The 1,153,433-nt window shown below is 44.2% G+C and overlaps 7 protein-coding genes, 1 long non-coding RNA gene and 1 other non-coding gene across 28 annotated transcripts in view; 3 read left to right on the top strand and 6 right to left on the bottom strand.

Annotated features, from left to right (window-relative positions):
- Positions 1–9,415: 9,415 nt before the first annotated feature.
- CCDC60 (coiled-coil domain containing 60) lies at positions 9,416–167,200 on the bottom strand. The gene is made up of 14 exons (XM_045886468.1): positions 167,111–167,200; positions 94,605–94,684; positions 62,456–62,626; positions 53,239–53,343; positions 45,778–45,885; positions 34,931–35,021; positions 29,962–30,196; positions 22,098–22,182; positions 19,016–19,087; positions 15,768–15,830; positions 14,974–15,096; positions 13,221–13,352; positions 11,376–11,565; positions 9,416–9,517 (listed from the first exon to the last, which is right to left on the bottom strand). Exons 1-14 carry the CDS (start codon positions 167,198–167,200, stop codon positions 9,416–9,418), a joined length of 1,647 nt encoding a protein of 548 aa, XP_045742424.1.
- Positions 167,201–185,698: 18,498 nt separating this feature from the next.
- Positions 185,699–227,349, top strand: LOC135362572 (uncharacterized). The gene is made up of 4 exons (XR_010407428.1): positions 185,699–185,791; positions 190,449–190,503; positions 225,149–225,284; positions 226,493–227,349. It is a non-coding gene; the product is annotated as an uncharacterized LOC135362572 (long non-coding RNA).
- Positions 213,357–281,284, bottom strand: HSPB8 (heat shock protein family B (small) member 8). 10 transcript variants are annotated; one of them, XM_054510495.2, is made up of 4 exons: positions 280,447–281,283; positions 274,391–274,454; positions 225,714–225,794; positions 213,357–214,433 (listed from the first exon to the last, which is right to left on the bottom strand). In XM_054510495.2, exons 1-4 carry the CDS (start codon positions 280,811–280,813, stop codon positions 214,184–214,186), a joined length of 762 nt encoding a protein of 253 aa, XP_054366470.1. In that variant the 5' UTR covers positions 280,814–281,283; the 3' UTR covers positions 213,357–214,183. The 10 variants fall into 10 exon arrangements, with proteins under 10 accessions (XP_054366470.1, XP_045743489.1, XP_054366471.1 ...); XM_054510496.2 differs by lacking the exon at positions 213,357–214,433 and adding an exon at positions 223,390–223,429 and having other exon boundaries at positions 280,447–281,274; XM_054510497.2 differs by lacking the exon at positions 213,357–214,433 and adding an exon at positions 224,084–224,120 and having other exon boundaries at positions 280,447–281,274.
- Positions 281,285–293,263: 11,979 nt separating this feature from the next.
- On the bottom strand, positions 293,264–735,448 carry SRRM4 (serine/arginine repetitive matrix 4). Its single transcript, XM_064577691.1, has 15 exons — positions 735,359–735,448; positions 556,463–556,561; positions 494,755–494,876; positions 337,684–337,830; positions 333,764–333,841; positions 331,622–331,693; positions 328,971–328,997; positions 326,972–327,022; positions 323,726–323,824; positions 320,741–320,897; positions 307,180–307,484; positions 303,040–303,243; positions 302,190–302,300; positions 301,449–301,589; positions 293,264–299,705 (listed from the first exon to the last, which is right to left on the bottom strand). Exons 1-15 carry the CDS (start codon positions 735,446–735,448, stop codon positions 299,423–299,425), a joined length of 1,986 nt encoding a protein of 661 aa, XP_064433761.1. The 3' UTR covers positions 293,264–299,422.
- Positions 735,449–736,713: 1,265 nt separating this feature from the next.
- Positions 736,714–897,338, bottom strand: SUDS3 (SDS3 homolog, SIN3A corepressor complex component). Of its 5 annotated transcripts, XR_010407427.1 has the most exons (16): positions 897,023–897,336; positions 895,095–895,164; positions 892,853–892,908; positions 890,842–890,913; positions 887,948–887,967; positions 886,523–886,679; positions 879,254–879,349; positions 878,022–878,083; positions 877,850–877,871; positions 876,646–876,751; positions 870,350–870,434; positions 867,065–867,150; positions 823,524–823,591; positions 819,735–819,874; positions 747,766–747,830; positions 736,714–736,766 (listed from the first exon to the last, which is right to left on the bottom strand). XR_010407427.1 is itself a non-coding variant. In XM_064578469.1 (14 exons), the coding sequence occupies exons 1-14, from the start codon at positions 897,162–897,164 to the stop codon at positions 740,097–740,099; spliced, it is 1,059 nt and encodes a 352-aa protein (XP_064434539.1). In that variant the 5' UTR covers positions 897,165–897,337; the 3' UTR covers positions 738,713–740,096. The 5 variants fall into 5 exon arrangements, 3 of the variants coding, with proteins under 3 accessions (XP_064434539.1, XP_054366473.1, XP_045743495.1); XR_010407426.1 differs by lacking the exons at positions 819,735–819,874; positions 823,524–823,591 and adding an exon at positions 743,490–743,969 and having other exon boundaries at positions 897,023–897,337; XM_064578469.1 differs by lacking the exons at positions 736,714–736,766; positions 819,735–819,874; positions 823,524–823,591 and adding an exon at positions 738,713–740,116 and having other exon boundaries at positions 897,023–897,337.
- Positions 897,339–901,432: 4,094 nt separating this feature from the next.
- On the top strand, positions 901,433–1,093,501 carry TAOK3 (TAO kinase 3). 4 transcript variants are annotated; one of them, XR_008507082.2, is made up of 22 exons: positions 901,433–901,710; positions 979,297–979,399; positions 994,453–994,662; positions 1,002,383–1,002,454; positions 1,002,854–1,002,955; positions 1,006,644–1,006,689; positions 1,007,574–1,007,670; positions 1,010,278–1,010,391; positions 1,011,580–1,011,671; positions 1,027,227–1,027,320; positions 1,028,343–1,028,424; positions 1,035,047–1,035,214; positions 1,039,241–1,039,447; positions 1,052,632–1,052,766; positions 1,060,744–1,060,980; positions 1,062,658–1,062,786; positions 1,066,961–1,067,164; positions 1,075,357–1,075,596; positions 1,077,057–1,077,269; positions 1,083,126–1,083,308; positions 1,084,360–1,085,849; positions 1,088,005–1,093,501. XR_008507082.2 is itself a non-coding variant. In XM_045887540.3 (21 exons), the coding sequence occupies exons 3-21, from the start codon at positions 994,543–994,545 to the stop codon at positions 1,084,519–1,084,521; spliced, it is 2,697 nt and encodes an 898-aa protein (XP_045743496.1). In that variant the 5' UTR covers positions 901,433–901,710; positions 979,297–979,399; positions 994,453–994,542; the 3' UTR covers positions 1,084,522–1,093,501. The 4 variants fall into 4 exon arrangements, 1 of the variants encoding a protein (XP_045743496.1); XR_010407425.1 differs by having other exon boundaries at positions 1,084,360–1,086,821; XR_010407424.1 differs by having other exon boundaries at positions 1,084,360–1,088,294; positions 1,092,030–1,093,501.
- LOC123853379 (U6 spliceosomal RNA) lies at positions 1,048,498–1,048,604 on the bottom strand. Its single transcript, XR_006793137.1, has one exon. It is a non-coding gene; the product is annotated as a U6 spliceosomal RNA (small nuclear RNA).
- Positions 1,092,956–1,098,352, bottom strand: PEBP1 (phosphatidylethanolamine binding protein 1). Its single transcript, XM_054510500.1, has 4 exons — positions 1,098,091–1,098,352; positions 1,096,454–1,096,567; positions 1,095,635–1,095,731; positions 1,092,956–1,093,952 (listed from the first exon to the last, which is right to left on the bottom strand). Exons 1-4 carry the CDS (start codon positions 1,098,223–1,098,225, stop codon positions 1,093,735–1,093,737), a joined length of 564 nt encoding a protein of 187 aa, XP_054366475.1. The 5' UTR covers positions 1,098,226–1,098,352; the 3' UTR covers positions 1,092,956–1,093,734.
- A 23,429-nt stretch (positions 1,098,353–1,121,781) lies between these two features.
- The window catches only part of VSIG10 (V-set and immunoglobulin domain containing 10), a 32,946-nt gene continuing 1,294 nt past the window's right edge, over positions 1,121,782–1,153,433 (top strand). Inside the window, exons 1-9 of one of the 4 annotated variants that reach the window (XM_064578461.1) lie at positions 1,121,782–1,122,166; positions 1,129,457–1,129,738; positions 1,138,358–1,138,660; positions 1,140,819–1,141,079; positions 1,145,644–1,145,937; positions 1,148,506–1,148,616; positions 1,148,904–1,148,919; positions 1,150,603–1,150,820; positions 1,151,815–1,153,433. The exon at positions 1,151,815–1,153,433 is cut by the window's right edge and continues 1,294 nt beyond it. In XM_064578461.1, coding sequence (XP_064434531.1) covers positions 1,121,797–1,122,166; positions 1,129,457–1,129,738; positions 1,138,358–1,138,660; positions 1,140,819–1,141,079; positions 1,145,644–1,145,937; positions 1,148,506–1,148,616; positions 1,148,904–1,148,919; positions 1,150,603–1,150,820; positions 1,151,815–1,151,870 — 1,911 coding nt within the window. In that variant the 5' untranslated portion in view covers positions 1,121,782–1,121,796 and the 3' untranslated portion in view covers positions 1,151,871–1,153,433. The other 3 variants (XM_045887544.3, XM_064578463.1, XM_064578462.1) reach the window with 3 other exon arrangements.

Genomic DNA, 1,153,433 nt, shown 5'->3' with positions numbered 1-1,153,433 from the left:
CCCGCAGAGCAGGGAGCCCGATGCGGGGCTCGATCCCAGGACTCTGGGATCATGACCTGAGCCGAAGGCAGACACTTGACGACTGAGCCACCCAGGCGCCACCTATGATTTGGTAGTTCTAATAGCCCCTCAGATGCAGCAATTTACTAGAACAACTCCTAGAACTCAGAAAAGAGTGATAATTATGTTCAGTTTTATTATAGAGGGTACAAATCAAGACCTTCTAAATTAAGAGTTTCATAGGATGAGGTCTGAGAGGGTCCCAATTGTGAAGCTTCCACGTCCTCAAGAACGATTATCCTTTTGGCACATCAGTGTATGATTACCAACAAGGGAAGCTCCCTGGAGCTCTAGGCACTCAGAGTTTTTATTGGGGTTTACCATGTAGGCATGGCTGATTGAATCGTTGGTCCTGTGGCTGAACTGATCTCCAGCCCCTGAGCCTCAGGAGGACAGACTGATATCATAGGACTCAAAGCCCCAATCCTCAAATCACATGGTTGGTCTCTCTGGTATGGCCAAAACCCAGTCTAAAACTATCTAGGGGCCCACTGTGGGATACTTCATTTGCATAAACTCAGGTGTGGTCCAAGGGGCTCCCCATGAAAAATAAAGATACTTCTATCATCTGGGAACTTCCAAGGGTTTAGAGGCTCCCTCCTGGGAACTGGAGATAAAGACCAGATAATTTCTTTATTATGTAATGCTCTTCTATGCTGGATCCCAACTTCTTCCCAGGCTTGGAGATTAACAACTGTCCACTATTCTCTTCTGCTGCCACCACTTCTAGACTCAATGTCAACTTCCAGCTGGGACTTAACAGCATTTTCCTCCCACAGCCCTATGAGAAGTCTCCCCTGGGGTCTCCCCCTGAACCCTACTTCTCCCGATTCCCAGTCCTACTCTCTTCCTCCCAAAGCCTGTGGCCTTGGAAAAGTCCACCCCTGTCTCTCATTTTCTTCATTGGTAAAATACAAATTGTGGGTTGGTTTCAACTCAGCTGAGATAGTACTTATTCCAGGAAGCTTTCTCTAGAAGACACTTTGGCTTTTTTCTGGGGCTAGCATCTCCTCTTTTTTTTTTTTTTTAATCTTGCACTTTATGAGATGATTCTTCCTCCTATTATAAAAGATGAAAAGTCCAAACTTGCTTTCTCAGCCTTTCTGGCAGCTTCGATGTGATCATGTGAGCTAGGCTTTGGCATCAGAACATAAAGTTCTCGGAGGCAGCGATGTAAAGATTCAGAATTAAATTAGCCAGAATCAGATTTTATTGCTTATGTCTAAAGAACAGTGACTGATACACCTTTCTTTACATTGATGCACCTTCCTTGACTTGCCTGATTGGATTGGGGAGGCAGCTTCTGTGTGCTCCATCTGCACCATATTCTCTGTTACCATCACTGTTGTTATAGCTAAAGTGTATTGAGTTCTTACTGTGAGCCTTATTGATTCCTTAGTGGTATAGCCATTTTACAGAAATGTACATAGAAGTGAAGATACCTCCTGAGGTCATACAGCTAGTGAGAGCACAATTCAGATCTGAACTTTCTCAGTTTGACACCAGGATCTTCTCTCTTAAGCATCATGCTATAGGACCATCATTTAACCCTTCTGCACTTAAGCCTTCTGCATCTAACCCTGGAGGATAGGGTCTAAGGGGTCTCTATATTTTTATACTTCTGGCATCTCTCACATGGCCTGGCACAGATAGGTGTTCAATGAATACTTGAGCTCAAGTAGATGACAAGATCTCACCTGGTTCAAACACTTCATGAACATCACTGAGCCGCCCACCCACCTCCCACCCACCCAATTGCTGCTTTCCCTCCCTTAGCTCCTTTCTTCCAGTTGTAATCTCCAGGACTTGTTTTTCAATTAATTTGAATCATTCTCTACCTTCACATACCTGTTCCCATGAACACCTTCAAATCAATATGAAGTTGAAAATGTGCCCCAGTTTCCAGTTTTTCTTTTTCACCTCTGTTCCTAGATTTTTGGGACTCTGGGAATGAACGTGCCTCATAGAGCACCTTATATGGTATCATGTCCTCCAATCTCCAGTTCTTTGGTGAGAAGAATTTCAATTTTTGGTAAGAGTTTAAATCTTCAGAAAAGGTTCTGGCATAGGTAATTTCTCTATTTGGAAGACATGTTGCCTTTTTGTGGAACTTCAAATAACAAATCTGGATTCTCTCTGGCATGATGACACCTTGCTTAAAAGAGTCAAAGACTTTCTCTAAAATTTGTGAAGGAGGGCATTGTCATTCAGATAGCCACCAAAAGGGCAGACGTTGGTTAGGTGAGAAGAATGATAATACTAATATGCCTAGTTCTTGTAACTGAGTGCTTTCAGCTGTAAGTAACAGAAAACCCAGACTCAACTACCTAGAACAATGAGAGGCTGTATCATCTCACATTGCAAAAAGTCCAAACAATGTAATTCTCTTGGCTCTGCCCCCTATTGACAGCAAGATGCCTGAACAGTTTGGACCTATGTGATAACTTCCAGGGGAGGAAAGACTGTTTACCCCTGTGTCTGTATTTAAGGAGAAAGAAACCTTTTTCAGAAGCTTCCTTTTGCATCTCATTGGTAAAACTCATGGGTCACATGATCGTTTATAAATCAGTCCTGGCATGGGGAATGGGATTACCAGTATGGATTTAGACCAGTCATGATTTACCCTGGTTCACATGGGGAGGAGAAGTAGACACCTGTACAAAATCAGGACTCCTTTAGCAAAGGAAGAATGGGAAGTGGCTGTTGGGTAGCATTAATAGTCCCGAAGGGCAAGTGGGGAAGACTTTTTATAGGAACACGTGAAATAGATTGGGAAAAGAATGGATGGAGGGTACTTGCTGACTTGGGGTAAGTGATGGGAGAGCCTAAATCTCTACTGTTTAATAGTAATCCTGTCCCAAGCTCTGAAAGTAGGTTTTTGTCACTTTTAAAAGTCTGAGGTAATTGGAATGCCTCAGCTCTACTTTCATCAACCTGATGGGTCATGGTAATAGAAGTGTTTGTGCTGGTTTTGCCTCAGTACACTTAGCTTTTTGTTTATTTCTATATACCCATTAGTCCCCAGCTTTGTCAGGATGGATAGTCTTGCATATCTGCCCCCTTGTGGACATCCATATTTCCCAGAAGACAGCAGATACCTGAGGAACCCTGATGATGGCTTCTCTCACAGTCATCCAGCCAGCCAGCCAGCCAGCCATCTATCTATCTATCTACTCAACCATCCATCCATCCATCCATCCATCCATCATTCCTTCATACATCCACCCAACCATCCACCACCTATGTATCTACTCATCCATCCATTCAACCATCCATCTATCCACCCAGCCATCCATCTACCTATCCTTCCTTCCTTCCTTCCTCCCTCCCTCCCTCCCTCCACCCAACCATCCATCTACCTGTCTGTGTACCCAACCATCCATCTATCTATCCATCCATCTCTCCAGTTGATGCCAGGAGTCCTATGATAGGTGTTGGGAATGTATTGATGAATAAAGCAGATTCAATCCTTGTCCTCACAGACCTAAATCTAATTGGAGAGACAGATAATAAACGAGTAAACAAACAAACTTTTGGGAGCTATTCTGAGACTAGAACTGAAAGGACTTTGTCCCCCCAATGTGAGCTAATGTGTTTCCTGTGCTCAGTCTCCCAGGCTAGTGAGGTACGGAAAGCTTGAGGGTCAGAGAGGCAGGTCTAAGTTTCAAGACTTGGGTTTCATGACTGGGTATGTCATGTCTTTGAAACTCGAGTAAGATCTGCTTTGCACATCTCAGAGGATTGCTTTGAAAATCATATAGTATTAATGGATGTGAACGTCCTTTGACAGATGTAAATGGTTTTTAAAATTTATTATCACTAAAGCTGCGGCTCTCACCCCCATCAAAAGATGACCAATTTGAATCCCAACACAAAAGCCTCCATGTAAGTAGAGAGACAGTGTAATATAGTTGAAAGAATATTGCAAAATCTCAAGACAACCAGAATTTGAACTCTGGATCCATTGATTGAAGGTATGTGACTTGGGCAAGCCACTCTACCTTGTTGAACCTCAGCTTTTTTCCTCTGTAAAATGAGAATAAACACAATAATGCCAACCTCAAAAAATGATTACAAGGATTCAGCCAAGAATGTATGTGAATGAATGACATAGTACCTGGCGTAAGTCACTCAGAAAATTATCACTTCTATTACATTTTTATTCTACCTCATCTGTATATGGCTTCCCCTGGCTAACCTCTGGGACCCCAGACAGGGGAGGACACTCAACTTCAGCCATGGAGAATGAGGCTCAGGGGCTGAAATGAGTGGTTTGGATAAAGAGGGAAGTGTTACGGGGGTGGTTTTAAAGTTAGCTTGGGCTTTTATTCCACTCTTTACAGTTGGTCATAGCTTTTGGTCCAGGTCCTTCCTGATCTGGGACCCATGAAAAGAAATGTCAGGACCGGGGGTGATGACAGTGCAGCTGTTGGTTTCCATGGTATGAAACTCCAGGCACTTTCTTCCTTCATATAAAGTAGGAATATACGAAGTGAAATCACCACCAACATAAATGAATGCACAAGTTTGTATACCAGGCTCACTATTTCTGTTAAAAAGAAAAAACGATATCCACCCAAATTCTGTAGCTTTGGGCAAGTTCCTCAGCTTTTCTGCACCCTGGTTTCCTCTACTATTAATATCAGAGTCATACTGGCCCATAGAGCTGCTCTCCGGATAAACTAAGATTAACATGCAAGGCGCTTAGAACAATACCTGGCATAGAGTAAGTACACAGTAAATGCTCCATTTTAATTTGCTTATTTGTTTTTGGCTTGTCTATGCAGAGTAACTCTGGAAGATACACAGGCTACTAGGAACAATGAAGTTGCCCCTCTAGATGGGAGTCGGGTCTGAGGTTTGGAGGGGAAAGAAATATTATTTAGCAAATGTCCTTTTGCAGTGTTACAATTTTTAACATGTGCCATACATTCCCTTTCCCCATTTCCTAAAGGAAATATAATAGTCCCTCACTATTATGAATGGTGGAAAAAAAAAAAAAGAACAACTTTGTCTACATATTTACCATATTATTTTCACCAGCCCTTCTTGTCTCAGGTTTTGGGGAAGAAAATTCCCTTTCTTCCTTCAGTTGACACTCTAGCAAGGGTCAGTAAATTATAGCCTATGGCCCAAATTTGGGCATAATTTGTTTTATATGGCCTCCAGTATAAGAATGGCTTTTACGGGGCGCCTGGGTGGCTCAGTCGTTAAGCGTCTGCCTTCAGCTCAGGTCATGATCCCAGGGTCCTGGGATCGAGCCCCGCATCGGGCGCCCTGCTCAGCGGGAGGCCTGCTTCTCCCTCTCCCACTCCTCCTGCTTGTGTTCCCTTTCTCACTGTGTCTCTCTCTGTCAAATAAATAAATAAAATCTTAAAAAAAAAAAAAAGAATGGCTTTTACATTTTTAAAGGGCTACATATATAAAAAGAATATGCAACAGATATTTACTCTCTGCTCCTTTACAGAGAAAGCTTCTGTAGGGTACATGTGGTTTTAAAAACTGTCATGACAGCCATGCAGGTGGCTTGGTCTGAGCAGCAGGACCATGGATCCTGGTCATCTGGCACAGACTTGGCACACAGGTAGGTGCTTAATTGTGATTCTGAGAAAGATGCTCACAGCACAACTATTTCTCCCTGTGGCTCTTCTTTGAGCCTGGGAGCTGGGAGGTGATGTAGTCCTTCCTCCGAGTCCCCAGTCTATCTTAGCAGTAAAATATCTTGAGTAAATACTCCTGTCTAAGCAGAGTAGGTCTTGTTGCTGCTATTAAAACTTGACTTCTTCCAAAGTAGAAGGTTCTACTTTGCTGATGGGCATGATGGGAACGCAGTGCTAATATTGACCACTAGATGGAGCTACAGCTCTGAGAACTAGGCTTAGAAAGGGGCCAGAGGGAGGGCCCGGTGTCTTGTGATTTTAGCATCTCCCTGCCCAAGATGGACCCGTTCTGAACGTGGCTCTGCCACTTACCAGCTGTGCGACTGTTGGGAAGTGACCTTAAGTTTTGATATCCTTACGGTCCTTACTTGTAAAATGTGAATTAGAACAATGTCCACCCAAGAGGGATGCTGTGAGCATCAAATAAGCTATTACAGGAGTATTATCCTATTTGCAAACTGTGCAAATGTAAGTAAATACAATGCCAGGGAGCCCTGCCGTTAGAGCTGTTCCTTGGATGTGATTCCAAAAGCAAGATAACTTTCATGACCTCCTGGTCTCATACAATGAGGACTGGGGTCAGAGAGGGGCAGCCGTGGAGGGAGGGAGGGAGTTCAGAGTCAGCTGGATATGAGTGCAGGACACTTTTTTGAGCCTCTGTTTCATCGTCTGTAAAGCCGGTGAACCTGGCCTTGTAGGATCATGAAGATGAAATGATTAGAACCCATTTCTCGTCAAGCATTTCCTGTGTGTCTGAAACAAAGCAGTCCCTCAGTTAGGGCTGGATTGTGAATGGGCTGCTGGATGCTTTTGTCATTCTGTCCTCAAGGCCACTCTCCCAGCCTCTCCTTAACCATCATGGCCCATGCGATGTGGATGACCTGTTTCTACCTCTGTCCTCCCTCCTGAGTTTCAGATTCTTCCACATGACTGTCCCATCGATGTGCTCAAAACAACATTCAGAACTTTCTTTTCTTCCTTTCCTCCTGGTACATTAAAGGCACCATCCTCCACCCAGAGATCCAAGCTGGAAGATCAGACATGGTTGCTGATACTCTCTGCCTTCTGCCCACTTGTAACCCACCACACCAAGTTCTGTTGATTCTTTTCAAGAGACTTTCGGTCCCTACTGCCATTGCTCTCCCCACAATCACTGTGACAGCCTTATCTTAGCTCCCTGCCTCCCGCCTTGCACTTACATAGTAGCCTTTTCTTTTTTTCCGGAACACAAGTCTGATTAAGCTCCTGCTCAGAATCCTTCCATGGCTCCATATTGCCAGTAAGTTGGTCTTGACCTCATAACATGGCCTAGAAAGCATCTCCAAATTTGTCTCTACCTCCCTCCTCCGTTTCCCTGTCCTGCTAACAACCTGGCCTTATAGTTTAGCCAGACCTTGTTATTTTAGTTCCTTGAGTGACATCAAGTTTCTTTTTGCCTCTAGGCCATTGCACACACTCTTCTTCGTACCTGGAACATTCTTCCCTCCCTCCTTGTCTGGCTTACCTTTCTCTCCCTGGTTCCTACTCATCTTACAGCTATCATCACCCTCTCTAGCAAGCCTTTCCAGACATCTCAAGTATGAGTTGAGACCCACCCCCTCCTGCCATCCTCAGCCCTATGTCCCCTGGGATGTTCTTGTACCTGCTTTAATTTGGCACCATTGCACTGATTCTCTAGTGTAATTAAATGTCACCTGACATTTGAGAGATGTAGGAGATATATATCAATTTAGCAGAGTCCCATCCTGTCTAGTGGGAAGCCAAATGTGCATTCCAGATTTCTATAGGGGCGCCTGGGTGGCTCAGTTGATTAAGCGTCTGCCTTTGATTCAGAATATGATTCCAGGGTCCTGGGATCAAGCCCCATGTCTTCGGATTCGCTGCTGCTCAGCGGGGAGCCTGTTTCTCCCTCTCCCTCTGCCTGCCACTCCCCCTGCTTGTGCTCTCAATCTCTCTGTCAAATAAATAAATAAATCTTAAAACAAAGATTTTTGTAAATCTAGAGAACTTATGGAATAGCAGTCTGTCTTGGAGTTCCTGCTCCTACTAAATTCTTTATTGTGTTCCGTTCTGACTCCCTTAAGCCCTTTCTTTGCCCCTAGGCCGACCCAGATGTAGAACATAGCTTCTTCTCATGTTTCCTCAAAACATCACCCCCAGAGGACACTTGAGTATATGACAGAAATTACTAAAGATCCAAGGTGATATAGTGGAGGGGGTTGGTTTGGCTTGTAGTTCTTGGAGATCCCCTAGCCAGCCCCACCTCGGGAACTTTCCCCTGGTTGGTTTTCCCCCAAGTTTCCTTCTCAGGCCCCTTTCCTTCTTCCTCTTTTTTTTCCTCCCTTGGCCCTCCTCCTTTATTCTCACCTCCCCCTTACCCAAATTCCTGTTTAATACAGAGAGGTGTGGGGTCTCTTAACTTTGCAGACTTCTTGTAGGCAGTGTCTCACCTTTGCACCTCAAATGGCTTGTCTAGGTATCATGCTAAACAAAGGACATCAGTGTGAAGAGATGTATGATGCTGTGCAATCCCTCTTCCCACCCCATTGCCTTTTGTTGACTTGTCTATCTCCATGTAACCTCCAAGAGAGCAGGAACCATGTCTGCTTTAGTCATGGCTGTATCTTCAGAACCTAGAACTTGGTTGATGCATAGTGAGCTCTCAGTAAACATCCACTGAATGAATGTGTAAATGACTTGAGTAGGTGAATGGAGGAGTGAGCTGTTGCTTCAACTAAAAAGGAGTGCCAGTTCAGCTCTCCTCCCTCCCTTCTGGATTATCATGAAGAGATGTGGAGCGCCAGCCTATATGAGTGCTCTGATAATCTGGGAATAGGAGCAAATCAAGTCCATTTGTTTAATCATTAAGTCAGCTGGGCCATCAACGAGAGTTAAAATGACTACCTGTTTTATACCTTGGTGAGCATGTAGGTAAGCATAAGACTAAAATGAGAAAAGAGGTAAAATGGCAATGAGTCCATACACATTTTGAGATGATAGGAAGTTAAGCCTCCTTGTGCAACCAAGACCACCAGAAAATATATGAGCACTGTTAAGGCTGAAATTCTCTTGCATACCGTTTGCCTTATTTGGGAATGCCTCATCCATCCATCCATCTATCCATCCACCCATCCATTCATCTACCCACCTACCCAGCTATCCATCCATGGCCTATACATAATGTTTAGAAATAAGCTATAGCTCCATTGGTGTGAAATGGGGACCGTATCATCATTCCCTACTTAATTAACCAAGTTATTGTGAGATTAAATGATATTAGCAGGCAATATAATTTCACCCAGTACTGGGCCTATTGCATAACAAAAGCTTAATAAATAGTACCGTGGTTACTATTAGGATCTGAATACCATACCCAAATTCCACAGTTCCAACTCTTTCCCAGCCAGACATCAAACACTCAGCTCCATTTTATTAACCAGAATTTGAGGAAGGCATCTGGAGAGGGAGTGGGTAGAGTCAGGCTGGACCAATGAGGAACAGAGACTGGGAGTTTGAGGCTGGGGTATGAAGTTGAGGGGAGTTTCCACCTGGGAGTATCTTCCTCTAGAATGTTGCCAGAAGTCAGACCCTCCTATATCCTAGTGGATAGGCAGGAAGTAGGAACACAGATAGGAAGCAGGAATACAGTAGTTTAGCCCTCCTCCACTGGGACAGCTGGTTGACCCAGGGCCAGGCTATGCCCGGAGACTTTGGGATCGGATGGGGATATTGATCCGGTTCTGCAGCCAGGTGATATAATCCTCTTGAGACATATGGATGATGTGTTCACGGACAAACTGCAGGGCAAATACAATAGCAACTTCAGATTTGGTCTGAAAGCTAGACTCCCTTTGCTGCCCCCCTCCAAGATCTTGGAAGATGTGTGATTGAGGCTGGTGGCCACAGGCTGCCTCTAAACATTCAGGCATTCATAATGCCTTGGAGCATCATGATGGGGATTTTGTTCTCTCAAGAAAAGAACCCCTTTCCAGCTTCCTAGTTCAGAAGACTAATTTTAAGCCTCTTTTTGTTACTGTTGACTCAGAGAAATTTGGGGGGAGCAGAAAAACCCAGCTGTCTGCATTTTTCTTTCTGTCCTAATCCTTAATATCTTTTTTAAAATGTCATTTGTCCTTCAACATTTTTTCATTTGTAGATCTCTTTGAGAATTGATGATAACTATGAGCTCACTTCCAAAAAAGCCTTTTAAGACACAAAATGTGGTTTCGTACATGGTCTAGATAAAGAGACCCCCACATCCTGGTTATCAGGCATTCTTTGATGTTCTCACTGGGAGAGGAGCATGCTAAGTTTTACTAGGTGGGATGGTGAACTCACCTCAGAGCCTCCATACTGCCTTCCTCTTACCCACTTGGAGATTGCCTCTTCTACAACCCCGTAAATGGAAGGTGGAAGGTGGACCCCATAACTGGCGAGTGGGGAGTGGAGAGTTGCCCTTGAGTGAGTTTTGGACTAGTCTACCAGTCTTTCCTGAAGGAGCCTCACAGGATGCGGTGAGTGCAGTCTGGACCTGTGAATTTGTCCACAGGGTCATCCCCCTTCCCCTACTCCTGACCTTGCACCACATATATACACTCAGGTCAGCCTGTGGGAGCGCGAGCCTGGCATGAAAACACCCAGAGGACTGAGAATTCCACCATTTGAGTCCCATCTTTATCTTGAGACATTGAAAGCCCTATTAAAATGTACGTATACCATCTGGGGCACCTGGGTGGCTCAGTCGGTTAAGCGTCCGACTCTTGAATCTCAGCTTGGGTCTTGATCTCATGCTTGTGCGTTCAAGTCCTGCGTTGGGCTTCACGCTGGACATGGAGCCAACTTAAAAAAAATGTACGTAGGCCATCTGATGAAATTAAGAAAGTGATTCTCCCCCATCCGTTGATACCATTTGATGCCCTAGGAACATCTAGAGTGGGTGGTGATGATAAACTACCATTAAAAACCATTCAGTGGCTTCCCCACAGGCTCAAGGTAAAGACCTAAATCCTTAACCTGACTTTCAACAGTCTGCACAGACTGACCTCTCCAATCCCCTTGCAATCTAGCCCCTCCTTTCTTGCTTCCTTCTCAACCCATTGACTGCCAATGAGTCCCTCCCATAAGTCAAGTTCAGTTTCAGCTTAAAAGTCACCTTCCCCAGACGCCCTAGTTAAGATAGATCCCCTCTACATTTACCTTAAATCAGTGCTCTTAAACTTTATTGTGCATAAAAATCACCTGGGACCTCATTTAAATGTAGATTCTGAGTTGATAGCTACGGTTTGAAGCCTGAGATTCAGCATTTCTAACAAACACCCAGGTGAGGTCTATGCTTGCTGGTCCACGGGCCACATTTAGAGTGCTCTTTATTATGATTGCTAGTTATTTTATTCACTTGTCCATTTATTTATGTGCCTCTAAAGCCTCCAAGTTTCCCCAGGGGGCACCGTTTACCTAGAATATAATGTCCCCGGGAGTTGAACCACCAAGGTCACGTGGTAATCCCTCGCCTGTTTGATGATGAGCTCCGTGAAGGCAGAGACCTTATGTCTTTTTAATTGGGTTTGCAGTACTTAACCAGTGCCTGGACTTTGAGAGATGACTATATAAGGGCACCGGAGGCCTAGTGAGGAGCGGACAGAACACAGTAGTTACCTCGATAGCCACAGCAATGTCCGGAGAGCACAGCTCCCAGATCCTCAGGTCCTGTAGCACCTTCAGGAGGACATGGGGCCGGATCCTGAGGTCCAGGTTTTCCCCAAACTTCTGCAGTTTTGCCAGGATCTTTTTGGCGGGGTGGAAATTCTTCAGATCCTCAGGGAGTTTGGATAGCAGATCAAAGTACCTTTAATTCCCAATCCCAAGAAGAGAGGGCCAGTTAGGAAGCTGCTGGGGGGTGGGTCTGGGTATCTCAGGTCCTCCCTCCCCACTCTCTCTTTCTACCACTCATGTGATGTCTCCAGGGCAGCATTGTCCTTATCTGGGAGAACTGCCTCCATTCCTGAATGTAAAGGGCCCACAGATCGGGCAGATTTGTTTTTTCAGGGGTAGTAAAAGCTGGAGCATGATTTGCATCTCATTAAAAAAACAAATTAAGGGCATGCTTTAAAGCATTTATGGTTTTTCTAATCACGCAGACAGTGTGAAAAGCCACAAGAAAGGAAGGGGCACTGAGATTCTGAAGCTTCTGTTTTGAGAGTTAATCAGGCCAGGGAGGACGCGGACATACCTGTGGAATCTCTGCCAGGATGCAAGCGGCTCTCATGCCCAAGATGGAGGAGGAGGACGAGGAAGGGGAAACTGTGTGTGTATTTTCTATGTCCCTGTTAGTGAGTAAGCTTGGGCCACAGCTTTGTGTGTTTCAGTGGGTTTTGAGAACCTTTCTGAGTGCTGCAACAGAGTCTGAGGGTAGTTTGGTAATCCATTCTTGAGATGGTAGACATAAGGTAGATTCCAACCTGGAGGTGGTTCAGGTATGACCAGGGTTTAAGGCAGGGGATGGAACCTCTTTAAAAAAGAAAAAAGGACACGTACTGCATGGAGCACTGGGTGTTATACAAAAACAATGGATCGTGGATCAGCACGTCAAAAACTAATGATGTATGGTGACTAACATAACATAATAAAATAAAAAAAGGATCCCCCCCCAATAGAGATGAATCAATTGTAGAGGAATTTGAAGAAGAAATTGATCATCTAACTTTGGGCTATGTGCACTGCTTTGTATTTTATATTTTGTGGTATATATTTATTCCTGTCTCCTTGTAAACTCCCATTCCACATTATTAAAATCATGGAAGGGATTCTGGGTACATTTTTAGATGTTCTCATCTTGCTCTTAGATCTTGATTTACTCACCGTGCCGTGATAGGGTTCATGGCAGACTCCAATTCTATATTGCAGATGAGCATAGAGACTGGTGTCAGACAGGAGTTTAAATCTTGAGGTTTCCTTGTTTACAAAGTGGGGATTCATATGTAACTTTCAGGATTTTTGTGGGGAATAAAATGGATAATTTAGGAAAATTTCCTAGGGTCATGTCTGCCACCCAGTAATCACTCAATCCGTGTTGCTTTTTGTTGTAATTCTTTTATCATCCCCGTGCTGGGTCACAGTGTTCCTAGGATATGCCTGCCTTGTTTTATATCCTTAAGGGGTCAAATTATTTGGGGGAATATAGGGATTGCCTCATAGACCTCACAATTTGTAGAAATTTTTAGGTGGTTTGCCTCATCTGCCTCTTGCAAGGGGCTGGCAAATTAGTCCTTATTTGCAAGTCTGAATCAAACAAGAGAAATATGAAGCATACAGTTGTTGGATTATCTGTGGTTCAGGAACTGAGGGATTCTTGCCTGACTGCCTGTTTGGGATGGGGGGGGCGCTGTTGGTGGCCAAGAACAGTCTTGAAGGATAATGGGATCAAATGTAATTGTGTAATAACAGCCCCTTCTTCCTCCCCCCACATCAAAGACCATCTTATCTGGCTCTCAGGATCTTTACCAGTGGTCTGCAATTTCTTCTGCATCTCCTTTTACCATGGAGACTTGATGCCTCATTTTTGCTATATCCTTCTTAAAATTCGAGGCAATGACAAAAGAATGGAACTTCTGGAGGCCTCTCTCTTCTTGGCGCCTGCATCACATATTTTATGAAAAAGATGAAGAAGATCATACCCCCTTCTTTATCCATCCTAGTTGTCCTGTGAGATCTGACTTAAACACTGTTTTCTTCATGAAATCCTTAGCCCTCTCAGATGCTCTTCACTTATGTGGCTCACGCCACAAGATGACACGATTCTCTTCAAGGTCCTGAAATGCGCCTTTCTTGCTAAATCCTGTCACTTTTTTACCAGCCTTCATTCTCTCTCTACTACTTTTGATTGTACTGACACAGCTTTCTAACTGTCAAATGGAGAGTAATAATGGTTCTGGCTCTTGGAGGTGAGGATTAAATGATACAAGGTGTGTGTAAAGTGTTGAGCTTAGTGCCAGATGCACAGTAGGTGTTTGACTCAAGTTGGTTCCTCTCTTCCCCACTCCCCTTATCATTTGGGGCATATGTTCTAGCTCTCTAAGGAGCCTTTACAGTATAAACATAACATGTCATTCACCTGTGTACAACTTTCAGTGGCTTTCCATTTTACTCGGAATAAGGTCTCTTGAGTAACTTGCCCTCCAAGGCTGTGGATTATTCTACAGCATTTTCCAGCTTGGCATTTTATACTTTGGCTCATGAACAAAGTTCCGAGGTAAAGTTCAACCTCCACAGCTGGGCTTGGAAGACCTTTTATGATCTGGTCTCTGTCTGTCTCTCTGATTACCATGAAAGCAACTGAAGCCCCAGCCACACCTGACTACTGGCAGTTCCTGGTGTTCTGTGACCCTTCTGGCCTCCAAGACTTTGCTGTTACTTTCCGCTGGAACTCCCGCCCCTCCTTCCCTCTTCCTATGTGACTCTCTGGGTTTGAATTCCACCTTGACTACCTTTGAGAAGAGACATCTCTGAGCCCACTTTTCTTATCTATAAGATGGGTCCCAGAAGGTGGGGGCAAGTCATCTCCCAATGAGCAGTTGGAACAGCTAACCTGTCCATGCTCAAAGGGTGAGAGACAAAAGGGTCACAATATAACACAGTAATGGAATGGATGAATTTCATTGGGGTGAATGGTCACCGCAGTCAAGGGGTAGCCTGGGAAGGGAGACAGTTATTGGGTTGTCAGAGTAGGAAAGGAAATCTTCCAATAGCCCACCAGTACTCTTAAAACCAGGTTCCAGGTCTCAAGTGTGACATTCCACGGCTGTGCATAATGCAGCTCTCACCCCCTCCTTCTCCCTTCTCTTTAAATTTTCCATGTCCCTTAATGCCTTGGGGGCTTTGTATGTCCTTTTCCTGCTGCCTGAAATGTCCTTCCACCTTCTTACCACATCACCAGCTCCTCCTCATCTGTCAGGGCTCAGCCTAAAGTCACCGTAGAGAAGTCCTCCTGGATTACCCAACCTAAATTAGGTCCTCATGGTTGCTTTCTCTAATAGCACCCTGTTCTCTTCCTGTATAGCAATGACTATAATTTGTGCCTATATATTTATCAACTCAGTTATTTGTTTCTGCCCATATTTTCCAGGAGACTATAAGCTCTCCGAGGGCAGGAAATATGTCCTTATTCCTTGCTAAGCCCCAGCACCTGACATCAGTGGGCACATACTGGGTACTAGATGAATGTCCTTTGGATGAATGGATGTTTGTGTGCCCTTACTTCATGAGGATTTCCATCTTGTCTTGAAGACAGAAGCCGGCTTCCTGGGCCACGCTGTAAAACTTGGCCCTCATGGAACTGCACACACCAGTCTTGCAGTGGATGATGTCACGGTTGGTGCGGCTGTCGACACAAATACAAAGGGCTTAGGAGATGGAGTCCCAGGATCAGACCCATGAGGCTGGACTCCCTGGGCCCCAAGGTGCCCTGCTATGGAGATTCTCTGTACACCCTGATTCTCTACCCTCACCTGGATCTGCCCTTCGCATTCCCCTGGATGTAGGAAGGACAGATCTTCCCAACAGCATCAGGTTGGTGGTTCAGGCTTTATTAAATAAGCCCACAGAGAGACATCCAGTCACTTGAGCCCGGCAAATGTTAAGGACTGTGAGATGAAAATGGGATTTGGAGCTGGGAGACTCAGGTTCGGACTTCAGTACCACCATTTCTTAGCTGTGTGGCCTCAGGCAAGACATCTCACCTGGCCAGGTCTCAGTTTGCTCCTCCCTAGAATGGGATAATGCTCCCGCCTCATAGGATTGGTTTTGGGGAATAAGCAAGATAATATAAAATGTTTCACCCAGCGTCTGGCACAGGGGAGGAATTTATTGCCATTGCCTGCATTGGCATCTTGGCTGTGAGCCCCTTGCCCTGGGCATCCCTTGTCTTTAAGCAGTGTGTATGACTTCAGGGAGTCTGGTATGCACTGAGTTATTTCCATACCCCTGGGGAGACAGACAGTGTGGTTGCCACAGTGCCTTTGCCCAGCATGTTCTGTTGCCCATCTGGCGTACCTTTTAGACTTCTTCTGGATGACTTGGGTATGGCTTTCCCCACTTGAACTGCTGGATCGGTCACTGAAACACAAAGGATGGTTTCAGGTTGTGTGGAGCCTGCTTTTCGCAAAAAGCGTGTCTTCAGGGCTCCCATGACACCTGCTAGCCTCCAGGATTCAGGGAAGGGAGGTGGCGCTAATCAAGGGACCAGTCATAGGACTGAGTGTATATTTTTCCCACCTCTTGGTCCTTGCTTCTACCCATATCCCCTGCCTGGAGGGTCCTTCTTGTTTCTTCTCCACCTGCTCAAATCCAACACTGTTTCATGGTCTACAGCAAGTTCTGCCTGCTCTGACTCTTCTAGTCTGACTTTGACCTTCTGTCTCTGTGTATTGTCAGAATGATGTATCTTCTGGATCCCAGTTTCATTTGTACAAAATTGATCTTTCCCTCTGGAGGACAAGTTCACTTGGGGCCCTTCCATTCTCCTCTCTATACTGATTAACATGTAACCTCCCAGGCTGAGTGCAGTGAAGGGATGGTCAAGTCCTTCTAGTCATGATGTTGATGTTCCCAACCCCAGACTGCTTCTTCATTCAAGGATTCTCTTCTCTGAACTGGACCCTGAGCTGACCACTCACTTCGCTTTACTTTGGAGGCAGACAGAGCTGACTCCAGAGCCCAACCCGGGCACCAACACCTCCCAGTCTTTGGGCAAGCACCTCAGCTCTGGATCGTCAATCTCCTCATCTGTGATCAGTCAACTCTTCATGACATTGAACCCTTTCTAGGTGTGGGCTTGATTGAATTTCTTGAGTGGCCACTCCCTCCTGTGACTTGGATGGTCGGAGTTCCTAGAAGGGGGTGAAGCCCCTTTGCTCATGCTCATCCCTCCCAAGTGCCTTCTCCTGGGTCCTTCAGCACCAGTGTCTCACACCTTCTCTCTTGCTCTGTCTCTCTTTTTACCAAATGCTTGGAAAACTTACTTGACTGTCTTCTCTGTCTGGTTCTAGAGGATGAGCCTGTTTTTCGTATCCTTGTGATGTGCAGCTGACCCTTCCCTACTGGCCCTGTAGCACCTGGAACTTCCTTCGGTAGGCTGGCCACTTCCCAGAGCCCTCTCCATAAGAAAGGTCCTGACCCTTTGCTGCTTTTCCCAGAGGCTCAAGGGACTGGATGTAGATGTCTTAGCTCTGGCAGGTGATGGCTGGAGCCCTTATCCCATCTCGCTGACATGTAGGGCCCCAGGAATAGTACCCAGAGGTCCTTGTGTTTGGATTCCAACCAGCTGCCCCAACCCATGCAGATGAATTCTTTGGGAGACTGTGTTGGCTTTGACCTCCCTCCTGTAGACGGCTCTCTTCTTTTCTAGCACTGACAGTGTGACTCAGGGAGGAGGTGGGGGATGAGGGAAGTAGTGGTATTAGCTGTGATAAAAGAACAAACAGAAATAAACAACAAAGGACCCTTTACCCACTTCTGTCTTCCTTTTCCTTGGCTCTCCCTGAGTTTCAGCCATACTGATTTCTGCTCAGTGCCTCAAAGCTTCCTCCTGTCTCAGGCCCTTTGCACAGGCTGTTCCTTTTGCTTGGAACGCTATTCCCACCTATCCCCACCTATCCCCACCATAGGCTAGCTAAATCTTCTTTTCTTCAGGTCTCAGCTTAAATGTCAAACTCAGTCTTAGGCCCCTAGTGCTCACCTTTCACCCAGTCCTCCTTACTTTTCCTTCAGTACACTTTCCATAGTCATGATTATATGGCTCACTCTGTGGGATTATTATTTTTTTTTTAAAGATTTTATTTATTTATTTGAGAGAGAATGAGATAGAGAGAGAGCACATGAGAGGGGGGAGGGTCAGAGGGAGAAGCAGACTCCCCGCCGAGCAGGGAGCCCGATGCGGGACTCGATCCTGGGACTCCAGGATCATGACCTGAGCCGAAGGCAGTCGCTTAACCAACTGAGCCACCCAGGCGCCCCTCACTCTGTGGGATTATTTAATAAATTCATGGCTCTCCCATTAGACCAGTGATTCTTTTTTTTTTTTTTTTTTTAGATTTTATTTATTTATTTGACAGAGAGATACAGTGAGAGAGGGAACACAAGCAGGGGGAGTGGGAAGAGGGAGAAGCAAGCTTCCCGCGGAGCAGGGAGCCTGTTGCAGGGCTCGATCCCAGGACCCTGGGATCATGACCTGAGCAGAAGACAGATGCTTAACGACTGAGCCACCCAGGCGCTTCTAGACCACCCAGGCACCTCTAGGCGCCTCTAATGGGCAGGATTCAAGGCATCCATGAATGCAGATGGAAAAAAGGTTATGTCTTTATTTCAACTAACCTTTAGCAGAAATGGAAATTGGATGTACTTGCACAACATGTTGCAATTGTGGCAGGTACTTTGAAAGATCATTTACACTCAATACTAATCTAAGGGGCACCTGGGTGGCTCAGTTGGTTAAGCGACTGCCTTCGGCTCAGGTCATGATCCTGGAGTCTCGGGATCGAGTCCCACATCGGACTCCCTGCTCAGCAGGGAGTCTGCTTCTCCCTCTGATCCTCCCCCCTCTCACGTTCTCTCTCTCTGTCTCATTCTCTCTCTCAAATAAATAAATAAAATCTTTTAAAAAAAATACTAATCTAAAATTACGGTAGTTATTAGTCTGCTGCTAAGTCTTGTTATATAGCTCATTGTGAAAGAAGCCCATAGATGACTATATCCCAAATTTGGTTGTAATATCATAATCTATAGTACTCTAGATTTCGTTGCAAACCTTTGTGATTTACAGTATGCATTTAAAAGCATTTTTCTGAAAGAGCCCATAGCACACAAAAAAGCTATGACCCCACCCAGTCCAGATAGTGGTATCTGTGAGGGCAGACTACATATGTCCTATTTGCTGTTGAATCCCTCCAAACCTAGCACAGTTCCTGGCACAGGGGGGTACTGATGAGTATAGTCAGGATGAGTAAATGAAATGTGGGTGGACCTCCTTTTGCTCATTAAAGGCCACCCAAGTAAAGAGGGAAAGGGCAGTTGTGTAGGGGACTCCATACCCTCCCTGCTTCATATCTCTCCATGACTGGAGGATTTTAACTTTATACCGTTTGAGTGGGGGGAGAGACACCTAGATACTCACCCCCCAGCCCTAGAAATTAAGGGGCTTATTTCTAGTGAAGAAGGAAAAAGTCCCCCCTCCCTGCCCCACTTCCCACGGGCTGCTGAGGGGCATCTCTGCATCTCCCTGTAACTGCGGGGTGCCATCCTACCTTGATTTGCGGGTGGTCTGCATGTCTTTATAGGCAGAATCACTCTTGTTTTGTCTGAGCATTGACAAGATACTGCAAAGCAAGATGAGTCTCTTAATAAGGCACAGAACATACGGTGCCCCTGAGGCAGGAAGTATCTGTGGGAGGGTGGAGAATTCTCTTTCTAGAGCTGGGATCTTTAGACTTTACTGGGCACAGGAATCACCTGGAGAGAGATTGCTACTAATACAGATTCCTCCCAGGGATTTAGATACATCAGGCCTGGAGTGAGGCCCCAGAAGCTGCATTTAAAACCACACACACACCCCTGATACAGGTGTGCAGAGAGCCTATTTTGAGACCTTAGAATTTCTCAGCACCCTGTGAAATTGTGCCCACTTGAAGTGCTTGTTAAAAAATACAGTTTCCTCTGGAGGTTCTGATTCAGTGGGTCTGGGATGAAGACTACAAATTTGTATTTCTAATAAGCATCCCAGCTAATTCTGATCCTCAGAGACATTTAGAAAATACTGGTAGAAGATTTTAAGAAAAGGTCACCTTCCTAGGTGATGTTATGGTCTGAATGTTTGCGCCCCCCCCCTCACGCCCCCACAATGCATATGTTGAAATCCTAATCCCCAAGGTGAGGGTATTAGATGGTGGCGGCCTTTGGGAGGTGATCAGCTCATGAGGTCAGAACCCTCATCATTGGGATTAGTGCCTTTATAAAAGAAACTCTAGGGAGCTCCCTTCCTCCATGTAATGTTATAGTGAGAAGACAATCATCTATGGGGACGGCCCTCTCCAGACACCGAATCTGCTGGAACCTTGATTTAGGACTTCCCAGCCTCCAGAACAGTGAGAAATAAGTATCTGTTGTCTATAAACCACCCAGTCCGGGGTATTTTTGTCACAGCAGCCCAAAGAGACTAAGACGACCAGAAGGCAGTCTGGCCTTGAGGCTGGGGCTGCTCCAGTTGATTTCTAGGGGTTCTGAAAAACCCCAGATTTCTAAGTCAGCCCCGAGGGGAACAGATGTGGGGCCTAAATTGAAAAAGGAATCCAGATTCTAAAGTGAGGAGGGCAAAAGAAAATGTGCCGCTTTTCCTCTCTGTCTGTCGGCCGCTCTATGGAGATGCCTCCAATATCTGCTGCCTCAGGGAGAGATTAGGGAGATTTTCTCCCAGAGAAATTGAGGAGGATGGGAAATTTCCACAGGTTCTTGCTCTGTCACCATGGTTATTGTATCACTGAAGTGAATGCAGAGGCCACGCGATGAGTTTTGTATTCTCGTGGGGTTTTGTCTTTTGAGGACCTTCTGCAAGTCACTCGTTGCCCTTCTCCATCCATGTGGTGGGGCGTTGGCATCGGGTAGTTGTTAATAAACCTGCGTCAGCAACATGCTGTGAAGATTGGGTGCAATGCTATGTGTGAAATATGAGTACCACCACCGCCATGTATCGGGTGCTTGTAATACGTTAGGTCCATGCTAATACGTTAAATGCATTGTTTCACCTAAATTCTTAAAATGACTCATTGAAATAGGTACTGTTCCCACAACAATAATAATGCTTTACGGAGATAATATTATTGCTAATAAGCCTCATTTTACAGAATTGGAATCAGGCTCAGAGAGGTGAGGCAACTTGCTCGACATCACACAGCAGTTGAATGACGGGGGTGGAGGTCCATCCACCCTCGCCTACTTGGTTCCAAGGCCAGTGCTTTGAGGCTGCACAATCTCATTTTATAGACAAGAAAACTGAGGTTTAGAGAAAGGCTAAGTCGGCCTCTTCTAGCTTTCGGATGTGTGTCAGTCTGACTCCAATGCTGGTGCTCGTGCCGTGGGTTCTTACAAAGGAGGGTCTCGAGACTCATGGAGCTGATGCTTCATCCTTAGCGTCGGTCTCCGACGCTGGTAAACCAGGAAGAGCACCCAGGGCCTGGAGGGCCAACACTGTCTCGGGATGCCTCCACGTGCCACCCTCCGAGCCCCTGATGCAAGTCAAGGCAGCAGCAGAAGAAATTTGTCATTAGCAAGCAGCAGCGGGTGTGATGCATGTGCAGGGGCTTGGTGAACTGTAATTATGGCAATAACAATAACCAATAAGTCAGAGCCAGCATCCCAGTAGGCTGAAAGCAATGAAGAACCTCTTCCGGTGCATCATTTATTTTCACGAAGTAATTTGCTTACTCGGAGGGATCTGTACTTGGGAAGGAAACTCCAGCTCTATAGAGCCTGTGTGGTCTCTGAGGCTGTTCGAGGTCAGAAGTCCTGTGGACAAGGCTTCCCGCCCGAAGGAGGACACTTTCAGGTTCAAGTCTGATGCCATGAGCTGATCACCTTGGTCGCCGGCTTGACACTTCTGAGCATCTTTATTGTTCTTAGGAAGGAAACCAGAATCCTTGAGGTGGCCTCCAAGGTCCCCGGACAGACGTATGCCTCTCTTCATCCCATTCTGGCTGCATTTTGGTTCCTTGAAGGTGCCGTGGTCCCCTCTGAGCATGTTTGCACAGACGCTGCCTGAAATGTTCACCTGTCCCTAGTGTTGGCTGGGGAGCTCTTTTTTTCGCCTCACCCACAATCTCTTATAGTTTCTTCCTTGGAGGAAACTTCTCTGATTCCCATCCCCATCCCAGACTAGATGAGATTCCCCTATTATTCAGCCTTTTAGGTCTGAGCTTTCCTTTTATAATGCTTCCTGCAATAATTAGCACCTAGGACATACATATTCATAACTATTCAGTAAAAGAGCGGACAAATAACCTTACAATTCCTGGGAAGCAGTGCAGCATAGTGGTTAAGAGGATGCTTTTTGGAATTAGAGGGATCTGCGTTCAAGTTGTGCCTTTACCGTTCATTAGCTGGATGACCTTGAACAAATTACTTAGCCTCTCTGAGCCTCATTTTCTCATTTGTAAAATAAAGATAATGGTATCTTCCTCAGAGGGTTGTTGAAAGAACCCAGGGAGGTGATACACATGAACAAAGTACATGGCTCAGTGCACAGAGAAAATGCTCAATAATTTGGAACTGCTATGGCTAATGTTATCACTATTACTCTGACATCCTTTATCTGCCCTAGGGGTCAAGAGAACGTACCTGGGTACTTTTCTTTGCATCCCATTTTCCAACATGACTGTCCTTCGGGCATCTTCCCGAACCATCTCCAGCAGCTTCTGCAAATCTGATGGGAACATGAGAGGTCATTGTCTAGAGGGCAGGCGGGGCTGATATCCCCTCTGCTTCTGTGTGTGGTGAGCTGGAGAGGGATAGATCAGGGTGTAGGCAGCCCGTAGCTGTTGGGCAGGTTGTACACCAGATGTCACCGATCTGCTTAAAACCAATGACTTGTCATTTTCCCTTTGGAGAACACTTACATTCCTCCATGTGGCATCTGAGGCTTTGCAGGATCTGGCTGCTTGTTTTCTCTCCTGTCTCATCTCACTTCCCTCCCCGACCTTACACTCTGGTGTAGCCGGAGAGGACAGTTTCCAATTCTGAGAAAAAATCATCTTGTTCGGGAAACCCTTCCTCATCCCATGGACCTGAAGTTCTAACCTGGTGATCCACAGGCTGAATCTAGTTCACACATATTTTGTTTGATTTGACGTAGATCCTAACCTTTTAAAACTGGAAGGTTTCCTGTAAAAATCCAGACCTTCTGCTTTCCCGGAAAAGACTCTGAGGTGGGGCTCATTCTTGCTGCACGCAGATGGTGGCCTTTGGGCAGGCGCGCATGCTCCAGCCCCCTGCCCCCCAGCACTCTCACCACTCCTCCTTGCACTGGATGACTTCTCCTTGCATACTTAATGTTGTTGCTTTTTACATAGTGCAGAAATACATCTTTGTGCCTGACTGTTATGGGTCGGAGTATGTCTTCCCGAAAGATATGTGGATGTCCTAATCCCCCACTATTTCAAAACCTGAATTATTCACATTCTTGTTTGGAAATGGAGACATTGCAGATGTGGTTATTAAGTTAAGAGGAGGTCATATAGCTGTGGAGTGGGGCCTTAATCCAATACGACTGGTGTCCTTATAACACGAGGGGACAGACAGGGAGAGGATGACCTGTGATGACAGAGGCAGATGGATTGACGATGCATCTAGAGCCAAGTGCTGAGGGTTGCCAGTTACTACCAGAAGCTAGAAGAGGCAAGGAAGGATTCCCCACTCCAGGCTCCAGAGGAAGCACAGCCCTGCAACACCTTGATTTTGGATTCCAGCCTCAAAAACTGTGTGAGACAATCGATCCCTGTTGTTTTCAGCCTCCCAGTTCCTGGAACTTCATTACGGCAGCCCCAGGAAGCTAATACACTGACTCGAAAGTTGGAAAATGAAATATACTTAGAGTAAGCTGTATGCTTCAAGGAAAGTGGGCCCGTGGAAGTCCTACATGTTTTATGTGGATACAGATTTGCAAGTACTTGGCACTGGGCTTGTCATAGAGCAGTCCCAGTAAACATTTGCTGGATACATAAGTGAATGGCTAAGGAGAAAACAAAAAGAGGGAAGGATTTGGGATAACTTGAGCTAGATTTGGGCTATCAGTGAAGGAGGACAGTGCCAGTGGGGCTTTGCACCCTTTCGTAGGGGCCTGTCGTCAACACAGGTGCAGGTCTTAAAAGCCATACCTGCAGGGGTGAAGCCCAGGGCTTCCCACTGCCATTTGCACCCAGCCTTGTTTATGAATGCAGTCATGTGTGCTAGGGCAAGGGCGTTCCCCCTTAATGATCTTGGAACCATCTCGGCTGTGATGAACACCAACATTCAGCCATTTTCCACTCCACCTTCCTCATTCCCAAGTAATGTATCTTCCTGGTAATTTGTGGGCATGATTCCAGTTGACCTGAATCCGATCTTCATTGTTGTCTCATCATGCCCGCCTCCCCTACTGTGGTACATCCCAGAATCCTTGCGGAGTGTCTAGAAGCTTATTAGTAAAGGGGCTGTGACTGGTTCCTCCACTTTCTTCCCATCTCCTGGGAACCAAGGAGCAACATCTGACTGCTCCCCCACTCCTTCCCCCACCCATATGCAAACCAGCCAGGGGGTGGGTGGATACCAGCAAATGACCCTGGTGACCTGGCACGTTGGGCAGCTCTCCTAGAGAATCATGAGGAAGGCTCCACACTCACTTAATGCACCAAAGATTTTTTTTTTCCTGTTTGCCAATAACACCATAATAATATGGTGTCCAGCAATATCAAGCTCCATCCATTATGTAGCTGAGGTTGGATACCTATGAACTCAAATAAAGCCTGGGGACTCCAGAGGTCTACATCTACTCCTCAAGGCTACCTGGGAGCAGACATTTGTTTACAAGGGGTGCAGATGTCATAAAATTGGGTTTCTGTGAGGAATAGGGCCCTGTAATGGAGGCCCACACTCAGAGGAACCTGCTTGGTCCTCAGTTCCCAGAGCTAGGGGGATGACATTATCCATTGTTTACAGACAATGGCATCTTGTGTTTTCAAATGCCAGATCATACACTGAAGGAAAAAATTCTGACTTCCCTCCTCCATCTCCCATCCACAGCCTGTCCACAAATCTCACTCTTGAGTGACCAAACTCGTTTCTTCCTCTTTGAGGGAAAACAGAGAAGGTCTTTTTGTTGTATGGGGTTGTGTTGTGGAAGGAACGTTAGCCACCATAGGATCCATCTTTCTGAGTTGCTATTGAAATGAGTTTCTCCTCTAACAGTTCCAAGACTGGCAGGAAGAACGGCCTGGGCTTTGGTTTCTTGTGAATCCCCTTGCCATTGATTTGGGGAGGGGCTCAGTCCACAGAGAGGCCATAACCTGCTGTCCCCAGTGATTTGCCTCCACAAAGACTTCATTATGCAGCCAGCCTGGAAATTAGACCTTGGTCAAATGGTGTGTCTCTCAGAATAGGATTCATGAATTCAGAATAAATTTGAGGAGGTTTTAGAAGGCAGTGAAAGTCTGGGAAATTAATCTACTTTTGTCAAGGCTATGACAAATGAGAGGGAGGTTAAGGTATAAGTAGAGGGGAAGGATGAAGAGTTGGATGTAGGAAGACTTTCTCTCTGGAACGTGGGTCTCTGGTGGATGCTTCTCCCAGTCATTGTTGTGCACCCACTGCGTGCAGGGCTGAGGGTGAATAAGACACCATTGTTCCACACCAGCAGTGAGCTCATGTTCCTCTCCCCTGTCTTCCTTAGTAATAGAAATATGTGCACAAGTGTGTGTGTGTATGTGTGTGCATCTCTGTGTGTGGTGTGTTCTTTTGTGTGTGTGTGAGGGTAAGCATTTACTAGACCAGTTGTCCAACATCTTTGCAGCTAGATGTGCCCCTGGGATGAAATTCTGGACAATGAGAGTTTAGTAGAAATGTTTTTATGGGGCTTTTGAGAAGCCTGCTTCCACTCAGCGGGGAGTGAGCACTTTTTTCCGTCACCTACTTCCTTCTACTTCCAGCCTAGCAGGCAGCCATCCCAGCCATTTTGATCATAAAATGATGCTGAGCATGGTGGCAAAGAAAGACAGAAGGAAGCAGGGTTCCTGATGACCTTTGGTAGCCATACCAGCCATGAACTGGCCTTCTTTAATCTGTAAGAAAAATAAACTTTTATCTGTTTTAAGCCACCAATTTTCAGATTTTTGTATCCAGCCCGAAGGACTTCCTACTTGATACACTGAGATACGGTTGTGAATTAAAATTTGCGTGCTCAATAAAAGCAAACACAAAGTACTAAGAGAATTGAGAGGAGGGAACCCAGGAACGTCATGGAAGACTTCACAGTGGAGGGAATATTTGAGCGGGGTCTTTAAGGTTGAGTAGGAGTCCACCAAACTAAAGGGTCACAGGTGAGAGGGCATTGCAAACAGGATGACATGAAAGAATGTGCGTTGTTTAAGAAGAGGAAAGCATTTTGGTGAGGTGAGGTTGGAGTGCCTGATGTAAGGTTTGAAATGGTAAGAGCTGAGCCTATTATAACAGCCTGGGACAAGATCAGATGCAACGTCTTAGAGGCAAAGGGGAATCTTGAAAGATGTTAAGCTGGGGAGCACTATATCAGATTTTTAAAAAAGATTGTATGTATTTATATACTTATGTATTTATTTATTTGGGGGGGGGAGGGCCAGAAGGAGATGGAGAGACAGAATCCCAAGCAGACTCCCTGCTGAGCACGGAGCCCAACAAGGGGCTCCATCTCACGAACCTGAGATCGTGACCTGAGCTGAAATCAAGAGTCGGATGCTTAACCAATTGAGCCACCCAGGTGCCCCCCACTCCTTTTTTTAAGAGATGAGGGGAAGGGAAGAAGGAGAGGGAGAGAGAGAATCTTAAGCAGGCTCCATGCCCAGTGCAGAGCCCAATGCGGGGCTCGATCTCACAACCCTGAGATCATGACCTGAGCCGAAATCAAGAGTCAGATGCTTAATTGACTGAGCCACCCTGGTGCTCCTATATCAGATTTTTAATTCAGAAAGTTCCTTCTGGCTCAACATGGAGAAAAATCCATGGGGAAGTGAGGGCAAGACAGGAAGCAGGGAGATTAGGAGGCTGTTGCTATCATGTGGGTGAGGAGAAAGGAGAATGTGGATGGGGGGGGAAGGGAAGTGTTCCAAACTCACGTACCTACAGGGGTCAGGTACCAGATGAGTGACATGAGGTAGTGTAAGAAAAATCAAGTTTCTCTCTTGGTCTTTCATTTCCCACTTTTTCTAGAGACTTGGGTAAAGCATAGAGATTAATTGTGACATAAGGGCCAGATTGCCTGGGTTCAGATTTTGACCTCATCTCTTACTAGATGTGTGACTTTGGGCAAATAATGTAATCTCTCTGTGCCCCAATTTTCTCATCTACAAAATAGGCATAAAACTGTTGTGAAGATTCATTTGAATTTATATGCAAATATATACATTTATGTATATATATGTGAATTTATATATATATATATAGTATGTTTATATTAGAAGCTAGAATAGTGCCTGATACATAAAAGTCTTCTTAAGCATTAACTATTGTACTATCATCATCATGATCATTATCATCCTTATTCTGAGGAAAACAGTAGGGCAAATGAGACAATAAATGGCCATGCACTTGGCCAATTGGGAGCAATGACTGGGGGTAATAGGGGCTGGTGGGGACTGGGGAAGACTAGCCAGCACATGTCCTACCTAAGAGGAGCAGCTCCAGTTGAATGTTGTACAGGCTTGTGGGTCCACTCTTGTCACAGTGTTGTTGTTGTTGTTGTTCTAATCAAAATTTTTATGTAAAATCTCTCAAATCTTAAAATATCATTCCCACTGGGGCGCCTGGGTGGCTCAGTCGTTGAGTATCTGCCTTCAGCGCAGGTCATGATCTCAGGGTCCTGGGATCGAGCCCCACATCGGGCTCCTTGCTCTGCGGGAGGCCTGCTTCTCCCCCTCCCACTCCCTCTGCTTGTGTTCCCTCTCTCGCTGTCTCTCTCTCTGTCAAATAAATAAATAAAATCTTAAAAAAAAAAAGTATCATTCCCACTTTTTTTTTTTTTTAAACAAAGCCTTGTGTATGAAACTAAACATAAGTGTCAGGATCTAGCCTATGTGCCCCAGTTTTCTAAGATGAAGTAATGGAAGTGAAGAGAGAAGGTTCAAAAGAGTTTTAGGAGATAGGACTGATGGGAGCAGTCAGCTGGTTAGATGTGAGAGGGAGACAGCCATTGGGGACAGGTCTGCGGTGTCTTGGGTGCTTGGAGAGATGGCACCGTTCACCCCTCTGCTCATCACAGCTTCCTTCCCCCTCTGCTCCCTCCTTCCTTCCGCATTCTCGAGCCTGTTCTTGAAGCTGGGGACACTTCTTAACTTGCAGGGCTTTCGGGGTTAAAAAACACACAGCATGATGCGACACTAATAACAGACACCTTTGAAAAGAAAACCAGATCCTGTTACTCCTATACCGAAAGCCTTCCAGAGACTTCCTGTTGCACTCGGAATCACTGTGAAGTCCTTACCTTACCCTACAAAGGCGAGGCCCGGACTCCTGCCTCCCTCCCCAGCTTCATATCCTCAGATCTCAGCCTAAATGTCAGCGCTGAGAGAGGCGTGTCTTGACCACTCTGGCTAAACTAGCCCCATTCCCACCACCAGTCTCTCTCTGGCCCTCGTCTTGTCTTATGATCTTCTGATCACATATTACCTGCCACCGCCCTGCTATTTGTAGCTTTCTTGTTTGTGGTCTGCTTCTTCCTTCTACAATGTAAGCTTGGGGAGGGCAGGAACTGTAATTCTCAGTTCCAGGCACTTAGTAGCTGATCAGGAGACACGTGTTGAAATGAAAGAAGGTTCAATATATCCGTAAGAGTCACATGTCTACGGATGGTTGATCTTAGTTCCTCTCTTTCTGAGATAATCTGTTCAGCAAACAGCTTTTCAGGGCTTGGAGCCTTTCATGGTTGCCTGTTAACAAGGGTGGGATTTTTTTCTCATTGGTAGTCATTGCTCGGAGTCCTGACCACTTACTGGATTTTTGCCCTTTTGCCCATTTTTGGTTTTGATGATTAGGGTCTCAATCAGGCTTTCTGTCTACCTTCGCCTCTCGTTCAGCCTCCTTGAATCTATACCACACCCCGTCCTTTTCAGCTCAGCCCAGTTGCGATGGGCATTCTAGGTAGTGAGAAAGCACTGGCTAAGAAGGCAGGCCTCAGCTTGGGTGCAACTGAGGGGACACAGGAGATGTGGCAGGAGGAGGTCCCAGGCACCAGAGGCAATAATTTTGCACTGGCCAGCCTCTTTTATGTCCCTTTCTTTTTCTCCCTTCTACCTACTCTTTCTGCATAAATCCCTTCTTTTCCTCTCTCCTTCTATTATACCTGCTCAGGCCAGAAAATTTTGAGAATAATTTTTTTTACATGACTTACGGAATCTAGCTACGATTATTGTTATTTTTTTAAAGATGTATTTATTTGAGAGAGAGAGAGAGCATGAGAGAGAGCGAGCACTAGCAGGGGGTAAGGGCAAAGGGAGAGGGAGAAGCAGACTCCCCGGTGAGCAGGGAACCCCATGTGGGGCTTGATCCCAGGACCTTGGGATCATGACCTGAGCCGAAGGCAAATGCTTAATGGACTGAGCCACCCAGGCACCCCCTAGTTATAATTCTGTCTGCGGAAGTCTATAGGCTCGTACTAAAACACCATGAAAAACTGTGCATATGTGTGTGTATAAATTTTCTTCTGGGGAGAGGACCGATACCTTTTAACGGATTTTCTGAAGAACCTGTGTCCCACAAATTGTGAACCACTGAAAAAGCTTGTTCCAGACCGGGGGTTCGGGGGTGGGAGTGGGGGGTGGTGTCACAGAATGATAAAACTTCCATATATAAAATACTAGGAAAAGACAAATCCCTAGAGACAGGAAGTAGATTTACCATTGCCTGGGGTCAGGGGGTGGCAAAGGAGAGGGACTGCCAATAGATACGAGGTTTTCATTTGGCTTGATTGAAATGTCCTAAAATTAGATTGTGGTGAGAGTTACACAACTGTGCAAATTGACTAATAGTCATTGAATTGTATCCTTAAAAAGAGTGAATTTTATGGTATGCAAATTATACTTCCATAAAGTTGTTTTAAAAAGTCAATACCGAATTTCAAAAACTTAGTATGAAAAAGACATGAAATACCTCATTAATAATTTTGTATTGATTACATGTTGAAATGACAATATTTTATATGAGTTGGGCTGAATAAAATATATTATTAAAATTTTAAAGAGAGCAATTGATCACCATGAGCTGTCTCTCACAGAGAAATTGCTCAGAATAATCCCAAGTTATAGAGTATATTTCCAATCTTCACTGGGGCAAAGGAAAAGGGACCGAAGAAATTGAGCAGCGCTAGGGGACCCCTGTGTCTCCTTTAACTGAGCGGGGGTGGAGGTCAAACAGGAGGGGTTCTTGATGTCTGGCTTCGAGGCAAAGAGCAAGGCGGATTGGTCAGCTCTCAGGTGGGACTTACTGATATGGAGAGGTTCTTCCTCAGGCTTGGTTGAAGATGATTCATTGTCCTCAATGTCCTTGCTGCCTGTCCCCTGGGTGATCACACTCGGGGGCTCATCTGAGCCGGGGTTCATGGAGACCATGCTGCTCTGGGGGGATGATCCTCCGCTGGTCCGAGACAGACTGAGTGTGGAGCCTCGCCGGCTTGGTTTGCGGCTGGTGACGCGGAGTACAGGAATTTTGAATTTCTTGGTCTGAAGGAAAGAGAGAAGAAAGAGGAATCTCAGAAAGAAGGGAGGGAGGACAGAATGATGGAAGGAAGGAGAGAAGGAGGAATGAGGGTGAATAGAAGGGAAAGAGAGAGGAAGGGAGAGAGAAGAAAAAAGGGAGGAGGGAAGAAAGGAGGGAAGGAAGGAGAGAAGGAGGAATGAGAGTGAATAGAAGGGAAAGAGAGAGGAAGGGAGAGAGAAGAAAAAAGGGAGGAGGGAAGAAAAGAGGGAAGGAAGGAAAGTAGGAAAGAAAAAAAAGTGAAAACCTGGCTCTGAATGTGAATTTCTTTTGGCCCTTCCCAAACACCATGACACATATCCTGGGTCTGGGGTGACCTTCTGTCACAAATCAAGATAATTTAAAGTGTGTATCATCTGAAGCAAACATGATAGGACTGATTCTATTCAGTGAGCACCATGGTTGCCCAAGTAGTCACCACAGGAGGCCAATCACATATGCCAGTGACGTTACCAGGGACCAGAGGAGTTTTGGACTTTTGTAATGATCATCAGAGTTGATTTTTTAAACTGGGGGGGGATGGGTCTCATGTCTTTAGCTACCTCTTGGTTTGACCCCAAATTGCATGGATCAACCTCTTGTTCACCACGTTGACACCAGGCCCTCAAAGAATGAAGATTTGTGTTTACTGGGGGTCTTCTGAAGTGTACAAGATGGAGAAAATTCTAGACCTGACATTTAGGGAAGCAGATGTGTCTGATAGGATAGCATTCTTTGGGGGCAGGGAGAGGAGCCATGGTTGTGGTGGATGGAAGGGTCTAGATGACAAGGCCTAGAAGGTAGTAAGGGGTAGGGAGAGAAAGTCTTGTAAGGAGAATGTGGACTTTTGGGAGGAAAGGAGTCAGGATGGGTGTGTGTGTGTGTGTGTGTTTGTGTTGTGTGTGTGTGTGTGTGTATTCACACCACCCTCTTGCATGATTGATATCACTTCAGAATGTACTGTGCCAGGTCATGCCTTCATTTAACTCATGATCCAAGTCTTCTAGAGGGTTCTAATATGCCCAAGGTCACATAGCTAGCAAGTGGCAGAGCCAGGATTCCAGTCCAGGTCAGGCTAACACCAACACTAATTATTATGCCTTGCTTAAAAATACATTCAGCAATGCCCTTTTCAGGGGCATTGAAAATGCCCTTGATCCCATGCTGCTGATTCTTTTAAAATGCCAGGTTTACAGTGGGGCCGAGTAGGTCCTCAGCTGCTCCAGAGTGAGAGTTCAGTGGTGCCCTGGGCTGTGGTTTACACTCAGTTAACAGAAACGATTCTATCTGAGGACATTTAAAAGGAAAGCGCTTGCAGAGCAGACTGAGGTCACCTTTCTTTTTTTTTAAAAGATTTTATTTATTCATTTATTTGAGAGAGTGAGAGAGAGAGCACATGAGAGGGGGAAGGTCAGAGGGAGAAGCAGACTCCCTGCCGAGCAGGGAGCCCGATGCGGGACTCGATCCCGGGACTCCAGGATCATGACCTGAGCCGAAGGCAGTCGCTTAACCAACTGAGCCACCCAGGCGCCCTGAGGTCACCTTTCAATCATAGTGTTTTGATACCCTCGGAAGGCAGATAGGGAGAAGAGGCAGTGCCAGAGGCCACACCAACATCTCATAAGTATCTAACAGGGTGGAGAGAATTGTCTCCAGCAGGATTCATTTCATGGAGTCCACTGCATGTGGCCAGAAGTAGGGTTTTTTTTTTGTTTGTTTTAAAAATATTTTTATTTTTTATTTTATTTGCGCGCATGTGCGCGAGAGTGAGCACAAGCAGGGAGAGGGGCAGAGGGAGAGAGACAAGTAGACTCCCCGCTGAGCTCAAGGTGGGGCTCGATCCCAGGACCCTGAGATCATGACCTGAGCCCAAGTCAGATGCTTAACCAACTGAGCCACCCAGGCGCTCCCAGAAGTATATGGAAATCTCCTCATCTGGTCTCCTCTGGCACCATATGAATCCCTGACTCTGGAAACCATACTCTAGCTCCATGTCGCGTTTTGAAGGCTGAACACATTGTGTCCCAGGGACAGCCTAGAGTCTTGCAATGAGCACTGGACTCAGAGCCAGGGGACCTCAGGGGGCCCTTGAACAAGTCACTGTCTTGCCTCAGTTTCCTGATCTATAAGACAAAGAGGATGGACTGGGATGGTCTCAGAAGAGCTTTCTACATCCAGAGCTCCGTGTGGATCTTCCTTGGGCTAGGATTTCATTTTGTGCTCCTAAAGTTGCCATTAATTAAAATTCAATTAACAACCTCAGCCAGGAAATCCAAAATGAAGGGCTGACACTTCTGATTAATTGAGAGTGGCAGAAAAATAAAATGTGGGGGGATGATGTGACAGGCAGTTTTAGCTTCTCGCTTGCCCTTTATTGAACTGACTCGGTCTGAATTGACTTAAATCCCCAAATGCTGCTTCTCTAGTTTTTATATTTCACTCAGGAGCAGTGTTAACTAGCTGCTGTGTTCTACCTCGGTAGGGACTGCTTTTGGGCAACAAAGGAAAAGATTTCCCTGAGTGATTCCTTACATTTTCTTAGAAGCAGTGGCTTCCAACTGGTGGCCCATGGGGAGACGTGATTGACTGCCCAGAATTTTACGAATTGGGGAGATTTTTATGTAACAACTTAGGTTATTGGTCTCTCTTGAAAACGATAAGCCCTGGACTCCCATTCTCAAATGGCAAAATGGCTAGAGCTGGGCAGAAGTGCAGGCCATTTGCCACAGACCTCACCACTCCCTATTGCATTAGACCTAACCTGATTTTTTTTCATTTACTCCATTTGCCGGGCTCTCACGAACGCTGTCTTGGCCCTGACAAGCTCTAAACGTACAGAAGAATATCAGTTGCTGTGCGGAGTTGATTGGAGCCTCTCTTTCAAAGTCCTCATTTTGTAGGTGCAGAAACTGAAGTCCAGGGAGAGAGAAAAGGACTTGTCCGAAGCCACACAGTGAACTGGGTCACAGTGGCTAAGCTAGGTCTCCTGACTCCTAATCGAGTGCTCCCCCATCATCAGAGTGGACCACCCTTCAGCTCTGAGTTTGACCTATAAGCTTCCTGGGGAATTCAATTTTTTGGAGAGTTCCAGTGTGGTTATTCACTGCCCCCTCTGTAGATTTTTGTTAGGAATATTCCTGGAGGACATTTTTTTTTTAAGGTTTGTGGCTCCTAATGCTTTTTCTGTGCATCTCTGGAGACAGATGTACACAGTGTCTCCATAGCAACTTTCTGTGACAAAAACAAAAGCTTTTCCTTCTCAGATCTAGGCACATCCTGGTGAAAGAGCAAGGAAATAGTGAAACTCTTCATGAGAGCAATTGTAATTGTGACACCATGGAAAACATGCATTTGATGAGCTCAGTGTTTAATAAACAGCGTTTCGTGAACAGGCCCAGGATTCACTCTTGGCTCTGCCATGACCCAGCTGTGTGACCTCATGCAAATCACTTAACCTCTCTGAGCCCCAACTTCCTCCTCTCCCAACTGGTGATTAGAATAGTGCCTCCTGGGGTTTGTAAGAAGGCAGAGCCAGCTAATAGACCCCAAAGCACTTCTTTAGCATAGAACCTGGCCCATCACAATTATGTTAAAAAGTGGCTTCTAAAAATTATAAGCAATAATGCTTAGCATTTTAACATTTTTAGAGTGAGTTTGCATGTTGTTTCCTGAGGTTCTTTACTAGTGTCGTGAAGTAGGCAAGGCCAAGCATTATATGCACGTTGTGGGTAAAAGCACAGATGCAGGGCGCCTGGGTGGCTCAGTTGGTTAAGCGACTGCTTTCGGCTCAGGTCATGATCCCGGAGTCCCGGGATCAAGTCCCGCATCCGGGTCCCTGCTCAGCAGGGAGTCTGCTTCTCCCTCTGACCCTCCCCGCTCTCATGTGCTCTCTCTCAAATAAATAAATAAAGTCTTTAAAAAAAAAAAAAAGAGGGCGCCTGGGTGGCTCAGTTGATTAAGCGACTGCCTTCGGCTCAGGTCATGATCCTGGAGTCCCAGGATCGAGTCCCGCATCGGGCTCCCTGCTCAGCGGGGAGTCTGCTTCTCCCTCTGACCCTCCCCCCTCTCATGTGCTCTCTCTCTCTCTCTCTCATTCTCTCTCTCAAATAAATAAATAAAATCTTTAAAAAAAAAAAAAGCACAGGTACAATAAACTGCCCTTTCAACTACCTTTGCCTATCTACACATGACCTCTTATCATTATTATTTTATGGTGCTTGTTTGTTGGGTAGATGAATTTGGGAAGTGTGGGGTTAGGAATAGTTTCAAGCGGAAAGAATAGACCTCTTGATGTTCTCTTAGTGGTGAGTGCGCATTCTAGTTTGTAGAAAACCCTATCTGTTGAATCGCCCCCTTCTTATTTTCTGGCTGAGTTAAAAAGAGAGAGTGAGCTCGAGAGAGAAATGACTGTTATTGATTAAAAACGTGGAGGGAGGTGAGTCCGTTTCCTTCTGGTGACATCTTATTGAGCAGCTCCTCAGCCACCCCTCCCCTTCCCCACGAAGTGGTGTCCAGCCAAATGTCATTTCTCCTATAATCCCCCAGATAACCATTTTAATTAAAATTTACAAAAACCATCCAACAGCATGCGGTTCTGACTTCTCCTCACTCAGAGAACCAACTAGAAAAAAAAATTCCCATCGGAGAAAAGACCAGCAGAAACGCCTCCGGCCCAAGTTGGGGCCAGTAGCCAGACTGCAGCGTCGGGTGCTGATAGTTACCTTCGGCGCGGTGACGAAGTGCTCCCACCTCTGTCCCATGGACTTGTCCTTATTGATTTTCTTTATTGTGCTCTTGCTTCCACCCGGGTCCCTGAGTGAGAAACAGCTTAATGAGTTTTCCGTTCCCGGAGCCTCGGTTTACTACAAGTTCTTTTAGGAAATGCAATAAATAGATGGATGGCGGCTGTTCTCTTGTGATGGTTTTTTCCCCACCCCCTGTGTGTGTGAAGAAGTGAGCGGGACAGTTCTCCATAGCTAGGTCTTGTCAGTGAAAATTGAGGTTAGGAGAGACCACTGCTTACAAGGTGTGGGGGGGAGGCAGGCGGAGTGTATTTGTATGCGTTCTGCATCTATCTGCCTTTTAGACTTGGGTCCTCTCTTAGACTCCAGGGCAGTTACTCCCGGGAGTAAGCTGAAAGGCATGTTCATTTCTGAATCTCTGCCTGCTCTGGTTCCTACCAATCCCACCATGAGGGACGCTCCCGAGTAACACAGAAAGAGGATTACTTTGCGGGGGGGGGCGGGTACTGGGGAGAGCCTGTGGGGCAGGTTGCACAATGAAAATCACTGGTTTGGAGTATATGGAGCAAAAGTCTATACAATGCTACATGCAAGATGATTTCGTGCATTCTCACTGAATCATTTCAATAAAACCTTGTGATATTGTCATCCCATTTTACAGATGAGAAAACAAACTGGGCGGGGGGTGGGCTCAAATCACTCATCCAGGTACAGATTTATAGTGAAACTAATGACCCTCACTTGAATGGGGTCTTCTGGGGCCCTGTACCTAATTTTCTGTTGTAATTTTATATTCTTTTTCTTAAAGCACCTATCTCCCCCAGTTTAATTAAACTTTAGATACCCTAATTCCTGGATCCTCCCCTCATGGGTTTAGGAACTTTCTTGGTATGAGACTGAACCTCCAGCAGGTTTTGTTGGTGACATGCCTGTAATCCCTCATCTGAAACCCATGGGACCAGATGTGTTGCCCTGTTGGAATTTTGGGAAGGATATATGATGCGTGTACCATACGTTAACATGATCCTTCCAGTGGGGTCAGGGGACAGCATCCTGTAACCAAACACATTGATATATATGAATATTTACACTAGGTGGGATAAGGACTGTAAACAGCTTCAGGTCAAATTATGCTACCAGATCAGTTTGGTTCATGTCAAGTTTTGCTGCCAAATGAGTTATGGAAAAACTGAGTTTTCAGAGCCCTTTGGATTTTGGACTTGGGGCTACAGGGCAGTGGATCTCTGTTGATAAGCAAGCGGGAAGACTCAGGTTGTGCTCTTTCAATTGATCCATCCATCCATCTACCCCTTTCTTTTTCTCCTTTTTTCTCTGCAGAAAAGATTTTGGATGGCTGGGATCCTTAAAATCATTTGGCTGGCTGTCACTTAGCACAGAGCAGGGGCTTGAGGGAATGAGATGGCCAGACCAGACTCATGAGGGGAGGCATTGACAGGAGGCATTGACAGGGGTCTAGACTTATCAGGGGCTGCTGAGTGCTGGTGAGGGGGTGGGAGATGCTCAGATATAGGAGGTAAAAGGTGATCAAGCTCAAACTTGCCTAAGACTGGCTTCTCATGGCTCAGGGCTCTAGGTAGCAGAATCAGAGGCTTTGGCCAGCCCAGCTGTGGAACGGGTGTGCACTCTTGGATGGCAGGACTTTGCTGAGCATCTACCAGCCCACACACAACACAAGCAGCTGCACACAGGGGCCAAGGTGCAAGTCGGGCTGGGGAGGGCGGGGTGAGAATGTGCCTCCCAGCTTTTTGTAAGACTTTATGTTTGATTACACAATAAAAAGCTCTCTGAATAATTAACAGTGAAGCTCATTTAACATTGGTTCTGCCTGCTTCTCCCCTGAGTAATCAAATTAGGGAATATTTAAAATCCAGCCAGAGGAAGGAACAGCAATACACCAGTCCCATAAACAATATTTAAACTAGCGGCGCTTTTGAAGTCTGATTTAAGGCTCACCAACTGGAAGCTTTAGTGGTTCTGCTTTGGAGCATTTCTTTCAAGACCACAGGGCTTTTCGGCTTCTTCCCTTTGCTCACACAGCTCCTGCTGTGCCTCTAGCCTCCTTCTTGAAGTTCAAAAGCAACCCCCTTCCCCTTTTAAAATTAAATCGGGCCCCAGCCAAGCTTTCAAAGGCTTAAATATTCAAGCCTGATCGGGAAGATAGAGGTTTTCTGTTAACACTGACTTCCTAGATGACCCGAAATCTATTGCGGACTTGAGGCAGCAGGTAAATGAGCTAAAAATACAGCAAGGCTCCCCGAGATCTTAAAAACGCCCTGCACCCTTGCTCATGCAAAGCCACTGAGAAAGAAAGGGCCTGGTTAGACAGAATCGGTCTCTGTGATGTTTCATTCTCGGGAGCAAATAAACCAAAAAGGAAGCTCAGATAGGGGTAGGAAAAGAAAGGAACCACCTGAGTTTCTTTGTTCACAGGGGGCTGAGTGCACCTTGTCCGAGATGGACACGGCAAGGGGACACTCCTCCCCAGGGCTTGGTGGGATAGTCGTTAGTGCTGTTTACCGAGTAGTCCTGGGTCTTTCGGGCTCCTTTTCTGTCAGGGGTAGCCCTGTGAGTTGCTTTGTTTAAAAATGCATGACTGATGGGGTGCCTGGGGTGGCTCAGTCGTTAAGCGTCTGCTCGTCTTGGGTCGTGATTCCGGGGTCCTGGGATCAAGCCCTGCATCGGATTCCCTGCTCCGCGGGAAGCCTGCTTCTCCCTCTCCCACTCCCCCCTACTTGTGCTCCCTCTCTCGCTGTGTCTCTCTCTCTGTCAAATAAATAAATAAAATCTTCAGAAAAAAACCTAAAATGCATGAGTAAAAATGACATGTGGCATTGAGGGTGGCACCTTAAAGGGCCAGCCCTCAAGGCAGGTTCCCTTCTCTGTGCTGTTGATGGTGGAAGCTTGCGTTGAGACAGAGCTCCTCTCAGCCTGGGTCCTCGAATGACTGTAATGAGCACAGCGCCATGTTGATGACCGGTAGGGTGAGCAGGAAATGAACTTGGGTTGTGTTAAGCTGCTGAGATTTTCGGGTTGTTCATTTCGGCAGCTTAGTTTACCTAATTGATGTCCCTGATGCACTGTTTGTGTGACTTCAGGCAAGTCTCTCTGAGCAGGAGAACCAGGAAAGTAGTGTATGTTGGTGGTGAACAGTGGGTTTAAAAATCAGGTGGACCCCGGGGCGCCTGGGTGGCTCAGTCGGTAATGCGTCTGCCTTCGGCTCAGGCCATGATCCTGGGGTCCTGGGATCGAGCCCCTTATCAGGCTCCCTGCTCTGCGGGGAGTCTGCTTCTCCTTCTCCCTCTGCCGCTCCCCCTGCTCACAAGCTCTCTCTCTCTCTGACAAATAAATAAATAAAATCTTAAAAAAAAAAAAAAGAATCAGGTGGACTGGATGTTCGAGTCCTGTGCCCATCCTGCTATTTCCTGGGTGTGTGTCTGTGTAAGCTGCTTTGCCTCTCGGAGCCTCAGTGTTCTCATCTGTAAAATGGAGGGAATAATATTAGCTACGTCAGAAGCTTGGTGTGAGGATGGGGCGGGGCTTGTTAAGGGTTTGGCGGGATGCCTCGTACAGAGAACTGAACACAATTGAACTATTAACAACGTGCTTTTTTTGACAGCTTAGGGTGGCTTGGAGAAGGGGCTGATGGAACAAGGCAGTAGGACAGATCCATGGGGGAGAAGTGGCTATGATTTTCAGACCATAATTTTACCCCTGCTGAAGCTTTTGCGGGGGGGGGGGGGGGTCCTGGTTGCTAGAAATCAAGGGATGAAAGCGTTGAGCACCATCGCATCTCATTTAACTGTACCTGCCAAGCACATTTTGTTCCTGGCAAGTCACTTGAAATGTCTCTCCACAGTAGCAATCAGAGTTGTTTTCTCCAATACTTCCCTCTCTCTCTTTGCGAACCCTCATTTGGGGTTAAACACCTGCTTCTCAGAGTGGAAAGTCTGTTGGCTGGTTTAGAATGCATTCCTGTGTCCATGACCGAGTTTGGAGGACAGAGGCAGCCGCTGATGGTGCATTAGGGAGGGGACAGAGACCAGAGCTCCCAGGATCTCCCAGGGCGGGTGCCTCCCTTGTGACAGGTGCTCCGATCATCCTGCCACAGTCCCCTACTCCTGCAGAGATGTCCTCTTGAGTAAAGCAGTGGAGGCACGATGCAATTAAATCAGTGCAGAGAGGAGAGCAGGCGGAATCAGAGATTTCACTCAAATGTCACCTCCTGAGTGAGTCTTTCCCGGACGACCCAATTTAAAAGTCACCCCCCACCTGCCAGTGTCGCATCACCCCATCAATTTCTTCATGACGCTCGATGCTACCTCAAAGCATTTTGTTGATTGCATATTTATTATCTGCTGCTCTCCCCACGTCCCCTAGAACAGAAGCTCCAGAGAATAGGGATGTTGTCTGTCCCTTCACTGCTCTATCCCCAGTAGTGCCTGAAAAAAGCAGGTTTGAGGGAAATGAGCATTTCCGAGGTGGGGGGCACATGTGACGGAGAAAAAAAAACCTTCAATATAATAGTTGCTATTTTGCGTGTTGTTCAGAATGATGCTGCATTTTTCCCCCCACAGGATTGGCAATCTGGCAAATTAAAGTTCTTACAGGAATTGGTTAAATATGGTGAGAAATTCCGCAGTCATTGAAAGAGGTTTCAAAATGGAGACTTGGTTCCCATATATTAAGTTAAATACCAAAGCCCTAAGTGCAGAGTGGCCTTTTTTTGTTGCTTTTTACAAGAAAATTGTATATGCACATATTGTATTATCTTGGTAAGTTGCAGTCCCTTTTGTATCCTGAGGTCGCCTGGCAAATAGTACTTTGTGATGAGTTATTCTTTTCATTTTTGGACACCACATGGTACCCTAAATTAATTGAAGACCTCTGGGCTTTCGCTGGGGACAGAGGAAACCATCATTTAGTGGTTAAGCACATACGCTTTGCAGCTGGGCTACCTGAATTCCAATCCTGACTTAGCTTTTACAAGCTATGCAATTTTGAGCAAGTTACTTAAGTTTTCTGTGCCTCAGGTTCCTCTTCTGTTAGAATGAGGCTCAACTGAAGTAATATACTCAGAGCAGTGCTTGACATGGGAAGCATTCACAGGCCAGCTATTTTCATCCTAATACAGTAGTTAGATTTAGGTGTCTGTGTCTTATGTGGAATGTTGGAGTGTGGTTGCCTTTTAGCCATACATGTTTTTCTAAAGGAATAGCAGGTTCTTTGTGCCTGGACAGCCCGGCCCTTGGGTGTCTGGACTCCCTTAATGAAAGCCAGGATTATACCCACCTGGACTCCCCAATTAAGAGTGGGTGCGGTGATGTCTCTCTGGGACAGCCCTAGGCAATAGGACATAGATGATTGTGCTGCCCAGGGGACAACTCCTCACACCTTTGCCCCGTGGTGTATGCTGTTCCTTGCCTGGAAGGTAAATCAGGAGCTCCTTACTCTCCTGCCTAGCCAGGGGTCTGCCCGGTTCTTTCCCATGGGAACTAGGGAAGGTGACGGCAGGGCTGGGGGTAAGTGGAATTGGGGTGGAGAGGTGCTTGCTTACACCTCATCTTGTCTGCTTCTCTTGTCATTCATTTCTAGTCATTCCTTGGAAAGTTAATCTCTAAAAAAAACCCCAATACCAATATAAGTTCATAACCCCTTATCCAATTCTAAAATCCAAAGGGTATTGAAAAACCAGAAAAAGTTTAATAACTGATTTGGCAGCAAAACATGACCTGAACTGATGGGAGGCTACCAATGACTTTTATTTATCTTTTTTATGCGCTTAGTGTAAATATTCATTTTTTTTCCCTGCGGAAATACTGTGTTGGATGATAGTCTGCTGCCCCAGTCCCCTCTGGGGGTGTGATGTTTTCTATGGCGTATGCTCCATATTTCCTTTTTAAAATGCCAAGAAAGAAAGAAAGAAAGAAAAAAGCAATTCTGAAACTCAGGTGGCCCCAAAGTTTCGGATAAAGACTTAGGTACCTTTATATAGAAAATAAGTCTTACTTTGCTGAAACAGAGGTTTGCATCTCTCAGAGAAGGGCAATTAGCATACTTGTTATTGAAAGCTCAGTTTCTGCTCTCTCGTGGACCCAATCATCTTGTCCATTGAAATAAATTCTCCTTGCTAGCCATGGGATTAATAAGAATGCTGGGAAATGATAATGTGTTTGGATTGCCATGTGGTGAATTTGAGAAGGCCTTTTATCCACCCCAAATAAAGCACAGACTCAGATGAAACTCATAATGACATCCTAAAATCTGTCATCTGCCCATTCACCCAGCCATCCACCAGTACTAGCTAAATATGGGATCTTCCTGCAATTAACAAAGATCACCTTCTGCATGTGGCACACTAGCCGTCAGTTAGTAAAATTTGGCTGCCTGTAGAAAGCCCGTGCTGAGATATTGAACCACCCCACCTTCTTGCTATAAAATCCATAAGGGGGCGGGGTTGGATCTGCAGCCATCATCATGCCTAATAGAAGAGAAACCTCTGGGATCTACAGGCCCCCGATGATGGATGTTTCCTTTTGGAAAATGCATGGTGGGTGTTGGGGCTCAGGGTTTGTGTTTCAGATGCTTGAATAGCAAGAGATGCTGGCTTCTTGATGGTGGAAACTCAGAAAAGCAAAACTGGAAGTTTGGTATTTCTCTGTCAGGGTCATTCCCTGGATTGCTTACCTTTGCAACCAGATTTTGGTTGACCTTGCTTAGCTTTTTTCCTGTCTGTATGTTTGTTCTTTCTCCCAGTGAATATGGATCTCATCTGTTGGTAAAACTCTGCTCAGAATTTTCTTTCTTTCCTTGCCTTAAGTCTCAATGGTATTGATAATCAAAGAGCCAACTGCTCTTTGAAATGGGGATTTTAATCTTAAATAGCTATCGTTCAGTGAGCCCTCACAGTGCTCTCAGTCACTGGGCTAAATGCTCTATGTTCTTTATCTTCTTGATGCTTACAATAACTCTTCTGAGGCAGGAGCCCATTTGATAGATGAAGAAACAGAGGCCCAGAGATGTTAAGTGACCAAGGTCACATAGCTATCAAGTGGCTGAGCCTGGACTCATCCAGGTCCATCTGATGCTAGAGCCCTTGCTCTTACTCACTCTCAATGCCTCTGGGCTTTAAAAAATGCATTTGAGGATTTAGAGACATTTGAATTATGGTATCAGAATGAAACATCATAAACAGGGATTAGGCATTAAAGACAAGACATCCTTCTCCTTTCTTGCTAAATAAAAAGATGTTTTCCGGCACTTTCTAGGAAACCTAAGCCCCTGCCCAACCCCCACCCTCAGATTTATATATTTAAAAAAAAAATCAATCCCCCAGAATGATGTGCTGGAATTGGCTTATGCCGGCTCACAAGAACTGAACGTGTGGGGGCGCCTGGGTGGCTCAGTCGTTGAGCGTCTGCCTTCGGCTCAGGTCATGATCCCGGGGTCCTGGGATCGAGTCCCGCATCGGGCTCCCTGCTCCGCGGGAGGCCTGCTTCTCCCTCTCCCACTCCCCCTGCTTGTGCTCCTTCTCTCACTGTTGTCTCTGTCAAATAAATAAATAAAATCTTAAAAAAAAAAAAAAAAAGAACTGAACGTGTGCATCTGTCCCCAGCCCCAGGTTCATGTTGGTAAGCCTGAAATCAGCCATGGCTGGATTATGTCCACCATGGAAATTGGCATTGTTTTATGTCATGGCTTTTCCTTCTTGGAGAACTGTTCTGTTTATTAAACATTTATTAAACATCTACCAGCATACCACCAAACTAAAATCACCATCAGGAGCACATGGATCACTAGAAAAAATAAGCCCCAGCAAATACTCTTGACTTCCCATGGGAATCTTTCTGGATGCATTTTTCTGTCAGGCTGAGGTTCCGGTTCATGTTCTGCTCTGAGGAGCTGGATATCCGTGGATCCCTGATGGAATTCTGCCTGGCAAGTCATAGGTAGAACCCCCGCTACTCCCAATGTGACCACGTGTCTTTTTTTTTTTTTACCACAGGTAACAATTTTTGGTCACATTCTGGGCACATTTCTAAAACCAACCTAAAGAAATAAAGATGCTTCTTTTTATCTTCTCAATCCAAATCCTACATTATATGCTTGCCTCAGTTTGGGAGAATGGATGCCGGATGTTGGAGGCAAAGTGTTGCTGCTGGGAGCTCGGGGAGATGAAATGCTATTAGAAGTCCACTGGCTGAGGGACTTTTTTCTTAGAATCTAAGCAATCAACTGTGAAAAAAATTAGATGTTGCCCTGACCTAAAAATTCCATTTCTCAGAATCTGGCCAACAGAGATATTTTCAACTGGGTACAAAATGTATGTACAAGGATGTTCTGTGCAGACTACTTGAAATGGCAAACACTTGGGAACAACCTTAGTGTCCCCCAGTAGAGAAATGGTTATCTAAATTATGGTCCAGGGGCGCCTGTGGCTCAATTGGTTAAGCGACTGCCTTCAGCTCAGGTCATGATCTCGGGGTCCTGGGATGGAGCCCCACATCGGGCTCCGTGCTTGGCGGGAAGCCTGCTTCTCCCTCTCCCACTCCCCCAGCTTGTGTTAACCCTCTTGCTGTCTCTGTTAATTAAATAAATAAAATCTTTTAAAAATAAATAAATAAATAAAAATTAAAAATAAATTATGGTCCACCCCTACCATAGACCATGGATAACCATTTCTTTCTGAGGGAATGTATTCTGTTAAAGGATGGTGGAAACTGTCAAAAGAATGTAGAAACTTCGTATGTACCATCATGGAAAGATGTCCGTAAGATATTTTATCTTATTTTTAAAGATTTATTTATTTATTTGAGAGAGAGAGAGAGAGAATGGGAGGAGGAACAGAGGGAGAGAGAGAATCTTAAGCAGACTCCCTGTTGAGTGTGGAGCCCTTTGTGGGGCTCAGTCTCACAACCCTGAGATCATGACCTGAACCAAAATCAAGAGTCAGACGCTTAACTGACTGAGCTACCCAGGTGCCCCCATAAGATATTTTTAAAGGGGGGAAAGTAGAAAAATGTACAGAACAATATTCAGAATATGATCCCAATTCTGTTAAAAAAAAAAAAAAGCGGGGGGAGTATGTCTATATATATTCATAAGGGGAAGGCATTAGGTCTGGAAGGAGGAAGGTCATACCTCAGACCTTTAAAAGGGGCTTCCTCTAAGAAGAATTAAGTAATGTATGGGAAACGTCTTAAGGCTGTGGTTTTCAAACAAATTCTGTGAACCACAGAGATATTTTGGAAATAACTGGGGTGCCTTGCCTTGGTGGGGATGGGAGAGAGTTGGAGGTGCCCCAGGTTCTCCAGGCCTCCCAACTTCCTGCTTTGTGTAGAAGCTACATTTTAACAAATTTGTTTTACATTATTGGGGTTTACATTAAAAAAAAGGATTTCTGCTGCTTAGAAAAAAAATAAAGGTTATAAACCAGAGCACCAAGGGAAACTACAATTTTCAGTTCATCCCAACCCAAAACATGAAATCAGTTGGAGTTACTAGTCTGTCAGTAGATGCAGGATTTATATTTCTGGTTGCATTTGATGTTAGTTTATCTGGGCTCTGGTGCAAGGGATGAATTAGAGCAGGGGGTAGGGTGGGGGTTTGGGAGGTGGGTGGTAAACACCGTCAGAAAGAAGGAATTAATTAAGATTCAGGAAGAGAAGGAAGACTGAATTCACCTGGGGGGTGGGTGGGGCTGTGAGAAAGAGGCCCTATCAGTTTACTGCGGAGGGAGTTGGGCGGTTTCCCACTTATGGGAGAAGGGGAACTATTTTACTTCATTCAGCGTGGGATTTTCACAGAGCAACTCCCAATTCCTCAGGTCAGGGTCCCTTCCCCTTTAGCACCATTCTTGGGGGCAGCATGACTCTCCATAAAGAACCAAGGCCTTGAGGTGCCTGGGTGGCTCATTTGTTAAGCGTCTGCCTTCAGCTCTGGTCATGATCTCAGGGTCCTGGGATCGAGCCCCACATGGGGCTCCCTGCTCAGCGGGAAGCCTGCTTCTCCCTCTCCCACTCCCCCTGCTTGTGTTCCCTCTCTTGCTGTCTCTCTCTGTCAAATAAATAAATAAAATCTTTAAAAAAAAAAAAAAACCAAGGCCTTCTATGCCTGCGTGTTCTTCATTCCGCCTATGTGTGGGCAATGCAGTTCCTGCAACAGTGGCCTCAGGGCTTTTGCATGAACCCTCCCCTCTGGTGAGGACACACCTAACACTTTTCTTGGCCTAGACAACATGCACTAGAGCTTGGCCCGGCTGCTCCAGGGACCTGAGCACTGAGTCCTCTCTTGGGTACAAGTGGAGAAATAGCCACCAGTATATGTTCAAACAAACAAATAAACCTTGGGGAAAAGAAGAAAAGCAAGAACAAAATGAAAGAGAAGAGGACAAGGAAGTGGGAGGAGGAAAAGGAAGAGGAGCAAATAAAGAATAGTGTTGGGGAGACGTGGTCCAAGAAGGGAGCTGGGGAGAAACCTCGCTGGGTATCCAGCGGCGTGCTGGTCTACCTGGCCAGTCCCTGTGGTGTCAATACTCCCATCATGGCTGGTTGATTTGGACGTCAGTGGATGTGGAGCTGGGGAGAGTTGCTGGGAGGAGATGCACACCGTTGGCTCTCATGAGCCTCTATGACCTGTATGCCCTGGCTCTGAGCTCCCCCCTGTCTGGATCCCACAGAGCACATCAGGGAACTCCTAAAGCAACCCACCCACCAAAAACAGCAAAAGGAGGGGAAGAACAGATAAGAGGCCCTCCCCTATGGCAGAGTGTGCTGCTAGTTACAGCAGGTTGAAGGGCTCAGACCTACTTTGGATTCCAGCAGGTGATCACAGGCTTCATGGTGTGGTGGGTGTGGTCGATAGTCAGGGCCTCCAAAAGCCAGTGGAGGGCACAGAGCTGGCGGAAGAGGGGCTCCCTGCAAAGACAGAGGCGGGAGGGGGGAGCACAGTGGGATCCTGTTGGAACTACATCCTTCACAATAATAGCCACGGAGATAGTTGTGCTGGCTTGCAGTTAGAGAGCTGTTGCCATGCTCCAGGCATGGTATTTCCTATTCCTCATCTCTTCGAGTCTTTGCAATGTACCCATGAGGTATTCATGGGCCTATGTTACCCATGAGGAATCTGAGGCTCAGGGGAGTGAAGGAACGTGGGCCAGGTTGCTGACCTAGCAGGTGGCAGAGCCATGATTTGATGCAAGACCACTCTATGCTGGTCATGGGGTGGGGGGGGAGGTTTCTGTGTAGGAGAGGAGAAACAATGGAGGGGTCCCCCAGCTAGAGTTCTTGACTTAGGCAAAATGAGTGGGTTGAAGGACATTCATATCCTGCAGGTACCTACCTGTTCACCTGATAAAAGTACCATAAATACATTAAGAGTGTCAAAGAAGCCTGGACACACAAGGAAACTGGATTTATTATAATCTTCCTCCTACCCCAGACCAACAGTTGGATCCATTGTTTTAAATTTATAGGTCCTTTGCCTGCAAATATAGCTGGATGTTGAAGAAAACCACATTGAACCTATTATTTGAAAATGTAACTAAAACACTGTATAAAAGCATATCTAACCTGTATTTTCTGATTTGGGGTGGCATCTTGTATTACAGGGAGCCAGACATTGAGTAGGGCACCTTACACATTTTATGTAATTCTCCCAACAACCTGCAGGGGTATGAATCATTGTCCACATTTTAAAGAAGAGGAAACTTAAGGCTCAGAGAGATACTGTTACTTTGCAGTAGGTCACACAGCTTGTTGGTGATGGAGGTAGGATCTGAATATCTCATTCAATGCTCCCAACAACCCTATAGGAAGGGTACTGTTATTATGCCCTCTTTGTGGGCGAGGGACTTAGGTAGGGAAGTTGCTCAAGGTCACATTCCTAGGATTGGTGAGGATCTGAAGCCCTGTTTAACCCCAGAAGCTGTGCTTTCATGGGCCCCAGCTCTGTCTGAGGTGCTGATGAAGGCGATGCAGTGGTCACCTGGGGCGTGGGGCCAGGAGAGGGTTAACCTGCTGCCTGCATTTTTCCTGGAAACAAGGTGGAGTCCTGACCGGCCACCCCCTCCCTGCATAATCTCTCCTCTTACACTAATGGGTGAAATGCCTCCATTATGAACCTGTGTAATTGCTCTTCTCTGAAGGTGGAGCCCAAGTGTGGAGCTGACCCCAGGGTTGTCCCAGTGAATCCCTTGAGAGGCGTCCCTTTTTCTCAGCTTGAAGCAGAGCTTCCCCTACTACCCCACCCCTCACTCCCTCCAGGCTGGCCATGCCCATTGGGTCTTAGGAAAACCGGGGTCATCAGCTCTCTCTTTCTTCTGTGCTGGAGCCCTTCCTTCCTCCTTTCTTTCCACACATTATTTACTAACACCTACTCTTCCCTCATTTCTAATTTAAAGGTACTGCAAGCCCATAGCCCTTCCCATTCTGGTCCGCCTTCCCCCTTAGCACCACCTCGGTCGTTACAGGTGCATTTCAGCAGCTCTGAGCACTGGGCCATGTCCAGCATTTCGCCAAGAGCAACAGCTAGTTCCTGCCATGTGCCTGGCACCCCACGTTACCCTCACCATAACCCAGGACATTGCAAAAGTCCCAGGGATGTGTCCCCTCTTCTGGTCACCATGGAGAGCCCCTGTCAGCCTGCGCTGTGGGTTGTGTGGGGTGGAGGCTGGGAGGAAGGGATGAGCAAAGAGGGTTAATTGGTGAGGTGGGGTCTGCTTGGTCATGGCGGGGATGGGGATGTGGGGCATGTGAGCATCAGATTCATTTCTACAGGTGACAAGCACAGGCATAAACCTGACTCTATCCCTCCCTTGCTTAAAATCTTCAAACTCTCCACACCATCTGTTTTGGACTACATTGTGTCCCCCTCAAAATTCAGATGTTGAACTCCTAACCCCCCAGGACCTCAGAATGAACCCATATTTGGAGATAAGGGCTTTGAAGTGGTGATTGTATTAAAATGAGGCCCTAATTAGGGTGGGCCCTAATCTGGTCTGACTGGTGTTCCTTTTGAGAAGAGGAAATTTGGACACACAGAGAGACACCAGTGATGCACGTGCTGGAAGGAAGGACCATGTGAGGACGCAGGGAGAAGGAGGCCTCAGAAGAAACCAACCCTGCTGACATCTTGATCTTGGACTTCCAGCCTCAGGAACAATGAGAAAATGTATTTCTCCTGTTGAAGCATTTTGATATGGCAGCCCTGTCACCTGTGAGAGTCCTATCCACCTCACCATCCTTGAATCTCCCCACGGCCCCTCTTCTGCCTTCTGCAGCCTGGGCAAGTTCTACTCGGTTGCTCAGGCTCACCCCACTCTCACTTTGCACTGCCTGAGTTAAAATCCAAGCTTTGCCACCTACTAGGTATGTGCTCTTGGCTAAATTACTTAACTTCCCTGAGCCTCACTTTCCTCATCTATAAAATGGCAGGAATTGTTAGAGTGAGGGTGAGAAGAGGTGGTTGGGACTGTTCTCTGCTCTGATATATATATTCCTCTTCCTCCTCCTTCTCTGCCTCTCAGCTGAGATGTCACCTCCACCAGGAAGCCTTCCTTGATTTCTCCAGGTCTGGGTTAGGATCTCTTTCAGCATCCTAAAGCATCCCATCTTTATAGCATATCTCTTTGCCCCTACATTCCCAGTTCCCGCTCTGTTGTAAATACCTGTTTACTTGTCTCTCTAGCCCATGAGCCTGCAAGCTACAGAGTCTTGTCCACTGCAGGTTACTGCTGGGCACAGAGTAGGCTCAGTATATTACTGGCTCCTGAATGGAAGGTGGTGGTAGTGAACTGGTTCAAATCTGACATTTTCTGATGTAAACTATGGACTTTGGCTGATGATGTTGTCAATGTAGATTCACTGGACAAAATTCTCATTTGTAGCACCACTGAGATAATGAAGACTAGTTGACAACAACAAAATAATAATAGCAAACACGTCCCACGGAGCATTTACACTGTGCCAGCAGACACCATGTTAGGTGCTCTACATATGTTGGCTAAGGTCATCCCTGTGAGGAAAGTATCTCCATTTTGCAGGTAAGGAAACTGAGGCCATGTAACGTGTCCAAATTCAAAAGAGCCAGCAAATGGCAGAGCTTGAATCTTAGCCCAGGCAGTCTGGTTTCTGAATCTGTGCTTTATCTGTGATATTGAAGTTGTCTCTTGTTACCAGGAAGAGCCCTCCCTTTGCACTAGAATAGGGTTTTGTCCAATGGGTCTGGACTTTATTCTCTATTTATAAGAAATGCCTCACAAAAACCTGCACAAGGTATTTATGTATAGCAGCTTTATTCATAATTGCCAAAACTTGGAAATAGCCAAGATGTCCTTTAGTAGGTGGAGGGATAAATAATCTGTGGTACATACACCCAGACAATAGAATATTCAGTGCTAACAAGAAATGAGCTATCAGGCCATGAAAGGACATGGAGGAACCCGAAATGCATATGACTAAGTGAAAGAAGCCAACCTGAAAAGGCTACATAATGTGTGATTCTGACTGCGACATTCTTAAAAAGACAAAACTATGGAGATGGTAAAAAGATCAGTGGTTGCTAAGGTCGTGTGGGGAGGGAGGGATGAACAGGCGGAGCATAGACAGTTTTTAGGGCTGTGAGAATACTCTGTATCGCACTATGATGGTGGATGCATGCCCTTATACATCTGTCCAAACCAACAAAACGCACAGCTCCGAGTGAGTCCTGATGTAAACTATGGACTTCGGCTGATGATGTTGTCAATGTAGATTCATTGGTTGTAACAACCACACCCCTCTGGTGGGGATGTTGATTAATGGGGGAGGCTGAGCACGGACGGGGCAGGGGTTGTAATGGGAATTTCTGTATCTTCTACACACTTTTGCTCTGAACCCAAGACTGTTCTAAAAAAAAAAAAAGTCTTAATGAAAAAAAAAAAGTGCCTCAAACTTGACAGTTGTTCATTTAATGTGAGGTAAAATAAACTGGAGGGGAGAAAAAAAAAAAAAAGGAAAGAAAATCCCTGGAGACATGCTTGACAGAAATCAGTACTTTCTCATAATGATTGTATGTCAGGTCATAGCACAGTATTTTGGATTTTACCAAGTTAAAAAAAGAGAGGGCATTTATCCTTGCGTCCAGAACTCCAGGTGAGCACACCTGGATAGCCCACACTATTGAAACTGCCATACCAGCCAGAATATGAGTGGCCGAAAAATTCCCCGAGAAGAAAATGTTTTGTGCTTTTACAAAGAGAAGTTGGAAAATGCCTACAAAGCCATTTCAAGCACCCCATGCCAACTGCCAAGGACAGCCCTGGACAGGTTGCAGGCATTGCTCTTGCTGTTGCGTTGCTTAGGGAAGGCTGGGAGGGGCAGCCTGTCATCTCAGAGAGGAAAGGAGAAGCTGTTTCGCATGTCTAGAGACCATTCCCCGCACCTTTTTCTAGATAAAGATCAAGTCTCCCTTGACATGATTGAATTGATCCCCATATGGTCAATCCAGAATATTCAGCCAGTTTGGGGCTCAGTTACCTTGGAGTGAAGGGACCAACCAGGCTCTGATCCACATGGGCTGATGTGATAACTGAGGATTTGATAACTGATCAGGCGTGCCCTGCCCTGATGCCTTTTGGTAGACTGATTACAAAAATGTCCTTCCCTGCATCCATATACTTTGTAATGTGACTTTGCATCTTCCCCATCATGAGGTGGAAACTTTTCCCCATTCCTTGTATCTGGGCTGGCTTGATGCTTTGGCCAGTAGAATGTGGTGGAAGCGTCATTTTGTCCATTCTGAGCCTAAGCCTCAAGAGACTTTGGTGCTCGGGCTTTTGTTCATGGAACCCTTCCCGACTGCCCGGGCTAGCCTGCTGCATGATGAGAAACACGGGACCCTGTCACTCTTGTCATCCTAGCAACCAGTCAACCAACAGACCTGTAAGTGATGCCACCCTAGATAGCTGGCCTCATGCATACCCATCATCTGGGCACACATACATGCACCAACCCAGCCAGGATTAGCCAAGCCAACCCAGACCAGCAGAACCACCCAGCTGACCTGTAGACTTGTGAGCAGCAAAAAATGGTTATTGTTTTAAGCAACTCCATTTTGAGGTATTCAGTAATACAGCAATAAATGACTGATACACTCACCAAATGCAGCCAGAGCCTTTTAACAGCCAAGGAGAAGAAAGGGCAGTGTTAGCAAACTATAGCCAGTGGGGGCTACTGTCTGTTTGCAAATAAAACTTTATTGGAACACAGCCACATCCATTCATTACAGCTTTCGTGCTGCAACGGCAAAGTTAAGTAGTTGCAAGAGAGGCCATCTGGTCTGCAAAGTCTGAAATATTTACTGTCTGTCCCTTTAGGAAAAAGTCTGCTGACCCCTGGTCTAAGGTATAACAGAAACCAAAAACAACCACTGTGATCATCGTCGTCGTCATCATCATCATCATCCTGGCCTACCTCACAAACCTGGTGTAAAGATCTGATTTAGGAGCGAGGAAGTCAGAGTTGCTGTCGGAAGAATTTTGGCAGGTTCTGCCCCACTCTGGGCTTCAGTTCCCTTATCTGGCATTGAAGGTAGATGAGTAAGGAACTGTCCCAATTACTTCTGAGGTTGATTAAGCCTCACCTTGTTCAGACCAAATGAATAGAGGGTGGGGCCCAGGAATAAGCATTTTCCAGGCATCATCCCCACTTCCGTCCTCGGAGGATTCACATGCAAGTGAAAGCTTAAGAACCACTGATCTACACCATTTGGTTTCAGAAGGTTTGTCCACAGGAAAGACAGGCAGAAGCGCAAGTGTTTCCAAGGGACATGATGAGAAGTTGCAAAGCCTATTTTTGCAAGGAGATGTTTTAAGAACATCAAGTTTAGGTTGCCAGTTAGAATGTCCCTGAACAAATGAATCAGATTTCTCTATCAAGAGATCAGGCGATCTCTATCAAGAATCCAATCATAATGTCAATCAAAGGGAAGTAGGAGGAAAATAGGGAGTTGGCTCATCAAAAGCTGGAATATTAGGGAGGGATATTGATGATGATGGTGATGCATTGTTTTACTCTTCAAGTACATGAGACTTGGCTCTCCAAATATATCATGAGCTCCTCAAAGGCAAGGCTTTGGGATATGCTTTCTGTGTAGTGCATGGTGATGAGCATTTGGGCTGTGAAATCAGACAGACTTGGCTTAAAACCCCAGCGCAGCCACATGCTGAGCTCCGTGACCTTGGGCAGAGGGGCACACCTCTCTGATTGCTGCTTTCTCATCTGCAGAGGTGGGTAATAATACATCTACATAATAGGGCTGCTGAGAGAACTGAAGGGGATATGCCTACAGAGAAGTCAGTAATGCCATTATTATTGTGCATACTATAGACACCTAATAAATATTGGACAGATCAGCAGACAGAGAAGTCTACAATCCATTGCACCATTTTCATTGCCCTAAAGCAGTGGGTCTTAACATGAGGTGGGGGGAAGAGGGTGGGCATGATTTTGCCCCCAGGGGCCATTTGTCAACATTTGGAGACATTTTTGGTTGTCACAACTTGGGGGTGGGAAGCTACTGGTATCTAGTGGGTAGAGGCCAGGGATCTTCCAAACACCTGACAATACACAAGACAGTCCTTCACAACAAAAAATTTATTCATCCCCAAATGTCAGTAGGGTTGAGGTTGAGAAACCCTGCCCTAAAGTCAAAAGCTTCTCTGTCTTTGCGCCTGAAATCTTCCAGTCGAAAAGTGCTGTAACTAGCACAAAAGAAAACATTGGGTTTGGAATTCTTTGGAATAGACACAAGGGGAACAAGATGCCAAGGTTTTAGAAAGCCAGGGTGTTCTTTGGAGGCTTGATTAGCCCCTGTTACACCATGCCATGATGAGTTCATGCCTCGGGTCAGGAGACAACAGGTGCTTCTCTGGGAAATAGCTCCTTGAGTTTTGGGGACATGTTTTCCCCAAAACATGCCCATGCCCAGTGAGGGCTGCAGACAGATTTTATCAGGTTTTGCAAACTATTTGACATTAGAGCGTCTGGCTGGGTAAGGAACAGAATGACTCAGTCCCAGCTGATTTGCCACTTAGCTCTAAAGCACCATGTCTGCTTTCTGTTATTTTTATATGCCAAATAGCGTTGCCAGCTCCAGGCTCTATGTCCCTTTCAGGAGGACAAAGGAACAGCTCAGTAGTTCCCAATGCATTGTTAGCTCCTTGAGTCATTTCACCTTGGCTTCAGTTGATAAGCTAGCAAGGCAGACGAGCCAGAGAAGGGACTACTTACACGTGAGCCTCAGGTAGTGAGGGCAAGATGATGCAGCTGTGCACGGGGGTGAACGGGCGAATGACTCCAGCGCCCATCTTCTTAACCTTCTCGTCATCGTATGTGCTGGAGGAGAAGCAGAAAGAGAAACAGCGTGAGCAAGGAGCAGCAGGTTTTTTTTTTTTAATTTAATTTATTTATTTGAGAGAGAGAGCGCGCGCATGCGAGCACACGAGCCAGGGGAGGAGCAGAGGGAGAGGGAGAAGCAGATTCCCCGCTGAGCAGGGAGCCTGATGCTGCGGGTCTCAATCCCAGGACCCTGGGATCATGACCTGAGCTGAAGGCAGATGCTTAACCGACTGAGCCACCCAGGCACCCCAAGGAGCAGCAGTTTCAAATACCTTCTTCTCTTGCCAGGGTTTATTTGGAAGATATGATTGGGCACCTACTATGTGCCAGGCAATAATTCTGGCTCAAGGGATGAGGAGGCTTCTAGATGCAGCCAATGGACACATCATATAAAAACCTCTGCTCTCCTGGAGCGCATATTCTAGTGGAGGAACAAAGAGAATTAACAAGATAAACCGGGAAATGCTGTGGTGTATTAACAAAGATTAGGGCTGGGGTATATTTTCTGAAAGGGCCAGACAAACATTTATGACTGTGTCGGACATGCAGTCTATGCTGCAACTACTTAGTAGAATGAAAGCAGCCAGGGACATATGGAAACAATAGGTAAATGTCGGTGTTCCAATAAAACTTTATTTATAAAACCAGCCTAGGGGCTGGATATGGCCCATGGGCTGGAGTTTGCTAACCCTGCTGTACTAAATAGTGAGACATGCTCTGGGGAATAAAAAACAGAGTTCGGAAGGGCTGGAAGGGCTGGGAGTTGCAATTTTAAATAGGGTGATGAGGGGTGGTATCACTGAAAAGGTGACATTTGATAAAAAATCTGCAGAGTATAAGGGAGTGAGGCACACAGATATCTTGGGGCAGCGCATTCTGGATAGAGGGAACAGCAGGTACAAATGTCCTGAGGTGGAGCTGTGTTTCAGAGACAGCAGGGAGGTGAGGGGGAGGAGGGAAGGGAGAGAACAGGGGCCTTGCAGACCACCACGGGGACTTGGGCCTTTTCTCTAAATGAGAGTAAAGGATTTTGAGCTGAGAGAAGATGCATCTGACTCGCATTCAGAAAGGATCCTTCTGGCCACTGTTTTGAAAATGGTCTGTGGTGGGGGTAGAGGGCAAGGACAGAGGCAAGGAGACCTGTTAGGGGTATTGCAATAATTCCAGCCTGAGAGAGGAAGGTGGCTTCGGCCTGGCCATGGGGTCCTGGTCATGGGGACAGTGAAAAGTAGCAATGAAGGTATGAGCCAAAGCCAAGGAACTGCCTGGAGTTTGTGGTTCCTGTTTCTCCACCATCATGAAGCAAGTCATTTCAGTTATAGAAAATAGTTTCTTTTTTTTCTTTCTAGCAGGCCTAAGTCATAGGATATATATTGTTTTGCCCATGACCAAATCTAGCCTGCAGACACATTTTAAGAAGCCTACTGTGTATGTAATTGGATCAATTGTGTTTTAAAACTGGGAGATTTCACATAAAAAAGGAGAGGTTTTGGCTCTGAAAACTTGAAAACTATTGCCACTCTGGGCCTGTGTTCTGGCTGGCTAGAGTCAGGTGGGGCCCAAGATCAAGGTCGTTGCCCACTTTACACGTGGTGTGGGCTTCTCGGGGTTGCCTGAGACTCATGCACCCCTGGCTTCTCACTCCTCATCAGCCTTATTACTTCTTGCTACATGTGAATTCCCTTAGGGCCTTTTGGTTTCTGAGCCTCAGTCTAAGTACCTTCATTGATTGAATCATTGACAGGTTCCCTGGTTCATTCATTTCTGCCTGGATTTATTGAACATCTCTGGATGGCGAGAGGCCGTGGACATAGCAATGAATGAGACAGACCCAGCCTCTCCCCTCTGAAGCTTAGAGTCTAGGGGCAGAAACGGGCATAACCAAACATGCAGTTGTGATGAGGCTGAGTGGAAGAGTGTATGGTTCTTCAATAGCACAAAATAGGGAGTTTGGCTGAAATGGGGCCAGGGAGTACTTCTTGGAGGAAGTTGTGGCAATGTAGAACCACATGCCCCAAGTTCTTTGACTCTCTTCCAAGGAAGAGATGGCCATATGTGCCCTTCCCCTGGAATCTTGGTTTTGTGAGTTGCTAAGCTATTAGAATGTGTTAATCAAAAGAAATTGATGTGATGCCTGTTTCTGGGCGTAGGCTCCACGAACTGGCAGCTTCTCCTTCTCATGTCTCGGGGTGCTCACTGTTAGCACCCAGCCATGGCCATGCTGTGAGGAAGCTGGCAGCCTATGAAAAAGCCCATGGGAGAAGAACCATGGCTGCTGGGTCTCAGCTCTGGCTGAGCTCACAAGCTGACAGCCAACTCCAGGTGGCCACCCATGTGGATGCACCATGTTGGAAATGGACCCTTCGAGCTGCCCCAGCTAGTAGTGCTGGAGACAGTCTGCCCCACTTGCCCAGCTCAAGCTGCAGATTTGTGAGCGAAATAAATGTTTGCTGTCTTGAGTTCTTAAGTTTTGGAGTGGTTGTTCATAGCAGCAGTAACTGGAACAAACACTGAGCTAAAATCTGTAGGTTTGAATGGGAATTAAGTAGGTGAATGGGATGGGGAAAAGCCCTCGGCGGCGGGGCGGCAGAGGGGGGCGCATATCATGAGTGCAGAAGTAGGGGAATGTGTGCGGCTGGGGCAGAGGGAGAAGGAGAGGACTAGCTCAGCCAGAGTCTTGTGGCCCCTGCTCAGACTTTGGTCTTTATCCTGTGAGGAATGGCAGCCATCCAGGGTTTTAAGCTGAAAGCAATTTATGTGTCGAGAAGATCACTCTGGTTTTGTGTGGGGAATGAGGCCGAGGGGGGCAGAGGAGGCGGAGTGGGGACACACATTAGGAATTTACCTTTCTCGGGCGCCTGGGTGGCTCAGATGGTTAAGCGTCTGCCTTCGGCTCAGGTCATGATCCTGGAGTCCCGGGATGGAGTCCCGCATTGGGCTCCCTGCTTGGCGGGGAGTCTGCTTCTCCCTCTGACCCTCCTCCCTCTCCTGCTCTCTGTCTCTCGTTCTCTCTCTCTCAAATAAATAAATAAAATCTTAAAAAAAAAAAAAAGGAATTTACCTTTCTCCTGAGAATTCGAGGACAATCCTGCGGTTATAGAGTTAACTAAAAAATAGGACCAGAATCTAGGCCCCCTGATTTCCATTTCCACGAGCTCTTTATTCAGCCCTAGAGCTCGGGGAGTCACAAGCAAATACATGGGCTTGCCTGGTTGTACTGGCCCAACTGTGTCCCCCAGTGTGGTTTAGATTACATAGAAATTAACCCAACTGTTCCAGTCCTTAATCTCTCGTTTTCTGTCCTCCCTCAGCCAGATAACAAGAAAAATTCTACCCCTTGTTTTTTTCACCTTTTCAGCTAAATCTGCAACTGAAAAACGAGGTCATTGAGCACAGTGGGAAAGACTGCTTGCAGGCAGAAATCTTTCGGGACATGCTTGATTTTCTTTTTCCCTTTGCCTACTTTGTCAGACTTAAAACTTTTGTCTGAAAGAATTTATCCTATGGTCTTGGAGCCAGTGGGGGGCGGGGTGGGGAATAATCCCTCTTGCTTTTTATAATGCGCAAGATCAAATACCTTGTTAAAAAAGTATTTTAAATTAACACTTGTCTTTTTGATACTTCTGTGATTGGAATGATATTTATAGCACGTGGCTCTTAGGTGAAATATGTTTTCGAGCCTGCCTGGAAATGAAGATTTTTAGCCATAAATCTGAGGATTTTAGGTAATTGAGGCCCAGAGAGATCAAATTCACCTTATTGCATAAAAATAGCTAATAGTTACTGAGGGCTTCTTGTTTAGTATGCCAGGCTCTGCACTAAGCATTGTTTCATTGGATCCTCATAACAAACCTGGGAGTTCGGTGCCACTCATGGGTGAAGGAGGCTCAGAGAGATAGGGTGACTGGCCCAAAGTTAAACAGTTGTTTGGGGGAAGTCAGGACTCGAACCCAAGTCCTGTGCTCTTAACCACTACTCTGTGCTGGTATGGAGAATCTCCCATTGCTATTTTATAACTCCTGCTTCCCCACCTGCATTTGATGGCTACACCGCAGTCATGGCCTCCACTTTTATTTTAATAGCCAGACTTGTGCAGCTCCTAGAATCCACCAGGTAAGACACAAGGAGACCAATGTCTATGAGAAGAACAATCCCATGCATATTTAAGCTTATTAAACTTTAAATAATCCATGTCTCGCACATTGAAACATGGACGGGAGAAGAGAGAATCGTGTTCTATGACCACAGATTAAAACACCATCCAAACAAGGGAGACGTGGCAACAGAACTATTGAAAAAGTTGTAGGAGAATCTTTAACAGACTTCTCTCCCCCTTCCCCAGCCCCTGTCCATTTGCCCAGTAATCTGAGCACAGCTCCTGCAAGAAAGAGCCCCAAGTTCATTCCTTCTCTTTGTATCATGGAAAGCCTGTCAGTTGGCTAGTGTCACTAGGAGTCCCGGGCTCTAAGCACCACCAGGCTCAGGGAAGGCAGACTTTGCACTAAGCTCTTGAAACCCTCATGGAATGAGTAAGAACCGCCTTACTCATCGAGTGGCCTTCTCTCTATCATGTGCCTTTATCCCATGAGCAGACTTCATTGGTGGCCCATTGAGTGGCAAGATGCAGGTGGGTCAGGTCATGACTTGCCTGCTTTCTTTTCACTCTGAAAATCATGTTTCCAAAAGATGACACCATCAACGCCCTCCTCTTTTAGCTCTGGCCTTCCTAACCAGAAATGCTGGCCACAGGAATTTCTACTGGGCTGATACTGATACCACGCCCTTTTCTGTTCAGCATTAAAAATCCTGCTCAAACGTCACACTTCTGGGGATTCTATCCAGACTCTCTTTTTGCCCCCTAACATTGAGGGGATGGGGATTAGTGAAATAATAGAAAAGGTATCTACTGTTCTCTGCCCCTGGCTTCTGGCAAAGAGCTCCTGAAACCCTTGTAGTCTCCTAAGTGGTAATAGCACTAGGAACATCTTTTGTTCTAATATTTGGTCTTAGACTGGTTCTTGACACAGAACTCCTAAATCCTTTGGAATTTCCTGCGTGGTAGGAACGTCTTTTGCTCTAAGGAGGCAACTCTTGGGTGGGCTCCTGGATAGCTTCAGGATGGGGGCTGGCCACCAGAAAGACCACACCATCTTTAGAAGCCTGGAGCTTAAAGCCCCACATGCCATCCTGTAGGAAAGGGGAGAGGGGCTGGCGATTGAGTTAATGTTAGATCATGCCTATGCGGAGAAGCCGCCATAAAAATCCCCAAAGTATGGGATTCAGAGAGCTTCTGGGCTTGGTAAATATATCCACGTAGCAGGAGGGTGGCACTCCCCAACTCCATGGGGACAGAAGCTCTTGACCTCACCCTATTTACCTCTTCATCTGGCTGTTCATCTGTGTCCTTTATTATATAATTAACTGGCAAATGTAAGTTAGTGTTTCCCTGGGTTCTGTGCACCACTCTAGAAAATGATTAAACCCAAGGAGTGGGTCAGGGGAACCCTGATTTATAGCCAGTCAATCAGAAGTACAGGTGACAACCTGGGTGTTGTGGTTGGCATCTGATGTGGGGGGCAGTCTCGTGGGACTGAGCCCTTAACCTGTGGGATCTGATGCTATCTCCAGGTCGACAGAGTCAGAATTGAGTTGGATGATAGGATGCCTCACCGGTGTCTCAGAGAATTGCTTGGTGTGGGAGAAAACCTCACACATCTGGTGTCAGAAGTGTGAGTGTGGTCATGGTGTCAGAGTAAAGGAGAAACACACGGCAGGAGTGTGTTTCCTTTACAGGCACATTTATGGCCACTTCAGTGGGCACCCTCGGGTTGCTTTATTTGTGCTTATACTGTATGTGGTGGGGACTGTCCTGTAATCCTTTTCATATCTCAGTTATCCCAGAGGGCCTACACATAGTAGGTCTTCAATAAATAATGGTTGGTTGTGCAGTGAGAAGGGGCCTGGAGCAACATAGCCTCCTCACCCCCAAACTTACTTTGCAACTGGCTAAGATGAAGGTCCAAGACTGTATTACACTAAGGGGCCATTGATATCTCACTGAAGATCTTGTGGGGAAACAGAGAAATGGATTTACGCCTCACGCTATGAGGTAGAACCTCATAAAAATCCCCATTAGATGTCTCTGTTCTCTCCCAGTGCTGGCTGCTCTCTTTCTCTCTTCTCTCCCCCAAAGGGTCCCTCTGCTCACACTCTTGGCCAGTCTTCTGGAGGTCTCCATTCTGCCTCTTATGTAAAGCACTTCTGCTCTTTCTCTGTATCTACATATTCCCTTGAATACCCCAGCTTTCCAAAACAGGCTTCTCCTTGGGATACCGACACCTGAAAAAGCATGGAGTGGGGATGGTAAATCACAGATATTTTCTCTCATCTTAGAATGGATAAATGAGTTAATAAATGAATGCACAAATGACAGCCCAGCTTATTTAGCTGGACCCTTAGGGTAAAATAATCACAAACATTGGACAAAATAGAAAAAATAAAAATAAAAAAGCAAAGAGTTGATACAAAGTGGGAATCTCCAGACAACATGAAACCACATTTCTGAACCTCCAGACCACAGAGGTAAGCTAGCATGGGGGCTGCCCTGGTCTTAAGGACATTTGCCCATTTAGAAAAAGTTAACTTTCCTTCTAAAATAGCACACAGGGCAAGAGGGACAGAAACCATAGCCAAGGGTCTGCACAAATGAGATGTCAAAGAGAAGACCCTTCTTATAACAAGCTGGGATTCCCAAGGGCCACACTTTCTGGGAGGAGTAACTAGAAATGTACCAGCCCCTCATGGTCTTGCACTTGGCGTTTGCAAACATCACCTGGAACCTTGAGCTTTAAGGAGATCCCCAACCATTAGCGTCCAGCCCCCTGACCCTCACCCCAGGACCTCACAGAGCAGAACACCCCCCCTTTTTCAAATTAAGGTGGAAATTCACATAACATAAAATTAACTGTTTTAAAGTGTGCGATTCAATGGCATTTGAATTGATGGTTGTGCAACCATCAACTCAGTGTGGTCCCAAAATATTTTCATCATGCCCAAGGGAGGCCCCCTACCCATTAAGCACTCACTCCCCACTCCCCCACTCCCTTGACCCCTGGCAACCACCAGTCTGCTTTCTGTCTGGAATAAACCTCAAAAACATTCTGGTAAGTGAAAGAAGCCAGATGCAGAAAGGTCACACATTATAGGATTTCACTGATAGGACCCTTGTTTTTAAGAAGCACATATTGAGGGCGCCTGGATGGCTCAGTTGGTTGAGCGACTGCCTTCGGCTCAGGTCATGATCCTGGAGTCCTGGGATCGAGTCCCGCATCGGGCTCCCTGCTCGGCAGGGAGTCTGCTTCTCCCTCTGACCCTCCCCCCCTCTCATGTGCTTGCTCTCTCTCATTCTCTCTGTCTCAAATAAATAAATAAAATCTTTAAAAAAAAGAAGCACATATTGAGGTGTGCCTGGGTGGCACAGCCGGTTAAGCGTCCAACTCTTGGTTTCAGCTCAGGTCATGATCTAAGGTCCTGGGATCGAGGCCCACATCAGGCTCCATGCTCAGCACAGGGTCTGCTTGAGATTCTCTCTCCCTCTCCCTTTGCCCCTCCTGCTCATGCTCTCTCTCTCCCTAAAATAAATAAATAAATCTTTAAAAAAAAAAAAAAACGAAAGAAGCACATATCGATACTTCTCTATATTAACACTGTGAAGAACAGAATTTGGGACATATTGCAGAGGAAAGGGGGTAGCTGCTGTTGGTTCCTTTCCTCTGTAGCTGGCAACCTGGCAGTTTGGGTCCCTGAAGCCCTAGCAGAGTGATTCTCAACCTTGGCTCCACATTGGAATCGTTGTGGGAGCTTTAAAACATACTCGGTCCAGGGAACACCCCCAGAGAATCTGATGTAGTTGACCTGGGAAGTACCCTGGGCATTAATATTTTGTGTTATTTAGTTGTATCTGTGGGATGAGGTGAGCTTTGGGTCCTCCTACTCTGCCATCTTCCCCTGGGCATTGGTATTTTAAAAACTGCCCAGGCGATTCTCATGTGTAGCCAGGGTTGAGACCACTGCTGTAAGAGGACAATGGCTATAGGGGTAGGCCATTTCTACCATCCATCCTCTCCACCTGCCTCATTCAACTCTAAAGTATCCTAGGAGTCTCTCCATGCAGAATGGTGCAGCCTAGGACTTTTGGTGTCACTCAGATTGGGACTCGGGGAATGCTTTCTAACTTATGACCTTAGTCACAAGGGAATTATGTGAGCATTTCTAAACTTCATTGCTAATCTCTAAAAAGGGGGTGGGTAATAACAGTACCAATCTAAGGAATGTTTTGAAATTTAGATGAAAAGATGTGCATAAAGCACATAGTAGACACTCAATTTAATTATTGTTGTGGTTGTTACTATCATAGTCCCTATTGCTATTGTTACGTGAATGGACATTTCATAATGGACCCATCTGTTGGTGGTCTTCTTCCAACCAGAGGAAAGACCTTTAGAGAAAGAGGGGGGCTACTTTATTCAACAAACCAACAAACATTTCTTGTGCACCTGCTTTGGGTGGACCCTGAGCTAGGATTCGGGGATGCAGCTGAAGGTCTAGAAGAGAGATACTAATGTGGGTTATAGTAAACCAGCACACAAACACATTACAGGAACCCTCAGTCTGAATGGGTTTTGGAGGGGCTTGATCTGAAGTCCAGGAAGTATCAGGAGAGGGCAGCATTCACCCTGGGCTTTAGTTGGAAGAGGATGTGGGGAAGGGTATTTAAGGCCCAAGGAACAGCGTGAGGAGAGGCCTAGGGGTAGGGGCAAGCCTGGTAAAGAGAGGGAAAGAGGCACATTTGGGGACCAGCAAGAGTTCTTGGATATAGCTCTTGGCATCAGACATGAGGACAGACATCTGTTGTAGAAGACACTCCACTGAGTGCCAAGAGGTGAGGCTGACAAGGTAGGTTGGAGCAGACTAAAAGAAATGGTCAGACGCCAGCCCGAGAGGGGGCTTCCGGTCAGAGACAGCCACCATCTCCCAGCCCAGCCGGGCGGCTACACTCTGCATGGCCCTTCCCCAGACTGTCGGCACTGCAGATGCCACATCTACTTACGTCAAAAGAATTTCGCCATAATGGATTTCTGACATCTTTTTGGCTGGCTGGAATTTATGTCTTTCTTCCTCTTTGAGTTTCTGAAGTTGCTGTAGCTTCTTTTTCAAGGCACTCTCCTCTCGCAGCATGCTGAAGTATCCACGGCCTATCTTCACCGACCGAGTCAACACGCTGGAGGTGGGGGGGTGGGGAGAGAGGGAGGGAGAGAGCAACAAAGCTGAGCCGACCATTAAGACAATGCCATATTGTCCTGGGACTGCTCATCTCTGAAGGGCACCCTCATACCTGCAGGGCAGGAACCTTCTTGCCTTTGGAACTCCAGAGTCAGATGGACCTGACCTTGAATATTTAACCTCTCTGGTCTCAGTTCCTTCCTCACTCCGTTATTCAACAAATCTTTATTGAGCACCTACTATATGCAGACACTCTGTTGGGTGCTATGAAATGAGCATAATGATGATCCACACCCCCACAGGATGAGACACATTTATGCATGGAAGGGGGCTCGTCCATGATAATCAGTAGCAGATCAGTACTGTAGGGCCCGGGCTCCTGGCCAAGGCTGCCTCCTCTGATTCCCCTAAATGCTTACATTTGCTTCACGCGCTTCACAGTGGCTGCAGAAGTGGAGTTAGTAAGGTGTATAGGTGCTTGCTCTGTCACGTAACCTAAGTTGAGACTTTGTGATTCTTTTCTTGCTGACTCCACCACTGTCCTCGTCAGACATCTTGATGCCAAGACATTCTGTGCCTGATGGTCTATACACCTCCCCCACTTTGCCATTTCTCACCTTGGGGTTAGAGTTTGGCAGCACTCTGTTGGAGAAGGGGTAAACACATCTCTCTGTCTGTCCACCTATTTGACTCTCTGGGAAGTTGTGGGAAATAAATTGCTGTTGTTTGCAAGCTGCACGGTCTGTGGTACCTCATTGTACCAGCTGGAACTGACTAGGACAGGTGAGTCCGAAGATGGCCCGTTCACAAAACTCCAAGTGTCTTTAAAAAGCTGGAGCACAGAAGGAATATGGGAGAGTGGCCAGAGCTAACGCTGGCAACTGGCCGGGAACAGGTGGTCTAGGGCTTTGGAGTATGGATTGAAGCGAGCCCCCATCTGGGAGTTGCTAGAAATAGAACTTGTACAAATGCTTCAGGAATCTGCAAATGTTTGATTTTTCATGAACAATTTTTCAAGCTAATAACAATGCAAAACCACAAAACATCCTGTTTTACACCAGATCGATTCGTCTTGTACAAGCTTTTCCTGCCATTTCTATTGTGTTGACCAATTCTGCAATGCACATTTTTTCCACATCTTAACACGTTTGAGACGAGGGTGTCTTATAGTCACTGCCAGCCAGGTGGCAGTTGTATTGTGTTTGTCATCATCTACACAGTCAAACTTGATTGTGACTCCGGACAGCCTGACCACACAAAAGCCCCCCTTGATGTTTTAGACCACAAAACCACTGGATCATGAGCTGGGGTCTGAAACCCCCCCCTTTTGTTTTTGAAACATATTCTTCTAAAATCAAGACAGTGCCAATATCAAAATTTTTTTTTTTTAAGATTTTATTTATTTGCGAGAGAGACAATGAGAGAGAGACAGAGAGCATGAGAGGGAGGAGGGTCAGAGGGAGAAGCAGACTCCCCGCTGAGCGGGGAGCCCGATGCGGGACTCGATCCTGGGACTCCAGGATCATGACCTGAGCCGAAGGCAGTCGCTTAACCAACTGAGCCACCCAGGCGCCCGTCTACACCATCTGTCACATGTCCAACCCAGCCAGCCCGTTGCAGGCAAGGATCAGGCATTATCCCAGTTCATATTCTCGTCACAGCAAAATAATCTCTCAGTTTCCTCTTGGACAAAATTGTGCAAAAATAAATGAATGTGTAACCTAAGGTAAAACAGTGAAACCATATTACAGATAACTTTGGCCCTTAATTGTCAGTTCTAGGTGCTTTTGCCTGGCTTTTATTTTTAGGCTTAGGAATGCAAGCAGTTGATATGATGTGGAATTCGTGTTTGAAACAACAGTGTGCTTCTATTTTGCTTTCAGGCTTCTGAATCCACTAATCAAAAGAGTGTCCTGAAGTTGCAAGATAACCTGATAAAAAAGAAAACTGTTACCATTGGCAACCCCTTAATTTCACAAATGAGGGTTTTCTTGCTGTAGCGCAAACAAAGCGATTACAGAGCCACCCTGGGGGCTGGGGCTGATGTGACAGCAACCTTTGTTGTGTTACTTCACTGAGACCTCTTACTCAAAATTTGGTTCAGAGGTTGAAACTGACACCACAGATGCACTAAAAATGTGTGAAGTGACTTAATACTTACAAAATGAGGCTTTCTGGGCGGAGCAGGGAAGGCTCCTAAGCAGGTCTGAAATCAGCCTGCAAGAGCAGGGAGGGGTGACTGGCTTAGGGTTTTATCGTGGTCAGGGAGTGGGGTTGGGGTGAGCAGTCCCTTGTCTGTGGGTTGAGCTTCCCTCCAGCACCAAAAGAAGCAGTAGCTGGACTTTCTTGTTAGCTTGCCCAGGTGTGGGCAGAAGGGGAAGAGGCAGTGAGGGGAGCTTGAAAGCTGCCAACAGTCACACATCAAAAATGGAGTCAGATTCTTTATTGCATTAATTCACGCCCAACTTGATATTTGTCTGTTTGCTTGAATAGCTGCATCATTATCGACCATCCAACAAAAAATTGTTGAATGCTTACTGTGTGCCAGGCACTATTCTGGGTGCTGAGATACAGCAGCAAACAAAACAGCCACAGAATTCCTGCACTTGTGAAGTTCAGGTGGAGACAGACAAAAACAAAGAGTAAACTGTAGACAATATATGAAGTGCTGTGGAGGAACATAAAATGGGGACATGGGGAGAGTGACTGCCAGGGGTGGAGGGTTGTGTGCAATTTTAGAAAGAAGATCAGCTGAATGGATAAAGAAGATGTGATACACACACACACACACACACACACACAGGAATATTACTCAGCCATCAAAAAAAGAAATTTTGCCATTTGCTACAATGTGGATGGAACTAGAGGGTATTATGCTAAGCAAAATAAGTCAATCAGAGAGAGATAATTACCTTATGATTTCACTTGTGTGCAATTTAAGAAACAAAACAGAGTAGCATAGGGGAAGAGAGGGAAAAATAAAACAAGATGAAATCAGAGAGGGAAACTAAGAGATTCCTAACTATAGGAAACAAAATGAGTGTTGCTGGAGGAGAGGGGGGTGGGGGGATGGGGTAACTGGGTAATGGGCATTAAGGAAGACACATGATGTAATGAGTACTGGATGTTATATAGAACTGATGAATCACTGACCTCTGCCTCTGAAACTAGTAATACACTATATGTTAATTAACTGAATGTAAATGAAATTAAATTAAATTAAAAAAATAAATAGATCAACAAAAGGTCTTGCTGAGAAGGTGTCATGCAGGTTTCTGGGGGAAGAGTGTTTCAAGTAAAGGGAACAGCATATGCAAAGGCCCTGGGCAAGTACAGTTCTAGATTAAGAAAGTTTAGTTTTCATGGAGTCAAATCTGATATTGCACAATACATTTGTGCTACTAATACATTGTATTTGCTTTAGATATTGGTGTTCTATTTAAGACTTGTAGTAGAAAGGTCCTGCTCTAAAAAAGGAAGGAAGGAAAGAAGGGGGAAAGGAAGGAGGGCAGGGAGGAAGGAAGGAAGGGGGGGAGGGAGAGAGAAAGGGAGAAAGGGAAAGAAGTGCTGGGTCCCAGATGGGAAAATGTAGGGAAATACCAGGGGACACTGCTGCTCTGGGCACCTGCTGCTTCCCCACAGCCTTGCACCAGGGTGCTACTCCAGGAAGCAGTAGATTTTTTTTTTTTTTAAAGATTTTATTTATTTATTTCCGAGAGAGAGAATGAGAGACAGCACAAGAGGGAGGAGGGTCAGAGGGAGAAGCAGACTCCCTGCCGAGCAGGGAGCCCGATGCGGGACTCGATCCTGGGACTCCAGGATCATGACCTGAGCCGAAGGCAGTCGCTTAACTGACTGAGCCACCCAGGCGCCCCAGGAAGCAGTAGATTTTACCATTTTAATTAAGAAGCTCATTGCTAATAACTCAATCTAACATCCTCTTGTGCAGGACCCCAGTAACAGAACTGTAGAGGCCTCTCTGCTGCAGGATGTCAGTAAGACTTAAGCGCTTCCAGTGTGCTCTTGAGATGTAATAAATCATGCAGGTAAGAGGCCTTTGTAGTGAACTAGGCAATGATGAGATTTCACATCTGTGGTAGAACTTAGCCCTACCTTCCACTATGTCTGTGCCCCACTCTCCCAACCCCCTCACTCCTAGATGCATGGATTAACTTATTTGTCCTCACAACAGCTCCATGTTGTATGTAGATGCTGCCATTACCACTGGGTCTGAACCCAGGTAGTGGATTCAACTGTGGAGTCCAGCTGTCCGTTGTGCTTGTTTATAGAATGTCGGGATGTTGCCGCTGGAAAGTCTCGTCTGCCTACCCTGGAAATGCCTTCCATTGACTTTAGAGATTCCATGGGCCACTGGGTCCTTGGCTAACTTGGGTGGCTGGCTTGGCAATGACTGGCAGGTGTCAGAGCTTTCCTTTAGCTGTGAAATCTCCCTTGGTGTCGCCCAGATTCTCTTAGGGAGTGAAAGGTCGTCAGCGAAAGGTGTCCGTCCTAGGACAGACCACAGTCTTCAGGGACAGAGAGTGGGGGCAGGTGTGGAGAAGACTCATCGTGTGTGATATTGTGCACAGCAATGGCAGGGGTCCCACAGACATGGAACAGACCTGGCCAGTTTGGTGGGCTTTGGGCTCAGATTTCAGTGTCTGATTTCAAAGCCTCTGTCTTCCCCTGAAGAACCTGTAACCAACTAGATCCTGAAAGGTGTGTATTATGGATTGAACTGTGTCCCGCCACAATTCAGAGGTTGAAGCCTTAACTCCCAGTATCTCCCAGTATCCCGCCACAATTCAGAGGTTGAAGCCTTAACTCCCAGTATCTCAAAATCAGGTAAGACAGGTGTCAGAAATTGCTGATGCAATTTGTTAAGATGAGGTCGTGGCTGGAGTAGGGTGGGCCCCTCGTCCAATATGACTGGTGTCCTTATCAAAAGGGGAAATTTGGACCAAGGTGTGCACACAGGGAGAATGCCATATGAAGATGAAGGCAGAGATGCGGGTGATGCTTCCACAGGCCAATGGGGAACACGAGAGATGGCCTGCAAATCATGAGAAGCTAGGTGGAGGCATGGAACAGTCTCCCTCATGGGCCTCCAAAGGAACCAACCTCCTGACACACTGATCTTGGACTTCCAGCCTCCAGAAGTATGAGACAATACATTTCTGTTGCTGAGCCACCTGGTATGTGGTGCTTTGTTCTGACAGCCCTAGCAAACTATTACAGTGTGATCAGATATCTAGGTCTACGCTCATGGAACCACTTAACTGTTTATATTGTCTTTGGCTATAAGGGTTAACCACATCCTCATTAAATTAATTTATAAAAAGTGACAGGTCCATGTCACAGCAAATAAAAAGGGCTTGACTGTTATGTGCCATGCCTTAGGCCAGACATCTGTTAGGTGTCGGACTCTGTGTTAAGTTCTGTTCGGGGTGCTGGCATTTCAAAGGTGAACACATCCTCGAAGAATTCACAGCCTTTACCTCTGCAATCTTAGTGATCTATCTTTTTATTGTAATTAAGAGGTCGGTGAGAGATTTATTTGACTCATTTATGTTCTTCTTCCAAAAAGTATTGGAAAAATTTTTAAAAAGTGATACAGGCAGGGAAAACAAGAGGCCAAAATCAGGTAAGACAGGTGTCAAAACCTGCACCACGTGATCGAGTGTGCCAGTTTGGCCCTGAGCCATCCTAGTGGCTAACGCAAGGAAGGAAGCACAATCCCTCATGTGATTCCTAATGTCCATAAAATTTTTAAAGAACTGTTCAGGAGATGCCTGCTTATTCCTGGTGTTGAAATTGGGAAGAGATTTCGCTCAAGGATCTGTACAGGGAGGACACCGTGTAAAGCCACTTCTGTAACAAAACCCTAAATGCCAATAGTGACGAATGCCTCTGTAACTCACAGAAAGGGGTAGGGGAACCCAGCTTGAGGAATCTAGCCAGTAAGTGTTCTGTTGGAATTACCACCCCTTTTCAACCAAGGCAGCCAGACTCCCAGCTGCTAGATCTTCTGGAAAGAGCTGGGTGAGAGATAAGCAGCATTGCGGGGGGGAGGGTCTGGGCCCTCATGTCAGACACACCAGTCTATTCTGGGAACTTCAGGCTACAAGATGTTCATTCAGTGAGCTGAGAAGTGCTCCCACGGTACCGTAGAGGCCCATTTAAAAATACTTAATATTTTAGCAAATTCCCATCTAATTCCCTTGTATGTTCCCTACATTTTCTCCATCATTATTGCTGATTACCAGGCTATTTGTGTGAAGGGAGCTATTTGCAGGGAAGAGCAGTTTTCGCCTTTAAATCCACTCACCCGGGGCCTCCTGTTCACCGCTTTCCACGCTGTAAAACTCTCCTGGCTCACATCGGAAGAGGAACGATGGGGAGTAAAATAATTAACTGCATCAGGCAAGCGGAGGAAGAAGCCGATTATAAAATGGAAAGTTTCCTCTACCCAGTGCCACTTATTCTTAACCAGTGCATGGGGGTGGGTTTTTATTTTTAAGGGACATATGTTCTCTATACTGGAGTCTGCATGTGATCCCATGAATGGAGATTGCTCACTTTGGCAACAGGAGTATTCTTAGCAGGGCTTAGCTGAGACAGACCAAAGGCACAGAAGTAAGGAAGCCCAGGTTTTTCTCCCAAGCACCTTCAGAATTGAGGAGCAGTAAATACATGGTGAGGCTTGCAGGGGACATCCTCTGCATGGGACCTTTACTTTGCCTCTCTTTTAGGCAGGTTTTAAACCTCTCTGAACTACGGGGGCACCTGGGTGGCTCACTTGGTTAAGCGTCTGCCTTCAGCTCAGGTCATGATCCTGAGGTCCTGGAATAGAGTCCCACATCGGGTTCCCTGCCCAGTGGGGAACCTGCTTCTCCCTTTCCTTCTGCCCCTCCTCCCACTCGTGCTCTCTCTCTCTCAAATAAATAAATAAAATCTTTAAAACACACACACACACACACACAAAACCTCTCTGAACTACAGCCTCATCATCTTCGAATGGGAAAAATCTTAGTTCTTGCCTTTGGGAGGATTAAATGAGATGATGGACATAAAGAGCTTAGTACGGTGCCTAGTACATAGGACTCAATGATTGGGAGCTATAATTGTTATTGCCAACTCAATAACAGTCCCAAGGGTTCGGTGTGATTTACAGGTGAGAAAACAGGGCAAGGGGTAGGTAAATGGTGAGGGTCCATAACAGCTGGAAAGTGGCAAAGCAGGGATTGGAAGCCAGGAGGGCTGGGTCCAGAATTTTCCTCTTTCCACCTGCATGCTGCAAAGTCAAGCACATTCAGCAGGAAGCTTTAAAGCTTTGACTTTGTGTATCTCCAGGTTATATGTTGCATGCAGAGTTCATCTCTAGGCCTATAGAATAGAAACTGGTGGCTTACCTTTTCCCCCTTTAGACCATGTGTTACCCAATCCAAGATACCACCTATGGCAGATTAAAGTCATTATTCACATTCTCCCATTCCCTGCATTCCAGTGTGGAATATATTCCCAGCACCCTGACTTTTGGCTTTCTCGTGACTTCCTTGGCCTATGGATGCTAGCAGATATGACTTGAACAGAGGCTTGAAATAAGCTTGCTCAGTTGGGCCCATGACAATAACAAAACCCACTATTTTGCTGAACCCAGAAGAATGAGAAAGGCATGAGGAACAGAACTGAACCCACCTAATCTCAGCCAAGATTGGCCAGACCCCAGTTAACCTACAGACACACCAGCAAAGGAAGAAATACTTACTGAAAGTCGCTGGGTTTGGGGCAGCTTGTTACATAGCGTTATGGTGAAAATAGCTGACCAATACATTATCTATTATAAGATGCACTTTTATTTTTGACCCACAAAGAAGGAAAAATCCATGCCAGTTAAATTAAGAAATAATTTTACATTACATCCCCAGTTCAGAGATGTTAAAATGTGGGGGGTGGGGTGGGGGAATGTCCCTCTTAGATATGATAAAATATGATATTAAGAAAGAAATTGCCTCAGACCTGAGAAAAGATGGTCCAGAACAGAACTTAGATCATAAAGTAATTAACAACTCATTCTGAGAAGTATCTGGAATACTTAATAAAATATTTGTGCAAATTTCTGATATCTTCTGATGAGATAAAGAGCCCTTTCGGGGTTTTAGATTTACCCACACAGCTGGATCACCAGACTTGTAACAAGCCTCTTTTTTTTTTTTTTTAAAGATTTTTTTTTTTTTTTTTTTTTTATTTGAGAGAGAGAGAATGAGAGACAGAGAGCATGAGAGGCAGGAGGGTCAGAGGGAGAAGCAGACTCCCTGCTGAGCAGGGAGCCCGATGCAGGACTCGATCCCGGGACTCCAGGATCATGACCTGGGCCGAAGGCAGTCGCTCAACCAACTGAGCCTCCCGGGACTCCAGGATCATGACCTGGGCCGAAGGCAGTCGCTCAACCAACTGAGCCACCCAGGCGCCCTTGTAACAAGCCTCTTAACCTTTAACTAACCATTCCTCCCTTGAGCGGGGCTATCTAGCTCCTTGCTGCTCAAAGTCTGGTACTCTTTGTACTGGCATCATGAGCATCACCTAGGAGCTTGTTAGAAAGGCAGAATCTTGGGTCCCCCTCGGACCTTCTGAATGAGAATCTGCATCTTAACAGGACCCCCCAGTTGATTCATATACACATTGAAGTCTGAGATGCATTTGTCTAGCTGCCCCCTTTCCCCTATTAAAAACAAAAACCAACAAAACAAAAACAATTCTCCAGAAAGAAATCCTTGAACTGGCTCTATTAGAAGCCTGCTTCCCTCGCTACAGGATTTGAAATAAAACTTTAACACACGCTAGCAGTCACTTCATCACAGAAAGTTCTTTAAAGCAAGTCTGTAGCGGACATTGTCACCCTTTGAGGGCACTCTGCTGGCAATGAGTCTCCCGTTACCTGAATCCGCCTCCATCCCCAGGGCCCTAGAGGAAATTAGGACTGAACAGCATCAAAAGCAGCCCCAGCTCCCTTCACAGGGGCCTTTTGAGAAGCTGTGGAGTTCTGCGGAGCTGGGGGTACAGTAGCAAAGGGAACTCGTGTTCACCCTTTCTATTAGGGGGGGCATGGGATTAACCACCGCAAATCACTTTGTTAAAAACCAACAGCCCAGATGTACTTTAAAAAAACAAACAAAACAAAACCTAACTTTTAATGGTATTAGGGCTCTGCATCCAGCTGATTTTCACTCACATTTTCCGTCTCTGCCTGCAAGAAGTATGAGGCTATAAAGCCAGGAGTGGTTCAACGGAGGAAGGCAGAATGACATTAAAATGAACAAACACTCCTGGCAATCCGATTTCGGAGATGTCCTGCTCTTGAAGACAGGAATTGCCTACACGGGAAATTTTCACTTAACAAATTTTACTGTTTTCAAATAATAGCAAATAAATCAGTTTCTTTTCAGTTTGTGGAGGCTGGAGACTTGGAGAGCCCTTTTCATCTGGCTGGCTCATGCCTCGCTTTGTCAGCCCACCAGACATATTGATTTCGGAGGGGGACAGAGCCAACCCGGTGGAAAGAAGGGATCTGAAATGCCATCCTTTAATTCTTGAATTTTCAGGCAACCCATACAGGCAAATTAATAAACGCAGCCCCAGTTCAAAGGCACCCAGCAAATATTTTGCATTTAAATTCCCGCATTAGAATGCCCTGTTTATACAATAACTTAATAAATCTAGCCTGGCTGCCAAATTGACAAGAAGGTGAGAATCATTCATTAAAATGCAAATGCAATTGAGATGAAATTTGGAATACATTTATTACAGCAATTGAACTTCAGTCAACTGTAGTCACAACACAGATTTTGAACTGCCTTTCAGACAAAAGGACGTGTTGTAGTATTCCCCCCAACACCACCCAAGTTAATATCTTTGCCAGCATGCAAATTAAAGCCATTTCCTGAGTGTTAATGATTTGCAATGGAGGATTTCACTCTTCTTTATAGGACAAGATTGCCAGAGATAAAGGTCAACTGCATACACAAAAGATTGCACTAGGAGCATATTGTGTATACGGCAAATTGATGGCAAGCATATTCTGAGTGCTTATTGCAACCGCATTCTTATGAAATCACATCTGAACATCTCTTTACCATCCCCGGGTCATTTGCTAATTGTACTGCCCAGCAGTGGGAGATATGCCCAGTCAGGATTTCACGTCTCCGATCAAAAGTTTCAGATGGATCTTGGTCCTTCCTGAATGACTCAGCCCCCCAAAGAGGTCCCGTTCGTTCGTGGGTTCCTTTTAATCATAAAGCAGATGGAAGAAAGACATGGCTGGGACTCGATCCTCAATGGAGACGTCACTGTTTACCTGCTTCAGTTTTATTCTCTCTGGCTCCTTTGCACAAGTCCGGTGCCATTTGTGAGGTGTGGGCACCCCGCACATGCACCTAGCAAACACCATCTGGGGTGGAAGAAGGCACAACGTAGAGCGTTTCTTTGGCCACAAGTAAGTGTGTTGTTGAGGAGTCGCTCTAGGGTGGCAAAAAGCGGTGTGTTTCACCTGTCAAACGGGGAGATTACTTCTGTTCCCTTGACCGGCTTCATGTCCACTCACTGATCAGGAAGTGATGCTAACTCTCATTTTAAATATGATCTGACTGCCTTCCTTCCAGTTGCTGCCATCTGAGCCAGAAACCATCATTCGTTGCCTCTGTTATTCTAAGTAGCTTCCTGGTCTTTTTCCTTTTCCCAACCTGTGTCTACCTGGCTGCCCCAGGGCGCTTTCTAAAATGCACACCTCATCATTTCCATCAGAGCACGCCAAACCCTTCCACGGCTTTCCACTGTTCTCAGGACAAAGTCCAGAATCTTCCATGACAGTAAGGCCCTCTAAGATATGGGCTTTATCTTGAAGGGAAATAGAATATGCCATCCCCAAATATGCCTCTGTGGCTATTGATTGTTTTGAATTAAAGTTATTTAAGATACAGCCAGTACAAGGAGGACACTCTGACCCTCCTTTGTCCCCCTGAGAGCAGGAATTAAATCTCTCTTGTGAAAGGAACCCTCCCTGTACCAGGAGGAAGAGAGGCATCCTTATTGATGTGGGAAACAAAGGCAGAAGAAAAATTACTACCTAGAGCCCATTGACAAGTCCTTGAGACAGGCAGAGTGACATTCCTCTAGGGACTCAACTGCTTCAATGTTAATACTTTGCTAAAGGCAAAAGGCAATCTTAGCCCAACCCCCAGGATCCTGTAAGTCTACTTTAACATATAAAAATTCCTTTGGAAACTTCCCTTATCTCTACACCCCCAAGACATGTTGGCGATCAACCCTCAAGCATATGACCTGCCGATATACATCTGAAGGATCTTGTGACTCAGGTTTTACTAGACAACAAGAGCTAACCCCCTCAAGGTCCTGGAAACCTTGCTTCCAAATTCCTTCCAGACTTAAACTATCCCTAATCCCGTCCCAACTTGAAAGTATATAATGGGTCTCTGACCCCGATGCAGCTCTTTCTGCCCAAGGGTCCTGCCCCTGTGCTTTAATAAAACCACCTTTTTGCACCAAAGACACCTCAAGAATTCTTTCTTGGCCGTTGGCTTCAAACCCTAACATCTTTCCTACATCCCTTATTATGGGAGAGGGAATTCAGGGCCCAGAAGGCTGTGTGAAAAACCCTTCTTGCTTCTCCACTAATTTGTGACCCCCAGGCCCAAACCCCTTGCTCTTGTCAGTTCTTCACTAACGTGTTGTTTTTGGTCCAGAAGGTATAAAAGATGCCTGCTTTGGGTACTTCTGAGTCTCATATTTCTATGAACACCTGTATATACAAAATTACCTTTTTTTTTTTTTTTTGTGGCTCCTATTAATCTGTCTCCTGTCAATTTAATTATTAGACTAGCCAAAGAACCTAGGAGGGAAGAAAAGTTTTCCTGCCTAACAATCTAAAACCACTTATCCAGCCGTTTCTTTGCGAATCTCTACCCCTTAAAATTGCACATGATTTTCCTTCTTCCTGCAGTACCTTCTGCGGCTTCTTCACTTGGCTGATTGCTATTTGTCCTTCAAGGCTTGGGAAAAATTGTCAACTGTGGACCATTCAAAATCACACTCCCCTCCCCACCCCTAACTCCTGGCTAGTTAAGTACCTCCTCTGGGCACTCCCCCTGCAACTCCTTCCTTATGTGCTCCCTGTCATTGCACTCATCATCCTACATGGTGATGGCCTATTTTTTAGTCTGCTTCTCCTACTAGACCGTGGGCTCCTTAAAGACAGTGCCTGGCAGAGAGAGCGTAGGTGATCTACACTTGCTGATTTTCCTCCTCTGCCTCCTTTCCTTCCTTCTGATGGCAGAAAGTGCCGGTTACCTGCCAAATATCCATTTCCCCAGCTTCCTTGGTAACAAACCACATTATCTTGGGCATCCAAATGCCTAGATAAAAAAAAAAATTAAAACAAAACAACACGCAAACCATATTTTCCAGTTACTCTTGCAGATGGGACAGGCCAGTGAGGTATGAGTGAAAGTCATTGGGAGGGGCTTCTGGGAAAATGCTTTGAAGGAAGTAATACAGCTGGGGGCATATGCCCTTTGACCTTTTCCCCCTTCTTCCTTCCTGTTGCCTGAGACTTAGCTGTAATGGTTGCAGCCCCAGCAGCTATTGTGTGAGCATGAGGAAACTCTGCAGTTGGAGGCTAGTACTAAGGATAATGGATAGAAAGACAGATGGAAGCTGGGTCCTACATGACCATGAAGCCACCGTATTCATACTTCCTCCAGAAGGTGAACCTCTTTTATGTGAGGGAGGTAAGCCTTTACCTTGGTTAAGTCCTGGTAGTTTCCAGCTCTGTTCGCTATGCAGCAGAATGTAGTCCCAGCTGAGTCTCTCTCTTTGTCTCTTTTTACCCTGACTAAACTGTCATGATTCTCACCTTTATTTGTATTTATTTTTTAAAGATTTATTTTATTTGAGAGAGAGAGCACACACAAGTGAGCGTGTGCATGAGTGTGGAGGGGAAGCAGACTCCCCCCTAAGCAGGGAGACCAAGGTGGGGCTTGATCCCAGGACCCCGAGATCATGACCTGAGCCGAAGGCAGATACTTCACCGACTGAGCCGCCCAGGTGCCCCATGGTTCTCACCTTTAAAATGCCATCATCCTTGGCTAAATCGATGGCCACGGACCAGGGAAAGAGGTTGGGGTAGGTTAAGTTTGGATAGTGGGAGACAGGCAAGGAAACTTAGAAGCCTGAAACTCTGCCAAGAGAAGTAGGTCTCGGAGAGTCTCCCTTGATGATGGCAGGGCAGTGAGGAAACCGATGTAGGAGGGTGTGAGCCTGTAAGAGTGAGGGCTGGGAGGCAGGGCAAGTGGCTGAAGCTGAAGAAGCTACTGCTGTTGGGGGAGGAGGAAGAATGTGCACAGTAAGGGCCCGAGCAAGGTGCTGAGCGAGGGACTGCAATATGCATTATCTCCTTGAATCCTCACAACAGCCCCAGGAAGTAGGGGGTTATACCCATTTTGCTGAGGAGCAAACTTAGGCTCGGAAAGGTCAAGTAGTCTAACCAGAGGTTCTTAAGTGTTGGAGCTGGAATTTAAACCCAGGTGGTTTGATCCAAAGTGTTGCATGAGGAAAATGCCCCGGTTTTGGAAATGGTCTGTTCTAGTTTTAGCTGGTTATTGTTTCCTTATCTCTTGGTGTCTGTGACTTTGGGTGGGTCATTATCTCCTTTCTTCCAGAGGAACTTTTCCTCAGCTGTAGAACTGGGATAAGTGAATACCCAGCCTAGGACATTGTTGAAACCGTACATGAAAGGCAGTTAGCGTGGGGCCTGGAACCTTGGAGATATTCAGTAAATGGTAGCAATCATGATTTTCATCACCATCATCATCATCAAAGCCATGAATGGTTGCTGCTACAACCCTCTTGCTGTGCACACAGCTGGCCAGGCATGGGGGTTGGGGGTTTGGCTCTAAGCCATGCAAGGCTTCTGGGAAATGGCACTTGGTTCAAGTGGCAAGCTTAGGAGGTTCTGTGCTTGGAGGGTGGTGGCAAAAACAGTGTAATTAGACCGCAATTATTTGGGGATTTGGTAAATTGCATTATGCAGTAATTCATGAAAAGGTCCGTGAATCGGCTGCCCATAGTGGTGGTGGGAAAAACACTTGGTTATCATGTAAGTAATGAAATTTATTAAGCTAAAGGGCCAGGGAATTAACCTCTGCTCTGCTGAATAAGAAATTACATGCAGAAACCTTCTAATTATTTTAAGTGATTTTCTTTTCTGGGTTCTTTATTTAATCTCTATCTCAGATCTTCAGTAATAGAAAAAAAAATGAAGGAAGAGGAAGGGGAAGAGGAGAAAAAGGAGGAGCAGGAGGAAAAACATGGAAAGAAGCATCTAAGGAACCCATATCACAGCCTGTGTGGATGTTTCAGGGGGAGATTGCTGATAACAATGGATTCAAATCAGACCTATGGGTTTAGGCGAAAGTGGGATGTACATCAATGTCAGTTAAAAAGCAAGGTTCTGGGGCTCCTGGGTGGCTCAGTCGGTTGAGGGACCAACTCTTGGTTTTGGGTCAGGTCATGATCTTGTGGGTTGTGAGATGGAACCCTGCATCAGGCTCTGCGCTCAGTGGGGAGTCTGCTTGAGATTCTCTCTCTCCCTCTCTGCCCCTCCCCTGCTCCTTCTCTCTCTCTCTCAAATAAATAAAAAAAATCTTAAAAAAAAAAAAAAAGGCTAGGTTCTAATTCTCACTCTACCAGCAACTGGCTGTGCGATTTCGGCAGAACAATTAACCACTCTGTTCCATTAGCTCGGGAGAACCATCCCCCCCACGACTACCGCCCCCACCATAACTATCATCACCACAGCTAGAACATGGATAATAACTATGTGCCAGGAACAGAAAAAAAAGCCTTTCCAGAGGCCCTAGGCTCTTGAACTTCTTTAACCCATCCTGCGAGGCAAGTATGTGGAGCGGTAGGAGGCTCATTTCATCGTAAGAAATCTGAAGGACAGAGAGGTTCAGGGACTTCGAGTAAGGTTCACGCAGATGGCGCGGAGTGGAGGCCTGCACCTGTCCTCCTCCCCTGTTCTCTGAGATCCTATTGTCTTATCTGACTTGTTATGAAAGCGGAGAAGTGAAGAATAGACATGAAGGCATTTAAAGACGAGATCATGCAAACACTGATTGCAGTTGGAAATTGGAGACTCAGAATGACTTTGTGAAGAGGGAGGATTGGTCCTTCCCACCTAATCACGGTATTGCTAATTGTCAAGGGCCCCAGTTGGAAAAGTGAGCCCTCTCATCAGTGTAGGACGCGTGTGTGCGTGTGCGCACACACACAGACACAGACGAGGAGATGAGGAGTGAAATTGAGCTGCGAAGAAGCTGCATCTCCATGCAAAAACGGTTTCAGAGTTTGGGCAGGACTCACCTCTAGAAATGAAACTGCTTGGAGGCATTCACCAGCTCACACTTTCCACGTCTCCTCTACCCCTTCCCATTCTTTGGCACATGGTAAGAATATAATATTATTTTTGATCACCAATATTAAAAATGGCTAGTTGACTCAGTGAGTTTAAGAAAAAAAGAAGAAGAAGGACTGTGTGGATTATTTGATTCCTGTTGGAGGTCAGTTCTCTTCTTCTCTGTCTCTAGAATTAGAGGCTGGCATTTTCAGGCAACATTTCTCATGACTCCCAAATTGGCTGTCAGTGAGTATTTACCTAATCTAAATCTCTTCACTGCTTGCCAATCCCATTTTTATGTATGCTGCCTACTTTTGAATACAATTCATTCAATTCCTTCCTTCTTGACATCCTTATTGGACATGGAAGGTATGCAAGGTGTGATGTGAAGCTGAGGAAGGATGCCAAAATCAAACGATTTGGCCTTTGCCTTCAAAGAACTTGTATTCTAGTTGGTGTCTGGGGTCCAGAGCACCACCTTCCCCCCCCCAACTACTGGTGTCTACAGCTTGGCCTTGGGAATCGTTCTTCTGCCCTGAGTCAGAAGCTAGCTGAGCATTTTGGAGGTGAGAAGGCCTTGAGGAAAGATCCAAACCCTCGTTTTGCAAATGAGGAAACAGGCCCAGAGAGGAGAGGTTATTACATGCAAGTCAGAGGCAGAGCCAAGACGATAATGGGGTCTCTGGATTCCCAGTCCAATGTACTGTGTCTAAACCCTCTGCCACCTCAGGCACTACTCAAAGAGCTGAAAAGCAGGACCTGTTTAGCTGGGGTCTTGATGTTTGAAAAGCTCGGTGTGACCAACATGTTTTTGCTTCTTAGCTCTGCTCCTTTGCTATTCTGGTCCTCCATGGTGCACAGAGCCGTCTTCGTCAATGTGAGGATGTACATCTTGTGAAAGTGCACTGCTCTGCTGTTTTAAGTCCTCCAGTGACTCCTTTCTGTCCTTCCTCACTGTTTTGTCTCAGGGCTCTACCCCTTTGGGGGCTGAGTACGAGAGTCTTCCTTCCCGGTCGCCATGCTCTAAAATCAGGCTGCCATCATGTCTCCTCTGGATATCTGCCCCTCCCTCTTCACTGGCCTCCCTGCCTCGGACCTCCTTTCCCCCTCTGCCCTTCCCAATATTGCATGTCATCTCCAGACTTCCCAGGGTAGCCCCCTGGGGCTCTGCATGAGCTGGATTTGGCCCATCTCCTTGGTCTCTTCCTTGTCAAGTGACGCTCTAGCAATACCAAGCTGCAAGACCATGCTGTTCCTCATCTCAGTGCCTTTGCTCATATGCTCCCCTGCCTGGAATGCTCTTTCCTCCTCCTTCTTCTTCTTCACCTGGCTAACTTTTACTTTATCCTTCAGAACTTGCTCAGGTGACCCCACCCCACCCCAGAAGTCACCTCTGCTTTTCCCAGGCTGTATTAGGCCCCCCTGAGCTGCTGACTGACCTGTCCACCCGTGCACTTCCTTCTCCCACCCCACCAACCAGACTGAGCTCCCTGAGGGGAGGGCCAATTTCTAAATCTTTTCTCTCTCCCAAGAACTAGCACAAAGGAAATCCTCATAAAATATTGATTGCATGAATAACTAAATCACTTGAAATTCTTGCGTTTCAGAACCCAATTAAATACATGCCCGCTTTCTGGCACATAACACCACCACCACCCTAGTCTGATGGGGTCCATTCACATTTCCCTTGGATGCAGCAGGCGTTTGGAACAGTCTGTGAAGAAGCTGAATCATCCAAACAGGAAAGAGATAAATGGATGCCTTTGAAATATATATATATTTTCCAACTGGGAGCTAGAATATAGCTGTGTTCTAAGAAGTGATCAAATGAAACAGGTTCCCCCTGTGCCTCTCAGGAAAGTTATTTCTTTAGCTTGTAATGCGGTCTCTGACCTACCTGGGCCAAATGACTACAAGTGGTGTTCAAACCTGCAAAAGGAAGGCACCGCCAGCATCTAAGATTAGGTTACACAGCATGCACATGTCATCCTTTGATTGAATTTCCTGGACTTGGCAAGTTTTCTGTGACCTTGTTGCTCACGCACACATATACACGAGCCCTTGTCCGCACACCGTCCGGCCCCCAGGAGTCGCCTCCGACCTTGTGCACATCCTGACAGGCAAACGTGGTGATGGTGACCTGGGCTGGCCATTTCATCAGAGGACGTGGACCAAGGCTGCCAACCCCAACTGGCTTCTATGTGGTTAAAAGGTGCCTTGGCCAAGGGCTACTCTTTAATGAATGTGAGTCAGCATTTGTAGGAGAGGACTGCATCTCTTCTGGAAGAAGAAGAAGAAGAAAAACCTGCCAAGTGTCAACAAACAGTTCTACATGCATCCCAATTCGGGTGATTACTGGAAGGGAGCAGAAGCCCACCACCACCCCATTTCTAGGCAACTGCTAATAGGAGTTTTGGAGGGGGAGGGCAGAAGAAGCTAAATATCCTTGAGGGCCGAAACTTTGGGGGGGACTAAGGCTTGGAAAATCACCCGAATGCTAGCGGTTACTTACAGAGCCCTTTCTGTGTGTCGGGCTGGGTCCTCGTGCCTAACCCATGTTAGCTCATCGATCCCTCCAATCGCCCTGCGAGGCAGGCACTATAATTTCGAAGGTGGGGAAACTGAGGCTCACAGATACGGAAGCCACTGGCCTCAAGTCACCCGACGAGAAGGTGGCAATGTCAGGATCTGCACTCTGGTCTGTCTAGACCGCTGCGTTCTCCAGCCACCCTGTCGGCACACAGGCGCCGAGAAGACAGAAGCTTGGCCCGGCCTCTGGAGGGAGTTCGGTGGGGGCTTTCAGTTCTGAGATAAACTGGTTGACTTTCTTTTTTTTTTTCCCCCCAAGGAATGCAAACCCCACTCTACAATACACATTATTACCTATTGTGCTTAATGACTAAATGGAATGGGAGGATGGTTCTTCACGGACCTGCCAACGTGGACATAAAAAATGCATTAGCAGGGAGAGAGGCTTTTTCTAGAACACACCAGCAATCTCCAGAGCACTCCTGGTGTATAATTCGAGACAGACCCCAGACAATGGAATAAGGCACAAGATCACCCACCTGCGATCTTTAGACCCACGTTCTCCTGCCTGATGGATGGCGGGGCTGACTCGCTGGAGACAGGGAGCACTCCTCAGGAATTCACAATGGCTCTTTTCACTAAGCATCAGGACAAGGGCAGGCGTCTGAGGCGTGGTGCAGTGGGGGTGTGTGTGTGCGTGTGTGTTGGGGTGGTGGTCAAAGGCTCCCCTTCTGGACTTACAACTTGGGTCTTGCCTGTCACTCTAAGAAGCAGCTTCTGATGGCCTCCTAGATGTAGGATGGTTGTCAGCTGCTGCTTGTCCTTGTCACAGTACATTCAGAGGAACCCCAGACGATGCAAAACCTCTGCCCAGGACCACGGACCAGCTCTCTCCCACTCGCTCAGGGTCCGCTGAGCTGCATCAGCCTGAAAGCTGTTCCCATCACTCTTCGGTCCCCAGGGCTAAGCTGTCATCTCTCATCTTCCCCTCACCTTTGAGACGACCTGACATCAGGTCCTAGCCCGGTGCCTGACACAGAGCAGGAACTTGGTAAAGGATGTCTGTAGTCACCCAGCCTTCCAGGTCCTGTCCTGACTGTGACCATGTGCATAATATTTTCTCTGCCTGGGATACCTTCTCCTACTCCCTCTATATGTTTTACCTGGTCTTTTCCTACTCACTTTTCTAGGACAAACACTTCCAGTAAGTCCAAACTCAAAAGACCTCCATGGGTATTGCAGGTAAATGTACCTGAGCCCGAACACATGCCTTTTAAGGTTGTATCTAGTCTGCGAACCACCAGAGACACTCCTACCAATAATCTGGTCTGTGATTCATTCTCTCTTTCAATCCATACACACACTTCCTCCCCCAAGCCCTGAGAGCTCTTTAAGCTCTTATTTTTATCTTTCCATGACTACCAATAAAGGGCTGCTTAGTTGCACAACCCCAGGGGCATTATTAACATTGTATTCTACAAATGGCATTTTGGGGACACCATTCCCCCTGGAGCACACATTGTGAATGGTGGTGCCCCTGGAATTGTGCAAGAGGGCAGACCTGCTCTGATCATATACTGCTTCCCTGCGAGTCCTTGTGCTTCCCTCAAGCAGACCTTCAGGAAAAGTTCACAGGATCAAAGGCTGCTTTGTAGCTCCCCGTCACTTTGGGCTGTCTCAGGGCAGGGATGGGGATTCAGATTCCCTCTTTAAGTGGTTGTTTGGATCTTGCTTTATCGACTAGATTCCTGAAAAAGCTCTTCTGATTTAAAGAATTATCTTGCAGGGGGTGCCTGGGTGGTTCAGTCGGTTAAGCACCCGACTCTTGATTTTCGACTCAGGTCATGATCTCAGTCAGGGTCATGAGACTGAGCCCTGATTTGGGCTCCATGCTGAGCGTGCAGCCTGCTTAAGATTCTTCTCTCCCTCTGCCCCTCCCCTGCTCGTGCTCTCTCATTCTCTCTCTAAAAAAAGAGGGGGAGAGGATTTATCTTGCAAAATAATATTCTGATTGATTTCTTTAACTTTGCATTCACATGCTGCCGGGAAACTCTTGCTGGGAGCTAATCTGACCCAGAATGATTCCTAAAGCTAAACACACAGATGTGTTGAAGGGCCAGGCCATTAAATGGCACCCATGGGACTGACAGAGCAGCACTAAGACATTCAGAAATTCCTGACCCTCAAACTTTGTCTGCCTCAGACTAACCCTAAGAGAACTTGCTGAAACATCATTAGATACTTCTCAGGCTGTTCGATTTGGCTGTCCTGCATTTTTTTCAGCTCAGGGCAGAAAAGTGCTGCTGTGAGCATTCTCACTGACTTTGTTCTTGTTTTCGTGGGAAATTTGAGAGGATAAAGTCCAGGTAAGTTTCTAAGGAAACTTAGACCCTAAACACCCCTAAACACCCCTAAATCTGGTAGTGTATGGCAAGGTGTGGCTGTGGTGGGGTTTGATTTTGGGGAAATATTTCACTTCACCTCATTGCCGGTCTATTAAAATGATTTATATGACATATCTGGGCTCTTCCATAGGAAAAAAAATTGTGTTCTCCCTCTAAGTTTTTTGGGTTTTGTTTTTTGTTTTTTCAAGAAAAGGGCCAGAAAATGGTTTTGGTCAGACACTTGGGCAGCTTCCCTCAGATTAAACAGGGATAGGGCATCCTGGAGTCCCTAAAGGTAACCTCCCATGTGTAGGTAGACTGATTGTGAGAAGGCATCTGATGAAATCCAATGGGTTTTGAGAGCTATGATGATGGTCAGCGAGATGTCAGCAAAGAATGGCCAATATGGTCTGTGAGATCTTGGAGGACCCATTCTCTACAGCGACACCTTGTGGTAGCGAAAAGCAATGGCAGCAGAGGACGCAGTAAGCGCTAGCTTTCTCCTCTAGGTGTGCAAGATGACCAATAAGCCTCTTTTTATTAGACAGTCCAAAGGGGGTAAGTGAAGCTGCTAGAGGGAGACACTTGACTTCCTGAGACACTTCGTGTGATGGCTAACTGGAAAAATAAAAGAAGTGTGACTTGAGTTTGTATCCTCTTTCGTATTACAAAATAGGTGGTCCGATGGTGTAGTTGCTTATTTTGCGCTTGGTGATGGGATTTGTGGGTATGGAGGAAGGACATAGGTTGGTTCGGTAGTTATCCATCCTTTTCTCTTTCCACCGATTCAAGCTGCTTACTCCGCTTCCAATCAAAGTAATAGGAATAAGAAAAACAGTAATAATGACAAGAGCCAACAGTTACTGTGGTGACTCTATTCTAAATGCTTTCTATGTGCTAACTAACGTTATCTTAAAAACAGTGTGCGAAAGGGATCCAGCTAGCTCTTTGTCTCTCAAGGCAAAGAGCAAACCGTAGCATCCTTAGTTTCTTACAAGTTGCATGCTGTCCAGCACCTGGTTTTCCAGTCGGACAGGAATGAGACATTTCCGGGTCCCCTCACAGGTCATAAGAAAATCTCACCTAAACGGTGGTCAGGCAGTTGGGGTGAGGGATACACACCAGCCATCAGGAGTGTTGGCTTTTCTGGTTGTATTGTATATTAACACTTAGGCAATCCAAGTGCCAGACACATGCATCTTAACTCATTTTATTTATTTATTTATTATTTTATTAACTAATTAATACTAACTAATTAAAATAACATTTATTTATTTATTTATTTATTTATTTATTAACTCATTTATTTTTGTAACTGGGAAGGAGATTTCATTATTATCCTCATTTTACAGATGAGGGCAATGAGACTTGGAGATTAGGTCGCTTGCCCATATGTAAACACCTTATTGGGGGCCTAGCCAGGATTCACGCTGGTTCCAAAAGCCATGATGCGTTATACTATCTGTCAGTACATTAGATCAGGTGACAGGTGGGTTCCCGGGAAACTGGTTTTAAAGATTTTCTTGTTCTTATCCACTTGTGGAATAGAGTCATGAGGAAATTAATACCTGTTGAAATATATTTACAAGCATTAATTTTGGAACAGCAGGGTTTAAGCTGCCTGCTATTTTTTATTATTGTTATTGCGTTGTGCTCCTGTGGGTTGTGGGTTGGACAGATGACAGAGTGTCACTTTTCTCACAGTGCGCTGCCAGGTGATTTTTGGTCTAGCATCCCAAGTGTTGCTCCTGAGCACTGTTCAGGTGTTCTGAGATGAGCTTGGCGAACCTGTGAGGTTTCTGGCTTTTTAATGCAATTTTGTTTTCTTTTACTGATAAGTGAAATCATGACTGCAAAATGCCAGTGAACACTACAGAAAAGACCCGGGAAGAGATGTGGTCAAAGGCTATAGTCTGTTCGGGGGGAAAAAATGGAAGTTTTCACTTGCATTGCAAAAGGTGAATGGAATGTAGCCACTGACAATAGTCTCATCTGGACACAAACAGTCTGGCTCATCTGGTAAGAACAGTCACTTCTGAGGGGGAGTGCTGGGATTACAGGAAGTGCTAAGTAGGACAGATATTTTACGTGAAGAATCCTGGGGATGGGAAATGATCTCATTGATGCAGGCTGGCTCTGCCTGTGGCTCAGCTGGACGTTGCCAGTAAATTTAAGGGGGGGGGGTTATTTCATGAATACGTTTTCATTTTGCTTTCCATAAACTGCTTGTATTTGCTGCTGAAGACGATGCTAAAGGGAAACCGGGCAGAGTCATGTCTCAAGTATTTTCAACCTTCTCACCCTGTATTTCTTGCTTTTCTCTCATTTCTTAAGAGAAGCTCATTTTGTTTCAAACATTCCTGAATTAGCTACCTTTTAGCAACTGAAACACAGTGTAAGTGTAGAAGACTTCAGTGAAGGGTCCAGAACCCTAAAGCCGGCATGCTTTAGGAGTTTGTCCTAGGGAACTAAAGTAATAATGATCTAACTCTGAAGATGTCCATCTAAGCATTGTTTATATAATGGGAACAAATTGAAAACATCCAAGAAGCCCAGTGGTAGGAAATGGGTTAGATAAATTACACTATGTTCTTAAAATGGGAAACTATACAACCATTAAGATGGTTGTTATGCTTGAGTGGATATTTGATATTGAAGAATGATTGCTATTTTTTTTTGATGTGGTAATGTTATTGTGGTTGTGGTTTAAAAAGAGTCCTCTAGATAGTCATTTAAATATTTACAGCTAAAATAATAAATGCTTCAGAATAATGAGAGAAGATGATGTGTAAATGAAAAAAAAATTGGCTGTGAGTTGATGATCATTGAACTTAGAGGTTAATGATATTATTCTGTCTGCCTTTATGCCTATTTGAACATTTTCATACTAAAAAGCTTAAAAAATGAAGTTGTACATGTGTATGTGTTGACTTGGAAGATGCTCAAAATCTATTGCTAAATAAAAAATCAGGTTACCAAATGGTATATGCAGAATGGCTCTTTTCCCTTATAAAAAATTACATGTCCGTATAGAAAAATATTGGAAGTTGATATGCAAAAATATGAATAATCATTCTTCAGTGATGTAATTGTGTGTGTGCATGATTCTATTACTTATTTATGTCTACTGATTTGTATTTTCTAGTTTTTCAGGACTGACTTTTGAAGTTCTTTAAAATATAGGGCTTGGGATACAGGAAGTATCTTCTAAAGCTGACCACATGCCAACTCGGTGAGCCCACAATTCCACTTTTAGGTATATTCTCACCAGAAATACACATGTTCAGCAAAACACATGTGTAAGAATGTTCATGGCAGCTCTGTTCATAATACCCTCGAAGTGGAAACCACCCAAGTGTCCATCAACACTGAAATGGATATGTCATGCTGTCTTCACAGAAGGCAAATAGATAGACATAGAGAGAGAAAGAGAGCAGACTCCATCCAACTTTGTGAGACACTGTGGGTAAACCTCAGAAACATGTTGAGTGGAAACAACCAGATAGTGTGAGAATGTCAAGTGGACAATTCCATTTACGTGAAGTTCAAAACAGAATCAGCCGATCTCAGTCTTAGAAGTCAGGAGAGCGATGGGGGTGGGTGGGTAGGGTAGTGACTGGAGGGGACACGAGGAGGCTTTCTGGGGGGGCCTTGGTAATGTTCCTTTTCTTGATGTGGGTGTGGGTGACCTGGGCGTGCTTGCTTTGTGAAAGTCTGTTGAGCTGTGTGCTTAATGATTTGTGTGCTTTCCTGTATTATGTTATATTTCAATAAAAATTTCCAAAAAAGTTACAGGGCTTAATGCATGCAGCATCTGCTCTAAGTGGTGGATTAGTGCTTTATTACGTAGCCTGTGGTTACCATCCATTAGGGTAATGGCTTGTTCAACAATTCCCATAGGAAGAGATTTAAAATTAATATGGAAATCCAGTACTAACCGCTGATTTGCAGTCTCCACTTACGAACTATCCATCTTGACTCCCCCCACCCCCAATCATATTTGCTCCAGCTCTCCCTAAAACCTGACCCTCCAAGGTTCAGAACCTGGGGTTGGGTGTGACATTCCTCATCTCATGCTGAGCTCTGCCTGGAGCCCCCTGATTGGGGACCGGGTGGAATCCATGAGATCATGATCGTGTTGTAAAATAGTTACTGTCACTCAGGATACACGGATGATGTAACGTACACCGCTACCATTTATCAAGCACTTACCACGGGTCAGGCACTGTTCTAAGTGCTTCACATGTATTAACTCATTTAATCCTCCTCACAAGAGCCCTGTGAGAGGGAGAAAGTATTTATGCAATGCCCACTCTGGGGCTCAGAGAAATTGGGCAGTTTGTTCATCATGACGTGGCTTATAAGTGGTGACTCTGAATTCCCTGGTCTCATCTCTGTTCTCAGAGCATTAGAAGAGCTAAGGGAAGGGACCAAAGTGCAACAGGAGATCTGATACGTCCAATAGGAGATCTGTCTCCTTTTGTCCTCATCAAAGAAATCTCTGGAAGGCGGCGTTGATTTCATCCTACAGATAAGAAACTGAGGTTCGGGGCGGCTGGGTGGCTCAGTTGTTAAGCGTCTGCCTTCGGCTCAGGTCATGATCCCAGGGTCCTGAGATTGAGCCCCACATCGGGCTCCCTGCTCGGCAGGAAGCCTGCTTCTCCCTCTCCCACTCCCCCTGCTTGTGTTCCTGCTCTCACTGTCTCTGTCTCTATCAAATAAATAAATAAAATCTTAAAAAAAAAAAAAAAAGAAACTGAGGTTCGGGGAGGTAAAATGACCAGAGCAGGGTCACTCAGCTGATAAGGAAGAGGAGGGAGACTATTTGTCTCCAGTGTTGATGCATTTTTTTGTCTCTATTACGATGATCTCACAAAACCAGCTGAAAAACCAAGACTACATTTTATTGGTTTACTCTGACATTCCTCACCCATATCTGTTCTCAAAAATGCCAGCAACAGTGTGAAACAGATCTTGTTATCCCTGTATCACAGACCATAGGTAAAGAAACTGAGGTCTAGAGAAGTGAATTGATCTGTTCATGGCCACTTAGCTAATAACTGGTAGAGCTGGGATTTGAACCCACCGCTGACTCCAAAACCAGTGGACTTTCTGACTATATTATGTAAGCCCTCCAAGCCTAACTAGAAGACTGAGCACCTTGCCTGTCATCTGGGAAAGAATTTCAGAAAACAAGGTTTTGGGCAAACCCTTATGTAACCAAGGGTTCAAGACATTTTGATACTTAAATGAGAAAACATGGTCTTTTAGTCAAGTTCTTTTTTTAATGTGGGGTCCTCTGCAGTAGCCCTAGCCACAAGGAAAGGAATTAAAAAGATATTTACCGGTAGTGGAGAGCAGCAGAAGAAAAGCAAAGAAGAAAATTTGCCCTAGAACTATGGTTAACTAGATGTGTCAAAGACACACGAAGACATCAGTAACATAGAAAAAAAAAATGGGCAGGGCCTCTGGGTCACATTCAAGATGATAAAAATGCAATTAACTTGAGCCAGGTTCTTCCAGCCCACAGCACTGACCTACCCATTGGGCATGTGGCAGTGTTTATCAGTTCTGGGCTAAGGATGCAGGGCCAAGTGCTTGCCTTTGTGGAACATGTCGGGGACTCATTAATGTCCACCCACTGGCTGCAGGGTGTGGGGGTGATGTGACATGGGGAGGGGGAGGACTAAGGTCTTCTTTGAATGATTCATAAGATGCAATTCAGAAGGCTTAACTTTGCCTACATCCAAGACATTGACCGGCATATAAATCCATGATCTTGAATAATTCTGGGGCTTTGAGGCAAGTCTTAAGTCAGGGGGAGGGGCCAGTGGGAAGAATCAGCCTTGAACTTCTAAATGAAGAAGTTCTGAGTTCCAGGCTCAGATGTGGAGGTCCTGGGTGTTGAATGGTGAGATGCAGAAGTTACTGAGAGCCGTCAATGGACGTCTGAGGCCAACAATAATTTTTCCAACTATCCAGATTCACTGATTAAAAATCAGCCTCATTCATAAAGGGATTTGGGTGAGGTCTATTCCTCCTGCTGGTCTTTTCTGTGCCAACCCTCAAATTGAGTTAATAAGGTGTCATTATAGACACTAAAGTCTCCTTTTGAGTATTTTAGTTTAGAGATGACTAATAAATTACATCCTGGGTAGCAACTCAAGTCAGCAGGGGTGCCTGTCTGGGGTGCTGGGTTGAGAGGATTTTCGAAACCCAAGTCTGCGCTCAGATGGAAAGAGTGCTGTGATCCACTAGTGATGTCTGCCTTGGGCACAGGAGAGAGAAGTGGGGGTACGTGAGCCACATATCTATCATCCTGGGTCTAACTTTTAATTAAATTATTAGTCTCATCTCTTCTTGTTTCAAAAAAAAAAAGAAACTCACTCTACGTACCAACTCAGACACAAACCGTATCTCAAAATGAATGTCCTTTATTAAACACTGTCAACTCATAAAGAATTCATCCCATCAACACTTACTTGGGGACCATGACAGTGAACGTGGTATAGTCTAGGCTATGATCGATCTTACATCCTAGTGAGGGAGGAAGAGATAAAAGCAAGTCATTGTAAGACCTTGACCCTGCCTTTCCCTTGTCCCTCACATCCGATCCATTAGCCAGTCCTCTGGTTCCAAATAAATCCTGAATCCATCCACTTCTCTCCAGTTCACTGCTATTTCCCTGCCAGGCCATTGTCAACTCTTACAACCTTTCAACTGGGCTCTATGCAGCAAATGGAACGTTCTCTTAAAAATCAGATCGTATCCTTCTCTTGTTCAGGGCCCTCCAGTGGGTTCTCATTACACTTAGGCTAAGACTCAAGGGCTCACCATGACCTATGATGCCCGAGGCCCATTTCTCTAATGTCATTTACTGCTTCTCTCACCTTCTCTCACTCAGCTCCAGCCACACTGGACTTCTCTCTGCTCCTCCAACACTTCCAGCTTGTTCCAACCTTGGCACCCATCCCCCTATTGTCCTCTGGAATCCACGTGTTGTCTTCTTCCTCTCTTCCTCCTGCATCTTTATGTGAATGGTCCTTTCTCACCATTCAGATGTCAGGCCCAGGGCGCCCTTTACAGAACGGCCTCCTCTGACCACTCTAGCTAAAGTAGCAGCTTTCTCCCCATCGCCATGCTATGCACATCACCTTGTTTTATATTCTCGTAGTATATGGCCGACACCGCCCCCCCCCCAAATCCTGTTTAAGCACTTGCTAACTTGTTTGTTGTCTTTGCCCAATTTTAATGCACATCATTGCCCCTTATTCACCGAGGACAGGAATTTTGACTGTTGTGTTCACTGCTGTGTCTCCAATATACACAATGATGCCTGGTGTAGACCTGGAGGTACCTGATACTCAATATTTGTTGAGGAAAATGAATGAGCACAGAAAACTAAGGAGGAACCAAGAAGTGCCTAGCCTCATACCAAAAAAAAAAAAAAAAAAAAAGCTTCTTCCTTTGCCAAAATTCCACCTTTGTTATTTCTTTTTTTTTTTTTTTTTAAAGATTTTATTTATTTATTTGACAGAGACAGCGAGAGCAGGAACACAAGCAGGGGGAGTGGGAGAGGGAGAAGCCGGCTTCCCGCTGAGCAGGGAGCCCGATGTGGGACTCGATCCCAGGACTCTGGGATCATGACCTGAGCCGAAGGCAGCCGCTTAACGACTGAGCCACCCAGGCGCCCCCACCTTTGTTATTTCTAACTGCCTTGCTCCAGCTGTCTACCAAATGCAGCTAGAAAGCAACATCTCAGGCCTCAGAAACACTTTTGTAATCTGTACCCTGCTGGGGTCTGCTGGGCCTCATGGGGAGGGGGGTAATTACATCACTGTTTATTTGCAATTGCCTGTGTACCTACTAACTAAATTTTGCCATGGGCAACTCATGGCTTCAGGTCAACATTTCAGTTGTTTTGGTTGCAGAGATGTTTGTTTTGCTTAAAACACTCGCAATATAAATCACCAGCGGCTTTGGAGGAAGATACGTCATTGGCTGCGCGAGTCACCCAAGAACTGGGCGCGTGCAGGCGGATGCCCCTGATTGTCGACTTCCACTAGGAGAGATTCGGCAAGCGAATGCATAGCGTGCAGCCTAGTACCACCACACATCTGGTGGAGCAGGCGAGGAGGAAAGCAGTTAGAGTTTTATTCTTTTTAGCATCATGTTAAACTGGCCATGAGACTGGGGATGGTGCAATTGAATTATAAGAGGGCTGAACTATTAAATAAAAATCTAAGAGGTAGTCAAGGTGTTTGGTGCATGGTGGGTGGAAGTCTAATAGGAGGTGAAGCGGGTCTGAAACACAGTAAGTGGAAAAGACAACATCTCCTTTGCTAATAATTCGCCTCATTTAGTCCTGGGAGATGGGCGCGTGGGGTCTGCATCTCTCGGAGAGGTGATTTCCCCTGCAAAGCAGGGTGTTTCCTTCTGAAGGGGACGCGCGCTCTTTCCCTCAAATGTCAGTGGGATCCGGGAGTGTGGCCAGGTGGAACATTTTATTGTTGTTTCTTGTTTTCTTGCCTGTGGCTTTTCTGCCTGGCCTCTCCACATTCTCTTTCATGTCCAGCATGTGGACGGGCTAAGCCTGTCCAATGAGGATGTTCAATCTAGCGAGTCTCAGAGCCATGGTAAATGCGTCTGGCCAGAGTGACAGTCTCAGCTTGCCAACTCAAGGGTGGCAGGAAAGCCACCGTCTTTATCACCTTTTGACGAAAGCCCTATATGCTGCTGGATTAGTCGAAAGTTCAATCTCGGTCATTTTCGGGGGGGCGTGTCCCCAGGGATGTGCGGGGGATTGCTTAACAACTGATTCTCTGTTCGGGGGTCGGGGGGGACACAAGCCCTGATTTGTGGCGTTTGTGGATTTCTGTGCCATCAGTATTTCCACTGGGGCTGATTTCGAGCTACCAGGGTGATGTCTGTAAACACGGAGCTGGGAAGACATTGCAGCCGCCCCCTGTTAGGCAGCGCGCCCACCGCACAGATGCCCTAACCAAAAATAACATCAGGAGCACACATAGCCGCAAAGTGTGCAAAACCGTTAGGGGTTTTTTAGTCTTCATGACCTTTGCTTTAATATGATGTATTTAATTGTAAGCGTATATAATTTTTAACCACAGCTGTGTTTAATCACAGGCGTGCATATTTCCTGAAAATGTAGCACTCCGTTTGGGTTACAAGCTGGCTCAGCACTGCTTGTTGACCTTCTTGGCCTGGATCGAGTCTTGGTAGCTGGAACTTACATAGATCAAGCCATCTGGCGGTACCTTTAGTTATCAACTGTCTGTATACAGGATGCAGATTATTGTGGAAACTCTCATTTCTCAGGCTCTGGAGATTCTGGTATGCACTTGCAGCTGGGGCTTTGGGTTAGAATCATCTACATTAAGGCTGATCATATTCAGCTGGTAAGAACCAACCTGGTCATAATGGTGGTATGGCCAGTGTCTGCTCTGATTGATTGGTACCCAGTGACATACTGCTGGTTCTGTATTTTGAACCTCACCTCTGATCCAAATTCTGTGCAGCACCATTCCTTCTGAAGCCTGGAATATCCTGCAGTCATGACCATGGATTAGAGTCCAGATCCCTGTTCAGGTGCTCATCCTTAGCTGTGCAATCCTCTTTCTCTGCTGCCTGTCACGGATGCTGCCCCCATTCGGGTAACTCTTGACTTCCTGATGATACCTCTCACCATTCCCCAGGGCCCCAAGGTTCCCAAGGCATCAGCCCCAAAAGCCCTCTAACCTGGGTTCAAACACCATAGAGGCCAATATGTTCACAACTAACAGAGGAGTCCTTGTGGATCTCAGCCCTCAATTCTGAGACCCAAGTTCACATGCCATCCCTGAGCTCAACTCCACGTGAGAGTCTGAGACTAAGGTCCATCAGCTCTCGAGTTGGGGATATTCTCTGCAGGATTATCTCAACATTGACTATTAAATTAGTCTGCTTGGGCTGTCATCATAGAATACTACAGACTGAGTGACGTAAACAAGAGACATTTATTTTTTCCGTTTTGGAGCCTGGAAGCTCAAGATCAAGGTGCCGGTAAGGATTGGTTTCCCCTGAGGTCTCCTTCCTTGGGTTGTAGACAGTACCTTCCTAATGTCCCTTCCTCTTCTCATAAGGATACTAGTCCTGATGAATCAGGAGCCCACCTCTATGACCCCACTTAGCCTTAATCACCTCTTTAGTGGTCTTATCTCCAAATATAGTCATTGGGGGTTAGGGCTGCAACATATGAATTTGGGGGGGGATGATGACACAATTCAGTCCGTAACAACCACTGAGCACTTGAAAAGTGGGTGGTCCAAACTGACATGTGCCCGAAGTGTAAACTCAACACTCCTCATCTTGTTTCACTTTGTCACTTTTCATCATGTCTGAAAAATGGAATATAGCATTTCATGAATACTTTTGATATTGAGGACATGATGAATGAGAACACTTTGGATATCTTGGGTTAATAGAATACAGTATTAGAATTACAACAGTGTGGCTATTCAAAAACTTGAAATCACATGCACGGCTTGCATTACGTTTCTGAAGCGCCGTGGATGTCTATACGTGCCTTAATCCTTCGTGTCATTCCTTCTCCCCACCTTCCATGCCCACACTTTCCAGCCTCCTGTTGGGCTCAGCCATCCAGTCCCATCAGCTGTGCTGCTGGCCGGGGAAGGGGTGGACATGCAGGTGGGTAGTGGAGACAGCAGGGCTTCCAGGTGAGGGAGGGGAAGGAAGGGAATGTGTCGCCCTGAGTCTGTCTGTGGTCTGGCTCGGGGTGGGGGTGGGGGGACACGTAAGATAAACGGGCCGTCCACAATGCCTGTATGACGCCCTCTTCGCACATCCTTGTGAAAGTCTCCATCCCTTACTCTGCCTCGGGGTGCTTTGCCAAGAGTCCCATTTATGATCCCACCTTGGAATGTTCTAGGTGCCAGAACAGAGTTAAGGGGTGAGAGAGAGAAAAAGCTCAGTTCACCACGCAGAGATGACTGAGATATGGTCCTGGACCTCAGTTGGCTCACACTGTCAATACAGGAAGGAGTTGGAGGTGGGGGGAGGAGATGGATGGCCTTGTGTTCAAGGCTATGCAAGGGGGCACTTTATATACATTATTTCATCCGGTCCTTCTAGCGACTGCATTTTATATTCATTTTACAGGCGAGAACACAGAGACTTGGGAAGGCTAAACAAATTCTCCATTGTTACCAGCTCACAGATAGCAGGGTCAGTGTTTGAGACTGAGTCTCTCTGACTCTGGGCTACCATGTGGTGCGCCTGGAGTAGAAAGGAGAGATTTTTCTGGAGCACGTGGGAACTCTCTTGAGTTGGATTCAGGTCCAGGAAGGAAAGCAAAGGGAATTCTAGGCAGGGGCTGGCATGAGCAAGGGTGGGGAGGTAAGTCCAGTGTTGGTACTCCCCAAAAAGTCCAACCAAGGGCTACCCTTCTGCAAGTCTTCTGCCCAACATTTAGGGTTGGGGAACCTTGGGACTTGGCAAGGACTTGTAGGGACCACCCACAGCCTGCTTATCCCTGTCAGGTTGTCTATGGGTTATTCCTTGCTGGCCTCACTCACCGGCTTCGTGCAAGGTCTTTTTTGAGGTTTATTATTTCCTTGTCCATATACTTGATGTTCCTCATTGGCTTGTCTGGCACCTGATGGGAAGGCAAGAAGTGAAAGACAGAAGGGTTAGTACGACCATTACAAATGGAGCCAGGCTTCAGGAAATCCCGTGCCTTCATCTGAGATCTCTGATCAGGTTGGAGGGGTCCTGGGTGGCACGGTGACCTTCTCTATACCGAAGAGGGGCCATATATACAGTGGAACTAGCAAGGGCTTTGGAGACAGGCAGACCCGAGCTTTGACCCTGGTTCTGTCTGGTGACTGACTGTGTGATCTTGGACAAATTACTCAACCTCTCTGGGCCTCGGTTTCTTCAGCAGAGTGGAGGAATAATTTCTGCCTTGTTGTGACAAGTAAATTCATTGCCACATCCTGACTCATAGCAAGCATTTGATAAATGGAGGCTCTCATTAGCATCATACTCAAAGTAAAGCAAAGAATTAAATATTAATAATCGTTGGTCACCCCATGTGCCCTCCTTAATGCCCATCACCCAGTTACCCCATCCCCCCACCCCCCCCTTCTGTAACCCTCAGTTTGTTTCCCGGAGTCCAGAATCTCTCATGGTTTGTCTCCCTCTCTGATTTCTTCCCATTCAGTTTTCCCTCCCTTCCCCTGTGGTCCTCTGCTCTATTCCTTATGTTCCATGTGTTGTGATGAGCACTGGGTGTTATATGCAACTAATGAATCGTTGAACACTACATCAAAAACCTATGATGTACTATATGCTGGCTAAATGAACATAATAAAAAAAAAATAAAAATGTTTAACAATCAGGTAAAAAAAAAAATCGTTGTTGGTGGCCTAGGCAGCTGATCTGCAAAGCTGAATCTTGTCAATGTAAAGATGCCCAGGTACATTTCTCGCCCTTGCCGTTCACACAGCAGGATTTTAGGAGTGAATTATCCAGGTGGTGGTTCATGATTTTTTCCTCCCTTTCTAGTATTCATTTGCCTTGCCTAGCCATAAGGGAAACCTCACAAGACTTAAATTCATTGCTCAGAGGTTGATACCAGGTCAATGTAAAGAAGAGAGTTAAATTAACTGTATTCTAATATAAAAGTCACTTTTCTCAGCCCCAGCTTTGCGAAACAATAATAAGACCATTATCTGGATTACCGCGTCTTGGAATGAATTCCTGCAATACTAATTTTTTTTTAATCAAAGGAAATCTCAAGAAATTCTGGGGAAATGGGTCCTTTTAGATGAAGCTGGTGGGAGAATGCATTGCAGTGACTTTTCTGAAGGGCGATTCGTCAGTGCATACTAAGTGCCGCCAAAGTGCGCTTGCCTCCGGATCTAACGATACTTCTGCTGTCAGGCATCCTATGGGAATATCCCTGCATGGGCACGGAGATCCATCAACAAAATTGTTCACTGGGATGCTGCTTGTGAGAGCAAACTCTTGGAAACCAACCTATACATCTTCACAATGGAAGACAGGTTAAATAATTATAGTGCATCTAAACAATGGAATAGTATGCAGCAATTAAGTGTGGTGACAATATAATGATGGAAGTATATTTACTGACATACGGAGATGTCTGAGTTCTTTGAGTGGGAAGACATGTTACAATATGTATCACGCGATTCTGCTTTTGTTTTTTTTGGAAAATGATTGTGCGTGTGCACATCTCCAAAGATACAGATAGCCATGTCCCCTGCCCCCAAATGCAGGGAGTCTCTCTGGGGGTGGGATTATGGCGAATTTTATTTTACTTTTCCTTAGCTTCTGTGAAATTCCTGGTGCTCTGCAATAAATATTACTCGGCTACGTGATAAACAAAGAGAAAAGATTACAAAAAAACAGGAAGTGGCCAAGTGAAGTTTGGCAAAGGCCAACTGGTGACCCTGTGTGGAGGGTGTTTTCCCAAAGGCGGAGCAAGGACTGGTGGTATGCTCACCGACAGAAATCACAATATGGCACCGGACACATGGGGGGAGGTGTGGTGTTTCCCCAGCAGCTCTCATCACCTGCTTTCTCTGGAATTGAAATTGTGCGGTGATGTCCACTGCCCTGGGCCTTTTAGGTGGAATGTGGGAAGGGAGGAGTATAGCTGCATCCAAGGCAAATAGCGTTGTGGCAGTGTGGTGGGGGTGGAGAGTGACATCTGGAGCCAGGGGGAAGGGCCTGTCACTGGCCTGATTCCCAACCATTTTTCTCCTGGGTCACCCAGTACACGTCCTGTGTGAGGCAGCTCAGATGAAGAATGGAGAGTCTCCGGGGGCCTGGGTGGTTCAGTAGGTTAAGCGTCTGACTCTTGATTTTGGCTTAGATCGAGATCTGGGTTGTGAGATCGAGCCCCATGTCAGGCTCTGCGCTCAGCACAGAATCTGCTTGAGATTCTCTCTCTCCCACTCTCTCTCTGCCCCTCTGCCCGCTCGCTTGTGCATGCTGTCTCTCCAAATAGATAAATAAAATCTTAAAAAAAAAAAAGGAATGGAGAGTCTCTGGCAATCCCCCAGAATACTCGTCACTGCAGCGCCTTCTCACCCACTAAGTATATAGGATACAAAAAAAGCATCCAGGATAGCCTCCAATAAACTCAACTAGATATGAAACAGTGGAATCATGTATCAACTTTGTCTTTGTAGTTATTATTAACAATGAATTACAGGTAATATATCTTAATATACCCAGTTGTTTCAACCCCTTGGATGAAAATGAATGGCAAACCTGTCAGTTTTCAGCTTAAGGGATGGGTGAAGTGGGAGAGGAGACAGACCTCCACGGAGGCATGTACGGATCTCCGGGAGTACTTTCTACAACTTCTACATAACGGACATTTGCTTTCCTCACACCCTGGGATCGCTTCCCTCTCCCTCTTGCTACTAGTTCCCTCATTAGACCATTTGCCCCTCTCCCATGGGGGCACTTGCACTCTGGGAGATAGTTATGGGACCAGCAGCAGGGGTGGTCCTGAATGACTGAAGCCAAACAGCACAGCCCATCCCCCATCACAGTGACTGGTTTAGGAATGGTCATGTGATGTAGATTGGGCAGATGAGATGCAAGCAGACATTTGCCAGGGGCTTCTAGAAAGCATGATTCCTAGATCTTTTGAGGAACCACAGGCAGTGACGTCCTCTTTCCTCTTTAACTATAATTGGAGAAGCAGATATCCCTGGGAGTTGCTGGTAGCCATTTTGTGCCCATGAGGGTTGCCAGCCTCCAGTTGAAGATATGGGGGAAGGCAGAGAAGAGAGTCAAAGAAAAATTTGTTCCGTGGTGCCTTGTTGAACTGATCAAGCATCACTAGACTTTTCATGAGCATCTCCTTTATTATTTAAACCAGTTTGAATTGGATTTTCTGTTACCTGCAGCCTTAGAATTTCTATCTGAAATATGTCCTCCCTTGGGTGTGCCAAGGCAGTCAATAGATCAAGAATTATTCTAACTTGTCTTCTTTTCCCTTCCCTTCCTCTTTTGGGTGATCAACATCAGATGACATCCATTCTGGTGCATTTTGCTGTGAAAGCAATGAAATTGGCCATGTTGAGATCAAACATTTGAAGTCAAGGTTACCTCTTCCTAATCCCTCTCTTTTCCTGAGCACCTCATTAACTCTTTCTTGCAGGACCAAAGTAATTTTCTTAAAAGATATTGTGAATTAAAAATACTTATGAACAAAGAAAAAACAAACACACTCAAATTTCCCTGCCAGATAATTTGAAAATACACAATTGAAACCCTGCTTGATCTCACTGTTGTATACACATCACTCTCTTAAATGTCTCACGTTTCACCCCCTTCAGGAAGCAAATATGGATACTCTCCAAATATGACATGACAAATATCCCCCACCCCCAATCTTGCCTACTGATAGTTGCCTCTAAAAGAGAATTCACTGGGGTTGGTGCTGATCAACTTATAGCAGCAAAGCCAAGTTGTCCCCACGATTGGGCACAAAACTTGGGCAGGACAAGATCCACTCCACAATCCCTGCGATTATGTCAACATTTCAGTGGATTCTCCCATTTTCACTGTGACCATTGTTTAAGCACAATTATAATAAGCCAGTGGTAATAATCGGCATTGAATGAGGGAGTTCTGTTTGTCAGGACATTTACCAACATCATTTGATATTAGCACAATTAAAAGTCTACAAGACATCCAAGAATCACTATCTTTATAACTTTCCGGAGGGCAATTTAGTCATGTATATATGTAGCCTTCAAAGCACATAGGCTCATACCCCCAGCAATTCGACTTTTATCCAAGGAAATTTTGCAGAAAGGATTAAAAGATTTATCCACGAGGATGCCTATCACAGCAGTATGAATAGTGAAAAGCATCTAAATGTCCAGCAATGAGCATTGAGAGAATAAATCACGGTCTATCCAGATGATGGCAGATGATGCATTTGAATTTGGTGCCAGTATTTAATGTTGCTATCAATGTGTATTTGTTGGCTATGGAAAGGAATATAATTTCAAGTGAAAATGAATGTTACAAAAATATAAAGAACTTAGATCACAGAGAGTTCTAAGATTCATATTCATAGAAATCTATAGATATTTCTCAAAATATATGCATGAATACAAATTATGTTTTAAAGTAATGATATGTGGCAAGGTATATATGCAATGACATAATAAGCTGGACGTAAATATAACAAATTGTTAATAGGGTTATTATCTCAGGGTGTTTGAATTATGGGTAAGCAATTTTTAATTTGGGTCATCTTTTTCCCTTCCTTAAAAATAATTTACCTATGGGCGCCTGGGTGGCTCAGTTGGTTAAAGCGACTGCCTTCGGCTCAGGTCATGATCCTGGAGTCCTGGGCTCGAATCCCGCATCGGGCTCCCTGCTCGGCAGGGAGTGTGCTTCTCCCTCTGACCCTCCCCCCTCTCATGTGCTCTCTCTCATTCTCTCTCTCTCAAATAAATAAATAAAAAACCTTAAAAAAAATTTACCTGTATTAGTCTATAAGCTAAGTGTAAGTTTTCAGTGCTGTTTTATTTATTTATTTATTTTTAAAGACTTTTATTTATTTGAAAAAGAGTGAGAGAGAGAGCACAAGTAGGGGGAGGACCAGAGGGAGAGGGAGAAGCAGGCTCCCCACTGAGCAGGAGCCTGGGATCCTGGGAGCCTGGGATCATGACCTGAGCCGAAGGCAGATGCTTAACTGACTGAGCCACCCAGGCGCCCTCAGTGCTGTTTTAAATTGAGTCATCTGAGAGTCTGGGGTGATGTAAGTTAATAGTATATGTTAGCACACTGTATCAGGCAGGGTCTAGGCAGGAAACAGAGCTCATGGCAGGTAGTTCAATACAGGGAATTAATATAGGGAAGCAGTTATAAAGGTGTTGTAAGAACTGAAAAGCTAGATAAGGGATGGCATGACATGCTAGAGATTGGCCAAAGAAAGAAGCTTCTACCACCTCCAGGGATAGAGGGGCTAAGGGGAGAGGTAGACTTCAAAAACCCTGGAATTGGGCCACCTGGCAGAGGGTGGGCTCATGGAAGAGATGTAGTTGCAGTTGGAACGGCCGCCAGAAGCTGAGTAAAGGGATAGGGAGGAATACTCTGGCTTCTTCCTTCCTCCGACCCTCCCATTTCCTCCTCATGCCTATTGGCTGAACCTACCTGGAAGCCCGTTGGTGAGGGCACCTGGGAAATGTAGTTTGCAAGGATCAGCCCCCTATGGGGAGCAGGACATGAAAATGGAAATGAGGGCCAAAATCAAATGGCTGTAGGTTATAGTTTCTGCTCTGGGTGCTGACCAGTGATTTTTGAACCATAAATCTGGTTCTCCTATTAATAAGGACCACTTTGCAGATGGCAATGTTGGATATTCCTAATCTTTGGATCCTAAGTTTGAGGTTTTTAGAATTTTCCATGGCTTAGATGCATATCCAGAATTGGGATCATTCTCTCTCTCTCAAAATCATTATCAAGGGCGCCTGGGTGGCTCAGTTGGTTAAGCGACTGCCTTCGGCTCAGGTCATGATCCTGGAGTCCCGGGATCAAGTCCCGCATCGGGCTCCCTGCTCGGCAGGGAGTCTGCTTCTCCCTCTGACCCTCCCCCCTCTCATGTGCTCTCTCTCTCTCTCATTCTCTCTGTCTCAAATAAATAAATAAAATCTTAAAAAAAAAAATCATTATCAAAACCCAGGTTTCTAAAGTATCCAGAACCCACCTGCTTCTCCCAGTTTCTTTTCCTGGAAAGTTTGGCTGACCCTTAAACAACATGGGTTTGAACTGTGTGTGTCCACTTGGATTTTTTTTTTACAGCACAGTTCTGTAAATGTATATTCTCTTCTGTATGATTTTCTTAATAACATTTTCTTTTCTCTAGTTTAATTCATTGTAAGAATACAATTTACAATACATATAAAGATAAAATATGTGTTAATCAACTGTTTACCTTGTCAGTAAGGCTTCTAGTCAATAGTAGGCTATTAGTAGTTAAGTTTTTGTGGGGGGGGAGTCTAAAGTTATACACAGATTTTTGACTGTGTGTGTGTGTGGGAGGGGTTCGGTGCTCCTAATTCCCATGTAGTTCAAGGGCCAGCTACATTGTATATTCCAGATCCTCACAGACCACTTCCTCTTGCACCAAAATTTATATGTCCTATGTCCCATACTGATAAACAAGCTGATGCTATTTCCTCCCTGCTGACACCGATTAAAATGTCTCCCTATCCAGGTAATCTATACAATTCTACGTTTAAGATTGTATTCTGGTTATGAGACTAACTAATGAACATTGCAGAAGATCAAGAAAAGATAAAAAATTAGGAGAAAGTAAAAGCCAAGTATCACCCCATCACCATCACTTTGGATGTCCTTTGCCTTGCTTTCTGTGACAGCTTCCAGCCGGGATTCATGAAAACCATCCTGGGACAGTGGACTTCAGTTTTCTGTCCTTGCTTCCCTTGGGAGTGCCATTGGCCTTAAGAGCCTTCAGTTACTCCATTGACTTGCAGAGCATGGTGGAGGCCTCTATTCTTGGTTCCTTGGAAAACAAAGTCAAATCTCTGCCCTGTCCACGTTTTCCTTTTCTGGTTGATCTGTAAATGCGTCTTTGACAGCAGGTCTGTGAGAAACGCCACATGACATCCTGTAATGTGTCAGGTTAAAAGCTGATAAATGTGGAGGGCAGGAGTACAGCTCAAGTGGAGCCTTAGATGGGATGGTTTTTGGGCAGGTGTACTCGACATTTAATATTCATGTGCTGGGACTATTTAAAATAGTAACGTTTGGAAGCGATTTGGTTTTTTTTTTTTAAAGATTTTTTATCTGTTTATTTGACAGAGAGAGACATAGCGAGAGAGGGAACACAGGCAGGGGGAGTGGGAGAGGGAGAAGCAGGCTTCCCGTGGAGCAGGGAGCCCCATGCGGGGCTCAACCCCAGGACCCCGGGATCATGACCTGAGCCGAAGGCAGATGCTTAACGACTGAGCCACCCAGGCACCCTGAAGTGATTTGGTTTAACCTGACAGCTGAGAAGTGGGAGGTTGCAGGAGTGAATGGAAAAAGCTCTGTTGTCCAAAAGACCCAGGTTTGAGTACTGGCTCTGTCATAGAGGAGTTGAGTAACTCAGAAAACTCTCCGCGTGTTTCCCCAACTGTGAAATGGACTTAATGCTGTCCACCAATAACATTTCTATTCTGTGTGCTGTACACTGTTCTAAGTGTGTTCTTATTTGAAATACATGATTCCATTTAGACCTTGCCATATTATTATTTTCATTGTATAGGGAAGCAAGCTGAGGCTTTGAAAGGTGAACATGACATGCTATTGAGTGGCAAAGTCTGGATCTGAACTCAAGTTTAAGTGACAACAGAGCACATATTCTTAACCATGACTTCATTCTGATTCCCATTTTGCATAGTGGGGGCTAAATAAGGGATAGCAGGTTCTGGCTATTAATTTACAGATACTACCTCTAAAGCCTGCCCACTGAATTTTGTTGGATTTTGTCATAAACATTTTTATATGACGAAAACTCAGAATGCTTTGTTGGAGGTCATGACTGGAAAGCCAATCTTGAAACTTTTTTTTTTTTTAAGATTTTATTTATTTATTTGACAGAGAGAGACATAGTGAGAGCAGGAACACAAGCAGGGGGAGTGGGAGAGGGAGAAGCAGGCTTCCCGCAGAGCAGGGAGCCCGACGTGGGGCTCGATCCCAGGACGCTGGGATCATGACCTGAGCCAAAGGCAGACGCTAAATGACTGAGCCACCCAGGCGCCCCTGGAAAGCCAATCTTTTAAATATCTGTTGTTCTTTGTCTTTTTATGAAAGAATGTTCCAAACCCATCTTGGTTATTTCTTAAAATATGATCTACTTCCTAGAATCAGATTAAGATGGAAATGAATTCCTGCTAAATGTACTTGGGCTGATGCAGATATCGGGAGCAGCTGGGATGCTCTGTCAAGTGGTGAGGGGGAAGGGAGGCCATTTGAAAAGCTGAGAGCACTGAGGAGCAAGCAAGATGATTACCAAATTTCAGACTCATTATGGAGAAGCTGTAAAGAACAAAATGGGCAGAGAGTGGGTAGGATCCATGGCAAGAGCATACGCATGAGCCCAGAGATCTTTGCTTGCACACTGATACTTAAGCTTTCGGTGGGTTTATGATGGTGATCGGTACTTTCCTTTGGGGAGGATGAGGGTTTGTTTTTTTGTTTTTTGGTCATAAATATAGGTACCTACCTACAGGGATAACCCAGAACTAGTGACCTCATCCCCATGTAGACACTTCTGGCTGAAATATGCATGTGCTATTGAATTCTTTAAAGAATTTCTTCGCTGAAAGCAGGGTGCCATCCTTTAGAGTATTTTGATTCAGTTACTCTTGTTTTTCTCATCTTTCTATGGACCCAGGAGAAACGAGGTTGGGGGCCTGGGGAGTAGTGGGGTGGTGGAAAAGGGGACGGTCATCCAGGGGAGAGGAGTGAGTCCTCTGCTAAGGACAGAATAAGCAGCAAGAATCTCTGGGGGGGCGGGCAGGGAGGAAAGGGATGACAATGGTCCCTGTGAAGAGAGCTTCTGATCTCCAGCTCCTGACACAGTGTCTGGCCCGAGTTCAATCCATCATTGCTGAATGACGAGATGAATGCATCACGGTCTCAAGGTTCAACCCTATAGGTTAATTGTTAATTACAGAGGGAACAAGGTACCTGCATAATGACAAGCTCTGGAGGATACCACCTGAACTAGCGCGAGCACACTCAGCATCACCAGTGATGGGACAAACTGATGTCACGCGCCCTTGGAGCAATGCACTGGGAGGACACGGCGTCACCTACATGGTATTTCTGCCCCAAATGCCTGGTCTGAGTGTGGTCGGGAAGGAATGATGAGAAAAATAAAAAGTGAGGGTCCTTCTACAAAAATAAATGACCTGGAATCTTGGAAAAAGTCAACGCCTGTGTCAGTCGGGGCCTCTGGGAAGCAGGTACTGAGACAGGAGTACAAGAGGCTTATTGGGATAAGCTTGTGAGAGAGAAAAGAGGGAGAGAGCAGGACTGGGCGGAGACAGCTTCACACCATGATGGGGATCTGACAAAGCCTCAGCCAATGCAATAGGGAGTTCTAGAGCAAAGACTGCACACTATGGGAGTGCAAGCATAGGGCAGAAATGGCCGGCGCTCATTGGCCGGTGGTGCTGGGTTGATCCTGCCCTCTGAGGGAGATCTGAAACTACCCTGCCCTCTGAAAGTACCAATAACTAGAGTCTCTCAGCTACCTGCACTCCTTAGGGCTGAATGGCAAGTTCTTTCTTGGTGAGAGTTCCAAGAGACACACCTCTGTGGCTTCCACAGTGTCAAATCCTATAAACCACCCCACACATCTGTCACCAGCAACATCCACTCTGCGGGAGAGGGCCCCAGCTCTGTCGACAGTGTGCCTTGGGACTGGATGGGGAGTCTGGGGCTGGGGGCCTTTTTTTGCATGGTTTTATGTAATCCTCACGCCAACCTTTATGAGGTACCCGTATTCCTATGTTGCTGGAAAGGAAACCCAGGACCCTAGAGGTTAAGCTGCTTATCCAAGGGCCCGTGGGTCATCAGTGGGGGAGCTCAGTAGCTTGTACTCTTTGACACCGTTCCCCCCCGCCCCCATCCTTCCCTAGTCCAGGGGCCAGCAAACAATGGCCTGCTGTTGGCTTTTGTAAATTGGGAGTTTTTACTGGAACTTACTAGAACACATTCATACCCCTTTATTTATGACTGCAAACCGAGGGAACTCTTGTTTCCCATCTGTAAATGAGAGACAGAGATGTCAGTCTGGGGTGGCCTGCAGAATTCATTTGATCTGTGCAGTGTTTACAATCATTTGGAATTCATTTCCTACCTTTAGAAATGATGGTCTTTCACATACACACTCAGATTTCTAGCGGTGCAAGGATATAAAAGGTTGCAGAAAATGTGGAGTGTGCAGGCTTCTTTTGCGTTGAGAGTGGGGTGGGGGGGAGGGGGAGTGACTAAGCCTCATAAATGGACAAATTATTGTGGAATTGTTACACATCTCCACCGTGCTCAGCGTTTTATGCCGTCGATCCCATTTGCTTCTTCCCACGGTTATTAATAAACCCATTTCACAGGGAGAGCACAGAGGAGGTCATGCAAGGTCACACGGTTAGCATCGGAGCCAAGACTAGAACCCCAATGTAATGGCTAATTTGAGGTGTCAGCTTGCCTGGGCCACCGAGTGCTCAGATATTTTGTCAGGCACTATTCTGGGTGTTTCTCTGCGGATGTTTTTGGATGAGTTTAAACATTTGAATCAATAGACTGAGTAGGGAAGATTGCCCTTCCTAGTGTGGGTGGGCCTCATCCAATCAGCTGAAGCCAGAATAGAACAAAAGCTCATCTCCCCAGGCCCATAAGAGTTAACTCCTCTTGCCTGTCTGTCCTTGGAGCTGGGACATTAGTGTTTTCCCTGCCTCTGGAGCTGATACATCAGCTCTTCCTGGGTCTTGAGCTGGGAGGCTTTCAGACTAGAACATACACCACTGTGTCTCCAGCTTGCCAACTGCAGGTCTTCCGTCTTGTCAGCCTCCACAACTGCATGAACCAATTCCTTGTAATGAATCTCTTTGTCTACGTGCATCCTATTGGCTGTTTCTCCGGAGAACTCTAATGCATCCTGTCTTCTTGTCGTTAAAACCTGGGTCCTCAACCAGTAAGCCTCTCTGAAAATTCAAAGCCTTTTCCAATCCTTTGTGTTGGAGGGAAAGACAACATTATTCCATAATTTGTTCCTCAAATCATCCTTGTTTTTAAGGAGGGTGATTGGTTTGTTGAGAAGGGAGATGAGTGTGAAGATGGGTACTGGAGAAGCATAGAAAGAGGATGAAGGGTTCCAGTTGGTAAAAGTAGAGTGAGATATCATGGAGGGTGGGGAGAGAGCCTTGGGGTGGGGCAGAGGGCAACACACATCCAGTAAAAATGCACTAGTGTAAAGGATGGTTTTATTGATTTTTTCCTCCATGGGGCTCAAAGTAACCCTCCTCTCCATCTCTTCCGTGAACCCTCCAGTGAAATCCACATGACACACTGGAATTGTTTAGGTAGGAATTATGCTTTGAGGGGCCGGACAAGGTGTGAGCCAGGCCCCAAGGTGTGCAGGGGAGAACAGAGGTAGAGGAGTGACCGATATGGAGGGGGAATGGGATGTGGATTCAGAGTCCCAGCTCCTTGCCCCTCTAGCTGTGTGACCGAAGGTCTGTCACTCCCCTCTGTACATCAGGTCTCCCACCTGGCACCTGCCCAGTCTTCAGCCACGACGCTATGAGAAGCAGCTTGGTATATAGGCTTTGTGAACCAGACATGTCAGAGAAGGTTACTGTCATTATCACTATATCGTAAGTATGTGGAATTTTTACAAAATTGAAGCATAAATTAAAGACGAAAAGTATAACTTGAGTGAGATTACGAAAATATTCCCAAATACACTCATGAAGGACAGATGAAGACTATCAAACAACCTGGAGAGTCAGCAATGGTAGCGATGCAGTGATTTAACAGTAGGTGGCGCTAGATGCCATAGCTTTCAATCAAGCCCAGGTTTCCTTCTATCTCTTAATCCGCCACCCTCCACTCGCACTTGATTGAAATGGAAATTGGCTGCCAGCATCAGTGAGCCCCCAACAGCCCTGGGAGTGAGCTGGCAGGCCAGCAGCCAATGTGCTATAGCCACCCAGTTAAAAAAAAATTAATAAAATACTTTAATCTCCTATGCTCTTTTGAAAGACTAGATATGAGGGGCCCCCAGTCCGCGGTTGGGCAGCAGTAGCCAATGGGAATCCGTATGATGGGCTGTCATTCAAAGTCCCAGAGGAGCCTCTGGATACGGGCCCTAGGATGTAACAACCATCTTGCCAGCAGGACTTCTGTTCGATAATCATGCCTAAATTTATGCCTAAATAATTATGCCTAAAATTTTCAGGACCTCCCATGTGTCTGGAAAAGGGTTAGGGCTGGAGATGGCAAATGGGCTCCGCCTTGAGGGCCAGCTTCAATCTACATTAATAGCAGTGGCTGTCTGGAGCTCCCTGCAGTCCGATCTCATCCCAAGAATTCTGTGATTGATTAGCAATGTCTGCCATGGTTCCAGGAAGGAAAAGTAGCATCGAGACATACAACTGCCATTCCTGTGCCAGGCACTTTACCTACGTGTGTGTGGGGGGGGGGGGGGGGGTAAGTCCCACATGCGTCTTCAGTTTCTTTTCTCTCTCCCTGGAAGAAGATGAAGTCAACATCTTTACAAAATCCCAGTGAATCCCTTGAAGGTCCAAAGAAACCCAGCCTTCCATTGGTTAAACTCATTTAGCCTCATTCTCCACATGAGAAGCAGAAGCAATGGTGAAAGGGAAAAGATGGAAGGTGCAGAATTCCTGCTGGGGGCTTGAATTCCCCTGGGGATGAGCTTTCCTGTGTGTCCAGGGCTGCATTGATATGAATTCTACAATGCTGTTTTCAGAGTGCCAGCCAATGCCAAGTTACGTGCGCCTGTTAGGACACTGAGTGAGGGGCAAGAGAAGCTCAAATATTTCTTTTTTTTTTTTTTTAAAGATTTTATTTATTTATTTGAGACAGAGAGAATGAGAGAGAGAGCACATGAGAGGGGGGAGGGTCAGAGGGAAAAGCAGACTCCCCGCCGAGCAGGGAGCCCGATGCGGGACTCGATCCAGGGACTCCAGGATCATGACCTGAGCCGAAGGCAGTCGCTTAACCAACTGAGCCACCCAGGCGCCCGAGAAGCTCAAATATTTCTTAAATACCTACTATGCATTAGAAACCAGTCGGGTCTGCCCTCAAGGAGCTCACGGTCTAGTGGGGGAGACAGGTATCAAACAGGCAGTTCAGCTATAATGTGGTGATGCTCAGGCAGTGACCCCAGCTTGAGGCTGGTGAGGGGAGGTTACTGGCCGAGGTTCTGACTGAGCTGAACACAAAAAGTGGAGAGAGAATGGTTTCAGACAGAGGGACCCACGAGGAGTTGGGATGTAGGGTATGATGCGGGCGGGGGAGCCATGAAGGTTCTCCGGACGTCCCCAAGCAGGAGAAAACATGCCCAAAGCTGGTAATGCTGCTGAGAAGCCATGAGAAGCCACTTCAGCAAATAAGCTCAGAGTTGAAAGCCCTAGCTAAGGACTGAAGATGAAACCTCGAGTTTTATTTCATTTTTTTAATCGTAGTTTTTCTTTTGAATAGGCAGCATTTTCAAATGGTTCAAAAACAAATAAAAGGGTATGTAGCTAAAAAAATATTACTTACATCTTGTCCTCAAGCTATTCATTTCCCTCCCCAGAGAGGACAAGGGTTACCAAGCTCTTGTGTATCCTTCCAGAGAGATTTTATACTCTAATAAGCAAATGCACATGCGTGCGCACACACACACAGACCCGCTGTACTACCTGGATGGGGCAGTCACGCCAAGGGCGGGCAGAATACTCCCTCCATCGCCCCAGAGGCCCCCTCGGTGTCCTGCACTGGCCCCGTGGACATCGTGGTGACTGGTCTGGCACCTCTCATGCCGAGCAGATGTGTGTTCCCAGCTGCCCTCAGGGTGAGTTTTCCAGCCAGTGTGTTCTGGATCAGTGCATCCAATGCTGCAAAGGGTCCCTACTGAAGGAGCTTTATAAACACAAAACAAAACTGCAGCTACGATGCCTCTCACTGGCTCTCCATCCCTGGGGGAAGGATATAATCCCCAGTATGTAAAATCTAGTCTTCTGGCTTTGGCCTGAGGATCACTGTGGGGAAGGCAAGTGGGCCATGGTTTGAGCACCGAGACTCTACTTATATTCACAAAGTAAAAGGAAAACCAGCAGTTCTCATTTAAAATATTTGTTAGATTCAGCTTACCTCCTTAGCATGTTTCCTGTTTTTAACGTAAAAGTCAAAACCACTGATTTAAGCTGCTCTTATGCTTGTGTTGTAGACTGTGTGTTTTCCCACCCTCCTCGAAATTCTAGCCTCGTAGTGCTCGCAGGGAGTGTGACCTTGTCACATGGTGTCTTCAGTCTCTGGCACAAGGCCAAACCAGAGTGGTTTCTTGGCAGTTAGTTGTTGAGTGGGTGGATGAACCAGTGAAAATAAAGCTGTAATATACTTTGATTTTCGGCTTTTAGACTCAACTCCTAGACAAAGCCCAGAAAACTGAACCTCGGGCCCAGAACAGAATGCAGGCTGTCAATCTGGATGATGTAAATGTAGTAGTAAAAGACCCAAGGAGAGATGATGAGCTGAACTACTTATTCCTCTATCAAGTGAGGAGTCAGAGATACTCTCTGTGGTGAATGGGGACAGAAATGCAACTGTAATGTAGCTTTTTAAAAAGACTTTATTTTTATCTTATTTTCTTTTAAAATTGAGCAGAAGGTACAGAGGTTTTCCCCTATATTCCCTGCCCCCACACGTGCAGAGCCCCCACACATGCATTGTCAGCATCCCCCACCAGAGGAGTGCACTTGTTACAATTGATGAACTACATTGACATGTCATTATCACCTCAAGTTCATGGTTTACATTAGGGGTCACTCTTGGTGATGCACATTCTATGGGTTTGGATGAATGTCTAACGACATGTATCTGTCATGACAGTATCATACGGAAGAGTTTCACTGTCCTAATAACACATTTTTTAAAGTTGCAGAATTAACCGGTGACAGAACTAAAGGTAATACTATTTTGGGGAGGATGGGGCTTGGAGGTTGGGAGTGTGTAAGGATGCCAAGCGGCCAGATCCCCGTTTTTCATAGCAGGAAGTCATTAAAGTCTTAAACATATAAGCTGAGAAATTGAAGTGCAACTTGAATAATTTGGAAATGTAGATCATTGGAAGAAATAATAGGCAAGTTGTTAGAAGTGGCAGCCTGGGGAATGCCTTCAGTAGTGAAAAGTGGGCTCAGGAGAGGGACTCCTACTCTTTGGTATTTTTTTTTTTAACCAGTGTATGTTTTACATTATTTAAAAAAAAAAAAAAGTTTGAGAACGCTATTCAGAAGCAATGAAAATACAGAGCCCCCCTCTGTTCCTATGAAAACCAACAAGCACAACAAGCCCCTAATATCCATTCTCATTTCGAAGTCAAGACAAAATTAATTTAGAAAAGAAAATACAGCCGGGGAGCAGAGTTTAGCAACCTCAGGAAATTCAGGGAAATGTAATTGAGTAAGAATTATCTCCTTAATTACTTCTGACCAAATCAATAACAACGCTAGATGAGAAACCACGGTCGTCACCAACGAGTATCAAGTTACTGAGTAACGAATTGGGGTTCAGACTTGTTTGAAAGAGCAAAACACCTGCTTCTCATGGTCAACAAACATGGTTCCTGGGTGGAGGATGGGCAGAGGCAGGAGAGGACAGTGGCTGGCAGCCTGGGGTGGGCCACCTGCTTATTGCTTTCGGAGGGTGAAAGCCTGCACAGAGAGCCCTTCTCCAAAGAGTTGAAAGCATGGTTCATCTCCATGCTTTGCTGATGCTCACCAGGGGAGAAGCTAGTTAACCATGTTAGTGAGAGGGAGGTGAACCGAACACCCCAGAAGTAGTGAGTGGGAGAGCCTTTTTGTTTTCAGAGCACAAGATTCTGTGTTGGAACTACACAGATTTCTTTGAAACCATCTTGGATGTGCCTTTCTAGGGAGGTGGTGAGGACCCTTGTCCCAAAGGGGCCCTGCTGGGCACACCTTCTAGATCTTTCTGGGACATGGTTATTTGGCCTGGGTTAAAATTCTATCTAGAGCTGGAATCCAAGTGGGCACCATTTGCCTAACCTCATGCAGACCTACCTGTCTCCCTCAATATTGGGGTCTCTAGACAATTGTCTAGGGCCTTCTCACTTCCCTCTCACACTCTGTGCCTTACTCTTGGCTCCCCTGCTCCCTGGGACTTATCAGTGGGTCATCCCCACTGTCCAGGACACATTGGATATTCTTTTGTTCAAAAAAGACTTACCGAGTCCTTCTTAGGATTCCAGCTCCGTGCTAGGAAATACACATCCTTCCCAAAGCTCCCGCTCGGAGTCTTGTAGGGGGTGGGCAGACAGTTAAGCAGAGTACAATACCCTGGAGTATAGGCAGGGGTGGAAGTGGGCCTGGGGGGCTGAGACGGGGTAAAGTCTCAGGAAGGGAGAGGGAGATGCTGAGATTGTGGGGCTGTCTCTTCCTCTCAATTTGAGCTCCTTCAGGGCTAAGACTGAATCTTGTCCTCCAGTGGATCACAAGCACAGGGCATGACATGCAGCAAGCACGGGATGAACACTTGATGAAGGGAAGGATGGACAGATGGATGGATGTCATCCTTCACCTCTTGATGGTAAAAGAGTAGTTGGGTCTGGCCCCCAGACTATGGCCAAAGTAGAAGGGGAACCACATCAGGTATTGGACAGAAAGCCACTCAGGCAGCGTGACAAGTTGGAAAGACACCCAGAGCAGGCAACAGTCAGAGATGAAGGAAGTGACTCCTATGGCCAAGTGGAGACTTGAAGGACTAGGGGGATCTAAAAGAAGAACAAGGAGGATGCTGTTTCAGGCAGAGGAACAGCATGTGCGAAGATCTGGAGCTGATAGAGAACCTTCCTATTTAAGCATGGTGGCTGGGAGCCTACCCAGGCCCCTGGGATTGGAGATGGGACACCGATTTGCAGCTTGAGCTGATTAAAGCCCAAAGCCATACTCTTGGAGTTGGGGAAATCTGTGGACAGTTAGGGCTGCAGTAACCTCCTCCTAGGCACAGACCCAGCAGTCACCTTCCCAGGGGAGCTGCCTCTCCCAACCTCTATCCATGTGGCTTTAAGGACGGGCACATGACATAGCCCTGGCCAGTGAAAATATACTCGCAGCTCCCCGCCCACAGGGAGGGTTTGCCTCTTTTATGAGTCTGAGACCCAGCGGCCTAACGGCTTTCAATCCCAGGGTGCCTGCTTCAGCTGTTAGGAAAGAGCTCTCTTTCCATAGAGATTGCTGAGCTAGGAGAACGTCAGCCTGGAGCTCTTGGTTGGTCATGTTGGTCACCATTTTGGTAAAGCCTACTTGAGAATGAAGCCAACATAGGAGAAAGAAGAAATAAGATAAAGATACTGTTGGAGCACCTGGACCTAACTATTCCTGAAGTGAGATTTACCTGTGGACTTTCTGTTTACTTGAGACAATTAATTTTCTCTTTTGCTTAGGCCACTTTGAATTGAGTTTTTCCTATCATTTGTGATCAAAAGGTCTTGACGATGATTTTGCTAGCATATTGCGACTAGTCTAGATGACCCCAAACTATACCCCAGGAGAGTTATACTGCTTCCTTGTGTCTAAACCAAAACCCATGCGAGAGCACTGATTCCATATAGCTTTTCTTTTTTTTTTTTTTAAGATTTTATTTATTTGAGAGAGAGAGTATGTATGAGCAGGGGAAGGGGCAGAGGGACAGGCAGACTCCCCGCTGAGCGCCGAGTGGGGCTCGATCTCAGGACCCTGAAGCTGAAGTCAGACGCTTAACGACTGAGCCACCCAGGTGCCCGGGAGAGCACTGATTTTAAAATCATCAGAGGAGGCGTCTGGGTAGCTCAGTCAGTTAAGCATCTGCCTTCCGCTCAGGTCACGATCCCAGAGACTCGGGATCAAACCCTCCATCAGGCTTCCTGCTCAGCGGGGAGTCTGCTTCTCCCTCTGCGTCTGCTCCTCCCCCCACTTGTGCTTTCTCTCTCCCTCCCTCTCCCTCTCAAATAAGTAAGTAAAATCTTTTAAAAAATAATAATAAAGTCATCAGAGATCATCAGAGTTGAGAGATTACCCAGCACAGCCCCCTCCATCACATGACAGATATACTAAAAATGGCCACCATTTATGGAATGCTTACTAAGTGTTACAAGGAGCCGTCCTAGGTGCTTTACATCTATTAACTCATTTCACTCTTGCAATACATTTTGTGGATAGGACTGTTTTTAACTCTATCTCACGGATTAGAAAATGGACTCACAGAGACATGGAGTAAACTTACAGACTTACATGACAAGTAAGGGGCAGAGGTAGAGTAGTTGAAATTCAAGCCGTGGCTTAGTTCCAGAGTGAGTACTCTCCCTGTCCCACAGACAGATGAGCAATCCAAGACCCAGAGAGGCTGAGAATTTTCCTAAGGCCACACAGTAAAGCAGCAGAGACCCGGGACAAGAATACACAGGGCCTTGCTTCCCAACAGGCCACCCAGCAGGTACAATGAATGGAAGGGCAGCTATGAGATTTGGAGTCACATAGACTGTCCAGAGTCTTTGGCAAATGCAACAGCTCTTTGCGCTTCGGTTTTCTCGTGCACAGAGCCTACTTCATAGGGTTGTGATGGAAATTTAATGTGCTAATGTATGTCAAGTTCTCAGGACGCAGCCGGGTTTATGGGATCTCTCAATAAATGCTAGTTGTTAATGTAATTGTTATAATTAATAAGCTGTGCTGTTAATGAAGGTGTAAAATGCAGGTGTCTGCCACATGACCACAGGCAAGTCGCTGAATTACAGTGGCTGTTGGTCCCATTGGTAAAGTAGGGTTATTATCTGCCCTTTGCTCATGACACGAGAGCATTACGAGGATTAATTAGAAGTTTTATAATGTGCTGTGCACTTTGATGCTCTATAAACAGAGAAATGTGATGGTTGAATATTTATATAATCCCCATTACTGAGGATCTTGAATTGCTTTACTGATGTTTTTTTAAAAAAAAAAAAATTCCACTTTCCCAAAGGTGTATAAATCGGTCTGAGTTGAATAAAAGACTGGGCTTTTATTATCTGCCAACAGCTTAGAAACTCAGCAAGACTGGGCATCTGGGCACCAGTGGGCTGACTGCAGGGGTAAAGTCTCAGGAAGGGAGACGGAGATGCTGAGATTGTGGGTCTGTCTCTTCCTCTCAATTTGAGCTCCTTCAGGGCTAAGACTGAATCTTGTCCTCCAGTGGATCACAAGCACAGGGCATGACATGCAGCAAGCACGGGATGAACACTTGATGAAGGGAAGGATGGACAGATGGATGGATGTCATCCTTCACCTCTTGATGGTAAAAGAGTAGTTGGGTCTGGCCCCCAGACTATGGCCAAAGTAGAAGGGGAACCACATCAGGTATTGGACAGAAAGCCACTCAGGCAGCTTGACAAGTTGGAAAGACATTTGGCACCTCCCAGAACTGGTTTACCAGCTGTGTGACCTTGGCCTTGGATTGAATTTCTCTTTCTCTTCATCCGAGAGTCATAGTTTAATGTCTGTTAGGAGGCTGAAGGCAAAAGGAAACTCCACCCACCCTTGCTTAAAATATAGGGAAATGCATTACTTCATGTACCAGGGAGTCCAGAGTAGGATTTGGGGTTGGCTTCGAGGTTCTGTCATGCGGTTGAGCTGCCCACAGGGTCAGCTCCCCATAGAATCAGCTTCATCCTCAGACATCTTCCCCTTATGTTTGTAAAATGGCTGCTGGTAGCAATCGGGGTCAAGGCTTCTTTCCCAAAAGCCCTGGTGAATCTTTCATGTCTCATTAGTCCAAATGGACTTGAGTTGGTCCATCATTTGAACTCATCACTGGCTAGGTGAATAAGATTGCCATGACTAGACCCATGCTGCTCAAACTGTGGTCCATGGGCCAATATCATCAGCATCACTTGGGAGCTTATTATACCTGCAAATTCATGGGCTATATATAAGACCAGCTAAGTCAGGACCTCTCGGGGTGGGGTCCAGGAATATTCTCCATCAGGCTCTTCTGAGGATTCCTCTGCCTGCTACAGTCTGAGAACCCCCAGGGTTAGACGGTTCAGCCGGGATGGATGTTAGTGAGTCAGCTACAAAATGTGGATGATAGTGCCAACTTTAGAAGGTTGTTAGGAAAATAGAAATAACATATATGTAAAGGACTGGCACACAGTAGGTGCCTAATAACTTCCGGTTTCCTTCTCTTTCATTCTCTAGTGATGTCTAATATTTACTCGTCCCCATTAACATTTCTTTCTCCCCATCCCAAGGTGCCAAATGTCCCCATGCTGCTCTGACCTATGGAAACCAATCTGTAGACTAATTTATACTCAGGTGGGAGTGACATGAGCTATCAGTGAGCCTAGTAGCATTTTCACCCTGAAAATGGAGTGCGGGGAGTAGGCAATGCTTAACCCAATGGTATGCTTGGAAAATGGTATAATTTCAGGTATGCACCAGGTTTAGTGTGTTGGGCTACGTTTTAGGGTGAGCCATGCTGGTCCCCCTTCAGATTACACTCCATGGGTAACTGGATACTTTGGCTACACCAGGGGAGACCAGTTGGCTGATCAGGATGCCCGTTGGTAGCCATCATAGGCGAAAGCAGATGAGCACAGGAAGCTATGGGATGAGGGCAGGCTGAGGTCAGTCAGGGTGATGGTGTCATCCTCCTCCCTGTCCTTCCCCCTCTGTCTTTATAGAGCTCTGTTGGGGCATTTAGGGAAGAACATGGTCCCTCTTGATCTTTGCATCTGCAAGTTCCAGATTCCTTTTGAATAATAATAATAATAATAATAATAATAATTAGAAGGAAAAACCCTACAAGTATTAAAAAAAAAAACCCCACACACCCAAGCAGACACCAGATATCTGGGCATGACAGGCTCTGTTGGCAGTTTTCTGATTCAACAGCTGGCTCTGCATGTCAGGCTCAAAGGAAAAAAAAAAAAAAGTTGGCCACTCGTTCGAAAGAACCTTACTCCAAATAAGCTGGAGCTGAAAAGGTCCCTTAATCCCCAGACGGGATTAAGGGCAAGGGAACAGACGGGAGGGCAAGGGAAATGTTGGCAGGGAGAAGGGGATTAATTAAGTCAGAGCCCCGGCCCCTCACTTGACAGGAGGGTACCCTTCTGGGTCCTATATGCATCTCCTGGGGAGCTCCCCCACAGACTGGGGTGGGGAGGGGTGACCCCAGGTTATCATCCAGGCTTCTAGAATGGGTTCTTTATCCCAAGCTAGGGACATGGAAACTCTTTCATTTGGACCAAGATAAATTGGGGCTACTTGATCAGATTTTCATACCCCACTTCCGTAATCCTGTATATTTTTCTCAATGGTGGGTTCTTTAAAAAAAAAAAAAAAAGATTCTTTTTAGTTTAGAAAAACTGCCTTAAGCATCATGTGGCCCTGGTTGCCAGTTCAGCTTTACCCCTGTGTGACCCTGGGCAAGTTATAACCTCACCGAGCACACATTTTCTCACCTGTCAAATGAGGACATTCATAATATGGCTTTTCTTTTCAGACACAATGTGAGAATCACAGCTAATGAATTCAAGGCACCTCACATCGCACCTGGCATTTAGTGTATGCTTAATAACTGTTGGCTATTAAGACAATTATGAGCTCTGCCAATAAGTTCCTCAGCTCCTGAAGGCCTTATCTAAGCTAAACCTTACTAGACAAAGCCAGTATGCATTAAAAACAATCTTAAGAATGTAAAGGGATGCTTGAGACAGACTATCTGGTTATAAAATGCTGGTTCCACCACTTAATAGCATCTGCGACCACTTTCTTCAGTAAACAGAGAAAAAGTGGATGCTTTGATTCCTAAGATCCTTTCCAACAGGGCTCATTGGGCCATTACCTCCCCTTTCCCCTTGGGAAAAAGACCTGCATGAAAGTCCTCAGGGTGGCGATGGGCCCCTCTTCCACTTCCAGGCCCCATGCCCTCTCTGGAATTGGCTTCCTGCCTGCTCGGGGGGTCGGGGGGTTTCTCACTGACATTCTTGCCTCTTCAAGATCTGTAGTGGGTTTCATAGTGTCCTCCCCCACTCCCACATCCAATTACAGCTTCAGAATGGGACGTTATTTGGAAATAGGGTTTTTGAAGATGTCAATAGTGAAGATAAGGTCATATCCGATGAGGGTGGGCCCTAAATCTGATGACTGATGTCCTTATAAGAAAAGGAGGACCCAGAGGAGAGGCCATGTGAAGAAGGAGGCCGAGATTGGAGAGAAGCAGGTGCAAGCCTAGGGACCCCAAGGGTCAGACCAGCAAACCCCGGGAGCCAGCAGAGAGCTCACTCTCTCCAGAAGGAACCAACCCTGCTGATACTTTAATTGTGGCCTCCTGACCTCCTGAACTGTGAGAGAATAAGTCTCTGTTGTTTTAGGCCACCCAGTTAGTGGTAGTTGAGGCAATCCTGGGACACTAATATGCCATCTTTCTATAGCAAACCTTACTATCACTCTTTTCCTTGAAATCCTTCAATGGCTCCCCGTTGACCTCAAAGCAACATCCCAGTTCTTTGGGGTTTTCTGCAGAGCCTTTCACGCCTGCATCTGCTGGCTATACCTCTCCCCCCAGTACCCCGTCCTCTGCTTAATCTCTAGATGCCTTTGAAACATGTACCCTCCTGGGAACACATTATGTCTCCTGCAAGGGATGCTCCTTCTTTCCTCTCCCACTCTGAAGACTTCTACTCATCCTCTGAGACTCGATTTAAATATCACCACCTCTGAGAACCCCCTTCTTCAGTTCTCCCTCTTCTGGCCAAATTAGGCATGCTTCTCTGTTCCCACTGCATATTGACAAGCCTCTCTCCTTGGAACACTGAGCTCATGCACCAGAGCTGTTCGTGTGATGCATCTGCCCTGCTCCTGAGATCAGATGGTCTTGTCTTTGTAAGGGATCAATTAGTGTCTGTGGGTTGACCAAATGACTCTGGGGAATGTGTAATGCAAGAGGGAGGGGACTGATGTCATTTCATAGGAGCTCTAAGAACTGGAAGGGAGCAGAATATAAGCCAGGTTGAAAAGGACATGGAGGATCAAGATCATCAATCTTCCTAATCAGTCTCGGGGAGACCAGTTGCCCATGTTTTGTCACACACCATGCCTTGGTTACCCATGAGAATTACTGTTTTCTGTATAGCCAGGAGCCTGCCCACTCTGGGAGCAATTAGAGGGTGCAACTGTGCTTTTGGGGGATGCTTGGAAGCGGGCGGAAGCCTCTTCAGGCTCAGCAGGCACCAAGGAGCTGCGTCCCGGAATGGACTACCATAGGGTGGGGCGGCACTCAGCACATGGACCTTATCCCCTGCTTCCTCATGGCCGGCAGAAAGAACTAGAGCAGATGCACTTAGGAAGCTAAAGGAGAGGGCTGGAGAGCACAAGAGGCCAAGAGCACAGACTTTAATGTCAGGCACCGATTTCAAATCCTCAGTCTTCTACTTCCTGGTGGGGTCTCCTTGGACAGGTGCTTTATCCTCTCTGAGCCTCAGTGTTCTTACGCCTAAAATGGGGAAGTTGCTCATCATAATGCCTGCCTTGCAAGGTAAATATTACTTTGTGACCAGTAGAACTAGTGAGTGGATGCAGAGCGTCTGGCATGTAGCCAGCTGTTGGTAAATGGTAGCTGTCTTTTTCTTTTTGTCTAGCAAGAATATTATTAATTCGACAAATATTTTCTAGGGACCCATTAAAGGCTTGTCATTGTTCCCAGATCTTGGGACTCAAACATGTTTAAGCTCAAGATGCTTGGGGCTGTTAAACAGTCTTTGCCAGACCAAAGAAGGTGTGTGCGCTCGTTCTCTTCCTGAAGGTGCTTGTTAATGCCTGATGGCTCCATTGTAGCCCTGCTGGACCAGAAAAGGTCATCTGACCTTTTGTCATCCTGTTCACACCCCTGAGGGGAGTTCCATTAAATGAGTCCTTATTTCCTTGCCGGATTTCTTCGGATTTCTTCACTGAAAATGTCACACAGATGCAGGAAGCTACAGTGTGGTATTTCCCTCCTCTTGAAACCTGCCCCGGTATGGACACAGGGACGACTTCTAAGGCTCTGTTCTCAAACACCAGAAGAAGATTCCTCTTGCAAAATTTTTCCCGGCGACTTGCACTCTGAGGGCGAGTTGATGAATCATGTTTGTCTGTGTTTGTCCAAGGTACCTTTCAAAAGTCGTTTATTGCCAGCTACATTTTAAAAATACAAACATTCTCCTTGTTTAATGCAGGTACAAATCTCCAGGATGTGCATTTTTGAGGCTATGGTGTAGGTGGGGACTCAGACAAAATAAATATTATTTAGGAGTCATGAACACAGAACAGGAAGCATTCAGGAGAGGGAGAACGACCACAGAAACTATAAAATGAGAAATAGGCTGTGGAACTCTTATGCTGTTATGGAATGCGTTTCCTCCTTGTCAAAGAAAAACTCAGACCATATTTCCTGCACTATGAGCCTCGTCTCTGAAATGGCCCAAATCTCATTTTAACGAATACACATGATTGAGTTTGTCTAACTAGAGGTTTAACAACCTGGAAAATGTATCGTGAGCACCTGGCAACTCTCAGAACTCTTAGATAGCACCTGCACCTCACAACACGAGGCCCTGGGGTGTGGGTTGTTCAACTTGGGCTTATTTAGGTGGCAAAGTCCCGTGACTGGCAGAAACAAGCGTTTTGCACAAACGTGAGGTCCACATATTGCGATAACTGAGCACCATCAAATAGCATGACTGCAGCCGATGGCATGCTCTTGTTGACTCATTCATTCATTCATTCATCCATCCAACAAATATTTATTGAGCACCACTGTGTGTGAGGCTAGGGAGCTTGGTATTTGGAAGAACAATGATAATACCAGTAAAACTTAGTACTGAGTGCTTGCGTATGCCCTCTGTTGGACTAAGAACTTGGCATGGCTTCCTTTTACTAATTTCACCACGGTCTGACAAGGTAAATATTACGATTATCAACCACCATGTCGCAGTGGAGAAAACCAGCCAAGACAAATCAGCCTCGATTCCAGATTCCCAAGGAAGACTCTGATAGGACCAGCGTGGGTCAGGTGTCCACCTCTGTTCATGGATGAGGTGAAGAGGGGGCAACCGTGGTGCATCGTTCAAAGCTGGCTACCGTCCAGCAGAAGGCAGTTCTCAGAGGAGCATGGTCTCTGGGAGCAGCCACCGTCTTCCACGTATGTTGGTCTGCAGAGAGTGGATGTGGGGCAAGATGAAGAGACGATGTCCTAGGTTCTGGGACCATTCTTGGGAGGCTCCACTGCAGCTTCTGCCGTTGAATTACACAGGACATCCCTTGTCCTTGGATAGATTCTCCCTTTTTGATCAAACTTCTCTCCAGGGGTTTGTGTTACTTATGACCAAGAGGCCATGGGTAAGCTGCTCTTGAAATAACAGATCTGTGAGTATTTCCAAGGGCCTGCCCTGAATTCTGGCCTCTGCACTTTGCAGTAGTGTGCCCTGGAGTGGAGCAAACCGGTGAGTGTGCAAGGAGGTGTCTTGAACACTTAGTGGGGCCAAGCATCCCATAGGCACACTGCAAGACCCTGCTGCAGAGGTTTCTAGAAGAAGCCACCTGAGGCCAAGCAATTTTCCAGGGTTCAGAAGGAAGAAAAGACACCAGACCTTCTATTATCCTAATGCAGAAAGGTCCCTTCAACCTACACATCAAGATTGTCTTAGCTGTCTTCAGGGGCTATCAATAGTAATAGCAGTCTCATTCATTGACACTCGCTCTGTGCCAGACCCTGCCCCACACACTTTACACGCACTATTCTATGTGACATCTACAACAGCCCTTTCAGGTAGGGATTATTACTGCTCTCACTGTACAGAGACAGAAACCGAGGCTCAGAATGGTTAAGTAACCTGCCCGAAGTCCCACAGCTATGATGTGTGGGAGTTGGCCTTCCAGTGCTAATCAGCGTGAGACTACAGTCCAAGCTCTAGCATTTATTTCTGTGCCTAACACACCGAACCATTGTCTGGCACCCCCCCCATGGTTCAATGGCTAGTGTCCCAAGTTCTCAGAATATCTTTTATAAATCCTGAAGGCACCCCAAATGCAGAGGGCATTTAAGAGAAGATAGAATATAAAATGGTACAACCACTGTGGAAAAACAGTATGGCCGTTCCTTAAAAAAAAAAAAAGAAAGAAAGAAAACTAGAATTAGCATTTGATCCTGCAATTCCATTTCTGGATATATACTCAAAAGAAACTTCTATACCCATGAAGCTTAGACTCTGGTGGGAGAGGAAGACATTCAACAAACATCTACTTAGTTATTATGGTAAGTACCACAACGGAAAAGTCTGGTAAACACAGCAAACACAGTGTTACGGGGCGGGGGGGGGGGGGGGGGGAGGGGGGGCGGACTGCTTAGTGACCCTTGAAAGGAGGATTAGGGGAGGCTTCTTTGGGGGAAGTGATGTCTAAACTAAGACTCAAATAACGACACAAGTGCATTTACTAAGGGAGTATTCTAGCAGCAGGAGTAGCTAGTGCAAATGTCTGGAGGTAGGAAGAGGCTGGGCACATTTAAGACTACAGCCTTGTCCCCTAAATTTTGAGAGTGGTGTTATTGTAGCACTACAAGTAATGGGGGGACATTAGGAGGTCCTCCCCCCTCTCGGAGAAATGTTTGGTGACTGTTTATTCCATATGTGCACATATGCGTAGTTTCAGAGAAAACAGACGTTTCCCGGTGAAGAAAGTCCACTCTTTCACGTGGCCACTTGCTAGACAGGAGTCAGGGTCCAGGGAGAGAAATGCATCTTCATCTCTCCGTTTGCATTTTCTGTCGGTTTGCAAGTCCCCAACCACGAACGTAACATGTACCAACCTCCCCATACGAATGGCAGGCTCACTGTACGTGTGTGCATGCACGTGGGGTGTGTGTGTGTGTGTGTGTGTGTGTGTGTGCGTGCATGCGCACAGTACTTGTGGAAGTGAGGTGGCGGGGACTCTAACCCTCAAGATGCTCGTGGACCTCAGACCCATCATTGTCTGCAACCCTCTGCCTTTTTCCATTCTGCCCATTCTTCTCCAAATCTGCCCAGGACATCCCAGCTTTATGAGCACAAGGGATGTATTTGGGAGGTGATCCCAGCAAACACCAGTAAGGGAGTGGAACAAGGAAAGGAAAGTCTGCTAATGAGCACGCGGGTTACCCACTGTGGGCGACCTGAGCTCATCCCGCTGGGACCCCAAGGGATGTATAGAGTGAGGGTCAGCAATTGCGTGGAAGGGACCACACAGTAAGTATTTTAGGCTTTGCAGGGCATAGAGTCCCTGTTGTGTATGTAGCTCTATCCTTGTAGCTTGAAAGCAGCCATAGACAGTATGTACAATGTATAAACAGGTGGGCGTGGCTGTTTGCCAATAAAACCTTAGAATAACAGGTGGTGGCTGGATTTAGCTGGCGAGCTGTGGTTTGTCCACTCATGGTACAGAATGTGCCTCAGAGTTGTTTCCTCTGAAGGCAGCCAGTCCAGGTCCTTACCCACCAACATTTGTCTGCCCTTGGTGGTGGGCATTACCCTTCTGGACTGACTCAGACCACAGGCGGAGAACCGAGGATGTGCATAAGCATGGGAAGAGCCAGGCAGACACCGGCAGAGCATGGACGCATCTGCTACAGTCCCTAACAGCCCTGTGAGGTCTGTTGTACACTGAGGACAGCAAGACTCAGAGAGATGGAATGATGGGGCTGAGGTCACACAGCTAGGGAGCGGTCATGATGAGCTGGTCCCTATGGCTGTTTGTGTATTTGTGGGATTCTGAAAGACAGACATTGTATGCAGTGTTTCCAAAATGTATTGTAACATCTGGCAAGGCACTTTTGTTCTGAAGCATTCAGTTTAGAAAGCATATCATCATAACCTTTTCCACAAAATGCAGTTTCTTCCTTTGTTTCCTGAGCTGTGGTAGAAACCCTTGAGAATCCAAGGAAGGACAGAGATAGATGATTTAAGTGTTCTTTACTCTTAACAACCTTTTAAAATTTCTCGATTATGTTGTGTCCAGGATGTATATATCGAACTCAAACAAATCAATAGAAAGCACAGCAAACTATCCAATAGAAAGTAAGGCTAATGATACAAATAGGTAATTCTCAGAAGAGAAAATACAAATGAGCAATAAATATATAGATGATCATCCATCTCATTAGAAATCAAGTAAATGCAAGAAAACGAGATGCCCTCTTCGCCCATCTTATTGGCAAAAATTTAGACATCTTATTAAGAATAGGTGAATGTGAAGAAACTGGTACTCGGGTGCTGTTGGTAGCCTCTAAACAGATACGTATTTTCTGGAAGGCATATGGTTGAATAAAACCCATTTTCTCCCCCATCTTCCTCCAAGAGCCAGAGGAGGAATCATGGCGGTCCATGCCAATCAGGGTGGTTGCATGGCCCTTGCCAAGGACTGGTGTATGTGTTAGCTGGCAGTTCAGTCCAGGCTGATAGGCCTGAGGAAAGTTGAAGATACTTCTGCAGTGTCATCTAGAACATCTCTAGCGATCATGTGACCCCTGGAGGGAGACATTCCCACTTTCTGAGGGTGGCAAAACAGAAGGATGTAAAGGAAGCCTCTGTGTCTGTGATGGTGGCATGGAGCCCTCAAATTAGCCATCTTTGGAACTGACTTACATTAGACTTCTCATAAATAAAGCCCTTGTTGCTTAGCCATGTGGCCCAGAGTGTCCTAATTGTCCTAACAGTCTATCCCATATAGAAATATGGGCTCATACATCCAAGGCGGCAACATACGAGTAATTGATTGTAGCACTACTTATAATAACCAGACGTGAGGAATCGCCTGAAGTGCCTCCATAGCAACCTAGTGAAATAAACGATGGTTTATTCCGCTGTTTATTAATCTACTGAATTCCAGTCAACCATTAGAAACAAAAAGGTAAGTTTCTATGCACTGATTGCACCGTGCAAAGATCCCCGAGAGTATTCTTAAGTTTTTAAAAGTCACGAAATAATACATGTCATAGAACCCCACTCCTGAAAAACGAAATTATCCTCAAAGTAAAATATGTGTGAAGATTCACATGCATACGTTTATATCTATAGAGAAAGGGTGTGGGAAAAGCCACGTCAGACACAAAAAGTATTTACCTGCAGAGACAGGAAATGGACGGGAAGTGATACTCAAAAGAGACTTCTGTTTTTGTGTGTAGATCAGTTGCCCTTTTGGCAACACAAACGGATTTCACTTATGACTTTTGCCATTAAAAAAAACGTATAGAAAACATCCCGTGTGCTCATGATGGAAAAATGGAGCAAATTCTAGAATGTACAGATGCAACTTTTGTTCAAACAATGCAAGCCAGAGATATTTTTTCTTCTTTTTTTTTAACCACTATTTCAGGCTGGGAACAAAGGGAAGCTTCTCTTCAGACCCTCAAATGTTTTTCTTGTGTGTAGTACAATTATTTGGGCAGAGTTCAGTGTTTTTAATCAAAAGCTACTTGTCGAGTAGGCAATGTCACTTTTCCTAGCCTGCATTAAACAAAGCTTTGTGGGAACTGGGTTTGGGAAACAGAAGAGGTGTATCATTGGGATTGAAGCATGTGTGTGTGTGTGTGTGTGTGTGTGTGTGTGTGTGTATGAGAGACAGACAGGAAAAGAGAAGAAGGGAGAGAGGGAAAGAGAGGAGGTGAATAAGGTGCTCTGTATATAAATCTGGAAAATTCTCCATTGAAAGATCTGTCCTGTTGTCCCCAGTTCCCAGCTCTTTTCTTTCAACTATTTAGCACCATCTGCATTTGACCTTCCGGAGGGGAAGGGCTTCCTGCAGGGCTCAGATGGTAATGACAGAGTTGTAGGCATGGACTGTGTGATAATTGCCTTCCAGTCGTCTCCTACATTTGCCTGGCTCTGATTTCTGGGCTGGGTACCATTAGTCCCAAAGCTCCTGTCATGCTGCCATTAAATCATTGTTTTCTCTGGAGGGAGAATACTGCACAGTCCTTAGGACCCAAGAATATTGCCACCTGGTCATTATGCCCAAGAGCCCCTGCGTGGCTGCTCTGAAGACTCACGCCTTTGTTTTGACAACACAGCGTCTCCCGAGACTGCATAGCTCTGTTGGGTCTGGTATCGCTCCCACGCTTTGTCAGAGTAGAATTAACCTGGTTGAGGAAGCCCCCACCAGCGCTAATTTTAGAGAAGAGGTCTGGCAAATGGATGAAAAGAAGAATGTCAGAGGAAGTATTGTTCTGGAAATCGAAAAGGATGCTTCTCTGAGTGTAATACTTATTTTTTTTATCCCCCAGTGAGAGAGAAAAGCAACATTTTTCAGACAGGGTCCAGTTGTCATCTGAAATACATGGCTGAGAATGGGGAGTTTTGGGGTCCACTGAACACAGAAAGATGAGGTGGGAGGGACAGTCCTGGTGACCAATTTCCAGCAGCCAAGCTGCAGCTGAATAAAGAGGACGCCACCCTCCCACCCTTTGATCTTCCAGTGGTGCCTCCTCTTGGCTGAATCCAACTCGAAGCCTGAACACAAGGGAGCTCACTGAGGCGTACCATGGAGGTCATCCTCCCCAGACATGGAGCAGGGAGGAGAAGGGTGACAAGGGGACCAGGAGAGGCAGGTGGAATATTCCCAGCACCGTCACTGCCCTGATGGAGCTTATATTCTATTTGGCGGAGACGGACAATAAATAAGCCAAGGGCTCTCAAATATAATGTTGCCAGGATTTTCACGAATCCAAGCAGCACCTTTTTGCAAATTAGGAAAAGCCACCCTCTCTCCAAAGGTCGGCAGCCCTGTGCCAGAGCACGAGCTGAATGAATGCAGCTCGATATCAGCCCCCATTGGCCCTTTTGGGTGTAGGCCTTGTGTGGGACCCCTCCCACAAAACACCATATCCCTGACTGTGAAGTGGTCAGTTGTCTTACCTAAAAAGATCAGAGGACAAGGGTAGAGAATACAAGGCAAAGGGTGACAGAGGGGTTTCCACCCATGTCTGACTTCTCATTGTTCCAGGGCCCTCTGCCTTCCTGTTGGCTCTGCAGCCACCGAGGACCACCACCCTGACCCCAGGATGAGCAACTGACCCACACAAGCACCTTTTCTAGAGCTTTAGGTCTGGTCCCACCGGTGACATGATACAAACATGGCTGATGAGGGGCCCCAAGGTGGTCCAAAGCAGTTGCTCACCTACAAGCAGCCCCCGCAAGCCCCACAGGCAAGCAGAAGCCAGGGCGGGTCCCCGGCTGAAGTTAAGTCATGGGTCGGAACTGCCCAGAGCTGGCAGGAGATGGCCCGGCTCTCTCCTCCCGGCTCTCTCCTCCCGGCTCCAGCTCCCTGAACTGTAATGAGCAATTTGTCTTTTGGCCTTGATCTGCTGTCAGCGGGGCTGACACCAACTCCGAGTATTAATTTCTTCTCGAGCTGTCTTACATTTCAGCCAACAGAGGGGCGAAAAATGAACTGGGGCTCTCTGGGCGCAGAAGCCCATTGCCCGGCTGCTTTTATTAGCGGGCAAGCCACAGTGAGGGATGCAGCCCGAGCTGAGCTGCTTTCTTTTATTAAGAAGCAGAATCGGAAAAAAACAGCAGCTGCAGCAGACCCGGGACCCCTACTGAACAGCTTTCATTTTGTAGGCACTTTTGACATCTTTCTCCCTTTCTTTTCCATCGTCTAGGCACTGTCCTTGCTCGGTCTCTTTATAGGGGCCAGGCAGAGAAACCCATGGACACCCCAGATCTCGTCTGCCTACAGAACGCTCACCCCTCTCATGTCGTGCCCTCTTGATGGTTGTCTTTTTTTTTTTTTTTTTTAAGACTTGTTTTATTCAGGGATCTGTGGTTGGCAGATTCATCCAACTCAAGGTCGGGGTGGGGCGGGGTGGGAGATGGAATCCAATGGCAGGAAAGCTCAGCTACTTGCTCTGCCTCTTGCGCTCTTCAAAAAGGCACGAGTGCTCAGACTGCTGAATTTCTGCACATCTGCGTCTTTTCTTTCCCAGCTGTGGCAAAGTGCCCGCGCTGGAGTTAATTGGACATCATCTCTATCCTCTGGGGCCATCTGGAGCAGTTGTGAAGTCTAGGTTCTCAGGGAGGAGAATCTGATTGGTACGGCTGGTATCAGGTGGTTTTCTCGGGTCCAATCATCTGTGGCTTGGGGGGTGGGACTATGTCGTATGGCGACCTTCGCGCCTCAGAGACGGGGGAAGTGGGTGGAGCCAGGATGACTTCTCTAGAACTTCCAGAACGCAGATCCGCCCACTCATGTCACTGCTTCCACATCTGTGGCCTTCGATAAGTCATGTCTCTAAGACCCAGCGTCTTTGTCTGGCACATGGTGGTATGAAGGTTTGCCTCACAGTGTTTTGGGGGTGGGTTAAAGGGCTCAAGCGTGTCTCCGTGCGGGTTACCTTATCTGGCACAAGGTAGATGCCCAGTAAATGTTACTTAGTGGTACGTGCTCCATCCTCTTTGCCCTCCTCCAACCTCAGCTGCTGTGCATGGACGACCACAATGCGATTTCATGTTACAGTCGGTATAACACCAAAACTGTCCCTCTAGGGACAGTTCCTGTACATTATGGCAATGGCCCACCTCCAGCACCTGCATCTCCTCCAATCTGCCTTCGGTCTTTCTCCAAAGCCCACAAATTTGAGTTAATACCTCAGGGGCAGCCCCCACCCAATGGAGGATGGAAACAAGTACACACCCCAGCCTCCCATTCTGAGGTGGTTTCCCAGAGGGCTTGCATGCCATCTGGCCCATAAGGGTAATAGAGGCTCAATGATGCACCCTTTATTGGCTTGTCTTACTGTGCTCTCTCTCTTCCCACTCCCCCATTCCTGCTTCTTCCAAATAAACTGCATGCAAATCTTTGTCTCAGGCTCTGCTTTTGTGGGAACCAAAATTAAATAGTAAGTCAGCTGGTTCGTTGACCTTGGAGAAGGGTCAAGGGGGGGCCCCCACCCAGACTCACTCTTGCAAGTTGAGCCTCGAGAACATGGCAAATAGGCAGGCACAGAGTAGTTCCTCCATATGTAAAACTATTGGAGGAATGATTGGTTGACAGGAATGGAGAGACAGTTCCCAAGGGTCTGGGCATTTTCGGCTGCCTCATAGAACAGGGGAGAAATTAAACTTCAATAGATATCAATAGATATTGGAGGGTATCAGGGTGGGTGGGTGGGGGTAATCTTAGCTCGATGGCCCAGTATTTCTGGAGAGGCATAAATATGATCACATCATTGTTGTTTAGAGTGCTTGCATGGCTTCCCCTCAAAGTCAAGATCAAGGCCGAAATTCCTCGTAAGAGACTTCAAAGACATCATGGCTGGTCTGAGTGTACGTTCCCATCTTCATCTCCCACTGCTCCCCTCATGCCCTCTGTTCCTCCCTTCACTCACTCATTTGCTGCCACCTCATTGAAGGCCTGCTATGGGCCAGCCCCCTAGCGTGGGGCATCCGAGACCTCTTTGAGCTCCTCCTGCTTTCTCATGGCTCAGGGACCTCACAGACGTGCTTCCCCCTGCCAGGAACACTTTTCCCTCTGCCCCTGCACCAGTCAGGTGCCACCACAGCACTATGTACACTCTGTCCCCTTCCTCTGCCACACCTGTCACAGTGGTAGCTTGTTGGGATGTCCACAGAGGGCAGAAGGGATGCCCACCTCGCTTTCCTTGTACCCAAAACATGTCTGGCACACAGGACGGCACCAGGCGGTGTCTGTTGAATGGGAAAGTGTTGAAAAAAGGCTGGGAGAGACATCCTACCTCGTGGTGAAATGTGACAGACTGCGATTGAGCCCATTCACCAATTTTTTTAAAAAAAATCTTAATGACTATTGGCAAGAGGCAAAGAATTATGATTAAAGCATCTGAACATTGGCTCTCCATTTGCTGAGGGGAAAGAGAAGTATGCATCTGCCCAGGTGAGGGTCAAGTAGAGTCTCTCTTCTCTCCCTCCCTCCCCCCTCCTACAGTCACCGGTGATAAATCTGGGACGATCCCACGAAGGTGCCAGATGCCTGCAGAGAGCCAGCCTGCTTGGTGTTCTCTTATTGCACGTTCTTCTGACTTTAGAAAACAAAACCTTTCCTTCAAGGGTCTCTGGTCCTAGCACAGGCATCTCCCCTTGTCACCTGCTTCTGCTTTCCACGGCAGGTCTGAGGGTCTGAGGCCAGAAGTCCTTGTCATGAGCTAAAAGCACTGACTTGGGAGGCTCACAGGTCTGCCTAGGAGTCCAGGCTCGCCTGCTCACTGGCTGGGTGACCTTGGGTGACTTCGGGTCTTGGAGCTGCAGCTTCCTCATCTGTAGAACGGACTAGTGACAGCAGAGGATCGCGGAGCTGTGGTGAGGTGCAGGGCAGAGAATGAAAGGATGCATGTGGGGCTCTCAGCGTGGTGCCCGGTGCACAGGAGGCCCCAATGCAGAGCAGGTAACAGCCACCATTGAGTCTCAACATCAGGCCATCATGTGGGGGCGCTGGTTCGCCAAAGGGCATAGAGAGGAAGCCAGTGAGTGTAATTCTAGAGCCATGATGCTTCAAAGCCAATTATCCTGCCCCTCTCGCTCAATTCCTCCTGGAGAGGCAAAGCCGCTTTGATGGGAGAAATGTTGACACACCAAGGACAGAACTAGACCTTCAGGGACATTATGGCTGGGTTCACCAAGCCCCAAAAGTCCATGACAATGAATGGGGACTTTGAGCCCAAGACAAACCAAGAATGGAAATTAGAAAGCTTGGGGACTAAGGATTTTTGGTTCAATAGGAGACTAGTATAGGAAATACACTTAGTCTGAAAATGGTGGTGGTCTGGTGGAGAGGAAGAGACAAAGTAAACCTTTTTTGGGGGGGGGGGGGGCGCCTGGGTGGCTCAGTCGGTTAAGCGTCTGCCTTCGGCTCAGGTCATGATCCTGGAGTCCTGGGATCGAGTCCCACATCGGGCTCCCTGTTCGGCGGGAAGCCTGCTTCTCCTTCTCCCTCTCCCACTCCCCCTGCTTGTGTTCCCTCTCTCGCTGTGTCTCTCTCTGTCAAATAAATCAATAAAAATCTTAAAAAAAAAAAAAAACAACTTTTTTTTTTTTTTTTTTTTTTTTTTACAGTAGACTCCATGCCCCGTGTGGGGCTTGAACTCAGGACCCTGAGATTAAGAGTCACATGCTCTACTGACTGAGCCAGCCAGGCGCCCCAAGCCTTTTGATTTGAATGGCACATTTCACTGATTATGGTAACAGGAGGGATGCTTTGAGAAGTGGTGAGTTCCCTGTGGCTGGATATATTCAAGTGAAGCCTGCCTGACTTCGGGTACATCTATGTTCCCCACACTTGCAAACCATCTTCAGGAAATTCGTCACTTCTCAGTACTGCCTGTATTATCGATCTCTTCATAACTGTCTTTTTTTTTTTTTTTAATTTATTTATTTGAGAGAGAGAGAGAATGAGAGACAGAGAGCACGAGAGGGAAGAGGGCAGAGGGAGAAGCAGACTCGCTGCCGAGCAGGGAGCCCGATGCGGGACTCGATCCCGGGACTCCAGGATCATGACCTGAGCCGAAGGCAGTCGCTTAAGCAACTGAGCCACCCAGGCGCCCCCATAACTGTCTTTAAATTGGCTCATTTGAAAACACGGTACAAAGAAAACTTGATGCCACCACGGCAGGTAGAAAGCCATGTTGCAAATGGCAGGTAGCTATAAATGCAAATATGATAAAACAAAACAGTGTTTGCTGTCACAGCAAGGCTGGGTTTCCTGCAAGAGGCTCTGGGCTGGGGCCGGACCGCTCTTTGTTCACAGGGAGAGTTACAGGTGTTAGAGAGGCGTTAAAGACTGAACTAGCACCAAACTGAGACTCTCCTTTGCATAATAAAAACAGACAGGAGAGAATTGGAAAATGATTACCTCCTCCACAATGCGATTTCATGTTACAGTCGGTATAACCCCAAAAAATCATCTCGCTGTCCCCTAGTGGTTGCCTTGTCTCCTTGTCAGGGAAACCTCTAGGAGAATTCCAGCACTAAACCTGAGACTTAGGTAAGAGATCTAAAATCCCTTCCAAGTTGGAGATTTTATGACCCCAGGATATACTTTCTTGATAGGAATTTCCCACCCAGTAAATTCTGGTAAATGTTGAACAACCTGCTCTCCAGGGGAGAAAACAACAACAGCATCCCTGATTTGTAGTGTTTGTCCACTCCAATGGTGTCAATACACCCACCATGGCTGATTTCAAGCTATCAACATGATGTCACTGGTTGCAGAGCTGGGGAGACACGAGGACAGTGGACTCTTGGGAGACAGCATGGGCTGGCACCAGCATGGGACTGTCCCCACCCAACTGTGGTTGTCCTCCTAAGGATATAAAGTAAAACTGCACAAAAGAGATTTAGATCCAGTACTTGGAAATATCCAAAACACCTCTGAGACCCTTGACCATCTCCCAGAGCATGAGCGTGTGGGGGAATGGACTAAAAGATTCTTGCAGTGCCAGCTCCACACTCAGATTCCATCTGTGCCCATTTCAGGGACGTACCTTGTTGCCTGCATCCCCAGGCAGACAATTCAGGAACCACCAGAGCTGGGCTTGACTTTGTCCATTTTCTGCACATCTGTATTTAATTCACATCTGCATTTCACCTGCAGTAGATCCTCAACTGTTCCCTGCAAGGTGTTCAGACTCCTGCCTGCTTAACTGTGAAGCCACGACACGGGGATTATTACCCACTCCAGTAGCTTCTCTGGGTCATTCACACCCATTGCCACCTTTCAAGGTCTAGCATCTCCCACATGTCAATTCCCATCTGCATCTAGAATTTAGGTGCAGGTGAATTATTGTGCATTAATACGCAATTAAATCTTCACCTGATCTGTTTGCACGTTTCACTGCAAATACTTTCAGGGAAGAACCATGTCTAAATAACATCTCACTGAGGGCCCACTCTGGGCCACGCATTCTATGATTATTAGAGTCTCTTTCACAGAATGACAGCAAGGATTAAATAAGACGCTAACCCACTTCTGCCGCGCTGTGCCATGCTTTCTCTTTATTCCTGTGCCCTAACAAAGCCCAGAACGGTGCCATGGGTCCTCCGGGCCACCCATCAACACTCACGGAGGGCAGTGGGGCTGCCAAGAACTCCAGATGCAAGCCCTGGCCATTCTTCAGTCCAGTCTGGCCCTCGAAGTACCTGCTGCGAGGCCACAAAGCATTGGAGTGTCCTCCACCTGGAAAATCATGTTCTATATCTCATCACTTAAGCTTAATTGTGAGTGGCTTGGAGGACACCCCACATGGGACGATTTTACACAGGGCTATTATGTTGGCATATGTGTTTCATGATCTGTGGCCATCCTCAGCAACAGCTATTTTTAACTTCCTAACAAAGATTTGGCATGAGCCCCTGTCATGGTTTTTTTCCCCTCCCCTCCCCTCCCCCCACTTCATTATCAGAATTGGTCACTGCCTGGTAAGACCTCACCAGGCCGAACTGGGGGTTTCCACGATGAGTGAAGACCAGTGGGATGAAGCTGGTCATCCGACGACCATGCCCCCTGATCCCAAACTGCCAGGACGCGTTGGCTGGGCTGAGCACCAACTGTTATCAACATCTTAGGTTAGTGGCTCGCCATCATGTGCAGAGGGAGGATTCGGTCAGTGGGTCTGGCTCTCTGCACACATCCCACAGTCCCGCTGCCAGGGTCTTGACAATCCCATGATGTTATCTAGGCTTGTGTCTTGAGGAGTTTGGCAAAAGAAAGCAATTTCGGGCGCCTGGGTGGCTCAGTTGGTTAAGCGACTGCCTTTGGCTCAGGTCATGATCCTGGAGTCCCTGGATCGAGTCCCGCATCAGGCTCCCTGCTCAGCAAGGAGCCTGCTTCTCCCTCTGACCCTCCCCCCTCTCATGTGCTCTCTCTCTCATTCTGTCTCAAATAAAGGAAATCTTTAAAAAAAAAAAAAAGAAAAGAAAGAAAGAAAGCAATTTCAGCAACGCACTTGCCACTTGTTGGGAGGGAGATCAAATTTCTGTTGTGTCCTGGAAGGTAGGTGCATTGGTTGTCAAGAGCGTGGACAGACCTGGGTTCAAATCCCATCTCTGACACTCATCTCTGACAGTTACAACCTTTCTGAGCCTCAGTCTGTGCGTCAGTAAAATGGGATCAATAACACCACCCCTCACAGGGTTGTCGTAAAGGTTAAGTGAGGTACTTAGCACCATGCCTAGCATCCGGTCAGCACTTCTTTATAATTCTTGGCAAAGCATTTACGAGCCTGTGTTCACAGAGTTAGTTACGTGTGGAAGAGAAAAGGTTTAAAGGTAAAATGGAAAGACTTTGGAACTGAATTGTCCTGGGCTTGATTTCAAGTTTGCCCTTTTACTAGTTGTGCATAAAAGCGGGGGGACTGAGGAAGGAATCCCTACATAGTTAACAACACCTACTTCTGGGGTAAGAACCGGCTTGGCATGCTAATCAAAGCTTTCGGCCTTATTCGTAATATTGTAATTGTTTACAAGGTTAATGTGTTTGTGGTATTATTTGTGCATGTAAACACTGAGAATAAAAAAAACAGAACTGGTTATTCGAGTTTCCCAGATTTTTGTGGGCCACAGAGAGGAGGCTTTATGAGGGTTGGGATATACTCCCTATTCAACTTCTCTGTCTCTTGTGACTTGAATTGGAATCTGGAGGATATAGCTCCCATCCACATAATCTGGTGGCAGCCTGCTAATACTCTCTCACCCAAAGTCCTTGCCGCCACAGATGAGCCCCCCCATATTCTGAAATGGGGAAGTGACCTCCACTCCAGTTACTGACACCCCAATATCTACAGTGGGGCCCCACTGTTGGGAATATATAGGACAAATGGCTTAAAGGATAGGAATCTACGTGAGCATACAGAATGAGCGGAACAGAGCCAACATCCCGAGATGCTCCTGCCTTGCACTTAGGTCAACCCCTGAGTCATTTAAAAGCCAAGCAATGGAGCTGAGGACACTCACTGCCTGGCCAGCCTTAGCCAGCAACAGAGCACCATGAGAGTCCTAGGGCCTGGCCATTGCTGCCCCATGTGCGCTCCGCCAGTAGGCAGTCTTTGTTCTGGAACTCTCCATGGGACTGGCCAAGACCCTCTTGGAACTGCACTGCAGTTTGACGCTCTTCCTACCCCTTCTCAATACCCCTTCTCCTACCTTCTCTTCTTTCCCGGGTGTCAGATCTCATCCCAGTCTGAATGCTTTCCCTGCTCAATCCTGTTCCCTCCCCTCTTGGACTATCACATGCATTCCCCCCAACATTATCTCTTGCTCTTCTAACTCTGTCTTGGTACTTGTTTTCCAAAGGACCCGAATTGACATGAGTACCTATGTTCCTCTGGCCACAGTGAGCCAACTTCTTCCTTCTGGTTAAGTGGACACCTGTGCGTGTTTGTGGAAAGGCAGCACGGGAGGAAGCAGGTGGTGGAGGAAGAGTCTTGTGGCGTGAGGCAGTTTGCAAAACCCCAATCATCGGCTCAGAGAGGGATTCCTCCACCGCGGCTTGGGTGGAGCGGGCTGAGCTACGCGAGGGGTAGCAGCAAGTGGGTTCCTCTGAATGCGGCCACGCTTTCTTAGTTATTAATGAAGTCCAGAGAGGAAACGTCCAACACACGAAACTGCACGGGAGAGTGGATGTGCAGGCCCCCTTCCAACACAGTCCCATTTCCTGGTATAATGTGACCTTTCCGTCTGATTACCAGTCTGCTCTTTTCACCAAAGGAAAGCCAGGAGAAGAGAGATTTTTAGGGGACAATAGTCAAGTTAATTAGGCGGCGCTACATTTGTCGGGCTTTACATTAAGAGCTCCCGGGGGAGGGGCTGGACGTGGCAGGAAGGAGCCATGGACTTGATTCATTTTGGAAACGGGCTCCGGGGCCTTCGGGGAAGCCTCCCACATTAGATTTTGTGTGCACCAGAAATACATGAAATTTTAATGACATCAGAGCCACTTCCGTCTCCACAGCCTCGCGCTGTCCATTTTGCTGAAAACTGTCATTGTTGTGTGCAGGGAGCCATTCAGGGTGAGGAAGGACATTGTCCCCCCACTCGCTGACCCCACACCCCGTCATGGACTGATGCAATCAAACACCGCCTTCGGGTGAGCTACCCATGGCGAGCCAATGTGGGGCCTCGTGCCCATGTTTCATCTGCACCAGCACATTCTGTGATGTGGCCCAGGAAAGACAGCCAACAGAGTCTTTCCAGGGAAATTACTGGAAGTCAGGTGAGGACAAAAAACTGTTGTGCTGGCTTGTGAAGGTGACTTGCTGTGAGCTGACTGTGTCTCCTTCCCAACTCGGCCATCCGGGCGGTGCAGAATTGGCCACAGCAGGGTATTTATACCACGGAAATTGGCAAACACTACAGACCTAGGGTTTTTATTTGTTGTTTTTCTAGAGAACATCATTGGGGCAAACATTTCTTTCTGTAGAGAAAGAAATTCCATTCCTGAGAGGCATTTTCCCTAAACCCTATCATTTGTAGCATTTCTCATCATACTCTTTCTTTCCCAACTGTAATTATCTGTGTGTTTACTATTTCTATAATGTTTTTTTTCCTGTTTCTACCGATCACTACCTCTTACATTGGGCTAGTTACTTAATCTCTCTGTGCCTCAGTATATTTTTTTTTTAAAGATTTTTTATTTATTTATTCATGAGAGACAGAGAGAGAGAGAGAGGCAGAGGGAGAAGCAGGCTCCCAAGGAGCAGGAAGCCCGATGCGGGACTTGATCCCAGGACCCTGAGATCACAACCTGAGCCGAAGGCAGACGCTTAACCATCTGAGCCACCCAGGCACCCGCCTCAGTATTTTTTTAAGGAGGCTCCATGCCCAGCATGGATCCCTGTGCAGGGCTTGAACTCATGACCCTGAGATCAAGACCTGATCTGAAATCAAGAGTTGGGCACTTAACTGACTGAGCTCCCCAGCAGCCCCATATATGTTTAACATTTTAATACATCTAGTCTTTACAATAACCCAGTGACATAGATATTATGATCCACGTGAGCAAGGGGAAAGCCTCAAGATTCCAAGTAACTGGATGAGAGGCTCACAGGCAGAAGTGGGATTGGAACCCAGGGCTTTTGGAATGTCAAAGCCCGTGTGTCTAAACCTCCACACTGAACTCCCTCTGCAGCATATGCCTTCTCACTGGGGCAAGCCCACTCCCTACCAGGCAGCCTTGGGCAAGCCCTGGTGTTCTGCCAGGAGCAGGAAAAAAAAGATGAAGTTCTCATTTCCTTCAAAGAAACCTTTCTCGCCTCAAAGAGAGAGTGAGAAAGGAATCGGTTTAAGTTCATTTGGAATTCGGAGTTCATTATCCATGTACTTAAAGCCTGTCAAGATGGCAAATGAAATGTGAAAAATGTAGTCAATCACCCACATGTTTGGTCTCTGCGATGTCAGAACTGGTATACTTCAGAAACATCTGGATGGCTGGAAAGGGGGCCAAGCCAAGCTTCTCTTAATGAGAACTTGGGGAAATGAATGGGGACCCTCCTCCATTTTACAGATGAGGGAACCCCCCCCACCAGAGGGGAAATACCTTGCCTAAGGTAACACAGAGTTTTGGTGGCAGCGTGGGGGGGGTATAAACTCTAACTGATACGGTTTCAGACCCATCACACTGTTCAGTGTGGGATGGAATTGTTTGGCATGGTGCCAGGCACACAGTCCCACACAAATAGGCATGTAGTAAGTGGTGTGGGTAGAAAGTTCTCATGCAAGTGCCTTAACTCTGACAAGCAAGGCTGGTCTGATGAAAATCCCCATCTGCATGGGAGGGAGGGAGGCTCAGAGAGGTTGAGTACCTTGCTTAGGGTCACAAAGCTGCTAGTGGGGTGGACTGGGATTGGTGCCTCTGCGTAAGCACCAGGATAAGGACCGGGATTATGTATGGGGTGTGGATTATGTGCTAGGCATTTCATGACTGGAAAGGAATTGGAACACTCCTAGTTAGCATCGGGGAGTTAATATTGCTCTGGGGCTGGGACATGACCTGCATTTCAGGACTTAGGAAAGACTATACCATCTGTTCAGTAGCTTAAACCTAACATTTCCTCCACTGCCTGATCCCACGTTTTCCAGAATCCAGACTTTCTCCTGTAATCACCATAATCTATTGTGGTATCCACGCACCACTTTTTTTTTTTTTTAAAGATTTTATTTATTTGAGAGAGAGAGAATGAGAGAGAGAGAACACATGAGAGGGGATAGGGTCAGAGGACGAAGCAGACTCCCTGCCGAGCAGGGAGCCCGATGCGGGACTCGATCCCGGGACTCCAGGATCATGACCTGAGCCGAAGGCAGTCGCTTAACCAACTGAGCCACCCAGGCGCCCCTGCACCACTTTTACTAGTCATATTTGTCTTTACGTTAACATTGAACAACAACAACAAAAAACCCTTAAGTGTCTACTTTAGTTTTCTCGTAAGCAATAATATCCGTGATGCTATGCCTTTCAAGTGCTTGTTAGAGTTCTCCTGATGCATCATCAAAATTAACACATAATTATTAAGATTAAAATCATCTTGCTTACCGCTGGTGGCTTGCATAGCAACCTCTGGGCAAGCATGGCCTGGGTGTTGTGTGAAATCTATGTCATGCCTGCTGACAAGGTAGGTGGCCTGCCCAAGACCGAGATGTTTCTTAGCGTGGAGGTTCTTTGGTGGGTGCTGAAGACAGAAGCACTTTCAAGAAGAAGGTGAGGAACAAGGCTCCCTTGTGGGGCGTTCTTCATGGTCAATCAGACCTCTAAGATTTTGCCAGATGATGGTCTTGGTCTTGATTTTGTTGCCCTGGGACCTCAGAGTCCACAGCTGTGGGAGGATGGCTCTCAGCTACCATGCTTCTTGTGCATCAATTCTAAAGCTCACAGTCCCTTGTAAGATTCACGTTATACCCCCACTTTCCAGACGAGGACTCAGAGGCAAAGTGGCAAAGCTGGCAAGCAGGGAGGGGAGCCCAGGGTCAAGCCTGGCTCAGCCTAACTTCAACCCCCCCCTTTTTTTTTTAAGATTTATTTATTTATTTGAGGCAGGGAGGGGCAGAAGGACTGGGAGAGAGTCTTTTAAGCAGACTCTGTGACGAGCACAGAGCCCAATGCAGGGCTCGATCTCATGACCCTGAGAGACCCTGAGATCATGACCTGAGCTGAAACCAAGAGTCAGACGTTCAGCCAACTGTGCCATCCAGGCGCCCCAAAACCGGGACTCTTAAATATGCTAGCCGTCATGCTGGTCCTTGTCCTGATGTCCTCTCCCATCTGAGATCAGCAGATTTGGGAGGGTCTCTGGCTGGGACTGTCACAGGGAAATCAGAAATGCCTGTCAATAGTGGATGTAGGCTGTTACTGTTGGTACCTCCGACGGAGAGATGGGGTTCCCGGCCAGGTTCTGCAGGAGGGAGAGGGAACTTTCCAAGGCAGTGTTTTCCTCGAGGTCTGGAGGACAGCCTACTCCTGAAGAAATGAACAACCTCTGGGGTAAGAAAGCACAGCTGCTGCAGAACTGGGTGGATACTGGGCTTTGTTTGAGAAAATCTGAACAGCAACTTAGGGCACAGCTTCTGAGATTCTGACAGTGGGAAAACCGAGGCTCTGACAAGTAGTGTCTTGACCAAGATTTTACTGCACGTTAAGTGGTAAATCTGGGATTCTAACACAGTTCTTTTTTTTTTTTTTTAAGATTTTATTTATTTATTTGGGAGAGAGCATGAGCAGGGGGAGGGGCAGAGGGAGAGGGAGAAGCAGACTTCCTGCTGAGCAGGGAGCCCAACGTGGGGCTCGATCCCAGGACCCCGGGATCATGACCTGAGCCGAAGGCAGATGCTTAACTGACTGAGCCACCCAGGCGCCCCTAACCCAGTTCTGACTATAAAGGCAGTTGTATTTCCTGACACACAGGTCACTGAGTCATTCGTTCATTTCACAACTATTTATTAAGCCATTGCTCTGTCTGAGGCCTTGGGAATGTTTGAGATTGGGGCGCTGGAGACAAACACCTTGAATTTTCGGGATTTAAGTCCCCCACCCCCAGCCCCCACTGGACGCAGACATCACTTGGGGCTCTTGCATTCTTTGTTGATTATCTCAATTACCTATTTGCTGGTGTAGACACGACCTCACGATCTCGCTCTCTTATAGAAGGAATCAATTCCCCAGTGATGGTTGCTTAATGAAGAAATATGAGGCTGTTCCAAGATACCGAATCAAGTAGGGAGATCGAAAGCCCCCAACAGCTGAGGCATCTAGGTCCTAGGGCTCAAGCTGATTACCAATCTGCTCACATATTTTCAACCAAACAGCTGGAGCACAACGGTTTTTGATGAATACCCCCACCACTTCCAGGCCTCCATTCTTACCCACCCAGCATATGCATTTCAGCCTTTAAGTCCTAGGCCAGTGGGGGGATGGCAGAGACGAAGCCGACTTGGGCAGGAAGGAGCAGAATGCTTCACCCGTGCGACCCCTTCAAATAGATTTCACACCCTCAAGTGCAGGTGTAAAGAGACGTGTTGAAAAGAAGCTTCTCGGGCGCCTGGGTGGCTCAGTTGGTTGAGCGACTGCCTTCGGCTCAGGTCATGATCCTGGAGTCCCAGGATCGAGTCCCGCATCGGGCTCCCTGCTCGGCAGGGAGTCTGCTTCTCCCTCTGACCCTCCTCCCTCTCATACTCTCTGTCTCTCATTCTCTCGCTCTCAAAATAAATGGATAAAATCTTTAAAAAAAAAAAAAAGAAAGAAAGAAAGAAAAGAAGCTTCTCTCACCCATCCAACTGTGATGTGTGTTTGGGATTGTTGCCTTGTAAATGAGGTACCCCTGCGAGGTACTTCTTTTCTCAACCCAACATGATGTCCTGGATCCGTTCCCAAGCCTAAGTGAGCACGGCAATTCATTATTATGACAACTTAAGCCACAGTCCCAGACACAGACAGCAGAACCAGTGTACCAACTGCTTGACATTGGCAACTTTGCCAAGAGCTTAACAACAATGCATGATTGTGTTTGATATGCTTTCCTTAATTCATTATGGATACTGTGGGTTGGAGGAACGGAACTTTGAAAATGGATGGTGGTGTTTGGAATTGACTGAGGGCGGGGATGGGGCTGGGACTGAACCAGGCGTCGGGCAGGTTTGGACAGGTCGAGTGACCACTGTTTCTGACCCGGACTCAAGGCTGGGTCTGGCCAGGACTTCCCTAGTGTTTGAAAGAGAGATATGTGTCCTCATCTGCAAGCCTAGTTGCTCATTTTTATTTCCTGCCTAGCCTTGGGGGGTGGGGGGGAGGGCATTTAAATGTAAAATCGTTGCTTTTAGGAAGTGGATTAAGAAACAAAAGTGTGGATAACAGAGGCACTTACTGATTCCTTTGGCAGGCCTCTGGACCCCCATTTAATCACATTCATTCATTTGACAATCATTAACTGGCAGCTACTCTATGCCAGGCCCTGTGCTGGGTGCCAGGGTGGTGGCCGAGAGCGGTAATTAACACTCGGGGAGGATTACTTAACTTGCCAGACACTGCTTCAACACATGACCCATTTATCCTCAGAACAAACCCTCAGGGCAAGTATGAGTATTGTCCTCATGTTAAGGATGGGGATGCTAAGGCTCAGAGAGGTGAAGTAACTGGCTCATGGTTGCACAGCCACTGAGGCGTATTCTTAAAACATCACTGATTCTCAGGCAAGAGTGATTCCTGGGGACCTAACATTAGCTTTCAATAATTTGTCTGGCTTTAAACTCCTGCTGCTCTCTGAATGCCCACCCGCTCTGCAGATTTGAGAAACGCAATGCGATGCAAGTGGCTTTTCTTAACCCAATGCAACTGGAAAGCGTCTCCCTCCCCCTGAGGAATGCAATTTGTCAGGGCTCTGCTTGCAATCTTCACCCCTTTCTGGACTTCGAGAAAGACTGGTCAGAGATAAGCCTCGGAGCTTTGTGCATTGTAAATCTTTTTAAAACTACACGGCAAGCATCTTCCTCTCCAAATAAGTGACTTCACCAGCCTGGATTCATCGTCCGTTCCCCCAGCAGAGGCAAGGAAGGCCCCATATAAGGTCACAACGCCTGCGTTGTTTGCATCTCCTTGTACAAACCTGCCTGCCTGGCTTTTATCCCCACCCCCACCCCCCGCATCCCTAGTTCTGCAGCCCCGAGTTCTAGCAGCTGAGACATCACCATGTGCTCTGGTGTGAGATTTTCCTTTGCATGGGTTCCTCCTCTGTCGCCCAAGAGAACGGGTTTTGTCTTTCCTCCCCTTTTCTTCCTCCTCCAGAGGTATTAATTAGGAAAAGCAAGAAAGAAGAAGAAAGAGGGAAAAGAACCGCAAAGGGAGCAGGGTGACACCAGTGGAGGAGGAGAACTAATTAGCGCCTATTAAATTTGGGGTATTAAAAATAAAATGGCGAGTAAGTGGAGGTTAGCCTGAACCAAGGAGCAGCGGCGCAACCCTGGCCACGTTAATTAAGCTCGGGGAGTCTCCATGGAAACCCAAGTTGGGCACATTTATGAACCTGCGTTAATTATATGGAAATCTCTGCACTGGAAAACAGTGTTCCAAAAGGGCAGGAGATGTGCTCCAGATGCCCTGATGTATTCCTGCAAGTCAAGGCTTTGGTGCCCGCTAATGCAAACCCAATTTCTGGTGGTTTCTCCCGTGGTTGCAAACTCTAAGCTCAGAAGTCTGTAATTGTTTGCTGGTGGGCAAGGAGTGATGCTCTATGCACCGCCACCCCCCCCCCCCCGCCACCCCGGCCACCCCAGCCTGTCTCCTGCACTCCCCCCGGACACCCTCATGATCCAGCAGCCTAAGGGTTAAGGGCTGGTCCAGAGTCCTTGCTATGCTGATTGCTAAACATTTTCCTATCAGTTACCACCATCCTCCGCTATTACTAGACAGGAAAAGGGAGGCTCAGGCAACTCGCCAGAGGCTGCGCGGCTATGGAGTGGCAGATCTGGCATTTGAACCCAAGCAGTCTTGCTTCAAAGCTTCTTCTTCCTACTTTTCCTGTTCCTCTTCCTCCCCTCTTCCTCCTCTTAACCCATTTCTTCTTCTTCAACAGCTTTACTGAGGTATCATTCATGCACCATCCAATTCACCCACTCGCAGTGTACCTTTCCATGGGTTTAGGATTAATGTCCAGATCTGTGCAACCATCATGACAGTCCATTTTAGAACATTTTCATCCGCTCAAAAAGAAACTCTAGCTATCACTCCATTATCCTGCCAGTCCCCCTAGCCCCTGGAAACCACGGACATATTTTCTGTCTCTGTAGATTTTCCTTTCCTGGAATTTCATATGAACGGATCATGTGCTGAGTCCTTTTGTGTCCGGCTTCTCTCACTCAGGATCACGGCCCCAAGGCTCATCCATATTGTTGCACGTATCAGTACTTCGAATAATATTCCACCATATGGATACACCATGTCTTGTTTATCCACCCGCCAGCTGATGGACATTTGGGCGGAGCTCAAGTGTTGACCTATACGTCCATATAAGCTTAGTGAAGGTCACCGTGAGGGGCAACCCTGGGACTCAGATCCGGGTCTGCCTCCTGAGCTCCCACACATAAACACTAACATGGAGCACTCGTTCCATATTACTGAAGAAAGATGTGAAGCTCCTATACGTCAAATGCAGAGTAGGGGGGTACTCAGGGAATGCAAGATGCAGGATCACCGTGTGGGGAAGGAAAGCCATGAGCGGCCACAGAGGAATGAGGGGAAGGCTTCACTCGTCTTTCTGGAGAGGTGTGAGGCTGTTGTATAGAAGGGTGAGGGATGGAATCAATTCAGAGGGTGGGAATGTGGGCCCAAGTGACCTCGGAGAAGCCTCTTAACCTCTCTGTGCCTCAGTTTCTTCTTCTGTAAAATGAGGGGATGATAACAGTACCTACTCTTTCAGGTCCTATGGAAGCTAAATGAGTTAATCTTTGTGAAAGTAGTTAGGACAGTGCCTGGCACATAGGGAGTACAATAGAAGTGTTTGCTATTACTTCTTCTTTTTTTTTCTTTTTAAAGATTTTATTTATTTATTTGACAGAGAGAGACAGCCAGAGAGAGAACACAAGCAGGATAAGTGGGAGAGAGAGAAGCACCTTCCCGCTGAGCAGGGAGCCCGATGCGGGGCTCCATCCCAGGACCCTGGGATCATGACGTGAGCCGAAGGCAGACGCTTAACGACTGAGCCACCCAGGTGCCCCATGTTACTTCTATTCTTACCTAGGAGACGCCTTCTGGGGTGGCTCACCTTGATCCTACTGGGACACAGGGGTGGGTCCCTAAAGGCTGTATTTCTTGTGAGAAACAAACACAAGGCCCGCTGGCCTTGCTCTGGACCTCAGTTTTCCTATCCATCAAATCAGGAGAATGGGCACATGTGTTCTGGGAATTTAAGAGTCTCTCTGACTGCTTGCATTTCCTCATGGAGCATCACCTCCATCCCCAGAGCACAATTTCTCTGTCTACATGGGAGTGGGGTTTCTCAGGCCTTCTAGCAGGGACTGTCTGTTATTCTGTGCCCCACCCATGCCCTCTTTCCCCTATGGATCCAGGATAAAGCAAAGGTTTTAAATCAAGGGCTTTGGTGAAAGGCAGAAGGGGCTGCTGGCTCAATACCCTCAACCAAGTCACCGAGCATCTTTATCCTCAGTTTTCTTCTCTCTAAAATGGGGGTAATAAGATCCTCTCCCTTCTATGATTGTTTGGGGATGAAATGAATAAGTGCATGCAAAGCACCTCTGTGCAGTCTGCATGTAGCCGTTAAGCTGTCCGTGCATCTTAACTATTACTATTACTGGGAGGCCGGGATGCCAGGTGGAAGGCACAGGCCTTTTACGCATTGCAATCTTGGCCCCAGTGCCCTTCCCTTGTTAAGCAGACTGCAATTTGTGAGTTTACTGGAGAGAGACCGTCTCTGATCTCCATCGGTTGTTAGGCACCCGCCTGTGTGTTTCCCATCAAAGTCAGCCTCCGCTGGTATTCTAATCACATCCCCCAGTTAATACCACACATTTCTATGTGAAAAGGGGGACAAATTACATGGCAGACACCACCAAATATGAAAGCTCCCAGCGATGCTTTCATTGTTCAGGCAGTGTTCTCTGCTCGCCGCTTCTGGGAATATAAATTAATTGGCAGTACTCTTTATCTCACTTTGATTAACTGATAGATCTCTCTGCCCTTCAGTTTGTAAACACCTCTTGGTCTTTCTCTGATCCCACTTTCTTCTAGCTCTTGCCTCTGACCACAAAACACACACACACCCCCTACCACCACCACAACACCAAAGTCTACACTTACATAATGTGACATTGTGGGGCAGAATGGATAGGATTTGATAAACGTGGCCGTGATGTCTATTTTTATTTTTAAGCAATTAAGTAAATACAAATGAGGAAATATGCTAAGGCTTTTTTTCTTAGATATTTATTCACTTAGATATTTTTGGTTTTTGTGGGTTTTTTTCATGTTCATTGATCTTTCTCCAATGTATTCCTGTCTTTCCATCTCCCCTGTACTCAGTACAACTAGGGTTGGCCTCAAGTAAGGAGTGAAGCATGGGTGCTGGAGGCAGACAGAGCTGGATTCGAATCCTGGCTTACCACTAATGGTGTCCCCTGGGACAAGTTAGCTCATTTCCCTGAACCTCAGCCTCCGGTAAAATGGAGCTTAAATACATCCCACAGTTGTTTTGAGGATTAGATGAAATAATATTTAAAAAAAAAAAATGTCTACCACAGTGTCTCTGTCACTATGTAGATGTTCAGCGATGCACTAATTCCATCTGCCTTCCATGTCCACTGAGTTTTTTTTTTACACCCCAGACCCTGCCTCATACTTCACTGTGTTCCCTCCCTGCCATCCTTGGTTCTCATCTCAAATGCTTCTCCAGGGTGTTCTTGCTGTTTGCTCCGTGGCAGCCTGGGTTTGCTTCTGCAACACACATCATGCCTGTGATTACTTGTCCAACACAGATCTGACCTCTAGGCTGAAGCTTCCACAAGGGCCAGGACTGTGCTCTGGTCACTAGGATGTGCATCAGTTATGAAATGCACTAACAAATTACTTACAGTATTTCGGATTTTAAAAAAGGAAGAAAAACTGGAACCAACTCAAATGCCCACCAGTAAGAGAATGGATAAACTCTTGATACATTCACACAATGGAATACAACTCACCAATAACAAGGAGCAAGCTACTGGTATATCCAAGAATGGGGATGAGTCTTGGACATGTTGAATGAAAAAACAGAGACAGAAGAGTATGTGTTATAGGATTCAGCTTATAGGAAATATGAGAGCAGGCCAGAGTCATCTACGGTGATAGAAAGTAGATCAGTGGCTGCCTCGGGCTGGGGTGGGAGGAAGGGATTGACTCCAGAGGGGCAGGAGGGAACTTTTTCAGATGATGGAAGTGCTCTCTTTTTAATCGGGGCAGTGAGTGGGTATGTGGGTGCATACATTTGTCAAATCTCATTGAACTGTAGACTTAAAATGTTTGCATTTTATTGTATGTAAATTATACTCCAAAAAGTTGATTAAAAAATAAACGAGTGAAACAAAAGCACAAACAATTAAAGAAGGGAAAAAAAGAAGGAAGGAAAAAATGAACCAACAAACAAAAAACCAGGTGAAGGAAGAAGGGCAGCAAGCTTGAATTCTCCCCAGTAAGAGGCTGACTGTTCATGGCAGCAGTTAGTGAAAACCCACTGTTCTCATTGTAACAAGAAGATAAAAAGATAAATGACAAAAATAATATTTTCAAAGACACTGAAAAGCCATGGAAATAAGAGTAGATGGACTAAAATTCCAGAGAGAGAAGGGTCCTTTCCAGAAATTATAAAAGCCATCAGACAATGGAATAACATCTCAAGAGCACTAAAAAGCAAAACAAAAATCTTGCCTACCTCTAGTTCTGTAGCCAATAAAAATATCCTTCAAAAATGACAGCAAAATAAAGACATTACAGACACACAAAAGCTGAGGGGATTTGTCACCAGCAATCCTGAACCACCAGAAATACTAACGCAAGTCTCCTAGCTGAGGAAATTGTTTCCAAATGGAACTAGAGAACAGAGTCTCTTCACATTGATAGAAAATTGACTGTTTAAAGCAATATTAATAACTATGTCTTATGGCTTTATTTAAATATAGATAAAAAGCAATAACTGTAATAAAAAAGCATTGATAAATCTGACTTCATTAACAACTACTGCTCATCAGTGGGCATCATGAAAGGAATAAGAAGAGCCTGGATGAATATATACATACATGTGGCAAAAGACTCCTATCTAGGGTATATAAAGAATTCCTACAAATCAATAATAAAAAGACAACCCAATTGAAAAAAGAAACAGAAGACTCAGATACTTCACAAAAGAGGAATCCACATGGCCAATCAACATAGGAAAAGATGCTCAACATCATTACTCATCAGGGAAATGCAAATTAATGTCACAATCAGCTCTCCCTACCCATCTACCAGAATGGCTAAAATTAAAAAGGCTGTTTTGATGAGGATGGAGAGCAACTGGAACTCTCATACATGGTTGACACTTTGGAATGTTGGTGATTTCTGATAAAACTAAGCATACCCCTATTCTGTGACCCAGCAATTCCTAAAACAATTGTGCCTATGTATGTTCACACAAAAAAACATAAAAGTATGTCCCAAGCAGCTTTATTCATAATAGTCCCAAACTGGAACCACCCTGTATGTCCATCAATGGGACAGTGTATAAATAAATTATATGCAAACAATGCAACACTCCCCACCAATAAAAAAGAATGAACTGTTGATAAATTGTACAGATGTAATGGTAGCAAAAGAAGTCAGATGTAAGAGAGAACATGCTCTATGATTTCATTATATGAAGTCCAAGAATGAGCAAAACCAATCTCTGGTGAAAGAAGTTAGAAGAGCCATTACTTCTGAGTGAGGGCAGTATGGATAAGGAAAGACTTGAGAGAATCTTCTGGGATGATGGACATGTTTCCTATCTTGATTGAGGTGGTGGTTACAAAGGTATATAGATATGTAAAATTTAATTGACTTCTGAGGTGCAACTTAAGATTTAAATAGTTTACTCCATGTAATTTATACCTCAACAAATAAAATAATAAAATACACCCCCTTTTCCCCTTCTCATACTTCCTACAGTCAACCTCGAAGTCTTTTTTTTTTTTTTTAAGTGAGCTCTAGACCTAATGTGGGGCTTAAACTCACGACTCCAAGATCAAGAGTTGCTTGCTCTACCAACTGAGGCAGCCAGGCACCCAACCTCCGAGTCTTTCTTAAATAAAGACAAACATATATATATGTCTACAGATGGGTAGATAGATTACAGATATAGCTATATAGAAATTTGAATAAATATGGGGTTATAATTATGGCCACTGTTCATATATGTTTTCCCAGGGCAATCTCCAATTATGTGTGTTGTCCCAATGTAATTAATTATATCACCTCCTTTCACCCTGTTAAGTGTTCAGTTTGGACAAGAAATCACATGGTCACACTCATTAGAATGTACATATAGCAATCACCTTCCCCCTCACCAAACTATATCCATAATGGCCATCTTTCCATGTCTATACGTATGGATCTACTTTATTTATTTTAGTAGCTGCATACTATTCCATAGTATGCATGCACATGACATTATTTGACTCTCCTATTGATGGAGATTTTAGGTCGTTTCCAGTTTTAAAAATAATATTGATGCTGTTGGAGTAGACATTGTCTGTTTTTGCCTTTTCAGCGTTTGGGTTGCCTTCTTTGGATCAAAGCATCTGGATTTTCTTCTCAAGAATTTACCCTTCCCCCACCCTCAGTGTGGGTGTGGGTGACCCCAGTACTGTCGACTCCAGGGGTGGGCAATAATCCAAGTGGATAACTCAGGGATGGGACTCTTGATGATTCATTTGGGAAAGAGATGTTTCTTTTTTCCTAATGTTACTAAACCAGAAGAATTTCAGCCTGGAGCTGTTGATGGCCATTTTGACACACAATGGAGAGCTTTTACATTAGAATAAAATCAGCAGGGATGGAAATGGGGAGAGTGAATATAGGTAGGCAGATTCCTGATGACTTTATCTACGCTAGATCCTGCTACAACAGAAGCCAAATGCCCCAGAGTTTTCCTGTAATGTGAGTCTCTAACACCTCCTCACCTTTTTGTTTGCTTGTGCAAGTTTGAGGAGGATTTTGTCATTGGCAACTAAAAGATTTCTGACAAAATATAACTATGATAAGCATCCTTCCGTGTGTGTGTATACACTCAAGAACATATATGTGTATATATATATTCAACAATATATGTATATTTTGAATATATACACTTATATATTCTTGAGAACAGTACTTACAGGAACATTATTTTTTTATTTAAATTCAATTAGCCAACGTATAGAAGATCATTAGTTTCAGATGTAGAGTTCAGTAATTCATCAGTTGCTTATAACACCCGGTGCTCATCACATCACATGCCCTCCTTAATGCCCATCACCCAGTTACCCCATCCCCCCATCTATCTCCCCTCCAGCAACCCTCAGTTTCTTTCTCATAGTTAAGAGTCTTTCATGGTTTGTCTCCCTCTCTGATTTCTTCCCATTCTCTTTTTCCCTCCCACCCGCTATGATCCTCTGCACTGTTTCTTATATTCCTCATATGAGTGAAACCATATGATAATTGTCTTTCTCTGATGGACTTATTTCACTCAGCATAATACTATAGGAACATTATTGTATGATCAGTACCAAAAGTGAAATGACTGCATAAAGAATCTTTTTTTTTTTTCAAGATTTTATTTATTTATTTGAGACAGAGAGAATGAGAGAGAGAGAGCACATGAGGGGGGAGGGTCAGAGGGAGAAGAAGACTCCCCGCCGAGCAGGGAGCCCGATGCGGGACTCGATCCCGGGACTCCAGGATCATGACCTGAGCCGAAGGCAGTCGCTTAACCAACTGAGCCACCCAGGCGCCCTGCATAAAGAATCTTAATGTATTGGAAACTATGCTCCAAACACGTACAGATTTCTACCCCCACCAGCACTGTTCGAAAGTGCCAGTTTCCCCACACCTGGCAGTGGATTTTAGATGTATGTGACAATGAAAAAGTGAGCAAGAGACTTGACAGGCACTTCACAGAAGATTATATCCAAATGGCCAATAAACCTACGAAAAGATGTGAACCTCATTTGGCACTCGGGAAACGCAAATTAAAACCACAAGGTATTACCACTAAACACCCACTCAAATAACTAAAAAAAGACTGCCTTCCAGTTATAAAATAACGAAGTCACAGGGATGAAAAGTACAGCATAGGGAATACAGCCGACAACATTGTAACGATGTTGTATGGAGACAGACGGTGACTACACTCACCGTGGTGAGCCCTGAGTGATGTACAGAATTGTCGAATCACTGTGTTGCACACCTGAAACTAATATAACTATACTTCAATTAAAAAAAAGGGGGGGGTGCCTGGGTGGCTCAGTCGGTGAAGTGTCCAACTTTTAATCTCAGCTCAGGTCTTGATCTCAGGGTCGTGAGTTTAAGCCCCGTGTTGGGCTCCGCGCTGGCATGGAGCCTGCTTGGAAAAAAAAAGACACCAAGATTGTTGAGGATGTGGCATAGCTGGAACTCTAAAACACTGCTGATGTGAGGGTAAATGGCTACGGCTACTGTAGATGCCTGCGCGGTGGTATCCTCTAAAGTTGAACAGATAGGCATACCCTGTGGCCAGCGATTCCCCCCATGTGCACATACCTAACGGAAGTCTGCATATTTTTTCATTGTAAAACATGTACAAAGGTCAGCATTTTTGTAATAGTTGCATCCCCTTTTACCTCCTCCAAAAAGCAACACAACCCAAAAGTCCTTCAACAGGTAAATGGATAAATAAATTGTGGTAATTCAGAGAGTAGATACTATACAGCAATGAGAACGGACATCTGACAATTACACATGAAAACGTAAGTGAATCTCATAAACATAATGTACAAATGAAGCCAGATCCAAAAGAGTATATACTGTATGATTCCATTTCAATGATGTTTAAAAAACAGCCAAACCAGGGGTGCCTGGGTGGCCCAGTTGGTTAAGCGTTGCCTTCGGCTCAGGTCATGATCCCAGGATCCTGGGATCGAGGCCCGCTCCAGCTCCCTGCTCACTGGGGAGTCTGCTTGGCCCTCTCCCATTGCCCCTCCCCAACTTGTGCTCTCTCTCGAATAAATACATAAAATCTTAAAAAAAAAATAAAAAACAGGCAAACCGTATGATGGTGATCAAAATCAGGATGGTGATTATCACTGGGGAGAAGGGGCTTGTGTCTGGGGGGTAGCTTGCAGGGGTTTCTGGGGCTTTGGTAATACTCTACACCTTGACTTTGGTGAAGAAGTTGAATAGATTTTTTTCACTGTGTAAAATTTCATCAAGCTGTACACTTATATTTGCATATTTTTCTCTATGTTATACTTCAATAAAAAAAGTGTTTTTTGTTTTTTTTTTTTTAAAAAGCATTTGGGTGAGAATAAAATGATTTGGAAAAAATCTAATAGTGGGAAAAGACTTCAGAACACACAGGTGAATACTAGAAACTCTGAAAATCAGTCCTGACACAAGATAGTACGATGATGAGAAGTCAATTCTTCAGGCCTTTGTTACAAACCCAAAGTGAAGCATCTGATATATCTCTCATTGCATTGCCAGGAATTTAATCTCTGGACAGACACAGGAATAAAGTGAAAAATGGACCGGGAAGCAACAAAGGAGAAAAACGCTGAGAAAGCTGACCACAGCGTATGTATCTGGGGCTTGGTGTTGTATTGTGACGGGAGAGAATTCCAGTCACATTCTGCACTAGACTTGAGAGAGAGATATTCTAAAAAAAAAAAAAAATCTCATGAAATGGTTGATATAAACTCATGGCCGAAGGCTCTAGAAAGACACATGCGTTAGATGGGTGGGGACTCTGGAAAATGAAATTTTGAATGAAATGAATCAAATGGAGAAGAATGAATGAATGAATGAATGAATGAATGAATGTGAGTGAAATGCAAGGAATAAGTAAGCAAAGTTCCGATAACAAAGGAAGGGGGCAGCATTTAAGGAAACCTAGTCTTCTATAAAAGCACCAGTGGGCTGAGATAGTCAAAGAAATTTCTCCGAAGATGGCAGGAAGGGCATGTTCCCACAAGTGAACAGGCTTCTAGAATATTGCCAAAAAACCTAAAGGCAAGAATGAGTGGAAGCTTAAAAAAATATGTACCGAGAGCAATACATTTCCAATAGGATTTGTATTGTTCAGAGCAAGTACATGTACAAGGAGATAATAGGTCCACTCTTTGGGGAAGATCTTGAAATAATTTAGTCAACAAATATTTATTGTCTTCCTGGAGGCTGGCAGATAATAGATGTGCTGTAAATAGTTGTTGAATGAATCGGTGAATTCAAAGAGCATTAATGGAAGTCCCTGCTTCAGTGACCCTCTCTGTTGGTGGTGACACAAGACCCATGAGCAGGTGTGTAATAGGAATTATGACTATGGAACCCCACAGAGTTGGCAGGGAGGAGACAAGGGAAAGAGCGAGAGAAAGCTTCTGGAAGAGAAGCAGCTCCTACTTTGTCTTGTTGTAATAAGCCCTGAATATCTGTCTGGACCCCATCAGCATTTTTATCAACAAGTAGGAAGAACATATAGATCAGACTGCATCTCAGCCCTCTCTGAGACGAGGATACTCTGGTTACCTAAGTTATAAGGATCCTAATAGTAGGAACCGCCTTTATCCCCATTTTGCCAATAAGGAAACTGAGGCTTGGAGCAGGAGGCGATTTGCTAGGGTCCTACAGCCGGGAAGTAGCAGAGCAGGGCTCATCCTGTGTCAGGCCGACTCCGGAGCCCGCGATATTAGCATCCCATGCTCCTGCTTTGGGTAGACAGCTGGAGAGATGCCCTTCAAGGTTTCTCTAGGACTCTGTGGTTCCAGGTGGTGGCTCCTCATCTTCAGCATTTCTCAGAACTGGGGAATCTGTGGGTCTGGGTTGTTCTGCTTCCTGAACCTACGGAAGGAATTCTTCGGCTTGGGTTCGGTTGACCTGCAGTCTGTCTCGACGTGAAAACAAGGACGCGTCTACAGCAACGGCACGCCGGTGAATCCGCGCTTTCCACACGACCATACCATTTCGACCTTGAACCTGCTGGGCCTTTGTGGCGTCTATTCGTTTTTAAGAATTCATTTGGGGCCAATAATATGCTTTGTTGTGATCCAGGCTTTGTAAAATGCAGGAGTTAGCTGCAATGACATCGCGTGGTCTGTATTAATGAGTTGTAACTGGATATCAAGCTCATTATCACAACAACCCCCCCCCCCCCCCCGGCTCCCCGTTTGCCTGAAGCCCTGTGCTGTGTGTCTAGCTGGAAAGAAAGCTCCTTTTTCTTTATGAAAGCAGAAAAGCCAAGCTTCAGAAAATGTTGATTTATGCGGAGAGAGCCCTCCACACCCTTGAACGACACAGTATGAATTGTGGTCCCATCATTTACAGCTGGAGACACCCTCATACTCTTCTGCTTTTGGTGTAAAACATATCCTGGGCCACCCTGTTATCAATCTTACCCAACGATCTATTTACCTAAAGTACACAATTACAGAAGAGGCTCCATTACAATCCAGGGCAGATGAAAGAGCATTAATGAAACCGTGAGTCTGTGGGATTGGGTGGCTTAGCAATTGGTCTGAAATGCCGCCTGCCCCTGGTGTCCACGTGGCCAGGCTGTCTGGGGCTTTCTTTTTTGTCTTTTTAAACACGTGAAATTGTTACAAGAATTAACAAAGCTAAAAGGAAGCATAGGAAGAGCTAACAAATATTGTTTAAGCATTAGGATACAAAGGCGAGGGAGGGAGGGAGGAGGAGATGGGGAGAGAGAGAACAGAGAGAGAGACGCACAGCTTCCAAACCTGCGGTGAAATACAAACTGCTTTCTGGGGAGTGGCAGGTTTTGATTTTCCCCGAATTGGGGCTGGCTGCTTCAGGGGGCTGTCTGACCTCTGACCAACCTCCCCGCCCCTTCATTAAGGGCCCTACCCTTGCATTAAATTCCGGTCCTTTAGGTGCCAGAAGTAGCTGTCATCCTTCACAGGCAGACCAGGAACAATAGAGTCTGGCTTCCTTTCAAGTCAATTTGCAGTAGGACCATGTTCTAATATCAAAAAGGAAGAAAAGGGACACTTTGTTTTGTGAGTAACCATGAGACGGCTGCATTTGATGTGACTTCTGTGGACAGTGTGACACTCTCCCCCAGGGTGCTCCTGTAACTTCTGATGAGCTCAGGAAGGCTTTGGTGACAAGAAGGTGGAGGCTGTAGCAGGGTGGTCTGGAACTGAATCTGGAGGCTTGAGGGTGAAGCCGGGTCCCCATCCCAGCGAACAGGAACAGCTCTGGGCATGCGGCGGAGAGGACAAAACGGGACTGGTTTTGAGTCTTGACTTCTCTTATCACCCAAGTCACCTTTTGGGGGTCTGAGCCTCGTTTTTCTTACCTGTAAAATGGAGGTGGTAACACCTCCCTCACGGGGTTGTTGAAAGACCTCAAGGTAACACTTGTAAATCACCTGGCGCGTCGTGAACGCTCAGTAGGTGGCAGGATAGCAGGATGGACTAACAGGTAGGATGGTAGAGACTGAGGAGCTAAGATGCCAGAGGCATCACAATCCAAACGAAAGGAAAGACCACCTTGAAGGAATCTTCGAGGTAGCTGTAGGAGAATGGGTCCCTGGATCCTTATCCACTTTGAGAACATAAAAACAGAGAGTGAAAAGGGAGACAGGGATTTCTGGAGGGATTTCTTCCACAACACCTGTTGGGATGCTTTGAATCCGGGTCCCAAGGGGAGGAGGATGCTTCATCGTTCACTTCAAACAGAATGACAGAGAGGCTTTGGTGGACTGCTCAAGAGTTTAAAGTGTGATCCCAGCAGCTGGGGGACTGCTGAGCTGGTCCCTGACCCTCTCCTGGCAAATCCAGAGGGCAGAGGCAGGCTACGGGGTGCTCCTGGGGCTGGTGCTGGGTTAGGAAGTGGTGCTTGTCTTTGACAGTGTGTCAAGCATGCATAAAACCTGGGCACCAGATGGGACACCCCAGGCAGGAATATTAACCTGGGGTTTTGCCCATAGTAGCTCCCACCCAAAGCCCCGGAGACTCCAAAGTCAGGAGTCTGGGTGGAGCAGACTACTGGTAAACCAGAATCTGAGGGACATGTGTCTGATAGACAATGTGTAGAGAGCTGGAATCATTTGGAAGCCTGCAATAGAGAACTTCCAAAGGGCCAACAGAAGTGCCTACAGGAGAAAAGAGCCAGGTTTGGACATCTGCAAGGCCCTACAAGAATACAGACCTCTTATGGCAGTACCAGTGAGAACTTTCCTGTGCTCCCTATTTTCCCTTCCAGCCAACACAGAAAGCTAAGGGGAGCAGGGGCATCTCTGTGGGTAAAGGAAAGGGCATGCCCCACACTGCCTTCCCTCGTAGCAGGTGGCCTGCAGGGAGCCATCCTAAGCTGTCCTTAATAGGTAGGAGAGGAAGCACACTCTTCTCCTTGAACGAAAGTTGAAGTGTTGCTTAATATATTAATACCTAGAATCAATGCTTTTAATTTCTGAATCGTGACAGTGTCTTGTGACTTGGAGAGACCGCGAGGCTGGCTACCACCCAAGGGCAAGCAGAAAAGGCACTGGATACATCGTCTTCATGTTAGGGCTGGAGAAAAGCTTCCCCTGCTGAAAACTGTTCAAGGGAGCAGGGGAGGCAAAAAAAAAAAAAAAAAATCTTGTTTTGATTAGATCCCAGGCTTCATTCAATGGACAGGTTGCTTTTGTAATGCTGGTATTATAAAAGATGGGGTGGAGGCTTCGTGAGGTTTTGGGCAGTGGGCTGGAGAGAAATGAGAGTCCTGTGCAATGCTTGTCAGCTGCTGACTCCAGGGACTTCTGGGGCGACTGGAGTATCCTTGAAACACTCCCCTGAACTTTGACCTTGGCCAGTGAGGACAAGCTAGAAGTGAATAGCCTATGAGATGCAGTCAGTATTTCTTCTACTTCCCCCAAGCCCCTCCAAGTAGGTGGTTTTCCTTCTTTATGTTCTTCATTTGAGAGTGGGGGCATATTTGCCCTCGACCCATGCGCCCCTGTAAATGGTCAGGCTTAACTTCGCAAAGTAATACATAATGGTTAAGAATGGGGACTTTGCAGTCTGACCCAACTTGGGTTCAAATGGCAGACGGGCCACTAACTAGCTGTGGGACTCTGGTCAAGTTATTTAACTTCTCTCAGCCTCAGTTTGCTCACCAGCAAAGTGGGTAAACAGGGCCCACCTCTTAGCACTGTTGAGTAAATGGTATTGGATAATTCACATAAGAACTTGGCATGGCACGTGGCACGTAGGAAGTACTCAACCAATAATATCAGTTATTTTTAGTATCATCATCACAACTATATAATGTGCCACTTACTTAATTTTAAAACATCATGTCATTTTTAGCCCCATGAGGATACAAAAGCATACTTCATTTTGCTCTCCCCAGGACAACCTTGAAAAAATGATGATTCATGAGGATATAGATTTCTTTCTTTTTTCTTTGACAGAAAAACACAAAAAACCAAAAAAACCTAAACTGGCATTATACCAAAAAATTGGCATTACACACAACAGAACATGGGGGCAGTTGGGATGTACATAAAGCACCAAAAGGTGATGGTATTCATCATAAATCAATCTCGGTCATCATTCTGGACCCAGGCTTTATGGACATTGTCTTGAATCTTCACAAGATTTAACCACATTTGAGAAAATGCAGCAGCAGAGAGGTGAAGCCGATAGCCTAAGGTCACAGAGCAGGCAAACAGCAGCAGAACCAGGACTCAAAAGCCTGGATGATTCGTGGCCCCGGTTCTAAGGCAGTCATGCTAAGATGTGAGTTTGTCTGGTCGGACAAGGAAACTCAAAAATTGCCCTTTACTGAGATAATTTAAATCACAAACCCTGGAGCTACAGAAAAGGGGGACAAGGAGGGTGATTTGTTGGTTTGAGGCAGGGAGGGAAAAGGTGAGGAGAGCTAGTTAAGGCTACAGAAGCATCTGGGCTGCCTACGATAGTTCCCATGGACCCTGAAGAGAATGCTCCCCATGTCCGCCATTCTTCCATTCCATTTCCATCCCTACGAGGATGACAGATTCATAGCTCAAATTCCTTGGTAGCTGTCAACAAACTTGGCTTCCTGAGTTTTGAAAGGCCTCTTTTAAAAGGTCTAAAAATATCAAAGAAGCAATTTGATTAGCAGAGGATGGGATCAGCTAATAAGCAATAACAACACAGGCAAGTTATGTGCTAATTGCCTTTTGGGCATTTTCTTCAAGGGCTCTCGGAAATGCAACATTTTCGTCCTGTTACTCTTTTGGCTGCCTTTTCCTGAATGCATAAAAATGATCAGAATGAGAGTCATTGTCTTTGGAAATGTCAGTATTTAAATGTTTTAATGCTTGATATTTGGGAGCCCATGGCTTTGATTCCTAAGCGGGAATATGAAAAGATAGTATTTAATGAGCACTTACTACATAGGAAAGGGGCTTAGTCATAGCCAGGGGCTTTTCTGTGCATCATCCCATTGATGCTTCCAACCCTACAAAACAGGGATTTTTATAATTTCCATATGCGAGACAGGGAAACTGAGGCACTGGAGCATAACTTGTCCAAGGTCACACAGATAGCAAACACTAGGATGGTATCCATGTTTATGGAGCACCTCAGCACATACTGGGGATTACCTGTGAATAAAACATTTGTGGGCCTGGTCCAGATGGATTTACAGTTACCTGAGGGATGTACCTGGTACCTGGGATTATCCTTGATCCTGAGAACAGATGCTAAAGAATGTTGAACTTCTACCCATTGCCAGGCATTGCACTAGTTTCTAGGGATAGAATTGTGAGCTAGGCACGGTCCTTTCCCTCAAAAAGCTCCAAATCTAGTGGTAGGGTTGAACAAATAAACAGGCAATTATGATGCAGAGTATTTTTTTGGTAGAAAACAAAAAATTCAGTGGGTCAGAGCTTGGATTCCATTGAACTAGATACTTGCCCAAATGATTCAACCCAATTAAGCTGCTTACGATTATCAACAGCTCAGCCACATACACACCAGAACCTCATTCCTCATTAGCTGGGCCTGTCTTCCATTCTATCTAGCAGGTCTTGGCAGCATATTGACCCAGGATCAAAATATGCCTTTCTTAGAAATGTGACTTTAATTAGAAGTGGCTTATAAATTTTCATTGAAATGAGCATTATTTAGAAAGATGAGTCTGAGCTACATTCAGGGTTCCCCCCACTCTGTCCTTAGCCGTGTTTCTCTTCCAGAAAAGCTCACTAGCATATTTTAGCAAGAGCTCAAGAAAATGCAAATGTCCTTGTCTGGGGTCGCAGGCACAGTCCCATTCTTGTTTGCATTGCCTCCAGCTAAAACTGGCACTTTCCTTTCTCCTGCCAGGTATTTCTGAATATACGCTTTAAAAATCGAACCGACAGATGCCCCTTTTGGAGAGATACTTGTCTACTTACTGCCCGTTGTTACTGCAGTCAACAGGCTTATCTTAAAGGCACAGGGTCTGGCCAGTGAATCAGTCCTGGGTTCAAATCCTACCTCCACCACCTACTTATCTGGGCGTCTCGGGGGAAGTTACAAAACCTCTCCACACCTCAGTTTCTTTATCTCTGCAAATAGGGGTAATTACTGCACCTGCCCATGGCATGAGGGGTTATTTTAATAGTGTAAGCAAAGCGCCTGATGCACAACAGATGCTCAGTAAGTTAAGGCCATTATTTGCTCTCTAGAGTCACATGGTGAGGAGGGAACCCCAAAACTGTGAGGTTCGATTTCTTGGTTCTGCAGATGAACATGAAGAAACCAGAGAGGCTAAGTGATTTGACTAGGTAGCGGGAGAGCTGGGATTGGAAGCCGGCCATGCCCGTCCCACCACTGTCCAGAGCTCCGGAAACATCTTGCCATGGAAACCCAGAGGAACAAGGGCAGGGGATGTTTCAGGAGGAGGAAGAAGACAGAGAGCACGACATATTCAAAAACCACTTTGGCTTCCGAGTAGGGGCGAAGTAATGAGAGATGAGGCAGGCAAAGTTGGCAAGGACAGAGCCTTTTAAACTTCATTAAAGATATTAATCTTCATTTTGAGGGCAATGGAGGGCCATTTAATTGTCCTATTCAGGGGAATGACAATATCCTACTTGCATTGGAAGAGAACGGGTTGGAAGGTCAAATTGAAGGTAATGAGGCCCAGTTAGGGGGCCTGGAAACAGACAGTGGTAGCCTGGACCAGATAGCGACCTTGGGGAAGGAGGCAGGGTCGGGCAGAACACCTGCCCTGAGGCAGTTGGTTGGAGCTAAGGGTTGATGGGGAGGGAGGGGTCAAAGAGGAAGTTTGGGTTTCTGCCAGAACAATTGGGTGCACAAGGGCATCATTTATTGTAAGAGGAAAAGTCTCACCATCAGATAAGCATTCAACTGGGGCAAGGTGTTGAGGACTGTAGGAGTCCTCCACCACCGTGGTTCTCTACCCAGGATAAACTTGTCCCCTAGGGGACACTCGTCAAGATCTGAACGCAGGCTTGATTGACACAGGCTTGATTGTCACAACCTGGGGAGGGGGCTGCTACTGATGTCTAATGGACAGAGGCCAGGGATGCTGCTCAACATTCTCCAAAGCCCAGGACAGCTTATTGGCCCAAAATGTTAATAGTGCCAAGATCGAGAAACCCTACTCTGCCGAAATTCAAAGCCTTGAAAGAAATAACACACTGGACCTTTCTGATGATTGAAAGCTTTAATGAGAACCCATGGAGCGAAATCCTCTCTAACTTGACAGCCCCCTGGGATGGAAACTTGGGTAACTTTGTGTATGAAGAGGGATAGTGTGGAACGGTTTATCTACTGGAGCTCTGTGGGGCAGCATTTTGTCAGACAGCGTTCCAGGAAAGAAAGAACGTGCTCCCTGGAGGAGCATGGTAGTCCTCTGCCCTGCCCCTTCCCCTATTAGAAAGTAAATGCTAGCTTTGGTTCAGTGTCTCGTACCACCTCAACCTCCATCTAGCCAATGTTGAGGATTCAGCCCTGAAGGCTTCACTGTGCATGTCTTCCCATGATAGAACTTATTTTTACCTCCAAGCTCCTATATGGTTGTTTTTTTAAGTTTTTTTTTTAATTATTTATTCATTTGAGACACAGAGAGAGAGAGCATGAGCAGGGGGAGAGGCAGAGGGAGAAGCAGGCTCCCTGCTGAGCCAGGAGCCCAACGTGGGGCCCCATCCCAGGACCCTGGGATCACAACCTGAGCCAAAGGCAGACGCCTAACCAATCTGAGCCACCCACCCGTCCCTACTTTTCTTTTTGGTACTTCTTTTTTTTTTTTAAGATTTTATTTATTTATTTGAGAGAGAATGAGATAGAGAGAGAGAGCATGAGAGGGGGGAGGGTCAGAGGGAGAAGCAGACTCCCCGCTGAGCAAGGAGCCCGATGCGGGACTCGATCCTGGGACTCCAGGATCATGACCTGAGCCGAAGGCAGTCGCTTAACCAACTGAGCCACCCAGGCGCCCTCTTTTTGGTACTTCTTATTTGCTGTCTTGATTCATGGATATTTATGAATTTGTTCTCCCAATGGAATTGTGGGTTCCTTGAGAGAAGACTCCCCGCCAAAAAATCTGTCATGATAGGTGTTAAACATATACCGTAGAAGGTGACTCTGCCCCTGTCCCAGGCCACTATGGGGCATTAGTCCCTGTCTTTTCTACCACTGAGCTACAGCCCACCGTGGACCCTTTGAAGCCCCAACAATGCTGAACCCATCCCAGAAACCATCCCAGCAGTATAATCTCATTTTGTGAAACCCAGAAACCCCGAGGCATTTCCAGGTTTGCAAGCCGGTCGCCAGACATAGCTAATTTTTGAGTTATTAAATAAAACTACCGATTGCATAAATTCCAATTTAGGCAGAAAGGCATTCGATCAAAATTGAGCCCTGCAAGAAATTTTCTCAGTAGAGTTTGAACACAGGAATTTAGAAGGGAAAAATGCCACCATCTCATGATAGAAGGTATCCCATTACCAACCATTATGATTTTGAAGTTAGCTGCTGTCAGAAAGATCTTCGAGAAAAATATGTTGGTTTATTCAGTCCAAGAAAGGTTTAATTGGCTTCTGTCAGATTTTCTGCAAGTGCTTACTTGCCACTGAACCCCACATAGATTCTGCAGCTTCTAAATTTCACAGCTCACAGCTGAGTATTTGGAGGCTGTGGGATTGCTGAAAGGGGGTCGAGGACAGGGCTCATTCCACAGTCATGCAGAGGCTTGTCTAACCCGAGTTTCTTCAAGCACCCCCTGCAACGGTGGAACTAGATGGGGGCTCATAGGAATAAAGATGGCGCACATTCCACTGTCTCAGCTCTCTCTCTTCCTGTTATCCCTCTCTATTTTTTTTCAGTTTCCAGAAGGGTGTCTCATGTGATTGCCTTTTTTCACTTCTGTATCCCCAACATTAGCATCATGGTTGGCATATACAAATATTCGTTAAAGGACTGAATGCTTCCATTGAGGGCCTCTACCCTTCCCCTGGCCCCAGAGCCCCCCAGTCACCGGGTTGCTTGGGACACCCAGTATCTGAGTTTTTGGGAAATCATTTGTGATTCACAGTCACTGCTGATTACTCCATCTAATACCTATCTCCCATACTTTCGTCTCTCCTTTGCCCTTGCTTTCCACACTCATGCTAGATACACACTATCCCAGGTGTTCTTGCAGTTAGAAAAGGCAGGCAACACTATTCTGGCAAATGAAACATAAGAGTAAATAGCAAAGTTCCTGGAAGGCCTTCATAAAAGGGACAAACATAGCTCACACTCTCCACTTTCTCCTCTTTGTGCTGGGATATGAATATGATGCCTGGAGCTGGGGCAGCCATTCTATGACCATGAGGGGAAAAGACCTGTCCGTTCCTATACTGGTGAGCTTCTGAACCAATACCATCAGGCATTCACCTCCAGATTTCTTGTATGAGGAAAATAAATTCATATTTGTTTATGTCACTGCTTTTCGGTTTTTCTCTTACTTGTAACCAAAAATGATCCTAATTGATACATAGAGTTTTCCTTTTTTTCTCATTTCCTTCTGGTTCTTCATGGGATTCAAACATGAATGATGGGACTGGCCCGAGAGAGTTAAATCCAAGAAACTCAGAATAGGGGCACCCCCTTTTTTACAACTAGGGTTTTTAACTGGGTTAAGCATTTGTTACCCAAATGAACTTTCTCCTGCAGGGCACCCCACCCTTCATGCACATCTACTCTCAGGCCAGTTCTAAAAAAATATCCTTCGACCCACTTCTTCCCTTCTGCCCTTAAGCCGGGACTTGGCCTCACTGTGGGACTTTGCAGTTAACACACAGCCTCCTCCAGACTTCATATCTGGGCTGACACGTCTTCAAAGCGGTGAGTGACACTCCTGTCCAGTCTAAGAACGAGGAGCACTGGTAATGATTACCGCCATCACTTACGGGGGTGGGGGTGGGGGTAACTGTGTCCCAATATTGTGCTCAGTATTTCACATGTGTGATTTTATTGAATCCTTCCAAAACGTCGATGCAGTAGACCCGATTATAATTCGACCCATTTCACAGAACGTCCTACTAGAGACTGTCAAAGAGGGGATTTGAACCCACCTTTGTTTGACCTCAAAGGCAGAGCTCCTCCCTAGTCACTGAGTTTATATCACATCTGTTAGATTCTTTGATGTGTTTCTTCTACTGCGCCCACCCCCCGCCCCCCATGGGGAGCAGCTGCCTCTTTGCAGCCCAGACAAAGAGCTTGCTTCATTTGGTCCAGCATAAAGAAAGTGCCTATCGCTCTTCCCATGTCAGAAGGTAATGAACGTGCACCTTCCCCACAATTTATCATGGAGGGGAGCTCACTATCACATGGACCTGCAATTAGACACAGCAAGATTCACCAAGGCAGGCATTACCAGCCCAAAGCATCAGGGCAGAAAGAAAAACAACAAAACAAAGCAACTTGAATTCTGCAATCATCTCATGCAGTTGACAATGGAGCCAGAAGAATCCCTTGGAGAGAGAAAAGGACTGGTTGCTATTTCCCTGGCCTAAGTCATGAGTCGTATAAAAATGAAGGTGCGTGCAGCCTTTGGGATTCTTCAGAATTGAATCTCAAGTGGTCCGGAGAGTTTTTATTCTTTCTTTCTTTTTTTTTCCCCAGCGTAATCAGTGATTCGGGGCAGGGGGCGTGGTCTCTGTGATTAGAGGCCAGAGAAATCAACCAGCGCTGAGGCCACTTCCAACAAAGACGGGCGATGACTCACCACTTACCTCTTCAGGCCACAATTTCTCCTATCTGGACAAGAAGGAAAATCATTTCATGTTTGCGGCTAGGAATGACTTATGATGAGACTCCAGGTTTCTCTTGTTGGGGGATCGCTTTCTAAAATACCTTCGTTCTCCTTTTCTGATTCCAGGCAGCCCAACTGGGTGTATAACTGGGCTGGACTCCTGAGACCTTCTCTGGGCATTTCTGTTCTCATACAGGGGTAGGGGTCAGGCACAGGGGTGGAGGCTGGAGGGCGGGGCGGGGGGCAGAGATGCTCAGGCCAAGGTCTTCTCTATGCCTGGGATTCTGCTTAATTTGCTCCCTTCTCCCCTCTTGGCAGAGAACTAGACCTGGGACCTCTTCCAGCCTCAGTCTACCCAGGTGCTAAAGGGGTTAATAAGAACACCTCTATCACAGAGCCGATAGAGAATTAAACAAAGCCATATTGACTAACAGTTCATAGTATTTACTCTGAGCCAGGCTCTGTTCTAAGAGCTTTACCCATATCAGCTCATCTAATCCCCACAACACCCTACGACAAGGGAGCACTTTTAGCTGTTTCATCTATTCTAAGATGCACGTTTTCTTTCCACATTTAGCATCTCTGAAACTGGGGCATATCTTATAATTGAAAGTAGGTTATAGTTTAATCAGTAGAGTTTTCTTTCTTAGTGGCGCAAAAAGATTATGACGCATCTTGAAATGGAAGATGTCTTAAATTAGATAAAATGCGATGTGCCCGTTATCACAGATGTGGAAACTGAGGCTCAGGTAACTCATTTGCTCAAGGCCACACAACCTGGTAAGTGGCAAAGTTGGGGTTTGAACTCACGTTGTTTGCTGAAGAATCTTTTTAACACTAAGCTAGGATATGAACAGAGCGCCAAGTATGAATCCTGGCTGTCAGGATCTGCCCAAATTAGGGTTGCTTCTTTTCTCTCTGGGTGTTTAATGACAGCATGGTAGAAACTTCAGGCACCGAGAGACAGAGCGTGTCTAAAGGATTCCACAGCTTTATAGTTTTTGCCAAATGCCATTTCTGCATTTCCATTCTAGAACTTGGGGGTGGTGTGTGCTAAGTGCCTCTCTTTTTTTAGCCCCTTTCAAGGGAGAAAATGTGTTCCTGGTAATCTGTACACACCCTGATCCCCTCCCTTCCCCATGGCTAATCCCATTAGTCTTCTCTTTTGCTTCCTTGGGAAACAAAGGGAAAAGGAACTCCCTCAAAGATTAGGGAGCCCAACATGGGAGGGGGGGCTGCAAGGTTTCCTCAACAAAAGACACTCCAGCAGAGGATTTGCGTCTTATTCATGTTTTTAAAAACGACATGAAGACTGTGCAAGGCAGGATGCCACTGGAACATTAGTTACCATGTAGCACCTTCCATCCTGTAAGAAGGAAAATGCCTCGCTTCAGAGGGCTTCAGGATCCTTTCGGGGTTGGGGGGGTTCCCCCACGTGTCATTACACTAGGGCATGGGGGACCCGTAGTCGGTGGTATTACCGTGCAGCCCAGTGTGGCCTCACCCTTCTCCTCTGAGAAACCAGCTCCTTCCTCAAGCACTCCTCAGTGGATGCTTACCAGGCTGCCTGGCATTTGTCATCCTCTATGTGGCACCCCTCTGCCCCCCAATAAACCTGAAAGCGATTTGAAGCCGATGACCACACTTACACCTTCTTTTTCTATCCCCCTGTGGTGCATGCTAACCTCTCTCTCACTGCTTGATTAGCATGGGCAGGCAGGGAGTGCTTCAACCCTGGAGACAGATCCAAGTTCAAATCTGTTCCCTGCTGGCCAGTGTCCTTGGATAAGGGATCTGTTCTCCCTGGTTCTCCATGTTGCCATCCCTCTTGTGAGGAGGTAACAGCTCACCTTGAAGTGTTGCAGATGGTTCTGAAAGATCTAGCTCAGAATCCGGCAGGTGGTAAATACTCCAGACGTGCCAACTGTTCCCACTGTTATTAACATTGCTGCAATTATTATTGGTTTGATTTGGTTTGACACCAGAAGTTGATCCTAATCCGTACACATTTTCTTGTGGTTTGTCACTTTCTTTCTTTTTTTTTTTTTTTAAAGATTTTTTATTTATTTATTTGAGACAGAGAGAATGAGAGACAGAGAGCATGAGAGGGAGGAGGGTCAGAGGGAGAAACAGACTCCCTGCCGAGCAGGGAGCCCGATGCGGGACTCGATCCCGGGATTCCAGGATCATGACCTGAGCCGAAGGCAGTCGCTTAACCAACTGAGCCACCCAGGCGCCCGGTTTGTCACTTTCTAGTTAGCTTCGTTTAGGTTAACCAATGCTTTACAGTAGCTCTAAGAAGTTGCAATTTCTAAAAGCATGCTAATTCAGCTGTGAGCCTGTGACACCCTAGGGTCTTCATTATTTCCTTGAAAGTGGGGCAGGGGCAGTGGGATTTCAAGGAAGCTTTTGTGCCTGAAGTCTTAGTTTATCCAACAGTTCCCTGGAAACCGCCTTCCCTTTTCTTGACCTTCCTGAGTTCCACCAACCCTCTTCCCAAGAAAGACATGACCATTCCAACCTCTGTACCTTCCTCTACTTTCTTCATCTCTCTATCCCAAGATGGAAAACTCTTTTGCATTTACTTGGGTACATGGGTTCTTCCCTCCACAAATCTGACACACACACACACACACACACACACACACACACGCAGACAAGTTAGCTGTCCTTCTCTGAATTCTCACAATACCCAACGATGCTTTTTACTCAGCATTATAATTACCTATTTCTTATCCTTCACTTCCCATCCCAAACATATACACTATAGATCATGAAATATTTAAGATCAAGTCCCATTCGTTACAAGAGCAAGTGTTTAGCAGTAACAGGGGTTCCATAAATGTTTGCTAAATGGATGAAATAACAATGTAACTAAATTCTAGGGAGTGTTCGCTATGTGTCAAGAGAAGGCCCAATGAGATTCCGCCTTTGACAGATGGTAACACAGAAGCAGAGACATTCTGCAAATTGCCCAAGGACATAGGGCTGCTAAGGAGCAGATCCAGGGTTCAAACCCAGGCTGTTTGGGTCCACTGCCCAAGCTCTCACACTCCCCTCTGCTTCCTAAAAGCCCACTTCGCTCCTCATTCTCTCCCCACATTGCTAAAGAAGTTCAGTCCCAGAGGGGACTGCTCCAGATGGAACTCACTTCTGTGTAGCATTTTGAGATGAAAGGAGATACATACAGACTGCATCTTGCAGAGTGAGCTCACTAAGATTGTTGAACAATGAGGGGTGCTTACAGATGTGTTAATTCTCAGAAGGGAGAAGCTCAGAAACACTTTGGACTACCAGGGAACCAGGGGTGAATTTTAAGCTCTCCTTTGGGCACCGATTTCTCCCCAGGCCCTCCTTTCTGGGGCAGGACTCTGAGCCATAAGATACGCCACAGTGGGCTGGGGTTGCCTGTGACTCTCCTTCCCACTGTTCCCCTACCTTGGCCAATCAGTGGTGACATACAGTGTGCAGTGTGCGGATACAATAACAAAGACACACTTAACAAAGACAGAACGGGCCTACCCTCTTATGACTGATGTGGGAAACAAAGGCAGAAGAAAAATTATTAAATTTCCTTACTACCTACAGCCCATTGACAAGTCCTTGAAACAGGGAGTGACATTCCTCTAGGGATTCAACTGCCTCAATGTTAAGACTTTGCTAAGGGCAAAAGGCAGTCCTAGCCTGACCACCTCTCCCCCAACCCCCCAGGATCCTGTAAGTCTACTTTAACGTGTAAGAATTCCTTTGGAAACTTCCTTTATCTCTAAACCCTCCAAGTTACGTGTTGGCAGTCATCCCCCAAGCATATGGCCCACCGATATACATCTGAAGGGTCTCATGACTAAGGTTTTATTAGACGGTAATAAATGACCTTTTCCCAACAATAGCTAGCCCCCTCAAGGTCCTGGAAACCTTGCTTGCAAAATTCCTTAGAGACTTCCGCTATCTCTCACCCCCTCCTAACTTGAAAGTATATAATGGGCCACTCTTCATGGTCCTATCCCTGTGCTTTAATAAAACCACTTTTTTGCACCAAAGACGTCTCAAGACTTTCTTGGCCGTCGGCTTCGAACCCTAATAACATCTTTCCTACATCAGTGATCATTTGAAAACAGAAACACTTGACTGTGGTCATGAAGTACATATTAATGATTTTTCTCTGTTTTTTTTTAAATCAACAACAGAATTTTATGTCATACATACACACTATCAAGTGTTAGCATCCTGCTAACCAACTTCCATAGCTTCCTTAGTCCTAACACTGTTTCTGCCTAATTGATGTTCCTGGTCTCATTTGCAGACACGAGGAAATAAAGGCTCAGGGGTGCTAAGCAACCTGTCTTTTATCAATAGTTGGCGAGCAGCAGAGTCAAGGCTTCACAACCGAAAGTTTGACTCTGCAATCTTTCCATAAGAGAGGGGATGTGCCCGTATCTCGAGCCCAGTGGATCTCCAAAAATAATTTCTGCAATGGCAAGCCTACAATTCATCTTAATTTTTTTCTGATGTTCTACAGTGTCACTGCTGATTTATTCTATCATTTTGGAATTACTGGCTAATAGGATGGCCCAGCTCAGTGTTCTGCCTGGCGTTCTCATTCTTTACGAGAAACCAACCATTGATAGCAACAGGGATGTGTCTCGACAATTTAATTACACCAGGACTCCTCTCTTCCCCTGTCCCTTGTTGGCCTGAAGGCTAATTTCTATTTCACTTGGTCTTGAAAACATGCTTGGTTTCGGCGGAGAGGGGAGACCTACCTGTGTTTGATGCTCTGAGACATAAAAGGGCCAGAGGGCCCCCGAGTTGGGGACACTCTGCATCTTCTTGGTGGCTGGTGTCTTGGTCATCTTGGAAATCCCTCGGGCATAGCCTGGGCCCCTCAAAGGGGTTTTTCCAGAATCTTCTACTTCAGCAGCCACTGGTGTGAGAGGCTCCAGCAATTTTTTCCTGATTCCCAAAGCCAATTACACAGGCTCCAAAGAGGCTTCTGACCCAGGAGTAAGGAAAGCAAATCATCTGGGTTTCCCGCTAACAGAATAAGGAAGTACAGAGGGGGTGGAATTAGGCAAGCCCGGAATTACTCAGTTTTTAGAAAGTTAACAAACTTTCACGAGCTTTCCCCTCTTTGGAAGGGGATATCTTTCTGTACTACAAACGAAAATAAAATACGAACAACAACAAAAAAAATTAGACTCCACTGACAAAATCTGAAGGGGGCCCACAGAGGGGCCACCAGCCCCCTTCCCTAAGGTGGCCCAGGCGTGAGGCTCAGGTTTCCACTGCTAGGTAGAGAAAGCCAGCTAACTGCCAGGCAGTGGTCAACTCAGTTGCCTGGCAACGAGACGCAGTGGAGGGCTTCCTCATTGGCTGGGATTGGTGGGGGCGGAGTCGCGAACTCTACTGAGGCCACATTCTCCAAACTCCGATTTCTCCTCTTAGACTGAGGACCTTTTCTTTCCACCTAACTACAAGCAACTCCTTCCTTCCAAACTCTGCCCTGTCCTGCCACTAACCCACTAGTGATTTCTTGTGCCTTAGGTTGGGTAGCTAAATGTGTGCCTTTAGCCCCACAATTACTTTAACTTGAGATGCCTATTTCTCTCCTGTTTCCACCTGACAAACTCCTATGCATACTTCAAAGCCCCCCCACATACATGTATACATTTAATGAGTATTTAGAATGTGCTAGACATTGCTCTGAGTATTTTACATATATTGACTCACTCCTCATAGCACATCTTTAAGGAAAGTATTTTATTACCCTATTTAACAGACTAGGAAACTGAGGCACAGAGAAATTGAATCACATGCTTTAGGTTACACAGGAAGCTCCTGAGTTGGGATTCAAAACCAGACCTGTTTGGGGTTCCTGGGTAGCTCAGTCGGTTGAGCGTGGGACTTTTGATTTCTGCTCAGATCATGATCTTGGGGTGGTGGGATTGAGCCCCATGTGGAGCCCCACACACTCTGCGCTCACCGCTCAGCAGGGAGTCTGCTTGAGATTCTCTCTCTTCCTCTGCCCCTACCCCCTGCGCTCACTCTCTCTCTCCAAAATAAATAAATAAATCTTAAAAAAAAAAAGCCTTGGGGTGCCTGGGTGGCGTCTGCCCTCAGCTCAAGTTGTGATCCTGGGGTCCTGGGATCAAGTCCCACATCGGGCTCCCTGCTCCTCAGGAAGCCTGCCCCCCCCCCCTCAAGAATAAATAAAAATCTTAAAAAAAAAAAAAAAAAAGCCAGACCTGTTTGAGTCTAAAACCCAAGTTCTTAACCATTTAGCTTCATGACCCAGCATAAGATGCCTAACTTTGCTGAGCCTTGGCTTCCATATCTTTAGAAAGGGGGAAATAAGTTTTCCACAGGTTGTCAAGGATTAAAACAGATAATATATGTAAAGGCTGAGCACATAAAGAATCCTAGTGGCAACTATTATTATTTCCTGACATCTCATCCCCAGAAAGAATTACTCATTTTTACATGCAGTGTTCATTTCACAGCTGATATTAATACTAATACTTATTGATCATTCGTTCCATGCCAGGTGCTCTACTAAGCACTTTCCATACATTAATTTGTTTAATTCTTCCAATAACCCTATGGGGTAGGTTCTCAGCTTGTGTAAGATAGACTGCACATGTTCCAATTTGCATCCTTTATCCTTGGCATTATTTCACACGGAATCAATCTGATTCATGTTTTATCTCTAAACCTTGAGCTGCTGAGGATTATGATGTCAACTTGGCCATGCGATGACCTCAGTTTCTCTTTAGAAGGCATCTGCTGCAAGATGGCCCTCCATCAAATACAAAATGCCCTGTCACACAGCTCCAGACGCTGATGCTTGGAAGTCATAACTTTTTTCACCATAGTCTGAAGACTCAGTCTGACCTTCCCTTTCACAGGAAGTTTTGGTCCTCCTGTTTCCTTTGTGGGCAGCATTAAGCAATCAGCAAGTGCTTTCAGAAAGATGCAGATAAACTGAGCTGTGTTCAGTAGATGGGGCTGGGGATGAGTTGGGATGAGAAAGCGAGACAGGATGGAAAATATTCAGCTCTGAACAGAAAGACAAAGGGCTGTCTTCATACAGCTTTGAGGGGCAGGCTTGGTGAAGAAGGACTCCACTAGCTCTGTATGCGTCCAGAGAATAGGAAGAGGGTTTAGGCTCAATATAAGGAAATACACAGCAGAGTACCATTTAAAAGGCATAAGTTCCGGGCACCTGGGTGGCTCAGTCAGTTGAGTCATGAGATCCATGATCTCTGGGTCATAGGATTGAGTCCTGCATCGGGCTCTGTGCCCAGGGCGGAGACTGCTCCAGATTCTCTCTCTCTCTCCCCCTCTGCCCCTCCCCCTGCTCACTCGCTCTCTCTCTAAAATAAATAGATAAAATATTTATAAATAAATAAATAAATAAATAAAAGGCATAAGCTCTGGGGCCAGACTGACTTGGCTGCTGAGCAGCCTCAGTGATAATCTTATAGGACTATGAGGAAAACCAAACAGATAATCCATGTGAAGTACCAGGCCTAGAAAAAAGGAAGAGCTCAGTAAATGTCAGCTCTTACTTCTTTTGTTATTAACACCCACCTGTCAGAGCCATGTAACATTTCCAAGTAGAAAAGGCTCTGAAATTGAAAGGACATGTGTTGAATCTTGGCTCTGCCATTTATTGGTAATGAGATCCTGGTCAAGGGATTTTACTTCTCCAAGTCTCAATTTCACCACATATGTAAATAGTGATGGTCATGCCCTCCTTATACAGGTGGGAGCACTAAGTGAAATAATGAATGTATAGAACCTAGTACCCAGTAAGGGCTCAAGGTATGCTACTTCCCTTTTCTGTTTAAGAAGGGGTATGTTCCATAGGGAGAGAATGAGCTCCCCAGCACTAGAGGTATTCAACCAAATAAGGTCACATTCTATGGTACTGGGGGTTATGAAGCTCACGCAGTGTTGGATAGATGTCGCCTTGTTTCCCTCAAATATTTAAAGTATCCTTATCCTCTCTTGTGAATGTTCTGTGGCACCCTGGGGTGCCTCGGTGCCTAGTTTGGGAACCATAGGGCCATAAGCCTGTGTTCTCTTTGAACTGAGCAGCCTGGACGTGCAAGAAGTTAACACCCACAGGGGTAGATGGAAAGTAATGACGGGCAGGAGTTTGTGGTTAATACCTCACCTGCTGGCCCCGTGGGTAGGACATCTCTGGAGTGTGGTCTGTAATCCCCCAGAGGTCTCCTTCAGGATTGACTTGCTGATAGCAGTTGCCTGTTCATGGATGACCCAGCATTGGCTTCCTCATTTTCCCTGTTTCGCTTCCCCACCCCCTTGAGGTACTGCTTGGATGGCCCCCCCCAAGGAAACCCCTTCTATCCAAACTCTTGTTCTGGGTCTGCTTCTGGAGAACCTGACATAGGTCAGTGTTGACTGGAATAACCAGGGAGGTCAGGCCCTCCCCCTCATCTAGTTACGTGGACTTGCTACCTTCCTTGATCACCTGGCCCCAAGTCACTTTCTTGCTGTTGTTCCCATTGGTATCCCAATGAGTTTCTTCATATATTCTCCACATCCCTGACGTACCGAGAGGCCAACATGTTTTCAGATATGCAAATGCATCTCCCAACAGTGAAATATTTGACAACTAAGATATGAAGTGATTGTTTAATTCTTAATTCCTGGTTGATTTATGCAAAATACAAACTGAAAGACGCGGAGCGACAGGCACTCTCTCCTCCCAATTTGCCAAAAAGAAAGGCATCTGAAGGGATTAAAAATAGACGTTATCAAGTAGAAGAAAAATTGTGGAATGTGTTGGACGCCAGCTGGGGTAGTTGAAATGAAATCTCAGAATCTGCTAAACACTTGAATTTCGGCAAGGAGTACATATGTTTGGCATTAAAAACCTATTGGAAAAGTCATCGTTTTCTGAATATCTTTAATATACTCTTCTGTGTTGCAGCTAGCACCCAGAGAACTCCTTCTGGGTGTTTCTACTGAAATGCTAGCACTGGATTTACAAATGATGGGGCCCAAGGCAAAAGGAAAACTTGGGGCTCCCCTGACACCTGGTAGCTGGCAATCTATCGATGAATTGCTGCCAGGACGAAATACCACTGGCTAATGTGTATTTGCACCATCTCTGAGGATTCCGGTACTTCGTTAGATTAAAGAAGAGTTCCTGCTGGCTGCATGGACCCTTGGGAGGTCTGTGATCCCAGAGCCCATTCCTGCCTTATCCTCCAAACTGCACCCCGAGAAGGGTGGATCTCTGTAAATGAGAAGAAGAAAATGCAATGCTTATGATTCTCTCCCTCCTCTTTCTTTCTCTGTTTTGGTATACCAGGCGCAGTCATGGGGGAGGTAGTGTGGTCTCCAAGGAATATTCCTAGTGAATTCCCCCGCACTGGATTCTAGGATGTGGCCCAAGCTTCCTCCATGAATAATGCTCTCCATTTGGACACGTTTCATCTCACAGCAACCTGGGCTGTGGGGCGAGTGGGAATTAGGGAATTCTTAGTCCCATTTTACAAAGGTAGAAATCAAAGCTTGTGGGAGTTAGCACCTTGTTAGTGGTGGAGGTTGCCTGAGATTAACCCAGGTTTGATGACTGACTCAGCGACTGACTTCAGCACTCTGTCACAGTCTGGATTTCATTTACAGAGCAGTATGTGTGTGTTCAGTTCAGCAGAACGACCTGGGGTCATAGCTGCAAGCCCTGCCAAGACAACTGGGATTTCCCAAGCCACCTGGAAGACTTAACTCTCTAGCCCTTGGGGGAAGCCTTGTTTTATTTAACATCCACGGAAGACTTCTCCAACCCCCATCCTGGGTAGGAAAACACTCCACTGCTTGGGTATTCCCATGGATTTTCAAGTCACCTACAATTTCCTGTTCACTACGTGCTTCCTACCTGTATGGATAGAATTGTGTCCCCCCTCAAAAGGTGTGTTCAGGTCCTAAACCTCAGTGCCTGTAAATGTGACCTTATTTGGAATAAGAGTCTTTGCGGGTATAATCAAGGTACGGTGAGGTCCTACTGGATTAGGGTGGGCCCTAATCCCCTGGCTGGCGTCCTTAGACGTGGAAGGAAATTTGAAGGTAGAGACAGAAGACACACAAGGCAAACGCCATGTGACAACGATTGTGGGGATGCTTCTGCATGCCAAGGAACAGCATGGATTGCCAGCAACACCCAGAAGCTAGGAGAGGGGCAAGGAAGGGTCCTCCCCTAAGCGCCTTTGGAGGAAGCATGTCCTTGCCACTGCCTTGATTCTGGACTTCTGGCTCCAGAACTTCGAGAGAATCAGTTTCTGTTGTTTTAATCCATTCATTTTGTGATAATTTGTTCCGGCAGCCCCACAAAACAAGTACATCACACATCTTCCTTTGGTTTCACTTCCCTCCTCACCCCAATTTATTTATGCCCTTAAAAGTGTGAATTTCCCAGGTCTAGGGATAGCAGGATGGCACTGAGGGTTTAGGATAATAGAGGGAGGCTCAGCAGAGCTCTGCAGAGTTAGTGACTTAAAATTAAATATTAGGCATCGCTGAATTTTTGACTAAATAAAAACAAAGTTCCCAGATGATTCTAACACACAGGTAGGGGGTAGGAACCCCTGCCACACATCCTGTTTGTAAGCTGCTGTTTTACATGAGATATAAACATTCATTTAAGCCAAGCAGAACTGAGTTTAAATCCTGATTTTCAATCCTGTATGTTAGCTTGGGTGACCCTGGGCAAGTTTCTTAACTTATATAAGCTTCTATTTCCTTATGATGAAGAATAAAAACCAAATCACTGAACTTATAGGGCCCTTAGAAGGTTAAATGACATAATTACCTATTTTTTTGCCTCTATTTTTCTGTCATCTACACATATTAGATACAAAACATATGTTAATACATATGCTAGGTAAGAAACATAACACATAATAGGTACAAAATAAATCCTGGCTAACATAATTAGCTCTTTGTCCTCTTGAAAAACTGAATTAACTTCCTTCCTTCCTTCCTCCCTCCTTCCCTCCTCCTCCCTCCCTTCCTTCCTCACTCTCCTCCACTTCCCTCTCTCCTTCCCTCCTTCCCTCCTTTCTTCCTTCTAGTTAGAATCCACTGATGGATAAAGGGCTAGCATCCAAGATCTATTAAGAACTTATCAAACTCAACACCCAAAAAACAAATAATCCAATCAAGAAATGGGCAGAAGACATGAACAGACATTTCTCCAAAGAAGATATACAAATGGCCAAAAGACACATGAAAAAATGCTCCACATTACTTGGCATCAAGGAAATACAAATCAAAACCACAATGAGATATCACATCACACCAGTCAGAATGGCTAAAATTAACAAGTCAGGAAACGACAGATGTCAGCGAGGATGTGGAGAAAGGGGAACCCTCCTACACTGTTGGTGGGAATGCAAGCTGGTGCAGCCACTCTGGAAAACAGTATGCAGCTTCCTCAAAAAGTTAAAAATAGAGCTACCCTATGATCCAGCAATTGCACTACTGGGTATTTACCCCAAAGATACAAATGTAGTGATCCGAAGGGGCACCTGCACCCCAATGTTCATAGCAGCAATGTCCACAATAGCCAAACTGTGGAAAGAGCTAACATGTCCATTGACAGATGAATGGATAAAGAAGATATGGTATGTATATATACTATGGAATATTACTCAGCCATCAAAAGGATGAATACTTACCATTTACATCGACATGGATGGAACTGGAGAGTATTATGCTGAGTGAAATAAGTCAATCAGAGGAAGACAATTATATGGTTTCACTCATATGTGGAATATAAGCAAGTGCAGAGGATCATAGGGGAAGGGAGGGAAAACTGAATGGGAAATCATCAGAGAGGGAGAAAAACCATGAGAGACGCAGAACTCTAAGAAACAAACTGAGGGTTGCTGGAGGGGAGGTGGGTGGGGGGATGGGGTAACTGGGCGATGGGCATTAAGGAGGGCACGTGATATGATGAGCACTGGATGTTATTCGCAACTGATAAATTATTGAATACTACCTCTGGAACTAATGATGTACTATATGTTTGCTAATGGAATTTAAATTAAAAAAAATAATCCACTGATGGTCTATACTGTAAGAGTGACAGTAAACAGGAAAAGGACCTTCCTTTGCAAAGACTAAAAATCAGCTTTAAATCAACTCAATCTCTGACTCGATTAAGGGTGGTCTTCCCTTTCCTAACTGCTAGCAATCAAAAGTATCCCTCTCTGAAGAGTGATATTATTCAAAGCCTCAAATTATTTACATAATTTTTTTCATAGAAGAGAGCTGTCCTGTGGGAGGAGCTATGGCCTTCTGAAGAGGGAAACGGTCAACTGCAGCAGCTTGGCAGGGAGGGGGCAGAGGGATGAATACTCAAAGCTCACTCTCCTCTTGCCTGCATATCTGTTGCAGGTACCTCTGATCTATAATTGGCCCCCCAACGGCGGGGCCCAACTGGATGCCACAGGGCAAAGGAGCCCATTGATGAGTCCATACAGGTCAGCCTCCTAAAGCACAGAACATGGTCGTGAGGCGTGGAGAATGGGCGGGGTAGAAGCTGTGCAAAGAGAAAACATCCAGCACAATCTTCAAGATTAGGCGAAGTTCAAAAAACAAGAGAGAGGAAGACAAAGTATATCATAGGCTGACTTTTAGGAGAGAGAAAGAGGAGAGAGGTCAGAGCCCAGCAGGACAGGATGGCAGAGTCAGGGGGATATGAGGCAGGATTATTTACCATGTGGCCATTTACACAAATATGGGTTTAGGGGACACAGGACAAAGTGCAGTGATCGAGGGCTAGAGTCCATGAAGCTGTGGCCATCTCTGTGGGATCAGGGGAGGGTTTGAAGGAGAGGGATCTTGTAGAGAAGGAGGCCTTGGGAGGAGTGGTGATCTGGGGTTGAGAGACACAGTCTGAAGCAAACTCACGGGAAGGATGCCCCAAACAAACCCCACTCCTTTCCTCTGATCTCCTGCCAGTGTTCCCATTGGCTCAACCCACCCAGAAGCCAGAAGGCGCAGGAGCCCATTGGGGCCAAACAGGTGGAAAGTAGATCTGGGGCTGGGGTGGCCGGGGCCAAGCAGATGTATAGCATAGAGCCTAAATTCCTTTACACGGGATGGCCTTCTGTCGTATTTGAATTTTTCCCTAACCCACATGCCCGCATCACTTTAAAGACACACAAATACAAGTAACTGTCAGTTCCTTTCCCCGTTTTGCACCCAGAAGTGAAAAACTATTAACCGCTGAAAAGAAGAGGCAAGAACCAATGGCTTCTCATTCCAGGCACAAAGCTTGGGCACAACAGCTTCTTCCCTGGAACCCAGAGCGCTGAGCATTCTAGATGAGGCTGCTCAATTGATTGTTACCAAGACGAGGTGGAAATGTCTATATTTGTGTTTCTCTGATCCCAAATGCATCTCTTCCCCAGGCTGCATTTCCCCCTGTTCTTCTGAAAAGTGACAGGTAAGAATTTCGTCTACCACTGTTGTTCCCTTTACCCCTCTCCCTCCTTGCTCTCCTCCCTCCCTCCCATGTTTTTCCCCTGTAATTTCCTTTTATGACTTATAGTTCTGAAGTCACAATTCAACTAACCATTTGGGAGGCAATTTTCCCACTCTTACCTTCTTTTGGGCGTCATTGTTTAGACAGTCTGGATGGGGTGGCCCAATTTTTCAATTTCCTGACAATATCTTCCTTGAAGAGACTCTCTCTGCCTCCCCTCTTTGGTTTTGTCCTCTGCTGCCATCTGCATCCTGGTCAAGGACAGTCTCAGAAGTACACAACTGTGTCTTGTCTGCCAGTCCCCGGACTTCTGGCACTTGGGTAGAAACTGTCTCTTTCTCGTAGCTTCCGTGACACTTCCTTCTCAATAAAATATGCTCTTTCAAACAGGTGTTGAGGAATATGACATTTGGAATGAATAATAACTGCATTTGAATATACATCTTCATCAGACAGTAGCTGAAAGAAGAAAGGGAACTCACTGATGTGGAAAATCCATTCAAAGGATTTGCATATCTTCCCACCCCGCCCCCCGCCCCCCCGCCTCCCCCCCCCTCCACTCGGCCCTACCCCTTTACTGTGTTCTGATTTTCCCAGTTTTGTCTACAAACTTCTTTCTCCCAGTGAAGAATCCTGAAATTAAGACTGACCCTTTCCCTCTTACTTTTACAGTAACACCTGTCTGTGCTGGGAACATTTAAAACAAAGAGTTAAGCAAAAACAGACAAACAAACAAAACCACTGTTAATATTTGGGTATATTTCTCTTCCAGATAGTCTTCTTGGAAGGTTTTTAGGAGTATACTTACCTTTCAAAATAAAAATAGGCTTTAAGAAATTTTTAAATTTACTGTAGGAATAAATTAAATTTACTATAGAAGTAACCTTTTTAAAAACAAGATTTAAAAGGTATACACCGGAAAATGAAAAAACACCATAATCCCCCCCTCCCCAACCTAGGGATAATAATTTAGTCTTTTGGTAGACATAATTCTGTGTATTTTCAGGTATATCCACATCTTCATCTATATCTTGTCTCTTCTGTTGTTTTCTTTGACAACAATTAGATCACAGTACATATACTAATTTTTTTTAACTAACATCTTTCACCGTCAGCAAGTACTGATTTTCTTTTTTTTGAAAAAGCTTTCATTTATTTATTTGACAGAGAGACAGCAAGAGCAGGAACACAAGCAGGGGGAGTGGGAGAGGGAGAAGCAGGCCTCCCGCTGAGCAGGGAGCCCGAAGCGGGGCTCGATTCCAGGACCCTGGGATCATGACCTGAGCCGAAGGCAGACGCCCAATGACTGAGCCACCCAAGCGCCCTTACAAGTACTGATTTTCACCATTAGCTTTCATACTTTTTGTACCACGGTTAGAAATACATTTGAAATTATGATGTAGTTCAGTGTGTGTCCAGCACCTCTCAATTTCTAATTGAAATAAAAGTTTCATGAACCACTACTCACCTCTATTATGTATGATGTACTCTGGTTGTTTTCCTATTTTATTCTTTTTCATTTAAAAAAAATCCTGGTTATGACCCAGTAAATTGATTTCAAGACCCACTAATGGGTTCTGACTTACGTTTTGAAAAACATTGTCCTAGGCCACAATTTTAATGGCTTTATTGTATTTTGAACTGCAGAGTTTTTTAAGTTGCATGGAATCGAGAGGAAGTCTTGTCCAGCCTCTTCACTGAATAGACAGGGGACTGAAAATTTTATTTTCTCAATAGCTGGTACAAGAATTCCCCTCAGGGAGGGAATTTTCTTTGTTTAGGGGAATACTTTTATAACCGCTTGTCGGGGGGAAGGGTGTTGCAGTGGGAGTAGCTATGCAAAGAATAAACAGGAATTTGGAATGGAGATCATTGAGCCTTGTGGCAGAGGTTCTTAGCAAAACAAAGAACTTCTAGAAACAAGACTATCTGATATTGAATTTATATTATTTGCATTGCTATGCTGTAAATTCATCTACCCTCTCAAGTTTTCAGTAAGGTTTAATATCAGGTGTCTTTGGGAGCAAGTGATAGATAAAAAATCAGATTGGATTAAGAAAAAATAAGCCAGGAGTGTTTATTTGCTTATGAATTGAATACACCAGGCATGGCTGGGTCCAGGGCCTTAAATAATGTTATTGACACTTGGTGTCTTTTTTTTTTTTTCTTTTTAAGATTTTATTTATTTATTTGACAGAGAGAGAGCACAAGCAGGGGGAGGGGCAGAGGGAGAAGCAGGCCCCCCGCAGAGCAGGGAGCCCAACTAGGGACTCAATCCCAGGACCCTGGGATCATGACCTGAGCTGAAGGCAGCCACTTAACCATCTGAGCCACCCAGGTGCCCCAACACTTTGTGTCTTTTTATATCTCTTTTCTTTTTTAGTTCTGTGAAAATTAAGAAAAGGAAAAGAAAAGGAAACCTCCTTTAGAATGGAGTTGGGAGGCCAGCAGGGGGAGCTCTCACGCCTGACCATGCCTTGTCAATAGCCGACCTAAAGTGGAGAGAGGGACCTTGCAGGTGGGTAGGAAAGTGGTATAGTGGTAAAAAGCTTCTTCCTCCCCCAGCAATAGCCCAGCCAATGAGAGACTGTCACAACTCAGCCAATGAGAAGCCACTATACTTCAAAACTCCCAGTTTACTCCAATGGACTTTTTGTTTATAACAGCCTTCCCAACTCCCACTGTCCTCTATAAAAGAGGGTTCCTCCCTTTTGTTCTGTGGACTTGCCTACGCTTTTGCAGTAGTTTGCTTGTCCTGTATTGTAATCCTCTCCTATTCCTCAATAAATGCATTTTTTTGCTGCTAAATTAACTGACAGTTTTATTTTTTAGGCCAACTGTTCATTCTCAGGTATTGATTCCTAGTTTTTTTTTTGTGGTGGTTTTTTTTGTTGTTGTTTTTTTCAGAACATGCCCTCTTTAATACCCATCACCAGGCTAACCCATCCTCCCACCCCCCTCCCCTCTAAAACCCTCAGTTTGTTTTTCAGAGTCCATCGTCTTTCATGTTCGTCTCCCCCTCCGATTCCCCCCTTCATTCTTCCTCTCCTGCTACCTTCTTCTTCTTCTTCTTTTTTTAACATATATTGTATTATTTGTTTCAGAGGTACAGATCTGAGATTCAACAGTCTTGCACAATTCACAGCGCTCACCATAGCACATACCCTCCCCAATGTCTATCACCCAGCCACCCCATCCCTCCCACCCCCCACTCCAGCAACCCTCAGTTTATTTCCTGAGATTAAGAACTCCTTATATGAGTGAGGTCATATGATACATGTCTTTCTCTGTTTGACTTATTTTGCTCAGTATAACACCCTCCAGTTCCATCCACGTCGTGCAAATGGCAAGATCTCATTCCTTTTGATGGCTGCATAATATTCCATTGCGTATGTATGTGTATGTGTATATATATATATATATATATACCACATCTTCTTTATCCATTCATCTGTCTGATGGACATCCTAGTTTTTATTGTTTTTTTCAAAAGGCCCAGGGCTAATTTTCATTTGAGTGACTAGGATCATATGACCATCTTTGGTTGATGATATGGCCATCTTAATCATTGTGGCCATGGCGGTGGGATGCTCTGATTGGCCAGGGCTGGATCACCTGCTCACCCTTGGAGCCAGAGATGGCCTCACATCCATATTTACTTGGTTTGAGGTGGGCGAAGAGTGGTTTCCAGAAAACTGGGTTCACATCAGGAGAATCAGAGGTAGGCATCAAAGACGCTATACAGTCTTCATGTGAGCAGTTAACTTGGTGGAGGTTGAGGAAGGAGCTGAATTCCTCATCTGCCTGCCCCCATGTCAAAGAGAGCCCATGAGTGGCACATCCAGATGATCCTTAAATAGAACTAAGAACAAAACAAAAGCATCCCTGGGAGTTCACCGAACTCTTGGGAAGGAGATCAGATATTTCTACAATTTGTACAAAGATAGCTATATCAATCTTGTCTAGATCACAAAGGAAAGAGGATCCTTGAGGATATCTGGGTTGCATAAACTGGGAAACTGAGGCCCAGAGAGGCTCAGAGACCTGCCCAAAGTCACACAGCTAATTTTTATTAGAGCCCAGATTGAGCACAGTCTCCTGCTGAGGCTCCGCAATATGTCCACCCCCGCAACATTTCCTCTTTTCCACAGCCCCCATCAAACACAGGTATGTCCCAAGGCTCTTTCCTGCAGAGCGCATGCCCTTGTGAGCCCCCCAACTCACGCCTTGGGGCCGCCTGGGAGCTCTGCATGGAACCTGAAGGAGAAGCTTATGTAGGAGTCAGGTTCCAGCCTCTTTAGGAGACTGGCAGCTCAGGTGTCTGAAAGAGAGGCTCAGGATGCAAGGCCCAAGAAGAAAAGCAAACCGAAGTGGTAGGGTCAGTGGAACAAGCAGGGGTAACCAGGAGGGGACACAGAGCTACAGAAAGGGGACTGCAGTTTATTGCACACATCCTATTTACCAGATATGTTAGTATATTATTTTATTGAATCTTCACAAAAATTTTAGTTTCAGGGAACAGAAAGTGAGGGGAATTGGTGTTGAGAATGGCAGTCAGCAGGGGCCATGCTGTGAAGGGTCTGGAATATGAATGAGTGAGTGAAATGCACGAATGGAGTCGATGCCTGTGTTAGTCAGCCCGGGCTGCTGGAACAAAGTAGCAGGAACTAGGTGGCTCAGACAACAGAAATGCATTCCCACACAGTTCTGGAGGCTAGAAAGGCAAGATCAAGGCGTCAGCAGGGTTGGTTCCTTCTCAGAGAATCTGGTCCATGCCTCTCTCCTAGCATCTGGTGGCTGGTGGGCAATCTCTGATGCAATCTCTGCTTTCTTCTTCGCATGTCTTTGTCCCTGTGTGCATGTCTGTCTGGGTCCAAATTTCCCCCCTTTATAAGGACCCAAACATACTGGATTAGGGACCCACCCTACTCGAGTCTGACCTTGTCTGATTGCACCTGCTCTGACCGTATTTCCAAATGAGGTCACATTCTGAAATACCAGGGTCGGGGGGAGGGTGTATGAAGACTTCAACATCTGAATTTTGGACACACGATTTCACCTGTGACGATAGATAAGTGGAATCTCAAGAAAAGCCAGGTTAAGCAAGATTAAACAGATGTCTTTACTTTGGGGCCTCTGTGGAGGTTTTATAACCTCGCTGCAAAATCTCTCACACCCGCCCAATTGAGAGGTGGGGTCTTCATCCCCTCCCCTGGAATCTGAGACCTACAGAGTATGGTGGAAATGACACCGTGTGACATCCGAGGCTAGATCATAAAAGGACATACCACCTCAACCTTGTTTTCTGGCATATTAGGCTACCCTGTCCTGAGGGGCACATGTAGACTCTATGGCCAGCAGTCCCAGCTGAGCCCACCCCTCCGGGCATCCTGCCAAGGTGCCAGACAGGTGAGTGCAAAGCTACCTGGGAATTGCGTCTTCTGGCTGTAGCCATTATAGTTCGAGCTATCAGAGGAGGCGCCAGAGTGGAAATCCCAGCCACAGTGGAATAAAGATGATGGTCTCTGCTGTATATATTTATACATACGTATACATATACATACATACACACTTTATATACTTTGCATATACATAAAGTATTAGTATTATAAGGTGTAAGTTATATATAAGACATATATACAAGGTATTAGTATTATATAATATCGTATATATGAGGTATTTAGTCTGGCTGGTTTAGGTAAACAGAACCAATAGGTATATATATGATGTTCAAAATCTTCAGGGCGGGCTGACAGACTGGGGACTGCAGACCTATGGAAGGGTTGATGCTGCAGCTTGAGTCCCAAGGCGGTCTGCAGGCAAAATTCCCTTACTCATGGGAGGGTGGCCTTTTTCTCTCGTAAGACCTTCAACTGATTGGGTAAGGCCCACCCATATCATGGAGGATTAATTTGCTTTACTTAAAGTCTACTGGTTTGTTTGTTTTTTTTTAAGATTTTCTTTATTTGACAGTGAGAGAGGGAAAACAAGCGGGGGGAGTGGGAGAGGGAGAAGCAGGCTTCCCGCGAAGCAGAGAGCCGATGTGGGGCTCGATCCCAGAACCCTGGGATCATGACCCGAGCCGAAGGCAGACGCTTAACGACCGAGCCACCCAGGCGCCTAAGTCTACTGGTTTAAATGTTAATCTCATCTAAGAAACACCTTCGTGGCAACATGGAGACTAGTGTTTGACCAAACACCTGGGTACTGTGGCCTAGCCAAGTTGGCACATAAAAATAACCATCAGTGGCTGTTTGCCATGCAGCAATAGATAACCAAAACAGCCTGTGCCAGCCTCCTGCTGTGTGCTGTGACTTTCCAAGTAGGTGATAATATGCCACATTGTCCAGTTTTATTTGATCAAACTTTCCAACCTCCTTCCCTCCCCCACCCCGTTTTGCATTATGTGTGTGTTTTTTAACAGAGATCTTTGGGTATGGTGTTCTGCAGAACACCCCTTAACAAGTTTGAGTGTAGCACTTAAGAGCAGAATCAGGTTCAATTCTTGACTGAGTTTCTAGCTGTGTGACCTTGAGTGATTATTTAACCTCTCTGAGCCTCAGTATCTTCATCCATAAAGTGAGATAATCATACTGGGCTCACTGCTGTTGTGAGGAGTAAATTAAATGAGCCTTGGAAAGGGCTCAGACCAGCAGCTGGACACACAGTTTTTTATTCATTCATTCATTTATTCATTCATTCATTCATTCACCTGCAGGACCCAGATTTTACCAGTCTATGGTGCTCCTCTTCCTTTTAAGTCCTTCATTGTGATGCTCAAGCTCTCATCCTACTCCATTTCTAGAAGCTTCTCTCCCTTCCAGTTTCTCTTTCTTCCTTTCTATTTTCCCTTCTATTTTCTTTTTATTTTCCTGTGTAAAATCAGATTTCTCCCCCCATCCCTGGGGGACACGTGCATGTTTCACAAACTCATCTTGTTTGTCACTCCAGCCGCCGCTGCTCTCTGGACCACTGCTTCACATTTCCCACGAGGCACTGCTCTCTCTGCTTCAGCTCCCTTCCTTCTGCCTCCGCTACTGCCTCCCTGCCCGGCCCACCTCCCCTCCAGCGCAGGATGGACCCTGCTGCCCAGGGTGGCAGCAAGAATAGGCTGCAACTTTTATGCTGACTTGACTGGATTGTTCCAGGATCGAATGTTCCACGATCGACTGTTCCACGTATCTACCGGAGGTAACATGCTCAGAGCTGTGGACGTGTACAGAGCTCCTCCTACCCTGAGAGTACCTGCAGCGCTCGTGGCATTGCCTGCCCAGGAGTCCGCGCTGCCTGCTGCCCAGCCTAAGACCCACCTGTCTGCTTCCTCGTTGCCTGACCTGGTTCCAGGATGTCTGTCAGTGGGAATTTCCACTCCTTGAAGGGGGCCCCACCATCAGGTAGATGATGGGCCCTATAGCTCTCTGCTGGACACTTTTAATACTGTTATTGTACCTTTTCTCCTAGACTGAGGTTAAGAGACCTGAGAGGTCAGGATGACATTCCCACACTCTAGCCCATGGGCACCTGCAGCACGGTGCTCCTACTATGCTCTTGAAAGGAATTTCCCCACGGTCCACTTTTCTCCTCCCATCGGATGGTTAGAGATGAATTTGTCCAAGGCAGTAGCCATAGCCTCATCTGGAATGTGGCGAGTCCAAATTAAGACATGTTGTAAATATGAAATGTACACAAGTTTCAAAGACAGTGCTAAAAAATGGGATGCCAAAATATCTCAACAGTTTTTATATTGCTTACATGCCAAAAGACAATATTTTTTTGTATATTAAGTGAAAGAAAATCTCTTACCAAAATTAATTTCACCAATTTCCCTCTTTTAAAAATGGCTCCTAGAAAAATCTAAAAATGCATTATGTAACTAGTGTAATTTGTACAGGATAACCTGGTTGCAGAAGGTACTCAGAGCAGAACCTGGGGCATACTCAACAGTTTCCAGATGGATAAGCCTCTGAATAATAAAACTAGGTAAGGAAGCTCCGGAGATCTGAGGTCACTTTCCTAATCTCATCCTGGCCCCAGGGGCTTTGTCCTCACCCTCTCAAGCATCTCCATACCTGGAATGCTCTCCCCTCCTCTCTGCCTTCTGCCTTCATATGGCTCATCCCTTTCTCTTTTCTTCTAGAGTTAGCCCCTCCCACTTTCATCTCCTCTGAGAGATATTTCCCGACACCTGAACTCCTGCTAAAGATGTCATCTTGCTAGGGACGCCTGGGTGGCTCAGTTGGTTGAGTCAGTCACCACTGACTCTTGGTTGTGATCTTGGGGTTGTGGGATCAGTCCCCACATTGGGCTCCCGCTGAGCACTGAGTCCCCTTGAGATTCTTTCTCCCGCTCCCTCTGCCCCTCCCCCCACTGCTCCTGTGCATGCGTGCTCGCTCTAAATAAATAAATAAAATCTTTAAGGGAAAAAAAGATGTCATTCTGCTAGGAATGACATCCCCAAAGTGCCCACCCAACCCTGCTATTCTCTTCACAACAGTTCCTACTGAAATTCTCTTGCTTATTTGTTTATCATGTTTTCCCAGCTAAAGTATCAGTTCCATGAGTACAAGGGTCTTGTTTATCCTGCATCTTCTCATGCTTCAGCACAATTTAGACTTCCAAAAAAAAATTTTTTTTTGATGAATGGATGAATGAATGAATGAAGAACATGAATTCTTACTGTTCACATTTGAAGCTTTGTGTGAATTTACAACTTAATTTCTTCCTTCTTACTCGGGGACTTTAGTAAAGCGTACAGACGTGTCTTGGTGAGTGGATTCTTTTTCTGGGGGGCAGGTATGGAAAAGGGCTGAGTTTCCATCAGAATCAATGCTGTATTGAGCAGAGAAAACCCACCTGGAAATCGGTACCCCAAAGGAAGAGTGACCATGGTGCCATAAGCCCCAGAAATGTGCAAGAATCTGGGTGGAGCTTAGGAGTCTCTTAGGGACCGAAAAAAAACCCCACCACAAAACAAAAAACAAAAAACAGAAACTTAATATCTCCCACTTTTGGAAGCTAGAAATTCAAGATTAAGGTGTCGTAGGATTGGTTTCTTCTGAGGGCTGTGGGGGAGAATCCATCCCACGCTTCTCTCCTTGGCTTATAGATGGTTATCTTCACATTCACATGGCATTCTCCCTGTACGTGTGTCTGCGTTCAAATTTCTCCATCTTATAAGGATACCTGTCAAATTGGATTAGGGCCCATCCTCATGACCTCATTTTAATGTGTTACCTCTATAAAGGCCGTGTCTCCAAATAAGGTCATATTCTGAGGTACTGGAGGTTACGAGGACGTCAAAATATAAACTGGGGAGGAGGGAGAGAACACAATTCAACCTATAACAGATGCTGAAGGACCACTTGCAAGCCGTCCCTGGAAGACTGGGTGTTTTATAGCCCCTATCCCACGGAACACTCTGATGGTCATCCACTGTTCTCACCTGCCCAGCATACATCTCCCTTCTTCTGGGTAGAGCACCCAGATTTTTCTTTGGGGATTCACCCACCTGACATTCTCGGTCTGTCTGCTTTTTTTTTTTTTTTAATTTTATTTATTTATTTGAGAGAGAGAGAATGAGAGAGAGCGAGCACATGAAAGGAGGAGGGTCAGAGGGAGAAGCAGACTCCCCCCTGAGCAGGGTGCCCCATGCGGGACTCGATCCCAGGACTCCAGGTTCATGAGCCACCCAGGCGCCCCGGTCTGTCTGCTTCTAACAGAATTGGCCAGAATTGGCATTGAGCATGTGACCCAGATCTAGCCAATCAGTGTATTTCTTCCTTCGGCCACAGCGATTGGCTCAAGTGTGGGCACGTGACCCAAACTGAGCCAATGGCGTTTAATTCTAGGAGCTGATAGGCTGGAAGCTTGAGCGTCCTGGGGACCTTCTTTCCCATGAGAAGGAAGATACGGAGGAAAACAGGTAAGAGGTGTCCAAAGACACTGAGCCCAGTGACATGCTTGAGGCCGTTGAATTGGGCTGTGCCTGAACTCGGCTTTATGGTCGACTTTTCAGTTACAGGAGATAATGCATTCCCTTTTTGGCTTCATGCCATTTCGATGTGAGGTTAAATGATTCGTGACCAAAAGCCAATGTAACATTGCCTCCGCCCTGCTCCTGTTTGTGTACCCTGGTCATACCAGGTAGCCTGCAATAGGAAAATTTCACCAGGAAAAGAGAATTGCTTTCAGGCTTCCTGCGTTGTCTGAAAAGAGCCTGGTTTAAAGCCCCAGCGGAGACACTTAGGATTAGCCAATGAGAGCAAGGAGCCAGGGTGGTGAATGTGTGCCAACAAATAACTCAAGCGGGCGAAACTCTTGGGGTTTTATAATTATGTGAAAAAACCCGAGATTTCTGTAAGGCAGGGGGTCAGCAAATTAAAATTCTCCCAGGAGCTAAGGGCTTCTGAATGCTTGTTTCTGATAATCTTGTTTATATCCTGGGGTAAATAAATCTGTCTTTTGTTCTGTGTTATTCAACTCTCAGCATTGTTTGTAATTAAAGGGGTGGAGGGTGGAAACATGAGTGAGTTCTTTAATTGGCTCTGTTCTGGGTGACACGGAGTAAGGCGGGGAAAAAAAGGCCCTTGTGGGCAGGAGTTGGGGGTGGCCTGATCTACCCTGGGAAATGGTGATCAAACTCTGGGCAGCTGGTGATCAAGTGGCAAAGGGGTGGAAATCCATCGTCATTAGTGTGATCGATGAGCACAGGCTGAGCCTCTGCCGGTTTGTGCCAGGATTCTTCTGAGACAGAAAGAACCTGAGTGAAGGTCTGGTTTCAGAAGTCACCCCCATGCCAAGAGGTAGAATATTACTCCAGGTGGACTTAATACTCACCCTCTACTTTCCTTCAACCATGTCCTGGGGGTTGGAAGGGATGACAGGCAATCCTAGTAAATGGTCAGATAAGCCCCACTTATGACATGATAGAAAGGGGTTAATGAGCACAAATAGTCATAACAGATACAACAGCTAACGTGTGTTGTGCACTTTCTGTGTGTCAGACATGATGTTGAGAGCAATACATACGTGTTTTTTTTTTTTTTTCTTTTGATGATTTCTTTTAATGCTCCCAAGAATTCCATGCTATTGGCACAACCGTCTGTATTTTTTGGGTGAAGACACTGAGACACAGAGAGAGGTTAAATAACTTGCTAGGGGTCACCCAGAGGGTGAAGCTGGCATTCATCTTCAAGTCAACCCGACTACAAAGCTCTGCTTACGTTGACCGCATTACCTCATGCCTTCAGGGAACTCTGCTCTGCGCTTCTATAGCTTTATTTTAAAACTCTTTAACCAAGTCTCATCCTCTCTCTGAGTCTCAGAGTCTTACCTGTAAAATGGGGATAAGAACACTTTTAGGTAGCAGGGTGCTTGGATGCAAACAGCAGACACAGACATGGGTTAATTTAAGCAAAAATGGGATGTTCTGGAAAGATACGGCAGAGTTCTCAGAGCTCTGATCTCTTTTGGTTTTGTGGAGGAAACAGGTCAAGCTTCCACCAAGAATCACCCCGTGGAGGATTTTTCTCCAACAGAAAGGGTGTTCAGAGGCTAAGTAGCCAAAATAACCCCACCCCACCCTGACTTTGTATTAGGGCTGCACGGGATGGATGTCTCTAGCATCAGGCATGACACACAGTAAATGCCCAGTGAATGGTAATTATTATTATTCTTACTAACGATAATACCCAGGAAGAAGCAGCTCAGTCTGTCTCCATGTCTGCTGTATGAATTCTGAGCCGCCTGTCCTGTGGGATGATTTAGATGTCCTTTATGAACAGAGATGTAAACCAAGCTAACATATCCTCGAGACAGAAGGATGCTGGCATGTCTTTAGATTGGTCACTAAAGCGTGTCCTAAATTGGGAAAAAATCAAAACAGATTGCATCTAATTTCTCACTGTTCCAAGCAAGAAATTACCTTTTTAAGGGAAACACCATGACTTCCAAGCTGTTTGCAAACAGTTTTTGTGAAGTGTCTTGTCTGGGGCTTGGCTTGGTTTTCTTGGTTAGATTATCCCCGTGGGGATAGCTGGGTTTGCAGAGAGAAGAGGCGCAAAGAAGCCACTTATCTCACTTCTTCCTCATGCTATTAGGAGCCTGGTGAGCCCCACGCACCCCCCCCATAGTAGCTGAGTGAGTTACCACATGGAAAGCGTGGGCTTCGGAGCCAGAGACCCGGGTTTGAATCCTAGCTCTGCTGTTTCCTGCTTTATAGCCTTGGGCAAGTCACTTTACCTCTGTGGCTTTCCATTTTCTCATCTTAAAAATGAGGTAATCATGATTCACTTCCTAGAGCTTGCCGTGGCCTGAAGTAACTGTTGTTTTCATCCAAAGCTGCTGCTTTGATATCTTTGCATAAATTAGAAAAAAAGGCATCCTTTCTTCTAGCAGATGTAGCTGGGGCCAGGGTACGTGGCTGGCTGAGCAGAGTACAGGCAGGATTTTATTTCCTACTTAGCCCCTCAGCTGCTTCTCAATCTCCCCCCTGCTCGTGCTATCACTCTCTCTCTCTGAAAATAAATAAAATCTTTAAAAATTTTTAGAGAGAGAGAGAGCACAAGCAGGGGGAGTAGCAGGCAGAGGGAGAAGCAGGTTCCCTGGCTGAGAAAGGAGCCCAATGTGGGACACCATCCCAGGACCCTGCGATCATGACCTGAGTCAAAGGCAGATGCTTAACCGACTGCGACACCCAGGCATCCCCTTATTAAGCTTTTTAAGCCTTTCTCCTATGAATAGACACAGACCCCTGGCCAAAAGGATGAGAATATAACCCAATTCTGGCCAAATCATCTAACCAGAAACAGTGATTGGTCCAAGGGATAGGCATGTGACCCAGGCAGTCTAATCAGAGTTTTTTCCTGGGACCAATATACACATGTTGGGAGAAAGTAGCATTTTATATCCACTGGGGGACATGCCAGCCATGTTCCTCTTCAGATGGACTAGGCCTGTCTATAGTAGGAGGAAATGTGATCAACAGGTAAAGACAAACAGAAGTAAAAATGAGAGAGGAAGTTTCTGGAGCCTGTTGCTGAGGCTGTTTCCTGAAACTCTTCCTGTGATTCTAAGCACACACTTGGTTCTCCTCTTAGTTACATGAGCCCAAACGGTTCTACTTTAGCTTAAGCTACCGTGAGTTGGTTGTCTGACACTTGGAGCCAAGACTGTCCTAATAATTGAGGAGTTGTTATAAGAGGTATTATATATGGAAAGAACCCTAGCTCCCAGTGGCACTCCATAAATAATAGTTGTTCTTTTTTTTTTTTTTAAAGATTTTATTTATTTATTTGAGAGAGAGAATGAGACAGAGAGAGAGAGCACGAGATGGGGGAGGATCAGAGGGAGAAGCAGACTCCTTGCCGAGCAGGGAGCCCGATGTGGGACTCGATCCCGGGACTCCAGGATCATGACCTGAGCCGAAGGCAGTCGCTTAACCAACTGAGCCACCCAGGCGCCCAATAATAGTTGTTCTTATTGTCCCACCAAACCACGTGGAATTCCCACCATTGTGCTTCTTTGGAGTGAACAGGGAAAAAAATGCTTTATTAGATTGGGGATGTCAGACATTGTCACCAGTCCTTGATCTCTTGCCCATGACAGACATCGGTAACTCATTAGTGGAAAACATGAATTGATAAGGCTGTGGTGTTTTTTGGTTGTTGTTGTTGATTTTGTTTTGTTTTGTTTTTTGCTTTGCCCGGAAATGGTCTCTGAGTCCTACTAACAGGTGCTTACAGGCATCCTCTGCTAATCATTTGGAAATGAAATAGGAGATGAAACCAAACATTTTGATTTTAGGCAATTTGTGACAAAATCCATTGCAATTCATTTTTAAAGCCTCTAACCTGTGGAAGCATGCCAATGGAGGGGAGAAAATGTTGCTTTAAATTAATGCCAGAAAATAAGGGACTCAGAATAACACCACAGAAGCCTAAATGGCTAATGAAGTTTGGCAGAAGGGTTTTGTGAACATGTGTAGGGCATCTGGGTCAACAGGCAAGCAAATTTCCAAAGACAGAAGAAAAGATTAGCTCGGCTCCCCCATTGTGTCCGAGGTAAATAAATCTCACTTCCCTGTGGTCTTTTGGGGATGGGGGAGGGGTTCCTGGTGAATTTTCCAGCCAGAGGAAGGCCTCCTGGTGGAATAGAAAAAGAACCGAATAAATTTGAACAAAACAAAACACTCCAGATTTTTCTGCCTAGCTAGAGAAGTCCAAGATCTGTCACTGACCGCTGAGTCTAGGGGAGCCAAAGGAGTCAAATTTGATACTAGATAAGGTAGATAGATATTTTATTTCACACACAGCTTACTTTCTAATGTGCTTCCCCTGTAGTGAGATGCAGAGTTTTGATTGGGTGCTTATTAAGGGTTTATTTTTCACCATATTGGTTCCTGGAGAAACACCTGCTTATGTAGAATAAACCCACAGACAAAATAACCCTCCAATAAGCCCTTAATAACTGCTTTCAATTATTGATCACTTATTGTATGCGGGGGTGTATTTTTTTCCCACAAGTTATCTTTAATCCTTACAACAAACTTGACGAAGCAGCATTTTTACCTCATTTTACAGATGGAGAAACTTGAGATTCAGAGCGGTTACTTCGTAGACAAGTCAGCATTTAAAGGCAAGTCTTTCTCACACCGACGTTCTTGGTATTTCTGCCATCATGTGCCACACAGCTTATATTTTTTCTTTAAAAAAATTACAGAAGTAACAAAAACAGTGTTGTATGTACATAAAGTAAAAAAAAAAAATAGAAAGAAAGCCCCCCCCCCCCGACCCCCCATTAACTAGCCCTTCCCATCCCTATTTCCCAGAGGTAACCTATAGTACCAGTTGGGTGTATGTCTTTCAAGATCTTAGATAATGCCACAAATAATACATGTTATTATAAGAAAGTCAGAAAATGCAGATAAGCAGAAAGTAAGATAAGGTGCCATAACTCAGAGATAACCGGGGAGAACATGCTGATGTATTTCCTTCCTGTGCCCTGTGTGTGTGTGTGTGTGTGTGTTTTCAGAAGACACATTCATTGCCTGCCTGTCATATGACCAGCCCTGTGGGAAAAACAGATAAGACCCCTCCCTGGCCTCTGGGTCCCACAGTCTTAGTGGTAACAGAAGAGTGGCCGCCTTTTCTTTGCCATTCCAAGGACTTCTGTCTTCGTTTTTTCTGTGGGGCAGTATGATGGGTTGGGAGACCCTTAAGAGGGGTGGAGTGTGGACAGTGTGCCCATTTCCTGCGGATGAGGGCCCATGTGAAGTCCTCACATTTCCTCTCTGATACAGTTCCCATTCTACAGATGAGGGGACTGAGGCTGCAGGAGGTGAAGTTGCTTTTCCCAAGGTCACACAGCTGTGGTGTGGTTGCCCCTGCCTCTCAGCCCTCACGTGCTACAGCCCTCCTAGGAGTGGTCAGTCCTTGTCCACAGAGAAGTGGGGTGAGTCCGTGACGGCAGGGCTGTGGGGGGGCTGGTGTCACCGGGAAGGTCGGAACACAGCCTTTAGAACTGGGTAGATCTGGATTTGAATCAGCCACTTCCAATCTGTGTGTCCTTGGGCAAGTGATTTCACTTCTCTGAGCCTCAGGACGTCTGTTAAATGGGGATCATTATTATCCTACTTGCCTCGTAGGGTCATTGTGACAGTAAAATGGGCTGGTATCAGGGAAGTGGGCCTATAAAATGCTCAGCACAAAGCAAATTACTCGATAAGTGTTACCCATTGTTGTTACTCTGAGTGCTTCCAGGAAGCCTTTGATTCAAGGACAGTTAGGTCTCTCCAGTAGGATGAGGGGACACCCCCTCCCTGCCAGGGGCTGTGGCTCTCCTTTTGTTTCTGATTGCCTTCGGGCACAGGCTGCTGGCACCACTGTTCCAGGCACTTTGGAAAAAAACAAAACCTTCTGTTCCTCCAGAACCCTTTGTCTGAAATCCTCTCTGTTCTCTGCTTTCCTGATACTAACCTGTCTGGTGCCTGACATGGGGCCTGACACTCAGTAAATAATTGTTGAAGATTGAATAAAAGATGGAAGCATGAAAGGCCTGGCAGATAGAAAGAGTCAGTTGGGGAATGTTGACTAATTCACTTCTCCGGGCTTGATGACCATCTCTGTATAATGAGGACAATAACTACCCACCTCACTGGATTATTGGGAGAGTTGTGTGATGCCATATATAATGTGTGGGGCCCAGCAATTGTAGCTGCAATTTCTCTCACCTCTCCTTTGCCCTTTCTTGGGGACTTCCCACACCAGAAATGCACACTTTTCCACATGGGGGTCACTTGGTTGAGTTGCACAAGGGGTAGGCACTCTTTCCTGTTCTGATCACTCCCTGATGCTTAGGGGAGAACATTCAGGCATTTCACCTGGCAGCCGGCAGCTTCACCTTCAAGGTCCTGTCCCATTTCCTTTTAGCTTTGTCCCTAACCACTCCCGCCCACCTGTGGCCGGGCCTTCCACTCCCCTAAAGCACTCTGCCTCCCCTTCCATGTTCTTTTTATACATTAGAACTCTGAAATGGTTCAACAGTGTGAAAATTAATAAAAGGAAACCTCTTTAAAATGGAGTCGGGAGGCCAATAGGGGAAAGGCTCATGCCCTATCACTTATGGTCAATTGCAAACCCAACAGGAAGAGAGACACTTTGTAAGTCATACTGTATTACCCCCGCGGGAGGAAAAGTTATCCCCGCCCCCATCAACAGCTCAGCCAATGAGAGACTGTCACAGCTCAGCCAATGAGAAGCCACTACACTTCAAACTCCCAGTTTCTTCCAATGGCCTTTTTGTTTACAACAGCCTCCCCAATTCTCCCGCCCCCCCCCCCCCCCATAAAAGAGACTTTCTCTCCTTTGTTCTGGGCGCTTGCCTATGGTTGTAGGCATAGCTTGCTTGTCCTGTAGCTTGGCTTGGGTCAGCTTCCTCATCTGAAACGTGAAGAAAAATATACCTACCTCCCAGTTTGGAGGAAACATAACCATATTTAATATACTGATTCCAGTGACAGGCCCCCAGCATATTAGTAGCTGTCATCATCATCATTATTATTTTCTATGGACATCCTCTCATTTCCTCACAGTTCTGTTCAGACCATTCCGGTTCTCTTACAGAATTTAGTGCAAAAATGGCTGGATCATTCATCCTGAATTGCGATTCTCTTGCCATTCCTGAATAAACCCATTTCTGCTGGTAAAATAACTGACAGTTTTATTTTTAAGTTTAACAACAGCAAAAACTAAATAGGCCCTGGCAGTCACACCAGATGGGATATTTGTTCAGAATTCACAAGTGTCCTAGTTGATCAGTTTTGCTGAACAGAGCAAATTGGATCCAATTCAGCCTGGACATAATGTTGGCCAACAGCCATAAGGGACTAGAACCATGGATTTCCTCCACTGACGCAGCAGGGGGTCTATGGAAACAACAGTGTGACTAACCCGAGTTCTCTAGTCACTCATCCATCTGCAGAGCAACCCTATGAGAGAGGATGTTATCACTGGTTCCATTTCACAGATGGAACAACTGAGGCTCAGATAAACTACTAAGCAGAAAACTGACTTGGAGAAAATTGGCTTGAAACAGAAGATGCATCTATTCTCTTTGACATGTGGGAAGTGTGTGAAAATGTTGGGTTTGCCCCATTGGGAACTGGGACGCTAAATCTGATTTTAGCTCTAAAGCTCAAGTGTCACGCAAGATTACTTTCCCTCAGGACCAACTGGAGGCAGAATTAGAACATGAGAAGACTGCAGAAGGAATCTTCTTATCTGATAATGAAAAAGTATTTTCAGCTCTGACAATGTCTAGGGATTTTTACCAAAAATGGAAAGCATCTTGAGTAGATGAATGATCCAGCCATTTTTGCACTAAATTCTGTAAGAGAACCGGAATTGTCTGAACAGAACTGTGAGGAAATGAGAGGATGTCCATAGAAAATAATGATGATGATGACACCTACTATTTTGCTGGGGGCCTGTCACTGGAATCAGTATATTAAATATGGTTATGTCTTCTCCAAACTGGGAGGTAGGTATTTTTTTCTTCACGTTTCAGATGAGGAAGCTGACCCTCAGAGAGGTGAAGTGACCTACCTGAGGTCACACAGATGGTCAGTGGCAGAGCTAGGATTCAAACCATGATTTGTGCGAATTTAAAGCCCACTCGGGGCACCTGGGTTGCTCAGTCGTTGGGCGTCTGCCTTCAGCTCAGGTCATGATCCCAGGGTCCTGGGATCGAGCCCCGCATCAGGCTCCCTGCTCGGCAGGAAGCCTGCTTCTCCCTCTCCCACTCCCCCCTGCTTGTGTTCCCTCTCTCGCTGTGTCTCTCTCTGTCAAATAAATAAATAAAATCTTATAAATAAATAAATAAATAAATAAATAAATAAATAAATAAATAAATAAATAAAAATAAAGCCCACTCTCTTCCTATATCCAGCCCTGGGCTAGGTCCCTGGGATTCCTATGTGAGAACAGATTCCGAAGTGAGGTAAACATTGCTAAGAGAGTCCTTCAAAATAGGGTTGGGAGGATGTGGAGGAAGCCGGTCCTCTGAACTCTCCTGTTTCAATTCTTGGAATACCAGAACTCTTGACTTTTGTCAATTGCATCTTGTCAGTTGCATCTCCACCAACTCCTAAGACACATCTTTCTACTTAGGACTGAAATAGAGATAATGTAGCATCTATTAATTAAATGGCCAATTGTTAGGTAGATGGTCAGTTTAACCCTGTCAGTACTAATCATAATTCTTTCAAAGGAACCTTGTGGCTTTTGCCTTTATAAGCCTTCACTCCCCGCTCGCAAGGTCTGTCACCTCTGCCCGGGATCTGAGCTCAGGGTAAGCAGTTTGCTGTGCTCTGAGGCAGCTGTAGGCTGCAGACCCTCCTGGCTCCTACCCCCACCGCCCTCTCCAATCCATCCTGAGGTTTAGCTTCCGGAAGAATAATGAGCAAGTCTCCTTCTACAGTTGCTGTCCAGTGGGAACAAGCAAGATGCCCTCTCAAGAACCAGCATCATGAGCACAGCAAGCATAGCCTTCCTGGGCCTGATGCCCCACAGCAGTGGCGGGGTGCGGGGGCCCCTCATGTTCTGCTTGGTGACCCAGACCCTGTTCTTTGTCACTCATTTTCTCCCACTGGGCCAGGAGCTGGTACAGCCCAGGGCTGATCAGCAAGTTCTAACATGCTGGGAGTTAACTCAGACAGTCCGAAAATTCTCGTTTAAACTTCACCTGAACAACCGGCTCATAATGACAAGAGCGGCTATTTATTGATACATTTTAGATGCTTCCCATATACAACACCTGTTGGATGCTTTCTCTAAATAATCTGTGTATTGAAAGAGCAGGACTTAAGGGATACAGTCATCGAGCTACTTCTGTTTCTCCCCCAGTTGTGCAATCACAGGACTGACCCTCTCTCTCTCTGTGAATGAATGTCGGACAGACTCTTTAGCTCATCTGCTTATTTGTGGGTTATAAAAACATCTTTGGCAGTTCAGTGATCCCTATGTCCAGTCTGGTGCAAGGGTCAAACCCCTGGGTTTTGGGGCGCCTGGGTGGCTCAGTCGTTAAGCGTCTGCCTTTGGCTCAGGTCAGGATCCCAGGGTCCTGGGATCGAGCCCCACATCGGGCTCTCTGCTCAGCGGGAAGCCTGCTTCTCCCTCTCCCACTCCCTCTGCTTGTGTTCCCTCTCTCCTGTCTCTGTCAAAAAAAACCCAAAAATAAAAAACAAACCCCTGGGTTTCATTTGCTCAGGCTTGCTGCCAGCAGAAGCTGCAATGGAAAAGGGACCATTCAGCTTCTTGAGTTGCCGTTAAGGGGGTGGTAATTCTGCCCTCCAACCCGACCCAAGCCAGGCCGCCCTGCCTCTCCGAGGTGGGCGAGGGTGCAAGGGGGGATAAGAGGAGGTTGCTCGTGACTGGACTACTATGAGCTGGGCTCTGCAGGCTAGTGCTCTCTCCTGGGCTGCGTGCATGAACTCTGAACCTCTGTCTCCACTGGCTCCAAAACAACAAAACCTTTGTGGGGATTAGAAAAAAGATCTGCCCTGCCTTCAGATGCAGCCTCTGGGTGCTCAGTTTAGCTCACGGATGCTGTCTTTTGCAGGTTAGGAAAAGCCTTCTCCTTCTCTAGGTTTTTGCAAGCCCACATTGGTGTGCATACCCTGAGAGCGGAGCGTGGCTGGATTTCTGCAACAAGCACCCTCTTGAGCCAGCCCCTTTTTCAGTGCACCGAGTGTGCATCCGTCTGCGGGGACCCTGGGCGCACATCTCTCACCTGTGGTTGTCTGGCATTAGAAATGTTCTGACTGTCCAGTAATGATGTCCCTCTGGCTTTGGTTGTTCGAGGTCTGTCTCCATGGGCTGGGGGCTCATCATTCCTCTAGAGGGCCTTATTAGGCAAAGCATCTTTCAGATATCCCTGGGTCAGCTCTCTCGCTCTCTCTCTCTCTCTGCTTCTCCTTTCCCAAGGAAAACACTTTGGTGGGAGAGCAGCTGCTTTTCAGACTGCAGCCTTCTTCTGCAGCTTCTTCTTTGCATCTCTTAGATTTCTCAGGCACAAGTCAGATTCCAGCCCATAGGGACTCCAGTCTTCAGAGGATGCAGCTCATGTTCCCATGTGTTCCCCTCTAAGCTCCTTCCACTAGGCTGCCGGTGAGGGAGGCACAGCTCTTCCTGCCCCTGTGGGGTTGGGGAGAGAACAGTGATGCTCCATCCACTCTCTCTAAAGAAATCATCCTTCCCATTCCCTACTCTCCTCGAATTTGGTGAAAGGCTAAGAGTCACGAAATAGTTTGCCAGTCCTGTTGGGGGTCTTGTACCTGTCTTTGGAACATGGGAACACTTGGTACGTACTGTTTCACTCTTGGCTTGCTTAGGGGACCCAGTCCAAACTGGGACAATGTGTCCCCCACCAGCAGAAGTTGTCAGTACCCCTTCAGGACTCCCCACGTCAGAGCAGAAAGGCCAACTTCCCTCTGCTAGTATCCGCATCTGTGTGCCTGGGGCTTTCTCTGAAGATGAGGAAGGCAGGCCTGCCCACTCCCAAGGCAGACCAAAAGTGCTAGGCAGTGAACAGCCCCCAGGAGCAGCCCTCAGCGAATGACTGATGGGAGTCAGTGTCTAAAATTCCCAGATCTCTCACTAAGCTAATACCGAGACCTGTGTTCTGTGTGGTTTCCCAGAGTCGCCCATGGGATGAGTTCTGGAGCCCACAGTGGTCGCTGGCTTGATCACAAATCCTTACTTGGCTTCTTTCTCTCCCTGCCTCATTCTCCCACTTCCCCTCCATCATCTCCCAAATAAACTGCTTGCACTCAAATCCTTATAATCCTTATCTAAAGGTTCCTTTCCGGTGGAACCCAAACCAAGACAAAGTTCTGTTACACATGACACCTCCAGTATCACTTAGCACAACCCTGAGCCTCTCCGAGTCTTGCAAGATAAATGTCTTCTTTTCTCCATCGAGGAGGCAGAAGATCCTAGGGGTGTCGTGGTTTAACCGTCAAACATGGTAAGATTGGTATTCAATCTCCAATCCGTATTTCTCCAAAAATCTGCTCTTTCTCCCATACCGCTCTGCTCCCAGCAGCTATCAGCTGTTCCCTCCAGCCAGTAAAACACGGTCCTTTAAGTGGCCTCTAGCCTCAGAGTAGATTCAATCTAGCATGCTTTTAATGTTCACAATCTTGATTCTGAACCATGTGCCCAAATGGCACTCTTCACTCCCCACTTCATCCTGCTCTTAATCTTCCCAACTTCTAGTCTTAACTTGCTGCTGGCTGCTGTCCTCCTGGTCCTTGTCTGTGGTCCACCATCAAGCCCCATTGCTTAGACTCATCTTGAGCTTTTCCCCGTGGACTGAGTCCTGAGACTCCTGGCTGTGGCACTGTCCATTATGGATGCTGTTCTGGTTGGTTCGTATCATGGCTGTCCCCGCATGTCCTCTCTCCTGTATGCCCTACCAGTCCGTAGCCTTAGCTGGAGCAAAATGAATCGTCATCCATTGCTCAGAATGAGAAAGCACATCCAGAACATCGGGCATACACACTTGCTGAGCAAACCTGAGTGCTTTTCAAGAGAAGTTGGGTACCACTGCTGGGAATCGCCTAAGTGGGAAGATTTTAATTGTTCCCAGGCTCGTCGCATCCACCTAATTTCCTCTAACGAGCACACACAAAGCAACGAGGAGAGGTGCAGGATTGGATGGCAATTCAATGCCTCATAATGCCAGATGAATTGTGGTGCCTGCTCCACAGTATTGCATTTGCCGATGTCTGGGAGACAGTCTCCATGGATGCTAATTCAATTATGCTGAAACATAGAAGGAAATTGTCAGCTCAATTGCTGCCACACTGCCAAGCTGCACCTAGCCCCTGTCCCCGGTGCTGTTTTCCTGCTGATTGAGCAGCAGACGGCCCTTGAAGTCTGAGAATGACCGGGGGCTGTGTCCTACTTGCTATGATTACTTGGTTCTTCAGGCAAACATCCCATCTTAGTCCTCCAAATAGAGGGGGAAAACATAGTGGGTTTTTTTGTTGTTGTTCGTCTTTCCCTTGCTTCCTTTCTCTCATGAAACACCTCTTGTTATTTATCCATCCATTCATTTAACAACAACGAAAACATATGACTTTAAAAGAAAATATATTACCCAACCAGTCAATCTTGACTGAGCACCAACTATGTGATAAGCACTATCCCAAACACCGAGAGCACAGCAGGTAACAAAATGGGCAAAAATCCATGTCTTCAGTAGTTTATTATTCCCTCTCACCTTCTAAGGAGGTAAGATTCTTTTCACTCTCAAGGCCTTCTTTGCTTTCTGGGATCCAGAGAACGAATGGGTGAATGGATCAAAAGAGACAGGGGGGGCAAGTTAATTATAGGAGAAAAGGCTACATCAAAAGAGAAGAGCATGAACTATGGTTTGGTTAGGTTTGGAGAGTTTAGGAAATTGACAAAGGAGAAGAATTTGGTGGAGTGAACTGTGGGAACAGCAATGGGGAGAAGAAAGTGGATTTCAAGTTTTGCCTTGTTTTCTGGAGACAATGCATCTGGGCTCTGTGGTATTTTTTGAGAGACTTCAGCAAATGCAGTTTTCAAATTATGGGGTTTTTTCTTTTAAATAAAAAGAGGGGTGCCTGGCTGGCTCAGTTAGGGGAGAATGAGACTCTTGATCTCGGGGTTGTAAGTTCGAGCCCCATGTTGGGTGTGGAGATTACTTAAATAAATAAAACCTAAAAAAAAATAAAATGAAACAATCAATCAACAAGTACTTATTGAGTACCTACCATGTTGCAGGTATGACAGATGCAGTCTTTGCCTTATTGGGCTTACGGTTTTGAGGGAAAGACAGACAAGCACGTGATGGGTACACCAGAGGGGGTGACACTTCATTTGGAAAGACAGATAAGGCTTCATCAAGCAAATTCGATTTATGCTGAACCCTGAAGGAATTGGAGTTTGTCAGGCAAAGAGAGGGGCTGGGGTGTATGGATGGTTTCAGACCCAAGTAACCACTTTTGAGAAAGCTTCATGGGGTGGAAGACTACCATTCACTTGACCATAGGTGCCCCATCGAAAGAAACAATGCTGGGAACTCCTCCAGATTCTTCCCAACCCCCAGCTTCCAGAAAGCAAAGAAAATGGAATGTTCTCAGGTAAATTTCTATAGTGGGGACATGAATCTGTTTCATTGCCCCTCTGTGGCTGATGGGGCTGGGGCAGGGGAGTTAAACTGCTCCTCAGACCGGTTGTCTGTCAGAACGGGGGTTTCTTTGCATGAGGTTCTGTGTTATGGTGACTTCAGGGCTGAAGCAGGCTAGCCAGGCTTTGTATGGGTTACATTTATTAGGCACCTACGATGTACCCAGTTCTGTGCTGAGTACTAGGAAACAAAAGTGAGGAGCAGATATGGTCCAGTTCCTGCCAACATCAGGTAGAAAGGCTTTCACAAGGAAGAGGTATGGTCAAGTAACAAGGCATTGACAGTATCTTCATGTCATAGGAGCTATGGCAGTATGAAAGCCTGCTCCCAGAGTCCCCTGGGGAGGCTGGACAGACTCGAGTTGGGGGCATCAGCTGTCTCAAGAACGGTGTGACTTGAGGCAAGGTTGTTCTCCTGTGTCTACATTTTCTCACATGTGAACGTGAGGGTTAGAACACCCAGCTTGAAGGACTCCAGTGAGCATTCGAGATAACCTGTGTGTCACCATCCCGATGAGCAAGCAGCACGTGATAAGGTACCAAAGAGGAGGTGGCCTTCTTTTCCTCCCTGTCCCTGGATGAGGCCATGGTGAGCTAGGCTTTCTCGGCCGCTGGGTAAAATCTCGAGCAACCTCCATCCCTTCACTGGTTCTTCCTGTATGATAAAACACCTTGCAGTCATCTCCACTCCCAGAATAGTTCTGTCTCGGTAATTAAAATGCCCACTCTTAAGTCATGGTTAAAAAATCTGCATCGAAGCTTTTTCCCACACAAACCAACTGTAAAAAAGACATTTCTGAAATTGGAAAAAATTGGAGAAATTTGAGCACTGACTGAATTCGTAGATGAAATTAGGGGACTCTTGTTAATGGTGTAATGGTAAATGTGGTATGTGGAGTTTGGTGTTAAATTCCTAAAGATGAAATAAGGTGATGTCTGAGATTTGCTTTTCAACAATTGGGGGCAATGGGGCAATGGGTTGGAGTGTAAGTGAAACAAGAATGACTGCTTTTATTATTTTATCTTATTATTTCCCTTACTTTTGTAAATGGTTGAAAACTTCCACAAAAAAATGTTTTAAAAATGTTAAAGCATCTCCACAAAGCAACCACATATGATTGGCAGGTTGTACAGCACCTAAGACTAGTGGCTTTGGTTCATATCGTGGACATTGTGGATCTGTGTATTTATTATGACAGACTTTTGACCAATAACAGTGGTGTGTAGTGCTAATAAAATCAGTATATGTGGTAGCTGCCTTCTGTGATGACCCCCGCAGTTATCTCCCTCAAGGTATTTACACCCTGTGTGACCTTCTACCTTTGGGGCTGGACCTAGTGACCTGCTTCTAACTAACAGAATACAGTTGAAGTCATGGGATGTCACTTCTGAGATTAGATTATAAAAGACTGACTTCTGGGGCACCTGGGTGGCCCAGTAGTTTAAGCGCCTGTCTTCGGTTCAGGTCATGATCTCAGGGTCCTGGGATCGAGCCCCACATCAGGCTCCCTACTCAGCGAGGAATCTGCTTCTCCCTCTTCCTCTCTCTCTGCCCCTAACCCCGTGCACATTCTTTCTCTCTCAAATAAATAAATACAATCTTAAAAAAAGAAGACTGATTTCCATCTGGCTGGCACTCTCCTCTTTGCTTTTTTTCTTTCTTATTCTAATGAAGCAAGCTTCCATGTTGAATTTTCCTATGGAGAGGCCCACATGGCAAAGAATGAAGAGTGCCTTTGGCCAACAGCCCTCCAACAACCATGCAAATGAGCTGGGAAGTGGATCCTTCCCTAGTTAAGCCTTCAGATGAGATCACAGCCCAGCTGATACCTTGACGGCAACCTGGTCAGAGATCCTGAGCCAGAGGATCCAGCTAAACCGTGACTTAGACTCCTGATCCATAGAGACCATGAAGTCATAAATGATGTTTTAAACCACCAACTTTTGGAAAAACTTGTTATACAGTAATAGGTAGCTATTACAATATATTAGGACAAATTTCAGGTACATGGAAGTAAAGCTTCTTGCAGGGGGCGCCTTTTTCCAGTTCAAAGGCGTAGTGTTAGTGTGGGTTAGTAGTAGTTCTGCTTTGTCCCTTTCTCAACTCAGACATTGGAGAAGGAGGTTGGATTCCCTAAGTCCCTCCCTCCTCCCTGCTTCCTAGCCAAGGGCCTGAGGGAGCAGAGGGTCAATTGGTGAGGGCGGGAAAGGGCTTCTGTGGCTAGTACTGCCTGTCATAATTTGGTGTTGGTACAGTCTGCTTGGCAGGTATTTAAAGTTCCTCTGGGTTTGGCAGGTGTTCAAAACTGAGTCTATTCCTCCAGGTGCATTGTGGATTTTGGGGGGCCCCCTCTAGTGCCTTCTGCATGGCACAGTCCCCTGACAGGGTAGAGATTTTTAGTTTCCTCCCGTCCTTGCCAGCTCCCATGCCAGGTGGGAGACATTAGTGCCCCTCTCTGCTGCTTTTGGGCAGGATACTTTTTTTTTTTTAATTCTTCTCTTCCATTTATTTATTTTTAATTTTATTATGTTATGTTAATCACCATACATTACATCATTAGTTTTTGATGTAGTGTTCCATGATTCATTGAGTATAACACCCAGTGCTCCATACAATACGTGCCCTCCTTAATACCCATCACCAGGCTAACCTATCCCCCCACCCTCTCCCCTCTAGAACCCTCAGTCTGTTTCTCAGAGTCCATAGTCTCTCATGGTTTGTCTCCCCCTCCGAATTCCCCCCCCCTTCATTTTTCCCTTCCTACTATCTTCTTTTTTTAACATATAATGTATTATTTGTTTCAGAGGTACAGGTCTGTGATTCATCATTCTTACACAATTCACAGTGCTCACCATAGCACATAATGTCCCAGTGTCCATCACCCAGCCACCCCATCCTTCCCACCCCCTACCACTCCAGCAACCCTCAGTTTGTTTCCTGAAATTAAGAATTCCTCATATCAGTGAGATCATATGATACATTTCTTTCTCTGATTGACTTATTTCGCTCAACATAATACCCTCCAGTTCCATCCATGTCATTGCAAATGGCAAGGCAGGATACTTTTAAGATGGCTTGATCCCAGCAGATACCTTTATCCAGTTGACTCCTGGGAAACTCATGCATCCTTGACACCTGCTTCCACTGCTACCCCCTCTCTCCTTCTTAAGTGGGACTGAGCCTCACTTCTCACTGGACTACTCCCTTCAAAAATTCTCTCCCTGGTTTTCAACTCAACCTTTTTATGCCTTGGAGGTGGGTGTTGGACCAAGGGTTACAAAACTATTTTCGTCTAAAATCTTTGCAAGGCCAGCATCTTGCTCTGAAATGTCAGGTATTTGAACGTTTCATTTTACTCTTGGCTTCAGGTGAAGCCAAGACCCAAAGCATCCCATTTTAACATCCTCTTATGCACAGAAAACAGGCCCAGAGTTGCTCTTCAATGATGGTGGTTGTTATTTTGTATCTTGTTGTGGGAATTTGACTGCACCGATGGACCCAATCAATGTTCTTCCTGTATCCACACTCTGCCCTGTGACTTTGTAGTCCCTCCCTTCAAGGGATGGGCTCTGTTTCCCAAACCTTAAATTTCATTTACGCTTGTTACTGCTTTGACCAACAGAACACAGCAGAAGTGTCATTATACATTTCCTATGCTTGGGATCAAGAGCCCCTGCATAATGTTGGCTTTTCTCTTGGAACCCTTCTGCTCCCCTGTCAAGAAACCTGTGGGTAGGATGAGAGATTGTGTGGAGAAATACCGAGCCAGCCCAGTTGTCTTCAACAAGTGAGACAGCCCAACCAAGATCAGCAAAGCCACGTAGCCGACCACAGGGACATGGGTGAACTCCACTGTATTCAGCTCAGATGATTGGAAATGCCCACTTGACCCACTGACATGCGGTTACAAATTTTTATGCTGTGCCACTGAGGTTTTGTGGTTCTTTGTTATGTGGCATTATGGTGGCAGTAGATAGCTGATGCAATTGTACAGGGAGAGCTAATGAGGGAGTTGTGTTCGAGAAGGGCCCTCTCAAGTACCAGGTGACAAAGCTGACTGCCGGCTGGACCTCGTCATCTGTGTACCTCTCTCCCAGAGGAAGAGTGTTTTCCTTCCTTAGATACTCAGCTTCGGCCCAGATAGATTCCTCCTGGGCTTGTCAAAACCTTCCAGAACACAGTACTGCAAACAGGGCTTACTTTGGCAGCTTGTTAGGATAATTGAAATGTGGGTGGAAGCTCATTAAGCTCCACTTCATCAACATTCTTCCTTCCAGGCCCGGGGAAGCTGTGAGTTCTGTCACATCCCATTAGCACCGTGTCTGGGTGGTTTCTACACCTTTCCAGGCAAATCAAACACACGGGGTCCACATTCAAGGGAAAAATGCATTTATTCCCGCAGAGAGGGGTGTGTTTATGGAAATTTAAAGATGGATACATCTGGCTGGGCTCGATGATGAGAAAGAGAGTGAGAATACCTAAAAAAAAATGCTTGGGAGGGGTAAGGAATGCACTTTGCTATTGTGTATGTATTAAAAAGCTGCCATCTGAAGTCTTCTCTGGACATCCCCAAGTCCCCTTCTAGTCTCATCTCCTGCTGGCCCCCTACAAAACCCTATTTTATGGAAAGGATTTTAGAACCAAAAATATGTTTGTTCACATCCTGACTGGGCCCCTTCAGTAACATTAACAGTGATGTTAACTTTTCCTGAGTATATTTTCTTTGCCAGGCTCTGTGCTTAGAGTTTTATACAAATAATCTCATTTAATCCTGGACAGGAAGCTCCCTGAGGTCAGAGATGATGCCCATTTTGTTCCCTCCAGTATATATCAAGCATGTAACACAATTCTTGACATTAGATGTCCAGTACACGTTTAGCAAACAAATGAATGAAGGACAGTCTTGTGGGCTAGCAATAATTACCCCTGTCTCTAAAAGACAAAGAGATGGAGGATCCAGAACTAACCCAAGCTCCCGTAACTAGTAAAAGAGGTGGGAGAGGCCTAAGGCAGGAAGGCTATATTTTCCAGGGTTGCTTTCCTGACAATGACATGAAGCAGAGAGGATAAACACATCAGAAATTACCTGGTACACAATAAGAGCACAAAGGTTAGGTTTCTGATGTTTGTTGTTTGTTTATTTTTGTATCTTTGTTTTCTATGAAAGTGGATGTGAAGAGAGGGGTGGTAGAGACCCAGAGGGGGCCTTGTGGCTCCACAGAACCAACACAACCTGGGTTCAGATCTTGACCCCCACTGCATAATGACCACATCATTTGGTTGATGCCATGTAAAATTCAGGTAGTCCAGTGTCCTGCATGATATTCCTGAAGCTGTGACGAGAACTCCCAGGAACATGGGGGCATGAAATTCAACACACTCATCATTAAATGCTTCCCACCAACAAACACCATATGCTCGCGCAAATCAATCAACAATTAGTTTTTTTTTTAAAAAGGAACAACATGAAACCTGCATTATACAATTGTTTTCAAGATGCAATTAAGATAATGTTCAACGATGCCTAGCACCTGGTAAGTGCTTAATAATAATAGCAAATAATAAGTAATGCTTACTGAGCACATACCATATGCCAGGGCTTTAAACGCATCATCTCGTTTAATGTTCTTATCAAATCGATGAGGTAGATACTGTTAATTGTCCCATTTTAGAGTTGAGCAAACGGAGGGACAAAGAGGTCAAATAACTTGTCCAAGGTTAAACATCTAGTAAGAGGGCTAGTTTGTCTTTGGACTGGACACATTCTCTGGAGGAGGGGTGGGAGGGCAGAGCCCAGAGTCACTCAGAGCTGGCACCAAACCCCAGTCTTTTGTAAGCCTGAGCTTGGGTGGTTTCTGGCTTGAGGAGTCTCTGGCATTCCCGGCATTTGTAAGAAGCTACTGTTGTGGTCCACTGATTAGGAGGGGTCTGAACCCCCTTGAAAGGGATACTATAATGATCTTCAGTGCAGAGGAAATGTTACTTCACCAGCATTATCCTTAAAGGGGCATTGTGTTCTAGCAACTGCAAGAAGAAAATCTCCGAGGAGGATTATTTCAAATAACTGCTCTGATCAATTAAATCTGGGATTGGCTAGGTTTCATCACACTAGTCAACCCTGTTCTGTTGGCTATAACTGGTTGGAAATCCTTATTTGAGAAGGATTTCGGCAAAGATTAATGTGTTTGATTAGTAATGTCTGCTGTGGGCAAGGGCAGGAGGATATAGGTATGTATGCCATATATTACTGACCCTGCATCATTTATATGCCTTGAAAGGGTACCCTAGGAGGGCAATCACACTTCCCTTTGTCAAAGTTTCAAGGGGTGTACGTCGTGGGTGCAATTACATATTTACACAAAGAAGTGCCGCTGTGTCATTTGAGTAGTCATTTTATGAGTTTTATTCAGACTTGTCATTGAAGCTCCATGACATGACCAAGTCTTCCTCTAGATCTTTTTCTTTTATTCTCATATTGGGTAGAAATTATTTCCAGTATCTAGAAAAGGAAACAAAGTTTCAGAGAGGTGAATGAGCTTACTCAAAGCTGTACAGCACCAAGGGCAGTTTTTGTTTTTTTTTTTAATATTTTATTTATTTGTCAGAGAGAGAGCGAGCACAAGTAAGGGGAGCGGCAGGCAGAGGGAGAAGCAGGCTCCCCGCTGAGCAGGGAGCCCGATGCAGGACTTGATCCCAGGACCCTGGGATCATGACCTGAGCCGAAGGCAGACGCTTAACTGACTGAGCCACCCAGGCGCCCCACCAAGTGCAGTTTTGACACCCAAGCAGGGAACTGATAAGTTATACGTTGATTGATCAGCTAGTAAGTGGCAAAACCATTTAGGCTGTAGGTTTTAGGCTTTGAGACTCATGCTTCTTCTTTGGCATGACAGATGCCTCTGATGGGGGCCTGGGGCTGTGCTCAGATGTCATGGTAAACACAGAAATAAGTAGCAAACTCGATGCTTAAGGAACTGCACAGTCTTACAATCTCTCTCTCCTCCCTTCCAACCCTCAGAGACAATTCCAAATCTTCTGGAAAGAGAAAGAAAGGGTCACTGCATTTTATTTGGCTACAAAGCACTAAATGGCAAATTGCCTTTCCATTTTAAATTGCTGGCACCATCAGATTCGCTATGAATACAAGTGCATCTTCTGGGGGTAATAGCCATTTTTATGCTGCTAATCTAGAAAAAGGAAATACGGCTCAGAGAGCAGGCTGATGATAAGTTGGGTAACAGTCCCGAGGCTGATGTGGTCTGGAGAAAACCATGAGGCTCTCTAGGCCTGTTTTCTCCATCAGAAATTATATTCCATCTGTGTCTTGGTAACCACAGCAGGGAAGAGTGAAAAAAACCTAATAAGGAGTCTCCCAGCAAACTTGAAGTTTCTGTGCCAAAACATAATAATGAGAACTCTGCACGAGAAAGTCCCTTTGTGTTAGCAATACGTCCCCTCAATTTGTTCAGTGCCCAAAGCTCTTTCAAAGACCTGCTTCTCACGTGATCGTCCCAATGAACCTGCAGGTTGGTGAGATGGTGGGCGGAGGGGCCCAGAGTCATGCAGGCCCAAAGGGGGGCAGAACCAAGTCTCCAGTACACAGCAAGCTGGGGGCTCGGTTGCAGCAGTGCATTACTGAGAAGGAAAGCTTGGGTTAGGAGCCCCTCCCAACAAAGTGAATGTTTGTTGAATGAATGCAAGCACTTGAGTAAGATGGTGGGTGAATGAGCCCTTGGAAGCCTTTCTGAGGGCAATTTTGCTGAGCCTTTGCGATGCCTTAAAAATATAAATTCCCTCTGGCACCATTCATTCCCCTTCTTAAGAATTTATCCCAAGGAAATAATCAGATAAGATGAAGATGTGATATGCAGACATATATCAATATTATCTATAGGAGCTGGAAAAGGGCATATGACCTAAATATCCAGCTGTAGGACATTGGTTTAAATAAATAAATCGATAAATATATAATTGATGACATGCCTGTGTTCTGGGCTTTAAAACTGTGATGAATATCTTCTTTTTTGATGAACAGAAGTAAGAGCGTGTACGGTGGCTTAGCTATAGTGATATTTATTGCAGCTTTAAAAGAGCAGAAAGAATGTAAAGTTAAATGTCCAACAACAAGGTTCTAGGTGTGCAGATACACTGGAATACTACAGAGTTTTTTTAAAGTAATGGTGCACATGGATATTTATGGACATGAAGAGAGGTTGACAATATAGAAGTTAGGTGGACAATTCAGGGCAAAGAGTAGGTACAGTATGATCTCTTTCTTACACTCTATATATCTGTAAGGGTATATGTGAAAATGTTAATAGGGGTTATCTTCGGATGATAGTGGTACACTTTAAAGCAATAATAGTTAAAGGTGCTTATGATATGATAATAATTCTCATCATCATGCTCTGACTATGAGCTCTGTGTGTGTGGCCTTGCGAAGCTCACAGAACTGACCTATTCTGAACACAGCACAGGTATTCCTGCAAGAAGGGGATAAGGACCCCAAGCACGGGGCTGGCCTAGAAGGATGAGGCAGAAGGGACAGGGAGGTGCCGAACTTTAACGCACACCCACTCTGTGCCAGGCATGACATCACCATCATCATTGATCATTTGATGATCATACATCAGTGATGATCATACATCTTCACATTGAATTTTGCGCTGATTATTCAGAGTAAATTTTACCTCCCACTCACCTCTGTAAAAATTGAAGCTCAGAGAGGTTGAATAACTTCTCCGAGATCACCCAGCTTGCAAATAGAGCCTGCCTGGCTCCAGCATACACTTACTCTCCACCTTGCTCTATTGCTCAAAATAGTTAATAGTTACTTCTCCTGAGCAACAAGGCCATGGCCAAACCCACTGACCAGCAGAGGCCGTAAGAGTTTTGTAGGGCCTGTTTCTCATTAAGTTCAGTCTTGCTGTACAGTGAAGAGGAGGAAGAGTCTGGGGTGAGACCTCAGCATGCTCGTGCCGAGCCCAGCTTCTATCCTCTGGGACAGGGGTGCATTAGCAGCTCTCGAGTCCTTGTCTTTGACTTTGCCAATGGACCCACGGCAGTCACACCAACTTTGCATAACTGTGAAAATGGACCTTACCTCTCCGCCTCATTGCGTCCCCTTGGAGTAATCACTTTACCTCTTGAAGTCTCCATCTCTTTACCTGTAAAGTGGAGTTATAATAGGGGTCATATAATAGGCTCGTCATTATAGGGGTTTTCACGAGTTCAGAAATAATATTTGCAAAACAACTGGCACAGAGTAGGCGACATGATTTACATTTTGTTCTTTCACTCATCCTAGAACTATGGGGGTGATAAAACTCGGAATATACACCTTCGTGAAACTAGCAGCATAGGCTAGGCGGACACGCATGCGCTTTGGAGCCCCAAGGAGAAGCACTCCAGACCTTCTTCGCCAAATTGAAGTCAGTTCCACCTTAAAATGTCCCTCTGCGAACGTTTGCAGAGATGGTATTTAATTGATCATAACATCCTCAGACTCTCAGGCAGGCTCTTTCCTCCTCTTGCTCATCACTGCTGATTACTTGAGATATTTTATGTAAACAGAAAATGGTTCCTGCATAATTAGACCCATCCACCCTCCCGCTTCCCCCCCACCCCCACCCCCACCCCCACCCCCATTTGCTCTGCTTCTAGCTTCCTGGGGCTGCCCAGCCACCTCTGAGGCTCATCAGTTGAAGGTCTATAGGAGCTGCTGAGCTCTGAGGATCCCAAGAGACACTCACTGGAGGGCCTGTCACCTGGGGCCACGGAGGCTGCTAATAAAGAGGCAGAACTCTGCACCCTTTGTTTCTCCCTCTTGGTTGCGTCCGGAGCAGTCACCATGCCATTGCTTCCTGGGCTCACATGCCACCTGTTGCACCCATCAGGAGAGACTGTCTTTGCAAACATAGCTGTCCTGTGTCCCCCTCCTCTGACTTTCTGTGAGGTGACTGCAAAGGGTTCATCTGAAATGAACGGATCTCAGTTTGTGGATTCCATCTAGGTGATGCGTTCTTTCCATAGTAGCTTCCTTGGGTGTACACAATATTAGAATTCCTTGTTTCCATCTTGGTCTCCCTGGCCCCCACCACCCTGCTAGACTGTTCCGTAGACCTCATGGTGTCACTGAGGACAGGGAGTAGACTGTACTGTCTCCTTCCTCTCCAGGGCTTGGTACAATTCTGGGGATTACCAGGTGCTCCGTTTGGGGACTTGCAGGAGTTAGGTCGAGAACGTGTGGTCCACAGAGGTAAGTGAGGTTGGATTGTTGAAAGGTTTGGGCTTCATCTTGAAGCTCCTGAGGAGTTTTTCTGGTTTTTTGTTTTTGTTTTTGTTTGTTTTTAGAGAGGGAGGTGTGGGGAAAGGGCAGGGAGACGGAGAGACGGAATCTTAAGCAGGCTCCAGTCAGACACTGGGCTTGGACACACTTAACTCACTGAGCCACTGAGATACCCCTTAAAGGCCCTGAGTAGTTTTAGGGGGGAGGGGTGGATACCCAAACTTGTATTTTAGGAAGATGGCGCTGGCTGCCGGGTGGAGAGTGGACAAATGGAGACATGAGGACAAGGAGGTTGTTACAGTGATCCCAGAGACTGCACCTGGATGGGGCGGTGGTCCAGGTACAAGCATCTCCTCTAAGCTTGGCAGCCTCTTGTGCTTATTCCAGGCAGATGCTGTTCGATCCACCTGTGTTCCCTAGACTTACCCCTTAGACTGTGCAGTTTCTGTGCGCTCTGATGACTTCCTGGGTCTCTCAGCCTCAGGGTGTCCTCTGGCTATGGCAGTGTGCTGGGTATCCCTCAGAGGAGGCAGGAAAAGGCAGAGGAGAGACACCTCAAGCCGTGAGGAACAGGAAGAGATGGACAAATACCCCAGCTCCCATGCCCCTCAGTGAGACAGTTGGCAGCATATTGTGCCTGCCTCCTAGAAGTCCCCAGCAGGACCGAGCCCCGACAGCCCACAGTAGGAACCAGCTCTTTCATGCGCTCCATATTGGCTGTCTTCCCTTCGCTGTCTCCTGTTCCCCCCCGCCCCCTGCCTTTCTCACCTCCTGGGATCACTCCCAAATCAACTCCTTGTACCCACATTCTCATCTCAGGGTCTCTTTTTAGAAGAACCCGAAATAAGACAATGGTATTTTATAAGGAATGGGTAAATATCGATATGCATTCATTTATTCAGTCAGTCAGTCACGCTTTACTGTGGTACCTATATCTTAACATCTGTGATTCCTCTAAGAAGAGTACATAGCTCTCTGGGACCCTAAGACCTTCTTGAACTTTCTCAGGTACAGCATCTCATCATTAACGCCACTGTCGTGAACAGACCCCAAATGCCAGGATGAGGCCCGGAAATGCCCCTGGTTTTAAATTTCGAAAGTCAAGGTGCACAGGATTTGGAGGAAATAAATACCCACTCCAGGAGGCCCCGTGGAGAAGCCAGGGGAGAGCAGGAGTGAGGACCTGCTGGAGGTGCCACCCTGTGTGCTTCCTTTGCTTGGGAGGATGTAGGTGAATGGTCTAAAGGGAGTGAACTTTATGGGGAGTTGATACTACTTCCCTTTCTTTCTTAGAAAGTATCCTAGCCTTAAAAAAAAAAATGACTTCAGTTGCCCCAATGTTAGTGGCAAAGGGATGCTCTGTAGTTCAAGTTTATTGGGGAAATTTGTAGGGCTTGGCTAAGAAAATGTCAGCCAGCCAGCCAGAGTAACCCGTGGTTCAAGGAGGGATGATTTTGCTCCCAGGGGACATTTGGCAATGTCTGGGGACATTTTTTTGAGGTCACAACCAGATGGAGGCGCTGTTGGCATCTAGCAGGGAGAGGCCAGGGACGCTGCTAATGCACGGGACAGGCTCCAAAACAAAGGATTATCCGGTACCAAATGTCAATAGTGAGAGATCCGACTTTAGAGAAACCTCTGCATCTCAGCCTCTAGTTTTCCATACAGGCCTGGGGAGGGAAGGACCCTCACAGCGACCAAAGCTTATTGTAAAAGGAAATGTGATACCATGGCCATAAATTAAAACAAAAAACAAAAAACAGAGTCACCTGTCATGATTAGAAGGTAATCACAATATGAATCCAATGAAAGTCATCAAATATTTGAACACTGGGGAGCTGAGCAGGCTGGGAATCAGAGAGCCTTGGGAGAGTCCCATTGCCATTCTGGGCTTCCATTTGCTCAGCTATAAAATGGGGTTTGGCCAGAATAGTGTTTCCTGAAAAGTGGTAAGGAGAAAACATTTTATGCAGAGGAGAGAATTTGCAGTTATACACAGAGGCAGTATTAAATAACAATGAATTGCTTGAAATTAATCCCTTTTTTCAATTTCCTTTCATCCCATCTAAACACAACAAGGAAAAAAATCTCCGCTTTGGTGCTCACATGTCTTTAGCATCTTTCAGACACTTGCTAATTTCTCCTTTCATGAAAGACAGAGGAGTAGGACTTCGGTCAAGTTACAATACTCAGAATTTATTAACATTCTATAATTTCATTGTATTTATTTTATGCTTACCTTTATTCATGTAAAGTGGTGCTGGTTTTCCATTTATAGAGGTTTATAGAAGTTTCCTTTTCAGATACATTTATTTAAGTTCTATGAGCAAATCAATTTAAAAATAGTAAAATAAAAATGAATAGATGGTATGCAAAAATGGAAAAGATTATAAAATTAGCAGATTTTGTCATCCAAGGAAGTCAGGCTGTCCTTCTAGGGATAACCTTAAAATTGCTCTATTTTTTAATTTCAAAGTTAATAATTTGCAAATAAAATGCAAACACCTGTGCTTTAAATATTATCTTAAAATTGCATAGGACTCTTGAAGTGAGCCAGATGCTATCCCTGAATGCTTTTAGCTATATTAGCCACCCATCCCTCACTGGACTCAGTCACAGTCTTTTTTGTGGGGAGTATTTTTTTCTATACCTAACACCGTATTTGACACACAGTAGATGCTTAATAGGTGCCTGTTAGGAAAAATGAATGCAACTCAGAAATCGAAAAGGAAGCTTTTGGTTACTAAGGACAGAAAATTCACCTCAATCTGGTTTAACAAAAAAAGAGAAGTGTTCAGGAGTAAGGTGGGCTGTGGCATGTTTTGGTCCAGAGGTTCAGGATGTGATCTGAACTATGACTTCATTTCTCCATAATTTTCTCAGATCTGCCATCCTTTGTGTCCTTGTCCTCAGAAAGGCTTGCCTCATTACAGCAAAATTAGCAGTTGCAGAACCAGATCTCATACCTACACAACAGAAATCCAGGGGAAGAGAGCATCTTTCCCCCAGTATTCCAAGGAAATGTTTTGAGATTCATTCCAATTGGCCAGTTGGACCATTTTGGGTCACATATCAACCCTGGAATCAATTTCTGAGGCCAGAGGGATGGAATTCACTGATTGGCTTCTCTTAGGTCACATATCCCATGCCTATAGCCAGGAAAGGTGTCATCCTCCCCAGAGAATTAAGGGCTGTGGAAAGAAGTGGGAGGAAGAGACAGATGCTGGGACAGCCTGGCCACATGATGGATGTTCACTCCATCCATGAATGGCAGAATACACCGATAGAGAGTACACTGGTTCATGAACTGTTTGTTATTTGCCATGACAAGATAAACACAGAAATCAAGGGTGAGCATTTAGAAACTTACAGAGCAATTTAACATTTTTTACAACATCCAAATGTGTGATAGTAGAGTCATCTTATTGAACAGAGTATAGACCGCAAGTGTTCTTTTTTTTTAAGATTTTATTTATTTATTTGACAGAGAGAGAATGAGAGACAGAGAGCACATGAGAGTGGGGAGGGTCAGAGGGAGAAGCAGACTCCCTGCCGAGCAGGGAGCCCGATGCAGGACTTGATCCAGGGACTCCAGGATCATGACCTGAGCCGAAGGCAGTCGCTTAACCAACTGAGCCACCCAGGCGCCCCTAGACCGCAAGTTTTGGCTTACGAAGGATTAGGAAAACTAATTAACCTTTCAGGATAACCTGAGAAGCATTGGTTTAGAAACTGTGCCTTGTGGGTTGACCACCTCTGTTAGCAGGTTGCAAAGTCTGAGCTGAAATTCCTAAGACTCATGTAATACTAATGGGTATAGGACATTGGGAAATTTGGGGTTGAATGAGCCTGATGCCAAGATGTTATGAGCATTCTGACTCATCTGGAGCTGTTTCCAGACACCAATAGGTAGGTCTTGTGGGTCACAAGATGCCAAAGACCTATAGGAAGAAAACATCAAGGAATTGAGAATGATTGGTAATGAAGTCTGGATTTTCAGGCTAGCTCCCTTTGTCTCTTCTGACAATGTCCTGACTACTTATTATGGGTTGCTATAGTGATAGGAGAGGTAAAGGGGATTGTGCAAGGTGGAATTGCAGATTAAGCTTGACAAAACTTGGTTTAACTTTCCTCGTGGGAGTTTAGATTTAAACATCTTGTCACCTGCTGCCATGATACCATAGGCTTTCCTGAGGACAGTAAAGCTCCCGAAAGTTCTGCTAGCAGGGTTTCCTTTGTCCTCATTCCTCAAAGAGCAAGACCTGGTAAGGACAGGTCTTGGTTCTGCTAAAATGAATTATTTCCTTGGGGCTAATATTCCAAAGAATGTTCCTTGGGTTGAGCCCAAAGCCATTGGTGGGGTTGGCCCACCATTATAGAAGGAGACAAAGAGCTACTTCTGAAACCAAGGGTAACTGGAGAATGACAATCCCCACAATCTTGAGTTCCAGCCAGAGAGATTCTTCCCATGTGCAAAGGCAACGTGTCAAAAAGGGCTTCCTCTTTCCAGATGAAGTGGTCTGATGTCAGGTATTTCCTTGAAAATCTTCTGGAGAGTGGACTATAGATGAAACAAAGTTGGTCAGATATGATGGATACATGGGATTTTTGATATTCTTCTTTTATGTATCTTTGAAATTTCCATAATAAAAAGTTAGAAAAGTTAGAAAATCTAACTTTTCACTAATATAAACAATACAGGAATTAATATTAGTCACTCAACAAGTAATTGTTGAGAATCAACTATGCACCAGGCCCTTTGGTGCTGATTGGGTGATACCCCCATACCGCCAACACACACACCCAGAAGATGGGACCGATTCCTATCTGGTCACCTTTTATAAAGTCCACTGGTTGAAAAATCCTGTGAACAAGAAAAAATTCCAATTGGCTTTCTAGTTTTTTTTAACTGATAAATACGTTACATGACATTACATGTCAGGACATATAATGATTGGCCAACATTTCAGAAAAATCTCTAACATGAATCATACAAAGTTAACACACAGAAATCAGAACAGAGATGACAGAGGAACAGAAAACTAAAGTAAAGTGAAAAGAAAAGAAATACATAATATCCTTTTTGAGTTCAGGGAAGCTATTACATCCATGAAACAAGAAAAGGATACTCTCAAAAGGGACAGTAAGAATTAAGAATGAGTTATTAAAATAATTTAAAAGAACATGGATGTCTTGTGATAAATCACTGAGGGTACATCTTTGTTTTGTGCACTTTTCAATATGTATATTATATTTTACAACTTGAAAAGATTAAAAATAGGATAAAACAAATTATACTGCTAAAAAAAAAAAATCAATACAGAGGGTGTGAGGAAAAGTTGAAAAAATCTACCATAAGGTGGACCAAAAGATGGAGAGTTGGAAATTAGAAAGGAATAAGTAGGGACATCAGAGATTTGGTGTAAGAGGTTCAAAAGGTAAATAAAAGAAGTTCTAGAAAGAGAATATTTTAAAAATGGAGGGAGTAAAATCATTAAATAAACAGTACAAGAAAATGCCCAAGAACCACAGGATATGAGATTTCAGATTAAGAGGGTCTTTTGAGTGATCTACATCAGGAAAGGGAAAATATATCCGCTCTAAGGCATACCACCGTGCTGTTTTAAAACAGAAGGAATAAAAGGAATATCATAAAAGCATCCAGAGGGGAAAAAAATTAAAGTACAGGTTACATGAAAGAATCTGAATGGCATCAGTCAGCTAACAGTAATATTGGAAGATGGAAATAAATGCATCAGTGCCTTAAAATATTATATATATACAAATATATATATATATATATAATGGGTTTCATCATGACAGAATTAAATTCTCATTGTTCATAATAGAACTATAATAAACCCAATAAATAGCAGTATTGGTATGTTACTTAAAATATGGAGATAAGTACCAGAAAAGACAGCCCAGAGTATTGAAGGTCCTTGCCTTGCTGGAGCGGGACACGGGAGAGATGGTGTATGAGGAAGTATAGGGAACCTCTGAAAGTTTGTCATCAATTTTATAATAAAACCGGACTTTATGTACATGCATTATTTTTGTTAAAGTAAAAATCCGTTTAATTTTTAAATATCCCCTCTAGCTGCTGTGGGGACCACGGGTTGCGGGGAGGGAAATAGAGGCAGGGCAACCAACCATCATCCAACCACTTGAACCATCCCTTTGAGTCTTTCGCTTTGCCAATAAAAACATATAATTGCTTTAGTTGTTGTTGTTATTGTTATTGTACTTTGTGGCTTTGTCACTCAACCAGGAGGTGAATTTGTTCATCTGCTTTATGAACGGGCTTGGTCCTTTGCTGCCTTGGTCAAATCTGGGATCCTGCCATTACTGAGTTTTCTTCCCTGTTACTTTTCCCTTGCATTCAGCAAAGATCCCTGCAATGTGAACAGAAGGAATTGAAATTCCAGTCGTGTCTCTCCTCAGTTCGGTCTGATTTTCAGAAATTGCAGTAAATCAGTGGCACTGAAAATTGGCCTATTTTTTTTTTCTGGGGGTGTTGGTTTGGCTTGATGAGAAAGCAAAAACAAATGGAGTTTATAAATGTAACTAATCAGGAAGTTAAAGAGAGGTTAAATCTAATGGATTAATCAAGTTTTTCTGGGAAGTGGGAAGGAAAGGTGGGAGGGCGGGGGGAAGAGAACGATGGGGCAGGGTTTTGTCCAGACTGATTGAATAAGCCCTTCACTGGATTCAGCTCTTTGAGTGTCTTGGGTTTCTCTCTCTCTCTCTCTCTCTCCATCCTTTCTTATTGGAGAATGGAGAGGCACCCAATGGTAGTGGTCTGGCGTGCTGAGTGCAGAGAACAGAGTACCACCTGCTAGGAGACTCAGCTCTGATTTCTGATTCTGCTGCTTACCAGTTGTGTGACCTTAGAGATATCCCGCCACTTTTTGAGCTCGTATTACACTTACTGTAAAATGGGGTGAGTAGTGTCATTTTCCAACATTGTCAGGCTTGTAAAGGCCAAGAGAGGTAATTCAGTAGAATGTGAGAGCTGGAGATGGAGGAGGGGGGCCGGCCAACACTCACAAGGGTCTTGGGCAGGGACGAGCGTGTCCTGGGTCTAGAGAGCAAAGGGGTAAGTGGTATGAGAGGGAACCAGTGGTTGGAGCTGGAAAATGACAAATCAGTGTAGATGACATGAAGGATTTCACCCTTGAGAGCTGGGAGAAGACCGTGAACTACTTCGAGGATGGCAAGGAAGTTAGAGGCCATCAGATTTGTTTTGAGATGATTCGTTCCACATGTCCTTTCTATCCTCGTGGCTCTCAAATCTTTAGCTCCAGTTCAAGCCTTTTCCCTCAGTTTCATGCTTGTGTTTCCAGCTATCATACAGCTCTCATGGTTATTCCCCAGGCACTGAAACTCAGCATGTCCCAAACCGAACTCTTTATTTTCCTCCCCAAATTGGACTCTTCTCCATCCCCCTCCACCTCCCGGTGTCTCTTTGTCAGTGGAACCTGTGGCAGAAACCGCTAGTTGCCTCCCAATACCCATTCTCCCTTCTTCCTTAGTAACAGAATCTTGAGCAATATGCCTAGCAACTCACTAATTACTACATTTCTCTGCCTCCCCCACAGGTAGATGTGGCCACATGATTCTATTCTATGGTGAAGGACAAGTGGAAATTCTGCTTCCAGGAAAGCTCTTTAAGCGGGCTCTGTTTTGCACTTCCACTTGTTCTTCTTCATATACTCTGAAACACAGGTGTGATGGCTGGAGCTCCTGCAGCCATTTTGGACCCTGAGGATAGAACTAATGTGATAGGATGGTGGAACAGGTAGAAAGAACCAAGTTCTCTAAATATTGCAGAGCTGCCCAAAAGCCTTGGACTGTCTATCCCCAGATGTCTTTCACCTGACAAAGATTCTTCTTTCTTAGTTAAGCCACTATAATTTTGGGTTTTCTGTGACTTGCAGCTGAACCTGATCCTAAGTGGTAGCCAGAACCCTGGGATTTCTTCCCTACATCTAATCTTATACCAGGTCCTAACTTTTGGCTCTCTCCCCAATCCATCCCCTTTTCTTCTTGTCTGAGCCACATCATATCTTACCAGGATGACTGTGACAGCTTCTTCACTGATTCCCTGTTTTAACCTCTCCTCACCGACATCCATGCCCAGAGAATTTCCACTTTTTTAATTTTTAATTTAATTTTATTTATTTATTTTTTAAAGATTTTATTTATTTATTTGACAGAGAGAGAGAGCAGGAACACAAGCAGGGGGAGTGGGAGAGGGAGAAGCAGGCTTCCCGCCGAGCAGGGAGCCCGATGCAGGGCTTGATCCCAAGACCCTGAGATCATGACCTGAGCTGAAGGCAGACGCTTAACGACTGAGCCACCCAGGTGCCCCGAATTTCCATTTTTTTTAAAGTAATCTTTCTAAAACCCAAATATGACTTCTTGGGAATCATGGAATTATGGACACTTAATATAGAGAGCTTAAAGTGCCCTTAGAGGTCATTTACTCTAGATTTCTTACTTGTTGGTTTGGCTTGATGAAAAAGGAAGAGCAAATCAAGTTTTCCATGGGCCTTCTGCAATAAAATATATACTATTCCATATATAAAGAGTAGAAGAGCATTCCTCTGGAGAAAACCCAGAATTTTCAGCAGCTTCTCACAGATGTTCACCAAAAGTTAAAAATCTCCAGTAAGTCTAACTGCCTTATTGTAGGTGGGGACACTGAGGTCTACAGAGATTAAGTGACATATCCAAGGTCACAGAGAGATTCAGTGGCAGAGCTGGAACACGGCCTTATGCTCTCTTCTTCAGACAAGCCTGCCAGTTGGCAGTCAGTGTAGATGTGGGGTCTTCATATTTCTCTCCTCAAGGATTGGGTGTCCATTTTCACGAAGAATACTCAGATTGGACTCACATCAGTAAGGGCTGGGTTGTAGTTAGTACCCATGAATAGAAGAAGTCTCAAAGAGTTATTAATTACATACATTTCTGTTTACAGGAGAATAATACTGTTAGTCCCATTAAGCACCATTATCGATGTGTGATCTAATAATTTCAACATAATGAAGCTAATATATTTCAGAGGAATGGGAGGAAATATTCCACAACTGCTGCAAATTGGATTATTCTGGGCGAAGAAGTCCTTGAGGCAGTGACAACAACTGTTCTGATTTTTGTCACATCTAATTGGTACAGTGCTTTACAGTTTACAGACCATTTTCACATGCCTTATTATCCTATTTTGTTCTTCCAGAAATTTGGGGAGGGAGTAAGGCAGAGAAAACAGTGCTCTAGTTGCGAATATTGTGGTTGCAAGCAACAGAAAATTCAACCTATACTAGCTTAAGGAAGAAAGAAATCGGGGAGGGGGCTGGGAAGACTGTTGGCTCACATAACTGAAGTGCCCTGGGATATTCTGATTCAAGAATGGTTTGATCCAGAGCTTCATGCTGTCATTAAGGCTCTGGCTTTGTTTCTGGATCGTTCTCTCTGCTGCCTCGTTGGCTTCTTTCTCAGGTTGATTCATTGCGGCCTCCAATTCTTATATCCTCACATGGCAATGCCCCAAAGGGACACAGAGGAGGTCTACTGATGTCTCCTGTAGGGCAGAGCACTTCTCTATCCCCCAAACCTCAGAAAACCTGTCCCCATGTCTTATTGGTCAGAGGCCTATCCTTGAACCAATCACAGTGGAAGACATAATATGCACTCATTGGCTTAAGCCAATCACAGCTCACCATAGAGCAGAGGGTGGGATCAATCCCACTGACAACAGCGAAACTGAAGATAGCGGGGGTGGAGTGACTCACAAAAAATGTGAATGTTCTGATGGAAAAGGGAGAAGTGGTCTGGAGAAATAACCCAAAGTATCCACTACACAGTAGCTCAGAGAAGTTAAGAGGTACATCCAAAGTCACACAGACTCCGGCTTTGGGGACTAAAATATAATTTCAGGGCTTCTGTCTCAAATCTAATGCTATAAATGCCAGGCTTCTCTCTAAGAAACCTGGAGAATTATCCAACCACCCTTCATACTTAATCTACTAGCTCTGTTCTTTAAAAAACACTGGAAAACTCCTGCCCATCGTTCTGAGCCAGGAACTTCCTGTCCATGCCCGTTCAATACAGACAGCCCAAACTTCAGATAATAAAGGAAATGATCGTGTACTTGGCATTATCTTGAGTGCGTAGGAATCCCAGTGTTGTTACAGGAAATAGCTGTATGGAAGCAAGTTTCAGCTATTTTGTTCGAGGCCCTGCACACACCCTTCTAAGTCAAGTTGACTCAGTTTAGGGTGTGCAAGTGAATTCTTGTGTCACAAATCAAATCACTGTGACTACCACTTCCCCACCCTGGCCACGCTGCCTTTTCCAGGATTCCATTTCATTTCCATAAAAATCGTTTCTGCCTCCAGCGCCTGGAACTGGCTAACAATACATCTAGCTGCCTATGAGGTAGGTCATATTAGCATTTCTATTTTATAAACAAGGGCACTCTGACCCAGGGAGCTAAAGTAGCCCCTCCAAAGTCACTGCATTAAGCAAAACCCAGTTTTTCCCTGCTGTGTCTTTCCTTTACTACTCACACAGAACAACACTTCACCTCAGACACTTGGGGTCACCAAACATGTGGAGGGTTTCCCCCACACCAAGCCGTTCTCCACGACACCGGCTGGGTGTCCTGTGATTTAACCCAATTCTGACATGATCTACCTGGAGATAGTATCAGATCCCACAGGTTAAGGGCTCAGTCCCCCAAGACTGCCCCCCACCCCACTTCAGATGCCAGCTGTAAATAGTAGGTCCCCAGGTTACCCGCAACTTCTGTCAGACTTGGCTACAGATCAAAGATTCCCATGACCTCAGGTTCTATTAATTTGCTGGAGTGGCTCACAGAACTTGGGGAAACACTTATGTTTACGGCTTGTTAGAGGATATGATAAAGGATACCAATAACAGTCAGATGAACAGGTACACAGGGTGAGGTCTGGGAGGATCCTAAACACAGGAGCTTCTGTTCCTGTGGGGTTGAGGTGCATCACCCCAGTCAGTATGTGATGTGTTCGCCAACCTGGAAGCTCCCCAAACCCCATGCTATTGGGATTTTTATGGAGGCTTCTTCTCATTGGCATGATTAATCATTAACTCCATTTCCTAGATCCTCTCCCTTTGCTAGACAATGGGAGGTTGGGGTCAAAAATTCTAAGCCTCTAAACATGGCTTGATCTTTCTGGGGACCAGCCCCCATCCAGGAGCCCATCCAGAGTCATCTTATTAGAGCAAAAGATGTTCCTCATGCTCTTAGCACTTAAAAAATTACAAGGGTTTTAGGATCCTTGTGTCAGGAACCAGGGGCAGTGGCCAATATATATATTTTCTATGATCTCATAGCCACGCAACTACTGGATGTTGAAGGCGAGATTTAAGTTCACGTGCATGGCTCTCACATGCCCTGCTCACCAGGTGCTCAGGGCAGGGACGTGTCTTGGTCTCATGTGGAAGCACACACAGTTGATTGCACAATTCTTTCCTGCCCGGCTTTGACATCAGAACTCCCTTTCCTGTTGCCCATCACTCATATCCAGGAATAAAAACTGCTTGAAAGGCTTGTCCAACAATGCAGCCTTAACAGGCCACCTATTCAGGACACAGAAAGTACAGGCAGGAAACACCTGCCCTGGAAATACTGGAGCTTCTGTTGACTGAAACGTGTGAACAGAAAAGCTGTCCTTGGGTCCAGGGACATTCTGAGCTGAGACTGGTGTTATCAGCCATATCCTGCAGAGCTGGAAGTGGGAGAACCCGGGTGGTGAGATGCATCTTCCAGGCCAACTGGGACCCTCTTGGTCATAGTGACAGTCAGTCACTGACAAATATTGTTCCGTGAAGGGGTTTGGAGGAGCCCAGGGTGTTCTGCCAAATGGGTAATTGGATTCCCATTGAACGGAGCAGTGATGGCTTGGCTCACCCCATTTTGAGCCAAGGGTGGTGGTCACTGGCTAAACCATGCAGAAAAGTCAAACCTGCAAGGCATTTTTACCCCTGTGTGTGTGTGTGTGTGTGCACTGAATCATATCATGGAAAGACTGCTCATTTCATGTAAGAATTTCTCACAAGATTCTCCAAAACCTTGACTATCCCCTGGGGTACTTTGAATAGAATTTCGGTTAGAAAATCAATTTGGGTTGAGTCACCTACAGACTGTCAGTAGTATGCATACTGGGTGGACTTCCCCCTTCTGTCCCTCATCTTTCCTCTCCCTGTCTCACTTCCTCCCTTCCTTTTATTTAACAAACTTTAGTTGAGCACCAGTTGTGGGCCAGATACTGTGCTGGGTATTAGGCAGTTGGAGATAAAGAAGACAGTCTTCACTGGGTGGGGATGGGTGGGCATCTACTGCCATGGTTTTCAAGCAGGACTGATCCCCCACCCCCCACACTGGGGAAAGTCCGGAGGCCTCTTTGGCCCTCCCAACTGGGGAGGGGGCGCTACTGACCTCTAGTGGGTGGAGGCCAGGGATGCTGCTCACCATCCTGCAATGCCCAGGACAGTCCCCCACACGAACAATCATCTGGCCTAAAATGTCAGTGGTGCTGAAGTTGAGAAATTGGATCTATGATCCAGAAGAAAGAATTGGACTGCATTGTGTTCAGCCCTGGCTCTGAATGTTGCTGGCAGAAGGCCTTGAGGGAGTCCCTTGACTTCTTTGAGTCTGTTTCCCATCTGTCAAAGGGGATGAAAATGGAATGACTGAAGGGAGTTTGGGTATGAATCATGCCCTTTGTTACCTAGTGCCCAAGAAACAATAGCCACTTGGCTTCTCTAAGCCCAGGCTTTCATGGACTAAAAGCTACCAGTGGGCCCTGGTGAAAGTGAACTCTCCAGATCTCATTTATTCCAAGAGGGTGCCCAAGGGACTGCCATGCTCTTTTCCCTTCCTGGCCTCACTGCAACCTGTAGTTATACACGGATTTGTATACCTCATGGTTTAATTCCCCTGCCTTCCAGTAGACCATAAACTCTATGAGAGCAGGGACTGTGTCTCTGTTCTTCCTTCCTGTATTCACAGCACCCAGCAGCATCTGGCCATAGGGTATGTATTCAGTAATGGAGCCAGACTGCCTCAGTTGAAATCCTGGCTTCTCCATTCATTAGCTGTGTGACCTTGGGCAAGTTATTGAACCTTTCTGTGCCTTATTTTCCTCCTCTGTAAAGTGGGACTAGTATCTCCCACCAAGGGTGTGGAGAGGGTTAAATAAGCAACTATTAACCAGTCGAGGGCCTCGCACCTGGTTAGTGCTTATGAGGGTTCATGATGACCACCATTACTTAGTGATTGTCCTAAATGTTAAGTAATAACGTGGCTCTGTTCCGCTATATGGCGACACAGCGCACAGGCACAGGCCTGCCTCTGCCTTCTGGGAGCATTTGTTTTTGTGAATCATTTGGAGAAAGATCTGAGTTTGTAGAGAGGCCGGCAGCTCACCTAAGCAGAAAAGTAGAAGCCAAAGTGATTTCTTGCTGGAGGCTCACAGGGGCCCCCTGGGTCACCAAACAGCCTTTCTCTCTCGCCTGGAAGAAATGAAAATTGATTTGAAGCTTGTCCCATCTGAAAAGGTCTGTTGGTAGCCGGCACTGGTGCATATTGTCAAGGATGCTTTGGGTTTCTGGCCCAGGGAGGAAGTGATTCACGACGATTCGCTTTCCCAGGGAGCGAGGCTGACCCAGCGGAGACACAAAATGAGGTCCCAGGGGCCTGCTGGGCTGGCTGCCTCCCTGAGTAGCAGCAAGAGAGGAAAATTGAAGGGCTGCTAGGAACTAATAAACGAGGAGAGGAGACCCATTGAGAACAAGTTCAGGGGCTGAGGGGAGCTGGGAATACTGTGCAGAGAGGATAGGATCAGAGATGGCCCAGGACAGTGGGACAACAACAATGACATTGATAATAATACTTCCCACTGAGTGCCTACCATGTGCCCACATTCACGCCCCTGATGACCCTATGAGGCCGCCTAGCCCGCGTGTGTCAGGCCTCATCGCCCCGTGGATGATAAAATAGGTCACACTTTCTGTATTCATGCATACATCCTTTATACATCCAACAAACGTTTACTGGGCACCCAGCATATGGCAGGCACTGTTCTAGGTACTGGGGACCTAGCTGAAGAGCAGACAGACCAGAAGTCCACACTCTGCATTCTTGAAGGCTATGGGTCCACGGATGCTCACAAGTAAGTCCATCTACTTTATCAGACGAGGAGTGCTGGAAGAAAGAGAAAGCCTGCGATGGGGGTGGCCACGGTGGGGGTAGGATGAGCTTGCATTGTTAAGAAGTGTGGTCAGGAAAAGCCTCCCTTGGAAAGGTGACAGTTGAGCAAAGATCTGAAAAAGGCAATTATTTGGGTTTCTGTGGCAATTCCAATATTTGTGATTGGCGGCTTCCCCACACCACCACATGACTCTCAGACACCAGGAGCGTATCTGAGAATTCAACTTAATTCTGACACTGTCTACCAGGGGTAGCATCAGATCCCTCAGGCTAAAGGTTCAGTCCTACGAGACTACAAGGAAGAGATGCATAGGGCAAGGTATTGGGGAGAAGGTGTGGAGTTTCCATGCTCTTTCCAGGCACGCTACTCTCCCCAAATCTCCATGTGTTCCCCAACCCGGAAGTTCTCTGAACCCTCTCCTTTTGGATTTTTACGGAGGCCTCCCTACATAAGCATGATTGCTCCATGTGTTGGCCATTGGCGATTGATTCAAAGTTCAGCCCCTCTCTGCTTGCAGGAGGTCATGGGTGGGACTGAATTTTCTAACCCTTTAATCACATGGTTGGTTCTCCTGGCAACCAGCCTCCATCCTTAGGTGGGGGGAGAGATGCAAAAGCCACTTCATTAACATAACAAAAGCACCTGTATCACTCTCATTACTTAGGAAATTCCAAGGGTTTTAGGAGCTCTGTGCTAGAAATGATGGAAGATCAAATATATATTTCTTATTATAAATTACAATATCACAGGCAAAAGGTGAGCCATGTGCAAATTTTGGAGAAGAGAAGAATAGCAGGTGCAAAGGCCCTGTGGTATGTCTGAAGACTAGAAAGGAGCGTAGTGAATGGGGGAGAGTAATGGTAGGTGGGAGCAGAAAAGGCACAGGTGTTGGATCATGTGGGCCTCATGGCCATTGTAAAGACTCTGGTTTTTATTCTGAATGAAATGATCCACTGCAGAATCTGGAGCTGAGAAGTCATTCTATCTGACTTAGGTTTTAACAGATTTCTGTTTGTTTTAGGTTTTAACAGATCCTGTTAATACTAACAGCCAAGGTTCACTGAGCACTTGCCGTATTCCGGGAACTACGCTAAGGGCTTTAGGAATCATTACCTCAGTAAATTCTCAAAAACAAAGTGAAATACAAAGCCCAGATGGTAAGTGCTATTACTATTTTCTATTATTATTACCATTTTAGAGAAGATGAAATTTACTTAACTCAGAAAAGTTGAGTAAATAAAGTCCAGAGTCACAGAGGTCCTAGACGGGGGAGGCTGAACCCAGGTTTGCGGGCCCTCCCTTTTGTTATACTGACGGGATGCTGACCTTGGAGTCAACTAGGTTTGGGTCAGAGCTCCAGCCCTTCTTTTTTTTTTTAAGATTTTATTTATTTATTTGACAGAGAGAGACACAGCGAGAGAGGGAACACAAGCAGGGGGAGTGGGAGAGGGAGAAGCAGGCTTCCCGCTGAGCAGGGAGCCCGATGCAGGGCTCGATCCCGGGACCCTGGGATCATGACCTGAGCCGAAGGCAGATGCGTAACGACTGAGCCACCCAGGCGCCCCTCCAGCCCTTCTTTTACTCACTGTGTGACCTTCAGCAAGTCACTTATCCTTTCTGAGCCATATTCTCTCATCTGTGGAATAAGAGTCATAAGACATCTCGAGCTGGTGAGAGATGGAAGAAGAAAATATGGAAGGTGGCTGGCATTGTGTCTGTCAACAGTGGCCACTCCAAAATACTAGATCCTTCTCAACACTTAACAAAAATTGATTGAGAGAAGGAAGATTTCCCCTTCCCAGCATGCAGAGGGTTAACTTAGAACCTCAGGCTGTTAGCATTTCTCTAATCTTGGCACTAATTATGTACAGAAATCATTTGCTTCTGCCACGTATAATGAAAACGATTGTACAGAAATGGAATTTATCATGCTATGTGTTATGAGAGGTTTAGTTTTAAAAAAAAAAATACTACCTCCATTTCCCCCACTTTTCTTCATTTCCCCCTCTCCTTGCCAGATAATCAAATACAAAAGTTATATTAACCTCCCAACCACTTCAATTAAAATGCTCATCCAAAATTTGAAAACAATTAAAAAACCCATTATCTCAGATTTAACGTTCTCTGATTCCGTGTCTATTTTCTGCCACGGCATAAACGGCAGGTAACATCACAGTAGGTGCCTTCTAGAAAGCAATGTCTCATTCTCTGCCAGTCGGTCCCGCGGCTGCTCTCCCGGCACAGACCTTATTAAAAACCCACACGCCCTGGTGTACTTTGTCATGTCCAAATGCATCAAAATAATTGATTGTTTTAATGAGCCCTCCATCTGTCTTACTTTCTTCTGTCTTTCCCTACCCGGTAGTGGGTTTCAGAGAGAAGAAAGGATAGGCTCTACTCTTGGGAGGCCATGGGCTCAAAGACCGGAGGGTCTCTGACTTGGATCTGCCCCCCTCAAGGGGTTCCGCATTCTCTGATGAAATTAGAAATGTTTTCCCACAGAAGACCTCGCCAGGAAGTGTGTTAGGGACTGGCTGGTGGCTACAAAGAATACAAGAGCCATCATCGACCGAGCTTGAGAGAAACAAGACTCTTCAATCACCCCTTGTGACTTAAGTTTGGGTCAACAAACATGGATTGAGTGCCTGCTGTATACCAAGACACCATGCCAGACAGTGGAGATACGGTGTCCAAGATCTGGTAGAATCAATCAAAATACTCCTTGGATCAGACACATTCATACACTACTGGTGGGAATATAAATTTTTGCAACCTTCCTGGAGTGCAATGTAACAATGTCTATCAAAAGATTTAAGAGATGTGCATGCCCGTTCACCCAGCAATTAGACTTCTAATCATTTATGATAAGACGATAATCACTTACGTGTTTGAAGATTTAGCTACAGCTGTGTTCTTTGCAACGTTATTTGTAAAAGCAAAGGAAAATAAAACCTTGAAAAACCTAATTGTCAATGACAAGGAATTACATAAATTAATGATGGCATATCCTTCGAATAAAATCATTTAAAAGCATATCTGAGAAGAGTATGTATTGAATGGCAAAAAGTCTATGATATATTGTTAAGTGAAAGAAACCAAATAGGATAGTAGATAGTATGATCTCAGTTTTATGGGGGGGGAAAATATATATATATAGCACCACTCTGAGGAGATGAGAATGAGGATGAGGGTTATTTTTACATTCTTTTCTGAGCTTTTTCTGTTCTGATTTTTTTTTTCTGTTCAGAAAAGAAAAAGTTATTTCCAAAAGGGATACGTGTGAATTGCAGCCAGAAATGGAATGGAAACATCCGGGCACTGAAGCCGCTTTAGGAACTAGCTGGGTTCTCTTTGGGCAAGGCTTCTTTTCTCTGGGTTCCTTCCGCTTACCCACCGTGCTGCTTCCTCAAAGCCTCTTCCTGCTCCTGGTCCATCAAAGCCTCCCTCGCCAGAGATCCACCCCACTGCTTCAGTGCCAACGTCGGACTGTTTCGGTCTCTGGATATACCTTAGTCCGCACTTCCGGGAGAGAGACTGTGAGTGGCCAGGCTCATCTCTTTCTCACCAGGCTGTGGTCTGTGTCATCAGCAGTCTATAGAGTCAGGGGGAGTGGGTCTAATCAGGTGTGGTCCAATCAGCAGTGGGCCAAGATCAAGATTGCCCGGGGCCATCTCTTAATCAGGGCATGGGGAGAGGCATTTCCCTTTCTGAGGCTCTGTGGCTGGGCAGTCAGGATGATAGACATCCTCGGCACAACGGTGCAATTGAAGAATTTGAATAATTCAGAGCTCTCGTATCCACAGGGGACCAGATCCTGTGTCTCTGTACTCTGCTTTGATCAAATAAATTAAATCATTGTTGATCCTGATGATCTTGGGACTGACATCATAGCTCACACAGTTTGGGGGAGAGGGGGTGTCATGCAAGACAAAGAAACAAAAGGCACTCAGATCAGAACAGAAGAAGCAAGCGATCTTCATTTGTAGACAACGGGATCATCTATGTAGAAAATCCTATGGAATCTACAAAAAAGCTACTATACTAGTAAGTGAGTTTAGCAATGAATTATTAATAACAACAAAGAATTATCTGGCCCAACATGTCAATAGTATGAAGGTAGAGAAACTCTGTTCTAGAAGAATACATAAGAGGGAACTTTTGTGACCTTGGTTTAAGCAAAACATTCTTAGGCATAACATCAAAAGCACAATCTATAAAAAAAAACAAATGAACAAATGAGACTTCATCAAAATTAAAATCTTCTGCTCTTAGTCTGATGGGGCTGCTATAACAAAATATTACAGACCGGGTGGCTTATAAACAACAAATTTATTTCTCACAGTTTTGGAGGCTGGAAGTCCAAGATCAAGGTGCCAACAGATTCAGTGTCTGGTGAAGACCCACTTCCTGGGTCATAGACTATACTTTCTCGTTGTGTCCTCCCATCGTGAGAGGGGAGAGGGAGCTCTCTGGGCTCTCTTATATAAGGGCACAAATCCCGTTCAGCAGGGCTCTGTTCTCCTGACTTCATCACCTCCCAAAGGCCCCACATTCTAATACCATCACCTTGGTGCTTAGGATTTCAACATATGAATTTTAAGGGGACATAAAAGTTCAGTTCATTGTACATTCTTCGAAGGCACTGTTACAAGAATGAAAAGACAAGCCACAGACTGGAAGACAATATTTGCAAATCATGTATCTGATAAAGGCTTTGTACCCAGAATATATAAAGAATGCTCAAAACTCAATAATAAGGAAACAAATATTCCAATTAAAAAATGGACAAACTATTTGAACAGACAACTCACCACAGAAGCTATGGGGATGGCAAAGAAGCACAGCAAAATATGCTCAACATCATTTGTCATTAGGAGAAAGCAAACTGAAAAACCCTGAGATACCATTACACAACTATTAGAATGACTAAAATCCCAAAGACTGACCCTACCAACCACTGACAAGGAGTGAAGGAATTGTACTCTTAAATGCTGCCTTTGCGAAGGAATATTGCACAACTATTTTGGAAATCAGTTGGGCAGTCTTAAAAAAATAAATTATACCTAGTCTATGATTCAGCTATTGTACTCCTAGGTATCTACCTGAAAGAAACGAAAGCATATGTCCATATAAAGACTTACAAATAACGCTTGTAGCAACCTTATTTGTAAGAGCCCTAAACTGGAACCAACCCAAGTGTCCATCAATAGGTGAATGGATAAACATACTGGGATATCCATATGATGGTATACTGTTTAACAGTAGAAAAGAATGAAGTGTTGATACACACAACAGAGATGAATCTCAAAATAATTGTGCTGAGTGGGAGAAGTGAGACCAAAAAAAAAAGGTATATACTATGTGATTCTTTATATAAAATTCAGGAAATGTAAAGCTTATCTTTAGTGACAGAAAGCAGATCAGTGATTGCCCAAGGCAAGGGAAGGGGGGGAAGGATTAGGAGAGGTGGAAAGAAATTTAGGGGGTGATGGATAATGTTCTTATCTTGATTGTGGTAATGATTTCACTGGTGTATACATACATTAAAATCTCAAATTGTACTCTTTAAATCTGTGCTGGTTACTGCCTATTATACCTCAATAGAGCCCTTAAATTAAAAAAAGAAAAAATGTGAATACACAGACTTGAAAAAATTGAACAGTCAAGGGAGTAATTCTGGCTCCAAGAGTGTCTGGGGAAAAAAAGACAAAGAGCTCACAAGATACCGTCTTTGTGTAATTTCCCTTTCTCTGGTTGTGTGGCCTCTCCCAGAGGGGCCCTCCTCATGTGGCCAACGGGGCTGCCACAACTCCTGGACTTTTTCCTTCTACATTCAGATCCAGAGAAAAGAAATCGGCGTGTTTTCCCCAGCGGTCTTCCTGAAACTCTGAAACTCACTTTAATTGGACCGGCTTAGGTCACATGCCTGTGAACATGCCAACCTTGCAGCCAGGGGACTGCGATGCTCAGAATGTCTCAGATCCGAGTCCTGTGAAGCGAGAGCAGAAAGGGGACGGATTTTTCTGCAGCAGTTTAGGACTGTGGTTGCAAGAAGGACAATGCAGACTGTGGTGATCGACCTCTGGCTGCAGGAAGCATGATGGATCGGGGACCTCAGTGGCTGTGCTCGGAAACCTAGCACCTTGTTGGTGCGGAGGTCATATTTCCCTGGGGCTGCTCTCAGCCAGCCCTGAGTGCAGAAGGAATACTGAGGCAGGCCCATTCCCTGGAGACACAGGTGCCTTTGGCTCAAGGACTCCCCAGGGACCCCGCTGAATGGCTTTGCATTGTAGTGTGAGATCTTCCCACACACCCTTCTTTCTTTCCTCCTCTCTACACTTCACTTGGCATCTGACCTGCATCAAGGTGATGGCTCTCCCAGCCTCTCCTGGCCTTTCTGGCCTCCCCCTCCACTTCCCCTAATAAATCTCTCGCATGTTTAACCCCATTTTAGCATCTGCTTTTTTGGAAGACCCGGATTAACACAGGTGCCAGGGAGGCAACTAACAAGTCTCTACCTTTATTTATTTTTTTAAATTTTTCAAGATTTTATTTATTTATTTGACAGGAGAGAGAGAGAGCACAAGCAGGGGGAGTGGCAGAGGGAGAGGGAGAAGCAGACTGCCCACTGAACAGGGAGCCCGATGTGGGGCTCAATCCCAGGACCCTGGGATCATGACCTGAGCTGAAGGCAGAAGCTTAACTGACTGAGCCACCCCAACAAATCTCTACCTTTAATCAAAAGTTCTAGAGTTTGCTCGGTAAGTTCTTCCCCCATATCTTATTTGACTTGTGGCTTTGCTTACAGAAACTGCTGGAGACACAAAAGCCTTGAAGTTGATATAACAATATTGACTTCTTGGCTGATAACCCTGCCTTCTATTTGCCAAGCACTCAATGATTTACAAAGCCCTTTATGGTACATAGCTTCATCTGAGCTTTACAAAAATGCAGTGAGGCAGGTGGAATTATTTGATGTTAGTCATAGGAGACTGATACTCTGAGAGGTCAAAATGAATTGTTTATAAAGTCCCATAGATTTATGTCACCGCTGTGCCTAAAAAATTTTCAATGACTCCTCGTTGCCTTCAAAACAAACACCAAGCTATTAATGTGATGCAAAACTGCCCTGTGCTTTGGCAGTAGACATACTGAGCTATGTTCAATGTTCCAAGAAGGGCACCTGGCCTTTGCACATGCTGTTCCATCTTCCTGAAATTCCTTTCCGTACCCTCTTCTGGTATCAACTAACTCTCTTCCTATAAGAAGATACTCTTTAAGACTGGATCATGTGTTCCTTTGGGTTCCCCAGCAACCTGTACTTATCCATTTCATAGCACTTGGCAAAATACATTGTAACATATACTGTAACATATACTGTAATTGACACTAAGTAGGACTGATTATCATCTGTCGCCAGAGGAAGAAACAGAATTAGGGAAGTGGAGTGTATTAGTCAGAGTTCTCCAGAAAAACAACCAGAAGGAGATAAGCAGATAGATAACATAAGGAATTGGCTTGCACAATTATGAAGGCTGAGAAGTCTTCTGCAGTTGGCAAGCTGGGGACCCAGGAGAGCCCATGTGTCATTCCAGTCTGAGTCCGAAGGCCCCAGAACCAGAAGAGCCAGTGATACATTTCTAGCCCGAAAGCCACTAGGCTTGAGATCTGAGAAAAGCTGCTGTTTCCATCCAAATTCAAAGGCTGGAAAAAGACTAACATCCAGCTCAAGCAGTCAGGCAGGGAGAAGTTTCCTCTAACGCACAGACTTTTCTTCTGTTCAGGTCTTCAGTGAGGCCCACCCACCCTGGGGAGGGCGATCTACTTAACTGAGTCTACTGATTCAAATGTTCATCTCCTCCAGAAACACCTGCACAGACACACCTGGAATAATGTCTGGCAAAAAGTCTGTGCACCCAGTGGCCCAGTCAAGTAGACCCATAAAAGGAAACATCACACAGAGGAATTACACAAGGTTGCATGACAGTCGGTGACAGGGCTGGAGCACAGAGGCCGTCTCCAAGCCTCGTTTTATGCGGACATGTTACTGTCCCTTTGGACAAGACAGGGCTGGTGATACCTGTATGATCCATCTGGAGTTCCTGGATTTCTTACGTACTAGGTGCCAGGCTGTATGCTTGGCATTTTACTTACATCCCCATGACCTTGGACTGTCATTGTCTCCAGTTGCATGGATATTTGTTGAGTGAACACATCCTGTTTGCCACTTATTAGGGGATTCAAACCCCGGACCATCTGACTCTACAACCAGTGCTTCTGACTGTTGCATTGTCCTTCTGGAAAAGGAGGGCTTGTTTTCCCAATCCCTGATTTCTTACCTCCCAGGCACATGTCCTCCTGGGGCTTGACTTTGTCTCTCCAGCCGGCTGCAGGCTGGGGAGGGCCCGTGAGCAGATGCAGGAACTTGAAATCATAGCTGCCCTGGAGCAGGCCGAGCAACGAGGCATCATCCCTTTGCCAGAGCAGATTTCCCCGGAGCTCCATGGTGCTGCTGAACAGACGCTGGGGGCAGGAGCCTGGCCACGCACCTTGCAGGTCAGCTCATATGCGCTCTGGCCCTTTCCACCCCAGATTCCTGAGATGCACAGGGGGGTGCTGGGTCTGCCATGCCAAGCGGTAGCTCTGTTGAGGGGATTTGTATTTTTCTTTTCCTTTCTCTTTTCAAATCTCAGCAGTAGCTGCTCCTCCATCCATGGCGGGTTCTGAGTGTCTCAGAGAGGCATCAGTATTGACAGAAGAGGCCCCACCGCCCAGCAGGGGATGCAGTTTCAGCAGATATGCTGAGCAAGCTCATTAGGATGGTGTCTCGGCACCCTTTGGCAGCCCCAATTACTTGGCTTTGAGCAACATGAATATGGATCAGTGAGAGGAATGGGATCATGTGGATTAGGGTGTTGTTTTTTTCTTTTCTTTTCTCTTTTTTAAACACAGAGACAGTATAGAGTAGGATTTTAAGGTCAGTACTTTTGCAGTCAGAGAGACCTGGCTTCCAATTCCATCTCTGCCCTTTACTACCCATGTGACCTTGGAAAAGGGCATTTGCCACTCTGAACCTCAGTTTCCTTATCTGTAAAATGATCCTCATGATAATGAATAATGCAAAGGCGTATTGTTAGGATCACATGACTTGATGCATTTAGCACAGGGCCTGAGCGTTCAATAAATGTAGCAGTTCCTAGTGCTCCATCTGGAAGCGGTCACATCCAAAGCAGCTGGTTTCTTTCCTACGGGTGAGGAAACCTTTTCCAAGAGTCTCCCTGCAGATTTTCCCTTATGGTTCATTGGCCAGAATTGGGTTATATGCTCACTCCTGGGCCAGTCACTTGCTAGAGGAATAGAACTTCTATTGTTGGCCTCGACCAGTGCTTGTTAGACAAAATTAGGTCACACCACCACTCCTGATTGGCATCCAGTTGAAGGTTGCCAAGCATGGCAAGAAGCAGGAAAATAACTTATAATGAGGAGAAAAATTAGTCAATTGAAATGGACGCAGAACAGACACATATGTTAGAATTAGCTAAGAAGGACCTTAAAACCGGCATTCTAACTGTATTCCATGAGTCTCAGATGTTAGGTAGAAATACAGAAGACATAAAAAGAAAAAAGTCCCAAACTGACCTTTCAGGGATGAAAACTCCCATGTGTGAGATGAAAAATATGCCAAACGCAATTAACCGCAGATGAGATGTTGCAGAAGAAAAGATTAGCGAAGTTGAAGACTTGGCAATAGAAATTATCCAAAGTGGAACCCACAGAAGGAAAAGAATTTTAAAAAAATGAACAGAGCATCAGTGAGCTGTTGGACAACTTCAAACAGCCCAAGATATGTTTAATTGGAGTCCTTGAGGGAAAGAAGAGAAATACAGGACGAAAGATGTGAAGAAAGAATGGCCGAACAGTTGCTATATTAGATGGAAAGCTTCGGCATCAAGTGTATCCTGGTTCAATGCCCCTCAGCACCCGTGTGAGCCTGGGTACATTAGTCACCTGTTCTGAGCTTTGTGGTGAGTCCAGCTTCACCGAGTAACCTCCCTCACAGGGCCACTGTGAGGCCCACAGGAGATGCAGTTCATGGAGCACTTGCCACAGAGTCTGGAACGTGGTGAGCCCCTAGTAATGCTCTGCTGTGACTTCTATTACAGCCTTTTCCAGCTCTGGTCTTCTGGGGTTCACAGAGATTCCAGTGTTGACCCTTTGACGGATTGATTGATTGGTTGATTCATTCATTCATTCATTTACTTTTTTTAGAGAGAGAGAGTATGCATGTGCACACTTGTGAGTAGGGGTGTGGGGAAGGGGGGCAGAGGGAGAGGGAGAAAGAGAGAATCCCAAGCAGGCTGCACACCCAGCACGGAGCCCGACATGGGGCTTGATCTCGCAACCCCGAGATCATGACCTGAGCTGAAATCAAGAGTTGGCCACTTAACTGGCTGAGTCACCCAGGTACCCCAACCCTTTGGTTCATTTAATAATAACTGACATTTATTGGGTGCTTATGATAGCTCAGGTTCTGTGCTAACTGCTTTATTTGTATTAACTTATGAAGTACTTAATACCAAACTCTGAGGAATGTATATTTTTACACCATGAGAAAACGGAGGCCCACAGGGTTAAGCAGCTTGCCTGAGGCCACAGCTGGTGAAGACAGTCAGCTCTGTTAACTCCTCAGAGGCTCTGATCATATCTTGGCCAACCTCTTTATTTTATAGTTCATGAAACTGAGGCCCAGAGAGGCTGAGGGGTCTTACCAGAGGCTGCACAACAAGTCTGTGGGAGGGCCAGGGCTAGAATCCAATGCCTAGCCTAGAGCTGGTTTCATTCCCTTCCAGGACCTCTCTAATAGTCTATGATTCCCAAGGCTTCTTAGTCAATGTATTTGTCAATATCTGCAACCAATTTCCTGGGTTCAGCCTGGTGCTCAGCGCAAAACCTCCTTCCTTTCCTTCACTGTTTATCTTCCAGTACAGGTGAGCAGCTCACTTAAGTCCTCTCTTCTCCCCCCAGCTTCCAGGAGGCTTGATGGAATAATTCATGCAAACATCTTACTTTCAGGGCCATTTGCATTCAAAAGCACTGCTGGGAGTGAACAATGCTTAACCTAAAGTAATGAGTTTCCGGTGGGCAGGATTGGAGGTTTTGTGACGGGCATAGAATCTCACCAGCACCCCTAAATCACACTAATCATTTATTCTCTCTTGCTTTATTCATTCAATTTTTTGGTTATCTTTCTGGGCACTTCCAAGGGCCAGGGATTTTACTTGGTATTGGGAAAACAAAAGTAAAGATGGGTAGGGCATTGTCCCTGCCTTTGGGGAAGGCAGAGAAAGGAACAGATGACTACAATTGGGATGATCATTGTTATGACCCAGGGTGGAATGCCTGTCTCACTACTTGGGCCCATCAGGGCAGGCTTCCTGGAGGAAGGGACCTGAGTTGAGTTTTGGAGGATTAATACAATGTCACCTCTTCCCACCAGAGAGAGCTCCATGAGAGTAGAGGCTAGCAGTCAGAACAATGCCCAGCATTGCAGGTGCTCAATAAGTATTTGTTGAATGAATGCCTAGAAAAATAAAGATCTGGGAAGGGATTCCAGGCAGAAGGAACAGCATGTGCAAAGGCATGAGAATGCAAAGGACACAACACATTTGGGAATGGCAGGAAACTCATGGTGGCTTTCACACAGGGTACGTGGATGGGATGGATGAGTCAAGGCTGTGAATCAGAATAAGAAGGTCCTTGAACCAGAGGCTGAGTTTGGACCTGAGTCTAGAGTTTGAAGCAGGGCAGTAACATGATCAGCTTTGTGCTACAGAAGGAGCATCCTGTTCATTGTGTGAACAAGAAAATGGGGATGAGGGAAAGATGGGAGTGTGGGGCTGGAGGTCCAGAGCAGCATCTGTTCTCGGAGTTTGCACAAGGACCCCTAGCGAGAAAGCCAAGCTTGACTGGGGGGGGGCACCGAATGGGGTGGCTATTGAGACTTGAGGGAGACTTCGTCCCAGCTACACCTTCCCCGGCGTCCTGGTGTGGTCATGCGGAAAGCCCATTACTATCCCACCAGGAGAAGCTTCCCCTTGTTAAAATTCTGGACCACGGTGTCTTGTATTAAAGCTGATATTAAGCCATAAAATGTAATACGTTATGACACCATAAAATGCAGTGTAATTGCTATAAAACCATAAAATGTAATGTAACAGACACAGTGTCTTATTACACTGCCTCACAGTCTAAAAGAGTTAGCTTCCACTCTCCTTTTGGACAAACAAACAGTTCCTATTCATGACTACCTCTGGAGAAAGGTATAGGAAAATCAACCTAGATGAGCATGAATTGTACTGTGCACGTCAAGGGAGGGGGCAGCGTGGTGTGTAGCAAAATCCTGAGGCTTTCAGTTAAACAGCGCCTAGCCTCCAACTCCGCCCAGTGATGTCTAGCTCGGGATCCCCAAAAGCAGAGCGGAAGATGGGAATTCAGACTAGATTTCTCTTGAAATCACATTTGCTTAGCTCCTTCCTCTGCCCTGATCTGCTGCTTTCATTCTCCTTCTCCTGGAAAGTGACTAGTGGGCTCTCACCTCCCCCACACCAGCCACACTTCCAGATTAGCTCATGGGAAGGTGTTCGATCATGTAGTATATATATCCCTCCCCTTCCGCTCTTAGTAGTGCAATATGCTGGTGCCTGTTGCATCATTTAGGATTTCCATGCGGCTGCGAGAAACAGAGACACAAAAATATTGGCTAGCACACGTTGAAAGATTAGCCCCTTTCACAGAAAAGAAGCCCAGAGGGGGAACAGTCCAAACCTGAAGTTCTCCAGGGGCCAGAAAGTAATGTAAACATCTAAAAGGGGCGGTGGTTACCCAGCTTCACCCAGTTGCTTCCAGGAGGCACCACATGCTCTCAATGTTGCCTGATCTTTTGAGCTTTTAAAAGGAGCTTAAATCCTGGATTTGGTATGTGTCATCTGACTCCTAAATGTGGTCTCAGAATCTCCCCCGCAAAAGGGACACAAGCTTCCAGCATCTCTGAGCAAGGCTTGCAGGTGTGAGATGTTGGCAGCCAACATTGGCAGTGGTTGGTGATGGGTGCCCCGGTAATGGGGGGGGGGGCAGGAGGGTGGTACCAAGAGCACAAACAAGCTTACAAATTTGTTGCACTGTCCATTTGGCTGAAAGACTTTCCTCTCTAAGCCTGAATTTTTCTCTGTGTAAAATGAGGCTAGTACTATCGTATTGTAAGGGGCTGTGCAAATCAAATGAGATCCTAAGGAGTCCTGTCTAGTTCCAGGCCTGTACAAAGCACCTTCATATGCAGGTATCCTCTCATAAATATATCCACATACGTGTAGTGTCCCACACATGTACTCAGGATCACATAACGCACATACTATGGGAAACACCATCCCATAGGTGTTTATAGAAGGAAGTATGCAAATAGAAATGAATACATATTTAAATATGCATATAGAAGCAATATCAGGTACATAATAAAGCTGTCCTAACAAAAGGGGTGTCTTTTTTTTTTTTAAGATTTTATTTATTTATTTGAGAGAGAGAGACAGAGAGAGCACAAGTAGGGGGAGGGGCAGAGGCAGAGGAAGAGGGACAAGCAGGCTCCCCACTCACTGGGGAGTCGGACGTGGGGCTCCATCCCAGGACCCTGAGATCATGACCTGAGCTGAAGGCAGACGCTTAACCTGCTAAACCACCCAGGCGCCCCACAAAGGAGGTGTCTTGATAAAATAACTCAAGGCAGAGGAAGAGAGAAAGACTCCTCTGGATTGCTATGCTAAGAGGGATCCAGTGTGGCTACACCAGAGGCTCAATTACCTTGTATCGGCTCCATCCTGAAGCCAAGCTAGGAGAAGCCATCTTCATGGTGGGGGGTGGGGGGGGCATTGGTATTTGCGATAGATGGGAGGTGCCTCTGTTGGTGTGTGGTGAGGGGATGGGCAGAGTACTAACATCATCAGCCTACAGGCCTGAGAGAGAGAGCTCCAAAGAGGTGATGGGGAGATCCAAGAGTCTGCAGTGAAGATCCCATGGCCATTCGGAAGTGGGGGAATGATTTAAATAGAAGTGAACAGCCACCCCATCTCCCCACCCTTCAGGGACCCTATACAGGTACAAACGCTTGACTGAAGCATAATGAAAAGGACTGTTCTGTGTGTTTGTTTGGATTCAGGGTATATGCATGATTAGCTCATGGGAAGGTGTTCGATCATGTAGTATATATATCCCTCCCCTTCTGCTCTTAGTAGTGCAATATGCTGGTGCCTGTTGCATCATTTAGGATTTCCATGCGGCTGTGAGAAACAGAGACACAAAAATATTGGCTAGCACACGTTGAAAGATTAGCCCCTTTCACAGAAAAGAAGCCCAGAGGGGGAACAGTCCAAACCTGAAGTTCTCCAGGGGCCAGAAAGTAATGTAAACATCTAAAGGGGGTGGTGGTTACCCAGCTTCACCCAGTTGCTTCCAGGAGGCACCACATGCTCTCAATGTTGCCTGATCTTTTGAGCTTTTAAAAGGAGCTTAAATCCTGGATTTGGTATGTGTCATCTGACTCCTAAATGTTAACAACTAATTAAAAATTTTGAAAGCACCAAGGACCTAGTAACACCCAGAAGTGTGACATATTTAATCCAGGGCTGCCAGTCTGTGATGGCTAATCTAGTCAGAACGATATAGAAATTCTTGTGTGTGCATACATCACTATGTGAATACATCAATATTGTGAAAGAGTCCGGAGCTTTCTTACTGAGCTATTCTCAAGCCGTGGGTGCGTGCGCTCTGAGCCCTGGGGATTCAGCAGTGAACGATTGCATTCCCCTCAAAGTTGAGAGCTGGAGTCTTGTCCCCAGAGAGGTTCCAGGCTCTGCAGCAGGTTGGAAAAGCAGACCCATGATGAGTGGTCAAAGGACTTTATTATAGAGCTAGACAGTTGGTGGGGCTGCTCATGTAAATCCATTACCCCTGCATCGGATGCTGAGCCTGAAGTCAACAGGGCTGCCAGTCAGAACATATGGACCTGAAATGGGAGACAGCAAGAGCAAAAGAGAACTCATGAAGATGGGCTGGAACCCCCATCTATCTTTCTCTGGGACCCACGTATGGCTCTTGGTGCCTCCAGACTTCAGGGATGCTGTGACCTATAGGAGGACCACATAGCTGCACCCAATCCTGGCCTGGGATTTGGAAAAGTAGAAGAGAAGATCCGGCAGGAGATGGAGGGGCCATAGGCTTGTCTGCTGCACCCAAGCCCCCAACAAGATGGGCCACCTGATCCATGACCTGGGCGGAAGTTGTGATAGCACCTGAACTTACATTGACCCTCTGACCATAAACGCAGCCAGCTTGCGCTTCATGTTGTTAAGGTTCATGAAAAAAAAAATTAAAACCAATCAATTACACAGTAATTACTAAAAGCTTACTGTGCAGTCACCAAAAAGACAGTTTGCAAACCCGGGACACTCAAACCAAAACATGGAATGAGGTTCAGAGATACATTGTTACCACGCAGCTTATATGGTGTGTAGGCGGTGAGTGTTCATTCTATACTGTGACCAGGGACAATATTTGAATGTTCTTAAATGAAAGGGAATTGGTTAGTGGTGATCTCCTATCAATCTGGGGGAACTATTTAAGTTTTGCTTCTGATTTTCGGGGGCATAAGCTAGCAGTGACCCAGGTCAAGCTAACCCCACTTGTTTTGCAAAATAAGCTGAATTAAGCTATGCTGGTGTGACTAACTGCTTTGGTCTGCTCAAGGAATTCTCAAGTGTGGCCTCTGTCTGTGTTTGACTTTAACAACGTCCACCTTTCAAAGCTCACCCAAATTTCTCTTGTGGCCAACTGGAACGCAGAACCCTACAGGGGAGGTGATTCAGGGAAAAGGTTTGCACTTAACCAAGAAGACACCATACAAAACCACTGCAGACAGGGAAGACAGAGGGTAACAAACGAAGTGGCAATTCTGTGAGAGTTCTGGAAGGGGAAGGGAGAGGGCCTGGGGGCGCTCACCCTACAGAGAGCTGAGGAGTGATGGGGAGGTAGGAGTCAGCCAGGGGAGATGTGTGCAGTGGAAGCAATTAGTGTGTGGAGGAGGGAGGAAAAGAGGGAGGGAGGGGAGGGGAGGAAGAGAGGGAAGGGAGGAAGAGAGATAGGAAAGGAGGAGGGAAGGAGGAAGAGGGGGAGAAGCAGAGTAAGAGACAAAGGGAGAAAGAAGAACAGAGACAATGAAAGAAAGAAGTGTAGAGAGAGAGAGATTGGAGAGAATTAAGGAATTTACGAAGTGCATGTATTTAGAACATAGAATGGAAGAAGAATGGTATGAAATGGGCTGGAGAAATAAGCCCGGACCAATAACACAGAAACATACACACAGAGATCAACACATGTGTCTATGTGAAAATATAACGTACACATGGATGTGTGCAAGTCAGCCAGTTAACACATAGTATGCATCCACATCTGTCCATAAGGAGACACAGAAAGATACATATAATTCCCCACTGCTTCCCCTCCGTTCCCCTCACATCCCCAGGAGCAGTGGGGTTAATTCTGGTCAGATCCTGGCCCTGTTTCTGTCATTGACTTTGCCTGTGGAGGGGTGGTGTGGACACACAGGGGACTGTAGCCATCGCCCGAGTAGTTCGCCCTGTTAGACATCTCATTTTGTTCTGGAGGTAAAGATGGCCCTTCTGACATGATAGCAAAGTCTGACTGCCAAACCGGGGCTTGGCTTCTGATTCATTTTACAACTCACTTTACAGTGTTATTAATGAATATAACAGACCATAAAAGCAGGGAGGAAATGAGAGAACAGCATGTCCCCACTGTGAATTTTGGTGAGACGCTCAAAGTGTGTCAGTGTTGTTGGGAGCTGGGGTTTGAAAGCAGAAAGGAACAGAATGGACAAACCCAGGGTCTTCCCTCACACCTTAGCTGTCTGTGTCCCCGTGAGTGCCTGAGTGTGTGTACATGAGAAAGAACCATGTGGATGCATCTCTACAGGTGCCCGTTGTGGGCATATTTGTATCTGAGTATCTGGGAGAGGGAATCTAAAACCCCAGGAGCAAACCCTAAGGTTTCTAAGAAAATACATTTTCTTCTGCGCCGCCAGCCCCCCTCCCTTCTGCTTACAGAGGGAAGGAAAACATGATTTCAAAATTTCTGCTAACGCTTAGTGTCAAGATGGAGACCCTGGGTTAGGTGCATCTTTCTTTTCTGAGGATGCACCACCAAGAATTTTGAATAATGCCACAGACGGTCCTGGAGTTGTCATTGATGGAGATCAGGAAAAATATTCATTTGCTTCACAAAATAGAATAAAATTTTGCAGATGTCCCCTGGCACAGGGAAGTTGGAGAAGGATGCAGATCCGGGGAGTGAGAAGGCATAAACAGAAAAGGTATCAGGCAGGGAACTAGGGGGAAGGACAGTCTGTGAGGCTTTAAGGAGCTTTAAAAATGGAGATGTTGAGTGTTAACATTTTAGGTTGTTTCCTGTTTCACACTGCGCTGTAATTCACTCCTGATATCACTAAACCTTCCATAAAAGTCTGAGTATTAGTTGAGGTAAAGATTAAGCTGCTGTAACAAAGAATCCCCAAATGCTGTGGATTAAAGAAGACAGAAGTTTCTTATTCGTGAAGCTGTCCTGAGGTGAGTGGTAACTGGAACGTTAGGCTTTGCTCCACACCCTCGCGCAGGGAACCAGCTTCCTTCCCTAGCATTGTCCTTATCTGCATGGTTCAGCTGCATCTGAGCACATCCCTAGGCCTTTGTATAAAGGGGAAGGAAGAAAAAGAACATGATGCACAATTTTCTTTTAAGCAAATGGAGCAATGCTAAACACATCACTTTTGCTCATGTTCCATTGGTTAAAACTTAGTCACATGGGCCATCTTGTGCCCAGGGGAGGTTGGGAAATGTAGTCCTCAGCTGAGCAGCCACATGCTCAGCTATTGCTATGGAAGAAAGGGAGAATGGAATTTGTTAGAAAACTGACAATAAACTGAGTCTTACCTGGGTTATTGTCATAGTCTCCCACCTGCACTCTGGCTCTCTTCAGTCTATTCTGAAAGCAATAGCCACAAGTCCCGGCAAAACATGTTATTCTCTGCTCAAAAATCTCCAGTGGCCTCCCATATGCTCTGAGTAAAAGCCAAAGTCCTTGGAATTGCTTACTAAGCCCTATATGATTCCCAACCCTCACCCACTTCTAACCTCATCTCCTATCACTCCCTCCAGCCAGACCACCCTCTGTCTTCGTCAAAAATGCTAGGCATGCTCCTACCTCAGGGCCTTTGCACTTGCCGAACTATCTGCCTGAAACACTCCTCCCCAAGATATCCATGTGACTCATCCCCTTACTTCCTTAAGTCTTCACTCAAATGCCACCTTCTCATCAGTCAGGCCTTCCCTGACTGACCCCACTCCATTTAAAAATGACAACTCTATCCTGATTCTCTTTAACTCCCTTCCTCTGATTTTTCTCCATAGTACTTACCATCAGAGCACATGCGTCATATATTATAAATGTGTGCATGTGTTTGTGGTCTGTGTATGATTTATTTGATTGTCCTCACCATCAGAATATAAGCCCCAGAGGGCAGGGATTTTGTTGGATTCACATGTTCATGCCTTCAGGTTATATTAGATTGGGGTGAAGAGGCTGGATCTTTATGCTCTTACAATGACCAGTCTCTATACTAGCTGTTTTGGAAAGGGAATGAGACATCGGGCAAGATGCTCGGGAAATGAGCCTGAAGGGGTATTTGATCAGTGCAGGATAGTGTCCCCTATTGGAGTCATTCTGTGGATCAGAGGGGGAAGGAGTCAGTGTAGAAGCAGAGAGATAAGCTAGAAACACCTGGTGGGGAATGACTCTCCAGGCTGGGGGTGGTGGGAGTCCCTAGTGACAAAAGGTACAGAGGTGGGACCTCACAGGGGATCTTCACAGATTGTGAAGAGCTACTGTTCCTCTCCAGTAATAATGAGAGATGCTTGCAAATGAAGGCTGGGGCTTTGCTGTTAGTTGGAAACAAGATGCCCCACCCGGGAAATGAATCTCCCTGTCCCCACACCTCGGGGCTGGCTCTTTAAGATCCAAAGGACAAAGCAAACCAACATAAGCGTTGTTGGCAAACCATGTGCCCCAAAGCCAGTCCCCAGTTTTCTGACAAGCTGTGTCACAGGACTGATGGAGTGATTACATTTGGTGCTGAACAGACTCAGGTCCTAAATAATGTCTCTGTAAGAGACCTGCTGTCTGAGATGCCAACTGCATCTGCCCTGTATTTCATTAGGGCTCCCAAGGCAAAACAGAGCCCAGGAAGTGGGGAGAGGTCACGGTCTGAGCACTTTGCATTCTGCAAGAGTTCTTTGGAGTTCGGTAAAAAGCTCATTGCATGGAGCTTCCAAAACCAAACTTCCGGGCAGGAACAGTGACTCACAGTGTGACTTTGAGCAAGACATTTCCTTCTTAGGCTTCAGTCACCCCATACACAAACCAGTGGGGAAAGGGGGACATTCATTGGTCCCTAATGGCTCTTGAATATTCATAACGTTTTCCTTTTAGGGAAGGGCTTATGATGTGCTGAGCTCTTTATAAGGGTTATCTCATTTAATCCTTACAAGAATCCTATGACGTCAGCATTACTATGAGAGGAAACCGAGGCTCAGAGAGGTTAAGTAACTTGTTCAGCTGTTAACAAGTAACAGCTACTTAGTGTCGGGTCTGGATTTGAAAGCCAGCAATGGAGCTTACGGTCTAAATCCCTCTGTTTTAGTTTTGTTAACAATAATCTTAAGGGTTCAGACTATTTTTAACCTTACAGTCTAGGGGAAGATGATTTATCCAAGGTCACCTATAGTTAGGTTTGCAACTTCCAAATGTCAGTCTGAGGCTCGGCTCTGGGCTGTCTTGCCCTTGGGCTGGAATTGTGTGTAGGACTCTGTAGAATGTACTTTGATTGGTATTGCCCAAGAGGACCAGAGTTTGGGGCGAATGTGTTGGGGAGGGCTGGACTTGACCTTGATGAGACTTTTCAACAGTTATGACAAATCTTATCCTGGCAAAAAGCCAGATCTCATCCTGCCTCGAGCTTCTTAAATTCTCTGAGCTGAAGCCTAAGGAGACAGCCAGGTCTGTTCTTGCTTCCTCCTCAAACAGCTGGTACAGCAGGCAGTAGGCAGGACGTCCCCCAGGCCCTGCCACCTACTGCAGGGAAGAAAACCAACCCAAGAAGCCGCATGGTCGCCTGTGAACCTGGTTGAAGTTCTGTGTTGGTCAGGGTTCAGGGAGAAGAGCACTCGTACTTTCTGGGGGTGGTGGAAATAGGTACCTTTCTGGAGGAAAATTTTGGCCACTTGCATTGAAACTCTTAAAAATGTGCATTCCCTTGTTGAAGATGCTCTCATTAAATATATAAATACATTCACAAGGAAACAAGACTGCAAGTTTAACCACGGAACAGTGAACAGTGGTTGTTTCCGGGTGGTGGGTTTTTAAGGATATATATTTCAAAATTAATAGACAATTTTTTGAGCAATTTTAGATTTGCTGAAAAATCGAGCAGGGAGCACAGTTTTCAGTACCCCTCCCCCCCAGCTTCCTTTATTACTAACCCCACCTTGCATTGGTCTGGTGCATTTGTTACTACTAAAGAGCCAGTATTGGTACATTATTAGTAAGTGAAGTCCACAGTTTACTTAGGGTTCCCTCTTGATGTGCATTCTATGGGTTGGACATAGCATAGTGACATGTATCTGCGATTATGGTGTCATACAGGATAGTTTCACTGCCCTAAAAATCCCCTATTCTCCACCTGCTCATCCTTCCCTTCCTCCCTCCCTCCCCCCAAACCCCTGGCAACCACTGATCTTTTTACTGTCTCCATAGTTTTGTCTTTCCCAGAATGACATACAGCTTTAATCACACAGTATGATGCCTTTTCAGGTTGGCTTCTTTACAATATACATTTAAGGTTCCTCCTTGTCTTTTCATGGCTGGATAGTTCATTTCTTTTTAGCAATGAGTAATGTTCCACTGTCTGGATGGACCACAGTTTGTTTACCAATTCACCTGTTAAAGGACATCTTGGTTGCTTCCAAGTTTTGGCAATAGTGAATAAAGCTGCTGTAAACATTCAAGTGTAGGGTTTTTTTGTTTTTCTTTTTTTGTAGAGATGAGTTTTCAGCTCATTTGAGTAAATATCAAGGAGCGCAATTGCTGGATTGTATGGTAAGAGTATGTTTAGAAACCCCCAGGACTGTCTTCCAACGTGGTTGTACCATTTTGCATTTTCACCAGCAATGAATAAGCGTTCCTATGGCTCCACATCCTCACCAGCATTTGGTGTTGTCCATGTTCTGGGTTTTAGCCATCCTAATAGGTATGTAATGGTATCTACTTATTGCTTTAACTTTCAGTCCTCCAATAAACTATGATGTTGAGCATTTTTCATATACTTAGATCCCATCTGTGTATCTTCTTTGGTGGGGTGTCTATTCAGATCTTTTGTCCATTTTTTATTTGGGTTGTTTGCTTTCATACTGTTGAGCTTTAAAAACTCTTTGTATATTCTGGATACCAGCCCTTTACCAGATATGTGCCTCACAAAGATTTTATCCCTTCTGTGGTGTATCTTCTCATTCTCTTAACAATGTCCTTCACAGAGTAGAAATTTTTAATTTTAATGGAGTCCAACTTAGCAATTTATTTCTTTTGTAGATTATGTTTTTTATATTGAATCTCAAATGCCATTGCCAACCCAAGTTCATCTAGATTTTCTCCTCTTATCTTCTAGGAGTTTTATAATTCTGCATTTTACAGTTAGGTCTATGATACATTTTGAGTGAATTTTTGTTAAAGGGATATTATCTATGTTTGGAATCTTGTGGGTTGTTCTTTTTTTCTTTTTTTCCTGTATGTGGATGTCCAGTTGTTCCAGCACCATTTGCTGAAAAGACTGGCCTTTCTCTATTGAATTGCTTTTGCTCCTTTGTCAAAGATCAGTTGACTCTATTTGTGTGAGTCTATTTCTGGCTCTCTATTCTGTTGCATTGATCTTTTGTCTATTCTTTCACCAATACCACACTGTCTTGATCATAGTTGCTTTATAGTAAGTCTTGGTGTCAGGTGATGTCTGTCCTCCAACTTTGACCTTCTCTGTCAATATTGTGTTCACTATTCTGGGTCTCTTGCCTCTCCATATAAACTTTAGAATCAGTTTCTCAAAAACCACAAAATAGCTTGCTGGGATTTTGATTGGGTTGCTGGGATTTTGAATGGGAATACTTTTCTTTTCTTTTGCTTATTCTGTATTTTCTAATATCTCTACAAAAGTATGATGATCCAGAGCATGACCTTCAGAGCCTTCAAATCTGGGTTTGGATTCTAGTTCTGGTATTTATTAATTTAACAGATTTTGTGTGTGTGTGTGTGATGTTGGCTATGAACTAGGTATTGTTTGAAGCACTTTACAAAGATGAACACAACCAATCCCTGTTACAACTTTATGAGATTGGCTTATGGAAGTAGGGTCTCCATTTTACAAGTAAGGAAACTGAGACACGGAAAGGTTGGTTTAGCAGGGAGAAGTGTAGTGAGGATGTGTGGCAGACAGCTTTAAGATGGCCTCCTTTGATCAATGATGCCACCTCCTGGTGTTCCTATCCTGTGTAATTCCTTCCCCTTGAGTGTGGGTAGGATCCATGACTTGCTGCTAACCAATGGAATATGGCAAAGGTGATTATGTTGCATAAGATCATAACGTCCGGGGCGCCTGGGTGGCTCAGTTGTTAAGCTTCTGCCTTCGGCTCAGGTCATGATCCTGGGATCCTGGGATAGAGCCCCGCATCGGGCTGCGTGCTCCACAGGAAGCCTGCTTCTCCCTCTCCCACTCTCCCTGCTTGTGTTCCCTCTCACTGTATCTATCTCTCTCTGTCAAATAAATAAATAAAATGTTTTTTAAAAAAAGATCATAACGTCCATCCCATTAGCGTACTTTGTCCCTTGCTGGCTTTGAAGAGGCAAGTTGCCATGCTGTAGAGGCTTCTATGATGAAAATAGCAAGAAACTGAGGCTATCGGTGGGACAAGCCTTGGGGAACTGAATATTGCCAACAAGCCTATGGGTTTGAAAGCAGGTCATTTACAACACTCAGGTCAGACCCCAGCCCTGGTCAACATCTTGATTGCAGCCTTATGAGAGACTCCGAAGCACAGTCTAGATAAGCCATTCTCAGACTCTGAGCCACTGTGATGTAATAAGTGTGTATTGTGTTAAGCCTCCAGGTTTGTGGTTATTTACTTTGCAGCAATAGAAAACTACTACAGGACAGAAACCAGTCATCCTCACTCCAAATCCCATTCACTCCACCTTTTTCACCTTGTTGCCTCCCTCCTTCCCAGCCGCGGGGCTTTGGGCAAGTTACTCAATCTGCCAAAGTCTCAGTTTCTTCATCTGGGCAATGAGAATAATAAAGATCCCAAATTCATAAGGTTGCTATGGGGGATGAAGAAGAAAAATCAGAGATCTTGGCAAAATGGTGGCCCTTCAATGAACGTTATCCTGCTGTTGAACCTCACAGCATCTGGAAAGGCACACAGGTATAAAAAGAACACAATCATATGTGAGGAGGCTGGTCTCGAACAAATGGGGAGTCCAGAGATTGAGGCAAAAATGGCTTTTCCATTCTATTCCTTTGAGTTCCTCTAGAATCCCACTCAGCTGTGTCTTTCCTCTGTGGCTTTTGTTCATCTTCTCTCCCCTTGCTCACATTCTCTTGCTCACATTCCCTTCCACCCCCCTCCTCTCCTCCTGTGTCCCAGCCCTATCCTGAATCAGCAGAAAAGGTGACAATCTCAAAATTCAAAAATTTAAAATTGCCCTTGAAAATCCCTTAGGAGCCATCATATTACAGAGCTACATGCTGTCTCTCACTAAATCTTCCTCCAAAATTGGAGTTGATGACTGTTTATTGGGTTTCTGTTAGGAAACATGTTGAGCTACATCTATATCTATCATCTATCTATCTATCTATCTATCTATCTATCTATCTATCTATCATCTATCTACCTACCTATGATCTATTTATCTAAGTAGGTATATTATTTGTATCTATGTATCTTTAAACTCTAGAATCACTCTCAGTGTGGCAAAGATGTCTTCACCCTGAGAGCTAAGTGAGAAATGACACCAACTGGGAATTTGATAAATTTACATTTCCCATCTCATGCCTATTCTGGGGCAGATGCTTAATGAATGGAATAAGGGAGCATTATTATCAGCACACTTGTGTTGATATTTCTCTTTTTATCTTAACTTTTGAGGCTCCCACTAGTCGTATTTCATCAGTTCTAATTCTAAGCACACTATCAGTTCTAAGCACACTTTGTCTAATTTTAACCTCTCTGAAAAGGAGATGCATTTTCCAGTCTGCTGTCAGTCAGCCAGCAGGCAGGTACGAAATTCCCCGAGTCCAAGGAAACTTGGTCATAGCCGTTCATATTGTCGTCACTTCCGCCCAATTATGCACACTGCCGGTCCTTCACGGGTTGATTTTAATTGCTGTTTAAAATGTCTTCAAAAAGATTACACTACGATATGGTTTGGCATTGAAGTGGAAAGTTTCCGTGTCCACAGAAAGGCCCCCAAGCAGGACAGTGGGGTGGAGTTTTCATATTAGTGAAGCAAATGCTTGTCTTTGGGGGAATGACTCCAGGTTTATATTTTTTGCAAAGTAACAACCAAATTTTACTGAACACCTAAAAAGTAAGAGACTAGTCGGTGAGGATGGATTGCATTTTGTCACCGAGTTTTGTGCAGAAGGATTCCTTGTCACATACCAAGCCAGGCAACAGGAGGCAAGAGAAATTGCCAAATCCCTCAGAAAAGATGAAGGGAATTTTAAATGAGGCATGGTGTGACCAATTAAGGTGTTAAAAGGACTATAAAGGCAGCGGGTGGTAACTCAATTACAAAAGTGTATTTAAAAAATTTCTTAATTTTATGAAAAATAATTGTATATTAAGATCAATGATGGGGGTGCCTGGCTGGCTCAGTTGGAAGAGCATGAGACTCTTGATCTCTGGGTTGTGAGTTTGAGCCCCACCTGGGGTGCAGAAATTACTAAAAAAAATAAAAAATATAAAAAAATGAAAAGATCAATGATGGATTTAATGAAAGACGGTTGAATTCAAGTTAGTTAAATTTCCATGATGCAATTCCAATTTCATGATCAATGAACTCTCGTGGTATAACATTGAAGTGTTATTGTATTTTTAAAAAACCTCTGAACTATTCCCTCTGTCTTTCTGAAAATGTCTCCCAACAAGAGGTAGGAAAGGGGGAAAAGAGACCCCTTTATTCTGAAATCTATATGCATGTGTTTTATGGACATGCAACAATAACAAGCAAAGCTGTGTATCTCCATGAATCCAGAAATGCGGATCCTAGGAATTTATCCCAAGAAAGAAAGCATGAGTGAGTGCAACTGTCTAGTTGCCGGGATGCTTCCCTCAGCTTTGTTTATAAGAATAAAAAATTAGAAATAATTTACGCGTGCATCAATAGGAGTGAACTTGAATTATAAGACATCCATTTAATGGAATTGTAGAGTAGGCAGACGTTAAAAACGTCTGTAAAAATAAATAAATAAATAAAAAAGAGGATACAAGCCAAGCTTGATACCATTTTTGTAAAATAGTAATCATCATAGTAGTAGTGATAAGGTCTCTATATCCAATATATGAATGTTCACGAGAAAGAAACACATGAAATATAATAGTAGTTGCCTCCTGGGACGCCTGGGTGGCTCAGTTGGTTAAGCATCTGCCTCTGCTCAGGTCATGATCTCTCCCGGGTCCTGGGACGGAGCCCCACGTTGGGCTCCCTGCTCAGTGGGGAGCCTGCTTCTCTCTCTCTCCCTCTCTCCTCCCCCCAACTTGGGCTCTCTCTCTCTCAAATAAATAAAATCATTAAAAAAAAGTAGTTGCCTCCTTCTGTGAAAGGGGGGAATGTGAGTGATTTTTATTTTCGTCTGAGTTTCTGATTCTCTTTCAAAAAATATTTTCATATAGTTAAAAATAATAAGGAGAGGGGAAAAAAAGGAATTGATGTAGATCCTAGGAGAGAAATGAAGACGAGCCACCTGCGTAGGCTTCCTCTGTGATGTCTCTTTAGACATCCATAGGCTCCTATTCCAGTAATGACTTTGCTGAAAAAAAAAAATCCTAATTATACCACTAATAAAAGCATTTCAGTGGCAAATATGTTTAGTTTCGTAAACCAAGACCACAGTAGTGGAAGCCTCCAGTGTGTGTTTGCATTTGGGTGGGAAGTCAGGGAGGGCTATGCCAAGTTTGTAAATACTCCCTGCTTGGGCAAACATTTCTTTTTTTTTTTTTTTTTAAGATTTTATTTATTTATTTATTTGAGAGAAAGAGAGAGAGAGAAACAGCATGAGAGGGGAGAGGATCTGAGGGAGAAGCAGGCTCCCCGCTGAGCCGGGAGCCCGATGTGGGACTCGATCCCAGGACTCTGGGATCATGACCTGAGCCGAAGGCAGTCGCCCAACCAACTGAGCCACCCAGGCGCCCCTGGGCAAACATTTCTTTCTTTTGTTTTTCCTCTCCATATCCTGTAGGAGGGAGGAAGCTTTTGTTTTGGCCACCAGCAATTTCTTTCTCAGTGGGTATGTGTAGAAGAATGCAACAGGGAGGTGGTGATTGCTGGAATTGGCTCTCATAGGGACTGAAGGTTTGTGTCCCCCACTCCGCCCCTCCCAACATTCATATGTTGGAGCTCTCCTCCGGGGTGGCTGTGTTTGCAGATGGGGTTTCTAAGGAAGTAATAATACTTAAATGAGGTTATAAGGGTGGGGCCCTGATCTGATAGGATTGGTGTCCTTATAAGCTCACTGTGTGTGTGTGTGTGTGCGTGCGCGCGCCTACGTGCTCGTAGCGTGCTCATGCATGCATGTACATGCACTGAGGAAGGGTCCCTGAGGGCACAGTGAGGATGCAGCCCTCTGCAAGCCCAGAAGGTGGGTCTCACCAAACATCAAATCAGCAGCACCTTGACGTTGGACTTCCTAGTCTCCAAAACTGAGCACCAGATTTCCACTGTTTAAACCACTTAGTCTATGGAATTCTAGGTAACTCTGTTCTGGCTGCCTCTCGCTGAGACACTGAGGATCTGTCCTGGTCTGAAGGCAGAGACCATCATTCCTGATCAATACCCAAGATGTTTGGACCCTCATCCCCCTTTTCACCTTGATTCTTTTTTTATTTGAGAGAGAGCGAGAGATAGAGAGCCTGTGGGAGCATGAGCAGGGGACAGGAGTGGGGAGGGACAGAGCGAGAGGAAGCAGACTCCCCACTGAGCAGGAAGCCCCATTCGGGGCTTGATCTCAGGCTGAGATCGTGACCTGAGCCAAAACCAAGAGTCGGACTCTTAACCAACTGTGTCCCCCAGGCACCCCTCACGTAGATTCTTTACTTGAGTCTCCCTCTTCATGCCAAGAGCAAAACAAGGCAGCAGTGAGAATGTTAACACTGGTCTCTTCACCCAGGGTGTCGTCCCCTGCCTGCCTCCTGCCCCCAGCCCACACAAGTCTCTCCCTGCTCTTGCCTCGTGACCATCATAAGGTGTGTGAGCCTGTATCATTCAATGGGCCCTTAAGTTGGTCTGTTCCCTACCAGGAAGTGTGTCTTGTTCCTCATTTTATCCCCCGCACCTAGAAAAGTCTGTCAGATAGGAAGCACTCATTAAATATCATTAAATATCTGTTGTAGAATAAATGAATGAAGATGAATGAGCAACATAGGAGTGCCTGGACCATAAAAATCCCAGATTCTTGGACCTTTTGAAATAATCTAATTCAGCAGTTCCCAAAGCTCTGGTTTCTGGATCCCTTGACACACTTAAAAATTATGGAGGACCCCAAAGAGAGTGTGTGTGTGATTAGACCTATCAGTAGTTACCATATTAGAAATTAAAGCTAACACATTTTTAAAATATTTATTTAGAAATTCATTTAAAAATAATAATAGGCCCATGAGATGCTCAAAGATGTTATGTCAGTTGCCCAAGATCACACAGCGGGCCAGTAGCAGAAACTGGGATTCAAACCCAGAGTTAGGTGTTTGAGTTTTGGCTTAGTTCATTATCCACATTCCTGGAGCATAACTAAATGCTTCTGAGTTGAAAAAAAATGAAGAGGATAGGCTTCTCTCAAAATGCGGGCTTCCCTTAGAGCCCAGAGAGGGTGGGAGTACCCCAGAGGGTCAAGGACAGAGCTGGAGGGTCAGGACTGGCCAAAGTTGGTTGTGAATCTTGGTGGACTTCCCTCAGACCTTATAAAAGATGCTCTGAGGCCAATCCACCAAAAATCAAATCCATGATATGTAGTTCTCTGAAAAATCAAGTTGCTAATGACCAATTGCTCAAATTAGTCAAATTTTCCAAACCTCATTTAAGGAAAAGTCCCATCAATTATAATTAATGAATATCAATATACTCCTCCTGAATATAGTCAATGACTACATTCTTCTACATGTGGTATTTTAATATGTTCCTTGGTAATACTCTATGAATTTATACTTCTTGAATATCTTACCCTCAAATTTATTCAAGATATTTTAATTATATTCAAGACTCTAAGATATTCAAGAATATATTCTTCATTAAAAGATAGTCATAAGAAAACTAAACAGCTCCCATGATATTTAGCTTTAGACAAATTGAGCTGGAAATGCTGCTGAGAATATATTCAAGACCAATTTATTGAGGACCATATTCATAGTCATTGAAAATCATCAAGAAAGCTAGTCAAGGCAGGTTTGGCAAATATAGCAAACCGGTGAGTTGGGGGTCAGTCTGTTAGCACGTGCTGGTCCAAGGTCTCTTGTGCCCATCTGGGGCCATGCATCTCTTGATTCCATGGGAGACTTGGGAGGGACAAGTCCTATTACAAGACTATGAGGTTTTTTTTTTAATTATTATATTATGTTAATCACCATACATTACATCATTAGTTTTTGATGTAGTATTCCATGATTCATTGTGCATAACACCCAGTGCTCCATGCAGAACGTGCCCTCCTTAATACCCACCACCAGGCTAACCCATTCCCCCACCCCCAAGACTATGAGTTGTATCTGGACCCTCAGAGGATAAGAAATCATTATGTCCCCAAACACCACCTTGACCCTTTGGTCACTTCTGTGAGAGGGGAAAAACATAGAAGAGAAAAAGAGAGAGAGAGGGGCTCATTTTGGCTACAACATACTGCCAAGGACTTTGTGGGCTTTATTTCTCTTAATCAACCCAAGGTTATGAAAATTATCCCTTTTACTAATGAGGACGTTGAGCCTCAGACATGGGAAGACTTGCCCAACATTATCTAGTTATTCAGGGGCAAAGTGGGGATGTGAACTCCAGCAGACTGGGGATGTGAACTCAGGCTGAGTGGAGATGTGAACTCAGGCTGAGTGGGGATGTAAACTCAGGTGGAATGAGGGTTTGGACTGAGACAGTGGGATTTCAGAACTTGAGGTCTGGGCCATTGGACCGTACATTCTCCCACAAAGACGAAAGGGAATCTGTGAACAGAAAAACAAAGGTCTGGAGGCCTGGGGCTTTGCAGTGAAGGAATCTGGGAGCCATAAGGGGATTTGGTGGCATGTCCATCTGGATGTTAGAGCAAGCAGGAGAAGGAATTATGAGTCCCATGGACAGGCTCCCTTTCTTTCTCTTTGCCATGTAGAAATGAAAATGATAGAAATTCTGATGATCTATTTATTTATTTGTCCCATAGACACTTAGAGCTCAGATCCAGCTATATTTATGTTCCTGAAACATAAAAAAAGCTAAGCACAAAGAACTGTGGTCAGAGCAATGTTAACCACTGGCTTAGAAGCTCGCTTGGCTTCCAGCAGCAACTTTAGAGAAATTTTCCAAAATACTCACTTTGTTCTTTCCAGGGGGAAAAAGCCCTTTTATTTTTGTTCTTTGTTATCCAAGTAAGACATACATTGCATGTATATTGCTGATAAACAAACAAACAAGATACATATAAGCTAAAATGATAAAAATCACCAATAAATCTTCACTCCCCTACTCCAAAAAATCATTGTTAATAATGGATATATTTTTTTCCCCAGGGCTGTTTTTATGCAATTTTCAAATGGGATCATATTGCACATGTTATTTCATAACCCGATTCCCTTAATGTATTATGATCTTATTCATAAAAGCAACTTCACATCATTTTTATTAATTGCAGATTTCTGCTTGTTGATGATCTAGTCCCCATCCCCAAAGAGGTGAGAGATGGGGAAACACTTCGGGCCTGCCTGGGGTGTTGATTTGCAGGGTCAGGGACCCTCAGAGGGGACATAAGAGGGCTTTAGTGGGTGGGTCTTTAAGGAGGGGCCACCTGCAGTCTCTCCCTGGCTAGTCAGGGCTCAGGAGACTGCTGGTGGGGAAAATCTGGGGAGCCCTTAGAATAATATTCCGCCAGCGTCATGAGGCTGTGAGCAGGTGCCCTCACCTTCTTAGGTTCCTCTGTCAAATGGGGCTGCTTTGAGAATTGTATGTAGTAAACCCGTTGGGTTCCCACACAGCGCCTACTCCTTTTCCCTCTGAGCTCCGTGGATCTAACACAAGACACTTCCATTGCCACTGGAGGGTCTGCAAGCCCCTCCCACGGACAATGGAATTGAGTAGCGTTTATTCCAAGACAATAACGTTTGTCCGGGCACAGCAGAATTTGGCAGGACAGCGTGACTGGCGCCTCTGAATGTTGGGAACTTGGCTCTGAGGCCCCCGTGCCCTGCGCCTCAGCATCCTTTCTCTCCCCACAGGGTGGGGGTGGGGCTGGCTTTCCCACCCCCCAGGTCCTCCTCTTCCGCTTCCTGCTTAGTGTCCTTTCACAGTTCCCAACTGTGTCTTTTTGCAGAGACCCAGCACCGAGAGAAGAAGCTTGATGCTGTGGATGATGGGAAGTTGGTGAAGCCCTTGGGTGGTGACCTGGTGCTGGACCGCCTTTTCCTAGACGTCATTTAACATCTGAGAATAATTGCAGAGAATAGACATCCTCCAAGTAGTCACTTTCCTATGCAAAAGAGACTCCGCAACAATAACTTACTTCTAGCCAGTTAGTGAGATAACATAAACCTAAAAAACTCACCCCAGTGCCCATAGAAAGCACGTCATATGTGCTATTACTATGCGTATGACCCCTTGGAAAGTCATAGAAAAGCATGAGGATCCTGCATCTGGGCACTGGTGGGGAGTCTGAGACAAACACCGTTCCTGCAAAGAGACCCTCTCCCACCTCCCGCCGCCCCTGCCTGGAACTAGCCCCAGGCAGGCTGCATGCTGGGGAGTATTTTCATACCCCCTCACCGCCTGAAGACAGCCAGGGTGTCACCAGGCAGATAAATGTGCTCATCCTCTCCCGCTGAAATTGCCACGTCCGGCGTGGAGCGTCGATGATTTATTTACCAGTGACAGCTCTGCTCTGGGGTGGAAGTGCCCTGGTTTGCTGAGTGGTTCATTCATTTGTCTTTGTTGGCAGTGCAAGCCCGTGGGATCCCCATCTCGGCTCCCACCAATGCCTTATTTCTTCCGTATCTTGCTGCTCACACTGAACGGGGTAGGCATGAGGGGCTCGTGGTGTGCTTTGCCTTCTCACCCGCAGAAGCATCCTTTTGGGTATGCTTTGGGTGGGGTGGTCCCGGGGGATGATGCTGGAGGTGGAGGGAGGCCTTATGTGGAATCAGAGAAACCACATCTTACAATCATGGACCTTTTTTTTTTTTTTTTTAATATTTTATTTATTTATTTGAGAGAGAGAGAAAGAAAGAGAGAGCACATGAGAGGGGGGAGGGTCAGAGGGAGAAGCAGACTCCCTGCCGAGCAGGGAGCCCGATGCGGGACTCGATCCCGGGACTCCAGGATCATGACCTGAGCCGAAGGCAGTCGCCCAACCAACTGAGCCATCCAGGCGCCCTCAATCATGGGCCTTTTTAAGATGCCACAGGAATCAGATTGCTCTGGGCTCAAATGCTGTCTCTGCTGTTTATTAGTTGTATGGCCTCAAGCGAATGGCCTGACCTCTCTGATCCTTGAGTTCCTCATCTGTTATGAGGGAATAATAACACCCATTTCCCCGCTGTCTGGTGAGGATAGAATACTTAAAGCACCTGACACGTAGTAAAGTGAGGCTGACATATGTAGGAAGTTCTTAATAAAAGGCAGCAATTATTCCTATCTTTATCCTCATTATTATTCCCCTGGGCTCAGAACAGCTCCCTGGAGAAGGAGGGAGTGTTCCCTTCAGGCTTTTGAGATACCAGAGCTGGAAGCAACTTAGAGGAAGAGCCAGACAGCTGGGTTGAAGCTCTGACTTCCTACCCTTTCTCTGTGTGAGATCTTGAGGCCAGGTACTCTGAGCCTCTGTGTTACCACCTGTCAAATGGAAAGTAGCTGGCTACAAGGGCATTCTGTGAAGATCGATTTTCTTCTCCCCTCGTTACTCGAAAAATGCTTTCCGATTTACAAAGGGTCCGGATCCTCATTATCTGATGCGTATACTCATCAGGGACACTCCAGTCCCTGATTCATGAATAGGGAAACAGAGGCTAAGGAAATGCAGCAACGGGTCTCAACTCATATTCATTCATTTAACAAATATTTATGGAGTGCCTACTGCACACCAGCTGCTGTTTTAGGTGCTTCGGATAGATTGATGAATAAGACAGGCAAAAAATATCCCTGTCCTCACAGAGCTTACATTCTAGGGGTACAACACAGGTAACAAACAATGGAAATAATAAATACAGAAATTATAGAGCATGTTAGCAAGTGATAAGTCTTATGGGAAAAATAGATCGCGACAAGGGGGCTCAGGAATGATGGATGAAGGGGGAAGCCTGCAGTTTTAAAGAGGGTGTTCAGGATGAGCCTCATTGAGAAGGTGACAGCTGAGCAAACGTTTGAAGGAGATGAGAGTGTCAGCCACACAGATGGAGGAAGAGCCTCCCAGGCAGAGACAATTGCATGTGCAAAGGACCTGAGGTGGCAGGCTGTGTGCCTGAGGTGTTCACGAACAGAAAGGGGTGCAGTGGGGAAAGTGGGAAGGGATGAGGTTGAAGGGCCACAGAGGGAATGCAGTGTGTGTACGGAGAGAATCCTTTAGGGCTTTGTAGCCATAATAAGGACAACAGCTTTTACTCTGAATGAATTAAGGAGTTATAGGAGGGTTTGAGTAAAGCCAAGCCATGGTCTGAGTAATATTTTCCCAGGATCACTCTGGCTGTTGTGGCTGAATTGACTGTGAGGTATCCATCTGCAGATGGATGTATAAACAAAATGTGGTCTATCCATACAGGAAGATATTATCCAGCCATAAAAAGGAAAGATGTTCAAACACCTGCTACGACATGGACAAACCTTAAGGACATGACGCTTAGCAAGAGAAGTCAGATACAAAAGGACAAATACTGTATGAGTCCACTTTTATGAGCTGTATAGAGTAAACACATTCACAGAGATGGAAAGTAGGTTAGAGATTCCCAGGAACCGGGGGAGGGAGGAATGGGGAGTTTTGTGCTTAATGCCTACAGAGTTCCGTTTGCAGTCATGAAAAGGTTTTGGAAATAGCAGCGATGGTTGCACAAATTGTGCATGTCATCAATGCCACCAAATCGTGCACTTGCAAACAAAGGGTTAAATCGTAAATTCTATTATATATGCTATTTACTGCCATGAACATAGTTTTTAAAAATTGACTGTGGGGGGGGCGCCTGGGTGGCTCAGTCGTTAAGCGTCTGCCTTCGGCTCAGGTCATGATCCCAGGGTCCTGGGATCGAGTCCCGCATCGGGCTCCCTGCTCTGCCGGGAGCCTGCTTCTCCCTCTCCCACTCCCCCTGCTTGTGTTCCCTCTCTCACTGTGTCTCTCTCTGTCAAATAAAAAAAAAAAAATGACTGTGGGGACAAGGGTGGAAGCGGCCTCAGCTGTAACATCCGTGGGCTCAGATCAAGGTGGAGGCAGAAGAGGCGAGAGGTGCTCAGATGCCGGCTACACTTGGGAGTTACGAATTTCCTGACAAGCTGTGGAGCCAGTGGTTCCCAAAGCCATGTTGGAACCTGGGTCTCTGGAACCTTCCCGAGAACCCCAGGATCATATAACGAGCGTTTTTTGCTCACTGCAGGTCACGCCCTTCCAGCCACCCAAGGCTTCCTGGTTCTGGTGGCCCAGCTAGGACCATGTCTTGGAGTCCTCTGGTCCTTCGGGGCACATGGTGGTAGCTACGCAGAGTGGAGGCTCTGGGCTGGAGCCCTTGGGGACGTCAGCGCCCCCCAACCACCTCCCCATCCTGGGCTGGCGCCACCTGTCCTGCCCTGGAGTCTCAGCGCCGAGTTGGCAGGTCCCCTCTGTTTGCTGCATCCCTCTGGTCGTCTAGGAGATTAGCTCCAAGGTCATGAGCCCAGATCAGGAACTGGGTGGAGTAAGGTGGAGCAGATGAGCTCATGAGCAACACTGTTGCTGTTTGCACAGGGGACCTTAGTAACTGGCCAGACAGAGTTTGGCCCAAATCTTGCTCCTCCTGAATTCGAGCACCATGGACAGGGGATCCTGGGGGACTGAGCGTGGGTTATGGGCTCTGACAGTCTGGGGTTCAGGTTCCAGCTCTGCTCTCCTACGTCCTGTGTCACTTTGGGCAGATTGCTTCCCTTCTCTGATTCCCCGTTTCCTCCCATTGGGGTGATATTACCCACAGCCGGGACTTCTAAAGGTTAAGTGGTAAGCAGATGAATGAATGTTGGAAAGTGACCACAGCTAGACAAATAGGGCTCATATGACAGAAGATGCCTGAGTATGGACAATGCCTGGTGACCGGCTGACAAGGAGGGGTATATACTGACGCCACGTTCTAAAGTGGCAGAGAAAAGGAGGGAGCAGTTTGCAAGAAGAGAGACTGAATTCTTTTTTGCACATGTGGAGCTTGAGAAGCCCCTGCATGGAGATGCCCAGGAGGCATTTGCATGCAGCTCAGGATTGCTGATCTGGGCCAGAGAGAGGGATTGGGGGTGCTAGCTTAGACAAGACGGCTAGTGGAGCTTTGGGATGTGTGTGATGATCCCAGGGAGATGCATGGGGAGCTTAGGACAGGGTTCCCAGCACCACTGCATTCATGGGATGGTTCCAGGAGACAGAGGATCAAAGGAAGAGGTGGGAAGACTTGCCCGGGGTCCCAGAAGGAGTCATTCGTTGAGCTGGACTGGATGTCCAGGTGTCACCTTACAGGTGGCAGGGGAGATGTCACTTGGCCCACCATCTGTCCCTCTCCTTCTCTCTGTCCTTCTCCCTCTCTCACTATAATAGCAGCTGGTGTTTGTCATTTTCAAGGGAAAGAAATAGACTTTACCTAAGTTATGGGAAAAGGATGTGGTATAGCTCATATAATTGAGAGGAAAGCTAAGCACTGGACCCCCAGGAAGGACAGGAATGGGGCCGCTCCAGGGATCTAGAAAGTAAGAAAAATGAACATCTCTTCAGGGTACTGTCACTGGGATGAATCAACTCAGGTACTTTCCATCCCTGAGGCTCTGCAGAAGTTTCAAATTCCCACGAGGGAGGCCCTGATGGCTGTAGCTTGGGACAGGGCCCTCTGATGGAAAAGCCCCGTGAAGCCGCACATAATGGTGAGGATACCCCAAAGACATATGCAGGGGCTGAGACGAAAGAGACCCGGATGCTGCCAGGGAGAAGCCATAGGTATGCACCCCTGGGACCTGCACAGGGCTCTCCGGGGCTCTCCAGGGCTTCCGAGATGGGGCTCAAAGGGCATCCCCGGAGGAGGCGAGACTTGAGCACAGATGATGTGATTGGGCAACCTGATTCATTCATTCATTCATCACTACCCACTTACGCCTGGCAGGATCCCAAAGGGATGCGACAGAAGGTGGGACAGGATAGCTTTAACGAGAGGAGGAAGAGCAAAGTAAGACCTTAGCCATTCAGATTAGTAATTAGGGACAGGGCGGGGTGGTTAGGGGAGGGTGTCCACACGGCCTGTCTTTTTATATGCCAGGAATTGTTTTAAGTATTTTACATATCTTAACTCATTTATTCCTCACAGCAGCTCTGCAAAGCATTCCCTCCTCACCCCTATGTTGTTGCCCGAGAGTCTGAGGCACAGAGAAGTTAAGACGTTTGCCCAGGGTCACCCAGCTAGTAAATGATGGAACAGAATTCAAAGCAGGGCAGCCCTGCTCTGCAATGTGTGCATGATTGTTTCACTCTACCACCCTGCAAATGCCCTGTGGTAGGAGAGGAAGGGAAATCTGCGTCAGGTGATCTATTCCATCAAAGTGTCTCTTAGGAGAATCAAATCCTAGATTTAACCACTCGGTTTCCTTTTTTTTTTTTTTTTGGTCTCAAAGGCAATACATTCTTTATGCAGAATATTTGGAAAACCCAGAAATGCACAAAGAAAAAAAAAAACTCGGAACACCCACCTTCTTTAGAAAAATAACAACTTTAATGCAAATTTATAACAACGGAACAACCGAAATGCAGCTGCGATTTTATATTTCTTATAAATGGGTGATCACACATACTGATTACGTGAGGCCAGCTTTTCTCTTGTACTGCTTCTGTGACATTAAATCATCTTCAGGAGCATGACAGTTAACGGCTGCATACTCTTTTCCCATTGTACGGAAGCACCATCCTTTGTCCGGCGAACCCCATACAGTCGAGCCGTTTTGTCATTTCCAATTCTGTGTGAGTATAAATGCAGCAGATGCTGGCAGCAGTCTGCTCAGATTTAACCATCTGTGCACACCCCCCCTGGCTTCTGGGTGGGTTTGTATCTGTGACTCTTCTTTGCAGAACCACCCGGGGGCTCCTAGAACCACTTTGCCCATAGGATCAGAGAGCTTGATGCCTGCATTGCCCCCTGCTTCCATCCCTAGGGCAGACCTTAGCCAGTGGGTGCCGGCATGGAAGAATGAAAGCCCAGATCCCTTGACGAGGTTGGAACACCTTCTGATCCGCTCTCCGTTCCTTTACGGGGCTGTTGACCCATAGCCTGTAGAGGAAGTGATGTAGTACCATTTTCAAGGCCAGATCACAAAAGACATGACAGACGTGCCTCCGTCTTAACGCTGTTTCTGGGATCCCTTGCTCCAAGGGAAGCTGGCTGCCATGTCACGAGGACATTCAACCAGCCCCCCTTTCCAGAAAGGCCTGCGGGGCGAGGGCCAGCGGTGTCCGTCCCACAGCCATGAGAGTGAGCTCGGAAGCAGACCCTCCAGCCCCGGTCAAACCTTCAGATGACCGTACCCCTGGCTGACATCTTGATGCCATGTAATGAGACACTCAGACCGAACCACTCCGCTGAACTCAGGTGAATTCCTGAAACTTCCAAACTGTCCAGTAGTATGTGTGGTTTCAGGTCAGTGCGTGTTAGGGTTCATTTGTGATGCAACCAGGGCTCGCAGTGACGCCTTCCCTTTGCGGGGTCACGATGCACGTGGGCAGACTAAAGAAGGATGTTTAAGTGGGTCTACCCTGGCACTTTCCAAAATTACTTGACCACAGAACCCACCCCCGCTCCCTTTTCTTCTTATGGAACTCCCTTTGGGAGCTGCCAATCTAGTGTGAAATCTTGGACATCCCCAGAGAGTCTCAATTTCTGTCACTTCCGCAAAGACATGATCTGTCCTCCAAACTGTGTCTGGGCCGGCTCAGCTCTGAGCGTCTTGCGGGCGCGTGTGTGCGCACAAGCATGCCCAGCTCTTGGCGGTGAGCTCTGTCATCCTGTCTGCTGTGGATCTTATAAGCTGTCACAGTTAGAACCAGAACAAGCCAGTCTGTCACGCAGCTCAGACAGAGCACAAACAGGCGTACGGAGAATGAAACCGTCCCGTGATAGCGGGTCACGAGGCATCGTTTCCAAGACAGCTGGCCTCGGCTCTCCTCTGCTCCCCCCGCTTTCCTGAGCTGCTGAGGTGGGGTCTTCTGCAGTTTCCAAACTTTCTGCTCCTCTTCCCAGCCACCCCTCTGGGGGACATTCAGGGTGGCAATGAATGAGTCCCACTTTAGAGATGAAGAAACAGAGGATTAAGGGCTCTGGTTTTTTGTTTTTTGTTTTTCCTAAGTCACACATCTACTTGAACCCATGCATTATTCCCTTTGCCAGAAACAATCCTTCCCACCCCACCTGCTCCCTGGCTTAGTGACACAGTGGGCCGGCACCAGTCTGCCTGAGTTTAAAACTGTCTTAGTGACTCCGCCACTTGCCAGCTGTGGGACCTTGGGAACATTTCTGGATCACTGCAGTTTGGCTACAGGTTAAATGGAACAAGGGCTGTGAAGAGCAGAGACAATAAACATTGGATAACACTATTAGTATTAATACTAGTCCTTCGGGTTTCAACTTGGACACCACTCAGGGCCTATCTGCCCTCTGGGCTCCTCCAGGGGAGCCCCTGTCCCCCTGCCCAGCCCTCCGGTGGTTCCTAACCCTGGCTGCAAATGAGAATCCCCTGGGGAGCTTTTAAAAAATAGCCCTGCCCAGGCTCCACCCCAGACCAATAACATCAGAATTTCCCGAAGTATTTCTATAATTTTTTTTTAAGATTTTATTTATTTTTCTGAGAGAGAGAGAGAGAGAGCACAAGCAGGGGGAGTGGCAGAGGGAGAGGGAGAAGAAGGGTCCCCACTGAGCAGGGAGCCCAATGCAGGGCTGGATCCCAGGACTGTGGGATCATGACCTGAACTGAAGGCAGATGCTTAACCAACTGAGCCACCCAGGCATCCCATCTTGAAGTATTTCTAGAGCATGAGCTTACCCTTACCCTTCCCTCGGGCCAGTGAGGGGTGCTGGAGGCTGGGTGTCGGGGCTCCAGCCTAGGAGAGAATCCCCACACCTCCATTGGGCACCTGATGGGGAAGAGCGTGAATCCAGCCAAGCAGCATTGCCCACCTTGCATCTGTCCCCAGTTTCCAAGTCTTCCAGGGAGGGTAATGCTATAGTCCACCGTCAGCGGGTTCTTGGCCCCCTCCCTCCCTCCCTGTTCTCTTAAAAAGAAAAAAAAATGAACCCTGTCCACGGTTTTGCAGGTGATGACAATAGCTGATATTCTGAGCACTTGCCATGCCCTAGGGACTGTGAGGACAGCTGAGGGGCTACAACCAGCCTCCTCTTTCATTAAAAATGGCATAATTCAGATTTCAAAGTTGTTTTTTCCTGGGGTACAATAACAGGTTCCTTCTTGGGCCGGGGGTGGGCCTGGCCACTAAGATTACGGAGATGTGGTGTCCCGTTACCTCTAGACCTCTGATAATGGAAAGCGAAATCCCTTCAGTGCCCCTAATTTCTTTTTTTTTTAAGTACATTTTTAAAAAAAGATTTATTTATTTATTTATTTGAGAGAGCGAGAATGAGAGAGAGAGAGAGAGAGTACATGACAGGGGGGAGGGTTAGAGGGAGAAGCAGGCTCCTCGCCGAGCAGGGAGCCCGATGCGGGACTCGATCCCGGGACTCCAGGATCATGACCTGAGCCGAAGGCAGTCGCTTAACCAACTGAGCCACCCAGGCACCCCCAGTGCCCCTAATTTCTGCCAGTCGGAGACACTGGGGACTCGGAGGCAGGTGCTGGGAAAGTGTCCATAGCACGTGCAGACTCCAGACTCTCCAGTGGCTCAGTAACCCACCATGGGTCCCTGGAAGACCCTGGACTCAGTTGTTCAGGAGGGGCTGGATTTTCTGGAGGGACCCTCCACTCCTTACTTATTTTGGACTGTATTAGCACCAATGGGTTGAGCACTTCACACACACACACACACACACACACACACACACACACACACGTTCATCCTCATCTTAGCCCCGCATCGCCATCACCCAATTTTGTGGATAAAGAAATGAACACTTGCAGAGGTCAAGTGACAAGGTCACATAGGTCACACGCAGTGGTGAGCAGCAGAGCTGGGGTCAGAACTCAGATTCCTGCTGGCCCCACTGCTTCCTGATCTCAGAGCCCATGCTCAGTCCTGCCCTGGGACCTGCTATTTTCTTCTTGCCCGTGACCCCACTACACCCACAGGGCAGATCCCCACGTCTGTCTTCTTCTCCAGGGTCTAGTGCAGTAACTGATACAGAGTAGGCTGGGCAGGGCGGGATGATATTCCAAACCTTTAACAACAGGTAGGGCCGGGGCCCTGACTATTCAGAATGGCCACGGGTCCAAAGGCACCCCCTTATTCCCAGGGGGACTGGCAGGGCAGGGGAGGTATCTATGTTTTGGAATGTAGGTTTTATTATTATTCAGTTATGGCCGGGCCGAAAGATGAGGAGAGATGACTGCCACTGAAAAAAATAGCCTGTTATACTTACAGATCCCAAGAAGAGAGGGCTCGCCACGTTGTGGGGGGGCCACATTGTGGGGGGCCACGTTGCAGGGGGGCCACGTTGCAGGGGGCCACGTGGAGAAGCACGAGAGGCAGTTAAGAGGCAAAGGGAATAGGCAGAAATGTAAGCAGGAGCTTTGACCGTGGTTTCTGCAGGAAGGAACAGGTGAGGCAGGTTAGGCAGGTTTAGGATTGGCTGGATTGAATAATTTCAGCCAGTTTTGGGGCACAGGGGCTGTCTCCCAGCGTCTGGCACCTGACCTTGGATGATCAGGGGAGGTGGATAGTAGCTCAGAGAGTTAAGAGTGTGATGAAGAAGGTGGTTGGAGTGTGGTCTCTGGATCGGTTGCTTTTCCTATGAAAAGTGTGCCTGCAGGTGAGTCCTTTACTATGTCTAGGAATTAGCCAAGCTTGGGAGGGGCGGTCCCTCCAGGGCCACTAAGCCCCCACGTGATCAAAACATCAGACTAAAAAGACATGCTTAATACAGGCAAGGACAATAGGGTCACCTTGGAGGCTCAGGCGGTGTTATATTTATCAAGTGATAAATACTGAAGTATTTCAATATTTGGACACCTGGCACCAACGTACCTGGGCATACAGTTGAATGGGGGCCGAGCCTGAAGAAAGGCACTCAAGTAAATATACCTTGCGCTGCTCGATTGGGGGGCTGGGCCTACAGTCTCCCCCCCTCCCCATGTCCCAGTTATCCTTGGAGAATGGCTACAGTGATGCTGTTGTACGTGGCCACCCTTCCCTTTCCCTCAGGAGCCTCCCAAGTAGCTCACATCTGCTTGCACCCGGGAAGCCTGGAGCTGGGGGTCAGGTGGATTGACCCTGCTGCAGACAAGGTGACTCAGCCAGCCCTCAGCAGCCAGACAGCAGCTCCCACAGCCGGCCTGGAGCCTCCCACCCCTTCTGAAAACTCCCGGGCTCAGGACAGTGGGTGGGGAGGGACCTCCCAGCAGCCCCACACCCTGCCAGTTCCAGGTGTTGGCTCATTTAAGAGACAGTATTGATTTTCACATTATGATGCACAACTCGTGATGCACCCCCAGGTGGGGGGTGGGGGGAGGGAGAAGCCAGCCGCTGATTCCCGGAATTTATTTCGAGACACATTAATTTGTTTCTTCCCTTCAAGGTCAAATCAAGGCATTTCCATACATCACCATTAGTAGCCACTGGCTGGCAGGCAGTTGGGAGGGGGCAGAGGGGGCAGCGAATAAGAAGTTCTGGGGAGCTGGGTCAAGGGAATGGGGTGGGGAAGCAGGCTCCCCGGCACTCAGTGTCCCAGCATCATCACGCAAGTGAGGGCACAGGAGCAATACTCTTGGTTGGAGATCTCCTGCGAAGGGCCGAGTCACCTATTTTGATGACAAGGCTTGTGTGTTTAAGCTGGAAGCGCTCAGAACCGCAAGGAGCCAGGTTTCTGGGATTTGAGATCGTGCCTTTGGCCTAATTTCCCAGGGTGACCCACACTCACCATTCAATCGTTCAAGGCATATTATTATTTGATGTACCAAACATTGCACTTAGCCCAGAAGACGCACAGGATGGGCTCGCCACTCTCCCCACTCGGGGGCTCACCATCCCTAAGCCCAGAAGTGGCAAACAAGGAAATCATAGCTTTGTTCTCCTCTCTCTCTCTCAGCTGACCCTCCCAGTGTAAAGACACGGATCCGACACCCAGCACAATGCTTCACACCTGGTGGATGCCCCATAAATATTTTGTTGAACAAACATCAAATGGGTAGGGATTTTCCCCCTTGAATGATTCCTCCTCTCACCCTTGAAAACAGGGCAGTCAAGGTCAGTTGGGTTTTTATGATTGTTATGATTTCTTCTGCTGCACAGATACCCAAGCTGTTACATGGTGTGCTGCATGGGGACGAGGGTGAGAGGGGGCGCTGGCCACCCTGGTGGGAATCTGAGCTGGAACCCGAAACAATGAGCCAGTGAGGAGGGTCAGAGAGTAATCGTGGAGAGAGAGAACAGCGTGTCGAAAGTTCTGGTAGCAAGAGAGGACTTGTCTGGTTGGAGGAACAGAGGGGAAGCTGGGTGGGGCTGGAGGGTGAAGGTAGGGGGTTAAGGTAGGGTGGAGAGAGACAGCCTGAGGACAGATCCCATAATGCCTTGCAAATCTCACAAAGAAGCTTGTACTCAATCCTTCCGACAGTGGGGAACCATGAAAGGATTTTAAAAGGGACATACCTTTCATCTGGGCTCCTGTGTTTTCTTCTGCCAGTGAGGCCCCTCCCCATCCCTCCCCCTACTTACTCAAGTGCTGCAACCCTGTCCATCTTCAAGTCTGAAAGGAGCGCCCCCCCTTTCTGATAAGCCATCATCCCTACCCCCACCCCTCTGCAAAGCTCCAACTTGAAATACCATCTCTCTTTTCTTCCCACAAGGTGAATGGACTCACTGACGCCACGCTTACGTTTTCTTTGTTGAGAGAAAAGCAGAACAAGGTCCTATTTCATAGTAAGTCTGGAGTCAGATTTCCTGGGCCCCTTGCTTACCAGGTGTGTGATTTGGGGCAGTGCCCTTAACCCTTCTGTGCCTCAGTTTCCTTATCTGTCAAGTGGAGGTGAGAGCTGAACATACCTCAGAGAATTGCCGAGCAATGGAACTGAGCAGACACATGAAACCCTAGCGTGGTGTCTCGTATGTGGAAGGAGGTAAGTGAGGGACAGGCCTGCCTTTATCTGCCTGTTCCTGTTATGGATCTGTGAGCTCCTATGGGCAGAAATGGTGGCTCATTGTTCACTACATCCTTGGCTTCTAGCACAGGACCCAGCAAGTAAGTGTTCAGGAAATAGTCACTGACTTCTGCTGTCAATTTGGGCGTTTAGAGATGCCCTTGCCTTTGCAGCCCAGAAGCCCCTCATGAACTCTTCCAAAAGCAAATGTCCAGGTTCAAGTTCTGCTGTTATCCTGTGACTCACCAAAGCCGCTTAGCATCAGCTTCTTCATTGTAAAATCAATGTCTACTTCTTAGGGTATCATGGGGGTTAAATGGGATTGGCTCCAGGGATAGAGCATGTGGCCCAGTTTGGTCAATGAGATAAAAGGGAAGTCTTCTAAGAGTGTCTGGAAAAGATCTTGCTCATTGATAAAAGAGAAAGCCAGATGAGAAGACTCTTTTACCCCTGCCTTCTCTTCCTGTACATTGTCATATGAAGATGGGATGACTGGAGCTGCTGCAGCCATATTGCAAACATGAGGACAGATCTTTTAGACTTGTCAGAGATGGCAGAGGAGAAAGATCTCTGGGCTCTTGGTGGCGTACAAACTGAAAAAAACTCTGAAATCGCTCATCTCTAAACTTCTTGTAAAGTTAGACAATAGATGTTTATGTCATTTAAACCACTATTTGTTGCGTATCATTATTTGTAGCTACAAGTATTCCTAATTGATATCAGCTCTCTCAGTGGTATAGCATTTAGCATTCCCCATCAAAAGAAGCACACAAGGCTAAGAACATCAGCTCTTTTATTATTATTATTATTTACTGTTATTTCCCCCCCAAACAACAGCACAATTCAAATAACAATGACACACAAGTCCCACTCATATACATAATACCACTAGCCTGCCTACCAGTCTGTCTGGCCTTTGCTTGGTTCCTGGTGGAGCTGTTTGGAGACAGCCCCCTCTGTAAAAATCCCAAATTGGACATAGGAGGCACAAGAAGCGGGGGAGGGGGAGCACTTTAGGCAGAGAATGAATGGGCTTCCAGAGTCCTCAGGGAGTGCCAACTTGGGAACATGCTATATAAACGCTTGGGTGAAGAGCAGAAGGCACTGTTTTCGTGTGGCTGTTGGATAAATCCCATATGGGGGGTAAGACCTAGCTATCCCCCTTTGTAGGCCAGCGCTGCAGAAACATAGTAGAGTGAGCTAATGGGCTCCATCCAGCAAACCATGGGGCAGGCATGGAAAGTGGGAACCCAGAACAGGAATCTGGGTGACAGGGAGGTCCCCAGAGAGAAGCAATCCTTGCATTCGCTGCAAGGGAAGACACAGTGTGAAATGTCATGTCCCCTTCTGTTCTGCAACTACAGAATGGGCAACATTTTCGTCATGAGAGAAAAGGGAAAGAAAGAAAATCTCCCAGCATTTTGGCTTCAGGCAACTGAGCATGGCCTGCCAACTGCGCCATCCTATGGAAACACCTACTACTACTACCCTATCCAGGGAGTCGGTGGTCAGGCCACCCTGCAACCCCCCCCCAACATTTTAGTCACACTAAATCTACGAATTCAGCTCAAGTCGTGTACCCAGGAATCAGAGAAGCCCTGGGGTTGGGGAGGGGAAAAAATGGGCCAAGACTGGGGTCTCAGGAACAGGTGACTTCCTGGCTGTCTTGGGGAAGCTCATTGTTGAAATTGCTCTCTCCAAATGGTGAGTAAGGGGGGACCTGGGGAGCTTCGATGATCAGCAGGCCCTCTGGGGAAAGCGAGGCAAAGACTGTCACAGGATCCACCTCTGCGGGAAGCCTAGGAGAAGCACAAGATACTATTCATGTACTATGTTTCTTTTTCTTTTTTTTTTTTTTTAAAAGATTTTATTTATTTATTTGACAGAGAGAGACACAGTGAGAGAGGGAATACAAACAGGGGGAATGGGGGAGGGAGAAGCAGGCTTCCCGCTGAGCAGGGAGCCCGATGCGGGGCTCGATCCCAGGACCCTAGGATCATGACCCGAGCCGAAGGCAGACGCTTAACGACTGAGCCACCCAGGCGCCCCTGTACTATGTTTCATATAGCTTAAACAAACTTCTGTGCATCTGGAAGGACGTAGCTTTGATACAAATTTAGGCTTTGAGGGCATAGACACTGGGTTTGAGGCCTGGCTCTGCCCCTCTCTAGCTGGGCAGTCTTGGGAAGGTCACTCAATTGCTCTGAGTTTATGCCCTCCTCTGCAAATGGAGACAGCAATATAAAACTTGTATACCATAGTATTTGAAGACAGAGTCTGAACACGCCTTGCAAATGGTAACATGGTGTTCCAACAGTTAACTTACAAGATCACTGTGGCCCAGATGTTTGGCCTTTGGTTGAGGTCTTCGCCCACATGGGACCGGCTGCTGGCAGAAATGGCCCGCACCGCCATCCCGTTATAAAATGCAGGGAAGGCGGTAACTCACAGCAGGTAACACACTTTCATCTGCCATGTGCCTGCCGCAAGGGCTTTCCTACAGGACGCGTTACTGATGAGTTTAGGATGGAACAGGCCGGCCACCGGGCAACATTCTCTCTGATGCTTAGAATAAGCCTTGGGGCACAGCTGAAGTCTCTCTTAACAGGTCGTAACTGCTTTGTTCCCCAAACACATTTATAGGAAGTGACCTGTAGAACTTTATAAAGAGCCCAGAGTGGTTCATAGGTAGGAATTAATATGCCCATTGCACAGAACATTTAGCAGAGACTTGGGGAAATCAAGTGGCAGGCTCAGTGAGTGAGAACCTCAAAGGGATTTCTGAATCCAACTCTGGTTCCAGTTCTGAAGCTATTTTTTTTTTTTTATGATTTTTTGATTGTTTTGGGTGAAAGAGACAATCTGGAACATGCTTCCTTCAACTAATTACCAGAATTGTGAGAACATGTTCATGGCCTCATTGGGATGCCATTATTAATAAAGATTATGGGGGCGCCTGGGTGGCTCAGTCGGTTGAGTGACTGCCTTCGGCTCAGGTCATGATCCCAGAGTCCTGGGATCGAGCCCCACATCAGGCTCCAGGCTCGGTGGGGAGCCTGTTTCTCCCTCTGACCTTCCCCCCTCTCATGCTGTTTCTCTCTCGCTCGCTCTCTAATAAATAAATAAATAAAATCTTTAAAAAAAAAAAAAGAAAATAAAGATTATGAAAACTATAACCTTCTGAGTACTTTCTATGTGCCAGGTAGTTCACCTGTGTGTCATCTCCTCTAGTTGTTGACAATGATCCCACCAGGCAAGTTCTGTTACTGTCTCCATTTACAGACAAGGAAATTGAGGCCAGAGAGGTGAAGTGACTTGCCCAAGGTCACACTGCTGGAAAGAAGCAGATGGGAATGGAATTGGAATCTTGGCCTCCAAAGTCAGAGCAGCTGATCATGATGTCCTATTGCCTCCCCCGGCACCAGACTTTTGAAAAAAAAGGAAGCCAGGAGGGTTGATCAGCATAGATCTTTCCACTGGTCCAGGATGGCCCTGCTTGTTAGAAATGCAGAGGTTTTGATGAAAGAACCAGGCAAGGAGGCAGACCCATTCCTGGCCAAGGCAGGATCCTTCCTGAAGGGGGTGGGGAGTTTTTGCTGTGAGTAGCAACATGTAACCACATGAGCCTCATCTACCCAGGAGACTCCTGCTAAATTAGAGCCACAGAGATTAACAAGGGACCTGCTGGGAAGGAGGGAAGAGAAAGAGGGAACTTGGGCAGTGGCCAAGTCAAACTTCTGAAGCACAGAGGAGGCCAAAAGTCTGGACCTCCCTCCCACTACCGGGGATGGGCCAACTCTGTTTAACTATTTGCATGCTAACCCATAGCACACCTGATGAAATGGGGCAGGGCCGCCGCGATCCAGAGCATGGCCTTTGCAGGCAGGCAGACCTGAGTTCGAATTCTGATTCTTCCTGACTGTGTGACTTCGGGCTAGTGAGCTAGGCTCTCTGAACCTACCTCCTTATAGGAAAAGTGGGTTAACGGTTGGTTTCTACCTCTTAAGGTAGTGCGAGAATTACACGGGATAATGAAAGCAAAAGGCTTAGCCCAGTGCCTGGGATACAGTAAGTGCTCAGTAAGTGTTAGTCGTTATGCAGTCACTGGCTGTAGGAAAACTATTCCTCTTGTATTCTCTTTCAATCCTTCCATTTGCATCCAAATGAAGGTCTCAGCTAAGTGTTAACATGACCTAAACACCTTTAGCCTCTATCCCTTGCTATTTTCTGTTTTTAACAAATAGAGAGCTGATCTAAGGCTTGGACCCTTAGGCAGACAGTGCTACCTACTCAACCGCATTTTTCTTTCATTGGATTTGTTTTATGATTACCCTCTTCAGTGAATGTTTTAGTAGGAATTTAACTTTTGCAAAAGTGACCTGATCAAAAGGAAAAGAAATCTTAAGCAAATAATAATATGGGAATATAAGCACATAAGGCAAAAAGTATTTGACGATGGTCTGTGAATGACTGCAATCTGGTCTCACCTAACCAGGTAGGAAGGCCATGGGCTTTGAAGGTGGGGAGACCTGTGTTCAAATCCCAGATCTGGCTCATTACTAGCTGTGTGACCTTTGTGGGATTCCAAAATCCCTCTGAATTTCAGTTTTCTCATGCAGAAGATGGGCTTAATAATACCCACTTCATAGGATTCTTTTAAAGGCGAAATAATATTAAACCTAACCCCCTCGTCACATGGCTCTTGACACACTGCAGATGTCAATAAAGGCAGAGCAGATACCTGGGAAGAGATGGAGCAAGGAACTAAAGTTTGCTTTGACTCTGAGCATCTTCCATTGATAATTTCCTGAGTCCCCTGCTTCCTGTCCTCCCACCCAAGTTGGGTGTGGAAAGATCCCATCTACAGTCTTGCCCTGCCCCCCAACCTGATCAGCAAATTCCAAGACCTCTTCTTCTCCCCCTCACCCAGTCAAAATGGCGCCTTTCACATGGGGATGGATGTGTTGGGAAGAATTTCCTAGCCGTGGCAAAGGCTGTAGAATCCTGCCTGGGAGGAAATCTCCAAGGATCTCAGTCTGGCTGAAGGAGCTTCCCTGTCCTCTGATGACCAGAGCTTTTCCTGGGAGAGGCAATGGAGTCTCCTGAGAGTGGGCCAGGGCCATCCTTGGTGTCTAGAGTCTGGGCAGAGCCAGGGCATCCCAGGAGGTTCCAGCTGCTCTCGTGTGACTCCAGCCTTGCAGAGTTTTTAAATAATATTAGTCCCCATGGACTGAACACTGAGTCTGGACCCCATGCTAAATGCTTTACACGCTTCCTCTCATCCCCCATCACAGCTCTGTCCATGAGGGAATGTGGGGACAGAAGCTCAGGATAGTTCAGGGAGCTGTTCCAAGTTATCCACTTTCTTTATCATGGAACCAGGACTCCCTACGTCCAGAGGAGTTTCAAAATACTTAGCAACTGGCCCAGTGGGACAATGACCCGCCAGAATGGATGGATACGTGCCACAGTGATGGAGGAGGGTGCTGGAGACCCTTTGTTTCTGGAATGTGGGGAAGCTCGGAGGGTCCTGCGGATAGGGTCAGGGTGGCCAGGCTGGCTAGGGAGGGCACTTGGGGGGCTCAGGACAATGGCTAGTCCAATATTGTAACAAGTAGCTCTGCTCAGCTGCTGGACCCCAGCTGTGCCTTGAGCAGCTTTAGGCATTTCTGTCTGGTCAAGTCACCCCAGCAAGCTGTTTCTCGGAGGCCTCGGAGATGGGGAAATCCACATTTTATAAAGATGATTAACCCCCTGACTTCTTTCCAGCTCAGTCCCTTCCCCAGCGTTGCCTTGCCTGTGACTCCATCCTGAGACCTTATTTGAGTCTCTTCCAAGAAACATCAGCTCCCCCTGCACCTTTCCCCCCACCCCCTTTCCTTTCCCCTCTCCCTCTGAGCAGCGTTTCATGTGGCTGCTATACCAGGGAGAGGTGTGGGTTTTGGGGATGGCAGGCGAGCCAGCGAGCGTGAAGAAAAACAGCCGTTTGCCTTATCAGGAAGCGTCCATGGGCTTCTAAGAACTCCAGAGGCGCTGGGCGGGTCAGGACTGGGCACATGGCAGGAGAGACAGGCCTGCCGAATCCCAAAGCTGAAAGAAGCCTCAATGCAGCCAGCACACTCTCTTCCAGCCCCGGGACATTTCTGCCAGGGCCAGGCGTGGAGTAAAGACTCAACACCACCACCAGTAATAGTCACAACAAACTGCCACTTCTGGGGACCTACTGTGCACCTCTGGAATCAACACCCACCCGATCCCTTTTACGGGTAAGGAAGGGGCATCCCTTGCTCCAGACATGAGCGTGGCACTCAGGGTTCAGGGATCGGTTGGGGGCTGTTCTAAATTCAAATCGTAAGGACTCTGGGCAGGTCTCTTCACCTCTGGGAACTCAGTTTCCCCATCATACAAGGAGGGGAATGTCTCTTCTGCCCGCAGCAGAGATTAAATGCACTGACTGGGACAAGATTTTGGGGCCAGAAGCGTACGTGGCCGAGTGCTGCCGTCTAGAGGGTGTGCGTGGGAAGAGGTGTCCCTCTTCGGCACCTTGCCGCAGGCTCCCTCCCTACGGTTGGCTTTGGTTCACTGGCCCAGCCTGGTGGTCTTCCTGGTGCTGGCATGATTCCCCCAGGCTCAGCCCTTCCCACACCCCTCAGCAAAACCTGCCCTTCACGTGTCCCAAAGTCTCAGCCTCCAAAGCCCCCCCGGGAGGAAACAGCAATGTCGGGACACCTTCCAGCTGCATGCGCTAGGGAAGGCGGCATGCTCTCCCGGTGGTGGTGGGACACTCAGAGCAAGCAACCTTCGCAAGATTCTACTGGGCATTTGGGCATCAGGGGACAGGCCCTCTTGATGGTGATGGAGATACTCCCCAGACATACCACGTGGGTCGGAGAGTGCCCCGATTTTCACGGAATCACAGGTTTGCTGTGACACCTTCTCCCCTTTAGGTGTGAGGGGTGAGCGGTGAGGGTTCAATTCCCCGCCCTGGGGCTTGTCTTGAAAGAGAGATGCCCAAGAGGGAGACACACCAGATCTCGGGTCCCAGACACTACCCACTGCTCCGCCCCCACCCTGGAAAACACACCGCCAGGGGACTTACTGGATTTTCTTTGTGAAGTTCTTGGAAACGATGCCACCTTCTTGCTGCTTCTCTTCATGTTTGCCTAGAAGGGAGCGGAATGCCACATGTAAGCATCTATGCCCCTGGACTTCAGTTAGGACTCGGGCTTGGGTTCGAATCCTGCCCCAGCCCCTGCCCCTTCCCCACCCTTTGGCTCAGGGCTCAGTCTGGAGACACCAGTTGTCTGAGCAACCTCAGCCCTTGCCCCCTAGCCAGCCCGTCAAACCCGGAGGCTAGCATCCCAGGAGGGGTGGTAGGAAAGAAGTGGGGTCACATGCTGAGGGCTGGCTTGCCACCCAGTGGGCTTTACAACGCACAGAGCCTTTCCTGGCTCTGAAGGTGGGCTTCCTTCCCCCTTGGTGACGGAGGCGGGAACTGAGGCCCAGTGATGGGTCCACAGTCACCCAGCAGGTGCACGGCAGGCCTGGGCTCTGAACCAGCTCTCCCTGAATCTACGCCAAGTGCTGGGGTCTCACGCCCCTCTTCCTGTTCCAGCTTGCAATGAGCTCTTTGAGCCACATTATCTGTACCTAAAACGGATGAATTGCCTGGAAGTAATGCTTCAATCTGCTAAAAAACAAAACAAAACAAAAACACCCAGAGTCTCCAAAGGAGGGGAGGTCTCCTTAAGAAATGACACATCAGACATCACAGATTTGAAATTCTACCTGCCCCGCCTTCCACGGGGTAGCAGGGGAGGGCAGTTCTTCTTCCTCGGGAAGGAAAAAGGTAAGATTACATGAAGGTTTGGGCCCAAACTGGCTATCACCTTGCAATTTTTATAGCAACTTCTGAGCCTCCTGGCCACTCTTCAGTCTTTTTTTTTTTTTTAATGGGGAAAGCCTCTAATTTTTCTCTCTCTCTCTTTTTTAAGATTTTGTTTATTTATTTGATATAGAGTAAGCACAAGCTGGGGGCAGGGGCAGAGGGAGAAGCAGACTCCCCGCTGAGCAGGGAGCCCGATGCGGGGCTCGATCCCAGGATCCCGGGATCATGACCTGAGCCGAAGGCAGACGCTTAACGACTGAGTCACCCCGGCGCCTCTCTAATTTCTCTTTACACACACCAGATTAGTGCCCAGTGGAGCTTTCTAGCTCCTATCTTTTATTTGTTCCTCATCTGTGGGGCCACATTTCCCGGCCAAGAACCCTCATGTGCACAGCGACACCCTTCTGAGAAGCTTTGGAATCCAGACTGTAAATAACCCTGTGGGATTTTTTTTTTTTGCAGCCCTGGTTTTTTAAAAACTGACAATTTATAGGTGATTACCTTATTAATTGCTTTTTAAAATTATTCATACTTTCTTTATTAATGACTTTGTTCTGATTGTAAGATAATACAAGGGTATCCTAGAAAATGTAGAAAATAAAGAAATAAATGATTGAAACCCCCCGACGAAACCACATTTTTGTTTAAGTTTCAGACTTTTCTTTCTATGTTACTTAGGCACGCATAAATGTTATATGGCATAGGGGTATATCATGTATTTTAGCAAATAGGATCATATTTTATGTTACGCTCAAAACTGCTATCTCTTGCTAACACATGATATTTTTCCATGTTACACCAAATATTCTTCCACCACGTGACTTTTTAATGGTTGCACAACATTCCTCTGTAGGGATACGTAAGTTCATTTAGTCACTCCCTGGCTTTTGGGCACTGAGACAGATATGTGACCTTAGAAAGAACCTATCGCACCACATTGCACCGAACACCCTTACAGCTGGATCTTTGCATCCAGCCTGATGCCTTCTTTAGGATAAATTCTAAGTTCTAGGATTTCTGAGGCTTGATCTGTATTGTTAAATGGCCCTTAGGAAAGGCTGCATCCGTTTATTCACTCACAAGGGGGGCAGAAAGTGGTACCGGATAGGAATTCGTTTTTAAACCGGAGTGTCTGGTTACCCAGAACACGCTATGCTCTGAAGGTGCTGGGAGAGTAGATTTGGACCTGCCAAGTCCATGAGTACCAACTGTCCAGCCCTAACCCAGGCCTGTGGCCAGGGGAACATTGTCTGTTCCCTGAAACCGTCCCCAGAGCCCAGGCCTCTGGAGGCCTGCTTCCCCTGGGGACCGGCCAGTGCCTCTGACTCAGCCCTTTTGCACACTTGGTGTCCTGAGAATAATAAACAATGATGATGATCAAAACAATAGCAATAACAGACTCTTACATAGCGCTTACTTGGTGTCAGCCACCCTCCCAGCCCCTGGCTACAGCTCCTTCTTTAATTTTCACAACAACCTTAGAAAGCGGGGACTTTCATTATTACCATTTTGTGGATGGGGAACGGAAGTTCAGAGAGGTTAAGTGATACGCCCAGGGTCACACAGCTTGGAAATGCTGGAGCAAAGGGATGTAGGTTTTGGACTTTCAGTCCCTGCTCTAACACTTCTTAGCACAACCCCATTCTTCTCTGAGCCTCAGTTTACTCTTCTCGAAAATGGGGATGGCAACACCTTCCTAATTATTGGGTTGCTGAGCAAATGAGAATGAGTCACAGGATTGCTTTGTAAGTTGTAAAAATGTTGTGTGAGGGTGAAGGTTTGTGGCTTATTTTGATGTCCGGGAAAGGACCGCTCCTGAAAGGCTAAGCTTGCCTGTCCACACCCTGAAAATAGGGTATTGGGGTTAGGGAGGGGAAGATCTCTGAGCAGGCACAGCTCCAAGATTTCCATAAAGAGAAGCCTGGTTGAAAATGGATGTTGCTACCGGAGGTTCATGTTGAAGCTTAATTTGCATATAATTTGAATACCTATTTATTAGGGCAGCTTAAGGATTATGAGTGATTTTTAATTTCTGATTTTGCTTTCCTATCTACATTTTCTACCGTGGAAATATTTTATTTTTGTAAACAGAAAAAAAGTAATTATGATTCTTTTTTTAAAAAAAGAACTCATCCGGAGGCCAGGGCAAGCCAGAGGCCCCTCACAGCTACTATTTTTTCAACATGCCTCAGAGAAACGTAGGTGCCAAGAAGCAGGCATCAGCACTTCGGGGAAAGGCATTGGCCCAGCTAAAGAAAGAAGGTGCTGTTTCCAGGGGAGGCGGAGGCCCTGGGATTAAGGAGAAGGGGTGGGAATAAGGCCTCTGGATTTTCCAGTTCCTTCTTGGCCAGGTCCTGGCCCAGTGGCCCATGAAGAGAATATTTCTTGGCTGGTGGCTGCAGGGTAGGAGTAGGGGTGGATAAGGCATCATGGAAAGCATCTAGTCTAGCATTTTCCAAATACTTCCCTGGAACTAGACACTCAGATGTGGTCAGATAAGACAGGGCTGCCTCCAGAGATCCACAAATTACCTAAGCAAATTCAAAGCTCTGATAAGTCCTGCAGTGAGGAGACCTGTTTATAATTTTGTTTCCTCTGGCACATCTTTAAAATTCTGGGCCACCTATCCTGCATTTCTTAGATACCTATTGATATCTTAAAATGTACCATTTGGCAAATACATACTGATTGAGTTCAACTCCTCCTAAGGAAAACTGAGGCCCAAGAGGTGGCAGGATTTGCCCAAGGCCGTATAAGCAGAACAAAATCCAGCCATCCTGACTTGGAACCATCTAAGCAGGCCTGGCTTTGAATTGCAGATATGTGCCATGGAGGACAGGGGATCTCAGGTGAGTTACTCTCTCTGAGCCTCAACTTCCTCACCTGTAAAGTGGGTATCACAAACCTACCCATATTTCCTTGAGAGTCCATGTGAGGAACCAGGGAGCCAACATACAGAGGCATTGAGCACAGTGCCCTGCACCAGGTGCTTGAGGAAGAATAGGTCTGTCATTATGTGATAACAGGAGAAAAGACTGGATCTGATTTTAAATGGAGCCCTGATATCAATCTGATTTCTTAAATCCATTTGTGAAAGTCTCTGTACGTACTCTCAGGGGATTTGGATTCTGTCAAGCTAAGGTTGCTAAATGCACACCTGGGAGGCATTTTTACAACTTTAAAAGGCTTTGTCTGCCTACTTAAGCACCCAACAACCCCATTTTACAAATATGGAAACTGAGGCTCCATGACCCGCTCAAAGCCTCATGCAGAGCCACTGGATTAGTAAGGTACTTCTCTGGGATCTCAGCCTGGAGTTGCCACAGCCCAGTTAGTAAGAAGCACCTAGAAAGGAGAATGAAGGAAACATCCTCCAGAGGTCTCCTGGAGGGGCCACAGGGCATGGGAAACCCTCCAACCTGGGGTGGAAGATTCTGGAATCCCAATTAAAACAAAGATGGGAGAGGTGTTGGTAATAATCCCCTTATTCACAGAGTGCCGGACAGACACTGTCATTCTCCCCATTTTACAGACTCTCTGCATTTATTATCATATATTGTCTGCATGTATTTTTAATCTTCCCTACAGACTTGCAGGCCCGATATTATTACACAACCCGTTCTGCAGATAAGGAAACTGAGGCTCTGAGTGGTGGGAAGACTTTCTTGTCCTTATCCATCTGGCAGTGTCGGGACTGGAACCCAGGTCTCAAAGAGCATCTACCATTTACGGTCTCCTGGGGCCTTGCTCTGTACCCAGCATTTTAATAACAGCAACATCACAGCCGTAGGAATACTGATCCCTCGTGTTCCAGGCAGCAGGTCCACACTGGACATGCATCGGCCCATGTAATACAGCGATCCTCATGCTGCGTAGCCACTGGAACCCCCATTTCCAGGTAAGGAAACAACGCACAAAGAACATAAACAATTTGCACATCCTGCTGGTCCATGGCAGAGCCAGGTTCAACTGCAGCCAAGTTGGGAAGGCCCGGCTGAACACCTCCATCCGCACGTGGCCCCAACATGCCTCGTGACACCCCCCCCCCGCCCCCCGAGCCTCTGATGTTTATAATTCTGCCCTGCGAAGCTTTGAAACTCCCCCTACACGCCGCCCTGCCCTGCCGGGCTTGTCTCTGCCCAGCCTGGCTTTGCAATGGCTTTTACTGATTTTCTGGCTGGGAGCCTGCCAGGAACACACTCCTTTTAATGCAGCCTTAATTGGGAGGGAAGACAGAGGAAGCCGTTCCCCTGCTGCCCTGCTTAATGGGGACTGAGGCTCCTGTCTCCTCTTCCTTTCGCCCAGGCTGGGAGGTGGCGCAAGCCCTGGGCCTGGAGTCCTGGGCAGGCCCAAACTCTTCCTGCTGGCTGCTGACTCATGGCGTGACCTTGGACAAGTCCTGCTTGGGCCTCAACCTCCTCAGCTGTAAAATGGGAGTAGACAGCCCCGCTTCCCAGGGCTGGAGTGAGTGAGGATTATCTGGTAGAAGGAATGTAAGAGTCTTAGCCCAGTTCTTGGTACCCAGTAGGCGCTCAATAAACCGTCAAATCGCTTCTGGCCTCCCAGTTCCCAAGACAGCCTGGGTTTGAATCCAGGCAGCTGTGGGCATGTTACTTTAAGCTTTCTGTGCCTCAGTTTCCTCCTCTGTAAAAAGAGGAGACAAACAGGCCCCACCTCTTCTAGTTGTTTTAACTGAGATGCTACCAGTAAAGCGTGTAGTATGGTGCCTAGCAGAGAGTAAGCGCTCAATCAAGGTTACCAATTAGAATTGTTATAGTGACTCTCATGCCTCAGTTTCCTTATCTGGGACAAGGGGAGGTGTTCTTCTTGAAACCTGTGCTGATTATTAGCTCTATCATGGCCCACCCTTCTAGACTGGGCTGTGTCCCTGGGGCGCCGAGAGTCCTATCTCTTGTCTTTGTATTTCTTCTATGTCTGTTGAACTCATTCTTTACATGAATTTTTTTTCTGTCAAAACATGTGCCGTGGTTTCCATTTCCCAGCCCCTATTCTGACTGATACAGCCCCCAAAGGCCCCCCCAGCTGGGTCAGGTTGAGGTGTCTCCCGGAAGCCAGGACAGGAGCGCTTTTCCAGAAAGATAACTTCTGTGGGCTCTCTGGGCTGCATTCCTCAGCCCTGAAGTCACCTGAGTCACACGCTGCTGTCACAGCTCACCCTCTAAGGGAAGAGACGGTCTCTTGACTATTCCCGGGGCTGAGGCCTACACCCCTCTCCTGGTTCTCTCTCACTCCTGCCCCTCACTCACCAGACACTTCCACGTATCCGTCTTTCGTCTTCACCATCAGCTCCTCTGGCTTAAAGCTGTGCACGTTGACGCACACTTTCCAGGGCTCCCCGGGGAAGGGTGGGGGACTTCTGCCCTCCCCAGGTCCCCCAAACCTGGCTGCAGCCGTCGGCCCCCGAGGCACCATGCCTGACCTCAGGGTCCCAGGCCACCCCGGGGAGAATCGAGGCAGGGCCCAGTTGCGCCATGAGGCCGTCAGGTCGTCGGGGAAGGGGTCCATGCCAAAGTCATCATCCAGCAGGCGCGAGGGGAGGGACGAGTCCCGGAAGGGGTCCCGGCGCAGGCGGCTTGGATAGTGGCAGGAGAAGGGCATCTGACCGTCAGCCATGGCTGCTGAGCTGGAGGGGCAACGGAGGCTCAGAGAGAGGGAGCCACCTGCCCAAGGTCACACAGCAAGGTGATGTGGGGGGGTGGGGGCGCTGGCCCTCCGAGCTTATTCTTCAGCTTCAGAAAACGCTGAACCATCCACTGCCAAGGACAGAGGGGGTACCCGGCTGGGGTCCCAGCCCCCAAAGGCACTCCAAAGGCGACCACCTGCCGGCCCAGCAGAATTCCAGAGGGCCCCTCTCCGCACTGCCTCACCGGAGATCAGCCAGTCACTGTCCTCCCAGGCTGTCCAGGCTCTCAGCCAGAGCCGCTGAGACGTCTCATGGAGGAGCGTCAGGAGCTTAATAAACCCAGGGACGCGGGCCTAGAAACTTCTTGCTTCTCCTGGGCTGAGAGCCTTCTATTTATTGCTGCCTGGGGCTGGGGGCGGGCTTTGCCAGTGCCTCCTGTCACAGGAGTATTCGGAGGCGATGAACCAGTCCCCGAGAATCAGCTGAGGGAACAGCTGGGCTCCCAGGGGGCGGGGAGGGGCCTTGGCGGCCAAGTCCAGCCAGCCAGTCCGGACACTCTCCGCCCCGGCTGGGCTCAGCTCCGCCCCCGCCCGCCGCTCCCTCCCCCGCCCGCCTCCCCAAGTCCGGTGCAAAGACCGGCTAGGCTATTAATAACCCTCCGCCTGCCAGGGCTCCGGTCACCCGTAATACCTTCCCCAGAGCCTGCTGCGTCCTGCCCGCCTTGGGGACCTGCCGAAGGAGAGAAGAGGGATGGGAGCCCAGTGGATTTGAAAGCAGGTGGCCTTGGGCAGCAATTCCCCCCGCTTACAACCCGACCTGGGAGCTTGCCTTCAGCGTCCTCTGGGAGCAGTAACATTATTCCCTGGCATCTGTGAGCCCGTCATTCTTCCCACCTGTAAAATGGACATAATAGTAGCCACCTCGTGGCTGTGTCCATGAGGACCACATGAGGTGATCATCCTTAAACATTTAGCAGACTGACACTTTTATATACTCAATTTTGAGTTCTCAATTACGTAAAGCTTGCTGTATGCTGGGCCCTGTTCTAAGTGCTTTCCAAATACTAAACTGCCTTCAACCACAGTAACAATCCTGTGAGGAAACTGCCCTAGGAAGTGATAACCAATGGTAGCCTCTATTAGTAGTAGTAGTCCTCGGATTATGACTGCTAATAATGCTAATTATCAGTAGGTGCAGTGGGTCTGGCCTGAACCCGACGCCCAGAGAGGACCTACTTGCTAGATTTCCCTGTTCCTCCCCCAGAGCTTCCGGAGAATGAACTTACAAATTGTCCTTTGACCTAACGGCCCCCTGAGCTTGGGTTCCAATCTTTGATCTGTCCCCAACAACAGGTGGGCGATTTGGGCATGCAGTTCTCCATCTGTGGGCTGCAGGGTCTCAGCCCTGCCGTCCTCACAGGGTGGGGTGGGGTGGGGTGTTAAGGAATTCAGTGAGTCACTGGCTGAGGAATCAGTTTGATGTTAGGCAGTGCGGGCATGAGGCCGTTTGCTAAAAATAATAGTATGGAGAACAACCACCACCAGCATTTACAGCCTCTTCCTACGGACCTGTCTCCATGGGGAGCCCCGGGTTGCCCCTCATGTTAAACCCTCGCAGCAACAACAACAGGGGTGTTCTCCCCACCCCCATTTTGCAGGTGAGGAAGCAGAGGCATGGCTCCAGGGTGGCAGGGCCTGGGGTTGGGGGTCACCTGGGTCCGCGCCGAGCTGACTGGTGGAGACCCCCACTCTCCCTCCCCCACTAGCCCAGATAGGGAGACTGAGGCGCCCCGCTCCCCCATCCCGAGTGAGTGACCGGGTCCCCACTTGACTCTGGTGAGATCATCGGGCTCGAAGCTCCAGGCTGACGTCATGGCCGGACACAGAAGCCTGGCTCTCCCTGTCGTTACAGCTGGGGCGGGGCCGGCTGGGTTGGAGTCCCAGGGGGGAGATTCACTGCCTGCCACGGAGAAGAAAGCCGGCCCTGCCTGGGACCTGGCCTGGGACTCCAGTTCGTTTGTGTGTGGATTTGGGTGGGTGGAGCGGTGATTGTGTTTATGCCCGGATGGGGCTGTGTTTATTTATGGGCGAGTCTGCTGATGGGTGTGAGCTGGAAGAACCTCCTTCTTCCTCTCTAGGTCTCTTTGCCACAACCCCGCAGAGCCTTCATCCACCTTCTCATTTCAAGGATGCTTGCAGCCCCGAAGCCAGCAGGAGAGGAGAGGAAGGGGTGCAGCTAGAAAGCAGAAATAGCGATCATTAGCATTTATCCAGCACTTTCCGTGTGCCGGGTTCTGTTCTAAGCCCGTTGGATTTATGTATCTTAACTCACGGAATCCCTCCTACAACCCTACAAGGAAGGGGCTTTCATTAACCCCATTGCACTGCTGAGAAAACTGAGGCTCAGTGAGATTATGTGACTCACCCCAGTCTACACACCCGGTTAAGTGGCAGAGCTGGGATTCGAACCGAGGCAGTCTGGCTCTTGGCCCCTCTGCTGCATTACCTCTTATAATCACAGGCATGGCTCACATTTATTGAGCGCTGACTGTATACCAGGCCATGTGCTCAGCACTTTATTCATGACCTCACTGGACCCTCATGGTTCAGAGAGGTGAAGCCACCTGCCAAGGGCCACACTTGGGGGTATTTGGGGGCCCCCGGGTCTCGTCCAGTCATCTTCCCACATGCTTGCTGTATGCTGTCCACCCGCCCCCAGATTCTCAGCACATTTCTGGGTCCGGCCAGCCTTCTGTTTTGGGAAGCTGAGGAAGGAGGCAGATGCTCAGCCTGCTGGCCCAGCCACCTGGAGAGGGGTCAGTAAACCCTACGGGCTGTCCTTAGCCACATGAAAACATGGGGCCAGGCCCAGGAGGAGCCAGGGAGGGAGAGGGGCCGCCAGGCTGGCTCTCCCCGGGAAGGAAAGCCCCTGTGGGATTCCTGTGCCTGTTGGGGCGGGGGTGGGGGCAATAGTAGGCCCCAGGGTCCAGAACAAGTGTTCTTTGGGCTGCTTTCCTCTTAGAGCTTTCACCTGGGAAGGACCACCGTTCATCCTCTAACAGACAGTTCAGGAGGAGGGTGACATCACCCTGCAGTTGGGAAACGGGGGCGGGGGGGGGATCCAGAGGGAATGGCAGCAGCCTGAGGTCACCCAGATAGTGACAAAGACTCCGTTGGTTGGCTGCCCACTTCTGTGCTCTTCCCTTGCACGGCAGCAAGACCCCACGTTCCCTCCTCCTCTAAGTATTTCCAGCCCCCGGCCCTGCCCAGCCTCACACCCCTTCACCTGCAGGCCCAGCCCTAACCCTGTGTGGGGTGGAGTCTTATCGGGACTGAAGGAGGAGCCTCTGTGCCTCCCTCAAGTGCATGGCTTTCGGGACCGGGACGCATTTTTGCTCACTGTTTTCTCTACAATTCTAGGGCTCCGGAGCTCTCGTTCCAGGCATGGGGCCGATCCTGGTGGCCTCCTGCATTCACTCAGGCTCCAGGTCCAGGAAGCCCCGTCTCAGAGTTCCCTCCGTGGACACCCCTGGAGCCCAACACATCTTCCAGCAAACGGGGGGTGCATATGCTCATGTCTTTTTTCCTTCCCTTTCTCAGAACCCCCAACAGACGACACTAGTGGAATTTCCAGCACATTCAGCTCCAGGAGGGCAGGACCCTTGGGTGTCTTGTTCACAGCATCATCCCCTGTGCCTAGAAGGGTGCCTGGTGCCTTATAGGAGCTCAGCAGATCTTGGCTGAGCAGATGATGTCGTGTTAGCAACCCTGGGTCTGAATCGCCTTGCCCACGTGGGACAGACCCTGCACACAGTAACAGCACTAGAATAGCAACTACAATTTCCAGGATACTTAGAAGGGACCAAGTGAAATGATTTCCAAGCGTGCTGTTTATTTATTTCTCACAACAGCCCCCTCCCAGAGGTTCATGCTCTCATCATCCCCATCTTACAGATGAAGAAACTGAGGTTCAACAGGAAGGAACTTGTCCAAGACCACCAGCTTGTGGCTTCTAAAACGCCGCTGTGTCTCAATCTCAGGCCCAGCCCCCCAGGGCTCTTTCCTCCAACAAACGCCCGTGCAAAAACAGATGATTAATAAATAAAATAAAATAAACAACCCACATGCTCCCTCCCTACACAAGTCAGTGCCCTCACAATCCCACACAGCTAATGCTTATTGATTGAGCTCTAGCTTCCTCTTACTATTATCTCCAAAGTTCTTTCCAGGGATCACTTGCTCTGACCACCTCTATAGGTAATAATAATAATAACACTTATTCACTTTCTGAAATGTAATTATCAGTATACTTTGTTCTCCTTATCACTGAGAGTAGTCTCTGAATAAAGATGAGTGAATCTTCAGCTTCCAAAAAATAATAATAATAATAATAACACTTATTTAACATTTTGTAAGAGTTGTATTTTGCATAAATCAATTTATTTAATCCTCCTCCAATTTGCTCTAAGATCAGTGTGATTATCCCTGTTCACAGATGATGATATTGAGGCACAGAGAGGCTAAAGAACTCGCTGAAGCTCAGTAGCAGAGCTGATGCTCAAATCCAGGCAGTCTGGCTCCAGAGCCTGTGCTCCTTACCACCACGTGATTCTGTGAATAACAACCACCCAAAGCACAAAACAGTAATGGTTCCCACCATTACTTGAGACCCCCTATGTGCCAAGCTCTACCAAATGGCCTGTATACCCTACCTCTCTTCATCCTCATGATAAGCCTATGAGGCAGTAGTATATTGTTAACCCCATTTTATGTTTTTTTAAAGATTTATTTATTTATTTTTAAAGATTTTATTTATTTATTTGAGAGAGAGAGAATGAGAGACAGAGAGCACAAGAGGGAAGAGGGCAGAGGGAGAAGCAGACCCCCTGCTGAGCAGGGAGCCCGATGTGGGACTCGATCCCGGGACTCCAGGATCATGACCTGAGCCGAAGGCAGTCGCCCCACCAACTGAGCCACCCAGGCGCCCTTAAAGATTTATTTATTTATTGGACAGAGAGAGAGGGAGCTCAAGCAGGGGGAGCAGGAGAGGGAGAAGCAGGCTCCCTGCACAGCAGGGCTCGATCCCAGGACCCTGGGATCATGACCTGAGCCAAAGGCAGATGCTTAACTGACTGAGCCACCCAGACGCCCCCAACCCCATTTTATGTTGAAAAGTAAAGGCACAGAGTCAGATCTGTGCTGATGGCTAAGCCTGGACTCTTCGCTGCCTAGTGGGGAGCAAGGGCTCTCCGAACCCAAAGGGACCCAACAGACCACAGCTGACCTCCAGGTCACCAGCCCACCTCTCCCTCTACCTTCTCACTGGGTCTGGAAACTTCTTTTAGCCCTTGCAGACTTTCTCAGTAGAACGCCAGGTGACGCCAGGAACCCACTGACATTGGGAGCCTGGAGGCTGCCTGGGACAAGCCATCACTGTGTTGGCCAGAGAGATCCTTACGTGTCACGAGTGTGAAAGCTGCTCAGAGCCAGGCCAGGGGCCTGGGGTTCAGCGGACTCAGTGGGAGACAGGGAGTCAGGGGTCAGTAGGGGCACTTCTTACCTGCATGTGTCTCTGGGATAAGGGAGTCAGGGGTCAGCTCATCCCACCCCCCTCTACCTATTTTCAAAGAGGGACTCCCCCGCGAAGGGCTCTCAGGGCCCCTCTACTTACTCCTGAGCTTATCACGGCTTCCGAAATCTCCTCTCAGGGCCCGGATAATTATTCTGCATCTGCCCCTGCTTGAGCTCCCTCTCTCTCTGTCCAATAAATAAAATAATATCTCAACTAACCAGGTCTTTAAAGAAGGGACAGTGTTAGCACTTACAGCTTAAGAAAGACAGTAAGGCCTGGTGGGTAAGAACTTGAACAGAGGGGCCTGTGCTGCTCTAGGTCAGTGGCCTAGTCTCTCTCAACCTCTGCCTTGTCATCTGTAAAAGGGGGACGACAATAGTCGTCCACTGGCATGGATTGTGAGGTGGGAAATGGTTGGGGAGGTGGGCATGGGCCAGATGATGTAGGTTCTTGTGGACCTCATTTAGGAGTTAGGCTTTGTCCTGAGCACTTTGAGTACCCATTGAGCTGTTTGGAGAAGGAGAATGGTGTGATGAGATCTGAGTTCTAGGAAAATCACCAGCCACTGGGTGGAGAGGGCACTGGGGGACAAAACTCCAGGGAGACCAGCAAAGTAGGGTCCAGGGAAGACGGTGGCTTGGGCTGGGCTGTTGGCTGAGGAGAGAGAAAGGGTGGACGTAATCCATGATATATTAAAGAAGCAGAAGCATTTTGACTGAGGGACTGCCCTGGAGGGGACGAGAGGGCACGTCAGATGTACTGCCCAGTGTTTAGACGTAGGCAACCGGTGGGTGGTCGTGCCAATTAATGAACACACGAGGAGGGGCAGATGCGGGGAGTGGGGAGACTCCATTCATTATTCATTCATTACATATTTATTAAGTTCTTATGTACAAAGCACTGGCCTAGGGGCTAGAGATGGGACAAAAGTCTCTGTTCTCCCATCTGTCAAACAAATAGTTGAATCAACAATTAAAATAACTTTAGAAACTGAAAAGTTTCATGAAGAACATGAAGGCTCCTGGCTACCTTTCTGATCTGATTCCCTGCTGTCATCCACCCGTTGCTCACTGTGCTTGAGTCCTGTGGTCTCCTTTCTGTCCTTCGGACTGTTCCTGTCTGAGGACTTCCCTCCTGCTCTTCGCACAGCCTGTGACACTGTTCCCCCAGATTTCCTCAAGACTGGTCTCTCACTTCATTTGTGTCTCTACTTAAATTCCACCTACTCAGAGAAACTTTCTCCAACCATGTGATCTACAGTCAGGTTCTCTTCCGTCAGCTGGTTTTTCTTCATAGCACTGGCTACCTATTCCTCTCAGTTTGGGACATTTAGATCGTGCTGTTGGAGGCACTTAGGCAGAGGGCTGGCTCAGATCTTTGGAGGGCGGGAGACCTGGAGAGTCTGTAATCTTGAGGCCCTCCTTCTCCAGCGGGAGCTGGTTCGACCAGTTGGTGTCCAAAGGCAACTGCTTTGGAAAGTTCTGTTTTGTTTTTTGTTTGTTTTGTTTTGTTTCTTACATCTGGGAATGACCTCTCCTAGGACGGTTTAGCCTGAGAGGGTTCTCATGGTTTGTGCTGGGAGGGGAGGAAGTTTGGAGGAGCTGAGGAGGATGCATAGAGATGGACGAGGAGAGCTGTAAACAAGATATCTCCTTCCGGGGACTGTCTTAGTTTCACCCTGAATATGAGTTAGGGTTAATTTTAGTCGTGAGCAACAGAGAGTCAAAATCACAGTGACTGAAAGAAAAGGGAGATTTATTTCTTCTTAATATTAAAGTCCAGAGACATTCTGTCTTGTTGCTGGCATGGTGTCCCTGCTCCGCAAAGTCCTCAGAGACTGAGACTCTTTCATCTTATTGCTCTGTTTGTATGGGTTCAATTCCCAAAGCCACCTCATGGACCACGGAGCCACCTGAATTCCGGCCATCATGTCTGCATTCCAGCCAGCAGGAAGGAAAAAGGGATGAAGAAGAAGGGGGAAAGCACATGACAAATCACTTCTATAGAAATACCTGGGGGCACCTGGGTGGCTCAGATGGTTAAGCGTCTGCCTTCAGCTCAGGTCATGATCCCAGGGTCCTGGGATCGAGCCCCACATCAGGCTCCTGGCTCAGCGAGGAGCCTGCTTCTTCCTCTCCCTCTGCCTCTCTCCCTGCTCATGCTTTCTCTCTCTCTCTCTCTCTCTGTATCTCTGTGTCTCAAATGAATTAAAAAAAAAAAAATTAAAAAAAAAGAAAAAGAAAAAGAAATACCTGGAAGCTACCGTGGAAAATTCTGCCTGTATCTCATTGGCCAAAATTAGTCACATGGCCACACCTAGCTGCAAGGATTGCTGGGAAATGCTGTCTTTATTCTGGGTGGCAATGAACCTACTTGAAATTATTACTATGGATGAAAGGGCAGTGGCTGTTGGGAGGCAACGAGAAGCTCTACCATATCCTGAGAGTGTATAGATGGATTTTGCTGAACCATCCTAAAGGCTTCAAGTTGGGCTCCTCTGGAAAACTAGTGGGGAATATGTCCTTCTCTGCATCAACATGTTGGTATTTTCATACGTAAAAACTTTGCCTGGGATTTCAAAGGATTCACAGACTCTCTGAAGCCCAAGCATGGGAGGCCATGGATTCTGAATCTAGAAATAGGGTTCAAGGTGAGGGAAACCGAAGGGAAAAAACCAAACTCTCGGTGTGTGTGAGCGTGTGTGTGTGTTTGTGTTCCAACCCCTTTCCATTTGGCAACATAAGTCTATATGATGTGGTTGGTGTTGTTTATTTTGGGTTTAGATTTGAGAGTAGATTGTCAAAGGACTATAGAACTACTTGGGTTGAAAATGTTGATGAAATATCAGGGTGGAGATATACCTGGGGAAATCGCCAAGTTCTTGGGAGACTCTAGATTCTTTGGGGTGGAGAAGATACTCATGGAGGGAGGCAGCTGGGAGTGCCTCTCTTGAGAATTTGGTATTCGAGGTGATGAAAGGTGAGAGAATATTGGACCTTTGCCGAGGTGACCTGGAACCCTCCCAGAAACTTGTTGTGATCTTACCTAGGCAACTGAACCTACCCAACTCCCACCCCCTTTTGTGTCAGTAACAATGATACTAAGTCAGGGGCTGGGCTAAGTGCTTTATGTGTATCATATCTTCGTGGCGCCCTTTTGAGATTGATACTTTTAGCATCCCCATTGGAAAGATGAGGAACCGGAGGCTCAGAGAGGTTAAGCCGCTTACACAAAGACACACAGCTAGGAAGCAGCAGTCAGGCTCAAACCCAGGTCTTGTGACTCCCAAGCCACTGCCTTTTAAAGATCACACCTGTCTCTAACCCTAGGGACTATACCCCCGAGCCTGGCACAGTGCTGGATGAATAGTAGGTGCTCACATCCGTCTGCCTCATCCCCATGCTGCGTTCTCTCACTCCCAGGGAGGGACACAGCTCCTCGTGGGTAGAATGTGTGCATGAGAGATAGGGTGCCTGCGTGGGACACGCTGTTGCTTTGCCACAGTTCTCCTAGCCATACTCCGCACCTGCAACTTAAAGTAAAAATTAACCAGTTCAAAAATGCGTGGGATTTAGAAGGAAGCAGATCTGGCAGCCCCAGGCAGATTTAATCATTTGACAGACGCAGTGCTGGGCATGGCCCTCCCTCCGGGCACACAGGGATGGGGGATGAATGAGGCAGACAAGGCTTCTGTCCTCTTGGAGACGGGCAATAAACAAGTAAACAAACAAACTAGGTGCGGACAGTAGAGCACTATGGAAGGAATGCACGGGGTAGGCGGGGGACCAAGAGCCTACTTTTGGCAGGTGGAAGTCCTTGCCCTGGTCCTCTACACACGCAGTCGCCCCTGCCTGGGATCCCCAGTCCTCCCTCCTCTTTCCTGAGCTCCCTTTCCTGGCCTGGCCCATTCTGCTCATTTCCCAGGCCAAGGGGTCAGTTTCTTCTGTGATGCCTTCCGAGGTGGTTTTAGGCGTTAGGCGTCCCTTTGGACTCCCCGCATCCTGGGGTCCAGCTGTGCCACTTATTAGCTGTGTAAGTGGGGCCACCAGTCTGTGCCTCAGTTTCTGCATCCGTAAGATCAGCATAAAAATAGTCCCTGCCTCATAAGGCTGTTGCAAGGATGAAATAACGTAATTTAGGTTAATAAATAAAGTAATTTAGGTTAATATACGTCAAGGGCTTGGAATCAGTCTTACGGGAGTGTGGAGGGTTGTTGGTCGTGCTGTCATTACTGTCGCCGTGGCTAAGAGCCCACCTACGCTCTCACACCGAGCGGCACACATTTATGGTGTCATGTAATTTAGTGGTTCCCAATCCTGGCTTCATAGCTGATGACCGAGGAAGCCTTTGAAAACCCCGCCCCCTGGCACCCACCCTCAGCAGCCCTTGTTATTGGGGATGGTGGTGGGGCACTCAAGGGTGTCTGGCTTTGTAAAGGTCACAGTTCACTCTGATGCAGAGCCAGCGTTAAGAACCACCGGCCTGACCCAACTTCTTTTCACAGGTGAAATAGCTAGGACCCAGCGGGGCTCGATTTGCTTAGGTCACAACGCAAACCAGGGCTCTCGGCCCCTGCCTCTTGCGAAGCTCGATTTTCTGATGTCCTCCTGCCTCCCCTGCTTGCCTGCCTGCCTTCACCCCGAGGAGAGGCTGTGCGTGTCCCTGGGACTGCGGAAGGTAAGGGTGCCGGCCGCAGGCTGCCTCGGCTCCATCCTTGTCCTGAAAGAGAGCCATCGCCCAAGGCCTCCCCTGTGCTGGCTGGGAGGGGGTGGGGCGCCTCTTCAGACCAAGAGCCAGAAGAACACCCGATTCCCCTAACTGGGAGCCAGAGCAGGAGGTAGAAAGGCAGAGCCCTCTTCCGTGAGTCACTGAGGGACGGCTGGCCTCACAACCTCCTGGCAGCCACATTTTCCGGAAAAAGTCCTGGGGGGCCCTTCCGAAGGGCTAGCTCTGAGTTATGGGGCTCCCACCTTCAGAGGCAAAGAGGTGCAGCAGAAACGGTCCTGGAGCCCACGGACCGAGATTCAAATACCCTCTAGCTATGTGGTCCTCCCTCTGTGACCCTCAACTTTCTCATCTGTCAGATGGGGCTAAACAGGGTTGTTACGAAAAGGAAGTAAGTTAAGCATGAAAAGGGCTTGGCACAGGATCACTGATCCATAAAAAGTTAATTTTTATTATTACTACTACTATTATTTATTGATGAAGCCTCATAAGGGGACACAGGTTGCGGCCTTACCCTAGCCTGTTGGGGAAGAAAGAAATCGTGCGTGTGGTGGTGTTGGTGGGCCCCGGTGGATAGCAATGGATTTACCCCAAGGAGGTTGTCCCATTCAAATGATTTTTTTTTTTTTAAAGATTTTATTTATTTATTTGAGACAGAGGGAATGAGAGACAGAGAGCATGAGAGGGAGGAGGGTCAGAGGGAGAAGCAGACTCCCCGCCGAGCAGGGGGAGCCCGATGTGGGACTCGATCCCGGGACTCCAGGATCATGACCTGAGCCGAAGGCAGTCGCCCAACCAACTGAGCCACCCAGGCGCCCCCATTCAAATGATTTTTAAGGGAGGTTTCCAGAGGGGCAAGATACAAGGGGATGCGACAGTGGTAACCTATTTTGTTTGCTCTTTCTCTCCTAGCTGAGAACCTAGTCAGGTATAGACAGGGCTGTGCTACAGGCCGGGGGCTGTAGCCCTGGGGATGGGGGTGGGTCAGGGCTGTCTGGGCCCTGGGATGATGTACATTATCCACACATGTGTTTGTATAACTTTTTTTGACTTGCATAATGTTTGAAAAAAAGAATGGGTGACCCACGTTTTAAAAATCAGTACATTTTATCTAAAAATTCATCCTCTTGAGAAATGGGGAGATCTGGCAACACTGAGCTGAGCTAGCTAGCTGGATGTAATGTGCTGGGCTCCCTGGGTCCCCACAGTCCTAACGCTGCCCACTTCCCTCACCTGCCTGCCCCTGTGGGTGTTTTCAACCTCTGCTCCCTGTGGCAGGAAACTCTGAAGTTGGACACTGAGGACATATCTGGGGGGCCTTCACAGGGCCTTGCAGGAACCCCACTATTCCCAGCTGGCTACTTAGGGCTGTCTCCATGAGCCCCGCTCCCACAGTTCAGTCTCGGGTGAGGGAAGAGTAGTCACGCTAACATTCACTGAGTGCTTCCCAGGCATCAGGTATTTTTAGAGCCACATTCCAGTTAGTTCCCACAGCATCCCGGGGAGAGAACTGTTGCTGCCTCCATTTTACAGATGAGAAAACTAAGCCCCAATGGGGTATCATCCTTGCTCAGCGCTACATAGCGAGTAATGGCAGGGTATATCTTAGAATCCAGGTCTTTGGACTCCCACATCTGTGCCCTACACACCGAACTTCCTCCTGCCCATGAAGGCCTGGGAGAAACACGGTCCTACCAGAGAGAACTGCGTCCTCTCTGCATCAGCTGAAGTGCTGCAAAGCAGAGCTGTGCACAGCCGGGGGTCTGCCGTCAGCCTGCATGGATCCTATCATTGACACCGCGGCCTTGGGCAAGGGACTTGGCTTTGCAGGGCCTTAGTTTCCTTCTTGGGAGGAAGGAGATTCTAATGCCTACCTCCGAGGGTTGTGGTGAAGACTAAGATAATGCACGTAAAATGCTTACAGAAAGGTTTCCCCGAGGCATTCCGTGGATGCTATGAATGTCTATGTAAAACCCAAGTGCCTACAGGCTTGTTTTGAAGACTGAAGAAAGGAGGTGAGCAATGCGACCATGTGCCCAGGGGCTCTTGCCCCCCCTCCCTACACCGTCTCCCTGCCACACCTCCCCCCCTCCCCGCTTCTGGGCACCCCACGTAGACAGAGGAGGCTGGGCCACGTTTGAGAACACCATACCATGGAACCTTTTATTAGAACAGAGAGACATGTTTCGTACAGGCTGAAAAATCGGAAACCCCAGGAAGGTTATGCTTAGCTGTGGACACCAGAAATAAACAAGCCACGGCCGCTGTGTCACTGGGTAGAGGACAGGGTCCCGGGATGCTGGAGGACACAGGAGCTTCTCCCCGCTCTGATGTGGATGCTCCAGACAGAGGCTGGCTGCTCGGGCTGAGCTGGGCTGGTGGTGGGTCCCCCGGCATGGGGTTTTCCAGATGAGAATTCTAGCCCCCCGGTGGGGAGAAATGGCCTTGGGGTGCACCGAGCCTGCCAGGCTGATAGGGTGGATGCTGCTAGGTCCTTGGCCAATGATTGCTTGAGGGAGCAGCTGAGAATTGGGAGAGAAAAGACCCTGCACAAAGTCCTCACAGCAGGGGCCTGGCGAGAAAGAGCTACCGAGAGAGTGGGGCGTGGAGCCAGGAGGGTCTGAGCTCAAGGGAGTTACGGCAAACCAGATCCCCCCTTCCCGGGCCTCAGTTTTCTCATCCGACAAATGGCAGCATGACCTAGGTCACTGGCTTGTTCGAACAACTGTACAAAATGTGGTCTGACATGATGAACAGTGGTGAACTCCAGAGAACAGCAAAGCCTTCTTGGTCTCTCCTTTGATAACAGCTGGGCTTGGAGAGAAGGTCAAGCTCATATAGAAGGCTTCTTTGACCCAGGCTACAAGAGTCACCACTCAGGTGGCAGCATCTGGAGGCCTCCCATTTTTGACTGCAGGACTCAACTATTACCACCTTACCCTGCAAATGAGGTCCATGCCCTGGTTTTTTATTTCCTTCCTTAGGAGACATCCTTCGACCTACAGTTGGCAGAAGACACCAGGGACCGTATACCTGACAGTTTGGCGCTCACAGCATCAGAGGTGCAACCCCCGCCCTCTCCCCTGCCAAGAACACTTAGGCCAAGCCCCATTTTACAGATGATAACACTGAGGCCCGAGACCCACTCCATTTCATCCAGACACACACACACACAGGCCAGAGAATCACAAAGGAATGTTGTTCCAGTCTCTTTGGCTCAACTTGTTAGAAGATGAGGCATATCTTTTCTTGGCCAGAGAAAAGGAATTACAATTTTGTCTCTCTCTCTCTCTCTCTCTCTTTTTTCTTTCAAGGAGTTGTGACTTTTTAATAGAAGTTGGTTTGTGCACAGGCATTTTATTCTGCAATTAATTTCCATCAAAATGAGGTTTTCCCGGAGATAACCAGTGTTTTAGTTCCATTTGAGCTTAATTTGTATGACTGAAGACTCCGTTTCTGCCAATTCCAATTTGCGGGGTGATTCTAGCACTCATTACCTGGGTGATCATGCCCCTTGCTGCAGACGGCCGCACCCAGAGCTGGGAGATCACCAATTTCCAATAGCAATTCAGGGAAAGAGGTGGTCCCTCTCCTCTCCCGATACCACTCAATAAATAGGCAATAAATTATTAAATAAGCCATGTTCTGATGAGGGGCCCCCCCATCATGGTATTTACAATGCAAAACAACCCTCCCCCCCAAAAAAAACCCTCAATAAAGAAAAAAAAGTCCAAAACAGCAGCCACAGACAGAGGGGAGATGCCAAGTCTATCCGTATCACTGGGTCATTGGTGCAGAAGTGAGGAGGAAGAGGTTGCGATAAGCGATAAAGCATTGCTTGATGACACTGGATCTAGCATGAGCTCCTCAGCTGGAGGCAGCTGGCTAACGGAGGAGGGAGCGGTTGGAGGAATTCTGTTTGTTTTTTAATCAAACTTTTCTATTTAGCTGGAGAGTGAAGCAAGGCAAGACACATGCTTGTGTGACTATTTTGAATATTCGTGGAAAAGAATAGAGCAGAAGAAATTATGGGAGTGGGACTTAAAAAAAAAGTGCTTGGGAACCTTTGGGAGCACCGAATGCTGGCCCTTTTCAAGCAAAGCCTTTGGGAAAGAGGATGGTTCTGAGCTCATGGATGATGGGGGCTCTCTGAGACCAAGACCCTCGTGTCTTTCAAACATCTTAAATGTTGTTTGGCTTCTGAAAGATTGCCTTTCCTTCAAGAAGGGAAGAAACAGAGATAGGAAGGCAGTCGAACCTTGAGGAACTAGAATATTCCTGGATGGGGGCTTTGAGGGAGTTAGCTTTGAGGGAATTAGAATTCACATATTGCTTTAAGTTCTACTCTAATGATTGAGAACCTCCTAAAAAGATTTGAGGCTGTTTTCCTTTTTCTTCTCAATCCTGGTGAACTCACCCTGTCTTTGGACAATTTCCCAGGCCTCTGGTCAACATTCTGGATTATATCTCAAAAACTCCGCCACTTCTCAAAGGGGTAATTTTTGGCTTGGAAAAATGGAGTGATCTGTCCAGGTTCATTCATCCAGGAAGGCTGCATGTTTGCTGGGCCACGTGCCACACCCCCCAATGCTGGCTTTTAAAATAAGTGCATACCACACGCAGGTTTCAGGCAATTTGTCTCATTCTCTGGAAACAGAAGGTAATGTGGGCGAAGTAGGCAGAGGAATGCTGATGCCAGGAACTGGGGGCTCTGGTTAAGCAAGGTTACCAGCACCCCAACAAGCGTTTTATTTTTGGATGCATAAGAAAGAAAATGTAAGGGAAATTAGAGAAGCATATCCGGCAAGAGGGAGGGACAGAGATTCCCTCCCTCACCCCCCACCCCCGGGAAGCATTTAAGCAGCCTTCTTGCAAACTTTCCCCTGGCTGGGGGTTAGAGCTGGGTAAAATCACATTGCCAGGGAAACAACCAGGGATGTTGCAGAAATCTCTCCAAACTCAAAGCTGGACCCAGAGGAGCTGGCGATTTCAAGGCAGTGAATGGTGACTTTGGAAAGGGTGGGGCCCTCTCTGGGAAGCAGCAAGAAGACCCTGCAGTTAGTCAGAGGCAGGACTGGTAAAGGCCTCTAGATCCGGGCTCGATGGGCCCCGAAATGACCTTCTTGGGGGGACCTCTGGCTGCTCCTTTCATCTTGTCTTTTTCCCCCCCCTTTCCCTAATTTCTGAAATAGCTTTGTGCTCTCCTCTGATGGAAAGCAAAAGATCACAGTAAAAGGCTTTTTGCTTGGAGTCTGTGTATCTCTCTTAGGATGGTGGACACTGCTCCGGAAAGCAGTGTGTGTCTACTGCAGAAGGAAGAGAGCAGCCTGGAAAAACCTCAGGGGATGGGGAGAAATGGGCTACAGGGGAGGCAGAAGCATGTATAATTTACATGGAACCAACCAGGCATGCTCAGAAAAGCTAGTGAGGGATCCTGCCCACTACCGTATGCCCTGGAATAAGGGTGAGAGACCACAGGTGCATCTTCTCTCCCCTCAGTCAGCTTAATTCTTGCCATACTCTCTCCTTGTCACCTCGAAGTTCAATCCCACTGCTAAACCAGACATTGCTTCAACCACCATGGCTGCCCAAACCCAAGGCGGCTACTTCAATAAGTACTGCACAAAGCCTCCTCAGTGGGCCAGAGACAGTATAGCTGTCTCCCAGCAGGTGCCTCCCTAAAGCTCTCACACCGAGATCTCGGGCTCTGCAAATTTTGCCTTAGTTAGGTTATGCTAACTTTAGACTCCAACCCCCACGTGAGCTGTGACTCCACTGTACCATTTCGGGGCCTTAGCTCACAAGCCTCGTGGCTGTTCTTCAGCTTTCTGATGCCTCAGTGCAGCTGGTGGGCAGGGAGCTGGGGCGCAAGCCTGAACCTCACTGACGTAACGACGAACCTTGGGTCTGAAGCGCTCCCCCCACCCTCTCAGGCCAACTCCAGGATGTTTGGACTTAGAGCTCTGTGGGTCTCCCCTGCAGGGACAAAGCCAACATCCCTACTCAACACCCGACCTCTCAGATTCCACCCACAAAGACATGAGGGAAAAAAGATGCGCAAAAATAATTTAGAAGCCCCCCCACCCCGAAACACACACACACACACACACATACACACACCTCTCCATGTAAATAAATAGTTGAATACTGCTAATGGCAACTAGAGAGAGAGAGAGAGAGAGAGAGAGAGAGAGAGAAATCATCACATAAATAAATAAATAAACATAAATAAATAAAATAAATAATAGGTTTGCTAGGAGCCCCAGGCAAAATGGTCCCCTAGAGTTGTCTGAAGGCAGTCTGATGGGAGGCTCTCGGGCCTCGCTCACTGCTGTCCCGCTAATGAGGTTCCGTGGCTCCATGATGGGAGACTGGAGCCCAGTTTGCGTTCCTGGGCAGGGAAGAGGGTTATTTACAGTTGCTGTACATGCCCTCCCAGGGCACCTGCCCCTGTCCCAGGCACCTGCCATCCGGCCTTCTGCAGTGACGGCATCGGCATCTGTCAGTCTGGGCAGGTGGGGCCCAGGGCTGGGCCAGAGGGCATCATGGGAAGGCCAGGTCGTCCAGTGCTGTCTGGGGCGCCTCGCTTTCGGCTCTCCTGATGGAGGAAGGACTTGTGGGTGGTTGCAGGGCAGTTTCTGGCCCACGGGCTGATGTAATGGGAAAGATGGGGGGTGGGGGGGGACAGGTCACGGCTTTCAAGAAAAAGGATTTTTTTGTGCCAATGTTTTCCCTGGGGTGGGAGGGATAGTGTTTGGTCCCTGCTTCCCCATAGCTGGCCCCAGTATCCAGAGCCAGGAACTGTCCCCCCTCACTGTCTCCCTCCATGCCCTGTCCCGCTGCCCTTGCTACCGCAAACCTGAAACTCGCCCACAAGGCTCCGGAAAGCCAGTCAGCTGGTGAGGGGGATGCCCAAGGGTTTATTTTAAGGATCCTCTCCCTCACACCCCTGTTCTCAGTGCCTGCTGCGGATGAAGCAACTGGTGGTATTTGTGTGTTGGAGATCAGCTTACCCCTGCTGCCCAGCCCTGGGCAGAGGGAAGATAGGGGGAGGGCAGAGATGAAGGTGGGGCTTGAGCTGATAGAGAAGCCTCAGAAGCCAGGAGAATCCCAGGCTATGGAGTATCCAAGCCCCTGTCCCCTCACACTCTCTGGATTTGGGTCTTTCCTCCCAAAATCTGAGCTGCTGTGCCCCATCCTGGCAAAATTCCTGAGAGGCAAAGGGGTTGGCTGGGGCTGAGGGCGGGTGAGCCGATGCTCGGCTGTTTTGGGTGGGCTCCAGGGTGTGGCCGTCTGGGCGGTGGGGGAGGGGGCAGGCAGGCACCGACGGGAGGGTAAGGCCAGACTGGCCGGCGCTGGGGACTGGCAGCTGGCCATGGCACTGGGGGACGTTCAGCAGATGGTCTCGTGGAATTAAGCTGGTGCCAGCTAGTGGGAGCTGAGGCAAATCTGGGCTGTGGGGCTGTGGACCAAGCTGTCCTGTCCACTGTGTCCTTTCTCAGGGAGGTTCAGGGGCCCTGTGAACAGCCAAGAGGCTGTCTAAGCCATGTGGGGGCCTCTCCATTGCTAGAACCTACTGGACCGCTTTTCCTGACCAGGCCAAGATAATGGGGGGGGGGGGGGTGGGCAGCAGAATGACCCCTGCCCTTTTGCGTCTATACTCACAACCAGAGAACCCATTTCCTCTCTCCTGACACTTCCTCCCCACTGAAACCTCCACGATCCCTACTCAGATCCCTTCTCTCCCCCTTCCGATTGCCTTCTAGCCTTTGCTCCGTTCGGGGATGGGTGGGCGGTGAAAGGCCTGACCCCCTCTCCCGGGCCTAACTGCCCTTGATTTCCTCTCGTCTCCTCCCACCCCACGAGGGTTCACACACCCGCCCAGGAGGCCGAATGAGGGGAGAAGGAGGGCAGGTGTGATGCTAGCCTTCCATATGCATCCTAGGAGCAGTGGGTGAGCAGAACTCTGTTTTCCTGGCCAGGCCCAAGCGTTGGAGTCACGGACCCGTTGCTTCTCACAGAACCTTGAGGTTTTTTGTGCCAACAGAGGGTGGTTCTCTCCATACGCCCAGGCCCGAGTCGAGCCCCGGGGTGGTGCTGGTGGAGGCTCCTGGCGGTTTGACATAGAGGCTGAAGGCCCCGTACCCCCTTTTCCTCCTCCCCAGGAGAGCAGGAAGGACAGGGTCCAGGAGCCCGCAAGGTCCGTCCCCAGGGAGCAGGCAGGGGGGGCAGGGGAGGGGGGGTAGGCTGGCAGAGTGAGAGGGGCCCCCCTGCAGGCAGCCGGCTCAAGGGAGGGCTCGGGCTTAGCGCCTCGTGCTGGAGTAGCTGTCTGCTGAGCTGTAGCTCCGGCTCCGGCTCCGGCTCCGGGAGCCCAGGCTGGGGCTGCGCGAGCTGGAGCCGCTGCTTGCGCGGGTCCGGCTGCGGCTGCGGCTGCGGCTGCGGCTGCGGCTGCGGGAAGAGCTGCGGCTGCGGGAAGAGCTGCGGCTGGCCGAGCGGCTGCTGCTGCTGTACCAGGAGGAGGCGCTGCTGAGGCTGCCGGAGGAGGAGGGGCTGGGCCGGTAGTAGGGGATGGGGCGTTTCCGGGCACTGCGGAGAGCAGACGGAGCGGCTTGAGGACCAGACTCCGCCCACCCCGGCCCCGGGGCGCCTGCCGGCGGGGGGCGGGGCAGAGCAGGAACTTCCACCTCCCAGGCCCCTGGGAGGCCCTCCGCCTACGCTCCTCGTGCTGTCCCGAGAACGTCCAGGGGAGGGTCTCAGCCTAGTGCTGGGGTCTTGAGAAGTCACCGATCTCACTTTTTAATAAAGCAAGCCCGGGGCTCGGATCCTCCAACTGGCAATAGGATCTACACCTAGACTTTAATTGCAGTTTTGTTGTGCTTTTACTTTTACTAGGACCTTCTATTTACGGTAAGAGAGGCTGGTTGTCCATTTACTATAGCATACTGTGGTGTATTCCTTTTGAATTAAATGTATGGACCTCTAAGAAAGGGCGTATCTATTTAAAGAAAATTAAGTAAGCTACAGTAAGTACACTTACTAAACAGACAAGTCAAAAGTGCTCAGATGCTCTGGGTGACTGAAGTTTGGGAAACACTGAATGGGTTCATCAAGATGGACTATTTGAGGTTGACTAAGGAAACAAGAGGGCCTTTTAGAAATGCCACTTTGTTTAGCTCAGCCGTCCTCCAAGTCAACCTCAAGGACACCTCTGGTCAACGCGGTGGGTGTAGGACTTCCTGTGTACCAGGGTGTCCCGGGGGGTATCTGAGAAGGTGATGCTTTATCCCCATCTTATTGTTTGGGGCACAAGTGCTTTTTCCTCCTCCAGGTCATCTCTAGGGAGGAGGCACTAGGCAGCCAGGAGGACACCCCAGCCCCAGTCCCGTGAGTCTGTGGATGGAGTGGCTGACCCTTGGAGGGCCAGGAGGAAGAGCCCAACTGATTGTCAGCAGCCAATTTTAGGGCAAGACTCAGCCATTCTTACTGCTTTCAAGGCTTAAGAAATACTTGTCCACTCAGACCTCAGGCTTCTTTTCTAGGGCTTTTCTCATCTAAGACCTTAGCTGTTACGGGAAACCTTATCCACCTAGTCTGACCATTCAATCCGAAACAACGGCACACTGAGGGTTCTAGTGTTCTGCATTTCAGTTTACAAAGTGGGTTCCCATCTCTTTGCCCCCTTGCATTTCATCCTCATGATATTCCTGGGAGTTATTTCCTTCCATCCTTCACGGGTGAGGACTGAAGACCTCGGGTGAGGTCTGTCTGACTCCTTCTCTGGAGGTGAAGAGACTTTCCCAGCTTACCTGAAAAGTGGCACAGCCGGGATTCCACTCCAGAGCCCCTCACCGACCTCTCCCCCTCACCCACCAGGGCTCCCTCTAAGTTCCTTTGGCACCTAAATGATCCTTCTTGCCCTCTCCACACTTGGTGCAGGGTGTGATCAGGGCCTATTAAAGCCTGGTTTGTGCGTCTGAGCGTGATCTGTCTCCACTGGCCGGCTCCACCCCCCAGGCAAAGGCCCTGCCCTACTGCTTTGGCCCCCGTTTCCTCGACGCGACCTCCCAGCCCCCTCCGCAGACCCCGGCCACACCCCTTGGGCCACCCCCCCCCGGATTCCTCAGGCTGATCCCACCCCTGTTCCAGGCACCCATCCTAGCCCCGCCCCGGAGGCCCTGCCCCCTCCCAGCCGAGCCCGCAAAGTGTGTCTGAGCTCCCACAATCCTGAAATCCAGCTCCAAGGGGGCACGGGGAGAACCCGGGGCCCTAGCGGGTGGGAGGGGTGGGAGTGAGGGTGAAGGTGGGCACCCCCGGCCCTCCTGGCCTTACCTGGTTATCCTCCGCGCCTCCAGGTGGCTCGGGGAGTCTCTCCGGCGCTTCCGCATGGGCGAGTAGGACCGCCGTCTCCGACGCGCTCGCTCGCGCTCCCGCTGCTGGGAGTCCTTCTCATTGTACTTGGGGTCCCGCTCCCTGAAGGGATGCGGGGATTACTGGGGAGCTGGGAGATCCGCATGAGCCAGGGGCACTCACTTCCTCTCACCTGCCCCTGCACCCCGCTGGGGCAGGGGATGGTTTCTCCCGGGGCCTCAGGGAATGCGGGAGGGAAAAGGACAGGGCTGTGGTTCAATACTGTGGGGGGAGGCCGGGCGTGTGCCCGGGTGCTCAGCCTTCGAGGGTGGGCATTACAGGGGCGCGGGCGCTGCGGGGGTGAGAATGTGGACGTCAAGAGGGCCCTGGTGCATGCGTAAGAACCGGGGGCTCTGAATATGGGGATGAAGGGTAGTATTAGGTGTGTGAAGAGGTTGAGGGCCGGGATGTGAGTTCTGGGGTGTGGCTGGCTGTATATTACGGGGGTACGTTAGGACTCAAGGATATGTTTGGGGGCCCAAACATATCCACTCCAGCGGAGACGAAGAAAACTACAAGGATGCTGGGTCGTCTCCCCATCCCTACTCCTGCAATGCTAGACGAGGAGGGAGCAGGGGCGGGGCTTGGGTGAAGCTCCCCAGAGAGGTGGGTGGAGGAGGAGGCCGGGGAGGCGGGGCCTGTGCTTGGGGGCGGGGCCTGTACCTGTTGGGGCTGTAACGGGAGTAGCTGGGGCTGCGGCGCGATCGGGAGCTTCTGCTGGGTGGGCTCCTCTTGCCCGACTTGGAGGAATAGCTGGAAGAGCGCGAGTAGGACCTGCGGGAGAGTAAACAGTCCCCGAGGGGCCTGCTGGGCTTCGACGGGGTCGTCCCGGATGTGTAGGGCTTTATTCAGCTGGTCCCCTGAGGGAGACCTTCTTCTTTCTGGACGCCAGGCCGAGGAATCTGGCCCTTTCCTGAGAATGAAATTCCCTCTCTTCTGGCCGATTAATAATAATGACAACTTCTTCTTGAATTCTTACCATTTAAGGCCACTTATTAGCTGTATGACCTTGAACAGGTGATTTCACTTCTCTGGGCCTCTGTTTTCTCATCTATAAAATGGGGATAAATAATCGTACTTACCCTATAGAGTTGTAAATTAAATGAGTAAATTAGGGTCAATCACATACCTCATATAGACAGCACACAGGAAATGTTAGCTATGATTGTTGTGTATTTTATTACGTGTCAGACACTGAACTAATGCTTTGTGTGCATTCTCTCATTGAATCCTCAACACATCCTAGCATTAGGTACTATTATCAATCCCATTCCACAGATGGGAAAACCGAGGCACAGAGAGGTGAATGTTTTCACTTTGCAGATAAGGAAACTGAGGCTCGGAGAGGTTATTTGAGGCCCAGGGCCACCAGCTAGGAATGGATATAGTGGGCATTCAAAACTCAAGTCTGTCTGACTCCTTCTCCGCCGAGGGCCAAAGGCCATCTCCGGTTACCATAACTAGCTCCCTAAGGAGGAAAGCGCTGCAGAACAGAGGTCAAAGCGGCACTCACCTTTTTCCAGAGGAGGTGGATCGGCTTCGGGTGTACCTGGGGGAGGCCCTGGGGTTTGGGGATCGGGAGGAGTGGCTGGAAGAACGGGTGCTGGCATAGGAGGGGCTGCGGGAGCACCCTCTCATGGGGGAGCTCCGGGCTGTGGATGGGACCAAACTGGACTTCTTCACTTCTGCACATTCCAGACATGGCGACCGAAATCCTCTGCAGATGTGGGGAGAACGCCTGTTAGCAATGGCCTGCCCGCTGGTCTGCAGGCATCTGGAGCTGATACTCCTCTCCCTACCTGCGCCTAGGCTGTGGTACTCTCAGAAACCCCTTTCCACCTATTCCCATCTTACTGCCTCGCGGAAACTTTCCAGGCCACAGATGTCAGAGGAATAGGGACAGAGGGGGACACATTCCACAGGGGGCACTTCGGAGCATTTCAGGTCAGTGGGCATGGGCATAATGGTAAATAACACCAATCACATAGAGATTTATTCCCTTTTGAGTCTTTTCCAGTCCTTCTGATTACATTAATGAGAAACTCCGGGTTGGGTACTAGTGGGTTCAACACTGTAGTCTCCCAGATCTGGTGCCTTGGGCAGGCAACTGTTGCTAACTAGAATTAAATACACCGTCTTTATGTATTTTCATATATAAATCATGTATTTTGCAGGTGCTTTCTATTTAGGACGAGTGCTATAAAATTTCTAGGTAAGATAGTGGTGTAAGTTTCCTTATATAAAAAAGTGAGTTTATTAAAGTCAAAGTACCAGTACTACAGGGATATGGTGAAAATCAACAAAGGGCCATATAGGTGGTTTAAATTTGGGAAACTTTGATGTAGCCCATTTTGCAGATGGGGGAACTGAGACCCAAAGAAGAGTGAAGGCTTGTTCAAAATCACCCAATGACAGGGTCCTGTCTTCTGTGTTCCCACCCTGCCTGGAGCCATGTGAAGCTCCTGTTGGGTTCTCAGTAAGGGCATGTTCATTTGTTTGGGCCAGGAGTCAAGTTCCAATCCTGTTAATATATGGTTTCCATGCTCATCATGATCCGGCCCCTGTACACCCCTCCAATCTCAGCTCTTGGCACTTTCCTCTCTTGACTCCAGCCATAATGGACTACTTGTTCCTCCTGTAATATCCCTGTTCCTTCCCTGTCTCCAGGCCTTAGAACATGCCCACTGCCTGGAACCCTCTTCCCTCCCCTCCTCACCTGACAATAACTACTCATGGTTCAGGCTTTAGTTTGACCTCACCTTTTCTGGGAGGCCTTTTTTTGACATCTCCCTGAGTCTAGTTGGGTGACCCTCAATGTGTTACCACGGCCCCCGGCCTCTATGCACCCCCTGTCCCTAGAAGGACTCACTTGGTCTTACAATTGTCTCTTCCTCCCCGAGCATTGAACTCCTTGGGGAGAGGACTCATGTCTCTGGAAACTGTATCCCAGCACCTCGGACAGAGCCTGATACATCTGTCGTAGGTCATGAATAAATAGTTGTGAAATAAACACTTGAGCCTCTTAGTATCCTGGGTGCTCCACCAGCATCAGCCACCTAGGGTTGTCCTCCCAACAACCCTAGGAAACTGGCACTATTCTCCCCGATTTACAGGGAAGACTCAGAACGGTTAGTTACTTCCTCAAGGCCACCCAGAGTCTCAAACCCTGATCTGTCCAGCTTCAAAGCCTATGCCCGTCACCCCACCAGTCCCCTATCTTCACTGTTGAAGGTTCCTTAAATTTAGAGCTGATGATGTCTCTTCCTCTCAGCTCTCTGCTCATTGCTGACATGACATAAATAGCCATGAATTTAGAGATCATTTATATTTCAAAATGAAAGGCTGGGTCTAAATGATTTAATTTGGCTGTCCATAGAGATCAAATGAAGCAGGAAACTGCTAGATGCCACTCAGGCTTTAGCTTCAGGGCTATGACACATCTGTGTGTGAATCCTGGTGCTGGCCCTTATGATCCTAAGTTTCTTAACTACTCTGAGTCTCAGTTTCCCCACCAGCTAAAAAAGATCTCTGATAATACTTATCCCATAAAGGTTCTATGAGGAGTGAAGGAAGATGATCCACGGCAAGCACTTGGCATGGCACCTAGCGTATAATCAGGGCTCAACACATATTAGTAGTCATTATTATTATCAGTTGTTATTACTATTACTATTCTGGGTTTTTTTTTTTTTTTTTTTTTTTTTGCCCTGCCGTATGTAAGTAGACACCTGTCCTCCCTATCTCATCTGGGAATTTCACTGCCTGTTCTCGGAGATACTGACATTTGTTCTGACCCAGCCCTGGCTCCCTGGCAGGCTTGGGTGTGAACTGAGGCCAGGGATGTCCCAGGGCAGGCAAACCAGAGGCTCTGTGGAGATGCCAAGCTGTTTGTCCAGAACTGAAGTGGGCTATGTGTTGGGGACAAAGGGCGCTCTGTCCTTGAAGAAACCATTAACTGCTTCACTGCTAAGGCTTTGCTTATCATTCTGACATCTTGGCCACTTTGAGCAAAAGCAGACTCCAACCCCCAGAAGAAAGAAGACCCCACTGTTAGCATGAGAATGTAACCAGCAAATCTCTTCCACCCCTCCTGCATCTGCCTCATTATATGCTGCTGAGGAAAAGGACCGTGCCATTTTCCTTTCTCCAGCACCAAGCTGAGTGGCTGGCTTCTAGGAGGTGCCTGATGACCAGGAGACGGATAAGTAGCTGAATGAATGATAGAGAGTCAATGATCAGCGATTTCTACTAGCTGTAATTGTGACATTATCCTCAGTGATTAGCATTTTGCTGTGATTTCTTGAATGAGAGGGTAAGGGGGTAATGAAGTAGAGTTTACACCTGGCTCATAAGCCGCTGCATGCAAGGTTCTCTGCAGGAAAACTGCATCTAGCAAGGTGTGAAGATACACACACTCACACACAGGCACACATGTACACACTGTATGGGAACCCTCTGTACTCTCCACATCTCACATAAGAGCGATACATTTGTTACCACCAGTGAACCTCCACTGACACGTCATCACCCTGGAGTCCACGGTTTCCATTAGCGTTCACTCTTGTGAACCCAATGGGTTTTGATAAATGTAAACTATGGATCTGTGCTCCACCTGTTCATCTCTCTCTAACCCCTGCCCTCTCTACATCTCTCTACCCACTGATCTGCTTACTGTCTCCTTAGTTTTGCCTTTTCCAGAATGTCATAGAGTTGGAATTGTACCATAGGTAGCCTTCAGACTGGTTTCTTTCACTCATTTAAATTTCCTCCACGTCTCTTCATGGCTTGATAGCTCATTTCTTTTTAGTGCTGAATAATATTCCCTTGTCTGGATGTACTACAGTTTATTCACCTACTGAAGAACGTCTTAGGTGTTTCCAAGTTTGGGCAATTATGAATAAAGCTGCTACAAACATCCAGGAGCAGGTTTTTGTGTTGACACAAGGTTTCAGTGCATTTAAATGTTTTAACATGACCGCAACTTTAAATGAACTTAATGTTAGACCTTCTCCTGAGATTACTGGTAAAACTGGTATTTGTTTTTTCCTGCCCATCTCCATCCTTCCTGATATCAGTACCCTGACGTTTCCTTCAGACAACTGGACCTCCCCCAACTTTTGTGTATGTGGGAAGACTACTCACTAACCCTGATGGTAGCATGTGACATATTCTTGCCAAGAGCACAGCATCTCCTGGGCCAGAGTGACTGGTCTAAGGGTGGGCAAATGACCCAAGATGGGCCAAGCAGAAACAATGAGAATCTGCCCTGGTATTTTGCTGAAATTTTTGGGAAAGAGCATTCTCCTTCCATTGGCTGGCTAAACAGATAGAATGGTTAGCATATGTGAAGGCTGTTGGCATATGTGCCATGCTTTGGGAGGGTCTGCTTGAGCATGAAGCCAATAGAGAGGGAAGCAGAGATGAGAGATGTAATGGGGAAGGCAGCCCTGTACCCATGCACTTCCCACCCATAATCCAGGAGGCTTTGATTTGCAAGAGAGAGAAAACTCAAACTGACATAATTTGGGCGGGGGCGGGGGCCCAAATTATGGGTGGGAAGTGCATGGGTACAGGGCTAAGGTGAGAGACTGAGATGGTAGAGCTAAGGCAGAAACCCCTCCCCCCACCCCTCCTCCAGCCCAGGTGCACTGACCTTGACTCTCTGCCCCTGCTGGTGGGGGAGAGATTCTCCAAAGTGGCTCCCTTGTTCTGGGGTGAGGAGGTGGTGAAGGAGTTCCCTGAATCGGAGGTGTTGCCACAGTTGAGCTCTTGGCTCTTGGTGAGGCCCTCACTGGGGCTCCCCTTCTCTTGACCCCGTGACCTGGCTGAGCTGATTTGCGTGGAGGGTGGTGAAGAGGTGTCATTGCCTGAGTCATACTCCTGGGAGCGTCCTCTGGAGGTGGTGAGCGGGCTGGCTGTTTTGGTAAAGAGGTCAGCTGCAGACCCCGACCCAGTGATCTGAAAGCAAAAACACCCGTTGGACACTGCTGATCGCTGGGCCTGTGCACTGTGTCTAAATAACCAAGAAATGTTTACCGTCATGATGCACTGTAACGAAAGGAAAGAGAGAGAGAGAGAGAGAGAGAGAAGAGGAAAGAGAGACGCCAAAAAAAAACCAAAAGCACAAATTCCTGAAAGAATTCCACAGAAAGGAGATATTTTTTTACCCCCTGTTAGAATAACTGGAAGATTTAAGTATCATGCAGAGAAAAAGCATGCGATCCAGATTAAACCAAAGAAAAAGGAAATTATACAAAATTTAATTTCTAATGAATTAACTCAAACAAAAGAGACAACTCAATCGAAAGGGGTGTGTGTCACACCCTTCACCTAAAACAATAATAAAAATGAAGGAAGGGGAAGGGGAAAAGAAATGGGACAATGGGCATGAAAAACATATATCTTTTAACTTAAAAAAAAAAGAGAGATAAAGCCAAAATTTTAAACTTCAACCAAATCCTCAACGAATTTGACTTTTTTTTTTTTTTTAAAGAAAAAGTTCCCTGAATAGAACCCTAAACAAATATCGCATGGGGAAAAGAAATGAAATAAAGAGAGTTTTTTTTTTTTTTAAATATAAAGTCAAGGTCACAAAATGACATTTTAGTAGTTTTCAACTAAAGGGGAAAAGAAAGGGGGGCAAAAAAAATGGAAGTCAAATAGTCTGGCTGAAAACAAACGAAAAAAAAGCTCTCTACGGATATTTGTGTGTGTCCTTTTCCCCCTGGAGAAGGTAGCTAAGGCTCTCGAGTGGCTTCTAATAAATTCTCTCATGTCTTTGCGGATTATATCCACTTACCAAGCAAGAGCTCCTCCTTTAGTAGGTAGGTAAGGTGTAAGAGAAAGGGAAGAGCGGGCAACGTGAGTCCATCATTAGAGTCGAAAATGACAAGAAAAAACACACACCTTTCTGCACACCCTCACACTTGGCCCTGAGCTTTGAGTTTTGGTTTTTCAGTGTTCCTACTAGGTGAGGCATCAGTTCTGTTTGGTTTTCTCAGCAAGGGGACCTCAAGCCATCAACACTAACCTCGTCAGTCCCTTGGTGCCCAAGTTGGATCAAGAAACTCTTGCTGAAAATGCAGTGGGGGCTAGAGCTTGCCTCTGTGGAGGTGTCAAGATCTCGAGGATGTGCTTGGGACAAAGGGCGTTGGGAGGGGCTTGGACATTTGGCCTTGGGGTGAGTGGGAATGGGGAGGTCTTCCCAGAGTCCTGTGGGGGTCTGATCTGGGACAGATGAAGGAGGAACGGAGGTTGAGCCAGCTCTTGGGAAGGCAGTGGTGTATTCAGAAGCACAGTGCATGGTTTTCTTTAAACGTTCAGACCAGTGTCACAGCTGTGATGATGCCGTGGTCCCTGCCAACAGTACCATGCTTATTTAGCTGTGGGCAAGAGGGACTCCTGCCCTGGGCCTCCTCAGGTGATAACCATCCTCAGGCAGCAAGAAATCTGTGGGGCCGGGAGGACACTACCTGGAAACTACTTTCCCTGAGAGCACCTTATGGGTCTCTGAGATCCCAGAATTCTCTGTTTAAATGGCCTCTGAGCCCCCTTCCAGGGTCTCTGCAGGCTCATCCGTGGATCTCTTCTACTGGGGACACACCATGCTTCAGATGTGCACGCTCTCAGGTCCAAGGGTGGCCATTTGGACAGAGCTTTGATGTCCAGGCTGAGGTGTCCACGTGCACGTGTGGGAGGCCCATGGTGTTGGTTGGTGCAAGCGGTAGGAGGAGAAAGGGAGGGGCCAGGGCCTTGAGGCAGGGTCCCCAACCCCCGCCCCCCCACCACACTGCCATGTTGTGGCTGGCCACTCCGAGGGGTGTGAGATTCTAAAATCAAACCTGACTTTCCAGATCCATTTTCAAGGTACGTTTGCCAAGACAGGAGAACATATTATGTTTATGTTTGCTGGCTTGATTTATAAACATTGAGATGTAGAGTGTGTGGGACTCCTTCTCTACTCTTGCCCTGGGCCCCATGCATATTAGCAAGGCCTCACCATCAAGAGTCTGCTTCCCTCCCACCCCTCATTCCTTGTACCTTGGGCCTAAAGGAATGGGACTTTGGGGCTTTCTTAGAGAACCATGTCTGCCTTCTCAGCAATTGGTCATGAGGGTGAGACACAGAGACACCAGGGCTGTGAGGGTAACAGCGAACTCTGGCAGCTCAGGATGTCAGCTTCTGGACGGGGGAGGCGGAACTTCCTTTGTGCATTCTCCCATGAGGCTTTGCACACAGACAAGGTGATGGTCCAGCTTTACCAAGTTCTACCCAGCACAGCTACTGCTTTATCTGCCTGGTGACCTGGCGAGCTTTGCTTTGGGACAAGGGACCTCAAAAGGATATTGCTCAACTGGAGTTTTGTTAAGTGAGACTTCTTTTAAAAATAATGTAAAGGCCCTGTTCCCATTCAGCTCCTCCTTTTTGTCTTCCCATCTGCAGTACGGATGCTGTATCTTGCCCCCCTCTGGGCGTTCAGTGGCAACATGTGTATTTCTACCACCTCCGTCAGGAATGAGAAAGCATCATGGGGTCTGATGGGCTCTCGGACTGGGCCTTGGTCCAAGGATGGGTACAGATAATCTTTGCCTCAGAGATGGTGAATGTTTGGTGGCCAGTGAATCAGGCAAGCCCTTTTGGAGGGGGCCAGGCTGGAAGATCTCTAATGAAGGGGCCTGTGAGTATGACGGCTTCCATTATCTATCCATTATAACTGACTCGATACCTGGGGGCATCCAGGCTGGCCTTCCTCTCCCCAAGTCCTTGTTCCCAGCCCTGACTACCAATTTCAAAGCAGCTGTCCTGGTGCATCATGGGCCCCCATGGGCAAGGATTTCCTGAGTGTGAGCCCCCTCTAGGCTAGTGGATACAGAAGGGAACTCTGCCCTGTTCACCTTCTCATCCCTACACCCTGAGATCACAGACACACTTTCAGCACATCTCCACCTGACCATGACCATATCCACATGTAACTTGTGTAATTAGAACTGAGAACTATATCAAGCATCATGCTTTTCCATCCTTTCCAGAAAACAGATAAAGGTCGTCTGCAATGTTCTCATTGGGTTGACCCTGGTGCCTGAAAATACCAACATCTCCTGTTTGTTTAAAAGTCCCATTTCTTTGGATGAGTATAAATTCTTCGACATGGATGACAATATAATTTACAACACAACCTGGAGTATTTCACAAGCCTCATCTCTTCCAAATACCCCCACTGTGGCCCCCATAACCTAAGCCGATCAGTTAGAATTTTCTTGGTTCTGTCACCACATCTCGCTCTCCCAACCCCAGGCCATTTGCACATGCCATTTCCGCTGCCATTTCCCCTGCCACTCTTCCCCATTACTTCATTTCATATGGCTAAATTTCTACATCCTCCAGGTTACATACCACCTCCTCTAGAAAGCCTTCTCTAACCTCCCAGGTCAGGATGGCACAACACTCCATTGTTCATTCATTTGATCTTTCATTCATTTTACTCTTCCAAAAATGAGTGGCTTCTGTATGCCACAGCACTATTACTCAGTGGCGTAATTGCTTGTTTTATTGCCTGTCTCTCCATCTGAGTGGGAGTCTGTTGAAGGCAGAGGCCATGCATGACCAGTTCAGTACTGTGCCCAAGTAACCAGCAGTGCCTGGCACAGAGTAAGTGCTCACTAAATCTGGCTAAATGAACAAAGCTGCTCCATAGCCCTTTACAAGCCTGAGCTCGGAAGCCGGGGCCCATCCTAACTTGATTCAGTGGTTAAGATGGCTGAGTGATCAGGCCCTGGTGAGGTCCAACTGGGTAACTGCCAACTTCGGCAACTTGATGGCTTTTTAAAGGAGGGACTGGCGCCCATCATATTCAAAGTTGTTCTAAAAAACTAGGTGGATTCTTGGCTGAAGGCTGGTGTCTTGAGACCAGCTCAGGGCTGGCTGTGTGATCAAGAGATAAACTTTAGAACTGAGTTCCAGGTGCAGGCCTGTGGCAGAGAGAAGGAATACCCTCTGTTCTTCCTCTCCTTCCTGGCCCCGCCTCAGATCCAGCATCCTTAGAGAAAGCCCCCAGAGGCTCTGTCTACACATTCTCAACAGCCTAAGTTCCAGGCTGAGGTGGGAAGCCCCAGATCGAGAAGACTTCCAGATGAGACAAGCTATGATTGGTCTCCTTAATTCCCTTCCACGGTCTACTACCCTGGGAAGTCAGCTTAAAAAAACGGGCTGGGGCTGGCCATTTGCACATAACAGGGCTGTTAGCCTGTACTTTGTTCAGATTATAAAAAGGTGCTCCTTCTGGGTCAGGAGTGAGAAAAAGATGTTCCCTCTGGCCAGACAAATCTGGATAGTTTAATGGCCTCTTTGTTTCAGACTCCACCTTCTCCAGAGCTCTCTATTCACTCTACGCAAAGAGGAGGAAAGATATCAAGGGGAGCCAAAGACAGAATGTGTGTGTGTGTGTTTGGGGGGTGTGTTTGTGTGACAGCCATGATAATGCAAAGGAGACCTTCATGACAGGCCCACAACAGAGGCCTCTGTGTTCTTGTCTCTGCTCCTTCCTAGACAAGTACTCACTCACATAAGACGCCAACAGTTGTCTACTCGTTGACATGACAACATGGCTCCTACTTGCTCCTCATTTACATAACAGCCCTCTCAAAATTCATCTTTGAAGAGTTCTTCATCTGTTGGGAATTTCTCTTCTAAGTATTAACTGACCTTTGCCCTTGTCCTCCCAGCTAGGCTGCAAAACACTGCTCAAGACACTTGCTAGGAGGAGTCATTCTAGACCCACCATTGTCCAGTAACAATGCCTTCATGGTACCTGGGGCCCCTGTTTAAGACCTGGAACCCTCATACCAGGAAACTCTTCTCTGGTCTACTCTGGCCCCTTCCTCCATATCAGCCTTGTTCTTCTTTCCCTATCTTCACAAAGGCCTACCTGTGGGGCCTGGCCTAAAAACTCAGCCCCTGTAAGATCTGCTTAATTACCAAGTGAAAACCAAACCAAAACAAAACATCTGTCTTAATATGGATTATCCCTAAAATCAAGACAGGAATTTGAATGCTAGTAGGTGATCTGAGAGGACAAGGAACTTCTATAGGGGAGTGGGAAAATGAGATGAGGGAGAAGAAGCACCAATGAAAGATGGGTTATCAAACCGGCCACCATGGAGGGCAGCTGGACGACACTCTGGGAGCCAGTGAGGAACTGACCCAACCGAGGAGGGAGCTGGGGTATTTATACACCCATGCCCCATCACTCATAGTTTGAAGGCTGCACCCAGTGGGTGTCAATTCTCTAGGGTGTCCATACTGCCACACGGCCAAGCAAAGCAGTCTTTGGCGGCCAGAGGGAATCTTCCGGAAGCTGGAGGTTGGCCGTGTGCCCTGAAGCAGAGAGGGTGAAGGGATATAAATGAACAGCGTCTGCTTCAACCCCCCAAATCACCATTAGAAAACTGATAGGCCAAGTTATGTTTTGTTTCAGCTACGTTTTCTTTAGCCCACTTAGTACATATGTACTTGGATACATAGCCTGCTTGACAGTAACTCTGAATTAACTGCCAACATTGTAGAATGGGGCAGTTTCACAATACAGCTCTATTTCTAGTTTATGCTGAAGAGTAAGATCTGACAATGCTGGGTCCACACCCTTGCTCGCTAATAATCAGCTCGAGAGAATTGCAGCTGTCCGTTTGAGGCTTTTCTGGTGCCCAGCCCCACGAGATCCCAGTGGCTTCTATCTGTTAACTGCCTGGCCCCTAAGACATCTGAGTCTGTAACCCTCAGTGTTTGCTGCCACCCTGACCACGCCAAAGTCACCACAAACACAGTGCTTCCTGTATGCTCCATCTTTCCCTTCCAGAACTATGAGAATGGATTGCTCCATCTTCCCCAGCTTGATCCTTTTCATCCCTCTTGGGCTTTTGCCAGTGGAAGGAACCAGGAGACCAGAGCCATTAAGCCATATCCAGACTCTGGAGCTATGACAAGCTCTTCCCTTCTGGATCAGGATGACCAATCTCGGATTTTCTACCCCCCCTAAGGACATACTGTATTTCACAAACTAATGGCCACTGGAAGAAAGCAAACAGCGTTTCCCCTTTACTCCCTTGGCCCCCTCCAATGTGAAGCTCCGACTCTTTTTTTTTCTCTCTTGAAATCATAAGCTTGACTCATCTCCTTGTTCCTTAATATACTCCATGTTAACACTTGGGTTTTTCTAATAAGTAATTAACTCCCCCCACCACAAACTCCGGCTCCTGGCATTTCACTGAGAGTCTCTCTCAGCCCTCCAGGGAGGCTGGCACTGTTATTTATTGTTTTTGTTTCAAATCATTATTTAATCAAGAACGGGGAAAAAAAGGCAACCTCTCACTTACACTTCAAAATTTAATTTCAGCTGAATTCTGAGATCAAGAGGCAGCACGGCCTAATAGGTTACAAAAATACAATCAAGAAGAGAATTCCAATTAAACTGAACAAGTCCATTTACTGAACTTCAAATGGCCCCATGGAGAGAAATGGCTATAAATTTTTTCCCCCCTCCCTGCCATATGGGGGACTGGGAATTCTCATGTGAATATAGAGCTGCATGGAGAGCTTTTAGCTCAAGGGTTCTGGTTATTCCTTAAAGAAAAAAAAATCCTTTTGTTCCACAAAGACATTAAGTTTATTTTCCTTGCTGTTGTTCATCTTCCTTTGTACACTAATTAGGAAGACAGAAAAAGAATGGGTTCGTTGACCTTTGGGAGTCTGTGTGAGAGGAGGCGGAATGTGGGGACGGCAAGGAGATAACAGAGTCCTTCAGGGCTGGGGCGATCCTACAGGGCAGCGCACTGCAATTGACCTTGGGCCACAGGACATGGCCTGGCCACCTCTGTCTGTGCGTCTCCCCACCCTGGGCAGGAAGTTGAGGGGAAAGGGCAGCTTCGGGGGCCCCCCGCCCACCGGTTCTCAAAAATCTCAATATGGATCCAGTCAGACAAATTCTGTACCAGCCCAAATTGAAATGGAGAACAGTTAAGTTCAATGTAATGAGTTTTTCATCCAGCTAAATGCATTTGATTTAAGGGCTTATCCTTTCTTCGGAGGCCATGTCGGTACTATCTTTTCTGGTGGTAAGACGTCACTTTGTGATAGAAAATGGCGGTTTTCTTTTATTCTGAATGGACGTGGTAGAAGTAAAAGTTGACAATACTATGCCCACTTTCCATTTTAAAAAAAACCCAACAACCACAACAGGTCCCACAAAGTCCCCATCTCATACTGCCCTTCCTCCGCATTCTGGTCCCTCTCTTCTCGAAACTGCAGTGAATGGTGTGGCACGTTTGAGTCTCTTGGCTGAGTGAGAGCCTGAAGGTTTTTGCAGAATGTGTGAGAGCCTGGGTCAGGGGTCTGAAGGCCAGGGCCACCATATGCTTTCCCCTTAGCCTCCTTGTTCTGAAATTCACCTCAGATTGTGGATATGATTAAGCTTTTTGAACCCAGAGATACTTCAAAAACATCACATCTGGGTTTATTAGGAGCAAGCTTAATAAAACCACTGAGATGACAAATAATAATGCCAGCAACAATTGCATATTGAGTGTTAGTTATGTCCCAAGCATTGGGCTAAGTTTCTCACACAGAACTGAAACTGCATGAGGGTAGGATCCTTGTCTGTCTTGCTCACTGCTGTTCCTCCAGTGCCTGGAACAGTGCCTGGAACACAGTAGGTGCTGAATACATATTTCTCAAATGAACGGATACCCCAACTCGCTCCATCCTCACAACCTATGAAGTAGGTTGAGCTAAAAGCTCTCCACGCAGCTCTAATAATCATATTAGCCCCAAGTATAGATGAGGACACTGAGGTCCAGGGAAGTGAAATGACACAAGGGAAGTCATGTCATTAAGCACCTGGACTCTGGGGGCAGAATTTCTGGGTTTGGATCCTAACTTCTCCATTTCATTTAGCTGCTCTTCACTGAATTGTTCTAGGCCACAGAACATGGCCGTCATTTTCTAGGTGCCCACTAAAATGGGCGTATTAGTGGAAACTCCCTTGAAGGGCTATTATAAGAAATAGATGAGATGGTACATGTAAAGAGTTCAGTCTAGCACCTGGCACACAGTAGGTGCTCAGTTGGCATTGGTTTTTGTTGCTACCCAGGGTCACCCGGAGTCGCCCAGGGAGACAAGATCAAGAACCCCAGAGTCTACAGATCTGCCCCAAAGCCCATGACTTCATCACTGCGCTCTGCTGACTCCTCCTGTTGACAGATTTCATGAGGCCCTCTTTTATGGACCCCAGGTTCTTTCTGTTCTCCTTCTTGTTCTTGTTCCTCTCCTTCTTCTTCCTCTTCTCTTTTACCTTCCTCTTCCTTTTCTTCCTCTTCTCTTTATCCTTCCTCTTCTTTCTCTTCTTCCTCCACTTCTCCTCTCCTCTTTCTTCTTCCTCTTCTTTCTCTTCTACTTCTTCCCTTTCTCCTCCTCCTCCTTCCTCTTCTTGTCATGGCATCTGCAGGTTTTGGTTGGCAAAGAATACATGGCAACTATTGGCTCAAGCTGGAGGCAGAAGGAGGAGAAAGGAGCCTGTGCTTCTCCTTGGTCTAGCTTCCATTGTGATCAGCCCTCTTCCAGATTCCCTCTCCAGTGAGGGCAGACTTGACAGAGAGCCCCATGCCAACAGCGAAAATGCTCGGCCAAACCTTGGTGCCACCAACCTCTCTGTCATCCAATCGGTACTCTGGCTATCAGAGTAAGCTTCTGAGACACAAGCCACGATTCATACCAGCTCCCCTTCCCCCCAACTGGGCCACCTACCGAAGTCACTTCAGCTCTGTGAGCCTGTTTTTCTGTCTGAAAAATGGTGATAATAATTGCATCTATCTCAAAGAACTGCTTTGTGGATCAAATGCAATAACAACAACAACTGGGTAGAGTATGGGATAGTTTCTAATGCTGCTTTACTTTTGTTCTAACGAAAGTGCCTGGTACATAGAGGTATCTCCCCCTCCCTTTATTCATCAGTCATCTCAATTTGGTGAACCCATCCTTTAAAGCCCAGCTCAAATGTTCCCTTATTTGTAAAGCCCTCTCAGGCACCAAGACAGCACTGTCTTGTCCTTTCCCTGTGGTCTTTCTCGACATTGTACTTACTTCCATCACCACCAGGGTTGATAGTCTGGATATTCAGCAACTGGTGGGGTGTGGACATTGCCTCATCAGAAGGTAGCTGGCCTTGGTGCTGACAGCTGTCAGGTATGGCAGTTGCTGAGCTGTGAGGAGGTCCCGAGGTACAGGGGAGGGAGGCGGTGGCTTTGGTGACTCAGGGGGATAGGGTGGTGACAGGGTCTATTAACCAACTAGGGTGCAAGTTTTTGAATATTCGACAACTGAGGAGGAAATGGTGCTCACTGACTCAATCTCAGCCCTAATTACAATCCTTATCTCACTGTAGTGCAGTCTTCTGTTGACTACCAGACTGAGCCCTGGAGTTCAGGAAGAGTGTTTCATTCATCTCTGTCTCCCTGATGCCTTGAACAGAGATGGTTGAGTGGAGATAAAGAACATGAATGAGGCTGTGAAGGGTCCCTAAATCATCTCCTTGGGACCCTCCATTTGGATTTGGGCTCTGACTGAGCAAGAGGGCTTCAGGTTATCTTTAGCTCACCAACTAGGATTTCAATAAGACACAACCCTGAATTTGCATATTCACATATGCAGATATGCCCCTTGATGTAATGTGCCTATCCTTGATTTTTTAAAGAGCCGTGTATTGGAAATACCTGCAGTGGAGTGTGGCAGGAGCCAGGGCATAGAAGACCCTCCACACTCAGGCTCCTGCTTATCCCCAGAACCCCAACTCTTGCCCTGGAATTCTGCTTCCATCCCCGACTCCAGTCTTTGTTTCCCGCTTCCTTTGGCTGATTCTTGCTCACCACTAGTTTCTCAGTCGTTGCCTTCTCTGCCCCAACCTAATGCTAACCCTAGTATCCCTTCCCTGCCTGCCACCTCCCACCCCATCTCAGCATCTCTGCATTAATTGTTGTGTGTTGTCTTTTACATTTTTTACCTTGTCTGTCTCACTTCTCTTAAGAAGGCACAGACTGTTCTATATTCACCGGATCCTGAGAGCCATGGCGGAGCTGACCCTTGATAGATGTTTTGGGAGATAATTGGTAGATTTGAATGAGTGATTGGATGGATTCTTCAGGGGCAAGGACTCTGCTGTTCTCTTTAACAGGGAGCTCAGGAAAATCCTGGGCCGGGACTCTCAGAAAACCTGGGGTCCAAACTGGCACCTTTGTCCATCTCTGCCTTTTGCAGGAGAGAGGAGGAGAAAGGGTCTAGCGTGGAGGGCACTCAGAGGGCTAGACTTGGGGGTATCTGATGCCCCCAGAAGTCAGGCAACCAGGAATGGGGTGGGGTGAGCCATTAGGGCTGCAGCTGCTATTTGGGACAGAGGGAGCTGAGAGCAGAGGAAGCTGGCGGGCGGGGGCGGGGGCCTGGCTCTGGTCCCAAGTCATGCACGGACTAGCCTGGACCTGGAACTGTACTATTATTACTACGACTACTCCTACTATTACCAGTGCTAACTATTGTCGCTACCCCATTGTTATACCCATGGTTACTCTCACTGCTGCCACTACTATTATTAGTAGTGAGCATGAAGTAGCATTTCCCCACTTGTCTGTTGCCATCTAAAACCTTTACTTAGGAGCGCCTGGGTGGCTCAGTCCTTAAGCGTCTGCCTTCGGCTCAGGTCATGATCCCAGGGTCCTGAGATCGAGCCCTGCATTGGGCTCCCTGCTCCGCGGGAAGCCTGCTTCTCCCTCCCCCACTCCCCCTGCTTGTGTTCCTGCTCTCGCTCTCTCTCTCTGTCAAATAAATAAATAAAAATAGTAAAAAAAAAAATAAAACCTTTACTTACATCAAGTCCCTGAATCTCCATACCATACCTCCTAGGAGGCAGGTCTCATTGTTCTGCAGATTTACAGAAAACTGAGGCACAGAAAGTTTATGGAACTTGCCCAAGGTCCCAAGGTTGGTAAGTGTAGAGGCGTGAGCACCCAGGATGCTGTAGTCGTAACACCCATGAATATTTGCTGAGTTCTTCCCCTGTGCCAAGCACTGGGATCAACCGTTTACAGTATCACTTTGCTTTTGTCCACACTGCAGGGTTTTTGAAGAAGAGACTTATTCTCTGCATTTTTTTAACAGATGAGGAGACAGGGATTCCGAAAGGTTTAAGTAACTCTCCGTATCTCAGAGCCAGGATTTGACGGCATCATCATAGCCCCGTGTTTTGAAAGACTCCAACTTGACATAGCCCACGGAAGTCATTTCTCTTCTCTGAGTCTCAGGTTCTTAGTCTCTCTTCTTGGAATCAGGGCACTGAGCTGGGTGAGCTCTTAACGCCTGTCCCTTCCAGGTATGGGTGAGCTCTCAGCTCTTCTGATAGGGGTTGGGCCCATGGGAGACACTGAGGCTTCAAGACCCAACAGCCAGGCTGGTTCCTCACCAGCTGGTGTGGGAGGACCCCACTTTTTTTTTTTTTTTAGGACCATCCAACCTTTCACAACATCTTGACAGACCTAGCCTGTTAGGGAACCATCAGGCAGGTGATCAAATAAGCCAGCTGCTCCCACTGGCTCTTTTTAGTGAGGGTCAGCGGGGGCCACCAAGTGGGCTGCCACAAATACCAGGACCAGAGAGACTGGATGATTTTGACTTGCTTCTTCTACTTCTTAGGCTTTTATTCTGAATTGATTTCTAACTTCGCAACAATTCTCCTGGGAGACAAATGAGATCATCATGCCCATTTTCCAGGTGAGGAAGTTGAAGCCGGGAGGGGTAGAAGGAATTGTCCAGCCAAGCCAAGCCTCCCACCCAGGCCTCCAGACTCTTTGCCATGCTGGGAAGACCTTTTATAGGACATCAGCGGAGGGGGAAATGCAGGTGGGCGTTTTCCATCTGCAAAATACTCAGCAACCAAAGACACCTCTACAAAGGGGGGCCCTGGGAACGCTGTGGATGCTAGGCAGAGGATTTGGGCAAAATGAGACCTTGGTGGCACAGGGTGCCTCGACTGGTAAAGAAGAGTTTCCCAGAATGCACTGCAGGTGATAACTTGCGTCAACCGGGCCCAACTAGTGTTTATCATCGCCTTCCCTTCCTTGACCTTCCTGCAAGCACCCCGAGCTTCTCCTCACTTTCATGTCACCTGAAATTTACAACTTCACCCATACCTAGAGGAGACAGGTCCCTTCCAGCGGCCAGCCGTGGTTGTAGGCTATGTCCATGTTGTGTCTCCTCCTGCTTGTGTATCTGTCCCTTTAGCATCAACAAAAGGCCTTCGTGTACTCTATCTTATTGGATGTCCTCACCAATCCCATATGAAAGTGGTATTATTGCAAGTTTACCAATGAGAACACTCAGTTTCAAAGAAGGGAAGTGACTTTCCCAAAGCCACACAACTAGGGAGTAGCAAAGCTAGGACTTGAGTTCAGCTCCAACCCTGAATCCCTTGCTCAGGAAACTTCCTGGCATCAGACTGTCTGAAGTCACATTCCGGCTCCTCCTTGTGGACCTGAGGGAGCGTCACGTGATTCCATTCAATGCTGGGCTGCTAAATCGGATTCATAACCTCTCTGAGCCTTGGTTTTTCAGTCCCATCTGTGGAAGGGACCAGGGAGAGCAGCCACGCCCTCGATGCCCTGAGACCTTGTGTGGACACATGAGAGGACACAGATCAAGCGCTAGGAGCTCTGTGAAGGAAAATTCTCATATACTTTCAAGGCCGTGTTTCTATAGGTGAAATCAAATCCCGGCCGCTAATCAATGCTGCAGGCCAGCTGGCATCAAAGATGCAGACTTCACTGGAAAGCTGGAATGCCTTGGCTACATCAAAGACCCCCCTCTCTTCCTTCCTCCCCAAAGAAACCTGCTACGGTGTCTCACACATGCATTCCTGCAGATATCACTCTGGAGACCAGCGTGTATTTTTCAATACTCCCCCAATAGAAAGCCTGGGTACTTTAGCTTTGCTTCCTCCCCCAACCGAGTGCTGCCAAAGGCTGGTGAATGACCACTTTGTTAATCAATAAGGAGGTCTGAAAGCCAGTGGGGTGTTTGCCCAAAACTCAGTTAAAATGTGCCGTACACTGCCCTGAACTTGCGCCTTCACCTTACCCCGAGGGTCACGGCCAAGACTGGCCGAGAAGGCCGTGTGGAATACTTACTACACCCCTGGCCGACAGGAGGCTGAGCATCCGGAGGGGCTGGCTGGGCGGGTGGCTGGAGCGGGCCTCGGGGCTGGCCTTGCCGAGGGTCCTGGAGTAGCGGCGGGAGTGCCTTCGGCGGGACTTCCGCCCTTCCTCGGGGGACCTGCCGCGGTGCCTGGGGGAGCGGGAGAGAGAGATGAGAGGGTCTTCGGAAGGGGAGTGTGGCAGAGAGGTGGCTGCAGGGCCCACAGGATCGGAGGGCTATAGGATGTGTCTGGGACTGCTTATATAAATGACATGTGCTTCCATCCATCTCTCCATCCACCCCCCCACCCCCGACCTGCTCATTTGTTCATTCACTCCTTCTCTCATTTGTTCATTTGACAAATGTACCTGACTCTGTTTGGGGGGTGCTGGGAAGGCAGCTGGGAAGGCAGAAGATGTCCCAGCCTGACTTGCTTTCATGTCCTGGGTGTGTGGGACTGTCTATCGGTATGTTTGTACATGACTGTGTGTATGTCTGGGTGTGTCCATCTGTGTTTGTCTATAAATATGACGGCGCCTATCTGTATGTCTTCGAGTATGTGCTTGACCATCTGTAAAATAGACGCATCCCAGTGACTGTCACCCAAAACTTTTGAAAAAAGAGTAGCTGACAAAAATAACAAGGAGGCCTTCTGTAAGCCTGTCAGACCCTGGGCTGCCCTGTCTGCTGCGGAAAGTGAAGGAATCTCTGACTCTTTAAGGGTATATTTTAGACTCTGCTGGCCTATTAGCTCTGGGCCACAGGAGTAATAAAGGTAACACCCTATTGATTTGCAATCCCCTCTTGGGGCAGTTCTCAGTCCTCTCTCCAACTTGAAGACACAACACAAACAAGGCAGGTAGTTCCCATTTTACAGATGAGGACGCTGAGGCTCAGAGCTCTTTGGGGACCCGCTGGAAGTCACACAGCTTGTGAGTGGCAGAACAGGGCCAGGGCAGGGTTTTCTGCCCCGAGAGGGACCGATGCCTCTTGGTCATGCTCTGGAATGTCCCTCTGTGCTCTGGGGCCTCCAGATCATTTTTATTGGCTGTGTGGCCCCAGAGCCGGCTCTCAGGTTGCTTCGATGCCCCCTGGAGTGTCCCTCAGCCCAACAGGCACGGGGGAGCTCAAGCAGCAACACCCCAGAAGAGGTGACTTAAGAAGGGGACAGAGGCTGGGCTCTGCAGTGGGAGCCATCTCCCTAAGCGGTAAGGCAGAGGGCAGGGCAGAGGGCAGCAAGCTGTCTGCACCATCCTCTGACCCGTCCAGTGGGGCTGAGCTGCTGAGAGCTGATTCAGCATGGGCTGGAGGTCAAGGGCTCTGTCTGAGCCAGTCGCTGCGACCTTGCTCGGATGCCTGTGCTCGCCACGATGCAGTCTTCTCAGTTGTACCACATCAGTAATGCAGCTGAGCTCAGTGAGCCGATGCCCTCCAAAGGCCAGCAGGAGCATGCCTGTGGCTGAATAAGCTTGTTTACGGCTCCTTGCAGCGAGGGAGAGCATGCGCCACAGGAAGCGGAGAATGTCTCTGTACGAGTGTTGGGAAGAGCCTATTATGGGCGGGTGGCAGGTGACTTTAAGGAGCGTTTAAGGAACTGGGGCTTTGTTCTGGATTAGATGCTAGCACTAAGTGGAGGTCAGACTCTCACTAGGTATCTTCATAAATCTTGGGCCCTAGACCAAGGCCAAAGCTCTAGCTGGTCAGGAAATAGCAGTCCCTCGTGTTAGCCAGGATAGAGAGATGCTGGGTCACTTTTGTGTTTTGGACAAAGTTCCTGTGTCATTGGGGCTCTGACCTGACTACCGAGGGATTTTGTTTTTGTCTTGATCACTCAGGATCCCAGAGCAACCTTGCCTGATGCCAACGCTCTTTACAGTTGTTGGCGTCCAGCGGGAACACCGAGGCCTATGAGTGATAGCAGCACGTGTCAGGGATGTTTTCCTCTTCTTCAAATACTTCTCGCACTTGGCTCCACACTGGCATCACGGGGGAGGATTTAAAAATCTCGCCGCCCCGGCCCCGCCTCATCTGAACAAGATCAGAACACCTCGAGGGTGGGATCCAGGAATCGGTATTTTAAAATTCTTCCAAGGTGACTGCAAAGTGCAGCCCCAGTCTAGCTCATGGTGTTCTTGGGATGATCAAGAGGGAAAATGTATTTGAAACTGTAGCACCGAGTAAGACTTCAACAAATATGCCCCCTCTCCTCCATCCCCTTCTTCCTCCAGACACCGGTTTAACTGGGATGCAGTGGGACCAGGACAGTGGCATTTTTAAACCTCAGGCGACACGAACACGTAGCCAGGTGTGTGGGATGCACTTGAGGAAGGATGAAGCAGCCTCTGACATCCGGAAGCTGGCCTTGCTGTGTCTGCTGGACAGCGCCGGTTTCAAAGATCAGCATCCACAAAGTCCCACTCTTTGTTGTTGTTCTTCTTCTCATCCACGAGAGAGCCCTCCTCCCCCTCCTCCAACCGGCACAGCCGATGTCCAAGTTAGGAGAAACCAGACTTGGAAGGGCCTCAGAACTTGGGACTTGGGCTGTGTGGCGTTTCATAGGTTGCTCAGCCTCTCTGTGCTTAGAGCAACCCTCAGTGAGAGGGCCAAGCCCAGAGCCGGACTCCCCAGTCCAATCCTAGCTCTGTCACTTAGCAGCTACACGACTAACAAGTCCTTAACCTCCCTGTGCCTCAGTGTCCTCATCTTTACAATGGGGGAGAGCAATAGTAGCTACTTCATAGGGTAGTAGAGGGGATTGTGTGGTTGATACAGGGAGAGGGCTCACGCCCCACACGGTGGCAACGGCGGGGGGGGGCACTCGGAAGCACACGTGTGCGCACGGGCCACTGCTGTTGTCCCTAGACACGGAGGCAGCTGGTCCCCTTTTCTCTACAGGGCGGTGCTGACATGGGCAGGTAAGGGCTGCCCCCCGGGGGCAGGGGCTGGGCAGGGCGACTCCCCCAGGGAGAAGGGGTTACCTGCTCTCACAGCTTGAGGAGCGGGACTCGGAGCTCTGGGACCGGGAGGGATAATGGTGATGACGGTGACGGTGAGATTTTCGGGGCCGGCTTCGTGATCTTGGAAGGGGTGATGGGGAGCAAGTCAGAGGGGGAGAAGGGGAATGGGAGAGAGGGGAGGGTAAGAGGTAGGGAGAAAGGGAGAGAGAGATTTCGGTCTTGTGACACACATCATCCTCTTGCATCCAAGTCACTGTCCCTCGAAAGTTAGGCATCTCCTCCTACCTGCCCCCCACCCCGCATCTCCCCAGCTCTTCCCCTGGGTGTTCAGGGGCTCCAACCAGCCGTACGGAGCACGAGTGAGTGGCAAGGGTTCCTGTGGAGGAGGGGCCCAGGTGACTCAGACTCCCACCCTGCCGAGGCAGCCCTGATGGCGAGCACACGTGGACAGGAGTGTCACCTCCACTAGTCACCTCTCTCCCCCTGAAAGCAGGAGTCTCAATCTCAGTCAGCTACCCTAATGTGTGACTCAGTCAGGCGAGAGCTCAAGAAAGAAGTGGATGTGCCTCCAGAATATTGGCGTGCTGTTGGATCTTCTAACTCTTCAAATGAATGTAGAAATACAGACTTTTTTCATATAAAATATTTCTATTTTAAATGGAAGCTCTTTTTTTTTTTTTTTTTTAAAGACACTGTTTAGGGGAAAAGAAAACACATTTGCAGAGTAAATGAGGCCTTTGGCTGCCAATTTATAACCTCAGACCTGGAAAATTCAGTCCGGCTTTTTCACACGGAGTCAAAAGCCTACTTTCAGAGTTACAAACATCGCTGGCAACAAAAATTCTAACCACTTTATTACAGATTACTTCAGTTCCCCCCCTAAATGATAATAAGGACTCAGAAGTAGTAGCCACAGAGGCAGTGGTCACTGAGGATGTACAACGAATGTCAATGGTTTGGGCCAAGGCAGGAAGCCAGTGGGAGTTAGAGAGGGCTCTATCGGGAGGCAGTCTGGTTATCCCAATAAAGGACTCAGGGATTCTTGTTAATGTGATAAGCAGACCACATTCCTTCCCTGCTTAGAACCTTCCCATTGCCCTCATGTCAAATCTGCACTCTCATTTTGCACCCCAAGCACCCTGGAGGAGTCAGCCCCCATGACGCTCTCTAGCTTCCTTGTGTGACATCTTCTGCCCTGGCTGGGTGGACTTAAGCAAGTCTGAACTGCTTGTATTCTGGCTCATCTATGTCCCAGTTCATGATGTCCTTGTGATGGTGATGATGACAGGCAGCCCGTATCTAACACATACTGCCTGCCAGGCACCATAGCCTAAGTATTTTTCCTAAATGGACCCATCTCTTCCTCTCAACAGCCTATGAAGTAGGTTCTCTTATTTCCCAGATGAAGAAACTGAGGCACCGAGTTTAAACCACTTGCTTAACCTGCAGCCTAGAATGGTTACCTCCATCCTTACCCTCGATCTAGACACTCCCTCCTGTCGGACGCCCCTGCTCACCACCAAGCCCTCTCTCCAACACCAGAGCTGCCACGGTGCCCTGGGCTCCTGGTGGTCCCCGCTGTGTCGTGACCAGTCCCATGTCTCCTGTGTCCCGCTGGGAACTGTGAGCTCCTTGAGTCCAGAAGGATATTTGGCTACTCTCTGTCCTTGGGCCCAGCCCAGGGCCTGCCATGTATTAGGGCCTCACTAAGGGATGTCGAATCCAAGGAGGCTAAATCTCTCCAGTGATCGCTTGTTTAGAAGCAGCCCTGACCATGGGACTTGGCAAGAAGAACCATCCTTTATCCTAGCGGCACCTTGTTTTTCTTGCTCTTCCCTCTCCTGACCCTTGTCTTTTGGCTTGTGTAACCTAGCAATTTCTGGGACTTATCCAGCTCTTGGCACCGGGGAGGGTGGCCACGTTGTTGCCCTCAAGCAGGCAGCCCCTGCCTCAGTGATGATTCCCCCCCACCCTGCCCCCTCCGCTTGTGCTCTCAGAGTCTGAGTCTATCCCCTGGCTCTATCTATACTGCAGTCCCAGTGGACAAGTAATGCAGAGGTCTCTGAGAATACGCACTCTATCTGCGCTTAGCGTGAATGCACACCCAATACATATGACCAATAATTGTCTTTTGACTCAAATTGAACAAGCTTGATGATCGGGAAGTTGTTCCCTGAGCTAATTCAAAGTCTACTGCTTCCTTCTAAAGCGTTCCCCAGGCCCCCTGTGGGGATGGCTCAAATGTCCTCCTTTGCACTGACCTTGGATGAAGTGACCCTTCGGGCACCAAAACGGGGTGCCCTCCCTCTGCATCCCTGCCTCCTCTTTTCCCTCCCCAACAGCCAACCACCTTTCATCCTATTGCCTTTGATCCTCACTTTAGAAGCTTCTTGGCGGGAGATAAAATATTAGTTGATTGGAAAACACATGCACTAACATTTGCAGGGTATAAAGTAGGTGGGTTGTAACCACATTTACTTTTAATTTGTCTGGGAACTGAACTCTGCAGGCAGTGCTAGCTGATTTGAATTTCGACTACCAGCCATAAACCATGAACCAGCTGGGGCCCCAAGACCAGGGGTAGGAGCTTCACTGCCATCAGCCAAGGCTCGGACTCACATGCACGCTCACGCCTGTGCTCACACGTGATCATGCCCCCATCACCACTCACGCACACATGGCACACCTGTGTGCACGGGGAAAAGCCACCCCGCACCCACCCTCCCTATGCGTAACACAGGTAAGTAAGCAGCGCGCACGCAGCGTGCAGAAAATCAGCACCTCCGTGCACACTGTCTGTCTTCATGCTCACACAAGCGGGAGCCTAGAGAATGCATTCGTGTGAACACAAGTACATACCACACCCACACTACCCCCACGGCATACATTCGTACCCACAGTCACACAAATGTTTGCAGGAGGGAAAGATGTACAGAGGTCTACAAACAAGGTGTACCCTACACATAGACATCCTTCAGAAAAATATATACGTGGTGCCCGCCAGGCACACAGATGTACCGCAATCACTTTCATGCTCACACAAATGCATGCACACATGCATCGTATACACAGCCTTGTGCACTCACACATACCCAGACCCACAACTGCCGTTCATCTTGGTTCTGCCTCTTCCTGCCTCTGTTCCTCTCACCCACCCCCTTCTCCCTCTCCCTGTTTATTTGGCAACTCCAACACTCCAGCTGTTACGAGGCCAGGTTCCCCTCCTCCCCCAAACTGGAGAGAATTTTCCAGGTGGTCTCTACTTACTGTTTTTTGTGCCTCTTCTCATCCCTCCTTTTGCTTTTTGGGCTGGAGGAGCTAAAGGAGAAATGGCCAATTAATTGAAAGATGCAAAATTCCAGTTACAGTTAAAAAGAAACAAGTAGTTAAAATGCTTAACACACAGTGGCCACCAGATCCGGGCAGTTTGGGAACAGACACTAATCATTTCCAAGACCAGGGCAGTCACCGACGCTGACTTTTTCACCCAGCAGGTGCAGCTACAAACGGGGACCCGCACACGGACTGAGAATGGGGTGCGTCGGGGGCCATGGCAAGCTTTGGCAGCTTAATAAAAACAGTGGTAAATAAAGGTGATACCTGTCATTTTTCGAGGACTTCTTATAAGTGAATACTCTGCTAAATACTTTTTGTCAGCAATCTTATTTTATTCTCCCTGCAACCCATGGGAAGAGGCACGTTTAACGCGTACTTATTTTACAGATGGGGAAACTGAGCCTCAGCTAGGCTAAGAAACTTGGCCAGGATCATACAGGGGAGCTGGGATGTGGCCCCAGACCGTGGATCCCCAGAGCCATGCTGTTGACTGATGTTCAATCAATTTGTAAGAGAGAAGAATGGTATATGCAGGGATACTCTGAAGCTTCATGAAGCTTGGCAGATTCAGAAATGTTCTGCTCATCCATTTTTGTTTTTATTTTTAAATTTATTTATTAGAGAGAGAGAGAGCGAAAGAGAGAGCGCAAGAGGGGGTAGGGTTAGAGGGAGAAGCAGACTCCCCGCCGAGCAGGGAGCCCGATGCAGGACTCGATCCCGGGACTCCGGGATCATGACCTGAGCCGAAGGCAGTCGCTTATCCAACTGAGCCACCCAGGCGCCCTCGTTTTTGTTTTTTAAGTCAGAGGGCTGGGGTATGGGTCCAATGGACAGTGATGAGTCGGGGTCCCAGCATTATCAGCTAGAGGCCCCAGAGGGTGAATGCTATTTGGTAATATTGGCTTCAGAGGGTCACCAAGAATGGACGATGGGCCCCGGTCCTGGAGAGGGGGAAACCTCATCCAACTGAAATGGCACCTCGGCGTTAGCTGTGCGATTTCTCTCCACTCTTGAGACTCAGCCTGGGCCATGGAAGAGCCCAGGACCTCACTGAAAGATCCAGGCTCACGCCCCAGCTCTGCCGCTCAGTCGCTGCGTGACCTGAGGCAAGTTACCTGTCCTCTGGAAGACCTGGTTTCCTTGACCGTGAAGTGGGGCCATTGCTCAGGCTGCTGGGCTGAGGGGATGGATGACACTGGTAATCGCTCTCTACCTGTTAACTGGATAAACAGAAGGACTCTGCACTCTGACAATTGCTGCAGATTTGGCTGTTACTCAAGATACCAAGGTAGGGAGTCCTGATCCCCTGTCTGACAGATCTGGGCTTGCCACCTGACTGTGTCTGTGGACACACCTGTCACACCTCCTGCCTGAATCTCAGTTTCTTCATCTGTAAAATGGGAATAATAAACATATCCACTGTACCAGGTTATGAGGGAGATCAGCGGAGATTCAATGGGCACACACACAGAGCAGGGGCTCAGTGCAGGATCCAATTTATAGCGAGGACCCTGTCGGCGACAGCTCTATTTATGCTTACTTAGTGTTTCCAGTACAGTTGGACTTGGCTTCTGTCCCTTGGCTAGGATCTGGGGAGGCTTTGGCGGGATCGGGGTGCTGAGGTTTCCCGACATGCCCCAATCCGGGATTTCAACGAGTGCCAAAACGAACGAACTCTGACCAGGGTAGTGAGACTTTCCAGGGAGGGGCAGGGGTAGGGGCTGGTCGAGGAGCAGCCATCTGGCCTCACCGAAGTCAAAAGCTGGCTGGGAACTCTCAGGGAAACCAACCCAAGGCTTTCATCTTGGAGGAAACTGAGGCCCAGGAAGATGAAGGGGGCGTGACCAAGAGCACACCCCAGAAGCTCCCTAAAACCTTCTTAGGAAAGCAGGAAAGAGAAGCAAGCAGCCAGAGGTGAAAAGATTCTTACCTGTGCCTTCTCTTCTTGGAGAATGACCTGATTAAAGGAATTAAAAGGAAGAGAGAGAGGGAGGGAGGGAGGGGAGCGAGGAGGAAGGAAGAAAGGGATGGAGGGAGGATGAGAAGGAGAGAAGACAATAAACATAGGTGAGCTGAGGTTTTTTTTCCTGGGACAAATGTTATCAGTGCGTTTGTGATCATGCTACATGGAGGTCGGTCGGGACCCCCTCAGATTTCAAAGACCATATGGGAGACACTGGTTTGCATTTTGAATTTCCAGTCTAAACGACCAGTGCTTCAATCCTCACCCCAAATTGTCTGTGAGCCTGTCTCGGATGGGGGTGGATGTGGGGGATATACGGGAGTCCTCTGCCTCCTCCTCGAAACCCAGTCTCACCTTCACCTTTCTCTCCCTAGTGGTGGATTCTTCATCACCATCTTCCTCATTGTCAGGGACAACCAGCTCCCATATGTGGAACTCTCACTGTGTGCCAGGCTTTGTGCTAAGTGTCTCTCACACACAATCCCACTTAGTCTTTACCCAAACCCTGCGAAGTTCTACTAACAACCATTTTACAGACACTGAAGCTCAGAGAAGTTGAAGTTGCCCAAGGTCACACAGCTCCGTGTAACTCCTGTGGATTCTTCAGAGTTCCATTCAGATATCCCCTCCTTGTAGCTTTTTCTGATCCCCTCAGGCTGGTCGGTGCCAACTTTCTGCTCCCACAAGCTTGGGTGAGCTCTGAGCTTAGCCTTATAGTACACACCTCTGCCTATTAACATTATCCATCTCCCCGACTAGAATGTGAGCAACTCAAGGGCAAGGGCTGGATTTTGGTCACTGCTCTGTTCCCGGGGCCCAGATTCCTCATTCATGACACATATTAGGTATTCAATAAATAGATGTGAAAAATAGGATTTTTTTTTTTTTTTTTTTTAGCCCTGAAGCCATGCTAATTGAGGGGAAAAAAAGAAAAATCTCTATGCATCCCCCACCCCTGCTCCTATCTCCAAAACAGTCAACTATCATTAACCCAATATCTCAAGAGCTTGGAGAAGCTGGGCCAGAAGGAGGGTAGTGCTCAGCAGGTGCTTTGGAAAGGATCAGCAACAGTATCTCTTCCTCCTAATCTCCCATTGATGGGCCTCCTTCCCTCTCCACCTCCACCTCCTGGGCTGGCTGTGCCTGGCAGAAAAAGCCTGTTTCTAACCTTCTGGCACAGTCTCTTTTTCATGAGGAGAAACCCTTGAGTGAGAAGCCACTTGAATTCCACAATCCCGATACGGAGAAGTCCCCCAAACCGGGACCGATTGGTCAGCACAGGAAGGTGACAGGATGGCAGTCCCACTCAGGGGCAGGCCACTGGGAAAGGCTTCTAACACCAAATTAACAACCTTTTGCTCATCGGCTTGCCCACATCTTGTGTTAAGCACAGACTCAGCATCAGTCGAAATGTCTGGGACAGTGGACATAGCTGGTGAAACCAAACTGAGTTGAGACCATTCTGGCAACAAGGGCTGCGATGTGACCACGGCCCTGGCTTGGAAAAAGCCACTTTGGGGGAACTCTGAACCAGGGGTGAGAAGCAGGGGGAAAACCCAAATGAACCCTTACCTTTTGTTCCACTGTGACTGTCTAAGGGCAGAAGTAATCTACTGCTGATGTAGGGAGATTGGAAGATAGGGCTGAGCAAAGAGAGGACACACACCACTCTTCCCGTCATCCACAGCCAAACACAGCAAACAACTTATGTGCGGAATTTCACACTCCCTGCCCCCAGGGGCCCAGAGGGCTTCCTCAGTGAGGGGGGGCTCAGTGGGCTCAGACCTGTGCCCCTCTACGTGTAGGCTCAGACCTACGCTCTGTCTACATGCACAGCAACCCCTTAGCTTCGCTGATGGCTTCCTATGGGAAAATTAGTCCAGTGAAGACAGCTGCTGCTTTTTACAGAGGAACTGGAAAGCCTGATTTTTTTCATTGCACAATTTCCCAATTATAAAATGCTGAGTTGGCCCATGGACCACAGATATGAGTCCTCTGGTGTACATCCTTCCAGTCCTTTCTTCCCCATATATGTGTGTGTGTATGTGTGTGTAGGAGGCCCCTTTTGGAATGTGTGTCCAGTTCACAATGCCCCCAAGGGTGGACAATCCCAGAAGCCACATTTTACATGATCCCATCCTCAAGGACAAGTTGGTCCAACCACAGAGTTGGACCTTGGGAATTTGGAATGAGGAACAAATAAGACAGAGAGCTTCAGTGTCTTCTTGAGGCTGGGCCAGCCACACAGAGGGATGGGCGCAGGGTGCAGCCGGGTCTCCCCACGTGGACCAGGGACTGTGTATCCTGCCTGGGTGCTACCAGCTCTCCACTCCTTGGTTCTAGATCCTCACTGAGGCCTGGCTGGTCCCTGAGACATTCCTGTCTCCTTATCGTCAAACAAACCCCTTTCTGGCCAGAGTTAGCTTTAGGGGGCCTTGGTTCCTTGCACCCAGAGTTCCAAGTTATACAAGGAAAAGGAAATACCAACACACAGGTGAGTATCTTATGTAAGTGAAATGATAAACTTATCACCAGTGAACTTCTGGCGCCCCCCACTCTCACCCCAAACCCCCAGCCCACCTGGGGTGGACCTGATTGCCGAGGCAGAAGAACAATACCTGTGTCGCTTATGTTTTTTGGAGCCTTTCTTCTTCTTTTTCTTGACAGGCGATGGACTATATGACGGGGACCTGCGGGGGAAGAAGACACCTTCAGTGGGAGTTCCTTAAGGACCAGGGTTGGCTTCAGAGACCCTTCTCTAGCCCCCACACAGGATCTCACACACAAGAATCATACCAATCCTGATATTATCAGTACTTGCATTTACTGATTTGCTATAATCAGATTTGCATTTTTTTTCAACATCGCCCTGTGTTTTATATGCATTATCTCACTTCATCTTTCCACACGCTTCTTAGGCAGGCAGGATGGTTACCTTCTTTTTACAGACAAGGAAAGGAGGTTCAGACAGGTAAAGTGACTTGCCCAAAGAAAGACACACATCTAGGAAGTGGATGGGCCGAGACTCAAACCAATGACAGGGGCCTTGCTCTCAATCCCTTTATCATCCCTCCTCGTCAGGTCAAACACTTTGTGTCTGCTCTTCTCCACCACCCCCCACCCCCCCAGCTATGCCCCTCCTCTCAGATAGTTTAGGCCTCTTTTCTGCCTTACCCTGGCCCCCTGGTAAGATCGAGCCCCTGGAGAAGACCTCATCAGGCTGTGGTCAGCATGGTGCTATCAGGGGTTCCCCAAGAAACAGAGCCACCCCGGAACCATGATTATGACTATGATTCAAGACTGAGTTTCAAGTGACCTGAGTTCCAACCTTGACTGTACCCCCAATTCATGAAGTCACCTTGGGCCATGTCACCACCCATCTCTGGGTCTCTTATTTCCCCAGTGAGTGACAAAATACTGAGGTTGAAACAGGTGAGGATGCCAACAAGGGCCTCTCAGAGAGCAGGCTGGGTGCGAGACAATAGGGAGCAGTGGGGACCATGGTGAACCAGAGAGCATCTGCTTCTCAGATCAGCTGAAGGTCTTGTGTGGGAATGCAGCCCTGGGCTTCTGGAACACCTGCCTTTTCAACAGAGGTCACCAGAAAAACATAACTTCATGTGAAATCCCCTGGTTTTTAAATGCTGGCCACCAATTAAAAAGACAAAAGAACATCTTGTAGGTCAAAGAGAACAAATCTACAGGGGGAAACGCAGGGTTGAGAACAACCTGACTCTTAGGGACCCACAACACCTGTCGCCAAGCACATCAGTGAAGCCTGACTTCCTTCTTTCAAATGTTCTGCCCACCCCTAAAATCAGGAGCTTCAAGCCACTTGCCCCAATTCCTCCCTTCACCCTACAACATAGGGTCTTCATTCACATTCCCTTCTGGGTCTTCTTTGGGCCTGTCCTCTTCCAACCAGGCTGTGGAGGTGGCAAGAACCCGGAAAACTGGAGGTGGGGCCAGAGTCATCCAGACTCTACTCTCTGCTGCCCCCTGCAGGCTCCTTCAAACAGGAGGAGCCTCCCAGGTTCCGTGTGATTTTCAACCTACCCCTCTGGGTCTGGAACACTGGACATGATTTTAATCTAGCGGGTGGCAGCGTGGAAGAAAACCTGGAAATATTTTTAAACTTAAAAAAATTAAAAGGAATTGTACATAGAAAAAAATCCATGGGGTACATAAGAGTCTGTCGCCGGCAAAAAATATAAAGTCCGTTTGTTATCGTTGGCATTCGCCTGCTAGGCGGGAGTAGCAGAAGCAACTGAGGAGCCTGGGATCCCTGTAAATTCTGTCACCCCCTCCCTGTGCCTTTCTTTTCTCATCTCTGAAATGGGGACAATAGTGTTTGGTAAATCGTGGTCAAAGGTGAAAGACATCATGGAGATCACAATGCTTATAGCATAGCCCTCTACACAGAAGAAGTTCTCAAAAAAAAAAATCAATATTCATGGTCTTGAATATGCTGATTACACTGGTCATTTACTATGTGCCAGACACTGTGACAGTTCCTTCCACATCCATTTTTCTCCATCTGATTCTCACAAAACGCCAAGAGGTAGGTACTATCACTATTTTATACAAGTGGAAACAGGCACAGAGAGGTGAAGGTACTTGCTTAAGGTCACACAGCTACTGAAGAGGCAGAGCGGGGATTCGAACCCAGGGGGAGTCACTGTTTGACTCTGAAACCCATCTGACCCCTATTTGGTCCTTTCTCCCATCTTCAAGGTTTCATGCCCCTTTAGGACGCTCACCTCCTTCTCTTCTTCCGGGTGGATTTCTTCTTTTTCTTCTTCCCCCTTGGTGGCGTCAAGTCTTTGTCTCGGGAGGCACTGTGGGGAGCACAGAGTTGGGTTTTAGAGGACCCAGCATGCCCCAAGCCCCCCAACCAGGCTGTTGCAGCCAGGGAAGAAGGACCCAGTTCCTTGGAGGCTGAAGGACCCATGGTGAATACCTAATTACCACCTCGTGGCTGATTTGGTCATACTTCAGATTAAGTGCCTCAAATAAGGTGTTAATGCCGACCTAATGAGACAGACGCTCCCCTGTTACCCAAACACCAATTGATTATTTAAAACAGAGTTATAGAGGTTAACTGCTCCTTAATAGATTTATTATTGAATTTGCAAATGGCTCACCTTGGTAAATAAATCACTTTTTAAATAATTAATCGGCAGTTCAGCCCCCTCTTTTCCCAATACTTCATGTCCATAGTTCCTGCTGGAAATGTAATAGGAGGAGGAAGTTATTATGTTAAGTAGGAGCTGATTATTAAAAGTATACTTGCCGAGGTCTAATGTAATGAGATACGTATCTTATATCGCTTCACAGAACCTCAAAAACCTCTGCTCTTCAGGAAAAATTATTTCCCACTCAATTAAATTCAAATGCTCGGGCTGCAGTTAAATGAAGTCAACTTATCTCCTTTTATAATTGGGGCAGGCTCCAGGGCTTTTTTAAAAACACTATCCCATGGCGAAAGGAGATGGGTTTGGGATAAAAAATTGCTTGGGAATTGAAACATGCCCACCCAGTTGAACTTGACTGGGAAAATGTAATATTAATAAGAATACCATTGCCATTTTTTAAAATTAATTTATTTATTTTTATTTTTTATTTTTTTAAAGATTTTATTTATTTACTTGAGAGAGAGAGAATGAGAGGGGGGATAGGGTCAGAGGATGAAGCAGACTCCCCGCCGAGCAGGGAGCCCGATGCGGGACTCGATCCCGGGACTCCAGGATCATGACCTGAGCCGAAGGCAGTCGCCTAACCAACTGAGCCACCCAGGCGCCCACCATTGCCATTTTTAATGATAACACCACTACCATCTATTCGCTTATTATGTGCCAAGCGTTTGACATTACCTTTATACTCACAAAAACACTTGGAGGGTGGTATGATTTTTAGGGTCTCATTTTACAGGTGAAGAACATAAGGCGCAGAATCCTGAACTGGCTTGCCCATAGCTGCACAGTTAGGAAGCATCTGAGCCGGGATTTGAGTGAAGGCCTGTGTGAGTCCTATCCCGAGGGCTTTCCCACACAGCCAACTGCCTTCCCAACCCTGGTTATGTGGACATTCTTTTGGAAACCGCCCAGCTCTTTCAAGACCATCATGCAACGCGGCCATACTGAATTCCATTCTAAGAATCTGGATCATTATGGTTAGTGGGAAAAAATCCCCAAGTGACTAGACTGTATGGGAAGGTCTCTGCATTGCCAATGAATGAAAATCATCTAGCTGTACGTAGAATATTTTTAAGGGAGTCACTTTAAGCAGGTTAAGATAAAATACCACAGGGATTAAGCACCTAGCTCCTTAACTACACTCACACATTATAAAGCATAAAGCACAGCACACACATCCAGGAAGCAAACAGGTTGCTTGTATAAATATGGTAGACCGCATCCGAATGTCTCCAGCACCAAGTGCTCGACACAGAGTAAGAGCCTACTAAATATTTGTTGGGTGACCAAATGAGGGATGAATGGATGAAACAATTTAGCCTCTTGTTAAATTTTCTTGTTTCATATAAACACTGCCCAGGGTAACTGTTGCCGGGAATTTGAGAGGAAAAAAAAAAATTTAAGGGAGAAATACTTAAGGGAAAAAAAAGACCCTTAAAACTGTGTCTTATAAAATAGAGAGAGATCTCATTTTTTTCAGACAATTATTCTCACTGCTTTCTGGAATGCCAGGGTCAGGGAAGCAGGCTTGGGAACCATTATCTTACACTCCTACGTGAGTGATGGAATAAAATGGAGAAAGACCTTGAATGTGGATCGATTTGAGGTCTGTGAGAAGGGGAAAATTAACCCCTTACATAGATCCCAAACACCTTTATAGAGGTAGGTCTGCATTTCCTCTACCTTTTTCTTCCTCCTGTACCTGTGTGCCTAGGTGTACTGTCCCAGCAGGGCTGGAGGGGCCGGGATAGTGGTTAAGTAAATAGACCGCAGTTACACAAGCAGCAGGGAAATAGGCAGCCATTAAGTATGCAGTGATGACCTAGAGTGGTTCAGTCCACGGTGGTCAAAAATAGAGTATGCAACAGTAAAGAATGCTGGTTCTAGAAGCTGCCACACCTGGATTTACATTCCTGCTCCATTACCTCCTAGCTCAGCAACCTCTCTGAGTCTCATTTTCATCATTTGGAAGATGGGAATAAAACGTGATACCTGTGTCCTAAGTTTAGTCATAAGAAATGAGGACCTCACTCATGCAACATGCCCTGGGTCTGGCACGGAGCAAGTTCATATAAATGTCCTTTCTATTATTGTAATTATGCATAGTAACACAATTACCATTTATTCACTGATTATATGCCAAGTGACTTTTATGATCACTTTTAACATTATTGCCATTATGGTGTTTTTTATCATGTCAGAGAGTAGGTCTTCTTCAGAATTCAGGTTCTCAACTAGACAGCCTTGTTCATGGGCCTCAGAGGTCTAGGAATCCTCAAGTGGTAGATGGAATTTGGGGAATATTCCTGGAGCATATACACTTGCCCTGGGCACAGCACTTCTAGCTTCCATGTAATTCTCAAATGGAATTTGAGAACCTCTGCCCTAGGAAACCAAGAACTCTAGGACATAAGGAGAGAATCTGGGCCAGATCAGGGGTCCTCAGGCTCATCTTGATCCTACCACATACTGTCCTCAGTTTCCACATCTGTAACATGGCTTTGACACCCTCTGATTCAACAGGGAGAGACAGGGATTGTATCTGGGGCACACTGCTGGCAAGGACACTAAATTCATTTCCCACCTGTCACTGAGCGGGTAGATACAAGCCCAGGGCAGCGAGAGAGTGGTGAGTTAGTTTGAGGAGTAGGAATAAAGCTTTCAACCGGCTGGTGAAGCCAGATGATAAAGATGGTGTTGTTAACAAAATCGATTCTTCAGAGGCCAAAGACAGACTAGGCTTTTTATGTGCACAGTGCAAAATTTAAAAATAGAAGTTAGGGGATAGACTGGTTTCTTCATTAGCATCAAAGTAAAATGTGTAGGTGTTCATCTAGGATTTAAGATCAGAGACCATAGTTCAAAACTTCACTCTGCCACTTACTGGCTGCCATATTTTGGGTAAGTCATGTTACCTCTCTGAGCCTCAGTAAAATGTTGTGTCTTTAGATACCAGCACAGTGCCTGTCACTAGCAGGTGCTCAAGCAATCCTGGTTGAATATCTGAATTTAAGGAATGAATGCAAAGATCCGAATCTCAGGAGACAGATGTAGGCTGAAGTCATGACTTGGAAATCAGTGGCTTATAGAGTCATAAAAATGGACAGGAACTAGCTCTATCATTTAAGGCAGGGGCAACAAATTGTGGCCCCTGGGCCGAATCCAGCCGGTCTCCTATTTTTATAAATAAAGTTTTATTGAAACACATCTATGCCCATTTGTTCACATATGGACTGTGGCCGTTTTGGTGCTACAATGGCAGGATTGAGGAGCGTGGCAGAGACCATCTGGCCCTCACACCTAAAAGCTATCTGTACTCTATAGAAAAAAATTTGCTGACTTTTGATTGGATTTAAGGGTCTGAAAGAGGAACTTGCAAAAGAGAGGTGCGTGGGAAGAGTGGCCAGGAAGACAAACTTCATTTCTGCATCCTCCACTTGAACTTCCTCACTGGACCAAAAGAGAGGGTGGGGGCCGTGTCTCACCTGCGTGCTCTGGCAGGACTGAGCTCCTGGCAGGCCTTGTCTCTCTCCAGGCTGTTGGTGCCCAAGGCCTCAGTGGCCAGATGCTGGCTCAGCTTCTCCGAGGGTCCATCCTGAGCTGGAACCAGAGGGCTGCTCTGGGGTTCTGTCCTACAGGGGAACAAATAAGGAGACAGAAACTGTTAGGATGTGACAGATTCTTTTCTTTTTTTAAGGAAGAGAATGTGCACCTGAATGGGGGTGGGGAGGGGCAGGAGAGGGAGAAAGAGAATCTTATAACTCAGGGCTCCATCTCACAACCCTAAGATCATGACCTGAGCTCAAATCAAGAGCTGGATGCTGAACCAACTACCCAGGTGCCCCAGGATAGGACAGATTCTTAACGTTAATCAAACATTCACACACCTCCTGATATTTCCCACCTTTCCTTGCAGTTAGGTTGGGACAATGAGAGATTATCTTGGCCACTGGTCTCTGGGTGGGAGTGACATGTGTCACTTCTGGCTTGAGGCAATAAGGTCTGTGTACCTTCCCCAGCTCTCTCTCCCTCTATTGCAGTGATGTTGGAGGCCACATACCCTGAAAGGTGAAGCTACTTGGTGGAGGAGAGATGCCTGAGCCGCATCAGACTTTGTATGTTAGAAATAAGCCTTAGTTGGGTTAAGCCATTGAAATTTAGGGGCTTATTTGTTACTGCGGCATTGCTGGGCCTACCCTGACTGAACCACAGGGAGGGTCTGGAAACCAGTGTTTCACTTCCTTGCTCAAAACATAAGTGGAGGCTGAAGCATGATAGGATTAGTTCCAATTCCCCTTTACCTGTTCTGTCCCATTTCCCTGCCTTATCTCTGTATGGAATGGATATCCCTGGATTCAAAACACTGTTCTCCCTTTAGTAGATAGAGGACTCAGTTTCTCTGTCGTGCATCCTCACTGATTAAGATAGAGAATAACATTAGTCCTTACATTGTTGAGTTGTTATGAAAATAAAATGAGATACCATAAAGCAAACAGAAAGGCTGTTCCATTTCCCTTTACTTCCTTGTGAACCAAACCTCCACTCTGGCGTCCCTAGCAGGTGGAAGGCTACCTAGTTGGGACGCAATCCCCATGAAGGCCTCAAGTTCCCTCCTCTGCCTCTGAGAAGAGCCCCAGGCAACTCTAGGAAGTTACCTGAGTCCCACCTCCTTCTTTGAGTCCCGAAAAGGGGTTAGGAAGTTGCCTAGGTACTCAGTCTTTGAAAACACCATCACTCACACCTCCGAGCCCCCAAACAAGAGGAGTCAGGAGTTGGAGAGGCAAAGGTGGATTTGGCACCATCCAGCAAACTCCCCTCCCTCCTCATCCTGCCCGCAGAGTCCAGATCAAGCACTGATCAAAGACATTAGTATTTCTCCTGTACCAAGCACCTGTAGTCAGTGCACCAAGACTGGTTTTATGACTCAGGGTGAATGCAGCTGATAAGCCCCCTGCTCCTTAGGGCTGCCCAGAGAGCAGGCCAAACCCAGTCAATATTGAAGGAAGGGCAGCCAAACACATCCATCTCTGTCAGCTGCTTATCAGGGCATCTTTAGAAGCAGAGCTGAGAGAGGCTGCAAGCCCAGGAGGGATGGAGAGTCTTGTCAGGGCTGTCCAGCCCTCCTCACTGCCACCTCTGGGCTTCCAGAACTCCAGGGTTCCCTATACCTCCTGCCCTGCTTCTCCTACTATGAGGGGTCCGTTCCCATGCCTCCAGTCTACTCATGTGTAATGCTGTCCTGACTCTTCTCAAACGACTATGAGCTTGCCATGTCTGCCCAGCCCCCAGCAAGGCTTGCCTCTTCCCATGCTTGACCTGGCCTGGCCTAACCTGCGTTCCAGGCCAGTTCTAAGTGTGGGGCTGCAGCAAATAAGAGGGAGATGTCCTCTGTGATAATGGAGTTTACATTCTAGATGAGGAAGCAGGCATAAGCATATATGCAAGTAATAATATGACTTACTGGATGGTAATAAATTATGGAGAGAATAAGCCAGTGGAATGGGAGGGGGTGACTGTTCTTTTGTTCAGGGTATCGGGCAGGCCACTCTGAGGATGTCATGGAATGGAGGCTTAAAGGATTAGGGACTAACCTTGCAGTTTGTGGTGGTTTTAAAATGTGTTCACAGATTCTTTGACAGCTCTGCCATCAAAAGATGAAACCAATTTCCCTCCCCTTGAATACTGGCTGGGCTTAGTGATTCACTTTTAATGACCAGAAGGTAGTAGAAGCGATAATGTGTGATTTCCAAGACTAGGTCACAGAGGCAGCTTCTGCCTCGCTCCCTTTGGATTGATCACTTGAGGGAAGCTGCCGGCATGGTGTGAGGACACTCAGGCAGCTCTGTGGAGAAGCCCTTGTGAAGAACAGCTGAGGCTTCCTGCCAAAAGCCAAGCACCCACCAGCCATGTGGGCACGCCACCTTGGAATTGGATCCTCGAGCCCCAGGCAAGCCTCAGATGACACTGCGGCCCTGGCTGACATCGGACTGCAGTCCCATGTGAGATGGTCAGCCAGAGTCGCCCAGCCAAATTCTTGACTCGCAGAAACTGTGTGACGTTGTTTGTTGCTGTTCTAAGCCACAAAGATGTGACGGGATAATCTGTGGCCCGGTAACAGACAAGTTCTACACAGGTCATCTGCGGGAAGTGGGAAATGCACTCTAGGCAGAAGGAATGGCAGGTTCTTTATATACATGTAAAGAATGGCAAGCAGGGCTAGAGTGAACAGAGGGGGAGACCAGAGATTGGGTCTTGTAGGTCATGAGACTCTGTGGCTGAGATGGAACGCCTTTTGAACAGGGGAGTGACCTGGTCCGGCTTAATTTTACAAGGATCGCTCATCAGTTGCTGAAGACACTGGACAGAGGGAGGAGCAACAGAGATGGGGAGACTAAGGCAACTGTCCAGGCTCTGATCAGTGGGTCAGGGATGAAGGTGATGAGATGTGGTCAGGTTCTGAGACTTGAAAGCAGAACTCGCATCATTTGCTGCTGGTTAAACATGGGATGGGAGAGAATAAGGGAAAGGGAGAGGTCAAGGACGATTCCAGGGTTTTGAGCCCGAGCAACAGGCAGGACAGAGTCCCCACTGATGAGGTGGAGATGCTGATGTTGGGAGCAGACTTCTGGGGCGATCTAAGCCCTGTTCTAGGATATGAGTCCCTTTGCTACTATGACTACAGCTCCAAATAGGCACTATGGACGTCTGATTGTCTTCTCTCACACTAGACTATGAGCTCCCTGGGAGGGGGACCGTGTCTCACCACCCCAGGGCCCGCCGTGTGGTAAACACTCAACATTTGCTCAGTGAATAAATGAAAGAGCACATTGGCTAAAAAGAACAGGCATTTGTTTCAAAAAGTTAGAAAGGGCTTCTGAGATGGCCTGAGCGAATCCCTTCATGTTACAGTTGGTGGAGATAAACCAGCCACTGCCTCGGTCAACTCAGACAGCTCAGTCGATGCATTTTCTACTCTACCCCATATTTCTCTTAGAAAAGTGATCAGTGAACTTATCAATGTATGAGTGTATTGCCCAGGAGGGCCTTAAGCTGGATGCACACAAGAACGGAATTTTGGACTCTCGGGCATTATAGGAAACCATTACACAAATCTGTATCAGAGACAAGCCCCAGATAGGAAAAAAAACAAAAAACCAAAAAAACAACAAACTGATGTGAGCAATTTGGCAGAGAATTAATCCATGATGAGTATAAGTGCTGGCATTGTGTGGAAGGTCTCAGTGACTTCCGCTAATGGGGGGAGGAGGCGTGGGTTATCTGCAGTGCAGGGACAAGTGGGGAATGCTCCTGCCAGGCACTGGGGGACAGGGCTTAGGGTGAGGATGACGCCTCATCCATCACTGCTGGCATCAGGGATGGGCAAATCATGATGGTTTGATGAGGAAAGGTACGATGGAGTTGCTGCATTTATAATCTGACACTCCCTGACATGGTGGATGGCTCTCATTTTCTTTCTCTCTTTCTTTCTCTCTTTCTTTCTCTCTCTCTTTTCTTTCTTTCTTTCTTTCTTTCTTTCTTTCTTTCTTTCTTTCTTTCTTTCTTCCTTTCTCTCTCTCTCTCTCTCTCTCTCTCTCTTTCTTTCTTTTTTTAAGATTTTATTTATTTATTTGAGAGAGAGAGAGCACAAGCAGGCCAAGAGGCAGAGGGAGAGGGAGAAGCAGGCTCTCCGCTGAGCAGGGAGGCCGATGTGGAGCTCGATCCTGAGCATGATCCTGAGATCATGACCTGAGCCAAAGGCAGATGCTTAACTGACTGAGCCACCCAGGCGCCCCTAGTTCTTATTTTCTATAGCATTTCTGTAGCACCTTCCTTGCAGTAGGTACCCATTCTGGGATCTTGCAATAAAACAAACAAAAAACAAACAAAACCAGAATTAATTCTTCTACCTGGCAGACAGGGAGTTGTGAGGGATGGAAGAAAGGAAAACTCCACAATATCATAGAACTTTTAAGATGCTTTTTAAAGATGTTCTGACACGTTGCTTCTCTGCTTTCTTAAAACTGGAAGAGACTCAGAGAGCATGTAGTCCCAGGTTTCTAAAACCTTGCACATCTTCAGAGGCTCCCAAGAAGCTGGTAAAAATACAGACGTCTCAGTCCCATCCCAGCCATAATAAATACAAGTCTCAAAGGGGTGAAGCCAGGAAATATGCATCTTAAAGAAACATCCCTGGTAATATATCCTCCTCTGGATTAAGAGGAAGTCCTAACCGATTACCAGAACTAAAAGGCTCTGCCTGACCTGGCTTCTGCTCCCACTCTAGACCCCATCTGCTATCCTCCTCTCTGTCCCTTACTCTGCTCGAGCCACATGGCTTCCTGGCTGTCCCTCACATGGAACAGGGCCTTTGCTCAGAGCCTCTGCCTTTCTGTTCCCTCCACCTGGCATGCTGTTCCTGCAGTTCTTTGCAAGGCCGCTTCCTTCCTTTCATCCAAATGTCAGCTCCTTGGAGAGGCCCTCTCTGACCCGCTCTTTGATTGTGCCCCTCTGTTCATCACTGCCTCCAGCACAGGAGTCTGCTCTGCCTTCCTCCAGGACATTTGTTACTATTTGAAATGACCATTTTATATGTTTATTTGCTAACCATTTGTCTTCTGGATGCCAACGTGAGCTTCATGAGAGTGGGAACTCGCCTCTTTTCTCACCACTGAATCCCCAGGGATATAGTGCCTGGCACAGTGTGCTTTTTGGCTCAATAAACATTTGTTGAATGAATGACTGGATGGATGGATGGATACATGATGACTGATCCTGTGTGGGAACCTCTCCTATGTATAAAGAAGCAGTGGTCCAAGGAGAGGGGCCCGTCTGAGGTCACCCAGCATTTCAGCGGACTCAGACCTCAGCCATGGTGCCCCCTCTTCCCCACGGCACCCCCACCCCTCTTCCTTCCCTGCCTCCCGCTCTGCATCTTTGAAGGGCTTTTAAGAAAAATTCCGTGTTTTCTCTTGGCTGAGGAGTCCCGGCAGCTGCCTCGTTTTTACCACATGGCCCTTCGATGTTGCATAAAAAAAAAAAGCACTTAAAAGGAGGCGAGATCTTCAGGGGACAGCTAAAACAGTGCGGTCAAGGGCCTGCACACTCCACTTCACAGAGGGAGGGAGGGGGCTGCACTTGCTGAATTCCTCAAGGCCTTCCCACTCGTTCCTGCTAATCAGCGACCTGGAGCTTAGATGCTGCTCTCCGTAGTCATGGCAACCAGCAGATTCCCAGCCTCTGATAAAAGTCAGGCCTGAACTTTCTACAAAACTCTCCAAGATGCGCGGCTCCCTAGCTGCTTCCCTGCTTCTTGCATCAAAGCGCCCTGCTCCCAGCCAAGTGCTCAGCCGGCCCTGAGTTGGGTACAGGTCCTCCTCGTGCCCCAAGCCCCAGATTTAGTTAAACACCGACTGGGGAATCAGAGACAAACAGCGGTGGAGGGGAGCAGAAAGGGACCCCCCCCCAGCCCTGGCGCTCCTCTGTACAGAGTGGGGGAAACTAAGGCCCCAAGTGCAAGGGGACTTGGCCAAGGCCACACAATGAGTGACTCACGTCTGAGCTGTGGCTGGAACTGTGGCCTTTTGTCCCTGAGTCCAGTGCTCTTTCCACGTCACCTAATCATAGTGGCAACCAACATTTACCACGCACCTGTGCCATGCCAGACACCAGGACCACACACCATCTCCGTTAAGCTTCCACAGAAAGCTAGGAACAGGCGTGGGCATCCCTACTGAGAACCGGGGATAGTGAAGCAGCAAGAACACTAGCTGGCCTGCCTGTTGATAGGAATCAATAGAGGAAAAGGGAGAGAAATCTGGAAAACACTTTGAACGTGTAAGGAAGTAGTAAGTGGGAATAGAGGGTGAATCCTGGTAATTTCATTGCGAGACAGGGACTTGCTTTATATGTTTGGAGAAGGGGCTGTATCTCAAGTTTGGCTTGAATGTTATATTCCACAAAGAGGAATGGTGTTTGCTCATTGGATTGGGGACACTTTTTGCCTCCGTCCCATCCCACTAATAGCTTCTCCTGGGTGTAGAGCACTAATCGAGTGTCTCAGCTGATGTTGATGACCCTCTGTAAGGTACACAGTTTAGCAAACTTCTCCCCATTTCACAGGTGAAGGCACTGAGACCTGGAGAGGCAAAGGGTCTTGCTTTCCATCCAAGGCTCATGCCCCAGGTTCTTGTTCTGCACTTGCATTCAGGCCTATGAATGGTCCATCCTTGTCCCCGCACTTAGCCAGCACCTACAGTCTGCCTGTTTCAGTAGAGAATGAGGGCCCACACTCTCAGCTCATGAGTCCACCAGAAAGCTCAAGGCTTATCATGGGGCGGACCCAGCCCACAGACAAGATGCATCTGGCTAATTTATGCCTTGGTTCCTGGGGCTTCAGTCCTGGCCTGAGGTCTTGGTACCAAGGCCTTTCAAGGTTAATTAAGCTTGGTGAGGGGTCACCTAGAGAAGCTGTGACTCTTTGAGCTTTGCAGTCATGGCTAGGAAGAGTATCAGAGCTTGGGGGACTGGGGATTCCCAAGAGCCACTGAGGGAGACATCAGGGAGTTAGTAATGCTCATCCTGGTAGGAACTGAATGAGAAATGAGAAGTGTTAAGAAGCTGGCATCTCCCTCATTATTTCATTCCTTTATGCAAAGGTTGTTTGCTGAACACCTACTTGGTGTCAGATTTCAAGGACCGAAAAGTAACTAAGACTTGCTCTGCCCTCTGCCTGGAAGGGGAAGACAGATCCCTCAACTGGGAATTACAGTCCGGCATAGTAATCTCAGAGGGCCATGGAACCACAGAGAGAGCACCTAGTCCAGCCTTGGCATGTGGGCAGGTGGCCATGGAAGGCTTCCTAGAAGATGTATGGAAACTGCTCAGGAGACTGGAGTGCAAAGGACATGGCAGTGAACTTTGAGTAACTGCAGAGGAGGCGGATGTGAACCGGATGAGACAGAGGGGTGGGAGGGTAGAAAGCAAGAGGGGAGACCGGTTTATTTCACTGAGCAAAATGCCCTTGAGGTCCATCCACGTTGCCACAAACGGCAGGGTCTCCTTCTTTTTCACGACTGAATAGTATTCCATCGTGTAGACATAACACATTCTCTTTATCCACTCACCCACTGATGGACACTGACAGTGCTTCCATGTCTTGGCTACTGTCAATAACACTGCAGTGGACATGGGGTGCGGGGGAAAAAGAAGCTGAGACTTGGGAGGAGGCCAGGGGCTGGGTCCTTCAGGGTCAGGTGGGGGACAGACAGGTGCTTCTCACACCTTCCCGTGCACGTGAAGCCCCTCGAGATTGTGTTGGGATGGAGGGACTGACTCAGCAGGTCTGGGTTAGAGCCCGAGCTTCTGTCCTTCTAACCAATGCCCAGGGGCTGCTGCAGCTCCTGCAACCACTTTGAATAACCAGACTGTAGATTTTACAAAGGATTCGGACCCGACCCTGAGGACTGGCCAACACAGACAAGCACAGCCCTCTAGCACACTCCCTCTTCTGGCAGGATGACAATGGTTTAGTTCAGCTCTCAGGGCTGAGAGCATGTGAGTGTGTGAGCGTGAGTATGTGTGCGCGGTAAACACTCTTGTATATCAAAAACTGTCCAGTTCCCAAGTTCAGGTCAAAGGACAAAAGAACCATATGGAGAAAAATCAGCTCAGCATTTCTTACCAGCTCAGCCAAGCAGGTCAGACCCCCAACATGCCTGGGTTGTGGACTCTCAACACTGAACACATCCATCCTCTGCCCTCCCATCAACCCCAAATTCAGCCAGTCATTTCTCCCTCCTCAGGCTGGCCTGTCGATGGCCTATTTGCCTAGGGAGAGAGGGCAAATGGTGGAGAGGGGGACTGCATTTGATTCTTGGGACTGCCTGGCAGGCAGGCTGCCCCCAACTTGGGAAATGGCCGAGTTCCAAAATGCTGTGGTTTTCTACTTGAACGCAAAAAGTAATTCGGTGATGCTGAGAAAGTGCACAGGTCCTGGGGTCCTACTGACCCGGGTTCAAGCCCTGAACCCGCCCAGCTGTGTCACCACAAGCAAGAATAACATCTCTGGCTCCAGCCCAGGGCACCCTCAGGACTTTCTACCAGCTGGAATTGCAGACAGGTTTAGATTTCGTCAAGGAGCGTGAGTGGCTGACTGTATTTTCTTGCCAGGGGAGGGACTGTGCTAGGTGAGTCCCTTTGGGCATCATTACAGCCACTGCTGGAGGAGGTACCAGGCAAGCAAGATCTGCTGGGAACAGGACAGAAGTCTCCAGCCCAGGGTAGGAGGAGCCTCGATTCAAGAGCCAAGTAAAGACTGGTCCCAAGAAGTCCCAAGAAGTGCCACCAGGCACTTATTCAGTTATTCTTCATTCAGTCACTGATTCAACAAATATTTACTGAGCACCTACTACGTGTAGGCCATGTTCTAGGCACTGGAGACAAAACAAAGAACAAGGCAGAAACAATCCCTATTTGGTGGAGCTTGCATTCTACTGGGATGGGCAGAGGGTAGAGGAGCAGAAAATACACATAATTAAGTGGTAAATACACAGGCTATTGGAAGATGCATAGAGGAGAAATGGAGAATAAGGAAAACTGGGAATGCTACTGGGAGAGGGTAGAATTTTAAATGGGGTGATCAGAGGAGGCTTCCTTGAGAAGGTTAACATCTGAGCAAGACTTGAAGGTGCTGAGGTAGGGAGCCTTGTGCCTGCCAGGGAGTAGAGCATGATAGGCAGAGGGCACGACCAATGCAAAGGCCCTGAGGTAGAAACACACTAGCTGCACTGTGGCTAGAGCTGAGTGAGTAAGCAGGACAAAATTTGGGGGGTGGGGTATCAGAGAAGTAATGAGGGATCAGATCATGGACAGGCTGGTGGACTACTGCAAGAACTTGACTTTTTCTCTGAGTGAGAGGAGAAGCCAGTGGATGGTTCCAAGAAGAGAAATGAAGAGATCTGACTTAGGCTTAAAGGGTCTCTGGAGGCTTGCTGAGTCTAGTGGGCCAGGGAGCTGGGACCAGTGTAGGAAGACCAGCTGGGATGGTTGCAACAACCCACCCAAGAGAAGATAGTGGCCGGGGTCCCTGTTATCATTGCTGTAGTGGGGAGAAGTGGTCAGATTCTGGACACAGACTGAAGTTGGAACCAATGGAGTTTGCTCATGGATTGGCTATATGGCAGTGTGAACGAAAGGGGTCAAGGGTAACTCCAAGGTTTTGCTCTGAGCAACTGAGGGGATGGAGCTGCTGGTTACTAAGTTGGGGATGGTTGCAGGGGAAGAAGGGTGTTTGGGATGCCAACTAGACACCCATGTGGAAGTGGTAAGTAGCAGCTCAGTACCCAAGACTGGAGTTCAAAGAAGACGTTAGCGCTGGGGAAGTGCATTTGAGAGAGGTTGGCATTTAGATGGCATTTAAGGCCATGGGATCGGATCTTCTTGGGGGTGAGATGGAGCATCTCAAAAGAGTGAGGTGGGAAGCTGAGGAAGGAAGTAAGCTCCATGCTAGTGAGGTTTTGGAATAACAAGATGGCTCAATGGGAGTGTCCCAGGCTGGTGGACTGGCTCTTAAAATACACAGTTGAGGGTGGGAGGATGGGTTAGCCTGGTGGTGGGTATTGAGGAGGGCACATTCTGCATGGAGCACTGGGTGTTATGCACAAACAATGAATCATGGAACACTTCATCTAAAACTAATGATGTAATGTATGGGGATTAACATAAGAATAAAAAAAAATTAAAAAAAAATACACAGTTGACCATTGAGCAACATAGGGGGTGGGGGGCACTGATCCCCATGCAGTTGGAAATTCATGTATCACTTTTGACTCCCCTAAAACTTAACTATTAACAGCCTGCTGTTGACCAGTTTGCCTTATCAATAACAAAAACAGTCGGTTAACACATATTTTGTATATTATATGTATTCTAGACTGTATTCTTACAATAAAGTAAGCTAGAGTAAAGAAAATAAGAACATCATAAGGAGGCGCCTGGGTGGCTCAGTCCGTTAGGGCGTCTGCCTTCGGCTCAGCTCATGATCTCAGGGTCCTGGGATCAAGCCCCGCATCAGGCTCCCTGCTCAGCGGGGAGTCTGCTTCTCCCTCTCCCTCTGCCCCTCCCTCCCCCTGCTCATGCGCTCTCTCAAATAAATAAATAAAATCTTAAGAAAAAAAGAACATCATAAGGAAAATACATCTATAGGACTATGCTGTATTTATGGAAAAGAATCCAGATAGAAGTGGATCCTGTGTGGTTGTTTGGGCTGCTCACTGGTCAGCCGTGCTCATAAAGCATCTGACTCCTCCCATTCATTCATTCCTCAGCTAGCCCTTAATTCTGGTAAGCATCATTTTACTTCTGGTGGAGGGTCATTTCAAGATGCTCCAGACGTCCTCCTTCCCCCACGGAGGCCTTCCTCAGTCCAGAGGAAGACGTGGGTCAGGTTCATGAGGAACTCTCAGGAGTGAAAGTGACCCAGGAAAGGAGAGGTCCTGAGGAGAGAGAGGGCAAGTCTGGAGGAACACGTGCACAGAGCGGGCAGGGTGACTGGTCCGGAGAGGGTGGGTAGAGCATGGTGATCAGATTCATCAAACAGACTCTGCCTGGCCACTCACCAGCTGGGTGACCTTGGGCAAATCTCCTCACCTCTCTGGTGAAACACAAATCGCATGCACCTCAGGGGGCCGTCATGAGACTAAAATGGTGTGATGCACACCCAGCGCTTACATGGCGGCACTTTAAATCCCAGCCACGCTTTCCAGGGCAGGTCACATTGTTCTCCAGCCTCACTGCTGACTCCATCCCCTTTCCCCAGACAGCCCAAGGCAAAGGATTCTGGGAAGGGGAAGGGCAGGGAGGTTGGTGTGCCCTTGAGTGTCTCAGGAGCTCCTTCCTACCGCGGGACCTTGGCTCTCCACCACCAAGCTAAGTGGCTACTTTAGAACCTAGCAATGGCCCATTCCATGCTATGTCTTGGCATCTTTCTGTCTCAATAGCCCAGGGATGAATTTGTCTCTCCCTGCTGTCCCAGGGCCACCCACTGGACTCCGTCATCAGCTAGAACTACAGTTGGGGATCATGGGGCATCTGAGAGTATGGTGCAATTAGGACTCTGTGTTCCTGCAGACACACACACACACACACACACACGCATGCACGTGCCCATGTCTCCTTCCCCGGGCTGAGGTTTGGAAGAAAATTCCTAACAAGCAGAGAGTAAGCTGCCACTGAAATCTGCAGAGAGGACAGAACAGACAAGCCACAAATCTCGATGGCAGGTGGCGAGCAGGCGGTGAGCTCCTGAGGTCTGGGCTCGTTAGTTTTAAAATAACACAGCACAGCAGTGAGATAAAGGGCTTCAGTGGGGGAAGATGTCAGACACCCTGCCTCACACTATTGGAACCACCGGAGGGGCCCCATCTCTCCTCTTGGGTTACAGAAACACAGATTGCCAGCCAGGGCACTGGCTGAGCGGCCAGATCACAGGGTTGGAGCTTGTCAGAGCGAGGCCAGGCCTTGGGGGACTTTGACCCCAGGCCTGGAGAAGCCGAGGTCCGGAGGGGTTTGTGGGGGGGTGGCAAGTGGTACACTCAAAGACACTCAGCAAATTAGGAGCTGAACAGGGACCACCACTCGGTTCCTTTGCTGCTGTGCTCTGTAAAGGCTGTGCTCTTGGCCAGATCCTAATCGGATGGGAATATTGGCTGCAAATGCCAGGTGCCCCCTTCCAGGAGGTTATGTCCACCCCTGGGTGGGGCAGGAAGGTGGTCCACAGCCGATGACTAACTGACATACAAGTACAAAAGACCTGGCCCCTTGCCTCAAAGCAGGACTAACTCTAGGGTGTCGTGCACACTCCAGAGCTCCCCCTGGGATCAGGCTGAGGCTACACTCCAGTCGAAAGTACGTTTTCCCTTTGCTTTCTGCCCCTGCCCTAACCCGCTTCCTCACTGTCTTTCTTCTGAGAGCGTACCCTCACTAGGTCATGTGACCCCAATTTCTGTCTCGGGTTTTATTTATTGTGAATTCCATCACAGTCATAGACTCAGACCAAGTTTTTCCTCTATCAAATGACTAAATGCAAAAACAGTGGTTAGTTAAGTACTGTATTTTCCAGAATCAGACAGACAGGGGTTTGAATCTCTACTTTGCTACTTGCGGGGTGTGTGACCCACAGGAAGTTAAATTTATTATCATCAAGCCTTAGTTTTCCCATCTGAGGATGGGAAATGTTAATGGAGTTAATATTACCTGCCTCATAAGGTGGTTGTAAAATGCTTAGCACATTTCCCAGATACATAAGAAATGCTCAGTATATGTTAGTTGATGATGATGACGATGATAAGGATGGAGCCAGAATGGAGAGGTTGGGCCATCAGAATTCCACCAATCAGCAGAAAGCTCTCAGAAGACTCCGCCCCTGCAGTTTCAGCACCAATCACCAGCGAGTTCTCAAACCACACCCTTTCCATCTACCCACTCCCACCCCCTCCTTGAGGCTTGTCCCAGAGGCCCCATCCTTTGCCATTACGGTTCTTTTCTGACAAAGGATTCCCTGTGGGAGGGAGGGCTCTCTGGAGGGAGCAGACGTCTGGCTTTACACAGTAGTGGCCATTTCTCAATGCCAGCCCAGGCATCCAGCTGTCCCACCTGTAGGAAATGGCTCCTCCACAGTAATTCTGATTAAGGAGTTGGTGGGAAAGGTCTGTCCCTCCACTGGGACTTTTATCTGCTTCTTAAAAGTCAAACCCATTACCGCAGGATTGCGGGTTTATTAGAGAGCTTTATCTTTATTAGGCAGTCAGTTTTGTGATTATTGGCCACCAACTCTGATAGGTTCCCCTCAGCTCCAGGAGGACTTGGGAGCAGGGGTGGGTGGTGACAGGTACACAGGACATCTCAGGAGGTGTCAGGGGATCTTGGGACAGCCCCTCCCTAGCACACAGGCAGAAGTCTTTTTAAGCTCCGAGGTTTCTCCCCAAGCTCATGGACCATGGGCAGCCACTGAACACCCAGGAGCCACCCAGAGCTTTGGAATCAGGCAGCCCTGAGCTTGGAACTAGTTCTGCCATTTTCAAGCTGTGATCTTGGACAAGTCATTTCTCTTCTGCAGAACAGGGTTAATGATAACATCCAGCTCGTAGAGATGATGCATGTAAAGTGCTTAACACCATTCCTGGTGCAGAGTAAGCACTTAATCAATGTTAGCTGTCATTGTAATTGTAATTATTCATTGTAAATAGACTTTGGGACACAGGTGCCCAACTTCTGTCTTTGCTCTAGCTGATCCCTCTGCCCACAGTGCCCCTTCTTCCTCCCTCTGTAAAAAGAAACCCACCCATTCTTCCAGGTTCAGCTCAATGATCTTACCCTCCTTTTCTGAACCTCCACTGCCCATCCCCCAGAGGGAGCACATTCTTTTTTTTTTTTATTTTTTTGAAAGATTTTATTTATTCATTTGAGAGAGTGAGTGAGCAAGAGACCACGAGTGGGGGGGGGGCAGAGGCAGAGGGAGAAGCAGACTCCCTGAGCTGGGAGCCTGGATGTCAGGTTCCATCCTGGGACTCTGGAATCATCACCTGAGTTGAAGGCAGACACTTAACCAACTGAGCCACCCAGGTGCCCCAGGAGCACATTCTTTACTCCACCATGCTCCTGAAACTCTTTGTAAATCCCTCCAAGATATTACAACATGACCTTGAGCAAGGCCTCTCCTCTATTTTGGCCTCGGTTTTCTCATTTTGACAATGGGGATAATACCTTATATATTGAGGTGGTTGTGGAAAATATATATTCATTAAACTAAGCACAATGTCAGATTATTGTAACTATAATTGCAACACTTATTTTTTTAAAAAAGATTTTATTTATTTATTTGGCAGAGAGAGACACAGGGAGAGAGGGAACACAAGCAGGGGGAGTGGGAGAGGGAGAAGCAGGCTTCCTGCCAAGTAGAGAGCCCAATGTGGGGCTTGATTCCAGGACCCTGGGATCATGACCTGAGCCGAAGACAGATGCTTAATGACTGAGCCACCTAGGCGCCCTTGCAACTCTTATTGAAAGAGTCTTGATAGCTCCAATATGAGAAAGAATTTCTGCTTTGTGAGGAGTCTTACGGCTTATCCTTTCCCCCTCTGAGGAGTGCATGGCTTCCAAGCTGCCTGGGATAGCTTGGGACCCTGAAGACCAGCCCCAATCACCTCTGAAGAACCTGTCCAATTATAAGATTTTCATAAGTCAGAGTCTTCCTTGGGTCTAAATCATTCCCAGCTTCTGACCTTTTTCTGAACACATTGGGGATGGCATAGTAGGGCTCAGAACCTAACAACATGGCCCGTGAGCCCCCAATTTAAGGATGAGAGTTGTCACCTACAAACCCATCTTCTGGGTGCACAAGCTGAAGTTTGGGCATACTGACTTCTCTAACTCACTGTGTTAAAGACACTGGACCTCACATTTATTGAGCACCTACAACGATGATTCAGGCACTTCATCATTTAAAACTCATTATTTCATATAAGTCCTACAATAAACCCTTGGGATGGGTAGAGTACGGGTTGGTTTTAGATGAGAAAACAGAGGTTCAGAGAGGTCTAGTGACTTGCCTAAGGACACACAGCAAGCAAGTGAGGGAACCCAGAGTTCTCAAGGAAATGTGGCTGGGTGTCCCTGGTCTCCAGACTAAGTACGGCTACATGGTCCAGACTGTGTTTACCCAGCTTTTGGGGTAACTGTGTCCCTTTCTCCTGCTGACCATGTCTTCACCGCTCCCATGCTGACTGGTACTCTGTCTTCTTCCTATTTCCTCACCTGCACCCGGTTCCCTGGCTGCTGTCTGCAGTCTATTGACCGACACACTCAATCAATCAGCCAGCTTGCTCCGACAGCTAAAAAACACCCCGTCAACCAATTTCCCCTCCAGCACCTTTCTGTGGACCATGAAACCTCACTAATTTGGAATTTGCAATGATTTCTGACACAGAACCTGCATTTCTCATTCCGGCAAAAAACTTTCTGAATGAAATGTCATCACACGAACCCTGGGGGTTTCTGAGCAAGGTCCTGGCAGCCAAAAGGCCCCTTTGCCACTTCCTCCTCTTTGTTTCTGGTCCCGATTTCTTCCGCCAGTGTCCATTTTTATGTTGGATCCTACCTGACAGCACCATTATAAATGCTACTAGTACTGATAATAACGGTGCCTATTCACGGAGCACCTGTCAGCTAAGTGCCAGGCGCCGTGGTAGGTGCTTTGCATTTGTTGACTCTGGCAAATCTTCCCCACAATTATTTGAGGCTGGTACAGTTACCAACCCCATTTTACCAATGAAGAAACTGAGGCAAGAGGAGAATAGGCTAATAGGTGGGAGAGAGAGGATTTGAACACAGTCTGCCTCCAGAATCCATGGTCTGAACCCTTACAGCATAGTGCCTTTGGGGCTGGGTACTGTGGGAGCCACTTGTGGACCCTGTGAACCCCAAAGCGTCTCCTGCTTTGGGCTTCTGAAAGCATCATGCAATGAGACAAGAGAGCTTTGTGTCCTACAGCTGCGAGATCGATGTCTATGCCCAGGGCTTAGTAGTCGTGGAAAAGCTGCCTCCTGACTCCATCACCATGGGCAGTCCTGAAAGACACAGAGCCTTCAAAAGAAACTGGTGGCAAGGACTTTGAGATGGATCCTTCCTAGGTTCAAAATCCTGTTTGAGGGTGTTGGCCCTTAGGGATCCACCATGACCCAAAGATCTGGTTTCTTCCTACAGATATTTTGCTATATGCTAGTGGTAGAGATGAGAAACATACAACCAGAAAGCTATATGCTGTCCCACTCATAACTTTCTTGTGCAAAGGCCCTGTGGCATCCTTTTGCATAAGTCCAGAGTGGACTTGCCTTTGTAGATTTGCAGTAGGGCATCCTCCTTTTCATAGAGGGAAACACTGGCCACTCAGATTGCTTTAGGAATATGGTTTGAGTGGGAAAGAAAGGTATCCTATTAAAAAAAAAAATCACTGAAACGGCTTGATCCTACCAATTACCCATGGGGCTGGTGGAGTATAGACAGAGCCTGGGTTCCCTGAACAAATCTCTCAGTGTCTGGTGGTGGGAGCTGAGGTCTGAGACAGGTGTGGGGGCCTGGCACACAGACTCCTCAGCCATAATGATGCTGCCTCCCTAGGAACTGCATATTCATGGTCCCCTTTTTACTTGCACCCAGCTAAGACTATTCCCAGGAACATATAAAATGTGTCCAGATGTGTGTGTGTATCAGGCAGGGTGGAGCCTGGACCCAGATGTTCTCAGTATCAAGATGTGTCATGTGGCAGGGTCAGTTCTGTCTGAGTGACCATGCAATTCATAGTCCAAACCAGGACACTGGGGATTAAAAAAGGTGCTCAGTGCCCTGGAGGTATATGGTCATCCTAGTTATCGCCTGTTTCGGACCTTGAGACTTGAAGGTCAACTGTCCCCTCCATGAAGGGCCTCTGGCACCTCAAACCTAACCTCTGCAAACCTCACTGCCCCCCCCCCACTTTCCTCCAGCTCCCCCTTCTACCTCCTCACCCAAGCGGTGGCCTGGCCATCACCCTGGATCCCCTCTGTCTCATATCTGACCCCTCTCGCTTCAGAGCACCTTGGCGCCCATCTTCTCTCCACCTCCTCTGCCACCCCCGGTCCAAGCCGGCTTTCTCTCTCGCCCAGACAGCGGTGGCAGCGTCCTCCATCCCCCCGGCCCTGTCCAGCCCACTCTCCACGCAGCAGGCAGGGGCTTCTTCCAAATGCAGGTGTGAGCATGTCACTCCCTTCGGCAGAGCCCTGAGAAGCAAGTCCCAACTTCTCCATGTGGCTCTGGTGGCCTTCAAGGTCCATGGTGGTGCTCTCCAGGTCTGTCATTCTCAGGCTTCTCAGCCATTGTGCTCAAACCACCTGCAGCCCTTGTAGGGCCTTGTTCTCTCTGTCAGAAGCAACGTAAGGGCACAGCCTGGAGCCAGACGGCAGGGTTCGAACCCTGGTCTTGCCCCTCTGTGAGCTTGGACAATCGACTTCACCTCTCCGGGCCTTACTTCTTCATCTATAAGATGTGGATAGTAATAGTACCTGCCTCATAGGGTTATTTCATGGATTAATTGTGGATCTATGTAAAGCTCTTGGAACAGTGCCTGGCACACACAGTAAATGCTCTGTGTTTACTAATTAAGAAATGACATCTCTTACGTTGCCTTCTTTGACTTGAGGACCTTTTGTCCGTTTTTCAGATTTCAACTTAGAATGTCACCTCCTCTGGGAAGCCTTCCTAGACTACTAAGTCTGTTGTGTTCCTTCTCTATGCTCACAATATCCTTCCATTGCAATTGTCTATTTAACTCTCCATCCCCCCACCCCCACCAGACTGTGAGTCATTTGAGGCAGAGTCTGAGCCTTTTGCTACATTGTATCCTCAGCACCTAGGAAAGTGCCAGGCCCATTGTGTATCTTCGATAAATATTGGTTGGATGGGAGAACTGAATGGATAAAGAGCCTAATCAAGCCAGTGGCTACAGGCAGCCTTCTTGGGACAGTTTCCGAGGCCCAGGACACTGAGATTTGTAACAGAAGTCTGTCCAAGAGAGGCAGGTACAGAAGGGCAGCCAGGCTTCCCTTGAGGACGCTGCACACAGAAATATCATGTGGCTCTCCCCCTGGTTTCCTGCTGCAGATGTCCATCTGTTCCACCTTCCAGAAAACTAGCTCCTCCGCTCAAACTGAATCCCAGAGCTTGGTGTCCAGGAGCCCCCACCCCTACTGACTCCTTCTCCTCTCCTCTGGATCTTCCCCTCAGTCAGCCTTTCTGAACCCAGAGGCCTGGGTTTGAATCCCAGCTTTGCCACATACTAGTTATAGGGCCTTGGGCAAACAAATTCATCTCTCTGTGCCTTGGTTTCCCCATTTGTAACATGGAATGTGTAATCGTGCCTACGTCACAGGGCTGTGATGAGGTGACACATTTTGTGATGTGTCCAGTACCTGGCCAGAGTGCAACAGTGCTTTTCAAGACTTTTTAAAAACAAGTTCTCCTCACTTCCGAAGCCCTCTCCCCACGTCCCTGCATGGCCAAGTCCTACTGGGTGGACTTCCTCTGTGCATCTGGACGCCCCAGCTGCTTTTATAGCCTCTAGCGAAGATCCAAGGCCATGGGAGACAGCTGACAACATCTGGGCATGTGCGCTGTCAACTTGGGTCTGTCTAAACACAGTGGGTTCGAGGCCTTTTTTGGACCAGCAAACGTCCCCGGCCAACTTGGGCACGGGACCATTCCCTTACATCCAGCCTGAGAGAGAAGGACTAAGGGGCAAGTCATTTATTTGTGATGGGATGCCAGGAAGCTCTGGTAGGGCTGTGGGGAGGAGAGATCAGGAAGGAAGGAGCCACCGACAGGGGTGTCGTCAAGCCAGTTACCGCTGCGGGCACCTGGAGCACAACCCCGCTGGGGAGGCCCAGAACCAGGAGACCACACAACTCTGTTATTCTACCTGAGGCACCTTGAGTCTCATTCTTTGACTCTTATCAGTCATGGTTGATGGCTGCTCCCAAGGGGCATTAATTCCTGCCCTGTGTCTGGGCAGAGGGGCTTGGTGGCCCGAGAGCGCCCTCGGGTGGAGACACAGGTCCTGTTAGTGGGAAGTCAGGCGGGTGTGCTCGGGAACACTGGGCACCGAGGGCAACAGCAGGGCAATACCAGCACCCCGGGGTTCAGCCGTGCCTAGCCCTGAGTGGGGCAACGCCCTGAAGAAGGCCAACCACCCGGCAAATACCTAACCTCTCTGGAACTTTCACAAGGGGGTTCCTGAATGCCAGGAAAAGGGAGACTTCACTCCCCTTGTCAGACCCTCCCTTCCTGCTTCCCTTTCTTTTCTTTTTTTTTTTTTTAAAGATTTTATTTATTTATTTGAGAGAGAGAATGAGAGACAGAGAGCATGAGAGGGGGGAGGGTCAGAGGGAGAAGCAGACTCCCGGCTGAGCAGGGAGCCCGATGCGGGACTCGATCCTGGGACTCCAGGATCATGACCTGAGCCGAAGGCAGTCGCTTAACCAACTGAGCCACCCAGGCGCCCCCCTTTCTTTTCCACTTTCCTTCTCCTTCCCCAGATATTCTCGAACTTCCGCTCTCCCAAGCATTTTTAGGGGGCAAAGATTGGACAGGATGCTCAGGTCTCCCTGCCTCAACCTTCTTCCAAAAAAGCTCAGAGGGGGGATCTGACCTGCTCCAGGGAGTGGCAGAACCCAGGTCCCCTGACACCCTGGGCTTCAGGCTACATTGATGATGCTCTTCCTGGAAACCACATCCTTGGCCAGAGAGGGCAGGGCTGGCGCAAGGCTGAGGAGGTCAGGCCAGGCTGCTGGGTGTGGGGCTGGCGGCACGCGAAGCCTTCCTCCCACCCCGGCCAGGCCTGCGTGGCTCAGCATTTCAAATGCATCCTTATGTACTGGAACAGTCTCAGGAAGAAAACAGGATTTTGCCTTTTGTTGCAATTTAAAAGGAGGAGGGAAATCACAAACACATCCTTCCCTCTCGCCAGAGAACAGCCCATTTGAGAAGATCAATCAAATGTTTTCAGCCAAAGCCTGTACAGGTCCATATTTCCCTGAATTACATCAGCTCAGTTGAAAGGAAGATGGAGGAGACAGAGGAAGGGGCCATGAGGCAGGGGTAAGGAGCCGGGTGGTGGAATTATCCACAATGGAGCGGGGAAGGGGGCTCCACTGTCTGTGGTCATACCCAACAAAGGACAGGAGGAGTGGGGGTAGAGACTGGACGGGGTATAGGGCTCCTTCTCTTTGTGGAGAGTCTTGGCTCATGTTCTGAAGAGCTGCAGAGTCCTCTAGAGACCCCCACTGGGAGTTCAGCCTGCTCTCAACACTCCTGTGGAATACGAGGCTGATCCTGAGACCCATGAACCAGAACCAGGGATGCTACCAACTCATGGGAGAAATGACTCAGCGTTTGTCAAGCCCAGCGTGACATGTGGATCCGTCACGATCAACTGTACACTCGGTCCTGGGTTTGTTACTACTGATTATGAAGGTCAAAAATTTGGGAACAGTTTCCAATTAAGACAGATGCATAAATATATGAATCTTCATCTCCGTTAATGGCAGCTCCTTTCAGGAGGTAACCTTGGAGTTGTCCTTGACTTTTCTCTCCCAAGCCCCAGGTCTGACCTATCAGCAAATCTAGATGCTACCTTCAAAATATACCCAGAATCCAATCACTTCTTTCCTCCTGGGTGGCCACCACCTGGCCCAAGCCCCCATCAACTCTCACGTGCGTTTTTGCAAGAGCCTCATAATGGATCTCCCTGCTTCCATCCTTGTCCTCCTACAATCTATCCCCCAGAAGGCAGCTGAAAGGATCCTGCTGAAACTCAAGCCAGACCAGGGTACTCCTCCTTTCAAAATCCTCTGATGGCTTCCCTAAAGCCAATCCAATTACAGGGCCCACACAGTCTGGCTTCTGTTGTCACTCTGACCTCCCTTCCTACTCTTTTCTCCAGCCCCACTGGCATCCTGGCTGTTTCTCTGACATGCCAATTATAATCCTGCCTCAGGACCTTTGCATATGCTATTCCCAGAGACATCTGACTGCCCGAAACATCCTTCCCCCAAATATCCACGTCTTCTTCCCTCACCTCCTTCAAGTCTTTGCTCAGATGTCACCTTCTCAGTGACATTTCTTCCCTGATAGCCCTATATAAACCCTATTTAAAATCACAACCCCTCCCCATTGTATTCTTATCTCTTCCTGCTTTATTTCCCCCTATAGTGCTGTACACTTTGTACTATGACATAGCCATTTACATGTTTATTTTGTTTAATGTATGTGTCACCACCCCTCTCCCCCGATCCCCACCCCCCGCCAGTAGAATCTAAGTTTCACGAAGGCAGGGATTTTTTAGTGTCTTGTGTTCATACCTGTTTCCCAGACTCTTGGATAGTGCCTGGTACACATTCAGGGCCTTGTTAATATTTGTTAAATGAATAAGTGAGTGGATTTGAGAGTCCTCCTATAATAGAATCCTTTACCCTGAGTTGTATTCTGTTATGCTTCCTTGAGCAGGAAAGAAAGGTGTGGAATTGAGTTTGTGTGCTGAGCTTATCATCATGGGATCTTGGGTTTATGCGGGTGTATGTGATGTGTAGGTGAACGTCATCTGTTATATGTCTGGACTGCTGGGGGTGGGGGAAAGGTTGAGAACAACAGGATTCATGAGCAGATTTAGGGTATGGGATAGCCCCTAACTGCTGGGTCACTTTGGAGAAGTTGCCTGCCCTCTCTGAGAGAAAGCTGAGGAACAAGGGGACCGTCATTGCACCCAGAGCACTTTGGCTTGGGTCCCAATTCTGCCACCACTAGCTGAGTGACCTTGACTAAAGAGGCTCTATAAATAGATGCTCATGTTCAACATGGGAAGAAAGAAGCCTCCCTACAGGAGAGGCAGCATACATGAGTGTCAGCTTTGGAATTGAGATGGGGATTTGAATCTTGGCTCAGCCACTCATGAGCTGTGCGCTTCCGTTTCTATGCCTTGAATGGGAATAACCCAATCCCACAGCAATATAGAGGAGTAAATGAGTAACTGGACAATGATACAGAAATAATAACAGCTAAGTAATATTTTTAGCGCTTCTATTCTAGTCATTGTTCTAAGTCTTTTATATATAACTCATTTAATCCTCGTCACAAGGCTATGAGGACATTATTCTTCCTCCTGTTTTCAAGATAAGGAAACCGAGGCACAGAGTGGTTAAATAATTCACCCAACATCACACCGTAGAGCCAGGTTTCAAGGTCTAAAACCAGCCCTTCCTCTCTCCTCCCTCGCTAGCCCTGAATAGAACCAGTTGGCTCCTGAGCATCCTGACACCTCTCACACCAGCTAACCAAGGTTGGGGGTCCTAAATCAACACCCCCATTTCCTAGGCATGGCCCTACATCTTTAAGCACCAGAGTTCTGAGCATCTGAGTGGAGAGGGGCACTGGGTAGCTGAATTCGGGTTGATTAAATCAAGGAGAAAATCAATTAAATTTAAATAAAGAAAAAAGATTGGAAATCAGGCACAATGCCTTCTTAATTACAGCACCTAATCACTGGCTGGAAAAAAAAATAACTCCAGAACGTTTCATTTCATATATGGCCTTGTGTATCTGAAATGAGAGGCTCCTAATGAAATGCACATTACCCTACTTGACTAGTAATTGACTAGGCAATCCTGACAGTTTCACGGGGGGAAATGATCAGGCCTAACAGCCAGGGCTTTTTGAGGAAGTGACAACACAGGATGCTTTGGGGTTTATTGAGGGGTAGCTGACTCCAAAGTCCCCTTTCCAAGCAGTACAACTCACAACGCTCCTGACAAAGAATGTGTCCACTGGGCAGGGCTGAGCGTGCAATGCAGCAGGCGAGCGTGATTACATGGCTTTTCTCTGTACCGTTTGGAGTTGTTGCAAACACACAGGGCTGGGGAGGATCGCCAGCAATCAGCAACCAAATGCCTCAGAGAAATTACTCTGACAAGTATCTCTGCAGTTGAGATCTTGGATTATAGCCTTCTAATTGGTCCTCCTGTCTTCCTTCTCTGCCCTTCCAATCTCTCTCCTCTGCAGCTAGGGGCATCTTTATAAAGCACATCTCATTAAGTCACTTCCTTGATTAAAATCCATCACTGGATTCTTGTTGATGGCAGAGCAGTCCGGACTCCCTACCATGGCTCAGGAGGCCAGATACGATCTGGTCCCTGACCATCATATCTCCAGTCCTTGTTCCTCTCTCCTGCATCCTTTGTTCCAAGCATACCAAGCCAGTGGAGTTTCCCCAGACCTTTCATGTGCTTATGATTTCATGCCTTTTATAAGCAGTTCCCTTTACCTGAAACATCCTTCCCTCCCTTCTCCACCGGACTAAGTTCTGACATCACGTCCTCCTGAACCACTCCCTCAGTGGCTGGCTGGGTTTGCAGCCTCTCTCTCTGATGCTCTCAGAGTAGCCATGATACTATCTCCTATGATGGCAAGCATTACCTGAAATAGTAACTGTCTGTGAGCTCAGGGAGGGCAGGGGCTTAGGTTTGTTCATTCCTTTTGTCCCCAGAACCTAGCACAGTGTCCAGCCCTGCTTAAAGATGTTGTTGAATGAGTGGGCAGAGACTTCACAATGATGGTTGCGATAATGTGGGTGCTTTGCAGCCTCCTTGCAAAGTAAAGCATCAGAACCACCATCTCTCATCCAGGATGCTTTCTTGCCTTTTTGACTATGAGTATGATAAGGCTCAATGTTTGCTTGCTCTTTTGGCCCCGTTAGGATGTGGGCAGCAGTGCCTAGAGCTGTTGGGGACATCACTGATTGAGTTATTCAGTCATTCAGTCAACTAGACCCCATTTACTCTACAACTGCAGGTGCCCAGCATTGAGCTGGGCACCTCAGTGTCAGAGAGCTGACTAAGGTGAGATTGGTGCCCTCCAATAGCTCACAGCTCATGCACGACAGGTGTGCAAATGCTCACCACACCAGGACATTAGGGATGCCCTGTAGTGGCTCCTTTTACAGAGCAGGGGACCGAGGCACAGAGATGTGCTGTGTCTTTCCCAGGGTCACAAATACGATACCTGGCAGATGTGTGAATAACATTCAGCCCACCTGCCTCCCCTCAAGATCCCTGTGTCTTCTTGAGACAGGGGGGAATCTAAAGAGCCACTGAATAAGCCAGATCCAGTAGAGTCATTCCTCAGATGGAGAAGCTTGCATTTGGGAGTGGGTGGGGATTTAGAGTGACATTAGGATTAGGGTTGTGACAGCCACAATGACTCCAAGAAGTGAGGGTCTAGAGGCCAAGAGCCCTATGCACTGAATGTCTGCTAAAGGTGCACCCTACGGTGTTGGAGAGCAGAAGTCTCTTAAAATAACTCTTGTTGTCTGTTGTTTGTGGAAGGCAAATGTTGAACCACTCACTGAATTCATCCATCCATCCATTCATTCATTCACCTAACAGTATGTGGTATCTACCACGAGCCAGGCAGTGTGCTAAGAGCTTTGCAGACATTTTCTCATTTAATACACAACCCTTGAATTAAAGCTGATTTTAAGGTATCATTATAATTATTCCCACTTTGCATATGTGGAACCTGGAGTGAGAAAGGAAAATAACTTACCCAGGTAGTTATAATTAACAATAATGATAACAGTTAACATTTGTAGATCATTTATGACATGCCTGGCAGTGTGCTAAGCTATTATGTTGAATTCAATCCTCAAAACAGAGTTACGGGGTAGGGACCATTAATACCCCATTTTACAGACGAGGTGATTGGTATTAAAAGAGGTGAAGGAACTTGCCCAGAGAGAGTCAGAATCTTATCTTAGGTCTGCTTGACTCCTCGGTCCAGTATTTCCCGATGTGGTCCCTGGACCACCTACATCAGAATCACTGGGGACGTCAGTATAAAATGCAGAATCCTGGGCCCACACAGACTTCCAGAATCGGAGGGCAAGGCCCAGGAATCAGCATTTTATACAAAGTTCCCAGGCGATTCCTACACTCACTAAAGCTTGACAATCTCGTTGCCATTCTTGAGGTAGGGACCCAGCAGCTTTCAACAGAAAAGAAAATATTCCATTTGACTTCTCACTCAGTTGATTTGGAAAAACATAATGAAAGGGGGAGAAAAAAATCAGTGAAACTCCCTGAGTCCCAGGAGGGCTGCAAGAGATATAAAATGAAGACGGCAAAGACATTTTGATGCCAATACTCCAGCAGATGTGTTTACGCAAGTTGGTTTGATTACAGGTGCTAAAAATACCCCCTTTTAAATTTAGGAGCCCAGAACATTTCCCACTGCTTTACCAAAAAAACTGTTAAAAAAAATTTTTTTTTTAAATTCATTCTTAACCCCCACCTCCTTCAACCAGTTATTAGTATTGATGCTGGAGTCCCAGAGTTTGTTATCGAGAATTATAATGGCAAATCACGGAGACATTTCCTCTGATTACACAGGTTCTCAGTGTATTTGGCTCCCACCTCCCCTCCAGCCGTTCCTCTGAATCAGCAAAGTGCCAGCTATACTCGACTTCCTTGGGTGGCTGAATACCAGACCTCAACAACTTCCCAAAATAAATCTTCCATCCAGCGGGGCCGGCCCCCACTTCCTTTCCCTAATCTCTCTTCTTCTGTTTTTGTACTTCACATCTTTGAATCATAAAGTTGTAAGACCCGAGGGGTTCAAAGACTTAATTCACACATGGGGGAAACTGAGGCACAGAGCTGGGAGAGGAGAAACTCATTTGAATTGACAAAGCACACGAGTGGCAGGGCTGGTCCCGAACTCCAGCATCCTGCCCCCCGAGTCCAGGGGTCTTCTGATCAGACCAGGCTGCTTCTCTTGCAATTCTCATCTCCACCCAGACTAGCTTACACCCTACCGTAGGTTACTAAACCTCTCTGAGTTTTCTCATCTGTAAGAAGGGGATAGTAAGAATACTACCCTAAAGGGCTATTGTAAAGATTGAATGAGTTAATCCATGCAAAGTGCTAAGAACAGTGGCTGGTACACAGTGAATCCTCAATAAATGGCAGCCTATCACCATCATCCTCATGGTCATCAGGTGGTCCAGAACACCTGCAAATGCAATGAGTGGTTATTGACATCAAAATTTTTTTGAGGGACACCTGGGTGGCTCAGTTGGTTAAGCATCTACCTTTGGCTCAGGTCATGATCCCAGGGTCGTGGGATCGAGTCTGCATGGGGCTCCTTGCTCAGCAGGGAGCCTCCTTCTCCTTCTGCCTCTACCTCTCCCCCTGCTTGTGCTCCCCCTCTCTCTGTCAAGTAAATAAATAAAATCTTTAATTTAAAAAGAAAATTTTTTCTTATCCCTTTTTTTTTTTTTTTTAAATAAGAAGAAACAATGCCTGGTAAGCAACATATACATGTAACATAAAAATGTTCCATAAAAATCGGTGGAGTGTTTTAGGAACAAATGAGAAAGACCCAAAATCACTAACCTCAAGGTTTTGACCAGCTTAACATGTATTTCAGTTGGAGATGAGGGATGATGGCCACTGGCTAACTTCACACAACTCATCGGCCCCTGTAGAAGGGACACCGGCCTCTCCATCACTGTTCCTCCTTCAAGAAAGACTCATTCAAGTCCTCCCTCCCCCTGGGATTTTCCTCCATCCCACCTTCCTCTGAGCTTCACCCACACTGCTTTTGATCTTAGAGAAAACTTTCTCTTCCATCCCATATGGCAGTTGATGGCTCCCATTCTCCCGGTGTCTGAGTTATCCTGGGGACGAGCACGGCAACTGTCCTTGTATGGGTGGGTCACACACACTGGGGGGTGTGGGGGGGGAATTCACTGGCTTATTTGTAGTCACTATAGTTCAACTAGTACCTCTCTCCTCAAGGCCTGTGGTGGCACACACGAGTCACCAGGGACGCTTTTTAAAAATGCCCTCGTCTAGGCCCATCTCCCATCAATTTAACAGAATCTCTAGGGCAGGGGCCTGGGCATTCATGTTTTTTTTAAAAGCACCCCTTTCCTCCCAGAAGTTTATTCTCATAGAGAGCCAGAGGTGATCACTACTGCTTTAGACTGTTCAAATAATTTTTATATATGATTTTCTAGCCTGCGCCTGGCTGGGCGCTTGACGGGAGTGGGTCGTATTTGTCTTTGCACCTGCAGCCTTACCAGAGGGATTAATAAACACAGTAAACATGCATGTTTTTGAATTAAGTGGTGATCATCTTTTCTACGGAACACCATGACCCTTGCTGCTTTGTGAAGATGGTGTTTCTGAGTCTCAGTTTCCCCATCGCTACATTGGGGGTGAAGATAACGTCTATTCCTCGGCGCTATTTATGGTGAGCGGCCAGTGAGAGGATGTTGGTGAAGTGGCCCAGACGGAGCCAGGAACATCAGAAATGCCCACAAAATGTGATTTGTTCTTTTCTTTTCCCTGTAGTCAGTGCCATGGAAAGCAGTCAGAGGAAAGGAAGGTGAGAAGCAGTGTTTAACCTGAGGGGGAAATGTACCCACCCCCTGACGTGGCCACACCTCACCACCATCACCATCAGCCACAGCATCGTTAATGAGACCAAACTGGGCAGGCTCTTCAAAAAGAACAAAACAAAACAAAAAAAAGCACTTTACACAGTTCCTTTAAGCCAATGACGACCCTATGAAATAGGTAGTAGGATGATGGTTTTCCGATGAGAAAAAGTCTCCAAAAGGTGGCACAGTGAAGTAGTAACCCCAGAGTCAAACCCTCTCCCGTGTTCCTCACCGCCCTTCCTATTTTTCAGGGACACACAATTCATTCTGCACACTTGCCCCCGGATTCGGTTCTTTCCTTGGAGCATATCCTTTCCTTCTTTGTGTGTCCAGCTGAAGTGACAAAGCCCTCTTGCCTCAGCTGTTCACTCGTGTCACGACAGTGGCCAAGTTGGCTGTTAGGTGTCGGTCCTACTTCATTTATCTGTTTGCTTTCGGAGGCAATAGTGATGGTGGGCACTTCTGAATCCACCTGAGTGAGATTCAGATCGGAACCTTGACTCATTCTGAGACTTTTGGGCAAGTGTCTTAAAGCAGCTGAGCCTCAGTTACTGCTTCCGTACAATGGGGCTAGGGAGAGTGGCCAGTTCGCTGGGTGGACAGTGAGGATAACGGATGCAAAGTGCCTTGAATCTAAGCAGAGGCTCAAAACAAAGCTAGTCAGTGGTGGTAATGGTAGTGATTGTTTCTCTTTGGGGAAGATGGTCTAGCTGCCCAGGGGCCGGCCACCTGCCTGTAACCGGAGCAGACTGGCTGGCGGGGGCTCGGAGATGTCCGACGTCTCCGTTCAATTACCTCCATCTGTGGGTAAACCAGCCCCTGCGTAATGGACTGATTAATCTCCTTATCACACGGAGCACAGTGTAATTACATCAGAGAATTCAGATCCCCAAGCGCGACATCAATCAACTCAGAGAGGGCAGCTTTGCCCTCCCTTCCCCAACAGCCTGGGGGAGAAAACACGTCTTCCCTCTGCCTCCCTTGTTCATGCTTCCCTCAGATGTGAGACGGAGGCCTAAGAACGCCTGGGAAGGGCTGCCTGGGGAGCAGGTAGGGAAGGAAGGGAAGAGGAGGGATCTTTCTTCAAGTCAGTTGCCTCTCTGGTTCACTCTCTCCCCCTACCCCCCTTGTAAGTTCATTTGCTACTTGAGTTTGGAGTAAGTGGGGTAGGGGAGAGGAACCCCACTTTTTTGTAAAGGATGGCCGGACAGAACAGCAATAACACCTTCTCCTAGTTGCCTTTGATCAAATTCTTACTATTGTGCCTGCAAAGACGTTACCTCCTTGTCTCACAACAATCTGATGAAGAAGGTGCTATTATTCGTCCCCATTATGCAGATGGTGAAACTGAGGTTTGGATAGTGCCCAGTCAGACCCCAGGCGAATGGTGGAAGGGTGGTCTTTGGACCAGAAAAAAAGGACAGCCTGAGTAGGAATTAAAGCAAATTCTCAGTCCACCCTGGCTCTCGTGAACCCAGGAACTGAGGCTTTTTTTGCTGGTTTGGTGACAAACTTCTTCTGCGGGATCCCTAGTCTTTTCATGTGTACACTTGATGGCCAGCTAAAATCTTCCCTCCCCACCCCCCTATAAAACAGATAAAAATAGAGCTCTCCTGTTTGAAGGAGGGGTGGTAATTTGGATACCCGACCACTCAACCTTCTCCTCAGGCTTCAAGACAAGCTCGGAGATGGTGGCACATAATGCAGTTTGGAAGCTACAGACATAAGTGGGCCCTAAGATTTCCAGCTCTAAAATATGAGACAAATCCATGGCTCAGAGGGTTATAGTCTGTCTCATTCATAACTGAATCCTCTGTGCCTACAACAGTGCCTGTCCCCCCCAACCCCCAGCCCCATAAATAGATGTTGAGAAGACAAGTGATTTCAAAGTCTGTTATTTAGTGGCCAGATGTTTTTTCTTTCTCCCCTGTGTGAAGAAGCTCCTAGAACTAATGAGCCCATGGAATGTGTTGCATAGTACTTTTCAAACATTCAAATTTCTTGCTAACATTTCCAAATCAGGCATGTTGTATACACATTTTAGTTTTAGATCATGATTGGAGACAAGGGACCTACATTCCTCTCCCGAGAGAGCCATTGGCCAGATCGAGGTAGCAGCGGCCCCCCTAACTGATCTTAGTCCCTGACTCCTATCCTCAAAGGTGCGGGGAATGCACAAAGCTGGCCACACCTGGGCCCGGCCTTGCCAAGCAGCTATAACGTAGGTGATAGTTGGTAACCTGGGGGGTGATTCCAGGCACCTTCTAAGAAATGAACTGGCCTCTGTAAGGCTGGCCCAGAAAATGGAGGCTCATCCTTTTCTCTTCCAGCCAGGAAGCAAGAGGGTGGGTGTGCATCTCATTGGCCAAGAGTGCGCCAGGAGTTGCCCACCTAGCTCAGCGCTTGCACCCTCACTTCCCTTGTCGGAGACAGACCACCAGCCATGCACTTGCTCCTCTCTCTCACAGGATTCTTTATCCCAGGTCCGAAATGCAGGCTCAGCCCCGATCAGGTTTGGAGAGCACCACGATGCTGACGCTATGGTCTCTCGTTGCTAGGATTATATTTCAATTATCAAACTCCATGGTGGCCAAATGTGTGTCCACAGCCCATGCTGATTGGGCTACTTCAGGACCATGGAAGGCGCTTTCTGTAAATGCACATTCCTGGGCCCCACCCCTGGGGAGTCTACCTATTAGGTCATGGTGGGGGAGGGGTGGACCCTAGTATCTATATTTATAGAAAGCTCTTCAGGCGGGTGATTCTAGTGCCCAGCCCAGGGGTGTGAACCATAGATAACAGGCCAAACCACTCACTTTGTTCTACCTGCTCCGCTTTCCATCTCTTTAAATGTTGACTGCACTATGTGGGGCTCTCCTGTTTCTATTTCTGCCTCACCTTGAACCTCCCTCAAGGATATCTCCCTAAGCCTGATGGCTCTCGCCCTCCTTTTCTCCCTCAGCCAGTTGAATTACATCCTTTGGGCTTAGCTCAGACCCCCAGATGCCCAGTTCCACAGTGCTACACAAGCAGGGGGAAAAAGGCACCCAGAACAGTATCTTTAAGGAGAGGCACTGCCTTACCCCCCACCCGAAGCTTGGCATGGGGATTTCTCCCCGACTCCAGCCCTTGTTCTTTCTCATCCCTGTCCTCTCCATTTCTAAGCCTTGCCTTCTTTTTAGGATCAGTTAATGGGAACAAGTGCCATTTTATCTCTGGGCTTTGGAAATCCATCAGCTGTTGCCGACACCTCCATGACAGGTAACGGGAAGGAGTCAGTTCTGAGCGAGAATGATAGAAGCTCAGTGGCGTACTGAGTGTGGATTACCGCGCCCAGGGGTCCACCGGGGCTGGGAGATAAATATCTAAAACTCCCAAAGCCATGGAAACAGCGGCTTTTGCACACACACAAAAGGAAAAGAAAGTGGAGTATAGATGAAGCCCCCACCCCCACTGCAGCGACCCTGCCTCTCTCTTTGCTGGTTAGAGGGGCCAGTTCAGGAACGGCAGGGGGGAGAAAGAGGCAGAAGAGAAGGATTTGGCTGTGGGATAAGCAGTCTGCACAAAGCCTGCTTTTTCTCCCCTTTTTGTCCTCCAGCTCCCAGGCTGGGTCACAGTAGCGATGATGGTGGTTATGATGATGATGCCAGCCAGCAGGTAATTCCGTGCTTGCCATGTGCTGGCTCAAGCCGGGCACCATTCTACGTGCCCTGTTTGCCTTGGATCCTTGCAGCAGCTCTGACCTAGGTCCTATGTTACCATTGCTGGATCACAGCTGACAAACTGAGGCCTGGGAAGCTCTGAAACTTGCCCAAGCTCCTGCAGCTGGGAGGTGGAGGAGCCAGGCACTTCCCAGTCTGAATCTGGAGGCGGACACTGAAGCGCTAGGTTATGTGGCTGTGGTTACAGGCTCAGTCCCCACTTGGGCATCCCCAGTTGATCTGCATTTCGTGAACATCTGAAGTGTAGGGTTATGCCACCACTATCTGAGGAACTTGTAATGTAGCTGGGAAAGCCCGATTTAATAAAAACGGATCGCTAGCCCTCGTCTGCCAGGCCCTGGGCTGAGAGTTTTAAGTGCACCACCTCATTTGATCTCCCCAACTACTCTATTATCCCCATTTTACAGGTAGGGAAACTGAGGTTCAAAAAGATTAAATCACATGTCCCGGTCACAGAGGGTATAGGCGGAGGAGCTAGGATTCAAATCTAGGCCTGTCAGCTTCTAGAGCCCAAGCTCCGACCCAAAAGATTCACAAAAATGTCACAAACCATACTAGGGTAGTTAGAATATGAGAGGCTGTGATGGAAAGTACAGGGTTCCCAGGTCTTGTTTGTACAAAGTATTGAGCACCTACTCTGTGTCAGGCATGGTACTAGGCTCTGGGGATATAATGTTGAGAAAAACAGATAGGATTTCTGCCCTCATGGAGATTACAGTCCTGTAGAAGATGCCAAAGGTACATAATTAAACCAAAGAACTATGAAGGGACGTGGACAGTACTGGGTGGACATGCAGGAGGGGAGGCTGGAGCAGAAGGAGGGAGAAAGAGGTGAGATAAGACTGGAAGGGCAGGCAGGAGCCAACTTTGTAGAGCCTGGTTGGCCATGGTACTGTTTGGATTTTATCCTAAGAACAGTGGGGAGCTATGGATGGTTATTGGGCAGGAGAGGGACATGGTCAGGTTCACTCTTTGGAAGACCCCCTCCGGCTTCAGTATATGTTTGATACGTATGACAAGTGGAGCATGGCCAGAGCCAGCGGTAGGAAGGCAGGCAGGAGGCCCCTGGAGGGATTCTGACGAGATGATGGAGATGATAGGTTGAGGAAAGAGGGGGCGGTTTATGTAACTTGTTCCCCAGCACGAATTCCTTCCCCAAATCCAGTTAGTGCTGCTGGTCACAGGCAACATCAGGCGAAGGGATATGGATAATTTAGTATAAATGCAGCCCTGAAATCTAAGGAAGCAACATTTCTGGGTTACAGCAGTGTTTCTCAAGCTGGAATGTGTATCAGAAACACCTGAAGGGTTTGTTCTAGCACAGATTGCTGGGGCCCCCCTCCCGGAGTCTCTTGATTTGGTAGGTCTGGGCTGGGTCCCAAGAATTTGCACTTCTAATAAGCTCCCAGGTGATGCTGCTTCTGCTGATGGGGGAACCACATTTTGAGAACCAAGAGTAGAGAGTAAAAAGCACCCACTTTGCAGCTACACTCAGAACTGAATCCAATTTCTGCCCCTGTTTAACCTGAGTGGACGTGGACAGCCCCTCCAACAATCCGTTTTATTTTTCATCTGTAAGACGGGGCCAGTTATATCAACATTGTAAGTTTGTTGTATATTTATAGTAAATCAGGTAAAAGGCTCATTACAGTACTTGGCACGTAAAGAAGGCTCAATAAATAATAGCTGTTGTTATTACCCAGGGAAAAAGCTTAAACCAGCGCTTGGCCAGTGACTCACCAGGACTGGGACTGCAATATGGTATCTTCAGTGAGCACTCAAAACCTGGGGCCAGGAAAGCTCCAGGTAGCTAATACTGGTGAATAGGAACAAAATTTGGTAACACATATTCAGAGATTACTCTTTGTCAAGCAAGACTTCAAAGGCAAACAGGAAACAAAAGTTATTTCTCCATGGCTGCTAAATCAGTTTGTCTATTTATCCCTCTATTAATTGTGAAATCCCTCATTCATTCATTCATTCACCATTTTTCTATCCATCCATCCATCATCCATCCATCCAACTATCTACCCATAGATTTTTCTAAACCCCTACTTTGGACAAACAACAACAAAAACAACCACCACCAAAAAAAAAAAAAAAACCCAAACCCAAAACTGTCCTAGTTACTAGGAAGTTCAATGGGAAAAACCCTCAGTCAGGTGGGTCTTCCATTTGTGCCCTTCTGGCATTCCATTCCAATTGGCTCATGTTTCCATGTTTCATCCAGGAGATCTGACTCACCCAGAGCAGAGTACAACCTGGAGGAGGCACGCAGGGGGCAACAAAGAGTAGTGTGTCCTCAACCAACATGAAAACCAAAACAGAGAGGTGGTTAAGAATTGAGGTTCTAGAGACAGATCCAAGGTAGATCCCTGATTCCTTATCACTTATCAGTCTAGTAGCCTTGGACATTTGTGAGCCCTAATTTTCTTCTCTAGAAAATGGGAGTGCCAATAGTACCCATCTCATGGGGGTGGCTGTGAGATAATACATAATATATATAAAGAGGTTTGCATGATTTCCTGGTGTATATTAATTAAATGCTAAACAAATCATAACTATTTTTTTAGCAGTGGAACAGGGGACATAGGGTAGATGGGGCAATTTGCTTAGATCAATGTCTTCATTATCAGCAGAAGCCAAGCTTTACTTGGGGTTTTCCCTGATACTATGTATAAACTCCCAAAGGGACAAGGAAACAGGCTCCCTTGCCCCTCTTCCACAAATTACTGCCAGAGAAATCAGTGTCTGATTTAAGGAACAAGGAAGAGAGGCACTTATCGATATAATTCTGATATTTATAAAGCACTTTCTGCATTTCCAAAGCATGTTTATATGTTGTTCTCTCATTTTATCTTGACAAAACCCCAAGTTTTAAATAAACAAAGTTTTCTTACTCTCATTTTGAAACAAGGAAACAAGCCTAGGGAGGTTAAGTGGCCTGTCTATGGTCACACAGCAAGTTAATAGCAGGGCTATGTCTAGTTTTCTTAAACATTCTTTCCACTACACCACATAACAACCTAAGTTCAATCCCTTGGTTTTCCCCCTTTTAATAAATAAGAAACCAGAGGACTTTGGCTGACTCCTCTGCTTTTTTATACTCTAATGCCATCACTGAAAAAAATATGTACATGCATGCATTTTTGGCTATTGTGAATTATTAATGACAATCTCTTTAGTGTGTCAATTCCATTTCTTTGTTCAAAACATTCCTTTTGGCATTGGCAACAGCACTGAAATAAATAGTTTATTTGCCAATAACACAGCTTGTTAAATTTTAATCAAATAGAATATTGTAAGCACGTAGTTACTGGGATATACCCCTTGGGAGTGAGAGAGATCACTTTAGAAATGAATTAATAATGGAGCCTTTGGAAGCCAAAATGAAATGGCCAATGGAGCCTTGATGTGGATTATCCCTATTTGAGCTGTTAAATCAATGGAGTTGGTCTCACCCTACCCCCATTAAAATTTCCTTGTTAATTATTTTCAGAAGAAGATAATAAGAACAACCAGATGTGGGAGTATTGTTTTGCCTCTTGTTTTCTTCTGAAATGTATGAGCTCTTTTATGATGTTTTAAGCATGTAATCTCATATCATTACATGTTAAATCCTAGGGATCTGATGTTGTGGCTTAGGAATAGAGATGGGAGGCCAGATCCATGACTTCCATTAATTTCTCTCTCTGTTTCTGTCTCTCCATCTTTCTTTTTCTCCTGTCTGCCCTCTCCTCTTCATGCTTAAGAGAACACAATGCCATATTTTGTGTGTGGTGATGCTTCTTACTCCTCACCAGAAGGATGGAACTATTGAGTTGTTTCTGGGGAGCATTTTAGATGGACTCTTTCACTCTTGCTCACAATACCCCCCTACAAGCCAATGAATAGCATTTGTGAAATGGCTGTAGTAGTTATTAGGGCTGTTAATCAGTATCTCAGTTCTTCTTTCAGGCACACAGTAGGATTGCACTTAACCTCCCCCTTGACTTTAGGTATAATGCCATGGCTTGCTTTGATTAATGAAGTGTGAAAGGAATTTAAAGGCAAGTGAGCAGTTCACCATTGTCCCTTTCCCCCTGCCCTAATAACTACAGATACTCCAGATGGTAGAGCTTCATTCAGTTTGGGCTCTTCACAGAGGACAACATGGAGCAGAAGTTCCTGTAAGCCCATGATGGACATGTAGTGTGAGCATAAAAAAAAAACCTTTGTTGTTTTAAGCCTGACATTTGGAGGTTGGTTGCTACTGCAGGACAACTAAGCCTATCCTTACCGACACATGCAGGATAAAGTCTCATGCTTACCATGGGTGTCACATGCATTTATGACCATGAGATCAAATCTGGAACTTCTGTTTCTTTGGGGAAAGAAACTGTAGCTTGCTCATCTTTGAACATCCACTGCCTAGCAGAGTGCCAACGATTGAATGGATACCAGTAATGCTTTCTGAATGGATGATTTAGAAATATGACAGCATAATCTCTGGAGTTAAATGGTGGAGATGATGATGATGATGATGGCAACCACTTTATTGATGATACCAGCATCTACTGAAGGCTTACCATGTGCCTTAGCACTATGCTAAATAAGTTGACAAGCGATACTCATTCAGTCCTTACAGTAACCCCATAAGGTAAATACAAATGTTGTCTTCATTTTGCATATGAGAAAGCAGAATCATGGCGCATAAAAGCCAATCGCCCAAGACCATTAGTAAGTGGCAGAACCAGGATTTAGATTTGATAAATCTATTCCATAGATTCTCAGTAAATGTGGGAGATTTTGCCCACAGGGGGCATTTGACAATGTCTGGAGATCCTTCTAGTTGTCACAACTGGGGAAGCACAATGGGCATGTAGGCTGCATATGCTGCAAACATCCTACAATGCACAGGACAGGTCCCCAGACAAGGAATTATCTGGGCCAAAATGCCAATAGCGACAACAAACCTTGATATATTCCTATAGTGCTCTTAAACACTAAGTTATACTGCCTCTGGACACATCTATCTTTTCAGAAATCAGGGAGATAAAGACTTCAAAACTCCTACACTATCCTCCTGGAAGACTTATTGGAAATATATAATCGTGTTTCTGAACTGATCACATTATAAAATATAGATTTACATAGAATTTTTCAGGAGCACACATTTCTCATAAAGTGAGAGACACCTGAAAGGTGATGTAACTAGTAGGTTCAATAGGTAAGGACGGCTAGAGTTGCGGCCAGGAAAGTGTTTCATGGTTGGGTGCACTGCAGCCTTAAATTGTTTAATCGAGGGCGCCTGGGTGGCTCAGATGGTTAAGCGTCTGCCTTCGGCTCAGGTCATGATCCCAGAGTCCTGGGATCGAGTCCCGCATCGGGCTCTCTGCTCCTTGGGAGCCTGCTTCTCCCTCTGCCTCTCTCTGTGTGTCTCTCATGAATAAATAAATAAAATCTTTAAAAAAAAAAATTGTTTAATTGACGACTGCTGTCCTCGGTGCTGAACCACTGTCAGGCTCTCAGGGACATGAATCAGCAAAGCCCCTGGGTTTGAGCGGAAGTTCTGCCCACATGCCAAGTGCACACACAGGGCTACACCTTTTTCCTTTTCTAGCCTCCAGTCTCAAGGACATTGTCCCCACATTTGGAACAAGTTAATTAACATGCGGGAAACATTGCTATTTTTGAGTCCATCTTGAAGAATTTTCGGTCTGGGGCTTGACAAGGTGGCAATGGTTTCCCTTCCATTATTCATTCTTTCAACCTTCAAGGACTCTTCTGCCACTGAGTACACAGCCCTACCACACATGCTGATGCACGCACACACACACACACACACACACACACACTCTCTCTCTCTCTCTCTCTCTCCACATTAAGAGGTGCAGGGAAGGAGCAGGCAACTCAGATGAGACCAGGAAGGTTGGTGTCCTGAAGGAGGAGGTGGGGGAGTGAAGTGATGGAGTATAGGGCTTCATTATTAAAGCAAACTAGCCAGTGACTAGGATTTGGTTGGCAGGTGAGGATTATGTTCCTTCCTCCCATCTCAGACTTTGAGCTAAGGTTGATAAGATGTTTGATAAGTACAGGAGTGAGCCGACCTCATCCCAGAAGCCTGTTTTTGGAAGTCATTATGCCCTTTAGGAAGTTGGAAGACTTGGAATTTGAGATATGGAGGATCCAGCATAGGGGAGTAGTTCTCCAAGGCTTAGGTGGAACGGAAAGTTGAGTGTTATGGAGCTGAAGACCCTGTCCTTATTCTTACACTCCTCTGGACCATACTTGGGAGAGATTCTTATCAAAAACATTACAAACAGCGCATGGAGGGGTCAAGTAGTTCCCAATCAGCTCAGACCTCATCTCCTTAGTCTCCACTGAAACTTGGTTGAACACTTTAGGGCCTGGGAAATCCTGCCTTGTGTAGACTCTAAAAAATACAAAAACTGATTCTGCTCTGTGTGTGTGTGTGTATGTACCAAACTCAGATACAACTGCAGAACATTTACAGAGATCTGACCCCTGTAAAGAATATTTGAGGTACTCAGGGAGTTTGGGTAAATGGATGAGGGTGTATATGAGTATGCATGTATGTGCATGCACACACATGTATTCATCCATGTCATGTATATGGGAATGTTTGCATGAACACATGTGAAAATGTCCGTGAGTGCTTAACTGTGGGATAGGAGTGTCACATCAATAGCCATTTCTCCTTTGGATCTGTGGCTCTCTTTAATTTTGTTTTTGTTTTGTTTTGCTGTTTTGTCCACCAAAGTGGTTAAAAAAAGGGGATTTTGCATCATGGACTGACATGTGAAATATTTTCAGGTCCCAGTTGTCTCAGGTATAATTTTATTCTCCTTTGATACCCATTATACTCATGGAATGCCAAAGCTGAAAGGTCCTCCAATCACTTCATTTTATAAATGGAAAAACTGAGGTCCAGAAAAGTAAGTTAAATCTACACAAAGTCACATGGCAGTCAAGGTCAGTGTCTGGACTTAGTCCACCCCACGGCTACTTCTTCTGTGCTAGTCATGTTCCTAATGGATTGCATTTGCATCAAACAGAGAACTGATTTAGGAACCAATCAGCTCAAACCCCCATCTGATGCTCCAACTGAAGGGGCCAGCCACCCTCTCCCCTTTACCCAGAGGTGCTGAGCACTTCAGTTTTGAAATCTGGACTGCTCTGGGCTACCAGGATCTGACCTGGACCTGGATAAAGATCTCCTGGGAGAAATATACAAAAGAGAGGTCAAGAACCAGGTTAGCACTGACATGAGACACACAGAAGATACAATTGCCTAAAACCTTCCATGGCTCCCCATTGCCTTTAAGGTAAGATCCTGCCCCTGTGATGCTCAGGAGGATCCAACCCCTTCTTATACTCCCCAGTTCCTTCTCTTTCAACTCCCAACTACCACCCTCTATTCTAGCCAAGGTGGCATTTCTCTAGGTGGGCCAGGCCCTTTCTCACCTCAGTCTGCACATATTGAAGTCACCTTCCACTACTTCTCTCCTCTTTCCTGGCCAAATCTTGTTCACCTCTCAAGTTTTGTCCTGTTTATATCCTAGTCATCCACTGTCCTATTTGTCCTAGTCATTACCTCCTTCAGAAGCTGTCCCTGGTTACCCAAGCCCTTGATAAATGTCCCTCTTCTATTTTGCCCAGCTATTGGGCCATCACCCAGAGAGGGTGAAACAGGTAAATTCTTATCTGGTGTCTGTATCTGGTTGGCTCAGTATTGTATCCTCAGAGTCTAGCTCAGTGCCTTTCACAATGGATGAATGAATGAATGAATGGACAAACAAACATTACTCTGAGTCTCTTCAACAGAGGAGGCAAAGGACTGAATGTGAAGTAGACGACCTGGGGACTGGGGAGGGGTGGGGGCACTTAATTGGTAGAATCAATGTTTCTTCAGCCAAGACCCACACAGTGATTTCAGGGCTGAGAAGTGCCATCGAAGCCCTGAAATGCTGCTCTGTTGTTCACAGGCCTTCTGCTTGCTGGGCACGCAGGAGGGCTGGTCGGAGGTGTCTCCAGCTAAATAGCTGCAATCCAGGGAGAGGTAATTGCAGGATCTGAAGGCAACTTTTTCCATGTCTGGCTCTGCTCAGGGGAATACGTGATCACAGACCTCTCAACTGGAGAGTCCGCCGAGCATCAGAGACAGTGGCAGGTGGGGTTGATGGTACTGAATTTGGCTGCCATGGGCAGGGACAACCAGAGAGAGAAGGTGAAGGGGGTTAAGGGGACAAGCCTCTGGAAGAAAGGGGTAGAAGGGAGCGGGGCAGGGGCAGAGGAATGGGGCTGGAGGGCATGCTCCCAGGACGACACAGTGGTTGGCTAGTCTCCAACGGCAGGGAGTATCAGAAGAGGTGGAGAGGAATTTCTCAAGCAGCTCATACTTTTCAAGAATGCGTATGCAATTATCTCTGGAAATCTTCTGTATCATGATGGACCCTCTTCCAAAGAAGAGTTACAGGAGGGGCGAGATGACCACTGGGTTATGAGCTTGGGTGTTTGATTTATGCTGCCTGGATTCCAATTCCAGCTTTTCTACCTACCTGGGTGACCTGAGAAAGTTATTTACTGTCTGTAAAATGGGCATGATGTCTGTACCAGTCTTGGAGTATATCTCATTGTTATGATGGTTAAAAAAGAGATGGTCCACATAAGGCACTTCATACAGTGTCTGCAATACAATACGGCTCAATAAAGATGAACTAGTATTATTAGTGTCTTTTGTTATTTACCTATGTATTTATTTACCTATTTACCTATGTATTTATTTACCTATGTATTTACCTATGTATTTCTTGTAATGTAAAATTATTTACCTATGTTTTTCTAATGCTCCCCCCCCAAATGTCTGCCATATAGATCTCAAGGAAATACAGCACAAAGAAATGAATGGATTTGATGAGTAAATTAAGGAAACATTTGTTATATGCTCAGTGCTTGCTATGAGACACTTATATGCCTTGCACTTCCTGTTCCCTCTGCTTGGACCACCCTCCCGTTTTCTTCTTTTTCAGTGGTCCATAAGTCAAGATATAGCTCAGTTTATTTTCTAGGAGTGGGCCTTCCTGGCATCAGTTGGGGGAAAATGATGGTTGCATAGTGAAAAAAAGCAGGGGTGTGAGGGGATTGAGAGTCTTAGGATTTGAGTTTTCACTTCTGTTCCATTCCTAGCCTTGAAAATGACCTTGGAAAATTCCTTGATACTTTGTGCCTCTATCTTGTCATCTGTTGAGTGGGGGGTGATGATGCTTATCACGTAACCTTGTTGTCAACGTATTCCTCCTTCAGGAATACTTAGGGAGCTTTTCTTATGGGTCAGGCACAGCACTGTGCTCTGGAGACAACTCAGTCGACAAGATAGGTAAGGTCTCTACTATAATGGAACTCATAATGGAAGACAGACATTAAAGAAATAAATGTTCTGAAAAAAACAGAATTATAATTTGTAATGGGAGAGACTAGGAAAGACTTGCTTGAAATTTGAATGAATGGCCATTCAAAAGAGGGCTGTGTAAGAGCATCCCAGGCAGAGATAGCAGCATGAGCAAAGGCCCTGAGGCAGGAGAGAGTGCTTAAGGGGTTTGAAGAACAGAAAAGAGGTGAGAAGTACATGAGCAAAATGAAAAGGGGGACTAGAGGAGTAAGACCAGGTCTGGAAGGCAGGGTCACCGGAATCAGGACTGGCCAAACCTTACAGGCCACAGCATGCAAATTATAAGTGAGACAGGGATGCTGGCTTTCTTAATAAATGGTAAAGCCACATGGAAATGTCACATAAGACCATGGCTATGGACCTGTAACTAGCCTCTTAGTTTCTCCATCAAGGCAGTGAGATCACATCATCTGTCCAGCCACCACCTCCATCCAGGTATAATGATGGGTGTGACATCTCCTCGCAAGTGAAACCAAGTGACATCTCTACCTGATGGCATGGCATACCTAAGCGTACTTGTGGCTGCATCAGGCACTGTGGCCCTGGTTATGCCAGCATTTAGACAGGGCTGAGCTATTATCAAAGGGGAGGAAGCATCCTGCAGGCTGTTTTGGAGCCTTGATGTATGTGGCTATTCTGGGCTTGGTGGGAGGGAGGCTGGGAGAGGGGCTGGCCGGAAGAGCAGAGTTATTTCAGGACATTGCAGCAGGCAATTGGTAGCCTGAGTATACAGAGCAAATCTAAATAGACCGGAGGGGCCAGAGACCCTGAACTGCTGGAAGCTAAAGGACATCCCCAGATGACCCCAGAAGAGATGTGCTTCTGTTGTAAGGCAGTTTGGCATAAGTCCTGGAGGCAAACAGGGCTGGAATCGGTGCCCCCTGTGTGACCTTGGGCAGGTGTCCACCAGGCGCTAGGCATGTTGCCAAGCACCTTACATTCTACAGCTTATTGTGTCCTCCCAATAACTTTATGACATAGCTTCTGTGTTGGTCCCATTTTATAGATGAGGAAACGGAAGCTCAGGCTTGCTGAGGCCCTGCTGCTATTTGAGAGGCAGATTTGAACTCATCTCTGCGGCATGATTTGTATTATTTGAACTTAGCATTACTTGAACTCAGCGCTCCTGGGTTATTCACCCTGCCTCTTATTACCCACGACGAAATCGTTGTCAGGACAACGAAAGGAGGTGGTACTTGCAAAATACTCAGCACAGCTTTTGCCATGTCGTATCTTGGCACATAGACACCTTGGTAAGATGTCACTCGATTTCACTTGTGCTCTTTGAAACTGCTTATTTCAAAGTGCATACCAAATGTTGTGGCCCTTTATTCTTGATAAAGGCAAGTCTTAAAAATCCAGCAGGGTCTGGCTCAATGGGAATCGTGAGAGGGTTATTAGCCATTTGGGAAAAAAAAAAACCAACCCCCCAAAACCTGGACTAAAGTGTGTTTTTTATAGAAACCATGGAGGAAGAAAAGCTGCAATGTTAATTACATTTATAAATAACACTATTGCATGTGCTCTTTAAAATAATCTTGCAAGGCATGATGATGAGAAATCACTGAACAACCGAAGACACAGACCCACTAGGGCTTATGGAGTTGTCCAAGGTCACAGAGCAAACCGGTGGAAGAAAAGTGATGGAACCCATCTGATCCTTCCTGATGCAGCGCCGCACCCCCCCCCCCCCCCCATGAATCTTCTCAATGAAGACCATCAGTAAGACTTTACAAGCAGCATAGTTTTCCCAGCTGAGCATCCATTTGCTGAGGTTATGATACAAGCAGCGGATTCTTCTCTGAGGGACCAGCCCTTCTTCTCCACTTTCAGTCCATTTGATGCAGGCACAGGTGTCTTTATGCCCACTCCAGGCCACAGTGATTGGCTCGTAGGTAGGCACCTATCTAAACAAGGCCAATTAGATCCTGTAAGATTCCATTCTGGGACTTTTACTAAAACCACTGGGAAGGGACCCTCTTTTGCTAGGAGTTGTTAAAAAGGATAATATGAGGGTGCCTGGGTGGCTTAGTTGGTTAAGCGACTGCCTTCAGCTCAGGTCATGATCCCGGAGTCCCGGGATCGAGTCCCGCATCGGGCTCCCTGCTCGGCGGGGAGTCTGCTTCTCCCTCTGACCCTCCCCCCTCTCATTCTCTCTCTCTCAAATAAATAAATAAAATCTTAAAAAAAAAAAAAGGATAATATGAAAGCTTAGAGCTACTGGCAGCCTTCTTGTCACCCCAAGAGGCGAGACTGCCTAAGAAATGAATAGGTGGACAACAACATTTAAGCTCCTGGATCCAGCTAGACCTGAACTGGATCTTTTCAGTTATGAGAATCAACACATCCTCTTCATTACTCGAGCTACTTGGTGTGGTTTATGTCCCTTGTAACCAAAGGACTCCTAACTAATACAATCGCTCTCATCATCAACAAAAAAATTTACTGTGTATCTACAAAATATAGGAGCTTCTGGTATCTATGAGAGTAGTTAGGAGCATGCATGCTAGAATCAGTCTGCCTGGTTTTGAGGCCTGCCTCTGCTGCCTTCTAGCTGTGGGACTTATGGTAAGTTACTTTACCTACCTATGCCTTATCTGTAAGGTGGGATACAAATATCCCCTAACCTTGCTGAATCACTGGGAACATTAAATAAGACAATACATGTCTAAGGCTTAAGACAGGGTTTGGCACAGAGTTAGTACTCAATAAATATTACTATTACTAGGATGTTGATCAGGAAGAAGTTTGTTTCCCAAACCTGGGACCTTTACAAGCACTATGTATACAAATTGATGTTAGTCACAAAATATGCATAGTAGGAGTTGCCCCCTTCTGAGCCCTTACTACGTACCATATGTGATTATTCCACATCATTCATATAAGATAGGTAATTTTCTATCCCCACTTAATTGACTATAAAACTGAGAATCAAAACCTTGTTCAAGACAACTCATTTAGTATGTGATGGAGCTGGTCCCTAACCCAGACTTGCTTTCTCCAAAGCCACGTATCCCTCAAAACATTTTCTAAACCTCAGTTGCTCACCCAAGACCAGTCATGATTTTTGTCCATTTATGCATGTGTTTCTTATACTACTTGTTTAATATTAGTCTTGAAATTGACTTGCTTTTTGACTTAATACATTTAGGTACAAAAGAAACCTCACATCACATCTGGAAATGTTCAACGAGTGTCCTGTTCAGAAACAGAAGATAGCCCTAAAAATAGATATGATGAAAAACAAGGAATGTTATTAAATCCTAGCTATCTATTGCTACCTGCCCCAGGCTTGCAGCCTGACACATGCTTCCTCTTTTGTTAAGAAAGGAAGATTAGCAAGTGTTGAGAGGTGTTAAAAACACAGTAGTCCCAAACTGAGACAACTCTTTGACAATAGGAAGGATAGAAAGAAGATTGAAAGGGCAATCGCTTTCTCACCTTGTTATTATATGTTATTTCAAGCTGTGTCCATGGGGCCACCTAAAATATCTCAGACAAAAAAATCATAGGGGTCCAAAACTCTAGAAAACACAGCACCCCAAACTCCAATTTATGTACCCTCTAAGGACCCTCCCTTTGTATACTCCACCATATCTTCTCTCTCTCTCTTTCTCTGTCTTTCATCAGTTGGGCACCTTAGAATATCTCTTTGTTGGAACTTGGTTGGAATTAAGCTAAACTTCTTTCCCAGGTGAGTCTTGCAAACATTGTATTGCATGCTGACATATACATCCACCCAACTGCCACCTGGCAGACACACTGAACTGAACAGTTCAGTTATCAGCTGAAACTCACTGCCCTAGCCCTCTTTTTGGAAGAGCCAGCACCCACCCACATCCACTGCTACATGGGAGCCATCAACATCCACACAAGAACAGCCACTGTTGCCACAGAGATGTATTTTAAACAAGGCAGGCAGGTGATGTAATTCTCCTTGGGAATGTGGCATCAGAGAGGTGCCTGGGACACACTGCATCTGATTCAGGCTCTTGAGCAGAAAGACTTCACATTGAATCAAATATACTCCCAAGAGTCAGGAAGAGGAAAATTATAAATAAATGCCTGCCAAGCTCTGAAATGTACACTCTAGTTGTGTAGCCTTGGGCAAGTCATTTAGCCCAGATCCAGACACACTAGATGACTCCCCAAACACCAAGACTTGCCTGTGGTCACACAGACAGTAATACAAGTATACACAGACCCAAGGACAGATAGATTGTTTGATAATTCATTCCATGCCTTAATGAAATGCGTTGCACAGAACACTGGCTCTGTGTTAATGGTTGCCTGCTCCCCTACATGGCATGAGGATGGGACTGTCTACTTAGATGGGATTGAGAAACACTAGGTTAAACAAAAAGAATCAGGTTTTGTTGCTACAGGACTTATCAGAGCCTGTTATGTGTTAATTGCAATATGAAAGCCCAGAAGGGAATGCGTTTATTTTTATTTTTAAAATTTTATTTTATTATGTTATGTTAATCACCATACATTACATCATTAGTTTTTGATGTAGTGTTCCATGATTCATTGTTTGCGTATAACACCCAATGCTCCATTCAATACGTGCCCTCTTTAATACCCATCACTGGGCTAACCATCCCCCCCCCTTCCCCTCTAGAACCCTCAGTTTGTTTCTCAGAGTCCATAGTCTCTCATGGTGCATTAGGGAATGCATTATTATGCAGGATTTCTCAAAAATCTGTGGCCACAGAGCCTTTGTTTTGTAATCTAGTGGGCTAATATTCCATGGAATACTTGGGGCAACACAGCACCACTGAGAAATCTCAGTCAGAATATCTTTAATGAGAGGAAACTCTTACTTGAAGAAAACTCTGATGGCTAGAAAATTCTTCCTTAACTGAGAAAACTCAACCTCCTTTTAACTTGTACTCTTGAGTTCCATTCCTGCTCCCTTCTGAGACGTAACATCTCTGAGCCTTGCTCTTTTTTCCCACAAAGTGGGAGTGATCCTAGCCCTAATTATCCCCCAGAATTGGGAGAATTACATAAGACAACTCAACTTTGTAAACTGTGGAGTGTTGTAGATATGGGAGCTGTCATCCATACAGTAGCATCTCAATCTCATGTAGATACAAACTGCTTCAGGTAGATACCCTGTGGACTAGCCTTCACAGAGACGGATAATTCAGAACAGTGTTTCATAACCTCAGTACTGCTGTATTAGGGGGCTGTCCTGTGGATATGGGTTGTTGAGCAGCATCTCTGGCCTCTATCTGCTAGATACCAGTAGCAACCCCTCAGTTGTGGCAACCAGAAACATCTCCAAATGTGGCCAAGTGTCCCCTTGGGAGACAAAATTGCTCCCGGTTGAAAACCACTGTTCTAGATCAGCAATCTTTCTGTAATGACGGAGACACTCTGTATCTTGTATCTGCACCATCTATTATGGTAACCACTAACACATGTGACTGTTAAACACTTAAAATGCAGTTAGGGTGACTGAGAAAATGGATTTTTAATTTTAATAAGAAATTTCATATTAAATAAATAATACATTTAATGATGAAACTTAATTTTATTTAATTTCTAATTTAAACATACAGAGCCACAGGTGGTGAGTGGTTACCATATTAGACAGTGCACTTTTGAGGTCCACTTACTCATTCTACAGGTATTTGTTGAGCACCTCCTGTATGCCAACCATGATGCCACATACTGGATATGTAGTGGAAAATGACAGACATAACACCTGTTCTCACCAACTAGTAGACACCAGCAAGTAAGCTGGTATACAACGTGTGCTTGAGGTTCCATTGAATTGCAAGGTCTCCAAATGAGGAAAATTTATTAGCAACCACTGATGTATCTGTTTATGTGATTAGCTACACTGAACAAATCCCTCAGAGCTTCCCGAAAGCAGAGCCCTATCTTGCTCATCATTATCATCACCAGAGCCTGGCACTGTGTCTCGCACATGTAAGTGATCAGCAAGTACTTCTTGAGAGGAGATCCAGGAACAGATCCAGAACAGTCTGTTAAATATGGTGAAGGTTCTCAAAACCGTGTCATTTCACGAACAAATGAACGACCTGACTATACTTGCTTAGTACAGTATCTCAGTACCTGGCACAGAGTATGTGCTTAATAAATATTTGTTGACTAAGGAGTGTGGGGAAGGGAGTGGGGAAAGGCTCAAAGCCTGGGTCAGTCCCTGGGAGGTATTGTTCAGATATGAAGAGTGTATGATTGGCCTCAACAAGAGAGGTCCTAAGTGGGGCATCAGGACAGTAATAATAATTTACTCTTACTTTTATTATTACTACTAGTTATGAACTCATTGTGTCTCCCCTCAAATTCATATGCCAAAGTCTTAACCCCCCAGTACCTCAGAATGCAACTGTATTTGGAGATAAGGCCTTTAAAGAGGTAGTTCAGGTAAAATGAGGTCATATGGGTGGGTCTTAATCCAGTGTGACTGGTGTCCTTTTAAGAAGCAGAGACTGGAACACGGACAACTCAGGGACTGAGGGAGGACCATGTGAGGACACAGTGAAAAGGCAACCATCTCTAAGCCACGGAGAGAGGCCTCAGAAGAAACCAAACCTGTCAACACCTTGATCTTGGCCTTCCAGGCTCCAGAACTGTGAGGAAATAAACTAGAGTTGAAGCCAACTGGTCCGTGGTATCTTGTTACAGCAGCCTGAGCCAACTTACGCGTGAGTGATGATTCAGAACGTATCGGGCTCTGTGTTAAGTGCTCCACAAGCAGTCCCTCATCAAATCCTTGCCCTGGTCCCCTCAAGTCTGTTCTCTTTCTAACAGAGGTCAGACCGTGTTCCTCCTCTTCTCAAATCCAGGCTGCCCATCTCACGCCAATACAGATAGTACAGATCAAAGTCCTTACAATCACCCGAAATCATTGTGCAAACTGGCCCTCTGTTGACTCTCCAATCTTACCATTCTCCTCTTCCCTCAAGTTCCTCCAACCATCCTGGTCAAGTACACTCCCATGTCAAGGCTCTGGCATTTGCACATCCTCTCCCTGGGATGCTTTTCCCCCCAGATGTTACCTGGACTGTTCCCATACTTCCTTCATATCTTTACTCAAATGTCACTTCATCAGTGAGGACTTCCTTAAACATGATGTAAAAGGTACCTGGGACCCCTGCCCAATTCCAGGCTTTCCCTAGCCCCCTTACCCTGATTCATCATTCCCCTTAGCACTTACCACATCCATCATGCTGTGTATTTTCTTGTACATCTGCCTATGGCCTCTTTCCTTCCACTAAAATTTAGGCTCCACGAGGGCCAAGTCTTTCTTCTATTTATGGCTACACCTCTAACATCTAGAATAGTGTCTGGCATATGGTAGGTTCTCAACAACTATTTCTTGAATGAATGAATGAATGAATGGGTCCTCACAACCTCTTTATGCAATAGCTATTGTTATCCCCATTTCACAGGTAAGGAAACTGAGGCTCAAAGAGGTCAATTCACACACCCAAGATCAAATTACAAATAAGAGCTGGAGGTAGGATGTGAACCCAGTTTTCTTTGCCTGAAGTTCCCATGCCCTTCAACACTAGGAGGCATTTGGAGAACTCTACCGTGGGAAGATAGAATAAACCCCACAGCACACAATTTATGCTTATTCCTGCTGCTGTGTCTAGCTCCTTCTCCCCTGTCACACGGATAGGCTGAATATGTCTTGATGATTTGATTCTAGAAAGAAGACGAAGGAAGGTAAGGGACACTGGGAACTATCTCATTCCATACGAGATCGTGGATCCAACCCTGATCTGGGGCTGAGGTAGAGGGACCCGGATTCAGGCCCTGCTTGACCACACTCTCCAGCTGTGTGATCTGGGGGGGTGAGCTCCATTACCACTCTGAGACCCAGTTTCCCTAACTGTAAAATGGGTGATATACTTCTTGTGTTGTGGCAAAGGTAACATACAAGAACATTTGAGAAAGGGAAACTTTGAAAACTATAAAGTGTCATGCACAAATTACTGAGTTCAAACATCTGTTGCTTGTAAGAGGTGCTAGCATTCAGTATATATTGTGCTAGATTGTATTATTATTCTCTGTTCTTCCTGCTTCCTTGTGTCTACCCCCTTTGGGACTTTGGAGTTCTTCCCAGTAGGAGTAGGTTTATTTCTCTACCCCACTGGTGTTGGGTTTGCCACATGACTTGCTTTGGCCAATGGAGTGTGAGCGGAGATGACAGTGTCAGCTCCAAATCTGGGCCATAAGGGGCACTGTGTATTTCTGCTTGTCTCTCTTGCACTACTACCATGAGAACATGTCCCGGGTAGTCACCTGACCCAAGGAAATGAATGCATGTGAAGCAGATCTAAACCCAAGCCCGGCTAGACTCAACCTAAACAAGCTGATTCCCAGTCAACCTGCAGATGCATGAATAAGAATAAACGATTCATGGTTTAATACATCCTGGGGTGATTTGTTACACAGTGCTATTGTGGTAAGAGCTAACTGATAAACATATTTGCTAAATGTTACTTGATGGACATTATCTCATGAAATATGTGATAGACTCAAGGATTATCTCCATTTTAAAGATAAGGAAATGAGAAAGTTTCAGAGGTTTGCCTAAGCCATCAGTAAGGAAATGGAATAGTCAAGCCATAAAACACTGAATTTTGTGAGTACAGAATCCCCACATTTTATATTCCAGGCTATGCTTCCTTACACTTGTGAAATAGAAGCCAAATTGTATTCAGATAATTCAGGCTGAAGCGACACCGTATCAGTGTTCTGGATATTTCAAGAGACATTGGATAAAAGAACAGCTCAGGTACCATGGTGAAATTAAACACAAACAAACGAAAGATAGTAACAACAGGTTCAAAAGAAACCTGGGTTTTGATCCCAGTTTTGTCACAAACTGTGTGTCCTTGGTCAAGTTCCCTCACTTCTCTGGGCCTTAACCGTACAACAATGAGGCTGAATTCTGAATCCTTTATGAAAATAATTATAAAATGTCCATGAAGCTCCATGATGTTTCAGAGGTTTTCTCAATTAATCCATACAATGATCCTTCTGGGTCCTGGTAGCAATCTGAGACTCAGAGAAGTTAAGTAACTTGCTAAAGGCCACACAGCAGGAGTTTAAACCCAGACCTCCAGACTTAACCCCAGGTTCAGGGTCCCTTCCAGCTCTAAGACTCCCTGGGTGAGCTTCAATGTGGATAGGAGCCAAGAGATCGCCTTGCCCTGGCTAAGGGGCCACACCTGTGCTTTCCTCCTCCCCATCCCCCAGGGGCTGTGGCTCTTTGATGAGCAGGATCTCCGCTTGCCTCTCAGGCTGTCCAGGCCAGGCTAAGAAGAGAGAAAGGGGTCCTGAAAACCAGCTTTGGGATAATTAATGGTGCCCAGAGCAGACCTCTTTTCTCCAACAATGAGTTATTGAGATTGTTAATTATTTTCTTTATAAAAATAATTAGTCCCAATCAAGACAGGAACTCTTCTGAATTACAGCTCATTCACTGCACATGCATTTTTCTGTTCCATAAAAAGTCCTATCATCCCCATTTCACAGATGAAGATGAAAATTATTGGTCCCTGGAATCAGCATTGGAGGCAAATCCAGCCATGTTTCCAGATGATTACTATCAGCCTCATTGATATAGCTTCTGTAATTATACTCGGGAATAGAGGTCTGTCTGTGGGTGTATCTGGGGGTGTATGCCTATATGTGTGTTGGGGGGTGAGGGGTGGTGACAAAGGCCTGGAAGTTCCAAAGTCTGGGTCACAACACTCTCTGCTCTCTCCCCTTCTCAAAAGGAGGTATCTGCATCAAAGATGTGGCTAAGGCCTAATTCAGAAGGAACAAGCTACACGGTGTTGGCAATGGGGAAGTGCTGGAATGGAGGATCATCACCTTTGGAAAGTGTGGCAACGTGGGGAGATTCTTGAACAGGGATTCTGGAGTCTTGGGGCATCCTAAGCCAACAGTCAGGTCTGGGTTCAAATTCCAGCTCTGCACCAACTGCATGTGACTCTGGGTGCATCCACCTTTTGGTCCTTCGTCCCCACATCCTTATAGCTGACCCCCAGTGATACGAATAATGAGAGCTAATATGTATCTAATACCTAGTAGGTATTAGATACATATTAGCTCTGTTCTAAGCATTTCCTCTGTATTACTTCTTTGATCCTAGTGAACAATCCAATGAGGTAGGAACTAGTGTCATCCCTGTTTCACAGATGAAGAAACTGAGGCACAGCAAGGTTACTAACTTGCCCAAAGTCATTCAAGAGCAGAACTGGAATCTAAACACAGTCATTCTGGTTTATAGGATTCATATTCGTAACCACAATGCCATAGAGCCCTTCTCAAGTCCTCACTAAGGAGAATCTGCCTGATCTGCTGGGTGTCTCAGTGTCCTCTTTTATTAATAATAAAAATCATAATATATCAAGTACTTTGTATGTGCCAGGCTTTTCCAGATACGTCTGATATATTTTTATCTCCCTTGGTGCCTCACAACAACCTTGAGACACAGGGAGTACCTTGATCTACGTTTTGCAGAAAGTGCATCTCAGAGAGGTAAATGGACTGGGCCAAGGCTGCACAGCTGGATCTGTCTGGGTCCAAAGCCTGTGCTCACAACCACTGCAAGACACAATCCCAACAACCTGCTGCCAGGGTTCCAGCTCCAATCTGGGAGGCAGGATGAGCAGCTTTGGAAACTTCACTTCTGACTCTGTTCTCCTCTTTGGGCCCCCATCTCCCCGTCTGTGAGAGAGACTGTGTCTTTGCAGCTCTGAGATGCTGCCAGTCTGTACCTCCCCAGCTGGACCTCCTTGTTTCCTGAGGTACCCAGAGGGAGCTGCTCATCTATGTTCTCAGCCACCATCCAGATGGACAGAGCACCAATGACAAAGAAGGGCTTCCTTTTCAGGAGACTGGAAAGTAGCCTGGAGCATGGCAGAACCCTGGTGCCATCCTCGTATCAGAAGTCCAGAGAATGTCCGGCCAACGGGTCCTCAGAAGATGCCTGGGACATAGCTGTGTGTGTTTGCAACTCATCATTCCCCTCACATGGGCATACCTCGTTTTATGGCGCTTCACTTTATTGACCTTGGCAGAGACTGTATTTTCTGCAAGTTGAAGGTTTGTGGCAACCCTGTGTCGAGCAAGTCTATGGGCACCATTTTCCCAATAGGATTTTGCTCACTTTGTGTCTCTGTGTCACATTTTTGTAATTCTCACAATATTTCAAACTTTTAAATTATTATTTTATTTGTTACGGTGATCTGTGATCAGTGACTATGACTCACTGAAAGCTGAGATGATGGTTAAAATTTCTTAACAATAAAGTATTTTTATTTTTTATTTTTTAAAACATTTATTTTTTACAGTGAAAGAGAGAACACAAGCAGGGGGAGTGGCAGGCAGAGGGAGAAGCAGGCTCACCACCAAGCAGGGAGCCTGATACGGGACTTGATTCCAGGACCCCGGGATCATGACCTGAGCCAAAGGCAGCGCCTTAACCAACTGAGCCACCCAGGCGCCCCTTAACAATAAAGTATTTTTAAATTAAGGTATGGACATTGTTTTTTATCCTTTTTTTGAGACATAATGTTATTGCACACTTAGTAGACTACAGTATAGTGTAAATAAAACTTTTATATGCACTGGGAAACCAAAAAATTCATTTGACTGGCTTTATTGTGGTGATCTGGAACCAAACCAAAATATCTCCAAGGTGTGCCTGAACTTTTTTCTTCCTTCCTGGCATCCTATATCTCTTGTTTGCCCTTTCTTTGCTTTTGCCTCTTTGTCTCTGAGCATCTATTCTCTCTAGCCTCTGACTCCCTTGGTCTCCCAGACCATCCTGAATTCCTCTTTGCTTTTTTTCTCCATCTTTCTCTTCCCTCCCACCCTGCTCCTCTTCTCCCTTCCTCCCCTTCTCTCTCCCTATCCCCTTCCCTCATCTCCATCCATCCTCCCTCTCCCCATCCCCTACTTTCCCTCTCTCCTGTCTCCCATCACCCCCCACCCCAGGTCCCTCATTTGTTGCTGCTTGTGAAGCCTGGCGTGTCCTTGGTGGGCGGTGGATCACACACATCAGAGGTTTGAATCAAATCAAACTGCAACCGAATTACACTAATAAACCAATTAAATGCCATTCAAAAAGTAATTTCTATAGCATCTCTCATATTTATTGCAAATCTTGTTTCTCTAACATGGTGCTGTCTCCTGTTTCCTCCCCATCTCCCCTCTTCCCTCCCCTTTCCCTCTTGGCTCTTCCTTTCTCCTCTACCCTCAGCCTATTTCTCGTTCCCTCTCCCACCAAGCCTGCCTGCAGCTCCCCTTTGCCCACTCACCCCCCTGCACAACTTGCTTCCCCAACCTGTGATTCAAACTACTTTACAGGCCATTGGTCAGATGGAAAGAGCACTGACCTGGAAGTCAGGAGGCTTGATTTCTGGTTTTTGGCCCTGCCACTCATTGCTTTATGTTTTCGGGGAAGTCCTAGAGTCTGAGGTTATCTGCCAGTTGAAGGCATTGGGTCATGAGATTTCCAAAGTCATTCCTAGCTCCTGTGGTCTACAGTTTCATGACCAAATTGGCTCATTAGGCCCAGATAAAACTGGATTTGAATCCCAGCTGTGCACTTATTAGCTGGGTGTCTTAGGCAAATGGTTTCATCTGTCTGTGCCTCAGTTTCCTCATTTGAATGATGGGGGTAATATGAGTACCTCTCATAGAGTAAGGATTATTATGAAGATCAAATAAGCTAATACAGGTAAGAAGCTTAATATAATACCTGGATCATAATGAACAATCAGTAGAGGGGAGCCCCTATTATTACTGTTGTTTGTATTGCCACCCATGTTGGGACAGGTGACTTTTTCCTCCTTCCCTCACATTTATGCCTTGCCCCTTAGAGGAGGTGACTTCCATCCCCCCTCTCTCCACTCTGGGAAGGTTATAAGAATTTCTGGTCTCCTCTCCTCCCCATATTCACTCCCCTCCATGTGAACGTTGTCAGTCCAATCGGTCAGAGTATGGAAATAACTAGGTCATGTTTGATCTGTGTGTGGGGTCACTGCATACAAAGGCAATGCACATGCTATACACACTGTCTCCTCTCCCTGCATCTAGGTGGGCGAGGAAAGCTTTCTCCCTCTCCAGTCCCTTCTGAAAACGTGGATGTCAAGTTTCGGAATTTTGTTCAGGTATCAAAGGCAAATGTCCTAATTCCATGTCAGACCCAGGTCACATTTTCGATTGCAGCTCTCCCAAGTTCAGCATTGATACCCATGTCTCAGTATTCTGTTTTTCATTTGATTATCATTCTGCCACACTGTTTATATATCATGTTGGTAAGATGTCCAGCCACCTTGGTTTGTCTAGGACTGAGGGGCGCTTCTGGGAGATAGGACTTTCAGTGCTAAAACCAGGAAAGTCATGAGCAAATAGGGACCAAAGGGTCACCCAGCACGTTGGTCCAAACTTTGAAGTGATGAGTAGTATGTTAAGTTCCCTAAACAAATAATATTAATGATACTAGTGCTAAAACATGAAAATTATAGAACATGTGAAACATGAAACAAAAGAAGAACAAGAAGGAGGAGGAAGAGGAGGAGGCAATTGAAGTCACCCATAGTCCCATCACTTGGGGACTACTCCAGCCAGGCCCACCAGGAGACACTCCTGTGTGCTTGAGGACACGCCCTTTACGTGGACTACAGCATAAACAGTGCCTTCTTGGCTCTGTGCATTACGTCAATGCCCACCACAGCATCAGTGGTCTTGTGTACCAAGGGGAGCACCAGAAAGCTCTACAGCAGAACATGGAATATCAGTGCTGGTTGACAATGAGAACTCATTTTATTTAACCATTAGAGTGTTCTGAAAAATAAAGGCTAAGGTGATGCCTGTTGTGTTTGAGCCAAGTCCCATCCCTGACTTCCTTAATTTCTGTGGCTTCCTGTTCAGTGCTCTTGTATTTAGACAGTATTGAGATGAAGGACTAAAGCAGATGAATCTACTCTCAGTAAGTGGTGCCAGATATCAAGAAAACAGCTGGACATCAAGAGGTCAATCCAGCTCTTTTACACCCCCTTGGATCCTGTCTTCATGGAAGGTGAGGAGCAGTGAGGGAGAATCCTAAGCTTTCCAGGAAGAGCTGATAATAACTTGGGTCTAACTGGGTAGTGGGAGTACTCAGTAGCAAGTTCCTGGGGACACCACACCCTTGTAGCATTCCATGAAGACATGGAAAAGAGGATAAAAAAAAAAGAGATGGGGAGAGCTTGAATGCAGGACACTCAACACTGTCTAATAAGGAGATAAAAGATCAGGCAGAAATAATGAGGAAAACTTTGCTGAGCTGAAGAACGACTTCTGTTGGCAAATCAAATACACTCAGCGAGTTCTGGGAGCAAATAATGAGAAAAGACAAACACCTAGAAATCTTGGTAAATGTTTCGACTTTCAAAGACAAAGAAGCAAGTCTACAAGCAAGACAGGGAAGAAAGGTTAGTTATGTGTACAGCCACTGGGCTGTGAGCATAGTGAAGACAGTGATGTGCCCACCTTGATCACAGTTGGGTCCCCAGCACCTACCAGCATAGCCCATAGTAGTTGCTCAATACATGTTTGCTGAATGAATAACTAGATGGATATAACAGAATCATTACTTTCTGCCCATTCCTATAGTATTTATGGTTAGTCACTCCTATAGTATTTCAGCCACAATCAAACCTCATTGACATGCTGGACCAGCAGGGAGTATTACTACCCCCATTTTACAGTTGAGGAAATTGAGATTCAGCTAGGTGATGCTATTGCCCATTTATGTATCCAGCAATTGTTGGCGCCTGAAGGAGAACCCAGTGTCTCAGTTGCCAGCCCTGGACTCAGGCCTTAACTGCTCAGAGGCAGCCCAGATACATTTTCATGCCTTCTCTCTCCTTATCTTTAGCAAATGTGTTACAAGGATTTTACCACGTGCTCAAGCAACACATATATAAGCCAGCTGTCCCTGTGGTGATCAGAGTCTGGGAGGCCTAATAGACACCCACAGGGTACACATATAAATAAATCAGCCATGTTGACCCATAAAGCAATTCCATGTGATAACGTGGCCCTTGGCAACAAAATCCTGATTCACACATATCTATTTTCCTTGGTAGGCCTGGGATAATTTTTCACCCTGACTGCAATGTGATGGGGAGGCACCAGACATCTATAAAAATTTCAAGAGAAGTCCAATCCTTATTCTGATGGGTGAGTGGTGCCCTGTCTCTCTTCTGGTCTCCCAGTCTCCCCTCCAGCCCCAACCACAAGGCCTGGCTCTCTGTCTTGCATTCTGAACAGGAAAGTCTGTTTTCTAGTAACGGTCTTAACTCCTAGGGCATTTTCCTCCTCGTATGGTATGGCACTTTGCAGTCTGGGTGGCATTCATTCTGAGATCTCTCTCTCTCTCTGCTTCCCTCCTTCCCTCTCCCCTTTTGCCTCTGTCCTTCCATCCCCATCTGAGCAAGAGAGGCCAAATCAGTGATCTACCCCAGAACTGGAGGAAAAGAGGCGGAGTTACCTCTTGCTTTTATCAGCAGAGGGTGTGGGCATCTGCCTTATCTTCAGAATCCCTTGTGGCTCCTGTCACAACCTATTTCTAAGACTTGTTGGAAATAAGAAAAAAATCCCTCTGGGTGCCCTCTTTACCTAGAGCAGTGGGCAGCAGAAGTGAAGAGGACTGGCAAGGAGTTCACCCAGAACAGAGCCCTTAGCAACATCAGTCTCCTCAAATACCACCAGAGGATCTGGGGCCATCCTAGGAACCCTGGACACAGTTGGCTAGAGCAGTGGGAGGTATCATAAGGCAAAAGTGGGCATCACAGACCACCTCGAAGGCTCATTCTCTTTTCTGCCCTATATCTTCTCTCTTTGCCCCTCTCTTCCTTGCCTTTCTGCACTCAACTTCTTCTTTTCCCCTTTCTTTCTACTTTAAACTTGGACAATTATTCCCTTAGACACTACTCACAATTGCTGTCAATCAAGAACTCCCCAGAGGTATCATCCAACTCACTTCCTTTGTGGTCCCCCAAATGCCATTTGAAAAGACCAACACACTATAAACATAGAGAAAAAACAGTGTTGTTCCTGTATTCAACTATGAGACTCTCTGTTTATGCTAGAAGCTGAGGAAGGGCAACTCTCACAAGCCAGAAGAACATTCAAGAATATCAGCAAGGTATAGGGTTGACAGGATGAACACAGAAGAAGGCCCAAGCTCAGCTTTAAGCCACTGTGTACTCAGAACAAAGGGCCTGGAAACAAATGGAAGAGATGCTGGCTGAACCTTATAAACACCTGGCTAAAAGCCAGGGTGGGCTATGAAGTCATCAAGTGACAATTTTGGAACCCACCAGTCTCTCTGAAAAGTGAAATGGAGCCAATAGCCACACCAAATGGAATTCACTGTGGCACTGATTCATACTTGGAGCATGAAGAAAGTCAAGGCACTTGCTGACCAAAACTGGGGCCACTTCTGGCTTCCCTACAAACAAGAAAAAGAAAATCTTTTGCACAGGCAAAGCTCCTTGCCAAAGATATCTTTGGCTCTCTTATCTCTCCAAGCAGCTGATTCTATGAAAAGGAAAAGGAAAATTACAATAAATCTAAATGTTTCCCTTTTCTCTCCATCTGGCCTGAAATATCCAACCAAAGATCTACTAAATCCCTCTTAGAACCCACACAGGCTTCCAATTTATGATAAGCTTGGACCTCACTCTGTAAGCATGGGCAAACAGAGAATAATGTTTGGCCATATGAAAAGACTCAAAGTTCAGAAAAAGGGAATAAAGAAGACTCAGTGACATAGAGGCAATACAAGGAGAAAAGTTTGGAACTTTCTTGATAAAAGAGGGCACTGCATTTATATAGCTAGAATAGATAATCAGAGAGGAGTACCTATGAAATCTAGAAAATGCAGGGAAATGAAAATCATGTTGGCTGAATTAAAAATAAAATTGTAATAGAAGCATTAAACAGTAGGTTGCATATTATGGAGCATTAAAAGAAAAATGTATAGATAAGCTCAAGAAAATCTCCCCTAATTCAGAAACATGCAAAGGAAAAAAGGAAAATAAAAGCTACAGAAAATAGGCCCACAACATCTAATTGTGGAATGAGGAGAGGCAAGAACACCAAGAAATAATAAAGAAAACTTTGCTGAGCTAAATAATTACTTTTATCTGCAGATCAAACAGACTTAGCAAGTTCCAGGATGAGAAAGACAAACACCTAGATATCTTGGTGAAATTTTTTCAATTTCAAAGATAATGAAGCAATTTTACCAGCAAAACAGGGAGAAAGGTTAATATTAAGAAACAAAAAACCAGGCAGTCCTCAAACTTCTCTTCTACACCATGAAATATAATGAACAATACAGTTTTGAGGGGAAATACCACAATCCAAGGACTACATACTTAATGAAGGTAATGTTCCAAATGAAGAGTAAAAAGTCTGCATTTTAAAAATGTAAGGATGAAATGCTATAATTTATATACTCTGAAAAAATAAAAAATATAGTGCAGCCAAGTAAGAAATTAATCAAAAGTTCATACAGTAGAAAACAGAGAATAAAGCAAATGTTAAAATAAGACATAAAATAAGATGCTATATTGGTTATGACTATAATTATAAAGGGGTTAAATTTCACTATCAAAACACCAATGCTTTCAGTTGTGCATCAAAAATTAAAATCCAAAAATTAAAATTTATGATATGCTTTTTACAAGGGACACACCTTGAAAACACCACAAAATGCTTGAAAATAAAGGTATGGCCAAAGATATATCAGACAAACCAAAGGAAACCAGGGCTGAAAATATCAACGAACACAGAATTCAAACCAAAAGAAAACAATATTCAAAGAGGGGGTTTTACATGGGCAGGAGATTCATGCCATAAGGAAGACACAATATTGTGGATATTAATGTACTGAATGGCACAACCTCTAAAGGTATTAAGTGAAAATTGTAAAAAAAAAAAAGGGGGAGGGGCAAAAAAACACAAGGAGAAACAGCCAAATCATAATTACTTTAGAATACTTTAACACTCCTCAACAAACCAAATAGATAAAAATTAGTAAGTTTGAAATATAATATGATATAATAATATAATAATATAATATAATATAATATAATATAATATAATATAATATAATATAATATAATATATATTATTAGACGTTTAGCCCACTTAAAAATAAACATGATTCTTAAATATTGGCAGATCCTTTATAAAAAATAAATCTCAAAACTTAGAAATTCTGCAACTGTAGTGGAGGCTGGGCTGTCCTACCCAGATCCACTTTCAGTAATAAAGAGTGTATTCTTCTAGCCCCTGGGAGTCCTGTCAGCAGAGAGCACTCAGCTGTCAGACACTTCAGGGACTGCCCCTACTGCAAGAGTTCAAAGCTCTGCCCCTTCCAGAGGCAGCCTGCACTCAGTGATTGACGTGGGCAATAAGATGTCCTCTCACTCCCAACTCCAGACAACTCTGAAGGGTCCCCCCAACTTCAGAGCTCTCTGTGGGGTTAACTGAGGCTTCCACTGAGACTCCTTTGCAGCTCAACTTGTCCCTCTGCCCAGTCCTACTTCCTGCCTTTCCCTTTCACAGGTCACTTGACCCCAAGATCATTTGTCATAAATCCCTTGCATGGTATTCTCCATCTCAGAACCTGCTTCCCAGGAAAAGCAACCTGTAGAAACAGACCATACTGCAATATAACTAGAATTGCTTCTAAAATATTTAAACAAGAAAGCCAGAGGGACATATATGAACATATGTATTAATTCCATATAGTTATTAGACCGAGAATCAAAATGTTAACTTGTAGCTAACTTTGAAAATTTTGGTATTGAGATTTCTACATATCAAATTATTAATATGTGCTACTAGTTCTGTACTCAAAAGCAAATTCATAGTCTTAAATGCTTTTCTTATTATATAAGAAAGAATAAAAAATCAGTTAAGAAAAATTAATCCAATAAGATGGAAAAAGAACCACAAAACATCTGAGAAAATTAGAAAAATATTTTTTAAGAGATGCATTCTGAAGTATGCAGTGATAAAATGACACGATTTCTAGGGTTTTAAAAAAATATTTCAGCAAACAAGACAAAGAAAAAAAGAAAAAGGGAAAGATGAAGCCAAGGTAGCAAAACCTCGATATTGTTGGGCGCCTAGGTGGCTCAGCTGGCTAAGCGACTGCCTTCAGCTCAGGTCATGATCCTGGAGTCCCGGGATTGAGTCCCGCATCGGGCTCCCTGCTCGGCAGGGAGTCTGCTTCTCCCTCTGACCCTCCCCACCTCATGCTTTCTCTCTCTCTCAAATAAATAAATAAAATCTTAAAAAAAAAAAATCTCGATATTGTTGTACATGGTGATAGGTATATAAGGATACCTTATACTATTAATTTTGAGTGTGCTTTAACATTTTCATAATAAAATAGCAAAAAAAGAAGAAAGGAATAAAAATAAAGATATTAATGAATTAGAAAAAAGCTAAAAGCTAATAGAATTGATATATAAATACAAAAATTAATTCTTGGAAAAATCAACAATAAAATAGATGATTCATCATATCTAATCAAGGATAAAAGAGAGAACAAATGAATATATATAATTAGAATATAATTACAGATCAAAATTTAGATTTAAATATGACAGGACTTTAATTATAACTTTTAGCTGATACGTTTAAACACCTTCAATGAATGGCCCATTTGTGGGGGAAATATAAATTACCATATTAGCACAAGAGGAAGAAAAACTGACTAGATCAGTGATGGCAGAGATGACATTGTTACTCTGTTAAGAGCCTTGGATCCAGATAACTCTAGAGAAAGATCTTTCAAACTTCCAAAAGCCAGCAATCCCATACCTTATAAGGTAACAAAACACAGAAAAAGGAGACATTTTCCCAAGTCTTTAATAAGATTAATATAACCCTAGTACCAAAATAGTAGTAGTAATAATAATAATAATAATAATAATAACCAATCACCTCACCATAAAAGTAAATGCCAAAATCCTATATCAAATATTAGCAAATGGAAACCATAAGTTCATTGAGATAAATGTGCTACAACCCATGAGATTTATCCCAACAAGTCAAATAAGAAAAAATATTGGGGTTGTTAAAATTAATGCCTTAAAAACCAATACTCATTACAGATAAATTTGAAATGTTCCTGAACTAGGAATAAGTTTGATCAAGAATATCAATTGCAAAAAGAACATCATGCTTCCTGATGAAACACTAGGAACATTCTTGACAAAGACACCTGCTACTATCTCTTTTATTTTACAATTTCCCTTGAAGGTTCTAATCAATGCAAGAAAGCAAAAAAAAAAAAAAAAAAAAAAAAAAACCCTGAAATAACAGGATCAGTGTCTCCACCCTCCATCATTCCTGTCCATGCCACTGAGAGAGACTCTAACACCCTGCTTGGGGCCCCTTGTCCCCATCCAGAAGAATTTATTTATTTATGTTGGGGGTAGACATAAAAATAAAAGAGGAAAAAACAAAGCACATGATTGTCAGATTTGACCATGTAAAATATTAAATATTTTTGTAAATTTCTTAACCAAGATTTTAAAACAAATGACAAAACCTGAAAAATATCTAAAACATGCATGACAGACAAATGGTTATTGAAACCCTTATTATATTAGAACAGCAAACAGCCCTTTAAAAAAAATGGACATGCACATGAATTGGCAATTTACAAAAGAAGAAATACAATGACCAGGTAATAAATGAAAAACAAAAAGTTATTGAAAAAATACAAATAAAAACAGGATATCAGCTTTTCCTTATCAAATTGAAAATATTTTTTAAAAAATGAAAATAGGTAGCATTGGTGAGACTGCAGATAGCTAGGTCTTTTTATTTACTGCTAGTGGGAAGACAAATTCATGCAACTATGGCAGGGGGCAATTCATCCATAAATCTCAAAACTCTAAAAATTATTCATATCATTTTACCTAGCAGTCATTTCTGGAATGTGATGGACAGACTCTAAGATGACGCCCTAGAGATCTCCACCTCCTGATGTTCACACCCTTATGTAATCCCTTCCCCTTGGGACCTGTGGCTTGCTGCTGCTGCTTCTTTTCTTTTTTTTTAAGATTTTATTTTATTTTTTTAAAGATTTTATTTATTTATTTGAGAGAATGAGAGAGAGAGATCACGAGCAGTGGGGAGGGGTAGAGGGAGAAGCAGACTCCTCGCTGAGCAGGAAGCCCAATGAGGGACTCGATCCCAGGACCCTGGGATCGTGACCTGAGCTGAAGGCAGACTCTTAACCAACTGAGCCACCCAGGCACCCTGTGACTTGCTTCCAACCAAAAGAATATGGCCAAAGTGATAGGCTGTCTCATCTGTGGTTAGGTTACATTAAGACTGTAACTTCCATCTTCCTCGCCGACTCTTTCCCTTATGGGCTTTAATGAAGACAGCTGCCATGTTGTGAGTTCTTCTATGGAGAAGCCACATGGTAAGGAACTGAAGGAGGTCTCAGGTCAGCAGCTAACTAGGAACTGAATCCTGCGCTCAACCACCTAAATGAATTTGGAAGCAAATCCTACCCCAGCTGAGCCTTCAGATGAGACCTCAGCTCTGGCCTGCCCCTAGATTTCAGCCTTGCGAGAGAGCATGAAGCAGAAGACCCAGCTAAACATAATCCATGGAAACTGAGCTAAAAATGTGTTTTTAAGCTGCTAGTCTGCATAGAGTTAATTTGTTACACAGCAATATATAACTAGTGCATAAGGACTTACCAGAAGGAAATAATCATGGATGTGTGCAAAGATCTGGACACATGAAGTTCACTGCAAATTTTTATAATTGAGAACATTTGGCAACAGTCTAAATGTCAATGAATATCAGGCTGGAGAAATCAATGATAATACCAGTGAAACATATGAAATTGTCATTTTTGTAGGTTAAAACAGGTTGAATATCACTAATTATATACATTTCAACCTGATGTATTCATACAATATAGGCATTAAAATAGTATTCATGAGAAATAGTTTTCAGTATGGGGGGAACTTCATGAAAATTTCATGATATGTTGTTAAGTGAGAAAAAAGTTTATAAAACTATGAAAATATAATTTTGATGTTGCAAAAACAGAGATGTATGCATATGTGTAGACAAAAGATTACAGGGATATCAATAAAAAGTTAACAGTATTTATCTTGAAATTATGGTATTTGGGGTGATTTTTCTTCTTTTTTTTTTTTTTTGCTGTACTTTCCCCAGTGAACATGTCTTATTTTTTATAGTCAGGAAGCAAGCTTAATTAATACAAGTCAACAATGGAATAAATTCCTAAGCCAGAACTAAACTTTCTGCTTAGAACATGGTCCCTGGTTTCTCACAAATCATTCTGCCTGATTTCCTGGGCTTATGGAATCACTAAGAGTGCATTTGTTAAGTGCCCTATGATATCATCAACAGCTCTGCCGGATTAGCTCGCTGTTTTCTGGAAATCTGTTTTTTTCTCATCCCACGGTGTACCCCAGATTCTCTGAGTTGCTCTTTACAAATCCCTTGGTTTCTGACATTTCATGATGCTGGGCAGTAGAGGGAATTCTGAGGACAACATGTGTTCTGAGAAAATGTGGAAGCTGACTGTGTATTTTTTCTCTCACGTTTCAGTTACCTCTGCCCTTCTGTCGCTGTTCAGATTCATCTGTTACCCAGCTAATAACCCTATTAGAGAGCTGAAGCGCTACCCAGATTCGTCATGAATGGCTGATGGATTTTCTCTCCGACCCCAGAAATGCCTTGGGACCGCTGTATGGGTCCCTGAGGGATGAGCCATTATCTGGGAGGTCGTCCTCATGGAGAAACACATTCCCCTATGTCGGAATGCACTCCTATCACGTTTACGTGGTGCAGCCTTCTTAATGTGTCCCTGACCATGTAATGTCTGCATTTGATCCAAGGCCCCCACTCCCTGGAGGAGAAAGGGATATGAGTGATGTGATTTTTGGCCTATTCGGCAAGTTTCATTACAATCAAAGCATGTGTTATCACTGCAGGAAGAAGCAGGGGTGTAGGACACGGGTTCATTGTGACTGTACACATTTTCTCTCACTGACAAAGGACTTAAAATACTTCAACTTCAAATCTACACCTAAGTTATAACAAGATTGGACTTAGACCAACTATGAAGACAAGAACCATTTCTCTGTGATTCACCAAGCTCTTAGGACAATTCCTGGCACATAGTGGGCTCCTAAAGGCTGGGTGGTGAATGGCTAGATGAATGGATTAATAGATGACATCAGGAATTATTAGCACATTCTTAGTTTGGAAATTCCACCTACTGGTCCAATTTCTAATCCTGATAACCACACAGAATAAACCTTCTCTATTCTGTGTAGAGTTTTTGAAATGTTTTCTCACTCTTGTGTCTTGGGGTCTTCATTGATTGTTTCCTTGAGGCTTAACAACTGCAGTGCCTTCAGTCACAGAATATTATCACTTTTCACTCAGTGACAAAGGAGAAATCACTGTCCTTGTTCTTGGCTTTGACTGAGAAAATTAGAATGGGAATAAGGGAACAGGTTCTGGTGGGTGCATATCCAAGCCATGTTCTTCATTCTCACTTGAGGGAATGAATGGGGGTGGTATAATGCCTACCAATCTTCTCTCATGAAAAAAGATACTGCAAGTTGTTCCTCACCATTGGGTATGGGGCATAGTACTTTCCCCCTGTGCCTACCTTTTAAGTGGTTTCCTTAATCAGTCCCTGCCTACCTCTGCTATTATCCTATTCCAGAGTATGTAATCTGCCTAGACCTCCCTTTTATGGAGCAATTCTGACTGCATGTCCTCACCACAATGCCTCCCACCATGTAGAAATCCCAGGCAAGAGTGTTTGCATAGCTATAATGTGACAAGACCAGTGTTTCTCTGGTCATGTCCACAGCCTGGAATGGCTAATTTAAGTTCATTTTCCTTCAAGGTCTCCTCCTCCTCCAGGAAGCCTTCCCTGAACTGCCCACAGTCTTCTCTCTTGAATTTGTGGTACATTTCTATCTCAAGGTAGCATGGTGCAGTAGACAGAACATGGATTTTGGAGCCAGGCTGAGCCTGGTTCAAATCCTGGGCCTGGCATTTACTCACTGCAAGGTAGGGGCAGATGATTTGTTTACTATAAGCCAGTTTCCCCACTTGCAAAAGGGGTAGTAATTCCTCCCTTACAGAGTTATTCTAAGTTCGTGGCTTTCACAGTGCATTCAGTATCACCTAGAAACTTGTTAGAAATGTTAACCCTAAGACTCCCCTTCTTATCTCATATCTGCTGAGTCAGAAACTGGGGATGGGGTCCAGCAATTTATGCTTTAATAAGCTTTTCAGGTGTTTCTAATGCATGCTTAAGTTTGAAAACCATTAAGGATAAGCAACAACATGTGCAAAGTACCTGCACATATGTGTTTAAGAATCTTAGCTATTATCATCCTGTATGTACAACACTTGGCTTAATGCTATCTTGCATTAATCGATTTGTTAGGAGAGCCAGTATAGCATAGTGGTTAAGACTATAGGCTCTGGAGTCAGGCTGTCCTAAATTCCATTTATACAAGTTTGGTGATCTTGGGTGACTTAGTAGCTTCTCTGTGCCTCTATATCTGTGATATGGAGACAATAATAGTAATAATAAATACTCTGTTGTCTGTTGTGAGGAATAAACTGTGATAAGATGTGTTGAATACTTATCCCATTGTCTAACACATAAAAAGTGCCCTTTAAAAATGATCTATTATTCTAGTCTCTGGTTATGTTCATTTCTACTCAGTTATATCATAAACTCTTCAAAAGCAGTGCTAATAACTAGGTCATTTATGTCCTCCACAATGAGTTGCCTCATGGAGTATACAGCAAGTGCACAATTAGGGCTTACAAATCTGACTCTCATTGCCCTGTACTTTAATATCATACAGGGCAAGAGCTCTAGCTTTATCATTACTAGTTGATTTGAGTTGACATCAAAGAGGAAAGCTGTCATTGACAAAGTTAAGTGATCTTGTAGGAAGACCTGGGATTGCGTCCCTATTCTGGCATCAATCAGCCATGTGACTTTAAGATTTCATTTCTTTATATATAAAACAGGATTATACTTTGTATGAGTTTAGAAACAGAACACTCTGGCTCAAATTGCTGCAAACCATAAGGAAGGATAGGATCTTAATTCCAAGAAGTCCAGTGGTTGGGTGGGCTACAGGGTAGGTTTACTGAGTGACTCAGTGATGTCACCGAGATCCCAGGTTCCTTCCATCTTTTTGCTCTCCCACCCCTGCTGTGAGGGCTGTGCTCTCAGGCTGCTCTGTCATGATTTCAAGTTGACTGATAGTCCCAGACATCATACGCAAGTACCAGAATGTCCAGAGAAAGAAAAAGACCATCTCTAAAGGTGACTTCTTAAGAGGGAGAGATCTTTCCAAAGAGACCCCCAGCAGACTTCTCTTTATGTCTTACTGGCATAAACTGTTTCACACACCCATTCCTAAAACAACTGCAGGTAAGAGAATGGGATGCCCAGTGTTAGCTTAGGCTGATCACAGGGCCTGGTGTGGATGGATTGGGGTGCACCAACGCTGCTATCTAGAACCCCATCTACTGGATTGTTGCGGCAATTAAATGAGATCATTGTACCACATGCTATATTTAGCACACCAATGACATGTGATGAATATTTCCCTCATTCTCTGCCTCCTCTTCTTTGAGTCCTTGATCTCATCTCTCACATACAACCACTAAGTTCTAATTATTTGTCTTTTTTTTTTTTAAATTATTTGTCTGCTTAACAGAACTTACATTTTGTCCATCTCTGCATATGACCGACCCATCACCCCCCCAAGTCCAGGTCAACATCATCTCTTCCCTGAACTCTGCAAAACACCACCCCCACAATTGTTGGTTTTTAATTCATTCTATGATTGATCTTTCCCTACCCATCCTCTCAACGGCTGCTAGAGTGATTTTTAAAAAAATAACATAAATTATTTAAAACCTTCTGTGGCTCCCCAATCTCCCTAGAATAAAATCAAACACAGATGTGGCAGTCATGAGCATGTATCTCCTAGATCTCCAACTACAGGGAGCATAATTGACCCAAGACCCCCAGTGCTGAGCTCTGACCTCTGTGGAAGGGAAAAGCATACTTCCCACTGGCTGCTTCAGGTCAGTGGCTGAGTGGTCAGGATACTAAGGCAGGGACAAACATGACTCCTCTATGGCCAACTTTGGCTTGAGGGCTCCCCAAGAGCCTTGCTGAAACTTCCACAGACTGCACAGCTGGCTAGGATGCTTCCACTCAAGCTTTCTTCCTCCCCTTTCTCCTTTGTCCAAGGTCTGATTCTCTCCCAGCCTTCCCTATCTCCCTACCCCCACTCCCATTTATCTCTCAGGCAGTTCCCCTAGTAAAATCCTTACCTGTGTAATCCTGTCTTGGCAACTGCTTCTAGGAGGCCTTAGAATCACAGAGCTAACACCTCCATGATCTGGACTCTATCTGTCTAGCCTAATCCTCACCACTTACTCCTCATACTAGATCACCACCCTGAAATACAGACAGCTTCCCTTTACTTCCTGGTTCTTGTTCATGCTGCTCCTTTGTCCCAACACCACCACACTCCTACACTCCCTGTTTGGCTAACATCTCAGTACAAGTGTCATTGCTTCTGGAGATCTTTATCTTCTGTCTATACATACACACACACACACACACACACACACACACACCAGGGTTCCATGTCTTTGCTCTGGATACCCAGAACACTCTTCCCAGACCCCCAGCAAGGGACTCTTTAGTCTATATTGTATTTTTTAAAAATTTATTTATTTATAATTTGAGAGAGAAAGAGAGAGAGCAAGCACTGATGGAGAGGGGCAGAAGGAGAAGGAGAGATAAACTCAAGCAGACTCTGCACTGAGTGCAGAGCCTGATGCAGGGCTCGAGTGACCCTGAGATCATGACCTGATCTGAAACCAAGAGTCAGATGCTCAGCACCACCCAGGTGCCCCTATGTTGTATTTATTTATTTATTTTTGATTCAGGTTCCTCCCCACATACAATGCAAGCCCTGTGTGGGGCAGAATCATGTTCTCTCATTTTTCCTATTTGCCCACTACCCAGAACAGTACCTGACACACAGTAGGTGCTTATTAACTGATGGTCACCTTCTCCTCTTACAGCCCCAATACAAGGCTGGGGAGACACACACAGTCCCTGATAGAGCCCTGAAAGACATGCATGTTATATCCCCAACACTAGTCTGGTTTGGATATAGAAGGACCAGAAAATATCCTAAGGCCCCAAGATCCAGCTTAGAGATGTGGCCAGCTTGTCTGTCCCTGTGTTTCCACAGGAGCAGGTCTCAGCCCCAGGGAGGCTCAGTTTAAAAGCACGTCAATCATTCTCTGGAGAAACCTGGATTAAAAGATCAAAGCTGAGAAGCTGCCTGTTTGAGGAGGGGGCCAGCCAGGACATACAAGGAAATGTTTGGAGTAGAATATACACAAAGCAGAGGCTTGTGAAGAGCTGGGCTTGTGTGTGTGTGCAATTGATGAGTTGCACAAAGGCATCCAGCCTACGGGGCTTGTAGGGGCTGAACCCAGCCCACATTCCCTCCACCACTGTGTGTGCCCTGCTGTCAGGCTGCATCAGCCAGAACTCAACCACCCAGAGAGGGCACCCTTTGTAACCACACAGAGATGCACCATCATCTTCCCTGAGTGAGGAGGGGCCAGACTCCGGGAAAGAACTCAGGGCTCGAAGCCAGCAGAATTGGGTTCTGGCCCTCATCAGCCCCTAATAGGCTGGATGACGCCAGACCACCCCCTTCCCAGGGCTTCAGCTACTATTTCTAAGTCCCATGATGTGCCAGGCACTGGGAATATGAGAAAGACAGAAAGATAAACAGTCCTCTTAAAATGCACAAATAGATGGAGAAAACAGATATTAAACAAATAACCACATAAATACATCAAAACAATTGTGATAAGCACAGTGAAGAAAAGTCTAGGGTTCTGTGAGAGAGAATTACAGCGAGGGTTTCATTTGCAAGAAGAGAAGGAATCATGAAGGAAGAAGCATAAATGGGAGTTAACTAGAATGTGGAGGAAGGGAGGTAAGATTTTTGGCTGGAGAACAGTCATTATCCAGGCAACAAATATTTATTAAGCACCTATTGTATGTTGGGTCTGGAGCAACGAAGAAAGGAAAAAAAGTCCAGCAAAGGGAGGAGACACAAAATGGAATGAGTTTATATGGAAGGCAGAGGCAAAAGCCAGATCATTCCGCACCTTGGAGAGTAAGGTAAGGGTTCGGAGTTTTCCTCTGGAAATAATAAAAAAGATGTTGGAAGGTCTTAAGCAGCTTTGTGACATGATCCGATCTGCATGTAAGATCCTATTGGATGCTTTTGGGAGACCAGAGCCTGGTGCACACTAAGGGCTCAGTGCCTGTGGGGTGCTGTGGGGATGATGTTGAGGACTTGTCTAGCCCTGTTCCCCCAAGACAAAACAAGTAGCCCATGGCCACGTGACCTGAGACCCATGGCCTCTTTCTTTGTCACCTGGCTCTCAAGCAGGACCAGAGGAGTTGCTATGCCTTTAGGGATCTCAGCTGTCATATCCCTCCCACCTTAGGGGAACCCCTGGTTTAGAAGGAGTGAAGGAAGACTAAAGACAACCCCCCCCGCCACAAGTGGTAAGCTGTTCACAGTGCTCATCCTTTGCAAAGTTGCTCTCCATTTTGTGATCCAGGGATGAGTCCTTGTTAACCAGAATCCTGATTCTGTTCAGGCATTTGGGCTGGGAGAAGATAGCGTGCCTCATTAGTGGGGGCTGGGCCCTCCTACAGCACCAGAGAATGAATCCTGATTGACTGAAGCCAATCATGGATGCCCATTCTCAGCAGTAACTGGCTTAGGTACAAGCATGTGATATAATTCTGGAAGGCCAGGGGAAAGGTTTTCTTTGTTCCTAAAAAGGACGTGAGAAAGGATGCCCTGTCTCATTGTCTGCACATAATGCACGGAGGTGCTGCAGCCCTCTTGTAGTGGTGAGGGGAAACATCTTTAACACCCAAGAATGGCAGAGCCAAATCTGAGGTCCAGTTGAGTTGCTGAACTAACCAACCTTGCCCCAGGGCACCCTGAGGTGTATATAATAATGGTTTACAAATTTCACAATCCCTCTCCCACTGTTGGATAGGCTATGGCTAGCAACTCAGCTATGATACATGCAATCTATGTCCAGTAAAGCTTCCCACCTTCACATCAAGGAGACATTCAGCTGAATTGCAGTCAGGAAGTTCTGTTTATCAACATGGATGGGACTGGAGGAGATTATGCTAAGCAAAATAAGTCAAGCAGAGAAAGTCAATTATCATATGGTTTCACTTATTTGTGGAACATAAGGAATAGCATGGAGGACATTAGAAGAAGGAAAGGAAAAATGAAGGGGGGGAAATCGGAGGGGGAAATGAACCATGAGAGACTATGGACTCTGAGAAACAAACTGAGGGTTTTAGAGGGGAGGGGGGTGGGGGGATGGGTTAGCCCGGTGATGGGTATTAAGGAGGGCATGTATTGCATGGAGCACTGGGTGTTATACACAAACAATCATGGAACACTACATCAAAAACTAATGATGTACTGTATGGTGACTAACATAACATCATCATCATCATAATAATAAAAAGGAAGTTCTGCTTAGCATCTGGCTTAAATTTTTACTGCTGCTTTAGGGGCTCTTTCCCTGTGAAGGAAACCCTATGGAGATCATCTCTTTGCTTTAAACAACCACCTAGAATCTTGGCCCCATGGGGGGGTCACCTTGGTTGTGGTTGGATCCCTAGCATCTAGACCAGTGTCGAGCACAGAGTAGGTGTTAGAAAAGGGTTTCTAAAATGAACACATAAACATGAAGTCTTCATCAGAGGGTGGAGTGGAGGTTTCTCTATTAGGGAAAGAAAACAAGTATTCTCCTCTTCTGACTGAGATACAAACACATCCATATTTACTAACTTCAGTTCAGGCATGGGGCCCCCGGTGGGATTGGACAAAAGCCAGAATTCTCAGCTCTACAGGAGATCTTTCTGGCCTTAGTGCTCACTGGGGGTCACCACGTTCTCTCATGGGTCTCTGGTCCTTGGAAGTTCTGGATGTTCTGGTCCACCTAGGCTCCTATCTGCCCCCCCACCCCCGATGACCCAAGGTGTCCAAAAGTCCCTCATTCTCTGATGAAAGCATATGCTTCACTACCTTCAAATCAGCTGATCTCTCCTGTCATTTTTCCTCTTTCCCATAACTCTTCCATTGTCTGCCTTGAATTCCAAGTGGTTCTTTGCCTGCAGATTCCATCTCCTCTGAGAGACTATGAACACATGGTCAGTTCTTTTTGTTTAGGTAAACTTCAAAGAAAACTGTAACAGACTTACAGAAGAGTCCCCAGATCATCAAGGTAGAGCTCAAGGAATTCCACCAGATTAAGAAACAGAATATTCCCAATGCCCAGAAGCACTCCCTCCCATGCTCACTTCTGGTCACTCTCTCATCTCTCTTCCCTGACTTTTCCAATTTCTAGATGAGTTTTGCCTGTTTTTGCACTAAATGGAAATGGAATCACACAGAAGGTCCTCCAGGGACCTGGTTTCCTGGTTCAACACTAAGTTGGTATCTGTTGCTGCCTATAAGAGTCATTCACTCATTCCCATTGTACAGATGGGGAAGTGAAGGCCAAGGAGCAAGTACAAGCAAGGTCAGCCAGACAACCAATGGCTCTTCTCCATTGCCTCGGAGTCCCTCCCCTGGTGCCCTACCGCGCCCCTCTGTGGGGCAACCAGCATCTCCTTTTCCCATCCATCCTCCAGGACCAGTTTCTCTTTGGAGAAGACCACCCTCACCCCCTTAAAAAAAAAAAAAAGCCCTTCCTCATTCTTGGTTCCAAAGTAAGATCCTCTTTATTTCCCCAGCTCTTTTCTTCCTGCACTCTCGATATAAAACCTTTCGCCAGCTCCGCAATTACCACTGAGAGAAATCTCATCTATTTTGGGCGTTTCATTTGTGCCTTCACACTGGGCCTGTCTTTAACACACCTGAACAATCCTCTTCAGGACAACACCCCCCCCTCCCCGAGTGGCACTTTTTCAATGCCACCAGCCCCGACTCACGCCCCCTCCATTCGGACTCTTATCCTTTTCATGATATCATTCCTTGCACTGTTGGAAATGGATCATTCAACCCAGACTCCACTGATAAGACGAAAAGCTCTTCCCTGCCTGGGGCCATTGGGTTTACCAACACTTCAATGTAAGCATCTTCTACAAGGATTTAATTTAGATATTTAGACAACAGATTTTTATCTGCCACACTGGTGGCTTTGCCTCAGAGTAGAGTGAGGATAATCAATTGGCTATTTAATCAGGGGGTGGGTGGGAGGGTCTGTGTATGTGGGCTGTGGGGGATAAAATAAGGACTCGGAGTCAAGACTCTCAGCCTAGGTAACTGACTCAATGTGCGACCTTGAGAAGGTCACTTCCCCACCCTGAGCCTCAAGGTTCCATCAATAAAAGGTGCACTAAACTGGAGAGGGAATGACCTAGCAGGGAGTCCACACGGGGCCACCACCCTCAGTTGTGCATATGGCTCCCTACACAGGGATACCCTGGTTCGGGGGGTAAGTGGAGGCTGAAGGAAGCCCACCCAGAGAAAAGGGGCTCCCTTCCCTAATTCACAAAGGTGTCTGTGGCTAAGCAGAAGCTGGTGCTGTGATAGGTGTGTGGTTTTTCTGGGGGAAAAATGCCTTTCCAGCTTCTCAAAGCATCCTAGTCCGAAGGATTCAAAACTGTTAGTTTATATAGTCTCTTGGACCCCTTGCTTCTCTGCCATTCTGTGAGTTTGCTCATATTTCCTTTCCATTTCAAATACCCCCTGCCCCGCACTGAAATGCTCAGTAATTGTGGAGCCCAACTCCTCGAATAAAATAGCTGGAGAGTGGATGTCTGCCTGGGATCATGCCTGCATCTCTCAGGGAGGCAGTTTGACTCCAGGGAGACTAAGGCGGGATGTCCATGCAGAGAGAAAGGGGCTTTTATGAAGCGTGGGGTGAAAAATGAATAACGTGTTATCTGGGGAGCTAACAGGGTGAAGAGGCAGCTGCTGTCAGTGAAGGCAAGAAGCTCCTGTTGTTTGGGGTTTCGGGCTGAGAGTCAAAAAAATTAAAACAAATGTAGCTGAGGTGGGTGGGTGGCGAGAAAATGCTTGGGGGAACTCAAATCCCAGGAATCTTCAGGGACTGACTGATGTCCCCATTGCACACACGCCGCCTGCAGGAAAGGAGACAGCAGCCTTGGATCTGCAGGCAGCCCCCACCTGCAGAAAGCCCGTGACTTCAGCCCAGGGATGGCTGACGTGTCTTGGATTAGGGCTCGGTTGTTCAAATTCCACGAGGGTTTTTGTGTTCAACTTTTATTTTGTTAAGCCCCTATTAAATATTTAAGGAGCTGGCCCCTAGAACATTTAAATTAGGATCTGATTTACATCAAATTGATTTGCACATCACCTTTGCCAATCAGGTCCTCTCTTTGGGGAATGTGGAGCTGGGGACAAGGAGACTCAGTCTACCAGTTGGGGGGAGCAGACCTGGAAGGTTATGGAGAGCCGAGGGCTGAATCTGGCAATCTGGAACAGTTGCGTTCTGGGGGAGTCTCTCTGTGATAAACCCCTTTTGGTTGGATTCTTGCAACCAAACCATCCTAAAAGAGATGCAAACTTCAGCCACCACTGGGGGTGATGGCAGGATGGATGCTCTAGAATCTTCAGCGGGGTCCTCATGACTCCTAGGGGGCTTGAGAGTGGGTATGCCCCATTTTAAGTAATTCCTGGATATAAAATTCCAATGTACAACAAAGCAAATTGGATAGAATAGTATTATTAAAGATGTATTTATTTATTTGGGGGGGAGGGGCAGAGGGGGGAAAGAATCTTAAGCAGGCTCCATGCCCAGCATGGAGCCCAATGCCGGGCTCGATCTCACGACCCTGAGATCGTGACCTGAGCCGAAATCAAGAGTCGGACACTTAACCAACTGAGCCACCTGGGTGCCCCTATCCAGAATTTTTAAAGAAACCCATTCATTCCAGTTCTCCTTCTTCAGGTGCCTGAACAAATGTCCCTCCCTCCCTGTCTCTCTCTCTCTGCTTCTCTTTTCCTTCTGATAATTATAGCAGCTGTCATGCTGTGAGCTCATACTATGTCCTAACGCTGTGCTAAGTCTTTTGTTGACATTATTCCATCTAACACTCACAATAGCCCGGCTAGGTTATTCTCTCCTGTGTCAGTGATGAGGAAGTTGAGGTTCACATGGGTTATGTAACTTGCTCAATGTCACACAGCTGCTAAGTGGCAGAGGCAGGACTTGAATGCAGGGCAGCCTGAGTCCAGAGGGTGGGACAGAGAGGAGCTGTCAGGTGGGAGCTTAGACTGCTGGGAGGAGTTAGACAGAGCTGAGCTTGTCCAGGGCGGGAAAGAGGGCGTTGAAGGAGAGTCTCTGCTAAAGTGGATGAGCTGGACCCCTCTCCAGAGGATGCTGGAAACCCTCACTCTGGACCTCTTTCATGCACTCTTCACCCCCTTCGATGGATGCCACTTTCCTTCTTGGCTGCTTTTAAGAATCTCCAAGTCCCCAAGATTCTAGTCTCCCAGGGTCCTCTGCATGGTCATACTCACCTACGCATGTGTCCGCCCCTGCTTCCCAAGACCCTTCCACCATTCCTGCCACCCTCACCTCCTCCTGCTTCCCTCCTGGCTTCCCCATCAGATGCCTGCCCGCTGATCTGCAGCCCAGACACCAAGGTGTCTTCTGGAGGGGAAAACTCAGAAGAAAGTACCCAGAGACAAGGCAACATCTCACCCAAGGAAACGGGGTGTTAGTGTGCCTGATTTCAGGCACAGAATCAGGAAAACTTGAGAACTGGAAGAAACCTAAAAGGTGTATCAGTTTCAGGATGAGGAGAGTGAAGTCCAGAAGGGGAGAATGACTTATCATCCATCATGCACCTAATGGGTAGAAGAACTAGCTCGGTTTCTTGCTTTCCTTCTTTCTCTCTTTCTTTCTCCTCTTTCTTTCTTTTTCTTCTTTCCTTCCTTCCGTCCTTCCTTCCTTTCCTCTCTCTCTCTTTCCTTCCTTCCATCCATCCATCCATCCAGATTTCTCTAGCAGCTATCATGTGCCAGTCATAGGACCTAGAAATACAAAATGGAATAAAACAACCTCAAGGAGCTTATAGTCCAGGCTGCAGATGGTATAGCTTCCATCTTAGGGGATGCATTATTTCATGAAAGTTGGCTATTTAACAAACATGATATTTACCATGTTCTAGCCCTCATAGTATTTACAAATATTATCTCAACCAATCCTCAACACAACCCTATAAAGTAGGTGCTATTTTATCCCCATTTTGCAGATGAGAAAACTGAGATACAGAGATGAAGGCCATCCAGCCAGTAAGTGTTAGAGCTGCGATTCAGGCTCGGGCTGCCTGGCTGCATTATGCCTCCTTGCCTTTCTAAAGCACTTCCATAGCATGATATTGTAAAAACAAACAAAAAAACAAACAACACTCCCCCAAAACAAACAAAAAACCCCACAACAATAAAAAAACCAAAACCAAAACTACCAATATGCTCTTTAAACCACAGTAAAATAGGTAAACATACAAGTAAAGAATGCAAAATCAGAATTAAGAAAAATAAATGACACTCAGAAGTCAAGGGTAATGAAAGGGAAAACAGAACAAGGATTTGTAAGGTATCCTCTCCCAGGGTCACGGGTATTCAACCACAATTGGAGTATATGAGTCTCCTGGCACACAAAGAGAAAAATTACAAAGTCTGAGTTATAGTATTTTCATAATTCTTGATTAGAAAACTAGTTCTTTTGGAGAAGTGCAACCGTCTGTTTATTTTTTCTTTAAAAAAAAATCATATATTGGGGCGCCTGGGTGGCTCAGTTGGTTAAGCGACTGCCTTCGGCTCAGGTCATGATCCTGGAGTCCTGGGATCGAGTCCCGCATCGGGCTCCCTGCTCAGCAGGGAGTCTGCTTCTCCCTCTGACCCTCCTCCCTCTCATGCTCTCAGTCTCTCATTCTCTCTGTCTCAAATAAATAAATAAAATCTTAAAAAAAAAAAAAAACTTAAAAAAAATCATATATTACAGACCCCTGTTGGGAGCAAAGACCACATCCTATGTATCTCTATAAAGGGTCCTCTGATAGAGTGATGTGGAAGGTGTTTGGGGGGCAGGGGTGATTGGGGGAGGGGTATATTAGTTTCCTAGGGCTGCCATAACAATGTGCCATGAATCGGTGGCTTAAAACAACAGACATTTATTCTGTCACAGTTTTGGAGGCCGGAAGTCCAAAATGAAGGTGTTGTCAGAACCATGCTCCCCCCAAAGACTCTGGGGGAGAGTCTTTCCTTGCCTCTTCCGGCTTCTAGTGGCCTGGGTGTTTCCTTGGCTTACGGCTGCATCACTCCAACCTCTGCCTCTGTCTTCACATGGTTCTTCCCTGTGTGTCTGTGACTCTTCTATTCTTATAAGGACATCAGTCATATTGGATTAAGGGTCCACCCTCCTCTAGGATGACCTCATCTTAAATCACAACTGCAATGACTCTATTTCCAAAAAATGTGACATTCAGAGGTTCCAGGTAGACATGAATTTGGAGGGGGGAGACATTTTTCAGCCCACTACAGATGGCCAGAGAGGGCTTCCCTGAGCAGGTGACATTTTTGTTAAGATCTAAAGAATGAGGAGGACCTGGTCATGCACAAATCTGGGGGAGGAACAGTCCAAGGTGAAGTGTGAAGGCTCTAAGTCTGCGATGAACATGGTGTGTAGGAGGGCCAGCAAGGAGACCCTGTGGATGCAGCAGCATGGGGAAGAAGGAAGTGGGGAGCAGGTGGGGGAAGGGAGGAAGGGTAGAAAGAGGCTGAGGCCATTGCCAGGAGCTTGGGATTTCATCATAGCACAGGAGTGCAGGTTTTGAGCAGAGGAGTACATGAACTGGTTTGGTTTCTAAATGATCACTCTGGTGGCCACACACAGCACGGCCTGGAGGGGAAAGCAATGTGAATAGCCACAGAGATTTGGAAGATGGTCCCTGTGAGTCCAGGTGAGAGATGATGGCGACTCTGACTAGTTCAGTAGCTGCGGGGATGGAGAAGAAGGGATTCAGGCTATACGTATAACTGATAGACTTGCTGATGAATCAATTCTATGTTGGGATACAGGGGTTGATCCTGTGGTCCTAGTTATTATACCATACATCTGTCCATCTGCAGCTGGCATTTTTCACTCAACAAACACCTTGGTCCTCTTTCCATGCCCAAACTTCAAATTTCAGCTCCAGTCCTTTTAACTGCTTCATTGCATTCCATAGTTTGGGTAGATTGCAATTTATAAATTCCCCCAACGTTGGATACTTAGGTTGTTTCTAATTTCCCACAGTTACATCAATACTACAATAAGAAACATTAATCCAATCACTCGCGTCTTCAACCAATTTCTTGAAAAGAATCTGGATACCTGTCCGAGGGTTTCTCTAGGCTAGAAGGAGTGTAGCTGGGCTGTAGAATACTCTCATTCTAATGAGATTTAGGTTTTTGCCGAAATATATTCCCATAGGTTCAGAGGCCACTGAACTCACTGAGCAGAGAAAGCCCATCCCTTCCCACCTTCTGAAGCTGAAGAGTCCCGGGGAACCCCCCACTTCCTGTGCCTTCCTAAAATTAAAAACTATGGAGTTCCTGTAGGCCATATGCTACCTTATGTCTGGTCTTTAAAAACATGGAGTGGCATTTTGGGAATGAGGACCAGACTGCCAACTGTAGCTTGGATCTGGGAAACAGTAGGATCCTCCTTGCAGACTGTTTTCCTTTCTCCTAATACATGCCCTCATTTGAACCCAGGTCCAGCAGGGGGAGAGGAGATTAAATCTTCATACCTCTTCTGGCTCATGGCTCTCCATCTGTTAAAGCAAATCATTCTTGGTAGAAAGCGAGCAAGACTGGGGAGGGAGACAGAATCCAGCTTCACTTTTTATCCTTTCTCTGAAAGCTACCTTTGATTTTGTTTTTGGTCTGTTCTGAATCTCTAGCCTCATCAGAAACAAAATAAAATTTGAGGCAACACACATTACAGATAGAAGAATAATTTCCTTAATATGCAAAGAGCTCTTACAAATTAAAAAAGAAAAAAACAACAACTCAATTCTATTAAATGAAGGACACAAAAAGGTAAAGCAATATTAGAAAATTACAAAATGGCCAATAAATATGCAAAGATATGTGTCCGTATTTGTTATTAAAGTAAGAGAACTTAGGCAGACACTACATCTAACTCTCAGAAGGGCATAGAGGAAGGAGCTTGATAATCCCCTGTCTTGCAAAGGCCCAGGAAAAAGACTCTCATACCCTTGGGAGGGGAGGGTGCAAACTTTGGGAGAGCAATTGGGCAATATCTTTTAGGAATTTCTAATAATTCCATCTCTATGAATTTATAGCATATATACACACCCCAAAGTGGACAAAAATGTACCAAAATGCTTACTGTAGTATTTTTTGTTGTAGCAAAAATTCTGAAAACAACCCTGATTGTGAGTCACAGGACACTGATAAAATAAAAAATGGCACATCTATACAATAGAATACAATGCAGCTACTACTAACAAAGAAAAGGGAAGTTCCAAATGTAGTGATATATTTTAAAACCCAAGATAGAGGGGCGCCTGGGTGGCTTAGTCGGTTAAGCGTCTGACTCTTGATTTTGGCTCAGGTTATGATCTCAGGATCGTGAGATTGAGCCCCAAGTTGGGTTCCGTGCTGAGTGTGGAGCCTGCTTGACATCCTCTCTCTCCTTCTCCCTCTACCCTTCCCCACTCATGCTCTCTCTTTCTCTCTAATGAACAAACAAAAAACCCAAGATAGAAAGTTAAAGGAGAAGAGACAAATTTCCTAGTGCAATATACAGCATTCTCAGAGCAAACATTTCTGGAAAGATATAGAAGGAAGCACAATAGTAACTGCCTCTAGCAGATAGGAGTAGTGAAAGGCCTTTCACTTTTGTATACTTCTGCAGTGCTTTTGATAAACTATTACCATGTGTTACTTTTACGATTAAAACTTGTTTTAAAAATATTTAGCAGAAAGCTGATGATTCAGTACTGTGCTTAAAATCTGGAAATCAGCACGTTTGAGCACTAACCCCAGTTTGTGTTCTTTTTACACCTGTGTTACATTGAGTTAATTGCTCAACCTCTCTGGGCCTGATTTTCTGTTTACTGAACTGAGATACTAGGAGTTGGTTGGTGGTGTTGTCATGGTTAACGTTCTTCTTTATGCTGCTGGAAGGATAAATTGGTACAGAAAAGCAAGCAGCTTAATTGCCTGATTCCAAAATTTGTTTTGTTTATTACTCATGGGCAAACATCGATCTGATATTCTGTTCTTGGATCTCACGTCACTTGGTTAAAGAAATAATAATGATGCTTCCCCACCGTGAAGGCATATCTGGAGATGTCAGAGGGTGATCCAATTTTCACCTATTCTTCTGTTAATTCCACCTGTAGTCCCAGTGTATGCTGGGAGTAAATGGCATTACCTCCCGGGTTGATGTGAAACACCTGGTGAGATTTTCCTCTCCTGCCTTCCCTAAAGTTGAGAAGGCAACTGGGTCAGACTCTGCCTTGGGTAGGAGTAAACGGAGACCTAAGAAATGTCAACAGAGAAAATCATTAAGCAGGGGAGATGTTATCAATAGGGACAGGAAAACCCGAGATGCTTAGGGAAGGGTGGGGGGTAACTGACAATAAAGGAAATGTGTAGAGTCTTTACAGAAAAATAGCAAAGAATCATGGTAAAGAGCAAAGATGGAGGCCATGTGGGGTTGAAGGAAGAAGTTGGTGGAGTCAGCAAGAGTGCAGCTGAAAAAAGAGGGAGGGCCAACCACAGCAGACAAAGACCATCTTGGGGGAGCTCACTGGTTGATTTAAAAAAGCTGAGAGGAGGGGAGTAGGGGGAGACAGACAAGTTGAAGACCAGGAAAAATAAGAGAAAACTGTATTCTTTTTTTTTTTTTTTTAAAGATTTTATTTATTTATTTATTTGACAGAGAAAGACACAGCGAGAGAGGGAACACAAGCAGGGGGAGTGGGAGAGGGAGAAGCAGACTCCCTGCCGAGCAGGAAGCCCGATGCAGGACTCGATCCAGGGACTCCAGGATCATGACCTGAGCCGGAGGCAGTCGCTTAACCAACTGAGCCACCCAGGCGCCCCGAGAAAACTGTATTCTTAAGATTGTTATCTATTTGCCCTACAATTCAAAGTGGGGAAAGGAAGACAGGTGGAAAAGGCAGGGAAGACGGGTAGCAGAGAATGGTTCACAGAAAGCTTTGTCTCCATACAGTGTTGCTAAGTCAGGGGATGTCCTCCTGGGAACCTTGATTAGAAAGATACCCAGGTGAGTCCCAGCTCAGATGCCAGGTTATAATGGAGTGTTAGAGCTCCCCACAGGCGGGACTGTGTGTGGGATTCATCTCTGTCCAAAGGAAGTGAGCACATGGTAAACTCATGCTGCACAAATGAATGAATGATGCCCATTCACTTTGAGGCAGGCATCTGGCCTTCTGGGAAGGAGCAAAAGAAACACCCTGACACCCTTCTCCATGGAAACACTACTGGCTTCTATCAGGACATTGGCTAGTGTTCAATTTACAAACATCGCCACCCACAGCATCATGGCTACCATTTACTGAGCACTCAACCATATTGAGACACTGATAAGTACTTGCAGACATTGTCTCATGCAATCCTCAAATCTAACCTCCGAGGTGGGTATCATCATCATTCCCCTTTCACAGATGAGGAAAGACTGAGGACGGTGAAGTGGCCTGCCCAAGGTTACCCAGTTGGGAACTGAAAGCAGGTATGTTGATTTCTGCCCAAGCCATTTGCATCAAGATGCCCAAGACCTACAGTGGCCCACGTGGAGGAGATGCTTGTCTCCCTGTTTTATAAATGTGAAGACGGCCACCCAGGGAGCTAAGTTCAGATGGTCAGACTCCAATCGGGCTCCTTCCACTAGGCAACTGCTTTTCCCTAATCCCACGGGGAGGCAGGAGACCACTCAGTGTGGGGTTTTGTTTTGGTTTTGGTTTTGGTTTTTGGTTTTTGGTTTTAATTTCCAAAACTTTCAGACATCTCTTGATTTATAAAAGTTGTCTTAAAGTCCTGATTGTCCAGCCATTTTGGATTTCTAGGACTGGATCAGTGAGTGTCCACCCACTGGTGGGTCCCCAGGGGACATTTGGCAATCCCTGGAGAAATTTCTGGTTGTCACACTAGGGAGCAGGGGGAGATTCTACTGACATCTAGTGGGTAGAGACCAGAGATCCTGCTAAACATCCTACAGTGCACGGGACAGTCCCCACAATAGAGAATGATCTGGCCTCAAATGTCCATAGTACCAACGTTGAAAAACCTGATTATGGAAATCCTAAGCTCCTTTATAGGACTTTTTTGTTCATTTGTTTTTTGCTCTTAATGTGTCCTCCACCTATTCTTTTTTAAAATTAATGTTTGCATGCATAACTAAGAAACATAACAGAGAAAAATCTTGTCATTTATGAAAACATTCCCATTAAATACATAAGCCACAGAGATAAAGCTAAATATCCACCCATGCCCAGCCTCCCTTCTGCAGCAGCAATATCATCATCTGTGGTCTAGTAGACATCCTTTGAGACATTTTTCTATACATATGTATTTACATACAGTAGACGATATCCTTTTGTATGTTATGCTTTTGTGTATGCATACTATATAAAATGTTATATAAAATGTTATCAGCCCACAAATTGCTTTTTCTCTCTCACAATCTCTTAGCCATCTATGTTGATATATTTAGATCTACCACATTCTTTTCAACCCCTGTTGCAGGGTATTTGGGCTATTGGAGGTCTTTCTTCCACAATGAACCCGGATGCAATAACACTCTCGAACTCACTTCCTTTTTCCTCTAGAAATGATATCAAAAGCTTGGCACAGAGTTGGCAACCTGTTCTTTAAGTTTTTTCTTTGACAAATGCCGAACTATCATGCAAGTTTATATTCCCACCAGCAATGTGCAGGTGTACCGTGCCCCACCTCGTCACCAAAATATACTATTATCACACGTTTTACTTTATGCCAATCTGAAGGGTGAAAAATGTCTAGTTTTTAATTCTAACAGAACAAAGAGAATTTTTGAAGTGGATAATCCCCTCTTGGCCTCCCAGGTAAGGGCTGGTCCTTTTCACCCCCAACCACTTAGTATACATAGGGTGTCTGTAAACATTTTCTGAGCACCTGCTATGTGCCAGGTGCTGAGCTTGAAGCTGTTTGATAGAGAGAAAATATACTCCCGTTGGCCAACAGTCATGTAACACGAGAGCATCCACTTAGAGAAGCCACACACCAGCTCAGGAACTAAGAAAGAAAGGGGAAAAAATTGGTCTGACTGACATGAGCGGAAGGGGAAGCATCTGGAAAAGTTGATTGAAGCAATTGGCTTTGGGGCCCTATTCACAATTTTTTTTTTACTAGTTGGTTTCGTTGTTCATTGTTTGCACCTCCCCCCACCCCAATCTGTCCTATGTTCTCATCTATCTCTGACCTCTAGCATAGGGCCTGGTAGACAGCAGGCAGTCCATAAACATTTGCTCTTTGAATGAATGATCTTATCTGATTCGAAAGCCCTGTGAGTAGGTATTCCTGTTTTCTCCATTTTACACAGAAGAACCCCAGGGCGCAGAGAGGTGAGGCGGTCGGCTCAAGGTCACACAGCCAGCAAGGAGCAGCTGTGAATTAGAACTCAGATGTGCCAAGTCCAAAGTCCTGCCCTTGACACCAAGCTTTGGGAGCCAGTCATATTGCCTGAGTGAGAGGAAGTCATGTAGGGCAGACAGACCCAGGAAAAGAGAGGAAACTTGCCACTTGTCCAGATCTTTTCTTCAACCCCTGGATTTGAGAAGGTCTGGCTCTTTTGAGACTGGGAGCCACGTGAATCTCCCGTCAGTCCTCTCCCTTTCTTGCCCCTGGATGGATTCTCTTATTTAAATTGTCTTTCTCTCCCCTGCCCTCCCTCTTCCCCATTCCTTCCAGTCCCCAGGGGCTGCCAAAGATGCCATTCGGTAGGATAATTAAAGTTCCCCTCCTGTTAGCATCTCGCTCCTGAGCCCTCCTTAGCAGCTGTTCCGCCAGAGCGGGCCAGGGAGAGCTGCACAAAAGCTTGCTAATAATTGTGTCTACAAGCTGCGCGTGTGTGTGTGTGTGTGTGTGTGTACGCGCACGACTGCTCGTGTACATGGCCAACATGCGCCTGGTCTCACCCCACCCCCTTGGGCGGGGGCCACAGATTCATTACAGATTTTTCTTGGTGGCTCTGAGAAGAGGGAGGGGAAGGGGACCAGATGGCAGACAGGCGGGTGGCGGTCGGCCCTGCCTCCCCCTCCTCTCACCAAGCAGATGCCCTAGGAACAAGGGCCCCCGAGGCAGAGGCAGGGGCAGGGGCAGGATTAGAAGGAATACTCCGTATCAATTAGTGTCAAAGGCCGGGGAGCTGGTGGGGGAGGGGCAGCCCCTTGGATCTGGCAGGTGGGGAAGGGGAGAAAAAGCACTGACTAGGGAGGGGAGCCAAGACCAGGCCTGCAGGGGTTAACATGCATCCTCACAGGGAGCTGGGAGTGAGAATGGAATGACCCTCAGAAATCATCAAAGGCAGCATCCTGCTTCCAGATGGGTAAACTGAGGCCAGGGGAGGCAAAGAGACTTGCTGGAAGTCTTACAGCCTCTGGACTGGGGCTAATACTACTATTAGAGCTCTAATATTATTAGATATCATATAGCATGAAATAATACTAGATATTAGAAAATGCTAATATATATTAGATAATATTAATAACATTATTATTCATATTCTTGTAAGTTTTAATACCAAAAATTCTAGCAGCAATGGAATAGTATGAGCCTCCATCTGAGGCACTATGTGCCACATACTTGGCAGACAATTTCTTATCTACTCTAATCCCCCAATGGCCTGATAAGCTAGATCTTAATAGTCTTGTTTCATGGATGAAGAAACTGAGGCTCAGAGAGGGGAGTGAGGTTGCCCAAAGTCACACAGCCAATAAAGATGGCGCTGAGAGTCTAACCGAGAGCGGAGCAAACTGAAAAATCAATAAGCAAGGCTTGTCTGGACTCCCCCTTGGAGTGAGGCTGGGTCCATACTGGCGTAGAGGAACAGCACTCTTAAACCCTCACTTCTTTCACCCTAAAAAAGAGGATTGAATTTCAAGTCCCAAGACACAAATTCAAGCTCAAGCTCTTATTTACAAGCTGTTGTGACCTTGGGCAAGTTACTAAGCCTCTCTGAATTTGTTTCCTCCTCTACCTTATGATGTTACCCAACAATGGGAGGTGGGTAAAATTACTTTGGATAAATGTCTGTAATGGAATACTGTGCAGGCATTAAAAATGATGAGGTGGATGGATATTTACTGGCATAGGAAGATACTCAGACTATATTGTTAAATTAGAAAAAAAATCTGAAGTAAAAATAAACATACCCAATATTATCACATATTGATTAAGACATAGCGAAAGTAGTAGTAAGATAAGAAAATGAGAGAGAGAAAGAATGAGAGTGAGTCAGTGAGTCCAGAAGGCTAAACTCCAAAATATTCACAGTGGTTATTCTGTGCAGTGGTATCTTCTTTTCTGTACCCTAGTATATACAAAAATTAGTAGTCATACAAGTGACAAATATTAAAAGTCTGTTCAATCATCAGTCTTGGCCACTTCTGAGTATTGTGAAGACCCAAAGAGTCTGGCTCTGCACACTGTTAAGTGCCCCATACAAGCAAGGAATGGTTTGTCTCTTGGGGTGGGGAGGGGAGTGGTAAGAGGTGGGCCAGGATCTAGTTTACAGCTCAGTTAGAGACCTGGCAACTTGTGTGGGTCAGGTCTGAGTCAAAATGAACCAGTGTCTGAGGGCCTCTGGAGAGGGAAGGGTTAATGTGCAAATCCATAAAGCTGACCCTGGGGTGGCCCACTTAGGAGACCATCTGCCAGCAGGCCAGCAGCTGCCAATCCCAGGCCAGCTCTGCCTTCTCCCAGGCTCCTCCTCCCAGCCCACACAGCTCCCAGCGGCCCAGATGCCTCTGCCCGGGCCCTGCTCTCCAGCCAGGGGATCTGGCCTGGCAGAATCATCACATCTCCCTTACCCCCAGCATTAGGACTGGCATTGCAGGCAACAGAGGTTACACACTTTCTCACTCATGGTCTCATTTGACCTCAGTGACCATAGATAATGAGGTGTTGGTTTTCCCATTGACTAGCTAAGGAATCTGAGTCTCAGAAGGGTTACGTGACTTGGCCAAGGTCACGAATGAATTCTCTTTGGGAGACAGCCCCGGCTTCTGGGGGAAGCAGCAAGCCCTCCCTGCTCTGATATTCTCCCACCGACACTACTCTGCCAAGAGAAGTCGAGGGACTAGATGAGGGCCGTGTTCCAAAGCCCATCACCAAGAGCTCAGGGCAGGACATGGGGTGGGGATGGTGGGACAGAAGAGCACCAGATGGGGGTCCGGGACAATGGGTTTGAATCCCCACTCTACCTCTCCACTCTGCCTCATCTGCTCTTCCATCTAGAAGGTCTCAGGAACCTCCCAACTCTTCCACTGGGTGAAATCCAAGATTTGGCTACTTCCTAACCCTGGGGAGAGAATAAGATGAGCACCTTTCTTCACACACCACTACCACACCCTCTGGAGTCAGATATTGGGCCTCGCAGACCAGAAGAGGGGAGAGAAAAGAGTTAACTTGAGGGGCAGATGGAGGAGGGACAGAATCCTCCCTGGAACCTGCCCAAATGTCAGACTGAGCAGTTCAGGACTGGCGGCCAAAGGAGGCAGAGAGAGACCCAAAAGCTCCCAGAACAGATGGGCCAGCCAGGGCATGAGGGGGATGAAATGGCCGTCATAATCATAATATCGCAAATTCCTCTGGTGCATTCCCGTTTCCAAAGCTCATTCAAATCCATTATCTTATTGGAATCCCGCAACTCCTCTGGACAGTAGATGGCCAGGGCCTGTGAGATCCATCTGGCAAGATGAGGCAACTAAACTCAGAGAGGTTAAGAGATCTGCCCAAGGTCACACAGCTCATTTGCTGTCAGAACAAGGGAATCAGGTCTCTTGAATTCCAATTCATCCATCAATGGACTAGCAATCCGATCCTTCATTTCCCAACATGGGGGCTTGGAATGATGAGATATATGAGTAATACAATCTCAACAATAATGACAATAATAAAACCAACAAGTGTTGATCACTTACAAGGTGATAGGCACTGCATTAAGCACTTAATGTATATTACCTCATTTAATTCCCACTTTGACCCTCTATGGGCTAGATATTACTATTAGCTCCAATTTACAGATGAAGAACACTTAGGTGCACATGAGTGAAGTCACTTGCTCAAGATCACAGTTATAAAATAGCGGAGCTAAGATTCAAATATAGATATCTCTGTTCCTTCACAACTGCATTAGCAGTTCTCAATCATCATTGCACATTAGAATCCCCTAAAGAGCCTTTAAAAAATCCTGATGCCCAGATATCACCTCGAATCAATTAAATCAGAATGTTTGGATGTGGGGCCCAGGCGTTGTATTTTTTAAAGAGCCCCAGGGGATTCCACTGGGCAGCCAGGTTTGGCAACCCCCATACTACAGTCTCCTCGGGGACTACTCCTCTCCTCTTCTCAGAAGGGAAGACACTTCTAAGTGTCTCTGTTTCTCTGTCTGTACGATGGAGCCCCTTCAGCTTTGAGAGACTAGGATCCAGCCTCTCTAGGCTCAGGCCAGGAAAGTGTTAACCCCCTCCTCACCCAGAGCTTTGTGCTGAGAGCTCCAGAAGGCAGCCGGGTCCCAGCTGTCCCTTCCCCTCTCCCCAAGAGGCAGCTAGGGTGTGGGGAGTCTGCACCCAGGACCAAGCCTGTTGTATAACTTTTATTCTGTTTCTCTCAAATTAGGCTTTTGTGCAACTGCAAACACTGGACTCTGCAACCCTCGGGGACGGTAATGCTGCTGAGCGGCGTTCTCCATCTTCTCTGAGTAAACCAGCTCAGCGCCCCCCGAAATACAGCGAAATCACAAAGGAGGGGGGAACCTGGGGTGCTGCCAACGGAACAAAGGAAAATAGCTCCTCAAGAAGAGCCTGTGGCTTGGTGGGAACCGGGACGTTCTTATTTTCCAGGCTCTGGAAATTGTCTCCACTTCTCCCCCAGCAGGAAGCAAAGAGCCTTCTCTGCGCTTGTTCTCCTTTCTGCGGAGTCTGGGGGAGCAGGGTGGGAAGGAAAGGGAGTCTCTTCCCAGGTTCGAGTCCTGGCTGTTGGCTGACTGGCCGAGCAGGCTGCCACACTCTGGCCCATTTCCTGGCCTGTAAATAAGGTGGCTGGAGCCCCTCCTGACCCTGACCTACCTAGTTCTCTCATCAGCTCTGGCAGCCGCAGGATGGAGAATAGAGAAAGCCTAATGAATGTAGAAATTCAAAGAAAAGCAGGCCTCCTGCGAGAGCTCTCTGCCTCTTTGTCCCTCCTCCATCGCGAACAGCTGCCCTTGAAACTGCAGTGCTTTGCCCAAGCCCCTGGAACTCACCGATGTCATCCACAAATATCTGGGGCACAAAGGGGAGGGGGGGAGCTTCTAGGATTGTGAAGTCTAGGAATCTGAGGTCCTAAAGACAGTGTGTCCTAGGAGGCAGGAATCACCCCATCAGCTCAGCTGATGACAAATGGTGGATCCCTGGAGCATAAAAACCACAGAATCCTATGGTTTGGGAAACCTTAGAACCAGGGGCATAACTAGGGTGTGGGACATGAAGCTTACACAGTTTGGAAGCCCCCTTTTACGAAAAAGAATATGAAATCTCAAAAGTAAAGTTAGGTCCTTAAGTGAATGTTTATTTGCAATGAGAGGACAACACGTGACAAAAATTTACAAGCCAGGAAAACCCACCAACAACCCCAGTCCAGACTGTAACACAATTTTTTATTAAATTAACATTCTGAAATATCTCTACTGTACTTTATTCCTTAGACTTTTGGACTACCTATTCTGATCGCCTCTTCATATGACAATTTTGTAATACTGTCATACACAGACTAGAAAGATAATTCAGCATTTTCTCTAGGATGGTTTGTTTAGGAGGACTTTGGGGTATGTGGTTGACAGATCCAAAGATCACACTGAGATATGGGAGGACAGGGCCCTTCCTGTGTCCCTCTGATTTTTCTACTGCCCATCAAAAGGACTTCCTTTCGGAGCTGTGCTGGGAGCAGTGTCTTAGCCACATCTAGATATCCAAGCACTGGAGATATCTCACTTTTAGTTGGTGACCTCCCCTCGTAACCTCTACCAGCTCGCCTGCTTAACAATCTCAAACCCTTGGGGGAAAGGAAGTAGGGGAAATAGGAACCGAAAATGTATATAAAATTGCCCTCATTTTTGATAGTGATCTACACAACTGCTGACTTCAATCTTTTGCAGCGAGTCCCTGAGAGCATTGGGAATGAAGGATGCCACAGAACCCTGGGGACAGGGGCTCAGGACAGCTGGAGACAAGGAGGGTATAGCACCGTGCAGTTTGAGGGTTTGATTGGATGACACGGTTCTTGGGAATAAGGGGAGGCAGGGGAGTGCAGCCTCCGTGAATGTGTTCAATCCACTTACCCCTGCTCCTTAACGAGGCTGGACCTCAAGCCAAGCAAAGCTTTCCCACATGTTTTTCCTCCCTGGGCCCCAGATAGAACTATACAGAGATAATGCTAGTGGTTATGAGCACAGGGCCTGGGGTTCAAGTCCCCACTCCATTTCTTACTAGCTGTGTGACCTTGAATGAGTGCTGTCACTTCTCTGCGCTCCAGGCTTCTCAACTGTAAAAGGAGGATGAAAATGTACCCACCTTATAAGGTGTTTGTGAGGATTAAGCAACATAGTTCATATACAATGCCTAGCACAGTGCCTGGCACTGGGGTAAACACTAAGTAAATGCCGGGTGTTTCTATTACTACTCCTGTCCAGCTTGGCCTTTCTCACCACCAGAGCCCAGTGAGAGTCCCCTCCCTTGCACTTGATCCTGGAGAAGGGCTGAGATTGGCTCTCCTAGTATCATATGCTAGCCCTGCACCAATTACAATGTCTAGGGTAACAGAGAAATAAAACTGTGTCTATTGTAGCCCTGATAGGCATGCAAGTAAGGTTCTGTCACGATCAAGGAAAGGAAAAATGTTCTGGAACGGCCTAAATAAAAAATATGACAGGGGCGCCTGGATGGCACAGTCGGTTGAGCGTCCAACTCTTGGTTTCGGCTCAGGTCATGATCTCAGGGTCCTGGGATTGTGCCCCATGCCAGGCTCTGTGCTCAGTGTGGAGTCTGCTTAAGACTGTCTCTCCCTCTCCTTCTCCCTCTGCCCCTCCCCTCTGCATTCTCTCTCTTTCTCTAAATAAATCTTAAAAAAAAAAATATGACAGTCCCTTATACCCGTCTTCTTACTTCGTTTGCCCTGTGAATGGGAAATATACCCTTCTAATCAATTGGGTTTCCATCCCATCTCACCGGCCACTGGCCCACATTTCTGACAACCGTGGTGTCCTTTCTCAGAATCTCTAGGAATCTGGGGAGAATGAATCCATCCTAACCCCCAGCTCTGCTCCCTGAGAGCCGAGACTATGTCTAGTTCATTGTACTTCCAAAGCATCCAGCACCAGGTCTGTCACATAAAACACACTCAATAAATAGGTTACTGAATGTTCAAGTGAATAGATGGGATACCAATTTGTAAAGGAAAAAGCAATCAGGGGAAATGACTTCCCAAAGATCAAAGAGGAACTTTCTGGCAGCTAAGTTCTTTTCCTGTTTTCTTCTTTGTAACCAACATTAATTAAGTGTTAATGGTGGGCCATGCCCTGGCTGATCGCTTTGTCTATCATGACGTTTAATCCTCCCTGAAACCCTTGAACGTTGCACTTCACCTAGGCAGTGTGGTCTATTGGTTAAGACCTACATTCAAATCCTAGCACCAGAAATTTCTAGCTGTGTGATCGTGAACAATTACTTCCTTTCTTTGGGGCTCTCCTTGTCTATAAAATGGGAACAACAACATATACTTGACAGAGTTAATACATTAAACATGCTAATGCATATGAAGAGTTTGGCATAGTGCCTGGACCAAAGTAAATGCTCAGTGAACAGTAATTTATTTTTCCTTCCCTCTTCCTCTCATATGAAGAAAAAACTTAACAGACAGTCCTCAGATGCTCACACTAGTATGTGATTCCAGGAATGATAGGCAATTCCAATATAGGCAGAGAGGACGGCACCAAACTCCATTTCCTTTCTACCCAGACGCTACTAGATTATACTTCCCAGCTCTCTTGGCACCTCGATGGGATCTTGTGACTAGCTTCCAGCAATGGAATGTAAATGGAAGTGTTGGATCACTTCCCGGTCGAAGCAGTTAAGACCAAATGGGACTTCTCTACCTCAGTTCATTCTCTTCATCTTTCAGCTGAATCATGCCTTATAACCCTGAAGCCATGTCATGGAGGTGGGTCCCTGTATAGCTACATGAAGCAAAACCCTTCTTCAACCCACAGAGGACTAAGACAGGAACAGGACATGACTGGATCATATTAAGCCACTGAGATCCCAGGGTTTATCTCTTATAGCTGTCATTCTTGCCTACCCTCACTACTCTTCTCTCATTTAATGGCCTTGAAACATCCAAGGCGACATCTATTCTGCTTATTCTTTGAGTCCAAATGGTATCAGCCAGTAGACATTCTCTCCTGGTCAGAGAATATGTTCCTTGGAAAAAGGAGTGCTAGGAATTGACTGCAGTGGTCTGAGGGATTCATAAGAAAGAAGGGGAGTGGGTGGAAGGAAGTCCCCATCTCTCCAGTGGCACTGCCTCCTAGGTTCCAATGGTCAAATAATCCCATGACTACAGACAGTGCTAAGGTTTCACTTAGGTTAGGCTCTGGCAAAATGCCTCCATCTCTAGCTGTTTCTTGAGAAAACTCAGAACAAGCATAATTATAGCTCAGGATAGGGCTGTGCACGGCCAGATGACTTGTAATCACAAAATCTATGTTCCAATGGTAAATACATTTTCTGTGTTCTTTTTGCCTCTACTTTTTCAGAGATGCCTCTTGCACCTAACAAAAGTTTAACCCAATGCTGGCTAAAGCTCTGGTCTGGATTTGCCCAAGTAGAAACCACCACCACCAAGGTCTTGAATACAGGACCCGTCACTGGAAATGCAGAGTCCACTGGGATTAAATAGAGTGGCGATTTCATGGCTCCTGGGTCTGAGTCCCTTTCTTTCCGATGACCAGTTGTACATGGGAGAGAAGAGGATGCTAAGAATAAACTTGGCATGACTTCTCAGTTACAGATGACCAGGCTAACTTCAGCCAGTCACCTGGTAACTGTTCATCCCCATCCTTAAAGAAAACCAGCAAGAGAAGTATTTACTCACTCCTATAAAATGGTAGACTCCAAGGTGGAACTGGGTTCTTCTTTAATGTGCCAGGTATATTAGGCTCTTTCAGTTTATCATCGCCAATGCTCACAGTAACCTTGGAAGAAAGTCATTTCCCCCATTTTAGAGATGATAAAATTGAGGCTTGGGGAAGAGAAATACAGTACAGTACTTTGCTGTACTATTCAAAGTATCATATATGTCATATGTACTGTACAAAGCACAGTACAGAGCAGAGCAGAAGCACCTTTCCAACCCCAGGCACCATTTCTGATGTGTCAAAGGACGGGAAGCAAAAAGAATACCTCTTCCACCTACCTTATTGTATGAGAGCACAGGTCAAAAGCACAAATATCCATAAAGTATTTGGAAAATGTAAAACACTATATGAATGCAAATTATTAATTAATAAGTGAGTGAGCTGGTCCAGAGGCAGGCTGTACAGCATGGAGGTTGAGGACACAGGCTCTGGAATCAGACGGGACTGGGTCTGATGGGACTGGAATCAGATGGGACTAGAATAGATGGGACTGGGTCTGATGGCACTGGAATCAGATGGGGCTGGGTCTGATGAACTTTTGACCCCTCTAAATCTCAAGTTTTCTCCTCTGCAAAACAGGGACATGAATATTCCCTGCCTCATAGGGCATCATGAAGCTTCAGTGAGTTAGCACATACGGAATAATGCTTAGCATAACATCTGACTTACACTGTTGTAATTGTGCTGCTATTATTATAAATAACTCGATTAGTCTTAGTTTTCTCATCTGCGAAACAGGAAAAAAAAATCATTCTACCCATCACACGACGCTTTCATAATTTGAAACATGCCAACTCTGCAGATCAGATAAATCACCCCCGAACTTAACAGGGGCTGGACACAGCTGGGAAGAGATGTGGCAGGAGAGGACCTGGCTCCATGAGGACACCCCTCCCCACTGCCTTCCCCCTCCTGCATGGCATTCAGGTGCTCCAGGCAAGAAGAAACTGGCATTGTCCTGACTCTGAGTAAGCCCCAGCAGCAGATCTGGCTCCTGCAGCCTTCCAGCCTCCTGCTGGTAGAACACAAAGCCAGAAATAGCTCCCTTGGTGCAGGACACCCGTTTCCTCCTCCTCGTCCTGCTTTTCAGCTCCCTGACGTGCCTGAGGAGATCGTGAAATGTGTCCACTTAGCTTGGCATCTGAGAATCAGCAGTGGGCAGGCTGGCCCTTGAGCCTGTCTTCCCTTTCATTATATGCGCAGCTGAATCTCTTTCCTCTCTGAACCGTCCCCCTGAGGGCGTCTAGCACAGGGACTGCTCACAGTTCCAAGTAAATACGCAAGGGGTGTCGGCTGTTTGCTGGGCCCTGTGCTAGGGGCTGAATGTATGGAGAAAAACAAGACAAAGCCCTCTGGCCAAGTATATACATTTCCACACTAATTACCGCGTTCTGGGATTGCCCATCTATTGAAAGTCTATTCATCGGCCTAATGGCTTACGTATTTACCAGTAGTTATCAGAGCTGGTTAGCCACTGACTAGCTTCTTTAGCCTTGGGAAACTAACTTCACCCTTCTGAGGTTCTGTTTTTCTCATTTGTAGAATGGGGGAGAGAGGGGGCCCTGCAATCCACAGTAATTGAAACAATGAATGTAGAAAGCATGGCACCAACAGCATAGTAAGTGGTCAATGGTTGGTACTTGATCTGCTCCTTCCAAGAGCTGTAGCATTCCCATCCTGGGAAGGGTAAATATATAGCATGCATACTGCCGCCTCCCTTTCCTGCACCAATGACAGACATCACTAATCGATCAGAACACTCTTTGCTACTGATCTCAGATACATCCCCAGAAGCCATCTCAACACAGGGTTTCAGGCAACTACTACCAATTAGTTGAAGTCTTTGACACTTTCTTTCTTTTTTTTTTTTTTAAGATTTTATTGATTTGACAGAGAGAGATAGTGAGAGAGGGAACACAAGCAGGGGGAGGGGGAGAGGGAGAAGCAGGCTTCCCACTGAGCAGGGAGCCAGATGCGGGGCTCCCTGAGCTTAACGACTGAGCCACCCAGGCGCCTCTCTTTGACACTTTCTATGGAACCTTTCTATGGAACCTCCTTGCCTCCTGTCCCTACTCAGGTGCAAGGGTCTATAGTTTGGCTGACACTCTAAGGAATGTCTCTTTCTTCTCTGGAACTTTATTCCGTATTCAATTGAGTATAACCTCCTTAGAGACTGAAGAGCATGAGCACAGGTCAGATGCATGCAGGGGATGCTCATTAAATGTAGGTGCACATTGTTGTGCCTGTGATCAGCCAGCTGGGTCCCATTCTGCTGACCTGCTGAATGATCTGGGGAATCCCAGATCCTCATCTCTGGACAATCTTTTTTTTGTTGTTGTTGTTAAAGATTATATTTATTTGACAGAGAGAGACACAGCAAGAGAGGGAACACAAGCAGGGGGAGTGGGAGTGGGAGAGGGAGAAGGAGAAGCAGGCCTCCCGTGGAGCAGAGAGCCCGATGCGGGGCTCGATCCCAGGACCCTGGGATCATGACCTGAGCCGAAGGCAGATGCTTAACCATCTGAGCCACCCAGGCGCCCCCATCTCTGGACAATCTTAATTTTTTTTTTTTTCTCACAGGTAGTGTATTAGTGGGACATGGTGTTTAAAATCTTGATTACTGGAGCCTTACAAGCTGGAGTTTGAATCCTGGATCTACTTTCTGGCTGTGTTACCTTGGAGAAGTCACATAATCCTCCTGAACTTCAGCTTCCTCACTTGTTGATTGGAGATCCTAATAGTACCATCTCAAAAGCTTACAGGGTTTAAGGAGAGGTGAAGTGGGATAATAGTTTGAGATACTGACCTAACCTATATGGTTTTTTTCCTCCCTGTATTTTCTCCTTTGTTTGTTTGTTTTTTTTTTTTTTAACCATTTAAGCAGAGTGGGTTCTACCCTCCTTGCCTCAGGGGAGGCATGTGTCAGGGCTGAAAACAGGAAGAATATGAGTGTTTTCAGCTTTTGCTTTTTGGAAAAGTCAAAGCCTGCAGGCAAAGGGGATTTATGGACTTAGGAGAGAGTCTTGAAGAAACACAAAGAAAGAAAGACTTCTCCAGAGTAGAAAGAGATTGCCTCCAGGCTAGGGAGAGGAGAGACAGAGTGGAGGCGGGGAGGGGACCCACAAGACCAGAATGGTGCTGTGGGGCAGGAATGCTGGATGTCTCCACGGTAATATGCATGAACTGATGGTCAATGGTCCAAGTTCTGCCAAGCTGGGCAAACTGGGACAAGTAAAATAACCTCTCTGGACCTGTGTTCTCACTTACAATATAAGGCTGTTTTTAGTCACTCCCCAGGTTAGTGCAAAGAAGTATGAAATCCTGGTGCTTACCAAATATCTATTATCCCACCCTCTTCCTCAACACCAATGATTCAGCTTGTGGTCCTTTGCACTGCCATCTCTGAGTTTAGCTCTGGTCAAGAAAACATATGGTTAACTACCAATATCGCTTGTCTCCTTGTCTTGAAGGGTTATCCCTCTTCATGGATGGTTCGATAATCCTCTTGCTGGGAAGAGCACTTCTAGCATGAAAGGCACTTCCCGCTGGCTGATTCTCCTTCTGAGTTATTGCCCATTGTGGGAGGAGACCATCAATACCCCAGGGCAAGCCCTCACCAAGCCCTGAGCCCTGTGAGGTCAGCCTCGCTGCTGGGCAGTCCCTTCTCCCCTCTGCCTGAGCCCAGTCTTGGGGCAAGCCTCCACTAGAGTGATCATCTAGAAATTTAAAAGTAGGAGAATAGCTAGCCCTCACCAGTGACATTTTTTTGCTCTGTATCATGCCTCTGGGGAAGAAAGTGTTGGGTAAGAGAAAAGTCTGGAGCAGCAAATCTGGGCTGTGATCCTAACTCTGACCCTTACACGGTGATAACCTTGGCTGAGTTGCTTAAATCCTGAGCTTCTACCACCTACAAAATGGGGACAATGGTATCTCTTGCACAGGGTTGGGGTGAGGATATAGTGAATAATATCTACAAACTGCCTAGCATAGAGCTTGGTTTATGAATAGGAGAGATCTAAAATTGCATGGCATCACAACTACCTTGTATGACCTTGGGCAGGTCACTTTATCTGTTCAGACTTTTTTAAAGATTTTATGTATTTATTTGAGAGAAGTGAGAGAGAACACAAGCAGGGGGAGTGGCAGAGGGAGAGGGAGAAGTAGGCTCCCCACTGAGCAGGGAGCCCGACATGGGGCTCGATCCCAGAATTCTGGGATCGTGACCTGAGCCAAAGGCAGACATTTAACCAAATGAGCCACCCAGGTGCCCTATCTGTTCAGAATTTGATTCACTTTTTGATGATATTAACTCCTGCGCTGCCTGCTAAATGCTGGTTATTTATAGACATGTCTCCCCTACTAAAATGTAAACAGCTTGACAGTAAGAGAAAATTGCATTCATCATTATGCTTTGCCTATAGTAGAAGTCCTGTGTTGGATGAAGGTATGAATGAACAATCAGAAGGGAGATGTAAAATACCTTTGCACAAATTAAAAAAGGGATCCTGGCAATCACGATTCTTTGTTTCTGACAGGAATGAATTTGGATCCATGCTGGGTGTGCAAGCTCTTGGGGTCAGAGATGTTGTCCCACAGTGGGAGGGAGTCAAGAGACCTGGAGTTTATTCTGGGTCTTTATAAGACCTTGAGCCTCAGTTTCCTCATCTGTGAGAGGGACACACAAGGGACACTTACTGTTGTGAGGACTGAATGAGAACAAAGATGAGGATGTAGCATGATTTCATGATGTGACTTTAGGCAAGTCATTTCACATCTCTGAGCCTCACTTGTCCTATTTGTAAAATGGGAATAAATTCGTTTTTCTGCCTTCTTCCCCAAGGAACTCTGAGCAGTGTGGTATCTTAGGACTAGGTGTCAAGTGGGCCACATTTCAGCTATCACTCTGGCATTAACTTTCTGATGCTCCATGGAGTGCCCTTTGCTCTTTCTGTGCCTCAGTCTCCCCATCAATAAAATGAAAAGGCTGAATGTGAGTTCCTCAAAGGCCTCCTCTGGCCCTCCCATCCTGGCTGCTGGCTAAATGCCACAGCAAGGTGATGCTGGTTTGTAAGGAGCTGACCAATGGAAGGTGCTGTTACAACAATGGGTTCCTGTTGGAAACATTATCCACATGGTAAACAGTGGCCCTGAGTCCATCCTGCACCACTGCCCAGACACCTACCCCTATGGGAGTGGGCTGAGCCCCAGAATCACCTGCCACCTGGCTGTGGAAGGCAGGCCAGCCAAACAAAAGCCTCCTTATCAGCTGGAAGCTCTGAAACATGATCCCAGAAACAGCCGGTGCTGCTCACCTGCTCTGCTAGGCACAGGCTGGGTACAGACGGACATCTCATCAGGATCCCCAGACCAGGCTTCGGGCAGCATATGCCACAGGAGGTCTTTATGGAGGCAGGATGCCGTATCTCCCCACAGGGGGTAGGGTGGCAAGAGAGAGCAGTGTCTGGCCACCTGATCACAGCAGGGAAATTCAAACACAAACATGACATTGGGCAAACACCACTTCACTGAACCCAGAGCTCACTCAGGCTGACTCAGGCTATGAACGTCGGGCAACCCCTCCCCCTTTGTGGGTCTCAGTCTCCCCATCTGCAAAATGGGGATCTGAACTAGAGTAGTGAGTCCTAAAGATCTTTTGATCTCATATCTCTCTCAGTAAGAAATTTTGAGAATGAAACCCCCATACACATGTGTATTATTTACGAATTATACATGAACACTGTGGTTTTTTTTTAAATGATTTTTTAAATTTTTTAAATTTTTTAAAGATTTTTATTTATTTGACAGAGAGAGAGATAGCGAGAGCAGGAACACAAGCAGGGGGAGTGGGAGAGGGAGAAGCAGGCTTCCTGCCTAGCAGGGAGCCCGATGTGGGACTCGATCCCAGGACCCTGGGATCATGACCTGAGCCGAAGGCAGACGCTTAACGACTGAGCCACCCAGGCGCCTGAACACTGTGGTTCTAATACATCATTACACATACTATAAGACATATCCCTCAGACCTCCCCATGTACAATGAAATTGGATGATCTCAAAAATCCCTTTAGCTCTAAAATTCTGATGCTGTACCTCTGTAAGTCCCCGAGTTTCCTCATCAGTACCACATGCATATTCCTGCATGCCCTCATTATTTGTTCATTCAACAAATATGTAAAGATCCCCAACCATGGACCACTGTCCTAGGTGCTGAGATACAGCAAGGAATGAGACAGACATGGTCCCCCACCCCACCCCCACGCCGCCAGCAGTTCAAATGTTTCTCTTGCAAATCAAAGGAATTAACTTTGCTGTTTTTTAATATTGGCATTTCCATATGCTTCAGACTATTAGGTGTGCCAGCGACTTGATGAGGGGAAAGTGTTATAATTCGTGCATTCAACCAACAAGTGTTTGGCCCCCTGCAGTGTATCAGGTGAAAGAGATACACCAAGGAGCACACAGACATAGTCCCCGTCCCCATGATGCTTTCAGTCTCTTAGGAGAGGTATACTTTAACATGGGTCTCACAAATCAATATAAAATCATAAGCATGTTGAGAGCCGAGAGGTACCTGCCATGATAAGAAAGTCTGTAATTCAAGGTGTGACTTAGTCTAGAGCATTATGGAAGGGATCCCCAAGGAAATGACATTTGAGCTAAGGTCTGAAAGTGCAGTAGGTATAAATTAGGCACCAGGGGAGAGGGAGAGCTTTCCTGGCATCATGTGCAAAGGCCCGGTGGCAGAAAGGGCACGGAAAATTTGAGTTACTGAAAGGAGAGGGGTGTGGCCGAACAGAGGGAGTAAGGGGCAGCATTTCAGAAACAATCTTGGGTAGGTTGGCAGACAGACGCTGGGCTGGAGAGTCTTTAGGCCTTCACAGGGGGTCAGCTCTGTATTCTGCAAACCAAAGGACAGCGATGGAGGGCTTTAGAGGGGTGGAGGGGGTGTGTATGTGCTGACTTGCCTTTCGAAAAGGTTCTTCTAGCTCGATGTGGAGAACGGGTATGGAGGGTATGGACAGAGAAAGGCAGTGTTACAGAGAGTGGGGTGAGTTGGGATTATAACAAATAGCTATTGCCTAAGCTGACTGGACATAAAACAAGATGAGCAAAATGAGACAAAAACACCCACAATCTTAAAAGCCAAACCACAGCGACAGGAGGTACAGGAGGTAGAGAAGAACTATAGTTGCCGTCAGGCAGACCTGAGTTCAGATCCCAGTTTCACCTCTTACGAACAGTGTGGCCTTGCACAAGCTATGCCTCACCACCTCCCTGGTCTCAGGTGTTCTTCCTCTGCAAAGCATACTAGACTCGACACACATCAGTCAAGAGCTCTGGCTTCTTATCCCAATTCTGCCTCTTACCAGCCAGGTGTCCTTGAGCAGGTCACTTCCAACCTCTGAGCCTCGCTTTCTCGTCTATAAAACAGCCTTTCAAACACCTCTCTCCCAGAGTTCTTGTGAAAATGGAATGAGGCAATGGATAAAACATGCTTGCTCACTGGCACAGGGCTGGGCACATAATGACAGAAGGAGCTCGGCACCCACTTTGCACCATGAGTGAGCGTGCACACCATGAAGACACACATTTCAGGCCCAGATGGCACCTCTCCCCCCAAAGGAGTGGGGACTGTCTTATAAAATTCCAGCTCACTTGCCTAAGCTTAACTTTTAATGAAGCCGGAGAACAGTGATCCACTGGTGTTTCTGCTCAGCGAAGCTGTCAGCGGGATGTAAGCCCAGGGAATCCGGCAATGGGGGGATTCTCCTGATGAGAAACATTTGCGTCCAGAGGATCTTAATATTTGTTTTGAACAGACACATGGAGACGTGAATTACTTAATGACTGTTTTAGGGTTCAGCATTGTTCTGTATTTGGTTTGGCTTTGTCTCTATGACATCTTAATTCGTGTTTTATTTCACGGAGCTCCGCACACAGGCTGTGGCATATGGGAGCTCCCTCAGCAAAATCTCCAATGAAGATGGGGGAGGGAGGGAGGGAGGGAGGGAGGGAGGGAGAGGGAGAGAGAGAGAGAGAGAGAGAGAGAGAGAGAGAGAGAGAGAGAGAGAGAGATGGAGAGTAAGCAAACTGTAGCTTCAAAGGTGCACCATGAAGGGGGGCGGCTGGGTGAGAGGGATAGTCTAGATCTGCATGCATGGATATGAGAGATAGACCAAACCCTCACCATCATGGGAACAAGATTTGCCACTGCTATTTGGAAGTCTAAACAGTGTGTTTTTCAATTTCCTAATCTGATTGATCACAATCAGAGAGATTGTAAATTTCATGCTTGTCCATAACACATGCAGGGGCCCAGCTAAGCTTCTAATACTGCTATTCAAAGTCATCCTGGCTGCCTTTGAGTCAAGGAGAGGAGCCAATAGAAGCAGATCAGACCTAGGATCCTGACTGAGAGAGCAGGAGCCCCTCCTGTGACCCCTTCCATGCTCCCAGCCTAGGAACCAAGGACCTGGGAAGTCCTTAACTGGCTTACTATGTTAATTGCTTGAAATGTTTCCTGCCTCCATCTAGGGAGTCATCCCCCGTTAGTCTTCCCCTCACTCACTCTGCTCCAGCCACACTGACTTCCTTGCTATCTTTAAATACAACAAGCATGCTTACACCTCAGGGCCCTTGCACTTGCTGTTCCCTGTCTCAAAAACCCTTTCCCCTCGGTTATCCTCATGGCTTGCTCCCTCCATTCACCCAGGTCCCTGACCACTCCATCCAACAAAGCAGCCCCATCCTCACCCTCTATCTCTTTCCCCTGCTTTATTCTTCTTTATAACACTTATTGTAACCTGACCTTCTATGATTTCTTCATTTATTACCTTGTTTCTTCATTTATCACCTTTCTCCCTCATGAGAGCAGGGGCTTGGTGTTGTTCACTGCTATATCGAGTAGGAGCTCAATAAAATTGTTCAATGAATGAAAGCATGACTTTATTTTTTAGCCACATGCGGCTTCTTCCCTTTTGTGATTCATTCCCTGTGGCTTATTTTCTCTTTGACACGTGTGGGCTCACTCCAATCCCAACACCATTGGTGGCTGCTCAAGGAATGCAGACTGGATTTTGTTTTAGCCAGAGCTAGACCACGAAGGACAAGAAACCTAATGGTCCACACCAGAGTCTTCATCCTTGAGCCAATGACAGAGGAGTTGGAAATTTTATACAATCAGGGCAGTTCCTTTCCACAATCCCCCTTCATTAGCACTTACTCTGAGCTCCCCAGCAGATGATGTCCCCTCCAGAAAGTTTAAATTGTTTTTTCTTCTGGGGAGAAAAAAAAAAAAAGTCTCTTTTGAGACTCTACTAGCAACAAAGGCCTTATTCATTCTGATCATTCCTTGCATTTGTAGGTAAAATTGATGAAATAAAAGAATCATTCCCATTTCACAGATCAGCCCACTAAGGATAGCTGTGTGACTATAAGCAAGGGACTCCATGCCTCATGGAGGGTGCCTCCCTCCTCTGGTTTTCCACAACCCTTTTTCTTTATCCCTACCCATATTACAGTACTTAGGACCGTCTGCCTCATGCCATTCCTACTGGTGCCTTGTGTCCACCTTTGCCACTAAACTTCGAGGCCCTCCCAGGGAGAGATTGCATTTCATTCATCTTTTCCTCTTTGATGGGCCTGGCATGTAGTAATAATAAAAACTATAATTTATTATTAATAGTAAGAGCTAACATTGATGGAGCCCTTCCTCTGTGCCAAACAGCACTTTCCATAAATTAGCCCATTCAGTGTTCTCAACAGCTCTTGGAGGGGGCTGCTATTATTAGCCCCATTTTATGGATGAGGAAACCAAGATTGAGAAGGTCAAGTTCCTGCCAAAAGTCTCTAGCATCTGCAAATAAATAGTAAAAGGAAACAAGTGTTTTTGATTAGCTTGCCATCAGGGTCTGTCAGATTTTTTTGAACAGCTCTACACATCTCCAGTGGCTCCTTAGGGAATGCCAAAACCACATTCAAAAACGAATACAGAGCACTGAGGTGGTCAGGTGGCGAGGCCAAGGAAGCCCCACCGTCACCACCAGGCAACTCACCCAGCCCAGGTGCAGAGGGGTGTGGCTCTCTCCCAACATCTCATTGGGGTAACTCATGTCAGGGCAACAAGAGCATTGTTGATGGAGCTCCTGGTCTGTGCCAGGCATTGTGCCATGTCCTTTACATGAATCACCTCGTCTACTCCTCACCACAACCCTGTGAGCTCAGTCTCACGCAGGTGGGCAAACTGAGGCACAGGGAAGGTGAAGTGATTAGCAGAGTCCAAAGGTAGGAAAGTAGCACAGCAAGGTTTCAGCCTGAGCAGATCTGACTTCAGAGCCCAAGTTCTTCACCATTCCCCTTTCTCCCCAGAAGTGTTCTCTCACACCTCAAAGAAAGTCTTGGTAACGAGCAATTTTAAAACTCTGGTTTTATTAAGCCCCTGAAAGTCCTTCCACCCCACAGGAAGGTAAATCCAGTCACTCTGGAAGAAAGGATATTTTTAAAAATTTATCGTGCCCCGGCGGCATGCCTGAGGTGCTCGCAAGAGCAGGAAGCGCACAATGGAGGCTTCTTTCCTCATCACAGGAGTTAGGCTTTTAGGGGTGTCCCCCCATTTTTTTCTGGTGGCCTAGAGTGGGGGTGGAGTTCATCAAGGCTCACACAGCCCTGAAAAGCACTTCCTGGTGGCATTTCGTCCAACCTCCTGTACCCACACCAGCCGACATGTCTACTCCCCCAGCCAAACAGACGTCTATATCTGACACCAGTGCGAGTCAAATCTGCAGAGTGTGTGTCTCTTAGGCGCCGTTGATCAAGAATCCCAAGCCTGTCAGGAATGGGGGTGGGCTGGGAGAGAGCAAATCTGACACTGGATTTGGACCGCGTGTACTCATTCAATTAATGCATCCAACTTTCATTCAGTATCTACTGCAGCCCGAATCTCTAAGACAGCACGGTTGCCAAGTGAAAACAGCTGTGTCAGAAATAATGCACACCCCCCCCCCAATGACCCCTGTATAACATTTAGCAAATTTCACCTTTCAGAAGGAGAAAGGTTTGACCCAAACAATAACACTCCTTTTCCAGAGAAAAACAATCATTCATCGCCAGGGCAAGCATTCTCCATGACCCTCAGTACCTTGGTTTTTAACCACAGGCTGTCAGGAAATCACCTCCCAGCTGCCCCTCACTCTGCTCCCGAGGACAGAGTCAGCACAAATTTGCTAACTGATCTCTTGGCACAAAGGGGAGTCTGGAATTAAATGGTTCAAAGGCATTTTTCCTGCCTTACAATTTGGCCATCTTTCCCTTTATGCAGTAAAATCTCCAATAGTTTGGAATTTATGATCCTTTGGACAGACCTGGGCTGAAGTCTGCTTCTGGACTATTCTGCATAGAGAGGATTTTTGAAGAAAATTAATAGCTTGCCAAAAGAATTGTAAAGGGAATTGCTTATTCCATTTAAGAGGGCTGCCTTTCTAGCCCTTTACAAACACTCCTGCATCCACAAACAATTGATATGCTAATTTCAAATGGTTTTTACATGTTCATTAGGTCCTCAGCTACTATTCCGGTGATATGATTATTACAGTTGGGTCTAGCCTCAGACACTTAAGTTTTCCACTTTGAGCATAAACTTTTTGGGTACAAACTTTTCTGGGCCAAACAATTAAAAAAGAGAATTAATTAATGCCAGGAAAAATGACTGTACTTCTTCAGTGGGGACAAAAAAGGGGTCTCTTACTCTCCACCTATCTTACTGATTCATGCTGTCTTTCAAGCTCGTATAGGGTGAGGCTTCACTTTGGCCACCCTGCATCCCGGGTGGCCTGGGGTAGTCCCCGTTACATCTTCCATTCTGGAATAACTACTCACAGCAAACCTTTCACTCTTGATATGAATAATAAATTATACAGTCACTCTAGGTTTGACGGAACTAGGGATTCAAACTAATTTTTCAGGAGTTTGAGTCTTCTTTGGACTGGCAGTACCTGGTCATCTCTACACAAGTGAAAAGAATACTCTGTGAGGATGTTATAGCAATCTATTCTGAATCTAGATAATTCTTCACCAGCCCTCCACCCCTAACTAAAGAAGTCCTATCAGAAAGCAGCTAACCTTCCCTCAGGGAAGACAATGATGGGACCACTCCCACCCCACCTCCTGTGTGTTAATTCCATCTCAATGCATGGCCTGTCAGCAGCTGAAATCCCACAATGTTCACTCTAGCATCTTTTGGGGGAGAAATGGGTAGGCATGAGGAACACAATACTGGAAGGAAATGTTGATTTCTTTTGGCCATTATAAACTGAGCGGTTTGTTTTAGAAGTGATGTCTATTAAGCAATCACTCTGGACCACACACTGTGCAAAGTGTTTTACCTGACTCAGTCCTCATAATTCAATGTCTGAGATGGCTACTATTATTTCTATTTCAAGCTGACAAAACAGGCTGAGCAAGGTAAAGCTTCTTGTCTAGGACACTCAGCTAAATGGTAGAGCTAGAAAAGAATCCAGGTTTGTCTGAAACTCAAGTCTGAGCTCTTAACCACTATGATATACTGCCTCCCACTCTGCTATACCGTTGACATTTGAGTCAGACATCTGCTTGCAATTTGATACACATAAAGCTATTGCCTCATCAAGTATGCCTCATGGAGGGGGAGAGGAAGGCAGGGCGGGGGGAACGAGGGGAGGTTTTGCTTGGAGTGTGATTGTATGATATATGCACATTGCTATGAAATCAACCAATTGAATGTAAGCTTCTATCCTGGTACTAAATTATCTTCGGAGATAGACTTAAAATATTCTGGGGAAGTTCATTCAGAGGAGGGGTAGCCCTCATCTATAAACACGTATTAAGTGTGTAACCAACAGAACTGGCTGGTGTTTCATCCAATCCCTCCCCCATCTATCTACAGATCTGCTGACTGAGTGCTGGTCTTGACTCATGGAACTAAATGACATTTCTGATGAGACCAAGTCCCTAGACTGCCTCTAGAGGAAGCCACTGGGGCTCAGCTGATGCAATGCCAGTGTCTCTGTCCCTTTCCTTCCTGAGAACCCAGCTTTGGAAACATGGTACTTTCACTGTTAAGTAAGCATACCACATTAGAAAGGATGCAGAAACTGACCTCACTGGATGTGGCTGGCTTGGACGGGGATGGGGATGATTCAGGTTTTATAGACAGTCTGTTGAAAGACGACTCAAACCCAGCCTTCCCTGAAGACTTGAATACAAATGCTCCCCACTCACTTCCCACCCCAAACCAGGAGTAACAGCTATAAAACTGGAATCTATTCTATAGAGGGGTCACACCTGTTACAGAACTATTGAAGGAGATCCTTCCACGTGACATAAATTAGGGGCTTATGACTCAGACTTTCACCCCAGCAGTGGTTTCCAGGGGTAAGGAGACCCAGGATGTTAAAAGACACCTAGAGGGAAATGACACCTGGGGGAGGAGGGTTGGCTATTGTTAGGAGTCTCAGATGCATTATGTTGGGATTTAAACAATACTACAAAAAGCATGAGGGTAAGGAGACTTCGGGCAATTCATATGATTGAGAATATGACCAATAAAGGGACATGCCAGTAACAGACAGATAGGCAAAGGGTGAAGGTACCAAGTCAGGTGGACTTAAGGCATTTTCTGTATTCAAATACCACCATGAATCTGCTCTCTTCCTGCATCCCTGAAATATATGGCAGACTCTGGACCAAATGCCACACATGTAGTTTTCAATGAAATTGTCTTTAGTTTCTTCTACAAGGGCATATTCTTTGGCCCACACAGCACCTGATTTGCCAACAGTAGGTGTACTCCAAAGGCGGAATAGATGGCTGAAACCCAGGAAGATAAAACTGCTGACGTCAAAATTCTCTACAAAGAACCTTTTTCCAAGCAGAGAAACATCAGTCTTGGACGGCATTTGGTGTTCTTATTCCCCTTCTCCAGCCTGTGTCACAAGGTGTCCCCCTCCCTCCCAGCCACAAATACTGGCTGCTGTTTGCAGCCTACCACATCCTGCTTCGAGTGTACACCCATTCCCGACATGGGGTACCCATTTCTCTAAAGACATGTGTGAGCTAGGCTCCTATCAGACTCTGAAAAGTTCTCCAGCCTGAGTTTGATTCTGTAGATAGGATTCCCCGTCACCCACCCCACACCCACTGGAAAGTTCAGATCCCGTGGTTCCAGAGCAGGCATTCTGTCTGAAGCACTTTCACAGACATGTTTTCAATCTACTCTCTAATGGAGCCTGCCAGGATTAATAAATCCTCCAAGTGGTCTCCCCTGGTTCACTTCGTTCTTTTTCTCCCACCGAACCACTCATCCAACACCAGCAAAAGATGAGTTTTCATACTGCCTTGATTTTCCCTGACAGAGGGCACAGCCTTCTTCCTTTCATTCTCAAACTCCTCTAAATTGAATGCTTTATGAAAAGAATTGGGTTTTTCTCTGTCTTGGAATGTTCTCCCCAGCCTCCTCTCCATTTCACCCCACCTCCTCTTCTCCTTCTTTCTGCCTTTCTTTCTTTTCTTCCCTTATTCTCCCCCATCCCACTGTTTTCACCATCTACGGGTCTGTTCTCATCCTTGAGTTCAAAGCAATCAGATCCTTTTTGAAAAACCAAATAAAACTCTTCCAAGATCATCTTCACGATCTTGGAAGGCTCCTCCCTGACTCTTGAGCTCAGAGTACTGGTTTTGGATGCTGGAGAAGAGAGAATTCAGCAGCAGTGGCAGCCAGAAAGGCGTGGAGGAGGGTGCTGTTTAGCGTGTATTTGAGGGAACAGCATATGGGCTTTTGTCAAAATGTTCAAAGCTTGCTAGTTTCTGAGCTGAGTATAGAAATGTGCCGTTACCTCTGAACACCACTTGAGCTGGTTCAACCCTCATCTTCTCTTCTTGTACAACATCCCCAACCACCCCAAATCCACCATTCCTTTGCCCCCCTGTCCTCTGAGCTCTGATACCAAGAAAAGTTTCTTAGTCAAGTCCTATCTCACCTACACCGCCCACCCCAAGAAAGCAAAACCTCTCAAATAGCAGCTGCCAGGTCAGCAGACCACTGAGTGTTGCTCCCCCTAAAGACTCCCTGTCCCTTCTCACCAGCTTCCACCTCACACAGGCAATTAGTTCCCATGTTACAGCGGGAGACACCGAGTAGTGATGGGAAAAGACAGGCGCCCTGGCCCAGCTGCCTGCATCCACCCCTCAGGGCTCAGGGGCACACAGGCCAGGAAAGAAGGACCATCAGGGTCTACCCTGCTAAGAAGGAGGTCATTACCTTGGCAGCGGCTTGCGGGCCGTGATACTGGCGACAATGATGCTCTCGGGACGCGGGGTGGCCACAGCTTTAAAGGTTCCTCGCCAGAACTTCTCGAAAAGCTGCTTCTCCCCTTGCTGAACGCTCGCCATAGCCAACCCAAAGGGGCCCGGGGCGCCCGGGCGCTGTCCAAAGTGCTGAAACGTGGATTCCAAATGGGGGCACACCCGGCTCCGGGCTCAGTCCTTGTGAAACCCAGAGGGGTGGGGTGGGAGAGATCGGGGGTTCAGGGCGGGGGATGGGGTGCCTCAGCCCAGGCAGGCAGGGGAGAAAGAAGGCTGATCCGCCGTCTTTCTTCGCCTTCTGTGTTGTCTCTGGGCTGAGCTCTGAGCTTGCTAAGCCTCCGCGCCCCAGGAAGGGAAGGGAGGGCTGGCTTTCTCGGCAGCGCCAGGAGAGGAGAGGCGACGGGGTCGTCTGTGTGTGCGTGCGCGTGTGAGCTCAGGCGCGCCCGGGTTTTGTCTCTCGCACAATGTGACGTTGGAAGAGGAGGCTGGTCGCGCGAGCTGCACTTTCCTCCCCCCGACTCCTCCGTCTCTCCTCCTCCCCACCAACTCCCTCCTCCTCCTCCTCCGGCACAGCCTCCTGCCGCCATCTGCATAACAAAAGCCCGCAGGTCTTGGGAGGAGAAAGGGCGGGGCATGTGCCTGTCACCAGGGCCCCGTGGCGACAGAGTTGCAGCGCTGACCCCTCAGAGAAGCAATCCCGGCACCCCGAACTGAACCACGCAGGACATCCTGCTTCCCAGCCTGTTCTCCTCCCCAGCCATAGCAGGCCTTCCCCCCTTCCCCCATCTCTTCTTGTGTGCCCTCTGGGCCCAGCCACCTCCCTTCTCAATCCCCTTCGCAAGTCTTGTGGCAGATCTTCTAGTGGGGGGGGGAAGTAAAAAAAAAAAACAAAAAACCAAACTTAACCTACCCGCCCAAGCCAACTTGACCCTCTCACTTCTGGGAGGGACTGCCTGGGCCAGCAAAGGGGGTCCCTTGCATTCGTCCTTGCGCCTGGGCGGCACAAGATCCCCACCACCCAGAAAGTGCCATTTGATGGACAATTTTTCGCCAATTCGGCTTTTCGCCATCTGCCAAGCCGGGTCCCCGCCCGCAGAGGGGCGCAGCGTTACATCTGTGCTTGCGGCACTGTAAGGAAGATTTCTTTTGTGCCTCACAGCCAGCCAGCCCAATGTCCCCGCTGCCAAACCCGCCCAAAGGAAAGAGTGCCCCCCACCCCACCCCAGCCCATCCACTCCTGGGGAATTTAGCCACAACCACAGAAAAGCGGTTAAGAAATTAACATAGCTTGTCTCAGGAAAGGAATCCCTTTTGGAAAAGTAAAGCGCTTAGGGAGAGGGATTTGAGGGGTGAAATCAGGATTACAGGGGGATAGTTACTTTTAGGTCTCTCTCCCCATCTTCTACCCCCTCCCACTTCAACCCTAATCCCAGAAAGTGAGAGCTCAGAATCACAAATAAACACTTAGAGGCACAGGGTCTGGGCAGAATTTCTCTAGTTTCACCCCCAGGGTTTTCATTAAGAAAAAGAGACAGTAGCAGGACCCCTCTGTGCATCTCTCCCTTGGAGCCCTTTAATCTCCAGAAGAGTTATTACTCCCACTCCCCAGGTTGCAAATTCCTGGAAGGAGGCCTTGCCAACTCTTAAAGGCCTCCAAGCACCTAGCACCAGGTCTGGGCCACAGCCAGAATAAACCCATGCTTCTTGCTGATGCTGATAGGGACAGAGACCAAGAGACCTGGGTACCAACGTGAACTTCAGAAGTTCTTTGAAAGGGACAGGAGGGGCATGGGGGAGAAAGGGGAGAAGTAAGGCAAAGAGAATAAGATCCGGGAGGAGAAGGAAGAAAGAGCCCTGGAGAAAAAGGGTATGGATGTATGGATCCAGAAATGTGTAGCTTTGGATATGTATGTATTTGGATATTTGTGTGCCTGCTTATCAGAGTGACTAAGAGCACTGCTCGCTCTGCAGTGACCCCTTCTGGTCGACAACGAGAGCTGCACTTGCCGGCTTCTTGAAGTGGGCTGCAGCAGCCCAAAGGTGGGGTTGGGCTGGGAGCTTGGAGGAGGAGGAAAGTAGAGAGTAGGTTCTACTTGTCTCCTGCCTACACCCCAGCCCAAATTTCCCACTCTGCTATCATTCTTGGGCCCACTGCCCACCCTGACGGTGACTGTCCTCTTAAATGCCATTGAGAACTGGCCCCTTAAGTAGCCTGGGATATTTAAAACCATCTTTAGTCATGACATTTGGGGTCTGAACTGAGTCACTTGCAGGGGAGATGTAGCTGGGATCCTACCCCCACAAGATCAATCAACATCTCTCAGCCTGTTCCAGTTCTAAGTTCCCAGAATGTTGATAAAGTTCCATTTGCATAACATTGCCTCTTCTGACCCTGGAACTGTAGCAAGAGGTAGGAGGGGTACCTGCTCTTACTCCTTTTTAAAGGTGAGGAAGGTGAAGTGTGGGATGGTCGGGTGGAAATGTGTAAAAACTACCAGATACCAATGAACCATGTATAGAGTCGTGGTGGTGAGGCTCCTAAATGGTGAATCTTGGGTGATAAATTCCAGGCATCAAAGCCAGGCTACTTGGGTTCAATCCTGGCTCTGCCCCTTCCTAACTACATGATCATGGAGGATTGACTTCATATGTCTGTGCTTAAGTTTCCATATCAGTTATATGAAGATTCTAGAGAGTAAATATCATGTGTTTAAATGTAAGGATTAGAGGACTGAATGCATGTCCGGGGCACAGAATGGTATTTGGAACACAGTTTACTAAAACGGAAGTTTTTATTGGCATTTTTAAGAGCACAGCCTCTAGAGTCAGACAGACTACGGTATGAAGCCCAGCTCTGCCACTTTTGAGCTGGATGGCCTTGGGCTAGTTACAAATCTCTGCCTCAGCTTCCCCATCTGTGAAATGGAGATATTAATGCACATTTCCTATGGTGGTGGTGAGGATTAGATGAAATATTCCCTGTAAAGGATTTAGCATGGTGTCCGGTTCATAGCAAATGCCCATTAAATGGTAGGTATTATTGCTGCTGCTGTTGAAATTGATAGCTCTTGGCATCGTAAGTCCTTATTTGGTTCAATAATCATTCATCAATGCCTCAACTTGGTTAGGTACAATCCCGGGCATGGAGGGTTCAATGATAAACAAGGCATGATCCCTTCCCTGAAGGAGTACACAGTCTAATTCACCTTCTGGGGCCCTGTTGCCTAACATCTGTCTCCTTTTCACCTTATCAAGTCTAGAATGCCGACACCAACCAATTAGTAGTGGCTACCTAAAGAATGTGTTGAGAAAGATTCTGAAGTCATGTCCCAGAAAGCCTGCTATGCTGGATTAGTGATATTTGCCACAAGCATAGCACAGAGAGAAGCAGCAATTCTGCTGCATGTGACTTAGGCTGTAGGTCTTCTCCAATATGACATAAGCCCCAGTTATTCTATCAGTTGATCAAAATATAACCATCTTGTTCTCATTCCCTCAGGGAATTGCTCTGTCCTCCCAGGTGCAAACAGTCCACCTCATAAATTGCGACCTTTCAATATGCTGGTTAGTGAATACAAGTATGTCACGCAGTTCCTGCCTGTCCTCTGTGGTCTGCTGGCGGCCAACGTCCACCAGCAGTCCACCAGTCCATTACGGCACTCTTGCTGGGACAAGACCTCAGAATCCTTCTCAACACATTCTTTAAAGAGCTACCCCTAACTGGCTGAAGTTGGCATTCCAGATAAAATCAATTTGCCATCCATGTCTAAAGGATGCTTCTTTGCTTGATTGGTATTGTTCTTTCATTAGAAAGAGGGGAGACCAGGGAGAAGTGATTCTAGGAGTTGCAAATCCAGGCACTCAGAGCATGAGCTAAAGAGATTCTTATGCATCCTTCCTCCTAGTGATCTGAGGAGGCAGCAGCTCCAGCTCAGAGAAATAGTTACCCCTCGACCTAAAGCAGTTCAAATCCCATCTCACTGATGTTACTGTGTTACTTTGGGGAAAATCCTTACTCTCTCTGTGCCCATGACTTCTCTAAGTACAATGAAACTGATCATCATCCACCAGCATCAAGGGACATCAGGGTACTTGACAGTCTGTACCCATTTCCAGATGTCCAATGAACAGTGAATGATTCAAATAATTTCTGAGATAATGGGAAATATGATAGTGAGACCAATTCATCTTTCCTTGTGCCTTTAAACTTTGTGCTAAACTATTCAAATTACAAGATTCTGTATTTCTTCATATAGACTTTTGGGGAGGAAAAAACGATTACACTATTGGGGTTTACTAATCCTCACCCCTTGAAAGTCCCACCTTGTGTCTAATCTGAATCCCACCTTTGCTGTTAATTGTCCATTTCTCTTCTAGTACATAGATATACACTGCTTCCAATGCCCCTGGGCTAACATAGATAAACCAGGAATCCTTTTTATTCCCTGGCTGCATAGTTCCCAAGAGTCTACAAGATGCATACATTCATTGCTGTCCCAGATAATAATAATAGTTGTGCTTATCATGTTTATGTCACTGTGCTTGACCTTATAATCACCACTTGTGCTAAACCTCTGATATATAATTACCTCATTTAATCCTTGCAACAACTCTATGAGCAATGAACCACCATTGTCTGAATTTTGCAGATTTGGAAACTGAGTCTTAGAGTGGTGAGAAGATTCAGTATGTGCAATGACATCAAACTGAAAAAGAGTTGAGTATACTCAAGGAAGAGGCTGAAGACCAGAGAACATAGTGATGGAAGAGTGTGCTCTATGCAATTATTCTGTCCAGTTTTAAAAGCCAATGATATTATACCATTATTTCTCAAAGTGGTGTTCCTTGGAATGCTGGTGGTACTCCCCAGAAAAGTTTTAGGTGGTACCCAGGCAGAGAGAGCATTGAATAATATTGGAGCATGGTCATATATGGTGAGAAAGTATTCCCTTTCTCAATCAATTTTCTTCCTAGCCATTAGGTTACTTCCAGAAGTAAACCTCTATACCTTGATTTTCTTGACAGGTCTTGAACACATCTCTTAGCACTTAGTTTTCAACAATGAAAAAAATGACTTCAGATTCAGAAGCTTGGACAATGAGAATTTAATAATAGCCTTGCTTTCGATGGATTTATTTTATAGTTATTTTCCACTGTGGACATGTGATACTGGTTTTTCATTTCTAAAATGTCCTCTTTGAGTAAATTTGTTAGGTAAAGAGGTGAGTCACTTTTCAAAAAACTTTTCATTATAGAAAAAACTTCAAACATATACAAAAGTAGAGGAGCTAACATAATGAGCCCCTGTATCCATTTCTAATTTCAATGATTATCAATACATAGTTGATTTTTTATCTTAGTCTGACCCACTTTCCACACTTCTAAAGCATTTTGAAGCAAATCCAAGACACTGTATTATTCCAGTTGGAAATACTACAGGATGTATCTCTAAAAGATAGGAACTGCCTTTTTTTTTTTTAGCATAACTGCAATATCATCACATTAGACAAAATTAACAATAATTCCTTAATATCCGCAAATATCCAGTCAATGTCCACTTTTCCCACAACAGTCTTTCAGTGTTTGTTTATTGGTTTGTTTGTTGGTTTTATCGTTGGTGGATGCATCCTCCCTAAGTATTCTTTCATCTGTAAACCGACCCCCCTCCCACATATTCACATTCCATCATTCTTTCTTCTTTATTTTTGATAAGAAACTTGGCTCTTTGTCTAGCAAACTTTCCCCTAATCTGTATGTTCCTGATTGCATGCCTGTAGCATTGATAACGTTTCTCTGTGCCCTCTATTTCCTGTTAAGGTGATGGTAGGACCTAGAAGTTTAATCAGATTTATGTTCAAAAGAAATTCCACCAGGTTAATACTGTGTGATTTTTTTCTTTTCTTGTCATGCTAACTGACACTAAAGATCTTTGCCTAATTTATTAATTTATTAGAGGTTGCAAAATGGTGGTGTTCTCGCCTTTATTTTTCATGTATTAGCTATAATAGTTCCATAGAGAAGTGTCCCCTCATCAACTAGTTGAGCAACTCAGGGTATCATTGTATAGAAAAGGCAGAATAAGTACTTGATCCTTTCCCTTTATTTACCAGCTCAAAAATAATAGGTTGGCATACTAACATCCTTATAAGGTATTAGTGAGTGATTATTTTTTTTAATCCTTAGGATGAACGTACAGATTTAAATAGACTTAGTATGTTTCAACAAATTGCCATTAATATCCTTAATAATGCTATAATTGTCCCACCTTTAGTCAGGAAAGTCTGAGTCCTTTGCTATGATCCTAGAAGCCTCTGATGCCTTTGTTGCTTTCTGATATATCAGAGTTCCAAGCTAAGCTGTCCAGACCTAGAATCAGCCATTTCTCCAAACAGCACTGGGTCCTTTCCGTGGATGCCAGGGTTACTCATCTTTACTGCATTAGTCAGTCATTGTTCCTAGGACTTTTTAGCATAGAGACCTAGGAAATTTGATTTTTAGATAAAAAATATATCCAGTTTCTACTGACATTTCTAGCTCAAATAAGAGCAGAAGGTTTTTCTTATAAATCATAAATCTTACATTTGTATTTCCTTGTTGACATGCCAAAAATCCAAGTTTAGCAACATCAACATAATTACTCATTTCCTTTATCCCGCAATACCACACATGCCTATTTCAGAACACCCAGACTTACACTACCACCCATAATAGGATTACTGAAATCAGTTTAAGATTCTTTTAACCTCAACTTACTGTGTATTAAAACCAATTGGAATAGAATCACATTAAGTTTTATTTATTTACTTTTACTTTTGATTTTTTAGGGATTACTTCTTAATATAACTTCATTTTTTTTAAATTATGTCAAATATTTACACGGTTCTAAAGTCAAATGTTCCAAAAAGGTATATTCGGACAAGTCTGGACGCCCTGTCCTATCTACCCCCTTCTTCTCCCTCTCCATATATAGTTTAAAAATATTTTATGCTCTATCCTTCCACTTCAGATAATATTTCTTGTTCAAAGTTATTTTTTTTTTTTTTAAGATTTTATTTATTTGTTTGACAGAGAGAGACACAGCGAGAGAGGGAACACAAGCAGGGGGAGTGGGAGAGGGAGAAGCAGGCTTCCCGCAGAGCAGGGAGCCCAATGTGGGACTCGATCCCAGGACCCTGGGATCATGACCTGAGCTGAAGGCAGACGCTTAACGACTGAGCCACCCAGGCGCCCCATTTCATGTTTTAAAAGTGCAAATCATAAGAGCACAGATGAGGCAAAGATGCTGCAGAAATCCTAAAGTTGTATTTAAATTACTAAAGTTCAGGGGCGCCTGGGTGGCTCAGTTGGATGGGCGTCTGCCTTCGGCTTGGATCGTGATCCCGGGGTCCTGGGATTGAGCCCCGCCTTGGCTCTCTGCTCAGCGGGGAGCCTGCTTCTCCCTCTGCCTCCCTCTGCCCCCTGCTTGTGCTCCTACGTTCATTCTGTCAGATAAATAAATAAAAAATCTTAAAAAAAAATAAATTACTGAAGTTCAGGGCACGCTGTATTATTTCTCTGTGCAACAGCCTGACCCTGCCTTTTCCAGGCCAGGAAAGGGGCATGGCCAGCATCAGATTCAACAGCCTTTTGTGCAGAGGTGTGTAGCCTAGCTCCTTTACTTACAAGTGACTCGTACTTGTGATGTACACACTGTGGGTATCACATCAACCACACTAAGCCACTGTAATATTTAGATTTGAATATGGACATTACAAATCCATGCTCTCCTGAACATAAAGCTGGACAGAGAACTTGCCTAAGAGAACCCAGTTTTGCATCTAAATCTAAAAGCCAGTCTTCCATCTGCCTTGGCTCACCTTACTTAGTGTGTGTGTGTGTGTGTGTGTTATTGTTTCTAGTGCCTTGCCTTCTGCTTTTATAGGCTGTAACTTCTGAACGTGGTTCACTTTGTTTTGTCTGTTACTTCTTTTCTACTGAAAGGAATACAGAATTCTCCTTGGAATGTTTTGAAGCAGAAGACAAAGGCAACTGACCTTTGGTTTGGGGGGAGAAAAAAAAAAGAGAACAAGAAAGAGAAAAGCACGTCTGCTCATACGCCCCTGCCCACTGCAGACGTGGAGGCAGAGCTGAAGCCAGGCATTTTCTGCAGCCAGGGGCTTTGGGGATCCCTCTCAGGAGCAGCACCCTCCCTCCCACTTTGCCCCTGGATGGGATGTTGCAGAAATAATTACCAAACCAATCGATAGTCAGTGTAGTGATGTGACCACGGTTCTTAATGCATCATTTTCCTCCTAGAAACTCAGTTTGCCTTATAGGCAGGCCGGATTCTACACAAGCTCCCGACAACCCAAAAGCCCAGAATAACTTCTGGACTATTGAATCTTTTCTCTCCAGACAAGCACTGTATGAACATTCTCACATTTACCTCTTGCAGTGACACTCGGAAGCGGACTGTAGGAAGCGAAGGGACTGGTCTGAGGGTACATAGCCAGAATGGCTACATTTCCCTTTTACTCTTTTTTTTTTGGCTGGGGGAGGGGAGGGAAGTTGAATGAATAGATGTGTCCTAGAATTTTGTTTTTAGAAAAGTGATAAATGCTGTTTTTTAAAAAATCCCTCCCCACTAGACTTTATGGAGAATTCCCTAGGTTTATTATTTGGGAACAGGTGTATCACTCCCAGCCCTGTCTATATCCTTCAAGGGATCTTTACATGAGGTTGGAAAAGGCAAGAGGGCTTAGAGGGCCAGGATTCCTGTCCTCACCCAACCCAAGCATCTCTATGCCTAACTCCAGCCTCAGCTTTCCCATCTGTGAAGTTTAGTGGTTGGGCCCTCAGAGGTCTTAAACTGGCAGCCCACAGAATGAACCTGGCCTACAAATGTGTTCTATTTGATATCCACAAGGTATGTAAAAATAGAGAACTGGAATAACTCAAATGCTCTCATTTTTGCCACAGACCCCACCGCTCCTAATTGCATCTCATCCAGGCTTCTTCATGCACACACATTTCCCACCGGAACCGTGTGGCAGCTCCTGGGCTTGAGTATCTCTCAGGGCCCCCCCAAGGGGGCCTTCTATAGTCTCTTTATGTTTTTCTGTGCTTAGACTATTCATAACAAGAATGTTTTTCTTAAAGATTTTATTTATTTATTAGAGAGAGAGAGCACATCAGGGGAAGCGGTAGAAGGAGAGGGAGAAGCAGGTTCTCTGCTGAGCAGGGAGCCCAACATGGGGCTTGATCTCAGGACCCCTGAGATCATGACCTGAGCTGAAGGCAGACACGTAACCGACTGAACCAGCCAGGTGTCCTGGAACAATTTTAATAATAGCAGAATTAGCATTTGTTGAGCAATTACTATCTGCTTTGCTGTGCATTAAGCATTAATTAATCAATCAATTAATTAACACATCATCTCGTTCCCTCCTCATAGCAATCCAAGAGGGAAGCTAGTATGGCAATCGACCTTTTGTGTACGAGGAAAGTAAGGCTCGGAAGGATATGCACCTTGCCCGAGCATACACAGGTGATGGTAAGGAGAAGGGCTGAGATTTAGATCCAGGTTTTTCCAATCCCAAAGCCCATGCTCTTACCCAGAGGTGATATTCCATATACTTTACTGGGACAGTGTGGAGCTGGCTAATGGGATGGATGTTAGGTACAGGGCGGTCTGGGTACCAAGGCTATGGCTCTGGTGGCCAGGACAGTGTAGACAGTGGGCCTGGAAAGGGATCCGAGGGGCAGCCATTTACTGAGGTGAATAAGAGTACTTCAATATAAAATGTCTAATGTGCTTTCTGGCTGAGTGGCAGGACTGCTTTTAACCACTCCACTCGCTAGTGTCTTGCTGAGTCAGAGGCCCTGAAGAATCTTGGGAACCTGTGTTCAAGAAACACAAAGAACACGGTGCTGACCAGACCAATGCCAGGTGATTTTGGGGGTGGACAGGATCTCCTAAGAGATGGAAAGGCGGGGGGACTCAGAAACAAAAGCCAGACTCCCTGCTTTCAGAAACCTAGAAATAAGGAAGGGAGATGGTATTGACCTGGAAAGACAGTTCTGTGAGTTTTCACACGAGCTGAAGGAAGCCAGAGTTAATATTAAATGGGCCATTTAATGTGGCTCTGGCCCCAAACCACGGATAGTGTGGCTGACTCTTAGCAAAGTGATTCAAGTCATGCGACCCTTCTCATTGTTATAACACATTTATAAAATTTATTGGGCGCAGGCTACATGCCAGAGATCGTACCAAATGCTGAGGTTTGAACAAGAAGACAATCTCTGCCTTTGACAGGCTCCCCATCCAGGGTGGGGGACAGACAAGTAAACTGCTGTGACCCTGGTGTTTTCAGTGATATTATGGACTAGACTCGGAGGGCTGAGGTTCACAGAGAAGGAGCCCTCTTCTCTGTGTTGATGCAATCCGGAAAAAACGAGACCCGAAGTTTGAGATATCCAGACCCAAGAGGCAGGGAGAGGGAAAGAACACTCCAGGCAGATAACTCTTCTGTAGGAAGACCCAGCAATCAGACAGAGCTTAGAGGATAGCAGTGGTTCTCAAAGTGAAGGGCGGACCAGCAGCATCAGCATCTCCTGGGAACTTGACGGAAATGCAGATTCTCAGGCCCCACCCTAGACTTACTGAACTGGACATTCTAAGAGGTGGGGCCCAGAGGGCTGTGTTTTGACAAGCCTTCCAGGTGAATGATTCAAGTTCACGTCTGAGAAACACTGAGAACGGGATTTTGTGCAGGAGTGATCAGAGTGTGGCTGGAGAAGAGTGGGGCCCGGTTGCAAGAAGCCTTATAGGATCAAGGTTTTATCTTGAGGGTAATAAGGAGCTTTTGAGGAACCTTAAGAAGAGTAGGACATGACTTTGACCTTCATAAGCATTCCTCCAAACTGAGCTGGTTCTGATTTCTAAGCCTTTGCATTTGCTGTTCCATTTGCCTGGAACATTCTACCCCTAGGTTTTTAAAATAACTAACTCCTTATTCAGATCTCAGTTCAAATGCTAGTTTCCTCTGACCACAGAGTAAACAGTTCTCCTCTTCTCATTTCCCCAATCAGCTTGTTTTATTTTCTTACAGCTCTTATCTCCACCTGCAATCATCTTGTTTATTACATGTTTTTTTCCCCTGTCTCCCTCTACTAAAACAGCTCCAGAAAGGAGGAAACTGGTCTGCCTTGTTCACTCCTGTGCACCCTGCCCCCCTCACCTCCACCCTGTGCAGTAGCCAGCACAAAGCGGGCGCTTTCAATAACTAAACTCAGAGAATGAAAGACGCGCGAAGCCCATGAGAACCCCCACCGTGAAATTTCCCCAATGGTCATCAAAATACACAGACACTGAGGGAGCTCAGAGGAGAGGAATGCTCCAGCAGGTGGGTTTACCTGCGACAGCTTCCAGAAAGAGGCGGGGCTTTTAATTTTCTTCAGGACCATAAGATAAGGGAAAGAGGAGAAGCCAGGAAGTAATACAGTAAGAAAACCCAGAATGAAGTCAGAAGCCAAAACAAGCCAGTTGAAGGCAAGGACCCCAGGCCGGTTAAGTGAGCCAGAAAAAAAAAGCAGAGAAGGGGAATAATGAAGAAGGTGAGTGGGAGCAGGAAGGCAGGGGTGAGGGGAGGAGGGGGTCCTCATGAACTCCAAGGCCACAGATGAGTGTCCCTTCTCAACTACTGCTAGAGGCGCCAATGAGCCATCTGTCTCTCTGTCTATCCATCCCACCCAGACTACTGCCCTCTTCTAAGTTAGAAGTGAGTATTCCTTGATGTTGGATTTCCGCAAACAAATATAACTTTTAAAATATAAATAAACAAAATAAACAGAGGTTGCCAGGGTTTTTGGGGGTTTTTTGGTCAGGTATAAGTAAGTATGATCATTTCACAAAATCAAGTATATTTATATCCAAAATGTAGGAGGGAGGAAAACATGATCTCAGAATAAAGAATTTACTCCTGAATTGATAAATCTCACTTGTTGAAAAACATACAATATTGTCCATAGTGGTTTTTTACTCCTTTTGCCACAGACTGGTGGAGAAGACCCACATCAGACCAGGATTAAGTACCTGGACACTGCCCGAGATGCTATACGGCGAGCCCCAAAAGGAGGTTGGAATGTGGATTCAATGTGTATATTTAAAATTAATAGTAAAACCAGTGGCTTCTTACCCAGCCTGAAAAGTCAAAGTTAAGTTCACAGAGTCACTAACCTTACGGATCCATCTGTCCAATCCCCTCCCTTACTTTTTTTTTGCATTTTGTATTACAATAGAATATACATAACCTAAAATTTACCATTTAACCATTTTTAGATATACAACTCAGCGGCATTAAGTACATCGACAATGTTGTATAACCAGCACCAATAGCCAGGTCCAGAACATTTTCATCATTTCAAACAGAAACTCTGTACCCATTAAACACTAACTTCCTCTCTCCCATCCCCTCAGCCCCTGATAACCTATTTTCTCCTTTCTGCCCCTATGAATTGGCCTATTTTAGGTACCTCATATAAGTGGAATCATCCACTATTTCTTTTTCTGCCAGGCTTATTTCACTTAGCATATTTTTGAAGTTCATCCATGTGGTAGCACGTGTCAGAATTCATTTCTTTTTAAGACAGAATAATATTCCATTCTGTGTATATACTACCTTTTGTTTATCCTGTCATCCATCCATGGATGCTTGGGTGAATGGTGCTATACACACATCTGCTTGAACCCCTGCTTGAATTAATTTGGGTATATGCCTAGGAACAGAGTTAGAGAGTTGCTGGGATTGCTAAGATCATATGGTAATTCTATGTTTAATTTTTTTGAGGACCTACCCCTCAAGCTGGAGCAGGTTCAGGATCCACCAAAGGCCATAGAGCATTGAGGAGGTGTTAAGAGTTGAACTCCCTACCAACCCCAAATATTGGGCATTAACCAAGGCAGGGGAAAAAAACCACAGGGCCACCATCGAGGGGAATGACAGGGGTTGAGTGTCCCCTGGGCAGTAGAGTCCAACCTTTGGCAGTCTGTTTTTCTGATCCTGGGTAAAAGGCACACACAGTCAAGAGTCTGCAACTTTAGGCCTAACAGGCTGGGTAAGCAGTATATTGTGGAAGAAGGAAGGCTGCGAAAGAAGAAAAATTAAAACAGTTTTGCTCAAGTACTCAGGGGAAAGCTCCTACCTTTGGGGGAAAAGTTAGGAAGCAGAGAGAATTGATGAGAACATCCTGGCTTTAGAACTCTGGGCTAGTTCTATAAAAGAAAGGCTCACTCCTAAATGAAAAGCCAAATTTAGGGGGGAAAGATCCCCACCCATGAGACAAACTCATACATTAGCACAGCAAGAAACAGGAAAGCTTCTTTGTTAAGTGCAAGTTAGGGATAGAGCCCAAAGACCTGGATATAAATTCCTGGCTCTTCCACTTACCAACTTTGTGACTTCTGTAAGAGATAACCCCTTTCTGAGCCTCAGTTTACACATCTGTAAAGTGGGATGACAGTAGTACCTACCTCATAGGAAACTGATATGATGACTCCTCTAACCCCAGTAAGTTGGATGCTGGCTAGACATTCAAATCACCTAAGACATTTCTTAAAATTCCTGATGCATGGGCCCCACTCCCAAAGATTCTCATTCAATTGGTCTGAGATGGTGCTCAGTACCCCCCCTTTTCTTAAGCTCCCCAGGTGATTCTAATCCAAAATTTAACAACTATGTTCCAGTACTTTTCAAGATCACCTAGGAATCGTATTAAAATTCAGATTCTGAGTCAGTAGGGCCAGAGATTCTGCATTTCTAAGCAGCCCCCAGGTGATGCCATGGATGCTGGTCTACAGACCTTTGACGAGCAAGGTTTAAAAAAAAGCCTAGTCTAGGCCTGGTCTCACCCGCAGTAAATGCTTTAGTAAATGTTAGTTCAGAAGTAATGATGGTATTTAGTGGGTTCTGGAGTCATGGGGAGTGACCCAGTGGTAGGAGTAAATCTACAGTCTCCTAGAAGAAGCAGAGGTCTTTTGCTTCAGTGTAGAGTTTATTTGAAGTGAGTAACTCTTCAGAGCGGCTTCTATTGCTCAGAGAGATGGGAGCTAGAAAGGCTGAGCGTAATAACTGAACCAGAGTCCCCTGCCTGCAAGTCAGCTGGAGTCTGTGTTTATGCATGGAGGTTCAGGTCATGCAGGAATCAGAGCTACAAGGCTAGGAAGTGAACTTTTGGGGACAAGTTAAGGCACTGTAGTAATTTATTCAGGAAATATTTACTGAGCATCTACTAAAGCACAGCACTGTACTAGGCACTGGGGTCTAACTATAAGCATAGCTCCTGCCCTCAAGAAGCTCAAAATCCAGTAGGATGGGGGCCAAACTATTAAACAGGCAACATCCAAAATTGAGAATGACTGACATTCCAATGGGGAAAGTTTTGAGAGGGGTCCTTGGCTCAGCTCGAGGGAGTTATGGAAAGATTCCTAGAGGAAGCAATGGCTGAGTCGTGAAAGATAAATAAGAGTTATCCAGGAGAGAAGGTGGGAGCGGAGAGGTTCCCAGGCAGAGGGGAGAGCCTAGGCTAAAGCAGGGGCACGGGGGAGAACAGAGCGTCTTCCCAGAAGTAGCTCAGTTTATGGGTACTGGGGCTGGGGATGCAGCCAGAGAAGAGCCTATAGCTGTAGAGAGGACTAGAATGCCAAACTAAGGTATCTGTACTTCATTTTGAAGCCAGAGGTCTGCGGGGTTAACAAAGCCCCTGAAGCTCTCTGCAAACTTTGTGTTTATGTGTCTGTGTGCATTACCCTAGGATAAAACTACTGGGTTTCCATCAGACTCTCCAACGGATTCCAGACCCCAAGATAGGTAAGAATCCTGGGAGCTGTCGATGGATCTAAGCCTCCTGTTGGTTAGCGCTTGCTCTGTGTAGGCAAGGGAATGTCACAAACCCTGGGATGGAGAATTCAGTGATAGAGGAAGAGCCTACCACCCTGTCCTTTTCTTCCCCCTTAAATCTTTCACATCAACTCTCTCTGCCTGGGACACTCTTTCTCACCCCTGCTGCCACCCACAGCTTACCTAGTTAATTCTTATTCATCCTTCAGATTTCAACTCAAAATCTCCCCTCCTTGGAGAAGACTAGCTTGACTTCCCCCATGAAGTCAGCCCCCTCCCATTATACACACTCATAACTCCTCTGAAACAGTTGCCACACGTTTAATTACGTAATGAATAATGTAATTCATCACTCAGAGCTGTCTGCATCCCTCCCATCTACCAGAATACACACTTCTGTTGGAAGATATCACCTGTTGTGTTTATAGCTAAAATGTCAACACTCTCTACAGGTCTTGGCACATAGTGGGGACTCAATAAATATTACTGAATGATGGCATAAATATCTGAATGAATGAATGAATGGAGTGCATTGACATGGCTGATCATTACTACCTGAATTCTTTCCCCTCTCAGCCCTAGCCCTATCCCCTCTCCAACTCTTCATTGTGTATTTTAAGCTCTGACCCTTGAGAACCAAATCATTGTCCATTGCGTGGTGGAAAAAAATTGCAGCAGAGAATTGACCATACCAGTCAGATTTCCGAAGCCTGCCCTAGTGGCTTCATATCGATGTTTTAATCACTTAGTGAACTGATGTAGTCTATGGGCTAGAATCCAGGGACCTTTCCAAAGTGGTCAGCAAACCCCATCATTGACCAGCACCAGCATGTCACTCACACCTGTATTTGGAAGATCCTGAAATCTGTTTCCTAATGAGCAAGTTGCCCTTATTTGGCTTATTCCTTCTGAGCTGTCAGAAAGGTGGGAAGACTATCATTTGTTCCACATCATCCCATGCGAAGAGAAGAGGAGAAGAAAAATACCTACATTACAATAGCAGCTTTGGGTTTAATATTATTAGAGTAAGGGTGAGTAATCCTGAAGGCAAAGAGCAAGGAGGGTGAGTCAACAGTCTTTCAGTGGGTGTCAGGTTGGCAGCATGAACCTCTGTGTTCTAACTCCCACCCAATGACCGTGACTCCCCAAACCTTCATCTTCCATCACCTAGCCAGAGCTTCTAGGAGCCTCAGTTTCCTTACCTGTAGTGGGCAGAATAGTATTTATCTGATAGGATGGTTGGGAGCATTAAATGAGATAATGTATGCAAAGTGTTTGCCTCTATATTGCCTTCTCCCTGTACACGAACTCACACTTCTTAGCAATCTGAAGACTAATGTAACTACCAGATCTCAAATTCTACACAGCCCTACCGAGACAGAGGGCAAAAATGTAAAGCTCTAGCTCAGAGGGTTTGCAGATGAACGGTAGAACAAAAAGGAAAGAAACTCTCTGGGACAGCATTAGGTTTCATTAGCCCGAAAGGTTTGATTATGCATCTTTAACCAACAGGGAACTTTCTCTGCCTTTTCCATGTGGTAAGCATTTTCCCTTCAAACTGTCGATTTTTTTTTTTTTTAAGCTGATGGAACAGGAAAGAAGAAGGGAAAGAAGCCACTCTTTTTTCATTTCTTCAAAGGCAACCCAAATTTGATCCCTTTAGTGAATGGCTCAAGATAAAAACTCCACTTCAGTCCGCTTTCTGTGATTAAACAACCCTCTTATTTGTCAAATAGCAGGGAGAAGAGAAGAAAGGAAAGCTCCTGTCCTTGTTAAGTGCTCTGAAAGTGTGCTCCCCTCCCAGCTCCCACCGGTTAGGTGCACCAATGCCTACAAAGAGATTCTTGAGATGGAGGCAAAAGCTGAGGTGTGGCTGCCTAGAGTAGGAAAGAAAATGAGGATGGGGTGGGAGGCCCAAAAAAGCACCCATGGGATTGTGGAATTCTCAAATTGGAAAGGTCTAGAACTCTTCTGCCCCCAGCTTTCTTTCTAGGGACATCACATCACTTGAAACCAGTCTATTCCAAATAGAGTGAACCAAATAGACTGCCAAGAAAGAAAGGTTTGTGGGCTGAAGGGGGGCTCACCTAAATCCATCTTGCTTCACCGAAATCCAATTTCAACGTGGCAATGGGAGGACTTTGAGTTTTCATGGGAGGCAAGAACTTTTTACTCAAATCACTCTTAGGATCGGGGCGAATGGGTGGCTGTCATTAAGCGTCTACCTTCAGCTCAGGTCATGATCCCACTCTCCCTGCTTGTGTTCCCTCTCTTGCTGTGTCTCTCTGTCAAATAAACAAAATCTTTAAAAAAAAAAAAAATCACTCTTAGGAGGAAATGTGTTGGTCTGTTGATAAGGTGGACAGAGGTACAAATAAAAATACAGGACGCCCAGTTGAATTTGAATTTCAAATGAACAATTAATTTTTTAAGTATAAGTATCCTCCATGTAATGTTTGGGACATACTTATACTAAAAAAAGTTTCCCTGTCTATTTGGGATTCAAATTTAACAGGGCATCTTGTATTTTATTTGGCAAGCTCACCTATTGACAAGGTAACCCCAGCATGAATTTCCTGTCTCGTTGCCTTGTAAGTAGTATCAGGAATATGGACAAGGGCAGGGAGACACAAAAGCCTTCCTGAGGTAGTTTCTGGGGTGGTTTTATCCATGGGTTTGGAGTCAGGCAGGGCTTGATTCAAACCCCATGCCTGACTCTTCCTATGTGATCTCCAGCAAGTGACTTTCCCAACTGAGCCTCCTTTCTTTCTTTCCTTTTTTTTTTTAAAAAGATTTATTTATTTATTTATTTGACAAATATAGAAAGAGAACACAAGCAGGGAGAGTGAGACGGAGGAAGGAGACTGACGTGGGGCTCAATCCCAGGACCCTGGAATTATGACCTGAGCTGAAGGCAGTGGCTTAACCAACTGAGCCACCCAGGCGCCCCAAGCCTCCTTTCTTTATGGCAAAATGAGAATCATAATATCCACCTTACAAGTTGTTGCAGAGATTAAAATGAGGTGACATTAAAGCATCTAGGCCCCTGTAGATTCCATAAAGGCAGCTCTTACCATCTTGCCCTTCTATCTCTCCACAGCAGTTCCTTCTGCGTGGAATGCCCTTCCTCCCATGGGAAGCTTGCTCCATGCTTCTCCTTGGCACACCCATAGCATTGTGTCTAAGCTTCTAGAAATGTCCCTATCATTCTGAGATATTGTATTGGAATTGGCTTCACTGTTCCCAAATGTTTTCCTCATCAAGACTGAATTTTCTGGCTCAGATGCCAAGTTTCCTTCATCTCCACAGGTCTAGCATTTAGTACAGGGCTTAATACATAGGGGGAACTTGATATTTCCTGAATGAACATGTTATGCCCTATGACTTTAGTTTCCAAATGGTAGTATAGTACATGCATGTGCACGTGCACGTGCACGCACACACACACACACACACAAAATCAGTAGAGGGTAGTTTCTCAAAAAGCTAAAATTATTCCATTTAAGGAACTACCTTTTATTTGAGTCTATCCTTTCTTCTTTGGAGAAAAAAAAAAAACAAGACCACAAATTGTCATTTATAGAATAAGTTTTAAAAGGTATTGGACAAAATAGAGAGTTAGCAACTTCCATGGTGAGATATGTTCATATCTCTGGATCTCCATCTGGATCTCCATCTCAACAAGGAAGTTTCAACACTGAAAACGCACTAGTACTTGCAATTCAAATTCTGAGAACCACCACTTTAATGAGATAAGAGAGGAAAAAGAACTCGAAGGACTGCAACTCATGACTGGTGAGCTTTGATGGGAAGAAGCGGAAAGGAAAGACTACATAGTGGGAGATGGCCAGGGAGGTGCATTTTATCTAAATAAAAACACTTAACAGAGTCTGGGGAAGGGAGAGGACAGGTGAAAAAAGCAAACAAACTTCCCCCACTTCCCTAGGACAAAACCACACCATCCCAGAGTTCAGGGTCTTAATTGACTTTGAGTCTGAGGTCCTCCCAATCATCCCTCCCCCAATTGCTCAGGTCAACAAACTCCTTCAAAGAATAACAACGCAGTACAAGGAAGGATGTCTAACCCATTGACCTCCAAGGACCCTCCTGTCTTTGGGACCCAAATCCGACCCCTCCCTCTGAATGAGACTGGCTGTGCCAGTGCCCTAGGCAAATTCTGGGAACATGCCCTTGCCTTGGCCCCAGAGCTACATTTCTATAAAGATAGTTCCTTAAATCTCTGTAGCGCCATTGACCATGATTCCAGGCATTGTTAGGTCACTCCTCAGTCCTGCCTCCCTCCAAACCTCCCCTTTTTGTCCCATCCTAGATGGGCACATCTGTCACTTTTAAGTCCCCATTGCTCATCTGTCATGCTCCACAACTAGGAAGAGAAAAGGGAAAAGGCCCAGAGGAATGTTCTGCCACTAAGAGGAAGACTTTGACATTTTTAATTCCTCCATTTCTCAGGGTAATCATGTCCCCCACACCCAACTCAGAGATAATAATAATGATAATAATTTACTAATAGCAGCAACTATTTAACTACTTGTTGAAAGCTCATCATATGACTGGCATTGTGCTAAGCACTTTATAGTGTTAGTCCATTTAAATGGAATCATGTTACAGATGAAGAAACTGAGGTTCAGAGAACTTAAGTCACTTCCCAAGGAGTGTCTCCCAGCTGGTAAATAGGCCAGTGTTTCCAGTTCCAAACTTTCTGTGCTTACCCTTACTTAATACTGCCTCGACTCACCCACCTTCAACGACTCCTAGTGGTCCACCAAACGGGACCCAAAATGCTCCTGTGGGCTCTCAGGACCCTCCAAGGCCTGGTCACCATCTGCTTCCACAACCTCCTCTCTCGCTAAGGTCCTCCTGGAATCCTCCAGGGCAGGTATTTTGGAGTTCCTTTTACTTAAGAAGTCTCCCACCTCTGAGCCTTTCCCCATAGTGTGCTGTTTCCTCTTCCCCAATCCACCATGTTGCAAGCCCACCTCCAAGGTCACCTTTCCCAGGACACCAGATCCAATGAGCTCACCTTCATCTCAATCTCTTAACACCTGGGGTCTGCTGCATCATGCAGCCCACCCCACAGATGATTCCAAGTTGCTATGTATTCATCCCTCATGTGGGTGTTTCATCTCCCCAACTTGACAGACACCCACAGGGCACAGCCCTGTGGCATCCTACTGGGAACAAGTAGATGTCCAATCAGTGTTTGATGACTGATCCCCTTCTCTCCTCTTCCTTTCTTTTCTTTCTTATTTATTCTTCCTGATCTCCTCCTCATTCTCTCCTTTTGGCATTCTCTCCTTCCCTTCCCTCCCCTCTGCTCCCCTCTGCAGTTTTAAGTGTGGTAGGCAGCTGCTGATGTGGTTCCCAAAGATCTCTGCCTCCTGATATTCACAGCCTTGTGTAATCCCCTCTCCTTGGTATGGGCTGTGTCTAAGGACTTGCTTCTAATGAATACAACACAGCAAGGGTAATGGTATGTCACTTCCATGATTAGACTACAGGGGACCGTGACTCTCTCTTGTTAGCGCTCTCTTGCTGGCACTCTTTCTTATCCTCTCTCTTGCTCACTCTGATGAAGGCAGTTCCATGTTGTGAGATGCTCTATGGAGAGGCCCATATGGCAGAGAATCAAAGAAGACCTCTAGCCAACAGCTCAGAAAGAAGTGAGGTCCAACAATCCGCAAGGAACTGAATCCTGCCAACAACGACATGAGCAGACTTGGAAGTGGATCCTTCCCAGTTGAGCCTCGAGATGACTGCAGCCCTGGGTCATACCTTGATTGCAGTCCTGTGAGAGACCCACGGCCAGAAGACCCAGCTAAACCATGCCCAGACTCCTGATCCACAGAAACTGTGAGAGAGTAAGTATGTTGTTTCAAGAGGGTGAATTATTAAGCAGCAATAAATAACAAATACACTAAATATTCATTTGCTCCAACATTTCTTGGGCCTTTAACACAGTGTTCTTGTTAAATGAGGGGACATTTTGATGACTCAGGCATGGTTCTCTGGTTTTAAAAGTCTCCAGCCTTGTTGGGAGTTGGGGAGAGAGACAAGTCATCAGAAGAGTCATATCATATCATTTTTAAGTGTTTTAACAGAGAAAGGAAGTAGAGATTTAGTAGAGATTTGTGGAGTCAGCAGCTTATTCTGCTTGAATCTGAGAAGGCTCCAAAAAGGCGAATGTTGAGCCAGGTCTTGGAGCATAAGTGGAAGGTCACCAAATTGAGGGAGTTGGGTCACGGGGAGGGAAGAGCATTCCAGGCAAAGGAACACTGTGGACAAAGATGGAGCAGCATGGGGAGGCTTGTCATGGTAAGTAAAAAAAAAAAAAAAACGAGTCCAGCATTTCCTATTCTGATTCCTCTATAACAAAAAGAAGAGTATGTTTTTATTCAGTGTTCACTCCATTAGGTTTTAACACTCAGCATCTCACTGAATTCTTGTCACATTCTATGAAATGAAAAATCTCCATTGATGTGTGGGGAAACTGAGGCTCAGAGAGTATTAGTGTCTTGCTCAAGGTCACAGAGCAAGTCAATGGCTAAGCTGGGATTTGAATATTGATGTACCTGACTCTAGCTTCCTGTGTTAACGTTTGTAACAGGCTGCTGGGTAGGACAAGTCTCTAAATGCCTGTGGACCCACACACTCTTCTCACAGCCTGGTATGCAAACAAAGAGAAAAGGCTGGGTCAGTCAGGTTCCTTGTCTGTCCTGGGGCAGAAATGGAGGGCACAGTAATGGGTAATGGGCACAGTAATGGGTAAAGGCGTAGGCCTAGGTCCAAATCCTGTCTTCCCCACCTACTAGCCGAGTGACCTTGGGCAAGGTATTGAACAACCCCTGAGCCTCAGTTTTCACATCAGTAAAATGGAGAGATGATAATAGCACCTAACTCATCAGATCAATGTGATAACCCACAGAAAGCAGAAGCAGTGAAGGAGAAAGGATGCCATGAAGTTGATGGACCTCAGTTAAGTCTATCCATGTAAAAATCCAGTAATGAGGAACATGAAAAGGAGTGTGGGAGAGACCAGGTGGCCCCATTTTCCTCAGCTTCTGATAACTCTGCAATTCTGAATATCTCATATCCTTAAAACCAATATGCCATTTTCTTCAGACAATGTGATATTATTGGGGGTGGTCAGGTGGGGTTATGGAAGAGGGAACATTTATTCCCTACTCTTCATGTTTCCCTATAGGGGGACCTCCAGTAAAGTGACACTCCTGGCTCTTGCCCCACCTGATTGGTGCATCTGGAAGAAGGAACTGAACATGCTCAGTTCAGTATTCTCTTTTGGGGTCTGCCTACCTACAGAAAATACATTCTGGGTTTAGCAGAGCAGGCTGTGTCCCATCAGTTTGTCTGACGTTGGGATTGGGGTAAGTTCAATTCAAAAGAGTATTAGCAAGCTATGTCCTCCAAAAGAGTTTTTTAAATCAGTAATAAAGCTGGCACTGACTCTTCCCTGTCTCTTGCAATTAGTCTGATACCACCTTGAAAATGTTCACTCCTCTCTCTTGATGTTGCTTATCCCAACCCTTCATTAAGTTTCCTTGTCACAATTCCAGATGGCTATCCTTTCTGCAAAGATAGCTCTTCCTTTGGCTTTCTTCTCCCTGATACTCTTGTTCCCTACCCACCCAGGTCCTGAATCATGGAGCAATTTGGCAGATTCACTTTATACCCATGCCTTCCCCTCTGCCAACCCTGCAGATGCTTCGGCGTATCCAAGTCTTTTCTAATTACTCCTTGGCTGATAACTATTCTAGCAGTTCCTTCATGTCTGGTAAATGTTTCAATTTCTCTTTGTCTTTCTAATTGAATCCTTAAAACAACAACAACAACAACAACTTGGTAACTCTGGCATTTTTGAATCATCATTAATTTCAAGCTTGTCTTCTTTTATTAGCTGTCCTACATTTGCACTGAGAACTCTTTCCTCCTTGATGCATTTGAAAGCCCCCATTTAATTTTCTTTACCATTACTGAGCAAGGACTAGTTGGGACTAACTTGCTCCAATAATGTCCTTGCAGAAGCAGCAGTAGACTTCATTGGGATGGGGGGACCAGGGGTTCCCAGCTGTAGACTGCTGGCACGGCGAGCCCTCAAAATGTCTCTTCCCAGGGCTTGCTGCTCCTCTGTCTGTTCTGAAATACTTTCCAAGAATTACTTTTTCTGAATCAATCAGAGGTAGGCAAAAGTTTCCAGAAGGACATTAATGATGTCCATGTTTATCGAGAGAAAGGTGAGCTGATGAAATAGCTTTCTCCCATTAACAAGTACAAAGTGATTTCCTTTTCTCTGTCTAGATAGGCTCTCTTGTCACCAGTGGGGATTTCCTGAAGGGGTCAGAGAAAAGAGGCAGGCCCAGAGTCTGACTGTCAATAGTGCTGTCCTGTAGAATGTTCTGCAATGATGAAAATGTTCTACATCTGTGCTCTCTGATATAGTAGCAGTCAGACACTGAAATGCGGCTCCTGTGACGAGGGAACTGAATTTTTAATTTTATCTAACTTTAATAATTTAAATATAAACAGCCACAGGGGCACCTGGGCGGCTCAGTTGGTTAAGTGTCTGCCTTCGGCTCAGGTCATGATCCTGGAGTCCTGGGATCGAGCCCCATATCAGACTCCCTGCTCCCCGGAGAGTCTGCTTCTCCCTTTCCCTCTGCTCCTCTCCCACTCATGCTCTCTCTCTCGCTCTCTCTCTCTCAAATAAATAAAGAAATAAATCTTAAAAAAATAAATATAAACAGTCATATGTGACCAGTGGCTACTGTAGTGAATGGTGCAGCTCTACAACATGTTATTTGGGGTTATCTGGACCTTCCCCATTCATACTAGCCATAGTTCTTTGAGAGTCACAGACTAATACACAAGAAGACAAAGATCCATCTGACTCAGCATCCACGGCCAATGGATGGATGTCATGATGCTCTGTGCCCATAGGGGCTACACTCTCCTGTTTCAAGCAGAGGTCAGAGGCTGGTGATCTACAGGCTAAATTCAACCTGGAGGTATATTTGACTCGCACAACAAAAAATAATTGGTTGCTGACATTTAAAAATCAAAAAACTTCACATCAAGATTTGTCTTTCCAGCTTCTCTTGAGAAATTGGAAGACCCCACCTGACAACATTCAGATGGAGACAAGTAGCAGCAGCCTCCTTTATTCGGCACAAGGCCTCTTCAATTTGCCACACTCTTCACCATTCCCTATGGTCTAAACATCCCAGGCAGGCACTTGGGTTTGTTTGTCCTTGTGTCATGGTTTTAGGCATGGGCTTTGTATGGCATCGGACAACCTGAGTTTGAATCCCATTTCTGCCTGGAACAAGCTGTGTGACCTTGAGCAAGTGACTACCTCTGCGAGCCTCGGCTTCCTCCTTAATGGAGAAGGTAATAGAATGGGCCCCAGAGTGTTGTTGCAAAGACTCGATGGAACAGTACTTGTAAGACTCCTGATATAGAGCCAGGTTTATGGTAAGTGCCCAGTAGATGGTAGCTGTTGGAAGGAAATGAGGGAAGATGGTGAAATGGAGGAAAAGGAAATGGAAGAGGGAGAGGAAAAAGAGAGGAAGGAGGAGGGGCAGGAGGGAAATAAGAGCTCCTGGTCAGTTTCCAAACACATCTAGCCTAACAATGGGGGGGGGAACCTCTTTCTTTAACCCCCTACAGCTTTTGCTTCCCTCCAACATAATACCATGACCACCCACTTTGTAAACCCATGGACACAGGGTGAGAGTTGAGAGGTTAAGAAGGGATGTGTGAATAAAAGCAAGGAGATAAATCAGTTGGCTCCGGGGACCTTTGCCCTTGGATCTGCCACCTCTGCCCTGAGAACTGGTTCTCCTGCCTCCTTCTTGGGAGCACTTGGGACCTTGTGACAGAAACACCAAAGGGTCTGGGCTTCATCACACCTGTTGGGGTTCATGTCCCTCCACCGCATCCATTAACTATAATCAGAAAAGATCTCCATGTGGCATAGTTTATACATGTCTGTCAGAAGAAAAGCAAGCCCCTTTAAGACAAATGGAGGGAAAATTAACAGCTGTCCGCAAGAAATAAAGAAAGGCAGGACACTGGACTACATTCCCAAGCGGTTATGACCCCTAGGTTCCCAATGTTTAACTTTGCCCAGTTTCTCAAAGTTGATTCAAGAACCATTGTAATTCAGAATATGCTGAAAGAGGGACGTTGAAATGCTGATTCCTGGACCTCACACCCAGACACTTGAATTCAGTTCATTTCGGGGTGGGGCTGGGGAATCTTTATTTTGTAGAGCTACAAGCTGATTTACCTTATATGATTCACTTAATCAAGGCTTATTAATGCTGAGGAAGCATAGTTTGAAGATGGTGAGAATAGCCCAACAACCTCCCACCTCTGAAGAAGCATGAAAATCATTGAAAATTTGAATGGTCAGGGAAGGCTTCTCAGAGAAAGAGAGTGGGTCTTCTGCTGGATCTTAAGATATCTAAATGGGGGTGAAGGGAGGAGATTAACTCATTTATTTATTCAGTCACCACATATTTCCTGAACACCTACCATGTGCCAGCTTTGTTCTAGGTGCCAAGAACAAAACAGTAAACTAGACGGAGAAAACCCTCTCCTCCTGGATCCAGTTGGGAGAGGCAGGCAATAAACAAAATGTGTAAGCAAAATACTTAGCTCGTAAGATGGTGGTAAGAACTGAGGAGACGAAGCAGAGACCTTTGGTAGAAACATGATTTAAATTTGGATGTAAGATGATATTATACAAGCATGAGTCCCTGTCTAGTGGTCAGGTATTGGTAGGAGGCGTCCCATGATGGTGAAGCCATCACACCCCAGATTACCCAGCCATCCACCCACCCATCATCTACCCATCCATCATCATCCATCCACCCATCCAGCTACCCATTCACTTATCCACCCATTTAGCCAACCACCTACCCATTATCCATCCATCCATCCACCCATCCATCCATCCACACATTTAGCCATCCACTTCCCCATCATCCATCTATCTACCCATCCCCCCATTCCACTATCCATCCTTCCATATATTAGTCTTTTTTTCTTTCCTTCCTTTATCCAATCTCCTTAGTTAACTGAGTGCTAGACCCTCTGTGAAGTTCTGCAGATATGAGAATGAACAAAACCAACACTGTTATGGAATGAATAATGTCTTCTTTAAAAATTCATACGTTGAAGTTCTAATCCCCAGGGCCTCAGAATGTGACTGTATTTACAGACAGGACCTTTAGAAGGGGATTAGGATAAAATGGGATCGTTAGGGCAGGCCTTAATCCAATACAACTGGTGTCCTCATAAGAAGAGGAAATTTGGACACATGCACACACAGAGAGAATGACCCCGTGACTACAAGCCAAGGAGAGAGGCCTCAGAAGGAACCAAATTTGTTGACCTTGGTCTCAGACTTCTAGCCTCCAGAACTGGGAAAAAATGTCCTGTTGTGTAAGCCACCCAGCAGCTCTGGCTAACTAGCAGAGACAGCATCACAGAAACAGGTTCTCACAATTCAGAGACAGAAGGAAAATTAAACAATTATAATACAAACATACCTCTTTGCCTTGCCTAGAAGTCTGCTGATAGAGATATATCCATCTGCATCCACCTTTGCCCTCTCATTAATCCAACAAATACTTGTTGAGTGCCTACTACACTTCTGGGGCGACACTAGGCCCTGGGGATAAAATAATAGATAAGGTAGCTGTATCTGTTGCCTCTAGAAGTTCACAGTTCCTATGCCCCTCCTGAGAGACCTAAACACTGTTCTCTACCAGTCCCAAATAAGGGAGCACACTGTTGTGTGGTAGGTACGATCACAGACTCTGGGGTCAGACAGACCTGGGTTTGGGCTCATACTCTACCACCGGTGGGCTGTGTGGCCTGGGGGCACACTACTTAACTGGTCAGAGCCTCAGTTTATCTCTAAAGGGCAATAACAATTCCCAGGTGTGATTGTTGTGAGACTTAAGAGCATGGACATAGGGCGCCTGGGTGGCTCAGTCGTTAAGCGTCTGCCTTTGGCTCAGGTCATGATCCCAGGGTCCTGGGATCGAGCCCCGCATCGGGCTCCCTGCTCGGCAGGAAGCCTGCTTCTCGCTCTCCCACTCCCCCTGCTTGTGTTCCTGCTCTCGCTATCTCTCTCTCTGTCAAATAAATAAATAAAATCTTTAAAAAAAAAAAAAAAAAGAGCATGGACATAAATCAAAGTACTCCATAGATGTTTGCTCCAGTTATCACTGCTGCCTCTGAAGCAGAGCCAATCAGATAATAATAAATATTATCACTAATATGGAGTGCTTTCTTGATACCAGAGAACTCTAAGTAATTTGTATATATTATAGTTGTGTATCTAAGAAGCATCTTCCCGACCACCCCAGCCTTTCCTAGTTTAATTTTCTGGCTTCTCTTTTGTCTACTTAGTGTTTTATCACTCCCAGGAAAGCACTTAAGACCCAAAATAGTCTGAGGGAGAGGCTTTTACCCTTTCAGGAAAGAATGGTGTCTTTCTCCCCATTCACAGCTCCCCCATCCCTGCAGTTGCCCCACCGGCCTGGGCAAACCGGAAGGGGTGTCTGGAGGTGACGGCGCCACAAGGCTCTCGGTTATAGCTGTATCCACCCACAACACATTGATTACACGTCCCCATCAAAGAGGTGCGGGATGTTTCTATAGATGTCATTCCTGGCAGGTTTTTGTATTTAAATTTCCTCCAGCACCACTGGGAGGTAAGATCCGCCTTCCCTTCTGAGGGACTGGAGACAGGAGCCAGCAAGGAGTTGTTATCATGGAAACCACGTCTCCCCCTGGGCCCCAAAGGGCACTTCTGGAAATGGTTCGGAATCTGATCACAGTCTTCAAGCATAAGAACTGTGTTTAAAAGCTGTTATTTCCTTTGTTCTGATAAACGGTTGTCGAGAAGCTGCCAGTTCTGGTTTTGCTGGGGGAGATTGGACTCGGGGAGGACGTGGGTCAGGAGAATGGGAAGAGATGACAGGATGGGGGTCCTGGAGCCTCAGACCAGCACATCACCCCAACTGAGATGACAGTTTGGAAACAGTTCTGCCTGACTCCGTGTCAAGAGTGAGACGGTCAAAGGGACACTGAGATTAGACAGCGTGAGTTGTAAGCGGCTCACCCTCTCAGGTTGGAAGGAGGTTGGGTGTTAAGTAAAGGGCTGAAACACCTGGATAGGAATCATCAACTCTAAAGGTCTTGAAAAAGAATTCCAAGTACAGGAGTTTCAAACTCAAACACCTGCAGGTACCAAGAGGAAAACACCATTAAGTAAGCTGAAATGAGCTTGGCGAGGTGTTAGGGGGACAGAAGAGCACTCTCCCCACCTAAGGGAGGTGGTGGCTACCAGCTCCAGCTACCAGCTTCCGTGTGGGTCTCCAGCCCCAACTGATGAGCCACTTCTCCAGGAAAAGCCCCCAGTCTGGAACTTGAGGTGAAATCGCCTGACATTTACATGTAAGCTACGGATGCAAACATTTTTAAATCAGGTCGCAGGTCTAATACATGTCTGAAGATCAGATCTAGTCCAGTCATCCCAGTTTGCAAACTGTGCTATGACTGTTGAAGAGAAACTTGAAATTCCAGAGGCAGAAGGGAATTTTAATATATTATCAATAACCACCAAAAAATGTAGTAAAAAGAATAGTTATGATTTGTTTAGTGCTTACTGTGTGCTTAGCAATTTGTTTATATGACTCCGCTGAGTCTTCCCCACAACCCTAGGGGTGTAGGAATTTTTACCCTAGCTTAGGAGGAAACCAAGATTCATAGAGGCTAAGTCACTTGTCCAAGGTCACACCTCATGATGCTGGAATCTCTGCAGAGAGAGTAATCATTTCCCACGCACCTCCCAAAGCACAGAATGCCCCAGACACTGCCCCAGACTTTATCCTCATCCAAAATTTTGCCTTGCTATATGTGTTAGGCTTGTTCTAATGCAATGGCTTTTAACCATGGGACAATTTTGCCCCCCACCCCAGGGGACATGTGACAATGTCTCTAGACATTTTTGGTTGTCACAACTGGTGGGGGGTGAAGGAGCTTCTGGCAGCTAATGGGTAGGAGCCAGGGATGCTCCTAAACATCCTGCAATGCACAGGACAAGCCCCTCATAACAGAGAACTACCCCAAATGTCAATAGTGCCAAAGTCGATAAACCCTTGTCTAAAAGGATTAGGGGAGGGAGAGCTGAGGGCTGGGGGGCTACTAAGGAGATAAGGAGGAGGAGGAGAAGGATACTGAAGATGCTACTTGTAAAAGCAGCTCGATTGTGAGAGAAGCTGCATGATTTACGAAGGAGTTCTCGTGACGTCACCGAAACACATTTTCTTATTGCTATTTTTCAGATAAGGAAACGGAGGCCCAGAGAAAGAAAGAGATCTTCCCTCAGGCTTCATGAATGGCATTCCACAAATACTCACTGAGTACCTGGTTGATCCTGGTTCTAGTTAAGGGATCTGCTCCTTCTGCTAACGCTTACTCAGTGTTTGCTACCCGCCAGGCACTGTCCTTAGTCAACCTAATGAAATGGGCACTCTGCGTACCTCCCTTTTTACACTTGCAAAATTGAGATTCAGAGAAGGGAAATCACTCAACTAAGGTCATCAGAATTTGAACCCAGGCATTTATGACTTTGAACACTGTGCTCTTAACCATTCCACTGCACCGCACTAAGCATCCCACGATGCTTATCCAATGAGTTCCCCATTTCGAGGGAACGGAAGCTATATAAGAGCAATTCTGGAATGCATCCTGACGTCAAGGAGCTTACATTGAGGTAGAAAGATCAAGCACATTCACCATGAACCACATGACACCGGATGAAAAGAAATCAAGCCATAAAGAAGAGTCAAAATGTTGTCACACAGCAGCGGGCAAACGATGGCTAGGGTCCAAATCCAGCCTATGGCGTACAGCCATGCCCACTTACTGACACAGTGCTGGTGGATGCTTTTGAGTTAAGCAGCTGCTATGGTCTCTACCTGGCTGGCAAAGCCAAAACTATTTACTATGCGGCCCTTTACAGAAAAAAGTTCGCTGGCCCCTGCTGTAAGAGGAAAGAAAGATAACCGATACTGAACGCTACCCGCCCTCTGTGCTTCTCTCCAGATACATCAGTGATTGATTGTTTCTCATAAACACTGGGATGATGACCCCCGGGGATGATAGTGGTAGCGATGACATTAACAAATTCCATGTACTGGGTGCTGACTCTGTGCCAGACACAGGCCTGATCCTCGCCAGTTCCCGCAACAAACCCACCAGATAGGTATCATTAATCCCTTTTATACATGATGAACATGAAGCTCAGAAAGGCCAAGAGGCAAATCCAAGTTCAATTAGCTATCAAGGGACAGAGGCAGAGTCCAAAGGTGGACATGTGCAACTCCAGTGCTTCTAGCCACCTGCATGTGAAATCACTCAGTGTTGAGTCTTGGCTCTGGTGAGTCAGGAAACTCTGGTAAGTTTTACATAAATAAAGTTTCCTTTTTTCCTTCCTTGACCAGGGCTCTGACCCTTGTGAGCCAGTGGGATACTGTGATTTTTTAAAAAGTCTTCATTTTAATTCTTTAGTTAACATACAGTGTTATATTAGTTTCAGGTGTGCTATATAGGGATACACTCACTATTCCATACATCACCCTGTGCTCATCCTGACAAGTGCCCTCCTTCATTCCCATCACCCAGTTCACCCATTCCACCCCCCCCACCTCCCCTATGGTAAGCATCTGTGTGCTCTCTATAATTGAGACTGTTTCTTGCTTTGTCTTTCTCTCTCTCTCTTGTATTTTTTCCCCTTTGCTTGCTTGTTTTTTAAACTCCTTGTATGAGTGAAATCCTATGGCATTTGTCTTTCTCTGACTGACTTATTTCACTTAGCATTTTACTCTCTAGCTCCACCCACGTCACTGCAAATGGCAAGACTTCATTCTTTTTCACAGCTGGATTAATATTCCATTGTATCTATGGACCACATCTTTTTTATCCATTCATCAGTCGATGGACACGCGGGCTGCTGCCCAATCTTGGCTATTGTAGAGAATGCTGCGATAAACGTAGGGGTGCATGCACCCCTTTGAATTAGTGTTCTTGTATTCTTTTGGTAAATACCCAGTAGTGCGATTGCTGGATCATAAGGTAGTTGTTCAGCTTTTTGAGGAACCTCCCTACTGTCTTCCAAAGTGGCTGCACCAGTTTGCATTCCCACCAGTGCAAGAGGGTTCCTTTTTCTCCACATCCTCACCAACACCTGTTGCTTCTTGTGCTGTTGATTTTAGTCATTCTGACAGGTATGAGGTGATACCTCATCCCTGATGATAAAGGATGATGAGCATGATACTGGGCTTTATAGTAAAAAATATATTTTTGGTCTTTGTCCTCATTGCTGGCACAGAGCTCGTAAAACCCTTAGAATTTCCTAAGTGATGAAAACATGATTGTGTCTTGTTATGTTAATGAGGAAACATTCTAAAAATGTTTGGAAAGCCCCTAGGACACCCAAGGATGGGGACTAGTGGCCAGAGGAGCAAACCATGTGGTTGGAGGGTTGAAACTTTCAGTCCCACCCCCATGACCTTTAGGGAGGGGACAGGGGCTGGAGATTGAGTTCAATCAGCAGTGGCGAATGAGTTAATCAATTATGTCTATGCAATGAGGCCTCCATGAAAACCCATAAGGACAGGTTCTAGGAGCTTCCAGGTTGGTGAACATGTGGATTTGGACAAGAGTGGCCTGCCTCGGCTCGGGGCGGGGGGGGGGGGGGGGCATGGAAGTTCCTCGCCTTTTTCCCACATGCATCTCTTCCATCTGGCTGTTCCTGAGTTATATCCTCTGATAATAAACTGGTGATCCAGCAAGTAAAATGTTTCTCTGAGTTCTGTGAGCTGCTCCAGCAACTTAATCGAACCCGAGAGGGGAGTCCTTGGAACTTCCCATCTATAGCCAGGCATCCAGAAGCACAGGTGACAATCTAGACTTGCTGCTGGCACCTGAGGTCAGGGGTAGGGACAATCTTGTATTACTGAGCCCTTAACCTGTGGGGTCTGATGCCATCTCCAGGTTGACAGTGCCAGAACTGAGCTGAATTCTCAGACACCCAGCTGGCGTCGGAGAGACTTGCTTGGTGTGGTGAGGGAAAAACCCGCATGTTGGAATTGGTGTCAGAATCGTAACCAGGAAGAAGCTGCTGCCAGGCCCAGAAAGGCCTGGAAGCTCTTTTCAGAACCAGCTCGTCTGTCTCAACCAGCAAGTCCCACGTTTCAGTGGGTTGCAAAACTGCCGGCTCAGCCTCACCTCCGGGAGCCGCGGCTGCTTCCAGACCGACTCAAATGCCTTCCCACCCCCAGCAGTCCAGCAGCTGATATTTACCCAGCACTTTACAGTCTCCCTTGGTTAATCCAGCGTGTTCCCCGGTCACTTCTCATTAAGGCAAGCGTAGCCTCCTTTTCACTTGTTCTGAATCAAAGTGTCACTTTTCCCAGCAAGGGGCTGCAGGTGGAAAATACAAGCACAAAGCTTGGAAGGCAAGGGAGGGAAGAGGGGACAGCCCCCAGTCACCTCCCACTCGCTTTCCTCATGCCGTGGTGATGCTCAGCACCCCCTCCCACCTGCGAGTTAAATGAAAACTAGTCCCAGGATGTTGAGGGTTTTCAAAAACTGAGGGTATTTGGCCCAGCTGGTGCAGGAAAATATCCAACGACAGCAGTTGGACTGTAAATGTCTTTCTTGGTGTTCCCGGGCTAGCCAATTATCCCAGCTGTGCAGCCAAGGCCCATCCGAAATGTTTTCGAAGGAATGAGCTCATAGCAGACACGCTGCTCTGAGTCCAGCTGTCCCCAGTCAAGGTGCCCAGTACCTCTTCCTTCTCCCCAGCCTGATCTCAGACCACGAAAGCCAACCGCCTCCCCAAAGCACTCACTGACTGACAAATTGCTGTCCAGCAATGTTGAAATGGTTACCGGTCTTCCCTAGGGCAGCAAATCCAGGAGCAGGAGAAAAAGTGGCTGAGTATTTTAATGGAAAGGATTTGGGTTGAAATCCTTCTGCTCTGTCTCTTCTCAGCTATGTGATTCTGAGCAAGTGACTTAGCATCTTGGAATCTCTGTTTCTAGATGAGCTGTCACTGGGGTTGTCTTCAAGGTGTAATTACATAACAATATTTTTTTTAATTGTAGTAAAATATATATAAGATTCACCAGAATAACCATTTTTAAGTGTATGGTTCAGTGGTATTCCATACATTCACACTGTTGTACAACCATCACACCATCCATCTCCAGAATGCTTTTCTCCTTGCATACCTGGAACTCCATCCCTATTAAACAACTCCCCACTACCCCCTAACCATGATTCTACCTTCTGTCTCTACAAATTTGACTATGTAGGCACTTCATATAAGTGGAGTCATACAGTATTTATCCTTTTGTGATAGGCTTATTTCACTCAGAATAACATCTTTAAGTTTCATCCATATTGTAGCAGGTGCCAGAATTTCCTGCCTCTTCAAGGCTGAGTAATATTCCATTGTATGTATTCACTACACATTTGTTTATCCACTCATCTGTTGATTGACAGTTAGGCTTTTTCTCCATTTTAACGATTCTGAATAATGCTGTGACCATGTACAAATAGCTCTTTGAGTCCTGCTTTCAATTCTTTGGAGTATATATCTAGGTGTAGAATTGCTGAATCACATGGTAATTTTATTTTTAATTTTTTGAGAAGAACTGCTTTACTGTTTTCATTAGCAGCTGCACCATTTTATATTCCCATCAACAGTGCACAAGGGTTCTAATTTCCCTACATCTTCATCAACACTTGTTATTTTGGTTTTCTCATAGTAGCCATCCCAATGGATGTGAAGTGGTATCTCATTTGACTTAGATTTTCCTAGTGATGAGTGATGTTGAACATCTTTTCATGCACTTGTTGGCCATCTACAACAATATTTTTGATTAGAGCCTGGAACATGTCGGGGGCGGAGACCTGATGCCCATAATTACAAACTCTGTTAAGGTACACGTCATGACTCCAGCTGAATCTTTCTTGTAGGTCTGAATGCTTGTCTGCTCCAAGGCTGAGCAATTTAGAGGGAGGAAGCTGGTGCCTTCCCCAGCTGCGGAAAGTCACTTCATCTCTCTGGGCCTCATCAAAATGCTCTGAAGACGCATAAAATAAATTCAAAACAACCTTACAGATGGTGGAAAGATCACTGTACTAGAAGTCATAGAGATCTGGGTTTGTATCCTGCTCTGCATTTATTAGCTGCGTGATTTTGGCCAAGTCATTCGTTATCTATTTAACAAACATCCATGAGCAATTTGGCAAATTTTCCACGAATATTTGTTAGATACATAAATGAACGAATGAATGGAAGAGTGACTGAATGATCTCTTTCTCATCAGCAAAATTATACCTATTCCTAGAGCATCCTATCGACTAATAGAATGGGTTTGCAGAGTGCTTTGCAGTTTTGAAAATACTTGGGATGCATTATGGCTGTTGGTTGAGAGTATATATTTGCATATTTATAAATTAACAAATCTCAGTGTGAATCCCAGATCTGCCAATACTGTCCATGTAATTTTAGACAAGTTATGCAATCTTTCCAAGCCTTGGTTGCTGTTTTTAATATGGGAATGATTAGACTCCTTGCTGTGCTAGCCAGCCTCCAAGATGGCCCCCAATCATCCTCGCTCCTGATATTCAAGTTCATATGTAGCCCCCATTGAATATTAATAGGGCTGACCCACACAACCAGTAAGACATTGCTAAGATTATGGCACATTGCTTCTGAGCCTGCCATAAAGGACATTGCAACCTCTGCCTTGGAGATTTGCTCTTTCTTGAATCAGTCAGTCTGAGGGAAGCCAGCCATCATGTCATGAGAGAGCTGTATGCAGAGAGGTCCTCATGGGAAGGTACAAGGCTTCCTGCCAGTAGTGAGCACCAACTTGCTAGGCATGTGAGTGAAACACCTTAGCTGAGGATACTCCAGCCTCAGTCAAACCTTCAGATAAGACTGTAACCTAATGGGACACCTTGAACTAGAATCACTCAGCCAAACCACTCCCAAATTCCTGACATCAGACACTATGTGTGAGGTAGTAAATGTTTATTGCTATTTTAAGATGTGAAGTTTTGGTGTGGTCTGTTACATAGCAATGGACACCTAGTACACTCACATTATAGAGGGCCACCATGAATTTGAAATGCATGTGAAGGATCTGCCTTGCATAGTGCCTGGCCCAAAATTATAGCTCAGGAAATATCACTCATTATTGCTATTTTTGGCCATAAAAAGGAATTATTTGCTCTTTGCTCTGATTCAGACTCAAGGTGGTATGTCTGTAAAAATATGCACTGGAAGATACATCAATAAATTACTTATAGCACAGATGATGCAGGGCCAAGAACATAACCTTTTGGGGTGCCTGGGAGCTCAGTTGCTTAAGCATCCAACTCTTGATTTCGGCTCAGGTAATGATCTCAGGGCTGTGGGATCGAGCCCCGTGAAGCCTGCTTGGGATTCTCTCTCTCCCTCTCCCTCTGTCCCTCCCCACCTGCTTGTGTGCTCTCTCTTTCTTAAAAAAAAAAAAAAAAAAATATATATATATATATATATATATATATATATATAACCTTTCTGTTATCCAAGCTAAACAGAGGGGAGATGAGGGAAATAAAAGTTTAAAAGGCTGAAGGTTCTTTCCAGCATTGCAAAGATTTAAGTAAGCCAATAGCAGGGGCTGTGAAACCCAGATTAAATACAAACTATGAAGACTGGAGTGTTTAGAGCACTGTATAAACAGACGTGTTATTATGGTTCCCTCAGTTTATAAAGTCTACAAAGTGCTGGAGTTACTTCTTTTCATCCTCACAATAAGCCCGTAGGATGGTTATTCTTATGCCTACTTTATGGATGGGCCAACTGAGGCTCGGAAGATGCAACCTTCCCAGGAATACAGAGTCAACTGGTGCTCGTGATGGGTTTGAGAGCCACGCCTCCAGTCATCTTGACAAGGTCTGAGACCAGTGATGGTTCTGTGCTGCCAAGCTTCAATCTTTTCTTCTCTCTGAGTCTCAATTTCATTAACTATAGAGTTTGGAGGAAACCAGGGATCACATGTTCAGAAGCGTAATGCATGAGGCAGATTATTTAAATGACAAAACCAGGTCAGTAAAGAGTGATTTTTCTACACTAAGGAAAACAAGAGCACATGTACAAAAATACAGAGCAAATGACACTGGCCATTAGAGTGGGGGAGCCAATAGGAACTGGGGAGGACTCTGGCCAGTTGAAAACCTTTCTTGAGAGAGTCTTTTTCTTAGCTCTGTCCAGGTGTTGCCATGTAGGAAATATAAGCCCAGGGCTGCCAGATCATCTACTTCTTTAAAAGAAGCCCAGACCTGTATTTTATATGAATTATCCCCACGTTTAAAAGTTGGCTCAAATGAGATAAAAGCAACACAAAACACTGTCTGAGTCAAGCACACCCATCTACAAGCCAGTTCAGCTCATGAGCCACCATTCAGTGACCCCCCAGACTAGATAATTTGCAAGGTCCCTTCCTGCTCCAAGACAGCCTGTCTCTATGCACTATTTGTTTACACGGAATGCTGGACAGCCTCATAAAAATTCCAAACTGGTTTTCATGTGTGGACGTGAGCCGTGTCCTCAAATAAATTCCAGACTCTCTGTGGGCAGGAACCAGGTCCCAGGTTTCCCGTGGGTCTCTGGTTCTGACTCTCCCCGTGGGAGGTGCAGGCCCTCGGGGTGAGGGTGCATCTGTAAGTAGCTAGGGCAGAGGCTCAAGGATTCTCCCCAGGCAGTGGCTCTGGAGAGCTGTGAGTCTCACATCACTTAGGAGCCATCACTCTGGATCTTGGGAGGGCAGCTTCCATCACTCCCAGCATTCTAAGGAAGTGAGGCAAGGGAATCAAGGTTAATGACTTGCACTTACATCATGTCTGTTAGATTTATAAAGGAGGCTTCTGTTTCCTTTGGGAATCCTGCCTGCTGCTGGGCAGATGTGACTGCTTTTGCAGAGGGAAGTGACTTCCTCCAAATCAACCCAAACGAACAAGCAGGTTCCTCTGGGTGTCCTCCCCTTAGAGTCCCCAGTCCATCAACCTCTGTGGCTTTGGAGGACATAGTACCTAAAAGCCTGGGTTCAGGAGCCACCCTTCGTGGGTTCAAATCCCAGCTCCATCACTTACAAATGAACAAAACTGGAGATGCTTCTTGATCATCTCCATGCCCACAGTGGTGAAGAATCTGTGTTTAAAAAATATAACTTATGTCCTCTGCCCTCCAGGAGCTTATAATTTAATTGAGGAGACAGAACAAAAAAAGTTACGAAGGTTTAATATAGACATGAAAAATTATGGTCTGGGGCAGTAAATGATCATCAGCAAATGAGTTGGGCACAAAGGAGTACCAGAACAGAAAGGAGGAAGAAAAGAGCACAGTGAGATTCATGCAGGATGGTTAAGCTTTAAAAACTGCTGGAGCTGGTGGAGGAGCAAGGTTTTTCTGCATGAAGCAAAGGAGCACTAATGAAAAAAGCTATGTTTGCCCCCATTGAAGAAGACAAGGTGGAATAGAGGTTAGAAGGAACACAGACTCTGGAGACAAACCTAGGTTTGAATCCAGAATTTACATAGGATTCTCTCAGTTGAAAGTGACAGAGACCAACTTCAGCCAGCTTATGCAAAAGGGGGCTTCCCTGGTTCACAGAGGATGGGTTCGTTCACAGAATAGACAGAGGTAATTAGGGCAGCTCCTGGGACCTGAGAAACCGGAGGCCAGTGGGACTGTCTGACTCTGTCCATCTCATTCCAGCTATTTTTTCTGCCCAGCAACATACTCTCCTGCAACAGACAGGTCTTGTCCATAAGGCAGAGCATAAGGCACCTAGCAGTCCCAGATAAGGACCTTCCAAGTTCCATGACCCAAGAGAATAGGCTACTTCTCCCCCAGCTCTGGGCAAGATGTCCCAGGAAAGATCTCTGATTGGCTTGGCTTGGTCACATGACTTTCACAGGTCTTTCTCAGTGACCAGACAGACAGCTGTGGTCCTATGATTGGATAGACCTGAGTCTTGGATGGAGTCCTGAGATTGACAGCTCCATCAGAACCACAGTAGCAGGGAGGGTGTGGAGAGAGACGTCCACTACTTCAAGAAGGGTAGAATATTTATCAATCCTTTGTTTTGGAAAAAGGTCTTAGAAATAATCTAGGCCAGTGTTTCCCACACCTGGATGAGCTTGCTAAAATTCATATTCCCAGGCATAGTGCAAAGTTGTTAACCTTTCTTCCAGGGACTGGAGCCCAGAAAACTGTTTTTAAACAGCTTTCCATGTGACTCCAGTGATCAGCGAGGTACGGGAACAAGTCAGTCTATCCCAAGCCTATCATTTTAGTGAGGAAGAAACTGAGGCACAGAGAGGAAAGTGATTCACCCAAATTCACAGATCCAAGAAGTGGTAAAAGAGGAATAAGACTTGAGTTCTCTGCAGCTCCCTGCTCATCCTCCTTTTATAGCTACTGCCTTTTCCAGGCTGTTTCAGTGGGTCTCCAGACCATAGAGGAGGACCCCATGAACATCTCCTCCATGACCTTTCTACAATTGGATTTCTCTACCATTGAGTCCCCTCCCAACACACACACACACACACACACACACACAGAGAGGAAGGGAGAGCTAGACACTCTCCCTCTCTCCCCAGCAGCTGTGACTTCCCAAACACAACTACGAGCTGGCAATCAGGACCCAGCGTTGGGGAGGAGAGCCTAGCAGACTGTAGACGATGGATGTGATATAACAGGCGTAGAGGAAGGCACTTCATATATATACAAAGAGGGGAAGTATCAGTGGCCTGGGATTGAAAGGACGATCAAAGGGAGACGGGTACTTGACAAGGCTGCGGTGTGATGGCAAAGGAATTTAATGCCATGTTCCTGGATAAGCAATCTGGTGGGGAAAAAGGATTCTGAGATGATGTTTACATCTGCAAGAACCCATTGAAATTCCTTTTAAAACAGAGAAGCTGTTGAATAGCTCTACCTATGTTCAATGGTCTGCCCCATAGAAATATGAATCAATTTCATTTTTGATGGCTCTATGTACTAATCAAATTCCATTATTAGAATTTTGAAAATATGGTATTGTAGAGCCAATCCGAAATGTTTTCTGTGTAACATTAGCCCTGTGATATGCATGTCCCAAAAAAGGGTTCATTGTGAGAGTCAGGAAATTCTGCCATCTCTTTCCCCTTGTGGAAAATCTCAATGATCATTCGCACATTAAAGTCTCCAAGAAGTCTCACGGGAAAGACACCCATTGAAAACTGTTGAGTTCAGGGCGCCTGGGTGGCTCAGTTGGTTAAGCGACTGCCTTCGGCTCAGGTCATGATCCTGGAGTCCCAGGATCGAGTCCGGCATCGGGCTCCCTGCTCGGCGGGGAGTCTGCTTCGTTCTCTGACCCTATCCCCTCTCATGTGTTCTCTCTCTCTCATTCTCTCTCTCTCTCAAGTAAATAAATAAAATCTTTAAAATAAAAAAAAAAAGAAAAAAGAAAACTGTTGAGTTCAGTGTTCTCAAATTCTGATCACAGAAATCCTCTTGGTTAATCTCACAAATAACCTGTGGTGATGGAGTCACTCATCCTGCATCCACCTCGGGTAATGGGGTCTTTGTGTGTTTCCAGTTCAGCCTGTCGTATAAGCCAGATAGGAAACAAAGAGACGTGGGTGCAGCTATGGGACTGCTTCTCTATTTTAAAAGCAATTTCATTTAATACCTTGCGTACTTTCTCGTGGCACAGGCATACATGGCTTCATGTACAGTTGTGCATCTGACCATTGGCAGGCAAACACTAAAACGTAATAAAGTACCATATAAAAGGAAGAAGGGGGAAACTTCCTAATTAATTGTACAAAGTGAAGAATCACTCTCATTTACCTGGCTTCTAGGATCTGCTGTTTGTCTACAGCATTTTTCCTCAATGGGTTATACTCCCCTTTCCTTTGCTAACTTCCCCGACATAGAATCCTAACATGCATCTTTTGTTTGGCCTGACCTGATCCATTTCCCTTCTTCTGGTAAGAACACCAGTAATTTCCCATGGTAATCCACCCCTCTCCAATCCTCAGGCTGTCTGATTCTGGTGGGACTGATACCCTTTGCCTTCAAAGGATGAGCACAAGACCCAAGTGTTGCCAGTCTTCTGGCCATAATGATTGGTTTAGACATGGGCACATGAGCCAGGCTGGTCCAGTGAGAGTCAGCTCTGGGTTTTTACTGGGACCATCAAGGGAAATTCATTTTCTTTCCCTTGGATTTGCTTATTTGGTGGGAGGTACACTTAGAGCAGCCATGTTGGAGAGCCCACCTGAGAAAGAAGACAACAGAGGGCAAAGAAGGGCTGAGAGATGGAAAAACTGAGTACACATCATTTCACTTGGACCTCTCAATCCAGCCATCCTTAGTTATTTTTACCTAAAATTTTTATTTCTGTGAGTTAATACATTTTTTATCCCCTCAAGCTGGTTTCAGTCATATTGATCCACGATTCATTGTTTTTGTGACTTCTATTAAAGCATTTATATGCTTTAAGAGGTCCAGATCATCTAGCAAACATTTATTGCGCAACTATTATGTGCATATGACCCTGCGCTATGAATGGAACTGGAGGAATAATACAAATAAAACACAACCTTGCCCTTAAGCTGCCCACAGTCTAGTGAAAGACAGACAAACACAAAAGTAAATAATCCAATACAATATGATGCATGCTCTAACTGGTTACATACAAGGACTCAAGGGAGCAGACAGGGTTGTAATACGATGGTGTAAGGTAGTCACGCAAGACTTTCTAGGGGAGATTGAAGATCTGAATCTGAGAATTTGATATTTAAAATGCAAGTGTATGTCACAGGTTAGTTTCTCTGGGAAGCCAACTCTGAGAGAGACATTAATGTGTAAGAGGCTTATTAGAGGTGCCTGGGGATCGACACCTAGGAAAGGAGGAAACCAAAGCAGGATTGGGTGAGGCATCCCCCAAGATGGCCACAGCTAATCCCATGGGGTGCTCTGAAGCTAGGATGGCCTTTCAGAGTTGTCCCAAGTTGGGTCAAAATGGTCAGCACCCACCAAAGACAAGAAATGCAGCTCTATCAGTTCCTGTGTTCACATCATAATCACACCCTCCATATAGCAGTGTGCAGATGGTACTGGATTTTTTTTTTTTTTTCAAAATTTCTATTTTGGACTATACCTCTATGGAACTGCAAACACTGGGCCCATTAAAAGAACACTGAGACAGGGCGCCTGGGTGGCTCAGATGGTTAAGCGTCTGCCTTTGGCTTGGGTCATGATCTCGGGGTCCTGGGATCGAGTCCCACATCGGGTTCCCTGCTCAGTGCAGAGCCTGCTTCTCCCTCTCCCTCTGCCATTCCCTCTGCTTGTGCTCTTCTGTCAAATAAATAAATAAAAAATCTCTATCTCTCTGTCAAATAAATAAATAAAAAATCTTAAAAAAAAAAAGAACACTGAGACAAATGACAATATAATGATAATAGCCCATATTTATAATCCACATGAGTGGCTTCAGCCAGGGTGTAGGGGGAAATGTGCTTGTTAAAACATGAGAAATTTCTATGACTGGATTCCTTGGTGAAAATGTAGATGTGCTAGTAGTTATCAAAAATATCCAATGCATCTAGTTAGATGATTTATTTTCAAGTCTTCAAGGATGAACATTTAGTGGTAAAGAGCTTGGGTCTCCATGGCAGGCAGAGCTGGGTTCAAATATCATCCCTTCACCTCCTGGCTTTGTCACCATGAATAAGTTACTCAACTTCTCTGAGCTTCTGCAATGTTCCTGGTACATAATAAGTGCTTGACCAATATTAGTTACCTTATTTACTAGTAGTAGTAGTGCTAATACTACTATTACTCTACGGCTAGTATTATTAAGTCAAGTGCTGCAAAGACTTCTGGGGCCAGAGAAATCTCCTAACTCAGTGTATTAGCTCTCTCCCCAGTAGGCTGACCTAAGTCACGGATCCAATCCCTGTGCACACTAATTAACTCGTTTTGCCTTACTAAATGTATGCTCTCTTAGCCTAATTAGCAAATGTTTCAGTCCTATATTTCACAAAGTATGGAAAACAGTAGGCCTACAGATATTAATATTTGTTCTTAGGAAAAGGGATCAAATAAAGCTGGGAGATACTTGGTTAAACAAAGTGAAACATTTCTTTCCTGCAGGACTTGTCAGAGTCTTTTGTGTTCCAAAAGTATTTGTGCCTTTCTAAAAGGCAGATGTAATACTGTATTAATCTTGACAGTTTGGGCTGCAAATGGTAGAGGCCCAACTGAATTTAGCTTAAGTGCAAAGAGAATTTATTGGTTCATAGAACTCTAACTCCTAGGATTCCATATACTTTAGGATAACTGGATCCAGGGGTTCAAATTATGCCACCTAATCTCTCTCTCTCTCTCCCTCTCTCTCTCTCCCTCCTTCTCTCCTTCAGTCCCTCTCTCCCTTTTTCTTTTTCCTGTATTTTCTGTTTATCTATCTGAACATCTCTTCTCTGTTTGGCTTCATTCTTTTTTTTTTAATTTCATTTTATTATGTTATGTTAGTCACCATACAATACATCACCAGTTTTTGATGCAGTGATCCACGATTCATTGTTTTCGTACAACACCCAGTGCTCCATGCAGTATATGCCCTCCTTAATACCCATCACTGGGCTAATCCATCCCCCCCCAAAACCCTCAGTTTGTTTCTCAGAGTCCATCGTCTCTCGTGGTTCATTTCTCCTTCCAATTTTCCCCCCTTCATTTTTCATTCTTAGGCTTCTGTATTTGACCGTGATACTGCTCCATGGAAGTCTCACGCTTATAGAGGAAAAAATATTTTTCCACAATCTGCCTTTTTTGGGTCATGGACCCATGTCTGATTCAATTGCTGTGGCCTGGGGTATCAAGTAGTCTGAATGGAGAAGTGGAAATAAACTAAGCATGGGAGAGGGGAAGGGAATTTATTTCCCCAAAAGAAGAGTTGCAGTGAAGACAAAGACTATCTTTCCACTCTGAATATTTAGCATTTCACCTTACTGGGCTAGTACTCTTTAAGAAATGCTGACTTCATACAAACTCAGTCTCGTCAGAGGAAAAAGAAATCACCATTTTGAGCTACTATTTTTGAGTATCAATTATGTGCCTGTTACTGTTCAGGAAATTTGGATACAAAGATGAATGAGATCCAGTTATTGTTTTCCCGAAGTTCACAGTCTGGGAAGCAAAGATCTGAGGCAGACAGTAAGCAGCTGGGCAATATTCTAGACATTATAACAGAGGTATGAATAAACTGCCACAGGAACACAGAGAGATGTCATCATCCTACCTTGGTCATGACAAAAACACTATACAGAGAAGGAGACAGGAGACGTTTGTGTTGAGTTTTGGAAGACACCAAGTTTGAGAGGTTATTCTGACACTGAGCCCTGCCTAAGAAAATTCTTCCATTTGAGAGCCCATGGCTTAATCTGGAAGCGAATGATAGCTGTGGGATTCAAAAGCAGCCTGTATGGTGAGGCAAGAGATGGAGGTGAAGAACGCTGGAGCTACAATGGACTCCTGACCCGCATGCCACCTCTTCTTTCCCAACACCTCTCCAGGGAGTTTCCAGCACAAAACAATGGACTATAAACACTGTTGCTTTGTCTCTGCCCGGGAAAGTTCCTCAACCACTTCCTCCAGGTCCGCAGGGGTTATCATATGACCCAGGCTGAGCCAATCAGGTTCTGTCTTATCCTATTCACTGTGATTGGCCTACAGGTGGTCATGTGACCCAGATACAGCCAATCAGCATCTTACCTTGCTTTTTGGAGCGATATATGTGAAGATACTTGATTTTTTTTTTTCCTACTGCAGGCAACCAGAGGAAAATATGAATCTGGGGTTGCCCCAGTATCCTTCTATGCTATATGCTTTTGTAGCTTAAATTGGATTTCTGTCCCTTGACCTCTAAAACGGTCACTTTTCTCCAACATTTACCCAAATGCTGCAAAACCTCCCTGTAGGTTCTGGAAAAGGGGAGAAAGCCTGTATCATGTGAAAGGAAGTGATACAACCAGTAGGAACAGTCTTTGGAGCAATGCTTCATAACTGTCATGCTCCTCAGGACTGTGACCATGATCAGGAGTCAGAGTCTGTCAATCTAATTCTGCTTCCTTGAATCACACCTCACCCCCTCTCCTTTCAAGACCCATCTAAGTTGCACACCTGCCTCCAAGTCTGCCTCTACCTCCCATGTACTCTTCATACCACATGGAGTACCCTGCATGGAGAAGCCCAAATCTGACAATGTCACTTGTTGCAGAACCCAAGGTGTATCACCGGAGAAAAAAGGGCTCCATTTCCCCAAGTTAGCCTAGAAGACCCTCCAAAGCTTGGCTTCTGACAATGTCCCAGTCTCATCTCTCACCATTCCTCACAATTTGCCCTCCACCAACAGTGGATGGCTTCTCTTTCTCTGAGTATACTACTTGTAGAGCCTCTTTTTCTCTTGGAAAAAATCCCACCTATCCTTTCAAATTCAACTATGATATCTCATTACTTCTATGCCAGGCACCCTAGAAGGACTTGTGTGTACCCCTGCCACACCTCTATTGGTTTTATAATCGTATGCTTGGGTGTCTGTGCAAGGGTCCTGTCTTCTTTCTCTCACACCTCCTATCCAATTCATATTCAAATACTGTCAGCTCTACCTTTAAAATATATTAATATATCCTAAATCCAACCATCTGTTATCACTACCACATACTATCTCGATCTGAACCCCCACCATTTCTCACTTACATTGTTGCATTAGCCTTCTACAGGTCTCCCTTAATTTTGTCCTGAACACTTTCTAGGTGGTTGTCCACCATCAAGACTGCAGTCACAATGAATCCTGAAAAACTGTCACTCAGTTCTTGTTGGTCCTCTGCTCAAAACCTTAAGTTGAGCTTCTCATTCACTCAGAAAAAAAAAATTAAATCCCTACAATGGCCTACAAGACCCTACATGATTTGGCCTGTGTTTCTACCTGGCATCATCTTCCATTCTTCTCCTCACAGCTCATACCACACCAGCCCCAAGTGGTCTTCGGGCAGTCCATCAAGCACACCAGGGATGCTCCTGCCTCATAGAGCATACATTTATTATTCCCTCTGCGTGGACTGTTCTTACACAAGTCTTGCTCTCTTACCCTCCTTCGGGTCTTTTCTCTGATGTCACTATCTCAGTCAGGCCTTTCCAGATACCCTGTTCAAAACATCCCCTTCTTCAACACTCTTTAGCCTCTTTTCTTATTTTCTTAATTTTGTACCATTATACCATCTATTTTACTAGCTTATTTATTTTATTTATTGTGTGTCTCCTAAGTAGTCCCCCATCCCTAAAAGATAAGCTCCTTAATGACATGGAATTTTGAGTGTTCTGTTCACCGATATATTCCCAGTGCCTAAAACAATTTGTGGCACATAATAGATGCCCAATAAATATTCATCAAATAAATGAATAAACAAATTAATGAGGAAATTATTTGAATACCAAGTACCTAGCATATAGTAGGTACTCAATATAATTTATTGAATAAATTAGTTAACTAGTGAAGGCTCCTGATAAGTCTAAATGAGCTTTTTCCTGGCATTCTCATGTTTTTCAGTCCCCTTCTCAAGATTTCCAGGTATTCTGTTTCCTAATCAATTGTCCATGGAGATTTTTGCTAGTCTCCGATGTGATTCTGTAAATGTCTTCTCCAGCAGTAAGAACAGAGTCAATCAATGAGTAGTGGACAATGAAGGGTCGTATCTCATCCGACAAAGCCCAGCTCCATTCAGGAGAATCTGTCATTCTTAGTGACACAAAGCCAGGCAATGCCACAATTCTTTATCATGAGTTTTCAAAATATTGGGCTGGCCATTCATGTGCACATAAAACTAACTAAACTCTCTGGATTCTAGGGTTCTATAAGAAGGGCTGGATGGAGAGAACTGATATTGCAATCATCAGGATAGCCCTCAAAGCACATGGGGAATATATCTGAAGACAAACAGATTTCCAAACAAATAGAGATATGCACAAAATATGTCTCCACTCAACCTCTATGAGATCCATAGAGAATTTGGCATTAAAGAGTAATAATTAGCATGAACACAGAACTTAATAGTTTGTAATAAACTTTCATGTGTATAATTTCATTTGGGCTTCCTAACTACCGTGTGAAGAAGAGAGTATTATTATCTCATTGTGGGCAGCTATATTCTGGTTCCAAATTATTTGCTGCTCTGCCTGTAAGAGGGTTATATGACCCTGCTAACCACCATGTGATTTGCTCTGCCTCTCTGTGGGAGAAGTGTAATATCCCTACCCCCATGGCAAATGGAATGTGAGCAAAAGTGAATATAGGGGAATATGAGCAAAAGCTTAAAAGACAATGCATTACTCTATACCATCACTCCTTATCCCTTAGGCACAAAACCAAGATAGGAAATGGATGATTCTTCATTTTGGAGCTCTAAATGAAGAATCTACATGGAGAAGATCCATAGTACCATAGCTGGGAGCTGACCACAACAGAAATATGAATGAGAAATAAACCTCTGTTGCTGCAGGTCACCAAGATTTGGGGGACTATTTGTTACCACAGCATAACTAACAATTGGCTAACACACCCACTTTACAGACGAAGGATCTAAGGCGTAAAAAGATCCGTGACTTTTCTGAAGGCATTCACCTAATAAGGAGCAGAGCCAGGACTAAATCTCAAGATGTCTCACCCCCCAAACCATGTCATTTTAGTACATCATTCTGGTTAAAAACAATGTGTGCTTCTGCACATCTCCTACAGTAATCTGAGAAACTGGGTAGTACCAGACTCCAAGCTGGTGTCTTTCACTGGTGAGGGCCCTTTCCTCCCTGAGCCCCTGCCAAGTCAGAAAAGGGCTCTAAATTTCACAGTTATTTAGGAAAACAGAGTTGGCTCAATATAGCTGTTTTCATAAACTGGTCTCTGGAAACCATCCCAGCCCAGGGTAAAATATGAAATTTAATCACAGTGGGAATTTATCCAGTACATCAGGCCCCATTGACTGTTCCTCTTGTTTCCTTTTAGGACTCAATTGTTTTCCAGAAGCCCATGGATGGGTCTGGAAGTGCTGTGGGGGCACAGGATCAGAATGTGAGCTTTACTTAGGCCTTTCATTCTTTTGGAATCTTGCCCGATATTCTTCTTAGGAAAGAGAGGGACATCTGTGGACCCAGGCAGGCTTACTACCAGGCTAATATTCCTAAACATGTACATTCTACACATATACAATTTGTTCCTTAGGGACACAGTTCAGTGCATAAACATTTTAATTCTCAGGAGCTAAAATCTGGGCCATAGGTATCAAGCATATAAAAAAATTGTCCATGTCACCCAGGCAACCTATCTAGCAAGGTTTCCAAGAATTCTACAAAACAAATGTCCTTGGGCACTCTTGATACAAAGTAAAGGTTGGCGGTGCCTGGAGTCTGCTCATGGGGAGGGAGGAGAGAAAGGTTTAAATGAACTTGGATGTCTCACTTCCTTACAATTAGAGCCCTAGGATCACATACAACAAAGCCCATGAGGAAATCAGCTAAGTCTGGACCTGGTTATTAGTCCAGGAGCTACGTAGGGATATGCAATGGAAATTTCATCTACTTAACAAACAAACCTTTACCTAGCATTTAGTATGGGCCAGACACTTTCCTAAGCACTTTGTAAATATTCTTATCTAATGCTGGCAACAATTCTCTAAGGTAGAAACTCTTATTATCCCTATTTTACAGATGAGGAAACTGAGGCACAAAGGGGTTAGGTGACTTGTCCAAGGTCTAGAAGCTAGACACAGAGAAGGCAGGATTTGGACCCCAGAAGTCTGCCTCCAGAGTCCATACTCTCTACCTCTACGCGGCGATGCTTCCGGGTGTCATGGAAGAAGCAGACCCTGGCACAAACCGAAATGGATTGAATGTGTCTGGCAATGGCATATTTCTCTTCCAGTTTGACTCCACTCAGAATGAGAGGGGGAGGATTCCACTTCCTGAGGTAGAGGGCGAATGCAAGGCACTTTTCCCATATTTCACGTCCCTGGGAAACTTCTAGACTGTGACCTCTCAGTATGCAGGAAGAGAGCCCCTCTTTGTAGTACTGTCTCCATAGCACCTAATGCAGGGTCTGAATCAGAGAATGCCCTTAAGTATTTGTCAGAGGGAAGGAAAGAAGTGGGGGGGGGGCGGGCAGGGAGAAAGGGAGGGAGCGTGAGAGGCAGGGAAAGAGGAAGAAGGGAGGAAGGAAGGAGCTACTTAGTTCTCAGTTACCTATCATCTTATCTCTAGTTAGAGGTTAACTGAGGAGAGCCTCAAGTGTTGCTCCTGTGACGGATGTTTAGAGATACTCTCAAAATAAGTAATTTTAGCAACTGCTCTGGCTTTTGTCCCCTCTGGCTCTTTCTTCTGCTGTATATTCCCCTGGCTTCCCAGATTCCTTAGTTACTGCTGAACAATACACACACACACACACACATGCACACACATGCACATGCACATGCATGAACACTCATACACATGCACACACACATACAAGTACAGGCATCCATGCTCAAAAGCACATACACGCACATATTTGTACGCATGCAGACACAAGTACATGCATGCACACTTGTACACATGTACACATATACTCAAGCACATGCACGCACAGATGTATACCCATACACAGGTGTACACACACTCACACATGCTCATGCTCACAAGCACATGCATCACACATGTGTGCACACACACATTAGTACATGTATGCACACGCATACACATGCGCACACACAAACACACAAGTACACGCATGCATATGTGCATAGGCGCACACATGTCCATGCATACGAGTACGTGTCTGCATACACTCACACGCATGTACATACTCAAACACACAAGTACATACGTGCATATAAGTACATGCATGCACACTCATATACATGCACACACAAGTCCATGTGTGCACACATGCGTGTACACACTACACACACACAGCACTGTTTGCCCAACTAGCTACGACACGACACCTCATATTGTTATTCTTTCTTGTCTATAAGGACCAGAGAAAGGACCCAGGAAGGGGTATCACCCTGACCTCTCCATGTTTTTGGCAGAAGGGATGCCCACAACTCCAAGCTCTTCTCTGGCCATGAGAACCTCAGCTCCTAATAGCCCTTAGCTGCAGGTGAAATGTCACAGTATCTGAGAATGCAAGGGTCTGGAAGGACCTGTTGCATCACCCTGTCCGAGAATTCTGAATCTTAATTTTGGGGAACCTGTTAGTGTGCCTCCATGGCCTGACCCTTCTCATTATACTACACTGCCTGCGTGCTCTCATGTCTTTCCCTGATACTTCTTCGGAGCAACATCTTCAAACAAGGCAATGTAGCATTTCAGTTCAGAGTGCCAGGACTGATGCTAAAGGGACTTTGGTTCAATCCTAGGCTCAGCCAGTTACGAGATGCGGAGCCTTAAGCTCATGTCTTGCCCTCTCCGAGCCTCAGCTCTGTCATATGTAAAATGGAAGTAAGAATAGAACTACACCATAGAATTTTTTTATGGAATCAATAACACATCTAAACACTTAGCACAGACTCTAGCACATAGTGAGTACTCAATAAATACCTATGATTATCTTCATTCTTCAGGCTTCGTCCGTACTCCAAACAGCAGCATCACGTTTGTGATGCCACATGATTCCAGAGTCAGGAAAAGCCCTCCCTTGTTAACCTTCATTTGGAAAGCAATTTAACTCTCTGACATTAAAAATTAAAATATAAACAGCCCAGCGCCTGATTTAATGGACAATTAAAAATTAAATTAACAGTTAGTAAGTGATGAGCTAATTTCGTTATTGTAACCACATTAGCCTCCTACCTGGAGGAATATAAAAAGGGGGAATAGACCCCTTAAAATAAAAGAATAATTACAGGCAATAAAAGATTTAAACTCATATATCACATCCTTGACAGATTCATTCTTTGAAGCCATTCGCCCCAAAACGCAGTTGTCTGATATTCACGCAAAAATGTTTAGATGACAAAGTAATGAGAATTAATGATGTGGTTGAAAGACAAAGAACACTAACATAATATTTTATTGTACTATATGGAGCAAACAGCGTAGTAAAGCAGCCTGGGTCAACTTACCCCATGATGGCTGGTGGCCTCAGGAGAGACCAAGGATTTTCTTACCTTGTCTTCAAACACGTGGATCTGCCAGAAGTGCTAATTGCAGGTCTCAGGTCCACACTCTCTGCTGGGATCCTTGCACTCAGCTTTGACAGGCTGGGAAGGTGAAAAGCAGCCCACACGACCTAGAGAGCCAACAGCAGAACATGGGTTCTGGAAGAACTGTCCCATACTCCAAAGAGCTCACCTTTTCTTCCCACACCCTCCCTGTTCTGTACCTGCTTCTCCCTCTTCCCCCAGGGCCTTATTGCTCTCAAAATCACTTATGAACTTTAATGTACCTGTTTTTCTCGCTGGTCTGTAAGGTCCATGACTTTAGTGACTGCTTCTGTCTTATTTACCATGATATGCTAGCATACAGCATCGTCTCTGGCACAAAATAGGTGCTCAGTGTTTGTTGTTTCGAACTGATTTAATGTAAATGAATGAAAAATTTGTTCAATCTCAGATGTTAAGGATTCAAGATGCTGCCCTTTTCTAGAGCCATTTGCCAGTTGAATTGGATTGGAGATAGGAATACTGAATCCAAAGAGATTGCTCAAGCACGGTGTGATTCCAGGCATCAAGAAGTGGCTGGGGGCTAAAGGGATAGTGTTGGGAGGGGAGGCTTCCAAGAACTCATCAAATCACAGCTTGGAGATGTGTATCTGCTCTGATTACATGCTGGTCTGGCTTCAGTGAACAGAAACTGTCTTAGGAGCAAAGAACACCACTCCATTCTCAATGTGTGAAGTGTCTGACAAAATACGATCTGATTCTGATAAGATGTGATCTGAATGAGGCAGCCTTATGCCCAGAGGGTCCGCCTCTCCACCATTTTTAAAGATCCCTACTGTCATAGTCTCTGCTTTGGAGTATAGCACATCTGTGGGGTTTTGGTAGCCCAGGATCTAATCCCTGTAGCTTTATTAAGATCTCCTTAGTTTCCTTTGGAAGAATTGCCTCTCACTCACTGTGTATGGTCTTAATGATACCAAAAGCCAAGGCACTTTACCTCCCACCCAAAGGTATATGGCTCAAGTGTAGCAGAGCAGCCCTTTCTGCTGTGACTTTGAATCTTGAGTAGAGAGCCATAGGGAGACAAAGTAGATGACATCACTTCTTCCACAGTGACACATTTTCAAGGATTTTGTCCACTTCATCCCACCCAGATACCAGAGCATTCCTTTCCCTTTCTGAGCTGGGTTTCCCAGCCTTCTCATTGATTCTGGGATCCAACAGCCTTCTAATACATTTGTTTTCTGCTTAAATTAGCCTGAGTCTGTTTTAACATCTTATAATACAAGATCTCTAACTAGCATTTTTGGCCTGTGGAGCAAGTGGTGAGGATAAGAGGAATCCCAGATGAGGTCTCTCACCCAGTTACACAGCTAATTTATCACATTTATTAGTTAGCTTCTCCCAAGGAAAATAAGCCTAATGAATTCAATGTCTAGTGAAAGTGAAAGAAAGGAGGAAGAGAAATAATAGGGTAGAATCATGAGGATAACAAGTCCTAGTGGTGGTAAGAAGCCAATAGGAGAAGTCTTCTAAGACAATCTTTTTTTTTTTTTTTTTTTTTTGCCTATTGTGCTTGGCTTCAACCCTAAGTAAATTAACAGATCCTAATCAATTTAGCTTCAGCGAGGGATATAGGGATTCTGGATGACTAATAGGACTCAAAAGGCTTTCCTGATACAAGTCCTCCTCAACCCCAGTTTCTCAGTCCCATTTCCCAGAGGTTCCAGGTGTCCAGCCATGGGATCCCCACCTTATCTCTACATAATGGTCCAACCTCACAGGCTTCACAGAAGGAAAACCTCAAGGACATTGTGGGGATACCACATCTGAAAACATCATAGCTTTCATGTCAGCAAACATGCTGGAGGCTTGGGAAATTGGCCTTCCACCTTTAACTGCCACCAGTCATGGGCCACACGGGAGCTATTTTACAGAATCGAGTATGAGGCAGAGTCTATACAAGGAAGGTGGAGCAAAGAGTGGGTCACATTTGGAATGTGATTCAGCGTTTGCCCCCACATCCTCCATTGCTTCCTTCTAATGACCTCCTCCCACCTGCCAGCTAATTGGGCCATGTGCACACTATGTGACCCAAGAACAATAAATCCAAAAGATAGCCAATGACTTATGACCCCCGTGACCTGGGATGAAAAGCTACAATTGGCCAATCAGACTGCTCTGAGGTGTTGAAAATTATAAAGCTGGGTAGACTGAAATGGCACAGCATCTGAGGATGAAAATACACCTTGAGATATGAAAGACAAACCATCAGTAATCCAAACTTCTGCGTGAGCAGAAAAGATGGAGTGTGAGGAAACTAGCCAACAGAGAGAAAGGAGACCAAACAAATGATTAGAGAGAAAAGAGAGAGGATGAGAGAGAGAGAGAGAGAATCAGAGAGACTAGTTTTTTTTTTTTTTAAAGATTTTATTTATTTATTTGACAGAGAGATAGAGAGAGAGCACAAGCAGGCAGAGTGGCAGGCAGAGGGAGAGGGAGAAGCAGGCTCTCTGCTGAGCAGGGAGCCAGATGTCAGGCTCGATCCCAGGACCCCAGGATCATGACCTGAGCCGAAGGCAGCCGCTTAACCGACTGAGCTACCCAGGCACCCCGAGAGATTAGTTCTTAAAGCAGCCACAGGTCCTGATAGCTTTCTGGTTCTAATTACAGTTCACAGCTATCCTAACAATACACCTCTGGTTTTGGAGGTAACTCGAAGGAGTCTGTTTCCTGCAACTGAAAGAACTAAACTGAAACAAAGGGAATCCAGTACACAAAGATCAAGGTGAAGAGCACGTGAGCCAATTCCAATTTTCTCTGGTCCTAGCTTTCTAGCCAGAAATGGATCTGTATAAAATAGTGTCTTGTGCCTGGATCATGTTATATTTCTCAGACTGTGTGCACTATTATCCCATTTGAGCCTTATGACAACTCTCTGAGATAATAATGTTGGACACACATTCATTCAACAAACATTTGTTCAGCTCCTGCTGCATATATCACCGGCGCTCTTCTGGGAGTGAACAGAGGAAGGAAAGAAAGGCCAAAGAATGAGGGGCCCTGCCCTGGAGGAGGATGCCAGCTATGGACAGAGATATCTGCATTTTACAAATGAGAAGACAGACCAAGACAGGGCACAGGTGTATTTGAGTTCACCCAGGTAGTTAGTCACGGGGATGAGATATTAGCTCAGGTCTCCTGAAATCATCATCTCTCTAGACTTCTACTGCAACAAGATCCTGCTTCTCTCCTAGCCATGACCCCACAGGGGGTTGGCAAACTTTTCCTTCAAGAGCCAGACAGTAAATATTTTGGGCTTTGCTGGCCATTTTCAGTCTCTATCATGACTACTCAACTCTACTGTTATAGCATAAGAGCAACCCTAGACACTACGCTCACAAACAGGCATGACTGTGTTCCAATAAAACTTTATTCACCAAAAAAAAAGTGGTTGACTAGGTTTGGCCTGTGTGCTTGAAGGACCCTCCCCCGCCCAGCGCTATGACCTGTTGAGAGTCCTGAGACTGTAAAGAAGACAAAGCTGTGTCAATCAAGTAACATTTAGATATATTATTAACCTTATGAAGCTTGACTGATTGGACCACAGGAGGACTCAATTTGCCATCCCTAACCCGACTTAGAAATGGGTCATTTCACATAGATAATATATTTTCTCCAAGAGCCTCTCAACATCCCAGCTGCCCATCACCATAACAACCCACACTCTATAATGAAAAAGTAGAAGCAATAAAAAATAGGGGAAGAATTCAGGCATTGACTTTTTGGATATAAGTTTTGACATTTCAAGTTATGCTACTAACAGACTAGTTATCGGTGTCTTCAAATATTCTGAATTTCTCAGATCCACACGCTACAGTAAATGTTTTTGTGTTTTCCTAAAGGCCAATAGTCACATATCAAAAATCCTAAATTATTTAGAGTATGTATACATACCACGAAGAAAACTCTGTATCAGGAGAGGCAAAAATACAGAATCAGAGATGAGAGATACACTAAAAATTAACTGAGGAAACCTCATACAGGCCGTTGTGTAAACACAGACAATTTAGCTTTATGCAAATTGCTGGTGGGGTAAAGAGAAAGCCAGAATTTATTTCACATTTTTCTGCCCTTCAGAAGAATGCATTCCAATTCTGTTTGAATATTAAGCCTTCTTGTGGAGAATGTTACGACTTTTCTATCAACAGAGTCCACAATGATGAGGGGGATGAAAGATAGACTTCTGAGTTAGACACATGTCCTCTCCACTTCTGCTGGGTCCCCAGATCATGGATATCAGCACGTGGCACCCTCATCTTCTATATAAGCAATTCCCTGATTCTGAACTGTAGGAAGGGCTGAAGGGCATAGAATGATGGCGGCTGCTTGCTCAGGACACAGCCTCCAGAAACATCCTCTGTCCTGTGGCTCCCTGAAAAAATGCGGAGGGAAGCTGCCTTTAAAAGCTCAAACAAGTTCTGCTCACAGTGCCCTGACTCTTGAGGAAAATGGTTTCCTGGAAGTGTTGTTTAGAATTCTCAAAGCTGTTCCTGTCCAACTATAATGATGGCTTAGTTTCAGACAATCCCTTCCCTCCTCGCTCTTGGGGCTTCCATGGAGATGCTATAAAGGAGGGGGAGAGGCTATCAAGGTGCATCTGCCGGCAGTCATGGGTCACCTGGGGGCTGCCATTTCAAGCTCTCCAGCAGTGGTGGCTCAGGAATGTTTTATTAAATACCCTCCTTGGGATAGTTCTTAATGAAGGCAAAGAGCTACTCTCTTTAAGGCTACTATGAGCATCTTTTAGGCTTCATGTTTATGGGACTGACCCTTTTCCTTGCTCGTGTCTGGAAGGTATCAGATAACAATAAAGATAATTATAGTTGACATTTATTAAGCCCTTACTATGTGCCATGTGCTCAGCTAAGCATTTTACATTCAGTGGTAGCATTTAATCTGGAGAACACTTCTGAAGTAGGTACAAGTATCCACGTATTATAGTGAGGCAGGAGATTACGGTGCTTAAGAGTATGAACTCCAGAGCCTGATTCCCTGAGTTCAGATTCAGGTCCTCTACTTACTAGCTGTGTAATCTTGGGCAAGTGACTTAAAATTTCTGGTTGTATTAGTCATCTATTGCTGTATAATAAATAAGCCCACAACTTAGTGGCTTAAAACAATACTCATTTATGATCTCATAGTTTGGGGCATGGCCTACCTGAGTCCTCTTATTCAGAGTTTCTCACTAGGCTGTAATCAAGGTGTCAGTCAGGGCTTTTGTCATTGGTTATGACTGGGGTAGTATCTGCCTCTGAGTTCATTCAAGCCTGGCAGGATTCAATTCCTTGAGTGCTTGTTGGACTGTTGGTCTCAGTTCTAATATGGCAGTCTGCTTCACCAAAACCTGTAAGCTGAGAAGGCAACTGAAGCAGTCTTCTAGCAAAGTGGAAGTCTCAATTTTTTGTAACCTAACCAGAGAAATGGCATCCCATCATCTTTGCCATATTCTACTAGTTAGAAGCAAGTCATTAATCTAGTCCACTCTCAGGGGGAAGGGATAATACAAAGATGTGAATTCCAGGAGATAGGGATGACTAAAGACTACCTTAGAAGTTAGCCTTCCAGACTGGGTCTCAGTATCCTCATCTGTAAAATGGGGATACTAGTGCTACCTTGGTAAGGCTGTTGTGTATATTAGATGAGTTATTATATGCAAAAGTTCTTAGATTGGAGCATGGCATATAGAAGTGTTGGCTATTATTATAAGGAATAAATATAACACTGTTTAAGTCACTTGCACAATGTCATTCAGCTAGTGAAGGTCAGAGTAAGGACTGAATCGAGACTATATTCACTAATTTTCATTTGTGTGCTTTGAGATGCAGCATTGACCAAGACAGACACAGTCCCTGCTATGGGACACCCAGTCTGGAGGAGAACAGACATCCAGGTAAGAGGGGTGTCTAACTTAAGTATTGCTTGTCAAGAAAAGTTTCCTTAAGGGGTGACAGACCAGCTGGGATTGAAAGGATACAAAGGAATTGGTTGGGTAAGAGGGGAAGGAATCATGCTCCAGAACCTGAGAACAGCCTTTGGGAAGACCCTGGGGCAGAAAACCCATAAACTTGATGACATTATTTTCAAATCTTCCTCTCTAGTCTCTTATGCACATTGCATACTTCAAATGACAGGTCAAATACCACCTCATCCATGCAGGCATCCAGTATTTTTTCTTTCCAGTATCTGGAAATATTCCAGCTATTCTCCCAAAGCATTTGTTTCCATCTTGGAAGGAACTGTTATACTGTTCTGCTTTGTCCAGTAAGTTTGCCTCTGGGGTGCCTTCCCACTACTCTGCTCACCTGGAAACTCCTTGAGGGCAAGGTCCATGGACTGCTCATCTCTTCCTCTCTGGGGGATGTTCACTGTCAAACTTTGGGACCAGGAGACAGAGGTGGAAAGGAGTTTTGCTCTGTACACCACTGCACCTTTGGATTTTGTAACATTTGCAGATATTACTTACTCCAAAAGGTAGAAGAAATTAAAATTAGTAATAACAAGGGGAGGCAATGTTGCATGGTTAGAAAAGCATACAGTTTGGAATCAGACATGTATACCTGTGCCTAGAGATTCTAGCTGTGTGATTACAGGTAGGTATCTTTACCTCTCAGAGCCTGTTTTTTTTTTTCCCCTATAAAAGGGGATTATACCACGTCTTTTGCAGGGTTGTTGTGGTACTATATGTGGTGTACCCAGTGAAATACCCAGCACACAATAGGACCTATGATCTCAATAATGCAAGCCAGTGGCGCCATTATCTTTCTTTATCCTGCTGGGATTTTAGATGGTTTAGCTCAGATTTTTCCCTCCTCTACCTGCTAGTGGCATGGGGATTTTCCAGTGCTGAGTTGTTAAGCATTTATCTTAGGTGAAGGAAGAGAACCAGGGTGTTTAAAGATGTACGAGATGGAACTCAGGCAGCCTCCCCTACAGTATTTTTCATGCATGTGAGCAAAAATGAAGCCACGTAGGGCAAAGGACGCATGTCAGGAAGCCAGGATGCCTTCCTCATGTAAGTTCCCATGTTGGGAAAGGAATGTGAGCAAACCAAGGGTTTGCGGTGGAGCAAACTTTGGTGCCAGGCAAAACCTGTATGAAACAGATTTCCCTATAGACTAAGACTCTGGAGGACAGGGTGACATCTTTTCATTCTTGAATCTCAAAAGCTACCACTAAGTGCATGTCTTATAAACAGTTACCAAATCACTGATCCGGCCAGCCAGCTATTTACCCAGCCCCCCGATTTCTCATGAGCTCTGAAATTCTTCAATTGATTTACATACACTGAATTTCCCAGTTATGGACTCAAACTTGGACCCCCACCCTCAACACACACACAACACAGGTGGGTTTTTTCACAGATCTATTCTTCAGAGGGGTGTTTGTAGGTGAGGGGCAGCTGTACATAGTGGTTAATAATTCAGGCACTGAAGTCAGACATCTCGGTGTCAAATCACAGCTGTGCCACTTCCTAGCTCTGTGACCTTGGCCAGGTCATTTCACGTCTCTGGATCTTCATTTCCCCAAGTGTACAAAGGAATAACAACAAACAGCTAATATATATTGGGTACTTACCATATGCCATGTGCTGAATGAGTCCTTTACACATATTCATTATTAATGGTACCTACTTGATACAATTGATATGCAAACTAGGTCAGTGCTCAGCATAGAGAGCAGCACAGAGTCATTGCTCAATAAATGCTACTTATTGTTGTTATTATTCTCCCGCTGGGCCTTGAAGGCTTGTTTAACTTCTACCTCTTGGTCCGCTACCAGCCTGATACCTAAGACAACTTCCCAGCCACTGCCATCTACCCTCTATAGACGATCTTTCCAGTAGAGAATAAAAGCTCAACCACAAATCATGGGCATCAGCGTTCTGCATCTGCGAGGTTCCTGATACCCACATTTTCTGGCCACAGGTGTTATTACAGCAATACTAAATACATCTACAAAAATTCCTTCTGGTCTAACGTGAGATAAACGCTGATTGTCATCCCTTTTAGCAGTGTCTGCTGCCCTTAGGGACACACATGGTAAAAGACTCACGTGCAAAAGCCATATTCTTCCTCAGGAGGAGCTTTTGCTACAGTAGCTGTTTTTAATAGCATAGCTGAATAGCATTTTCCATTGCTTATAAACACACCTGCCTCTGGCACGTGCCAGAAAGATAACTGGCGGCAGAAGCCCCTCCTTCCACTCTGGAGCCCCCTCACATCAGGTACCATCCAGCCCCCGTGCTGAACCCTACACCTGCTAAATTGCTCCTAACCCTTCTCATCTCCTACTGTGCATTACCACCTCCGCTACATTGCAGCATTAATTTGATTTATGGCCCAGACACCCCACCTGAGGCCTGAGAAGATGGCTCCCCTCCGATCGCTTCCATCAGCAGCGTAAGTGGAAAGTAATAAAAACCCATACGTGGCTCAGACTTTCAATTTCAATTGGAAATTGAAACTGCGCAATATGATTAAAGTTTAATCTGCGTCATCAATAAACATGTGCGCTAAAGCAATGAGGGTTTCTTCACCTCCTGGTCGGAGGCATGGATTTGATGACAGTGTTTGCTGTCTCTTGTCTAAACGCTGTGTTTACTGGGGTTGCGCACACCAATATACATGCATGAGCATGCAGGGAGTTGGTGCAGTTGTAAAAAAGATGAAAATAATCATACGGACGTGATGGGAGAAAAAGGTTGCTCATGCTCAGATGAAACTGGATTGAGTCAACAGCTCTACAAGGATTTGCTCAGGCGCAATGGTTTTTTAAGGAGTACCAATAATCATGTATTCATTCATCCATTCATGAAGTATTTATTGAATGCCTATGGTGTGTCAGGCCCTGTGCTGAACGCCGGGGTCATAATGGTGAGGGGGGAAAACAGGCACCATTTCTGCTTTCATGGAGCTTATAATAATGATTGAGCAGATTGTCAGTCAAAAAATTAGGCAGTTAAAAGTAAAACTGCTCCCATACTAAGTGCCTACATTAAAGAAGCTTATAATGTTTTGAGTGCTGTAAAGAGGGAGATGTGACCTATTCTGTGAGGTCAGGGAGAGCTTCCTGGAGGTGGTGATGATTGAGCTAAGGTCTAAAGAGTGAGTCATGTGGGGTTTACTAGGCTGGGGGTAGAGAGAGGGGTTGGGAGCTGGGACAGACAGAACAATGATCCAGCCACAGGAGGCCATATACACAAAGGCTGGGAGGAAGAGGAAGCATGGCAGATCTGAGGAAGGGTTGAAAGAAGACAGAGCAGCTAGAGCAGAGAGGGGAGGAGACTCAAGATGAGCCTGGAGATTTGTTTAGAGAAGTCACACAGGACTTTGTAGGATGTGGCAAAGGACCTAGAGTTCTTTTTCTGTGTGCAATGGGAAGCTATCAGTGGGCTTAAGCAGGGAGGGTATGTGATCCATTTAGAAGGCTGATGCACAAAGAAGGGAATGGGAAAACAAGAGTGGATGGGCAGAGACCAAGGAAGGCACTGTGTCTGTGGTCCAGGGGAAAGGGGAAGATAACCTGGACTCAATGAGGACAGCAGAGGTGCAAAGCAGACATACCTTCTATGGTAGAAGTGAATGCCTGCCCTTCAAACACATAATAAATCAGCTTATCTCATCTCCAGTCTCATAGCTCTTCCTCAATGTCTCCATTATCTGCATTAGCATTCCCAAACTCCAAGAAAGCAAGCCCTTCAATATGCACTTTGGCAACTCTGGCTTCCACTTCCAAACTTACCTGCATCTTTACCCCATCCTTACCTATGTCTCTTCCTCCAGTGGGTAAAAGATAGACCATGTTTGCTTTGACCTCCAGACCTTTATACACATTGTTCCTTCGTCCAAGAACACCCTGTGCCCATCCCCTTCATCCAGCTAACTTGTACTCAGTTTCCACATCTTCGAGAATTCTTCTCTGACCCTCTCTAAACAACTGGCTTGGAAACCATGTATCACAACATCCATAACTACCTGCTTAGTTGGATCTTAGCAACGAGTAGACTGGAAAAACCTCAAAGAGAAGACCAGACCTTGTTTCCCATTACATCCCTCAGGACCCTGTACAATGTCTGGCACACAAGAAGAGCTCAATAAATAGTGTCGGATGATTGAAGGGCTCTCCCTCCTTTCTAAAGCCAACCCCTCCCCTCATGCTGTTGACCCCAACTCTTGCTACTTCAGTAAGACCTTGTTTATCAATTGCCTCTTCTCTCTTGTATAAGCTCACCCTCTTAACTAGATCCTTGTTTGTAAGAAATTCCCCATCCTAAAGAGCACCTCCATTCCATCCTAGCTTCTCCCAAAGGTAGAAGCATCCCCTAAGCTTCTACTGTTCAGTCAAGCTTCTAGAAAATATAGTCTTCACGCTCTTTCTATTCCTCACACCTTACTTTACCATCTGACTTCCATTTCTGCAGTTCCACCGAGATAGGTCTAGAGAACCCTGGAGACCTCCCAATGCCAAGTTCAGTGGTCACTGTTCAGACATTGTTCTATTTGACCCCTCAGTAATATTTGACGCTGTTGACCACCTGTCTTCTGCTTGAAACTCTCTTATCCCTGATTTTCACAGTAATATTTCCTGGCTCGTCACTTACATCATTGGCTGTGATATTTCATTTATTACCCTTTAGTGAACTTTCAGGGGTTTCCATGCCACTTCACAGATTAATAAACTAAACATACAATAAGCCATGTGATTATGAACAAGTGTTTCAAAAGTCTTCATTTGTTGGAGATAGTACTTTTGAGTGCAATAATGTCACATCTTGGAACTTGCTTTACAATACTACAGATGTAGTCAAATAGTATTAGTGTAATTAAAGAGGTAAGTAAAAATAAAAAATAAAATAGTTCTATGATTCACCACCATGATTCCATCTTATGAAGATCCCTTTGGAGTCTTAAAACCAATGGTCTCGCCATATATGTAAGCATACTTTAGAAAAATAGACTTGTCCAAGGGACAATGGTCTTTCTAACCAAAAAGATCAACATACTTCAGGTGATGGTCTTGGTCTGAGCAAAGGTTCATAGTGTTCTGCCTTACATAAGGGAGACAAGGAACCAGGATGTGTATGTTATGACGGAGGAAACATGTAACATGGACATGTAACCAGGAGGCCTGAGTTCAATGTTTGACCCTGCCAGGATCCACACATGGGACCTTGAATGGCATATTTATCCATGCTGAGGGGAGTCTCGCCATATATGTAAGCATACTTTAGAAAAATAGATTTGTCCAAGGGAAATCAGTTTTGGGTCTCTCAAAGCTTAGAAATTATAACTACCAAAAAATTTGAAATGTCTTATTATTTGTAAAGAAAGGCAGTGTGGTGGGACGCCTGGGTGGCTCAGTTGGTTAAGCATCTGCCTTCGGCTCAGGTCATGATCCCAGGGTCCTGGGATCAAGTCCCACATCTGGCTCCTTGCTCAGTGGGGAGCCTGCTTCTTCCTCTGCCTGCCACTCCCCCTGCTTGTGCTTGCTTTCTCTCGCTCTGACAAATAAAAAATTAAGAAAAAAAAAAAAGAAAGGCAGTGTGGTACCACAGGGAACAACAGGGGCTCTTGAGTAAGTCAGTCCCCCGCTCCATGACTTACTAGCTAGGTGAACTTTGACGGTCACTGGGGGCTTCAGAGTCAATTTCTATATATGCCAAAATGGGATAGCAATTCCTTACCCTACAGGGTTATGGAGAAGATTAAAATGTGGAGACCCCCAGAACACAGTAGACAGCTCCAAATTCTTCCTGGGGGGTGGTGGACAAATGGGAGGCAGGGAGTACTACTGGCCCTCCGGGAGAACCTTAGATCGGTCTCTCTCCCCATTTCCTGTGCATCTCACTCACTCAGTATGATTTGCAGTTGGTGGCAAATTCAGCCCTGGGACCAGAGATCTGAGACTGGTGATAAAACCGTCAGCCAAGATTTGCTACATCTTTTTTCCACCCCCTAGTCTCCCATTAAAAATGATTTGTCGTTAGGGAGAAACACGGGAAAACAAACGTGATTAAAATTTTCCCATATTAAATACCTGCGTGGCAATGGCAGGCCTGAGTGAGCTCTCTGGAAAGGCTCTGATTCATCCATCTGGAGGGGGGATGAGCAGCTGGCAGCATCAGGAAGCAGAGCAAGAGTCTGGGTTTGTTTCTCTGCTGCCTCATACACATCCCCGCATCTTCCTTCCATCTGGTTGACTTCATCCCATTGACTTGTTAAACACAGGTGGAGCTACTTGTGTTGTAAGTGCCCCCAGGCACATGCTAGAAGCCAGTGAAAATCCCAACTGGAGAAACTGCCTTCATCATAGGCTTCAGTGAAGACCCACAAATGAATTTCCAAGGAAAATTACACACACACACACACACACACAGAGGTATAGCTAATCAAGGATTAAATGTCTGGGGGAGGGATGGGCATTATCATAGCATTGGGAAGGTGGAAGAGGTAGGGAGGGAGGATGTGCTCTACTCTCCTACTCTACCTTCTCAGAGGTGAAAAAAAATCTCTTGTAACTTGCAGAAATGTGATAGATCGTCAAAAATCCATGAGGTCAGTTACACAGGTTATAAAACTCACTTCATAGCTTTTACATCTCTCAGAAACCTTTTGCTTCCTTAAGGTCTGTGTGTGGTAGATCAATTGCAAAATCATCACAATTCTTTATCCCTCCCTGTATCCAAGCTGCTTGCAATATGACTTCGCAACTCCTGTCATTGAGAGGCAGAGATTCTTCCCAATCCTTGATATGGGATGGTCTTGTGACTTGCTTTGGCTAACTGGATGCAGCAGAAGTGAGCGTGTGCTGGTTCCAAGGTTAGGGCTCAAGAAATCTTGTATATTTCACTTTCTTTCTCATAACAAGCTTAGGTTACCCTACTGGATGATGAAAGATACATGGCCCAGGCACCACCCATCAGTTACTCCATTCAATAACTAGCTAATTTCCAGATATGTGAATGAGGCTATGCTAGACTAGCAAGCCTCAGCCAACACCTGCTCCAACTCAAAGGACTTTTGCAGAAATGCCTCTCCCAGTGGACAAACATGACTGGGATTCCATGCAAGAATAAAGGAGGGAGTGTATGGGAAGTTCTTGGACCAAAAAGAAATTCAAGTAGAATGGGTTACTGAAGACATGACACTGATGATAGGAAAGATGGAAAGGGCATCAGTGATGCAGAAGGCTTGGAGTTGTAGATAAAACTGCATTTGTTAGTATTCCCATGGAAACACTGGGCTGTAATGAGAGTGTTTGAGATAGGACTGTCTTTGACATGAAGGTATCAGTCATAAACTGATCATAAAATAGGAATTTGAACACATAAGGAGAAATGCTTGAACTGTTTCCCTAAACAGAAATCTTTTCTCCTCAAATCCATCTCTAATTCCCCAACTCTTAACATTGTCAGAATTATTATTACAAGACCCATTGTCAGAATTGTTATTACAAGGCCATTTCTCCATTTCTGGCCCCTGCTTACCCTCACCAACCCCATTTCCTAACTTTCGCCTTCTTACACCTTACCTTCCTGCCATTGTTCCACCAGGGAGAAGGCTGGGTTAATTGCGCTCTCTGGGTTTGTACAGATACATTGTCTCTATCTGGGAACTTCTTGTTCCTTCCGTCTTCTTAGATAACTCATCCTTCTCCTCATCCTTCCTAGATAACTCCTCCTCATCCTTCATGTCTCAGCTGAGATACCCTCTTCTCCTAGAACTTCTGTCAGGGGATCCTTGGATGGTCATGTTTCAGCAGGTGGAGAATTCCTGGGCATTTTCTATGTGTCATTGCTTCCTTCCCTTGAAGATACAGAACTGGATAAATTGTCACTTGGGGATCATAGTACCATAAGGCTTGGGCCATTCCATGCCCATGAGATAATTTCTATGAGTTACAACAAGGGAAGAAACAAAACCATGACCTTTAAATTCATCTTGCTTTAGGGCATAAAAAATTTTGCATGCTTACTAGTTATTTCTATCACAGTATATAGGAAGCTTGCCCCCTCGGTGCCCAAATGTAAATAAAAAATTATAATTGGATGTCATCACTGTCAATTACTCTGGTTGCAAAGTGGCGGCAGGGGGGTGGGGGGGGCAGGTCACTCCTCCTAAGGAAGGAACAGTGAAGTAGTGACCAGGCAGTGGACAAGAACGAATCTTGTTCTGTCCTCTTTCCCTAAGACTGAGGCAGAAGAGGGGAGATGGAGGTGCTTTCATTTCAGTTAGATCCTTGAAATCATTTAAGGAGGAGCCTCATGAGCAGAGAGTTGAAAAACCAATGGGGTAATATCCAATTATTTCTTTATGGTACCTTGAGTAGACAGTAAAGATGTTTCTTGGAAAAAAATAAAAAGCTGTACTGATTGATTTCTGTTTCTTGGAGTTCTGATGCTTTTCCTGACTGCTTTATAAAAAGAAGCAATTAATGAATGCTCAATTGGCAAGAAGACAGGTGTCCAACCTGTTGAGTAAGATTACCCCTAGAAGAGAATTTTTTCTAATCCTGCTGAGAATAGGTTTGGGCTTCCTCTTCTATCCCCCACAGACCTTGTGGAGGGTAGAGGCAGACCCCCTCGCACAGTCTGTTTCTATTCCCTCTCCTCATTACCAGCCTATGAGCTTCTTGAGGGCATGAGCTATGTCTTATTCACATCAGTGTTTGGAGGTCCTCAGAACTTATGGGGATGTTAACCCATGAGTCAGGCCCACACTCATGGATCAGTTCAGTATTCCTTCAGCTTCCAGAGAGGTAAACAACAAGAGAGGATCTGACCACCGGTTTGGTTCAGACCAGCATCCCCAGATCAATCAATTATCAGCTTTGGTCTCACCAATTCAACTGACTGAAGCAAATGGCCCTTGACTCTATCAGCCTGTGTACTTTCTAGTGAGCAAATGACCCACCTGGCAGTTAACCTGCCTTAGGTATCCAAGAATAGAATGGGTCTCAAATCTCAGTCCTGTAACTTACTTGGGAAAGTTACTTATCCTTTGTGTTTCAGTTTTTCATCTATAAAATGGGGATGATAATAGTACCTCCTCTACAGAGGGGTTGCAAGGAATTAAAGAGAAAAAAATATACATATATAGTCTTTAAGGTAAATGGTAGACCTATATGAGTGTTTCCATGATGATAATGATCACATTGAGGATGGCATCATCAATGATACAACGATACTTCTCCTGTTCCATTCTTGGAGAGTGTTGATTGCCTGGGAACTAGTCCAAACAAGATGAAGAATGGATATGGACCTAATATATATCTGGTACCCAATACTGACTTAAACATAATTAGCATCCTTTGGGCAGGTTGACAGGATATTTCTGTGTTCTTGTTTATGTTCCTTCCCCCTTGTCTTTTAGTATTTTTATCAGCTGGTAATTTGTTATGCACACACATTTCCTATTGACAGGAAAGTCAGAGGAAGTGCAATCTCACAGCTCAGATATTAGTTCAGTTGCTGCAAGTCTTGGTGGTGTGATTGATGGGAGTTTTACTGCAAATGTAAAAATCTGCATTCCTTTCTTCCTGTTTTGGCACATCAATGTTTTGGTCTTGCACAACACGTCCTGGAGCATTAAAGATAATAGAGCTCTAATGTGCTTGATGGCTCTGCATCAAAGCCGGTCAATGCACCACTGGCATTGACTTGGATGACAGAAATGACTGGATTCACGACACTCGGACACCCACTACCCAGTAAGGACAGAGCAAAGTCCCAGAACCACAAACAGAGAGTATATTGCAGTACAACACCAACTGCATCAACATTTACTGAGCACCTATATGGGCGGGGCTTGAGCCAGTACATCTCCTAGTGCATGAGTAGGTGTGAAATAAATTCTTGTTGGACGAATGAATGGATGGATTAATGCAAGTGTGTATACTGCAAATCACTGAGGAATCCATAATGCTTCCTTGTTTGGAAACTGAATTTTCAAAAAGCAATCAAATCTAAAGGAAATTAGCTAGAAGATATGAATATGTGGCAAAACCCCAAAGATGTTAGTCCAGCTGCTACAAACCCAGGGGGAGTAGGTAATGACTTGGCTGCTAAAGAAGGAAAATCCACAGCTTTAGCTCAATTTCAAGGAGGAAATGTTTGATCATCAGCCACAGGTATAAGTTGGTTCGTGCAGAGATGAGGTAAGGGTGGCCTTTGCTTTAGCCTGTGTGCTTTAGAAGCCTTGATGTCATTCTCAATGGTGACTGGATTACTGTTGGGGGGGTGGAGTTTAGTCTTGGGAAGAAGAGACAAAAAGAGCCTAGAGGCCCTGTTAGTCTTTCTCGCTGCTGTATATCCACCAGCTAGCACAGTGCCTGGCACATAGTAGATGCTCAAAATATAGTTGAGTGGATGAATGAAGACATCTATAAAGCATACTACCTATCTCTATTATGACATAACATGTTCCTTCATTACCATGAAAGTAATAGATAGTATTTACATGTAGCGTCTCTACATTACTTCCATGGTTCCAGAAGACAACATTTCATCTGTATTATTTAGTCTATAATCTATACGCTATATACCATAATGCAGAGGAGATAACATTGTGTGGGCAATCAGAAGAAAGAGAAATGCCTTCAGACCTGGGAAAACTAGGAAGGATATTATGGAAGAGGAAACATCTGACATGAGTCTTAAAGCAGAGGCAGAATCCAGACTGCCAGGACATTGCATAAAACAGGCCGAGGAAACAACAAGAGAAAAACTTCAGCAAAACACAAATAAAGAGTAGTGTTTCTCCAAATGTATCCTAAGGAACCATTTACACGAAACCACCTGGGAATACCATCCCTAACCTACTGGGTCAGAACCTCTGTTGGTAAGGCTGATGAATCTAGATTCTAACCGACTCCCTAAGTCAGTCTTATGAGTTACATTTTGGAAACTATTTCCCAAAGCACCAAGCTCACCATTTCATTTAATCATTTCAACTATACAAATAGGTAGGCATGATTATCCTCAACTTATGGCTAGGGATATTGAGTTTCAGGGAGGTGACGTGACTTGCCCGATGTCACTCAGCCTGTAGGTTGAAGAGCTATGATTGGAACACAGAACGTAAGACATTGAACCTTCAGTCTTAGCCACCATTAGCCACTGCCCCTTTGAATGTAAGACTACAGGACAAGGTGTGTGAGGGGGGCTAGAGGAAGTGACTTTGAAAGAGTATGTTCTGATAATAATAGTAGTAATGATCAATAAAGACAATGATACTGTTTTATATCTCTTAAAGGAAAGAAAGAACATACCCCCACCCTGGCTGCAGCTGACTTTAGCAGGAGGCTCTGATTAATGAGTAAAGCACCGGACTCTGCTTCCTAATAGATGCCTGTTCTATTACCAGGAGATTTCCATCTGGGCAACACAATGCCATAGCGTGCTCAGGCAGCCCTGCATTTGATCAGGCTCATCTCTGTTTTTAAATAAAAAGGTCAATAAGTACATGCATCCAGCAGAGTAACGCAGGGATCGGAAGATGAAGTTAAAGCAAAGGTTACATAATTATTGGAGTTCAGCTCAGCACTGGAATGTGAACGGTGTGGCTGGACATTTCATTTGCGGTCAGCTAGACAGGGAAGGTTAAAAACATCCGAGGTCAAAGGGCCAAGGTCATGGGTCCAACTGACCAAGGGAGCCAACCTTCCTTACTGTTTGAAAGCCTCACTTGCCTTCCAACCTAATCTGGCCACCAGAAAAGTCCATGGAGGGGAGACCCCGTCAGGTTTGGTGATTCAGAGGTCCAGCCTGCTCCCTCCCTTCCTCCTGTTCCCTGCTCCAGTGTCAACTCCCAAAGGACTTCTGACCACCCACTGGGAGGAGCATGGTCTCATCCCTCCTCTCTGGGCTTCTGCACCCCCTTCCTTGCCTTTCTTCATGATTCTTAGTGATACCCAATATTATACTATCTCCCTATTTGTTCTTTTGTTTATTGCCTTTCTCTCTCCGTTAGACTGTAAGCTCCATTGATCTGGGGATGTTGGTCTGAACCAAACCAGTGGTCAAACCAAACCTAATTCTCCTGCATTCCCCAATATTCAGGGCTGTGCCTGCCACATTGTAGACACTGCATAAAGTGCTGAACGAAAGAACAATGTGTTGGCACAAAAGTGTCCTCTACTCCAAGGAGCAACTTCACTCTCAGTTCTAACTGTCTTGGCTTGGTGATATCACTTAAAAATAAAACCTTGGTTTCTAGTTAAATTTCTCAAAAGCTTTTTTCTCATCATCCCTAGGATAACACATCGATGTTGTGAGGTGGTTTATCAGAGACTCTGGCTTGGGCCAAGCTCCCCCTCCGGACCATCCCGTGCTCCTTTCTGTCTTACATCTGTGCATCATACCTTCTTCCGGGTGACAGTAGTGCCCTGCTTTCCCCCACTTTCGGTTCTTTCTCTATGCACCCTCTCATCCTGAAACACCCTTCCTTCCTCCTTCCTTGCCTGGTAAGTTCTTGGGCATGCGTCCCCTGTCAGCTTGCACATTACTTCCGGGGTGGCCTTTCCTGAATTCTCAGGCTCAGCTAGCTTCCTTCCTACATTTCTCCACGGCATCCTGCCTTTCCACCTTCTGCCACATTTAAACATTTGAACATTTGTTCAGTGTTTGTTTTCCTTGGAGACTCCATTTTGTGAACTCCACCAAGGTGGGATGGTCTCTGATCCTGACATCAGAGTTCCCGGCATGTAGCACCGTGCTGGAGTCAATGCTCAATAAATATTGCCTTTATGAATGAATGCATGCACACATGAATAGCAGAGCTCCCAAGAGTTATCTCCTACTGAAATTACCTCCAAACACAAGACAAACAGACATCTCCACCCCCCGAGATGGTGTTCAAGGACACATGGGTGATTCCTAGTCTCAGTGTTGGCAGCAGAGCCTCACTCATTCCATTCTTCTCCAGGTCCAGCCCCTCAGTGAGCAAATTAAGTATTCTTCTGATCACCAAAGACCTGTGGCCTCACCCCAGGAGCTGAGGTCATTACCAAGTCTACACCCTAATTGGTGGAGATGTTAGGGACCTGGATCTTTTGCAAATGTACAATTTAAGCCTCTAAGGTGAAAAAATTGCAACTAACTCAGCATCTAGAATGCTAGCAAAATTTGAAGCACTCTAGAGAACTGCACTGCAATTGCAAGTGGGAGGCCAAGGGGAAGAGGCCAAGGGGAAGAAGCCAAGGGGAAGAGGCCATGCTAGCTTCATATCCATAGAGAACCTGGTCTGGAAACCACAGGGGAGGAAGAGAGGAGCTGAGTAGGGGAGAAAAAACACATGGAGACCTTTTATTGCTTTTGTTTAACTCCAATTACAAAAATCATAAACACGTGCAAAAATCTCCCATAATTAAACACCCAGAGATAACAACTTTTAATATTTAGCTGCATGCCCTTTTGGTACTGAAAAAGATGGGCTGGAGGCTGCACTTAGATTTAATGGCCAGCCTTCTTCACTTAGCAATGCCAACACGATTATATTCCAATGGGAGGCAGATGGCATCAGTTAAAAACATAGACTTTGTAATCAGAGAGACCTGCATTTTACTCTTGCTGAACCATATACTATTTAGTTCCTTTGGCAAAATGCTTAAACCTTAATTTCCTCATCTACAAACTGGGGGGGAGTGGGGAGTAGACTTGATCTCTGTGTCAAGAAAATTAAATGAAGTAAAATATGTAAGTTATTAACACTTGAGCCTGTTGCATAATAGATGTTTGACTTGCTATTATTATTATTGGTATAACAGCAGCAATTACTTCTACCCAACATCATTTCTGATGGACAAAGGTGTTATAGTGAATGGATTTGCTTACCCAATCCCCTACTGTTGGACATATACACTGTTGTCATTTTTCTTTTCTGTTGGATGGGGCTCTGGGATGAGCAGCCATGGCAAGGGTCCCCAAGAGAAAAGAGAGCACGAGAAGCATGGATATTTCCAGCAAATGTCCTGGTGCCAACAGTGGGCAGTGACAATGACACATAAGTTCCCAAGGAGGAAGGAAGAGGAGAAGAGGGGATGACAGTTGGGACCACTCAAAGGAGGACAAACAATGATTTTTCATTTTTATACTAACTGACCAAATTGTTTCACTGGGTTGGAGACAAGAGTCATGGACCAACCCACAGCAGCCAGAATGATATTTTAAAATGTAACTCAGACATACTTTCTCCCTTAAAACAAATCCATTCCCTTTATCCTGGCTTGCAAAGTCCAGGATAAAAAATCTGGCATCTGTCTCCCTCTCTGACTGCCTCTCCTATCACTCTCCCCCTTTGCTCACACTAGTCTGACCATGCTGGGTTCCTTGCTAGTCTTCCAATTTGCAATGCTCATGCCTGCCTCAGGATCTTTGCACTTGCTGTTCCCTCTGCCTGGAAGACTCTCCCCCAGATCTCTGCATAATACACTATTCATGAAGCAGGTCTTTGTACCTCCTCTGAAAGGTCTTCCCTGACCACCTTATCTAAAAGAGCTCCCCTCTGCACCATCACCACTCCATCACTCTATAACCCCTTAAAGGTTTTTTTTTCTTCACACCATTTACTTCTACATGGGAGTATACATGCATTTGTTTATTGTCAGTCTTCCCTACTAAAGCATAAGCTACATATGGTGGAGTGGGGGCTGCTTGTTCATTAATGTATTTCCAGTGCCTAGAACAGTGCTTGCAACATAGTTCATGCTCATTATATATCTTTAGAATGAATAAATGAATCTCTAAGCTGGCTTAAGGTGCTGGGACCAACACTGTCTATGGAGTAAAATAAGTTGACACATTTCTGGTTCTTGATATTCCATAGTAGTTAAAGGCAGAGATTGAAGCATTCATTGGTATGCTGGCTACATCACTTCCTGGATGTGGGATCTTGGGGAAGTTCTATGACCTCTGTATGCCTCCATTTCTCATATATAAAATGGGAATGACAATGACACCTATCTTATAGGATTGTTGTAAGAATCAAATGAGAATTAAGTGTAAGTAAGTTGCTTAGCAGATGTCTGGTACTTAGAAAGCCCTCAAGACAAGTTATTTTCTATTACTCATCAATTAATTCATTAAATAATTCTCCCTCTTAAGTCTTTCCATCATTTATTCATTCAGCTATTCATCCATAGAGTTAATATTATTAAAATGTCCATCTACCCAAAGCCATTTATAGATTCAATGCAACTCCTATCAAAATTCCAATAGCATTTTTCACAGATGCAGAAAAAAAAATCCTAAAATTTATATGGAACCACAGAAGACTCCAAATAGCCAAAACAATCTTGAGAAAGAACAAAGCTTCACACTTCCTGATTTCAAACTGTAATTACAAAGGTGTAGTAATCAAAACAGCATGGTACTGGCATAAAAACAGACATAGGCCAATGGAACAGAATGAAGAGCAGAAATAAATTGACACAGAAATAAACCAGCACAGTCAACTAATATTTGACAAGGGGGCCAAGAATACTCAGTGAGGAAAGGATGGTCTCTTCAGTAAATGGTGCTGGGAAAACTGCATATTCACATGCAAAAGAATGAAATTGGACCCCTATGTTACACCCCTCAACAAAAATTTACTCAAAAAGGATTAAGGACTTAAATGTAAAGGAATTAGAATCATAAAACTCCTACGAGAAGACATAAGGGAAAAGTCCCTTGACATTACTCTTGTCAAGAGGTTTTTGGATAGGACACCAAAAGCACAGCAACAGAAAGTGGGACCACATCAAACTTAAAAGATTCTCACAGCAAGAACAACAATCAACAAAATGAAAAGGCAACCTACAGAATGGGAGAAAATATTTGCAAACCATGTATCTGATAAGGAGTTAATATCAAAATCTATGAGGGACTCCTACAACTCAATGGCAAGTTGTCATCATCATCATCATCTGATTAAAATGGGACCTGAATAGACATTTTTACAAAGAAGACATACAAATGCCCAACAAGTACATGAAACTGTGCTCAACAACACTAATCATCCAGGAAAATGCAAATCAAAACTACAACCAGATGTCACTTCACACCTGTTAGAATGACTAACATAACAAATGCTGGCAAGGATTAGAGAAAAGGAACTCTCGTGCACTGTTGGTGGGAATGGAAATTGGTTCAGCCACTGGGGAAAACAATAGGGAGGTTCTTCAAAAAATTAAAAATAGCACTACCATATGATCCAGCAATCCCATTTCTAGGTATATATCTCAAGGAAATAAAATCACTATCTTGAAGAGATATCTGCACCCCTCATGTTCACTACAACATTATTCACAATAGCCAAGACATGGAAACTCCTAAAGTGTCTATTGATGGATAAATGGTTAAAGAAAATGTACGGGCACTGGGTGGCTCAGTTGGTTGAGTGTCTGACTCTTGATTTCGGCTCAGGTCATGATCTCAGGATCATGGGATTGGACCCGAGACGGGTTCCACACTGGGAATGGAGCCTGCTTGGTGTTCTCTCTCCCCCTCTGCCCCTACCCCCACTCCCCTGCTCGTAAGAAAATGCAGCAGAGATACAGAATGGAATATTATTCAGCCACCAAAAAAAAAGAAAAAAAAAGGAAATCCGGCCATTTGTAACAATGGATGGATCTTGAGGGCATTATACTAAGTGACAGAAGTTAGACAGAAAAAGACAAATACTGTATGATGTCACTTTTATGTGGAATCTAAACAAGCTGAACTCAGAAACAAAGAGTAGACTGATGGTTGCCAGGAGCTGGGGGTGGGGAAAATGGGGAGATGTTGGTCAAAGGGTACAAACTTCTGGCTATAAGGTGAGAAAGTTCTAGGTGAGAAAATCCAATGCACAGCATGCTGACTGTAATGAATAATACCATATTATATACTTGAAAGTTGCTAAGAGAGTACATCTTAAATGTTCTCATCACCACCAAAACAACCAAAAAAAAAAAAAAGGTAATAATATGAAGGGTGTGTAAACTAACCTTACTGTGATAATCATTTTAAAATATACAGGTGTATCAGATCATACTGTGCGCCTTAAACTTACACAATATTATATGTCAATTATATCTCAATAAAGGGGGAGGAAACAAATATTCATCCATTTATCCATGCATTTTTCAGTGATTTTTCTCATTCTTTCACAGTCCATGCTTCAACCATCCATTGAATCTGTCCACCCCCACATGTCCATCTCTCCATCTGTGGTTTAAACAAACCAAGCTTATTATGAAGGATGCTGGAGCAACGGTAGAAAGACTAGAAGTATGAGATTATAACACCACTGGCATGTTTAGACACCCTCCTGAACCCAGTCCACATATGCCTGGGGGCCCACCCAAGAGTGTGCCCCTGTCCCCACACCCTGAACACCCCCTCCGTCCAGCCCAGGACACAGGCCCAAGACCCAGCGTCCATTCCTCCTGCTCCCTGCAGCCTGGGGCCTCCTTCCCTCTCTCAGCCTGCACCAGTGTGTAGTTTGCAAACACAGCTAATCCCTTCTGAGCCAGGGGAGCATGCTTCGCCCCAGCCCGAAACCCTACTAAAATTGCTTCATCTACCTCACCCTGGATGGCTCAGGAATGATGCTGAAGATAATCAAAATGATGATGGTACTAAAACCAACATCCATGAATTTGGCTTCTACTATGTGCTTGGTACCAAGAGCCAGTCAGAGGGAATGCTCGCTGCAAATAACAGCGCAGCCATCCCCACTCCTGCTGGCAGACTGTCTGCCCTGTTCGGCAGATACTGCAGTGAATAAAACTCCTAAATGGCTAGCTCCTAAATATTATGGGCCCATTTCACAGATGCGGAAGTGGAGCTTTAGGAAAAAATCACTCACAGAGTACATAAGCAGATCGGGGATTTGCTGAGTCCCGAGCTTGCTTGCTTACCCCTCATTTTGTGTATTTATGGTGAACATATCAGCTTTATTGGTATATGTCTTAGCTGTGATTTTTTCCTAATTTTTTTAATTAAAAAAAATTCGTTTCTACAGTAAAGTTAAAAGAATAGTTTACTGAACACCCAAATATCCTTCACCTAGATAAATGGCTCTTGCTTTCTCTCTCCCAGAAGGCACACACACACACACCTTTCTGTTCCATTTTTTTTTTTTTAAAGATTTTATTTATTTATTTGAGACAGAGAGAATGAGAGAGAGAGAGAGAGCGCACATGCGACGGGGGAGGGTCAGAGGGAGAAGCAGACTCCCCGCTGAGCAGGGAGCCAGATGCGGGACTCGATCCAGGGACTCCAGGATCATGGCCTGAGCCGAAGGCAATCGCTCAACCAACTGAGCCACCCAGGCGCCCCTGTTCCATTTCTAAGTATGTGGCAACCACCATGATGGTTCAAGTTTACACTGGTAACCACTGCCCCACACATAAGCCTGTCCATACAGCCACAGCAGGGCGCTTCTTCCTGCCCAGCCAGAAGTGATCTCACCTGCGCTTCTCAGCATGCTCCCGACATCCGACATTCACCCACTAATGGCAGACTCCTTACCCACAGCCCTGCGTCATGGACCCTATCCCCTACCATGGGGAGCAGCGAGGGTCTCTGACTCAGAGGGACCCCAGCCATAGGCTGGCAGGAGCCTATGATCTGAGTGGGATGAGGCAATCAGATTCTCCCTCTTAGCAACTTGAACCAAGAGGGGGAAGGAGATAGTTTCTAGGGAGTTACAGGCACTAGAATTTGGAAAATCATGGTGACTGAGGGGCCACTGTGAAGACCGAAGCCAGGGGTGCCTCGGTGGCTCAGTCAGTTAAGCGTCTGCCTTTGGCTCGGGTCATGATCCCGGGGTCCTGGGATCGGGCCCCGCATCGGGCTCCCTGCTCGTGGGAAGCCTGCTTCTCCCTCTCACACGCCCCCTGCTTGTGTTCCCTCTCTGGCTGTGGCTCTCTGTCAAATAAATAAATAAAATCTTCAAAAAAAAAAAAAAAAACTGAAGCCATAAGGAAACTAAAGGAAGATGGGACAGCTGCACTAAAGTAATGTAGAAAAATACAATAATAATATATTAATAATAGTAACAATAACAAGAGCTAACATTTATTGAGCAGAGAGAATGTGCCGAATGTGGCGCATTCACAAACCCATTTAATATTTGGCACAGAAGTACATGCAGTACCACCTCCCTCTTAAGACTGAGGCACAGAGAAGTGAAGTAACTCAGCCGAGGACACACAGCAAGCGACTGGAGAAATCTGTTCGCAACCATCATCCTCTTAGTTCCCGGCATTCTCCCTGCCCTTCCTGAGGCCCACTGGGCTGCTTTCTCCCAATTCCCACGAGACCTTTCTGCAGCTCACTGCTAAGCCTCAACTGTCCTTGAGCTGGCTGGAGAGGGTTTCTGTTGACTCCAATCAAAAGGAGCCTAACTGAAGCACCTGGCCTCACCTGTGATTTAAACATGACTTTAACCAGGAGCTGGATTTCCTTAAGAACACCACTCATGCCCACCATCCTGACCAACTGCCTGGAAATTTGAAAAGGCAGGCTCACATGTTTTGCAAGGAGCTAAGGAGGATGCATGAAGATTAATTGTACCTGATCCATTATCAATAATTTAATATGCCTAACCTGTCTGTGATGGTTTATTTAGATGCCACTTTGGCTTAATTTTATGTAAAAGAAAATTTATAAGGACTCCCACACTTTCACCTGTGACCTGACACAACATAACCCAATTTCCCAGAGAACATCCTAAGCTTGAAGGGCTTGATTTTTCCCACCACTGAAATTTTCAGGGAACTAATGCTTGCTTGATGAGGGAGAGACTTTTTTTTTTTTATCCTAGGTAACCAATTTTTTGAAAATTAGCATTCTTCAAAGTACAGTTAACACAAATGACAGCAAACATAATTGAATCTCTGATGATTTAGGAGGTACTTCTGAATGTCACTCCCCTTTATTCAAGCCTGTAAAAAAAAAAAAACCTAGATAATAAAATTAAACCCTTACCTTTACTTGTTGGAGCTTTGTGGGTATTACATGGTTGCAGGACTAAGTCAAACATAAATGTCACATCTGGTTTCTTGGGCTGTTTATCAGAATCATCTGAGTCACAATGAACTATGTGAGAAGATACTCAGCTTTTTTGTCTGGGGTCAGTCTGCTGATTCCACCCCCAACACCAAACTGGTTATATGCCTAGATTGGCTCCCTTAGAAGCTGGGCATTAGCTCTGAATTCCAAAGTGGTTGGGGAAAACTATGAAGTTTTCATGTTTGGGAGATAACAATCCTCACCTAGCCAAAGCTGTTTTGAGGATTTGCAATTTATAGGTCATGTATGTAATCCAGGGTCATGTGCTTATTAGCATGTGATTAAGAAATGGTAAGTGTTAATAAGTTAATAAACACCTGAGCACTTGAATGGAGCCAAAACTCTATTCTTCAGAGTATGTCCTAAATATTTGGACTTGTATTTGTTTTCATAGCAGATGGAAAACCAATTCTACTCCGTGATGTTCCCCTTTAGGGAACAATTCAAGTCCCTTTTAGTAAAGGACTATCCAGAGAGAAGCAGGAGGGTTGAAATCACAGGCTCAAGGAAGCTTTGGTGTCATGGAAATTCATGGGATCTGAAGGCAAAGGACTTGGATTTGTGTCCCTATTCTGTGAAGCCAGAACTTCTGGACATGGCTCAACAGTGTGTAATGATTTCATGGAATACACATCTCTTTTTTAACTTCTACCTACTGGCTCATTTGTTTCTTCTTCGATTCAGCAAAGGTAACCTAGGCACCTCCCGTGAGCCTGAAGCTCTTCTTGGTGCTGAGGAAATAGCAGGAACTGAATCAAACCGGGAACTGCCTTCACAAAAGGTTCCAAAGGAGAAGGGCACAATGAGACAAAAATGCGTGATGACCTTATCCAGTCTCGGGGGTAGAGAGGAGGTTCAGAGAAGGTTTCCCAGAGAAAGTGACATTTAAGCCGAGAGCTGGAGGATGAGAAGGAGTTAACATGAATGTTTTCCCTTGAAGACCAGCAGAGAAAAAGTTCGTACTTTCCAAACATTTGAAGTCAGCTCTCTGACCTCATTTCCAATTACTTACCTATTCTCTCACCCTTCTCTGGCCACTCTGGTCCACCCTGAGGATTTCTCTTCTTCCAAAGTACCATTCTTTTCTCTTTTACCACTCTGACTGACCCACTACCAACAGGCTCCATTTGATCTAAACTCCTTAAAAGGGTGATACCCCATTAATTTCTCCTTGGCCGCTATGCTACGTGGATCAATGATGAGAACTTATACCTTGATGGCAACAGTAAGATTGGAATCTTCTTGTGTGACCAAATTAAGAATGTCTTTCTTCTCTCTGTTTATTTGGAAATGTTTCATTTGGACTCCAATGATGTGCTGACCAATGTCCCAGATGTTAGGAATTTCTGCAAATGGGATTCCCCAGGAATCAGACACCACAGCAGAGTTAGGAATGCAAACAGGTTACTGGGGAGTTACATAGGTGAAGGGGACAGGGAGGAAGCTAGATTGGGCAGGAAGAGAAATCAGATCTCAACAAAGATCTAATAAAGTCTCCATAAGCCCAACAGGGGACTTTGGAACAAAGACTAGGCAAAACAATCTTGAAAAAGAAGAACAAAGTTGGAGGCCTCTCACTTCCTGATTTCAAAACTTACTACAAGGTTACAGTGATTGAAACCCATAGAACAGTAGAAATATCTGCAAATCATCATTTGCAAATCTGATAAGGGTCTAGTATCTAAATATATAAAGAACTTCTACAACTCAACAACACTAGCAAAAACAAAGGCACCAATTTAAAAGTAACCAAAGGAATTGCTTAGACAGTTCTCCAAAGAACATATACAACTGGCCAGCAAGCACATGAAAAGATGCTCAGCATCATTAGTCATTAGGGAAATGCAAATCAAAACCAGAAGAGATACCAGTAGGATATATAAAATGGAAATTATCAAGTGTTGGAAAGGATGTGGAAAAATTGGAACCCTTATACATTGCTGACGAGAATATAAAATGGTGCAGCCATTATGGAACACAGTTTGGCTATTCTTTAAAAAGTTAAAGAACTTCCATATGACTCAGCAATTCCATTCTCAGCTTTATACCCAAGAAAACTGAAAAACATATGTTCAAACTGAAGTTTGTACACAAATGTCCATAGCAGCATTATTCATAGTTGCCTAAAATTGAAAACAACCCAAATGTCCATCAGTGGATGAGTGGATAAACAAAATGCAGTGTTTCTATACAATAGAATATTATTTGGCCATAAAAAAGAATAAAGTGCTGACACCTGCTATATGTGGACGAACCTCGAAAACATTACGGTAAATGAAAGCAGTCACAAAAGACCACATATCGTAGGATTCCATTGACATGAAATACCCAGAATCCATAGAGACAGAAAGTAGAACAGTGTTTGCCAAAGGGGAGAAGAGAATAGGGAGTGACTGCTTAATGGGCGCAGTTTCTTTCTGGGGTGATGAGAATGTTCTGGAATTGTTTATTGGAAATGGTTACACAACATTGCAAATATACTAAAAACCACTGCATTGCATACTTTAAAACGGTTCAAAGAATGAGTTTTGTGCCATGTGAATTTTATCTCAATTGAAAAAGGGGGAGGAGAAAGAAGGGGTACAGGATGTGGTGAGAACAATTTAGAGGAGGGCCTTGCCATGTCTGGGACAGTCACAGAAGGCCTGAGGAAGGATGGCTTTCTTTGATTCTTCTCGAAGCCCATCTGCTGACTTCAGGGTGCTATCTTGCCCTGACCTCTGGGGCTTTGATGACTCAGGGGTCCAGAGGTGGATGACCTAGGTGAGCGCTTCTGGCCAGGCTGTTTTATCCTCCCCAGCTGACCATCAGGACAGAATCGGGAAGGAGGAAAGGGAGGGAGCAAAGGACACACAGGCATAATCTAGGGGGAGAGGAAGCTGGAGGGGGGGGGGTGGGTGAGAAAACATTGTTTTCTTCCTTTTGTCTCCAAAGCCGGTGACAGAGAATAGAAATGGGGAATGTAGATCAAAATGTAATTTTCCCTTACAAGCTGCGATGCAGCCAGGGGCTGGGGAGGTAGCCTGCCCTGGGGAGCTGCTCAGGACGCAGTAAGTCATCGGCAGCTCTGCACAGAAGCGACACTTATTAAAGGTCAAATGGAGCCAGCGGGGGAAGGGCAGATGGAAGCAATAAAGGGGCATGAGGGGGAGGGGGCTGGTTCTGATTAAGAAGTCGTCCCAAGCGGGGCAGAGGCCAGTCTTTAGAGCCCGCAGGTGATGCTCCTGACACCCACTGGGGACCTCTGGGCTGGAAAATGCCGCCTTTGTCTTCACAGCCCGAGAATTTCCCTGGCCCCACGCAAAGATCAATGGTGAATCAATAAAACACTGGCTTGTATAAGAAACAATTATCAGCAAGCCAGAAAAAAACAGCATTGGAAGCCCTCTACTCCTGTCTACCTGCCAGTGGGGGCGAAAGGTTACTAAACTGTCAGAGATCAGGTAGCTGAAGAATGACCTAAGCTCACAGGGGCCTAAGCTGGGCCCTGGCCTCATCATCGTCAGTTACTTCTACCGTCTGCCCAACATTCTCCACAGCCCATGATCTTATCGTATCCTCTCAACAACATACACACGAGGGCTGCTACTATTCCCATTTTATAGTCAGGAACACAGAGGCTCGGAGAGGTTAAGTCGCCTGCCCGACGGCACTGACCTAGTGAAAGGCAGAGTCAGGGTGGGACCTCAGTCAGTCTGACGACACAGACCGTGCACTTAACCACGACACTTAACTAGCTCTCACAACCATATGATTATCGATGGCCCCCAAAATGCTGAGCTATCATGTTTTCACTGGTGTATACCAAGGTTTAAATTTTTTTTTAATATGAAGGGTTACTTTCATTTTATTTTTATTTTTTTTAAGTAGGCTCCATGCCCAACATGGGGGCTTGAACTCACAACCCTGAAATCAAGAGTCAGCTGCTCTACCGACTGAGCCACCCAGGCACCCTTGGGCTCTTTTATAGGCCTCACTTGGGTTGCTGGTAAGGGCTTCTTGGAAAGGTCGAGAAGCACCCACCTTGGCAGAGCACTGGGCTGCAGGGAAAAGAAAAAAAAAAACAACTTTCCTGAACAATGGAAGCAAGTAATTTAGGAGGTAAAGAGGTAGTAGAGAGTAAGAGTTGGGGAAATGTGTGTGTGTTACATAACAGGTCTTTAACATTAGAAAGCTCTAGGGCTTTTATTTATTTTGGCTTTTAAATATACCTCTAATGACATTTTAACTGTTTCCTGCTGACCCAGTAACATCTATGAGACTTGATCTCGAACCCAGTGGCTATACCAGCGACAACACATGCTTCCGGTGCCCAAGCCACAGCCCCACAGCTCATTCTTGACTGTGGCCTCAGGAGCCCAAACGCCTTACCACCACTCAGCTTCAAGCACCTGCCTAGAACCCAGAACCTTCCCTGCGTCTCTGCCCCAGTGCTTTCTCTGGTGCTGCAAGAGCCTGTTCAGCCTCAGGCAGGTGAATCCTGGAAGCGTGGGGCAGTTAACACCCTCGGGGCAACCCTCAAATGGGTGACCAGAGCCATCGGGTAAATATCTCACTCTCCTGTCCCTGCATGATTCGCGCAGAGACTTCTGGAAGGCCGCTGACGCACTTCTCAGATGCCACGGTGGAGTTGAGCCCGACTGCCTACAGGCTTTTCACCAGTTCCTGATTGCACTCTCCCTGCTTCTTCACTTCTGTTTCCTGGGATCAGCTCCCGGATAAACCACCTGCCCCCAGGTACTTACAGTGAGTTCTGCTTTGGGGGAACCCCAAATAAGACCCCAAGCCTGTATCTTTCAGGAATGTAATTGCCACGGTAGGTGGATCAGTCAGGGTTCAATCAAAAAAGCAGGCCCCCTGGGAGGTGTAGATACGTTAAAGAATTTGTCTCAGGCACGTGCCTTTCCTCAACTAGGATTGATTAAACAGTCTCTGCAAGGTTGTTGTCTTTGCATTTGATGCTCAAGTTTGCAGTCTGCAGGTGGGGCACTGCAGAAGGGCAGCCAGATGTGAAGTGGGGGGGGAGAGCAAGGACAAGCTGGAATCCATGAGCACACACTGGAACCCACAAGCACACAGACACGAACCCATGCCAGTTCTTTCTGCCTCTGACCTCGATGGTGGGTGTCTTCAAGAAGCTGGCGCCCTTCACCAAGGGACCAAACATACACCTGGCCCAGGAGTCAAAGAAGCTGCAGGAGGACCCAGGGGAGTGTAATCTCACATCAGTGATGTGAACCCAAGACCACAGGTATGAGCTTCAAAGTGCCTTACTTGCCCTACAGAACAAAACACGAAATGGTTACAGCCTCACTACCACCTTGCAAATCTCTCTACCGCCTTTCAAATCTCACAGAAATCTCACTTGTGGCTCTGGAAACATAGTGGGGAGGGGATTCTGGGAAATGCAGTTCAGCCTGGCCAAGTCGACACTTTACAAAGCCATCAAAGTAAGTGAAGGATTCCTGCATTCTAAAACACCAGAACTGGGCAAGACTGGACCTCGGGACTCCTTGTACTTGGAAATGTCTCACCACGACTTACAAACATTGTAAAAAGCAGCTTCTTCAGTCTCAGCTACTAAAGGCAGAGCCGCTGCATATAGTCACTGGGGTTGTGCACTACACAATTCTAGAGGGTGATATTCACATGGATTATGATGAGAAGGGTGCCCCACTGAGCGGGGCCCTCCATGAAAAGCAACCACACCCACCCACAAGAGCTTCAGCTGGTGACAAGGGCGGGCATATCTTAGAATAGATCCCCAGCCCCTATGAAGCATCCCATATTGACGGGGGGGGGGGGCAACCGTATCTTGGCCAACAATTAGAATGCCATTATTCTAATCGTTTGGAAGGGAGGGGCTGGTACTAAGAGGGGACAGGCAGGAGGGTCTGGTGAATAATGGTAGTATAAACAGGCAAGAGATGAAGTCCAAAGAGGTGGCTTAAGACAGGTAAGAAGAAGCACCTGGCTCTGAAAGCAGGTAGAGCCTAGAGCCTGAAGGAGCAGAGAGGCAGGTGAGAACCCCCTGAGGGTAAGCTCCAGTTTGCTCCTGCCCTTGTTCTCCGACTCAGGCCACCTGGCTCTGGGTGTACTTACCTTAACTTTATCCACCAAGGACCTCTGCAGGGGCATTTTTAAGGGTTCTGGAAATGCTGGAGTCGAGGCAGAAAAATAGAGCTGGATTTGTAACTGGTGCCCACTTGTGGTTTGTTCTTATCCATCCTCCATGCTCTCTTGATTTCTGAACATCCTAACAGTTTCCTTTGGGGAACAGCTCTGCCCCAGCCTCAGTCCATGGGCAGCCCAATTCAAGCGAAGAAAACCGGGGCTCGTGGGCAGGCGAACTAACTAGCTCAATGCTGTACAACATGGCGAAGCCCGGCTAAAACCCATCACGTCAGGATCGCAGCTGTCAATGGCTCTGCGAGTCCTCCACCAAAAGCGGTGAGCGAGCCCTAGATGGCAGGGCTGGGTCAGCTTTGGGGTGAAATTTAAACAGAAGCTGGAATCTGTTTTCTCACCTTTGTCCTCCCTCTCTTGTTCCGAGTAAACACTTGCCTAGCACAAGCCAGGCAAGAACTCGAGCTCATTAAATCGCTAATTCTCTCCCTCTGTGCCATCCCCACCTCGGCCCTGAAGTCAGCAAAACCCGTTATCTGCTTAATCTGATTTCATGCCAGGCCGCAATTTATTTTTGAAATTTTTTTCCTTGTTGGATAATGGCAACTCTGAAAAAGCTCTATTGATTTCTTGACTGCAGGTTTATCGGGGCTGAGTCAGCCCAGCCCTCCGCCAACTGGAGTCTCCATTCAGATCTTTATCTTGTCAATTCCTAGCTTGAAAGACCAAGTTTAGTTAAGGCCATGGGGATGGGTCCTGAGGGCTGCATTCATTCTCATAATGAAACAAAATTAGAAACTGCTTTAGGTCTTAACAACCACTGTATTCACCGGGCTGAATTATACACAGAGGAGGGAGGGCACAAACGGAGGTGAAGCTGGTACTTCGCACAGCTTTTGTAGATCTAACAACAGCCATATAACTTGGGGCAGGGTAAAGCAGACAGAAAATGGAAACTTTGCCCTGACATTGACATTGTGTACCAAAGTGCTCAGCATCTCCAGGTCTGTTCTTCATCCCTGAGTGGGGGAAATATCTTCTACCTTTCTTATGACATCACAGACTTATCAATAAAAGAGATAGTCCTCAGTAGAAAAATACTTAAGAATGGATGGTCATTATCTACATGCTCCCCAGACTGAGCTTGCAACCCCAAAGGGGCTCCTCACATCTTGCTGCTTCCAAGAACCTTCCCTTCATTTTGCATTTCATTTTTCATTCAGAAAACATTCATTGGGCAGATACTAAAGGTATAAATTATTTCCACCCACACTTACCCTCTCGTCTTAGACAACCTGGCCACACCTCCAATGAGCCGCTCACATCCCCCTGGCCCACCGTTTTGGCTTCAGCTGCTACTGCAGCAAATCACCTGCTCACAAGGCTATTCTGCTGGCACCCTGCTTTAGCTAGCTGCACCGTGTACCTCCTGCTTTCTGTCCAGGGCTTGAGAGCCATTCTGGTGCATGCACAAAGCTGGAGATGAGATGGAGTTAACACCCCTAGGTGCAACCCTTGACCAGTGGAGGACAGGAGCCAGTGGATAAGTCCTTCCATCTCCTGTTCTCAGGAGGGCATTTCTGAGGTGCATTCTACACAGGCCTCAGAGGATCCCTGTTGAGTATGAGCCTCACTCGCCCAAGCCAGCTCAATAACACACCTTTGTACTGGGTTTCTCTCCTCTATTTCGCTCTTCCAAGTCCTCCCTCTCCTGTTCCCGGGCATCCTAAGCTCTCCTTATTGCAAAGACATGCTCCCAATCTCTAGAGCAGCGGGCCACGTGATCCCAGCCCCCTGCTTCTGGCTCCAGTTGATTGGCCCAGGAGTGAACGCCTGACAGGAGTTAAAGCCCATCAAATTTTCTCTTCCCTGGGGATTTAGAATGGAGATGCTAGTCAAGCTCTGTGTGATGTTCAAAGTGGAAAGCTTGGGGCACCTGGGTGGCTCAGTCGGTTAAGCGTCTGCCTTCGGGCTCAGGTCATGTTCCTGGGACCCTGGGATCGAGTCCCGCATTGGGCTCCCTGTTCTGCGGGGAGCCTGCTTCTCCCTCTCCCCACTGCTCCCCCTGCTTGTGCTCTCTATCAAATAAATAAAATCGTAAAAAAAAAAAAAAAAAGTGGAAAGCTTTATAAAGCCCGGTCTGGGGACATCCATATGCCCACAAAGAAAAGAAAGCCAGTTTGCAGTGAAAAAGAAAGAGACCTCATGCCTCCTTGGGGAGACATAGAGCAAAACTGCTAGTTCCTGGTCCCTTTCTTTTTCAGGGCTCAAGTTCCTTGCTGGACCAACTTTTTTTCCCACCCTTGGGTTCTCTAGGACAATTTATCCTTCCAATAAAATCATTTTTCTGCTTATACTAGCTTGAGTGAGATTGTTATGTGCAAACAGTTTCTAAATCAGAACATCTTCACACAGCCAGGCAGTGTTAGGCTCTTAAACTACAATGATGAACAGGACACAGCCCCTGCCTTCAAAGAGCTTAGCCTCTAGTTGATTAATAAAAAAAATGAGAGAGTAGTTCACAACATTTCCTATGCTGCCAGAGAGCCAATCCTTTTCATCAAAGGCCTTGTGTATTACCCCAAATAATTTATTCATAATTGCAACATTTCCTAATCTTTGCCACATGCAAGACACTGTGCCTTAGACATGTCAGATATTTTCAATCTTTACTGAAATGGTTCATTTCTTTAATGTCAGGGATACAACAGTAAATAAGATCATTTCAAGTTGTGATAGTGCTGTGAAGGAAATCAGTCAGGTGATGTGACAAAGAGCTAACAGCCAGGGTGGATGAAAAATATTTTAGATGGAGATAGGAGAGGGTCAGAGAGAGCCCCTCTGAAGAACCACCATTTTCATGGAGGCTTACACAGTGAGAAGCAAGTAGCTGTGCAAAAACTGAAGGAAAAAACTTTCCAGGCAAAGGGAAAGGAAAGTGCAAAGGCCCTGAGGTAGGAATGAAATGAAAGACCAAATGAATGACTAGACTTAATAGGACAACTGTCCCTGACCTTGGAATCGCATCTGTCATTTCCAGGTCTCTAGCTGCACGGGGAAGTTTTTTTTTAAATATGCATGTTTAAGCTACACCCCCAGAGATTTATATTTGATTAGTCTGGGGTAGAACCCAATCGTGTGTTTGTTTTTAAGCTCACCAGCGATTCTAATGCATAGGAAGGATGGGGAACAACTTGCCCAGATGTACGTTGGTGCAGTACAATTTATATAAAAGGGAAGCAAGCATGACGGGGAAATGTGATGATCGGGTATCTCCCAAATCTTGGATCAATTCCTTGGTCCTATAGCCATAGTCTGTATCCAGACAACAGTCTCCCCAAATGCAGGTTTCTGGAGACTGGGTGAAAGGATGTAGATACAACCCAACTGGGAAGTGCTCCACTATGAGAAACTTTGTCTGTGTTGCCAGACCTTCCCCCAGGCTGGGTGAGGCTCCCACCTCTCTGCTTCTCACCCCGCATGCTTAACCCTATGTCCCTCTATATTTGCTCATCCAACAGAATTCCATGAAGGCAGGAATCGTGTCTTCTTTCCCATGGCATCTTATGTACCTCTTAGGTCCCAGTTTAGATGCCACTTCCTCCAGGAGGCCATACTTGACTTCACCCTGAGATAGTTTAGAGGCCTCCATTTATCATACCATTCATTGCCCTATATTTTCACCTTATTTCTGTATGTCTCCCTCTGTCATCTGGATACTCTTTCGAGTCTGCTACCATCTTCATTGATTCGTTCCACAAATATCTATTGATCACCTTCTATGTGACACATACTGCCGTGGACATTGGGGATACAGCAGTGAAGATAAATGGACCTGCTCTGTTGGAGCTTATGTCACCGTGGTGGGAGGACAGACAATAAGCTTGTAAAGTACACATTATGTCAGACAGTGATAAGTGCTGTCGGCGTGGTGGGGAGGCATGGGATGGTTTTAAATAGAGGAGGACAGTGGCCTCACTTTCCTTTGAAAAGCACCACGGTAGACTCTACATTAAGAAGAAGAAGTAAGGAAAGGTGCCAGAGGGCATATTATGCAGTGGCCTCAATGAACCAGGTGAGAGCTGACAGTGGTTTAGCTGAGGTGATGGTGAGAAGTGAGCTGATTCTGGATCTGCTTCCAGTGTTTTTTATTGAGCGGCAACTGGCACACAAGCAACCTCATGTACTTGAAAACACAATCTGATAAGCTGAGGAGTCTGCATATCCTTGTGAAACCATCACCACAATCAAGGTAACAAGCACACCCACCCCCCCAAAAGTCTCATGCCCCTTGGCAATCTCTCCTGCCTCCTCCCATCCTCAGGCAACCACAGATGTGCTTTCTGGCACTATAGATTAGTATGAGTTTTCTGGAATGTATATAAATGGCATCATACGGTACTATTTTACATTTGGCTTCTTTCACTTGGTGTAATTGTTTTGAAATTCATTCATGTTGCATACATCAATGGCTGTTCCTTTCTCTTCTTGAATAGTGTTCTACTGTACGGAGGTACCACAGTTTGTTTATCCATTTATCTGTTGATGGACCTTCGAATTATTTTCCAGATTCTGGATGTATTTTGAAGGTTAAGCTGAAAGACTTTGCTGGTGGAGAGGCTGTGATGTACTCCAGAAAGAGCAGAACCACAGGTAACTTAGAGCTTCCCCGCCTGAACTGAGAAGGTGGATTTGCTAATTGCTGCGATGGGAAACCCTGCAAGGCTGGGGAGGGGGAGGACTGCTAACACACCTGACACATAGTAGGAGCTTAATAAATGTTTGCTAAAGAAAGGAGGGCAGGGAGAACAAAAGAAAGCAGTGTAAATTCAGTTTGGGATGCTGGTAATACAAATCCTAAGCTTCAAGCCAAGCTACACATATTCCCTCCTTTTCCGCATCCCCTATCTCTCTACTGGGGCTCAGGCAGTCATAACCATAAAGAGAGTCCTTGGGCACAAAGGAGGTGGAAGGCAGATTCAATTAGAGCAGGATCCTTTAGTTCTTGAATGGCCTCAGGTCCAGGAAGCATTGTTTTCTCCCCAGCATGGGGCTGAATGCACGACTGTTCTCTTTGGTTTGTGAACAATAAGCTACCAAATTACTCTCTGCTTGGCAGAGCCACTTGAGATCTAGGGACACGAAGAAGTCCCTTCCCTCTCCCCCATTTAACCTGAGCTCCAACTTGGAATGTGTCTAATTGACACTTCACCAGGGCTGAACCCTAGTGTGAACGGTTACTAAAATCCACACATACCAATTTTTTTTTAAATGACAAAGGATATAAAAAAGCAATCCACAAGAGAAAAAATACAAATAGCAATAAAAGGGGGAAAAAAAGCCCCCCAAACCCATAAAGGAGGTGGGATGCCCAGTGTCACTACACTCAAAGAAATGGAAATTCCTACAATCTTGAGAAAAAAATCTTTTCTCTATCCAGTTGGCATGACTAAAACAAATGCAAATAAGCTAGCATTGGCAAGAGTGTGAGGACACAGATAGGAATGTACTTTGCTGGTAGAAGTGCAAATTGGTACAACGATTCTGGAGGAAGCCTAAAAAGGAGCTACAGTCTTTGATCCAAAAATTCTACATTTAGGAATTTGTGCTGGGCAAATTGTTATGGATGTCTGTAAAGGCATTTATCATATCATTATCTATAATAGGAAATGTCAGTAACAACCTTAACGTGTAAAGAAATCATGACACTGCCCATCAACAGAAGAACAGAAAATGCATTGCGTATATTCATACAATAAATTATGCAGCACTGAAAAATGAACAGACTTGTACTACATGCAACAACATGGATGAATCTTTCAAACATAACATTAAGTGAAAGAAGAAAAGAATACATAGAGGATGCGTCTATCATATAAAGCTCAGAAACAGGCAAACTTAAACTATATCGTTTAGGGATGCAAACACAAATGGTAAGACTCTAAGGAAAAACAATAAAGTGGTGTCAATAAAAGAGAATATAGTAGTTAACTCTAGGGAGGAGGGAGGTACATATAGGGAGCTCCTGGAGTTTGGCCATGTTTTATTTCTTGCCCTGAGTGGCAATTATGTGGGTGTTCAAATTGCTGTCATTCTTTATGCTGTATTTTCCCACCCCAGTCCTTTCACTGCTAACCAAGATGAGGAAATGAGATTCTTTCCTTCAAAGTTTATGATGGAACCACACAGGGCAAAGTTTGGCCATTTGTATCTAAAGATTCCAACAAGCTTAGCATGAATAATTTGTCTTTAAGATTTCTCCTCTTAGACCTTTAGAAGATCTAAATTGGCCCTACTTTGATAGGACTGTCCTGGAAGATAATAGGACCACCCCAATTTAAATTTGCTGAAATTAGGCATTAGCAACAGAGACACACACATACACAGAGAGAGAAGGAGGAGGAGGAGGAGGAGGAGAGGGGAGGAAGGAGGGGAATGGAGGGACAGAGAGAGAGAATGGCATGGCTGATAGAGCTTGCTAAAATTCTGCTCTTTAATTATTTAAGTAAAAATGTGGCTGAGTTGGCAGTGGTGGAGGAGAGAAAGCAAATGGCAGATAATCAGGGGGTCAGAGATCCAACCATGAAACACAGAGCTCTGCTAAGTGCTAAACACTGTGCTGGACACTGGGGTAGAATAAGAATTGGCTTTAGAAACTCATCATGCAAAGGAAAGAGGCAATACAGCAATGAAATAAGTCCATTTTGGGGAGATGAAAGTTTGGGGCCATACAAGAAAAAGTAAATTAGTGTCTGTATTCCTTCTCTGAACCATTATTTCTATTCCAGCCCAATTCAACAGGTGTTAGGAACCACCTGGTACCTAGAATGAAAGAACTGCTCCCTTCTTCCTGCTTAAGCACCTAAATCCAAGTGCATATCAGTGCATCTATAGCCTTCTGCTAGGAGGTAACAAGGCTGCCCGTCCACAGGAACAATTAGCTCTCTCTTATCAAGAGCATGTGGTAGCTCAAGCCCTCTTCATTAAAGATTTCTGCACCTAATTCAGAAGCCAAAGTGTTCATTTGTGATTATCATCAGTTAAAACAACAGCAGCGACACCAACAATGAGGATGATGATTATGAAATTTATTAAGGACTCAGAGTGTCGGATACTTAACTTGCATTACTTCATTTTCTCCCATAACAAATAGGTAGTGTTTTAAAATATTATTAACATACCCATTGCACTAATGAGCAAATGGAGGAAGGGAGAAGTGAAGCTACTTAATCAAGGTCACAGAGCTGGTTGGTAGCAAAGTTTGTGTGGGAACCAGGTCCCCTGATTCAAGCACCATGCTAAGAGGTAGCAAAGGTGCAGGTCCAACCTCCATGAGGGAAACTTAGCCATTTTGCCTTCCTCTGTTCACTCAAGAACCACTGGTTTGTGAATGAGGGGATCTCCAGGCCAAAGGGGTAGTATAGCAGGGTAGAATTGGAGGGCTGTTGAATTACTTTGGAGACTTATTCTCTGACAATGATTGTGGGGGTTAGTGGGATGACCAAACATCTTGAGTCCTAGGGACAGGCAACTGCGTTCCTGGTGTAATTGTAATTTATACAGTAATCTCCACCCTCTCCTTCCCATTGGCCAGGGTCCTGCACATTGAAATTGCTGGGGGTAGAGGGGGTGGAAGGGAAATTCTTGGGCTCCATCAAGTTGCTGGAAAAGGGATTGGATTAAGTGTAGCAATTAAGAAGGGATAAGAGAGACAGAAGATTCCATACCATGGGTTATTTCCTTCATCCCTTGTGTCAAAGTGATGGGACTTCACTGTCTCCCATCAAATCACTTTCTCCGCATGCTTTGGAGTCAGGTTATAATACTGTGGTTCATTCTGATGCTTCTGCAGTTTACCATCAGTGAGGTAGGCCTTGGAGAGGAAAACAGAACTGAGCAAAAAGATCAAGAGGATAAGCAGACTTAGGAGGATTCACAGGGAAAAGGGTAAAGTCATATAAGGATCTCAAGACTGGTTCTGATCAAGAACAACAACAACATTTGTTAAGCAATTACTAGACGCCAGCCTCAGTGTTTAATCCTTTACCTTTATTATCTCATTAAAATCTCACAAGGAACCCAAGAAGCAAGTAAAATTATTCACTCCATTTTACAGATAAAGAAGAACCTGAGGCTTAGAGCAGTAAGGTGACACTCGCATTGTACACAATCAGTAGGTTGTGGATTTGGAATCCCTGATGCATCTGTTCCCAACAGCCCATGCTCTCAGCATTACAAGAAACAGCTTCTCAACCCAGAATAGTTAGTTCTGAAATGAATATTTAGATCATGGGCAAAATTTTAGAAACAAAATAGGAGAAGAGAGGAGAAAAAAAAGAAAAAGAAATCATCAGAGTACATTATGAATCATGAAATATGAAGCAAATATCAAACAAATATGAACCTGTGTTCCTATGGTGTGTGTGCACACGTGCATCACCAGGTTTCCATGTAAAATGGTCAAAAAAGTTTTGAGAAACACTGCTTTAAGGTCCCTGGTGTCCTCACTCATTCTTTCAACAAAAAGTTCCAAATAGGTATGAGTTGCTATTCCAGGTACTATAAACATAACTATGAACACAGGCACCTTCCCTAAGGAATCCAAGTCCAACAGAGCCATGTGCAAAGAGCTAAGGGTGGAGGAAGCTCTGGAAGCTAAAGGGAAAGCATATGGAGGAGCAGTCTTGGGGAAAACTTTGCAGAGAAGGGTTCCCAAGAGCTGAGTCCTGAAGTTGTAAAAGCACATGGGTAATGAGGGTCCTGGCAGAAAAAACTGCTTTATCATCCATCTGAAAAAGGGGAACATTGAGATGGACTAGGACTCCATCCCCATGCTTGCTTCATGATAATAATATTGGATATTTATTGAGGACTTACTATGCGCCAACATAACTGACCCCATTTTACAATCCCAACAAACATACAAGGCAGGTCCAGGATTATCAACTTTAATTTACAGAAGAGGAAACTGAGCTTAGAGAGTGATTTGCTCAAAGTAGCAGAGTGTGCTAAAGGCAGGACCAGGATTAATACCTAAGCAGGAAACTTCAGTGTGCATGCTCCTAATCACTACTATATTCTCTCTCTCTAACCAAATCACTAAAGACTTTGGAGAGAAGGAAGGAAAAGCCAGAGTGAGGAATGAAGTAGAGGTCGAGTGACCTTGAGATCATCACTTTGTAGACATAATCCCAACAAGCCTGTGAGGTAGGTGTGATTATCATTCCACTTTATGGATAAGGACAGTGAGGCTCAGAGTGGTGAGGTGATGTCCTTCTCAGCAACCACATCCTCCAGTTCTGGGTCCTCACCACCCAGGTTCCTGCATCCCTGCTCCAGAAGCTCCAGAATCCCCTTCCTCTCAGGCTCTTGTGGGGAAACCTTCACTACACCTATCTGATGAGGTGTCTCGTCTCTGCCTGGGAAATGTGGAAGCCATGCACCAGTAGTCCCAAGCCCCAGAGGAAGAGAGGCCACTAATTAGATGAGTCTGTTCTGGTATCTGCTCAGACTCTAGCAGACAGATGGGGATGAGACAGGAATCCCAAATCATCCTGTTTTAGGGCCTCTGAGTGTGGTGCCCAAGTAAGATGACATTTCTGAAAAATGGCCATGGGGTCTGGGTCTGGAAAGAGAAAACAAGGAAGGGCTGCAGGAGGGAAGAAAAGCTGGGCTGTGGGTAAAGAGTTGATCGTTTCTCCCTCTCAAAGCAAAAAACCTGAGATGAGCATTTACTGACCTGGTTTTAAGTCCTGGGAAGGATTGGCATGAAGAGTTAGCTTTGTAAAGTGGGTGAAGTCCAGAGTGGAGACATAGAAGACAGGGTATGAACTCTTAGTTCCCCTATATGTATCCTCCTCTGAAAAATGGGTATAAGATTGGCCGCACCTACCATGGATACAGTATTCACTATGGGCCAGGTCTTGGTCTAAAGAAAGTGCCACTTTTCATAATTAACTAGTTTCATCCTCGAAACGGTCTCAGGAGATAGACGTGTCCACCACCATTCCCATTTTACTAAGTACATATTATACCCATGTGCTCTCAGTTAGTCCTTCTGGAATTGGGCTCACCAGCCCCATTGTACAGATGTGGGAGCACTAGGGCCTGGGGATCTGCAGTCATGTGCACATGGTCCCACAGAGGCCAGGATTCCAGCCCGGGGCAGGCTGACTCCCAAGCCCACATACATAGCTACCACACTCGTGGTTCCCCTGTCTGGAGAACCAGAAACATCACCTGGGAGAGTGCTAAACACTTGGATTTCCAAATTCCATTCTTAGAGCTGGTCTTGAGTAGGTCCCAGGAGTGTGTATGCTTGAAATACACCCAAGGTGATTCTAGTTATCAGTCACTAGCCAAAAATGTCACGTTAGAATTACATAAGGAAGGAAAGCGTTAGTAAACTTCAAAGTGCTGTGAAAATGCTATAAAGGACAATTTTAAGAGTGATCTATTTCAGTACTATTAATAGTAACAAACCATCATAAATGTTGAGGCATCAGCAAATGTGTGCCAGGTTCTATATGGCAAAATAGTGGAGAAACAGAAGACACAGTGACCGAGCTCTGGAAGCTGGCAGTCCAAGAGCTGAGATTCAGGGTGGGGTTTTTTTTTTTTTTCGGGAATGAGTTACAAAAAGGACATGTCGAGAAAGAACAAGATAATTCACACTACTGTCAGCACAGAAAGCCAGTGGGCTTTCAGTTACCCACGTGCATGAAGCCAAAGAATCCTAACATGTGTCAGAGAGTGGACAGAGGGGTTGAGAAGATTCTAACCAGCAGGGAGGAGGGGCTATGTTAGGAGCTTAGCATCTAGGCACAGGGGCGGGGGATTCTGTCAGATATGTGATGGATCTGGCAAAAGAACAGTTACAGTCTACCGGTTGTCTGACAGTGTGTGGAAATCACCCAACTGTCCTCAAGATAGAAAAGAAAAACAAACACTACAAGGTGTTTAGTATTAACTCAAATCAAACTGCATCTCCTTGGCTGGTGTTCTGCTTGCATTGATGGAAGCCACAACTCTGCATTCTTAGCAACAATACGTTTCTCTCTCTCTCCTTCCACATTCAACATATAATACATTTGGCCATGTCTCTTTCAGTCCGCTGTGATTCACTGGAAACCGAATTAAAACAAAAGATTCTGGGCACCCTGTCCGCCGACAATCCTGGCAAATGGTTTCTGAATTTCCTAGTGGTTTTTCCAGGATCCAACCACACATCTTGAACCTAAAGACCAACAGAAGGTTGGGGAAACCTGTATTTTAAATATGATTCCCCAGTGGACTTTTATATGCACCCAGGATTGAGGGACGCAGAGGACCTCAGAAAACAAATTCATTCATCCAACAATTATTTACTGAGCACCTACTATGTACCAGTGTCAGCCTTAGAGACACAGTGATGCACAAAATCGGAGAGGGTCCCAAACTACATGGAATCTAGAATCAAATAGGCTCCATGGAAATGACATACACAGTCCAAGAATGCACGTCAATTACATGTGTTGTATAAAAAGGAACTGAGAACTATGGTGGTCAGCCTAATTTAGACTGGGGATAGTAGGTGGCCATTTTTTTTTTTAAGATTTTATTTATTTATTTGAGAAAGAGAGAGAGTGAGTGAGAGAGAGCATAAGCTAGGGGGAGAGGCAGAGGGAGAGGGAGAGGGAGAAATAGACTCCCTGCTGAGCAGGGACACAGGGCTCGATCCCAGGACCCTGGGATCATGACCTGAGGCAAAGGCAGACGCTGAACCGACTGAGCCACCCAGGCACCCAGTAGGTGGCCATTTTAATGGGGACCTAAAAGATTAAGTGTAAAGCAGGAAGAAAGTGAGGTAGGGGTGAGAATTCAGGTGAGGGGAAGGGGAGAATCCAAGGCTGGAGGCAGAGAGGTCCCAAGAAACAGAACGAAGGCCAATGGGGCTGTGGCACTTTGATCCAGGTAAAAGTGTCACAAAATCAGGCTGGGGTGGAGACAAGGTCCAGGTTAGCATGTGTTAGGAGATGAAATGCTGTCTTGAGAGACAGAAAGAAGCTGCTGGAGGGTTTTAAGTGGCAAGTGACATGCTCTGAATTTACAACCTTTCAAAAACGTCATGGGGCTTCCTCCCAGCCTTGTACCATTTCAATCATGTAATGCCCATTGATAAGACTCCACTCTGCAAAAAACAAGAGTGGATTCCCTTCTAGAATCACCAGAGGAAAACCAGCTAGCAATTGGGCTCTCTAGCCTCCAGCCTCCTCCCCTGACCCTTTCCCAAAGAGAGGGCGAATGCAAGTTCCTTTTAAAACGGAGTGTGGGGTCACGGGACAGGAAGGAAAAAACGATCAACATGTGCCCTGCCTCCCCTCCTACCACCTGTTCAATTCCACACCTGCTGGAAACCAATCTCTCTGCTGTGTTCTGCAGAGAGCAAAGTTGTCAAGAGCCTATTGTGCAATAAACCCTGAAGAAGAGTCTGTGGAGGCCCCTGGGGGAACGGCCATGCTGGGCCAGAGAAGGCCAGGCCACCCCAGGAATGTGGGTGATGAGTATTTAGGATGTTGCAGTGGATGTCCTGTTGTGTCCGCCCAGTGCCTGGGCCTCCTCCTAGTTCGGGTGGGGCTGACTCCACGCTTGGCTCCGAGACTGGGGATGGCTGAGGACTGGCCAACCACGTGTTCACATCACCCTGGTGATAGCTATGGCTCAATCAGGACCAAAGGGGCTCTATTCTTTGACTTCTAGGGAAATAGGGGTAAGAGAGAGTACCCTCTTTTTTTTTTTTAAGATTTTTATTTATTTATTTGAGAGAGAGAATGAGAGACAGAGAGCACGAGAGGGAAGAGGGTCAGAGGGAGAAGCAGACCCCCCGCTGAGCAGGGAGCCTGATGTGGGACTTGATCCTGGGACTCCAGGATCATGACCTGAGCTGAAGGCAGTCGCTTAACCAACTGAGCCACCCAGGCGCCCCCCTCTTTTTTTTTTTTTTAAATGGATTTGCTGAAAGGGTGGGATATAAGCCTGATGGTGGCCTTCTTGTCATCAGAAGGGGGAACCTGCCTAAGAATGAAGGCCACATGGAGGAAGTCAGAGCTGAGATGGGGGAGAGGAAAGAGACAGAGCGAGACTCTAGAGGATGTCTTTTGAATCTGTGGATCCACCGAAACAACCAATGTTTCAGTTATATGAATAAACAAATACCACTTTTTGCCTGATTCTCTTTGAATTGTGTTTCTATGTTCTGGCACCTGGAGTCCCAACTCTTACACGTGCCTCCTCCGTCTGACCTCCAATTCCCACTGCACAGGCTCAGCAAGCTTTGGAATTGAACAAGATGGAGGCGGATCATGCCAAGGGATGTCTACACCAGCTGTCCTCCTTTAGACATGAGCAACAGGAGAGTTAGAATTCTCATGAATGGGAAAAGGAATAAGGGTACAGCATGATACCATTGGCAGAGGCATGATTTGAGCAAAACTCCTCGAAAGATTCTTTCAGCTAGAAGATTCTGTTTAAAGAGAGTATCCTTCCTGCCAACAGCCTTCCCATGATCATTCTCCTCACTCGAGTAGACAGCTCTTTCTCAATTTGGCTGTCTGCTCGATCCTAGCTAATCTCCCCCCCCCCAGAAAAAAAAAAAAGAAAGGGAAGAAGAGAGAGAAAGAGAGGAAGGGAGGAAGGAAAAAAGGGGGTGGGGGGCAGAAAGGAGAGAGAGAAAGAAGTCTCCCAAACCAGTAGTTCTCAACCCTAACTACAAACTAACAAGCTTCTGAAAAATAGTGATGCCCGGATTCTACCTCCAGAAATTCTGATTTAATTCATCTTGGGTGGGAGGAATCATTGGTATTCTTTGAGAACCACTGAGTAGTACTGGAGACTTCCTAATGAAAGTATGGTCCTCAGACCTGCAGGATCAGCATTACCTGAGAGTTTGCTAGAAATGCACCATCTCAGGCCCACTCCAGACCTGCTGAATTTGAATGTGCATTTTCACATGATCCCTAGATGATTCACGTGCACATTTGAATTCAAGAAGTACTAAGATGCAGGGACTCCCCTGGAGCCAGCTTCAGTTCTGGGCAGCATAGCTCTGTGCCCTATGGCACTCGCTTTGTTATGGCGCCGTGGTCGGCCTTGGGGAAGGGCAGGTGTGGCTCTGGAAACAGATAGGACCACCGGTGTGGCCCACGTCAAGCACAGTCTGACTTTGGCCCGGGAGACACAAGGAGCCAGTGTCCCGACCGCCTCTCTATCACCCCTGCTTTCCCAACATACCTCGCTGTGCTGTGTAATGGGCACTTAAATCACCCGCAAACAGAGCAGCCCAGCGTTCCAACTCCAGAGCAGCATCATATAATTACACCGAGGAAATCATTTTTACGTTTCATTAGTGCTCCTTAATAGAGATGATCTGCTCCCAGGTGTGACTGCCTCAGTGACAGTTTAGACTGTTGTGTACCCCTTCTACCAGCCAACGTTAATGTGAATGAGAATCATCCAGGAGATTCTGATTCAGGACATCTGGGCGGGGGAGCGGGGGAGCAGGGGTCTGCCCCTCTAACCAAGATGCTGCTGGATCCTTTGGCTCCTGAGAAGGCCTTAGACCACACAGGCATGTCCAGAAGGCCCGCTAGGAAACATTCCTGTGCCAAGAACCTTCTCTGGTGTGATCTCATTTAATCCCAACAATGCTGTAGAGTGGAATTATTTAAAAATGATTCCCACTTTCCATCTGACTCAAACTCAGTCAGCTGAATGCCCAGACCTGGCTACATGTCAGAATCACCTGGAGACCTTTTCAAAACATACTCCCTGGAAGATTTCGATCCTGAGGCAGGTTCAGGAATATGTATTCTTTTTTTTTTTTTTAAGATTTTATTTATTTATTTGAGAGAGAGAATGAGATAGAGAGAGAGAGCATGAGAGGGGGGAGGGTCAGAGGGAGAAGCAGACTCCCCGCCGAGCAGGGAGCCCGATGCGGGACTCGATCCCAGGACTCCAGGATCATGACCTGAGCCGAAGGCAGTCGCTTAACCAACTGAGCCACCCAGGCGCCCCAGGAATATGTATTCTTAAGAGGTCCTCAAGCAATTGCCATGCAACTAGTCTGTGGACTGACTGACTTGCTTTGGGAAACTACAGATGAAGACGTCACTGCCTGTCTAGAGCCGATCAGAGAATTCTTGTGCTTCCCACTTCCCCCACAGAGTAACAGCTTCTTATTTTCTTTATGTCCTTGACACCAAGCCCAATAGCTGCCAAAAAGCAAGGGCTTAATAAGAGTTATTGACTCACTAACTGAATTGAGAAATGGTTGGTGGATGGATAGATGCACGCATGCATACAGGCAGGGACGAAGAAGGGAAGGAGAGAGGAATCACGATGGGGGCTTCTAGAACTTGGCATTTACCCATAAACTTGAGTCTCTCATCTCCCACTCTCCTTCTTGATCTGCCTTTCTTTCTGCCTTATTCCCTGGGGTCTTAGAACCTCTTTTCAATGTTCTATGCTCCCCACTTCCCCCTTTCTTTAAAGGTAAATTTGGGGGGTGTCTGAGTGGCTCAGATGGTTAAGCGTCTGCCTTCGGCTCAGGTCATGATCCCAGGGTCCTGGGATTGAGTCCCACATCGGGCTCTCTGCTGAGCAGGGAGACTGCTTCTCCCTCTCCCTCTGGCCTGCCACTCCCCCTGCTTGTACTCTCTCTCTCTGTCAAAATAAATAAAATCTTTAAAACAAACAAACAAACATAAATTTGGGACCACTTTCTCATCAAGACCAATCCTGTTATCATTGGGAGCATAGATCCAGCCTTTGGTACCACCATGAATTAAATGAAAGTGGTCCTCCTATTCCCACAATCCTCCAGCCCGTGGGAACTCAAGCGATCCTTCTTTTGACCCGTCACCAAATAGCCATTTTCCCATCCAGTCCCATGGCTTTCACACACCTACGCAAGGGTGATTCTGAAATTTATATCTTCCATTTCAACTCATCCCCTGACCTCCAGGCTGGCATTTACACCTGCATGGTTTGGATTGCCACTTGGGACTCTAACAGGGATCTTCAATTTAATATATCTCAAACCAAACCTCTAACTGTCCTCCACTGTCCCCCCACGGTCCTCCCCACCTCAGCTGTGATACCACCATTTGCCCAGTTGCTCAGGCATCCCTGACCACATCCTTTCTGTTATTCTCAGAGCCAATTCTACAGCAAGTCCAGAGAGCTCAACCTTCACAATGTATCTCAAATCTGACCCCTTTTTACAGTCCCTCTGCTCCTACCACAGTCCCAGCCACCATCACTTCTCTCCTGGATAATTACAACACCCTCCAAACTGATCTTCTGACTTTTCTTCTTGCCCCCCACCATAGTCAGTCTCCATACAGAGGCCAAAGGGAGGCTTGAAAAATACTCATCAGCTTACATCACCAGTCTCCTGATGACCTTGCAAAGCTCACTACCCACCACCAGATACCCCCTGCCCCTGTGACCTTTAAGGGTCTGCATGATTTGGTCCCCAGCTACCTCTTTTTTTTTTTTTTTAAGATTTTATTCCTTTATTTGACAGAGAGAGACACAGCGAGAGAGGGAACACAAGCAGAGGGAGTGGGAGAGGGAGAAGCAGGCTCCCCACAGAGCAGGGAGCCCGATGTGGGACTCGATCCCAGGACCCTGGGATCATGACCTGAGCCACCCAGGCGCCCTGCCCAGCTACCTCTTGAACTGCATTTTCTCACATTCTCCCTGCTTACAATGCTCTCAAGTGCTTCTTTCTCCAATACTAAGCTCCTTCCTACCTCCCTGCCTTTGAACTTGCTGCTGGTCCATTTTTCACTCACATTCACATAGTTCACTCCCTACTTCAGGTCTTTGTTCAACTGTCACACCTTCAGAGGGTATTTAAAATACCGTCCCATGACTCCTACTCTCTGTATAGACCAAGCCTTGTTCTTCATACCACCTTCACTGTCTCATTATATTCTAGACACACACACACACACACACACCCCTACTCACACATGTATTTGTTGATTATCCATCCCTGAGCTTCAGGAGACCTTTTCCATCCTGATCTCAGCTATATCCCTCATGCAGTGGTCAATGCCTGGAACATAGTAGGCACTCAATCTAGTTTTTGAGCAAATAGGTGAATTGTCTGCCTCTACCTTGCTCAGCAGTATATTAATCTGGATTATAAGAACCATGCTTTATTCATCATCATATAGTTCATCATCCTGGCATCTTGCTTTTCAACAAATAAGTTCAATAAATGCTCACTATCAGAGAGCTTGTTAAATAATGATACATTCACGTCACAGAATTTTACATATTCTCATCTCAGTTTTGTTACAAATCCATAATGCTAATGGAAAAGAAGAAGAATACACCCAAAATTGAAAATGAGATCATCTTTGCCTTGTGAGATTATGGCTAGAGTTTAGTTTCCTCTCTGGCTCTTTTCCATTTTCTAATTTTTCCACAATGAAAATTTATCACTGTACAATCAAAATCTAATTTATTAAATGCAGGGCGCCTGGGTGGCTCAGTCAGTGGAGCAGCTCAGGTGGTGGTTTTGGCTCAGGTGGTGATCTCAGGGTCATGAGGTTGAGCCCCACCGCAGGTTCGGTGCCCATCATGTAGTCTGCTTCAGATTCTCTCTCCCTCTCCCTCTGCCCCTGGCACTCATGCTCTCTCTCTCTCTCAAAAAAATAAATCTTAAATTTTTTTTAATGTACTCCTATTCAGAAGTAAAGCAACTAATCATCTAAGACTCTGAGAGATATTATGTTGAGTCCTGAATTCTCACCCTCTGCTCCTTAGCTGCCCAGCCAAGTCAAAATCTCTCAGGCTCAGTTTATTCTTCTGAAAAATGGGGGCATCAACTGTTGTTCTTTTTTTTTTTTAAGATTTTATTTACTTATTTGACAGAGACACACTGAGAGAGGGAACACAAGCAGGGGGAGTGGAAGAGGGAAAAGCAGGCTTCCCGCTGAGCAGGGAGCCTGATGCGGGGCTCAATCCCAGGACCCTGGGATGGTAACCTGAGCTGAAGGCAGACACCTAATGACTGAGCCACCCAGGTGCCCCTCAACTGTTGTTCTTGATAGAGTAGTGGGATGAGGTGCAAGTGACAATGTCTACACATAAATATTTGACATACAGTAGTACGTTCTGAGGGATTATTACTGATGGCTCCTTTCTAGGGCACTGGTGAGCATTACAGAGTTTGCTCCCTTCTTGGCAAAGACATTGGCATATCCATGTTTCATCCCAAAGGGGTGATTCATGGTGGAAATTTTAGGCACTGTACGGAGACAAAGGGAGAAACCAGTTCTTCACCAGGCAGCCCTTCTGGCTCCCCTAGATTATCGTCATTAGCTAAGTGACAACCCACTGCTAACGCACAAGACCTGAGTTTCATGGCTTTCTCCTAAAATGACCCCTCCAAGGGAGGAGGGGTATAGCAGGACCTCAAAGCAGGAGATGGAATCAAGTAAAACCCTCTTCCTTTCCCTTTCCCCTTCAGGTCAGGTCCAGATTCCCAACTGCACCCCATAACCTTCCCAAACATCCCAATACATGCACACATGCATATGATTAAACAGCCTTCATTTAAGTTCTGATCATTTTCCCTTTAAAAATAAAAATGCGTCTGACAGTCTGTGATATTTCGCCCAAACTGAGCTGAGTGCTGCAGACCAAGGATGATGGCAGACTCCAAGCGGTGGCTCATTACCCTTGCCTAGTGTCTCCTACCACAGTCTCCGAAAAGAAGGCTCATTGCGCAGCCACCGAATTAGACCTCCATTAGGCTCCTTCCCCCTATAGGGGCCTCAGTTTCCCCATCTGTAAAATTAGGAGGACAGACTAGAATAGGGAAGCAGAGAGGAACATATCTCACATATATCCCATTCTCTGAAACCCAAAAGAAATTAGCCCAGACCTTTATCCCACATACAGCAAAAGATTCTGCTTCCTTCTTGGTCCAGGGATGTTTGGTCAGGGGGAGGGCTTGCATTTCTGTGTCTCTGGCTTCTCTATTTTGCTGAGTTGGTTCAGTTTATGGATCATCTATTCAGCATCCCCTGTGTTCTCTTCTCATATTATGTCATCTCCTCCTGGACACTGACCCCATTCCCCCACTCCCCCCAAATGCCGCTAACACAAGCTTCAGTACATGAAACAGACATTTATCGTCAGTTTGGGTTGACAAACTGTACATTGCAGTGAAGCAAACTACTTAAATTGGAAATGAGGTGGGGGTGCCTGGGTGACTTAGTCGGTTGAGTAGCCGACTCTTGATTTCAGCTCAGGTCATGATCTTGGAGTCATGAGACTGGGCCCCACATTGGGCTCCGTGCTCAGTACAGAGTCTGCTTGGGATTCTCTCTCTCCTCTCCCTCTGCATCCCCCCTATTCTTGCTCTCTCTCTCTCTCAAATAAATAAATAAATAAAATCTTTTTAAAAAATGGAAATGAGGTATCCTGATCTTTGAAATATTAGGCCACTCTACCATCACGATATCTCCATGTTGTCTTCTCTGGCCTTTGGGATTCGTTACCCATCATGTGGCTCAGTCTCTCCTCTTGTACAAGTTCCTTACCCCCATCTGGCTCATCTACAACCTTGAATTCATACTACTTATGCAGAACAATTTAGTTCTCTCTTTGTTCTGCTGTTTTCTTACAGCTTATATTCTTTGGGCCCCATCTTTAATACCTAAAACAGCCTATAAAAATGCATTCTAAGACAAAGACAGTTTTCCCTCGAAGAGGAGTTCTGATGCCAACTGTGTATAGCTTTTCTGACCCCTACTCACATACACCTTCCGTAAGTTCCTAATTCCATGCCTGAAACAGACATCACTAATCAATCTCACCACTCTTTGCTGCTAATTGGGTCTCCTCCCAGGAGAGGCCTGTAAGCAGACATTACCAGTCAATAATAGCTGCCCCCTTAGGCACAATCTTTTTGCAATTTGCAATCTCTGAGCCCCAGATGACCTCAAAGTTTCCTTCCAGCTTGGACTGTCCAGGGTCTGGTGAGAACAGAATATTCATTGAATGAAATCAGCTGAGGACATCATTGTCATTTGCATGAAAATATGCGAAACAATCTGAATAGGACACACCCTGCCTCAACTTCCCCCTCCCCTCAGCTCCAACAGTCTGCCACAGATCTGAAAGGAGCCCACATCTGATCAATCCTTTGGATTAAAACATGAAAGATCCTGGTTAAGTAAGAACAGCACAATCTCATTCTCTGCTCAGAATGTTCTCCCCTCATCTTTTTCCTTGACTTGATTTCCTCTTAGTCAACCTTCTGGGCTTAGCTGAAATGTCACTTTCTCCAAAAAGACATCTCTGAGATCCCCTTCTCCAAAAATCGATCATGTCCTTGATCCCTCACTATACATTCTTATAGCACCCTATACTTCTCCTCCATAACTCTTGTCATCATTTAATCGTATAATTGCTACTCAGTGTTTCTCTTCCCATCTAGGTTCCAGCTCCAGCACCAAGACATGCCTGCACATAATAGATGTTCAGTAAATATATGCCACATGATAGACTGATTATTAATATCTACGTTCTGGGTTGAATGTGAGATGTGAAGATGCACAGGGTATATAACATGTTTAGCAAAGTGCCTGGCACATAGAAAGTACCCCATAGAGGAGAGTGATGTGAACATAACTGATAGAGGGCTCTGTGTCCTCTCCCTGTGTATCATTTCATTTAATACTTGCAAAAACGTAGGCGAAGGCATTGTAATTATCCCCAGCTGATAGAGGAGGAAATTGAAGCTCTGAGAAGTGAAGGTACTTGCCCATCCCTGCAAAGTGACACGGCCAAGATGGACACCTAGGCAGCTCAGCCTCAAAGCCTCTGCCTAGGGGCTGTTCAAGAGGGATGAGGGAGGGGCACTAAGAAATGGGGGCTTAAAGCTGAGTGAGGTTTCCCCCCGAAAGGAAATGGCAAGTGCCGTGGAGCAGCTAGGGCTTGAGCCTTAGAGTCAGGTCAACCTGAGCTTCAGTCCGTCCCTAGCTGCTTCCTGGCTGGGTGGCATGCACAACTGACTTAACCTCTCTGAACCTTGTTGTTCTCCTCTATAAAATGGGAATAATAATACCTCCGCCCGAAATTACAATAGGATGGCGTAACAAGATCCTATAAGTGCAGCAGTTGTTACACTGCCTGATACATTATGTAGTGCTCATAAAAATAGAAGCCACAATTATTCTTTCCTCCTGATTCTCTCCTTTTCTCACCTCTTCCCTTCTCCTTTCCTTCCTTCCCCCCTCCCTCCCACTTATATATACCCTTGGATTCTTAGAACATCACTTTTAAGTGCGTAAAGAAGCTGCATAGATGCCTCTTTACCCACTACCCAGTGGTATATGTGTTTTGGGGAGAACTGTTTTTTTTTTCCCTAATGTCTAAAAACAAAGAGACATTATTGGGTACAATTAATTGTTCAAACTGCCAGAGATTTGAAAGTAGAGGGAATAAACAGATGTTGCTCTGAGCTCTCTGTTCATTAACTCAGAGAAAAGATTCATTTCCTATGCATGATTAACTCCCCATCGTCAGTGATTTACACAGCAGATGATCAAAAGAGAATTCATTATTCCACAGACAGAGAGTCTGGGTACTAGGCATTCAGCCTCCTTGGAACAGCTCTGTCCCCTAAATTCCTGGGGTCTCTGTGGTTAGTGCCTTGACCTAGGAAGATGCTGTTTGTTATTGGTCCAGTTTTCCTGAGGGCTCTCAAAAGAATGATGATCAAAAGCAGCATAGAGTAAGCCGCAAGACCTCCCTCTGTTCTGTGACTGGAAGGAACCCAGAATCCAGCTGCCTTTGGTCTCCATTACATCCTGCCATTGCTTAATGGAGCACCTGTACTTTGGAATACAAAGCCAAGCATGGCAGGACTCATGTTTTCTGTTAGAAAAGCTCCCAGGACCACAACAAAGAGTCAACATCACAGAGTTCAAGGGCCACAGAGATCTGTCAAGTGTTTATTTGTTGAGCACCAACTATGATATTACAAATCAAGAACATCATAGCCTCTTCTCCCTACTCTGGATGGGCAATGTCTTCCTGGAAGGCTAAATGAGTACATTCAGTGCTGAGTTAGCAGACAAAACCCCAAGCGGTTCTACATTGCCCTTGCTTTCCAGAAAGCAATTCTACTACAAGGGCTTTCTTTAACCATCCACAGGGGCCAAAGGATCAGGAGCCAAAACTATTCTGAGAGAAAGAGCAGAGTTTCTGCCCTTCATGATGTTCAATCAATTAGCCTTACATTAGTCACCATGAGCCAGGCTTTGTTGGGGATACAGTGTTGAATCAGACACATTTCCTGCCCATGAAAAACTGAGGCTAGAAGTGGTAATGAGGTAGGGATATGAAGAATTAGAAGACAAAGTTTCTAAATATCCCTCTCTAGTCCAGGGCTTATCTGTGATGAATTCTTTACTAGGACTCAGAAACAAGAGCAAAATAAAAACCATCCTTGTATGAATTTTTTATAGGACAAAATTTATTTCATTATTAAAATGATTCCTTATGTTGAAATAATGCCCTTCCTTCCTTCCTTTTTTCTCTTTTTGTGTCTATAAAGTTTCTTTTATGAAATGACAGTATTTATAAAACTTTTTGTTTCAAGATCTTTTTGGCAAAGCCAATAGTTGTCCCTCCCTTTTTAAAATGTTATTGGTTCATGAAATCTCTAAATTGGGCACTCATGGCTATAAATAAAGGCAATGCAGATAAAGCTCAATGGGAGCTCAGCGAGGAGGGCAAGGTATCTTCTCACTTGACTGAAATCAAGAAAGGCTTCAAAGGAGTTGACATCTGGTCTGAGACTTTAAAGATGGATGGGCTTTGTATACCCAGAGTTTGAGGTAGATTCAAAAGGGCATTCCAAGTGGAGGACACAGCCAGAACAGAGGCACAGGGGTGGGAACAGAATCCTAGAATGAGTCATGCTGTAGAAATAAGCAAAGACCTAGTTTAACCAGAGTACATAGTGAATTCCAACCTGTGAGCCACCACCTCCTAGAGGGCTCTAGAGGTATTGCAATGTATCTGCCAATTTTTGAGCCCATTTGCCAATGTCTCATCCCTAGCACAACTACTTTTCAAGTCTGTAGATCTTTTTATTCAAAAGCATTACTGAATTCATAGAGGCACTTGGTCAACAAATAGTTCCTCAAGCAAAATATGCTAAAATATCAACTGTTACTTTGGGAATCCATGAACATTTTTTTATTGTCAAAAGGGAACCTTATGATTCCCTATCCATACATTCAACAAGAATTTACTGAGAGCCCATTATGTGCTATGCACTATGCTAGACACAGTTTGCTCTGGTGAGCAAGACGTGAAACAGGGAGACCAGTGGGAAAGATGTTGTAACCTGGGTGAGGGTTGAGGTAGAGATTGGATAGGGATGGTAGCAAAGGAAAGGATGAAAGGTGGCCAGATTGGGGCATATTTTCAATGTAGAGTAAAGCAGACATGCTGGTGGATTTGATGGCTTGGGGTCAAGGAAAGAAAGAGAGGAATAAAAAACTACTAGGATTTCAGCCTGGACCAGTAGGTAGATGATGATACCATTGCATAAGAAAATAAGAGGTTGAAAACGATCGGACAACAGTATGAGGCTTGTGAAGGTGGGTGAGAGGGTCATTGGCAATAATCCTGGAGGCCAGCTCAAGAAGGTGTGGGAACCTTAAATGCCAAAGCAAGAAGTCTAGACATTCATAACTAAAGGCACTTTCTTTAATCACTCCAAAAAGTCAGCAGGTTAGGATCCCCAAGAACGCCTGGAGGAGATGTTCTTCAATCAACTATACTTTCTGAGTACCAACTGTATACAAAGCACCATACTTGGCACCATCAGGGATACAAAGATTTAATTTCTGTCCTGGAGGCATCATCTCCTCAGATGAGAAAAGCAAGCATCCTATCTTTGAACAGCAGCACAATTAAGATAGGTTCTGGTGTGAAGGTGGGATTCTGGAAATTGTGACCATCTCTATGAGGAATCAGTTGGAAATATCTTGGGTTACATCAGGGTCAGTCTTCCCTGCATCTTTGTGTCCAGAGGTTTGTCTTCACGTTACATAAAACCAGTCTTGATACACTCACTTTGTCCAGAGTTTTCATTCCACATCTCTCACCCTGACAACTGAAATAGAGCCCACTGGGGTACCCAACCCTGATGTCCTTCACTAGCCCAGTGCATCCATCCCCAGATGCTGTGAGTATTGGCTGCCAGGTTCATCTCTGCCCTAGGGGAGAACTGCTCTCAAACAGGAGCCACCTCACCCAGAAGCCTCACTCTGGGTACATTCCCTCCCCCAGGTCATCCTATGTCCAATGACTAACTGACCCAGTGGTCAAAAAAGGCTCACCTTGTTTTGAGGTGGGATCAATTCTGCAGCATAGTTCATACTTGAGAGCTCCCCATGGAATCAGACTGTAGCTGGTCTCCAGATAAGACCACATCCTTGCTTAGCTCCCCCTCCTGCCCTTTTCGTCTTCCCCACGTCCTTGCTTCTGAAAGCTCAATTTATCACATGCATGAGAACCCCAGTATCATATTTTGATTCTAGGGAACCCATCCTAAGGTATCAACCTTATGCCTCACTCCCTAACACAATACTGTCATTAATAATAACTAACTTTTTGAGCTCCTATGATGTGCCAGAAAACAAGGGAAGCACTTTCTATACATTGTCTTATATGATCACAAAGGTTCCATACCATGACCCCCATTTAACAGATGGGAAAACTGAAGCTCTGAGACGTTATTATGTATGGCATCCTAAACATATTTCTTCTGGCCTCATGGAAGGAACACAGATCTTCCAGGGGACTGCATCCTTCATCCTACAAAGTAATATTTTCCTCCATTTTAAATGTTCCTCTGAACTACACCTCCCCCCTCCTCCTCCCTTCTCACTTCTCAGATCCATCCCCCTCTGAAAACCGGTGGTCAATTACATTGCTCAAGATCTCCTAGGGCAGAAAATTCAATTTATTTCCATCTGTGTTAGCTTTCTCTCAGAATGCCTTTTTTAAATTGGCAATAAGCACTTGAGCCCTCCCAAGGATTGTTCACTCAACAACATGTTCCTAGCGTTTCTAATAGGTGTGTGTGCTAAGAAGAGAAAGGATGTCCCACCACCTTTTCTTCCAAGTACTCAAAATAACTGATGAGATCTAGGTCTGCTGTAGAATCACAGAGGCTTCTCTATCCCAAAGAACCAAGGCTCAGTACCAGCAGAGTCAAATGGTAAATATTCTGAAACTCCAAACCCTTCCCTGAATGAAGAGGCATTAGAGTGAGGGTGACTTATACTGGCCACTGCTAAAAAACAAACAAACAAAACCAAACAAAGGAGGTGTGGTGAGCATAGCTAGAAGCAGAGGAAAGAAAATAAGGAACAAACCTACTTGCTTTGCATAGGTTATTCCTTCTGTCTGGAATGCCTTCTCTCTTTCTCCAACTATTGAACTCTTATTCGTGCTTCAAAACCCAATTTAAATGTCATCAACTCTTAAGATTTGCATACATTTCCCCAGCCCTCCATACAGTCACTGCTTTCTGTGGACATACAGAGTAGAATCCATTCTCAGAATACAGAATGGCAGGGGTGCCTGGGTGGCCCAGTCAGTTGAGTGTCTGACTCTTGGTTTCAGCTCAGGTCCTGATCTCAGGGTCATGAGATTGAGCCCTGCATTGGGCTCTGCACTCTGCACAGATTCTGCTTGGGATTCTCTTTCCCTCCCACTCATTCTCTCTCTCCCTCTCAAATAAATAAATAAATCTTTAAACAAAGAAAAGAAAAGAATACGGAATGGCAGGTAGTTCTTAATTGTGTAAGATAACCCAGGATCAAATTCTCACTGTATCACTCACTGGCTGTGCCACCTCCTGCAAGTCATTCAACTTCTTCAAGGCTTCGTTTCCTCATCTGTAACATGCTAACGCACACAAACACTTAACACTGTGCCTGGAATGCGATGAATGCTCAATAAAATGGTAGCAAAGTTCTTCATTACCATCATTATTACCACTCCGTCCTCTGAATTCCCATAAGCATGATTTTCCTATTGTCCATTCCATTAATTTGCTACTTACCCTGATGGCCTTGTTTTGTTAATTAACATCTCCTGTGTGCATATCTTCTTTCTTTAACTACATGGCAAGGTCCCCAGGGACAGGAAATGTATCTTACACTGTTATATACAGCTTATACGCTGCAAGAACACTGCCAAACACACATAATACATGCTCAAATATTTGCTGAATAAATTCTTAAATCTCTGGCTCTCAGTATAGGTGCTTATTTTGCTTGGCAACAGAACAAATAACATTTTATATTTACATTCTTGTTTCCAAGGTTAATTGATGTGCATCTTATAATCATAAAAAGCCCCTCTAAGCTCTCCCCTAATAATGGCAAAAGCCATCGATTAAACAAACCCATTAGATGTATCAACAACCTATTAATCTGCTCTTAGTGGAGGGACACTGATTGATTTTCAGCTGTCTGGCTACACAGTGGAATTGGGTTTAACCAGAATATTCTGTTTGGTTTCTCCATCAGGCTACTTACTCTACGATATGAGGGTTAAATGATAATGTAGCTAATATAAATATGGAGATAGAGAAAGAGATGCAGACAGCATTTAACCCGGTTCCTGGTCCACTATAAATCTTTAACACACGGGGGCTCTTTAGAACTCCGGGGGGAAGTGGAGTACAAGAGTAAGAAGGAGATCCAAGCTCTGGATCTGCCATTTCGGCTCTTTGATCTTTAGTTTTCTCATTAGCAAACGAAGGTAGAAATATCTGCATTGCAGGGTTATTTTGAGAATTAAATGAGATTATATGTATGCTAGGACAGCTGTCCATAGAGGCACGGGTGATACAGTGCAGAACACAGAACAGAGGGCCTGCCCATATGAGGTTCATGGTCCAGAGGAAGATACAGACAAATAGTCAGTTAGTACGAGAGGGTGGCAGGTGGTAGTTCAGAGGACCCAGGGGACCCACGGATGGGGGGAGACCCGCCAGGACCTGCATGGTGGAGTCGCTGAAAGCTTCCCCCCTAAGAGGTGTGTGTGGCCATTCTCATCACCCACCCTTCCACCGTCCATGTGGGCTGCAACTACATCCCAACTTTGCCACCTGCATCCTCGGTAGGTTCTGCAAGATGGACAATGCCAAAGGAGACAGCAAGGCTGGAAGAGGCCACACTAGTTTTCAAGGGCTGCTGTAACAAAGTACCATGAAAGTACCATGGGTGGCTTAAACAACACAACTTATTGTCTCCCACTTCCGGTGCCTAGAAGTCCAAGATCAAAGTGTCAGCAGGGTTGGTTCCTTCTGAGGGTGGCGAAGGAAAATGTGTTCCATGCCTCTCTCCTAGCTTCTGGTGGCTTGCTGGCCATCATTGCCATTCCTTGACTTGCAGTAGGAATCTCTGCCTCCATGTTCTCATGGGCTGTGTGACTGTATCTGTGTTGAAATTTCCTCTCTTTATAAGGATATCAGTCCTATTGGATAAAGGGCCCATCCTACTTCAGTATGACCTCATCTTAACTAATTAGGTCTGCAGTTACCCTATTTCCAAATAAGGTCCCACGTTCTGAGGTCCTAAAGGCTAGGATTTCATCATATGAATGGAAGTGGGGATTCCACCCATAACAGAGGCAAGAGGGATTGTTCCTTCCATCCTTCTAGTCTATATCCCACTCATGTTGGTGCCTGTGGTTCCCCCCAAACCTGAGCAGTACCAGTTGCTAGCTCCTGTTTCCATGTGTTTTTTTTCCCTTGTACTCCTAGAAACAGCTTCACCGTGTCCCATCGGAATCACCAGAATCAGCTGGAAAGGGCCTCCCTCTCAGAAGCAATATCAGCCCCATAGGGACCTTCCTTCAAACATCTAGATTCTAAAGCCCCACCTCTTCCTTTTGTCCCTCCAGCCCTGTGGGTATTAGCTTCTTTCTGCCTGTGAGGGGCAGTCTCTGGCATTGCTCTTGATGTTCGTACCCTTGTGTGATCCCTTCCCCTGGAGTGCAGGATGGACTTACTGACTCGCTTCTACTAGAAAACAGCAGAGGTGATGGAATCTCACTTGAGAGATTAAATAATAAGACCACAGCCTCCAACATGGGTGCTCTGTCTTGCTCACCTGCTCTGATGAAGCCAGGTGCCATGCTGTGAACTGCCCTACAGAGAGGCCCATGTGGCAAGCAACTGAGGGAGGTCTCCAGCCAATAGAGATAAACTGAGGGCATCAGCCCAGCAGTCCATGAGGAACCGAATCCTGCCAACAACCACTGGAGTGAATGCGGAAGCACATCTTTCTACAGTCACGCTTTTGGATGAGACCCCAGCCTTAGCTGCCACTTTTATTGGTGTCTTGTGAGAAACTTGAGGCAGAAGATCCAGCTAAGCCATGCCCAGATTCCTGACCCACGGAAAATATGAGATCACGAATGGTTGTTTTCAGCTACTAAGTTGTGGGCTACTTTGTTATGCAGCTGTGGATAACTAATGTACTTTGGTTACTGTCTTATAAACTCAGTGTACTCTTTTTACCTTTTCCCTGTTTCAATAAGTACTTAACCAACTCCCTAATAAATTCTCTCAGTTAAATTAATGAATATAATTTCTTTTTCCTGATTAGACCCCAACTGGCACAAGGTGACATCTAAGATGTGACCTTAAAGACAAGTAGGAGTTAACTGGGCAAAGAAGATGAGGAGAGTGTTTCGGGAAGTGGAAACACACATGCAAAGGCCCGGGCACCATTAGTTCTTTAAATATATTTATTAAGCACCTACTGTGTGCTAGGCTTGCTGCCAGGTCCTAAGAATGAAATTATGAAGGAGAGAGCACGGTCCTACCCTCATGTTCAGAATAAGGCGGCAATGAGACAAACACTAGGACTAGTATATAAGGGCGAGCCCACACCCTAGGCTTCCTCACCAGAGACACATGCATCCCATTAGGATAGGAGCACTTGCCTTGGTGATCTTAATCTAGGCACGCGATGAGTAACCACCTCCCAGCTTCAACGTCGCATCTGTAAAGCAAGGATGATAATATTTCCCTCCCAGGACTGTAGCATTAATCAAATGAGGTTTGGTGGCTTAAAGCAGCTTTGTATGGGAGACAGAGCTCTACTACTGTTAAGACATAGTAGTCTTACTTTAACAACTGGTGTTCTCAATTCAGAATGATCCAAATCCTTCATCTGCCCAGTGGCCAGCAGCCCTCTGCTGGCCCAGAGCTGGCTGTAGCCAAGACCTGGTTAATAGGATTAAACAAAGAGCCTGTTTCTTCTGGCCCCAGACAGCAGGTTGCTGGTCATTGATAAAAAACACGCTGTAACACAAAGAGCAACCTCCCTGTGGCCACCCGCCCCATAAATCATCAGCTACCAAGGGCTATTGAATTACCTTTAGAAGATGGATGACACCAGAGCTGGAAGGCTGCTTGATAAGGTTTCCCTTTGAATAATTCCATGTAGAAAGCTGGGTTTGAGAAATGGGGTCTTTCTAGCAGCTCAGCTCCATCCATGCCGCCTCTGCCAGGTGCTTTCAAGATAAACATGTTTCCTTATGGGCTGCCAGAGCGTCTGTGATGAAGGAAGAAAACTTACTGCCAGGTCTCAGGGAAGTATCTACTTCTGCCCAAGGCACAAAAGGTGGTTTTGTTTTATTATTATTATTCACTGTTCATAGTACAACTCATTAATAATAGCTATCATTTGTTAAGCATAGTCCATGTGCCAGGCAATGTGCAAAGCATTTGAGCTCACTAAATCCCTAAACAGCCATATGAGACTGGTCTTATTACTCTCTCCATTTGATTGATGAAAAATGAAAACTCAGAGAAGTGACATGACTTTCTCAAGGTCACACAGCTAGTAAGTGTTAGAGCTGAGACTCAAACCCATGCTCTTAACAGGAGTCAGCAAACCTCCTGTAAAGAATTAAATAGTAAATATTCTAGGTTTTATAGGCCATACCATCTCTGTTGCAATTACTCACCTCTGTCCTGGCAGTGCAAAAGCAGCCATAGACAGTACATAAACAAATGTGCATGGCTGTGTTCCAATAAAACTTTATTTACACAAATAGGCCGAGGCCCACATTTGGTTGATGGACCATGCTATGACAACCTCCACTCTTAACACTCCTATGGCACTAACTCTCTACATCTGGACTTTGCAGTTTCCTCCACTTATCTGCTTCCACACAGAAAATGTGCTGGCTCTTCACAGAGTTATTTAATTTATTCAACTCATTTATAATTCCTTTATTGAGCTCTTGAAAGCTCTAGCTCGAAGTAAAATACAGAGATCCTGCTGGTTTAAAAAGTGAGATGTGTAAAATATTTCAGTTATTACTTGTATTGGTGAAGAAAGGACCTGTGATGCTGCACTAACATAAATCCAAGATCTCAGTGACTTAGAAAAGGGTTTCTCAATCTTGGCCCTATTGATACTTTGAGCTAGATAATTCTTAGTTATCCCATTGCATTGTAGGATGTTTAGCAGCATCTGTGGTCTCTACCCACTAGATGCCAGTAGCATTTCCCTACTGGTGACAAAAATGTCTCCAGACATTGCCAAATGTACCCTGGGGAACAAAATCACTCCTGGTTGAGAATCGCTGGATTAAGACAACAAAGTTTATTTCTCATTCATGAGAATTTGGATAGGAGTCATGAGCTCTCCCTGATAAGTCCCTCTGGTACCACAGGGACCCAAGATGTTTGCCTCTGCAACTCTGCCATCTCAAAGTTCTTTACTTCCTGCCCTGCAAATGGAAGAGATGGAGAATGGAGGTCTCTCCCATTCCTAACTTTCTCAGACCAGAAGCGACATGTTGCTTATGCTCATAGGCCATTGGCCACAGCCTAACTACAAGGAAGGAAGACTGGGAAATGTAGGAGAGTATGTAGAGTATTTGCAACCCATACTGGTCAATCACTCACTCAACAAACATTGTGTGAGTAGCTATTCTAGTCAACAGTATATTGATGCTGGGGAAATATATCTCAGTGAATAAAACAGATTTTGTCCCTGCCTAAACAATGCTTATATTCTTCCTTCAGTGTGCTCCTTTGGGTTGAAAAAAAAAAAAAAGAGCATGAGTTAGGTTTGGTAACAGAAATTATTGAAAGGATATATAAAGATGTGTGAAGTAAGATAAAATTATCTTGGCAATTATGCTGGGTCCAGAACTCCTGAAGCCTCATTAGGAACCTAATAAATGCATCAAAAGTCTGAATCTGAGTGATCTTTCTTTCCTTTGTTCACCTACCCCTCATATGTTGGAAAACAGAGACTACAAATGGATTAATTACCATCCAATAATGAGCCCTTGTTGGCCAAACTACTTCAGAGTTTTAACAGTCAGCTTTTGCCAAGCTATGCTGTCATCACAAACAAGTCCAAAATGGCAGTGGCTTACAACAACAGACATTCATTTGTTGCTGATATACATATCATCTGCAAATTGATTTTCGTTCTGCCAATATCTTCCTTATTCCAGAACCAAATGAAGGGCAGCCCCATTCTCAGTCATGAGTTAGAAGGAAAAGAGCAAGTGGAATCAATGTTGGATCTTAAAATTTCTTCTCAGGCACAACATTCACATCTGCTGAAATTCCATTGGCCAAAGAAAGTCCCATGGCCAAGTATGATATCATTTGGGGGGGGGGGCACTCATCCCACTGGAAGGGATATAAGAAAGGGATGTAGGGATGGGTCTATCAACTAGAGAAGGACTCTAGCATCTAGTGGGTAGAGGCCAGAGATACTGCTAAACATCCTACAATCCACAGGATAATAAAGAATGATATAGCCCCAAATGCTAAGCAAATATTTTGAATACTTAATATAATCTAACACCATGGCTCTCAATTTTGCTCCCCAGGGAACACTGGGCAATGCCTAGAGGCATTTTTGGCTATCACAATAGAGGAGATGCTACTGCCATTTAGTCCATGGAGGCCAAAAATGCTGCTTAACATCCTACAGTACATAGAAAAGTCCCCGACAACAAAGAATTATCCCACCCCAAATGTCAATAGTACTGAGATTGAGAAACCCTAATCTACCACAAGAGGCAACTAGGCTCATTTATTCATTCATTCATTCATCTTCATCAGAGATTTACTGAATGTCTATTGAGTGTCAGACACTGTGCTAGTCCCTGGGGATATAAAATAGAAGTAAACATAAGTACAATTCCTGCTCAAATGGATTTTATAGTTTACTTGGAGAGGCAGACATTAATCAAATAATCACACTAATGAGTATTTCATGACAAACTAAGATAAATGAAGGAATGGAACAGATTCTCCGAGAGTTTATTCTCTGAGAGAGATTAGGGGAGTCTTTTACATGAAGTGACAAGAATTCTGAAGGATGTGTAGGAAGTAACTAGATAAAGAGGACAAGGGAGTTCTAAGCGTAAACATAGAAAGGAGCATTTTTGGAGGTGGGGGGAGGAACTAAAAGGTCAGTGGAATGAACACACAGAAAGTAAGGGGTGAGTGGTGTATGATGTAGCTTAAGAGGACATCAGGGACCAGATCATCCAGGGCTTTGTATGTAGACCAGTTTAGAGAGTTTTTTTCTCTTATGAGTAGTGAGAAGCCACTAACAGGTTTTAAGCAGGGAATGAATTATCTACTTTGCTTTTTGAACAGATAATTCAAGTTGCAATGTGGAGAATGGCATAGAGGGGGTGTAGAGGTGACCCAGGGAGACCTGTAAGCTGACTGTTACCATCATCCAGGTAAGAAATGGTGGGGGCTCAGTTGGGTGGTGGTGGTGAAGACAGAGAAAACTGAATATATCTGAGAGCTAATTAGGATGTGGAATGTGAGGAGGGGAAAGGTATTCGGACTGTCTTCTAAATTTCTAGCCTATATAACCAGATGGATGGTCATGGTGTTCACTGAAATAGGAAACACTGGAGAAGGACCAGGTTTGGGGGCAGGGGAGCAGGAAGACAATACACTATAATAGAATATTAGTTTAAGTTGTCTTTGAAGCAGCCAGGTAAAAATATCAAGAAGGCAGCTGGATATACATGTCTGTGACTCAGAGGAGAGGCAAGGCTGAAGTTATTAATATAAGAATCATCAGAATACAGATACTCAACCCTGACATTGCAGCCTTTGACTTAGACCTCAATCTCTGGCTTCATCATTTGTGGCTGGTTATCCTTGACTAAATGGCAGTAACCATAACAACTCTATAAAAATAGAACCACTTGTCTGCCTCCCTCAGAATTCAATCACTCATTCAATAGTTTTAGATCTCATCATTTGTGACTGGTTATCCTTGATTCAATGGTGGTAGCCATAACAACTTTATGAAAATAAAACCACTTATCTGCTTCCCTCAGAATTCATTCATTCATTCATTCATTCATTCATTCAACAAACAGTCATGCATGTTATTGTGTACCAGCCTTTGTCCTTGGGGGCTGATGGTACAGCAGTAAATGAGAACAAACAAGGTTATGATCCTTGCAGGCATTTAATATTTTATGACTTCTTCCTTTGTGTGGATTGCTCAAAACAACTGACCCTTGTTTTTTCATGCCCAGTTTGGAGTACATCATCCCACACTGAAGGAAATGCCTGTAAAATGACCTCAAAATTTTAAGAGGGTTATAGAACTATAGTATCTCAGCCTTATTTTGGTAGTATGCATTCAGTTCACTGATGTAAAATAGATTTCTTCTCACATGCCAACTTTAATTGATAGGTAATGGCTGCGTGAAGGGGTAGGCTCAGAACGATTCAGCTGAAAAAGAGATCAGTTAGTGATGTCTGCAAAGGATTTGATATGGGAGAGTGGAATGCAACGTATTTACTGCTGAATTCTATTTGATAATATTTTGCTAAGGAATTTTGTGTCTATGTTAATGAAAGATACTGGTATATTATTTTCTTTTTTTATAATGTCCTCATCATATTTTCTTATCAGAGTTATGTTGGCCTAATGATACAAGTTGGAAACAATTCTCTTCCTTAATTTCTGAAAGGGTTTGTGTAATCTTAGCCTATTTCATCCTTAAATATTTGATAAAATGGGCCTGTAGTTGTAGAGGAGGGAAGGCAAGGAGTTTTTTTTTTTTTTTTTAAGATTTATTTATTTATTTATTAGAGAGAGAGAGCATGAGAGGGGGGAAGGGCAGAGGGAGAAGCAGACTCCCCACAGAGCAAGGAGCCCGATGCGGGACTCAATCCCGGGACTCCAGGATCATGACCTGAGCCAAAGGCAGTCACTTAACCAACTGAGCCACCCAGGCGCCCACAAGGAGAAGTTTTAAACTGTGAATTCAATTTCTTAAATAGATACAGGGCTATTTAGATTTTCTATTTCTTCTTCTGTTAATTTTGGTAAGTTATATTCTTCAAAGAACTTACACATTTCATCTGAATTGTCAAACTTAACACATTCATTTAAAAGGTGAAGAAACTGAAAGCTTAGATAGGACAATTGGCATGCCCCAGGTCTTACAGTAAATGACAGATCAAATACATGAGCCCGGGTCTTCAGAGCCTCAGTCAGTTGCTCTATCTACAACATTCAGATTTATCCTACTTCCAAAGCCACAGAGAAACTGTCCAAGGATCTTGCCAAAAATGGCATATACATGCATTTTAAATGCCCACATGCTCCAGTATTTGGCATAAGCTAGGAGAAAAAGAGCTATCTAGGGTAAAAATCACCTTCATCAGCACCAAACTGGACCCTCAGATTTGAATCAGTCTTACCCACCAAAGCCTGAGGCTTTTTGAGAAAATTCATAGATCACAAGAAAAAGAAATCTGCTCTGTTCAGGTTGCCCTGGGAAGCACCCAGTCTACCTTTCCCCTGGGTGCCCTCTGCTCAGTGCAAGAAGCCAGGCTGTCCATGCAGATTATTTCCCCCTGAGTCTGGGCCTGGTCATTAGAAGACAAAGTCCCTAGGGAGCTTCTCTGCCTGACCTGACCTACTTAGATGTGTCATGCCTAATGAGAGTAAGAGTGAAGCTAATGGGGATGGACAAGAAGGCAGGCTTGGGGTGGCCCAAGGGAGAGCACTCACAGAACTTGGCTCAAAACATTTCTGGGGGAAGGTCTCTCTAGGGGAGAAGCATCTGTTAAATCTGGCCACATCAGCATCCTGCCTGAAAATTTTCAGTGATACTCATGTATGTTCATGAAATAGTCCAAACTCCTTCACATGGCCTCCAAGGCCTTGCATGGCCTGACCACTCCATGTTTCTTTCTCCACCCTTCCCCCTGACCACTGTCTTCTTTGAGTGAAATGGACCTACTTTCAGTTTCAACATGGCAACAAGCTGCCTCATCCCTCAGGGCCTTTGCATAGGCTGTTCCCTTTGCCTAATATGTTCTCCTCCTATTTTCACTTGGCTTGTTCTACTTGATCTTTAGGTCACAGCTTAAAAATCATGTACTTCAATAGCATTGCCCAACACCACAAATCTGTGCTTCTTCTTGGGGCATCTACAGCCCACTGTACTCACCCTATGGCCACATTTACACGTTGCTTTGGAATAGACTGCCTATCTACCTACCAGTATCCCCCACTACTCTGTGAGCTACATGGCCTCTCCTGAGTCCCACAGTCCTATGACCAACTGCCTACCTGACATCTTCACTTTGATGCCTATAAACATGAAATGACATAGAGGAACCTTAAATGCATCTTACTAAGTAAAAAAAGCCAACTGGAAAAGGTTACATGCTGTATGATTCCAACTATATGACATTATGGAAAAGGCAAAACTATGGAGACAGTAAAAAGATCAGTAGTTTCCAGGGGTTGAGTGGAGGGAGGGACGAATAGGCAGAGCACAGGGGATTTTTAGGGCAGGGAAAGTGTTGTGTATGATATTGTCATGGTGGATACATGTCGTTATATGTTTGTCCAAGCTCATAGCATGTACATCATCAAGAGTGAAACCATGGACTTTGGGTTATGTGTTGAGGTAGGTTCATCAATTATAACAAATATATCACTCTGGCCAGGGATGTTGATAGTGAGGGAGGCTGCGCAGGTGTGGGGGCAGGGGCATATGGGAACTCTCTCCCTTCTGCTCCATTTTGCTATAAACCTAAAACGGCTCAAAAAAATAAAATCTATTAAACAAAACAAAAGAAACCTCCTCTTTTCTCTCGCCTTCCCACTTCAACCAGCAGAAAAGGGGCAGGGAAGTGTGGAATGCAGGGGAGAAAGCAGGCCTAAGTACAGCCAGGGCCAGGACACAGAAGGGGAAACTCTCAATGAAATCTAAGATTGAAGTTAAAAAATGGCCTGGTGGTCCAGGCTTTTTTAATAGCCCAAGGAGACTGACAAGTTATGGAATCCAATGGACTTACCAAGTAGCAGGAAGGTGGGATGTGGGTGGGAGGTGTAACAGAGACTGGCCTCAGAGTAGTTCCTCAGAAAAGTAAAACAATTTCATGTTTATTCCTCAATGAAAGGAGACTTCTCAATTAAATAGGCTCCAGTGGCAATTTCTGAGATCTCTCTACAAATCAGATCAATTCTCCCTCATGTATGCCCACGTGTGTGCACGCATGAGCACACATACCCACCCACCCACAGCACACACTGCTGGGAAAGGCCTCTGTGACTGGCAACAACCCAACACATGTTCTGGTCTTACTGACAGAACACAGGGCATTTTAACAAGACTATTCTCTGGCTCTGCTGAGAAGCAGAGTATCAGTAACAATCACAATTACAAAATCTCCCACTTCTATTCCATTTTGTTTCAGGAGGTTTAAAATGCTTGGCAGACTTTAATTTATTAGCATGTGCATACATACTCATCCCCTGTGAGAGGAACTGGAATCAGGAGGTGCTCCTGCCCAGGTCTGATATGGCGCAGTAAGATCCCAGGACACCTGTCAGACAGTCACGTGGTCCTGTCTCAATCATTCCTGAACCGTGCCGCACGACTGTTCCACAAGGGTTGAGACAACAACTCCCTTCAAGGCTTTCTAGGTCTCCAATGGCCAAAGGGCTGCCATAGTGGTTCTTTAGGCTTTATCCAAAGTGGTTTCTTCTCTTCTTGCTGACTTGGGTCTCACAGCTTCTAGAGATACATAAAAAGACTGGCCAGGCCCCCAGAGAAAAGTTTTCTAACAAAAGCAAGGGTTATTATGCTGCTGATCCCAGCTGCTATAGCAAACCTTGCCTCTTCCCCCAAAAAGCACAGCAACCCACTTAATTAAAAACTTGGCCAAGTGCTGGAAAAATGCCCTGATCCTTACCACTTTCCAGAACCAGAGAGACAGATGGAAATGGGTAACGGGGGGCCCACTCGTCTGACATGTTCCTCCCACTCCAGGGCTGTTGAAGAGCTGCTCCCTCTGGCTGGAACACACCCAGCCCCTAGTTCTCCTCCTCACTTAATTCCAACCCCTTCTTCAGATTACAGCGCCTGTCATTTCCCCAAGCACAGAGTAGATCGCTTTGTTGGACACTCTCATGGGGGCAAGTCCTGTCTTCAACATTTTGTTCGCTTTGTAGCAGTGTACCTAGTTTTGAGATTATTTGATGATGGGCTCCCTCCCTGGACTCTAACTTCCATAAATACAAGGACCGTGGCAATTCTAATCACCAACACAGCTCTAGAACGTAGCAAGCGCACAGCCTGGTATACAGTAGATACACAAAAAACATGTCACGGGTAAATCAACTAATCCAATTTTACCGAGAAATACAAATGGATTCAATAAATATTTGTTGAATAAATTCCCATATCTTTAGAAATATCAGAATATTAGTACCTACTTAATAATAGTATCTACCTCATAAAGTAATTAGGAGAATTACATTGTTAATGCAAACAAAGCTCTTAAACAGTGCCTGGCACATAATAAGCACTCAGTAAATACGAGTTAATTTTATTATTAATATGTTATCCCCCTAATAGGAAGAGATTTTGAGTTATGATCTAAAGCGGGTTTTCTCCACATTTTCTGGCACCTCAGCCCTTCTTTTGGCCTGGGCATCATTTCTACATGGAATCACAGATTCATAGGGGCCCTAAGCTGCATAGCTGGTCAATGGTAGAGCTTGGATTCCAACCCGCATCTCTCAGACTCCAAAACACTAGCATGTAACCCACTTTTTCAAGCCAACTAGCAATGATCCAGTGAACAGACGAATAGAACTTCAACTTTATTCATTTTGAAACAAGAACTTTTAAAAAATTTGTCCCCTGAAGAGAAGGTATTACTTTCCTGAGCAATCACCACCATTAGAAAAAGTGCCCAAAATGATAATAATCTCACACCTTGCTAAGAAATAAATTCTCCCTTTTTATTATAACAAAGACAATGGTGTACGATGCATTATTGGAAACAATTATCTCTATACTTGGTTTAGGCTGTAGCTCACCAGAAGCTGCTGCCTCAGCCAATATTACTTAAAGATGGTGATTTTTTTCATTTTGTTTTAGTCCTTCGAAATGTATTTTAAAAGGGAACAGGAGACCCTATTTGGAAAATCGATTACATATTTCCATTTTAATGTAAACATTTAGTGTCCAACACTCTGCTTCATCATCTCATTAGCCTTTGAATGCAAAGCACCACTGCAGACATTTATTTCAAAACCTTTTTTTCACCAGTCAGAGAAAGCGAATTGAGCAAATAGTCACCCCCGGCAGATATTTGACCAAATGCAATAATCACGAAGACGGGTGGGGGACAAACTTCCAGAAGAAATGAGAAAATATAAGGTAGCTCTAAATCCATCTTCACCAGGGAGCCGTTAAGATGTTTATTTGGATTTTAACAGAAGCTTTCAAGCTCTGCTTTGCAAATATTACACCCCAAAACAATAATAGTAAATAAAGTGGATTTTATGATGAACCATTTAGGCTCTAAATGACCAAATGCCCCCTTGCTTTATGTTGAGAAGTTACCTCCCTGAGATTACTAGAAAAGGCACTTTGCAAATCCATAAGGTCTGAAAGGAGAGTGCTGTTTGAAGCCCATGCTGGGTTTAAAACCCATTCCCCCCCTTGTGAGCTGGTGTCCTGTTTCCAAAGCCAGAGAAGGCAGCCGGGTACAATTGAGGCCATTTAAGCTGAGCACAGAGAGCTCCATTTCAGGCTGAAATCATGCCGAGGTGTCCTGACAAAAGCTACATTCAGCACCTCCAATTCCATGTTTCATTCTGCGCTTTGTCTGCCATTATTACCAGGGAATCCAAAAGCACTTGGCCACATTAACTAAGAGTCAGGAAGGACAACAACAGCAAGGAACCGCTTGAAGACGCAAAGCTGGAATCAGGAAGGGGGGAGCACCCAGACATGTCAGCGGAGCTCTGAAAACAGACGTGGCTTCCTGAGCGAGAGAGAGGCTGGGTTTCTGGATAAAGGCAGTTTCAACCTAGATCATCACACACTGCCGACGGGGGCACCTCGGTTCAGTCACTTGGGAGGGCTATTTAGTAGCACTTATTATAACCAAAAAATGCATATGTGCTAGGATACAGCTATACCTCTTCCTGGCATCTATCCTAGAGAAGAATGCAAATGGATGTAATGTGCACAAAGAGGGATACACAAAGATTTTCAGGAGAGTTGCTTATAATAACCAAAAAGTGGGAAATGATCTAATATCCATCTCCAGGGGGAAAGTCACATGGAAGGCTATGAGAGGGGCTATGCCCTAAGCGGGACAGACAACAATATCCACACTCACCTGTCCAGGAGTTGAGACGTTCTAGAAACGCTTTCAAGTGCCTTTCACACATTGAACCTTTGAATCCTTACAATAGTCCTAGCGAGGATTCTCTGATTATTCTCACAGGGCAACTAAGGTGCCGAAACCTGACCAGGATCACCCAAGTGCACAAGGCGATTAAACTCAAGCCATCTAGCTCCAAAAGTCATATTGCTTTTCAAGGTATTTTAAAAACACATTTTTTCCCTTTAGGGGCACCTGGGTGGCTCAGTCGTTAAACGTCTGTCTTCGGCTCAGGTCATGATCCCAGGGTCCTGGGATCAAGCCCCACATCGGGCTCCCTGCTCCGCGGGAAGCCTGCTTCTCCCTCTCCCACTCCCGCTGCTTGTGTTCCTGCTCTTGCTATCTCTGTCTCTGTCAAATAAATAAATAAAATCTTTAAAAACAAACAAACAAAAAACATATTTTTTCCCTTTGAATTAAAAAAAAAAAGCAAGCTGCAAAACGATACACCCAATAGGCACCCGCCAGCCAGAGGCTCAGCTTTGTGGCCCGTGGCCTCCCATTCCCTGAAGAGCATTGAATGGACTTGGCCAACAACCTGCCTCTCACTCACCCCTTCCTCTGTTTCCCAGGCTCATTGTTCCCTTCGGAGAGCACCGTATCATTACATTTAGATATGTTCATACACTGTTAGGTCTCAATCAAGTTTGCAGTCCTGGAGGCCCTTTTGTCTTTTTATGATGTGCCCTGCCCCAACCAGAAGTGGGAGGAAGAAGTACATGGAATGGCTTAGAGAGTGGATTTTGGAGTCTAAGAAATCTAGGTTTGAAAAAAGGAAGGAAGGAAGGAAGAATGGAAGGAAGGAAGGAAGGAAGGAAGGAAGGAAGGAAGGAAGGAAGGAGGAAATCTAGGTTTGAATCCATACTCCATCTGTGTGTGTTTGGGCAAGTGATTTCACCTTTGTGAGCCTTGTTTTCTTCATCTGTAAAATGGGGATGTTAACAGTTCTTGCCTCACAGGTTGTGAGGATAATGTATGGGCAATGCTTAGTATAGTTCTGGTACATTGTAAGCCTGTCTGGTCTGTGCTTTGAGGGGTGATCACATTTCCCTATTTCTTCCCTCTTGGGGAGGTCTCTCACTCCACCCAAAAGAGGAAGGGTAGCAAATTCAGTTCAACTTTAACACTGACTGACTACATCAGACCAGAGGCATTTGTCACTGGGAGCTATCTGGTATACAACATCCCCTCCTGTTGGCACACTGGTTTTCATTTTTTTTTTTCCATCAAATTCCCATTGAGAGTGGTTCTGGGATGAGTGCCCTTAGCCATTATGGAAGATGTAAGGGGAGAATGACTCAGGTCTCTCTGGTCACACGCCTTCTTGGGGCTTGGAATCTCGAGCCTGTGACTGAAGGACGTAGAGATGGTTGAAGTTATGAACTGATTTCTGCCTTTGGATGTTTGCTATAGTCTCTAGTGCTTATTCCCTTGCAAGCCTGCTCCTCTAGCCCATTATTCATTCCATGTACCCCCATATCCTTCTAATATATTCTCTTTTCGTTGAAGAAAGCAGAGGCAGGTTTCTGTCCCTTGCCACCAAGAAGGCTGGCTCCTTAAACTTGCTGTGTGCAAGACACTGTGGGTATAGAAACTAAAGATACCAGCAGTCCCTGTGCTCAAGTTGTCCACAGCCTTGCAGAAAAATCTGGAGCACTCTCATCAGGGGCTTTGTTATGTAGTGGCCTCCCTTTCCACCTCCCCCAAAAAGGCAACATCTGTTAGAACTGAGATGAGAGAGAAAAGCAGAAGAGCCATGAGTGGACCAATGGTATCTGACTTCTCTGCCTACTCCAACCCTCTTCCAGAGACCAGAGACCATACCCAAGCTTAACCTTATGGGCCTCTTTAGAAGTCTGGCTAATTAATGGCTGTAAAAGCAGTTTGGACTTTGTAAGCCTTTTATAATGTGCCTCATTTAGACATAATGGGCTCAAGATTGCCTCTGGCATCCTCAAGAAAATTAAAAATCCAGTAGGCATTGGAATTGCCTCAACGTGGTTTTCCTATTACTTCTATTTTTATTATAATTGCAAATAGCGGTATTACTAATGGTACCTTGGACAAGGAAGCCTTTCCGGGAAAGGCCTCGTTGTTTCCTACATCCACAGCATGATTTATTGGTCCTCCAGCCAGCAGCATGCTGGCTCCTTCTGCATGATGTCATTTAACTCTTGCCGAATGGAAGGGAGTTGGAGGGTTCCCCGACACATGGAGCTGTTCCTAATGCGGGGCCACTACAAACAGAGACACCATTCGTTACCCTCCAGCTTGACAATAAAAGTCCTAATTGGTATTTGTCTTCTCCTGGGCTTTGGACAAGCAGGTGTCTTGCTTTTGTGGGCTGGACAAGACTTGGTGTTCTGGAAGTCTGGGCTAGCATGCAGTGCAGAAAGATGGCAGTGTATAAACTGGACAGAGGAGGCACGACTAATAATAGTAACAATCACAAGTCTACCATTAGGACCTTTAGTTGCAAATAATCAAAGTACCTCTACTAAGTAGAGGAAGAAAAATTGTTAATAATATCAAGAAGTTCCTGGCATCCCCAATGAGGGTCAAAGAATCATGATCAAGGAGTATATTGCCAGGAATGAAACCCAATCTATATCCCTTCAGCAAAGACAATTGCTATCACCACTTGTCACAGACACCTCAGCTAATATCAGTCACTCTGGGTTTGAAACATCACCCTCTGTGACTGTTGCCCCTAAAAGGCCGGGTGTGGTGTGTCTGCCATGCTCACTCAAAGCTGGATTCCACCGGTACCTGCTGGCCAGCATCGCCTACCGCCAAACTCAATTTTTGCATAGGTGAATCAAATTGGTGGGATTAGGTCAGTGTCATGCCAAGGACAGTGGGAGTGACCTGCTTCTGATGCAAAGAGTAAAAGAGTGAGTGATTAATAGAGAATTTAAAAGCAATATAATAAAACTGACTTCAGGGCGCCTGGGTGGCTCAGTTGGTTAAGCGACTGCCTTCGGCTCAGGTCATGATCCTGGAGTCCCGGGATCGAGTCCCGCATCGGGCTCCCTGCTCGGTGAGGAGCCTGCTTCTCCCTCTGACCCTCCCCCCTCTCATGTACTCTCTCTCATTCTCGCTCTCTCAAATGAATAAATAAATCTTTTTAAAAAAAAAACTGACTTCAATCACTCCCCTTTAATTATTACCATGAGCCAGTAATTCCAAACAATGTCAAAGATACAATACACCTTCTGGATGGGGCAGACCATGCTCACCACTCCTCCCAGGTAGGCCACTGGATTTGTTCATGTTCCTATAGGTGCCCCACTTAAAAAACAGAGCGTGCGCCTGATAACAATAGAACCTACCTCGTAGGGCTATTGTGAAAAAGTACGACAATACTATAAGGATGTCATTTCTCCTCAAATCGATCCAGAGACTGTGATCCCGATCAAAATCCCAGCAAGCTTTTGTTTGGGTGGAAATTTATAAGGCAATTCTAAAATGTGCATGGAAAATCAAAGAGTCAAGATTATCACAAAGAAAAACAAAGATGATTTTCACTACTGGATATCAGGAGTTATTATAAAGCCAGAGTAATTAAGAGAGCATGCTTTGATACAAGAGAGATAGACCACTGAAATAGTATTGAGAACTCCAAAACACATCCACACATGTAAACACACTTGATTTATAACAAAGGTGCCACTGAAGAGCAATAGAGAAACAATGGCTTTTTCACTAAATGGTGCTAGGTCAATTGGCCAGCCATACGGAAAAGTCTGAATCTTTATCTCTACCTCATACTATACATAAAAATCAATTCCAGTGGATTGTAGATCTAAATGTGAAAGGAAAAATGATAAACCTTCTAGAAGATAATACAGGAGAATATCTTGAGCTTGAGGTAGGCAAAGATGTCTTAAACAAGATACAAAGGAACTCGAGTAGGTGAAGCCTCCTTGTGCAGGTGGTTCAGAATAAGAAAACCCATAAATCAAAGTCCTTGTCTAAGTTTTCTCCCTTAAAGTTTCACAGCCTTAGAACCTTTTTAAAATCTCAGAATGTGCAGGCTGAAGCATTCCAAAGGAGAGGGGAATTTCCCATCATACTCTTCATGGGAAGCATCTATGTCTAGGCTACTTTTATAGAGCGAGTAACTCTGATGTCATATATAGTGACTGTTGACTATGTGCCAGGCATTGTGCAAAACACTTTGCAATCATTTTCTTATTTACCTATATTGCAGCCAGTGATTGATGCCTGCAAGTCTGTCACCATGGAACCACAACACAAGAAAATATACCTCCCAATCTCTCTCCACTACCTCACCCTTTAATATCTAAATTCCTTAATTTACAAAATGAAGACACAAAGAGTTAATCAAGAAATGTTTAAGCGAATGTTTCCTACTGTATTGTTTTGCTCAATTTACAGTAAACCTTAATAACAATTTGATGACTTCAACTTTACAAAATATATTCCCAAGCATTTCCTTACAGAATCTCTATGAAATAGCTATAGGCTGGCTTGTAATCCCCGTTTTCCAAATGGATAAACTGAGGCACACAAAAAGCTCCCATTAGGGGCTGAAACCCATGCCAAACAATGTAAGCCACATCCAGCAGTGGAGGAGTTGCCTAGTTGGTTTTGCAGAAGCATGCTCAAGCGAAGAATGGAATAACTATATCTGGGATTTCCTCCTTAGAAGTAAGTAAGTGCAGAGGATGGGGCAGAAATGTGCTGAGCTTTCACTTCAATTAGCCTAGCTGAGAACCTGCTCACCTCATTCCTAAACCTGGTCCTCCTATCTCCAGTTTTCCCCAATTCCACACAGCTCATGGCAACACTTTCAGATTTATCTGTCTACAACAGAGCTCTGATATGTCACTTCCTTGCCCCCAAATCATCAACAGCTCTTTACTTTTTAAAAACGTATAGTGTTTGTAATCAAACTCCAACAGAAATAAATCTCGGCTCAAATTTTGACACCAGCACTTACAAATCTGGTATTTTTGGCCTACTTACTTAACTTATCTGAGTCTCAGTTTCCTTGTCTGTAAAATGGGGATAAGACTAAGGTTGATGGGGGTATGTGTAAAAAGAGATATTTTAAGTATAATGACTGAGTGCAGTGATGTGCTGGTTTTAAAAGAGAAAGGAACATTTGATTCAGTTAACAATAAAAGCTTTCTTTTTTTTTTCTTTCTCTTTTTAGTTTTTAGATCTTGCTGTGCACCAAGCTCTATGTTCACACTTTTCATGCAGGCCATTATCAAATCTGCACAACTACCCCCTGAGGTTAGAATTACTATTTTCTGCATTTTTATATACACAAGGAAACTGAAACTCAGAGCTGTCACCTAGCTGGTAAATGGTAGAATTTAGTTTTAAACTCGTATCTCACTGAGTTTCAAGCTCGTACTCTCCCCTGCTATACTTGGACCACCAACATTAAAGTCACCTGGGGGCGGGAATTGCAGAAATGCAGATCTCTGTGCTCCAGTCCAGACTGCGAGACTTCCAACAGAATCCATTCTCATCTTTCTTCTTAGTGGCTGAGAATATGGCTGCATAGCGAGAGATTCTATTTCCCTGTCCTTTTTGTAATTAGATGCAGCCCCGTGACAAGTTCTGGCCAGTGCAATGTGAGAAGAAGTAACAGGTGCCAGCTCTAAGCCAAGGTGGGTAAGAAATAGATGCATCTTCTCCAGCCACTCCCACTGATTGGAACCTGGACATGGTAGGAACTCAATCTTGACCGAGTGGATGATGACAAGTTTACAGAAGTCAGAGGAGCCTCATGATGGAAGAAACCTAAGTCTCTGTGACTATCCTAATCTTAGTCACTTCAGACAATCAGTCATTTATTGGGCACATGAAGCTACAATTTGGGCAGGGATTGATGGGGACGGCACCAGGTGGGAAGGCTCCACTGGACTAAAGGTTTCACTTCAGTATATGCCGCATGCCCATGGTGGGAAAGTTGATTCCAGCTCTCAGATGAAAGCCTAGATGGGGCTGACTGCCAGGAACCCTAGCTCTTCTCCACAAGTGCTGTTTCACAGGCTTCTGGGCTCCCAAAAGCATGGCTGCTGGGTTCCAAGAGTAAAAAGTGGAAGCCTCTAGTCTCTCAGGGGTTGTGCCCTGAAACTAACAGTGTCACTTCCACAACATTCTGTTGGTCAAAGCAGTCACTGAGACTGTGCAGATTCAAGAGGAGGGGACATCAACCTCATCTGCTGCCACATCTCATGAAAAGAGTATATCCACCAAGAAGAAACACTCACCTTGGATTGTAATGTGTGTGGGAGAAATAAGTTCTGTGTTCTCTAAGCCTTGTTATTATTGGGCCTCTTGCTATAATAGCTTTGCCTTTTGCCATGACAAATACTCCTAGTGAATCAGAATGTAGGCTGGGGGGTGGAACAAGCAACTTGATGGCTTCATGAATGCCAGAATTTAAGAGCCACTCTGATAAGCAACATGGCTACTCCATTCAGTTGGCTGACCTCCCAATGACTCTGAGATAGATAAGCTTTTCTATCTGATTGTTCATGGGGTTCACATCTTAGAATAATCTCTCCACGGGGTTAGTTTGAAGATCCACGACCTCGCTAAATCCCACTTGGAGATACTCAGAGGGGCCTTGGGAGTTCCCCTAGTGAAATCCTCCCTGGTACAGGGGCCCTAATACTCTAGGATTACAGGATGCTCACATCAATGGCAAAAATTCCAGAAGTTGAGGTAAAAGCAAGTGTTTTCTGAATGTCTTTTCTAAGATGTAACTCCAGTAGACAATTAAATAAAAGGACTGAACTATTTTAGAGGCGTGGAAAAATCAGAAACTGGAAGTCTAACAGTGTTGCTTAGCTGAATGGATCTCAAATACCACAGATATGACATTAATTAATGGTGAATCACTTTGTGGCTTACTTACATTTTACATAACAGGGAGCCGGGTTCCCATACTAACATGTTAAAATGCTCTTAAGCAAGAAAGTTGCAGGAAAGAGCAGCAGTATTTAGAGCAATTAGTGAAGACATCCAACCAACAAAATGATAGTTTTAGACAAACATATGGTTATTTAAGGCCCTTAGCACCTGGGGGAGGGAATATTTTACAAAATCAGGTCTCTGATTCAACCACTTTCTCCTCTTCTTAGTTCAGTTCTGTTTGAATATTAACCTTCCTTATGGTCAATATTGGGTCCCTGCAGACTTAATTTGGCAATCTTCCTCAAAAGAGATGATAATACTAGCCCCATGAGTTTGTTACAAAGATTAAATAAGATAATAGAGATATTCGTGGGATGAATATTAGCAATGAAGATCCAGAGAACATGGAGTACAATGTTCTGAGCGACACCGCTGCATGGTAAACTGAAGTCCCTCTCATTCCTTCTCATTTTGAGGAAATAGCTTCCAAATCAGGAATGGCAGCTGTTATGAGCTAAATGTTTGTCACCCCAAAATTCATATGCTTTGAAATCCTAACCCCCAATGTAATGGGATTAGGAGGTGAGGCCTTTGGGAGATGATTAGCTCCTGAGGATGGAGCCCCCATTAAGAGGATTACTGCCCTTATAAAAGGGACCCCAAAGAGCTCCCTCACCCCTTCAACCATGTGACAACATGGGAAGAAATCAATCATCTTTGGAACAAGAAGCTGGTCTCACCAGACACCAAATTTGCCAGCACCTTGATCTTGGACTTCCCAGCCTCCAGAACCATGACCAAAAATGTTGTTTCATCCACACAGTCTATGGTATTTTTGTTATGGCAGCTGGAATGGACTAAGCAGCACATCGAAGTTTGGCTTGCTGTATGTAGTAACTTTATTTTTTAAGTTTTAAGTTAGATTCCAACATAAAAATCAGAAGGTTTTACATGAAAATTCAGATTTCTGGTTTCTTCTAAAAGAGCAGAAGACGCTCTAGAAACACAGACCACAGCTCTAGAAACATGGCCCCTATAGGTATGAGTTTGAGAACTAGGACCTAATACTGTTCTTTCTCATCAGGTTTTGTCTCCTAGGCCTACTCTCCGGGCTCTGATTTGTCTTCTTGGTCTGGGAGAGTGAGCAGGGAGTTTGTTAAAAGCTCTGATGTCACCATGAAGTTTGAGTGGAGAGGACTGCCTTTGATTCTTGGCCAGATTCTGGGTGCGTGCAATGACAAAAGATGTGCTAACAGGAAGTGTTTCTGGAAAAGACAACGCATCTTCACTGCAGCTTCCTTAGCCACTTACCACCCAGCCAGAAAACTGCTTTCAGAATCATAGTGTTTTATTTACCTATCGACGTGGTGGAGCCCTGCTATGCTCAGGGCACCATGTTCTGTCCTACAGAACATAAAATATTGGCAAGAAAGAGATCTCATCTAGCTAACCTCTACTCACTGTTTAAGTCTTAGTGTTAAAGTCTCTTCCTCCACAAAGCCCTCTGTAATTGCTCTGATGAGGTTAGACTTCCAGACATATACTCCTGAACTTTTCCTTGATCATGTTCCACGAACTTGGTCAAAGTCTTTATCTATCCCCCTCCTCTGAGTTCCTTATGATGTCCTTTAATTTGTTGCATCCCCAGTTCCTAACACAGTACATGATACCCTGTGGGCCCTTCACAATATGCTAAAAGAAAGAAGAAATGAATGACTGCACACACAAAAAATGAATGAATGAATGACAGAAGATTTGATGTTTATGCAACTAATTGCAATAGAAGTGAGGAGTGGGGCAAATGTATTCATTGGTCAACTGATCATTTGTTAAGCATTTTAAATATCATTCCTGAATACAGAAAACTTAAATGTCCAGTGTATTAATAGCTATAAATGATTAAAAGCTATAATGATTACAAGCAGATAATTAAAGTATTTTGCATTAAAGGGGCAGTTCTCTCCCAGCAAAGGATTCTAGTATAAAGTTCCTTATATAAATTAAGCTCCTGGAATACATTAGGTACTCAATCCATGCTACAATAGTTATTATGAGAGCTGAGATTTACAGTATTATACCTGCTATCTTCACTGCTATACTCTCAGCACAGAATCTGGTATACAGTGTTTAATAAATACCAGGTAAATAAACTGTTTAATTAATGATGAATTAACAATATTAGTTCAAAGATAAAAGTTAGTCTGATCTCCTAAGCATTGTCTGGATCAGCCATAAAGCCCGTGAGAGTATTCTGGGATACTTAGGATCAGCGATAGGAAGGTCAGTTTTCAGCCCAGGGGGAAGTGGAAGGTGCTCCAAGATCCCAAAGGCCATGCTACTTATCTAGTCTTTTTGAGGGTCATGTCCAAGGCAACTGCCACAAAGGGCACCTTATCTCTAGCAGCACAGGAGACTAAGGGCCCCAGATAAGCCCTGTAGGTGAGTGGGACAGGCCCAGATGGGGCTCCTGATTAGAGTCAAACATTCTGAGGTTTGCAGGGGTCTGGGGCCTGGCCCAGGGTATTCAGACTTCTCCATAGAAGAGTCTCTCTGGCTTTCACATAAAGCTGCGGAGCTCAGAGGCTGGGAGGTGGGAGGGAGAGAAAAGAAGAAAAGGACTGTAGATGGAGAGCAAATAATGGAAGTACACACACACACACAGAGGCTCAGATGCACACAGAGGTGCACAGCGGGCAGAGAAACAAGAGACCCAGAGTCAGACCAAGAGCCAGGACAGAAAACAATCAGAGGCAGAAACTTACAGAGATGACATAGCAACAGACCCAGGAAAAGGGAGACACAGAAGAGAGGCACAGGGAGGCAGAGTCTCGGAGACATTCCTCCAAAGAGACGACACAAAATAGAGATGAGAGTGTGTCTCAGAGGCACAGACGTACACTAAAGAAGGACAAACACAGAAAGCCAGAGATACAGAGAAACACAGGAGACTGAAACAAAATAAATCACAGAGATACCAAACAAGAGGTACACAAAGCGGAGAGAGAAGGAAAGGGAAGGATGCAGAGGACTGAATGAGCAGGTAACCCTGTGGGTCAGCTCGTCTGGAACAGTTCTTTGCACTTGCCACAGATTCTGATTCCGTAGCCCTGGGGAGGGCCTGGGCACCATAAGTTTTAATAGCTTCCCAGGTGACTCTCAGACACAGCCTGGCTTGAGAACCACAGCTTCAAACAAGAGTTTTGGTTGGTAGAAGAACTGTATCAGGGTTACTTGGGCTATTGCTAAAAATCCTTGTCTCTTGGTTTCTTCCAGAGCTATGAATCAAACCTGTGAGTGTGGGGCCCAAGAACCTGTATTTTTACATGCTTCTCTGGGGATTCTGAGGCACACTTCAGTTTGAGAAATACTGTCCTAATCTGGTGACTTTAGGGAAGCCCCGCACACCCACATACACCCCTCTCAGAGTACGCTTGGTAATGGTGTCCCTAGGTGCTGGGACTGGTTTCTACAAAACTTCCCTTGCCAAATCTGTCCTTATTTGTGGAAATACAAGATTCAAGGTCAGAAAACCAGGTCACAGCTCTGTCTCCTCATGCTGAGTGGCTCTGGACATGTCACTTAACTTCTCTGAGCTTCTCATTACTCATCAATATAGTGAGGTTAATAATCTCAGCTCCACCTAGCCAATGGGCCCTTTTGGTAACCAAATGAGATACAAAATGCAAAAGTGCTTTGCGAGCTGGAAAGTACTACAGTGCTATAATTATTATCATTATTAACAGCATCACCATTATTAATAGGTGTGGTGTCTTTTTCCAACACCAACAATCAATTCTCCAATTCTGACACCACCTGGGCATCCAACAATTCAACTCTGACACTACCCAGAGTTAGTGCAGATCCCACAAATTAAGGGCTTAGCCCATAAAACTGCACCCACTTTAGACACCAGCCAATTTCAAATACTACCCACACTTCTGTCCAGCCAACTACAAATTCAAGGGCTCCCATGATTCTCTCCTCAGGTTTGATAATTTTCTAGAATGGCTCACAGAACTCAGGAAAGTGGGCTATACTTACGACCAGAGTTTATTATAAAGGATACAAATAAACATCCAGATGAAGAGGTACTTAGGGCAAGGTCCAGAAGGAGCACAGGAGCCTCTGTGTTATGGACTTGGGATGTCCCACCCTCCCAGCATGCAGATGTGTTCATCAACTTGGAAACTCTCCAAATCTTTTTCAAGAGTGTTTGTAACCTACTCTTCAGTCCTCCTCCCCTTGCCAGAGATAGGGGAAGTTGAAAGTGACCAGTCCCATCTGGAGGCTATCTAGGAGCTCCTGCTGAGTCACCTCATCATCATAAACTCAAGTGTCTAGAAAGGGGAAGAAAGTTATGAATGACAAAAGGCACTCCTATCACTCTGGAAATTCCAAGGGTTTTAGAAGCTCTGTACCAGGAACCAGGGACAAAGACCAAATATATATTTTATTATACCACAACATGTAACAGTTACTGAATGCCTGAAATCTCCTAAGTGCCCTGATAAACACTTCACATGCTTTATTTCATTGATTCATCATAATGACCTTATGGCATGAATATTTTCTTATTATTATGCCATTTTACACATGAACAAACTGAGACTCATAGAGATGTAGTATTTTGCCCAGGGTCACAAAATAAGCAAATGACAGAGCCAGGTCCCTTATCATCTTAGATCTGAAAGGAATCTCAAAGACAAGTCCATATAACAATCTCTCTATATAAGGAGAACCACTGAGATTAGATGCCTGACCAAGGTCATAGAAAAGTCACTGCTATACCCTACTGCAAACTACTTTGAACAAATTACAGTCATGACTGACAACATGTTTGTGTATATAGAAAATCCTAATGAATTCACACACACACACACATCTACTAGAATAAGTGAATTTACCAAAGTCATGAAATTCAAGTCAATATGTAATTTAAATAAGTTTCATTTCTTTTTTTAAGATTTTATTTATTTATTTGACAGAGAGTGAGAGAGAACAAGCAGGGGTAGCAGCAGGCAGAGGGAAAGGGAGAAGCAGGCTCCCCACTGAGCAAGGAGCCCAATGTGGGGCTTGATCCCAGGACCCTGGGATCATGACCTGAGCCAAAGGCAGATGCTCAACCAACAGAGCCACCCAGGTGCCCCATAAGTTTCATTTCCACTAGCAACATTAAAAACAAAAAAACAAAAAAACAAAGTTAGAAAAACAGTAGAATTTACAAAAGCATCGGCAAAGATACAATAATTAGGAATAAATTTAATGAAAAGGTACAAGATCCATATACTGAAAACCAAAGAAGAATGCTAAAAGAAATTAAAAACCTGAATGAATGGAATGATATACCATGTTCATGAATCAGAAGGCGAAATGTTGTGAAGATGCCCATTCTCCCCCAAACTGAATGCAATCCCAATCAAAATCTCAGAATGAAAAGGTTAATAAGCTAATTCTAAAATTTCAGGAAAAAGCAAAAGGCCTATGTATAGATTGCTTAGGGCTGCCATAACAAAACATCACACACTGAGTGGCTTAAACAGTAAAATTTGTCGTCTCATGGTTCTACAGTTTAGAAGTCCAAGACTGAGATGTTACTAGGGCTGGTTCCTTGTGAAAGCTGTGACAGAAAATCCGTTCCACATGTCTGCCCCTAGCTTCTGATAGTTTGCTAGCAATCTTTGATGTTCCTTGGTTTATAAAAACATCATCCTGATCTCTGCCTTTATATTCACATGCTCTCCCCATGTGTATGCTGTGTCCAAATTTCCACTTTTTAAAAGGATGCCAGTCATAGTGATTTAGGACCCAACCTACACAACTCATTTTAACTTGAAAACCGCTAAAAGGACCCTATCTCCAAATAAAGTCACATTCTAAGTTACTGCAGGTTAGGACGTCGACATACGAATTTTGAGAGAACACATGACAACCTAGGAAAGCCAAGACAATCTTAAAGAACTTACATTACCTGATTACTGTAAAATAACAGTAATCAAGATAGTGTGCTAGAGTGATATAAAAAGAGATACATGTATCACTGGGATGGAATAAAGATTCTAAAAATAGACGCACATGTCATAGTCAATTGGTTCTCTACAAAAACACAAAAGCATTTCTATGGAAAAAGAGTCTTTTCGACAAATGGTGCTAGAATAACTAGATACTCATATGAAAAGAAATGAATCTCAATCCCTAAATTATACATACCAAAAATCAATTGAAGATGACTCATAGATCTAAACATAAGAGTTAAACCTATAAAGCTTCTAGAAGGAAACATGGGAGAACATGTTGTAATAAGCAAACTTTTTTAGGACACAGAAGGCACTAACCATAAAATTTTTAAAAATTCATAAATTGGATACCATAAAAATTTAAAACTTCTGTTCATTCAAAAGACACCATTAAGGAAATTAATAGGGAAGCCAAAAACTGGAAGAAAATAGTCATAATACATGTATCTGATAAAGTACTGCTTCCAGAATATAAAAGAAATTCCTACAACTCAATAATAAAAAGAAAAATAGTCTAATAAAAATGGTCAGAAATCTTGAACAGACCCTCCACAAAGGAAGATATACAAATAACCAATTAGTACATGAAACTGTATCCAATGCTACTAGTCATCGGGGAAATGCAAATTAAAAACAGATTAAAAAAACACGTATGTCCATCAAAATGGTTTCTAAAAATCTAACCAACATAAAATGTTGGCTAAGATGTAGAATAACCAAAAGTTTCAAACATTCCAAAAGGAGATATAAAAATACACAACCATTTCGAAGAAAGAGCTAGAAGTGTTTTGTAAAATTAAACACACATCTATTCTGTAACCCAAAGAAACTAATTTTTAGCAATTTACCAAAAAAAAGTGAAAACATGTTCACACAAAGACTTGCACGTTTCATTTATAAAACCCAAAAACTGGAAACAGCCCAGGTGCCTATTAGTAGGTGAATAGGTAAATAAACTGTACATCCATACAATGGAACACGATACAGTAATAAGAAGGGACAAATTTCTGCTTCATTCAACCAAATGATGACTCTCGCTGACATAATGATGACCAAGAGAAGACAGACACAACAGAATACATACAGTACGATTCCATTTTTTATGAAGTTCAAAAATGGGCAAAATAAATGTAGTGATGGAAGTCCAAAGTAGTGATCACTTCTGAGTTGAGTATTGACTGGAAAAGAGGCATGAAGGGGCCTCCCAGGATGCTGTGAATCTTTTAAATCTTCACTGGAGAGATTATTTAAGACTTGTACATTCTAATTGTTATCCCTCAATTAAAAAAAAACATATAAAGATCATGGCAACTCTATCTCACATTTAAACAAATAAACTACCAGTACTTTAGCAGCATATAAAATAAGTATCAAAATACTGGGATGGCATATTGATCATGATTGCAACCATTATCCAGGAAGGGGACCATCCTGCAGGTAGCTGAGAATTGATAACAGTAACACTTGTGACTTTGTCACGAAAGTGCTCTGGGACCCAACCAGCTCACCAAGGTAACAGCGGTTTCCCAAATGAGAAGAACCCATCACCCTCATTAAAGGAAGTGGGACATTACTGGAGCCCACCTGTGAGAGGATTCGATATATATGCAAATGTGTCAATAGGAAATGAATGCAAAGCCACGGCAGTGAGTGATTTCCATAAAGATGGCAGAGCAGTAAAAATGAAACTATCTTTAAAAATTAAAAGGGTGCAAGTGCCAATAAAACATTTGGGTGATTACTGACTTCAGAAGGGCCTGCATTTGGGTTTACTGGTGCAAGATGAGGCTGGACGGGCCTGGTGCCTGTCTTCTTAGGAGGAAGGTGATCAGCCAGGTAGCAGGCAGATGATACTTTAAGGTGTTGTCTCAGATCTCATTTAAGGAGGAAAGCAACAATTGGTTGGGTTTGTTGATGCCTGCATTAACTAATTTTTCTTCACTGAGCACTCATTATGCACCTGGTATACACTTTAGACAATTTATCAGAACAGTTTTGGGGTCAGATTGCTTGGACTCAAATACTGGCCCTATAGCTTATTAGTATATAACCTTGGTCAAATGACTTAAAACCTCTACTTCTCAATTTTCTCAGTGTAAATGAGGCATAATAGGGTTAAGCATAATAAATGATAGATAATAGGGTAACAGTGAGGATTACATTATGAATGAATACATGTAAAGAATGCTTAGAACAGCACCTGCTACATATAAATGACAACTGTTTTTGTAACTGACTCTATTTTCATGGACTGCAGATGCACAAGCACACAGACACACATACACATGCATATACACAAAAGAAATGTCAAGGAAGTGGCCAACACAAAAACCATATGAAATTTTTTTAATATTTATTAGTTGAGTATATAGTACATGCCAACCCCCATGCTAGGAATGACTGCAGTGATGAACAGTATATGCCCTTGAGGAGGAGAGTCTAGTGGAAAAGTCACAGATGATACAAGCAATACAAGACATTCAATATGGCAGACAGTTGTAATAATAACACAATGAGAAGAATGATAAAGCCCTCTGGGGAGAGAGAAGGAAATATTAAACTGAGACTTGGAAAATGATGAGTTTTCTAGTTGGCTGGGGAAGGAGAGAATTTCAGGCAGAATGAAGCAAGGTTTAAAGTTAACCTAGAGGATTCCAATTCTAGCATGACAGTGTGAGTGGCTCTGTGGACCCACTTCCCTGGAAGATTGGTGAAAATTACTTTTTTTTTTAAAAGATTTTATTTATTTATTTGAGAGAGAGAGAATGAGAGATAGCACATGAGAGGGGGGAGGGTCAGAGGGAGAAGCAGACTCCCTGCCAAGCAGGGAGCCTGATGCAGGACTCGATCCAGGGACTCCAGGATCATGACCTGAGCCGAAGGCAGTCGCTTAACCAACTGAGCCACACAGGCGCCTGAAAATTACTCTTTAATAAAATTTAAGCCTCTGTAAATGGTCCCTACACCAAATAAAGAAATAGTTATTCAAGAAATTCTACTAACACTAAGTAAGAAAAGTGAGAGTCAGTGGTATCTGAACTTAGCCTCATGTCCTTGCTCCCTTCGTTCAGCTCAGTAAGATGAAAATTCCACTCCAGACTGCAACAGTCAAGAACACAGGCTTCCTTCTCTTCCCAGCTCCCAGTCAGAGGGCTATCCTCCTGGAAGGAACAGTACATCAGCATTTCTCATCTGGCCCCCAGATACCTGTTGCTGAGGCTAGGTTCTAGTGAAGTGCAGCTGAGAGGTGGGGGATCCCTTCTTCTGCCCAGCCCTGCTGGTGGGACAGAGGCTCCACCTTGAGCATAGCACTGCTGAGAATACTGGGGTCCTGAGCACACCTCATGTGGTGGGGGAGGGGGTTCCACAGTGGGAGAGGCAAGCCAAGGAGCCTGGGGTCCTCCAGAGCACCCCTCTCCTGAAACAGGGGTGTCACTCAGAGAGAAGTACACCAATATCTATCCCCAGTAGAATAGTTTCTAGATCAGAGATGTTATCTGGGAGAGAGAAGTAGACCAGACCAAAAAGGGCTCTTAATCTCTTCCCAAATCAACCAAGTCCATTTACAACAGAGTGTGAAGTTCAAGCCTAAGGGTGTTTTCAAAAAAAACAGTACAGGTGGTGAAGGGCTACTGGACTCCACTGGGCTATTAATGGATTCATTGGAGATACAGGCTAACCTATAGGCCAGCTAAGTTTCTAGAGAGAAAAAAGGGAAAGACAAGTGGGAGGATTTTTTCATTATAAATCTCAAATACTGACCTCAGGAAGCATCCCTTCAAAAAACCAGGTTTATGGTATCAGTGTGTGGAGCAACTTATGCCCCAGGGCATTGCTGAAGACTGCATAAATAGAACAATGACTGGAATTTAAGATTTAGTGTGGTCAAGGAAAGCAACAACGAAAAGAGCTCTGTCAAAAGCACTGTCATTCTAGTGTGACTCTGGGCTTATCCCAGGCTGCCCTCTCTGAGAATCAACATCATTCATGGCAACAGGGAGGGGAATAAACTTAATCGAAATAATCAAGCCAGTCACTCAACTGGTTAAGTGAGCAAACAACAACAACAAATAGTCTTTTCAACCAGTGGTTGAAATAGTGCTTGGATAATTGGGTAGCCATGTGCAAAAGAATGAAGTGTGAGTTACCTCACACCATACACAAAAGTGAACTCAAAATGGATCAAAGATCTACATCTAAGAGCTAATACTATAAAACTTTTAGAAGAAAACATAGGGGTAAATCTTCACGACCTTGAATTTGGCAATGGACTTTTTAGACATGATGCCAAAAGCACAAGCAACAAAAGAAAAACTAAATGAAAAAAACCTTTTGTGAAAGTGAAGAAACAAAACACAGAATGAAAAAAAATTTGCAAATCCTATATCTGAAAAAGAACCTTCATCTAAAAATATAGAGTAAACAATCCTGAAATTTGTATAGAATCACAAAAGAACCCAAAAAGGCAAAGCAATCTTGAAAAAGAAAAGCAAAGCTGGAGACATCACAATTCCAGATTTTAAGCCATATTACAAAGCTATAGTGATTAAGACAGTATGGTACTTGCTCAAAAACAGACACACAGAACAGAATAGAAAACCCAGAAATGAACCCACAACTATATGGTCAATTAATCTTCAACAAAGCGGGAAAGAACATCCAGTGGGAAAAAGACAGTTTCTTCAATAAATGGGAAAACTGGATAGCAACATGCAGAAGAAAGAAACTGGACCACTGTCTGACACCATATTCACAGATAAATTTAAAATGGATGGAAGACCTAAATGTGAGACCTGAAACCATAAAAATCCTAGAGGAGAACACAGGCAGTAATCTCTTTGACATCGGCCATAGCAACTTTTTTCTAGATAGGTCTCCTGATGCAAGAGAAACAAGAGCAAAAATAAATTATTGGGACTACCTCAAATAAAATGCTTCTGCACAGCAAAGGAAGCAATCAACACAACTAAAAGGCAACCTACGGAATGGGAGAAGATATTTGCAAATGACATATCCGATAAAGGATTAGTATCCAAAATATATAAATACAAAATATAAAAATCAACACCCAAAAGACAAGTAATCTAATTAAAAATGGGCAGAAGACATGAACAGACATTTCTCCAAAGAAGACATCCAGATGGCCAAAAGACATATGAAAAGATTATTCTTTTTATATAAAATGACCAGAATAGGCAAATCTATAGAGATAAAGAGCAGATTAGTGGTTGCTTATGGCTGGGGGGGAGGTGGGAGGTTGGGGAGGTGATAGCTACAGAGTATGAGATTTCTTGAGGTGATAAAACTATTCTAACATTGACTACAGTATGGATGCACACATCCCTGAATAGACTAAAAACTATTTAATTATACATTTTAAATGGGTGAGTTGTGTGCTGTGTGACTTCTCAACATAGCTGTTATTAAAATTTTTTGAGGGATATAAAAAAATGGAACCTAGAAGATAAAATAACCACTAATATTTCCTAAGTGTGTGTTTTGTGCTGTGCACTGTGCCATCTGGAAAAAGTTTATGAGGTACTTACTATGCACCAGGCACTTCTCTAAATGCTGCGATACACTGAACTAAACAAATTTCCTGCCCTGATGCAACTTACTTTTGAGTGGAGAGAAGTAGGCAATAAATACATCCATACTAAGTAGTGGTAAATGTCAGTAAGAAAAACAAAGCATGGAAAACACAGAAAATGGGGGGAGGCTGCCATTTAAAGGGGTTGGGCCAGGGGAAGTTTCTCTCATAATCAGAGCTGAAAGAAGCTGGGCCCAGGAAGGAGAAGCTCAGAGCAGTAGGATCAGCTGAGTGTCAAGGCTTTAAGATGGAGATACACTTGAAGCTTGACATATTACAAAGAGCAAAAAGACGGCAATGTAGCCGGGGTGAGGTGAGTGAGGAGGACAATGGTAGGAGAGCATCAGCGAGGAAGGCGGGGCTTGCAAACTGCAGTAGGATATTAAGAATACTTAGTGCTAAAAAAAGAAGAAAAAAAAAAGAATACTTAGTGCTAGGGTCTTTCTCACTCCTGTGGACAGACCTGTCCTTAACCCCCTGGCAGCACATCAAGGGCACCATCCAAGGGTCCCAACATGCGAGTTGGGCGACCACAGTCTAGTCCAACATTTTTCAAAATGTGGGCTGCATACTATTCATGGTGACATATTAATTTAGGAGGTTGAAATCAGCATTTTTTCTGGAGGGGAATTAAACAGATTGGAATAGAGTGAGGGAAAATATCCTGGTATAATTGTGTGTGTATGTGCATCTGTGCCATGCACGGATTGTGATATAAAATGTGTTTCTCCCCAAGGATCATGTCGAAATATTTGAACCTGACTCCAGCCCATTCCTGGCTCCTGGGAGCACATGCAAACCTGCACCAAAAGTCACCTTGGCTATTGATTTGTATGTAGCCTCCTATGCTGCCAACAATTTAATTGATTCAAAAGATGAACTTGCCTGCAGCTATGAAAAGAAAAAGGTCTTCTGTGTTGAGACGTTTACTTTAAGCAAGGCAGAAAACCCACTGTGTGTGTTCGCATTGTAATGAGTGTTTCCTTCCTTGCTTTGTTCAGTCACCATGATCCCGGTCTGCAGAAGAGCCCCAAGACCAAGCCAACAACATCCCTCTGGGTCTAGATACCACAGGTAGGGGAGGGGCTGGTGACTCCCTCTCAGAAAAGTGCTAGGACCCTCAAAAGTGGAGTGTTGGGTGTCAGACATGTATAAACTCCAATCCTGATGCTAACTCCCAACCATGTGACCCTGGACCCATGAAATCCCTCTCTGGAGCCTTGGTGTCTTCATCTGCAAAAAGAGATGATCATTGTACCAACCTGATAGGATTGCTGTGGGTGAATAATAATGGTGGTCTATACCCGACACAGCGCTTATGGTGACTATGGATATTAACACAGGTAATCCTCACTACAACTCTGGGAGATGAAGTATCTATTTTCCCCACTTGACAGATGAGAAAACTGAAGGTAAAATGTTCAGTAACTTGCCCAAGGTCCCCCAGTGGGTATACTATGAGGGCTGGGCTTCCAACACACTCTCTGCTCAGTTTTAACAATGGCTGTTTAATGAAAAAAAGTTCAGAGCCACTAGAGAAAATAATCTCTAAGAAGATTATGCTCATCTTTAAGGCTGCTTACCAAGGACTTTGGGTTCTCTTTCTAGGCCCATAGTAGGATTATTTTTCTCCACCCTCTTGAATTTAGATATTTGCTTGCTTTAGCTAATAAAATATGAGTGGAAGTGATATGTGCCACTTCTGGGCAGAAGGTTTAAAAGAGAGCATGCAACTCAGCATGTTTCTCTTCTTCATGTTGTGATGATCATGAACACGTATCAATGTGGACCTCCATTAACCTGTTTTTCTGAAAAGTTAGGACAAGCAAAGACCTCGAAGCCAATATGCCTTGGTCACACTAATGTGAATGGGAAATGAAGTCTGGCTAGGTTAAGACTCTGCATACTTGGGGATATCTGTTACTACAGCAACACCTAGCCCATTTTGACTGACACAGGCCCTTCCCAATCTGATGTAGCGTAGCCACCATTCATTGAGCTCTGTGTGCCCAATGAAGTGCTAACCACTTTACCTCCTACAGTTCATTTACCCCTGATCACAACGCCACACAGAATTCCTATTAGCATACCCATTCACAGATGAGGAAATCGGGACTCCGAGAGGTTAGTTAAGTGTCTTGCCCTACTTTACAAAGCTTAAAAGGGACCCGAACGTAGATCACAAATAATAATCGCCTCCACCACTCACGGGAACTGAACCAGCAGAGTACTGGAGCCAACTGGTATATTTGTCAGAGCAGGTTCTGGGCATCTCTTCCCACATTCACACCCAGCAAGGTTACACTGGTTACCCTGAAATCCACCATGGTGGGAGGATTTACACCATGGAAATTGACAAATACTACAAATCAGGGCTTTTTTTTTTTTTTTTTTTAACAGAAGAGCCAATTTACCACTATACACAGATTGGCCCCAATTATCCGAGTCGGCCATGCTGAGTTCTAATACATTAAACTGGCCCAGGGAAATTCCTAGGAGCTCCCGCAGGACGCTTTGGGATTCCCAAAAGTGTTTTTAGCTGATAACAAAGACTCTGTAGTGAGACTAGCACAAAGCAGGGGCATGGCAAGTTGAACTGTTAAGAGCAAGAAGAGAGAAGGTGCTCTACGGGGTAGCTAAAATAACAGGCTGTGAGAGCAAGAAGAAGAAAAAAACAAAACAAAACAAAACAAACAAACTCTGGTGGAGGAAAGAAAGGCCTTCCAGTCAGGAAAATAGAGTCTTTAATCTGTGGAACACACATTTTGTTAAGTCTGCATAATTCATGAAACACAAGAACATCCTGAGGACAGCTGAAGTTCAGGGCAGAAGATCAAGTTGACAAGATTGGCTTTGGGGTAAAACATGCAGGCGGAGGGCTGGGGGCTGGCTGCTGGAACTGACCTATATTTCCCTGTGTTTACACCTCAGCAGGAGCTGTCTCTGCGCATCCATCATCCCAACCAGGCTTTACTCGCAGCCTGGTTCTCCCCAGGGGCGGGGGCCCTGGGGAGCATGGAAGGAACCATAAGGATGACTATCGTGTTGGGTTCTGGTGGCTGTTGCCACATATCCAGACTACTGTATTAGTTCTTGGGACAACAGTGACAGTAAGTCTGCCACTTACAGGTGTGGGGTAGCCTTGGGCAAGTGATCTTATCTCTCTAAGCCTCAGTTTGTTCTTTTGTGAAGTGGGGCTGGTAAGAGCTCTTATTTCATAGGGCTGTCATGCACAATGCCTGGCACCTAGTAAGGGCTTAATAATGGTAGCCGTTAATGTTTATGACTACAGGAAAGAAGAAGAAGAAGAATAGGAATAATAATTATAATATTAAACAGTGCCAGATACTATTCTGAGAGCTTTGCTTAAAATAAATCCTTTAATCCTCAGAGCGAGCTTATGAGATGGGTACTATTAGGGTCTAATAGTACTAAGGCAGGAGAGGAAGCATTTGCCCAGGTTACAGTAAGTGGTGGGGCCAACCAGTTAATGAGCCCCTGCTAAGCACCAAGGCGCTTATAAACATTCTCTCTCATCCTCACCTGCACGGCTTGGACAGGTATGTTTGTTTCTATTTTAAAGATGAGAAACTGAGGCTTGAGGAGTCAAATCAGCTAACTTCAGGTCACTGAGCTAATAAGCAGCCAAGTGGGAATTCAAGACTAGGTCTGTTTATCTCTAAGTGCTGGTTCATTCAACCATCTTCATTCTCAGAAAGAAAAGCAGTCACCCTCATTAAGGCTAATTAACATGTATTTGGCATTTTAGATATGCAAGACAATAAGCTCTTCACAGGCATGCTCTTATCACAACAGCTGCAGGAGGGAGGTATTTGTCCCCACTTGACAGAGTAGACAACTGAGGCACAGAGAGGTTGGCCATGCATCCAAGGCCACACAGCTAGAAAGTGGCAGAGCTGGGATATGAACCCAACCATTCTAACTCCAGAGCCTCCTTGGCTTAAGTTCTGTTGAGCAATATAATATCTATTCAACAAATATCCTTGACCTGTGTTAAAGAAAAAACTATTCCTAATATTTGTAAAGAATGGTAAGGCAGACTTTATTTGGGGGCAGGGGGGAACTATTGTCATAGATACAGGGACCACTGCAGTGGAATTTTATAGTAGGGAAGAGAGAGGAAAAGTGGGACTTTCTAGTCAAGGAGCAGCTCAGTGGAGGGAAAACTACTAGGGGGCGGATTCTGGCTAAACCCACCGATTAGAATTCTTGCTGGACGCAGGCCACGATGATGAGACACCACCTGGGGGATGGTGGAGGATGAGGCACCCAATCAGATAGCCAGGGTGATCTGATCTGAGACCAAGGTGGCTAAACCGACAGAGCAGGGTTCTTGCTAAATGTGGAGAGGAACACAGAAGTCCAAAAGCCGGGGCCTACCTGAGAAGAGAGTTCAGAGAGTTTGAACATAGTCTGGTCAAGGAGAGAAATTTATTCTCTCACAGCTCTGAAGGCTAGAAATCTGAAATTGAGGTGTTGGGAGGGCCACACTCCCTCAAAGCTGCAAGGGAGAGTCCTCATTTGTCTCTTCTGGCTTCCGGTGCTCCAGGCATTCCTTGGCTGCCCTTGGCTGTGGCTACATCACTCCAACTTCTGCTCTGTCTTCACATGGTCTCCTTCCCTGTGTTTCTTCTCCTCTTCTTGCAAGGACACCATTCACTGGATTTAGGGCCCCACATAATCCAGTATGCTCTTATTGAACTAATTACATCTACAAAGACCCTATTTCCAAATAAGGTCACATTCGGAAGTTTCCAGGTAGACATGAATTTTGCAGGGACCAGGACTGCAGGCTTATATGATCCAGGAAAGTTTCCAAAAGAAAGTGGTCCTTGAGGTTGGCTCCTGCTTGCATAGGCAGATACTCCACTTCAGAAGACCTGCTTGAGCCAACACCCAAAGGTGGGGAGCCAGTGACCCCTTTAAAGCTTCCCTGGGGGGGTTCAAGCTTAACCTCTTTCTCAAGGCCCTCAAGACCTCTCCCATTTGCTTGCCCCACCTAAAACGATCTGGTAGCAGAAGAGAAATACTCAACACTTTTAAACAGAACCCACCAGCTAATAAAACTGAAAGCAATAATCTGTCACTTTGAAAGTATGAACCAACATGTTTCTCAAGAAGCTTTCTATTCTAGTAATAACACTGGACTAGTAAACTGCTTGCTTCTCTCTCTCTCCCTCATCTGTGCATTTCCAAATAATGAATGTCAAGTCATCTTTGGGAGTATTAAGTATCCAGGTGGCCAGTGCAATTGGAGAGCAGGTATATTATTCATTCCTAAAGGCAAGGGAAAAAATGAAACCCAAAGCAATGGAGAAGATGGAATCAGAGACCTGGGGGTTCAAGCACTGCCTTCATCACTTACTGACTTCTGCCTCTCTGACCTCTTGAGCCTCAATTTCCTCATGAGAAAAATGAGGATAATCAACACATCTCCCTCTCTGGTTCATTTTGAGATTAAGTGCCTGGCAAAGAGTGAGCACCGGTAATCTTCTTAAACATTTTTGGATAATCATAGGTTGCTCTTGTAGTTCTGAAACAATATATTTGTATTATAAAATAAAGCAAATAGGCAGCTTATTTCGTGTCATTACGAGTCAAGGTTTTCAGTTTAAAAGAAATACAAATATAAAATCAAAATAAAAAACAATGTATCCTCAGTTTGAATTAGAAGTATCAGTATGAACTCATGATGTAGTTTCTCCTAAAAGACATGCATTTCCTAACTGCTCTCTTAAAATGCATAGAAGCAGTAGCTAACCCAGGAGCAATGAGCACTTCTAGCATCTAGACTATGGTCTTAAATATCATTTTCCTATTCAAAGAAATCCAAACTCCTTAGAGAAATGGCTGATTCCTTGCCTTGGGCAGAAAATACACAAGATAAGCAAGAAAGTGTTATCATACCAAAGGGTAAAAAATGCTGTTGATATATTAGGGTCATTTCCAAAGGACTCAAGAGCCAACCTGAATAGTCTCCCACTAGCCAAAGACGAGATAATTTGAGCATCAATAATAAGGATGCAATGGAGCTAGCTAAGTTCATCAAATATGTTGAAGATCTATGAACTCATACTGGTAGAAACAACTAATTCAGTTATTTCATTTAATCCTCACTTCAATGCCTATGAAGGAAGATCTAATTAGCCTCTTTGTCACAGAGGAAACTGAGGCTAAGAGTGGTAAAGTCTCCCACCCAAAATCACACAGCTTATAAGACGGGGAGCTGGAATGCCAGCCAGTTCCATGACCTTGCAAAACTGCAGAAAGTATTCAATAAAGGAACTTTCCCTCCACCACCCCAACCACATCAAGGCTATGGGAAGGCAGAGGATGAGAACTATCAATGTTTCATCCCGCTGTCCCTGCTCACAAGCAATAGATGTTGGCCGTTGAGTGTGTAGCATGATATACATGTAAAATGATAAAGATGAACCAATTATAACCTTTCACTCTCATGAAAATCCACGACAGCTATAAAATGGTCTTTGGTTTTAGAGTGGTAGCTGGCAAGACATTTCTAAGGTACTTCCTGATTCATGTCTGTACCTTCCTGCCCCTGAGACCAAAGTGTTTTCTTAAAGAGTGGTCTGGGGACCATTTTTTACCTATCACCCAAGTTACTGTTTAAAAATGCAGATTCATGGGCCCCATGTCAGATTAAATCCATCTCTGGTGGGCAGTATTTTAGACAACTTCCCTGGGAGGGATGTCACAACATTAAAATTTGAGAGGCTGGGACGCCTGGGTGGCTCAGTCGGTTAGGCGTCTGCCTTCGGCTCAGGTCATGATCCCAGGGTCCTGGGATCGAGTCCCGCATCGGGCTCCCTGCTCCTGCGGGGAGCCTGCTTCTCCCTCTGCCTCTGTCTCTCTCTCTGTCTCTCATGAATAAATAAATAAAATCTTAAAAAAAAAAAAAAAAAAAAATTTGAGAGGCACTGCCCAGCATCCCCCTACTCTCATGGGAGATACCTTTCTTCGGGGCCTCCCTGCCTCCATCTTCCCCCATTCAATCTACTCTGCACTACAGCCAGAGAGATCTTTCTGGAAGACAAATCTGAAGTGGCAGTCCTCTTAAAACCTTCCAATGGCCTTCCAGGGTCCTCAGGATAGAGTCCAAATATTTTATCTCATTAATGCTCTCCAGTCTTGTTGGCCACTGCTCCCACCACTCCTACCACCCACTGTGCACCCCCATCTTACCCTTCTCCACATTCACTCATGCATCTCCTTCTCTTCCAGGATGCCTCTGCCTGCCACCCACTCCAATACTACCCCATCCACTTCTCCAAAATCCTACTCATCCTTCAAACACCCTTCTGGATTCACCTGCACTTGGCCTTCCTTGGTGCTTCTGGCTAAGTTAAGTCACCCCTTCTGACCCCATTATCTCTCTCTTACAGCACAGTTCAAGATACTCACTAACTGGCAGGTTATGTGCCTGTCACCAACCTCTCTGTGCATCCCTAGAAAACAGAGACTATGTTATTTTCACCACTGTGTCTCTATCACTTGGCACAGTTCCTGACACACTGTAGGCTCACAGGGCTTATTAAATAAATGAGTAAGTTAATGAATGAATGGCATCTCCCTCCTCATCCTCACTCCACCACAATACACATCTTGGCCCACCTGTCCTCTCCCATCCTCTGAACTCTTCCTATCCTCCTGCACTCCCTAATCAATACCAATTTTTTGCATGCTGCCTATTGGGTCAGGGTTGTGATCTTGGCAAAGGAGGTGAGGGGTGGGTGTTTTGCCTCAAAGATACCCCCTTTCACTTAAGTAACAACTTCCCTTTTTGTGACACTTGATAGTTTGCAAGCTCCTTCAGTAAGTATGAGCTTCCTACAACAGCCCTGGAAGGCAGGCAAGGCTGATCTTGGTATCCCCATGATGGAGGTGAGTGTGTTTATGCAGATAATTCAGGGTGCCCATTTTATCCATACCCTCTATCATGTTATATACTAGAAGCCTCCCTGCTTTTGACTAGGCCAGGGCTGTATGCTTGATTTCAGTGACCCAACCAGGTTCTCTCTTGAGAAGTTGAATCGACAAAGAAAGGATTTCCTTGAGGGTGGTTTTTCACATTTTTTAATCCTGTAAACTGAGCCAGTGTGCAGAGAAAAGCAGAGACAGATCACTAGGTGGCTTTGGAAAGAGAGAAAGAAAAAGACTAGTCAGAAGGTTTCAGATCTCTGTTCAGTGACTGAATGAAGTCTCTTGAAGAACCAGCTCTGAGAGCTGACTTTGGGTCTCAGGAGTACCTTTACTGTCCTTCCAATTAATCTCCCCTTACTAGAGTTCATTTATGTAGGTTTCTGTTCCTTGCAAACACACAAGCCTTGACCCAGATGGAGATGTAAGCAGAAGGAAGAACACTGGGCTGGGAATCAGAAGACATTAGTGGCTTGGCCACCGAGTGACCACGAGACCTCCAGCAAAGCATTTCATCCCTTCAGACCTCAGTTCCACTCCTATAAAGTGGTAGTAGTGATGATTCTTCTACCATACAGGATCAAAGGAGTAGGACGTGTAGAAGCATTTTGTAGCTACGTAATTATTAAGTGGGCCCCCTAACGGTAGGAGATTTGGGCATCATGATGGCGGACCAAAGGGAGAGCTACTAGGGAGAGCCTGAGTGTCATTCGACCAACAGTCACTTGGTACAAACAGCCTCCTGGGAATGAAGCCACCTGGGAATGAGGAGTGCAATGGCCCTATCCAGAGGTCACCAGCTTCGAAGAGACACCAGGCTGGAGAGTAAGCCCTAGCCACTCCAAGGGGGAAGGAAGCATCACCCTCTGGTTCCACTAAAGCATCCATTTCTCCCTCTGTGTCTGTGAGCTCCAAGGGTAGGATGGTATCCATCTTGCACGGGACCTGGCACATAGCAGGTGCTCATGGCTGGATGAATATCTCTGTTTTGCTCTGTCTCTACCTCTGTTTTAATGTCTCTCTCTTTCTCTGCACTGCATCTCTCTGCTTCTCCCTTCCCCACCTCACCTTCTTTCTCTCTTGTCTCTGTCTGCCTCCCCCTCTCTCTAGTCTCCCTCTGTCCTATGTGTTTGCCTCCATCTCTCCTGCATCCTCTCCTTCTCCTCCCCACCTCACCCCACACACTCACACCTGCCCCAAACCTCTCCCTCACACCGGCTCCCTTTGTCTTCATCCCTCTCCCGTTGCCTGGTAACGGCCCTCCCTGGCAGCCCCATTGAAACCATAGCAACGGGCAGCCTAAGATGAGGGTATTCGGCTCCCTTTTGTCCCCTTGCATTGCACGTGGATGCTCCAATTACAGGTACTCAGGCGGCGATGTCTTTGTCCGCGGCCCATTCTCCACGCAGCCGGCTCCCGGGCCCAGAAGCTGTTGGGTGCTACCGCACAAAGAGTCTTTGTGCATCCTCGGTGGCCCCACCGTGCTGCACTCAAGGACACGGAGATCTCCAAACTCACGGCTCTGACACCCGCATAGCGGGCTGGTGGTGGGACAGGGGAGAGGGGAGGGGAGGGGAGGGTGGGGTTCATGCACTCACAGACATACTGACCCAATAGCCATGGGCCAGACAGCCAAGGAGGGCAGTGGCCCCGGCAGCCCACTGCTGGCTGTGTGCCCCTCTGGGCTCTGACCTTCCTTCTGTCCATTCTTCCAGTGCCTACGTAGGTCATCCTCAAGCCACAGAACTGGCGCACATTCTGTTCCCTCTAGCCCAGATCTTCCTTCTCTTTGCACTCTCAACTCCTACCCCACCTTCAGATGCCAGCTCCAGCACGCCTCTGGGGTGAAGCCTTCTGCACCCCCTCCACTGGCTACCACAGCCCCCTGTGTTGTGTTGCACACGTGTGCAATTATATATATATATATATATATATATATATATATATATATATATATATATTTCTTGAGTGGCATATTAGTTTCCTAGGGCTACTGTAACACATTACTACAAACCAGGTAGCTTCAAACAACAGACATTTACTGTTCCACGGTTCTGGAGGGCAGGATTTTGAAATCAAGGTGCTGACAAGGCCATGTTCTCTAAAGGCTCTAGGGAGGATTCTTGCTTCTTCCTGGCTTCTGGTGGCTGTGAGCTCTCCTTGCCATTCCTTGGCTCCTAGACACTTGACCCTGATCTCTGTGTCCACTGTTAGATGGCAGTCTCCGTGTGTCTCTCTGTCCAAATTTCTCCCGTAAGGACAACAGTCATTGGATTAGGGACCATCCTAATCCAGAATGTCCTCATCCTATCTGCAAAGAATCTATCTCCAAATAAGGTCACATTCTGAGGTTCAAGGTGAACATGAATTTTTTTTTTTTTTTTGAGTCGGGGAGAGAGGGGGACACTATTCAAGCCAGTACAGATGATTATTTCTCCTCTGGATTTATAAGCCCTGTGACCTCGGCAAAGGCAGGTACTTTGTTCATCACTCTGGCTCCTGGGGCTCAGCACAGTGCCAGTCAGTGAAGAAATCAGTCGCTATTTCATGAGTGAATGAGCTAACAAGACTTGCTTCACCTGCACGAGCCTTAGTACTCCTTACAAAGAAAACAGGAATCATAGCATCACTTCAAAGGTTCGATGAGGAGGAATCCACACCTGACATGTAGAGAATGCTCTCAAATTGGTAACCGTGCATTTTAGTTGCCTGTGACTGTTATGACAAATTATCACAGAGATCAGAATCAAGGTGTCAGTGGGGCCATCCTCCAAAGGCTCTAGGGAAGAATCTTTCCTTGCCTCTTTCATCTTCTGGTGGCAATGGACATTCTTTGGCTGTGGCTGTTATCACTCCATCTTCACATGGACTTCTCCCCTGTTCTGTGTCTTCTAGGGACACTGGTGGTTAGATCTAGGGCCCACCCAGAAAATCCAGGATGATCTCATCTCGAGATCCTTATTTACATCTGCAAAGATCTTTTTTTTCCAAAGTCACATTCACTGGTTCCAAGAATTTGATGAGGACATATCTGTGGGGGCGGGGAGTGGCACACCATTCCACCCACTATACCATGCTTATTTTTTTCTGTAATTAAAGTCCAAGATCTGGTTGCTGACAATTTATATTCAATCAGCATTTATGAAGACCAAGTAGCTACTAGTTCTGGAATCTACTCATTTTTATTTTATTTTTACAATGACCCTGAGAAGGTAGAATGTGTTCCTCCCATTTTTAAGTTGAGGCAAAAGAGGCAGAAGGGGTGAAGTGATTATCCCCTGATGTCCAAACCTAGGAATAGGGCAGAGTCCCCAAATACACCCTAGTCTCCCTCACTGCCAGTGTGTGCATAAGCCATTATCCTGCTGACCCCTTTATTTTCCTGCCTTCACTGGCTGGGTCCACTCATCCACCAGGTTCCTTCCCCCTGGATGTCTCTTCTTCAAGAGGACTTCTCTAACCCTCAGGTTGTGTTAGGATCCCTCTTTTGGCTTCCAAGACATCCTCTGTAATTTGGTTTCTATTTTTGTCTCCTTCCTCTGAAGGATGAAGTCCTTAAGGATAAGGACTGAGCCCAGTTCAATGTTGCACCATCACAGTTTACCACGGAGCCAGTCATTTGAGCAAGAGCTCCATAAATATTTATTGAAGTGAAATTATAGGTGTAATATTATTGCCACAGACTTACTCAACTGAACCCTATTAATATGTTACATTGTTATGATCACTTGTTCAATTGAGACCTCAGTCCCATATAAATCCTGGCTTTGAGAAGGCTAGTGGATCTTTATTCCTAGGATTCAAATAATTGCAGTTTTAAGACTGGGTAACTGGTAAAATGTTAGTGCCATTAATAGAAATCCAGAGAATCAATAGGGTAGACCAATGCTTATCAAACATTCATGGGCACACAACTCACCCGGGCCTTGTTAAAAATGCACATCCTGATTCAGTTGGTCTGAATCAGTGGCAGGACTTGAGATGCTGTATCCACACGCTCTCTGATGATGCCACTGTGGCTAGCCCTGGGGCAACCTGGAGAAGCAAGGATGCAGCTCATCGGAGCAGGAGTCAAAGACAATGAGTGAGATTTGCAATGCTGAGTTTGGGTTGCTAAAGTGATTCTCAAATAAATATTTCAAAGGGGTGGTTGTAAACACAGGGCCAGGACTTGGAGAGAGAAGTGGCAGCCACACCTTCTGATACAGCATGCCACATGACATCGGTGAGCTTGTGTATGGGCCAGGAAGAAAACAAAGATCTTGGGGAAATATCCACATTTGGGAGAAGGAAAGAGAAACAGAGAAGGAGAAGGAGAGACTTGGAGGAGTTGGGGAGAGAGAGAAACCAGGACGGTGCAGAATCATAGGACAGTCAGCTGCTACAGAGGACATGGACGATGATGAGCCAAGAACCTGCTAATGGAACTTATGACCTTCACTGGTGACCTTGAAATAAAGGTGTTACTAGAGTCCAGGGGTGTGTAGCAGACGCCTGATCCCAACCCCATGTGCCCTTGGCCCACCTGAATTCATCCGCAGCTGCAGCCAATGAGTTACCCACGTATGAGCTTCCCACCTTGAGGGTCTATGTCAGTCTGTCCTCAACTTGAGGACTTCTTCCAGCAGCAGAGGACCTTGCTTGGCCTTAGGCAGACTCAACCCAAATGTGTAAGGGAGTTAAGACGCAGGGGGCAGAGGGGCAACTGTTAACCAATCCAGTGGATTAACCAATCGGAGTGGATAAATACCCCAGTTCCTTAGTTCTCTGTGGTTCGGAGGCACGGTTTCTCAGTAGAATGAAGCTCCACTGGCCCACAGCAGGAATCTCCTCAATAACACACCTCTCCTTGGCTTTTCTCCCTTCCCTATCTCACCCCTGCATTCCCTCACCTAAGTCCTTGTTTCCCTCCTCAGAGCAGAGGGAAAACTCACACTAATATGGGTTAGTAGCCATCCTATAAGGGACGAAGTGCAAATGGCAAATACAAAGACCAAGTGCATTATCGCAAGACATGGAAGGAGTTTTAAGCCAGGCTTGCAAATAGGCCCTCACATCCACTAGCCCAGGCAAGTAAAGGAACTGAGCCAGGCAAGTGCTCTTGTGATTAGATTCACTGATTTCTCATGGGAGAGGGAAAGCCTTTGGGGGCACTCCAAAGGAGCACCCCTCCCCACAGCATCAGCACCACCAACAACCCCCTTTAACACAGGAGGGCAGACACTGTCCTGGGAAATCAGCAAAGTTTGAGGAAGAGGGTAAAGTTTGCCTCGCTCAGTTCACCTCCCTGAAGAGACTCTCTAGGTGCGGCTGCGATATATAACACACAAGCACAACTGATAAAACTGATTGCAAAGCACTTTGCAGATCCAAAGTGCCACATAAATGCTAAATAAGAAAATTAATCTTCGCTACAAAGAACTCACGTTGTGAAACTGGAATGGGTTTGAGACAGTGCCAGGGGAAAGGGAGTGTGTGCCATCTCCCCTCCCATCTTTGCCTTAACTCTCCCCCTGCCCCACCACTGTATGCCTATGCACTCCTCAGCAGCATGCAGAGCTCCCACGTGCACCCCTGACACACACACACACACCCCAGTACATATACCCCCCCCAGCAACCCACATGCAGAGACAGTTTCATAGCCATGCCTCTACACTCAGATGCAACTGACACACATAACCCACACCCATACTCATCACCCCACATATGTGCACCCAGAGATGCCCTCAGAACCAAGCATACACACCTAGACACACACATATACATATACCCACAAGGGTTCACGCACATGCACTGTTTCTCACACACATCCCATCTTCTAAAGCACCCCCCCCCCGGAAACCTCTTACACAGGTAGCCACAAATTCATCCGAAGGCCCTCTCACACACGAAGCACCCCCTTTCATGCGTTACTGTCACGTGGTCTTACACATGGCCTCCATACATGTTGCAGGATCTCAAATCAGTGCGTGAAATTCTTCACACCCTCCCTGCATTAAAACCGCACATCCAAGCCCTTTGTCACATGACTTCCTCTTACTGCGGACTTAGTTTCTCTCCCCGCCCACTGATGGTGGACTTGGCCACATGATTTGCTTTGGCCCACGGAATATTAGCAGATGTGAACAGAAAGGTTTGGATGTGCTTATGAACCTTGGATTGTTCCCTTGGTCTCCAGGATCTGCCAGGAGCAGAGCGTGATGATGACGATGAACGTGTAGCGGATATGAACTTCACGTGCCCTGGTAGCTCGGCCCAGCTGGATCCACGGCCCAAAGTAGAGCTATTCCGCTGAGTCGAGTCTAGATCAGCCACATCGTAGTTGGCCCACAGACCTGTAAGACTCAGACTACACTAGAGGTTGGAACACTGTAGCCCAGGGCCAAACCGGACCTATGCCTGTTTTTGCAAATAAAGGCTTATTAGAATACAGCCATGCCGACTCCTTTATGTATTATCTATGCTGCTTTTGCCTTACAAAGGTAAAGTTGAACAGTTGCAACAGACACTGTATGGTCAACAAAGCCAAAAATATGTACCATCTGTCCCTTTACAGAAAAAGTTCTCCAATGCCTGGAATAGATGCAAGTTGTTGTAAGGCACTGAGTTTTGGCACTTAGTTTGGTCCACAGCATTACTGTGGCAGTAGCTGATTAATTCAAGTGAAAAAATATAAACACTTCAGATATCTTCTCCCACCCATTGAGTTTTGTTCCCATGTACCTATGGGCACCCATGTTTCATCTCACAAACTTACCCGTAGGCATGGTCAGACACAAACACTTCCATGATCTGCACATACACAGGTGCCCACACACACTTCCATACACAGATCCACATACAGACTTACATATTAAGTGCACACACACACACCCCTAAGATATTCCCACACAAAGGCAGACACAGAATGCTCCCACATCACTCAGGCATTGCTCCACATGCCACTCATATATCCACATGCCCACATACCTCCACATGAAAATGAACACATGGGCATTTGTATATGCTTTCTGGTCCCACTTCAGCTTTCTTGTCTGTTAAAAAAAGCTTAAACAGTCCAGTAAGTCCAGGGTCTTCCATAGAAATTCTTTGAGCTACCGGGGGCACCTCGGTGGCTCAGTCCACTAAGCATCCAACTCTTGGTTTCAGCTCAGGTCATGCTCTCAGGGTCATGGGGTGGGTCCCACGTCAGGCTCTGCACTCAGCACGAGTCTGCTTGGGATCTCTCTCTCCCTCTCCCTCTGCCCCTCCCCCTGCTCTCTCTCTAAATAAATAAAATCTTCTAAAAAACAAATTCTTTAGGCTACCAAAAAGTGTTCTTGCAAGCCTAGATCTCAAAAAACTAAGAGCCTTGGCTCTGAGGGCCATAAGAACCCTCCCCAGGAAGAAGGAAGTAGGCCATCTAAGATTTTGTACCCAATGGTAGCCATGATTCCATTTCTGATATTGTTGAGAGCAGAAAAAGACACATGATCACCAAATGGACAGAGAGACCGCCTATTTGACAGACTGACTTCACTTTCTGCCCCAAATAGCCCCTCTGTCCCCAGGTTTTCTTCCTTTGAGCACCTTCGGTTCACTCTTTATGTCCCTTGTCTGGTGTCCTCATTGCTATACTGTGGCAGCTCTTACAGTCTTACACTGCTACATAATTGCTATGGACTGAATTATGTCCCTCCAAAATTCTGGTGTTAAAGCCCTAACACCCAGTGTGATGGTATTTGGAGGTGGGGCCTGTGGGAGGTTAAGATGAGATCATGAGGGTGGGGCTCTCATGATGGGATGAATTCCCTTATAAGGAGAGACACCAGAGAGCATGTTCTGAACCCCACCCCCATGCGTACCCTGCAAGATGCTAATCATCTACAAGCCAGGAAGAGAGCCTTAGCCAGAAACCAACCTTGCTGGTACCCTAATCCTAGACTTCCAGCCTCCAGAACAGTGAGATGTCTGTTGTTTAAGCCACCCATCTATGGTACTTGTTATGGTAGCCCAAGCAGACTAAGACAGTGGTATTCCCCACGGCTATGTGCCACTTAAGAGTGAGGTCCATGAGGCAGAGATTTCTGTTTGTTTATTCCTGGAGCCCTAGCATGTAGGGTAGTGTCTGGCACATCCTAGGTGCCACAGAAAGACAGGTGAATAAATGAATGTGTGAACAAATGCAGGTATTGCTTCCATGGCAGGATTAAAAATATCTTGAGGACATGAGCTTTATCTCCTCTGTATTGCCCACTGAGCTTTTACAATTCACATAAATTGAAAGGAAAGAAAATGGCAAGAAAGGGGAAGAGTAATGGCAAAGAGAGATAGAAGGGAAGAAACTGAGAAGGACCACGGGGAGGCAATTTGAAGGAAAGAAGAGAGAAAATAGGAAGAAGAGAAGGAAATGAAGGACAAAATTTGAATTCTTCGCCAGTCTCCACCAGCTGTGTGACCTTGGATATGTTACTTAACCTCTCTGAAACTCCATTATTGTCTTCAGCAAAATGGGGGTGATAATAGTGGCTAACACGGGACTTTCTGAGGATAAAATGAGATGATATATTCAAAGCTCGCACTGCATGTAGAGTGGTAAGTGCTCCAAGAAGGCAGAGCAGCAATGCGAATGATAATGAAGATGACCCTGCCCTTGTAGGCAATCAACAAAGGGAGGGGAAGGGGAGGAGGAAGAGAAAGGATGAAGAGCTGGCTGATTTGGAACCAGCCCTTTTGGTAGGAAATTCTGTGGCACCACCCGCCTCTGTGTGGCTTCATGTGCCCCCTGTTTGTGCCATTCCCCGAGACCAGTGGTGTTCAACTCTGGCTGCCCATTAGAATTTCCTGGGGAGCTTTTAAAATTCCTGATGCCCAAGTCACACTCCGGACCACAGCACCTGCACTTGAGAGAGGCTTGATAAATACTAGCCATTGCCTGCCATGACTACCATGGGCATAGGGTCTCCCTCCTTTGAACAGCTGTTGAGGCAGAGAGGCTTCTTGCCCACAGGGCCCTCAGCACCCAATCCCCACCCCTCAGAAGTCCACTGCTCAACTCCCAGCTCTCATACTGGCTTACATAAAATATAGCCCCTGAGTCTGCCCCTACTTGTCAAGAACAAATAGAAAGTCAAACAGCAGATTTTCCATGAACAGAGAGCAGCCAGCTGAGCCCCGACTGGCATCTGGATGCCCCCTCACCAGAGGCTCTCACAAAACTCTGAGAAATCACAGCCCAGACAGGCAGGGATGCCTGGAGCCTTGATAAATCACAGCATCTGGTGGGACCTTGGCCTGGGCTGAGGAGGGACAAATTTCGGCTCCCGATCACCTTCAACGCCCAATTATCACTTGACCGCGGAGGCCAGGTGGGAGGCCTGGTGTGGGGACCAGAGCAGCAGGGCAGGTAAACACAGAGGGCTTTGGAGACAACCAGATTGAGGTTCCAACACCAGCACTGTCAATGTTTAGCTGAAAGACCCTGGGTAAGTGGCTTCACCTCGCTGAAGCTCCAGGTCCTCATCTGCAAAACTGGCATAATAAAATACCTCCCCTGTAGGATGGTTTTGAAGATGACAAGTGCTTGTCACTTAACACGAAGATGATAACTGGCCCCAATGCCTCACTGCATGAGTGTCAACATTTATGGATTTTCTTTAAATACCTGAAGGACCTGGACTTTTTCCCTGTCACATGCATTATCCTATTTTTCCCCCTGTTCCTTCTCTTTTATTATGTAACAATTCTAAAACCAAACGTTCAATTCAGCTGTTTCTCACCACTTTTGTCTTGTTGCCATATAAACATATGCAAATAAAATAAACCATTTTAAAGAAAAGAGAATTTCTTTTTTTCCTTTAAAGTTTCTTTGACAATGGAATTCCCATAAAGCTCTGAACTGTGCAAATGTATCCTATGTAATTTTTTGTGCATGAGCTATTTTTACACACACACACACACACACACACACACAAATGTTTGCTGAAAGAAAATGCTATGCACTTGGTAATGCCCTCCATTCCTTATGAGAATTTGTCATTATAATATAATATATTCATCATTATATTATTATGCCCTCCGTCCCTTGTCCTAAGAATACACGTTTAATAAGTTTTACCACACTTAACCCCCCAAACTCCTAATGAAATTGTTACCATTTGGATTGCAGAGTTTTTTTTCTTTCTAAGTATTTTATTCAAGTATAACATATATTCAGAAAAGTGCACCTATAAATGCCTAAGTCAGTGAATTTTTCCAATGTGCTCACAGCAGGTCACCTGCACCTAGATCAGAGGCCCCCACAAGTCCCTCTCCAAGGCCAACTGCTATCCTGATTAGATTAGATTAGCCAGTTTGGCACTTTATATAAATGGCATCAGACAGTATTATTATAAGCAGAATAATGACACCTTGCCCCCAAGATGCCCATGTCCTAATCCCGAGAATCTCTGAATGTGTCACCTTCTATGGCAAAAGGGACTTTGTAGACATGATTAAGTTAAGGCCTTAGAGATGGGGAGATTATCCTGGATGTGTATCCCTGTTTTAAAGATGCAGCCCAGATGGATTAAATCTAAGACCAAAGGTCCCACATTAAGCAGCAGGGCTGGGATCTGGACGGAGGCAACATTTAGAATCCGTACTTTGAACCACTGCTCCAGGTGGGAAGACTGAGGCTGTATAAGATGGCTCACTGAGCATGATCACACAGGTCAAATCTGCAGAGCTGGGATGTATATTGGACTTTGGCCTGCTGACTGATGGAGCTTCCTTGCTGAGCTGACATGCCACAGGCATTTCCTGCCTGGATCCATGATGCTGGAAGCCTCTGCTGATAACATGTTCTTCCCAGTCTGCCACTCTTGGGCCCGCTCCACGATGACAACTGCCTGAGCCACTCACCAGCCACAGGGCAGGCTCAGTTGACTCCTCAGTGTCCCTTGCTGTTCCCATACCCCTCAGGGGGAAAGGAAATGCCACCAGCTCTCTGTGGCTGTCTGAGGAAGGGTGTGGTCTCTAGGCCCCTTCACACTGGCTTCAGATAGCGATAACCAGGCAGAAGGGACTGTCAGCTGGATTTTCTGCGTGCCGTGTAGACTGTGGAATAGTTTAGCAGAGATAGGGCTCTACATTATGGCCACCTGGAAAAGTTCCTTCTGGAGCTCTTCTCCCAAGGAAACAAGGAGATTTAAGCTGACCACAGGGCTAAATGCAAAGCCAGGGTCCCCAAGGTCAGACAGGATTCATAGACTATACAGGCTGAAAGGGACATTTCACAAACTCCTTAACTCCCAAGATGAGGAAACTTAACACCTACATAATACTAGCTGGTTTTTATTGAGCACCTACTAGGCACTAGGTACTGTGCTAGGTGCTTCGGCACTGTTTTCTCTATAATCCTCACTACACTCTAGAGACACAGACCATTATTAGGCACCCTTTACTGAAAAAGGATGGAGCTCGGGAAGCCTTTCTCAGGGCTGAGTGGCCAGAATTGGGAACCAGAGCTTTCTGACCCTGGAGACAGGATGCCCACCCACTACAGTTCACACCTTCCAGAGGGAAAGTTTCTTATCATCATTAAGAGAAGTCCTCTCCTATTCCCTGGATATTATATCTAGATGTGACACCTGGAGCCACAGCAGCCATTCTGTGACTTTGAGAGGAGCCAGGCTGTGGGCAATTCCATGAGCTTAGAGATGAAAAGAATCCAGGTTAGATGACATTGTTGAAATGCTGATTAACTCACCACAGAACCAGATGTCCTCCAGGATGCCTGTTAGGGAACATTATGGAAGTCTTTCTTGCTTAAGTACATTGAGTCAAGATTTTCTATTACTTGCAACCAGAAGCATCCTCACTAATATGATGAACCCTACATTCTGGTGTCAAACTGCATGGGTTCTCCTTCCCACTCTACCACCAATTAGCCATGCGACCCTGGCCAAGTCTCCTGACCCTTCTAAGCCTTGGTTTTCCCCCTCTGTATAATGTGGTGGGTAACAGTAATCCAGAGTCATAGTGGGGGTACAACAAAAGCAAAAACGTCGAAGCACATTGCAAATAGGAAAACCTGAGGTATCGCTGTATGTTATTATTGTTGCTGATAGTATAGACTCAACAGGGCCAGAAGAAGCCTGGGGCACCCTGGGGGGCCCAGAGCCCGCCCTTGTTCCTGGCGAGGGACTCCAGGAAGGGAGCAGCTGCACAAGCTCAGATAAGGCCACATTTGCATTCCCCAGCCTCTCCCGCCCAGTGCTCTGCAGCCTGAGCCAGAGAGCAGCGCCTCCCTGGGGCATAGAGCCAGCAGCGAGCGTCTGATGGAGGGACAGATGCTGAGGGAGGGGCTGAGAAGAGGCTGCAGCCCCACTATGGGAGCCCCACCAGGGAAGATCATATGCCAGTGACGGGAGAATGTTCTCGCTATCCTATCCTGACAGTCTCCTACATGGCCGGATCCTTTGTTTTCCGCCTGTCATTCAAACTTCATAACAACTCTATGAAGTAGATTTATTCCTATTTTATGGATGAGAGAACCGAAGCTCAGAGAAGTTAACAAACATGTCCAAGTTTAACAGCCAGGAGTGGAAAGGTCAGGTCTGTCTGATGCCAAAGCCAGCTCTTAACTGCTACGCTGTAGCTAAGAAAATTAGCTGCCCCTCAAGCTGCGTGAAAACAGGAAAGTAAGAACCATTCCTAGGAAAGTTGGAACTTCCATGTTCACTGGCCTTGCCTTCATGGAGCTCACCACCCAGCCTATGGCTGGAGTTCTTCTGACATTTTGCCTTTGACATTCTGGCCTGTCGCTGAACTTTTCAATTCCTTCTGTGTCAGCCCCCTAGGTAGGGGTCCTGATCTCACGGGAGACAATGCTGCTCTGAAAAGGGCTTCAGAGGAGTGGAGACAATGCCTTTCACTAAGAGTCTGGGAAGTGACCAGGGCAACCAAGTAGGACCATGTGAAAGTGGGCTGGTTATTCTCTGCTTGTGATACACCAACCACTCCGCTCCCCCAACCAGATCCACTCTGCCATTCTCTACACTGCTCTACACCTCCAGAGGCTGACCCATAGGGATGGCTTCAGTGGGCCCCCTGACCCTCTAGCTTCCCAGTGGGTTTGGTCAAAGGGAGGCACTGGGAGAGATTAGAGAGCAAGAGACTTGGAGGTGTTTCTCCCATTGCCTCTCCCACTCGCTCCCCACCTCAGTGCTGCACTTCCAGCCAAGTTCTTCCATGACCACAGCTCCTTCTAGCCCCCTCCCCGGCTCCACCTCTTACCACTTTCTGGAAGCCCACTCCTCTCCTTGTATATTCAAGCCAAGGGTAACTGCTTCCAACTCTGGCAAGTCTCAGCATCTCTGGGTGTCTCAGTGTCTTCATCCGTCCTCTTAACCTTGCCCACTCCCCTGTGAATAGCCTTTTTTAAAATGTCCTTCAAACTCCCAGCTTTCTGTTTCCTCATGGGGCTCTGAGTATTGAGGGGATTTTTTGGGGAGGGGAAGAGGCCAGATTGTAATTTGTTCTTGAGAAGTTGGACTATCTTGGCTCAGCTACTCAGATAAATTGCCAGTGGGAGGAGCTTAAGGAATTGCCAACGGTTGGTGATGCACCGTGTGATACTGTCATAGAAAAGTGGCACTCGGTGGCCAGGGCAGTCTATTTCTGGGGTATGCAGACTGTGACAAGCCAAATTCCATCTGGCCTAGTCTGCCTGGCTCACAGCGAGCTTCAGAATGGTGAAGAGGAAACAGCCAATGGTGGTGGGATGGTACCCAGCTCCCACACATGAAAGTTCTCTCTTTTCAGCCATCCAGCACTTTCCAACGGACAAGGCATTTTCTCCTGCATTCACTCATCTGAGCCTCACCACAATCCTGTGAGGCAGACAGATAAAGGCCGCTTCCCCATTTTTACATATGAGAAAATTATAATTCAGAGGAAGGAAGGGACACATGTAAGTCACACAGTCCAGCTGGTTTCAGCCTCAGCCATGGTGATCCCAAATCTAGGGCCCTTTGCAACACAACTCACCCTTCTAGCTGATAAACCCTCTGCCTCAGTGGCTGCAGGATCACTTGGCAAACCTGAGAAAGCTGTCCTTCCCTCAGACTAAAAATAAATAAATAAATAAGAGCTAGAATTCGATCACTGAGCACTTGTTATGTACTAGGCATTGAACAAAACACTTTACACTTTATCGCTTTTAATCCTCAGTGATATTGTGAGATAGTAATGATTATCCCCCACTTAAATGTGGAGGAAGTTGGGGTTCAGAGAGGTGAAGTGATTTCCCCAAAGTCACACAGCTGGTAAGGGTGAGACCTGAAATCTGAAACGAGACCCATTTTATGCCTCTTGTGCTTAACCATGGCACTAAACTGCCTCTACTCCAAATGCTTCCAACAGAAAGACTTGACATGATGGGCAAGAGGCATGCCCTTCCCTTCTGCCAGTGCCTGGAGCTATGTTAGCAGGTGGAGTGCTGCATGTTGAAACTTGGTCATCCCGCGGGCAGCACCCTTGACAAGGCAATCCCTCTCCTGGAGGTTTGTCTTAAATTTTCTAGTCCAGTGCGATGTTACGCTGAACTTGGGAAGATGAGGGAGTCAAGTTTCCATAGATGGAATTAAATGACACCTCACATATGTTTAGCATTTCACATCTTGGGATAGGCTCTGACACCTCCTGAGCCGTTTCATCCTTACAGTAAACCTGTAGGGCACACAGGACAAATATTCCCAAACCTCTCTCTCTTAAGAGACAACTAAGGATGCAAAAGAGTAAACAGACTTACCCAAGGTCACACAGCTGGTACAGGCAGAGCCAGGATTCTGACCTACATAGCTTGGGCTCCAACGCTTATGCTTACCCCACTGTAATTTGCTGTTTGGCTTGGGATAAGAATCTGAGAAGGCAAGTGACTTGCCCAAGGTCACACAGCAAGACAGTATTGCTGGGGAGAAAGGGGAACCCTCCTACACTGTTGGTGGGAATGCAAGCTGGTGCAGCCACTCTGGAAAACTGTATGGAGGTTCCTCAAAAAGTTGAAAATAGAGCTACCATATGATCCAGCAATTGCACTACTGGGTATTTACCCCAAAGATACAAAAGTAGGGATCCGAAGGGGTACGTGCACCCCGATGTTTATAGCAGCAATGTCCACAATAGCCAAACTGTGGAAAGAGCCAAGATGTCCATCGACAGATGAATGGATAAAGAAGATGTGGTATATATATACAGTGGAATATTATGCAGCCATCAAAAGGAATGAGATCTTGCCATTTGCAACGACGTGGACGAAACTGGAGGGTATTATGTTGAGTGAAATAAGTCAAACAGAGAAAGACATGTATCATATGATCTCACTGATATGAGGAATTCTTAATTGTAGGAAACAAACTGAGGGTTGTGGAGTGGGGGGTGGGGTGGGAGGGATGGGGTGACTGGGTGATAGACACTGGGGAGGGTATGTGCTCTGGTAAGCGCTGTGAATTGTGCAAGACTGTTGAATCTCAGATCTGTACCTCTGAAACAAATAATGCAATATATGTTAAAAAAAAAAAAGAAGAAGAAGAAGGTAGCGGGAGGGGAAGAATGAAGCGGGGGAAATCGGAGGGGTAGACGAACCATGAGAGACGATGGACTCTGAAAAACAAACAGGGTTCTAGAGGGGAGAGGGGTGGGAGGACGGGTTAGCCTGGTGGTGGGTATTGAGGAGGGCACATTCTGCATGGAGCACTGGGTGTTATGCACAAACAATGAATCATGGAACACTTCATCTAAAACTAATGATGTAATGTATGGGGATTAACATAAGAATAAAAAAAAATCATAAAAAAAAAAAAGACAGTATTGCTGGGATTAAACTCAACCAAGACACCTGGCTGCATCCTGGCAGCTACCCAGACATCTTCTTCTCCATCTCCTTTTCCCTCTGGCAGTTCCCCCCACCCTTCTTGGGACTTCTCCCCCTCAAGTTCCTCTTCTAAAAGCAGCTAGAATGAAAAGATGTCTCCCACCCCATAGCCTCCTTGGACAGAAGGGGAAGAAGGAGGAGGAGAGACTAGGAAGGAGGAGGGGAAGCCACTGTGGGTCTTATTTGCATGAGCTGGTTATAGCATGGTTTCCTGAACTCTTGGCAGTATCCTCCTGCTCTCTGCCTGCAGGAAGGAGGTAGAACAGCTGTGTGCACATCTGCCGGAGGGATTCTTTTTTTTTTTTTTTTTAAAGATGTTATTTATTTATTTGACAGAGAGAGACACAGCGAGAGAGGGAACACAAGCAGGGGGAGTGGGAGAGGGAGAAGCAGGCTTCCCTCCGAGCAGGGAGCCCGATGCGGGGCTCGATCACAGGACCCTGGGATCATGACCTGAGCCAAAGGCAGACGCTTAACGACTGAGCCACCCAGGCGCCCCTGCCGGAGGGATTCTTTAAAGAGCAGAGATGATACTATTTTTCTACCAGCAGTAGCAACAGCAGGGCAAGTGCTTGAGGCTCATTTTGGGCTCGTTCCCTCTCTGTCTGAGGTTCATGTCTTTGGAACAGCTGTGCATACAGAGCAAAACAAGACTGTAAGGCAAGGAGGCCTCTGAAGCAAGCTCAGGAGCCTTCTGGTCAAATTCATGTGAACTGACTCTTCATGGAGGTTGCTCGCAAACAGAAAATAATAGCAAAGACTCACTGTGTGCCAGGTAGTCTTCTAAGCTATATTTATATGTCTTTCATTTATATATTTCATATTTATATTATATATATCAAATTAGTCTGTGCATTTGTGTATTACAAAAAAAGCTCTATGCGATTACTAATATTATTATCATCAGTGGTTCTCAAATTTTTATGTGTACATGAATCACCCAAGGCATTATTTAAAAATCAGATTCCTGGGTCCCTGCCTTCTGAGTTGAGGAGGCCTCAAGATCCCAGGAATCTGCATTTTAATAAGCTCCCTTGCTTGATTCTTATGCAGGGCATGAGGGACCACTCTTTGAGAAAGACTGACAAAGAGACGCTTTAATTCTCAAACTTTATGCCAGCATCTATGATAGGCACAGGAGAAATGAGGATAATTAATTCTAATGCTGGCTACCATTACCTGAATGATAACCATATTACAGGCATCTTGCTAAATGTCTTATATTTACTAATGCTTAATTTATCACAACAACCCCCAAGTCAGGTAATATTATTACCTCCATGTTACAGATGAGTAAACTGAAATCCACCCAGGTGAAGTAACTTGCCCAAAACCTCAATTGCCCAAAGTCTCAGAGATGACAAGCAGGGGAACTGGGATGTGAATGCAGGTCTTTCAATTCCAGACACTGTGATCTTAACCATGGCTGCACAGTCACTATCCTTGCGTAACTCCCAGAGTAGTGCAAGAGCCAAATTGCGGACCTAAACAGTCACAGAAACACCATAAAAAATAAAAAGAATCGGAGAGCAATATATTTCAGGTGTTGTAAAGGTTAGTAGAGAAGAGAGATCACTCCCTGTCAATGGACAACCCTGGTAGGCTTCCTAAGGGAGGTGATAATTATATAGAGTCTTCTTAAAAAGGGTAGGATTTGAACACAGTAGTGACGGGTGCTGGAGGGAAGAGAATTCCAGAAAGAATGAACATCATAAGCAAAAGCACTGATGTGAGAAAGAACAGAAATTTGATGGGAAATATGAGCAATACCACTTGGTTAGTGTGAAACTATAGGCAAATATGAATAGCTCACTCACTCATCTCTTTCAGGTGTTTATTCAAGGCCTTAGCGGACCACCCTATTTACAGCTGCAGTGAAAATTCTGCACCCCTCCCCCATTCCATCTGCCCACTTTATTCTTTCCCAAAGCATTTTCACCTTCCAATACAGAATTTGTCTTTTAAAAAAACCAAAAACCAAAAACCAAAAAACAAGTTCTTGTCTAACTCCACCCACTAGAACATAAGCTCCAAGAGGGCAGGTACCTTTGTCAGTTTTGGTCCTTGTTGAATCTTTGGCTCTATAACAGGACCTGGGATGTGATAGGTGCTTAATAAATATGTGTTAAAATTTGAATGAAGAAAACAAGAAGGGCATCAAGGGCAGAGTGCTTGGAGAATTCAGCACCTCGGACAGAGATCCATTGTTCCTTCTCTGGGAGCTCGCTCCCTTCCTTCTCTCCACTGCCTAATCTCTGTACAGCCAGGATTAGACATCATGTCACATCCAGCTGTGACAGCCCACACAAGCCACTCCTACTGCAGCCAACAGTAAAGTTTCCAGAATCTTGATATTCTAACCAGCCTAGTGACATAAACAATGTCCCAAGTCTGGAAGATGCAGGTGGAGTTCTCCCATTAAGGCAGGCTTAGCCCCACCTGGGGCAATTCCTAAATCAATCCCCTACCACACAACAGACTTCTGCACTTTCTCTCCACTAAAACATCTTTGACAAATCCTACTCCTCTCCCTCCTCCTTTCTGATGAGTCCTCAGACACTCCAACCAGTCTGTTCTGATTCATATTTATCAGCTTGGGGCTGTCTTCCCTTTCACCATCACCCTTGTATTCTCCCCTAAGTTAATTGGGGAAGACGGATGGATGATGGCACCCTGTGTAACCTAATTAAGATAAAAGCTTCCACTGATCTCCCTGCTGGAGAGACAAAAGATGTTGCCAGCAATAACTCCTGATGCTGACATGTCTGATATGTGCAGCCCCATGAAGGAGTTAAGGGTCTTAGTTGCCTTCAGAACCAAAGGATCCCAGTTACATAAGCCCCTGTGACCTGACCAGCTGTGAAGTGTGGGGCAAGATAAATCCTCAATCTCATGTTTGCTCAAAACTTAAGTGTCTGTATCCAGATTCTGACCACTTCTCACCACCTCCACCTGGTCCAAGACCCCCACTATGTCTTAACCTGGGTTACTGCCGTAGCCTTCTCATTGGTCTCCCTGACTCTTTACTCATCCCCCTATAGCCCATTCTCAATACAAAACCTCGTCACATTGTTGTGCTCCTTTAGAATCAAATCGACTGGAGTCACTCCTCTTTTCACAACCCTCCAGTGGTTCCTCAAATCAAAGTAACAGCCAGAGTCTCCACATGGCCCTACCTGTTTGGCTCAGCTACTGAGAGCACATCTCTTATTACTCTCCCTTTGTTTACCCTGTTCCAATCAAACTGGTCTCCTTACTGCTCCTAAAATGCTCCCAGCATACTCTGGCCATCTGCTTTGCATGGGCTGTTCTCTCTGACTGGAATGCTCTTCCTCCAGGTAGCTGCATGGCTCATTCCCTCACCTCCTACCACCTCATTTAAAATTGCAACACACACTACCAATCATTCTTACACTGATCTATTTTTTCTATAGCATTTGTCACTTTCTAATATACTGGATAACTCATTTGTCCATTACTGGACAACTAGTACATAAACACCACAGAGACAGAGACTTTGTGTGTTTTATTTCCTTCTGTTTCCATGGTCCTTTATATAATGCCTGGCACATAGTAAGCACTCAATAAACATTTACTGAATAATTATTCAACAAAAGTATAAAAATTTGCATTATGAAAAATGGCTAGAAGGAACAAAAGTAACTGTGGCAAAAAAACATAAAAACCAACATCAACCCTGAGGTATAATCATCAAGTGCTTGACAATCTACAGGTGTGCAACCTATATCAGAACTGCAGCTCATAAGTAAACCTGAGGTCACATTAAGAGCTTGGCTCTGCCACCCCCTTGCTGTGTGACTTTGGGCAAGTTACTTACCACTCTGAACTTTGCTTTCCTTATATAAATTATGAAGATATTAATAAAACCCTATAACATGAGGTTATTGTAGAATTCAATGTCTTTATACACCTAAAGGGCTTAAAATAGTACTATAAATTAGTGAGCAGTTACAACTCAGAGTCCACATGTGCTGACATAGGTCCTGAGCCATTGACTGGGGAGGGGCAGAGAGCAGAAAGCTGGGTCTCATAGTTGCTCAAAGCTACTGCCCCTGGATATATCCACTAGAGGCCACCATGAAACCCCAAGGGCCAGAGCAGCACTGAGACCTCACACATCCATGTGGAGATGGAGTTTTCCTTATGTTGCACTCCTACCTCATCCCTAAGAAGCCCTGCTTAGGTCCAGAATCTCACGTTATGTCTTGAACTTGACAGCTTTGATGTGGGTAAGGGGAGACACAGACACTTGACTCCACTTACTATTCTTCCCTCCTCAACCCTCCCTGGCTGCAAATCTCCCTTCTCCTTAACCACAAAGCAGCATCCCACATGCATGTCATGAAAACAAGCAGACTCTAGCCAAGACATTATATGTATGTTGTAGAAACTGCTAAGTTTCTGGGTTATTTGTTATGCAGTAATAGGTAATGAATACATCTGGGATGGGACCTGAAAATCTGCGTTTCTAAAAGCTCCCAGGTGATGCCCACGCTCCCATGGACTACACTCTGAATAGCCAGGCTATTAAATGATTTGCTCAAGAATACATAGCTAGTCATAAGTGGTAGAACATAACTCTGAACTTAGATCGACCTGTCCACATTCCCTTGGCATTCACTGTTCCAGCATATGTTTGAGAGTTTTCTCCTGTAAGTCTTTACCCGAGGGCTTTCTCCCTGCCCACTCAGGATGTACTAGGAGTTCTGGGAGTTAATGCCCCAATAAGGTACTTACCCAGTGATGGGTGGGAGCTGGAAGATAAAAACCCCAGCTTCTTAACTTCTTAAGTGGGATAGCTCTGATGTATGCCTTACACATCTCCCAGGAGTCCCCAATGAGTTGAGTTCCAATTGTCCACAGGGTTCACATGCTCAGTAATAAGCCTTTATTGCCCTTCCCTATGTCAGTTCCTCACTTCCCTACTAGTAGTTCTTAAAACCATCTGCCAAATAAACTACTGGCACTTAAATCCTTGTCCTGGGATACTATGTACCAGCCACTGTGCAAAGAGTGCACTCTCTTGATAAATATATATCATATTGCATCTCATTTAATCTCTACAACTGATAGTCTCATTTTATAGACACCTGAGGCACAGGGAAGGTGAATGACTTACCAAAGGTTACACAGCTAGGAATGAGCAGAGCAGGGTTTGAATGCAAGCCTCTTTGACCTGAAAGACTAGGTTCTTGTAACTCTATCCACACTTCACCCACTGCCATCTGCCCTCAGTCTAAAGCTACCCATCTCCATTCTCAGACCTCTTCCCTCCCTGCAAGAAAACTCCAGGCCCGAGGCCTCATCCCAATGTAGCCCCTCACCCTGCAAAGGAAGAGGCCAGGAAATCAGTATGAGCATCCCCAAAACTACTACTAAGTCACTAAGTAAGTAACAAGACCTCTCAAGACATGTCCCCAAAAATGTGATCCCAGCAATGAGGGATATCATCAGGTTTTAAGCATATCCAAACAGAAAAGAATCTACTGTGACAAGTGGATCCTAAGTGAATCATCACGTGTGATAATTTAATTCAGCAAACTATAGGGCTTTGCTCTGGGAGTGGGGGTAAGGAGTTTCACTTAGCACCCTCTGCCCCAACTCATTCCCACTAATGTTAAACACAATATACCCAGTGTCTAGATGATAATAGGCACTCAGTAACTACTTCTTGAATAAATGAATCAATGGATCAGTGAACCAATGAATATAGGTATACCACCCAGCTGGGCACAGAGCCCCCACTCCCAGGACATCTCCAGCCCATTTGACAAAGTAGCAAAATGCTCAACCATATGCACTAAAGAATCGTAACTCTTTGTGTGGAGTACTTCCCAAAATTTTCAAGATTATTCCCTATGTGATGTCTCATTTTATTCTCCCCTTCCCCACAACAACCTTTGAGCTTGTTGAAATAGGAATGGACAGAAGGAAAGAATTTCAGCCTTTAAGTCCAAGAAATGTTAAACTTTAGCCCTGATTTTGCCATGATTTGCCACTAACTTGTTATGTGACCTGGGGATGGTTTCTTCCCCATTCTGAGAACCAATGTCCTTGTCTTTAAAATGAAAGAGGTTAAGCTGAATTTAAGATCAAAGATTCCCTTCTGGTGCTAACCTTTTATGATTCCAATATCCATCCAGGTAGGAAGGAAGGGCCAAATCATAGATTTCCCAATGCTTCCAAATCTCACCTGTGGATCTCTGGGTATAGTTACTCCTGCCAATCATAAGGGCTATTTTGTTGTATGTTCATCATGTTCCTGGGACTCTCCATACACTATCTTATTTATTCCTCACAACAACCTGTGAGTCTGGGCTTGATGTATCATTTATAAATCTTTTCAGCTGCCAGTAAATGACTACCAACGACTTAAGCAATAAGAACATTCTTAACAAGGAAACTGGACATCCCACTGTTGATTTTGCATCTCAAGGATATTACCAAGAACGTAGGCTCTTATATCCTTCTCTTCCATCATCCTCGGAGTGCTGGTTTTTCATTCACAGGTTTGTTGCCTCATGGTCACAAGATGGCGACTATGGCAGAAAGGAAGAAAGGGAGCAGGCGTCTATTCTCAGGTACTGCTCTCTTTTTTACTGGAGAAAAATCACTCCCCAAATCCTTTATACTGACTTCCCTTTTATCTCATTGGCCAAAACTCAAGTCACATGGTCACCCTTCACTGCAAAGGAGGCTATGAAAGTATCTGGCTTTTTCAACCTCTAGAGTTGGGAGTTGGGCATAAGAAAAAAATGAAGCATGCTATTGGCTAGGGAAGCAACAGTGTCTGCCACACTACTTATCCCCGTTTGAAATTAACAAAACTGGGGCTTCGAGAGGTTAAGTAACTTGTCCACTCCCATGCAGCGAGTAAGTGGCAGAACCATAAGAAAGGTTATGCCCAACTCCAAAGCCTGTGCTCCTAACTACTGTCAACTTCCAACCTAGGCACCGGTTAGACCTTTAAAAGTCAAATGTTGGACAATTTAAAGGGAGTCACATCTTTTAAGAGGATACTGAAAGAGAACAAAAATTTCAAGTCAGGCTTGAGGATCCAATGATGAGAGAGACAGGAAATGGGTCTCCTCTATAAGGTACCAGGATGCTTCCCAGGCACCTGGCAGGCTGGTGAAAATGAGGCAGCAACATCCTAGTCCTCGGCATCCTCCACCTACCATAAGTTTGGCTTCAGAGGGCTTTGCCTTGCCCTTATCAGCATAAGCAGCTGAGTCAGAAGATGATCATCCTAGGAAGGGAGGCAGGGGCCCTGGGATGGGCTGGTCATTCCTGGGCCATATGTCAAGGGGCCCTTAATAGCATAATCACTCTCTCCTAGGAAGGCCAGTGGTGACAGGCCTTTTAATGAAGGATAATGGTATTTTCCATTTAAATATACTCAGCCACGACTCATTACTGCAGTAGCCATCAGAAAGACAAGTAAATCAGAAGGGGAGGAAGAATTTGTCAGGCTTGGAGAGAAATCAGGCCAAGATGTGGACCACCAGGGACCCTCATGACTGCTCAGCCAGCATATAGGTCCTTAGCCCCCTTGAGTAGAAAAATGGACTAGGTGGTACATTTGCATCGTCACAGGAAGTTCTCCTGGTCAGCCCTAACATGGAAGGAGGATGGAGGAGAGTTGGTTTCCTGAAGGAAAAGCAAGATGCTGGACCCAAAGAAGGGTAGACGGATGCTGGGGAAGCCAAACTGATGCCCGCTGTGAGTCATTCTTAATTTGAAAGTTACAGATAACTGGGACTGAGGGAAGCTAGGGAACTCCCTGCCATAAAAGGGAAAAAGTTGCAGACAATTTCATAAACACTGAATTCTGCTTAGAGTTTCAGGGAGGTTATAGGCTCCCTGGAGCCAAACAATGAGCAATGACCCCAGTTCAAAGTCTGGTGTTCAGGGAATTTTAGCAAGACAGTGGGTGGAGATGGCGGGGGAGGGCTGGAGGGAATAATTTTTAAAGGCTTTACTACCTTGTGCCATCTCCAGAGCTTCCTTAATTCTCCACCCCAATGCCCTTAGTCTGAGAACAAGAAGAATTTGTCTCTACTCCTAATTATCGGGTAAGACACAAACGATGCAAATATTATGCTAAATGAGGCCCCTTAAAATAGCAGAGAGCAAACCATCGCAGAAGATGCCTTGTCATTTGCAATTTACAAACGAGTTTGATGCCTTTCTTCATCCTCTCCCCACTCCCACCCCTGTTGTTGATGTTAATCTGAATTCCTGAAGGAGTCACCTTCCCCCCAAGAAAGGTGTCTCTTGAGGGGAGGAAGGGAGGCAAATGGGGGGATGGAAATGCAGCTTGATTGCCTACATCTGATTAGTAATTACAAGCCAAGAGCCTCTCTGGAGAGAAACACTGTCACCCTCTGATGAGGAACAGGCTTTGAGAGGCAGGTCTCCCAGGTGGAGGGTGGTAGGAAGGTGATGTAAAGGGGGAAAAGGTGGTGACAGATACGCAGTTGGGGGGTCTGCTGCTGTTGGGGGGCAGGCAGGCAGATTATTCCATTTTTCACCAGCATGTGTGACCTTGAGCTCTGTGTAGCTTACACTGTGTGCCTCAGTTTCCTTATCTGTAAAATGGGAATACATTTTACTTCTGCTACTTCAGCTGCTTCTTACAGCTGTTGTGAAGATTGAGTCAAGTCTTATTACAGTGCATGCATCCAAACAAGCTCTGATTTGGCCTCCAACTGACAGGACATTGTGCTTGAGATTCTGTAAGACCTCAGGAAGGTCACCTTCATCTCTGCCAATCCGGCTACAGACATCCACATCCTTAAAAAAAATGGAACACGATAATCCATACCCAACTTCCAACTACTTGCATCATCAGAAAGAATTGGTGGCTTAGGCAATCCTAGACAAAGGTTACCAAAAATAGCATACTGATTTTAGCTGTTTTCATGAACTGCCCCACCCTATGTGAAAAAATGAGAAAGGAGATCTGACTTATCCAGCATCCTCAGTTGTTCAAAATGCAGACAAGACCCTGGAAGGAAGGATTCCCATCAAGTCCCTTTCCAAGGATGGATGGATGGCACAATACCCAGTGAATGTCCCTCCTCACTCATCAAAAATGAGAACATATGACTCGGGCTACAAATTGCTGGGTGACCTTGGGCAACTGGCTTAACCTCTCCGGTGCTCAGTTTCTTCGTGACTAAAATGGAGATAATAAAACCAGGCCTCTGAACTGCCCCTACATTTCCTTTTCTTCTCCAAATGATATAGATGAGAGCCTCTCTCCTCAGCCTTTCTGAAGAGCATAAGCACCTCCCCCCAGGGCATACAGTCCTCTTCTCATCCCCCAAGAGCTGCTTGGCTTCACCATACCCTGTTTTCTGCTCTAAGAAGGAAGAGGTCCATTTTGGTATTGTGTGTTCAGTACATGGGGCTAGTGGTTAGACTTTGCATTATGATTGATTTGTACTGGTTACATTACTATCTACAATGACCCTTCCCATTGTGGGAAAAATGAGGATAAAGCAGTGGTCCTTAGGTGTGGCTGCCCTTTGCACTCAACTGTAAAGATTTTAGAGTTGATGCCCAGGTTCACCACCTGCCCTAAGATTCTGATTTAACTGGTTTGGGGTGTGGCTTAGGCATTGAGAATTAAAAACAAAAACAAAAACAGAAAACCCTAAGCAATCCTGATTTACAGTTATGTTTCACGACCACTATGCTAGAGAAACTAAGGCTAGTGAATGATCTACAGTGAGGTCTTAAATCCATCTTTTAAAATACATAATAAGGAAAATAATGATGTATTTGACCATGACTTAAAAAAAAAATGTTTTTTGCTCCCCCCAAAATCACAAGCCAAATTAAGAAGCCAAACAGCCGGGTGCCTGGGTGGCTCAGTTGGTTAAGCGACTGCCTTCGGCTCAGGTCATGATCCTGGAGTCCCAGGATCGAGTCCAGCATCGGGCTCCCTGCTCAGCAGGGAGTCTGCTTCTCCCTCTGACCCTCCCCCCTCTCATGTGCTTTCTCTCATTCTCTCTCAAATAAATAAATAAAATCTTTAAAAAAAAAAAGAAGCCAAACAGCCAACTTCTTAGAACCTATAATAAATGTAGAAGCCCCAGAGGAAAGTATACTTGCCTCCACTTACCCCCAGACAAGTTTTAAAACTTTCATATATAAAGAGTTCTTACAAATCAATAAGAAATATAAAACTGAAGCTCCAATGAAATAGAGAAAAAGATGTGAAAAACAATTCTCAGGAGAATAAATACATGTATCTAATAAGCTTATAAGGTTTTTTTTTAAACTCATCCATTTCAGTAATCAAAGAAAAGCAAGGAGAAACAAGATACTGCCTTTAAACCTATTAAATTAGGTTTAACACACACAAAAAAAGACAAAAAAGAAAAACCTATAGGCTGGCCAGAGTGAAGAAAGCACTCTCAAACACTGTTGGTGGGACTGTAAATTAGCTCAACCTTTCTGGAAAGCAATTTGGCAGGACAATCCCAATTATGTTAAAATATATGTATGTACATTTAGGCATATGAAAAAATACTGGGAGGATATAAAACAAATGTTAACAGCAATTTTCTCTCTGTAATAAGTTTAGGGTGATTTTTATTTTCTTCTTTATACTTCTCTGTATTTTCCAAATTTCCACAGTGAATATGAATTGCTTTCATAATAAGGAAAAAAGAAAAACAATGAAAAGAGACACATTTTTTAAAAACCTTGTTATGTTCTTTTGAAATGTGTTTTCTTTTTTACTGTTTCATTCCAGGATGCTTGGTTTTGCAATCCTAAGCTCTTTCTGAAGAGTTTTGTACTTCATCCTGAGAGAGTTTTCGAATAAAAGGAACTGGTTATTTCAGTAGATGTAGCAAAAAAGAAAGCACACCTGCTCTGCACTCAGCAGACGTGTGTAGGTATTCTGGCTTTGCCCTTTCTTGGCTGTGTGACCTTGGGTGTGTTATTCAAAGTCTCTGAGGTTTGAATTTCCTATCTTTAAAGGAAGACATGTAATTATTCCTATCTCACAGGATTGAATGAGAGAGCTGACGTAAAGTGTCTGGGACAATGCCAGGTGCTTAGTAGGTGCTCGATAAATGGTAACTTGAACAAACCAGATGATGGGGGAAAGGCATGAAATCCTCCTAAATGGGAAGCAGTCATCCAGAGGGGAAGTCCATCCCACTTGGAGGAAATTATCCCAATAAGTACACTTGGTGTCAGCATTCCCACTTGACAGAGGAGGCTTGGAAGGCATTCTGAAAGGTAGAATGGCTTTGCTCAAGGTGCTCCCAATTCTTCAGGATTAGGGGGTGAACAAGCAGCCAAGTACAGCTTTCTTTCCTCCGGGAGAAATGTCCCCGGGCTGTTTCCCTAGCCTAGAATCACATGTTGCCCATCTTACCACATCTCCCCAGGCCAACAGCATCTCCCACCTTCCACCAACATGACCCTCTAGTGTTCCCTGCAGCACGTTAATAATGGGAAGATTTTTAAGTTGTCTAAATGACTGTGTGCTCCCTGAGGACAAGAACCATGTCCATTTTGCAATCCCCATGTTGGGTCCCGAGTTTCTTTGTTTGAGTCAGAGTCAACCTAGCCTAGAAAGGACAGAGAAGGATTCAACTGGTCCCTGGCCCCTGGCTTATTGGCCAATCCAAACAGGTGATGTCATTCTTTCTCCAACTGCTCTCAAGCAGAACTGAGAGAGAAAGTCACTACTGGATAAACATCAGGGACAGGTCGTGGAGGGTGGGCCCCAACGACAATGTTGGCTTTTAGTTGGAGGGCAGGGATTTTTGCCCTTTTGTTCACTGATGTATCCACAATATATAAAACACTTAGGCACTCAATAGACATTTGTAAAAATAAATACTATGTGGCTAACAAAAATTCCTGCCATAGAAATATTTATGATGTATTGCTCAGTTGTTTTGTTTTTTTCTTAAAAGCAAATGACAAAAGAGTATATAAAACTAAGTGATCACAAATTGTTCACAATGGCTGGTCTGGGGTAGTGAATTTGGGCCCCATCTTTTCCCTGTTTTCCTACTGAATATTTCCGCCCTCCCCCCGTCCCGCCAAAAAAAAGAGCTTGTAATATTTGTATAAGAAAGGAGAAAAATAAATGAAGAAATTAGGAAGAAAGAAAGGAAGAAGCTGGGAAGAGGAGAGATAATTCAGGCTGTGGAATCCCCCACATTCATCCTCCATCACACACACATACACACACGCGCAAGTGCGCGCCTGAAAGCCCTCCTTCCCTTTCTCGGCCTGGCCCTTAGCTGCATTCCACACTCTCTCTGCCCTTGGCAGCAACTTCATATCCTCCCAGAGGCCAATGCCCTGCCGCCCCGGCCACAGGGGAGGCTGCATCAGATCCACAGACAAAGGCAATTAGTAAGGGCCTGATGCCTGGCTCCTCTAATTGCCCACACTCCTGAACAGAAGTAAGTGATGACTCTTTCAGAGGAGAAAAGAAACATCTGAGCCATTAAAACCACATTATACAGAGCAGACCTCCCCTAGGAAGACCCAGAAATTGCCAGAGATGGGAATCACATGAGCGGAAGGCCACTGCCCCGGGAGCGACGAGGCCAACAGACCAGAAAAAAAATGGCCTCTTGATGGGCTCTCTGGCCACCGGCCGCTAACCCACCTACTGTGAAATCAGGCCTCTTAGAAAGTTCTAGGTTCAATCCCATCTCTACCATTCACTAGCTGGGTGGCAGTGAGTAAAGCACACTGCCTCTCTGAGCCTCAACTATAAAGTGGGAGCAGAACCAGCCTCAAGGGGTCATTATGGGAGCTACGTGAGAAAGTACTCCGTAAGAGCAGCTGATCATCAGCATTTGTGAGCATACTTTTTCCTCTGTCTTGCACCCTGCCATCCCCTTCTATATCCCACTCCCTCCTGTTCATCCTCGAAGATTCGGTGCAGATGTTACCTCTCCCAGGATGTTCCCTGACCCCTTCAAACTGAATTGGGTGCCTCTGCCATGTGCACCCAGTTTACACACTACTTCTCTGTATAGGTCAGGGTTCATTGGTCGTGAGTGACAGAGACAGCCTCTGGCTAACTTAAGCAACAAGGGAGTTTATTGGAACGATGTCAGAACTCAAGAAATCAATGTGAGATTGGACTGGGCCTGCAGAATGAACTAAAGATGCTCCAGGGAGCCAAGGAGTAGAATCTGGGTGTGAATCCACTACTGGGATGGAAATAGAGCCTTGACCTTTCAGGCATCTTGTCCCTCTGCTCAGAATCAAATTCCAGGGAGCGGGTGATGGACTGGCCTTGCTAAGGACACAGGTCCACCCCTGGCCAGGGTAGAGCAGAGCCTCCATTTATGGCCCCACCCTACTGTCTCCAGTGGGGAGAGGTTACCCCAATAACAGAAGTGACCAGTGAAGTAAAGTGGGTGCTGGTCATGAACAACAGGTGTAGGAACTAACAACAGAAATCAATCTCAAATATATAGGCAGGGATTTCATCTCATTCTCCTCTGAGTCTCTAACACTTTACTCAGTGCCTTGCAAAGTTGGCTGGCTGGCTGGCTGGCTGGCTGGCTGGCTGGCTGGCTGGCTGGCTGGAGAAACCATAGCCTTCAAGGCAAGTAGTCTAAGGGCCCCAACTGAGGCACAAGGAATGACCATGGGAGGCAATGAGGGGGTAGCAGTTAGAAACAGACTCGGGAGTCAAAGTTGATTTCAAGTTCAAGCTCTACTCATTTCTGATTTTGCTATCTTTGACTTTGAGCAAATTGCTTCCTAGGCTTCGGTTTCCTTACTGTAAGAATATCTCAAGTTTGTCTTGAGGATCTGAGAAGTTTTGTGTGTAGAACTGACACAAAGCCTGGGACATGCATGCTCAATAAACCACATTGCTAATACTCTTGTTTTTCATCACTGTTATTACCACAGGAGGTGAGGGGGAAAGTAATCTGCTGACTGACTGGGTGTGAGAGCCTTATGGAGAAGGGGTCACTGGGATATGTGAGGGCTCCATGGGGGACCCCCAGATGAACAAGGTAGGGACCCTGCCCTGGAGAAGCTCAGAGTTAAGTGAGGGAAACAGATGAATTCTCACCCCAAATAAAGTATGAAAGGAACGATTTTTAAAAATGATCAAAAGTAAAAGTAGCACAGGATGAAAAATTTATGTAGCCGGAACCACATCAGAAAGAAGCAAAAGCAAATATAGTCAAGACTTACATAATTCGCTAAATTCCGAGGGTGGTAAGGAAATGCCCAAGCCCTGGGGAAGGGAGGAGGCTGCTCCAGAAGTCTTCACAAGTCGGAACTTGAGCTGAGGTTTAGAGTAAATCTGGACAGGTCCAGAAGAAGGTGGGCACTCCAGGCAGGGGGTGTGGAAGTTGGAATGTCAAGCCTTAAAAGACCTTAACTTGGGGTGTCTGCATGGCTTAGTCAGTTAAGCATCTGACTCTTGGTTTCAGCTCAGGTCATGATCTCAGGGTCATGAGATCGAACCCTACATCGGGCTCTGCACTGAGCAGGGAGTCTGCTTGGGATTCTTTCCCTTCCCTCTCCCTCTGCTCCGCCCCCACCCCCGCTCATGTGCACATGCCCCATCCTTCTCTAAAATAAATAAAATCTTAAAAAAAAAAAAAAAAGACTCTTAGCCTCCTTGGGCTGCTTTGACGAATACCGTAGGCTGGGAGGTTTCAAGAACAGACATTCATTCCTCACAGTTCTGGAGGCTGGGAAGTCTAAGACCAAGGCATCAGATTCAGTCCCCAGTGAGGCCTCTCTTTCTGGCTTACTGATGGCCTGCCTTCTTACTGGGTCCTCCTATGGCACACAGAGAATGAACTCCTGTCTCTTCCACTTCTAAGGATACAGTGATCACATTATAGAGGCCCCACCGTCAAGATCTCATCTAAGCCTAATTATCTAGCTAGGGCCACACCTCCAAATACCCCCATGTTGGGGGTTAAAGCTTCAATATATTAATTTGTGAGGGGAGGACACAAACATTTAGTCCATACCAGAGACCTAGGTAACGGGCAAGGGAGCAAAAAGGGAGACCACGGTTTTTCGGGTGGCTGCCATTTTGGATGGGTGCTGTCTTCATTCTGGACTTGTATGGCTCGAATTCTAGCTCAGTCAGGCGCCACCCAAACCCGGTCTTGCATTGGAAGTACCTGCTGCCGTCTCCTGTTACAATTCAGAAGCCCGGGCTCTGCCCCAGGTATACTAAAGCGGAATCTCCAGGGACAGAGCCTGGAAATCTGAATTTTTTTTTCATTCCCTCAAGTGATTTTTTATTGAAGTAAAATTCACATAACATGAAACTGACCACCTTAAAGTGTACAGTTCAGTGGCCCTTAATCCACAGTATTATGCAACCACCACCTCTATTTAGTGCCAAAGTGTATTCGTCACCCCAAAGGAAACTCCTTACCCATTAAAAGGAAATCCATATCCCATTTCCCCCTCCCCCCGGCACCTGGCTTTCTGACTCTATGGGTCTGCCCACTCTGGTTATTTTGAATAAATGGAACCTACGACACTCATCCTTTCAATGTCTTCTTTCACTTCACATAATGTTTTCAAGATTCATCCACGTGGTAGCACAAATCAGTGCTTCATTCCTTTTTATGACTGAGTAATATTGCACTGTGTGGACAGACCACATCTTGTTTATCCGTTCCTCAGCTGGTGGACATTCGGATTGTTCTCACCTATTGGTGATGGCGAATAGTGCTGTCCCTGGGGTACTCTGATTTCACTAATTCAAGAGGTACCATTTGGTAACTGCACTCAGGTGATAATCACTTAAAAAGACTTAGGTTCCCAAGCTTCAGCATGCCTCACTCACAATCACCTGGGGAGCCCGCTAACAAAACAGATGCCAAAGTCCCACCTCCACACGTTCGTTCGTGAGTCAGTAGATTTGGGCGGGGCCTGGAAATAACTTTTAATGAGGCCCCTGCCTCCCATCCCTAGGAATTGGGACGCAAGTGACCTCTCCACCATTCTGTAAGGAACAGTGATTTAAAAGGAGGTCACCCATGGTTGAACGACGGGTCATTTTTTTCCTATTTTTTTTAACATTTGACAATAATATCGTCAAATATTCAACAGTGAGTATGTTTTACTTTGATATTCAGAATTATTTGAAGTCTCAGTGAATAAAGAGAAAAGAACAAGGCCCCAGTGCCTCACCTTATTATTCCCAGCCTCTGCTTCTCTCCAGCACCCCTCCTCATGACTGCCCGCCTCCTATACTCCCCCAAGCCCAGGCTCTTTCTGAAAAGTACACACACACATTAAGAAAGTCAACATCTGATTTCTATGCACAGAATACTTTTGCCTCCAGCCTGTCACACAATTTGCTTACTTACTGTGCGCTTTTTGGAGCATCTGAAGAAATCAAAGCTGGGGGCTGGATCTCTGTTTTTCTACAGATAATGGTATTCTCCCACCGCCTAAGTTAATAGATTGAGGCTTGCAGGCATTTATGAGTGGTGTCTTTAATATGGTTCTGGAATATTTGCCCTATAAATTCTTAAGAACAGGCTTATAGATTGCTTATTACCAGCATTATGGGCTATTAATAAATCAGTTACAGCCACGGATTTTTTTTAATTGCATTTTCCCTTTCTGTTCACATTCTAAGCAGCTAGGAATTGGTGAGAGACGGAACACCCGTGCTGGATGAGGGCTGTGATTTCCTGGAGAGAGATGGCAGGGGAAGGGACTTGACAGCTAGGTGTGAAAAGGCCATTTCGAGCAAGAAAGAGAAGTAAAGGGACGGCACCAGCCAGGTGTTGTTGCCATGTTTTAGAGCCACAATCCATCTCCCAGTACTGAGCCCGCCACTGTCCCCGTGATTCCTTTGCTATAAATCCCCCTGGGATTTCTCTGCTCAGGCTGTTCTGTGTTAACTTTGCATGTAATGATATGCTGTGTGGTGTGGGGGGTAACCTGAGCATCACCAAGACTCTCCAGCTGGTGGGTACAAACACGGTCACCTGAGGTTCTCCAGCTCTGTAGCCCCTTCCCCTGGCAAGGGGAAGACCCTCAACCTTCTGCAAGGCTCCTGCTCCGATCTGGAAGCTGGGGAGTCCCCAGGGGATGACAGCTCATTCGTATTTGGTACTCCAGGCAGCTGCAGTCTGCCCTACCACCGCCTTGGCACTGTTTCCGGTTGAAGTACTCGGGGCCCCCTTGCCTGGCAGGAATTGCTGTGCAGAACTTACCCCAAGCCCCGCCACATGGGGGGACCCCGCGCCTGGGACGACGGCACTGTCCCACCTCACATTATTACACAGCCTTTTTCTCTCAACAGCGCCAAGTTCAGGATGACAAAAGGAAGAGTACACTTGTTTTTTGTGTGTTTTTTATTTTTTTTCCCCAGAACTACTCTTTCCTCCAACTCCCAGGACTTCGGGTTGGGACTGGGTCACTATGCCCATTGAATTTTTTCCCTACCGGCAGATTCATGGGAACAGAGACCTCTTTGTTACTTTACAGTCTCTTCTCATTGAGCCTCCTCTCCCCCACTCCACGCTATCGTGTGTGAACTCTTGCTGTGTCTGAACACCAGACACTGGGGCTGATGGAATTATTTTTTCTAGAAGCCTCCAGTGCAAATCAGTAGGTGCGAATAGAGGGGAAAGCAGTTTCTGACATGATATACCCTGTGTGAGGTAAGAAGGCATTGTTAGCTGCTCTTACAAACCAACCTAATACACTTAGTATGTATCAAGTGCTGAAAGTTGTATATTATCTTATTCAAAACCTACAACAGTCAGATGAAATTATCTTTATAACGGTCCTCAAGGCCAGGCAGTAAATGGTATAAAGGGGATTTGAGCCAAGGGAGGAGATTCTAGAGCCCTTGCTGGTAACTACTACACTAAGAAACATACGGCAAAATATTTTAAAGATCCTACTCCTATCCTCCTGATAGGACTCCCACTAGAAGTGTCTGAGCACATGGGGGGACAGGGGTGTGCAGGTAACAATTCTCCCATGTGCTAGGGGCAGGGACACCAAACGACAGACACACTACCATCCTGGGAGGCACAACCATCAGTTCACACCTTAACCCCTCCACCTGCCTGGTGCTCAGTGTGGCTGTGGCCTCTGTTCAAAGCTCCCGGCTTCTCACCCACCCTTGCACCATCCTGCCTTGGTCCCACACCGCCCTAGAGACCATTCGAGGCAATACCTCTAGTTCCACCCTATCCCCGAGGCCCCTTTTCAGATCAGCTGCCTCTTGGAGAGCAAGCCTCTACACATCCTATCCCAACCTCCCAGCCAGAAGAAGGCAACAAGTTACAGCTCACCAGGAGACAGGGGACTCTGAAAAATCCCAAGAAGATTCCCCAAATATCTCCCCCACTCCGGGCACCTGTCAGCGAATCAGAACCTTCCTTAGAAGACTAAGTCCTTGAATGGAGGAAATGTCTGCAGGAGGCCCCTGTGAAAATGCTCTTTCCGAGGAGAGCCCCTCATATGGATTTGCAAAGTTCACTTATCAAATGAGCTCATTTACTGATTCATTCAATGTCACTGATGCCCACGGGAGGTGCAAGACTGAGGCTACCCAGAGTTCCACGGGATGAGGACTCAGGACAGAAACGGATGACACTTGATCAGGTTGTAGGGCCCTAGCGTGCGGGGGGCGGAGGAGGGTCTGGGGCATTGAGGGGGCACCACAGGGCTCTGGGTATGAAAACCGGGAAGACAGAGAAGGGTTATCTAATGATTCTGCCTGAGGCCGGCACTGGCCCTGAGATGACTTTGTCCTCCAGCCTCTGTCACATCCTCTGGCCTATTTCTTTGGAGATAAGGTCTGGAGTTTAAAACCAGAGGCTTTCAATTTATGTAAACATAAAATCCTCATTGGCAAGATCGCTCGGCACCACAGAAAGGCTGGACTGGAAATCAGGAAACTGGCTCCCGCTCTCACTTGTGTCCCCGTGATGATGAGTCTATCAGCTCTCCTCCCGGGGCCTCGGTTTCCCCTATTGCCTGGATCATGGACAAAACACTTAGAAGGTGCAGGAGCAGCCATTATGCAACCATGAGGAAGAAAGACACACCATGAAATGGCAAATGGCAGAGCCGGAAGATAGACGGAGCCTGGGTCCCAGGAGACGTGCTTCCAGATAGTCTTGAGGGCCAGACAGCAAGCCTCCTGCTTCATGGACCAAATAAAACCCCTGACAGATTTGTCAGGTCTTCAGTTACTTACAGCCACACACCATGCCAACTGACCTTGAGCCAGTCATTGCTTTTCAAAATAAACATTTAGTGAGCACCTTCTCCGTGACACACATTGATTGATTTTCTCCAATTCCTCCCAACAACCCATTTCACAAATGTAAACACTGAGGATCAGAGAGGGTAATGTGCTCAAGGTGATAGATGCAGGGTGAATGTGACCTCTGGAACCTAGGTTCTTAATCACAACCCACGCTTCACCTTCCTGAGCCTCAGTTTCCCTCTCTGTAAAATGAGACAGTAGAAGGCAGTGTTGTAAGGGAGCTAAAGCTTTGAATAATTCAGACCAAGTTCGGTTAAAATCCTGCCTCCACCCCTGGTGTGTGATTTGAGCAAGTAACTAAGCCTCTCTGAGCCCCAATTTCTTCTTCAGTAACTGATGACAATGAGAGGACCTACTTCACGGGGTTGGCATAAGGATTCGACTCAGGTAAAGCTGTCAGCACAGTGCCCAGCACAGAGCAGGTGGCTCTCTGTGGCTGAGGGAGATAATCTCATCTCTCCCGTCCAGCAGAGGATTGCCAAGATATTGGTGACAGGTTGCATACCGATGCCGAATACCCGATATCTTTCCCGGAGGAAATGTGCTCCTGTGGCTTTCTAGGTACTGGAGAAACTGAATACAGAAATTTTTCATCTGAAACCAACTATTTTTAAAAACAACTGTTTACAACTTCCTTTACTCCTGGCAAGGGTTAGACCAAGGCGTCCAGCCCCTCCTTGCTGTGGGTAATGGGGGGCGGGGGAGGATCACTCTCCAGGGGCCTCCCCGGACTCCAAGCGAAGCTAAAAACTTAAAAACCTGAAAATGGGAAGGAAAGGGGGAGGCGCAGACATAAGAAGAAGCAGCTTCCAAGGAGGTTATATAAAAACAATGAAATCGTAATATTTTCCGCGACAGATTTCATCAGTGCCACCTGAGTGCATTCTACTAAACCTCATTTATTAAATTTTGAGAAACATAATTTAGATATAAGATCCCGGACAAACAGGTTGCAAAATAGCTGATTCCGGATACATCGACATCCCCCCATGCGTGGAAAACAGGCTGGTGTTTTTCATTTTGCTGGTCTCACGGGGCTCTCCTGCTACAGCTTGCGTGGGGGAAGGAGACAGTGGGATGGAGGCGGAGGGGGCTCCAGGCTCTTATTTGCAGTCTCTCTCCCCCACTCAACAGCCATTTGGAGGTATTGTGCTTCCTGTCCTGTAGCGTAAGCATCTCTGAAGTTGAACAGGCACACTTAATCGTGTTCTGGAATTTGTAGGTTGAGAGGTGTGCAGGTGCCAAGAAAGCAATGGACACACACAGCACAGATAGCTTATTTGTTTACCTAAGCGTCTCCCCTGAGCCTCCCAAGACATCCCCCACCCTCCAGAGAATCTCATTTGCTGGTATTTACAAGGCAGGAAGTGGCCAGGGTCTTCCTGGTAGTTGACTTAGATGATCTTTTTATTCTGGGATTTCCACGTCATTGGGAAGTCTCCCTGCCCACTCCCAACTTCCAGCCCCAAACACTTCCTCAGACCTGCTTTCTCATGCCCACGGGGCCCTGTGAAAGGAGTTAACAGATGCCAAAGACTGTCTGCATTAGTTCATCTACTCCTTTCCTCAGCCCACTCACGACATCAATTACTGACCCCATTTCATGGATGAGAACACTGAGGTTCAGCGAGGTGAGGCGATTTTCCCAGGATCACTCAGCGATTAAGTGGCAGAACCAGAGATTCAAGCCCAGGGAGAGTTGTAGAAGATACCGCCATTCTCTCATTGCGGGACACAACATACTGACACTTGGATAGCTGACAGGCAGAGGTCTTTGTAACTGCTCCAAATGGGAGGAAGCCGCCATTGAGGGCCACAGAAGCATTGTACCTGGGGAGCTGCTGTAGGGACAGCTTCCGTCTGGCAAGCAGAATGGGGCTATCTTGGTCTCTTGGGCTCCCTGTGGGTTGGCTAATTTGAATAATGTGTGGGTGGCTCTGGGGCATCGAGGCGGTCCCAAGTTGTCCGGTTGCACCGGCCCTGGCTAGATCAGGGCAGGTGCATGGTGACCCCGGGGGTGTGAAGCCCGATAAGGGACCTAGTTGGAGTGTGAACTTAATTATCTGCTTGAGAAGAAAAACTGGCCAGCCTCTAGCCAGGGCCTCAAAGCTGGGTCAAGACAGAATTGAGAAACAAATAAACACCAATATTACAGGTGGGTCTAATTCTACACCCCACATCCTCTTCCCCTCTCTGTGCTGAAAATGCCTCTAGACCTTGGGGGTCACCCATCCTCTCCCACATTTAGTGGGTCACAATGTCTTGTTGCCTCCACCTCTATAAAAAAGTCTTTTCAATCAGTCCCCTGCCCTAAAAAGTCATGTTCAGATCTCTTTTGTGAACTGCAAGGCCCTTCAAGGGAGCATCACTATGGTTAAGAATAAGAAAGTGAGCTCACAGGTCCACTCATCTGGGCTCAAGCCATAACAGTGCCACCTGTCGGGTGCAGGACCTCAGAAATCACCCAGTCTCCCGCTGAGCCTCACCTTCCACTTCTGCAGAATGGGAATTAAAGAATGACTTGCAGTGGGAGATGGGGAGGATTAATAGAGATTATCTACCTGAAAATCCTGGCACAGAGTGAGTCCTCGGTGAATATACTCAGCGCTACTGCTGTTATTCTGTCCACTCTGGTGCGAACCTGCATTTCAACCTCATTTCTCTGCTCTTCCCAACTCTGGCCATTGCCCACTCCCCAAACACTGCCACGCCTTCTTACCTTTCTGCTGCAGCTGGGATATTTTTCTCTGCACCTTTCTCACTTCCTAGCCCATTCTGTTCATCCCCAGACCCATGGTCACTTCCTCAGAGGAGCCCTCTGGAGCCCCTAGCCTGATTCCAGCAGCTTCCACCTCCTCCCGGAGCCCAGTGTTCCCTCCCACTCCGTCAAAGTCTGAACCAACCATCCTTGCAAGAAGGGAGGTGGGTTCCTACCTGGCTCCCCAACAGTGAGCTTCTCAAGAGAAGTGCAGAACCTTATTCACACAGCAGAGCGGTCAAGGGTGCAGATCGTGTGCTAGGCCACCAGGGTTCAAATTCTAGGCCCACTTCTGTCCCACCCACCTGTTCCTGCCTTTACAACTTCCTCCTGCCAACACCTGCATGTCTTCCTTTGAGGGCCTTGGCCTCATCACGGAGTCTGCTTTGCTACCTATAGGGCTGGCAAGAAGTGGCAGTGAACAAACAGGAGGGGGCCCTCCTGACCCCCATGCCCCCACCCAGGAGCAGCTCTCAACCAGTGCCTGCCAGAAGTGAGTACAGATTACAGAGATCCCTAATTCTCTCATCCCCCAGGTGGGAGATTTCTAACGCATGTTCTACGGGCTCCCACAGCTTCCTCAGCGGGATCAAGCCACACTTGCCCACAGGGGTCACTGGCTTGGTATATTGGCATTCCCCAGAGAAACAGAGCCAATAGGACAGATAAATCTATGTCTCCATGTCTATAAATAGATAGAGATAGAAATAGTCTATAGATACAGATATGTATCTCCATCAATCTCTGTCTATATGAGGATATTTATTATAGGAATTGGCTCATGTGATTATGGAGGCTGAAAAGTCCCACCATCTGCCATCTACAAGCTGGAGACCCAGGAGAGCCAATGGTGTAATTTAGTTTGAGACCCAAAGTCCAAGAACCAGGAGTGCCAATGTCCAAGGGCAGGAGAAACTGGATGTTCCAACTCAAGCATAGAGACTGCAAATTCGCCCTTCCTCCACTTTTTTGTACTATTCTGTACACCTTTACTCGGTCTATCGATTCAAATGCTAATCTTTTCTGGAAACACCCTCACAGACACACCCAGAAATAATGTTTTAACCTCTATCTGGGCATTCCTTAGCCCAGCCTAGTTGCCACATGAAATTAACAACTGTACTTGATAACATAACTTCAGTAGCCTTCCCCCACGCCCTCATCTTTGCTTTCCTACTTGCACTTAAATCCTTGTCGCAGGCGCCGCTCTGGGGCAATCCAAATGAAGACGCGTTACTCCTACTAGCTGCAAGAGCTTGAGCATGTTACTTAAACTCTCTGTGCCTGTTTCTTCATCTCTAAATGGGAATAATTTTATTTATGGGACTGAGGATGAGATGAGTAATGCTGTGCTTGGAGAAGTGTCTAATACACAGAAAACATGATAAATATTAGGTCTTTTCTTCTCAAGGTCTAGCAGAGGACCGGGCATACGCTAGGGCTTCAAAAAATGTTTGCTGGTTGAAGAACACTGAATCTCTAGGGATAAAGGAGGGCCGTATATTAAGCCTTTTCATTCCTCTGGTTGCCAAAACTCACTCAAGCTAACACAAGTTAAGGAAACTTGTTTCAAGGAGGTGCCTAGAGAAACAGAGACCGGCATCTCCAGGAACTCTAGAGCGACCAGCCAGGCAGACGGTACCAAAGGCAGGAGCAGAACTGGGGAATGTGGAGGTGATTCCCATTCCAAAAACCGTCCTAGCAACTGGGTTACTTGTCACCTCCCTGAACTGCAGAATGTTCTAGTATCTTCCCTCTAGAGATTTATCACTACCATAACTCATCTCTCTCCCTCTCACTCACTCTCTCTTTCTCTCTCTTGCCTCTCTTTGTCCAACTTTCTGGTTCCATTGAGGTCTCCTAGTTTCTTTCCAGTCACATCTCTTCCCCCTGAGGGCTTTGGTCCAAATGAGAAAGAGTCACAGGAATCAATGGAGGTACCAGCCTCAGAGGTGGTAAAGCTGGGCTGGAGAGCACGGCACAGACTTGTAAAGAGAGGTAGGAATTCTACTCCTTCCAACCCTCCCCCCGCCAAATCTAGACAGTGGAGGTTCCTGGAGCAGAGTATGGGCTCCCCTGCTGACCCACCCCACACCAGCTGAGCAAGAAGAGACCCTGGAGGGATGGAGAATGGGTCATTGCACTATGCCAAGAGCCTTCCAGCAGGGCAACTCTGAAACCAGAACGTGAAGCAGCTGAACAGGCCACACTGAGACCTATCCACTACTCACTCCCCACTGGGTAGAGTGAGAAAGGGAGGGGGAGAATGGGCTGAAGCCCTCCCTGGTACTTCCAAAAATAGTGGAAGTTGGTATTTTAATGGACCATGGTAGACTAGACAGGAGAGGGATGGGATTTTTTTTTTTTTTTTTCTGCAGCTCCCTGCTGACCAACTTTGCCCATGTCTCTAGTTCAAATTCCCAAGAGAAACAACCTGATTGGTGCAGGGACTCATCTTTATCTGTTTGAACAGTCTCCATAAAAAGCCAGCTCATAGGCCATTGGCCACTGGCCAGCCCACCCCTTAGTGAAACCTGAAATTACAAAACTGTTCATTTATTTGTTTATCGTCTGTCTCCATCCCCACTAGACTGTTCCTGAGAGACCAGAACCTATCTGTTATGGTCATTTTTTATCTCCAACACCTACAATAGTACATGGCTCAAAGGAGAAGCCAGATTAAGACTTACTGAATACATGACTGAATGAATGATTAATGTAATGAATAAATGAGTGAACAAGTTTATTAAGAGCCCTGTCTATGTCACTGAAGCCTCTTTCCTATCATTCAGGGAACTCAGCTCCACTAGGCAAAGTTCCACCGGGTAATGAGACCCCACTTACCCAGAAGGCAATTGAGTGAGTTTCTACTGCTATGCAGTATGCCCCCAGTCCCCATCAAAGCAACTTGGCCAGGTATTCCTTCCAACCATGTGCTGGAATCTTCCTGAGAGATGTTCTGGTCAACACAATTTTCTCCATCTTATTCTCTGTCCAGTGGTTTTAGCCCCTCTTGAAACTGGACCACTGCCCTGATTACCTGCTTCTTAATCCAACTCTGTCTGCACCAGTACCCTTGATTAACATTTTTTCCAGTACACAATGATGTCTCCCTCCAACTCACTCAACATGGCATTATTTAACAGAAGTCTAAAACCAGCATGCTAATGAAAACAGCTCTTGCAAATAATCCTTTAAAGGGATTTTTAGTACCCAGTTCCTAATAAACAGATGCAAATTAATGACCTTTAGGAAGTCACTAAAAACCCACAATGTCCCTGGCCTCACCATTCTTTTATCCAGAATAAAGTAGGGATGAGGGTAGAGATAATAGAGAGCACCAAGACAAATCAATCCCAAGTGTCATCACCCCTGAGCCTCAGACAATGTTAGAAGGGGACAGTGCCCTGGAGAGATCTGAAGAACTGGGACTTCAGCATTGCCAAGAGAGATAGCCGGGGATACCCCAAATGAAGGAACTTTGTCCCATCTTCCTCAGCATTGGTCAGAGGGTCTGGGAAGCTTAAAGGCTAAGCCTCCATTGAGCTGTAGTTAGGAATCAGTAAGACTTACACAGTCACTGTGCAGATTAGAGAGAATATGTGAAAAGTGCCAGCACACAGCAGGTGCTCAATAAATGGGAAATGTTGTTATGATGCAAATCGTACTCTGGTGCCTGTAACAGCAGAGACCTGGAGAAAGAGGCTTCCCAGCTCAGGACCAGGAGTATCTTGGCACCAAAGGACTTTCTGCTCTCAGCCAAAATGGAGGCTTTGGAACTACAACCTTTGCAGCTCTGGGCATGCCTAGAAGGGCCTCTAAGACCAAAAGGGCCAACAGAGGACGGTCCTAAGTTAGCTAACTGGTTGATACGCCAGAGCAGAGCCTCCTCTCCAGGGAGCGGATATCAGGGTGAGCCTCTCCAAGCCTGTGAGTCTACACTGGATCAGCCTTTCTTTGTATTCCTCTTCAAACTCGCAGTGCCCTCCCCCATACCCATTCACCATCCTTGTCCCCTGATTTTCAGCTTTAGGCTGACCTCCAGGAAGCCTTCCTAGGCCTTTGTAAGCTACATATTTTTTTTCTCATCTCTATATCCCCATGACACTAACAGTCTGCAGCAAACAATCTAGCCTCCTCTTTGAATATTATGCTTTACTGGTTTCTGGTCTATGAGATATTGGAGCCCCCTTGAGAGCTGACACTCTGGCTCACATGCCTCATGTAGCCCCCTAGAGATCTTGTGAAAAGGTGATTCTGATTCTGTAGGTCTTAGGTAGGGCCTGAAACTCTCCATTTCTAACAAGCTCCCAAGTGATGCTGATGCTATTTGAGGTAGCAAGGATCTAGACCATCTTTTACAACACTGTTTCTTCAAACTTTTAATGTGATGCATACATTTAACAGCTAGAGAAACAAGTTTACTCCAGGAGCAATCAGAGCCTTCAAGGGGCACTGTGACTCTCCAAGAGAGGGATATGGTATACAGGACCTCCCAAGAGAAACCTTTAAGAAACTATCCTATAGCATTTATCTCATTATCAGACGCATAGCGATCGTTAATAACAAGAGCAAATATTTATTTCCTCCTGACTGTGGGCCCAGAGTTTTACATGCACCATCTTATTTAATTATTCCACTGACCTCTATGAAGTACACACTACTGGGATTCTCATTTGAGAGGAGGAATTAGAAGGTAAGAGAAGGTAAGCCATTTGCCCAAATGCATGTGGTAGAGTCAGGAATTAGACCCCAATTTGTCTCACTCCAAGGTCCTCCTCTTCAACTCTCCACTTGACCTCTCAGCCTGGGCCCAGAGATCTTCTTTTTGCCATATGTAATGGCTGAGAGGCCAGATTTAGTGAGGACAGGCCACTGTCTCAACTGGAATCACTTTTAGTCTACATACTCTTTTACACGGCCGTGGGTTGGGGTTTTTTTTTTTTTTTAATATTCCTATGGTGAGCATTTATTAATCACATATAAGAAAGGAAAAGAGCACACTTCCATTTTAGCTCAGGATGTATCTGGCTGCAAGGAACAGTAGATAAATATGCGTTTGTTCTAACCATATTATAAGTCCAGATAGGTAGGTAGGTAGATAGTAACCTTAGTTCAGCCATCAGGAACCCTGGCTCTTTCTTTCCTTCCAGGTGTCATGGACAATAACAGAGAAAGTGCGTGTCTTGGTTGTGGGAGAAGTTAGCATAAGCACCGTTTTCATCCACACTTTGATTTGAAAGACAATTTAAGATCCTTCCATGTGCCAGCCAGTGGACTTTGGAACAAAGATGAAAAAGACAGGACCCATTCTGTGGGACAGATAAGATTATACAGATAACTAATCTCCCAATTATGATACCATATAATAATGACTATTATTCCCTTCAACCCTGGATTTCTACAGAAAAGATCTGAGGTGCTGATGTACTGTGATAAATATTATAAGAGAAGTGACCACAGGGGATGTACAAGCACAGAGAAAGGGCCTCTTGTCTCCCTAGGGGTGAAGAAAGTCAAGAGGGGTCAGGGAAGGAATGGATCTGAGTCTTGTAAGGCAAAGAGAAATTAGCTGGGCAAGAGAAGTTCAAATAGGCGTGTGAATAGTCAGGATGCTTTCACCTGCATCCTGTTTTAAAAACAGGGTGGTTGTTTCTGGGGTTTTTGTGGGTTTTTTTTTTTTTCCTCTCACAGAAAAGAAGTACAAGCACAGATGGTCTAGACTTGTTTCAGTGAATCAACCACACAAGAGTCTTGGATCAACTTGTCTGCAATCTCTTGGCCCTCCCCTTATAATTGTAAGATGGCTGCCATTGCTCCGGACATCACCAAAAGAGAGCATAAAGGTTTCATCTTTCTCTGTGGCTTCTTCTAGGCAAAGCTGCTCACTTTGCAGTGTAGCACAGTCCTTTGTGCACATGTGGTAGGGAGTTAAACTAGACAAGATTCATTGGAGACATACAAAGTTCTTAAGAGAATTATATTTGAAGAAACACTGTAATCTTGAAATGAAAGGGACAGAGAGAGTACAAAGTGAAAAGAGACATCCAGATCACCAAATTTCTACAAGCAGGTGGAAAGCTGAGAAAACTCTTCCATGCAAACACACACCACTCTTTATGTAAAATAAAGGATGACTCAGAGGGTGAACCAAGAGCCTAGAAGGTGGAGCCAAGAACCATGGAGAATTACTCCCAAGCCTTGTGTCTGAATCAAGGAACTGTTAATTTGTCCAGCTGGATTTCAGAATTTCCATGGACCAGTGATTCCTGTGTGCCTCACATTTTCCCCTTTGTGAACAAGAACATCTACAGTGCTTATTCTATGCCTGTCCCACCACTGTATCTAAAAAGATCAAATACTGGCTCTGCTGCTTTGGTACTGCGGGCACCTCCACCCATAAGCCTCAGTTTCTTCATCTGTGGAATGGGGACAATTATAGTGCCTATCTATCTCATAGGTTATGAATACTTAGTAATATTACCGTGATACGTATGTATTCGCTCCACACAGAGCCTAGCACATAGTAAGCAGTGTTCAGTAAATGCCTACCATTATTATTTTTCATTATTCTCCCCTTTATTATTTTTCATTATTCACCCTGAACATACCCGTGGCACCTGCCATTCTGTGCTGGAATTATGCCTGTCTACCCTGTTAGGCTCTGAGCATAGGGAATAGAGAAGATATCTTAGTTATATTTGTATCTTCAATAAACATAAATAGCCTGGCATATGGTAGATGCACAGAAAGTGTTGAATAATGACTGACTGACTGACTGACTGACTGAATGAATGAATGAATACTCATGATTCCACATTCCTTTTTTCTGCTGGCTTTTGGTACCTGAATAGCATGGTTTTCTCTCCTGGCTGTTGCAGTGGGAGATGATTTGAGAAAGCAGGGGTCCTTCCTGTCAGTCATGATAACTGCACAATTCTGATCACCTGTGATGGTGAACGTTCCAGAGGCAGTCCCTCAACAGGAAGTTGCTGTGGCTGGGATGAAAACCTGGGAGAATGAAGGGTTCCTCCCAATTCAGAGACATCAGAGCTCCAGAAACCCGGCTTTCTTCAAGCCACTTCCCTTGCCCAAAGCACTCTGCTAACTACCCTTCTCCCAGCTCTGTGCTGTGACAGGATCAAGTTCAGTGACTTGAGATTTCTCTTGTGGTCCCAGACGATTGAAGCCAAAATGGGATGGACACACGGAAATGGATTTATTGACTCTCCTCCAGTGCTTCAGGGTACACCACATTTGGCTAATTTAGGAAGAATATCAAAATAAGGAAACCCATCTGCATGGGGTCAATTAGGAACAAAACTCTTCCTGAAGCAGTGGGCAATGGGGGCTATGGTGACCTGTGACCTCCTTCAGAGCTAGGATCTGTAACAAGCACCAACAACAGTCCCAGCATAAATGCCAACAACAAATTCCCAGCATAAACGATGCACCTTACTCATGGCATACATCACTAACCATTTACAGCACACTTTCACCTCAGACACAGCTTCTCATCCCATTGATTGAATCCAGTCACTACTAATTGATTGGGGGTGCCATGCAAGATTAAACCCACTTTCCAACCCTGACCTAGATGTTAACACTACCTGCATAGTCTTCATGATTATAATAATCTCCTTAGCCAGTGCCTCCTTATGTCCCTAACAACATGATCTTAATAGCATCCTGTGTCATCATGGAGCAGACAACTTGCATCTTACCACATTGCCTCCTCTCTCTAGGACCCTCTTAACTTTTCTGAATTGCCCTTTGGTGGGACGTAATACTGAAGCAGTCAAATGAAACTGTATTTACTGTAAGAACATTGTTGAAGATATTGTTATTTTACATTGTGTCTTCTCTCTGAGGCTCTGGGAAGAGGGAAGAATGCCTCCCCGATCTTTGAATCAGTAATGGATGTGTCTCTCTTGAGCCACCAGATTTTCATCTGCCTAATGACCCTTGTGCATTCTGTAACTGACATATTTCCCTCTTCGCTATGGTTGCAGGAAGTTTCCAGACCAGGAAAGCACGACTTGCCTTGTAATTCATGCACTAGTCTCGTCCCTGAATCCATCTAATTTTTCTGGGTTGTTTCCCTCCTTTGTCTTATTTATCTTAATTTTCATTTATTTTATTCTGCTGCTTTTTGTGCATCCTTGTAAGCCTCCTTGAATATTTTGGGGAATAAGCTTGGTATAAATAAACAGATAGGCAACTAATATCCAGGTGAATGTGAAGCATTGTTTAGGCTCTTTAATATCTAATTCATGTGCAAATGTTGGGGATGGGGGTGCACCAGACCATGTGGATTGGGGGATGGGAGTGTGTAAGACCATTTTTCTTTTCAAATACCCACCCTTGTTTGTCTTACTCTGAGGGACCTAAGAAAGGGGTGTGTGCGTGTGTGTGTGTGTGTGTGTGTGTGTCCCCTTGCTTCTCTGCTTTGCATATGCTCTTACAGACCTGATCAGCTTGCCCAGAGGCACATAGTTGAAACTTAAATATCTGGGTATTTAAAGCACCAAGATGAAAGAACAGGAACTCTCTTCATTTCCTCTATTCACAGCTCTCTACGGCCTAAAATACTTGTCCAAACCACTTAACACATGGACTTTGAAGCCATACATACCTGTGTTAAATCCCCATACTGCCATTCAAAAATGTATTTATTTAACCTCTTTTTCTAAACCTCGGTTTCCTCTTCTGTAAAATGCCAACTTTCTGGGGTTAGAGAATGGCTTAAGTGAGATAATATACAAAAGCATTTAGCACAATGCTTGGAACATGGTGAGTGCCTGATAAACAATAGCTATTATGTTACAGCTTTTATTAACCTTGTCTCCTTTAACCTTATAAACTGAAGGCTCTACTTCACTATACCTGGTGGAGGGAGGGAAGAATTTGGTTTATTACACCCTTACTAGCATATTAGCCCACGGCAAAGCACATAGTAGGTGTTTAATACCTGGTTGCTGAGAATCTGGAAGAATGTGCCCTGGGAGACATTAGCTATCAACATATTTACCATGCAGTGCAATATTTCATTATATTATACTACTTCCTCCTTCCTAGAATGACCTCTCTTCAATTTGCACCAACTGCATTCACAGCAACCTCTGCTGTGGCAGAAGCAACAAATAACCTCCCCACGTCAGCATGAGATTTGCTCTGAAGGAAAGCAAAGGAAGAAAACATACATGTACCGAGTCCGCGCTGTGTGCTAGCCAATGTCCAGGACATGTCTATCATCTGCACATGAAACTGTGTGGTCGGTGAGTGAACAGCCTCATCAGCCCCCACCAGGTCAATTCTCCCTCTGTGTAAATTCTACAGTCTGAGCATCTAACAATCTATATTCTTTTCCAGGTCAAATGAAATGACAAGAGGATTAAAACAATGTGTCTCAGAAACCCATAGACAGAGCCCAAGAAACCAGCAACAGGGAAAGTCCTGGTTAATTTCAAGATGCCAAACAGCCAGCTTTCCATCAATTTCCAGGACCTCATTTTCCCCCCTTCATTTTCAGAATTGATGTTTATGTTTCCACCAGGATAGAGACCAATTCTCCTTGGCATCCTCCGTCAGAGAGAATCAGAAATTTTCCACCTGGGATGCTACAAATTGCATTTCTCAACACAGTTCTAGAATACGGGATATGACCAGCATAGCTAATGCTGAGTGATCAAAACTCAGGTGCTCTAACTTTATAAGAATCATCATCAGGCAGTCAGCATTTCACCAAGGGATGGAGCCTCTTGTCCTCCAAGATTCAAAGAGCAAGAGCACATCGATCTGGAAGTGGCTCCCGGGGAACATGGTAGCACAAGGGTAGGCTGGGCCAAGACTCTGCCACTTCCTCCTGTGTAACTTTAGCTGTATTGCTGTGTGGCTCTGAGCCTCAGTCTTCCCATTTTTGAAATGGGGATAAAAGCAGGACCTAATTCAGAGGACTAGCAGGAGGAGTAACAACACACGGGAAGCACTCAGCACAGTGCCTAGCTCACGGGAAGTGTGGGGTAAATCTTAGCTGGCAACTTGTCTGTTGTTGTCATCCTTCCTCTCTAAAAATACCCTTCACTCCATGTCCTTGTTAATCCTTAGAAGCCACCTTTATACCATCTGGAACCACACCCCCTCCAGAGTTACCAGCCAATGGTAGTTGGACCATGAAGGAAAGCTCGCCCAAACTGGACCAATCAGATTTTCCCTCCCAGGAACCTAGAATGGACCTAAAGGAGCTAGTCCGACTCTGCTGCTATTTCAACTGAGGACATAAATTCAGGAGCCAGGAGGATGCCCTCTTCAACCATGTGACCAAGGAAGCAGGGAAAGAGTCAGTGGAGAAAGGTCTCTCTAGGTCTGACTACTGGGAGGAGAGAATGAGAGAATTTGCTTTAGTTTTGGACCTTTTCTGGTTCATAGTTCCAGGGCCCTGGAAGGCCTGGCTGCATCTGTTCCTCCATGGGCTCCTGAGCCCTGTCACTTTCAACAAGCCCCACTTTTTCCTTAAGTTAGTCTGAGATCTCTCTTATTTGGAGTAAAGAGTTTTGAGGTAAAAGCAGAGACTTCAGGCTCAAAACTCTTTTCTTGGGAATATACTATTCCCTAGGACTTCATGAGGGATTCTATGAAGAAGGAAAGGAAAGGGACAGGAAAAAATACCATTTAATGGGTACCTATTGGGTACCAGCCACTCAGGCTGGTGCTCTCTCACATCACCATCTGGATGAGAGACATCTCAATGAGGTAGGAACAATCACCACAATTTTATACAGGGAGCACTTAAAGCTCAGAGAGGTTAACAAGGTCACACAGGTCTGTCCGAACTCATGCAAGGTTTTTCAGATATCTGGTATTAACAAATTGGGGATTAACTCTGGGTCTTTGCTGCATCATCAATAATCATCTCCACCACCACTATCAAATCACCCATCCATATCCCCATCATTCCCATCCCATCACCGTCCTCATCTTCACCATCATTATTATTATCACTATCATCAGCATCACCATCCTCATCATCATCCCCATCACCTTTTTCATCACCATCACCATCATCACCATCCTCCACATCATTACCATCACTAATGGCTCACACTTATTTAGCAATTCCATTCAGTCACTCTTTATATTGAGCACTGTATACATGTTAACACCAAAGAGGACTCTGAAGAAGGCAATGTTACCATCTTTATTTTACAGATGAGGAAGCGAGGTTTTGTGAGGTTAAGGCACGCGTCTGAAGTCACCAGGCCTACCTGAATCCAGAGCCCACCCTGAGAGACTATACTCTCCTGGTGGGCAGGGGCTGCACCTCCCACTTCTTTGGCATCTCCCATGATGCCTAGCATTGTGCTATGCATGCAGCAGTTGCTAAATAAATATCTGCTAAGTTGATGGAAAATGTGAAAAGGATTACAGAAGTGCTGAAAGAGCAAGGGTTAAACGCTCTACTCCAGGTCACCAGTAAAGACAGCTGGAAAGCCAGGCTCTGAGCGCCAATCTCTAGGCACAAAAGGGTCTCTTTCACGTTGGTAATAAAGATGCTTGTCAAAATGCCTTTTGATGTGGGGCCGAGAGGCTGACAGGAGCATGCTAATCATCTCAAAGGCTGAGGCTCACTGCTCAGTCCTTTACCTTATCTCCTGGACTGAACCAGGACATGAATCAATGCGAGGGTGGTCCTCTCTCACCCCCACTTCAAGCCAAGGAGACAATGAGAAGAAGGGAAAACCACATTTAGTGAGTGCTTATATGTGCCAAGTGCTGTGCTAAGTGCTTGGCTGGACAAAATGAGACAGGCTGAGGCTACCTGATAGTACAACTCAGTGATTAAACACACAGGCTCTAGAACCAAACTGCCTTAAATCCTGGCTCTACCACTCACTGCTTGTATGACCTTGGGCCTCAGTTTCCTCATCTGTGAAACAGGGATGATAGTATTAATAGTACCTTTTTTGAAGAGTGAGATGAACATGTGGTTAATGTTTCATAAACATTAGCACATATTAATTAATCCAATGACTCTGTGAAGTAGGTATCATCAACCCATTCTGCAGAGGAAGATGCTAAGGCTCACAGGCATGAAATGACTTATCCAATACTGTATAGCTAACAAGTGCAGAGACTAGATTGGAATCTAGGTTGTTTGCCCTCCAATCCTGAGCCCTGTACCATTCATACTGTTATATTACCAGGGGTCATGGTACCCTCAGCCTTGGGGAGGCAGGAAAGGTCAAGGCCTTTATCTTCTGTAGACCTTCCATCACTCTTCCAATGGCTTAATTTTGTCATACATACACACACACACACACACTAATATGCTGTAGGCACAGAAAAGTCAGAGGGTTTCTATTGCTTATTTTTTCATTCACCACATATTTATTGTGCCATGCAGTAAGGTGCTGAGAACACAGTGATGGGCAAGACAGACTTGGCCTCTGACCTCATGGAGCTCAGTTTAGCAAGGGATGCAGATATGAATCTACGAGTCATGCACATGTGTAATTGTGGCTATACATGTGCTTAGTAGGGGTGATGTTGGTGCTCAGAGGGCCTACACAGGAAGAATGACGCAGGAAGGAGGGCAGGGAAGGCTTCTCTGAGGAGGTGATGACTGAGCTAGGGTATGACTAATAACAGTGATTACCAACATAAAGAATAGAGGGAATGTCATTTCAAGTAGAGGCAACAGCATATATAAAGGTCCTGTGGCGGGAGGGAGCACAGAAATAGCAGGGACTGAAGGGTGACTTGTATAGCTGAAGCAGGGAGCAAGGAGGAGTGTGTTACGTGTACAGTTAGAGCAAGAAAGAGCATGTTATGGGGTACAGTTGATTCTGAAGTAGGCAGTTCTCCAAAAACACTGTTGAGAAACATTGTTCTAGAACATTGCCTGGTACATAACACATGTTCAGTGTAAGTGTGATGAATGAATAAATGAATAAATGGGAGGACTGAGTCACTGGCTGAAAACAACCGATATTATAATAAGATGAAATGTTAGAATAGCAAAGGCACATAGAAAGAACTAAGGAAGTGCATATAGGAATGCAGTTGCAGGCCCTGGAAGGTTTCCAGGAGGAGGTGACTTCTGAGCTGAACCTTGGATCCTGTGAAGACATTTTCCAGGTCGATAGAAGGGGAAGCCTCCCAGGCAGAATACACAGCATTGAAAGCAGGGCAGCTAAGGACCGGGACGCATCTCGGGGAGCTGCTGGAAATGATGCAGCAGGGGAAGCTTTCTCGGTCCAGATGACCTAACCCGAAGCAGAGTCTGTTGCTGGGCTCTATCAGGTCTTTGGTGATCCTTAACCCCAGGGAACCCCCTTTGCTTGAATCTGTGCCAGAGCCCCCTGTGAGGGGCACCAAGCTCCACCCTAGACTAGACTCACTGAAAAGGGAAATGCCACACTCAACCGCCTTCTGAATAAACAGGTATGAAATGACAGCCACTGAGCAGAACATCAGTGAAACAAGAAACTCTCTGGGAGGGAAGGGCGGGGCAGTTTCATCTGTAGGCAGATGTGGAGCTAAATCTATCACCTGACCAGGTCTAATGTCCCAGTTGGATGGACTCTACACATGGTAAGGAGACACTGGGTAGATCTGAGACGCCTAAAAAGTGGTAGAGGAAGGTGAAGGGGGCAGCCCCATCACCTGCTATGATGCCCACCACCATCACCAAGCCTTACTGTGTTGCCAAAGTCTTCTGAGGAGGTTGCATTTGAGCCAAGCTATAAATGACAAGGAAAGAGTATTCTGGGTAAAGTGAGCAGCAAGTACAAAGGCCCTGTGGCAGAAAATTCTGGTGGGTCATAGACAGTGACAGAGGCCAGAGGAACTGGTGTGTATTGAGGGAGGGAGAAAAGCAGTGAGGCCAGGGAGAACAGCAGGCCTCAGGTCTTGCAGTGCTGCGTAGAGCAAGTAAGGAGGCCAGATTTTATCCTAAGACTCACGTGAGGGTAATGAAGGGTGTTAAGCATGGGAATAACATGACCTGATTTATAAAAAAAGATGATTCTGGCTGGTATGTAGAGGATAATTCATAGGCAAGAAGTGGATGCAGAGGCCAGCTGGGAAGCTACTATAAGAGTCCAGGCAAGAGATGCTCATAGCTTAGACTAGAGTGTTCAAGGTAAAGATGGAGAGGTGTTCTGGCATACTCTGAAGGTGGAACGGTCAAGACCTGACCTCATATTTGATGCTGAGTTGAGGGAGTGGAAGGAGTTAGTGGGACTCCTGAGTTATGATCATGCCATGCTTAACGAGTTAGTCTTTTATTTTGTTTTATTTTTACAGGTGTGGTACCAGGCCTAAACCAATTATCTAAGTCACGCAGAGTAAATAACCACTCAGCTTGGACCAGTCCGACCCAGGCCTCAATCCCCAGCTCCTGCGCTCATAACCACCCCAGCAAGCTGCCACAATTACACAAGAAGCATAGGAGAGTTAGGGGACCTGGCCCAAATGCTGTTCAGCCACTCACCGTGTGATTCAGACAGACCTCTGTACATGTCTGACCCTCAGTTCCCTCAACTGTACAGTGGAAATTATAACAGCTTCACCAGGAGGGTGATGGGAGAATTATAGGAAATTTACTCATTCATCCAATAAACATTTATGAAGCATCTCCCACACGTGCTGGGCACCATCCTAGGCACGTGGAGCATACTGATGAGCAAAACAGAAGAATCCTGTCCCTGAGTTGCTTACATATCAGGAAGGAGACACAATAATTCTCATAATGAGTACATTATCTAGTATTTTAGAAGGTGAGAAATGCTATGGGAGAAACAGGAAGAGCAGGGTGGGGGGAAGACATATATAAATGTATCAAATCAACACCTTAAACTTATACAATGGCATTATGTCAGTTACATATCACTAAAATTTAAGAGAAAGAGCCATCTCAGCGATCATGATTAAATATTTGTTATGTAAATAATTGCTCTTTTTGACACATCTTTTATTTTTATGGCTTTCCTTGCTTAGGATAATAAATCCCTGCTCCCTCAGTTAACTCCAGAGGACAAAAGTTCTTCCCACCTGGAGAAATGCCTTTCATCGTTAAAAACAAAAGCAAACAAACACACAGCCCTCCCACCACAAGCACTTGATAAGTTGCAATGTAAGGTCTGGTTAAACAGTCCTGAGCCCAAAAGCACCCTTTGTCCTGAAGCAGAAGTTCTCAGTGGGAGTGGTGCTGCCCCCTAGAGAAGTATCTGGAAATGTGATGGTGGGAGACGTATGTGCTTTAGCTTGCCGCTAGGCTTGGGGTATACAACAGTATTCACATAAATGTCCTTCCTGCCAGATACTTACTCCATGAAAAAGAAACATCATCAGGTGAGCCAAACTCTAACTTCCTTGCACATGTAAACAAAAAATTATTTCCTGCGTGGTTCAAGCTGACATTGAATTTAAAAGGAATAGAACTACTGGGAAAATTGAGCAAAGGTTGTTCTTCTCTTTGCTCAGAACTTTACCAAAGTGCACCGTTTCCGGAAACTGGGTCGTGGGCGGCAGCGCTGTGTGGGGCATTTTTTTGTAGGTGACACCACACATCTGTGCAAATGTGCCTTCGTAGCTGTGACAGTCACAGTGATTATAAATAGAAGCAATTATCTGGCTACATCATTATGTTTTATGGTAGAGTCATATCTAAGCATTTACATATTGAAATATATACTATCTTATCACAGACTCCTTTCACTTTATTCTCAGTTATAAATATTGTTAGGACATTATATTGATCTCTTGAAGTTATGTGTATATATAGATTCTATTATCTGTGAAATTCATTTCTGGATAGTAAAGAGCGTGTTATAAAATTTTTTTTTTCTTTTATGAAAGGGGGCATTGAGTCTGACTGAGGAGTGATGTCATCTAAATGCTACTATTGAGCTTTAGAAAGTATGCCCTGTGGATTTTGGCACAATGACTATCTGATCTCTCCGTATTTCAAGAGCTGTATTTCATGGGGAAACCAGAGGGATACGTGCATGAGCCTCTGCAAGGTGCGCAATCAAGTGGTCATTTGTTGAACATATACTTTGTGCAGTTTTCTATACATTACACACTTCATTTCACAGGACGTCTCTCAGATAAACAGTGTCCATGTCACAGATGAAAAAACCGAGGCTTGGAAAAATGAATCGACTTGGTTCAACTCTTATTAACTATGGTAATTACTGCCAAAAGCATTTTAGTGCCCACTGTTTGCCTGAGCCCTGCTCACAGTGCATTTCAAATATTCTTTTGTCTAATCACTGCAATCACTGTGTTCGGAGGCATATATTTTTATCCCCACTTTATAGACCATGCAGCTGAGGCTCAGAGACCACCCCTTGCCCAGATAGGCCTTTCTGCTTGAAAGCACCAGAATAATCTCAGAGCGATCCCAGCCAAGTCTGGTTGATTCCAAGCTCATACAATCAACCACAATGGTGTGTTTCCTTAAAAGATAAGCAACACTAATAATGGGGGTCATTCACTTGTCATTAAAGGCATATGACAAGTGCTTTATTCACTGTGTCGACACCAGAGACTGTCAACCTTGATTACACGTTAAGAATCACTTAGATATTTTATAAAGTATTCATGAATGGGTCTCGCTTCATTGGTCTGAGATATGGTTTGGGCATCAGGATTTGTAAAAGTTCCTCCAGGTGATTCCAGGAATGGCTCATAATTCTCAGAATCAATAACAAAACCCAGAGTTGGGTGGGAATTCTTGACTTAACCTCTTGAGCCAAGTCAATTCATTTCTCCATGCCTCAGTTTTCTTGTCTGTGACATGGATACTGTTTATCTTAGAGGTTTCTGATGACATTAAGTATGACCTCTGGGTGACTCACACACTAGGTCAATGGCTTTCAGCTCTAACTTTGTACTAGAATCATCTGGGGGGTTTTCTCTCCTGGTTACGGATGCCCAGGCCTCATTTGCAAAGATTTGTTTTCAGCTGATCCATTTGTTGGATGCAGAAGAAAAAGCCTCCCAGGTGATTCTAATATGCAGCCAAGGGCTAGAACCACTGAACCAAGTATACCTAATGCCCTATTTTGCTTCTGAAGGAACTGAGGCTCACAGAGGTAAAATGACTTACTCAAGGTCACATGCCTAGCAACTTGTGCTTTTAACCACTATTCTTTGATACCCCAAAATTAAAAAAACCTCTTTCTTTGCCACTAAATATAGATTGTCAAGCCAGAGAGTAATAAGACCTCAGGTAAGTATGTCCCTTAAAGGCCACCACAGTCCAACCTACCCTCTGATGTAACCTCTGGCTCCAAGTGGTTGGCATGGTTCTACTTGGTTCCTCCGGGAACAGGCAGATCATTAGCCCTTACAGCCCGCTCCATCTTTGGGCAGTTAGGATGCTTAGAAAGAGCTGCCTTACCTACTGCACAGCTGTGGAGAATTTTGCGAGAGATCTGTTTGAATTGCTACAGATATAGCACAAAAAGCAAGTGAAAGGACTACATGGCTGGTATGATCTAATTATTATGCAAAATACAAAACCTACTCAGTGTGTATGTAATTGCATAGGAAAAATATCTGGTATCATAAGAACAAATCAATAACAACGGCTAACTTTAATAAGGAGAGGGACATTTAGAGGGACAGGTGTGTATTTTCTGAATTGTAATGATTCATACCTAAGAGACTGTTCTGAAAATAAACTGGAATAAAGGAAGTAAACTACTTGACAAGTGCTTGTCATTATAGGTACGCTGAGTAAATGTTTGCTAAATATGTTTTAGTCATAGAAAAGTTTCAAAAGGATATCAGTGGTGATTATAGATCTTTTTTCTTTTTTTTTTGCTTACCCATTTTTAAAATCTTTTTTCTAAAATGAGCATTTATTATTTGTCAACAAGAAAGATGAAGAAATCACTTCTGGGTCCGCTCAGAATGCATTTGGCTGCAAGTAACAGACAATCTTAACAGCAGCTTGGACCAAAAGAAAGGGGAGGGGGTATCTCTCAACAAGATATCCAAGTAGGTGGCTGCTGTTAGTTTATTCATCAGAGACTCAGGTCCACTGGCCATCCTCTGTGTGTCAGGGTTTATCCCTATGCTTTTCCCTTAATGGTTTCAGCATGGCGACTGCATCTGCAGATGCTGCATCCAAGCAGAAAGAGGGAGGACAGATGGTGCCAACTGTGTTTTCCCTTTTACTGGGAGATACCTTGTTCCCAGGAGCACGCACAGCAGACTTCCATCTCGATCCCATGGACCTGATCTGTATCACTTCTACCTGCAAGGGACGCTGGCAAAGTAAGGAACAGCGTGTCCATTTAATTGGCTTCAACTCATCCTGGCTCAGAGCCTAGAACTGGGTATACCCCTGCCTGCTTAACAACAAAACGTTCCACTATCCCGGAGGAAGGGGGTTTAGATATTGGGTACGCAAGTGTCTGCCACAGCTTCCGTTTATGAAGCCCAGAGCTCTCCCTCCAATATTCACCTTGATCCTAGCTGTTATTTACAAAAATACATGCATTATTAATAACTCCACTTGCAGGCTGCTTACAGTGTGACATATAACTTATTTAAAATCTCAGGGGGAACCCAGCAGGGTCAGGACTGGGATTTACAGACTTCTGCCTGTGGAGATGAGTAATGCTCAATCCCCCAAGTATTTATTTACCTCCAACTAAAATATGACCGGGGAGAGGGGGCAGCGGGGAAGAAAACTTTGAATCCTGTCATAGTTGGGATTTACACGTGTTCAAACATTGTCTGGCAGAGAAATGGACAAAGGGTAGCAGTGTCGGAAACTCGGTTCTGCAGAGGGATGGCTCAGGTCCTGAGAGAAATTTCATCACAAAGGGTAACAAAGACTGGTGCAGAGAAGACTCCCCAACAAAGTCTGAAGGGCAGAGGGAAGCGGGAGGTCTAGGGAACACACAACAACTGGAACTAAGCATAACCCAAATGATGGGACACGTGTGCATGTGCGTGTGTGTGCGCGAGCCCTGGGGAGAAAAAGAGCTTTAAGAAATCGTGATGTAAAATCTCAACTCAAATGTACAAAGGGGAATTTGTCTTCTCACTTCATGAGGAACACTACACTACCACGGCAGCGTGCGAATCAGGAGCCCAGACAGCGACATAGAAGAGGTTGAGAGCTCCAGTTCTGGAATCATCTACTACCTCTGTGGCCCTGGGCAAGATGCTTAAACTCTCATCAGTTTCGTCCTCTGAAAATAATAATGATAACATCTACCTTGAAATATTGTCATGAGCACTAATAAGCCTCTCGCTATTTGTTAGCATTTGAAATTATTGGGCAAAAGACTCAGGACCACCCACAATTACAGGCAGGGGTGTCTCAGAATGGTCAAGGCCAGCTGTTACGAGGAGCCAGATCTGACCTGTGCATACTCACAATGCTCATCAAACAGGTTCCCATGTGACCACACCTGGAGCACTACAGAATTGAAAAACACCCAGCCCAGCAAACACAAGCATGCCAGGCCAGTCCTCTTGCAACTCTTGGTCAGAAATAATGAGGATCCAATCATGATCTACTGAAACACTCCTGAAAGGACCCTTTTGTCTAACACAACAGCTTTCCCCATACCTCGTCGGCCCATTTCTCACTACCAAGGATCCCTCCACACCTCCAGAACTCCCTACCCACCACATCCCCTCTCCTCTCATAGAACTCTGCTCTCTTTTCTCTCTGACAAGCCCATCTTTTCCGAAGAAAATCCCACCATCACTTCTCCAGTTCTTCATCTACGCATGAGCGTAGTCGGCATTTGAGCCCGGGGGAGGGAGACACGGAATGATACTAATGCCAGAAATCATCCCAAGGGAATGAGGGATGGGGAGAAAAACAGCCATACATTCACAAATGTTGTTTCTGCTTTGTTACAAAAGACATCTTCCCTTTGCTAATTAGGTCACTCAACAGATATTTATTTGTGCCCAGCACAATTCTCGGCACGAATGGTAATATGCGGTCCCTGCTCTTAGGAGCTCACCCTCACCTCCTCCTACCTCAGCCACTTCCCAGGATAGAGAATGCCCCAGATTACCCTGGCCCCAAACCAGAAGTGGGTGCCCAGCCCACCACAGTTCTCCTAAGACCCCTAGCGGATGATAGGAATGCAGCTTCATGACTGTTTGCAGCCTCTCCGTAAACAGTCCAGAGAAATGAAGACACTGAGTTGACAGTGGCCTTGGCAGAGCCAGAGAGAGACCTCAACACATTTATCACGAGCTGGGGAGCTGCTGTTCAGCCTCACTGACCTGTAAAATCCACACTAAACTCAGGGCTGGCTCTTTAGCTTCTGAAGTTGATTTAGACCCCAGGAAAGGCCCCCAAGGCCTGATAGTGACAAATCGCCATTTCTCAGTACTGTTCTCCTTAATGTGGATGCTTGAAGATTGCTAGAAGCCAGTGGGGAGAGCCAAACTGTCTCACCTATGAGGCACAGGGGTGACAAGGTTCCCTACCCCCAAAGTGCCTCCTCAGTTTGGCACTTCTCCCCCAAATACTCATCACATTTGGAATATTAGACCAAAATCTGTCTCCTCTGATGGAGTATAAGCTCTGGGAGGACAGCGATCATATTGGGTTTAATCACAGATGTACCTCCAGCATCATGCCCTACATGTTGCCCATAGTAAGTGCTCAATAAATTCTACTGATTTCATCATACGTGATACTACTTTCATAACATACCTTGAAAAAAAATCCAGTCAATATTGAGTCAGTACCAAACAGGGTGCCAAGTGATTTATATTCATCTTCAATAAATAGGTCAGAGAGATAGGATTTATATCCTAACATAGCCATTTCCCAAATGCATAACTTTGGGCAAAGATTTAACCTCTCTGGGCCTCAGTTTCCTGATCGGTAAGAGGAGTACACAGTAATAACAACCAGTACATATGTGAAGGGCTTAGCATAGGAGCGATTTTTTTTTTAAAGAGCCCAGGCCCCCCGCACTTATCAAAATTTTAACTTCTCATGATCATTAATTCCCAGTAATTGTATTTCCATGAGTTTCTCCAATAGAAATGTTTGTGCACCTGTAGGACAACGCTGAAGAACGTTCACTGCAATGTGGTTTGAAATAGAGAAATCTTTTTTTTTTTTTAAAGATTTTATTTATTTATTCATGACAGACAGAGAGAGAGAGACAGCAGAGGGAGAAGCAGGCTCCCAAGGAGCAGGGAGCCCGATGCGGGACTCGATCCCAGGACCCTGAGATCATGACCTGAGCCGAAGGCAGATGCTTAACCATCTGAGCCACCCAGGCGCCCGAAACAGAGAAATCTTACAGTAACCCAAATGTCCATCAACCAGGGATGGTCACACAAATTACAGGACAGTGCATTCACTTCCCAGGGTTGCTGTAACAAATGACCACAAACTGAGTGCCTAAAAACACTGGAAATGCATTCTCTCACAGCTGGAGGCCAGAAGTCTGAGATCTAGGTGTGAGCAGGGCCAGGCTCCCCCCACAAGCTCCAGGGAGAATCCATTCCTTGCCTCCTCCAGCTTCTGGTGGCCATCAGCATTCCTTGGCTGTGGCCACATGTCTCTCTGCTTCATCTCCTATGTGCCTTTCCTGTATCTGTCTGTGCATTAAACCTCCTCCAGCCTCCCTCTTACAAGGATGCATGTGATTGCATGGAGGACCCAAGGATAATTCAGGATTATCTCCACATCACAAGATTCTTAATTTGATCACATCTACAAGACCCCTTTTTCCAAATAAGGTAACATTTACATTTGTTATGGACTGAACATACCCATATACTGAAACCCTAGCCGCCCCTCCCCACCTGCCAGTGTGTGGTGGTATTTGCAGATGGGGCCTTTGGGAGGTAATTAGCGTTAGATGAGGGTAGAGCCCTCATGATGGGATAGTGCCCTTATAAGGAGAGACACCGGAAAGCTTGCTCACACTCTCCTCCCCCCACCCCAAGTGCACACAAAGAAGAGGTCACGTGAGTACACAGCAACTAAACAGCCACCTATAACCAAGAGAAGAGCCCTCAGAATGAAACCTACCTAGCTGGCACCTTGGTTTTGTACTTCCCAGCTTTGAGAACGGTGAGAAATAAATTTCAGTGGTTTAAGCCCCCTGTCTATGGTGTTTCGTTGTGGCAGCCCAAGGAGACTAAGATAAGGTTCCAGGGATTAGGACATGTACGTATCTTTGAGCCACCATTCAGCTCACGACATCCAGTATATGAGGACTACAAGGCAGTCATCAAAAGGAATAAAGCTATTTCATTGTTCAGTGACAGATGATGACTTGTACTAGAGAGGAGAAGTGAAGACTGAACAACAGGAACACATTCTAGATGTTTCTGACGGGAGAGCTGATAAGACTTACTTATGTTTTGAATGTGGAGGATGAATATAAGAGAAGCCTCCTTCAAGTTGCTGCAACAGGAAAAAGAAACCTGGAAGGTCATACAGGATGATTTAAGGGCTAAGCCCAGATTCTGAATACATAACATACTTTTTTATTTCTTACTGGAGTATAACGTACATACAGTAAAGTACGCAAACCTCCGACATACAGCTCAATGCATTTTTACATTTGTATTCACCACCTGTGAACCATGCAGAGAAACTCCTAGGACACGTTCCGCATCCCAGAAGGGTTCGTTGTACCCACTCGAAGGCAATGCCCACACAAAGGTAACCATTTTGACTTTTATATGTTTAGATGTTCTTAGATTCTTAAAAATGCTTTTAGATTTTGACTTGTATAGGTTTTAGATATTTTTGAACCTCACACACACAGAACTCATTCACACTGAGCTTCTCTCACCTGTCCTATGTCTGCGAGGTTCATCCACATTGTTGCTGTGTAGTATGCCATTGTATCACCCTGCAACCTATGGGATTTGCTGATGGGACATGAGAGGAGAGGATCTGGGGATTTTCTTCTGAGTCACTAGAGAGTGGAGTTGCCATTCACTGGAGATGGATTACACGGGGGGAGGAGTGGCTATGAAGTGGGCGGAAGATAAAGATCAGGAGCTCGGTTTTGAACCTGGTAAATCTGAATTGCTTACAGAAATGCAAGTGTTGATGGTGAGTAGACCATCAAACTCAAGCAATGAGGGGGAGGGCCAGTGAGGGAGATAAGTACAACAAGATGGGTGGCCCGTGATGGAGAGAGAACAGGAGATCCAGAGCTTGGGCAGGGAGGAGCGGGAGAAGGACTGGGAAGTAGCATGCATGAGCAAGGAAGATGCCTACCTCCCCTCTGGGAGGACTCCAAGAGTAGGAGGCATGTGCAAGAAAAACAGCCATCACCTGAGAGGACTCTGGGGGAAGCCGTGTCCCCAGGGCAAAGCCACGTTAGAGCAAAAAGGGAGAGAGGATGTCTACAGAAGAAATACTGTGCCAGACTCACAATTTTTCCAGGAGCTTCTCAACCACTCATGAAGCAGACATCTTACACCCACCTGCACAGGCATATTAACAGCCCCACTTCTTGGGTTAAGGCTACTGCCCAGCATTAGCCATCCAATCAATCAGTTTTCCCTGCTGTTTATCTTCTTGTTATTCCTAACATCTACAAGGTAATAAACAGGATTATGATGGGATGCGCCATGACCATTCCCCATGCTCACCAAGTGAATCGGCTCCTCGGGCTTCTGCCCAACACAGAATGTAGCCTTGACCAAGTATCAGGACACCAGAGCTCCAAACCCATCTCTGCTGCTAAAGTGATGTGTCCCTTTGAGGAAGGCCCCACCCTTCTTTGACCTCAGCTCTTGCCTCTATGAAAGGGATGAGAAGAGTGTAGGAAAGAAAGTATGAGGGGTGCCTGGGTAGCTCAGTCGGTTAAGCATCTGCCTTCAGCTCAGGTCCTGATCTCAGGGGTCCTGGGATCGAGCCCTGTGTCAGGCGCAGGGAGCCTGCTTCTCCCTTTGGCCCTTCCCCTGCCCCTACTTGTGCTCTCTCTCTCGCTCTCTCCCTCTCTCTCTACAATAAATAAATAAAATCTTTTTTAAAAAAAGTTAGTATGGGCTTTGGGGTCAAGCAGACCTCATACAGTAAATGAGGTTTGGTCTCATTTGTGGTTTGGCCTGCCCAGCATTCACACCCTCTTCCAAGAACAATACCCTGATTTTCTTTAAGGAAACCCCCCTACACACGCACACACACACACACACACATACGCACGCACGCATTCTCAGCCCTTGATGTTCAGATGGAGCTGATGACTCACCTCCCAGATCCACGCCTGGCCAATCAAAATCACAGAATTTGTTTTGGGATGTGCACATGACCTAACTAATGTCAATGCACAGCAACCCTGGGACTTTGATTGCAACCACTGGGGAACAATGTTCCCTTTCACTGTACGTCTCAGCCAGCAGACTAGAAGCCTATAGCTGCTTGAGGGAATCATGCTTCTTGCAATTTGGGTCGAATCGTGAAGAGCTTTTTCTGCTCTGCTATGAAGTTGAGGGCATCTTCAATTTTTTCACCAAAGTATCTATAAACAGCAGAGAACAAATTCAGTGGTTATCCATTTAGAAGTGCTGAGCTCATGAACTCAACTGCAAGATTTCCCCAGCAACATTCATCTTAGTTTGTGCACCTGCATGTGGTATATATTTTTTTAAAGATCTTATTTATTTTTAGAGACACAGAGAGAGAGAGAGAACACGTGAGTGGGGTGAAGGGCAGAGGGAGAGAATCTCTAGCAGACTCCACACCGAGCGTGGAGCCCGACACGGGGCTCGATCCCACAACCCTGAGGTCATGACCTGAGCCAAAACCAAGAGTCGGACGCTTAACCAACTAAGCCACCCAGGCACCCCCATGCACGTATATTTTAATTATCTGTTCATACAAATACAAACAAAAATATTTGTTTAATTGGGTGTGTGTGTCTGTGTGTGTGTGTATGGCTTTCTGCCTCTCCTGGTTCACTGTCACCCATCTTCAGGGCTACTGGTGCCCCAGTTTGAGAAATACGGCTTTATTTATTTATTTTTTTAAGATTTTATTTCACAGAGAGAGCACAAGCAGAGGGAGAAGAGGCTCCCCATTGAGTAGGGAGCCCAATGCGGGACTCGATCCCAGGACTCTGGGATCATGACCTGAGCCGAAGGCAGCCACTTAACCGACTGAGCCACACAGGCATCCCAAAATATGGCTTTAAAAAGAGGCAGCCAGAGAGATTTTTGTGAAGTGGTGTAACCTGATTTTAACTGTATGTTTAGAACACAACTCTGGGCCATGATACCCTTTGTCCACTATTTCCAGGCTCAGGGTGATAGCATATGTCCCTGCAATCCCATGTGAACCTTGACAAGAAGTTAAGCCTGTGACCTCATTCTGGAATGTTCCAGGTACCTCACTCATTCGCTCATACCCAAGGCTTGGTCACACATCAAGTCGACCTTTCCCAAGGACACCAGAGTCCTCGCTGCTCCCATCAAATTTTTATTTCCCTGTGGGGCTGCACACTATGAGGAGATAGCTACATCCCTGCTAAATTGTTTTGATAAAGTTGATTATGGGCCATAGATTGCTGAGGTTTCGGGAGTTACATTAAGCCTTTGAACTAAAATCTGTCTTAGTATCAACCTAATCCTTAGGAGGATCCACCTCTGCTTTCTCGGGGTCACCCTGACATATGTGGACTCCTTACATTCTAGAGGAGTGACCCATAACTGTGTGTGGGGGGGTGGTCTCAGACCCTTTTAAGAATCTGAAGGAAAGCCCTGGGCCCCTCTAGCCAGGAGAAAATACTTTTGCACCAAATGTTAGATACAATTTTGGGAGCACGGTAGACACTCCAAAAATCCCCTTCTGAGGCTAAATTAAAACCAGGGATGAGAACATCAAGACTGGGAGAAATCTTGGAAATTACCTGGCCCAGCTGGTCCACTGAACAAGAGTAACAATAATTATCATGATTGTAAGAGCCATCATCTATTTAGGACTTACTGTGTACTAAGTCCTCTGCTGAGACCTTACATACATCATGTCATTAAATCCTCACAATAACCCAGCCTGTTAGGGACTATTCCTTCCCTACTTTACAGAAAAGGCAACTGAGGATCCCAGAGTCTAAGTCACTGGCTGTGGGTAGGGAAGAACTGAGTGCCAGATGTCAACTGACTCACGGGTCCATGCTTATAACCACCATGCATTAGCACCCTTCATTCAGAGTACTTGTCAGCTTCAACAGCAAGTAATAGGAACCTGCTGAAGCTAGCTTAAGAACAAAGCAGTGTTACAAGGAAGGATATCAGGGTGTCACAGAATGCATAGGCAAGGAATTAGCTGGATTGCAGGAATCACCAGCAACTAGATGTTGGTTTGCCATAGGAACCAAAAGGATCATCTGTCTGTTATGGATCAAATGTTTGTGTCCTCCCCAAAAATCATATGATGAAGCCCTAATCCCCAATATGACTGTATTTGGAGCTAGGGCCAGTAAGAAGATGATGAAGGTTAAGTGAGACTGTAAGGGTCAGACCCTAATTTGATAGGGCTGATGCCCTTATAAGGAGAAGAGAAGGCATCTGTCTGCTAGGCAAGAAGAGAGCCCTCACCAGGAACAAAACCCTGCCGGGACCTTGATCTCCAGCCTCCAAAACGATGAGAAAATAAATTTCTGTTGTTTAAGCCACCCAGTCTATAGTATTTTTTTTTTATGAAAGCCCAACCTGACTAAATAAAACACCATCTCCCTCCCTCTCTTTCTCCCCCTCTTCCCCTCCCCCTCTCCCAGGAAAGAAAGAAAAGGAAGGAAGGAAGGAAGGAAGGAAGGAAGGAAGGAAGGAAGGAAGGAAGGAAGGAAGGAAGGAAGGAAGGGAAGGAAGGAAAGGAAGGAAAAGAAGGAAAGGAAGGAAAAGAAGGAAAGGAAGGAAAGGATGGAAAGGACGGAAAGGAAGGAAAGGAAGGAAGAGAAAAAAAGAAAATCAGCAAAGGGAAAACTTAGGAGCTGGGTTTCTTAGCATGAAGGCTAGGTCACCAGCCAGAGTTGGCCTCTCAGAACAGCACCTACCCCAAATGAGTAAAACCCTAAAGTTGCAAAGGTCTCAAACCTAAATGCATGGAGCAGCCAGGCAGGGAACCAAAGTGAGTGAAATAGGCTAGCTGTGCATGCAAGGGAGAGGTGGGAACTGAAGGCCCCACATAAAAGACATGGACCCTTCTCAGCATCAGCCAGCCTTACCATGGAGACGTCAAGTCCAATGTTGGCACATTGTACTCTTTTGCTTCCAAAAAGAAACTCATGACCTGCAATTTCATGTGCAATCTCCAGATTTTTAAACATTGCACACTGGTACTGTCCAATAGAAACACATGCATGGAGGCAAGCTATTTCTAGAATGAAGGCAGCCAGTTTGTGGGCTACGTGTACAAAGTCCACAGAGAATCCAGTTGGGAGAGAGGGAGGGTAGCAGAACAAGGATATGCTGCTGAGACAAGGGCCTGGGTTCAAACCCTATATCCAATACTCACTTGCTGTGTTACTTAACTAGTCGCTTCACCTCTCTGATCACTCTCAGCTAGTCATCTTTTAATCCTGTTGTTTCCAACATTTTGCCAATACAAATAATGCCACTGTATATCATGTGGTACACAGGTCACTTTGCACTGGGTAGGTGTATCTGGAGGATAAATTCCTGAAGGGGAGATTGCCAGTTGTCACAGGTCGGAGTTTTTGGAAGAGACACTCTAAGATAAGAGTTTGGGTTGCAAAGCGTTTGTTAGGAACACATGTCCACACAAAAACTTATACAGGACTGTTCACAGCGGCCTTATTTATAATAGCCCAAATGTGGAAATGACCCAAATGTGCATCAAGTGATGAACTGGTGAGTAAGATGCGTCACAATCATCCAATAGAATAGTATTTGACAATGAAAAGGAATGAGCTCCTGACACATGCTATAGCATGAATAAACACTGGGAACAATATGCTAAAAAAAATAAGTCCGACATAAATGACTGAATGATTCCATGTATCTGAAGTGTCCAGAATCAGTAATTCTTTAGAAATGAAAAGTAGACTCATGCTTGCCTGGGGCTGGAAGTTTGGGGGGAAAATGATGTGTGAATGCCGGTGGGTATGAGGTTTCCTTTGGGGTGATGAAAACGTTCTAAAATTGTGATTCACAATTCTGTGAATATGCTAAAAATGAACTGTATACTTTAAATAGGTAAATTATGTGGTGTACACATGGTATTTCAATAAAGGAATCGAAAAAATATTGAAGGGAAGGAAGAAGAAGCAGCCTAAACTGCAGGGCAGCCCAACGAAGCCAGTCAACCAGGCAGAGAACGGCTGAGCCCCAACAGCCAAGCCTCCTACCCTGTCTTGCTCTGTTATGGGATGCTGACTGCTTCGGGAAGGCCGTGACCTTGGGCGAGGGAGCTCTCTACAGCTGTCAAAGGAGCGGACAGCTGGAAGCCATCTGCCGACCACACTCCCCACAACGGGGCGGCATGTCCTCCCTTGAAGGGGGATCTGAAAAGCACATCTCCACATGCACATCCCCAAGTCAAAAGGCAAACAATGAATTTTGGTAACTGTGGCCCTACCTCGCCATTGTCACTATTATCATTGACGTGGAAGAATCCCCTAACCACTGGCAAGATTTTTATATCTGGCAGGCAGAATACCATTGAACAACAGTAGGGGATACATTTTAGAAGGCCACACTGAGGAATACCCATAATGCCCCGTGAAAGACTTGTTATTTTCTCCTGGAAGAATCGGGAGCCCCGGTGAGGTTCTGTTATTTTCCAAAGAGAGCTGACATGATGTAAAGCTGTATTTTAGGATGCTCACATCAGTGACAGCATACAAGATGGATTGGAAGGAGGAGACCCGGAAGATAGGGAGACTAATTAATAGAGTGTTGGAACCACCCCACCATGGGGTGGAGGGGTGGGTGGTTGCCATAGAAAGGAAAGGAATGGACAGAAGGAGGGGGTTCTAGCACCTGTGGGGACTGATGAGACCAGCGTATAAGGGAGAAGGAAACTCTTTTTAGTTCGAGCAGAGGGGCGTCGGATGGATGACCTGGCCCTATGCTGCGATGATGCTGACCTTCTAAAAATCTCCCCCAACCACCTCCATCCCTCCATCCCCACTAACACCACCACCACCAGTTGCTTGGACAACTCTACAGCCTTCTTACTGACCTCAGAACATCCATTCTGGCTTTCTGCAATCTAGTCTCCTTAGAGCAGCCAGAGGGACCTTCTTAAGACTTAATTCAGGTCCCCTCACTCCCACATTCAAACTCCTCCCATTGCACCTCACTGTCGTTGGGACAAAGCACTATGTTTACAAGGCCCCTCATTAGCTGCCTCTGCCCACCTCTCCAGCCTCATTTCCTACCCCTCCCATTCCCTTCCTTGCTGAACTTCATTCTCTCAAAGTTCCAAGTTCCCTTTTGCCTCTGGGCCTTCACACATGCTGTTCCTCTGTGCTCCATATTCCATGGTCTGTAGCCTACTCCTACTTAAACTGTAGGTGTCCAGTTAGATACTGCCTATTCCAGGAAGCCTTCCCTGACCATCACCCCTCAATAATGGATGAGATGCCTGTGGCAGATTTTGCAAAAATGGCACCAACAATTCCTCCATCTCCATATGCGCCCACAGTGCTCCCCCACAACACGAGGCGTAATGTGTCCCCACTCTTTGAGTCAGGCTGGCTGTTGACTTGCTTTAACCAGTGGAGTGCATCAGAAGTGACTTTCTAGGGCTTCAGATTCCAGACCTTAAGAGGCAACAAAGCCTCTTCTGCTTTCAGTCAGCAAGTCCAGGAGAGAGAGAGACACCATGGGGAGGAGAACCAAGGTCCCAGACTACAAGTGAGAACCAACACCATGTGAAGAATGGCTCAGCCACCCCAGCACATCCCTGGACGGTCAAACCATCCCTCTGACATACCACACATGTGACAGGCCATCTAGGATCCTCCTGTCCCAGTCCAGATGCCCCAGCCAAGGCCACATGGAATAGCAACAAGCCATCCTACTGAGCCCTGCCTGAATTCCTAACCCATACAGTTGGGAATCACACACTATTTTTAGCCATTGTGTTTTAGAATGCTTTGTTACCCAGCAATGGATAACTGATAAGATGCCCCTCCTCTTAGTTCCCACCACACCTCCCAATTTCTTCTTTCATGGTATCTACTTTATTATCTTCATGGTTGCTCGCTTACCCCCTCCACCATCCACATAGACGTTAGCATCAGGAGGAAAAGAGCTAAATTGTGTGTTGTTTGGCACAACCTCTCCAGGACCTGGCCGATGGCAGATGTTTGTCATGTATTTGTTGATAATACAATCAAGCAAGATAGGGATACTTTAAGCAAATCTACCACTTCCCTTAATAAAGCCAAGCCATTTCTCAAGGTGGCCAGGGAAGGGTGAATTTCCGCCTGGCAAGAGGTGACTAGACCTCCATAACCAGGCTTTCTCTCCTCCCTTCTCCCATATTTACCCAATCACTGGCTCCTTTGGATAATCTGGACTTTCTTCTATGAAGGGAACTATGGATGCCCTTATCTTTCAAAAATTACAATGAACTTATGACCATTCATTCCATATTAAATATATGCCTGGAAGTGTGCCAGCCACCTGTATGAGTTTCCCGGGACTATTGTAACAAATGACCACAGATTTGGTGGCTTAGAACAATGCAAATTTATCCTCTTACAGTTCTGGAGGCCAGAAATCCAAACCTGGAGGCTGGCTGCATCCTTGGCTCTTGGCCCCTCCTTACATCATTGCAACCTCTTTCTTCCACCATAACATCCTGACTTCCTCCTCTGTACTCAGAGCTCCCTCTGCCTCCCCTTTTTAAAGCCACTTGTGATTATGATTAGATTCACCTGGATAATCCAAGATAATCTCCCCACCTCAAGATCCTAAACTCAATCACATCTGCAGAGTCCCTTTTGCCATATAAAGTGACAACCACAAGTCCTGGGGATACGGATGTGAGCATCTCCAGGGGTCATTATTCAGCATCCCATGGCATTAACTCACTCACTATTCTGAACAACACCATGAGGACATTCTTTTGTTATCGCCATTTTACAGATGAGGAATCAGACTCAGAGAGGTGAAGTGAATGCTCTACGTCACACAGCCAAGGAATGGCCAGGCCACACTGGGATCAAGTTCTGTTTGACTCCTGACCACTCTGCCGGGCTGCCCTTGTATCGTGGCTGATTACATGGGCGGACAGGGGTATTTAGGGAGAGATCCTTCAGGAGAAGGTGAAACACAGGGAATTCTGCCTACAAGGTCCAACCACCCTTCTCTCTACATATAAGGTTTGCTCATTTTCTTTGGGGCCACCATGGAGGATTAGGGTGGTGTTTCACTAAGGAAACCAATGGGAAAGGCTGCCGTCTGGGGTATTTTGAGTTGGAGGTGACACTGGTGAGCTCTTAGGACAACTGGGATTGCTTGAAACATCTGGGAAGCCAGGTCTTTACTCTTATGCCTGTAAACCATGCATATGTGGCAGAAAAATCAGTTCTTGTCTTCCTAAGGGCTTCTGGAACCCCATTCTTTTCCCAGGCCTACAGCTTAGTCATAAGGGAAAGCAAGGACAGATTTGCCCCCAGCACAAGGTGATCTGATGGTAAAGAGTTCAAGGCAGCCAGCGCCTGAAGGACAGGCCACTCCTCCCTATCCCTTGGGGAATCCTTCATCCTTGGAAGCACCACTCAGACCCTCACCAACACCCAAACCTGAAAGCCTAGAGGATCCTTAAGGGTAAGGATTACGCACATTATCCTTTCATTTCTGCACCTCAGAACCCAGCACATCTCTTGGCTCATATTCAATAATTAAGTAATTTGTATATAACCTAGAAAGAGAGGAAAGAGAATAGACTGCATATAAAATTGGGGGGGGGGCAAGAAATGGCCATTTGGTGCCAACTGTGCAGTCTTGGGCAAGTTACTTAACGTTTCAAAGCATCGTTCTTCCTCATCTGTAAAATGGGCATAATGACGTTCTGGTTGCTAACATTTACTGAATACTTACTATGTGTCAAACACAGGTCCAAATGCAATATCTCATTTAATCCTTATGGCCTACAAAGTAGCTCGCTACTCCTAGCTATCCGCACTTTGTTTTTGTTGCCTATATTTATGCCCAAAACTCACCCTAATTTTGTTTTGTTTTGATCTTTGCAGTTCAGTTATTTAAAAAAAAATTTCACAGATGAGGGGCACCAGGGTAGTTCCATCGGTGAAGCATCCAACTCTTGATATCAGCTCAGGTCATGATCTCAGGGTCCTGGGATATAGCCCCACAGGCTAGGCACTCAGCACGGAGTCTGTTTGAGTTTCTCTCCCTCTGCCCCTGCCGGCCCCTGATCGCATGTCCACAAACTCTCTCTCTCAAATAAATAAATCTTTAACAAAATATATGAACATGTGAAAACATCCTTCTTATAATCAAAGAAATATGGTAAGAACATCTTTATATGGAGTTGGCAGTATTTGAGCAAAAAAATTTGAAAAAGAAATGAAAAATAATTATTGACATATCCATACTCTATACTAAAACTAACAGCTCTTTTTCCATTTACTCCTTCTCTTCCTATTGTCTTTAACTCTAGACTGCTGAAACTTTAGTTTTGTGATATCCTGAGGTGTTTCCTTTGGAGACCTCATCCATTCAAAGAGCTTCAAAAATCTGTGCCAATCTATCTATGCCAATTACTCTTAAGACTCTGAAGAGACAACTGAGAAATTTAGATGATAAAAAGCACACTTTTCAAGGCACCTGGGTGGCTCAGTCGGTTGAGAACCTGACTCCTGATTTTAGCTCAGGTCATGATCTCAGGGTCATGAGAGATTCTCTCTCTCATTCTCTCCCTCTGTCCCTTCCTGCTTGCACTCTCTCTCAAAAAAAAAAAAAAAAAAAAAAATCACAGATGAGGAAACTAAAGCACAAAGTAATTAGGTAACTTGCCCAGGATCACACAACTTATAAATGGTTGAGTCAGGATTTGACCCCACTACTCTGCAAGCACGTGGGTGGTTATGAAGACTAAACAGGGTGATGGGTGAAGGTGCCAGTTTGTGTGGGTTGTCTTTAGGGGTAAAAGAGGGAGCCAGGGAAATGGGGACAACATCAGATCTAGTCTCCAGCCTCTCTAGTTTCCTTCTTGTGCCTGCCTCCCCTCCTCTCAGAACCCAGCACATCTCTTGGCTCATATTCAATAATTAAGTAATTTGTATATAACCTAGAAAGAGAGGAAAGAGAATAGACTGCATATAAAGGGGGGGGGGAGAAATGGCCTTCCTATCTTTCTCTTAAAAGTAACCATGATACAAAACATTGGATTAATCATCCCATTGGTTTTTTCTTTCATTTTTTTCATATATATATGCCTAACAATAAATTACTTAGCTTTGCTTGTCTTTAACTCTCTAATTTCTAGGTCTTTTAATTATAAGCTCTCCCTTCTTTGGATATAGTTGAATTTTATAAGTTCACCCAGGCCACCTTGTTGTGTGGGCTCTTCGGTGCACAAGGGCTCCCACTGAGGGTGTAGGTGGGGGCTGGAATGCAGCCTGCGGCCCCTCCGGCCTTTTTCTGATCAGCACAAAGATGCCATTCCCCTGGTGAGCCATGCAGCCGTGAGGTTGCAGCCACCTGCACCTCCGGCCACCGGCCACTGGCCGGTGCACCGGCCACCACACTGAAGGGGGCCTCTTTTTCTAATTTGAACAAAGGCACTGTCGGGGCTAACTGGGGCTCTGAGTTCACCTTCCATAGATGGTCAGCAATCCTCAGCCACTCCATGTTCAAGGTCAAGGTCAAGGTCGAGCACTTGGAGCTCAGGCACAGGAAATGACCCACGGTGACAGCCTCCGGAGACAGCTGGCTCACTGGCCTCACTCCATCTGTCCATCTCTAACCCATCAGGAGGGATTTCCTAATCAGGTTCCAGGGGCTTTTAGATTTATGTCAAGAGGCCCCGATTTATTGAATTAATGCTGCTGAGCAGAACTGTAGCTGTTAAACAGTGTGGAGATCTGGATTTTACAGCAATGTAACTAATAAGGCTATTAACACAAACGGGGCCTGCCGCTGGCATTTATAACACCATAAATCTCTCTTCCCACTGGAAGTATTTATGGGATGGCATGCACTCAGAGTCCACTGCCTTTTCTGCACTCCACTCTCAAAGCTTGGCAAGGAGGAGGTGTGGCCCAGTAATGGGACCGGTCCGGAGGAAGGAGGGAGAGAATGGAGTCTGATTCTCAGCCCCTATCCCTTCTGTCAACTGGACCTGCCAGCCATTGCCATAGGCAGACTGTTCCACGTTATTACTTACGTATTTATGGCCCATTTGTGGAGCACTGAGCACATGCCAAGCCCTTTGCAAATGTAGCGACTATGAATCCCCCAGCATCTTCTTAGGAGTAAAAACATGTTAGCTTCTGTGCTTGTGGATGTGGATATGTTCTCCCACTGGACTGAAGTTCTGTCTTAAGCCCCCCAAACTCTCTGAAGCAGAACATTTAATCTTGTCACTTCCAGCGAAACACGGTCATTTTCTTGATTTTTATTTTTCTTATTGATTTCAGGTTAAACCAAGTCAGATTTTAGATTTTCTCACTCTGTTCTTTCGCTGGGGAAGATGCCAGGTTCCAGGGGCTGTGCAAATGTCCCCAAGCCATCAGTGGGCAGGGGTGGCCGGGTCTGTATTTTTATCTGTCCATGTCCTCTAGGGTATCCATTGAGATGTAACCCACGCCACAGTATCACCCTCCACACCGGCTGACCCCTGGGATGGGACACACCTCATCTGGTCCTCACATCCTTTGCTTCAGGTACCTGTGTCCAGGCCAGGGAAAGCCTTGTACAACTCCTGTCTCATTCTCTCCCTCCCTTCCTCCTCATCTCCAAGTCCCACTTAGGGGGGCCAGGGATCATGACACTCCAAGGCCATTGGCAAGACTCTCTCTGGACTTCAAACGCCTGGCCACCATGTCTATGCGCTCTCCTGCCACCTCCATGAGACCCACCACCTCCCTTCCTTCCTTCCTCCCTCCCTCCTTTCTTTCCTTCCTTCCTTTTACAACACATTCAGCCTTTCTCAGGCATTGTTCTAAGCACTTTTCAGGATCTGCTTCATCAATCCCATCAACAGCTATGCAAGTTAGGATCCACTATTATCCGCCTATCATAGATATAGAAACTAAAGTCCAAAAGTGTAAGTCTCCTGTGTCAGATCACACAGCCATCAAGAAGTGGAGCTGGTATTTGAACCCAGACAGCCAGGCTTCACCAGGGTAATGAGACCCACAGAATCCAAAACTAAAAGTGGGGTCCTGCTCCCTAACACCCCTCTGGAGCTTCACCCTGGGGGAGGCACTGCTCAGAGTCCCACATGCTTGTTCAGTGTTTACCTCTCCTCCCTTCCTCCACTCTGGGGTTTGAGGAGTTTGGGGAAAAATGGCTCCCTAGGAAATCTTCCCAAACTTTTGTTCCTGTCAAGACCTTAGCCTTCTGGACTTCCAAAGCTACAGACGTCACTGTTTTCCTTTTTTCCCTTAGGACAGTGGAGGCTAAGGTCTGATCTAAAGAGAGTCAAGGATAAAAGGTGAGCTTGAATATTTCAGGGACCAAAAACCCCCCACAAAGGTGGAAGCTTCACTCATCCACATCCACATCATCACATTCAACCTCACAGCAGCCCCACCAAAGACACAGTCCTCCCCTTTGTACAAGGGAAAAAGGGAACTTCTTTCTTCTCCAGACAAAAAGTAAAACTGACAAGTTGCAGAATGAGAATTTGGATTCAAGTCTGTCTGAGTTTCTGGGGGATCACTAACCTCTCTTCTGGGAGCAGAAACTAGTTTTTTTTTTTTTTTTCTGTCTACCCAAATAGTGGTAAAACTGGCTCCAATACAGAGCTGTCCAGAGTTTGAGACTGTCTTCTGGGGGCTAAGCCACGCATGAGGACACATGTCACAGAGAATGCTCAGCTGGGCACCCTGCCAGGCACCTTCTATTGAAGAGGAATTCGGAAGATCCATTCTTCTGATGTTTCTTAACTTTCCTCTTTTCCCTCCATTGTTTTATTCAAAATAGTGTGAGCCCCTACTATGTATTAGTCTCTGTTCTAGAAACTGTGGCGAGAGCAAGAAGCAAGCCAGACCCCTCTCCCCCTCAAAATCTTAGTGCCTGCCTCAACATCACCAAGGTGAAGACTGTTAGTTCCCAGAGGGCAAGGTCTGTGTTTGCACACCAGGGCCCCACACTGGTCCTGGCACAGAGCAAGTTATCAGTAAGTTGACGAAGGGTTTTCAGTTCCCATCAACTACCCACCCTAGGTGTCTCAAAGATTTGGGCAGTTCTGTGCTCCCCAGACTCCCAGCAGTACAGAGACATCAAGAGTGGTCACGAACAAGCTTCAGGGATGGCTGATGTAAAGGAGACAAAGTCAGTGCGAATACACCCAGACACGGACAGGAACCCAGACATGAGCCACTGCTAGGGAAGGAGAAAGGGCCTCCTATGTTCTGAGAGCCTACTCCGTGCCAGGCCCTGGCCTAGGCACTTAACCTAGGCTTTGAATCTTACAAGAGACTAGGGGATGGGCACTCCTGCCCACCCTGCAAACCATTTCTAATCTATAAAAGAGGGTTCCATTATTGCTCAGTGTCCTGTGGACGAGGCGTGTCCACCTCCCACGGGTGTTGGATTAATCTTCACAAATCAAAGTAGGATAGAATCCCGAGCCAAAACGAATCCAGGGAATGCGGCCTCAAGCGCAGCAGGTTTGTTTCCTTCTCTCAAATATCTGTTTTGTTCAAATAATGTGCCGTTCTTCTTTCTTCTTAGTCAATACACATACATGGTGTGAAACTGAAAAAATGCAAAGAAGCGAAACACAGAAGAGACAAGCCACCCCTAATCCCATCATTAAGAAATACTCACCCTCCCTACTCTGGCATTTACTTCCCAGGTACTACACATACAATAACACACACGTATGTGTGGCACATGACACATACATGTGCGTGTATATCATATACAGAAATGCATAGCGTGAACATGTATTCACATACATATGTTAACGTTCATATTCATGTGTATCTTCTGTGTGTACATGTCATGCATATGCCATATGCATATGTGTCAAATATATGTCATGAGCATATATGTGTGTGTATCGTATACATATACATAGGCTATATATATATCACACACACATACATACCATATACACATACATATTTTTTCAATAGATAATTTCTTACATTATGATCTTGCTGTTCTAAAATTTTCTCATTTCACTCAAAAATACATCATAAAATTATTTTCTGAACATTAAATATTCTTCTAGAACATCACCTTGGAGGCTCTAACAAAAGCCATTATATGTGTATGCCACATTTTGTTTACCCAGTCCTAACTCTTGATTGTTAAACATTTAGCTAGTTCAGTATTATAAAAAATGCTGCTGTGAACATCTTTAGAGTTGTATCTTTGAGTGCGTTTGTGATCATTTCCTTAGAATAGATTCCCGTAAGTGAAATTTCACTGTTGGGGGCTTTGCCCATATATATATTATATATATATATAATATATATATGGCCTTTGATGCATTTTATCACTTTCCTTTCTATAAAATTTGTGTGAATTTACCCTCCCACATGGCTGTATAAGACTGCCCACTTCTTCACATCTGTACCTTTACTGGGTTCTGTCGTTTTTTACCTATCTTTCAATTTGAGAGATGAGGGATGACGTTTCAAGGATAGTTGAATTTGCAATTTGTATTATAAGTGAGGTTAAATCAATCACCTATTGAGTTACTGCTCTGAGATCAGCAAAGAGAAGGGGAGTTGGGAGAAGTGGTGAGTACCACCTAGAAAGTCATTTATCAATACAAGGACCATACAGCAGGAGACAGCAAGCCAAGAGGATGCATGAGTGGATGCAGAACTAAGTGCTAGAGGAGGTCAAGGTTGAGTTCAGGAGGGAAGGGCTCAGTGTCTGTCCTGGAGCTGGAAGGGAGACCTTGAGGAGGAGGAGGAGGACCAAGGAAAGGGGAGGGGGAGGGGGAACAGAAGGGAAGGGGAGGAGGAGAGGAGGGCATAGGGCAGGGGAGGGAGGGGAGAGGGGGAGTGACTGGAGCCTTGAACAACGTGGGTACCCCTCACATGCTCTGTTCAATTCCCCAAATGCTCCAAATCCTCTCACCTCCCAGCCTTTGCTGATGCTGGTTCCTCTGCTCCTGCCTTCACTATGCGGAGTTCTCCTTCTCACCTCTCAGGCTACATCTTAAGTGACTCTTGCTCAGGAGAAGCATCTCAGCCCCAAGGCAAGCTCACGTCCCCTACTGTATGCCCTCCCTGTGCCCTGTGCTTGTGCTTTAAAAATAAGTATTGCGGGCGCCTGGGTGGCTCAGTCGTTAAGCCTCTGCCTTCGGCTGAGGTCATGATCCCAGGGTCCTGGGATCGAGTCCCACATCGGGCTCCCTGTTCGGCGGGAAGCCTGCTTCTCCCTCTCCCACTCCCCCTGCTTGTGTTCCTGCTCTCGCTGTCTCTCTCTCTGTCAAATAAATAAATAAAATCTTTAAAAAAAAAAAAGTATTGTAATGGTGGGGCGCCTGGGTGACTCAGTCGGTTAGGTGTCTGCCTTCAGCTCAGGTCATGATCTTGGGGTCCTGGGATCGAGCCCCACTATGGGCTCCCTGCTCAGCAGGGAATCTTCTTGTCCCTCTCCCTCCCTCCCCCGACCCCTGCTCATGCTTGCTTGCTCTCGCTCTCTCTCTCTCAAATAAATAAATAAATCTTTTAAAAATATATATGTATTGTAATGGTAACTAACTGCATGTGTAATTATTCATGTAATGTCCCAGGACTGTAAATGATGGACTGGAAGCTCTGAGCCTGCACAGTCCGTCTTGCTCCCCTCTGGGTTCCCAAGACTTAACATGGAATCTGGTACATAACAGGTTTGCTTTTCTTCAGCTCTTGTCCCTCAGCTCTACACCCACCCTTCAGTATTCTACCCTCTGCTGCTGCTGCACCTGGAAACTACTTTTCTCCTTTGCCAGTTAGATTTCTTTATCAGTTCTATCAATGGGAAGGAGACATGAAGGCAGGAGGAGGGGGAAAGGACTGGCTCCTTCCTCTTGATGTCCTGTCCCTTTAAGCACCTCCCTAGCAGAGCAATACCTCCCAACCCCCTCACCCCACCCCACCCCACTTTGGCAAGGGTTCTAGTCTCCAGTTGCTTTCAGCACTCCCCAAATCAGCCTACAGGTGGCCTTTCACAGGTACCAGCAGCAACCAGGGATGTCCCTTTAGCAGAGGTCTAAGCCCCAGATGCATGGGCTTCTCCTCCCAGCTTCTAGGTTTTTTTTGTTGTTGGTGGTTTTTAAAATTGTTTTTAAATTCCAATTAGTTAACATACAGTGTAATATTAGGTTCAGGTGTACAATTTAGTGATCCAATGTTTACACACAACACCTGGTCCTCATCCAGCTTCTAGGGCTTTTTATTTTTATTTTTTTAAAGATTTACTTATTTATTTATTTATTTAGAGTAAGAGAGAGTGAGCAAGTGAGCAATCCAGGGGGGTGGTGGGCAGAGAGAGAATCTCAAGCAGACTCTGAGCTGAGCAGAGAGCCCAACACCGGGCTCAATCCCATGACCCTGAGATCATGACCTGAGCCAAGAGTCGGACGCTTAACCGACTGAGCCACCCAGGCGTCCCCGGCTTCTAGGTTTTAATAAGCACATACACTTGCCTTTATTCCCCCAGCAGCAGCTTCTTCCCTCGTCATTACACCTGGACTACCTCATAGTTCTGCTGTTGCTTTTTCATCCTTCACAAGCTGTCCATCTAATTCCCTATATTAAACTTTCTCTATTAAAACACCTAATGTGATTTCCATCTTCCTAATGATATAGTAGACATTCAGTTAAAATTCACTGAAGCCAAGGACCCTTCTGTGGTTAGAAAATGACATGAACAAATAAGATCAACATTGCATGATTGAGCATCTACTATGTGCCTGGTATTGTGTGGGGTCCTGGAGGCTCAGAGATGAAACGGAAACAGAAATGAACCAAAAGTGCCCAAAGCAACTGCAGCTAGAGAGTAGAACTCCCTTTCTCCCTCCCCCACACCTCCATCAGAAGCCTCTTTAAGGGGAGCAACTGAAGCTAAAAATCTCTCTTGCTCTGTACTTTGCAATGCTTTTCAGTGGGTCTCTATTAGCATATTGGGGAGAATTCTTCATTGTGCAGGACTGACTTCGCAAGAAGTTTAGCATTTTTGGCCCCCTCAACTAGATGCTAACACCCCTCCTCCAGTCACTTGGTCTGTCAGAAGTGCCCCCACACATTAACAAATGTACCTTTTGCAGTGTCCACCCTCCCTGACCACTACAAGGTCACCCACTGAGGAGATACCCCCAGGGGATGACAGATTTGCTAATTATTTCTGACATTATCAGCCCCAACAGAGAAAGCGTCAATAAATGTGGAAGATGGTGTAGTTCCGCAGGAGATCTGCAAATTAACCGAGACACGCAACAGAATGAAATCCAACAGAGGGCGTGACGGGGCGGCAGACTGGTAAGGGTGGTAGGTACAGGAAAAAGGCAGCTGGGAACCTAATTAGCCAGAACTGCTCATATCTGAGATGCTCTGCGCCCAGCTGCCTCCTGACTCGAGACATGTTGAAAACGAATTCATCAAGAAGCACTCACATCAGCCCCTTGTTAGAAATGGGTCCTGAGTAGGCTTAATTAGAAGAAGAAAAATGGGGTAGAGGTAGGGCATGGAAGAAGAAAAAGAGATGGTGGGTGGCAGTTGACTGTGGGTCACCCACATATTCAGTGCTGTCCAAGATGGGGTATTTTTGAAAGAACTGAGATTTCCTTCACTTCCTCCCACCCCCTTCCTTCTGTTCCACCCACTGGTGACTCGGAGAGCACCAGTTCCCAACAAGGTAGGTTGGCACAGTCTAATGTATAGAAACTGATAATGAAATGTGGTCAAAGTAGCCCCACCATGGTTGAAAACTATTAACAACAGTTTAAAAAATATGAAAGTCTGATGATTTTCTCCCCTTTTCTTCTATTCCTTTCTTCAATCCTTGAAAAAAAAATTAATTGAAGTAGATCCAAGTTGTCTCTCTAATAATAACATTCTCTGGCACATATATTCCAATGTCCTGTCCTGTCTAACGTGGGAGAGAAAAAATAGAGTTCCAGGTATGACATGCAACCCCAACCAGTCTCATCTTCCCAACCCAATTATAATGATATTTGTCCCAATTTACTTCCTGTATCCTTCACACCCCCTGCTACCAAAAAAAAAAAAATGTCTTGACTTTTGAGATCAACATAGCAGAGCATGATAATGGACAGTGCAGTCAGATAGAACTGAGTTCTAATCCTTTCCTGGACAGGAGTGTAGCTTTGGGATCAATAGCAAGTTACTGTCTACTCTGAGCCCCACTTTTCCTCCCCACTGGATACAGCCATTGACATATCAGCCTCTGGACCCTGGCTGCTGCTGAGAAATGAGGATCCTGCTATCCGTGCCGCCAGTCTCACGGGATTATTGTGGGGAGCTAGGGAGATGAAAGCAACAAGGGTTCTTTGTAACATTAAATCATTACATGCACAGATACTTGGTTATTTGCAAATGGCTTATGCATTCCATTGATTACCTGTGTCTGCCTCCCTGCTCTGCTTCTCAACTGACCCCACACAGGAGATCTGGCCAGGAGTGGGTGAGTGGCAGGCCCTCTTGACTGCCTACCCAACAACCACCCATCTTTTTCCTCCTGATTTTAGTCACTCTCCTAACAGCTAAGTGCTTGAAGTTGGACTGTACCCCTCTCAGATCCAAGGGAGGGGTGAGTCTTGATGGGTCAAAACCAACCATAGTAATTCCATTGCCCCTTCAGTGACTGGTTGGAGCATGGATATGTGACATGATTCCCACCAGTGGACATGATGGCAAGTCTGCTGGGGGCTCTGGGAAATGTACTCCTTGCTCTTACAAAGTCAATGCCTTTGAGAATGTTGATGTTTTGATGCTTGGAGCTGTGGCAGCCATCTCTGAGCTCAAAGGGAAAAGTATAAGGACAAAAGCTAGCCATTGAGACTTTGAGAGGGTTCAATGTCTTTGATTCTTGACATTGACTCTAAAGCTGTCCTGTCTAGAGATATCTTGATATATAGGATAATTCTGGTGATCATACAACCTTGTCTTCATCAGCTTGGGCTGATATCATAAATTGCCATAGACTGAGTGGCTTAAACAGTAACAATTCATTTATCACAGTTCTGGAGGATGGAAGTCTCAGATCAGAATGCCAACATGGTCAGGTTCTGGTGAGAAACATCTTCTGCCAGGAAGATTGACTTCTCCAGAAAACTGACTTCTTGTATCCTCACCTGGGCTAGCTAGCTCTTTGGTCTCTTCTTACAGAGGCACTAATCCCATTCATAAAGGCTCCACCATCATGACCTAATTACTTCCCCAGAGCCCTACCTCCAAACACCATGACACTGGGGATGAAATTTCAACCTACAAATTGTTTGGGTGGGGGCGGGGAGTGACACAAACACTCAGTCCATAACAATCCTGGTTTTCCGGGAACTATTCCACTTTGCATTTGTGCCAGTGGATGTCTGCTTCAGCATTTGTATGGAACAATAGTTTCCTGGCTTGAATGATAAATGATATGGTCTCCCTGCTCATAATAAATATCCTTATTACTTAAGTCACTTTGAGCCAGGTTTATTATATTCAGTCAAAACATCCTAATTAATACAGGGCTAGAGAGAGGTACAAAGGATGGGGTTGTGCCTATGTGTGCACATTTATGCATGCACACAAGCATGTGCAGGACTATACTAAAGCTCAGAATGGAGCCTTTATAGTAACCTCTACTTAAAATTTTCCATGCTTTCTCTTCTTCCCTCCTTAGTAAACACTATTATTGTGGAAACAAAAAGAACATGAGAGAGAATCTTCTCCCAAATGTGTTGTGAATCTTTAAGGCAGAGCGATGTGGGCAACCCTTCTCCCCACACCCTATATTTTCACTATTGTCTGAAACAGCAAACTCAGATCTGTCTCAATGCATGTAGCTCTTTAACTTCCCCCAAAGTGATAAATCCATTGTCAGATAATGCATCTACCGTCCTTGTTCTCTCTCTCCCCTTCATGTGTCCTTCCCCAGTTACTCCATTAAAGGCTTCAATTTGCCAGTTGGCCCTCTGCCCTTACGCTGTGATCAACAGGGTGGGGCTGACTTGGCCACTGTCACAGAGAAAGCTGAGCAGTCTGCTGATGTAGTGTGTCGAACAAGTGCCCCATTAGTTTTTCTATCATCTGGTGTGCCTCATCCATTAGTTTGGCTGGTTTGACCTGAGGTTTCAAGGTAAACCTCGCAGGCAGACACTCTACCTTAAGACAAAAGCAAGTTAGAACACTCAGTGCCTGCCCAGCCTGGCAATGGCTCTTGCAGATAATCTCTCTCTCTCTCTCTCTTTCTCTATATTCCTCACCTGATGCAAATCTAAATGTCTGAACTCAGCCTCTAACCACCCCAGGTCAGGAGCATCTGGACTTGGAGATTTGGAATCAAGAAACTTGGAAGACACTCACAGCTGTTACTATCACTCTCTCCAAATCAATGAAACAGGTACTCCTCTATTCTGACAGCAGGAATAAAAAAAGGCACAACATTTTGAGAGGGCAATATGAGAGGATAATCTGGCAATATGCATTGGAAGCCTTAAAAATGTTCACACCACTTGAAATAGTCACTAATGTTGTTCACTAATGTTTCTGGCTTTCTACCTTCCAGACATGGAGTAGAAGTGAACTTCATGGTCTTCTAGTTATCATCTACCGAGTCATGATCCATGTGACTGGTTCTGGCTAATGAATTGTAAAAACAAAAAAGTGATGAGTACCACTCCCGGGCGAGAGCACTGAACTGTCAGTGTGACACCCAGGGAACTCTTCTTCTTCCCTGGTGACCATCAATGTCTGAAACTGGTCCCAGAGTGAGAAGATGTAAGTATAACTGAGCTGGATACACAGGATGAGAGGTAAATAGGCCTTTGTTGTTGTGAGGTTTTTAGAGTTGTTTGTTACTACTGCATACTGCATATCCCAAGAACCCATGAGTTTCCCTATGCAAATTTATCTAATTCCTCCACATAAGCCATCAAGGTCCATAAAACAAGGAATATAGGGAGAAAAGGCTTTATCTATCCCAAAACATACCTGCTATGTGTTCTTCCCCTGGAGCAATGAGTCCTTACTTGCTTTGCATCTACATATCACTCTCAAGCAAAGTCTCCACCTCTACAAATAAAAGCAGCTGGTAATGTAGCAACTTCTCTCAACATTGAGGAAAATAGTTTTTAAGTTTACCAATTCATCACACCATTATTATTAGGAATTATGCTGACCATGTGGACAGTGATGAGAAATAAGGGTGAAGTAGAGAGATGTGACAGGAATTTCACCATCCTGATCAGAATTTGCCTTGGGGTCTTCAAGCAACAGATCTTTAAAATTTAATGGCCCTACTGGGTATGGGTATGCCCTCTGACCCTTAGAAGTAGTTGGTGAATAGAATAGCAGAGTGAAAGGTCCCTACAGCTCCCAAAGGGATGGTTTCTTGGCTACTAGAAGACCTTATAAAGTTGCTCATAGTGGCAATTGTGGCAGTGGTGGTAATGGGTAAACATGGTAAAACTTACTCATCAACCCAAACCTGACCTCTCAATTCACAAGGCTGAATTAATGTGACAGTGATGGGGCATTAATATTTACCAGGATTTAATATTTTATAGCCATCTTCTCACTCTAGAAATGGATTGAAAACAGAGAGGTCAGCTGTCATCAGGGAAAACAAACAACTCAAAGCAACAAGACAGAAGGGAAGCAATAGGGGAGGGGGTGGGGCAATGAGTAGAGAGCGGGGGTGGGGGTGAACAGCCAATCCCCCCGTGAGAACTGAGGATCTCGGGGCACCTGCCATCATGGACTCTGAGCCTGTGAGACAGAAACATTACCAGAACATCTGGTCAACCACTCTTCCCCTATTTATCATCTTTCTAGAACATTCTGCCTCTTTTAGTTCACCTATCTCTCCTCCCACGTGGGATACAAAAGGAAGGAAATAAATATCCCCTTTCACACCTGGAAGGCCAACAGGCAGACTTCAGGCAGAAAATCAAGTTGGGTCAAGACTAAGAACCAAATTAGTCATTGGCTGCTCTTGGGATACTGCCTCTCTGGGAATAGGTGAACCCAACTAAGGATCACAGTTTTCTCCAAAGTGTATTCAGAGACACGGTCTGCAAGCTGGCCTGGTAGCTCTGTGGGGGCAGGGACCAGGTCTATCAGTGATCACCAATGTTCCTCAAGAGCTGGAAAAGTGCCTACAATATGGTTGGAGCTCAATAATTTTGTTAGATCAACAAATGAATGGATAGTCCTATGGGATGTGGTACTTAAAAGGTTCCACAATTGAGTAATTGAGGGAAGGATGTAGATCCTAGCCTGTCCTTGGAGAATTACAATGTAATATCCAAGAAGCCTCTAACTCTGTTTATCATATAAGGTTTCAAATTTATTTGAAGATATGCTACATCCCACCTTTTTTGAAATCCCTTAACTCTATTTCTATGGGACATGCTTTGGAACATGCCGATATGTGGCACTTCAGCGTAATGGAAAGAGCATGAAATCTGGAGTCAGCCCAAACCAAGGTTCAAATCTCAACTTTACCACTCTTTCCAGCTGGGTTGCCTTGGATAAGTTGCTTCATCTCTCTGAGCCTCGGTGTCTTCACTTGTGAAATATAAAATATCACAACATCTCCTTTATGTACCTCATGGGGGTTGTTATAAGAGTCAAATGAGATACTACACATGGAAAGTAAACTGCTTGTACATCATGGTTGTTGCTGTTTCTAAAAGCAAGAATCATGTCAAGTTGACATTGCCCAAAGAAATTTCCATTTCAGCTTCAGATTCTGCTAAAAGATGTGCCAAGTCTGATCTCTGGAAGCTTCTTGGGCCTTGAAGGTAAATTTCTAGGTACAGGTGAATTTTACTATCTTAGAAAATTAATATTAGAGTTTCTTAAAGGCCACTTGAAACACTATAGTAGACACTGGTCATTCACAATATCTTTATCCCTTGCCACCTCCCACTACTTGAAGGTTAGAAAACCAAATACTAAATTTCTAGATTTATGGAGAGATATGGCCTTGAAGTTAGGAGAGATATGGCCTATGAAATATAAACAGAAATATTTAATGAGGCTTCTGGGAAAGGCTTTGATTTTCTGATTTAATACAGAGTCAGAGAAGACTAGCACAGCCATCTCCCCACTCACTCCCTTCTTGAATTGAGTGCAGATGTGAAGGCTGGAACAGCAACAGCCATCCTGTAACCCTGAGGGAAAATACAAGAAAATTACAAAGGCATCATTCTAAAATTATTGAGCCAATGCACCAGAGCTAGAAACAACCTTTCCTCAACTTCATGTTATTAAAAAAAAAAAAAAAATTAAATCACTATAGTCAGGTTTATGCTACTTGCAGCTGAATAAAATCCTGATAAAAATAGTGGGGAAAAAAGGGTTTGATTGGGACTTTATCTTTAAAATCAAACTTAACGTTATGAAAATGTTTTTATCTTATATTAAAACAACTGAAGTTGTAATTATATTGCTTTCTTCCACGTACTCATTCTTAAAACCAAGTATGTATTATTGATTTATTATTGAATTATTTGGAGCATAATTCTTCTAGCCACATTACATCCCAGCATAACATGGAGATGCTTCACCTCATGTTGGACTTTCACAGCAAGTTTGTGAAGGTGAGCGACATCAATTTTCCCAGAAATCTCTTTTAATCCTCTGCTCTTCCCTCACTCCCCTTTGCAGCTCCCATTCTGGGGTCCTCCTTGCAGGCTTTGGTCTTTTTTAATTGCCTAACTCGGCCAGGTACTCAGCTGTCAAGGGCTCTGCATGAGATGTGAGCAGCTCACCATGCATCACCGTCATCAGCTTTGTGAAATCCCACATTATATGCAAGATTTGCAGTTTTGCTTTGCAGCCAGTTTGCATTATATTTTCTTAACACCATTGGATGTTTACAACATCAGATCATTGGGGAAGAGGCTGACTGAGACACTGACTAGAGAGTGGGGACAGACTAGCGCTGAGTGAAAATTTCTGTATGGGGATCGATGTTTTAAGTAGACAAACCACTGGTGAATATTTTCATGTACTGATGGCATTCAAAAGTCTACAGTTGATGTTCACTTTGATACAGCCATAAAGGCAATAGATTGGGAGTCAGAAGATCTGTGCTCCAGTTCCACCTCTGTGTAACATTGGGTAAGTCATTTGTCCTCGCTGGGACTCCATTTCCTCTATGGTAAAATGGCAGGACTGTATACATTCCAAGATCCTTCAACTTCCAAAATGTCTATCATCCTTGAAACAACTGACAATGGTGGGGGGGCAGCAAGCTTGAGTCCAAAAGCTAAGGACCTCTGGAAAGGGTGACTGAAAACCCTGGACGAAGTCCTCTGCTAAATCTGACTCAGGCTATGCATTTTCATTTTGAGGAGGCCCTTGATCTCTTCGCAGCAGAGAAACTAATTAGATTTAATAAGAGACAAGGCTGCTAAATGAAAGTACATGAGAAATATCACATTGCTGAAGATTAACACATGTTCTGGTCTATCCTCAGAATAAAACCAGGGCCCCTATGTATCCTGGAATCTGTGACCTAGACTGAATGAGAAAAATAAGCAGCTCGTTCATGAAATAGAAGTAAAAATTTCATCCCGAAGGAAGAACAAGGAGCACAGGCGGTATTGGAACAGATGAGTGGTTAAGAGGTCAGTCATTCCCCCTCACTCCTCTACTTCCTGATGCTCACAAAAGCCCCTAATGATGGAAATTGTTCAGTGGCTTTCCACTGAACCAACATATCCATCCGGCAAGGTGTTAAAAACCAGCTGTGTGATCTGTCCCCTGCAAGTATCTCCACCCTTGTCACTTGAGAGTTCAGGGGTCTTACTCGTATTTCAACATCAAGACATTTAATATTTTAAGTGATTGGGAACATTCCATTTACACTGCACTGTTTCTCACTTCCGTGATTGTATTTCTCCTTTTCGTCTCAGAATTCTCTTTCCTGCCTTCCACCCTATCCCGCAGCCAAGCTATTTACAGTTCCCTGAGCATGTGCCTCCAGCCTCTTTAGTTTTGCAAATGCCATGCTCTCTTCCAGGGACACTTTATCATTTACTATTGGATTATGGTCAATGATGTAGTTTTGGAATATAGGTGAGGTTCAGTGGGGTGGAGTCTGGAACCGACGACCAAGAAAGAATTCTTGAGGTGTCTTTGGTGCAAAATGGTGGTTTATTAAAGCCTGGGGACAGGACCCGTGGGCAGAAAAGAGCTGCTGCTCTGGAGTTGTGAGCGGTAGCTGATTATATACTATGGGGTTGGGGGAGGTAAGGAAAAAGGGAGGTTTCGAGAAAGAACTTTCATATATTAAAGAAGATTCACAGGATACAAGAGGCCTTGCTATTGTCAAGTTAAGGTTGTTTACCTCTCTAGTAAGGCATTAACATTAAGATAGTTGGGAACTTCCTGGAGGAACATTACACTCTGCCCACTTCAAGAATCTGTCGATGGGCTGCAGGTTATAAAGACATTCTTAATTGTATTTACATTCCCTTCTGGAAGCTACTGCTAAAGCTTTTGTAAGTAAACTGAGAGATACTCATGTCTTGTAGGACTGTGATCTCTACAAGTTAACTATTTGTTTTTCCTTTAGGGCAGCCAGGAGTGCCTGGGGAATGTCACATGTATTTCATGGTGGGGGGGGGGGGTGTTTGCTGAGTGTCAGTGTCTGTTTTGTCCTCAGCTTGCCTTCTGTTCCCTCATCAGTTAACAAAATATCCAACTAAAAAGAGCTTAAACAATAAGGAACTTAAACTAGTTTGTTCAGCAGCTCAACAATCTCAAGAACATTCTTTTTCTTTCCTCCCTCCCTCCCATTCATTTTTTTTTCCCTCCCTACTCCCCAAGACGGCTGGCCCTCCATCATAGACATTCTTTCCACCTTTCTACTCCATCTTCCTGTTGAATTTTAGTCTCAGGTTTAACACTCCCTCATCTCCCCCCAGGTGGCAAAATGGCTGCCACAGCTCCAGGTGTCACAACTCACAAAACAGCATCCAAAGGTATTCAAAAGAGGACTTTATCCTCTCAACTCTCTTTTCTTGAAGGAGAAAACCCTTTCCCAGAAGGCCTTGCACCCAGAAAAATTTCCCTCAAATTTCACTGGCCAGGAAAGTTCTTAAACTTCCCAGAAGTTAAACTTAGCAAGCACTTACCATCTGTTCCATTCCTAAATGTCACCAGATCTTCCCCTAGCCTCACCTCTGATTTTGTTTATTGTAGCAGCATTCACTGAGTATTACTAAGTGCTAGGCACTCTGCTAAGCACTCCACAAACATGACCTTATTTATCCCTTAGAACAACTCTGTGCAGTAAGCATTATTATCCCCATTCTGGAGTTGAGAAAACCAAGGCCCACAAAGGTTAAGCAGTTTGCTTAAGGATGGACAGCTAGAGAGGTAGAGGCAGGATTCAAATCTGAGTATGTCCAACTCCAAAGCCAAGCTTCCAGCCCCTCTGGATCCTTCTCACTCCTGTCTCCTCTTGACATTCTTTGCCCCTCAATAGCTCTTTCTCTTTTATACAAAAGTCTCCCTGTCTAACAGACCCTTTCCCTCTGCTGAGCAACATCTTCAGATCTTCCCTATAACTGAAGAAAAATGAGAGCCATTTCCCTTCACACTGCTGTCTCCTCAATCTATCAAACTTCTCAAAAGCACCTCTTCACACTTACTGATTCCACATCCTCAGCACACATTTACTCTTTGCTTAATCTAGCATCCTCCCCCACCTCCCCACTGACAAGCTCTGCCCAAGGTTATCAGCAATAACCAATCAAACGGCTTCCCCCATCTTCCCTCCTCCTAGACCTGATTAATTAGTAGGGCAGTCAGGCAGCAGCCCAGGGCTCCCGTCTATATGGGACTCCAAAGCATTACTGGAAAGGTAACAAGATGAAGAAAATTGTGTTTACCAGAACTCCTCTTAGGGATAGTACTGTGTGCAGTTGGAAAGTAAACTTTGATAAGTTACCAGGGGAGACCTCCCCAAGAGGCATGCTTGAGAAACAACAAATGCTTTCCAACTGCCCTCCTCTGAAGGTTGATCTCTTTAACTGCAGGGCTTTTGTCTTCCTGAATATGAAATGCAAGCCTGGAGCTGAAGCTAACTGCTTGGATCAGCAGAGCAGTGGCCTTTGCCCTGCGCCAGGCTCAGGACCTCCTCCAAATTAATGCCAAGCAAATATTTAAAGAACACCAGTTTGAAGGGTGCAAAATTATTAGCCTACCCTGTGGACCCACATTTCTCAGTCCAGATCTATCTGCTGCATACAATATGACTAAGGCACTTCCTTCTCTCCTCCATGCTCTGGTCTGCTTTCTTCTGGGCCCCAGCATCCCACTAGTTTGTCCTTTCTCCCTCTCCCTCTCTCCCTCCCCCTACACTCCCTCTCCCATAAGGGAGATCATACATTCCATACGGTTAACAACTAGGGCTTGGAATTATGCAGACCCAGGTTCAAGTTCTAGTTTGGCCATTTCCCACATGTGTGACCTCAGGAAAGTTACTGAACCTTTCCAGGCTTCAATTTCCTTCTCTGTCAAAACAGTATCTACCCCGGGACTCCTGGGTGGCTCAGTCAGTTAAGCATCTACCTTAGGCTCAGGTCATGATCCCAGGGTCCTGGGATCGAGCCCCCATTAGGCTCCCTGGTCAGTGGGGAGTCTGCTTCTCCCTCTCCCACTCCCCCTGCTTGTGCTTTCTCTCTCTCTCTCTGTCAAATAAATAAATAAAATCTTAAAAAAAATAGTCTCTACTTTATGCAGCTATTTTGAGCATTGAGACAATATAAGTAATCCTCTTCACACAGGGCCTAGCATGGCAAGGTTCAAGAAAAGGGAACTTTTGATGACGACAGACGATGACAATAGTGATAATAGTGAAATCTACCCAATTCACGGCAACAATAATCACCAACATTTATGGAGAGCCACTTTGTGCCAGACACTTTTCTAAGCACTACACATGCAATAAATCACTGCATTACCACAGCAACTCTGTGAACTAGACACATTATTATGTCCATTTTATATATGAAGAAACAGAAGCGCAGAGAGGTGAAGTGACTTGATCAAAGATACAAAGCCAGCAGGGGGGCAGAAAGAGAATTTGAACTCAGGTCCACTAGCCTCAGGAACTCAATAGAATTTTAGGAGCCACCTAAACCCCGTGCTCAGGGAATCACAGTGGTGTGTGTGTGTCTGTGCATGACTATGCACGTATAGTGCGTGTGTGTGTGTGTGTGTTTGCGTGTGTGTATGACTCTGTGGGATCGTGTGTGTGGCTATACACATGTGTTAGGCTGTGTGTATGTGCTCATGCTCATACTGTATAGCGTAGAGAGAAAGAAATTTACATTCTGGGTCACAATTTGCATTCTCTTTGCATTTGGGCATGTACCTTTTGGTTGCAAAAATTCTTGCTTGTTTGTTTTCCTTAGAACTCCTCTCCTTTTTCTAAAGCATGATCCCCACTTGTTCATAGAATGATGAAAGAGCCCCCATTGGCAAAGTGGAGGCTGCCTCTTAAGGGCATATAAAAAGAACTACAAAACTCACTTAAACCTTTCCTACTGATAAATTATAGGGAGATTTCCTCAGTAAAGAAGACAAATGAATTATACAGTATTTCATTCCAATGCACTCTCCTCCTTCACTCTATATATTTCTACGACATTATTGGAAGAAGAATAGCTCTATAAGAGGCAGGCTCTACAGTCAGCCTGCCAGTGTCCCCCTCCACCATCCCCAGACTTGGTGTCTTCCTCAAAATGGCTTGACAGCTTTGTCCCCCTCCCTGACTGAGAGGTCTCCATCTGGAAACAACTGGCTCTGTCATCGGCAAAACCCACCTGCCGTGTCTCTATCTCCTTCCCTCTTCTGCGTCTCACCTTAGGATTCTCCCCTTCCCTCCTGTTTCCAACTCTTCCCCTCCTCCCCCTGTTCCTTCCTTTGTCCTTCCCGTCCTCACTCATAAAATTAAGGAGCAGAAGTAGTTAACAGGCAGGGAATTGGTGTCAGACTCAGCCCTGCCATTTACTACCTGTGTGACCAGAACAAGTGTTTAACCCCTGAGAACCTCAGGTTTTTCATCTGAAAAACGAGGGTTACAGTAAGGATTAAATGCAATGTGGAAGTAAGGGGCTTAGAACAGTGCGTGACTCAGGGTAAGCACTAAATACATATTAGAAGGACCTATGAAATTCATGATGAATCCCAAAGGGGACGAGAAAAATTTCCCCATTGAATAGTTATACATCTGTTAAGAATAGGCTTATCTCCGATCTTAGCCCTGATTCTTGTTCTCTGGTCAAGAATGAATTAGTCTGATATCAAACGAGGGTTCAAATGTGACCTCTACAACATACTGGCTTCACGACCACGGGAGAGACTAAAACTCTCCAGATACCAGCTTCCTCAGCTATCAAATGATGACAGTATTATTCCCCACCTCTCAGGGAGGTATAAGGAATTAGTTTAAAGCCCTTAGCTCAGAGTCTGGCGCAGAGCAAGTGCTCAGTAAGCAGTGATTGTTAAGAGTTGGGGTATCTGGGGCATCTGGGTGGCTCAGTCAGTTAAGCGCCTGTCTTCAGCTCAGGTCATGATTTTAGGGTCCTGGGATTGAGTCCCGCATCAGGCTTCCTGCTCAGCAGGGAGTCTGCTTCGCCCTCTGCCTCTCAAAAAATTGCTCTCTTTCTCTCTCAAATAAATAAATCTTTTTTTTTTTTTTAAAGAGTTGGGGTATCCCACCACCTCTGCAGCCAATGACCTCCCCTTGCCCATTTTCAACCCTCTTCACTCCCCATTCACATACAAAACTAGAAAAGTTCGTAAGAGTGTCTATCCAGTGCTGTATCTGCCATTTGTTGCTAACAAAATATCCCAAACCCGAGTGGCCAAAAACCACCACAATCATTTATTTTGCTCACAAATCTGCAATTTGGATAGGGCTTGGCAGAGATGATGATTCTCTGCTCCAAGCAGAATTAGGTGAGGCAGCTCAACTGGGATCTGGAAGACCTATTTTCAAGATAGCTCATTCACATGCCAGCTTGTCGGTGCTGGTTTCAGCTGGGAATCCAGCCAAAGCTATGGGCTGAAGAACTTCGCTCCCCTCCACAGGCGGCTTGGGCTTCCTCACAACATGGTGGCCATGTCCCAAAAGTGCACATCCTAAGAGAACAAGGAGGAGGAGCATAGCATTTTTGTGAACTAGCCTGTAACGTCATAGAATACCATTTCCACAATATTCTACTGCTCAAGGTGGTCACAAGGTTGTAGGGGAAATGGCAAGGACTCTTGATGGGGAGGAGCAAGGCTCTAAAAGCGCATGTGGGATTGGAGATATTGTTGTGGCCATCTGTGGAAAATACAACCTGCCATACTTAGCTATGTTATACGTCCCACCCCCCTTCAAGGAAAACTTTTGACCTTAATTGGTTATCTCCCCCTTAATCAGATTACAGCTAAAGAAAGCCAAGCCGGGAACCCTGTATTAGGACACTGAACTGTCTTCATATCCACTTTAAACTCGTTTGGATTTTCTGTGTGAATCTGCTGGTTTCGGTGGCTTTGACTGTTTTCTTCATGTGGTCATTTGCAGGAGGTTGTTCTGAGAAAGGTGGGTGGGGGCAGCACCAGAGAATACCACAAATACTGTGGTCAAGTTCAACCACTCACTCACAATTGTAAAAATTCCTTAGGCAATAAGCTTCTATGTGATGTGATGCGATGTGAGCCCACCCTTTCATGGACAGCTGACTGGCTTCGGTTTAATCACCTGACCTCAAGGCAGCCATCCCAAGTCATAGTGCATAAAGATGAGATGAACCAAACAGATTCTCTCTCACAGGAATGTGAACTAAGAAACAGGAGGAGGCATCTGTTCATGGGAATGGAAAGTGAAAGTTCATAAGGCAGAGTGGGGATGGAGCCACCTTAAAAGTCTTGTACCAGCTGGTATTTTGGTAAGCAGAAACGGAGTTACACATGAGGTAGGTCTGTGGAAAGGAGAATAGAACAGTCCCAAAGTAAAGATAGAGACCATGAGTTAGCAAAGGAAAAGAGGTCATTAGAGCTATTTTAGATTCTGGTAACTTTCCATTCTAGTTCCAGGGACTTCATGATTAAGCCCCTTTTATTCCCAGAGTTGGAATGCTGAATCATATGGTAATTCTATTTTTTATACTGTTCTTTATATTCTATTTTATTTATTTTATTCTATTTATTTATATTCTATTTTATTTATGCTGTTTTCCATAGCAGCTGTATCATTTTACATTCCCATCAATGCACAAGGGTTCTCTTTTCTCCACCTTCTCATCAACACCTGGTATCTTTTGTCTTTTTGATAGTAGCCATCCTGACGGGTGTGATATGTCATCCTGAGGTGATATGTCCTTGTGGTTTTGTTTTGCATTTCCCTGGTGATTAGTGATGCTGAGAATCTTTTAATATTCTGGTTGGCCATTTATATGTCTTCCTTGGAGAAATGTCTATTTAAGTCCTTTGCCCATCTTTCAATCAGGGTTTTTGTTTTTGTTTTGGATTTTTTGGTGTTGTGTTTTGTTTGTTTGTTTTTGCTATGGATAAAGAAAATGTGGTATATATATACAATGGAGTATTATTCAGCCTTTTAAAAGAAGGAAATCTTGCCATATGCAAGAACACAGAGAACCCAAAGGACATTATGCTAAGAAATAAGCCAGTCACAGAAGGACAAATACTGCATGATTTCACTTATATGAAGTATGAAAATAGTCTAATAGAAACAAAGAGTTGAATGGTGGTTGCCAGAGGGGGGGGGGGGCGGTGGCGGGAGAAGAAAATGAGTTGCTGTTCAATGAATATAAAGTTTCAGCTATGCAAGATGAGAACAAGCTCTAGAAATCCGCTATACAACAGTGTTCCTACAGGGAACAATACTGTAGTGTGCACGTAACACCTTAAGAGAGTGTCTTTCGTGCTAAGAGTTCTTACAATTTAACAATTTTGTTAAAGTCTCCTTTATTTACACTAGCCTGTGTTTCCTCCCAGTTCTCCCACTGCCTTGTCTCACTAAAACATGTATTCACCCATTTCAGAGATAAGGAAACTGAGACTAAGAAAGGTAGCCAACTTACCCGAGGTGACACAACCTTTGAGTGACTGACGAGCCTGGAGTGAGAGCATCTGGGACACCCAAGTCCTTTCCTTCCATATCTTTTTGAAAGGTCATCCCTCTCTGACCTGTCCCTTTCGTTAACCCTACCCTCCCCAACACTTGTTCCTTGGAGGCTGCCATGAAGATATTTCTGCAATAACCCTGCCCTTGAAAGATGACTTTGCCTTGGGATTCCATCTTCCTGATGGCATTCTTTGATTCTACCCCTTCCTCGAGCTGAGTTAATTGCCAAGACTGTGGGGAAATCTCACCAGCTCCTCAGTTCAGCCAGCAGGACCCCCATCTTAACAATGCAACTTTCTGACAAAGTATGATGGATGGCCTCAGACAAAACTTTCCTAGCAGGGGATTGGAAGAGAAAAATAATTAAAAGCAAAATGGAAGGGGGGTGCAGAGATTTCTTCCCATTGATTTCTTTGCCAATGAGAAGTCTTTAAAAATCACTTTTTAGCTGTAGCCCATAGATGTCTGAGCTGTTATGCTGAGAGGGAGAGAGAAAAAAAATCAAACTCCGAACCAGATCAAACTGTGATCTTTCATTCTCCTGAACAGGTAGCCATCTTGGTAAAGAGCGAATTAGAAATTCAAACAAAAGAAAGAGCAAATGTCTGGGGCAGGCTTGGCTTTGGGCAAAATTGGGAGTTGGCAAAGTCTGACTTCAGAACCACGCAGTGCCCACATTCTCCCTGTGATTCCCACCTGAGGCAGAATCTGCCTTGAGTTAGGTGAGCAGAGAAGGAACTTGGCTTTGTCTCCCTCTCAGCTTCCCCTTCTGCTTCCTGTAGACCTCCTGTCACTTGTCCCATCCACTCTAGGTGTGACCTCTCCCTTCAATGTTCTCCGATGCTAGTCACAGACCCCCAGGAGGGGCTGGGAGTTAAACCAACTATTAATTAGTTCATAATGAAATCTAAACTGTAGATACCTCTCCCCACCAATCCAAGGGTATTTGAGATTTGAAAAAGGGAGCTCTTCAAGACACACTCTGTGATAAAGGAATAGTAGGCAGTGTGTTGACTGAGGAATGCGGTGGATGCTGCAAGGTGCTGCCAAGATCCCCCTTCAGAAATGAAGGATGTAATAGCTCAACTCCTGAAGTGCTTTCAGGAGAGCCCTTTGCAATCAGCCCCTTTCAGGGACTGCCTCAGCCGGAGAGAGCTACCTCATCTGAGGTCATGTCCAAGGTCATGCAGACTTTCCCAGGCAGCCAGCACCAAATTACTAATTAACAGCGGGTATGTAGACTCAGCCTTCTTGCTGAGACAACTTCAGAGACAAGTTGGGAAAATCACCCCCTCTTCAGAACTCTCCCTCAGGTTGGCTGAGGTTTCTGTTAAGAGCCAATTGCAGCTCCATTTCCTCCTCTTTTCAATCCTGCTTCAGCTCCATTTCCTCCTCTTTTCAATCCTGCTTCCTTCTCACCCCCCACCCCCGGTATTGATCCCAAGAGCTCTCTGGAACAAACCCCCTGCATGCCAGTCCCCATCTCGAAGTCTGCTTCCCCAAGGAATCTGACCGATGAAGGTGCAGTAGAAAGGCCTTCCTGGAAGAGCCCACATGTTGCATAACTCCGGGGCACCACCCTTCCAATCGTACTGTTTGAAAATTGTATTCCCTAAAGTTCGGCAGCTTCCTGTTGGTGCCTCAAGTCACGCTGCCCAATCACAAGCATGAATTCACGTGCACCCAGCTAGCCACCTGACCAACCTCTACGATTGGCTCTTGCAAGTACCTGAATCTCTCACGGTGGGCTGTTTCTGCCACCTGGGGCTTTGCAGCGTGCTTTCTCTGCACCACTCCCTGACCTGCCAAGCTGTTTCCCTACATCCTGACACTTCTCCCACATCTAGGCTTCCTCAAAATGTGCATGCTTGGGGCGCCTGGGTGGCTCAGTTGGTTGAGCAACTGCCTTCGGCTCAGGTCATGATCCTGGAGTCCCGGGATTGAGTCCCGCATAGGGCTCCCTGCTCAGCGGGGAGTCTGCTTCTCCCTCTGACCCTACCCCCTCTCATGTGCTCTTTCTCTCCTCTCATCCTCTCTCTCAAATAAATAAAAAAAATCTTTAAAAAAAAAAAATGTGCATGCTCCATGTTTGCCACTATGTGGTACTAGGCAAGTATTTACCCTCTGAGCCTCCACTTCCTTGCTTTTGATGTGGCACAGACTGCCAACCGGCCCCCAATCAATATCCATTGTTCCCTTCTTCCCTTCCCAGAGCATATGGTCACCCACCTAGAAACTTCTCAGCCTGTCTTGCAGTTATGACATGTGCCCACATTCTGATCAGTGAAATGTAAGTAGGAGAAACTGCATGGTATGTGCAAGTTCCATATTGCACCCCCTAAAAGCAAGGTGTTTTCCCTCCACATTCCCTTTCTCTTTTCTGCTGGCTAAGAAGTTACAAGTGAACAGCTGCACTGAATCCAGTAATGGAAGCCAGCTTCAAACCACCAAACTCTACCAGTACGTGAGGGAGAAATAAGCTTCTTTCTTGTTTAAGCCACTCTATATAGGGTCCTCCTGGATACAGCATTTTAGCATGTAACATAACCAATACATGTGAAATGAAGATAATGACCCTTACCTCACAGACTTTGGAACATCTAGCCACCCTCAATGAGCTTTCCTCATCCTGCTTCTGTTGAATCTCATCTCTAGAATGAGGGATTTCAAAAGACTGATCTCTGGGCACCTGGGTGGCACAAGGTTAAGTGTCTGACTCTTGGTTTCAGCTCAGGTCATGATCTCAGGGTCTTGATTTCGAGCCCCGAGTTGGGCTCCAAACTCAGCGCAGAGTTGGCATGGGACTCTCTCTTCCTCTCCCTCTGCCCCTCCCCACTGTCTCTCTCTCTCAAATAAATGAATCTTTAAAAGATTGATCTCAAGAAATACAGAAAAACACAAGCAAAGATCCTGAGTTCGGGGCCCAGATAAGCCAGAGTTCACCCTACACAAACTAATACAGGGCCAAGTCCCTTATCCTCTCTGTGCTTTGTTTCTTTTACTGTAAAATGAGGATAAGAATTGTAGTTGCCTCACTGGGTTGTTGTGAAAGTCAAATGAGAAAGCGTATGTAACATGCTTACATAAATGTATGCTATATCGTAGATGCAAAAATAGACTCTCAACCAAGGACAGCTATTATTACCCGAGAGGCCACTTTGCCTAAGGAATATGAGCATGTGCTCTGGAACCAGACAGTCTGGATCTGAATCCAAGCTCCCCCACCTGCAATATTTATAAACTTAGGTGGGTTACTAAATCTCTCTGGGTCTTAATTTCCACCTCTATGAACTAGGGATTAAAATAGTATCTACCTCATAGGCTCATCACAAGGATGAAATGAATTGATAATTTTAAAGTCCTAGTAGAGGGGCACATGGGTGGCTCAGTCCGTTAAGCATCTGCCTTCAGCTCAGGTCATGATCTAGGGTCCTGAGATCGAGCCCCGAGTCAGGCTCCCTGCTCAGTGGAGAGTCTGCTTCTCCCTCTCCCTCTGCCCCTCCCCATTGCTCAGGCTCTCTCTCTCTCTCTCTGTCTCTCTCTCACTCTCTCAAATAAAAAAAAAAATCTTAAAGAAAAATAAAGTCCTAGCAGATTGCCTAGCAGGTGGTGAGTGTTCAAAAATTCTACCTATTATCATTATCAAAGACTTCTTCCAGGGCTGATATATTAGGACTCTCCTCACAAAACTGAAAAGCAACAAGAGTCTCCACCAAGGGATATTGCAAACTCCAATGCTCTATGAAAATGAAATCTGCCCTTGCTGACCTGCTGTTAGCTGAAATTCTCATTATTAGAACCACATCTTCAAATTGTGGTGTTTTCATAAAACTCCTAGCCCCAAACCAAAATATATTAACAGAAAATGAGACTACTTGGCCTGTTTTGTAATTCAGCAGAAATACACTAGTCATTTATCCATTTAAACATTTTCTAAGAAGCTATAAGCACAATTCAAGACTCTTAAGGTATAAAATCATAATAGAAATCAGTTTCCCCAGACTACTATCTCTGATTGTAAAGAAAAAGGACAATGGAAGACACCGTTCATTGCCTCAGCAATATCTATTCCCCTCTTTCTTGATAACGAAACCAAATTTCATTTGGAAAAATAAAGTGCCAACTCCAGGGAGTGGGCTGTCATTGGTCTAGGTTAATCATGACACTCCTGTTCCCTCTTCCCAGCCTCTCTTGCAGCTAAGGATGGTTATGTGACCCAGGTACAGGGAACAAAGATAAGCAAAATCTACTGAGGGAGCAGTCCTGAGAAAGCATCTGCTTTCCCATTAAGAGGAGACAGAAGCAGCTGGTGTTGTGCCCTTGCCTTTTCCCCTGCCCACCTTCTTCCTGTCTTGAACATATATGTGATGTCTGAAACAAAAGCAGCTACCACATGGTCTTAAGATAACGGACATAAAGGAAAGGCTGAAGAAAGAACAGATACACCGGTCTTGACATTCCCACGCCACTCACTGGACCAACACCAGTAACCATTGACTTCCTGACCCCTTGTTGTAAGTTACTACAGAGGAGTTTTACTTGCAGCTAAACATATTCCTACTGCACAGGTCCTTCCACAGAATATGGCACTGTAGCAGGCAGGTCCAGATAGCAGCTTCCAAGACATGGAGATGTGTTCTTGTATCCGAGTTGTGGGGATGATATGAAGGATGTGAAGAGGGTGCTAAAACTAAACCATTCCTATGTCATTACTTTATCTGTGACTATCATCTAATTCAACCCAGTCTTCGGTGAATTTCCCAGGCTCAAATACAAGTAGCTTATTGATAATCCTAAAGGGGCACAATTCACCTAACAGCATATTGAATACGTGGTCCTTGCCCTCAAATAATAGCTCTGCTCAATTTGGGCAGCCACCCTCCCCAGCCCACAGCACTGTTCCTTTCCTATCATTTTTCTTCTAGCACATGGCAATTCTGTCCCAAAGGCTTCCAGTGCCTTTTCAACTCTGTAATCAGCCAGCAGTTGGTAAGACCTATTAATATTTCAGTTCATTTTTCAATTGCAGGGCCATGATACTCATTGAACACAGACCATCTCTTCATCTACCACAAAACACACCCGAGTGTCTCAAAATGCACTTTTGGTTACAAATGAGATAGTTACAAAATACCCTTCAGGACCTCAGAGAGAACCTTTCCAGCAACCTTCCAGGTCAACACAAGGTCAATTTCTCCGGGACCCCTTCCACAATCCAAGGCATGACATTGCCTCTTCTTGGCATTATTAACCAGGAAAAATAAACACAAAACCGAACACTGGCTGAAGTAAGACAGCCATTTCTTTAACCTGAAATATGGCCATCCTCCTCACAATGACCCTCACGATGGGTAAGAAATGCAGCTAAAATATATGGAGTACAGGGGGCGCCTGGGTGGCTCAGACGGTTAAGTGTCTGCCTTTGGCTCAGGTCATGATCCAGGGGTCCTGGGATCGAGCCCCACATCGGGCTCCCTGCTGAGCAGGGAGCCTGCTTCTCCCTCTCCCTCTGCCTGCCACTACCCCTGCTTGTACTCTCTCTCTCTGTCAAATAAAAAATAAAATAGGGGCGCCTGGGTGGCTCAGTTGGTTAAGCGACTGCCTTCGGCTCGGGTCATGATCCTGGAGTCCCGGGATCGAGTCCCGCATCGGGCTCCCTGCTTGGCAGGGAGTCTGCTTCTCCCTCTGACCCTCCTCCCTCTCATTCTCTCTGTCTCAAATAAATAAATAAAATCTTTAAAAAATAAAAAAATAAAATAAAATAAAATAAAATAAAATATATGGAGTACATACTGTTTCAGGTATGGGGGTAAATGCTTTAAGTACATTATTTAATTTTATTATTTCACTGAGATCCATACAGCTAGAATGACCATATATTCTGGTTTACATGGGACCATCCTGATTCACACTTGCTATTCTGGCCTTATTATTAATAGCACCCATTTCACCCTCAAAAGAATGCTCTTTTACAATTACAAAATACATAAGTCACAGGGATGTCATGTACAGCTTGGGGAATACTGTAATAATACTGTATTAACTTTGTATGGTGATACAGTAACTAGACTTATGCTGATCAGTTGGTAACGTACAGCAAATGTCAAATCACTGTGTTGTACATATGAAACTGATAGAACATTGTATGTCAATTATACCTCAACAAAAATGCCTTTTTATAAATTGCACGGTTATCTTAGGTATGGTCAGGCCACCTGGGTTAAATTCTAATACTTCCATTAAGAGCTTTGTACTAGTTGCCTTGGTTTCATCACATAAAATGAGACTCATAATAGAAGTATCTCTCACTATCTGAATTACTTTAATCCAAATTCAAGAACATACCACATAGTAAAATATGTCAGTAGGAATTCATAGGATTGTGTGTGTGTGTGCAGGAGAGAACCATATATATTTAAAGTACATATAAGCTTAGCAGACTAATGACATTTAGCAAGTGTTCCACAATGTGGTAGCTTTTCACTTCTGTTTTTCCATCTGTAAAATGGCAACAACATCTTATGTTTCTGGAACCTATCTGGGGTTCAGTGAATGGTTAGGATTATTATCTTAATCTCGGGAAATCTAGCTCCCTCTGAGATGGAAGGCATAAAGTGGTCTAGAGATACATAGTATCATCGAGGGTTGCTTAACAGGCTTCTTCCATCCTGTCCTCTTCCCTTGAAAGGAAGCATCAATTCTGGCATTATGACATCTGTCCCATGTGAGCAATGCAGAGCCAGAAGAACGTGAGATGACTCAGGCCCACCTGCCATAGGCTGATGGATGGCAAGGCAGTGAACTGCTCAGACTGGTTTAAGCACCCATCTGCCACGTGCCAGGAAAGAAGCTGGGGTTCTAGTGCAGCCATTGACATCTGTCCAGGTATCTGATATCGTAGCTAAATTGAGATTGGCAATCAATAGAGATCTCTCCAGAGGCCTCATTTTCACACGTTCTTACTTACCTCGCCAGTGTGTCATTTTGCAGTGGTGGAACCTACATTCAGGGCTGTTGCCCCTGTTCCAAAGCAATTGTCTGAAGTTCCCCAGTTCCACCTCCACTGTCCCCACCCCATCTTAAATCACCTGCAGCAAGGAAACCATTTTATTGACGGCCACTTTCCTCAAGGTGGGCTTACAGATATCAAATTGCGCAACCATGGAAAATCTACATAGAACCGGATTGCTTTAAAAGTCTGATGCGGGGGCGCCTGGGTGGCTCAGATGGTTAAGCATCTGCCTTCGGCTCAGGTCATGATCCCGGGGTCCTGGGATCGAGTCCCACATCAGGCTCCTGACGCAGCGGGGAGTCTGCTTCTTCCTCTCCCTCTGCCTCTCCCACTGCTAATGCTCTCTCTCTCTCTCTCTGTATCTCTGTGTCTCAAATGAATAAATAAAATCTTTAAAAAAAAAAAAAGTCTGATGCGGTGGGCGCCTGGGTGGCTCAGTGGGTTAACCGTCTGCCTTCAGTGCAGGTCATGATCCTGGGATCAAGCCCCATATGAGGCTCCCTGCTCAGCGGGGAGTCTGCTTCTCCTTCTCCTTTCACCCCTCCTCCTCCTGGTGCTCTCTCTTTCTCGCTCTCGCTCTCTCAAATAAATAAAATCTTAAAAAAAAACTATAAAAGTCTGATACACTCAATTTACAGATCAAGAAACTGAGATTCAAGAAGAGAAGAGACTTGCCCAATGTAATATTCAAATTATTTTGGCATTAGAATGGGTTGGGAGCAGGACGCTGGAGTCCAACTACCTGGCTTCAGATTCTACCTCCACCACATTCAAGTTACTTTAATCTCTCTGTGCCTCAGTTTTCTCAGCTATAGAATGGGACTAATCACAGCACCTACCTCCTTTATTGTGGTGAGGATTAAATGAGACAGTGCACATAAATCCCTCAGCACAGTTTCCTAGGGCTTAGAATTCACATTAGATAATGTTGCTTTTTATTATTTTTAATATTGATGGAGCTGGTATAGGATTCCACATCTCTTAGTAAAAAAAAAACAAAACAAAACTGAACTTGTTAGAATCTGGGTGCATCCTCATAAAAAAAGGACTTTTTAAAGTTTTAGATTTTTCAGTGTTTTTCCTTTATAGCATTTAATGCTCTCATGGTTAATGAACTTGACTTGTATTTCTTTTTTTTTTAAGATTTATTTATTTATTTGAGAGAGAGAGTGTGCATGCAAGCAGGGGGAGGGGCAGAGGGAGAGGGAGAGACAGAAAGAAGCAGACTCCCCGCTGAGTGCAGAGCTGGACTGGAGGCTCCATCCCAGGACCCCAAGATCACGACCCGAGCTGAAACCAAGAATGGGATGCTTAACCAACTGAGCCACCCAGGTGCCCCTTGACCAGTATTTCTTAAACTGTATTCCTCAAAAGAGTAGTTTTCTTCAGAGCTAGGAATTCCTTGAAATCCCTAGTTTGGACATCATACAAGTTTAAGAAATACTGGACCTTCGATTTCCTCCTCCCCTGGAGATTCATAATGCACATGAACACATTAAAGATCTAAGGAGTCCTGCAGGAAAGAAGTTCAAATTATGTTATTTAAGTTGTTATTTCCCAAATATACTTGACCATAAGATCCTTTAGAATATCCCCACTGACACTGGTTACCACACAAATTCCTCAGGAATTGAGAAATTCTGAATTAGAGCAAAGCTTCTTAAAGTCTCCCACTCAAAATCAGAAGCCAAGCCCATATCACCTGACATTCCACAGCTTCCTAACCTAAAAAACAAAAAAACAAAAAAAACTTTCTAGCAAATAACATATACTTGACACCTTCTCCTGAGCCCAAGACTCCCACAGGGCACTGAGTCTTGACAATCATGTTTGTAGAACTTTGCCATCCCACCCCTAAGCCACAGCTGACTGGACCAGAGGTGGACACCTGACTGAGGATGAACCAATCAGATCCTCTCCAGAGAGAGAGTCTCGCGTGTCGGGAGGTGTCCCAGCCCTTAAGTTAAAGACCCTCAACTCCTACTGCTGGAGACCCAGCAGCTATTCTACTAATAGCTTCTTTCCCAGCTCACCTAATAGAGTGGTAAAGATGGTGATCAGCATCTCCAGCCTGCATTCTATTCCTCACTTCCCACAATTAACTGAGTCTTGTTGGCCCTGATTGGCCCCACTTGGCTCACTGACTCATCCTGAACCAATCACAAGGAACGTGGGCTTCTGACTGACTGGGCCTGAATTGCATGACCCCTTCTGGAGCTAAGACTAACAAAAACCCATCTGAATCTCACAGGACTGAGAATATAGGAGGAGTAGTTTCCTGCAGGTTCTGCGACCAGAAGACAGGGGGAATAAATGGTGAGCAGACAAAAATAAAGATGTCCACCATACCCAGGGCCACATTATGACTTTTATGGGTTTTAGGCACTTTTATGTTTACGAATCCCTTCCTCCAAAAAAATGTATAGATTTGAAATCATATTTTATGATGTGTTGGTGTAAAGACAAATATAACCCTGGCTGGATGATACTCATGTTTTTCTTCTGACTTCAAAAGAAATTAAAACATTTTTGTGGGCCCTAGGTACTGCACCTACTGTGTCAATTGATAAATCAGCCCTGACCACATCTGCTCTCAGATGAAACCCTCTTCAGCAGAAACTTGTGCCCACGGATGAGCAAGTATTCTTCCTGTATCTGCCTTCCAAACCATCCTCCAAGCTCAACCCCAGAGCTCATGAGGAGAGGCAGCCAATTTTCCCAAAGAACAAACCTGGAGAAAAGGGGAGCCAAGAAAATTATAGGCTTCTTAATCAGTATAATTTTCCTGCTAAAAGGTTTATCTGCCACAGTGCCTTAATCTGCTTCCAAAGTTCACATTCATCAACTGCCCAGTCTCAGAAAGGTGCTGATAGCCCCCTTCACAAATCTCTCACTTGCCATAACCGACATTATACTCATGGCTATTATTTTTAGGATTACATGAAGTCAGTGACCTTTTATTTTCTTCCCCCATAGTTTGAAGAGAGATGAACCAAGGGGATATTTTCATGGAGAGGAAACCAAAGAATGGAACAAGGTGGAAAGAGCCCTAAGTGCTTTGGAATCAGAAGTCCTGAAAGGGACTTTCTGAAGTTAGCTGGAATATCTTTTGTCCTTAATTAATTTACCCTAAAGTATTCTGAGCAGCATGGGGTGGTGCATGCATTACCATCTGTCATCCACTTGTTTAATGCCCGTGGGTTTTGCATATTTGTGTATTAACTGTAATATTATTAAGCTTTTGTTTAAACCAACTCACTTTTCCCCAACTTCATTCTAAATAATACCATCCAGGAGATCAAAAGTTTGATGAACCAGTTATATTTTTCCTGATACATTTAATTAAATGTTGACTATTCAAATAAAAAATATTTGTAGCTGTAACTCCTAAAACCTTCATGAGTACCCCCAATGACACGTACACTCCTGGTGGGACACCTGTCCCTAATTAGCTGTGTGCCTTTAATAAGTCACTTACCGGGGTGCCTGGTGGCTCAGCCGGTTAAGTGTCTGCCTTCCGCTCGGGTCGTGATCTCGGAGTCCCAGGATCGAGCCCCATGTCGGGCTCCCTGCTCAGCAGGGAGTCTGCTTCTCCCTCTCCCTCTGCTTGTGTTCTTGCTCGCTTACTCTCTCAAATAAATAAATAAAATCTTTAAAAAAAAAAAAACAAAAAACCAAGTCACTTACCCTCTCTGATCTTCAGTTTCCGGGCCCAGCTGACGTCTAGAGGTCTATGATTCTGCAGTTCCAGAGAGGGGTTTAGGCAGTTGAATTTTGCGTGATTGTGTTCCTCTCCGCCCCGCACCCTTGGCTTTACTAGCTTTTAATTTTTTGAATATTAATTTTTAAATGAGGAAAAGCCTATATAAGCTTTAAAAATAAAACATATCTTATTTATAAAAAATAAAATATATTCCCAATCCATTTGATTTTCTTTTCTTCAGATTTCTGTCCATCAAGGGCTTTCAAAACTTCGGAGGTTTTATACATGCTGTTCTCTCTGAGACAATGCTCTTCCTGCAAGAGTTCATATCTACTCATGCTTCATATCTCAGCTCAAATGCTCCTTGCTCAGGGAAGCCTTTCCAACCTATTATCACCATTTCCACTGTAAGTCACATCCTCCTATTAAATGCTTCCATATTATTCTGTTTCTCCAGATGTAATTTTATTTAAATTTGTGGGATCATTTCATTAATGTCTGACCTCTTCCCTAGACTATACATTTCATGAGGGCAGGAATAGCATTTGATTTCCTTGCCACTGTTGTTTCCAGAAATTTCTATAGTGCCTGGCACATGGTAGGCACCCAGTTTATTGAATGAACAACATTTCTGGGAGGGGGTGGTTTTGAAATTTCATAGAAACTAATATTTCTTTTGGTAACTTGTTCTAGGGTGTCTCAACCTTTTCAGTCCCCAAATCATCCCTAATGTGTAGCCTCAATTCCTCCTCACTTGGCAGAGAAAACATTTTACAAATAGAGTTACACCTGAATGCTGTAGTCTTTTGAGGGCCAAGGAGAAATTACAAGCAGTCTCTCTGATGGAGCCCTGGGAATTTCCTCCCACTCCCCATCCAAGGCAAAATCCAAATGTTCTTGATGCATGTTAACTGCGAATGAAGCCTACTGTTACCTGGTTCAACGCAATTATCTACAAAGCTGGTCAAAAAGGCTCAGATGGAGGTAGTTTAAGAACAAAGAGGAAGGGAGAACATTATTTGAGTAGCAAGTAGGCAAGCAAAATCCATCATGGTTAATTATTTGCTCTTAATTGTCAGGAAATGAAGGATGGATGGAAGAGGGTTTAAATGGAATAATACTAAAAGTGTTCTTCTACCCAAATGCTGTAGCCAAATTTGCAAGTGAGACTTTTCATAATCCACGGGTTGTTAATTATCTAAACACAGGTCCCTTGGAGCTGCCTGAGTGAAGATTAATTAGTTTTTGAAATAATAGCTAAATTGATGCAGGGAAGGAGTTCAGACTCCAAAATAATGGCTGAAAATTAGCCATCCTATTTCTTCATTTCTCTTTGCTGGGTTCCTAGAGGACATTTCTCTCTGTTGCTTTTGCAGAGAGGGCTCATTAATCAAACAGGCAGATGGGCCTTCCCAATTTGTGACGTGGAATGAAAAAGTAGCCCCTCAAAGTGCATAGGAAAAGAAAGGCTGATGATTTTCTGCACAAACTTCCTTCCAAACTCAGTCATGGCCAGATGGCTTCCTTGTCAATATGAGCAAGACAAGGCATAAACTCCAAAACCCGATTCTCTTCCCCTGGACTGGAAAATGGGTCTGTGGGCCGAAGGAGGTTTTCCTTCCAAAGACTGGACTTCTGACACAGAGAAGGACTTAGTTTCACATATAGAGTCTTTTTTTAAAAAATCTATATAAGTAAAATTAAGGGGTTTTTTTCTGTTTACTTACCACATTATACAACAACAACAAAAAAGCAGGGCAGGTTTTCACTAAATTTGGAAAGTACGTTTGGGGTTGATCAACTAAAAAATAGAGATTAGGGTGCCTGGTGGCTCAGTCGGTTAAGTGTCTGACTTTAGCTCAGGTCGTGATCTCGAGGTCCTGGGATTGAGCTCTGAATCAGGCTCCCCGCTTAGCGGGGAGTCTGCCTGTCCCTCTCCTCTGCCCTTCTCCCTGTTGATACTCTCAGTCTCTCGCTCTCTCAAATAAGTAAATAAAATCTTTAAAAGAAAAAAAAGAAGTCTTATGAGAAATCATGTGAAACACACCTGTAAATGGTCTCTCTGGAGGATGAGGAGGCTGGGCCAATTATTCGAAGATTTTCATGCCGCAGTAGTTGAGGTTTTCGCCTTAGGCATTAAGATCTGACACCATTCTCCCTGGTACCAGAGGAAGCCCTTGGGCAGAAAAGGGAGACGCAGGTAGAAACTGTCCCCAGCTGCAGGTTGAGTCCAGATGGACTGAGGGGGATACACGGTGGGGCATCAACAGTCACTGCAGTAGCCTTGCCCCAGCATAGGCGACACTGAGGTACAAGAAGTTGGTGACTCTCCAGATATGCTATATTACAAAGCTGTGGACAGAGAAAACACACAGTGGATTCGAAGATGAGCTCCTAAATGAAAGTTATACGGGTAGACACTACAAAATAAAGCATGATAGCTTCCCACTGGGGTAACTCTACATACTTTAGTGTATTTTAGAGAAGATACAGAGAGATTTCTTTATGTACGAATGGTTAGAGATTCCAACAACTAAGTCTAGGGGTAAATAGTTGATACAGAGTTTGTGTTGATATCCAAAGAAATATCCCCTGTCCTGAATCATTTTCTTCCAAAGCCTCTGGGCTTTCTTGTCTTTTCCCTTCTACTTTGGAACTCAGACCAAGCCAACTTTGTTTACCGCTTATTAGCAAGATCTAGTATTGTCTTGGGTTTGGTTCTCCCAGAAAAAAAGGCAGAAAGGCAATGACTCAAGGAGTCTGAGAAGTGATCCCAGGAAAGGAGGTGTCACTGGCTGAGTTCCCCAAAAAGTAGACTCTGACATGGAGTCAGCATGCAGGATGTTTATTAGAAAATGTCCTTGGAATCAACACCTATTAAGAGGAAGGGGAAGGAAGCAGGGATGGGAAGCAGGAAGAGGTGAGCCAGCATGCAGGCCCAGCAACACCTAAGCCAACCCTACAGAGAGCTCTGAAGCTCAAACGACCCTTATGAGTAGCCCAAAACTTGGCTAGGATGGCTAAGCCTTTATAACTGCACACGAATCAGTTGCTGGGTGTGGGCTTTCCCAGAACGAGGTGTGTCCCTGGGCAAGGCAGCTGTCTGCAGCTAGATGATCTCTAAAGGGACTGACAGTTGAAGGTCATCTGCCGGCAGCACTCCTGGCAGCTGGGGCAACAAGCCTTCAATGAAGGGACATCTGCATGTTGCATCACAGTGTCCAATACAGTAGGAGGGTGGAGACAATGAAAGGAAATAAGTCAATAAACAGTATGTTATTGGAGAGGTTACCACTGTGGGCAATCAGATTATCCCACCTAGGACAGCAACGGAGCTGGGGTATTTCTCTACCAACTCACATCAGTCACTGGTTGAGAGCTAATCCCATGGAGCCTGGACATAAGCTCATGGGGTTCCAGTTACCAGAGAACGCCATTAAGCAGAGTCACTGCGCAGCCCTTTGGGAGCCTTGGGCTGAGAATGCATAAAACGGTGTCACTGGCATATGGGTAGGTACCAAGAGTATCTGTAAAGCATCAAATTGTTAACCAAGAACAATCCTAAAAGGGTTTTTCTGCCATACAAGACAGCTCTGACCCGTCTTCTCAACTGCCCAATTATCACAGAACCATCCTTTTGCCAAACTGCAATTACAGTGATTTCCCTAAAGTACAACATTAAACATGTCACTCCCTCTGCTTGAAAGCCCATCCTGCTTCCCTCTGTTATAAGAAAAAGTCCAAATTTCTCACTCTGGCTTAAAAGGCCCACCTCTAAAGCATGACCTTGCCTCACTTTACCTTCTATGACCTACCCAGTTAGATTGTACTCATTTATGTCCCTCAAATTCATCATGTTCTCAAGAGGGCACGTTCTGCATGGAGCACTGGGTGTTATACGCAAACAATGAATCATGGAACACTACATCAAAAACTAATGATGTAATGTATGGTGATTAACATAACAATAATAAAAATTCATCATGTTCTCTTCCTTTCAGGCTTTTGCATGTGGTGTTTCCCTTGCTTGTAATATTCTTCACTTTTCCCCACTCCTATAGCTCCATCAGGTCTCAGTCTAGTGGTGCTTCTTCCAGGAAGGCTTCCTTCTACCACAGAGTGGGTGGATGCCCCCTCCTTAAAATCCCTCCTTATAATCCTCTCCTTACAATCCCAGCATGCTGAACTTCTCCATTGGTAGTATTTATATACTGCATTGTATTTTTTGGTTGACATATCTGTCTCCCTCACTAGACAGAACTTTGCAAGGGCAGAGACCATGACTGGCTCACCAGTATGTTGTCAGTACCCAGCACAAACGCTTGGCACAAGGTAGTTACTCAATAAATTGTGGTGGAATAAATGTGGAGCCAAATTTGCCCCAAACCCACAATGCATGATGCCCTATATCCTTCCCAATTTGGTCCAGTTCCAACAATCACTTTTTTGTTTATTTATTTATTTATTTACTTATTTTTTGAGAGAGAGCGTGAGTAGGGGAGGGGCAGAGGAAGGGAGAGAGAGAGAGAGAATCTTAAGCAGGCTCTACACTCAGCATGGAGCACAACATGGGGCTCGATCTCACAACCCTGACATTATGACCTGAGCTGAAATTAAGAGCTGAACGCTTAGCCAACTGAGCCACCCAGGTGCCCCCTGCCTCTCCATAATCATTTTGAAGCAATATAGACAACCTCTGCACCAGGGAAGTCTTTGCTGTCTGATCTACCCTTCTGCCAACGGGATCATTACTTTTCATGCCTGGGTATTATGAGAAAAGTGACATTTGGCCTAGGAAGAGGAAGGACACAATGATTCAAGTAAGGAGAGGCTTCTGCAACTTCCAATTATGGAAGTGAAGTGTGTGAAGGAATAGAAGTTCCTACAGAAGAGAATGGTTTGGTTAATCAAGGAAGAGAAGTGCAGATTTAATGAGGACTCTGCAGTGGCTGAGGTGCAGACCTCATCTTTTACAACCACCCGTGGCAAGAAAAAAGCAGATGATGAATCAGAAAGCCAGAATCATTTCCAAGCTGCAAAGATCCAGTCCCCACGCTAATTGACCTCCAGAAGTGACACTGGAGTTTTGGAATTGTACAGGGTCTAAAGGTGTCTACTAACACTGAATATACACATACACGACAACCTAAAAATCCCATTCCTAGGTATATGTTCAGTAGAAATATTCACTAAAAGACATGTATAGAAAGGTTCATCACATCACTATTCACAATGGCCCCAAACTGGAAACTACTGAGATGCCCATCAATGCTAGAATGGATAGAATGGATAAATATGTTGGGGTATGATCATACAGTGGAGTGTGGTAAATAGAATGAAGAAACTATAGGAAGCAATGTGGATGAATATGACAAATGATGAGTGAAATAAACCAGACACAAGGATACTAGTGTATAAAGTTCAAAAACAAGCAAAATAATCTATTCAGTTAGAAGATTCAAGTAAGGAGAGGCTTCTGCAACTTCCAATTATGGAAGTGAAGTGTGTGAAGGAATAGAAGTTCCTACAGGGAGTAGATACCCTTGGGGATGGCAGTGACCAAAAGGGGTGATGGTGGATATTGACAAGTATTTGCAATGATCCATCTCTTGATCTGGGTTCTGGTTACATGGATATGTTCAGATTGCAAACATTCATGGCATCGCATGTGCTTATGATTTGTGCTTTTTGCTATATTTAGGTTATATTTTTTTACTTTAATTTAAAAAATTATTCTAGCCAATGACTTGCAAACCCAAATTCCTGTGTATTTAATGTATGTGAGAGACATGGGTCAGAGGGCCAGGTATGAGGAAAATAAGGAAGAGGTAGGAACTGAGTGAAGAGGGAATCAAGCCCCTCTAAAGACATTTAAATACAGATTTTGAAAAATCTGTGCTCACCCAACCAAACATGACTGGTGTCCCAATTCAGCCCATGTGACCAATTATCAGTCTCTTCAGGTCTGCTCATACTCAACCACCCACAGTCTCTAGACACACCTGACAACATGTCCCTAAGCCTTTTCCCTCACCCTGTCTTCTGCCACCTTCTCCCATGGCAATGCCTTCCTCATCCTCTAAGATCTAGCTCACATGTTTACCAGGTGGAAAGCCTTGCCGTCCCCTCCTCTCTCAGGCACTGATAATCACTTTCTCCTTTGTGTTGCCATAAGATTGTGTCTCCCCCAGAGTATAAAGCTCCAAGAGGGCAGAGATTTGTTTTGTTCCCAGCTTCACTGCCAGCACCTTGAACATGGTAAATGCTTAATCTATATGTTGAAATACAGCTAAAGAAAAACATTTACTTTTGCACTATAACTTTGTTCTCTATCCAGAAAGGTGTAGTTATAAAGCCCATAAACAAGTATGCATAGCCCATCAATCCCCCACACCAAATCCAAAAGACTATAACAGTCCCTTATTGGGATTTGGGTGGTATATTCCAATCCCTATAGACTCCAAAGAGGATCAAGATTTTGAAATTGTTTCCTAATTCTAACACTCTGCCAATGCCTACAAGCTACTCCAGTAGGTCCAAGGATTCCCCCCCGCAAAAAAAGGAATGATACCCCATGAGGAATTACTAATTTGGAAGCCTCCTCCACTTGGACACTCGTTCTCTACTTCCCCTCCCTCCTGGACCCTTAGCTTATTCAAACCATTGCTCAATCTTCTTATCCTTAGTTTCCAGTGCAATTTTTCAGCCATTTGGATCCTCCTTTTGTTCCACTGTTGGGTTGGAGATTGTGGCATGAGGAAAGGGCCCAGATCCTTTGGGTGTACTCAGCCTGGCCTCCCTCACAGTGGATTATCAAAAAGTAATCAGATCTATCACAATGCCAAGATTAACATCCTCCACTATCTCATGCTCTAGTCATTATTATGCTCAAAGACATCTATCTCCTTGGTATATGCCACAGGAAGATGGGAGTGGAGGGAGAAAAATATGTTCCCTCCACTCCTCTGTCATAATAATCATCACACTGTGTTTTGACTAAATGTATATAATTTGCTTCCTTTAGGAGACTAAGCTCCCTGAGGGCATGAACTATGTTTTATTTTTCTATATATCTAAGTGTCCTCAGGGCACTCACAGAGGGATGGAGGTGGGTGCCATATGGTGATATGCTCTACTGGGTAGCAGTTGAAAGAAAAGCTGCTACCACTGGCGAAAAAGGAGCATTTTAAACCAAATTCATGTTTGCCCCCAACAGATTGCATCTGTCCAAAGTTCTGTACTTAGGCTACAGAAGCAAAAGGCACCAAGTGGGAGTATAGGTGACTGAAAGCTTGGACCATTCAGAATGATGGGTCTCCATATAGCTCTCTCAACTGGAAGCTTCGGGTGCCTGCCCTGCCTTCAGTGTTGAGAATACTGCATGCAGGGTAGAGGATTTAAGATGCTATAAATACATTCTCTGGATGGTAAGAGCATCCACAGGCACCACTAGGCGCCAGGACCGCACACATGGTGGACATGGTTGGGGGCAGGGGGCGGAGATGCTTGTTTAATTAAAAATAACTTTTTTCTTAATACAAGCATCATCTAGGTGAATTGTGGAAGATTTCAAAAATACAGGGAAGCATAATTTTTTAAATACATGTGATACAAGTACCTAGGAATAAACATTGTAACTCCTTCCAGGCTTTTATATACCAATCCTGGCACTGGTCACAGAGAGTGCATCGCAGAGAGTGCTTGGCTGTATCTTCATGTCAATTCAACTCTGTTACACATGGTTTCTGCCAGGTGTAATTCTCTCCTCAGTGCCTCCTCCATGCCCACTGCCATGTCCACTTCCCTCCAGCATCATGACTCTCATCTCTGGTGGACAGTATGCATTTTTTTACAGCTCATTCTCCATTCTATGTCACATGTGCAGTGATGGCATAAACTCTGTGCCCTGCTCCTCTCTTCCCTTTGGACTATCAAAAGCCTATTTTGTAAACCACCAAAAAAAGAAAAATGTGTTGGGGCGCCTGGGTAGCTCAGTTGGTTAAGCGACTGCCTTCGGCTCAGGTCATGATCCTGGAGTCCTGGAATCGAGTCCCGCATCGAGCTCCCTGCTCGGCAGGGAGTCTGCTTCTCCCTCTGACCCTCCTCCCTCTCATGCTCTCTGTCTCAAATAAATAAATAAAATCTTTAAAAAAAAATGTGTTATTATGTTCCTGCTATACCCACCCTAATTCTTGTCAAGGTGAGATAGATGCCTCTAATTAAAAAAAGCACACATACTAGGAAAAAGAGAAAATACTACAAACACACACCAACATTTCTGCATTTCATCAAATCCAAGGTGTTAGCAATTACAAGACACCATATTTAAAAATTTGATTGAAGCATAGCATACAGAGAGAAAAGTGTAGAGACGTAAACATATAGCTCAATGAGTACTCACAAAGCAAACACCTGTGTGACCGCCAGCTGGGTCAAGAAATAGAATGACGCCAGCCCTTCAGAAGCCCCCCCCAGCCCCCGCCCTGGCCCCGTTGTTATCTTCTCTCCATCCTCTCAAAGGTAACAACTGTCTTGACACCTAACCCTCTATCTCAGTTTTGCTGGTTTTTTTGAACTTTATGTAAGTAGTATTGTACGTTATATATTTTGTTTATGACTTCTATCATTCAACATTATATTTGTGAGACTCATCCTTGACTCACCACTATTTTATGTAGCCCTAAGAAAGAAGAAATGCTACCAGTTAAACTAGGGCACAAAGCTTTCTCATCTCTTACAATTTTTATTTCATACCTACTTAAAGAGCTATTTTAGATTTATTTATTCAGACTTTTATCACATATTATTCTTATGCACTCATAAAAAAAGGGAAAATATAAGCAGCAAAAGAAATTGGCAGGGCATTCCTAAAACTCCTATGTGTTCAGAATCCAGTTCTTCTGGGGGGGGGGGGCGCCTGGGTGGCTCAGTTGGTTAAGTGTCCAACTCTTGGTTTTGGCTCAGGTCATGATCTCGGGCTCCCGGGATCATGCCCTGCATCCAGCACCGTGTCAGTCTCCACACTCAGCGGGGAGTCTGCTTGAGGATTCTCTCCCTCTCCCACTGCCCCTCCCTCTGTGCTCACTCTCTCTCTCTCAAATAAATAAATAAATCTTTAAAAAAAAAAAAAGAACTGGATTCTTTTTAAAGATTCATTTATTCATTTGAGAGAGCAAGAATGAGAGAGAGTACATGAGAGGGAGGAGGGTCAGAGGGAGAAGCAGGCTCCTCGCTGAGCGGGGAGCCCAATGCGGGACTCAATCCCGGGACTCCAGGATCATGACCTGAGCCGAAGGCAGTTGCTTAACCAACTGAGCCACCCAGGCACCCACGAATCCAGTTCTTCTTAATCACTTTTGACTCACAAAGATGTCCATTTCTTTTTTCACACAATGACATTCATCATACCATTGCACTGGTGTTACAGTTTTTCTTCAGGGTGTCCCACTATTGTGTCCAGAGTTTTCCTCCAAGCTGCAGACCCCGGCCTGCAAAGTTGGATGCTGGAAGTTTCTTACCAGAAGTAGCAGTAGAAGGTTTTTAGACAACAACCAGAATTTACAGTCCTTCCTTCAATGGTTCTTAATGGTTGGGTGACTAAAGCATTCTGGAGCCAAGTGATCCATTCAGGCCATGAGGAATAAGATCCAAGTGTGCAAATACTCCAGACAATGACAACCACACACAAAAAAATGGTTGTCCGACTGGCCATGATTGTAAAATGCCACTGATCCCCAGATGCACCCCAATTTCTGAGATGACACAATGCTATTTAATGTCTATTTTAGAAACAATGAAATGCAATAATATTTTAATGTATTTATCTTGCTTTTGCATACAATAAAAAATGGTCACATGGTAGGGCTATACTTTCCCTAAGATAGGGAAAAAGCACACAACCAGGGAGGAACAATTCAGAATATCAAGAAAATATTTTGGCCAAAAAAAATTGAGAAGCTTATTCTAGTTTAAATATAAAATGAAGTATAAGGTAGATTTGGCTGAGTTTATTTATTTTCACTAAAGAAATTCTTTGATGCTATGTTTTATTTCTCTAATGATCTCATAGTAGCTGGGTTCACCATCACACAGAACACCACCACCATGTATCCACTCAACTTCCCAAGCCAGAAACTTAAGAGATATCTCCCTGGCTTGTGACCCCCACATCCAATCTGTGTCTAAGTGGCATCCCTCCACTTACTTGAAAATCTCTCTGATCTGCCTAGCCCCCTTCCCTTCACAAATATTTGAGTTCAAACCACCATGACTGCTCACTTTTTTTTTTAAGATTTTATTTATTTGAGAGACAGAATGAGAGACAGCACAAGAGGGAAGAGAGCAGAGGGAGAAGCAGACCCCCCGCTGAGCAGGGAGCCCGATGTGGGACTCGATCCCGGGACTCCAGGATCATGACCTGAGCCGAAGGCAGTTGCTTAACCAACTGAGCCACCCAGGCGCCATGACTGCTCACTTTGATGACTACAAATGTAGAGATACATTTGTAAGGTCTACCCCAGTCTCTTCTAGGCCCACTATCATCCACTTTCCACCTAGCAAAGAAAGGATCCTTCTTAAATGTAAATCTAGTCATACCACCCCATGGCTCTAACAAATAATGTCCAAACGCCTTACCATGGCTCCTAAGTTCCTGCACTTTCTGGCTGGGAAATACCATATATGGCTATCCTGAATGACATTAGGGCACCTGACTCTGATCTATTGTGCTGTGGAGCTGTGCCCTGTACAACCTGTCTGACCGTACCCAGCAGCCCGCATCTTCTCAACCTCTCCAGCCTCATCTGTACCACTTTCTCTTTGTTCCCCACATTGGACCAACATGGACCTTCTCTCAGCCCCCAAGCACACCAAACTCATCTGTCTTTTAGGCACACTTACCCTCAGTTCTGCCTTCACTTAAGTAATAATACCTACTAATCCCCCATGTCTCAGTTTGAAAGACACCTCCTCAAGAAAGCCTTCCTTGACTGTCCAGGCTTTCTGTACAACCTTTCATAGACTTGGTTAAAACTTTTAACAGATACTTTTTCATGTGCTTTATGATTTAAAAATCTGTATTCTCATCTGGCATATCAGCTGCCCAAGAGAAGAAACTATCAGTCTCCTCACTAATATATTCCCAATGCCCAACATAATGCCAGGCACAGAGACGGTGTTCGGTAAGTAGGGAATGAATGAATGGGTAGAAGGATGGATGTAGGAAGGATGGATAGATAGATAACTGAATGGATCCCTTTAAGACAAGCATTAATCCATTGGCTGCTTGGTATCCCCACATTCTTCTCTCCCTCCTCTTCCTAACCTGCTGCCTACCTAATCTGGTCTGAGAATAGAGACCCTCCAGCAGGTCCAAAATTGCCTTTAACCTAGGGTAACCACATGCAATAAATGAAACACAAGATATCCAGTTACATATGAAATTCAGATAAGCAATGAAATTTTTTAATATGTCAAAATGAACAATAACCATTTCATTTTGGCATACTTCTTCTAAAAAAAATAATATCATTGTTCATCTGAAATTCAAATTTAACTGGGAATCCTGTATTTGATCTGGCAACCATACTTCAACCTCTTCAAACCTGGACCTATTTGTCCCAGCCCCATCCCCTGCCTTTTGCTCACCTCTCTGTCACAGGTGGCTGAGACCTCTGTGGATTACAGAACCTGTTGCTGGCTGGCTTCTGGGGCTGGCCAGTGAAAGACCCAGGTAAGAGAGTGGTGGGTGACAGTAAGAGAGAAGTCTGTCTTTCCCTCCCTTCCTCTCAGCCTCAGGCAACATCTCTAGTAGCAGCTACGTCACTTTTGTAAGTCCAGCTCCTGCTAGAAGGCTCTCTGTGGTTCCAGCTTCCAAAGGGTGACCCCAGCTCCTGGTCACACCATCCTATCTGTGTCCCTCAGGCCTGGGACAGAAGCAGCTTCCTGCTATTGCCACTCTCTGAGTTGCCTCACCATTTTACTTCCTTAGACTTCCCTGCTCATTGCTCATCTGTGTAATCTATACCCTGCATTAAATTCCTTTGGTATTAAAACCTCAGAAGGTTTCTGTTCTCCTGATTTGAACCCTGACTCACACACCCCAAGTCTCTAACTCTTCGTGTAGCCCACTGACCTGGCTGCTGGGCATAACTCTTCCTCCAAGACTGTCAGCCAAGTGTAACATCCACAGTACCATCCCCACTTTCGATGCCTCCTCTGGTCTACTGCTTGGGGAAATGGTTTCATCATTATTTTTATGAGTAATAATGATAGAGCTAATATTTATTGAGTAGTTACTATATGCAAAGCACTACACCCGCTTCATCTCATTTACTTTCCAATGCAACTTTATGACTTGGTACTATTATCCTCAATTGGCAGACAAGGAACTTGAGGCTCAGAGACCAAGGTGATGCATTTAGGACAAGCAAACCCAAGCATGTGTGTCTCCATGCTCTTAATCGTCCCTCTGCCTGGGACTCCAGTCCCACCCCTCTCACATTTTCTGTAGGTCCATACTCTTGGGGCCGATGTCAGTTCTCTTGGGAGGTTTGGGTATCATTAGAAGCTGATGTGTAGGCTATTTCTGGAGGGGTCTTTTGAGTTTTTCAGCCAGCAGGCTATATCTTGAGCCTGCTTCAAATAAACCAGTCTTAGTGGTGTATGTATGCGTGTGGGGGAGGGGGGGTGGGTACCAAAGAGGGAGTGACCTTGAAATATGAAATGAAGTTACTCTGTATCAGCTGTCATGGTGGTGAGAAGCCAGCCAGACAGCTCCACAGGGGACCCAGGGAAACATGAAAGGCACACAGAGTCAGATTGAAGGAGATGATATTTATCAGGCAGAGGGACTTTTGGCACTGAGGGAGTATCTGCTCAGCAAAATACAAAGTGTCACCCAAGCAGCAGTGTGAGAAGGCCTCCTGATGTACGTTACCTGAGAAAGGCCCATTTTAGAGCAAAACTAAATAATGAAATGAGGTTGACACCCATCCCTCCAACACTTTCATGTTTCCAGGGAAACTGAAGCTAGCTAATGGAGCACTGCAGGACTCTACTTCACAATCAGAAGCCTGCAGAGGTGCCTCCGTGGGGATTCAAGTCCCAAGGGGCAACCCAAATGCTACAGACCTCAGCCCTGTTAGCCCCCAGCTGCCAGCCTCATGCAGAGCCAGCTGTCTAACATTTACAAACCAATATCTTTTTTTAACACGGCACAGGTGTCAGGGAATGGGCAGAAAGCCAGGCAGGAATGAAGTCAGCACAATCTGCTTTGACCAAGTTCTCTGATCTGGGGAGTGGTAGAGTAGAAAAGGCAAGGTATGGTCCAGTTGAGCTGGAAAGCAGACTATATGTCTGGCAGTTTCCTTTCAAAAACTCCCCACATGAAGCACCCAGTGCTCTCCAAAATCATATTCATTCATTCAGTGTTTAACACTTATTTATCAAGCGTCTACTATGCCTTGGGCATTGTGCTGGGGGCCATCCCAGACTCCCTCCATTAGGGATGAATCCTACCCACTTCACAAAGATATGATGAACCTCAGAAATAAAAAATGTAAAAATTACTAATTATATCTATAGAGACCCTATTTCTAAATAACATTATGAGGCTCTGAGTAGATAAAACCCTGGGGGGAACACTAACCCACTATAATTATACGAGGTTATCAACTAATTCATATTTTTTAAGGACTGACTCTATGTTTATGCCCCTTAATACCTAACCCATACTCTCCTTGAGATCAGGAAACATGCATAATATTTTTTTGGATCCCCATTTTCACAAACATCTAAATATCTGTTGAATGAACAAATGGACTACTGAATAATAATAAGAGATGGAAAACTCAAGGGCCAGGCTGGTAACATGAATGAGGGCAAGAGTGGGCCTGCTAGGTGCACTGGAGGGCATGTGTCCTACATGAGGGCACTGTCACTCAACTTGTACCAACTCTTGCCAGAAGCAAGCCCAGAGTTGTGTGACCTGATTTTTTTCAACAGAAGCAGAAACTGTGGCTTTTTACGTGGGATCTCCCCAAGTTTTAAATGTTGGTCATAAATTAAACTTTTAAAACACAGCACAGAATCAACAAAATACACTGATGAGCTGGATTTGGTGCAGGGACCACCAGCTTATCACTTCTACTCAAGATGCCGGGAATGACTCTGACAGTATCATTTCAGGCAGGACAGTGATACAGACATCTTTGAGGTGGCTGACCTTGCAGTTTTTCTTCTCTGCCTAGCTGTGGGGTAAGTGTTTATGGAGTCCTGCAAAGATTTACAAGTAGAGGATTCATATCTTTATCAATTCATGCATTCAAGTATTTCCTGTACCACCATTCTTTGTGATGCTTTGTGCTAAGCTGGGCACACAGGAGGCAAAAATCAAACATCACACCTGCCTTCAAGGAGTGGAAAGGGAGAGTGAAATCAAATTGATCATTATTCCAAATAACTATTTAATCACAACTATCGTGAACTGAAAACAAGACAGGGGCAAATTTTTCCTCACTCAGTTTTTTTGGTATTTTTTTGGGGGGGGTATTTTTGTTTAGTTATTTGAAGATGGAGCTATGTGAAGGGGGTCACTATTTTGGGGGGACCCGGTGTGGGGCCTGAGTATTCTCATCTAGACTCCGAGCCTAGGCGCAGCTTGGTGAGTACTTCCTGTTCTCTTCAATTACTTTCATTTCTGGGGCTTTTCAAGGAGTACGGTCTTACTGGAACACTTTCATGCCAGTTGCTCAGGCTGCAATCCTCTAGTCCGTGGCTACTCTACAGGGAGGAATAAAAGCCTGCCCTTGGCTGAAAACTAGTACCGTGGCCAGAATGGTAATAAGACTCTAGAGCACCTGAGTGGCTCAGTTGGTTGGTTGGGCCCCTGCCTTCGGCTCAGGTCATATCTCAGGGTCCTGGGATCAAGCCCTGCATTGGGCTCCCTGCTCGGCGGGAAGCCTGCTTCTCCCTCACCCTCTGCCCCTCTCCCCACACTCATGCTCTGTCTCCCTCAAATAAATAAATAAAGTCTTAAAAAAAAAAAAGATCAGAAACTTGATGCCTTTGTTTCTGTCCTTATGTCTTGGACATGGGACAGCCACCTAAGTCACTAGCACACCTGCCAATCTTAAGACTCCTGTGTAAGGTTTCCTCCTCACTGGTCTAATGTGATCCCTCCACATCTCCAGTCTAGCCACTTCTGGCTGTGAGACCTCTGCTCGGAGCCGGCTGAAACCAGTACCCGACTGAATTAAAACCCAACCGGGGACCCTTTCCTAGGGAAGTCAGCTGTAAAAGACTACACGTGTTGGAATGTCACTTACACCATGATGGATTTCTCACTTTACTATTCTTTGTCAATGTCCCCTACTAATTACTTAAATCATAACATTGAGTAATTTCCCCTTGTAAAACTTTTCTAGTGTTTCCCATGGGTTAAAAATGGCATGTTCAGCATGGCACAGTATTTCGGCCCATTCACTGGCACCCATTTGTAGTCTAGAATGCAATGGGGAAGGGGGGAGGAGAGGGGAATGCCGGCATCCCTCCTACAAGGCAAGGCGGTGTTCACGGTGTTCACGGTGATTTCATTTGAGAGATGCCTCGGATTGTTTTGACACTAGGAACTTCTGACATACCCTGTGAGGGACACCCCCCCTGTGAGTTGGGGGGGGATTTTCTTTTTTTTTTAAAGATTTTATTTATTTATTTGACAGAGAAAGACACAGCGAGAGAGGGAACACAAACGGGGAGTGGGAGAGGGAGAAGCAGACTCCCTGCCGAGCAGGGAGCCCGATGCGGGACTCGATCCCAGGACTCCAGGATCATGACCTGAGCTGAAGGCAGTTGCTTAACCAACTGAGCCACCCAGGCGCCCAGGGGGGATTTTCTTGGTAATGGACCTTCTTCTCTACTTTTCTAGGAGCATGGGATCTCCTTCTCTCAGTCCCCAAGGAATCTCCTGTGGGATGCCTTTTAACCCACTGGAAACAATTTGAATTGCAAGATTTAAGGAAAGACTGATCTTCTGTAACACTGAATAGCCTCAGTACTCCTTAAGAGTCGAGGAAAAATGGCCCATTAATGGGACATTAAGCTCCAATACGATCTATCAGTTAGATCTCTTCTGCAGGGCAAATGGATGGAGGTACCCTATGCTCAGGCCTTCATGACCTAAATCAGGACACCGACCTAAGGGCCTCTTGCAGAATGTGTTTGGCCACTAACCAGGCTAGTAAACCCCCTCCTGATATACTGGATGACAACTATCTAAACAGGCCTCTTAATAAACCCAGGTTGCTGGAGGAAACACAGGCCATCCCTGATGAAGGGGGATGCTGACTCCCTCTCACTGTTCCTCCTCCTAACAGACCCAGGTTACCTCATCATATGTGGGGGCTTCTCCTTCATTCATTTCCTGGGTTAATGGCTATGATAATTGGAGCCAATTGTCTCTGGTTAGTCTACCTCAGGACGGGGACTTTAAGGAATATTCCCAAGCAGCTGCCAAAACACCTTTTGTTTTGGGGAAGTTCCCAGTCTTCTCTGGCCCATCATGGACGGCCTATTTTCATTTGTTGGTGGAAAAAAAACATGCATCTGCTCATCTATCCAAGCTGGTGAGCTTTAGAACCGGGAGTCCTCTTTCTCTGCCCTCTGGGCTTTTGTCCACCTCCAGCCTTTCTGGTGGCATCTCATACCCCTTCTGCCTTCCCCCTGTCCCCCCTCCTGTTTCTGCACCACCTTGGGTGTGGTCTGCATAACTGGCTCCTATACCATCCTCGGTGCCTCCAGCACCATTAGCTCCTGCTCCTGTCTTATCAAGGAGCGAAGAGTCCAACCAGGAGAATAGAACTCTTTAAAAAGTGATTGGAGGGGTGCCTGGGTGGCTCAGTTGGTTAAGCATCTGACTCTTGATTTCATCTCAGGTCATGATTTCAGGGTCCTGGGATTGAGCCCTGTGTCAGGGTCCCTGCTCAGTGGGGAGTTTGCTTGTCTCCCTCTCCCTCTGCCCCTCCCCCTGCTCATGCTCTCTCTCTCTCTCTCTCAAATAAAAATAAATCTTTATTTTTATAGATTTTTTAAATAAAAAACATCTTTTTTTTAAAGAGAAGTAATTGAAAAAGTCAATAACAGCTTCCACTGAATGAGCACCTACTATGTGCCCATCACTGTGCCAGACACGGTGAATGTTTTCTTTAACTTTCAAAACAAGCCTGCAGGGTAAATATTATTTCCATTTTCTAAAGGAAAAACACTAAGGTTGATGGAGATTGAGTTGCCCAAGATCAAACAACTGGGTGAATGGCAGAGGCAAGACTTTACCCCACGTGTGTCTCATTCTACAGCTCATGGTCCTTCATCTACACAATGTTCTCTCCCAGCATGAACTACAAGTAACCACCACCAAGTGCAAACTCCCTGTCCAGACTTCCAGCCACAATAGCAAACCACACCTGAAAGTCGTCTTAGCTTAAACATAATAGAAGTTTATGTTTTTCGGGCGCCTGGGTGGCTCAGTTGGTTAAGCGACTGCCTTCGGCTCAGGTCATGATCCTGGAGTCCCTGGATCGAGTCCCGCATCGGGCTCCCTGCTCGTTGGGGAGTCTGCTTCTCCCTCTGACCCTCCTCCCTCTCATGCTCTCTGTCTCTCATTCTCTCTGTCTCAAATAAATAAATAAAATCTTTAAAAAAAAAAAAAAAAAGAAGTTTATGTTTTTCACTTGTGTGATATTCCAAAGCAGTTTCCCCAAACAGTAGGGTAGCTCTTACCAAACAGTAACTCAAAAACCCAGAACTTTCTATCTCCTGGTTTCACCATCTTCAAAAACAACATGGCCTCCAAGGTTACCAAGGTGAGAAAAGAACAAGAAGGACTGTGGGTGGGAGGTTTTTATGGGCCCTGTAGGGGGCAGCCCACATCATTTCTATTTACATTCCATTGGCTACACCTCAGTCACATGGTGATGCCTCGTGCAAGGGAGGCTGGGAAATACGGTCTGTCTGTGCCTAAAAAGAAAGGAAACGCATTTGGTGACCAGCCAGTACTCCTGCCACACTGCTTCCCAATAAATCCATTTATTCTGCTTGTATCTTTTGAGTACTTGCAAAAGTTCGCTGAAGCTTACCTTCCCTTCTGGAGCATTCAGAGGGCTTTTATTCATGTGCCTTACAGTTTTATATTTACATTGATAGCTATTTAAAGTCTGTATAACCATTTGACACTCTCATTATCTTGCATGCTTCACAGAAGTTGGAGTCTCAGGGAGAGACCTGCTTTCTTTTCCATGGATTAGAAATGAATACAGCCCCCTATGCAATCTTGCCAAGGACTAAGAAAACGATACAAAGAATGAAAAGCTTTCAAAAGGAAGATATTACTCATGTAGTCATCCAGGGCTAGGTCTGCAAAGGAGATATGAAAATACCATAAGCCAATTTCAAGCAAATGTCATCCAAGACTCTTAAGAGGTTCCCTCTTGTCAAGTTTCCCTTTATGACACATTGAAAATTTTAGGGTACATCAATAAATCATGATTTGCCATTTCCTTCCAAAGCCCTCCCTGTTGTGAAATTCCAAGTAGCTAATCCTTAGAACAGTATCTTTTAGAAGATTTTACTGGGTATGTCTGGGTTTATTTTATGTTGTGCTTTATATAGGAAAGAACTCTTGCCCTATTCCCTACCAGCAGAGGGAATGCATGATGAAATGGGGTGGTTTGGGTTTTTTTGTTTTGTTTTGTTTTTTGTTTTTTTTTTACCCATTTGGGGAATAAATTACACACAGCCTTAAATGTCTCTCCTACAAGGGGAATTACTCAAACTGTGTTTCATGGAATACTCTTCCTATGATTGTTAATGTATGTTCTGAAAGAAAATAGGAAACAAAGAGGATTCTGGAGGAAAAATAGGGTGGGACAAACTGGGTTAAAAAAGATAAAGAGGTTTCTTTACTGCAGGACTTTCAGAACCTTTTGTATGCTAATTGTGGACTGAATATGGAAGAGAGGGCACAGGTTGATTCTGAAGATGGAAACAGCTGTTATCCTTTCAAATAGACATAAGATATCCCTAAATGCTTTGCATTTACCTATATATCATTCTTCTGAGTCTGAAAAACAAAGGCCTCAGCTCTGCTCAAAATATTCCTAGATGTGATATTGGTTACATTCCCTGATCACCCACTGTTAAGTCAAGGATCTGAAAAAAAAAACTCTTAATTCTATTAAGTTAAGAACAGCAACTTTGGGGCCAAAAGACCGGGGTTCAAATCCTTGTTTTTCCACTCACCTGCTTTGCAACCTTGAGTAAATTAACTAGTCTCTCTGAGTATCACTTCTTCATGTTCCATTTCTTCACACGTGAAGTAGGGATTATAACAGTACCTACTTTATTGGGACATTGGGACAATTAAGTGAGACAAACTCTGGAAAATATTTAGCAGGGTTCCTGGCACACAAGGGTTACCTCCCCTCCAAAAATATGAGCCATTTGTCATCACTACTATAGCATGGTATATTTCCCAGATTTATATGGCACAAGAACATTTTAACACAGAATATGCATTAGCATCTCAAGGAACTCTGCAGAACCAAGTTTGAGAAATGCTAAGTAAGAGGGAAAAGTAAGCAAGGAAGGGAGTGTTGCAATTTTATTATACTGAGAATATAACATTTGAGCAAGGATCTGAAGGAGGTGAGGGAATGAGTTGGACAGGCATCTGGGGGAAGATCGCAGCTCCTGCATTTTGTTTTAAGTGTATAGAAGATAACATCCTATGATGATGACAGACCACAGGGGAGTTTGGGGACCCAGACAGGGTGCACCAAAAGCTCAACATCATGAACATGAGCTCTCTATCCACCTTTCAAAATCCAAAATAGTACATCTGGAGACGGTGCCACTTCCCGGGTCCACCTACAAAGTCCTGGTGTTGGGGACCTCCTGTTCACCAAGTTCCAATCCCACCCAGGGGTTGGATGGAACTGACTTTCCTTTGTTCAAAATGAGGATCTTCTGGCTGAACACCACATGGGACTCTCAGAGCCAATGAACCACCATTATCCACCACAGAAGTCAATGCTTCCCTGTCTCCTCCTGGAGCTTATTCTGCTCCTGGGGTGGAGGGCCCTCTTCCCCTTTGAGTCTGCTCCAGTTTGTCTACTCCAGGTTCTATGAGAGATGGACTGCCATCAAATGCAGTTATAGCAATTTGAGTTTCAATGCATGTCCATAGTAAAATCATTATAGTCACCTCACTCTTGAACACTTCTGATACGCCAGAGAGTGTACGAAGCTCCAGAAATGCACCATCTCATTTAATCGTTACAAGAACTCTATAAGGTAGGGTCTGTTATTGTGCCCATGTCACAGATAAAGAGAGAAAGGTTCTAAGAGAAAAAATGACTTATCCAAGTTCTCAGGGTAAGTTATGATCTGAACCCGGGCTAGGTCTCCTGAATTTGGTTCATCAACTTCACACCATCTCCTTTTTCTCATAGTTTCCCTCTCTCTCCTGTCTGTTCTCTGCAGTGATCTCCAAGAAAGAACTGGATGGATTTAGGCAAGCAGGGGGAATGCCAATTGGACATATTGGTTTTCAGAAAAATAGCTTTCTGCTCACTGATGTTCAACAAACTGGCTTGCTTCCAATATCAGAAATGGTACTTGGTGGGTTATTCAAGAAAACCAAAGTGAAGAATCATAAAACATAATGCATTCACAGCTTACATGTTTTAGTTTAACCTCAAACAAAGCAATGTCATTTGTTCGCCAATCTTTTGAGGTAGGAGAGAAGGTCTTGTCTTGGACCCCAGGAGCCTTAATGGAATTCCCTTCTCTTTTTTTGGCATAAATCACAACTGTAATATATTACCTTTGATATCCGATTACAATCTCTTTGGAGTGGTAGACTTTAAAGAAGGCACACATGAAGTAAACTGAGTGCTGCACGCTTCCAGATTTTCATGATTTTCCTTTTTTTTTATTTTTGCTAATCTCTTAGTTTTCATCCCCTGGTTTGACAGCATTTCTTTGCAACTCAACTTTTCAAGCCTTTTCAAAGCATTTAACATAGTGTTCATGGAAACAACCCCTCCTCTTTTAACTCTTGTATTCATCTGTGATTTGTAATACTTAATTAAACTATACACTTAGAACAAAATGCAGGAGCTGCACCTTCCCCCAGATGGCTGTCCAGCTCATTCCCTCACCTCCTTCAGATCCTTGCTCAAATGTTATATTCTCAGTATAATAAAATTGCAATACTCCCTTCCTTGTTTACTTTTCCCTCCAGCACTGATAATCATCCAAGATACACAGAACAGCTTATTTCTTGTGTTTATTGTTGTCTAACCTCATTAGAATATAAGTGCCATGAAGACAAAGATTTTAGTCTGGTTTTTATTTTTTTGCTGATGTAGGTCTAGGGCCTCGCACATAGTAGGTCTCCATAAATACATACTGAATGAACAAACGCTCCAAAATGGCACCAAGGATTAAAGCTGATACCAAAGAGATCTTGAGAACCTCCATGTTTTAAAATGAGCCACTGAACTTTGAGGTCAGACACCCACCTCAGAGGCTCACTGAGAGAAGTACAACCTGACCCCACAATCCCCCAACTCTCCCAGTCTATAAAAGACAGCCACAGCATAGTGAGCAATGACAGGTGACCCCCAACCCTCCCTATGGTGTGAGGTGATGGGGGGATTTTTTGCCCACCCTGAAGTCAAGAAAGGAAAGATTTTCTCTGTGCTTTAATTTCCTATAAATTTTCTAGAATGTGCCTCGATATTGATTTTTTTATATATATTTATCCTGCTTAGGGTCTGTAGGGCATCTTACAATGGCTTGATACCTTTCATCAGTTTGGGGGAAAGTCTTAGTCACTATCTTAGTCACTATCTCTACAAATATCTCCTTCTGCCACATTCTCTTTTTCTGTCCTTGGGACTCCAGTTAGACCTTCTCACTTTCCTTCTCTTCTCAACTCACCATCCTTTTTTTTCTCTATTCTTGATTCACAGTATTTTCTTCCGACTCATCACATGCATAGTAAACAGAGTTATTCTCAAGTCTGTCTGATAACTTCAATATTTGGAGGTTCTGAGGGTCTGTTCCATTTGCTGTTTCCGCTAGTTGTTATTTATTTTGCTCATCTCCTCATATGCCTGATTATGGTTTTATTGCATGCCAGACATTGCATTTGTAAACCTGTTTGTGGAAATAATCTGAGGCTTTAGGATGATGTTATTTTTCTCCAGGGATATTTTATATTTGCTTCTTCTGGTTCCCCATAGGAACTAGCAGTATGGGGTCACCTCAATACAAATGCAAGGACCGAGATGAGCAGCTGTTGAACTAGTCCCTCCAAGAGCCTGTCTACTTCCATTTCACCTTTACCCCTAGGGTTCAGCCCTTTGGGATTCCGACCAAAAGTAAGGAGGGTTCACCGAAGCCTTCTTCCCTGGATAAGCGCGGAATTCCAATCCTCGTGCCCTGACCCTATGAGGCTGCTGAAATTCCCACTTAGTCTCTTTGCTACTCATCGCACCTGGAATTGCCAGATACTGGTCATCTCCCCAGACCTCTAGCCTCCCAAGATTCTGGTCTATTTTTACTACATCTTAGCTCTGGAATGCCTCGAAGCAGTGTGTGTGTGTGTGTTCATACATGTGTATATGTGTGTGCATGTATATATATTATACATATATAAGTTATATATGTCTGCCTAGTGGGGGAACTGGTCCAAATTACCTTGTCTGCCATCATCAGAAGCAGAAGTGTCCTCATTACCTGTGTCAGGGCCTGGCCAGGGTGAGGCAAGTGAGGCACTAGGGTGTGACATTTGAGGATGTGCTCATTCTCAGGTCCATGAAAATGCAGGCCTGGGGCCTGAGAGTGAGCACATCCTTATCCTGTGCGCCCCAACACCTGGCTTGCCTTGCCTTCGTCCCAGTCCTATCTATATATGTTTGCAGAGGTTTAAATACCTGGGAGACACTGCCAGGTGAATTTACATCTGGAAAGTGGCCTGGGAGATACAGACTTGTTCTTTATTCACTTCTCAATTGTTTGGCTGTTCTTACAAAACCAGACATTACTGTTTACTATATGCTAAGTGCATGACATGCATTGTCTCATGCAACCCTCACTAAAACCCTGAGTAGGTACCATCTTTATCCTCAGTTTGCCTATGAGGAAACAAAAGCACACAGAGATTAAGTGACTTGTCCGTGTTCCCCAAACTGAGAGAGGATGGAGCCAGGTTTTGAACTCAGCCAGGTTCCTAAGCCTCCCTGTCTAACCACTACACACAAACAGCCACCCATTATGGATCCTGTTAAAAGCACTGAATTACTTTTGCAATTTAAAAATATGGTACAATCTAAAATTTAAAATAATATTTTAATTAATAGTACATAAATATATCTTATACATCAAAATATGTATATTAAAAGGCATTCTCATGTCCCAAAACGTGGGGCTTCCAGCCCATCCTGCAACAGGGAAAAGCAGGGGGCCACAGCCCCTCCACACTTCCCTTCCCTGACCTTTTCACGCTCCCCAGCACAGAGGAAAAATGGCCCAGGGCCTGTTCTCAGATGTGTCCAGGGCCCAGACTACTGCCCGGCCACATCGGTCTGCCTGTTGTTACCATGTCAACTCAGGCCTTTGTCCACGACACGGTGCCCAACTCCCATTACTCACTCTGTCTTTTCCTGTCCAGCTGTGCCAATAAAATGATTTATCAGCAGGAGCTCAGGACAGGCTGCCAGGTTCTGGGCAGAGGAAGGAGGCATAGGAACTGCTCTATGAAATAAAGGACTAGCACCCAAAGGACACACTTCACAATCTCAAATGCCTTTCCCACAAGTTCTGAAGTTGCATTTATCCATTCATTCATTCATTCACTCATTCATTCAAGAAGTATTTATTGAGGACCAGGAGCTGAGCTAGGCCGTGGAATAGGGTGGTCAACAAAGGAGGAGAGCTCTTTGCCCTCTTGGGAGTTCACAGACCTATGGGAAGGCAGGCAAAGAACAAGTTACAGGTATATTCAAGTAAACAGGTGGTGTTACTAAGGACAGAAGCAGGGCCTCAACTAGTCCAGGGGTAGAGAAGGCCTCTCTGAGGAGGTGATTATTCTTGAGCTGTGATCTGAAGGCAGAATAGGAGTCAACTCCACCAAGATGGAGGGAAAAGCATGCCAGGTGGAGAACATAGCACAAGAAAAGGCCCTGAGGTCAGAAGGAGCTTGGTATTCATGAGGATCTGTAAAAGGAAGTGTGGCCAGGAAGCAGAGAAGAATGTGGGAGCAGAGAGGAGGAGGCTGGGGAGACAAGCAGGGACACAACAATGCATAGCCTTGCAGGCTTTGTAAAGAAGCTGGTCTTTATGCAAAAGAGCTTGCAAAAATCACTGGAAGATTGTAGACAAAAGCATGTCAGGATCCTGCTTGCATTCTAGGAAGAACACACTGAGGGAAACAGATTAGAGGGGACCTGCATGGAATGAGAAAAGCCATTTAGGAACCCCAAACAGTACTTTGCAGATGATCTGCAGGGAACAACCACTCTCCCCCCAATCCATCATAAACCTATGCTTTTGTAAAATACAATGAAAATTCGCTTGCATGTCACAGCAATATCAAACTGTTATAAAAGTTATAAACCACTCCTGATTTCTTGACTTACTCATTGTGAACCAGTAACAGTTTTCTGACTATCACTAGTACCTAGATGACAGTTTTGAGTGGCACTGGTGTCACATGAATGAGGTTCCCCAAACAGGCTCAGTTGTCCAAGGAGAGAACAACTTTATTTTCTAGAACCTGGTTCGGTTTAACACCTGGCCTCTGTTTAACCTCATGCAGGAAACAGTCTCAGGCCTTCCGAATAAACCTACAGGTTATGAAATTTGAGTGTCTTCTCTCCTCCCTGCCTCCTCGCCCTCCTCCTCCCTGCCACATGCCAGGGAGCTCACGCACACTGCAGCCCAGGTGGTCTTGGTGGGGAAGAGGCTGCTCCATTTGATCCGATTTGCCTCTGCCCAGCACCCATTTCTCAAGTAACTTGGCACTTCTGGGCCTTGAACTCGGCTTTGGTCCTGCCGCCTCTTCTGGTCCTCAGCTGTTCAGCTCATCAGTGCATCCTCTGCTGCACAAGTCACAGCCCCCTGGGCCCAGCTCTCCTCACTCCACCCCTCCTTCCACCCTCCCCTGGGCTGACTCCTTTCCCATCCCCCTTTCCCAGGGCCACACACAACCCCCTGCTTTCAGCCAGCTTCCCCCACCCCGCCCAGCACTCCTCCCAGCCACCCCTGACCTTTGCTCTCTTGCCACTGAAGAGAACAAAGCTGCTGATTATCAAAGAAACAGCAGGCACAACCAAGACACAGGTGTCCCTTGACCCTTAGGTCCCTGTACTTAGAGTGTTATCCCAAGGATTCAACCCAAGAAGGTGGAGTGAGCACCGTTATATAAAATTCTCTCTTCTTCCTCTTCAAACTCACCCCAAGGTGGCAGGAGGGGAACTGGATCCGGCTGATGTTGATTTCCTGAATCTTTCTGTCTCACGGCTAGATCCAAATTTGGATTCAAGAGGTGATACACCATCGCCCTTATTATCAGCTCCCCTTCCGCCACCCACTCCCTGGGGTAAGGATGGGAGTGCTGCTCGCAGATACTCCCAGTTCCTCTTCTTTCATTGTTCCTCTGCTCCTGTGATTTAAATGTGGTCCTACAAGTGCCTGTGGCCTGTAAAACGTGAGCAGGAGGGACAGCCAGCACTCCTGGAGAAAGCACATGGGAGCTGCTGAGCAACTCTCCTCCTGCAGCAATCATGGAAGCACGTCTGCTTGGGTCCATATGGAAGATTCCAAAGCTCACAGCCACTGGGAGGACAGGGGCCCCAGATTGTCACCAAGACTGCAGCCAACTTTTGCATGAGTGCAAAGTAGGTTTCCATTTGGAACCCACTGGTTTTCTGTTACAGCAGCAAATCATTGCCTAACCTGGCTAACACACCACAGTTCTGGCTCAAACAGGATGGCAAAGGTGAAAAGAAAAGCAGTCCCTAGCTAATATCTCAGCAGGTTACCCATCCAGGGGTAGTCGTGGCCATTCCCCAGGCTACAAAAATAGTGGCCTGGCTGGTAAAAGTGGTGGCAGCAAAGATGGCAGAAGTGGCTAGATTGGACAAGTCTTGATGAGAGATCAGACTGAGGGCAATGAGAAGAGGGATATGTCAGGTCATGTCCTGGGTTCTGGCTTGGGAAATTGGGGGAAGTGGCAGAGCCATTAAGGGACATAATGAAACACTGAAGAATGAGCTGACCGCACGTCCCTGTCCCAGAGTCCAGAACATGGCAGGTCACAACAGTTGGGACAAATTGTTTTTATTGGGGTGCTCTCTTGATCCCAGTTTGCAAGCTTGAGGATGAGCTTTCTCAGTTATGTGGCAGACAGACGTTCAGCAGAACAGCCAATACAACTCTGCTGTAATCAGTCCCATTTATAATCATCAGGAAAATAGCAAAGTACAAGGAAGAATGCCATACTTCCAGAAACCACTGGCATTTGAGCGCCTGACAGAGCTGCCAGTGCTGAGGGTTTGATGGATGAAGAAGACCTAGAAGAATGTCTGATTTAATTGTTTATTGTATCAACTAATTACATGGTATTCATTCATCAGCACAAGATAGTGAGAGGGTCCCCTAAGCCTGAGACCCAGACACCTGGGTCTTGGTTCCAACTCTGTCATTCAGGACCCCAGGCAAGGTACTTCCCCCCCGACCCCCGGGTCTCCCTAGCCTTGTAATGCCAAGGTCCTTCACAGGGGTCCTATGCACTCCTCAGAGATTCATGAATGGGACGGAAGGAGCCCCAGAAATTATAGTCAGAAAATCATTCGCATGTGCAGATGCCTTACACACTGGAGAAGTGGGTCTGTGACCTTCATCAGATCCTCAAAGAATTCCATGGCTTGCAATATACTAAAAACCACCGAAAGTGGAAATGGACACACCAGAGGATTGTGAGGAATGAGGCAGGAGCAGACTCACTTCTAGTTCTCCTCTCCAGGTGTCTCCAGGCCAACCAAAACACCCGATACCAAAATACTCAGGAACGGAGCAAGGAGAGAATAACGGAATCATCTGTGCACTATTCATCCAGTAGGCACTTGCTGGACGCCTACTGTGTGCCGGGACCGGAAACTAGGGGTGTTGCAATAAAGAAACAATGAATGGAAGAGTGGCAGAGGCGGGTATGTATGTCTGCCTGTGTGTGTGTTCGTGTCTGTGTGTGTCTTGGTGTGGGTCTATGAATGTATGTGTGTCTGTGTGTGTGTGTGTGTGTCTCTGCGTATGTCTGTGTGTGTGTGTGTCCCCGTGTGTCTGGGGGTGTGCCGGCCCTTGTTGCAGCTTTGGGTCGGGAGCCCCACCGCGTGCTCTTCTCCACCAGAGCCTGACTCTGAAAAGCTTGGGGACACAGCACACATCACCATTAGGCACAAGTGATGCCGGACCTGCAGGGCAAAGGAGGAGACGCCAGGGCGGGAAGGTCAGGAGTGAGAAAGTCCCCGAGGTCCTAAGATGCAAAACTGGCTTACCAGGACCGGCGGTCCCACCCCCTCCTCGGGAGGCTCCTCTCTCTGCCACTGCTGGGAGCCTGAGCTGCATTACGAGGACCTGAACGCCTGCCAGGAGTGGAATTCCAACCTTGCCCCACACCTGCCTAGAAACCCTACATTATTACCTAAAGTCGGACCTGCAGGATTCCAGAGTGATGGCTACATCTATTTACCGCAAACTGAAAAGACTCTGAATACAGATCTTCCTGGAGGTATGATGGGATTACATCCTGATGAAGCCATCGTAAATTGAAAGTAATCAGAAATGCCTTTAACACACCTCACCTACTGACCACCACAGGTTAGCCTTGCCTACCTTGCACATGCTCAGAACACTGACATTAGCCTATAGCCAGGCAAAATCGTCCCACACAAACCCTGTTTCATAATCAAGTGTTGACTAGGTCATGTAATTTACTGAATGCTGTACTGAAAGTGAGAGACAGAATGGCTGTAAGTGTCATCAGTCGTTTCCCCTCGTGATCATGTGGCTGCCGGGGAGCCCAGCAGCTCGACAGTGTCGAGTACCACATATCGCCAGCCTGGGAGAACAGCCAAATTCAAAATGCAAAGTATGGTTTCAACTGAATGTGTATCGCTTTTGCACCATTGTAAAGCTGAAAACTCCTAAGTGGAACCATGGGAAGTCGGGGACTGTCCGAATTAGGGGCTTTCCCCAGTAAAAAGCCCAGGGACACTGCCTCTGTTTGAGACCTGGAAGGCTGGGGTGGCCCACACAGAGAGAAGGGCTTTGACGTCAGAATGGACAGGTCTGAACCAGTGACCGGTGTGTGCCTCAGTCCCCTCCTCTGTCAAATGGGAGTAAGGAGGGTACCCACCTCCTACGGTTGTGTAAGAATCAGATGAGTGGAAACGTATAAGGGCTTGCAGTGGTGACAGGCACATAGCACTAAATAAATACCTATTATTATCATTATTATTGTTCTTCATGAAAAATGGTTTCCTCACAGTCATTTGAAACTGTGCACTGCTGGAAGAGAGAGAGAGAGAAGGAAGGCAAGAAAATAAGATGTTACATATCTACCCGTTAATGATACCAGGCAAGAGAAGGGTGAATCAATTTTTATGACACATTAATATAAATATTTTATCATATTAAAACTAGCTTGGACTTTTTCTCAGCTGTAAGGCATTTCTTTCTTCTAAATTAACTATGCCATGTTTCACTTGGAAGGAAGAAAGAAAGGAAGGAAGGAGGGAGGGAGGGAAGGGGGAGGGGAGGGGAGGGGAGGGAGGGGAGGGGAGAGGGAATGGAGGGGAGGGAGGGAGGGAGGAAATTTTGCAGAAATCTGCTCCCCAAATAGTGACTGCTGTGTCCACGCATCATTTGTGTTGTGTCTTATAGGTTCCTGAGCATCTGCAGTTGACCAGCTTCCTCTGGCTGCCTGCAAACACCCCGTGAAGCCTGTATTCTCAACTCCATTTTCCAGATGGGGAGACCGAGGCTTAGACAGGTTGAGTGAATAGCCCACGGTTACCCTTCCCCAACCAAACCCCCCAGCTCTTCTGATCCCCTGCCCAGGAGCACTGGGCCCTCCTCCCACTGTCTCTAGAAATTCTTTACTTATCCATTCGACAAACAGTCCTCGGAGTCCTGCCCCATGCCAGGCCTTGCGCGGAGTGCTGCAGATGTCGAAATGAATGGAGGCAGCATGCAGTCCCCTTACAGGAGGCATTTCAAAGGGCTTCCTCCCAGAGTGATCTTCTGGGACATGAGGAATCCCAGAGCCATGGGGTCACGCACTCCTGTGGTCAAGTCCTGGCTTCTCCACATACTGCTGAGTGATCTTAGGCACCCAGGTGACCTCTCTGGGAGCCACTTTCCCCAGATGTCAAATGATGATAGTACACTCACAGAGCTGTGGTGAGTCCTCCACAAAGCAATTCCTGCAGAAACACTCAGCCTGATCTAGGAGAGACTCTTTCAGAGAGATCGCCTCCCTGATGGGTCTGAATATCTTGAAAGGAGATTTAGACAATAGGCAAAGAGTTGGGGGTTGAGTGTGGGGCAAGCACACAGATAACAAAGCCGAGGGGAAACGAGGCAATTAACTTGAGAGAGAAGGAAAGGTGTTGCAAAAGGGGAAAGTAATCTGAGTTGGCTGCAGAGTCAGCAACGCACCCCATTTACACTTAGGGTAATACAAACACTGAATATTGATCCAACAGAAATTACAAAGGATCTGGGGGAGGGGGAGGGTGTCACATTTAAAGGCAGATGCAGATGGGGGCGCAGAAAGGAAAGAAAGCTAAGTCTTCACTTTCTGTGGAGAGAAGCCAAGGGATAGAGTCTGGAATGGAGTCAGCAAAAAGGCACAGTACCAGCAGGCTTTTTAGAGACCTGTAGGTAAACAAAATAACCCACCCAAAGGGCAAAGGCGGTGGCTTCTGGGGAGGGAGAGGGGAGAAAGGGGCAGAGGGACTGCTATTTTGCACAGCACACTTTGCAAAACTATTTGATTCTAAACCAGGTTTTCTCCACCTCAGCACCGCTGACATGCGGGACCAGATAATGCTTTGTGTTGGGAGGTGTTTTGTGCACTGTGGGGTGTTTTATCAGCATCCCTGGCCCCCACCTACCAGGTACCATAGCAAACGTACCACCCCCACTACCAACACCCTGATCCAGGGTGACACTTCCAAATGTTTGCTTGGGGCAAACTCACCTCCCCTCTCCCACTGGGACACACTGATCTAAATTAAGTATGTGTATAACTTTAATTTTTAAAAATTCTTCTCTAAAATGCTTACACAGTGACCAGTGCATGGTTAGCACTTTAAAAATGGTAGCAAGGACTGTTACCTCCCTGACCTTGCTGGGGCTGCTTTCTCAAGCCACCCACGGATATTCCCTGCCATGCCCCAGTGAGCTCCTAGCTCTTCATATTCGAAGACAATATTACTGCTACTAATCATATTAATATTGATGTCAATAACAGTGTACCATGGCTGGGGCTGGCACAGTGGGGATCCCAGAAGAGAGTAAGCACATTCACATTTGGTCATACCTTGTTGCCAGGCTATTGTACATGATCAGCGTTAATTTCATCCTCATAAAAAACCCGATAGAGAGGAGAGAGGATTCTTCCTCTCATGTTACAGTGAAGAAACTGAGAATCAGGGAAGTTAAGCAACTTGCCTAAGGCCACACAGCTAGGAAGTGGAAAGGCCTCAGTTCCAAACTTGATTCTGTCCAATTCCAGCCCCCACCACGCTCGGGAGTCCCAACTCTTGCTGTGCATCAGAGTCAACTGAGAGATCTTTTTAAAATAATGATGCCATGGGATGCCTGGGTGGCACAGTCAGTTAAGCATCTGACTCCTGGTTTCAGCTCAGGTCATGATCTTGAGGTCGTGGGATTGAGTCCCACATTGGGCTCCATGCTCAGCATGGAGTCTGCTTCAGATTCTCTCTCCCTCCCCCTCTGTATCTCCGCATGCTCACGCTCTCTCTCTGTCTCTCTCTCTCACTCTCTCTCCTCTCAAATAAATAAAGAAAATCTTTAAAAAATATATAAAATAAATAAAATAAAATAATGATGCCCAAAGGGGATTAAGAGGTTCAAACTTCCAGGTACAAAATAAGTAACTCACAGAGATGAAAAGTACAGCACAGGGAATATAGTCAGTAAGATTGTAATAACATTATTTGGTGACAGATGGTACCTACATTTACCGTGGTGAACACTGAGTAATGTATAGAATTGTTGAATCATTATATTGTACACCTGAAACTAATATAACACTGTACGTTAATTATACTTCAATAAAAGAAAAAAAAGACTCCTATTCCTCCCACTGAGATGATACAAGTAATATCTTGTCATATGGCAAATATATGTAAGTTTTTGTACCATTTGACAGAAAGTGGCAGAATGACTACCTTATTTTCAAATAACATGTTTTTCTGACCATGTAAGTAATACATGCTCAGTACATAACTCTTGTAAAATGTAGAAAAATAAAAAGAAAATAACATGGTCCCTCTCCAAAATAAAAAAGAAAGAAAGAATAAGAAAAAAAGTTCACCCCTCCCTCCCCAGCCAAAAAGTGATACCCAGACTCTAGCCCAAACCAATGGATCAAAATCTGTGCGGGAGGGGCCCACACATCTCAATTTTTTTAAAACTCCCCCAAGGTGACACTGATGCACAGGGCATGTTGAGAAGACCTCCTGTGGATCTAGATGTGCATGTAAGGTGCACACAGACCCTCCGGGCATCTTGTTAAAATGCAGGTTCTGGTTCAGCAGGTCTGGGGAGGACCTGGGACTGCATTTCTTTCTTTCTTTTTTTTTTTTTTTTTTAAGATTTTATTTATTTATTTGAGAAAGAGAGACAGAGAAAGCGGGAGCCCAGAGGAGAGGGAGAAGCAGACTGCCCGATGAGCAGTGAGCCCGATGCGGGGCTCCATCCCAGGACCCTGAGATCATGACCTGAGCCGAAGGCAGACGCTTAACCAGCTGAGCCACCCAGGCGCCCTGGGACTGCATTTCTAAGAAGCTCCCAGTAATGCTGCTGGTACACAGACCACCCTTTAAGCACCACGATGTGAACGTGTGGCATGTCCTGTTTTGATAACCCTGCCTGCCAGATTTACCTTAGGCATTTCCTAGACTAAGAGGGAAATTGGGTTTTTTTTCCCTCCACGGAAGAGTAACAGTAACAACCCCATTTACTGAACAGCTACTATGTGCCCAAGTCTGTGCTGAATATGCTTTCAATATGAATATGCTCTTTTAAACTTCCCAATAACCCTGTGTTGTAGCAACTCCTGCTATTCTCGTGTCACGGGTGATGCAAGAGGTGCAAAAAAAATTAAGTCGCTTTTTCAAGAGCAATACGGTTAGCAAAGTAGTCAAAACGCATACCTGAGTCTCCCTTGGGACTCTCGTTCCCTGCTTATCCTGCCTACCTTAATTCAAGCCCATTCTCCACCTATGCTATACAACTTTAGGCAAGTCACTTGACCTCTCTGAGCTTCGAATTTCCCAACTGAAATCTGAGCATAAAGATCATCCCTGGACCTCACATCCGAAGAATACCTTTTGTCATCAAGTAAGACGACATCTCTGAACACACAGCACATTACAAATACCTGTTCAGAGAGTGGGGGGGGGGGGTCCTGTTTTGTTTTTAATCTTGAGCAGGTGGGTGGAATCTTGGCCCCCGGGGAACACAACTGTGGGAGGGGCTGGGAAGCAGGTAGGCACATTTGCAGGAGATAAGGTCTGCGCCACCTCCAATGACTAGAAGCTTATTATGGAGAAATGGCTAGAGAGATGCTATCTCCCCACCTGAAGTATTGGCCGGTTTATCTCTGGCAGCGACTCAGCCTGGGCAGGGGGGCAAAAGCAACAGGGCGATCACCTACAACACTTCCTGCTCTCCAGGGATGCTAGAGGCACCCCCAGCCCACGCCTGGTGGGGCTGAGCACCTGGTCAGGTATGGATGAGTAGTGCAGGCCCTGAGAGAAATGAGATGAGTTGCAGGTTCAAAGTCTTTCTCAGGGTACAATCTGCATCCAATTTGGAAAATGATGGAGGAAAGAGATGGAACCAGAGGACTTAGTCCAGCATGTTCTGGCTGTGGGAGCCTGGGCAGGTCCCTGCACCTCTCAGCCTCAGCGTCTGGCTCAGTAAAAAGGAGGCAGTCTCAGCTGATCTGTCTTCCTCCTGCGGTTGTTTGAAGGTTTTCCGAAAGGCAGTATGCATTTTGCACACAGCTGGTGGTATTAGGCACATCTAGATGGTACATGAATGGGGGCATTTTTATTCTAATAGCTATGTATTGATTTTATGTGCATCAGGAATATATATATATATATTACTTTGTTGATCTCTATCATGTTTCTCTGCTTTATTTTACCTCAAATCACATATCACCACCTGACACTGTATAAATTTATTAATCCATTGTGTGTCTCCTACCACTATGAGATCAGGGGTTTTTTTGTTTTGGTTTTGGTTTTGGTTTTTTTTTTAAAGATTTTATTTATTTATTTGAGAGAGAATGAGAGAGAGCAAGCACATGAGAGGGGGGAGGGTCAGAGGGAGAAGCAGACTCCCTGCTGAGCAGGGAGCCCGATGCGGGACTTGATCCAGGGACTCCAGGATCATGACCTGAGCCGAAGGCAGTCGCCTAACCAACTGAGCCACCCAGGCGCCCCAGGGGTTTTCTCTTTTGGTGTACCGATGTACTCCCAATGCCCCAAATAGTGCTTAGTACATAGCAGGTGTTCGATAATGTTTGTTGACTGAATATCTAACCATGAGTTCACTGATATTGTTGCTTAGGGTTGGGTCAACATTTTATGTTTTGAGCTTTGGTTTTTAAGTGGACAGATTTAAAGAATGCAAAGCCCAAAGTCTGGGGGACCAGCAGGTAATAGATGTGGAAATGCTTATCCACTGGCTAGCCCAGCCAGAGAGTATCTGAGGTCATCAACATTATTGGCAGCAGTGACAGCAGTGGGCTTGGGGGCCAGAGAGCAACTCAAGGTGAGTGCCAGGGTCCCAGATCACTCACCTGCAAAGTAAAGGAATCCCTCTTTGTCCTGTTTCCCAGGTCCTCTCTGTGAGAACCATGTGAAGTAACCAAGCAGAACTGTTTTACACATCTGCAAGAGCTATGGATAGGGTGGTAGAATTCTGTTATTATATAAACACTCTGGGTGCCACCCAACCTGACCAGAGCAATGCCACTCCCATTGCACGTGCTTTCCAGAGCAGTCTGCGAGGGCTGTGGAGTAGAGCCATACCTGGGCCCAAGTCCCAGGGCTACCACTTGGTACCTGAGTGATCTGAGCAGTCTCTGGACCTTATTTTCTGCACTCAGTAAGTTTTCACTCCATGTCTATAAAACAGGGATAGCACAGCTGCCCTGTAAATGGCAAAACAGTTGTTCTGTAAGTGACAGCTGTTAGGTCCCAGGTCTAAGCGACAACCTATGTTCCCCTCAGTCTGATGGGGAAACTGAGGCATGGGGAAGTGGGGATCATTAGGATCACACATCTTGTAAGAGGTGAAACCTTGCCTCAAACTCAGGAAGTCTGATCACCAAGCTCCAAGGCTGTCCACACTAAGCTACACCGCCTCCCTTTAAAAAAGGATCTCTGGGTCCATGGCTGATGCCTTCATTCATTTACAGAACAAATGTCATGGATGGGGCGCCAGGATGGATGGATGGATGACATGAGAGGTGCCAGGCTAGTCAACAACTTGGACAGGTTCCCTGCCCTCATGGAGAGGGAGTCAAGAATGGAAAACACTACCAAGAACAAATGGATATGGGGGCTCTTTCTGACAGTCAGGGAAGCCCTCTTGGAAGAGGAGACGTGAGTGAGAAGAATGGATCAATCTTAGGGGAAGCCTTCAGGGAGGGAATTCCAGAAAAAGGGAACATCCAGTTGCAAGGACCATGCAGGGAACGGGCGTGGCATAGTCAAGGGACAGAGAGAAGGCCAGGGTGACTGAAGCCCAGGGAGAGGAAGAGTGGTTCCAGAAAAATCAGGAATGGCAGATAGGAGCGAGATACGGTAGCATTTTTACAGGCCAGAATAAAGAGTCTGGGGGTTGTTCTAAGTGCACTGGAAGCCTTTGGAGGCTTAAGTAGTGGAGTCACACAATCTTACTTACGATCACTCTGACTGTTCTATGGAGCATAGATTAAACAGGGGGAAGAGTGGAAGCTGGGTTATTAGTAATGAGACTCCTGCAGTTGTTAATTCAAGAAATGATGGTAGACATAAGGGCTCATGTCCACCAAAAGATGTGTATAGGAATACCCATAGCAGCATTATCCATAACAGCCACAAACGGGAAACAAGCCACATGCCCATCCACAGAAGAATGCATGAACAAATGCAGGACGTTTATACGGTGGAGTACTATACAGTGATGAAAAAGGAAGACCCAGTGCTACCCAAAAGGACACACATGAATCTCCCAAACATAATGTAGGGAAGCCAGACAGAATCATACATTCTGTTGGATTTCATCTGCAGGAAGTCAATATGGGCAGAATTAACCTATAGAGAAAGGGGCTGGGGAGCAGTCACCCCTGGGGTAATAGTGACTGGGAGATAGCATGAGAGAGCCAGCTGGGGTGGGCGAAATGCTATCTACCCTGATTTATGTGGTGGTTATATAAATGTGTTGGAATGTAAAATCCATCAAGCTGTGCACTTATGATCTATGCTCCCTATTATGTATGTGTTAGACCTCAATTTTAAAAGACATTTAGGGGCAGCACCTGGGTGGCACAACCAGTTAAGTGTCTGGCTGTTGGTTTCGGCTCAGGTGATGATCTCAGGGTCGTGGGATCGAGCCCTGCATCAAGCTCAGCACGGAGTCTGCTTGGGACTCTCTCTCCCTCTCCCCCCTGCCACGTTCTCTCTCGTTCTCTCTCTCTCAAATGGATAAATAAGGTCTTAAAAAAAAAAGGTCTTTTTTTAAAAAAGAAAAAAAAAAGTTCCTCAACTAATATGAGCAGAATCCAATTCTCCTGACTCCCAGTTCCGTTCTATTCTCTCCAAGCCACAAATCCACATGAAATATTTCAGTAATGCCCAAAATTTAGCCCTAATAAATATATAAACCACACATGCACACACACACACACACGAAGAAGAAACTGATACAGTGGCTCAGGGTGGTGGCTGAGAATGAACTCAACGGGTGTTCTGGAAGTGAAACTGGTCTCCTGGGGCCCCTGACAGCTCTGTCGCATGACTTGTGAGCAGCCCTCTCTTCCTTGTCAGCCAAACGAGGGGCGGCTCTGTGGCACCCATGGCCCCAAGGGACAGGATTCCCCAAGAGTACTGGAAATGTCTGGCAAGAGGTCCAGAATGGTGAGCTCTAGCTCCCCCACCCCTGCCAGCTGAACCGGGAAGTCTCAAGCTGCTGGGGGGGAAAAAACCCTGCCTGGTTTTAAGCAACATTTGATCTCTGTCAACCACAGAACTGCCTCAGAACTATTAGAGATGGAGCTGCAGAGGTAGACTAGACTCCTTCTGCCTATTTTTAGACCAGCAGCCTGCACTGCCTTCTGTGTCACAGCAAAAGGACTGTAGGTTGGAGTCCTGCTGCTTGGGGAAGCCTCCAGAAAGAGTTCCCAGGAGCCACCGGATGATGGGCTGGGAGGTACTTTGCTTTCTTGCAGCTAGATATGTGTCTTCAATGTCTCTTTAAAAATTCTGGGAAACTTTTAAAAAGCAACAAGAAACAAATACATACATACATATATACACATACATATATATAAATTATACGCACATGCACACATGCACACACACACACAAATGGAGTCCCTTCTCAACTGCTTTTTGTTTTCACTTAATAACTGATCTTAACTATCTTCCAGTGTCATTTAATAGACTTCAAGTGCATCTGTTTTATTAGCTCCATAATAACATAATAATCGATAACACCAGAATTCATTACTGCACACCGTTCTAAGTGCTTCTCATGTTTTTGAGCCTTTCATCCTCACCTTAGAAGTAAGTTCTAGTATCATTATCCCCATTTTACACACAAGGAAACTGAAGCTTTGCCCAAGGTCAGGATACAGCCCTGGCTTCCATGCAGGTGCGCCTGACATCCAGGCCTGTCTTTTACCAGCGTGTTGGCCCGCCTTGGGATCCCACCTGACAAAGGTGCTGGAGTGTCTTGAGTCGAGGGGCCCCTCATCAAAAATCCAGACTGAGTCTGTGTTTTGCTCCTTGTTACCCAGCTGGGTTTAAGAACGTCCTTGTGCATAGCTAGCTAACTGGGGCTCAGCATGACCATTTCCTTAGGATAAATGCTTAGTTGTGAGACAGCTGGCTGGAAAGGTATGCCCCTTACCAAATTAACTGCCCTCTGGAAAGGCTGTGTCATTTACTATCCCACCAGCAGGAGATACTGTCTGCCTTTGACAACTCCTCCTGCTTTTAAAATCTCAGCCAGGAGTGACTCTCCAGCCACCTTCTCTCTACTCTTCCCTGAACACGTGGATGCGCCATTGATTGAGGGTGACCTGGGAGAGTGGGTGTGTGTGCTTTATCCTCACTTCTGGAACACAAGCTCCTGGAAAGCACAGACCACAACTTATGCATCTTTGGGACTCTCCCAGCCCCACGGGCAGCCATCTGCGCTGGGAAGAGGTCATGTCCCTGAAGTAAAGGACAGAGTCTCACCTCCTAGCCTTTGCATGTGCTGCTTCCTCTGCCCAGATCACTCCCACTCCACTCCCCTAGTTATCCTCACTCACAGGCTCGGCGCTGGCCTTGCCACCATCACCACCTCCAGGAGGCCTTCCCTGCTCCTCCGGCTGGGCCCGGGTGCACCTCCACAGCCACATCTTTACCCCTGACATAATACTGACCACACTACATTATACCAAGTTTCTTCAAATCTAAGCTACCGCCATATTGTGTGCAACCCTCAGAAAGACTCTGGCACAATGCTTTTCCCTTTTTTAAATTAGCAGCTTTACTAAGATAGAATTCACATACCATACAAGTTGCCCACTGAAAGTGTACAATTCAATGCATTTTCGTATAGTCACAGACTTGTGCAACCATCCACAGTCCATTTTAGATGGTTTTCATCACCTCTAAAGGAAACCCTGTACCCGTTAGCTAGCACCCCATTGCCCCTACTCCTTCACCCCTACCTGGTCATAAGCAACCATTCATATACTTTCTGTCTCCACAAGATTTCTCTATTCTGGATTTTTTGATGTGAGAGAAATCGTATAATATGTGAGCTTAGGTGTCTGGCTTCTCTCACTTAGCATAACACCCACATTGTAGTATATAGCAGTACTTTATTCCTTTTTATGGGTGAAATAATATTCCATTGTAGGGAGAGAGCACACTTTATTTATCCATACATCAGTGGATAGACATTTGGGTTGTTTCTGCCTTTTGGCGATTGAGAATAATGTTGCTCTAAGTATTTGTGTACATGTTTCTATGCAGACATAGTTCTCATTTCTCTTGAGTGTATGCCTAGGAGTCACAGTGCTTTCTTATCACTGAGAATGTTTATTTCTACTTATTTAAAAAGTGCTTTTAGACTTATTTAGACATCAATGTTTTATCACATATCATGCTGACGCATACTTAAAAAAACTGAAGCCAATATATTGGCTAAGGTATTCCAAAAAATGTCTTCACTACAAAGCCCAGGGCCTCTAAATCATTTTTTAAATGATGGGTGCCAGTGTCCAGGGTTTCATACAAGACGTCATCCTCTATGCCATTAAGAACATTAGAGATATAAGAATTCTTAAAAGATAAAGCCCCACTCCAGGCAAGGCTCACCTCACTCTGACTGCTGCTGGTCAATGGTGATTTTACACTGTCGATTATAAGTTCCATCCAGATCTCAGAGAGGTTAATATGGGGGGAAATGTGCATCTTAGAATTTATAAAATAAAGTCATTTCCTGCCTGCTTGCCTGTATCCCACACAAAAGATTGTAAGTATTTTGAGGACAGGAACCAAGCTTCTCCACCCTTGTATTCATTCATGCTCATAAGTCAACAGAAACATATGAAGTGCTTAACCCCCGTCCAATGCACAAATGAATGAATGCTTTGGAAAATAAAACTCACTCACCTCCAACTTGGGGACGACCATCAATTTGTTCATCGCCCTGAGCTGTTTCCCGATCTGTGAAAAGAGGGTGGGGTAGTGCTGAGATTGAAAACAAGCTCGTGAGTGCAGGGCACCTAGGAGAGTTCCTGCACTCAGTGGGCTACTTAAAAATATCTGTGGAATGAAAGAATAAGTGAGTGATAAGATAGTTACCATTGAAGCTAAAATTGACTGCACGTTTGTCTGTGGGCCAAACCTTGTTCTCTGTGCTTTACGTGTGATAACTCATTTTGCTCATCCGTCATTTAATCCTTAAAATGACCCCACAAGGTAAGAACTAACATTCTCCCCAGTTGACAAATGAGGCACAGAGGGGTGAATGAATAAATGAATGAATACAGGAATGAGTGAATGAATGAATGAATACAGGAATGAATGAATGACTGCTGACCTACGTTAAAATCCCAGACATTCAATTTCTAGAGGGTAAACCTAGTCAGTCCGTTCCCCGTCTGTAAAATGGGGAACTAATCACTTGTGTCTCACAGGTGGGTGCTGCAGAGGATGTGAATCCCTGTGTGTTAAGCACCTGACTCAGGTGCAGATGGGCAAAATGAAGGCTGACCCATCTGCCATGAAAAGCCCTTCGGGGCTTGGCCAGGTGACCTTGGGCAAGTTGCATAACTTCTCTGACCTCATTTCCTCATCTGTAAAGCACCCTACATCCCCAAGGTGGTGGTAAGGATGCTTGAAATCACCCCCACAAAGCCCCTAGCTCAGCCAGCAACTGCCTTAGAGGAAGCGTCACACTGACAAGTGGTCCTTACCCAGCCAGGTCTGCTTTCTAGGAAAGCTAAACAGCCCACACCAGCTCCTCTCTCTCAAGTTGAATCCAACATGTGCCTGAAGCGCCAACCCTTCGAGCTGTCAAGACAGGCTGGGCAGAACCCAGTAGGTGCACTCTGCTTCCCCCAAATGAATAAATCATTACAGGAGAGCGCGATGCATCCCACCAGCATCCATAAGGACCTGAATTATATATAACGAAGCAGCAAAAGCAATTTATCCCAGGCATGTGCAAGTCATAAAATGGGAGTTCTCGGGTGCTGGAGACAATTTTCAGATATTGCGGGTTTTATCAAAGCAATAAGGCCCAGCCAAGGAGCATCCTGCCCCACAGGTGTGGGGATACCTTAATCGGGTTTATTTATTATCAGAGGAGAGAACTCTCTCTCTCTCTCTCTCTCTCTCTCCCTCTCTCCCCCTCTCTCTCTCTCTCGACTCTGCCACCTCCCCCATCCACCACCCTGGTGTGGCTGCTTCTCGGCTCAGGGGTTCTGTAGTCTGGGGATGAGCTGCCAAGAATAACCGCCCTTCTAGTGGGAACCGTCTGCTGAGAAGCTGGAGGTGGGGCCAGGTGGCCTCCAAGTCCCTGGAGGAAGAGAGGAGCGGAAGAGGGGATTACAAGAGAAAATGGCACGGTAACAAAAGCTCTAAACCAGAGCACAAGGGTCCCACCTCTGCCACCGATTACCGGCAGGGAAACTGAGGCACTGAAAGGTGAGGTAACTACGTGTCCAAGCTCACACGTGGAGAGAGGAGAGGAGCTGGAATAACAAGCCAGTTGGGTTCGATGGACGTTCAGCGGCTGCTATGTGCTGGCGGTAGGGATTCACCGGAGAGCTGTCCCTGCACATGGGACTGCTTACTGCCTGCCTCTCTGTCTGCATTTCCAATGGTCGTCCTGAGCCCTGCGGTTCAGCCCACAAGCCTGCCTCGCCCATGATGCTCAAACATGCCAAGTACGTTACGTTCCCATCTCAGGGCTTCTGTACTTGCTCATCTTTCTGCCTGGAACACTGTTCCTCCAGATCCTTCCATAGCTGACCCCTCACTTCCTGGCCTCTGCTCAAATGTCGCCTTCTCAGACACGACTTCCCCAACCACCTTATCCAAATCCGCAAGCCCCTCTGTGCCATGATGCTCCATCACCTTGTCGCATGTTGGATTTTCCTAAAGCCAACACAGAGATGAAGTGTGGCGTGTAGAGGGGAAGCAAGTGTGGACAAAAGACAGAAGATACACGATGACATCAGTTCAACATAGCTTCATCCACCCTGGAGACAAGCTCCGCAAGCACGTATTGCCCACCAGCGAGTCTGGAGTCGGGCTGAAATGGCCAGGCTCTGGTATCCACCCTCACATACGCACTGGATGCAGGGTGCCCTGGGAAAGATGTAAGCTTGGGCAAGGTGGCTCTCTGCAGCTCAAGCAAACCCTGAGGAGGAACAAGTGGGGGCCATGTGCTGACCACCCTCCCCACAGCTGGACAGCAAGTCCTTCCTCAATGGAAGACATGGGTGGCACACCTCTATATCTACAACACCCCTTATCCTGCTTTATATTTTTTCCCAGCGCTTACCACCACCCAACACTGTATATAGCTACGTATCGTTGTCTCTCATGTAACTTTCCATGAGGTTTTCAAGGATAAAGGCAATGGCTGTCTTGTTCTCATTTCCTGGAACAGTACTTGGTACAGAGCAGATACCCAGTAAATATTTGCTCAATTAATTAATAAATGAATGACTGCCCTCCATCGCTCCCAATTTAATAGGAGAGACTGACAAATGAACAATTACATTTCAGTGGTGAGCACAGCTGGTATCCCAGGGCAGTGGGGGGTCTCTAAAACAGCCTGGGGTGGAGAGTGTCCAGGGAGGGCTGTCTGACTCCAAGTCCACTGCTATTCCCACTACACCAGGACAGGACACACAGGACACACTCAGCCCTTACTGCACTCGGGGCTACCCCCTCATCCTGATATGCTGCTTATGGTTCCTTAACCATTTCGTGTTTTTATATATTGCCTTTCCAGCCACGTCAGAACTTCTCTGAGCCTAGGGAGCACATCTTGCATTTCTTCTCTTTATCCCTCTCAATGCTACGATGGTGGTTTGGGCACCAGTCACTCCCTGAACCATTTCTGGGTACATGGAAAAGGACTTTAAGGATGCAGGCAGCACAGGTGTGGGTAACCAGGTTTTCTAACCTCCAGTTCAGATATAAGGTCTACAGAGATATTGTTCAGTGAGTACGTCCAGCCAGATACTGTGCCAAGCACTATGCATAAATCACACCTGTCAATTCTTATGGCAGCCTTACAAGGTAGAAGCCTGAATATTGTCTCCATTTTACAGATGAAGAAACTGAGGCTCAAAGAGGGGAAAACATCTGCCCAAGGTCATCTGGTCAGTATGTGGTAGAGCCAACAGACACACCTGAGCTTTTATGATGCTCTTAATCATTACACTGACCTTTTGAGGTTAATGAGACACATTGTTTTAACTCATGATAGAATCATAAAACCTGGGTGGTGTGCTCAACATCTCCATCAGCCTGAAGTCACCAGGGTTTCTGTATTCCTGCAGGGAGCAGAACAAATGGCCAGTCAGCCATATTCAATATCATGTCTGTAGTAATTCCAGATGTCTTTGCTCAGCCGTCTGTTGTGTCTCCACCAGAAGAAAGAACCAGCAATCTGTCTCCCAAAGAGATTCATATGATAGCATGAAGGTTAAGTGACTGCACCCAGATCCTTACAAACAATGGAAACCTGGCTCTCGCAACACACTGAGAGAGGTATCATCCCTCAGAGTTAGACTCACATTAGCCACACTTTGAGACTGATGTATAAACCAGATGACAATTTCTTTATTTGCAAAGAGAGATTACTACTGCAGAGATTGGTTCAGAAAATCTATACAACCAGTGCTTTCTCTCCTGGTAAGAAGACCAGCATGAGGAAATTAATAATAATGTGGTTTCTTGATGTGTAAAATTGGGACAAGGAAAGATGGATGCATTCATTTAATGTTAGTGGCAACAGACTGAAATGGCTGGGAACAAGCATTTTTTTTTTTTTTTCCAGATGGAATCGTAACTATCACAAGTCAACTAGCAAAAATATCTGCATCCATCTTGTGGTAGAGATTTTTGGTTGCTGCCAAAAGGCCACTATCAACCTCCTTTCTCATGGCTGCTTCACACTATAGAGATTAGATAAGCAGACATTCACTCTCCTTGGAACTACAGTTAGTCATCTCTGGCCGATGAGACATAATGGTAAGTCATCTAAGAGGCTTCTGGGAAGATATCTGGCTTCTTGGCAAAGGTACAGAGGCAAGAGAAGAACTCAGAGGTACTAACTCTTTCCCTTTCTTTTTGCTTTAAACGTGGATGTGATACTTGATGTGATACTTGGAGCTGCAGCAGCCATTTTGCAACCATGAGGAAGATGAAAAGCCAATTTGCTAAGAATTATAGAATAGAAAGGAAGAAGGAGCATGGGATCACTGATAACATTGTTGACCTACTGCTCCAGAACTGAAACTTCCTACATCCAGAATTTCCATTAGAAAAGTCCATTAAATGCCTTTATTGCTTAAGCCATTACTGTTTCAGTTATCTGTTGCACTATTCCAAATCACCCTAAAACTTAGCGGCTTAAAAAAATCCACCATTTATCACCTCTCATGATTCTGTGAGTTGACCGGGCTTAGTGGGGTGGTGATTCTGCCCCATTTGGGGTTGACTGGAACTGCAATCACCTGGAGGCTCAGGTGGGAAGAATGCTCAGAGCAGCTCACTTGCATGACTGGCAGTTGGCTGACAGCTCAACCTTTCTCCATAGACTTGGGTTTCTCACAGCATGGCAGCTGGATTCCAAAAGGGAATCTTCCAGGTATGCACGAGTAGAAGTTTCAGATCTTTAACAGCTGAGCCTTGGAAATGACACAGCCCCACTTCTATTTCATTCTGTTTTTTTGAGATAAGTCACAGGGTGAGCCTGGATTCAGGGGGAAGGGAAAGAGACCCTGCCTCTTAATGGGAGGATGGCAAGAAAGCCTCAGCACCTCTAAATGACCATAGTTATCAATCTGCTTTTCCATGGCTTGTATTGAAAGCAGTTCTCTACAACAAGCCTTGCCGATGGAACAAGAAATAGTCAAAGATCAAGACTCCCTCTTCACTGAAACAAGCTGTAGTGGCTGCAGTCAAGGTTGGCATTTACAACTCTCTGTCCTCCAGGCTTCTGTGGTAGATATGATGGATACAGCCTTTCTTTAAATATGTTAATAAGTTCCATCACATGACAAAACCGGTCTTGCAGACCTCGCCATCCTGTCTCTTTAAGGTAACTTTGCATTGCTCTGCTTTGATCTATAATGTATTGACTTCATGGTGTAACTCTCAGAAGGCAATCTTCACTCCCTATGCTTTCCAAGTGCTTGATAAAAAAAACACTGCTGTAGCTCCCTAGACCTGGCAGCAACCTTCATCAAGACCACTGCCCTGTGCATCACAAGGTTGTTGAAAGAATCCGATGAGGTGAGAGCTGGAAAAGCACCTCGAAATGGTTAAGAGAGATTATTGTCATCCTAATCAAATAAGCATGTTGTGTCAGTTATGGCTTTTTTGGTAACGAGTGACATAAAACCCGATTTGAACTAGCTTAGCCAACAGGAGCAATGCTGGCTGGGAGTCTGAGGGAGTCTTGCCAGTTTCGGGCATGGCAGGATCCAACAACTCAAACATCGTCGGCAGGCCCTATCTTCTCTCCACCTCTTGGTCCTGATCTTCTGTGGGTTGCTTCATGGGTTGCAATGGCTGCAAGCAGCTGTAGGTGCACATCCTGCTGGGTTCGCTTTCCCTAATTCTTGAAACAAAGGTCCTTCTCCTGACTGTTACTGGCCCGAGTTGAGCAATATGCCCAATTCCTTAACCATTCCTTATGGCCAAGGGCACACAATGAGCTGACTGGCCGGGCCTGGATCACATGATGACTCTAGATCTGATAGGATCGGTTCCACCCAAATTGTATGGACTGAGAATATCTGGGATGCTGTCACCAGGAGAAGGATGAACAGCTACCCACTGTAGATGACATGGTAGAAGAGCTTTGGGTAAGGACTCTGGAGCCTGAGTTATCACCTTGGTCCCACTGAATTACTTGCTCTTGCTCCCAAAGCTTGCATTTGGCCCATCATGACCTCTATGTTGTGTCGATTTACTATCAGGTCATCATGGTATCCTACTAAATCTGACTGTATTCCTTAGAGACTCCTGAGAGTGAATGTGATTAGTGCAGCTCATGTCCTTTTTATAAAGTCTAGGCCCTTGGCCAGGTTATGGAATAGCTGCCCCTGTGTCATGGGCTACCACTGGTCTAATAACCTATGGCTGGGGAGGGAAGACGCATGGTACAAAACATGGCTAACTCAGCAGGTACACCATGAGCGAGCAGGAAACACAGATATGACGACAAGCAGGGAAATGGAGCAGTCATGGCAAGAAGTAGAAGGGAAGACTGCAGGTCCGTGAGAAAAGGCAGGAGGGACTCCCCCATCCCTGCCTCCCCTAGAGGAAAATCAATCCCAGTAGAAGACATTTAGAATGACTCAGTTAATACTGAGCCCAAATTTTCAAGCAAATCATGGGGGAGAAAAGGGGTCTGACTGGAACTTCATCTTGAAAAATGAAACTGAGCTTATCATCATAACAAAATTCAGGTTACCATTTCAACTATGCATAAATTCTTATGAAGAACGAAAAATGAATTAAGTAGTGAAATTTTTTTTGGTGTAATTTTTGTGACAAAATCCTTCACTTCAGGTTTGGTTTTCACAGCATGATAGCAAAGAGGTCATTTAAAAAATATTCAAGGGCTTCACCAATTTTTCCTAAGGCCCGCTAGAATCTTTTGATATTTAAATCTTTCTCTTTTGAAGTGCTCACCGTGTGTGTCACTTTCCTTGTCATTTTTTTTCTTCAACTGTTAACTCTTTTTGCGTTGATGCGATATTCAAAATATTGAATAACCAGCATGATACAGGCACCAATCAACCAGAGCAGTGACCATAACAGCCGGTGTGGCTGACCCTGTGATGTCCAGCTGAATATTGTACTAAGGACACCTGATTCTCTTGGATTGTCTGTGATTTTTCTGTTCTTTAAGCAGGTTTCCACACCACTTTCATCAGCTTCCTGGAATCCTGCATCTTGGGCAAGATTTTCAATCGACCAATTGCTGTTGGATCACTCTGCATATGCACCAAGGTCAGACAGTTGGTGAGAGACTGATTCTCTTTGACAGGATATCTTGGTTGTTAAGAACCAGCAATCCATTCGAGGACATGTGATGGGCGTTCACAATTCAGGGTGTCCTTCGGAGAGACTGAACCACAAGGAAGTTGACACGGCAGGAAAGGATTCAAGCTAGGGCACATAATGGAATCGGTAAAAGCTTCAATAACTAAAGTTGCATAATTAATGAAAAACATTTTAATGACAAACTTTTGCTTTTCCACACGACTTCATCACGTCATGGGCTCAGATGATAAATATTCAGTAACAAAGACCCCCGAATTCTGTTTGTGAAATGGCTTGCATGGACTGACTGCCCCTTCTTGCAGCCACTGAGTCCTAACAAAGAGCAGCAGGATTTGCAAGTAGGGTCTACCAGATGGTTTCCACATAAACATCAGAGCCACTTGGAATAAAATACGATGACCATGTATCGGTCTGACGTCCTCTGAATTTGTTTCCTAATAAAACATTCCAATATCAGCCTGCATTTCAAACTAGAAATCCTATTTATAAAATTCAGGACAGATCTCTTACTTAGCTGTAGACTTCACGCCCCCCAATTCAGACAGGGCTGGCACTTGCCTGGCTAATCGTGGAACAGAACGCACTGTAAACACACAGGAGTGGAAGGAGCAGATGAACTGCAGAATTTCTCCATTGTGTCTTCTTGCTGAGGCTCTGGAGTTCTGATCCTTAGCCTCAGGAGTCAGGGTTGGTGTGCATACAGGCCCCTGAGTATTTTCCTGCCCCCAATTTTGAGGAACAACAGCAATTACTTCATGTTCTGCAATGTTAATTAATTTGAGTGGGTCAAAGGCTCGCCCCGATCGGAAATAGTTCCAAAAATGGACTCGTGATTTTGTAGACTGAATTTTCCTTAATTAACTTATAAACATACTTCCTTCCCCTGCCTCAAGTCAGAGCTTTTCAATCTTGGACTAGAAAAGCAGGAGAATCTAGCTGTCACTGGCTCTCCAAAGGGCACAGTGATAAAAAACTGAGGTTCTGCAACGAGACCGGTGTGGCTATCAATCTTGATTCTGCGACTTGCTGATTGCGTGCTTTTGGGTAAATCACTTAACCCGTGTGGGCCTCAGTTTTCTCATCTGTAAAATGAGGAAAATAATAGTACCCACCTCGTGGGGTTGTCATGTTAAGCGTTTTGATAAGGTGCTTCTAAGGCATCACAAACGTCCAAAAACTTTGATGAATCTGACCCAGTACTAGATAATCTGTCTCTTCTTTTTCCTACCAAGCGTCCGTTATTCTTTCCTGTAGTAACAGTTCCTTGGGTGTCCTTTGAGTAACCACTCCTCCTCTCTAGGGTGGTTCAAGGGGTACTGAATAATCCACCCTGATTCCAAGGCTGAACCTGTGTATTATTTTGCTAAGGCTACATAGACTGGGTGGCTTAAACAACAGAAATTTTCTCAGTTCTGGAGGCTAGAAGTCTGAGGTTGAGGCACTGGAAGGGCTCATTTCTCCTGAGGCCATTTCTCCCTGACTTGCAGATATCATTCCTCTCCCTGGGTCCTCACATGGTCTTCCCTCTGTGTGTGTCTGTGTCCTAATCTCCTCTTCTTATGAGGACTCCAATCATCCCACCCATATGACCTCATTTAACCTTAATGACCTCTATAAAGACCCTATCTCCAAATACACTCACATTATGAGGTCCTCGGGGTTAGGATTTCCACATATGAATTTGGGGGAGTCACAATTTGGCCCATAACAACCTGACCTAGATCTGGCCAAAACATTCCCCTCTCCCTAGTCAGAGTGACTGATTCAATCCTAAACATTGTTTTAAACTTAAGTACAGGGAATTTCTTCATCTGCAAGATGTGTGCTGTAAAGATAATGTGGAATGGAGCTGTTGTCATCACCATGTGGGAAAGATCAATATAGAAGAAAATATAAAAGAGAAATGGAAAGAGAAAGACTGAGTCCTGAAATCATCATCTGAGCCCCTGGATCCTGCTGGGCCTGAAGCTCCCTTTGACAGTACTCATAGAATCCATTAAAATCCCCTTTGGTGGCTTGAGCCAGTTTGGAGTTTCTGTCACTTGCAACCAAAGAAGTCTTGACGGGGATAGCCCCTACTTAATTATTAAGGAGCTTGTAGATCCCAGGGAACAGAAAGGGAGAGGATCAAGGAACAGAGCTGGGGAGTGGAAGGAATATTTACAGAACAAATCAGGCGGGTAGCCATAACCATATAATGCAGGAATCAGGGTAGATTTAGTAACAGATGTGTATTCCTTTAACCTAACCTAATGTAAGACAGTTTGACTCTGCACAATAGTGAAGACAAGGAGTTCTTCACTAAACCACAGACTTCTCAAAAGGCAGCAATACTGTTTTGTTCAGATGCAATGTAGCTCTAGTGCCCGGCATGAAATGAACACTCAAAAAATATCTGTGGACTTGAACGGGCTTACTAAGGAATCTTTTGCATTTTATGGCTCAATATAGACATCCTTTAAATAATGGATTTGCCATAGTATTATATTTGCACTCACTGTTGAAGAGTTACATTGATAATCATACAGCAGCCAAGTGTTAACTTTAACAATGTCTAATAACTCAAAAAAGAAACTTTCAAGTGTGTCCCTCACCACTGGCAGACCAGTAACTAGCCATTTCTTTGCACATCAACTGCATTATAATTCTCTGTTGCAAGGTGGAACTGCTCTGCTTGGCACCCATTACAGCCCCTTGTGAAAGGGGTTTGGATGGGAAAAGAGAAGAATGTGTATTTACGACACTGCATAAACAGCATGGAGTGAGCACGGAGCGACCTTGCTCTATGTGGATTATCGCACCACTGGAGAAGAACCCTGGACTTGGGAGACTCTGAGTTTCTACCAAGCTGCTGGTAACCTTCCTGTTCTCCCCCTGGAGAAAGAGGACTCCTTACCCTGGAAAGGAAGTACATGTCTCTGGGACATGGGGTCACCTCCAGGTTTACTGCCTCCGAATGTGAGCCAATATCCTCCAGGAAGAGAACAGAACGTCATCATCCTGGAATATCTCCAGGGGGAGAGAGGTTCTCTATCTTCACTTTGCTATTCAATCATCCCTAAACTAAGACCATATGAAAACCCAAGAAATCCAGGGAGAATGGCCTCCCAGCAAACTTATGTTGAGATGACAAATGGAAGGAACCTAGATTCCTGAGTCACCAGATGGAAGACAGCCTTTGCCAACCTGCAGGACCAAGAAATACACTTTTATGATGCTCAACCATTGAGATTTCAGGTCCCGTCTACCATGGTAGCTAGTGTTAACTATCCTAAGATGATTGTAACATGCACCGGGCAAATTATACTTGCATGAGAAATAAGAGAGCTAGACACCATGTAGTGAGTTCCAAATGATAAGGATGGGGATAAGATTTGGGAGCAGGCAGAAGATTATGAAAAGTCATCATCTTACCAGTGACAGAATAAAAGGAAACAGAATTTGAGAGACAAGCCACAGCTGTCCAGGGACACATTCCCCAGGCTCAGCACATCCAAGTGTCATCAGTACCCCCATACCCACTCTCATTCACGAACATTACACTGAGCCAAAGCTGTGAATGACTTTCACACAGTTTAGAGATTTTCAGATCATCTTAAGCTCAATTACAGCTAAACCAATAATAAACCCCAAACATCATTACTGGAAAATCACCAACCAGGCCCACTAATTGTATTTGCAGCTTCTTCATCATATTAGTAAAGTCATAAGTGCAGCATGCTTTTCCCAGGGGATAGCCATTCACAAGGCCAATTTCCTTAGTATGAGACTTTCACATCACATCAGTTTGAACTAATGCGTCTCGGGAAATAAACTGTCAGATCAATAACATTTGCAACAGAAAATATCTGGAGCAAATAGCAGAGTACAGCCTGCAGTTGAGACTTAATATGATCCTTACCTGACACTTGGAAGCTGTCATGACTCAGAACCTTTGGGGCTTTCCAAGGGGTCAATTTGGAGATACTGTGGAGACACAAAGAAGCTCCATTACAATACTCTGTGACCTTTTCCTAGGAAGCTCACCATAGCATCACCAATCTGGAAAAAGCAAACAACATTTATTAAGCTCCTTCTGTGTTCCAGGCTTGATGCCTTGATCCGTGTATGTAATGATAATCAGTCTTTATAGAAGTCCATAAAGGAGTTCAAATTCTGGATCTAAAACTTCCTAAGGCAAGTTTCTTTACTTCCCTGAGTCTCAGTTTCCAAATTTGTGTAATGAAAATAATAATAAATACTTTCCAGGGGCATTCTGGTGACTGAAGAGAAGGTATGGATTGTGCCTATTTTAGTGAATGGCACACAGTAGGTGCTCAATAAATAATAGTTATTTCTATGACTCTAGGTACCTCTTTGTAACTGAAGTTAAATTAATGTTTCCCTTTCAACTAGACCATTTGAGGGAAATAAGTTTACAGGCCAATCTAGACTGATCCACATAATCTTTCCATGGAAGTATAAAAGGCATGCCATTCTGTTTTTGAAGTAACAGAAAGAAATTGTCAGCTTCTCTTCTTTAGTTTTTCCTATATTCGCAGGAAAAGCCCTTGACATAACCTAGCATTCTAGGAGTATCAGATAAAGACTGAAAAGCCAGTAAAGAAATACAAAAAGCATGGAAGGCTGAAAAGTATTTAACAATCCAGAGCTGGGGTTCCTTTTGAACCAGTGAGGCCTGGGATTGAATTCTAGATTGGGCACTTAGTGAAGGTGTGACTTTAGAAGAATTAACAGTATTTCTCTGTGCCATGGTTTACTCTATGAAATAGCAACACTGCCTGCCTCCAGGAGGTAAGGTCAAAACTAAATAAGATGAGGGATGCCTGGGTGGCTCAGTCAGTTAAGCGTCTGCCTTCAGCTCAGGTCATGATCCCAGAGTCCTGGGATCGAATCCTGCATCGGGTTCCTTGCTTAGTGGGGAGCCTGCTTCTCCCTCTGCCTGCCACTCCCCCGCTTGTGCTCTCTCTCTAAGAAATAAAATCTTTAAAAAAATCTAAATAAGATGATAAATAGCAAAACTGTAATGAATGTTAGTTCTCCCCACCTCATTTTCATCTCCTATCATTACAAGCTTGAAATTAATTCCATAAACGTGTATTGGGCACAGTGGTGGACTCTGGTGATATTGTGTAAATGAGACTGACAAGGTCACTGTCTTCATGGCCCACACCACATCCTGGAGGGGAGAAGATAAACTATTCAGCCAATTCCACAAATCAGTGGAAAATTACATTTGTGAAGAGAGCTGCATTAACGAGAGTTCGCTAAGACCACCTGGCTGAGGCGTTAAGAAAGGCCTTTCCCTGAAGAAGATCCTTCTCTCCTGCCCATTCTGGGTGGTGAGCGTATTTCCTAATGGTGAGAGGATAGGAAGTGGCACTGAGAGAGTAAGCTGGCCCAGATCATGCTGGGCCTTGCACGGTGAACTGTGGGGCCAACATGATGCACAACCATGGGAGCCACCAATTAATTACACTGAAAACACACTTTGTGTTCCAGGACCAGCAGCCCTAGGAGGCAACATGCAGAAAACAGAAACTGCAAGGGACCAAAAGCATAAATAAAATGCAGAGTATGTCAGAGAAAGCATTCAGAAGAAGGAACAAATTATGGAACTTCCAAGTGCAGCTGTGATGGAGTCATTGTGGCAGACCAGCGTTCCCACCACGTGTAACTAGAAAAGCCGTATGGGGCACAAACACACACAAATTGTATTTGAAAGCCCTGGGGTGCCTCCAGGATTTGCAGTACAAAAATCCTAGAAAGAAGCGGAAGTTCAGTGAGATGGGCCTGACACTGTGCAGATCCCTTTTTTCCTCAGGACACTGATGACTCTTAAGCACCATGGGGTGAGAAGCTCAGAGGCAGAGCAGGGGGTAGCTGCTAAGAGGGAGAGAAGCCGGGGCGCCTGGGTGGTTCACCCGGCTAGGCATCCGACTCTTGATCTGGGCTCAGGTCATGATCTCAGGGTTGAGAGATCCAGCCCTGCCCTGGGCTCCGTGCGGGGCATGGAGTCTGCTTAATGCTGGGCATGGAGTCTGCTTAAGATTCTCATTCTCCCTCTGCCCCCGCCCCCAGCTCACGCATATTTGCTCTCTCGAAAAAAATAAAAATAAAGATAAAAATAAAAAATAAAAGGCAGAGAAGCCATCAGAGTGGTTAGGATGCTTCCTGAGGGTGGAAGACAAAAATTAGTATTTGGGGATGTCAAAACAGCTAGGAGTTGAAGGTCCAAAATAGTCCTCCCAAAGAAAGGAGGTATTGAGAAGTGATCCAAAAACACTGTACCTATTTCCCCCCATTTGTGCTGTATGAGGCAAGCAGTTTAGGATCAAAGCAACTATATGAGAGATGACCTCTCAACAGACATGACAGAAGCAAAAAGGCAATGAAAGGAGGTGATGTCTAAGTTAGAATTCTACACATACTGAAAATAACCTTCAAGGATGGAAGTAAAATAAAGATATTTTCAAACCAATTAAAACTGAGAGAATTTGTCACCAGCAGATCCAACTAAAATAAATACCAAAGGGGGTTCTATAGGCAAAAGGAAAATGATCCCAGACAGTAATGCAGGAAAGACTGAAGAGCAACAGAAAAAAAATAAACGTATGAGTAAATCTAAATGAATATTGAAAACATTAGCAATAATTTCCTATGGGGTTTAAATACATGTACATTTAAGTGAATACAATTAAAAACACAAGAGGCACAAGGAAGATAAATTAGACTGTAATAGGCCCTAGAATTGTCTGGAAACTGGTGAAAATAACTGATTTATATTAGACTCCAGTAAACAAAGGAGGAATGTCTTAATTTTCAGGGTAACTACTAAAAGAAGGCATAAGTAACAAGTTAATAAGAGAAAAGCTGGTTTAAATTTTTTTTTTTAAGATTTTATTTATTTATTTGACAGAGAGAGACACAACGAGAGAGGGAACACAAGCAGGGGGAGTGGGAGAGGGAGAAGCAGGCCTCCTGTGGAGCAGGGAGCCCGATGTGGGGCTCGATCCCAGGACCCTGAGATCATGACCTGAGCTGAAGGCAGACGCTTAACGACTGAGCCACCCAGGCGCCCCAAAGCTGGTTTAATTTAAAAGGTTTTTTTTGACTGGTCCAAATTAAGGCAGGAAAGGAGGAAGGAGGGGAATAGAACAAACAGAAAGAATAGTAATAATGTGGATATAAAACCAAACATATCAGTAATTATATTACATGTAAATAGACCAAATATTCTAATGAACAGACCCAGTTTATCAGACTATATCAGAATGAAACAGTATATGCTCGTATGAGATACACCCTAAACATAAAGACACAAAAAGGTTGAAAGTAAAAGTAAGGAAGAAAAAATAAAACACTAACCAAAAGAAAGGCAATACAGTTATACTAATATCAAACCAAGAAAACTTGAAGGCAAGACACGTAATTAGACATAAAGAGGAAAATTCCAATAAAAAGGTTAATCCACCAGGAAGATACAACAATTTCATATTCATAGGCACAAAATATCATACTTTCAAAATATACAAATCAAAAATCTAAAAAGAAAAGCAGACAAATCCGTAAGAGTAGTGGAATATTTTAACAACCTCTCTCAGGAGCTAATAAAACAAGGAGACCAAAAAAAAAAAGTGGTATAAAGATCTAAGCAACATGATTAATGAATTTGACTTGTCTGACATTGGACTCTTTAGCAAGAGATTGGACATAGCTTTAAAAAAAAAAAAGATTAATGAAATGGGGTAAGTCAGTGGAAAACATCCACTGCACCCAATGATAACAGAATACATATCCTTTCAAGTGCACATGGAACACTGACCCAAAATGATTGGAACACTGGGTCATAAAACAAATGTAAACAAATTGCAAAGATAAATATTATCCAGAATATATATTCTTACTACAGTGCAATTATGGCAAGAATCAATCATGATAACTTAAAAATCTCTTAAAACCTGCTTGGAAATTAGGGTGAAAAAAATCACAGGAGTGCCTGGGTGGCTCATTTGGTAAAGCATCTGACTCTTGATTTTAGCTCAGGTCATGATCTCAGGGTTGTGAGATCAAGCCCCAAGTTGGGCTCCGCGCTCTGCAGGGAGTCTGCTTGAGATTCTCCCTCTCCCTCGGCCCCTCCCCCTGCTCATGCTCGCTCGCTCTCTCTCTAAAAAATAAATAAATAAATATTTTTTAAAAATTACACACAAAAAAGAAAAAAATCACAAAGGAAATTAGGAGTATTTTTAACTGAATGATAATACAAATAAGACAGGAGAAAGTATGGTGAGTAGCTAACACTCTTGTTAAACAAAAACTTACAGCTTTAAATGGATATACCAGAAAAGAAATGAGGATGGAAATCAATAAAATAAATATCCATCTCAAGAAGTTAATGAAAGAACAACAAATCAAACTGAAAGAAACTAAAAGGAAGAAAGTAAGATAAAAACAAAAATCAATTAAATAAAAAGAAAACTTACATAGGGAAAAATCAACAAAACTCAAAACTGGTTCTCCGAAAGGCTAATAAAAATTGTTAAGTGCCAAGCAAGATCCTACGGGCATGGAAAAGATAGTATTATCTTACAGACTCCACAAGCAGACTCCCCACTGAGTGTGGAGCTCAAAGTGGGGGTCAATCCCAGGACCCTGAGATCATGACCTGAGCAGAAACCAAGAGTCAGCCACTTAACCACTTAACCTGGAGCTACCCAGGCGCTCCAGAATTTGACAATTTAGATGAGACTATACAATCTAAAAGAACACACCTTACCAAAATTGACACAAGGAGAAATAAAACATCTGAATACTTATGTATCTATTAAAGAAAGTGAATCTATAATTAACATTCCCACAAAGAAATCTCCAGACCCAGATACCTTCACTGGTGAATTCTTCCAAGCATTTAAAAGAGATGTAATACTGACCTCACAAAACCTCTACTAGGAAATATAAAAAGATGAAACATTTCTCGATTCATTTTTTGAGGTCAGCATGACCTTGATACAAACACCCAGACACCAAAACTTGACAAGTAAATTACAAGAAAAGAAAATTACAGTCCACTCTTTTATAGACCCAGATACAAAACTCCCAAACAAAATATTATGAAATCAAATGCAGTACTTCCATTAAAAGGGTGCTATATCATGACCAACTTTGGTTTATTCCAAGAATACAAAGTTTGTTTTGTATCTGAAATCACTAAAATTCTCCATATTAATCAAAGTACCAAAAAAAAAAAAAAAAGATTCATCTCAATAGATGAGGAAAAGCATTTGAAAAGAGTCAAATACTCAAACATGGTTAATCTTAGCACACTAAGACAGTTTTGATCAAGGGTAGCTACAAAATAATTAGAGCCATCATATATAATGGCGACATATTGAACATTGCCTCTCTCAGGTTGGGAATGAGTTAAGGATGCCCATTATCATCACTTCTACCCACCACATCAGAAGTCCTGCACACCAGCTGTTCAGCCCATGCCCTCCTCCTCCTCTCCACCCAGTAAGACCACTCCTGCAGGTCAGTTGTAGCCCACACCTTCCTGTTCACCATCACTAGTGGACTGGACATTTCTATGGCAGCCACACCTCCAAAGAGGTCTGAATCTCAGCCTTGGCAGTGAGGAGAGGGTCCTCCTAAGTTTCCAAATATCTTCACTCATTCACTGCCTTCTCCAGTTGCTCCTCTGTACCCCTTAGAGTCATGTTCTACCCTTTGAAATAGCTACCCACCTTTTTACTAGTTGTACTAGCTAACATTTTCATGTGAAATTTTCCCCATTTAAATTACTGGTCTGGTTTCTGTCTCTTCACTGAACTCTGACTGATACAAGACCTAAATAGATGCAGGAATAAACAATGTTCATGGATTGGAAGACTCAATATTGTAAAGTCATTCTCCCGAAAGTAAGGTACAGATTTAACAAAACCCCAATCAAAATCCCAACAGGTTTCTTTATTCTTTGGAATTGATATGCTAATTCTATAATTTATATGGAAATAACAAGGGCCAAGACTACCCACGACAATCTTGATGATGTCAAGATTGGAAGATTCACACTTCCAGACGTTAAGAATTATGATAGGGGTGCCTGGCCGGCTCAGTCAAAAGAGAATGTAACTCTCCATCTCCAGGTTGTGAGTTCGAGCCCCACGTTGGGTGTAGAGATAACTTAAATAAATAAAAACTTTAAAAAACAATTATGATAAAGCTACAGTAATTAAGACGGGGGATAATGGTGCAAAGTGAGACAAATGGATCAGTGGAAGAGAATACAGAGTCCAGAAACAGACCTACAATATACTGTTACTTGATTTATGACAGACACTATTGGAGTGCAGTAGGGAAAGACATTATTTTTGAAAACTGGGTCTCAGTCAATGGAAATCCACATGGGGAAAAAAAAGAATCTTGCTTCACACTATATACAAAAATAAATTCCAGGTGGATGGTAGACTTAAATGTAGATGTACAACAAAAAAGCTTCTGAAAGACAAACCTAGAACAGGCAAAGAATTTTTTCCACAGGGCCTATAAAGCACCCTCCAATTTAAATGATTCATAAATTAGACTTGGGGAGCCTGGGTGGCTCAGTCAGTTAAGCACCCAACTCTTGATTTCAGCTCAGGTCATGATCTCAGGGTCCTGGGATCCAGCCCCGCATTCAGCTCCATGCTCAGTGCGGAGTCTGCTTGTCCCTCTTCCCTCTGCTCCTTCCCCTCCACTCTCTTTCTCTCTCTCTCTCTCAAATAAATAAATAATAAAATCTTTTAAAAAATAAATAAATTAGATTTCATTAAAATTAAGAGCTTCTGGGGCGCCTGGGTGGCTCAGTCAGTTAAGCGGCTGCCTTCGGCTCAGGTCATGATCCTGGGGTCCTGGGATGGAGTCCCACATCCGGCTCCCTGCTCAGCAGAGAGCCTGCTTCTCCCTCTCCCTCTGCCTGCCACTCTGCCTACTTGTGCTCTCTCTCTATCTCTCTGTCAAATAAATAAATAAAATCTTAAAAAAAAAATTAAGAGCGTCTGTTCATTAAACACATCAATAAGATATTGAGGAACTGCCAAACTGTTTTTCACAGTGGCTGCACCATATTACCTTCCACCAGCAATGTATAAAGGTTCCAAACTTTCCACATCCTCTCCAGCACTTGTTTTTTTCCTCTCATTTTTGTTTTTCTTTCTTTTTATTATGGCCATCCAAGTGGATGTGAAGTGGTATCACCTTGTGGTTTTGATTCACATTTCCCTAATGACTCACAAAAGAATCAATATCATTAGTCATTAGGGAAATGCAAACTAAAATTTCAGTAAGACAGCACTGCACACATGCCAAAATAGCTTAATCCTTTTAAAATGACAATAAGTGTTGTTAAAGAAATGGAATGGCTAGAACTCTCATCCATTGCTAGTACAATGAAAATTGATACATTCACTTTGGAAAAGTGTTTGGTATCATCTAATATAGTTGAACATACACACACACCCTATCATCCAGCAATTCCACTCCTCAAAATAGCCCCAAACCAGAAACAACCCAATGTCCATCAGCAGCAGCATGAAGAAATAGATGGTGATATATATATATTTAAGATTTTATTTATTTATTCAACAGAGAGAGAGACAGCAAGAGAGGGAACACAAGCAGGGGGTAGTGGGAGAGGGAGAAGCAGGCTTCCCGCGGAGCAGGGAGCCCGACGCGGGGCTCGATTCCAGGACCCTGGGATCATGACCTGAGCCGAAGGCAGATGCTTAACCGACTGAGCCACCCAGGTGCCCCAATGGTGATATATTTTTAAATGGAATATTATAGAGCAATAAGAATAAACTACAGCTACATGAATAAAATTCACAAACATAATACTGGCCAAAAGAACCCAGATAAAAGAGCAAATTTTATGAGTCCATATCTATTAAGTTCAAAAACAGGTCAAAGTAGCCTATGGAGATAGAAGTAAAAACAGAAGTAAGGTTACCTGGAAGAGGGCACAAAGGCAGATGCATAACGACTGAGCCACCCAGTCCTGGTGCTCAGGATTCTAGTTCTTAACCTGGGAGGTGATTACATGGGTGTGTTCATGAATTTACCCGTCGGTATTCATATATTTGTGCACTTTCTGTTTGAATGTTATACCTTAATTAAAAAAAATTTTTTAAGTGGCTGGATAAACAATCTGTGGCACAGACATACAATTGAATCCTACTCAGCAAAAAAAGGAATGAACTGTTATCATCTGTAACAACTTGCATCAATCTAAAAGGCATTATGTTGCGTGAAATAAGCCAGTCTCAGTAGTTACCTACTACATAATTCCGTTTACATGACAGTCTCTGAAAAAAACAAACAACCATAGGATGGAGAATAGATCAGTGGTTGCCATGGGGTTAGTTTTGGTCTGCAAACTGGTCCCTGGAAACACGGGGCAAGGAAAAGCTGAAGAAAGAGGCAGGCCAGGGGCGCCTGCGTGGCTCAGTCGTTAAGCGTCTGCCTTCGGCTCAGGTCATGATCCCAGAGTCCTGGGATCGAGCCCCACATTGGGCTCCCTGCTCAGCGGGAAGCTGCTTCTCCCTCTCCTACTCCCCCTGTTTGTGTTCCCTCTCTCGCTGTGTCTCTCTCTGACAAATAAATAAAATCTTTAAAAAAAAAAAAAAAGAAAGAAAGAAACAGGCAGGCCACTCCAGATTGGTAGGTGGCAGGTTTAACAAGTGAGGGAACTTACTTAAGAGGTTTGTTTTGGGTGGCCAAAAGCCAAGTAGATCCCTACACTATGTCAAAACCATAAAAGTTTATATAGAGGTCTTCACTATAAGATTCAGTGACAGATTTGGTCTTCATAGTCTCAGCAACACCTTACTCTTCAAGGCTATGTCCTTGAAAATGGCTCCCACTGTGGAAACGGTGGGCGGGACCTACATTCCAAGGATGGAGGAAGAGTAAGGAGTCTCCAATTGCCCGGACCTAGTTCTCAGGTCAACTGGCGGTCTCATCCTCCAACAGTTAGGATGGGACACAAAAGAGTATTTTGGGTTTATGGAAGAGTTCTTTATCTGACTGTGGTGGTGGTAGTTACACAAATTTGTATGCGTTAACATTCATAGAACTGTACACCCCTCCCCAAAAAGTCAGTTCTTTGTATAATAATTTTGTTGATGAAAAGTAAAGTACAGGCTTCCTGGGTTTGAATAACATAATAGCTGTTTATCTTGTGATAGGCATCTTAATCTTCCCATTTCCCAATTTCCCCATAAGAATAATGGAGGTTATGGTGACCATCCCCCCCATAGGATTGTTGTGAATATTAAATATTAAATATGCTAAAAATTACAAGCATTTAGAACACCTGGTACATAGTAAGTGCTCAACAAATATTAGTGATCATTATTAGTACACATATACATCATGTGAGATTTTTGTTATAAAAGTGTATAATTTTTAAAAAGTATTACTTTTCAGTTACCCAAATGTTCATAAGCTCATGAGTGGATAAACAAATGTGGTATATCCACACAATGGAATATTATTCAGAAATAAAAAGGGGGTGCTTGGGTGGCTCAGTCGGTTATGCCTCCAACTCTTGATTTTGGCTTGGGTCATGATCTTGGGGTCCTGAGATCTAGCCCCACATCAGGCTCTGGGAAGAGGGTGGAGACTGCTTAAGATTCTCTCTCTCCCTTTTCCTCTGGCCCTCCCCACCCCCCCACACGGGGGCTCTCTCTGAAAAAAAGAAAAAAAAAAATACTGACCCATGCTACAACATTATGCATTATGCCAGGTGAAGAAGCCAGACACAAAAGTCACATATTGTATAGTTCCACCTATATAAAGTGTCCAGAACAGGAAAATCCAGAGAGACAGAAAGTCAACTAGTGGTTGCCAGGGCATGGAGAGAGATTAGAATTAGGATTTTCTGCTAATAGGTATGGGATTTCCTTTTTGGAGTGAAAGAAATGTTCTGGAATTTAAAATGGTAATGGTTGCATAACTCTGTAACATACTAAAAATCGCTGAATTGTATACTTTAAAAGTGTGCTTAATTAGGGGCGTCTGGCATCCAAATGGCCAAGAGACACATGAAAAAGTGCTCAACATTGTTCGGCATCAGGGAAATCCAAATCAAAACCTCAATGAGATACCACCTCACACCAGTCAGAATGGCTAAAATTAACAAGTCAGGAAACGACAGATGTTGGCGGGGATGCGGGGAAAGGGGAACCCTCCTACACTGTTGGTGGGAATGCAAGCTGGTGCAACCACTCTGGAAAACAGTATGGAGGTTCCTCAAAAAGTTGAAAACAGAGCTACCATACGATCCAGCAATTGCACTACTGGGTATTTACCCCAAAGATACAAATGTAGGGATCCGAAGGGGTACATGCACCCCGATGTTTATAGCAGCAATGTCCACAATAGCCAAACTGTGGAAAGAGCCAAGATGTCCATCGACAGATGAATGGATAAAGAAGATGTGGTATATATACACAATGGAATATTATGCAGCCATCAAAAGGAATGAGATCTTGCCATTTGCAACGATGTGGATGGAACTGGAGGGTGTTATGCTGAGCAAAATAAGTCAATCAGAGAAAGACATGTATCATATGACCTCACTGATATGAGGAATTCTTAATCTCAGGAAACAAACTGAGGGTTGCTGGAGTGGGGGTGGGTGGGAGGGATGGGGTGGCTGGGTGATAGACATTGGGGAGGTTAGGTGCTATGGTGAGCGCTGTGAATTGTGCAAGACTGTTGAATCACAGATCTGTACCTCTGAAACAAATAATGCAATATATGTTAAGAAAAAAAAAAAGAAGATAGCAGGAGGGGAAGAATGAAGGGGGGGAAATTGGAGGGGGAGACAAACCATGAGAGATGATGGACTCTGAAAAACAAACTGAGGGTTCTAGAGGGGAGGGGGGTAGGAGGATGGGTTAGCCTGGTGATGGGTATTAAAGAGGGCACGTTCTGCATGGAGCACTGGGTGTTATGCACAAACAATGAATCATGGAACACTACATCAAAAACTAATGATGTAATGTATGGTGATTAACATAACAATAAAAAATTTTAAAAAAAATTAGGGGCATCTTGGTGGCTCAGTCAGTTTGGAATCCGGCTCATGATTTCAGCTCAGGTCATGATCTCATGGGTCTAGTGCAGAGTCCGCTTAGGATTCTCTGCCTCTCCCTCTCCCTCTGTCCCTCCCACACCTCCCCCTCTCTCTCTAATAAGTAAATAAATACTTTTTTTAAAGGGTGCTCAATAAAGCTGTTATTTAAAATATACTAATACTTAAATATAAGCTCACTGCTCAGTCAACTCTGTCTACTTGCTGGTCACCTTACATTGTCTGTAGAACCTTTACATATAGTTTGGTTATTCTGCTTCTTAGTAAATTACATCTGCGCATTCTTCTATAGTAAATCAGGTTACAAATGACCACAGAGATTTTTTTTTTTTTTAAGATTTTATTTATTTATTTGACATAGAGAGACAGCGAGAGCAGGAACACAAGCAGGGGGAGTGGGAGAGGGAGAAGCAGGCTTCCCGCGGAGCAGGGAGCCCGATGTGGGACTCGATCCCAGGACCCTGGGATCATGACCTGAGCCGAAGCAGCCGCTTAATGACTGAGCCACCAAGGCACCCCTAGATTTTTTTAAAAAAACAGATCATCTTGACTTTAAAAGATTTATTTTAAGTGTCCATGGATGTGAAATGATGTTTTAAATGACTGAAAATAGTTTTAAATAGTATTAACCAAAAAGAGGTGTGATAAAACCATTTAATGGTTGTTAATCTGAATAAATAGGTTTTAAATCATAAAATGGCACTTAATTGACCTGCAATAACTGGCTTGTTAAATCTAAATTAAATCATTATCTGAGGCACTTAAAAAAAGTAGAGTTCTTAAAGATTTGCAGAAAAAAATTATTTAAGTGTGAAAAATAGCAATGCTAGTTGTATACTGAACCAATTGTTGAAGAAGCCTCTAGGTCTTTTAAATAGGGGTCCAATTCCACTGTGTGTGGAGGGAGGCACCCCCCCCCCTTCAACCACACATTCAGTAATTCAACTCAATTCTGATACTATCTGGAGATAAGAATTGGTTTCACAGGTTAAAGGTTCACTGCCCCCAACCACTTCCGACACCAGTCGCTAGCCCAGATTGTTACCTGTGCTTCCCACCCACTGGCTATAAATGAGAAGTTCAATTAATTTGCCAGAGCAGCTCAAAGAACTCAGAGAAACATTTTACTTACTGGATCACTGGCTTATTATAAAAGGATATAACTCAGGAACAGCCAGATGGAAGAGATGCATAGGGCAAGGTATGGGAAGAGGTCTCCGAGCTTCCATGCCCTCTCAAAGGGCACCATTTTCCACAAATATCCACGTGTTCACCAACCCAGAAGTTCTCTGAGCCCTGTCCTTCTGAGTCTTTAAGGAGGCTTAATTACATAAGCATGATTCATTAAATCACTGCCATTGGCAACTGATTCAACCTCCAGCCCCTCTCCTCTCCCAAGCCCAGAAGTGGGAGTAGGAAGATGGTTGGTACTGAAAGTTCTGACCCTCTAAATGACCAGATTGGCTCTCCTGGCAACAGCCCCCATCCAGAGATAGGGTCCAAATGTCGCTTATTAACATAACAAAAGATACCTTAATGGCTCTCGCTTAGGAAACCGCAAAGGTTTTAGGAGCTCAGTGCTGGGAACTGGGACTAAGACCAAATATCTATTTGTTATTATAAATCACAATATCACATCACTGCATTACTCACATGTCCAATATGGTTTAATAAAGGCCTACTGAACACTTGCTATGTCCAGGTACTGTGCTAGATGCCGGAAACACAGTGGTGAAACAAGAAGACAAGGTGTCTAGCCTTTTGGGTCTTACAATCTAGCTATTGGCACTGTCCCATAGAAAGAGAACGTGAGCCACGTCCATAACTTTAAATTTTCTACTGGCCATGTTAAAGAAGTAAAAAGAAATCGTTGGAATTCATTTTAATAATATATTTCATTTACCCCGATACATCCCAAATATAATTACATGTTACAACATAGATAAGTATAAATGAGATCTCTTACATTCTTTTTTTTTTTTTTTAAGATTTTATTTATTTATTTAACAGAGAGAGACACAGCGAGAGAGGGAACACAAGCAGGGGGAGTGGGAGAGGGAGAAGCAGGCTTCCCGCGGAGCAGGGAGCCGGATGCGGGGCTCAATCCCAGGACCCTGGGATCATGACCTGAGCCGAAGGCAGATGCTTAACGACTGAGCCACCCAGGCGCCCCGAGATCTCTTACATTCTTTTATTCATACCGTCTTTGAAACCCAGTGTGCAATTTACATTCAAGGCACATCTCCATTGAGACTAGCTGCATCTCATGTGTTCAACCGCCACAAGTGATTAGTGGCCACCGTACTGGCCAGGACAGGTCTAGCTGTACCATCATTTCATTTTTGTTTTCTTTTTCCTTTTTCATTCTTTCTTCCCTAACTTTCTCAGTATGTCATTTGGATCCTGGCTTTACTGTTAAAATTAATATGGAAAACAGAGCCTGCACATGAAAAAGTATGTATCACCATTCAAATTTTATAATAATTTATATAAGCATCGTCACACGATATATTCATTAAATTGCCCGATATTTGGCATCTTGTTCGGCTGTTGCATTTTTGGTACCAAGCACTGTAGGCATCCAAGAAATGTTTATGGAATGAGTGCTAGCCCAGTAAGTGCTGTGAATTTCCAGATGGGAGGAGTCCCTATAGCTGGAAGGGGCTGCGAAGACTTCTTGAAGGACTCATTTATTCATTCAACAAATACTTATTGAGCAACTACTCTGATGGGTTTGCAGTGGGCCTAGCACATCAATAGGACTAGAACAATGAAAGTAATATCATCTGGTTGGCTCCCCATGTTGATCTAACCATTGCTTCACAGACTTCAGTTTTTTTACCACCTTAACAATTTTCACCAAAACCACAGGCACTATTACAGTATTTCTTTAAATTGACTCACGTCTTTTTAGTAAAATTCTAACTTAAAAATTCTAGCATGTAACATAAAAAAACCCACTATTCCTTGCCATTCTTAGAAGGTAACTGCAAAAAAAATTAAAGGAATGTACCCAATGCTACTAAATTCTCCATAGGTACAGTTCCCCATTGGAGACTCTCAGGCTATGCCGTGCTTTCTTTCCTTGTTCAAAGGTAGACTAGCCAATGTTAGAGAGGTGTTAGAAACATATTAGCACTGTGCTAATACTTTCTCGCCTCTATAATCAGTAGGCAAGTCATCTGAAAGGAGAATATGTGATTCAACTGTCTGTAGTGTTCAGTGATATCTAAAGTCATCCTGTGCATAACCAGTGGTACACAGACCATACTTTGTGCAAAGAACATGAGCGGCTTCCAGAAGGAGACAAAGCAGGGGGCCTGTGTAAGTGAGCAAGAACACCACACTTGCCTCTAAGCCAGACTCTCAAAGACATGATGACCTTCGAGGCACATTCTGTTTCCAAACCAAGCACACTCTCCTTTCCTCTGTAGTTGGAGGGTACCCTAATGTTCATGCCTCAGAATGTCCATTAACTATATTCCTAATGTGAAGTCTGGCTAGAATTCGTTTTAAATGGAAGCAGTATAGTGCAATGGTTCAAAGCCCAGGCTTTGGAGTCAGACAAACCTAGATTAGCATCAGGCTCTGCCACTCTGTAGCTCTATGATGGCAGTCAAATGACTTTGCTGAACCCATTCCCTTTGCATGTAAAATGGGAATGATAGCCCTTGCTTGCAGAATTATCATGAGGATTAAATAAGACAATATACATAAAGTATTTTGCACAGTCTTGACACTTAAAAAACACTCCAAAAGTGTTTCTTGTTGTAGTTGCTGTTGTTATTCTGATGGAAATCCTTCTGTATCAACTAGGGTTCAACCAGAGAAGCAAAACCACAATGAGATGATAGATAGATAAATTTTCACATATTTAAAAAATATGCAGATATATAACATAAATTTTAAATATACATAATAATATATACTTTGCATGTGTAGATATTATATATAAATATATGCAAAACCAAAGGGATTTGTTGCAAGGAATTAGCTTCCTGCAACTGTGAGGGCTGATTAGGCAGCTGCTGTAAGGCTATTGTCTTCATATCTCATGCTGGAGTTTGAAGTCCTCAGGCAGGCAGGCAGAAAGAGAAGAGGGATCTAAGAACATGCTGGAACACCATGAAGGCAGACTGAAACCCATGAAGGTTCCTGGTGCCTCTGGTATTAGCGGTGTGAGTATCCTGAGGAAGCTGGGCCCTTAGTCATAGAGCTGAACACACACACCTGAACACACAGGAGTAGGAGACGCTGAAGGTAAAGCAGTTGCAGGCCCAGCTGCTGCTCATGACGCCCGCAGGATGATTGAGCAGATCAGCAATAACATGTATGACCTCCCCTATGCCCTCCAAATCTCCCAGGACTCTCCCTGGAGGCTCACCCAACTTTGACACAAACAAGAAAGGATTGTGGGGCATGCAGTTCATATCACCCAAGTCGATGGACAAAGCCACCACCCCATCTAAAAACAAAAGAATTCCCATGAAGGGATTTTCACACTGGAGTGCCAAGGAATGTTACTTGCCCAGCTATGGTACTGAATAACATTTTCTAAACAGTCATGCCTGACGTGAATCTTTCTCTCTCTCTCATATATCATTCACAAATCTATGCACTGATGTGGAAGGATCCCTGAGACGTCTTGTTAACTGAAAAGAGCTTGCCGTAAAGCAATATGCATAATAAAATCCCCCTGAGGTTATACACACACGTGCACACACCAAAAAAAAACAAAACTGTATAAGTGTACTTAATATATGTAAGTTCATAGAAAAATGAAAGATCCAGGGGCACCCAGCTGGCTCAGTCAGAAGAGCATGCGACTCTTGGTCTCAGGGTTGTGAGTTCAAGCCCTATGGTGGGTGCTGACATTACTTTAAAAAAAATGAAAAATGAAAGATCCAAAATGATACATACAGTGCTAACACTGTTCATTTCTGGAGAGGCGGAGAAAATTGGCATGATGGTGAAAGGGATCTTTCCCTTCAGAATCTGTACACGTCTGATTGACCCACAAAAATTTTATTTGAACTAAGGTTGTTTTTTTAATTTATATGAGTTGCCAAAATTTAGAGATCACAAGATTTCACATAAAAATCTCCAGTTCTTGGAACACCTGGGTGGCTCAGTCAGTTAAGCATCCAACTCTTGATTTCAGCTCAGGTCATGATCTCGGGGTCCTGGGATTGAGCCCTGCGTTGGGCTCCATGTATGGCAGGAAGTCTGCTTGAGGATTCTCTCCCTCTCCCTCTGCTCTCCCTCCCATCCCCCCTGCCAAAATAAATAAATAAATCCTTTTTTTTTTTTTAATTGCAAGGTCTGGCAACACTAGGCCCCCAACCTTGTGGCAACACTGGGCTTGAGCCAGTTTTAGCAGAGACCTTGGACAGAGCATAGGTGCTCCAGGTCCCCACAGTGGCCAAAACCGGCTGCCTGACCCATTGCCCTCCCATTTCTTGTTAAAAACAAGCCTGATTTTGCTCCTCTATTGAGCAGCCACATGCCCCTCCTTGGTCCTGGGTGCAGATGTAAATCTTGCTTGACCTAAGTCAGTTGTGGTGGACACATGTCCCTTTCCAGGAACTTGCTCAGGCTTAGCCATGTGACACAGGCCTGGCCAATGGGACCTAGGATGAGGCTTCTGGGAAATTGTTCCCTCCCTCACTGGATTAAAAACAGAGATTTCAATCAACAGAGGAGAACACAGCCTCAAATTCATTCACTGGAATGACAATGTGGGAATATGGGGAAAACGACTCCTTGGTGACACTGTGGGGCCTAATTAGCCACTCTGGCACCACCTCCCTCCTGACTTCTCGAGATGCAACAGAATTTTTTCCTGATAATTGAACCACTTCTGGTAGGGCTGTCTCCTACTCAAAGGCCAAAGCATCCTAACTGATATCGACTCAGTCTCAACCTGCAGGCATACAACTCACTGGTCCCCAAATGTGCCACCACATCCTCATTTTCATGTTCTTATTCTGTCCCAAGCATCCTCCCTCTGCTCCCCCATCCTTACATTCCTGGCTGGCAAATTCTTAGTTGCTCCTGAAGGTCCAGGTTATGTATCACTTTTTCTCCTATAGTTTCTTCAATCTCCAGCTCCAGGCCAACTTAATTGCTCCCTCTTCCATGTCCCCCTAAAATCTCCATTCCAGCGCTGTCTTTCCTGAACTTTGTGAGTCGATTCCACCAAGAACTGTGCTCCTAGTTTTTAGTTCCAAGATTCCTGGGAATCTTTGAATTCCCAGCAAAGGTTTGCAGAAGTAAATCAACATCTTACGCATTGTCCATGACCTCCAGCCTCACTCAGCAATTCATTCATCCCAATAAAGATTTCCTGTGCATTTAATACTCTGTGTTGGGCATTGTGCATCACACTAGGGTTATAATGGGAAATAAGACAACTGGCCAAGCCTTCATGAAACTCAACCCTTAGTGGGAAAGAGAGACAAATAAAAATATCATGTGATAAATGCTATGTACAGCTAGAGTCATACCCAGAAGTGGGACTGCTGGATCGTAAGGTAGTTCTATTTTTTATTTTTTGAGGAACCTCCATACTGTTTTCCATAGTGGCTGCCCCAATGTACATTCCATACCAATATTGTACAAAAAAGGTTCCCTTTTCTCTACATGCTCCCCAACACTTGTCATCTTTAGTCATTTTAATCATAGATATCCTAACAGGTATGAGGTGATATCTCACTGTGGTTTTGATTTGCATTTCACTAATGATTGGTGATGGTGAGCACTTTTTCATATACCTGTTGGCCATTTGTAGGTCTTCTTTTGAGAAATATCTATTCAGGTCCTCTGTCCATTTTTTAATCAGTTTACTTGGTTTTTTGCTACTGAGTTCTAGAAGTTCCTCATATATGTTGGAATATGAACCCCTTATCAGATATACGGTTTGCAAATATTTTCTACCATTCCATAGGTTGCCTTTTCATGCTGCTGACTGTTTCCTTTGCCATCCAGGTGCTTTCTATTTTTTTTTTAAAGATTTTTTTATTATTCATTTATTTGACAGAGAGAGAGATAGCGAGAGCAGGAACACAAGCAGGGGGAGTGGGAGAGGGAGAAGCAGGCTTCCTGCCAAGCAGGGAGCCCGATGCGGGACTCGATCCCAGGACCCCGGGATCATGACCTGAACCGAAGGCAGACGCTTAACGACCCAGCCACCCAGGCACCCCCAGGTGCTTTCTAGCTTGATGCAATCCCACTTGTCTATTTTGGCTTTTGTTGCCTGTGCTTTTGTTTTGTGCCTTTGTTTTGGTGTCATATCCAAAATATCTCGTGCTTAGACATTAGCTTGATTGTGGTGATTATTTCCCAACATATATGTATACCAAAACATCAAGTTGTACATCTTAAATATATAAAATTTCTATTTGTCAATGACACCTCAATAAAGCTCAGTAGGGCAACCTAGGCAGAACATGAGCACAAAGAAGAGATGCTGAACCCAAGCATGAGAAGGCAGGAAATAGCTCCTAGAGGGGTGCTATCCAAGATAATACCCAAAGGTTGAGTAAAAGGAGCATGGAGAGTATTCCAGGTAGATGGAAGAGTGTGTATAAAAGCACAGGGGTGAGAGAGAGCAAGGAAGCTTTAAAAAGTTCAGCTTAGCCAGAGTGAAAAGGGGGCCAGGAAGATAGGTGGAAGGTCATATTGCAAAGCATGTGGCAAAGCCATAGTAAAGCATTTGGTATTCATCCTAAAGCCAATGGGGAGCCATTTAAAGTTTTAGGCAGGGGAGTGGCACTCTCTAATTAGGTGTAGAGACATGGTTCGGTTGGACTGGAGGCAGGAATGCTAGTTAGGTGGAAGAGGATGGTGGTGAAGTATTTGAAGGTGAACAGAACAGAAGCACATAGCACATCCATCAGAATCTAGAACACTGCACAGCTGCAAATCACTTCCCCAACCTGGGCAGACACATACACACACACACACACACACACACACGATTCTACACACTCACACTCTGGTGTTATTCAAGGAAAGTCTGAAGAATCTTACCACATGTTGTGTGAGGTAACAACAGACAAAATTACTTGATCAAATAAGTTGGGAAATGCTAGGTTAACCAAAGTTAAAGCAGAGGTCTTTATTGCAGGCCATCTCAGAATCTTTAATATGCTACTGTGACTTTGCTAAAAAGAAAATATAATAGGTGATGTTTTTCAAATTTAGTTGACTATGGACTTCTTCAGTCTTTCCCATCTCAGGAGATAGGACCTTAATTCATTCAGGTCAAAAAGGCAGGGTCAACCTTGATTCTTCTCTCTTTTCTTCACCCAACACAATGAGTTAATCAGCAAGTCCTGTAGGCTCAACTTTTAAAATAAATGCCAAATGCAACCACTTTTAACCACCTCCATTGCTACCCCCTGGTTCAAGCCACTATCTATCGTCTTTCACCTGGATTGTTTCTGTACCTCCTAACTCCATTCCAGGCTTCCACTCCTCCCTACGGTCTGTTCCCACAACAGCATCCAGAGAGATCCTTAGGAACTGTAAGTTGGATTGTGTCACTTCCCTGCTCAAAACCACCCAATGGCTTCCTATCTCTTGCAGAGTAATATCCAAATGCCTTATCATGGCTCCAGGGCGTTGTGTGATCTGGCCCCCTGCCCACCCCATGCCTTCTCCCCTGCTTCGTCCACTCTGAGCCACATTCTGTCCTACTGTTCCTTAAATCCGCTAAGTCATTCAGATCTCAGGGTTCCACACTTACTGTTCCCTCTGCTCACCACACTATTCCTCAAGATCTACACTGGACTTGCTTTTTCTCATCATTCAGGTCACCATGGATAAAGGGACTCTACCTCATTTTATAATGTATCTCCATCAGTTAGAACAGTGCCAGGTACATGGCAGGAGCTCAAAAAGCACTGAATAAATGAATTTATATCTGAATAGTATGGCACCAAATGACTCACTATTCAGGAGCACACTGGGCTGGATGGATGTGATAAATTTCTTTCTTCTTACCACTTTCCAGATGAGAAAACAAAACAAAACCAAAAAACCCTCAAATAAACAAATAAACAGTCACCATTCTTCCCTTTGGTGTGCTAAAACTATTTTCTCACATCAGCTTCAGTTCATTTTACAGGGAGAAAAAAGTACAGCCCACCTTCTGCTGGTTAATTCAAAGCTCCAATATTGGCTGACAAATGATGGATGCTACATAACAGCCCTTGTCTGTCTTGTGTCTTCAGCACAGACCTCAAAAAATATTGGAGGAGGAGGAGGAAAGGAGGAAGAACTGATCTACCAGCTCAAAGAGTCTTGCTCCTTAATGCCTGGAAAGCCCACTCCTTGGCCCTAATTGCTGCATGACAACTCTCAATATTCTCCAGGTGCCTTTAAGAGGCCAGCACTGTGCTAAGCCTAGAGGAACAACGAAGAAGACAAGAAGATAGGATCCTCGAGGAACATACAAGCTGGCTCCTGCATAAACCAGAGGTTGAAATTGAAATTCAAATCCTGACAGAGTCTAATCCTAATCCAAGCACGCTCATGTCTCCTCTGTGGATGATCTCTTGCTAGTTTGGGGGCCTTGGGAAGATGACACACTTTTTGAGACTCAGTTGGTTCATCTATAAAGGAGGGCTATTACTAATCCCTGCCTCCAAGAGTCATTGCAAGAATTTAAAAAGACACACACACATCAATGTGCTCAGCACAGAGTCTGGTACATACTAAGTACCAAAATGGTCTGCTATGAACATTAATAATATGATGAGTGTCCCTCCCCTAATGCCCCAAGTCTCAGTTCCCACACCTTTAATGTGGTGGTCGTGGTGGGGCTGGGGGAGGGGATGGTTCATGGGTGGTGGTGGTTTTTTTTTTAATGAAGATTTAACAAGTAGTTCTGTCTTTGCAGCATCTTTAAATCCCCTGGGGAGGATTCAAAGCTACTGACAGTAAGGCTGTCCCCCCCAAAGGTTACTCTCAATTATATCATAATCCCTGAGGGTGGAAACCAGACATCAGTATTTTTTAGTTCCTCAGGTGATTCCAAAGATTAAATGAATTTATAAGCACATAGTAGATGTTCAACAAATGTCCCTTCCTTCCACCTCTCAAATGACTCGGGGAAATGAGTCCCTTGTAGGGTCTGAAATCTTTGCCACTTTTATGATTATATGAATAGAAATGACAAAGCTTTTGGAAATCAAAGAAGATACAACTTCACAGACCCAAGAGGTAATTCAAATTGTATGCAAATCATCAATTAGTTACGCAAGTGCTTTTGTGGCTCTGTAACTATTTTATAGGGCCCAGATGAGGCCCCAGGAAGACTTCAGTTGGACATACCAACATGAAATGATGGCTACAAAGAGAGAAAGTTACTGTCTCAACAACAGATGTTCCCCAAACAAGGCAGCTCACCTGAGTATGACGAAAATGGAGAGACTCTGTGAAGAGGAAAAAGGGCTTGTTTTGGCTCTAATGAAAAAGTAGCTGATCTTTACCTAGGGTTTAATTATCCCAAAACTAGGCCCTACCTCTTCTTGTTTCAAGAAACACATTTGAAAGGCCCAGTGCAGGGGGACAGTAAATTATTAATAGCAATCGCACAAAGTGTTTTTTACCTTGCTTTTATCTGTGGCTTTGGAGGCACTTTATAAATATTAGCTAATTAAGCCACCCAACAGCTTTGCAAGGAATATATTATTATTCTGATCCTTCAGATGGATGAAACCACCTTTATTAGAAGACAGTGCTAATCCATTATCCCAGGATTAGCCATAGCAGTTGTAGCTCAATCGATGACCGCATTAAGAAGGCAGGACTCCCTTGCTCTCTGAATTCATGCATTCATGTAATCATTCATTCATTCATTCATTCATGTAGTCATTCATTCAGCAGCCATTTCTTGAGGGCCTTCTATGGGCTCTGGGCTTGGTGGGGAAATGCTAGACTCTGAGGACAAAGATTTTGTCTTAGTCTTAGATGCATGCTTAGGGCCTAGAACAGTGCCTGGCACATAGTAATTGCTCACTGCACGTTGATTTTAAAATGAAACGAGAATACATGAGCTTGCTACTCAGCTGCTTCTCTTCTTGGCAAATGATCCCATATCCCAGGATCGTCCATAATAGCCCATCCTCCTATAGCCTGCCATCTTCTCTTCCAGCCAGCCTGTTCTACAGGTCTTGTTCCCACTTACCCAGTTCTGTCACCAGGACGGTCTAGGCATCAGCACCAGTTTCCCCTAAGCACATGAGGCCTTCACAATCTGCCAGGCAGCCACCCTCCTACCCAATTCACAGTGTCCATGAAAACATGAATCTGGGTTCAAAACCGAACCCCTCTACTTATTTGCTGGGGGTAATTACGACACCTATTTCTCAGGGTTGTTTCGAGGAGTAAATGTAATGCATGAACATGGCTTAGCACAGTGGTGGGCATAGAGAAGCACTCAGTGAATGTGAATTTGTAATGCCAGTCCTCAATTAGTTGTTCTAAACCAGGGTTAATTTTTCTCCCTAGGTAGGGTTGCCTGATTTGGTGGGGGGTGGAGGTAGAACAGGATTGCCCAGTATAAGCAATATTAATTTTTTTTAGAGAGGAGGGGAGGGGCAGGGAGGATGTTAAGCGGACTCCCTGCTGAGCACAGAGTGTGACAAGGGACTCGATCTCATGACCCTGAGATCACGACCTGAACCAAAATCAAGAGTCAGATCCTTAACCAACTGAGCCATCCAGGTGCCCACCAATAATAATCTTTTGATATAAGTATGTCCCATGCAATATTTGGGATATACTTATACTAAACTTTATTGTTTATCTGAAATTCATATTTAACTGGGGCCTTATGTTTTATCTTACAACCCTACCCCCAGGAAACATTAAGCAATGTCTGGAGCTACAACTGGCACCTAATGGGTAGAGGCCAAGGATGCTACTCAACATCCCACAAGGCACAGAAAAGCCCTAAAGATTTTATTTATTTAGGGCGCCTGGGTGGCTCAGATGGTTAAGTGTCCGCCTTCGGCTCAGGTCATGATCCCAGGGTCCTGGGATCGAGTCCCACATCGGGCTCCCGGCTCAGCGGGGAGCCTGCTTCTCCCTCTGACCCTCTCCCCTCTCATGCTGTTTCTCTCTCGCTCGCTCTCTAAAAAATAAATAAATAAAATTTTTAAAAAAAGATTTTATTTATTTATTTGAGACAGAGTGCAGAGCAAGAGAGAGAGAGAGCATGAGTGGGGGGGTAGAGGCAGAGGGAGAGAGAAAAGCAGACTCCCCATTGAGCAGGGAGCCTGATGTGGGACTCAATCCCAGGACACTGGGATCACGACCTGAGCTGAAGGCAGATGCTTAACCGACTGACCCACCCAGGCGCCACGCCCCCACCCCAGGGCTTTTCTAACCCAAATGTTAACAGCGCTGTGATTGAAAAGCCCTGCAATAAGCAATATCATCATACTAATATTCAAGGGGAAAGGGTTGAATGGGCAGGGCTTTACACCCCTATAATGGGTTGAATTTGGCTCCCAAAAAGATATGCCCAAGACCTTGCCCCTGATACCAGTGAATTTATTTGGAAGTAGGGTCTTTGCAGAAGTAATTGACTTAAGGATCTCCAGATAAAATCATCCTGCATCTTCAGTGAGACCTAAATCCAATGACTGGCATTCTTATAAGAGAAAGGAGAAAGGGAGCGCCTGAGTGGCTCAGTCGGTTAAGTGTCCGGCACTCTGGGTTTCAGCTCAGGTCGTGATCTCAGGGTCCTGGGATCGAGCCCCAAGTCCAGCTCCCGGGCTCAGTGGGGAGTCTGCTTGAGATTCTCTTCCTCTCCCTCTGCCCCCCGCCCTGACACGCATGTACATACGTGAGCTCTCTCACTCTTTCTCTAAAATAAATAAATAAATCTTTTTAAAAAGAGAGAGAGAAAGGAGAAGGAAATCTGAGGCATAAACAGAAGGCCAGGTGAAGGCAGAGGCAGACAGTGCAATAAGGAAGCCCCACCCCAAAGGCATGCCAAGGGTTGTCAGTGGTTATCAAGAGCTAGGAGAGAGGTACGGAACATACTCTCCCTCAGAGCCTCCAGAGAGAACAAACCCTACAGACACCTTGGTTTCAGACTTCTGGTCTTCAGATCCGTGCAAGAATAAATTCCTGTGGTTTTAAGCCACTAAGTTTTAAATAATTTGTTATGGAAGCCCCAGGAAACTAATACAATCCCGTACAAATTTAAACTCAAGCACCCCCCCCTTTTCTTTTTCTTTCTTTTTAAAAATTTTAATTATTACGGAATGCCTCAAGACTGTAAAAAAAAAAAAAAAAAGGAGAGACTAATATAATGAGCACCACAGACTCCTCACCCCTCTTGGGAAATGAAGCTTTACATATACTAATGAAGCCCCAAAGGCACCCCCAGTCCTGCCCACTCTCTCCCCCAAGAGGCAATCATTCTCCTGAATTTGGTGTTAATCATTCCCTTATGAGCTTTTATACCTTTACTACGTATGTATGAATTCCTAAATAACAAATAGAATTCTTTTGCTGGTTTCTAAACTGCATAAAAATGGTATCCAAGAACATGCGTCCTTCCTCAGCTTGTATTTTTACTGGACTTCTGGCTTTGAGATACATGCTGATGTGTGTGGTTCAAATCCACTTATTTTCATGGTTCCACTCTGTGCATATGATCACAAATGTCATGATACAGTATCCTGCGGACAGAACTTTCGGGTGGTTGTTTTTTTTTTTTCTTTTGTTTTCTTTTAGTTTTTTTTTCCAATGTTTTTTGTGGTTGTTATTAAGACAATGCATCAGCGAGCCTTCCTGTTTCCTGGTCTGCATGTGTAAGAATTTCTCTAGGGTTCTGTTTCTCAAAGTGTGGCGTGAGACCGGCTGGTGAATAATGAAATCATTTCAGTGGTGCTGCGGTCAATACCATGTTTTGTTTTTGTTTTTGACAAAATAGAAAAGACTAGGAGTGCATCATATAGCAAGGGTAAGTATTGCTTCATAAAACTTTTGTTTCAATTATAGATAAGTGCATTGTGGGTTGCCATCTAGAATTTATTTCTTACTGGCAGTCAGAGCCCAAAGAAAGTTTAGGAAACAGTTCCCTCGGGCCTTGCTAGTCAAATTGTGGTCCAAACATCACCAGGGAGCTAGCCAGAATTACAGAATCTCAGGCCCCCACAGGACCTGCTGAATCAGAATCTGCATTTTAATAAGGTCCCCAGTACTCCATCTGCCCACTGAAGTTGGAGAACAGGTTCTCTAGGGATATGCCGACAAGTGGAACTGCTGGGTCATGGAATGTACCCATGTTTATTGAGCTTTACTAAATATTGCAAAAATGCTATCCAGAGTGTTTACACTAAGGGTCTCCTTGACAGATCCACTCTCCATGTTAGAGTTCATTGTAAGATTCCATTTGACCAAAGCAGCCTGCAGCCCCAAATTTGTATTTTCATTTTTTTAAAAGAATCACAGTCTGGGGTGCCTTGGGTGGCTCAGTCAGTGAAGCGTCTGCCTTCAGCTCAGGTCATGATCTCAGGGTCCTGGGATGGAGCCTCACGTTGGGCTCCCTGCTCAGCGGGGAGTCTGCTTCCCCTCTCCCTCTGCACCCCCCTCCGCTTGTGTTCCCTCTCTCTCTCAAATAAATAAAATCTTAAAAAAAAAAAAAAAAAATCTCAGCCCTCCTTTGCTGCTTTCCCGCAACTCCCTCCTTCTCCACCCCTCCTGGCTTTCTCTGGGGAGTGAGGGAAGCCTGGTATAAACAAGGCCCCCTTCTGAGAGAACGGGGGCTTCACCCAGAGAGGGAGCAGGGACAGCTGCTCTCAGGGAACCACCTGAGATGTTGAAACACCTCGTCCTGGAGAAAGACCAACCCCAGGAGAAGGTAACAGGCTGGCTCTCTGGCAGCTCCTGGCTTTCCTCAGGCTAAAAGAGCCACAGCCCTTTTCAGTGAAGCTGACATTGTTTCCTGGCTACAGCCACCCTACTCCCGGATGCAAAGTTTAATTTGATTTTTTCACTCGAGTAACCAAAGCATTTCTGATGCATTGCTTTTCATGAGGTCCTGGCGCTACATCAGCTGAGACATTTCCTCAAGCCTCCCCTCTCTGCTCCGGGTTGAATTTTCTTTTCCTGGTGCCTGACCTACTTCCTTATGCAGTATCCACTTCCTTATGCAGAATCAATGCAATAATACGCCCCTACTTTGACAGCTACCACCTACTGAGAGTCTACCGTGGGCCTGACGCTGTGCTGAGGACTTCAGCACACCACAGATAGACACTATGATCCTCATTTTATGGCTGAGGTCATCATTCCGAGATGCACACTGTCACACTGATGAAATGGGAATAGGTCCCAGCCACAGTGATTGGTTCAGGTATTAACATAAGACCCAACTTGGTCCAATGAGATACCATTATGGTATGAACCACTGGAAAAGAGATGGGTTTTGCTGAGCTGGTGACTGGCACCCCGTCACTGCTAGAGGCCAACTTGCCATCACTGAATGGCAGAGAGCAGAGGAGCTGCCTGAGGGTGAAGCCAACATGGAAGAAGGCACAGTGGAATGATGGAAAGAGACTAGTGACATTATTTAAACTCCTGGATCCAGCTATGCCTAATTCCCCTCACTCAACTTTGCCATTTTGTGAGCCAAAAAGTCTCTTCTCCCCTCAAGCCAGATTGGCCTGGGTTTCTATTACTTGCAACCAGTATGCCAGTTCCTATGGCTATTGGATACGATGACATGAGATCATGCTGTGGGGCACTTAGCACAGACCCTGGCACATAGCAAGCACTCAATAAATGACTCTTTGTCATCCCCAGCCTGAACCACCTCATCACCGTCAAAATAATTAGCAGAGCAGTGGCCATGACCCTGAGGATGGAGCTGCTGACTTGACCTGGCACATCCACTTACTTCTTCCTCACTGCCTCTCAGCTCCCTCTGCAGAAAGCTCCAGTGCCAGATGGCTTGGGGAAGAAGGTGAGAGCTGAAAGCTGCTGCAGTGAGGGGGGTAGCTGCTCCCCATATACAGAGAGGCCTTTGGAGGGGTGAGAGGTGAGTAGGAAGGAGACAGCGAAAGGCTAAAAGCCCGAGGGTCTTCTGAACCTCCAGACCTCTGGCTGCTGGAGGTTCAGCCTTGGCATGGGCAGGTACCCCAGGCTCCCTGGGCCCGGCGACCTCATGCCAACCTCATCCATCTAGCGGGGCACTGAGACAACCCCTCTGGCTTCTCTGATGCCTGCATCCTTTGCTGAATCACATCCTCGCTCATTTCTGCACAGTGAGTTCTCGGCACATTGCTGAGGACTGGAAGGGACACTGTGAGGATGACTACTGTCAGTGACAGTGGAGCCGGGGGTGGGGGCAGGGTGCTTCTTGGTTCCTCCTGCTTGACACGGACCAGCATGAGAGACCTCTCATCTGCCCCATCTTCTCAGTTGCGCCCATTCCTTCCCTTGCCTCCCCTCCTTCACTCTTCCTTCATCTCCTTCCATTGCAGACAGCTGTGGACTGTCCTCACGATAGTGGACACCAGACCCCCTGCATCCCTTTTATACCCCCTGAGCTTCTGTGTGCATTACTGCCAAAGCCTCACACCTGTGACCTTCTTTAGAGCACTGTCCTTGAAGTACTGGAGCTGCGTCCCTGTGAATTCATACACCCAGGGAAGCCCAACTGCCAATGACTGCTTCATGGGTACATACGGCCAGTTCCCGTGTCTTGAGGTAGGACATATTCTTTCTTTTTTTAGAAGATTTTATTTATTTCGTTGAGAGGGAGAGAGCATGAGCAGGGTGAGGGGCAGAGGGAGGAGCAGGCTCTCTGCTGAGCAGGGAGCCTGATGTGGGGCTCGATCCCAGGACTCCGGGATCATGACCCAAGCCAAAGGAAGACGCTTAACCGACTGAGCCACCCAGTCACCACGAGGTAGGACATATTCTTGAGGCGTAAATCATACTCCAGAGCTCCTCACAGGATCTGACTAAGGCTAGGACTTCACCTGAAGTCACACCCTTACTATTACTAGACTCCCTCCCCTTTCCTTAGCCTGCTGTCCCCCACCCCCGCTCCCTTACCAGTTTCTTCCATATGCATCTCCTAATCAATTACTTGCACACAAATCCTCATCTCTGGTCTGCTCCTGGGAGAACCCAGCCTAAGACACCTATCTAGCACCCATTCCCTTAGAAGAACTGCCCTCTCCCATTCTTAGGCCCTGCAGTTTGTTTAAAGCTGATGATCCCACCCCCCAGCATGACCTGACCGAGGGACATGCCCCAGACCTAGACAATCGGGTTACTTTGTCCACCATAACCTCAATGATTGTTTTGGGACATGACCCAAGTTGATCCAATAGGATTCAAGACCATGGATTTTGCTATAGCTATCGGGAAAAAGATCTTGTTCCATTGGGTTTGTGAGTAGCATATAAATCTTTTTTTTTTTTTAATTTTTTATTTATTTATTTGAGAGAGAGAGAGAGAGAAACAGCATGAGAGGGGATAGGGTCAGAGGGAGAAGCAGGCTCCCCGCTGAGCCGGGAGCCCGATGCGGGACTCGATCCTAGGACCCTGGGATCATGACCTGAGCCGAAGGCAGTCGCTTAACCAACTGAGCCACCCAGGCGCCCGTAGCATATAAATCTTGAGCTACCCGGGATCAACTTGCCACCAGGAGGAGAGGAACTTCCTGGGAGCAAGGCCAACATGAACGAAAGCAGAGTTGAGAGTGTCTGGAATGGGACCAGGGCATGACATCATAAGAGCACCTGGATCCAGCTATACCTAAAGACCTAATCTATTGATTTTAAGTTTTTTGATGCTGCAGAATCTCAATCAGCACCCATCAGCATTAGTAATAACAGCTATTTACTGCACACCAATAAGTGCCAGGCACTATGCTAAATGCCTTCTACAAATCATTTCTAATCCTCATAAGAACACTGTACACATTATCATTTCCCATTTACAGAAGCAGAAACTGAAGCCCAGAGAGGTGCATCAGCTGTCGCAAAGAAACCAAGAAGCAACTGTCATGTGGCAGAGCTGGGACTTGAAGCCAATTCCCCACAGCCCCTCTACCAAGTAAGTGCTCAATCAATGCTTTTTGGTTTGAATAAACTCGGCTCTCCAACCTCCCCAAAACAGCCAGTGCGTGGCACGTGGATGTAGTAGTTTGGGCTGCCTAACAGCAGAGGTCACCGTGTTCATAAAACCATGCCCATAACATTGAACTAGGCACATCTTTCATCCCAAAAGCATCTCTCCAAACACTCCCCTCAGCACCCGCTTGTCCACCCTAGAGGTTGAGCCACTCCTTGACTCTCAAATGCTGTTGGTTCCCCACACAACCCCTATGAAATAAGAACCATTATATCCCCATTCTTCAGATGAGGACACTGGGGCTCAGGGAGATGAAGTTACTTGTTCCAGATCATGCAGGGGCTTTAGCAGAAATCAAGACCCTGGGGAAAAGAGACTCAGTGGGACTGCATCTCCTCCTATCCATGCTCAAAGAAAAGGGAACAGTAAATGCTTGCTGCATGCATGAATGAATGAGTGAGGGAGTGAATGAATGAGGATGGAAGGAGAAACAAACATGTACTTTCCTACTTTCAATATTTTTAAGAAGGTGAGAGATGGTCATGACTGATGAGAAGTAATCCTTTCAACCTATAGCTTCCTCACTTGAAGCTCTAAGGAAAGGGCCAGGGGCTGGCTTGGTGTGGGAGCCAGGAGAATTAAGATCTGACTGTGCCTTTATTTCCACAACATCCCACTTAATGATGGAATGGAAAAACCAAAAGCCTTGGAGGTAAATCTGGGGTTAAATCCATAATCTGCCAATTAGCTGTGTGACCTTGAGCAAGTCACTCGGCCTCTCTGAGCCATTTATCTCATCCATAAAAAGAGTTAATTCACAGATGCACCTCCCAGGGTTGATAAGTTGCATACAGGAGGAATTCATTAAATACCAGCGCCCCCCGCGCCCCCCCCCCCCCCAGTCCGCCGCCTTAGCATTTTCCTTACTCCCCTGAGAATTTAAGACAGCAATGACTAGGACCCTTTCCAGACAAAAAGAACGAATATTGCCAAAGCTGTTTCACGTAATAGCCTCCAGCTGCCTCCCTGGGGAACTGGCGGCTTAAATGGGACACTACCTCTGAAACGCTTTGAGGGACTTGGAAGAAAAGGGGCGAGAGATCCGGAGGGTTATTATTACACACGGAAACGAGAGAGCCAGAGCCCACACACGCCTCTCTTATAATCAAACTGACATTGAGGTTTACAGTGCATTGAACACTGCGTTCCAGTCCAGGGAGCTAAAAATGGAAATCTGTGAAAACAGCAGCTGGGTTAAAAAGAGAGCAAGTCTGGTGTGGGATGAGCGGGCTCCCCGGTGCCGAGCGGAAAGGACGCCAGGCCCTCGCCACCTGGGCTGAGGCAGCAGTGGGCCTCCTGCAGGCTGGGACACACTCTCCACCTGCCGCGGACCTCCAAGTGGGCCCGAGAGCCCACGGCCTTGCAGGACTCTTGCAAACAGCCAAGCCAGGGCTGCAGCCTCTTCTCGTGCAAGACACTTCACCTCTCTGGGCCTCAGTTTCCCCATCTTCAAAGTGGAAATATTCTGAGGACTGTTCTGAGGGTTTAATAGTTCATAAGCGAAGGTGCTTCACAGAGTGCCTCGTGTACAGTAAGCTTTACTAGATGTGAGCGTATACTGCTGTGGGCCTTGTTCGTCCTCTTAGGCCCACCTGGATCGTCCCCTCCCCCCAGTCTCACTTATTTCTTCCTCACTAAATCCTATCCATGCTATAAGCCTAAGTTCAATTCCATGTTCTGTAAAACCATACATGTGCTGGGAGAGTCATTCATTCATTCATTGGGCACCAACGATGGGCCAGAGCTGTCCCAGATCCTGAGTCTACAGCCATGAACAAAACAGACAAAAGTCCCTGCCCTCTTGAACTTCTATGTTAGTGCCTTGTTATATTCTTCTAATTATATTAGTATAATTACATAACAATGAACATTTTTAAGTGCGTCCCCGTACCTCTTAGAATCAGCTCATGTAGTACGAAGAGAATCCCTGGATGATGCTTCAGATCTGCAAATCTTCCTGCACAACAGGCTGCTGAGCTGCTGCGGGGCAGGAGGTGCCCCCGCCCTGTCCCCGAACCACTGAACTGCTCCCTATCCTGGAGGGAAAAGAAATCTGGCTGCCTTGAGTTGAGAAACCGCGCCACTCGTGTCTCACACTTCTCTCCCCACCTATCCCCAGAACACCAGCTTCTGCTAAAACAATCCTTTGTACAAGCTTGCCTCTCTGCCTGCCTGTCCCCCATCACTCTGCACCTCAGGTGACATTTCGGCAGCCTGATCAGCCCTGCCCAGATCTCTCCCCAGAGGAAAGAGGCTGTTTTTGGTGTTGGGCAGTGCCTGGCACAGGTGTGTATCCTTTGATGGAGTTGGCCTTGGGGACCTGAGGGCAGATGTTCTAAATGAACAGCACCCAACTGCTAGTAATCATCGTGGCCTTTTCTGCTCACAGCCCCGGCAGCCCCCAGGGAAAAGGAGTCTACGCTCTGCTCACGCAGGAGGGGAGACTGGGAGGCCCAAGATCTGTTGACAGATGCAAAGGCGTGTCAGAGCCGATGAAACTCAAGCCTCTTCAAGGGGGGTATTCTTCATCCTCATGCGCAACCTAACAGAAACCGTGCAACAGAGGATTAGAGCTCACAGACTGTGGAGTGTCATTACCCTCCATGAAACTCACTTTCCCTGTCTGCAAAGTGGAACCAAACCTTACAGCTTGTCCTGAGAGACAATGAATACTGGTTGTGGTGGTATTACGTAGCCCATCGTCTGCTAACTGTGTGACCAATCCTCTCTGTGCCTCAGTTTCTTCATTTGCAACAGGGGTTTCACAGTAGAACTTTCCTCAGAGATTTGTTGTGAAATAAGTGAATGACGTCAGTAAGAAATGTGGGTTTAGAGAAGGATTAAATAGGGTGACCAAGCCTCCTGGTTTGTTCACATCTGATCAGTGGGAGCTCTTGGGAAAATCGCCAGCAAACCAAGACAAGCTGGTCACTCAAGGCTTCGATGAGTGAATGCAGTGGCTGGCACCTAGTAAGATTTGATAAGCATTAAGGAGCTCAATGCGTGACACTCAAACCAATGAGCTCAGAATCAAGAAGCTCCCAGATGGTTCTAACTTGCAGCTGAGGTTCAGGACCACCCCTGGAGAAAGACAAAACCCCTCTACTCCATGGTTCTCAACCCTACCTGAAGATTGGAATCACCCAGGGTACTTCAAAAATTCCCCATGCAGGGCCCCCAGCCCAGACTAAAGAAATGACAAGCCCTGGTATGGAATGGGGTATCATCATTTTTCCCAAGTCCCCTGCCTGAACCCATTGTGCGCGTGGGGATGGGGACCCCTGTTTTAAAACAAAGCAGTCTCCCACCTGCGGGAAGAGTCCTTCCATGCCTACAGGGTCACTTTGCAGGGCCAGTTATTTAACCAAGGATGTTATGAGCATTAAAAGAGAGAAAGTGGCAGCAAGCAAGAAGCTCTATAAGGGGTGGGCATAGGACTATTTGCTTTATCAGCACAACAAGATCATTCAGGAGCCCAGACTCTGGAGCCTGCCTGGCTTCCAATTCCAGCCCTGCCACTTTCCAAGTGTGTGGGGTTGAGAAAGCAACTCTGCCTCAGTGTCCTCATCAGTAGAATAAGGAGGTTAAATTCTTGCCTCATGGTGAAAGGAGAACCCTCTTACACTGTTGGTGGGAATGCAAGCTGGTGCAGGCACTCTGGAAAACAGTGTGGAGGTTCCTCAGAACATTAAAAATAGAACTACCCTATGACCCAGCAACTGCACTGTTAGGTATTTGTTCAAAGGATATAAAACTAGTGATTCGAAGGGGGCACATGCACCCCTACGTTTATAGCAACAATGTCCACAATAGGCAAAATATGCAAAGAGCCGAGATGTCCATCGACGGATGAATGGATAAAGAAGATGTACTATATGGATACAATGGAATATTATTCAGCCATCAAAAGGAATGAAATCTTGCCATTTGCAACAATGTGGATGGAACTATAGGGTATTATGCTAAGCGAAATGAGTCAGTCAGAGAAAGACAAATACCATATGATTTCACTCATGTGGAATTTAAGAAACAAAACAGATGAACATAGGGGAAGGGATGGAAAAATAAGATAAAAACAGAGGGAGGCAAACCATAAGATACTCTTAACTCTAGGAAACAAACTGAGGGGAGGCAGGTGGGAGGATGGGGTAATTGAGTGATAGGCATTATGGAGGGCACTTGAAGTAATGAGCACTGGGTGTATATGGAACTGATGAATCACTAAATTCTACCCCTGAAACTAATAATACACTATGTATTGACTAAATTGAATTTAAATAAAAATTTTTTTTTAAATTCTTGCCTCATGGGGTTGTTATGAATTTTAAAGGAGTGAAGGTGGGTGGGCACCGAAAAAGGACTGAATCAGTGAGGTAAGGCGTATTACTATTCCTCATCACACATTAATGAATTCATCTCACAGATGAGAAAACTGAGGTTTAAAGGGCTTGTCCAAGTTCACCCAGCTACAAAGCACTGGGGCCAGCATCTGGCAGGTCTGGATCCCTTGCTTCTTCTCACAGCGTTCCAACCCTGGCCGTGCGCCTTCCTTCTCCCTGATCCCCTGTCTGTCCCCTGTGTTCTTCCCACCAATCCCAAAATTTCAAGTTCTGGGCCCTGCAGCCATAGGGAGACACACCACGCTAATCACCAAAATGAATTCTAAGTTGAAGATGTAAACAAAAGCAGGGTCCCTACAGCCAGGTGAGTTTTCCAGGTGAGAGGCTCAGAGCCTATCTCACCACCTTGCCCTTCCCTGTGGAGAATCCAGACCCCATGGATTCCTGATGACCATACATGCCAAGCCTGATGTAAGGGCTTCACACATATTACTCAATTAATCCCCCACAGCAACCCAATAAGGTAGGTTGCGGTAGTATCCCCATTTCGCAGGCAAGCACACTGAGACTCACAGAGAATTAAGAAGCCCACTGCAGGAGCCCATGAGCTCTGACTCTGGAGCCGTGTTCTTAACCTTGTCCTGTCTCCAAAGGCAACCAAGAATCAGTCCTCAGTGGACAGGAAGGCAAGGATGCAAGTCAGAAAGAGAGTGGGTGTCGACTGTGTGGGTTTTTGTTGGTTTTTGTTTTGTCTTTTTGTTTCTTTTGTTTTGTTTTCACTAGCTCCATAAAGAAACCCTGGGGCCAAGAGTAAAAGGGACAAGAAACAGTTTTCAACACAACACAAAGAAGAGCTTTCCAATCTTCAGGACAGCCCTTAAAAAGAAAGGTTGCCTTGGCCTTTAAAAGCAAGTTGGAATTATTATGTGTAGTTAGCCCCAGGGAGGTGGGAGCAGTAGCCCTAAAGAGCCAGCTTAAAACTTCTAAAAGCCCTGAGCTCTGGGAAAATTATATAATTCAGTTTTTAAAAATCCAGAAAATAAGCATAAAGAATGCCAACAAATGCTTTCTTTGAAATAACAAATTATCTCTCTCAACAACAAGAAAAATGGGAGTACCCTCCCACCCCTAACCCTAGAGACTGCTGTTGGAATAATCCAGCGGGAGGAAGTGGGGACATCTTTATTTCCTATTCCACAGAGACGTCCCCCCAGTTGACTTTTGGACAATGAACATGTACTACTTTTGCAGACAAAATAATATAAAAATTATTTTAAATGGTTTCAAAGGGTACTCATGATAGGGGAATATTTATGATGTCATGGTAAGTGAAAAATGGCAAACTTCACAATGTAACCTTTTTTCTTTATTTTTATACACTTAAACATTAATAGTAGTTGGTGGGTGATAGTATTATGGGTGGTTTTTATTTTCTCCTTTATGCTTTCCAATATTTTTCTTCCCCCCACAATCCACATGCATCAGCTGGCTAATAAAAAATAAAGGTGTTTTTGAAAAGGAGATGATCCTAGCCAAGGATTGAGCTTCCATGGCTACAAAGCTTTATGCAGAGGCAGGGAGGGAGGGTGAGGGGTTCTGCCTGGGGAGAAGTTGGAGATTTGAGCTCACAGAGTCCCTGTTGCTGGGGTTCTGAGGTTTACAGAACCTGAACAGCCAGGCCAATGATGGGTATGCCGATCAAAAAATGGAATGACACAAGAGGAACTGGAGAATGAAAAAGATGTTGAGTCTGACATGATTTCACACATCCATACAACTGGAGGTTATAGACCTAGGAATCAGAGAAAAGAGCAGGAGTTGGAAAGTTAAATTTGGGGATTTCCTTAAAGTGATCAGTGTAGCTACACAGAGAGAAAAATCCTCAGCAAGAGAGTCCTGCCTGGCATTTCTCAACCTTGCATCTTAGCATTGGCTGTGTCGAGTAAGTCAAAACTTCTGGGCGTGGGGCCTGTGCATCAGCATTTTTTAAAGACTTTTTTAAAGAACAGTTTCAGGTTCACAAGCAAAAGCAAGCAAAAAGTACAGAGAGTTTCCACATATGCCAAACATATACACAGGGCCACCGCTACCATCAACATCCCCCCCACCAGAGTGGTACATTTGTGACAGTCAGTGAATCAACACTGACATATCATTATCACCCAAAATACACAGCTTCCATTAGGGTTCACTCTTGGTATTGCACATTCTAGGTTTTGACAAATGTATAAAGACATGTACCTCAGATTCAATGCAATCCCTATAGAAATACCAATAGCATTTTTCACAGAACTAAAACAAAGAATCCTGACAGGCGCCTGGGTGGCTCAGGTGGTTAAGCGACTGCCTTCGGCTCAGGTCATGATCCTGGAGTCCCGGGATCGAGTCCCGCATCAGGCTCCCTGCTCAGCAGGGAGTCTGCTTCTCCCTCTGAGCCTCCTCCCTCTCATGCTCTCTGTCTCTCATTCTCTCTGTCTCAAATAAATAAATAAATAAATAAATAAATACATACATACATAAATAAATCTTTTAAATAAATAAATAAATAAATAATTTTAAAAATTTAAAAAATAAAACAAAGAATCCTGAAATTTGTATGGAACCACAAAAATCCCCGAATAACCAAAGCAACCCTGAGAAAGAACAAAGCTGAAGGTATCTATCACACTCCCAGATTTCACTATACTACAAAGCTATGGTAATCCAAACAGCATGGTCCAAAACAAAAACACAAACAAAAAACCAGTATGGTACTGGCACTGTCCACAAAAAGGACATAGAGCCCAGAAATAAACCCACACTTATATTGTCATTAACCCATGACTAAGAAGACAAGCATATACAATGTGGAAAAGACGGTCTCTTCAACAAGTGGTGTTGGGAAAACTGGTCAGCAATACGCAAAAGAATGAAACTGACCACTTTCTTACACCATACACAGAAATAAACTCAAAATGGATTAAAGACTTAAATGTGAGACCTGGAACTCTAAATCTCCTAGAAGAAAACATAGGCAGTAAGCTCTTTTGCATCAGTCTTAGCAATATTTTTTTAGATCTATCTCTGTAGGCAAGTACACCACAAGTAAAAAGTTTAAAATGGGACTACATTGGGATGACCAGCTGGCTCACTCCATACAGCATGCGACTCTTAATCTTGGGGTCATGAGTTCAACTCCACACTGGGCGGGGAGCCTACTTCAAAAAAATAATAATTAATTAATAAGAAAAATGGGACTACATCAAACTAAAATGCTTTTGCACAGCAAAGGAAACCACCAACAAAATGAAAAGGCAACCTACTGATATCAGAGAAGATATTTGTAAATGATATATCCAGTAAAGGGTTAACATCCAAAATATCTAAAGAACTAATACAACTCAATACCAAAAAAACAAGCAATCCAATTAAAAATGGGCAGAGGACCTGAGGACCTGAATAGACATTTTTTCAAAGACAACATATAGATGGCCAAGAGGCACATGAAAACATGTTCATCATCACTTATCATCAGGGAAATGCAAATCAAAACCACAATTTCACACCTGTCAGGGTGGCTATTATGAAAAGATAAGAAATAACAAGTGTTGGCGAGGATGTGGGGAAAAGGGAACCCTTGTGCACTGTCAGCAGGAATGTAAATTGGTGCAGCTACTATGCAAAAGAGTATGGAGGTTCCTTTAATTCCACTTAGAGGATCCAGCAATTCCACTTCTGGGTATTTATTTGAAGAAAAAGAAAACACCAATTTGAAAAGACATATGCACCCCTGTGTTCATCACAGCATTATTCACAATAGCCAAGATATGGCAGCAACTTAAGTGTCCATCGATAGATGAATGGATAAAGAAGATGTAGAGGTATATACATATATACACATAATGGAATATTACTGAGTCATAAAATGAGTAATATGGATGGATATAGCTAGGATGATGTTAAGTGAAATCAGTCAGAGAGAGAAAGAAAATTACTGTATGATTTCACTTATATGTGGAATCTAAAAAGCAAAACAAAGGAACAAACAAAACAAAACAGAAGCAGATTCATAGATATAGAGAACAAACTGATGGCTGCTGGAGGGTAGTGGGGGTAAAGGGATGGACAAATAGATGAAAGAAATTAGAGGTACAATCTTCCAGTTATAAAGTAAATAAGACACGGGGATGTAATGTGCAGCATAGGGAACATAGCAATATTGTAAAAACTCTGCAAGGTGACAGATGGCAACTATACTTATCATGGTGATCATTTCATAATGTATATAAGTATCAAATCACTCTGTTGTATACCTGAAACTAATATAATATTGTATGTCAATTATACTTCAATAAAAAAGGAAAGCCACGTGTCCACCACTGTAGTCTCACCTAGAATAGTCTCCCTGCCCTAAAACTTGGGGCATCAGTATTTTTTTTGAAACTCCTCAGCTGATTCTAAGGTCCAGCCAGGTTTGAGAAGCATAGGTGTGGCCAGCAAGAAGAGTGGTAAGCATGAAACCTTGAAGAGCCCTTGCTCTTGGCAGAGAAGAAGTGAGGTTTTTTTTTTAAGATTTTATTTATTTATTTGAGAAAGAGAGAGAGAGAAAGCATGGGCGGGGGGTGCAGAGGGAGAAGCAGACTCCCAGCTCAGCAGGGAGCCCCATGTGGGACTCCATCCTGGGACTCTGGGATCATGACCTGGGCCGAAGGCAGACGCTTAACCAACTGAGCCACCCACAGGCCTGGAAGAAGTGAGTTTTGAAGGAGAAAGATGAATAAAGGTTATAGAGATGGCAGAACAGTGTCATGAAAAGCAGGGAAAGAATTTTGCAAAGGAAAAGACAGAATGTGAAGGAAACTGAATGAAGAAAATTGAGAAGCAAGGAGAAGGAAAATGGAGAGTTGCATTTGCAAGATCTTCGGTAGTCTTTGAAAGTTTGGAAGCAACAGAATAATGTGGGAGGGAAGGGGTGTGGACACAAATTTACGGGGGTGGCGGGGGTGCTGAGTGGGCAGTGAAATGGAGGCTGTAAAAATTTTTTAAGAAAAGGCAACATGGGAATAAAGTAGCCGAAAAGGAGAGAATTTCATGGAAAGGATCTTTTTTTTTAAGGCTATATATATATATATATATATCTGAACAAGACTGCAGACAAAGAATCTGTGAAGAGGGGCCAGAAAACAGGATGAATTCTGGGATAAGACCTTGGAAGGCAGTGCCTAGTGGTAAGAACACAGGACAGGTAGGTTCACTTGTAGGAAAAAACCCTACTCATCTGCAAACGAGAGAAGACCTTCATCCAGGCAGTTAGGAGAGGCTGGGACCCAATGTTGCCACAAACCCCGTTGCTGGCACAGGGATCCATAATCAGGAGGGGACTCAAAACCCAGAGCTGCTCCCTGAGAAGCGAAGGGTTTGAAGTACATGTCAGGCACCATAACTTTGCAGACCTGCAGTTGAGGGACAGGTCCCCAAAACATCTAGCTTTGAAAGTTGATATCCCTTAGACCAACAAGACTACAGGGATCTGAGAATGGGCTGGTGAACCCATCGCCCCAGGCCCAGCACACAGGAAGCCAATGGAAAGGCACCCAGACTTTCTGTGATGAGGCTCATTTGCTCATCTCAAAGTGGTGGCCTGAGGGGCAGGCATCTGATTTTTGCACATACCTAGGGGCCTGCTGGCTGGTGGGCACCATCTTCAGCTCTGCCTCTGCCATGCTCCAGAGCCAACAACTCCCAGACAGAGCTTTTATGTGCATCCAGTGCCCTGGTATTTGTGCCTGCCCAAGGGACACCCCTTTATCACCTGGCTTTGGAGGCCAGAGGAGCTTGCCAGCCTAGGTCCCACAGGACTGTAACAATCAGAGACACTCCTTGGCAGGCTACCTCCCCCAGAGCACTGCAAAGAAAGCAGACAAACACACCCCCAGTCTTTCAGAGAGAGAGGCCTATTTGCTTGTGCAGGAGCTTTGGCCTGAGGGCTGGGCTACTGGTCTGGCACACAGCTAGGAGCCTGTGGAGGGGCTCTCAGGGAACAGAGGTTGATGGACACAATCTTTGTGCTCTCTTTCTGCCTCGCTCCACTAGCTGGTATCTCCTGGAAAGGCATTTTATACCCTTGTGTGGTGCCCCAATTTTTGCATTTATTGCTAGGGGACACCTCTACATTACCTGGTTCTGGTGGCCCACGGGGCTTACCAGACCTGTATATATTTGCATACCTTAAAAGCTGCTGCCTGATGGTCTGACTTCTAATCAGCCTGAGTCCAGGTGCAGACTGAGATCCTGCCCTTTGGGGCACTGACATGTCTTGGCACACCCTTGACTACTGGGAGCTATAAAAATAAAAAAGGCTACTTGGACAATCACACAGGTTTGAGAGATAACCAAGAGATAGGGTAGGGTTGAATGAGAAGGTTCATATCCTACACGAGGCCACCCCTTCAAGACTGGAAAAGGTGGCTGTTTTATCTAATGCATAGACACCAACACTGAGAGTCAAGCAAAATGAAGAAACAGAGGAGTATGTTCCAAACAAAAGAACAAAAAAACTTTAAACAAAGATAACCAGGGTGCCTGGGTGGCTCAGTCATTAAGTGTCTGCCTTCGGCTGAGGTCATGATCCCAGGGTCCTGGGATCGAGCCCCACATCGGGCTCCCTGCTCTGCGGGAGGCCTGCTTCTCTCTCTCCCACTCCCTTGCTTGTGTTCCTGCTCTTGCTGTCTCTCTCACTGTCAAATGAATAAATAAAATCTTTAAAAAAAAATGTTATAAACAAAGATAACCAATTTACCTGACAGAGTTCAAGGTGATGGTCAGAAAGATGCTCACCTGCATGACGGTGAGCTGGTGATATAACCTCTCAGAGCCCCGGTTTTCACATCTTTACTAAATGGACATGACAGTGTCTATTCACAGGACTGCTTGGAGAACTACGTAAGAGACACAAAGCATGAAGCACAGTGGCTGGCATGTGGTAGTTACAATTAATGGTCTGGCCATCAAGCACAGATAGAAGCAACCCACAGTGTGGGTTAAATTCTTATCTCAGAGGGATGTATGAATCTCCTGTTGCTGCTATAACAAATTATCACATACTTAGTGGCTGAAAACAACTCAAATATGTTATCTGACAGTCGTGGAGATCAGAAGTACGAATGGAGTCTTACAGGACTAAATTCTAGGTGTCAGCAGAGCTTTGGTCCTTCTGGAGGTGCTGGCTTCTAGAAACTGCCCACATTCCTTGGCTTATGACCCCTTTTTCCATCTTCAAAAACAGCAGTGTAGCATCTTCAAACCTCTGTCTCTCTCTCTGACCTTTACTTCCATCCCCACATTGCCTTCTCTGCCTTACCTGTCCCCCTCTTACAAGGACCCTTGAGGTTATATTGGGCCCACCCAGATGATCCAGTACAATCCTCCATTCTCAAGATCCTTAACTTTACCTTACTGCAAAGTCTTTTTTGCCGTCTAAGGTAACATTTACAGGTTTATGGGATTAGGATGTGGACATCCTTGGGTAGTGGGGGTTTGGGGGGGGATGGTAAAGGTCATTATTCTACCTACCATAAGGAACAAGAAAGGAGTCTGTTTTTATAATCAAATCACCACAGCTAATTGTAATACTGGAAACGTGAGGTCTGGAAGTAACTTTAGATGGTCCATTAGTTCACTGAGCACTTACCACATGCCAGGACCCTCCAGTGGAGTCCCAGGGACTGCTAAAGAAGATGGGAAGATGTAAGGGTGAGGTTTAGGGATCCTCCCCAGGTTACTAACCTCTCCTACCTGCTTTATATATTGGCTTGCATTTTTAAAAATATTCCACTACATTAAAATATGTTTAAAAAGCTCTGATCTAGCCAAATGCTCTCATCTTCATGATGAACTGAGGTCTGGAGAGATTTGGTGACTTATACCCCATCAGCCAGAGCACTGGGCTAAACTGGTCAGTTGCCAGGCAATCACCCTGGTGGGAGTGGCACATAGTGGTAAAGAGCATGAACTTCAGGTGCACACACGAGTTCAAGTCCTACCCAGACACTTGCAAGGGCAACCTACTGCAAAGGCGGATTAACAGAAATAATGCACATAAAGCACTTAACACAGCACATGTCCAACCATGTAGGCTGCCTGTTGCTGGCTAACTGGTATTATATTTCCTATCTCCCAAACTACACCGTAAGTTCTTACAGGGTACAACCTGAGGTGTTCTTCGAGGGTACAGCCTGAGGTGATCTGTCTTTGTGAGAGAGCTGGGTGCCTCACTCCCTCTGACCAGTACCTATTCACCTCTCAGGTCTCAGCTGAAACACCCCTTGCCTGGGGAAGCCATCCCAGACCATTTAGAAGGCATTGGGTCTCCTACAAATTCTCCTTTGTAGTCTTTACCCCGCTTACTGTTAAACAATTATTTATTCAGTAATTTGTTTGACCCCTACCTTCTCCTACAATGCAAGCTTCAACATAAGCTCTCTAGGGAGAGTTAAGCACACCAAATATTCCATGTGCTCCCTCCACATTTCCCAGCCTCCTTTGCAGTTAACTGGGGCCATGTGACTAATTTTGGCCCATGGGTGGAGTACAGAAGTGATACACGTCACTTCTGGACTTACATGTAGAAAAGTTGGCACAGTAACCCTCCAGTTGTCAATTCCCCTATGCAGTGATTGGTAAGGTTCCATCAGCCTGAGCCCCTGAGTGACTACATGGAGGACTGTCTTCTGTTGATCCACACTGGATGTGTAGCATGAATGAGGAAAAACACCTTTGTCATTTCAAGCTCCTGGGATTTCAAAGTTAACTTCTTACAACAGCACAACCTCACCTATCCTGACCAACACACTACTATATTCCCAGCATTCACATAGTGGTGGGGCACAGAAAGAGCTCCATAAATAAATATCTGTTGAATGAATGAATGAGCCTCTGAAACAATGGGTAAAAGCCTGAATACATGATATTTCCTAAGTCAGTGGAAAAGGACAGCTTTCCACCACTAAACACACACACACACGCATATGCACATGCACAAAAGATGAGACCACTAAAAATTAAAATACCAGGATTACTGTCACCTAAAACAGAAGCTAGAAAGGCAGTCTCTGACCTTGGAGCTGCTGGACTCCAAGTCATTGTCGTGTTGTTGCAGGTCACAAGAACATTCAGTGATGCTGAGGACAATTAGGTACTCAACAAAGTGATAAAATCCACTACAACCAGAGCCATTAGTCACAGGGCATTATTTAGAAATTGTTGCAATTTATAATATTTATGAATTGATCTGCAGGAACCCATAAACATTGCTCATCAATGTAACTAACTGGCATTTATGAGCTCGTTTGGTTGGCTGATACATTCAGGCTAGTGTCATCATGGTCTTGAAGGAAAAAGGAACCCACCCATGCTGGGGCCTTTGGCTGGGGTGTCGGCATTCTGACAATTCCCCCGGACTGGACAAGGAATCAAGTGAAAGTGGTACATTTATGAAGCGGAGGAAACACCAGTAGAGAAGCGAGGAAACAGCGAGCCACCACAGAGGGCAACAGGAGCCTAATCCCATTGTTTCTCCATGAGGAAACCCCGAGGACAGGTGCAAAACACATCTTTTCCCTCCTACTCATCATTCAGGTCTCAGATGAATAATCCACCCAAGGAGAGAGAGAGCTGGGGTATTTATACATCAACTCCCAAGAGTCATTGGTCGAGGGCTGCTCTGGAAGCACAAGGTATTAATTTTTACCCTCTGGCCTACCTCTCACGGGCAGTTTGAATTCCGGCTGTTCTGGAACAGACATGACACTGAAAGGTAGGAGGGCTCTCAGTCTCTGCTGCATCCACTTCTCCTTCGATCAAAACAGAGAAACTCACATAAGCCCAGGGCTGCTGAGGACCTTCACTGTGCCAGGCACCATGCGGGGGGTTGGCGATAAAGTCTCGGGGTTTGAAAGGCATGACCCTGCCACTGGAGACTCTGATTCTACAACACAGAGGAGACCCAATCAATCTCAGTAGGGTGGTGTGGTTATAACAGGGGTGTTCAGTATGCAATGGAGAGGCTTCTTTCTCAGTCTGGCTGGAAGACCATGGTAGGAAAGTCTTCCTAAAGGTATAGAAGGCCACCTGAGTCATGAAAATGAGTCTGAGTTGGCCACCTATAGAAGGTGGTGGTGGGAAGAGTGTTCCAGACAGAGGGAACAGCATGGGCAAAGGTACAGAGGCATGAGGGAGCATCCAGTGCTCGAGGAACTGCAAGCACCTCAGGAGGGTGGAAGGGTAGGATGTGTGTTGGGAAATGATGGGAGGGGTGGCTGTAAAGGTAAGGAAACTGTGAGAGGTACCCAATCTGAACAGTCTGAGATTCCGATGTGCTAACTGGTTTAGTAGAAAGTAGTCCCAAGTAGGGGTGACTGGAATTAGCATAAATGACCCAGCATCCAAACATGTGAGGGAAGGGGAGTTTGGAAAAGCAAACACAGAACTGAAATTGGGAGAGCAAATTAGCCATTTAAACTGGGCCAGGCCCTTCCCCTCCCTGAGCCTCAGTTTCTCATGTGTCATCTGCAAGGTCCCACCTTTTCATTCATTCATTCATTCATTCATTCATTCATTCCTTTAACAAATATTGGTTGAGTTTTTAGTATGTGCCAAGTACAGAGGATACAGCAGTGAAAAAGTCCCACCTATCATAGAATTTACATTCTAGGGAAAAACAGAACACAAAAAGGCAAGTACATAAGTAATATGTCACTTACAGAAAACCCTATGAAGAAGAATACAGCAAGGTCAGGAGTGATGGATGAGCAGGCCTCTCTGAGGAAGTGAGATCTGATTAGAGGCGTCAGCAAAGTAAAGGAGAGAGTCCTGGGAATACCTGGGGAGAGAACATTCCCATCTCAGTGTGTCCAAGGAACAGCAAAGAGAAGAGAGGAGTCAGAGAGGGAGGCAGGAGCCAGGTCAGGTAGGGCCCCCCGGGCCATGGTGAGAGCTTGTGAGTTTATTCTGAGCTTGGAAGATGTGAGGGAGTCAGCATAGGAGTGACATGCTCTGACCTGCTATTTTAAGTGTTCATGGCAGCACTGGTCACAATAACCAAAAAGTAGAAACAATTCAGACGTCCATCACCTGATGAATGGATAAACAAAATATGGTCTCCCTATTCAATGAAATAGGATTCAGCCATAAATGGAACAAAGCACTAACACATGCTCTAACAGAGCTGAACCTTGAACGCAAGATGCTGAAGGAAAGGCGAACACAAAAGGCCACATAGTGTACAATTCTGTTTATAAGAATGCCAGAGTAGGCAAGTCTAGAGATGCAGAGAGGAGATGAGCGGTTACCAGGGCCTGAGGTGTGGGCATGCTGCAGGGAGGAGTGGGAAGGAGCTGCTCACAGGCACAGGGTCTGTTTCCAGGGTGCCTCTAAACACTTCCAGGATCAGGAGTTGAGATGAACTTTCTCTTTAACCCTTTAAAGTGTTCCAAAACGTTGCCAATCTGTGGGCAGAGATACTTTTCCCCCCCTCTCCTCCACATAAAAGACACTCACCTTAACCAAGCATAGACAAGAAGGGCAAATTTATTATAAGACTATTGGGGGGTTTCATGGAACTAAAAGAATAGGAAATAGCCGGACCAGGAAGAATCAGCAATCTGTGTGTCTTCTTTCTCTCTCTCTCTCTCTCCGTGCCCCCCGCCCCCCGCCACCTTCCTCCTGAAACAGATTGCTCTCTCTCCCAGTCTTCTTGGCAAAAACCAGCCATCCACTATTTTCCATATATTACAGTTTCAGGTACAAGGGACTGCCTTTCCTTTCTCTACTCTCAGTCCAGACCCCCAGGGTACCATTCTAAGGGGCCCAGCGTGGGTCTGGGGTCTATTTATCTAAGGCCAAAGGCAAGGCTCACTGCAGTAACAACAGCTCTCTTAGTGCCCTTGTGATTAGAGTATGGAATTGGGGTGGGGGTGGGCTTTACTCAGAAGAAAAATTTTCCAGAAATCAAGATTTGTTAAATGAATGACCCTTAAGATCCCTTTAAGATTACAGAAATCTAATGTTAATAGAGTGATTTTTAACGAGGCTATGTCTGGCCAGGGCTGGCACCATTCTAGAGCTGCAAGAACAGCATGGCAGCTATTTTGTGCCCAGCAGGGCCTGGCAGAGGAACTTGGGTTTGGGGACAAAGCAGACCTCTATACCCCTCATCCCAGCCCCACACTCGGAGAACACAGTGACCCCACAGGACACCCACACGAGCCCAGAGATGACGTCCCCTTGCCAGCTCAGCTGAAATGCGCTTCTCCGGCTCACGCAGAGATGGTCCTGGATCTCATCAACATGGCTCTCACTTGAGCCACAGATGGCAAATGGAACGTTCATCCCCGCCCCTTGCTCCCTGGCCCGGCGGCTTCCACATTCCTTGACAATAATGCTGGTTCCGAAGCTGGCACTGCAGCCAACCCTTGCTAGGCACAGCAGGGTGGGCAAGGCAGAAGGAAAGCTGGCAAGGTGGGAAATAGGGGCTTTTTATTTTACGCTGGCCCCAGCAGCCTGGAAAGTGCTGCGAAAAGTGGGCGGCGGGACTGCAGCAGATGACAGAGCTTTATCAGGTAAGGGGGTGGAGGGTGGGGGACACAGGAAAATTACAGCCCTGCTTGCCAAGTCTCAGAGATACCTACGTCTAATTTAGCGTAAGGAAGATATTATGGAAAAGGGCTGCCACCTTCCTCAGAGGCAGACTCTCACTCAGTCTAGTCTATCCGGCTCCCAAACCTCTCGAGCCCCACCCCACCTGCTCTAAGCCACCATCATTTCTCGCCTAGAGAGCCGAGACTGCCTCCCAAATTCTCTTCTCGGCTCCTCGGCCACAACAGTTCATTCTCCACCCAAGGACCAGAGTGATCTAAGCTGCAAGTCTGATTAAGCCTCACTTGAGCTTAAAAGCCAACAGTGGCTCCCCAAAATCTTTCACACCAGCTCCTAAGGGCCTTCACATGCTGTTCCCAGCTGACCCCAACAGCTTCAAGCATCAGAGGGGTTTGGGGTGTACAGCAGATGCAGTCGTTCCCTGCTGGGTCCCCTCACCTTTACCAGACTGGCCCAACTTCTAATATGGCCGGCACCTACTCTCATTTGCTTGACAGCTTTCTCTGGTGGCTGGAAGCCACTTTTGCTGGTATGCATGGCAGGACAGAAGCCCCAGGGGATTAATGCCCCACCCTGCCCCCACTGAGAGCAGCCCTCCAACGATGACTAATGGAAGATGGTGTATAAATACCCCAGCTCCATCATCCACCGCGTGGGACAACGGAGATGCATGTTTGACACTGGCCCCCACAGTTCCCCACCTGCCCATAGTAGTAACTTGTTTGATTTTGTATCCTTTCCCAGCTTCTTCCTTTCCCTGTCTCACCTCCCCATTCAACTCGTATTCAGAATCAACTCCCAGATAAAGCTCTTATATTCAAATCTTTATTTCTGAGTTTTCCTTGGGGAGATCCCTGAAAAAACAATTGTCTTCCACAACCAAGTTTTCCAGCTATGTACTTATTTGCACATATTAGTAATGAATGTGCTGTTCTCTGCAGCCTCAGGACCTTTACCCAAGCTGTTCCCTCTGCTTAGCATACTCTCCCCTTGCCCCACCCCACTCCTACAACACTTTCTATCTCCTGGGTAGATCTTTAGCTCTATCTTCAGCTTAGATCTACATTCTTGGGTAGAACTTCTTTGACCCCAGCCCCCACCCCATACAAAAATTTTAATTCCCCTGGAGTTTACTCTCCCTGCACACTATTTCTTTTTCATTTCACTTGTCTCACCTATAATTATTCGTTCAAAGCCTGTATGCCCTGCTGATATGTAAGCCCTATGAGAACGGGAACTGTATCTGTGGGATCATTTCTGGATGCCCAGAGTAGAACATGAAATAGATGATCAAAGTAGAGTCAAATAAATAGAGCTTTGACTTCAAAAAATTAGGAAGAGAAGGGGTAAAACTCACCCAGAAAGGGAAATGTCAACACATACGCATTGGATAATCACAGCCACCAAGCAGGCATTTACCAGTGGTTTCACAAAGATCACCTAATTAGCCCTCATTAAGTAGATACTGATAATATCCCTATTTGACAAAGGGGGAAACTGAGTCAAAGAGAGGCTAAGTAACTTGCTAAAGGGCACACAGGTACAAGGGGCAGAGCTGGGATTTGAACCCAGAGAGTCTGGCCATCAGAGTGCACATATTTAACCACTAAGCTCTCTTGCCTCTTACCACATGGAGTGAGATGCCAATTATTAAGCACTCCACAGCACCTGTATACAGAGCTTCTCCCCGCTCCCCCGCCCCCCCCCCCCCCGCCCCCAGAAGGCGTGAGGTGAAGAAAGACAAACAGAATCACTGGCCTGATGGCATTCATTCACCAGATATTATGAAGTACCTACTACGTGCCAGGTACAAGGACAGAGTGGTAAACAAACCAGACACCATCCCTGCGCTCCCTTACGGTACAGTAGGAAGGGCAGGTGCTGCATGAATAAACACACAAATAGATCTGTGAGGCCTGGGAAGATGCCTAGAGGTGCCTCTGCCGCCTGGCTCTGAGACCACTGCCTACAGCCATGTCTTCACCAATATCCTGCAAACACCCTACTTCTGTACATCCCATTAATCTCAGCCCAGACTCAGGAAACCTCAACCACAATTGAACAATGGATGCCACCAAACAGAAAGGGAGAAGAATGTGGGCCTGAAGTATCCACTGATCACACCCCTGTTCTGTTCAAACAGCTCTCCTCCTATCTCCTGCCTCATTAAACTTTTTCATGAACATTATCTCGTTTGATCGATGGGTACATACCATTCAACCTATTCCCACAGATGAGTAAACTGAGGCTCAGCAAAGTGAAATGACCTGCAAGCTCAGAGCCAAATTCTAAAGCCAGGGCTCTCAGCCTAAGTCCAGTTGCCTTTTCAACATCACTCAATAGCTTGCTGTGAAAACCTTCTTAGAAGTCTTCTTTTTATGGATTTGGTTCTACATGCATTTTTACCACTTCAGTAGCAGCCAAGAACTGGAGGGGGAGGGGGGCAAGGAGACTAGGGAGGCTTGAAAGCAGTAAAGGCATGATCCCAAGAGGAACTGTGATTTGAATTGAGAGAAACTGGTTTCCTGTTATCTTTGTAGCCACTATGTTTGCAATTCGGGACCTGATGCCCATGTATCAGGCCAAACACTGCCACTGTTTTCTGATCAAATCTCCTTCCTAGGAAGACACCGTTGAAAAATTCTCTATAACCTATCAGGCAGCGTAAGCTCCTCTGAAAGACCCATATTGCTGAACAAGTTCCAGAGGACTCCCACCACAGTACAGCCAGAAAGAAGCCACGTTTGCAGGGGGCCAGGCAGTAAGATAATGCTCCAAGGCCTGGGTGGAGCCAAAAGGAAACATGGTGATACTACGATACCAATCACAGCCCCTGCTGTCCTGTGGGCTGCGTGACCGATATCCAGCCATCACACACAAATACAGGCATACTAGAGGTTAACATATTGGAATCTTTCTGTGCACATTGGCAAATCCCCTCCTTGAATGTGCCTGACAAACACCATCTAAAACAAAAAGGAAATGTGTCATCTTATCCATCGGGAAGTCCATATGTAAGGAGGGTTTCAGGCCTGGTTGATTCAGCTGCTCAAAGAGGTCTTAAATTCTTGTCCCTAAGCTCTGCCATCCACAGTGCAGACTCCATCCAGAGTCTGATGTCTGCCATGGTTGTAAGATGGTTGTGGGCAGCACTTGGTGCTGATGCTTTCTTGTGTAGGTCTAAGGGGAGGGACACAGAACCTCTCTCCAAATCGTGGACTATAAGCCCTTTATAATGAGTCCATTTGTACTAGCTCAAGTTCATATGACTCCGCCAGACCAATAACAGTCACCAGGGAAATGCCCCCAGGGACATTTGGCAATGCTCCAACACATTTTTAGCTGTCACACTGAGGGTGAGATGCTACTGGCATCTAGTGGGTAGAGGCCAGGGGTGCTGCTAAACACACCATGTAATGCACAAAACAGTCCCCCACAACAAAGAATTACCTGGTCCAAAATGTCAATAGGGCTGAGATTGAGAAACCCTGCCTTAGAGTCATCTAGATCAGGGTTGGCAAACTACAACCTGCAGGCCACAATCTGGCTCACTGACTGATTTTACAAATAAAGTTTTATTGGAACACAGCCACACTCATTCATGTACACATTGTCTATGGTTGCTTTTACACTACAACAGAGAGTTGTCACACAACTTGTTGTGACAGAGCCCATATTCAACCCCCCACCCCCCACCCCCTGCACCACCAAAAGCTTAAAGTATTTACTCTCTGGCCTTTCTCTGGAGAATTTTACTGATTCCTGATCTAGGTCTACTCTTAAAGCTGTCATTGGAAGACTATATAAACAAAATTAGGGTTCTATTAAGGAGAAAAAATTTTAATGGGAAGTAATAAACACTGCCAAGATAAGTCTATTTTTAGAGGTCACACACCATAGGGCATAGTTCTCAGCAGGGGCTTTCCCAACAAAACTTCATTTCCACATAAAAGATTCATCATAAAAGCTAGGAACGTAGGTCTTACACAGTTTTTAAGTTGATGAGAGGTGGTAAAACATCCAATCCCCACCACCACCACCACCATCAAAAAACCCAAGATTTTCCTTCATTCACTTCCTACAAACAGAAATGATCATCAGGGACTGGTGGGTTTTGAGCCCACAAAGCCTGAGTCAGGCCTGGTGTGGGTTCTATGGCAGGTCAAAGCCACACTGAAATCAAGGGAGAGGAAAATGCAGGAGAGGAAATTACGGAGTTAAGCAGACTGTAGTACTCCTAGGAGAGGAAATTACTCAGCAGAAAGAATCATAGGACAGATGAAAGAACCACCTCCAGCAAAATGGCAGCCTGACAACAATCCTGCCCTCTTTGCCCTGAGGTCCTATGAAATTTCACAAAGTCTGTCCAGTAAGTCCTTTTCCCTCAACAAATCTAATTGGGTTTCTGATCCTTGGAACCACAGGATTCCTGAGAAAGATGAGACCCCCTGAGTCACTGGATACCCTTTCCAGGACCCACCCCTCATTGCCTCAGGGACAGGGTATATATTTGCCCTTTAGGTTGACTGGCTCCTCCTCGCTCCTTCCATCCCAGTCACCCAGGGATTCCTGACCCACTTGGCAGGCAATTGGGCAGGCCCAGAGGACTGGCAGAACATTCAGGACTGAAAAACTAAGAAACCCAGGAGGGAAAATGGTACCTGACTTTTCATAGTTATTTTAAAGGGTTCTTTTAATAGCAAATATAAATGGTTACTAGACTTGTCAAATATAAGTCAATATCAACTCCTACAAAAGACTAAGAAGGGAAAAAACTTTTTTTTTAAGATTTTATTTATTTGACAGAGAGACACAGCGAGAGAGGGAACACAAGCAGGGGGAGTGGGAGAGGGAGAAGCAGGCTTCCTGCTGAGCAGGGAGCCTGATGCGGGGCTCGATCCCAGGACTCTGGGATCATGACCTGAGCCAAAGGCAGATGCTTGACTGAGCCACCCAGGTGCCCCGGGAAAAAACTTTTTTAAGTGGAAAAAAAATTCATGGCCATGTCTTTCCCACATGAGATAATTATGTTGCTTTGATCTTCTGCTCACTCAGCCTGGTCTTCATCTGAAGCCCACCACTAAACACCCTGTTCCTATTACTTTCCTGTTTGCTATTTCAATTGAATGAGAACCGTCATATCATGCCCAATATTCATTCCCCATCTGCGGCTTCTCCAGTTTTTTCTGGGAGCGCCTGGGGCAACACTCCTCCCTGGAACAGAATCTACTCTCTGACTTCCTCTGGAATAGATTCTCTTTCCTGAAGCCAGACCATTCACCTCCTGGATGCAAATCTGTCCTGGAGGTGTCCCTCTGGGGGCCACCATCTGGGTTTCCAAACTGTCCTGATGAGGTGAAGGGTGGTGGTGAGAACTTTTTGCCTCTGCTGTTTCCAACCCACCCTCCCCAGGCTGAGGCTCGGGAAAAGGAGTCCCCCCACATTTGAACCACAATAAAGGCAAAAAATCAACCAAATTATGATTCTGAGTTAAACAAACTGCAAGCAAGATTGCAGTGAAGCCAAACATTTCATCAAGAACATATTCAGCACACATGCCCCAACTAAGTGCTAGACTGTACAGTCAGAGATGAGGAAAGTACAGTCTGTATGCTCAAAGCAACCAGTCTTGAACAACACTGTCCGGTGTAATTGGAGCAGAAGCCACATTTGCAATTTGGAAGCTTCTAGTAGCCACATTAAAATAAGTACAAAGAAACAAGTACTACCAGGCACTTCACATACAGTATTTTCCTTTTTTTTTTTTTTTTAAGATTTTATTTATTTATTTGAGAGAGACAGAGAGAGCAAGAGATACTGAGAGAGAACAGGAGCAGGGAGGAGAGGGAGAAGCAGGCTCCCCGCTGAGCAAGGAGCCCAATGTGGGGCTCCATCTCAGGACCCTGAGATCATGGAGCTGAAGGCAGACCCTTAACCAACTGTGCCACCCAGGCGCCCAACATACAGTATTTTCTAATTTAATCCTCACAATGAACGTATGAATCAAGAACTTTTATTGGTAGTAACACTGAGGACCACAGAATAGTTAAAACTGTGCTCAGGGTCTCACACTGGTAAGTGGCACAAAGGGAATTTAAACAAGACAATTTAGTTACAAAAGCTGTGCTCGGCATATTCGATTGTTGTAGGGAAGTTGTTATTTAGAAAGGTCAAGAAGCCCTTCTTCTTTCATCCTCTAATCTATTCCTGGCTTCCAAATTCAGATTCTGAAAAATCTGGGGGTTTTCCTGTGGCAAACATGTCAAGCCAGGACATTAAATTCAGACCTAAATAAATATGCTTTTATCAACGCTACAAACCAGTTCTCTGTTTGGCCCTTGTTTGTCTGCCAAATACTTTCCTACCAACCTTGTACCTTGTTGGGGGTGCAAAGGGAGGTTGAGTAACTAGCTGAGTCACCCCTTCCCGGGGTTTCTAATCCACACTGGGTCCCAAGGCAACTCCTCCCTGAGCTACACAACCTCTCAGAGAAGGAGCATTTCCCCCAGAGAAACAAAGGATTAAAACAGGGGTTCGTATATTGGGCACTTATTATGAGCCCACCACTGGACTGGATGCCGGGTTAGAGATAAAAGGCCAAGACACACCCCCACCCCCCCCGCCCCACAGAACTCACATTCTCTCAGAAGGAGCAAAGAGTGGACAGCTGCAGTCCCACGTGGTGAGACCCATGATAGGAGAACGGTGGGAACACACGGGCAAAGCATATGACCCTGCCTGGGGGGCGGGGAAGGGGGGAATGGGGAGGATCATGGTCAAGGAAAACTTCCCGGTGGAGGTGATGCCTGGACTGAGCTTTGAAGAATGAGGGTAAAAAGGCAAGAGACAACAAGGTCAGCAAGACATGAAGCCAGAGAGACAGGCAGGGCCAGACCTTGAAAGGTCTTGAGTACCCAAATGAGGAGTTTGGACATTTCCTTGAAAATGATGAGGGATTGTGCCTCAGTTTCCACATCTAAAATAAGGAAAATAATCACATCCACCTCACAGGGTTGTTGTGAGATTAAAGGGCTTAGCATAATAGTCGGTACATATTAAATGCTCAATAAATGCTCGATGACCATAATTAGTATTGAAAGGTTTTAGAGAGACTAATAACATTAATACCTGTTAATGACAACTACCATTAATTTAACATCTATATGTGCTAGAATGGTGCTAAGCCCTTCATGTACATCACTGTTTTTCTTCTAAACATGTGTCACTATCTGAAATTCCATCATGCGTTATGTGGTTACCACCTGTCTCTCCCATTTGTACCGAGGCTTCCTTAGGGCAAGACCTGTTTGTCTTGTTTGCTGCTGTCTCCCCAGTGCCTAAAATGGAGACTGACCCATGAAGTAGGAGCTCAATACATCATTATTGGATGAGTAAATGATGATCTCTTGTACAAGAATCCAGAGAAACAAATATTATTGCCTTGATTTTACAAATGAGGAAACTGAAGTGTAGAGAAATCATTCAAGCTATACAATGTGAACCAAAGATGCAAGATGGGAAAGGCTGGAGGAAATGAGACCAGGGAGGAGGCCACTGCAGACATGTAGGGAAGAAAACTGGGATGGAGAGAAATTACTATTTCAGAGAAATATTAAGAAGGTGGGTGATTAGGTGGGTGAGTGTGTGGGTGATGGATGGATGGATGGGCATGTGGATGAACAGGCAGGCGGGTGGATAGGTGGATGGGTAGATGGGTAGATGAGTAGGTATGTGGGTAAATGGACAGGTGAGTGAACTGATGGATGGGTGGGTGGATACATGGACAGGCTGGTTACGAATGGTTCCTAATACACTTGCATGAAGCATTTTACACACAGAATAAACATTTTTATTAACAGTTAACCAGAATGAATATTAAAATATTGTCCAGGTAGGGGCGCCTGGGTGGCTTAGTCAGTTAAGTGTCGGACTCTTGATTTCGGCTCAGGTCATGATCTCAGGGTTGTGAGATCGAGCCCCGTGTCTGCCTCTGCAATGGGCAAGGGGATTCTCTCTCTCCCTCTCCCTCTGCCCTTCCCCCGCCCTCTCTCCCTCTCTGAAAAAAATAAAAATTAAAACTAAGTAAGTAAATAAACTATTGTCCAGGTAATGAAGGTGTCTGTAACATCATGAGATTCAGGAAATATAAAAATCCTCTCCAATATGCTTTTATACCAATTTTGTCCAAGACTCATGTGCTCAATTATTCTTTCCTTTACCCCTTCAAGACAAATAAGGCATAAATCAGCTCTTAACCTGTCATTCCTTCAGCTGATTTCCAAATCCAGAGTGCTGAGCCTTTAAATTATTCTGTACCTAACTTGGTTAGCAGTACCTGGGTCTACATAGGATGATCTTATTGTCAAGGAAACAGAGTTGGTCTGACCTGCAAAAGCTCCTGCTGATGCGGTTGCTATTCCAGAGAGAGAGTTAAAGGCAACTCAGAATGGCTTTGAAAGATGATTCCTGTCCAGTTGAGTTCAAACAGACATTCAGTCATAAAAAATCCCAATTGGGTCACTCTTCCTTATTAAAGGCAACTGTGAACAGAAGAGTCTGGTCTGTTCTTTCTTTTTCTTCAGCCCCTCCTTTCCCTGTGTCTTGAAAATACACACACATGGACTCACACACACATGACCATGTTCAGGGCCAGAGTAGGTGAAATATAGTAATATAATTTAAAAGAAAGCCTCACCCAAATCAGTACCTTCCCAGTCTTTCCTTGAAATTCTCCCATGAGCAACATATTCTTTTGTGATAAATATTACCCACTTGAGACCTGATGACCTCTTTTTAAATAATGGAAGAGTCACTATGTCCCCACAGAAACTTCCTTTAGCCTGTTAATTATTTAAGTCACCGAGTGTTTTCATTTGCTAGGGTTACCATCACAAAGTACCACAGACTGGGTGGCTTAAACAACAGAAATTTATTTTTTCACAGTTCTGGAGGCTAAAAGTTCAAAATCAAGGTCTTCCCTTTATACCTGCCTGTGTCCTAATCTCTTCTTATAAATAAACACACCAGTCACATTGGATTAGGGCCCACCCCAATGACCTCAATTACCTCCCGAAAGATCCTATCTCCAAACACAGTCACAATCTGAGGATCGGGGAGTTACAACTTCAACCTATGAATTCAGGGAAGCGGGGGGTATACAATTCAGCCCATAACACCCAGAGACATAAAGCAGTCCAGAGATGTAAAGCAGTCCAGGGACGCATCTTGTCTGACATTCACATCTCAGTGCAGGGTGGTGGTAGAAGAAGAGGCTGTTCTTCAGCGGGATTGGTGTTGGTTGACTCTGTTGCCTGACATCCCAAGAAGAAAATGGAATGTCATGCTGTGACTGGCAATACTGGGTCACTCTGCAATGGTCTCATGTTGGGCCATATCCTGGACATGGCTATTTTCCCTCTTATAAGACAGCATCACTCCATCATGCCAATCTGGCTGATCGTGCTGCCCTTGGATTCCTTCTTTAATTATTCACCTAATCTGAGACCAGTGTTTTCTAGGGACAGTAAGGTATGTAGGTCAAGAGGAAATTTTTTTTATCATGGTAAAATATATATAACATAAAATTTACCATTATAACCATTTTTAGGTGTACAGCTAGGTGGCATTAAGTGCACTCACAATGTTGTGTAACCAATTCCACTGTCTTACTTCATTGATGCTGTATCTATAACAAGATATTATAGATAAGGTGACTTATAGACAACATAATTTATTTTGCACAGTTCTAAGGCTGGGGAGTCTAAGATCAAGGCAGCAGCATAATTATGTTCTGGTAAGAGAACCTCTTCCGGGTTTCAGCCTCATTGTGGTATCCTCACATGGTGGGAGGGGGCTGGCATGCTCTCTGGCACCTCTTTTCTAAGGGTTTTAATCCCATTCATGAGGGCTCAACCCTCATGACCCAGTTACCTCCCAAAGGCCCCACTTCCTCATACCATCACACTGGGCATTAGGATTTCAACATATGGATCTGGGGGGGATGGGTGGACACAAGTATACCATCCATCTCTAAAATGAGTAATTTATTAGCCCAAACAGAAACTCTGTACTCATTAAGAATTAACTCTCCATGCTCCCTCCTCCCAGGCCCTGGTAACCTCTATTCTACTCTCTGTCTCTATGAATTTGCCTCTTCTACCTCACATAAGTGGAACATATAATATACACCCTTTTGTGTCTGGCTTCTTTCACTTAACCTGATGTTTTCAAGGTTCATCCATGTTGTACCATGTACCAAAATTTCATTCCTTTTCATGATCAAATAATATTCCATTACATAGAAGTACCACATTGGTTTGTCCATTCATCTGTTGATGGACACTTGGGTCGTTTCCACCTTTGGGCTGTTGTGAATCATGCTGCTATGAATGTCAGTATACAAGTATCTGTGTGAGTCCCTGCTTTCAATACCAGAAGAAATTTCAAGAGCTCCATGTTGAGTCTTGGTCATCAGCCTCTACTCTCCTTTGCTTTTTTTGTTTTTTTAAGATTTTATTTATTTATTGGACAGAAAGAGATACAGCGAGAGAGGGAACACAAGCAGGGGGAGTGGGAGAGGGAGAAACAGGCTTCCCGCTGAGCAGGGAGCCCGATCCCAGGAGCCCGGGATCATGACCTGACCCGAAGGCAGATGCTTAACAACTGAGCCACCCAGGCACCCTATCTACTCTCCTTTTCTTCAACTTGATTTTATTTCGTGATTCCCATAGTTCTCTGTGCCACTGAATTTTGGTCAAGATCCCCACAAGTCCCTCCCACCAGGTCTCCCTAACTATTAATTTGGGAGATTAGAGATTGGTGTATTGATCCTGTCCTCCCAGGAAGCCCCAGACAACTGATGCAAATTGATCCATCTCTTCCCCTCTAGTGGCTTTGCATACCAGGCAAATGGGGAGGCCACCTCGACTGAGTCATAAGAGTTTTTCTAATCCCAGGACAATGGCCAGCTAGCACTCTACATTTGCCCAACATGGAACAAAGAAGATTAGCTTCTCTCAGTTAAAAACAAAACCATAATCCTGCACAAGTAAGCCACCAAACAAGTACTTATTGAACGGCTATAGAACAGGATACTAAAATAATTTCCTCTCTTGGAGTTGGACCAACACCCTGACATCCTAAATTAAGGTACCATCCTACCTGTACAGGACATGCCAAGGGACTATTAAACTGGATTGGCAGGCATTCACCCATCCCACATCTCTGGGCTACAAGTATGAGGTTGGGGTTTGGAGGAGCTGGAGTGGGGATCTGGTGATGGGTATTTGTTGGAGGGCTGTACTTCTCCCCCGCACCCCACCACTTCACAACAGGGGCAGAGGAGTATGTCCTCTCATCTCAAGCCAAACACAGGAGGCCTTAGAGAACTTGATATGTGCCCCCTGGAGTCTGATGAACTCAGGGCATGGTGTGGGGTCCTCAACAAAAGTCCAACAGGACAAGAGGCTGTATCTGGAGTTTTCCCTGTTGGAAGCAGAATAAAGCTTCCCCACTACTGGCAGGGGAAGTCAAAGGAATGAGCTTCCTGAACATTAATATAGTTCCCACAGAAGGAAGCTGGCTGGCATCATCCTAAAGTGTATCCTGCCCAAGAGAACCACTTGGAGATATGCAGGGACCAATGCACAGCTAGAGGGTTGGAAGCAGAGTCTATAGTCAGAGACCCAAGGAGCAGGCTCTCCTGGGAACCCACAAAAGCTCATGGGAGAGTCAGCTTTGACTTCCACTCTGCCCAAAGGATAGCAATCTCAAATTGCAACAGCATCAACTGCATGACAGCTTCTTCACTGCTGTCCCATCCCCCACCCCGATCTCTCCTTCTACCCACTCTCCTCCAACCTGGGGGTGGGGGGAGTAGAAACCACAGACTGCCACAAAGAAAACAGACTGCAGAACAACTGAGTACAGCCCATGCACCCTCCCCCAGCTCTGCTCCTTCAAAGGGAGAAGAAGGAGATTTAAGTTAGAAAAGAGACAAGGCTTTGGAATTACTACAAGGAGCCTGCCCTCATAACTGAATGGTTCCCCAAAGCCATGGGACCTGCTAGAGATTTCTTCCAAGGTCAGAAAGAACAAGTCCACAGGCAGGGTACTTCTTTCCTCTATATACACCCTACCACATCAAACTCAACCAAGGAACTCATAATACCCACCATATGCACTTTCCAAGGCACTAGGGATTCAGAACTAAAAAGACACAAAGTCTTGCCTCAGAAAAATCTTTATATACTCCTTAATTTATTATTGTAGGATTGTTTCTTTCAGACAGGGGCTCTGTGTAAAGAAGAGATCAGGTGCTTCCTGGAAGAAGAAAGACTGCATATATAAAGGATAACTCAGATTCTAGGAAGGTGACCAAGACAGTGACATGGTTTTAGAAGTGCCCCAAGTTTCCCCATCAAAACAGAGAGACTAGCTGGGAGAGGTAGTGGATGCTAATGGTGCCCTCCAGAATCCCTTTACTGGGCTGAGGTACCCATCCCCCATGCTAACAGCTCACAGCTTTCCCCTTCTCTGAAGAATTGCTCTCAAGCCAATGGAAGCCCTTTGTCCCGGAAGTTACACCTCTTAGAGGCAACCCACAGCCAATGATTGGCTGACCAATGGGGTAGGAAGGTGCTACCTTACTTAAGGTAGCACAACTCTATTGTGTGAGTCATACCCCAGAACATCCCATGGGATCAGTCTGATGCTCTTCTTCAGATGAGATCCCATCTTTGCTTACTCCTTTCTCTGCTATCTCCTGCTTCTCTCCTTCCTTTTCTTCTGAGAGCACTTCCCCCAATTAATCAATCACATGTACCAGAGTCCCTATCTCAAGCTCTGTCTCTAGGGATGATCCAAAACACAGAGCAAAGCAAGCAAGATCTACAACAAAACTAGGGGACAGATAGCCCCACAAATCTCAAAATATGAGTGGGTGGGGACAAACCATCAGTAGCATCAGTATTGGACCCACATGGTGTCAGCATCTTTGCAAGATGAAACAGAGGGAAGGAAAAGAAACCTAAGACCCCCAAACCAAAACCAACTGATGTTCACAGGGAAGCAAGGCAGGCTGACCTGAGAACATCAGCTGGAACTGGGAAGGAGTCTGCAGGTTCTAACTCAAGTGAGTGCAGGGGATCAACGTGAGATGAAGAAGGTCTAGATAGTGGTCTCAAAGCAAACTAACACTCTCTTCCAGGGCAAAGCCCTGAAATGAGGAGAAATTGTTTAAAGTAGAATCCAAACAGGGCAGGGACAACAGGGGCAAAGGAAAGAGAATGCCCAGATGTAAGCAGAAATGGAGGGTAGCTCAAAGTATGGGGCCATACCTTTAACACATAGTGAGAACAACTAAAGATGGGAGCTCTAGAAACAGGAAGCTGGAAAAGCTATCCTAGCTTGATTTTTCCAAATAGAAATAGTGGAAAGCTCAATTCACTTAAAAAGTGAGTGACAAAAAAGTATCGCTGTCAAATACCAGTCAAAATTATAAGATGGAACTGGAGGGTATTATGTTGAGTGAAATAAGTCAAACAGAGAAAGACATGTATCATATGACCTCACTGATACGAGGAATTCTTAATCTCAGGAAACAAACTGAGGGTTGCTGGAGTGGGGGGTGGGGTGGGAGGGATGGGGTGGCTGGGTGATAGACACTGGGGAGGGTATGTGCTATGGTGAGCGCTGTGAATTGTGCAAGACTGTTGAATCACAGACCTGTACCTCTGAAACAAATAATGCAATATATGTTAAGAAAAAAAAAAAAGAAGAAGATAGCAGGAGGGGAAGAATGAAGTGGGGGAAATCGGAGGGGTAGACGAACCATGCAAGACGATGGACTCTGAAAAACAAACTGAGGGTTCTAGAGGGGAGGGGGGTGGGAGGATGGGTTAGCCTGGTGATGGGTATTGAGGAGGGCACATTCTGCATGGAGCACTGGGTATTATGCACAAACAATGAATCATGGAACACTACATCTAAAACTAATGATGTAATGTATGGGGATTAACATAAGAATAAAAAAAATTTTTTTTAAATTATAAGAAAACAGAGAATTTACAGACAAAGAAAACATGCCAGAAATATATGCCCACCAAATGGAAGGGAAAAAAAAAGAACACTATAACCCAATATGGCAAAATGGACTAAAAGAAATTAAGAAAGTAACAGCTATAGAATATTCATACAAGTCCTTTAGAAAGAAATGCAAAGCAACGAAACAGAAAAAAACAGAATCATAATTCAAGAAAATCAACTTAAAATGCCCAACACTGAAACAGATCCAAGAAAATTACTGGACTTAAAAGGGAAAAGGAAAAAAAAAAAAAGATTATACTCTGGGCACCAAGCCAAAAAGATCAAGTCACTTATAGGATAAATAAAATCAGATCGTCATTCAGCTTTTTAACAGCAGCACTTTATGCTAGAAGAAACAAAGAATCATATTTAAGATCTTCAAGGAAAGAAAATGTGGGCCAAGAATTTCTATCCTAAACTGACCTTCCAACAAAATTAAATTTAAATGCAATTCCTAAAAATCCAAAGCAAAATAAAATAAATGGATCTAAATATGTAGTCACTTAGTATTATAACCACACAGAGAAAAATTTTTTCAAGTAACTTTAAAATATAAAATCTGACTAAGATGCCCCTCATGGAGGGCAAGAATAAAAAAAAAAAGAATGCAAAACACAACATATCCACAAGAACCGAAGACAAAATGTTCGACCAAAATGTGTACAAGAGTGTTCATAGCAGCACTATTCATAAAAACCAAATATGGAAACAACCCAAGTGTCCATCAGTGGATGAGCAGATAAGTAAATGTGGTCTATCCATGCAATGGAATATTACTCAGCCATAAAAATGAGTCCAGTACTGGTACATGCTAAAACATAAATGAGCTTGAAAATAAGCTAAGGGTACTACTGGGTATTTACCCCAAAGATACAAATGTAGGGATCCGAAAGGGTATGTGCACCCCAATGTTTATAGCAGCAATGTCCACAATAGCCAAACTGTGGAAAGAGCCAAGATGTCCATCGACAGATGAATGGATAAAGAAGATGCGGTATATATATATACAATGGAATATTATGCAGCCATCAAAAGGAATGAGATCTTGCCATTTGCAACGACATGGATGGAACTGGAGGGTATTATGCTGAGCGAAATAAGTCAAACAGAGAAAGACATGTATCATATGATCTCACTGATATGAGGAATTCTTAATCACAGGAAACAAACTGAGGGTTGCTGGAGTTGGGGGGGGTGGGAGGGATGGGGTGACTGGGTGATAGACACTGGGGAGGGTATGTGCTCTGGTAAGCACTGTGAATTGTGCAAGACTGTTGAATCTCAGATCTGTACCTCTGAAACAAATAATGTAATATATGTTAAGAAAAAAAAAAAAAGAAGAAGAAGAAGGTAGCAGGAAGGGAAGAATGAAGGGGGGGAAATCGTAGGGGGAGATGAACCATGAGAGACGATGGACGCTGAAAAACAAACTGAGGGTTCTAGAGGGGAGGGGGGTGGGAGGATGGGTTAGCCTGGTGGTGGGTATTGAGGAGGGCACATTCTGCATGGAGCACTGGGTGTTAGGCACAAACAATGAATCATGGAACACTACATCTAAAACTAATGATGTAATGTATGAGGATTAACATAAGAATAAAAAAAAAAAAAAGAAAAGAAGCTAAGGGTAAGAAGCTAGGCACAAAAGGCCACATAATGCATGATTGTTTTTATAGGAAATGTCCAGAACAGGCAACTCCATAGAGACAGGAAACAGATTAGTGATTGACCAGCCGGTGGAGGGGGGGTGGGGGGTGGTCAGGGCAGGGATGGGCAGAAAGAATAAGAAGTCTCTGCTGAATGGGTACAAGATTTCTTATGGGATGATGAAAGTGCTTTGCATTTAAATAGTGGTGATAGTTGCACAACATTGTGAGTATACTTAAATCCACTGAATCACACATTTTAAAGTGGGTAAAAAAGAAATGCAAGAAAATAAAATGCTAAAAAGGTGATTTTTATGCTATGTGTTTCACCTCAATTAAAAAAAATCCTAAACTATTTGTATTAATCAAATTGATGGTGTAAATGATGATATTGCTATTTCCAGACTGGCGTGTGTGTATTGAAAGATTCTGAGACCAAAAAAAAAAAAAAAAAAATTATAGTGGTGTCTTTGGGAGCCAAGATTCTCAACACTGGGGGAAGGAAATACAGAGTTAGGAGTGTTGAGGTTAACTAAAAACCCTATTTCTTACAAAATTAAACATGCTCTTACCATATGATCCAGCAATCACAGTCCTTGGTATTTACCCAGAAGAGCTGAAAACTTATGTCCACACAAAAACTGTTAAGGGGATATTTACAGAAGCTTTACTTGTAATTGCCAAAACCTGGACACAACCAAGATGTCCTTCAGTAGGTGAATGGTCCATCCATACAAAGGAATACTATTTAGCACTAAAGCGAAATTAGCTATCAAGCCATCAAAAGACATGGAGGACTTTAAACGCATATTGCTAAGTAAAAGAAGCCAATCTGAAAAGGCTACATTCTGTGTAATTCCAACTACATGACATTCTGGAAAAGGCAAAACTATGCAAGAAGAGGCAATAAAAAGATCAGTGGGGGGCGCCTGGGTGGGTCAGTCATTAAGCATCTGCCTTCGGCTCATGGTCCCAGGGTCCTGGGATTGAGCCCCACATCGGGCTCCCTGCTCCGTGGGAAGTCTGCTTCTCCCTCTCCCATTCCCCCTGCTTGTGTTCCCTCTCTTGCTGTGTCTCTCTCTGTCAAATAAATAAAATCTTTAAAAAAATTTTTAAAGATTTTATTTATTTATTTGAGAGAGAGAGAGAGAAACAGCATGAGAGGGGAGAGGGTCAGAGGGAGAAGCAGGCTCCCCACTGAGCTGGGAGCCCGACGTGGGACTCGATCCCAGAACTCCAGGATCATGACCTGAGCCGAAGGCAGTCGCTTAACCAACTGAGCCACCCAGGCGCCCTAAAAATTTTTTTAAATAAAAAGATCAGTGGTAGCCAGAGATCTCGTGGGGCATGTGGGGAGAAATGAATGTAAGTGGAGCACAGAGGATTCTTTAGGGCAGAGAAAATACTCTATATATTATAATGACAGATATATGTCCTTATACATGTGTCTAAGCCATAGAATGTACAACATCAAAAATGTACCCTAAGGTAAAGTATTGACTTTGGGTAATTATGATATGTCAATGTAAATTCATCTTTGGTTAAAAAAAAAATTCTACCATTCTGGTAAGTGATGTTGATAATGGGAGGTAGGGGGGCTGGGTAAATGAGAAATCTCTATATGTCTCTCTCAATTTTGTTGTAAACCTAAAACTACTCTAATAAAATAAAGTCTTAAAAATAAACCCTATGGGGCACTTGGGTGGCTCAGCCGATAAAGCATTTAACTTTGGCTCAGGTCATGATCTCAGGGTCCTGGAAGTGAGCCCTGCATCGGGCTCCCTGCTGAACAGGGAGTCTGCTTGTCCCTCGGTCCCTCTCCCTGTTCATACTCCCTCCCTCCCTCTCTCTCTCTCAAAGAAAATCTTTAAAATAAATAAATAAATAAATAAACCCTATAGCCATGATTTGAATAGGAAGCATCAATATGAATTTATCATGTGTTTTGTGTTAAGTATATACTTACTGCCTACTGAAAATTCCTAGAAACAATCACTCAGTGTCCTGGTACCATGTTTGGCCAAGACTGGCACTCGGGAAATATTTGTGGAAGGGAGAGTGGGAAGGAAGAAAAAGAAACCAACAGGGGCGCCTGGGTGGCTCAGTTGGTTGAGCGACTGCCTTCGGCTCAGGTCATGATCCTGGAGTCCTGGGATCGAGTCCCGCATCGGGCTCCCTGCTCAGCGGGGAGTCTGCTTCTCCCTCTGATCCTCCCCCTCTCATGCTCTCTGTCTCCCATTCTCTCTCTCAGATAAATAAATAAAAAATCTTTAAAAAAAAAAAAAAAAGAAACGAACAAACCTGGGTGTATGCTTGATGTGGGTGCACATGGAAAAAGGCCTGCAAGAATATATTAAAATCACTAACAACAAATACCTTTAGGGAGTGGAAGGGGGAGTGGTATCACTCATTACTTCAATATGCAATTTTAACTATAGACTATTTTAAAGAATATATAAGAACTTTAAAATAAAAAGCCCTCAAGTAAATTGGTGATATGTATTACTTATTTTAAAACTGCTTGAGACAAATTAATAGAGCTGTTTGTGCATATGGATGTTTGTCTCAATATTATTTATAATATGGGAAATTTTCAAACTACCAATATCCAATAATAGGGCACTGGTTAAATTAATTATGTATATAAATATATTGGAAAATTATGCAGTCATTAAGACTCGTATTTTCCAAAACCATTTAATGAACAGGAAAATGCCTAGGTCATTGTTAAATGGAAAAAAAAATTCTAAAGTACTTCATCTAAGATCCAAATTTTTGTTTAAAATATTTGTGTTGGGGGGGCACCTGGGTGGTTCAGTCGGTTAAGCCTCCAACTCTTGGTTTCAGCTCAGGTCATGATCTCAGGGTTGTGAGCTCGAGCCCCTCACTGGGCTCCGCACTCAGCGGGGACTCTGCCTGAGGATTCTCTCTCCCTTCCCCTCTCCTCCCTACCCTCACATGCATGCTCTCGCTCTCTCAAATAAAGTCTTTAAATAAAAAATAAAAATAAAAAATATTGGTGTGTGTATGCATGTGCACTATATGCAACCAGTATATTCATATGCATGGAAAAAGGTCAGAAAAAATGCTACAGAGGTTACCTCTGAGTTACAAGATTATGGGTAATATTTATTTTTATTCTTTCAGTTACCTCATAATTATTGTGTACCTACCAAGTATTTTATTTCCCTTTTTATGAACATGTTTTACTTTTGTAATTAGGAAAGAGCAATAAACGTTCATTTTAAAAGGAGTAAAAAAGGATCTCTAGAAATGAAATGGAATACCAGCCTCCTCCCACTCCTCTAAATCTGAACTGTTGTTTGCACTTAACCTGAGCCCATGCACATGGGATCTGACCACTACAGGGGCCTTAAAAGAAACAGTGAGTGAGTAGGGAGCTAAGCTTTGCTTCTGCCTAGGACCAGAACTACCATTATCCCATGTGACCACTCAACATTATCACATGTGGCCATCCTCCAAATGTACAAAATCCACTCACTTCTCCCCTTTCCTACACAAGTCTTTGAATTTTCCACACTAATGCTCAAGGTCATGTGTCTAGGTAGGACCAAAGTGTCAAACCTCTGTAGTTTTTGCCAACTTGCATCCATTCACTCTTCTCCTGATGAAGTATCCTGAATTATCTCTGAGGAACACCACCTTTCCAGTTTCACCCAATGTGCTAGAGGTGGGGCTGTATCCCCAGCCCAGGGTCAGAACATAGGACCCAGGTCCAATCGAATCAGCACATTAAACATTAAATCCTGGGGCACCTGGTTGGCTCAGTCAGTCAAGCATCTGACTTCGGCTCAGGCACGATATCGGGGTCCTGGGATCAAGCCCTGTGTCAGGCTCCATGTTCAGCAGGGAGTCTGCTTGTTTCTCTTCCTCTCCCTCTGCCCCTCCCCTAGCTCATGCTCTGTCTCGCTCTCTCTCTCAAATAAATAAAATCTTAAAATATAAATGAAAATAAACACTAAATCCTCTGATTAAAAAGACTGGTTCAGAGATAATCATGTGAGCCAACGAGAGCCCATGAGGTGAAATGAGACTTCTGCTGGAAAACTGGTACAAAGACTGTCTTACTTCTCCTGTTGTGTGTAGATAGGGAAGGATGTATTCCTGGGAATGTCCAGCAGTTACAGTAAAACCATAAAGGGAAAACTTGCCTATGAATGGGATCAACTCAAAGAAAGCAGAACACAGAGATGGAGAAACAGAAGAAATGCACCCTGATGATATCACTTAGGCTCCTGGATCCAGACTTGCCCTGACCTACCTCTGGACTTTTCAGTTACTTGAGGTGATAAAATCCCTTCTTTGCTTAAGCCAGTTTGAGTTGAGTTTCTTCTCTGACTTCCAGTCAGACACTACCAGTCGATACACCTGCCTTCTGCTAACTGGATGAGCAAAGGACATCTTGCTATCACCTGCATCAAGAGATGACTTAAACAGGGGCGCCTGGGTGGCTCAGTTGGTTAAGCGACTGCCTTCGGCTCAAGTCATGATCCTGGAGTCCCTGGATCGAGTCCCACATCGGGCTCCCTGCTCCGCGGGGAGCCTGCTTCTCCCTCTGCCTCTCTGTCTCTCTCTCTCTCTCTCTGTCTCTCATGAATAAATAAATAAAATCTTAAAAAAAAAAAAAAAGAGAGAGATGACTTAAACAGAAACCTAGAATCAGAAGACCTGCATTTGCTGGTGCAGCCACTCTGGAAAACAGTATGGAGGTTCCTCAAAAAGTTGAAAATAGAGCTACCATATGATCCAGCAATTGCACTACTGGGTATTTACCCCAAAGATACAAATGTAGTGATCCAAAGGGGTACATGCACCCCGATGTTTATAGCAGCAATGTCCACAATAGCCAAACTGTGGAAAGAGCCAAGATGTCCATCGACAGATGAATGGATAAAGAAGATGTGGTATATATATACAATGGAATATTATGCAGCCATCAAAGGGAATGAAATCTTGCCATTTGCAATGATATGGATGGAACTGGAGGGTATTATGCTGAGCGAAATAAGTCAATCAGAGAAAGACATGTATCATATGACCTCACTGATATGAGGAATTCTTAATCTCAGGAAACAAACTGAGGGTTGCTGGAGTAGCGGGGGGTGGGAGGGATGGGGTGCCTGGGTGATAGACATTGGGGAGGGTATGTGCTACGGTGAGCACTGTGAATTGTGTAAGACTGTTGAATCACAGACTGTACCTCTGAAGCAAATAATACATTATATGTTAAAAAAAGAAGAAGAAGAAGATAGCAGGAGGGGAAGAATGAAGGGGGGGAAATCGGAGGGGGAGACAAACCATGAGAGACTATGGACTCTGAAAAACAAACTGAGGGTTCTAGAGGGGAGGGGGTTGGGGGATGGGTTAGCCTGGAAGGAGGGCACGTTCTGCATGGAGCACTGGGTGTTATACGCAAACAATGAATCATGGAACACTACTTCAAAAACTAATGATGTAATGTATGGTGATTAACATAACAAATAAAAAATAAAAGACCTGCATTTGAGTCCTTCCTCCTCTACTTCCTAGCTACATGACCTTGAGCCAGTCACTTACTCTTTCTGAACTCCAGTTCCCTCACCTGTGAAAGAAGGATATGAACACCTATCTCAGCCTTGTGGTGAGAATCAAATGTTAAAAATTTTGACTTTTAAGAACAATGGGAAGCCCTAAACAGGCATTAATAAGGAGAGTAATTTGTTTTGGAAAAAAAAAAAAAATCACTTTGGCTGCTGTGTAGAGAACGGGTCGGAGGAGGACAAGAGTGAAAGCAAAGAGATCTGTTAGGAGGGGCTTTAGAAGTCCAGGAAGATGATGGTGGCTTGAACTGGGACAAGGTTTACCCAATGTCAACTACCAAACATCAATGGCAACATGGCAATCGCCAAAGGTGCCAAAATCCCCATATACTATCTCTTTTTGCCATGTTATTTTCACATAAATGAATTCTGTCCATAAATAAATTCTGCCTAACCCTTAAGCAATAATATTCATGAAATGATACGGTTCATTCGCAAGATACATAGATATATAATGTAATACATATCATATATTAATATATTACATATCATATGTTATATGTATTTCTAAGCCACATTAAAATAAGTATATAACTATTAATTTTTTAAGTGTTTATATACAAGTCCCTGAAGCTCAACCTGAATACTACCAGTAGGAGACAATAAACCATCCCAAAGATTGTGGGACGTACAGGGGACAGAAAGTATTTCTTTTTGTTATGCAGAGAGAAAGTGCTACTTGGCATCAAGTAAGGTACTTTAAAAAGGTTAGTAGGGAAATTCTTACCTGTAGATGGACCTTACTCGAAGGGAGAACCCAATTTAAAAAAAAATAAAAATAAAAACTCAGCTGAACAGAGAAATGAGAGGGTGGTTATTTGAATGACATTCTTCCCTTTTACAAAATGGTTCACCACGCAGACCCTTTAAACTGAGAGCTCCCCCACTGAATAAGTGCCTAGTACCATCATTAACTACTTGACAGAGAACCTGGGGGCAGCTAGGGGAGGAAGGAGGAAGTGGAGAGGAATTTTAAAGCCAAGCCCCGGCCCATTTAAGACCAATTTGAAACGAAGATTTCAGAAAGTCTGAAAGTATAATTTAAGTGAATGCGCTAAGTAGGCTTCTGTGAATAACTCTTCCACTTAGACAATGTTCCTCAAGAACACCCTACTCTGCAGCCATTAAAAAGTGTGTTTTAGGAGAATATTTAATGACATTGGAAACATCTCAAAAGCAGGTGGCAAATCAGCATGTACAGCATGATTCCAATTTCAGATTTAAAAAAGAAATTCTATACATGGGTGAAAAAAAAAAGACTAGGAGTCTACATTAAAATGTTAACAGTGGTTATATTTAGATGGTGGGTTAGATGGATGATACATATTTTCTTCTTTGTTCTTGCCTGTATTTACCCAAGTTTCTGATAATTTTGTAAGCAGGGAAGCTCCACTGAGGGTCTACTGTAAATCGTACCAATTACTTATTGACCGAAAACATAAAATAGGAAATCTCTTTCTAGAAGGGCCAAATCTCTTATCTCATATATGATGATAAAATGATAGCTAACATTTGTAACCACTTATTATGTGTCAGGCGCTGTGCTCAGCACCTTATATAATCATGTCTTTGACAATGACTCTTCACAACCACCTATGAGATGGGTATTTTTATGCACGCCCCCTACCCCAATTTTCCAAATGAAGAAACTGGGGCTCAGAGCAATGACATAATCTGTTCAAGGTCACTAACTGGCAGGTGGCAGAGAATCCAGGTCTCCTGATTTCTAATTCAGGGCTCTTTCTCCTCCATAGCATTTGGTTTCTACAGATGCCCTAGTTTATGGGCTGAAAATATCTCATAATTACCCCATAAATAAGCCATCAAACTTATTTATTCCTTGCATTTAACTTATTATTTAGCATTTAAAGGACACATTACATTGAGCAAGAACCATCAATCTTTCACATAATGTTCTGGTTAATAACTTGGTAATTATAATCCACAGTCACAAACCTGAACACGCTTGTCGTTTCCATGGTGCCAGATTCCTTTTTAAAGAAGAGAACTCGTCAATTATCTCTGACCTGCTCGCTCTATGAATTTATACCCTTCCAAAGCACCAGTACTTACCCTGGTGGTCAGAGTGTTTAAGAGTAAATACAGAGCTCCTAAACCTAAGGATTTGAAAGCCGTGTATCTATAATCCCCTTTAACATGGTATCAAGGTATCATTTAGCCATTCTTTGATGCTAACAGAACTCCTACTTATAAAGCATTCCTGAACTAACTGCTTTGCTTACAGGAGGAATATCAGAATGCACTGCTTACCAATCTTATCAGAGCCAACACCTCCTTGTATCAGTCAGTTTCTGCTGTGTAATGTGCAACTTCAAAATCTCAATGGGTTACAAGGAAAGAAATACTTATTATTTAACTTATGAGTCTGTGGTCAGCTGTGGTTCTGCTGAGCTCATCTGGGATTCCATGAGCCTGGCTCCAGGTTTCAGGTTGGGTTCAGATCTGTTCTAAGGGTCTCCCCATTCTCTACAGAGCAGTGGCCATCTGAAGCATGATTTTCTCATAGCAAAAGGCAGAACAAAAGAACTAGTGAAAACACAGGATGTCTTTGAGGACCAGACTCAAGACTGGCACATTTGCGTATCTGTCCACATTTCATTGGCCAAAGCAAGTCTCATGGCTAAGCCCTAAACTAATGAGGCACAGAAATATTCTCCATCCACTCTAGTGGGAGGTACTGCAAAGTCACATGGCAAAAGGTATTGATGTGTAATGCCATTTAGAAAGAGAATGAAGAATTGGGAGCAATGATCCATTCTACCCACCCTTTTGTAACAAATATATTGTAATGTGCCCTTTACTATCCTGAAATGAAATTCAGAGATAATACAACCTATATATGTATAATTTTCAAAAATCAATTTCATATGTGAATTCTAGAAGACACAGTAAGGTAGTCTGATGTTGGCACATAAACCAAGAACCACTGTATGCGTAATAGCTACAAATGCAAGCTGAGTCAGAGGTGTGGTGTGGGCCCCTCAAATAACTTGAACAGCATTACCATTGTTGATATGATTTTTCTGAAATGGTATATAACTATGAATAAAGTTTTCAGCAAAATAAACTACAACCATCCCTTGGTGTACACTGGAAATTGCATTCCTAGAAAAATCAGAGTATGCTAAAACTATGGAAAATAGGGGTGCCTGGCTGGCTCAGTCAGTGGAGCATGTGACTCTTCATCTCAGGGTCGTGAGTTTGAGCCCTATGTGTGACACAGAGTTTACCTAAAATTTTAAAAAATGCAAAATATACTCTGTTTATATGTAAAACAGGCTCAGATGAGAATATACGAGTTCTTCACCTACATGAAGGTCTGGCAGGACAAAGGACAGGTCCTCCACATTGGTGAACGTCTAGCTCACCTGCTCGCCTAAAGGAAATCATGCCCTCATGATTTTGTAACTCCCCATCAGTGTAACTACTAAAATTGTGCCCACAAACTTCTGGAGAGAGTCCTAGGGGGAAGTATTGCCCCTGTGAGAGCCACTGGTAGTGTGTTAGAGTGAAATCTTTGATGTTCTACAGCCTGACTGAATCCAACCTCTGCTTCCTACTTATTAGCTGTGTGACTTTGGACAAGTTACTGAACTGCTCTGGGCCAGCTCTATTCATAATGTTGCTTTGAGGATTAAATGAGAACGTGCAAATGGCAAAGCATTGAGCACAGTGCTTACACATACTAAGTGCTCAATAAAAGCCAGAGCCTAATGTTACACTATTCATTTAACTTATTCCTATTGCACAGATGAAGAGTTTGAGGCTTAAATGAGATGCCTTTTTTCTTCCTCTCCCTGCTGTCTTCTTTTCTGAAGATGGGCACTAACTGATGCTCTGCTGAGGGTCGGTTTCAGAAGAAAGGAAGACTGGAAAGACTATGGGATTGACAGGTAAGTCCATGAGTGGAGGGGATCTGGTTTCACATTCTAAGCTGAAATATGTAGCAGCTTTACTCTGAAGAAAGCACTGTTTTTTGTGTCCCCACTGGCATCACCATTTGGCATACTCAAGGGTGGTGGCAGTGCAGATCCACCCAACAGTGGTCCAGAGGAGGATATGGCCTTCAGTGGTGATGCCGGCAGAGGTTTTAGAGAGGCAATATGGAAGACAGACTCTGGATCTAGAGGTCAGAACTCTGTCACTTACCATTCATGCATTCATGTGACTTTGGGTAAACTCCACCCCTCCTGTGCCTCAGTTTCATCATCTATAAAAGGAGGAATAGTAGTACATACCTTACAGGGTTGTTGTGGAGACCAAACAAGTACGGATAGTATTTAGAACCATGTTGGCATATAAGAAGCTCTACGTAATTGTGCACCACTGCACAACTGATGTCCACCCATAGGTTCAGTGCAGCCATATAGAGCCTGACCTGGTGGGTGATAAAAAGTGGCAAAAAGAACAAATGAATGGATGAACAATGCTTGGAAAGAACTATCAACTTCAGAAACATGTCATTTCCAGCTTCCAGTTGGGGCATCTGGAAAGCTGCAGTGGAGTATTTGTGCTTATCAGCATGTGCTCAACCGCCATACTGCATGGTCTTTCAAAACCACCAAATAAAACAAAACAAAACTGAGGTGTGTCAAGGTGTGCTCACAGCAGTTAACACTGCAACTGAACTAAAACCATCAGCATCAATCTTATACACACTTGCTCTAACAAGTAAGGCATTTTTTATCCATTCTTGCCAACATTTACAGAGCAGAATGAAAGAGGAGGCACGGATGAGAAAAAGAATGGAACAGCAGGAGAAAGGAAAGTAGATGGAAGCAGAGTACATACAGTGCCTAGTACAGTGCCTGATGCACAGTAGGCCCTCAATCATTATTTGTTGAATGGGTGGATGGATGGATGAGTAGATGGATGGATAGATGGATGGGTGGGTAGGTGGATGGATGGATAGATGGAAGGATGGATGAATGGATAGATGTGTGGATAGCTGGGTGGATGAATGGATGAGTAAATGTCTAATTTTTTCTGCCCCAACTTCAAACTTCAAATCAAGACAGAAGATTTCCAGAAATAAAGTGATCATCTCTGTTCATTTTTTAAAGCCAACCTCTTCCCTAGGAGGAGATATGAAAATACCATGTTATCCCATGTTAGGCAAATCATAAATATCTCACATTCTGGTGAAAGCTCTGCCACTTACTAGCTATGTGACCTGGAATAATTCATTTTGATTCTCTGAGCCTTATTTTTCTCAGAGGTGGTCTCTAAGAATCCACACAGAGTAGACATCATATAATATCATGAATGATTTATGTGCATAAGTGTATACTCATATTTATAGTTTATACCCAGTGCCCAATTTGTTAGCTTTATTCATTCCAAACCTCTTATCACTATTATTACACAGCATGTTAACGTATATTGGTAACTCTTTACTTCCACATAATACTTAAGAGTTTGTAAAAACACTATAATACCATGGCTACATTCATTTAACACTACATACTTTCTCACAGGTCCTCACAACTCAGTGAGTAAATATTCCTAATCCTGTATCAGTCATATATTCTCCCAATAATGCTGCATAACAAACAACCACATAACCTCCAGGGCATATAGTAATAAACATTTATATGGGGTTCAGCTAACCTGGGTTGGGCTCATCTGATTTTGCTGCCTTGCTCACATGTCTGTGGTTAATTGCCCATTATTTAAGTGCTCTGCTGATCTTGGCTGGACTCAGTCTCATGTCTGGGATTTGGCTGGCTGTTGGCTCATCTAAGATGGCCTCAGCTGAAATTCGTGGGATGACTTGGCTCCACAACACAGAAGGCTAACCTGGGAATTTTCCCATGGCGATCACAGAAAAACTAGAACAAAAGTAGAAATGCATCTTTTTTCAGACCTCTGCTTGTATTACATCTGCTAACATCTCACTGGCCAAACTGAGGCATATGGCTAGCACAGATTCAAAGGACAAGTAAATGGACTCTACCTCTTTTATGAGAGGAACTGGTAAGGCTGTGGGTACAGGAGGGGTATTATGAGTTTAACTGTCTCCCCAAGATTCATATGTTGAAGTCCTAACCCCCAGTATCCCAGAATGTGACACTATCTGGAGATAGGGTCTTTATAGAGGTAATAAAGTTAAAAAAAGGTCATTAGAGTGGGTCCTAATCCAGTCTGACTAGTGTCCTTATAAGAAGGGGAAATCTGGACACAGAAACCCAGAGGGAAGACAATGTGAAGACACAGGGTAAAAAATGGCCATCTACAAGCCAAGGAGAGAAGCATGAAATGGATTTCCCCCCTCAGCCTCCCCCTGCCAATCAGTCCTCAGAAAGAACCAACACTACTGACACCTTGATCTTGGACTTCTAGCCTCCAGAACTGTAAGACAATAAATTTCTGCTGTTTAAGCTGCCCAATGTATGGCACTTTGTTAAGGCAGCCCTAGGAACCTAACAGAAGGAGTAAAGAATTAAGGCATTAATGAAATCAGTCCTTAATATCCTATTTTACAGGAGAGGAAACAGAGGCTCTCAGAGTTCAATTAATGTATCACCCAAGGGACATCAGAGTTGTGAGTAGAACCCAGGTCTTCCTTATCAGATTTCCTTATGCCTCTAAGACATTTCTGTTCACAATCTTCTGTCTTTTCCTAGGTGGCTTCCAACAGGGAGGTACTGGCATGTGCAGGACACTGTTCATGCCCAACTAGGCAATTCTGTGCATGTTGCTTCAAAGCTTCTGTTTTACAATCCTTAATGATCTAGTAATTGTGTTTATGGCTTTCCAATGAAGTGTGCAGAGCTCTGATAGTCATCACTGGTTTCTTGAGGGCCTTTATTTGATCTGAGACTGTGCAGAGCTTCTGATAGATTAAAAAAAGGTGTGTGAGGCAAAGAGGAGAAAATTCAGGTCAAATATTTGACAGAATGGTTTTCAGCTAACCACTGCACGCACTTGAGCCATCAACTACATTTGCATCAAACATACTCAATTATTTGGGATAACTGAAGCCACTGGAATGATTTCTCGCACAGAATGAAATGAATGGAAAAGAATTAGGCCATTAACCCATGTATTAGTCAGGGTTCTCCAGACAGACAGAACCAACAGGAGATACAGATCTCTTCTACATGAAGAGATTTATTATAAGGTATTGGTTCATGTAATTATCAAGGCTGAGAAGTCCCACAACCTGGCTTCTGTAACATGGAGACCCAGGAAAGTCAGCCACGTAGTTCGAGATCCCAGAGCCAAAGAGTTAATGGTGTTGACTCCAGCCTAGGTCTGAAGGCCTGAAACCAGGAGTGCCAAGGGCAGAAGCAGCTCAAACAGTGGAACAGAGTTCATTCAAAGTTCTTCCACCTTTTTGCTCTATTTAGGTCCTCAACAAATTAGGGCTATCTGCTTTACTGAGTTCACCCATTCAAATGCTAATGTCTTCCAGAAACACCCTCAGGGACATAACTAGAAATGATATTTAATCAGCTATCTGGGCATTCTGTGGCCCAGTCAGGTTGACACATAAAATTAACCATCACAACTCATTACACAAAAATTTATCAAGCACCTACTATTTGTCAAGCACTGTTTACCAGCCCTGGGATACAGAGATGAGTGAGGTACAATCCACACACAAAAGCAGCTCAGTCTCATATCCATTCAATATCCACTCATCGAATACTAGCGTTGAGCACCTACCAAGTGTTGTCACTCTCTGAGCCACTGAGAGAAAAAAGACATAATCTCTACTCTTGGTCGTGTTTATAGGTGAGCTGGTGACACCATTACTGAATAATTTGTGGCAAAATTACTCAATGACACTTGTGAGGAGTGCTGCAAAGGAGCAGCACAGCACGTGTTGCTGAGGACAGTGTAACAGGAAGACCTGATCTATTTATTTTCAGGGGCCGTGGATCAGGAAAGACAGGTCTACACTGAGATCTGAAGGATCAGCAGGGATTAGCCAGGCAAAGAGAGTGGAAACTTCCTCTTGAGGGGATGGGGGGGGGGGGGAACCGCCACCCTGACCATCCACGAGCTGGCCTGATACTTACTATCCGCGTGGCCTTAGTCTTGCTAAGAGCTGATCTGCTGGCACTCACGGCTAGGGCTTGGGGTTCTCCTTTAAAAAGAAACAGCCACACAGAACACCAACATCAGACAAAGCCCCTTTGAGACCACAATGGAGCAAGACAATGTGACTGAGACCAAACAGGAACACCGTCCAAACCACCAAAATCACCAAAATTCTCCCATCCTGTCCAACATGAGGGGCTGCTGATTCTTTACCGATTCATCAAGTTGCCTGGAGTGTTACTCTGGTCTTTTCTCCTTCCAGATTTATTAACATGCCCAATCACAGAATCACTCCCACTTCCTGCCAGTACCCAACCCAGAGCAAAGCCCCAATTCCTTAAAACCTCCCCCAAATCGTCCAACCTAGGTCCACATCCTATACTAAGTTCCTCCTAACACCCTCCTACCAAGACGCCCTACAGCTCCCATTGCACATTTCCCCCCAGCGCTGCAATGAAGAATCCCAACCAACTTCTTCAACTCCGAGTAGGCTTCTAGTGGTCTTTAGTGAAAGGGTACTGACATTTGGTGAACACTTTTTAAGAGATCCGAAGGATCCAAACCATTCTCTTCCAAAAGCATTTCTAAATTTAAATAAAGAGGCAAGAAAGATCATCATTTGGATGTTTAATTGACATTTATCATAGCTAATGTATTAGTTTTATGGTAAATTTAAGATGGAATTATGTTTTCTTATGCTGTATATATACTTTCACAGTACATTGAGAACCTTTTATAATTAGTGAGTCTAGTATATACTTAGATTTGAAACATAGTTTATTATCTTACATCATTAGCAGGGCTTAGAATTCTCATAGCTCTGCCTCTGGTTGTCTCTAGTTGTCACTTTGGTTCAGAGTCTTAACCTGGGTTTCTAATGATTTGGGGGCATCCACAGACATCCTTGGCCTTTGGAACCCTGACCTTAACTTGACCAAACCAGAACTGATTAACCTCTCCTAAAAACCTGGCTATCTGGCAATTTAGAAGAATTTATCAAAATTTTAAATGTGCTCAACCTCTGACCCAGCAATTCTGTGAAAATTTATTACACAAACCCACTGGCACAAAAATTCAAAGAGAGACAAAGACATCCATTGCTTTGTTGGTAATAACAAACATACAAACAAACGGAAAACTGGAAACAACCCAAATTTCCATCAATAGTCAGTTGGCTAAATAAATCTTAATATACCTAGATAGTAGAATATTATATAGCCGTTAATAATAATGTTATAAACGTATATGAATTGGTTTGGAAAGAAGCACATAATATATTGTGGGGAAAAATTGCAGAATATAATCCAGGATTAATACACACACATTCACACACACAAGCATTTATAAAAACATATTTTTAGACCATAAAGTGGATTATATCTAGGGGTTAAGATTAGAGAATTTTACCCATCTACCATGTTCAAAGTCATGTTGTACTGCTTTTACTTTTTTTTTTAAATATTTTATTTTTAAGTAATCTCTATGTCCAATGTGGGGCTCCAACTGACAACCCCAAGATCAAGAATCGCATACTCTACCAACTGAGCCAGCCAGGCGCCCAGTATTGCTTTTACTTTTAAGAAATGTATTTTGGGGATCCCATTTGCTATATTCCTTTTCCATATTCACCAACCACCAAAGCCCCATCCAGGATCTGTCATTTTTACCTCCTCTCTTTCTCGGCCCTAAGTCCAGCCAAATGCTTTCTACCTCTGAACCATTTCTCAAATCCTCACCATGCCCTGCCCTCTGGCCAAGGTCAGTCGCACGTGGTAGGTCTCCCTGACTCCACTTCCTCATTGCTCCAATGTATGCTCTGCACTGCCACAGGGGCCCTTTCTAACCTACCTAACCATAATCTTCATTCCTTTGCCCCAAACATTTGGCTCTCCTGGACTAACAGAATAAGCCTCGAACTTTCACCATGGACTTCAATTCACTTTAGATCCACTTTGTCATTTCAGGCTTAAATCAAGCATCTAAGGGCCGGGGCGGGGGGGGGGGGGGGGGGATGCTGGGAATAAAAATCACATCCTGTTAAGAACCACCGGGCTACCCTCGCATGACCCAGAAAGTTGCTGGCCCGCAGTACTCTCACTTCTTGACTTCTACTTCTTAAATTGCTCTGCAAATCAGCTTCCTCTGTAAGTTTCACCGTCCTGCTTCCCCATAACTTAAGTCTATCTGGGTGTTGGCTTGCCATGACTCCAGCCCCGGCTCGCATCCACCCCCACACCCTTGAAGAGCCCCAGCGCCCAACCATGGCTGAGTTCTAGTTCTCTTTATGCAAATTCTCAGCAAACAAAGACTCCGATTGGCTGAACTACAGTCAAGTGACCACCTCCAGCCCAATCAGCTGTGACCAGGAGAGAAGCGGCACCTGGGAGAACCAGCGCGGGGATCACAGCTTCCACACTTTTGGAGGCGCCCCGGGATGTCTCCAAAGAAGTAGGTGTGGTCAGGTCAGGTGTGGCCTGTCCCTGTAGCATCTGTCTTCTCCCTTTTCTTCAGACGGTCCTCAAACTTGTCTCCCACTGCCAGGGAGCCTGCCAGCACTCATTTCCACCAAGTTTTTGCCTCCGGTCAGTCAGAAGCATTTTAGCACTGCTTTCAAAGGATGCACAGGCTTCAGATATGGGTCCCAGGCAGTGTCCAGACATTTATTTTGCATCTTCAGAGACTTTTCTTAACTCCCTTTGGATTCCCAGGATTGATTCAGATCATTAAGATTGCAAGATTAGTGAGCTATCCCTATGCGTACTGAAGGGGATCAGAATATGCCAGCCTGGGGCGCCTGGGTGGCTCAGTCTTAAGAGTCTGTCTTCGTCTCAGGTCATGGTCCCAGGGTCCTGGGATGGAGCCCCACATCAGGCTCCCTGCTCAGTGGGGAGCCTGCTTCTCCGTCTCCCACTCCCCCTGCTTGTGTTCCCTCTCTCGCTGTCTGTCAAATAAATCAAATCTTTAAAAAAAAAAAAAAAGAATATGCAACCCCACAATATGCCACTTTCATATGAGGCTTGTTTGGAGGTAAAGGTAATTAAGAAGGAGCAAACACAAAGAGCTCTTTGTTTTCCCCCTCTCTACCTAAGAGTAGGACGTAAATTTCCCTTTGTGAGGGTCTTCCCCTCCTTTCTGTACCAAGACAGAAAACAACCATTATCAACCATTATCACTGGAGACAGAACTCCAGCACCCAAATGGGCCTGTAGTACAAACTTTACTAAAATAACCCCTATCTTCCATTAGTTTCCCCCATATATTTACCTTTCCACAATTTATTACACCTAAAAGTCCAAACCCCTTCTTCTCCTTTGCCTGGTCACTTCTCCACAAGTGTACTTTCTTTTCTTAAGATGGTATATAAGCCCCCCAGGTTTAATCACCTCTTTGCATCTTCATTCCTTTTCTAAGAAGGCCTCAGGCCTCTGTGCATGTAAAAAAAAAAAAAAAGAAAAAGAAAAAAAAATATATATATATATATACCAAATAAAATGTGTACCCCTCTTCTATTAACCTGGTTTTTTTGTCTAATTTGCAAGGCCCAGCTGCAGAATCTAGAAGGCAGAGGAAAGTCTACCCCACATTATTATAAGCACACTAGATCAATGTGTTTTCTTAGCTTTGTTGGAACAAAGATCCTTTCTAAGACAAAATGCAACATCTTTAAGTTGCATATGACTTCAGGGTGGTTCATGGCCCTCATCCCAAGGCCATTTCTTGGATCCTATAAGACTTTAAGCCTATAGGAGAATAAGATATATGTAAATCAATTGAATATCTATTGTATCCAGGGTGTTGGCAACACACACATTTACCTCATCTGAATTCAATTATGAGAAAGAGAGAAAAAATTATCCTGCAGCTCTTAAAACCAATCACACTAGAATTTGGCTCCAGTGCCCCCAGACAAAGGGAGGTCACAATCAAAATGCAAAGAGAAACAAGATAAGTTAATTCCTGCCTTTTGCCCTTGTAAATACCTAGGGCAATTTAAGGCAATTTGGGCCACACAAGATTTTTGCCTGAAGCACTAACACCAGAACCCATACCTTTAACCTCCCATTCAGGATGTAACCCCACATGCTTTCCATATCAGTGATTTTCAAACTACAGGCCTCCACCCACAGGTGGTCATAAAATCGATTTAGTGGGTCATGACCAGCATTTTTTAAAAAATTGAATAGAACAGAATAGGTAATAGCGGAGTGCAAGTGTCATAGTGTGAGTATTATTTCATAAAAGTTTTGCTTCATTTGTGTGTGTGTGTGTTTCTTACTCTGGTCAAAAACATTTGAAAGTCATTGCTCTGTATTCCGTGCTGCCCAATACTGGGAGCCGTTAGCGCATGTAGTTGGTCAAAACAGACATGTGCTGGTAAGTATAAAATGCACACTGAATTTCAAAGACTAGAGATGAAAAAAGAATGTAGAATATCTAATAAATGTTATATGGATTATGTGTTGTTTTTTTTAAACCAGAACCAAATATTGTATTTTTACATAAGCTCACTGAAAACTGGTCTCCGATTGCAGGTCACGCGTGCCAACAGTGGATAAGACATGTGCCGATGTCTACAGACTTCTGGCTCTACGGTGCTGATTCCTTCACCTCAGGAGAAATAATTTGGCACCTCTAAAGCAGCATATTTGACGACGGCATCCTTGTTCCGCCATCTCAGCCATTCAATCCCACTTCAACGCCTCTCGGTCAGCAATAGCCACACCATCTTTGAAGCAGGTCTTTCTCCACTCTGATTACACGCTGAAAAAGAACATTTGCCTTTGGGCGCCTGGGTGGCTCAGTTGGTTAAGCGACTGCCTTCGGCTCAGGGCATGATCCTGGAGTCCCTGGATCGAGTCCCGCATCGGGCTCCCTGCTCGGTGGGGAGCCTGCTTCTCCCTCTGACCCTCCCCCCTCTCATGTGCTCTCTGTCTCTCTCATTCTCTGTCTCAAATAAATAAATAAAATCTTTAAAAAAAAAAAAAAAAGAACATTTGCCTTTGGATATATTATGTTAAATAAAACACTAAAGTTAATTTCACATGTTTCTTTTTACTGTTACAGTGTGGCTACTAGAAAAATGTTAATTATATATTTGGTTGTTATTATATGCCTGTTGGACAGTGCTGCTCTTTATATTTTAGCAAAATATACATGTACATACACATGACATGCTTATAATCTAGCTTATAATATAGCATCTTCAAAATTTTTTTAAGACTTATTTTTTTAGAAATAGAGAGAGTGGGGTGGGGAGGGACAGGGGGACAGAGGGAGAGGGAAAGAAAGACTCTCAAGCAGACTTCACACTGAGTGTGGATCCTGATGCGGGGCTCGATCTCACAACCCTGAGATCATGACCTGAGCTGAAATCAAGTCAGAGGCTTAACTGACTGAGCAACACAGGCGCCCCAAAATAGCATCTTTATAGCATCTATCACCATATTCTTACCAAGCACTTAGAAAGATTCGTTCAATGTCAAAATGGCTGCCCCACCATTAACACCCCCACTTCCAATGCAGAGAGTGCCTTTTGACTCAGCCTTAGTGTGCCCATCTGCCTGACTTAGTTTAATGTTGCAGGGCCTTAACAGAGGTGACAGATGCCTTGGAAATGTTTTATTTATTCTCTTAATTTATTCAGAAAGGAATATGGTCATCCTGCCAATGGTTATGCACTCCAAATGACCACACATCCTGAATCAGGCAGGAAATGACTACATATCTACTTCCTGTGTTCTCTATAAATCTCTCCGTGCATCAGCTTTACCTTTCAGCCTCATCGCCATGTTCTTTCCTAGCTCAGGGAAAGTCATATTACCTGTCAATCATAATCTTAATATTCTACTTGTCAAAGGCATGCTACAACGACCCTCCCAACATGCATGCACAGGCAGGCACACACACGCCAGTCCTAATTAGTTCTAGCCTCTCTGGAGCCACTCATTTTTCTCTGGCTGACCCCTTCTACATCCAATACCTCTACTCATATTGATCTCAGGAATTCTCCCCTTCCATGAGGTAAGTAATAATAATAATAATAATAATAATGGCAGTAAGTAGCTGTCTTTTATAGACCATTTATCTTCCAGACATTATGCTAAGCACTTTCTCCCATGTAAATATCATAACAATTTTGTTGTGATGCAAATACTTTTCCATTTTAGAAATAAAGAAACATTGCCATATGAAGTGACTTAAACTGTAAGATCCATAATGTCTTGCCAATACACCCAATGTGTACAAAACGTGCCTGGCACATATGTTTAAGTGCTCGATAAATGTCTACTGTGAATAAGTAAATGAATGGATGATGACATACCACTGTCCACTTTTACTTATAGTTGTGTCTATGTGCTATCAACCTTATTAAGTTAAGCTACGAGTTCCTTGAGGACCGAACTTTGTTTTGCATTTCCTGGGCTTAGCACAACACCTGCCACAGAATGGACACTCGAAGATATGTCAAATAAACCAATAACAAAAATAAATGATTAAATGTCACTTTCCCACAACTTCAGAATATGACCATCCCTTGCTAAGAATCATTCAGTGGCTCCCTATTACCCTCGGGCTAAAGCCCAAATTATTCCTTATGGCCTACAAGGACTCCCTCGCCACTTGAGCCTCATCTCTTGCCACTTGGAGCTCCAGCTATATTGGAAGAATTTCAAAGCTCCTCAACTTCTGAGTTAGGATTAGGGTTAGGGTTAGAGTCCCTACTTCCCCACTCAGGACTTTTCCCCTGGCCATTCTCACCTGTTCCCAGCCCCAGTGCTATGCCCTTGACCCAAGTCCTTCTCATCTCCTAGTGAAGCCTTTCCTGACCCTCATCTAGATTGATTCCCCTCAGATAGTTCTCACTTCACCCTGTACTTCACTTTTAATGCTTATCACAAGGACAACTCAATAATTATTTTTACTTTTTTCCTTTTTGTCTGTATTTATTTCCTGTAAGCCCTATAAGCTAAGGAGCATGTCTGTTTTGTATACCACGATGTACCTTGTGTCTTGCCTAGAGATAGGAAACCAGTGGTCCACACATGTTTTTTGGCCCACCTTCCGAATAGTGTGTGTGTATGTTATGTATATATACAATTCATTATATGTTATATATATAATTGGTTTATTATAAAATTTAAAATATACATATTTCACAAAAAATCTGGATTTATGGCCTCTCTAGGGGAAAAAAACCAAAAACATCCAAAGATCTGGACTACTACATATACAGTCAGGATAGGCAAGCAATGCTACAGTAACAAGGCCAAAATCTCAAACTGCTTTCTCACTCACACTCCATGTCTATCGTGGGTAGGCTGAGGCTCTGCACCCCGTCTCTCCCTGAGCTCCATCTGGAACACTGACAGTCACTGAGGCAGAAGGAAAAGGAGACACAGCAAACCAAGCTCATGGCTTTCACTGGGGGAAGTGACACACGCCTCTTCCACCCACGTTTCATTGGCCAGAGCCAGTCAACAAGGAGGGGATATTTAATCCCCTTGCAGGAAGAGCACTGCAGGAGGGAAAATGGAATGCCTGGAAAGCAGTATTACAAATCTATCCCAGAGGGACACCTGGGTGGCCCAGTCAGTTAAGCGTCTGCCTTCGGGTCAGGTCATGATCCAGGGTCCCGGGATCTAGTCCCACATCAGGCTCCTTGCTCAGTTGGGAGCTTGCTTTTCCCTCTACCTGCTGCTCCCTCTGCTTGTGTTCTATCTGACAAATAAATAAAATCTTAAAAAAACAAAAACAAATCTATTCCAGAGAAGCAATTGGCGGGAGCTGAAAAGCACCTGCCCTCTTTATATGGGACACTGACTCCAATCTGACATTCATCTCTCTTCATTCATAACTCATCATTCATCATGCTCATTCCTTGTTGGAATTTAGGCTTGCAATCACAACAGTAGGGGGTAAAAGAGCGAAGAAGTGAATAAATGAACAAGGACAGAACCTCGTTTTGCATTTCCTGGGCTTAGCACAATATTTCTATATATGATGGCACAAATGAAAACTAGCTCCTTGAGAAGCAAACTTTCATGCCAAGCCCTGGCGATTCAGTCACGGCCTTTCTTGGGACACCTTGCCTGGACTAGCTCCACCTCCGGTGACTACTTCGTTGGCGGGCCAGAGGCGGATAACACCTCCATGCAGACTCCCCATGACTGCAGCACAAATGGAACATTTGTCCCTTAAGTGACTGAACAGCCATTACTCATGGCAGGCTGGCCAACGTTTATGAAACAGATGGGACTTGGCAGGGTGAGGAGCTAGTGTCTATGGTAGGCAGAAAGCACTGACAGGTGGAAAAACATTTTGGGGTGCAGCCTCATTATTATGTTTCTGATGGCCACAGGATCAAACATTAATCTTGAATGCCTTGCTTCCCAATAGTGACAAGAAAGGATTCTCTTTGCTCTGTAATGGGCTCATGAGCATGGAGGGCAGACTTCCCACATTTAATTTCTTGCTTCCTTCACACTGTAAAGGTATAGGCAACCCAGGTTTCCTCTAGACTCTTATTTCTTTTTTTAAATTTATTTTTAAAGATTTCATTTATTTATCTGAGAGAGAGAAAGAGAGCAGTAAGTAGGGGGAGGGGCAGAGGGAGAAGGAGAAACCGACTCCCCACTGAGCAGGGAGCCCAACGTGGGGCTGGATCCCAGGACCCCAGGATCACTATCCTAGCTGAAGGCAGACACTCAACCGACTGTGCCACCCAGGTGCCCCTTAGTTCTTTTTTTTTAAAGACTGATATTCAGAGAGAGAGAGAGAGAGCGCAAGCGGGTAAGCAGGGGAAGGGGCAGAGGAAGAAGGAGAAGCCGACTCCCCACTGAGCAGGGAGCCCAACGTGGGGCTGGATCCCAGGACCCCAGGATCACTATCCTAGCTGAAGGCAGACACTCAACCGACTGAGCCACCCAGGTGCCCCTTAGTTCTTTTTTTTAAAGACTGATGTTCAGAGAGAGAGAGGGAGAGCGCACGCAAGCGGGTAAGCAGGGGAAGGGGCAGAGGAAGAAGGAGAAAGAGAGAACCTCAAGCAGATTCCCTGCTGAGCATGGGGCCCATGGGGCTCAATCTTATGACCCTGAGATCATGACCTGAGCTGAAACCAAGAGTCGGATGCTGAACCGACTGAGCCTCCCAGGCATCCCACTAGGCTTTTATTTCTAAGAGACCTTAAGATGCCATGATGATGCACCTACAATATGAATTATTTGTAAAACAATCTCCTGCCCCGGTCTGTATCAGCTTTGGGAACTTCCTTTCACCAGGCTACTAGATTTTGAGTTATCCACACACAAACACCAGTGTTCCCATTTGTACCCTTGCAGTGACATCATTATATTTTTAGCCATATTCCAAATCATTCCCTTTCTGATTCTCATCTGTTCACTCTCTCATACTTTTATGTGAGTAGGCATATACACATACACGTTTATGAATGCATATGTAAACTTTATTATTTCTTCCAATGTATATTTAGTACAAGGCTAGGCAGCTGGGGTAAAATGGTGAGCAATATAAGCATGGATGCTAACCTTCTGGAACTCAGAGTCCTAATGGAAAGATAGCAGAAATAATAAGAAATTGTTATAAGTTCTACAATGAAAGAACTTCAAAGAGCTACAGGAAGCCTGAGCCTGGACCAGGAAGGTTCATGGGCCACTTCCCAGAAGAGAGGACATTTTAACATAAGACCTAAAGGTTGGCAGTCATTAGTGAGGCAACTCCAGGCAGAGGGAACTATGAGAAGACCCAGAATCCAAAAAGGGCATGGGATCTTCAAGGAACAAATGGGTTCAGTTTGGCTAGGACGTGAGCAGCAGGACGCAGCATAGGAAGCAGGTGGGGAAACTCTAAGAGCAGAAGCTAACGAGGAAAGCAAGAGCCAGACCTTACAATGCCTGCGTGCCCTGTGAAGCAGCTGAAACTTAATTCCGAGGGAAACGGGGAGCCAATGAAGGGTTTTAAGTAGGAAGGTAGTATGATCCGATTTATATTTTCTCCACGGGAATATTCAAAACAGGCTGGAAGTCTCGGTACTGACCCATCAGAATGGATTTAGGCAGGGTCCTGAAGGTGCCCTGCCCTTCTGGGCTTTCACCCACGGACTGCCGAAGGTCTGAAGTGTCCTGGCAGAGGGGCTGGACTGCCAGGGGCCAGGGGGCTCAGGACAGTGGCTGTTTATCACTGTATGGTATTAGTTTATCGCCACATTAATGATATTCATAAAGATCTAAAAATATACATGGGAGAAACATAAAGAAAACATACACCAGCAAAACCTGTCTTGTAGGACGATGGGATTATGGTCTAGGTGGTCTAGGTCAGAAGTATCTTAATGTTTTAACAACCAGTATGGCCCTCCCGGGGCATAACAGCTAAATACATGTGCTAATGTCTGCACAGAACAAATAAGCCAGGACAATATTTTGCAAGATTAACTGATGTTCTTTTCTCCTTCCACCAGTATGTCCCATTTTCCCATGACCATTCTCTATTCAAGGGGTCAGACCCTGTTCAGACCATGAGAACAGAAAAAAAAAAAAAAGGCTTTTAAATTTCAAAAGCCTGAACCTTGAAGGGACTTGGGCCAAAGGAAAAATAAACACAAAGGCAGACCAGGGTTTCCTGCCTTCAAGACAAGATGAAAAGAGAAAGTAGAGGAGAGACTTTGGGCATTGGGGAGCACCTGCCCCACAGCCCCACTAGGGGGCACTATAAGAGAGGAGCCCCCCCTGTCCCCCCACCCCACCTCCCCCAGTAGGAAATCAGAGTACTGGGGATCTGTGCTCTGAGTGGATCACCCAAGAAACCAGCAAGAACCCAAGAGGGGAAATGGCAAGGATCCAGGCACATGAAATAGTCCTACAGGGTTCCTCCCAGAGGACTGCATGCCTCAGCCCGATAACCTCCGATACTCAGATATTATTTAAATATAAAGAAACTTAAAAAAGAAAGATGCTCTCAAAACCCAGCCATAAGAGACATTGTTGGGACAATTGGGGAATTTTCAACATGGACTAGATTTCAGATGATATTATGAAATTATTGTTAATTTTCTTAACTGTGATAATGGTATTCAATTATGTGGGAGAAAGTCCTTTTACTTAGGAAAATGCACACTGAACTACTAAGAGATGAAATACCCTAATTTCTGCAACTTATTTTCAAATAATTCAGCAGGCAAAACATACAGGTACACAAGAGAGAGAAAGCAAATCCAGCAAAATGTTAACAATCGATCCAGAAGGGGGCAGGTACACAGGTGTTCATGGTACTATTGTTTCAGCTCTTCTAAAGCTTTAATTTTTTAATAACATGTAAACTTTTAAAATAAATTTTATAATAGAATTCATAATTATAATTATAAATGCTAGAAATCACAAGGAAAAATGTTGATCCGATAATATTAATTTAAAATGTTTTAAGCAGCATAGAGAATGGTTTGCATTATCACACATAAAGAAGATGACGGTGCAAGTAACAGTTGTTGAATAGAGTAAGTTGGGATTATCTGTGGCATTTTTCTCTATTTTTCACCTTTCTGTGCTTTGATACTATTAAAAATTACTTTTCGATGTTATCTTAAAGAAAGATGGGTGGGGAGAAGAGATCCTAAATTGCGAAGGACACTGGGACAGCAATGACCTCATCTTTGGAGTTCCTCTAGTGGGAAAAGGGCCCTGCCTCCCACTAAGACTCATATAATGGGAAATTTTCCAAAGATAGGATGGATATTCTAACACTGGGCACCAAAAAATGACAAACGTCACCATGCAGTGAACTAGACACCACACAGGAGAAAAACAAGACCAAGATTTGGCCCTTGCCCTCAAGGAGCAACTTTGAGAGTGGATATTATATCTTATTATTCTTTGTTAACCCATGATGCTTATCACAGAGTAAACACTCAATACACGTTTACTAAAGAAATAAAAATAAATGTACAGTCTGCCCTGGACAAATCAAATAACCTTTGGCCAGCAGAGGACTGAATGAAAGAATTCTCTAGAACCTTCTAGCAAGACGATTCTTGGAATTTATGATCTTGCCTGACAATGCCTGAGACTCAGTGGTCTTCCAGAGACTGTGAACCAGAAGCTAAAGGAAACCTGCACTGATGCACTAAACCTTACCAAATATTAAATTTTTAAAATGGATCTGCCTAGAAAACCAATTCAAATCAAGTCTAAATCCAAACAGATAAAACAAATGAACAAGAATGAAATTTGTTCTGAGTCCCTACTTAAGGCTGAATTTTCTTATCTTTTAAGCAAAAAGCCCAATGTCATTAGTTTTAGTCATACACTGGCCCGTGGTGTCATGCTGGGCTATGTCATCACAGCACACATCAGCAATAATTTTATAAATGTGTTCTCCCCAGCTGCCTACCTCTGAGCCTGAATCGATTTCCAGCCACCGTTTGCACATTTCATGCCAAAAGGCTGCAGTGGGGGGATGCCAAGGGCTGGTGTGAAATCACTTGTTTTGCACATCTTTAAACATGGATAAGAATCATCTCTCTTTTCAATGGTTTTGGTCTCAGTTTAACTAGACACAAACTTGCTAGATGCTGTACAGTCTCTGGACTCTTCATTAGTTCACTCATTCAATAAATTTGCACTGACTGCTTACTATGGGCCTGGAACTGTGCTAGACACCGGGGATATAGCAGTGACCAGAAGAGGTATGGACCTTGAATGCATGGCACTTAAATTCTAGGTGGAGACCCATAAATGAATATGCAACTACAAAAATGGTTATTAGAGGGGAAAAACAAACAATCTGGGTGCTGTATACAAGAACAACAGGAAATCTAATTTGGAATGGAGTACCTCAGGAAGTGACGTTTAACCTCCAACCTAAACATTGAGAAGAGTAGTTATAACCAGGCTGAATTGTGTCTCCCCAAAGCTCATATTTTGAAGCCTTAACACCCAGGACCTCAGAATATAACTGTATGGAGACAGGGTCTTGAAAGAGGTAGTTAAGTTAAAATGAGGTCATTAGGATGAGCCCTAATCCGATAGAGCTGGTGTCCTTATAAAAGAAAATTTAGATAGACACACCCATAGGGAAGACCACATGAGGACACATAGAGAAAGCCACCTACAAGCCAAGGCCTCGGAAGAAACCAACCCTGCTGACACCTTGATCTCACACTTCTAGAACTTTAAGAAAATTATTTTTTAAGTCACCCAAGCTGTGGTACTTTGTCATGGCATCCCTAACATACTAATACAAGGGTTAACCAGGTAAAGGATCAGGGTGAAGGCGAGAGAGGTCCAGGCAGAGGGAAAAGAAAGAAAGAGCAAAGACCAGAGACAGAATAGAGCCTTGCCCCATCAAAGAACTGAAAAGCCAATAAACTTAAGTGTTTGGAGCTGAGTCAAGCCAAGGAAGGATGGGACAAAGTAGAACTAGACAGAGGGCAGAAGCCAAAACATAAAGGACCCAACAGGCCATGTTAAGGATCTTGACATTTAATAATTTTGGAGATGGGGGAGGAGGTAGTGACGTGGTTTGACACATGGTTAAATATTGTGTTGTCCAATGAATGGAGGGGCACTGCAGCAGGAGGTTCAGCTAGGAGAGCGATGATGGTCTGGACCAGGTGGTAGCAGCAGAGGTGGAGAACCGTAAACAGACACATATTTAAAAGGCAGAACTGACAGGCTTTGCTGACATTTGGGTGTGGGGGCTGAAGGAGGTGGGCGGCAAGAGGGGTACACTGGCTTCTGACTTGAATACCTAGAAGCATTTGGTAAAACACATTTTCCTATGCGGAGAGAAGCTTTGGAAGCCATCTTTTGGCTGAGACACCAGACGAGAGGTATAACCTCTTCAGGCAAAGGTCAAGGTGCTCAGCCCGGAAAACAAGGTTCTTCTAAATCTACCCTCCATCTGCCTTCTCAGCTGTCTATTCCATTACCTACCCTCCTCCCCCACATTCCATGCTCTCTAGACACACCAGATTTCTCGGTGCCCATTCTTGCTCACCCTACATAGAACATGCCTGGGGACCCCTGCCCATCATTCCATATCCTGTGCAAATGTAACCTCTCCCAAACCTTCCTTGATTCCTGTGTCCACCTGGACCTCACCTCACCCTCTAGTGACTCTTCTTTTTATCTTGGTTTGACCAAAGCACTAATTACATGCATGCTATTCCCTCACATCACACCCTGTTCTTATTTTCCAATCCCTATTCCAATTTGTAATTATATATTCATTTAGAATTCTAGAATTTAAGTGCCATGAATTCAAGGTTAAGTCCATGTGGTCAAATCCAAGGGACTCTTTTGACCTTTATGTCTCCTGACCTCTCCACAGAACTCAGTATGTATTCTACTCCTTTCTTTTTTTACATTTTAATTTAAAATGTTCCTATAAAAAAGTTGTAAGAATAATATAGTGAATACCCATGTCTCATTCACTCAGATTCTCTGATTAATCTTTTTCTGCCTTATGTGTTTAATTTTTTTTTCTGGGCCATGGAAATATAAGTTGCAAATATCACAATGCTTTACTCCTAAATACTTCATGTTTCCTAAGAACAAAGATCTTTCTGTTACATCATCATAGCACAATTATCAGATTCTGGAAAAATAACATTGATGCAACAGTCTTAGTCTGTTCAGGCTGCTCTAACAGAATACCATAGACCGGGTGGCTTGTAAACAATAGAAATCTAATCCTCGTCGTTCCAGATGCTGGGAAGTCCAAGACCAAGGTGCCTGCAAATCCAGTGTCTGGAAAGAGCCACTTTCTGGTTCTTAGATCGCTGTCTTCTTACCATGTCCTCACATGAGGGATGGGAGCAAGGGAGGTCTCTGGAGTCTCCCTTATAAGGGCACTAATCCCATTCATGAGGGTTCTACCTTCATGACCTAATCACCTCCCAAAGGCCCTGCCTCCAAATATCATCACACCCGGTGTTAGAATTTAACATGTGAATTTAGGGAGGACTCAAACATTCAGTCTACGGCAACTCTTATCTAATAGACCATTTTAAATTTTGTAAATTGGGGCACCTGGGTGGCTCAGATGGTAAGTGTCTGACTCTTGGTTTCAGCCCAGGTCATGATCTCATGCATCGTGAGACCAAGCCACCCCCCATCTGGTTCTGTGTTCAGCGGGAAGTCTGCTTGAAGATTGTCTCCCTCTGTCCCCCGCCACTTGTCCCTCACACATGCTCTCACTCTAAAATAAATAATCTTTTAAAAATGCAAAAAAATTTTGTAAGTTGTTCTTATAATGTCTTCTAGAGTGACTTTTTTCTGACCTAAGAGTAAATCTAAAACCACATATTGCATTTAGTAGTCATGTCTTTTTAGTCTCCTTTTACCTGGAACAGTTCCTCAGTCTGCCTTAGTCTTTCAAGATACAAGTATTTGTGTAAAGTAGAGCCCAGTTCTGTAGAATGTCCCTCAATCTGGGTGTGTCTGGTGTCTCCTCATGACTGGATTCTGGACATGCATTTTGGGGCAGGAATATCAGAGAAGAGATATTGTATCCTCCTCAGTACATGACATCAGGACCCATATGATACAGGCTCATCCCATCATCCGTGATGAACCACTTCCTTGAAGGTCTCTCTGCCCTTGGCTTCTGTGCCTTTCCTCCTACCTCCCTGGCAGATGCTTCTTGGTCTTTTTCATGGGCTCCTCTTCCTCTGCCAACCTGTAACTGCTGGCCAGACACATTCCTAAGGAAGGAGCCTGTTCTAGACTCTTAACTCTTTAAATTCTTCTCCATCACGTTCTTCTATATCCTGAATCTAATCTTCAGTAACTTCAGTTACCACCACCTTTGCACTGATGGCTCTCAAACTTTCAACTCTCCTCACCCTGGATATCTCTCCTCAACTCCAGACCCAGAAGGGCCTACCAGACAGCTACACCAGGATGTCACAATGTCCAAGAAAGAATACATCATCTTCCCCTGCCCCAAGCTTGTGTCTCTTCCTCCTGTGATAAATGACAACACCCAGAGCTCAAGCCATTCATCCATCTTACAAACACTCATTGAGGCACTCAGAACTTCTTCAAATTTAATTATGCAGAGTCTTCCTTCATGGATTTTCAATTTCTTTAAATAAGAGCTGTCTCTGTCTTCTTTGCTATTGTGTCCCTAGAAATGCCTCACCCTTGAAAATGGTAGCTGTTTCTAATCAGACTCTGTTTCCTCATCTCAAAGGTAGAAATAATAATGGCTACCTCACAGGGCTTGGGTGAGGAGCAAATCAGATCACATTTGAGCAAGTCCTTTATAAACCTAACACTATATCCCCTGGCTACTCAAAATGTCCGAGATCAGCAGCAGCAAGCAACACCTAGGAACTGGTTAGAAATGTGAGCTCGGGCTCCACCCTGGCTTCACCCAACTGCTGAATCAGAATCTCTATTTTAACAAGATTCCTAAGTGATTTGTATATGCAGTGAAGTTTGAGAAAGACTGCACAATCCCAAGTGAATTACAGACAGACACATTCACTGGATATACCACCCCATTTGTTAACATTCAGTTCACGGTCTTTCTCACATGATAAGTCTTTCCTGGTCAAATGAGGAAATGCTAGGGTCACATGAAGGGCACGGCATCCGGGAAAGAGCAGGACTCGAAATCCTAACTTCTCCGTTTTCTCAAGGAACTATGTTCTCTAACATAGTCTGGAGAGTACCAAGGTCCGGGATTGTTGTGATGCCTCATGGAGATATGTACATGAAAGAACATACAAAGAACACAGCATGTGATCAATATTCAGCAAATTATATTTGGTTTCGTTTTTAAGTACAGAAACTCACATTCAGATGGCTTCCCATTTGCCATGAATGTGTATTCTCTGAGCTTGTCTACAGGCTCTACCTAGGTTCTTTTTTTTTTAAAGATTTTATTTATTTATTTGACAGAGAGAGACACAGCGAGAGAGGGACACAAGCAGGGGGAGTGGGAGAGGGAGAAGCAGGCTCCCCACTGAGCAGCGAGCTCGATGCAGGACTTGATCCCAGGACCCTGGGATCATGACCTGAGCCGCCGAAGGCAGTCGCTTAACGACTGAGCCACCCTGGCGCCCCTCCACCTAGGTTCTAAGAGAACAGGAATCTCTCCTTATTCTAGGTCTCAAAACAAATTACCGTTTCACAGAGATCTGGATGGGTGTGCTTTTTTAAGCTACCATTTGTTGAATTCCTACTATGTGCCAGACACAGGCTGAATAAAGTGAAAATGTCTGGTCTTTCCATTCCGCACGCTGGTTCCAGGCCTGCAGCACAGAAGGTGGGCAGGGGCTAGAGCAGAACAGAAGGCGGGGAAAGAACAGGAAGGAGGAGTTGATGGTTAAAGGAGCAGATTGGTGTCCTCGGGCTCCTTTTGCCAAAGTTTATTTCAATCTGGCTGGGCTTTTTTTTCAAGCTTCAAATTTAACAAGCTCGAAATAATAATTCCCAGTGCTGCTTTCTGCGTCCAGCCCCTTACCTAAATAAAGGTGCTTCTTAAATATCGAGTACCTCTCATGCCTAAGATGACTGTGGCTCTTCAAAAAAAAAGAAGTGCCAGGTAACAGGCATCACAAAATTACAGACTGACATTCTCTAAAACCCCTATGAGATTCTGATGAACGCTACATTGTGCACCCTCCAAAAATATAATCGTACCACAGACACCAAGTTTTACATACAATGTCATGGAAAGAAGGGTTGCAGCCTTAAAGGAGACTCAAGAATCTTCCACTTAAAATCTCTAGACTTAAGGCTCACTTGCGTCTCTTCAACACAGATCCCTATGTACCAATACACGTGTGTGTGTCCATCCACAGTGCGTTTTCACTTACTTCATTTACCTCTCTAGATCCAGAAGCAGAATAAATTAACATTTCCCTGGCAGGCAAGTGGAAACATATTTTGTCTAGAGATTACACAAATTAAACCATCAAGTGCCATAATCTACCCTCAGTAAGGCTGAAGGATAGACAGGAAAATTTAGATACTGCCATCTAACGCCCAGCAGGAAACAGTAACTTCACATCTCAGGAGCACCCTAGCCCACTCATTGGAAAGCCCATGGGCTTTGGAGGTTGTTCGGAGGAAAACACATCCTTCTGTGGAATGCGATTTAAAAACGAAAAACAAAACAAAACCGCAAAGTCAGAAAGACCACAGTTGCTTGGAAGCCACTAACAGCTTCATTTTACTCAAAATGGGCTTTTTAATCCAAAGGAGGCATTTGGGCAGCAGAAAAGACAGTCCAGTGGCTAAAAGCATGAGACTCATATGGTCCCAACTCCCAGGGTTTGTGTGAATACTGGCTCTACCCCTTTTTCTGAGCCTCAGTTCACTCACACATAGAATGGGGCAATATGAGCATCTACTTTATGGAGCCGTCCCAAGAGTTCAATGAGGTGATCTGTGTAAAGACCTTCGCGTGCTGCCTGGTACAGGGGAAGTACCCCACAGAACCTCTAACTACAGCATGGATGTCTCAGAAGTCCACAGACTCTAGTCTTGATGGCCAGAACATAGCAGGAATCCCCGAGTCCCACCTATTCCTTCCCCCCAAGTGTTCTATCATGTACCAGAGCATCCTGGTGATGTGCTGTACCAAACACTATAGGACTTGACAAAAGTAGATGACTTTAACTCATTTGGGTTTTTAAATTTTTTTCTTATTGTAGGAATGTATAATTGTATTTATAAAAACAAATTTTAATAGATATTTACATATTTATATATGTGGGGTTTTTAAAGATTTTTTATTTATTTATTTGACAGCGAGAGCGAGAGAGGGAACACAAGCAGGGGGAGTGGGAGAGGGAGAGGCAGGTTTCCTGCAGAGCAGGAAGCCCGATGTGGGGCTCGATCCCAGGACCCCGGGATGATGACCTGAGCCGAAGGCAGACGCTTAACGACTGAGCCACCCAGGCGCCCCATATATATGTATGTTTTGTAAAACACATAGAGAAAACACAAAATTTGCTATTTTAACCAGATTTAAGCATGCAATCTGATGGCATTAATTACATTTTGCAATGTTGTGCAACCCACACCACTATTTTCAAAACTTTTCATCACCCCAAATAGAATCCCAGTACCCATTAAGCAATAATTCCCCATTCTCCTCTCTCCCAGCCCCTGCTAGCCTTTACTCTACTTTCTGTCTCTATGAATTTGCCTGTTCAAGATATTTCATATATAGTAGTCCCCCCCCCTTATCTGTGGGGGATATGTTCCAAGACTCCCAGGGGATGCCTGAAATCGCAGATATTACCAGACTCTATATAATGTTTTTTCCTGTATATACAAAACCGTGATAAAGTTTAATTTATAACTTAGGCATAGTAAGAGATTAACCACAATGACTGATAATAAAATAGAACAAGTATAACAATATGCTGTAATAAACAATCCTCGGAATGTGGTGTCTCTCTCTCTCTCTCTCTCTCTTGAACTATGTGACTGGACTGAACTCACCCTTCTTCCTGGGATGGTGGGAGAGGATAACATGCCTGTGTGATGAGATGGAGTGAGGTGCGTAATGTTAGCGTCAGGCTACACGGACCTTCTGACGATATGGGAGGAGAATTTCAGGCCACAGTTGGCCACGGGTAACTGAAACCACAGAAAGCAAAACTGCGACTGAGGAAAGGCTGCTATAAATGGAATCATGTAATATTTGTCCTTCTGTGTCTGGCTTCTTTCACTTAGCATAATGTTTTCAAGGTTCACATTGAAATTCACTTATTGTAGCCTGTGTCTGAACTTCACCCCTTTTTTATAGCTGAGTAATATATAATATAATATATATATAACATAATTATAGGGATATGCCACATTTTGCTTATCCATTCACTGATCAGTGGACGCTTGGGTAGCTTCCACCTTTTACTTACGGCAAATATGTTATGAACATTAGAGCAGAAAGATCTGTTTGAGTCCCTGCTTTCAACTCTTTGGGGGACATACCTAGGAATGGAACTGCTGAAGCATAGGGTAATTCTAGGTTTAACTTTTTTAAAATCTATTTTTTATTTTTTTTTAAAGATTTATTTATTTATTTATTAAAGATTTCATTTATTTATTTGACAGAGAGATAAAGCACAAGTAGGCAGAGAGGCAGGTGAGGGAGAAGGAGAAGCAGGCTCTCCGCCGATCAGGGAGGCTGACACGGGGCTTGATCCCAGGATCCTAGGATCATGACCTGAGCCAAAGGCAGACGCTTAACCGACTGAACCACCCAGGCGCCCCAAGATTTTTTTTTTTAAATTAAGAGCGAGTGAGAGAGTGCACAGAGGGAGAGGGAGAAGCAGGGTCCCTGCTGATCAGGGAGCCCGACGTGGGGCTTGATCCCAGGACCCCGGGATCATGACCCGAGCCGAAGGCAGATTCTTAACAGCCACCCAGACGACACTCTATGTTTAACTTCGGAAAGAAACATCAAACTGTCTTCTACAGTGGCTGCACCATGTTTCATTCCCTGCAGCCACGTGCAAAGAGCTCTAATTTCCACATCCCCTCCATGTCCTGTTATTTTCTGTAACTCTTTGTTTTTAAGAACATCTCAAGACCGTCCCAACAATATAGCAAACTTACTGTTCTAAAATAGCTGAGAAGCAAGTAATGCTAGTTTAGTGGTTCTCACTCCACTAGGGACAACTTTGCCAGCCTAAGGAACATTTGACAACGTCGAGACATTTTTAGTTGTCCTAACTCCCCATAAAATTATTTTACATATTGGTCTTCCCTGTAAGCTTTCAAAGTTCTCACTTCTCTGTCTACTTAAAAATGTATTTTGAAAAACACTTATTTCAACCAAGTTGGTTTTGGCTGCAAGTAACAATGGCAAATGAAAAGTAGCTGAAAAATAATACATCTCACATTTTTAAATGTCTGGAAATAATGAAGCTTAGTAGTGCAATAATACAGGACACAGGTTTTTTCCATCTCTCTGCTTTACCACCCTTGGCACACCAGCTCCTATCCTCAGATTTGTCTCCTCATGGCCTCAAGCTGATTGCTGCAGATCCAGTCATCACATCCCCACAGGCAGGAAATGGAAGTTTATTTACCTCTTTGCACCCAAGAGGAAAACCTATCCCAGCATCCAGACAGCAAACTTCCCCCGGGGTCTCATTCACCAGAGTTGTATCACGTGCTCAGTCCTGACGTAATCATTGGCCAAAAAATAAAATCACAACATTAAGTTTAGGCTAATCAAAGTTTATCCCGTAAAGCTGGAGAGAGAGATCACCCTCCCTGAGCTGACAGGAGGGTGAACATCCTAACGCTAAGAGATACTGAAGGTACTAAGTAATCTGTTGGTTGCTTCATTGGTCCTTCAAAGCTAGTTTACATGTCATTTGGTTTCAGATGCAAATGATAAAAACCTAACTGGCTTTTTAAAAAGAAGGGATGAACACTGGCTTCAGACACATATGGATACTGGTAGTTAAATGCCATCACCAAAACTTGGTGTTGCTCTCCCTAGCTCCCACCAATTTCCTCTGTATATGGGCTTCATTCTCAAGCTGGCTCTCCCCGCCTCTTAGTGAAAGGCCAAAACAAAGTCCCAGAACTGAGTTCTCATCAGCTACGATTGGTCTGGCTTGGATCACATGTGGACCATTGAACAAATCACTGTGGCTTGGGGAATAGAATGCTCTGATTGGCCACACTTGGATCAGCTGCCTCCACCAGCACAGCAGACAGAGATCCTATGAGCAGGAAGGGTAATGGATGCTTGATTTGCAAACAGGAACAAGTATGCACTACATAGATACATGGGAGAAAAATGTATGTATTTTTGGCCTCTAGTAATCTGGATGTTATAAAAAATGCACTAATTCATTCCACAAACATTTGCTGAATGCTAGCCATGTGCCAGACACAATGCACTGGGGAGGTAAATAAGACACAGTCTCTTCACAAGGAAGCTAATCCTCCACCACTTAACCTACTGTGTGACCCTGAAGAAGCTCCTCAACCTCTCTGATTCTCCCACTCATCATCTGTTAATAGGAAACGGCTGGAATGCTTGACTTCTGAGTTGCTTTCCAATTCTGTATTCAATGAATGCCATGACTTCCTTCCTGCACACTGCTTTGACTATTTTTTTTCCTAGATGCTACCAATCAGACCAATTTGATTCTCTTTGTATGGCCTGTTGCCCACCACAAGGGAACAAATGAAAGAGAGGAATGAAATCAGCTCAGAGCCCCTCTTGACTGAGCAACCGACTCTGGCATCTAGAGTTCAGAGACTTGCAGCCAGACACCTTGTGGGGGTAACCAAGGTGAGGAAACCCAGCAGAGAAAGGGAGGTCAGGGCAAGAGGGAGTGGGGAAGCCTACCACTGGGGAGGAAGCTCTGGGCCACAGACTTTGCTCTTTCCCACCTCCCAGACACAGTCTGGGTGATTTACTTCCAAGCCCATCTCTGTAAGGGTGCTTGGCAAAGAGACTCATGGGTACCTCTGCAGACTGCATGCTAAAATTAGCAGTGGGTGTGAAGCTGACACCTTCAGAGCGATTGCAGGGCTCTGGAGGTGCTGGCTTCTGCTGATTAGTCATGATGCTGGCTTGCAAGGAAACAGTGTCAGGTGCTTGAAATGTTTAGTGACCCTTAAAAGACAGAATACTGTAGATGAGCCCAAGTGAATATGTCTGCTCTAACAATCCTATATTCTTTTCCCCTAAGTGATGAGCATAGTTATGGTCAAGAGGTAACAGGCTGACAGCCCTCACATGAGGAGTTATGCAGGTTGGGCACTGCACAACTTTAAAGGTGCCATGCATATTGCAGTCTACGGAAGCCTAGGTGAGTGGTGCCCCCTAGAGTTATGCAGTGCTCATCCTATACAACCACATACGACAGTCCTTAATTCTGACAGCAAAACTAAGGTAAATAGGCTGCCATGGCCGGAATCGAGAGATTTTCAATCAACCAACACATAATTTTTTACAATGATTATATACTGAAGTGCTATTTTGGATACATTGGGTTAAATGAAATATAATAATTTCAGTCAGTTTCTCTTTTTAATGTGGCTACTAGAAAATTTAAGATTATACATGTGGCTGGCATTTGTGGTTTGCATTGTATTTCTGCTGGAAAGGTCCCCAGCAGTATGGTGCAGTTGCCCACTGGGGTAACCCACTCTCTACCACACCCTTTTGCCTGTCTTTCTTCCTTTGCCTATCTCACTTTCCTACTCCCTCACTTACTTACAAGGGATCACCTCACAAATAAGCTAACTGGACCCAAATTTGTCTCAAAGCATACTTCTGGGATAAAGTAAGAAACAGATTTGCTATGCACAGGGAACCACACTAATATGTACCTTTCCTTATACCTGATTTGCATATGATCCAGAAGAGAGGTATAGAAACCAACACAGGAAAGGTTAAATACCAGATTTAAATAACAGAACGAGAGATGTGCATGATTACCTGCCAAGTGAGTAGTACAGCGAGTAAGTGCTAAGAGCTTGAAGGAGAAATGATATTAATATGGAGCAGTATGGTTGGGGAAGGAGATTTCTGCTTGGCCTCACAAGATCTAAGTGCTGCCAGTTTATTGCCAAAGAATGAGTTGTGAAATGTGAAGTTTGAGCAAGGACCTACATTCAAGGAATGACTTTGGTGCTGATGACATGTGCTGTGTATTCTGTGGGAAGTACACTTTGAATTGCTGTGTGTGTGTGTGTGTGTGTGCTGGGAGTGGGTGAAGATGCTAGGATCAGATTCTCTTATATTACTCATTCTAGTGAACAAAGCTGCCAGGCGGAGGTAACGTAACCTATTTCAGAAAGCACAAACAAACAGCGTTTCCAGAAAGGGATCAAACACTCTACCTCTTTCCCATTAGTGCCATGCCTTTTGTGACTGAGATGTGTAACTATAAATGTCACCATAGAAGTACGCATTCACTCTATGAGCATTACTGACCACTCACTATGTTCCAGACACTGCTGAAACAGCAGTGCAGAAAGCAAAGAGCAAATGCTTTTTAACTTTTAATATGGAGGAGAAAGAAAAAAAAAACAACCCTGCCACCATTCAGTCCTTTAAAATAAGCAGTAAATAAATCAAAAAACTATAGAAATAATTAAACCGTCCTGGAGAACAGACATTTTGGTAGTTACCCATTCTCTTATTTATTGTTTCCCTTTATAGGAATGACAATCATTTAAAAAGGAAGTTCGGGCGCCTGGGTGGCTCAGATGGTTAAGCGTCTGCCTTCGGCTCAGGTCATGATCCCAGGGTCCTGGGATCGAGTCCCGCATCGGGCTCCCGGCTCAGCGGGGAGTCTGCTTCTCCCTCTGACCCTCTCCCCTCTCATGCTGTTTCTCTCTCGCTCGCTCTCTAAAAAATAAATAAAATCTTTAAAAAAAAAAAAAAAAAGGAAGAGTTCAGAGTTGGTTGGAATTTAAAAGTGAGCTGAGGGGAGCCTGGGTGGCTCAGTTGGTTAAGCGACTGCCTTCGGCTCAGGTCATGATCCTGGAGTCCCGGGATCGAGTCCCGCATCGGGCTCCCTGCTCAGCAGGGAGTCTGCTTCTCCCTCTCCCGCTCCCCCCTCTTGTGCTCTTTCTCTCTCTCACTCTCTCTCTCAAATAAATAAATAAAATCTTTTAAAAAAAATTAAAAAATAAAAAATAAAAAAAAATAAAAGTGAGCTGAGTACAGTATTTCCCCTGCAAAAGAACAAACTTGTGCCGATGAAGTGGGATGGTACTGTCCAAGGTACCAGCGGCTTCTCAGTACGCCTCGCTGGGATCTGAACATAATTGTGGTTCCCCCATAACTTTACAAAGGTAATATTTTGCCCTTAATAAGTAGGTAGGCGTCACAGACTATAGTTACATATGTGTGTAGATTAAAAATAGCTTTCCTTTTGGGGCGCCTGGGTGGCTCAGTCGTTAAGCGTCTGCCTTCGGCTCAGGTCATGATCCCGGGGTCCTGGGATTGAGCCCTGCATCGGGCTCCCTGCTCAGCGAGAAGCCTGCTTCTCCCTCTCCCACTCCCCCTGCCTGTGTTCCCTCTCTTGCTGTGCCTCTCTCTGTCAAATAAATAAATAAAATATTTTTTAAAAAATAGCTTTCATTTATTCTTATTTCAAATGTCCTATTTGGATTTAAATATAATTCCTTCAAAATACATAGAATCAGGGAGTGAAGGTTTTCTATCGATTCAGTTCAATCAAGTTTCTAAAACACATTTCACTTTGTAGATGATATTCTTTCTTATACCCAGCTGAAATCTCTCCTGCTTGATTGAATGAAGTTACAAATTCAACTGTCTACAAAGATCAGAAAGAGGGCAAAGTAAATGATTAAAATGGGACCTTTTTAAAAAAAAAGACTTTTTATTTATTTTAGAGAGAGAAAGAGCGTGCACGACCAGGAGGAGGGGCAGAGAGGGAGGGAGAGGGACAACCTGACCCTGCACTGGGGCGCAATCTCACAACCCTGAGATCATGACCTGAGTCGAAATCAAGACTTGGATGCTTAAACCATTGGGCCACCGAAGCACCCCTAAAATGGGATATTTTATTTATTTATTTATTTTTGTAGTTTTAAATTTTATTATATTATGTTAGTCACCATACAATACATCGTTAGTTTTTGATGTAGTGATCCACGATCCATTGTTTTCATATAACACCCAGGGCTCCATGCAGTACGTGCCCTCCTTAATACCCATCACCGGGCTAACCAATCCCCCGTCCCCTCTCCCCTCTAGAACCCTGTTTGTTTCTCAGGTCCATAGTCTCTCATGGTTCATCTCTCCCTCCAATTCCGCCCCCATTTTTCCCTTCCTTCTCCTAATGTCCTCCATGTTATTCCGTATGTTCCACAAATAAGTGAAACCATATGATAATTGACTTTCTCTGCTTGACTTATTTCGCTTAGCATAATCTCCTCCAGTCCCATCCATGTTGATGTAAAAGTTGGGTATTCATCTTTCCTGATGGCTGAGTAATATTCCATTGTATATATGGACCACATCTTCTTTATCTAAAATGGGACATTTTAAATAGAACTGACATGCCAGGGTGATGGGTATTGAGGAGGGCATGTGTTGTGATGAGCACTGGGTGTTATACATAACTAATGAATCATTGAACACTACACCAAAAACTAATGAGGTATTATACAGTGGCGAAGTGAACATAAAAAAAAAAAAAAGAACTGACATGCCTTCAGTGTTGGGAAAACAATAGCATGATGGGGACTAATTACCAGGAAAGCATGTGCTCTGTCTAAAAGGAGAAGCTTCTCTACTCAGCTCCAACCATGTGTCCATGTGGGGCAACAAACTCTGTCTTGTAAAATTATCTCATTATTTAGAAGAAGCTCAAAAATTTCTTAATCTAAGAATTTTTTAATTAATTCACAGTTTCTTACAATGCACTGTGTAAAAGCCAAAAGGCTGAATCCTACCCAGAGACTCCCTTTTTGCCATCTCTGTTCAAGCCAACTCTCTTGCTGCAAATTTTAGAAATAGAAAATTGGAAGATGTAAAAAAAAAAAAACAACAAAAAAACCCAGATATTTTCTTTCCCATTTCACAGATGGGGAAATCAAAGTACAAAAAAAATATCTTAGATTTCCATTTTTTTAAGGAGAGTTGAGAATGTGACCCCAAATATGTTATCAAGTACACTAAATTAAAAACAAACAGACAGTTAGCACTTAGAAGAATTCATTGTATAAAAGAATGTACCACGGGTTGAGGACAGTACCTGGTTTAGAGTGAGTTCTCTATAAATACGTATTGTAGAAACTGCTGAACAGCCACATACTATGGTTGTGTATCATAGCAGTGAGGTGTAAAGATCTTAATTCATACTAACTTAGAACTGTGCCAACAAACAGCTTACTATCTGTATGACATTTTCTCAGACTCAGTTTCTTCAACTGTAAAATGGGAATAATATCCAACCTGCCTCTTTGTTAGGAGGATCTGAGATAATATACTACAACACTATCCACGTCTACACATTTTATATATGTAGTGCCCCTTATTCAAATTACTTGACAGATTACCAGACTGGCAAGTCAGAAAAAATGTAGTAGAAAGGGACAACAAGGTTTAATGGAAAGGGCACAAGTTGTGGAACCAGTCCAAATTGAGTTGGACACTAGTTCTGCCATTTACTGGCCTGGCTACCCTGAGTAAGCTACTCTTTAATGACACCTTCATAGGGCTGTTGTAAAACTTAAAAATTATTGAGCACCTACCCTCTGCAATGCACTATGCCAAGCCATTTGCTTCCTTTTGTTCACTCAATTTATGTAGAGTGCTTAGCACTGCCTGGGCTATAGTAAGTGCTCAACAAACAGTAGAAAGTGTTGTTATCAGCATGTCTGAATAGCAATGAGCACTTAACATTGCTCAGGAGAGCCTTGTGAGTACAATGGATAAATGTGGACTGGATGAAACTATAATTAAGTGGGTTTGTGAAACAGTTGAATACAACCTGGAGAAAATATTAGATAACAGCTGAGAGGCAAAAGCTTTTTCTTGTAAAAGGCAAGAATGTAAATTATTTTTGGCTTTGTGGGTCCGACAGTCACTGTAGCAACTACTCAACCCTGCCCTTTTAGTGCAAATGCAGTCATGGATAGGACATAAACTTCCAATAAAACTTTATTTACAGAAACAGGTGGCAAGCTGGATTTGGCCTATGGGTCATAATTTGCTGACCCCTGGTGTAGAGTAAAAAGATGATGGCATGTGACAGGATAAAGTGTGCTATTCAGTTGAAGAAACCGAGTGCACAAGCACTTAAACTCTTGGAATTAAAATCAAAACTCAGGATGATCATGGTAGGTGAGATCCCAAAAACAAAAGCAAAATTGCTGAAGTGATTTTAGCCCAGGAAAGGGAAAATTCTATCCTAGTCGGCTCTGGAGGGACCATGCCCAGTAATGTGAACCACAGCATATTCAACTGAGATTGGTGATAAAAGACCAACAAGAAATGGTTTACATGTTTCATCTGGCGAGCTTGCCACTGCACTCCACACATCAATTGCTAGTAGCTCCAAGGAGCACTGTGTAGAAAGGATTCTGAGTCCTCACATCTGGGCCTAAAGAGAATGAGGGCCAAGACTGATTAGTAATGTCTTCCCAGGGCACAAGGGGAAAGCAGTGATGAGTGTGCCACATAAATGCCATCTTGAAAACCCTATCACATGAGGAAAGACAGGTAGTAAATAAATGGAATTTGTTATCCCAAATAAATTATATAACCCAAAATATAATCATCTTCAAGCTGGCAAGATAGTTCTACACTCTTAGGTATTAATCCAATCTTGCTAATAATGGACATATCCAAAATAGTTTTTATTACAGTGGGCAGCAGGGGCCTGGGCTAGGTCACCTAAATATTCTTCCCTGCCCTGCATGACACTATGTGATTTTTTTCAAGATGCCTTATTGTACTATCACAGCTGTGTTCCAGGTGGCTTAGTCTTTCCCAACAGCTTTGCTTTGAAGACGTCATGAATATTTAAACATACTTTAGGCTAAACATTTTTCATGCTTCTCAACTCACCCACAGTCCAAAGGTGGGTTTTGGTTGGCAAGGAGGCTCATTTTCATGATGTGTGTTTATGCACATATATGCAATATAAACCCACAGGCACTGTATTATATACACACATTTGGACCCTCAAGGTGCATGTATGTAAATTCTTCCTCTTAAATCTTGACACTCAGTTCTGAAGTCAAAGTCTGCAGTTAAAGGCCACTGACAGGTTTTCAGACACAAACTAGCAGCTTTACGATAAGAATGTACTGATTATTTGGAAATGACCTACTCGTGTTCCCACTGCACTTGTTCATAGATTATGACCTCAGAACCACAGTGACTGTGAGCTAGCCAGTGTCCCCTTCATTATTTTGAGGATGCTGAATAAGTCACAGAAGGTCCCAGAGACAGGTGGGGGTGGGCAAGCCATGAGGGTGAAGCTAAAGAGAGTTGACTAAGTATATGTATCTGTTCTTTTTTCCATGAAATCCCCATTGAAACAACTATAAAGGTGTTTTGTTTTGCTCCGTTTTAAGGACTTAACCCACCAGAATGGAGACAATAGGTGAGGAAAAAAACAAATCGCAGAAGTTGAATGTAGAAGAAAAAAAAACACACACACACACACCAAAATCTTAAGCTAACAGTGGAGAAAGCCAAGACTCCTAGATTAGCAGCACCCAATCAGAAATGAAGGTACCTCTAGAAATGAGGGTTAAGGCAGTGAGAATGGTTGAAATTGTTTAAGAAGCTGTCAGTTTCCAGCAATCACACTACTAGGTATTTACCCAAAGAATACAAAAATACTAATCCAAAGGGATACATGCACCGGATATTTAGAGCAGCAGTATCTACAATAGCCAAACTATGAAAACAGTCCTAGTGTCCATTGACTGATGAATGAATAAAGAAGACGTAGTATACAGATACAACAAAATAGTACTCAGCCACCAAAAAGAATGAAATCTTGCCACTTGCAATGACATGGATGGAGCTAGAAAGTATTATGCTAAGCAAACTAAATCAGTCAGAAAGACAAATACTATATGATTTCACACATATGTGGAATTTAAGAAACAAATGAGCATGTGGGGGGCGGGGTAGGTGGAAAAACAGAGAGGCAAACCAAGAAACAGACTCTCAACTACAGAGAACAAAGTGATGGTTACCAGAGGGGAGGTGGGCTGAGGGATGGAGGAAATAGGCAATGGGGATTAAGGAGGGCACTTGTCACAATGAGCACCATGTGATATATGAAGTGTTGAATCACTAAACTGTACACCTAACTAATATTACACTGTGTTAACTAACTGGAATTTAAATGAAAACTTTAAAAAAAAAAAAAAAAGAAGCTGTCAGTTCCTCAGATCAGCTTCCCTACTTCATGCAGCAAAACTGCCAAGAGACCAACCTGGCAAAGGACCAGAGGTTTCTTCTCTAGAGAAAACAAAAGGTCTCTGGATGAAAGAACTCTAGAAATGGGTACTACTCTTTAAAAAGAAGAAAGGATATAAAATCAGAAAACTAAAATAGTTCTTAAAAAAAATTTTAATGAAAAAGCAAAGTAAAACTCAATAGAAAGGTTAAAAGATAAAGTTAAAGAAATCTCCCAGAACAGAAAGTAAAAAGACAAAGAGAAAACAGGAAACACAAGAAAAGAAAAGCTGAAGACTGTTAATGGGAAATCTATTATCCAAGTAATAGGAATCCCTGAATGCAAGGACAGAGAAAATAGAGGGGGAAAAAAAATCATCCATTATATTAGTTATCTATTGCTGCATAACAAATTATCCCAAATACTCAGCAATTTCTGACATTTATTCTCTTACCCAGTTTCTGAGGGTCAGGAATCCCTGGGAGCCGGTTAGGTGGGTGGTTCTGGGTCAGGGTCTCCCAAGAAGTTGCAGTCAAGCAGTCTGGGGGGTTACAGTCTCATCTGAAGGCTAGACTGGGGCTGGAGGATTTCTTCCAAAGTGACTTACTCACATGGCTATCGGCAGAAGCTTCAGTGGCTAGCTGGCTGTTGGCAGGAGGCCTCAGATCCTTGCCACATGGGCCTCCCCATATGGCTGTTCACATGGTAACTATCTTTCCCCAAAGCAAGTGATCCAAGAGAAAGAAAGAGCACAGCCAAACAGAAGTCACTGTGTCCACTGTGTCTTTTATACTCTAATCTGAGAACTGAATTACTATCACTTCTGCTGTATGCTACTGGTCACAGAGACCAATGCTGGTCCAGTAATGACAGTGAACTGTACAGGGGGTATGACTGTCGGGAGGCAAGGATCGTGGGCACCATCTTGGAAGCTGGTAACTATATCCATGAAGAGTGTGTGTGTGAGGGGCACCTAGGTGGTTCAATTGGTTAAGCGTCTGCCTTCGGCTCAGGTCATGACCCCAGGGTCCTGGGATCAAGCCCCACATTGGGCTCCCTGCTCAGCCAGGAGCCTGCTTCTCTCTCTGCCCCTCCCCCCCCACTTGTGTGCCCTCTCACTGTCTGAAATAAATAAATAAAATCTTAAAAAAAAAAAAGTCTCTGTGTGTGTGTTGTGTGTGTGTGTGTGTTTATGTATATTTTAATTCTCAGAGTTTAAGGACATGTTTCCTGAATTGAAAAAGCTAACTGCTTAGGACAATGGGCCCACTATAAGGCCTATCACTATGAATTTTCAAAATACCACAGATCCTACACACTTCCAGAGACGTTAAAAAGTCAGATCACCGGGGCGCCTGGGTGGCTCAGTTGGTTAAGCGACTGCCTTCGGCTCAGGTCATGATCCTGGAGTCCCTGGATCGAGTCCCGCATCGGGCTCCCTGCTCAGCAAGGAACCTGCTTCTCCCTCTGACCCTCCCCCCTCTCATGTGCTCTCTCTCTCTCGTTCCGTCTCAAATAAATTAAAAAAAAAAAAAAAAAAGATCACCAAGGATACACAGATGGCCAATGGATATGTGAAAAGTTGCTCACCATCACTAATCATCAAAGAAATGAAAATCAAAACCACAATGAGATACCACCTCACACTTATTAAAATGAATAATCAAGAAGACAAGAGATGACAAGTACAGGCAAACATAAGGAGAAAAGGGAACCATTTTGGCAACCCTTGCACTGTTGGTGGGAATGGAAAACAGTATGAAGGCTTCTCAAAAAATAAAAAATAGAACTACCATGTGATCCAGCAACTCTACTTCTAGGTATATATCCAAAGGAGATGAAACCACTGTCTCAACGACATTTCTGTACCCCCATGTTCACCACAGCATTATTCATAATGGCCAACACATGGAAGCAACCTGTATCTGTTGATGAATGGATTAAAAAATTGTGGTATATACACACTGAAATATTATTCAGCCATAAAAAAGGAAGGAAATCTTACCATTTGCAACAATATGGATGAATCCCAAGGGCAGTATGCTAAGTGAAGTCCAAGAAAGAAAAATACTATGTAATCTCACTTATATGTGGAATCTAAAAAAATCAAACTCATACACAGAGTAGATTGATAGTTGCTGGAGGCAGGAGCGAGGTGGGGAGTGGAGGGAAAGAGTAAAGGTGGCCAAGGGGTACAAACTTCTAATTATAGATAAATCCTAGGGATGTAATGGACAGTATGGTAACCAGAGTTAATAAATACTGTACCGTATACTTGAAAGATGATAGGAGAGTAGCTTTCACGACATACGCCACAAAAAATGGTACACCTATGGAGGTGATGGATAGGTTAACTAACCTTATTGTGGTAATCACTTCATGATATACACATACATCAGATCATGTTGTACACCTTAAACCAACACAATGGTATGTCAATTAGGTCTCAACAAAGCTGGGGGGAATAGATCAAAGAATAAATACAGAAGGCTTTCCAACTTCTCCAGGGCAACATCGGAAGTTGACAGCAATAAACAATACCTTCAAAATCTTGAAGGAAAATGATTTCCAAGCTAGAATTAAACCTACCAAAATGGAAAACACTGGAGAGGAAACAACCAGGTTTTAGAAGCTGGAAAGTAAATTAAAATAAAACAAAACCTGAATCTTAAAACTGACAGCAGAGAAACCTGAGAATAATGAATTTACCAGCACATGAAACCTCTTGAAATGAAGGTTGAAGAAGGGTGGCTGAAATATAGTTAAGTGCTAAGTGCTTTGTGGGCCTTTTCAATTCTGGAAATGTATGGGCTTAAATTCTGGGAATTAAAAATGTAGTTATACCAGCCAAGTCATCAATGAAGTAAGAGAACAGAATGAAAGTGTTTTTAATCAGGTTTAGTAAGTTACTGCAAGAAGCATTTTGCCAAAATGGGGGAGTAGAGAAAAAGGAAGGCAAAGGAAATGGGAATGAGAGATCCAAACCCAAAGAGGGACAAACAGGAGCCCCAGGATGGTGGTGAAGGAAGACTCCAGAGGGATAGCTATGTGCCAGACCAGGTCGGGGGGGACAAGTCCAGAGTGGGCAACCAGATCAGAAGTCCCCGGGGCAGGAAGCTTTTTCCAGGTGATGAAATCTACCTCAAGTATCTGAATGTCTTAAAGGGAATTTAAACACTTGGTGAAGGCTTTGAGATTGAATTCCTAATAAGCACCTAGGAAACCAAGCATACAACAGAATACAAGACAATTATTAACTCCTGGGGGCGGGGGTGAGGAACGCTGTCAAGGGGGAAAAAAAAAAGCAATCATACTTTACAATAGGGCTCAGCTGTGACTAGAGTTTACATAGCCGTAATAATGTAAACACTGAATACTGACCTAATCAAAACTATGAAATAACTATACTGGGGGGGAGGGGAGGACTGCCATGGTCAGAATTTAATAGAGAATGCACAGAACTGAAATATCTAGCATTAGTAATAAGCAAGGGAAATACCAAAATAATCAGCTAAAAGAGGTGCAATGATTGCTTCTGGGAGGGGAAATGAGGTAGGAAATAAGAGACTACTGTATTTTGTGGCCAACTTTGTAGAATCCTTTAATTTCTAAACTGCATGTTTATTAGTTTGATCTTAGAAATGAATATGCTGCCCTGAGAAATAAGGAGACAACAGTCAATCGTTCATTCAATAAGCATTTAAATTGTGCCTGGAGGGGCACCTGGGTAGCTCAGTCGTTAAGCGTCTGCCTTCCGCTCGGGCCATGATCCCAGGGTGCTGGGATCGAGCCCCGCATCGGGCTCCCTGCTCAGCGGGAAGCCTGCTTCTCCCTCTCCCGGTCCCCCTGCTTGTGTTCCCTCTCTTGTTGTGGCTCTGTTAAATAAATAAATAAAATCTTTAAAAAAATAAAGTGTGCCTGGGGATTTGGGGTAAGGGTGGGGAGACTGAGTCCCTGTCCTCCCTCACAGGCCAGTGGGTTTCTCAAACACAGCCAGTCGGGGGTCGGGGGCAGGATTTCCAACTCTTCTCTAGTGAGGCCTTAATAAGGTGGAAAACAGATGCTTGGACATCTGCTTGTCTTGAATTTCAAGGTTTGTGGCTAGTGGCAGGGGTACCCTTGGAAGGTTGATGTGGGCTTAGCCTCAAGGCACGCTGGGATGGGGGCAGGTGGGGCAGGTGGGGCAGACAACTCCGGAAATAACAATGGCCCTTAACAAGGGCAGCTGGCAATGGGGGATGTATTTTCTAAAGCGCTAGAGTGACCCAGGCTAGTTTCAAGCATGAGGGTCATTGTTGTGGCTGCTTTGTTTACATGACCTCATTTAATCCTCACAATGAACTGCTGAGGTGGTTGTCATTATCATCCCCATTTTCTAGATTGGAGCCCGGACGGGTTCCGTGACTTGCCTACAATCACACAGCTTGTAAACCCACAGAGCTAAAATTCAAACCCAAATCTTATATCCATGCCCTTCAGCCTCAGCCTGGGTCTTCCCTCAACTGTTGGATGAAGACTTGTTTTTAAGACCTGGATTTAGGGGCGCCTGGGTGGCTCAGTCGTTAAGCGTCTGCCTTCAGCTCAGGTCGTGATCCCAGAGTCCTGGGATCGAGCCCCACATCGGGCTCCAGCCCCACATCGGGCTCCAGCCCCACATCGGGCTCCAGCCCCACATCAGGCTCCCTGCTCCGCAGGGAAACCTGCTTCTCCCTCTCCTACTCCCCCTGCTTGTGTTCCCTCTCTCACTATGTCTCTCTCTGTCAAATAAATAAATAAAATCTTTAAAAAAAAAAACAAACCTGGATTTAGTTTCTGCTCTGCCATTAATCAGCGGTGTGATCTTACGCAAGTTGCTTCCCTTCTCAGTATCTGTTCCCAGGTGTGGAAAACGGATGGGGGTTGGCTCAGATGACGACTAAGCACCCTTTATACTCCGGCAGTCTATGTGAGGATAGGGGAAGCCAACAGGAAAAGGAAATAAATGTACGAACGTGATGCAGAGGTCGAGCTTTTTCTCCTCCGAGTCTCAAGTTCCTCATCTGTTAAAATGGGAATCAAGACACACCTCACATGGGTGTTGAGTGTGTTAAAAAAGGTAATGTACAAAAAGTACTTAGCACTTGTCCAGGTACATAGTTAAGTGCTCGATAAGCACGAACTCTGATGCGTTCCAATTACTCATACGCTGACAAGAGCGCCCCCATGCTTGAATTCCTGAAACTTCCACTTGTGGTAAGGTCAAAACACCATGTTTGCAGGAAGATGAGTGATCAAAACAGAAGAAAGGGAGTCAAACAAAATTACTGTCTAACAGGAACGTGTGCTGTTGCCCTTTATTGGTTTTACATACGAGTTAGTTTACGAATACTTTCAGGAGCATGTAAGTGTGAAATTGGAAAGCGTCACTCCGAGACTGCCACGAGCCACCGCACTGGCGATGTAAGAGGGGGAGGAGGAGGAACGGGGTGGGCCAGGGAAGGGAGAAAAGGACAGAAGCAGAAAGGAAAGGAAGGTGAACCAAAAGTGTGGAAAGACAAAAAGATACGGGGCTGGGGAGCAAACGCATTTTAAAGTTCAAAGCTCACTCATCCAGATTTATTATTGAACACACACACTTTTACTTGACTTTTTAAACATGCCCCACCCCCCCACCTCTGCTTTTACTCAAGCCATTTTCTCCGTCTGCAATTCCTGTTCCCAGCCACGGACACTGCTCAAGGCCTGCCTCAGCTTTCAGGCCAAGCTTGAATTTTATTTTCTTTCAGAAGAAATTGTAAAGCACGCATGGTTCATGAGAATGCAGACCTGGGGTCAGCGTCGACCTGTTCTGGAATCAAGCTGGGTGAACTGCAGACAAGTTTCTTAATCGTTCTAAACCTCAGTTTCCTGGTCTGTAAACCCCAGACGTGTAACAACAAATCCAGAGGGCGCAATAATTAGAGATAATGCACATGAAGCGCTTAGCCACCTGCTCCACAAATGTCAGCAGCTATTATGCCCTCATCCCACTTTCTCCACGCCTCAAATGCAGCCCCTGTTCCATGGAACTAGAATGACTGAGAAGCCAGGCTGTCCATCCTCAGTGTCCCAGAGGGAAGGAACCATGCTTCCCCCAAAAGAACCCAGACTACTACTCAATAAATGTCATGTGGATTGAATGCAGTAACTATGTCAATCCTCAAGCTCACGATTATTTACTATTTCAAGTAGAAGATGAAACATCCCAAACAACAGACTCCAGGTGACCAGACGATCATGGCAAGGTGTGGGATGACACTGAAGTTCCAGTGAAGGAACCTGTTCTGCGGTGGGAACCCTCCGCTCCAGTGATAATGAAAACAAGAACAACCATAAACAACCAACATGTACTGAGGATTTACTATGTCCCAAACGCTACTTGTGAGTGCTTTATCCGTAAGAACTCAGTTAATCCATGGAATCAGCAACTCCACAGCAAAAGGGCAACTCTCAAGAGAGTTTACAGAGAAGGAAACGGAGCAGAGAAGGAAACGGAGCAGGGTGACCAATTGTCTCAGTGTGCCTGGGTCTGAGATGCTTCCTGCGATGCAAGACTCAGAAAGCTAAAACCAGAAAAATCCCAGGCACACTGGGATGAGTGTGCCCGAACAATGAAGCACACAGACATTAAGTTAATGCCCTGGGTTAAGGAGTGGCCACACCAGGATTATGAATACAAGACCCCCATCACCTCTCTGTCTAGAGCTGGCCATATGAACTTAGGCACATCATTTACCATCTCTGGGCCTCAGCTGTTTTCAACTTCAAAATCAAGGGGTCAAACTAAATCAGGGATGGCAAATAAATGGGCTCCCTTGCCCATGGCAAAGCTGACTGATTAGGCCACTCCTCCCAATCTACCCAACTTGGGCTTCAGAGTCTTTCTCAACCCAACGCACTGGGCACTCCAACCCATTTGTAGGAGTAGATGCTTAGCATGATCTCTGAAGCTGGCAGCTTTACCTTCATAGTTTGTCGGCGCTAAACTAGCTTCCTAAAATCCTTCTGGTCTCTTAGGAGTTGGCAGACTAGCATCCAAGGACGGAGAACAGACAGATGACAGCAATACTGACAATGGAAGGGACAGTCCCCAGAGCCTGGGCACTCCCTCAGTCCGTTCCTGTGTTACATACCCCTCCAAGCACAGTATGGTGAATGAGAGCAGGGACTCTACAGAAACTGGGCTCAGAATCCTGGATTACCATTTACTAGCTGTGTGACTTTGGGCAAGTTACTTAACCTCTCTGTTTCTTGATTCCCTTGACTACAAAGTGAGGATTGTAATAGTAACTACCTCAGGGGGTCATTATAAGGATTCAGTAAGTTAATATGGGTAAAATGCTTAGCACACAGCAAGTGCTCTATGCATTAATATTAGAATCCTCAAAAGCACGCTCTGGGGTGGATATTATTTAACAGACGAGAAACCGAGGTTAAGAGAAATTAAGTTGCCAAAAGTCACACAGCAGCTAGTTAACTGAAGCAGCAAAGCTGGAATCCAAATACTGATTCCAAAGCTTTTGCTTTGCCACACTGCCACTCAGTAAAAACTCAAATACTTATTAAAAGAATCAATGTTGAAATAAAAGTGATTCTTGACTATCTGTAGGGACTTGCCAACCTGAGGCCACTGTCCTCCCACCTTCAGTACCTGCTTATTCCCTATGGGCACTGCTTTCCTAGAGGGCTCTGGAGTATTGCCTACTTTGACACCACACCCATTCACACCATCGGCAGGCAGACAGGTGATGCCAACAGACGGGGAGCATCTGCTGAGTCTCCAGCTTCTGAGAAACAGGGGAGAGAATCTTTCAGATTCTGATTATTGGTCTTCCCGTTATCAGTAAAGTGAATTTTGTTATTTTATAGATCTGCATCTTTCAGAGAATTGAGCAAACACAGATTAGGAAAAATGGGTAAAGGGATTAAGTATCTACGTACCTATGCTGTATCTTATCGCTCTCAGTCCCCTAGGGATCCTCCTAAACATACATATCTTTGGTCTTAATAATCATAGTTATTCACAAAAATATCTACTCTGGTAAACACTAAAATTCCTAAAGCTAATATATTTCTCATCATGTTATTATGTCCAAAGAGAGTAAGCTGGTGCCCATGTTTCTAATGCATTCCATCTACTGTTTCCTTTTTAAAAGCAGGAAAGGTGCTCAGCTTTACCCAAGATGGATTTGGGAAGTCTCTGACACTAGTGAGAGAGACCGGAAATTGCTTTCATTCCTGCCTCTCTCCAAAGACTGCAAACCCTGGGTTCGGGTTGTTATGCACCTTGCTGGCTGGAGCTGAGCTGGCAGTCTAAAGCAGGTGACATTGAACTGGTGTCCACCGACGTCCACAGAGCAGTCAGCCAGATGCATGATGTCCTGCTCTCCATCTACATTTTTAGAAATCAGTTCAATGGCTCCCACCCCTCCCGCCTTAGAGATGACCAGAAAGGCGGGCAGGAAGAAAGTGAACTGGGGGAGGGAAAAAAAGACGTTTTCCTCCAAAGGCTCTCATGTTGCTTATTAGATAAAGTCGGCTCCATCAAGACAGTGCACTCTTTACATTCTAAATGGTTCCTTGGTTTTAGAACTGTGGCATTCCTGCCCGTGCTGTTTCAGAGGAAAGCAGCCTCTTGGCTAGCAACCGGGACTCTATCTGCTGCATTACCAAGGGAGTTACCCAGCAGGGGGAGGGTCCTGGCAAATAATAGTGTTTTTACCTCTAAAATGTGCTCTCTGACTCTGTAAGAGGCGAGAGCAGATAAAAACAAACTCCCAGAGAAGGGCTGGAGAAAGGTGGAAATGCTGAATGCAATTTTAACAAAGGGGAATGGGAACAGACTGCACGGTGCAGTGGTTAGGAACCCTGGCTTGGAATCTGAAAGATTTGGGACTCTGCAACTCAGCGTGTGACCTTGGAGAAATTACTGAACCATCTCCTGTGACTAAAGGAATCTGTTTCCTCCTCTGAAAACCGGTAGTAACAACAGTTTTCTCCCCAGGGTTGTTATGAGGCTTGCATGAGACAAGTGAAGGGCACAGCACCTAGGGCTGGCACTCTTATTATTCACCAGTCTGCCTATCTCTGCACATCGTTTTACAACAATGTTATCGGACAACATTTACCAAGCACTTACTACAACCAGGCACAGTGCTGAGCTCTGGGTTTCATGGGAGAATTAAGTAAGTCTTAGAATGACTATGTTAACAAATATATCAACAATATAACATAAACAAATTATATTAATAAATATATTGGGAGTATTAGTACTCGGATCATTACAAGGATAATGAGAGAACACCTGCCGTGAAGGGTTTAGTACAGTGCCTGACATACATAAAGAACTCACGCGAAGGTGGATATCAACATGAAGAACAAGTCCCAAGCAGGAGGGTGACAGGGTTAACATGCAGGGTTTTCCCCTCCCCCATTTCACCACGTCCTATGCTACCAGCTCTCATATCCCTGGCCAGCTCCTACCTCCACCAGGAACTTGGCTCTTCCAAACAACTATGGAAGGACCCAGCAGCTCAAGAGCTTGAAGGTTAAGGTGATGAAAATACAGAAAACTGGTCAGGCTAGCCATTACCCTAGTGAGTAGCAGCAACCGGAAGGAAGCCTGCTTGGTCCGTGCTCTTTCCTAATCTAGATGATGGCCACGTGGACGCGTTCACTTTGAGGAAACTCAATTTCTAAAATTAAGATTTGAACACTCTTCTGTACAAATGTTACAATAAAAAAAAAAAAAGTTAAAAATAGTGACTGCCCTTCTCCAACATCCAAAGCACAGAGCAGCCCTTCTCGATGGGCATGCCACACTCAGGTGGTGGGCGCGCCACTCAGGTGGTGGGCACGCCAGGTCAATCACCTGTGGCAGTGAGCAGCCTCCTCAGTTTACCCACCAGGGAGCTGTAGAATTACCAGCATTTTTTTTTTTTTTTTTTTTTTTTTGGTAAAATTGGAAAGTAGTGCTCTAGAGTACCAAATGACAACATCCTCCCCAATCACACGAGTCTACCTTAAGGTTTTTCCTATCTAAGGTCAGTTTTATTGACTCAGTTTTTAATGAGATTGTTTCATCTTCTCCAACAAGAGTATACCACATTTATGGGTCAACACTTCTAGACTGCTCTTTACAAAACTGAGAGCCTGTCTTTGACATCATTCCATAGCTTACTCTTCATAACAAGCAAATATCTAGTAACAAGCAAATATCCCTCCCTCTTTCCTTTCCCCACAATCGCTGGGGGGGCGGGGGGAACACCTAAAATAAATTTCAATCATTTATCAAGTCAATGGATATAACACAGACTACATGCTGGTTTTCTCTTTGAAAGTTTATTGTTATTAAAAAAAAAAAAAAAAAAACCTATACTTGTTACATTTTACATTCACCTCTCAGAACATTTAATGATACCAGTTAATGATGATATATAAAAAGCCCACCAGCTGCTTGAAATGGCTGCAAGTTTTTACCATGTACTGGTATTAAATTGGTTTGAACTCTTTGGAAAAATTGGTGTAACATTAAGTACCAAGATTTCAAATTCCCAGATTAGAAACAAGATTTTTAAGTCAGGAGGAAATTTAGTAAAAATTCAAGGCTAAAAGGAAATGTTAATAGAGAAACAAAAATACTGTAAAAATAGGATTCCCCCCACCCCCGTTAGGTTAAAAAAAAAAAAAAAAAAGCAACCAACCCCACCCCACCCCCAATATTTCTCTTAGAAAAGTCACCCAATCCTGAACACAGGGTCTCACACACAAATACAAGTAGCTTGATTTGTAGATCAGCTTCTGGGATCTTATACTAGCCCCAGTTTGGAGTTTTAAAAAAAAATTAAGTTAGGTAGTTACAGGTCCATAAATACTGGTATCCAAACGAATGAAAACATCCTGGCTTTGGTATGGCTACAGAAATCTGGAAATTGTTCAAGAGGACACTGGCTTTGGAAGAGAGGGAGTGAGAGGGTAGGGAAGGCAACACAAAGCCCCCAAGCGGAGGTAAAATAAATACTGGGACACATCCATAGCAAACACTGTGTATAAGACTGAGGCAGGTGCCTCAAACAAAAAACACATACACGTTCTTGATCAGATTAACACATGTACAGGTTCTTCCTAAGAGTTGTCTAGACCAACCTTTTTCAAAGTATTATCTGCAAGAAACGGTCTGAATTGGGGAATGCACGTGGTACCCTATGGTCTGGTGAGAGAGAAAGACCTTCTGGAATAAGAATGGCCACCCGGGCTAAAAGCCAGCCCCTTGTTAGTCCAGGAATATCAAAATCTGTTTTGTCCACCACAAAAGTACCTCCAACTCCTAACAAGGGGGCTCTGCTATCCCTGGTCACCACAGGGGCCTGCTAGAGGGATTGAACTGCTGGCTTTTCATCTCTGGGGTGATAAACTCTTCTGGGATTAGGAGTATAATTTACTGTGCTGTGTCTCAAGTCTATTCCCTACCTGCCCCCATTCCCACAGTCATGATTAAGGATTGTGAGGATACTGAGGAGCAGAAGGCAGTGATGTGGTCAAGGCCAGAGCACGGCCTCATCACCCTAAAATTTATAGAAGAGAAGAAGCCAAAGTGCCCATTCTCTGGTCTTCAGATGAACAGTTACTTCACAAAAGCACAAAGGTGCCACCAGAGAAGGCAAGGGAAAAAAAAAAAAAAGTGACTTGTTGCTTTGATGCTGAAATCCCCAGTAGTTATCAACACAAGGCTTTCCAAAAAAAAAAAAAAACAACTTTGGTGTACTGCTAGGACGCCAAGTAAGACAATCATTCAAAAAAACCCACTCTGATGACCACATACACTATAACTAAATTTCCATCACAGGGCACTAACGGAGAACAGACTGCTATTATGGGACGTCACACACACCACGGGGACAACTCCAGCAAGAGAGGCCCTCTCGTAGAGCAAAAGCTGCCAGCAAGAAACAAGAGAGGAAGGCCCTGTTTACTGTGGACTTGGTTCACCCCAGGAATCATCATGATGGGGGCTGCGGGCAGAGAAGAAGCACAGAACACCCACCCAGGCAACTCTAAATAAACAAGCATCATTTACCCTATTATCTAAAGGAGACTCCAACACCAGGGGGAAAAAAAATGAGAGAAAAAAAAAGAGTTATAAATTAAAACAAAAATCTGTACAAGTCTTGACTCAGTCAGTAAGGTTTGGTCTCTGTTGAAGCCAGGACTTAACAAGAAGGTGATTCACTTGTTATCACGGCCCCCCAACTTGCTTTGGGGTATATGCATCAAGAGACGACACAAAGAGAATCACCTGAGACCGAGGGCATGACGTACAAAGATTTCCTAAGATGCATAAGGTGTACTGATTTCCCACAGAGAGGCTAACAGTTGCTGTAACCCCAAATTCTTTACATATCCTACGGTGGCAGCTTAGAAACCAGAAAAACCCATCTGCCAGCAAATCCCCTCTCCAAGGCTGGAAATGAGGGGCAGGCGGCAGGGAGTACGGGGAAGGCCATTTCCCCAGGATTCCTTCGGTGAGTGGCAGCCACGGCAGAGCTCCTTTGTCTTCAGCGTGGTGGGCCAGACCTCCTGGGAGGCTGGGGCGACGACAAGGCTCCACAGGCTCGAGACACAGTCCGTGTGCAGTAACAGCCTCAGCGACAAGAGTGCGCAAGTGGAGTTGTAAGTGAGAGTCTACAGATCACTGACGACTGCCCAGTCAGTCTCCCCTCCCCACCCACAACAGATAACCCAGATAATCAGCCTGCGCCAGGTACCACTTCATCTCCTTGAGCAGGGAACAGAAATGAACTGAGATAAAAACTTCCGAAATGACCCCTTGTTCCAGCTTGAGCTAGAACAAATATGTCTAAATAAACCACTTGCATTAAATAACATTTAAAATGCGGTACCTTCAGCACATTTTGGAGCATGAGATGTCCCCTCCCCCAACCCATTTACTTCAGTGCACGTAGCCACCCAGGCAAATTTTTCTGTCGCTCAGCCAGTGGAATGGATGGCATTTGCCAGATGTTACACAAGGCATTTATTTCTCAGAGAAGGCTGAGAGCCAGGAGAATTAATCTCCTCCTGCTAGGACCTCTGCCCCAAGCTTCTGGGGAAACGGTGAATTGGGCTCAACAAGGGAAAGAGCTATGTGATCCACTCATCAGATTCAAAACATGAAAATGCAATGTAGAGTGTATCCCTTCCTGGTAGAAAGACCTAAAGACAATTTAAAAAAAAAAAAATGTCCCTTAAACTCAAAGGAGGCTTAAAAAAAAAAGACAACGTACAAGCAAAAAAAAAAAAAAAAACAAAACCCCAAAGAAATGAGTAAATCGGACTCGCAACACTCCCCAAATCAAGAGTTCATGGTGACGGCTGGCCGGAAGAGGTCGAGGCAGGAAGGAGCAACGCAAAGACCGAAGTGGCTGCCACACAGCGCCTCGCAGAATCCACAACAGCGCTCCCCAGTTTCCAAGGCCAAGGAGCAATTCCCGGGTTAAAAACTTTCTATTTGGAAGAAAACCAAACCAAAAACCACTCCAGAAAAAAGGTCAAGGGAAGAAGAACACTGTAGAAAGTCAAGCCGCTGACCTCCGGCGGATCACAAAGAGCCCGCGCTGAAGCTGGCCCAAGTAGATCCTCATCTTGGTGCTGTCACTTGTCTTCCTCACCCAGATCTGCAGGGGAGAAGGAAAGGGAACAAGATGAGAGCGGCTACAGCGAATACTGAGGAGCAAACCTTCCAGAGCATCAAAACATCTGCACGAATGAGGTGGGGGCGGACAACTGGCGACCTCCTCCTGTCAGGCGGTGGGGGCCCCCCCACAGGAAACCCCTCTACTGTAGAGCAGGCATCAGCCCCGGACCTCTTTTCTCCTTCCTTCTCCCTCTCGCACACCTCTGATTAAGAAAATGGAAAGCACAGTAATCTCAGGTTCTATTTTTGCCTTGATCTTACGGACCTTTTTTTTTTTTTTTTTTTGGTTTGATTACAACATTATCAACATTCAAAATACATATATTCATGAATATAAACTTTCAACCAAATTTGGAAATATTTTCCTTGCCCCAAGAGACTTCCATATCATAGTCTTTCACTGCTCTGGTTTCCTGGCAATTAAGGCTAATGGTCACGGCAGAAAAAGAAGGAAAAAATAACAAGGAAAAAAAAAAAAGCCCATGAGTGAGCTAAAAGGCCCAATTAGGATCATCAGAAGGCTAAATTAGCTTAAGACAGCCCTTCCCTCCCGAGCATATCTTTTTCCCACAGATGGTATCAGATGTCTGAGCCATCATTTTACAGGGCAGATGCACTCTTGCATAGAATGGAGAATCAACTCTGGCAGCAGGGGGACTGCAAAAGCAGACGAGGGCACTCAGTAAGTGTTATCTCTGTGGCCAGGACTGGGAAGAAAGCCACCTCCTCAGTCACCTGATACACCTGAGCTTTTTCATCTTCAGGACAACCCTATGAAGTACTATCCTCACCCCATTTTATAGAAGAGAAAGGCTGAGTCAACTTGTCTGATGCGAATCCTGGTGCCTGCTCTCAAAACCCCTGGCTTGCTCTTGTCCACTAACCCGGCCCTGGCTCTTCTCACCCATTCTTCATCCATTTAATTAATGTGCAATCAGATGGGGCCAAAAGCATGATTCTTTTAAGTTCTGCGTCTCACCCACATATGCAAGTAGGAGTCTACAGACCTATCTTCTCCCTCCCTCCCTCCCCCATTCAGTTTTCAGGTTTTAAAAGTGTTTGTTCTCAGTCTCAATTCCTTTAATGTGATTGTTTAGCAACAGACTTTAAAGTCAAATACACTGGTTTAAAATTAAAGACCTCACATGAAGCTGAGCCTCTAAGGACCTTGCATAAGCAATTTTTTTTTTTTTAAGATTTTATTTATTTATTTGAGAGAGAGAGAATGAGAGAGAGCACAAGAGGGAAGAGGGTCAGAGGGAGAAGCAGACCCCCCGCTGAGCAGGGAGCCCGATGCGGGACTCCATCCCGGGACTCCAGGATCATGACCTGAGCCGAAGGCAGTCGCTTAACCAACTGAGCCACCCAGGCGCCCAGCAATTTTTTTTTTTTAATAGAACTTTTTTTTTTCTTAAGATTTTATTTACTTGACAGAGAGAGACAAACCAAGAGAGGGAACACAAGCAGGGCGAGTGGGAGAGGGAGAAGCAGGCTTCCTGCCGAGCAGGGAGCCCGATGCGGGGCTCGATCCCGGGACTCCAGGATCATGACCTGAGCTGAAGGCAAATGCTTAACACTGAGCCACCCAGGCGCCCTGCAGAAGCACTTTAAACTGAAAAATGACTCTAAGAATAGCTGAAGTGGGGAGTCACCAACAGCCTCAGACTCACCCAACAAATGTGCCTGGAGTCAGGTTGTGCCAAGGCCAACTAGCTCCAGCGTCACTTAGGATTTGACCTGAAAAACCCGCTAAAATCCTTCCAAGAAGTGAGAAATGTTTTGCCATCACCAGAGTTGCATGCCTCTGATGCACTGAGGCTTCTCCCCTTCAGGTGAAATGTCTCAGTGTCGCCGTTCTCTTGTCAGACCTCCCTGACACTCTATTATGTCAAAGGATGACAGTCTTCAACAGAGAGAAAAAAGGTAACTTGCATTTCTATTTTTCCTGAAAAATCTTAAGGTGTCTCCAAGGAGGATGAGGCACTGGTTGTGAAGTTAGGTTTGGGTCCTAGGAGACCACATGGCCAGACACGAGGGCTCTGCTGTGAAGTCACAACACCTCTTGCTGAAAAACAGCAGGTCTCTCCAACACATCCCCTGTTCTGGTTCTGACTTGGCTTGGGGTGACTCACAGACCCCAAGTCCACAGAGAAAGGACATTCATTTATCTGGAAGGCTCTCCCTAACTTCTGAGTAAACAATCATTTTGCAAACTAGTCACATTTGAGGGCATTTTCAATTCAGGAAGCTAGGAGAATGGAAGAGGCTTAAGTTATTTCATAATCCAGTTTCATTAGATTTACTGTGCACTGGCACGAGTAAGTTACAGAGGGTAGACACATAAAAATCAATTTCTTTGCAGACATTCGTGGACTGATAAAAGATCAAGCCAATCGAGCTATTAAAGTTTTAAACTTTTTTAAAACTACTAACAAGTTACACACTGCTGACATCCCCCCCCCCAATGAAGGGCCCGTTGGACAAGTCACTCGCCAGTCATCCTATCCTGGAGCCTAACCCTCCGAGCTGCCTTTAGAACCAGTCGCTACAGGTTCTAAACAGGAGAGACTCAAGGATACCAGTAGCTGAGGGCCAGAGCCTGGCAGCTCACTGCTGAGAGGCATAACAGGACGAGTCACATTGTAAAGACAGCAGGCAAGGAGTAGTGTGTGGCTCAGATCCGGCCAGCATCCATTTACTGAGCACTTACTGTGTGCCAGACCCTGGGCCAGGTGCCTCATTAAATCCTCACAGCACAAAACCAATCTCTCAGTACAGACGAAAGCTCTAGAGAAACAACAAAGATGGAGTACGCTCCACAAGCAAGTTCCGTGGTCGGTACACAGGTACCTTACAAAGCAGCAGGATTTGAACACACAGGTATCACGCAGACTTGCCTTCTGCTCTTTCCTGTAGTCTCCCTCAGTCATTCCCAACTCAACTGCTGTATGTGGAGTTCACCACCACCACCAGGAATATACAAATCCACATTAAGTTGTTAGTCAAGACAAGTAAGGGATTTCCAGGATATTCTGTCTCCATGCGATTTCTGCCAGGAAGTGCTGACCGAGATCCTAACCCGCACAGGACACACGGTTCCACGGTACGTTCTCAGTGGCACTGCACTGCAGGTTTGTCACACTTCGCTCCCCTGAGGGGGGAGGGAGTTCAGCCCCTACCTCATTGGCTCCGACAGAGCTGATCACACAGCTCAGCTTCTGGTTGTCCTTCGACTCCAGGTAGATGGCCTGGCTCTTGTGGTACCTGCCAAAAAACAAGACCCAAGTTTATGTATGTCTTTAGCCACTTCATCAAGGTAAGACCGACATGCTGAAAAAAGCCACACATATTTACTGTTTGTAACTCGGTGAGTCTGGGGTAAGTATATACACCCATGAAATCATCACCACCACGAACACACCCATCTGCTCCCAAAGTCTCCTCCTGCCCTCTTCATCAGAATTATTTGTTGTTTTTTCTTTTGCAGGAAGAACCCTTCACAGAAGGGCTATGCTCTTAACAAATTTTAAGTCAATAATACAGTATTGTTAAAGGCACCAGTTTTTAAAAAGAAAGGAGAAAGGGGAAGAAAGGAAAACACCACAACAAAGAATATAATTGAAGGAGTCTTAATTTACATTTGATGAAGAGTCTGGATTTCAAGTTTAATTTGAAGGCCTCCACCCTTCGATTAGATCAGATGACCTCCTAATCTTCTCCTAATCTAAAACTTATATTCCTTGGTCCTTCCTGCAGAGGGAAAAGGGAGGCGGGGGAAAGACTGGCAAGCAAACTCCATGCTTACTTTTTATTTGGACTATATACCCCAATTCAATCAAAAAGTAAATTATAATTTTTCAAAATAAAACCTGTTCCCACTTTCCACGCATCCCAAAACACTGAAGAAGCTTGGGTGGGCAAAATAAATAGCAGGGTTTGAACAACCAATCTATTATTTATTTTCAATACGTCCAAATTAAGTCATCCACAAGACGGCAGGCCAATTTCAACTCTTTCTTTGGTTACTCATTCAGCAAATACTCATTAATCACTTACTGTGCAGCACTGAGGATGCTGGAAGTCGGAGGTGGACAGTGAACAGGACCACAAGGTCCCTGCGATCACACAGCTTCAAATACAGCAGCCGTGAAGAATACTGAGTAATCACACCTGGCAAGCACTAACCAGGCGAGGTTCGGAGTGTCAGGGTGTGCACCCCGGGGGGTCTGATTTGACCTGGTCAGTCGGGAGAGCTGCCTTACATGGAGCAGACCAGACACTCCATTTCGGCCCTAGTAGCCATCCTCTTGGCCTGTAGCACAGGACCAGCTTCAACTTCTCCAAGTTCAGAGGTACGGCCGAGGATGAAAGTGAGGAAGCCAGGGCCAAAGCCCAAATGAGACAAGAGCAGCTCCACAGGATGAAGGAGCAGCTGCTGGGCTACAAGAGCTGGAAACACGAGCCAAGCTGCTGCTGGAAGCCCCGGCCGGGGCCAGCCCCAGTCAGGCAGGAACATAACCTCCGCTTCATTCTGGCTGCACAGATCTGGCTAAAGCAGACGCACTAACTCCCACAAATTCTACCAAAATGCATCTCCTAGCAAAGTACTGCATGTTATCATTATTTCGGGGCGGGGGGGGCAGGCAGACTGTTTTGCTGGTATAATAAATAATCTACTGCCAGGATATCACAGTAAAGAGATGTACTTCACTCCCACAATGAGCTTTTTCAATCTAGGTTCTAAGCACTCTTTAACCTGCTACTTAGGAGCTGAAAACTCAGGTTTCCAACTCACTTTACTTCCTGAAAACACTGTTAAAAGAAATTGAATCATAAATGCAATTAGAACAGCGAGATTGGTTTAGACTCAGCTTTAAAGCTGCTTTTGGCCAGAGATCAGTTGGTAAACTGGGTCAGGGGACCTTCATTATGCTAAATATGTAATATCACAAGGTCTGAAGTATACAGTGCATGAGGAAAGGCTGAATTAGTTCACAGCGTGACTCAAAAATTCCAGTTGCCCTCCCACATCTAAGCCAACTTCCTATGTAAATAATAACATCTTGAGTGATAGAGTAAAATTACAGAGCTGGAGAACATGGGGACTGTGAGTTATTAAATAATGAGATAAAGACAAAAAGCATGCACCTAGCCTCAAGTCATTCTGATACTATTTCCTGAATACTTTAATAAAGAAAGGTCACAGTGTGGTGAAGGAGTATGTTACTAGTGTAGAAACAGGCTCAATATACTGCTAAGTGGAGGGGGGAAATCTATGTCCATTACATTCCTGTGCTTGTAAAAAAACATGTTATATGTGCATCATACACACACAGAAAAAATTGGGTAAAGTTATGTAGTTAAGATGTATAATAAAACATGTATTACAACTTTATAGAAATATGAAATGTAAATTAAGAAAGGTATTCTTTTCATTGCCTGGCTTTTTTTTTTTTCTGAAATAAGCAGGTTATTACTCATATTAAAAATTAAATAAGTCACGGTTCTGGAAAATACCTAAATAACAAAGATGGGTAAAAACAAAACTTGATGTTACAATTAACATCTTAATGTCTTCAAGGACAACAGCTAACTCTGGGAGACTAGTCTAACAATTCTCATGAGATGTGCTGCATTTTCCTTCAGATGTGTACAGAACCCAAACCCCAACACCTATGACTGGCTTGAAATGAATACCGGAAGTAACAATAAGATCTGGTCTATTACCACCCCACCTCCCCCGGAGGTGGTCTGGCCACCTCCCAAATCTGCCTGCTTTGCGGTAACCAAATGGTGGTGGCTTGATTGTCCACCATTGGTCCCTAACTGCTCCACAGCTGAGCTGGCCTGCGTGCTTCCCAAAACAACCCACTTCCAAGCCAACGGAATCTCAGATCCTCCTGAACCAGATTCTCACACACCACACAACAGTCTTGGGGAACTGTTATCCCTGGATATCAAATCTATTCAACTATCTGAATTCTCTGGGGGAAAAAAAAAAAATCCTCAGAAATTAGCATTCATATTTTCAAGATAAAACTAGTAAGTATAGGACAACCTTAACATACAAATTTACTTTTTAATTTCTAAACACTAACAAAAGGGGGGGGAGAGAGAATTCAAAATAAACAGACATAAAAACTTAAAAAGCAACAACAGAACTAAAAATGTACATTATCATTTTTTGCCAATTAACCCATTTTATAAGCTGCAACTCATCTCAGATGAAAAAAATACTTTAAATAGCCTCAGAGAACAAGCCCCAAAAGTCAAACTGACTTTATTACTTTATCACTAATGGAACTCCTGACCTGGGAATCCCAATAAATGAGCTCTTAGAGCTCTGCTTCTACTATTAAACCCTATGAACTAGAATCAACAGTACTATTATGGAAGAAGGCAATTTCTTCAGAAGGTGGGTCAAAAAGGAGAGGGTAGAATTAATTTAATTTTGTATCCTACTGGGAATCCTGATATTAACGTTTCATTTCCCCCCCCCCCCAAAAAACTGAATACCATGTTACAGCTCTGGAACCTCAAGGAGTCCCAATGCCAGTTGTAAATATTCACCGTCTTAACAGTCTTTGTCAGTCGAAGGCTGGGGGGCGGGGAGGACTTCATTCCTGATTGACATTAGCAGCCCGAGAAAGTGAGGAGAGATAAACCAGTCTGCCCGCACCATCAGTTAGTTATTTTAAAATATCAGCTATTTTCGCGGTACTTTTAAGGAGGGTCATTAGTCCAAATCAAAATGTGAGGAAAACTTACAGCAGGACATAAAATGCCTTAAAACCACTACCAGACCAAGGCAAAGTGAAGATGCTATCTTTCAAAACGAAATGTAGCTTGCTAAGTGTTCATGCCAAGACGGGAAGCCTGAATCACACTCATTTTTCTTAAGGCATTTAAAACTCAATGAAACACGTTTTGCCAGAAGTACCGTTGCACCCAAATATTCCATACCACTGGGAAGAGCATAAAGTGGTTCACTTGCCCTCTCAGCCACAGGCCGTGATTGGCTAAAAAGAAGGAAGAATGAAAGCCTCCCAACTGACAGGACACAAAGGCTAAACCTCAAGTTGAGCCTGGTGAGAGATGAGGGCAGCTATGCACTGGTCAGAACGTGGGCCAGGACCCCCATGAACACCTTCCAAATGTGGCAAGGAAAGGAGAGAAACACCTTCCCACAAAGGTGTCGTCAACTCTGACTGCCAAGGCTAAAAGGAAAAACACAATACAGATGAAAACAACAGTCTCCATATTCAACAACATGCAACTTGAAATTCACTGAAAAAGGAAAATGCTCCCAGAGACCTTCTTTTTAAGTTTCTGCAGCCCCTATGAAAAAGACAGCGCAATTCACTCAAAATGCTCAGGAGGTCTAGCAGAGCAAAAGTGACCACTCTATTTACGTTATGAAACACCAGGCACCGTGGATCCCTTCTTTGGAAAAACAAGAATTTTCTCTTATTGCATTTTCACCCTCAAGGCAAGTCTCATAAAGTCTAAAAATTAAGCCTCAGAAAGATCTGAACCAACACAATTACAAAATGAACATCATTTGAAATATCACACAGCTTTAAGACTCACAGATCCGTAAAAATGTTAGTGATAAATCTCATCGTTTTTGAAGACGGCTCTTATGTGTGGGCTTGATCTTTAAAGGTTATTTGGTTTTCATTATTAGAAACATTTTTCATCTTATTCTGCCCCTCAGTGAGTTGAGCTGTTAGGGCCTGCCACCTAGTGGCGATATGCTGAGAAGCAATGTCAAGATACACAAACTGGCCTTTTTGAAGAAAACCAAATAGTCAAATGAGAGGGGCAGAAGTCACTAAGATCAGTCTCATAGGCAGAGGCGGCCTTCACCATCGACTGAGTAATTAACTCACTGTAACCTAATATTTTGGCGGAATGGACTTATCTTGGGCATGACTAGATTTCTAAGCATTTCTGCCAACTTCAGAAGGATAACAGTTTAAGGTAATCAACTAACAGTCTTGGGGTTTTTCTTCTTTAACAAAGTTCAAACAATTCAAAATAACTATTACTTGGGCGCCTGGGTGGCTCAGTTGGTTAAGTGACTGTCTTCGGCTCAGGTCATGATCCCGGAGTCCCAGGATTGAGTCCCACATCGGGCTCCCTGCTCGGCGGGGAGTCTGCTTCTCCCTCTAACCCTACCCCCTCTTGCGCGCTCTCTCTCACTCTCTCTCTCAAATAAATAAATAAAATCTTTAAAAAAAAAAAAAAAAACTATTACTTTACTTTTGGAACTTTGGGTTAATATACTGAAACTCAAAACATCATTAAAAATGACAGCCATCATAAATGATAATTAAAGAGAGCATACAGTAACCCCACATAAACATTCTCCATACAAACAAGTGGAAATTCAGAATGCAAATGTGTCCACCAAGACTTAAACTGAGTATGCCTGCCTATGGACAATGAACAAAGGAATACATCAGAATTAAAGGAGCTGTGACAAGGAGGTAAGATCTAGGTGGCTTAACACCTAGCAGAATCTGGGGCTACAGAGCAGATAGTAATGTTTGTTGAATGAATAAGTGAATGAGTTTGCAAGTTCTCTCACACTGCTTTACAATTTCCTTCCTGATGGAAATGCTAGTAGTCTGAAGATTTTAAACTGTCTTTATTCTCAAATATTTCTGGCATGTTAAAAAATTAATGTAACATATCTATATACTCCTGTGCAGCTCAGAAATAAAATTATACAAATAGCAGTTAAAAAAAAAAAACCGTCTTTAGTATAAGCTGGTAATGTTTAAGGATTCAATTCCCCCAAGTATGTTTCCTGGAACACTCATAGAGCAGGATGATGCATGCAAAAAGGGTACCCTGGGTCAAGTACGTAATACTTGGTAACATCTCAGAAACTTGCAGTGCGAGTGTATCAGAGAACCAAAGAGCCCCTAGAGCGAAGAAACCCTTTAACTAACACGGTCATCCCCCAGACTCATCTGACCACAAAGTGCTTTTTTGCACAGAACACCTACTCATTCTGGTGCACAAGGGCAGAGTTAAGAGAAGGCAGAGAGGGACCTGAGCACTGGCCTCAGTCTACAGGGGCAACACCAAAGACAGAAGCCTGCAAATTCTAGTGCGATGCCAGCAGCACAGAGGAGGGGGCTCCCACAGGAACATGTTTTCAGGCAACACCGCCTTCAGAGATCGAAGGAGCAGTATCGATCAAACGACTCCTGACACGTCTGTTGTTGTTGTTGTTGTTTTAAAGCAAGCTTTGTACCCAACATGGTCGAACTCCTGACCCTGAGAGCAACAGTCGCATGCTCCCCTGACTGAGCCGGCCAGGCACACTTTGAAATGTTACTCCACTTCAGTACGATGTAAGCTAAGCAGCGGCCGTGCTTGGGAACAATGAGATAGAGCCCCAGCCCTCTTTCATGGGTTCTTTGGAGACTCTTAATCAATAATCTGTTTTTCCGTAACATACCATCTTTTATCATAGTACAGTTTCCCGTCTTCTATCCGAGCTTCAAACCTCTGGGCTGGAGACTCCGCCGGTGCGGCAGGCAAGTGTTCAGGTGAGGATGGGGATGCTGGAAGAACCAAAGATATGTCAATGACTAAGCGTGTAACAAGCACGTGGGTCTGACAACTAACACGCCTTAACTGAAATGCTATTAAAAAGTGGTACTAATCATGATCATTAAGTCCTTAGGGGTGTAAAAATGAGAATTCAACAAAATTCAAAAAATATTTTGCCTAACCTGCTCCTCAATGCAGCCCTGTGAGGTACGCAAGGCAAAGGATAACCTCACTGAACAGAGGAGAAACCGGGGATGCAGGCAGGCTAAGTGATTTGCCCAAGGGACCATCAGAAGCCCAGAAGGGCAGGAATTAGGAAAATCTCTTTAAAATTTTAAATCCAAAGTCATTTCTAGAACTATTTATTACTAGGTAGAGCTAGCACTACAGTGGGTTCAAAGGATCTAAATTCACACACTTCCATAACCCCCTCCCCATCATGCCTTCAGAAACACGGGGCCTATCTGGGGACCACGGTGGCTCTCAGAAGGAAACTGTTTAGAGAAAAAAGAATCTTGTTTCCTTCCACGAGGCTTGGTGAGTGGACAGACATGTGAGTAATCATGGTGCTTAAAACGTAACAATGCCTTGCCTGTCCAGAATTCTATTTTGCAGCCTAGCACGGACTCTCAAGTGCCACTCTGGAAGGAACCACCGCGAACACCGGGCTGGCCTCTTCTGTAAGCTGGGACTGTTGAGTCCCTCACCAGAGCCAGGCCACGAAGCGCCACCAGAACAGCAGTGCCCAGCGCTTCACTCCACAAAGCAAGTAATACTGAAAAATCCTTCTGGCTTCGTTTCCAGAAATGGAGGTGTACTTAAATCTATGCCTGACGCCTACACAGAAGGAAACCTCTACCAGCCTATCAATCAAATGTCTCTTTTACAAGAAATCAAGGAAAAAGTAAAATTAACTTTAACAGAATAAAAAAAAAAAAGTCAGGGAAGGGGGCACTTAAGGTTCCCTTCAGTATTCATGATGACTACTCCCAGGCAAATGATGAACGTTGTATTTTTGAAAATGGCAACAATTCCCTGTCAGGTGTAAGCATGCTTTTCACACAACATGATAAAAAAGAGTACAAATGGCAGCAACACCGTGCACTTACCTGGTCTCTTGGGTGACTTAAGCTGTAGGAAGAACAACAAGAAATCTTAGAGCAGATCATTTCAGATGCAACGTAAAGTGTCAAAGGTATCAAGAACGATTTAACAAGTAATATGTGAACGACATAAACCTAAGCTTTCAAATACATAAAAAAGAAAAAAATCAAACTGTACCTTATTTAACGTTCTCAGATCCTCCATGATCTGTTCGTCTGTTAACAAATAGTTCAGCTGGGGTGTTGAGAGTTAAAGGAACTTGTCTGAGAAGCATGGCTTCCAAGCAAGCAGAAATCAACAAAACAGTACCAGGCTTTTAGGATTTACAGCGTGACTCTGTCGGATGCTCTTTCTAGAACCATTTGCCTCTCGGAAGTTACTGATTCTACTTGAATGTTGTGGTGCCCAGGTACGTAAAAGAACTCACAAATTTCTTTCAAACATCTCTAAGTCGTTCAGTAAGTCCAAGAATGAGCGCACAGGACACAGGAGGAGGAGAACTTCCTCAATTTATGAAGTGCTTTTGTTCCGAAGATCTGAAGCCTTGCACACGTGTGTGCGCACACACACACAGACGTGGGCTTATTCTTCCCACATAACTTAAACTCTCAGTTGTGAAGACAAAGGAACCTGAAGTTAAACCCTTCCTTGGTGGCAGACAACTGAATCATTTTGTATAAATGGCTACTTATCCTCTCCTCATGAGGACAGAAACAGAATTTTGCCGTGTGTGCCCTCTTCCCCCTCCCATTTTTATGATTAAAGGGCTTTTTTATGTGACTGAAATCTCATTTGCTTTAATTTAACAACTTGCGTTCCACTGTTTTCGGGATAGAGATAACGGAGGTACAAAAGGCAGGTATTACTGGCCTCATTTTACAAGTAGAAAAATTAAGGCATGTGAAATCTGAGGTCGCCCTTGAATCTCCAAATGTTAAAACCATGTTGAACTTGCAGCACGAAGTGCCTTTCCAAATAACTGTTCTCTACAAATTCCTCCCAACAGAGGCAGCAGCAATCGAGGACTCAATAATAAAACGGCCATTCCCAGGGCACCTGGGTGACTCAGTCAGTTAAGCAGCTGACTCTTGGTTCGGGCTCAGGTCTGATCTCGGAGTCATGGGATCGAGCCCGACACTGCGCTCTGTGCTTAGCATGAAGCCTGCTTGGGATTCGCTCTCCCTCTCCCTCTGCCCCTCCTGCTTGTGCTCGTGCTTGCACTCTCTCTCTCAAATAAATAAATCTTTTAAAAAAATTGGCTATTCCCTAGCGCAGGGATAAATACAAATGCCTGCCAATCACATACAATTTCTGTGGGACAATGGCCATGTATATTCTAGCAAACGGATAAGCAAAGCATTCAACAGTCTTAAGAAAAAAAGCAATTAAGGCTTGATGCAAATGGATATCAGGAGCGGGTTTTCTCCTCTTGTCTGGGATGGGGACAGGATCATTTGGTCGCCTCCGCAACTTTCTGGTCATGATGGGTTTCACTTCCATAGAATCTGTGGCAAGAATTGAATGGGTAAATCTATCCAATTCCCACTTGAAGTCAGTAAGAATCGCTGTACTATAAGGGTATCTGCCCCACAGGCACCCAGTCAGAACTGTTTTATTGGGAACATTTGGTTCACACTTGGCCTAAGCCAGACACCCACATCAGACATTAGCGAGGGGGCTGTGGTTAGAAGACTCAGACTGGCTGGCCTAAGTGCAGGCCCCTCTCGGAAATGCAGCTCAGCCGAGCAGTCTACCTGTGGGAGCATCTCTCCAGCATCCCCAAAACTAGAACTTTCCTCCTCTTCCCTCGAATTCAGAAGCCACAGAATGGTAGGCTCTTGGGATCAGAAGGAACCTTTGGATCATCTAGGTCAACCAATTCCTGCTGTTCCCATGGAGGGAGAACTGAAGCGCACTCGTGCACAAGACTTTGAGAGGCCATGGGCCTCAGTGCCAACATCTTTATAGGACAGGTTCATTTACAAACTTGGACTCTTTCATTTTGTTTTATAACCTCTTATAGCTACTTGACTATCAAGAATGATCTAATGAAGGCTTATAATAAAGTCTCTTTTATTCTTCTTAACTTCTCTTTGCAGCCTGACACTGTTGCTGACTCTCCTTGCCTTAAAATCTCCCCTCCCCGAGCCACAACCGTACACATCTCTCCTCTCCTGATCTGCCTCCTTGGGCTCCTTTCTGCTGGTGACCACAGGAGTCCAGTCAGTTTTCAGCCTCTGTCCCAGTGAGTCTCCATCGCCAATGCCAGCTCCCCCAACCTTCTGAATGGCAACCTACGCCCACCAACACCATCCACTCTCAGTGACCCAAGTGACCTCACTTCGCGTCTCACCTCCGAGGGCTGCCTCCTCTCCCGTGTCTCGGGGACATCACATCTTTCCCTTTTTCCCAGCCAGAACAGAATCTGTCATTGTGACTTACCTTCCTTCCCCCAGAAATCATATTCACCAGATCATGGGCAGTTTTGCCGTTAAACCACCTCTCAACTCTATCCCCTCGTCCTATTCTCACCTCCCTCAGAGCCATCTTCCTAAGACACAAATCAGATCATTCTACACATCCCCCTTCTTGTTCAATACTTTTACGGCTCACCACACTCTACAGAAAAAAAGCCAAGTCTCTTTCTGGTCTTGTCCCTCCTTCATTCACACAAACACTGTGTGAGAGCTTCTGGCTAAGTCTCTCACCCAAGGTCACCGCCTTACTATGCCCTCAAGCCTTTACACGTTGTCCCCTCTGCCTGGCCCCCTCTTTTCTGCCCGGCATACTCCTACACAACATCCCTTGAAAGCCAGTTCAATGCTCCCCATCCCATGATGGCTTCCACAGTCACACTATCTTCCAAGCAACCACAGCAAACCTCTGTACAAACCTCTGCTAGCAAGCACCACACTGTATGGGACATTTTCCCCAGAGACACCTGAATTCCACCCCAGCACCTCACAATGGTTCGGGCACACAGGAGGGGCTCCACAGAGTCGTTTCCTGCAGAACGACTAGATGAGGTCAAGCCCGACGAGACCGTTCATTCATGACCATGCACACACTATCAGCACAGCACACAGGACAGCCTTACGGAATTCAAGTGTAGCCCTTCCACCACAGCAACGGGCACGACCTGTGAGTATATAATCATCACGTGGACAAAGTCAAAAGAGACTTCTGCGTGTTGCTCTAAGAAGGGAAATGGGCAACACTGATTTTTTTTACCCCCTATAAATGGAGAAAAAATGATGAGAACCACAGATCTGGTGAGTATTTATTTATAAAGGTGTACGTGGAAGAGGGCGCAGAAGGAAGGAGGACAAACACACTCGCCCCTGAGAAAAAGTGAGGAGGGGAGACAGTCCGTCCTTTCTACAAAATCTCTCACCCTCCGCTGAGCCGGCACTCTTCTCCAGTTACTTACTGGCCATCGGTGTGAATCCCTGCTGCAGCTGTGTGACCTAAGGCGGGCTACGTAAACACTCTGTCTCCACTCTCTTCATCTATAAAATGGAATTATCAGCAACACCTCCCCCACCGAATGTTGGGAGGGATACAGGAGATGATACCAGGAGAGCCCTAAACATGGTGCCTGGTGTAGCAAGAGTTCAATCGATGCTAGTTTTTATTACCACATCTGCAGCCAGGAAAACACTATAGAAAAATCTTTTAGAGAAGTCAAGGTGCAAACAGCTGAATGAAGTTACATACTTGACGACAACCGAGTCAGCTGTGAGGCTTTGCAACATTCACGCCTAATTCGGAAAATAAGGTGTGAAGGGAGCTCACCCAACCCAAAGACCACTAGAGAAAAGCACTTAGCACGGGAGCATCATGGAATGTTCTGTCCACCAAAGACAATGGCCCAGTGCGCCCTGCCCTCTGGGCTGCCAAGTCTGGGGGGTGGGGAGGGTGGGCAATACATGATAGAAGCAAGCCAAGTAAAGGCACAGCTGAGAGAATGTGGGAATAACCTAGTCTAATCATGGCCAATAAGCTCAGAAAGTCGTACCTGCATCACTCACAGATCAGAAAATATAATCAAATTCTTCTTACGAAATAGTGAAAAATCAATCCATTTTATTAGCCTAGCCACCACAATAACCTAATCAATTTTCATCCAAAAGATGACTTCAACAGAAGGAAGGTGCTCTGAAAACGCCTCTGAAATGTACTGGCCTGTCTCCACCACCATCCAGGAGAGGAGTGGGGAGAAGGCCTGGCCAGTGGTCCAGGTGGAAGATGGGACTCGTGGGGAAGACCACCATGTAAGTATCACAGCCCCAAAACTACACAGATTACCTACTCCACTCACTTTGCTTCAACCTCCTGAGCTAGATTTTTCACAGAGAGAAAGGATATCTGACTACCTGGGTCTGAATCCACCCAGAAGTTCCACTTCTCACGAGAAGCAAGAGACTGGCCTTCGAGTTTATAACTTCAGGGTCCTTGGAGTTTGGCGAGAGTCCCAAGGGGCTCAATCTGCGTCCACCACAAAAATCAAACTTCCGGAAGGGACACCCAGACCTTGGAGCATGGCACCCAGGCAGAAGGCACTTAAGCAGGAAATCAGTCTGCCTCGCAGACGAGCCCAACACAACTCTGACTTAAATCGGAAAGCCTCTCGGGGTGCCTGGGTGGCTCAGTTGTTTAAGCGACTGCCTTTGGCTCAGGTCATGATCCCGGAGTCCCGGGATCGAGTCCCGCATCGGGCTCCCTGCTCAGCGATGAGCCTGCTTCTCCCTCTGACCCTCCCCCACTCATGTACTCTCTCTCTCTCATTCACGCTCTCTCAAAATAAATAAATAAATCTTTAAAAAAAAAAAAAATCAGAAAGCCTCTCAGCAAACCTAGGACCCCTCATGGGTTTGCTTCCGTGGGGATACTATCTGCGATCCAACCAAACACCAAACACCGGGGGGCAGGGGGGAGACAGGAGACAGAAACACTGAACAAGTGCTCCTCTCCGAACCACCTCAACTATGTGAAAATCGTGCAAATGCTCCTGCTCTGCTCACCAGCAAGGCCAGTAGGAACAGCCACACCTGGCAGACACGGGCACTCCCCAGTGGCACTGGGCATGCTGGCTAAGAAATGGGCAGAGCCATCACAGCATCGTCCCTATGGAGACATATTCCCGATAATGGTAATTACCATACAATTAGCACTTTCCTGCTGGCCTTGGGTTCCACACTTCTCTGGGCCTAGTCATTCACTCCAACAGCTTACCTGTCTACAGCACACAAATGCAGTAAAAGCTTCACGTGAACACAGTTTAACTATTAAGACAAACCCATACTTGTTTAGCTACTGAAAAAATATCAGTTGCAGTGATTCAAAAGAGCATCCTTCAGAAAAAGAATGTTGGGGCACCTGGGTGGCTCAATCAGTAGAACATGTGACTACTGATCTTGGGGTCATGAGTTCGAGCCCCATGCTGGGCATAGAGATTACATACATAAACAAATAAACTTAAATATATACATATCGGGGCACCCGGGTGGTGTGGCTGGTTAAGCATCTGACTCTTGGTTTCAGCTCAGGTCATGAGATCAGAGCACGGAACTGGGCTCCACAGTCAGTGGGGAATCTGCTTGAGTTTCTCTCCCTCTGATCTTCCTCCCCGGCCCCCCAACACTGGTTTGCACTCTCTCATAAATAAAAAATTAAAAAGGCCACCACAGAGCGACCACTATAGCAGATCGGCAATTACCCCCAAACCAGGCGCAGTGCAACATGGGGCGAACCTAGAGGCCCAGAGCAAAGCCAAGTAGGCCCCTCTCTAAGGGGCTGGCAGGCTCATCAGCATCAGGAATGGCCGCAGCGGGTGCCTGTGGGAGATGGGTGGGGGGAGGTGAGAGAAGAATCAAGGTCAGGTCTTCAGTGACCAACCAGGGTAGGAACAAAGGGCCCCATCTCCCTCAGGCCAAAGCTGTCCAGAGAACAAAGATGGTGTTCAACTGCAGAGAAAACTCACACTCAGGTAATTCCACCTACACCCTCACTACTCCAAGTGTGGTCCAGCCAACAGCATCAGCAGCCCCCGGGAGGCATTTAGAAATGCAGGGTCGCAGGATCCACCCCAGACCCGCTGAAGCAGTAGCTGCACGTCACCAAGACCCCCAGCTGACTCACGCACACACCCAAGCCAGGGGGAGCACTGATGGATAATTCATCCCGGTCTCCTTACCAACAGTACACCTTTCCACCTACACAACCCACTAGGTTCTTCTCAAGCGGTGTGGGCAGTGGAGAGAACCTCCCACCAATTCCCACAGGTCTGCAAACGCTCTCAGTCCTGTTCGGACAAAGCAGGTCACTCGATCTCCCCATTCTCAATGGGTTATTTGGTCTAAGCTTCCCAGCCACGTCTAATTCCAACGCTGTTTTTCGAGAGATCTTCATGTTGAACCAGAAGAGAAGATTTTAAGAAATAGCTTTTCCGGGCAGCACTAGGCAACACTGATACTGGGCATCAATCCACAAAGGTGAAATAAGTCACTCAATGAGAGGAATGCAATCAGGCCTTTACTCCAGCCCCATGGCAGCACCATCTGTGGAAACGCTCATTATCCTTCCAGCTCCACCGCCTGTTCTTCCGACACTCTATCATTACCTTGGCACAGCTTTCCATACCAAGGGTACCAAATGGCTTGAGGAAGGACATCGGTACCTTTAATGCCCATGGCTAACTTTAAACACTGTGTAATCTATTTTACTGCGTAACAAATGACTTCCCTGCATTTATTTGTCTTTTCTACCCTGGCAGGCTCAGCCCCCAGTCACTGGAGGTGCCTCCCGTCCCAGTTAAGATTCTGGCTGCGGGGCGCCTGGGTGGCTCAGTCAGTTAAGTGTCTGCCTTCGGCTCGGGTCATGATCCCAGGGTCCTGGGATCGAGCCCCACCTTGGGCTCCCTGCTGGGCGGGGAGCCTGCTTCTCCTCCTCCCTCTGTCTGTCTCTCTGCCTACTCCTGCCTCCCTCTGCCTGCTCTCTCTCTGTCAAATAAATAAAAATAAAATCTTAAAAAAAAAAAAAAAGATTCTGGCTGCAAAACGGCCTGGCCAAACAATGCCTACTGCTTGTAAATAATCAGGATGCCAAATCACAGGTAAGGTGATGATATCCTTCCCTGCAGATGGAAAGGGAGCAGCTATAAACTGACAATATTTCCCAGTAGCCTAATGAAGACTCCTGAACATCTGGTGGCTCCCGCAGAGCGCGAGGAGGCATCAATGCCAGAGACAGCCACCGTCAAAGAAAACGGTGTACAGGTCAGAACACAGGCAGACTGGTACGGAACAAGGCAGCACAGGGCTAGCGGTCTAATCAACAAAGCGTGGCCACAAGAACAAGACAGTGCTGTCTGAAGAGGCTATTTTAGCATTCACGCTCACCAAAAAAACCATTTCTGAGCCGCCTTCAGAGGCCTTCAAGGAATTAATTTCTTCTGCCGAAGTCTTTCAAGGAGAGAGATACCAGAAGAGAGATTTTTCAAGAATCAGACCCCCCGCCCACTTCAGACACACCACATCATTCTTATAGGTCTCTCGTGGGGGTTGGGGCCAGACGTTTATGTCAACTGAAGGGCCATGTTGGGTCACAGCGCCAGAAATACAGAAGGGGAAATACCACTTCTTAACTGTTTTCTTTAAAGTCTGCCCCCAAGGACTTCACGTGCAAACAGTGCATCTCTCACGGACTGCTACTAAAATCAGACGTGCCAGAGCCGCAACACCTTCTGTACATGGCAGGAGTGAAATCTGGGGGTGCGCAGAAGGCACGTGCTTACACATCCAGGTGACAAACGCACCACTGACTTGTTTCGCAGTATTCGCTGACAAATTTTGCCATGTTCCCAAATATCGAGTTCAGGCCACTCCCCGCCCTGCATCCTTCTAGGATTCATCAGTCTACACACATGGCAACAGAACAGTTAGCCCATATTGCCTCTCCCTTAAACCTGCCTACACCCTGCTGAGTTCCTGGATGCGGATTCCTAAAAACTAGAAGGCAAGGGAGAGAATGGCAGAGTCTAATGTAACTTTACTACCTTCACAGGAAACTAGTTCAGTTTAGCTTCCTCCTGCCAAGTTTGTACCAACTCTGCCTGAAATGTTCACAGTAACACCTGGGGAAGGGATCTAAGAGCACAGATGATACAGTCAAACGCCGCTGTTCTCACATCTAGGTCAAAGGAAGACAATGCCTTTTCTGTAATTAAGGCAGACTGGGGGAAAAAAAAAAAAAAGCAGAGAGATTCCCCCACCCCACCCCCTGGGGTCGTGGATAAGTCATCCGTGAATGGCAGCTGACCCAGGAATTAAATAAAGCATAAGCCAGCAGCTGCAGCCACGACTAAAGATCTACATTTACTGAACATCCATTATGCACAGGGCACTGTGCTAGGCACTCACATTTCTGACCACAATCCTGTAAGACAAGGTCTCATCAGCCCAGTTTTATAGAGGGGGAAATAGGCTCAGAGACATTCAGTGGCTTGACCAAAGTCACACAGCCAATACCAGACAGAGCTTAAACAGGTCAAAGCCCACGCTCCTTTCGGCTGGCTCCGCCCAGAGGAGGAACTGAGTTAGGACAGAGGAGGGACCGCCGCACCCCTCCGGCCCCCCCCCCCCAGGCCTCCCAGGATCCTGCTCTGGGTGCTTTCATACCTCCCGTCAGCTCCATCGTCAGCTTTTCATTTTCGATCATTTTCTTCTTCTCCTCCAGCTCAGCAATCAGGTTCTCTTTCAGCTCCACCTTCTTGTCTTCAAATTCTTTCACCGCTGCCTTCTTTTCTTTAATGTAGTTTCTCTCCACCTGTTCAGTCTGAGCAAAAGAGAAAACACAGGCTAGGGCTCCATGGGGCCCTTGCAGCCAGGGCTCCAACTCCAAGTCTGGCTCTGCACTCAAGGGCCCAGAAAACACCTTTCTGAGAAAGGTGGGACAGCGCCACTCACACGTGCACTGGCAGTAACGGGATGTCTGGGAGCAAGTATCCCAACGAATGCATAAAATTGAACCATACAACTTCTGCTTGTCTTTATGAGCATACCCAGCTTGCTACTCAGTATTTCCTCTCTTCCGCCTCTTACACTGCATTGCTTCTATGTTAAAACTTAAGATTCTCAAAGACAAACTCTTTTAAAGCCACAATTTCAAAGGAAAACAGTACATTCCGGATGAAATACCTACATTGAAAATTAACCGCAATTACAAAATATTGAGTCAGGGTGGCCCACGTTACTGTATTTGTTGATACTGATACCAAGATAAAGATCAACTAGAGTAGAAGATCATCTATTAAGTACCTGAACCCTTAAGTATTCAAACATTGGAACAATACTAAATAAAAAGGCATTCATTTTTTAAATCTCACCACCGTATTAAGAACAAGGGAGCTTATGGTGGGCTATGACTGTGGATCACGTAATCCTGCGGGCTGTGACTACGTGTGTTGCACTGACTTCAGTAGTAAAATGGTTTCTGATAACGTGCTCTGTTAAAGCATGACCTTGTCACACCCATGTGTGGCTCTGATAAAGTCAGGACTCCCCCCACACATACAAACTAGCCACCCCAGGAACAGATTATCATCCAAGATTCAGGCTCTCATTTCTGTACCACAGCACCGTGCTTCACAAAGAACCAACATTCTGGTGTCTGCTGAAGGAAAGGAAAAATGTTAAATCCATCTTTCCTACTGACCCAGACAGCTTCGGCTGTAAAACTGAACCACTGAGCCAATTCAGAGACTGGGCTGCATTAAGGACCGATATAACAAATTATTAAACCATTATAATTCAGACATACTCCCCAATGGCTTTAACGTGAAAGTCAACAAGAAAGCAGTGATGGGTGAGTATCCCCTAGTCCCCTGTGATCATCAAGAGGCTGCCCAACCTATAAATGAATAGATGGGAATTTCTAAACTGAGACCCAAAATGTCCTTTAGTCAAACAAAACAGTGATGAAGGCCTGCAGCTGGGGGCTTCTTAACTGTCCATTTGGTGACAGAAGGAAAGGTCTCTGGATTGGGAGAGCAAGATTCCAGTCTCAGAAAGGGCCTGCAAACCCAGAAGATCCAAGGTACTTACTTCCAGCTGGAGGAAGAGTTCTGAAAGAGATAAAACGTGCAATTAGATTCACTAGGCTGTGTCACCTTTCTAGACAGCGATGGTAGGATTCATTTAGAGGCAGTAATTGCTTTCTGAAAGCATGGTTACACAGAGCAAATGCTTCCATCAGTAAAGTGTTGATATACATGAGGGGGAAGGATGGAAGAAGCACTCATGTCTAGTTAAAATTTGGCCCTGAACAGAATCACTTCCGGCAGTTCTGCCCAAGGGCAAAAGCAAGCAGCAGAAACCAAACTACCCCGGCAATATAAAACTGGAAGCTATCCCTTCTTTCACTCAGTCCATAACCTCCAACAGTCCTACAGGGTAGGATGGGCCAGGAAGGAACAGCGCAGTTACTCCAGAAGCAGACTCAACACTGGTATTTTTAAAGCACGGATGAAGGGCTGTGTGTGGCAAGGAAGGCTATTCCTGGAGAACTCAGAGGGCAGAGGTTCTGTGCCTGCCCGAGGCGTTCTTCACAGGCCACCAAGCCCCCTCGTATGGCTGCTCCTCTACGGCAACGCCCTCTGGGTCTGAATGTAGCCCCTCCTGAGGACGCTTCACTTACCAACCCCCTCCAGACACATCCAGGTGTCCACTGGAGAGTAGTCAACAGCTTATTTATCACCTGCTCTGTGCAGGCAATTAACAATTGTTTACCCAGCAGCTCCCCCATTGCTAGATTATAAGCCTCTCTACAGAGCCAGCCCTGTGAACGAAATAGGTCCATGGCATCTCATCTTGCCTGGGTGACAGTGGAGTGCTGCCTACGTCACACAGATTGCTGGTGAACCAACAACTCCAGGAGGCGCTGTTCACATTTCACCAGTCTCCTTCACAAATGTGATGAAGACTATGGATCTCTTTCCCCCTAAAACAGCATATATGCACATCCACATGTAATTTCATAGAATTTTGAGTTTCAGGACTCCAGATTAAGAATTCAGATCTCAGACCTCAATTAACAGATGTTGAATAAAAAATTTAACTGGGGAGGGGTATCTGGCTGGCTCAGTCAATGAAGCACAGGACTCTTAATCTCAGGGTTTTGAGTTCAAGCCCCACGCTAGGCATGGAGCCTACTAAAAAAAAAAAAAATTTAACTGTGCAAAGGGACAGGACAAGCCACTCATTTTCTAACACCCCTCCCCCCGGTAGCCCTGATCACTCTGGCCCTGGGAACGGCTGAGCACATGAGCCCAGGCACACCCAGCCCAACACGCTCACTCCCACAGGTGCTTTAGATGCACAAATGAACTTGATGCATCAACTGTGTGCCATTCTCAGAAATCACCCCTGCACCAAGTCAAACTGGCAATCACCTCTCAGAGCTGCTGGTCATCGTCTGAGTTACAATAACCAGGCACCAACACAACTAGAACAGGTGGGTTAGCTCTGCGAGAATGTGCTCTTTAAGGCTCAAGCTGGGACTGACTTAGTTCTTCTGCATTCCTACCTGGGGGGCAGGGGAGAGAAATGTTTCTGAAAGAACACGCAAGGACAGGATTGAGAGTGGAACTAAGGCAAATCACTCAATACTCACGCTGCAGTTCTAGCTGCAGAAAAATGGCTCATGTCAATTTACTTTCCTTACTTGCACCTTAAACCAATTCCATGAGGCATTCGTACCCCTCCTGCAGATGGGGAACCTGAGGCTCCAAGAGCAAAACCTGCTTACAGTCATAAGACCTAAAGTGCAGAGAGAAGACCTAAACCTTGGACCTCACCCCTCCACAGTGCACCTCCTTTCCCTGCTGGAGGGCAACACCGAGAAGGCAGGGGATTCCACAGATTCCCAAGGAGATGCCTCGGGACCTCAGATCGCAGTGGGGGTAACCTCAGGGGCAGGGGGGATGTGGGCGGGCAGAAGGCTAATGGCTATTAGTTCCATCTTCCCAGTGCCTTCCACACCCTTCAGCTCCCTTTCTACCTGCTGGTATACACGGGACATCTACTCCCCAGAGGGGGGAAAAGTTCCACCAACAGGAAGCTGGGAAGACACCGGATCAGAAAGCGAGGGGACAGGAGCCTGAGGAATGGCACCCAGACCTCATCTGAAAACCCAGCATTACTTTCACCACCAAAGGAACAGGCACCATGCTGGTGCTCAAAATGCTGGCTGACAAGGAGCTTCCAAATCGAACACTTACGACACATTTCCTGTAAGCCCGGGAATCTGTGTTCACACACTTTGAACAGTCATCACATCTTACTTTTTGCATGACTACCTCAGGATGTTCCTTAACTTTTCCCACATTTAGATGTCTTTTGTCAACGAAATCGCACATTTCCTAAAGTCAAGGACAATGTGTTCCACTACTCCATGCTGCTCAGAGCTTAGATGTAGCAGGTGCTCAACAAATTCTTACTGCATGAATACATTTACCGTGTACAACAAACCAAAGCATTCTCTTCCCCTAAATGCTTATAATACTCGAGGAGAAAAACAAGAGAACACCTCTTCCTCCCGGAGCAGAGGATACCAGAAGAAACAAACTTCAACAAAGAGTGAAACAAGCTACAATTCTTTCCCATGTAGCTCCTCTGATGGTCCATTCAGGCAGCAATGCAGACGTGAGAAAGAATGTGCAAGACCACTCACTGTGGAGGCACCAGGGAGAATAACTGCATGGAGCCACCACTAGTAAGCTCAACTACAGGCCGTTCGTTGGCCACTGGAAAAAAAGATGAGCCAGTTTTATACAACTGTGGCTTTGGAGTCTCTCTTCCCCAAAACTCTCCCCTCCACCATTTCTGAGAATATATGCGTTGCGTTTTAGACAGCAGCTCCTACAGCCACACTATATCGATGATCAGCAAAAGCAAAAACACCTGAAGATGATTTGCTCCCACCTAAGACAGAGCCTCACCTGCATTTCGGATCCTCTCTTTGTACTGCTGATCCAGTTTTTTCATCCTCTTCTGATATTCCTGTAATGTACCTGATTTTGAGATTTACAAAATAAAATGTTACTTTGAAGATCAATCTGCTCTACATTTCAGTTCCTAAAACAGCAGTAACTGTTTTAATACGATCAGAGTAAATAAAACACAAACCAGGGAAAGGCACATGCAAACAGAGCTAACTGGACTCTGGTTCTCAATTAAGGCCCAGAGCAGAAATCACCCCACCTAGTGGATTAAGACTCTCTAGCAAGTGATGGGGAGTAGAAAGGCACAGGCTTCCTCAAGTGATTCTGATCATCTGCTGCTAAGGTTTGAATCAATGGGCCCCCCCTTTCTGAAAAAAGCTCATTCTCGCTCAGTAAGGCCCAGATCAATGCTGTCCAGTAGAACTTTCTCTGCAATGGTGAAAAGGTCCTAGATTTCACTGTCCAATATGGGAGCCACTAGTCATACGTAGCTACTGAGCACTTGAAATGTAGCAAGTGCAACTGAGGAACTGAATTATTAATTTAAGTAGCCACACACAGCCAGTGATAATTCTCAACAACTCAGGTATAGATTTTCACCAAATGTCTACTCATGTCATTGCTTTTCCAAAAAGCAGTGAATTACGAGGGTCACAACTAATGAGAGAAGTATTTCCTGATTATAATGTGTTACTAGGGTGTATTAATGGTATCTTCTTCCAAATCCCTCACTCAACCATGCCAGGTTTGCCCTACAGACTTGCTAGAGTGGAATGTATTTCTTTCTCTGGCAACACTTCCATTATTATGGGGGGAAAAAAACAGAAATAAAACAAAGATGTGTGAATGCAACTCATGCGAACCTTTTTTCACTATTTAGCAGAAATCAATGTCAGATGGCTAGTTCAGGCCATGTAAGGACCTAGTGGAACTTCACTGATGAGGGGGCTCCACAAAGGGAAGCCAAAGAGTTGCTGGCCACAGCTGTCCCTGAGCCCCGGTGCACCCCACAGTGCTAGACACCCTTCACGGGTAATCACATCGGCTTCCACTTTCTGCATTTCAAAGACTGGAAAACAAATTTAAGCAAGAGGAAGTGATGTGCCCAAGGTCAAATTTCCAGAAAGCAGTACAGTTAGGATTCAAGCCCGTTGATGGCCCTCGAAAGCCAATGCTCTTAACCCCAGACTGAACTGCCTTCAGCAGGAAATCACACTGGACAAGATACAATCCACTTTTAACTTATAAAACAAACAATAGAGGACACAATAAAGATAACCCACAGTTCATCAGCATTTAGTTTAGAAAAAAAAATGGTACAGTTTTGTGTATTCTTTGGCAACAACGTCTCTCCTAAAAATGTCTAGCTTTAGGCTCACAGTGGATTTCAGCTCATGCTCTTCAGAAGGCCCTAAGTGGGGATGCCTGGGTGGCTCAGTCAGTTAAGCAGCTGCCTTCGGCTCAGGGCATGATCCCGGGGTCCTGGGATGGAGCCCTGCATCGGGCTGCTTGCTCAGCGGGGAGCCTGCTTCTCCCCTGCCTGTGCTTGCTGTCTCTTTCTCTCGTTGTCAAATAAATAAATGAAATCTTAAAAAAAAGGGCGCCTGGGTGGCTCAGTTGGTTAAGCGACTGCCTTCGGCTCAGGTCATGATCCTGGAGTCCCGGGATCGAGTCCCGCGTCAGGCTACCTGCTCAGCGGGGAGTCTGTTTCTCCCTCTGACCCTCCCCCCTCTCGTGCTCTCTCTTTCTCATTCTCTCTCTCAAATAAATAAATAAAATCTTTAAAAAAAAAAAAATCTTAAAAAAAAAAAAAGGCCCTAAGTGAGGGTTCAAAAATATTTGAAAAGCACCACTTTACTGATAGCAGAAGATAGCAAAGTGCATGCTGGACAGCTGAATCAGCCAGACCGAATTTTAAGTCACTCCCACAGGGGAGTGAAATACACAGATTTCAAAGGCTTGCAATATTAAATATATTTAGAAATGAAGGATTAAACCACACACCAACCTTCCTGCAGTTGTTGCAACTGTCTCTTGAGAGAAGCCAGTTTATCCTGATACATCCTGCAAAGAAAAACAACAAAAGCCACACTGAAAGACAGAAACATTCAATACTCGATTCCAAAATCATCCCACACACAGGAATTACCTGGGTTGTTATGGGAATGTCATTAATGTCCTTTAGGAGACAGAGAAAACTGAAGTCGGCCAGCTGGTTTAAAATGTACCACCAGCTAAAGGGATCAGAAAGGGACAAGGATTCTGTGTTCTTGAATTATAGCCCAATTCTGCAGATTCTCTTGTGTTATCCCACCTTTAGAGAATCAGTCTGAAATCTACAAATATGAAGACATGCAGATTTTAATAAGTGACGATAAACAGGCAAGAAAATACAAACAAAAACTGAAAGTGTGATGCCATTTTCTTATGGATTTAGAAGTAACACACACGAAAATGTAGCAAAGGCATTAAACACAGCAGCTCTTCTATCAACTCTACAATTAGATTATTAATTCCAAAGGAGTAAGATTATGCCTTTGGCACGTTTTTCTATGTAGATAGCATAGCTGTGTAAGCATCAAGTTAATCAACTTTCATGTCATTTTTTAAAAACACTACTCTTTTAGAATCAGAGAAATAATATTCAGTAACAAAAGTTAAAATGCAGGATTTATTTGCAGCCCCAGCTGGTTAAGAACATGCAGCACACACAAAGCAAAAGCGCCTAGCATGTTATTCCCCCCCTCCCCCCCGCCCCCGGACACCAAATGGATCATATGCAATTGTACACTCCGGCAAGTCTGTTTAAATGGTGGATTCCACAAGTAAATCTTATTTCAACAGTATTTCTGCTTCTACCTGGAAAACACCCCCAATTTTACAGTGACAAAAACAAGATTTGCAACCTGAATGAACACTGTCCAACAAATAACAGGCACAATAGCTTTTTGACTGCTCCAGTAAGGGCTGTAAACACAACCCAACTATTTACACAGACTGAGGAGAGAGTGGGCAGAATCTGGGAATTACACAGGAGGTCTGATCAAAAGATCAATGAGAATTCTGATGTACTCTCAACACTCACCTCGAATCACACAAGGCATTCAATTTTAATCAAAAATTTTTCTGTATCCAGTATTAAGGGGCACGTTCAATTAAAATATAATCTCAAAAGAATGCTTAAACATGCCAAATAGAGGAAACAGATATATAAGCTGCACACAGTAAGTCAGTATTTAGAACCCAGTGTATTCAATTTTCCACCACATCGAATGCGGTAAACAATGCCTTTGACTTCCGAGTCTGTCTTTGAAAGGGAACATTAACAGATTGAAAAAATAAACAAGCGGAACAAATTCAGATTTGGGAAAAGGAAAGGTATGTGGAAATGGTTCAAGGTAAATCGGTAAAAAGCCTAAAGAGAATAAAAATAAAAAGCAAGCACAGTTTCAGGAATGAAGCTGTGAGAAAAAGCACATGAATTATTAAAGTAATCCTTCTTTATTCAGCATCGCTGGAATTTAGTTGAATTACCCCTTTGGGTTCCAGAGCTTGAAAAGGGTAACAGAATCCAGAGGATGGTCACGAACCATTTGCAAATAGGACCTATTAAAAAAGGAACGTGGATCATCTAGTTTAAAGATAAAAGAATTTAAAGTCAAATCAAGATCCTCAAAATACACTCAACAAATACATGTGGGATCTATTTTATACAGTCTTGCATCCGTGTTTACAATAAAAGTGAGTGGTTTTCGTTCTCTGGGCACATTTAGAGAAGGCTCGAGCAGGGATGTATGACAAGTGCAAAGAGCACTGGAGCAGAGTCAGGAGCCCTGCTCTCCAGTCCAGCTTTCCCTGAGCTCTCCAGGCAGCTAGCACACCATCAGCTCTCGGAGGGGTCACCCCCATTTGAGAACCAAATAGCTATGACACACCGTTTACCCTGAGCAATAGTTTTCACATTTAAACAAAACCACAAAAACAGAAACACGAAGAATTGGGAAACAGTTCTCTCCTAATATGTGGCCTTATTTTCCTGGGATCATTTCCCTCAAGGCTCTTCCTAGCCAATGCTCAAAAGATTCTTTTAACAGGAAGACCAATTACACATGACAAATTTATAGGGGGAAACTAAACACATACACATGGACCTTGGACTCTCTATGGTCAAAACCATACACACAAGGTCACGGTCAAGATTTCCTTGTCAATTCTGTATTCCAAACAAGAAATATAAGAATCATACTCACTGTTCCTTCATTTCTACATAGTCCTCTTCATCATGCTTTGCCAGGTCAGTTTCACTAGCATCTTCGGTGTCTAAGTAAAATCAGGGAAGAAAAGTCTGTTAAAATCATAATTCATAAAATTGCTATCACCTGACGAAGTGACACTTAAACTTCTGTAAAATGAACACAGGCCTGCGGGAAGCCATCAGTGAAAAATATTAGTTACTTTAGGAAAGAAAATGCCATTTTCAACTTAGACATGGCCAGACTTATGCAAAGAGCTGCCTTCATCCGAAGTGCCACCGCCACCAGAGAACAGGGTCCATGAGAGGTAGGCAGTCATGGTCAAGGCTGCTACTCCTGCAGAAGCCACAACGGCAGTTCAGGAAACGGTGCTGTGAGTGTCAGACAGGACAACTAGAGGCAGCGAGGTCTTGCTCACTGCTCCGAGACCACCTAGTAAGTCCATTCTCTGCTGGTCTACGTCCTTAACAGATTTTACATCACATATACACAAAGGAGAATCCAAACCAATGAAGTGAAGTATTTTCACAAAGTTACAACCAAAGGGAGAAGAAAGGACACAAGGTGATCAAACACAAAGTGTTTCAGAACATTTTAAACATTGTTCTTAAAGTAAACGACGGAGTGTCTACATAATTTCAACAGCCCTGCTTGAGAAAGGATAAAGATCAATTTTGGCTTCGCCGCTCCCCCTTGTGGACATTAAGAGCAGTTACAAGTGTTTCACATTCAAAGTCCCGGGTTAAGCCCCGTCTTCAAATGCAGTTTAACCAAACGCAATTAGTTCCTTCAACTTTATTATCTGCACATGTCGCCGCCTTTTTAAAGGCTACTGCAGATCCAAATCGTCACAAGCCTTCTCCTCTTTCAGTCAAGAAACCTTCACTGAATTCCTGTCATATGCCAGCCACTGTACTTGGCACGTGGGGAACTGAGATGAATAAAACATATTCCTCATTCCAGCAATTAGTCCAACCATTTGCTCCACAGCCTTATTCTGTGCCAGAACAGTCCACCCATATATCGGTCTCTATCTCCTCTTTCTCCTCCCGTGTCCTTTTATGGGTTTTTTTTCCCCCCACCTCTCTCCTCCTCCGGTAGCTCCTTCCTCAATCCTTCCAAACAGTCTTCCTCACACTTGCCAAACTATAAACCCCAGTTTGAAAAAAACTGGGCTTTGAGGCAGTAACGATAACGCAAAGAGCGTGGAACTGAAAACACAACACCTGGGCACCATTAAGCCAATCCCTATCTTCCCTGTGCCTGCTTCCCCGGTGCTACAAAAACACCTACTGAGCACCAGACCAAGTACCTTACGCACATCTCATTTAATCCTCACACCTACGCTCGGAAGCCCCATTACAGCCGGGGAAACTAAGGCTCGCAAGCTTAGGTAAGTCTAGGGTCACAGAGCTGGGTTCAGGGAGCCAAATTCAGACCTAGATCTGGCTGATTCCAGGCTCCGTTCTTTTAAGCAACCTGAACTGCGCCACCCAAAGGAGGGTTGCCTAAAGCATTTCCTCGGGGTGAAGGGTCCGGGGGGAGCAACCTGGGAACCTGGAAGCCAAACTGGGCTTTGCTCCGATCCTCTCCGGAACTAAAAAGGGGGAGAGGTGCTGAAGATACTCAGTGGAAGGCTTTCTCATTCCAACCAGGAAAGACCTGAGGTTCACCAGAGACGGTTGAGGGAAGAGGGACAGCAGCTCCCCAAGTCCCTCCTTCCCGTAACTGTTAGGGTACGACGACCCACAGCGGCCCCGGGCCCAGCGCAGGTGGGGGTAACTTCCTGGAGCCGTGCACGTCCCAGCGGCCCCTTCAAGCCTCCCCCAGCCCCGGAGGTCGCCCCGCCCCGCTCCGTGCAGCCCACTCACTCCCTCTTCGGTCCCACCCCCGCCCCGGGCCGCCGGGCCAGCCAGACGACGCACCTTCATCGGACTCGCGGCCCCGGCAGCTGCGCTCGTCGTCCTCGGCGCTCTCCAGCTCTTCGTCCTCCTCGGGGTAGTACTCCGGTGCCGGCGGTGCTCCAGCCGGGGCCGGGGCCGGAGCCAACAGTCCCGCGGCACTCATGTCGCCTCCGGCCGCGGCTGAGCGTCTCAACCAGCGGCCGCGGCCGCGCGCCCTGCGGACTCGACGCCCGCCTAGCAGCCCCCGAGGGAGCCGCCAACTCGAAGAGCGGGAGCCGCGCACGTCGCGGCGACCCCTTCCCCGTCTCCGCCAAGCTCCGCCCCGCGCGCCAGCTCTCGGCAACGGGGGCCTCGCGCCGGCGGCGACTTCCGGGTCGCGAGCTGCCCGAGGCCCGCCTGACTCCGTCATCCTTGAGGAGGTGGAGAGGCCGCCGGACGCCCCCTTCGTCTTAACCTCGGCCCTTTCATGCCGTCTTTAAAATCCTCAACGGGTAGTGGGGAGGGGCGGAGACAAGTTCTCTAGAATTAGGCAAATCCTTGGACAGACCTGGCCGCGGCTAGGACCCCGAAGCTTGCAGGCGACTTCTGGAAACAGCCGCCAGGCGGCGCAAGGAGCCAGAACTAAAGCGAGGATCCTTAGCGACCTGAGAGAGGCGGAAGGGTTGAAGGTGGTCTCTCGTTGACATAGGTGAACGACATGAACCATCCCCTTTATAGGCTGGGAAACGCTGACATCTCGAATTTTCGTGATCATCCCCCAGAGCCTAGCTCCTCCCCTAATTGGAGCTTTATTGAGAACTAAAAGGCAAGGCTGTTGAGAATTCCATTCTGGGGTCCGCAAAAGGGTGTTTTCCCAGTCGGTGGGAGTCTTTTCTGTTTGTACAGTTGTTCTCAATAAGGTGTTCTCCCGATTTTACATATGAGAAAAGAACATTTACCTAAAAAATGGTAGCGTCCAGGCTGCCTTGTTTACACGATCACACGCAAGCGCTGTACATTACTGCTGCCTCATATTTCTTAGAATATTAATTTTTTAAAAGGTGCTTTTCCCCATCCAATAACTTGCTAACAACTCTCAACTGAGCAAGCGGAACATTTGCCTGCAGGAAGTTAATTAAACTAGCATAAGGAAGGTGCTATGTGGAAACTTAGAAAACAAGAGAACTGAATACCTGCATGAATTAATTCATGTGATTCCTTCTAAGTAGGAGACGCTGTGTTATAAGCTTTACTTAATGAACGAATTTAGGATGTCCCTTGTCTAGTTGTGGGTAGTGAGATAAGGGGTAAGGAAAAGAGCCTAGGATGTTTGTTTGTTCAAAGTAACCCTGCCCCCTTTATGTTGTATCCAAGTCGCCATAGAGTAACTTTTTTTTTTTTTAAGATTTTATTTATTTGACACAGAGAGAGACAGCGAGAGAGGGAACACAAGCAGGGGGAGTGGGAGAGGGAGAAGCAGGCTCTCTGCTGAGCAGGGAGCCCAATGCGTGGCTCCATCCCAGAATCCTGGGATCATGACCTGAGCCGAAGGCAGACACTTAACCCGACTGAGCCACCCAGGTGCCCCGGAATAAGTAACTTCTAAGTAGTAAGGTTGAACACAGATCTAAAAGCCAGGTGGACCCCAGTATCCTGATCCTTTGTGACCAAACTCCTCTCTGAATGGGACCCCAGAGTCTTCTCAAAGTGAAAAAAAATATGTGATTTATTTCAACATTTCTTATTTTCTACCTTGTCTTAATGAAAATCTTGGCTCTTTGTGGGAGATTTTTCCACCCAACAAACCTCAACAATTTCCAAAATGGACTGCTGCAATGTCTTTCCATGAGTTCAGAGATCTTCTGAAGCTCCTTCTAAATAAGAGTCATTCTCAAGGCTCACTGTAGGTCCACCATCTGTATTTAAACTAGGATTTTAGAACTGCCTCTTGCCCAAAGGATGAAGTCATTTCTACTTTTATTTTAGAACACATCTAAATTATTTGTAATCAGCTATATTGAGCAACTTGGGTTTCCATCAGAAGTAATAATCTTAGACCAGAAAAGGTACCAACATTTTAGAAATTACAGTTCATTGATATAATGAGTCAAAAAAAAAAGATTTGACTTCATTGCTCAATGGTTTCTTCAAGACATGGAATTTTTATCTCACTTATGTTTTCTTTCTACTTGATTGCAAATAACATCTGTTAATGGTCATACCTTTCTTTTTTTATATGAATAGACACAACTGACACTGATAGTGAAAACTTAACTCCATTTCTTCAATCCATATTCCCAACTGCATTATTGGTAGGATGAGCTCTTAACTAATATATGCTCTTTAAGAGAAGGAGAACCTAGTCAAAAAAAGGTCTGTCATAACTTTAGTCTTACCTAACCTTTATAGTTGTTGAATATAATAATTTTGGGGGCTCCTGGTGGCTCAGTCAATTGAGTATCCGACTTGGTTTCGGCTCTGCACTCAGCAGGGAGTCTGCTTGGGAGTCTCTCTCCCTCTGCCCTTTTCTTACCCCTTCTAAATTAATAAAATCTTAAAAAGTATACATATATATATGTATTATAATTTTGGATAATCTCTCTAGGCCTGTAAAAATTAAGTTCCCCCAGAATTACCTTGAAATCTCTCCCCATCCCTTTCCAAAATGCCAGTCAGCACTGCTCAGGAGCCACCTACTTCAGAACTCAAATGAGGTCCTGCCAGCCTCATTTCCACATACCCTAACACCCAAATTTAAAGGGGAGCCCTGCCATTGGAATGGAGTATCATTATAAAGCACTAGGGAAAACACGTAGAGCGTTTAGGACACAAACTCTTGTCAGCAGGAGTTCACACAAGAGTTAATGATGGAGAGTTCTCTGAGAGCCAAGTCCTGTATACATCTAACAAGGCTTAGCATCAAATTGTGTGCCTAGGGCGCCTGGGTGGCTCAGTTGGTTGAGCGACTGCCTTCGGCCCAGGTCATGATCCTGGAGTCCCGGGAGGCTCAGTTGGTTGAGCGACTGCCTTCGGCTCAGGTCATGATCCTGGAGTCCCTGGATCGAGTCCTGCATCGGGCTCCCTGCTCGGCGGGGAGTCTGCTTCTCCCTCGGATCCTCCCCCTCTCATGCTCTCTATCTCATTCTCTCTCTCAAATAAATAAATAAATAAATAAATCTTAAAAAAAAAAATTGTGTGCCTAACATGAAACAATTTCTTCATAAAATGCTGAATTGTCAAAGTCTGTCAACTTTGGGGTTTATGAGTAAGAGGAGCAGTTTTCAGTTTCTGGTATTGACTTAACATATCCAGCTTCAAAAAACATAAAGAATGGGGCGCCTGGGTGGCTCAGTTGGTTAAGCGACTGCCTTCGGCTCAGGGCATGATCCTGGAGTCCCGGGATCGAGTCCCGCATCGGGCTCCCTGCTCGGCGGGGGGTCTGCTTCTCCCTCTGACCCTCCCCCCTCTCATGCTCTCTGTCTCTCATTCTCTCTCTCAAATAAATAAATTAATTTAAAAAAAAAAAACATAAAGAATGGCTCTGAGTAACACGATGATGCACTTCTACCCCCGGCAGACGAGTCTCTGATTGTCACAGGTTGCACTTTGGCCATCAGTTCACACAGAATCTTTAAAACATTGGCCCTGAAAAAAAAAAAACGAATATGCTGACCAAGCGCACCGAAGCCTACCACACAGTTCCTGTTCCTACTGTCAAAATGATTATCAAAACCCACAAACTGATTATTTCTCAAGTTTCGTCCTTGGGCCTATCAAAAGGAGCCCCGGGGGTGTTGAATGCTTTACTTGCTCCCAGTTAAAGATTTTTCCCTCCCAACATGAGACTGACGTCTGTCGAACGCAATGCAAGGGCAACTCCCTGGCCAAAGATGTAAAAGAATTTAAATCCAGGAAATATTTACAAGCCCGGAGTGAATACATGCTGTATTAACTGATGGCATCATTACTTAGGGAGCTGAGCAAGGACGGAAGAATGGGAACCTCCTCAAAGGCTCTCACACGGTGGTCCCCGGGAGTCCCAGGGGGCCTTGGCCTCTGGGAGGCTCCCAAGAAAAGTAAAGGCGCAGAGGAGTGCCATGAACTTTGACCCCAGCGCAGCACAAACAACGCCGACCGCACCCCAGGCGGGCCCGCGGGGTAACTGAAGTTGCAGGGTCTTCCGCGTCTGAGGAAAGCCCGCCCCCCCCGCCCCGCCCACCGCCAACTCCGCCCCGCCCACCGCCAACTCCGCCAATCCTCAGGCGCCATCGACCGCTCGGCTTCCCAGGCACCTCCAATCAAGTACCTATATCCGGCCCCATGCCTGTGCCCCGCGGTCAGGGGAGGTCAGTAGAGAGCCTATAGGAGCCGGGCTGGGGGCGTGGTCGGCGGCAGGGGGCGGGCGAACTGAGACCGCGGGGCGGAGCGCGCTCGGCGCAGTCGGGTGCGATTGGCCACCCCTGGCAGGAGCCGCACCTCGGACAGCAGCAGCCGCGGCCGCGGGAGGGTCCTTGTGGCGCCCGGCGGTGACGGCGGCGGAGTCCTGCGTGAGAGTGGGACCCGACACCGAGACCGCGGACGGAGGCTCCGCGTGGCCGGACGCGACACTCAGCGACCCGACCCCGGGATCCTCCGGGGGACAAGCGGCAGAAGAGCGACTCGGGAACAAGTGTGGGAGAGGAAGCGGCGGCGGCGACGCCGGGCCCGGGGGTGGTGACAGCAGGTCTGAGGTGAGAGCGCCGGGGCGCGGGACGGTGACAGAGTGAGCCGAGGCAAGAGGACCCTGGGCGGAGTGAGGTCGCGGAGGACTCGAGTGACGGGAGTCCGGGAGCGGGTTTGTCCCGACTGGGGAAAGAAGACCCCGAGAGGGGCCGGGATAGCGGGTCTGAGCGGGAACCTGGAGAGGGCTTGGGACAGCGGGTCTAGGGAGAGTCCCCGAGAGGGCTTGGGACAGCGAGTGTGAAGGGAGAAGACCCCGAGAGGGCTTGGGACAGCGAGTGTGAAGGGAGAAGACCCCGAGAGGGCTTGGGACAGCGGGTCTACGGAGAGTCCCCGAGAGGGCTTGGGTCAGAGGGTACGAAGGGAGGGGACCTCGAGAGGGGCCGGGACAGCGGGTCTGAAGAGAGGGGACCCCGAGAGGGCTTGGGACAGCAGGTCTACGGAGAGTCCCCGAGAGGGCTTGGGTCAGAGGGTACGAAGGGAGGGGACCTCGAGAGGGGCCGGGACAGCGGGTCTGAAGAGAGGGGACCCCGAGAGGGCTTGGGACAGCAGGTCTGATTGGGGAACCTCCCAAGAGGAGCCGGGACAGAGGATTTAGGGGAAGTCCCCGAGAGGGTTGGGGACAGCAGGTCTGAAGGAAGGGGACCCCGAGAGGACTTGGGACAGCAGGCCTGCTGGGAGGACCCCCCCGAGAGGGGTCGGGACAACAGGTGTGAGGGGGACCCGGAGACGGGTTTCGGAGCGCGCGAGTGGACGTGGAAGGGGGGAGCCAGCCTGGGTCGGGGTCGCTGCGCCGGGCGAGTCCGGACTGCCGGCAACGCACAGCGAGGGGAGGCGTGCTGCTCGCTCCTAGGGTCTGCAGTCAGCCGCTCTCCCCAAAGGTGGTGTGTGCGATAGGGGACAGCCCGAGCCCCCGTGACCCTGTGGGTGACTCCGTGGAGCAGGGATTATGTAATGAAACCTCTCCTAAGCAGAACGCAAGGGCCGGAGGGTCTGGCAGAAGCGCAGAGATCTTGGCGAGAGCGAGAGACCGGCTGCCCGACCTCTCTCCTCACTGGCCCCCTGGCTTCTGATGTGTTTCTCCGAGTTTGGCATGGATGCCTTGAAAGTGAGGGGCTTCCTGATATTAATACCTTAACGAGGACGTGAGAAGTTGGAGAGGGCTTCTCCAAGCCACCACAGGCCCGTTGAAAGGGAAAGGGATCCTTTTGGAGACCCATGTTTTGGATTAATTGGGATGGTGATGGTGACAGACCCTGTATTTTTCATTTCAGCTCAGGGAGCTGAGAAAGGTTTCAAGATTTGGCAGCACTTTGGTATTCATGCTTACAATGCAGATTCAAAGGAGCTATACACTAAGTTTGTTTAACTTTGATGTGTTGGAGATAGTTGGGAGGTCAAACTAAATGTTGGAAGGAGGTATTGGAGTGGCTAAACTGACAGCACTTTCCAATTAGATTTCTCATCCTAAAAGCTACCAGGACTGAGCTTTAGGCGTGATTCCAGGACAAGCTAAGGAGAGAGATGAGCCTATTTAAACCAGACACTGTGTCCTCGTAGGAGGCAAGTGTGTGTCTATTAAAATGCTGAAACAGGGCACCTGGGTGGCTCAGTTGGTTAAGCGACTGCCTTTGGCTCAGGTCATGATCCTGGAGTCCCTGGATCAAGTCCCACATCAGGCTCCCTGCTCGGCAGGGAGCCTGCTTCTCCCTCTGACCCTCCCGACCCTCTCCCCTCTCATGTGCTCTCTCTCTCAGTCTCTCTCTCTCAAATAAATAAATAAATAAATCTTTAAAAAAAAAAATGCTGAAACAAATAGTGGAAAGCTGGAGGGGGTGGGAATTGGGGGGTAGCCTCCTACTCTGATGGATGTGAAAATTAAATTAATGACCAGGCTAGTCGTTCACAGTACTTAGGATACTGCCCTGCCTACCTTTCAAATGTTCTCTTGAATGCACATGCTTTGTTAACAGTTGGACCCAGCAGTTTCTGCATTTGAATTTTTTAACCTTTTTCTCTGTGTGTTGCTCCTCCTCACCCCTTCTCTTCGCAACTAGTTTCTTTTTTAGAGGAGCAGACTTAGAAAATGATGGTTTGGGAAAAATAAGGGGGAATGTCATTATCATTTCACAGTTACTTAGGTATCTTCTTTGTTTCTGGTTTAGAATATGTCTTTTTAGAAGCTTTTGCCCTTGTATAGTAATGGGCAGCTTCAACGAAGGGGAAGAAAGAAATGCTGCTTTATTTTCCGAAGACATAATGGAGAAAGCTTACATAGAACTGCCTATTTAAATCAAAGACAAACATTTTTAAAGTCATTTTCATCAGGGTGATAGTAAGTAGAGGACATGTGTCATTTGGGGATTTTATTTGATATTACCTGAAACAGAGCAGTTCCTATATGACTTCAGAGAGTGTGGAGCTGCATCTGGTTATGAAAACCCCACCAACTAGAAGTCCTCCCCTAAGAAAGGGAGATAAGAAGAGCAACAACAGGGGGCACCTGGGTGGCTCAGTCGTTAAGCGTCTGCCTTCGGCTCAGGTCATGATCCCAGGGTCCTGGGATCGAGTCCCGCATCGGGCTCCCTGCTCGGCGGGAAGCCTGCTTCTCCCTCTCCCACTCCCCCTGCTTGTGTTCCCTCTCTCGCTGTGTCTCTCTCTGTCAAATAAATAAAATCTTTAAAAAAAAAAAAAAAAAAAAGCAACAACAGCAAATACAAATTTAAAATACGACACTATAATTTATTTAAGATGTATTAAGTATGATTTTTTATGCTAAATTTATTTTTCCAGAACTCTAGGTCAAATTCAAGTAAAAACTAAAGTCAGTTAATTCAAGAGGTTATTTACAAAGGGTATATATTCATTATGTAGTGCACATAACTTTTGAAATGGTCTGTGGAAGGTTTGGGAATCTCAGTACCAGTAATTCTACAAAGTAATAGAAATGTTTGAGCAGATAAGCTCTTTGATCATACTTGTTAGCTCATTTCTGACTGGTACAAATGGTAGTTTCTTAAGACAAAACATAAATTTTAATTCCTTATAAGAAAAGAAAGTGTTCTAATACTCCCCGGAGTGGTGACGAAAGCAGTCATTTCAACCACATTACGTTATGGTATTGATCCAGAGATGATGAAGGGAGATTCATTGTAATAGAATTTTCAGTGATAGGAGGGGCCTATAGTGACTTTTTATTCCTTGGGGTGATGAGTGGGCGGGTAAGAGGGTAGGAATTGTGTGGGAATTTATTTTCATTTGTTTCACAAAATAAAAGTACACCATGAGAAACTATAAGTATGTGAAGACATTTTGCCTGTGCTAATTTAAACTATTTCTTTTCAATTAAAAAAATATACTGAAAAGAAATTAAGAAGGCGCTTTCCGCTTCTATATAAATGGTTATAGCAACAACAGAATGCAAGTCCTTTTGGTTTGGAGTTCTTAAACTGTACTTACTCTTGGTTTAGTGGGTACAAATACTACCCTGTAAGTACAATAACCCATTTTGCCCGTTCTTTACCACTTGAGTCATATACAGTCAAACCATTGTCATCTCAGAGTATACCTTGATATCTAATTTGGTTTAATGTTTAAGCCACTCTGAATAAAAGTTCTCTTTGCTTGCCAGTGTGCATATTTGTTGGTTTCAGTAGTATAGAAGAATGAATGAAACCTATTGGTACTTTTATTTTAGAGCCTCCATTAAAAGGCTCTTTCTTTCATAATCTTTTCCTCCAGCCTTTGTTTCTTCCCTCCCCCCAAAAGAAAATAGACTGACAGACAGACAGAAAGCTTCCACCCAAAAGTGTTTTGTGACTCTCCTAGGGGAAGACTGCTTTTCAGTCTTCAATGAGATTCAGTGAGCTCATCTTCATTGATTCTTTCAACCAGTGAAGACAGTTTTGAATTAGTTCTGAGTTGTGAGATATTGTACAATTGCAGTTCAGCATAGGGAGTTTAGATTGTGATTATTTAGCTTTATCATCCATTTAATTGGTTGCTTTGTTATTTATGAAGATTGGTTAAAAGTTTGTTACTGTTTCTAAAACGCAAACTGAGTAAAAAAAAGAACAACAAAAGGAAAAACATAAGTGGCATCTATCAGTCTGGCTGTCCTTATAGATTAGATATATTGAGTTTATGGGCCAAAATGTTATCTAACTCATTTCTAAACTACACGCATCAAATTAAAAACAACAACTTTTTAGAATTTTTAGGATAACCAGCAGGAATTAAATTGATCATTCTAGCTATATGTTATTAATTTTACCTAAATATTTTATGAATCAACCTAATGTGTTTTTTCTCTGTCTAACTTGAGATTTGTTAGAGACATTGAATCTAAATTATTTCCATTTTACAACAGAATGACTTAGGGGTCAGTTTCTTGATTTGTTAACACAGATCAGCCTCCTAACCATTGTCAGCTATCCCATGCATACACGATTTTCATCCCCAAAGTGAGTGAGAAAGAGATTTTGCCTTGGAAAAGACACTTTATACCCAGGAAAACCTACTCCCATTAAACAAAGAGGTGTAGCCCATGTGGCTGTAGGTACCAACACTGAGAATTTACGTGCTGGTGTCTAGGCTTTGGGGCCCTTCCACTTAACTCTAGCCTCAGTGAAATGATGGATAGCAAATTCAACCCCACAATGTACATTTTGTTACACTTAATATTTTAGTTAATTATCAAAGTGCAAATTGGAAGACCTCAGTTTTACTTCCATCCACTATTTCTGATGGACAAATGGGATAACCCTTTATCTCCAGGACAAACTAGGACTCTGGGCACTATATATTTATTTTTATATGTTTCAGCTCTGTCTAATGACAGAGGCTTATGTCCACAACAATCAAGGCTTATGACAATTCAAATAGATATTATTTACCCATTACAATAGATGGCACTAATCAAGGCAGAATGCTCTCTTACATAAATAACCTAATTAGTCTTGGCAGTAGACACACAGAATCGTAGATTGTGGCCAATTTTCCATTCTGTTGTGAACATTAGCCTTTACTTTTTGAAGAGTGTGTGCGTGAACACACAAGTATTTCCAGAAACCACATATAGTTTTTAAATGATCTAGGTCAAGAATTAGTAGCAGAGATACAAAATTACAATATTATGCTTCATGTACCTTTATGTTTCTATTGTCTCTTGTGTAAAATTCCTCTTCTGTCATTGTATACCAGTTCCTTGTTTGCATGTGTTTGTTGGTATTTTACTATTCTGTGAGCACTTCAAGGCAGAGCTGGGTAGTATTCATCTTTGCATTCCCCATGGTAAGTTCAGTACCAGGCACAAAGTATGAAGATGCTCCATAAATGTGAATTGAATGAGCGAATGAATTAATGATGAGCAAGTAAGTAGATGCTACTTACGTTCATACTTTGTTTCTTATACACCAAAAGAGACAGGGATTCAGTTAGAGGGAATGTTAGCATTATTCATCTGTCATATAAGAAACAGCATGATACATTGGAAGGAAAAAGGACCTTACACTCAGAGAGACCTATGCATCTACTTTGGCTTTGTCATTATGCCAACTAGCTTACCCTGGGTAAATTACTGAAGTCTTAAAGCCCTCAATTCTCTCATCCATCAAATAAGAATACATACCTCACAGGATTCTTACAAGGAATAAATGAAGCAGTTTATGTAAAGCACCGAGCACAGTGACAAGCACATGGAAGTGTTTAATAAATCGTAGCTGCTTATTATTTTAAATCATTTGAAACAATTTTTATTGTTTTTGCTGTATTCCCAGTATCTAATCAGTTTCTAAATCCCATGGCTCCTGACTCCAAAAAGAATAATTAATAGATTCACATATAGGGAAATTGAGACAGTGAGGGTAAGTGACTTCCCAAGGTCAGACAATGGTAAATTTGACCCCTGTGACCTAGATCTGGCTTTTCAACTCACTACACTTTCCACTTCATTCCTCTCAATGGTCCAAGAAGGAGCTAACAAGGGCCTTAATAAAGTGCTAGGGAAGGACTACTGTGATGATCTTCCAGTCTCCTTTTTCATACTTCCTATATACATTGTTTCTGTCTTACTCTCCCTAAAGTACAGCTCTGATTTTGTCACTCACATGTTCAAAACTTTAATAATTCCCCATGGCCTACAGAATTCAGTACAGATTTATCAAACTGTTTTTAGGTTCCTAATGCTCCATAATCTGTGTGTGTGTGTGCGCGTGTGCATATATTATCCTGTGCCCCAACCAGACCAGCCTACTTACTGGCTGAGTACTTACTGATTTGCCATCTTCAGGTCTTTGTTCCTGCCATGTCTTTTCCCTAGAATGCCTTCTCTTTTTTTTTTTTAGATTTTATTTATTTACTTGGGAGAGAGAGCAGAGGGAGAGGGAGAAGCAGGCTCCCCACTGAGCAGGAAGCCTGACAGGGGGCACAATGCCAGGACCCTGGGATCATGACCTGAACTGAAGGCAGACGCTTAACCTACTGAGACACCCAGGCGCCCTTCCCTAAAATGCCTTCTGTTTCTCCTTTTTCTGACCTACCTCTCATGCCATCTTCCATGAGGCCTTTTCTGATCATCCTCCTTGCTTCTCTTTCTCTTGAATTCCTTAAGTACTTTGTATGTTTTCTTATTACATTAATATTCTCTCTGATTTTACATTATACAGTTTGCACTTATCTTTCCTAAATATCCATCTTCTTGATTTTAAAAGGACAGTGTCATACACATCTAACCAAGTACCTTGCACCTAAGGGTATCTGCTCAATAAAAATTTGTTGAATTGTATTAAATTTAAATACTTAATTTAGGTTCAAAAATAATATTTAAATATAATTATTGCTGCCACGGAAGATAAGAGAGATAATTCTTAAGTGAAAAATTCACTTCTGACCCTGGCAGTTGGTAAATTCAATGCCAATGCTAGCAAGTATTTGGAAACTTGTATGTTCATATTTGGCCTGATAATATTCCCTAAAGTAAGTTTTGACTCTGAGTGTTTGGGATTTGTTATTTTTGTTTTCTTAGGTAATGTTTTTATCTGTAAGGAATGGGTTCTAACTTCAGGTCTTTGGAAGTTTCCAAACTTTCTCTCAGTATTAGCAAAAAATAAAATATTCCCTTTCATTTGCAACAGAAGGTGGTTGTTCACTTGAGTCAGAGGTAGAGTCTGGGAGAGATCTAATACTCTGCTCTTCCAGAGCAAATTCCTTACTTCGTGATGCAAACAATTTGCAACTGTGAACAGGTAAACTTATTGTTATTCCTTCCATATAGTATTTTTCTCCACAGTGCTTAGTACCTTCTGACATACCAAATATTTTATCTTATATTTCTATACTAGAATGTAGACTATGAAAGCAGAGATTTTGTTTTATTCATTGCTGTATCCCAACCCATAAAACAGTGCCTACCATGTAGTAGGTGCTCAATAAACACTTATTGAATGACTAAGTAGATCAATTTGTGTTTGGGGATTCCTCCAGTTTGTTGGCTTTTAAAAAGAAGGTTTTGTTATTTTAAGCATAGGAAGTAAAATCCTAAGGAAGTGTTTAGCTTGGAAGACTAGAGTTTATCTGTGTATTTTACTCTTTCTGGGTTTTACATTTGTCTTTGAGCTGCCTTGAACTTACTATATTTTTTGTTTTATTGATTATAAACAAAAGCTGTTCCTGCCACCAAACCATATATCCGAGATGATTGTGTCTCAATCTGGCTAAAACCTAAGAAAACTGTGTTCATTGTAGCAAAACTTAATAGAAGCTTGCTGGCATAGCTCTTAGGCATTAAAGGCTAATAAGACCAAAATTTTAATAAAATTCAATACAGGGACATTATCCCATTAAAAGCATTTCACTTGTTTTTCTTAGATGGTAATATTAACCCTGAAAATTGGTCAGATCAAGCTTCTGATATTAATTTGGGGTTATCAGTTTTCTGCATGTACAAGTAATTGGGTTTGAAATGTGTTTTAAGCCTGAATTAAAAAGAACTTAGTCACTGGTGACTCATGGTAAGAAGTTTTTCCTTTTCCCTGCTGGAACATATGCGATTGCCGCCATCCTGGCTTTTTTGAAACATTGAAAACATAAAGAATCCTGCTTTTATGTACTATGTTCTGGCAAAGCTCTTTTAGGTTTAAAGTGGTGGCCTTAATTACAATGTTTTTTCGTAATGAGCACTACCTTTGACTTTCCAAATTTCCATACTATTTTTTTTAGTCACTGCCTTTATGGAAGTTTTCTCATCATTATGTGAAATTGTCAAAAGTCTACTAGATCTTGTGTGAATGACCACAAGGACTTTGTCTTGTTCATTACTGTATTCCTGGTGCCTGGAACAGTGCTTTGTACAGAGGGAGCAATTTACATATTCGTTGAGTGAAGTCGCATACATTCTAAATAACAGTGCATCTTAACAAAAATAATGCAAGTCTGTTGAAATAAATTTTCTCCAGCCCAGTTGAATTAGGTAATTGTCAATTCACAATCAGGCTAGTTTGGGAGGCTCTTGAATTAGCCCAAGGTAGTTCTACCCTAATAGTTCTTAGCATTGGTTGTGCCAACCTGCAATCTCCTTTAGTGGTTCACTAAAGGAAGAGTAAATCGGCAACACCCAAAGGCACTTGCACCTGTGGGAACCAATGGGCGTCCTAACAGGAAATACTTTCAGCTTGCAATACCCATAGTAATGTGCAGCGCCCAGGTCACGCTGTTTTATCTGCAGTTCCGTATTAGGATTGTACAACGTTTCTTCAAGATATATATATATATATATATATGTTTAAAAGAGAATGAACTTTAAATTTGAGAATTAAAATGTGAACGGTTATTTCCATTTTCTTCATTATCAAGGAATTGGTGAGTTGTCCTCCTTTAAGTTCTTTCTTTACCTTCTAATGTTGTGTGCCCTGAAACCTTACTCCAGCACACAGGGAGAGGGGGAATGGAGGGTACATAAGTGTCAAATAATTACAACTTAAACTGATATTATCAATAGTAATAAGCAGTTGTGATCTTTACATTACACATGAACGGTAGCTATCGATAGAGTTTCATAGATTTGTTTAGCTCGACCAAGTTTTCCTCTTTTGTAGGGACTGGGGGAAAAAATTCAGTAAAAGTTTTTAGAAAGTTCTTTCCAAAATGTCAAACTGTAGACCTGTATACCTTAATGTAATGCTGTTAACGTTAACTCTCTGACCAGGAAGTACCCTCTTGAAACCTCATTTATAAAACTGTGTCTATAATAACTTCCTTCCTCGGTATGAAGGTGCTGATAGCGTGGTGTTGTTCCTACAACTTAAGCTGAGCTCTGTTTTCTCTTTCCTAATGAACAAGAAGCAGTTTTTTTTAAAGAAAGTCATCTCTGGAGCAATCTTACTTATTGCTGAAGCTAAATAAAGAATTTTTAAAGTCTTTAGTATGTTGGATTGCAGATGTAGGACATGCGTTTGAGAAGATCTAGTGTGAGTAAGCTTGGTATTTTGTTTTACACTTAGCATTTTATTATAAATATGGTTTGTGTCTAAACATTGCTAATAACTTTGTTGAGTTTCATGTGAATATTTATGGCCTTAGCTCAAAGTACAGCTGAGAGTAATCAACCTCAAAAATCACTGGATTCCTCTGCTCTATTTATTTTAGTTTGTAGTTTGAGACTACACAAATAAATATTAGTGAGAACTTTTTTCAGAAATTGTTTGATTTTTTTTTTCCTTTTTTTCTGGATAAGTAAGGTAAATACTGAGCTGCAAATAAAACATGAAAACCTTGTCAGAAGAATCCTTTAAACAAAAATTTTAGATATACTGAAGGCTATTTTTATTAAATGGATGCAGTTTGTGCTTATGATTGATATTCCTGTAAAACAGTATTTCAGAATGAAGCTACTCAAAATGGCACGCTATTCATCCTAGAGATCTTAAAAAATATCAAGGCCATGTCCTATTTTTCTTCTTTTCTAGCATGGGAAAATAGGATAGAAATCAGCAATTTCTGAAATGTAATGCCAAATTTAGAGACAGAAAAGTCAGAAGATTTGATCATGTTTATCTTGTTTTGTAATTTTTTTGTTTTGTTTTAGTACATAAGGTTAGTTACTTATTAAAGTATAAAAATATCTTAGCCATGAGGTAATTTATGACACTACTCTAGTCCATAAAATGAAATTAGATGAAGTAGGAAAGTAAATAATTTGTTTAAAGGCTCATGATTTGTATGTTGAAAAATTAATGCAAAGTATTTTATTAGCCAAGAAAGCTGCCTTAATAGTTTCTTTACCAATTTCACTAGGCTCTTAGAACAAGGTTGAAATGAAATGTGTATAATCCTGACTTCCAAACTCCTAATACTGCACATGTTAGAGGTGTAAATTAAAGTCTTGCCATTGTACATAGGATGCATTTTCATTCAAGAAGCATTGCAGTGGATATTAGTGATTTGGGGACTCTATGCTTCTGATATATAAAAAAAAAATTAAAGCTTTCAAGTAATCTTTGAAATGTGATGTCATAGTGTGCTTTTTAAGATTTATGAATATTAAACACTTAAAAGTACAAATTATGTTAATTTCAGTTTTCATAGATAGGGAGGCCTTTTATGATTGTTCTGTCGGCACTCCACAAGTATCCCAATCATAGCTGGGATGGTGGTGGGGCAGAGGAAGTAGGTGGTGGGCCCTCACAGTAGTGACAGATTATTGCAGATTATATGGCTGCCTGCCAAAAGGCCACTAATTGGAAAAGTGGAAGTTACTGCATCCTATTAATTTGTACATATTTATTTGTAACCATTTATAACTGTTTGCTGGTTTCACACACAGATGACAAGTTTTAAACTTCTGATCCACTTGTCATGTGCTTAATGTTCTGTTCTTTAGTTTACCTTGGTCATATTCCTTGCATACTCTGCAAAGATCACACTGACCATTTTGTGGAAGACCGTGTGTTAGCAGAAAAAAGGGGACGGGTGCACAGAACTTTAAACCGTAACTGCTTTACTTTCTAGCTAAAAGTGTTACAGAGTTAATATGTAAAGTGTCCCATCATATTTAGGCAATTTCCATAAAATACTAATAAAAATAATCATGTCTTGTGGAGGAGATTGTAGTTCTCAACTCTATCGGTTCAGTTTGAAATTCCTGCTGTTTCAACATACAAGGAAGCTTTGTAGAGGAAATATGACATCTCTGCCCAGATGCGTAAAGAGGGAATTACAGTGGAGAGTTATTTTTAGAGGTGTCTTCTTATGAATATATTTTATGTACTGAGAAGTATCTCTCAAAGTTTAGTTTCTGTTTCAGGGTCACTGGCAGAAGTTAAATAGGTTGCTCAGGTCACTGGATATTCTATTAAGAAATACTTTTAAAAGCATTTTGAGGGCGCCTGGGTGGCTCAGCTCGTTGGGTGACTGCCTTCGGCTCAGGTCATGATCCTGGAGTCCCGGGATCGAGTCCCACGTCGGGCTCCCTGCTCAGCAGGGAGTCTGCCTCTCTCTCTGACCCTCCCCCCTCTCATGCTCTCTCTCTCATTCTCTCTCTCAAATAAATAAATAAAATCTTAAAAAAAAAAAAAGCATTTTGATGTCACCAACAACCAGCCTAGTTAGTCTTGACCTGACTGATCTCAGTGATAACATTTGTCAAAAATATAACCAAATTGAGAAGATATTGAGATGCTATCAGTACCAACAAATAGTAATATAAGTGTCCTACTAAAAGAGGGGACAATTAACTTCCATTTCATAGCAGTGTCCCACTCTCCTTCAGGAATAGAGTGCACTGTTCTCAGTATAAGGAAAGGTGAGTCAGGGAATCTGTCCATTTGTATCACTGACAGTTCTTAGATGTTCTTCCCTAACTCTTGTACACAGTGAGTAACATGTCCAGGTTCCTTTTACCTGTTACTTTTGGCTCGGTCACATATGTTTGAGGTTGGCAGTGTAATCTAATAATTAACAAGAGCATATCAGATGAATACGTCTGCCATTTACAGCTCACCAGCTTTGTGCCCTTATACAAATCCCTGAACTCTTGAAGCCTTGGTTTCTTCAACTGTATAATGGACACAATCATAGTACCTACTTTATGGATTATTGTGAGGATCAAGTAAGATTATGTATGAAAGGCACAAGTTTGGCTGCACCTTGTAAAGAAAGAGCTCAGTGAGTGATAGTAGATATGGTTATTTTTGCTGTTTTTGGACATTTCAGTTCTTATTCACAGTTCTACCAGAAAATGATCATGGGAAGAAATATAAAACAATACATGCAATCATGTATAGATAATAGAATCAGACTTACTAGAGTAGGAGTATTTAAAAGTACCATGGGAGCACGTGAATGAAATCTATAGGTCTTATTTATGCCACTCCTCTTACCACGTCATATACTTCCTATCCTAAGGGGCGAGGGGAAGCAGGGGAAGACTTGACTGTAGATAAGTGATTATTAATATAAAAAGTTAGTTAATGTGTCAAATTGAGCTTTAGTAACATTTTGTTGCTGTTTTTCACATCAGAAAATTTCCTCCCAATTTGATATAGCACAGCCTAGGAAAGCAACATGGCCAAGTGTTAATTTCTTAAGTCACTTTCTCAACAGTTCGTTTTCTTCTGACTGGCTCACTATCTGATAAAATTAAGACTATGTCTCAAGATTTTAGATCAGCCCTAAAAAAGTTGGGTTTTTTTAGGGATGTTGTTCTGGTTTGGTTTGGCTTTATTGGGGTAGAACCACCCAATAAAGAACATACATTTGAGTATAAAGAAGAGTGTTTTCTGTTTTCACCATCTTAGTGTCGGGGTTTGATATCCTGTAATGGGTCAGTTAACTTTGTTTATAGGTTGAAAAACAACTAATTTTTACATAAGCAGATTTTCATGGGGCCCTGTTAACAAAGCAGATGTGAAATCTGGGGGCACCTGCAGTAAATTCACCAAAGAAAGCAATGAAACTACTTATAGGGTATTTGAAAAACATTTAAGCTTTGTGAATATATTTTTACTGTTGGAAATTTCCAGGTCTTAATCTGTAGTATAAGCCCTTTACCTGGTAGCAGCCTTTGCATTAGTCTGTGTCTCATTCTCGTTTCTGATACCCCCTAGTTTTACAGTCTCAAATGCCCAGCAGTTTGCCGCTAGAATACACTGTATCTCTGTGCATCTGTCTTACTCAGACCCTTATGGCCTCATTCCTGGATTACCACAGTTGCCTTCCTTCATTTCTGTCTGTTTCTTTCCAGCTCTTCCTGATTAACCTTCTTTAAATGCTACTCCTCCCCTTTTCAGAAAGCTTCACTGGTTCCATGTTTCCACCACATTAAATCTAACCTCTTCTGCCTGACTTTCAAGGTCCTTTCTAATCTGTCCCACACTACTCATCCAGCTTCATTTCCTATGTTCTTTGGCCTTTTCTTTCTGCTCTACTGAGGTCAGTCAGTCTCTACCACACGCCATACTTGTTTAAGTCTGCGCCTCCTGTACTCTATCTCCTTCATTCAAAAAACCCTCCTCCCTCGGGCGGGGGGTGGGGGGGGATGCCTGAGTAGCTCAGTTGGTTAAGTGTCCAGCTCTTGATTTCGGCTTAGATCATGATCTCAGGGTCCTGAGATTGTGCCCAGGGTTGGGCTTTGCACTGGGTTTGGAGCCTGCTTAAGAGTCTCTCTCTGTCACTATCCCCCACCCCACAAAAAAAGCCCTCCTCCCTTCTCTCTGCCTATTCAAAATTTATCTTTTCTTCAAGATCCTGTGTAAAGTTTACTTCCTGTTTGAAGTAAAATCAATTTTGCTGCAAAATCCCAGATTTTTAAATGAACAAACCAGTGAACAAAAATGTGCATAGTATCTTAAATCATCCAGTTTTATCTACATTAATGATGTAAACATTTTGAGTACAAGGACCATATCTTACACTTCAATCTTCCACAGTTCATGGCAGAATGCTGAGGTATCTGACCTTGATTTGAAGGAAAAGAAAAGAAAGTAAATCTATTTCATCCTGCCTATCTAAAGTCAAGTTAACAATCCTAGTAATATTGAAGAGACCTGAATGTTTCTCCAATTTACGTCAGGTCTGTCACCTCATTTACAGAAAAATGGGAGGTAAATGAAGACAATTTTGTAACTGATTATAGATTGACATGTTTGCTTCTCTTTATGAAAAACTATGTACATGTGTGTGTATCTATATGGATATTCATATATATATGTGTGTGAGTTTGTTTCCTTTATTAAGGAATGAGATAGCCAACTGCTCTCAGAGAAGTTTAGTTTTGATATCACAACTTTCTATCCTGTCACTATAAATTAAATGTGATCAATAAATTTTATGTAATCGAGAAGTATTCTTATCCAATTCTTTAAGTAATGTGAGTGTAAGTGCCTACTGTGTATAATGTTAGGCTCTGTGAAGGATATTGAAGTTAATCACATATCCCTTCCCTCAAAAAACCGTTAAGGTATTCTATTAGGGAAAACAAAATATATACTCAAAAGGTTAAACATAAGAATACTTGTTACTTCAAGTGGATGCCTATTGTTTTAATTTTCAATCAGTTTCCTGTCTTTTGAAATGATACCTGCCTTCTTGTATTGATGCCAAAGAGCGTATAGGACAAACAATTGAAAAAAAAAAATTAAGAAAACTCCCCATCATAATTTTTCCAGTTTTACTGAGGTATAATTGACCTATAACATTCTATTAGTCCAAGGTGTACAGCATAATGATTTATGTATATATTGTGAAATGATCACCACAATAAATTTAGTTGACATCAGTCACCTCAATACTTTTTCCATTGTGATGAGAATTTTTAAGATTTACTCAGCATCTTTCAAATATACAATTCAATGTTGTTAACTATTATCACCATGCTGTACATTACATCCCCAGAACTTATAACTGTGAGTTTTTACCTTTTGACCACCTTCACTCATTTCCCCCCGCTCTCTACCCCCTGCCTCGGGCAACCACCAGTCTGTCCTCTGTATCTATGAGTTCAGTTTTTTTTTAGATTTCACATATAAGTGAAATCATACTGTATTTTTTTCTCTGACTTATTTCAGTTAGCATATTGCCCTAAAGGTTCATCCATGTTGTCACAAATAGCTGGATTTCATTCTTTTCTATGGCTGAATAATAATCCATTGTATACAGATACTACATTTTCTTTATCCATTCATTCATTGATGAACACTTAGATTATTTCTGTGTCTTGGCTATTATAAATAAACCTGCAATGAACATGGGAGTGCAGATACCTTTTCAAGATAGTGATTTCATTTCCTTTGGATATATATCCAGAAGTGGAATTGCTGGATCATATGGTAGCTCTATTGTTAATCTTTTGAGGAACCTCCATGTTTTCCATAGGAGCTGCACCAAATTACATTCCCACCCTTTTTTTTCTTTTTAATGTATGCATTCCTTTGTACTGATGCTACAGAGCATAAAGGACACCCAAATGAAAACTTCTAAAATACAAAATGTTTTACATTCATGAAAGTGGATATTTGGAAATGTCTGGTTAATGCTTTAGATTTTTCTGTTAAGGCTTGGTTTTAGATACCACCTTTCATTGCAAAGATTAAGGTTAAATAACTCTGTAAAGTGTTGTACTTTTAGTGCCCACAGAATAACTGCTCTAAGTCCAAGATGCCATTCATATATAACAGGAAAAGCTGGTTAGATAACATGCCAATGATAAAAAGTTGAAATTATGGACTATTCAATACAGTTTAGGATTTTTAAAAAATCATTTTCCAAAATAACAGTAAGGTTTTTCCTTTTTAAGGGCTTTAGAAGTTATGTAATGATTTCACATTATTTCATGAGTCTCACAACTTTGTGAGGCATTATTGTTCTCACTTTATAGATGAGACTATTGAGGATTGAGGCTGAGAGGAGTTAAGTGATGTACTTAAGATCACACAGCTAGTAAGTGGCAGAATTTACTTAAACCCAGATTTGCTGATTTATATTACTAGGGAAAACAAAATATATACTCAAAAGGTTATAAAGAGGTTAGACCTCGGGCGCCTGGGTGGCTCAGTTGGTTAAGCGACTGCCTTCGGCTCAGGTCATGATCCTGGAGTCCCGGGATCGAGTCCCACATCGGGCTCCCTGCTCAGCAGGGGGTCTGCTTCTCCCTCTGCCCTCTTCCCTCTCGTGCTCTCTGTCTCTCATTCTCTCTCTCTCAAATAAGTAAATAAAATCTTTAAAAAAAAAAAAAAGAGGTTAGACCTCTTTTCCTTTAGAGCACAAATCCAAATTGAGTTATTCAGGGAATAAAACTCATACTTTTTCCTGTTTCCAGTTAAGATAAAATTCACATAACATAAAATTTGTCATTTTAAAGTGTACAGTTCAAGTTTTTAGTGTATCCACAATGTAATGCAACCATCATCACTGTCTAATTCCAGAACATTTCCATCACTCCAAAAGAAACCCTGTACCTGTTAGCATCCCATCTCAATTACCCCATCCCTTGGCAACCGCTAACTTTCTGTCTCTATGGATTTGCCCACTCTGGATACTTAATATAAATGGAATCATAAAATATGTGAATTGTTGTCAGACTTCTCCACTTGGCATAATGTTTTCAAGGGTCATCTGTGCCATGGCATGTGTCAGTGCTTCATTTTTATGGATGACCAATACTCCATTAAGTTGATAGATCACAGTGTATTCATTCATCAGTTGATGGACATTTGAGTTGTTTCCACTTTTTGTCTATTATGAATAATGCTACAGTGAACATTCATATGCAAGTTTTTGTGTGAGTATATGTTTTCAATTCTCTTGGATATATACCTAGGGGTAGAATTTCTTATAATTATTTCTGTAAAATAATTCACATGGAAGTGCTTCGAAATTATTTCTTTTGAGTCCTTCCTTCACAACTGTCTCAGACATATATACACACAAAATTGCTTATTTAGCTAATTAGTCTCCCACATCTGTTCTTCAGAAGTAGGGCAGAGGCAAACTTTAGCTCAGATGCTGAATAAGAAGTCTCTAATTCTAAGTGAATGTAATCTGAATTCAACACTGCCTGGTACATTCAAGATACTGTGGAGTATGGTATCTCTTCTATTACTAGTCATATTCAATTAATGGAATCAAGAAATGTCCATGTTCTTTCAAAGTAAGGCAGAATGGCATCAATGCCCCAAGAAGTGAAGTACTTTCTATGCATGAGGAAGGAAGAGATTACTTCTGCACTAGGGAGTTGGGGTAACTTGGAGATAGAACTGGAGCAGAGTCTTGAACACTGGATAGTTTTCCAGCAGGTGTGCTGGGGCATAATCTGTGTATTTTTTGGCCTAGTTCAGACATTGTGAACAAAATATAGGAGACCTAGGGACAGTGGCAAACCAAAGGCCCTTGAATCCTATACAAAGAGGTTTGAACTTTGAACAGTAGGTAGTGGGGAGCCATTTAAGGTGCTTGAATAGAAGAGACTGATGCAATCAGAGCCTCTGAAAGATGACTCCATCAGTAGTTGGTACAACAACTGAAAGAGATTGGGGATGAGGACTTGGACTGGTAATGAGGTTCTGGAACTAGGACAGCCTCAATGCAAAGAAGAAAAGCAGCTTGTGAGCAATTTATTGAGGACATTGGCAGCATGAGCGAGATAGCTGAAAGCATAAGAGTGAATCAGATCAATAAGAGAAAGTGCAGAGAGAAGAGAAGGGGCCTAGTACAGACCTTTGTGTTAAGAGGTGAGCAAAAGAGGACAAGCCAGGAGAGGTGGGTTTGAAAGGAACTTCTAAGAGGAAGGTATCACACAAGCCAAGAAACAAGATATTCCATAAAGGTTATAGAAGGATATGACCTGAGAAGGATCCTGTTGGATTTGAGGATTAGGTTAGAGCTAGTGAGCCCTAGGAAAGTTCCCTCTCCTCCTCTCAGTAAATGATACCTTGAGCATATTGTAGGCCAAAAGGAGATTGCAGAGAGCAATGGAAGATCTAAGAAAAGTGAGAGGAGATTAATGAAATGAGAAGGTAGTAGGATACAAAATTAAAAGATAGTTTCTTTGTTGGTGTTGGGGAAGAGGTGTTTAACCTGTAAAAGGAAGACTAAAGGATGAATTCAATTGAGTGTGTGGGGAAATTTTAAGATGGAATGGAGAAAAAACGAGGAAGCTTACACTGAATAGCCTCAAAGTAGAATTTATAGTATTATTGCTTATTAGTAGCACTATAGATAGAATAGTTAGAATTAGAGGGGCACCAGCCTGGATGGCTCAGTCGGTTAAGCATTGTCTACCTTTGGCTCAGGTCATGATCCAGGGTCCTAGGAAGGAGCCTCTCGGCTAGGACTCCCTGTTCAGCGGGGAGTCTGCTACTCCCTCTGCCTCTGCCCCTCCCCCCCAACTTGTGCTCTCTCGTTCTCTCTCTCAAATAAAATCTTTAAAAAAAAAAAAGAAACTAACTCGAGTTACCTCAGGCATATGTAGAAGGATTAAATTCTGTCTTTCCATCCTGTATAAATCTTCATTCTTTTAGTTGTGTACTGAACATCTTTGCTGATGCTTTTAAATGCATTTTCCTTCCCAAAGCATAGCAGCATGACGCAATATATAGCTACCAGTTATGCTTGTTAAGTCCATTTTTCTGCTAATTATTCAAGGTGTGTATTTTGAGTGCTAATAATATCGACAACTCAAGTACAGTATTTTGTTTAAACATTAGTTCATAATCCTGTTTGAATTTTTTTTTTAAAGATTTTATTTATTTATTTGAAAGAGAGAGACACAGCGACAGAGGGAACACAAGCAGGGGGAGTGGGGGAGGGAGAAGCAGGCTTCCCGCTGAGCAGAGAGCCCGATGTGGGGCTCGATCCCAGGACCCTGGGATCACGACCTGAGCCGAAGGCAGACGCCCAACGACTGAGCCACCCAGGCGCCCCCTGTTTGAATTTTTTATATAAACATTTTTCTCTCTCAAATATTCCCCAAACTAATATTATTGTGCTTTCTATAGAATAGAAATTTTTTAGTGATCCATTTTAGTGTAGCAGGCACTGTGGAGACATTGTAATCTGCATGATATTTATTTGGTTAAAAGTAATAATGATTGAAAAAAACCCAGTAATCATGATGAATAGATGTCCCTGTTTTAATATGTTACAAAATAAGGTCCTTATGAGTCCTGAAGTTTGTTCCCAACAAGAACACTTGTTGGTAAATGTGTAGAAATGGAAGCAAATATCTCCCTTGTTCCCTTTTATGTTTTCTCCTATTCTCCACAAAATGGTGGGAAGTCCTTGACCCAAGGTAGCTCTTAGGTAATTTTTAACAACTATATAAATAACATATGCTTTTCATTTTAACAAATAGAAGATATAGATGAGTAATTAGAAAATAAACTTTATCCTCTATACCGAAATATATTTTGACATATAACCTCCCAGACTTATTTAAAAACATAAAGCATTGATTAGGGGGGCACCTGGCTGGCTCAGTTGGTAGAGCATGCAACTCTTGATCTTGGGGTTGTGAATTTGAGCCCCACGTTGGGTGTAGAGGTTACTCCAAAATAAAATGTTAAAAACAAATCATGATTAGGAAGGTTACATTGCATTATTATATTGTTTTATAAGCTGTTTTTTTAACTTCAACAGCAGTTTATCGTTATACCACATAAACAAATACTCCTATTTCTATGCCTAAATATACTGTTTCCACATCATTTTAAACCAGCATTGTTTTATGGATATTCAAGGTGGATTTTTTTTTGTTAGTTTTTATTCTTACAAATTGTCCTGAATACTCCTTAGTTATTCATCTCCAGTATAACTCTAGTTTTCTTTACAGTCCATAGAAGATTCTACAGCAGATGGACCATAAGAACCTGGTTTCCAAGATCAGTTTTATTTTCTTTTCAAAAAGGGTGGGGGAATAGCATTATTATACTGTGTGTCCCAGCAAAGGCTTCCATTGCTTAAGAAATGTCCTCTTTCCCCACCCACTAGAAGCACAAGCTAATAGTGTCTGACAGTTCTGTCGACCAACAAGGTTTGAAAGGATGCATACTTATCTCCCTAAACACATGGCTTTTTTCCTTGGCCTTCATCTGCTCCAGAGGAACTCCAGCTCCCCTTCTTCCCTTAGACTATCACCAGCCTTCCTTCCTCTTATATTCCTGCCTATTCAGGAATTTTCTGTTCAGTTTTTGCATTCAAACCTCTTGGTTATAAGCCAAGATCATCATTAAGAGGGGGGAGACTTTGGATTTGTCCAAAGTAACCAATTATTACAGACATTTAATTAATGAATATTTTGTGCCCATTATTGTAATGGCTATATTTCAGCCTCCTTAATTTATTCTCTTTTGTATTTAAAAAAAAAATTGTATCCTGATCTGACCCTAAAAAATAGATATTTTCATTCTCATCATACTAAAACTTTTACTACAAGTTTATATCACTACAGTAAATATGAATGCAAGTGTAGAAGGTTTTCAATCGGTTCAGTAGGCTTGGTTTTTAACATTTTATTTAATGGCTAGATGATTGAGTACACAAAGCTTATGAAATTTGCTAAGTGATCCTTAACTGGCTAGCATCTTAGAAAAACAAATTAAAGTTGTAATTGTCCTTGACAAGGTAAACTGATATGTGGGTATTAATGAGAAGTTAACTGGAAGACTTGAAGTTAACCAAGTGATTCAATGAATGACTAAAACACACACACACACACACACACACAAAATGTGGAACTGTAACAGGGGCCTCCAGACTTTCAAAAAGCATGGCAGAAAGAGAAATAGCGTTGCTAGATAAAGTATTGTTAACTATGGGAGAATAAACTATTGTCATTTAAAAAGCTATAATACTGTTAATAGTATTAATAGAGCATGATTTCTGTTGCAGTTAAGGAGACTTTAGCTGAATTCCACTAGTTTCTAATAATATTGACAGAGGAGAGATGCATGCAAGTGATAAAAAACAGGAGTGAGATCAAAAAGTTCTAATTGCCACATATCTTTCATGTTACTGAACATATCACTCTACGATAGTTGCTGATACCACATTTCTTAGATGGATGTTCCATCATTGTCAACAGATGAATAGGTATTGTTGATGTGAACACTGCTTCTCCCTTGTGAGCCAGGTAAGATGGATGGTTGTGTTAGAATGTGGTGTTCCGTCTGCTCTATATATCAACAGAGATTTACCCCTGTACTTTTATATAGTAACTGAACAAATTAACTCTATAATTGCCTTACCTGAATCTAATGGATTATATTTACTATGACACCTGTTTCACTTTGTTTTAAAAGAATCAAGAGCTTGAGTTTTTGTATTCTGGCAAGTCAGAAAAAAAAAAATTAGAGATGTATACAAGATAAAGGGCAATTAGTACATTAGGGACTCTGGGGGAAAATGAGTGAAGTCAATATAAAAAAGAAAAATAAACAGGATCAGAAGTCAGTCCGTTGTCTCTGTTCTAAATTTGTAAGTGTATACAGGGCTTCTTATGTTGTAGAACTTGGAAAAAATAAGTTCTGGGGAATTTTTAAAGAATCTGAGTTTATTTTTATTTATTTATTTTTAAGATTATTTATTTGTTTATTTGACAGAGAGAGAGACACAGCGAGAGAGGGAACACAAGCAGGGGGAGTGGGAGAGGGAGAAGCAGGCTTCCTGCAGAACAGGGAGCCCGATGCGGGGCTCAGTGGGGGGCTCAGTGGGGGACTCGATGGGGGGCTCGATGCGGGGCTCGATGCGGGGCTTGGTGCAGGGCTTGATCCCAGGACCCTGGGATCATGACCTGAGCCGAAGGCAGATGCTTAACAACTGAGCTACCCAGGTGCCCCCAAGAATCTGAGTTTAAAAGAAAACACTAAAACCCCAAAATTACCATCTCTGAATTGCTGTCTTTAAGTGCTTCCTTTAAATTAAATGTATTGATGGTTTAATTTGATATCATTCTGACACTTTATTCTACAGTTTGCTAATGCACCTAATGTACCTAATGCAGCTCCCTGAACATATCAAACACTCAATAAGTATTTAAAATGATTTTACTGAGTATTCTAAGTCCTACGTTTAATGTAAAGTGTCACATATATGGAGTGTATGGAGACTCCTGAATTTCCATGACAATTTTTGCTTTTGATTAATGAATTTATTTCACAGTGAAGTGCTATCTAGATTCTACCAATATCTGTGGAAGGGACCAGTGTGTGTGTGTGTGTGTGTGTGTGTGTATTTAAAACCTGAGAAATATGAATAGAACCTGATATCCACATTTTTTGAAGACCTAATAATTTCTGAGGTTTACAATGTCTTACAACACAGTACCATCCAATATTTTATATTGTATCACCTATTTTATTTACTGATAGCACACAAGTTTATAACTCTTTGTTGTATTACCTGAGTGAAGAGTCTGACATTTACTATGTTGATTTCTGCAAACTTCTGGGGATGATAAGTTTCTAACCTTTATTATTTCAAACCTTGAACTAAATGTGCTTCCTTCTTACTTGTCTAACAAGATCTTTTTCAACACATTGGAGAAAATATTCTTTACCAAGCTTTAAGAAGGATAAAATTCAAAGTTATTTTGTACTAATAAAAACTTTTACTAATCATATTTACATGGTAGTGTCTGTTAACACATTAGAACATAGTCTGCAACTATCGGCAGATTGATTCCTTAAGCTAGCTTTTCACTGGAAGCACCAATATTATAATAACATCAAAGCTAATTATTCGCTGAGATGAGGAAGCCACATGGTCCCTCCCAACTCTGAAATCCTGTGATTTCAAGCTAATTTCAAATGAAGGAGGAAGTCTTTGGCTAAAGTAAGATAGTGAAAATGTTAAAACAAGCAAGTGAGGGATTACAAAAGAGTTTTGTTAGCAGTCTTTAGTGGAAGTGACTTCCTTGATAAAAATCTTATTAAAACCCTTATAATAGGCAATTTTGTAGTTAAAACTGTGAGCAAAGAAGGAATGTTTTGAAAACAGGCAAAAATGAAATCACCCCTTCCCCTTACTTTTTTTTCTAAGTTTGCTTAGTTTAACCATGCGCCCATACGTTCGTAGCAAACATATTAACAGAGTGACAATCTGGTTACTCCTTTTATATTAGATTTAATTATTTAAATTAGTTAAAACTTCTGAGCTAATTAAAATTATTTAAGATGTATTATTGCTATTAAAATAAAATTTGGACAGACCAACTAACCAAAATATTTGTACCTAATTTTGACTCATATAAAGATAGTAGAATAAAAAAAAATATGAGGCAATTTGGGAAATTTAAGATTTTGACCTTGTATTGGATGACATTAAAATTGTGAAATTTTAGGTATACTGATGGTATAGTTATTATGTTTTTAAAATAGGGATTTCTTTTTTTTTGGATGTACAATCAAATGTTTATGGATGAAATGGCATATCTAGGATTTGCTTCAAAATAATGGAAATGGGTTTGGGGAAGTGAATGGACCATGAGTTGATCATTTAAAGCTGGGCATGACGTAGTTCAACTTTTCTTTATGTTTGGCATTTTCCATGATAAAAGATTTTAAAAAATAACATTTAATACCCATCTATGAAGTTTTATATACATCTTTTCTTTTTATATATGAAATGCCATTTATTCCTTACAAAATGGAAAAAAAAGCATTACCTACAATAAATCCCGCACCTTACCATTGTCTTCTCATAGTCCATATTCCTGATCCTCTCATTGCTGTTAGCAAAGAGCTGTTAAAATTGTCACATGGTGGAAAAAGAGCAGGGGGGAGAAAGTCACTTCATTGTGCCCAGAGGAATTATATTTAACTTCTTTGCTCTTCTCCCCTCTCCAACCTGGTGGAGAGTTGTCTCCTTTTTTGGGAGTGGGGATAGAGGCAGCCAAGTTATCATTAGATAATAATCATTACATTCCATTCAGTTGTATCTGATTTTATCACAAATGTATGTATTTACCAAAATGTATGGAAAGTACTTAGAGTTATCTCCACAATTCAGATTTATAATTTATTCTCCACAAAGATCAATGTTTTAGTTACTGAAGCTCTAACTTGTTGCTAAAATAGACACTTCGTGTTTTAAGAGGAATAAGTGCTATTTCCCAATAGCATGAATAGTGTGTGGAAATGATCATTTTTGATGGTCAAAACGTGAATAAACTGACCACAACATGCAAGATTTTGTGAAATATGAAGAATAGCTTATTATTTCAAAATTTTAGAAATTGGGGAAAAGGGGAATTTCAAATAAACTAAATGGCATGATTTTATTGGAAGAATCTGCAGAAAAGAACAAGCAAAATTCTCAATAAATGTCTCCATTTCACAGCACTATGATATTCATGACACAGATTTAAAGATAACAATGTTATAGACAATTCAGGCCAATAATTATGAAGACTTCACAAATGTACATTTGGAAATTGAGTTTTTTTGTAAATTGAATATTATGAAGAACTGAGAATTTTCATTCACTTCAAGCCCTTGTCTTGGTTTCTCAGCCTCTCTCTCTCTCCTCCCTGCTGTGCACCCTCCTCACTGCCACCAGAGTTAACTTTGTAAAAGACAAATCTGACCATTGTTCACTGGCTTCAAAAACTCCAGTGTCACACACGTTGTTCATGCAGAATCCAAACTGCCTTCGTGTAGCATCCACAGTCAGACTGCTAGCTTCATCCTTTTTTGGCCTCTCCCAGGAGAGAACTGTAAGCTCAAACACAACAAAGTCTTCGCTGGTGCCAAGGAATCCTGTGCTTTTCTGGTATGATTGTGTTTTTGAATGCTCTGTTCCCCCTCCTTAGAATGGTTTTTCCTTCCCCCATCTCATCTGGTTAAGACCGAGTTGAAACATGCCTTCCTCAGTTCCCCCAGACAACACTTATTATTCTGTCCTTTGTTTTCATAAGCACTTTTCATCATGTCACTATTTTTTGTACTATATTCTAACCACTTAGTGGTGTTTATCACCCTATTGATTGTTTCATTCAATCATTCTTTCAAGTATTGAGAAGTTACTATGTTCCAGACACTGTTGTGGCACTGGAGATAGAGTGGTAATTAAAATAGTCACAGTCTCTAGTGGAAGACACATATATTTAAAAAAAAAAAAAAAAAAGCACAAACACATTATACATTTACAGCTGTGATATCAGCGAAGACAGGATTTCTATTCCATACCCCTTTGTAGATTGCCCACCCTGTCTTCCCACCTCTGCCCACCAGCACAAAAGCTAACACCTCACACGATGAATCAGCTCAATAAATGCTTAAAGTGAGTGATGCATGTATAACTACACGGATTTATTAAACTTAAAGATTTTATAGATTGACACAGTTGTAAGAAATAGAGATACTTCACATACCCTTTACCTAGTCTCCTGCAAAGATAACATCTTAAACACTGTAGTACAGTAGCATAACTGGGATATTGATGCTGTCCAGATTTCCCTGTATACTGGTACTTGTCTGTCGGAGTATGTGTATGTGTGTGTATTTAGATCCATGCAATTTTTCACATGTGTAGGTTTGTGTACACACCACAACAGTCAAGATAGAAAACAGTTCTATCACCCCAAGGCTGCATCACCACACTTATTCCCAGCTGCTGTCCTTAAACCCTGGCAACCACTAACCTGTTCTGCATCATTTCAAGAAAGTTATACAAATGAAATCCTGTAGTATGTAACCTTTGTAGATTGGGCTTTTTTCCACTTAGTGTAATTCTCCAGGCATTCTTGAAGTTGTTGGTGTATCACTGGTTCATCCCCTTTTATTGCTAAATAGTATTCCGTGATATGGATGTATTACAGTTTATCATTTATCTGTTGAAGACATCTGGGTTGTTTCCAGTTTTTGGCTATTACAAATAATGCTGCTGTGAACATTTGTGTATAAATTCCACACAAATTTCCATTTCTCTGGGATAAATGCCCAGGAATGCAATTGCTGGGTCATATGATAATGTTTATTTTCATAAGAAAGCACCACACTGTTTTCCAGAGGATTATACCCTTAAATATGTAAGAGTGCAACATGAGCTCCAGTCTCTCCATATTCTCACCAGCATTTGGTTATATCACTATTTTTTATTTTAGCCATTCTGATAGGTGTGTAGTAATACCTTATTGTGGGTTTATTTGCATTTCCCTAATAGCTGATAAAGTTGAACATCTTTTCTTTCTTTTTTTTAAAAAAAGATTTTATTTATTTGAGATAGAGAGACAGAGCACAAGTAGAGGGAGTGGCAGGCAGAGGGAGAAGCAGGTTCCTCCCTGAGCAAGGAGGCTGATGAGGGACTCGATCCCAGGACCCTGGGATCATGACCTGAGCTGAAGGCAGACGCTTAACCGACTGAGCCACCCGGGCGACCCAGTTGAACATCTTTTCATGTGCTTGTTTGCCATTTGTAGATCTTCTTCAGTGAGATTTCTATTTTTCTTTTGCCCATTTTCTAATTGCATTTTTGGGTTTTTTTAACTTTATTTTTGAGAGTTCTCGATATATTCTACATTCTGCTCTTGTTGGATACGTGGTTTGCAAATATTTTTCCTCACTCTGTAGCTTGTCTTTTCATCCTTTTAATGGGATCTTTTGCAGAAGAAAGGTTTTAAATTTTGGTTAGGTACAATTTATCAATTGTTCCATTTATGGGTCATGCTTTTGGTGTCAAATCTAAGAACTCTGCCTATTGCGGGCACCTGGGTGGCTCAGTTGGTTAAGCGACTGCCTTCGGCTCAGGTCATGATCCTGGAGTCCCGGGATCGAGTCCCGCATCGGGCTCCCTGCTCAGCGGGGAGTCTGCTTCTCCCTCTGACCCTCTTCCCTCTCATGCTCTCTCTCATTCTCTCTCTCAAATAAATAAATAAAATCTTTAAAAATAAATAAATAAATAAATAAAATAAATAAAAAAGAACTCTGCCTATTGCTAGATCCCACAAAGATTTTCACCTATGCTCCTTATCTAAACATTTTATAGTTTTATGTTTACATTTAAATCTGTAATCCATTTTGTATTAATTTTTTTTTAAGATTTTATTTATTTATTTGACAGAGAGAGACACAGCGAGAGAGGGAATACAAGCAGGGGGAATGGGAGAGGGAGAAGCAGGCTTCCCGCGGAGCAGGGAGCCTGATGCGGGGCTCGATCCCAGGACCCTGAGATCATGACCTGAGCCGAAGGCAAATGCTTAACAACTGAGCCACCCAGGTGCCCCCCATTTTGTATTAATTTTTGTATAATGTATGAAGTCTAGCCTATGGATGTCCAATTGCTTAGTACCATTTGTCGAAAAGGTATTCTTCCTCCATTGAATTACCTTTGCACCTTTGTCAAAAATCACTTGAGCATATTTGTGTGTGTGTATTTCTGAGTTCTCTATTCTGTTCAATTGATGTATGTGGCTATCTCTCCACTGGTACCAAATTGTCTTGATTACTGTAGTTATATACTAAGCCTTAATACTGGATAAAGTGATATTTATTCTTTTTCAAGATTGTTAGCTATTCTAGTTCTTTTTCCTTTTCATATAAGTTTTAGAATAGGTTTGCCCATGCCTACAAAAAACTTTGCTGGGATTCTGATAGAAATTGCATTAAAACTATACATCAATTTGGAAAGAATTGATGTCTTTTCTATGTTGAGTCTTCTGACCTGTGAACATGGTATGTCTCTTTGTTTACTTAGATCTTTGATTTCTTTTATCATCATTTTGTAATTGTGAGCATGCCGATTCTATACATGTTGTGCCAAGTTATACCTGAGTATTTCATTTTCTTTGGAGTGATTATAAATGATACTGTTTTTAATGTCAGTTTCCCCATGTTTAGCATTAATATATAGAAACTGGTTTTTATGGACTGATCTCATATCTTTGTGGCCTGGCTCAACTCACTTATTAGTTTTGTATTTTTGTATATTCCTTGGGATTTCCCATATTGACAATCATGTTTCTGCAAATAGTGACAGTTTTATTTCTTCCTTCCAATCTGTATGCCTTTCTTCCTTTTTCTTGCCTAGCCACCTTGGCTAGAACCTTCAGTACAATCTTGGATAGAAGTGACAAGAGCAGACATCCTTATCTTGCTCCTGATCCTAGGGAGAAGACATCCATCCAGTCTTCCACCATTTTGTATAATGATATACATGTAGATACATGGTTTTTTTTAAAGGCATAAATAAGTGTTGGATATTAACAGATGCTTTTTCTGCAGCAATTGATATGATCATAGGATTTTTCTTTGGCCTGTTCATGAGGTAAATTATATTCAAATATTGCATCAGCCTTGAGTATCTTAAATAATAATATAAATAATTATATAATTTTTTTATACATTGTTAGACTTAATTTGCTAATATTTTGTTGAGGATTTAAAAAATTTTATGAATACATTTCATAATTTTATTAACCTTTTTAAGTAACCTCTGAACCCAGCATGGGCTCAAATTCATAACCCCAAGATGAAAAGTCACATGCTCCACCGACTGAGCCAGTCAGGTGCCCCTGTTTTTTTGAGGGTTTTTGTGTCTAAGTTCATAAGAGATACTGGTTTGTTGTTTCTTTTTTGCACTGCCTTTGTCTGGTTTTGGTGTCATGGTGATAATAGCCTCATAAAATGAGTTGGGAAGAATTCTGTTTTCTGGAAGAGATTATATAAAATTGGTGTTAATTCTTTAAATACTTGGTAAATTTTTCCAATTAAGCCATCTGGTACCAGAGATTTCTTTTTCAGGAGCCTTGATATTACATAGTTGATTTTTTTTTTTTCATGGTTCTAGAACTATTCAAGTTATAGTTTAAGGTTGGTGGATTTTTAGTGGTTTGTGGTTTTGAGAAATTGGTCCATTTCGTCTAAGTTGTCAGTTTGTGAACACAGAGTTGTTCATAGTATTCCCTTATTATCCTTTTAATGACTGCAGGATGTTATAATATCTCCTGTCTCATGTACAATATTAGTAATTTATCTGTCTTCTCTTTTTGTTAGTCTTGCTAGAGATTTATTAATCTTACTGATTTTTTTCCAAAAATCAGCTTTAAATTTCATTGTTTTTTTTTCTTATTTTTCCATTTTCAATTTCATAGATTTCTCTTATTATTTCCTTCTTTCTGCCTACTCAAGGCTTATTTTACTAATGTGTTTCTAGGTTCTTAAGGTAGAAACTTGGATCATTACTTCCAGATCTTTCCTCTCTGGTAATATAAGCATTTAATATTATAAGTTTCTGTCAGGGGTGCCTGGGTGACTCAGTCGGTTAAGTGTCCAACTCTCGATCTCAGCTCAGGTGTTGCTGTCAGGTCCTGAGTTCAAGCCCTGCATTGGGCTCCATGCTGGGAATGGAGCCTACTTAAAAAAAAAAAGTTTCCCTCTGAGCACTCCTTTAGTTACGTCCCACAAATTTTGCTATGCTGTGTTTTCATTTTCATTCAGGTCTATGTATTTTTTATTTCCTTTGAGAAATAAAAAGCCATGCTTTGCTTAGAAATGTGGCATAGATTTCCAAATGTTTGAAGATTTCCCTCTTGTCTTTCTATTATTAATTTCTAGTTTGATTTCATTATGATCAGAAAACATACTGTATATGATTTTAGTTATTTTAGATTTGTTGCAGTTTGTTTTCTGTCCCAGATATGGTGAATGTTCCATGAGCACTTAAAAAGAATGAGTATTCTGTTGTTCGGTGGAGTGTTCTATAAATGTCAATTAGATTATGTTGGTTGATAGTATTCTTCAATTCTTTTATATCTTTGCTAATTTTCTGTTTAGTAGTTCTATCAATTGCTGAGAGTAGGGTGTTAAAGTCCCCAATTATAACTGTAGGTTTGTCTGTTTCTCCTTGTGGCTTTATCAGTTTTTGTTTTGTGTATTTTAAAGCTGTTGTTTGGTGAAGCGCATTTAGGATTGCTCTCTTTTTGGTGGATTCATCCTTGTATTGCTGTGTAATGTCATTCTTTGTCCCTAGTAGTTTTCTTTTCTCTGAAGTCTGCTTTATCTGATATTAATATTGCTACTCATGAGTTTTTTGATTCAAGATAGCATGATATATCTTTTTCTGTGCTTTTACTTTCATCCTGCCTATGATGTTATATTTGAATTGAGTTTCTTATAATCATCATATTGTTGGGTTGTGTATTTTTATCCACTCTGTCAGTCTCTTTCTTTTATGGTGGCTCCTTTAAAATGTTTGTCAAATAATTCCAATTCGTACTGGCATCACTTGGTTGTCTTTTCCCATTCAAGTTGTGATTTTCCTGGCTCTTGGTATGACAAATGATTTTTTTTAATTTTTATTTTACGCTGAACATTGTGGATATTATGTTTGGAACTTTGGATCCTATTTAAATCTTCTACTTTACCAGACAGTTGCCCTGTTGTGTAGGTTCTGCCCTACTTTTGTGGGTGGTAGTTTCTTTTAATTTTAATTCCAGTGTAGGGGCGCCTGGGTGGCTCAGTCAGTTAAGCATCCGACTCTTGATTTTGGCCCGGGTGATGATCTCAGGGTCATGAGATTGAGCCCTATGTGGGGCTCCATGCGCAGCTTGGAGTTGCTTGAGATTCTCTCCCTGCCTCTGCCCCTGCCTGCTTACATGCGCTCATGCACATTCTCTCTCTCCCTAAAATTAAATAAATAAATAAAATTTAATTCCAGTTTAGTTAACGTACATTGTTATATTCATTTCAGGTATACAATATAGTATTTCAACAATAGTACTCAGTGCTCATCAAGATAAGTATACTTTTAATCTCCTTCACCTATTTCACCCGTTCCCCCCACCCTGTAGTGGTAGTTTCAGTGATAATTTATTTGTTGTCCTTTCAATGTTACCTTGGTCCACTTCATTCTTCTGGCTCCACTTGAGCTGCCCACTGGGTCCCTGCTGGTACCACTCTGTCTCTGACAGTGCCTCTGGGAGAAGGAAGCGCCTACCCTGGGCCACATTCTGCTGCTGATGGAAGGCTTTAGGTAGCTCTCTGCTACTTGGTAGAGGGTAGGAGACTCCAGGCCTGGTTCGCTTTGGGCTCTTGGGTGCAGGTCTGGGAGATGCCTTGCCTGAATTGTCTTTTGCCTCTGAGTAGGTGGCCAGGAGCCACCAGTATTGAGTGGTTCTCTGCCAGTAGGTAGAGGCTGAGAGACATCAGGCCTCCTGAGGTCACTAGAGTGGATAGAGGTGCACGCCTGCTGCCACCAGTTGTGAGACAAGAATGGATCAGCCTGGGGAGCCTGGGTGGCTCAGTCGTTAAGCATCTGCCTTTGGCTCGGGTCATGATCCTGGAGTCCCGGAATCGAGTCCCGCATCGGGCTCCCTGCTCTGCAGGGAGTCTGCTTCTCCCTTTGACCCTCCCCCTCTCATGCTCTCTCTCTCTCTCTCATTCTCGCTCTCAAATAAATAAATAAAATATTAAAAAAAAAAAAAAAAAAGAATGGATCAGCCTGGGGCGCCTGGGTGGCTCTGTCGTTAAGCGTCTGCCTTCGGCTCAGGTCATGATCCCAGGGTCCTGGGATCAAGCCCCCCATCGGGCTCCCTGCTCCGCGGGAAGCCTGCTTCTCCCTCTCCCACTCCCCCCGCTTGCGTTCCCTCTCTCTCTGTGTCTCTCTCTGTCAAATAAATAAATAAAATCTTAAAAAAAAAAAAAAAGAATGGATCGGCCTGCTTGGGTTCCACTGTTGCCAGTAATGTGGCAGATTGGTCCCACTACTGCCACTGAATATGGATCTCCCTGTTAAGTCCTTGATAATGCTTCCCCTTTCCCAGTCCTTTGGCCAGAGAGAACAGGGTTTTTGTTTTGTTTTGTTTTGTTTTGATTTTGATTTTGTACCTGTTGGTGGTTCAGTGTGCAGACCTTTCCCATGCCCAGTCTGGGATATAAGGGAGATAAAACCCAACCTCAGGGAAACAGTCAGGGTGCTCTTTAAGTCCTGAAATCCCTAGCCAGTCTGCCTTCTTGTTTCTACTGTTTAGGGTCCTTTATGATGGTCTACTGAATTATTTCCAGACTGTATAGTTGTATTTAGAGGGGAAGAACAGGGAGAAATGTGCCATCTCTTGTCCCAGAACCAGAAGCCTACATGGATTTTTAAAGAGAAATATTGTACAAACAGCACTAAAGCAATACTGAACATAACTGAATTTCTGATGATGTATCTGTTGCAAAGTATAGATTTTTTTAGATTTTTTTTAAACACCATAGAAGATGCTGAGTTTAACAAACATTTCCTTATGCGAAGATAACCATGATTTTCCAGTTTTTATTATAACAAACATGAGGTTCTTTAGGTCTCTCACTTTCTCTTTAAGCTGAGGTGGAGCAGGCTGGCCAGCATCACAGGTGTTACAAAAGTTGGAGATGCTTCCAGGACCTTCACAGTCATGAGCCCCTGACTATCATTTTTATTTATTTATTTATTTATTTATTTATTTATTTATTTATTTATTTAATTTTTTAAAAGATTTTATTTATTTATTTGAGAGAGAGAGAGAGAGTGAGAGAGAGAGCGCAAGAGGGGGTAGGGTTAGAGGGTGAAGCAGACTCCCCGCCGAGCAGGGAGCCTGATGTGGGACTCGATCCCGGGACTCCGGGATCATGACCTGAGCCAAAGGCAGTCGCTTAACCAACTGAGCCACCCAGGCGCCCTATTTATTTATTTTTAAAGATTTTATTTATTTGACAGAGAGAGACACAGTGAGAGAGGGAACACAAGCAGGGGGAGTGGGGGAGGGAGACGCAGGCCTCATCTTTAATGCATAGTAAAGAATAGGAGCTTGGGCTAAATCTGTGATGATTAAGTGACATAATCTGTAAGTCTGTAATATTACTTGATTTAGTATTTGTCTCCATTTTATAAAAATAGAATTCAATTTTTAAAAAATCTTATTTTGGATTAGGACAAATGAGAATTTAGTCTACTTTTACATGATTTCAAATGTTTAATTTAAGTTTAAAAACTGCTTGGTGATTCCATGATCTAATTCTACCACCTACCTACACCATTGTGTTAGAGACCGTGCCGTTCTCCTTATGGAAAATGATATCACCATGCAGTGGAGAATGACTAACTGATTTAATGACAGAACAACAGCATAGTTTCTTTCTGTGTATTCTAAGGAAGGAATGCAGTAAAAAAAAAATTGTTTAATGAAGGCACTTTCTTTATTCTGCTCTAACTATAGACTTATACTGGAAAAGAAGTACAAGATAGATAGGTGCTGCTGAGATGTTAGTTGGCCTACAAAGAGAGGAGAAAAATTTCTATAGTGGTATTTTAAAAAGTAATTAATTAAAAAAAAAAAGGAAAAGAGAGAGAATCCTACAAGATAGGTTTATTAATAGAGAAAAAAAGGGGAACAAGAGAATATCTTAGAAAAGATAGCTTTGTATATAACCCAAACGTGAGAAAATAAAGTCATATTATAGAAACTGAAGGCTGGATAGTGGGGTGGGCACTAGATGACAAGAAAAAAGCACGTAAGGATAGATAATCTTTGGTTCCTAAAAAAATAATTAGTATAAACACTAGATTTTTCCCTAATTTTTTATCCTAGTCATAGGTATCATAAGTGTTAAAAATAAATTTATTTGTAATGTGATAATCGTCATACTTTTTATAGGTTTCAAAATGTTTTTACTTAGTAGTACATGATATTTTATAACAGTTCATAATACACCTTATATGCATTATTTTATTTGATCACCAAGACTATCATAAGGTTAGATGATGATATTCTTATTTTGGAGTGAACAACTGGCCCAAAGTCACAAAGCTAACAAATGGTGTGGCCAGGGCAGAACCAAGCTCTTTGCTTTCTAATTTAGTGTGGTACAATCATTTTCTGGGAGCCCATGTTGTCTACCTCTTATCTTCATTCCCTCTTTACATCAGTTCAAAAATCAAAGGTTAAATGTTATTATAGACTTTGTTCTAAAGGAAATGGAATTGAATTCCAAGTTACATTTATATTCTTTAGTAATTACTCCCTCATAAAAAACACTAATTATCTATATGTATCTTTCAAGAAATCCCCTCCAGTATAAAATGAGACTGACCTGTGTGTACCATAGCTAGAGTTTTATATTGCTTATTTGTCTTTTGATTGTTTTTGGTAGGTGGCAGTTAGGCACAGATAAGTTCCATATTCTTGTTCTTCGCACCAAAGGAAACAGATGTCTCACATTTTCGTAAGGTTTATGGCAGTTTCAGACTTATGAACCTCATAAAGACAAATGAGTACTGTCAAACCAAAGGATCATTGTTCACCATGATTACTTCTGCACCTTTCTACCCACTTCTCGGTCTTTCTTCCTTCCTTTTTCCCTTTGTTTTTCTTTCTTTTCTTTTTCTACCTTCTTTCCTTTCCTTTCCTTGTTCCCTCTGCTTGTTTTGGCCTCCTTTTTTTTTTTTTTTTTTTTACTACTCTTGGTTTCTTTTTCTTTCTTTCTTTCTTTTTTTTTTTTTTTTTGCTTATTATCAACAAACACATTTAAAGTTTAATTAGCAACTGCCTTCTTTTGTAATCCAAAGGAGCTGCAGTGCAGTATACTTCCTCTTTGTAATAGCTTCCTCTTTGCCCTGCTATCAACTGGGACCAGATACACACAGACACAGTATCTTAACTATCTGGAGGGTGCCTAGGGCTTGAGTTATGATAATGGAATTGGGTCAAGAATGTGAACACTACCTAAAATTACACAGAGCTACTTTGGCATAATTTAAAATTCATTCAGCAATGGGACCTTTTTCTACCACCAATAGGGACGTTTATATTGGCATTGTAGAAATACGTATAGCTATTCTTCGCAGACAAAAGAAGTGGATAAAGACTTACCAGACCTCACCATTCTAATATAACTTAAGCAAACCACTTTGAAGCAGTTTCATTCATAGACATGAATATACATTTATTTTCTCAACTTTCATTTTTTACTTTTTATAGTGAGGGCTTTGTTTTTTGTTTACCATACCGACATCTCTAGATAAAATTTCTCTTAAAAGAAAAAAAGACAGGAAATGAGAGTTCAGGTTTTATTTTAGGACTTTTGTCATTTTGTAGAAAGCACACACCATTGCACCCACTAATGTATTTTCCCCCTAAATATTGAAGATATCCAAGTATTTTTTTGTGTTGTTGTTGACAGACAGTTCTAACTTAATGATGAACATTGATAGTGTATTGCTATTCTCCTGTCATTGCTTATGAGAATTAAAAAGCAAATGACCGATTGTTCTGCCTTCCTGGTCAGCCACATACCAGAGTTGCAGTTTAAAATCATGGCATAAGTAGCTTTGTATAGCCACTTTATACAAATCCTGATTAAGTTTTTACCAATATCATCTTGGATCCATATGGGAAATCTCAAACTTGAGGAGATATTTGTGTTTACATGTCCTTTGATTTTTATTTAGTTGTGCAGTGGTTAAGTGAACGCTACTCCCATTTAAAACAGGCAGAGAGGGGCACCTGGGTGGCTCAATCAGTTAAGTGTCTAGGTTCGGCTCAGGTCATGATCTCAGGGTCCTGGGATCAAGCCCTGCATCTGGCTTCCTGCTCGGTGGGGAATCTGCTTCTCCCTCTCCCTCTGCCTCTCCTCGCCCCCGCCAACTCGTGTGTGTGCATGTGTGCGTGCACGCGCGTAGATGCGCGCTCGTACGTGTTCTTTCAAATAAATAAATAAAATCTTTAAAAATAATAAAATGGGCAGAATATGACCTTCTTCCTAGTGTAAGCCAAAGTCATAGGATATACCTAGCTTTTTATCTTGATATAAAAATCTTATTCCTCCAACCCCTGTAAGTATGGAACATATACAAAAATGACTCATGTTATAGAATATAGTCTTTTTGCTATTCATACTTCTGGCCGATGTTTATTCTTACTACATTATCTTCTTTTTATCCATTTTACTTTTCCTAGTTATACTCTGAGAGAAATGATGTATTTTTGGTATTTTGCTGGGTTTTAAAAGGTTGAAAGTCAGTTTGAATGGCTTTGGAATTCAAGTTTTTCAGGACACAGAGTCCTGGTATGTTCCCATGTTTGTCCTGGAGAAAATAATCCAAATCCTAAGATCCAAACCACCTTTCTTAGGAGAAGGGACTACCACATCACTTCTTTCAGGAAATACCACATAGTGTTTAAAGGAGGTTTCAAGGCTCAAGCATCTATATTCTGTTATCCGGTCTATTGATTGTGTTTATTAGTCATTAACTCTGTCATGCTCTCTTGCCTCCAGGCCTTTGTGTTAACTACTCCCACCTCAGATACTTTCTGGTTTCTTTGGGACTTCCTTACCCCCTTTACAAGAGACTGGGTTAGATATCCTTTATGTGTGCTACACTGTTCTATTATTGCCTGTACTTCAGGCTTGCTTTCTCACCAAATATCATCTCCTTGAGGACAGAGATTTTTAACATGTTCATGATTATATCTTTACTACCTGGCATGAAGCCTGGCACATAATAGATATTAAATAAGTATTTCCTGAATAAACGAGTAAAATTACAGGAAAAATGGTTATTTAATTTTATATTTGTTTCGTATTTAAAAACCATTACAAATCCCTTATACCAAGATGTTTGTTATCTTGATTGGTACTACATTTCCTTATACAAGTGGAAAGTTTCAATTATTTGGTTACATTTTATTTATTTTTTAAAGATTTTATTTTTTCATTTGAGAGAGAGAGTGGGGGGAGGAGCGGGGGGAGATGGACAAGCACACTCCACGCTGAGCACGGAGCCCAACGTGGGGCTCTAATCTCACTACCCTGAGATCATGACCTAAGGCAAAATCTAGAGTTGGATGCTTAACTGACTGAGCCACCCAGGCCCCCCTATTTGGTTACATTTTAAATTAAGGACTCACAAAATGGATTCCTTAGTAAGAGATCTCTAGTTTCCCTTGAAGAAAAAATTGTAGCTCATCTACCCAGAGGAAATAATTAGTATAACACATTACCCCTTAATGTGATTTTTCTGAAATAGCTAAATTTTTTGTTTTGTTTTGTTTTGTTTTGTTTTGTTTTAATAGTAAGCTACAGCGTTTGCTATACTCTAGTGCAGAGCTTTGAGCTTGAGTGGGAGTGGAGTTGGGCTCTCCATTCCCATACAAGTGGGTAGAGCATTAAATTGTTTCTTCTATAGGCTGCAACCTCCCTGAAAGTAGGGTTTTTGTTAATCATATTTCTGTCTGGTACCTAGCACAAACTGATCATTTTAGGAACTCACAATTTATTGAATAAATTCATGAATGAAGGAACATTACAGTGGAGATCTTAGTTCTTTGTGTGAACTCTGTGGTAGAATGTAAATGGCCAATTTACAAAGTAGAACTTACTATCTAAATAAATGCTTTCTGAAAATAAGCAAACTCTGTTTGGATTAGGAAAATCACAACTTTGCAGTTGGTTTTATATAATATTGTCACTCTTTCAGGAAAAGTGGGTCTAAAATTAATCCATAAAGAGCAAATGGACTTTTCAAATTTTAATCTAGCAATAGAAGTTGAGAAGGATGGTGTTTGTGGCCTCTAAGTAGATCTTTATTCAGGAAGACATAAAATGGAAACTCTAAAGGCCAATAATCCTGAGGCTTATTTGTGAACATTATGTTTTAGGATTTTTATAAAAGTTCATCTTCTGCCAGAAAGGAAACTTGAGTTTGAGAACCAGTCTCCAAGGACTTGATAATATTGAATGAACTTAACTCTTTGTCTGACACAGATTGATTTTATTATTTTTGGCACAAGGTCAAAATAGCTTAGCATAGCATTTATATGAATGTCTTGAACATTTTCCTTTGCTATTATTTCTCAGCATACATGAGTGCTTTTCTTTCAAAGTGGTATATGCTTACCGTATGTAAACTTGTTTAGACTTGAGCTTTCATGTTATGATTAGAAAATTGTCAAATGAACTTTCTCTAGTCATGGTTCTTAATCTTTCCAGAACCTCAGCTTCCTCATCTGTGAAACTGGGATAATAATGCCTACCTCTTAGGATTCTTCTGGGAATTAACACAGTATACATAAAACCTCTCGCACTCAATATGCATGTTGTAGATAGATGTTGATAGGGTGGAATCAATAGGTTGCGTTGTTAAAGCCAATGCAGGAATGGAGTTAGCTGTTATGCTTGCTTGTTTGTTTTTGATCACTGTGTCCTTTAAATATGTAATACCAGTAAGGAATATTTTGCAGTCACCATGTAGTAATTTAGGGTGATATGTGAAGACGTATGTCAGCAAGTTGCAGATTGGTATTATAGTATGACTCCATTTGTGTAATAAAAAGGGTATGATCACTATACATACTTAACAGATAAATTTTTAAAGAATACATAATAGGGGGTGCCTGGGTGGCCCGGTCGGTGAAGCCTCCAACTCTTGGTTTCTGCTCAGGTCATGATCTCAGGGTCGTAAGATCGAGCCCCACTTCGGGCTCTGTGCTCCCTGTGGAGTCAGCTTGAGAGTCTCTCTTCCTCTCCCTGTGCCCCTCCTGCTCCTGCTCTTTCTCTAAAATAAATAAATAAATAAATAAATAAATAAATAAATAAATAAATCTTTAAAAAAAAAAAGAATACACAGTAGTTTCTTAGGAAATACCTTTGAGGAGTGAGAATAGAGAGGCTATCCCCTTTTCACCCCTTTGTACTGCTGGAATGTTGGAGATATATTACTCTTATAATAAAGACTGTTGAATGTTTTGGCAGCAGTTGGTGAAGTGAAGACTGGTAGAACTAATAAACTGCCTAATGTGAAATCTAAGTGTAATCTAATCATAGCTAATAATTTCAGTAGAGTTATGTCCATGATTATAAATATGAAGTGATATGGAGAGGTTGCTGTTAAAATTATGGTTAATTAATCCAAACTAACTGACACAGTGCTGGATACCTTAAAGATGTATGTTTGATAGTTTTAATTCAGAGTATTTTCTTTTCTGTTAAAAGTGAGCACAACAAAAGTTGAAAGTGAAATCCCTCCTTAGTGACACTACAACTGACATTTAATTATTGATAGTGATCTGGTGTATATTTTTCTGAAAATTTTCATATGGGCATCCATAAGCCCAACCATAATTATATGCATGTATTTCTTAAATAAAAGTGGGATTTTATTATATGCACTGTTATGCAACATGCTTTTCTCACTTAATATATTTATATAAGATCAGTACATATATACTTAATATATACTTCTTATATTTAAGATCAGTTCATATATACTTCTGTTGTGCCTTCATTTATCTAGTAAATGTTACTGATGAAAGTAAAAGTTGCATAACCTTACTATATTGAACATTCCTGTTCCACTTGTGTATTTCAGTAGAGCAAATGCCTAGAAGCAGAATTGCTGGGATGACAAGATAACCCGATTCTAAAATTTGATAGACATCACCAGCTTGGCCACCAATGAAATTCTCTTATTACACCAATTTGCACAACCACCCACCCACAGGGTCTGATATGTTGCCTATTTACCCTTCTAATACACTAACTTACACTACCCCTTCTAACGTCCTGCCCTGGTATGAATAAATTAATACGATATACTTTAATTTACATTTCTTTGATTATCACTGTGGTTGAAAAATCCCTTTACCTGTTCATTAGCCATCTATAATTCTATAAATTGGCTAGTAACCTCCTTTTGCCCATTCTCTCTTTTTCTTTTTGATTTATAGCTGTTCTTTATAATTTTAGAAAATGGTTATCTTTGTAGTATATGAAACAAGTATTTTCCCCATTTATTGTCTTTCTGTCTCTTACTACTATTTTATGCCAAATAAGCAATAATTTTTATGTAATTTTATTTTTAGCAAGAATTATACATTTATATAGTTTAAAATAAAAATTTTCTTCGAAGCTTGTAATGAAAAATTGTTGTCTCCTGCCTCACATCTCTACTCCCGCTTCAAAATCCTGCTTCCCAGAAGCAACCCCTTTAAAATTTTATAGGGGTTTTCTCTGATTTTTTTTCATATTTCTGAAGAATATATATATTTTTAAGATTTATTTATTTGAGAGAGAGGGAGAGAGTGAGGCGGGGAGGGGCAGAGGGAGAGGGAGAAGCAGGCTCCCCACTGAGCAGGGAGCCCACCTGTATCATATATTATTAAATACCCATATGTATTTGGTTCTGTTTTTGAGACCCTTGTTCAGTTTCACTGACCTTGCTGTCCTATTCCAGTGCTAGATCTCAATATTTGATTTGTTGTAGTTTTATAATTTGTTTTAATAGCTGATAGAAGAAGTCCTCCTTCATTACTCTTTTTTCTTCCTAAATTTCCCTGGCTATTTACTAGATGTTTATTTTTCTAGATTAGGAGTTTGTAAATGATAGCCCACAGACTGAATCTGTCTTGCTGCTTGTTTTTGTATAAACTGAGAACTAAGAACGGTTTTTAAATTTTTTAGTGGTTGGGAAAAAATGAAAATAAAATTTCTTGACATGAAATTCAAATCTCAGTGTCCAGTAAAGTTTTATTGGAACATGTGCTCATTTATTATTTATTATCTGTGGCTGCTTTCACACTACAAGACAGAATTGAGTAATTACATCAGAGACTGTATGGCCCACAGAGCCTAAAATATTACAGATACTTTACAGAATAAGTTGGCTGACCCCAGTTTTAGATTAAATTTTAAACCATTTAAAAGGGAAATCTATTGGAATTTCATGTAATATACAGATTAACTTAAGGAGAAGTAATCGTTTCAAACTAAATCTTACCATCAAAGAAAAAGATATGTCTTCCATTTATTTAGATTTTTTTATTATATCTCTGAGTAGCATTTTATGATTTTTTTGTACGTTACTTATATTTATTCCTGGATTTTTTTGGGGGGTTGTTGTTGTAAATACAGTTGTGAGTGAGATCTTTTCTTCCACCCTATTTTCTTTATAAAAAATTAGAAACATAATATATACTCATTATATGAAGATGTATCATAAGGTTATCACTGATTAAGAGCAATCTTGCTGGGACACCTGGGTGGCTCAGTCAGCTAAGCGTCTGTCTTCTGCTCAGGTCATGATCCCAGGGTCCTGGGATCGAGTCCTGCATCAGGCTCATTGCTCAGCAGGGAGTTTGCTTCTTCCTCTGCCTGCCGCTCTCCCTGCTGTGCACGGTCTCTCTCACTCGCTCGCTCGCTTTCTCTCTGGCAAATAAATAAATAAAATCTTAAAAAAGAAAAGAGCACCCAGCCAGAGATTAAGATAGACACTGTGGAGGTTATGTGCTCTGGTGGGGGCTGTGAAGTGTGTAAGACTGATGAATCACAGACCTGTACCTCTGAAACAAATAATACATTATATGCTAAAAAAAAAAAAGAAGAAGAAGAAGATAGTAGGAAGGGAAAAATGAAGGGGGGAATCGGAGGGGAAGACGAACCATGAGAGACTATGGACTCTGAGAAACAAACTGAGGGTTCTAGAGGGGAGGGGTAGGGAGGATGGGTTAGCCTGGTGATGGGTATTAAGGAGGGCATGTTCTGCATGGAGCACTGGGTGTTATACGCAAACAATGAATCATGGAACACTACGTCAAAAACTAATGATTGGTGATATGGTGATTAACATAACATAAAATTTTTAAAAAAAGAGCAGTCGTGCTATCTCAACAGGTAAGTGAAACAACAAAGAAGATAGAAATTATTTACCTAGTACAAATATAGGTATGGTAAAAATTATTTTCCTGGAATTTTACATTATCATTTTTTTAAAAATATCTCGTGATCTTAGCTTCTTTTTTTTTTTTAAAGATTTATTTATTTATTTTAGAGAGAAGGAGAGGCAGGGCAAAAGAAGAGGGAGAGGAAATCCTCAAGCCGACTCTCCACTGAGCGTGGAGCCCCACTCAGTGCTGGATCTCAAGACCTTGAGATCATGACCTGAGCCAAAATCAAGAGTCAGATACTTAACTGCCTGAGCCACCCAGGTGCTCCCTAACATAGCACATGTTTTAATTATGAGTCAAAGACAAAATTACTTTAAAATTATTATAGTTTAAAATTATTTTAGTTTATAACTTTAAGTAATAATTTTAAACTATAATAATTTTAGTTTAAAATTTAGTTTAAGGGGCGCCTGGTTGGCTCAGTCATTAAGCGTCTGCCTTTGGCTCAGGTCATGATCCCATGGTCCTGGGGTCGAGCCCCGCATCGGGCTCCCTGCTCCATGGGAGGCCTGCTTCTCCCTCTCCCCCTCCCCCTGCTTGTGTTGTCTCTGTGTGTCAAATAAATAAATAAAATATTAAAAAAATAAATAAAATCAAATGTAGTTTAAAATTATTTTTAATTAAAAATATACTTCTGTTTTAAATACTGTAATGTACAATATAGAAAGTAGATGTCCCCGGTCAAGTAAAAGCCCCCAATCATACCAGCCTTTCCCCCAACAGATACAGTCACTGTAAACAGTTTGAGGCATATTCTTCTAAATTTCTCCTTTATCCTTTAACATTGTTCATATTATTAATTTATTTTTAATGTAATCATATTAAGGATATTACTGTTAATTTGATATTTTAGTATATAAATCTGCTTTCCTACAAATCTGCTTCTGGTTTTATTAGCTATGTAGTAGTAAGTGTGTAATTGTACCAATTCCTCTTTGATGGACATTTGGGTTTTTCCAAATGTTTTCTATTACAAACCATACTGTAATTATCATTATAAATAGCAGTGTGATTCATTTTCAGTTCATCTACTGGGGACTCTAAAATATTCCAGCTTAGGGACCCTCTTTTTTTTTTCAGGAACTCCCATCAGGGTAAGGGCCCTTTTACTTTAAAGCAGTTTGCTAACCACAAGTCCTTTCTGTTTTTTGTTTTTTGTTTCTTTAATAATAAAACAGCCTCGGACGCCTGGGTGGCTCAGTCGTTAAGCATCTGCATTCCGCTCGGGTCATGGTCCCAGGGTCCTGGGATCGAGTCCCGCATCGGGCTCCCTGCTCGGCGGGAAGCCTGCTTCTCTCTCTCCCACTCCCCCGGCTTGTGTTCCCTCTCTCGCTGTGTCTCTCTCTGTCAAAATAAAAAATAAAAAAATAAAAATAAAATAGCCCTTGTAGCAGTGAGCTTACCGTCTAGTATGGTTGGCCAGTGAGTACCCAGTTAATCATAACTATGACTAATTATGTTGTTTGTAAAATGTCAGTCATGACTATGAGCCGATAAACTTAACTTGCCTTGGGCTTCCAACAGATTGCAGGGGGATAGGTTGATTAATCCAGTATATGAAACAAAGTGTATATGAAATGGTAGCAAAATGCTATTTATTGGTGGGTTTGTGCCAAAACAAATCTCTCATCTACTAGGCTAAAATACATATTTTAACAAGGGGAACAGAAAAAAAGGATGTAAATCCCTTTGGGTATCCTGGCATTCCAGGATATGCTATCTTGTTTCATTATTCATGTCCTAGCAGCATCAGCTTCAAGAAGTAATGGTTGAAATACATGTAAACCTGTTTTTCAAAATAAAATTAAGTCATAAACCTTTATTAAATCTTAGGATTTCACTAGACCTCTGATCCTATATTTACTATGACGTGATTGAAAGAACAAATGGTTCATATTAAGTGAAAAATTATTAAACTTTATTAATAATATAGAAATGTAAATTAGAGGGGTGCCTGGGTGGCTCAGTCAGTTAAGCATCTGCCTTTTGCTCAGGTCATGATCTCAGGGTCCTGGGATCGAGCCCCACATTGGGCTCCCTGCTTGGCAGGGAGTCTGTTTCTCCCTCTCCCTCTGTCCCTCCCTCCTGCTCATGCTCGCTCACGTGCTCTCTCTCAAATAAATAAAATCTTAAAAAAAAAAAGTTAATGTCTTAATTATTACATATCTTTTAACAAATCAGTTGCACTTGTAGAAATTTATCCTAAGGAAATAATTATGGGTACATCACCACATGTATTTCCAGAACTTTTTTGTCATCCCAGACAGAAACTCTGTACCCATTAAGCACCAGTGTCCATTTCCCTGTCTTTGCCCAGCCCCCAGTAACCTCTCATCTACTTGTCTTTATGAATTTGCCTATTCTAGATATTTCATACAAGTGGAATCATATAATATTTGTCCTTTTGTGTCTGGCTTATTTCAATTAGCATAAATTTTTCAAGGTTTATCCATGCTGTAGCATATACTGGAACTTATTCCTTTTTATGGCTGAATAATGTTCCATTGTATGTATACTACCCTATTTTGTTTATCCATTCATCTGTTGATGGACACTTAGGTTGTTTCCAACTTTTGGCTATTGTGAATAATACTGTTATAAACATTGGTATACAAGTATCTGTTTGGTCCCTGTTTTCAATTCTTTTGGTTCACCCAACTCTGCCTATGAGTAGAGTTGCTGGAACAAGTGGTGATCTATTTTAACTTTTGAGGAACCACCAAATTGTTTCCATGTGGCTGCACCATTTTACATTCCCACCAGCAAAGTAAGGGAGTTCCAAAGTCTTCACAGCCTCACCAACACTTGTTATTTCCCATTTTTAAAATTATGGCTACCCTCATGTGTATGAAGTGGTATCTCACTGTAGCTTTCACTTACATTTCCCTAATAATTAAGAGTGTGGAGCATTTTTTTCAAGTGTTTATTGGTCATTTGTATGTCTTCTTTGGACAATTGTCTATTCAAGTCCTATGCCCATTTTTAAATTAGATTGTTTTTTTCTGTTGAGTTGTAGGAATTCTTTATATACTCTTGACATTAAACCTTTTTTTTTAAAGATTTTGTTTATTTATTTGACAGAGAGAGACACAGCGAGAGAGGGAACACAAGCAGGGGGAGTGGGAGAGGGAGAAGCAGGCTTCCTGCTGAGCAGGGAGCCCGATGTGGGGCTCGATCCCAGGACCCTGGGCTCATGACCTGAGCCGAAGGCAGATGCTTAACGACTGAGCCACCCAGGCGCCACCTTGACATTAAACCTTTATCAGATATATAACTTGCAAATATTTTCTTCCATTCTGTGGGTCATCTTTTCAATATTAATTGTATCCTTTGCACATACATTTTTAGTTTTAATGAAGTCCATTTAATCTATTTTTTCTTTTCATTGCTTGTGCTTTGGGTGTTATATTTAAGAAGCCTTTGCCAAGGGGCACATGGGTGGCTCAGTCGGTTGGGCGTCTGCCTTCGGCTCAGGTCATGATCCTGGCGTCCTGGGATTGAGCCCCGCATCGGGCTCCCTGCTCAGCGGGGAGCCTGTTTCTACTTCTCCCTCTGCCTGCCTGTCTGCTTGCTTGTGATCTCTCTCTCTCTCTCTCTGTCTCTCTCTGTCAAATAAATAAATAAAATCTTTAAAAAAAAAAAAAAAAGGAACCTTTGCCAAATCCAAGGTAATACAGATTGCCCCTATAGTTTTAGCTCTTAAATTTAGAGCTTGGATCTATTTTGAGTTAATCTTTGTAAATGGTATAAGATAAGGGTCCAGCTTCATCCTTTTGCATGTGGATGTAAAGTTGTCTCAGCACTCTTTTTTGAAAAAAACTGTCTTTCCTCCATTGTATTGTTTTGGCACTCTTGTTGAAAATCAGGTGTATATATATATAGAGAGAGAGGGTTTATTTCTATGCTCTCAAATCTATTCCATTGGCCTGTATATGTCTATTGTTAGGCCAGTACCACACTAGTTTGATTACTGTAGCTTTGTAGTAAGTTTTGAAATCAGGAAATGTTAAGTCTTCCAACTACATTCTTTTTCTTCACGGTTATTTTGGCTATTCTGGGTCCCTTGAAATTCCATAGAAGTTTTAGGGTGGGTTTTCCCATTTCTGCACAAAACACCATTGGGATTTTGATAGGAATGGCATTGAATTTGTGTATTGCTTTGGGTAGCATTGTCATCTTGACAATATTAAGTCTTCCAGTTCTTGAACACAGGGTACTTTTCATTTATTTAGGTCTTTTTAAATTTCTTTCAGCACTCTTTTTTAGTTTTCAGTGCAGAAGTCTTCCACCTCCTTGATCAAATTTATTCCTAAATATTTTATTCTTTTTGATGGTGCTATAAATGTAGTTGTTTTCTTAATTTCCATTTCATATTATTCATTGCTAGTGCATAGAAATACAACTGATTTTGTGTGTTGATTTGTATCCTGCAGATTTGCTGCATCTGTTTATTAGCACTCATAAGCTTTTTGTGTTCTTTGGGGTATTCTAGAGATAAGATCATGTCATCGAGGCAGAATTTTTTTTAAAGATTTATTTATTTTGAGAGAAAGAGTGGGGGGAGGGGCAGAGGGAGAAAATCTTTCAAGCAGACTCCCTGCTGAGTGAGGAGCCCGATGTGGGGCTCAATCCCACAACCCATGAGATCATGACCTGAGCTGAAACCAAGAGTCAGACACTTAACTGACTAGGCCACCCAGGCACCCCAAAGCAGAATTTTTTTTAACATCATATCTTTTCTGAGTAAGATCAAAAAACCATAATTAATGTCAAATGAGTAGAAGCTCTTCAGTTGTATGTTTTATTTTTGGTTTTTTAGTTGGGGAACCATTTCTTTCTATTTTCTAAAAAGGAACACTTGTATAAACATAAAATTTCTGAAGGACAACAGGTAAACTAGTGCATTTAATCATTCTTTTGAGTATCAGGTATGCCATAGTTAAGGGAAGATTAAAAGAGAAGTTAAAATGTCAAGATTTATATGGGCAAATCCATGATCACCCTTTGTTCAAACTCCTTTAATTGAACATTTTAATTTAAAACTGTATACTGCATGAGTATATTAAGAAGACAGAGTCATCTGCACCCCCCATGTAGAATGCCTATTCTATAATAGGCAAGCATGGAAACAACCTAAATGTCCATTGTTAGATGAATGGATAAAGAAAATGTGAGACAGACAGACACACACACACACACACACAAATATTAGCTGTAAAGAAAAGAAGGAAATCCTGCCATTTGCAACAATATGGATGGACCTTGAGGGCATTATGCTTAGTGAAAAGAGGAAGACAAATATTGTATGATCTCACTTACAGTGGAATCTTAAAAAAAAAAAAAAAAGCCAAACTCATAGAAACAGTAAAATGGTGCTAAGCAGGCGCTGAGAAATAAGGCAGATAGGTAGATGTTGGTCAAAGGGTACAAACTTCTAGTTATCAGATGAATAAATTCTGGGGATCTAATATTCAATGTGGTCACTATAATCAACAATCCTGTATTATATACATGAAGGTTGCTAAGAGAGTTAAGTCTAATGCTGAGAGAATAAATCTTAAATGTTCTCAACACACAAATTAGGTGAGGTGATGGATCTATGATTAACCTTATTGTAGTAATTACAAAAACACATTCATGTTTCAAATCATCATGTTGTACACCTTAAATTTACACAATGTTATGTCAGTTATATTTCAAGGAGGAAAAAAGGATGGCAGAGTTACCCATTAGCATTAGGAATAATTTGAGGAGATATCTAAGAAGTCAAATAAAAATCAGTCTCTAAGTCACATATACATGATATCCCATCCCCTGTGCAGTCTTTGCAAGTGCCCTTGTTAATATCAAAACCTCATAATAACCTGCCTTTCGCTTCACCATCCTAAAAATATCCCAGCAGCAACCTAACTGTCTTGTATCAATACCACCAGTTCATGGTGAACTTGGAGAATTATCCAATCCAAAATTCACAGTCTCCTTTATTTCCTTTTTTTCTATCAATTTTCCATTGTGATTTACACTTACAGTTTAGTTAATTTTAGCCCAAACAAGTTTTTTTCTCTCATGTGCATATACATGTTACATACTCACTGTTTCCTCAGACTCTCAAATAAACCGTTCAATCTAATTTCCTCCATGTTTAGATCTTGGGGGTGGGGAGATGGGAGGGGGATTATTTTCTTTTTTAAAAAGTTAAAATATTTCAGGGATGCCCAGGTGGCTCAGTTGGTTAAGTATCTGCCTTCAGCTCAGATCATGATCCCAGGGTCCTAGGATCGAGTTCCGCGTCGGGCTCCTTGCTCAGCAGGGAGCCGACTTCTCTGTCTGCCTGTCGCTCTCCCTGCTTGTGCTCTCTCTCTCTCTGACAAATAAATAAAATCTTAAAAATAAATAAATAAAAAGTTAAAATATTTCAAACATGCAAAATATAATTAACACCTATGAACCTATCTCTCAATTTTTTAAAGAAATACAACATCATATAATTTAAGTCTCCTTTGTACCCCTTCCTAGTCCCATTCCTACCATCTATCCTAGATCTACCTACTCTTCTGAGGTTAGTGTGTATTCCTGCCCTTCCCATTTGTACTCATATGTGTACTTCTACAAAAAATATGAATGTTTTTGTGTTGAAATTTGAAATAAATTTTAATATATCCTACATATTCTTCAACTTGGTTTTTCCTCCATTATGTTTTTGACATTTATCTATATTAAACAATTTAGATTAAGTTCATTGATTTAAATTATGGTATGGCATTTATATCAGGTGATTACACCACAGTTATCCTTTTCCCTATTGATAGATGTTTGTCATTTTTTACCATTACAATGCCTTAATGACTATTTATGTGCCCGTGTGGGGGTCATGTAGTATGCACATCCCCAGATTTACTAGATATTGCTAAATTTCATTGATAAAATGGTTATAGTAATGTTTCTTTTTTATTTTGTGAGCAAAAATATGGTGTTGATCATGACTGGTAAGCACTGTTATAATGGGAAAGAAACTGGATGAAAATTAGGATGGGGTTTCAGCTCCAGAACTAATTGGTTGGTTAACTTGTATTAAGTTTTTCTGAGTCTCAGTTTCTCCATCTCCAAATTAAGGTCAGATTGAATATAATCTCTGAAGTCTTTTCCAACTTGATCTGTGGTTTTCGTGCTGATGATATATTGTATATTGTATATATATGACAAAAGAGCCATACATTTTTAAATGAAATTAGATCCAATAAAGAACTAATGTCAGCAGTCCCTAACGTCCTTCAGTAACCCAAAAGTTCAATTCAGAATATCCTCAAATCTCTGTCATTTTTATGTACTCGTTCTTAATTCAAGATTTAGTTTTAAAATTCTCAATTAAATGTTTTCTGATTTGCATAATTAATTGTATTTCAGCAGCACTTTTTAAAGATATTTTTAAGTGCAAAATGAGGTATTATATTTTCATTATAGTTAATATACTCTGTGAACTAACCTAAAAACCTAAATTCTATATGAAACATTGATTTGTGGATAAAAACATACTCAGTTACAGATAGATAACTAACTTGGAAGTGAATATTTGGAACCCAACCCTTTTGCAAGTTGGAGACTTCCTGTAACGTTAATCTCATTAAATCCTAGGCAAATACACAGTTATTACTCTAGAAGATATATAGATGATGTGTACTGTGATGGAAATTAAAATGTCACTGCTAGAAGATTTGCATTTTGTGGGCTTGGAAGGGCCTGGACTTCCATGTTAGGCTTTGTTTTCAATGCTAGCAAAATCATTCATTTTACTACTCCAGGAAAAAGGCAGGCAAATGTAAAGGCTTGGAAAGGAGAAAGTTTTATCAAATACTTTGCAAAAGGGCAGAGACAACTTCAGGGGCAATGATAGTAAATAGCTTCTTTAGCTAAGTCACCAAATAAGGTAGAGCTGCAATTACTTATTCCAGTTTGAGTTCTTCATAAGAAGTTGTCTTGTGTTTCCTTTAAAGTAAAAGGTTTGGTTTTCATTTCTCTAAATTTTTAGCATCAGATTACTGGGGAGTTTAGACATTGCTGTTGTGTATAAGTTTACTATTGAAATATCTGATACAACCTTACAATGGGGTTACTATTAACAATAATCTTCAAATGTTAGAGTGCCCAAGTCTTAGGTGAAGTTCTAAGAGACAGCCTCTCTTTCTTTGTAATGCAGCTGAAAACACCTTTTTTCCGTAATGTCTTGCCTGACTTTTCTGCTAGGACCCAGTATTACCTCTAGTTGGTTGGCTATCTTTTTATATAGGTTTTAAACTCATTTTTTACAGATTTCATTTTGTTTACTTTTAATTCTTTTTAAATAGTTGTTCAGACTCTTTTCTGCATTTTTTCCTCTCTTTAATGATATTTTTTTTTGTCTGTTCATTTTCACTCCAGTTTTTAATACAAGGCTCAGCAGAAAAAGAGCCTCCGCAGATAAGCACTTTTGACTGATGGAATTCACATCTGTTGTGTTTCCCCAAATGTATTTTTTCCTCCACAACTTTTCAACACTCTCATTATGATTTTGTTATGTTAGATCATGATACTACAGGTCTCTGGTTAAGATCAGTGTTGCTCAGTAGCCAAAAGTAATGTGAGAGTGCAAGGTTGTGACAAAAGCTGTTAGAGACAAACAAAAAAATCGGGGTAGAAGTGATACTCTTCTTCTGTTGATTCAATATGCAACTTTGGGCAATTCGTTTCCTTTAGCTTTGCTTTCATTTCTTCATCTGTAAAATGACACAGAAGCTGTCTTGTGGATTTTGTGAATAATTCGATTATCAAACATTTGTAAATTGTGATGCCTGTTGAATTGGATAATAAAAATCAACCTATAACAAAAAAATTATTTTAAGAAGCAAGTCCCTCAGTACTATCCAATTCCCTACTCCCAAGAAAAATAACTTTATTGGGGTGCTTGGGTGGCTCAGTCATTAAGCGTCTGCCTTCGGCTCAGGTCATGATCCCAGGGCCCTGGGATCGAGCCCCACATCTGGCTCTCTGCTCAGAGGGAAGCCTGCTTCTCCCTCTCCCACTCCCCCTGCTTCTGTTCCTGCTCTCGCTATCTCTCTCTCTGTCAAAATAAATAAATAAAATCTTTTAAAAATATATATATATAGCTTTATTGAATATATATATATATAACTTTATTGAAACTGTCCAAGGCATGACTAGTTGCAGGTTCTAGAAACATGGGCAATTATATCAATCATAATCCATAATTATGGTAGTGTTGTTTATTTTTTAAATCATAATTGTCTATATAATTTAACTATATTTCTTCTATGGGTTTTTAATTAGTCCTAATAAATGTTAAATTATAAATTAAGTTACTAGATTTTCTTAAAATTTTAATCCTTAACATGGGGGAATCACTTAGCTTTCACAGTTTTATTCAACTCATCTGTCTTAAATTTCTATAGCTATGATTTTTGTCTTATGTTTCTTGTATGAAATAAGTAATACACATGAAAAACTATTTTGTTGATTACTTAATTTTTAAGTCAGTAACTCAAGGAGAAGAATATTGGAGTTATGGTAGTCTCCGGGTAGCAAATATTCTCAGATTTGTTCTTGAGCCTTTTTTACTTGATTGCCTGAAGAATATTTTTAATTTTTGGAATGTAGTAGCTTAATTAGGACTCGTCTCAGTGTTTAATTATTCTGTGATCATTTTCTCTGGTATACTGTGTGTTCTTTCAAACTGTAGCTTTCTTTTTTTAATTCCTGGAAGTTTTAAAAATTATTAATAATTTTCAAATTTTATTGTATTTCTATTCTCTACTTCAAGATTGCTGATTATGAATATGTTCATCTTTCATACCTATAATTTTCCCTAACTTTTTTTTTTAATTTGTTCAGGGCCCTTTTGTCATTTTTCTCAATTCTATACTGCGTGTCTGTTACCATGCTTTCTTCAACACTACAGGTTCTTCTTTGTCCTGCTTCCAGTGGAGGCTTCATTTCAGTAGTGGTTTGATTTTTTTACCCACATCTCTCTTGACTTCTGCCAACTCACATTTCATTCCCTTTTGGCTCACCATGTCTTTTTTTCCTGCTATGAGCTCCTGTTTTAGGTATCAACTACTTTATCGAGTTATTTTTTTAAATTCATTGTCAGTATGTTCTGACATAACTTCCATCTGATGTATGACATTGTTTTTCCTGAAGAGAGTTCTTCACCTGCCATTTCTTTTCTCTATTTCCATATGGTTTTCTTTGTTTTTGTATCTTTAGGTAGACCCAATACTGTTTCCTTTTTATATTCATCTCAAATGAGATGAATTCTCTTTGGTCTTGTACGATTCCTGTGGGGAAAGGTCCAAGGCCATGTTTTAGGCCAGCAAGAGTTGTCCCTACTTAATGATTAAAATCCTTATAACAAATTTATTTGTGAGTCCTTCAATCTTTACTTTTACTGAGACAATTGATTTGCAATTTTATTGCATTAATTTGAAGAGAGGGCCAATACATATCTTCTGGACACAGTTCTTTAATTGTACTTAAAAAGTTCCTGCATAAATATCCATGAAGCATTTATAAGAAAAAGTAAGGTTATAGACAATCTGTGAATATCTATATACATTTTGGGGATATAGCCATTAGCTATTATTTACAGGTGGACTGAGGAAATAACGTAGTCATGAAATGTCCTATGAATGCGATTAGTCTTCCCACTGCCCTACAACTCTGAATTCAGAACATACTAAGGTTATTTTCTTTTTTTTTTTTTTAAGATTTTATTTATTTATTCGACAGATAGAGAGCACAAGTAGGCAGAGTGGCAGGCAGAGGGAGAGGGAGAAGCAGGCTCTCTGCTGAGCAGAGAGCCGTACATGGGGCTCGATCCCAAATTCCAGGATCATGACCTGAGCCGAAGGCAGCCACTTAATTGACTGAGCCAGCCAGGTGCCGCACACTAAGGTTATTTGCATCGTAGAGTTTACACATTCTTGACTCCTTTCTGTCCCATACTTTAAATCCCTCCTCCATACTCTCTCGTATACTAGGAGAAAAGAGCTACCAACTTCTCTAAGCAGATGTGGTAAACCTATTTATATGACTAGTAACAGTACAACAGAAGGGCGATTATAAACATTTAACAGATTATGTAATAGCTATATATTAAGTAGACAATAGAAATCTGAGCAAAACTATGGATAATTTTCATATTTCCATTTTAAAACAATATACAAAGAAGGGAAAGGAAAAGTTTCAAGAATTAAATTTGAGAGCTCAATTAAGAACATCCCAATATCATAAGGAAGTAGATAGACATTTTTTTACAGTGTCTACTTTTTCCAGAGCCATTTTTTGGGTAGCACCCTTGCCATGTAGAAGTATTGATATACTAGAAAACATGGAAAATCAGATACTAATAAAAAGTCAGAACTTTCTATCTTACCAGGATGTTAACATTATTAAATGTGATTAGTTATGTGAAAGCACTTTATACAAATATAAGCTTTAATATTGTTGTCTGTTAAAATGTAAAAGAGACCAAATTTGATCTCCTCCTTTAGACAGCTGTTGAGAACAAGTACCAACTTCTGTCCTGTAGTGACAAACTCTTTTATACTATGACCAGTGAAGATGGTAGCAAATCTTAAAAATACTCACTGGAGCAGTATGCAGCTTAACATTTGTAGTGTTTAAGTAATAAGGTATCATTTCCTTGGATAGAGAGTTTGGCATTTTGGAAATCATTTAAGGCAAGAACTCCCTGAACTTCATTAACAGTTTAGGGAGGAAACCATTACCTCTAGCTAGTGGTGGGACTCTACTACCGAGTGCTTGGAAATATGTCTAATAGGTAGAAGGAAGAAGGAGCTATAGCTGCTCTCCTAGACCCTGTGAAAACACATATTCATACACATTCTCATCCTTCCCATTGCTACGCGATAACTAAATGCAACAGTTCCTGTTTCCTATTGTTGTTCTCTTTCATTCCTGTTTAAAACAAAGACAGCTGGTCTGGGAGCTAACTAAATGTAATCAGCCTGAGGAGAAGGTATTAGAAGAAGAAATGGCTTTAGTGGCAATATCTCCATCCCTCAGAGGTTAGGCCACCAAAAACAATTGAATTCCCATAGGCGCCTCCTTAGAGTTAGAATACTAGTTAGATTTTATATCTTAGCTTTTTGTTCTACAAATGATTTCAAGGAGAGTATGAGGCCACCAATGATGGCAGGAAGGGGGAGGGAAAGGCTGGTGGAAGGTTGATTCATAAAGTGGTAAAACAGTGCTGAAACCTCAGTACTTCTTGCTCAATTAGTCAAGAGATGTGTCAGCAATTCCTGAGGCAATGATACAACTTTTATAGTTTGGTTATAAGAATCATTATTCATTTTCATCATAATTACCAATATTTTTTAAAACTATCTAGAACTGTGATGTCCAACATAGTATTTGCTAGGCATGTAGGTGCTTAAATTAAAATTTAACAAAATTGGACATTCAGTTCCTCAGTCACACTAGTCACATTTCAAGTGCTTAATAGCCACATGTGGTTAGCGGCTACCCTATCAGACAATGCAAAGGTACACTATTTCCATCATAATTAAATTCTATTTGAAAGCACTGACCTAGAACAAACTGAGAGCAAATGTATAATGTTAAGTATATCTAGTTTACAATCAAATGACTGAAGTCCAAAGTACAGTATATAAATGATTACCTTTTAGAGATGGAGTCTACCGTTGTGACTTAGTTATTCTTGGCATAAATATTTTTAAAATGAATCATTAGTGTCCACTAAAAAAGGACAAATAGATGTTAATTTTAGACTCATGGACTTGAGGGAAACATGTATGGATAATGAAAAATGTCATTCCATTCACAATCCTTTAGGATAAGGTAAGACGAAGAATTTAGAGAAAGTATTGATATAATTAAAGTTATTGGTAAAGAATAAAACATGAAGAATCTAGTTCAAACAATGACACAGGATACTTAAAAAGTATGCATTATTATTTTATGAAAATATAATGTCCTCTTGAATATATCTTAAAAGTGGTTCCTGTAATAAAACTTAAGCATAGTAAAGAAAGAAGGCTGACCTAATTCTTAGTTCTAATACAGTAATGAATGTTATTACTATATCAGAGCAGTAGGAGGGAATAATCAAATGCCAATTGAGCTCATTTTTTGGATTAAATAGCATAGTAAGGGCGCCTGGGTGGCTCAGTCATTAGGCGTCTGCCTTTGGCTCAGGTTGTGATCCCGGGGTCCTGGGATCGAGCCCCGCATCGGGCTCCATGCTCGGCGGGAAGCTTGCTTTTCCTTCTCCCACTCCCCCTGCTTGTGTTCTTCTCTCGCTGTGTCTCTGTCAAATAAATAAAATCTTTAAAAATAAATAAATAAATAAATAAATAGCATAGTAAAAAAGTAACAGGTAAGTACTTTGTAATTTATAGATATGCACTACACAGACTTCACATTTAAGTATTTCATTTACTAGTAGTAATAGATGAAGTTTATTGAATGTGTTTTCTGTGCCAACCACCTTCTTTATTTATCACTTTACATGCACTAAATTATTAAATTCCTCCAGTAAACAATTCTAGGAGTTGAATATATTATGTTCATTTTACAGATGAGGAAACTGAACCTGGGAGAGTTTTGATATTTGCCAGTGATCATATGGCTACATACAGACTGGGACTTACATGTGGTTCTGCTTTAATCCAAACCCCATAATCTTAACTGTGGTTGCCTTTTCAAGTAGTAGGCTGAAGACTATAGTAGTAAGCAGCAGAGTAGGATTTAAACACATGCCTTTCTAATTCCAAGTGCCATGTTCCTTCTAGTTTGCCCTATGCCTCTCATATCAACTGAAAATAAGGAGGAAATGGCCATAATTTTATAATGTTTAGTGGAAATTCTTGAAGCCCTTATAAGCACAGTTTTCCTAAATTTATTACACATCGAGATTCACTAAACAAATTGCTAAAAATGCCACAAATTAAAATAAACTGAAATACAGGTTGTACTTACGTGCTTAAAAATCAGAAGCCTTAAAACAACAGTGATATTTATCATAGCCTTATTTTAACATTGTCTTAATTTCAGATTATATTCATTTTTTGAGAACATTACAACCATACAAACTTGTTGAAGAATGGTTTAGGGTGTTTCTTACTTGTAAACATAAATTATGATAATTTTCTTAAACTGGGTGAAGAAATAATCAACTATCATACCAAGAAGTCTAGGAGGAGGCACTAGGACCAGGTAGTAAAGGCTTCTTTTTTGGTTAATATATTTTGTAGTCCAAACAATCCATGTCCATTCCCCGAGAACATTAAGGGTTTTAGCGTTCAGTATGAGAAATATCACAAAACATGAAATTTCTGGAGAGTAGAAGTAAGAAGTTCTCTTTAGTAGAATTTCCCTCGAAGTGAATGAAATGTAAGTCAGCCAGTTGAATCACTGAACTATTTTATTGCATTGTAACTCATAAAAGAATTTCATTTGAAAAACACTGCTTGCCATTCCAACAACTTAAAACAGCAGTCGATTCAATCACCTCATAACAAAGTAGTGTGGAGAATGACTTCACTGAAATGGGGCCAAACTCTCTTTAGCAAAGTGGAGTTTGACCTGAGGCGGCAAAAGGGAAGGGTGGGACCAGGAATGTAAAGAATAGTTAACTATACTTTTTTTTATTAGCTAACACTTAAAATATGAAAGCAATAAAGAATTAAGAAATAATATGTAGAGCATCTTCCAGAAAGTTAGTCTAATTGAGAGAAACCAATTAATATGAAATAATATGAGATCTGCAAAGTAATATTAACATAGGAAAATTATACATAGAAGTCAGTGCAAGAAGAAAATTTTTACATCATTTTGTAATGGAATTGATTGATTCGGTCTTTCATCACCTATTTTTTGCAGAATTACTATCTGTCAAACATTGTTTCAGGCATTGGAAATGCAGTACTGAACAAAACAGGCTAAAAAACCTGCCCTTATAGAGTTTACATTCTAGAAGGGGAGACAGAAAATATACACATTATGCAGAGTATGTAGTATTTTTTTTTTTTTTTTTTTTTGACAGAGACACAGCAAGAGAGGGAACACAAGCAGGGGGAGTGGGAGAGGGAGAAGCAGGCTTCCTGCCAAGCAGGGAGCCCGATGTGGGGCTCAATCCCAGGACCCTGAGATCATGACCTGAGGTGAAGGCAGACGCTTAACGACTGAGCCACCCAGGCGCCCCCAGAGTACGTAGTATTTTAGAAGGTGATAAATGCTATGGAATAACAAAGCAGAGAAGATGGACAGGGAAGGGGGGCGGGGGAGGTTGCCATTTTAAGAAGGGTAGTTAGGGGCTATATATCTTTTATTAAACTTGTATTAGTCTGTAGAAGCTGAAGTTGAAACAGGGCCAAACTCTTCTCCCTGGTGAAGGAAATGAGAATGGTGTCAGGTACTTTGTTTATCTTTTTCCTGATTCTGGATGTGTTCTTTTATTTGTTTGGCTAGGTGTTTGAGAAGTACATGTGGCTTTTTGGTGGGTCAGTTGGCCATTTAGATAAAATTGGGTGATGGTCTTAAAGATATTATCCCTGATAGTAGAGCACAGTTCCATTCATCTTCCCCTGTGATGACGGCACACACCGTATACAGTTCTGAAGAATACTATTATGGAATGATATTTCTGATAATGGGATTTGCACTTGTAGAGAAAATTTTGCTCCGTCCTCTTAAAATCTTAAGAAGTAATCATAGTTAAGAAAAATCTGTCTGCCTCTTGCCAAGTCTATAAAATAAAACTGGTCGAGGTATTAGGATTGAATTGTTGGCATTGCTCATTCATTGAGTGACTAATGTGCAGAAGATGTTTTCTTTTTCAAGCGTATCTAAATATCTTGGTTTGCCACAGTTTTAAAAAAAAAATGACTAAGTATTAGCTGTCATTGTCTCTTCCCCTCCACTGACCCCTTCCCTCTTACCTGTAGGCAGGCATAGATCTCTACTTACCTGTAAAAACCTGTTCTTGACCTGTTCTCTATTTTGTTTTACTCTGGTGTGCCTATAAACATTTTCCCCCGCCTTCATTTCCTTCACTCCCTACCACAGACCCAACCCAACCCTATTCCAGCTACCTGCAACAGTTTTCTCAAAGATCATCAGGAGGTCCATTTTGCCAACTTTAATGATCTTTTCTGAATCTTATTTAACTTTAACACTTAATCTTTTTGGAGGATCTCCCACCTCTCATTATATCCCTTAAGTGAGATAAATGCAAGCATATCATAATACCTGACTCAAGAAAGTCCTCAACAAATGTTGGTTGAATCTGAACTGAATATGACTTTACACTGTCTTGGTTCTATTCCAGCCCAACGTTTTATGCATTGTAGATACTCAGTGCACTTTGTATTTGTTTTATGTATGAATGAATGCATGAACCTATTACTTCTCGGTCTCTTTGCATGGTTCTTCTTCTTTCTGACCTCAAACATATGTTTAAGAACTTACATATTAGTCATTGTGCTAAAGGCTTTATATTCATTGTGTCACTTATTTCTCACACCCAGTTGATAGGGAAGTTATTTCTCCTTTACAGATGAGGAAAATGAGGTGTAGAATTCTTACATGACTTATTCACCTCATACAATTAGCTAGTACCTGGTGAATCCACCAATTAAACTAATTGAAATTGTTCCAGGGGACTCAAACATTAGCTCTCTGCCCTTTACATTCGGCTTTCCCTTAATAAAATCTACCCATTCTCCCAATTTCAGTTAGCAGTTGTATGCTAGTGACATCGAAATGGGTGCCTTGATGCTCTACCCCATTTCTCCCAACTGCTTGCCCTGGGCTGTCTTGCTATGATGTTGAACTCAAACCGTTTAAAACAGACCTCATCAGTGCGCCCTCAAATGGTACTCCCTTTAGTGGTTTGGTCGGTGACATTCTCGTCATCCTAATCACCCAGACTTGAAACCATCTTTAACTTCTCTTTTCCATTTCCTTAGCCTAATTCACATCAGCTGATACCCTGTTAATTCCCAAGGGATACACAAATACATGACTAATCCTTACCCATGTCTGCCACAGGTATAGCAAAGTTGATCTGAGAAGTGTCTTCATTACTTCCCTTATGTTAACAATTTACTTTTTTTTTTTTTTAATTTGACAGAGAGAGAGATAGCGAGAGCAGGAACACAAGCAGGGGGAGTGGGAGAGGGAGAAGCAGGCTTCCTGCTGAGCAGGGAGCCCGATGTGGGACTCGAACCCAGGACCCTGGGATCATGACCTGAGCCGAAGGCAGACGCTTAACGACTGAGCCACCCAGGCGCCCTAACAATTTACTTATTGTTCTCTGTCGTTTTAGAAACATACCGTGAAAAAAACTAAGAGCTGTTGGGAATTTTATATTTATTGGAAACTGTTTTTCCAGAATCTTACATAACTGGAAAAATGACACAAGTCACTCTAGATTCCTTCCTTGATCTGACAGAAAGCCATGTTTTCTTTTGTTTTTTTTTTCCCCCTGCTTAGGTATGAGTGAATAGAAACAATGAAAAAAGACATCCACTAGAAAAACATCAGCACACAAAAATTTTTATTTATTTATTTATTTATTTTAAGATTTTATTTGTTTATTTGACAGAGACACAGCGAGAGAAGGAACACAAGCAGGGGGAGTGGGAAAGGGAGAAGCAGGCTTCCCGCGGAGCAGGGAGCCCGACGCGGGGCTCAATCCCAGGACCCTGGGACCATGACCAGAGCTGAAGGCAGACGCTTAGCGACTGAGCCACCCAGGCGCCCCAGCACACAAAACTTTTAAAAGAGGCATTTTGTCCGTATGTAATTCTATGGAAGTTAAAAGGAATTAGATAGTCTGAGGAGAAATAAATATCATCTCCAGGATTTCTTACGTTTGCTGCACTCATTCTTGTCATGCTTTGAACTCGGAGATATTCTGACCACAGCTTCAGGCTTTAATAACTGCAAATTGAAATGAAAAAGAAAGCATCTTTGCTGAATCATGAAGAATTTCATGAATTCTTCTTGCTTTGGGGAAGAGTCTAGTTACAAAATACAAGGTTAGTTGTGGTGAGAAAGGTCCTTAAAACTTCCACAGAACACTTAAGCAAATGTATTATTATCAGGTTCCTTCTATACCAGGCACTTTGCTAAGTGCTAGAATTTGTTCTTTTTTGTTTTTTTTCAGCTTCTATCAGCTATTTTGCTTTGATGTCTCCACCTCTTTGCCACTTTAATCAAGCCTTCCTAATGGTGACGTTTGCTTCTACTTATGGCACTGTATATCTAACATTTATCAGGTGCCAAGGAAACCCAGGCAGGTATGAGTACTAGTGAAGAAGAAACAAAAATGTGAAACTGACTAAAACATCCATGCTAGAAGGAGAACTGGATTGGGTCATTTCTGGCTGTAGGATAAGGAGGTGAAAAAGAGGAAGGGGGCTGTTCTTAAAAAGGCAAAAGATGAGCAGAGAATGAGGACACACATGATTGTTGAGGAACAGAAAGAATAGCAGAAATTTAGGAAGAAAAAAGCACTTGGCAAGATACCCTTCAGTATACTAAAGATTTTTCAGTGTGTGTATATTTAATGTCATGAGGTTATTCAGAAAACTGGCTCTGGGCTCAGCTTCACTTACAGTGAGTCTTCTATTTGAGAGCTGGCTTCACTATGATTAACCCTCGCCTCTTTGGTGCTCAGCCTCCACCCCGACACACAGACGCAGTCTCTGAGAATTATCTCCTTTTTCACTTGAAATTCAGCTCACATTTACTTACTCAGACTTTTGGAAGTTACCACTCAGACAGATGCAAATTCAGTATTATGCCTGCCAAAATGCGCAGAAAGGAGACTTTCTTTTACACCTTCCATCTTTTGAGCTTTTGGTCCTGCTCTTTCAATCTTTGCTAAATAGTAAATGGGGAGATTGTTGTTCAGATGAACACGAGTGCATTTGCATTACTGAGCTTGCTGTTTCTAGTTTTAAAGAGATTCTTTACAATTTCCTTATCAGCAAAGGAATAGCCTTGATTTCCTTTGATGATGTTTCCCTGCTGATATTCTAGAACTACTAGCACAGAAGCAGTTCATACATACCCTCGTGAAATGGCTCTTGCCCAGCAATCCTGCCTGATTTGTACATATTAGGCTTTAATTACAGGGTTAAGAGGATGGATGGAGAAGAAAGCAAAAAATACCCACTGTCCCCAAATCGAGCTCTATCAGATCAGCTTGACTCCCTCAACAGAGACTTGGCAGGAGGAATACATTTATATCATAACTGTTTTTAGCCCTAGCTGCCAGCCATGAAGAATAAACACTAAAAAAAAAAAAAAAAAAACTTTAGTAATTTAAGCTGAACACAAACAGAACTGTGTTAATAATAGTTCACAAAATTGTGAGAAACCTTAAGTACCTAGACCTATAAAAAGCATCTCAAAACACATTTTGTGCCTTTTTTTTTATTTGCTATTAAGAGCTATTATCTTTTTTTTTTTTTAACGGGTACCATATTCTGATCTCAAGATAGCTGTGAAAGGCAAAAAGTCGTAGGAGTCTAAGTGTTTATATTAAGTTGAGAGAAGTTTACCTATGTGAAGAAGAAAACCAATGCTGAAATAAATGAATATTCTTCAAAGGTTTTGGAAGATTTTAATGTTTCATATATTTGAGGAGTTCTATTTTTTTTTTTTTAAGATTTTATTTATTTATTTGAGAGAGAGAATGAGAGAGAGAGAGCACATGAGAGGGGGGAGGGTCAGAGGGAGAAGCAGGCTCCCTGCCGAGCCGGGAGCCCGATGCAGGACTCGATCCCAGGACTCCAGGATTATGACCTGAGCTGAAGGCAGTCGCTTAACCAACTGAGCCACCCAGGTGCCCCGAGGAGTTCTATTTTTTTGTTTAACTTTTTTAAGCATAATTATCCTTTCAATTTAATCTTATATTTTTAACTACTCGGTCTTTAAAAAAAGCTAGGGCCAGTATAACTGATGTATTTAAAAGTTGTCATATGGGCTAATGACCTACTGAGAGATGGCAAGGTTTTAAAAGAAGAGAAAACCATTTTTGAGTAGTAAAGTCATCCAAATTAAACTACCAAAATTAATGCTCCCTTTCTAACTTTAACGCTTCCATGTATACTGATTAAAATGAAATTTTTTGGCGCATTGGACGGTAGAAAAAAATGGAGTTTTTAAATGTGCTTTTCCTTTTTTATTTGATTAAGTTTAAATAGTTGATTAGTTGAATAGTTCTGATTAAAGGTGTTGCCTTGAAAAAAAATCTGGTTTTATAAAAATGGGATTGAATTTATAGGGGCAAGGGGTGGATGAAGAGAAATTAGTAGGAACAACTTTATGAAAATCTCACATCCCCTTTGCAGCTTTCAGCTGCCAAGTATGGTCTTTTCCTTTCCTATGAATATAAATATACACTTTGAAGTCATAAAAATATAGTGATAGAAGAGCATTGTTTTTACAACTTTATTTTGTGCCTTGCAATTCAAAGCATAGTCCATGGACCAGCCATAATGGCCTGGAAGCTTGTTAGAAATACAGATTCTCTGGCCTCAGTCGTACTGACACTCAGAATCTGCATATTAACAAGATACCCAGGTGGTGGATGTCCATCAAAGTTTGAGAAATACTGAGCTAGGATTTGCAATTTGGAGCTGAAAATCTCAAGATTAGTAGCTAGATTTCCCTTTTATTTTTAGGGACCTCTGTAAGCATGTAAAAATAGCATTAATTGGGTTATTTCAGACTAATGTCTTTACCAATTAATAACTTACTGTACCAATTAATAACTTATTGTGAGAGTACCTTGGAATTTGAGAGGCTTTGTAAGGAAGGGTTAAAATATGAAGCGACTCCTGGTTTCTGAGAAATAGTTTGGGTTAAAATAAAAACCACCGTATATTTGGGCATATACCCTGGCATTACGAACTATATTATCCACATTCCCAAATATTATTACATTTTTGTTATACTTTAAACAGTGTGCTTTATCTGAATAGACACTAGTTCTTTTGGATTCTTAGTAGGATGTAGCGATCACTTTTTACATGTGATTGATTCCAGTATAAGAATATAATTTGAGGGGTGCCTGGGTGGCTCAGTCGGTTAAGTGACTGAGTCTTGATTTCAGTTCAGGTCATAATTTTGGAGTCCTGCGATCAAGCCCCATATGGGGCTCCACTCAGCACAGAGTCTGCTTGAGATTCTCTCTCTCCCTCTGTCCGTTAGGAAAAAAAAAAGTATAATTTGGGTATCTCCTTGTATTCTTCTAACAAATGTTTGTTGAGTGTCTATTATGTATAAGAGAATGTAGCAGTGAACAGACAGGAAAGAAACAATAACAATGTAAACAAATAAAATAATTTCAGATAAGTTCAAGTACTATGATGTAGAGAAAACAGAATGATGATAGTCACTGAGAAGGAGAAAAAGCACTTTAATAAGGATGTTTTGAGTGGGTCCTCTGAGGTGGTCATATCTGAGCAGAGATCTTAAAGCCATACCCCTGGCATTTCTGATTCCCATCCTGCTCTACTTTTTTCTTCTTCCAAAGCACTCATCATTCTTTTAATACAGTAATTTACTATGTTTATTGTTGTCTATTTCTCGCCACTAAAATTTAAGCTCCAGGGGCGCCTGGGTGGCTCAGATGGTTAAGCGTCTGCCTTCGGCTCGGGTCATGATCCCAGGGTCCTGGGATCGAGCCCCATATCGGGCTCCTGGCTCAGTGAGGAGCCTGCTTCTCCCTCTCTCTCTGCCTCTCTCCCTGCTCGTGCTTTCTCTTTCTCTCTCTCTCTGTATCTCTGTTTCTCAAATGAATAAATAAAATCTTTAAAAAAAAAAAAATTTAAGCTCCACAAGTTAGCGAGTTTTGTTTCTTCAAATGCTTAGACTGGCACATGGTCAGGCACTAAATAAATATTGTTTAGTGGATTATGAATTATATTGAAACTGCAGCTCAAGTCAGCCTGCCTAAATGCACATATTTAAAAATGATACTGTGCTGCTAAAGAGCAGAAGAGAAGGCTCACTTCTGTATGGAGGAAAAGATCAAGGAACTTACTTTCCAGTTGAGGAAACAAATATGTTCACAGTAAACCATTAATTTAATATCAGCTATAGATGATACTTGTTACAGTAAGAGTACAAATAAAGTGCCATGGTAATTTTGAATTTTAACTGTCAGAGGTAAGGAAGAGAGGTGGAATTTAACTGGGTCTTAAAGAAGCGATAGGATTTTGACTTGTAAAGAAACAAGATATTCCACTCTAAGTAAAGGGCACAAGCAGTGCTGAGACTGAAAGTATCTAGCACATTTAAGGAATAACTAGGTAGCTAGCAAACTTGCATTGGAACCGTATCGTAGCAGCCTTGAGTATCTTTTGTGGAGTTTGGATGTCTTCATCAAAGATCTCTGAATAGCAGTGTGATATTATTAGAGCTCTCTGTCTCAGGAAAATGACACTTTGGACCATGTATGGGAGCGATTGGAAACAAGAAAATTTAGGAGACAATTGAATTTACTATAGGTGTCATTATTTGCTCATGTGACTCATCTCTCCTTCTACATCTAAAACAGCTAAAGGATAAAACCTTCCTGTGTATTGCTAACATTCTTCTGGATATTAAGTTCAGTTCCTGTTACACTTTCTCTACCCCTCAAAGTTGATTTAAGGACATGGAGACACCCCAAGTCAGTTGTTGTAGGAATGTTTACTTTTAAGAAGAAGTTGAATATTGGATTTCAGTGTTTACTTGAATAGATAGAGATTCATACACTTTTGAAAGCAGTCCTACAGGAGAGAACTGTTGAAGCGGGAGAAGGCAACTCTCAACAGGAGGAAACTGCTCTAACATGTATTGTGCCAGCGTGTATGGGTGCTTGCCCTGCCTGCCAGTGGCAAAGCAAAATTAAACGTGACTAAGAATGCTGAGTTATGCTTTCGACATTGGAAATTAGTCAAGAGTTTCAAGTTTTAAATGCTAACTTTCTAGGGTATAAATGCATCTCTGAAGTCCCAGGACAGGATTACCTCAGAAGATTTTAGATACTCAGGCTTCTCTTGCCTTTATTAGGCACACTATTTACTGAACAGAAATTTTCAGTGATGACTCTGCCTTTTTTTAAAGTACAAAGTGAAAAAGTTTTAGATGGGAGGGTCTTGATCTGGTTTGGCCTTAGGCAAAGCAAATCAAAATAAATAAGCTGTTAGCATTCAAGAATATTGTAGGCTAGATGGAATCCTTTATATTTATTGAGTTATTAATTTCTGAAATCTCTCATACAGTGATTTAACTGAAAACTGCTATGATGGTTAAGAGAGTGGGCTTGAGGTTGGATAGTCTAGATTTGAATCCCAGCTCTACCATACAGTAGGTCTGTGAAGTTTGACCTCAGATTTTCATCTGTAAAATGAGATCAATAATAATAACTTAGTGTTGTGTTAAGGCTTAAATGATGTAATGTACAGTGCCTACCACACACTGAGATTGAATAAATGTTTGTATGCTGATGGTGTTGTTGATTATATTAAGCCAGGCCCTACTAACAAAAGTAACTCTTCTTTCTGTCTTTAGTGCCTGTAGTAGTCTAAAATAAATGCTTGTTGATTTTCTCTATTATATTTACTCTAAAATTAGTTCATTTATCAAAGGTGACAATGAATGAATATTCAAAAATCCTAATAAAAGACTGAATGATGTCCTATAAACCAATATAAATGATATTTTGGACTTGCTGACTGAAGATAGGCCTAAGTAATGGATTCTAAACTACTTACTGGAAGGATATCATGTATTATATGACTGTGCATGAGAAAAAAATATTGCATAGTAGGATTAAGTTTTTGTTTAATGTTGTTTTCACTTTTTTCAAATGATTACATACGGACTTGGACTCCAAAGGGTTTTCTAGATGTTAAAATAGGATGGTATCAACTGCCAGTTTTTTAAGATATCCATTAAAACAGATAGGTTCTTGGGGCACCTGGGTGGCTCAGATGGTTAAGCATCTGCCTTCGGTTCAGGTCATGATCCCAGGGTCCTGGGATCAAGCCCCGCATCGGGCTCCCTGCTTCTCCCTCTCCCTCTGCCTGCCGCTCCCCCTGCTTGTGAGCTCTCTCCCTAATAAATAAATAAAATCTTAAAAAAAAAAAAAAAAAAAGATAGGTTCTTGAACAAGTAAGTTGAGAGTAGTGATAATTCTGAAATTATTAATATTTAGGTACCATGTAGTTCAATAAAATACCAAATTTCCACAATAAAGATCAGGTTCATTTTAGGTAAAGCATCCTATAGAAATATTAATTTAAAAAACACATTAAGGAGTGATGGCTACTTGCTTAACAAAAATATTTGCTATAATATTCCTTAAAATAAAAAAATGTTTTAGTACATTTAATATATGAATTAGTGTAATTCAAGAGCATATTTTGGCCACATGCTGTAGACCAGCCAGTATGTTAGACACTGGTGATTTAAATGTGACCCCTGCCCTCCTCTAGCCGGTTATGGTAATGTCTAGCAGACATTTACCAAAGATAATCTAAATCTTGTGTCTATACCACATATATGAGAAATGTTTACAGCATCCTTCTGTGGGGGAAAAAACCACCCCAGTTTAGGGGAGAATAAGGACAGTTTCCCTGAAGTGGTACTATCTGAGCAGATTCTTGAATGAATTCTAGTTATCTAGGAAAAAGGAAAAGAAACAGAGTGCCAATAGGTACTTCTTGATATCCCAAGGAAGTAGTTTAAAATAGCTAGGGCGTCCAATGTGAGGCCCTGGAGTTACTAAGGACAAGGTTCAAGAGCAGACAAGAGGCAGGTCACAGAGGATTTCATTTGCCATCTATCTACAAGGAGCTTGGATTTTATATCCTGTACATGATGGGATTAAAGGGTTTTAAGCTGGAGAGTGACATGGTCAGATTTTACTTTCAGGTTGATAATGCCTGGCAGTAGTGTAGGGATGGATTTCATTCATAAGCAGCTTTAAGAGAGTTTTTATTAATCAGGTGGTATATAGAGAACTGGTAGAGTTCATTCAGTTTCTAAATTTCAAGTAAATCACTCAATCATGAAGAAATTGCTTTAAATACCTGAACAAGAAAATGCTTGTAATCACTTATATCTTGTGGAACTTACACATTTGACGTTCATACTCAGAGGCAGTATTGTTGAAAGATCGAATAAATGTTAAGAATCTTTGGGAAGAGGGCGCCTGGGTGGCTCAGCCATTAAGCATCTGCCTTCGGCTCAGGTCATGATCCCAGAGTCCTGGGATCGAGCCCCGCATCGGGCTCCCTGCTCCGTGGGAAGCCTGCTTCTCCCTCTCGCACTCCCCCTGCTTGTGTTCCCTCTCTCGCTGTGTCTCTCTCTGTCAAATAAATAAATAAATAAAATCTTAAAAAAAAAAAAAAAGTCTTTGGAAAGAGATTTTAGGTGAAGATTTTAGATTTAATCAATTATGTGTATTCTAATTACTGCATTTCTGTGTGTTTTTACATTATTATTGTTAAATCATTGTAAACTTTCTCTTCTAGTTCAAAGATTAGTATTTCTCCCCAGTTCTTTGAATTATCAAGATATATTTTTTAAAGGAAGAGGATTATCAAATGATCAGTTTAGAGAGCTACCTGGAAAAGAATAAATTTTCACTATTAATTTAGTAACCATTTAAATATTGTCCAAATCTTAGTCCAGAAATTCGTTAAGGAGGCTCTCTGAGTCTGCTCATGCTGCTATAACAAAATACCACAGACTGGGTAGCTTAAGTAACAGAAATTAATTTTTTCTCAGTTCTGGAGTCTGGGAAGTCTAAGATCAAGGTACCAACAGATTAAGTTTCTGGTGAAATCTCTCTTCCTGGCTTGCAGAATGGCTACCTTCTGGAGTTGTATTCAAACGGCCTATCCTCTTTGCCAATGTAAGAGAGGGAGGGAGGGAGAGCGGGGTAGGGAGGGAGTGACAAATGGAGAGAGAAAGAGAGAGGATGAGAGGGAGAGAAATAGAGATAGGGAGAGAGAGATGAGAAGGAGATCTTTCTCTTTTCTTACAAAGCCACTAATCCCACTGAATTAGGGTCCCATCCTTATGACTTCATTTAACAAAGTTACCTCCCAAAAGCCCTATCTCCATATACAGTCATTTTAGAGGTTGGAATTTCAAAATACGAATTTGGGGTCAGGGGAAAGACACAATTCAATTCATAGCAGAGGCCAAGTAGGCCTTTTCCAAAGAAGTAAATAGAAGTATATACAATTAAAATTTTGAAGTTTTAAATCTGATTGTGCTTAAGGAAAACTTTTATTTTCAGGGCAATAAAGTGGAGACAGGAGAAAAATAGTCCCGAAAAAAAAAAAAAAAACACAAAAAGAACTTGCTAATAGCTGTGACATTTTAGAAAAATTGCATGCCAGATAATCCTTCATTAGCTGTAAGAAGGTTTATTTTCAAAGCTCTTATTTCTGCATGTTCTATTATCTGCAGTGTCTGGCATTGTAATCCTATAGCAGGGAGTCAAAAGTTATAAATACAGGGCTCTCACAGTGTCTTCATGTATTTGGTGATGAGTAGCAGGTAAAATTTGCAGAGACTGAAGGTGTTTACATCTTGGGTTTTTCTTTTATTTGACTTGGGAACAATTAAAGTGAAGATTGCTGGGAATTCTGGTTATATTGAACTCAGGGCATTTGTGTGTGTGTGAATCCTAATATGAGATTTTAAATGGAGTGATTTGCTCCATTTAGGGTTGGAATAGAACTTAGAAATTATCTTAGCTAGTCCCAAGACCAGGAAATTGAGGCTTAGAGAAATTAAGTAACTTGATCAATGCCACAGAGCCATTTAGGGACCAATATGGGACTAGGATCTATGATTTCTGTCTTCCAGTTCAGAGTTCTTCCACTGTACCATGATGCTGCTCCCCATCATGACTGGCAAGTATTCTTTTTTTTTTTTTTTTTTTAAGATTTTATTTATTTATTTGAGACAGAGAGAATGAGAGAGACAGCACATGAGAGGGGGGAGGGTCAGAGGGAGAAGCAGGCTCCCCGCCGAGCAGGGAGCCCGATGCGGGACTCGATCCTGGGACTCCAGGATCATGACCTGAGCTGAAAGCAGTCGCTTAACCAACTGAGCCACCCAGGCGCCCGACAAGTATTCTTTGATCAGGAATTCAGTCTAGACTATAATGGCATAAGTACCAAGTCGTTAATATTAAACTACTTAAAAGCAAGTTAACCTCCTTGAGCCCATCTTAGATACATTTTAAATCTAAAATTCTGATTACAAAAAAAATGTAAAAAATATATTAAAAATGTATATATTAACAATTAAAAGATCATTTGGTTCACTTTATTGCACATATTTTCTTTTTTAAAAATACATTTCCAGGGCGCCTGGGTGGCTCAGTTGGTTAAGCGACTGCCTTCAGCTCAGGTCATGATCCTGGAGTCCCGGGATCGAGTCCCACATCGGGCTCCCTGCTTGGCAGGGAGCCTGCTTCTCCCTCTGACCCTCCCCCCTCTCATGTGCTCTCTGTCTCTCATTCTCTCTGTCTCAAATAAATAAATAAAATCTTTAAAAAAAAAAAAATACATTTCCAAAGACAGGGGACTTTTTTTTTTTCATAACTGGGTGAAGCAAAAGCCGGTCATATAAAAATCTAAATTTTATTTCTAATAGTATTCTTTTGACTATTCATCTCAATTTTTAGACTTAGGGAAGTCATTTTATTTATTTATTTTTCAAAGATTTTATTTATTTATTTGACAGACAGAGACATAGCAAGAGCAGGAACACAAGCAGGGGGAGTGGGAGAGGGAGAAGAAGACTTCCTGCAGAGCAGGGAGCCCAATGTGGGGCTCGATCCCAGGACCCTGGGATCATGATCTGAGCCGAAGGCAGATGCTTAACGACTGAGCCACCCAAGCGCCCCAGGGAAGTCATTTTAAACCTTTTGATTGAATGGAGTAAGATGGAGAGAATGCCTAATTATAGAAATATAATGTTGACTTAGCATTTATCTAGCATTCACTAAGAATTCAACTTCAAAATATTTCCCCAAGATTTTATTCTCAGTCTTCTTTTTTCTCTCCATTCCTTACCTGAGTTACCATAGTTCCTTCTTGAGTTTATCTACCCTATACAAATAATTCCAGATCTGAATGACTAGCTGTCATTTTCCCTGAATTTCAACCTTCATTTCTTGCTACTTGCTGTATATCTCTCCCTGGATGCCTATCTAGCACTTAAAAGTCACTTTGGCAAGAAAACACTCATCATCTTTCTACCATTGAATTTGTCCCTTCTACTAAATTCCCTGTTTTTGTTCACAGAACAATTATCTCCTCTATCACTTGTTCTTAGAGCCTCAGAGCTAACTTTGACTCCCATGCCTTTTCCAGGCTATTCAGCCAGTCAATTGCTGGCTCTAAGCTATGTTGTTATTGTGTTATTCTTGCATCCAGAGTCATAGTATCTGCTTTCTGCTTTCAATTTTATTGCCAACATTCTAGGATAAGACTGTTATTTTTTCTACTTTGGTAGCCCTAACCTGACCTCCCTGATCTAGTCTCCTTCTATTCCAATTCAATCTTTTAAAAATATTTTTTTACTTACTTTTTTCATTACAAAGTAATATATGTTCAATGGAGAAAATATAGAAAATACAGAAAGGTAAATAGAAAATAGAAAATGCTTGTATTCCCAATACCCAAAGATAACTGCTATTAACATTTTGGTCTATATTCTATCATTTTTTTTTCTATGATGTGTGCATAATGTTTTTAAACAAAATCTTCCCAGTTGAGCCTGTATATTACTAGAATATTATTCTTGAATCCTGAATCTAATTTAAAATGTTTTTTCATCATTTACCAAAAAAGCATAAAATCCTTTGCCTGATATTCAAGATCCTTGAAAATCTGGACCCAATAGACTCTTCCACCTTTGTTTCCAAAGGATTCTTGTCCCAAATCTGCAGAACTGAAATTACTTGCCATTTCCTAAAATGCTGCAACCTCTCATCATATGTTCACAGCATTTCCTGAAAATTCTACCTGTTCTTTGCAAAGCAATCCAAATGTCATTTCTTCCATGAACCCGTCAATCATCAGCCCATCCCCATCCCCTATTCCTTAGAGAATTGGAAGTTCTCTTTCCTCATTTGAACTTCTGAACTACCTGTAACATCCACTGGTCCTAGATAATTAGTTTCTGCATTACATATTTTTCAACACCTAGCATGATGTCTTAAGCATAATGGGTATCTAGTAAATGTTGAATAAATAAATGAATGAATGAATGAATAATTGAGCACTACTTCAGGTTCACTACACCTCTTACTAAACTTATGAGAATAAGATATTATAGGTACAGAAGAAGCTTAAATAAAACTTAGGCTAAAAAGAATTGATTAAGGAGACAATTACATACTGGAATGCTACAAATCCAAGTTTATCACTTAGCTTCTGAGTTGTGATGTGGTTTTGGATCATTAATGAGTAGATACTTGCAGTGTGAGTTGCCCATTGCTTGATTATCCTGTTTTGAATAGAAGGGGGGCCATGTTACTCCTTCTGCCATGGATACCAAAGAAGTACAGGTAGATATTTCTTTCTCAGTTGCCTGGCAGCTAGTATGTGGACATATGACCTTGGTCAATCAGATGCTCCCAACCAGGACTATGAATCTTGATAGCTCAGGGCACAACAGAGATAGTTTGTGGCAGTTGTGAAGGGGTTAAGAGTCCAGTAGAGCAAAACAAGTGGCAGTGGCATCTCAGACATTTACTGTGGCATGACCTTGAATGTGCATTTGCCCTTTTAAGGGCCTGCCCATTTTCTGAGCTTTCTGGTTCATTCTGTGAGATAGCCTATTCTGATGTGTGTTTTCCAAAACCACCGAACAATTAACTCAATTCTGACACTATCTATCTGGAGGTAGCTTCAGACCCCAAAGGTTAAGGGCTCAGTCCCATAAAACTGCTCCCCATGCCCCCCACTTAAGATGCCTGCTGCAAGTCCAAGTTGTTACCTGTGCTTCTGACTGACCAGCTACATATTGGAGGTTCCCATAACCCCCTCCTAGGTTCAATTAATTGGTTAGAGTGGCTCACAGAAATCACAGAAACATTTACTTGTTTACCAGTTTATTGAATATTATAAAGGATACAGATGAACAGCCAAATGAAGAGGTACATAGGGTGAGGTCTGGAGGGGCCTCTGCACAGGAATTTTTTAATGGAGGGGGAAAATAATATCCATTAAGACAGAAAAATAATGGATGTATTTACTTTTTAGATCACACAAAGGCTTTTATTTAAGATCTTGTTTATTTTGAGAGAGTGCACACACGAGTTGGGGGAGAGGCAAAGAGAGAGGGAGAGAGAGAATCTCAAGCAGACTCCACACTGAGCAAGGAGCCAGATGCAGGGCTTGATCTCACGACCCTGAGATCATGACCTGAGTAGAAATCAAGAACCAGGTGCTTAACCCACTCAGCCACCCAGGTGCCCCACACATAAAGTCTTAAAGGGTGACTTGGAAGAAGAGTCTTCTTCATAATATTTAACATGAGTTGACCCAGGAGTAGACTAAAAGTTATCATTGTTATGATAATCAATAAACCTCAGCCACTTCTGCATTATTTGCTGAGTAGAAATTAGGTGACTTTAAGGTCCCTTTCCAGTTCTCTAGTGCAATGATATATGATCACAATGGGCTACATGATCATAGTGGCATAAAAAGCAACTAATATCTAGTTTTATTTTCAAAATGAAAGTACCATAAAAATGGTTTCTTACTTCAGAATAACAGTTAAATATTAGTGGCAGACAGTAGCAACAACTAATCAAAACAGTTTTCTGTTTCTTTCTTTAAAAACAATTCTCTTCAAGGCTGTATGGGTAGTTGTATTATAGTAGGAAGAAAAACTGGACTAGTTCTAACTTTGAAAAAGTCCTATCAACTATTTGTACTTCATTTTTCATTGCTGTAAAATGAAGATTTTACCTGCCTCTACCCTCTGGGAGCAAGATAATAGGAATTTACATGGGCTAATTTACAGTGAGGTTTAAGTTTCAGAGCCCATTGTTTGCACCAGCCCCCTCTGAGGCCCTAATACTTATTTCTATGTGGGAATTTTGTAAAAATTTTTTTCTTAAATAGATCCCCAAATTTGTTGATGCTTCAGTCTACATAAGAACTGAATCTACCACTACATACTCAAGTGTTAAAAAATATTTTGGAGCAATAATAACACAGAAGTCCAATTTTACGTTTGATTAAACTTTTCTTGATCACCCTCTAATTAGCAAAATAGAAAAACTTTTTGGTGTTTTGAAGTCTGACTTAGGCAACTTGATTCAGAAGGAAGTTTTCTGGAGTGGGAAATCAGAAGACCTGATATTTTGATTTGGGGTAACACTACTACATAGGTGTGATTTGACACTTTTCTGAGATTCAGTTTAAAAAAAAAAAGAGTTGAAATGTCTGAGCTTTAAAATCTTTCCGATACGAAACATTGTGATTCTTTTTCCCTAATGCTGAAGTATTGGGGTTTTTCAAAATAGTTGGCTTCAGGTTTATTGTTGAAGTAGTGTGACTACAACATTGAAAGTCAACTAAGATCTTCCGTGAATCATCTTTCTTGAAAGTTGCTGGGAAAAGGGAAATCGTGAAAAATATTTCTACTCTCTATCAAGCGTTGTTCATTATATTAAGTTAGGATGTCTATGAAAAATAATTTGATTATCATTGTTGAAAGATTTCCATTTCTTAGAGTAAAGAGTGAAGAAAATTATTCTAGTTGCACATCTCTGTTGAAATCTTCTACTCTAAGCTGGCTGGATTGTTCAGTTGGCCCAAGGGCCCAAGACCAGAAATACTGCATTCTTGGCACAGTTCTCAGTTCTCACTATAAATGCAGTACCTGAGGTTGCGGGAGGTCAAGAGAGGGGAAAAAATAATTCCATGCATATCATTTAATCTTCAGTTAATTCTTAAAATGCAGTCCTCTTGAAGGAAAAATGTCCTTGTTCATGTTTTGAGGGAAGGATGAATTTAGAGATCACTTTGAGAGTAGGGCTGGGATGGAAAAGGGAAAGAGATTTCAGCAGACTTTTATAGAGTACCTGCTGTATAAAGATGTCACAGGGCCCAACAATTTGACTCTTAGGTATATAATCAAGAGAAATGAAAATGTATGCCCACACAAAAAATAGTACACAAGCAATTATAATAGCATTATTCGTAGTAGCCAAAATGTAGAAACAACCCCAAATGTCTATCAGCTTATAAGTTGGTAAACGACATGTGGTATATTTATATAATGGAGTATTATTCAGCAATAAAAGAAATTAAATACTGATTCATGCTACCACATGAATAAACCTTAAAAACAGCATGCCAAGTGAAAGAAGCCAGTCACAAAGACCATTCAAAGGAAATGTCCAGAAGAGGGGAATCTATAGAGACAGAAAGTAGACTAGTGGTTGCTTAGGAATGGAGGGGTGGTAGGGTAATAGCTAAAGGGCATAGGACATCTTTTTGTGGTGATGAAAATATTCTAAAATTGACCATGGTGATGACTGCATAAACCAGTGAATATGCTAAAAACCATTGAATTACAGAGGTGCCTGGGTGGTGGTTAAGCATCTGCTTCGGCTCAGGTCATGATCCCAGGATCCTCAGGTTGAGCCCCATGTAGGGCTCCCCACTCAGCTGGAGACCTGCTTCTCCCTCTCCCTTTGCCCCTCCCCCCTACTCATGCTCTCTCTCTCTCTCTGTCGAATAAATAAGTAAAATCTTAAAAAAAAAAACAAAAAAAACATTGAATTATATCCTTTATATTGGTGAGTTGTATGGTATGTGAATTGTATCTTAAAAAAAATGCTTTTTAGAAAAAGGTATCATGAGATAGAATGATTAATCAAAACATAGGGTTAGACATGTATCCTCCTCTGAAGAAGCCCTTGTCATACAGTAAGAGTACTAATATATATGTATTTAAAACTGAAGCAAAGGGGGAAAGTGGTAGGTCTTATACCAGAGATGATGTTCTCCTGGACTGTGAGAGTGGTTGGGATTTGGATATTCTAGTCAGAGGGAACAGCATAAGCAAATAAAAAGGTATGAAAATGTAACTGTATAGTAGTTCAGTTTTCCTGATTATGGAGTTGAAGAATTTTGGTTAGAGTAGTGGTTTGAGGCCAGTTTTGAATGTTAGTTACATGAAGTTATTCTTTATACTGTAGGCCGTAGGGGGACATTGAAGGATTTTGAGCAGAGATGTGATATCTCACCTTTGCTTCAGGAAGATGATTATGATAATAGTGTTTTTAAGATGAATTCCGGGGGCGCCTGGGTGGCTCAGTTGGTTAAGCGTCTGCCATCAGCTCAGGTCATGATCCTGGAGGCTTGGGATCTAGCCTCGTGTTGGGCTCCCTGCTCAGCAGGGAGTCTGCTTCTCCTTCTCCCTCTGCCTCTCCCCACCCACACACACTTGTTCTCTCTCTCTCTGTCAAATAAATAAATAAAATTGCCAAAAAAAAGATGAATTCCAGAAAAGATAGACTAGAGTCTGACCAAGTAGAAGCAGAGGAAAAAGATAACAGAAGTGGAAAAGCAAAGAAACAGATAAAAGGAAATATTTGAAACAGAATTGTGAATTAATTGAGAGGGCAGTGGAAAGGTCAAAGTTAATGTAAGGTATAAGTGAGGGGAGAAGCCAAAAAGATATTTGAAAATATGGGGCTGGGGCTTGGAAAGGAGGTCAGCACAATGTAATGCCTTAGCCTTACTGGAAACCATTGAATGGACAGAAGTTAGAGCAGCTTGCAGTCACACATAGGGCTTCAGGCAAATACTTGGAGGAACTTTTATTTAGAAATCAGAGAGGGGCGCCTGGGTGGCTCAGTCGTTAAGCGTCTGCCTTCGGCTCAGGTCATCGTCCTGGGGTCCTGGGATCAAACCCCACATCAGGCTCCCTGCTCGGCGGGAAGCCTGCTTCTCCCTCTTCCCTCCCCCTGCTTGTGTTCCCTCTCTCTCTGAGTCTCTCTCTGTCAAATAAATAAATAAAATCTTAAAAAAAAAGAAATCAGAGAGAAGAGAAACTGTAGGAGGAATAATTTGGAAAAACAAGAAAAGACAGTTTTATGGAATTCAAGAGACATTTATAAAGAAAAAGGGAGCTTGTGGAATGGAAGAAAGCTGAGAACATCCCTTAGGTGTAATGGATAAACTTAAGAGTATACTTTTCAGCCTCAATAGCATGTGCAGTCTTCCAGCAAGGGGCAAAAAAAAAAAAAAAAAAAAAAAAGATAAAACCGAGAAAATGTAATTCCTAGAAGTCATAGAGCTTATTTTAGAATATTTATAGAGCTATGCAACCGTAGAGAACATGTTTTAAGAAAATTATGTAAGAATGAAGAAGTATTTAAAGAAAGAAAATACTGAGCATGCATGTCCATAGCATGTCCAAATGCAGTCCAAATGAATAGTTCCTCTTGCATTTGATATTAGGACATGAGGATATTAGTAAATGCCTTATTTTAAATTACTTTCTTAGAAATCTTGCAACTAGTGTTCAAAGAATTTTTTAGTTTATTGAAGCTATAGTCATGCTAGATTAGCAGGATAGATATGCAGACATGGCAATTATTGATTGGTTTGACGTTTGATGGTTAGGTAAAATGTGGTACAGAATTCTGGCAATAATAGCTACCACTTCATGTAACATTTCACAGCCATAGAATCAGAGGGAATAATAAAAATAATGATAAAGATTAGTTTATAAGTATAGACATGTGAGGAGATTGGAATAACCTCAACAGGAAAAATGTGAAAGTGGAAGTCAATACCTTTTTTTTAGTTTTTTTCCCCCTCTGTAAGGCCTTCGTCTCCAAAGCAGTCAGGTTACCTAAAAATTATTTCAATATACGTATTATATGTTTTAAATTGTTATATTCTTTGACCGCAGAACTCTAGTACTAGAAATCCATTCCAAAGAAAGCCCTAAAATGTAGATAAATAATATGCACAAAGATCTTCCAAACACAGTAATGTTTAATAGTTCAACAAAGAGTTGAATACAGCCTTGGCTTCTAATTGTGGAGAAGGAGTTGTGAATGAATAGGAAGGTATACATTGGGAGATACACATTGAGCAGTCATTAGAATGATCTTTGTGAACAGTGATAGATAACATGGCAAAAATGCTCATAATCTAGAATTAAAGAGGTACACTATGGAATTATATGTATAAATGATCTCAGCTGTATACAACAAAATAAATATGAGCATGAAGAAATAAATATGAGCATGGAGAAAAGTATGCCAAATTGTTAATGAACTTTGTCCTGGGTAGGATTATAGATTTTTCTTCATAATAGTATTTAGTTCCCAGATTTTCTACATTGGGCATATACATCTTTAACAGATAATAAAGAATAATCATTACCCCCCAAATGCAGAAGACTGGTTATAAGAGAGCCTAGGAATGGGGAGATAGATGAGCCAATGTAAATCATCATGCTTATTGGAAAAGCAATTCAGAATATAAGCCTTACTGACAATCAGTAGCATCACCACAACTGTCAGATTAGTCCTGTCTACTGGTAGACTCTGTTGAGTTTCCCTGGACTCAAACCAATGGAAGTCTCAATATAGATTCTGAAATCTAAGGACATTTTTTTTCCTGGTATTGCTTGTGAAAGTGTAGCCCGAGTCTTTGATGTGCAGATCTTACCTTTTGCATTTGTCATTCACAAACAGATGAAGGTAAAAGTTTTAACTTTGTAATATTACATGTGTAAAATTTTAAAGCTACCATATGATCAATCATGGCTTCCTTAATTTTGCTTTTATAATTATATATTTCATTCTTCTTTTCCATAGGTGCGCCATAAATGCAAAAGACTGAAGTTTTAAAAGAGGACAAAGAGTTTGCTGCTAAGATGAATCTGAGCAATACAGTATATTTTGTGCCATTCACAAAAAGGTATTGTCCATAGATCCATGACAAAGCTTTCCCATAAGATGGGAAGAGGTTGTATCTTCTGGTTTTTCTATAATTAATTTTTATTATATTTGTAAAAAAAAGGGGGCAAAGTGGAAAAATATTAATAAAATTGGGATAAAAATTCTTTTATAAAAACTTTTTAATTTCAAATTCCTTCCTTATAGATTTTCATTATTTTCAGTCACAGCTTACAATTTGGAGAAATACCTGGTTAAAAGAAATGACCTTACCTAAAGTTTCTTGATTCTTATTATCAAATTATTTTCTGGAAATATATATTGCCTTTTTCATTGTAGTACTTTATAATTAGACTTTGAAGTAACGTAAAATTTTTCACATCACATTTCCTCTAATTACAGAAGTAATAGGCTTTGCAGAAAATTTAGAAAATACATATAAGCAAAAAGAAGGAAATATAAAGTTACCTGAAATCACAACACCTACTTCAGATAAAACAAGCCTGTAAAGAAATACAGACTTGGAGATGAAAGAAGCCACGTTTCCCATCTTCATGGTCTCATCCCTCTTTATGTTCTACCTCTTCCATCCTGCCTCTATTGCTAAAACAAAACAAAAAAGACATTGCCTTATATAAATTCCTAGAAGGATATTACCTGGTAAAAGAATATACCCATCCTGTTCTTCCAGCAATGTACAAAAATGACTGTTTCCTTATGCCCTTACAGAAAACTGTATCTTTTCTCTATTACTTTGTCAATTTGGGAGGTGAAATGAGGTGTCCTATTATTTTAGTTTTTATTTCTTTGATTACTAGTGAAACTATATACGTTTCATATCCTTAATAGCCACTGCTATTTTCTTTCTCCTATATGTGTCCTTTGACGGTGTGAGCAGATGTGTGTATGTGTATGTGTACACTTGTCTCATGTATGTTTTTATTGAAGTATAATCAACATACAATGTTATATTAGTTTCAGGTGTACAATATGATTCAACAATTCTCTACATTACTCAGTGCTCATCAAGATAAGTATACTCTTAACCCCCTCCCTTTACCTATTTCACCCCCACACCCATCCACCTCCCCTATGGCAACAACTACTAGTTTGTTCCATATTTAAGAATGTTTTTGGGGGGGGCACCTGGGTGGCTCAGTCAGTTAAGCATCTGCCTTTGGCTCAGGTCATGATCTCAGGGTCCAGAGATCGAGCCCTGCGTTGGGCTCCCTGCTCCTCAGGGAGTCTGCTTCTCTCCCTCTGCCCCCACTCCCCAGCTGGTGCTCTCTCGCTCTCTCTCTCTCTCAAATAAATAAAAAATTTTTAAAAAAGAATGTTTTTCTGTCTCTTTTTTTCTTTCTTCATTTGTTTCTTAAATTCCACATATGAGTGAAATCATATGGCTTTTTGTCTTTCTATGACTTCATTTAGTATTATATGCTCTAGGTCCATCCATGTTGTTGTGAATGGCAAGATCTCATTCTTTTTTATGGCTGAGTAACATTCCATCATTTGTGTGTGTGTGTGTGTGTGTGTGTGTATGTGCCTTGTCTTCTTTATCCATTCATCGATGGATGGACACTTCAGTCACTCCCATATCTTGGTTATTGTAAATAACATTGCAATAAACATAGGGGTGCATATATCTTTTCGAATTAGTGTTTTCATTTTCTCTGGGTAAATACCCAGTAATGGAATTACTGGAATATATGGTAATTCTATTTTTAGTTTCTTGAGGAACCTCTATGCTGTTTTCCACAGTGGTTGCACCAATTTGCATTCCTTCCAACAACGCATGAGGGTTCCTTTTTATCCACATCCTTGCCAATACTTGTTATTTCTTGTGGTTTTTATTTTAGCCATTCTGACAAGTGTAAGGTGATATCTTGTGGTTTTGATTAGCATTTCCCTGATGATGAGGGGTATTGAGCATTTTTTTTCTATCTGTTGTCCATCTATATGTCTTCTTTGGAAAAATGTTGAATCGGGTTTTCTGTTCATTTTTAATCAGATTATTTGGGTTTTAGGGGTGTTGAGTCCTCTAAGTTCTTTATACATTTTGGATATTAACCCCTTATCAGATACATCATTCGCAAATATCTTCTCCCATTCAATAGGCTGCCTTGCCATTTTGTTGCTGGTTTCCTTCTCTGTGCAAAAGCCTTTTATTTTGGTGTAGTCCCAATAGTTTAATTTTGCTTTTGTTTTTCTTACCTGAGGAGGCATATTGAGAAAAATGTTTTTATGGCTGATGTCAAAGGAAGTATTGCCTATGTTTTCTTCTAGGAGCTCTATGGTTTGGGGTCTCATATTTAGATCTTTAATGCATTTTGAGTTAATTTCTGTGTGTGATATAAAAGTGGTCCGGTTTCATTCTTTTGCATGTAGCCGACCAGTATTCCCAACACCATTTGTTGAAGAGACCGTCTTTTCCCCATTGTATATTCTTGCCTCTTTTGTTCTAGATTAATGGGCCATTTAAGCATGGGTTTATTCCTGGGCTCTCTGTCCTGTTTTATTGACCTATGTATCTATTTTCATGCCAGTACCATTCAGTTTTGATTACTATAGCTTTGTGTAGTATATCTTGAAGTCTGAGATTGTGATACCTCCAATTTGTTCTTCTTTCTCAAGATTTTTTTGGCTATTCGGGGTCTTTTGTGATTCCATACAGATTTTAGTATTATTCTAGTTCTGTGAAAAATGTTGTTTGTATTTTTTTAAGATTTTATTTATTTATTTGAGAGAGAGAGAGGGAGAGAGCACAAGCAGGGGGGAGTGGCAGAGGGAAAGGGAGAAGCAGGCTCCCAGCTGAGCAGGGAGCCCCACATGGGGCTCAATCCCAGGACCCTGGGATCATGACCTGAGCCGAAAGCAGACGCTTAACTGACTGAGCCACCCAGGCACTCCTGTTGTTGGTATTTTGATAGGGATTGCATTAAATCTGTAGATTGCTTTGGGTAGTATGGACATCTTCCATCCCATGAGCATAGAATATCTTTCCATTTGTTTGTGTCATCTTCAGTCTGTTTCATCAGTGTTTTATAGTCACCTGTCTGGTAAGAATAAGTTTTAACCAGCACATATTTTGCATCATTCCTACTTTATTTGCCTTTCACTTTTGTTTACTGCATCATTTTAAGACAACCTTATTGATGTATAACTGACATACAATAATTTGAACATATTTAATGAGTATAATATGTTTTGCCATAATATGTATCTGGGAAGATAGTAAACATATCCAGCACTCCCAAAGCTTCTTGATACCTCTTTTTAATCCCTCCATCCCACCTCTTCTCACTCACCCTAATCCCCAGGCAACCACTGATGTGCTTTCTGTTACTTCAGTTTGCATTTTCTAGAATTTTATAGAAATAAAATCATAAAGTATGTACTCTTTTTTTGGCGGGGGTCTGTCTTTTCACTCAACATAATTATTTTGAGATTCATCCATGTTCTAGCATGTGTCAGTAGTTCATTTTATTGCTGAAATGCATTCCATTGTCTGCATGTACCACAGATTGTTTATCTGTTCCTTTGTTGATGAGCATTTGGGTTGTTTCCAGTTTGGGCTATTAAAAATAAAGCTGCCATGAACATTTGTGTACAGGGCTTTGAATGGACATATGCTTTCATTTTTCTTGGGTAAATACCTAAGAGTGGAATGGCTCTATTTTCAACTTTTTGAGGAACCTCCATACTGTTTTCCAGAGTGCCTGCACCAGCTTGCCTTCCCACCAGCAGTGTAAGAGGGTTCCCCTTTCTTCGCATCCTTGCCAACATCTGTCATTTCCTGACTTGTTAATTTTAGCCATTCTGACTGGTGTGAGGTGATATCTCATTGTGGTTTTGATGTGTATTTCCCTGGTGTCGAGTGATGTTGAACATTTTTTTCATGTGTCTGTTGGCCATTTGTATGTCATCTTTGGAGAGATGTCTCTTCATGTCTTCTGCCCATTTCTTGATTGGATTATTTGTTCCTTGAGTATTGAGTTTGAGACTTTAGGATATTAACCCTTTATCTGATATGTCGTTTCCAAATATCTACTCCCATTCTGTCGGTTGTCTTTTGGTTTTGTCAACTATTTCCTTTGCTGTGCAAAAGCTTTTTATCTTGATGAAGTCCCAATAGTTCATTTTTGCTAGACATATCTAGCAAGAAGTTGCTACAGCTGAGGTCGAAGAGGTTGCTGCCTGTGTTCTCAAGGATTTTGGTGGATTCCTGTCTCACTTTTAGGTCTTTCATCCATTTTGAGTTTATCTTTGTGTATGGTGTAAGGAAATGTTACAGTTTCATTCTTCTGCATGTGGCTGTCCAATTTTCCCAACACCATTTGTTGAAGAGACTTTTTTTCCATTGGATATTCTTTCCCACTTTGTTGAATATTAGTTGACCATAGAGTCCAGGGTCTATTTCTGGGTTCTCTAATCTGTTCCATTGATCCATGTGTCTGTTTTTGTGCCAATACCATACGTCTTGATGATTACAGCTTCATAATAGAGCTTGAAGTCCGGAATTGTGATGCCACCAGTTTTGGTTTTCTTTTTCAACATTCCTCTGGCTATTTGGGGTCTTTTCTGGTTCCATACAAATTTTAGGATTATTTGTTCTAGCTCTGTGAAAAAAAGTTGATGGTATTTTGATAGGGATTGCATTAAATGTGTAGATTGCTCTAGGAAGCACTGACATCTTCACAATATTTATTCTTCCAATCCATGAGCATGGAACGTTTTTCCATTTCTTTGTGTCTTCCTCAATTTCTTTCATGAGTATTCTGTAGTTTTCTGAGTACAGATCCTTTGCCTCTTTGGTTAGGTTTATTCCTAGGGTGCAATTGTAAATGGGATCAACTCCTTAATTCCTCTTTCTTCTGTCTCATTGTTAGTGTATAGAAATGCAGTTGATTTCTGTGCATTGATTTTATATCCTGCCTGTTTGCTTAATTCCTGTATGAGTTCTAGCAGTTTTGGGGTGGAGTCTTTTGGGCTTTCCACATAGAATATCATGTCATCTGCAAAGAGTAAGAGTTTGACTTCTTCTTTGCTGATTTGAATGCCTTTTATTTCTTTTTGTTGTCTGATTGCTAAGGCTAGGACTTCTAGTATTATGTTGAAAAGCAGGGATGATCGTGGATATCCCTGCCATGCTCCTGACCGTAGGGAAATGCTCTCAGTTTTTCCCGACTGAGAATATTCACTGTGGGCTTTTAGTAAATGGCTTTTATGATATTGAGGTATGTTCCTTCTGTCCCTACACTGTGAAGAATTTTATTTTATTTTTTTTTAAAGATTCTATTTGAGAGAGAGAGTGACAGAGATAGCAAGAGAGAGAGCTAGGAGGAGAGGGAGAAGCAGGCGCCCTGCTAAGCAGGGAGCCCAACGCAGGGCTCAGTCCTGGGATCCCAGGATCACGACCTGAGCTGAGATACTTAACCGACTGAGCCACCCACGTGCCTCTGCTGTGAAGAATTTTAATCAAGAAAGGATACTGTACTTTGTCAAATGCTTTTTCTGCATCTATTGAGAGGATCATATGGTTCTTGTCCTTTCTTTTATTAATGTGGTGTATCACATTGATTGATTTGGGGAGTTGAACCACCCTTGCAGCCCAGGAATAAATCCCACTTGGTCATGGTGAATAATCCTTTTGATGTACTGTTGGATCCTATTGGCTAGTATCATGGTGAGAATTTTGGCATCCATATTCATCAGGGATATTGGTCTGTAATTCTCCTTTTTGGTGGGGTCATTGTCTAGTTTTGGGACCAAGGTAATCCTGGCCTCATAGAAAGAGTTTGGAAGTTTTCCCTCCATTTTGATTTTTTTTTTTTTTTTGAGATTTTATTTATTTATTTTGACGGGAGAGAGAGAGCAAGAGAGGGAACACAAGCAGGGAGAGTGGGAAGGGGAGAAGCAGGCTTCCGCTGAGCAGAGAGCCCGATGCAGGGCTTTATCCCAGGACCCTGGGATCATGACCTGAGCCGAAGGCAGATGCTTAACAACTGGGCCATCCGGGCGCCCCCCCCTTTTCGATTTTTTGAAACAGTTTCAGAAGGATAGGTATTGATTCTTCTTTAAATATTTGGAAGAATTCCCCATCTGACCCTGGGCTCTTGTTTGTTGGGAGATTTTTGATTACTGCTTCAGTTTCCTTGCTGACTATGGGTCTGTTCAGGTTTTCTGTTTCTTCCTGTTTCAGTTTTGGTAGTTTATACGTCTCTAGGAATGCATCCATTTCTTCCAGATTGCCTAATTTGTTGGCATATTGTTGCTCATAATATGTTCTTATAGTTGTTTGTATTTCTTTGGTGTTGGTTGTGATCTCTCCTCTTTCATTCATGATTTTATTTATTTGGGTCCTTTTTTCTTTTTGATGAGTCTGGCCAGGGGTTTATCAATCTTATTAATTCTTTCAAAGAACCAGTTCCTAGTTTCGTTGATCTGTTCTACTGTTCTTTTGGTTTCTATTTCATTGATTTCTGCTCTAATCTTTTTTATTTCTCTTTTCCTCCTGGGCTTAGGCTTTATTTGCTGTTCTTTCTTCAGCTCCTTTAGGTAAGGTTAGGTTGTGTATTTGTGACCTTTCTTGTTTCTTGAGAAAGACTTGTATTGCTAAATACTTCCTTCTTAGGACCGCCTTTGCGGCATCCCAAAGGTTTTGAACATTAGTGTTTTCATTTTCATTTGTTTCCATGAATTTTTTAAATTCTTCTTTAATTTCCTGGTTGACCCATTCATTCTTTAGTAGGATGCTCTTTAGCCTCCATTCTTTAGTAGGATGCTCTTTAGCCTCCAAATTTCCTCTTGTGATTGAGTTCCAGTTTCAAAGCATTGTACTCTGAAAATATGCAGGGAATGATCCCGATCTGACCTGATTTGTGACCCAGTATGTGATCTATTCTGGAGAATGTTCCATGTGCACTCGAGAAGAATGTGTATTCTGTTGCTTTAGGATGGAATGTTCTCAGTGTATCTGTGAAGTCCATCTAGTGTGTCATTCAAAGCCCTTGTTTCCTTGTTGATCTTCTGCTTAGATCATCTGTCCATTGCAGTGAGTGGGGTGTTGTATTATTATCAATGTGTTTCTTTGATTTTGTTATTAATTGGCTTATATAATTAGCTGCTCCCACATTAGGGGCACAAATATTTATAATTATTAGATCTTCTTGTTGGATATACCTTTTAATTATGATAAACTATCCTTCCTCATCTCTTATTACAGTCTTTGGTTTAAAATCTAATTTGTCTGATATAAGGATTGCCACCCCAGCTTAGTTTTGATATTCATTAGCATGATAAATGGTTTTCCACCCCCTCACTTTAAATCTGGATGTGTCTTTGGTCTAAAATGAGTCTCTTGCAGACAGCATATCGATGGGTCTTGCTTTTTTATCCAATCTGATACCCTGTATCTTTTGATTAGGGCATTTAACCCATTTACATTCAGAGTAACTATTGAAAGATAGGAATTTAGTGCCATTGTATTACCTGTAAAGTGACTGTTCCTGTATATTGTCTCTGTTCCTTTCTGGTCTATGTTACTTTTGGGCTCTCTCTTTGCTTAAAGGATCCCTTTTAATATTTGTTTTAGGGCTGGTTTAGTAATTAGAAATTCTCTTAGTTTCTGTTTGTCCTGGAAGCTTTTTATGACTCCTTTTATTTTGAATGACATCCTAGCTGGTTAAAGTATTCTTGGCTGCATATTTTTCTCATTTAGCACCCTGAATGTATCATGCCAGGCCTGTCAGTTCTCTATGGATAGGTTTGCTGCCAGTCTAATATTTCTACCCTTGTAGGTTACAGACCTCTTGTCCTGAGCTACTTTCAGGATTTTCTCTTTGTCTCTGAGATTTGCAAGTTTCACTATTATATGTCGGGGTGTTGGCTTATTTTTAGTGATTTTAAGAGGAAGGGGGTTTCTCTGTGCCTCCTGGATTTTGATACCTGTTTCCTTCCCCAGATTAGGGAAGTTCTCTGCTATAATTTGCTCCAATATATCTTCTGCCCTTCTCTCTCTTTCCTCTTCTTCTGGGATCCCAATTATTCTAATATTGTTTTGCTTTATGGTATCACTTATCTCTTGAATTCTTCCCTCATAATCCAGTAGTTGTTTATCTCTTTTTCTCAGCTTCTTTATTCTCCATCATTTTGTCTTCTATATCACTACTTCTCTTTTCTGCCTCATTTATCCTAGCAGTTAGGGTCTCCATTTTTTGTTGTTGTTGTTTTTGTTTTTGTTTTCAACAGATATTTATTGATCTATATTTTTCCAGCATTATTCCAGAATTACACGTTCCTCTATTCTCATATGTGGGGGATTTCTTATCATATATTGATATAGACTTATAGATTTTATCCAATACCTAAGCAGTAGAATCTTTCACCTCGAAAAAGTCCTATTCTCTTTAGAATGCAGGGTTTTTTTCAAGTTTAAAATGGGGGTGTGCTCTAGACTATTTCTCTAAAGTGCCTTCTAGCTCTAAGTGTGTTTGACTTTTTTTTTTTTTAAAGTAGGCTCCACACCCAACGTGGGGCTTGAACTCACAATTCCGAGATCCAGAGTCACACGTTCTGCAGGCTAAGCCAGCCAGGTGCCCCCAAGTGTGTTTGACTTTTAAGGGATTGTCAAAATTACATACTCCATCTAGCTTAGTCTCTAATTTGCCTATTGGATGATCAAGATATTTCTTTTTTTTTTTTTTTTTTGACTGCATCTCATTAATAGCCTTTTTGATTTTGACTTGGTTAGATTTTAGTTCTTTTATTTCTCCAGAAGGGGATTCTCTGGTGTCTTCTACGCTTTTTTTCAAGCCCAACTAGTGTCTTTATAATAGTTATTCTGAATTCTAGTTCTGACATCTTATGTCCATACTGATTAGGTCCCTGGCAGTCAGTACTGCCTCTTGTTCTCTTTTTTGAGGTGAGTTCCATCTTGTCATTCTGACCAGAGAAGAAGAGATGAAGGAGAGAACAAAAGACTAAAATGGCAACAACAACCCCAGATAAATATACACTAAACAAATCAGAAGAGACCCGAAACTGAGGGAAAAAAATTAAAATAAAATGAAAATGAAAAAAAAATTTTTTAAACACAAATATAATCAGACAGGTGAATGGAATAGAGCAATACACTGGATCCTGTGTGTATTTTGGTCTGTTTGTTAGAAAACTAGATCCCAAAATTGTAAAGAAAGAAAAACTTATATATGTACAAAAATCAAATTAAATATAATGAAAGGATAGAATGTAGCTATAAAAATGAAAATTAAAAGATAAGAAAAAACAAAAAATAACAACAACAACAACAACAAAGGAAGGGATATAAACAGACAAGTGAACAGAACAGAGCAATGCACTATCTTCTGAGTGTATTTTGGTGGGTTTGTTAGAAGAAACTACATCTCAAAATTATAAAGAAAGAAAAACATATATATACAAAAATAGAATTAAATGCATTGACAGGATAGAATGTAACTGCAAAGATGAAAATTTTAAGACTGTAACAAAACAAAGAAGAAGAAAAAAGAGCATATGATCAGACAGGTGAATAGAAGAGAGCCATACACTAGATTTTGGGTGTGTTTCGGTCTGTTAGAAGAAACTATATCCCAAAATTTTAAGGAAAGAAAAACTTACATATATATAGAAATAAAATTAAATACAATAAAGGGATAGAATGTAACTGTAAAAATGACAATTAAAAAAAGATTTTAAAAAGGAGTTGATAAAATAGAAAATTGATTGGAAAAGAAAAGGAAAAAAAAATTTTCTAATTGAAAGAATAAGAATCATGGGGGAAAAAGTCATGAATTCTATGTGCTATATTCCCCTAGCACTGGAGTTTTGCAGTTCTCTTTGATCAGTAAACTTGGTCTTGGCCAGATGTTCTTGCTGATCTTCTGGGGGAGGGACCTGTTGCAGTGATTCTCAATGTCTTTGCCCCAGGCAGAATTGCACCACCCTTGCCAGGGGGCCATGCTAAATAATCTGTTCTGGTTTGCTCTATGTGGCTTTTGTTCCCTGAAGGCTTTCTGAGCAGCTTTAGAGGATAAGAATAAAAATGGTGGCCTCCCAGTCTCCAGCCCCAGAGCCTAAAGCTTGGGGCCCAACTTCTCAGTGTACCACCAGAGAAAAGCAGTCAGTCACTCCCGTCTCCCCGGTCTCCGGCTGCACTCCATGCTTACCCTGCCTGTGACCAAGGGTTTCTATCTCAGGCACACGACCCCATTTCGAGTCTCCAAACCCTGCAGACTCCTGCAGAACACTCCTTCACCACTCCTCTCCTGGGGAGGAAGGGGGGTCTCACTGGTACTGCCACTTGCTGGGCCCTGGCTCAGGGAGCAGTCACCCGATCGTGCCATGGTTCATGGTTTGTGACAACCCCGAGCTGAAAGCCCACTCCTGGGCTCCCTGATTGCAGCTGGCTTCCCTGCTCCAATGGCTGGGAACTCTGCCTCAGTCAGGCACCCCTGGTCTTCCTGTGACCCTGGGGATCCTGAGACCACACTGACCCACCTAAAGTTCTGCCCCTGCTTAGCAATGTGAGCATCTTTCAGGTGAGACCTCCCTCACTGGAGCAGGGTTCTGATTTTGTGTTCCGCTGCTGTATCACTTTCTGGTAGCCGGCTTATGGAGGCTCCCTACCCCCATGGTTTATCTTCCCATATATCAGAATCACTCAGATTCACTTCTCTGCACCTCCTACCTTGCAGAAAGTAGTTGCTTACATTATTTTATAATTCTCAATGTACAGGTCTTGCACATTCTTTGTCAGATTTATCCCTAAGTATTTCATACTTTTATGCTAGTGTGATGTTTTGAAGTTTTGGTTTCCATTTGTTCATATATAAAAATATAATTGAGTTTTATATATTGATCTTGGTCTTGTGTTCTGCCACTTTGATTAACTCAGTTATTAATTCTAGTAGCTTTTTGTAGATTGCACTGAATTTTCTACATAGGTGGTTATGTTGTTTGTCAGTAAAAGTCTCACTTCTCCTTTCCAATCTTGATGTCTTTATTTTTTTCTTGCCTTATTACACTTATAGACCATCCAGCACAATGTTGAAGAGAAGGGCTGAGAGCAGACTTCCTTGCTTCATTCCTAATCTTAGGAGGAAATCATTTGGTCTTTGACCATTACTTTTGATATTAGCTATAAATGTTTCATAGATTTCCTTTAACAGGTTGGGGATATTACCTTCTATTCTGAGTTGGCTCAGAATTTTTATCAGGTTTGAATTTTGGATTTTGTCAGATGATTTTCTACATCTTTAGAGATGATTATTTGGCTTTTTTTCAGATTGTTGATTTGGTGAATTACATTGCTTGATTTTTGAGTGTTAAACCAACCTTGCATTCCTGGGATAAATCCCATCTACTCATGATGTATTACCCATTTTATATATTATTGGATTTTATATGCTGTAATTTTGTTATCAGTTTTTGCATCTATATTTATGAAGAATTTTGGTCTGTTTTCCTTCCTGTAATGTTAGTTGTTTCTGGTGGCAGATAATAAATCCAGTCCCTGTTACTCCATCTTGGCTGGAATCAGAAGTCCATTCATTGTATTTTTTAAGATATAGAAGTTATTAATTGCATATAGTCAATTTTACTGATTTTAGTTTATGACTTTTGCCTCTGGTGTCTTGCTTAGTATTTAAAGATTCACCTGAAATTTATTTAAGAAGTTTTTATGGTGTCATTTTTTTTGTATTTAAATATTCATTTCTTTAGAGAATCATTTTAGTCTAGAGTATGACATAGTGAAATATGTATTCTTCCAAATGATTATCCATAGTACTTAGCTTTATTCACACTGAAGCCAAAATATTTAAAAGTTTAGAATACATTTTTTTTAGAGATTTTATTTATTTATTTGACAGAGAGAGACACAGCAAGAGAGGGAACACAAGCAGGGGGAGTGGGAGAGGGAGAAGCAGGCTTTTCACTGAGCAGAGAGCCTGATGCGGGGCTTGATCCCAGGACCCTGGGATCATGACCTGCACTGAACGCAGACGTTTAACAGCTGAGCCACCCAGGAGCCCCTAGAATACATTTTGATGATTGAAAAGATTTTAGTTCTCATAAATTTAGTTCACAGATCTTTTTGTTTTTCCTAAAGACGTTCTCATAATTTGCTTTTTTTTTTTTTTTTGGCATAGTCTTGAAAATGCATATCCTTGATTTAATGTATTGTTTCTCTTTTCTGTTCTCAAACATAAGCAATGAAGACAATAGCACTTTTTCAATGTTAGTTTTGTACTTTTAGTCACTTGACTGACAACTAAATTTAAGTCACTTTTTCAATAGTATTAATACATTGACTTTATACTTGGTTGTCAATATTCATGGATTGTCAGGATGAGTGCCCAGGATTACAAGTGGAGTGTGCAGAGGAATCCCTTTTTCCTGTTTGAAACCTTTGATGGCTCCCCACCACCCTCAGGATAAAGTCCAAATTTCCTAATATGGCCTAAAAGGCCTGGTGTTATTTTCCTTGGCTTAACACCAGCTTTATATTTTCTCCTTCCAACTCTTCCATACATCCATATTGAATGAATTACTTTATTTTTTCCTAAAAAGGCATGCTTTTTCATATCCAAGAAAAAAATAGACTGGGTCACCCTATTATATCTTCTATTAAATTTTTTGCTTTTTCATCATAAAAATCATTTATAACCATTTTGTTATTTGTATCATTATAGTGTAATGCTTATTCCCACATCGGACTCTAAGCCCTTTAAGGACAGGGACCACATCCCATTGTACCTGGGACCAACCAACACCCAGTACATACCTGACAAATAGTAGGCACTCAATAAATATTTGTTGAGTCAGGAAAGAGTTGCCTGGATAGATGGTTAGGCTGCTGACCTACATATGCTAATGATTTAACTAGACTAACCATGTAATATACATAGCTAACGCTGTCATGTCACAAGAGAAAAATGATTCTTAGCACTGACTACTTATACTTCTTTATTAACAATCCTCTTTTTCTCTTCTCCTTGAATGAAGCCTGTTGGCTCACATTTTTAAAAACACGATTTTATTGGCCAATAACTAAATTTCTAGCATAGTTATCTGATGGGTCAAGGAAGAAACACAAATTATCCTGTGATATGGTCAGTGTTGGAATGATTGATTCTCATGGCGGGGGGGAATATTTATAATACAAAAATATAGATGAAAGTTAATATTTCAGTATTTTTCAAAAAATAAGGATCTATATCAGCTAAATGTAACTATTAACAACCAATATATAAGCATGTCAAAATAATGTCCTTCTATTAATAGAAACTTTAAACTCAGAATATTTTGTAAAGCAGCAGAATAATCTGCCTCTTTAAGTGAATGTTGGCATAATCTCCAAATAGTAGCAGTTTGTTACCTAATTACCTATTCTATGTGTATATATTATATATTAAGAGCATGGGCTCTACAGTTAGATCTGGGTTTGGGCCCCAGTTCTGACAAATACTAGCTCCCTGATTATGGGGGAGTAGTTTTGCCTCCCAGTTCTAGTTTGTTATATAAAATCAAAATAATAAAGTCCTACATTGTGAAGCTGCTATAGGGATTAAAGAAAATAATATATACATATATGGAACTTAGTGTTGCCTGACACATAATAGTGCTTAATAAACCTTAGCTGTTATTATTTCAATATGAATTAGACCAAAATGCTTTTTTTTTTTAAGATTTTATTTATTTGACAGAGAGAGAGCACACAGGGGGAATGGCAGGCAGAGAGAGAGGGAGAAGCAGGCTCCCTGCAGAGCAGGGGGAGCCTGAGGTGGGACTCAATCCCAGGACCTCAGGATCATGACCTGAGCCGAAGGCAGCTGGTTAACCAACTGAGCCACCCAGGCGCCCCACCAAACTGCTTTTAAAAGCAGATTTTTTGAGATATAACTCATTTAAAGTGTACAATTCAGTGGTTTTTGGTATATTAACCATTGTGCAACCATCACCACAATCAGTTTTAGAACATTTTCATAACTCTATAAAGAAAGCCCATCCAGGGCGCCTGGGTGGCTCAGATGGTTAAGCGTCTGCCTTCGGCTCAGGTCATGATCCCAGGGTCCTGGGATCGAGTCCCGCATCAGGCTCCCGGCTCAGCGGGGAGCCTGCTTCTCCCTCTGACCCTCTCCCCTCTCATGCTGTTTCTCTCTCGCTCGCTCTCTAAAAAATAAATAAAATCTTTAAAAAGAAAAAATAAAGAAAAAAGAAAAAAAAAAAGAAAGCCCATCCATTTTAGCTATCACCGCCAAACTCTTTCCCCCAGCTGTAGACAACCAATAACCTGCTTTCTGTCTCCATAGATTTAGTTATTCTGGGTGTATTATATAAATGGAATTATTCAATACTTTGTCTTTTGTGACTGGCTTCTTTAACTTCGCATCATGTTTACAGGTTTCGCCCATGTTGTAGCGTATATTGGTACTTCGTTCCTTTTTATGCCAGAGTAATATTCCATTGTACAGATGTACCACATTTTGTTTATTCATTCACCAAATGGACATTTGGGTTGTTTCCACCTCTGGCTACTATGAATCATGCTGCTGTCAGTATCTATCCATACAAGTATTTGTGTGGACATATGTTTTTATTCCTCTTGGGTTTATACCAAGTAGTAGAATTTCTGGGTCAAATGGTAACTTGATTTTTAAGTTCTTGATGAACTGCCAATCTGTTTCCCAAAATGGTGCACCACTTTATATTCCCACCAGCAGTTTTGGAGGGTTCTGCTTTCTCCACATCCTTACCAATAGTATTTGACTTTTTGATAGTAGTTATCCTAGTGGATATAAAATGATATATTACTGTGGTTTTAATGTTTATTTCTCTAATTACTAATAATGTGGAGCATCTTTTCATGTGTTAATGGCCACTTGTGTATCTTTGGTGAAATGTTTATTCAGATCCTTTGCCCATTTTTCTTTTGGGTTATTTGTCTTTTTATTATGAAGTTGTAAGACCAAGGTGCTTTTTAATATTAATTTGTATTGCCACCAACCAAGATGTTTTAGAAATAAGTTAATGTCAAACCTTATTTTTTTACAGGTACTAAAAACTTACCCCCAAAATATTTGTAAATGAGAGATAAGGCTGACTGGGATATCAAAAGCAAAACATTTGCATATACTGGACATCATGCGTAAAGGGGTGCCAAAGGACCCAGAGATTGCTGATCTCTTCTACAAAGATGATCCTGAAGAACTTTTTATTGATTTGCATGAAATTGGACATGGAAGTTTTGGAGCAGTTTATTTTGTAAGTAATTTTAGAATTGTTGAGAGAGATTAAATTAGGGGAGTTTGAATTCTACACATTCGATTACTTGTAAAATATACTTGCTTTTAGTGTTTATTCTATAAATTAAATGTCTACACTAGAGGCAAATACTCATTGCTGAAAAGGTAGTCCTAGAATTCTAGGCATTATTAAAGTCAGTGGAATCTCTGTCACCTGACTCTACTATCAAGGTAGTCCAAAAAATGTTATAAACTTCAATTTTGGCCCTATGCATTTCCTCTATATGCCAAGCTCTTCTCTGCCTCAGGGCCTTTATATATGCTATTCCTCCCACCTAGAAAATTCTACCTCTTGCATCCCCATCCCTGCCTAACTCCTGCTAACCCTACAGATTTCAGCTTAAGTGTTACGTCCACAAGGTGTCCTTTCCTGTTCAACTGTCCAGCACTAAATTAAGTCTTTCTTTATGACCTCATAGCACCCTGTGCTTATATGTTGTTGCATTTATCATGGTTGTAATTAAATAATTATGTGTGAGATTTTTTGACTCATGTATGTTCCTCCCCTACATAAATGCCATGAGGGCAGGGGTTATGCCTATCTTATCCATTGCTATATCCCCAGTAACCTGTATAATGTCTGGTAATAGTAGGAAATCAATAAATGATGGACAGATGGATGTATGAACAGATAGCTACTCAGACAGGTGGACCAACAAAGATTTTTAGTAACATTCATGTCAATTCAATATTTTAGGTTAAAGGGTATAATGCTTAGCCCCCTAGAGTCAGTTTGAATTCTTAAGACTGTGGTTATCTTCTGATAAGAAGAATGAGAAGTGACTGAAATGTTACCATAGCTCATTCACCAATTCATTATAGAAAATGTAGTTTTAATTTATTTCTATAACCTTAGAAGTTCGCCTCATCAAAATCACAAATACTTAAGAGACCTAGTCCATGAAAGCAAGTGATATTTAAGTACTGCTTATTACTTATTTCTCCTCTAAACCTGTTATTGAATAGTTTTTTTTCTTAATCAAATAGCGTTTGACTTTTAAGTGATCCTTTATGTCTTGGCATCTGGGTAGGGCTTATCTTCAGTTGTCCTTCCAAATAAGATTTTATTAATTGCATTTTTGTTTCTAGCCAAATCTTCAGCCTGGGTTTCCCCTGAACTCTTTCTCATGCCTTTATGTCTGTGCTCAGCACTACCACTTCTCCTTTGCCCCCATTTAACATTTAGCTTCCACTCAAGTACATTTTATCATTAAGTGACCGTCCATGGCTGAAAAGTGTGCTAATTTTCTAGTCAACACTGCTATGTTAGTCTTTGGGCTTAGAATAGTATTTAAAGCCCAATCAAAGTCCTGCTTCCTCATTCACAGGGATGCTTTTTTCCCTTAAGTTTATTTATTTATATTTTTTTTAGTAATCTCTGCCCCCAACTTAGGGCTCAAACTCACAACCCTGAGATCAAGAGTCACATGCTCTATCAGCATGAGCCAGCCAGGCACCCCAGAGATGCTTTTTTTAAAGAGGATTTTTAAATTATAAATGTACATACAGAAGTGTGCATAAATATATACCCATATATTTTGATATGTAATTTAAAGAACAGTTAAGAGGTAAATCCTTTTATAAACACCAGCCAGGCCAAGAAATAGAATATTGCCAGCACCTCTGAAGCCCCTCTTAAGTCTATTTTGAATTTTATGGTGATTATTTTCTAGTTTTTCTTTATACATAACCCACTTTCTTCTGCACCCCTAACAATATAATTTTGTTTTGCCTGGTTTTGAACTTTCTAAAAATTGAAACATTCTGTATATATTTGTTTGTGATCTACTTGTTTTGCTCCAAGATACTTTCCTCAGTCATCTTTTCTTTCTTTCTATTTATAACTCATTCATCCTCTCAGAATCTCTTTTGGCCAGAGTCAGAGGGTAGTTCCAATCTCTATCTGACTTTTGTATTTTAAAAAGCAGCTAGATATAATGAGCACTGGGTGTTATATGCAACTGATGAATCACTAAATTCTACCCCTGAAACTAATAATACACTATATGTTAACTAAATTGAATTTAAATTTAAAAAAATAAGTAAATAAAAAGCAGCTAGGCCCCTCTCAAAATTCTCCTTTTGATTACAGTAAACCAAGCATGTTTTGAAACTTAGAAGCCTTTGGACTAAGGACAAAATGAGACCTACTTTGTAGGTCATTTGTAGTAGGCTGCAGGAGACCTAGCAATTTATTTGCTATTTGGGCTAAGTCCTGTCTATTTAACTAGAGTATATGCCTTTTGAAAATGAGGACTCTTAGGGCGCCTGGGTGGCTCAGTTGGTTAAGCGACTGCCTTCGGCTCAGGTCATGATCCTGGAGTCCCGGGATCGAGTCCCGCATCGGGCTCTCTGCTCGGCAGAGAGTCTGCTTCTCCCTCTGACCCTCCCCCCTCTCATGTGCTCTCTCTCATTCTCTCTCTCTCAAATAAATAAATAAAATCTTAAAAAAAAAAAATGAGGACTCTTTCTAATATCTCTTTACAACTCTAAAGGTTAGCCCAATGTCCTGTTTACAGTAGGCACTAAATATATGTTATTTGTTGATATGATAGACTAGAAAAATCATAAGGATATCTGGGTGGCTTTGAAAATGTAATCATTAACTATATAGTATTTCCTATACGAGTAGTACAGGCCCATATAAACCCGTAAGGCACTAAAAAACAGATTAAAGGGGAATTAACTTACACTTTACTGTAAAACCTAGAAAAGCTTTAACCTTTTATCTATAATGGTCACACAGGTAATACCTGAGAATGGATTTCTCATTGGCCACAGTAATATTTATGTGTAGTTCCTCCCTCACTATTAATAGATTCTTCCTCTTGTTACTTATACCATGATAACCAAGAAGACTGTCATCTCTTTCTTGGACAACTGCAATAGCCTCCTAAGCCATCTTTGTGTATCCACTGTGGTGTCTCTTTAGTCTGTTGTCCACACGACAGTGAGCTTGGGGAAAAAAGAAGTAAATCTGATCAAAACCCTTACTGTAGCCAGCCTACAACGTCTTCCACAATGTGTCCCTGGTCGTAACGAAGCTATATTCCCTCTCGCTCTCATTGCCCTAGCTATACTATGATAGCTTTCTTCTGACCATCATCATAGGATTTTTGCATAAACTGTTCTTTCTGGAATGTTTCCCCTTTTACCTTCACCTTCTTAACTCCTGTTCCTCTTTTTGCTCTCAGCTGAAGCCTCATTTCTTCAGGGAAGCCTTGCCTGACCTGCCCATCCCCCCATTTTTGTTTCTCAGAGTAACACATACTCTTCTTTATAGCACCTGTCATAATTGCAATTTTACATTTGTTGGTTATGATATTTTTGTTACTGTCTGTAACAAGAGATAGATACTGGGCATATTTACTCACAATTCTTAGCCCAATAACTGACACTTTTTGAATACCTAATAAGTATTCGTTGAATGAATGAGTAAATTATAAAGAACTCAGAGAACTTGGGGTACTGCTAATTAGTACTTTTCATGAATCCTAGTCATACTAGCAAGCCATTCAGACCAGATTCTAGCAACCAACATTTTTATACCTAAACACTGTAATTCTGTTAGACTTTTGTCTAGCTTTTACACTAATGATGCCAGGAAATATGTTTAAAGCAAGCTCTCATAGACTCAATCAGCTGAGAGTATATTTAGAAAAAAACGGAAGCTATTGATGAAATACCTTTGTGTGTTTGGATTTACATAAGTGATTCAGAAATTAGCAGCATTAACAAATGAGATAGTAAGAAACTCTGTATGAAAGGAAAATAAAAAAGGACCGAGCATGTTCATTTTTTTATTCATTTAAACACAACTATGAAGTTTCTACGTTTGTAGTGTTGCCTTGTTGAACTTCACATATCTTCTATAATCCACCTAAGGCTAATAATTTAATTCTGTCCTTCTGGGTATAATTATTACCTTTTAGTTGAGACTTAATAACTAAGGCAAAAAGAAAAGCTTATTTTTAATTTTTATATTTCTCTATAAATTAGCAACAAGTGGACAGTAATCTAAATGTAGCTGGAAATGGTTGAGAAAATGTCAGAAACACATAGTACTCTAAATATTTTTTGAATCAGTGATCTTGCTTAAAGTTACTGAGATTATTAAGACACTTGGAAATGTTAAATATGAATGTAAGTTTCAAGAATAACACTTGACATGTGTAGAGGTTGTAATCATAATATTGTTTGAAGTACTGGAAAGCTGAGCCCCCACTGATAGTTTCCTTTTTCTGCTTAAAACATTGATTTTTTTTAAGTTTCAGTTCTGAATTTTAACCAGTATAAAATTGCATTAAAAGTTTTACATCTAGGGGCACCTGGGTGGCTCATTCGTTAAGTGTCTGCCTTCGGCTCTGGTCATGATCTGAGGGTCCTGGGATCGAGCCCCACATCGGGCTCCCTGCTCCGCAGGAAGCCTGCTTCTCCCTCTCCCACTCCCCTGCTTGTGTTCCCTCTCTCACTGTGTCTTTCTCTGTCAAATAAATAAATAAAAATCTTAAAAAGAAATTTTTTTTGGGGGGGGGGGGATGCCTGGGTGGCTCAGTCGGCTAAGCATCTGCCTTCAGCTCAGGTCATGATCCCGGGGTCCTGGGATCGAGTCCCACGTCAGGCTCCTTGCTCAGCAGGGAGCCTGCTTCTCCCTCTCCCTCTGCCTGCCACTCCTTCTGCTTGTGCTCCACCCCACTGACAAATAAATAAATAAAAATCTTTAAAAAAAAAAAATTTTTTTTTTACTCTAAACCAACTCTTAACTTTAGAGAACAGACTGATGGTTACCAGAGGGGAAGGGGGAGGGGACAGGTGAAACAGGTGATGGGGATTAAGGAGCACCCTTGTGATAAGCACTAGGTGATGTAAATTGTATACCTGAAACTAATATTACACTGTATGTTAACTAACTGGAATTTAAATTAAAACTTAAAAAATAAATTTCACATCTGAGGGGGCGCCTGGGTGGCTCAGTTGGTTAAGCGACTGCCTTCGGCTCAGGGCATGATCCTGGAGTCCCTGGATCGAGTCCCGCATCAGGGTCCCTGCTCAGCAGGGAGTCTGCTTCTCCCTCTGACCCTCCTCCCTCTCATGCTCTCTGTCTCTCATTCTCTCTCTCTCAAATAAATAAATAAAATCTTAAAAAAAAATTTTCACATCTAAGAAAAATCATCGTGAAAATGTTTTTCAAATATTGAGTCTGTGCTCCAGTAGGCAGGTTTTGTAAGGAAATATACTTACCAAGTCCTAAGTAATAATTACTCTGTAAATGTAAAGAAATATATATATATTACATTTATTATATATATAGTTTTTGAAAATTTATTTATTTTTAGAGAGAGAGCATGTGCGGGGGGAGGGGCAGAGAGAGAAGAGGGAGAGAGAGGGAGAGAAGAGGGAGAGAGAGAATCTCAAGCAGACTCCCTGCTGAGCACAGAGCAAGACACAGGCTCGATCTCAAGACTCTGAGATCATGACCTGACCCGAAATCAAGAATCGGACACTTAACTGAACCACCTAAGTGCCCCAAGAAATATATTTTTATCCTAGGGTAACTTTTTTCAAGTCTCTGTTTCCAAATAAGCATTGATTATAAATAACCTTAATAAGCAATTAGACAATGCCATCTGATTCCATTTGTGTGGGTCTTTTTTTTTCTTTTTATAAAGGTTAAGGATTTGTTTTTTAAAAAATACCATTACAAGTTAAAATTCCTCATTGCTTGAGCATTTCCTAAACCTTTCCCAGTCTGTTTAACCTGCACAATACATAGATTCACCCCCAAAATACCCGCTTTTCAGATACAATCACTCTAACCTTTATTGTAATACTGAATTCACATCAACTTGTCTTTGTTGCTGTCATATAAGCAGTCTTAGAGTTAAATTTTTAAAAGCCAGCAAAATGAGAGATTTTTATTTTTAACAAAAGTCCATCTGTACCTTCTAAATGAACAAAATATCTAAAAAATGCCTTTGTAGAGGCCTGCTGATGTGAAAACTCTGACTAGTGGGATACCTTATTTTTTATAATAGGTACTTTTGCCTTTCTTTAGTGCTTATAAAAAAAGTTTTTTTTCATAAATAAAAATCTTTAAAAAAAAATAAAAGGGTGCCTGGGTGGGTCAGTTGTTTAAGCGACTGCCTTAGGCTCAGGTCATGATCCTGGAGTCCCGGGATCGATTCCCGCATCGGGCTCCCTGCACAGTGGGGAGTCTACTTCTCCCTCTGACTGTCCCCCCTCTCATGCTCTCTGTCATTATCTCTCTCAATAAATAAATAAAAATCTTTAAAAAATAATTAAAAAAATTTTTTTTTCAGTGTTCATTTGTTCAGCATTTTGTCATTCAGTAAGACTCTGGCTGAATTTTTATATCAATAAGTTGTTCATTTTTTAACTTAAACATTTTTTAATTAGAAAAAAATTAAAAATTTTTTTTAATTAGAAAGAAATTCACTGTTTTATCTGAGGAGCTTCTTTAAGTGTTTTTAAGAACGTGATTCTACATTTTTCTCTAAAATTGGTGACCTGATTTTATCAGTGAGTGAATTCCAATCTTTTACCTCAGAACCACTGCTATAGCTTTACTGGTTTACAATAATAATATCATAGAATCAAAATAGCTTACTGCCATCAGGAGTACGGCACTGATGCAAAGCTCTGTTATTAGAAGAAGCCAAAATTAGATAATCTTTTAATGTCTTCTATTTATTTTTCCAAAAATTTTTAGAAAATTATCTAGTTTTAGATCTCTTAAGAAAATCTGGAGGAAGACTATTACTTGAGTTATTTGTTATTTTCATGTGTGCTTTCACTGAATTGTATTTGGGGTATGGAAACGCTATATAGAGATAATTATGAGACAAGGCAGTCTTTATAGATGAAGACACACACATGTTTGTAAGTATATATGTAATACATTCTTACTATAAAACATAAGTCCCCTTGGAAGTGAAAGTCCCTCTTAAAATTAATCTTACCTTCTGCTGCATTGTTCAATGCAGTAGCCACAATTTAGATTTAAATTAATTAAAATGTAAACTCCATTTCCTCAGTCACTGTAGCCACATTTCACATGCTATCATATACAATGTAGATATAAAGCATTTCCATCAAGACAGCAAGTTCTGTTGGACAACACTGCTCCAGGGATTATCACTGATATATATGCTGCTATAAATTCTCTCATATTCTTTCTACACATACACTCACACTAATATTATTTTGCAAAAGTAAGATAATATGCAGCTTTTTTTACATCTTTCCATATTTCTGTATATTCATATATATTATCTCATACTTTTACTGTTTATTTCATCATGTGATTGTACCACATTATCTAACTGGTTCTCCATCGATGGACATTTTATATGGTGAAGCCAGTATGGATGTTTTGGAAATTTGACTTGTTTTTGTTTGATTGTATATATAATTTTTAAACCCTAATCCTTTTTAATATTATAGTCTTTGCATGTATATGGATAGGGATCTAAAGAAGCTGTACTTTACAGTGGGGGGGGGAGAGAATGTCTATCTAGCCTATCAGAAGTTGCAGCATCTTTAAACTATGATAGTAAAGTGTGAGAATGTTATTTAAAGTCTCTAGTCGAATATTTAAGTTAAAGTGGCTGAAACATCATTCTCTTTTATTTATTTTTTCTTCTGCTGTCTCAACACAGGCCACAAATGCTCACACCAATGAGGTGGTGGCAGTTAAGAAAATGTCCTACAGTGGGAAGCAGACACATGAGGTATGTTAAAGACAGTTGTATACCTAAACTGATATAAACCAGTTAGTATGAAATTGATGGTAGAAACCAAGTTCTTTAAACATTTATCATAGTTCTTTTTTTATTCCTTTTTGGGTGTATATAATAAATATTCTTAATATTCTACCTCAATCAACTAATTTGTGGAATAGAACATAAGTTAGTATAATAGATTTATCATATATTTTATCATATATCATAGATTTACATTTACATGTACTAAAATTAAAGAAATAACACAAGTTTAAACGGCTTCTTCATTTATTAAACTTTTACTTTGTCCATTTAAAATAATGAAAAGAATACTATATAGGTATACTTGATAGTAAAATACTATTTCCAGCCTAAAAAATTATACCATTTTCTTTATTACTTCAATAGAAATGGCAAGATATTCTCAAGGAAGTCAAATTTCTACGACAATTAAAGCATCCTAATACCATTGAGTATAAGGGTTGCTACTTGAAAGAGCACACTGCTTGGGTAAGTCAAAGGACCTGTATTATCATTTATTTCCAATTAAATTTTTTTTTCTCTTTTTTCTGTTATCTCTTTGTTTTTTTTATTTAATTTTATTTTTTTAAAGATTTTATTTATTTATTTGACAGAGAGAGAGCTAGCAAGAGCAGGAACACAAGCAAGGGGAGTGGGAGAGGGAGAAGCAGGCTTTCCGCCGAGCAGGGAGCCTGATGTGGGGCTCGATCCCAGGACCCTGGGGTCATGTCCTGAGCCACCCAGGCGCCCCTCTGTTATCTCTTTGATCTGTAAAATTATCAGTCCCATTTCTGACCCATTTGACTTTTGTTATCAGTATTTAACATTTGTTAATACCTCGGAGTGTGCCATATGGTATACATTCTATAAGATTAAATATGATATCTAGCCTATGGGAAATTTTATTCTATAAACAATTAACAGATAGTGAAAAGTTAGTACCATTTTATGATTTATTTGCAAAAGTAAAAGGCAGATCCTTTTATTGTCATCCTAGAATTTTTACTGTTGTAATTTCTCACCCCCCACTCAAATTCCCCCAAAATTCGGGATTATGCTTAGTATTACCATCGTGGTCTACGTTTTATCAGACAGGGCCTAACATGTGATTAAAATGAAACAGTCTTGGGTGTCTGGGTGGCTCAGTTGGGTTAGTGTCTGACTCTTGATTTCAGCTCAGGTCATGATTTCAGGGTTGTGAGATTGAGCCCTATGTCGTACTCTTTGCTGGGTGTGGAGCCTGCTTGGGATTCTCTCTCTTCCTCTCCCTCTGCCCCCAGTCCTACCTCAAAAAAGTCTTTTGTTCTACTCTATCTTTTTAGTATATTTTTACATGATTGTGTTTCTTTGTTTAGGTTAGCTACTGTTTAGTACATGAAAATGCTATATACTTTGTACTTTATCAGACCTTACGTTCCAATTTAGAGTCCAATCTAACTGTCATTTATTGAGAAGTTACCATGTACAAGTGATCTCCAGTTAGGGAATGGAATTTTTGTTCCCAGATAGACTATCAAACAATATACTTAAACATAAACAGTTCTTTTCAAGCAGCTTTTAAGATAGATAGAGTCGTTGCTTCTGTTCTGAGCAGAAGAAATTAATCAGAGGAGTATTTCATTATCTGGACATCAGTTCTCTGGCAATCTCAGCCATCTTAAATGAGTCAAGAAAGGGATTTTAAGCATGGAGGCTTGAGTTTCTCTCTCCCTCTCCCTCTGCCCTCCTCCCCCCACGTTGGCTCAGTCTCTCTCTGTCTCAAGTAAATAAATAACTCTATTTAAAAAAAAAAAAGGTAGAGCAACTAGAGCTGTTAATGTCAGGAGCAAACAACTAGCCACAGCTCAGGTGTCCTTGTGTTATGGAATAATAGGGAAAAGATAAAATGATCAAAATATACATTAACATAAAAATTTTAAAAATATAACCATAACTGTCCTAGAACCATATTCTCTCCATTTGGTTTTAAAGTTCTATGTTCATATTCCATATACTCAGTTAAAGGAAGTTATATGTGCATATTAATTTACTTAGGGTTTTTTTTTATGATTTTATTTATTTCCTTGCCAGAGAGAGCGAGCTCACAAGCAGGGGGAGCGGCAGGCAGAGGAAGAAGCAGGCTCCCTGCTGAGCAAGGAACCCAATGCGGGGCTCGATCCCAGGACGCTGGGATCATGATCTGAGCCAAAGGCAGACGCTTAATGACTGAGCCACCCAGCGCCCCAAACACTCCTTCTTTAACCAATTTTGATGGAAACATTTCTTAAACAACTAAGTAAATTGGGATGCCTGGCTGGCTCAGTCGTTAAGCTTCTGCCTTTGGCTCAGGTCATGATCCCAGGGTCCTGGGATCGAGTCCCGCATCAGGCTCCCTGCTCCGTGGGAAGCCTGCTTCTCCTTCTCCCACTTCACTGCTTGTGTTCCCTCTCTTGCTGTCTCTCTCTCTGTCAAATAAATAAATAAATCTTTAAAAAAAAAAATAAAGAAGGAGTATTTGTCAATTATACCTCAATAAAGCGGAAAAAATAGTGCACATAAAAGGCTAATGTTTATTATGGTATTGATTTAATGTGGAATCTCTCATTTCACAATAAGAAATAAAATTATACGTCACACCAGTTAGAATGTCTAGTACCAAAAAGACAAGAAAAAACAACTGTTGGCAAGGATGTGGAGAAAAGGGAATCCTTGTGCATTGTTGGTGGGAATGTAAATTGGTGCAGCCACTGTATGGAGTTTCCTCAAAAAATTAAGAATAGAAATACCATACAATCTAGTAATTCCACTACTTGGTATTTACCCAAAGGAAACAAAAGTGCACATTAGAAAAGATATATGTACCCCTATGTTTATTGCAACATATTTATAATAGTCAAAGTATGGAAGCAGCCTCAGTGATACTGATAGATGAATGGATAAAGATGTGGTGTACATATACAATGTAATATTACTCAGCCATAAAAAAGAATGAAATTTTGTCATTTGCGACAACATGGATTGACCTAGAGGGTATTATGCTAAGTGAAATAAGTTGGACAGAGAAAGACAAATACCATATGATTTCACTTACATGTGGAATCCAAAAAAAACAAATGAACAAACAAAAAACCAGGAACAGACTCATAAACACATAGAACAAACTGTTAGTTGCCAGATGGGACAGGGGTAGGGGAATGGATGAAATAGGTAAAGGGAATTAAGAGGTGCAAACTTCCAGTTATAAAATAACAAAGATGAAAAGTACAGCATAGGGATATAGTCAGTAATACTGTAATAACTTCGTATGGTGACAGATGGTAACTACGCTTAGGTTGGTGAGCATTTCATAATGGATAATTGTTGAATCACTATGAAGTGTACCTGAAATCAACATAATATTATATGTCAATTATACTTCTATTCATACGTAAATAAAATTAATGTTTCTGAATTTGCTTATTTTAATGTCAAGCAGAAAACTATAATAAAATTTCAAAACTTTAAACTTCTGTGTTTCTTATGTTTTAAATTATTCTGGTAATGGAATAATTTTAACATATATAGTTATATATTTAATTACATATATAAATATATAATGAATTTAATAGTTTAGATGTGAATATATAACTCTGTTATACATAATAATATAATATATGGGACGCCTGGGTGGCTCAGTTGGTTAAGCATCTGCCTTCGGCTCAGGTCATGATCCCAGAGTCCTGGGTTTGAGTCCCACATCAGGCTCCCTGCCCTTATAGTCTTAGAACATTCCAGTTCCAAGGAGGAAATAAAACCATATGATAAAAGTTACAAAAAATCAATTAGTGTCACATGACCAAAATTTAATCCAGGTCAAGTAGGTCAGAATACTTACTCTCAGGGCACCTGGGTGGCTCACTTGGTGAAGCATCTGCCTTCGGCTCACATCATGATCCCAGGGTACTGGGATTGAGTCCTGCATCGGGCTCCCTGCTCTGCAGAGTCTGCTTCTCCCTCTCTGTCCCTCCACCCTGCTCATGTTCTCTTTCTCACTCGCACATGCTCTCTCTCTCTCTCGCTCTCTCAAATAAATAAAGAAAATCATTAAAAAAAAGAATACTTACTCTCCTAGCATTCTTAGTTCCTTGGTTACTTAAGTTGGTTTTAGCAGTTTCTTATTAACTGTCATTATTCTGGTTATTATTTTAATCTATTACAGTTGGTGATGGAATATTGCTTAGGCTCAGCCTCTGATTTGTTAGAAGGTAAGAATAAAAGCACTATCCCCCTCCTTTATGTTCTGCCTTGACCAGAATAGTATCTACTCCTATATTAAAGTGCAATTTGGGCAAAGCAAATGGATGCTGACTCATACCTAAGGGTTGTGTGGATGAGCTGTGCAAACTTTATCTCTGCAGTGGCTGAAAGTGTCTCGGGAATGATTAACAGCCCTCCTGCTGTTCAGTGCATGGCCCATCCAGGGCAGGTACTTACTAAAATGTTCGGCTAATATGATGTATGTACCCAAAAACGTCAAATTCATATGTATATATGAAAGAGAGGTAGATGGTATCAAATTATATTGATATTTAACTCCTTCAAATATCTTGACTTGACCCAGTTCTCTTCTGCAAATACTATTATAATCAGAGACTGGGTTAAAAATTTACATTAAAAAAAAACTTTTTTATATCACCCTTGATCTCTGAATAGAAATTGCTTATTAGCTGCTTTCACAAATAATGAAAACCTGTAGTTAGAAGAGGTAATTATAGATGCTCTGTGGAGAGGAGAATAATACAACCTAAAACATTCTAGGCATTTAAAATGTCAGAAAGGACTGGTAAATTTGGGCCTGGCCAATTGGAATCAGTGGTGGCTTTGACTTGCAACTGACAGGTCAATTAACAACTCATTACAGTGAATATCAGGCTTTGTTTTATTTTGTTTTAAGGAGTTTGTTTGTTTGTTTGTTTTTGTACTTGAGTTTCCTTTTATCTGATTATTTATTGCAATTCTATAGGAAATATGGTGGATGTGTTCCCAAATTGTCATTTGAGAGTATGTAATTCAGTTTGGTATAACTGTATAAGATTTTAAGAAGAATGCAACTGATTACTACTTCTGAATTTTTCTTTTCCTTCCTCAGTTCACAAAAAACCACTTCAAGAAGTGGAAATCGCTGCCATTACTCACGGTGCCTTGCAGGGTCTGGCCTACCTGCATTCTCATGCACTGATTCATAGGTAAGACTGGAGACCAGTTACATGTCAGTTACAGGACTATCCAAGGAATCTTGAAAGTTAGTGCCTGCTCCACTTTTTAGGGTGCCTGTGGATTTATAGGAAGCAAAGAGATTGCTGCTGCTGCTGCTGGATGTAAGAAGGAAAGTTGTCAGAATTTAGCTTCTGTCTCTTGGTCTGTCCCAGATGTTCACGAAGACTTGCATCACCTCTGTTCTATAGGTAACTGTCTCCAAGGCAGGATGTTGCAGGAAAATTTGAGGAAGGGCCCAGCAGCCTTTTGATACAATGCCAAGAAGAAAAGAAAATTAGCCTTCCTTCCATATATTTATTTCCTAGCTGAGTTTCTTCTCCTTTTCCTGTTGCAAATAACAAGTCAATATTATATAAATACGTACTATTTCATAACTTTAAAATATTGTGCTTTTCTATAGTCCACATAGATATTTAGGAAGATAGTATTGTATTTATCTTGGCAGCTGAAGAAACTGGGGCTCTGAAAGATTAAAATAATTGCCCACAGTTTCACAGGTTTTACATAATAAAGATTGAAGCTCAGATTTCCTAACTCCTAATCCAAGGCTTTCCTCTACCTTTTATTTTCTCTACCACAACTCCACTGTCCTCCCTCCAGTCTACTTCCTACTACTAACTTCTCCTAAATAAAGATGTTCTCCTAATCTTTCCTTCTCTCAGTAAAGAACTGCTAGTACAGTTACTTTAATGAATGGTGGCAGAAGTGGTGGAATATGGGGTAGATATAAAGGATCCAGTGGCTCAAAAACAAAAGAAAAAACTTTGACATTTACTAGGAAGAAATGAAACTATTACATCATAGGTTCCCCTTTTGCTTCTGTTTTAATCACCCCAGAGTAGCCATTATCAGTTACTGGTACAGCAAAGGCAGAACTTCCTCAAAATAGGCAGACCAAAATTCCTGCCGTGAATTTGGCTTATGTATAATAAAGACAAAGAATGAACTTAACCATATCTAATAAATGCTGATAAAATGGATTTAACCATAGTGTCTATGGGTTTGACCAAAAAAATTTTTATAGTACGTTTTTTTGTTACCAAAATGTCATTACCAAATGCCAACTTGTTTATATATGATTTTGCTGGTTCCTGTTTAAAGCCATGGTTCATTTTTTTGTGCCTTTGTTAACAAAAATCTGCATATTGATTTAATGTTTTATATTCTATATTATACTTTATCTTCTTTAGTATATAAAAGAAGTTGAAAAAACAAAGCTTTTAAAGTGTGCTCCCCGGGGCGCCTGGGTGGCTTAGTCGTTGGGCGTCTGCCTTCAGCTCAGATCATGATCCCAGGGTCCTGGGATCGAGCCCCACATTGGGCTCTCTGCTCCGCGGGAAGCCTGCTTCTCCCTCTCCCACTCCCCCTGCTTGTGTTCCTGCTCTCCCTATCTCTGTCTCTGTCAAATAAATAAATAAAATCTTAAAAAAATAATAAAGTGTGCTCCCTATTTAAAAATAAAAACCGTGTCTCAGATTTATTATTTTGATTTGACAAGTCAGTGTTCTAATTGAAGGTAATAGAGAAGAGGTATTTTTCTTTTGTTAGATAAATAAGTGTTTTTTTTAGTTCTCTCTGCCAATGCCTAATGTCATCTTGAGTAAAGAAACTGAATTTTCAAGAGAAAATTTTTGGAGACATTGTTTTGGAAACATTTGAACCTTCTCATTTTCAGCTTCCGTTTTCCTCATTCTCTCTGCTTTGTCTTTCCACGGCCCACCAATTTATAAGTCTTGGTTCCTGGTACTCATTACACCTCATGCTTTTTTTGAAGAGAATCAAGAGTACACCCATGTCTTTTCATTCTAAATTATCATCCTCAACAATGAATATTTTAAAATAATATTTTGAAAACTTTTCTGCTGCATAAAATATCTAATAGCTTTAGTAGTAACAGCTTGCGATTCTTTGTAGTAATACAATAGAAATGCAATTTCCTAATCCCTAATCCTTGTTTGTTTTGATCTTTCAGGGTCTTCTTTTTACTGTACAGTGTTATTTTTAAAATAACACCTTCCATATAACATGTACCCTCAAATGCCTTAGAGTTGCAGTTACAATTAAGGCAGAGAGAAAGGGTCACAGGCAAGAAAGAAAAGGTATGTGTGTAGTTGAGGTTTATTGGTAGGTAGATAATACAGTTATTGAAGGTTTATTTAGACTCCAAAAATGTTATGTAATTTGGAAAAGAAAAAAAAAAAAGGCAGTTACAAATGGCACCAATTTTCCCAGCAGAAGGGATACTGTTGATGACTGGATTTAGCATCTGAGAATATGCTTTTTTAAGTATAGCGATGGAAAAGGTTTCCTTGTCTGCCACGTCTGTCTGCCTTTTTTCTCACTGCATTCCTTCCCTCTAAATAAAGCTCTACCTTTTAGTAATTACTTTGACCTACCTGTAAGTACATCCAGGAATCTGGGCCCCCGTATAACATGCGGTAATTACTAAATCCCCTTCTGGCTATCTGAGCAAGGTTTTTTTTAATAAACTTTTTGTCTTATTAATTGCATGCTCTGACCTATTCCATAATCAAAGTTGAAAAGTAATTTTCTAACCCTCTTATTTTTTCCTATAGGGATATTAAAGCAGGAAATATTCTTCTAACAGAGCCAGGTCAGGTGAAACTAGCTGATTTTGGATCTGCCTCAGTGGCTTCTCCTGCCAACTCCTTTGTGGGCACACCTTACTGGTATGTCGAATTTAAAAACTAGAATTTTAAAATATACATACATGAACAAGATGGGCTCAAAGCATTGCTTTTGTTTTGTTTTTTGACAGTGTCTCACCATGTGCCTCATATGAGATTTCATTAAAGGATAGAAAACTCACTGGCAAAAAAAAGAAACACTCTGACTTAGTATAAAATTTCCAGAGACTTTAAATTGTTCAAATAAGGTTGATGTCACTGTGTGTAAACTGAGCAGGATTATCAACTCACTGACCAAGCTCAGGTTTTAGATTTCATTTGAAGTTTCTTTTGAAACTTTCTCTTGAAGCAGAATCTCTAGGCAAGGACAAAGTAGTTTCTTTAACCTTCTCTAGTCAACAAGCATAAATATTACCTTTCAGTGAAAGAAATCCAGTTTCTTTTTTTTGTTGAGTTCTTTTTTTGAGACTTTTCTTAGTTTGTCACTCTGACTGAAAATTTCACCCCATCTATTCAAGATGCCTTTCCTTCCTTTCATAGATAAACTAGAATTTCATTGTATCTTGGACAATGACTTATATCCCTGGATAATTACTTACCTACTAAAAAAATTAGCTACTATTTGAATTTCCTTTCTGTCAATGATCATCAAGTAGCATTTACTAAGCAGGCACTTACATATAGTAACAGAAAAAAAAAACATATTAAACTGATAAGACCCCTGCCCTCCTATGGAAATCCATTCTGGACAAACAATATCCATTATCATAGCCTGTTTGTTTATTTTTTGAGTTGCAATATCTTTGAAATATCTGATCATATTGTTTTAAATAGTTCCATAAGTATTTTCTATGTTGTCTATAGTTATTTGTTTAAGTATTTCCTACATATCAATCCTTTACAAATCTTTCTGAGGTAGCTACTAGAATTCTCTCCACATTACAGATGGGAAAACTGATATACGGAGAGGTTAAGTAATTTAGCCGCGGTAAAACTGATAGATAATGGTGGAACCAGGATTTATTGAAAATAATGTGTTGTTTCCTGTAAATCCTTGAGTATAATGTTTATGTTTTGAACAGTGTTTTTCCAAATGACTCGTATAAGGAAATAATATCTTTACTAGACAAAATTTTAGACTGTGCTCAAACAGCTATTTCACCAAATCACTTCATTAGATGAATTTTGTTTTTAATTTGCAACTCAAATTTTGTACATTACATTTGGCAGGATGGCTCCAGAGGTGATCTTAGCTATGGACGAAGGACAGTATGATGGGAAAGTTGATATTTGGTCACTTGGAATCACCTGTATTGAATTGGGTAAGTGAAAGAGTTGTGTTTTTTTTTGGTTTTGGTTTTGGTTTTTTTTTTTTAGATTTTATTTATTTGACAGAGAGAGACACAGCGAGAGAGGGAACACAAGCAGGGGGAGTGGGAGAAGGGAAAAGCAGGCTTTCCGCCGATCAGGGAGCCCGATGTGGGGCTCGATCCCAGGGCCCTGGGATTATGATCTGAGCCAAAGGCAGATGCTTAACAACTGAGCCACCCAGGTGCCCCAAAAGAGTTGTTGTTATTGTACTTTTGAAAATCACTCCTGACTATAATTGTTAATTCATTCATCCTGCTATTATTTAATGGGTCACTGCTCTATGTGGGCCAGGCAGCATGAATTTATTAAATTTTTTTTCTATGCTTTTGTATAACATCAGAAGATTCCTTTCTCTTTGCTACATTTTCGTGTTATTAATTTAAAAGAGTTTGAGCAGGTATAGCAAATAACAAATGTGGGAATATACAATAATAAGTATTAATATTTGAAAAACATCCATTCTCCATATCATGAATGATAACTTATGCCCTTCCTTCCCAGTAGTAATTTAATTTCGACGTGTATAAGGGAAATCTAAAAAAGTAATAGCAGGCTTATCCAAGATCTGACTGTAAAAACTCTATTTGACCCATTTACAGAGCAACCTCAGAGAAAACTTCTTGTTAGAAGATGCCCTCTGCTTTAAAGTTGTTCCCCAAACATTGTTGCATTTACATAAAATTGTCTAACATACCACAGATTCTTGATCTTCTGGTTGTATTTTTTGAACTTTAAATGTATCCTAAAGTCACCTTTATCTGGGGCTATACTGGCAGATTTAACCAATGATTCTCAGGTCACTGGTGGGGCAGATAAGATTACTGTGGAGTTGGAGAAAGTGAGGCACAGTTGACCTTCCAAAGCCACTGAGATCCGGCTCCAACATTGCCTTTATCTAGATTTTTATTTAAAATTTTTATTTATAATTATTTTATTTATAATTTTATAAATACATTTAATTTAATTTTTTCATCAGTTTTTTAAAATTTCTTCATCTAGTTTTTTGGGTTAATTTCCTCTACTCTAGTATCCAAATTGATCCTGTAAGAATTTCTGAGCTCCAGTTTGATTCTCAGACTGTAGTTTTCTTTATCCTGAAATGTTTGGCTTGTAAAGACAACTTGGGATACTTTGTATTGCATTTCCAGTTGCTTCACTGACTCCTTCCTTGAACAAAGAATCATATGATAAAGATACAAGACTTGTCTTCTTTTTTTTTTTAACCTTAAAGAAATATTACTTTTTAAAAAAACAATTCAGGGAGGAGAGTTAGAATATTTAATATTTAATTTTTAAAAAACAAGTAATATTCATATGGTTTATAAATCAAAAAATATAAAAAGACATGCAGTGAAAGAACTTCTCAGACCTCTGGCCCTATTGACCCATTTCCTTTCCCACCCCTGCTAGTACATACAGGGCACCACTGTTACTAATTTCTTGTATATCCTTCCGGAGCTTCTTTATAAATATACAAACAAATATGGATATACATGTATTGCATTCCTTTTCTCACCCAAATCAACATATACAAGTGGTTCTGTATATTGATTTTTCACTTAACAACGTCTGGAGATCTGTTTTATATTAGTAACTTAGACCTCTTTTTCTTTTTCTTTTTACTGGCATCATCTTATTCCTCCAGTATTATGGATATACCATAATTTATTTGACTAGTCCTCTGTTAAAGGATATTGAGGTGGTAGATTTCTTTTCTACATTCTTTTTTTTTTTTTTTTTTTAAGATTTTATTTATCTGAGTGAGAGAGAGAACATGAGCAAGGGGAGGGGCAGAGAGAGAAGCAGACTCCCCGCTGAGCAGGGAGCCTGATTCAGGGCTCCATTCCAGTACCCTGGGATCATGACCTGAGCCAAAGCAGACACTTAACCAACTGAACCACCCAGGCGTCCCTCTTTTTTACATTCTAATATTGTGTTATTCTCTCTTTCACTGCAAAGGAAATTAACTTAATTTATTCACACTGATTATGGGGAGGGAGACTCAGCAGAAATATTTGCATACTTTAAAAAGGACATATGATGCACTTCCAATAATACTATATACAACTTTACAAGGTAGTCCTAAAAGTCAGAGGGCCAAAACTAGTCCAGACAATTTTGAAAAAGTAGAATTTGGACAGAAAAATCACTGTACCAAAATCCATACCATCATAATTAAATCAATACAGCATTGATGTAGGGAAAGACTAATATCCAATAGAACAGACAGTAAAACCTAGAAATGGACTCATGTATAAGTCAGATTTTGTTATAAGACTGGAAAAGCAGGGGCGCCTGGGTGGCTCAGTCGTTAAGCGTCTGCCTTCGGCTCAGGTCATGATCCCAGAGTCCTGGGATCGAGCCCCGCATCGGGCTCCCTGCTCCGCGGGAAGCCTGCTTTTCCCTCTCCCACTCTCCCTGCTTGTGTTCCCTCTCTCGCTGTGTCTCTCTCTGTCAAATAAATAAATAAAATCTTTACATAAATAAATAAATAAATAAATAAATAAATAAATAAATAAATAAATAAAAAGACTGGAAAAGCATTATAAATCAGTGGGGAAAGGATGGCCCATTTGATAAATAATATGAGGCAATTTGTTAATTGTATAAGGAAAAACTATAATTAGATCCTAGCTTATGTCATACACAAAAATAAAATTCCAGATTGTCTAAATACCCAAAAGTAAAAAGTAAAACTCTAAAACTTTTAGGAGAAGCCCTCTTATGACTCAGTTTCCTCATCTGCAAAGTAGAGACAACAATGCTACAAAGCAGGTGCTATTATTATGAAGATTAATGAATATATAAAATATTTATCAATGGATACTTGGGCTGCTTCCATATCTTGGCTATTGTAAGTAATGCTGCAGTAAACATGGGAGTGCATATATCTTTTTGAATTAGTGTTTTCATTTTCTTTGGGTAAATACCCAGGAGTAGAGTTATTGGATCATATGGTCTTTTCTATTTTTAATTTTTTGAGGAAATTCCTTACTGTTTTTCACAGGGGCTGTACCAATTTACATTCCCACCAAAAGTGAATGGATAAAGAAGATACTGTATACACACACACACAGAAATATTACTCAGCCATAAAAAAGAATGAAATCTTGCCATTTTGTAACAACATGGATGGACCTAGAAGGTCCATGAAATTAGTGAGAGAGAGAAAGACAAATACAACATGATTTCACTTATATGTGGAATCTAAACAAATAAATGAATAAACAAATAACAGAATCAGACCCATAAATACAATGAACAAACAGATGATTGCCAGAGGGGAGAGGGGTGGGGGATGGGCAAAATGGGTGAAGGGGAGTGGGAGATACAGGCTTTCAGTTATGGAATGACTAAGTCACAGGAATAAAAGTCACAGGCATGAGGAATATAGTCAATGGTATTATAATAGCCTTGCATGGTGACAGATAGTAGCTACACTTGCAGTGAGCATAGCATAATGTAAAGGGTTGTTGAATCACTGTGTTGTACTACTGAAACTAAGTAACATCCTATGTCAACTATACTCTCTCTCTATATATATATGAAATACTTAAAATATGGCATGCCATGTAATAAACACTATATAAATGTAATTATTATTACTATTATTACTATAGGAGTATATACCTTTATGGGTGTGGGAAGAATTTTTCTAAAAATATTTTTGAGGGGCTCCTGAGTGGCTCAGTCCTTAAGCGTCTGCCTTCAGCTCAGGTCATGATCCCAGGGTCCTGGGATCGAGCCCCGCATGGGGCTCCCTGGCTCAGCAGGAAGCCTGCTTCTCCCTCTCACACTCCCCCTGCCTGTGTTCCCCCTCTCGCTGTCTCTCTCTCTGTCAAATAAATAAAATCTTGAAAAATATATATATATTCATATATATATATTTGAAAACGTTGACAAATATGACAACTTTTAGTACTTTAAAATATAAAGCTATGTGGGGCACCTGAGTGGCTCAGTCGGTTAAGCGTCTGCCTTCGGCTCAGGTCATGATCCCTGGGTCCTGGGATCGAGCCCCATATTGGGCTCCCTGCTCAGAGGGGAGCCTGCTTCTCCCTCTCCTCCCCACCTGAGTGTTCTCTCTCACTATCTCTGTCACTGTCTCTCACTCTCAAATAAATAAAAAAAAATCTTAAAAAAAAAAAATATATATATATATAAAGCTATGTAAAATACAAAAATTAAAAGATAAACCAGAGACTAATAGAAAGTAGTTTCAACATACCTAACCAACAGAGTATTGGCCCAGAATTTTTAAAGATTTCTTATGATTTACCACATTTCTTTATCAAAAATAAAAAGACAAACAGCCAGTAGAAAAATGGGCAAAGAATATAATCAGCAAGTTCACTGAAAAAGAAACCTAAATGGACACCAAACATTCAAAGATACTCAGGCTCATTAGTAATAAGGGAAATGCAAATTAATACCTTATCACACTGGGGCACCTGGGTGGCATCCGACTCTTGATCTCAGCTCAGGTCTTGATCTCAGGGTCATGAGTTCAAGCCCTGTGTTGGGTTCCATGCTGGGCATGGAGCCTACTTTAAAAAACAAACGAACAAAAAACTTTTTCACATTTATCAGACTGGCAGAAGTTCTTAAGTATGAGGATAATAAATAAATTTTGGGAAACTACTAAGGAAACAGGAACTCATTCATTATTTGTAGAAATGTAAATTGATATAACAACTTTGGGGTGTAAATTATCAACATCTAGTAAAGTCGATGAGTAGTCTCCGTGACCCAGAATTTCACTTCTAAGTGTATTCCTTAAAGAAATATTTATGCATATACACTGGAAATGTGTACAAGAATGAAACCTTGTGTAGAAGCTAGAAAAGGTTGAAACAATCTAAATTCTTATCCAAGGAGGAATGGATAAATTAATTATGGAATACTGTATCACAGTTAACAATGAACTGGATCTACAGATATCATCATGGATAAATCTCAAAAATCATAACACTGATGCAGAAAAAGCATTTGACAAAAATACAGCATCCTTTCTTAACAAAAGCCCTCAACAAAGTAGGGATAGGTGGAACATAACTCAACATCATAAAGGCCATATACGGAAGACCCACAGCTAATATCATCTTCAATGGGGAAAAACAGAGCCTTTCCCCTATAGTCAGGAACAAGACAGGGATGTCAATTCTCACCATTACTATTTAACATAGTACTGGAAGTCTAGCTTCAGCAGTCAGACAACAAAAAGAAATAAAAGGCATCCAAATCAGCAAGGAAGAAGTCAAACTTTCATTATTTGCATAGGACATGATACTCTATGTAGAAAACCTGAAAGATTCCACCAAAAAATTGCTAGAACTAATTCATGAATTCTGCAGAGTTGCAGGATATAAAATCAATGTGCGGGGGTGCCTTGGTGGCTCAGATGGTTAAGCGTCTGCCTTCAGCTCAGGTCATGATCCTGGGGTCCTGGGATCAAGCCCCACATTAGGCTTCTGGCTCAGCGGGGAGCCTGCTTCTCCCTCTCCCTCTGCCTCTCTCCCTGCTCTCTCTGTATCTCTGTCAAATGAATATATAAATAAATAAATCTTTTTTAAAAATGTGATTTAATCTTAAAAAAATAAAAATAAACTCAATGTGCAAAAATCTGTTGCCTTTCCATACACCAATAATGAAGCTCCAGAAAAAGAAATCAAGGCATAGATCCCATTTGCAATTGCACCAAAAACAATAAGATACCTAGGAATAAACCTAACTAAAGAGGTAAAAGATGTGTACTCTGATGTGTACACTTGTGAAAGAAATTGAAGAGGACACAAAGAAATGTAAAAGCACTCCAAGCTCATGGATTAGAAGAACAAACATTGTTAAAATGTCTATACTACCCAAAGCTATCTACACATTTAACACAATCCCTATCAAAATAACACCAGCATTCTTCACAGAGCTAGAACAAACAATCCTAAAATTTGTATGGGACCACAAAAGACCCTGAATACCAAAGCAATCCTGAAAAAGAAAAAACTGGAGGCATTACAATTCCAGATTTCAAGCTATATTACAAAGCTGTAGTCATCAAGACAGCATGGTACTGGCACAAAAATAGACACACAGATCAATGGAACAGAATAGAGAATCCAGAATTGAACCCACAACTATATGGTCAACTAATCTTCAAGAAAGCAGGAAAGAATGTCCAATGGAAAAAAGTCTCTTCAACCAATGGTGTTGGGAAAACTGGACAACATGCAAAAGAAAGAAACTGGACCAATTTCTTACACCATACACAAAAATAAATTCAAAATGGATGAAGGACCTAAATGTGAGACAGGAAACCATCAAAATCCTAGAGGAGAATACAGGCAGAAAACTCTTTGACCTCGGCTATAGCAACTTCTTACTAGACATGTTGCTGGAGGCAAGGGAAACAAAAGCAAAAATGAACTATTGGGGCTTCATCAAGATAAAAAGCTTCTGCACAGTGAAGGAAACAATCAACAAAACTAAAAGGCAGCCTACGGAATGGGAGAAGATATTTGCAAACGACATCAGATAAAGGGTTAGTATCCAAAATCTATAAACAGCTTACCAAACTCAACACCCAAAGAACAAATAATTCAATCAAGAAATGGGCAGAAGACATGAACAGACATTTTTCCAAAGAAGACATCCAGATGGCTAACAGACACATGAGAAAATGCTCAACATCACTCACCATCAGGGAAATACAAATCAAAACCACAATGAGATACCACCTCACACCTGTCAGAATGGCTAAAATTAACACAAGAAACAACAGGTGTTGGTGAGGCTGTGGAAAAGGAGAACCTTCTTGCATTGTTGGTGGGAATGCAAACTGGTACAGCCACTCTGGAGAATAGTATGGAGATTGCTCAAAAAGTTAAAACTAGAACTACCCTATGATGCAGCAATTGCAGTACTAGGTATTTACCCAAAGGATATGAAAATACAGATTTGAAGGGGTACATGCACCCCAATGTTTATAGCAGCATTATCAACAATAACCAAACTATGGAGAGAGCCCAACTGTCCATTGACTAATGAATGGATAAAGAAAATGTGGTATATATACAATGGAATGTTACTCAGCCATCAAAAAGAATGAAATCTCACCATTTGCAATGATGTGGATAGAGCTAGAGTATATTATGCTAAGTGAGATAAGTCCGAGAAAGACAAATACCATATGACCTCAATCATGTGGAATTTAAGAAAGAAAACAGATGAACATATGAGAAGGGGAGACAGAAAAAAGGGAGAGAGGGAAATAGACCATAAGAGACTCTTAATGATAGAAAACAGAGGGTTTTCTATCTATGGAGGGAGGTGAGGGGGGATGAGATAGATGGATGAAGAGGTTTAAGGAGGTCACTTTTTGTGATGAGCACTGGGTGTTATATGTAAGTGATGAATCACTGAATTCTACTCCAGAAACCAGTATTGCACTGTATGTTAACTAATTTAACATTAAATTTAAATTTAAAAAAATTATAATACTGAATAATGAACAAAGAAAGTTGCAAAAGTATAGGTACAGTATGATACCAATTATGAAAATTTTATAAACACTTCTTTATATTGTTTGAGTGTGTGTATGTTAGTATATATATATTTTTAAAGCATAAGAACATAGATGTAAAAGATGTAATTTCAAAATAGAACATTCTCTGGAGAGAGGAAGAAGAATAAAGTTATATCTACTTTATTACTTTTTTTGGAACAAAGTTCTGAAACAAATATGGCAAAATACTGATTAAATGGTAGGTATCATAATCTGCAAATTTTAAAGATTTTATTAACTTACTTTGAGAGGGGAGAGGGGGCAAAGGGAGAGGCAGAGAACTTCAAACAGGCACTGCACCCGGCACAGAGTCTGTCTGGGGCTCCATCCCACAACCCTGAGATCATGACCCCAGCTGAAACCAAGAGTCAGATGCTTAACCAACTGAGCCACCCAGGCACCCGGAAGAATTTAACTTTTTAAAAATGAGAAATAGGGGCACCTGGGTGGCTCAGTCAGTTAAGTGTCTGCCTTCAGCTCAGGTGATGATCCCAGGGTCTTGGGATTGGGCCCCATGTCGGGCTCCCTGCTCAGCGGGAGAGTCTGCTTCTCCCTCTCCTCATTGCTTGTGCTCTTTCTCCCTATCTCTGTCACTATCTGTCTCTCTCCAATAAATAAAATCTTAAAAAAAAAGAGAGAGAGAAATAAATGTACATTCCTGTGGTTTAAAAAAAAACAAAAACAAGAACCTGCCCTCTGCCTAGCACAGAGTTAGCAATTTGGAATAAATTTTAAAATTAGACACCCTGAATTTGAATTTTGGCTTTACCGACACTTAGCTGGCAGGACCACCCCAAATGGCTGCACTAACACCAGCAGGCATCCACATAGTCTAGCATGTGACTGACACCTTTTGGAGTTGTTATACAACTCCAAAAGTTCATCCTGACTGTGAGAGTTTGGACAACTTTCTCAACTTGCTTGAGCCTCAGTTTTCTCACCTAAGTGAAAATATCAATGCAGGGGCGCCTGGGTGGCTCAGTCGGTTAAGCGTCTGCTTTCGGCTCAGGTCATGATCCCGGGGTCCTGGGATCGAGCCCCACATTGGGCTCCCTGCTCAGCGGGGATCCTGCTTCTCCCTCTACCTCTGCCTGCCACTCTACTTGTGCTATCTCTCTATCTCTCTGTCAAATAAATAAATTTTTAAAATCTTAAAAAAAAAAGAAAATATCAATACATATGCCCTAGATATTGTCAACTTCAATAAGATAACATATGTAAAGTATTTAACATAATGCCTACCACAGAACAAAGGCTTAATAACAGCTGATTGCATTTGTATGTAGGATTATTCCTATTTTTGTAATTTATATTCTAAAATGAACCAAAATTAAACATAACACTGATGCCGTAGCAGCAATTCATCTGTTATGAAAATTTAAGAGGATGTACTACCTAAGTTGAACTTTACAGCTAATTAGCGTCCACCTATTGTTTTAACAAGTTTTTTCTTACCATAATCTTTCTAAATGTACGGTGGATTCTACCCTTTCCAACCTTCTTAAATAGAGCAAACAACATGTACCTTTTTTTTTTTTTTTAAGATTTTATTTATTTATTTGAGAGAGAGAGAGAATGAGGGATAACACAAGCAGGGGGAGCAGCAGAGGGAGAGGGAGAAGCAGGCTTCTCGCTGAGCAGGGAGCCGGATGCGGGGCTTGATCCCAGGATCCTGGGATCATGACCTGAGCTGAAGGCAGATGCTTAACCCACTGAGCCACCCAGGCGCCCCTAACATGTACCTTTTTATGATGATTCAAGATCACCATCCCATCACTTTTTGTACTGTGTAGATGTAGTAATGACTTAAGTTTCAAACAGCAGTTCACACTGGGTGAAATAGGTACTTATCCCAGGAGATACTTTTAGAACTTCCTCTCTTGAGAGAGGCCCTGATATATGCTTAATTTCTGATTTTATTTTTTATAAAAATGAATTAAAGTATGTATGAAAACACGGTCTCTGTATCAGCCTAACTTAGATTGCCTTTTATACAATAATTTTCGGAATTAAAGAACAAAGTAACCATCTCGGAGTGCCTGGGTGGCTCAGTCATTAAGCATCTGCCTTCGGCTCAGGTCATGATCCCAGGGTCCTGGGATCGAGCCCCACGTTGGGCTCCCTGCTCCGTGGGAAGCCTGCTTCTCCCTCTCCCGTCCCCCTGCTTGTGTTCCCTCTCTCGCTGTGTCTCTCTCTGTCAAATAAATAAATAAAATCTTTAAAAAAAAAAAAAAAGCACAAAGTAGCCATCTCCTGAATTGTCTTATCCTCCACAATGGCTATTCCTGCAAACTGACAGATGATACTACTGAATTATACTTACAAACATAGACTGTGTGGTCAGACAAATGTGAGTTCTGATTCCAGCTCTGCCATTTCTTAGTTGCGTGATTTCTGTCAAATTATTTGAACTCTCTATGAAATTTGCATAATAAGAACCCCTACCCTACCTTACCAGGATTGTCTGGATTAAATGAAAATATAGATTTAAAGTGTTTATTATCATAATCCCTACATAGTATACTTAATAAATGTTAGCTATGTATTTTAACATCTCTTTAAACTGGAAGGCATTTTACAGGCAACAGCATTTTATAATTATAACTGGCAGCATTTTTCTCCAAATTATACATAAAATTGTGGTGCATCTTAATAGTGGTACATTTTATAGTCCGTGGCATCTTAGATTCAGAGAAGGATGGTAGTACATGCTCAGTTAATATTCATTAAGTAAAATTGTTACCAAGGACATTTAACTTCTCAAGAATTACTCAAAATGTATTATATTGCTAATGCAATAGACCATACAAGTATCTTTTTAACAGCTTTTCTCTGTATTTCTATCTCTGTAGCATTAATCTTGTAAATGGACGTATAAAAGAATGGTATTTTTTTACATGAAAAAAGAATAACCTGCTGCATATAAAACCCTAAGCAATGATTTTTCTGTTTTCTATATATCTGATATACTTTAAATTGTACTTTTAATGTTAAAATTACCTTGAAAATTGTGGATAGTGTTGTCCCCTTTCATTGTGATATTTCTTCTATAATACCGTATATATATTTTTTAAAGCTCCCTAATCTGTAATTTAAATTGCTAAGGTAACATCACAAAGGAGGAAGATGATAATGTTACTGGCACTGTCGTTCTTTCCCGGATCAAGCTCTACAGTTCCTAAGTGGTGAAGCCTGTTCCACAAATTATCTTTTGCTAAATTAATTTTCCACTGAAAGAACTAATTAAATGCATGAATCCTCTGAAATCTTTGGACACTGAAATTGTCCATTCAGCAAATATTTTATTTTTCAAGCTTATTTCAAGAGAAGTTAATATGATGTTCATTTGTTTAACCTACAGACACTTGGTTCACCTGCAAAGGTCATGATAGAAGCTGGCAAATGGTCCATTAGCCTTGTCAGGGAATTTATTGTGCTCAGAAATAAACTCTCCAGGGGAAAAAAAAAATCACAAACACACAAAAACATAAATGTTGTCATGTAGGTTTTTTGCCTGGAATTTTCATCTCCCACAGTAGCCACTTTTGATAATAAATGAATGTTGTGATGACTGTTGGGGAGAAGCAGGCATATTTACTCTTCTGAAAGCTGCTAATGATTCTTTTTCTTTTTTTTAAATTTATTTATTTATTTAAGTTTATTTATTTTTTTAGTAATCTCCACACCCAACTTGGGGTTTGAACTCACCACCCCGAGATCAAGAGTCACACGCTCCACCAACCAAGCCAGCCAGGCGCCCCCCTTTTATTTTAAAAAATAGCAGTACACGGGACGCCTGGGTGGCTCAGTCGGTTAAGCGTCTGCCTTCGGCTCAGGTCATGATCCCAGGGTCCTGGGATCGAGTCCCGCATCGGGCTCCCTGCTCCGCGGGGAGCCTGCTTCTCCCTCTGCCTCTGTCTCTCTCTCTGTCTCTCATGAATAAATAAATAAAATCTTAAAAAAAAAAAGATAGCAGTACAGTCTACCATAAAATGCACAGGGTTGTATAAGAGGCACTGAGACCTACTGAAAAGAACACATTTCTTGGATTCTTACAAGATGGGTTGAAGTCCCATTTTAGCCTCTTACCATGTGACTTAGTTTCATTATTTAGGCTAGCTGAAACTCAGTTTCTTCAGTTGGGAAGTAACGCTTGGAATAATAACCCTCTTCTTGCCGAGCTAGTCTCAGAATCCTGAATGACATGTAGCACATGGTAAGTGCCTGACCTGTGTAGTAGGAATTCAGTACATGGTACTAATTATTGTTATCGCTGATTATTATGGTTTTCAGCCACATTTGTTCATAAGAAATCTGTTGCCACAAAAACTTGGTCATTGTCTTTAAAGATTTTATTTATTTATTTATTAGAGAGAGACAGAGAGAGAGCATGAGAGGGGGGAGGGTCAGGAGGGTCAGAGGGAGAAGCAGACCCCCCGCCGAGCAGGGAGCCCGATGTGGGACTCGATCCAGGGACTCCAGGATCATGACCTGAGCCGAAGGCAGTCGCTTAACCAACTGAGCCACCCAGGCGCCCGGTCATTGTCTTTAAATAGAAATCATTATTTTTTTTCGTTTTAGTTAATCCAGCTTTTTTATGCTCCCATCCTTTTCCTTTCTTTTGAGAAAATCTCAATTACATATCACAAAGGAGACTTCAAAAGCACCCCTACTTCCTATTTTGCTGCTTCTGTGGAAGATTGTATGCAGACTATTGTATTCTACAGTAAGCGTTGACAAACTTTCTGTAAAGGACCAGATAATAAGTGTTTTGGGCTTTGCAGGCTTTGCAGCTCTAACATTCTCGTTATAACTACTCAACTCTGCTGTTGTAGCATGAAAACAGCCATAGACAATATGTTAATAAATAAGTGTGGCTGTAATTCAATAAAACTTTACAAAAGCAGACTTCTAGGTGAATTTGGCCCACAGGCCATAGTTTCCCAACCCTTACTCTGTGGTATGCTGGCTTAGCAATGAGTGCTGTCCCCATGGCTCAGAGGATTTATGTAGCTGAGGCCATCTGAAAGTAATATTTAGCAAATGCTTCTCAGACCATAGAGCCGTGTGCCGTTTAGAACACCTTTAGTCACGTGCTTCTCTACTACAGCTATTCTACCATCGTGTGGCTGGTTGTCGTCTTGTTCACAGCAGAGTGTTGGCTACTTAGAGCCTCACCATTCCTGCTTCAAATCTGAGCTACTGCCCTTCTTGTCACTACTAAATTGGATTTTGCTGTTGCTTTTTGTTCCTTCATCCTTTTTCCAAATTTCTGTTCTCTTCTTTCTCTAGTCCCCCTTCCTGGCTGTTTCTCCTCTGCAATTCAGTGTTCTTCTGAGCAGCTTGAATTTTATACCTTTTGCCAATAAGTGTGAGAGGCTTCCTATCCTTCTGGCAGGGAATGAAGCCATAACATAGAATCTGATGTAAGCCCCAAGACTTAGTCACTCCTCAGTCATTTTTGTAACTTCTTCCTCCACTGGATTCTTTGTTTGTTGACAGAGTTTCTTCTTTGCCTTAATTTGCCTTACCTTCATTTATTTATTTTATAGTTATTTTTAGACCACCAAAGATATATATCAGGTGTATGCTCAGCAGTGGGAATGCAAAGATGAACATAATAGGCATTGTCTTTGCCCTCATGAAGTTTAGCAAAGAGGACACACGTTATGTAAAGAATCACACAAATAATTATGTTGCAATAGGTAGTAGAAAGGAAAAACATAATTTGCAGTGACAACATCTAATAGGACCTAGCCTGAGAAGTCAGAGAAGGCTTCCCTAAGGAAATGCTTAAAAGCACATAATAAGCCTTAAATAAATATTCGTGAAATGAATGCAAAAATGCAATTATATTTAAGGGGAAACCTGAAAGGTTGGCAAGAATTAACCAGATAAAGTTTAGAGAATGAAAGTGAGAGGGGAGTCCAGACAGAGGAAGCAGTATGTGTGAAAGGCTCTGAAGTTGGTTCTCTCAGTGAAGCAAACGATGACTTGAGAAGAGGGGGGAAGCATTGCTTCTCAGAATGAAATGCTAGAGGTCACCAGGGTTGTGTTAATGAAGGCAAATAGGCTATGTTTAAGGATCTGGACTTTGTCCTAAGAATGATGAGAAACCACTGGTGGTGACACGATGGGTTCCTAGTTCCACACGGCTTCAAATACTTGAAGTTGTCAGAAGGCCAAGCTCTAGAAACTCTCCAGAGTGTTCCTCCTGCAAAATAAAAATAAACAAATAAATATACCTGAACCTAAACCTGAACTCTTCTACCTTTGAAACAGATATAAGTCACTACAACTTTCAAATTTCCACTTGTCGACAGTCCATGCCCCTATGATACTGGTAGCTATTTCATGAGTATATAGTATTCTATTAAAGGCTAATAAAAAGTATTTATAGATTGGTAGACTGTACATTTTAAAAGTATCAGAGAACACTTAGTCAAGACTATAAGAGGCCCCTCCAAAGCATCCTGGATGAATAGCCATAGTTGTCTTCTGCTGGGATACTGCCAGCGACTTAAATTTCACTACTCTTAAAATTGTTCATTCCAAGTTTGGCGGGGGGGGGGGGGGGGGGGGGGGTTTGTTTTCTTGTTTTCTCACCCTGGCTTTTCACAAGTCATCCTTCTGCAAGTGAAAATGTCTTTTGTGTTACTTCTGTCCTTAGTTCTTATTTCTTAGAATTGCATAGAATAAGCCAAATTCACCATTTTTAAAGTGCTTAAAAACCAAGATGCTTGATAAAACCTGAGAATTAGATTATGAATTACAAGGTGGGACTGTGTAAAGAATGCATTAGGATAAGCATGGTAGAATGAGATAGTGATTTATCTTCTAGGGCATAATAACTAGTAAATAATATAAAATCAACTGCACTCAGAACTAGAACCTTGTTTCTTTCCTTTGGTCAACAAATCGTGCACTTACTATGTGAATAACATTCTATATTGCTTGAGGAATAAAAGCATTAAGAGTACTAGGGTTGTAAGATCTTACTCGCAGAGCTAATGATTTCTTTTGAGAGAAAAGATTGTTTGTTTATGTGAGTGCAGTAGGAGAGCACATGCCAAATAAGCAGTACTAAACTAGAGCTATAGAAGTTCCAAAAAAGAGACCATGATGGGCTGAGATGGAATAAATTTATTAAGAAATACCTAACTTCGGGCGCCTGGGTGGCTCAGTTGGTTAAACGACTGCCTTCGGCTCAGGTCATGATCCTGGAGTCCCGGGATCGAGTCCCGCATCGGGCTCCCTGCTCAGCAGGGAGTCTGCTTCTCCCTCTGACCCTCCTCCCTCTCATGCTCTCTCTATCTCATTCTCTCTGTCTCAAATAAAAAATAAAAAATAAAAAAATACCTAACTTCACTGAGTTTCTCTTTAAAAGGGGTTGGACCAACCCTTGATTATGATTTATTCCCCCCCCCTTCTCCCATTTCCCTTCCACCACCACCTGTATCATTTATTTGGCCTGGATGAGCCTTCAGACAGTGTTTATTGAGTTGAATTACTTTATCTCCCTTGCTATGTTAGTCATGTTGAAGATGTTCCGTTCTATAATAATTTTTCTCATTCTATTTTTCTGTGCCTTATGGATTGTTTTCAATGAATACATATGTTTACATTAAAACACATACATATAAAGATGTTCATACCTATTGTGGGAACACAAGCAAAGACCAGCATTTGAAGATAGGTGAAAAAAATTTTTTTCTTTGAGTCTTTTGAAATGGTTGTTAGGAGCTTTGCCAGGGTACATTAAGATGACCAGCATCCTCTTCTGAATGGCTATCCTGGGCTGACCTTAGAGATTAAAATAAGTGGATTATGTGGCACGATGACAGTAACGAGCCATTGATTTAGCAGCAAAGCTTTGCTCACAGATCCTTACTTCTTTGTCTGCCTGATTTATTTCAAGAACTGCTTTATCGTGTTTCTTTTCCTTCAGCGGAACGGAAGCCCCCCCTTTTCAACATGAATGCAATGAGTGCCTTATACCATATTGCCCAGAATGACTCCCCAACGCTACAATCTAATGAATGGTAAGACTCTGCTCTCATTTTAAGTCTCTAAGGGAATCACCATATGTATTTGGCACTTTAATTCAATCACATTTTAAATATCTGACCTAGAAACCATACATTCCTTCATTGTATGTTATAGTAAGTGACAGTGGTAGTTTATAGGCATGAACTGGCTATGCACACACACACACACACACATTTTTATTTCTGCCCTCACTGTCACTTGTACTGTGTCCTTAATGTGTGTGTAGGAACTGAAATTCTACAGGGAACATGCCCTGCTATCTTCCTAATAAGTCTCATCTCTTAAATCCTGACAGTCTTGTATTGATCATCTCAGCTCTTATCACTTCTTGGCAGAGATAAAGTACCTTCTCTGATGTCATTATTTTTCCAGTTGTCATTTCTTTTATTATATGTATATTTAAGAATGTTGACACTGAACATACATTATCTATTCAGAAGACGTATTGTTCCTTATAGAAAATTGTAACATTTTGATAACTGTTTGGGCCACAAGAGTTACAGAAGAAGGGCAATTTTAAACAAGAGTGGACAAAATGGAATTCTCAAGAGAAGGAAGTTTTTCCATCCAGAAACCATATTCCTAAGTTCTCTTCCCTTATGCTTCAAATTTTACTACCTGGTTATAGGTGGGGGTGATGGAGAAGTTACCAAATAGCAGTGAAGAATATAGGCTTGAGACTTAGGAGAGTTGTTATCTTTGGAAGGAAAAATGTGTATAAAACTATTGTATATATAAATAATAATTTTAATTTTCTGACATAAACTATGATTTGATCTTGCCTATTTGTTAAGATATGTTTGTGTTGACTAACTTGAAACTCCACATTCATTATCCAAATATTAATTTTTAGATACTATAAACTTGAAAATGGTCCACTTCTCCTAATATTCCATATGTTTTATTAAAAATCTCTTAAAGTATAAAACTTTCCCTTGAATGAGAATTATTTTAAACACGCAGTGTATTCCACAGACCCTGATTTTATTTTCTTTTCATGTATTTGCACATATAGGACAGACTCCTTTCGGAGATTTGTTGATTACTGCTTGCAGAAAATACCTCAGGAAAGGCCAACGTCAGCGGAGCTATTACGGGTAATTTTTCAAATTTATATTTGAGTAGGGGGATTTAAAGTCATGTTGTAGTGGAATATAGTAAATCATCTCTGTGGCAGCTCATCATGACAAACTGGATTGGAACGTGCTGCCTTCTCATTTATCCAGAGATAATAGCTAGGCATAGAAACAGCAAGATTATCACAATGGATGGTGCTATATATTCCATGTGGACAGTTTTTTCCCCAGCTTTTCCATCTTCTCTTTTTTCCCCTCCCTCTTTCTGCCTATGACAACAAGTAATTCTCTTTGCTCTGGTCATCATTGTGATTTCCTATGACTAATATCAGCATGAACTTCAATACAGTGCTTTCAGGACAGTCTGCCAATGTTTCACATGCCAACTCAGGGATTTTTGGTTAGGTTGTTGCCAAATCATCAGGCAGTGAAGATGTACAATAAGTGTACAAAGCATACATTTGCATCACATTACATCATACATGTTGGTGACAAGAGTATCACGTTAACTCCATTCATTTGATTTAAACATCGCATTTTGGGGCATCTCGTCATGTAACATTTATTATAAACTTTATATGTAGATTCCATCAATATCAGTGAAGTGTGTGGAGACTTTTACAACATAAATATCTTTTATTTGGCACAAACTAGTCCAGATTTATTTAACCTCTTTATGTATGTATATTTTTCAACTCTTTTTTGTTGGTTGGTTGGTTGGTTTTAAGAAAAACTCAGAAAGATTATATTGCCTAAATTTGAAAGCTTAAGACTGTCAGCTGCCTTTATAATTGAAGAGCACCTTGTCTAGGTCACAAATTCTTGATTTACATTTTCTTTTTCTGAGAACTCTGTAAACATTATTCTATTTTCTGGCTTTAAGTGTTCCTGAAGATGTAGGTCTGAAGCCAGTGAGTTTTTCCACATTAAATTAAGTTTTTTCTTCTTGTAAATAGTAGCCCACAGAAATATGGTGACCAAAGCAACAAGGCAAAGGACTCTGTCTAATTCCCTTTGGTGTAGGGCCATCCTGTGTTCTAGACATGAACTCTACTCTGTATGCCTCATTGATAGCTCCACATTTCTGTAGGGAAAAACGACAACCAGAACAAAGCACCAGATAACCTAAGATAAAGTAGTATCTTTATTACTTTGAAGTAAGTGAAAAAAATTTTTAAATGGTGGTGAGGAGTAGAAAGCACTCCCATAAAGGGAAAGAGATAATTTGGGGCTATATTAAAATTAAGGGGGGAAAGCACCTCAGAGAAGAAGATAATACAAGGATTCAAAGATGAATTTTAGGGTACAGACACTAAAGGGATATAAAAAGCAAGCAGGCAGAGGTAAGAAAAGAAATGGAAGAGAAAAATTAAAACACAAAATCATAAGCAACAAACTAATGTAATAAACCAACCCATGTAGGGTATTTCCAGTGATAGAAAGTTGTAAGGAAATAAAGCAAAGTTAAATGCAAGAGGAAAAATTATAAAGGTGATCATAATGAAGGTGACTCATGTGGAAGACAGGAGATCTAATATACACCAACCTGTTATTCCTGAAGAAGAAAGCAAAACGCATCTAGCAGAAGATATTTAAAGTGTACCTGAAGAAAAGTTTATTGGAAATAAATGTTTAGATCTTTATTTGACTTGATTTAGTCTTAATTTGATTTGGTGGGCCAAATCACATGAGCCCACCCTTTACTCAGCAAATATTTACTGATTGTCTATTGCATACCAAGCACTGTTCCAAGCACTAAACACACAAGTAAATATATGATATCAGTTCATAGTAAATTCTTTTTTTTTTTTTTTAAGATTTTATTTATTTATTTGACAGAGAGCGAGAGAGCACAAGCAGGGGAAGCGGCAGAGGGGGAGGGAGAAGCAGGCTCCCCACTGAGCAGGGAGCCTGATGTGGGGCTCGATCCCAGGACCCTGGGATCATGACCTGAGCTGAAGGCAGACACTTCACTGACTGAGCCACCCAGGCGCCTCCATAGTAAATTCTTTGTGGGAAGATAAAGCAGGGACAGGGATGAAGAGTGATGGTGCCTGGCATTCCCTTTTTCTTTCTTTCTTTCTTTCTTTTTTTTTTAAAGTAAACTCTACCCCCAACGTGGGGCTCAAACTCACAATCCTGAGATCAAGAGTTGCACATTCTCCCACCAAAGCCAGCTGGGCACCCCAGGAGCTGGTATTTTAGATGAGTTAGAGAAGGCCTTTCTAGGAAGATAACTTTTAAGCAGAGCCCTGAAGACAGACACCATGGAACTGATCTTCAGTAACCTGATGAAGTTCCTGAACTCCAAGGATAAAGAAAGATTCCTACAAATAGGCTGAAAAAAAAAAAAAAAAGTATTTTGGGGTGGATCTTTGACCCAGCTGAGGTGCTTTTTAGTTATAAAGGCAGCTGACATTTTCAACCTCACAATTAGTTGATTTTTTTTTTCTAATAGCTTTTTAAAAAATTGCTCAATAGCAAAATCCAGTCAATCTAGTAATAAAACAAGACAGAAAAAGAGTGAGGGAGAGAAGGAAGAAAGAATGAATTAGGAACTGAAGAAACTGTTAAAAGGACTGGTAGCAAACACCAAATTTAAATTGACCCCAAAAATTTTTATGTATTTCTTTTGCTTGGTTAAAGAGACTACATTCTTCATGTTGAATAGGTAATACAAATTTCAAAAGACAGAGTATGAAAAGTAAATCTCCTTCCTATTCTAGGACCCTCTCTAGAGTTAGCAACCACTGTCAACAATTTTGTGCATGTTTTTCTAGAGATATTCTATGCATATGGAAGTAAATATACCGATTTATTTTTGCACCAATGGGGGCAAACTGTAAACACTATTCTACCTTGATTATGTGTTTGCCTGTTTTACTTCATAGTATGTTTGGCGTATTTTTTATGTTACTACATGCAGAGCTACCTCATTCTTATAAATGGATCCGTAACATTTTCAGAATGACTGTACTTGTTTTAACCAACCTCTTTATGGTGTTTGTAGTCTTTTGCTATTACAAACTACTGCAGTCATTTTCTATGTGTTGGTTTATACCTGTATATGGATATCGAAAGAATAAAATCCTGCAAGTGAAATTGCTAATCAGAGGGAATATAGATTTTAAATTTAAACAGATACTGACAAAAATCCTCCTCCAAAAACGTTGCACCAATTTATAGTCCCACTAACAAAGTATGAGGACCAACACTTTTTGAACTTGGCTCTCAGCTCAGTGGAAAACTTACAGTATTTCTTGTTACGAGCTAAGTTGAGCATCTTTCATAGGTTGAAAAGCTCTTGGTTTCCTCTTTTGTATACTTTTTGTGATCTTTGCCCATTTGTCTGATTGTTAGGTTTTTTTTCCTTATTATTTTGTAGTAGATCTTGCAAATATTTTTTTCCCTATTTCTCTTTCGATGTTCTTTATGCTGGGCTTCTTTTGAGAGGTCATGCAAAATTTGTTATAAAGAAGTCAACTTGTTTCCTCCCAGTTGGCTATTTTGTTCCCAAATATTTTTAGGTAATTCATCTTTTCTTCACATTTTCTTCCTGACGTTTTAAAATGTCACCTTCACATTGAATCCATTTAAATACAGAGCCAAGGTAAAATCATTTATATGGTTAATGAGCAGAACGTAAGCGCTATAAACATTGACAATGTAAAAATACTAATGTAACTAGAAAAACCTAAGGGTAGGAAAGAAAGATAAGTGTACTGATTTTCCTGTTTTTCAGAGTAGATGGTCAATAATATCCTTAAGTTGAAATGCATAGATTAAAAAAAAGGTAACTCCGATCTCCTTCATTTTTTTCTTTTCTTTTCTTTTCTTTTTTTTTTTTTTGGTTAACTTTAGAGAGTCTTTTCAGAACTGGTAAGTCTTGGTGAAGAAATTATAACTGAAGTTAAGCTTTACTTCATTGTCTTCTAATTCTGCTACATTTAAGCATACCTTAATTTAATAGACTTTCTTAAAGTTAGCATGTATAATCTTTCCATGTAAAATTATTTCTAGATATCTATTATCCTGAGAGAGAATGTCTGAAATGATGTTCTTTAATTTAGTAATATTTATTTCTGGATGGTGGAACTTGGGATGATTTACTTTCTTTTATGCATTTTTCTGTATTATTTAAATGTTTCAAGGAAATATACTTTCAAGAACAGTAAAACCATTATTTTAAAAGGATCTGGGGACCTTTTAGCTGTAGGGGTTTCGAGAATAATGGGCTTTGGAGAACAGGGAAGAAATGGGATTGCAGGCAGAAAGAACATAAGCAAAGGCATGTAGGTGTGAAACACATGGCATGAGTCAAGAACTATCTAGAATGTACTATATGCATTGGATGGGAAAGAGGATTAGGAGTGACTAGATTTGAACATAGAAATACACCCACGAACCTGGCTGTAAAAGGCCAAATTTCATCATGGAGGCATGTGTTTAAGACGTTGAGTGTATCAGTTTTAGAAGGCTTAAACAGGTACGGGTTTAATTATCTTGTGCAATAAGAAGTCCAGGGCGTTGAGGAAGGAGATGTTATAAGCAGTCCAGAGCAATAAGCAGTTCAACAATGTCATCATGGATCCAAGCTCCTTCTATCTTCCTACTTTATTATCCTCAGTATGTGGCTTTTATCTTCTTGGTCACAAAATTGCTCCTGCATCTCCAGGACTCAAGTGTTTATCCCAAGAGGGAAAAAGGAGGAAGGGCAGAGTGGGAAACACCTTTTCTTCGGGTGCTTTGCCTTTTTATTCTAGAAAACAAAACTTTCCTCAAGGACTTCTGCCTCTATAGTATCTCAACAGAACTCAGTCATACTGTTATCTGTAACTCCAAAAAAGGCTGGAGTTCAACTCTTTACTTTCTAGTGCTTACAATAAATGAAGGCAAGGAAAAGAGGTTGGAATGGGAGATGAATGGGACACCAGTGTCTGTCACAATGAGTGACACAATCAAATCTATGTCTTAGAAAGATAACAGCAGTGGTAGACCACCAGAAAACAAACACCAAATGAGGAAACGTGGGTTACAGGCGTAGCTCTTCCACTATTTGACTGTGTAAATCACTTAACCTCTCCATGCCTGAATTTCCACACCTTGAAAATAAAAGAATTTCTAAGAGCTATTCTTGCTCTAAAATTCACTGATCCTAAGTTATAGCTTGAAGTTCACTGAAAACCAGTTTGCTCTTATATAATCACAAGTACTAGAGGAGCAAAATAATTTACTTTCTCCCTTTCATGCTCATCTGGTACTATTCAGGCTGCACTCACTTCCGGGAATAGTGTTTCATTTTCAGAAAGGACTCTGCAGAGGAAGAGATATTTTATAAAACCAGGAGCAAAAGCCACAATTCCCCTGACAGCAAAGTCAGGATGAAGAACCACAAGACATGTGCATGTTTTTCTCACAGTGGCCCTACTCCTCTTTTATAGCTGTTTAACTTATGAAGAAATGAAATCCATTCCATCATCCAAGGCCTACCACATTGTATCCCATTTTCCCAATATCTTCAAAGTATGATTTCACATAAGTGAATTTTCCACATAACTAACTTTTCCTTTAAAAAAAAAAAAAATTCCTCCTCCCACTTTTGATCATTTTCTGCGTAATCTTGTCAAAATACATGATGTACTTCTGTGCCTTCTTAAAGAAAGCATAATGAACATAATTTCACTTCTTGGTGGCTCAGAAACAGTAGTGTTTCATCAACTCTTGGAGTATAAAAAGACTGCATGAGGAGCATTTTCCCCTTTGCAAAATAGCCCACAAACCTTTGTTCATTTTTATGTGGTTGGTTGGTAGGTGTGTTAGTCATGGATTTTCCTGTCTTTTTCTTGACTGCCATGCTGCCTGAAAACTTTCATAGGACAGTTCTTTTTACAACAAATAACTCTAGTTCTAATAGCTCTCCATCCTCTCTTCTCCCACTTCTATTCCCTCTTTCTAAACTGATACAGGCTAAGAAACCAGGGAACCAGAATATGTGTAGAGATCACTGATAATATTGAAAGTGAGGGCCATTTATACCAGGAAAAGTTTAAGGACTTTGGGGCAGTTACTTTCACTCCTCAAAGGCCCTTTTCCCTTATTTCTGGTTGTACAGCTCTGTAAAGGCAAAATGAAGTTGCCAGAATTATGACCTCTAAATAAATTGAGTAACTGCCGTATTTTCAAGCATACACTAGAATGACCACAAGAAAACAAAATATATACAAGTCTGTTTCAACAGGGTAGGGTAGGGTGGGTAGGAGGATTGAGGCAAATTATGACAATAATATCTATAACTCTGCATTGCTTCTACTTGTTATGTATATTCAAATCTTTTGGATTTGAAAGTTACAAGCCTCTAAGCTACTAGTCATTATTACTTATATGTTAAAGTAACCTCAAGAATTCTCAAGTAAACTCTAGGACGAAGTCCAAAAAATGGGGCTTGAGGAAGAAGATAAAAACATAGTTATCTCTTTATAAGATTTATGTAAAATGAGAGGCTATATGAAATGAGTCATATCTTATTATTTCTGCAAAATCAATAGGCCTATTTTATGTCTATTTACTTTTATAATGTAAATCTTGCCCCCCAAAATCTGTTTTCTCATTTTCAGTTTCTGTTTATTTCTCCTCCCTCAATCAGCACGATTTTGTTCGACGAGACCGGCCAATACGTGTCCTAATTGACCTCATACAGAGGACAAAAGATGCTGTTCGCGAATTAGATAACCTACAGTACCGAAAAATGAAAAAAATCCTTTTCCAAGAGACGCGAAATGGACCCTTAAATGAGTCACAGGAGGATGAAGAAGTAGGTTCAGTTTATTTGGTAGGCACTGATGGGGTGCCTACTACATGGGAAAGTTCTGGACTGGGCACTAGGAAAACCACTTTTGGTGATAAAAATGTAATTGGTGCTTTGGGCCTCAAGAATCATGCAGAGTTGACAAAAGAGACATTCATAAAATAACTCTTATATAAGACAAAATATGAAAAATGCTATTGAGGTGTGTCACCATGCAGGGGTCCATAGTGGGGAGAAAATAAGCCTGCTAGGGGGGGATTAGTGAAGTTTATGTGCAGGATATGATGTGGGTGGTTTCTGAGAGACAGGCATAGGACATTTTAGGCTCAGGAGAGTGCTGTGCTTTAGGAAGATTATCCTGGCAACAGAGTGTATTACGACAGACTGGAATGTGTCACATTCTGTATAATAGTCCATGCGAGAGGTAATAAGGGCAATGTCAATGGGGATGGGGGGAAAGGAACACTTCTGAGAAACACTGTAGAGGTAGATTTGATAATACAGTGCTTCTCATTGAAAGTGACAGTGACAGGTGAAGAGGAGTTTAAGGTGACTCTGAGCATTTTAACCCAGGTGACTAGGGTATGTCAATACAAAGAACAGAGAAAAAGAACCAAGGAGAAAGAATAGGTTTCGAATGATTTCAGTTTGATACCTGTTGAGGTTAAGGTCCTGGCATCATATGCTGCCGACATAGTATACAGATGGGAGTTTTCAAAGGAGAGGTGACTTTGTGTTTTCTCATTCAAATAACTTAAGAAGGATTGGTTGAGGTAAGGGTAATGACAGTTGGGACACCTGAATGGTGACGTCTGGCAGTTGGTTGGAAAATTCAAACCCAGGACATAAGAAAGAGGTCTGGGTAAAGGGTGGTTGGCTGGGAGTCAAGAGCATTAAAATGGTAATGAATCAGGCGTTGAATGTAGAATGGGAAGAGGGCCATGCCATATGAGGGACCCGAGGAAACAAACATCACAGATGTTCAGCAGTCCACAACTTCAAGGACGGAGCAGCCAGTATCATCAGATGCCACAGAGAGGTCAAGTTAGACAAGGACCCCGCCCCCCCCCCAAAATGTTAACTGGGTTTTACAAGCAGGGCATTCTTGATGACCTTCATAAAAGCAGCTTTACAGGAGTAGTTAGGATGAATAACAGATAACTGTGGGTTTGTAGAATAAATGGGAAGTGAGAAAGTAGAGACAGTGAAAGCTGGTTATTTTTAAGATTCATAAATTTGGATAAGAAGGAAAAGGGACAAAGGGCAGTATGGAGAGAGGTCTGTAAGTATGGGGCAGGTCTCTTCATATTTATAGGCAGAGTGGAAGAAGCCAGGACAGAAACATTGAAATTAGATGAGACAGATGTAGTTAAAGAAGTAGGATCTCAGCCAAAATCCATAAGGAACTTATCAAACTCAACACCCAAAGAATAAATAATCTAATCAAGAAATGGGCAGAAGACATGAACAGACATTTCTGCAAAGAAGACATCCAAATGGCCAACAGACATATGAGAAATTGTTCTACACCACTCGGCATCAGGGAAATACAAATCAAAACCTCAATGAGATATCACCTCACACCAGTCAGAATGGCTAAAATTAACAAGTCAGGAAACGACAGATGTTGGCGAGGATGCGGAGAGAAGGGAACCCTCCTACACTGTTGGTGGGAATGCAAGCTGGTGCAGCCACTCTGGAAGACAGTATGGAGGTTCCTCAAAAAGTTGAAAATAGAGCTACCCTATGACCCAGCAATTGCACTACTGGGTATTTACCCCAAAGATACAAATGTAGTGATCCGAAGGGGTACGTGCACCCCAATGTTTATAGCAGCATTGTCTACAATAGTCAAACTATGGAAAGAGCCAAGATGTCCATCAACAGATGAATGGATGAAGAAGATGTGGTGTATATATACAATGGAATATTATGCAGCCATCAAAAAAACCGAAATCTTGCCATTTGCAATGACATGGATGGAACTAGAGGGTATTATGCTAAGTGAAATAAGTCAGTGAGAGAAAGACAAGTATCATATGATCTCACTGATACAAGGAATTTGAGAAACAAGACAGAGGGTCATAGGGGAAGGGAGGAAAAAAATGAAACAAGATGAAACCAGAGAGGGAGACAAACCATAAGAGACTCTTAATCTTAGGAAACAAGCTGAGGGTTGCTGGAGTGGTGGGGGGTGGGAGGAATGGGGTGGCTGGGTGATGGACAGTGGGGAGGGTATGTGCTATGGTGAGCACTGTGAATTGTGTAAGACTGATGAATCACAGACCTGTACCTCTGAAACAAATAATACATTATATGTTAAAAAAAGAAGAAGAAGATACTAGGAAGGGAAAAATAGGGGGGGGAAATCGGAGGGGGAGATGAACCATGAGAGACTATGGACTCTGAGAAACAAACTGAGGGTTTTAGAGGGGAGAGGGGTAGGGGATGGGTTAGCCCGGTAATGGGTATTAAGGAGGGCACGTATTACATGGAGCACTGGGTATTACATGCAAACAATGAATCATGGAACACTACATCAAAAACTAATGATGTAATGTACGGTGACTAACATAGCATAATAAAATAAAATTAAAAAAAAAAGAAGTAGGATCTCAGGAAATGCATGGGATAGGAGTATTAGAGCTTTGAACAAAAGAAAGGACTCCTCTAAAACTAGATAAAAAAGAGGAAAGGAATGAACAATGAATTTTATTTTACCTTTTTATATAAAAGAAAAAAATTATCAATAATTATAAAAAAGAAATTCAGAAAACTGAATTGGACTATAAAATAAAATCTTTAAAAAAAATCTCGATTGTACATTTACAAATGATCCCCTTTAATTGGGAAAATAAATCTGTTAAAAATATAATGTATTGGGGCGCCTGGGTGGCTCAGTTGGTTAAGCGACTGCCTTCGGCTCAGGTCATGATCCTGGAGTCCCTGGATCGAGTCCCGCATCGGGCTCCCTGCTCGGCGGGGAGTCTGCTTCTCCCTCTGGCCCTCCCCCCTCTCATGTGCTCTCTCTCATTCTCTCTCTCTCAAATAAATAAATAAAATCTTAAAATATATATATATATAATGTATTATCTACCATTTTAAATTACCCAAATTACTTATGCCAGTGATTCCTTAGAGTGCCATGGCTAAGTAACAATTCATTAAAGATATATACATACAGTACGGTTCTTTGAAAATATGATTTTTTTTTAACTAAGTAGCTTTAATTATATTATTTAATCTTATATCAAAAGATATCCCACTGTGATGGGTAAATTACATATTCTGATTATTTTACCACTTCTCAAATAGTAGTCTTTGGACTAGCAGTGATGAATACCAGTATTATTTAACAGATATATTTAATACGATTACAGAGGTAAGCATGATAGAATTGCTTGAGGGAGGCAGAATTTAATTACCTGTCCAGGACAGTAGAATTAATATCCCTGCTTAGACATGAAGTTACTCAGTAATGATTTGCAGAGGAACATATTGCTTGCCAAATCTCTGAAAACTCTTTTAACTCTATTGTAGTTTCAGACGACCTCTGCCCTATTTGTAAATATCCCAGAGGTCACCTGTTCATTTACCTTAACCAACTGAGCCACCCAGGCGCCCTTTTTTTTTTTTTTTTTTTTAAGATTTCACCTGTTCATTTACCTACAATCTTTCTCTATCACCTTGATGTTCCTGAAAGTCTCTTACAAACCTGGCCCAATTTCTGCTTACTGAATAGCAATACAATAATATGATGGTTGCATATGACAGGGGAAAGCCCTGGGCTAGCAGCATTTGGAGCCTTATGACCCATGTCCAGAATGGCCCCTGAGGAAGGCAGAGAAGTGAATCTGAGACGTCTGAAAATGGTGGGGGAATAGTGGAGTCACTACATAAAAAGTTTATCTTTGCAGATTTGGCAGAAAAGCAACTTGGCACTGCAGAATTGAGTGTGCTTAATAGCTCAGTCAATGGATTGGCACTTTATCTCCAGTCATCTCTTTTAACCCCCATGCCCCATTTTTCTAGGACAGCGAACATGGAACCGGCCTGATCAGGGAAATGGACAGCCTGGGCAGCAACCATTCCATCCCAAGCGTATCTGTGAGCACAGGCAGCCAGAGCAGCAGTGTGAACAGCATGCAGGAGGTCATGGATGAGAACAGCTCTGAACCTGTCCTGATGCACGATGACGAAAGCACTATAAATTCCAGTTCCTCTGTTATGCCCAAGAAGGTAGGTTCCGTGGTACCCTTCGCAGCTCTCGGCTTTGTCAATGTAGTGAAGGAAGCTCAGGCCACTTGGCATCCAGACGTTTCAGTGGTACCTTTCTACAACTGCAGTATGGGACTAGACCTAGCACTTGAAAGTTTTCTTTCTTTTTTTTTTTTTTAAAGATTATTTATTTATTTATTTGACAGAGAGAGACACAGCAAGAGAGGGAACACAAGCAGGGGGAGCGGGAGGGGGAGAAGCAGGCTTCCCGCTGAGCAGGGAGCCCAATGCGGGGCTCGATCCCAGGACCCTGGGATCATGACCTGAGCCGAAGGCAGACGCTTAACAACTGAGCCACCCAGGTGCCCCGAAAGTTTTCTTGTAGTAAAAAGATAACAAGAGACTATGCAAAGCTATAGCTGGGCCTATTTCTTCATCTTTCTCTCCTGCTACTCTGATGTCAACCATCATCAGTAAATAAAAATAAATAAATCTGTAAATCTTCAAGTCAAAGAAATTGATACAATGCCTCTCTAAACCAACAACTTTTAATACTGTAATCTTAACACCTTCCTGAATATAACCCGTTGGTTGTGCCCATTTAGAAGTATGCTCTCAGAAGTATGTTTCTTAATGTATATTCCCAAGATATCACTTGTTTTAGAAACAGTTTCTACTCTTTTCTGTTGGTCTTAGATTTATTCTAAAACTAGCTCTGTCAGCTTAAATATTCTGACTTTTGAATGAATGATTCTATTTTTAATTTTTACTTTGGTTTTCCAATTAAAGATCCTCCTGGGGTGCCTGGGTGGCACAGTTGGTTGAGTCCAGCTCTTGGTTTTGGCTCAGGTCGTGGGATCGAGCCCTGCATCTGGCTCTGTGCTCAGTGCAGAGTCTGCTTAAGACTCTCTTCCCCAGGGCGCCTGGGTGGCTCAGTCATTGGGCGTCTGCCTTCGGCTCGGGTCATGATCCCAGGGTCCTGAGATCGAGCTCCGCATCGGGCTCCCTGCTCCGCGGGAAGCCTGCTTCTCCCTCTCCCACTCTCCCACTTGTATCCCTGCTCTCACTAACTCTCTCTCTTTGTCAAATAAATAAATAAAATCTTTAAAAAAAAAAAAATAAAAGACTCTCTTTCCCTCTCCCTGTCCTCCCCCCTCTGTCTCTCAAATAAGTAAATCTAAAAAAAAAAAAAATCCTCCTTTCATACAGACCTATCATGGTTTATAAGTTGAAGTACTTCATGAAAAAAAAAGAAAAAAAAAAGTCTTAAAGTTTCTTGCAGAGCATTTTCTGTAAGATGAGTATTATACAGGGGCACCTGGGTGGCTCAGTCATTAAGCGTCTGCCTTTGGCTCAGGTCATGATCCCAGGGTCCTGGGATCGAGCCCCACATCGGGCTCCCTGCTCTGCCGGAAGCCTGCTTCTCCCTCTCCCACTCCCTCCTGCTCGTGTCCCTCTCTCGCTGTGTCTCTCTCTGTCAAATAAATAAACAAAATCTTTTTAAAAAAAAAATGAGTTTTATACAGAATTACCAATAATTCTTTGGATGAAGTCCCAAAAATGTTTTGAGTGACTTTAGGTAAGCAGTCCATAGTGTAGAATTATATGAAAGAATCTCTTTATTTTTTCTTGTAAGGTATATATGTACTTGTTTTAATAAATGCTAATTTCAGTGATAGAGCATGTTTAAGAATTTTTTTCACTTAAACTTCAATTGGTGCATTTTCCTTGGGACAAAGAGGAAATTGAACAGGTAAGGATGAAGGGCAGGAGAAAATATATTGGTCCCTGGTCATAAGTAGTGGAGGGATACACATTTATTTTCTGAACGGATTAACTTATTCATTTATTCAACAAAAATTGGTGAGGACTTCTACTACGTGCCAGGAACTATGGTAGGTCCTGTGGATACGTAGGAAATAAAACACACATAACACTTTCATGAAACTTATTCTCTATGGGGGAGATTAGGAAAATAATTGTACAATTAACTATATCATGTGATTATGAAAATTCTGCTCTGGGTAAAAGGAGTATTTAATCTATCAGGGAGTCGTGGAAAGCCTACCCAGTGAAGTAACGTTTAAGCTAAAACTTCACAGATAAGTAGACGTTAGCTAACCTGGGGTGAGAGATGGGGATGAATCAGAAAATAAGCGCAAAAGCCCTGAGACAAAAAGAACTTTGTATGTTCAAGGAAGAGGGGAAAGGTCAGAGAAGTTAGAGCTTGGTGAGCAGTGTGAAGAGTGAATGGAATCTAGAGAGACAGCAAGGACCAAGTTATCAGAAAGCCATGGAAGCATTTTGAGTAAAGGAGTTATAGCATACAGATGCAGAAATCTGCTAAGAGTTCAGCATTGGCAGCCAGCCTTCTTTAAACATGGGCAAGTGATCCTATATTTGAAAGGTAGAAAAGAAGGTTTTGCTGGGCTTTCTTTTTGGAAGTAGCTGTCATGGATGCTGACAAATCTGGCTCTTTCCTTTCTATTACCTCTGGAGTTCCATGGGTATAGGGATCAAAAGAAAACTAATTCCACTGGATCTTTTTACTCCAGGACCCCTCAAATGAGAACAGAATTAGAAGAAAGATACCACTGGCACAGTCAACAAGAAGGAAAACCCTAGTCTTGAACTTACTGGAGATTTTAATTCTAATTTTGGTGTGTGATGGTACAGACCTGTCTTGTGATAATAGAGGTTTTTCAATACTTTTTTCTCTTGCATGTAATCACTTAAAGAATAGATGTTAATATATGGGGCACCTGGGTGGCACATTTGGTTAAGCGACCAACTCTTGGTTTCTGCTCAGCTCATGATCTCAGGGTCGTGAGCTCGAACCCCACATTGAACCCTGCATCAGGCTCCCCACTCAGCACTTAAGTTTCTCTCTCCCTCTGCCCCTCCCCACCCATGTTCTCTCTCCCTCTCTCAAAATAAATCTTGTTTTTTTTTTTTTTAAAGATTTTATTTATTTATTTGAGAGAGACAGACAGACAGAGAGCATGAGAGAGGGGAGGGTCGGGAGGGTCAGAGGGAGAAGCAGACTCCCTGCCGAGCAGGGAGCCCGATGCGGGACTCGATCCAGGGACTCCAGGATCATGACCTGAGCCGAAGGCAGTCGCTTAACCAACTGAGCCACCCAGGCACCCATAAATCTTGTTTTTAAAAAAAGAATAGATATTAATTTATATTCTGAAATAGATGGTCTTGTATTTGATCCATATAAAATGTTTGTCAGGAAGAATTTAAGTTATATAATGTATTTCTGTTTTATTATGGAATAAATATATAGAGGAAATGTGATGAAAGAAAATTGAAAAACACTTGTGAATAGAACTGAATGAATTAATTGAACTGAAAATATAAGCAGGCTAACCAAAAGCAACACACAGAATGGGACCAAATATTTGCAGATCATATTTGCATATCTAATATTTGCATATCTAATAAGGGATTGATATTCAAAATAGAGAGCAAGCTCCTAAAACTCAACAACCAAAAAATGACCAACCCAAATCGAAAATGAGCAAAGGACTTGAATAGACATTTCTCCAAAGAAGATAAACAAATAACCAATAAGCACATGAAAAGATGCTCAATATCATCAATCACTAAAGAAATGCAAATCAAAACTACAGTAAGATACCACCTCATGCCCATTAGGATGGCTACTATCAAAAAAACAAAAAAATGACAAGAGTTGGCAAGGATGTGTAAAAATCGGAACCCTTGTACACTGTTGATAGGGATATAAAATGGTATAGCTGCTGTGGAAAACAGTATGGTAGTTCCTCAAAAAAATTAAAAATAGAATTGCCACATGATCCAGCACTTCCACTTCTGGATATATACCCTCAAAAATTTAAAGTAGGGTCTCAAGGAAATATTTGTACAACTGTGTTCATAACAGCATTAATTATAATCGCTAAAATTTGGAAGCAACCCAAATGTCCATTGATGGATGAATGGATAAGCAAAATATAGTATATATGTGCAATGGAATATTATTCAGCCTTAAAAAGGAAAAGAATTTCTGACATACACTACAACATGGATAAATCATGAGGAGTGAAATATGCCGGTAACAAAAAGACAAATACTGTACGATTCCACTTATATGAGGTATTTAGAGTAGCTAAAATCATAAAGATGGAAAGTAGCATGGTGGCTGCCAGAGGCTGAGGAGAGGGAAGAAATGGAGAGTTGTTTAATGGGGACAAGTTTCAGTTGTACAAGATGAAAGAGTTACGAGGATGGATGGGGGTGATGGTTGCACAACATTATAAGTCTATTTAATAGCCCTGAACTGTATACTTAAAAATAATTAAGATGGTTAATTTATATATATTTCACCACAATAAAAAAAAGGGGGGAATGTAGGCAGGCAATAAAAGTAGAATATGTTATATGTGAAAACTGAATGTTAAATATGGTATCTCTTCATGAGACCCATTTAAATCCTATACCTGGGCTTAAAAATTTATCATTCAACAGAAATACAAAAATTATTCAGAAACTTCATATTTGTTGGTATGCTTGACTTCCTAAAAGTTTTCCACTTGGGAACATAAATGAAATAGGATCTTAAGCTCTCAATAGAAAATTTTATATAATGGATCATAGGAATGAGGACACAAGTTTATAGTTCTGTCTGCCACTGTTAGTGTTATTTTACTTTAGGCAAATCACAAACCTCTCTGGGCCTGTTTCTCCATCTGTAAAATTAGGAGTTCTGTATGGTTTCAGAGATCCCTTCCAGCCCTTAAATTCTGTGTTTCTATTCCTGTAATCTTTTTTTTTTAAGATTTTATTTATTTATTTGACAGAGAGAGAGAGAGCACAAGCAGGGGGAGCAGGCTCTCCGCTGAGCAGGGATCCCCATGCGGGGCTCAATCCCAGGACCCTGGGATCATGACCTGAGCCGAATGCAGACACTTAACGACTGAGCCACCCAGGCACCACTATTCCTGTAACCTTTAGAGAAGTAGATCTCTCATGTGACTTTCAAGCTGTTTTGTAGAAAGGTGCCTCAGGAACAAGCCTCATCCATACCTCCCCCAGGACAAGGCCGGCTTTTATCTCTTACATTATGTGTTTGGATTTCACTTAAGATTTCACTTAAAAAGGGAGATTTTTCTAAAAACCACTGTTGTTGTTGTTGTTTTTAAGATTTTATTTATTCACTTGACAGAGAGAGACACAGCGAGTGAGGGAACACAAGCAGGGGGACTGGGAGAGGGAACACAAGCAGGGGGACTGGGAGAGGGAGAAGCAGGCCTCCCACTGAGCAGGGAGGCCTGATGTAGGGCTCCATCCCAGGACCCGGGGAACACAACCTGAGCCAAAGGCAGACGCTTAACGACTGAGCCACCCAGACACCCCTAAAAGCCACTGTTCTGATCAGTCCCTCCTTCTTCATGCAGATGGCATAGCGGTGACATTATATTACATGTAGGTGCAGGTAACATTTAGGTCATAGGGTAGATTCTCTGGGAAGCAGAGCTGAAACAGTTTCAAGCAGCAATTTGTTTTTTAGGAGTTTCCTTTGGGATCAACACCTGTGGAAGAGAGAAGGAAGCAGCATTAGGCGGAGGGCGAAGTTGAAGTGAAATAGCAGACCTAACAACCGCCTCAGCCAACCCCTAAGGGAGCTGTGGGGCTAAAATGACCCTTCAGAGTTGTCCAAACTGAGCCAGAAGAGCTGGGCCTTGTTACCCTCACCCAGACCAGTCACTGAATATGAGCAACCTGGGAAGGGTGTGAACTTGCTCAAGGCTGCTCTCTGCAGCCAAGACCGCCCCTAAATGGACTGCCAGCATTCTGGCAGCAAGTCTTTTCTTAGAGGCGGATCTAGGTGGTGCATTTCTGAGTCTACCATAACTTGTGACAACAAAGATTTTTTTTTTTTTTTTTTTTTTAGATTTTATTTATTTATTTGACACAGAGAGACACAGTGAGAGAGGGAACACAGCAGGGGGAATGGGAGAGGGAGAAGCAGGCTTCCCGCCGAGCAGGGAGCCCGATGCAGGGCTTGATCCCAGGACCCTGGGATCATGACCTGAGCCGAAGGCAGACGCTTAACCGACTGAGCCACCCAGGTGCCCCAACAAAGATTATTTTTAAAGAAAGCAATCAATATTGTTTTATAAAACATTTACCAGTTTTGCATGGGTCTGTGACCAGAATCTTAGAAAAGCCTATATATCACTAAATTATCATACTACAACCAGTGTTCTACCCATTATCTCATTATCCTATTTTATTTTCTTTTTAATACTTGCCACCATCTAATATTATATTATGTATTAATTTGTTTATATTATTTCATTAGTAGAGTGTAAATTTCATTAAGGCAAAGACTGTGCCTGCCTTGTTCCACACTACATCTTAACACCTGAACAGTGCCTGGCATAGCACAGTAAATAACTACATAGCATAGTAAATAACTATGGAATGAATGAATGAATGGACGAACGAACAAAAAACACAAGGAATGAATGAATTGCCAGAGACTAAACATCATGCTATTTTGGTTCATTGAACATATGGATTAAAAGGGTTAAATAATCTTAAGTATTGTCTTTATGGTTTAAATTAAATAGCACTTCCCCAATAATTATACTCCAGACAGTAAGAACATGCTTAATAAATACCAAAATATAAGAATAAGGGTGGGAGATTTTCTTGGCACTCCATCTTGATTGTTGCAATCAAGCAGACATTATCCTAAATTAGTTAAATCATAGATATGAAACAGATTACCATTTTATATAAGAAGTAAACTTACTTTTAAAGGCCATGTGCAACCAGTTAAGAGTGTGACTTGAAATTAACTGCTCTGCATCCAGAATAAAGATGCCCTGATTTTAGCAGGACAGTTCTATCACAGATCAAGACCCCAAAAATGTGGTGGGACACTGAAAATTTTCCTTTGGCATCAGAATTTCAGGTTACTTCTTTTTCTCCAGTCCTCGCCTCTATTCTGGTCTTTCCCAGGCCCTGAAGGGACCCTAATCTAATCTCCCTTTTGAGTAAAAATGACGTGGTAAGTCTAAAAGTGTATTCAGACAAAATAAACTTGAAGCACTTTTCCCCTTGCTAATGTTGCCACGCTGCTTTTTCCAATAATGAGAATATCACCATATCTCTAGACTGTTAGCTCCTCAAGGACATCTCTCTTCTCCTACCACCCAGCACAGTGTCTGTCACATAGTAAGTACTCAATAAATGTTTTGTGAACTAAAATGAAGGTGAACTTATATAGGACACAACTCTACATACGCCTCAATTCTCGATTTTTCCCAAAGGACTCCAGAACAAACTCCTAACCCAAATTAGGTTTTCTGCTGTTACCTAGCCTACTTCTGAGCCTCTGCCCTACTCCTTAAAATCATTGTGGATGTAGCCGCAGCAAACAGATCTTAATAGTGTTCTAACCAACAAAGTCTGTTCTTTTAATCTGCCAGTGAAAAGGTATGCTTTTATTTTAGGTCTAAAATCAGTTGTCTTTGCCTGCTCCTGCCTTCTATTAATACAGATCATAAGACCTTAATATATTAAAGTGTTCGCTAATCAGTTTGTTCTTTTAGGTATGCCTAATGAACTCTAGTCATCATGGCCCTCTTTTAGAGATTATTTTAAAAAATCATTCTATCCTAACTCCTAAAGCTTTATTTGGCCTTTTTCCTATTCGTCAGTGTTCTCCCCCCCACCCCACCCGCCCCTTCTTTAAAAAAAGAACGGCTTTCACCATTTTTGTGGGAGAAAAAAAAAAAGCTGCCCTGAGGGGATAGGATGTTCCAGCTTAATTTTCACTTGCTTCGGTGGCCTTTCCTATTATTTTTGCTGAAGAGAGAGGTGGGTTCTTTGACTCTTCAAGTCATATTTGGCAAAGTAAAAGTAAATTAACATACGAAGGTAATGTTTCTCAAACAGAGCAGTCATACAAACCACCTCTCTACAGTAGCATCTTTGTCCTCTGTGTTCTAGTCATTTTTTTCTCCCTAGTAGCTATCCTCCCCAGTAAAGATAACTTTGTCCATCTTTTTCCCTTCCTCTAGCCCCAGTTTTCGATAGCGACAACTGCGTATGCAATAATTTAATAATTTTGAAATGAACAGAAACCAAAGAGAGATGGTGGGTTTGTTGATCCCTTCTCCACAGCATAAAAAGTGTGGGAGTCTATAAAAAAGCTTCTCATCGTCCGATAAAAGCCATTTTTAGATCCTCTTCCTGCCCCTTGTGCTTGTGTGTCACAATTTTATGACTTTCTTAGAGTACAGAGTGGCAGGTTTTTATGAAATACAAATCTGAATTCTGTTAAATAATACAAGAGAAAATGTCATTTTCCCACAATCTTCTCAGACCTATATTCGTGAACTTATTTATTCAGCAAACATTTACTGAATGCCTACTAAGTATCAAGCCCTAGGTGGGCACTAGGGAGACAGATTTTTCAAGCCACATTTACTGTTTTCAGAAAGCTCGCAGTCTCATGCACAGACACACAAGTAAGTATGTGATAGTATGATAAAGGTATACCCAAAGTATAACAGTATCCACAGAGTGGTTTCCAGGGTTAATTTCGAGTTAATCTGGAAACCCTAAACAAGCAACTACACCATGAATCTTAATTTCAGAATCTTAATAAATAGATAATTAGAGAAAAACATTTAAATAAAAGTAAAGCCCCTGTTGAGGGTATAATAGTAAAATTTGTGCTTCATGCTTCGTGTACGTCAGTATGTTGTATAAAAGTTCAATTCTTGGGCGCCTGGGTGGCTCAGTTGGTTAAGTGACTGCCTTCGGCTCAGGTCATGATCCTGGAGTCCCGGGATCGAGTCCCGCATCGGGCTCCCTGCTCGGCAGGCAGTCTGCTTCTCCCTCTGACCCTCCCCCCTCTCATGTGCTCTCTCTCTCTCTCATTCTCTCTGTCTCAAGTAAATAAATAAAATCTAAAAAAATTAAAAATAAAAAATAAAGTTCAATTCTTTTTGCTAAAGATTTGACCAAAATTACGACATCTTCTTTTCCTTTTAATCTGAAGACGTTATATTTATTTTACTTTTATTTTTTTAATGGAACGCTTCACGAATTTGCATGTCATCCTTGCGCAGGGGCCATGCTAATCTTCTCTGTATCGTTCCAGTTGTAGTATATGTGCTGCTAAAGCGAGCACAGGAAGTTTTATTTATTTATTTTTTTTACAGTGAAAGAACATTATAAATTTACCTGGTTAACATAGATTTACTTAAAACTGGTCCTCAACCATATTGGCATTTGAAAGATCTATTTTGTTTATTCCCAGATGGTAATATTTTAAAGATAAATTATAAACAAGACCTGTATTTTGTCTTGGTAAAGTAGAGCATGATGTTTGTTCTTTTAAAAAAGAAAAAGATTTTATTTTTAAGTAATCTCTACCCCCAACCTGGGGCTCAAACTTACAACCCCAAGATCAAGAATCGCATGCTCTGCCAACTGAGTCAGCCAGGCACCCCGATATTTGTTCTTAATGTTCTAAAATCATTTTCAGCATCAAAGATGTTGGCCCTCACACTATTTGTAAATAATCTGCATCAGGGCCTAATTGCAAAAAATAGCAAATTATCCCTTTCCATTATTAGTCTTAAAATGTGTTCAGAAAGTCTGGGAGCCAGGTATGGTGCTCGTTTTCAAAGGGACAGCTATTTGAAGGGAAAGTATAACCAACAGACAATATACCCAGTAAAGTTGATAATTTAATTTGTGCTTCTCAAGTCACATTTCCCTCATTTTAAATTGCTTCATTGTTTAAGTTGTCTTCAGAATTATAAACTTGTTTTATGCAATGGAATTGAATATTTTAAAATTCATTTTCCTGTGCATTTGAAATGGATGTCTACTGTTAGACTAAAATTTTACCTCATTTTGTGGTCTCTCACATAATATTTGAAGAGTTTTAGTGTGTGGATAGGTTATGAAGTTGCTGTGGAAAACTAAGAGTTCTATTATAAAATGAAAAAAATTTAAGCTGGAATAAAGAATTATACTGTTATCGTTATGTACTATTTTTGAAGTAGATTAAAATTTTGGACCTATTCAGATTAGCTTTTAAAGTAGCATTATTGGGGCACCTGGGTGGCTCATTCGTTAAGCGTCTGCCTTCAGCTCAGATCATGATCCCAGGGTCCTGGGATTGAGCCTCGCATCAGGCTCCCTGCTCAGTGGGAAGCCTGCTTCTCCCTCTCCCACTCCCCCTGCTTGTGTTCCCTCTCTTGCTGTGTCTCTGTCTGTCAAATAAATAAATAAAATCTTTAAAGTAGCATTATTTTTTCCGAGGGGATGGGGAAAAAATAATAAAATAGCATTAATTTAGAAATATACCTTAGTGAGTTATTGAATTAGCTATGTGTTAATTAAAATCACTATGATTTTGAATTTTAACTTTTCCAGTGTATTCCAATATTCTTGGTTTAAAAATTTAGCAAATATAATGTGACTTTTAATTTGCTAAGCAAGATCCTAGCCCACAAGTATTAATTTTTATCTGAGAGAAAACACACTAATAATATTAAAATTATACATATTTGTACATGAGTATGTTTCACATTATTCTGTTAAGTGAACTGTGTAGATTCTAGTGTCACTACTTATCTTTGTAAGTCAAGTTATTACAATTTGAAACTGAGCTGCTACCTCTCAGTCAGTGAACTTAATGTTAGCTAATTAATAATCACCAAACTTTGACTTCTTAAGGCCTCCTATAAAACCACAGGACCCTACCTAGTTTGTCTCATCTGATTGCTGCCATTTAGAAGCTTCTTGTTTTTCTGGGACTGTAATATTAGGTAAGATCAATTTTGGAGAGGGGCGCCTGGGTGGCTTAATTGGTTAAGCGTCTGCCTTCGGCTCAGGTCATGATCCCAGGGTCCTGGGATTGAGTCCCGCATCAGGCTCCCTGCTCAAGTGGGGAGTCTGCTTCTCCCTCTCCCTCTGCCCCTCCCCGCCAACTCGTGTTCTCACTCACTCTGCTCTCTCTCTCTCAAATAAATAAAAATAAAAAAATCTTTTAAAAAATCAATTTTGGAGATAAATGTAACTTATTAATAAATATCCAGCAATGTGAATGGCAGTAGATCCCAGTACCTTCCTCCCTAGAACCTTAAACCTAGTGCATAAATCCTAGTCCCATACCTGATCTCTCTTTGCCCTATAAAATAAGAGGTTAGATTTCCTGGGAACTAATATAGAAGTTTTAATTGGCCTATCAAGGTTGGTTGGTTGTTCTTTTTTTAATCTCAAAAATATGGGTTGAGGTACATTTTTAACCTATAGTACTATCTAACAGAACTAATTGCAGGGCGTCTGGGTGGCTCAGTCGGTTGAGCGTCTGCCTTCGGCTCAGGTCATGGTCCCAGGGTCCTGGGATCAAGCCCCGCGTTGCATTGGGCTGCCTGCTCAGTGGGAGGCCTGCTTCTCCCTCTCCCACTCCCCCTGCTTATGTTCCCTCTCTCGCTGTTTCTCTCTCTGTCAAATAAATAAATAAAATAAAATAAAAAAACTGCAGTGATGGAAAGGATTTATATCTGCACTTTTCAGTATGGTAGCCATAGTTAGTGGCTGCCTTAAAACATAGCTGGTGTGACTTGGGAACAGAATTTTACATTTTATTTAATTTAAATATCCATGTGGCTACTGGCTATCTTATAAGACAGCATAACAATAGAATATCCTTGAATTGGACATATATGTCCTCAATGGCATTAAAGGTCCCTTCATTATTTAAAAACAAAATAGACCTCAATACAGTAAATTGAAAAAAAAAATTTCTAAATATAGATGTAATGGTAGATGCCTTCCTAACATTCTGGAGCATTCTAAATTTATAAATGGAAAAAGAAAATCAGCCCAATGGTAAATTTAATCTTGGCTCTTGACTTTTACCTAAAAACCTGGATATAAAAATTTAATTTCCCTGAAGAATATGTGTCTTGACTTTTAAAAATTTTAGATGATATAATAAAATTTTGTGTTTCTAAACCTCTTCAATTTTTGTTTTCTGTTGAAAGAGCAAACAATTATTTAAAAAACATTTATCAGGTAGTCATAGACAAAATGCAAAACTGACTTCTCACAGATGGTTTCTCCTAAAACCCTAGGGCAATAAGGGAATTAATTTTTCCTTCCCCATCCTGAACATGTACTATTTAAAAATCCCCCATGGTTGTACATGTTTTTGAGCTATTATTATAGCATCTTTTTTCCTGAAGGGTTAAGAGCTACTTACTGACTGACCACTCCATCTTTTATAGAGAAAAGCATCACCCTTTGAAAGCATTTTCCCCTTTAAAACTCATTTAAATTGCATTTAAGAAACATCCATTATTACCCTTCCAGGGAATGTTATTTTTCACTGGGCGTTACAACAAGATTAATTATCTCTGCCTATCAAGAAGCACAGATTTGATTAAATCAGCCAAGGACATTAAATGCTAGCCTTACTCACTCTAGTGACCATATCGAGACTGAGTTGAGGAAGAATTTGTGAAAGTATCATTTGGTTAAAATTGCATGCCTGTCTCTTTAAATCTAAAAAAAAATCCTTTCAGAAGCTGTAGAGAGAAGGTGCTAGAACTGTGTACGATCATGACTGGAAAGCAGGATCCCTCAGTGACTGCCGAATCTTCCCAGCACAAGATAGAGAGGCAGTTCAGCACAAGCCTACACTGGTTCTAGGCAGAACGATGATCCTACCGAACAGATCTCAAATAAAATTAAATTGAGAAAGCAGATCTTTCAAGGGAATGAGGCGGAGGCTCGCTTTTATGTTAAAAGCAACCAGCATCCTCCTTGCTAGACATGGACATGACATTTTTAAAGGAATTATTTGGTTACAGCGTTTTAAGCAAACTGTTCTAAGGAGTCTGTACATTGCATTGTTTTTTCTATTCTTTTTTTCTTTTGCATATATGTAATTCTGGAGGTAAAGAAAAAGCCTGCCAGGGATTCAGAAGGCATCCCACTAGCGATCAGCTGACATTCCTAACTGAAGGCTGCAATGTGTTGCTTATTCATTTTGTACCGTGGGAGCTGCGGGGACTAGCAGAGAGCTAAACTATGCATTTCAAACAGCAGTGCTTGTGCAGAAAGAGGGGTGAGAGAGAGGCAGCCGGCGAGGAAAGAGCACAGCTGGACTTTCTCCTTGTTTTTATCCATTTCTGCAGGATCATGTATTCATAAGGGATGAGGCGGGCCACGGCGATCCCAGGCCTGAGCCGCGGCCTACCCAGTCAGTTCAGAGCCAGGCCCTCCACTACCGGAACAGAGAGCGCTTTGCCACGATCAAATCAGCATCTTTGGTAAGCAAACACCCCTCTACCCACCTTCCCTTCCTTCCCCTCCTCCCCATCTGGCAGCCTCTCGCCCTCCCTGAGCCTCTGTCGGCTTCATGGATGGGAGGAAAGGAGTCAAGAATGTTTTCTCCCTCCTAATAATTTTATTCATTTTAGAAAAAATCTGTTGGCATGGCAACCTGATCTCAGATATTTTAGCATTGTCTACGGCATGGAAAAAAAAAAACCTTTGTGTGTGTGTGTATGTGTGTGTGTATTTATATATGCTGTATGTGCAAAATAAAAGGCCTTTAAGATGAAGTTGCTAACCTATCCAATTTTTTAAAAGCTATTTGTCTTTTCATTGAAATAATAATGCTAAAAAAATTTTAAAGGTATTTGATGTGCAGGGCACTATGCTTCTTTTTGTATAGATGCAAGTGTGTTTGTAATGTATACACACATATCAAAAGATAAGACACAATTTTTTTAAATATATCACTGCTAGCTAATGTATGTAATTGTAGAAAATAAGGTACTAGCTTCCTAGGGATGAATTGCTGGTTCGTTCTGGTTCATTCATTTATTTATTGCAACAATGGTAGTGGCTGCATTTCCCCATTTAACCCCTGAAGAATTTCCTGGCACAAATAAAGCAAGAAGGGCTTTGTAGGAGAGGATATGGATGGTTGTGGAAGAAAAGATACTGTAGGATCCTTCAGCATTTTTACTATTGCAAATGTGATTGCTGGATGCCCTTGTAGTAGCAAAAGGGGTGTGTGCTGGAAGAGTTAGTTTCCATGCCTCCTCCCCTTGGCCCCCCACGCGTGCGCCTGCGCGCTCCCATACTCACACACACACACTCACATCGTTTCATCCTTGGCACTCTAAACTCTCTTTAATCTTTTGCTTCTGAATCTCGCTTCTCGGCCAGAAAAATTATTGAAATTTTCGTTGTTTTGCCCCGATTGATGTTAGAGGTCACATGGGCAGGAAGAGTTAGTGTACGCTGCCTGGCTATTACATTTAGAACCTGTGATGACATCATCCGAGGCCGACCCAGAAATTATTTTTCTTGCCCTATTTTTTAAACCTGATTTCCACTTTCATCTCTCAAGTCTTTCAAAGGCTTCAATTATCTTTGGAATCGATAATGGATTATAATCTTTAAAAACGCAAATATGAGGAAAATGGAAGTTAAAGCACCTACATATTGCTATGCCTGCTGCTATCTAAAAGCAAGCATTTTAATTGAGACTGCTTATCAATAAGCCTACCTCTAAGTTCCTTTGTATAGAAGTTTCTTGTCATCTCTTAATGGGCAATTTTTCATTTTAAATGAACGTTATACTGTGTAATGGAGATACAAAAATGTCCACTGTGTATTTGCTAACGATTGCTAAGCACCTAAAGAAAAAACATACTTTTGAGTCTAAATAAAGCACCATGAAATTAATAAATATCTTTATGTCATGATACCTGACCAAAAAAAAAAATTTTTTTTATTTTATTTTATGTAATATTCTTACTTACCACCGACTCTTGTGAGACTTGTATCTTTATCCAGACATGTTCATGTTGAAATGAGAGGAGAAATGGTGAGCAGCCACTGAGACTCAGAGCACCAGAAGCAGGTTTTTGAATGTGAAACAAACATTATACCAAGTGAATTTTCCCCCTCTGAGACAGGTTCTCATCTTTTGTCACTTGCCACACCCTCATTCCCACATCATATATTCATGACCTCTCCTACCTCGTAGTAAGATGTTACTACTGCCGTACCACAATAATCTCATGCTTGCATTTGTATACTCACCCAGGGCTACTCTGTGTGCCTATCAGCCATCCTAGTCTTCTCTGTGATAGGCCACCTCAGGACTATAGGCAAAGTCCTTAGGAGCCCCTCTGAATCCTATAGGCTTCCTAGTACCCAGCCAGAGAATAGCTAAGATCAGTCTCTGATGGACGTTGGATTTGCTAAAAGGCTCCCTGCCCCTATATTAAGTTAAAAACTGAGTAGCTACTGGGCTGTTGCAGTAATCACTATAAAATAAGTTGTTTTATGTGGAAAACCTTCTCCAAATGTAATGCTTTGGGGGTCATGGTGGGATTGATGGAAGTTTATCAGAGGTCAGTGGTATTTGCATCTAGTGCTTGTTAAGAAAAAAGCACTAATAGAAGGGAAAAGTGGTATGATGTTATATGTTGCATGTCTCACTTTGGACAATCTAATTATTGGTGTGGATATTTTAATGTATCTTATCAAGTACTACAGTTCTACTACCAATGTCGTGTTAAAGGCTAGTTCCAATAGTCCAATAGGAATATATAAATCAGGACACTGGAATATCAAAAAGAAATATCTAAATTTTAAAAGTATATCATGAATCTTAGTGCTTTTCATGGACCTCAGCTCAAAAGAAAAGGACTAAAGTTACTTAAATGACATAAAAGTAGGAGCAATATCATGGGAAAATGAAAGTCCAGTATAATGAATATCAAGTCATTGTTAAAACCTCTCTTCGCTTCCCATAGTTGGTAGCAATACTGTATTGACTTATTTATTTTGGTTTTACTCTTTACAATCTTCTAAATAGAAGTGCTAACACGACACAGAGTGATTCAAAAGTGAACAGCAAAAAGAAAAAAGAATTTAGAAATTATTTTTTCCAATTATTAGATAAATGAGTGTATATTTTTTAAATGAGCGTATATTTTAAATAGACTTGCAAACTGACAAAAAAATTTTATAGTTCCTTAAATTTGTTTTATCAGCCTACCTCTTATGCATAAACCTAAAAGAGACCTAAATCTGTGGGATTTGCCCTTGGCATTTTTTCTACATTGTGCTTTTGAATGGGGTCATTGACAAGTGTATGCAGCCCATGGGTTACAGGCTTTTACTGCTTGATGTTTTTACCATTTTGGCACCTTAAAACAGATTTTTATGTTAATACGCACTGCTGCACAATTACATTTGTAACAAAGGAATAGCAAGGACCGTGAACCTTGATATCAAAGGGAACTCTGAGGAAACTTTAGAATTATGTAGAATTATGTATCTTTTTATTATAATCATAGAAGGGCAGCAATTATTGACCTTATTTTGAAAAACTAGGAAAAGGAAGGGCATTTCATAGAACCTTTTTTATTTTATCCTTTCTTTTTCTTCTGTAAGAAAGTTCATATTGGACTGATTCATGATCTGGAGAAAGGAGTTGTTTATATAGTTCTTCAGAATTACTCACCTGCCTTATTGGGCCTTTGAGATGTGGCTCCCTTAAGTTTTTATTGTTGGTAAATGGAGATCTTAATATTTTAATTGGATTACTAACCCATGAGAGTGTTTTCAGCTGTTGTTATATCTGATGTCATTTCTTAAAATTTCATAATGTCCTGGATCATATGGTAGTTCCCATAGCAGATGTTAATATAAAGAGCACAAGCCCATATCTGTCAGACAATTCAGCTTTTGGCCTTATGAAGGAATTCTCACAGGAATGAGTGGTCTTACTACACAGGTGAATTTATGTTAGAGTACATATTGGCCCCGGGAGGACGGGGGAGCTCCTGGATGGCTCATTCGATAGAGCATATGACTTGATCGTGGGGTTGTGAGTTCAAGTGCCATGTTGGCTGTAGAGCCTACTTAAAAAAAAATACACATTAGGGACAGGGGCATAAAAACTCTAAGTTTCTAATCTTTAGGAAAGCATGTAGACAAAAATGATTATTGTCCTATCCATGCAAATGCGGATTTTTTTTTTTACTTCGCTTTTACCACATTCAGTAGGAAAGCTCATATAAAAATGGAGTCTTCATTTCGATTTTAAAAATGCAACCTAATTTTCAGCTAATTGTGAAATTGGATACCTGAATGAGTTTGATAGATAAGCATAAAAATATTAGAGCCTCTGCAGTTTAATGCTGTTTGACCCCTCATGAGCCCCACTGTTCTATTTCTAAAGGCTTGAAGATGTCTTCTCTTCCTGGATAGTATACCAGAGGATGCTTATCAGAATATTTTGTAGCTCCTTTTTCCTTTTTCTTAGCTTCTTAATCTCACTAGGCTCATTACTGAGACTGTTTTTCACATATGCTGCCCAGTCTATATGCCCAACCCACATGACCGAACTCTCTCAATAAACATGTTGAATTAATGAATGAACAAATGAATGAACAAAGTCTCTTCCAGTCCTGCTATCACATGAGAATCTGGATTTGCAAGTGTACATTTCTAAGTGCTTCCTGCCAGTGTTTCTGTATAAGGCAGAATTGCCTGTTATCCATCATTACTTTTGGTATGAACTTAATATGTTTTTCCCTAGGTGTTCTAAAGAGTGGAATGTGAAATTTCTAATGTCAAAACGTGACCCACTGTATTCTTTTTAAGAACTTGCTATAAATTTCATTTATTCTAAGAGTTGAGGTGGCCGGTTTTATCACATGCATTATTTTGATTCTTACACATAATTAATCTTGTAAGTTGGCTTTGATCTCTTAAGAGGGTAACATTATCAGCCACTATGCTCCTCTTTTATGTTCAGTAAGTTGCTTATTAGCCCTCTAGTGCAGTGCTCTGCACTTGGTAGACAGATAGTACACTTTGGATGTAGTCATGTGTTGTAGGTGCAAATTTCTGCCAGATTTAAATAAGGTGGAATGGAATGGCTGTAGAAACTTTCTGGGAAAAGTTCAGTCTTCCTTTATGGCTCTTAACTTTTATATATTACTCCAAGTATGTGAAATGGTTAATAATTCAAATTCAGAAATTATGCGTACTTATTTTATAAGCCACAACCTGGATATAAGTACAGTTTTAATGTTAAACTTGCCCTTTCTCTTGGATCCACCCCTTCTGATCTATGTCCATATCACTGGCAATGCTTGGTGGAGGGAGAGACATACTGCTCAGATGCTGGCAGGACAAGGAAGGAAATCAACATATATCAAACATCCCCTGTGTGTCAGACACCTTGCTGAGCACAAGAGTTATCCCATCAGTGATCTCACTGTAGCAGTGGCTCCTCCTGAGAGCCGTCAGGAGGGAAAGTAATTTGCCCAAGGTCAGTAATGCAGTAAGGGACAGAATGGGATTTGTGTCCAAGCAACCCGATGGGTGTGGCAAGATGCTACGGCCCACTTTCAGTTGATCACATTTTTGAGACTACCATCGTGAAAACTGCAGTCACTACATTTCTATAACTTTCTTTCATTTTTAGACGTACTCAGTTTGTAGCTTAGACTCATTACTCTCTCCAGCTTTGACTTTTTTGGGGTGTTGATTCCCTCCATTGCTTAATAACAAAGTTTCATTCTGCCTTAGTGGGGTGAGTTTCCTCAGGCAATTCAAGGACCATAGAACTTCACTTCAAATCCTGGGGTTTGTAAAAATTAAAGGGGTAAATTTCATGTGAAATTATGTTGTAAATCATAAAGCATGGTAAAATTTAAAATTACGAGCTCTTTTTTTATTCTCTTGACCAAATAGTGTATTTGTAAGACACACAGTATAAACTTAAAACATGCAGGTGTATATAACTGTAGATAATAATATTTTTATGTCTTTCTAGTTAGACTTCATACATGAGTCATCTGGCCAGATTTTTATTTAAATTTGTTTACTTTGCTTGAGTATGGAATTATAAAACTCAGTATCTCTATATGTGCCTAAGAAGGCAGTTAACATTGAAACGTAGAAAGTTTCGTTGCAACAAATTGAAGGTGATATTAGGAGTTTACAAAGGTGATTATCCAAATTATGGGAGGCATTAGGAGCAAAGTGTTTCTCCTGGAATTCAGTGATATACAATGATAGCATGTTGAGCTTTGTAATTCGTCTTTGCCACATACTTGTGTTGTCTGGTATGCAGTAGGACCACCCTTTTCACAGGGAGTCACCCTCCGGTTAGGATAGAAAATGTTCTTGACACAACTCATTTCCGCTTTACATTTAAGTGCCTGGTTTGGGAAATGGCTATCCTGAAACTATTTGACCACAAGCTAGTCAGACCTTCAGTGGCAAGGTTTAAATGTGTCATGATAGCTTTAGAGTGTGCCATGTCTCAGCTTTGGAAATCTGATTAAAGAAGGAATACTAACATAAGAAAAAATAAGTTTAGGGGTAAAATATATCTCAAATGCATTACCCTAGAATGGACACTTTATTGCCATATTTGTATGAAAAACAAGTGAATTCAGAAAGGACTAAGTGGTATCCTTTCTGTTAATTGGAACTGTTTTCCCCTATAGTTGAACTTAAGGAAGGCACAAGCATGAGGAAGTGAAATATACACACATATTTCAAATGACTTCTTTCTTTCCTTTTATCATGAAATAAGTCCATCAAAAAGAAACATGATACTGTGATGACAAAATAGATTTCCTTTAGAGTGTTAGGTGCCCCTTTGGTGATACTGTCCTTTTTTTGGTCTTGAAATATCTTCTGCTCTTATTCTTCATACTTTAAAGAGGATTGTCCTTTAGAAAAGAGAAATGAATATGAAACCTAGTGTTAGTTTCAGCTGGGAAGATTTCAAAGTTTGGCTAATGTTTAATGGTGTACTTTGATAATACTATCTAGTTACAGAATAGCACTCTCTTGATAGTAAGGACTCAGTCTGGTATGCAGGGACACCTTCTAAAAGGAGCAAAGAAACAAACTGTTCTTTGTACAAAATGCACTTTGACCCATAAACTGAAAATAGTAAAGAGAATTAATAGCAGCATGAAAATTTCTAGTAAAACTTGTTTGAGGGTGAGGTTGGAGAGAATTGGCTTATAGTAGATAGGAGTGACTAAATTACTTAATGAAAAATAAAACTAAAGTTATAATTTTGTAATTAAATTTTTTTTCTAAAATAGGAAAGATGAGAATGAAGTGAGCAGAGAATCTCACAGGAAAATAAAGAGGGGTGATAAACTGAAGGAAGGAGTGGAAAATCAGAAAAGGTTTAATAGAAAGAAACAAAAGATGCCAAAATTTATATTTACAATCTTGAGTTTGTTGGATATTCACCTGAGAATGGGTTAAGGAAAAATTACTAAGAAAAGTAGCCATCTAAAAATCATAGAAATGCTTTCTCTTCTTGAGGAGAGCAAGTAAATGTATTATAATTTGTTAACATCTCTTCTGTGGAGAAGGGGAGGTGGGAGACAGAAGAGTTAAGAGAGTGCTCCATCTGTCTCCCTCTCACTCCCTCCTTTCACTCCCCACTGCCCTCTCTTCATATTAAGAATCAGAAATAAAAAATAAAAATAAAAAAAAGAATCAGAAATAAATCTGGTTCAAACAACTTTAGGAAGATACTCAAAAATCCTATGACTGTTAGAGACATGATCTTTAAAAACAAGCAGTATGATATCATGCAGTGGTTCTCAACCAGAGGGATTTAGTCCCCTAAGGGACATTTGCCAATGTCTACAGACATTTTTGATTGTCTTGACTTAGGAGGTGTACTGGCATCTAGTGGGTAGGCCAGGGATGCGGCTAAATATCCTGCAATGCAAGGACAGTCCCCCAAAACAAAGAATTTTCTGGCTCATTGTCAATAGTGTTGACGTTGAGAAATCCTGGTGTAGTGGAGATAGATAGCATGGCTCTGGAACCAGACAGAAATGGGTCTGAATCCCAGCTCTACCTCTTATTAGCTATATGACCTTGAATACAGATACAATGATATGTCAAAAATAAGTAAATATAATTTGGCTGAATGAATAAATTAATTCCCTCAAGTCTCAATTTCTTCATCTATAAAATGGGAGTGGTAACACCTACCTCATTAATGAGTAAAATGAATGAGTGAATGAGATGGTTTTTAGGACTAGAGCTAAAGAATATAAAGAGCACCCAGCACAGTGCCTGGTACAGGTGAGCATTCAGCAAATAGTAGGTAAATTGATGGTGGCAGTGATAGAATTATGCCAGAGGGCTCCTCTACTTTCCCTGAAAGTTTGTCTTCCCTGAATCTGGTTACCTGAGTTCTGTTCCCCAACCCCAATCAGGTTACACGACAGATCCATGAGCATGAGCAGGAGAACGAGTTGCGGGAACAGATGTCAGGTTATAAGCGGATGCGGCGCCAGCACCAGAAGCAGCTGATCGCCCTGGAGAACAAGCTGAAGGCTGAGATGGACGAGCACCGCCTCAAGCTACAGAAGGAGGTGGAGACGCATGCCAACAACTCGTCCATCGAGCTGGAGAAGCTGGCCAAGAAGCAAGTGGCTATCATAGAGAAGGAGGTCAGTGTGCATACACATGCCTTTGTGCTGTAACCAAGCCAGGCCTGTTTCAGTCAGTGGCATCACGTGAGCAAAAGACAGGAGTGCTGTGCTTTTTGGTGACAGAGGAACAATGTTGCTTTGGTGGTGGTAGTTGAGAGGGGCTAGGTTTTATGGGGCTACTTAAAATTGCCATTAAAAGTTAAAATAGTTACTGCAGGTGTATATTACATTCTTGTCTATTCAAATATGTTCTAAGAGCCAGTCCCTTGAGGGGCTCTGGGTGCAAATAAAAAGAAACAAGAGGCTTCTATCCTGTGGAAACTTGCACAGTTCAGACCTGTTACCATGCCTGCCACACCCACAGTCCTCTTCAAAAGAAAACTGCTCTACAAATAGTCTCTTTCAGTGGTGATAGTCCCTGTCTACAATGATTGGACTAGGAATGGGCACCTGACCAGCGGCAGCGAGTAATTAATCTGGCTGTTGCTTGGATCTTCTAGGAGACATCTCTCTTCCCCATCTAGGTTCTAAACAGGAGAGGCTGAGGCAGACAGTGAGTCAAAATATTACCTTTATTACTGATAAGTGTTAGATGGGAGAAGTAATTCATGTCTGAAGGGAAATGCGCTAATAATATGTACAAAACTGAACAGACTTGCCTATCTAGGCTCTGGCAGTGCTAAACCAGTCGCCTTTCCTGCCATCCCCCCACCCACCCAACCCCCCCCCCCCCGCCATGTAAGACTTACATAGTGTGGGAAAGCAGGGGTGAACGTGTGCTCCCTGGGGCTGGGGTGACTGGGGACAGAGTGCCAGGAGTGTTTCGGTAATTAAGCTCTCTCTCCACGTGGAAGGAAACATCAGAACTGCAGATGAAGCATTCCCCCAACAGCCATCAAGCTGTGAGGCAGCCTGGCATGAAAACGTCTGCCCAAACAGGGATGATATTGATTAAAGAAACCAGTCAGATACTTTCTTGAGGATCTGATTTGATAAATATGTAGAGAGAATTGTTCAAAATGGAAAAAGTATTGATAATGGATGCTAAAGGTGAAAAGATTCATAAGGAGAACCGTGAAGCATAGATTCCCTCTGTCTCCGAAGCACCTCATCTTGCATATGTGTTGCATCTAATGGTCCCCAGAAACTTAGATTTGGTCACTTGCAGGAGCCAGTGTTTATTGGGTTATCTTTTTTTGGTCTGTGTTCTATCCATTTGGAAGACCCAAAAATGTCCCAGTGTCTGTTGTGACTGTAGCAGGTGCCTAAGAAAACAAAATGTTATTAACCATTTAGAGTGAGATTCTGGGAATAAAACTGGCCACTCGTGGTTATTTATGCATTTTTGTAATTTAATCTGTGGGCTACCAACAATATGAAAAAAGCCCTTTATTAGAATCCTTAGTTCACTTTTCATCCCATGCATTTTTTGTGTGTTCAATAAAACACGTGATGGCTTGCCTTCATATTTTTCCCATAATTGGGAAAGTATTTTTCAATGGTAAAAATTTTAAATTTTTTTAAGATACAAGAGAATCAGAACAGGTTTTTGCTTATTTTGTTTTTTATTAGTTATTTGTTCAAAAAACACTACATTATTCAGCACTTATGGACTCTTTTCATGCATTGGAGGATATAGATAGCTGAATTCTGTGTGAAGAACAATTTATCCTAGATTGTATGTCATTTTTTCAGGCAAAGGTAGCTGCAGCAGATGAAAAGAAGTTCCAGCAACAGATCTTGGCCCAGCAGAAGAAAGATTTGACAACTTTCTTAGAAAGTCAGAAGAAGCAATATAAGATTTGTAAGGAAAAAATAAAAGAGGTAAGAGTACCAATATTTGTCATCACTAAGTTGCCATTCAAATGGTTAGAACTTACAGGGCGCCTGACTGGCTCAGTTGGTGCAGCATGCAATTTTTGATCTTGGGTTATAAGTTCGAGCCCCATGTTGGGTGTAGGGATTACTTAAAAATGAAATCTTAAAAAAAAGAGGTTGGAACTTAAAATTGATTAATCTTACTTTGTAATCAATAGTCTAAACCACTGATTCTCAAACTTTATATTACCTGAAGTGCTTATTAAAATGGATTGCTAACTCACTAGAGTTAGATTTTCTGATTTTCTGATTCAGTGGGTCTGGGTGGAATTTGAAATTTGCATTTCTAACAAGTTCCCAAGTGATGCCGATGCTGCTGAATCAGGCATCAGATTTTAGGAACCATTGCTTTAACTCTAAACCATTTTTGCCTACTTCCAGTTTATTCTTCAGCGACTTCAGCCAGAGTGATCTTTCCAAACCATAAGTCTCAGAGCATCTGGGTGGCTCAGTCAGTTGGGCATCCAGCTCTTGGTTTCAGCTTGGGTCATGATCTCAGGGTCCTGGGATCGAGCCCCACGTCAGGCTCTGTGCTCAGCAGATAGTCTGCTTGAGGATTCTCTCAGACTTCCTCTGCCCCTCTCCCTGAGCTCGCTCTCTCAAAAATAAATAAATCTTTAAAAAAACAAATAAACATAAGTCTCAGCATATCACCTCATGATTTTAACATTCATTGGCTTCCCATTGCTCTTAGGAGAGATCAAAATACTAGAAGTCCCTAAGTGACCTACTGTCAGCCTCTCCTTTAGTCTCACCTCACACCACTGTTCCCCCACCTGCTTACCCCACCCCTGACTGCTGCTTCTGCCACAGTGGTCACTGTTTGGTTCTTCAAATATATCAAATTCCACTTTTCTCCAAGGCCTTTGGAGAAGACTGTTTCTTCCTACTGTTTCTTCTACCAGGATGCTCTCCCCGCCCCCGACCCCCAGTCTCTCCCTCTGCTGTTAATTGTTACTCCCCCTCCTTGTAAAACTTAGGATTGTTTATTAATACCTTAACTTGGGCTGCCTGCTGGCTCCATCGGTAGAGCGTGTGACTCTTGATCCCAGAGTCATGAGTTCAAGCCCTACATTGGGAATGGAGCCTACTTAAAAAAAAACAAAACAACAACTAACAAAAAAACCTTAAACATCATTTCCCAAGGGAAGCCTTTCCTGACTTCCTTAACCAAAACAGGTGCCTCTGGTTTCATAACACTAGTTTTCAATTATCCTTTTTTTTTTTTAAGTTATTTTGAGTTACCTATCCTACTAGCCAGTAAGTGATAAGGGCAGAGACCATGTCTTTTTTTTTTCTGCCAATGACTGTATCCCTGTGCCTGGTACATGTGAATCTCTGATAAATGAATGATTGATTCTTAGAAGTTTGGTTGAAGGCCACTAGTAGACATGGAGAGTCCTCCTAATGAACTGCAATTTGATCTGAAAGCTCAGATTTCTTGGGCGCCTGGGTGGCTCAGTTGGTTGGGCGACTGCCTTCGGCTCAGGTCATGATTCTGGAGTCCCGGGATCGAGTCCCGCATCGGGCTCCCCCTGCTCGGCGGGGAGTCTGCTTCTTCCTCTGACCCTCCTCCCTCTCATGCTCTCTGTCTCTCATTCTCTCTGTCTCAAATAAATAAATAAAATCTTAAAAAAAAAAAAAAAAAAGAGCTCAGATTTCTTCACTTCTCCCACCCATGCTTATAGGTGAATTGCCTACAGTTCCCTAGACTTTCCTCCTCATAAGACTTAGGATTTCTTATTTCTAGACTACTGGTGTATTAAGGTTTAATAAAATTCAATATGGGCATGGTTTCAGTATGTGAAATCATTTATTTGAGCTCGTATTCTAAGTTAACAATATGGAACTTATCAAGGTTCCTCTCCAATTCTTTTTTAATTAGGAAGTAAAAGCAAGTGGGTTGGGGTGAGCCTCAGGATTTTTAGTCCTGCCCAGATGAGCCACTGGTGATTGTTGGGACTGACAGAAATTTGTATTTAATCCACGCTGCCTAAATGGGAAAAATCTCTGACACTATAAGGTCTAGAAAACCAGGCTGTAGGGCGAAATAGCCCAAATAAGAAGTTTAGTGTTCTATCCATTTTCTCTGAGTTATTGCTGGGACCTCATTGTTATGTCATAATAGAAAGATATTGTTGGATCACAGAGATAACATTGATTTTTCAATGAGAAATTTTGAAATGTTCCCAACTGCACTCACATTCTTATTTCTAACTCCTTGTGTTTACTCATGCTCTGTAGGCCACATTTTGTGACTGCAGCCACCATTTTGACCTTTTCTAACACCAAGGTATTTGGAGATTGCATGAACTCAACCTGTAGAAGATTCTCTCACAGAACAGCATTCGAGAATACCCACTCAGTCCTCAGGCATTTTGGTACTCAGATTTATGAGTGCAGGAAACCACAGGCCTAAACTTATAAGTCTCTCAACATGCTCATGAGGAAAAACAAGCCTAAACTCAGTTTGAGATAGCCTCAGTAAGCCTTTCTATGCAAAGCTAATACTACTCCTTATGAAGTAAAGCTTAGTTCTGACTATTTAAGGTGGCGTGTATATTTAGATATTGATATATTTAAAGGTATTGCCCTTGGGGTAACAAAACAATCTCCATTATCCCCATTATTTGATAGACAACAGGGATGTGGGCAAAACAGGATGATGGATGGTCCAGAAATAATTCATTCTTGATTTTGGAGTGAGTTTATATGGTCACATTTGAACTTGGGTGTGCAATGTAGTGGTTAATGCCAAGCCTAATAGTGAAGTCATGGCATCAAGAAATTAGTCACCCAGCCTTCCTGTTGTGATCCCAGCTTACTCCATGCTCGAAACAGCTTTCTCTCTTGTTGATTCTGATATTTCACTTAAGACTTCACTGGAACAGGGAAGTTGAAAGTTGATTTACAAGGACTTCTTGGCTAAGTGCAAAAATAATCTAAATAGTGAGTGATGTCCACATCACAAAACATTAAGTAAAATAGGTGTTAGAATTTAAAGGAGATTTTCACTGAGTAGTTAACCAAATATTATAGGTCAAGCTTGTCAGTATGAACAAAAAAGAGTACACTGTACTTTCTCTAAAAAGGGTCTTACTTTCTCCATAAAGTAACATCATCTTAAGTGTTCTGAGTCTCTGCTTTCTTCTCTTTACCCATATAGTCTGTAATAATTATGAATTTTGTCCTTTTGGAAATATAGGTGGTTCATTTACCCTCTAATAGCAAATAAAGAATTGTTTCCTGATATTCGAACTAGTGCCATTTGCAGAGTTACCACCTGTCTGTGAAATCTGTCCACTTCTCGCGGTCTTGTCTCCTTCACTCTGTTTTCCACGAAGCAACAAGAGTCATCTTTTTGAGATGCATCTCATTGTGTCACCCCCACATGTATAAAATCCTTGTCTCCTGTGCTACAGATCAATGTCCTTAATAAGGCCTCTGATGGTCCTGCTTCATCTCATGTCACACTGTACCAAACAAACCCCTGGCCTGCTCGCTGTTCCTCGATCGCACCATGTTTCAATTAACTCACCTGAAGAGTTTAACACACTCTGTTTCCTCTACCCAGAGTATTCTCCCCTCCCCTTTCTCACTGGTTAGCTCCTACAGGTTTTTCCAATTTCAGCTTAGTTGTTACCAAGATCAAATATGTTCTTTTAAACATCCTTGTGGAACTAAGTACTTCACCTTCACAAAAGCTATCACAGTAATTTTCAGTTTGTTTCTGCAGTTCTTTGATTAATTATTGCTTCTAGACTGTGAAACCCCATGATGGTGGTTATCACGTTCTTTTGCTGACCATTGTATCCTTGTGCCTTGCACAGTACCTGTCACATGATAAGAATTCAGTAAGTGTGTGTTGATTGAATGAGTGAACCAATTATTTCCAAGGGGAGAAGCCAGAGACGTGGAAACTAACAAGCCTCCCTATCACTTATTACTCAGTCAATCAATAAACAGAAGTTGCGGGGCAGGGATATGCAGCACCAAGTCTTTGTCTTTACATTCTCAGTTGCTCTCCAAATAATTTAATCTACCATTGCAATAAACTATTAGTTCCTTTTACTTGATGACACCAGCATGTTGTTTTTTGTTTTGGTTTGGTTTTGTGAAGGAGATGAATGAGGACCATAGCACACCCAAGAAAGAAAAGCAAGAGCGGATATCCAAGCATAAAGAGAACTTGCAACACACACAGGCTGAAGAGGAAGCCCACCTTCTCACCCAGCAGAGACTGTACTACGACAAAAACTGTCGTTTCTTCAAGCGGAAAATAATGATCAAGCGGCACGAGGTGGAGCAGCAGAACATTCGGGAGGTATTTATTTTGTTCGTAACTATCATCACTGACTTATGGGACAAGAAGCTTTGTGAGGATCATGATGACTGTTCTGTCCATTCTTATATCCTTAACCTTTATGGTCTTTAGTGCAGTGCCTGACACAAAGTAGGTGTTCAAAAGTAGCCAAGAAACGAATTTACCACTGAGAAGAAAGAGAAAACCCATTTACAGAATAAGGAATCAACATTTTCCAAATAAATGTAATAGACTTTTATTGAGTACCTATTATAAGCCTTATTATGCAGTTGAGAATCAAAAGATGTAGAATAGAGAATTTCTGCCGTCAGCCTACTTGGCAGACACTTGGGGTTTTGTGGCTCCATATGAAACACTAAGTAATAAAGTGATGCTCCACAATTAAGTCATTCATTCGTCCAGTGCCCCCTTAGTGCCAGGCACTGTGCTGGAGATGTGAGGGCTAGGGAGGGTCTATCCTTCCTGCCTTCAAACAGCCCTAAGTCTAAGAAGAGAAACAGACATGTAACAGACTAGTTACAGTGTAACATGTCAGGTAGATAGATATATAAATAAAGTGTCTTGGGCATGTAGTCATGAAAGGGCTTGGAGGACTCAGTGACTAATGAGAAGTTGAGTGTTTGGGGTGTACAAAGTGGAATATCAGGAAAAGGGTAATTAGAAACAGAATGCGGAGGACCTTTTTTATTAAGGCGTATTATTTCAATTTTAGCCTGAAGGCAATTTCAATGGCTATAGGAGGTTTTTAAGCAGGGGGTCGAAGAGAGTTTTCTTTGAAAGAAGTAGTGGATCAGTGTGAAGGGAGGCTACGGCAGCAAGCAGCTAAGTACAGTAAGGTCAGCTAGGACATTCTTTCTCTAGTTCAACCTGGAAGAGGCAATGGGGAGAGATCAGATCTGAAGCAGAACTGACAATAATTCCAACCAAATGACATCAGAATTTCAGATGAGAGAGGATTTCAAAATGACTTCAAAGTTTCTAATTTGGGAAATGGGATGAATAAGACATTATGCACTGAGATGAGGAGCACAGAATGTGACTCAGTTGCAGATACAAAATTCAGTAGGAAAACATTGTGACCTGGAGTAATCAGAGAAACCCTCATAAATGAACTAGCACATTGGTAAAAATATCAAAGTTTGCAAAAAGCCCAGTGTTAGCCTGCACGAGGGAAACAAGCACTAAAGACACATTTAATGGGAATGTGCATTGGTACAGTATAAGCTCTTTGGAGAGCAGTATTCAACTGGGAAGGAGAAGGAATGAAGAAAACTAAAATTTATCAAACACGTGTAATGAGCCAGGCTCAGGCCCTTTATCTGTGTTGTCTCATCTCATTGGAAAAGGGAGAAACTGCTGAACATTTATTTTTGAGCCAGGCAATAAGTGATATGGCTAAAATTTTACTTTAGAGAGATTAGCCCAGTTTGGTTGGTGGTGATGCATAGATTGATTCAAGCATGCATTCTCAGTGGGGGCGATACTGCCCCTAGGGGAGTGAAAATGGGTTCTTTCCAGGGAGGGGTCTTAGATATTACAAAGGCTCAGGCCCCTCAAGGGCCACAGTACATAAATGGATATACAGTGTATCTGTGGTATTCACATTTCATGGTTGTGGTTGATCAGGGGAGTGGGAAGTCTAGAAAGGCTTCTGAGGAAAATAAATAAATAAATAAATAAATAAATAAATAAATAAATAAAATGGGGCAAAAAGAGAAAAAGGTTGAGAAACATTGGTTTGGGGGAAGAAACTAGAAGCAAAGTAATCAGGTGGTAGGAAATAGGGTACAGACAAAGATGGTGGTGACAGCTGTCAGAGGTAAACTGGAAACATTTTGAATATAAAATAAACAGGACTTGGCATACCATAGAATATGAGAGAAAAGACGAGGGTAGAATCAAAGTTATTTCTGGTGTTCAAGACTTGGTTACATGTAGATTTGTGCAGACACAGAGAAGCTTAGACAGAGGTGTCGGGTAAGAAACGGATTAATTCTGTACTAGACTGTTGTTTGTTAGAAGGCAAAAAAGTCCAAATGAAGAAGTCCAGAAGCCATTTGGATATAAGATATTTGGGATTGTTTTCATCTGGCAATTATTGTTATTCTGATAGCACATATTTGGAAGAAGTCTAAGGCTAAGGGAACACTTACGCCAATAAAAACTGTAGAAGACAATTATTCCCCAAAAGTGATAGAAACTATATTTTTTACTTCATTAGTGTCAGGTTCTAACCAACACTTACATGGGTATTTTCCTGAAGAGTCTAAGTTTTTCATTTTTATTTATGAGAACATTAAAGACAAACACAGAAAAATATATAGTTGAGTAGTGAAAGTTCTTGATAATTCCATTCCACCCAGTCTCTACCCTGACTGCCATTAATTTGGCATCCAGATTTCCAGATTTCCTTTTCCTTCTATATATGTATACATACATTCAGTTTATATGTAACTTTAACTTTACAAAAATAAGATTACATTTGTATCAGTGGGTTTATTTGATTTGCAAGCCATCAGAACAAACACTGGCTGCCCAAGAATGGAAAGGAATTTATTGGAAGGATAGGGGTAGATGACAGAGCTGAAGAACCAAGCTGGAGAAGATGAAGACCCAAACTGGAAAAGCAAATTCTGTGACCTAGAGAGCAAGAGCTAATGGACATTCCTCAGCATTGCCATTCGGATGTATTTCCTCCCACCACGTTTAATCTTTGTATCATTTCTGCTTGAGATTCAAATTCCTAGGGGAACGAGACCTTTATTGGGCAATGCGCTTGCTCCCTTACTCAGTACTCTCTGATTACAGATAGGGTAGAGGAGTTTTTCAAGCAAAAGAGGAGCCTGTTAACAAAAGAAGGGGAAATGGATACTCAACCTACAAAAACGTCCACTATACTGTTTTGTAACTCTTCTCTTTTTCTCATTCACCATCCAGGACATACAGCTCTGTCTGGTTCTTTTTAACCATTAACAGTGAATTTTGTGTGTGTGGCTGTAAAATTATTTATTTAATGAAGTACTTCTCAGTGGATATTTTGTTAATGTTTTACAGTATTACTAACAGTGGCACGGAGAGCATCTTTGTACGCAGATCTTTTTACACAGATACAAATATTTTGAGGACGTATGCTCAGAAGTGGAATTTTTGGGTCACAGTGTGTACATGTAAATTTTTAATAGATATTGCCAAATTGCCCTCTTGGGGTTTATACTCCCACCAACAAAGAACACCTGTTTTTCTGTGTCTTTGCCAAAACTGAGTATGAGCAATCCTTTTAGTTAATGAAAACATTGAGAAGGCTCACCATAGACTGGGTTGAGCCTCTTCCTCTATCATCACTGCACACAGATGCTGGCTATTTTCTAACCAGTTATGAAACCAAGAACTGAAACTAAGAAAGCGTAAAATGTCATAGGCTAACGACATCTCCATTTAAAAGTTTGAGTTCTAGTTCTGACTCAACCTCCCTGGGCATGAGGACACAGTTTTTTACTTGAGCGAAATCAACTGCTTTTAAAGTCAGCAGCACTTGGGTTGTGATTGGGAAGGGTTGATCACGGGACACACCCTGGATTTTACTTGGGAGGTAGAGTCCTATAAAGTATAGTCATGTGTTCAGGGTCTGCAGCGTATGACAAGTACATAGGTTGTTGTTGTTGTTGTTGTTGTTTTTAAGATTTTATTTATTTGTGAGAGAGAGAATGAGAGACAGAGAGCATGAGAGGGAACAGGGTCAGAGGGAGAAGCAGACTCCCCACTGAGCAGGGAGCCCGATGCGGGACTCGATCCCTGGACTCCAGGATCATGACCTGAGCCAAAGGCAGTCGCTTAACCAACTGAGCCACCCAGGCGCCCAAGTACATAGGTTTTGACACTAAGCTGCCTCTCAGCTTTGGGGAGCTGTGCACAATGTGTGATGTGAGCTGAGGGAAAGGAGGCCCACATGGCCGTCATCTTCTCCTGCCTCCAGGGCATATAGACGTGGAGTGCGCTGGTGAGCAAAAGCACCTATAGCATTATGTGCACTTTTGTTTTTGCTCAGCTCGTTTTATGAATTGGTCTAAGCTGAAGGTGTGCATGAAGGTGCACTGCACATCGTGCCCACAGCTTGTACAGATGGAGCAGCACTGCGCCGTACCTCGCCAGAGCAGAGGGATTCTTCAGCATATTGTGTTACAGGCTGAAAAAAAGGCATAAAACAGGAAAATATAAACCATTCGTTGGGACATCTTTCAATGGAAACTGTTGAAAACTCCCAAACCTGAGTTTTAGACTCAGTTCTGCTTTACAGAAGTTGTATGATCTTAGGTTAGTCTCTCAATTCCCAAACATCTTACCATCCTATGGAAAAGGGGTAAGTCCTTGCAATGTGACCACCTCATAGGGCTGCAAGTGGGACTGAGGGAGATATTAAGAAATCACTTTTAAAAACTGAAAGCAGGGGCGCCTGGGTGGCTCAGTCAGCTAAGCGTCTGCCTTCGGCTCAGGTCATGATCCCGGGGTCCTGGGATCGAGTCCCTCATCAGGCTCCTTGCTCAGCCGGGAGCCTGCTTCTCTCTCTCCCTCTGCTGTGCCCCCTGCTTGTGTGCTCTCTCTCTCTCTCTCTCTCTCTCTCTCTCCCTCTCCCCCCCCCCCCCCGTCAAATAAATAAATAAAATCTTTAAAAAATAAAAATAGGGGCGCCTGGGTGGCTCAGTTGGTTAAGCAACTGCCTTCGGCTCAGGTCATGATCCTGGAGTCCCGGGATCGAGTCCCGCATCGGGCTCCCTGCTCGGCAGGGAGTCTGCTTCTCCCTCTGACCCTCCTCCCTCTCATGCTCTCTGTCTCTTATTCTCTCTGTCTCAAATAAATAAATAAAATATTTTAAAAAAATAAAAATAAAAAATAAAATAAATAAAAATAAAAACTGAAAGCACATTACACATATTTATGTAAAAACAGCAATAGGCTCATAGGGAGTCTAATAATAATAATAATAAAAATATAGGCAGCTTATCAACTTAACCACAGCAACTGAGATGTATGAATTAAAGGTAAAGGGAACAACTTACAATTGTAACAGAAAAACAATTTCATTATCCTGTTTCTCTCACTTTTTTAATCATTTATGAAAAACTAGATTCAAGATATTATATGCCAGATGTTCACTTCTGAATGCAGAAGAATAATAATGATATGTTGATATGTTCTGAAGCATTGTCTCCTGGCCTTTCACCTCATTCTTCACAAGAATGGTAGTCCATGGTGTAGGTACTGTTATCCTCACTTTACACCTGAAAAAACTAAAATGTATATTAAAAGACTTGTCCAACATCATACGCGACTGACTCACACCCTGAATATTTTTCTATTGATTCTCAAACTTTAGTATGTATCAGAATTAGCTGGGTGGCATATTATTATGACCAATCACTTGTAGCCAGGTAATTCTGATGCAGGTGTTCTGTGGACAGCATCCTGAAGCACCCCATTAAACATAAAGGAAAGTATTTGACTTCTTTTGAGAGTGTTGCTTGCTTTGTGTCTTTTATTTTTTTCCTCGTAAGTTTCAGGGCTCTGGGCAGCCCAGACTAATTTTGGACTTCTCAGTTTAGGAAAGTATGTAATGAATAAATGCCCAATATTGGGAGACCTGGTACTCAAAGGTTAAAAATGATACAGTAATCTAGAAACAGGCCCTTTACCCATTTAAAAGCTTTCCATTAGGGCTTTTCTCTCGGTCATTGGCCTAGAATGGCTTTAGTCTCTGAGAAGGCCTCACCATCCTTTGGTGCCACCTAGGGGCCAGTTAGTGACTTTTAGAAGAAGACATTAGACGGTCAAGGTAGAGGAAAAGTAAAACAAGGGAAAGCAAAAGGCAAGCGAGGGTGGGGGAAAGTGCTCTAGGAGATGATCTTGTCTCCTTAAATCTAAATTGCATATATACTTTGGATATTTCCCCACTGGAAGGGGCACCTGGGTGGCTCAGTCGTTAAGCGTCTGCCTTCGGCTCAGGTCATGATCCCAGGGTCCTGGGACCGAGCCCCACATCGGGCTCCCTGCTCAGCGGGGAGCCTGCTTCTCCCTCTCCAGCTTCCCCTGCTTGTGTTCCCTCTCTGTCAAGTAAATAAATAAAATTTTAAAAAAAGAAAAAGAAAATAAGCTCCGTGAGGGGATGTACTGGTTCATGGCTCTATCCCTAGTGCCTACAACAGTGCCTGACACATAGGAAGTGCGCAACAAGTATTTGTTGAATGAATGAATGAATGGTTAGTGACTTGCTCCAATAACAGATGCTGTGCTGTTTAAAGGACTTCTCTTCAAATGGATAGAAGGCTCAAGTATGCAAGGTATTCTCAACAACACCAATATACAAATGTTACTGATATTTCTCCAAAAGTAAATGACTAGTGTTTTTTCCTGTAGTGGATGTCATCAGAGAAGAGAGGCCTCTTATTCTCACTGAAAGTCCAGCTCACAAGCTTTCTTCTTTCCTTGACCCTCTGTTGTTGTTGTTGTTTTAAGATTTTATTAACTTATTTGAGAGAGAGAGAGAACACAAGCTGGGGATAGAGGCAGAGGCAGAGGGAGAAGCACACTCCTCACTGAGCAGGGAGCCCAAAGTGGGGCTTGATCCCAGTACCCTGAGATCAAGACCTGAGCCAAAAGCACATGCTTAACAGACTGAGCCACCCTGGTGCCCTTTTCCTTGACCTTCTTAATTAGTAGTAATACCACCCTTTTCAGAAATCTTACGGCATAAATTTTTACCTCTTTTATAGCACTTATCACTTTCAACCTTGTTCTTTCTTTTTTTTAATTTACACATATAACTTATTTCCTTGTGCTAATTCAGGTTCTTCTGTTTACATGTTACAGAAATTTATCTGGGCTAGTTTAAGCCAAAACCAGGGAATTTATTATAGAAATAGAGGAATGTTTCACAAAACCCAATAGCAGTAATACAGGTAGACCTACAGGAGAGCTTAGAACCAGTTTTGAACGTGGGCATCAGCATATTCCCTGCATGTCTGTCTTCTCCCTTTTTCATTCTTGTTCTGAAGCCCAGCTTTCTCTAATCCCCAGCCCGCCCATGTAGTAGTGGATGGCTACCACATATGTAGTTTTTATATGCCCTCAGTTCCAGCCTCACATAGAGATTAACTGTCTCTGAATCCCAATTCCAAATTCTGAGGAGAGAAAATAGATTGATTCAGTCAGCTGGGAGCTGAGCATATAGTACTTCAATAAATGTCTAGTACAGTTCCCTATCAGAGTGTTAGCAAGTTCAGAACAGAATCATGGCTGAGTAAACATTTTTATGTACCCAGAGCACATGGTTCAGAAATTGGATATGGTGCGATTTAGGAAATATTCTTGAACTGGCCAGTGAAAAAATTTCACCCAACTACCTCTACTTTTTTTTCTTTTCCCCCTTAAAGAAAGACAGACATGAGTAGAACTGAAAAGAACAGAATGATTCAATCTAGAAATGATCAAACAGACTAATGGAAAAAATGAAAGGGGAGAGATCTCATCTGCTTTTTCCTAGACTGCCCTTACTCTGAGATTTTAAAAAGCAGATAATTGGCCTACTTCTAATACATGCATAAACAGGGTTTTTCCCAGAAAACCAAAAACATTGCAGACAATGCCAGTTTAAGTCAATGATTTTCAACTCTGACTACATGTTATATTCACCTGAAGAACTCTTAAAAACAGTGATGTTATCCCTTCCCCCCCCCCCCCCCCGGGACAGTTATCAGAACTTCAGGTTGTAGGATTCAGGTATCTTGTGTTTGAAAAGGGTCCTCACATGAGGCCCATATTGAGAACCCCTGGCTTAACTGAAGAAACATTTTTATTTACGCCGGTGCATAAGGCCTCACCTAAGTAGGGTTCACAGCAGCTCTATGAGGTAAGAAGGGGTCAGATAGAACCATTTTACAGATAGTGTAGTTGTGATGGCTGCAAAATCCCATTTTACAGATAGTGTACTTGCACATCTTGTAAGTGATGGACCCACAAACAGAACCTAAACCTCCAGGGATTGTTAATCTGATCTCATTAAGTCATGCTGCCAAGCACTAATGGGTTTAATTAAGAGACAGTTAGTAGTGCCATTCCTTGCCATCTTTCACTTAGTTGTGCATTCCTTCCAGTTCACCTCCAGTCATCTCTCTCCATTTGTCTTTTGTTCCTGAATGCAGGAACTAAATAAAAAGAGGACCCAGAAGGAGATGGAGCATGCCATGCTAATCCGGCACGACGAGTCCACCCGAGAGCTAGAATACAGGCAGCTGCACACATTACAGAAGCTACGCATGGATCTGATCCGTCTACAGCACCAGACTGAACTGGAAAACCAGCTGGAGTACAATAAGAGGCGAGAAAGGGAACTGCACAGAAAGCATGTCATGGAACTTCGGCAACAGCCAAAAAACTTAAAGGTAAGAGGAAACTGAAGTGTTCCCCAATTGGTGCTCCAGGATACAGTTAGACCGGATCAGTAGTTCCTGCATTTGGATGATTGTCAGATTCGCCTGGGCAACTCTTCAAAATTACAAATTGCTAGGCCCCGCACCTACTGAATCAGAATCTCTGGAAGTGAAGAACAATAGTCTGTATATAACAAACTCCTGAACAGATGTTACTTTGGAAAAACCATTGTACGGGATGACCTCCATTTTTGTGTCCATCATGCAGTTTCTCTGACCCTTTCATGACCTGCCGTCTTTAAAATTGTAATTTATGGACAAACAGCAGCCCATAGTTCTAATCCCAGGAAATTAGAAAGTTACCTAGCAGGTATATGGCAGATAAATTTCATCTGTTGTGCCAGATTATTGGTAGTAACTACTTTGAGGGCTGCTATATTGAGAAAAACTAAAGCCACATCCAAGCTTAGTAGGAAAGAGTATGATTTATTAGTGACATCTGTCATGGGCATGGGAATCGGGAGTGAATCTACATGTGCCAGACATTTATTATCCCTGCACTAGAGATTGGCCAATTCCTTTGGCCCTCACTGTCTCTAGATAATTTTCGCTGACTGCTAATTCACAAGCTCTATGGACTAAGCCATTGCGTATGTCAAGGGGTCGTTGTCCTTGTTGACACTGATAGGAGGCCAGCCTCAAATACACTGGCCGTGTTCCTGTCTAGCCATATCCTAACCTGTCTAATTAGTGATCGCTGTCATCACAACCCCAAGCATTCATGAAATACACACGTGACTCTGAGGCAACCTGATGAGTGCCTTTTGGACTTAATACAGCCTACCTCCTCCTTGCCAAAATGCGTATTTGATATTCTGCATGAAAGTATAACCTCTTCATGGGGGAAGAAATCTAAAATCACTTTTCCCTTTCCACTTGTGCTGAAATCCAATGGAAATGGGTTATGATGTTGGGTATTATCCAGATGTTCTCCTTTGTTGATTTGTCAAGGAAACACAGAGCTGTGAGAGCCACCTTATATGTTGCCATCCCCTTTCTCACTTGGAAACACGGGTGGGGGAGGGAGGTGACCAAAAAAAATGGGGGAAAAAACTATAAGAAGTAGAAGACACTGAAGATTTTTACTAGGAAGCCATTAAAATAATGAACAACCTTTAACAAACTAAGCTTCATAATATTCTACAATCTGCTTAGAGTTGTGATCCTCTTGTAATAATTCATTTTTTAAAATCCATTGGTAGAGTCAAAATTCCTTCTTTTCATTTAATATAAGGCCAAAAGTATTGGTAGTTAACTCTTGTCTGTATTATTTTCATTATTACTGACTAGTAATGTGGGTCACTGCACCAAAAGACAACTAGTCCCAGTCCCTGCATTGTACTATTAGAATGGAAGGCTTTCTGTATTTACTAATGTGTCTTTATTTTCCTTTTGTCACTTTTTCTACACAGGCCATGGAAATGCAAATCAAAAAACAGTTTCAGGACACTTGCAAAGTACAGACCAAACAGTATAAAGCACTCAAGAATCACCAGTTGGAAGTTACTCCAAAGAATGAGCACAAAACAATCTTAAAGACACTGAAAGATGAGCAGACAAGAAAACTTGCCATTTTGGCAGAGCAGTATGAACAGAGTATAAATGAAATGATGGCCTCTCAAGCGGTAAGTGGTTAGGTTTGGTGCCACAGCTTCAAGAGCTTTGGGAATCAAGAAAATTCAAGATCAAGCCTTTTATTCCCAAGATGATTCTTGCACAAATTTAGGATATTGGTGTTTTTCTGCCCAAAGAACTGAGGAAGTGACGACGCTGAATAAAGCCAAGCCAATGTGGATACTTGCTGGAGTGTGTCTTATAAGATGGAACTCAAGGAGTACCATGCTCAATCAGACCCGTGGCACATAGGGACTTTGAGGGCAAGATATGATAGATACCGCATATAATACCATGTTTTCGTTCATCAAAGATGGCACAACTAATGTCAGACACACAGACACATTCATTCAATAAACTTTTACTAAGCATCTGTGTTCAGCACTCTGCTGGGCTCAGAGATAGAGTAATAAGCTAGAGAGACAACAGTTGATCCCCATCTTCACACTTTTTGTTAGTCAAGCAAGGAGGTCAGAGAACTAAGCAATAAAAAAAAGCATAATAAATGCTTTGAAGTGGGAGGTGCGGTGGTGGGGGGGTGCTATGGGAGGATAAGTAAGAACATCTAATCTGGTCTAGGGAAAGCTTCCCAGCAAGAGCCAAGAAGCTTGAAGGAATGTACTGAAGTAAACAGCCTCCATGGAAAGGGACCTACATGGGCAAAGGTCCAGAATATGTGAAGTGTGCATTTGGGGCCTAAAAGAACTTTGGTGTGAGTCCAAATTTCAAGGAGGATTTTTGGGAGCCCAAAATGGAGAGGTCATAAAGGTCTTGGTAACCCAGGGATGGGAACTTACCTGGGATTCAGTGAAGCTTTCACAAGGAGATGAGTCTTAAGGAGTAATAGTTTGTCAAATAGGCAGAAGAGGAAAAAGTTATTTTTCCCAGCAGAGGACAGAGTAAATGCAAAGACGCAAGGTCTGAAAGAGGACCGTGCATTTGAGGAATGAGTGGTTGATATGGCAGGAGTATAAAGGGAAGCAGGTGGATAGTTGGGGATCAGACCCTCAAAAGTCGGGAGTTTGGACATCATTCTATGAACAATGGGGACCTGCTGAAGCCTATTTTAAAAAGGAAAGTGATAAGATTGGATTTGTGGTCTAGAAAGATACTGGCAGTAATGTGGCAACTGTAGGTAAAGAGACCTGTTAGGAAACTATTATACCCCAGGAATAAAAAATAATGGAACCCTGAACTGAGAACATGCTCCTAGAGATGGTGAGGAGGGAGAAGGATTTGAGAAATATTTAGGAGTTAGAAGAGATAGAGCTCAGTGACCAATTTGGGAGGTAGGTTTGATAACAGTAGAATGGGTCATCATTTTACCAAGATAAAAAAAATTGAAGGAGGGATGAGTTTGGATGCCTGGCAGATAATTGACTAAGTTTTAGACATGTTACCTGAGCTATGTGGGTATCCAGGTAGACAGGTACAGAGATGGAAATCTATAGTTCAAGAGAGTGTTAGGACACAAGACAAATAGCTAGACATCCATGTTAGATGGGGGAAGTTGTAGCTGTTGGGAATGCCTGAGACCGTCTAGGGACAGGAGATTTTATTAGGAAGGGGACTAAGGACAGAGCTGTGGACACCACCATTTGAGGGTGGAGGAGAAACAGACCAAAGGAGATGAATAATTAATGCGGAAGGGGAATTGGAGAGAGCATGTCACAGATGCCAGAACAGAAGCTTCTAGCTGATCATTTCAAATGTGGCAGAGAGACCAGTTGGACCTCGCAGTGGGTTTGTCCAATGACTGTTACAGACAATCAGTGGACTGGTCAGAGTGGAAGACACTGTAGTGCATACTACGAAAGTGAGGTAGAAAGTGTACACGAGCTTCCTTTTCCCAGCTGCTCATCAGCGAAGGGAAGGAGAAAGAACTGTAGCTAGAGGAAGAGACAGTTGAAGGAGGACTTCTGTTTTTTGAGAAAGGCTTAAACATGTTCTTAAACATGAGGTTGAGGGTAGGAATCCATGTATTCATTCAATCATTCATTCATTCATCCATCCAGTAAGTATTTATTCAGTGCCCCACTGTGCCCCAGGCACCCTGGGATACTGTGGTGAATAAGACAGTCATTGATCGTGTCTTCATGGAATTTATGGAAAAGTAAGGAAAGGCATTGAAAAAGTCTGCTCCATGTAATGGCCGAGCAAGTACAGCGTGCCAACAGAGTGTATCCTGGAGAGTAGGCTGGTGTGGAGAGTCAGAAAAGGCCTCTCAGAAACAATGAGTATTTAAGCTGAGGTGTAGGGAGCAATTCTAGGCAAAGGAATTGCATTGGTAAAGACAGAGGAAATAGTGGCACTTCTGACGAACTCAGAGTCCATTATGTTTGGAATATAGAGAATGAGACAGAGACCAAATGAGAATAAGACCGGAAGGTTAAACAGGGACCAGATTATGGAGGGGCTTGTAAACTTTCTTAAGGATTTTGCTCTTGATCCTAAAAGCAGTGGGAGGCCATTGAAGAGCATTAAGTGTGTGTGTGGGGGGGAGGTACCGACATCAGATTTGCATTTTTGAATGACCGCTCCAGTGACAGGTGGAGAGAGTGGCCTGGGAGGTGGTCAGATGGATCTCAGGAGATCATGTATAAAGTTGCTGCTTTTACCTGGGCAGGAGCAAGTGGCGGCTAGACCAGAAGGGGGCAGGCAGATGGGATGAAGGAGAAAGTCACAAAATTTGAGAGATCGGCAGGAGGTGGAAGTGAAAGCATTTAGTTACAGAGTAAACGTGGAGCATGAGAGGTTAAGGTTGACTCTAGTTTGAACAAAACGGTAGATGATGGTGCCCCTTACCTATACGGTAAAGAAGGAAGTGGAGCAGCCTGAGGAAGAGAGCAGGGAATGATGATAAGCTAATAGTCAGGCTGAGCTTGAGGGGCCTGGGCATCATCCAGGTGATGATGTCTCTAGAAGACTGGGTAAGCTGGCCTTGTGCCTCAGCAGAGAAGTCTGAAATAGAGGTGAAGAGGTGGGAATCATTCATATATAGAGGGTCATTGCAGCCTTGGGAATAGAAGAGATTCCTTAGGATGAGAAGTTAGAGGAAGAAGGGAGGGAGTAGCTGGAAAGGAGAGGAGGAAGGGAAAAACCAAGAGGGTATGGTATCTCAGAAGATTAGAGAAAGATTTCAAGAAGGAAAGGGCAATCCATGGTATTAAACGCTGCTGGGAGTTGGATAAAAGACCCCTTGCCACGTAAGTAAGGGGTAGGATGAGAAAGAGGAGTGCAGGGAGAGGTTAAGGGTAAGGAGAGGGGAGAGGGTTGGTAGGGACACCAAGGCTGATAGGATTTTTGTCTTGTTCACCTTTGTGTCATCAGCATCTGCAACAATTCCTGGTACACAGCAAGTGCTCAATGAAAGCCTGTTCTATAAGATGGACAGAATGGGATCAGAAATATAGGTTCAGGATTGCCCTTGAATAAAAGGAGAGAAATACCCTTTCTCCTGAGGCAGGGAGGAGATAAAAGTAGGTATGATAAATGCCACTATCCTTTAGTGACCCTTTCCATGTGCCAGCCACTGTTTTGGGTATGTTTTAAGTGTTATTTCATTCTTGTGCAACCCCTTTGATCTTTGAAGTAGTTACTGTTTTAACCCTAACTTACCTGCAAGGAAATTGAGGTTTATTGAAGTAAAGCCACTTGCTTAGAGCAAGATTTGGCAAACTGTTTCTGTAGAGGGGCAGGTAGTAAATACCGTAGGCTTTGTGGACCACAGGGTCGCTGTCACAACTACTCAACTCTGCTATTGTCAAACAAAAGCAGCCCTAGGTACGTAAATGAATGAGCATGTCCGTGTTCCAATAAAACCTTATTGACAAAAATAGGCAGCAAGCCAGATTTGGCCCTTGGGCCATAATGTGCCAACTCCTGGCTTAGGGGCTCACATAGTGGTAATTAGCTAAGTAGTGATGAAGCTGGCTGGGATTTGACCCCATTTCGGGGGGAGCCCATAAGCCTAGCCATACTACATTATATGGCTGCCATCACATCCTTTCATGTTAATCCACTTTAGGAAACAGACATGATATTTACCTACACTTCTATAAAACATTTTAAAGGATTTGATATATGCAACTTTGGGGTGATGAATACCAGATACTGGAATATCCTGTCTGATTTCTAGACTGGCACTTTTACAGAGTCAGAGCTAGTACAAAATCACATAGTTATGGACATTAATAATAGAATGCCAGAAATAAGAGAAGAAAGAGATGTTTCAATGGACTAAGCTGCCTATAGGGTGAGCCTCTTATCCATTTGATCAGGGCTTGTAACAATTAACAAACACAAGTAGAAAAGAACAGACTTTCATTCCCTTTATTGGTAAGGAAACTCCCATGTCAAGAGGGAATTGATAAATCTTATTGGAAGCCAGTAAACCCTTTGGCATTTATCTGTAAGGCTGTTCCTGCTGTGGAGTGACTTTTATCTTGTGTCTCTTCTCCCTCCATTTCTCATTGGGAAATGAGAAAAGAGGTATCCTCTTCGGTGGATTTTAGTGAAAGCTGGGTAGGATTAATTACTAGGAAATGCTTTGGAAATAGATTACGTTATCTATTTCATGTTCATATATTTCTCCAAAAGTACTAAAGAATACACTGTGCAGATAACTTTCTAAAACTATTCTAATAACATTTCCAGATGTTTCTTAATCAAGATATTGAGATATATTGGTAATTGTCACAAATTGTACAGATTAGGGAAAGAAGCATAAAATGGAGAATAAGTGTCTATGGAAACATGTGGATAATCTCAGCATTGACAGAACTGTCTAATTCAAGGATTCTAATCTCCTAGTTCCCAGGTGAAGTGAGGGCCTGATAAATTTAGACAAAACCAAGCCTGGGACAGGAGGATCATCAGCCACAAAACATAGACCCACTAATGGCCCCAAACCTTCACTTATGTTCATTGAAAGGTGGCTGGCTTGGTCCATTCCTCATACAGAATCGGTAGTGTGGTATGTAATACAAAGTTCAGGTGCCATAGGGAGAAAGAGGAAGTCTACCAGCCTGCTTTATAATCTGGACTTTACTGCTTCCAACCAGAGTATGCCCCTTAAGATCATCCAGGCTATCTTCTGTGGGAAAGAAATTTTGAACCACTTGAGTTTTAGATTGGCTGGCCAGCAGGATAACTTGTATAGCCAACTATAGGGACCAACATTACTTGGCTAGAAGCATAACTGTACTGTGGGATAGTCCCTAAGTGGAGTCCCAATGGAGATTGGACTCTTTTTTTTTTTAGAGCTAAGGATATCTAGATGTGTGGTGGTTTGAGGGTTAAAGATATATAAATATGGAAATGGTTCGTCAAACCCAAAATGATAACAGCTACTATTTACTGAACACTTGGTGTATGCATCTAGAACTATGCCTAGGATTTCATATGAATTCTTTCATTTAATCCTCATACCAATCTTAGTAGGAACTATTACTGTTATTTTCTTGAGAGGAAAAAAAATGAGACTTGGAGGGGTAACTTCTCAAGGCGACATACCTGAGTGAATTGTGGAGCTAGATTTCAAGCTCAGGAGTCTGCCTCCAAAACCCACAGGCTTAATCACCGGAGCATGTAGCCTTCCTGACTCCTGCTAGTGTGGTTTTAAGAAAACCAGTTTTTCTTAAGAATGTTTTCGTTTTCTTAAGAAAGAATGTTTTAAGAATGTGTTTGTAGAACTTTGTAGCCCATGGGGCAGAACGTACTATTTTTGATTCCTAACTCTGAATGTACCCAGGGCATCTGTTTTTCTGAGGGAACCTGTTTCAATCCAAACAAGGAAACCTCTTCCAGTAGTCACCAGGTGCTGTAAGCTAGGAGTGAATTACAGTGTGTGTCTTTTTTGCCCGCAGTTACGGCTAGATGAGGCTCAAGAAGCAGAATGTCAGGCCTTGAGGCTACAGCTCCAGCAGGAAATGGAGCTGCTCAATGCCTACCAGAGCAAAATCAAGATGCAAACAGAGGCACAACATGAACGTGAGCTCCAGAAGCTAGAGCAGAGGGTGTCTCTGCGCAGAGCACATCTTGAGCAGAAGGTATGAGAGTGTTACTCTGGGTCCCGTACAGTTGGGTGGAGGATGGACCATGGCCTAGGGAACCGCCATTTATGGAGCCCTGCCTGTGTACCTAAACTAGGCACTGTTTACGTATTACCTGCTTTTATCCTCCTATTGCCCCTGAGACGTAGACATAATCTCCATTCCACAGGCAGGATACTAAGGCTCCAAATGGTTAAATTACTCGCATAAATCTGACCCCACAGTCTAAGTTCTTTCTATTACTCTGCTAGGAAATCCTACACCTTCACAGCCAGAAGAATGGCATGGGTGACGGGGCAGCTGATAAGACATTTGTGAAAGGTGCTATGAGCTGATAGCATGGCTGCTAAATGGTATGAGGAAGCCAGATGCAGATTTGGTTTATATTTGCAGCTATTTCTATACCAAAAGAAATCAACAGCAGCGCTCTTTAAAAAAATTAAAATGAGGAGAGGCTGATATTGCCATGCGTAATAAATGTTATCAGAACTGAAATATTCATTGCTTTAAATATTGCTGAAGAATATGAAGTATAAAAAATTTCATAAAGCATCTCAAAGCTGTTAAGCACTTATTTGCTTAATCAGTTATTTGTACTTTCTTCTGGTACTTCCCTGAGACCAATGTAAGAGATTATTTTCACAGCTCCTGTTCTAGAACTAAATGGCTAATGACCCAGGAGGCATTTGCCTCTCTATGGGAAAGCAGCACAATCTAATTGTGCTTGAGTGTCTTTTAGCTTCCCCTGAGCCATCTCCTGCTGAGACAGGACACTGACCTAGATCAGCCCAGCTGCTTGGTTTGCTAGAATGGTAGTGCCAGCCCTAGGTGGGCCCCAAACATTTTTATTCTTGTGAGCAAATTTTAAATATAATGGATGACATACAAGACATTTATCCCAGGGTTCTCCCAGACCTTCCCAGTCTAGTTTACTCTGAGTTCCTATGGGTTTGTGTGTCATATGTGTGCATGTACGTGACCGTGTGTGTTTGTGGGTGCCTGCAGGGAGATCTTTTCCATTAAGAACTGTTCATTGTGCTTATTTCAGATTGAAGAAGAGCTGGCTGCCCTTCAGAAGGAACGCAGCGAGAGAATAAAGTACCTATTGGAAAGGCAAGAGCGAGAGATTGAAACTTTTGACATGGAGAGCCTCAGAATGGGATTTGGGAATTTGGTTACATTAGATTTTCCTAAGGAGGACTATAGATGAGATTAAATTTTTTTGCCATTTACAAAAAAAAAGAAAACAGAAAAAAATTCAGACCCTGCAAAACCACATTCCCCATTTTAACGGGCGTTGCTCTCACTCTCTCTCTCTCTTACTCTTACTGACATCGTGTCGGACTAGTGCCTGTTTATTCTTACTCCATCAGGGGCCCCTTCCTCCCCCCGTGTCAACTTTCAGTGCTGGCCAAAACCTGGCCATCTCTTCTATTCATAGTACACGTCACAGTATTGATGTGATTCAAAATGTTTCAGTGAAAACTTTGGAGACAGTTTTAACAAAACAATAAACCAACAACAACAACAACAAAAGTGGATGTATATTGCTTTAAGCAATCACTCATTACCACCAATCTGTGAAAGTAAAGCAAAAAAAATAATAATAATAAATGCCAAGGGGGAGAGAGACACAATATCCGCAGCCTTACACCTTAACTAGCTGCTGCATTATTTTATTTTATTTTATTTTTTTGGTATTTATTCATCAGGAATTAAAAAAAAACAAAGTTTTATTAAAGATTGAAAATTTGATACATTTTACAGAAACTAATTGTGATGTACATATCAGTGGTGACATATTATTACTTTTTTGGGGATGGGGGGTGGGTGGGGTGAAGAGATCTTGTGATTTTTAAGAACCTGCTGGCAAGAGTTTAACTTGTCTTCAGCATATTCTGATTGTATCATAATCATTTTCTGCTGTTGCAGAGGATGTGAATACACTTAAGGAGCTCACAGAATCCCAGTAGCACAAATTGGGCTTTGGCAAATCGTGTATTTTGTGTATAGAAGGAATTTAAGGAGAGGTATTACTTATTTTCATATTGTATTTTAACTGTTTCTCTGATCAAATTTTTTTACTTCCTCCTATTCCTCCCCACCTCCCTCCTTTTCCAATTCAGTATTTGGAGTTCAACACTGTCTCTCAATCAGATCATCTTGATCTTTTTCTTTATTTCCCTTCCCCTCCCTGAGTCCCATATCTTGGTCATAAATATTGCATTATTCACACTTTCAAACTGTGTATTTTCTTACAATAAAAAATGATGAAAAAAAAAAGGCTTTACTTCTTTTGCATGCACTTTAAAAAAACAAAACAAAACATTTTTCAGGTTCCAAGGAAGAGCATGATAACTGTCAGAGCTTTTAATTATATTTGTAAATAAAAGTGTTCATCACATTGCCTTGCTGTGTTATTGTAGCAGGAAGTTTCCCTTCTAGGTTCACCAGCTCATAATTCAGAGGGAGACCTGCCCTCCAGAGACCGTCCTCCCAGCCCTGGGTATTCCAAGAAGAGCCATCCGAGATTTTCAGGTAAAGCTGTGTCTTCCAAGTTCTTCTACAGGGCTGAAGATAATGTCCCACTGTTTGAAGTGGTGAACTGCACCTGTTTGCCCTTTAGAAAATGGCACATGTGCATGCGTGCGCGCACACACACACACACACACACACACACCCCAACGTGCCAGTCAGACATAGGCACATGCACTGCTGGGAAGTTACACACCCTCACGGAAAAGCAAGCTATTACAGAGAGATTATGGCCAAGTATTTGAAATGGTCCCACTGTAACGGTAGATCCCCCCATATTCTGCTTTTATTAGAATAATTTTATGTGCATAACAATGAGGTAGTAAAATATATAACTTCTAAGATAGGTTTTTGGGGTCAAGACAATTTCAGTAAGATCTCCTATTTTGAGGGTTCTAAGTCTTGGACATTGAAAATTTATCTTTAGCATGATGACCTGAAAATCATTCCTCTATCTTACAGAATGTTCAGTCATCATAGACGAATAGGACCAGTCTTGTTCACTGTGATAGACTAAAGCAGAAAGATATACTCAAATATTATAAAATAATAATCAACAGAATAATTAACAAAATAATTATCAAGTTTCCTTTTTTTCTTTAAGATCTTATTTATATTTTTGAGAGAGCATGCAAGCACGAGGGGGTGAGAGGCAGAGGGAGAAGCAGGCTCTCCGCTGAGCAGGGAGCCCGACGCAGGGTTTGATCCCAGGACTCCGGGATCATGACCTGAGCCAAAGGCAGACACTTAACTGACTGGGCCACCCAGGCGCCCTTAATTATCAAGTTTCCTAAGCAGCTTAGTTCACTGAAGTTTCTATATCAGGTACCTCAGAAAATAACACTGGAACGGGCTGGAAAGAGTACTCACAATTGTCCACGAAAAACATATCACCTGTATTGCATGCTTCTGCTTACCATCTGATGGAACACTACATGAAGCATTTTACAGATGAGGAAATAAGCTCAGACCAGGGTAAGTGGTGGCAGTGGAGTCTGAATCAAGACCTGTCTGATTTCAGAACCCACACTCCTAAGCATAGGTCACACGGCCACTCAGAAGGACATTGAATCATCAGTAAGGCAGAAAAACTTCCTATAATTTGTTTCATTTCTCTCTGTAGTGGAAAACATCTAGCTAGCTTGTGAAAAGGCTTTATTTCTGTGAGGTTGTAAGTGCTGATCTTTAGAAAAAATTTCCCCCTCTACTAGTTTGTCAGTGATGTGCCCCAAGGTAGAGTGACTAGAAAGGAGGAATGTGAGTCCTTGCTCCTAACACCTGGTACAGACTGAGTCTTTCAACTCTTAGTACCTGCATGAGGAAGTAGAATAGACTGGAACAAGAATGGCAACAAAAGAACAGCTACAAAAGAGGTACTAAGCAGCCGCCGACACCCTGCATCCTGTATTCTTCCAGCACATACTAATCTCCCCTGAGTTTAAAAAGGAAAGAACTATTGCAGGTTTGTCATATGTATTGGTAAGGGCTGCTTATGTTTGATTTGTAAATATTCACTCAGTGAGTACCTTATAAGTCCGGTGCAATGCCAGATGCTTAAGATGCATCCATATATCTTAAAGAGGAAAATGATCACACAATAATTATAAACAATCTCACATTATAAATGATCTCACATGGTCATAAGTGCTATAAGGAAAGAGGGAAGAGTAAGGAGGTATCCAAAGTGCCAAGATCAGCATACTTTTGCTTTATTCATTCAAGAAATATTTACTGAGCATCTACTGTGTGCTAGGGGGTTGTAGCAGTAAATAGGATGGATTGGGTCACTACTCTGCTGAAGCTCATGGTTTAAATCTCCACTGAAACAAGTAAATCAGGGGACTAAGTTAATCAACAGTAGACAAGCCATGACAATGCAAGTGGTGGGTACTACCAGGAGTTTGAAGGAACTGAAACAATTACAGTCATAGGAAATATCAGAGAACACTTACCAGTGATCTCTAATTGAGTAAAAGAATTTATTTCTTGAATTTACCACCATCTGTAATTATTATGTATCTGTTGAAAAAGCATATTCTGGGGCATCTGGAAACATGCCCATGGAAGAACTCCATATCCCTCTCTGATTCTCTGATTGTAATTTAGTAATGTATTTTGCCATAGAAATGATGACATAAAAAATACATTTTTATTCTAGTTTGGCATAGCAGCATGTAAGTCTTTCCCACTGATGACAACTAAAAACTAGACCAAATGCAAAAGCGACTATCTGAGGACACTGAAAAAACAAAAGCAGGTGGATTATGGAAAATCCACGTACACAGAGGAATGAGGTGAAATAAAATCATCCTCAGATGAAGAAAAATTAAGAGAAGTTATTGTCAGAGAACTATTCTACAAGAAATGCTAAAGGAAGTTCCTCATATTGAAGGGAAATGATACCAGAAGGAAACTGAATCTCTGGGAATGAAGGAAGAGCAACAAATGGTAAATATCTAGATAAATATAAAAAACTTTTTCCTCTCCTATATTCTTTAAAATATATTGAAATATATTTTTCACTGAAAACAAAAATTATTAACATTGTTTGGGGAGGGTTTTGATGTATCTAAATGCAACCCATATGACAACTATAACAAAGGTTGGGGGTTAAAAGACGCATATGGTTACCATGCTTCTACATTTTACATGATGAATTTACAATTCTTCTAAGCAGACTATGAAAAATTAGTTATGTATATTGTAACTCCTAGAGTAACTAACAAAAACAAAAAGAAAACCCAAAGAGATGTAATAGCCAAAAATCCAATAGATAAATTGGATATTCAAATAATCCAAAAGAAGGTAGGAAAGGGAAAACATATAAATAAAAAGAAGAGCAAACAGAAAACATAAAGTGGTAGACCTAAATCCCACCATAGATAATTACATTAATTAAATATTACAGACAGAGTGAATTTTAAAAAAGGACTATTTGCTGCCTATAAGAGACAAACTAAATATAAATTTAGGTAATTCCAAAGTAAATGAATGGGGGAAAAAGTGCCATGCAAATAGGCATAAGAGGTCTATCAACTAAAATTGACTTCAAGACTAAGAGCATTATCAAAGATAAAAAGACATTCATAATGAGTAAAGGAATATCAAGAAGATATAATTTTAAATGTTTAAAAAAAATCAATTACAGGGGTGCCTGGATGGCTCAGTCCCAACTCTTGTTTTCAGGTCAGGTCATGATCTCAGGGTCATGAGACTGAGCCCCGCATGGAGCTCTGAGCTCAGCATAAAGTCTGCTTGAGATTCTTTCCCTCTCCCTCCACCCTCCACCCTCAAACAGCCCCAGTCTCTAAAATAAAACCTTTTAAAAATAATAATCTGGGGGTGCCTGGGTGGCTCAGTCACTAAGCGTCTGCCTTCAGCTCAGGTCATGATTCCAGGGTCCTGGGATCAAGCCCCGCATCGGGCTCCCTGCTCCGCGGAGAGCCTGCTTCTCCCTCTCCCACTCCCCCTGCTTGTGTTCCTGCTCTCGCTATCTCTCTGTCAAATAAATAAATACAAATCTTTTAAAAAATAAATAAAAATAATAATCTGAAAGATACAGATTCCTGAGTGGAGGGGACACCAGACTAAGATTAGCTTTCTGATGTTCATGGTCATCAGAATTAGGGAGTTGATGAAGGGGCTTTAGAGAGCTCTATAAAAACTCAAGCGTATGTGAATTTTTGTAGAAGTATACATTTGGGGAACGGGAGAAAGAACTTTTATGGTATGGTATATGGATATAAAGAAGTCCATACTCCCTAAACTTAAGAACCTCTTTACAATGATTCATTCAGCTGATGGTCATTAGATTTCTTATGTCCAATGTGGAGATATTGAGCAGGACACTGGTTGTCCTTGCCTTCAAGACTAATGGAGGAGATAAACATTAAACAAAAAAAATGACCCGAGTTGACAGATTTTAAAATTACAATGGTGGGGCGCCTGGGTGGCTCAGTTGGTTGGGCAACCGCCTTCAGCTCAGGTCATGATCCTGCAGTCCTGGGATCAAGTCCCACATCGGGCTCCCTGCTCGGCGGGGAGTCTGCTTCTCCCTCTGATCCTCCCCCTCTCATGTTCTCTGTCTCCCATTCTCTCTGAGATAAATAAATAAAACCTTTAAAAAAAAAAAAATTACAATGGTAATGTTACAATGGAGTGGTACAGGAGAATCCAGCCTAGTCAGAATTCCCTGAAGGTCAGTTAAGGGATAAAGGGTCAAAGAAAGTGGAAGAGGGAGATTCCAGGCAATATCTGTAAAGGACTAGTCTGGCTTGTCAAGGAACTGAGAGGCAGCTGGCAAGTTTGGAGCTTAATGAGAAGACAACCACAGGAAGCTAGAGGCAGACGGGGGTCACATCATATAGAGCCTCATAGGCCACTTAAGGATCTGGTCTACATCCCAGAGCAACTTAAACAGCTGATGGGTTTTAAGTGGATGCTGAGGCTGTTTGACTTAGCACCAATTTAAGAGCAGAAGTCCTTTGCTCCCTGACCCAGGAGGAGATATAGGCCAGGGGCCACCATGCTTCAGAATCTGGATCACCCACTTCACAACTAGGTGCCCTGGGGCAAGTTCCCCTCACCTCTCAAGTTTAATAGGTGAGAAAGGCTATCCCCTTGCTTCTATGCCTCCTAATATATCTTTTCCTATGTATTCTTTTCGTGTTAACTTCTTGCATATACACTTCACCTTTTTTGGTTGGGTTGACCTTTTTTCTGAACCATTTTTGAGTCTATGCCTATTTTAGACAAGAAAACTAACATACCACCATAATTCCTCATTGATTTTTTCAGTCTCTATGACTGACAGAGTACTGTGGTCAGCAGGTAAGTCTCAAAGAAAACAGGAGTTTAGAGAGGAAAAAAAAAAAAGAGTCAATGATTTTAAATACACATAAATATCAAATTGTCAAAATGTTTGAAGTTTGAGAAAACGGCTCAAGGGTATGGGGAGAAAGATACTTTCATATAGGGCGCCTGGGTGGCTCAGATGGTTAAGCGTCTGCTTTCGGCTCAGGTCATGATCTCAGGGTCCTGGGATCGAGTCCCGCTTCGGGCTCCCTGCTCCTTGGGAGCCTGCTTCTCCCTCTGCCTCTCTCTCTCTCTGTCTCTCATGAATAAATAAATAAAATCTTTAAAAAAAAAAAAAAAGATACTTTCATATACCATGGACTTGAATATAACCATGTGATCTTTTGGGAGGCTGGTTTGTCAGTTATCAGGATTGAAAACGTATATACCCTTTGACCTGATTATTTCAATGCTAGAAATTTACCCCAGTAAATTACTTGCAAAAGCACGTACACATATAGAAAGACGTTTGCGGAAGCACCGTTTATAATAGCAAACAACCAGAAGTAATCTAATCACAGTAGGGGACTAGACTGGTTAATTATGGAACATCCAGAAAATTACAGAACAAAATATTTGTTCAAAATGACGACGTGAATTGTAGGGGCCCTGTTAACTAAAGATACACTGCAGAAGGGCACATTACTTGGGGGAAAACTGCACCACAACGTATGCTAGAGCGTATAGGAAGACTGTAATTTTTAAAGAGAAAATATGTAGATATATGTCAGCTGTATGCTGATGTGGATATTCATATTTGTGTCTTCTTTCAAACTGCTGCTGAAGAACCAGGAAGGTGAAGGTGGAAGGCACTTCTTCCTGTGCTGTGTGCCTTGCCTAACCACGGGCATGTGTTGCTTCTCGCATTTAAAGAAAACAGGGTAGGGGACTCCTGGGTGGCTCAGTTGGTTAAGCGTCTGCCTTCAGCTCAGGTCATGATCCCAGGGTCCTGGGATCAAGCCCCGCATCGGGCTCCTTGCTCGGTGGCGAGCCTGCTTCTCCCTCTGTCTGCAGCTCCCCCTGCTTGTGCTCTCCCTCCCTCTCTGACAAATAAATAAAACCTTAAAAAAAAAACCAATAAAGTCAACAGGGTAGGGGGCACCTGGCTGGCTCAGTAGGTAGAACAGGCGATTCTTGATCTCAGGGTTGTGAGTTCAAGCCCCATGCTGGGCGTGGAGCCTACTTAAAAAAAAATTTGTTAAGAACAAAATAAAAAAGTTGGTGGGGTAGTTGTTTTCTTTATATAACTTTTGTTTTACAAATTATTTAAAAACTGAATTTTAAAACCCTGAAGTTAGAAAATAATTACTCTCTACCATTCCCCCATAGAGATTGCACATAACAACATTTCCAACAGTGTCTCTGGAGAAGGAACTGCAGTGAAAGGTGGGGGAAAGAGCCAGCCTTGCTTAATTAGCACCCGGCACAAACCAGGTCAGTGATGGAAACCTTCAAATACTTCCTTTCCTTTCTTTTTGGTACATCAAAGGGTGTGAAAGTACAGTTGACCCTTGAGCAACAGGGCTTTCCACTGCCTGGGTCCACTTACGTGGGGACTTTTCTCAGTACAGGACTGTAAATGTATTTTCTCTTCCTTATAATTTCCTTAATGACGTTTTCTTTTCTCTAGCTTAGCTTACTTCATTGTAAGAATATAGCGTATGATACATATAACACACAAAATGTGTTATTTGTTATCAGTAAGGCTTCCAGTCAACAGTAGGCTCTCTGCAGTTAAGTTTTGGGGGAATGAAAAGTTATACACAGATATTCGACTGCACAGGGCGGTCGGTGCCCCTAATCCCCACGCTGTTCAAGGATCAACTCTAATCTCCCCCACCCACCCTTCTGCCTTTTGGGTGCAGATTCTATATGGATCACAAGTCAGAACAGTGAAAGGTATAGCCTAGTTCTAAGTCACTGTTAACAACACCAAGGGGGAAGGTTTCCCACTGGTTTCACTCTCAGGTGAAAAAGGACCACTTGTGAAAAGCAAAGGTACTTTTTGGGCCAAAAGGAGTTGGCCTAAAATTTTTTCATTTTTTTTTTCAAACCTTCAAGTTGGAACGGTCACTCCTGCTGTAGTTTGATGGCACACGTGTCCAAGCGTGGATCCTCTGAATGGTCCCTGAATCAAGTCCCAGTCGTCACTGCTGGTCAGGGAAAGGGGCTACTCACCCTTCAAGGTAGTCCCTTGACTCCCCACATTTATGAAGCCCCCTACCCCCAAAACGGCAAAATATCTGGAGACCTGGTTCAGCCACACAATGTTTTTATTTTAATTCAACTATAAGCAAACAGCAGAATTAACACAACGTTCCGCAACTCCAGATCGGCTTTTCTACAGACGAAGAGTGACCAGTTCAACTGGCACAGACTTAGGGATTTCTGACTACCCCTCACCCAGCCCTGCAGCTCATCTAGATGGCCGTGTCTTAACTGCAAAGCCACTCTCCCTATTGCTTTTTCCAGTACTGCTCTTCAAAGGAGCCAGAGTAGGACACTGACCCCTAGTAAACAGTCCGAAATGTACCATGTTGGGGGTTAACGGACACGCCAACCTCTGGCTCTCTTGGTGAGAGACAGGGTCATGAAAACATGACCCAGAAGTGCCCTCATGCACAGTTCCAGACTCAGGCTCACAAAGGCAGAGGCAATCTTTTTTTTTTTTTTTAATCTCCCTTAAAGATTCTTTGACGCTCTGCTCTATTACTATAGACCTGGTCTTTTTACCTGAATTTTTATTTCTTTAAATTCTGGGTTGCTATTCTTATATTAACAATTTGATGACCCCAACACAGTACCAAAACATCCCCCAAAATGGAGTTCAAATTGGATCAAAACATAAACGGGGGTGTGACCCTCTAGAATTATAAAGGATAGGCAGAAGGAAAAGTCACTCTAAACCACTATCTGATTGCTCAGGCCTCACCTGTGAGAATGGGAATGGGGAAGCGGAGAAATCTACATGCATCACTGAACTTGAGAACACTGGGAGAGACTTCCGGGACAGTTTCTGTCTCCTAGCATTCCCCTACTTCCCAGACAGCTGCTCATAGAGTTTGGGAACATAGTCATCCCATTCTGCCTGGTAACACGTGCCGGCCACCGGGGGCCCAAGCTCGTACTTTTTGCGGAAAGATGCCACTTTGAATTTGCCACGGTGGTCTCCAGATCGGTTGCTGAGGATGGGCTCGTCACACTTCAGTGGCCCATTCTGCTCGTAAACCAGCCAGACATAGCGGTGAAGGCCTGGAGGGAGAAGCAGGACGTAAGATGTACACACAGCTAGGCAACAGGGCTGGAGACGCCCCCATGTTCACAGGATAGTGCCAACTTGGAGGGACCCAGCCACCCCATTTACAAGAGGGGCACTGAGGACCTGCAGAGGTGGAAGGAGTCAGATCACTCGCCTGCTGACAATCTCCCAATGGCTTCCCACTGCAACTGGTGTGAAGTCCACACCCAGCTTTACGGCCTCTAAGGCCCTTGCCCACCCCTCCTATCACCTCTGCCCCTCACTCATCCTGCTCCGGGCTTCCAGCCCATCTCCCCTGGGACCTGACTGCTAGTCATTTTCCACCATCTGCATCTGAACACCCCTTTCACTTGTGTGACAATAACACTTCTCTGAAAGTCTGCCTTTTCAGTTTAGTCTCCTCACTAGAAACAGAACGCCATAAAGCAATGGTGTTGGTCTCGTTGACCGTTTTCGCCCCAGAACCTACCCTACTAGTGCCTGGTAAAACTCACTCTAACCAAGTAAGTAGCGAAGATACTGAAAAACATCTTGTTTTCAAAGGTGCTTACGTGGTCACCTTCATCTGTCAGGTATATCCATGGACGAAAACAACTATGATTTAGGCATTTTATTATATGCAAATTATACTAAAAGAGTATTTTTTAAAAAGCAAAAGGGGGAAAAAAAAAAGTCAGTCACTGAGACTTTTTTTGTTAATGAGAACATAACTCCTACTTGAGAGAATTGCTTTAGTCTCATGTGTGTACTTCCCATAATTAAACTGCCTAATTGTATAACTGACCTAGAGAACTTAACAGATCCCTGGGAAAGATGTACCTTTACCTTCCTCTTATGAACTCACGAGAGGGCCTGAGGCCATCTGAAGCTTTGGGGTCTACAGATAAAGCATGAGTCTATGGCCAACTGTTCTCGTCAGGGACCTTCCTGTACCTCCTCAGAACTAACAGGGCCCGACAATGTATCCACCCACCCCTACTTCTTTGTTCCCACAAACGAAAGCATCCTGTGATGCACAGCAAGCATTAACAGTACGTCTCCCACTATTAGCTTCATCCCACTTGGAGAGTTTCAATACAGTATGCTCTCCCTCTTTGTATGCAGAGCATGTGATACACAACACAATGCAACATAGGTATCTTCAGTATACTTCTTAAAGCCTTCCAAATCTCTTCAAGATGATACCACCCTAGATTTTCGACAGAAAGGAGCCATAAAGAGATAAAGAAGCCAATTTTTTATAATTAATTAGGATACCATGATCATTTCTGAGCTCTTTCATGGGAACTGGAAACTCAAAGATCCCACAGGGCAAAGGCTGAATGTAGAACTGAGATGGGTTAACTGTGTTCAACCCCCACCCCCGGAAGCTGTTCCAAGCTTTCTGCAACACTGCTTCCTTAGAACCCTCTCACCAACTGCCCCGCAGATAAAGGCCTAGTGGCAGAGAGGCAAAGCTAACAGAGGGTCCTCCTGACCGGAACCCAAGGTTCCAGCCACCTGACGCCACTGCAGGTCTCAAGGTCTCTGGCAGGCAACTGCCTTGGAGGTGAACTGCGCTGCCAGGAAGCTCCACTAGGCTAAGGGATCTCGGAGAATCCAGACTAAAATTTGCAGCCCTCTGGGCCAATCCTAGTGTGCACCCACTGTCCCCAACAAAGCAGCCTTTACTGACCTGTGCCTTTGGGAGGCCCAGAGCCAACATAATCGGAGAGGACTGTGCCACTGCTGATGTTGTTGCCCTTCATGTTGACCACCAGAAAATGGTGCCACTCCCTAAGACGAGGAACACAGAACGGTCAGCACCACAGGAAGTAGGTACACACTCACTGCACAGCCAGCAAATGTGCATGAAGCACATGCTCTGGACCAGGCTGCAGCGATGAAGGAGACAGACAGTCCTGCTTTCTTGGCCAGCACAAACCTCACCTGTCTGCAGAAGAGAGGGCCCGGTACCTCCCTCCCACCCTCTGACATCCTCTCGGCAGTACCTGCAAACTTTTTGGTAGAGGGCCAAGCAGTAAACGTTTTGGGCTTTGCAGTTCACACGGTCTCTGTCACTATTCAACTCTGTGGCTACAGTGTGAAAGCAGCCAGAGACAAGACCTAAGTAAGTTCTCATGGCTGTGTCCCAACAAAACTTCATTTATGAAGTTAATTTGAATGTCATGTAATTTTCCCATGTTACAAAGTATGATGATTTCAATTTCAGTCATTTAAAAATGTAAAAACCATTCTTAGCTCATAGGGTCATACAAAAAGAGGTGTCAGTCAGATGTGGCTCTCCGTTATCGTTTCTAGACTCCTGCCCTAGGGACTGAAGGGGTAGGGACTGAAGGGGTAGGAAATGCACACTCTGGCTTAAGCATGCGTGTGAACATCCCAAACTGGGTCTCCTTCTCCTGGCACAACATGTCCACAGCAAGAGGCTTACACAGTGCCAGAAGCACCAGGTCCTTTCTGGATGACCTAGTGTTCCTAATCTTGCCTCAACTTGCCTGTATTTGGGGTCCTTCCTGCTGGGAGCATCTGGATCTGTCAGGACCAAGGTGTAGAGTTTACCTGGATCAAGGCCATCCCACCCAATGCTGGTGGGCCGGTTCTTAACCTGTAGGAAGCAACCACTTTGTAGTTAAAAAGTCAGAAATGCTGAAGAAGCCAACACTCTTTGATTCCAGGTTCCTCAAAGGTAAAACACAGTAGATTATTTTTTATTTATTTATTTATTTATTTTTTAAGATTTTATTTTTTTATTTGAGACAGAGAGAATGAGAGAGACAGAGAGCACATGAGAGGGGGGAGGGTCAGAGGGAGAAGCAGGCTCCCCGCGGAGCAGGGAGCCCGATGCGGGACTCGATCCAGGGACTCCAGGATCATGACCTGAGCCGAAGGCAGTCGCTTAACCAACTGAGCCACCCAGGCGCCCAAAACACAGTAGATTATTAATAAAAGCTAAAGTGTATTGACTCCACTAAGAGCCAGGCGCTTAAGTTTAATATACATTATTTATTTTAGTCCCAACAACACTACAGGACTCCTGTCCTAGCATGTTATTAACAGAAAGAGGTGGGGTCAGGATTTCAACCCTGGAGCTGACCGAGTGCTCTCAACCACAACCTCATATGGTCTGGAATGACAGTCTCTAGATTTGGTGACCAGCAGCTTAGCTGGGCCCTGCTAAAGGGAAATCTGAATTAACTGGATACTTTAAAAAGTGCACAGGGGCGCCTGGGTGGCTCAGATGGTTAAGCGTCTGCCTTCGGCTCAGGTCATGATGCCAGGGTCCTGGGATCGAGCCCCGCATCGGGCTCCCTGCTCAAGTGGGGAGCCTGCTTCTCCCTCTCCCTCTGCCATTCTCTCCACTTGTGCTCTCTGGCTCTATCTCTCTGTCAAAAAGTGCATAGAAAATGGCCAGACTGGACAGTGAGTCTGGGAAAACGGAGGCTGCCATAGGGGCGCTTTATATTTAAACATCCACAACAATAAACCGTCAGAGCAACGTATTCACACCATTCCCCCGGAGCTTTACGCCCAACAACAGGCAAGTGTCGCGCACTCTAGTTCCCGCACTTCCGGTGCCCAGGCCCTGATCTGCTCGCAGGCCAAACGACAGAACGAGGCCGTTGCCCTCGAGCCTTCCAGCTGCAGAACGCGCTTACCTTTGGGTGGCTTCATGCTCTTGCCCGCTAAGACAAAAGGAGGAATCGCTGGGCGATGCTGGTCACCGGTTACATAATGCGTCACATGCCCTCGGGTGGGGCTTTTGCTCCCCAAACTGAGGCCCCAAATCCTGAGACCCGAGGGGAGGTCTGGGGCCGAAGGGGTGGCCACGGCCCACTACTTCTCGGCACCGCCCCCTCCCGCCCCCGCCCCCGTGCCCGCGGCCCAGGCTGTTTCCAGGCCTAGGCCCCGGTCTACGCCTTGAAGTCCCTGGAAACTAGATCACTTTCTCCTGCACGTGCCGGGTTCCCGGTGCCCGCAGGTGTCCGCAGGCCTGCGGCGTGGGCACCGCGACCCCTTTCCCTCCGAGCACCCGGCGCACAGAGGCCGGAACACCCTCCCCATCTCCGTCGGGTCCCGCCCGCCCGCCTCCACGCCTCGAACAGGTGCGCCCCCAACGCTCTCGGGTACCTGGGTGGGCGTCAGCACTTTGCCCAGCTCGTCGACCTCTGTCCCGGTGTATTTGACCTGCAGCGCATGCTGCGGCCGCTCGTCCACTTCCTGCAGGCTCAAAGGCCCGGACCACTTGCCGAGGTCCACCGGCATTGCGGAGCCGAGCTGCGCAGACAAGGGGGAAGAGTCTCTGCAGCCTGAGATGAGTCCCGCAGCTCCGACTCCCAGCAGTCCGCAAACTGGCCGGAGGAGGGGCGGGACCAGCGACCGGGGAAGCGCACGCGCCGGAGCCACAGCCCCGCCTCGCCCCGATTCTCCAATCACAGGCGAGGCCCGGCCCACCCTGCCCTCTAATTGGTCAAAGCCCGTAGCGTGGGGCGTCTCGCGCTCCCAGGTCAATGCAGTAGGTTTTGCCTTTCTTTTGCATCGAGGGTGCTTGCTCTTTGCAGCGGTAGGCGTGTTCCGGGGAATTTTGGCTCGGTTTACAAGATCATTGTATCAAGAAATGCAGTTAAGCTAGCTTTGAGTTATTTTTTTTACCATTTTGCGTGATTCTTTACTTTCTAAGTCAGGAATGGTAAGGCCTTGCCTTTAGCCCCGTTTCTTACAGCAAGCCTGATTGCCGTGCCCTACTTGTATTTTCGCGCATGCTCACTGTTTTGGTAACTGGTGCGTGAGAGGACATGCGGTGGAACTTTTGAGCATATTTCTCAGCAGACAAATATATTTGATCCCTCTGGCCCCACTTAGTGCAAACAAGATTCCGGGGAAGTGATTTTTTTTTAATTAAATTTTTAAGCCATAATTATTATTCCTGTTTTGCTGACAAGGGGCTCTGCCCCTACTAAAACTGCTCTCACGGTGGCCACCAAATGCTTTCTTTTTACTAAATATAATGGGTACTATTTAATAGCCCTTGCCCTGTTTGACCTTAGGACAGTCATTGACATTGAAAACCGCCCCTGCCCAGGGAATAAAAAATCCTGTTGTTTTCTTAGGGGTAAAACAAGTTCATTGTAGAAAATTCAGAGGAAAAAAACCTGAAGTAAATAATCATCTCTATTCCACTACTTGGATAGAAACATCGATAACAATTTCGTTCTGTTTATTCACTTTAAAAATTGCATTAAACTCTACCATTATGCTTGTACTCTCTTGTTCTGTCAAATAAATAAACAAAATATTTTTTTTTAAAGATTTTCATTTATTTATTTGCGAGAGAGAGAATGAGAGACAGAGAGCATGAGAGGGAGGAGGGTCAGAGGGAGAAGCAGACTCCCTGCCAAGCAGGGAGCCCGATGCGGGACTCGATCCCGGGACTCCAGGATCACGACCCGAGCTGAAGGCAGTCGCTTAACCAACTGAGCCACCCAGGCGCCCAACAAAATATTTTTTTAAAAATAATCATTATTTTAATGGCTTCTGTTCTAGATGCACCACAATTTATTCAACAATCCTATTGATGTTGGACATTTACGCTTTTTTGTTGGTTTTTCCTGTTTACAAATAGGAAAATGAACATCTTTATATGCATATATTAAAACACTTGGTAGATAGTTTCAGGAAAATTTTATTAGGGACATGCTAGGCCAAAGAGTACTCCAATGAGGATGGCTGCCTTTTATTGGCCATCACCACTGCCACGTGCCAGGCCCTGACCCAAGGAGTGCCTTGAAACTTCATGTCTCATTTCATCCTCATACCAACCCACAGTGGGAGGCACTGCTGTTACCCCATTCCATAGATAAATAAACAGGCTTGGGAAGGTGTGACAAAACCAGGCAGGCTACAAAGGCTAGATGCAAAGCCCTTAGGCATACTCTAGCTGGGAGTGCTGGGGGGGATAGAGGTGAGGCAGTCATGACCTGGCATCCAGAAAGCTTCCTCTAGGAAAGGTGTCACCACAAAGACCCCACTTGGCAACTGTGAGAATGTGCCTCTTAGCTCTGAGTGCTGGGAGAGAATTTGGCCAGGGTCCCACCTGCTGTGCTCTGCTTTTAGGCCAAGACCTTTCTCTGGCAGGCTCCCCCCCACCCCACCCCTGGGAATGACTGAGCTCTGCAGAGATACTAAGGCAGAGCAGGGAGACTGGGGCCCCTCTGTAGTCAGGACAGGCTTGCCTGCTTTCCTTTGAAACTGCATTTTGGGTAGATGCTTCCTTCCCTGTCACCTGCCCTGTGGGTCAGATGGCTCTCCCAGTCTTTCTTCACTCCCTCTCACTTATTTGCACAGCCCTTTCCCCTAATAAATTCCTTGCACAACTTCTCAGATGACAAGAGTGACGCTCCCAAGTTTAATAGTATGAGGACAAGCTGAAGTGGAAGCGAGCTTGGGGTGTTGGAACAGTGGGCAGACGGGTTTTGCTGGAATGGGACATTTAGGTAGGGGCAGATGGATGGCATAGCAATAAGGCTGAATAAGGCTAAAGAGACAGGAAAGGGAATAACCTATTTTTTTAACCTATAAAAAGTTTAAAATTTTCTTCAATATACAAATAATCAGTCACATAGCATAATCTAAGGGCATGGGTATGGGAAACAGAATGAGTTCGTATTCCAAATCCCTCACCCAGTACCTATGAAACCTTCTGAGTGAGAGGCAGAATGGCCTCTCAAAGCTGTCCACATGCTAACCCCCGAGTCGGCGAATATTGCATGGCATAGGGGAATTATGGTTGCAGATGGAATTAAGTTTGCTAATCAGATGCCCTTAAAATTGGGAGATTATCCTGGATTATCTGGGTGGGTCCAAGATAATTTCAAAGGTCCTTAAATGGGAGGAGGAAGGCAGGATTGTCAAAACTGGAGTGATGCCATGTGAGAAAGACTACCAGCCATTGCTGGCTTTGAAGATGGAGAAAGGAGCCATGAGTCAAGGAGTGCAGGTGGCTCTAGAAGCTAGAGAAAGCAAGGAAAAAGATTCTCCCCTAGAGCCTCCAGAATGAACATAGCTGTGCTGACACCTTGATTTTAGCTCAGTGAGACTTCAGACTTCTACTGTCTAGAACTGTAAGATAATAAATCTGTGTTTCAGGGGCACCTGGGTGGCTCAGTCGGTTAAGCATCTGCCTTTGGCTCAGGTCATGGTCCTGGGGTCCTGGGATCAAACCCAGAGTTGGGCTCCCTGCTCAGCAGGAGTCTGCTTCTCCCTCACCCTCTGCCCCTCCCCCAGCCCATGCTCTCTCTCAAATAAATAAAATCTTTAAAAAATAATAAAATAAATAAATCTGTGTTGTCGTAAACCACTGAGTCTGTGGTCACTTGTTATAGCAGCCACAGGAAACTCATACAGCATATGACTTATCCTCATTAAGCCTCAGTTTTCCCTCTCTAAACTGGGTTTACCAACGTCCCAGAAATGATCATTGTGAGGATCAAATGAAACTCATATGATGTGCTTCACGTACAGCCTGGCATGTCCAAGTAGGAAGCTATTACTTTATTACATGTTCATTATATAAAACTCATAAACAAGCAAACAAAATTAATTAAGTGAAGTCCATAGTAATCCTACCACCCAAGGCAACAGACATCTTGCTGCATTTCCTTCCAGACTTCTTGCTTTTCTTTCTTTTCTTTTTTTTAAGAGAGGGAGAGCAGGGGAGACAATCTCAAGTAGGCTCCATGCCCAGTGCAGAGCCCGATGACGCAGGCCTCAATCCTACAACCCTGAGATCACCACCCAAGCCAAAATCAGGAGTCAGACACCTAACCAACTGAGCCACCCAGGCACCCCCTTCCAGACTTCTTTCTATGTATATAAATATGAATGTGCATATATGAAAGTATGATTTCAATATGACATACATACTGTTGTTTAATTTGCCTCTGTTTGCTTTCTCCAATCATGTCTATAAATAAATACAGCAACATTTTTTTAAAGATTTTATTTATTTATTTTAAAGAGAGAGAAAGCTTGAGCAAGGGGAGGAGCAGAGGGAGAGAGAGAGGGAGAGAATCTCCAGCAGACTCCGAAGTGAGTGTTGAGTACAGAGCCCAATAGTGGGGCTCGATCCCAGGACCCTGAGATCATGACCTGAGCAGAAACCAAGAGTCGGACCCTTAACTGACTGAGCCACCCAGGTGTTTTAATAGTTGCAGAGGATTCTGTTGTATGGATTGTCCCTTGTTTATAAACACAAACCCCCCCTTTGGGGAACATGTAAGGTGTTCTCACTATTATGCTCTAGAAATATCTCTGCAATACTTATCCTTTTGCACACAGCTTCAAGGTACTTATTTGGCTGATTGTTTTCTCTTGAGGATAAAATCCTAAAAGTGGGTCAAAGAACATTTACATTTTAAGTTTGAGATACCACGTTCCAAACTGGGTAGGGCCTCTGTGACTGGTTGATTTTTAAGTGAAAAGGGAACCTAGTGATCAACCAGGTTTACCCTGTCATTTATTTCAAATGTTTCGATCTCCACAAAGTTTCATTTTCATGTTTTTGACAATATATGTAGAGTATATGATCTACATAAGAATACATACGTAATTCTGCATTGTCTCTCACTTAATCTTTTATTTTGAACATTTTCTGTTGTTAAATACATTTCAAAAAGTGTTTTTTGTTTTTTTTTTTAATGGCTGTCCAAGACCACAGTGTCATGGATTATTTAATCGTACATTTATTATTAGACGTTGAGGCTGTTTCTCACTTTCCCTCTCATTTGATAGCTGGGGAAAGTGAAGCACAAGAAATTCAGAAATTTCAGGGCCTTGTCGAAAAGGCCGACATCCAGCTGAGAAGAGAACCATCTGGTCTGGGGTGAGTGGTCTCCAGAGTCCAGAGCAGGTCTGGGCAGAGAGGCAGGCACCTGGGTGAGAGCTTCTGCCAGCCAGAGCTGGGGAGCCAGGTGCTCCTGCAAATGACTACAGAAAGCCTCGTTTTCACCCAGAAACTGAGAAGTGCCCTAGAAATTCAGGTTAAAGACACAGCCTGGGGGAGTTGGGAGGCTCCTGGCATACAGCCAATGCCCAAAGGACTGATTACCCAGAGCACTCTTCATGGATTAAAGGAGGTGGAGAAAGCAATTTTTAAAAAGAAAGCAGAGAACAAGAAATGTTCTGTTTATTGACACACATACATACTACATACTTGCCTTTCTGGATTGTAACTTGTCTGTGTGTGTGTCTAGACAGGGAACTCCTGTAGGTGCTGCCCTTGGGTCTGAAAAACCGCAGGTTGTTTTTGTTTGTTGAGCGAGGGGAGGAAATTCACTGATGTGGCTGTTTGGTGGAATGGCTTCGTTCCAGTTTTGCTCGTCGTGCTTCTACTAGAGAAAGCGTGTCGCCAGAGAGGCCTAGACAAACAGAAAGCTCTGTCCTGTGGCCACAGTTTAGAAACTGTTGTTGGGGCCATGCTTGATTTGGAATTGTGACTCCAGGGGACCCAGAAACTGGCTGTTGGCCATGGAACTTGGACCAAGACACCGTTCTGGAAGCTGACCAGGATCTTGGTCTCCAGGATTCCCTTCGTTAATCTTTTTTTTTTTTAAAGATTTTATTTATTTATTTGAGAGAGAGAGAATGAGAAACAGAGAGCATGAGAGGGAGGAGGGTCAGAGGGAGAAGCAGACTCCCCGCCGAGCAGGGAGCCCGATGCGGGACTCGATCCTGGGACTCCAGGATCATGACCTGAGCCGAAGGCAGTCGCTTAACCAACTGAGCCACCCAGGCGCCCTAATCTTTTTTTTTATATTGAGATGTTTGCTTTTCTGCAATGGGAATTTCAAAGCATTTTATTTTATTTTTAAAGATTTTATTTTTAAGTACTCTCTACACCCAATATGAGACTCGAACTTACAACCCTGAGATCAAGAGTCACAGGCTCTACTGACTGAGCCAGCCAGGCGCCCCCACCACGCATTTTAAAAAACACCCTTTACGTTCTCACTGGCATCTTCTGCATAAAATATCTTGAGGAAAAAAATTAGAAAATTAATTTTAAAAATGAGCAAATTCTCTTTCCTCAAAAAATTTAAGATAGATTTACCACGATCCGGCAATCTGACTTTTGAGTATATATCCAAAAGAATTGAAAGCAGAATCTCGAAGAGATATTTGCACATCATATTCAAAGCAGTATTATTCACCATAACCAAGAGGTAGAAGCACCCCAAATGTGCACTGATGGATGAATGCATAAACAAAATGTTGTCTGTCCACACAAGGAATATTATTCAGCCTTTTAAAAGAAGGAAACCCCAAGGCTGCCTGCGTAGTACAGTTAAGCCTCCAAACTCTTGGTTTTGGTTCAGATAGCATGATCTCACAGTCATGAGATCAAGCCCTACGTCGGGCTCCACACTCAGCTCGGAGTCTGCTTGTGTTTCTCTCTCCCTCTCCCTCAGCTCCTCCCTGCTGTGTCCTCTCCTCTCTCTCTCTCAAGTAAATAAATAAATCTTAAAAAAAAAAAAAAAAAGAAAGAAACTCTGTCACACACTACAACATGGATGAACCTTGAGGACGTTAAGCTAAATGAAATAAGTCCATCACAAAAGGACAAATACCATATGATTCTACTTACCTGAAATATCGAAAGTAGTCAAATTCCTAAAGACAAAAAGTAGAATGGTGCTGCCCAGGGATGGAGGAGGGGGCAAGGGAGGGAATGAGGAGTTGTTTAATCAGTATAGTTTCAGTTTTGCCAGATGAAAAAGTTCTGGAGATGGATGGTGGCCCCAGTTGCACAACAAAGCAAATGTATTTAATGCCACAGAGCTGTGCTTAAAAATGGTCAAGATGGTAGGGGTGCCTGGATGGCTCAGTGGGTTAAGCATCCAACTCTTGATTTCAGTTCAGGTCATGATCTCATGGTCATGAGATCAAGCCCTACATCAGGCTCCATGCTGAGTGAGGAGCCTGCTTAAGATTCTCTCTCCCCTGCCCCCCCCCAAAAATAATAATGGCTAAGGTGATAAATTTTGTGTTACGTATATTTTATCACAATTAAACATAAAAAATAAAATAAGAACCAAGCAAATACTGGTATATACACACCATGGACTATTACTTAGCCCATAAAAAGGAATGAAGCACCCATACTTGCCACAATGTGGATGAACCTTGAAAACATGATGCTAAGTGAAAGAAGCCAGACACCAAAGGCCATGTATTTTATGAGTCCATTTATAGGAAATATCCAACATAGGTAAATCCACGGACACAGAATGCAGATGGGTGGTCACAAGGAGTAACAAGGAAGAAGGACTGAGGAGCAACTGTTTAATGGGCACGGGGCTTTATTTTGAGGGGATGCAAATGTTCTGGAAAGAGATAGAGGTGGTAGTTGCACCCCATTGTGACTGTACTAAGTACCACTGCCTTGCTCACTTTTAAAATGGTTAAGTTTATGTTATGTGAATCTCACTTCAATTAAAAAAAAAAAAAAGCAAGTTCTAGAAGTCACCTGCAAATGTGTTGATAAGCTGAGAGGTTGTTTGCAGGATTACTCCACAAACAGTACATGCTTTGAGGGACTGGGAAACAAATGGACAGATTAACAGGTGTAGACCCTAGTGGTGTTTTGTCAGCATTCATTTCTCTTTCAAGGAATAGTACCCCACTTTTCTTTTGGGGAACCACTCCTCTGTCCCTCACAGTGCATGTTAAGGTTTAGGTGGGGCTCCAGGGATGGTCACGTGACCAGAGACTGATCAGTCAAAGCATTGCATCCCTCTGGCCTCGCCATTGGCTCAAGGATGCATAGGTGACCAAGCCTCAAAAGAGGCTGTTTGAGAATGAGCCAATGCAGTGGAAGGTGGCTCTGAGAGAGAGAGTCATCATGACATGATGACACTGACACTGTTTGACCTCTGGATCGAGCCAAGCATGAAGTAAGAGCTACCCTTGGGCTTTGCAGATACACGAGACCGTGAATTTCATATTGGACCTGTGCCTGTTTCAATGGGAGGTTGTTCACTCACAACAGAAAGAGTCCTTAGTTCATGCAGATGATCTCCTCATTAAAAAGGAGTTGGAAATAGAAACCAATTCTTCCAAATCATGCTGAAACTCAGTGAAGCCTCATTCATTCAGACTTTAGCGCTATCAAATTAGTGATTATTCAAACTGGAATCTTTACTACCTTCATGACAGATGGCTTGTTTTGTGTCTTTGTGCCGCCAGGCCCACAGCTCTTAGGAAGCCGTCCTGAGTTCACCCCCGACCCACCTGACAACCAATCTACAAACTTGTCAAACCACAGGCCAGCAAGTGCTCCACGGGATTTGCTGTCTGGAATCTGCCGTGGTATATCAGGAGAAACAGACAGGTGTAAATGTCAGGAGCTGATACAGAAAGGAGGAGATTCACAGAGGGTGCAGCGGGGCCATTGAGAGTCTTGCACAGGCTGAAAATCAGAGGCAGCAGGGAGTTTGGGTAAACGTATATATAGAATAGAGGAGAAATGGCCCATCAGCAGTGTGAAAACAACAGATTCACAGAGACAAACAGGCACCTGGAGAGACAGAGACCGCTGACCTCCAGAACTGACCTCCTCCACAACAGGGCTCCAGGTGGGTGCCAGACCAGCCAGCATCTTTCAGCAAACACCTTGTCCTTGCCGTGACCTCAGCACCTCTCTATCCCATGAAACCCAAAGAATCTGGCCAACTCACTTTTTTTTTTTTTTAAGATTTTATTTATTTATTCATGAGAGACAGAGAGAGAGAGAGGCAGAGGGAGAAGCAGGCTCCCAAGGAGCAGGGAGCCCGATGTGGGACTCGATCCCAGGACCCTGAGATCATGACCTGAGCCGAAAGCAGACGCTTAACCATCTGAGCCACCCAGGCGCCCTGGCCAACTCACTTTTATGTTAATCAGGATTCTTTCAGTTTCAAGTGACTAAAACCCAATGCAAACCAGAGTCTTAACAACAACAACAACAACAACAAAAAGTAATTAGTTTGGGTCCTGGGACACCAAAGGGTGGTTGGCTTCAGAAGTGTCTGGATCCAGGGGCTTAAGTGTGCCATAAGTATCTGTGTCCCTCCTATTTCTCAGCTTTGTTTGCCTCTGAGCTGGTTTCAGTCTCAAGCAGACTCTCCCTTTATGTTGCCAGAAAGCCACTGTGGTAGCAGCTTCTAAGAAGGCCCTGGTGATCCCCACCTCCTGGTATTCATGGCCATGTATAATCCCTTCCCCTTGAGTAACCCAATTTTAGCCAATAGTATACAGCAAGGCTAATGGAATGTCACTTCTGTGATTAGGTTACAGGAGATTGTGACTTACAGCTTTTGCTAGTACATACTCTCTACAGCCTTCTCGGCTTGCAGGCTTTCATGCAATAAGCTGCCACGTGGAAAGGCATATGGCAAGGAACTGAAGGCAGGCTCTGGCCAACAGCCAGTGAGGATCTGAGGTCCTCGGTCCAACAGCCCCACAAGGAACTGAATCCTACCAACATCCACCACGAGAGGTTGGAAGCCGGTGATTCCCCGGTCAAGGCTTCTGATGAATGGGGTGTCTGGCTCCTGGTTCAAAACCTATGTGTGGCATTGGTGGTTCAGTGGTAGAATTCTCGCCTGCCAAAACCTATGTGTGACTTCCCGGGCCTGCTCATAGGCAATGAATGATAAAGTCTTTGGACCTGGCAGGCCTCAGTGGGGAAAGGTGTCCTCCACACACCAGCCCTAGTGCACAGCAGGTACACGGCAGGCTCTGAAGAGAGATGCATCAAGGATTCACACCCCTCTGACCACTCATGCTCTTGCACGCACTTGTATTCTGAGCCCTGGTACCTTCACTCCCGGGTCTCTTTATCTGAGGTCTTGGGCAGAGGTCCTTTTCATCTGCCTGTGCCAAGGCCTCCTTCTGGAGGGAGGACAGGACCTTGAAGACACTTCCTCCACTCTGAGTCAGTACCAGTGAGTCACTTCCACTCCACTCCTGCTCCCTCATCCTCTGCATCCCCATCCTCCAAACTCTAGGATCCAAAAAAAACACTGGACTCTTTTATTCGGGGTTCTTTTTTTTTTTAAGGTTTTTATTTGTTTGACAGAGAGAGAGCACAAGTAGGGAGAGCAGTGGGCAGAGGGAGGGGGAGAAGCAGACTCCCCACTGAGCAGGGAGCCCGATGCGGGACTCAATCCCAGGACCCTGAGACCATGAGCTGAGCTGAAGGCAGCCGCTTAACGGACTGAGTCACCCAGGCACCCCTATTTGGGGTTCTTTCAACAGCGAAATGACCCGCCACGTCTGTGCTGATTGCCCTGTGCCATTCCATGGAGGAAAATGCAACGGGGAGACAAGGTGCATTCACTGGGTTCAGCCTCTTGCTTCTACCATCACACTAATATTAGAGGCTGGACGCTTTCTTTTTCAGCACTCTCTCTCAGCCTGACCGAACTCCTGACAATGAGACCCAGTCGTGTCTGACAGCTTGAGAGACCCTGACTCACAGCACCAAGCTCTGGCACACCCAGCCCCTTCCTGATCCACAGAAATGGTAAGATAATAAATGTATATTGTTTTACACCACAAAGTTTGTGGTCATTTATGACCCAGTGGTAGATAACCAGTAACGGCCACCAACAGCCTCAAGCTCACATTCATTTATGCTAGCAGGCCCCAGCAGAAAGGCTTCCACCACTCAACACCTCCAGCAACATCCAGGCGTGTTCCTCACGAATCCAGACTGGGTTGTGTGCCCAGCCCTCATCAACTCACCTCTGACCACGCCTGGGTTCTCACCCACACCCGTAGCGCCATCCCAATCATGTTTTCTTAGGGTTGGGGGCAGCTCTCCAACAGAAAACAGTTGTGCTGATGCCAGAAAGAAGAGAAATAGAGGCAAGAAAAACAAAAGCAAGAGATGTCCTCTGTAAGGAGAAAATGAGTAACATACACACCCTCATGGAGATTAACCAGCTCAGGATGGAGAAATGTGTAAGCACCGTGTCGGCAAGTGCCTTGAGGACACAGCTCATGCTAATTACATATGATATCAGTCACCCTTATTAGACTCCATCTCTACTTATAATAATTTTATGAGCTTACTAGAACATTCTGCATGCTCAGGAAATTAAGACCCTGAGATCATGACCTGAGCTGAAATCAAGAGTTGGGCGCTTAACCAACTGAACCACCCAGGTGCCCCAGCCCTGGCAATTTAAAAAGCACATTTCTTCTTAAGTAAATGTAAATCTCTCTCTCTCTCTCGTAAGTGAATATAATGTACCATATTGGTACACTGAGCTAATGCAGACCTCCTCCTGCTTCCAATAGAAATACTAAAAAATAAATAAATAAATAAATAATAACAGAAAATAATTGGTAAAAAACAAAAACCATAAAATTTACCATCTTAACTGTTTTAAGTGTACAGTTCAGTAGTGTTAAGTATATTCACACTGGGGGCTCCAGGATGGCTCAGAGGAGCGTGCACCTCTTGGTCCTGGGATTGTGAGTTTGAGCCCCATGTTGGGTATAGAGAATGCTAAAAAAAGTAAATACAAACTTCTTTAAAAAGTATATTCACGGGCGCCTGGGTGGCTCAGTTGGTTAAGCAACTGCCTTCGGCTCAGGTCATGATCCTGGAGTCCCAGGATCGAGTCCCGCATCGGGCTCCCTGCTCGGCAGGGAGTCTGCTTCTCCCTCTGACCCTCCTCCCTCTCATGCTCTCTCTCATTCTCTCTCTCTCAAATAAATAAATAAAATCTTTTAAAATAAAAAGTATATTCACATTGTTCAACCAATCTCTAGAACTTTTTCATCTTGCAAAACTAAAACTCCATACCCATTAAACACTAACTCCCCATTTCCCCCTCCCTCTAGCCCCTGGTAACCACCATTTTACATTATTTTTCTATGAATTTGACTACTTTAGATTCCCCATATTAGTGGAATCATACAGTATTTGTCTTTTTGTGACAGGCATATTTAATATTTTTTTAAGATTTTATTTATTTTGGGGTGCCTGGGTGGCTCAGTCGTTGAACGTCTGCCTCCGGCTCAGGTCATGATCCCAGGGGCCTGGGATCGAGTCCCACATTGGGCTCCCTGCTCAGCGGGAAGCCAGCTTCTCCCTCTCCCACTCCCCCTGCTTGTATTCCCTTTCTCGCTGTGTCCCTCTCTGTCAAATAAATAAACGAAATATTTTTTTAAAAAGATTTTATTTATTTGAGAGAGGAGGGAGAGGGAACACAAGCAGGGGGAGTGGGAGAGGGAGAAGCAGGCTTCCTGCCAAGCAGGGAGCCCGATGCGGGGCCCGATCCCAGGACTCTGGGATCATGACCCGAGCCGAAGACAGACACTTAACTGACTGAGCCACCCAGGTGTCCACAACTGGCATGTTTTACTTAGCATAACGTCCTCAAGGTTCGCCCGTGTTGTAGTGTATGATAGAATTTCCTTCCTTTCTAAGGCTAAATAATATTCTACTGTCTGTATATACTGCATTTTGTTTACCGTTCATCTGTCAGGGGACATTTGGGGTGCTTCCACCTCTTGGCTACTGTGAATAATGTTTCTATGAACATGGGTGTGCAAATATCTTTTTTGAGACCCTGCTTTCAATTCTTTTGGATATATACCCAGAAGTAGGGTTACTGGTTCACATGGTAGTTCTACTATTTGTAATTGCTTGGGGAACTGCCATACTGTTTTTTACAGCAATTGCATCTTTTTTACAGGTCCAAGCAACAGTGCATGAAGGTTCCAATTTCTCCAAGTCATCTCTAATACTTGCTATTTTTCTGGGGGATTTTGGAATAGCCTCCTTATGGGTGCGGGTGATATCTCATTGTGGTTTTGATTTGCATTTCTCAAATGATTTGTGATGGTGAGCATCTTCTGTTGGGCACAACAATGTGAATATGCTTAACGCCACCGAAGTGTACCCTTAAAAATAGTTAAGATGGTAAATTTTATGTTATGTGGTTTTTACTACACTTAAAATTTTTTTTTAAAGATTTTATTTATTTTAGAGAGAGAGCATGTGTGTGAGTGGAGGGAGGGGCAGAGGGAGAGAGCATCTCAGGCAGACTCCGTGCTGAGCGCAGACCCCGACGTAGGGCTCCATCTCAACAACCCTGAGATCATGACCCAAGCCGAAATCAAGAGTCTGATGATTAACCAACTGAGCCACCCGGGAGCCCTTTAAAAACATTTTTAAATGAACAACAAAAAAAGAATGAAGTCCTGATACATGCTACAATGTGGATGAATCTTGAAAATGTTAAGTGAAAGAAGCCAGACACAAAAGGCCAACATTATTTGATTCCATTTATATGAAATCTCCGGAAGAGGCAGGTCCATTGAGACAGAAAATAGATTAGTGGTTGCCAGGCGCTGGGGTGGACGAGGGGAGGGCTACCCATGGGTATTGAGTTCGTTTTGAGAGGATAAAATGATCTGGAATCGGACTATGGTGATGGTTGCATGCAAACTTGTGAATATACAAAAACCCACTGAATATGTACACTTTATGCAAAGGGTTTTTAAAAAAGCAAGTGTCTTAAGAATATAGAGTGTGTGATCTTATCTATGGTTTTTAAAAAAGCTGTATCTTTATATGTTGTCTATAATGCATATATATGTAAATGCATAATTGGAAGGATAAATAACAAACGGTTAACTGTGGTTTTCTTTAGAGAGGAATACAAATTTAAAATTTGTTAGAGGGACTTTCACTTCCCACAAATGGACTGAATTGTTTTAAATTATATTTTTGCAAATTTTCCTTTTAAAAAAATGAACATAATTCTTCTGACTTGACTAACAAAAAGGGATTTAAAAGCTAGGAAACTAAAGTAAGCCAAATAATTAGTATGATGATATTGATTATTTGACATATAAAATATAGAGAAATCATAATTTTTATAATTATAATGATCCATAATATAATTTATATAATTATTATATTTTATTAATATATTTTCATGTGATTAATATATAACAAAGTATAAAATAAAATGATATGTATGTGTATTCTGCATGTCCCAGATGGCATGATACTTACCCAGCTCTCGTCTTTACCAGGTTCCATGCTAACAGGTAAGGGCAATAGTTATCATTCCCATTTTACAGTGGAGGAAACTGAGGCTCAGAGAGATCTTGTACCTTAGAAGCAGTGGGCTAGATTATAAATCCAAGTGTGTTTGATCCCAGAACCCAGGCCTTATCCTGTAGTCAGTAGAAAAGACTGGAATGCAGGCTGGGAAAGAGCACATGAGAAAATGAAGTCACTAAGAAGGTAGATGTTGAGGACAAGAGCAGTGGACCCTGTGATCTGATATATGGACCCTGTGATCTGATATATAGTTAGGTGAAGATGCCCTCAAAAGATAGGCTGCACCCTGAGGCAGAGAAGATAAGCAACTGAAGGAAGGGGCACCTGGATGGTGCAGTCGGTTAAGCCTCTGACTCTTGGTCTCGGCTCAGGTCCTTATCTCATGGTGGTGAGATTGAGCCTTACATGCTCAGCGTGGAGTCTGCTTGAGATTCTCTCTCCCTCTCCCTCTGGCCCTCCCCTCCTCATGCTCTCTCCTTCTCTCTAAAATAAATAAATAAATCTTAAAAAAAAAAAAAAGGCAACTGAAAGAAGACCAGATGTTGCCTGGAAAGAGAAACTAAATTGATTATCAAGAAGATAGTTTCTAGCAAAGAACAACCATCTGCAAGATTCTAGAGTTTTGTGAGCAAGAGTTACCAGAATAAATCCTCTCCTGAGTACTACATTCAGTGTCCACTTCGGTTGGGGCCAACACTCTATTTGTTCACTTGCCATTTACTGAACATCTATTTTGTGCTAGACCCTGGGGACACAGAAGTAGATGAGACACTGTCTGTACCTTCAAGGAGGCTCCAGGCTGGAACAGGAAAGGCAGACATGGAAAGCAATGATTACAATTCAGAGTGGCAAAGGTTAGGATATGAATTTTTGCAGGGCACTAGGGGAATGCAGAGGAAGGGCACCTGCACCTCCTGTATACACCACAGAAGACTTCCTGGAAGAGGTGACCACTTGAGCTTGAAGAATTGCTGGTAATCATCCAGATGAAGGAGGGAACAAAGGGTGTCCCTTGTAGCAGAAAGAGCAAGAACATGGTTCATGGGGGATAGGGAGGTGTAGTGAGAACATGATTCGGTTGAAACAGCTGTTGTCTGATGTGGCTGGAGCTTTGGGGATAAGGGTGAGCTCCTCGAGACAGAGGCCATGCTGTGTTTGTTCCCCAGTGTCTAGCACAGCGCCTGGTACCCAGTGAAGGTCAGAACTCCAGTAAAGACAGGGAACAGAGGGGAGGGGCTGGCCTCCAGAGCTGAAGTGTGTGAGTCCCTGAAGGTTTTGCATCTTTCAAAGAATGAACAAATCTGCTGAAAGGTGAAATTTCACATTTCTTGGGGTTTCGCTTTTTGGAGGTCTCATATTTTTAAAAATACAGTTTCACTGCTATTTTACCATTGGAATGGTCAGAAATACATGTTGAAAAGAAAAAGGAAGGCGCCTGGGTGGCTCAGTTGGTTAAGCGACTGCCTTCGGCTCAGGTCATGATCCTGGAGTCCTGGGATCGAGTCCCACATCGGGCTCCTTGCTCAGCAGGGAGTCTGCTTCTCCCCCTGACCCTCCCCACTCTCATGCTGTCTATCTCATTCTCTCTCTCAAACAAATAAATAAAATCTTAAAAAAAAAAAAAAAGAAAAAGGAGACCTAGGGATAGCGAACCTCAGGGCAACTTAGTTTTCCAGGAGTCTAATCTCCCAACTCCTTTCTGTTTCCACCAACGCCCTTTATCCTGTGAAAGCACCCAGCTGGCGCCCTCCTTCTCCAGCACCCAGCTGAGGGCCAGGACTGCCAAGCCACACAGTGCTGTCACAGAGTCCATGAAGGAACGGGCAATGTTCTCCTTCAGTGCCTATGTATTCTTTTCTTTTTTTTTTTAAGATTTTATTTATTTATTTGAGAGAGAAAGAATGAGACAGAGAGAGCATGAGAGGGGGGAGGGTCAGAGGGAGAAGCAGACTCCCCACCGAGCGGGGAGTCCGATGAGGGACTCGATCCAGGGACTCCAGGATCATGACCTGAGCTGAAGGCAGTCGCCCAACCAACTGAGCCACCCAGGCGCCCTCAATGCCTATGTATTCTTATGTTACATAGCGTTCTAATAAGCTTAGTCACCTGGGCTCCAAGGAAGAGCATATATAAGTAGCAGTTAAAGTAGCAAAATAAAGTAGCATATTGACAGTAGCACAAGCATGATTATGTTAATAGTTACCAATTATTGGGTATCTACTACCTGCTGGGCACTTTACTGGCACATGCCTGGTGAAATCCACTCGTTGGCCCAGGAAACTGAGGCTCAGAAAGGGGAAGATAACTTTCCTAAGGACGCACGGAAACATAAGCAAGCCTGATGCCTGGGAGGACCAGCATCTGTGTTCAGTGCCTCACTGACACAGCAGTCTAGGGCCATTTTGTGGGGGGGATAAACCCCTCTAGTTTTTTCAGATAACACAGCACAGGAGCCAGTGTTCACAATGTTCACACACACAAAAGCTCATTGCTTGAAGCGTCATGAGAAAATACCACATTGTGTCCACCGAGCTCCGTTCAGGGTAAGGGAACTATGTGATACATTTCAGAAATATGTGAACTTGCATAAGTGGGTGAGTCCTGGCTTTGTCCATGAGCTGTGACCTTGAGCAAGCTCCTCAACAACTCTGCGCCTCCTCTCCTCCCTAGATGGTGAGGGTTATTGTTTGAACCAGTAATCTCTGAAATTCTTTGAGTTCCTTGCAGCTTGGCGCAACTCTTATCTCTTGGGAGACCTTGGCTGTGGGACCCAGCGTCCATTCAGGGCCGAGAGCGCCACCTGGTGATTCAAGCTTGTAAGTGAGGTTTTTCCCTTCCTCGTGGGTCCACCCAACAATTGTGGTTTAGACCTCCAGGCTTATTCTGTTTTGCTGTTTTCCTAACTCCTTGAAATTGCTTTTAAAATGTTGGGAATATGTGCATTCCCCTAAGGAGAGGGTACAAACTTTTGATCACAAGGTTCTCTTTTTTCTCTTTTTAAAGATTTTATTTTTAAGTCATCTCTATACCCAAGGTGGGGCTTGAACTCACAACCCTGAGATCAAGAGTTGCATGTTCTGGGGTGCCTGGGTGGCTCAGTCGGTTAAGCATCTGCCTTCGGTTCAGGTCATGATCCCAGAGTCCCGGATTGGGCCCCGCGTCAGGCTCCCTGTTCAGCAAGGAGCCTGCTTCTCCCTCTCCTTCTCCCCTTCTCCCTACTCCTGCTCACTCGCTCTCGCTCACTCTCTCTCTCACATAAATAAATAAAATCTTTTTAAAAAAAGAGTCGCATGCTCCACCCACTGCGCCAGCCAGGCGCCCCTCATCCCAAGGTTCTTAATCCCTGAAGTGTCCCCCCAATCCAAGTTTTTACTTCTCCAAGTAAATGTGAGGCCCAGAGCAGAAGTGATTCACTTTATAAACATGGGCTTGAATCTGTGACTTCATTAGGAAAGTTATTTCACCTTCTCAAGCCTCAGCTTCCTTATTAGTAAAATATAGGTAAGAAAGAGTATCTACTTCAGAAGTTTGCTCAGAAGATGGAAGGAGACATTCCTTGGAGAGTGGACCTGGCAAGAGCAAATAGTCTATATTCTGAGGGAGCTTTCTGGAAATCTTACAGGAAGTCAGCCATCCCCTGGAAAAGACAGGATGCAAGTGTTTACCATGTCTCTACCAGTTTAGTAAGACTAAATTCTCCTGGTCAGGGAATGCAAAAATCTTAAACTTGAATTAAGTTTAGTATATTTGGCTTTGAGAAATGGGATGGAGCTTTTGCAGGTTTGGGAGAAAGAACTGAAGCAGGCAATGATCAGATGCTGGAACCCTAAAAAGTTGGGAATTCTTAGGGGTGCCTGGGTAACTCAGTCGGTTAAGTGTCATCCTTTGGCTCAAGTCATGATCCCAGGGTCCTAGGATCGAGTCCCGCATTGGACTCCTTGCTCGGCGGGAAGCCTGCTTCTCCCTCTGCCTGCCGCTCCCCCTGCTTGTGCTCTCTCTCTGACAAATAAATAAATAGAATCTTTAAAAAAAAGAAATTTGGGAATTCTTGGCTATATATCCCCAAACGAGTTTGATTGAAATCTTAGGGAAAAGAAAAAATAATGGCATAAAATGCTACTTGATTGAATTCCCGTTCAGGTGCTTTGGCATACACAGAGCCCAAACAAAGTAAAGAGGGGCAGGCTTTTGTAAATGCCAGCCTGCTCACAGTAGAGCAGCAAGGGAAGCAAGAACAATCTTTCCAGAAGACATACATGGGGTGATGGGTAAATAAGGCAGAGAAGAAACTAGCAAAGGGGCCCCTGGGTTCTCTGGGTCACTTGGTGGCTTGAATGTTTATTGAATGTCCATCAGCTGATGAACGGATACATACAAATGTGGTATCTCCATACCATGGAATATAATTTGGCCACAATAAGGAATGAAGTGCTGATAAATGCCACAACACCTGTGAACCTTGAGAACATTATGCTAAGTGCAAGCAGACAGACACCACACATGTTGTTTGATTCTGTTTATACGAAATGTCCAGAATAGGCAAATCCACAGAGATAGGAGGTAGATTTGTGGTTGCCAGGGGCTGGAGGTGGAGAGAATTGAGGGTGATAACTAAAGGGTGAGGTGTTTCTTTTCAGGGTGGCAAAAGTAAGAAATTGTTTGTGACAACTCTGACAACTAAAAGGCACTGAACGATACACTTTATTTTTAAAGATTTATTTATTTATTTTGGAGAGAGAGCGAGCCCGCAGAGGGGAGGGGCAGAGGGAGAGGGAGAGAGAGAGATCCCAAGCAGACTCCCTGCTGAGCACAGAGCCCGACATGGAGCTCGAACACAGCCCTGAGATCACGACCTGAGTGGAAATCAAGAGTCAGAAGCCCAACCAACTGACCCACCCAGGCACCCCTGAACCATACACTTTAAATGAGTGAATTCAGGGGCTCCTGGGTGTCTCAGTTGGTTAAGCATCCAACTCTTGATCTCTGCTCAGGTCTTGATCTCAGGATGCTGAGATCAAGTCCCGTGTAGAGCCTACTTAAAAAATAAAATAAATGAATGAATTCATAGTATATAAAACTATTGGGGAAAAAAACCTCATTGAACTTCACACATCTGGGTAATTGTAACAGCCAAATCTTCTTCATTACATAAACTTTGAAAATACAACTGTTGATGGCTGTATAATATTCCAACAGGTGCATATTAAATAACCAGGAAAAACTGTAGTCTCCAGAAGTTGGGGAGACTGGGTGTTACTGAGAAGAGGACTGGGACCAGGGGAGCAGAAGATTTACTTTTCAGATATAATTTCACTGTAAAATTGCTTGGATTTTTTTCAGTATGATTCACCCAATTCACAAATACCAGTGAAGTGTCTCTGTTCATTGTCCCGTGTGTGTATTATTTTTTTCTCATTGTTCTCCCACTTCCCCATTTTCTTCTGCATTTAAAAAATTTTTTAATTGTGGTAAAATATGCATAACATAAAATTTACCATCTTAACCTATTTAAGCGTACATTTCAGAGGCATTAAGTACATTCCCAATGTTGTGCAACCATCACACCATCTGCCTCCAGAACACTTTCCATCTTGCAAAACTGAAACCCCGTGTGCATTAAACACTAACCCCCACCCCACTCCCCCCAGCCCCTGGCAACCACCCTTCTAGCTCTCTCTTAGGAATCTGACTGCGTGAGGCACCTCAAATAAGTGGAATCACACAGTATGTGTCTTTTTGTGACTGGCTTATTTCACTTAGCACAATGTCAGCAAGGTTCATTTGATTTTTTTTTTTTTACCATTAATCTTTTATTACTTTTCCAGTTAAAAAGACTAGTTACTTGTAAAAAAAAAATTACAATGTATATTTATACAGCTAAAGAAACAAGCAGGAGGGCGCCTGGGTGGCTCAGTTGTTAAGCGTCTGCCTCTGCTCAGGTCATGATCCCAGGGTCCTGGGATGGGGCCCCACATGGGGCTCCCTGCTAGGCGAGCCTGCTTCTCCCTCTTCCTCTGCCTGCCCCTCCCCCTGCTTGTGCTCTCTCTCTCTCTCTCTCTCTCTGTCAAATAAATAAATAAAATCTTAAAAAAAAAAAAAAGAAAGAAAGAAAAGCAGGAGTCAAAACTTTGTGTAAAATATCATCACAGCATTGTAAAAAAAAAATCACACACATTGGAACTCATCAGAAATGACTAGAAGTTTCTAGTGACGTAACTAACGATTTCTAGATGGGTTACACTTTATTTCCTACTTTTCTGTTTTTCATTATTCTAGAGTGAGCCTGATATGCTTATAATCAGGAAAAAGCAATGCCATCTAGGAAATAGGTGTGTCAACTTTGGAAAAATGTTTCATCCAAGTTTTCTCTGGAAACCCTGAGTTTACTAAGTTCTTCTACTGCTGTAAATTAAATATACTTGCTGTTATCAACCCATATGTCCTAATTCGAAGTTAGGAAAATCACATTTATTTTGGCCAACAAATGGCATTCAACAGTGTGAGATCAAAGAACAGGAGACTAATCAAAGAATGATTTTGGGGTGCCTGGGTGGCTCAGTCGTTAAGCATCTGCCTTCAGCTCAGGGCATGATCCCAGGGTCCTTTGTCTCTCTCTGTCAAATAAATAAATAAAATCTTAAAAAAAAAAAAAAAAAGAATGGTTTTTACCTGAGTCATCTGTCTGGCTCCTGGGCCATCCAGTCAAAAGTTTCCCACCTTGGAGTTACCTCATTGGGGGAGACTGGTGTATTCCCAGGGTGCTGGCTTGGGAGAACAGATTGTACATCCAGTAAAGTCACTTCCCAGTGAGCGCCTGGAATTGGTTATGGTGGAGGGATTTACACCAGGGAAATCGGCCAACACTACAAGTCAACCCCCTATCACCACCAGCAGGAGAGTCTGTGGTTGGACATTCACCAGCTTACCTGCTAGGCTGCATTCATCTCCTAGAGGGGTGAGTCATCCCTCTCCCTTCAGCCCCCTGGCTGCCCATTTCTCAGGGAACTGGCTGGTCATTTCCTGTGCTCCATTTTGCTTTCTGGGTTTGGGTCCGCCTTCCACATTCTGTGGTTCTTTGCCACTCAGAGATAACAAACTTCACCCTCCTAGTCTCGAGTCCAGAGAAAAGAGGCCGGTCTCCGGTCAAAAATAGACTCATTTGACAACTCTCCATTTTTCCACTTTCCTATCTCATCCTGCCAGCTTCTTCTTAGAACTTCGCCTGATTTCAGGAACTTTCCTGCTATAGCCTCTGCATGCCAGTTCTTTTCTTCTGGGCAGAAGGCAGAGGAGAGGTGGGAGGAGGTGGTGTTTTGGGAAGGCTTAGCAGGCTTTCTTTTCCAGAGAACAAGCCAGGTTGGTTTGGTTGTCCCTCTTCCTTGAGGTGCCAGCCTGTGGGTCCCAGGCCTCTCCACGGGGGTACAGGTAGGATGGTCATGCGCCTCTTTATATTTCTTGAAGTGCAGGGGTGCAGAGCTTACTGAGTAGCCAGGCTGCTACCCCAGCTGTTCCTGACTGGCCTGCTCTTTCCAAAGCCCCCAGGAGAATATCTCTAGGTTGAACAGAGAAGCAGGTTGTTGCTAAGAAACCTTTCAGCATTGCCTCTAGGGAGAGGACAGAAGAGAAGTAGCCGGGTGGAAATAATAGGTAGCTTGATGGCCTCAGAGACCCAGGCTGTAGGAGTGCTGGCTAGGGAGTCAGGTGGGAGCCCCATGCTGTCCCTCCCTCCAAGACTGAATAAGACAGCTGTGCCTCAGACCTGGGTTCAGATCAGCCCCCCCAACATTTCCCCTCGCCACTTGCTGTGTCCCTTGGCCTCTCTGAGCCATCTCTACATTCAGAATGATAATCCCTACCTCTCAGGGTTGTGTTGAGGAGTCAGTGAATTCATGTAGGTAAAGCACTTAACCCAGGGAAGTTCTCTCAATTCACCAGAGGTGAAAACAAAACAAAATAAAAACAGCCCTGTGTAGCAGCCTGAGCAGAGAGGTGTTTGAGCCTTATGTTTAATATGTGCTTGTGGGGTTTAGGATTAATATATGACTGTAGATTGGGGTTGATGCCTTAACAACACTTTGCCGAGTCCCTTCCTGCAAGTCAACTCACTCCGTCTTTCCAACAACCCGTGAGGCACAGATCATAGAACTAAGGCTCTGAAAGGTCCCTACCTTGTTAGGGACCCCACGGTGAACCCCCACCTCACTGGTCACTGGTGCTTTCTACTGTACTGTCCAGAGCAGCCCGAGGTGCTACTGAACATCAGGGCGGGGCAGTTCCTGACAGCTTCTGTCTCAGGGCTGGCCACAGCCTGTACCCAGACCAGAGAGGGTGGGTGTTTCCTGGGCCACACAGCTGTCCTTGGAGCCTTGCTCAGGGTCATGCCCATGTCTGCCGGCCCAGTGACCCCCAAAGCATCCAGACGGTAGTAGCCTTTGTATAAGTAGCGAAATAATTTTGTTTGGCACGTTTTGGTGTGGGACAGAGATGGGCTCTAGTCCTGGCTTTGCCACCAACCAGCTCAGTGACTCAGAGCTTACCCTCCTGGAGCTCTGGGTATGTCATTTATTCAGTGGGATCGCATGATTTCTTAGGTAAAAGGATTGTAGGGAGGGCTCAATGAGATTAAGTTTCCAAAGTGGCTTTGGAAAAAGGCCCCAGCCATGCAAACTATTCAGCATTGTAAACCATCCCGAAGGAAGTTGATCCTTCTGCGGGGTGGAGAACTGGTCATAAGCACCTTGCATTTGACTCAGCAAATATATCAGGAGGGCCTGTTCTGTGCAATTCCCCACCTGAGGTACCACCAGGGTCACAGAAAATTCCAGATCCTCAGCTGGAGACTTGCCAGCTATTGATTTGACTTCTATCTTGTTCGCTTCAGGTGGGGAATGTGAGGTAAGGAGTTTGTCAGAAAAGTTGAGGAGCTACAATATCAAAGCCAACGAACTCTCCTTTGTTTATTTAACAAATACATAGTAGGTGGTTATGAGGTGCCAGGCACTGAGGAAACAGGAAGAGGTCATGTAGGATAGAATTTACCTTCCACCTCAAGGTAAAAGATGAAACACCAAACTGCAGGGAAAGGAGGAAAACTGTCAGGAGCCAGCTGAAGAGTTAAATCATTTCGCAAAAGAGGGAAAAGGGAAGAACCGTGCAATTTTATGGCTCAGTTCATCAGGCAAAACACACTCTTTTTATTAGTTCCAAGAGGATTTCATCATGGAAGAAGTATTTCAATAAGGGGCCTTTGGGCAACAGAACAGATGATGTTTCTTAACAGCAATTTTTGGTTTTTGCCCCAATATTTTATGATGAACATTTTCAAACATACAGAAAAGTTGAAAGAAGGCAAACACCCTTAATTGCAATTTTTTTTTTTTTTTTAAAGGAAGTTCCACCTAGGGCCGTTTCAAGTATCAGCTTTTCCTGAGGATATGGTAACCTTGTTTTTCCTAGGACAGGATGGAGTGAGGATGTGGCAGGGAAGAGGGATGGCAGCTCTCTGGGAATCAGACTGGATGGGGTTGCCGTGAGGCGGGGCGCGGGGTACAGAAAGCTCTGAGAACCGAGTTCTGCTGACCCCTGGGTTCTCGATCTTGCTGTGTGGTCTCAGCTAGCTCACAGCCGCTTTTGGCTGGGGGTCTAAGGCATCATTTTCTCCTGCTCCAGACTTGCCTTCTTCGTCCTGCAAAGGGTAGAAGAAGACAGCCATGGCGGCCCTGGCGTCCGCCCTGAGCACGGGAAAGCACGGGAGAACCCTGCAAGAGCTAAGCTGGGACGCCGAGGGGACCCCGAATTCTGCGGCTTGGCAGCCCGCCCCTCCGGCTGGCCACGCGCCTCCGGGTGCTGCAGCCGGAGCGCCCGGGAGGGGAAGCAGCCGGCGAGCCGGGGCGGGGGTGCCGTCCGGCGGCAGCTGCAGGACTCTGCCCGGCCCAGCTGTCGCCGCGACTCCGGGCTGCCGTCCCGGGCCGAGTGGGCTCGGGAGGGACCGGCCTCCGCGCTCCACCCCCGGCCGGGCTGGACTCTGCTCCGCGCGCCCGGGCGCGCGCCCTTTGCATAAAGCCCTCCTCCCCGGCCAAGGTAGAGGAAGTCGGGCTCCCGCCTGGATGGGAGGCGGGAGGGAGTCCCGCTCCTGTTGTTTTCCGCGAGCGGGAGTGGGTGGCGGGCGCAGAGGGCGGGGTGCGCCCTCCCACCCCGGGCCGGGCGCTCCGGAGACAGAATCGCGCCGGGAGTCCGGCGCGGCTCCCACCCGCGGACCTCGGGCTCAGCCCAAGCATCCTTCCTGGGGGCTGCGGAGAGTCGGGCTCCTCTGTCGTTCCGACGACCTGGGAGGAGCGCTCAGTACCCCAGGGGCCGGGGCCCTGGGGAGGGGAGGGGCGCACGCCCACCCAGCCGGAGCCTGCGTTTCCTGAGGAGCCCCTGCCGGCGTCTGGGGTGAGATGGCCGCGGGCGTCCGGGCGTCCCCGCCGCAGGTCCTTGTCTGCCTCGGGGTGCTGCTGGCCCGCTGGGTCGCCGCAGGTAAGGGGCCGCGATCCGGAGGGAAAAGTTGAGTTTCGCCAGGCAAAGGGGAGAGCCAGGGACCCAATGCCCTCCGACTCCGCGGGAGCCGTTTGTAGCCGCGGCTCCGCAGCCTCCCCGGGAGGGTCTTGAGTTTCCTGCTCGCTCGCAGCTCGGCTCTCTTTGCAGGAAGGAATTTTCCCGGGCGCCTGATGGAGGGCAAGATAGCCCTAGTCGCTTGGAGTGGGCAGCCAGCGAGGCTGCAGAGGGCCTGCGGAGAGGGGATGGGAGAACTGGGGAATTTGAAGATGGGGAAATTGGAGAGGCACGTGTAGGGGAGAAAGTGGTTTTTGTTGTGGCTTTTTTGTTGGTTGGTTTTTTGCTTTTTGTTTTTTTAAGCGTCGGATGTAAATCTGCGTTCTGGTTTTACCTGCTGCGCTGGGGCTCAAACTCCAGGCTCCTTTATTTTTCTCTCCTTCCCCTGCCCAAGGTTGAACTCGCTTTATACTTGTAACCTGTGGATTTCCCTACACACCCCTTGCAAGCCGACCTGTTCGGACTAGCACGTTCAAAACCGTGCCTTCCGTCCTTCGCCTTAAAGAAACACAAAACAAAACCTTTTTATTTTGAAGTTATTTCAGACTTTCAGAAAATTTGCCCTTCCACTTGACATGACCTCTTCCACTTGACATCTTCCACTTGGCAGAAGGTCTTAAATGCTTCACCTGTGCTCTCCCTCCTAACAATTAGTTTACAGGGTTGCTTACAAAAATATATAGGATATAAAAATATTGAAAAAGCATTTTTGACTTTAATGCACCAGCGAATGTGTGTTTTGTGTGCAGGGCAGGGTGACGAGCAGTGAGAGCGAGGACTCAGGTAGAGGGAAAGGAGATGGGGCCAGCAGGTGGTGTACCTTGCCAGAATACTTGGAGTGTTATTTTCTGTGTTACCCATGCCCACACACACTGCTGATCGGTTCCTGCAGGAATTGCCCCCCCCCCCGAGCTTCCTAGCAGCAAGTGCCAAAAGTTCCTAACCCTTAGGCTCTCCTAAGATTTTTTGTTTTGTTTTTAGCAATCATTTAAAGGCAGTAACATTTCCCATAATCTAGGTTTCCAGTTTATCTGGAAAAATCTGATGATCTGGCAGCACAGGGCTTTTCCACCTGGAACTGAACAGCGGTGGCCCCCTTCTACCTAGGGCATGTGACCCCAAATTTGTTTTGCCTCTCCTGTTGTAGTACTTACCCCTGACCCTCTTCAGTTATGGACCGTACCTGCTGGCCCCTGCTGGTATTTGACTTAGTGAACACTATGCTACGGGGAGGCGGAGAGGACAGTCTCCGGCTTGCTCGCTCCAGAAGTTAAAGGTGATAGTTGCCGGGGCGCCTGGGTGGCTCAGTCGTTAAGCATCTGCCTTTGGCTCTGGGTGGCTCAGTCATTAAGCGTCTGCCTTCGGCTCAGGTCATGATCTCAGGGTCCTGGGATCAAGCCCCGCATTGGGCTCCCTGCTTAGCGGGGAGCCTGCTTCTCCCTCTCCCTCTACTGTTCTCCCTGCTTGTGCTTTCTCGCTCTCTCTGTCAAATAAATAAATAAAAACCTTTAAAAAAAAAAAAAGGTGATTGTTCCCTTCCCTCTGGCTGTCTGCAGTGTTTACTGCGCTGTGAACATCAATGGCCTTGGGACATCAGAACCCTGGGTGGAAGTCATCATTCTGGAATGAACCAGCTTTTAGCCCGGCTGCGGCTCACCACACAGGGACACTGCCTCCATGCCGTGCCCAGCCATTTTGATACCCAGGCCAAGTTCACCTTCGTGGGTAGTGCCAGGGGGCTTCCCCAGCTTGGTGTATTTTTTTTTTTTTTAAAAGATTTTATCTATTTATTTGACAGAGAGAGAGCACAAGTAGGCAGAGAGGCAGGCAGAGGGAGAGGGAGAAGCAGGCTCTCCGCTGAGCAGGGAGCCCGATGCGGGACTCGATCCCAGGACCCTGGGATCATGACCTGAGCTGAAGGCAGACGCTTAACCAACTGAGCCACCCAGGCGCCCCCAGCTTGGTGTATTTTTGTTGTTTGTTTTTCAAATTGGGAGTTATCTCAGGGGGAAAAAAAATTGTCATTTCACTCCTGACAATGTTCATGCCTGCACTGTCACCTCAGCTTATAAATCCCGGGTCATTCTTGGGAAAAAGGTTGGTAGGAAAAAAAATAAGTGTTTGGGTACAATCTCAACTCTGTGAATGATAATATGAGGGCAGCATTGGGAAATGGTTGTTTATATTGTTCCCTCCTTAGGTCCATATTCTGAATTTAAGGTAAGGGGGGAGGCATTCGCAGACCCTGTGGATACCATGTGGACAACTTCTAGTAACACAAACTGTTATGATGTCTTATTGTCTCATCCTGTCTGATCGGGAGACCAGAATAAATCCCTGAGATCCCAAGGATTAAAGACCTCAGTGGCAGTCCCAGATCTCCCAGCGACTTGAGGGGGACTTTAAGGAAATCACTTAAGCTTTCTGAACCTCAGTTTTCTCATCTGTGAAATGAGGGCGCACGGGATGCACCCTCAAGGACCGCCCCTGTGTGTCCATGTCAGACAGACGTCACTAACTGATGACCGTATTCTTTTCCACTGAGCCGGGGCTCTGCCTGCCTCATCTTGAACCCAGCCCCTCAGGACTGCCACATCTCAGGACGAAATGACCTCCAAGGTCACCTTTAGCTTCAGTGGCTAAAAAGAATGGAGTGAGCAAAGCCAGGAGGAGTGAAATGCCTTAAAATGGTTTCTTTTGTGATTGTGTCTTTCTACTCCTTGGAGGAGAAGACAATGTTAGCTCAAGTTCCAGAACTAGACTTCTGCCAGGGCTTTTCCAAGTTCTTTATTCATTTGCCAGGGAGCTGAGAAGGGGCAGGTCTGTAGGTCTCATGAACACACGCTGCATCTGTAATTCTACAGTTCATCTTCTCTCTTCTGTGGGCATTGCCACTGAGAACTTGGGTTCTCAGGCCTAATTGTTTAAAAATAATTCTCACCTGCTTTTCAAAGTGATTGTTCAGAAGCCTGTCTTGCTGTTTTGGAATCTCTAGCATTAGATGACATTGTCTGCCTTCCAGTGAGTGGCTTAGAGTTTTTTGGTTCTTTTTTTTTTTTTTTTTTTCCATGTTGTCCTGGGATTTGGGAGTGGTGTGGCCAAGATGAGGAGAGAGCTGGAAGGTCCCGTGGCTCCAGGCTGGCTTCCAGTCTTTCAAATGGAACCCCTTCCAACCAGACAAAAGGCCAAAGACGGATCACTGTTACTCTTTCCTTTATAATAGGGAAGGATTTTCAGAGGCAGATGGCAGTTTATTTATTTTTTTACTGCTTTATTGAGATATAATTTACATACCATAAAATTCACCCTTTTAAAGTATATAATTCGGTGGTTTTTAGTATATATTCACAAGATTGTACAACTGTCACCACTAATTCAGTCCGGAATATTTTCATCACTCCCCCCCGCAACAAAAAAGAGCGGTATGCTTGACTATTAGCAGTCACTCCTCACTACCTCCTTTGCCTCAGACAACCCACTTTCCCCAGCCCTAGACAACTGCTAATCTACTTTCTATTTCCACAGATTTGCCTATTTTGCACATTTCAGGTAAATGGAATCATACACTATGCAGTCTTTTAGGACTGCCTTGTTTCACTTACTATAATGTCAGGATTCATCCATGCTGTAGTATGCACTCCATTCCTTTTTATGGCCAAATAATATTCCCCCTGGATGGATATACCACATATTATTTATCCATTCATCAGCTAGTGGGCATTTGGGTTGTTTCCATCTTTTGGCAATAATGAATAATGCTGCTCTGAACGCACATGTAAAGTCTGTGTAGACATACGTTTTCATTTCTCCTGGATCTACACCTCGGAGTGGAATTGCTGAGTCATACCGTGACTTTAACCTTGTGAGGAAGTGCCACGCTGTTTTCCAAAGTAGCTGCCCCATTTAAAAATCCTACCAGCAACGTGTAAGGATTCCAGCTTCTCTGCATCTTTGCCAGTATTTGTTCATTTGCTATGGTCTTTGATTTTAGCCACTCTAGTGAGTATGAAGTAGTAGGTGTCCTCTTGTGGTTTTGATTTGCATTGCCCTGGTGACTAATGATGAGCATCTGCTCGTGTGCTTATCGGCCTTCTGTATATCTTTCTGGAGAAATGTCTATTCAGATCCTTAGCCCATTTTTAAATGGTATTATTTATCTTTTTATTGTTGAGTTGTGAGAGTTCTTCATATGTTCTGGATACAAACCCCTCATCAGATAGGTGATTTGCAAACATTTTTCTCACAGTCTGTTGGTTGTCTTCTCACTTTCTTGATGGTGTCTTTGGATGCACAAAAATTTTTATTTTGACAAAATCCAATTTAGCCATTTTTCTTTTCTCACTTGTGTTTTTGGGGTCCTGAGAAACCATCGCTTAACCCAAAGTGACAAAGATTTATTCTTTTTTTTCTAAGCATTTTATAGTTTTAGCTCTTACATTTAGATCTGTGGTCCATTTTGAGTTAATTTTTATATATGATGTGAGGTAAGGGGTCCAACCTCATTCTTTTGTACACAGATACCCAATTGTCCCTGTATGGTTGTCAAAGGCAACTTATTTTGTAATGAAACACCACTTTTTGCAAAACCCAGTGTATTCACATACTTTGAAAACTTCTGATGTGGTGGAACGAGAACATTTTGGAGGATAGCAAGAAATCTAGCTTCTGGTCCCACCCTGCTACTTTCTTACTGTAGGACTTGGAGTTAGCCCACTTTCCTTCTTGGCATCACACCTTTCTCATCTCCTGAGTGTGACAGCACGAGTAGAAGACTCCTTACAGGTTCTGCCGATTAGTCCTGGGCCTGTGGCCTCTTTGTATTTGGACACTGATTGTGCAGGGGGCTGGAAAGTTTTGACACTTCTCAGCAAATGGGCTGCATTTGCTTCTTGTTACCTGGTGACAGTCTGTGCCAGATCAGTCGCCCTTCACACCTGTCAGTCATGAGTAAGCATCAGAATCACCTGGAGGGCTTGTTAAAATGCAGCGCTACCTTCTGCCTCCACCCCTAGATAGGTGATTTATCTGATTTAAATGTTCTGGGGTGGGACCTGATCATTGGCACTTCTAAAAGCGGTGAGTCCACTGCTGCTTATCTGGGCTTTTGAACATGTTGTTCCCTCTGCTGGGAACCCCATCTTCCCGTCTACCTGGCTAATTCCTACCTGTCCATCATATCTCAGTGTGGCCTGCTGCAGGAAGCCTTCCCCGGCAGTCACCCCAGCTGGACTTGGGAGCCCCTTCTCTGAGGCCGTGTCATGATATTTATCACCCTGGATCATAATTGCTAGTTTATTGTCTGTTTTCCCCACTAGACTGTGAGATCCTGGAAGTCTCTCTCTGTTTTGCCCATCACTGGCTCCCCAGTGCCTAACACAGGGCATGCCCAAAGTTGGAGCGGCGAGAGCGCTTTGACTTCCAGGATCGTTTACACCTGAGATGGCGAGAGCCAGCAGTAGGAAGGTGGGAACAAAGCCCAGGCCCCCTTCCTTGCATCCCTTCTGGATTTCCAGGCAAATAAAACCACTTGGGTTCTGTATCGGTTATTTATTGCCACTTTAGTGCTGCATAACAATCACAAAATGGCCGTAAGTACTTATTATAGCTCAAGGGCTGGGGTCAGTCAGCTCTGCTGATCTTGCCCGGGCTCACCCTCGTGTCCGGGCGTCCACCCGGTGGCTGAGGGCTGCTCGGGAACGACCTCAGCTCAGACGATTGAGACACCTGGGCTCTGCACATGTAGCTTTCATCCTCCTCCCGGGACCTAACGTGGGCACGCCCTGCTCCAGGTGATGGCAGGAGGCGAGCGTGAGCAAGCCCAGTTATTACGCGCGCGCTGCGGAAGCCTCTGTGCGCATCCCGTTTGCTGACATCTCATTGGCCAGAGCAAGCCACGTGACCCCGCGGAGCGTCCGGGTCGTAGCGCAGAGCCGTCCCGCGGTGAAGGGCACGGATAGTGCGGGGAGGGGGGGGTTGGGGCTCTCTCTGCGATTGCCATTTACGTACGGCAGGTTCATTAACATCCGCAGAGTGTTTAAAAACACACACCTGATTTCTTTCTTTTTTTTTTTAATTTTTAATTTTTAATTTTTTTTTAAGATTTTATTTATTTATTTGAGAGAGAGAGAATGAGAGAGAGAGAACACCTGAGAGGAGATAGGGTCAGAGGACGAAGCAGACTCCCCGCCGAGCAGGGAGCCCGATGCGGGACTCGATCCCGGGACTCCAGGATCATGACCTGAGCCGAAGGCAGTCGCTTAACCAACTGAGCCACCCAGGCGCCCTGTTTGTTTGTTTTTTTAAAAGATTTTTTTTTTTTGACAGAGAGAGACACAGCCAGAGAGGGAACACAAGCAGGGGGAGTGGGAGAGGGAGAAGCAGGCTCCCCGCAGAGCAGGGAGCCTGATGTGGGACTCGATCCCAGGACCCTGGGATCATGACCTGAGCCGAAGGCAGTCGCTCAACCGACTGAGCCACCCAGGCGCCTTTTTAAAAGATTTTATTTTATTTATTTGAGAGAGAGAGAATGAGAGACAGAGAGCATGAGAGGGAGGAGGGTCAGAGGGAGAAGCAGGCTCCCTGCCGAGCAGGGAGCCCGATGCGGGACTCGATCCCGGGACTCCAGGATCATGACCTGAGCCGAAGGCAGTCGCTCAACCAACTGAGCCACCCAGGCGCCCTTATTTATCTTTCAATCCTAATGCAGAGGGACGGTGCACAAGGGAGGGTGTTCAGAGACGAAGAAATGTAGTAACAGCCTGACCTTTCCTCGCACAGGTTTGGAGGCTCTGGTCATTGGGCAGGTTCACGAGAACATTACTCTGCACTGTGGCAACGTCTCGGGACCAAGGGGCCCGGTAACCTGGTACCGGGATGACTCGGAGCCTGTCTTCCTCCTGTCCTACAATTCCAGCTTCCCGCCGGCTGAGCCGCGCTTCTCTCTGGCAGATGCCAGCTCGCTGCACATCACCGCGCTGAGGCCGCGGGATGAGGGCAACTACACCTGCCGGGAGGTCCTGAACGAGACCCGGCGGTTCCGAGTGTGGCTGCAGGTGGCTGGTAAGTGCGGTGGCAGGGCCCTGGGGCCGGCTGGCCAGGCGCTCGGAGCCCTGGGTGGGAGGAGGGCCTTGGAGGCATTCCCCGGTTTCATCCTGGGCTCTGCTACCTGCAAGCCCAGTGACCTCTCACATCTGGATGTTCTCATCTGTGAAACGGGGATGAAGAGAATTCTGGTGTCCTGGGATTGCTGTGACGACTGGATTCTGGTTTATGTAGATAAAGTGCTGTTAATGGCTCCTGGCGTATTAGTTAGCGATTGCTTCCAGCTTGTTAGCATCGTCCTTGCTGTTAATGCCATTTTATTATGCACCAGAGTCAGAGTATATAACATGGTGGAGTCGGACTGCCTGAGTTCCAGTCCTGAGGTTGTGTCACCTTGAGTAAGTAGCTGAAGATCTCAGAGCATTAGTTTTCCTTATTTGTTTTTTTTTAATATATATATATATTTTAAAGATTTTATTTATTTATTTGAGAGAGAGAATGAGATAGAGCATGAGAGGGGGGAGGGTCAGAGGGAGAAGCAGACTCCCTGCTGAGCAGGGAGCCCAATGCGGGACTTGATCCAGGGACTCCAGGATCATGACCTGAGCCGAAGGCAGTGGCTTAACCAACTGAGCCACCCAGGCGCCCAGTTTTCCTTATTTGTTAATTGGGGATAATACATTACAGACCTTGTAGGTGTAGTGCTCTTATGCTGTGGTGCTCACTACAGGGCGTGGCGTGAGCTACTATTACATTACATGCTACACTTTCCTCAAATAGTATCTTATCTGTGGATATACATGCATGAATTTAGAATGGGGGTTGGCGGTCGCCTGGGTGGCTCAGTCGGTTAAGCATCTGCCTTCAGCTCAGGTCATGATCCCAGGCTCCTGGGATCAAGTCCCGCATCGGGCTCCTTGCTCAGCGGGGAGCCTACTTCTCCCTCTGCCTGCTCCCCCTGCTTGCGTGCTCTCCCTCCCTCCCTCCCTCTCCTTCTCTCTGACAAATAAATAAATAAAATTAAAAAAAAAAAAGAATAGGGGTTGGCAAACTCTAGCCATATCTGTGGGCTAAATCTGGCCTGCAGGCTATGAATATTTTTTACATTTTTAAATGGTTGAAAAAAACTCCAAAGACAAATGATATTTGTGACATGTAAAGATGATATGAAATTCCAGTGCCTGTAAAGTAGGCTTTATTGGGACACAGCCACACTCATCCATTTACATCTGATCTCTGACTGCCTTTGGTGCTATCTTGGCAGAGTTGAGTGGCAATGATGCGGGTCATATGACCTGCAAAGCCTGAAATATTTACTCTATAGCCCTTTGCAAAGAAAGTGTGCTGTTTACTGGTTTAGACGGATATCCAGCTTCTAGATCCAGAGTGTGTTGTTTGGTAGAAATATACGCGTGATCCCTATTGCTTCCTGGTTTCCTCATCTGTAAAATAATTTACTTATTTCTTTATTCAACATATACGCATTGAAAGCCCAGTGCCGGGCACTGGTCGAGGCACTGAGCCACAGGAATGAATAGGACAGACCAGGCCCCTGCCTGCATGGAGCTCGCATGCTAGTGGGGGAAGACGGACAGTAAGCAAGTACATGAATGCATCAGGCAATACGAGAGTGATGAGGGCTCTGCAGAGAGTCGAGGTGGGGTCATTCTCTGAAACACTTTAAATTAGAGGGGGTTAGAGAGAGCCTTTTGGAGGAAGTGACATTTCAGCTGACTGATGAGTAAGAGCCAGTTCTGCAGAGATAAGAGTAATTCAGGAAGAACTATATCCAGTGCAAGATGAGTTGAGTGTGGTGTGTATGCAGATGGGGAGAAGCCTGGTGTGGTGGGAGCCCAGTGTATGAGAGGGTGGGACTTGTGTTATGGGTTGAATTTTATCCCCCCAAAATATTCAAGTCCTAACTCCTGGTATCTGAATGTGACGTTATTGGGAAATATGCAGACGTAATCAAGTTAAGATGAGGTCATTGGTGTGGGCCCTAATCCAAACTGACTGGCGTCCTCCTAAGAAGAGGAAAATACCTGTGAATTTGGAGACACACAAGGAGAATATTGTATAACAACAGAGGCAGAAAGTGGAGGGCTGCAGTTGGAAGCCAAGATATGCCAGGGACTGATGACCACCATCAGGAGCCAGGGAAGAAGCAAGGAAGGATTCTCCCCTGCCCTCCCGACACGTTGACTTCAGACTTCTGGCCTCCAGAACTGTGGGAGAATCCATGTCTGTTGTTTTAAGCCACCTCGTTTGTGGGACTTTGTAAAGGCAGCCTGAAGAAACTGACACACCTGGCAAGGAGTTGAGATTTTTGTTGTTGCTGCTGTGGGTGCCAGAGGAAACTCCTGGACCTTTAAGCATGGGTGTGGCATTATTTCAGTGACACACGCAGAATGTATGTGTGTGATCTCAGGAAGGACTGATAAAAATAGGGAAGTCAGTTGGAGGCACAAGATGTTGGTGGCCAGAACCAGGGTGGTGGCACTGGCTCTTGGTGAAAATGCACAGCTTCTGAAACAATTCTGGAGGCAGACCAGTAAGACATGCTGGTGGATTGGAAGTGGAGGATGAAGAAAAGCAAGGCTTCAAGGGCGCTTCTAGATTTTTGGATGGTCTCTAAGGTTTCTGCCAACTCTTAAGGCTTTTGGGATTTGGGAGTGCAGTGGTTTTGTGTTTGGAGATGCCACAGTTGAACTGCTGAATTGCCAAGAATGAATGTGGGTGTGTGAAAAATGTCACCCATCCTTGCCCAGCTCTGTTCAGTTCCTACTGTGAGCCCACGGGCAGCTCACTCCAGCTGCCAGTCATTAATAATTCCTCGTGGCAGTCTCCTCAATAAATGCCTTCTCTTTCGACCACAGAGTAAGATGGCATTACAACTTGTTGCTTTTTTTTTTAAATCATCATTCTCTCCAGTTTATGATGACTTTATCTGCCATTGATTAATCATTGGCTAAGTTTACTGGAGGGTGGATTAGTTTTATTATTGCCCTGTAGGGACATAAACGCAAGGCCTTTTTATGATGAACGTGAACTTGTAGCTTAAAAGAATCACTAAACTCAAATGGCTCCTTGGGGCTCCCTGAGTTACTGTGATGTGATTTGTATTATGGAAACTTCTTCATTTGGAAACCTACGGCGTCCTCGACTGGTGTAGGCTTGTTTGTAAAAACTAGATGCGGACCTAGTTTGGGCTGCTGTAACGGAAGTAACATAGGCTGGGTGGTTTCCACACAAACACTTCTGGCAGTTCTGGAAGCTGGGAGGTCCAAGATCAAGGTGCTGGCAGATCCAGTGTCTGGTGAGGCTCACTTCCTGGTTTGTAGATAGGTCTTCTCATTGTGTCCTCACTTGGTGGAGGGCAGAGAGAGAGAGAGGAAGGGGGGGTTTCTCTGGAAGAGAAGCAGGAAGGACTCTGCTCTCATGATCTCATCACCTCCTCCCAAAAGCCCCACCTCCAAATACCATCATATTGGGGATTAGGTTTCAACATGAATTTCGGAGGGGATACAAGCATTCAGTCCGTAGCACAGATATCCGCTGGTTTCCCATGCACCAGAGCCCTCCAGAATCTCAGGTCTTGCTCCCATTCTAGGACACACCCTGGCAAACACAGACCCCTCCGGGCATCAGGGAGCCCCTTACTGCTCCTCCTCAGACAGTGGCTGAAGGGGAGGCTTTGACATCTCAGATGGGACTCGGCCCTCATTTTGCAGGGAAGATTTTGGAATATGGATTAGGTTTGATCCGACCGCTATTTCTGGGAGGGGAGGGCCATGTTCTTGCTGAGTGGCTAAGAGCATACACTGAGGTCCAGCTGCCTGAGTTCAAATACAGGTTCTTCTGGCTGTTGTCCTTGTGACATTGGGGAAGTCCCTTGAACTCCCCTCACTTCAGTTTTATCATCTGTGAATTAGCGGTAACCGTGCAACCCAGGCACAGACTCAGTGCTCACGTTCACGAGATTAACGTGCATGGCCCTCAGCACAGAGCTGGGCACACGGTATGCACCTGCTTCACGTTACCTCGACCACCTGGTTAAACAGGTGATGGGATTCCTGTGGGAAAAGTGCATCTCAGGTTCCCAACAATCAGTTAACATCCAGGCCTTTTGAACAGGACCTTCTGCGTGTCCAGATCTTGCTTTTCCTGCCTTTTCACTGACATGGTTGATAACTTAGTCTCTTAAGGAGAAAAGTTTGGAAACGTTCGAACATGGCCTTGGAAGCAAGGGAAAAAAAATTCTGAGATGTGACGAGTTGTTATCTGTAAGTGACTTTGAGTGTGTGAGTGGATGGAGGTGCTGCAGAGACACAGAGCTGGCTGTAAATGGGCCAGTAACTTCTCCCTCCTTACCGTTTGGAATCTCTGCCTACTGATCAGGGGGCATTTGGTGTCTCTGCCTCCCGGGGAGTCAGGTTTCTCTGGGCTAGGAGGATTTAATATGCCTGGAATGGGCACTGCAATGTGATTTTGTTATTTGTCTCAGGACACAAGACTGAACTATATTGTTAATTTAATGGTGCAGTTGAAGAGTCTTGTCCTCCAGATTGGGACCACTGCCCCTGAGGATACAGAAATCCTTTAGTCCAGAGCAGTTCAGGGCTGCCAAGGCTACTTATTTCATTGACTTACCCATCCTCTTCTGCCTCCAAATTAGGGTGGGCAGGAGGTTAGAACTGCGGTGTGTTTACCTGCAGGAAGGCTGGAGGGATGGGCAAGGTAGCACAGACTTGAACACATTCCACTAGACTTTGTTCTTCTTTAGAGATATCAGCTCTTGTGCACTGGGGAGCTGAGTGAGCAGATGAACCTGTGGAGGCCCGCAGTCAGACTTCATGGTACGTGGTGCCGGACTCTCCCCGTGTCTGTTTTTCTCAGGCCACCCAAGTCCCCTGAGGGGACATTTGAGCTGGATGGCACATGGACTGTGAGGAAGCTGGTTTGTATCAACCTCCAAGAATCTCTTTGGAGTCAGCTGGGGCTTGGGGGATGGGGAGTGCTCCCGTCTAGTGAGTGATGAGGCCGTTACATCAGGAAAGGCCAGGAAGGGGCCTCAGAAAAGTCCCATGTTCCCTGACTAATTGGGTTCATCTATTTTCCCTCATTCTATGATGCTGATGTGCCTCCTCACAACCTAAGGTCCTGGGGAAAGAGTGTGTCAGGCACACTGAAGAAAGATTGTTGGTTCCCTTCAGAGAATGGAGGATCCTTGCCTGGAGATTGATTACCTTGAGTCTTGCCAAGTTCATCTGAAGCAGAGATGGGTGCTTATAAGAAGCGGAAGACCTCGGGGTTCCAGCTCTTTGGACGGAAACAGCAATCACTAGGGAAATTGGGAGGCAATGGGGTTGTTGCACGTGTCTCTATGTTCAGTCTCTAAAAGTGATATCAAAAAACTCTGTGAGATCCCCAAGGATCTTATCCCACTCTAGAACTATAGGTATGCCCACTGATGAGCAGAGACTACCTGGTACATTCTTAGGTCATTTTCAAATCAAAATGCTAGTATGAACAGCAAATGCCTGATGACAACTTTTCCTTTCGGCAGAGAACCCAAGACACGGAGATGAGAATCTCCCATTTTGTGGGTCCCTGAGTTGTAAGTCAACCCTTTGAGAGCCTTGACTGGCCAAACTATGTCCATGGAGGGGAAGGAAAGAAGTAACTTGTTCCTATGTCAAGAATGTCCGCAGAGAAGAGGACGGCAGTGGCACTGGTAGATTGTTCTAGAACAGGAATCCAACTTTTTCTGTAGAGGGCCAGATGGTAAATATTTTAGATGTTATGGCCCAACTGGTAAAGTCGAGGATGTTATATAAAAACTTATATAACAAGAGCGAAAACACATTTCTACTTTTTTTTTTAAAGATCTTATTTATTTTGAGAGAGAGCGTGAGAGCACAAGCAGGGGGAGAGGCAGAGGGAGAAGCAGACTCTTCGATGAGCAGGGAGCCCAAAACGGGGCTTGATCCCAGGACCCTGAGATCATGACCTGAGCCCAAGGCAGACACTTAACCGACTGAGCCACCCAGGCACCCCTATATCTGTTCTTTTCATTTCATAGGAAAGACAAGAGAGAATGAGAGCAATGGGCACTTGTCCAAGGTTGTCTCTCTCTAAGTGGCAGTAGGATTTACACCAAGGTCTGTGAATTCAGAGTACAAGCTCATGACCACTAGGCTAAGGCATCCATCCAAGAAAGAGCTGAGAATTCAAACTACAATAACCAAGGCCTCAGACCTCAAACCTTTGTAACCACTCTATATTTTTATTTATTTGCTCTTTTATTTTTGTCTCCTCTCCCATCTGTCTCTCTGAGTGATTGCCACCGTCACCCTGCAAGCAAAAAAGGGCCGGTGGGCTTCTCTTTGGGAATATATATCACGTGGGTGGAGAGAGCAGTGGAAAGGAAGGAAATGGGTACCTCCTTCTGGTAGTAAAGTCAGAGCAGGGGAGGAAGCCCAGGGAATCAAGAAGATGGCATCAGCTTTAATTAAGAAAGCAGACCCAACCCAAGGGATTTATGTGAGCTGTAACCTCTGAATGCTTAATTCAGGAGGCTTTTAAGGTTCTCTCATTTCATTTATTTTTCTAATCCTCCCACCTGTTTCTTCTCATCCATTCCCTGTATCCAACGCTGTTTTCTTGCTGAGAATTGTGTGGTCAAAAGCCCCTCCCAGCCAGGTTCTGGGGGTCCACACAGTCCATGCCAGGCCACCGTGGCCCTGCAGACCACAATTCACAAGACCCAGGCTGTCTAATCTAACGCGCTGCCTTTGCCGGCCCGGGTTTTGACTCTTAGTACTACAGAGATGCCCCCTGCTTCATTGGATGCCTGCCTACTGTGGGCACGCCCTATTACCTGCTGGTCTGCATACCTAACCAGCTAGCCAGCAACAGTAAATGGTACCTCCCAAACTAATGGCATAATTTTTTCCACAGACCCTCTATGGGAGGTGACATGATTCCAGCAGATCCATGCAACGATTAGGAGCCAGCCCCAACGTGAGAAGCATATTGTCAAGAATATTGTCCGGGAAATCCACCATTTCTATAGTTATACAATGGCCTCAGACATAGGTGAAGTAGATGCTGTACTTTGAGGGGCTCTGGGAGAGCCTTTTCCTTCCTGGAATAATTTTTCCCACCAGCCTATTTCTGTTTAAATTCTTTTGGTCAAGCATTGCCCTTCCTGGATTCTTCTTTTTAAAAGGGGAAGTCTCAGGGTGCCTGGGTGGCTCATAGGTTAAGCATCTGCCTTCGGCTTAGGTTATGATCTCGGGGTCCTGGGATTGAGCCCCACTTTGGGCTCCCTGCTCAGCAGGGAGTCTGCCTCGCCCTCTTCCTCTGCTACTCCCCCCTGCTCATTCTCTCTCTCTCAAATAAATAAAATCTTAAAAAAAATAAAAGGGGGAGTCTCTGGGTGAGGTAACACACTCAATGGCTTTAGTCTAAATAGATATTAGTTATATTCCTTTCATCAAAAGAGATGCGGCATCTTGGGTGCACTGGGTACCAGCCGTGGGAGGTCATTTCTGGAGATGAGAAAGAAGTTCAGAAATGTCAGGGGGACGCAGATAAGATCCAGCACTTAACAAGTGCTTCCAACGTGACCAACGTTGTTCTGAATGCTGTACCATACTCACTGAATTATCACCATAGCCCCCTGCGGCAGGTTCTAGCATGGCCCCCATTTTACAGATGTGGAAATGGAGGCTCAGAGAGGTTAAGTAATCTGCCCAAGGTCACACAGCTAGTGAGTGGAGTCCCGAGTTGGGCCTGGAGCCAATGTATCTTGTCTTTCAGTGTGAAATTGTGCTAGGACTCTCCAAGCCCACCCTGAGGCTCAGTGATTCTCTAGGAGAAGTCCTAGGACTCGGCAAGTAATTTGATTTATCACAGCGAGAGGCTACAAAGCAAAATCAGCAAAGGGAAAAGGCACATGGGGTTAAGTCCAAGGAAAACCAGGAGTGAGCCTCCAAGAGTCCTTTCCCAGGGGCGTCACATGGGACACGCTTAATTCCTCTGGAACAAGTTGTGGCGACACGTGTGAAATGTTGTCTGCTGGGAAGCCCCTTAGACACCCAGCACCCTGGATTTTCACTGGGGGCTAGTCACATAGGCACCCTCTGCCGAGCACATACCAAAATTCCAGACTCCTGGAGGGGAAGCAGGTGCTCGGCTTAAACCACACTGTTTGTACAAACGGTTCAGGCCCAGTGAGCCTCGATCTCGTCAGCTCTGGGAATGGCAGAAACCCTCCTGAAATCCACGCTGTGGTCACCAGCCAAGGCCAACCTTGCAAGCGGGTCTGCTGTGTTCACTCTGTTAATGCACAGGTAGCCGATCCACTCACCAGCGTGTCTGAAAAGGAGTGATTTGCTTTTTTCCCTTTTCTAGAAGGCTTGAGCCCCCCACCCCCAATCAATCCACATTTATCTCAGGATTAGAATGCATAGGGGCACTTGGCATAGCATTTATCACATAATAAGTGTTTGACAGATATTGTCATCCTCACTGGCTGCTTCCTGCTCATTTCTGTGTCTGTTCGATCTGGTAAGGAGCTCAAGTTAACTCGTAAGGGATTAATGCTTTCTCCATTCCCCCTGTCATTCCCAGGCGGCCCCTGTGAGGTTGAGGTCAATATCTCCAGCACCGGCAAGCTCCCCAATGGCACCGTCTATGCGGCCAAGGGCTCCCAGGTGGACTTCAGCTGCAGCAGTAGCTCCTGGCCTCCCCCAATGGTTGAATGGCAGTTTCGGGCCCCAGATTCCAGCACCGAGCCCTTTGGAAACAACCTGACAGTCAGCTACTTCACTCTGCTGCTGATGTCACAAAACCTCCAAGGAAACTACACCTGTTTGGCCACGAACATGCGCACTGGGAGACGGCGAAAGGTGACCACCGAGCTCCTGGTCTACTGTGCGTAAGAAGCGCTCCCCTCCCCCCTCCCCCCTCCCCCCTCCCCCGCGCCCTCACCTTGACCCTTCGTGAACTGCATGTTTGTGCCTCTTCCTTTTGTCTACAAAGGCATGCCTGCTTCACGGGTCCTAACGTGCTTCTGCGGCTCTCTCAACACACACGTACACACCAGGCACTGTGTGTCAGAGAGGGAGTCGCTGCTAGAAGCTTGCTGCTAAACAGGGTTACAGGAGAGTCCCTGTGAGCCACAGAAGGAAATTAATGCCAAGCCTCATGCTTGCTTGTTTTGTTTTTTTTTTTAATTGAGGTGAAAGTACAGAACAACCATTTTCAACCTTACGACTCAGTGGCATTTGGTACGTTCACGGTGTTGTGCAACCACTGCCTCTGTCTAGTTCCAGAACATTCTCATCACCCCAAATGGAAATCCCGTTGCCACTGAGCAGTGACTCCCTCTTCTCTTCATGGCTCCCTGGCAACTGCCAGTCTGTGTTCTGCCTGTCTGCTTTTGCCTCTTCTGGATGTGTCGGGTCAATGGACTCATGAAACACGTGGCTTGTGTGACCGGCTTCTTTCACTTAGCATCATGTTTTCAAGGCTCATCCATGTTGGAGCAGGTGTGAACACTTCATTCCTTTGTATGATTGAGTTAATATTCCATTGCAGGGAAAGACCACAGTTTGTTTATCTGTTCGGCCATCCTCATTCTGTCCATGAACTTGGGCCCTCTCGCACTGCTAGGAATCAGCAGTCCACAGACCTTTATTCTGGGGGTGAGGACACAGCAGATTCCTTGGATGAAAACCACTGTAGACATGTGGAGTGTGCTCATAATCCATGCAAATGAAAGGAAGCTTCAGAACAACAAATTAGTGAACGGGATAATAACACCTTTCTTAATTCATACGTTATTCGGAGCCTTTATAAGTCTCTGTGTTCTGTGTCATAAATGACATTTATTATTTATGAAGTCATAGGTGCTTGTTAGAGGAAACAGATGAGCGTAAAGAAGAAAAGAATATTCTAACCATCATTTTGGTGTAGTATCAATAATTTATCTTGTAGATGACATGTATCTACCCATCCATGTAAGATCCAAACTTATTTCTATTTATGCATGTTATATAAAATATATAAAACATACATATATAATACATAATACAATATACATATATATCCATAATATATGTCTGTACATATACAATATACATATATACATACAATATACATAATATATATGTATAAATGTGTAATGTATGTATAACATACATATATGTATAATATATACATATATAATATATACATATATACATATGTATAATGGAGGCGCCTGGGTGGCTCAGTCATTAGGGGTCTGCCTTCGGCTCAGGTCGTGGTCCTGGGGTCCTGGGATCGAGCCCCGCATCTGGCTTCCTGCACAGCAGGAAGCCTGCTCTCTCTCTACCACTCCTCCTGCTTGTGTTCCCTCTCTCACTGTGTCTCTCTCTGTCAAATAAATAAATAAAATCTTAAAAAAAAAAGTATAATGTATATACATATAAAGTATTCAATATATGTATATATACATATTATACATCTATAATGTGTGTGGATTTTCATATATAGTTATTAACACATGAGTTACATTGGATTTCCAGGTTTGTAACTTGTTAAATTTTTATGTGTTTTTAGTAATACATGTACATAATAAAAAGGAAGTATATATTAAGGGTGGGGATGAATTCCACCTGTACCTCCCCCTGGGGACCAGCACCGTCCAGTAGAACGTTTTATGAAGATGGAACTGTTCTATTCTGTATGGTCCAGTACAATAACCACCCACCACATAGGGTTCCCGAGCCCTTGAAATGTGGGTGGTGTGATGGAAGAACTAAATTTGTAATGTAATGTAATGAATTTAAGTTTAAATAGCCACATTTAAAGGCCACTGTGGCTAGTGAGAAATGCAAAGATAATTAAGGCCCACAACCTTGTAGATTTAACAATCAGCAGAGGAAATCGGACTATTGTCACATACTAATTTGTGCTAAGGAGCTATTTCAAGGTACGCTAACTGGGCATGATGTTTCTCTGATACCCCGGTTCTGTAATCCTTAGAGCCAGCCCAGTGGTGATCTCCGAGTGTGCGACTAAGCCCACATGCTCTGGTGTTTTGCAGTCCCCCCTCCATCAGCCCCTCAGTGCCGGGCAGAGATGTCACAAGGATCACTCATGCTGCAGCTCACCTGTCGCTGGGACGGGGGATACCCAGACCCGGACTTCCTGTGGACAGAAGAGCCAGGAGGTGTGGTCGTGGGGACGTCAAAGCTGGGGGTGGAGATGCTGAACCAGTCCCAGCTGTCAGATGGCAAGAAGTTCAAGTGTGTTGGGAGCCACATAGTGGGGCCGGAGCTGGGAGCCAGCTGTGCGGTACAGATCAGTGAGTCTGGCTTGCCTCGTCCCGGGTTGGGGTCCACCCGTCTTCATTCTGAGAGAACCGTTTGCAAGGTCTGGGAAAGAAATCCCAAGATATTGCAGTGAACTGAATTGTTTCTTCTTTTGCTTTGTGTTTCCTTCCTTTCAAACGTTAAAGATGCTTAACCAAGCTTCTTGGTTCTCATCCAAGCTGTTTTCCACTCTTGACAGATACTAATTAAGCACCTGCTATGTGTTAGGTACTGTTTCCAGGTATTGGGGATGGAGTGGTGAACAAGATGGGTGTGGTTCATTTAGTTATGTAACAAACACCCCCAGAACTAATGGCTTACAACAACACATCATTTATTTATCTTATGATTTCTGTGGGCCAGGAACTCAGACAGGGCACAGTGGGTTTGTCTTGGCTCCATGATTCCTGGGTCTTAGCTGCAAGACCTGGTTAGGAGGGTTGAAATTGTCTGAAGGATCTACTTCCAAGGTGCTCACCCACATGCGTGGCAGGTTGCTTCCTCTCCATGTGGGCCTCTCCACAGGGCCTCTTGACTGTCTTTACAATGTGGTGTTGGCTTTCCCCAGAGCAAGTGATGCAAGAGGGAGCAAGCCAGGCCGACGCTATCCTTTCTCTGAACTACCTAGCCTCAGAAGTCACATGGCATCCCGACTGCCTCTTCTGTTTGTTAGAAGTGAGTCACAGTCTGGCTCTACTTTCAAGGGGAGTGGGTGGAATTGGGCTCCACTTTTTGAAGGGAAGAGTGTCACATGATTCCTGGACGTGTATTTGGAACCACGACCACTCATCCTTCATAGATTCTTCTGTGTGGGGGTGGGGGTGAGAGGAAGACAAAGTCCAAACACAAGTAAGGTAGGCTCAGATAGTGATAGTACTTGTGAAGAGGATGAAATGGGGTGTGTGAAAGAGTCTCTTCTAGGAAGAGGGCCACTGTTCCTCAGGGGCAGGAAGGTCTCCTTGTGGCGGTAGCGTTTTGAGAAGAGACCTGAAGGATGGGAAGGAGCTGGCCGGGTGGGCTGAGTGTTCCTGGCAGAGGAAATAGCAAATGCTGAGGCCCTGAGGTGGAAATGTACCTGGTATTTGACGAACTGAGAGAAGGCCAGTGTAGCCAGAGGGCCGTGCATGAGGTATCCATGAGGCTAGATGGCTGTTGTGGGTTGAATTGTGTCTCCCCAAAAAACATCTGTTCAAGTCCTAATCCTGGCTACCTGTGGATGTGGCCATATTTGGAATAAGAGTCTTTGCAGGTGTGATGAAGTTAAGATGAGGTCATACTGGGTTACGGTGGGCTCTATTCCCGCGACTGCTATCCTTACAAGAGGGCCATTTGGACACAGACACACGGGGAGAATGCCACATGATAATGGAGGCGGGGACTGTAGTGATGCCTCTGTAAGCCCAGAATGCCCATGATGGCCGGTGACCGCCGGAAGCTAAGACAGGCATGGGATGGTGTCTCCCTCGGGAGCCTCCAAAGGAATCAAGCCTGCTGACACCTTGATTTCAGACTTCTGAGTTTTAGAGCCGTGAGAGAATGGATTTCTGTTGCTTCAGGCTACCCGGTTTGTGGTGCTTTGTGATAGCAGCCCTGGGGGTCTAATACAACCGGACGCAAGGACCAGAGAGTGTTGGGTTTTGTTGGCCGTGGGGAGGATTTTCCTCACGGCCTGTCAGGATAATTTACCTCAGAGGGGCGGCCGTGGAGCGCTGGCCTGCTGAGAAGAGAGCCTTGCTGTTCCAGGAGGTGCTTGTTGTCCCAGGCAAGTGGCATTCACATGGCTGTCCCTTCCCCACTGACTCATTCAGCAAACATGTCCCAAGTGTCTGATCTGTGTCCGGTACCTGGCTGGCCTCGGGCAACAGAAGGGACAAGGCTCACTTTCTGCATTACAACAGGGCTTGGCACACGACGGCCCATGGGCCAAATCCAGCCCAACTGGTAGTTTGCAATTTTATTTTTAATGAGATATAACTCACATAACATGAACTTCACTATTTCAAAGCGTATAATGTGGTGGTTTTACGTACATTCACAACGTTGTACTTAACCATCACCGCTGTCTACTTCCAGAACATTTCCATCACCTCACAAAGAAGCCCAACCCACTGGCGGTGACTGTGTGCGAGTACTTCGTTCCCAGGATTTCCATCGACGTGGAGTGTTACCATTAAATCATTTATTTTTTTAGACTTTATCTATTTGTTCATTAGGACGTGGCATAACTGTTTTAATTTGGGTTTCTTTGATCCTGGTGTGGTTGGCAATTTTCATATGCTTCTTGCGTCCCTATATATCATCTATGAATTAATCTGTTCATATCTTGTCCGTTTTTCTATTGGGTTCATCTTTTCCTATTATTGCCTAAGAGTACTTTATATTAACTTTATCAGTTAATTTCATAGAACTGTCGTGCCTGTCATAGGTATTCTTCTGTCCTCCTTGGCTCCTAAACTACATTTGTGCCTCATCCCTGCTGTGATCCGCAGTTTCTGATTTTGAAGGGGTCACCTCTGTCAGTCCTGCTCTTTTAGGGTTTAGGGTTTTCTTTGCCTGTTTCCAGATCATTCACATGTTGTATGTAAGCCTCGCAATAGCCTGCAGGTTAGACAGGACGTTTTGTAAGTTGCAGATGTGATACGGTGTGAACCGACTTACCCAAGATTCACCTAGCTTGTAAGTGATTGAAGCCAGCACTTCAATCCCAAGCTGGGCTGACCCCAGAACCCTTGCCTCCCTCGGGGACCCCCTTCCTTGGGACCTAGTCCAGCAAATCTTTTTGGGTAAGAGCTATGTACTTAGCGTGGCACCGGGTCCCGTGGAGGAATACCGAGTCCTGACCTTTGAAGGACTTAAAATTTACTCGGAGCGAGAAGTCCGAGAACCATGAAATAGGCAATATCAATAATAGTGACATTGACATTTACTGAGTGCAGAGCGTGCGCAAGGTGCTGTGCTCAGTGTTTTCCACACGGTCTCTTGCTTGTTCTCACAATCACCCTAGGAGCTGAGTGCTCACATCACGGATCTCTAGGGGAGACCTTACAGTTCCCTGTGTCCAACTCAGATCAGACCCCAAGGCCACACGGATGCTGCATTGGGAGCTGTCTAGGACAGACCTGTGATAGACCGACTAATGTTCCCCCTACAGAGATGTCCATGTCCTAATCCCTGTGACTTTACCCTACATGGCAAGAGAGACTTTGCAGCTGGGATTAAGATCTTGAGATGGGGAGATTATCCTGGATTATCGGGGTGAGCCCCATGTCATTACATGGGTCCTTCTAAAAGGGAGGCAGGAGGGTGGGACTCAGTAGCAGGAGACATGATGACAGATGTCAGAGGTTGGAGTGAGGCGAGGGGGGCCAGGAGCCAGGGAATGCAGGTGGCTTCGGAAAGCTGAGAGAGCGAGGAAATGGATTCCCCCCACCCCGGGGGCCTCCAAGAAGGAATGAGCTCTGCCAATACCTTGATTCCAGGCCCACAGGATCATTTCCAACTTCTGACCTCCAGAACTAGAAAAGAATAAATCTGTGTTGTTTTAAATGAGATGTTACAGCATCAATAGGAAATGAATATAGCTGCCTCATTGTCCCCTCAAGCACTCCTGGCAGGCTGTGCACCCATTCTTTGTATGAGCAACGTGGCTATGATGCATGCAAGCCTAGAGTGTAGATGAGGAATGTGGGCTACAAAAGCCTGGCAACTTGGGCTTACAAGAGTAACCAACTCGGGGCTCCTGGGTGGCTCAGTGTCAGTTGCATGTCTGACTCTTTTTTTTGATAAAGATTTTATTTATTTATTTGACAGACATAGCGAGAGCAGGAACACAAGCAGGGGGAGTGGGAGAGGGCGAGCAGGCTTCCCGCTGAGAGGGGACCCCGACTCGGAGCTCGATCCCAGGACCCCGGGATCGTGACCTGAGCTGAAGGCAGACGCTTAACGACTGAGCCACCCAGGCGCCCCGCGTGTCTGACTCTTGATTTTGGCTCAAGTCACGATCTCAGGGTTGTGAGCTCGAGCCCCACATCCAGCTCCGTGCTCAGTCGGGAGTCTGCTTGGGGTTTTCTCTTTCCTTCCTCTGCCCTTTTCCCCACGCGCACTCTTTCTCTCCCTCCCTCTCTCTCTCAAACAAATAAATAAAATCTTTAAAAAAATTTAAAAAGTAACCACTTCATCCTGGTTTGCCCAAGACTTTCTCAGTTTTCTCACTGAAAGCTCTGTGTCCTAGGAACCCCCTCAGGCTTCAGCAAACTAGGACAGTTGGTCACCCAAAATCCTAGGGGCACCACTTATTTGGTTGTGTGACTTTGAGCAAGTAACTTAACTTTCTCTGGGTCTCGGTTTCCTTATCTGCAAAATGAGGTAATAAGTTTAACAGTGCCTAGCCTATAGTAGATGCTCAATAAATGTTAGCTTTTATTATTACATGAGACCAAGTGCAGGACAGAAATTCCTGGAGTTGCTTCATCAGGAAGGTAGTAATATTCTTGAAAATCTCAGGCCATGGTTTGAGTCTCCCTGAACATTTGTCTTTCTTTACCTTCTGATCACCAGGGAGCCCCTCCCTTCTCTCTGAGCCCATGAGGACTTGCTTCGTGGGGGGCAATGTGACGCTCACCTGCCAAGTGACTGGAGCCTACCCCCCTGCCAAGATCCTGTGGCTGAGGAACCTCACCCAGCCTGAGGTGGTCCTCCAGCCCAATGGCCACTATCTCATCACGCAGAATGGCCAGATCTCCAGTCTCACCATCCTCAACTGCTCCCAGGCCCTGGATGAGGGCTACTATGTCTGTCAGGCTGAGAACCCTGTGGGGGTGCGGCAGGTGGACATCTGGCTGACCGTGAAAGGTGAGTGAGGGCAGGGGCCCCAAAGGAGGACGGTGAGAGCTTCAGAGGACCAGGCACCAGCATGGGGACAGTTTGGTTCTTCCCTATACGTGGGTCACTGCCACTGGGGAGAAGGCGTATCTGCTTGACTGTGACTTGATAAGGTGGAAAAACTATTACCCAGTCGTAAATCTCTAACATTGCATGGGGATTAAAAAAAAAAAGAATTTATGTTGGGGCACCTAGCTGGCTCCATCGGAAGAGCATGCGACTCTGGATCCCGGGGTCATGTGTTGGAACCCCACACTGGGTGTAGAGATTACTAAAATAATAATAAAATAAAACTTAAAAAAATAACTTGTTACATCCCAAAGAATATATATATTATAAATATAAAATACATAAAAAACAAAAAATGTAAGTCGTGAAGCATAATAGCAAAATGCACACCTGAGAAACTACCATCCCGCTTAAGATACAGAGGGGTGCCTACGATGCTGAAGTTATTTGTAGGTAGTGTGGCCAGATTTAGAAAATGACAACAAAGCTAAAAAAACAACAACAACAACAACAAAACCAGGATGCCCACTTGAATTTGCATTTTAGAAAAACAAAGCATTTTTTAGTGTAAGTATATCCCACATTTTCCATGGGACATACTTATTCTAAAACAGGATTCATTGTTTATCTGAAATCCAAATTAAATGGGCATGTTGTATTTTTTTCGGCCAACCCTACCTCTAGACCCCTTTCCAGTCTCATCCTGGGCCTCCTGAAAAAGGTAAGCAACTATCCTGAATTTTTTTATTCAAGAAAAATTTTACTACATAGTGAAATCCTTGCTGTTTCCACTCCACATTTTGTTCCTAGGGTTTATTCATGCCAACATGTGTAATTATACTTTGTACCTCTTCACTGCTGTAGGATTTTCTACTGTGTCATGGTTCCACAACTAAGTTACTAATTTTCCTGCTGATAGACTTTGGTATTGTTTCTGATTTTGATGTTGTTGTTGTGATGAGCAAAAGTGTTGCCATGAAAATCTTTTACCCAGCTCCTTGTGTACACATATATAGCAGGTCCCTAGGCAAATATTTCTCTAGGATATATGTAGAAGGAATAGAAAGGAAGGGTTATGCACATTTGTATCTTTCTGGGATAATAGCAAATCATTTTCCAAAGTGGTCGTACCAATTTCTATTCACAGCAGCAGTATTGAAGAGTGTTGAGTTGTTCTGCATTTTTGCCTTCAGGCTTTGTGGTTTTTGCCCATTAAGTACATGTAAAATGGAATCTTACTGTTCTGACTGGCCCTTCTGTGTTACTAAGAAGATTGAACATTATTTCATATGTTTGCTATTTGTGTTTCTTCTGTGAAATACTCACTGTGTCTTTTGACATTTTCCCCTTTCTTACAGATATGTAGGAGTTCTTTAGAAATTCTGCATACTAATTCCTTGTTAGTTTTACATGTTACAAGTATTTCCTTTTAGCTTGTTTGTCTTTTTTTGCTTTCTTTTTGGTATCCTTTGATTAGCAGACATTCTTACTTTCATGTAGTTAATTTTATGGATCTTATATCATTAGCAATTTTTACATCTCAAGAAATCTTATCTCCCCCATGGCCACAAAGATACTATCCTATACTTTCTCCTAAAAAGTTTTAACATTTTGCCTTTTACAGTTAAATCTTTAATCCATCTAGAATTGATTTTTGTGAATGGTGTGAGGTGTGGGGATTGAGTTTCTCCCCCGCCCAAATTTGGATAGCCATCGATTCTAGCACCATTCTTGAATAATTCCTCTTTTACTCACTAATCTGTCATCTATCAAATTTTCTTTTACGTGTAGTCTGTTCTTGGGTTCTCTATTCTGTTCCATTCATCACTACTGTTTATCATGGGACCAATAGCTCACCCTCTTCATTTCGGTGGCCTTATAAACAGTCTTGATGTCTGGAGATTTTAACCTTCCAGTCTTCCTTTGCATCACATGCTTTCCACAAACTGTCTGAGGTCGGGAAATGAGATATTTATCTTCTTTATAGAGAGGTCATATGCCTTGCCGGATATCATGGAACCAAAACAAAACTGAGACCCAGGCAGAGGAAGGGAGCTGTTGCTCTTTGACCAGCACGTCAAAGAATCAGTGGAATGAATCAGTAGTGTGATTTGTCAGGGCACCTGGGTGGCTCAGTCGTTAAGCGTCTGCCTTCGGCTCAGGTCATGATCCCAGGGTCCTGGGATCGAGCCCTGTGTTGGGCTCCCTGCTCAGCGGGAAGCCTGCTTCTCCCTCTCCCACTCCCCCTATTGTGTTCCCTCTCTCGCTGTGTCTCTGTCAAATAAATAAATAAAATCTTTAAAATAAATAGTGTGGGGGCGCCTGGGTGGCTCAGTTGGTTAAGCGACTGCCTTCGGCTCAGGTCCTGATCCTGGAGTCCCTGGATCGAGTCCCGCATCGGGCTCCCTGCTCAGCAGGGAGTCTGCTTCTCCCCCTGACCCTCCCCACTCTCATGCTCTCTCTCAAGTAAATAAATAAAATCTTAAAAATAAAATAAAATAAAATAAATAGTGTGATTTGTCTTTGCAGAACCTTTAAATATCGGGGGACTTGTGGGCACCATCATGAGCCTCCTGCTGCTGGGACTGGCTATCATCTCAGGGCTTATGTTATATTACAACCCCGTGTTCTGCTGGAAAGGTAAGGATTTCTTGGGTCCCTTCGTTTACCTTTGAGGCTTCTTGAAAGGGTGTGGGTGGGGGAAGGAGGCCCCGGTTGTGCTCCTACCCAAGGTCCCATTCTATAGGCTTCTTGACTGGGGCCGGATGTACAATAATGAGTCACTTAAGTACCATCCCTGAACACCCTGTCACCTGTCATGTTGGGTCAGTTTTCTCATTTCTCCGTTTCTTTTGCAAACGTTAGATTAAAAACTTTGCTGAAGTGGATGTTACTGGATATTAATTTTCTTTCCTTTCTCCCTTCAGTAGGAAGCACTTTCAGGTGAGTGTTCCTAGAATCGAGTCAAAAACCCATTTCCGTGGTCTGTCTTCCCTGCTGTTTTTGTTTTCTTTGTAAGAGCAATACTAGCAGCCGCTGTGGAGGACCCACCATGTGCCGAACACTGGGTGGAGGGGCTTCATTAGGCCTTATTGGAAACTCTTTCATAACTCTTCAGGAGGGTAGTGGCACCTCCATTTTCCAGATAAGGAGATGGACGCTCAGGGAGTTAAAATAATTTCTGCAAGCTCACCCAGGAAATGAATAGCGGCGCCTGCGTTCCGATCCAGGTCTGACTGATTCCAAAGTCTGTGCTCTTTTTGTGATGCCAGACCTCAGGGTGTAGTACCAGACCCCAGACCTCAAGCTGGGCTCTCACTGAAGCATAAAGATGGTGTGTGGGCTGTGAGCCCAGGCATGTGCGCATTTATTTTATTTAATTTCCTAAAAAGAGCTGAAAGGAAGAATAAGTCATAGTCTCACAGCATGTTTTGGAAGACTAGTCTGAGCATGCCCTCCCAAAAGGAAATCTCAGGGGGCGCCTGGGTGGCCCAGTCGGTTAAGCGTCTGACTCTTGATTTTGGCTCAGGTCATGATCTCAGGGCCATGGATTGAGCCCTAAGTCAGGCTCTGTGCTCAGCGGGGAGTCTGCTTGTCCCTGTCCCTCAGCTCCTCCCTGTGCTTGCGCACTATGTCTAAAATAAATAAATAAAATCTTAAAAAAAAAAAAAACCTCAGTAGGGACAAGGTAACTAAATGGAATTTGTGTAATCATTTCCTAAAGAGATTCTGGGTTGGAGCAAAGAAGTCTTCTCTTTGTTCCTTTTAACCAGTTTATGAAGGGATATTCCTGTTCTGGGATGATCTTTCACGGGAAAATGTTACCTTTACTGCCCTGTATTTGAGGGACATCTCCCGAGTGAGCCTTTCATTCCCCAGGCCTATTTCTCACAGGAGGAGGCAGCAAGGCATAGTGGAAAAACGCTTTGTAACTAGCAGACCTGGGCTCAGATTTGCACCTCTGCCATTTCCAAGCCCTGTGCTCTTGGAAAATCCCTGATTCTCTCTGAGCCTCTGTCTCCTCATCAGTTTTCCAGAAGGAGACTGTGAAGATTATATGAAAATGTAATGCTCCAGCACTGTCACTGGCCAGTGGCATGTGTAAGAAATGCACAGTCTGGCTGGGTAGGCAGAACCAGCAGTGAACTGGAGAATTAAATGCTAAACCGCTGGGCATGGACTCCAAGTGCAATCATGGTTCAAGGGCTTGCGGGGAGGGAGAGGACTTTATCTGGGCCTTGAATAATGAGTAGGAGGCAAAGTTTCAGTAAGTAGAGCAGAAATAAAGGGCGTTTCAGGAAAGGAACGTAGGATTCGTGTACGTGCTGTGAGGGGAACTAAAATGGTAGGTTCCTGGGACAAAGAGTCACCACCTGCCCAAGGAGCAGAGGGGAGTAATAAAACCCACCCAGGAAAATACGTGACTGTCTGTAGGAATCTGTGGCTGCATCTCTTTGAGAGATTACAATCACACCATCCTCTCTTAACTGAGGTGAACGCACAAAGAATTTTCCATGTTACAAAAGAGGTTGCCATCAATCCATTGTTTTCTATTCAGAGAGGGCTGATGTTAGGGGGAAAAAAATGGGGTATCTTCTTGATTATTTCTTCCCCTTTGGAAATTAGGGGACAAGACATGGGGGATGTCATGGTTTTGGTGGATTCAGAAGAAGAGGAGGAGGTAGAGGAGGAAGATGCCGCTGAAGAGGAGGAAGAAGAGGAAGAAGCAAATGAGAGAGAGGTATCGCCAGAAGAAATCCGTAAGCATGGCCACGTTCACAGAGTGACTGCCCTGGTGAATGGGAATGTCGACTGGATGGGCAGTGGGCTCCAGGCTCTGCAAGGTGAGCTCTTTGTCCTTCAAAGCACTCTGTTAGGCTGCACTGGGACTCCCAGTAAGAATCTCTGAGAGGTGAGTCTAGTTTTAAAGGGTGGGGAAGGTAGTTAAAGCTTCATCTAGGATCTGTCAACTCCCGACCCCACAATTAAACTGACCGACATTTATCAAGGACCTGCTCTGGGAAAGGCACAATATTGGCATTGTTGGGGGAATAAAAAAAAAAAGACCGATCATAACTGTAGGCAGGGAGCTTTCCAAGACCAGTCAGAGTGTACCGAGGAAAACTTGGGGAAACTTAAGACGGAAGCAAGATTGAGCCATCACTTTGAGAGAGCAGTAGAAGAGCTGTTGCAAGGAGGAATTTGATTATTGCCAGAGGAATGATAGGCTTAAAAATCACAGGACCTCAGGGGCACCTGGGTGGCTCAGTCGTTAAGCGTCTGCCTTCAGCTCAGGTCATGGATACCGGGGTCCTGGGATCAAGCCCCGTGTCTGGCTCCTGGCTTGACGGGGAGCCTGCTTCTCCCTCTCCCTCTGCCTCTTCCCTGCTCATGCTCTCTCTCTCTCTGTATCTCTCTGTCTCAAATGAGTAAATAAAATCTTTAAAAAAGAAATCACAGGACCTCAGAGAGAGGTGAGTGGTTCAGGGGTGCATTGGTTGGGAGACGCTTAATGGCAGAAGGAGGATATGAAGCAAGTCTTTCAGGACAGTTGAGTTTGAATAAGCAGAAAGGAGAGAGAGAGAATTCCAGGTGAGGGGACTGGCACGAACCCGGTGATGCATCAAGCAGTACCAAGCACGTCTAGAGGATCTTGAGTGAAAAGAACAGGAGAAAAGGGGAACACACACCCTGCCCCACCTGCTCCCCCGTGAATTCCCATTCTGAGGCTTACCGGTGAAGGACTAGGAAGTGCAGTGATTGAAAACGGATGGTGGAGATGGAGTGACCTCTTGTTTAGCTCACTCAGACTCGGATCTGCTTTTCCCTCCTGTCCAGACGACAGCAGTGAGGAGCAGAGTGACATCGTTCAAGAAGAAGACAGGCCAGTTTGAAGAAAGAGAACTATCCTCCGTTATCCCATCTTAAAAGCCTGGAAAGCTACGTTGAAGATGAGCTTTTCATCCTGCTTTGACTTGACTTGCACCCCTGCCTGAGGGCTGAAAATGGTTTGGGACACTCAGCAAAAAAAGAAAAACACACACACAGATTCCCTTCTCCACCCCACCCCTTTTTTTTTCTAAATTGGTTTGATTTGCTGTTAAGTTTTCTCATTGATGTTAAAACGTGTTGGGAACAGGCAGCGCGTGGCGGGGAAAGGTGCATTTGGCATCTGAGGTGCCCCCTTCACTGTGACTCTGGCTTGATCCAGGTTGACTGATGCTGATTTGGAGGGGACAAGAGTGGGGGGAAGCACCTGGCCTCCATGCACAGTGCTCCCAGTACACTCTTAGAGGTCCGTGACCAGCTTGCCCCATACACACAAGGGAATAGTGTGGGGGTGATAGGGACACCTCCTTTATCACTGCCCGGAAAGCCAGGCAGACGTCACCTCCCTGGAAAAGGTGAGGAGGTGTCCGATACTGATGGGGAGTCAAAGGGAGGCAGTTTGGCTCAGGTTTTGGGGTTGTAAACACCTAGGCTTGAACGTGGGCCCTGCTCCTTACTGGTTTCCTGGCCTTGGGCACGTTGCTTTCCTCTGCCGGGGCCTCAGTTTCCTCATCTGTAAAATAGGTGAAATCATACCTGCCTTACAGGGTATGGTGGGGACTAAATGAGGTATTGTGGAGGGGAAAGTGCTATCCAGCACGTGTTCAGTAGATGTTCTTTATCCTCTCCTCTGCCTTTCCAAGTGGAAGAAACTATGTCATCTGTAAGTTACAGGCTGCTGCCTGGGCCTCTCCTTCTTTGTAAAATGGTTTCAGAGGAAGCATTACCAGGGCTCTCCTGACGCTATTTGCTTCCCTGGAGGTGTAATTCTTTTCAAAAGAGGTAGGGGCCCCTAAGAGGAAGTGCCTTTCATTAGAACCTCTCATTTTGCAGAGCTTCATATTGATACAAAAGCCTCTTGGGTGACTCCCTAGTAGCTTGCAGATTTTCCCATTCTCCCCTTTCTCCTGTGGCTTTGAAAGAAGGCAGGAGAAATGTTTTGCAATGGAGTACCTGGTGATAAGTACTCCTTGGGCAGACTAGTTCCTCTGGCCTCCATTTCTCAATCTTGGAAATGGGGACGGGAAAACTTGTTTCCTTCCTCCTACTTAAGGAGAGTATGAGGATGCATTGATCAACAATGTAAAGTTTTGAATGAAATAACATCTGATGAGTTTAAGCTGCTGTTTCCAGATCCCTGTACAGCCCAGAGATTGTTCGTCTCTGATTTCGTCCAAATCTCTTATATGTCAGAGACCTAATAAGGGTGCAAAAGATGTGGGCTAAACATGAAAATCTGACTTGAGTTTGCACTCTTTAATGTTCATATCCCACTTGCTGGGCAAGAGCTAAGGCTTAAGGGAGAGCTTCCTTTCTCCAAATAACAGGGACTGGGACTCCGGTTAAGATGAGAAGCTGGTTGTCTGCAGCGTTCCCCTGTGGACTGCTGACAACCCACCATGGAAGAT

Source organism: Mirounga angustirostris, unplaced genomic scaffold (assembly GCF_029215605.1).
Source record: "Mirounga angustirostris isolate CCGP_5_RB_7025 unplaced genomic scaffold, mMirAng1.0.hap1 SCAF_14, whole genome shotgun sequence".
In the NCBI taxonomy this organism is placed as follows: Eukaryota; Metazoa; Chordata; class Mammalia; order Carnivora; family Phocidae; genus Mirounga; species Mirounga angustirostris.
The sequence above is the reverse complement of the archived record's forward strand: the minus strand, read 5'-3'. Positions and strand labels throughout refer to the sequence as shown.

Coding starts and splice junctions, on each gene's coding strand:
- SRRM4 (XM_064577691.1), bottom strand. CDS start 735,448: ATGTGGCTGTGGAGGTGCACCCGGGCCCAGCCGGAGGAGCAGGGAAGG. Junction 307,485..320,740: donor TCCTGTCGGCCAGGGGTGTA/GTAAGTATTCCA, acceptor TTTTGCTTTCAG/ATCACTGGGTCGGGGTCTGC. Junction 303,244..307,179: donor AGCAGGGGCAGAGAGTCAAG/GTCAGTGCACCT, acceptor CCACATCTGCAG/AGGATTTCGGTCGCCATGTC.
- HSPB8 (XM_064578470.1), bottom strand. CDS start 280,813: ATGGCTGACGGTCAGATGCCCTTCTCCTGCCACTATCCAAGCCGCCTG. Junction 274,455..280,446: donor CGGATACGTGGAAGTGTCTG/GTGAGTGAGGGG, acceptor GCTCCCTTCTAG/GCAAACATGAAGAGAAGCAG. Junction 262,277..264,578: donor GCCCTCTCTTCTTGGGATCT/GTAAGTATAACA, acceptor TCATCTCTAAAG/TGGGACTCATTCATTGCCAC.
- SUDS3 (XM_054510498.2), bottom strand. CDS start 897,164: ATGAGTGCCGCGGGACTGTTGGCTCCGGCCCCGGCCCCGGCTGGAGCA. Junction 887,968..890,841: donor AGAGAGGATCCGAAATGCAG/GTGAGGCTCTGT, acceptor TATCTCTTTCAG/AACTCTTCCTCCAGCTGGAA. Junction 877,872..878,021: donor ATCTGAGAACGTTAAATAAG/GTACAGTTTGAT, acceptor TTCTTCCTACAG/CTTAAGTCACCCAAGAGACC.
- TAOK3 (XM_045887540.3), top strand. CDS start 994,543: ATGCGTAAAGGGGTGCCAAAGGACCCAGAGATTGCTGATCTCTTCTAC. Junction 1,011,672..1,027,226: donor AATCACCTGTATTGAATTGG/GTAAGTGAAAGA, acceptor CTTTTCCTTCAG/CGGAACGGAAGCCCCCCCTT. Junction 1,075,597..1,077,056: donor AACAGCCAAAAAACTTAAAG/GTAAGAGGAAAC, acceptor TTTTCTACACAG/GCCATGGAAATGCAAATCAA.
- PEBP1 (XM_054510500.1), bottom strand. CDS start 1,098,225: ATGCCGGTGGACCTCGGCAAGTGGTCCGGGCCTTTGAGCCTGCAGGAA. Junction 1,095,732..1,096,453: donor AGGACCCCAAATACAGGCAA/GTTGAGGCAAGA, acceptor CGTCTTAGGGAG/TGGCACCATTTTCTGGTGGT. Junction 1,093,953..1,095,634: donor TGGGCCTCCCAAAGGCACAG/GTCAGTAAAGGC, acceptor TTCTCCCTCCAG/GCCTTCACCGCTATGTCTGG.
- CCDC60 (XM_045886468.1), bottom strand. CDS start 167,200: ATGACCAAGACACCAGCCACCAAGAAGATGCAGAGTGTCCCCAACTCG. Junction 45,886..53,238: donor TCACTACCTGAGGCTCACGT/GTAAGTAGTCCC, acceptor CTGTCTTTGCAG/GGAGCCCCTCTTCCGCCAGC. Junction 35,022..45,777: donor ATCACCTGCTGGAATCCAAA/GTAGGTCTGAGC, acceptor TTTCTCACTCAG/GGACCCGGGTGGAAGCAAGA.